This window comes from Homo sapiens, chromosome 2 (assembly GCF_000001405.40).
Source record: "Homo sapiens chromosome 2, GRCh38.p14 Primary Assembly".
Classification (NCBI taxonomy): Eukaryota; Metazoa; Chordata; class Mammalia; order Primates; family Hominidae; genus Homo; species Homo sapiens.
Window position 1 is genome coordinate 142,859,437 of NC_000002.12, and position 1,068,397 is coordinate 143,927,833.

The 1,068,397-nt window shown below is 37.1% G+C and overlaps 2 protein-coding genes, 5 long non-coding RNA genes and 12 pseudogenes across 30 annotated transcripts, besides 20 other annotated features; 7 read left to right on the forward strand and 12 right to left on the reverse strand.

The window, feature by feature from the left end:
- Positions 1 to 3,428: 3,428 nt before the first annotated feature.
- Positions 3,429 to 11,410, reverse strand: LOC105373652 (uncharacterized). The gene is made up of 5 exons (XR_923389.3): positions 11,348 to 11,410; positions 11,076 to 11,197; positions 9,987 to 10,158; positions 5,998 to 6,123; positions 3,429 to 3,662 (listed from the first exon to the last, which is right to left on the reverse strand). It is a non-coding gene; the product is annotated as an uncharacterized LOC105373652 (long non-coding RNA).
- Positions 8,918 to 9,137: an enhancer, noted in NCBI's record as "active region_16598". NCBI's record gives its function as "activates an Ori minimal core promoter by ATAC-STARR-seq in GM12878 lymphoblastoid cells {active_cell/tissue: GM12878}" and the evidence as "EXISTENCE:reporter gene assay evidence [ECO:0000049][PMID:35858748]".
- Positions 10,327 to 10,471: an enhancer, noted in NCBI's record as "145 bp enhancer 151 fragment used in the MPRA reporter construct; PK_construct_448". NCBI's record gives its function as "activates an SV40 promoter by MPRA in HepG2 cells {active_cell/tissue: HepG2}" and the evidence as "EXISTENCE:reporter gene assay evidence [ECO:0000049][PMID:23512712]".
- Positions 10,393 to 10,406: a transcriptional cis regulatory region, noted in NCBI's record as "HNF1 motif; enhancer activity is reduced when this motif is scrambled". NCBI's record gives its function as "necessary for full MPRA enhancer 151 activity {active_cell/tissue: HepG2}" and the evidence as "EXISTENCE:site-directed mutagenesis evidence [ECO:0005528][PMID:23512712]".
- KYNU (kynureninase) lies at positions 18,228 to 196,397 on the forward strand. 8 transcript variants are annotated; one of them, NM_001199241.2, is made up of 15 exons: positions 18,228 to 18,300; positions 21,909 to 21,994; positions 25,913 to 26,100; positions 59,173 to 59,293; positions 68,223 to 68,305; positions 95,374 to 95,435; positions 96,767 to 96,838; positions 98,205 to 98,279; positions 101,188 to 101,334; positions 125,648 to 125,746; positions 126,512 to 126,585; positions 170,191 to 170,243; positions 173,800 to 173,885; positions 180,992 to 181,222; positions 182,611 to 196,397. In NM_001199241.2, the coding sequence occupies exons 3-15, from the start codon at positions 25,932 to 25,934 to the stop codon at positions 182,734 to 182,736; spliced, it is 1,398 nt and encodes a 465-aa protein (NP_001186170.1). In that variant the 5' UTR covers positions 18,228 to 18,300; positions 21,909 to 21,994; positions 25,913 to 25,931; the 3' UTR covers positions 182,737 to 196,397. The 8 variants fall into 8 exon arrangements, with proteins under 8 accessions (NP_001186170.1, NP_003928.1, XP_047302206.1 ...); NM_003937.3 differs by lacking the exon at positions 21,909 to 21,994; XM_047446250.1 differs by lacking the exons at positions 21,909 to 21,994; positions 180,992 to 181,222; positions 182,611 to 196,397 and adding an exon at positions 177,700 to 177,829.
- Positions 24,403 to 24,452: a silencer, noted in NCBI's record as "silent region_11989". NCBI's record gives its function as "represses an Ori minimal core promoter by ATAC-STARR-seq in GM12878 lymphoblastoid cells {active_cell/tissue: GM12878}" and the evidence as "EXISTENCE:reporter gene assay evidence [ECO:0000049][PMID:35858748]".
- Positions 55,140 to 56,015: an enhancer, noted in NCBI's record as "OCT4-NANOG hESC enhancer chr2:143672145-143673020 (GRCh37/hg19 assembly coordinates)". NCBI's record gives its function as "activates a minimal SCP1, AML or CMV promoter by ChIP-STARR-seq in primed H9 embryonic stem cells {active_cell/tissue: H9 hESC(primed)}" and the evidence as "EXISTENCE:reporter gene assay evidence [ECO:0000049][PMID:30033119]".
- On the forward strand, positions 56,133 to 57,995 carry STIP1P1 (stress induced phosphoprotein 1 pseudogene 1; annotated as a pseudogene).
- LOC124907894 (uncharacterized) lies at positions 70,278 to 71,673 on the reverse strand. Its single transcript, XR_007087249.1, has 2 exons — positions 71,607 to 71,673; positions 70,278 to 70,505 (listed from the first exon to the last, which is right to left on the reverse strand). It is a non-coding gene; the product is annotated as an uncharacterized LOC124907894 (long non-coding RNA).
- Positions 71,218 to 72,417: an enhancer, noted in NCBI's record as "MED14-independent group 3 enhancer chr2:143688223-143689422 (GRCh37/hg19 assembly coordinates)". NCBI's record gives its function as "activates an origin of replication core promoter dependent on BRD2, BRD4, P300/CBP and CDK7 cofactors, and independent of MED14, by STARR-seq in HCT116 cells {active_cell/tissue: HCT116}" and the evidence as "EXISTENCE:reporter gene assay evidence [ECO:0000049][PMID:35650434]".
- Positions 87,928 to 88,738, reverse strand: SFXN4P1 (SFXN4 pseudogene 1; annotated as a pseudogene).
- Positions 146,286 to 146,923: an enhancer, noted in NCBI's record as "H3K27ac-H3K4me1 hESC enhancer chr2:143763291-143763928 (GRCh37/hg19 assembly coordinates)". NCBI's record gives its function as "activates a minimal SCP1, AML or CMV promoter by ChIP-STARR-seq in primed H9 embryonic stem cells {active_cell/tissue: H9 hESC(primed)}" and the evidence as "EXISTENCE:reporter gene assay evidence [ECO:0000049][PMID:30033119]".
- Positions 146,924 to 147,561: an enhancer, noted in NCBI's record as "NANOG-H3K27ac-H3K4me1 hESC enhancer chr2:143763929-143764566 (GRCh37/hg19 assembly coordinates)". NCBI's record gives its function as "activates a minimal SCP1, AML or CMV promoter by ChIP-STARR-seq in primed H9 embryonic stem cells {active_cell/tissue: H9 hESC(primed)}" and the evidence as "EXISTENCE:reporter gene assay evidence [ECO:0000049][PMID:30033119]".
- Positions 233,620 to 234,728, reverse strand: MTCYBP11 (MT-CYB pseudogene 11; annotated as a pseudogene).
- MTND6P11 (MT-ND6 pseudogene 11) lies at positions 234,797 to 235,279 on the forward strand (annotated as a pseudogene).
- On the reverse strand, positions 235,329 to 237,116 carry MTND5P24 (MT-ND5 pseudogene 24; annotated as a pseudogene).
- On the reverse strand, positions 237,326 to 238,689 carry MTND4P22 (MT-ND4 pseudogene 22; annotated as a pseudogene).
- MTND4LP12 (MT-ND4L pseudogene 12) lies at positions 238,687 to 238,981 on the reverse strand (annotated as a pseudogene).
- MTND3P9 (MT-ND3 pseudogene 9) lies at positions 239,048 to 239,383 on the reverse strand (annotated as a pseudogene).
- On the reverse strand, positions 239,462 to 240,497 carry MTCO3P5 (MT-CO3 pseudogene 5; annotated as a pseudogene).
- Positions 240,493 to 241,176, reverse strand: LOC124906080 (ATP synthase subunit a-like; annotated as a pseudogene).
- On the forward strand, positions 240,501 to 241,176 carry MTATP6P5 (MT-ATP6 pseudogene 5; annotated as a pseudogene).
- On the reverse strand, positions 241,494 to 241,919 carry MTCO2P5 (MT-CO2 pseudogene 5; annotated as a pseudogene).
- ARHGAP15 (Rho GTPase activating protein 15) lies at positions 269,983 to 908,916 on the forward strand. 13 transcript variants are annotated; one of them, XR_007078554.1, is made up of 15 exons: positions 296,042 to 296,219; positions 342,698 to 342,766; positions 356,948 to 357,009; positions 369,145 to 369,232; positions 391,075 to 391,164; positions 576,165 to 576,263; positions 577,477 to 577,606; positions 627,937 to 628,059; positions 659,830 to 659,928; positions 696,972 to 697,049; positions 764,697 to 764,831; positions 843,983 to 844,088; positions 846,116 to 846,152; positions 875,209 to 875,295; positions 908,553 to 908,916. XR_007078554.1 is itself a non-coding variant. In NM_018460.4 (14 exons), the coding sequence occupies exons 2-14, from the start codon at positions 296,055 to 296,057 to the stop codon at positions 908,734 to 908,736; spliced, it is 1,428 nt and encodes a 475-aa protein (NP_060930.3). In that variant the 5' UTR covers positions 269,983 to 270,030; positions 296,041 to 296,054; the 3' UTR covers positions 908,737 to 908,916. The 13 variants fall into 13 exon arrangements, 12 of the variants coding, with proteins under 12 accessions (NP_060930.3, XP_016859989.1, XP_047301070.1 ...); NM_018460.4 differs by lacking the exons at positions 846,116 to 846,152; positions 875,209 to 875,295 and adding an exon at positions 269,983 to 270,030 and having other exon boundaries at positions 296,041 to 296,219; XM_017004500.3 differs by lacking the exons at positions 296,042 to 296,219; positions 846,116 to 846,152; positions 875,209 to 875,295 and adding an exon at positions 269,983 to 270,030.
- Positions 282,185 to 282,324: an enhancer, noted in NCBI's record as "active region_16599". NCBI's record gives its function as "activates an Ori minimal core promoter by ATAC-STARR-seq in GM12878 lymphoblastoid cells {active_cell/tissue: GM12878}" and the evidence as "EXISTENCE:reporter gene assay evidence [ECO:0000049][PMID:35858748]".
- Positions 289,370 to 289,429: an enhancer, noted in NCBI's record as "active region_16600". NCBI's record gives its function as "activates an Ori minimal core promoter by ATAC-STARR-seq in GM12878 lymphoblastoid cells {active_cell/tissue: GM12878}" and the evidence as "EXISTENCE:reporter gene assay evidence [ECO:0000049][PMID:35858748]".
- Positions 296,226 to 313,971, forward strand: LOC107985949 (uncharacterized). The gene is made up of 2 exons (XR_001739723.2): positions 296,226 to 310,280; positions 310,341 to 313,971. It is a non-coding gene; the product is annotated as an uncharacterized LOC107985949 (long non-coding RNA).
- Positions 486,877 to 488,639: an enhancer, noted in NCBI's record as "VISTA enhancer hs675". NCBI's record gives its function as "enhancer in: forebrain[10/12]" and the evidence as "EXISTENCE:transgenic organism evidence [ECO:0001131][PMID:17130149]".
- Positions 621,360 to 621,873: an enhancer, noted in NCBI's record as "NANOG hESC enhancer chr2:144238365-144238878 (GRCh37/hg19 assembly coordinates)". NCBI's record gives its function as "activates a minimal SCP1, AML or CMV promoter by ChIP-STARR-seq in naive H9 embryonic stem cells {active_cell/tissue: H9 hESC(naive)}" and the evidence as "EXISTENCE:reporter gene assay evidence [ECO:0000049][PMID:30033119]".
- Positions 622,103 to 622,863: an enhancer, noted in NCBI's record as "OCT4-NANOG hESC enhancer chr2:144239108-144239868 (GRCh37/hg19 assembly coordinates)". NCBI's record gives its function as "activates a minimal SCP1, AML or CMV promoter by ChIP-STARR-seq in primed H9 embryonic stem cells {active_cell/tissue: H9 hESC(primed)}" and the evidence as "EXISTENCE:reporter gene assay evidence [ECO:0000049][PMID:30033119]".
- On the forward strand, positions 725,159 to 751,722 carry LOC101928361 (uncharacterized). The gene is made up of 2 exons (XR_007087253.1): positions 725,159 to 747,511; positions 748,094 to 751,722. It is a non-coding gene; the product is annotated as an uncharacterized LOC101928361 (long non-coding RNA).
- Positions 781,320 to 916,662, reverse strand: ARHGAP15-AS1 (ARHGAP15 antisense RNA 1). Of its 5 annotated transcripts, XR_007087251.1 has the most exons (8): positions 916,567 to 916,662; positions 915,747 to 915,922; positions 892,446 to 892,503; positions 881,654 to 889,903; positions 801,286 to 801,332; positions 796,689 to 796,749; positions 789,276 to 789,498; positions 781,320 to 781,825 (listed from the first exon to the last, which is right to left on the reverse strand). It is a non-coding gene; the product is annotated as an ARHGAP15 antisense RNA 1 (long non-coding RNA). The 5 variants fall into 5 exon arrangements; XR_007087250.1 differs by lacking the exons at positions 915,747 to 915,922; positions 916,567 to 916,662 and having other exon boundaries at positions 881,654 to 901,147; XR_923394.3 differs by lacking the exons at positions 881,654 to 889,903; positions 892,446 to 892,503; positions 915,747 to 915,922; positions 916,567 to 916,662 and adding an exon at positions 859,379 to 860,276.
- Positions 802,419 to 802,954: an enhancer, noted in NCBI's record as "H3K27ac-H3K4me1 hESC enhancer chr2:144419424-144419959 (GRCh37/hg19 assembly coordinates)". NCBI's record gives its function as "activates a minimal SCP1, AML or CMV promoter by ChIP-STARR-seq in primed H9 embryonic stem cells {active_cell/tissue: H9 hESC(primed)}" and the evidence as "EXISTENCE:reporter gene assay evidence [ECO:0000049][PMID:30033119]".
- Positions 869,478 to 870,098: an enhancer, noted in NCBI's record as "NANOG hESC enhancer chr2:144486483-144487103 (GRCh37/hg19 assembly coordinates)". NCBI's record gives its function as "activates a minimal SCP1, AML or CMV promoter by ChIP-STARR-seq in naive H9 embryonic stem cells {active_cell/tissue: H9 hESC(naive)}" and the evidence as "EXISTENCE:reporter gene assay evidence [ECO:0000049][PMID:30033119]".
- Positions 920,058 to 920,651: an enhancer, noted in NCBI's record as "H3K27ac hESC enhancer chr2:144537063-144537656 (GRCh37/hg19 assembly coordinates)". NCBI's record gives its function as "activates a minimal SCP1, AML or CMV promoter by ChIP-STARR-seq in primed H9 embryonic stem cells {active_cell/tissue: H9 hESC(primed)}" and the evidence as "EXISTENCE:reporter gene assay evidence [ECO:0000049][PMID:30033119]".
- Positions 959,870 to 960,070: a silencer, noted in NCBI's record as "peak3890 fragment used in MPRA reporter construct". NCBI's record gives its function as "represses an SCP1 promoter by STARR-seq MPRAs in K562 erythroleukemia cells {active_cell/tissue: K562}" and the evidence as "EXISTENCE:reporter gene assay evidence [ECO:0000049][PMID:32103011]".
- Positions 1,032,004 to 1,032,509: an enhancer, noted in NCBI's record as "OCT4-NANOG hESC enhancer chr2:144649008-144649513 (GRCh37/hg19 assembly coordinates)". NCBI's record gives its function as "activates a minimal SCP1, AML or CMV promoter by ChIP-STARR-seq in naive and primed H9 embryonic stem cells {active_cell/tissue: H9 hESC(naive and primed)}" and the evidence as "EXISTENCE:reporter gene assay evidence [ECO:0000049][PMID:30033119]".
- Positions 1,032,510 to 1,033,014: an enhancer, noted in NCBI's record as "OCT4-NANOG-H3K4me1 hESC enhancer chr2:144649514-144650018 (GRCh37/hg19 assembly coordinates)". NCBI's record gives its function as "activates a minimal SCP1, AML or CMV promoter by ChIP-STARR-seq in naive and primed H9 embryonic stem cells {active_cell/tissue: H9 hESC(naive and primed)}" and the evidence as "EXISTENCE:reporter gene assay evidence [ECO:0000049][PMID:30033119]".
- Positions 1,047,222 to 1,047,780: an enhancer, noted in NCBI's record as "OCT4-NANOG hESC enhancer chr2:144664226-144664784 (GRCh37/hg19 assembly coordinates)". NCBI's record gives its function as "activates a minimal SCP1, AML or CMV promoter by ChIP-STARR-seq in naive and primed H9 embryonic stem cells {active_cell/tissue: H9 hESC(naive and primed)}" and the evidence as "EXISTENCE:reporter gene assay evidence [ECO:0000049][PMID:30033119]".

Genomic DNA, 1,068,397 nt, shown 5'->3' on the forward strand with positions numbered 1-1,068,397 from the left:
GGACTATGTTGTGTGGAAGTCTTCCCACTTCCTCTCTTTTTCCCTCAATCTCTCTCTCTCCCTCTCGCAAACACATACACACATATATCTTATTTTCTTTCCTTTGATCCATTCCTAATCGAATTCCCTCTTAGAATAAGCATTGATTATTTCTTTCATAATCTGCATTCTTCCCAAACCACTGTCCATGCCATTATTTATACCCATGGGGATTTTTGAATAATATATAGTATATGCTTGTATGTTTTATGATCAAAATTGCATTATATACTACGTATCATGAAAATGTCATGATTGTGGTTTTTACTGAATATTTTACTTTTGATATCTCTGTCGATATAGATAGATATTATTCTTTCTACTGTTCTATAGTATTCCATCATATGCATATCACATATTGTGTCTCTTCATTTTCTTATGTTTAACATTTCTAATCTTTGTTATGGAAAACATGCTTATATGGACAATAGCCCACATTTCTCTTTGTAAGTGAAGAAGTGTTTCTGCGGGATCCAGTACAGATAGGGCTGATTTCCAGCTGGACAGGAAGAGCTCTATCTGTATCTCTGGAGGTGCCTAGAAGACTGGTTTTTGAACCTTTGCCAAGGAAGGGGCAATGGAATTCATGATATTCTGTTCAGGGTTTGAAACTTTCCTAGATACCCAAAGTTATCTTCCTTTCACTCTGTCACTCAGGCTGGTGTGCAGTGGTAGGATCTCAGCTCACTGCAACCTCGACCTCTCAGGCTCAAGCAATCCGTCCACCTCAGTCTCTGCACTAGCTGAGACTATGGGCATGCACCACAACGTCCAGCTAATTTTTTTTATTTTTTGTAGAGATGGCATTTTGCAGTGTTGCCCAGGCTGGTCTTGAACTCCTGGACTCAAGCAATCTGCCTGCCTTGGCCTCTCAAAGTGTTGGCATTACAGGAATGCACCACCACGCCAAGCCCAAAGTTAGCTTCTTTATTGTTGACTTTGTCTTAACCCATTGGATAAGCCTGATTTTACTATTTAAGGAGGCACTGAGAGCTTTTGAGGGGAGCTCTTCCAAAGACAAAATTCCTAGCACAGATCCTGGAAATTTGAATCAGAGACTCAGCTCAGTCCTAGAGCTCAAAGATAAGACCCCCAAGAGCTCATGCTGTAGGTATCTCTTGGATTTCCAAAGCTTGCCTGCATTCTTTAGATATTAGGTTGGTGCAAAAAGCCTTAAAAGCCTCAAGGAGGTCTGGTGAGACACTTTAAATAACTGATGTGGGAAAAAAACAATACAGATATATACCCAGGAGTAAAATTGCTGGGACATTGGGTATGTTCCTATTTAGTGTCAATAAACTGAATAAAGCTATTTATAATGGCTGTACTGGAACAGAGTGCAAAGTGGACTTCCTACTTTTCCACATTCTTTCCAGCTGTAAATATTATCTAAATTTTTAATTGTTAACAACATGATTCATATATTAAAATATTTCAGCATGCCTTTAACATGCACTTCTCTGATTTCTAAAGTGCCCATCTCTTTAAAAATGCATTAGCCATTCAGGTTTTCCCTTTGGGAATTGCTTATTTTAATTCCTTGGTCATTTTTCTATTGTGTCTTCTTTCTTCCCGAGGAGCTTCTTAAATATTCTAGATATAAATTTTTTCCTAATCTGTCACTTTCCTATTAACTGGGCCTATTATATCTCTACTTCAGTTTTCTGATTTGTAAAGTAGAAATAATCATACCTATAACTCTTTCTTTTTTTTGCCTCTAAGGATTAAATGAGATAATGAATGTGAAACACTAATACAACATCTGACACATAGTGAGGGTTCAATACCACCAGGGATTTATTAAGCCTCTTTCTTTTTTATATATACTTTAAGGTTAAGGGTACATGTGCACAATGTGCAGGTTAGTTACATATGTATACATGTGCCATGTTGGTGTGCTGCACCCATTAACTCGTCATTTAACATTAGGTATATCTCCAAATGCTATCCCTCCCCCCTCCCCCCACCCCACAACAGGCCCCAGTGTGTGATGTTCCCCTTCCTGTGTCCATGTGTTCTCATTGTTCAATTCCCACCTATGAGTGAGAACATGCGGTGTTTGGTTTTTTGTCCTTGCAATAGTTTGCTGAGAATGAGGGTTTCCGGCTTCATCTATGGCCCTACAAAGGACATGAACTCATCATTTTTTATGACTGCATAGTATTCCATGGTGTATATGTGCCACATTTTCTTAATCCAGTCTATCATTGTTGGACATTTGGCTTGGTTCCAAGTCTTTGCTATTGTGAATAGTGCCGCAATAAACATACATCTCCATGTGTCTTTATAGCAGCATGATTTATAATTCTTTGGGCATATACCCAGTAATGGGATGGCTGGGTCAAATGGTATTTCTAGTTCTAGATCCCTGAGGAATCGCCATACTGACTTCCACAATGGTTGAACTACTTTACAGTCCCACTAACAGTGTAAAAGTCTTCCTATTTCTCCACATCCTCTCCAGCACCTGTTGTTTCCTGACTTTTTAATGATTGCCATTCTAACTGGTGTGAGATGGTATCTCATTGTGGTTTTGATTTGCATTTCTCTGATGGCCAGTGATGATGAGCATTTTTTCATGTGTCTTTTGGCTGCATAAATGTCTTCTTTTGAGAAGTGTCTCTTTTCAAATTGAATTGATATTTTGTTGTACCTAGATATATGTATAAATTTAGGAAATTTAAGTTTAATCTAGATTTAAACTAAGTGGTTTTCCAGTAGCATATAAAATCTTAGGCTAGACACCTTAAGCTTAGCATGTAGACTACAGTGATAGACAAAGATGTGCTGGGAAATCAGGAGCCTTACTCTGTTCTTGAACCCACATTAGCCGGGCACTCCTGCCTGTGTGGGAAAGAGACCCTGTCCTTAAATCTGACCTCCCTTTCTGCATCAGGTACCTGACCTGCCGATGACAAAGGGATTCACAAAAGTACCCATTAAATCTATATGTTTATATTTTCAAAACTGTGACACTTTCATCATCATTACTCTACTCTAGCCCTTCCTGCAGGGTTTATTACCCAGGTTGTCAAAATATTTTGAAAAAGACATCGTGAAACACAACGTCTATGTTGTATCTGATTTCCTTTCCTGAAGAAAAACAAGCCTAGAAGGGAAAGGAAAAAAAATGTACTGCTAATATCATGATAGGGAGTAAAATAATTCATAAATTGATGAGTCAAGATGTGTTTTCTAAAATTTGCATTATAGATATTAGCAAACAGAGATAGATATGAAAGACAGTGGAGCAATTGGAATGTTTTTAAATGTGCATGGCATATTTTTTAGTAGAAAGTTTTCCTTTCAGTTGCTAAACAAATTCTCTAAACATTAAAAATATTTCAGAAGTTATCAGGAAATAATCATTAAAGTAAATTGCTAGTTGGTAAATTCCCACTCCAATGTCCATTCTTGGCTCTATTAATTCATACTCTAATCTTAGTTGGAGTCTTTACTAGCAAGGTGTCCTGGGGAGCATTTTATATTCACTTACTAAATCAGATTAGTCTAAGATGCACCTTTTCCCAGAACTGTGTACACTCAGCCGAGGTTGGTAGACAACATTTCATTCCTTAAAGATCATGCCAGGAGTATTCTGCCGAGGAAATGAAAGACCACATCTAGAAACAGAGGAAAAGAGTGAAGTGCGAGCTTTATTCGCAATGTCTGCAGTAAGTAAACGAGAGGGAGTAGGTTCATGTGTGTATACTCTGCTCTGGAACCCTCTCTGACTTCCCCAGGCAGAACAATTATTACATCTTGCCATTCCATGAGGATGTAATTTCAGAATATTTTGAAGGGCTCAATTCTAATCATGTTCTCTGGAGATCTAATAGAGTAAATATAAATATAAAATAATTACTTTTCTTGAAAGATTTCAGATCAGCTATGGACTTTTATTGCATTAATCAATAAATTCAATTAATTTATCAAGTAGATTACTAGATATTACAGATTTAGAAATTATACATATGCTAGGGTTTTCCAAACTGAGCTAACCCTCTTAATTCAATGGGCACTGTAAGTGTACTCATAATTGTTTTGTAAACCATATGTCAATAGACTCTATTCTCACAAACATAAAGGAAAGTGTCTCTTTTATTGCTTTGTACTGTAATTGTACTGTAGTCAAGACAGAGAGCACAAGAAGAAAGAGTAATAGACACAATAGGGATATCTCATACAACATGAGTTGGACTCATTAAATAAACAAAGACTTTGGGTCAACAGTTAAGCTAAGAGACAGAGTTGCAAAGAATAAGCTTTTCCTATGATCTCTAGCTGAAAATGTAAACACAGTCTTTTTTGTGGACATGCAGTGGAAAGGATTAGTTCTAACTCTCTGCCGGTATGTGTGTGTATATGTTTCTCCTGCCGTCCCTGGGATTGCTCATGATAGAAGCAACTTCATTTTTGAGAGAGTAGGCTGTGGGGTGTGACAATGAGGAAAGAAGTACTGGTAAAGAATTTCCTCTTTGTAATGCTTCTACAGCTAGAGTTTAATAATACCAGGGGGCATTCTTATTAATGTGATGGCTTTTTATTTTTTTTGAGACAGAATAATCACTCTGTCACCCAGCCTGGAGTGCAGTGGTACAATCTTTGCTCACTGCAACCCCGCTGCCCAGGTTCAAGTGATTCTTGTGCCTCAGCCTCCTGAGTAGCTAGGATTACAGGCACACACTACCACACTCGGCTAATTTTTGTATTTTTAGTAGAGACAAGGTTTCACCATGTTGGCCAGGCTGGTCTCGAACTCCTGGCCTCAAGTGATCTGCCCACCTTGGCCTCCCAAAGTGCTGGGATTACTGGCATGAGCCACTGCACCCGGCCTAATGTGATGGTTTTTTTAATGTGATGGCTTCTTTAAAAAAAAAAGGGTTTGTTTTATTCTGGTGGATTTTTTAAAATTTTAATTAAAATTGTTTACCTCTGCCATGTTTTACTTGTAAAATTTTGTTAGTGAAAATTAGACTAAAATAAATTTTCTGACCAATGACTAAAAATCATCATATTTCAACATGCTTTTCTATTTGAAACCAGAAGTAAGTCCTTGCATATTAAAGGATTTTAAGCTTAACCTGTTAAAAATATTGTTTGTGTGGAATAACTTTCTCTTTTGTCTACTTAATGTATGCCTACTCAAGCTAACAGCCCAAGTTATACTCATGCTAGATCTAGACAGTAAACTGATGCTCAGGCATATGGCTCAACATTGATTTTTTTTGTTTTTATTGTTTTTAAATTTTCTAGTCCATTGTCATAATGCTTTTATTTTTGGTGTTGATTTTAATTTGTGATATTTTAATATAATTTATTTTATTTATTTATTTATTTATTTATTTATTTATTTATTTATTTATTTTTATTTTTTTATTTTTTGAGTCGGAATCTTGCTCCATCACCCAGGCTGGAGTGCAATGGCTCAATCTCAGCTCACTGCCACCTCCACCTCCAGGGTTCAAGCAATTCTCCTGCCTCAGCCTCCTGAGTAGTTGGGATTACAGGCACCTGCCACCACGCCTGGCTAATTTTTGTATTTTTAGTAGAGATAGGGTTTCACCATATTGACCAGGCTGGTCTCTTGGCCAGGCTGGTCTTGAACTTCTGACCTTGTGATCCGCCCGCCTCAGCTTCCCAAAGTGCTGGGATTACAGCGTGAGCCACCGCACCTGGCAATATATTTAATTTCTTAACATAACTATTTATTAGTAGATTTTGGTGAAAAGAGACAACACAGTGGCAATATAATCTAATTCATTATATAATTTAATAACCTGAATTCAGGACACATTTGATTACCTCCTATGTAAAAGGCAGTAAAGAAAGATAAAACTTCATGCTCAGGTAACAAATATTCTAGTAAAAAAAGGTAATTATCTTGGTCCGTTTGCGTTGCTATAACAAAATACCTTAGACTGGCTCATTGATAAAAAATAAAAATTTATTTCTCACAGTTCTGGAGTCTGGGAAATCCAAGATCAAGGTGCTGGCAGATTTGGTGTCTGGTGAGGGCTGCTTTCTGCTTCCAAGATGGTGCCTTATTGTTGCATCCTCTGGAGAAGGAGGTAAAGCCGTGTCCTCACATGGTAGAAGGAGAATAGAAAAGAAAAAGGCTCATTTTTCAGAGATAATGCAGTCTAGGTGTCCTCATATGGCAAAAGGCATGGGAGCAGGGAGGCAGCTCTATGATGCATTTTTTAAAAGGGCATTTATCTTATCCATGAAGGCAGAATTCTCATAGCCTAATGACCTGCGAAGCACCCCACCTCCTAATACCACCTCCTAGGGGGTTAGGTTCCATCATATGAATTTTGGAGCAATACATACAAACAAATCACAGCAGCAATCATGTGTACAGGTAAAGTGAGAACTTAGCCTATACTAAGGGTTATTAAGAGCAGTACAAAAACTGCTACAAGTACAAAAATAAAGGGATATGTTTGTCCTTAGTAACCCAAGGAAAAGAGTGGAGTGAGATTGAAAGAGAAGACAAAGGAGAATGAGAATAGAAATTAACTGAGATTTGCACTGTAAAAGAAGTGATAGGAACGAAAGCTTTCAATGTAGAGGCTGTCAGCAGAGAAGGCAGTTTTTGATTTGTCAATTAGGAAGTCATTAGACCTTTGTCAGAGAGGAGGTTCAGTAACACTGTGGAAGTGAAAGTAAGATTTAAGGGGAACTTGCAGTTAAAGGGGCAGACTAGCCACTTTTACACTGCTCTTCTCTTTAAAGCCAAGAGAATATGAAAAAAAAAAAAGCTTTTTAGAAAACTGAGAAGAAAATTCTGTCTTTAATAAAAGTTAATAGCTATAATCTTAAACCACAAACTATTATATTAAGAATAGCTCTTGAATAAAATGAAGTTTCAGACCTACGAAGTCCAAGTGTGGGGCCAGACACAGTGGCTTATGCCTGTAATCCCAGCACTTCGGGAGGCCAAGGCAGGTGGAATGTTTGAGCCTAGGAGTTTGAGACTAGCCTGGGCAACATAGGGAGACTCCCATCTCTATAAAATAAAAATACAAAAATCAGACAGATGTAGTGGCATGCGCCTGTAGTCTCAGCTTCTCAGGAGGCTGAGGTGGGAGATTGCTTGAGCCTGGGAGGTCCAGGCTGCAGTGAGCCACTGAGCCATGATTGCACCACTGCACTCTAGCCTGGGCAGCAAAACCTGACCCTGTCACAAATAAATAAATATAAAAAAAGAAGCTAGGCATAGAGAGTGCACTCTTATCTTTTGTGAGCCAGGGAGTTCTCCCTGGACAGGAGGTATGGTCCCGTGGAATACAGTGAAGAATATCTTGGCTAGGTGTGGTGGCTCATGCCTGTAATCCCAACATTTTGGGAGGCTGAGGTGGGAGAATTGCTTGATCTCAGGAGTTTGAGACCAGCCTGGGCAAATTAGGGAGTCTACCAAAAAAAATTTTAAATTAGCTAGGTGCAGTGGCACATGCCTGTAGGGCTGAGGAGGGAGGATCACTTGAGCCTGGAACTTGGAGGTCGAGGCTACGGTGCACTGTGATGGTGCTACTGCCTTCCAGCCTGAGCAGCCAGAGTGAGACCCTGTCTCAAAAAATTAAAAAAAAAAAAAAAATCTTACCCAGAGTAGTAATTTTGGAAAATTGGATAGACCAGGGAGCAATCCCTAAACTCCATTCCACTCTGAGTATTGGAAAGAGACATAAGACTGAAGGAGACAGTGTATAGAAAGTACATAGCCATTACTATAAAGCATTGCAGCAGGTTTGATAGGGAAGTAAAGATCAGCAGCCATTGGCTTCAAACATGATGATCAAGTTTAGCTAAGTCATCTTGCCACATGAAACCTACGTTACCTGGTGCTAAACTTGAGTCGTGTTGATTTCCTGCTTTAATAACAAAGAGAATTGGGCCATACCAGGCAGATAAATCCACACATACCTCCAGGATACCTCATACCTCCAGTCATACTTCTGATTTATAGAACATGTTACCTCCTTCAGAAGTAATTATCTTATTTCCTCTCTATCTTATTGTATTTTTAAAAATTTCTTGCAGAGATGGGGCCTCACTTTGTTGCCCAGGCTCATCTTGAGCTCCTGGCCTCAAGCAGTGTTCCTGCCTCAGCATCCCAAAGCATTGAGATTACAGGCATGAGCCACCACACCCAGCCGGAAACATTTTAAAAAGAGACAACAAACTGACTGGAGTACAAAGTAATATCTCAAAGTTAGGATTGAAACTCAAGTTGATTTCCTAAAAAGGGCAATCAAGAAAGAAAATATTCCTGCCTTCTGATCAGTGGTGAATGGGAAAAAAGAAAGAAAGAAAGAGACACAAAAAAGAATATTGCAAAGAAAAGAAGTAACTGCACTTAAGGAAAAACAGAGAGGCAAGTGAGAGAGTTTGGGGCAGTTCAATTTTAAGTTTGCTGAACTATAGCATCCATGGGGAAGAGACACTCAAAATGAGACTCTAGAACTAGGCACAGGCCCGGTGTGTCATATTAAAACTTCACCCTTTTCAGATATCAATAAGAAAGGCTTTTAAGCCTGGGCAACATAGTGAGACCCCCATCTCTACAATGAAAAATAATCATAATATAGAAAAAAATGTATTTTATAAAAGGCCTTTACATAATATCTTAAGACATGATTTCATTTGCATTTTAGAAAAATTGATCTATGGATGACATAGAGTTTTGATTATAAGGTGAAATATAGAGACAGGGAATGAAGTTAAGAAACTGTCCAAAGGAAGTTGTAACATGATGATGAGACAGGATTCTTTTGCTGCCGCTTTGCCAGCTGAAAACCTCTGTGGCTGGTACTCTGCCCCAGCTTTGCTCAGTCCCTCTGGGCTTGCTCCGCCCGCTTGGCCTGGCAGGCTGTTGTTGGCTCACTCCCAGATTCTGTGATCACCACAGCTCTGCGCACAGCCCATAGTGGGACCGGGTGTGCCCAAAGTGGTTTCCACAGCTGGGTGTGGGCCTTCAGACAAGGAGGGACAAGGTGGTGCCAGAGAACTCAGAAAAACAAGCAACCACGGAGCACCAAGTGGGGGTCACAGCTTCTGCTAGGGGAGTCCCGAGGTCTGAGACACCGGGGAATGCCACAACTCTCTTTCTCCTTCCTGCTGCTTGCAGCTCGGCGAGTGGGAACGTATTATAGCTTGTTCATTCCTGCCGCCTGTGGCTTAGTGAACAGTGGTGTGTTACAGCTCTGGCTCAGAGAGTCCCAAGGTCTGGGCCCCCAGAAGGGTCACAGCTCCTGTCATCCTCACCCCCTTCAGCTTGGTGAGCTGGCCAGGAGTATGTTACAAACTTTTTTGCTCCCATTATTCTTCAGGTTCTGGGTTCCTGTCCTGCAACCAAGAAGAATGAGGTATGCAGACAGCGTAGAGTAAGCAAGGCAGAGAATCATTTTATTGAACGACAGAAAAGCTCTCAACAGCAAGAGGGGACCCAAAGTGGGTAGCCCGCTGTGTACCAAGGGCCAGAAAGCAGGTTGCTGTCTGTGTGGCTGAGTCTGGGGTTTTTATAGGTTTGCAATTAGGAGGCGCAGGTTGTAGGTAGCCTTGGAAAAGGCAACATTTGATTGGTTAAAAAGCATTATTCATCATGCCTGTAATCCCAGCACTTTGAGGGGCCAAGGCAGGTGGATCACCTGAGGTCAGGAGTTCAAGACCAGCCTGACCAACATGGTGAGACCGCGTCTTGGCTAAAAATACAAAATTAGCGGAGTGTGGTGGCATGCCTGTAATCCCAGCTATTCGGGAGGCTGAGGCAGGAGAATCACTTGAACCTGGGAGGTGGGGGATGCAGTGAGCCAAAATCGTGCCATTGAACTCCAGCCTGGACAACAGAGTGAGACACCATCTCAAAAAAAAAAAAAAAAAAAAAAGCATTATTCAGAAAGGACCAACTAGGGAAACAGTGGGCGAACAGGAATAGAAGTTCTTACTCTGGTTGTAGACTCTATCTGGAATCAGCAGGTCGGTTTTCAGGCTTTAAATTGTCTTTGATTTGAAGGCTGGGTTTCACCAGGAACCCAACCCTGTCGGCCTAGGAATTTGTCTGTCTCCTGCCACTATCAATGACCAGTTAGACTGAGACATGCAGCAGGAGGGGGAATGCTATAGAAGGAAGGAGTAGACAGTCATTGGTCAAAGTGAAGACTCCATGTTTTCTGTTAAAAACCCAATAGAATTTATGATTCTGTGCTTTTTGTGAAAAGTCATGGATAAGAGGAAATTAGAAAGCAATTTCTTCTGCCTATGTCTTCTGGCTGATTATTTTTTTGTTCTATATTCGTGTCTTTTCATCAATTAAAAATCTGGAGTATCCTGCTTAGCTACTCATTGGTGTCAGTAAAACATTAACCTACTATTGCATTCAGCCTATGTCAGTGCAGTGAGTCCAAAGATCCATTTTTCAAGCACAATAAAGATATAGGGGTCCTGTATGAGACGAATTGCTTTTGTTTTGTTTTGTTGTTAATAGAGATGGGGTCTCGCTCTGTTGTACAGGGTGAAACACAGTGGCAGAATCGATATAAATGTAAAGTGGTATGTAGATATATATTTAAGTATGTGCCTTAAAAAAAACTAAATAAAATGACACAAAAGATATTGAAAAAGAGAAAATCAAAGAAAATATACAAGCAAAATATCAACGAAAACAGGTTTTCCTATATTAAGATAAAAATTAAATTCATAGGAAAAAGTATAACATGAACAAATGGGAATATTTTATTGAGTAAAATGAAAATAAATAATAATAATTTTAGCTACTTGGGAGGCTGAGGCAGGAGAATGGCATGAACCCGGGAGGCGGAGCTTGCAGTGAGCCGAGATCCCGCCACTGCACTCCAGCCTGGGCGACAGAGCGAGACTCTGTCTCAAAAAAAAAAAAAAAAAAAAAAAAAAAAAAAAAAAAAAAAAAAAAAATATTAACTTGTATATTCACTATATATTCCAGTATTTTTTCCCAGTTTGTCATTTGTCTTTTGTCTTTATGCAGGAAGGTTAGGAATGAGGCAGGATCATCAAACCTGGAAACTAGGGATCTCTGAAGCCACTGGAGAGCCTGAAGCATCCATGAGGCCAAGTAGCCTAGAGATGCCCATGAAGGGAATGCAGGGAGAGATCCTTCAGCTTTCACACAATGAGAAGCCTGCAGTTACAGTGAAGAAACAGTTTAACTTAGCATAACATTTATAAGTTGGAAGAAAACATTTCTAACAAACAGAACTGATATTACTCAGGATATAAAATGTTCTACTACAAATAATGCGACAGGAATATGAACCAAAGTTATGATTACCTTTGTCTTAGCATTCAGCTAGAGGTTTTGAAATGCTTTGTTGCATCACAGCTGAGAACTACTAAGAGTCAATGATTCTGCTCCTTTTGGTGTGTTGCGGCAAAGAGGAGGTTGCAAATTTCTGCTCCTGGGAAGTTTGATAGAAAACTGCAAGGCCACCTTTCCATGGTACAGACTCTTTGTCCTTGGGGCTATCCATATTGAATTGTTTTTCATATACCATATAAAGACCATTTTTTAAATTAAAAGCAATAACAATTTCTTAAAATGAACGTTAAAATAACCAGGAAATAATTTGAATTATGAAATTAAACCAATGAGATAAAGTGAAAGAACAGAATGCCAGAAACTAAGAAGTTGAGCAAAAATAAAGAATAAATAGCATAATATAAGAAATAATAAAGCTAAAACTGTGCAAAAGAAAGCAATTTAAAATAATTAATACTGAAATCAGTAAAATAGAAATAAGCATAAAAGTGAGTTATGAAATAAACTAGGGAAAGAAATAAAAGGAATAAAAAAGAGTTAAAAAATGAATCAATATTAAAATAATAATAAAAAGAAAATATAAGAAACAAATTGGACAAAAGTGAAAGAGACAAGCAACTTCATTGGAAAAAAAAATGTTAAAAAAATAAGTTGAGGGGACCACACAGTGTCTCATACCTGTAATCCTGGCACTTTGGGTGGCCGAGGTGGGCAGATCGCTTGAGTTCAGGAGTTTGAGATTAGCCTGGGCAACGTGGTGAAAACCTGTCTCTACAAAAAATGCAAAAATTAGCCGGATGTGGTAGTGCGCACCAGTGGTTCCAGCTAGTTGGGGAGGTTCAGATGGGAGGATCACTCGAGCCCAGGAGGTGGAGGTTGCAATGAGCCATGATTACACCACTGCATTCTAGCCTGGGCAGCAGAATGAGTCCCTGTCTCAAAAAGAAAAAGAAAGAAAAAAAATAAGTTGAGGGTAAGGGGATACAGGGATCTCACTGTACTTTCTGCCCAATTTTGCTATGAACCTAAAATTGCACAATGGAATAGAATAAAATCTATATAAAAGAATAAACATTTTTTAAATTAAAAATAAGCTGAAAAGGAAAATACAGTTCAACACCATGTAAAACAACAAAATATGGTAAAACAATACAGCAGGGAAAAGCTGTAATTTATTTTAGACTGAATTAGTGTATCCTGAATAAAACGAATGATTACTGTTATGTAATTATGAGTGATATTGCTCAAAACTATTGCACATATACTTGGTTGTTTACTTTGTATGTTTGCAGGATTATTTAAACTTTGTATAATCTTTTTACAAAACAATTTAAGTATAGAATCTTTCCACTTTGGGAGGCCAAGGCGGGCTGATCACGAGGTCAGGAGATCGAGACCATCCTGGCTAACACAGTGAAACCCTGTCTCTACTAAAAATACAAAAACAAAATTAGACAGGCATGGTGGTGGGCGCCTGTAGTCCCAGCTGCTCAGGAGGCTGAGGGGAGAGAATGGCGTGAACCCGGGAGGCGGAGCTTGCAGTGAGCCGAGATTACGCCACTGCACTGCAGCCTGGGTGACAGAGCGAGACTCAGTCTCAAAAACAAACAAACAAACAAAAAAACAGACTCTTTCAAGGTGAAAATAAAACCTGTTTATCTGAAATAAATAATAATAATTAGCTCTGAGGAAAATAGATGTGATACAATTCCTTATCAACTTTTTTTTTAATTGAAACAGTATTTTGAAGCTTACACTCCTATTCTTAATCAAGCTTTGGAACTGAAATTAGCATAATTTCAGAAAATGAACAGGAAAGCTCATCTTTTTGTATGATCTGGAATAGTTTGAATAACATGAGGTTCTCCTAATCTTTAATGCTGTGCTAGAATTCATATGCAAAACTTTTCAAACGTAATGTTGCCTTCTATTTTTTTTTCTGTACTTCCTGGCAGTGGGGATGTTTCCTTTTATACAATAACTCTTTAAATGCATTTTTAATCTCCTCTAAAGGAATTGTTTTCTTCAAGTGTTTCTCTTATTTGGTCAGTTTTGAAAATTTGTATTTTGCTAACTAATTATATTTTTCCTCTAAATTACAAAAATATTTCTATAGAGGACACTATTTTCTTACATGAAGACAAGTTAAAATTTCAAATGCATTTGTCCTTTTCTGTTTCTTACTAGCTCTTATTCTTATCTAATACTCTGCATCTTCCTTGTCTAGATTCAGAGCCCCTCAGAAGCACTTTTCTTTGGCTTTTGGGGACATATTGCACCATTCTTCAGATCCTAGTCTAGTGAACTCTTTTCCCCTGCCTGCGATGTGGGGTTAAGACAATTTAGGAATTTGCTATATTTTGGTGTCTGTCATACTGTAAGCTATGAGAAGTTTCAAACGACTGGCAAAATGGTGGACCCATACTGGACACTTCCAAAATGGGAAATTTTACACCGTTTATTAGTGACACTAGAAAATACTTTGCCAGACAAACATAGGAAAAAGGACAAATCCCAGAAGAGGATCTTGAAGTGACATCTCCAAACATCAGCTCTACACTATCCCTGTTGATAGTCATTTTTAATATTAAGAAAAAAAATTTTCTGTTGTAAGTTGTTATGGTAAAAGAGGGCATGTACATCGTACCTTGTACTATAGAAAGAAACCCTGGTATATGAAAGCTTTGTCTTTAAATGGAGATTTTGTAATGCCTGTTCCCGTTTTCCAGAGTCATCATGACATCAATGATGTTGTTATGTGGTCAATGATGTCAATATGACTCAAGTCACTTTGGGTTTTTCATGTTTTACAGGAAACTCAGAAATTCCTCATGTAAACAATCAGACAATTGAGCAAATTGACCTGCAAACACATATAACAGAAAACTACTAAAGTTCTTCTGCTACCGCACATGATTTAGATTGCCTTCTATACCTTTGTGAGTTTAACAGTGAGGGAAAAGTTCTGATCTAGGAAAAAGGGAATGGGTTATAGGAATTTTAGATTCTAAATAAATTTTAATCACCAACTGGCAAAATGTCATTTGCTTATAACGAGCCCTTGCATTTTCCTCTGAAAAACTGAAAATACAACATATAGAGAGGGTAGGAAAGTCCCCGCCCATTACTGAGAAATTTTTCTAATAACCAGACTATGTATCTCACAGGAAGGAAAAAGTAGATTGTCTAAACATAGCCTAGTGATTTATTAGCATATTAATTTGCTTTGCCTTCCCTGTTGTAGGAGGGAGAGGGAGAAGAAAGGAGAGTATGGGTGAGGAAATGAGAGTGCAGTGGAGGGAAGAGAGAAAAAGGGAAAAAGAAAAGGAGAGAGAGAGAGAGAGGAAGAGAAGGCAAGAGGAGGGCATTAGAGAAAGAGGAGAGAAGGCAAGAAGAGGGAAAGAGGAGGGGGCAGCAGGAAAGGAAGGAGAGGGGAAGGAAGGACAGATAAGGGGAGAGGGAAGAAGAGAGGAGAGATAATTTTGTGTGTGCTCTGTTTTTTATATTTTCCCCTACCCATATAGAGAAGATGCTGTAGGTTCCTTGGCAGAAATTGCTTAAGGCAAATCTCATGACTGGCATTTGAGAAAGTTTTTGTTATGTTATATTGGTTATCCCCAAGGGGAAGTTTGGAAAGAGTGATTGGGTGTGCAAGGCCCCAGGGATATGGTGAGGGGAAAGGAGAGGCAGGAGGGCAGAGAGAAGGAAGCTAATCTGCCCCTCCCATCTGGGAACTTCCCAACACCCTGTGTAAAGAAGAAAGGAGAGTTCCAATAATGACTCAGAGTAAATTTTCCTCCTAAGAAGTCACATGTGAGCTCTGCGTTTTTATTTAATTAAGAAAAATAGCGTATTGTGAAATTTTCTGTTTACCCAAGTTTGAGACTGCAGTTTTTTTTATTAGTTCTTTCCTAACTTGTCTCTGTCTTTAATCTCATTACTCATTTCACATACTGAGCACCCAGCATTAGAGTGTTATGATCAGCCTGGTAGTGCAGCCTTGGATTCTTACATAAAGAGTTTGCTGATCTGAATTTAATTTAGTTAATGATCCAGCAAGCACCCATTTTAGTCTACTAAATGCTAGATACTGGCCTAACTATGGCGAAAATGCCCTGAAGAATAAGAATAAAGTTCATGGTTCAAGATTACCTTTTGAGAGGACAAAACTTTCCCATATTTCCAATAATCAATTTTTAGAAAATAAACTAGATCTTAATTAAAAAAAAACAAATTAACCAATTCAGTAGATATTTATTTAGCTCCATACATAGGTAGAGCTCTGAGGAGGATAAAATTAGTCTTTTCCTCTCGGAAACATATCATTTTATAAGCAGGATGCCATACCTGGAAATTAATAGACAACTCGGAATTGTACAACAGCTTATTCTGGCAACACTTTTTTTCTTCCTGTTTCCAAAAGGAAGGAATGGTATCTCACAGTGTTCTCTGTTTAACCTTGACTGCTGGCCCTGTAGCGGGTCTTGCTTTCACCCCTCCCCGCATGACTCGTTCTCTCATAATTCCCTTCTGTATTTAGCGGCCTATGTTATTATACAAGTTTTGCTCCCCATTACATCCCTGGCATTTCACTTTGTGCTTGGTACAGAGAATATGCTTAATACTTTTCTTGAATGAATGAAAGTGTCAACTGAAGAATGACAGGTTCATACATTTGGAAAGGAGAGCTTCATTTCACATAAAGGATTGCAGCCTGCAGGGTGATCATTCTGACCTCTGAAAAGTATAGCCTCTAATCAGAAGCTGGAAACAGACATTTTGAGGGAGGAGCAAAGGAAACAGAAATTTATGTTGAGCAGGGTAGCTGAATATATATATTCAATAAGCTATAGGGGAAGCCATGAATATTTGTGAAAGGAGAAATGTGCACATGCACAATGGAGTTTCATGCTTCTCCATGGGATCCGTGTTCAAAAAATGACAGCATTAATACAATCTGAGGGGGCAGTTTTCAGCCCAATGTGAAGCAGAGGACATGAAAACCTTTACTGCACATTCTCCATAGACTAGCCAGAAACATTCCATGATCAGTATTTTCTTTTTGTTCCAAACCACAAAAGAGAGGGATAACACCAGGTGATGGTTGATGTCATTGGTGTAATCTTTTGAAATGACTGGTTTCTTTTTAGCCATAGGGCAGAAAGCCTAATCATAGTTAGTGATGGAGCGGGTATGTGTTCCACTTCCTATCCTGTCATGGCCAAAAACTTAGTTTTCAAGTTTACTCTGGGATCCCCTTGGCCAAGAGCGTGTCCGTTCAGTTAATCTAGGGGCTTGGGATTTTATTTTTATTCCTCAAATGTAACAAATTTAAAGAAAGAAAGAAATTTATAAAACATAAGAAATAGAAGTATAGCTTAGACCTCCAAGCAAGTTCTTTAAAGGTGACAAGTTAAACAGTAGTTTTTAAGATAATATTTTGATGAAATTTTTAATCATATTATTACAAGATTTTAGAAGAAGCAAGATCTTGTGAAAACAAAACCTTAATGTCCATATCTAGCTCTCTAAATCTATAGTCAGTCTTTAAAAGAGTGACACAAAAATGACACAGATCCGCCCTCTGGTTCGCTCCCCATATATTAGAGCCTGGTAATCTTCCAAAGTTTTTACAGCATGAGGCATACACAGAATAGATGCAAAAAAAGTACACCTTCTGAAATTTCCTGAATGGATTCAAACTTTTACTATTCTAAGTTAATCAATTGGTAGTCTACTTACTTTATAGGATTATTGTAAGGATAGGATCAATGAAGTGAAATATATTTTATTTTCACTGGTCAATTACTCGTATTAAAGCAATTTCATGCACTTTATCTCCCTCTCTTGGAAACTGGAGAGTAGTACTTTTTGTCTGGTTACTTAAGATTAAAAAAAAGACAATATGTCACTTTTGACTTGAGTGTCATGGTATCTATGGCCTTCAACCTGCATGGTTTTATCGTTTCAGTAATCTTGGGAGGAAGGTATTATTAAGTTCATTTGATAAATAGGAGACTGAGCCTCCACAAGGGTTAAGTGAATTGCTCAGGGTTATACAATGAACACTTGATAGAAATGATTAAATGACACTTTACTTGATTTGTTGTGGGTTACTAAATAAAGCATAGGTGTGCATAAGTCATTCAATTATTCAAGCACATTCTTCATCCCTAGTCCTAATATCGAAAGTCTTTGCTCTTAGTTTTTATAACTACAAGGATATTCATCAAAAGACCCAAGCTCAGGAATAAGCCTAAAGAGGTAGTCAGACTAGAACAAAAGACAATTCACAGACTTAAATGAATAATTTGCATTAATGAAGTTTGCCAGGCTAGTTTCCACTTGAATCTTCAGATCTTTCTTCCTTCATTGTCTTGTTAACTGTCCAGATTTATTACCTAGGAGTTTTTGAAAACTCACATATTAGGCAATAGAGTGTATTCTGGAATTGAGAGCCTATTTTAAACTTTTGACTAAAAAGTTTACCCATTAAATGTCATAGATTCAACCATCAGACTGAAAATCCTCAGTGTATTTGAAGGAGGGTATTGTCTCAAAAATCCAGAGCTCAAAGTGAAGAAGAAAGGCAAAATTTGGAATTTAGCTCTAAGACCAACTCATCAGTTCAGGGGTCAGAGATTTATATAGTTAAAGGACAAGTGTGTGTTTACCTGAGTTTAAAGAGCAAAGTTGCCTCTGGAAAGAAGCCCTCACTGGAGGCTCTGGCATTTGAAATGGTGGGCAGGAGCACATGTTGCTTAAATTTCTGACAGTGGCTGGAGATTACCGATTGGTTAGGGGAGAGGAAGTAAAGTAAAATATTTATAAATTCTCCACTGGGTGGAGTCTGAGCAGTTCTTTGAATTTCTCACCCTAAGATCTGGCCTGTACATTTTCAAGGAATTCTTGAGAGGTTCTTGGAGAGATTCTGGGAGCCAAACACTCCATTGGGATCCTAGCTGGTAAGCTTGAGGCGCTGATAAAAACTCTCTACCCTAATGTTTACTCCATGTTTTTTCCAAATGAAACTTCTGTCAGCTAGAATCCTTGTCATAGTGTTTTAGAGGTTTTTTTCTGCTACTCTCTTCTTTTTTTATATATATTCTTTTTGTAAATAAAAATGGTATGACCTTCCTAAAGGCCCCACCTTTAGAAATGGGTTAAATGAAAAGATCTTTACTAATGTAATAGAAAAGAACTGATGAACATAGTGCACTGAATATGGTTACATTTGACAAACCAAAGTTAGTCCTGTTCTTATTTGAGTTTAAGCGGTAAGATTAGGTCAAACTCCAGACGAGGGAAAGATATTCTTAAACAGATTTTAAGTCCTCTGTTTTCTGGTAACTTTAATTGTCTTATGCTGCTAGTAGTCATATTAAATATTTATTTAGAGAAGTGAAAATGCCTACTCTTGAACAGAGTTTCTTCCCCTTTCATTTTATGAAACCTAAGAAAAGAAAGTTGATACACTTTTTAAAAATATACTAGATTTTCTTTTTTCCTTTCTGCTTTTATTTTGAGGCCAGTGGGGTGTTATTTAGTAGTAACACTGAAGCAAATGTATTGATTTTCTTAACGTGTTCAGCAAGTAATTCATATCCTAGATATGAAATATACACTCGTAGCAGAGTAATGTTACCCATTTCTCAATGATATGCTTAAAGAATCTTGCTCAATATGCATATTGTTTTTCCTTTTTTCTTTACTAATGAAAAACTACACGCTTTCTCAACATATTTTTAAGTCAGGTTCTAAACTTTGAACTCCTATGTACAATTTGCTTATTTCAGGCATGAATGTGAAACTGTGTAAAGATTAACTACCAGACACTCAGTCATTTATTTAACTATTTAGCCCTAAATCAGTGGGTGACTAGGAGATTCTGAATTCTGTGATTTCGTTAAAATCAATCAGTTTTTAATTATTATACAAGCTTTTTACTTTAAAGTTGTAGCTGTCTAAATAAAATTGTGAAAGCACAATTTCCAAACCTAAATCGAAGGCACATTGATGCTGTCCATCAGAAGGTATTGATAATTTAAAAAAATATTACAAACTATCTTTTATCTTTTTATAAAGGACCTAATGTCATTTGAGCTTAACCATAATCCTTTGAAGAAAGTAAAATTTAACTTTAAATAACATTGACATACAGAGCAGTTAGGTGATTTGTCTGAGACCATATGGTATGTATGTCCCCCGTCTTGATAAAATTAACACTAAATATGTAACATTTGAAAATTTGTAAAATATGTAAAAGTTGAAGTTTTTAAAAGTTTGGATTTAAGTTCTTCCTTTCAGAATATGAGCATGTCACTTTATTTGCAAACTAAACATGGCATAACATTATGGCTTGTGAACACTAATTGTCTTAGCTGCTGGGGTGAATGCAGAATTAAGCAGCAATTAGTATGAGTGAATAAATTGCATCCTTAGAGTGAGTGCACTATGCTATTCTGGGAACTAAAGACTATATTTGAGACCATGCGAAGTTGTGCAAGTGGTGGAGTAGGGCAGGGTGCAGTCATTTGGAAGACTATGCCCATCAGGTATCTCAAGGTACCCCAGATGTGACAGGCCCAGGAGCGGAACCAGCCACTTTAACTTTTGCCTGGCTGAAACTGGACTGGGAAGGATGGATTAAAAAGGTAAATCAATTCATACGTAGCTTGTGGTCCTTTGCAGCTTAAGTGTAGGACTGAAAAAAGAAGCCAAAGAAAAAGGGAATGAGCTGAAGAAATACACACACGTACACACACACATCAGGAAGCAACAGGCAAGGAAAAATAAAGTGAGAGGTTCAAGGCTTCGAGGAGGAATTGAGCTCTGTGCATTCCATTCATGGGCTTTGCCAAAGACCAGCACAATGGACTCAGCATCTCAGGCATGGTTAAGTACCCTACTGTGCACTCTGCTATCCTTTTAGTCCACTGGTTTCTACTCTGTCTGTGCCAGGTTTTCATCTCAATATAGAGGAAAAGGATTCTGATGCCTCAGGATTATTACAAGCATTAAATAAGATACAGATAGAATGACGCTAATGAGTATCATTTTTAAAATAAGGAAAGTTGAATTTTATTCAGAATCTGTTGGTAACAAACTAATCTCTTTATTTAAGTAACCCCACTTAGAGTTTAAAGTCACCTCCAATCAACTCAAAGGGCTGACCTCCCAAAGAAAGTCTCAAATATAAGGCAAGCTCTCTTGATTCTGAATTTCATTAGAAATGTTTGTCTAAGTCTTTCTCATATGGTCAGAATGAGAGAGGGTGCCCTTCTAGTAATATGTCATTATGTCAAATAATTCATCAACCAATTTTGTTTATTCTCTCGAACTGCCACTTTGGCGGCAGGGGTACTCTGTCTAAATGAGATGTCTATAAAGATAAATTAAACATGATTCAGGCCCCCAGGTAGAGTTCAGTTCAGTAGGGTAGAACAGCAACTCAGTCCAGCTACCATCAGTAATATGTTTGTAGTAAGACTAATCTGATAGTAAGGCAGAAAAACATCTCATGGAATTTTAGGAATAGCCAAGAAGATGGGTCCCCTGGAGACTTGCACATAGCATGTTGCATGAAGGATTCAGTGACTTGCAAGATGGGCTTGTCTTGTCACCTTTTCAGGAGACATAGCTGTTCAATCCCTTGCCATTGTGTAACTAAGTGACTCTTACTTGCTGCTGGAATCACTTCATGCTTTTCATGCTTTAACAATCAGTGGTTCTGTTTTACTTTGAAAAATGAGTCATTCTATGACAGTATTCCTCCTAGACCCTAGCATTTCATAGCTTCTATCTATGATTATTTTAAATTCTAGCTCCTGTATCTAACTGAATGAATAAGCACATCCCACAGCTCAGATTCCTGAAAGAATTTGATTATGTACTCAGCTAAACATCATCACTGTTTGGTTAGAGCTTTTATAGCAAATAATTCACAGATCTTTGATGAAACTACATTGTCTTTAGTGGGTAAGTGTCCAACAGAGGTCTAATAAACTATGACCAGGCAATTGATAATGCCAAGCGGTAGAGACACAGTGATCTCTCTTCAAAATGCAGTTTCCTTCATCAGAAAGCTATGTGTGGGGAGCCATTTAGAATCAAGTTTCAGGCATAGCAAATGTTTTTGATCTTTCCTATCCATACATATGTCCAAATAAATATAGTACCTGGCAGAATGTATTATTATCGTAAGTAAAGTACATAAGTGTGCTCTTAATTGTTATTGGTGTTCAGAGGAAGACGGGCTACTTTTGCCTGAGACATCCTAACAGGCCTCTTGAAAAAAGCATTGGAGCATTAGGTCTTTGAAGGTTGGCTAGAATCCAAACAAGTTGAAGGGGAGCAAAACATTTTAGGCAAAGGAAATGGCATGAGAAAAATCACAGAAATAGAAAATTTCATGTGGAGGACAAATAATACTTATGGTCAGATATTGAAAGCACCATCCATCAATGTTGAAATCCTACACTTTTGTACAGAACCATGGATTGAAGCAGTTAGGAGTCACAACTGATATCAAAGTAAAAAACATGCAATGGTGAACCTTGGTATCTTTGTCTAGGAATATAAAGAATGGCTTATCAGTGGAGACCATCGACAGTTGAGAAAAGAAGAAGCCCAAAAAGTACAAGAATGAAAATCGAGAGTGTAAGAAGAATGTCTGTTTTACTGGCATTATCTAACACTCAGATATGCAACTCTTTATTGCCAAACACTGTGTGTGTTAGTTAAGGTAAAAGGTGAAGGGAGGCAGAAGAATGGAGATTGAATTGAATTCTAGAGCTTTAGTTCTGTGTGAGTTTGGGCCCCCAGAAGTTCTAGACATTAAGTACAGTCTGAATTGAGAAATATTAAACATATCTTGTGATCCAATATTCCCCTAAGTTATACACTCAAATATCCAATGACCAGCTTGACATTTCTACCTGCATGTTCAATACTTATTTGAAACTTAATATATCCTAAATATAATTTTTTTTTAAACAGTCATGCTCTGTTGCCCAGGATGGAGTGCAGTGGCACAATTAGCTCACTGCAACCTCAGACTGCTGGTCTCCTACCCCATCCTCCTCGGTAGCTAGGACCACAGGTGCATGCCAGTGCCAGCACACCTGGCTTTTCTTTTCTTTTTTCTTTTTTTTTTTTTTTTTTTGTAGAGATGACATCTTGCTACGTTGTCCAGACTGGTCTCAAACTCCTGGCTTCAAGCAATCCCCTGCCTCGGCCTCCCAGTGCTGGGGTAACAGGTGTGAACCACCACAACCAGCCTGCTAAACTGAATTCCAATTTCCCTCCTCAAAATTTTTCTTCCCCAGGTATTTTTATTTCATCATATTTCACATATTTGCCCATATCCCAAAGCTAGAAGAAAGCTCCTTTCCTGTCCTCACTAGAAATAATCTATCCACCAGTCCTATCTACTTTTTCTCCAAACTACATCATAAATCCACACTCTTCTCTCTACCTTTGCCCTCATCACCAAATTTAATTCACCACCGTTTCTCTCCTGAACTACTGTGTTATCCTTAATCGGTCTCCCTTTTCAACTTTTTTTTTTTAATTATACTTTAAGTTCTAGGGTACATGTGCACAACGTGTAGGTTTGTTATATATGTATATATGTGCCATGTCAGTTTGCTGCACCCATTAACTCGTCATTTACATTACATATTTCTCCTACTGCTATTCCTCCCCCATCCCCCCACTCCACGACAGGCTCCGGTGTGTGATGTTCCCCGCCCTGTGTCCAAGTGTTCTCATTGTTCAGTTCCCACCTGTGAGTGAGAACATGTGGTGTTTGGTTTTCTGTCCTTGCGATAGTTTGCTCAGAATGATGGTTTCCAGCTTCATCCATGTTGCTGCAAAGGACATGAACTCATCCTTTTTTATGGCTGCATAGTATTCCATGGTGTATATGTGTCACATTTTCTTAATCCAGTCTATCATTGATGGACATTTGGGTTGGTTCCAAGTGTTTGCTATTGTGAATAGTGCTGCAATAAACATACATGTGCATGTGTCTTTATAGCAGCATGATTTATAATCCTTTGGGTATATATGCAGTAATGGGATTGCTGGGTCAAATGGTATTTCTGCTTCTAGATCCTTGAGGAATCACCACACTGTCTTCCACAATGGTTGAACTAGTTTACAGTCCCACCAACAGTGTAAAAGTGTTCCTGTTTCTCCACATCCTCTCCAGCACCTGTTGTTTCCTGACTTTTTAATGATCGCCATTCTAACCGACATGAGGTGGTATCTCACTGTTTTTAAAACTCATTACAGAGCTAAGTGGTTTTTATTTAATGTAAATTTATATCACATTACTTTTCTACTCAAAACTCCCCAATGGTATCCCATTAAACTTATAAAATTTCAGTTTTCTTTCTGGCTCCCAAATTTCTTTTTTTTTTTTTTTTTTTTTTTTTTTGAGATGGAGTCTCGCTGTCGCCCAGGCTGGAGTGCAGTGGTGCAACCTCGGCTCACTGCAGGCTCCACCCCCCGGGGTTCACGCCATTCTCCTGCCTCAGCTTCCCGAGTAGCTGGGACTACAGGCGCCCGCCACCTCGCACGGCTAATTTTTTTTTTGTATTTTTAGTAGAGACGGGGCTTCACCGTGTTAGCCAGGACGGTCTTGATCTCCTGACCTCGTGATCCGCCTGCCTCTGCCTCCCAAAGTGCTGGGATTACAGGCGTGAGCCACTGCGCCTGGCCCCAAATTTCTTTATGACTACCTTCTGCCTTTGTTTTTTGCATATCACAGTTTGTCATTCCTCCTTCCCTCTTTTTCCCTCCCTAGTGCATTTAGTTGAACAAGCCAAGCCCATTTCCACCCCAGGAACTTTGCACTTGTTGCCAGGTTCCTCCAGGTCCAGGTCTTCACATGATGTAGACATTCTCATCTATCACTTTCTCAGAAGGATGAACATGACCCTTTAAGGTAGCTCTTCCACACTCCAGTGACTCTGTCCCATTACTCTGCTGTTTCCTCATAGCTCTTAAGTCTGAAACTACATTGTTTTTCTATTCTTCATTTACAAATAAATTGTACAAGGGTTGGCACTTATGCACTCTCTCATACACTGCTGTCCTGCCATTACTGGGAGTCACATAATAGGTACCAAATAAATACTTGTTGAAAGAGTAAATAAATGTATAAATTAAATGAAATCAGCAAAACTATATGTAAATCTAACTAGCCCAAAGAAATTTTATTTCCTGTAATATCATTTTGTTCAAAAAACCAAACTTAGGAGAGGAGAAATATAAACAAACAAGCTTGGGTGAAGTTTAAAACGTATGTGATTAAATCTCCATTGTCATTTATCCTTTTCCAAAAAGTGGGAAATGTTGCATGATGATTAAACAGAATACAATGTGGTTTCAAGAAACATCACACAATCCTGTTTGTTCTAAGATAATAAATATGGTGTTGAAAGGAAGAAATTTATAATTACTAACAGCAGCAGGTGGATGAATCTCTTTGGTATTCATATGAACAAAATACTAACATTTTAAGTAAAGTTACCTTTTCCATGAATATGGTTTTCACTCACAAAAAAGGATTTTGTTCAGGTTCAATATGTCCATAGTTTTAAAACCATGATCCAAGAACCACTGGGGGTGGGACAGTGGAGTTGGGATATGGAGAAAGACAAGCTAAGTGGGATGCTGCTTTTCGACACTTTGACAAAGATCATCCTTACCATTATCTCCTCATAAGATACCTAGAGGAAAAGGTGATGACATTATATATATTTGGAAGCCACAAGTGTGGTACATATTTCTAGATAATAAGAATGGAATGAGCTAACATTTATTGGGAACTTACTCTGTCCTGAGCACTATTATCTAATTTAGTCCTTTCAATATCTCTAAGTTACTATTATTTTGTTTCTCTTTTCCTTTTTTTTTTTTTTTTTTTTTTTTGGTTTGTGTTTTGAGACAGGGTCTTGCTCTGTTACCCAGGCTGGAGTGCGGTGGTACAATCCCAGCTCACTGCAACCTCCACCTCCTGGGTTCAAGCGATTCTCCTGCCTCAGCCTCCCTAGTAGCTGGGATTACAGGCGCCTGCCACCATGCCACCTTTTCCCAACCTCAGGAATAATATACTTAACCAACCAGCATTAAACTCCATGCATGAGTTTTTCTCATATATGAAAAGAAGAAAATAGGCCAAGCGTGGTGGCTCATGCCTGTAATCCCAGCACTTTGGGAGGCCGAGGTGGGCGGATCACTTGAGCCATTTTTTGTATTTTTTTAGTAGAGATGAGGTTTCACCATGTTGGCCAGGCTGGTCTCAAACTCCTGACCTCAAGTGATCCGCCCACCTCGGCCTCCCAAAGTGCTGGGATTACAGGCATGAGCCACCATGCCTGGCCTATTTTCTTCTTTTCATATATGAGAAAAACTCATGCATGGAGTTTAATGCTGGTTGGTTAAGTATATTATTCCTGAGGTTGGGAAAAGGGAGTCTTAGTGAAAACAAAAGGTGTATTACCTAAAGGGCTCATTTTCTACAGGAAAATTATGGTGGCTAGATTATGTTTTATTATTCTCTTTCAGTTTTAGAGAACAACTTGTAATGGAGCCTTCATCTCTTGAGCTGCCGGCTGACACAGTGCAGCGCATTGCGGCTGAACTCAAATGCCACCCAACGGATGAGAGGGTGGCTCTCCACCTAGATGAGGAAGATAAGCTGAGGCACTTCAGGGAGTGCTTTTATATTCCCAAAATACAGGATCTGCCTCCAGGTAAGAATGCTGGGAAGGTTTTTAAATTTTATTTATTTATTTATTTTTGCTACTGCATGTGTTTATTATAATCTTTGAAAATCATTGTTGTATTACATAATAGAGCTGTTGCAATTATGTTTGAAAAGCAGAAGATCCCTGGTGCTCTCAATCAACCTGTCAGCCTACCTTAGCCTCAAATTATCTGTTTTCTCCCCTCCTCTGAATGAAATACATGCAGGGTACTTATACTGTCAACTACTTCTCTGAACAATTGAGTGACTGATTGAAAATTACAGGCAGATACATTTACTTGTTCTCTAAGCACTTGGGATTCAAAGCAATTATTTTAGAATGCAGTGTTAGAATAGCTCTTATATTCTGGCACTTAGTTTATAATAATATGATGTTTGTCTTAGAGAAAATATTGTTTTGTGACCTGGATATATTAGAAGAGATGTTATATGAATAGCCATCTTTGCATGCTGTAAAGATGGCGAGTGTAAGAGTTACCAAGAAAAGAAACAACAAATGCCCAACAAATACATACTACATTTTAAAATAATGTAGTAATCTGACTCTGTTCTGGGTTTGAGGAAGTCATTTAAAAAAATAAAACATAAGTAGCAAAGGTATAACAATAAAAAATGATTCATCATATTTAGCTTTACTCCATTTTACATTAATAAAAAAGGTTCCCAGGTTGAATGGAATTAGTCTACCAAACTGGGTTTCGCATCCTTTATAATAGTCTGATTCCATTTTTATTCAGATTAAATAAGGTACAATTTTGGGTCCAGTACTCAGGAGCCATGAAGGTCAGCTAATACAATTTTAGGATGTCTGGTTTGTATAACACTAATATATACTATGTAATAAATGTTAAAAACACCTATTTGTCTTCAGCTATGTACCCAACAACCTATAGAATTCTGGAAGAATGAAAGAAGAGAAATACCTGTATCTGACTTAAAATTGTGTAGTATAAGTTGAGGGAGATATTGATGGAAATGACAGCTAGAAGAGACGAAATAAAATGAGGCTATAAGTGATCTGAGACCATAGAAGAAAAATCTTCTAGGTCATTCTAGAATCGAAAATTAAAAGGACATTTTTATTTGAATTGTAAGGGATAAAATACTGCTATGGGAGTGAATTGTGAGGAAATAAAATTTAGGAAAGGAATTCTTAACGGAAATGGGAGATAAGGGGCTTGGTGATATGTGCATCACACAATGTGGAAACCTTTAGAAACAGCGAGGACCCACATGAGACAAGTCAGGTCTGGTTGATGGTGGCCCTGCCCTGATGTGCTCTCTGGCCTACAGGGCTCCTGTACTGAGTCAGAACCCAGTTTAAAAATAGCATTGTACAGCCGGGCGCGGTGGCTCACGCCTGTAATCCCAGCACTTTGGGAGGCCGAGGCGGGCGGGTCACGAGGTCAGGAGATTGAGACCATCCTGGTTAACACGGTGAAACCCCATCTCTACTAAAACTACAAAAAATTAGCCGGGCGTAGTGGCGGGCGCCTGTAGTCCCAGCTGCTCGGGAGGCTGAGGCAGGAGAATGGCTTGAACCCGGGAGGCAGAGCTTGCAGAGAGCGGAGACTGCACCACTGCACTCCAGCTTGGGCGACAGTCCGAGGCTCCATCTCAACAACAACAACAACAACAACAACAAAATAGCATTGTACCTCACTAATCACCAGGAAAATGCACATCAAAACCACAGTGAGATATCACCTCACACCCTTTTCTATGACTACTATTAAAAAGTGCAGGATATAAATATTGGCTAGGATATAGAGTGATTACAGCCCTTGTGCACTCTTAGTGGGAATGTAAAATGGTGCAGCCACTGTAGGAAAGAGTATGGCAGTTTCCTCAAAAACCAAAGAATAGAATTACCACATGATCCAGCAATCTCACTTCAGGATATATTGCCAAAAGAATTAAAAGCAAGATCCCCAAAAGATATTAGTACACTCATGTTCATCATAGCATTATTCATAATAGCCAAAAGGTGGAATTAACCCATCATCAATAGATATGATGGAACCTTATTAAGTTTTAAAAAGAACCATGCTCTACATGGTTCACATGAATGAACTATGAGAACATCATGCCAAGTGAAATAATCCAGACGCAAAAAGAAAAATACTGTGTAATTCCAATTATACCAAGTATCTAGATTGGTCAAATTCATAAAAACCAAGTAGAATGGTAGTTGTCAGGAACTTGGAGAGGGAGAAATGAGGAGTTATTGTTTAATGGGTATAAAATTTCAATTTTGCAAGGTAGAAAAATTCTGGAGATTGGTTGCACAATAATGTGAATGTACTTAACTGAATTGTACACTTAAAATTGTTAACAGAATAAATTTTAGGTGCATTTTAGCACAGCATTTTAAATATTTATCAAAAATAAAAACGTTTTCCCCTTAGAGAAAAGCAGCATTGTACATATAATCACTTCTGTTATACTTAAAAGTTGACTTAGTATCCTAATTATAGGTATAATATTGATTTTGATTAGTTATCCAATAGAAAGTAACTGAAGGATTACAACCTTGGATAAGTCATTGCTGATTCTTAAAGATAAGAGATAGAAATTGGTTTAATAAAGAATTTAAATAGTTTGCTTGTTTAAAAAATATAGTTTTGCTGGACACGGTGGCTCACATCTGTAATCCCAGCACTTAGGGAGGCGGAGGCTGGAGGATCACTTGAGTCTAGAAGTTTGATACCAGCCTGGGCAACATGACAAAACCCCATCTGTACAAATAATACAAAAATTAATTAGGCGTGATGGCATGTGCTTTTACTGCCAGTTACTCTGGAGGCTGAAGTGGGAGGATCACCTAAGCCCAGTAGTTCAAGGCTGCAGTGAGCCATGATCACACCACTGAACTCCAGCCTGGGTGACAGAGCAAGACCCTGTCTCTAAATAACAATAATTATTCTAATAATTTTGAATGATGTAAAACTTTATTAACCCCAAGTGTTCTTCTACATCAGTGATTGTCAAAATGTGATCCCTTGACCAAAAGCATGAGGTTCACTAGAGATCTTATTAAAAATACAAGTTCTTGTGTCCTAACTCAGAATTACTGAATCAGATTGTTAAGGTGAGGCCCAGCCTTCTATTCTAGATCCTCTAGGATAAGATGGTATCCTAGAGTTGGGTCAATTAATTCCCCTTCTTACTATTCTCACGCCAGTTGCATCTTAATGTCTAAGGATTCATGTATTCGGCAAATATTTAATAGTCAGTTACCCTACTCGAGACACTTCTGTCAGAACGGTTCAGAGAACCAAAGAGCAAAGCTGTCGCATACTTGAACGTGTATCTAGTATGACAACAGATAATAACCAAACTTAGAAACAATTATGCTCTACCATCATGTAGCACTCTAAATGATAATGAGGGCTGTGAAGATAAGGGTGTGACCTTACCCACAGAAATATGGTGAGGTGCCATCTGAACAAAGATGACAGCACAGTGAGGAAGTGAGCCTCATGGAGCACAGGTGAAGCTGAGCCTGGTCGTGGTCCACGTTTATGCTGAACAGAGGTACCAACTCAGGAGCACATGATGTAGGAGCAAAAAGATAACACATTTTTCATAACCATCACAAGGGGCATGGCTGATGTTTCTATAACAAAGACAGGTTAGCAAGAGAAAAACCCAGGGAAAACTTGAGATTTTATGCTAAGTTGAATGAAAGAAATGAATAGATGTGACTAAATAGAATTGGAATGAAATATGATCTAACCGTAATCAACAGACAGTGGCGGGGGGACTCAGCAAGTCCTGTATTTTTGGATTCTTCTTGCTCCCTCGGTGTAGCATTTCTTCCCTCTGCATATAGGGCAGGACACCTGTCATATGAAAGTCTATCCGGGAGAAGGGAAAAGGTCAGTGCGTGAGCTTTCTAGGTTTTAAGGCTTGCTGTAGGAGAGGATTTCAGTTTCTTTGACTCACCTGGCTGCAGGACACAGGGCAGGGGATTGGAGAAGATCAGAAAGACCTTGTTTCTGAGGCCCTCTCAAATCTCCTTCAGTTCCAAGTACTCAGCATTCCAAGGCACTGTATTTTAGAATACTATGTTCTGACCCCCAACGGTGTTGAAATTTCCTTCTTTTTTGTTTTGACAAGATGTGAATTCATCAGGAAACCAGTGTTCCCTATCTTATTAAAGCCTTCCAAGAGCATCTAAAAATGGTAAAGCATGTTGGATTATTTTTGGAGACTAGCATAACACCAAGAAAATAAACTTTCTTTAGCAGTTCTGAACAATGAAAAACAGAACAGAAATAAACAAGTTTTGAACAAATGAAAGGATCACAACTCCCAATATGAGATTTTTTTTTTTAATCTTGAAGAAAGTCTACAGGCATAGCCTGTACTTTTTTGATGTTTTTCTATTATATATTATGTTTTCTCTGGGTTTCTAATATAAATTTTATTAAAATAAGTACTTTCATTTTCTATTCTTAGATGGTGCCTGAGATGTTATCAGAGAAAGGGGTCAAAAATATTTTTAATCAGCTTTTGTACTTATGTTCAACATTGTCCTAAAGAGCACAGCTGAAAAATAAACAAGCAAAAGAAAGGAGGAAGAGAGAGAGAGAAGGAAAGAAAAGAAAGAAGGGAGGAAAAAAGGAAGATATAAGAAAGAAATAAAAAGAAAAGCAAGAGAAATGCAAGGCATACATGTGGAAAGATATCTTTCTAAAATTTTTAAAATAATAAATATTCCTGTTTGAAACATCCTCATACCTAAATTTCTGAAAGCATACTGGATAGCCCCATAAGATATATGGCTTTTGCACAGACACAGGACAAAGACAATCTTTTTCAGAGTGTCAAACTGCCATCCCAGAAACAAGTTGTGCAAATTTACATTTCCTCCAACAGTAAAGACAATTGCCTCACTAACTTTGGGGATCAGTAGGATTGTTTTTGTTTCTGTTTTTTGGAGACAGGGTCTTGCTCTGTCACCCAGGCTGGAGTGCAGTGGCGTGATCTCAGCTCACTGCATCCTTGACCTCCCAAGCTGAAGTAATCCTCCTACCTTAGCTCCTGGGGTAGCTGGAACTACAGGTGCGTGCCACCATGCCCAGCTAATTTTTGTATTTTTTGTCAAGGCAGAGTTCTGCCATGTTGCTCAGGCTGGTCTCAAACTCCTGGACTCAAGTAGTCCTCCCGCCTCAGCCTACCAATGTGCTGGGATTACAGGTGTAAGCCACCATGCCAGGCAGGATTAGCAGTTTTAAGAATCTTTGCTCATTAGATAATAAAATAATTATTCCATTCTTCTTTGAATTTGCAGTTCTTAGACAACCGTTGGAGATAGTTTTCATAAACTCCTTGGTCATTGCTTTCCTTTTTGTCTTAAGTTGCTCATAATGTATACATTTAATTTTAAACTAAAATAAATATAAGTGGTAATGTTTCATTTTTTTTCTCTTAAGGATATAAACTCCTTCTCTCATATATCTTAGGAATTTTAAGTGAAAATGTCCAGTTAATATAGCTGGCTAATAGCAGAACCAGAAATGGGTTCCAAATATTGTGACTGCTAGCCCATGTGTCTTGACTCAATCCTGCTTTTACTTTTTTAAAATCACTCAATTGAAGTATAATTTATGGACCATAAAATTCATCCATTTTAAGTATACAATTTAATAATTTTTAGTAATTGCATATGATTACAGTACCATTATAATCCAATTTTAGAACATTTCTTCATTCCATTTTTTTATCTCTAGCCTAGGCAAACAGTAATCTACTGAACTTGCTGTTATTTTGATCTATATAGAAGATTATTAACTCAAAGAATTTTTTTACTATTAAACTATATTTGGAGAAAAAAAAACGGTGCTGCTTTCAATATTCTTTTCATAGTCAAATAACCCTCTCCTTCAATCTTACCACACATCCAGGAGAGAGATCAGTAAATTGACACCCAACTTTAGTAGACTTTAGTAAGTACTTATAAAATTTAAAGTTATCCAAACAAGATCTTTTATAATTTTGCACATGTAATTGTTTGGACTCAGATAAAATTGGCATAGCAAAATAATCATGCTTCAGTTTGTCTCCAGGGCTTCCATATAACATAATAGAGAGCCTCTTAAACTCAACTGCTTTTAGGCTTAGAAGGCTGTGACAGATATGAGTTATCAGTGCATGAAATACAGGAAAGCATACTTTTCTCTATAAACTAGAATCTTTTATTCAACAACAGATAAAGATATGTTAAATAAAAGATTTTATCCAGCTATAAAAGGACATGTATTTATAACTGTAATTTTGATAGTCTGATAAATCTCTAACTTTCATAAGAAAACAATTAAGAGTATTCCTTAGTTAAAAGTTTAATTTTGTAGACATTGAGACTTTTTTTTTTTTAGATGGGGTCTCACTCTGTCACCCAGGCTGGAGTGTAGTGGTGCAATTTTGACTCAGAGCAACCTCCACCCCCTGAACTCAAAGAATCCTCCCTCCTCAGCCCCCCAATTAGGTGGGACTACAGATGCATACCACTACACCCAGATAACTGTTTGTATTTTTGGTGGAGACAGGGTTTCACCATGTTGCCCATGCTTGTCTCAGACTCCTGAGCTCAAGTGATCTGCCCATCTCAGACTCCAAAGTGTTGGGATTACAGGCGTCAGCCGCCATGCCTGGCCAATATTGGGAGCCTTTCATGTTACTTAAATTCTGCATTTAGTGGACATATTTGTAACCTTGTTATTTCATTTGCATTGGACTGTCTGCTCCCTGAGTGTAGGAACTGTCTTCTTTCTCTGTGAATGTGTGGGAGTCACCTAGGCAGACCTTAGTGTGGAGTGACGTCCAATCATGAAGAGGGAACAGCATTTGCAAACACACAAGAGAAAGCATAGTTACTTTGATCCCTAAGAATAGTTTTACATGATCAAAGAATGTCATGTAAAAAGCTGGGTATTGGTAAATGGTAAATAATAAGGTACGGAATAGGGAATATAGGGTACTAGGATGATTGGTATAATAGGGTGAAGAGTAAATGAGTGCGTGTGGGTACCTAACAGTAAGTCTGAAGAAGTAAATGTAATAGAAGTGGAGGTAAAGGAAAATATTCAGTAAATACATGAAATACTCATTAAATAAACCTGATTTAGTAGTAGGAGAGGCATACCATGAGCCATAATTTCTGTTTTAGGTGAATAGTGGTGATATTCACTGATACAATTAACTTGTTTTGGAAACTATTCATTGAAAGAGGAACTAGTTTTTTATTTGTTTGTTTATCTCTTGTTGCCCTGTCACCTGTGGCCTTGACCTCCGAGTCCAAGTGGCAGCTGTTACAAGCAGTGAGAATCAGGCAGTGACAAAGAAGAAAAGACAAATAATGTGTGTGCACTCTCCCTTGAGAAAGGTTTCAGTTTGCCTCATGAGTTTTAACGCATATATAGACCTAAGCCCCTGGGCCAGTGTTTGGTCATGGCCCTGCCTATCTGCAAAGAAGACTGAGTCTAAAACACAATTTTTGTTCTTGGTGGCCACATGCAAAGCTAACAATTCTATTTCTGTAAAGGAAAAATGAAATGCATGTAGGGTACAACTAGCAGTTGAGTTTAGTTAGAAGGTAGAAATTTGACAGTCATCAGCATTTAGGTAATAGTTGAAACTGTGGGTACGGATGATATTATCTTGGCATCATACCTAAGTGAGAAGAAGGTGGTAGAAACAAAATTCTAGGCATTGACAAAGAAAGAACTCTAGAAAGAGCCAGAGACACAGAAGAACAAGGAAAGTGTCGTGTTCTAAAACCAAGGGAAGAGACATATTCAAAGAAATCAGAGGGCTTGCCATCATCAGCTATCACAAAGACTGTATAAGCCTTTCATTTAGCAGTCAGGAGAGCTTTATTAAATTGTCTTAACTTTAACAGCTTCACTGGAATGACAGGCAGGGAAACTATGTACATTTCTAGATGTCATTGAAGGAGTAAAGTATCGGAAATGAGATTTTTAGGCTTCTTTTCCAAGAAACCTTGCTGTAAAAGGAAACATAACAAGGAACAAAAGGAAATGAATGAATGCTTTTTTCAAGCAAGGTGGGGGCTTGAATATGATTGTGCATTGAGAAGATGGTATGGGAAAAAAAAGAGACAGACAGACAGATAACAGAGGTGAATGTGATTTTCAGCCAAGCAGAGTGCATGCTGGATCTGTTGTCTATTCCCACCTTTTTCAGCTCATGGAGCCCAATATTCTAAGATAATGCAAATTGCTGAAGACAATCTTTCCCTACTCTCTAAGGATATATTGGCCCCAATGTCTAAGGTCAACATTAGCCAGATTGAGATTTTACAAAGAAATCTCAAGGTCCCAACCAACTTTTCCATATTTTTGGGCAATATGATACCAGGCATAACATACCTCAGCCACAGGACAAAGGACTGGGAATAGAAAGATTCTTACAAGGAGAGTACACTTTCACCTTTGCCTGGGACAATGTTTGGTCTTTTCTGTCTTGCCATATGAACTCTTTCCTCAAGGAATTTTATCCACAAAGGCGTGGAAAATCTCTTTTGAAATCCTCGAAATACGAAGTGTCTCTCCCTCAGATGCCATACCACTCATCAATCTAGACCTCAGAGAGAACTAATGGGTTCAAAATTAGGCAAGAGTATCTAAGGAGTGTGTGCAAGTAGACTGTAGTGATCCTACATTTTTCTCCATCTTCTTCCTGAAATTATAGGAATTATATTCAAAGTCCAAGAAGCTTGTTGGGAGCATAGCCTTGTATGGGGCATCCCTATTGGAAAAAGGACATGAATATTTCCTCAGTGCACCACCAGGAAATTTAATATTATGAGGTACATAGCAACACAAAAAAATCTTCACTCACTACCTTCTGAATAATAGTAAAAAGAATATACTTTTTTATTTAGTAAAATGCAGAAATCATACATCTCTACAAATTTTACAACATGAGCACCTCTGTGTAACAAGATCCTAGATCAAGAAACATAACATTGCCAGCACTTGGGAAAACTGCCTCGTACCCCCTTTCAGGAACTCCTTCTTTAGGGTTAACCAGTTTTTCTGTAGCCAGTATGCGAGTATCAACTTGTGGCATGTGAATGCCACAACTTAATATGTATTTAAGAAAATATGTTTAATAGAAAATAGGTTTAAAATGAAAATATGTATGTTTCCATATATAGAGAGAGATGGAAGAATATATATTTTCTTTTTTAAACTAATGCCATAGTTCAATTATTTAAGCCAGACAGCTAAAACTGCTTCTTTTTGTCCAAGTATATGGCTCACCCCTGTAACCCAGTACTCTTTGGAAGGCTGAGGCAGGAGGATGGCTTGAGTCCAGGAATTCAACACCAGCCTGGGCAACATAGTGACACCCTGTCACTACACACCTTTTTCTGTTCATACTTCTATTTAACAAGTGATGCTGGACCATGATGTTCCCAGCATTTTATTTTTTAATTTCATCCTAAGATCTGCTCTTATCCCCCATTAAGAAGGATTGGTAGAATGTTCTCTTTCCTAATGACAGAAGTATGAAATAACTTGTTCATCAGGAGAGTTTATTATTGATATTGTTAATATTTAAATACACATTCCATAAATTGGAATATTTTGTTGTACAGTCTGAGATTTAACACATGTATAGAATTATATTAACACACCTTCTCTCAGTATATAGAACAATTTCATAACCCCCAAAAGACTCCTTTATGCTAGCCCTTTGTAACCAATCTCTCCACTATACCTCTAATCCCTGATAACCACTAATCTATTTTATATCCCCATTGTCTTTTCCAGAATAACATATGAAGAAATTATATACTGTATTTAGTCTTTGGAGACTGGTTTCCTTTACTTAAGGAAATGCCTTTGAGATTAAGCAAAGTTATGTCAATGAAGTGTTTCATTTTATTGCTGAATAGTATTCTACCCCAAGAATGGACTACAGTAGTTTATTCATTTGTCCACTAAAGGCCATTTGAGCTGTGTCCAATTTTGGTGATTATGAATAGCTACTATTAACATTCATGTACAGGATTTTGTGTGAGTGTAAATTTTTTATCTAAATTTTTTTTTTAAGATCAGATAGTAAATATTTCACTCTTGACAGGTCTCATGTATTCTTTTTTTATTTTTATTTTTTTAGAAAAGGTCTTGCCCTGTCACCCAGGCTGGAGTGCAGTGGCATAATCACAGCTCACTGCAGCCTTGATCTCCCTGGCTCAAGCAATTCTTCCATCTTAGCCTCCTGAGTAGCCAGGGCTACAGGCGTGCACCACCACACCAGTCTCATTTTTTAACTTTTTGTAGAGATGAGGTTTCACTGTGTTGCCTAGTCTAATCTTGAACAAAGCTCAAGCAGTCCTTATTCCTTGGCCTTCCAAAGTGCTAGGATTACAGATGTGAGCTACTGCATCTTTCCAGGTCTCATATATTCTTTCTCTTCTTTTTTTCCTTTGTCTTCTCCTAGTTTTTCTTCTCCCATTTATAAATGTAAAAACATTCTTAGCTTTCAGGCCATACAAAAACAGGTCATGGGCTTGATTTGGAACTCAAACCACAGTTTGTCAAGTCGTTTTAGAATGCTATAAGTTGATTGCTGGATCATATTATAGGTATATTTTTAACTTTATAAGAAACTGGCAAACTTTTCCAGAGTGGCTGTACCATTTTGCATTTTGCATTGCCACCAGTAATGTGTGGGAATGTCTGTTGTTCCCCATATTCACCCCCAGTTGGTATTACCAGTTTTTTGTTGTTTTGTTTTTTAGTCACATATGTTTGTATAAGTATCTTATTTTGGTATTTATATGCATGTTCCTAATGGCTAATGAACTTAAGCATTAAACATTTCATAAGCTTATGTACCATCCATGCTCTAGAGAAATGTCTGCTCAAATATTTTGACTACTTTTTTTTAATTGGATTTTTTGTTTTTTAATTGTTGAGTTTTGTTTTTTGGGGATTTTGGAGCTTTTTGTTTTTTTGTTTTTTGTTTTTTTAAAGAGACAAAGTCTTGTTTCGTTAGCCAGGCTGGAGTGAAGTGGTACAATCATAGCTCACTGCATCCTTGACCTTCTTGGGCTCAAGCAAATCTCCTGCTAATTTTAACAGACAGGGTCTCGCTTTGTTGCCCAGACTGGTCTTGAACTCCTGACTTTAAGATATCCTCCCACTTTGACCTCCCAAGGTGCTAAGATAACAGGCGTGAGTCATGTTTTCAGTTTTAAGAGTTCTTTATGCATTTCAGCGTACAAGTTGTTTGTTGAATCAATGATATGAAAATATTTTCTCACAGTCTGTAGCTATCTTTTTATTCTCTTATTAGCGTCTATCACAGAACACAAGATTTTAACTTTGAGGATGCACAGTATATTTATTTTTTCTTTTATGGATTGTGCTTTAGTTACCATGTCTAAAACCTCCTCATCTAACCATCAGTCTTAAAGACTTCTTTCGCCCATAATTTATTTAGAAGTGTGTTGTTTAATTTCCAAGTATTTGAACATTTCCCAGTTTTCTTTTTATTACTGATTTGTAGTTTAATTGTATTGTGGTTAGAAAACATTTGTTAAGGTTTGTTTTTGACCCAGGACAATGGTCTGTCTTAATGACTCTCCATGTGCATTTAAAATAATATTTATTCTGCAGCTGTTTGCTGGAGTGTTCTTTAAAAGCCAGTTACATTCATTTGGTTCCTGGCGTTTTTCAGTTCTGGGGATTATTTGTCTGCTAATAAAATGTAGACCTAGTTCCTCAGAGGACCCTGGTCACAGATTTATGGACATAATCATAAATCCCACTTAAGCACTGTTCCAAATTGCTGAAACTCAATTCAATATTACCAGCAACTGTAACAACACAACAAATAAATCACATTAGTACCACAATTATTAAGATTGGGAAAGTTTTATAATTAGACAGTTGTCACCCAACAAATTCATATTAGATGCTTATATTTTTCTTGGTAATACCAGAGATCCAAATAATCAAAGCACAAATGAAACAAACACAGCTGAAATCTTTATGCTTTCTATTACTACTTATAATACAATCAGCAACAATTTCAGGTTCACCAATCTGCAGAAACATTGTATATCTTTAGGGATGTGCTTTTCTTCTTTTTCCTTAAATTTTTGGTTAAAAAAAAATAAGCAACACTTAAGTTTCTCAAATGAACAGTCATAATATGTTAACATTTTAACCTACGATATCTAAACAGGAGAGCATTCTAATAAAACCCCTAAACTCACCTGGCCTTTTAGTAGAATATTATCTTTACATACAGATATGGAGGAAAATATGTTAAATGTAAATTCTTTTTTCTTCTCTCTATCTTCATTTATTTATTTATTTATTTGAGACAGGATGTCCCTTTGTCATCTAGGCTGGAATGCAGTGGTGCTGTCAGAGCTCACTGCAGCCTCAACTTCCTGGACTCAATCGATCCTCCCACCACAGCATCCTGAGAAGCAGGGACCACAGACATGCACCACCATGTCTGGCTAATTTTTAAAAATTTTTCCCCAGGCTCAGTGTCCAGCTCCTGGGCTCAAGTGATCTGCCCACCTTGGCCTCCCAAGGGGCTGGAATTACAGGCATGAGCCACTGCACACAGCTGAATTCTTTTCAAAACCAGCAAATCATACATTTCTCATAGAAGTTAACTTCCACAGAGATGTTTTATTTTCTTTTTCTTTTTTTTTTTCATACTTCGAGGCCAAAAAATTGTCATCAAGATCCTAGCAATTGCTGCAGCCAATCCCAGGACTTTGCTTCCACAGTAGCTATTGAGCATCAAATGCTCTCTTAGATCATAGACCACAACTTTGATGAGCTTTCATTCTTAGCTATGTCTTAGGATTCTCCTGAAATATGAAGGGTAGGAAGTTGTATTCCCTAGTTCAAGGGAAAAAAAAAATCAATTTAAATTCAATGGTATTAAAAACAATGAATATTTACTTCAAAAAATTATTATAAAGCAAAATATGGTACAAACTAGTTTTTCCTTCTAAACTCAAATACCTAGCTAGTAATATTCCAAAAATAAACATTAATTATATGGAAAGAATTTTTAAATTTTTGCAATGCTGAAATTAATCAGTGGGAATACTGACGCTCTTACCTGTGGGTCTTTGTTCTTAGAGCTCCCAAGATGGGGCGGGCCGCTCCCAAGATGGCAGCAAGCCTTTTGTTCTCTGACCTTGGGTTCTTGGCCTCACAGATTCCAAGAATGGAATCTTGGGCCATGCGGTGAGTGTTATAGCTCTATTAGAAGCTGTGGGTCACGGAAGAAAACCATGGAACCCAGCGACTAGTGTTCAGCTTGATTAGGATGAACCCAGGCACTTAGCTGTGCAGGAACAATGGTGAGCCTTTAGCCCGATCGGGAGCAGAAATGGGCACCTTGCTGGATCAGGAGCACAGCAGACACTCTGCTAGATCCAGAGGGGTGGGAGTCAATGGTGGGTCTGAGATGGTGGCAAACAGCAGTGGTGGACCCGGGTGGGAGTCAATGGCAGGTCTGTAACAGCGGCAAACAGCGGTGGTGGACAGTGAGCAAAAGCTCAGCTCAAGCCGTAACAAACACGGACCAGAAGAGCGTGCAGTTGCAAGATTTAATAGAGTGAAAACAGAGCTCCCATACGATGGGAGGGGACCCAAAGGGGGTTGCCACTCCCTGCTTGAATGCCTGAGTTTATATCCCGATCATTGTCCCCTTGTTGTGCTCTCAGGCGATATATGATTTGACTGTTTCTTTACCTCCTGCTTTTAGCCTAATTTGTGTTTCAGTGAGCCCTCTTTACTACCCGATTGGTCAGGTGTGAGCTGAGTTACCAGCCCTGTGTTTAAAGGTGGGTGCAGTCACCTTCCCCAGCTAGGCTTAGGAATTCTTAGTCAGCCTAGAAAATCCAGCTAGTCCTGTCTCTCAGTCCCCCATCTCAACAGAAAAACCCAAGTGCTGTTGGGGAAGTTGGCCGAACAACGCTCTTAACTGCTTCCTGCTGAATTGGGGCATAGTAGGGGTCGTGCAATTGAGATTTCCTCAGGAGGAGTGCCTTTGATGTCATCAACATAGGAGCATGGGCTAGGAGGCTGTCCAGGGGCCCACAGTAGATCTTAGTCATGCATCTGGGGCTCCATTTGAAGAATGATTTGTAGTTTTATAGCTTTGATTCTGGAAGACACAAACTTAACAAGGAGGTTAAAGATACAGGGATTGAAATGTAGGCCTGAAGTGCAGGGGAATATTTCTTTGGCACACGTCACAGGCCCTGACTATCTGCTTGATAGTTTTGAAAAGGCCTGGTCCAGTAAATAATGATTCGGCCATCTGATGGGTGCTATCAATGCCTAAGTGAAAGTGTTACTGGGGGGTTCTAGCTCCCAGAGCTCCCAAGATGGTGGCAGGCCCCTTCCAAGATAGCGGCAAGCCTCTTGTTCTCTGACCTGGGGTTCTTGGCCTCAAAGGTTCCAAAGAATGGAATCTTGGGCCATGCAGTGAGTGTTATAGCTCTATTAGAAGCCATGGGTCACGGAAGAGAACCGTGGAACCCAGTGACTAGTGTTCAGCTCCATTAGGATGAACCTGGGCACTTAGCCGTGCAGGAACAATGGCAAGCCTTTAGCCTGATCAGGAGTGGCAGCGGGCGCCTCGCTGGATCAGGAGCACAGTGAACACACTGCTGGATCCAGAGAGGTGGAAGTCAGTGGTGGGTCTGCAACGGTGGCAAACAGCAGTGGTGGATAGCAAGCGAAAGCTCAGGTCAAGCCGTAACAAACACGGACCAAAAGAGTGTGCAGTTGCAAGATTTAATAGAGTGAAAACAGAGCTCCCATACAAAGGGAGGGGACCCAAAGAGGGTAGCCATTGCCAGCTCAAATGCCTGGGTTTATATCCTGATCATTATCCCTCCCCCTGTGCTCTCAGGCAATAGATGATTGGCTATTTCTTTACCTCCTGTTTTTGCCTAGTTAGCATTTTAGTGAACTCTCTTTACTACCTGATTGGTCAGATATGAGTTAAGTTGCAAGCCCCATGTTTAAAGATGGATGCGGTCACCTTCCCAGCTAGGCTTAGGAATTCTTAGTCGGCCTAGGAAATCCAGTCAGTCCTGTCTCTCAGTCTCCCTTCTCAACAGGAAAACCCAAGTGCTGTTGAGAGATTGGCCGATGATTGCTCTAACTGCTTCCTGCTGAATTGGGGTGTAGTATGGGCTGTTCAGTTGAGATTTCCTCTGGAGAGGTGCCTTTGATGTTATTAACTTGGAGCATGGGCTAGCAGGCTGGTCCGGGTCTGCAGTAGATTTTAGTCATGGACTGCATCTGGGGCTCCATTTGAAGAACAATTTGTAGTTTTATAGCTTTGATTCTGGAAGAGACAAACTTAACAAGGATGTTAAAGATACAGGGATTGCAGCAGGTGGAGCTTGCAGTGAGCCGAGATTGCACCACTGCAGTCTGGCCTTGGCGAAAGAGCGAGACTCCATCTCAAAAAAAAAAAAAAAAAAGATACAGGGATTGAAATGTATGGCCTGCAGTGCAGGGGGTTATTTTTTTGACACACTTCACAGGCCCTGACTATCTGCTTGTTAGTTTTGAAAAAGCGTGGTCCAGTAAATAATGATTTGGCCATCTGATGGGTGCTATTAATGCCTAAGTGAAAGGTTTGGTGAAGGGTTTTAAGTAATTTCTATTGTTTAGTTGCAGGCAAAAGTATTTTTCCTTTTTCGGTGGCTAGCCATTCTGAGGGGAGGAAACTACGTCCTTGTGAGGTTCCCCGTTCTATTTCTCCTGCTGAGTAGCAGCTTGGGTTCCCAGAGGGGATTACCCCATACTAGGGGTCCTTCTATAAGCATTTTTAATGGAGAGTTCTGCCTTGTGGCTCTTTTAGCTTTAATACCCGCTTGGCAGTTTCCTTCTATTTTTCTTTCCTTTTCTTTCTGATGACCCCGGCAGTGTAAGACTGCCACCTCTTTAGGTTTCTGTACAGCCAATAATAATCTCCTAATGGCTTCCTGATGTTTGATAGGTGTTCCCTCAGAAGTTAGGAATTCCCTTTTTTTCCATATTGCTGTGTGGGCGTAGAGGACTAGGTAAGAATACTTTGAGTCTGTATGTATATTTACCCTTTTCCCTTTTTTTAATTCTAGTGCCCGAGTGAGGGCTATTAGTTCTGCCAGCCGAGAGCTAGTTCCTGGAGTGAGGGGATTACTTTCAAGTATTCCATTATTACTGACCACTGCATACCTCGCTTTTGAAGTCCTTTTTTTACAAAGGAATTTTCATTAATATACAAGTTGAGTTAGGGATTAGTCAAGGGAACCTCTAGAAGGTCCCTCGAGTGGTATAGGTTTGAACAATTACCTGTTGACAGTTATGTTTTATCTTTTTCATTGTTTGGAAGAAATGTGGCGGGGTTAAGAGTTGCGCAAGTATGCAGTTGCAGCACTGGCCCTTTAATTAATAGAGCCTGATATTTAAGCAAACGATTGTCTGACAGCCACAAGTCTCCTTTAGCAGTGAGTATGCTGTTTACATCATGAGATGTCCACACAGTAAGATCTCTTCCCTGTATTATTTTAACTGCTTTACATACTAAGACTGCAACTGCCGCCACTACCCGTAAACAATGATGCCAACCCTTTGCCACTACATTAATTTTCTTACTTAGGTATGCCATGGTTTGCAAGCTGGTCCCTTGAACCTGTGTAAGGACTCCTGGAGCTATTTCTGTTTTTTGTGACATATGAAGAAAAGTCTTGCCCCGTTGGTAAGCTTAACACTGAGTCTTGGGTTAAGGCCTTTTTTTAGGGCCTGGAAAGCTGCTTTTGCTTTAGGAGTCCATTTTACTAAATGGGTATTGGCTTTCTGAGCTTCCTTAATTAGTGTATATAATGGCCTGGCTATTTTGCCGTACCTGGGAATCCATATTTGGCAGAAGCCTGTTATGCCAAGGAACCTTTTATTTGCTTTAGGGTTTTGGGATGAGGATAAGCCAGTATAGGCTGGATACATTTCTTACTGAGGGCCCTGGTGCCTTTGGATAATTTTAGCCCTAAGTATTTAACCTGCTGTAAGCAGAGCTGAGCCTTTGGTTTGGAAACCTTGTAGCCACAAGTGGTGAGGAAGTTTAAAAGCGCTTGGGTGGCTTGATGGCACAAGGTTTTTTCAACAGGCAGCTAGAAGTAGATTATCCATGTACCAAAGGACAAGACTGTTCAGGTATGAGAACTGTCTCAAGTCTTGAGCTAATGCCTGGCCAAATAGATGTGGGCTATCTCTTAACCCTTGGGGTAAAACAGTCCAGGTGAGTTGAGACATTGGGTTTGAAGCATCTTTAAAGGCAAATAAGAATTGAGAATCAGAATGTACAGGGATGCAGAAAAAGGCATCCTTAAGGTCCAGGACTGTAAACCACTCTGCTTCCTCTGGTATTTGGGAAAGCAGAGTAGAAGGGTAAGGTACAGCTGGGTATAGAGGAACAGCAGCCTCACTGATAATCCTGACATCTTGTACTAACCTCCACTGTCTATTGGGCTTCTTTACTCCTAAAATTGGAGGATTGCAGGGGCTATTGCATGGTTTTACTAGGAGTAGGGCTTTTAGGTCCTTAACAATTTTTTGGAGTCCTTGTTGGGCCTCGGGTCTAAGGGGGTACTGCCTTTGGTAGGGAAAGGAGGTGGAATCCTTTAGTTTAACTAGAACACGACGGGCATTATTTGCTCGTCCATATTGTCCTTCTGTTGCCCAGACTTTAGGATTAATTCCTTTTTCAAGCAGGGGACAACAAACGGGTGTTCCTTTTCCTATGTTCAGGTGTATAATGGTCCCTGCTTTTGTTAGAATGTCTTTCCCTAACAAGGGAGTGGGGTTTTTAGGCATAATTAGAAAAGCATGTGAAAAGAGTAAAGTTCCCCAGTCACAGCTTAGTGGCTGGGAGAAGTATCTAGTGGCTGTCCCAGGACCCCTTGGATAGTGACAGATCTGGAGACAGTTGTCCAGGACAGGAGAGTAAGACTGAGAAGGCCACGCCAGTGTCCAGGAGACAGTTAACCTCCTGGCCCTCAATGGTTAAGCATACCCGGGGCTCTGTGAGGGTGATGGCATGGGCTGGCGCTTGCCCCAGGCACCCTCAGTCCTGCTGCTGGATCATCTGGTTAGTGGCTTCTGACTCAGAGGACCTTCGTCCCCTGGGGCAGTGGGCCTTCCAGTGATTCCCTTGACATAAGGGGCATGGACGAGGGGGGTGGCTTATTTCTATTAGAACAATCTTTTTTAAAGTGTCCTTGTAGATCGCACTGGAAGCAAGCCCTATTAGGCATTCAATTTGTCCAGACTTTCCCTGTTCCAGAGCCTCCGAAGTCGTGCTTGCCTGAGGGCCATGACTAAAGTGGTGGCCTTTTCTTTATCCCGTTTATCCTGTTCTGCCTGCTCCTCCTGATCTCTATTATAAAAAACCGAGGTTGCCAAGTTCAATAGGGTTTCTAAGTTTTGCTCTGGGCCTAAGGTGGACTTTTAAAGTTTTTTTCTAATGTCTGCAGCTGACTGAGTGATAAACTTAACCTTTAAGATTAGTTGGCCTTCAACAGAGTCAGGTGACAGAGAGTTTGCTTCCTCAATGCCTCCCTTAGTCTCTACAGAAAGGCAGTAGGATTTTCTTCCTTTCCTTGTGTTATAGTGAACATCACTGAATAATCTATAGGCTTCTTCCTAGTTTTCCTTAGTCCTTTAGCAAGCAAGTTAGCAAATGTCTGTGGCACCAATTCCATGTTCTGATTCTGTGTCCCAATGAGGGTCTACACTGGGAACTGCCTGCTGGCCTGTGGGGAATTGTTCTTTTTCCTCTGTTGTCATCCTATCATTGACCTGACTGAGATACCAGAGATCACCAAACTCTCAGGCTGCAGTTATGGCAGCACTTCTCTCATTTGGGATTAGTGTCTGATCTAGCAGTAACATTATATCTCTCCATGTCAGATCAAAGGATTGTCCTAACCCTTGTAAAGCATCAATATAGCCAACAGGGTTATCTGAGAATTTACCTAGGTCTATTTTAATTTGCTTCAAGTCTGACAGGGAAAAAGGTACATACACTCTGACAAGGCCGAATTCTCCAGAATACATTTTAGGGGTGTTTTTGCCTTGGGGGGAATGTTTTGCCAGCACCCCTAGTCATTTTCTGATGAGCTTAGTTCTACAGTGTTCTCTATGGTCCTTTCCACGGTGTGTAACCACCCATGGACCTCTGCTTATCGGATTAGTTGTGCTCACCAATGTAGCAGTCCTGCACCCCTTTTCCCGCCTTTCTTGACCACAAAGAAAGGGATCCGGGCTGCTGGATTCTAGTGGTCCTTTACCAGCGTGCCCAACATTGCCTTTGTGCTCAGGGGTGAGTCCTAGAGCTGGGCTGAGTTCCTGAGTCTTTCATAACAACCTGGCTGCCCATCAAGATGCATTCCCATAAACAACAGTTCTTATGCAAATTCGTTTCAGAGAGGGTGAAGGTAACCTTTTGAGTCAGGAGTGAGATGGAGTTCTTTGCCCACTAGGGTCTTTGTCCTTCTTTACTTTTGTAGGAATATGCCCTAAATATTGATATTAAGCTTTTTGTTGCCCCAGATTAAGTCCTTTTGGGTACGAAATATGAGAGAGGGATCCTGTTTATCTTATGTGCCTTTTTCCTACGAGGAGAGCAAGGAGAAAAAGATGGGCTTGCTGGTTTTGTAGGTACTTTAAGGCTTGGCTGAGTGCAAACAGCTCACACGTTTGACAGACCAACGATTAGGGAATTCTCCTAACTCTTCTTCCACAAGAGTCTCACTATCAATTAATGAATACCCATTGTGGTTTTTTTCTCAATCACCCGAGAGGAAGCATCTATCCTTGTGTCCCGAAGGGAGTTCCTCCTAGGTCTGGTAGGACCTTTGTATGGTAATTAAGATTTAAATCCCCTGTTAGGAAAGCTGCTAGGTTAAGGGAATTTTCAGTGGTTAGTGTTAAATCACCGTTTTCTAATAGAATAGCCCGATACTTTAAGATTTTTGAGTTAGTAAGCTACCTTTTTGCTTTTTTGACTTAGGATAGCTCTGAACTGGTTATGTGTGCTCACAATAAGGTTTCCTCTAAAGGTTATTTTTCTACTTTCTTCTGTTAGCAAAGCAGTTACCGCTACTGATTGAATGCATTTGGGCCATTTGTGGGTTACTGGGTTAAGAATTTTTGATAGGAAGGCTACAGGTTGTCAGTGGTCTCAGTGTTTCTGGCTATGCCCTTGTTTACACTGACAACAAGGTAGTATTGGAGTATTATAGGGTCACAGAGAAGACCTTCGATTATCAATTATAGGTTTTAAATTTACCCTGGCTTTTAAAGGAATAGGGCACACTGTTTTTCTTTACTACTTCTATCTTTCTATTTCTTTCTCTCTCTCTCATCTCTGTCTCTCTCTCTCTCCTCTCTGTCTCTTTCTCTCCCTTTTCTCTCTCTCTGCCTCTTTCTCTTTCTCTCCTCTCTGTCTCTCTCTCTCTCTCATCTCTGTCTCTCTCTCTGTCTCCTCTCTGTCTCTGTAGATGGATTTTGGAAAACAGCAGAAGGAAGTTCGCTTGTTGACCCCATTTGCCACTATAGGAATATGTGCCTCCCTTTAGTTTACTCAATTTGCTTTCATCCTGATCTATTATGTTGTTGTAGACCCAGTTCCAGAAGTTAAAGTACTAGGTCATCAGTTCTAAGGCCCTGGCCAAGGAGCCAAGGCTTGAAGATTGTATTGAAGATTGCATTGTGGGGTGGTGGGTCGGGGGATGCTGGGTAGAAATTAGGGGAGGAGAGCATCTTAAACAATGAGAGAGGAATCCTAGCCATTTACAAACTCAGGGCCTGGCAAGAGTGGTGGAGAACGGGTCCCACATAACTGCCCATGTCAAAAGTTATATACCTAAATTGGGAGGGGCACCAGGGACAAGATTCCCTGGTTTCATAGCCTAGATGCCTAAGGATGCAGCATAGCGCTTCCTTAGATCCCTTTGGAGATACAACCTACTCTAATACTTGGGAGAGAAAGTGAAAGTCTGAAGCATTAGTATCTAGGAGGCAGGGATTGGAGGAAGTAGATTCAGAGGTAAGGAGAATTTTGGGGCTACACTTTCAAGAAAGTCATGGTTAGGACCCAAGAGGTATGGGTCAGAAGGACAGGTAGGGGCGCACACATGGGCGACTGTTGAGTAGAGACTTCTAGCCTGCACCATGATCTCGACCGGCCAATGCCAGGGGTTCAGGACGACAGCTTTCTGCCTCTAGTTGACCCTTGGCATCCCTAGGAAAATTGTGAAAGTGGAAGCTGGTTCCAGGCAGACCAACTCTCCCAACCCAGAAGTTGTTAGAAAGCCTTTTCCCAGGAAGCCTCACACCTGAGTCTTTAGTCCGGTGGCCATGCTAATCGTTTTTAACCAGCCGACAGGTGCCCGGTATTTTCCTCCAATTCTAAGGTAGAGGACAGAATAGCAAGCAAAAGTGGTCTGATATTACTCACTGCTTTGGAGAATCCCCATACGAGGCCACCAAATGTTACCAGCGGATCTTTGTTCTTAGAGCTCCCAAGATGATGGTGGGCTGCTCCCAAGATGGGGCAGGCCACTCCCAAGATGGCAGCAAGCCTTTTGTTCTCTGACCTGGGCTTCTTGGCCTCACAGATTCCAAGGAATGGAAACTTGGGCCATGTGGTGAGTGTTATAGCTCTATCAGAAGCCGTGGGACATGGAAGAGAACCATGGAAACCACTGACTAGTGTTCAGCTTGATTAGGATGAACCTCGGCACTTGGTTGTGCAGGAACAAAGGTGAGACTTTAGCCCGATCAGGAGTGGAAATGGGTGCCTTGCTGGATCAGGAGCACAACCTGCCAGATCCAGAGGGGTGGGAGTCAATGGCGGGTCTGCAATGGTGGCAAATAGCAGTTGTGGATGGTGAGCGAAAGCTCAGCTCAAGCCGTAACAAATACGGACAAGAAGAGTGTGCAGTTGCAAGATTTAATAGACTGAAAACAGAGCTCCCATACAATGGGAGGGGACCCAAAGGGGGTTGCCACTCCCTGCTCAAATGCCTGGGTTTATATCCTGATCATTGTCCCCCCGTTGTGCTCTCAGGTGATATATGATTTGACTATTTCTTTACCTCCTTCTTTTAGCCTAATTTGTATTTTAGTGAGCCTTCTTTACTACCTGATTGGTCAGGTGTGAGCTGAGTTACCAGCGTTGTGTTTAAAGGTGGGTGTGGTCACCTTCCCCAGCTAGGCTTAGGAATTCTTAGTCAACCTAGGAAATCCAGCTAGTCCTGTCTCTCAATACTTCAAATATTCTTTACACAGACAAGCCATTTAAAAAAAATTAGAGCTTACCTTTGCTTTTCCATCAAAACATATTGTTACTTCTAGGTTTCCTCTTCAATTTGCAAAAGGAAAAGGAAAATATAGGTAATTTCTCAATTAAACTTACACCTGATTTTCAATATGAGTTTGTTTATTGAGTGTTTGTATATGTGTGTGTTTGGCAGTTAGAAGTATGCTGAGATTTTTATTCTTTTAGCCTTTGGGGGAACTGGACTGGCCCTTCACCTCTGTCCTAATGTAGCTTTTTAATTTTATTACAAATGGGAAACAATGTAATTTTCTGTATGTTTCATCTGTGAAAAGTATTGGAAAGTTTTGAGTTCATATGTATTTTATTATTGAATTTTAAAATATTTAAAATGAACTTAATTAAATCTTAAATTACAGTAACCTTATGCTGTAGTAAGTTGAAGGTAAGCTACCTTCTGTGACCTTGAATAATTTAATTAAATTGAGAAGTCTGTTTTTTTTTTATTATTTGTTTTGTTTTTAATGGGTAAATTAAATGCCAGGCCTCTGAAGTGAGTTCATATAAGGAACTGGTTGTGGGATTTTTTTTAAAAAAAATATGCCTATATTAGAGTCCTACACCAAAAAAATTTAGAGTTTTTGACTCAAACCCAGGCACTGGTATTTGTTCAAGCTCCTGATGTGATAGACCAGTATCTAAGTCCTAATAAAATATGAAATGATCAATTTTTTTTTTTTGAGATGGAGTCTTGCTCTGTTGCCCAGGCTTGAGTGCAGTGGCACGATCTTGGCTCACTGCAAGCTCTGCCTCCTAGGTTCACACCATTCTCCTGCCTCAGTCTCCTGAGTAGCTGGGAACACATGCGCCCACCACCACGCCTGGCTAATTTTTTGTATTTTTAGTAGAGACAGGGTTTCACTGTGTTAGCCAGGATGGTCTTGATCTCCTGACCTCGTGATCCACCCACCTCAGCCTCCCAAAGTGCTGGGATTACAGGTGTGAGACACCGTGCCCAGCCAAAATGATCTATTTTCTAATTATATAATTCAAAAAATTGTTTCAGGAATATTATTCTAACCAGTTTTAAAAGTAACATATCAATATATGTATGACATTAACATTAATGGCAGTTTGTCTCTTTCAAACACAGACTATCTGGTACTTGTATCTAACAATGTATTTACAATTGTGATCATATATGGCTAGTGTTGATGCTATTAATAGGATGTTCCAAACATATATCAAGTTTTTTTTTTTGTGGAAGTCATTATGATAGGTAATCCATATTTGTAGAAGATATAAGCCTTTACACAAAGACTTTAACATAATTACAATTCAGATTAAAATTAGCTTTATTGGGATGCCAACAATGAATATATTAAAGGGACATACAGGCATAACTCATTTTACTGCACTTTGCTGTTTGTATTTTTTTTTTAATTTCAACTTATATTTTAGGTTCATGGGATATATGTGCAAGTTTGTTATATGGGTAAACTGTGTGATGCCAAGGTTTTGAGTACAAATGACCCTGTTACCCAAGTAGTGAACATTGTACCCAATAGGTAGTATAGTTCCTCCCTTTATAGCTATATGTACCAAATGTTAGCTCCCACTTAAAAATGAGAACATATAGTATGCAGTTCTCTGATCATGCATTAATTCATTTAAGATAATGGCCTCTGGCTGCATCCATGTTGTTGAAAATGACATGATTGCATTCTTTCTATGGCTATGTAGTATTTCTTGGTGTATTTGTACCACATGTTCTTTATCCAATCCACCATTGAAAGGCATCTAGAATAATTTCATACCTTTGCTTTTATGAATAGTTCTGCAATGAATCTACAAATGCTTGTGTTTTCCTAGTAGAACAATGTATTTTTCTTTAGGTATATACTTGGTAATGGGGTTGCTGGGTCAAATAGTAGTTCTATTTTAAATTCTTTGAGAAATCTCCACACTGCTTTCCACAGTGGCTGAACTAATTTACATTCCCACCAATGATGTATAAGTGTTTTATTTCTTTGCAACCTTGTCACCATCTGTTATTTTTTGATGTTTTAGTAATAGCCATTCTGACTGGTGTGAGATGGTATCTCATTGCAGTTTTGATTTGCATTTCACTAACAATTATTGATGTTGAGCATTTTTTCATATATTTGTTGGCTGTATGTATGTCTTCTTTCAAGAAGTGTCTATTCATGTTCTTTGCCTTTTTTTTTTTTTTTTTTTCTTTGAGACAGAGTCTTGCTCTGTCCCCCAGGCTGGAGTGCAGTGGTGTGATCTCGGCTCATTGCAATCTCCACCTCCCAGGTTCAAGCGATTCTCTTGCCTCAGCCTCCCAAGTATCTGGGACTACAGGCCTCTGCCACCAAACCTGGCTAATTTTTTGTATTTTTAGTAGAGACGGGGTTTCACTGTGTTTGCCAGGATGGTCTCAATCTCCTGACCTCGTGATCTGCCCGCCTCTGCCTCTATTCTTTGCCCATTTTTTAATGGGGTTATTTGTTTCTCGCTTGTCGAATTGCTTAAATTCCTTATAGAGTCTGGATATTAAATATTTGCAAGGAATAGTTTGTGAATATCTTCTCCCATTCTGTAGGTTGTCTATTTACTCTGCTGATAGTTTCTTTTGCTGTGCAGAAGCTCTTTAGTTTAATTAGGTCCCACTTGTCAGTTTGGGGGGTTTTTGCAATTGTTATTGAGGACTCAGTCACAAATCCTTTGTCAAAGCCACTGTCCAGGATGATATTTCCTAGGTTTTCTTCTAGGAATTTTATAATTTTAGGTCTTACATTTTAGTCTTATCCATCTTGAGTCAATAATTGTATTTGGTGAAAGGTAGGGGTCCAGTTCCATTCTTCTGCATATTTCTGGCTGGTTATCCCAGCACCACCTATTGAATAAGAGTTCTTACCCCATTGCTTGTTTTTGTCAACTTTGTTAAAGATTAGACTGTTGTAGATATGTGGCTTTATTCTGGGTTCTCTAACCTGTTCTATTGGTCTATGTATATGTTTTGGTCCCAGTACCATGGTGTTTTGGTTATTGTAGCCTTGTAGTTTGAAGTCAGGTAATGATGCCATCAGCCTTGTTCTTTTTGCTTGGGATTGCTTTGGCTATTCAGGCTCTTTATTGGTCACATACGAATTTTAGAATAGATTTTTCTATTTCTGTGAGAAATGACATAGGTAGTTTGATAGGAATAGCTTTGAATCTATAAATTGCTTTGAGCAATATGGTGGTTTTCATGATATTGATTCTTCCAATCCATGAGTATGGAATGTTTTTCTATTTGTGTCATCTATAATTTTTCTTTGAGCAGTACTTTGGAGTTCTCCTTGTAGAGAGCTTTCACCTCCTTGGTTAGATGTATTTCTTAGTGTTTTACTGTTTTTTCGCTGTTGCAAATGGGATTGTATTATTGATTTGGCTCTCAGCTTAAACATTCTTGGCATATAGAAATGCTCCTGATTTTTTAATGTTGATTTTATATTCTGAAACTTTACTGAAATTGTGTAGCAGTTCTAGGAGAATTTTGGTGGAGTCTTTAGGGTTTTCTAGGTATAGAATCTTATCATTAGTAAAGATAGATAATTTTTTTTCTATTTAGATTCCTTTTCTTTCTTTCTCTTGACTGACTGCCCTGGCTAAGATTTCCGGTACTATATTGAGTAGGAGTGGGAGATATCTTTGATTTGTTCCAGTTCTTAAGGAGAATACCTCCAGCTTTTATTCATTCAGTATGATGTTCGCTGTGAGTTTGCCATAGATCGCTCTTATTGTTTTGCGGTATGTTCCTTTGATGCCTAGTTTGTTGAGGGTTTTTATCATGAAGGGATATTGGATTTTACTGAAAGCTTTTTCTACATCTATTGACATGATCATATGGTTTTTGTTCTCAATTATCTTTACATCCTGAATCACATTTATGGATTTACATGTGTTGAATCAATTCTGCATCCCAGGAATAAAACCTACTTGAATGTGGTGAAATAACTTTTTCATGTGCTTCTGGATTTGGTTTGCTAGTATTTTGTTGATGATTTTTGCTTCAATGGGGATATTGACCCGTAATTTTGTTGTTGTTGTTGTTGTTGTTATTTCTTTGGCAGATTTTGGTATCGAGTGATACTGGCTTCCTAGAATGAGTCGGGGAGGAGTCACCCCCTCCTTAATTTTTTGGGATAGTTTCAGCAGTGTTGGTACCAGCTCTTCTTTGTAAGTCTGATAGAATTTGGCTATGAATTCATCTGGCACAGGACTTTTTTTGGTTGGTAAGATTTTATGACTGATTCAAGTTGAAACTCTATTGGAATGTTCAGGGTCTTAGTTTCTACCTGGTTTAGTCTTGGGAGGTTGTATCTTTCCAGGAATTTATCTATTTCCTTCAGATTGTCTAGTTTTCATGGATAAAGTGTTCATAAGAGTCTCTAAGGATCTTTTGTATTTCTTTTTTTTTTTTTTTTTTTTTTTTTGAGATGGAGTTTCACTCGTGTTGCCCAGGCTGGAGTGCAATGGTGCGATCTCGGCTCACCACAACCTCTGCATCCCAGGTTCAAGCGATTCTCTTGCCTCAGCCTCCCAAGTAGCTGGGATTACAGGCATGTGCCACCGCACCCAGCTAATTTTGTATTTTTAGTAGAGATGGAGTTTCTCCATGTTGGTCAGGCTGGTCTCGAACTCCCAACCTCAGGTGATCCGCCCACCTCGGCCTCCCAAAGTGCTGGGATTACAGGCATGAGCCACAGCACCCAGCTGGGATCTTTTGTATTTCTTTCTTCCTTTTTTTTTTTTTTTTTTTTTTTTGAGATGGAGTCTTGCTCTGTCACCCAGGCTGGAGTGCAGTGGCACGATCTCGGCTCATTGCAAGCTCTGCCTCCCGGGTTCACGCCATTCACCTACTTCAGCCTCCAAATTAGCTGGGACTACAGGTGCCCGCCACTGCACCTGGCTAATTTTTTTTTGTATTTTTAGTAGAGACAGGGTTTCACCATGTTAGCCAGGATCATCTCCATCTCCTGACCTCGTGATCCATCCACCTCAGCTCCCAAAGTGCTGGGATTACAGGCTGGAGCCACCGCTCCCGGCTGGATCTTTTGTATTTCTGCAGGATTAGTTGTAATGTCATCTTTGTTGTTTCTGACTGTGCATATTTGAATCCTCTGTTTTTTTCTTTTTAATCTAGATAGTAGTCTGCTGATTTTGTTTATCCTTTTAAAGAAACAGCTTTTGGTTTCATTGATCCTTTTTATGAATATTTAGGAGTTGATTTCGTTTTCTCCTTTGATTTCAGTTATTTATTCTACTAGCATTGGGGTTAGTTTGTTCTTGCTTTTCTAGTTCCTCTTGGTGTGTTACTAAATTGGGAATTGCAGATCATTCTAACTTACTGATGTAGGTGCTTAGCACTATAAGTTTTCCTCATAATACTGTGTTTGCTGCATCTCAGAGATTTTGGCATGTTGGTTGTGTCTCTGTTTTCATTTATTTCAAATTTTTTTTTGATATCTGCCTTAATTTTATTGTTTACCCCAAAGTCATTCAGGAGTAAGTTGCTTAATTTCTATGTAATAGTGTACTTCTGAGAGATCTTCTTGGTATTGATTTCTACTTTTATTCCACTGTGGTCTGAAAGTATGGCTGGTATGATTTCAATTTTTTGAATTTATTGAGACTTGCTTTATCTCCAAGCATATGGTCAATCATAGAGTATGTTCTGTTCACAGACGAGAAGAATGTATAATCTGTGGTTGATGGGTGGAATGTTTTGTAGATGTCTATTAGGTCCCATTGGCTAAGTGTTGAATTGAAGTCTAAAATGTCTTTGTTAGTTTTCTGACTTGATGATCTGTCTAATGCTCTCTTTGGGGTGTTGAAATCCCTACTAGTATTGTTAACCATCTAAGTCTTTTCATAGGTCTAGAAGTACTTGTTTTATGAATCTGGGTGCTCCAGTGTTTGCTATGTATATATTTAGGATAGTTTAGTATTCTTGTTGCATTGAACATTTTATCATTATGTATTGCCCTTCTTTGACCTGTTTTATTGCTATTGGCTTAGGCAGTCTGGCCACTCCTTGGCACCATTACAGTAGCTTCTACTGGGGCTATGGCAGCTGATGCCTAGCTGCTCAGGGATCCAAGGCCTGTGCGGCTCCACTGGGCTTAAGTGGTACCCCTGCAAAGATTCCAGGCTGGTCTCTGTGTTGATTTGGAGTTCCACTGAGGTCAAGGGCTTCTCCCATGCCCAGGATTGCAAAGGTCCATGGCAGATGTTTGGATCCCCTGGGAACTCTCACTCATCAACCCTTTCCTGACTTAGGGAACTTTCCCCAGGTCTGTACTGGTCCCAGGTGGGCAAGTCCTTGGCTTTGCTCCTCTCTTCTCTGTGAGTCCTCTTGCTTTCTTGTTGAATCCCAACATGACATCTTAGATGATCTACTTGAAGTCGTAGCATTTACTCACCACTTTGTTTTCTCTCCATGAGAGCAGCATATACTAGCTACTTCTAGTCAGCCATCTTGAGCACCTCACCTGTTTTCCAGATTGGAAAACTGCCCATATCTGGGGAGCTCTGCATTTTTCTTTAGAGTGCTTCACAGATACTGCATTTTTTACAAATTAAAAGTTAGTGGCAACTCCAATTCCAGCAAGTCTATAGGCATCATTTTTCCAAGAACATGTGCTCACTTTGTGTTTCTGTGGCACATATTGGCAATTCTCACAATATTTCAAACTTTTTCATTATTATATCTGTAATAGTAATCTGTGATCAGTTCTCTTTGATGTTATTATTGTCATTATCTTGGGGCAACATGAGCTATGTCCGTATAAGATGGTGAACTTTATCAATAAATGTTGTGTGTGTTCTGACTGTGCTAGAGACCAGTTGTGGGGATATGTGAGGGCAGCCATGTTGCCAGGCACATGTGGGGACAAGAGGAAGACAAGGGAAATCACCATGTTTGGTGGACCCAGTTTCTAATGGCCTTTATTTGCATATTAAAGCTTGCCTGCAGGCTCTAAGAGCCGGGGCTTTCCTGTTAGACAAGAAACATTTCTGGAGCTGCTTTAAAAGAAACAAAAACTTCCCAAGGACGCCTTTTCATCTCTATCTGCCTAAAATAATTTCTTAATAACTCCTATAACAAAAATATACTGCAAAAGGGTCATACCTGAGAAGTCTGCTTGTTGAGTTGTGGTAATTTTTGCATAAATATTCTAGAAATATATTGTATGAGGTGGGAAGTGGTGGTAGTGAGCAGATCGTGAGACATCAGCTTAAGTATTCATTAACTACTTCAGGAAACTGGAGATTGGAGGTCTCCAGTGGGAAGGAGATTTTCATGAACTCAGAAAAAATACTTCATAAGGGAAAGAGCTAACCAAAAAGCACCAAAGCTGGACTAAGATTTTCTTGCCTTTCTTTTTCCACTCCATTGGAGGAATAAGAAGCAGCAGCAGTGAGGAACAAGAAAATAAATTGTTAATAGACACATTCCTTTGTTCCAAACTGCAGTTTCCTGAACTTAAGTCAAGCATGAGCTAGGGCTGGGGAGAAGATTTAAATCTGAAGTGATGTTGATATTTTGAAACTAGTTCCTAGGTTAAGCTTCATATAAACTAAAAGAGTAAGCTCATAAGGTCCACAGTGGTGGACATTTTTGATGCACTAAAATGCTCCTCAAGCAATAAAGTGAGTTTTCAGAACCATGAGCTTTATAGCAATCATACTGTAGCCTTTTCAAAGAAAGGAGCATTCCAGAAGAATGGCTCTAACACTGTTGACTTAAGGACTAACTGGAGCAAGCCCTGCTTGTTAAAAGCTGAAAATCTTGAGCTCGTAAACAAGTTTGAAGTCAAGTGAACTTTTAAGCAGAGTGCTATGGGTTGAATTATGTTCCCTAAAAATTCATGTGTTGACAGCCTAACCACCTGTTCCTAATACTGTCCTTACAGAAATAATCAAGTTAAAATGAGATATTAGAGTGGGCCCTAATTCAATATGTTGTGATGTTCTTATAAAAGGGGGAAATCGGGAAACACACAGGCATACTGGGAGAAGGCCAAACACACAAGAGATGGCCATCTGTAAGCCAAGCAGAGAGGCCTAGAACATATTCTTCCATCACAGTGCTTGAAAGTAATCAACCTTGTCAACACTTGATTTTGGACTCAGAGCCTGCAAAATTGTAAGACAATAAATTTATGTTTAAGCTACCCAGAAGCTTTAGTTCTAGAAGCCCTAGTAAACTAGGGGGGCTTGTTACATGAAGCAAGTATTCCCAGCTCAAGGAGGATTTACTGAATGTGGAGACTTGGCTGATAGGGGGAACTGATGAACTCTTTTAACATGCCCAATCTGTGCCAGAATTTGAAGTGTGACCCTAAGACAAGGCTCAAAAATCTCTGCCTTCTTTTTGGAATAAAGTTTTTAGGATCACTGCCACATTTATTTTTTAATTATCTATGGCTTTTTTAATCCTATCATAACAAAAAAGAGGAATTGCAGCAGAGACTGTATGGCTTGGAAAGCCTGAAATATTTACTTTCTGGCTTTTTACAGAAAAAGTTTGCCTTGCCTTGCTTAAAACAAGGGTACTGGTTACAGATCCTGCCTGCTGGGTATTAACAGAACAAATGCAGCAAATGATGCTGATCTGAACATGAACCCACAGGATCCCCAGATCATGACACCTCTCAGTGTTTACTCAGAGTAGATCTGGACAGTATGGATTAAGAGGAAGAAATTGAGACACCTTACCCCCCTTTTCCTCCCTCTAATAAGATCAGGCTAAATTCAATGCAGGAAGACTTTCCAGGGAATAAGAAGCAAAGGCACTAAAAGAAAGAGTTGGAAAACAATACCTACAAGAAGAGTGAACTGCGGTCTTGAAGCATTGTGACTTAACCAAAATTTTGGGATTTACTAACAGGACATGTGTTAATCAAGCAGTTCACTTTGAAAAGGAAAGTTCTAGTAAGCTCCACGGCCTTTGTGAAAAGGCCATTGAAGTGAGAGAGAAAACCAAGAGGACCATTGAGAAACTGCAAAAAATGTATGCCCTAATTGGCAATACCTACTTTAAAGAAAAATGTAATAATATCACAATCTCTACAATAAATGTTTTAGCATAGCACTAAACCCACAATATGCTAAAAAAGTTGTCAGTAGAGGAGACAGAAAATAATCCTAAAGAACAGGATTGACTGGTGTACATTAATCCTGACTTGCCTTTGGGAAAAAAAGGTAAATACAATAAATGCTTCAGAAAGGGGACCCTCTCCCACTTCATAAGCATTAAATACTAAACAAGATGTGCAACAGAATCCACACGACATTGAGTTGTGCAAGAGTCAGCAGTTGGCACTGAAGGACTGGGAACTATGGATGAACCCAGAGCTCCCATATTCTCAAGGGTTGTGTAGAGAAAGCACAGGAGCCATGAAAACTGTGGATATAATCCCAAAGGCACTAAACTTGGACTCAAGCTATAAGGAGATTATCAGTAATGTCCAAACCATTGATGTGATAACCTTTTATTAAAAAAAAAAAAATTAAATAGAGATGGAGTCTCACTATGTTGCCCATGCTTGTCTTGAACTCCTGGGCTCAAGTGATCCTCCCAATTTTGCCTCCAAAAGTGCCGGGATTACAGGCATGGGCCACTGTGCCTGGCTGACATGATAACCTTGAGGATGGGAAATGGGGAGGCATATCTAATCCTAGATCCAGGAAATAATGGATACCTTAACCAAGAGGAATCTTCTGGCACACATGTGTAAACAATATATACATATATTTTATTGGTCAGGCTTAAAAGATGCCAATGAAAAACAATATCTATAAAAGGGATCAGGTTGAAATAGATGGTATGTCTTTAAAAAGTCTTTAAAGGTTTAATTAAGTAGTCTGAAGTAAAGACCAACATAGTACTTAATGATTCCAGTGAAATATAAACAAGAAGCTTAGTCTTTTTTTCCCTAAGATATAAGAGAAAACTCAGTAGTTTACAAATGTGATTGTAAACTTGTGACTTTCTGGACTACGTCTTAAGCACATGGATTGGTTTGTTTGCAGTGGGTTAACTGTAGGATAAAAATCATCAAAGTTTGATTTATATGAATAAGAAGTAGATGTAGAAAACAATCTTTGCCTATACATGTGTTAGTACTATGTGTACGTGTGTATGGATATAGAATGAAAAAAACCGCATAAATCCAGTACATCTACTTAAGTTATGTAAATAATTATTTGCATTTTTTAAAAAAATTGCCATGTCTACAACACAAATTAGTACCGTGTTAGTACTTGACTAAATTCTGGTAATCTTCTTATACAATTAGATAGGCTGATGTATTTCCTAATTAAAAACATTTGTTTTTAACTCTTTTCTAATGCTTTGGCAATTCATGATTGGAAGTACTTGCTAATTTAGATTTCCTCATGGAGCACAGTAAATATGAGAGATCCTCATAATAGCCTCTATAGGTTTAAATTATATTTTAAATGTAAATGCAAAACTTAATTATTTTTTAGAGGACCTGATGTCATCCTTGGGAGTAATTTTTAATTACTTTTTATCCTTCTTAGAGTTGATTGTATTAATTATTTGTACTGGCTTAACAATACCATACTGAAAAAGCTTTTATTTTTTTTTTTTTTTTTGACATTTCTTCTGTTTCAGTTGATTTATCATTAGTGAATAAAGATGAAAATGCCATCTATTTCTTGGGAAATTCTCTTGGCCTTCAACCAAAAATGGTTAAAACATATCTTGAAGAAGAACTAGATAAGTGGGCCAAAATGTAAGTATTATTTTAAAAGCTACTACTCTACATCTCATACAAAAATTTACAAAATCACATTAGGTTGTCTAATATTTGGAAAGATGTGTAATAGAATCCTAGTACAGTCATCCCTTGGCATCTGTGGAGGATTAGTTCCAGGGCCTCCCTATCATTCCAAAATCCACAATGGTCAAGTCCCTTATATACAAATGGCATCATATTTCCAAAGAACCTAGGCCTATGCCATATACTTTAAATAATCTCTAGATTACTTATAATACCTAACACAGTATAAATGTCATGTAAATAGCTGTTATACTGTATTGTTTAGGGAATAGTGACGAGAAAAAAAGTCTGTACATGTTTAGTATATATGCAGCCATCCATTTTTTTCCCCAAATATTTTTGATCCGCAGTTGGTTGAATCCATAGAGAGGGAATCCATGGATACAGAGAAACTTTAGCTGCTCAGTAGTCTCATTTGATTGATGAAATAACTGAGGATCAGAATAAGGTGACATAGCAAGCTAGTGGCAGAATCAGGACTAAAAACTTTTACAATATTTAAACGTTTAAGTTCCTCTCATGTGTTGACATCTCTAAACCACATGTAATCATTTTATTTTATTTCTTTAGTAACTAACAGAGGAGTTAATATTCTGAAGCTTAATTTCTTCATGATTAGGCTAAATTATCAACACTTACTTTTATGATAACCAGAAATATTTTCTAATTATTTGAAACTGAAAAATCAATATGAAGATGAGCCAAACTTGACAGTTAGGAAAACGTTTCAGAAAGATGAAACCAAACCAAATAGAATTTCAGAGGAAAAACATTTGGCTGTCATAGAAACTCAGAATACATTCTTTACCTTTCTTCATTCTTCATGCTACTGGTTTTCAAATTGGGAACAATATCCATTCTTTAAAGTTTAGTAGGCCAGTCACAATGGCTCATGCCTGTAATTGCAGCACTTTGGGAGGCAGAGGTGGGCAGATCACTTGAGGCCAAGAGTTTGAGACCAGCCTGGCCAACGTGGCGAAACCTCACCTCTACTAAAAAAATACAAAAATTAGGCCGGGAATGGTGGCTCACGCCTGTAATCCCAGCACTTTGGGAAGCTGACATGGATGGATCTCCTAAGCTCAGGAGTTCGAGACCAGTCTGACCAACATGGTGAAACCTCGTCTCTACTAAAAATATAAAAATTAGCCTGGCATGGTGGCAAGTGCCTGTAATCTCAGCTATTCAGGAGGCTAAGGCAAGAGAATTGCTTGAACCCGGGAGGCAGAGGTTGCAGTGAGTGGAGATCACCACTGTACTCCATCCTGGGCGACTCTGCTTCAATAAAATAAATAAATAAATAATGTTTAGCTTACACTGTGCAAATGATTACAACTATGGCTATTAGATAACACTGTGAAGTTCTTAATTTTAGTGATTAAGAACGTAATTTCACAACTTGATGTAAGAATGATAGTTTATATAATTTATTAATCATGTTATAACTTTATCTGCATAACTTTTATGCATAATTTGCAAAATACATACCACCACATTTGCTCTAGCAAGTTTTAGTATTTAATGAATGGGGGTCATAGTTAATAAAAATGGTTAATATTCATTTTTGGCCTTAATGTAAGAGAGGGCAGATAATTAGATTGAATGAATTTGAACTTTATAGAGTGTCCTTGCCTCTTGGATATTCATTCAGCAAGGTTGTGAATTTTTATCCCCTAAGCATTTAAAATATATTCTGCCCTGCTATTCTATTCATATCCTTATGGTCATCCACTTAAGTAAGAAACCGGTTGATTATTTTCAAGACTTTAAAGTTGCATTTCAGGAAAGCACCTCATGCTCTTCTATTGTTTTGTCTTTTATATTTCACCTTGTGATGATGGAAAATTTCATCATTTTAATTAAACCTTCTTACTGAGTTTTCATTAGACAGATGATTCAGAAAGGCTGTATATTTTAATGCTTCAGGCAATGTACAGTGAATTAAAGAAGACTTCTAAGCAAATGGACATCTATTCCATCCTCGCTTTGTTTATTTTAGTCTTCTTGTTTTAAGCTGTAGTGACTCAGTCAACATCATGGACCCGCCCATAAATGTCTGTGGTGTTTGGGATGCCTGATCACCTGCCTCTTTTTCCTACCTCACCCATCGTTTTTGATCCCAAAAGTGTTTGCTCATTATTATTTTTTACCTCCCAAATATTTAGCTTAAAATCCCACTTCTGATGTTTTCCAGCTGAAGTTCTGTTGGGAGGAAACTTTTTCTCTACCAAATGAGTACTTAGGTCAAAGTGATTGAGGGCCTGCCAATTAATTGACAACAGACAGGTTAACAGGAGAAAAGTTTATTTCACACTCAGATACAAGAATTCTACAAGGGGTAGTTTGATGAACAGCCATGGGTAAGGGTTTATATACCAGCTTGACTAAAGGGAAGAGTTTTAGAGCTTCAGTGGGAAAATATGAAAGTTTCTATTGGGTTTTTTCATCATGATGCTAATGGGCAGTATCCTTCCTAGCTGGAAGCTCCCAAGAGGGAGATGAATGGCAGCTGAATTTGTACCTCCAGGTGCTAAGGTCCATCTACCTCTGAGGATGGGTCAGTAGCAGCTGTATTTTTAGGAGGCTTTGCTTAAGTTTAGATAAATTTCTTTCTGTGGCTGCTCTTTGTTCAGATGTGTTCAAAGTAGTCAGACCAGGCATAGTGGCTCATGGCTGTATTCCCAGCACTTTGGGAGGCCAATGTGGGTCACTTTAGCCCAGGAATTAAAACCAGCCTGAGCAACAAAGAGATGGATGCAGTGGCTACCATCTGTAATCCCAGCACTTTGGGAGGCTGAGGCAAGCGGACCACAAAAGCCCAGTAGTTCCAGACCAACCTGGGCAACATTGTGAGATCTCAACTCTACAAAAAAATACAAAAATTAGCTGGGCATGGTGGTGCATGCCTGTAGTCCAAGCCACTTGAGAGGCTGAGGTGAGAGGATCATTTGCACCCAGAAGGTCAAGGCTGCAGTAAGCTGTGATTGTGCCACTGTACTCCAGCCTGGGCTACAGCAAGACCATGTCTTTAAATACATACATACATACATACATACATACATACATACATACATACATACATGTAGTCTTCATGCCACTTCAGTGGTCTGTTGGTCTCTTCAGTTTTCATTCTCACTGTTGCCTTGTTTTTTTGTACTAAAATCAAACCCTGCATGTGTTCAGTTGCCTCTACATCCAGGGCCTCCCATTATTGTGGTAAATTTTATCTGATCACTTCTTCCTCTTTGCCTCCCTCTATGCCACTTCTGCTCTACTTCTTGGTTGATACTCAAGCCAGGTCAGTGACTCCCTTTCTTCTTGACCAATGGAAGATTATGGGAATCACTGAGTCAAAGAGGATTACACACTTATTAAATACTACAATGCACATTGAAAGTAGTTGCTTAGTTGAAAAAGATAATGTTAAAAATGTATAATCTTGACCAGGCGTGGTGGTTCAAGGCTGTAACCCCAGGACTTTGGGAGGCCAAGGCAGGCAGATCACTTGAGTTCAGGAGTTTGAGACCAGCTTGGGCAACATGGTAAAACCCTGTCTCTACAAAATATACAAAAGAAATTTAGCTGGATGTAGTGGCACATGCCTGTAGTCCCAGCTATTCGTGAGGTTGAGGTGGGAGGATCGCTTGAGCCTGGAATGTGGGGGTTTGCAGTGAGCTGAGATTGTGACACTGCACTCCAGCCTGGGCAGCAGAGTCAGACCCAGTCTCAAAAAAAATTATAATCTTAACAGTAACATAAAAATTAGAGTGCTTCAACAAAGCAAGATTTTACACAGGCATATAGATGTCAAATCTCTGTCTATCCAAGTATTGTAAAGTAGGAAATGCCATTTGGCTCACGGATTCCATCTTCTCCAGTTTTATGGCCTATTGCAGACATATTGCCTACCACACCTAAGTATTGAATAAATGATTTTTTGTCATAATGCAGCCTGATTTTGTAATTCATAAGGCTACCATCTTTGATTTCTTATACTAAGGAAAAGCCAAGAATAGAGGTACAACTAGAAATATTTTAGGATCTGTCTTGGTTTGTTCCCGCTGCTATACAAAATACCTGAGTCTGGATAATTTATAGAGAAGAGAAATGAATATTCTTACAATTCTGGAGGCTGGGAAGTCCAAGATCAAGGTGCTGGCTGACTTAGTGTCTGGTAAGGTCTGCTCTCTGCTTCCAAGATGGTGCTTCTTGCTGTAACCTCATGTGGCAGAAGAGGCAAACACCTGCCTCCCACCTGTTTTACAAGGGTACTAATCCCATTCATGAGGGCTCTGCCCTTATGACTGAATCACCTCCTAAAGACTCTACCTCTTAATACTGTCACATTGGCAGATCAAATTTTAACATAAGAATTTGAAGGGGACACATTCAGATGATAGTAGAACCAAATGATTTCTAAAACTTACACTTATTTAAGGAAAACTGTGAAAATAGTTTTCTTAGAATCTTTTACCTCTGTGTTAGTTTTAAAATTCTATTACCATTAATTTGCATTTTCATTTTCAACTCTATGGGATTTCTAAAGTAGATTAATAACACATTGAAGAATATATTTGTTTTGCAAAATGGCAATATTTAGGCAATTCCAGTATTCTGAAATATAAAACTTTTTGGGTGATTATATTTATTTGATACTTAATAATTATAAGTAAAAAGGTTTTGTAACAAGAAGAAGCAACAATATGCCTGAAGCCTATGGGTCTGTTGGAATGAGTAGGCAATAGGCATGAAGTATTTGGGAATAATAGTTTATATTAAATATTTACTAATGACCTGGATTATTTAATGAAGAATAACATTGGTTAATAATCATAATGCCACAATTCAGCTAGAACAGAAGGATATATCAGTCCTAAAGAGCATATTGTAAGCTGGGAGATGGGTATTATGTTCCTAAAATAGAATCACAATATTTTAGGTCATTTACATTGTCAAATCTGCTACATAAAGGGTGTTCTCTCTTTTTCATAAGAGCAAAAACCTACTACAGTTTTGTCTCTACAGGGATTCTTCTAAGAACTGTGACAGTTTAGGTAAGATTATTTAAAGACAAAAATGTCCCTTTGAATTAAATATCAGGAATAAACCACAGAGTTTACTTTACATGGCAGTGTGTGTGTGCTGACAGGACACTGATAAAACATGCCAGAGAGATGTAGATGCCTCCTTCAGACCCCTCTAGTCTCATTTAATTTAAGGATTTCTTCCATTAAAAGCAATAGTGTTTGAATAAGAGAGCACTAAGAAAATACATAGAATGGCATGTTACAAAGATTTTTCACAACATCTTTGTTTTTGTTTTTCTAATTAACATTCTTTTTTTGGAGTCAGGGTGTCACTCTGTTGCCCAGGCTGGAGTGCAGTGGCGTGATCATAGCTCACTGCAGCCTTAAACACTTGGGCCCAGGCTATCCTCCCACCTCAGTCTCCTGAGTAGCTACGACTATAGGTACATGCCACCAAGCCTGGTTAATTTTTTCTTTAATTTTGTAGAGACGACGTCTCCCTATGTTGCCCAGGCTGGTCTCAAACACCTGGTCTCAAGGGATCAACCCACCTTGGACTCCCAAAATGCTGGGATTACAGGCGTGAGCCACCGTCCCTGGCCTCTCAACATCTTTATTGGCTAATCATCAATTGGATCATGGAAAAAAAATTATAATGTAATGAAGGCAGCCCATGAAATTGTAATTATTTACTTATGGAAGGAAGCTTTCTAAAAACAGGGCCATTTTTCACTTTGTGGGATGGTTACAGCATGGTCCTACTTTAAAGAGGATCCAGGTTTCTATTAACTTCCTAATTTTACATCCTGCAATTCTAATTTTGTGAGTAAATACTCCTAGTAGATGTCTCAGAAAACACCCACTTATAGCAATGATTTATTCTGTGGCAGTGAGTTAACTCTCTCCCATGCTCTCTTTTCCTTTCCAGCATTTGTAAAAGAAGATTACATCTATGCTGCGACTATTTTAAGTAGCTTTGTTTGAACAATATATTTTTTCTTAACTTTAATACTGATGTTTATAACGGCACTTTAATCTACATCAACTCTTTCTAATGACAGGCCACTTTACTTTGGGTTTATTTGGGTAACACTTTCTAAATACATTTCACTACCCCAGGCTAGTGGGCTAACAAAATGAAGAAGCAGACTCTGTGTGGTATTTTAAAGGGAGGGAGATGCCAAAAGCATTGCAGGAAGAAACACATCCTTAAAGATTATTACCACGGTGTCTACCAGAGTAAGGAGTAGGTGGCATAACATTCTGAGATATAAATTCTCTGAGGCAGAACATAGAATTTTACTACCTAAATGTAATAAGATGTATTGTGCTATCAGCAAAGGCCATGGAGCTCTATGTGATGAAAATAAAAAAGGATCCAAGTATCTTCCTTTAACTACCATTTAATGATAATGATTTTTGTCTTTAGCATTTATATTAGAAATCAAGAAAGAGGCAAGCTGCAGGCTATCTAATAATAATACAAATAATAATAACTAACAATTGCCCCTCTCTTCCATCCTTAGTTCTTAGCAGCCTATGTTTATTCTCAAAGAAAGTCCTCTTCCTTCATCTTAGTTTATATGGTAATAGAAATGTTAGTTTAAAAATTGTGTTCTACACCACATGCTGATGAAGGTAGTTTTAGCATTAGATTTACATTAGGAAAGAAGACTCAGAAACAGGGTACTATGTAACCGTCTCTTTCACATGTTATCTCATTTATTTCTCATGGGAATCCTTTAAGGTCCATATTGTTACCCATTTACTTGTACAAATGTGGAAAATGAAGCCCTATAGCTTCCAATAAATGTGGTCTCATGACCAGTACTGACCTGGAGCTGGCTTATACCAGATGTCAAAAGCCAATTATTAAATACTCAGAATTTCTGTTGGTAGTATGAAATCACCCATGATGGGAGTATTTATACCTTGGAAATCTGCAAAGGAGGAAAAACAGTGCTCTAGTCCTCTGGTCTTACCACCCCTTTTAGGGAGTACCAGCCCACCAGCACCAGTTTACTGACACAGATTCAACCCAGGTTGGTACTATACAAAAAGCACATTTTCATTCCTTTCTTTCAAGATGACAAACTTTTGGATTCCTAAAGAATTAAGAACTGTTACCCAGAAAAAATGGGTTTTATTCTTTTGGTGAGTAACAAAGGTCTTTCTGGAGACATGGATGATGCTGGAAACATCATTCTCAGCTAACTAACACAGGAACAGAAAACCAAGCACCGCATGTTCTCACCCATAAGTGGGAGTTGAACAATGAGAACACATGGAATCAGGGAGGGGAACATCACACACTGGGGCCTGTGGGGGGTGAGGGGCTAAGGGAGGGAGAGCATTAGGAGAAATACCTAATGTAGGTGACGGGTTGATGGGTGCAGCAAACCACCATGGCACATGTATACTTATGCAACAAACCTGCACGTTCTGCACATGTATCCCAGAACTTAAAGTATAATAAAAAAAAAAGTCAGAGGAATATATAGCAGGCTCAAATATTTATCTTTTTAATTGTGAAATCATCTTTGCAATATTTATTATGAAATAAGTTTTAAAATATTGCATAATTCTAAAATATGATTTAAAATAAATTATTTCTCTGTAGTAAAAAAAAATAGAGCAGGTTTTGATCAATAGAAGTTTGATTACTTGGCATAAGTAAGGAGGACACTGGGAGTTTTCACAAAAGCAGTGTCTCCCAGAGGAAAAGTGACAGGGAAGTTTTATGGGGTGATAGGGAAGAAGGTGCATCATCTCATGTAGAGGAAGAGTTCCAGTTGCGGAGATGCAGTGAGTAATCACACCAGTGCGTAGATCGCATCTTATGGTAATGAAGCTATAGCTCCTCCCCAGGGTGGAGACTTTAGCATGGTAATGAGGAAATTTCACACAGACTCGTCTATGAGTTGCTGGGGTCTGTCAGAAGCTTGCCCTAACCAACAAGGTGACAGCATTACACACCAGGCTTGGGAAAAAAACAAGTGATAGGGCAGGAGGCTGTAAAACAGGCTGATGGTTCAACTTTATTAAATGTTATAATCCCTGGAGACCCCCCTGCCTGCTTACAGAACTATCACATTCAGGGCATCATAAGATACAACAATGTAACAGCACTCAGAGGCGCTTCATCTTAATCCTCTGTTTTAATTTCTTCTATGTTTTTCAAGTGTATTTGCCTTCTTCATTTCATGGAAATTTCTTGAAAGTTGAAGTACTCTATGTATTTTGCATTTTTCTACTATGCCTCCTGGGATACTTACTAGAATAATAAAATTGAGCTGGAATGTGACAGATGAAATTGCTAGCAAATATGTCAAACCAAGTAGTATTGGCTTTGATTATTCATAAATTTTGTTATTTACCTATAAAATGGTATCATGAGTATAATCACATTTTATACACTTCTATTAAATTTACAGATTATAGCTATATTTCAATTTATAATCATTTTAGTCTCTAGCCTTACAAAATAGTATGGAAGTTTTAGTATAGATACTACATTCTACAGGTATAAAAGTAGTGTTCAAATAATCTTAAAAATTGCAAAATAACTGAGACCAAAAAAATTAGACTCTAGAATATAGCAAAATATTAAAATAACATATGAACAATCTCCCCCATTCCTCACAAAAAGAAAATAAAAGAAATTTAAAAAGAGAAGTTAAAAGACATTAATCCCAAGTATTATATATTTTGTTTTAAAAAGGCCTGATTTTATATAATTACTAACACATAGAAAGGTCCACATAGAAATGTTTATTTGCTAAAGCTGATATTTGAAATAATCACACACATGCACATAAAAGCTAAGATATGTTTATGTCCGTTTTCAATTTCAGAGCAGCCTATGGTCATGAAGTGGGGAAGCGTCCTTGGATTACAGGAGATGAGAGTATTGTAGGCCTTATGAAGGACATTGTAGGTAAGTACAAAACACTGAAGTTTTTCCAAATGAATTGTAAAGATGTTATCATTTAGTTATAAACACAGGCTCATAAAGTCAAAATCTTATTGAAGAACATAGTGATTTTCTATTTTAATCTATAATAGTAAAAAGGAAGTACACTTTCAACTTAAATTTGTTAACTCAAAGATTGCTATGGTGAGCATAACAAGGTTATTTATATAAAAATAAAATATATGTTATTTTTTTCTGTCATACTTTAAATGTAATATTTATCACACATGAAAAACACATACATTGTATTAATTTATAATTGAATACATTTCATAAAAATCAACTGAAATGAATTTTCTATAATTTAACTATTTGATATAATGAACATTTTCACATGCTAAAGGTGTAAAACACCAATCATGTTTTTGCTCATTTCAATTTAATCTTTGGTGATCTATTTAAATTTTAGCTTCATGTTACTGAAAATGACATAGCTGATGCTGTTTTTAGTCTAAAATGTGCTATCCTAAAGAGAGTTATATATACTATCGGTGGTATTTAAGATAGTTTTAGATGGTAAATGTGTTAACATTTTGAAAAAATTTATTTAATTGGCTTAAATATTCAGCATTGTTTAAAATTTAAGGTACTGAACAAAAAAATTAATGATATTTTGGTAATTGGAGTGGTGCTATTTGGAACTATTTTAAGGACTTAGGGAAAACTCAAGTTTTCAAATCCTTTTTGAAAGCTTATTCTCTTATAAGCAAACATAAAAATATCTTTATTGCTTCATTCCATTTGAATCTTGACCAGTAATTAGAGAGAAAATCAACGTGGCTGGAAGGGAAATGGAGTGGGGAAAGCTGGACTTATGCATAGAAAAAACTATGGCAACTGGCAAATCATTAAAATCTGGAGACTATCTTGTTTATTTAAAAAGTAATTATTGATTTTTTGCTATATGTCATGACTTGTGGGAGCTCTGAGGACATAAAAGTGAATAAGGGCTGGGCATAGTGACACACACCTATAATCCCAGCACTTTGACAGTCTGAGGTGGGTGGATTGCTTGAGCTCAGGAGTTCGAGACCAGCCTGGCCAACATGGTGAGATCCCATCTCTACAAAAAAATTTTAAAAATTAGCCAAGCATGCTGGCACACCCGTAGTCCCAGATACTTGAGAGGCTGAGGTGGGAGGTTAGCTTGAGCCTGGGAGGTTGAGGCTGCAGTGAGCCCAAATCGTGCCACTGTTGTTCAGCCTGGACGACAGGGTGACACCCTGTCTCAAAAAAAAAAAAAAAAAACAAAAAACGAACAACACTCACCTTCCTTATCCTCATAGACTGCCAGTAAAGGAAGATGCAAATAAATCCAAAATTAATGTACATACATAAGTAAAATACAAAGAAATATAAAATTAATCACACTACCAAAGAGGCATAATTTTCCAGTTGATTTAGGACTGAACACATGCATGTAACTACTCTTTTTTCTAAAACCTCACCAAAGAATTCTGAATGGAATAGAAAAAAAAATTACAAAGTCTAAACTGCAGAGGACAAAATAGAATGCCAAAGGAGATGATAATAATATCTGGGGAGTTGGCTCGCTGATAGACAAGTGGTAATTGCCTTTCTCAAAAAAAAAAAAAAAAAAAAAAAAGTAAACCAAATCCTAATCTCCCAATGGCAAAAAAATAAAAAGCCAGCTGCTTTACCCTGCTAATCACCTGACCATGAAAAGAGCCAAATTCTGTAAAATATTTGAAGAGTAAATTTTTCTGTAAAATATTCTGAGCCAAATATGAGTGGTCATGACCCAAGGCACAGTCTCAAGAGGTCCTAAGAACATGTGCCCAAGGTGGTTGGGTTGACAAAAGACATCAATCTACACATGTGAAGTATCCATAGGTTTGGGGGAGAGGAGGGGACAGGCGCACAGGTGGGAAGTGTAGTAGTTTATAGGTCATAGGATTATAGATGGAGTCAAAGATTTTCTGATTGGCAATTTATTGAAAGAGTTAAGTTATTATCTAAAAACCTGGAATCAATAGAAAGGAGTGTCTGGAGGAAGATAAGGGGTGATGAAAACCAAGGTTCTTATTATGTAGATAAAGTCTCATAGGTGGCTGCCCTTACAGACAATAGATGGCAATTGTTTCCCATTCATACCTGTAAAGGGTTCTAGTCTCTCAGTTCATCTCTTCAGGATTGGAAGGGACTGAAAAGGGAAAGATTTGGTTATATTCTTCATATTCTTGACAGATGTAAATTTTCCCTCACAACAGAAGGCTTTGTAGGGCCACTCAAAGTATGTCAAAGAGACATATTTTGGGGTAAAATATTTTGATTTTCTTCTTTATCTGTCATTTGATGTTACGCCAGAGTAAGGTTGGAAAGTAAGCTTGTCATATAGGATAAAATAAAACCCATCTGGTGAGATTTTATGGTTTGTAGGATGTTATTCCCCAGGCCTCTTAGGAATTTGGGCAAGACAGAAAAAAGGTCAGAGTTTAGTCCTCACACCTCCAGAAGGTAGTGATGAAAATATGAATTTTTAAAAAAGAAGATTTGTTGAAATTCTGTTTAAAATACAATTAGAATATCAGATCCCCTTGCCAACTTGATGCTGCAGGTGAATACTCCCACACCCCATTTCAGGAGATGACTAGAGGATTAATTTCCAGAAAAGGGAGGAGAAAGGGTCTCCAGACTGCCATGACAAACACCACAGACTGGGTGGCTTAAACAATATAAGTTTATTTTTTCGCAGTACTGGAGGCTAGAAATTCATGATCAAGGTGCAAAGTGCTGTCAGGGTTGGTTTCTAGTAAGGGTTCTCCTCCTGGCTTCTCCTCTTGGCTGCCTTTTCACTATGTCCTCACATGGCCTTTCTTTTGTGTACTGGAGGAAACAGTTCTCTGGTGTCTCTCACACGTCTTATAAGGACACCTAAGGATACCAGCTCTACCATATCAAGCCCTCACCCTTATGACTGCACTTAACCTTAATTACTAATTTGTAGGCCTATCCCCAAATACACTCACATTGGAGATTAGGGCTTTAACATATGAATTTGGGGCCACCAACTCAATTAATAATATATACCATAGTTGTAAGGTTTCTGTATCGGTTTGAACCCCGAGAGCACGTCAATAGACAACACGAGGTGGTGTGGAGCAACATGCTGTTTTAATGAGCGCCTGGGTGCAGGCGGGCTGAGGCCTAAAATGGCATCAGCACCAAGTGAGGACAAGACAAAGGTTTTATAGTCTCCTGTAAACAGGAAGTGTTCTAGTCTGACATAACTGCTGCGTTGTACCTGGATGGCCTCTTTCTCGATCTTCAGGGTTACGTGTCTTCCGGCCAGGGTAGCTGTCTTTCGGTCGGCTCTCTTCCTGCTTCTGATATCTTGCTGGCGCACGCCGCTGACGTAAGTAGCCTTGCGCCTTCGTACTGGGCCTGAGAAGGAAGGAGTTATTCATCTCCTTAAGCTTTCAGGCCTCAGGGAGAATCGTACATTCCCGTCTATTTGGTTGTAGATAAAAGGGATAAGGGGCCTCTTTCTCAATAACTACTTCACGTGTGATATAGGGGGTGGTGTGGGCACCTTGGAAAAACAAAACCTTAATTTTTTGGGTATTCTTGAGAGACGGGTTGGTATCCACATTGTCCTTGTAGTAGGAGCATCATCTGTATTGTCTGGAAACGCGTCTGTGCCTGCAAGACAGTTATGTTGAGAGGACAAGGAGGTGTCAACAGGGAGAGGTATAGCCTCATTTGCTGCTTCACGAATGAAAGACTGTGTCTGGATTAAGGAGGGGAGGTAATTTCTGAGTGGGTTAGAGTTTGGTAAGGGTGGAGGCCCTAAGATAAAAGTTCGGCCATACATGATTTTAAAGGGACTATAAAAAGAGGCTGCTTTTGGTGTTGTGTGGAGTCTCATGAGGGCAAAAGGGAGATTTTTTGTCCACGACTGGTGGGTTTTTAGAGCCAGCTTCGTGAGTTGCGCTTTAAGTACAGATTTAGTTTTTTCAACTTTGCCTGAAGATTGAGGCCTGTAGGGTGTGTGGGGAACCTACTTCATATTTAGAGATGTAGAGACACCTTGAATAATTTGGCTGATGAAGGCCGGCCTGTTATTGGGCTGGATGGATGTTCAGAGTACGAAATGGGGAATTATATGCATGATGAGAGTTTGTGTGACGACATTTGCACCTTCTGAAGTTGTTGGGAACATTTTTACTTACCTGGAGAAAGTATGGACAAAGACTAGAAGATAGCAGAGCGGCATGTGAGTGAGGTTTACTTGCCATTCTTGCCTTGGTACCTGGCCCCAGGCTTGGTCGGTAGGAAAAGGTAGCGGCCAGAGGGAGCCTTGGGGTGACACTGAGTGGCAGATAGAGCCAGACTGGGTAATTTCTCAGACATGGCTGGAAAGGTGAGGACAAGTGAGAATAGGGTGGAAAAGTTGCAAGAGAGGTTTGTAACCGACATGGAAAGAGTTGTGGAGTCTTTGGAGGTGAGGAAGATTTTGAGAGTGAGGAAGAACAAAGCACCTTTCCTTGACATACCATGGTCCTTGCTTTTGAAGGTTTTGGGCTCAGAAGTCCTGCTTTTCTTCTGAGGAGTAAAGAGGAGAGAACAAGGACAGGGAGAGAAACTGGCCTTGCACGGATCATAGGGCTATTTGTTTCACTACCTGATCTGTTAGCGCATTTCCAGCCGATATGTGATTGTCTGGGGTTTGGTGGCCCCTGCAATGAATGATGGCAACTTTCTGCAGGAGCCTGATAGCTTGAAGGAGTTTGTTGATGAGAGAGCCATTTATGACAGGAGTGTTTTTTGCAGCTAGGAAACCCCGTTTTTTCCAGGTAGACGAGTGTGACTGTACTATATGGAACGTATAATGAATGACAAATTGAATATATGTTAATTTGTTGTCCGGCTGTCAGTGTGAGAGCTTGAGTGAGGGCAATGAGTTCAGCTTTTGGGAGGTAGTGCCTAGGGGCAGTGGATTGGCTTCAATAGTATGTGGGGGCGGGGGGCGGGGGACACTATAGCATAGCCAGCATGCCGGCGTCCTTGCTGTAAGAAGGAGCTGCCGTCTACAAACCAAGTAAAGAAGGGGTTCATCTGTTAGATTTGGAAAAGGTATAAGAAAGGTTTGAACAGTGTTCACACAGAAGTGTTTAGGGTCTTTGGCGGTTGTAGCTTCAGGTAAGAGCATGGCTGGGTTTAGATGGGAGCTGGTTAGCATAGTGATTTGGGGGGTTTCTATGAATAGAGCATACAGTTGGAGGAGTCATGGGGCAGAGATGAGACTAGTACACTGCAGTGAGTTGGCATGTCTTTGATGTTATGGGTTGAATAAACTGTTAGGTTGGCATGGAGAGATAGTTTTAGGCTTTTAAGGGTTAGGACAGCAGCTGCCGCCAATGGTCGGAGGCAGGCAGGCCATCCAAGAACTGAGGCTTTAAGCTGTTTAGAGAGGTAGGCAATAACCTGAAGGGTGGGTCCTTTAGACTGGGTTAGAACACCTAGTGTAACTCTATGCTGTTGGTCAGTATAGAGGGAGAAAGGTTTGGTGAGGTCTGGGAGAGTGAGGACAGGGCTGAGGTGAGAGCCTTCCAGAGTAGACGGAAAGGTTGGGTAATAGGCTGTGCAGATTTTTAAGGCTCATGGAGTGGGGCTTTAGCAGCTTGGTATAATGGTTTGGCAAGTAGAGCGAAGGAGGGAACCTAGAGCCTAAAACATCCCACTAATCCTAGAAAAGAGAGAGAATTTTTTGCTTAGTTTGCAGAGGCAGGAGGGATTGGAGGAGAGATATGCAGTCAGCTGTGAGCCCTTGGGTTCACGGGGTAAGAGCTAGCCCTAGATAGGTGACTAAGGGGGTGCATAATTGTGCTTTCTTAGAGGAGACCTAATACCCTCGTTTTGTCAAGAAGTTTAAAAGAGAGAGATAGTGTGGGTGTTGCAGTGTTTTTGAGAGGGGCTACACAGGAGCAGATTATTAACACATTGAAGGAGAGTGGATGGTTTTAGGGATAGGGTACTGAGGTCAAGAGCAAGGGCCTGTCCAAAAAGATGGGGGCTGTCTCTGAAACCTTGAGGTAGTATGCACCAGGTGAGCTGATGTGAAAGTTTGGAGTTGGGGTTTTCCCATGTAAAGGCAAAGAGGTTTTGGGAATCAAGGTGTAAAGGAATTGTGGGGAAAAAAAAGCATCTTTTAGGTTTAGAACAGAAAAATGGGTGGTATTAGACAGAATTACGGAAAGTAAAGTATATGGGTTAGGAACTACTAGACATACTGGGAGTACAGCTTGGTTAATGAGCCTGAGGTCCTGGATTAAGCGATAAGTTTCATCTGGCTTTTTGACAGGTAGAACTGGTTTGTTAAAAGGGGAGTTTGTTGGGTGGAGTAGGCGACTGGTGAGGAGGCGAAAATGATAGGCTTTAGGCCTATGCGAGTTGCTTGGGAGATGGGATACTGCTTCTGTGATAGGAACTGGGTGGGCTTTTTAAGGGCAATGTGGATGGGGGTGTGGTGTTTTGTGACTGAGGGTGTGGAAGTGTCCTAAACAGAGGGGTTAACTACGGATGGGGGATAAGGAAAAGTTGCATGTTTTAAGGTGGCAGGTTGGAGGAGTAGAAGAAAGTTAGAAGCCCCAGAGGGGTCTGGGTTGGTGCGTTGGGTACTATGGGGAACATGGAAGTGAAGAGTAGTGTGGAGCTTTGAAAGGAGTGGAGTTTGGCATGAGGGTAGGACTAAGAAAGTGAGTGAAGGAAAAGGTGTATAGGGAGCAGAAAAGTGGAGGGGTGGCTTGGGGTTTGGAGACTTGTCTATTAATTTCTACAATAGAGACTTGGGAGAACTCAGTGGGTCCTGAAAAATTAGGTAAAGCAGTGTAGGTTGCCCTGGTATTAATTAAAAAACATACTGGCCTACCTGCCACCATCAGGGTTACCCTTGGCTCGGATGAAGAGATGGTAGTTGCCAGGGTGTCCATTTCAGGGCACCGTCACTCTTCAGTGGCAAGGCCGATGAGATCCTAATAGGAGGTTTTGGCCAGCTTCGGAAGGGATGGGGGCGGTCCTTGTGGGGTCCGCTGACAGTCCAACCTCCGGTGGGGTCCTCCGCAAAGGGGGCATGGCCTGGTGGGCTTACCTGGGTTTGGGCATTGTCTGGACCAGTAGCCTTCATTGCCACACTTGAAACAGGCGCCAGGTGGAGGTGGATTGCTAGGAGGCTTCCCTGTTGAGCTGCAGCCCTGCGGGCCTGGTGGAGGTAAGCATTTGAGACTACCTGTGTTTTGCCTTTCATTTTCCTCATCACGATTGTTAAAGACTTTGAAGGCTAAATTAAGAAGGTCTCCATGTGGGGTTTGAGGGCCGTCATCAAGCTTCTGAAGTTTGCGTGGAATATTGGGGGTGGACTGGGAGGTGAACCAAAGGTTTAAGATAGTGGTTCCTTTTCAGCTGGCTGAGTTTAGGTTGGTGTATTTTCTTATGACTTCAGTTAAACAAGAGAGAAAAAGGGCTGGTTTTCGTCAGGACCCTGGGTGATTTCTGAAAGTTTTTCATAGTTTACTACTCTATGGGCACCCTTTTTGAGTCCTGCAAGGAGACACACAATCATGTGGTCTTGATGGTGGCATCCAGAGGCCCCATCTTGATAATACCAGTGGGGGTCCTGATTGGGAACTGCCTCTGCGCCAGTAGGCTGGGCAGGAGTTTGGTGATGAATTGTATCAGCCTGCGCCTGAGCTAGGGTCCAGATATGGTCTTAGTCTTCTGGGGTGAGGGTGGAAGAGAATAATGTAGAGGTCATGCCAGGTTAGTTTATAAGACTGGGTAAGGTACTGAAACTCCCTAATATAAGAGGTGGGGTCTTCTGGAAATGAACCGAGTCTTTTGTTAATTTGAGACAGATCAGTGAGGGAGAAGGGAACATGAACTCTAGTAATACCTTCAGTTCCTGCTACTTCCTGAAGTAAGGGTGGGTCATAGGCTAAAGATGGCATCTGAAGGAGTATGGGCCGGAGGGAAGGAAAAAGCCGGAAGTGGTTCCTGCTGAGGGTATGAAGGGGGAAGGGAGTTGAGTTGATAAGCAGTGGAGGATACATACGGGCGTAAGGTGGCAGGATGGGTTTATAGGCTTCAGGAGAGGGCGATGAGGAAGGAGAATGAGTACAGGCAATGCTAGAATTGTCCTGATGGGACGGTGTAGGAAAAGAAGTGGATACAGCTGACTGGGAAGGTGGTGGCTGAGAAGATGATGACTGAGAAGACAACGAACGGGTTAAAGAAGGCGATTGAGAGAAAGAGGTAGTGGCTGGGAGGCATGGACAGCAGTCTGCTGGATTGAATGAGGAAAAAGAGGTAGGGTTGGGAGGAGAAAGGTGATCTGGATAGCAAGAATGGAAGAGAAGGATTTGAACAGGTAAACAAGAATTGTAGAGGTCGGGCTGTGATCTGAGTGCAAAAAACGCCTGGACATACAGAATTTCTCCCCATTTCTCCAGTCATTGGCAATAATTGCTTAAGTTCGTTAAAATTATAAAGTCAAATGTTTTATTTGAGGGCCATTTAGATGCATTGTTTAATTTGTACTGCATCCAGGCTATATTGTAAAAAAAGACGGGGCACTTAGGGTGGATATCTTGTCTGAGGCCTAAGGTTTGCAGGGTTCTTTTATGAGGCAGCCTAGAGGGCTGTTTTTTGGAATAGAGGACCAAGAATTTCCCATAACGGAGGGTAGGCATGGGAGAACAGAGAAAAAGGAGACCGTCCTGGACAGCTGGAGGGAGACGATAAAAGGAGTGATCGTCACTGCTGCCTTTTTCGTTCCCGGAATGGGATCAGTTGGCTTAGAGGTGTCCCCTAAGAACAGATGATCAGCAACTGCCTGGCACACACCAGAGCCTTCTTGGACCAACGCTGGATTTTTGGACCGGAGAAACCAAGAGAGGCCATGTAGATTTTTCCCTGTTGACAGAGCTCCCAGGAAACTTACTGGTAGGTGAGATCAGTGACTAATGTGCATGCAGAGGGGTGACTGGAGGCTGAGGAGTTTCCTTTGTCTGGCTGCTGTGGCCTACTCTCTGGGGTGGAGGGGTAGGCCCAAGGAGGACGCAGACTTGAGCCCCTCCCAGGTTTTGGCACCAGAACGTAAAATTTTTGTATTGGTTTGAAACCCAAGAGCGCAACAGACAAGATGAGGTGGTGTGGAGCAACATGCTGTTTTAATGAGCGCCTGGGTGCAGGTGGGCTGAGGCTGAAAATGGCATCAGCACCAAGTGAGGACGGGATAAAGGTTTTATAGTCTCCTGTAAACAGGAAGTGTTCTAGTCTGTCGTAACTGCTATGTTGTACCTGGATGGCCTCTTTCTCGATCTTCAGGAGTATGTGTCTTCCAACCAGGGTAGCTATCTTCTGGCCAGCTCTCTTCCTGCTTCTGCTATTTTGCTGGTGTACCCTGCTGATATATGTGGCCTTGCACCTTGGTACTGGGCCTGAGAAGGGAGGAGTTACTCATCTTAAACTTTCAGGCCCCAGGAAGAATCTTACAATAGTGAAAAAAAAAGCATTAAATAAATGTTTATCCACTTGCACTCTTATTTAGCTACCAGTCCCCACACAGGAGGCTGGACAAGTCTACTCTGTTATCTGCACAACCTAAAGAGTCTGACATGAGGGCATTTCCCAGCACGATGGGCAAATGGGATCACCTTACAACAAACCCCATCACGTGCAGAACACACTGTTAAAAAAAAAAATCATGAGCCAAACTAAATTTAACGGAGTTTAATTGAGCAAAGAACAAATCATGAGTCAGGCAGCCTCTCAAGCCAGAGTAGGTTCACAGACTCCAGCACAGGCATGTGGTTGGAAGATTTGTGGACAGAGAAAGTAAAGTGATGTACAGAAAATGGAAGTGAGGTACAGAAACAGCCTGATTGGGTACAGCCCAGCATTTACCTTAATTTAACATGGTTTGAACAGTTGGTCTCCTTTGATTGGCCAAAATGTGGTGATTAGCACAAGAGTAGGTTACAGTCTGCTTATGCCTCCATTTAGGTAACAGTTCATGATTTTCAGAGAAAGCTTTAGGCTGGACTTAAAATATGTAAGGAGGCAAGTTTAGGCTAAAGTTAATTTAACAATCTCCCTTTTTGGTCATCTTCTCAATTTTGAGAGATTGACCAAAACTTTAGTCATTGATGTAACTATCACCATCATAAATGTCCTTATTTGGTTTCAAAACCCACCGGAAAATAGCATAATAGTGGATTTTGTAAGATAGGAACAAGGACTTCGGTAATTTTTTTTTACGGGTTAGAGTAGAGGGTACCTCCTCATGCTGGAATATCCTGTTTACAGGAGAAAAACAAAACCTAGTCTGTTCTAGGATATATCTGTTTCCTTGAAGTCTTATTTTTTATTATGTCACATTTATCATAAGTGACTGCTTTTTGGTTTGGTCTGGTCTGTGGGGTCCTAGTGCATGAGCTCACTCCAAAACAGTATCCTCCCATAATTTTGTTTAAATCTGTTAAAAGAAAATCCTTAACCAAATTAAATTTATCCGAGTATAATTGAGCAAAGAACGATTGACAAATTGGGCTGCCTCCCAAGCCATAATAGACTCAGAGATACTCCACCGCAGCCACGTGGTGGAAGAAGATTTATGGACAGAAAAAGGAAAGTGACATACAGAGAAGGGAAGTGAGGTACAGAAACAGCCAGGTTGTTTACAGCTCAGCATTTGCCTTATTTGAGCAGGGTTTGAACAGTTTCTCTTCTTTGGCCAAAATGCGGTGATTAGCACTGGAGCAGGTTACAGTTTGTTTACATCTCCATTTAGGTTATAGTTCACTATGCACAGAGAAACCTTTAAGCCAAACTTGAAATATGTAAGTAGATAGCTTTAGGCTAAACTTGATTCAACAACACTCATGTTTATTATACCCAAATTACAAAACTTTTCATGAAAATCTATTTTTATACATCCATGTTGTGTGGAAAATTTTTTAAAAAAAGAAAAAAGAAATCTGTTTTTAGTTTATGACCATATGAATATGTTAACCTATTAAATTTTTTTTAATAACTTTATAGGGGGCCAGGCATAGTGGCTCACACCTGTAGTTCCAACACTGAGAGGCCAAAGCGAGAGGATCACTTAAGCCCAGGAGTTCAAGACCAGTTGAGGCAAAATAGTGAGACCCCGTCTCTACAAAATAAATAAATAAATAAATAAGTAAAATAAATAAGAGAAGAAAGAAAAATTAGTGGGGTGTGGGTGGCTCATACCTGTAGTTTGAGCTACTTTTTAGGCTGAGGCAGGAGCTCAGGAGGTGGAGGCTGCAATGAGCCATGATTGCACCATTGTACTCCAGCCTGGGTGACAGACTAAGACCCTGTCTCAAACAAAACAAAACAAAACAAACCCCTCAAACCTCAATAGAAGAGTTGTAAACAAAAGCAAACTCAAGTTCCTACCAATTATTATTAATCATTACATTATACAAATTTCTATTGGTTTTGTGCGACTATGTTGTAGATCAGAATATCAACTTCTAGTTTAAGATAACAGATTGAGTCTGAGAGTGGTGGCTCATGCCTGTAATCCCAGCACTTTGGGAGGCTGAAGCGGGCAGATCACAAGGTCAGGAGTTCGAGACCAGCCTTACCAACATGGTGAAACGCTGTCTCTACTAAAAATACAAAAATTAGCCGGGCATTGTGGCACGTGTCTGAAATCCCAGCTACTCAGGAGGCTGAGGCAGGAGAATCGCTTGAACCTGGGAGGTGGAGGTTGCAGTGAGCTGAGATTGTGCCACTGCACTCCAGCCTGGTGACAGAGCGAGACTCCATCTCACAAAAAAAAAAAAAAAAAAAAGAAAAAAGAAAAAGAAAAGATAACAGATTGAGTACAGACCGAAAATTCTCCGTTCTATGACAAATACCGAGGAGTGACTGAAAAAAAAATTAACAAACATATAGCAACAGTTAAAAATAAGTAAATAGAAATCTGCATAGACCAGAAATTTACAACTATTATTGAAGAAAAGAACAGTAAGAAACCAGAAAGTAGTATTTTGGGGGCAGCTCACGTGGAGTCAGGCTCAGTGTAGGACTTGAGTGAAAGACTTTCCCAAGAAGCCCCAGGGCTAATCTGGGCAGCCCTGGATGCTTAGGTCTGGAACCCAGGGCCAGAATCTTTGACAGCCAGATCCAGTAAAGGCCAAAACCAAGAATCTCCTCCCACACCAGTGGATTCTCAAAACACAGTGCACTTGATCAGGCTGTCAGAATTACCTAGAGCAGTGCATATTCTGATGGAGAGAATTCTCTGAACAATCCTGAATTGCATTTAAAAGTGTGCGAAATATTTGTGTAATAAATCCTTCGTTTGTGTTCATTTGTTAGAAGCCAATTCTAAACATTCAAATATTCTAATATGTAAACAAAAAAACTGGAAAAAGAATTTGCATTTAATTTGACCGGAGAATATGTGCTTCTCTTAGCTGTGAATTTTTTTTCACTTTATTCAGTTTGCTTTCAGAACATAAACTGCATTCTAATCCTGTTATTTTGTTCTTAATATTTATCATCCTCTAAAGAGAAGTTAGAATGTTTATATAGAAGCCAGGGAAGTGGTAAAGTGATATTATTCAGTGAGATTTATTTATGAAGCCAATAAATCCTGCAAAAAGATGTCCTTTGACCATTTAAAAGTTTACAGCTCTATTGCAACTTATTAAATGTCCAAGAGCCTTGTTGACACATAAATACATGTATGACACATAAAGATCACTGAAATTTCAAACCTGTCACCTTTCATTATTGTTACTAAGGAAAAACAAAAAATAAGAGAAAGACTATAAATATTCAGTCTTGTTTAGAAAACTAAAGGGATTAAGCTTATTTTAAATTTTTAAAAGAAAATTTGTCAACCATAGCTGTAGGGGTTTTCTGCCTGTCTTTGAAAAACCACACAGTAATATAATTTATATTCTGGCCCACAAGACTGCCGCCACTTCAGATGCCAGTCAAAAATCCTAGAAACCACCCTTACTTTAGACGCACCAGCTGTAAATTCAGGGATTTCCACAGTGCCCTTTGCAGGCTCCATAATTTGCTAGAGCAATTTCAGAACTTTACTTTCACTTTACTTTATGTTTGCCAGTTTACTATAAAGATACAACTCAGAAACAGCCAATGGAAGAGATGCATAGGGCATGGAAATGAGGGAGCTTCCATGCCTTCTCTGAGCCTGCCACTCTCTTGGTACTTAAATGTGTTCATCAGCCCAGAACCTCTCTGAGTCTTACTGTTTTTATAAAGCTCAATCCCAGCCCTCCTCTCCCTCTGGGAGGTCAGTGGGTAGAGCTAAAAGTTTCACCTCTACTCCCTCTGATCACTTGGTCTTTTTGATGGGCAGCCCCCCATAGTGAGATGTCTCTCAGGGCCCCAACTTAAGTCACTTTATTAGCATCAACTCTCCTGTGATCTAAGGGAGCTTGTTATGAATAACAAAAAATACTTTTACCACTTGGAATATCCAAGGGTTTTAGCAGCCCTGTACCCTGAACTGAGAACAAAAACCAAATATTTCTTGTTATAACACACCTATGGGACAAAATTCATTTAGTTTTCTACATTTTTGTCTTTGAATGCTGCATTAGTTAAATTAGATGTGTTTGGTCCCAAAATATAATGTGGGATATAGAAGATAACAATTATTTCTTAAAATGGGCAAAGTGAGTTTTGTAGACCTGAAACTTCGTAAAGAAAATATTTATAACTTTCCCAAAGCCTCAAACCTTATATGACAAATGCATTGTCACATTTTATTTGAAGTCTTTTCAGTGGTCTGGGTTGTAAATCAGAGTTAGGAAGGGTGTGATAGCTCCTATGGTTAGGGAGTTTAGAGCCACAGGAATTTAAGAGATTTGCCATGCTGAATGGGCCCTGAACCCACGACCTGACCCGTAGGTAATTTAGTTTCCTAAACCATTGGATCCATCTTTATCGATAAAGGAGCATCTGTTTCGGTCTTTCAGATCATACTATTAGCTCCAAAATTTTTTAACTTCCAAAATTAAATACATATTAGTCAGAGAAATGGTCCTTACTTAAGTCAAATTGAAAAAATGAATAAACGAGGCACAGTGGCTCACGCCTGTAATCCCAACACTTTGGGAAGGTAAGGAAGGAGAATTTCTTGAGCCCAGGAGTTCAAGACCAGTCTGGGCAACATGGTGAAACTCCGCCTCTGCAAGAAATACAGATATACAAAAATTACCCAGGCATGGTGGTACATTCCTGTAGTCCCAGCTATTCGAAAGGCTGAGGTGAGAGAGTTGCTGGAACCTGGGAGTTTGAGGCTACAGTGAGCCATGATCATGCTGCTGCACTACATCCTGGGTGACAGAAAAAAAAAAAAAAGAAAAAAAAAAAAGAAAAATGTGTAACTTCACTCAAATAGACTCTTTTAGAATGTGTTTTTTTGTGTGTGTTCATTTTGTTTGCAAACCCCATGCAGCTTCCCGTTTTGCCTTGGTTACTAAGAAGTTCTGAGAAAAATTTGATCAAGTTTGAAGTAACAAAAATATTTAATAAATTCTAATTTGTTTCTCATCTGCATTTATTGTGTTGCTACTTTCTATCATTCTTCCTCAAATAGTTTTGTATTACAATTTATCTGAAACCCTCTTTGGAAGTAAGTGTGGTTTAAATGATGAAATAATTAAAATAATTTTGTAGTAACTGCAGTAAAGAGTAGCAAAGGCCAAATTTATTTTTTCTACTTGCTAGGGTTACTAGCAGCAAATCCATATGGGTCTGCAGCAACCTCGGTTTTTGCCTCTTTAGAAGAAATAATTCAACTGAGGGGCGTAAGGCAGGAGAGATCAAGGCAAATTTTAGAGCAGGAGTGAAAGTTTATTAAAAAGTTTTAGAGCAGGAATGAAAAGAAGTAAAGTATACTTGAAAGGGCCAAGTGGGCAACTTGAGAGATCAAGTGCATGGTTTGACCTTTGACTTTGGGTTTTGTATTTTGGCATGCTTCTGGAGGCTTGTGTCCCTTCTCCCCTGATTCTTCCCTTGGGATGGGCTGTCCTCATGCACATTGGCCTGGTAGCACTTGGGAGGGGCTGCATGTGCAGTGTGTTTACTGGAGATATGTGCATACTCACTTGAGGCATTCTTCCCTTACCAGCTGAATGTCCCTAGAAGGTCACATAAGAGACATTAAAAATTGGCCATTTTGCCTCTTAATGTACATGCTTGAGCCCACTCACCCAAATCCTGAGATATTGGGAAACTGCTGATCACGAGTTTCAGGTTTTTTTCTATCTTTTGGGAGACTGTCTTTCCCTGGCACTGGCTGCAACCAATTATTATTTTAGAGAGACAGTTAACAACTGCCTGACCATCACCTGACATTCCTGGTGATGGGAAGGAGATGCCTGCCCTGCTCATGTCTGCCTGACTACCTACTGTAACACCAGGTTGTCTAAATGTGCCATGAGCAAACAGACAAGTTGTATATTTTGGGTCGTGATTGAGTCTTCCAGGTTCTTAAAACCACAGCCTTTAATTTACCATAAAAAATTTTAAAAAGAAGTTACCAGGAGGATAATAAAAATTATTATGTGTACAAATTGATAGTGTGGATAGAGAAGAGAAAGAAATAATAACCATATTTATTCATAGAAGTAGAAAAAATTCAATTTCAGATGAGAAGAAAAACTGTTAATGAAACATTTTATAGAGAGCCAATAATTCTTCAAAACATGGAATAACTTTCCCTTATAATTAATGTCATATTATCAAGATGGTAGAAATAAAATTGCTGAAGAATATTATTAATATTATTATTAAGCTTACTTCTCCCTGGATAGATAAAAATCACACAGCGTTAGCTACATGCATTCAAGGTTATAAAAATGGTGTAATGTGAACATAAATTTGCTTTATGAAATCCGTGGCTGACCCTCAGAGAAGCAATAATCCCTGGAAGCTATCCCCCCACAGCTGCAGACCCTCAGTCATGTACCAGCCACCTCTAAAGGCTGCTGAAATTTGTTACTTGAAAAATGGAATGTAAAGTTCTTGGACTTAGCCTAATTACAAACCTTACAGCCAAATCCACAATAACATTTGCATCTGCTTAATAAAATATACAGAACATTGTATGGCAGTTATGAGACCCGTAATGAACCCTCTTATCCAATGGTAAACAGCTTGGGGCCTTGTCATCCCCACTTTGCAAGAGATTTGAAATTATGTTAGGATTAAAAAGACACAGAGGGAAGTTGGTTAAGATCCTCAGTCTCAAGTCAAATACACAGAGTATTTTCTGTAAACAATGCTTTAACCCTGAAAGAACATTCTTATTTTATTTTTCTTCTACAAGACTTTTGGTCAGTTAGTTCATCTCTTTGCACATCAGTTTCCTCGTTATGAAATGAAGAGAATTAGAGTAGGTACCTTATTGAGTTGCTATGCATGCTGAAATAATACAAGTCACATAATTAGAAGTGCTGAAATACTTAATGGATCCATAAACATTAGCTTGCCAGTCTTTGAGACCAGAATGCAGTTGCTTGCATTTAACTAAGTTTTATCTTCTGGTAAAGCAAAAATATGATGTTCAATAAATAAATAAACAAGGAATAAATAAGCAGAGAAGCACTCTTTGGATTAGAGCACTGGCTCACACTCATCTCAGAAGTGATTTAAATCTTGACATTTATTGCAGTGAGTCATAGATGATCTGATAAAGTAAAGATCCTTTCAAAACCTGCTAAGCTCTCCAGAAGCATTTTAAAAATTTTGCCCCAACATAACTGGAGCTCTTGATGTTTCCACATTAATTCAAAATAATTAGGAAAAAGTAAAGGAATGAAGAAAAACAACTTGAATAAACTTTGGTTAACTTTTAAAAAAAAAAGATTGTTAGTGAAATGATGATATTGAAACATCTTAGGACAATATTGGTTTCAGAAATCTAATTTGAACCAAAAAAGATAGGCCAATTAGGTAAATAATCTTTTGAAAATACAGACATACCTCAAAGATATTGTGGCTTGGTTCCAGGTTGCTGCAGTAATGCAAATATTGTAATCAAGTGAATCACACACATTTTTGGTTAAACAGTACATACAAAAGTTATGTTTACACTATACTGTAGTCTATTAAGTATGCAATAGCATTGCATCTAAAAAGCAATGTGGATACCTTAATTAAAAAAATACTTTATTGCTAAATAATGCTAACAATCATCTGAACCTTCAGTGAGCTGTAATCTTTTTGCTGATGTGGGTTGTCTTGCCTCTATATTAATGGCTGCTGACCAATTGGGATGGTGTTACCTGAATGCTGGAGTGGCTGTGGCAATTTCTTAAAATAAGATAGCAATCACGTTTGCCATGTTAATTGAGTCTTCCTTTCATGGAAGAAATCTCTGTAGCTTGTGATGCTATTTGATAGTATTTTACTCACAGTAGAACTTTCAAAATTTGAAGCAATCCTCTGAAATCCTGCCACTGCTTTATCAATTAAGTTAATGAAACATTTTAATCCTTTGTTGTCATTTCAACAATGTTCACAGCATCTTCACCATCTTCAAAATCTTAACCATTTTTCTTTGCACTTTCGTAAGAGGCAACCCCTCATCTGTTGAAGTTTTATTATGAGATTGCAACAATTCAGTCACATCTTCAGGCTCCACTTCTAATTCTAGTTCTCTTGCTATTCCACTACATCTGCAATTATTTCCTCCACCTGAAGCCTTGAGCCTATCAGTCATCCATGAGGGTTGGAATAAACTTCCCCAGTTCCTGTTCATGTTGATATTTTGACCTCCTCCCAATAATCATGAATGTTCTTAGTGGCATCTAGAATGGTAGATCCTTTCCAGAAGGTTTTCAACTGACTTTGCAGAGATCCATCAGAGGGATCACTATCTGTGGCAACAATATCCTCACAAAATGCTTTTTTTAATTGTATTTAATTTTTTTTTTTTTGGAAAAGCAGTCTCTATCGCTCAGGCTGGAGTGCCGTGGCACAATCTCGGCTCACTGCAACCTCTGCCTCCCAGGTTCAAGTGATTCTCCTGACTCAAACTCCCAAGTAGCTGGGATTACAGGCATGCACCACCATCCCTGGCTAATTTTTATAATTTTAGTAGAGGTGGGGTTTCACCATGTTGACCAGGCTGGTCCCGAACTCCTGACCTTGGGTGATCCACCCACTTTGGCCTCCCAAAGTGCTAGGATTACAGGCATAAGCCACCCCACACCTGGCCTTTTTTCCAAATTTTTAACTTTAATTTTTGTATTTTGTTTTTTATTTTTATTTTTTATTTTTGAGACAGAGTCTTGCTCTGTCACACAGGCTGGAATACAGTGGTGCAATCAGCTCACTACAGCCTTGATTTCCTGGGCTCTGGCAATTCTCTGGCCTCAGCTTCCCCCGAGTACCTGGGACCACAGGTACAAGCGACCATGCCTGGCTACTTTTTGTATCATTGGTAAAAATGGGGTTTCACCATTTTGCTCAGGCTGGTCTCAAACTCCTGAGCTCATCCAATCCACATGCCTAGGCCTCCCAAAGTGCTGGGATTACCCTGCCCGGCTGCCAAATTTTATTCTTAAAGAATACTACTTGAAAGTCAAAATTACTCCATGATCCATGGACTGCAGAATGGATATTGTGTTAGCAAACTTGAAAAGTTTAATATCCTTGTACATCTCCATCAGAGCTCTTGGGCGACTATGTGCATTGTCAATAAGCACTAAATGTTTTGAAAATATTTCTTTTTCTGAGCATTAGGTCTCAACAGTGAGCTTAACATAGTCAGCAAACCATGCTGTAAATAGGTGGGCTGTTGTCCAGGCTTTGTCGTTTCACTTATAAAGCACAGGAAGAGTAGATTAAGCATAATTCTTAAGAGCCCTATTATTTTTTGAATGGTAAATAAATATTGGCCTAAACTTAAAGTCATTAGCTATGTTAATCCTGAATAAGATTCTGCCTGTCCCTTGAAGGTTTGTAGCTGAGACCTCCTTTCTAGCCATAAAGTCCTAGATAGCATCTTCTTCCAATAGAGGACTCATTCATCTACACTGAAAATCCGTTGTTTAGTGAAGCCTGCATCAATGATCTTAGCTTGATTTTCTGGGTAACTTGCTGCAGATTCTCCATCAGCACTTAACTGTTTCACCTTGTACTTTTTGTATTTCAAATAGCCAACTTGAGACAAGTTTATTAGTAATTTCATGGTACCCTTTTGTGGGCTGATTCTCACCTCACCCTTCCCCAAGCAACTCCTGTGACTAATGTCAAACAATATGTCCTTTTGTTGCTTTTTTCAGCCACCCTTACAGACCCCCAACACAATCAACCTGGAAATGACCTCAGTATGTGTAATCTTAAGTCATCTTGCTAACGCAGACACCTCTGAGGTTCCCAAGAAAACTTCAGTGGAGTTCTCTAAACTGAAACCTTGAGAGAGGAAGATTTTCAAGTAGGAACCAGACAAATTCACTTAAAACTCACCACTACACACCTGTGTCATAGAAGCATTCCATTTTTTCTATTGCAGATGGGATTTCCTCTTCAAGCTTACTGTACTGTGTCTTTTTAAAAAATAGTTGAAGACATCGGAATAAAAGCTAATGTCCCAAACAGCGCTTCCCTGGATATTGCTGTTTCTTTAAAAGCCTTTTTCCCAGCTCTTCTGAGATGGTCCATGACATTGCCTTTCTTGCTCATTACCTTGATCCCTTGAATGGGCCCAAAACTTTGGAATGCAAAAACATTCATTCCATTGACTTGGTTGAGAAAGATGATAGGTCAGGTTTTTTTTCATCTAAAGATTATCCTGGGCATACTTCATTTGGGCCCAAATGAGGGATTATTCCAAAGAAGATTGAAGAAGCAATTACTCCTTCCCCTAGTAATATACTCTTTGGCAATGATTACAGTTTGCATTTCTGCTGATAATGCTGTGTGCTATAATTATATGTAAGTTTATAAGAAACCTGGGGTAAAACCGTGGACTTTCTCCCTTTTGCTGGCATCATCTACAGAAATACCATGGGCATCATGAAAGGCAGTATAGCTATAGGCTGAAAAAAGCAGGGTTCAGTTTGCTGCTGTCATGATGCCCTGTTGAGAGACTGCTCTTCAAAGTTTCTTGTATCATTGGGTCCTCCAAGTCAGGCCTGGGTGCCTCTTTATTTACAAAGAGTAGTTGCCTCTATTTTCTCAATTGAAATGACCAGATTTTTAAGATCTAATAATTGTGTCCACCGAAGAAATCATCAATAAAAGGATCTGCATTTCATGATACACAAGTGCACCTGGACCCTATGCAGGGAGTGGCACTGCTGCACCCTGGTCACTGCCTGGCTCCTATGCTATGTACTCCTCTTCCTGGGACCTATGTCCACCTTGAACTTCTAAGTTTCTTTCCTTAAACCTTATGAGCCAACCTGTGCTAGTTTCACACTTTTCTTTTACATCTTCCTCACCTCTGTCAGGCTTCAAAGAATTGAAGAGAATTGGGGCCTTGCTCTGGTTTAGGCTTTGGCTTAATGGAATGTTGGGGCTGGTTTGATCATCTGACCAGATCACTCAAACTTTCTCCATATCAGCAATAAAGCTTGTATTAGTCTGTTTTTAGCCACTGATGAAGACATACCCAAGACTGGGCAATTTACAAAGGAAAGAAGTTTAATGGAGAACTCATAGTTGCACATAGCTGGGGAAGCCTCATGACAGTGGCAGAAGGTAAGGAGGAGAGAGTCACATCTTATGTGGATGGCGACAGGCAAAGAGATAGCTTGTGTAGGGAAACTCCCCTTTTTTAAACCATCAGATCTCATGAGACTTATTTACTATCAGGAGGACAGCACAGGAAAGACCTGCCCTCTTGATTCAATTACTTCCCACCAGGTCCCTCCCACAACATGTGGGAATTCAAGATGAGATTCGGGTGGGGACACAACCAAACCATATCATTCCACCTTTGGCCCCTCCCAAATCTCATGTCCTCACATTTCAAAACCAGTCATGCCTTTCCAACAGTCCCCCAAAGTCTTAACTCATTCCAGCATTAACTCAAAAGTCCACAGTCCAAAGTCTCATCTGAGACAAGGAAGGTCCCTTCTGCCTATGATCCTGTAAGATAAATGGCAAGTTAATTATTCCTTAAATACAATGGAGGTACAGGCACTGGGTAAATACAGCTGTTCAAAATGGGAGAAATTGGCCAAAACAAAGGGGCTACAGGCCCCATGCAAGTCCAAAATCCAGTGGGGCAGTCAAATCTTAAAGCTCTGAAATGATCTTTGATTCCATGTCTCGCATCTGGGTCATGCTATGCAAGAGGTGGGTTCCCATGTGGTCTTGGGCAGCTCCACCCCTGTGGCTTTGCAGGGTACAGCCTCACTCCCAGCTGCCTTCATGGGCTGGTGTTGAGTATCTGTGGCTTTTCTGGGCGCATGGTGCAAGCTGTCAGTGGATCTACCACTCTGGGGACTGGAGGACAGTGGCCCTCTTCTCACAGCTCCACTAGGTGGTGTCCCAGTAGGTACACTGTGTGGGGGCTGCCACCCCACATTTCCCTTCTGCACTGCCCTAGCAGAGGTTCTCCATGAGGATCCCACCTCTACAGCAAACTTCTGCCTGGACATCCAGGCATTTCCATACATCTTCTGAAATCTAGGCAGAGGTGCCCAAACCTTGACTTCTGTGCACTCACAAGCTCAACACCATGTGGAAGCTGCCAAGGCTTGAGGCTTGCACCCTTTGAAGCCACAGACTGAGCTGTACCTTGGCCCCTTTCATCCATGGCTGGAGTGGCTGGGACTCAGGGCACCAAGTCCCTAGTCTGCACACTGCAGGTGGGCTCTGGGTCCCACCCATGAAACCACTTTTTCCTCCTAGCCCTCTGGGCTTGTGATGGGAGGAGCTGCCATGAAGACCTCTGACATGCCCTGGAGACATTTTCCCCATTGTCTTGGGGATTAACATTCTGCTCCTCGTTACTTATGCAAATTTCTGCAGCTACCTTGAATTTCTTCTCAGAAATTTGGATTTTCTTTTCATCGTGTTGTCAGGCTGCAAATTTTCCACACTCTTATGCTCTGTTTCTCTTTTCAAATGGAATGCCTTTAACAGTACCCAAGTCACATCTTGAATGCTTTGCTGCTTAGAAGTTTCTTCTGCCAGATACCCTAAATAATCCCTCTCAAGTTCAAAGTTCCATAAATTTCTAGGGCAGGGGCAGAATGTCGCCAGTCTCTTTGCTAAAACATAACAAGAGTCACCTTTGCTCCAGTTCCCAACAAGTTCCTCATCTCCATCTGAGACTACCTCAGCCTGGATTTCATTGTCCATATCATTATCAGCATTTTGGTCAAAGCCATTTGACAAGTTTCTAGGAAGTTCCAAACTTTCCCACATTTTCCTGTCTTGTTGTGAACCCTCCAAACCATTCCAACCTCTGCATGTTACCCAGTTCCAAAGTTGCTTCCACATTTTTGGATATCTTTTCAGCAATGTCCCATTCTGCTGGTACTAATTTACTGTATTAGTCTGTTTTCATGCTGCTGATAAAGACATACCTGAGACTGGGCAAATTACAAATGAAAGAGGTTTACCAGAGAACTCACAGTTCCACCTGGCTGGGGAAGCCTCACAATCATGGCAGAAGGCAAGGAGGAGCAAATCACATCTTACATGGATGGCAGGAGGCAAGGAGAGAGCTTGTGTAGGGAAACTCCCATTTTTAAAACCATCAGATCTCATGAGACTTATTCACTATCAGGAGGACAGCACAGGAAAAACCTGCCCCCATGATTACGTCCCGCCAGGTCCCTCCCACAATACATGGGAATTCAAGATGAGATTTGAGTGGGGACACAGCCAAACCATATGAAGGCTGTTGGTCTTTCTTATTGTTGTGTTCACTGAAGTAGCAATTTTAACTTCTTTCAAGAACATTTTCTTTATATTTACAACTTGGCTGTTTGGCACAAGAGACCTAGCTTTCAGCCTACCTCAGCTTTTGACATGTCTGCCTCACTAAGCTTAATCATGTCCAGCTTTTGATTTAAAGTGACAGGCATATGACACTTCCTTTCACTTGAACACCTAAAGGCCATTGTAGGGTTATTGATTGGCTTATTTTCAATGTTGAGTCTCAGGGAACAGGGAGGCTGGAGAAGTGGGAGAGAAATGGGGGAAGGGCTGATCAGTGGAGCAGTCAGAACACACAACATTTATTGATTAAGTTCTCTGTCTTATATGAATGTGGTTTGTAGCATGCCAAAATAATTACAGTATTAACATCAAAGATCATTGATCACGGAAATAATAATAAAGTTTGAAATATTGCAAGAATTATCAAAATGTGATACAGAGACATGAGGTGAGCACATTCTTTTGGAAAAATGGCACTGATAAGATCAGTTGATGGAGGGTTGCCACAGACCTACAGTTTGTTTAACAAACAAACAAACAAACAAAAGGCCAGGTGTGGTGGCCTATGCCTGTAATCCCTTCAGCACTTTGGGAGGCCAAGGCAGGAAGATAGCCTAAGCTCAGGAGTTTGAGACCAGCCTGGACATGGTAAAACCCTGTCTCTACCAAAAATACAAAAAATTAGCTGGATGTCATGTAACAGAGGTAGAAGGATTGTTTGACCTTGGGAGGCAGAGTTTGCAGTGAGCTGTGATCATGCCTCTGTACTCCAACCTGAGTGACAAAATAAGACAAAAAACAATGAAGTGAAGAGCAATGAAACAAAGTATGCCTGTACACTAAAAATCAGTCTGTTGTAGCTATTTGATGTTAAGAACACTAAATTCTTTAGTGCCTTTAGGTCATATTTGTAGTAAACACTTCTGTTAATGTTTTGAAACTTTACTATTTGCACCACCCCCAGTTATAAGTGTACACATTCTTGCATGTTGGACTAACCCTGTCCTTGGACAAAGGTCAGTAGCAGATGAAGATTGCATTTTGTGATGTGCTCAGTTAAGTTTAATTTAAAGTGGTCCATTGTACAATAATGTTTGTATATGTGTACAGAAAAATTGTTCAAATCAGGAAGGGATTATTTACAAAGAATTGGCCCAAGTGTGAGGAGGCCATTGAAAGTGAAATGAGGGAAGCTCTATACCAAGTGTAAGTGTAGTTTAATTCTGCCCAGCACATCTGGAGGGGAACATGTGTGTAGGTGCATCACATTCCCAAGCCAGAAAAATTTTAGGTGATTCAAAATGAACACTGTATTGTTTGGAGAACCAAAATGTCCAGGAATCTGTATCGTGTTTTGTTTGTTTGTTTTGTTTTTTGAGACAGAATCTCCCTCTGTCACCCTGGCTGGAGTGCACTGCTACCTCTCCTGACCCGCCACCTTCCCCAGGCTCAAGCGATTCTCCAACTCAGCCTTCCAAGTAGCTGGGAACACAGGCATGCACCACCACATCCAGCTGTTTTTTGTATTTTTAGTAGAGACAGGGTCTCACCATGTTGCCCAGGCTGGTCTTGAACTCCTGAGCTCAAACCATCCACCTATCTTGGCCTCTCAAAGTGTTGGGATTAGAGATATAAAACCATCATGCCCAGCCTATATCCAAATTTTCTTTTTATTTGTTTTTGTTTGTTTGTTTGTTTTCTTATTTCTTTCTTTGTTTTTGTTTTTGCTTTTTTTTAGATGCAGGTTCCACTCTGTCACCCAGGCTAGAGTGTGGAGTGCACTGGTGCAATTTATAGTTCACTGGAACCTCAAGCACTCTTCCTGTCTCAGCCTCCAGAGTAGCTGGAACTATAGGAGCATGCCACTACACCTGACTAATTTTTAAAAACTGTTTGCAGAGACAGAATCTCACTATGTTGCCCAGGCCCATCTTGAACACTTGGGTTCAAGCATTCCTCCTGCCTCAGCCTACCATTATATCCATTTTAATCAGAATATAATATTTAAGCAAAAATGGAATGTCTGAGCTTCTACAGAAAGCCTCCTTTTTCCTGCCTCTTCCATTTCTTGATTTTATTTGTGATAATTATTTTTTCTTTTATTTTCTCCTCACTTTATTCTTTAAAATGCTTCTCTTTCCACTAATTCTGTATTTTTCTTCATATTACTTTTTCTTTCCTCCTTCCACTCACCCTGCCATTTTTTTTAAATAAATGGTTTTCCAAATAGATGTGTGCAAATAACAGGGAGTCAAGAGTAAGATCAAGTTACTTTAGATAGTGTTTGTTTTAGAAATAGCAGTAAAAATTCACTCTATAATTGTTCTGTGGTCGACAGGTTTATGCAAACCTATCCCCCAAACCGGAGGAAGCTGAAAGGCCCAAGTAAGAGACTGATAAATCCAGTTTCTCAGAAAGAAACATTTAATAGGGAGTGAGAAACAGAAGTCATGATGTCCTGGCAATTGACAACAACAAGATTAGATAGTGAATCCCCCCGTACCATTACCCACCGCGTATGACTTATATGTAAAACATAGGGAAGGATTATGTGGAACAATTGAAGTCAACCTCTCAGGGAACGGCAAGAATGCTATGTGAATCTGCCTAAGGGCAGGATTTATGGTAGCAGCAGTTAAAATAGAAATCTTAAAGGCATTCCCAGAATAAGGGTTACCCAGAAGTCAACATGGCAGATTAACACCCAATATAGAGTTGCTTTAGCCTCCACAATAATGTAGGGAAATAAATATAATGAAGATGGCAGTATTTTTTAAACCATATTTCAAAGAAATCTTCTCTTTGAAACATGGAGAAGAAGGCATATGTCACTATATGCAACATAAGCTTATATTCATATCTATTTAGTATATCCAGGACAAATTTTATTTAGTTCTAGGAATATACAGTGAGATTTTTCTTACTGCCCCTTGACGTTAGATATTATTCACCTTACAGTGATCAGAGATACGTCTTTTAGCATCCACCACTTGTTCATCAACCTTGTCTGTCAAATGGAGAAATCTATGTGGCAAATGCAACAAGAAGTTTTCCTTGACCCAATAAAGATACAGGTCCTTCCTTAAATGGCTATGTTGAAATATAAATTCTTAAATTATATACTTATTTACATGGCTTCTCCCCTCTAGTGAACTTATCCTGGAATCTGTCAATTAGATTTATTCTATGTACTGTCTATTCTTTTAAAATGGGACTCTCTCAGAAATATCCCTCTGGATAAGGTACACATCTCATTTTTCTCAGTGACAGTAAAGGGGCGTAATTTCTATTACACAGGTCTAATTGCCTTGAAGAAACATCATAAGGACTCAAAACATGGAAGGTATTATTATTGTTGTGATTATGCTTTGAATTCTTAAGTAACCAATGTATTCTCTGTCTCTGGATCTGTTTCTAGTGTCAAAACCCTTGTTAGCAGGAATTAGATCAGATTATATTAATAATTATGTAGTGGATATCTTACTTTTGCATATTTTCTCATCAGACAATACACGTCTATATTATCTTTTATCTCAGTGTGTATGAATAAATGTCAGAGCTATTTGGGTCATAATTTGCTATGCGGCTGTTTTGTCTTGTTATATATTTCACTGTAATAACAGTGAGTTATGATTCACAAAGTTTGCCTCCTTTTATAAAAGGTGTATTTTAATTTGATGTTAGAAACAACGAACTTTAAAAATGTAATTGGCCTTAATATCTTTTTAGATTCCTTTGAAGATATACTTAGCACAAAAATATGCTCCTTGGGAATTTGACAATTGAGCTGATAATAGGATATATCATTTTTAGTTTACAGGCAAAAGCAAATGCTTCATTATTTTGTTGTTATTTACTACATCATAAAAGAAATTTAATTTTAGCTAGCTGTGTGCATCTAAGTCCAGATATCATTTGATAAAATGAGTCAAGTGGGAAAACTTCCATTTCTTTGTGATGACACATCAAATATGCCCTTATCTCTAAAGACATTAAGAATGATTGAGTGAAGTCTTCCTACTTTGTTTTTTCAGTATCTTTAGACATAGTACAAACATCTAAATTACGATATGTTTATTTTACAGGAGCCAATGAGAAAGAAATAGCCCTAATGAATGCTTTGACTGTAAATTTACATCTTCTAATGGTAAGTTTTCTTTCCCACTAATGTTTAGAACACATTCATTTACAGAATCTGATGTTTTTCTATCTTTAATTCATGAGCTTCTGGGGGTTTACTTATTTAAAAATAAATTGTGAGGTTATTTTCATTTTTACTAGGAAATGCTGGACCATGATATAATAGCTTCTTCCTAATCATGGAAGAGTTGACTCTTGAGAAGAGCTTTAGAATAATGAACAGTTCTTGTCTGGGAAAATAAAGAATAAGAGCCATAATGGGTAAATAGGCAAACTACATGCAAGCCTACAAAACAGTGATGTACAATGCTAGCAAAGCACTGACCTTTTTGGAAAGACAATTTTCTAATGGCTTCAGCAGAGTGAGTTAGTGGATCAGTATACTTTTGTATATTAATATAGGTTAAAAAAGACTTGGAGTATTAAATTTTTAAAAAGAGGTCTAGTACCTTAAATGAGTTAATGTGTTTAAAGTACTTCTTACATCTTACTCAATAAACAGTTTTACCTTAAAGTGTCAAATCTATTATCTATTAGGGATATTGTGTTAATGGTGACTGCCCAATGCTTTAAAGAATCTTGACTTCATTTTTTCAAGTATGTTTTGGAAACATGTCTACAAGTTCAGATATCCCTGGATTTGACTCCCAGCTAAATTACATAATGCTTATTTGAGGTTGAAAAAGGCTTTTGGCATCTCTAAGTCTTAGTATTTTCCTTTGTAAAAATGAGAAACATAATATCTACCTCAAAGATCTGCATGAGAATTAAATGTAATAATATGTGAAAATTGCTTTAGTACCCTGGCCAGTGATCAACACTCAGTTAACAGTAGCTATCATCTTCGTTGTTATTGTTGTCAATATCACTCTCTAGGAACTGTGTGGAGAAATGAAAGAGCTTCACTGAACAAATGAGCTACTATCAATACAAATAAGACATACATAGACCATAATATTTCAGTGTCATGCCATCAAAATTACCATGAAATGCTTTGGGAAGATAATTTGTCAATTAACAGCTTTTTTTGTTGTTAATCATCAGACTTTAAGTTTCATCAATTAATATATAAGTAAAGTTTGAGGATTCGTTATCACATTCACATTTTCCCCCGAGTTTGCTGTTTCATTGATAAGCAAATTGAGCCAATATCTTCTTTCTCTTTGAGATTCACTGGAAACATGGCTAATTGAAAAGGTAGTCCTGACAAACACTTAAGATGTTGAGTTAATTAATGTCTTTAAAATACTGGAGATTATAAAATGATAGTGTGACATAAAATGAACAAATGTATAAATTGTGTATTAATGCTTTCTCAATAAATCCATTTTATTGCAGTTATCATTTTTTAAGCCTACGCCAAAACGATATAAAATTCTTCTAGAAGCCAAAGCCTTCCCTTCTGATCATGTAAGGACTTCTTCAAATTGTATTTATGTTCTTTCTACTCTTCCTAGAGCAGTGTATCATTTGCCTGACTTGAATGTTTACTCACTAGGCTTTTCCAAGCAATCTTACAATAAAAAGATCTGTCAAATGCTTTTGATTAAATTTTTTAATAGATTATAGCTTTATTTCTTTTGTTAAAGTAAAACACGTGTTAAGGGAAGAGAAGATGGAATAGGAACATTGATTTATTAGTCTTTTTAAAGACATTGAGCAAACCACTGCTCTAAATCAAGTGCAGTTATAAATGTTTTATTAATTCTTATTGCTCTTTTATTTTATGAAATCAAATCAATACAAACCCCAGTGCTTAACCCTTTAGCTAAATAGAATAGGAATATAAACTTTTATTTGTCCAGTGTGTTTTCATAGCATGCTAGCATAAATGTTGGCCCATTATTATCAAAATATTATTTATTAGAGATTAAAAATATTTCTTGTGATTTACTAAAAAAAGTCACATTACTTTACTTGATGATGAGTTGTTTATTCTTACTTGATAAGAAATGTAATGGTTTCAGACACAAACACAAATAAAAGTACAATGTAAGTCTGGGCACAGTGGCTCACTCCTGCTATCTCAACACTTCAGGAAACCAAGGCAGGAGGAACACTTGAGCCCAGGAGTCTGAGAACAGCCTGGGCAATATAGTGAGACCTCGTCTCTATAAAGTAAATAATAAATAAATAAATTAATTAATTTTAAAAGTACATTTTATATTTTAGTTTTGGTGTTAGAGAAACTTTATTTCTCTATATTATTGCTGTCTTTTACTCTAGCCCTTGTAATTTTAGGGCAAGTAATTATGTCAAATGGAATAAAACCCTAATATCTTACTAAAATGGATCAAAATCCTAATATCTACAAAAGATTCCAGGTCGGTGTGGGGGCTTATCCACATGCATATCTGGTACTCTTAATGAAGTAAACTTCTTAATGCCTTTTTTTTAGCTAACTTACTCTTCCTAGGGTAAGCCATTTCTATATCCTATGTTCAAGGATGACAAGTCCCTACTATTCATTTTGCTTATTTTGCAAATTCTGGTTTTGACTTAGATTAGATGATTTAATTTCTTATTCTAAAATCTCTTATAATTCCTTAAGTCAAGGAGATCCCTCTGTTTTCATCTATCTCAAAGAATGTTCAGAATTCTATATGTGAATTTTATTAAGTGGTTCTTCTCTGTTGTGTATTTTGTTTAGGTGTTTTAACCTTCACCTTGGATTTAATATAATAATATGCCCTTATTTTTACTTTATTATTTGTTATTTCAATGTACTTCTGTGCTCTCAGCTTGATTTGATAAATACATCATCTTTCCTTTTTAGTATGCTATTGAGTCACAACTACAACTTCACGGACTTAACATTGAAGAAAGTATGCGGATGATAAAGCCAAGAGAGGTATATGAGAAAGAAAGAAATATTTGTCATGCTTTGTTTAGTATTGATTTTTTTCTTCATTTTCCTCAAAAGTTTATTAAAATCTTCATTACTTTAATGGAACTTTCAAGAAAGCATGAAGGACCTATACTTCTGTTACTATTAGATCATTTTGCTTAAAATAGAGAATAACTCAGATGTGTATTTATTTTCATTTTTCAAGGGCTAGCCATATGGCAAGCAAACTATTTTTCTGTTAATACCACTGGATTCTGCCATATTCTTCAATGGGATGGGAAAAGGGTGACAAATTTAGTATATCATTTTCAATTCCAAATGTCATGCCCATGGGTGCCATTAAAATCATGCTAAAGACCAGAATTATTTGTTAAAATGGAATCGTGACTATATTTCATGTCCCCTCTTACTCTAAGTATCAAACATTTTCTTTGTGTTTAGACTAGGATAGTGGAGAAAGGGATGTGGTATAATGGGAAGAGCTTTGGCTTTACAGTCTGGCTAATATTTCCAGTGAAATCTCAGACTCTCCAGTTTACTGGGTATGTGACTTTGGGAAAGTTACTTTATTCTCTGAGACTCCTTTATATTTAAACAGATAACAAAAGCATGTGTCTAATCAGGCTTGACCTAAGATCTAAATGTGTACTTTACATTAATAGAGATAAAAGGCTCACAGACTTTGACATTTAAACCCTGCAGCTTGTGTAATTTGTCACTAGTCGAATCATACAGAATAAATTTTAGGTTTCACATAAGATGCTCCCAGACCGCTAGTCATTGTTTGGACAATTACTTCTTTCAACCCAGAATTACTTTGAATAAATTAAAGATGTACTCTATTCACTTCCATTTGCCAACATACAATAAATTAATGGAATAAAAAGTTCTCACATGAGAGGATATAAATTGAGAGGATATAAATTGTTAATTTCTAGCAAAAATGAACATAGCTGCTAATAATCACATAAGTGACCAATATTGTGGAGTTTCATGAGTTACTCATAATCTTGGGACCACTGTTGAGCATTACCTAGAACAAGTCAACATGAGAGAGGGCCGTATCCTGTCGTTGAAAAATGTATTTCTTATGTGCTTAATACTGATTTTTTAAGATATAAATTAAGTATTAGTATCTATAATATTTTCCTTACCACTTTATTGGAAATTATGGTGGGTAAACCTTATTAGATTGTTTTAAGAATAAAGAGTTTTGGATTGCCAAGTTATCAATTTTACTTACAATTAATGACATTCTTTTCTTTATATAAAGTATACTTCACTTAATAATTCAGATATTTTAATAACAATCCCATTAATATTGGGATGCCAATTTTTATTGATGCCCATTTTGTAAACAAATTCCTGGTTTCTTCTAGTAGAGAGTTTATTTCACACCCACACACATACACACTCACACACACACACACGTACTCTCTTAACATGGAGCAGAGTAATTGGCAAATACCAAGATAATTAAAAATTAAAAGTAAACTATAGGATAATATCTTAATGAGCTTCCCCCAAATATTAACGTAATTAATGATGCATTGACCTCAAAATCATGTCAGACAGCACTGGAGAAAATTCATGGCTGGGTGCAGTGGCTCACGCCTGTAATCCCAGCACTTTGAGAGTTTGAGACAGGCAGATCACGTGAGGCCGGGAGTTCAAGACCAGCCTGACCAACATGGAGAAACCCCATCTCTATTAAAAATACAAAATTAGCCAGATGTGGTGGCACATGCCTGTAATCCCAGCTACTCAGGAGGCTGAGGCAGGAGAATCACTTGAACCTGGGAGGTGGAGGTTGTGGTGAGCCAAGATCGCACCATTGCACTCCAGCCTGGGCAACAAGAGTGAAGCTCCGTCTCAAAAAAAAAAAAAAATTATGAAAACTTCAGAATTGCTAGGATACAGGATACACATAGGTACTTTGTATTTAACTAATTTTTTTCAGCTCAAGTTGTTTGCAAGACCAAATCTAAATTCATTCACAACCTTTAGTAAGTAATCAATTATTAGTTGTAGTGGCAAGATATAAGGAAAAAACCCTCTATTATAGTCAGTTTTATTGATATTTTTCTTCTTGTTTGGGTCTTGAGCTTTAGATTAGTTTGGAGGAGATTTTAATCTTAATCTAATAGAAGATATTGGCTAGGTAAAACTCAGATAAAAGATGTGTAAGTGTTATGTTTTCTTTGGTTTAGTTTAATTTAGTTTAGTTTTTTTCTGAGACAGAGTTGCTCTGTCACCCAGGCTGGAGTGCAGTGGCACTATTCTCGTGCTTCCGCCACCCAAGTAGCTGGGATTACGGGCATGCACCACCACACCTAGCTAATTTTTGTATTTTTAATAAAGACTGAGTTTCACCATGTTGGCCAAGCTGGTCTCAAACTCCTTACCTCAAGTGATCTGCCCACCTTGGCATCCCAAAGTGCCAGGATTACAGGCGTGAGCCACACACCCGGCATGTTTTCTTTTTTTGGAAACAATAACAGGATATCAGATTGATAAATGCAATACCAATTTCTGATAATTTATCTTGCTATATAATACTTCATGGACTTCTTGCACTTTGTGGTGTTTTATTAGTCAGGAATAAGGAGAAAACAACTTATAGCTGTGGAAAGAGTACAAATTAATTTTTAAAAACTGGAGAATAAATCAAGCAATTCGGCTTTTGAAGACTTTCACTTGAAAAAACACTTTTTACTTTTTAATTATCATTTCTTAATAATAAAAATTATGCTCAAATGCTGCTCTTATGCCAGATTTTTAAAGAACCTTAATCTGAAAAAAAAAACTATTTTATAATGCAAAAGGGCTCACGGTGAAATTTAGATCGGCAATATGAAATTACAAATTTATTATTATCGATATGACCTAACTTGTGCCTAACTTGATTTAGGGGGAAGAAACCTTAAGAATAGAGGATATCCTTGAAGTAATTGAGAAGGAAGGAGACTCAATTGCAGTGATCCTGTTCAGTGGGGTGCATTTTTACACTGGACAGCACTTTAATATTCCTGCCATCACAAAAGCTGGACAAGCGAAGGTATGCACGCCATTTACTTCTTCCCACCTTACTCCAAACATCACTCTACTTAAGAGTGTTCTAATTGCATGACTTGTGAAGTACTTTAGCTTGTGTCTGAGTAAAACTATTTCAAAAGTTAAAAAAAAAAAGAGTAAACCTTGGGCCAGGCACGGTGGCTCACGCCTGTAATCCCAGCACTTGGGAGGCTGGAGCAGGGGGATCACGAGGTCAGGAGTTTGAGACCAGCCTGACAAAAATGGCGAAACCCCATCTCTACTGAAAATACAAAAATTAGCTGGGCATGGTGGTGGGCACCTGTAATCCCAGCTATTCGGGAGGCTGAGGCAGAAGAGTCACTTGAACTCGGGCGGTGGAGATTGCAGTGAGCCAAGATCGTGCCCCTGCACTCCAGCCTGGGCAACAGAGCAAGACTCCATCTCAAAAAAAAAAAAGCGAGTAAATCTTACATTTTTAAAAGAAAATCTGTAATCTTTTTTGCTTCAGGCATCTCTATTTAAACTGCTTTTTTTTTTTTTTTTTTTTTTTTGCCACTTCTGTGGTCTCACCTCCTTAGTAGCAGCTGCTCTGTGCATTTGCCTCTAGTCAGCAGGCCAGGCAAGCTGTAGGTGATGCCATTGGTACTCAGCTGGTCAGTCACCAGGAAGCAGACAAAATACTTAAGATAGGAAGTACATGCTAGGTCTATTAAAAATTCAACTCATACTTTGTCATACTATAAATCACTCTATAAATGAGTTTTCACTTAATGCTGAGTATCTAAAGATGAAGAAATGCAGAATTCAATTTTATCAGTAGATCAAATTTTATACAAGTTACTTTAAGGAGGCCATTTTATTCCTAAGACTCTTGAAAATTTTTTATACTGCCTGTAATGAGAGCTTTTTTTCCTACCCACTACTAAATCACAGTTAAATTGTTTTGAAGTCATGTCTCTTTGTATGTAAGTGTTTGTAAAAAGTGTTTTTAGTATTTATTTGAAAAAAAAGGGCAACATTCAACAGTCACAATTTGTGTTTAAAATCTTTAAATAGCACTTCTATTTCATTCAGCAATCAAGCCATGTATTTAAAAATGTGACAATTGAATTTTATTCTGAACATTAATAAGTTATGGGATTAATATACATGTGAGATCTAGTTAATATATTCAGTTATTGAAGCTAATGAATGGAACTAATTAAAATATATTTAGCACTGTTATCAGCAGTCTCTAGGAATTTCTAACAACGACTTCCAACTGCTTTGACGGATAACTCTGAAAGTGGTGCATTACAAAAGATATAAAGATAATGTCTTCTTAATTTAGATGTTAAATGTTAAGCACCAAAATAAAGGGAGGCCAATAAAAAATCATATTTTAAAATGTTATGCAAGTAATCAGCAGTCCCTGCTTCCTTAGTATACACGTATGTCTCATTAACCTTCCTAGACATGAGACAGCAAGATACAGAAGAAAGACCATGGGTTTCCATCACACAATCTGAGGTTCAAATCTTGGCTAGGTCATTTAATTGTTACACAATCTTGAGCAAGTTACTTGACATCTCGCTTTAAAAGTGCTAATTTAACATAACAGCACCCACCTTACAGGTTCAGTGTGAGAATGATGAATATAAAACACCAAATGGATTGGCACACATTCTGCTATTAAATGATGGTTTCCTTACCTTTCTACTCTTCTCAATTAATATGATATTATAAAGTGGTTGAGAGACACTTTCTTTTGTTTCCCATTGAAACACAAAATAAATTTGTTTACTTTAGGTTTTATAAGTAAATCTCATACTTAAGTACTTTGATTGCTAAAGCCATTTGTTAAATGTTTTGCAGGTTTTCTTTAACTTAAAAAATATAGTAAATGCCTACCAAGTTAGTCTCATAGAACTCTCAGTCAAATAAATGAAGGTAGGAATGAGCAGCTTTAAGTGTAACTATGAAGAAGCAATCAATACTATGGGAATCAAATGGGGATATAGCAGATGTAGATTTATCCATTATCAAGATTATTCTAACAAATTTTTACCCTCTTGCTGTAGTTCCTCCTATTATCAACCAAGGTGAGGCAAAGTTCTTTGAAATGTAGACTTCGATAGGTCTCTCTGGTGGTCTGGTCATCTGTGAATAAAACTGAAGAGAGAGGCAGAGAAGAAATTAAAGGTGTCAATCAAGAAAGAGATAGGAAATTCTAAGAACAAAGGGCATGACACAGTCACTGGTAGATTTGGACATGTGAGGCAAAAAAACGTTTTCAGAAATAAAGCATGGTGGGAATACAAAATGATGGTGGGATGGAGCAATGAGAGTCAATCAGGAGGTTCTGAGGTAAAATCTTCATAGTCATGTGATAAGGAAGAAGAAACAGAAATTGTGAAAAATATTTTAATTTAAGAAATGTATGTATACCAAAAACAGCATGAATCATAAGCAAATAGCTTCATGAGTTATTTTGAGGCCTTATAACCATCACCCCATCAAGAAAAAAAAAGTATTTCCAATACTCAGAATCCTCAATCGTGTCTTCTTCCAAATACTACCTGTTACCTTCTGTCTCTGTCCACTTGGGCTGCTATAACAAAATACCTTAAACTGGGTAATTTAAAAACAACATAAATATATTGCTCACAGTTCTGGAGGCTGGGAAGTGCAAGATCAAGATGCCAGCAGACTTGGTGTCTGCTTAGGGCTGCTGTTTGTTTCACAGATGACGCCTTGTTGCTTTGCCCTTCCTCACATGGCAGAAGGGCTAAGGGAGCTTTCTAGAGCCTCTAATACAAAGGGACAAATTCCATTCATGAGGAATCACTTAATCATGACTTAATCATTTCCAAAGCCCTGACCTCCTAATACTGTCACATTGGGTATAAGGTTGTGACATATAAAATTGGGGTCTGGGGAGACCAACATTTAGACCGTAGCATCCCCCTTTCAAATTTATAATTCCCCTAACTTCTAACCACATAGTCAGCTTTGTCCATTTTGAACTTTATATAAATGCATTATTTTGTCTAGTTTTGAACTTTATATGAAGGTATACACAGGTTGAATATTCCTTACCTGAAATACTTGGGACCAGAAGTATTTTGGATATTTTTGGATTTTGGAATATTTGCATTATACTTACTGCTTGAACACACCAAATCTGGAAATCTCAAGTGCTCCAATGAAATTTTTATTCTTTGAGCATTCTGTCAGTGTTCAAAAAGTTTTGGATTTTGGAGCCTTTCAGATTTCTGAATTTGGGATTTTAGATGCTCATCTTTTATAAAGTTTTTTTTTGTGTTTGGCTTATTTGCTACTTTTATATGTGTGAGATTCATTCATGCAGTACCTAGCAGTACTTTTGTTTGTTTTTTTTTTCTATTTCAGTGTATTTTTACATAGTATGAAATAGATCACAGGTTTTTTCCGTTTTATTTAGGGTAGATATTTGGATTTTATTTTCATTTGAGAACTACTAATATAATAATACATGCTACTCTAAATATTCACATAAATTTTGGGGGGTATACATTCATATACATTTCTGTTAAGTATATACCTAGAATTAGAATTCCTGAACCATAAGGTATTTGTATATTTATTTCTAATCAATAATGCCAATCCTCCAAAAAAGTTGTTCTTCTACCAGCATATATTAGACTTTCTGTTTCTCTACAGCTTCACCAATAGTTACTGTTTTCAGTCTTTATAATTTTAGCTGTTCTAAGTAGTTTGCAGTGGTAATGCGTGGCAGTTTTATTTTGCAGTTCCCTGATTATTGATAAGATTGAGAATCTTCCAAATACTTGTTGATTTTCTATATATCTTTTATGAAATGCTTGTTCAAGTGTCTTGCCCATATTTCTATATGGTTAGCTTTCTTTTCCTGGTTTGATTGTAGGTGGTATAGAAATTGATTTTGAAGGAGAGAGAAAATACAAGATTTCAAGTGGTCATCAAAGAAGAAAACTAATTAATAAAAAGAACAATTGATAATATGACTTTGATTCACACAATAGATTTAAGATACTGAGGCTTTTCTTAACTGAGGAGGCCTGAGATTGTAGCAAGTGGGGGAGGCCAAGGAAAACAGGTTAGAGAGCTCAATAACAAGGGAAGGCCAGCATGTGGCAAGAGACATCAGTTTGAAGATGCTTCTTCAAGATGAAGATGTGCCAACCCATCTTTTTGGAGCTCTGTCTTACTTCCATGTTTCTATATTTTTCATATTCTGTTACTTGTTTCTACTAGGAACTTCTTTCCTACACCCACTAATTGTAGATGTTTCTGATTGTCCCCTGCATTGTATCTCTAGTGATTTTTAACCACTGCCATAATTCAGCTACCACTGTCAAGTGCAGACTCCAGGCTACTCATACAATAGGAAATAGCCTGCATCTTCCCACTACATCCGGATGTCCTATATGTACCTTGGGATCAATATGCTCCAAAGAGATTTGTGTCATCCACAAGATGTCTCTACTGTATCATCATGTCACCATCTTTCTGGACCAGTACACTCAGCTTTTCTGTTCTTGACCTTTTTAACCTATCTCTTATTAATTTCATCCTTTCAGGGTCTGTCTTTCTTTTAATATTTCTGAATCAAAGATGAATGTTTTCAGCTACAAGAAACAAATGTTAACCTTGGGTGAAAAATGCAGATTTCTTTTTCTCACCACGAAAGACTTGAGGCAAGGGGCTGCTGGGGTCCACTCAGCAACTCAATTATGTCTGAGTGCCATCTCCCAAGTTTCCTTAGAGTTTTCTCAGACTTTTTCCATCACAGTCACAAGATATTTGTCTCAAATCCAGAAATCTCATTTCTATTTAAGGCAGAGAGAAGGAAGAAGGGAGAAGCAGCAGGGCAGCTTCATCTGTTTCTTTCATCCTAAGTGCTAAATCTTTCCCAGAAAAAAACCTAGCAGATTCCTGCTAATGACTCACTGCTTCCTGAAATGGCAGCTAAGAAAGAGCATGAGTAAGGAAATATTTCACATCTATGGCCCTAAAGTAGAGAGAGACTAAGAGGAAGGGGTTGGGAATGGGCTTCGGGTTGGCTAAATATAATATTTCTTATGTTCCTCAATTATACCCTCATAGGATCTCATTGTTCCTAACCCATTTTCCTCTTTCCTCTTTCATTGCTCCTTTTTCCTTTTTTTCTATCCCTTTATTCTTCCCCCTCGCTCTCCTTTCTTTTTGTTCTCTCCCTTGCTCTCTCTCTTTCTTTTTTCTTTTATCGTCTCATTTCACAAAGCATTTGAAACAATTCATGGAAAATTGACAAGGTGAAAATAAGATATAAAGCAAGAGGAATCAAGACTGTATGCCTAAATCATCTTGAGGTATGAATAGACTTTCCCACAAATTTAGATTATAATAAGAAATAGGAAATAAATAATGAAAAATATTTTAATAAGAACTCTTGATGTGTTAGGTAGAATAGTTATTGGTTATAAATAAATACAGTCACAAATGTCTTCACAGTGATAGATGTTTATATTTTACTCATGCATCGGGCAGGAATTAACTTTCTCTCCATCCATTAATTCAGGTTTCCAAAAGATTCATGGTTGTGTCCTTTGGCTTTTGTGTCCACAGCCTCTGTCTGGATTCAGTCAAAGGAATGCACACTAACTTCTTTAAAGTCTTAGCTTAGAAATGGCAACATTTACTTCCACTTATATTCCATTGACTAACACTCAGTCCATGACCTTTTCTGGGAAATGAAGTATCACTGCATGCTCAAGAACAGCTGTTAGTTTTGCTACACCTGGAACTAGTTATTGTGTGTTCCTGATGGAATAGGATACTTATTCTAAGATGCAGTATGGCATTTTCATTAACAGAATGTGTAGATCAGGAAGACACAGTCAGACCTGGACTTGACTCTAGGTCTCTACATTACTTTTCAGCATAGTTTTAATTCATTTACTAATGTGAGTTATTTTGTCCATTTAACAAATTAGGAAAATAATCGTGCCAACTTCACAGGTTTGTTCTAAAGAGAATGAAAAGGTATACATTTTAAAAATACTTAGTGCTTAGCAGATGGTAAGCACTCAATAAATGTTAGCAGTTGTCAACATGTTAAGAAAAAAAATTGGACTATCCAGGCTTGTTGGAAAAAGAAATAATGAAGAAATGAGATTTTTTAGGCAGAAAGTGAAATATCCAGAATTTTTTATTAAAGACTGTCACTGAATAGTTCCACACTAGAATTAAAAAAAAAAAGAAAAGAATAATCTAAGCAGTTTGGCCAGGACTCAAGAGACTAAACTGAAGTTTTAAAAAGTTAAGAGATGGAACTTACAAAAATTTTAATAGTCTTATTTTTAAAAAACTCAGCACAAACTCTTTGTACTCCTCCATCCCTTTCTAATTTCATCTAAAGTGGCTTAAAGCACATGGAAACTTAAATGGGACCTAGTTGTTAGGAAGAGCCAAATAAGTATTTGTTGAATGAATGAATGAATGAATGAATGATTCCCTTAATTTCTCACATCTTTTACACATTTTAGTGTACCTAATGGATGCTGGCATATTTGTTTTTTTTCAGCTTACTAAAAGTTGAATGCAAATGGTGGTTAAAAAGAAGACCAAATTCTGCAAACTCCAACATTGTTTTATTAGCTTCTACTTCTTTGTGTGCCATATGATGCTTTGTTTGGGTGCAAACGTCTCACATCTCTTAGACTCAATCATAAGCTGTTTAAATTATTAAAAAATAATAATCACAATGATAGCCCAGGCAGTTTGAATAAAAATGAATTACTTCTGGATCCAGAATAATTTAAGGCAAAAATCAGAAATACGAATAAAGACATCATTAATAAAATCATTTAGTAAAATCACAGGTACCCAAACCACATTTAAATATGAATATCCACCTCAGTGAACCTTCTATTTATCTTCAGATAGTCCTAATTATTTTTTAAAAACAATTTTGAGTTTATTTTAGAACACACCATTGAGTGATCAAGCCTCAAATTTCTACAGAAAGCTTGGCCGTGATGCTTTTAGTCCTGAAAATTGGAAATCAACTGTCGTAATATTATAATAGAATAATATCTCTGTAATATCTCTATTACAGTAGAATGATATCAATAATACATGGGATATCAGAACTTGAGCAATTAATTAGCTAGAATAAATGAGTACTAAACACTTTTGTGTACAAATATAAATTAGCATAATGTATGAAATTTTTATCCATAAAAATTAACCTCTTTCATAAAAGTTTAATACTGGAATGTTAAATAAGTCATCTTTACCAGAAATTGTTGACATTAGAGACATTTTGCTATTGTCACTGGCCATTCACCGAATAGGATCTTAGTGTATAAGAAGAATCCTGTCGCTATTGTTTCTATAGTAGAACCATAGAATAGCATGCATTTGGATCTTTTATCAGTACATATTTGGTCAGTAAATTATAATAAAGGAGTTGCAAATAGAAACACCTAACTTAACCTGGATTGTCAGGGTGAGACCTTCTTAAAGAAGATGAGATCTGAGCCAATTATAGAATATGGGTAGAAGTTATCAGGTAAAATCCCTTCTAGAAAGTTAAAAATATTGGTAGGATTGCAGGGAAGCAAGTATTTCAGTGTAATTTGTGTAATTTTAGAAAAGGGAGGACAAGTCTATAAAGCAGACCAAAGGCCAACTAAAGAAGGTCCCACTAAGCCATTTAGCTTTGCCCTGAAGACCCATGGAAAGCCATTGAAAGGTTTTAGCCATTCAAAGAGCCATATTTATATTAATTTTACAAAGAAATATCCTGCATATGGTGATGAGAATAGATTGGAATGAAATACAGGTGGACGAAAAGAGGCAATTGCAGTATCTTTGCAAGAATTTGAAAACTCTCTGTTGCGTGGGCGCCGTAGCTCACGCCTGTAGTCCCAGCACTTTGGAAGCCTGAAGCAAGTGGATTGCGTGAGCCTAGGAGTTCGAGACCAGCCTGAGCAACATGTTGAAACATCGCCTATATAAAAAATTAAAATATAGCTGGGTGTGATTGTGTGTGCCTGTAGTCCCAGCTACTCAGGAGGCTGAGGTGGGAGTATCACTTGAGCTCAGGAGGTGGAGGCTGCAATGAACCAAGATCACACCATTGCACTCCAGCCTGCTGGACAGAGTGAGACTCTGTCTCTAAATAAATAAATAAATAAATAAATATGCTCTGTCATTATGATACAGTTCAAAAGATGAAGGTATGAAAGGACAGATCCATTTCATGCACACAATTTTTTTTATCTCAGGGGAAATCATTTTTATTCATCCTCATTCCCTCAGTGACAATAAAAACAGGTTACGTATAAGCATCAGAAATAAAGTATCTGTACTGAACTCCTGTAGTTTAACTCACCTTTGGTTCTATTCACAGAATTCAAGAAAAAGACATGTTAAATACACACAAACACACACATATATATATTTGTAAATATTTTTGGGTATGCTTATATACGTGTATATGTACGTGTATATATATACTTGACACATTTTCAGGGTGATAGAAGATATACTATATCTGCTTATGAAAAATGTTGATTAAGGAATTTACACCTGTATTTTGATGTAGGGGAAAATGACATAAAGCTTAGATGCAATGTTCCATTAGCTAATTGGTCTTTACTCTTCACTTTGGAAATAGTGGAAGATTGTTTTGTTCAGACAGATAGTGAACAATCTGTAGTCTTAAATCCATGCAGGTGGAAGCCTAAAATATGTCAAATAAGTCAAAATATGTTGGTGAGGATCAGTGCCCAAGAATCTGAAAATTTTGAGCTGTTTCTAAGAAGTCTTCATCAGGTGTTTAATTTAAGCTTTTGATTAAATAGACCATTTGAGAAATAATGATTAATTCTCAATGGAAATGAAGCCTGGCCTCCAGATGTTGTTATAGGATTACAGATCTGGGAAAAGCAAGCCTCCTGGTTGTCAATCAGGATCTCTGCTTCTGCAGCCACCCTTATCAAAGCCATGAGGGATATCTATTTCTCCTGAATTAGCCTCATTCATTGGCATAACAGCTAAACCTAGGGCCTCCCGAAGGAAGTGTTACACTTAAGTTTTTTGTAGATGATAGATGTTTCATAAAATACTTAAGTTGCCTAAAGCCCAGAGTATATTCTTGAATATTCCATTTTTCATGCCTCTTGACTAACCAAGGAAGGCAGATTTAAGTCTTTGTTAAACTGAAAAATGAAAGTGTTCCAATGTGAAATGTACACATCAGTTCTAATTTATTCTACCCTCCATAAAAGTGGAAAAGGAAGGCTATGTCTCATGGCAATAAAAATGGAATTCCAAAAGATCTTTGGGCAGAAAAAAAATTCCCAATAAAATATGAGAGATTTCTTCCACACCATTCTCTGAAATTCACTTCTTTCATCAGTTAAATTATTTATACAAACAAGATTAGGGATGTCAACATGAAAGGTTAGTCGATTTGAAGAGAAAATATTTTCGCAGCAGATAATCTATCTTATGGAGGAGGGTGGTGAGCAAAGAAGATAATCATCATATTGTCTATAAAACCTGGCATCAAAGGAAGCAATTTAGAAGCAGTGTCTTCGAGAATTGTCCCATAGTGTCTATGCAATATTATCAAATTCAGTATGTAAATAAATATTTTAAAATAAAGTAAATTTGGTTGAGGAATAGGCCATTCATGTTGACACAGTAATCAGCAGAAAAATACCTTATGGGAGACTGTTCCTTTATTTTATATCTAAATGGGGCTATCTCCAGATATAACTGTCACTAGTACGTGATGGATAAATTAAATACTTGCTTCAAATCCACTTTATAATAAGACTAGTAGGTAAATTGATGAATAAAGGTTAAAAGTCACCATGTGTCTGAAAAGTCAGTTGGACTTTGTTGGGACAGTTGTGATTGGCACCATGTTTTGCCTACTTGAATTTCCTGCATCGTGTTTCTCCCACAGGATGACCATTGTTCCTTTACTGATTGTGGAATAGAATGCAAATAACTTCAGCTCTTTATGATTTTGCATATGCTGAATTATCAGTATCATATTTTCCACTGTTCTCCTTCACATAACATATATCAGCTAAGCCAAAAGTTGTATATATTCCCTGTCTCAATGTCCTACTTTGTGCCTCCTTGTCTTCCTTTTTAGCTTTCCCTCCACCTACATATTCCCACAAGTGAAGATTCTCCTTTCCTCTATTCCCAGTCAACCATTACTTGCTTCACAGGTTACAACTTGTCCTAGAGGTTTGCTTTGTGTAGGCCCTCATTGTATTAGCAAACATGGTGTATTTTTAAAATGTAGTCATATGCCAACAATAGGAAATCATGAGATTTCATATAAAGACTCCTGGTTTCAAATATCTTCCAAAAAATTAGAAGTTTGACAACAATGGACCTTCATTCCTATAGGTGGCAACACTGGGTAGCAGCTCTGTCCCTTAGATGGGGCTTAAGCTCTTCGACACAACATCCATGTTTACCCACTGAGCCCACCATTGAAGCCAAGTCATCGCTGGTGAATATATCTATATGAATACCACAACATTATGTGTGTGTGTGTGTGTGTGTGTGTATTCATGCTTATGATATTCTTACAATGAAGTGTAAAATAAAGTATTTCTTGCAGGCCCAACTCGTACATTGCTTGACTGACTCTTGTAGAAACCTGCAAATGAAATCCTTGACTTTTATTGGCAACATTTTCTCACTTTTCTGTATCAGGATATATCTGTCTTCCTGCTATACTTCCACACCATGATGAAAAATGTATCATTGGCCACCGTTTGCACTGTCTTATAATTACTTCTATGCCTATTTTAACTCTCAAATTTAGGAAGCTATGTCAGTAGAGTGTTCAATGACTGATTGAGGGTAGACCTTGCAAATTTCACAGATTCATGTGCTTTGCACATAGTCTTTCATCATTAAATACATACCTGCTAGACAAGTGAATGTATAAATGTGTGTACATCAGCAGTCAAGTGGACCAGGTTGATTTGATGGAACAGTACTGCATAAAAAGCACAACTGTATTCCTGCTTAAAAAGAATCAGAAGCTTCTACAGAATAACTTATAATGGTTAATTAGTCTAAAAAATCAAGATGCTTTTTGTAAGTTTTGAGTTCTTTTTCAAATTCCACTTCTATTCTTTGACACACTTAGGACGTGCAGACTGCTCCGTTAAGTCATTAAATATTAAATGAACTAAATTAAGCTTGAAAAACTACCTTAAGCTATTTTTCCCATCTTGAGTCTCAGAAATAAATCAAACAAACTACATTTTGTGTGAGGTCCTTGCTAGCCAGAGAAAGACTGTAGAAGAGAACAGCATGACTGAATTTATTTAATTTTTCTTGGTTTTCATACTTACTTTTGACAGTAAGTAAAGACAATTATTTTTTTCTGGTAAAAAGAAACAGCTGAAATTTGCTCTTTCAAGCATATACTTTATTTAAAGTGGCGTGATTATTGTACCTGCAAATTATACAATGGTTTAGGGGCTCAGGATTGGTTTGCTTTTCCTTTCTTCCAAACCCTTTACTCTTATCCATCCAGCTGTCAGTTCTCTCTAATACCTTCTCAATTCACACCTTTCCCTTAAATTTCATTAGCAAAATGCTCATTTTCTTCCCTCCTCTTATCTCTCATCTCTGGATTTGACAATCTTGCCAATGTCTACTTTAAGCAAGCAGAGATGAAACAGTGAATCTAGTCTCTGAAATAATGCTTCGTAAAAATGTGAATGATAATAGCTACAGTTGATGGCCTACTGTGTTTCTGGTACTTGACATGTATTTCCAATTTTCCTAGCAACCCTAACAGTAAGTTTTCACCACTGCTCATTTGAGGAGAGTGAATCTGAGAGAGTTTAAGCACTTCCTCAAGGCAATTTAGCTGGCAAGTAAAGGCTAGAATTTGTGTCTAGCTATAGCTGATACCAAAGCTCTCTTTCCACAGTATTGTCTTGTCTATATATATATATGAATTTGCCATTTATAGTCAATTATGTAGACTACAGAGACAGAGGCCATATATATATATATATATATATAGAGAGAGAGAGAGAGAGAGAGAGAGACTGACTACAGAGATGAGGTCTCTCTCTACATATATATGTATGAATTTGCCATACATAGCCAATTATGTAGACTATAGAGACAGAGGTCTCAGATTACCAAGAAAAGAAAGGACCAAGAAAAAGATTGTATCTTTGATGTTTGTAATGCTGACACCAATTTGCCATTACATGATTAGTGTATATATATACACACACACACACACAAATCATATATACATCTAATATATATTTATATATAAACTAATCTCATATATACACATTATATATATTTTGTATGTATATATAAACTAATCATATAATGGCAAATTGGTGTCAGCATTTAGAAACATCAAAGAAAAAATATATAATCTTTTTCTTGGTCCTTTATTTTCTTGGTAATCTGAGACCTCTGTCTCTGTAGTCTACGTAATTGTCTCTCTTGAGAATATTGAAAACTCACAAGTTTTACTTTGCTCCTAAATGTCAAGAAGGCATAGCCTAAATGTCAATAAGCATCAAAAGTCTTTCTGAATGAGATAGTGCCAGCATTCATCACTGTTCCTTCTCAGAACCTCAAGCCTACTCTTTCCAATTACCCTCATATAGGGAAGCCCCAATACACTGGCCCCTCCATACCCCTTTTATCTCCTTCTGGCAGGTCTCTTAGGCAGTTGCTCCATTGGCAACAGCTCCCAGCAATGATGGCTGCATTACTACTCCCATCCTCATACCTTCAGTGACCTTTGGGGTGTTTGCAGCAGCTTTCCCTCTAATTAAGAGCTTGCAAGCCTCCGTGTGCTTGGGAAACACAGCTGCAAACCACTGGAGAGAATTCCAGCAGGAAGTACTCATCCCTCGCTCCCATTGTCTAATACCAGCTGAGGTGTACATTACACTCAAGAAATTTTATTCTTTCAGATGTATAATGACCTCTCATTTTACGTCAGGCTCTGGGTTTAAAAAGAGACAGACAGAAAATAGAGAATAAAAGAAAAAAATCCCACCATCTCTGTCTTTAAAGAGATCAGAATCAGATGTGACATAGAAATATGTAAAGAGAATATTGCTTTAGACTGTGTTAAGTGCTTGACAACGGGAGACAATAGATTCACTAAGGTGTCTTAGAAAAAACACCCTCGACATGTTCTAACACCACCCAAAGTATACTTATGTATGCTCCAATTCGTTTAGCTTTAAAGTTGCCCAAAACCACAAACTGAATAACCTCAAGGAGAGCATTCAGATAGTTCAGAGCATTCATTCCCATAGTCAACCAAAAAGTATCTGAGACAAGTCTCACTCAGTTTAGAAGTCTATTATTCCAAGGATAAGTACATGCCCAGAAGAAATAAAAACGGAATCACAGAAACTGTGGTCTGTGCCTTTCTACAAAGATAATTTTGAGGGCCTCAGTAAAGGGAAAAGTGGGCTGGAGGGGAAAGAGGAAGGGTATGGTAACCCACATGGTGCAAGAGAGAAGGAGCAGGTAAGGGAATAATCAATTATGTATTCCTCTCATGCTCAGTAAATCAGCACTTTACATAAAATAAGGTGAACGTAGAGTAGGATTTAACCTTTTATCTGTAGCTATCTGCTTAAGAAAAACAGGAAAGGCAGCTTCTAGTATGACTCAGCTTTCAGCTTTTTCCTTTTGGCCTAGTAAATTGAGGTCCCAGTTTTTATTTTCCTTTCACACCACTGAAGTTGAGAAGCTGTCATTTCCCCCTGCCATCTATTTGCATAACTAGAGGGCATAACAATGGTGCCAGATTCTTTGCCAGTTTCCCCCAAGGAGTAACTGACTAGCTATGTAAATCACATTGCTGGAAGCCTTCTGGAACTTAAACAAAGAGTAACTTGAGTTACATATTAATTTTAAAAAATGTAAAGGCTCTCCTTCTTGTGAAATAAACATAGCTCAAGAAGGCCTATACAAATTGTGATAGCTTGGCCATCTTCAGCATCTTCACCATCGCTGTTCAGGAATCCAGGGTTTTTATTGAAAGACAAGCATCAGCTTGCTTCTGTCCAGCCTCTTCTCTCCAACTACCCATTCTGTGACTCTTTTCCCACAGGACATTCCCTTCATATTTTCCTTTAGAGTAGCAATAGTTATAAGCTACTACACTTTTTTAAAATATTAGGGTATGGCTTGAAATCAGTGGGTAATAAAATTCTAATGATAAAGTCAGGAGCCACGGAAATACTGGTAGAAGAGGCACTTCCCCAGCAGAGGCCTCACCCTCAAGCCTGGAGACCATGGCCCTAAATGAGAACAGTTATCCCTGTTTTCCTGCCTAAATGTTGTTTTTTCCAAAACCACCCTGGCTCACCATGACTGCTCCCCCCACCAAATCCTGTACCCATAAAAACCCCAAACTCCTCTGGCAGAGGAGCAGAGTGGCATGGCAGAAAAGGAGAGAAGAAGCATCTGAACATCAAAGAGGCAGCTGGACAGTCAGAGAGGATTTCAGCTGGGACAGCCAAGCTCCAGGGGAAAATTAGCTACCTACTCCATCCCCTTTCCAGTTCCTCATCCCACTGAGATCCCACCTCCATCACTCAATTCACCATCCTTTAAGTCCCTGTGACCTCATTCTTCCTGTATGCCAGACAAGGACCTCCTAGGTGCCAAGAGGGCAAGTTGTAAAAGACTGTCACCTGACTCCACACTGAGCTTGTTAACATTTGGCCATCCATGGAAGGCAACTGCTGAAAGAGCACTAATTGTAACATACCCCTAGATGCTACCATGGGTCTGGAGCCCAAAAGCATTCACCCTGGCCCCAGCACACACTCGCCTGCATGCTCCCCCTCCCACAAGCAGCTGAGTAAGTGAAGCACACCCAGGTCGCAAATCCTCTGAAGGGGTCCAGGGAGCTCTCCCATCTCCCTAATTCTGTGTTAGCCTAATTTGCACAAGTTGATAAATAAATGAATATATCTTGATGAATTCATTTCACTGTTTAGCTTATCCTTGGATCCATACCAGAGTTTTTAAATCACTACGTAAACATGTTTACTCTAATTTCATTCTGATTCCAAGTTAAAGATACTCATTTTTAATTCAATGAGTTCCTTGATTGTTGTGCACACTTTTCTCATGATACCCATTTTTTGATTCAGAACACTCCCTTATTGGATTTCTTATCTTCAAAATTAATGTCACAGGTGCGACTAGCTGGGGCTCGTCATGGGTGGTAAAGGAATTTACCACGACAGTCATAGGTGAAGAAAGGCAGATTTATTAGAGAAGGTATGAAGATACCTTGCAAGAAAGCAATGGGCATTACAACAGAGAAGAGGCTGTCTGCAGAGAGGCAAGGGGTGGAGGGAAGTTTTATGGGGTTGTGCTGGAGGGGGCCACATGCTGACCGAAGCCATGCTGCTGGGGCTATGTGTGGAAGGAGGTCACTGTGTCCACAGGTTACTTGTGATTAACATTTCTCAGAACAATTATTCATTATTCTTCCCCACCTGGGGCCCTTTCTTTGTTGTTGCTTACTTATCAAGGCTCCACATTTAACCTTTCTGGAATCTCCCAAGTATATTCATGGCATCCAGTTCTCTAGCATTAGCCCACCTGAGTGGCATGGAGAAGTGTTGTCTCTACCAGGGCCTGTTGTCTCCTCTGTTTGTATATATTGACACAAATACAGTCATTCAGTAGCTCTAGGACAACGGGGTTTTTCCAAGTTATTTGTTGTGTAAAGGTTTTTTGTAATGATCGCCTTCTCTATGCACTTACATTTTAAAATATTTGGTAAAAGATATATTTGAAATCTATCATTAGGTAAATTACCTTAATTTTAGGTAATTTATCAGAAGGTTGTGAACTCAAAAGTATCTGAGACAGGTCCCAGTCAATTTAGAAAGTTTATCTTGCCAAGGTTAAGAACATACCCATGACACAGCCTCAGGAGCTCCTGATGACATGTGCCCAAGGTGGTCAGGGTACAGCTTGCTTTTATACATTTTAGGGAGACATAATACATCAGTAAATACATACCAGATTTACATTGGTTTAATCTGGAAGGGAAAGACAACTCGAAGCTGAAAGCCTGGGGAGGAGAGGGCTGGGCTTCCAGGTCATAGGTAGATTTGAAAATATTTTTGGTAACTGGTTGAAAGAGTTATTATCAATAGAAAGGAATGGCTGGGTTCCAGTAAGGGGCTGTGGACACCAAGGTTTTATCACGCAGATGAAGCCTCCAAGTAGCAGGCTTCAGAGGGAATAGAATGTAAATATTTCTTATCAGACTTATGGTCTGTGTTGATGTTAATGTTGGAAAGCATAATGAAGTATGTCCATCCCCTCTTCCATCATGGCTTGAACTAGCTTCTCAGGTTAACTCTGGAATGCCCTTGGCCAAGAGGAGGGGTCCATTCAGATGGGGCCTTAGAATTTTAGCTGTGGTTTACAAAATTGAGGCTCAAATATTTTCTACCATCTGAATTTTTCTCGTTTCTGTTCCTGTTTGGTGCTCAACTAAAATGTGAGCATTTAGAATTGATTTTCAGGTGGCTAGCTTCCTGGATGGAATTTTGTGTGGATATATATATATATGAATAATCATATTCATTTTTTGATATCTTATATTAACTATAAGAGCCATAGGATTAAAATAAGTTGGAACAGTATTCTGGTTTTGTCCTGCAGAAAACGTAAGCTTTGGTTCTGGTTGCCGTGTGACATGATTTCTACTAAATTTCACTGAAGCTCCACTTGAAGATTGTGTCTTTTTCCTTTTTATTTGTGTTGATTTTCATTTTCTATTGTTTCATGTTTTAATAGTGAGGAGTTGCTATTCTCATTGAACTATACTATACTGATATAAATAAATGAAGCTTAATACATTGCATAAAATAGTAGATAGCTATATTAAATAATTTTTGGAAAGGAATTGTGACCTGTAGAACTTACTGACTTTAAGTACAGCATGAACATAATATGCAAATAATGCTTAGTTCCTACTCATAACCAGAGAGTTGGGAGGAAAGGAAAAATAAAGAGTGAGAAGGATTTTTGAAGGCCGTGGCAAATTTAGTCTGCATGAAAAGCAGAACTTTCAGAATAGAAATTCACTCTGAAAAGAGGCATTTACAGAGATAGTGGAGGCCCCTCTTATAGAAATATTTACTGTTGTTTTTAACTTAGCACCTAAGTATGCTTTTGAATCATAACACTTGAATGAGTTCTGGAAAGTTAAATGCTCCAAGACTGTGGCAAAAAAACCTACCAGCTTTCATCTTCCTCCTTTCCATTCCCAACTTTCTCTAGTACTATTCAAAAACTCCCTAATTAGGAATTCCTTTGGGAAATTCCAATATCAGAGTTAACTAGCCAACCTATTATTGCTAATCATTTATTCCTACCCTCTATATAAAGATGACCAGCATGTGTGCACACACACACACCCAGACACACATCTCCCTATACCGTTTTCTTTTTTTCGTTCATTTTCTTTAAATTTCCCATTATACTTTTTAAAAAGTAATATTGTCCAAATTTATAGCACTGTAGTTCTTGGATTGTTTCTTATTACTTTTGCATCAAGCAAGAAATGATATTCAGAACACTTAAAGTTCTGATTGGTATGGTATAGAAGCTGCATTTCCCACAGTCACAAAGAAGGTCATACTCCATGTTAATACCAGGTAGTATCCATCATTAGCCTATTAGAAGGTACTGATAGTCACCTGGAATTCACCTACCATAATGATAGTGGCACTGGCAAAGGCATTGTCTCATCCACTGGAGTCTGGGCCAGTCCCTAGCAGTGAACATTCACAGGCTGATATTCGCAGACACCTCTCATGAACTCAAGGGCTGCAACCATGGTTGGTTAGTCAGGTGGCTTAGGACAAAGACTTTTTATGTACCTTAACTATTTTATTATTTTAATAATTAATAAGAGCGTATCAATGCATACCATCTATATATCAGCCCCGGGTATAGTGACAAATATCTTATCTTGTATAAGTACTATTTTTCATACCAAATTTGCTAATTATTAAGAGTCTTCACAGTTCACAGGATTTAATCTTGGTGAAAAAGGAATAAACTAAATAATAACAATAATAATAGTCCAAAATCAATTTGATACCAAATCAATCAATAAAGTGATCAGAGCTTTAATGCTACTAGGAAAATACTTCAGCTTTACCATTTTATGTTTCATTTCAATAGGCAATTAATCAAAGTTAGGAAAGAGTGAGCTAGCTTTTCTCCTGGAAATTTCAGCACAGGCCCTATGTATCATATTATTTCACTAATTAGAAAAAATTTTAGTTTTGTGTTAGTGAAGATGGCAAAGACAAAACACACACGATATTTCTTGTTAATTGAGAATGATTTTGAACATATTCTCAACTACTATTTTGCCCAAGATACTTCATTCTAAAAGATGTCATTTCTGAATAAAGAGCACATGCAATAAAATTGCATCAGAAACAGAATCCCTCACATAATATTCTTACAAATTTAACATCACTTTAGAGAATAGCTATTGACTTTTGTAAGACTTTATTATTTGTTCATTCATTTATTTTTTTATTCAACAATTATTTGGGTTCATACTGTGTGAGAGAAGACAGTAAGATTAGAAAATTGTTACAAGAGAGATATACAAACAGGGCAGTAGAATAAGAGAGAAGAGAAAGATGGTTAAAGAATCTTCACTCAAAGTTATCTGGTGATCAAAATCTGAGCTTGCTAGGCAAATGGAGGAGAGAAAGCACATCCCCAGGAAAGGGAAAAGTTTATGTAAATAGAGAGAAGTCTATATGGGGTATCTGAACAAGGGGCACTAACAGATCATACAGATCTTTAGTCATACCCAGGAGGGCTGGGTATGGTGGTTTATACCTGCAATACCAGCACGCTGGGAGGCCGAGGCATAAGGATGGCTTGAGCCCAGGAGTTCAAGACCAGCCTGAGCAACGTAGTGAGAACTCATCTACAAAAACTTAAAAAATAAAAAATAAATAGCTATGTCACCAGAAAAGGGCTCCCAATCCAAGAGACCCCAAGAGAGGGTTCTTGGATCTCTCACAAGAAAGGATTCAAGGTGAGTCCATAAAGTAAAGTGAAAGCAAGTTTATTAAGAAAGTAAAAGAATAAAAGAATGTCTACTCCATAGGCAGAGCAGCCCCGAGGACTGCTGGTTGCCCATTTTTATGGTTATTATATTTCTTGTTATATACTAAACAAGGTGTGGATTATTCATGATTTTTCTGGGACGGGGTTGGGCAATTCCCAGAACCGAGGGTTCCTCCCCTTTTTAGACCATATAGGGTAACTTCCTGATGTTTTCATGGCATTTGTAAACTGTCCTAGCACTGGTGGGAGTGTCTTTTAGCATGCTAATGTATTAGCTTATAATTAGCTTATAATGCTAATAATTAGCTTATAATGAGCTTATAATGCTAATAATTAGCTTATAATGAGCAGTGAGGATGACCAGAGGTCACTCTTGTCATCATCTTGGTTTTGGTGGGATTTGGCCAGCTTTACTCAACCAGTTTTATCAGCAAGGTCTTTATGACCTGTATCTTGTGCTGACCTCCTATCTCATCCTGTGACTTAGAATGCCTAACTTACTAGGAATGCAGCCCAGCAGGTCTCAGCCTTATTTTACCCAGGCCCTACTCAAGATGGAGTTGCTCTGATTCAAACACCTCTGATAACCATACCAAGGACTATGAGTTGCATTCTGAAATTAATGGGGGCTCTGTGAACAAAGGCAGTGAGTCTTATAATCAAATGTATGATTTATAATGTTTCTGGGAGGAAGGCAGGCTGGAAATAATCAGAATGGCCTGAAAATGATTGCAAGTTTTGGATTGACTATAAAGTAAGGTGGCATGGTGGCTGAACAATGCTGTGCTGGTTGTGTCAATATGAGTGTGAGCTGTGTCAGTATGAGTGTGATTGTATCAACATGAGTGTGAGCACCTGTGGGTAATTTTAAATAAAATGTGTTGAAAAATACTTGATTTTTATTGAAAAATTGCATAAAGTAGCTACTCAAGTATAGAGTGTTTGCTTTCACATATGCATATCATGTTACCTACATGAGGCAAAACAATGAAAATAACTGGATGGCTGTAGAAAGGTTTTGGAGAACCATTAGATTTTTTTAATGTTTAAGATGCTGCCATCTAGTGACACTTTTGTGAAATCACTTTGCAGTGATATTCATGTTTGTATCTTCCAGTTCTTTTCTCAATACATTTTATATTTTAATAATTTATATTGTCTACCAACCAATGGGGAAATAATTACAAATGCATTAAACATAGTGTAGAAGTCATACTTGATTTTTCAACGTGGTACCACAAATGTGGCCAGAAGGATTTTCATAATGGGATATTGTACATAAAGGTTTGTGGTTTCTTCAGTGTGCCATTCTTTATAAGTAATTGATAATGAAAGTGCTGCTTTTTCTATTTCTTGAGTTTTCTTAGAAAAATTGAGTTGTAAAAACAAATCTGTGAAAATCTGAGCTGTAAAAATTGCTTCATAAAAGTTGCTTTAATTGGAAATGTTGAAGAGAAGAAAAGAGAGTTTCAAATTTAGAATAATTAACTTTTTTCCCCATATGGAATTTCAGTATTATAAGTATATCTTAAAATATAAACAAATAAATGTGTGTGGAGGGGTGTGTGTGTGTCTGTTAAAGCTAAACATTAGTCTCCAAACCTAGGTTGTGATGACCTGATGACTTCTAAGTTTTGATGAAGATTAATTATATTCATGTCCTATTACTCCTTAAACTTATATTACAATGGAGCACTTGTCTTATTTTCATGGTACGTATTGCTCATTTTCTTTGGTGAGGAACAAAGAATAAATTAATCTCCCTTCCTCCCTCAAAATACAGTTATATTGTGCTGATATATTGTCCTTTTGTGAGATACTAACTCCAGTCATACTATAGTGAATGAGGTTTTAATTAATTAACTTTTCAGTATATTGAGGTTTCTTTATGCAAACCAATCCTATAGGGTAGAGGTAAGCACATCTTTCCGTAAAGAACCAAGTAGCAAATATTTTAGGCTTTGTGGGCCATATGGTCCCTGTTGCAACAACTCATTTCTGCTGCTGTAGCGTAAAAGCAGCCATGGACAATATTTAAACAAATGAGACTGGCCGTGATCCAAAATTAAATTTACAGAAACAGACTATAGTTTGCATGTCTCTTCTCTAGGGAAAACACCTGTATTTGTAATTTGGGGTTCTTTTTTTCTTAGGAAGTGTTAGAACACTTCTAAAATTTATTTAAGTATTTACTTCAAAAACTTTAATTCCATTGAGAGTTGTGTGCCTTCAGTGTTCCAAAAAATCTAGTTTGGAGCAGGTATGTGCACTTGGTAAACTAATCGTACACATAGTAAACTACACTTGGTAAACCAGTCATACACAAACCCAGAGGTAAAATGTTTTGCAAAGTTCTATCACCTGCATTTAGCCAGTTTTTAAATTCATGTTCATGTACAAAGTTGTCTTAATGTGGAATGAATCTTTATATTTTCTCAGTAAACATTGCAACATTTTGATATGCAGTAAGTTAAATGACTTTGATCATCAGCAAATAAATTAGAAACTTCCTACTTGGGTACAATTTGGATAATATGTATTCATTGTTCCAGTTTGTGCTTCTGGGAATTTAGTGGAAACAGAGACTTGCTTTTTTAACATTGTGAATTCCACTAGGCAGACACACAAAACACTTAAAACCTCATGACAAGTAAATAACTAAAACAGAATGGAGTCAGATCAGAAGAGACTCTTAGGGTACAAAGTCAATGTGTATGAAGGAGACAGTAGAGTTAATATTAAACTTTGAAATTCTCTCCCAAACAACTTCATTCTTCCTCTTTATTTTTGGATAAGAATACTTTTTAAAAATTAAGCACCATATAAAACAGCTGGCTCACATTGAGGATCTGTACTGTATCAAAGTATGCATATTTTGCTTACCAAATAGTATTAAGCAAGGATTGTTACTCTTATTCTAACATGAGAACTAGAAGAACTCACGCAGTAACTGATCCAAGCCTCCATCTTGTGATCCTTTGGTATCTTGTACTCTTTAAGAGGAATGGCAGGGGTAATTCCTAAGACCAAGTAAAGGATGTCTTGGTTTTTGGGAGCTGAGTATATCAATTCACTCTTCCCTTAAAATGCTGTGTAACAAATCATCTTGAAACTTGTTGTCTTAAAACAATAACCATTGATTTTATGGATCACCTTGGCATCAGAGCATCAAGGTAGGACTTGGCTGGAGGGGTTCTGCAAGTCTCAGCTGAGCTCATTCATGTTTCTGTGGCAAACTGCAAGGGGTGAGGAGGGCATGGAGGAGCAGCTGATCCAGATTGAGTTCAGGTGAGGATGATTATGCTCCACATTTCTTTTATCTTCCATCTGGGCCAGCAGTTTGGCCCAAGCAAGTCCTTCTCATAGAGATGGCAGAGAGCAAGAGGGAGCAAGCTTAGTCACTCAAGTACTTTTCTGAGACTATTTTTATTACATGTGCTAACATTCTGTTGGTCTAAACAAGTCACATGGCTGATCCCAGTGGCTGAAACTTACACCTTACCCACAGTGGAGGAACTAGAACTTACATGGCAAATAACATGGGCGCAAGAGAGGGCAGAGAAGCAGAACCATTGATAGAATTTATAACAGTGTATATACTTGAACTGATTAAATATGCACATGATGTGGGATTAAATGCTAAACAAGAAAACTATTGACTCTTTCATATTACTAGGATACACTTAAGCAGCAGTTCAGAAACTTTTTAGAAAAGGAAACCTTTTACACTCTTAAAAACCACTGAGGGTCTTAGGAGATTTGACATTGGCTCTATATCTGTATTTACTGTATTTGCAATTAAAACAAAATTTTAAAATGTATTTATTTGTTTTAGAATAACAACAAATGCATTACATATTAACATAAGCAAAATATTGTTATACAAACTATGTTTTCTTTAAAAAACAGTAGCATTGTTTATATATGGCAAATCGTATTAGCACCTGACTTAATAAAAGACAGCTGGTTTTTTATACCTGCATTCAATCTCTTTTTTTCTCTTTTTGAATCTTACAAAGAAAATAGGCACTCATGAAGATATGTAATCAGAAAAGGCAGGAGTAGTTGAATAGCCTTTCCGTCAATTTTGTGTATTCTTTGATACTGCATCAGAATTTGACAAGTGAGAACTTTTTAGGAGTTCTGGTATGGAATTTGAAGCTGAATCACTGAACTTTCTGTACTTTATTATATTAAAATTCATTGACTGAACTTGCATTTTGAATAGATCCTTTATCAATGCACAATATGTAACATCGAGCATTGGCCATTCAGAAAATATTGGTTCATTGAATTATGTGTATTTTCCAAATATTGACATATTTAATCATATAATAATTAGAAATTATGTATTACTACTATATTCATCAGAATTATCTCAATAATGGGAGCTAGTCATACTCATGGAAGTGGATACAAGTTTTTCAATATTCTAATTTCCCCTGGAAACTCTAATTTTATCATTGGCAGCAAATATTATAAGTTGTTTTATTGAAGTGACACTCCATTTTCAAAAGAATATCTGTTAAATACATCACACATGTGAATCGTCATTGTTTGTCAGTTGCTCTTTCATGCAGAAATGGTTGTCCATGATATAAAAGTGGCAGGTTCAGCTTGCCACTCAAATAATTGCATAAATACATTGCTTTAAGATAGCCATCCTACATCAGAATGTGGTCAAGGGTTTTATGTGTACTTCCCACACTCAACATTAAAAATATAGAATTAAGATATTGAGATTTAATGAAAATTGATCATTTTTACAGTTTTCACAAGGATATTTTCACATGAAACTTTCCCATGCCCCCAGGTGAAAGGCTGGAACCAATGTAATGACTACTAGTACAGTTCGGTACCGCTGCCTTGGCTCCTGCTAAGGTGGCAGCTGTTTTACCCATCACTGCTTTTGCATTATCAATGCAAGTGTCAATTCAGCAAAAAAGGCAAAGAATGTCTTAGCATGATGACAATTGCTTTGATCTGGTGGGCCTTCTGAAAGGGTCCTGGGAATTATGGATCATACTTTGTGAACCATTGCATCAAAGAGCAAACCATAATTTATGGTACAGAAGTTTGTCAAATGTTTTCTTAAAAATATTTGTACTTATTATTTCTAATCATGAAGCAAACTTAAAGCTTATTATTGTGTTCTTCCCTAGGGTTGTTATGTTGGCTTTGATCTAGCACATGCAGTTGGAAATGTTGAACTCTACTTACATGACTGGGGAGTTGATTTTGCCTGCTGGTGTTCCTACAAGGTACAAACGAGTTAATACATTTACATCCCTTTATTTCACATTGACTTTAATCTGAAGGAGAAACTGGGTCTGTGGGCCAATTTTAAAGATTTGAGTTACTTTCCCTATTTCTTTTATTGTATTTTCTGCTTTTTGTTAATCGAGTTATATGATGGAATAGTATGATAATTAATATAATTCTAGTATTTCTATCAATATAGAGAAATTAATTCTTCAATTCCTTGGCTGCTATGAAAAAGTCAGGAGGTTCTGTAGAAAAATCCCTACACTTAATTCAAATTGATCATCTTTTTAGTTTTTTTATTGATAAGTTGTGAAATTTCTGCATATATAAAGATAATATTTAGAGAATCAACTTAGAATTCATATTTGAAAACAGTTGACAGGGAGCATGAAAATAAAACCAATTACAATTTACTTGCTTTAAAAATATATTTTTATTATTATTACAATATTTTAGGACAAAATAATTTAAATGTATGAATTTCAAAGCCAGATCTCATTAAAACTGCTTTCTACCAGCTGGAGCAAAATTGCCCCGTAAAAGTAATAGCCATTTATTCTCAACCTAATAATACTATTTTTTATTTGTTTTTCTTTGAGGAAGGTGACCTAAGCTTCTGTTTTATCATAAATACACAAATAATCACACATTTTGAACTGATCAAATGTTGTGGTTTCAATTAAAAAATTCAAATGACTACATTGTTTAGTTTTGTCATATATTTAAGTAAACCCACATAATTTAATTTATTTTCAATCTAGTATTTAAATGCAGGAGCAGGAGGAATTGCTGGTGCCTTCATTCATGAAAAGCATGCCCATACGATTAAACCTGCGTGAGTACCATCTTCAGCTAATTCTTTGGTGATGAACAAATTAATTTGCATTAATAATATGTTAAATTTACATGAGTTCCTTAAGATGCTATCCAATAGGAATTAGGATTGGATTATAATTATTTTCCTACTCTGCTAACAACAATATACTTCATTTGAAATACATGCTTTCCAAAGAATTCAATTGGTTGAACAAGAAATTTAATCAAAAAGGGAAGCTTCAGTGCTAAAAACAAGTCACTGCAATCATGTAAAGCGGATGGTTTAATGCAAAGAGACCACTTGAATATTTTTTTTCAAAAATTAGACTTTAGAAAATTTCAGATTCCTCACGTTGATGAATAAATCAAAGGCAACCAGAGCTGTGCCTAATAGAGCCTTAAATGTGGCATGTTATTATTAAAATTACATCTACCTTTAAAGCTGTAAATGTTACATGATAGCTTGTAGGGAATATCTTCTGTCCTAAAAGACTTTATAATCCATGAAACCCGAAGAAGCTGAACACTGAACAACAGACTGACTACATAAAAAGTAATACTTTTCTGTTTTATAGAACTCTTCATATTTTAGAGCAAGTATAAATGCAAATATAATACACCAACAAACTTACACATTTTTATTTGACTGGGGAATTCATAAGTGTTCCTTTTACTTTTTTCTGGTATGGAAATAAAGAAATAATATGCTGGGAAGAAAAAAAAAAACCCTTTTCATAGTTGTTGTATTGGAGTATGTGTGGTGAGGAGACTGTCTAGACTCCTAATAGATAATGTAATAATGTTTGATTAGTTTTCTGAATTTCCTCAGCCACTGACTGAGTGGTAAAATCTTTACAAGAATTGAAGCTGAATTAGTAATAGGCTTTGGAGCACCTCACATTTCTGAAGTTCTGTGCATATAAATCCTAGGAATTTAAGATGATTTTCTATAGTTTCTTTAATTGTGTCTAAATTTTTTTCAAGGTTTTAAGGTTTTAAACTTAAGACAACATTTGTCTTAAGTTTAAATATCTTTGGACAGATATTTAGTCAACCAGACATCTTACTTGAATATCATTATCAGTACATTAGATTTCCCTCCATGTATGTCCCAACATCTCTGAGAAGATTAAAAAGCAAATATTATAAGAATACCATGTTTTCCACATAGACAGTATGTAAGATATTGCTTGCTTTTGTATGATGACTCACAACCCTGGCCATTTCTCAGTCTCCATTTATTTAAATTGAAATAGAGGATCTCATGTATTATATCAACCCAAAGGGTGAGCCAGTGCCCGGATAGAAGGAGGTGGGGTGGGGGGGAAGAAGTAATATACATAAATTCTAGAGAATGTCAGTGTTCGGAGTTAAGCTTTGACCTCCTAGCACACACAGGTCTTGTACTTGAGATTTCTCTCAGCATGGACAAGGAACAAGGACAAAGGGATTGTATTGTGCTCACATATGCCTCATTTTGTGGAATTTCAAAATCTTCTAGACAATGTTTAAATCTATGTTAAGTCTAAGCTCCCAAGAGAAAGACCATCTAGGCAGACCAGGTTCACAGTTCAGCTTGGTCTTTCAGGGGTCTGTCACCTGGAGAATCTTCTATGATTGTTCAGTATTCTGGTCTCTGAGCTGAGGTAGTACCAGCCCCTACTCATAAGCAGTTATTGTGAGAATAAAATGAGATGATGTATGTAAAACACTAAGTGTATCACTTGAACATTTAATATGGTTTGGATTTGTGTCCCCACCCAAATCTCATGTAGAATTGTAATCCCCAGTGTTGGAGCAGGGGCCTGGTGGGAGGTGATGGGACAATGGGGCCTTTCCCTTTGCTATTCTCATGATGGTGAGTTCTTAATGAAATATAGTTGTTTAAAAGTGTGTAGCACCTTCTCCTTCTCTCTCTTCCTCCTGCTCTGGCCATGAAAGATGTTCCTGCCTCCCCCTTCACCCTCTGCCATGGTTGTAAGTTTCCTGAGGCCTTCCCAGTCATGCTTCCTGCACAGCCTGCAAAACCATGAACAAATTAAACCTCTTTTCTTTATAAATTACCCAGTCTCAGGCAGTTGTTTGTAGCAGTGAGAGAATGGACTAATACAGCATTATATGTGATCAATAGGTATGGGGTTATATGAAAAAAAAAATCCAAAATTTACAATATACAGGAAAAAGATGGGTGACATTCTGTAACACCCTAGCCCAAGTATTGTTTGGTAATTATTTAGTACTGACCCCTAAGTACTTCGTTGACTCACTGAGAATGTGCATAGTAACATGTAGACTTTGCCCAGTGGAGATCATTTCTCTTAAGCAGAAAATATAACCTCAAAGTTTATGGTTTGTGACTTTGTAGGACATTAGTTTGTAACTATCACCAAGTTTATTTTAGCAGACCTTTGATGAGCTGACTGTAGAATATAATCTCCATTCCTTGGAGATATAATCTCTCTTATATGCTATAAGAAAGAATTCTGGCCTTCCTACCATCTTACTGATTCCGCCACTATTTAGTGGGTTGAATGAGATCTTTCATGGCTGTTTATTTTGTGTGTGTATGAGAACCTTGCTTTTAAGTTTTTTGGAAAATTATATGTTATTAGCTGTTGTTGCATTTTAACAATTTAGCCATGGAAATTTATGGGACTTAAATTAGGCTTGACTCATGAAGGCCACGTTAAGGAAAACCTTGGTTGTTTTTCTGTTTATTGTTTTCTCACACTCCTAAGCTTCTTTTTAAGTGATGTCAGTGACTGATCTCAGTGCTGTCAACTTCTAGCCTTGGCTCTCTATTCTGTACCAAGTATCTTATATTGTACTTCATTTGCATTAGGAGATCGGAGTTCTTTAATTAGGAATGGAATGCAACAGATTTGGACAAGTCAAGGACAAGGTATTTTCCAGTCATCACTTCATTGTCCCTGATAGGAAAAGAAATGTTTTGCTGAAACTTAACTTTGTGTCCCTTAGTGTGTTTTACTTTTTTATTCACCTGAAAATCAAATACCACCTGTGAGAAGAGTGATAAACAAAGAAAAGACCCAAAAGCCTACAATATCACGCTGCTCAAATAAGTGTAATTGTTCAGATGTTACGACAATGTTCCATACATAAAATATTGTGAAGATGGGGAGAGGAAGTTTTCTTGTGAATAATATTTATAGTTCCACGGTCAAATCCAATTTAAACTTTGAGTAAACTTTAGAGTCTGTATGACTACTGACTCTATTTGCCAATTAATAATTATATTTCAGTTGTTAGCATTCCACGATTAGCTGGTTTAACTATGTTTAATAAGCCTTCTGTCATCTTACTTTTCTGTTCTCTTAGAGCTTTAGAGAGACCAAAGAGTTTTTCACTGTTAAAGTGTCCAGTATGTAGCCGAGAACCATATGGAGAACATCAAATACAGTGGAACAAATGTAACTGCTATTGATGTCACACTTTGTGAAGTAGTCTTTGTTGCTTAAAAAGGGTGACATCTAGTGGCTAAACATGTTATTTCAAATAAATAATATCGAAATAACATTTCTTCTCATGGTCCACTCATTCACTCTTTAACAAGTATTTTGAAGTATATATGTTTGAATTATGTGTTCTTCTTTTTGACAATTTGACTATATGTTGATAGTGCAATAATTGTGCAGTTTAAGCCTTCAATAAAGAGGTAGAATGTGATGAAAATTGGAAGGAAACCTGAGGGGGCATTCTTAGTGCTTGGTTAAACAGAAAGCTTAACAGTTCATGAAGGCTGGTCTAAGAAAGGAATTATAAGCATGGGTGACCCACCTGGTGTAGAGAGTGTATCCCCAGATATATAACATTGCATTTTAGAAGTCTAATATTTGGTATATAATTTTTGAAATAGTCCTTTATGTGATGTTTCCATTAGCAAACAGCAAATTGCATCTGTACCAAGAGATTTCACTTCCTTTTTTGTTTAAATATGCATTTTGGACATTGTTCAAAACCTATGACCTAAGGCTTTTCCAAGAGCCCTTTGCCCATAAAGAGAATGAATAAATTAGAGGCCAGAGTCAACGCACGGCATTAAGCATCATAACTCAAGCTGTTATTCTCACCTAGAATTTAACCTTTTCCTAGTTCATTATTAACTTAGCTCATTGCAATGTCATATTCTAAACTCTGTCTGTACAATAAATTAGGACTGGTCATGACTTCTTGGATGTTTTTGCCCCACTTCAAGGTAGACTTTAATTCAGTCTACACAGTTAATTATTGCTCTGAAATATGAAGGGAACTACTCTTAATTGTACAAATTTGACAATATGAAATGTTTCACTAAAAACATGCTTAAATAACATTGTAAATTTTGAATGTTTTAAAAAAAGTTACAAATGTTAACCCTCATGGCACACTTTAGAGGACTATTTAACCTTTCAACTTTAGGGGATTCAAAGCTTTGTGAATCCTTTAAAAGGATTCTTCTGTAAGAGCCCATACATTGCGATTTAAGATACCACCTCCCTCTTTTTTTGTTAATAGAGAGTCTACTATGAAAACAGGAGTGGATAATATGAGGTATTACAAATCCATCTATCATTTACTTTTTTATGTGAGCCAGTGAAATCATACATACTGAAAACCTGCTGTTCCTCACTCTTCACGCTGGTGTAGCAAACCTCCACATGTGCCCATTGTATTAGATTCTCCTAAAATGCACATTTCCCTTGGGATACTTTTCTTCTGAGCTTTTTTGAATGGGCAAGAATGGGGCCGACTGACAATTTTGATAAAAATACTTGAATTTTAAATCATGCCAACACATTTCCATAATCAGCTAGAGGTATTTGATTGAAAGTTTTAAACAGTGATGACATTTTAAAGGCCTTATTAAGGGCTTGAATTATCTCCTTTATTGTAAAGAGTAATTTGCTGGTGAAAAAGAACCAGTTGAAAAGGCTGGCTGACTTCAGTGCATGGTTAAGAAATAAGAGTTGTTACTATTTGGCAACAACATTAGAAAAACAATATGCATCAAACAATTCCCAGGAAAGTCCCAGAAAGAATAAAAATAAACATCCAGAAATTTCAGCAAAAAGACTTAAAAAATTATAACTTTATACCATGCTTGTCCCAACTGTACAGTTAACATTGTATGAAGAGATCGTCTTTTGCACATTTGTTCAGGGGAACACTGACTTATATATTTCACTTCCATATGCTTTTCCAGGCAACAGTTGAGAATGCCATAGCCCAAAACTTATCTATAATTTAAATCCTGTTTTAGTTTTCTAATGATGCCTTCTGAATTACTACTTATCAAGTCCCTATCTAGTACCAGAATAAGGCCTTCTTGTGCAAAGTTTGAGACAACAGGAAGCATAGGTCGCAGTAGCAAGATGTGTGACTTCACAACACTTCTGATGCTTTCAAATGAGATAGACCAGTACCAATAGATTTCTCAGTGAGTTTTTATAGAATCCCCAGTTGAAATATGACCTCGGCCTTCTGAGTCACCTGTTCTGCTTGTTTAGCCTGTATTTAGCCAGTGTTAATATGGATGACTTTCCAGCTACAACTTCTTGGCTTCTCAGCCATATATAATTGGCTATCTCCTTTGTCTTTAATATTTGCCTCCCACATCTCTAAACTTCTGTGGTACCGTTTTCTTTTGCTTCTGCTCCAATGGATGTGAGAACTCTTCTGTATTTTAAAATGTTTACTTTTTCACCTTTTCATTGATTCTCTCAAAACCTCAGTCCTTAATCCTCTTGCCCAAAAGTATCTCATCCACAGTTATTTCAACAATATACAACTGGTGTAGAAGAAACGAACTTTTATTTCCAGCTTTACCACTTGCATAATTTTTAGCCCTTATTTTCATCTGATTGCAAATTGCAAGAGTTTGTCATTATTCAAACATGATCTCAGTCCCCAAAGATATAAGGAAAATATTCACTAATAAACTCCCTGCTTGTAAAATTAGTCCTTACCTGAACATCATTTTCCAAGTAGCAGCATCTATCTCTATGAATTACTCTACAAATTCTTAGTATCTTGCTGATTATATAATATCATAAATATCAGATAATACAGTGAAAATATAATGAAAATGATTTTAAAGTAAGATTTTTCAAGGGAGATTCAGGATGTCATGATGCAAGTGAATTTGGAAAACTCCTGAATCACAAAATCATGGCTAATGATAATATGTCAGAGCAGTTAACAGGTGAAGTAGAGGACATTTGACAATGTACTTCAAAAGGAAATAACTGGAATATCAGGCATTCAAGATAAATGATAAATGCCTCACAAATCTATGTAAAAATTATCTTTAAGGTCATGCTGAGAAAGTTAAGTATACTATAAAAGGGATGATATTTTGCTACCATATCATTTTGTCAAGAAATATACCAAAAAATCAACACACCTTATCCTTATTCTTAATTATTAGAATATTATAATTTTAATCTATATTTCTCCAAATCATATATTAAATTTTAAAAATAATTTTAAGCTCTATATTTTAAGATAGCATCTCTGTCAAACCTTCTGCCATTGACTTTAAAATTGATTTATTTAAGTGGTTTTTTCATATTTTCATTTGTCATCAGATATTAAGGACTTTGGATATGTCTGTATATGTGTGTGTATACATACACACACACATACATCTTTCTATCTCAGAAACTAAATATGGTAAAACTTGCATTTTATCTCACATAGGTATCTTTCTAAGGTAATCTTCACTTTCTCATGTAAAGAGAATGATCCTGAGTTTATTAAAGAGACATGAACAAACATAACCAACCAATATTTTTGTGCAAAAAGCTTTCATAGATGAAAAATAAATATAGGCTATTGCCTGCGATTTTAAAATGTTATAATTCATTTGGAGATATATCTTTTAACCAGTTAAATAAGTGATTTAAGTCACAGGCAACCCAAGCTTAGAATATGTGCCATAAGGCAGCCTCTGATTAATTACTGGGTGAATTCTCAGACTGCTTTTGCCGTAGGGGCAGCGGAGGTATAGCAGACTGACTCAGAGCTGCTTGGGAAGAGCTTGAGCAAGGAGGTGGGGAAACTCACAGATACGAATCTTCTGTAAAATGGAATGCAATACTAACTAAGTGAATAAATTTACTTTGTTACATTGAAAACTAAAATTGTTGCCTGTGAGAGAGATTCATTTCAGAAGTTCCATAAATTTAAGGGGATATAAAAAAGAAGAAAGAATTACTTAAATGGCATTTCTTAAAGGAATATGCCAAGTGATCTTTTCCTTTTTATTCTCCTCATTAGAATTTTTATGGAATTGGAGTTATTGACTTAACATTTTAAAGCCTGCCTCATTATCATAAAATTGTTCTTTATCTTTCAACAATATTTTAGCCATTATAAACAGTGGTAAAATCGTGATTGCTTTAAGCTCTCCCTTCGCTCTGGGAACACACTCTTGAAGTGGGTTACACCTGTCATCAGTCTTAGTCCTCAAATGGTGACTGTAAGGGACCCAAAAGTAGACACACCACTTGAAGAAAACTCATCTGTGGAATCATGACATACAACCTAAACCTATTTTCATTTAGAAACCATTTTAGATCAATAATTTTTAAAGGATTTTTTTAAAAAATCTTCCTGGCTTGACAATTTTTACTGTGTGAAATTCTCCAGATAATTTTCTTGTGTAGGGAATTTAAGCTGTGATCATAAAAATAACTTACATGCATTGAGGCACGAGCACAGTTAAAAATAAATTCAGTAAATAATCTGTATTTTTTTAACTCCAGAGATGAAGTAATCCTAGATCTTAAAGAAAGCCAAAATAGTAATTATCAGTATAAAAACATACATTAAAGCTATTCTTGCTTGTAAATCGCTACTCTCAGATAATGATGAAATAGTCATTAATTTGAGAACACTGAAGTCCTTTGAAACCTAAACATTTATTTTCTGTTCTAAAACTGCAGTCCAGTGTCTCTGAAGATATATAGGGTCAATGAACCTTTCAGGCATAAAAAGTAAAACTTGTCAAAGAGCTTCAGCTCTTGTTTTAATTACTTCAAGTTTTAGCCCTAAAGTAACCTTTGAAATCTGCAGGGACTTTATTTTTTTTTCTTACTATTAATCGTGAAGAGCTATTGCTACATTTTCATGTGTTCTTGTTTAGAACATACATGTATCCATCTGGCTTTTTATGATTTCCAAGCAGACAGGGTGGAAGTTTGTTGTAATAATCCATGCTGTGTGAAGCAGCATTGCGAGCTGCCTCAGCAACACAGACCAGGTACCAAGTCCTGGTACTTCCAACACTGAGGCAGGCTAACTTCACAGTCTACACAAGAATACTTGGAATATATTACTCACAACAAACTTCTAAACCACGTGATCCATATTCTCCATGTTCACCTGTTTTGCTCTTCAAGAGGAGAGAATTTGATTGGGTGGGAATTATTCTTTTGTCCAGAGCTAGCATCTATTGTCCTCATGACCAACTCATGTATAGATAGCTTGCTTTGTCTCCCATATCAGTCCCTGCTCCAATCAGCTTTGGTCAGGATTTAAGAAGATTTCGCACAAGCCATGGCAATTTAGGCAGAAAATAACCATGTGGCACTATGTTTTTTAAGGGCCCAATGATCCCTATGAAAATTCATTTTAGCATGTCTTATATGGTTGCTTAATAAGTTTATTATAGATTGAAATCTTAATTCTAAATTCTTTGAGTCCTGGGACATTGTCCTGTTAATCTTTCTTTACTTTCATAATCTACAGTGCCCAAGAAAGTATTTTTTAAATTTTTGTTGTTGAATATATGGCTCTGTCTTTACTCTCAGCATAATAGACAAACCATCTTCTAGCATATGGAAGCATTTCTACTTTGCAAATTATTCTGAAGCGGGTATGATTTGCAAAATACTGTCAAATTAAATATGCATTTCCATATGCTTCTATGAAGACCAAATATATCCATGAAAACTAGCTACAGACAACTTTAAAATCCTTCATGAATTTTTAATCAACATTGATGAACAAAATTCAAGTCGTTCTTTCTAAAGTCCTAAATCTAGAAAACTTTCTGTTCTTGGACTTGGAGCATCGGTATTAACTCAAAGGATTATTTTACCAATATTTCAAAATAATAAGATATTTCAGAAAAGTATATTCAGAAAATGTTCAAAGGCTTTTTTGTTACTAATAGTCTCATGCCAAAAAACATATTGACTTAGCTCTTATAAGAACAACATATTCTGAAACTTTAGAAAACAATTTTTATTAACTAAAATTTATCATTTCTGGAAGTGCTTTTTTATGACTATGCTTATCATACTGTTAGCTTACTGGACATATTAGAACAAGCCTCTTACAGAGTAAGATTTGAAGAGGTAATTGAATATGTAACAGAACCAAGTGAAGCACTAATATTTACAGATGGGTGGGCAAATGAGAAGAAAAAAATGAAACTGAATTTTATGATACATCCTAAAACTACTTTCTAAAATAGCATTAAGTCAGCTAACTTCGAACAAAGCAGAACAATTGTGATTAGATGAATATTTTATTAAACTAGGAATTGATAGAGATCTTTTTAAACTAAGAGTATGTTAGCAATATTGTACCTGTTTAATGGCATGGCATGCCATGCCAAGCCTTCTAATGGGCATGCTTGGGGACCAGTTGCTGGCATCAAGGGGTGAATGTACAGTTTATGAGCTGAAGCAATCTACTTTCTCAGTTTTCAACACTTTTTCTTTGTCATTAGTACCTTTGAATCTGCTTTTGTCACTTAGCCATACTTTTGTTTTTCCTACCGCTATGCTGATTACCAACTGCCTGGATTTAGACTCTGTTTGCTCCTTCTCTCATTGTTTTTTGTTTTGTGTTGTTTTGCCCACTTGTTTTGATGCATATCTACTGTTTTGTCTGATTGTCATTTTATAGGCACTAGTTCGGTGTTCTCTATATGTGCCTGAACTACTCTTATTTCTGAACTCAAATATCTGCTTGCACTGTACCAAACGTGTCTCTGTTTCCTAAGCCTTTCTTCTCACTACACATGGTAGTCTAGCAACATTAATGCCCTACCGTGGGAATATGGCTGAAGATCTTGACTAGGGGACTTATGAACCCATGCAGCCGTGCCCAAATCCTACCAAACTGACCTTACTTTCTTGAAGACGGAATTGTAGTATGGTCGAGCTCATGCTTTTTGTAGTAGGCCATCCAAATTCGATTGACTGGCTAAAAAAGATTGTTAGTGGAGGCTGGAAGAAACATTTTGGCTGATGATAGATGAATAGAGCTTGGAACAATCAAAAGGAAAAGCAGAAAGTCTATACCTATTCATAAGAAAAAGTTAGTATGTTTACCGAACATTATGAAAGAATTATGACATTTTCAAAGTTTTAAAATTTTATTTTGTAGGGACGGGGTCTCATTGTGTTGCCCACGCTGGTCTGTTTCTTGAGGATTTACTATAGACTGGGCTGTATTCAAAGCATTGGGGATACAGGCATGAATGAGCCCCCATTGTCCTGAACTTACCATTCAGTCTGGGCAGTGAAAGAAGAGGGATGTTGGGAGAACCTTACAAAGATGAAATGTAAGCTAACTGGAGAAATCCCCTAACTTTCAGTCAGACTGAAAGGGAACAGGCAGTAACTGTGGGTAGCCCTCTTGGGCAGGGTGATTTTCCACATGTGCCAGTCAGGGGCCAGAACATTAAGATCCTTATGTTCCAACTAAGGAATTTTGATTTTATTTTAAAGACAAAGGGGAGCCACTGACTGTTCATGAGGAACAAGATTACAAATTCAGGTCTCTTCACCTCTCATTAAGTCTTGGTTTGCCTGTGGAAAAAATAAATAGACCCCAGTGATCTCTGGAAGATTCTCTTCCAGCTTTCGAATGCTGTCATTCTCAAGTGATAAAAATGAAGCATCACAATTGAGTGAACTGCTGGTAGTGATAGCTCAGAAACTAAAACCAGCTTGATGGAAATCTGAGCATCACCGGCTATATCAATAACTTCAGTGACCCTCCTTTCCACTCCTTTCTGTAATAAGTGCATGCAGTAAAGTACAGCCAGTTCAGACAACTTGATAACAAATTTGCTATAACATTCTTATCTTTTTCCTTTTCTCAAGTATGAATGAGTACTATGTATATATTTCTTAAACTTCAGTTGCTAAAGTTTTTACTGTGAATATTAAGACTATATCAAAGTTATTTAAATGGATAAATTTCCAATTGTTCTCTAAACAAAACAAGATTTGTGGAAGTTTTGACTCTATGAACCCTGATTATTTAATGAGGAAAATAAGTAACATACTTCAGATTAGGTTATAGAGGATGCTAGGATGACAGACATTCTAACTTATCCCAAGTTGTTATTACAGACTTTGTTTATTTTTAGAATAAACAATCATGCTGTACCCAGCATGTTCCATGTTTTTGCAATGCTATGACAATTTGTCTGATCAGCACATTTTTTAAAGCCAAGGAAACAGTAAGACAATTATATTTCATTTTAAGTTATAGCCTTTAGGAAGAGAGAGAAGAGGAAAAGAATGTTCGCATTCCTGAACACAAACTTAAATTATTAAATGTATGGTAATAAGTTGCCAAATTAAAGAAACTTATGACAGCAGTCTTCTATGAAAATGTATGTTCTTAAGAAAGATTGTGAACTATTTTTATTATATTTTGATTTGGTGCCAAAGGGGAAATTGTTCTTTAACATAAGCTAAGAAACAGATGTTTGTTGTTTAGTTTTTGTGAGGTTGAGGTGAGAGATAAGGGGTTTAAAGGATAAGTTAATGAATGACATATTTAGGAATTCATATTGAGCATTTTGCTATTAAAGACTTGCTGAAGAGATCAAGGAGAGTTTGGATATTTCATTTCATAACTCCTCACATCCGAAATCATATTCACTAGATCCCCAGTGGCTTTCTCTTACTGAATCTGAGTATCATGCTTCAAAGATGTCTTTATGATAAGCGATGCTTTCCATTTGATAACATTTATTTGAAACTACTTTTTTGGAATTTATGATGTTCAAAGAACACACAGCATATTAATATGTCTGCTTTTATTATTTACTGGATCTCTTCCAACACGTTACTTCTCTCAAATTCTGTTTATATCTCCATTCTTAGTAAATTAATTCCCTTTTTGATTTTTAATTTTTGATGAGAAAACATTTGAATTTCTAGTCCAAGCACAAGGAGATTGTATCTTAATTGTTATTGTTGACATTTAGTTTTTAGGAATGATTTATGAGCCCATTGTGATAATAGCTACTTATAAACTAATTCAGTGGTTTTTAATTTTACTTCATTAGCTTTCAAATATTTGCTTTTTAAGAATCCAAGATTTCATTACGATTGCATTTCTTTTGTGTTTGGATTTTACCTTTCCTACATTCCAAGTGATGGATCTTAAAATGAATTTAACTTCCTCCTAGATTCTGTGCAATGTATTTCGTGTTTAAATGTTGTTTTGAAATAATCATTTCTTTATTTGCTTTTTAAAAGGTTTTAAACAGCGCTTATTTCTGTTTGTAAAGACTTGAACTTGTAACAGATGAGTGATATGCTTACTCAAGTTCACTAAATCAAGTGTCTAGGATCATGCATTTTGAAGAAAGGCAACTCCTTATAGAGATTCTAAAAGAATAGAGAAGGTCAAAAGAACATTTGTTTGAGGGAGTGGACATTGTATATACTAAAAAGAATAGCTTCTGTGACCAGGCGCAGAGGCTCATACCTGTAATCTGACACTTTGGGAGGTTGAGGAGGGCAGATCACAAGGTCAGGAGATTGAGACCATCCTGGCCAACACAGTGAAATCCCAACTCTACTAAAAATACAAAAAAGTTAGCTGGGTGTAGTGGTGCATGCCTATAATCCCAGCTACTCGGGAGGCTGAGGCACAAGAATCACTTGAACCTGGGAGGCTGAGGTTGCAGTGAGCAGAGATCACGTCACTGCACTCCAGCCTGGCAACAGACTGAGACTCCGTCTCAAAAAAAAAAAAAAAAAAAAAAAAAAAAGAATAGCAGCTCTGCCATCTTAGCCTATTCTAGTCTATCCTAGCCTAGCATTCTGCCAGCCCCAAACCCGGAAGTAGTCTGGAGAACATTGCTTTTATTAAATCACTGGTTCATTTTTAAAAACCTGCTCCCGATGGTTTTGCATTTTCTGTGAATATCCTGGGTCATGATGGTCTATATCTACATTTGGACTTTAACAATAAATAACTGTGGAATCTTAGACTATTTATCAAGAATTTTAGAGCCTTCATTTCCTCCTTTGTATTATAATGTGGATAATGATAGTATAATTCATAGGATTATTTTAAAAATTAAGTGATTGCTTTGAATGGTGTCTGGCTTATAATAAAATCTCAATTAACATTTCTTTTTGTTGGTCTCAATATTATTAAAACAACTAAAAGAACCTAAGTGGAAGAAAAATCACACATGCTCTAAGTTAAACTTGTTTGATTATTTTTATAAGACCTTAGCTGAGTGTTTGAGGAGTCATCAATCACCTAGGGTCAAGTTGTGAGCTAGCAATTGGAAGATAATATGGGAAACAGGCTCTCTAATATTGTTTTACTAAATGTAATTATTTTTTATTTTCTTATTTAAATTAGTAATGTTTTTCAAAACTTTAGCTAACCATGTATCAGTATGGGCTGTTACATTAAAAATGTAATATCATTGATGTTGTTCGTCATGAAAATATTCAGAATAGCCTGAAAAATGTCATACATCATAGAAGAGAGCCAACATGTCTTTATTTCACAAGGGGTATGGGTAAAAATAAATTTTAATAAGACAGAAATCTCATCTTCTTGTTATAGTAATCCACTTAAATGATTAAATTTCTTTTATCAAATGATTAAATTTCTTTATCAAATGAACATGTAGAGCATTCATCTTACCAAGTTGCAATTTTTTCCAGAGGAGATAACATTTAGAATTTCATTAAGATTGAAGATCAAAACCACCAATTATTAAAATAACAAGGTAATTATTAATACTCTATATCCAAATAAAGACATAAAGGAAGAAAAACATCATATGAAAAATTAGTGACAGTCCGAAATAATTAGCTACCAATGGCCCCAGGACTTTATAGCACATATAATACGAAATATTCCCTCCCCTACTTTTCTGTTGCTACATGGCAGAAAACTATGTGAGTCTGTATTTATGACTGGTTGAATTGTTTTGATGAATATTTTATTTAAGTAATTGCTATGACCACTGAATTCAATGATATCACTGTTACATCGAGATATTAATCTTTATGCCATGTTTTACAGAAAATTGTATTATTTTCCACATCCAGAGTACTCTGACTCCCTTTACTACTCATTGTTAGAGAATTATAATATAAATAAACTCTATAAAGAGCAACTATTTTCTTTATTCTATTGATCTTACTCTTATTGAGGTCAAAATAGAATACAGAGACAAATCTCTAAATTTAACATTTTATTTGTGAATCACAGAATTGCAATTTGGGGCACACATACAGATCAGGCAGTCATCAGCATGTCTAAAGAACAAAGAAAATGTTGGGGTATTTATTTTAAAGAAATGTTACATATCCTTTTGAAAGAAATCTCTCTGGCACTAGAAAAGCTTTTGGAAGCTGGCATATCTCTAACTGGTGAGTGACAGTGGTAGGTAAAACTAGTCTTAGTTATAGCAGGTATTTCAGCAGATACTAAGTGAAACTGGGCTTCGGGTTACAGCAGGTAGTTTCAGCAGCTGGGCTTGTGGAGAAGTCAATTCTTGGAGCAGTGCTATGTGCCCTGGGTGCTTTTTTTCCTCTGGCCTTTAGACTTTGATTTAGGTGAGTATGACAAGAATGACCCAATTTGTATAATCAGCATTCACCCTCTTCTCCCCTTGTAATTGCTTCAATATTCATGTCGATAAAACTGAAACATCTTATCTTGAGTCTCTGGTTTCATATCCTTCAGTGTTTCAATCCACTTATTGCCTCACTCATGATGGGATATGTCAGCACTTTGTCTTCCTTAAGTACTGACTATGAAAATATCAGACACCTAGCTTTGACTCTATTTTCCTTCTCTTCATTCTTTCTATCTCACTTTGTCCCCTGGATTGTTACTTCTTGGTGTGGAGTCACAGATCCTATCTAGGCAAGAGGGAGTGAGTTAGACAAAGGCATGAACACTAGGAGGGCACTTTAAGAGTCTGCCTACCACAATTCCATTGAATATACTTAATTACCCCCTACCCCAGCCATCCTCACACCCAATAGACTTTAAACTATTGGACAGGGATGGTGGGCAGAGACAATGCCTGTTTTGTCTTATGCTGTCTCTCTCGGGCTTCTAGCAAATTGTCTCATTAACTATTTTTGGATTATTAATAAGTGAAACATAAGAAAACTCTAATAAGCCTCCAAAAAGAAGGATAATTTAATCAGGAGCATAAACAATAGATATAGAGCCCTTAGTAACAAGTATCAACTGTAGAGTTGTTAAACCATTTTGCTTTACTCAGCCCTACTTTTCACCTCTGCTCTTCCATTCAGTTTCCAGGGACCGAGCATCTCAGCTTCTGCTTTCCTGCTGGCTTGTTAAGATACTCAGTTTTACTCCCTCCTTCAACTTTGTTCTGGTTATGCTATCTTGATCACAGCTTCTTGCTTGTGGTCAGTGTTCCTGATTATTTATTGAGCAGGACATTGGCTTAACTAGCTGTGCCCCTTTGGATGAGTCACTCAACCACTTTAAGCCATACTTTTCTCAAATCTAAAATGGTAGAAAGAATATCTACCTCAAAGTGGTGTTGTAAAAATTTAAGTGAGAATACAGGAAATGACTATGCCCATTTCCCAGCAAACATGTCTTAGTTTCCATCCATTTTTCCTTAGCAGCTAGATGTGCAGAAGCTTTGCTAAACTATTCCTTTTGAACAGGATTTCTTATTGGCACAGGAGCCAATAATTTGATTCGCCAGGCCATTCTTAAATGTTCTATGGGATTTTATAGCTTCCATACAGGGGTAATAGATCCACAGGTAATGGGGATGGGGAAAGACAATGGATGGCAAACAATTAGAATCTTCGGTGGAGCTGGTTCAAGGTCCAGGTGCTCTCTTTGTGTCCTTTGTACAAAGCTGGCGGAAATATATAATTTCTTAAGTGAATAAATGCAAAAAAGAGATATTAGCATGAAATAATGAGATAGGCAACTTGGAAATTCTTTCTTTGTAAACAATCATATTGTACTTATACTTTTTCAGATATAAAGCACTTTTGTAACTTCAGTAAATAAAACATTAATAAAACCCCAATGTCTTGACCACAGTTACGGAATCAGTTCTGAGTTCTTTTTTCCTAAGAACACATTTTACTCTTCGTGTAGTCCCTTGTTTCTTTCATATTTGGGTTATGAAAATGTCATCACTATTTTCAAGCACAAGTTATTATTTCCTCCTGTGATACTGTTTGAACGCTAGGTCTTTGATGTTTCTGTCAGATATACCCAGCAATCATCATCATAACTCATACTCTTGAATTTTTAATATCACTCCACACACAGAAGTGTCAAGTACCCAGTTCTTTAGTGAATGCACAAAAAATGAAAGAAAAGTTTGTTAAATAAGAAGAAAGATTGAAATACTGAAATATTCCTCCTGATTTTTGTTTTGATCCCATTGAAAATAAATGGGAAATACATGTTGCTATTTTTTTCATTGCTCTGTCTCACAGCCACTGTTTGCATCAGATTTTTAAAAAAGAAAATGCCAAGCAGTACATTTTGAATCAGTTTCCACAGAAAACATTATGTGCATAAAATTTCATATATTATCTTTGATATGTAAATATAGGAGAAATAAGTTTCTTTGGTAAATTTTAGCATTTCTTCTTTTCAAAAAATAAAACATAAAATAATAGTCAATGGCCCTATGGTTGTAAACTATGGTGAATGCATCTGATTCATTTATGCTAGAACTCCTTCCTTATTTCCTCCTTTTTATGCAAACATTATCTTACCAGCCTTAATGGGGGAGTCACAATAAGTTCCCCTCAGTACTCAGCACAGGGCCATCCATGCTTGCGGAAAGAATGGGCTTTGAATATACATCATGATAAACATTAGTACATTAAATAAGCAATTACTTTCTAAGATGATTTTGTTTTTCTACACAATTTAACTCATTAATATAGCTCAGTTATCTGTTCAAATTAACTTAAGATAGCTGTCCAATCCTGATTCTGATATTTAATACAAAAACACTTCTTTACAGCTGGGGGGGGTGGCTCACACCTATAATCCCAGCACTTTGGGAGACCAAGGCAGGGGAATCACCTGAGGTCAGGAGTTTAAGGCCAGCCTGGCCAAGATGGTGAAACCCCGTCTCTACTAACAATACAAAAAATCATAATAATAAAATAAAATAGCCAGGTGTGGTGGCGGGCACCTATAATCCCCGCTATTCAGGAGGCTGAGGCAGATAATTGCTTGAACCCAGGAGGCAGAGATTTCAGTGAGCTGAGATCACGCCACTGCACTCCAGCCTGGGTGGCAGAGTGAGACTCTGTCTGAAAACAAACAAACAAACAAACAAAAAACACTTCTTTACAAGACTTTGGTATTCATACTTCAAAATTTTGTCATTAATTTTGCTTGTCTACAGAAATTTGATTTTTTTTTTCTGTAAACCAGATGATATGGGTTAGGTTAGGGTCTAACTGGAATATGAAGGAAGGAGTAGATAACAAGGCCATTTTGAAGAATAAACAACAAAATTAATAACTGATAAGACTCAAAGAGAAGAGGGAAATAACCTAATGGTGTCCAATTCAGGTGTCTAAAACTACCTAACAGAAAGAGTGGAGCTGATGAATAAATATAAAGAACGCTGTGTTTGACATATTGTGTTTTGGGCAGAGGCAGAACTAGAGAATAGGGCTTCTGACTTCTAATCGAAGACATTCTCCTATTACTTGATTAAGATCTTCCATGAACAAACATCACTTTCATTTACTTTAAACTTCCAGAAGACAGATTACTTAATATGCCTATCATTTTGACTAATTCATGAAAATGTAACAAATTCATTAGATGATAGGCTTCTACATTTCCTTCCCCATGCATTAATTTTCAACTGTAAGGTTTAAGATGAATACCAGATATATTCAAGTAGGGAGGGAATCTAACTAATGTTTACAATAAGCTTACCTTGACAGGCACTGTGCTAGAAACTTCACACTTTGTTTAACCATAGGCCTATGAAGTTATAGATGAATAAACTGGTGCCCAGCTCTCTACTGGTAGAAAGTTGTGGGATTGAGATTCAAGTCTCAGGTCCAGTAAAATCTTCCTTGTCAGCTCTCAACATGGATAGTTCTAAATGTGTTGAAGCTGCTAGAGGAAATAAAAAATAAAGGCAGCCTGGAATGGTTGCTCACACCTGTATTCCCAGCACTTTGGGAAGCCGAGGTCAGTGGATCACTTGAGGTCAGGTGGTCGAGACCAGCCTGGCCAACATGATGAAAACCCGTCTCTACTAAAAATACAAGAATTAGCTGCGTGTGGTGGTGTGCGCCACCACTCGGGAGGCTGAGGCAGGAGAATCACTTTAACCAGGGAGGCGGAGGTTGCAGTGAGCCAAGATGGCACCACTGCACTCCAGCCTGAGTGACAGAGCAAGACTCTGTCTCAAAAATAAAAATAAAGGCAATATTCATTTTTCCTCCCGAGCATACAATACTATCTTTACTATCACCAATGTTTCCTAAATTCTAGTTAAACTAGGTACTACTAACTTAAGCACTTAGAGTGATGAAATCATATCTCATTAGGTGTCACCTGGAGGGAAGTTAATCTGCCATCACCAGTATCTAACCCCCCTCTACTAACGGGGTCACTAGTATTATTTTCATTGGTTGGGTGCCATCTGATCCAATGCATCACCAATCAAATCACCTCAAGGCTAACATAAATTGTGTTTTCTCTAAATAAAAACCAACAAAAATATCTTGCCCTAGCTTAAGCTAAGAGTGAGGCTTCCTGATAAGTAGGTCATCCAGACTCTAGGGATATGTTTTCCCCATGTTGGATGGAAAGATCTACCCTGTAGTGGAGATGTGAGGTATTTGACAAGTGTAATAGATGATTCAAGTCTGACACTAGCAAATTCATTAATACTATGATGAGACTGCAGTCACAGATGGAGAGATCAATCCTTCCCCCAGGCACTGTCTAACACTGCTTTAAAGGGTAGAAAGCGAAAATGACCTACCTGGTTGTGTCTAAAGTTTGCTTAGGGCAGTCACATTTCACTTTAAGAAGTACCTGTAGAGCTCTCATATACCAGGTTCCATGTTAGGACCTAGGCATGCAAAGAGAAACAGAACAAGGCCCTGCTCATAAGAGTTTCCAGCGACCTAGAGAAACTGGAAAGAAAATAGTCTGGCCCTTTTTGTCAACAAGTCACATGTGCATCTATAATAGGAGTGAGAACTTGACGAAAAAATAAGAAGAAAGGCTCAGTCATATGTCAGTAAATTTCCCGGGAAAGCAGAAGTATACAAAGTTGTATGTTTGCAATAGTATAAATATATATAGCATAAAATAGTATAAATATACAAACCTTGTATATTTGAATAGTACATTATTTCCCAAGTATTTTTGTTATGATTACCAAAGAGAAAAAACCTGGAACTATTTAGGTTGGTGCAAAAGTAATTGTGGTTTTTGCCATGGAAAGTAATGACAAAAACCACAATTACTTTCGCACCAACATGTAATATTTCTGGGTAGAGAATGATAGATTATTGGTTTACAAAGACCAGTCTGAATAGAAAAGGATGGAAAGCAAGGTAAAGTTTGCTGCAGTCTAAAGCTACAAGTACACATTGCTTCAGTTCATGCTGTGTTCCAACAATCCATGGAAGTCCTCAGAACCCAAATCACTGAAGCTGTAAGTAGAGTCTAGAATACTAATGGCTCTGGGAGGAAATATCCAAAGTCACTGCTGATTCAGCTAGAGAAAATACACTGGAGGGAGGAGCCAAGATGGCCGAATAGGAACAGCTCCGGTCTACAGCTCCCAGCATGAGCAACGCAGAAGACGGGTGATTTCTGCATTTCCATCTGAGGTACCGGGTTCATCTCACTAGGGAGTGCCAGACAGTGGGCGCAGGCCAGTGGGTGCACGCACCGTGCGCGAGCCGAAACAGGGCGAGGCATTGCCTCACCTGGGAAGCGCAAGGGGTCAGGGAGTTCCCTTTCCGAGTCAAAGAAAGGGGTGACGGACGCACCTGGAAAATCGGGTCACTCCCACCCGAATACTGCGCTTTTCTGATTGACTTAAAAAACGGCGCACCACGAGATTATATCCCACACCTGGCTCGGAGGGTCCTACGCCCATGGAATCTCGCTGATTGCTAGCACAGCAGTCTGAGATCAAACTGCAAGGTGGCAGCGAGGCTGGGGGAGGGGCGCCCGCCATTGCCCAGGCTTGATTAGGTAAACAAAGCAGCCAGGAAGCTCAAACTGGGTGGAGCCCACCACAGCTCAAGGAGGCCTGCCTGCCTCTGTAGGCTCCACCTCTGGGGGCAGGGCACAGACAAACAAAAAGACAGCAGTAACCTCTGCAGACTTAAATGTCCCTGTCTGACAGCTTTGAAGAGAGCAGTGGCTCTCCCAGCACGCAGCTGGAGATCTGAGAACTGGCAGACTGCCTCCTCAAGTGGGTTCCTGACCCCTGACCCCCGAGCAGCCTAACTGGGAGGCACCCCCCAGCAGGAGCACACTGACACCTCACACGGCAGGGTATTCCAACAGACCCTGCAGCTGAGGGTCCTGTCTGTTAGAAGGAAAACTAACAAGCAGAAAGGACATCCACACCAAAAACCCATCTGTACATCACCATCATCAAAGACCAAAAGTAGATAAAACCACAAAGATGGGGAAAAAACAGAACAGAAAAACTGGAAACTCTAAAACGCAGAGCGTCTCTCCTCCTCCAAAGGAACGCAGTTCTTCACCAGCAACGGAACAAAGCTGGATGGAGAATGACTTTGACGAGCTGAGAGAAGAAGGCTTCAGACGATCAAATTACTCTGAGCTATGGGAGGACATTCAAACCAAAGGCAAAGAAGTTGAAAACTTCGAAAAAAATTTAGAAGAATGTATAACTAGAATAACCAATACAGAGAAGTGCTTAAAGGAGCTGATGGAGCTGAAAACCAAGGCTCGAGAACTACATGAAGAATGCAGAAGCCTCAGGAACCGGTGCGATCAACTGGAAGAAAGGGTATCAGCGATGGAAGATGAAATGAATGAAATGAAATGAGAAGGGAAGTTTAGAGAAAAACGAATAAAAAGAAATGAGCAAAGCCTCCAAGAAATATGGGACTATGTGAAAAGACCAAATCTACGTCTGATTGGTGTACCTGAAAGTGATGGGGAGAATGGAACCAAGTTGGAAAACACTCTGCAGGATATTATCCAGGAGAACTTCCCCAATCTAGCAAGGCAGGCCAACGTTCAGATTCAGGAAATACAGAGAACGCCACAAAGATACTCCTCGAGAAGAGCAACTCCAAGACACATAATTGTCAGATTCACCAAAGTTGAAATGAAGGAAAAAATGTTAAGGGCAGCCAGAGAGAAAGGTCGGGTTACCGTCAAAGGGAAGCCCATCAGACTAACAGCGGATCTCTCGGCAGAAACCCTACAAGCCAGAAGAGAGTGGGGGCCAATATTCAACATTCTTAAAGAAAACAATTTTCAACCCAGAATTTCATACCCAGCCAAACTAAGCTTCATAAGTGAAGGAGAAATAAAATACTTTACAGACAAGCAAATGCTGAGAGATTTTGTCACCACCAGGCCTGCCCTAAAAGAGCTCCTGAAGGAAGCGCTAAACATGGAAAGGAACAACCGGTACCAGCCGCTGCAAAATCATGCCAAAATGTAAAGACCATCAAGACTAGGAAGAAACTGCATCAACTAACGTGCAAAATCACCAGCTAACATCATAATGACAGGATCAAATTCACACATAACAATATTAACTTTAAATGTAAATGGACTAAATTCTCCAATTAAAAGACACAGACTGGCAAATTGGATAAAGAGTCAAGACCCATCAGTGTGCTGTATTCAGGAAGCCCATCTCACGTGCAGAGACACACATAGGCTCAAAATAAAAGGATGGAGGAAGATCTACCAAGCAAATGGAAAACAAAAAAAGGCAGGGGTTGCAATCCTAGTCTCTGATAAAACAGACTTTAAACCAACAAAGATCAAAAGGGACAAAGAAGGCCATTACATAATGGTAAAGGGATCAATTCAACAAGAAGAGCTAACTATCCTAAATATATATGCACCCAATACAGGAGCACCCAGATTCATAAAGCAAGTCCTGAGTGACCTACAAAGAGACTTAGACTCCCACACATTAATAATGGGAGACTTTAACACCCCACTGTCAACATTAGACAGATCAACGAGACAGAAAGTCAACAAGGATACCCAGGAATTGAACTCAGCTCTGCACCAAGCGGACCTAATAGACATCTACAGAACTCTCCAACCCAAATCAACAGAATATACATTTTTTTCAGCACCACACCACACCTATTCCAAAATTGACCACATACTTGGAAGTAAAGCTCTCCTCAGCAAATGTAAAAGAACAGAAATTATAACAAACTATCTCTCAGACCACAGTGCAATCAAACTAGAACTCAGGATTAAGAATCTCACTCAAAACCGCTCAACTACATGGAAACTGAACAACCTGCTCCTGAATGACTACTGGGTACATAACGAAATGAAGGCAGAAATAAAGATGTTCTTTGAAACCAACGAGAACAAAGACACAACATACCAGAATCTCTGGGACACATTCAAAGCAGTGTGTAGAGGGAAATTTATAGCACTAAATGCCCACAAGAGAAAGCAGGAAAGATCCAAAATTGACACCCTAACATCACAATTAAAAGAACTAGAAAAGCAAGAGCAAACATATTCAAAAGCTAGCAGAAGGCAAGAAATAACTAAAATCAGAGCAGAACTGAAGGAAATAGAGACACAAAAAACCCTTCAAAAAAATCAATGAATCCAGGAGCTGGTTTTTTGAAAGGATCAACAAAATTGATAGACCGCTAGCAAGACTAATAAAGAAAAAAAGAGAGAAGAATCAAATAGACACAATAAAAAATGATAAAGGGGATATCACCACCGATCCCACAGAAATACAAACTACCATCAGAGAATACTACAAACACCTCTACGCAAATAAACTAGAAAATCTAGAAGAAATGGATAAATTCCTCGACAGATACACTCTCCCAAGACTAAACCAGGAAGAAGTTGAATCTCTGAATAGACCAATAACAGGAGCTGAAATTGTGGCAATAATCAATAGTTTACCAACCAAAAAGAGTCCAGGACCAGATGGATTCACAGCCGAATTCTACCAGAGGTACAAGGAGGAACTGGTACCATTCCTTCTGAAACTATTCCAATCAATAGAAAAAGAGGGAATCCTCCCTAACTCATTTTATGAGGCCAGCATCATTCTGATACCAAAGCCGGGCAGAGACACAACCAAAAAAGAGAATTTTAGACCAATATCCTTGATGAACATTGATGCAAAAATCTTCAATAAAATACTGGCAAACCGAATCCAGCAGCACATCAAAAAGCTTATCCACCATGATCAAGTGGGCTTCATCCCTGGGATGCAAGGCTGGTTCAATATACGCAAATCAATAAATGTAATCCAGCATATAAACAGAGCCAAAGACAAAAACCACATGATTATCTCAATAGATGCCGAAAAAGCCTTTGACAAAATTCAACAACCCTTCATGCTAAAAACTCTCAATAAATTAGGTATTGATGGGATGTATTTCAAAATAATAAGAGCTATCTATGACAAACCCACAGCCAATATCATACTGAATGGGCAAAAACTGGAAGCATTCCCTTTGAAAACTGGCACAAGACAGGGATGCCCTCTCTCACCACTCCTATTCAACTTAGTGTTGGAAGTTCTGGCCAGGGCAGTTAGGCAAGAGAAGGAAATAAAGGGTACCCAATTAGGAAAAGAGGAAGTCAAATTGTCCCTGTTTGCAGATGACATGATTCTATATCTAGAAAACCCCATTGTCTCAGCCCAAAATCTCCTTAAGCTGATAAGCAACTTCAGCAAAGTCTCAGGATACAAAATCAATGTACAAAAATCACAAGCATTCTTATACACCAACAACAGACAAACAGAGAGCCAAATCATGAGTGAACTCCCATTCACAATTGCTTCAAAGAGAATAAAATACCTAGGAATCCAACTTACAAGGGATGTGAAGGACCTCTTCAAGGAGAACTACAAACCACTGCTCAAGGAAATAAAAGAGGATACAAACAAATGGAAGAACATTCCATGCTCATGGGTAGGAAGAATCAATATCGTGAAAATGGCCATACTGCCCAAGGTAATTTACAGATTCAATGCCATCCCCATCAAGCTACTAATGACTTTCTTCACAGAATTGGAAAAAACTACTTTAAAGTTCATATGGAACCAAAAAAGAGCCTGCATCACCAAGTCAATCCTAAGCCAAAAGAACAAAGCTGGAGGCATCACACTACCTGACTTCAAACTATACTACAAGCCTACAGTAACCAAAACAGCATGGTACTGGTACCAAAACAGAGATATAGATCAATGGAACAGAACAGAGCCCTCATAAATAATGCCGCATACCTACAACTATCTGATCTTTGACAAACCTGAGAAAAACAAGCAATGGGGAAAGGATTCCCTATTTAATAAATGGTGCTGGGAAAACTGGCTAGCCATATGTAGGAAGCTGAAACTGGATCCCTTCCTTACACCTTATACAAAAATCAATTCAAGATGGATTAAAGATTTAAACGTTAGACCTAAAACCATAAAAACCCTAGAAGAAAACCTAGGCATGGCCATTCAGGACATAGGCATGGGCAAGGACTTCATGTGCAAAACACCAAAAGCAATGGCAACCAAAGCCAAAATTGACAAATGGGATCTAATTAAACTAAAGAGCTTCTGCACAGCCAAAGAAACTACCATCAGAGTGAACAGGCAACCTACAAAATGGGAGACAATTTTTGCAACCTACTCATCTGACAAAGGGCTAACATCCAGAATCTACAATGAACTCAAACAAATTTACAAGAAAAAAACAAACAACCCCATCAAAAAGTGGGTGAAGGACATGAACAGACACTTCTCAAAAGAAGACATTTATGCAGCCAAAAAACACATGAAAAAATGCTCATCATCACTGGCCATCAGAGAAATGCAAATCAAAACCACAATGAGATACCATCTCACACCAGTTAGAATGGCGATCATTAAAAAGTCAGGAAACAACAGGTGCTGGAGAGGATGTGGAGAAACAGGAACACTTTTACACTGTTGGTGGGACTGTAAACTAGTTCATCCATTGTGGAAGTCAGTGTGGCGATTCCTCAGGGATCTAGAACTAGAAATACCATTTGACCCAGCCATCCCATTACTGGGTATATACCCAAATGACTATAAATCATGCTGCTATAAAGACACATGCACACGTATGTTTATTGCGGCATTATTCACAATAGCAAAGACTTGGAACCAACCCAAATGTCCAACAATGATAGACTGGATTAAGAAAATGTGGCACATATACACCATGGAATACTATGCAGCCATAAAAAATGATGAGTTCATGTCCTTTGTAGGGACATGGATGAAATTGGAAATCATCATTCTCAGTAAACTATCACAAGAACAAAAAACCAAACACCGCATATTCTCACTCATAGGTGGGAATTGAACAATGAGATCACATGGACACAGGAAGGGGAATATCACACTCTGGGGACTGTGGTGGGGTGGGGGGAGTGGGGAGGGATAGCACTGGGAGATATACCTAATGCTAGATGACGAGTTAGTGGGTGCAGCGCACCAGCATGGCACATGTATACATATGTAACTAACCTGCACAATGTGCACATATACCCTAAAACTTAAAGTATAATAAAAAAAAAAAAAAAGAAAATACACTGGTTGTCCCCAAAGCGGAGGGTGTCCCCAAGTTGGAGGTTCTCCAAAATACAAAATGTTTCCTGCGACAAAGGAGAACAGAAGAAAGCAGCTATCTCAGAAGGGGCTCTGGACCAGGCACGATGACTCACGCCTGTAATCCCAGCACTTTGGGAGGCCGAGGCGGGTGGATCACCTGAGGTCAGGAGTTCGAGAGCAGCCTGGCCAGTATGACATAGCTCCATCTCTACTAAAAATACAAAAAGTTAGCTGGGCCTAGTGGTGCATGCCTGTAATCCCAGCTACTCGGGAGGCTGAGGCAGGAGAATGGCTTGAACCCAGGAAATGGAGGTTGCAGTGAGCCAAGATCATGCCACTGCACTCCAGCCTGGATGACATAGCATGACTCCATCTCCAAAAAACAAAAAAAAAAAAAAAGAAAGAAAGAAAAAGGGACTATGGAGTACAAAGGCCCATGTGTCATTTCCCATAATATTTTTCATATTTTTGTTTTATTTTTTACTGTGTATATTTAAGGTCTATAACATGATGTATGGGATACATAGAAGCAGTAAAAGGTCGCTGTAGTGAAGCAGATTAAGATATCCACCTTCATGCAGTTACCCATTTTTTTTCTAGCAAGAACAGGGAAAATCTACTCACTTAGCTTGAATCCCAAATATAATACAATTGTACTACCCATAGTCCTCATGCTGTACATTGGAGTTCTGGACTTGTTCATCCTGCATATCTGCTACTTTGTGTCCTCTGACCTACCTGTCTGCATTTTCTTCCCTCACACCTGTCTTTGGTAACCACTCTTTTGTTCTCTATCTCTGTATATTTGAATTTTTTTTAGATTTCATACATAAGTGAGATCATGCAATTTTTCCATGTCTGGCTTTTTTCTTTCTTTTTTTCTTATTAATTTTTTAGAGACAAAGTCTCACTATGTTGTCCAGGCTGGAGTGTGATGGCTATTCATAGGTGCTATCACAGCACACTGCAGCCTTAAACTCCCAGGCTCAAGTGATCCTCCCACCTCAGCCTCCCACGTAGCTGGGACTACAAGTGTGTACCACCACACCTGGCTCTGGCTTATTTTACTTAGCATAAGGTACTCCAGGCTCATCCATGTTGTGGTAAATGGCAAGACCTTATTATTTTTTAGGGCTAAATAATATTTCTCTCTCTCTCTCCCTGTCTCTCTCTGTTTCTCTGTCTCTTTCTCTGTGTGTGTGTGTGTGTGTGTCCATCATATTTTCTTTTCCACTCATCTGTTGATGGACACTTAGGTTGATCCCAAATCTTCACAATTTTTTGAATATGCTGCAGTGAACAAAGGAGTGCAGATATCTTTACAAGGTGCTGATTTCATTTCCTTTGGGTATATGTCCAGAGAAGGAATTGCTAGGTCTTATGGTAGCTCTATTTTTAATTTCTAGAAATTTGATAGTTTTAAAGAAAAGTTGCATATATGAATGTTATCAGGTCTTGAATTTAAATGAGCAAATAATTTTATTTTCTTTGTTTTTGTCTATCTGAATTTAATTCTATCCTGAACCCACATCTGTTTCTTGAAGGAAATTTGGTCTTGTAACTTCTAGGTAAGCTTAGTGACTTTTGTTGTTTTTCTCAGTAAATTTGGAGTTTAAGTTCTGTTGGTTCAGCATTCTTTTCCTTTCCTCCACAGAATGACATTGCAAAGGTAGATGATATACAGAACACTCAGGCATAGGTAAGGGAGAGGCTTCGGACCCACAGCCATCTCCTGGAGTACATTGAGATGTGCTTGTACCCTTTTGGTCAACTGCTCTCATTACCATTACATTCTCCAAGATGTGTATGAAACTGAAATGGCCTCATGCCTTTTATCCCAACCATCCCAAAGCTCCATTGGAGACTTGGGGTCTGTCAGTCACTTCTATACCTATCCCTGGGGGAGCAGGAATTTCAAAATAGTCTCTTGCGTCTTTAGAGGATATAGTATGAACCTGGGTTTTAAATGGAGGTGCTATCACACACAGGTCCATTCTCCTAACATTCCTACACAAAGATTATGGCACCAATTTGGGGCATGAAGAAATTCTTTACAAACCTTTGGACTGCCCCTTAGGGCTGAGGGAACATGGCTCAGGCCATTTCCATCATCAGATCTTCTCAAACATATGTGGAGTTCCCACTGACCTCTCAACCCTCCCAGCCTCATCCCTTGGATTTTATCTAGTGGTATGGAGTACAACCTGGCTAAGTATTGGGAACCTGAATCAGGTATGAATCTCATCCTTTTCTGAGGCTTCTCCTTCCCCAGCAGGAGCAAATTTGGTTTAATTAATGGGTTAGATCCATTGTTTCTTCAGTTTTCTTTTATATGTGCTGTTTCTGGCATAAATTTTATGCTGGGCTATATGTAACACATGATTTGAGATCAAACATGTCTACTGCAAATCAAAAGTCTTGGCTTTTAGAGAGAATTGTCTCTGCTATAAGTTTCAGAAGTTTGTTTTGGAACTCAAAGCTAAAAATTAGAATTTTTGTTCTATATGCACCGTTTGGTGTTCTCCACTTAACAAATGATCCTGAAGCAATAAAATGTATTGATTCACTGTGGAGAAGAAGAAAGTTACGGGAGACCATTTATAAATGATGAGCAAAATTCTTAATACATTTAAAGTTTTATCACCTCAAACATTTTCCAAACAATAGGATATGAGTAGTTGTCTCTGAATCCATACAGTTTTCAAATCAGAGGAATGACAACATGAGATTTAATATAACATAGAAAAACAGGGACAGATTTAAAACTCATCAGGTGTTTGTTTATTTGTTTTTTGGGTTCGTTTAGAGACAGGGTCTGGCTCCGTCACCCAGGCCGGAGTGCAGTGGCGTGATCATAGATCACTGTAATCTTGAGTTCCTGGACTCAAGTGATTCTTCCACCCTAGTCTCCCAAGTAGGTGGGACTAAAGGTGTGTGCCACCATGCCTTGCTATTTTTTTGTTTTTTAAGAGACAGATCTTCCTATGTTGTGGAGGCCAGTCTCAAACTCCTGCCTTCAAGCAATCCTCCTGTCTTGGCCTCTCAATTGATGATAAGTTTTCTAATCAGATTTAGTGCTTTTCTGGAAAAATCATTAGACAACAATTCTGAAGCTAAATATTAAGTGTGTGCCTAAAAATTTAGCAAACTTAATGGAAGAGGTCCTCAGAACTCTTTTAAGATCAAACAGTTCAATACTAAAAGTAAAAATTTGAATGGAAAAAGAGGGTGTGGGGAAACCAAATTACCTATCCTGTATGCATATTGGAGGTGGAATGAACAGACCAGGGGCATCATGCAAAATTCTCAGGCGCCAAGTAGAGTGAATAAGTGTGTGGTAATTATTCACAGTGTCAATGCATACAACTGAAAATAGGATCAGTACTTAAATGCTGGATATAATATATTATCAGGTCAAGACTCATGACCTGATAAAGACCATCTGTATGTCCTTAAATGTCCTTAAATGCTAGATGTAAGCTTGGATATTTGTTTATGTTTATGTGAATGACATTCCTTCTTTCTTCCTGGGTTTTTGTCCCTCTTTTATTTTGTTCTGTTTATGGAGATGAAGTTCTGCATTAGATAGGATCAGTGAAATATAAACATAGATTTGTGAGCGTATAAATGAGACTACCCAAAACATTTCCCCTCAAATTAAGACTTTATATTTTGAGACACACTGGAATCAGTGACGTCAGTTTGGAAGCTCAGATTTTCCTAGCAACAAATAGTGTGGCTTAGACAGAACGTCAGTTTCAACAGTGAAATTCATTGATAGGTTCTTTGAATTTAACTCAGTGGCTCAAGTTCAGTTTGGAGTAATGCCGGAGGCATGTCTTTGCCCTAAGAATAGTCTATTTCCTCACACCTGAAACATATTCTTATCTCCTTTCCTTTTTTTCTCCAGACTGTTCAAAATCTGTCCTTTAGCTGCAAGTCTAAACAACAACCAATTCTAGAATATAGTTTTCTCTAAACGTTCATTCTGTTGAAATATTTTAGCGAGTTAACACTTAAAATAAAACTTGCTCTGAGGCTTTGAAAAGTGAAAGTGGACGTCTGTACAGATAAAGTATCAAGTTTATTACTATCATGTAAAATTTTACAGTCAGTGATTATTTCCTTTGGAATAAGATTTATGTACTTCACCTCTGAGGCAAGACCTCATATTCAGCTGTATTTCAAATTCTGTTTTTCACATAGATGCACATTTCAATATGTTAATATGTAATTTAGGAAACAATTTGGTTGTCTCTAATAGGATTATAAAATTCTCTCTTTCATGTACACAATGCAGGTTGAGAATTTTCTCAGTGGACATGAATTTTTTTAAATCATTACCAGAAAAGTCTCAAGTACTTTATGCCTGTCTTCTAAATCAATTCTTAATAATTTTCCAAGTGAAAATCCATTATGATTAGCTTGACATCTCATACAAACAACTGTGTCAAAATTTTTTTCTCCCAGTTTACCCCCACTGATGTAGTTCAGTTATATGAACTGCTGTTTATATTAGATTTGAGAAGGGTTCTGACTTGTGTTCTAACCATACCAAAAAGAAAATTAGAACTTTTTATAATTATGACTTTATGGTTTAGTTCCAGTTTGTTTATTTCTTATTTTTTATTTTTATAACTTCACCTTTTATTTTAGATTCAGAGGGTACCTATGCAGGCTTATTACCTGGGTATATTGTGTGATGCTGAGGTTTGGGGTCCTACTGATCCCATCACCTAGGTACTGAGCACAGTACCAGTAGTTTTTCAATTCTCAATCCCCTCCCTCTCTCCTCGCTTTAGTAGTCCGCAGTGTCTGTTGTTACCATCCTTATGTCCACGTTCCCATCTTTATGTCCATGTTTAGTTCCTACTTATCAGTGAGAACCTGCGATATTTGGTTTTCTGTTGCTGCATTAATTTGCTTAGGATAATGGCTTCTAGTTGCATCCATGTTGCTGAAAAGGACACGCTTTCATTCCTTATTATGACTGTATAGTATTCCATTGTGTATATGTACCATATTTGTTTTATCCAACCCACCATTAATGGGCACCTCGGCTGATTCCATGTCTGTGCTATTGTGAGTAGCTGCAATGAACATACAAGTGCGTGTGTCTTTTTGGTAAAATAATTTATTTTATTTTGGATATGTACCCAGTAATGAGATTGCTGGGTTGAATGGTATTTGTAAATTCTTTGAGAAATATCCAAACTGCTTTCCACATAGCTGAAAAAAATTACATTCCCACCAACAGCGTATAACTGTTCTCTTTTCTCCACAGGCTCACCGACATTGGTTGTTTTTTGACCTTTTCTCTCTTTTTTCTTTTTTTTTTTTTTTTTTTTTTTTGAGATGGAGTTTCAGTCTTGTTGCCCAGGATGGAGCGCAATGGTGCAATCTCAGCTCACTGCAATCTCCGCCTCCTGGGTTCAAGTGATTCCCCTGCCTCAGCCTCCTTAGCTGGGATTACAGGCATGCACCATCACGCCCAGCTAATTTTGTATTTTTAGTAGAGACATGGTTTCACCATGTTGGCCAGGCTGGTTTCAAACTCCTGACCTCAGGTGATCCACCTGACTTGGCCTCCCAAAGTGCTGGGATTACAGGTGTGAGCCATAATGCCCGGCCATTTTTTTAACCTTTTCATAGTAGCCATCCTGACTGGTGTGAGGTGGTGTATCATTGTGGGTTTGATTTGCATCTTTCTGAGTGATGTTGAGCATTTTTCATATGTTTGTTGACCAATTGTATGTCTTCTTTTGAGAAGCATCTGTTCATGTATTTTGCCCATATTTTAGTGGGCAAAATATTTAGTTCAATTGCTTAAGTTCATTTCTTTTGAGAAGCATCTGTTCATGTATTTTGCCCATATTTTAGTGGGCAAAATATTTAGTTCAATTGCTTAAGTTCCCTATAGATTCTGGATATTAGAACTTTGTCAGATGCATAGTTTGTAAATATTTCCTCCCATTCTATAGGTTGTATGTTTACTCTGTTGATAGTTTCTTTTGCAGTGAAGAAGCTCTTTAGTTTAATTAGGTCTCACTTGTCTATTTTTGTTTTTCTCACAATTGCTTTTGAGGACTCAGTCATAAATTCTTTGCCAAAGCTGATATCCAGAATGGTATTTCCTAGGTTTTCTTCTAAGACTTTTATAGTTTTAGGTATTATATTTAAGCTTTTAATCCATCTCGAGTTAATTTTTCTATATGGTAAAAGGTAGGGGTCCAGTTTTATTCTTCTGCATATTGACAGCCAGTTATCCCAACACCATTTATTGAGTAGGGAGTCCTTTTCCGATTGCTTGTTTTGTCTACTTTGTCAAAGATCAGATGGCTGTTATGCAGCTTTATTTCTGGATTCTCTGTCCTGTCCTATTGGTCTATGTGTCTGTTTTTGTACCAGTATCATGCCATTTTGATTACTGTAGCCTTAGAGTATAGTTTGAAGTCAAGTCATGTGATGCCACCAGCTTTGTTATTTCTGCTTAGGATTGCTTTGTCTATTTGGGCTCTTTTTTGGTTCTCTCTATATTTTAGAATAGTTTTTTCTAGTTCTGTGAAAAAATAATGTTGGTAGCTTGATATAGGAATGGTGTTGAATCTGTAGATTGCTTTGAACGGTATAGTCATTTTAACAATATTGATTCCATGAGCAAGGAATGTTTTTCCATTTGTGTCATCTCTGATTTCTTTTGGCAGAGTTTTGTAGTTCTCCTTGTAAAGATCATTCACTTCTTGGTTAGATGTATTCCTAGGTATTTTATTTATTTATTTATTTCCAGCTACTGTAAATGGGATTGTATTATTGATTTTGTTCTCAGCTTGATTGTTATTGATGTATAGAAGTGCTACTGATTTTTTTACATTGATTTTGTGGCCTGAAACTTTATTGAAATTGTTTATCAGTTTCAGGGCCCTTTTGAAAGATTATTTAGGGTGTTCTGGATATAGAAGTGTATCATCAGTTAAGAGAGATAATTTAACTTCTTCTTTTCCTGTCTGAATGATTTTTATTTATTTCTCTTGCCTGATTGCTCTGTCTAGGACTTTCAGTAATATGTTCAACAGCAGTGGTTAAAGTGGGCATCCTTGTATTGTTCCTACCTTAGAAAAAAGGCTTTCAATTTTTCGCTGTTCAATTTGATGTAAGCTGTGGGTTTGTCATCTATGGCCTTTATGTTATTGGGGTGTATTTCTTCTATAACCAATTTGTTGAGAATATTTATTATGAAGGTATGTTGAATTTTATTAAGTGCCTTTTCAGCACGTATTGAAATTATCATAAGGTTTTTGTCCTAGATTGTGTTCATGTGATTATGACATTTACTGATTTGTGTATGTTGATGGCTCAAGCATGTTGGATGCAACATCCTTTCATCCCTGGGATAAATGCTACTTGATCATGGTGAATAATCTTTTTAATGTGTTGTTTGAATTGAGTTTCTAGTATTTTGTTAAGGATTTTAGCAACTGTGTTCATCAGGGATATTGCCCAGTAGTTTTCTTTTTCTGTTGCTATGTCCTTGTCTGCTATTGGTATCAGGGTAATGCTGGCCTCATGGAATGAGTTTGAAAGTATTCCCTCCTCTTAAATATTTGAAATAGTTTGAGTAGAATTGGTATTAGTTCTTCTTTAAGTGTTTGGTAGAATTTATTAGTGAATCCATCACGTCTTTGGATTTTCTTTAATGGGAGGCTTTTTATTATTGCTTCAATCTTCTTACTGTTTCTTCATAGTTCAACCCTGGTAGATCATGTGCATCCAGGAATTTATTAATTTCTTCTAGGTTTTTCAACTTGTTGCATATAGCTGTTTATATAGTCTGTAATTATCCTTTGTATTTCTGTGGTATCAGTTGTAATATTCCCTTTTCAGTTTGTGTTTTTATTTATTTGGGTCTTCTTTTTTCTTAGTCTGGCTAAAAGTTTGCCAATTTTGTTTATCTTTAAAAAAACCACAGCATTTAGTTTTGTTGATCTTTTATATTTGTTTTATTCTCAATTTTATTTATTTCTATTCTGATCTTTATTCTATCCTTCCTTCTACTAATTTTGAGTTTGGTTTGTTCTTGCTTTTCTAGTTCCTTGAGGTGCATCATTAGGTTTTTTGTTTGAAATCTTTCTACTTTCTACTTTTTTGATGTAGGCATTTATTGCCATAAACTTTCCTCTTGCACTGATTTTGCTGTATCCCATAGGTTCAGGTGTGCTATGTTTTAATTTTCATTTGATTCAAGAAATTTTTAAATTTCCTTCTTACATTCTTCATTGACTCACTGGTTGTTCAGGAGCATGTTGCTTAATTTCCATGTATTTGTACAGTTTCCAAAGTTCCTTTTGTAACTCATTTCTAGTTTTATTCCCTTATGATCAGAAAAGATACTTGATATGACTGCAACATTTTAAAAGTTGTTGAGAATTGTTTGTGGCCTAACATATGGTCTATCCTGGCAAATGTTCTAAGTGCTGATGAGAAATATGTGTATGCTAAAGTAGTTGAATGAAATATTCTGTAAGTGTCTGTTAGGTCCATTTGGTAGACTATAGTTTAACTTTGATATTTCTTTGTTGATTTTCTGTGTAGACAATTTATAGGTTCCTTTCGATCTTGGACTGTTACTAAAAAGATGCACTGAGTATAATTATACATAATTTACTTCATACTTATTCAAATACTTTTGGAGATTAAATTTCCAGAAATGAATTTCGTAGGTCAATGGTGTTTATCTTTATAACTTTGGTAGCTATTGCTCATTTATTTTCACAGAGGTGCATCACATTATACTCTCAAAGTAATACATGGGAGTTAGCCCTTACCCACAGTCACACCAATAGAGTACATAATCAGACTTTTGTATTTTTGTCAATCTGAGAGGTGAACAATGGTATCGCAATGTAGTTTTAATTTGTATTTATATTATTAGTAACTGGAGAGATTTTCTTTTTAACTTTTAAGAACTACTTGTTTTTCTTTTCTGTAAAAGGTCTATTCGTATCCTTTGGCCATTTTTCTTAGATTTTTATTTTTGCCTTATTGATCTATATGTACTCTTGTACTAGAAAGATTAACCCTTTTTAATATGAGCTGCAGAGGATTTTTAAAAAATATATTGTTGTTTGATAGGACTTTCTCTTCTGATTCATTGGTCTATAGAGTTGATCCTGAGTTTCTCTAGCTTTATTAATATAATGAGTTATATATTGTTTTTTAGAGATTTCTTAATATTATTTGTTTTCCCAAATGACATTAGAATCAGCTTTTCTTCTTCCCAAATAAAAATCTATTTTTACTGGTGTGTTAGGCTTTTCTCACATTGCTATAAAGAAATACCTGGTACTGGGTGATTTACAAAGAAAAGAGGTTCAATTGGCTCGTGGTTCTGCAGGTTGTACAGGAAGCATGGTGCTGGAATCTGCTTGGCTTTTGTAGAAGTGTCGGGAAACTTACAATCATGGCAGGAGGCAAATGGGGGGCAGGCACCTCACGTGGCAGGAGCAAGAGAGAGCAAGGAATGAGATGCTACACGCTTTTAAACGACCAGAAATCACAAGAACTCACACACTATTGCAAGGACAGTACCAAGAGGGATGGTGCTAAACTATTCATGAGAAATCCATCCCCATGGTCCAATCAACTTCCACCAGGCCCCACCTTCGACATTGGGAATTACATTTCAATATGAGATTTGGGCAGGGACACAATCCACATTATATCAACTGAGATCATATTAAATTTGTGCATCAATTTAAGGATAATTGACATTTTCTTAATATTGAATATTGTTCAAGTATTTTTATTGTTCAGGAATGCAGGTCTTGAACACTTTTTTGGTAATATATCTGTTTGTTGCAATTTAGATTTCAGATATTTATTTCTTATATTAATTTTCCACCAGACTACCATACTAAAGTATCTGAATATTTATATCAAATAAAAAAATTATGTAACTTGAAAGTACAGTAGTAATAATTTACATCTTCTTTCCTATTTTTATATCTGCCAAATCTTGGTATTAACGAAAATTACTTCGGTGTTGCTAAATCAGAGTTTGACTTTCAGGCTGAGGTTGCTGTATTTCATTACATTAAGTATCTTTCTACTATTGTTTTCTTTAGATTTTTTAAAACTTAAGAATAAGAATGTCGTAAATGTCTTTACAGGGTTTAAGGAGATAATCTTATTTTTCCTTTAGCTTTATTAATAAAATGAATTGTATATTCATAAATTTGCTAGTATAGACCCATTTTTGCTCTATGTGAACCCTACTGTTCATAATGTGTTGTTTAATATGCTGTTAGAATCTGTTTGCAGTATTTTATGATGTTTGTATTAATATTTTTAAGACTGAATATGTATGCAATCCTAACCTAGTTTAATATTAATATTATAATAGCATCACAAAAAATGATAATATCTCCCATACCTCTTTTTTGATTTGGTTTTTGTTTTCTATGCACTGAGCTAGTTTAAATAGCATTGGAATTATCTACTAAAAAGTATTGATAGAATTTCCCCATGAGATTACCTTCTTTTGTGAGTTTTAGATGTTTAAGTCTTTTCTCTATTTCTCCTATTAAAATCTATTAGTTTCCATTTTGTTCCTTGCTGGGATTAGGATGAATAAGTAATATTCTCCCAAAAAATTATTCAATTAATCTAGATTTGTCAATTTAAGCAATGTCTCTTTTATGATGTGCTTATTTTTCCCTATTTTGTGAATATCCTTCTGCATATGTTTTTCTTTTCATAGCTTTACCTTCTTATGTTTTCTTGATCAATTGGTATTCCTCTCCCTCACCACAACAAACTTGACTTATGTATCAGTGTAACTGTCATTTTATGTTTTCTAACTATTAATTTCAGCTTTTTTCTTTGTTAATTGCATACCGCTGCTTTATTTTAGATTTGTTTCATGTACTTTTATAACACTTTTTAGTCTTATTATTGATTTATTTGTTTTCTTTCTAATTTTAAAATTGATCTACAGTTTAAAGCTATGAATTGTTCTCTCTGCACTGTTTTGGCAATTTCCCAAAAGTCTTGATCTGGAGCTTTTAAAAATCATTCTTATAAAGGAAATTTTACCAATTCAGTATGTATTTCTCTTTATCCTAAAAGTAATTTCAGATCAATTTACTTTAAACTTGCCAGGTAATTGAGTCTTTTCATTTTCTGAGTTTTTTATTGATTGTTAGTCTTATTGGATTATACTCAGATACCATGGTCAGCAATATATACTTTTTGGAGATATTAAAGATTTTGTATAGTTATAGTCAACATTTTATGAGCATTTCTTTTGAAAGCTATAATCTTTATTTCAAGTCACAGCGTTAAACATTTATGTTAGATTTACCATCTTAATTGATATATTTGTCCCCTTGATCTGTCATGGACTTAGGTTAATAAAACTTCTGCCACAGGATATTTCTCTCTCCTTATAGTCTCTGTAATGTTTGCTTTATGAGTGTTGGTGTGGTATTGTGTTATGAACAGCAATTCATAACTGTTTTATCTTTACTGTGAATTTTTCAAATTATTGACAAAACTATCAAGTGATAACAGATTAGGTAGAAGGAAGAGGAAAGCTGCTAAATCTATAATTGTTCAAGGAAGAGAACTAATAGAATAAAGAAAAAGAAAAATTTAAAACCTTAAATATCAAAATAAGTACTAAATAAAAAATAAGTAAATTACTCAAAAAAAAAGCAAATCATCTCATGTTGAAAGACTTTTTAAAAAAGCTTTAGAAATAGAAAATATGACATTAAATGACATTGAATTAAGACCAGACATATTTGTCAAAGTAATAAATATCAATAGGTTTAATTCACATATTGAAAGATAAAGTCATCAGATTGTACTACGAAGCAAAGACACTCAATTAAAATAAATAACTCAGAAAAAAATTGAATAAAAGGATGAGCAAAAGTATAAATAGAAAATGTAAAATAAAGCAAGATGCAATCTTTATATATGACAAAATGGAATTCAGACCAAAAAAAAATGATGAGGGATACTTTTGTCAATAATTTTAACTTTCTTGATATTCACTTTGTATTCTTAGATTTGATTATACTTGTTTTACCTGATCTATCATGTTTAAATTATGGATAGTGAGTAAAACTATGTTAACTCCTCTATTTGTTTAGTTGTTTATTTTTACACTTTCACATATCATTTCCTATTTACTGTTACCTTAATCTCCACATTTGTTCAGTCTCAGTCCTATAATTAAATATATTCGATAGTCACAATATGTCATTTTGTTATAGTTTCACCAGTCATCTCTTGGCTGACTTAAGTTCTTTTTCCAGTAATGAAGAATTCATGGGAAAAATATTAGCTGAACACTTGCTTGATCAATACCAGTAAAACTTATACAATTTGACTTGGTCAAACATAGCATTCATGTATCATGTTTTTTTTTCTCTGAGTATTGTACAGGTATTTCTATATTAGTCTCTGTCATTGAATGGTTGCATTTGATACATTTGAAGCCAATCTGACATTTCTTTCTTTATTCTGACTTAACCTTTTTTGAGTGGAACTTCAGTTTTTTCTCTATCCTTAAAATCCAATAATTTTAATAGGCAGTAACCAAAATTGACCATTCTGAGTTAATCGCTCCCAACTAACTCAGAGGATGTTGCATTTTTTCAATGTAGATTCAAATCATTTTTATTTCCTCAAAGTTGTCTTGAATTATAACTTTAAAAAATATTCTTCTCAGGCTTTTCTTCTTTGGAAACTCATTTTGATTATGATAGAACTTATTTATCTGCTTACTAAATTTGTCATTTTCTCTCTAAACTATTTTAAATATATCTTTTTGTTTATTTTTTCTCACAACTATCTTTTGTCCCTTGCTAGTTTTTCCATAGTATCCTGCCTTTCTTGAAGTTTTTCAAATCTTTTTTCCTTTCTTTTATGTGTTTTGTTTTTCTTTTCTAGTTCTTTCCTGATTTCTGCATGCTCATTTTCATCCCTCCTATTGTTAAGATATGTTAATCCTATTCCTACATTTTTACTTGGCTTTTTCCAAACGCATGGAATATTATTTCATTAAGCTTCTGTTGTTTTCTTTATGTATTCATTTTCATTACATTTCTCATCCACTTTCAGGCAATCTTTTCCTCGTGCATATTTTTCATCTGCTTGTAGATTTCTCCCATTTTTCATGGAAAATCTTTGTGTTGGTGCTATACCCAGTTCTTTTTTCATTGTTCGTCACTGAATGTGTTGAATTTTCCTAGATTAGCAATTTGGGGGAGGTACCTAAGCAGGAGGCTAGGGGAGAAAGGATACAGTAGCCCTTCAGATTTTTCATTTGCTCACTACTTCCATCCCTTAGGGGTCCTGTTGATTCTTTCTATGGATGTGCCTCCTTTTTCTGCAGGATACATAATGTAACCACTGCTCTGAAAATGGCCCTGCTCTCTTGTATTCTATACCCTTAATTGTATCAAGGGTGTAGCTTTTGGAATTCAAATTGGGCACCTTGTTTTTACTTTAGATAATTTTTTTTTTAAACTGGAACTTCAGTAGATATTCCATCGCTTGAGCTTTTACCATTCTGCTCTGACTTTTTTCAGTTCCTCCTATGCAGATTCCACCCAATATCATCAATATAGGCAGAAGAACCATTGGGGACAAAAAGAGAGGATTATTAAGTTTCTCATAATGAATTACTTGAAACGAGAGAATATATATTAGAAATAAGGTTTCAAAGGTATGCCTGGGTTGGTACACTATGAATTTTAATAAGTTAGAACTGTATGATATTTTTAAGTGATGGATTTTAAAAAATTAATCATTTGCATAATTAATCAGACTCTGCTAATTAATTCTATAAAACTATATGCAAAATGCATAAAATATTTTTGAAATTAAAATTTGGACTAATAAAGAGGAGTTAAAATGATAATTAGAAACTTTCTTTGATGCAACAACAATATGTGCTCTTTAAGAAAAATCTGGAAAACATAGGAATAAAGCATAAATTAAAATATTTAACATTTTGGCCATAGTTAAATATAAATGCATACATGTTATTGTTTTAAAACTAGAATCACACTCAAAATATTGTGATCTCTATTTTAATCTTTTTGTATATATATTCTTTTAAATAGGATTTTTATAATGGCTGCAGAGTATCTCTTCATATGCAAAGGTGTAATTTGTTTTTATCAGTTCTCCATTATAAGATATTCAGATGGTTTCGACACTGAAAATTGTATTGTGTTAATTGTCCTAATGAAGCAGGATATTTCCCTGACCCCTTCGCGGAATTCCTGACAGGGGTGCCTCATTTACTCAGCCCCGCTCGCTGCTCTCAGCTCCTCGCGGGAGGGAGTGCACGAGCGAACGAGTACGGGAGCTGGAATGAATGAGTGCTGGAATCGGCTGGCCACTTGGCGCTGGTAGGACCCAACCCCACTCACTCGGACCTGCAGCGTTCCACCCCTCATGGGAGGGAGCGCACAGGTGAGCAGGTGTAGGAACTGACCCCACACTTTAGAACCGGCAGGATTGAACTCCATGCAGGCCCCACAGCAGACTCCAACCGGGGGTGCCTGCGACTCTCAGAGCCCCAGAGGGCACGTTACAGTGCTCTTTTAGCTCTGCTGTCCGCAGTCCGCAGTCCGCAGTCCGCATTAGTGTTAATAGCTCAGTGGGGCCTCTGACTTTTCACATGAGGCGGCTGCCTTCCACCAGCCAGGGTGAAGAGCCAGTGTGACAGCCAGACTCTTCTCGAAGTTACGAAGTTACGCCACCAAGCTGTCCCTCTGAAGTCAAGCCACTTCTCTCCGATGCCCAGCTGTATCCTGTCTACTGGCTGAGTCTGGGATTAATATAGGCACAGGATGGGGCGGGGTGGGGCCATGAGTGGTTTAGGAAAAAGCAACATTTGAGCGGGAAAACAGGGATAGAAGTTCTCACTTTGGGCTGTGGTTTCAGGCTTTTCAGCTTGAGGGTAGGAATTCCTGGGGACCTACTCTTTTCTGCCTAGATTTTCTGTGCCTGCTGTTCCCTATCACTAATACACAAATCTTGGTGTACTTCAAATAGTGTAATCCAAATAGTGTAATCCAATTTAGATAAATTGGAAGGAGTAAAATTTCTGGGACAGAAAACAATGCATATTTCCCATATATCTTCTTAAATTGTCCTCTAGAAAGATTTTATTACTTATTTATTATCATTATTCAACAGTGGTTGATTTCCTTTTCTTTGAATCTTTAATGAAAATATGCATAATTTTAAGTCATTTTGTATATTTGATATATAAAATATGGTCTCATCTTTACATTATAGTGTGAAACATTAGTGAGATTGAGGTGTTTTTGTTTGTTTTGTTTGCTTCTCCTGAATTCATGGGGCACAGACATTTCTCCTTTATAAACTGCCTGTCCCTGCTCTGTAGCTGGGTTGCTCTTGGTACATTGTCCTTTTTCTATGTAAAAACTCTTAGTGAAAACTCTTTCATATGGGACAAATATCACTTCTCTTCCCCATCTCTGGTTTGCCTTGCAATTTTGTCTGTCTTTTTAATACAGAATTTTAAATGTTTATAAATCTGTTGGTATGTTCCTTTGAATTTTCTTCTGTTTTATACTTAGAAATTTCTGTTTTGAAAATCATGAGTATGTAAATATAATTTTTTCATTTTTGCATTTTGGAAATGTCATAATTAAGAGGTGATAATTGTGACATGATCTGAGGACTGTTTCTGTATTTACCGTCATATCTCATTTGTCTCACTGATGTTTCTTTACTAGAATTAGTCTCATTTATGTACTGCATTTTATAATATGCAATATTATCATATAAAGCATATAAGATACTATTACAAGATAATATAGCATATTCCTCACTATACTTTTCTATTCTATATAAATTTTAAAACATTTTGTCATCTCCCAAAAAATAGTGTCTTGGAATTTTTATTTGGACATCACTAAAACTAAAATATTTAGGGATAATTGATCAGAAGCAACATGATATTTCTCTTTCTAAATTTTTTATATTTTTCTCTAAATTGTTTTATAGTCTTTTTCATGTAATATATACACACACGTATGTGATTTTCCCTATATATTTTGTATTTTATGTCTGGCTTATTTTACATTCTTTTTTTTTTTTTTTTTTTTGAGATGGAGTCTCACTCTGTCACCCAGGTTGGAGTGCAGTGGCTCCATCTCGGCTCACTGCAACCTCCCCCTCTGGGTTCAAGCGATTCTCCTGCCTCAGCCTCCTGGTAGCTGGGACTACAGGTGTATGCCACCACGCCCGTCTAATTTTTGTATTTTTAGTAGAGACGGTGTTTCACCATGTTGGTCAGGCTGGTCTCAAACTCCTGACCTCATGATCCACCCGCCTTGGCCTCCCAAAGTGCTGGGATTACAGGTGTGAGCCACAGTGCCTGGCCAACATTCTTATTAACAATATGAGGCCAGGCGTGGTGGCTCAGGCCTGTAATCCCAGCACTTTGGGAGGCTGAGGCGGGCTGATCACCTGAGGTCGGGAGTTCAAGACCAGCCTGACCAACATGGTGAAACCCCGTCTCTACTAAAAATACAAAAAAGTTAGCCGGGCGTGGTGGCACATGCCTGCAACCCCAGCTACTTGAGAGGCTGAAGCAGGAGAATTACTTGAACCCGGAAGGCGGAGGTTGTGGTGAGCCAAGATTGCTCCATTGCACTCCAGCCTGGGCAACAAGAGCAAAACTCTGTCTCAAACAAAACAAAACAAAACAAAACAAAACAAAAACAATATGAAAGCAACCAATTTCCTTTAAAAGTATTTTTAAAACTTTCAACAATTGTATGGGCTTTTTGGGTACATTTCTCTTTAGAGATTCTATTGTGAAAATATTGTATTAATTGTTTGACCTTTTTGAGCTTTTAGCTTAATTTTAAAATAAAAACTGCTTAATATTTTTGTTCATTTTATATTAAATAAAAACCGGTCATTAACTATAACTCTTAAGTTGACATTTCACACAAAAATAATAATAGAGATGGATAGATTTTTATCCTCATTCTTTTAATTATAAATATTAATTACCATATGATACCAGATAGTATTTTATCTGCTGAAGTATTTGATGACTTATATTACAAATGGCTTTATAATGCAGGCCCCAGATTTCTAAATTAGTAGTGTTTATTTTTATAGATCAAAATATCATGTCCAGTCACAGTGGCTCATACCTGTAATCCCAGCAGTTTGGGAAGCCAAGGCTGATGAATCACTTGAGCTCAGGAACTCAAGACCAGCCTGGCCAACATGGTGAAACCCTATCTCTACTAAAAAGACAAAAACTAGCCGGGCATGGTGGTGCATGCTTGTAGTCTCAGCTACTTGAGAGGCTAAGGCACAAGAATCGCTTGAACCCAAGAGGCAGAGGTGGCAGTGAGCTGAGATCACGCCACTGCACTCCAGCCTAGGCAGCAGAGCAAGACTCCATCCAAAAAAACCCCCAAAAACCTAATGTTTTTATTTATATTTTAGATTAGTGGGATGGTTTGGCCATGAACTCAGCACCAGATTTAAGATGGATAACAGTAAGTGTATTTATTTTACCTAATGCCATTTTTATTTTAACTTTATTTCAATGTTCATCTGTCTTTGTATTATGTGTAATGTATATGCCCCAGGGAGAGTGCACTTCAAAAATGTCACTGAGAATTCTCAAATAAGAAATGACATTTCCAGAGTGTAAGACTAAGAGTTTATAGATTTTAGCATGATTTTGAGTCTATCCCTTAGCAGGGAGATAAAAGAAAATGAAGTCCAAGGTAAGGGTCATGTGGCTTGGTCAGGTGCCATCAACATAGAGTGCCTGAAACACTGGGCATGGAGGACAGGAGGAAATTTGGGGCTTGGAGTCAGATCCAGAAAGACCTGGGTGTTAATCACACTTTGCTGCTTAATAGTTTTTTGATCCTGCACAAGTTATATCATCTTGTGTCATTGTTTTTTCTTTCCCACTTATCTAATGTGAATAATAAAATCTATTTAAAGATTTGGTTTTAGGGTTAGTCAAGCTCAAAACAATAAGCCAAGTAGGACACAGCAGTACCTTAATAAATACTCATTTTCACTCCTCTTTTTTCCTATTTTCCTTTTGTGGCTTTTGCCATGTACCAAAGAGTGTAGCAATTCCTGTGAGCAGTTAACCCCAGCAGATAGAAGTGAAACTCTACCATGCAGAGCTTCCTTTTCCTGCATGACCTCATTTCTCAATCACATGGGATGCAGAAAGATCATACGTGCTTTGAGAGTTCAACATAAACTTGATCCTTCAGATTGCTTTAAACCCTGAGATACTGTTTTAAATTTGTTTTCATTTTTTATTGACTTTATTTTTTTGTTTTTGAAACAAGGTCTTGTTCTGTCACCTAGGCCGGAGTACAGTGGTGCGATCAGGCTCAGTTCAGCCTTGATATTCCTGGCTCAAGCAATCTTCTCGCCTTAGCTTCCTAAGTAGCTGGGACTAGAGGTGTGCACCACCATGACTGGATGATGATGATGATGCTGATTATTATTATTATTATTTAGTGGAGATGAGGTCTTGCTATGTTGTCCAAGCTGGCCTGAGATAATATTTTATATATATAGGTGCTCTTTGACTTACAATGGGGTTATTTCCTGATAAGCCCATCATAAGCTGAAAATATCATAAGTAAAAAATGCATTTAATACACCTAATCTATAGAACATCATAGCTTAGCCTAGCCTACCTTAAAACACATTCAAAACACTTACATAGCCTAGAGTTGGGCAAAACCATCTAACACAAATCCTATTTTATAATAAAGCATTGAATATATTATATGATTTATTGAATACTATACTAAAAGTGGAAAACACAATGGGCGTATGGGTAGTCGAAGTATGGCTTCTACTTAAGATGTACTGCTTTTGTATCACTGTAAAATTGAACAATTTTAAGTCAAACCATTGTTAAGTCAGGGACCATTGGTATGCAGATTTGTAGCAACCAAATTGCAAAATGGGATATTCCAGTCAAGTCAGGATACCTGTATTTTACCTTGGCTGCTAAAATAATTAGATCTGTTATTATACCAGTTATTTAAATTCTTTGAGATGGGTTTTCTTATTTGGAAATAAAGGAATTGAATTTGATCAGGGGTAGCAAACTTTTTCTGTGAAAGGCCAGATAGGAAATATTTTAAGCTTTCTAGGCTATACAGTCTCTGTGGCAAATACTCAATTCCGTCATTGTGGTGGTAAAGCAGCCATAGGTGATACATAAGTGAAAGATTGTGGCTATGTTTTCATAAAACTGTATTTTAAAAAGCAGGGCCTGGCACGAAGACTCACGCCTGTAATCCCAGCACTTTGGGAGGCAAGGCAGATGGATCAATTGATCACAGGAGTTTGAGACCAGCCTGGGTGACATAGTGAGACCTTGTCTCTATAAAAACTACAGAAATTAGCCAGGAGTGGTGGTATGCATCTGTAGTCCCAGCTACTTGGGAGCCTGAGGCGGGAAGATCACCTGAGCCCGGGGAGGTCAAGGCTGCAGTGAGCCATGATTGAGCCACTGCACTCAGGCCTGGGTAACAGAGTGATACTCTGTCTCAAAAACAAAAACAAAACTAGTGGGTCAAATTTGGCCCACAGGCCATATGGCCATATATTAGTCTGTTTTCACACTGCTATAAAGATACCACCTGAGACTCAGTAATTTGAAAAGGAAAGAATTTTAATTGACTCACAGTTTCACATGGCTGGGGAAGTCTCAGGAAACTTACAATCATGTCAGAAGGCAAAGGGAAAGCAAGGCACATATGAGGTGATGGGAGGTGAGAGAGAGAGAGAAAGAGAGAGAGTGCATAAAAACTGCTGTTTTTGGCCGGGCGTGGTGGCTCACGCCTGTAATCCCAGCACTTTGGGAGGCCAAGGCGGGCGGATCACGAGGTCAGGAGATCGAGACCACCCTGGCTAACACTGTGAAACCCCATCTCTACTAAAAATACAAAAAAATTAGCTGGGCGTGGTGACAGGCACCCGTAGTCCCAGCTACTCGGAAAGCTGAGGCAGGAGAATGGCGTGAACCCGTGAGGCGGAGGTTTCAGTGAGCCAAGATCGCGCCACTGCATTCCAGCCTGGGCAACAGAGCGAGACTCCATCTCAAAAACAAAAACAAAAAAAAAAAACAAAACAAAAAAAACTGCTGTTTTTAAAACCATCAGATCTTGTGAGAACTCCTTCACTATCATGAGAACGGCATGCAGGAAACTGCCCCCATGATCCATTCACCTCCCATCAGGTCCCACCCTCGACATATGGGGATTACAATTCAAGATGAGATTTGGGTGGGGACTCAGAGCCAAACCATATCACCATAGTTTGCTTAATCCTGGATTTGATAACTATAAAAAAGTCATCAAGTTTTAACATTCTTTTAGTCAGTCATAGTGTTAACTTATCTCTGACTAGCTATCTTAACCCTATTGAATTTAACTTGCTACAGTTCAATCTGCTTAATTCTAATTAGTAGAGCATCTGTTATTAATTTACCTTTTTTATATACTTAGGCAGATCTTTTTTTTAAAGCTCCCTCTATTGTGTGTGTGTGTGTGTGTGTGTGTGTGTGTCTGTGTGTGTTCTGTAAGAGAAACCACTTGACCTAACAATCCTAGAGCTAAAAGTCAGCTTCATAGGTCATTTCATTCATATTTCTGCCTTTGGGAGACATTACAATTACATGCCACTAAAAGCTGATGCTCTCTCTCATTGACATGGTTTCATAATAGAATAGCAAATGTTGAGCAGAATAAGGAATCCTGGCTTGGGAATAGGAAGGCAGAGAATGAGATCCAGAAAAACTTCCAGAAGAGGTCATTTTTACCTTGGGTCTAAGATTTCTGGTGTTCTGCTAAGAAGTTGGGGACAAGGGAGGTGGGAACTGCTGGTAAACGGGAAATAACGTCGATATTTTAGTTCCATGGAGCTTATCTTAAATATCTCAGAAATCCTACTTAGGAAGAAAAGTTTAAGTCTTGCTCTTTTACTCTCCAGTACTCTAGTATCTTTATGGACACTTTTAAAGTTACCTTCTATGATAATGACATGATATTAATTTCTCAGAACTGCAGTTAATCCCTGGGGTCTGTGGATTCCGAATTTCAAATCCTCCCATTTTGTTGGTCTGTTCCTTGCATGCTAGTTTAGAGGTAAGTGATGTGTGTTTCAACCTTCCCACATCTTTGCGTTTTTTCTTGATCTGTTTGTGACAATTCATAGTACTTTCTCTGCTACACAGCAAGATGATACATGTGCACTGTGCATGAACAAGGGACAGAAGGCAGCATTCCCCTTTAGGACAGTGATGATGTGGTGAGGGTCTCCCTTCATTCATGTCACCAGCCCCCAGCACAATGCTTGGCACATTGTTGGCACATAGTAAATATTAAATGGAACTCTTTTGGGGAGATACGTTTTTTACTCCACTTAGAATCTGTTTAAACATGAATAAGTTATTTAACCTTCTCTTGGCCTCTCTTTATACCAAATAAGCATGCAATATTTAGTTCTTCATAAATTCGCTCATTCAACATAAATTTATTGAGAAAATATTGTGTGCCTGATGTGATTACTAGGGACTGTACTTTTTCTAGTTCATTGTAGGTGAATGAACTGACCAAGTACCATGTGACAAAGCTAGGAAAGACTTACTTGAAGGAAAAAAGAATAATCAGAGTAAACCAAAGATTAAATAAGGTTGTCTCATAAGGTAGGGTGGTTTTATGATTTTTTTAAATTGGGACTTCTATGCCATTATGTCCATTTATAGTCTCCACTATCACTGACTCAATATTTTCCTTTAAATTAATTTATATTTTTATTTAGGTAAATTTAGTCTCACCCTGAAATGATAAATATACATAACAAGAAAATGAAATTGTGATTCCTTAGATACTATTATTTAGTGTTAGACTAAATGTGGCCAAGTAAAAATATATAGGTTATATAGTATAAAATTCATATATAATGTAAATGTATAAATATTTACATAAATAATGTAAATATATAAAGTAATTGTATATTTTGTATACCTATATTTAAGTAAAATATATTTTAAGTAAATGTGCATATATATTTCTAATAGAAGTTTTACATAGAACTATTCAAACAAGGATTTGAAATTTTTTCATGTCTCCTTCTAAAATCATGTAGTTTATGATATTTTGGCAAAAACTTATAGAGGATTTCAGCATCAAATGAGTGACAGGATGAAGATTCAAAATTCCTTCTAATCTAAAATTGCATAATTCTGTGAACACTTACAGCAGTTTCTCATTCTGGCCACTGGATGGCAGCATCAAGTTCCTCTGTTTTTATTAAATTTCACCACTGGATAGTGATCATCACCTCATTTCATTCTGTCTCAATTTAAAGCGCACCTACTCAGTTTAACCACTAGATGGAGCTTGTGTTGTTTTCACTTCATGGCAGAATTTTTCTTTAACTTGGAAAATAGACACAGTAACGAGATTTTTCAGCCAGTGATATATATTTTTGACAGTTTTTTGAGTAAAAATCTGCTTAGTAAATCAGATAATGATATTTGAGTTGTTTTTATAGTATCCATTCAGATAAATATTTTGTTTAAACATTTTAAAACAAAATAAAGTTTCTGCATTCCTTGCAAGTTTGTATCAGCGAGATGTGTGACAATATCAGAAGCACCAGGACATACCTTAGGAAGAGCTTGTACCTAAAGTAATTTCCTCTGGTGCCCATATCTTTGCAAATAACTTCTCAGACGTACCTGGAAATTTCCTTTTAGACGCCTTCACTTTGGCATACTTTCTGCAGTGGACTGGCTTTTCTAGTAGTATTCACCCTTCTCTTGTGGGAAAGGAAGCACATTCCTATTCTTCCAGCCACTGTTTTCCTACCACACTGTATTAGAGTCACCTAGACAAAGTTTTTATTTTCAGTTATAATCTGAGAACTGATTTATTTTTTCTTTTTAATATCTAAACTTAAACCTCAGCCTCCTGAGTAGCTGGGACTACAGGTGTGCACCGCTACACCAGGCTAATTTTTGTAGTTTTTTGTACAGATAAAGTCTTACTATGTTACCCAGTCAATATCTAAACTTAAAACCCTAAAAGCCACAAGAAGAATGATATGCATTTCTCTGGATCTTCTAATCACTTACATATTTCCCTTGAGCCTCTTTCTGCTCATTTCACTGCTGAGACTATGTTCTAACCAAAATTATCTTTAGTTAATCAAGCCTTATGTTGGTAAAAGTGTTTTTTCAAAATTCTTTCCTACTGTAAATTGCAAAATTTTTGAATTACAAACTAATGCATTGAATTGCTTCCCTTTCTCTGTTAAAATGTCTTATTTTCTAGACATTTATGGGTTTCTCATGTGAGTAAACATCAGTGAATTAACTATGCTTCTATTAATACTTACCTTCCTTTAAGTTTTATTTATTTATATTTAGAGATGAGGTCTTGCTCTGTTGTTCAGACTGGAATGCAATAGTACGATCATGGCTTAGCATGGCCTCAAACTCCTGGGGTTCAAGTGATCCTCCTGCCCCCACCTTCCAGGTAACTGGGACTGCAGGACTGCACCACCACACTTGGCTGATTATTATTATTTATTTATTTTATTTCTTTATTTTTGAGACAGGGTCCCCTTCTGTCACTCCTAGAGTGCAGTGATGGGATCTCAGCTCACTGCAACCTCTGCCTCCTGGACTCAGTTGATCTTCCCACCTCAGCCTCCACAGCAGCTGGGACTACAAGAGTGCACCACCATGCCCGACTAATTTTTGTATTTTTTTATAGAGACAGGATTTTGCCATGTTGCCCAGGCTGATCTTGAACTACTGGCTGCAAGTGGTCCTCCTGAGTAGCTAAGACTACAGGGCATGCCACTGTGCTCAGCTTATTTTTAAATTTTTTTAGAGATGAGGTCTGGCTATGTTGTCCACGTTAATCTGGAACTCCTGGCCTCAAGCGATTCTCCTGCCTCAGTCTCCTGTTTGAAATGTTTGTTTTTCAGTGCTATAAAGAAATAGCACTTGAACGCAAATTTAATTTATTTAGTAAGGCCATTTTTACTTCCTGCAGAGAGGATACACTCGCCAGCAGTTTTGCCATGAGAGTACACCGAACAAAGGAGACAGGGTCATTTATAACCTGACGTGTCCACCCTACTGCTGTGTCCAGTTCCAATGGCTGGAATGGGACCTCCCATTCTGTATTTGTCCCGATTGGCTAGTAACTTAGAACTTTTTAAAAGACGTAAAGGTAGAGGGTAACAAAGGAAGGAGGAAGTAACTTGTGGAATGCTAAGAAAGGTAAAAACACTTTTAAATAAGGAAGAGGAACAGGCTGTGACCTAATGCTGCTTGGACCAGTATAAGCATGCCAGGGCAAATATTTAGGCTAAATTGTGGGAGCTAAAAACATAAAGTATATTGATTTATTTATTACAGCTAGCAGATATTTAAGAATGTTAGCACAGGTCTTTGAATAAATTTTGCTTCTAAGAGAAGTTACTATTTATTCCTAATTAGACGGGAAGGAAAGTCTTTGAAGAGGAACCTCTACTTTACTTTTTATACTCCTAAGCAGTTGGGATGACAGACGTGAACCACTGCACTCAGCCACCTTATCTTTTTAAACCAGTTTATTCCATTTTAGGAGATAGGTGGTTGAAGTTTCAATAAACGAAAGAAGTAAATGCATGAATCAAACTGCCTCTTTGTTGTCTCTACTTTTAAGAAATATTCAACACAGTCAAATACGAACTGGAGGAGAGATTCTATACTTAAGAATCAATCACATATAAATAAGACCTTAGATTTTTAATGCAATGACTTTTTAAAAAGATATTAATATGGCTTTTTTTAATAAATACATGTGTATATGGTTGATTGATATAAAAAATAGCACATTGTAATCAGTTTCAAACTGTCCTTTTGTTTATATTTTTTTATCTGAATCATTTATACAATAGTTCTTAAAATATTGTGGATCAAGGGATGAAGCCTGAGGCCAGGAACCTGGTGGCAAGTACTCTCTCCCTCAATGGACACGAAGTGTGACCTTACACAAGCAACAACTCCCTTTGGATGTATTTGCCTTATTTTTTAAAGTAAGATGTTTGGACAAGATTATTTTGGAAGTCTCCTCACTTTCCAAAATACTTAAATTTAAACAATACGTATATTATATTTTGAGGGTTCATATTTATGTGTAGCGATAGGTAGACAATATTTAGTCCCTTTCAGTATTCTGAATTCATAATGAAATAAATGGCTTCAAAATACAAAGTTAGAGCATTCAATTAAAATACATGGCGAGTCAGAAGACTCAACAAAGAAATGTACTATACGTTTCCTTTCAAATTTCCTAGAGAGACAGTTTTAAGAATTTAAGAGAAAAATATGACAATTGAAAACATCACACCAAACTTATTTTTCCTGTTTAAACTTATCTAGCTTTTCAAGCTTTGTGTTCATTTTGTCAGTAAGAAAAAAAATACAAGTAGTTGAAACTCTGCAAAGTATTATCTTCTAAGCTGAATATTTTTCAAACCACAGTTTTCATTTTTTCTAATTTAAAAAAATTATTTTCTCAATATTGAAAGCATAACATTTATGAGAAGCAAAAAAGAAAATAGAATATTTATGTTACTTCCCTATTATTCTCTCTCAATATTTTTATGTGAAGCTCAGAATAGACTTTTACCCTCTGTGAGATGAATTTAAAAGTGCCTCAGAATGCAGTTGCCCTTATTGTGGTTGTAATGGAGAAAGTAAGTTTTATATTTAAAAGTTATTTTATGATTTAAAGAGTGTTAACATTCCACAGTATATTAAGATGGAAGCTATTTGTCATACCAAAAAAATTGGTTTCTAGTTATCAAGAGAAAGCTTCAAGAGCAACATTCCCTACGCCCCTTTAAAAACTAAATGCAAGTAATATTCCTCCAAGTTTTACTAACCTATGCACACAAATGAACTATCATTAAATGTGATACTTCACATATCGATTGCCCCCATGTACATATTAGGGCACCCATAGCATAACCACAAAATTTCCTAGAATTATTTATTATTTAGAATTTCTTAGAATATTATTAAGCTCCAGAGAGAATCTTGGAAAGATTCCTCACATAGTCTTTTTATTCCAAACTTCACAGCCAAACCAGCTGTGGCCCGTGCCTTGCCTGTCCCTGCTCCTCTGGGAGAATTTTGATTCTTGTCCCTTGACCCAAAACTTGGCAGTGTTCCCTTGAGTCTTCATTATGCCAAGTCTACCTACATTTGCTTTGCCCAAGAAAATGAAGGAGATGCCTCCTACCAAGTTCTGTGTAACCTGGGTCATCTGAATCTTGGAGCACTATTATTTGTACTGCAGATCTCTCTCGGGAGCTTATGAAGCCAAGATATCAGCCTCTACTTGAGCTGTCTCTGTAGACTTCAGACATTGTCTGGGAGTTGTGGTTGAAGAGAGAGACAGGCACCATTCTGTCCTGTTTTTCCTCTCTTGCTTAGATATCATTTACCTTCAGTACAGTTCCCAGCCTCTCCTTCAGCCAATCCATAGCCTCTATACAGTATAGTTCCAGGAAATCTATGGCTGAATGGTTTGAGTTTTATTAGAGTGCCTGCCTACACATGCCACGTGTACATACAGGAATAACTGTTTTCATAGACTTGATAAAGTCTCAATATCACCAAATGACCCTATCTTTGCTCTTGATATCTTTGCTCATGACACAGAAAAGGAACATTAAGTGGCAGGCCAGTGCATCACGCTCTGTTTGCAGTTCATTTAGTTCTTATACATAGGATATATTTTTACACTCTACTTGACCTTAAGAGATAAGCCAGAAAAGCACATCTGTTCTGACCCCTAATATTCCAACACCAGTTATTGTGTGCCCTTGTCACTCATCTTAATATAAGACATCTCAGCCCACAAATGGCAGTATTTTCACACCAGTGCTAGAGTTTAGAAGGGGGGAAATGAGAGAAACCAAGCCCAAATGCTTCAGTAAAAATAAATGCATTATCTAATATTATTTGCTTTCCTCTCTGAGGAAACTTAGCATTATTATTTAACTGCTTGTTTTCTTATTGTTAAACTGGAAGAGATTTGGGAGTCAGTAAAGCAGTTATAAATATCACCAGTAACACTGCTTTACACATTTGCACATGTTTAGATCATATTGCACTTTTTTGAGGATAAACAAACTTTACATCAAAGTTGGAAAAGTCTTCTTGATTATGATTTCAAAAAGTGGTTTTGGGGAAAAGCTTACATTGTATGATATTTAAATCCATTTATTAAGGTATGTTTTACTTGATTATACTAACTTAATTTAAAATAATTTTGAAGGTATGTTCCCGGACCAAATTGAGGGTTGGGCTGCTATTTCTCATGGCCCAATAACAAGATGCAGATGAACAGGGGAGGAAGAGAGTTTTTATTTCTGTAACTGGTTACAGGGAGAAGGCCTGGAAATTATCACCAGACCAACTCAAAATTACAAAGTTTTACAGGTGTAAGTGTGCATTCATCTGAAGACATAAGTGATTAACTTCTTTTAATCTACAACTAAGGTCTGAGTCCTGAAGACCTTCCTCTGGAGCCTCAGTAAATTTACTTAATCTAAATGGGTCCAGGTGCTGGAGTGATTACCCTTATCTTGTCTTCTGCTAAATCACTGAAGTTTGAGGAGTTCCTTTAGACCTTCAATAAACTTGTTTGTAGAGGCCTGGAGAGTTTCTTCACAACCACAGTAAAACTTGTTTAATCCTGAATGGGTCCTGTTAAGAATTCCTTCATTATTCTGTCATGCTTTAAGGCCCAGGGAAAGCCTAGGCAAAACTCTTGATAGGCTTTTGTTCATCCCAGCCTTTGTATAAGGGCACTGACTTTTTTAGTTTTTAATATTTAATGTAACCACTCGGTCAGTACTGAAACAGTTGTGATGGAGGCCTGCATTAGTGAAACCTGGCCTGCCACAGGTACATGATATTAACTTACATTTTCTTCCTTTGCAAGTTTTATTTAAGTGACATTTGTACAATTTTTCTGTCATGGAAATTTTACCTTCAGTATTTAATAGCAAAGCATTTAAAGGAGGGCATGATTTTACACAAAAAGATTATGTAAAGGGAGATATTTATTGGAAAGATCAAATATGGGCATTTCCTTTTTATGCATGATTTACTCTTAATTTTTGCTTCTTTGTAAATCAATAAGACACTTTAATCTGATTGTTTCTCATTCCACAGATCTTTAAGCAAGCGACAATGAAGGCATTGCGGAAAAAATCTGTTTTGCTAACTGGCTATCTGGAATACCTGATCAAGCATAACTATGGCAAAGATAAAGCAGCAACCAAGAAACCAGTTGTGAACATAATTACTCCGTCTCATGTAGAGGAGCGGGGGTGCCAGCTAACAATAACATTTTCTGTTCCAAACAAAGATGTTTTCCAAGAACTAGAAAAAAGAGGAGTGGTTGTAAGTATGTCTTGCTTTGCTACCAGATTTTGTCTATGGGCCGCATGTTAGGGATAAAATTTGGACTCTTTGGTTTATTCATTGTTGCATGTTATTTCACATCAGTCAGTCAATTAAGGATAAATTAAGTGCCAACTAAGCCCTCAGCACTGTGCTAACTGAAAGGCATAGAGATCTGTCGTTTCTGATAAAAGAGAAGATACCACAAACTTGGCTTATAGGAATAGTTTTTTGTAACTTACTCATTCTTTTCATAACAGTTTGGGCAGAAAAAAGTTATTATTTCATCATACTCAGTCAGGACATTGTTTTCTCTAGTCTGTACTACAATTCATTTATTGGATGAATGGAATTAAAGATCATACCAATTTATTGAAGGGTTAAAAAAGAAAGTCTTATTTAGTCGCTTGATCAAATTAAGTTATTTTCAACCTTGTCACTTCTGTCAAAAAAGATATATATACACTTCTCAGGAGTGGTAACATTGCAAGGAATAATTTTTTTTTAACCCTTCAGCCTATATGACCTTCTTGGTCTCTTGAAGAGAACTAATAAATGTGAACTGAGTAATTTCAGGGAAAAAAGATAATGTATCTACTTCCAATGATTATGTAATTAAGGCATTGCTTGGCTCATGTTTACCTGTAGGAGAGGTTACTCCCAGATGCTGGAGACACAAGTCAGAAATTCAAGTTTCTAAATCAAACTCTGCTGTCGTCAAACTCTGTCCTCTTTGGAAAGTTCATTAGGATCTATTGGCTTGAAATTTTCATCCGTATTTGGGGTATAAAATAAATTACCTCCAAGAGTTGTGATTGGATTGAAATGGGACAGCACACATAAACTATATACTATATTGTCTAGCCTATAGCAGGTGTTTTCTAAAGTTAACCATAGTGATCTCTAGGCATGTCAAATTATCTGGTGCTACTTCAGGACCTACAATGTAGCCCACTTCTTATTTGTGAGATCAAAGATTAGAGAATTAAGTTCAAGGATAATTTACTAAAACTCTCCAGACCCTAATGAGGTTTTCATTCACTTAAATTCACCCAAGAATTCCAGTCCTTCCATGGGGTCCCCACGGGAAAAAAAAAACAAAATGTATTTATGGTCTATTAAATGCTTAAGGAAGATAGTTGCTGAATAGATTTCAGGAATCTATCTTGGCTATTTATGCACCAATCCATTCTTATTTCTTAAATTATTATCAAGAGAAAAGTTTCATAAAACAGAAAAACACCATGTTTTAAAGTAAAAAAATTTTGCATATATATTAATTTTTAGGGAAATCATTATGAAAGTGCTTTACATAAGTTTATCTGGAATGTAGATTTTCAACGTGTGAATAATGCTAACATTATTGTGGCTTTATTTTTTCCCCACAGTGTGACAAGCGGAATCCAAATGGCATTCGAGTGGCTCCAGTTCCTCTCTATAATTCTTTCCATGATGTTTATAAATTTACCAATCTGCTCACTTCTATACTTGACTCTGCAGAAACAAAAAATTAGCAGTGTTTTCTAGAACAACTTAAGCAAATTATACTGAAAGCTGCTGTGGTTATTTCAGTATTATTCGATTTTTAATTATTGAAAGTATGTCACCATTGACCACATGTAACTAACAATAAATAATATACCTTACAGAAAATCTGATATAATTTTTCAGAGTCTGTGGCACTAAGGAGTCCACAGGGCTGCCTAGGTGCTTTGTGTTTGGGGGACCAAAACTGTGTTGGTTCAAGTATTATCTATACAGTCTCTATAAGCTGTCACATTTCATGGTCATTGAAATGTTTTATGTTGGTTTAATTTCTGATTTAACTGACAACTTCATAATGTATGTGCAATTATTGTGTCAAATTTAGAAATATTACTTTAGCTTCAATTTACCAAGGAGTTTCTTTGAAGCATTGTAGTCTGATATATATATATATATATATATATATATATATATATATATATATATATGTGTGTGTGTGTGTGTGTATATATATATATATATATCATATATATATGATAGTGGCTTTCAAATTTTTTTGGGTACAATCCACATTGCTCCTGCTGATCTGTAATATCAGAAACCAGTATTTATGTGAATATATGAGAAATATTATTGATTCTAAGATATTTTATCATATTTTAACATCTTTGAAAGAGGACCCATCTTTCAATTTTCGATCAATAGTTTCTTACAGTCACCATTGGCCATCTTTCTCGTTACCATCTATGAAATTAGCATGCATCTCAAATAAACAGTTACCATCTTCTATTTGATAAAATAGTCTAAATAGCAAAAATAAAAGTTTTTACAATTATTTGCCTGTGCTCTAATAGGTACTATTCTATTTTATCTCATAAGAAATGTTGGAAACTCATTATATTGATTTCCTTACCCACTCATGGGCCCTAATTCACACTTTTTAAGAATGTTTCTTTCTTTAATGTTATCATAATCTCTTACTTTTTAAATGAGAACTTCCCCTAATATAAGAGCTTAGATATTATATTACTATGTTTCCATAGTAAATAAATAACCCCAAGATCTTTTTGGGGATTAGAGATATAAGAAATATGTGCTCCATCTCTTGACATCTTTATCTCAAATCTATGGACCTTTCTTACCCACTGTGAAAAACCTAAAGTTACACTTAGCCCTGTTGGACTTACCTAGTTTTCAATTGTTGATGCCACAATCATTATTTATAAGTTGACAAAATAGTGTAGATTTGTATACATAGTCAACAAAAAGAGTGACATAATTATTGCCTCCAATTAAACAAGTTTGAATGAAATAAACAAACTTAGATAAACACTTCGGATGGTAGACGTAAACAATAATATGTGGAACTCCAACATCAACACCTACCAATACCAGTAACTACTGATATTTATCATGTACTTACCATGTACCATGTATTGTGCTACATTACTCATGTTATCTCCCTTAATTGAGTGGCTACATACTGCTTTAGCAAATCTTCCTACTGTAACTAATCCTCATAGATGGAAGAGTTCTCAAAACCTTAAAACTCATGCATAAGTGGATTCATATACATATATAAAAATATATATAAATATATATACTTTATATATATTTATATTTATATATTTATATATTTATATTTTAATATATTTATATAAATATATATAAAGTATAATATATATAAAGTATAAATATATATATATTTATACTTTAAGTTCTTGGATACACGTGCAGAACATGCAGGTTTGTTACATAGGTATACATGTGCCGTGGTGGATTGCTGCACCCATCAACCCGTCATCTACATCAGGTATTTCTCCTAATGCTCACCCTCCTCTTATCCCCAACTACCCAAAAGGACCTGGTGTGTGATGTTCCCCTCCCTGTGTTCATATGTTCTCATTGTTCAACTCTCACTTATGGGTAAGAACATGCAGTGTTTGATTTTCTGTTCCTCTGTTAGTTTGCTGAGAATGATGGTTTCCAGCTTCATCCATGTCCCTGCAAAGGACATGAACTCATTCTTTTTTATGGCTGCATAGTATTCCATGGTATATATGTGCCACATTTTCTTTATCCAGTCTATCATTGATGGCCATTTGAGTTGGTTCCAAGTCTTCGCTATTGTGAATAGTGCTGCAATGAACATATGTGTGCATGTGTCTTTATAGTAGAATGATTTATAATCCTTAGGGTATACCCAGTAATGGGATTGCTGGGTTAAATGGTATTTCTGGTTCTAGATCCTCGAGGAATTGCCACACTGTCTTCCACAATGGTTGAACTAATTTATACTCCCACCAACAGTGTAAAAGCATTCCTATTTCTCCACATCCTCTCAGCATCTGTTGTTTCTTGACTTTTTAATGATTAGCATTCTAACTGGCGTGAGATGGTATTTCATTGTGGTTTTGATTTGCATTTCTCTAATGACCAGTGATGATGAGTTTTTTTTCATATATTTGTTGGCCGCATAAATGTCTTCTTTTGAGAAGTGTCTGTTCGTATCCTTCACCCACTTTTTGATGGGGTTGTGTTTTTCTTGTAAATTTATTTAAGTCCCTTGTAGATTCTGGATATTTTCCCTTTGTCAGATGGATAGATTGCAAAAATTTTCTCCCGTTCTGTAGGTTGCCCGATCACTCTGATGATAGTTTCTTTTGCTGTGTAGAAGCTCTTTAGTTTAATCAGGTTCCATTTGTCAGTTTTGGCTTTTGTTGCAATTGCTTTTGGTGTTTTAGTCTTAAATTCTTTGCCCATGCCTATGTCCTGAATGGTATTGCCTAGATATTCTTCTAGGGTTTTTTTTTTGGCTTTAGGTCTTGCAGTTAAGTCTTTAATCTATCTTGAGTTAATTTTTGTATAAGATATAAGAAAGGGGTCCAGTTTCAGTTTTCTGCATATGGCTAGCCAGTTTTCCCAACACTATTTATTAAATAGGGAATCTTTTCCCCATTGCTTGTTTTTGTCAGGTTTATCAAAGATCAGATGGTTGTAAATGTGTGGTGTTATTTCTGAGGCCTCTGTTTTGTTCCATTGGTCTATATGTCTGTTTTTGTTCAGTACCATGCTGTTTTGTTTACTATAGCCTTGTAGTATAGTTTGAAGTCAGGTAGTGTGATGCCTCCAGCTTTGTTCTTTTTGCTTAGGATTGTCTTGGCAATACAGGTTCTTTTTTGGTTCCATATGAAATTTAAAGTAGTTTTTTCTAATTCTGTGAAGAAAGACAATGGTAGCTTGATGGAAATAGCATTGAATCTATAAATTACTCTCAGCAATATGGCCATTTTCAGGATATTGATTCTTCCTATCTATGAGCATGGAATGTTTTTCCATTTGTTTGTGTCCTCTCTGGTATCCTTGAGCAGTGGTTTGTAGTTCTCATTGAAGTAGTCCTTCACATCCCTTGTAAGTTGTATTCCTAGGTATTTTATTCTCTTTGCAGCAATTGTGAATGGGAGTTCACTCATGATTTGGTTCTCTGTTTGTCCTATATACATATGTTGGTATATAGGAATGCTTTTATTTTAAAGATGGAAGATGATGTCTCTCTATGTAACTCAGGCAGGTCTCAAACTCCTGGGCTCAAATGATCCTCCTACCTTAACCTCCTGAGTAGCTGAGACTTTAGTCACACACCACCATGCCTGACCAGGAATTGTTTTTCAACTTCATAGTGGTAAACAAAACATATGTGTTTTCAGTTCTCATGGAACAAGCAGCTTAGTAGGAGAAACATATGTTGAACTTGTAAGCAGAGAAGTAAATCTATAATGACAAATCATAATTTCTGAAGGGTATTAATTAGATGTTTGAGTGAGGGGAAATATTGGAAGGTGCTCATAAGTTTATAAATGTTCTAAAATATTTCATGCTAATCACATTAAAATTATATCAAAGTATATAAACATATCATGGAAAACATAATCAGCACCATGTACTCAACACCTAGGTTAAAAAATAGCATTAAAAATTCTCTTTCCAGCTCACATTCTGCTCCCTCCCCAAATCCACAGATAACCATCGAATTATATTTTGTTTTCTTCATTCCCTTACTTTCTTTAAGTTTTACACCCATGTATGTACCCATAAAAATCTATTAGCTAATTTTGGTTGTGCATGAATATTGTATCAATGCAATTATACTGTATATATTCTGCTTTTGCACATATTTTTAGATTCATCCATTTGTGGCATGTAGCTTTCCATTCATTTTCACTGCTGCTCAGTATTGTATTACAAATTTTACATTTGTTTTAGGGAAGAGTCATAAACCATCTTTAAGTTCTCCTATGTTACAAGTAATTTTGTAAATGATGTGAGGTGGTGATTCTATTTCATTTTTTCCCATATAGATAATTTATATTATTAATAATTCCTTCTATTTCATAAGCCAGGTTTCTATATATCTATATAAATATAGATATGTAGATATATGAAAGCAATATATATATGGATGTCTTTCTGGGCTATCTGTACTTTCACACTGGCTAATTTGCTTGTTTTTTCATCAATACTTCACTTCCTTAATTACTACAACATAGCAGGGCCTGGCATCTGCTAGATTAAATCTCTCAGCTTCTTTTTATTAAGATTGCCCTGAATTGTCCTGGTTATCCTGGGCCCCCTACTTTTTTTATATTTTTGAATACATCTAAATAAATTTAGAATAAATCTATTGTGTTCCATAAAACCCCTGTTGGGATTTCAATTGAACTGCAATTAAATTTTAGATCAGTTTTGGAAGAATTGACTCAATAGTGAGCCTTCCTACCCAAGACCATGGCATTTATTTTCATTTATTTATGATTTCTTTAATGCTTCTCAAAATTTTTTATTTTCTCTATTATGGAAACGCACATTTATAGTTTGACAAATTCCTAAGTACTTCTAATTTTATTGTCATTCCACATTATCTTTTTTGTTGTTGTTTTAAAAGACAGGGTCTCCCTCTGTCACCCAGGCTGGAGTGTACTGATGTGATTATAGCTCACTGCAGTCTCAACCTCCTGGGCTCAAGTGATCCTCCCACGTCAGCCTGTGGAGTAGCTAGGACTACAGGCATGTGCCACAATGCCTGGCTCATTTTTAAGTGTTAAGTTAAAAAAAGTTGTAGAAACAGTGTTTTGCTACATTTCCCAGGCTGGTCTCAAACTCCTGGCCCCAAGCAATCTTCCTGCCTCAGCTTCCCATATTCGGATTATACGCATGAGGCATTGCACCAGCCCCATGTGTTATCTTTTATAAAATTTAACATTTAACTGATAATTGATACTGTATATACATGAATTCAATTGGTATCTATTTTTAATATGGGAAATTTTATGCAAATGAGCACATTTTTCTCCCTTCCTTCCTTCCTTCTTTCCTTGTTCTCTTTCTTTCTCTCTCTTTCTCTTTCTCTCTTTCTTTCTTTCTTTCTTTCTCACAGGGTGTCACTCTGTTGCCCAGGCGGAGTGCAGTGGCACATGATCATAGCTCACTGCAACCTCCAACTCAAACACTTGAGTGATCCTCTGTCCCCCGTTTCCCAAGCAGCTGGGACTACAGGCACATGCCACGATGCCAAGCTAATTTTTAAAAATAATTTTTTTTGTAGATTCAGAGTCTTGCTATGTTGCCCAGGCTAATCTCAAACTCCTGGCCTCAAGCAGTCCTCCCTCCTCAGCCTCCCATTACAGGCATAAGCTGCCACTCCTGGACCTCTTTTTTTTTTTTTTTTTTTTTTTTTTGAGGCAGTCTCTCTCTGTCACCCAGGCTGGAGTATAGTGGCACGATCTCAGCTCACTGCGGGTTCAAGCAATTTTCATGCCTCAGCCTCCCAAGTAGCTGGGATTACAGGCATGGGCCACTATGCCCAGCTAATTTTTGTATTTTTCATAGAGACAGGATTTCACCATGTTGGCTAGGCTGGTATCAAACTCCTGACTTCAGGTGATCCGCCCACTTTGACCTTCCAAAATGCTGGGATTACGTGTGAGCCACCAAACCCAGCCCCTCATTTTCTTTTTGATTTTTATTTATTTTCCTCTGTTTTTCTTCTTTTGGATTTAGGGATGTGTGTGTGGAGGTGTATTGAGTCCGTTTTTTCTTTCTATTTGTGTGGAAATTATACACTTATTCTTTGTTATTTTAGCAATTACTCTGGCTATTTTAACATGCAAATATAATGAAGTTTAGAATTAGCCATTTTTTATAACTCTCCTTCTGACTAGTTGAAGAAATGAGAATGCTTTAACATCAAACAGCCAACTCTTTACTTATACACTATTGCTATTCATTATAGCATTTTTAGTCTAGCTTCCTCCCTCCTCTTTCTCTCTCTCTCTCTCTGTCTCTCTCTCTCTCACTAATGTTTGCTATTTCTCCCTACAATTCAGAATTTTATTTATGGATGAAGTACATATATAATTTATTACAATTCATTTTAATGAAAAACTTTTAGTGGTAAATTGTATTAGTCTTTGGGAAAAAACATTTATTGATACCATTTTCTCATTACTTAAAAATAGTTTCACTTCATATAGAATTCTATGTCGACAGTAATTTTCTTTCAGGAAGTAGAAAATATTAAGTTACAGTATTTTGGCTTCCATTACTGCTGTTAAGCATTCAGATCATCAGAGAAATGCAAATCAGAACCACAATGAGATGCCATCTCATGCCAGTCAGAATGGCAATCATTAAAAAGTCAGGAAACAATAGATGCTGGTGAGGCTGTGGAGAAATAAGAATGCTTTTACACTGTTAGTGGGAATGTAAATTAGTTCAACCATTGCTCTTAAGGGCTCTTTGTCTTTAATGATCCGCATTTTTATTATGATGTGTCTAGGCAGTTATTATTGTGTTTATTCTATTTCTTTATTTGCTGTCTATCCAAGATTTGAGGATTAATTTTTTAATTTCTAGAAAATTCAGAAGTATTATTTATTTATTCAATTATTACCTCTTTCTATTATTTCCTTTTTAAAATAAAAGGGTATATGTTAGAATTTTTCACTCTCTCCTTTATGCCTTTAACTTCATATTTTCTATTTCTTTGAATTTCTGGGCTGCATTCTTAAGAATTCTAAAACATATATTTTAGTTTCTAAAAGTTTCATTAGATTTCTGTTCAAAATTCCTTCCATTTGTGATCTTTCGAATGTGCTTCTGCTTTAGGCATTAGTAGTGGACATTCTGGTTCCCCATTGAGCTTCCCTGCATCAGCTGTTTTGCCTGGTGGCTGCCACCAACGCTTTTAGCTACCTCCCTCCTCAAACTTTGGGGTCAGGCCACACACTATAAAGGATTGGAAAAAAAAATGAAAATATGAAAAACTTACACTTTGTATCAGTCAGGAGAAGGATAATCTTCACACTACAGTTTATGCTTCAGAAGCCACCCCTTCTCTGTGGATTAGACCATGACTAGAAGTTTCCTGAGACCATCCCTTGCCCAGCTCTTTTGGTGATCCCCTTCACTTCCTCTGTTACAGGTTTCCCTGATGAGCACTCCTTCAATAAAACATAGTCATCCAAATCCCAATCTCAAGCACGGTGTCACGGGAACCTGATCTAAGTCAGCATTTTCTTTATTCTTAATCACAACTAGTTGATAGTCCATATCTAATATATAATGAATGTACAGTTGTTTCTGTTGGAGTTCACATATGATGCCTTGTTTCCTTTGTAGTTTTGTGATTGATAGCTTCGAACTGCTCATTTACCTTGACCTTTTGAATTCTTTGAAAACTGAGTTAAGTCTGATTTTCCAGAGTTTTTATGTTTGCTTCTGTCAGTTGCAGAGAATCAATGAGAAGAACACTTTAAATTCTTGTTTTCGGTTTTTTTCCAATCACATAAGTAGGATTTACCTGAATATATATATAATATATAAACATATATTTATATAAAATAAAAACATATAAAATATGAAATATATAATACAGTATAAAATCTATTTTATGTAAAATCTATTTTATGTAAACATGATAATTAAATATATATTTAAATAATATAAATATAATAAATATTTGAAGCAATTGTATTTTTTAAAAATTTCTTCTAAAGAAAACCAGGATACATGTGCAGAACCTGCAGGTTTGTTACATAGGTATACGTGTGCCATGGTGGTTTGCTGCACCTATTGACCCGTCCTCTAAGTTCCCTCCCCTCACCTCCCACCCCCCAGCAGGCCCTGGTGTGTGTTGTTCCCCTCTCTGTGTCCATGTATTCTCGCCTCCCACTTATGAGTGAGAACACGCGATGTTTGGTTTTCTGTTCCTGTGTTAATTTGCTGAGGATGATAGCTTCCAGCTTCATCCACGTCCCTGCAAAGGACATGATCTCATTCCTCAATACTATGGCTACGTAGTATTCCATGGTGTATATATACCACATTTTCTTCATCCAGTCATGCAAATTTATATGAATGTCAATTCTTTTATAGTGATCTTCTGGGGCTATTACAATATATAGGGCTGTTTTTTTAAAACTAATTATATTTATTTCATGTTGCTTTAACTTATTAAAAAACAGACTGAAGAAAGACTGGGTGTGAAGTCAGTAAATTAATTTCAAATTAAATAAACTTTTCTACAGCTATTTTATGCTCAATAACTTTCTACTTATTCTTGAGTTCAAAACTATATGGGTTCACATTTAAATTATATAGTGTATTTTCTCCATAAACTGAAGTTGTTAGAACATTGATTTTTTTAAGTAAATGGATTTTTGCACCACTTCAAGAAAGAAACCTTCAAACAGCCTGGAAATATCACATCAATAAAGCACAACCTGGGAATCAAAGTATTAGGGTACCTTGTTACTGAGATTATGGATGTGATGCTTCTGTGGGCCATTAGCATGTGCACTGTGTGTATGATATGCTCTATGTTCTCTTCCCACTAATAATTTTATTTTTAATTTCAGCAAGATTTAGTCTCAAATAACACAATAATAATGGAGGTCATTGTGAAGTAGTGGATGTAAATAGATCTGATGTGGTTTTGGTTTATTGCAGTAATTGTTTTGACTAATTCTCTAGTTTTTCAACTTTTGATTGTTTAAGATGGTTCTTGAGTCCTTTTGACATGACCCTATCTATTTTTGATAACTTCATAGCCTTTAGTATAAAAACAGGTAGGCTTATATTACATATTTCCAACTTCAAACTTGTTATTTATTTATCTAAGACTATACAGTTCTTTTCAGAGAAAAACCTTCTTTATAAACCAGAATCTTAACAGGAAGAGTGCTCATTTTAATTGAGCTGATCATGTTTCTAGGATTTTTTAGTTAAAAGAAAATACATATTTTAAAAATATAAATTATATTTTTATTTCATAGTGGTATTTTCAATTTTGTCTGGGATAATAAGATGTTTTATTTAACTTGTTTGATTTTGTAGTTTTATCTTTGTGGGAAGGACCTGGTAAGAGGTAATTGAATCATGGGGGCAGGACTTTCCCATGATGTTCTCATGATAATGAATAAGTTTCATGAGATCTGTTGGTTTCATAATGTGGAGTTTCCCTGCAAAGGCTCTTGTCCTGTCTGTGCCATTTGAGACATGCCTTTCAACTTCTGCCCTGATTGTGAGGCCTCCCCCGCCATGTGGAATTGGGTCTTACTTTTGTAAATTGCCCAGTCTCAGGTATGTCTTTATCAGCAGCCTGAAAACTGACTAATATAGTAAGTTGGCACCAGTAGAGAGGGGCACTGCTGAAAAGGTACCCGAATATGTGGAAGCAACTTTAAACTGGGTAACAGGCAGAGGTTGGAATGGTTTGGAGGGCTCATAAGAAGACAGGAAAGTGTGGGAAATTTGGAACTCCCTAGAGACTTGTTGAATGGCTTTAACCAAAATGCTGATAATAATATGAACAATGAAGTCCAGGCTGAGGTGGTCTCAGACAAAGATAAGGAACTTCTTGGGAACTGGAGCAAAGGTGACTCTTGTTATGTTTTAGACATAAAGCAAAGAGACTGGAGGCATTTTGCCCCTGCCCTAGAGATTTGTGGGACATTAAACTTGAGACAGATTATTTAGGGTATCTGGAGGAAGAAATTTTTATGCAGCAAAGCATTCAAGAGGTGACTTGGTTGCTATTAAAGGCATTCAGTTTTAAAAGGGAAATACAGCATAAAAGTTCAGAAAATTTTCAGCCTGACAATGCAGTAGAAAAGGAAAACCAATTTTCTGAGGAGAAATTTAAGCTGGCTGCAGACATTTACATAAGTAACAAGAAGCTGAATGTTAATCACTAAGACAATGAGGAAAATGTCTCCAGGGCATGTCAGAGACCTTTGTGGCAGCCCCTCCCATCACAGACCAGGAGCTTTAGAAGGAAAAATGGCTTCGTGGGCTGGTCACAGGGTCCCTCTGCTGTGTGCAGTCTAGGGACTTGGTGCCCTGTGTCCCAGCAGCTCCATCCATGACTAAAAGGGGCCAAGGTACAGCTTGGGCTGTGGCTTCAGAGGGTGGAAGCCCCAAGTCTTGGCAGCTTCCATATGGTGTTGAGCCTGGGTTCACAGAAGTCAAGAACTGAGGTTTGGGAACTTACACCAAGATTTCAGAGGATGTATGGAAATGCCTGGATGCCCAGGCAGAAGTTTGCTGCAGGGGCAAGGCCCTCATGGAGAACCTCTGCTAGGGCAGTGAAGAAGGGAAAAGTATGGTGGGAGCCCCCATACAGAGTCCCTACTGAGGCACCACCTAGTGGAGCTTTGAGAAGAGGGCCACTGTCCTCCAGAACTCAGGATGGTAAATCCACCACGCACCTGGAAAAGCTGCAGACAATTCCAGCCTGTTAAAGCAGCCAGGAGGGGGCTATACCCTGCAAAGCCACAGGGGCGGACCTGCTCAAGGCTGTGGGAGACCACCTCTTGCATCAGTGTGACCTGGATGTGAGACATGGAGTCAAAGGAGATCATTTTGGAGCTTTAAGATTTGACTGCCCCACTGGATTTCAGACTTTCATGGGGCCTGTAGCCCCTTCGTTTTGGCCAATGCCTCCCATTTGGAGTGGCTGTATTTACCCAATGCCTGTATCCCCATTGTATCTAGGAAGTAACTAACTTGCTTTTGATTTTACAGGCCCATAGGTGGAAGGGCGATGTTTCTTTCTGGAGGCTCCAGGGAGAACTCTGTTTTCTTACCTTTTCTGGATTCTAGAGGCTTCCCACAATCCTTGGCTTAAGGTCCATCTTTAAGCTTTGTCTCTGATGAGACTTTGGACTGCGGACTTTTGAGTTAATGCTGAAATGAGTTAAGACTTTGGGTGACTGTTGCGAAGACATGATTGGTTTTGAAATGTGAGAACATTTAAGAGGGGCCAGGGGCAGAATGATATGGTTTGACTTTGTCCGCAGTCAAATCTCATCTTGAATTTCTATGTGTTTGGAGAGGTACCCGGTGGGAGGTAATTGAATCATGAGGGCAGGTCTTTTCTGTGCTGTTCTCATGATGGTGAGTAAGTCTCATGAGATCTGATGGTTTTATAAAGGGGAGTTTCCCTGCCCAAGTTCTTCTCTTGTCTGCCATCATGTGCGATGTGCCTTTCACCTCTGCCATGATTATGAGGCCTCCCTGGCCATGTGGAACTGTGAGTCCATTAAACCTCTTTCTTTTGTAAATTGCCCAATCTTGGGAATGTCTTTATCAGCAGTGGGAAAACGGATTAATATACTAATTTATAGCTAGTAGGTAAAAAGCCAGGGACTTGCCATTAGCGTTGGAAGTGGGGTTGTGGGGGCAGTCTTGTGGAACTGAGCCCTTAACCTGTGGGGTTGAATGATATCTCCAGGTATATCATGTCAGAATTGAATTCAATTAGAGGATACCTAGCTTGCGTTCAATGCAGAATTGCTTGCTGGTGAGGAGAAATCCCTATACACATTTTGGTGACCAGAGGTAAAGCATTTTATGTTGATTCTTGAGTGAGAGAGTAGAAATAACACTGGTTTTTTCCCTATGTCCTTACAACCACCAATTGGATACATTGTTTCAGTATTTTGAAATTTTTCATTTAATTTTTATAAATTTTCTTTTTAAATTTTAGATTCTACAATATCTCCAATTCTTCAGTTTATTCCCTCTTACTATGTATAAGTATTTCCCCAAGTTTCACTTTATCTTTCTATTACTTTTTTTACATAATAGAGCTATAAAGGCAATTCACAATTCTCTCTTTTCTCATATATAATATAGAGCATATTATAAATACTCTACTTTGGAAAATTATTCTTTATAGGAAATTACAGATAATATTTGATGAAGAAAATCGAATATAATCATTTTTCAATACTTAGGATAACAGATTCAGGCAAAGATAAAACATTAAAGGAAAAGTTAGTGAAAACTATTAATATATAGTGGAGGCATCACGTTGTTATGAACTTCATTGATCAATACTGATACCACTAAAAATGGAACAACATGTAATTATGTGCTCAATGTGATGAATATGAAGTAGACTGCACCACTCTGCAGTACAGTCAGGAAATAAGAAACCAAGTCCAATCAAAATAGCCCTAAAGCTACCTTCCAGTTTATAAAAAGTATGAAGAATAGAGGGGCAATTAAATGATACCATAAAGAGTCAAATACAGGGCATGCAACATAGCTGCTGATTGGATTTATTCAACATGTCAGTGGCATGAATACAATAGGAGGCAGGTAGGGAGAAGGCACTACCCTGAATTATGAGACTGAAGAGATATAATAAACAAATGCAATGTGTGGACTTGGTTGGGATCTTCATTCAAAGACCAACTATAAAAAGACATTGTTGTGAGAATTGAGGAAATTTGAATGAGAAATGTATTTTTATCTAATTTGTTAGCTGTGATAATAGTATTGTGGGAGTAAGAAGCTATTCATATTTCTATATATATATACCAAGTACATAGGAGTGAAATAATACAAAATCTGGAATTTGCCTTAAAATTCCTCTGCAAAATTATAAAAAAGAACGATGACAAACTAAAAAGGTGTAGTATTCTTCTATGGCTGCTATAACAAATGACCAAAAAACATAGTGACTGAAAATAACCCACATTTATTATCTTACAGTTCCATAGGTTAGAAGTTCAACATGGGTCTCATGAGATCAAAAGCAAGGCCTTGGCAGGGTGACGTTTCTTTCTGGAGGTTCCAGGGGGAACTCTGTTTTCTTACTTTTTTTAGATTCTAGAGGCTTCCCACAATCCTTGGCTTAAGGTCCATCTTTAAAGACAGCAACGTTTCATCTCTCTACCTATTCTTTCATCCTTACATCTTTCTCTAACTATTCCTTTTCTTCTGTCTTCCACTTTTAAGAGCCTTTTTGAGTCTATTGAGGCCAACTGGACAATCAAGGATTATCTCCCTATGTTAAGGTCAATTGATTAGTGACCTAATTCCATCTACAATCACAATTCCTCTTTGCCATATAATGTAAAATATTCATACCTCTAAGGATTAGGACATGGACATCTTTGAGGGTCATTAGTCATCTTACCACAGGAAGGAAGGAAGGAAGGAAGGAAGGAAGGAAGGAAGGAAGGAAGGAAGGAAAGGGAGGAGAGGAGAGGAGAGGTAGGAGGGAAGAAGAAAAAAATAGTATGAAAAAATCTTGATAAATTTGAAAACTGGGTGAATAATATGTGGAATTCTCTCTATTTTTGTTAATGTTGGAAAATTTAATAAAAACAATGAACAGTGATGACTTCGGTGAGAATTTATGTCACCTGCCTCAAAATTTATGACTTCAATAACACCTTGTATGTAATATTTTTCACCATATATTCTGATGTTGGAAACAATCCCTTCTGCCTTTGTATTAGTCCATTCTCACACTGCTATGAAAAATACCTGAGACTGGGTAATTTATAAACAAAAGAGATTTAATTGACTCACAGTTCTGCATGGCTGGGGAGGCCTCAGGAAACTTACAATTATGGCAGAAGGTGAAGCAGGCGCCTTCTTCACAAGGTGGCAGGAGAGAGAAGAAAGGAAAAGTAAAGGGAGAAGAGACCCTACAAAACCTTCAGCTCTTGTGAGAACTCACTATCACAAGAACAGCATGGGGGAAATCATCTCCATGATCCAATCACTTTCCACTAGGCCTCTCCCTTGACATGTGGGTATTATAATTCAAGATAAGATTTGAATGGGGACACAAAGACAAACCATATTATTCCACACCTGACCAAATCTCTGGTCTTCACTTTTCAAAATCATGCCTTCGCAACTGTCCCCCAAAGTCTTAACTTGTTCCAGCATGAACTCAAAAGTCCAAGTCCAAAGTGTCATCTGAGACAAGGCAAGATCCTTCTGCCTATGAGCCTGTAAAATCAAAACCAAGTTAGTTATTTCCAGGATACAATGGGGGTACAGGCATTGGATAAGTGCTCCCATTTTAAATGGGAGAAATTGGCCAAAACAAAGGGGCCGGAGGCCCCATGCAATTTTGAAATTCAACAGGGCAGTCATTAAATCTTAGAGCTCCAAAATTATCTTCTTTGATTCCATGTCTCACATTTGGGTCAAGCTGATGCCAGAGGGGGGCTCCCATAGTATTGGGCAGCTCCAACCCTGTGGCTTTGCAGTGTACAGTTCCCCTCCCAGCTGCTTTCCCAGGCTGGCATTGCGAGTCTGCAGCAATTCGAGGTGCATGGTACAAGCTGTCAGTGGATCTCCCATTCTGGGGTCTGGAAGATGGTGGTCCTCTTCTCACAGCTCCACTAGGCAGTTCCCCAGTGGGAACTCCATGTGGGGGCTCCAACTCCACATTTCGCCTTTGCACTGCCCTAGCAGGTGTTCTCCATGAGGGCTTCGTCCATGTAGCAGACTTCTGCCTGGACACCCAGGCATTTCCATACATCCTTTGAAATGTAGGTGGAGGCTCCCAAACCTCAATTCTTGACCTCTGTGCACCCGCAGGCCTAACACCATGTGGAAGTTGCCAAGGCTTGGGGCTTGTACCTTCTGAAGCAATGGTCTGAGCTGTACCTTGGCCCCTTTCAATCACACGTGCTGGGATGCAGGGCACCAAGTCCCAAGGCTGCACAGAGCCTAGGCCCAGCCCAGGAAATAATTTCTTCCTCCTAGGCCTCTGGGCATGTGATGGGAGGGGCTGCCATGAAGGTCTCTGACATGTCCTGGAGACATTTTCCCCTTTGGTCCTGGTGATCAACATTCGGCTCCTCGTTACTTATGCAAATTTCTGCAGCAAGCTTAAATTTCTCCCCAGAAAATGGATTTTTATTTTCTATCACATGGTCAGGCTGCAAATTTTCCAAACTTTTACACCCTGCCACCTCTTGAATGTTTTGCTGCTTAGAAATTTCTTCCACCAGATACCCTAAATAATCTCTCTCAAGTTAAAAGTTCCACAGATCTCTAGAGCAGAGAAAAAATGCCACCAGTCTCTTTGCTAAAGTATAGCAAGAGTGACCTTTGCTTCAGTTCCTAAGAAATTCCTCATCTTCATCTGAGACCACCTCAGCCTGGACTTCATTGTCCGTTGTCTATCAGCATATTGGTCAAAACCATTCAACAAGTCTCTAGGAAATTCCAAGCTTTCCCACATCTTCCTATCTTCTTTTGAGCCCTCCAAACTGTTCCAACCTCAGCCTGTTACCCAGTTCAAAGTCCCTTCCACATTTTTAGGTATATTTATAGCAGTACCCCATTCTCCTGGTACTAGTTTACTGTATTACTCTGTTCTCACACTGCTATAAAGATACTACCTGAGACTGGGTAATTTTTAAAGAAAAGAGGTTTAATTGATTCACAGTTCCACATGGCTGGGGAGGCCTCAAGAAACTTAGAATCATGGCAAAAGGCAAAGGAGGCATCTTCTTTACAAGGTGACAGGAGAGAGAATAAGGTAAGAGTGAAGGGGGAAGAGCCTCTTATAAAACCATCAGCTATCTCGTGAGAACTCACTCATTACCATGAGAACAGCATGGGAAAACTGCCCCCATCATCCAATCACTTCCCACCAGTTCTCTCCCTTAACACATGGGGATTACAATTCAAGATGAGATGTGGATGGGGACACAAAGCCAAACTATATCAGCCTCCATATTTTAAAAGCTTTTGTCTGTAATTTTCTTATAATAGGCTTCGAAGAAAACATTGGATCCTGCATTGTATTTGTGGACAAAGTATTTCCTCCTTCCTTTAACATAAGCCACTCAATAATGTAGTTAATATTTCTGTTTTTGTTGGTGTATACAGTACTTACACTTGTGCTGAACACTTAATTCATCCCATCATGAGCAGATAATTAATGAGTAGTGTGTAGTCCTGACAAGTAATATCTGCTGTACATATTTACCTTGAGTCTAACAGTGGGGCCTTTGCCTTAAAACAGCAGGTTATAGAAACTTCTTTATAATTGAATCGGATTCACTGTAAGCCCACTGGAAAAATTCAGAAATACATGAAATTTACAAAACATAATTTTAATAGATACCAGTTTTCCACATGTAGAAACTCAATTTTACTCTATTATCCAGTTTGAAGATAATTATAAAATCTTCAGATTTGAGAGCATCTAAATGCACTGGCTATGTCTTATTTATTATCACACTACAACCTTCTTTGCCTTAGAAGTGCCTCAAAGACCCTCTGCCAGTGCCCCACCTAGGACTGAACTTGAGAATGACTTATTTATCCTAAATCAAATGAGAAACATGTTTTAAAGCATGATTTCTCAAGAAAGACAAACAAGCTAACATTGGATTCCTTGGCCTCTGTTGAAATTTCAATTTCACATACTCACAATGTTATTTTAGGTGAAAAGAATTTCATTTTTATGCCAATATTTACTAAACAGAGGTCTTAATTTTCTCTTTCCCAGTATGTGGGAGCTTCACTTCATGCAGCTCTCTGCACGTTCTATTGTGTTAAAACAGCAAGCTTGTCAAGAATGGAGACATTGCAGCAATATACACAGTCTATGGGAGACATTTTCTCTATGGGTTAAAGTAAGTTGTTGGATCAAAGTCAGGACATAGATGCTACAGCTGGTCTGGGAAAAAATGGCAATTAAGAGGGAAAAAAAGAACAGAAAGAGAGAATCACAGACAGTCTTTTTTTAGGTGGCAACAACAGAACCAGACTGCTTGAAACTGGTAACTGACTCCAAATGTCACATTTTTCACTGAATGCTAAATAATATTGCTATTTTATAACCATTACTTGGTTATGTTGCTGGCCATATTAACTTCTTTCATAACAAGCTTGTTACATATATTTTTATACATTATATTTGTTGTCCAGATTCTTTCTTATCTTTCTTTGTTTCAACAGTGCTTAGGAGGATTGAAAAGAAGCAGGTTAAAGGTTCAGGGACACTTCCCTTGAATGGCTTTCAGTCCGTCTAGCCAAAGGCTGGCATATTCATTACAATCAATTCATGCACTTCTGTGCAGTTTAACATTCAGCGCTTGTGTGATTACCTATTCATTAGAAAATAACTTATTTAGCTTAAATGTATACTTGTGTCAGAGAAAGTAAAAATATAAAAAAGGCAACAACAAAAAACTAAAATTTTAAGTACTTTCTCTGGCAAAGTTGAGTAACTTACAATAATCATAAGTGAGAAAAATTACTGTATAATAACCACACTTCCAGGTAATATTGGTGATCTAACTCACAGAAAATGTTAACAAATGAATAAAAGTGGTACCAACATGAAAAGCCCTTCCAAAATGATAAGGGACAAGAGCATATTAGGAATGTCAACTTACTCAAAGCTAGAAAGTAGAGGAAACTGACTTAGCAGGCTGCAGAAAAGTTCGAAGATAATTGCCTGTGTGAGAAGGGGAGGTTATCAAAGAGTAGTAGTTGATCCAAGTCAAAGAACCATGGAAATGTTTCAGCATTGGAGGTACTAGTTATCGCTGAAGCCTACGATGCAGGGGAGTTGGAAAACAGGTGGTTGAAAGTCTGTAAAGTTAGCAGTTGGAGCCCAGATTCTTTCCTCCAGCCTGTGCAACCAGAACACTGAATCTTCTCCACATCCATGATAGTGGGAGTTTACCCTCTAGAGAAGATGAACTAGTATAGTTCTGGGCTTACAGACATGAGTACATCCGAGGAGGCAGATGAGTGAGCCATTTGATAGAAAAATAGGGTGATTCAGCAACATTTTGCATTCTAAGTGGTGAAAGCCCCAGCTCCCTTTCCCTACTTAGCTCCTAAGAACTTACTCATACACCCAGGCTTATACTCGCCTTTCCCCCAGCACACCCCAGGAATATGATTATAGATTTATCTCTGGGAAAACTGCCCAGTCCAATTGATAAGAGCTACAAATCATTACATCGGGCTCATTGTGGTACAATGGTGTCCACCAATCAAAAAGTTCTGCCCTTGCACAAAATGCTTGCACCTGGTTTTTAGAGTTCCAGTTTTAAAAATGAATGCACCCAAAGTATCACCAGACTGTCAACCATAACATTTAAAATTCAGGACAGAGTCCAAAAGGACAAACAGGAAACAAACAATTCAATGGAAACAGTGAAGATAAAGCACAGGGAAAAAAGGTATAATTAATATATTCAGAGAGAAAAGAAAATACCGTGGAAAAACTATCCTCTTAAAAAGATACAGAGAACAAGAAAGAGCTTGTGAAAATGAAAGATGTAATATAGGAAATAAATAATTCAAGAAAATTTTGTAATATAAAATTGAGAAACATTTTCAAAATTAGAACAAAAGAGAATAATTAGATTAATGCAAGAAGTCAGCAGATGGAAGTTATTTTCAATTCGGAATTATATGACAAGCCAAATTATCAATTAATGTGAAGGTAGACTGAAGATGTTTTTCAGTAAGCAAAGTCTTAGAATATTCCTTTCCCATCTACTATTTTAAGCTCTGAAGGAACTAATTTGAGGATCCCAATAAACAGAGACAACAATGTTGAACAAATGTAAATGAAGTCAATTGTGAACTCTAAAATGAAACTATGCAGTAAAGGAAATATTACCAGAGTAAACCAGGTAATGTACAAAATATGACATATTTAATATTAAACATTGCTAAGTCCCCAATATATTTTACCTATGTCCCTACTCTTTCATATGTACACAACACCAGTTGTAAATAATATTAATGTAGCCTTAAGCATGCAAACAAGGAATATTGATGTGATCAAAGTCATGATTTCATTATATTTGGAGGATGAGGAAAGAGAAAATGTGTATGTCTGTGCTTGCATGCAGGCACAATGTGGGAGAGGGAGATGTGTGACAGCTAAATCTTTAATTTTCACAATAGGGAAAAATGTAAATTTGAAGATACAAAATAGCAATCAACCCATATTACTTAAAAATATTGAGCTAAATATAAGTAGAAACAGCGAAAATAGTTGTAAGCAATTCCCTATTTGCAGAAATTAAGATAGATGTGAATGGGTCAGAGGACCATTATTTTTAGCATAAGAATTAAAATCTACAAATAACTACTCTGTAAGCATTAAATTCACAGGCCCTGAAAGCAAAATATAGGGTTCAAATACTGTTTCCACCACCTAATAGTTGTGATATTGTGGCTTAGATATTTAATGACTTTATTTCTTTGTTTATAAAATTGAATACTAATATTAGTGAATCATATTGATATCTTACAGATTACGTGAGTTAATATGTGAAATCACTTAAATAATATTTGGCACAATTTATTAGTATTAGTACTGCCATGTGGCTGTTAACTATTTACATGAATTACATCAATAAAAAATTACAAAGAAGGCAAACACATAGTAAGATACATGGAAAGTAGTGAATAAATAGAATCATTATATTTCAAAACTGAAAGTTGATGAATATTCAATAATGAAATAAAGTATGTTTCTTATTATCTAACATCTAAACAAGAATATTTCACTAATTATGCTTAATCACGAAAAATTCATTTGTTTCTTTTGTAACTACCAGTATGTGAATATATTGCCAAAGGTATAAATTAAAATAGGCTTCTAAAAAAATAGGCATCTTATTCACTGAAAAGAATCAAGACAGTACAATTGATTTCAAACTAATAATTAACATTTGTCAGAAGGATAATTAATCCTTATGTTAATATTTCCTCTGTTCTGCTGAACATTAGTACTACATCTGATTTAGATATGTTCATATAGTAGTAGATATGCTTTCTATATCTCAATTTGACATTAAGAAAATTCTAAATTCTCAACATATTTTAACACATCTCTACCTTTTATAACACATCTCTACCTTTAATATACAGTGAATTCAAAATTTCAGCAAAATTGATATTGACATTTTTTCTCTTCAGTGGAAGTGAAAGATTTTTTTCCCCCAAATATCAACTCTATTTAAAGAAATGCTGTTAACTAAGAAAAAAAAATCGGGTAATGTTTTGATCATGGTGCTTTTATTAATTATAACATGCAGTAAATCATGTTTGTGTTTTTATTTATATTTTCAACATACAATGTAAATAAGAACACCTCCAGATATTCTTTTGGCAGGCACAAAAACTGTTTATTCGACAGATGATATAGACAATAATGTATGGCTCATAATTAGGGAGAAAGCTGTAATTTAAGAAGTTCTGATGGTATTCAAACAGTTTGTGTGTAACTAAACTACGGCTGTTACTGAATGGCAGCTTTAAAACATTTTAAACATGTGGACAAAAAATTGAATTTTTATTATTGTAAATGAAAAAGGAGATTTCTGGAGAAGCTAGACAACATACTGTAATCCAGGCTTGAGTGAGTTGAGGAATGGTGTCGTATAAATAGAAACCTGCTCTTCCACACATGGGCCAAATCTTTGCCTCAAGTCCTCATGCACAACACACTCTATAGGGAAGTATGGGGTAACTGAAGAGACAAGTATATCTGTATGGTACACATCCTGTGCAAAGATCATTACTGAGTGATACACATATACATTCAATTTAATTGCTAGTCAGTATAACATGCATAAATCCTTAAGCTATTTCAATTCGTAATTGATATGGTGTGACTAAAATTTAAGCAGGTCTCCATACTTAAAAATAAAGACAATACATCACTTTCAATTATTTTGAGCCTTAATCATCATTTTGGGTTGTCTTTTTTATTGTCAATTAAGTTTATTACTGCACAATTGACCTTTCAGAAGTTCAGAAATACAAATACAGCTTTCTTTGGCCAATTTTGCAAAGTTACATTGCCACAACCCCAAGCGCTGAGTTTGTATTCCATGGTTGACCCAATTTTCTCAGACTAATACAGAAAGAAAGTTTACCATGTAGACTAAGCTCTTCTACAAATAAAGAAAAGTTCAATTTTCCTGATTTAAATATTATGTAGAAATTTATATTTTCATAAATGGTGAAAATTAGAATACTGTAGAGCTAAATAATAATCTTCCATGTTTCCAAGTCATAAAAATTAAAATATTAAAAATGACTGTTATTGAATCGACTTATCATTAATTTCCTTTAGACTTGAAGATATAATTAGAAATAGAATTTACTGAGAACTTACCAATTCCAAACACTGTGCTATATGCTTTACATAAAATATCACATATAATTCTCATCACAATATTGTGAAGTAAAGGTTGCCACCATCTTCATTTTATATGTGAAGAAATAGAGGTTCATGATGTAAAATAAATACTTAGTTTTCATTTTTTTAACATACATAATCTAAAAAAGAGGAAAGATATCACGTGATAATATACAACATCATAATATACAACATCATACATTTTATTTGGATCTGGAAGTATTTTTATTCTGAGTATCTGAGGGTCAGGAAAGAATCAAAATGAGACATGTTTATCTTCACAAGTTTAGGCACATCCTAGAAATGCTGAATAATATATAATTTATGAAAAAAGTAAAGCTAGTGTGTGTGTGTGTGTGTGTGTGTGTGTGTGTTTGTATGTGATGACTAAAGGAAAGAACAAGTTATTCAAAGGACAAAGACTAATCCAATCATTACTGCCAGGCATATAACACTTAAAGACATTTCTAGTCAAAAAAGTTTAGGTATGAAGAAACTACATGATAATGAAAAATTTATCTACATTTTCCTCTGTTCATTCAACTCATGTTGTATTTAGTTATTTAAAAGTTATTTGCAGCTTGTAAAACATTTCCAATTTACTTTCATAGTGTTTTTTTACCAGACAGAAAATGAAGAATGAGAAAAGAACAAAAAGGAAAGGAGAACAAATTAGTAGGACTAAGAAGATTAATTGCTGGTTTTCTTTTGAAACATTCGTCATATAGAAAATTCAATTCATTTTATTTGCTATATTTAGATATTAAATAGAAAATCACTTGTTATTACAGAATCCTACATATAGTAGGAATTTAAAAAATATTTGCTATACATTGAGTGCCTAAGATGTATAATGTAATATTTTGGCTGTTTGGATGGTTATAATGAGAACAAGTTATATCTCTCAAAGTCTTTGAAAATCTAATTCTACTTCATCTACTTATGTCAATTAAAATAAAAAGTAAGCCTGCTGATTGACTCATGCACTACCTTAGAATGAAAAAATATAGAGCAGTGGTGTTCAATGCAAATTATACTGTGAATTTGTAAACTGTATATAGTCTAAAGAATGGCTTCACAAATGTAGGACAAGGTATGTGGGAGAAATAAAGGTACCTACATTGTTAAATATAAAAGAGACAAAACAAACTTTTTGTTTTAGTAACTCCTACTAGAGTTGATTCATATCAGAGTTAAAAGACAACTTCATAAAACAATAATTATAAAACCATGTTAATGGGTTTATAATGTGTAATGGTGTCATTTGTATGACAATAATAGAACAAAAAAGAGCAGGGAATAGTGATACATTGAAGCAATGTTTTTATATACTATTGAAATTAAGTTGATTTTCATTCAAACTACAATGTTTTAAGTTAAGATGTTATTTTTATTCTCAAGAGCAATCTAAGAAGATTTTTTTTAATAATAAGGGGTTAATCAGTAAGGCATACCAATTTAAACATGTATGCCCCTAACAACAAAGCTCAATAACACATAAAGCGCAAATCAAATTGATGGGAGAAATAGAAAATTCAATAATAATTGTTGGAGACTTCAATATTATATTTTTAATACTTAAGGTAACATGGGGTAGAAGATCAACACACAAATATAAGACTAAAAAACTCTATAGACAAAATAGACCTAATAGATATCTATAGAACACTTCACCTCACAACAGTAGAATGCAAGTGCACATAAAACAGTCTTGAAGATAGACCATACATTAGACCATAAAACAAATTTGAAAAAACTTAAGAGTTGAAATCATACACAATTTGTTTTCCAACAACATGGTATAAAATTAGAAATCAATAACTGAAGGAAATTTTAGAATTTCAAAAATCTGTGGAAGTTAAACAGCACACTCCTCTGTAACCAAGGGTCCAGGATGGAATCATAAGGCAAATTTAAAAGTAGTTTGAGGTGAAAGTAAACAAAAATGCAGCATATCAAGTTATGGAATACAGCAAAGGCAGTGCTTAAGAGAGAAATGTGTAGCTAAAACATCTATGTTTAACAAAAATTAAGTTAAATTAATAACCTAATCTCTCATGTTAAGAATTAGAAAAGGAAAAGTGAACTTAACCCAAAGAAAGCAGAGAGACAAGAATAGTAAAGCCTAGAATGGAAATTAATAAAATAAAGAATAGAAAAGTAATAATGTAAATCTACTAAGCCAATAATAGGTTCTTTGATATTTTAACACCATTGACAATTTTTTCACTAGGGAAACCAAGAAAAATAAGTAAAACTGAAATTACTAAAACCTGGGAAGAAAGTAGAGACATCATGAATAATTTTACAGAAATAAAAAGAATTAGAAGGAAACACTGTGTAAAATTTTGTGTCCTAACACCTTAGATAACCCAAATGAAAAAAAAAAAAAAAAACAAAGAGAAACATACTTCTGAAACATAAATGAAAAGACATGGAAAATCTAAATACACTTAAAAGGTTTTAGTTAGTAATTTTAAAACATCCAACAAAGAAACTTACAGGCCCAGATGTCCTTAATGTTGAATTCTATCAAACGTTTAAAGACTTAACAGCAATACTTTATGAACTCTTCTAAAAAATAGAAAAGGGAACATTTCCCAACTCATTCTACGAGACCAGTGCTATCTTCATAACAAAACCAGAGTACAAGAAAAGAAAACTACAGAGTCTATCTATTAGTGATATTGACTCAAAAAGAGCAATTACAGCAAACTTACTGCTGACATCATACTTAACAATAAAAGACTAAATGCTTTCCCCTAAGATCAGGAAGGAAACAAAGATATCTATTATCCCCACTCTCATTCAACAAAGAGTACTGGCAAGCATAATATTGCAAAAATGACAATAATTTTAAAAAGACGTAGAGATTGAAAATGAAGAAATGTAACTGTCTTTATTTGCAGATGACATTATTGTCTATGTAGAAAATTCTAAAGACCAATTTTAAGAAAATTCCTAGAACCAATTAATCATTTCAGCAAGGTTACAGGATATAAGATCAATATTCAAAAATAATTACATTTCTACATCCTAACAATGAACATGGATGGAAACCAAAACAATGAATATTTGGTAGAAATCAATATTAAAGACATAGTACCCTTTGCAAGTGCTCCAAAGAAAATGAAATTATCATTTATAAATTTTGCAAAGCATGCATAGGATCTGTATGCTGAAAGTTATAAAATGCTAATGAAAGAGATCAAAGAAGATCTAAATAATTGATGAGATATTCTGTATCCATGGATTGGAAGAGTCAACATAATAAAGATGACAGTTCTCCCTAAATCTGTAAGTTTAAGACAATTTCTATTAAAAATCTTGTCAGCTTTGTATATTTTTATTTATTTATTATTAGCTGGTTACTTGAAGCTTTTTATAGATGTAGACAAGTCTAGTCTAAAATTTATATGCAATGCCAAAGATGTACACCAGCAAAAACTATTCTATATTGTATGAAAAGAAATAATGTGAAAAAATCACTCTACTTGACATTGAGGCTTACTATATAGGTACAATATTCAAGACAGTGTGGTACTGGAGGAGGAATAGATAAAAAGATCAACAGAACAGAAGAGAGAACCAAGATGGAGACCCATACAAAAGTGTCCCAGTGATTTTTTTCAAAGGTGAAAAAGCAATTCAACAGAGGAAGGTACCCTTTTCAAGAAATGGTACAGGAGCAATACCATTAGATAATACAGGAAGATACCCTTTTTAAGAAATGGTATGGGAGACACTCATCAGCAGAAGAAGAGACCTTGACCTAAACTTCACACCTCATACAAAAATGTGCTAAAAATGAATCACAGACTTAAATGTGAGACATAAAACCATAAACTATTAGAAAAATACTTAGGAGAAAATTATTGGAACCTAGGGATAGGCAAACAGTTCTTGGACTTGATACCAAAAATATAGTTCATTAAAAAATTAAGTTGAACCTTATCAGGACTGGAAAGACCTGCTCCAAGAAAGATCCTGTTAAAAACATGAAAATACAGCCTACACAGTGAGATAAAATATTTTCAGACCACACATTTAAGAAATGTCTTCTAGCTAGAATATATAAATAATCCTCAAATCTCAGCATTAGTAAGACAAATAATCCAAATAGCCAATGGGCAAAAACCCTAAAGAGATATTTCACTGAGGAGAATATACAGATTTTAGATAAGCACTATTTATATTTAGTAAAAAATAATAATTAACATGTTTAGCATTGTTAGCCATTAGGAAAATGTGAATTAAAACAAAAATGAGATATTATTACACACTTATTAGAACAGTTAAAAAAAATCATGATAATATCAAATGCTGTTGAGGTGAAGAAAAATTGGATCACTTATATTTTGCTCGTTAGAATGTTAAGTGGCATATCCACTCTGTAAATTAGCTTGGCAGTTTCCTTTAAAACCAAAAACGTGCTTACAATAGAACCCAGCAATTGGACTCTTGGAAATTTATACTGGAGAAATGAAAACATATGTTAATGCAAAAATATGCACACAAATATTCATAGTAGCTATATTCATAATAGAAACTGAAAAGAAGCCACACGTCTTTCAATAGATGAATGGTTAAACAAACTGTGGTACATCCATACCGTAAAATAGTACCCCTAAATATGAAGAAACAAATCAGTAATACTTACAGACACTTGGATGAATCTCAAGGGGATTATGTTGAGTGAAAAAAGCGTGTCTCAAGAGGTTACACACTGTGTATCTCAATTTACACAACATTTGTGAAATAACACATTTTACAGATATAAAGAACAGATTGGTGGTTGCCAGGAGTTGAAGACTGGGAATCAAGAAATTGCTGTGAAGGGGTAACTTGAGAGTACTTCATGGTGATGAAAGAGTTCTGTATTTTAATTGTTGTGGTTATATAATGCTATAATGCCTTATCATGTAATGAAATGGCATAGAACTATACACACACACACACACACACACACACACACACACGAGAGCATGTGTAATTATGAAATATGAATAGGTTCTGTGTATCGTACCAATGTCAATTTCCTGTTTTGTTATTGTGCTATAGTTATGCAAGATAGCAACATTAGAGGAAGGGAAGTGAAGGTGCGTCAGATCCCCCTGTGTATTTCTTGGCAACTTCTGCTTTATAAAAGTTTTTTTGAGAGCTAGCCATAAACATGCAAAACTTATCACTTCCTATTCATTTTACTTTTATCCATACTTTTCAGTTTATGTCTATTGTATCTAAATATGAAAAAATACTATAAAATGGCATATTTTGTTCTAATTCTGCATTCCTTAACATTACATTGACAGCTTAAAATAAGCCATGGTAGAAGTATTTATACCATGGAAATCGACAAACACTACAAAACAGGACTTGACTTATTGTTTTATTGATTTTTTAGACATAAAAAAGAGAATATTAATAATTTAGATAAAACTTTTAAGTGTGTCATGGCTGTAGCTGCTACACTGTGAATAACATTTTGTAAATGGGGAAATATTCTTTCAGTATTCAAAACTATTATCTGTTTCATCAAAATGTCACTCACATCATTGAGGAACAAGTTAATATTTTTGTTGTTGTATTTACATCTGGCACATTACTGTAAATAAATAATCAGCCAACATTCATGTCCGAAGTATACTCAGATTACTAGTCGTTAAACGTCTACCAGCACATCCCAACTTAGATTGATTATGTGGTCCTGGTTCTGGAAGAACTCACAAGTGGACAGATATAGGTGAAGAAACTGAGGAACCTGATTTCACTGTTAAAATGTAAACTTCTGCAGCTACAGAGCATGCTAGGAATTCCATAGCTAATAAGATGGGAGTAGATTGAGCCATGTATAGAATTGTGGGCAACTCATGACTTAGGCAAACTCCATGTGTTTTAGGTAGTGTGTCCACACATGTAGTTGTCCATCTAAATCTCAACAATAATTTGTTGCAGTTCCCACACACTGAAATCATATTGGAACTACTTAAAATTCTCTGGAATTTCTAATGGTGGTTCTTTTTGGTCAGATAATATAGACATAATTTTTCAGGTCATAAATCTCTGTTAAGAGATTCAACAAAAAGTAGCTGATTGACCAAAAAGTATTCTGTCATGAAGGAGCATTCTTAGCCTACCTCCCAATGGACCCCAGTAGACTTCCGACTTGGATTTGCAGCAGGCAGTCACTGATTTGTCTTTATCAGGGTTCCCAAGGTTAGGACTTGTGTTTCTATCCTCTGGGTTCCAGGTAGGCAGGAATGTGTGTACAAGGAGTTCTTGTGAAGGATTCCGTTGAAGCAAGTCGCTGTGCCTTCCCTGTTAAAGCTGCTTTGGCAATAATAGAAGGACATTTTTACCTCTTACTGACTTGGGGTTTCAGGGGAATTGTGAATTTCTGAGAACTCCAAAGAATTAAATAATGATACATCTATAGAGTTAGAAGTAGCAGATTTTGGTTGTACAATGCTAACAAGAATAGGAGCTCACAGCAGTAGAGGATAGCATTAACATTATTCTAGATTGGGGAATAAATAGTAGCTCAGTGTGCTTATCACTACCTAATCTCATTGGTGCTGGTGGGACACAGACAATGATTCAGAGAAGAGTGAATAATTAAACCTGACAGCATATAGAACTTCAGGGAGAAGAAGTCCAAGTTGCTTTTAGCATCCATAATTAAGTGATTTCAGGTCCTATTTATTCAGTGAGGTCACTGTAGTGTAAAAATACTCTAGTAACTGTAGTCCCAGCTACTCAGGAGGCTGAGGCAGGAGAATCACTTGAACCCAGAAGGCAGAGGTTGCAGTGAGTCGAGATAGAGCCACTGCACCCCTGCCTGGGGAACAGAGGGAGACTCCATTTCAAACAAACAAACAAACAAACAAACAAACAAACAAACCCTAGTAAAAACTTGTAAATTCTCCCAGCATTCTCTCAATCCCTCAAATTTCTCCATCTATTGGTGACCTTCATATCGTCTTCAGTGTATGTGTGCTCTCCATTCACTTATAAGCACCGTTGTTTTGATTATAAGTATTTCTTGCCTGGGTTAAGGTAGTAGAGTCCTACTTTCTCTGTTCTCAGTCTCATACCCTCCTAATCCATACTTCACAACATTGCCAATACACCAAACTCCAAAGATGTCCCTTAATGAATCATGCCTGTTGGTGCTTAGGGCCACGTGTATTCCCTTCCCACATAGAATATGTCCTGGGCCTGTAACTTGCTGGGATCAACAGAATGCAGCAGAAGTGACATTGTGTAACTTTCCAAAGCTTCATTTTAAGAAATCTGCAGCTTCCACTTTTACCACTTTGAATGTTACTCCTTGAAGCCAGCTACCACACTATGTAGACCAAACCAGCCACATGTAGAGTTCTACATGGAGGAGAACCAAAGCCCCAGCCAACAGATCAAACTGAGTTTATAGCCAGCACCATCTCTGCTGTTAGGTAAGTGAGAACATTTTAGACTTTTAAGCTCCCCCAGCACTTCAGATCATATCATATTAAGCAGAGGATTACCTATTCAACTGACACAGTTGTGAAAAATAATAAATTGTTTCTGTTTTAAGGCACGAAGTTCTACGATCATAAGTCAGTTACAAACAACTGACTTTTTTTTTTTTAAAAAAAAACAACTCATACCTAGAAGTGAGGTGTTGATGTGACTAAAACTTAAAATATCTGCCATTGCACTTTGCAGCTCCACCCTGAAGTTCCACATGAAGACACTTGGGTGAGTCAGATGGGAATATTGTTCTTGTATACCTCATTGCTTTAGCTGGTCACTTGGAAGCTTGGAGCAGAATCCTTCACATTAAAGGATGGGATTGGGGGGGGGATGAATTTATTTTCTTACTACGTGTGCAGACTGGAGCCCCTACTGCTATTGTCACCTCACCCACAGATTGTATTTATGTTTATATGTATGTACATAGAAAGTTTTGTGACTTCATCTGTCCTTTCCACAGCATAGGACTTTGAATAACAATGATAGGGAAAACAATGGAATGAGGGTAGATTTGCACAGACTGGAGCACATTCTTGCACAAACTAACCACGTATCCTGGTGAATTCTAGATGGGTTTGAGATATTGTCAATGAATCATATGATACCTGGCTATTTCAGGTTTCTGTAAAAGAAGGGGAAATCTAAAATAAATGCCCTTCCATATATATATATATTTTTTTTTTTTTTTTTTTAACAAGAAAACAAGAATGTGAAGAACTGGAAATTATTAAGAAAGGGTTTCCCTTCCTTTAAGCTCAGAGGTACTATTGGTTAGGAGTTGACTAAGTCAGCCTGTAAAACACAACTCCCCTTTCCAAAGTTGTGCATATAATATTGCAGGTTAAATTACTTTATGTCAGGTCCTATAAAAAAAGATGTGGTTTCAGACTGAAAGCATGTTTCACAGGTGTTTGCTTCCTTTCAAGGCAGAGTTCCCCATTCCCCTGGTGCAAACAATGCTATGTATATTTTGAAATATGGCTGAGAACATGTCATTGGTTTCTGAGGCCCAAGGTGAAGGACTCCTGGAAGCCACACTGTGTAGTGTATTTGAGGGATCAGTCGTCCCTCTTGTATGTGGGCCTGGTTGCCCTACCTCAAACAACATGAGTTTTTCACACAAGGAGAGATGGGGGGTGGTGCTGGGAGTCCTCTCCCTCTCCTATTGCATCCCCTTTCTTACTATAAGGTGCTCCAATCCACCAGCAGCCAACCTCCTGGGTTTGAAAAATTTCAACTTATCTTTATCCTTATTCCTGACATTGGCTGACTTGCTACTGAGCTTGCTTTAAAAATCTACACTCCTGCATTCTTAGGTATACCAGGGAAATGTTGAATAGGAGGGTGGAAAAACCAAGAATTTTGTTTGCCAATTATTGTATCTGATTCTTATAAGTTTGAGTTACACAGGGCTAATTTATACCCTTTTTTCTTGGGTTTTGGGGGTGGTGGAAGGTGGGAAATTTGGGTGATTCCTTGACTGTCAATGAGGATAAAATGTTAATACCTTTTTTGGGCTTAACAACTTTATCCTATTCTACAGTAGAGGAACAATTGGTACTCACCTCAGTGCTGCACTCAACTACGAAAAATGCAGAGTTTTCTTGCCCAGTGGCCAAACTAAAGACATCAGTTTATTGGTCATATATTTGTTACCTGGAATGGAACTTGAAAGCAAATACATTTGATTTAAGAAGTATATATGTATCTGCCATTGGCTTTAGGACCAGAGATTAGGTGGAGATAGAAGGGCTTTTTTAAGAAATATATTAATGAGAATTGAAAAGATAATGAGTGCTTTGATATTGGAGGCCTGAGAAAAGTTGACTCATGTTAGTGACAAGAGGTAACATGAAAGACAGAAAAAAAATCTAATAAACTTGTAGATTTAGCTAAGATTTCCAGACCAACGGTAAAAAGTGACAAGTATTTTTATTTTTTTTCTCCTATGATAAAAATCAGATCTAAAGAGATGAAATAAAGAGCTTTGTTCAATTTTCAATTAGAATATAGAGAAAACATTTTCAACCAGGATTTCCAGAGTTGGGAAAAAAGACAATTTCTCAATTATAAACCTCTTTATCCTGCAAAAGATTCTCAAATGAAAATACAATCTGAGGGAAAAGATCAAATCCTTCCATTAAACATGGCTTCAGACTCAATATCAGATGAAAAGTGCAGATGTAGGATCTTCAGTTCAGATTTTGTAGGACTTCTTAACCAGACAACATTGCTTCTGAAAATCTTAACAGTATTTTTTCCTGGCCCTGTAACTCTCTGCCCAATATGAAATGAGACTTTTGTGAGTATCACTTTTTTCTAGTAAATTATAAAATTTGATACAGAGAAAATCTGCAATTTTAAAAGAGTTGTATCTATTGGCCTTAAAAAGATGAAGGCAGTTCAAAGTGAAGAGAGATCTATAGGTTCCCAAATGACTGGGGTATAGCAGCTTCCAAGATGTCTCCCAATGATACCCATTTCCTGGTACTTATTTCCTTGTGTAATTTCCTCCCCTTGAGTATAAGCTGAACATACTGATTTGCTTCTAATAATAGATTATGGCAAAAGTGATGGGATGCTGCTGCCAAGATTAGGCTCCATAAAAACTCTAGCTTTTCTCTTGTTTGCCCTCTCTTGTGCTCTCACTTCCTCAGTTTAATGGAAGTTAGGTGCAATATTGATATCTGCCCTTTGGAGAGAATCATGTGGCAAGGAACTAATAGAGGTCTCCATTCAACAGCCAAGAAATGAAGATCCTTAGTCTAATGGTTCATGTGAAACTGAATTCTTTCAACAACCGATTAAGTGGAGTTGGAAGAAGCTCCAGCCTTGTTTGAGCCTTGAGATGACTGCCAACACATTGATTGGCCCATTGATTCCAGCCTTACAAGCAACCATGACTTAGAGAACCCAGTTAAGTTACTGAATCTGAGCCACAGAAACAATGGTATTATAAATCTTATTCTCTTAAACCTCTATGTTTTCAGGTAATTCATAACACAGCCATAGATAACTAATTTAGCAAGAAGCAGGTTGAGAAAGCTACTCAGCTTCAAGAATGTTCTATTTCTCATGTAAAAGAAATAAAGACTCAAAATATAGAAATATAGAATCAAGAGCATAGAAGTGAAACAAGGACCTTCAGAGAACCACTCCAAAGGAGTAAAACTGAGTCCTAATCAAGGAACTGGTCACATGTGCCAGTTGGATTTCAGAATTGTTATGGACCACTGATTGCTATGCACCTTCCATACTTTTTCTCTCCTTTTGAATGGGAATCTCTATTGTGGTTTTCTGTCCCTGTCTTTCACCATATTATTGGGTACATTTCTCTTTAATATACTGTATTAGATCATTCTTGCATCACTATAAAGAAATACCTGAGGCTGGGTAATTTATAAAGCTTAATTGGCTCTTTGATATGATTTGGCTGTGTCTCCACCCAAATCTCATTTTGAATTGTAGCTCCCATAATTCCCACGTCATGGGAGGGACCAGATTGGACGTAACTGAATCATGGGGGCAGGTCTTTCCCATGCCGTTCTCATGATAGTGAATAAGTCTCATGAGATCTGATGGTTTTAAAAAGGGGGCTTTCCCTGCACAAGTTTTCTTCTCTTGTATGCTGCCATGTGAGATGTGCCTTTCACCTTCCACCATGATGGTGAGGCCTCCCCTGCCATGTGGAACCACAGTTTCAACTGAGTCCTTTAAACCTCTTTATTTTTAAAATTGCCCAGTCCTGGGTATGTCTTTATCAACAGCATGAAAATGGACAAATACAGTAAATTTGTGCCATTAGAGTGGGGCGCTGCTGTAAAAATACCCAAAAATGTGGAAGCAACTTTGGAACTGGGTAACAGGCAGGGATTGGAACAATTCGGAGGACTCAAAAGAAGACAGGAAAACATGTGAAAGTTTGGAACTTCCTAGAGAATTGTTAAATGGCTTTGACCAAAATGCTGATAGTGATATGGAAAGTAAAGTCCCAGCTGAGTTGGTCTCAGATGGAAATGAGGAACTTGTTGGGAACCAGAGCAAAGGTGACTCTTGTTATGTTTTAACAAAGAGACTGGCAGCATTTTGCCTCTGCCCTGGAGATTTGTGGAACTTTGAACTTGAAGAGATCATTTAGAGTATCTGGTAGAATAAATTTCTTTCTTTCTTTTTTTTATTTATTTGAGATGGAGTCTCGCTCTGTTGCCCAGGCTGGAGTGCAGTGGTGCGATCTTGGCTCACTGAAAGCCCCGCCTCCTGGGTTCACTCCATTCTCCTGCCTCAGCCTCCAAAGTAGCTGGGACTACAGGCACACGCCACCACACACGGCTAATTTTTTAAAAAATATTTTCAGTAGAGACGGGGTTTCACCATGTTAGCCAGGATGTTCTCGATCTCCTGACCTTGTGATCTGCCTGCCTTGGCCTCCCAAAGTGCTGGGATTACAGGCATGAGCCATCACACCCGGCCAAGCATTCGAGATGTTACTTGGGTGCTGTTAAAGGCATTCAATTTTATAAGGCAAGCAGAACATAAAAGTCTGGAAAATTTGCAGCCTGATGATGTGAGAGAGAAAAAAAAAATCCCATTTTCTGAGGAGAAATTCAAGCCAGCTGCAGACATTTCCATAAGTAGCAAGGAGCTGAATGTTAATCCCCAAGACAATGGGGGAAATGTCTCCAGGTCATGTCAGAGGTCTTCATGGCAGCCCCTCCCATTACAGGCCTGGAGGCTTGGGAGGGAAAAATGGTTTCGTAGGCTGGACACAGGGTCCTCATGCTGTCTACAGCCTAGGGACTTGGTACCCTGCATCCCAGCTGCTCCAGCTGTGGCTGGGAGGGACCAATGTAGAGCTCAAGCCATGGCTTCAAAGGATGCAAGCCCCAAGCCTTGGCAACTTCCACATGGTATTGAGTCTGTGAATGCACAGAAGTCAAGAGTTGCAGCTTGGGAACCTCTGCTTAGAGGATGTATGGAAACACCTGGATGCCCAGGCAAAAGTTTGCTGAAGGGCCAGGACCCTCATGGAGAACCTCTGATAAGGCAGTACAGAAGGGAAATGTGGGGTCAAAGTCCCCATGCAGAGTCCCTAATGGGGCACTGCCTAGTGGAGCTGTGAGAAGAGGGCCACCATCCTGCAGACCCCAGAACAGTAGATCCACCAACAGCTTCCACCATGCACCTGGAAAAGCCACAGACACTTAACACCAGCCAGTGAAAGTAGCCAGAAGGGAGTCTCTACCCTGCAAAGCCATAGGGGCTGAGCTACCCAAGACCATGGAAACCCACCTTTTGCATCAGCATTACCTGGATGTGAGACATGGAGTCAAAGGAAATCATTTTGGAGCTCTAATATTTAACTGCCCTGCTGGATTTTGGATTTGCATGGGGCCTGTAGCCCCTTTGCTTTGGTCAATTTCTCTCATTTGGTATGGCTGTATTTACCCAATGCCTGTATGCCTGTTGTATCTAGGAAGTAACTAAATTGCTTTTGATTTTACAGGCTCATAGGCAGAAGGGACTTGCCTTGTCTCAAACAAGACTTTGGACTGTGGAATTTTGAGTTAATGCTGAAACGAGTTAAGAATTTGGGGGACTGTTAGGGAGGCATGATTGGTTTTGAAATATGAGCACATGAGATTTGGGAGGGGTCAGGGGTAGAATAATTTAAATGAAATATACAGGATGAGAAATGGAACAGAGTGTTGGGGAAAGAGCATCCCAAACAAATGGCAGAGTGCATGTGGTGCAGAAGGGCTTCACATGGAAATGTGCTTTATGCATTTGAGAAACATTTAATAACCAAGATTTCCTATTTGAAAGTTCAAAAACTTTGTCCTACACTAACCATTCAATGAAAAGGCCTTATACAAGGGTTGGTACACTATGGCTTCTTGGTCAAATCCAATGCACCAACTGTGTTTTTTTCATCTCTGAAGCTAAGAATCGTTTGTACATTTTCTTTTTCTTTTTTTATTTTCCTTTTTTTTTTTTTTTTTGAGACAGGGTCCTGCTCTGTCGCCCACTCTGGAGTGCAGTGGTGCAATTTCAGCTCACTGCAGCCTCCACCTCTTGGGCTGAAGCAGTTCTCCCACCTCAGCCTCCAGAGTAGGTTGGACTACAGGCCTGCACCACCACACCTAGCTAATTTTGTAATTTTTAAAATACAGATGGGCTCTTGCTATGTCACCCAGCCTGGTATTGAACTCCTGGCCTCAAGTGATCCTCCTGCCTTGGCCTCCTAAAGTGCTGATATTACAGGCATGAGCCATTATCCCCGAATCGTATGTACATTTTTAAATGGTAAAAAATAATTTTTAAAAAAAGTTCATGATGCATGAAAATCATATGAAATTCAAATTTCTTCATCACGTTCTTTTTTAACTCGTCTACACTCATTCATTCATGTATTGTTTATGTTATCTTTCATACTGTGGTGCTGGAGTTGTGCAGCTGTGACAGACCTTATCATCCACAAAGCTTAAGTTATATATTCTCTGTTTTATTTATTTATTTATTTTGAGATCAAATCTCACTCTGTCACCCAGGCTGGAGTGCAGTGGTGTGATCTTGGCTCAATTCAACCTCCGCCCCCTGGGTTCAAGTGATTCTCCTGCCTCAATCTACCAAGTAGCTGGGATTACAGGCATGTGCCACCAAGCCCGGCTAATTTTTGTATTTTTAGTAGAGACAGGGTTTCACCATGTTGGCCAGGCTGGTCTCAAACTCCTGACTTCAAGTGATCTGCCCTCCTTGGCCTCCCAAAGTGCTGGGATTACAGGCATGAGCCACCTCACCCGGCCTCTGTTTTATTTTTTACAGAAAATGTTTACTGACACCTGCATTAAAATATTAGTTTGTTGAGATATTATCAGTAATACACTCATACTACTAATATTCAATTCAGTTTCAGGCCCATGACTTTTATTGTAAGCTTTAAATGTATCTTTTTCTACCTTTAATTTTCAGAAATATTATCCCATTAACACACAATAAAAACAATCAAATACTTTTATTTGGAAAAACTATATGACTTTTTTTTTTAACCTTAGTTTTTTAATAGCTTCCTAAATGTTATTTGGGGCTATTGAAAAATTCTCTGAAATTATAATACAAAAAGTTAACATTAGGTGTCAGTATTTTACATATTATTTAATAAGTGTGTGTCAATGAAAAATGTATTGCATTATTGCAGACAGCATCTTCACTGGAAAATTTCAACTCTTATTATACTGTTTTCTCTGCCATTTTTTGTTTTCTGTGTTAATGAATTATTTTAATGACATCTACAAAACAAATTTTTAGAAATCATTTTTTAGGTGTCTTCTGTTATGTTTTTTCCATATGTCTGTGAGTAGGGATATTTAACATACTGCAACACAGTCTCAAGAAATGAGTGTTTTAATACAGATGTCAGTAAACCTTTTCTGTAAAGGAACAGAGAATAAATAATTTAGGTTTTGTGGATGATAAAGTCTGAGACAACTACACAACTCTGACATTATAGTGTGAAAGATACCATAGACAATACAGGAATGAATGAGCATGGCGGAATTCCAAAAATACAAAATTGAGAAAAAAAATTGAATCTTATATAATTTTCACGTGTCATAATATTTTTTTTTCATTTTTTAGTCATTTGAAGGTGTAAAAACCATCTTGGACAAGTGTCTTCTAAAAGTTCTTTATTGTGATCTAAATAAAGTTTCAAAATAGAGACCATTTAGTGGCAAAGTAGTTTTGTTGTGGAGAATACTAGGGAAGCATTGTAAGGACGTGGAAAGGATATGGAGTTTGAACTTCCGCTCCAGGACTTGATAGCTTTGTGATTTGGAGCAATTTCCTTAATCTTATCTATGCCTTACTTTTCTAACTTGTATTATTGTAGGTGGGGCAAGGAATCATCTAGTTTCTACTCTTCAGCGTTGCTGTGAAGATTAAATATTCTAACACTGTTTTTCATAAATCACTTGTCAAAGTAATTGGCTCAATAGATGCCCCACAAATGTTGGCACTCTCTCCTGTCATTTCTAATGTTTCTTTTATCTTTATTTTGATTAAATGGGTTAATATAACATATGAAAAAGCTCCAATACAGACCTTTAAAAAGATTTCTTATCTCTAATCATTTAATCACAGAAAATCTTATAATTCCTTGTGGGGTGTGTGTGTGTGTGTGTGTGTGTGTGTGTGTTGTATATGTCTCAAAGAACTTTTATTTGTCTTAATATCACCAAGCTTAGAATGATTACCCAAGAAGCAAGGATTAAACAAGATAAAATCTATTCCACACCTCTATGTCTCTCTGAAAATATGAAATGTTCTTCCATATCTTTGTGTAATATATAAGCAAACCCATTTTCTAGTAATATGAAAACTTTATTAAGCCCTAATAAATCAATAAGAGAAAAATAAACACTCAATAAAGGACAAAGGACACAAATAAACAAGCACGCATATATGTATAATCAGTATACATGATCAATAAATATTTAATATAATTTCAACCCTATTAATAAAGAATAAAGTTAAAATGGAAACACTGAGATTGGAAAATTGCTAAAAATGCTCATCAGTTTTTTTCTTATTTTGAATGAATATATTAGATTAAATGTGGTCAGGGGCTTCTTGGTTTCTCTTCTCATTGTGAAATGGAATCTAACTCTTCCTCTCAAATCTGAGCTCACCTTAGTGACTTCCTTGTCCAGTAGGATATGGACCTTTTGTGGCTGTCGTGGAAGCCTTGCAGTTTACACTCTGCTCTCTTAGAATGGTTTCTCAAGGGGAAGCTGGTGACCATGTCAGAAGGCCCACTCCCTCAAACTGTCATGCTAGAAAAGGTACATATATACATTCTCATCAGCAGACCCAGTTGAGGCTAGCCATCTATCCATCCGCACCAAGGTACTAGACATGTGAGTAAATAAATCTCAGCCCCTTTAGACCAGCGCATTTGCCAGCTGAATGTAAGAGTGTCCTCAATTGATGTCACAGAACAGAAGAATCATTAAACCAAGGCTTATTCAACTACTGGACAAAAAATTCATGAGATGAGTTGATTTTAGCCTCTAAATTGTGGAATGATTTGTTAAATAGCAAGAGATAATCAGAACAATGGCAATCTCCAATGTTGGTGGAATGCTTAGAGAAGCAAGGAAATAGACTTTAAATTGCCAGATAACATATGACTTGGTGGCAAAGTAAAAAAGTAAATATTCAAACATTCCAACTTAATTATGGAAAGAAATACACATCCTCACTTCCCATCTTTGAAAAATCTCTGTTGCTCCAAAGCCCCATGAAACGACTGAGAGTAGGGTGGGGAGAGGACTCAAACTTCATAATTAAAGATATTCTTACTTAATTCATTTTAAGTGAATTGGCATGAGGCTACTTATCATTTTTATTTATTATACTTAGTGTGAATATTCATATGTTGAATATTTACTTATTTTGCTGCAGTTATATGAATGCATTTAAGTGGTGGAAGTGTTAGGTATTGTACAATGTATATAACATTTACTTTGTAAACTCAAAAAATCTCTAATTCTAAATTGCAAGCAGATAAGCATGTCATCACAGGAGCCAGACTGCTGGGTTTAATTTTAACTCTGTCACTTATTAGTGTATGACCATGGGCAAGTTACTTAGTCTCTCTGCACCTTAATTTCCCCATCTGTATAATGAGAATAACAATGAGACCTACCTGAGAAGACTATTGTGAAGATTAAGTAAGTTTTTATATATAGATCAATTAGAAGGCATCTAGCACAGAGTAAATGCTTAATAAGTTACTATTATTATTATTATTAATTTGCTTTTTTCTCACATATCTATAACTAAGAAGTAGTAAGGGATGAGAACTTAACTATCTTTATGGCACCTGAGGGGGGTTTTCTTAACCATGTCTTTGTCCTTGCTGGACTTTAAAAAGATGACCTTTTTCCTGCCTGGACATCTTTCTTGCTAGATGCTACTTCTGAGGTCCACTTTGGGAAATTTATGCTGCATTTTAATTCTCGCCTACCTTTGCTTTCCACCTGGAGAGAGGTGTTAATATCTGAGCCATCCTATGCCAACAACTCCTTAGCTATAAACATGTCCTGGAAAATAAATAAATAAATAATAATAGTAAGTAACTTGTTAAGCGTTTACTCTGTGCTAGGTGCCTTCTCATTGATCTGTATATATACAAACTCCTTTAATCTTCACAATAGTCCTATCAGGTGCCAGATGTCGGCTCTTTTTTAGCTACCCCAGTTAGGTGCAGGTCACTCTGCTAGGCAGGCTTCCACTCAGAGTTTTAAAAAGGCATCAAAACAAAAAGCCTTTCTTCCTTTGGGTCATCAGTATTGTGTAGGGATTTTCTTCTGCCTCAGCCCAATTTCTCCTCAGCCCAATCTTTGTTTGAAGTTTCTGTCATTAAAAAAAAAAAAAAAAAAAAAAAAAAATCTCCCTAGGCTCCCTTCAGATGAATGCCCTACTTACAGCATTTCTCTGTTTTGAATCTCACCATGATGTCTTGAGTAGTGGTTCTTAAAGTGTGGTCCCTGGACCAACAGCAACAGCAATGTCTTAATAGTAGTTGACACACAAATTCTTGGGCTCTACCTAGTTGTTCAGGAACTCTGAGGGTGGAGCCCAGTGATCTGACACACGCTAAAGTCTGTGAATCACTGCTTAGAGAATAACTGTATAGACCTAGTCCACCAGATTTGCTTCTTCACATGTTTACTATTTTAAGTGACTTTTAAACCCTTGTTAAATCAAGTTAGGTTTAAACCTGCCTCCTTACATATCTTAAGCTTGGCCTTAATGTTTTTCTGTACATTGTAAACTATAACAAATGGAGGTGTAAACAGACGGTAGCCTACACTTGTGCCAATCATTGAGTTTTGACCAATCAAAGGTAGCCAACTGTTCAAACCATGTTCAAGTAAGGCAAACACCAAGCTGTAACCAATACCTCACTTCCATTCTCTGTACGTCACTTTCCTTTTTCTGTCCATAAATTTTCTTCCACTAACTGGGTGTGCTGGAGTCTCTAAGCCTACTCTGGCTCAGAAGGCTGCCCAATTCATGAATAATTCATTGCTGAATTAAACTCCTTTAAACTTAATTCGGTTGAAGTTTTTCTTTTAACACCCGTTTTCCTCTTGATAAGGTTTCTGATTTTCCAGACTATAAGTCTCAATGAAGAATTCAGGAAAGCCTAATTTCACATAGCTGAACAATGAATTATGTTACACTGTATCTGTGTCTCCCTAAATCTAAAATCCCCTATGAGAACTCATAGGAATCATGATTTAAGGAGACCAGAAAGACCTCTGCTTGGTATTTTCCAGAAATATTATCCTTCTAAAAACTAGAAATATAATTGTATTTCTAAGCATTTTTCTAAATTTAAAAATGTTTTAATTATCTATTGCTGCATAAATTTCATGGCTGGGAGAACAATGTTTTGATTTGCCCATAATTCTGTAAATCATAAATTGGACAGGGCTCAGCTGGAGTGGTTTTTCCACTTACATGTCATTGTCTGGAATGTCTTACAGGGTTAAATTCCACTCCAATGGCATCTGGGGCTGGAATAACTAAGATGACTTGACTTACATATCTGGCACTTTAGCAGGGATAGCTGAGATGCTGGACACCTGAGACTTCTATCTCTCTCTTTCTGCCCACTCCCACCCTACCCCACCCCATGGATGCTCAGGCCCCTTTTCATGGTGACTAGATCCCAAAAGCGAGCATTTTAAGTCGTGACAGCAAAAGCTGTAGATGTCTTTAGGCCAAGCTTTGAAAGTTTCCCAGTGTCACTTCCACCAGATTCTACTGACCAGAACAAGTCACAGGGCTAGCCTAGATCCCAAGGAAGGGGAAATTCATACTACTTCTTGATGCTGAAGCAGCATAGGCATACTGTGGGAGACCACATAGATGGGCTTTCTGGTTGTAGCTACCTTTGGAAACATAATAGACTCCAGAAAAATTCATAAAGATTATATTCAGGAAAGCTTGTCTAAATATTATTTATAAAGATAGAAAGCAGGAATCAAATGCACAACTGTAAGGGACTGGTTCAATTATTGCATCATTAAAAATCCTGTTTGAGGGCCAGGCATGATAGCACTTTGGGAGGGTGAGGTGGGCAGATCGTTTCAGTTCAAGAGTTTGAGACCAGCCTGGGCAACCTGGTGAACCCCCTCTCTACAAAAAATACAAAAAGTAGCCAGGTCTGGTGGTGCACTCTTGTGGTCCCAGCTACTCAAGAGGCTGAAGTGGAAGGATTGCTTGACCCTGGGAGGTTGAGTCTGCATTGAGCTGAGATTGTGACACTGAACTCCAGCCTGCGTGACAGAGCCAGACCCTGTCTCAAAAAAAAAAAAAAAAAATCCTGTGTTAGAATTATTTTAGCATTTATATATATATATATATATAGAAAATAGAGAAATAGGATTCCAACTCCCAAAGAACAAGAATTAGAAATAAAGATAAATATCATTAAATCTAAGTCAGAATAAGCTAACAGAGGTACTTCCACCAAGTCTTATGAAAGTGAAGAGGAGAGTTTTAATCCTAACAACAGGGATAAAAGAAGACTTCCTCTTTTCTTTTTTTTTTTTTTTTTTCAGTTTCTGGAATTCCTCAGAAGACTCAACTTCTCAGGTTTTCTTCATGAGCAGTAATGAGTGAGTCAGAGAGGAAATGGCATCATCTAAATACGGTGGCATTGTTGCATGCAGAATGTTTCACTTTCAAACGCTTGGACTAAATGTGCTCAGTCAAAATAAATTAAAAATAAAGAATGGCCTAAATTGTGTAGGTGGATGATGCAGCTCTTCATTCCTTTCAGTGAGCTGAGGACCCAGGTTGAATGTGGCCAAACTGACAAAAATTCCTCCTGCCTCTCAAGTGTCTTTCAGGAACAAGCATTTCCCAGAGCATTTCCCAATAGGATTCTAGTGTTTATATGAGGTCTATTTTGTACTATTTTTTTTACTCAAAATACAAATTAGATACATGACCTGGAAGTCAATCAAAGTGTCCTGTTTTCCAGTAATGGAGGAAAAACTGTCCACACTGGACTTATTTAAAGAATATAGGCTTCTGGCATGTTGCCTCCATTGAAGAGCTGCAGTTTGTTTAGAGGTCATTGGGGCCCTAAAATTCTACATCCCCACTTTGTACAGATGTAGAAACTGAGGACCAAAGTAGTCAAAGTCTAGAACCCTTAGGTTCTAATTATGCCTGTTCCTTTTCCCTCTCCCTTCTATACTGTGTTTCTGTGGGGATTCTACAATTCTCAATTGCTACACAATCCCTTAGGGGGATAACAATATTGCAGATTATTACTGATTATTTTGTTTAGCTGCTTAAGCCTCTTTATAAACCTGCCTCTCTCCTGACAGAGGTGATAGTCTTTCACAGGATTCTCTGGCTTCAGTCACCACACACTTGTTTAAAATATGGAATATTTAGCATTGAATGCAGGAACTATTCATTGATTTACAGGAAATACATGCGCAACTCTGACCATATGCCAAACTCCATTCCAGCCAGGAAGGGTGGGCGCCTGTAACATTTTCCTTGCTTTCTCCATACCTGCTTTCACTGCTTTCACACTAACTTTCAGGAAAAGAAAGCAATAATTCATGCATACTGCATGTTCTATACAGGCATACATTGCCTTATTGCATTTCGCTTTATTGCACTTTGTGGATATTTCATTTCATACAAATTGAAGGTCTATGGCAACTGTGTCACACAAGTCCATTGACACCATTTTTCTAACAGTGTGTGCTCCCTTCATGTCTCAGTGTCATATTTTGGTAATTCTTGTGACATTGCAAGCTTTTTCATTATTATATCTGTTATGGTGATCTGTGATCAGTGATCTTTGATGTTACTATTATAATTGTCTTGGGATGCCACAAACCATGCCCGTATAACTTGGTGAACTTAACCAATAAATGTGTGTGTTCTGATTGCTCCACTGGCCATTTCCCTGTCTTTCTTTCTCTGCATGGGCATCCCTACTCCCCAAGACACAATATTAAAATTATGCCAGTTAATAATAACTTTACAATGGTCTCTAAGTGTTCTAGTCAAAGGAAGTGTCACAGGTCTCTCACTTTAAATCAAAAGCTAGAAATGACTAACCTTAGTGAGGAAGGCATGTTGAAAGCAGAGACAGGCTGAAAGCTAGGCCTCTTTTGCCAAATGGTTTAGTTAATGTGTGAATGCAAAATAAAGCTCTTGAAGGAAATTAAAAGTGCTACTCCGGTGAACACAAAAATGATAAGAAAGCAAAACAACCTTATTGCTGACATGAAGAAAGTTTGGGAGGACTGGATAGAAGATCAAACAGGTCATACAATGTTCCCTTAAGAGCTAAAGGCTAATCCAGAGCAAGGCCCTAACTCTTTAATTCTGTGAAGGCTTACAGGTAAGGGCACTGCTGAAGAGGTTGCTTCATGAGGTTTAAGGAAGAAGCCAGCTCCATAACATAAAACTGTAAGGTGAAACAGCAAATGCTGACCTAGAAGCTGCAGCAAAGTACCCAGAAGATCTAGCTACACCATACAACAGGTTTTCAAGTAGAGGAAATAGACTTCTAGTGGAAGAAGATCCCATCTAAGACTTTCGCAGCTAGAACATAGAAGACAACGCCTGGCTTCAAAGATTCAAAGAACAGGCTGACTCTCTTGTTAGGGGCTAATGCAGCTGGTGACGTTATATTGAAGCCAATGCTCATTTACCATTCTAAAAATTCTAGGAACCTTAAGAATTATGCCAAATTTACTCTGTCTATGTTCTATAAATGAAGCAACAAAGTCTGGATGACAGCACATCTGTTTAGAGCAGGATTTACTGAATACTTAAATCTATTATACAGACCCACTGCTCACAGAAAAAGATTCCTTTCAAAATATTACTGCTCATTGACTATGCACATGGTCACAAAGAACTCTGATAGATTAATGTTGTTTTCATACCGGCTAATGCAACATCCATTCTGCAGCCCATGGAACAAGGAGTAATTTTGATTTGCAAGTCTTATTCTTTAAGAAATACATTTTGCAAGGCTATAGATGCCATAGATAGTGATTCCTCTAATGGATGTGAGCAAAGAAAATTGAAAATATTTTTTAAATGTTTCACCATTCTAGGTGCCACTAGGAATATTTCATGATTCATGTGAGGAGGTAAAAATATCACGGATACTAGGAGATTAGAAGTTGATTCCAATCCTCATGGATGGCTTTGAGGAGTTCAAGACTTCAGTGGAGGGAGTATATGCAGATGTTGTAGAAATAGTAAAAGAACTAGGATTAGAAGTGTAGCCTGAAGATGTGACTGAATTGCTTCAGTCTCCTGATAAAACTTTAACAGATGATGAGTTGTTTCTTATGGATGAGCAAAGAATGTGGTTTTTGGTTTGTTTTGTTTTATTTTGTTGTTTTGTTTTTTGAGGTGGAATCTTCCTCTGATGACTATGCTGTGATCATTGAAATGACAACAAAGGATTTTGAATATTTCATGAACTTGGTTGATAAAACAGTGATAGGTTTTGAGAGGATTATCTCTAATTTTGAAAGAAGTTCTATTGTGGGTAAAATGCCATCAAACAACATCACAGGCTGCAGAGGATTCTTTCACGAAAAGAAGAGTCAACTGATTCTGCAAACTTCATTTTCTTATTTTAAGAAATTGCAACAGCCATCCCAACTTGCAGCAACCACCATTCTGCTCAGTCAGCAACCATCGACATTGAGGCAAGACCCTCCACCAGCTGAAGGCTGGGGTCTTCGATGATTGTTAGCATTTTTTAGTAATATTCTTTAATTGAAAAGTACATTTTTGGACATATGCTATTGTACACTTAATAGACTACAGTGTAGTGTAAATATTACTTTTATATGGGCTGAGAAACCAAAAAATTTGTATGACTCAATTCATATGTGGTTTATCATGTGCTTTATTATGGTGGTCTGGAACTGAACCTGCAATATCTCTGTGGTATGCCTTTAACTGATAGTAACCAAATCCCAGCTCCTAAAACCCATAGAGTATGACGTGTATCCCCTGAGTATTGGTACTGTCTTGATCTCAGCTCTCAAGGTCAAAAACCCCTCAGCCCTAGGGACATACTGGGCAGGTTTTTGGTTTTTTGTTTGTTTCTTTTTCCTGCTAGCCTGGAAAGCTTTGAAAAGAATGTATAGACAGGAAATTAGGGGAAATAGAGTAATCTCACTCCACACAAAACTTTCATCCAATCTACAATAATAAATTATTAATTAACTTAATGTTAAAAATGCAAACAAAAAATATTTTCTACTAGAAGCAATCCCTACCTGACATGCTCATAGGAGTAATTTGCCTACTTTAACCAAAACATTACTTCCTCCTCAATAGCTAAACATACTTTTTAGATTTCATGATTAACCAAAATGAGAATAATTTTTTATAAATGATCTCCTGTTTCATGGCCCTTAAATACCTAGTCCTACTTGATAAACATGAGTAGTCTGGCTTAACCACGTTCCAAAGCCTCATTTTGCTTCTGCTCATTATTTAGCAGCTTTGGTTACATACTTGCTTGTTGTATCTGGTTATAACCCTTTCTACTAATTGGAGAATGAGACACTTGCAACATATTTTAATATCCAGCCAGCATAAGCAATGTGGAAGTGTCTTCTCAGATCTATCATGAGCAAGAGGCCAAAGAGGAAAAAATAAAATTATCTGATAGTACCCACTATTGTTCCCCAACATCTGGGATGGATCCTACATGAGAATTAACTTCTGTTCCTTCCCCAAATTATCGTTCCTTCCTCAAGTTACCATCTGCTTCTGTTACTATAATTCACCGCCTCCTCAATTAAGCTTTGTTTTCTTCAACTTCTATCCTAGGTTGGGGAATTAATTTACTGCTGCTGCTATAACAAATTACTATAAATTTAGTGGCTTAGAACAACACACACTTATTATCTTACAGTTCTGCACGTTGGATGTCTAACATGGGCTTCACTGGGCTAATATCGGGGGGTTGACAGGGCTGAAATAGTTTCTGGAAGATCCAGAGAGGAATCCTTTTCCTTACCTCTTCCAGCTTCTAGAGGCTGCCCACATTTCTTGGCTCATGGCCCCTTTCTCCAGCCAGCAACATTGCATCTGTCTCATTATTGCTCTGGAGTCTCTCATCACAGTTGGGAAAGGTTCTCAGCTTTTAAGGAGCCATATGACTCGATAGACACACAGCGATAATTGAGATTGGGATAATGATATTTCCCAATCTCAAGGTTCTTAACCCTAGTCACACCTGCAAAGTCCCTTTTGCCATGTAAGGTAACATATTTATAGATTCTAGGGATTAGGGCATGGACATTCTGGAGGCCATTATATTGCCTACAATGGTTGGTTTCTGACCATTTCCTCTTTCTCTCCCCCTGAACCGGGGAACTAATTAGGAAATCATTTGCTAATATTAGCCTGTAACTGTCGGTGGATATTTCCAGTCTGATGTAAGCTTATGTAATGGGCAATATCTTCATGTTACTTATATTAACATTATTGCTTCTATTAAATAATAGATTAGTCCAATGTGATGTAAGGAGTTCAGTAGTGTGATTAGAATTTAGGATAGTCAGATGTTGAGCTTGAACGCTTTCTTAATTGGTGGCTGCTTTGGGGTCAACTATTGCGTCTGGAATTGGTGCGTTCTTGGTCTCACTGACTTCAAGAATGAAGCCGCGGACTTTCACGGTGAGTGTTACAGTTCTTAAAGGCAGTGTGTCCGGAGTTTGTTCCTTCTGATATTCAGATGTGTTCAGAGTTTCTTCCTTCTGGTGGGTTCCTGGTCTCACTGGCTCAGGAGTGAAGCTGCAGACCTTCGTGGTGAGTGTTACAGCTCATAAAGGCAGTGTGGACCCAAAGAGTGAGCAACAGCAAGATTTATTGCAAAGAGCAAAAGAACAAACCTTCCACAGTGTGGAAGGGGACCCCAGCGGGTTGCCACTGCTGGCTGGGGCAGCCTGCTTTTATTCTCTTATCTGGCCCCACCCACATCCTGCTGATTGGTCCATTTTACAGAGAGCCGAGTGGTCTGTTTTGACGGGGCACTGATTGGTGCCTTTACAATCCCTGAGCTAGACACAAAGGTTCTCCACGTCCCCACTAGATTAGCTAGATACAGAGCTTCGATTGGTGCATTCACAAACCCTGAGCTAGACACAGGGTGCTGATTGGTGTGTTTACAAATCTTGAGCTAGATACAGAGTGCCGATTGGTGTATTTACAATCCCCTAGCTAGACATAAAGGTTCTCCAAGTCCCCACCAGTCAGGAGCCCAGCTGGCTTCACCCAGTGGATCCTGCACTGGGGTCACAGGTGGAGCTGCCTGCCAGTCCCGTGCCTTGGGCCCGCACTCCTCAGCCCTTGGGTGGTCGATGGGACTGGGTGCGGTGGAGCACAGGGTGGCACTTGTAGGGGAGGCTCCAGCTGCACAGGAGCCCACTCGGGGGGTGTGGGGGGAGTGGTGCGGGGGTGAGAGGCAGTGTGGGACCCACCAAGCCCATGCCCACCTGGAACTCCAGCTGACCCGCAAGTGCTGCACGCAGCCCCGGTTCCCGCTGGCGCCTCTCCCTCCACACCTCCCTGTAAGTTGAGGGAGCCAGCTCTGGCCTTGGCCAGCCCAGAAAGGGGCTCCCACAGTGCAGCGGCAGGCTGAAGGGCTCCTCAAGTGCCGCCAAAGTGGGAGCCCAGGCAGAGGAGGCGCCCAGAGCCAGTGAGGGCTGTGAGGGCTGCCAGCACACTGTCACCTCTCACTATGATGGTAATATTTTTTTACCCTCTGCAGGAAGGTTGTTTCCTAGAGTCTAACGACCTGTCCCTCTTTAGATTAACAGTTAAACTTACAGGGAGATTATGTAATTCTGTGGGAAAGTTTAAAGTTGAACTAAGATTCTGTCTTGGAAAACCAGCTATCACCAGGCTTGGTAGGCTTGTCACCCCTACTCATGAATCTTCCCCCTATTTTGCCACATAGTTGGGTGTGCTCTTTCAGCTGTTCTTGAGTAGCTTGTCTGGTTTGGGGAGACTTGGCTTTGGTTATCTATGTAAAGTTATTTCTAGTTAATACATTATGCAGAAGGTATAAGGGTTGGTCTTTGCTTTTTTATGCTTGTCTTAGTTTTTTCATCTTTCCCTTATGGTACTATGTCTATTGCACAAGGTAAAAATATCTATCACCTATACTTCTGTTTAGGTAAGTGATTTAATTAAGATAATTTGATAATATTTTTAGAGAAGTTTGGGTCTAGAATTGGCTCAAAGAGATCAAGTTGTGATGAAATCTTGTGGTGTAAGCCAGATGCTTTGGGTTAAGTTACACACTTTGATTTTTCCAAGCACACTTTCCAGTATGCTTACCATGTTACAACTTATGTCGTCTATATATGGGTAGAGAGCTTTAGTAGTATTTGTTTCTAGAATAATATTTGAGGATGGTTATGGGTGGCGTGTGTGTGCTTCATGACCCTATTCAACCAAGCACTCAGCTCTTGGTTTACTGCTAAATCCTCTTTGAGCCCTTAGATTTCATAAAGGCTATCATGAGATTTTCTGGGTAAAGAAAATATAGCCTCATAGGCTACACCTTGACCTAACATTTTTATGTGTATACTTGTGCTTACTTTGCAACCTTTCTAGGGTTTGCTGAAGATGGTGGCATATAGGCTGGGGGCAAGAGGTGGTGAGGTGCATCGGGGTTTATCAATTATAGAACAGGCTCCTCTAGATGGATATAAAGCACTGCCAAGTCCTTTGAGTTTTAACCTGTTGCTTGTAGTATTCTGGTAAATTGTTTTGTTAATTTAACTATTATAGTTTAGGGCTAAGCATAGTTGGGTATCTAATCCCAGTTTGGGTCTTAGTTATTGTGTTTTCAGGATATTAAAGCCACTTTTGTAGTTTATTTTATTTCAGCTGGAGTTTTTTTACAACTTAGATGGAGTTTATCTTTATTGAGGGTAGATCTTAAACACTCTTTATGCCAAGATCTATTAGCTTGGGTTAATCATATAACCACAGTGGCTAGCACGAAATTGACCAACCCTAAGTATTAGTAGAGCTTTTAAACTTTTGCTTATTGCTAAAGATTTATCACTGCTGTTTCCTGTGGGGGTGTGATTGAACAAAGTATTTTGAGGTGCATTTGTGTGTGCTTGATACTTGCTCCTTTTGATTCAGGTGATCTAGAGGGCATCTTCACTGGGATGGGGATGCTTGCATGTGTAATCTTACTAAGAGTTAACAGAAAGACCAGGACCAAACCTTTATGTTTATGGGGTCGTGCAGACCCATCTAGACATTTTCAGTGTCTTGCTTGGAATAATTAAGCTACATTAACTGCATAAATGTTTGAGTATAAAATTAAAATATAAGGGGAAGAAATAGTCATTTACAATTATGGTAATTTAAGTGGTTTAACTTGAATTGGCAGAAGTTTGATTGAGAGGGGTTTTACATTAGGGGTAATTGTTTTAGGCTGTTGTTTATGGGTAGCACTTTCAGAGGGTTATGTTCAAGGTATTATATTAGTACAAGGGTGAAAATTTAGTTATTATATTTGTTATATAAGTAGAGGCTTAATTTAGTAGAAAGATTTTTAAGATTTTTGGGAAACACATCAATCAAAGGGCACCTGTTGGGGTATTCATGATTAAAATATGACTTTTGGACTCTAACTGGGTTTTAGTCTCTTGTTTTTGGGGTTTGGCAAGGGTACACTTACCTAGGTTGATGGTAAAGTCAGGGGTGGGGGAGGGGGAGTTTGTGGATTAAGTTGAAAATAGTTCTTGAAAATAGGCGTACATGATCGTGCCTACATGATCATGCATACGTGATCGTGCATACTTGTCTATTGGTTACTCATTATGTCCTTTAAGCATGAATTAATTAACATCTTATGGTTGTTATGCCAGGTCAGAATATTAAATATAAGCTCAGTTTCTACAACTGGTTTGGCAGAAATCAAATCCGAGTTTGTCTACAGTGATTCAGAGGGGACCAGGCCTTTCGCGATGGTAATAGCATCCCCCAAAGTTAAAAATACCAAATGCATGACAGTGCTCCCCTGACTGGCTAATAGGGTGATAGTCACTAGTCCATTGAGATGTCTTATTTAAGAGGAACGTGTGGTCGATCTTAGTTTTATGGCCCTGAGGTAAGAACCAGATGCCAGGTATAGTTTCAGTATAGTCACCCCCAAGTGTTATGGGCCCGGAGCGAGGAAGGTAGTACTCCCGAGTGGGATGATGATTTCTCGGAGGTTGGTAGATTAAGAGACCAAAATTTGGGAGGGGATATTCATGTTGACAAGGACTTTTTTGACTGAAATGTGCTATGTTCGATGAAAATTTTATGTACTATGTAATATTAAGGATTTTTAGTATGGGTCGATATTCGTATTGACTGGATTTTGTTGTACGATTAATGATAGTGAATGTGCAATAGTTGGAGAGTCATTAATACATGCTTATATGCTTATATGTATGTGGATTGTATTTTTAATGTACCTTGATGTATTAATGTACTATGTACAGTTAAGCAATTATAGTACAACATATTATTCATGGGGGCTAGCAGTAATGCACGAAGTACATAAGAGCACTAATGTGTTAGTGCTAGTTCATTAATACTGGCATGGTAGTTAAAGTGTGTGCTGAAAAAAGTGCAAGGAATAGTTTAATCAGAATTTCAGCTTTGGGTGTTGATGGTGAAGTGGGTATACTTTTTTTCCTGAGTTGTACTGGGGAGGAAATTCTCCATTTCTGGTTTACAAGACCAGAGTATTGAATTATATTACAAGGGCAGTTTCATTTAAGTAGCTTGTTTTCAATTAGGGCAATGATTAGTATAAGGGTGAGGACGGTAAAGAAGTACATAATGGATGCTGTCTGTCTGATGATAATAAAAGGGTAGTTGACTCACTGCCCTCCGATTCATGTGAGTGTGAGCAGGTCAGCACTAAGATTCAGAATAGGCATCGACTTAATGGACAGAATACTATGTTTTGTTGTTTAGATGTGTGAAGTATAGGAATAACTGCTAGAATGAGAATGGAGGATGTAAGGGCGAGCATACCTCCTAGTTTGTTAGGGATGGAAAAGTATCACTCTGGTTTAATGTGGGGTGGGGTATTGAGGGTGTTGGCTAAAGTGTAATTATCCAGGTGGCTCAGGAGATCAGGTGAAAATAGTACTAGGACTATTAGGAGGAGGAGGGGGAGAGTTAGGCCTAGAATATATTTGATTACGTAGTAAGGTTGGAAAGTGATTTTGTCAGGGTCTGATGAGATCCCTGAAGGTTATTATATCCTGTTTCACGTAAGAATAAAAGGAAAACAGTTGTTAGAGCTGCAATGATGAAGGGAAAGATAAAACGGAAGGCTAAAAGTTGTGTAAGCGTGGCTTTGTCAACTGAGAATCCACCTCAGATTCATTATACAAGGTCAGTTTCCATATATGGGATTGCTGATAGTAGATTTGTAATTATTGTAGCACCTCAGAATGATATTTGGCCTCATGGGAGTATGTAACCTATAAATGCTGTTGCTGTGGTTGTGAGTAGGAGGATAATGCCAATATTTCAGGTTTTTAGAAATATAAATGACCCATAATATAAACCTCGGCCAACATGTAGGAAGAGGCAGATGAAAAATATTGAAGCGCCGTTAGCATGAAAATAGCAGATTATTCAGTCATAATTTACATCTCGGCTGATATTGGTGACTGAAGAGAAGGCAGTTAAGGTATCCGATGTGTAGTGTACGGCCAGAAATCATTCTCTGATGATTTGGAGAATTAAGCAGGCACCAATAAGTGAGCCAAAGTTTCATCATGTAGAAATGCTGGATGCTGTGGGAAGATCAATGAATTAATGGTTAATAATTTTTATTAGCGGGTGTGTTTTGCGTATTTTGGTCATTAGCATTCTTACAGTTGAAATACAATGATTTTTTTATACCATTAGTTATGATTATAGTCCGTGTAGGAATAATGGCATATATTTTATTCGTATTAAGTATTCTTTTTCTTATAGGATTTGTAGGTTTTTCTTCGAAACCATCTATTTATGGAGATCTAGGGATGATTATTAGTGGTGCTGTGGGTTGTGGTATTGTGTTGAACTTTGATGGGGCTTTTGTGGGGTTAATAGTGTTTTAAATTTATTTGGGTGGTATAATGGTTGTTTTTTATTATACTGCGGCAATGGCTACTGAGGAATACCCTGAAACATGAGGGTCAACTATTGACATTTGAGGGGCTTTATTATTAGGGTTATTAATAGGGTTGGTGTTGATTCAGTGAATAGTTGAGCATGATGGGATGGTCATCACAATTAATTTTAATAGTATGTGGAGTTGAATAATTTTTGAGGGTGAGGGGGTGGGGTTATTGCATGAGGATTCTGTCAGTGTGGCTGCTTTGTAAAGTTATGGATGTTGATTGCTGGTAGTTGCTGGTTGAACATTGTTTGTTAGTATTTGTGTTGCAAATGAGATTATTCGGGGTAATAGATTAGATAATTTAGAGTTAGAAGGAGTAAAATAAAAAAGGAGAGAAAGTAAAGTTTAATTAGGCCTTTTTGAGTAGATACAGTAATGGTGGCTGATATTTGGGTTTGTGAAATGGTTTTTGGTGTGGACTTTTCTAATCAAATTAGGTCTAGTAGAAGTGAGGCCAGATTTTGGCTTGTAAATAGACTTGAGGTGGGGGGTTGTATGGTGGATTGTGGCTAGTAAAAACCTAATATATTGGAGAAGTTAAATGTCTGTAATGGATAATTTAGCTTAAGGTTGTTAGTTATAAAATTTAGCTCCATTGCTAGTAAGAGGCCTAAGGCAGTCACACCTAGGGCTGTGAGTTTTAGGTGAAGTGGCATAGTTTTTTGGGGGGATGAAGTAGGAGTAATACTATTGGTAATGAGGAATCCAGCTAAGATGCTGCCAATTATTAGATGCTTAATTGAGTTAATTAGGAAGGGGTTATTTTCGTTAATATGAATCAGAGTTGTGAAGTGAGGTTGTCCTATCAGAGCAAAGAAAATAATTCAGGTACTACAGACAGCTGTTAGGGAGGTTACAATAAGAGTAATAGAAAGGGCTCAGGTGTTGGAATATGACATGTTTGCGATTTCGATAATGAGGTCTTTAGAATAAAAGCCTGTGAGGAAAGGCACACCTGTAAGTGTGAGGCTGCCAATAATAAGGGCGGAGGAAGTGAAGGGTAAAGTCTTGAATAGTCCTCCTATTTTTCAGATGTCTTGTTTATCATTGAGATTATGGATGATGGGTCCTAAACATACAAATAACATAGCTTTAAAAAAAGCTGTGGGTGCAGATATGAAGAAATGCTAGGTGTGATTGATTAATGCCAATTGTGACTATTATAAAGCCTAGTTGGCTTGAGGTAGAGAATCCTATGATTTTTTTGAGTTATTTTGTGTTAGATCACAGATTGCTGTAAATACGTTGGTCATAGCCCCTAAATATAATGTAAAGTTTTGGAATAATAGGTTATTTTCTATTCAAGGGTAGAAGCAGATAAGTAGAAAAACCCCTGCTACAACTATAGTGCTAGAGTGGAGTAGGGCTGAGTCTGGAGTTGGGCCTTCTGTGGTGGAAGGAAGTCAGGGATGAAAGCCAAATTGAGCTGACTTTCCTGCTGCTGCTAGGAGAAGACTAATTAATGGAAAGGGATTGGAGGTAGGATTTAGAATAAATACTTTTTGAAGCTCTCATGTGTTGGAGAATAAGAGGAATCATGCTATATAGCTAAAATAAAGCCAATATCGCCTCTGCGGTTGTACAGGACCGCTTAGAGGGCTGCTAGATTAGCGTCTGTTCGGCCGTATCATCAGCCATTTAGTAAAAAAGACATAATTCCCACATCTTCTCATCCGATAAAAAGTTGAAAGAAGTTATTGGCAGTAATTAGAATTAATATTTTGGTGAGGAAAATGAGTAAATATTTGAAAAATTGATTAATATTAGGGTCTGAGTTTATATATCATATTGAGAACTCTACAATAGATCAGGTAACAAATAGCGCTACTGGGATAAATACTGTGGAGAAATAGTATAGTTTGAAGCTTAGTGAGAGTTTAAGAGTTTGGATTGTTATTCAATGTCACTTTGAGATTATTCTTGGTCTATAAATATATATATTGTGGTAGAGATGAGGCTGATAATAAAGGTGCATGCAATAGATATTTTTACATAGTATGGGTATGAATCTTTTTGCAGGGGTTGGCTAAGGTAGTAATGATTGGTAAGTTTAAGGGGATTAGGGTTGTTATAGTAGTGGTAAAATACATGTTTATTACTTTTACTTGGAGTTGCACCAATATTTTTCGTTCCTGTGACCAATGGATAGCTCTTATCCTTTGAAAGTCTGGAAAGCCATGTTATTAGGCATGGGGGCATGAGTTAGCAGTTCTTGCATACTTTCTCGGTAGATAAGAAGTTACAGGCTTCTATTATTAGATTCACAATCTAATGTTTTGGTTAAACTATATTTACAGAATGCAAACCCCATAATAATAAGGATTAAGGATAATAGGAAGATAGGTGCAAAGTGTATAAGTATTAATGTATTTTCTCATGTAAAGGATGGTTTAATACTGTTAATGTAATACACAAGTGTCCCTCGTTGTGTTGTGGTTAGCATATGTGAGGAGTAAAGGGCTGTAATTAGTATATTAAGTCCTATAAGCATAATGGTGATGTTTGATCAGGAGAATGAAGCCATAGCGAGGAAGAGTTCTCCTACTAGATTAATAGCAGTGGGTAAGGCAAGGTTAGTAAGACTTGCTAAAAGTCATCAAGAGGCTATCAGTGGAAGCAGTGTTTGAAGGCCTCAAGTAATATAATTTGGCTATGGACTCGCTCATAATTCAAATTTGCTAGGCAGAATAGTAAGGATGAAGTGAGTCCACGGGCAATTATAAGGGTGACTGCACCTGTAAAGCTTCAAGGGGTTTGAATGAGAATAGCTATAATAACAAGTGCTATGTGGCTTACGGAGGAATATGCGATAAGTGATTTTAAATCAGTTTGTCATAGACAAATAGAGCTTGTCATAAGATCCCTCATAAGGATAGTATGAGGAAGGGGTAGGCTATATATTTGTTAGGGGGTTGAGGGTAAGGGTAAGCCGTATAATACTGTGGCCACCTAGCTTTAGGAGTACTGCTGCAAGTACTATTGAGCCAGCAATAGGGGCTTCCACGTGGGCTTTGGGGAGTCACAGGTGAAGTCCATATGGAGGCATTTTTACCATAAAAGCTAAAATACATGCTAATCATATAAGATTATTAGAACAGGAGTTTAATAGTTCTTGGGTGGTAAATATTATTACAGTTATATTTAGAGAACCCGAGGTATTTTGAGTATGGACAAGTGTAACAAGTAGGGGAAGGGACCCTACTAGTGTGTAAAATAAGAAATATGAGCTTGCATTGAGTCGTTCTGATTGGTTACCTCAGCGGGTAATGATAATTAGGGTAGGAATAAGTGTGGCTTCAAAGAGAATATAAAATATAATTAGTTCTGTGGCTGTGAATGCTATGATTAAAAAAATTTGTAGGGAAATTAATATGGAAATATAGAGTTTGTTCCATGGGGGTGACTCATTGGAAAGGTGATATTGGCTTGCTAGAATTATAAGAGGTAGTAGTCAGGTTGTAAAGATTACAAGGGGCGAAGTTAGAGGGTCAGAGGAGAAGATTAATGAGAAGTTAGATGAGTTATCATTTAATTGGTTAAAAATAGTAGCGTAATAAGGCTGATGAATGGGCTGTGAGTAGTCATGTTAATTCGGCATATAGAGTTTTTAGAGAGTCATGTTATTGGTAACAGTATAATTTTTGGAATAATAACTTCTAGCATTGAAGTAAACTTAGATTTTGTACATAATCTAGGCTGTATATGTTGGAGACTGAAACTAGTAAGGCAAGGCCCACTGCAGCTTCACAGGCAGCAAATACTAGGAGAATAATGGGTATTGTGGATGCTAGAGCGAAATGTATATTTAAAGTTATAAGAGTAATTATAATGAATATTGATAATATTATGCCTTCTAGGCATAATAGGGATGATTTTAGGTGGGATCGATAGACTAATATTCCCAGAAGTGCTATGGTGTATGCTAATATAATATTGATATAAATAAAGGGCATTTGGTAAATATGGTCTATCATAATCTAATGAGTCAAAATCATTCATTTTAATTTAAACTATTTACCAATTCAACTCAATCTAATCCTTTTTGAGTTCATTCCTAAGTCAAGCCTAGGATTAAAATGGTAACTAGTATAAGGGCTGTGCTGATTATTAGTGTCAGGTTGTTTGTTTGAAGGGCTCATGGCAGGGGTAGGAGTAGAGCGATTTCTAAGTCGAACAGGAGAAATGTGGTGGCCACTAGGAAGAATTTTATAGAGAAGAGGAGGTGGGCGGAGGTTAATGGATCAAATCCACCTTCATGAGGGCTGGATTTTTCTATATAAATATTAAGTTGTGGGAGTCAAAATGTGATAACTGTTGGTATTGGGGCCAGTAAGGTGTCAGTTACTAGGGCTAGTGTCAGGTTAATTACTCTTTTTTGGATATTATAGAAACTTATTGATTGGAAATCAATGGTACTGCTTATACTAAAAGAGTAGGATCCTCATCAGTAGATAGAGACGTATAACAATAGTCACACTACATCTACGAAGTGTCAATATCAGGCGGTGGCTTCAAAGCCAAAGTGGTAGTTAGATGTAAAATGGAATTTTAATTGACGGAGGAGGCAGATAGTGAGAAACGTTGACACCTGTAATCGCAGCACTTTGGGAGGCCGAGGTTGGCAGATCACCTGAGGTCGAGAGTTCAAGACCAGCCTGACCAAAATGGAGCAACCCCATCTCTACTAAAAATACAAAATTATCCGGGCGTAGTGGTGCATACCTGTAATCCTAACTACTCAGGATGCTGAGGCAGGAGAATTGCTTGAATGTGGGAGGCAGACATTTCAGTGACCCAAGATCATGCCATTGCACTCCAGCCTGGGCAACAAGAGCGAAACTCTGTCTCAAAAAAAAAAAAAAAAAAAAAAAAAAAAAAAAAAAAAAGAGCGTTGAGCCATAATCAGAGGTAGTAAAAGGGGCCTCGAAGTATTCTGAAACTTGTAGCAGGGTGAAGTATATGCCTAAGGTAATTGTGACAGCTAGTTTTTGAATTATTTGCTTTTGACTACCTTCCATCAGGCTGTGATGAGCTCAAGTAATTGAAACTCCTGAAGTAAGTAACACAGATGTATTCAGGAGGGGTACTTCTAAAAGAATGAGGGGAAGAATGCCTGTTGGAGGTCAATATCCCCCTAACTCTGGAGTTGGAGCTAGACTAGAGTGGTAGAATGCCCAGAAGAAACCAGCAAATAAAAGTACCTCTGAGATAATAAATAGAATTGTTCCATATCGGACACCTTTTTGGACAATTGTTGTATCGTGGCTTTGAAATGTACTTCCTCAGATAACATCATGTCATCATTGATACATAGTTAGTGTATTGGTCAGTAGATCTAACGTTAAAAGAGTAATGGAGTTAAAGTGAAATCATATGGCCAGGCCAGATGTTATTAGGAGAGCCGAGAGAGCTCTTGTTAGTAGTCAGGGGCTGGGTTTGACTACATGGTAGGCTTGTGTTTGGTGGGTCATTGTGTATTATCATGTAGATAAAGGCTTACTAGTAGTGTGAAGACATAAGCCTGAATAAGAGCTACAGCAAATTTGAGAATGGTCAGTAAGATTAGAATAATGAGAGAGATTGAAGCTGTGGTGATACTAATAGTTGATAATACTAGTGTGCCTCCTCTAGTTAAATGTATCAATAGGTGACCGGCTGTAATGTTGGCTGTTAATCGCATAGCTAATGCTACTGGTTGAATAAATAGGTGAATAGTTTCAATGACCACCAGTATAGGGATAAGTGGCATAGGTGTGCCTTGCGATAAAAACTGAGCTAAGGAGGTTTTGATTTTAAAGCGGAAGCCTGTGATTACTGTGCCTGCTCACAAAGGGACTGCTATACCTAGATTTATTGATAATTGGGTAGTTGGTGTAAATGAATAGGGTAGAAGCCCGAGGAGATTGGTTGAGGCAATGACGAGAATTAGGGATATCAGCATAAGGGATCAGGTTTGTCCTTTAATATTATGGGTAGTTATTATTTGTTTTAGTGCAAGTTGAACTAATCATTGTTGGATAGAGATCAATCAATTACTGATTAGGTGATTGGAGGTTGGAAATGCATGGTGGGGAATAAAATGATTAATATTACTACGGGTAGGCCTAGAATTGTTGGGGTAATAAAAGAGGTGAATAGATTTTCATTCATTTTAATTCTCAGGAGTTTTTATGTTTTTGTGTTTTGATTATTTTTGGTGTAGGAGATACATGGTAAATGAAACTTGATAATTTTAACTGAATGATCGAGAATAAGTTATGATTATTGACTGGGTAACAATGAATCATGTGGAAGTATCTAGTTGAGGCATTCACTGTAGAGAGGTGTAGATCATCTCAGTCTTTAACTTAAAAGGTTAATGCTGGATAACTTTACAGTGATGTTATAGTATGGATGTAGATCAGGTTTTGAAATTTTGTAAGGGAATTAATTCTTGGATGATAGTATAAAACAAATTTCTGAGCATTATCTGTGGTAAAGGCCTGGTCGTGTAGCAGTTAAGGTGGATTGATTTAGGCGTCCACAGATTGCGTCTGTTTTGAGGCCCAGTGAAGGGAGAGTTCATGAGTGCAGGACATCTTCAGATGAAATTAATATTTGGATAGGAATTTCTATTGGGAGGATTGTTTGGTTATCAACTTTGAGGAGTGGAAGTTCTCCTGATTTTAAGTCTGCTATTGGGATTATATAAGAATCAAAGCCTAGTTCTTTATAGTCTGTACATTCATAGCTTCAATATCATTGATGGCCAATTGTTTTGATGGTATTAGAAGGATTATTAACTTCATCTGTTAAATACAGAATACATAGGGATGGGAGGGCAATTAAAATTAAGATAAAAGCAGGTAAGATAGTTCAGACAGTTTCAATTTCTTGGGCATCTATGGTGCTGGGGAAGAGATAAAGGAAATGGTCCAGCTACTTCGTAGCTGCCTTAGAATTCCTGATCCCTTTACCATGAAATGCTTTACCTTCATCCCCGGCTTTGGTCAGTAACCAAAGACCGATTTTCTCCTAGAAGGCAGGCTTCCAAATCATTCACCCATGCGTTCTTTGAAGTTCATAGCTGCAGGAAGCAGACTCAGGTGGAGGTTTGTGTGCAGGAGGTATTGGGAAATGCTCTTGAAATCAACACAGTCTGTGTGGCGGGAGGAGAAGGAAGCAGGACTGGGCTGACAAGAAAAGATGAGCTTTCAAAGACTTCTCAGTCAACTGCAGAGAGCTCCCAGCAGGGTGGTCCTTCAGAATTGCCTTCCAATTGCAGTTCTTTGCACTGGGCACATCTCCATAGACACAAGCTGTTCCTGGGGAGGGGAGCATAAATCTACCTCAGACTAGGGACAGATATTTACTGAGAGAGGCTAGTCCCCAGCATTCTCGGCGATGAATGTTTTGGAGAATGAATGTTTTGGTCCTGAAGGGTGAGGGGTTGACATCAAAGTTAGGGAACAAAGATAAATGATGGACTAGGAAAACAAGATGGAAGATTTGGGAGCAAATGGGGATGGGATAGCCTAATATTTCCTATACTAATCATTTTGCTTGTTATTGTTTGTAGGTTTGAACCTATGTGACATGTCAGGTTTAATTATTAGGAAAGGAACAGAGGTAATAACCTGATTCCTGCTTCTTCCCTCTTTCCTTGTATAGGATCTGATCTTTTATCTTTAGTCCAATGAGCCTGGGTACCTGTGCATATGTGTGTATTTTACAGCAAGCCATAACAAAATCACACTTAATATGGAAACATTATATATGTGTATATATGTACATATATGTGTAAACATACATATACAAAAATCTGTATAAGCAGGAAATCCTGCTTGATAAATTTTTGTGGTTATTTTGGGCTGGAAGTGTATTTGCAGTTGATTTTTGTGTAACTAAAAGTCTAATCTGAAGATGGTTTTCTTTTAAGAAAAAAAAGGAAAACAAAAAATCAAGATTTTTAGTAACTACTAGAATTAGAAGTAGATCACAAAATTTATTTCTCATGTATAAATCTAGAAGACGTTAATAAAGTTAATAATTTAAAAAAATTGTAAAGAGAAAATTGTCCCCGACCTGGCCTGGGACAGACCTTTTAAATCATAACCTCCTTCTGGGAAGAAATTAGCATTCCTGATAAACTGATTAAGCAATTTTCAGATAAACTTTTAATGATATTAAGACCTCTTCTGGGAAACCAGTTGTCATTTCACTCAGCTGAGTGATAGTCAAGAGTTCAATGATCTTTCTGCAGACATATTTTTATGTTTCCTTTTTGCTAAAAAAGATATCTAACCATCAAGATGAAAGCTTCAAATTGTCTAATTTAAGATCTTTTCTTTTTCAACAATGTAGAAATAAAATTTGATCAGTGCACATAACTAAATTTCTTGGGGGAAAATATCCTTTTTATATGGGAAGTATTTCACTAATATTTGGTACCATTTAGAAACATAACATCCTTTAAACATTTTAAGCTACAGTGTAATTTCAGTGTCCTCAATTTCACTCATTAAATACTTACATTGGCTGAAAAGTTCTTTGAGTACTTAAACAATTCTTATGAAGTTTTCTCAATTAATTTAAAAAATAGAATAAACCTACACCAATGATGTTCTAATACTCTACATAAACTTACTGAGATTTTAAATAAAAACCTTAAATGTAAGATTACACAATTGCATGTTTTAAACTGGAGTAGCAAGCCTGACCTGTTATTTTAATATGTCAAATTCTCCAAAACATTTCAAATATTTGAAATATTAAATATGCACAGCTGGCTTAACAACAATGGCAAAATAATAATAATATCATGAATGTGATTCTCTTAAGCATTTTGTTGCTTAATTCTACTTCATCTCAAGGCAAAAAAACAAACAGAAAAACAAAACAAAAAAAACAAACAATTGTACAAAATGAAACAATTATGACACCAGCACAGTTTTGGTTACTTTCCCATGAATTTTTGGGGTTTGCCTTTCCCTTTTCTGGTTCTTTTTTTTTTTTTTTTTTTTTTTTTTTTTGAGATGGATTCTTGCTCTGCTAACCAGGCTGGAGTGCAGTGGTGCTATCTCAGGTCACTGCAACCTCAGCCTCCCAGGTTCAAGTGATTCTCCTGCCTCAGCCTCCCGAGTAGCTGGGATTACAGGCACCCACCATCACATCTGGCTAATTTTTGTATTTTTAGTAGAGACGGGGTTTCACCATGTTGGCCAGCTTGGTCTCCAACACCTGACTTCAAGTGATCTACCCACCTCTGCTTCCCAAAGTGATGAGATTACAGGGGTGAGTCACCATGCCCAGCCTACTTTTCTGGTTCTTAAAGACCAGAATGTATTGATTGGCCAACAAGCAATGGATCCTTATCTGGGATTCCGATGAAACTTCCCATGTTTATTATAGGATCTAAGAAAACCCTTCTAACTTAAAATGGGCAGACATTTGGATGATATCCTTATACTTGAGTCATATCATTACCAAATCTTCACATTAACCAAGAGTCTGTATTAACCTACCACAGAATTACATTTCATTCAATTCTGTATTTTTTCTATAGAAATAGCTCTTATTCTAGATCTAAAGGCCCATGAGCTCAAAGGATTTTCACTTTATCTTAGTTTCATATAAGTTTAGCAGATATGAAAATGATATCCAATGAAATCCATATATCTCTCTTGAATCTGTATGATTAGTGAGTCACAATTACCAAAGTCATTCTGTGGACATTGTTCTTTCTCTAAGCTCTTGAACTTCTTGCTTCTTTGTCTGAAAATAATGTCAACAAGCTGTATTTTCCTCACTACAAAGTAAGAATATTGTCCAACTCACAAGTCTGGACAACTCACAGTACTTAATTAGGTAGTATTTCTAAAATTTATTTGTAATAAAATGAGTATTGCTGGGTTTTTAAAATTACAACTAGTAACCACCCCTTATTGGGTTTTTATTATAGGCCAGCCACTACAATAGGGACTTCACATTATCTAGCAATGCCATGTCATAAATAATATTAGGTTGGTGCAAAAGTAATTGTGGTTTCACCATTACTTTTGCACCAACCTAATTGTAACCTTTACTTCAGAACTAGAACTTCTTTTCAGAGGTTAAGGGATATGCCCATAGTTGTGATGCTAATATTAATGGAAACAGAATTTAAACCAGATCTCAGGAACTACAAGCATGGCTCTTTTATATGAGCAGTGGCTATAGAAAAGGAGTCCTATATGCTAGGTGCTGTAGGCAACCAGAAATGTGTTCAATGATCAGTCTAAACGGTAGCAACCCAGTCTTGTCACAGAAGTGATCCACTATTTCTTTCACCATACTTTTCTTTAACCTCCATAAATGGCCTTTTATTCTTTTGTTTGTTTGTTTTATCTTTGCAAGACATATATTACTAACTATATAGGAAGTAGTTCCCAGACAGAGAATATGTTTCACATTGTTTGGGGCTCCTTGATAACATGCAACATCATTCAGTACACAGGATACACAGGGTAGATGCCAAGGAAGTAGTTGCTGAATGAATTAGGCAAACGTTTTTTTTTTTTTAAAAAAAGGACATAGGTTTATGTTATTTAGTACTTCAAGCAGAAGAGATATTTTGTGGGGAAAGAACATAAACCCTTAAAAAACTTACACTTTTCAGTTCTGCACTATATGAGGCATTTTTCAGTTCTATACTCCAGGCATTAGTTCTGCAATACTCTAAGTATTTACACACTATTTATTCAAGCCTTTCAATACCCACAGAGATAGGCTGTATGGCCACAATTTATTATTGTTATTGTCACACTGAAGAAGTCAAGGGACTTGTCAAAGGATAAAGATCAAGGAAGGGTCAGGGCCAGACTATGGAGGGCATCTGATTTTACTCATAAACAAAGAGCCTGTGTCTTGATCATGAAGTGAGCACTGAATACTGCTAAGTGTTGAAATTATTTCCTACCTAAATGCTGAGCATTCTTATTAGAACACTTTCACAGAGTACTTGTATTCCTCAACTGAGTTGATTTAAATATAATACCATCCTACTGGATCAGCCACTTGAGAAAATGTAAAATGTGCCAAATTGATCTCAATGCCCTCTTACTCCACCTACATTTTGTATACACCTTTTGTACTCCAAGCATCTGTCACCCAGTGGATCCTCAGAATTTTCCAGTGATGCCATTCCCATCCTTCTTAAACAGGTCTAGAGTGAAACTTTACGGCTCATTCACAATGCAGTTAAAATTGAACTCATTGTCTTCCTAACTGCCCCAAATGAGCCTTGTTTTTGCTCCCTTTCACCCACTATCTCATTTAATACCTTACCATCCATTCATTTGCTCAAGCTAGATGGTCATTTATAGACTTCCCCTTCCCTCAATCTCCTGTATCTAATCAATCGCCAAATTTTGTTGACTACTTCCTACCACCTTTAGAATTTGTTCATTTTTCTTATTCCCATTGTTAGGATCATAGTTCAGTCACTATCTTTTTTTTTACTTTGGATTAATAAAAATGCACCTCATATATTTCTCTGTCTTGGGTCATAACCTTTGAGTTCTCCACATTGCAGGCAATAGTATCTTCTAAAAGGCAAATATGTTCTGATTGATCCCTTTTAAAAAATGTCACTATGTCTAGAAATTTGGGGACAAAGTATTAATTCTTATCTGGCTCTGATTCCCTTTCAAGCCTCATATTTCACCACTCACCTCTTCCTTCAAACTGCTAGTCAGCTACAATTCACCCTGTTTTCTCTTGCTTTGTTGCATGAGCCATGCTCTGCTGAGAAAACATTTCTAATGCCTTATTTACTGGTTACTTTCTACTCATCCTTCAAGCCTCAGCTAAGTCTTCACTTGCTAATGAAAGCTTTGTTGATGAGTACAAGCCTAATCTATAACAAGGTCTTATGAACTATCTAAATATTCTCATGGCAAAATTAACGACTCCCTTATTTGTGTCTCCATTGCAACAGTGTACTTCTCTGTTTTCATCCTAATCATCATATTGATCCCCACATCCTGAGTTTGGGAAAGAAGTCTGAAACATAGTAGGCATTCATAGAATGTTTGTTCTTTTGTACTATTAAATTCACTCATCATATTTATTATTCATTTAATGTAGGAGACTTCAGATAGCTGAAACACAAGTTTTTAATAGGTCTGTCCTATATTAGAAATTAAATTTATAAAGCAAAAAATAAGAAAATAATAAATCATGCTAACTAAAAGCAGAACATTATGCTTATATGAGTTTGAACAGAATGAGAACTTAATAAGATTAATGTGGAAATGTTTTAAATAAAATTGTGCTAAATGAATGGAGGAATAGTTAATGAAAAACATATTTATAAAATTATTATATGACATAATGCTATATATTTAACTTATCTTCTATTTCTAGCTCTTTTTAGAACACAGCCAAGCATTCTATTGGATGGCCTTTTGGGTCAATTTGATTAATTTAAACAAGTGGGATACTGAAATTTAGATTAAAAAATGAAATATTAAAGATAATAGAGAAAGAGTTATAAAACAATGCAGTTGGTACAAGTGAGGGAATGTAAAATGCTCAGTCAGAATATAAATTTTGATTTTGTGGCATGTGTCTGTCACTGTGTCTTTCTACAAAAACCACAAAAATCACATGAGTTTATTGAATTTTATATTGAGCAGGTGAAATGCAAGTATTAACATAAATATTCTAAGGGAGACTTCTGACGGGTAAGGTAGATTTCAGCATTGTTTTGACCAGTTAAGCAATAATGTTATTTTGTTTGTTTGTTTTTGGCTTCTGTTTTGTTTTTGTCATACAACAAACTTTCACTCAATATTGGTGACACATTTTATTTACATGCCCTGCAACCTTCACAAATGTCTCAGTTATATATCAGTAATTCATGCTTTTTTATTCTTCAATTTTATTACCTAAACTTACTCTTCTAAGCATCATTTTATGTTTCTAGTTAAATATAAGTGAAAATTGATTGGAGTATTTCTCAATGGAATTTTATCTTTATTTCATCATAATTGCTTCATATTTGAATAATGACAGATAAACTGCCTCATTCAATTGCAGTTTTAAGGCTTTGAAGTCACAATAATCCTGAAGCCATGATTATAGCAGAAAAGACATTGGGGGAAATGGAAACTTATGGTGCTATAATTTGCTGGGGGGGAAAAGACTCCAATGGTTAGAACATATTATTTCCTGGACAATTTCTAATCTAGGACATTAAGGCATAAGAGTGAACTGGACAGTTACATCGTTGTCCCACCTTCCTAAATTACTTCTAGAGCAACATTTTATAAATATTGAGCCAAGATTCACATCACAAGTAAATGGCACCACAATTATCTTGTTTCAGGTTGAAGCATTATCTCAGTGGAATTTATAATTCTATTCAGCAACAATTCAGTATTTCACTAATAGAGGGTTCATCAGATCTTTTTCTTTTTTCTGACATTTACATTAAGCGCTGAGTACTTGTTAATACTCTAAGGTATGCATTTCAAAGTTCTCTTTGTCTTCATATTCAGTTTTAAGTAATGAATCCAACAATATGCAAAGGCTAAAAGTAAAACACAGATCCCGCATTTAAAATTTCATTTAATATAGCTGACATATTTGGTGGTGGCTGCTTTACACATACAGCATTTTCATTTGTTGAGTAAGACATTGTATTTCTACAAATGTGGCATTAAAAATTTTCCAAGATCTCAATATACGGTGGCATGAAATACAAAGTAAATAGAACAAATTAAAACATGAAAGCACACTTAGTATAATTCGGAGCACGCAAAGTTACAACATAAGATGTAATATTTATGAAGAGTTACAATGGATAACATGAACTTTAAAATGGCTCCCATTTAAAATTATAGAAAAACTCCTTTTAATGGAAATTTTCCTTGCTCATATAATAAAGCATATTGAGACTCCAAATAGGTCAATAACTTTTTTAAGAATGAAATTATATAGAATGAAATTAATTATATATATACTATAAAATTATATACTTTTTACTAATATTAAATTTTCTAAAGATAGAAAGTCCTGTAAATATCAGTTTCAAATCCAATAGCATCATTCAATATTTCTGCTGTATTGTATCATAGCCCACTATGAATGAAGCCCCCCATAATGTGGGGAAATTTCTCTTAATTGCATAAATTACAATCTTCATGCTAAAACTCTGTTTAAACTCCAAAATTTTGCTTGTTTACATTTTAATGCTGTTTTAACACTCAGATGTCCTACTTCATTTGGGCTCTAGAGGAGACATGAGATTATCTGAGTACTCAATCTATGCACCCCGTCAACTTCTACATGCTTAACAAACTATTTAAGAAACCACCAAGGTTTTTGAATCTTCAAGATGAGTCTATAACTTAAGAAAAAATTCTTTTTTAACATAGCATAACAAAACCATATGCATATAACCTTGACTATTAGTTATTTTCAGAAGATATATTTATGTTTTATGTTATTTCCTTTCCATCCTGTCCTTCGTCAAGTTTTAGATTCTTGCTTGAATTGAGGAGAGCTTTGTTTGGTAGATTTTACATTTGAATTTAATTTGGTCAAGATTCATCACGTTGATTGATTAATTTCAGATTATATGTCTTAATTTACTTTGATTCTAATTTCCATTTGCCAACTTCTCTCTCTTGAGCTTTTTTCTTTAAAAAAAGATCAGGAACTTAGAAGTAGTAGTTGGCAGCATTTGATGTGGTCTATAGACAAGCATGGAGGAAGATGAAAAACTGTATGAAAATATATCAAAGTTCGATTGCCCTTCTGTGTCCAAATGAACGAGATGATATCTGGTATTACAGACCTAGGAAAATAATGCTTCTTTTCCCCACTCACCTCCTAAATCCACTTTGAACGGTTGCAGAGCCCAGAGCAGGAGTAAAAATAGAGACCCATATATCATATTACCAAATAATTAAAAGTTGTAAAACAAATTATTAATAAACTATTAAATAAAACATGGTTCTCTCTTCCCACCATGACATACATTCCCTTATAATGACCTGGAAAACTAGATTCAAAGTTAAAATTCTTATGCTTTTTAGAGTCCACCCTGAAATGCGGGTGCAGGAGAACAGAGCCCCTTGCCCCTGGTTCTCAGTTTGAGTCCTGGTTTATTTCCCACCTTGGGCTCCATCCCACAGCTCAAGGGATTCACTGACATGTATGTCCACCCCTTCCCCTCCGAAACAGCTCTCGCATAGTCAAACCTGAGACCTAGTGGTACACAGAGCCTTGCAGTAAAGGAAAGAATTTTACTAAGATCTGAGAACAGGCTCAAGGCTCTTTGGGCAGGAAATTTCCAAATCTTCAGTACCTTTAGGTGTTTAGGGGTACAGAGACATGGATTTCAGCTAGGCACATGTCCCTGGCCCTGAGGACTCCTTACCCTATAGGAAGGAGAATGACTGAAAGAGAAACCAGAGCAAGGCCTAAAATATGTAGGTCTCATCTCAAGGCAGGGGCTCCACTTGTGTCAGTTTTATGTTAGAGAAAAAGCAACCTAAGGTCATTCATATAAACATGTGAATGGCCAATAGTACTAATTCTTCAGTAGGGCTGAAATGGTCCCCTACTTCTGAAATCAGTGAGGTCACCAAATTCGCATTTTAAAGATCCAATTTGTAGTGCGATAGTTGGAAACCTGGAAGGTGCAAAGTGGCAATTCTGTTGTCAAGTGGGTCAGCAAAAAGCCTTCTTAGTTTATAATACCATTGGAAAAAAAAGAGAGATGGCACAAATCTCACAACACTAGTTAATTAAATTAGGTACAGAAATGGAAAAGGAAAGAAAATCCAGATATTATTTAGTTTTCTGTAACTCTTTATAAAATTTGAAGTCTCTCAATGTCAACTTTTCATCATGACTTTATTTGCTAATGTCCTGGGACCATTCATATCAGAGTCTCCTTAACTCAAGGAGCATTGTAATATAAGAAGGGAGCTTGTAGAGCAAGCTGCTGGCCTTCTATTGTTTTGCCAGTCTAAATCTGCAGCATAGCCTGCTGGTGGGACTGGCACCAAGCCGGATGGGTACAAGGCTATAGTTGTTGTTTATGGGCAATGTCTCTTAATGATCAGTCATTGCCTATGCCTTACCAGTACTTAAATATTTTGTATATCACCCTTATCTGTTGGATCTGTTCATTGCCTTTGGGGCTAAATGAAAGAAGTAAATTATCTGAAACATAATCTCAAGTAAGCTGTACACAAGAAAATGGTAAATGCATTTTAAATATAGTAAATATTGCAATAAGTGAAACTCAGATATAAAAAGAATGGCATTAGTTCTCTACTATTCAATCTTTTGTCATGAAGTGGGCTAACTCAACCACAGGAAGCATGACTCAGGAGACAGTGTGTTCTACATTTCCAGTATTTTTTTCTGCCCAAATCTCTTCATATATGGCTGATCGAAGTAACCGAGTCTCCAACTAACTATAGAGCCATGTAACTGTGAGATTTCTGAATTTACAACCTCCCTACAGGAAGTACCAGGTGGCCACGAAAGGCAGCATGGTCCCCATCTCTAATTAAGCTAATGTAAACAAGTGCCACAAGATGGCGCCAAACCACAGATGAAACTGACGCCAATTTGGATTCTTTGGGTGGATGGATCTCCCAGAACTTCCAGCTGGCTAGATGACAGGATAGCCCTTGTGATTTCATTCATTAACCTTGCAATAATACAGTCTTAGGTTTTGCATGATTCTTTTTTATTATTTGGGTCTCATTTATCTTCTTTTAGAGGGATTGTACTATACAAATAAATAAAACAAGAGAGAGAGGAGATGGAGACACCGATCAGTAAAACCAAATAGGAAAGTTTGCATAATAAGATGTGGAAGAGACAGCAAGTTTGTTTGGACAGCCAAATGTCTACTAATTGTGAATGATGCCTATGATTAATTCTACAAACTGGAGAAGGGCTCAGCATTGATAATGCTATCAGTATTGGCAACATTTTCTTACTCTGTGACATTGCTTTGTATCAGCCAATATTTCAAGAAGTGTCTCCCTAAATTAAGTGAAATAATAAAAGTAGCCACAATCCATCCACCAAAATGGTATTTGTTAACACAGATAGTATGACGAATTTTTGATGGCTCTACTTTGATTTAAGAATAAAGAATGAGCACTTAGGAATGACATGATTTTAAACTGGACCTTGGCTTAACCACAGGATTTCACCTTCTTTTAACTCATTGATGTGTGCTTTTGTATACACATGCATCCATATATATATATATATATATATATGCTTATATATATATATGCTTATATATACACTTTTATGTAAACTCTAGACATACAGAGCTATTTTTTCATTAATAATGTAGGTTTTACTTGTTTATAGTTGAAGGTAGAGTATCTCACTAGATTTTGTATCGTCCTAGATTTTGTGATCTGTAAAGAAAAAAAAATCATACTGGTCACCTAAAATTAATACAACTTAATAATATAAAATTTACCTAAGCTTTCATTTTGGAGTCCAGAAACAGTGGCTTATCCATTAACCATTTTGCTCTTCTATGTTATGGAATCCCAATTTTCTTTTTGGCTGTCAGTGTGCCCAGCTTTTAAAAGACCACATTTATGAACTTTGTTTTCCTGGCCTATAGTGGTCTGTAACATAAAAGTAAAATTATTAAGTGAAACAACTAAGAGAGTGTTGTTTTGCTCATTTGCCTTTTATGCCCCCAAGGAACTCAGACATGAAGGCAGGAGCTAAGGCAGCTGTCTTGGCATCATGAGGGCAAAGATAAAGAGTCACAAACACCTGGACCCTTGCTATTCTAAGGCACTGAATCAGTGCCAGCAACGAACTAGTTTTAGATTCATTATGTAAGAAAAATAAACCCTATGTGTCTAAGCCACTGATATATTGCATTTTCTTTTGTAAGTAACTGAATACAATCCTAACTAATACAGAGAATAAATATCAATCATCTTTATATGATTGTCTTAAACATATAAGTGCGCTAAAACTAGATACCCATAAGTGTTTATTGAAATGAATTGAGCTAAGATTTTGCAAAGCTTTTTACAGCTGTAATGTTTCTAACTCAGTTTATAAGTAATGCTAATTTGAGCATTCCAAAAATGCAGTTAATTCAGTTATTATTTATTAGGCATTTACTACATGCCAGGCACTAAAGAAGATACTGGAGATACATATTGTAGACAATACAAAAAACCTACTTGATCTAATGGGGATGCACATTCTTGAAGAGGAAATGAAATGAATAAATAGAAAAATAAATAAAAAATTTAGTACCATGAAAAAGAAACAGAGAGACAAGATAGAAAATGTGGAACAAGATGTGACATTATATAAATAAGTTGAACAGTCAGTCAGAATTTCAAGCTGAAATTTGCAGAAACTAGCTATGGAAAATGTGGGAGCTGGGCATGAGGATGGGGTGCAGAGTCTCCGTAGCAAAGTAGACAGCTAGAGCAATGTCCTCCAGGAGGGAAGAGCTTGGCATATTTAATAACTGAAAGAAGAGATAGAGTGGGGACAGAGCAACACACAAAGGAGAGAATGCCTAATATGTTGTAAATGCTCAAGATATATTTGTAGAATAAACAAACATGACTACTGTAAAATAATTATGTCGATATAATTAATCAGTAATAATTAGGACTGAAGTTCAAAAAATACCATACGCTTAAATAGCTCTATTTTTGACTATAACTTACATTTTTTTTTCTTTTTCTTTCTTTTCTTTTATTTTTGAGATAGAAACATTGCCCTCAATCTTCCAGTGAGCCAATAAAGGTTTTACAATGAGTTAAGCATAGTAAGAAGATAGTATTGTTTCCCAAGAGCCACAATAGATTTTTTTTTATTGTATGGAAGGATAAATACATGTTTTCAGTTTACATAATCAAGCATATTTTAGAGAGTAAAAATGTAACTCAGCTGAAGAATCATTATCAGATTTTTTTTTAAACTGGAAACTTTCCCCCTGCCCCCAGCTGTCTACAGAAATAGATTATTTCTTCTAATTTTCTGATTTAGTTATAGTCATAGTGTACATAAAAACAGATTTGATTTTCTTGGAATCAAACATAAAATGAAAGCCAAGGCCTTATCATTGAAACAAGACAGCAGTTTTGCAAAGCTGTGTACATCCTTTGAACTCAGATGACATTGTCTCAGAGGAAAAGATGTTTGATGAGTTTTTTACACTTTAAAGCTCTTGCTAAGGAAAATGAGCTAGGAATCTCCTTTGGTAGAATTCAAGGGGGGTGGATCATTTCGTCTTCAAAAGATGAGGGGAAAAGTGTCATTTTCTATTTCCCTTAAGTATCATTCTTTCAAATACTTGTGTGACAAGAGGTTCAACAGGCTTAGATTTGAGTTTTTAGTTTTCCAGAAATGCATAGAGGACTTAAATGGCCCTGTACATCAAAAGGAAGAGAGAGAGAAAGAAATCCCCTAGAAAGAAGGAAATGGTGTGGAAAACCCTTGAAAAATATAGTTCATAAAATTGCTATAATCAATTCTACATCCTACAATTTAAAAGGAAATTAACAATTGAAACCCAACACTGAACTAACATTATGCACATCTAATTTAAGTTGTCAATGATAAACTCAGCAAGAAATTCTCTTTAGAGATAGAAACTTTGAAATGTATTGGTTTATTCCACATATATAGATTATGTGGCAAGGCCTATATTGGGTGTTGTATTCATATATTGAAGTTGAGGTCAGGTCGAGTAAAGTAAGAATAAAAAATAAGACAATATAGCATAAAGATTTGGAAGAAAGAATGAAATGACCAGTGATTGAAGTGATGAAAAGTACAAAGGAGAAAAGTCATAATTGGAAGAATTGAATGCACTGATAACTGCAAAGGGTTTGGGATTTTGCTCTATGTACAAACTAGCAAGGAAGTCTGCTGACGTTTTAAAGATGGTGGAAGAAGACTGGAGAGTCCTGGGTCAGATACAAAGGACTTTTACTCACAGCACAGCTGGCAGCATGTGCTTCATGTTCCTATCAATTTCCCTTGCCCCTCAGGTCCCAGGGAAGCAATGTGGACCTGGGCTCAAGTGGAAAATGTTCACACAGTGAGGTTTCTGTCACAGCTGAGAAAACCTGAAATTACAAAACCCCCATCATGTATAAAGAAAAACCTGTCCAATCAATTTTTGCACCAAAAATAGACATGATCTCTATTATTCTCAGCAGTGAACAAGTCTCTTCTTTGCTCCAGAGGAAGACACTATATGTTCCAAGGCTGTTTCCTATACAAAGTCCTTGAAGAGATACTCCAGAGAAAGCCATTATGGCCTCTAGCCCATAAATGACCAGAAATGCAAGAGACCCATGGAAAATTAACTGCCAACAGGATGTAGAAGGTACAGCAGCTTTTACTAGCATCTCTGCAACATTGTACCACTTTATGTCTTCACAGGCCTTTTTAGTAGACCAAAATATTGGTACAAATAATTCTTCCATGTAATCTTTTAAAAACTCTGCTTATCTCTGTCCTTCCTGAGCAAAGCAAACAGACATAGCTTGGGCAGTTCATAAGACACAAAAGTGTATAAGACCCATGACAAACCCATAAAGACATCGCTTTAAGGAAACATTTTAGGTATTTTTTTTGGCCATACATGTTTTAAATGTGATTTTTTAAGATTCTCATTAATTTATTTTTCTTTATTTTTGTTGTTGCTACTGTATTAGATGAAAATATATCATTGCATTTGCCAAGTCTAGCAGGATGCTATTTATATTTAGGTTGCTATTTATATTTTCTCCATGTCCTAATTATTCTCATTTCTAGTGGTGAACAAAAAGAAAGTTTAGCCTCATTATTATGTTCTTTCAAAGAGGTCCTAACATTATGTTTGAATCTAACCAGATAGAAATGCTTCTGTTGTGTTTCAGTGTGAAACACGTTAGTGATAAGTTGTAATATAAAACCTTGAAATAACTCAAAATCCGTTTCTGGGAACTATGTGGCCCCTGTGTGTGTATATGTGCATGCTTTAGTTTAGAATATAACTTTTTCATGAAGAAAAGACATTCAACAAAATTCACCATCTTTTCCTGATAGAAACTCTCAACAAATTAGGTACAGAAGAAAATGTATCTCAACTGAATAAAAACCGTATACAGAAACCCATGGCTAACATCATACTCAACTGTGAAAGTGGGAAGTTGTTCCTGTAAGATCAGGACCAAGAAAAGGATGCTCACTCTGGCCACTTCTATTCAACATAACAGTGGGGATCTTAGCATAAAAGGAATACAAATGAGGAAAAAAGAAGTTAAATATGCTCTGTTTGCAGATGACATATCTTCTATATAGAAAATCCTGAAGACTCCACCAAAAAAAACCTGTTAGAACTAATAAATTCAGTAAAGTTGCAGAATACAAATCAACCTACAGAAATCCGTAGCATTTCTAAACACAATGAACTATCCAAAAAGAAATAAGAAAATAATCCCATTTACAGTAGATATACTAACTAAATACTTAGGAATAAATTTAACCAAGGAGAAGAAAGAGCTGTACACTAAAAACTGTAAAACATTGATGAAATAAATTGAAGAAGACACAAATACATGATAAGATATTTCATGTTTATGGATAGGAAGAATTTATATCGTTAAAATGTCCATACTACTCAAAGTGATTTACAGATTTAATGCAATGCCTATCAAAACTCCAATGTCATTTTTTTTCAGAAATAGAAAAAACAATCCTAAAATTTGTATGGAATCACAAAAGATTCCAAAGAGCCAAAGCAATTTGAGCAAAAATAAGAAAGGTGAAGACATTGCCCTACCTGATTTCAAAATTGACTACAAAGCTCTAGTAATCAAAACAGCATGATACTAGCATTTAAACAGACACATAGATAAATGGAACAGAATACTGAGTCCACAATCTACACACTTAATGTCAATTGATTTTTGACAAAGATGCCAAGAGCACATAATGGAGAAACAACAGTCTGTTCTATAAATGGTACTAGGAGACTGAATATTCATATGCAGAAGAATGATATTAGACCCTCATCTCACACCATTTACAAAATCCAACTCAAAATAAATTAAAGAGTTACACGTAAGACCTGAAACTGTAAAACTACTAGAAGAAAACATAGGAGGAAAGCTCTGTGAGATGGGTCTTGGAAAAGATTTCTTAGATATGATCTCAAAAGTATGGGCAACAACAAAAATAGACAAATGGGATTACATTAAAGTAAAAAGCTTCTGCATAGCAAAGGAAGCAATCAATGGAATAAAAAGACAATCTATGGAATAGAATATATTTGCAAGCCATGTATCTGATAAGGGATTAATGTGTAAACTCCATATGGAACTCAAACAACTCAACAGTAAGAAAATAAAAATCCGATTAAAAATATACAAAGGATCTGAATAGACATTTTTTCAAAAGAAAACATACAAATAGTTAACAAGTATATGAAAAGATGCTCAACATCACTAATCATCAGGAAAATGCAAATCCAAAACTTGGTATTACCCACAGCTGTCAAGATGACCACTATCAAAAAGATGAAAGACAACAAGTGTGGCAAGGACGTGGAAAACAGGGAACCCTTGTACGCTTTTGGTAGGAATGTAAATTAGTACACCCAATATGGAAAGCAGTATGGATATTCCTCAAAACATTAAAATTAGAGCTACCATATGATCCAACAATCCCACTATTGGGTTGTATTAGGCCATTCTCACAGTGCTATGAAGAACTATCTGAAACTGGGTGATTTAAAAAGAAAATAGGTTTAATTGACTCACAGTTCCACAGGCTATACAGGAGGTATGGCTGAGGAGGCCTCCGGTAACTTACAATCATGGCAGAGGGGGAAGCGGGGACCTTCGTCACATGGCAGCAGGAAAGAGAAAGAGAGCAGGGGAAAGTGCTACACACTTTCAAACAACCAGATCTCATGAAAACTCACTCACTCTCATGAGAACAGCAAGGGGGAAGTCCACCCACATGATTCATTCATCTCTCACCAGCCCACTCTTCCAACATGTGGGGATTATAATTTGATGAGAGATTTGGTTGGGGCCAAAAGGCAAACCATATCATGGGCATATTTCTAAAGGATATGAAATCAGTATGTGAAAGAGATATCTGCACTCCCAAGTTTATTGCAGCACTATTCACAATAGCCAAAAATCAATGAAAAATGGATAAAGAAAATGTGGTGTATATACACAACAGAATACTACTCAGCCTTAAAAAATAAGGAAAAATTCTGTCTGTGACAACATGAATGAACCTGGGGTAGACATCAAGCTAAGTTAAATAAGCCAATACAGAATGGCAAATACTGCATGATCTCACATATAAGTTGAGTGTTAAAAAGTTGAACTCACAGAAACAGGAGAGTAGAATGGTGTTACCAAAGGCTGGGGAGTGGAGGGGTTGGGAAGATGTTGGCCAAAGGACTCAAAGTTTCAGTAGGTTCTAAGTGTTCTCACCACAAAAGAAGAGGATAAATACGTAAAATAATGAACATGTTAAACAGCTTGATTTAACTATTCCGTGACACTTACATATCAAAACATCACATTGTACACCATAAATATATATAGTTTTTACTTGTTAATTTAAAAAATAAAAAAATAACTTTTTCAATGAAAACTTTCTGTTATTGCTTAGAGGTATTGGGTTAACTCATTCCATCAACAGCATATCTCCAGTAGTATGTGATAAATATATAATAATGGAATCTCTGAGAACTAAGGCCCCAGATTATAGAAATGTTGCCAATTTCTGTGGTGTAAATACTCATTCAAGCCTGCTTCAGCACATTACTAGATAGCCTCATCAGTTGCTTATACTTTCCATCTGTAATATGGGCTCATTGGAAAATTGGAAGGCTACAATTTGGTGTTTAGTTGGCAAAATAAAATGTATAATGAGGTATGACAGCAGCCAGATAATCACAGAGAATAATTGCAGTTCTTTCCTTCTGGCGGGTACAGGGCTCATAAATTATCATATTCACCAGAGCAGAGAGCACAACCCCATCAGTCAATGCCTCTCTTTACGTGTACATATACACAGCCTGATAATGCATCAGAATATTTCCTCAAAATTCAGTTCAGAAAAATCTCAGTTAATGGATATCATACTCATCTCAATCTACCATCTTCTATCCTAGTCCCCTGTAATGTCTTCAAGTCTTTTAATCAATTGAAGGATATTCTAAGCCTTTACTTCTTTATATTTTGTTTTCTACCATTTTATTTATTCCTTTCCTTTGGAACTCCTTTGAGATGTATTAAATTCTTCATGTTTCTTATTCATTCCTTTGTATTTGGCATCTTATTTTTCTTGCCATATTATTGTTTTTTTTCATGTCTTTCTTCAAGTTTGCTAATTATCTATTCACCTATCATTGATTTGCTATTTGGTATATCTTTTAAATGTTTAATCTTACTACTTAAAAAAATTCTAGTTGATTCTTATAAAAATAGCCAGTCATATTTTATGAAGTGCTGGTTTTCCTCATGGCATCTATTTAATTTGTAATCTTTGTATTTAACCTTACTACTTTCATTTTGGAGGTTCTTTCTGGTTTTCTATAAACAAACTTTGAAGAAAGTATTTGTCCTGTTTTTATTCCTGATGACTTTTGCAGGTGCTTGATAACTTCTTGATATGCAGTGTCATTTCACATTGTGAAAGCATTTTATTATGAGAGTGTGAGTGTATGGCTGGGGCTGAACTTCCATGCAGTCTGGGTTGAGAAAGTGTTGGCTACATAGTTGTTTTACATTTGTTTCTTCTAAAGGTCACGTGGGTTTCACTGAGCTACAAGCTGTTTGTTTGTTTTTTAATTTTTTATTTCCATAAGTTTTTGTGGAACAGGTAGTATTTGGTTACATGAGTAAGTTCTTTAGTGGTTATTTGTGAGATTTTGGTGCACCCATCACCTGAGCAGTATATACGTAACCCAGTTTGTAGTCTTTTATCCCTCACCCCCTCCCCATCCTTTCCCCTCGAGTTCCCAAAGTTCACTGTATCATTTTTATGCCTTTGCATCCTCATAGCTTAGCTCCCACTTATGAGTGAGAACATGTGATGTTTGGTTTTCCATTCCTAAGTTACCTCATTTAGAATAATAGTCTCCAATCCCACCCAGGTTGCTGCAAATGCTGTCGATTCATTCCTTTTATAGCTGAGTATTCCATCAAATATATATATATATATATATATATATATATATATATACACACACACACACGATATATATACATTATATATATGAATATTCCATCATTTGTGTGTGTATGTGTTTGTGTGTGTGTGTGTGTGTATATATCACATATATCACACTTTCTGTATCCACTCGTTGATTGATGGGCATTTGGGTTGGTTCCACATTTTTGCAATTGTGAATTATACTGCTATAAACATGAGTGTACAAGTATCTTTTTCCTACAATGACTTCTTTTCTTCTGGGTAGATATCCAGTAGTGGGATTGCTGGATCAAATGGTAGTTCCACTTTTAGTTCTTTAAGGAATCTTCACACTGTTTTCCACAGTGGTTGTACTAGTTTACTTTCCCATCAGCAGTGTAGAAGTGTTCCCTTTTCACCACATCCATGCTAACATCTATTATTGTTTTATTTTTTGATTATGGCCATTCTTGCGGAAATAAGGTGGTATCACACTTTGGTTTTGATTTGCATTTCTTTTTCATATGTTTGTTGGCCATTTGAATATCTTCTTTTGAGAATTGTCTATTCATGTTCTTAGCCCACTTTTTGATTGGATTGTTTTTTTCTTGCTTATTTATTTGAGTTCCTTGTAGATTCTGGATATTAATTATTTGTCAGATGTATAGATTGTAAAGATTTTCTCCCACTCTGTGAGTGGTCTGTTTACACTGCTGACAAAACTTTGCTGTGAAAAACTCTTTAGTTTAATTAAGTCCCACCTATTTATCTTTGTTTTTGTTGCGTTTGCTTTTGGGTTCTTGGTCATGAAATCTTTGCCTAAGCCAATGTCTAGAAGGGTTTTTCTGATGTTGTGATCTAGAATTTTTATAGTTTTGGGTCTTAGATTTAAGTCCTTGATCCCATCTTGAGGTGATTTTTGTGTAAGGTGAGAGATGAGAATCTAGCTTCATTCTCCTACATGTGGCTAGCCAGTTATCCCAGCATTATTTGTTGAATAGGGTGTCCTTTCCCCACTTTATGTTTTTGTTTGCTTTGTTGAAGATCAGTTAGCTGTAGTATTTGGTTTTATTTCTGGGTTCTTTACTAAAAGCAGTTTTATATGAATTTGTAGTGTTGGGACTTCCAGGATAAGAGAAGAGATTATGATTCTAGATCCTCAACATGAACCAGTTTTCAATTTCTCACTAAAGACATTTTTTCCACCTAGAACCCCAGGCACAGGTAAGCTTTCTTGCTTTTATCTATTTTAGCTCCTCTTTTGTGATGGTCATAGACACTTTATGGTTTCATCTTTAAACAGGAGTAACTACTAACTCCTGGCTTTGGATAAACTCAATTCCATGGCTTCTTTTCCTCAACGAACATGAAATTCCTTGACCCAAGGGACTGCACTCCCCCTCAATTTGCTATAGCAGCAGCCTGCAAGTTTACTTCATTAGCTAGAAATTTCCTTTTAAATTCTGTCTCTTCGTGAGTTTACTTTCTTTTCTGGGAGGCTTAGCTATGTGGTTAATATTCTTAATTCATATTTTTTCTTGCATTTCTATGCATTCACAGTGGGAGGAAGATCCTTGTCAGTTCAGTAGGCAATGTTGCTAGAACAGGAAGTCTCTTCATTATAGTTTGCATACACATTGTGGCATAAACTGAAATGCTTCAGAAATAGCTTGCTTCTTTTTCTGTTTCTCTCATTAGAAAGTTTATAAATTTGGGGGTTCTCAAAATGGAGATAGAGGCTAGAAGGTAAGGCCTGTGTTCCTGAAACCTGGGCTAGGTACAGGTCCCCATAATCTTGTGGTTCCAGATTATATTCCTGAGCCAAAAGCAAATCCTGAAGACTTCACCTTGTGGGTATTTAAGTTAATAAAAGAAAGGCAGCCCTTGTCCTGTTATGAAATTAAAATGAATGACATGAATAGAATAAACCAAGATGCAATTACAGTGCTTTGATAGGCAAAGATGGCAGAAGAAAGGCAAACACTTTTATCTTTAAATTCACACTACCTAACATAATAAGTTGTACAACATACATAAATCATTGTTATTACCTTGCCATCCAGTGCCCTACATAATCTCCCCGTCATTCTTTATTTTCCAGGCATACATCTCTTGCTATTCATCAAATTGTTAAGCATGCAAAGAGTAAACTTTGCATTTACTCTTTTCTCTGTCTGGAACACTCTTCTTTGGATATACACCAGGATCCCTCCCTGAGTTTTCTGAGATCTTGCATCAAATGTCATCTTATTAGAAATATCATACCCATCTGCCTTCATATGGATACTTTCCTTTTTCTTCTGTTCCATGAATTGTCTTTCTTGACACCAAAACCAATATCTCTCCTTTGACCTACTTGGGGTCATCACTCCAATAAGTCATTATTTTCTATGCTGAATTAATGAATTCTTCCAGTCTGCATACAGTCAAGCTAGTGTTCCCTTATCTGGAAAAAGGAAACAGAAATAAACCCCTCCAGTCCCTTCTTCCGCCTCAAGGAACTAATACATCTCTAACTTCCCCTTAGATCATGATCTCTTGAAAGAGTTGTATATACTCGCTAACTGCTAATTTCACCTTCCTTTCTCCTTGGCTCTTACTTGGGCATATTTTTTATTAATATATTTCATTTTCTTATTTGTTTATTATCTGTCACTCTCCACTCAATGACATTACTAATCTCCAAGAAATCATATGCTTGGAGCTTGGCTCTGTGTCTAGAATAAAGCAAGTGCTTGTATATATTTCTTGAGTGAATGAGTGACTGAATGCAGACTTTTTTTCCCTATAAGAGTATGACATTTCCTTGAAAGAAATGTCCCATTTTTCTTTGTTAATAATATAAATTTGGTCGTGTCCTTCTTTCTTTGGTGAGAAATGTAATTTCTATCACACTTTGTCCCCCAGCTCCACCACCAACCTTCAGCCCTTGAAACTACACAGAAATCCCTGGTGTCTCTGTGGTCCTCAGGCAAGCTCCCCAGGCCATTATGAATGTGTCTGAAATGCTCCTTGTCAACGTTCAGGGGCACAATTTGTAACACATCACTCTGATGTTCCTGGCACCCAAGAATCCTCACGGTGTTGGACTGCTTCACATGGTCTCCGCCCTCCTAAGACCTCTAACCCTTTACCCCATTTTTCCCCCATGGTAATTCTTATTCCCATCTTCCTATTTGACTGGAAGTGTTGTTGTAATTGGAAAAGAACTTCCACTGACACCAAACAGTGCACCTCCCTGCTTACCTACACCTTGCCCACGTACTCTGGCTTGGCTCTTGTTACAATGAGTGAGAGCTACTTCTGCTTCTCACCAAGGCCAAGGCCAGTAATGCCACCCGTGCCCTGAATCTTATTACCTCTCTTCTGCTTGAGGGCAGGACTCCGTAGGTTCTTCCCTTTCTCTCTGGCATCATCAGTTTTTTCCCTCTATAGAATCATCCCCCGATGACATACACACAGGTTGCTATTCTCCCATCCAAAACCAACCAAACAAAATACATAAATAAAAACTAAGCCCTCTGACTCCATTTCTTCCTGAAGGTGCCATGCTGTTTCTTATATGTCTATTCTTCCTATAGAGTATAATTTAAAAGATATCTACACCTGCCGTCTTCAACCTATTAAAAGAAGATTTCCTCATCTATATCTCACACAAATTGCTTTTTTGTCAAGGTCACAGTGCCCTCCATCTTGCTATATCTGAAGGTGATTTTGCCACTCTCATTTGAGGTGTCAGTAGCATTTGACAATTTATCAATCTCTCTTCCTTAAAAAACATTTTCACTTGGTTTTCAGGACACCACATTCACCTGTTTTTCCCTCCTTCCCTCCAGGCTCCCGTTTTGTTTTTGTTTTGTTTTGATTCATTTAGTCTGTTTTGTTATTTTTCTTTCTCCCAATCGTTAAACTGAGCTCTGGCGTTCAGTCCTTGAATATTTTCTTTTTCCTAGATACACACATTCCACAGGCTGTCACATCCAGTCTCGTGTTATTAAATGGTGCTTTTATACTGACGACTTCCAAATTTATGTATTTAACCTGGACTGCTTCCTTGACCTGTACACTGGCCACCTTCACTGAGATGACAAATAAACATCTCAAACTTAACATGTACTTCATGCAACCTAATGTGCCCCAATCCACCAAAGCCAGCTCCTCTAAAAGCATTTCTGTCTCAGTAAAACTTGATTTCTACTCAGTTGCTATTCAAAAGAAAATCCTATTGAGTCCATATTCAAAACACATCTAGAACTTGACCATTTCTCTATTATACCTGCTGCCCCACCTTGGTCAAAGTCCCAATTACCTCTGCCATGGATACTTGCAATAGCTAGCAAACTGGTCTCCCTGGTTCAACTCCTGCCCCTCTTCAGCCAGTTCTTCCTACAACAGACAGCATTACCTGATAAAACTGTGAGTCAGATTATCTTAACGTTTTTCCTCTTCAACCAGATTTTTTAAAAGATTAAGGGGACCCACGTGGTTCAGCCATCAATTACTCCTCTGACATAAGTCCCTGTGCCCCTCGTGTCTCACTCCACTGGAGTCACTCTCATCCCCATGAGGCTTTTCTACCATGCCAGGCACAATCTTCATTGAGGGCTTTTGCACCAACTATTCCTACTGCCTGGAACGCCTGCCCTCCATCTCTAATTTCACAGTGCCAGTTCCCTCACTTTTCTTAGGTCTTTATTTTCCTTAGTGAGACCTCTTTCATACAGCTTAAAATTTTATACTTCATCATCATTTTATGACCCATTTCTCTCCTTTTCTCTTTTTTCCTTATCAGTATTACTATCTAATGTATTCTATATTCTAGTTATTCATATTCTATTCCTAACCAGTATGTAAGATATAGTTGTTTTAGTCTGTTCAGGCTGCTATACCAAAAATACCACAAACTGGCTCTCTTAAAAATGACGAAAATTTATTTCCTACAGTTCTGGAGACTGAGAAATACAAGATCATGATGCCAGCAGACTCTGTGCCTGGTGAGGTCCCACTTCCTTATAGATGGCACTTTCTCACTGTCTCCTCACAGGGAAGGGTGAGCTAGCTCTCTGGGGTCTCTTTTAGAAGGGCATTACTTCCAGTCATGAGAGCTCCACCCTCATGTCCTACTGACCCCACAGAAGGCCCCAGCTCCTAGTACCGTTACCTCAGGGCTTAGGATTTCAGTGTATAAAATTTGGAGGTCGGGGGGAGCAAACCTATACCAACAATACATGTAAATTCTACTATATTGCCTGACATAGAGTAAGTGCTCAATAAGTTAATAGATTGCTCCCCGCAGATGAAAGCTTTTGCCAGCGCTGGGCAGCTGCTTGGGAGCGAAGCATAGCTCTCCCACGGGGAGAGAAAACCATCCCTCTCTCTCATCCTTGTCAGGGGAAACCTAACTCTTTCTCAGGTTAGGTCATGCCTTTCCTCCCTTTTCTAGTCTCCTTTAGTGTCCAACTCACAACATCCGTTCAGAGGGACTAGAAACCCCTGTTTTTCTCCCTAACCATACGCAAACACACAGATGCAATGCAGGTAAATATTACCTGAGCCACAAGAGCCAAGACCAAAATCATTTAACTTCTGGTGATAAAGGAGGAAAAACAATTCTGTGTGATAAATTTATCTGGACCATATATTTACACCAGATTTAGGTTGCTGGAACACAGTGCCTGCATATATTTTATTTTGTTCATTTTTGCCAGATTGCTTATCAGAATGGTTTCAGTTTACATTTCCTCCAGCAATGTATGAGAGTTCCTTTTTCCATACATTCTCAGCCAGATTTTTACCATTTCATTGGGAGCCAACTTAACTTGTATTACTGTAGATCTTGTGCATCTCTTCACACACTGGTTGGATATCAGGACAATCCTATTATTGAATTACTTATTCAACTCATTTTCTTATTCTCCAATTGGGATGCTTATCGTTTTCCTATTGGTCTGTATAAATATTTTGTAAAGCTAGATATTTTCTACTAGTCTCTTATTTTTCTATAATATTTGTCTATGTATTTCTTTAGCAGAAATATATAATGTATAGTGAAATACACATATTTTTGCTCTTTTTCTTTTTAATGTAGGGACACTGTTTAAGAAAGTTCCATTTTGCAAAAATATTTTCCTTCCTGTTACTGTGTCAACAGCGTGGTTTGACCTTTCAACTGTGGTTTTATCCATGTGAGGTCCATCTTTCCCTGTGTCTAATGTAGAAGCCCAAATCTATTATCCTCTATTTAGTAAGTATGTCTCACCAATATTATCTGATGAAACAGATCTGTTCCTTTTTGTTTATCTATGATGCTATCTTTGTCATATGTCAAGTTCCCAAATAAATACGCTGATTTTCTGAGCTGCTCCTTGGCCCAGCATTGAAATGTTTTTAATTCTGTGATTTGGACCATGTCAATCTAACATAGAAAATCAACAGTCCTTGATTTTTTGTTTGTTTCAAAATGAGCTTAGGTATTCTTGGACATTTGTTCTTCTAGGAAATTCTGGAAGGAGCTCATTGCATTCTTCAAAAAGTCCAGTTGGAATTATAATTATGATTTTATTGAATCTATTTGTAGAATAATTTAGGTAGATTGATGCATTTCCACTTTTTTTAAAAATCTGTGAACATAGTACATTTCTGTTTATCCTGATCTTCTTTTAATTTCTTTGATATAGATTTAAAATTTAGAGAACTTTCTGGAGACTTGATTTTATGATTCCTAGAAATGATTCCTACCTTCTAAGTTGATCATTCCAGTCAGTGAAAAGGCAAAAGGAATACCAGAAGTAAAATTTTTCCTGAGCACTATTGGCTTAGAGTTGTGCTGCATGCCAAGTGGTTAGGAGCTAGCACAGTAATTGAGAAAAAGGGCTCTGAGGTCAGAGCATCTGCGTTTGACTCCTGGCTCTACTCCTTACTAGTTTGGGCAACAAAGTAACCTCAGTTTCCTCATATGTAAAAATAATACAATAATATTGGCTAGCTCACAAATTTGTTGTGAGGATTAAAAGGCAGAATGAATGTAAAGTGCTTGGTACAATGCTTGGATTATGGCAAACATTCAAAAAATCTTAGCTACTAAAAACAGTGAGCATATCAAGCCACAAGTGTCAAGGCACTGACCTGTAGCCTTAATCATAGTAAGTACCTCTCCTTTTAGAAATCAAATCCAGGGCCGGGCACAGTGGCTCACGCCTGTAATCCCAGCACTTTGGGAGGCCGAGGCGGGCGGATCACCTGAGGTCAGGAGTTAACAACCATCCTGGCCAACATGGTGAAACCCCGTCTCTACTAAAAAAAATAAAAAATTAGCTGGGTGTGGTGGTGCACGCCTGTAATCCCAGCTACTCGGGAGGCTGAGGCACTTGAACCTGGGAATCACTTGAACCTGGAGGCGGAGGTTGCAGTGAGCCGAGATCATGCCACTGCACTCCAGCCTGGGCAATAGAACGAGACTCTGTCTCAAAAAAAAAAAAAAAAAGAAAGAAAGAAAAGAAAAGAAAAAAGAAATCAAACCCAGGCATATCACACTGCCTAAGGGGCTCACCTTCCACCTTATACAAAGAAAAGGGGCACTTGTCTCCATTAACTAATTGTTGATGCCAACAAATATTGTGTCACCCTTAAGCAGGTATTTACATTTATTTATTACCATAAGGGTATATTGTTATTTTATATTTTTCCTAGTCAGATGCCTGATGTTAGTATCTATTTAAAAGGAAAGGCATGGCCGGGAGTGGTGGCTCACGCCTGTAATCCCAGCACTTTGGGAGGCCGAGGCGGGCGGCTCATGAGGTCAAGAGATAGAGACCATCCTGGCCAACATGGTGAAACCTCGTCTCTACTAAAAATACATAAATTAGCTGGGCATGGTGGTGCATGCCTGTAATCTCAGCAATTCGGGAAGCTGAGGCAGGAGAATCCCTTGAACCCGGGAGGCAGAGTTTGCAGTGAGCTGAGATCGCGCCACTGCACTCCAGTCTGGCAACAGAGCGAGACTCCGTAAAAACAAGCAAACAAAAACAAGGAAAGGCCTAATTTATTTTCCTTGTCCTAGACTTCTGAGTCTAACTCAGATTTACAAAGGCTTAAATCAAGCAGAATGTACTGAAGTTCTCTGATGCTTCTTAGGAGTTATCAACATTTCCCAGCTCATGCTAATTTATATATCTACAATTCCTTATGATATACAAAATATATACATCTATTTACTTATCGTGTTCCCCAAGATGGATTTTTTTATGCGGATGTTTCATTACATGGATAAATGAACTAAATTTCAGAGAACTTAAGTAACTTGGCCAAGGTTAAGTGAATAGCAGTGTCAGAATTAAGCCCGGAATTCTGCTTTCCTCACTTTTAATATTATGAACTTTCCATTTTCTCTTCGGTGTTAAGGAGAAGCATTCAGTACAAATCTTCAGGACTCTAAACACTTAAAAAGGTCCTTCCTGAAATGAGAACTGACAGTGAATTCTAGGGTCAATCTGAAATGTGATTTTTAGAAAAAGATCCCAGAGAAATTCAGTTAACTGATAGGGACATGCCATCCCTAACTTGGGCCATATCCACCAAATCTATTTTTAAAGATTGACTTTTAGTATGCCAAACATTCTATACCACTGAGCTCTATTACACAGATTTCTAGTCTAATTGGTTTGTATGACAAGAGATTGTGATTTAACTCTCTCATATATTTGGAAGGAAAGCTTTTCCTCTCTTCCTTTTATGATTAAGCTGCAAATCTCACAAAACCAGCCAAGCCTGAAAATCCAGGAGCTTATTCTTGAACTCCATGGCTCAATAAAGATGCACATCCTAGAGTTATTTCTGAGACCCCTTACAAATATGTCTTGGGTTTGTTGAAGTTTGACACAAGAGGGCATTCAGCAGCATGCCAAAATGATATTGTTTGGATCCTTTATTATAATATATATTTTTTTTCTTTTTAAGTCAGACCACACAAAGAATCACTCAGCTAGAGCAAAAGCTCTTCAGCAGGTTTCAGAACTGCTTAGGAAATTGCCAGAGTGGACACATCCGTATGAGAGCCACAGTCACAGCAAATGCCACAGGGTGTGTTCGACGAGCATGATGAACACCTGCCTTTTCCCCAGATGCTCAGATGGCGGCGTGGCTCTGGGCTGTGTTTTCTGAAGTTCTAATGCAACCCTCCCAAGGCCTGATGAACCTGTTAACTGGATCAGGTTTTGGTGGGTCCTTTCATGAATGAGGCAGAGGCACCAGCTCTGTGAATTGGAGGTGGCTTCCTTGCTTCCAAAGTCAATATGCAGAGTGTCCTGATAGCATGGGAGCATCTCAAGCGTAGCCAGCAGAGTAGACGCTTCATTTTTCAGCCCTTGCTAGAAGGCAGAGAAAGAGGAAGTTTCTTCAGTGCTTAGCAGTCTGCTCCTCCCACTGATGAATTTTTAATCACACATTTTCCTCCCTTAAGTTAAAATTGATAAAATCTCTATACATGTGTCTTGTTTGACAATTGATAATAACATTGAAAAATAACAATATTGTTGACTATACAAGGCAATTTCTTCAAATTGAGTAATGATGTGATGTGTGTGGTTAACTGTCTCTACCCAGGAAGTGGTTTTATTTAAAAGTTTTGTGCTCACCCCACCCCCCGCCTTTTTCTTCCCCCAGTACTGAAATTAAGCAGCATCCAACACAGGCCTACTCTTACGACATGTGACTTTACTGTTTTCCGTTTTTGTTGAAAGAGTCATTAACAGTTAGGAGTTGATGGCAGTTTCAATAACAGGTCATTGCCGAGAAAAGGTAAGTTTTAACTTTATATTGTACATGAAATTTAAACTTGAACATGTTCGGCAGAGTTTCCTACATTTTGGTGTGAACATATAAACATTTCTACAAAATATGACGCTTTTACCTGTGATTAAAACATTGGCTGGTTTCCTTTGATGTAGAAAAGAATGTTCTTTTCATATTTGCAGCTGTCAAATTCCAATGTCTTTTACTAAAATGTTATAATAATAAGATGATTTGCTAAGATTTTGTACTAAAATGTTAAAGACAGAATAAGTTATAAAGTTTTAGTTTGAAGTGCATTTAAAAATAACTACTAGAAATAATGTGAGACTTTGCACCTTTAACCAACTGTTTTATAAAAATATGTATTGTTCAACATCCAGATAAGGAAAGAGAAAAGGGTATAACAATGAGAAATAGCTTGAATTTCAGTGTGAAAGATACTCACTTTAAAGCATTGTATTAATGTTAGCACTAAAAACCCTTAAAAAGGTTACTATGTAGCTAATTAAAAAGCAAGGAGCTTTTAAAATGTAAAGGAATACTGTCTATCATGACACTTGAAATTTTTTTTCTAAATTTCATTTAAGATATAGGGTGAAATGAGTGTAAGTTTCTAATTCATAAGCAAACTTTTATATTTAAAAAAGAAGTCACAGCTGATTTCATTGAAGGTTACTCTGAGAGGAGAGGCAAATTAGAGGTATACTTTTGTTATTTATGTAATTATATAATTTTCCTTCTTTGAAATATTCCAAAATAATAAACCTTAGAAATGAAAAGGATTTGTTAGTCCTAAACTGACATGTAATTTTCTTTTATATTGACTTCTTGCTTTTACAGAATGTCTTTGTGTGCTGTAACATATGTGCAGAAAACATCAAAATATTGCTAATCTCAGAGACAAATACCTAAAATAAATCTGACTGTAGATTTTTGAAAGAATTTTAATAACAGCCCAAGATATGATCCATTCTTCCCTAATATTATTTTTATTGTGCTGCTGGATGGGAGAAGTGATGGCCCCCACAACACCTATTTTTTGTGTTATTAAAAAATGGTTACAGGGTTGATAAGTGGCAACAATTTTCTTTTCTTTTATTGTCTTCTATTGAAAGACACACATAAATGTTTTTTGACATGGTCAATTTAGTAGGAAATTATTAGGCATAGTAGTACACTCCATTTTAAGACCTCTTCAATTGTCAATACTGAAGCTAGCTACTTGTTGACTATTAAAATGATCACAGAAAAATAGAGATTAGGACTTGGTGTTCAATACATTTTTTATTGTTAGCATGTAAGAAGACCCTGGTAATATATATTTGCTTTGATATTGTGATTAGATTTTCAATTTGTTGCATTTCCTCACAATGGAAAGCATTATTTAAATCTGTCTTCAATATCGTGGTTCTGAACCTCTGCATCTATAGAAGCTGTATAATTCTGATAATTTTGGTTGATATGTTATTACTTTCTTTCATTTTATTATAAAAGAATATCAAATGAATAAACACATGCAATACTTACACCTTAGCAAGAATGAATATGCAGATAAACATCTGGCATTGAGGAAAAGTCCATGAAAATTTTTTAAATTGTTTAATGCTTTTAAAAAAGAAATTCACTGTAAAAATGAGTGTTTCTTGCAGAAACTGTTAAATTAAAATACACATATTTTATGGAATATGTGTAAAATTAAGAATGAATTGAAGAGAGCTTGATATGAATTTAGAAAGATCAATGAGTAAAGATGATAGGTAAATTAAAATACCTTCAGAATTGTTTGTAAAGAGCAGTAAGGTACAAACCAAATTTTAAGACAGTTAATTGCAAATAAGTTACTATAGAATTCTATTACTTTATATGTTTTAAGTGGATGAGTCAGAAACAAGTTTTGATGAAATGAAAATAATACGGAAGATTTTATTTGGAAAGTCATATTAAAGCTAATTTGCTCAAAGAATGTCGTGCTTTTCCACTTAGGGCCAGCATTCAGTAAGATTCAGAAAGGAGAAACTCTTTCCTTGATATTCCTCCTGTTGCTCCTTTTTATTATTCTCTTCTGGAGCGGCCTGCTCTGCTCCTAATTTAGAGTCCCATAGACTTGGTACCTAGAAAGATAGACCCTTCCATTCACTGGCTCCTTCCATTCAACTGAACTTTTAAAATGTACTCATCCCATTTTCCAGCACTTAGGGAATCTAATAAAAATAATCCACGCTTATAGGAGAAGGCTACAGAGCTTTGACTTCCTAGCCAGGCCTCCCTTTCTCCCCCCAGTGGAATTTTAATATGTTTCCTCAGCAGACAGGGCCCAAAGGATTAGCTAAATGTTGGATCTCAAGTGAGGAGACTGATGCCATGGTAAATGGTTGGGGGAAGACTTTAGAGGGAGAGTGTTTTGTTAACCATTGGTCCTGCCTGTGGCATTTAAACACAGAATTTCTGGAAGTGTCTCATATGAAGGATCCATCCCAGTGATGTATCCATTTCTTTAAGATAGTCCTGAAGAAATAAACACCTTTCTTGCAGCAGGTAAAAAAAAAAAAATATTGCACTACATTTTCAGGCAATTTTGATATTCCCATACACTTAGAAATTATTTAACATAATTAGTTTTTAATAGATGTATTTTAAAAGTCATTGAACACTCTGAATTTAATTCTTTGGATACTAAAAGCATATTTTTTACACTGTACAATAAATGCTACATAATTAGACTTTAAAATGCCCTTGTAAGTATTCTAAATTTGAGCTTAGAGTGTGCAAAACTTCTTTGTTGGCAAACGATAGAAAATGAGTTCAAACTAGCCTAGGCAAAAGAGATATTCTTTTATGTGTGAAAAGTCTAAGGATAGCAAAGTCAGGAATGGCTGGATCCAGGAGCTCACACAGGATTATCAGGAGTAGGTCTCATTTTTTTCATTCCTCAGCTCTTCTTTTCACTATGCTGTAAGCAGTCTCTAGTGGAAGCTCTCACGAAATTGTCAAGCTCCTACTGAGTTGATCCTTTCAGCAAACTGTGGGGAAAGAATGCTTTTCCCCAGTCACCACAGCAAAGTGTCAGATTTAGATCTGATGGGACTGAATTGGATCACATGACCATAGCTGAACAATTACTGAACTTGGGTGCAGACAGCATGCGTGACCATGCCTAGCTCACAGGCCCACTCCTGCACTGGGGGCAGCTACAGCTGCAGCACTTGGGCTCTCTGCTAAAAAGAGGGGTCTCCTGATGTAGAAATTAAAATGCTTTCCCCAGAAGAAAGGACAAAAGCCTCAAAATTCTACTACGGAGTCACGTATGGTCACATTTTAAACAGTCATTATTTCCCAACTTCTTCAAATTCCATAATTGTACAAAAATACAGTTTTAATTGAAAGGCGGATCTGATTGAAACATGAGTTTGAATTAAACTAAATTTTAAAATATTTTTCAACAGCTACTGTATGTTTGACAACTCCTCACAACATTTGCCTTCTAAAAGCTTATAATCCAGAGTGACTATTATTTTAATAATTATGATGCAAATACAATTTGTCAAGTACCATAAGAAGATACAGAGAATGCTCTATTAGAGTTCAGAAATTCATCCAGCATTTTTGCATTCCTGTTATTTGCCGAGCCATAAACTAGAGAATTTTGTAAGTGTTGTATCATCTGATCACATACTTTCAGGGAGTTCTGGACAGTTTTGGAGGAAAGTTTTGTGGTAGTTTTCAGGGAAATCTAGCACTGGGAAGATGAGAAACATTGCAAGGGACAGGAAGGAAATATGTCAAGGCACAAAAACACGGCGTGTCAGAGAATTCCAAAGTAGTGTGAATTCTCCAGTTTTGTTAGACAGAAGTATAGTAATAAGAGGTAGGCCAGAAAGATAGTGTGAGATCATAAATAGAGTAGACCTGGATATAAGTAACAGCAGGGTTTTTGAGCAGGGGAGATACGTAATTGGATGTCCACACTTTTACATCTTGATGGGTTGTCTGTCTAGGGTCAGGATGTATTTGTTTCTTCCATTTATCTCACTGTGAAGTGACATTTTCTTTGCAGAAGAGTTTGAAGTCAGTGGAGATATTTCTGTAAGGACAGGCACTGACTTACCTGTTCAGGTGCCTGAGGTTCTTATTCAAGTTATGGTTATAACAATCTTTTTTTTCATTTGATGAAGGCCTTTTGTTTGTTTTGTTTGCTTTTAATTTAAGAATAGATGATATAGTGAGATGGTTCAAAATCAATATAAAACCAAAACACAATGTTTTTAGATAAGCTATTTCTTATATTTTTATTTCTATCTATCCCATTTATCCCCATCTTAATCCAACGTAACCACTTTTCATGTTTAATATATATATTTATACTTCACAGTTTATGTAAAAACCATATATATATGCACATCTATGTGTGTATGTATATAACATAACTGCACGCACCTCTCCACTTTGCTTTTTTTCTTTTAGAAATATAGATTAGAGATATTTTATAACAAAACTAAGGAACTAATTCTCTTTTTTACAGCTGTATACTATTCCACTATATGGAAATATCATACTTAATTTAACCAGCCTCCTGTAAAAAGAGTGATGGATGTTTTCAAGTTTTTCTAATTCAATGAATGTCCATGTAATTGTTTCTATTTGAAAATCTATCTATCTATCTATCTATCTATCTATCTATCTATCTATCTATCTACCTATCTATCTATCATCTATCTATCTATCATCTATCTATCTACCTATCTATCTATCACACATTTCCAGAAATAACATTTATGAGACAAAGGATAAAATAATTTTGATAGTTGTTGCCAAACTATCCTTCATGTTATTTGTAACTTTTTGAACTTCCACCAGCACTTAATGAGAATGCTTGCAGAAGCTTCATTGCTTTTTCAAGGGATTGTGTTGCCAAGCTTTGCAGGTTTTGCCAGTCTCTAACAACTGCATCTCAACACAGTTTTATTGATATTTCTGCTATTATGGTTAAAATTGATCTTCTTTTTAAAAGATTAAAGGTCGATTTGCTTTCCTTGTAAGAAAATGTATTCTTTCTCAGCTGTATAACTAAAGACCAAAACATTAGTGACTTTAGTGACACTCAAGCCTTGGAGTGAGATGTCAAAGGAAGCAAAGAACTAGAGATAGCATATATGAAATGCTGTATTCCTTTTCTTTTTTTTTTTTTTTTTTTTGAGACGGAGTCTCACTCTGTCACCCAAGCTGGAGTGCAGTGGTGCAATCTCGGCTCACTGCAAGCTCGGCCTCCCGGGTTCATGCCAGTCTCCTGCCTCAGCCTCCTGAGTAGCTGGGACTACAGGTGCCTGCCACCAAGCCCAGCTAATTTTTTTTTGTATTTTTAGTAGAGTCGGGGTTTCACGGTGTTAGCCAGGATGGTGTCGATCTCCTGACCTCGTGATCTGCCCACCTTGACCTCCCAAAGTGCTGGGATTACAGGCGTGAGAGCGCGCCCAGCCTAAATGCTGTATTCCTTTTCTAAAGCTTGAAATAGACAGTAGCTTAAAAGGGGGATAAAATATGAATGTTCAAGTGAAGGAGGAGAAAAGGAATGAAAATAAAGGAACCCAACAAGGTCTCAGAGGAGACTAAGACAGATGGGTATAATCACTGGCTCAAGTAGATGAATTAACCTTAAACAGAAGAGAGAGCACTTTAATGAGCGTGAATGCAGATGAATTGGATATAAGTAAGATTCAGTGAGGAGAGGAATTTGAGGGAATACATGCTTCATAGTTTCTATCTTTGCCTAAATGGTGGGAAAGTTCATCTGATGAAAGCATTTTCTGCATGTCAAAAACTAGACAGAATATCTTATTTTAAAACTTATCCTTGTCAGTAACACACAATACAATTGTGGATTTTGCAACTTATTTTTTATCTTTTGCTGGTTATTAGTCCAATTCCATTCAACTCCATAAATAATTTTGAACTCTAAGTATACTATGTTGTCCTAAGGATTGCTGGAGATACAAAGAAATAGATATGCTACTTAGCCAATGAAAACTGTTTAGTAGGTAAGAGGTACACAAAGATAAGTATCTAAATATCAATTATACATATAAGTCCAGTGCCATAGAAATATTATAGAATATACCATTGACAGAATCCCAAAGGTCTTCATTTTGCCAAATCTAATAGCCATTTATGTATCTTTATATTATTCACTGTCTGAGCTGCATTTGATGCTATCGAACCCTCCTTCCCTCTTGAAACTCTCTTTTCATTTGACTTCTGGAATACTTTTTTCTTCCAGTTTTCCTCCAAACTACCTGAATGCTCTTTCTGTATCCTTTGCTAACACTTTCTCATCATCTAGCTCTCTAAATGTTGGAATGTCCTGAGATCAGTCTTTGGATTTCTACTTGTCTTCTAGGTTTATTCCTTTGCGGTTTTATTTAGTTTCATGACCTTAAATGTTATCTATATACTAATTATATTTCAAGACCAAATCTTTTCTCTTAGCAGTAAAACTATAAATCCAATTGCCCATTCATCATCTCCACTTGAGTGTCTCATAGAGACATCAAAGTGAGTATACAGTACTCAAAGCAAATCTCCTAATTACTGCCCACCTGTCCCCCAACCCAGCCTGCTTCTTTCCTTTTTGCCTCCACCTTAGTTAATGACACCATATTAATCTCTCTTTTCAGGACAAGAGTCTAAGAATTATCCTTGATTCTACTCTTTCCCTACTACTTCCTACCCAAAGTTTCATCTAGTTTATCAGCAATAAGTAGAGCCTGTAAAATATAAACTTACTTTTCATTATACTGTTCACGTGACTTTTCTCAATAATGGCCCTTAAGGTGTTATATCTTTTTTTTTTCAGTCTAATACTTCTTTTATTTTTTATTTTTTTGGTTGTCAATACAATGACTTTTCTAAAAAAATCTTGCCAAGTGAATACAGCACAACATGACACTTGGATGAACATCAAACTTTAGATAAAACACACACACCAATTTACTCTCTGCTTTCAAGTTAGAATAACAAGAAGCATATGAAACAATGTTGATTTGTACATGTTTGAATTAATTCAAGAAGGTTGAAGAGGTGGCAATGTTTACAACCTTTTAGTCAGACTTTTTGTTGGGCCCCCGGCTCCAGGTGACTCCTGTGCTGTAATTTGTTATTAAGTATACTTTGAGGGCATGAAAACCGTTAAGTCTCCCAATCCTTAAAAATATTACTGAAGAAAAAGATATGGAAAGAGAAAATGTAATAAATAAAAACTCCTTTTATATTACATTTTGTTTACAATTTGTCTTCTTTCAAATTGTTGCTATTATGTACTTGAATCCTTTTTTGAGGTTCTATTGATATACTTTTATACTTATAAGTGATGATTGGAAATCTTAGGCTCTTATTGAATAACTTTGTATTTCACGGGAATGAATTAGATATTAAGCAAGAGGTATAGGTACATCAGAATATCTTGAATTCAATCACTTCTTTCCACTTCCACTGCTGTTATTGCAGAATTCTCCTGACTCTCCTCCCTGCTTCTATCTTCCCCACAATAGTCATTGTCCAAGGAGTAGACAGAGTGGCCATTTTAAGAGTTCAACCATGCAAACTCTTTTAATATAATATTCCAAATGACTATTATACTTCAAATTAGATTCAATCTCCTTTCATGATTTGCAAGGACCTCGTTATCTCATTACTCTGCTTTTGTTTTCCTTCATATTAGTTTGGCTATGGAATTTATTATTTATTTTTCAGTGTTTAGTGGCTATTTTCACCTTAGAATGTGTGGTCCATGGGAGTATTGACCTCGCCTGTCTTTTTACTGCTAAATACCTAGAACCTAGAACAAATGGTAGGTGTATGATAATATCAATAAATATTTGTTTAGTGAAAGGATAAATGCCATAAAGATTGACTTTGGGCTGTAGAATCAAGGAAGACAATCTGGAGATGTGTGAATTTTCCTGGTCTAAAATATAGGGTAATTTAGGAGAAGAGAAGCTAGAAATATATTTCAAATAAAAGACACTATATGTACTATATATATGGTACAGTTTTAGTAAGTTGGCAGTGATGAAAGGTTGGGTTTGAATTCTGTATCCATTATATGCTTCTGAAAAATGGAACAAATAACCCACCAGCTGAAAACATATTGCCATAAACTGATGAGAAAGAGCAACTACCTCTAAGTATTTAAATTTTAAGCAATTTTACTAAAACCATGGTATTAAAATTGACTAATTTTATGTTCACTTTAAATCCATTTCCTAAAAGAGTCAAAACAGAACATCTCTTTAAAAGAGCTATGGAAGGTAGAATGCTCAGGAAATTGGATGCTGAGTCAAGGGAAACTTCCGTTTCTGTTCATTTATCTTTCTGCTTTAGTTAATTTCATGTTAGAATTTTAAAGACTAGAAACTGAGCAATGGAACCCAAATTCAGCTCTCTGCTAAATGCACTGGGGAAATCAAGTAATCTGAGCTTCTGTATAATATCACCTATTCATACTTTGATGGTTCTCCTAAAGTAGAACATTAAAGGAAAAAATGTATGGTGATTACCTCAGTGGTGTCTCAAGCACTGTGGTAAGTACTATAGTTGTTACCAAAACTAGACAATATTAACTTATTCTCAAGATGTTTACAGTTGCTTGAGAAATTCATCAATATAAATTATTAGAGTGAGATTCTTAATAATTATCATCATAGCTATGACTTACTCTGTGTAGATTATGGGACAAGAATTTTGCATGCATAATTGCATTTGGTATCCACAAAAATCATGTAAAGGAATTTGTATCCCCATTTTAAAGATAAGGAAGCTAAGGTTAAGAGATTAAATATGCAAATTTACAAAGCTTCTCGGTAGGCTGGGTCATGAGTTGTACATAGATCTGGGTAATGCAAAGTCCATGTTATTTTCAGTATGCCATGCGATAATTTTGAAGCCTGTTAAGTGTTAGCAGTTAAGCAATGCTGAACTTTATTCATGAGGCCCTAGAGTCTAAAAGGCTCTAAAAGAATCCTACTTTGTTTGATGTCTAAAGCAATGCCATCTGTAGGAAACCTGTTGTTTCTTCTCTGCAAATATTGCCTATGCAGAAGTGTTGTAAAACTTGTGAGGAAGAAAACGTTCTTTTGCCTTGGTTTTTGCCATACTGCAGGTGTCTTTCCTCTTTCTCTTTTTCTGGTCTCCTCTGGATTCTATGTCTCCCCCTGGCTCTTAATTCTCAAAAATTCCTTCTTAGATCCACCTATCCAATACGGTAGCAACTAGCACAAGTGACTATTGAGCACTTGAAGAAGGGCTAGTATGAATTAAGTGTAAAATAAACACCAGATTTTGAAGACATAGTACAAATAACGAAAATGTAAAATAATTAATATTTTGGCATTTAATCATGCTCCATTGATTATATTTCGAAGTATTGGGTTAAATAAAATTATTAAAATTAATTTCACTTATCTCATTTAACTTTTCCAATGTGGCTACAGGAAATTTTTAAACTACATGTGTGTGGCTCATATTATATTTCTAATGGATGCCACGGCTCTAAACCATCTTCTTTTTGGTCTCTCTTTTGACGTTCTTATAATTTCAATTTCATTCCTCAAATACGGTCCTTAAATTTCTATCTTTAGCCTTGGTGTCTCTGTCAAAATTGTTCCTTATTTCTAATTGTCACTTGATACTTCCTCTATGATATCCCATCAGCAGGTTAAACTGATTATGTCCCACATTAAATCCATGGCCTCTCCCAAGGGTTATTTTTGCCTTCCTTCCAATTTCGATTACATCTCTACTCCTGAAGTCATATTATTAAGGGACATGATATCATCCATATCATGTATTCCATACCACTTATTCCATACATCCAATCAATTGCCATACTCAAGCAGCATTTATTCCTTTCTTTCCGTTTGCACGTATCATCATGGTCACTATTGGTCATCTATTGAGTCTTGTCTAGATTATGGCAAAAGAGTCTCAGGCTTTTATATTGCTATTTCTCTTGCCTCTTTATTTTGCTTCTTATAAATGTATTTTAAGGCTTTAGGGTGATAGTTGGGTTTGAGTTAACTAATGCAAGTAATAATGTCTATCATCTATTTATATTCTATTTAGAATTTTAAAAGTCGTTTTGCATATGTTATTTTACTTGGTAATTCTAGAAAGCCAGTGACAAAGTGGGAGCTTTTAGTAGACTTCGTAGAAAAAGGCAGTGAAGCATGGAGAAATTGAATTGCGGGAGGACACAGAAGGGCTAGGACACATTTCAGGTATAACCATTAAAACATACTTTTTCTCAAATTTTAGTACGGAACTTTTTTCTTTCTTACAGAGATAGTAGTGGTATTAAAAGCACAAGCTGGGAAGTCAGAAAAAATAAAACTCAACTCTGGGCCCTACCACTTGCTAGATCCTGTATGATATTTTGGGCAAGTTACTTAATCTTTCTGAGTCTGCATTGGCTCATCTGTAAAATGGTGAGTTTCCTCCCAAGGAAAAAATATAAAATGATGTATGTAAAGATGTTTACCCTGCATGAGGCACATAGTAAATCACTTTAAAAAGGTTAAACGCGGTGGTAAGAGTAGCAGTAGTAATTGTTTTATCAGGTCTTGAATCAAAGAGTGACTTTTTTTTCTTCACTATGATGTAAAAATCATGCTATGATAATTTTGGTTTATTTCAATTCTAAGTATTATGATAAAATTATGAAACTCATCAAAAGCAATTTCTTGCTATTAGTTTCATTTTCTCAATACAGCTGTGTGGGGGAGTATAGTATAGCTGTGTGGGCAAAGGGAAGAAGAGATAACTCTTTTCTTGTTTGTTTACCAATTTTTAGTTGATATGGTAGTTTTCCTTCAAGCAGCTCAAGATGTACCCTCACCAAAAATACCCTTTAATTATGAAGAATTAATATTTATCACATAAAACAATTCAAAAACAGGTAGGCAGCCACTGACTCTTATGCCTGAAATTAAAATGAAGCAAAGAAAAACAGCAAACACGAGGAGAGAAAAGAAAGTAGAATTCTCTTCATGCACTTTTATTTTAAATCTAAATTTTTGCATGGAGTGGTAAGGTAGTAAGGTAGATAGTCCACAAGACAGATCTACTAGGGTCCTAGAAAAATAATTCTGAGAAGGGAACATATAAAAGGAAACTAGGAAGTCCTGAGAGTATAGATTGCTAACCCAGTAAAGAAGTCTTTTGTCTTTTTTTTTCTTCCTTTCTTTTGTTTAATTTTCCTTTGAGGAAACCAACTCAGGATTCTATATATGTAGGTTGAATGAATATCCCAACTCAGTCCTAATTTTGAAAGCAATTGGTGTTAGCGCATCCACTTAATGAGAACAAGGTGCAGCAGAGGGGAACCCACGTGCTGACAAAATGCTGGGAAGACAACCAGCTATGGTGCTGTCCACAGAAAGCTTGCTGTATCCTATGGCCAGCTGGCATTGAGCTTTAGGTTTGAAGTCTGGCATTAGCAAAGGGGATTAGCAAGTGGGCAGTAGGTTCAGGGTGGGAAACCAGCTTGACAAAAAACCTGGAGACCAGTCAGCATGGCAGATGTGTAGAGCATACACACCCTGGAGCAGGGATGGGGGAAGGTGAAATGCAGTGATCTGACTTCTCCTGACCATGATGAGCTGTATGGTGCATACATTTGGCAGCTTTAGATGTGGAGAGGTATGCAGGAAACACAGGAATCCAACAACACTTGGGATTTGGAGTCACAGTCATTCTAATCTTGGTGGCAAACTTGAACATGCTGGAAATGCTCATGGCCTGGGGGAGTTCAAGACAGGGGATTTCAGACAGTGCTGAATGAATATACCAATTTCAGTACTAATTCTGAAACCAGTTGGTATTAGGGCATTGAATTAATGAGAGCAAGGCATGGGACCAAGTGTCTATAATGTCCTAAGTACAATACAGAGCAACAACACTGACAAATACAGTGTCTGACTTTAAGGAGCCCACAGTCAATTTGGGCAGAAGAGACACACAGCTCAAATAGAGAACAGAAACCAATATAAGGCAGGATATAATTATCTGCCAAAATATAATAGAAACAGTAGAGGAGGCAGAGAAAAGAGAGGGAGGAAAAGGGGAACTTGCTTAGCAAGAGCAAAGAGCACAGCACAATATCCTACTCGTTGTAACTAAGATCATGTTGAGAAAATTGTAAGAATAAATGAAGTAATGTGAATGTCTGACGATCCTCTTTCTAAAGCAGTAGTACAAATGCAAATGCAAATGCAGTCTCCTGGTTCTGCTCTTCATTTGCGATCTTACCAGCTTAGATTTAAAAATAATGAAATACTGAAAATAATATTGACTTAATAGGCAGCACAATCACCATTCAACCCATACATCAGAGGAGCAATGTTCCTAGGGGTGATTGACACTACGAGCCACAGTCGGGAATGCCTGCAGGCCAGTTGGGATATCTATACAAGATAAGTGGGTAGGAGAGGACCTGTAGACAAGAGAACGTCTATATGATGCCTTGTCTATAGGATGTAGAAGCTGTCCACCCGCAGCTGTCTCTTACCATACACACCTGGATCAGTTTGCCACATTTTATGAATTTTCAAGAGAAGACATATAGACATACTTTTCTGTTTTTTTTTAAAAGTAACAACCCTCATTTTTCAATTGGAAATTGATTCAAAACATTCCAAAACATTGTTCAGGCCCAACAACATATGTCTGTGGGTTGAATTTGGTTGGCAGTCTGCCGATTTTCCACCTCTTCTTGAATTTATAGCTGCTCCTAAAAAAGCAGGAGCAGAGGGTAATGATTAGAGAGAACTGGAGTCCTCCAAATAACTTCTGTATATGCAATAAATCCCAATAAATGTTTAGAGACTGACTGGAGCATTAGATTATTCTGTGAAAAAAGCATCCATTTATGTATAGCTTCTTCATTTAGGTCCTTGTTGTGTCTGTCTAGCTTGCATGACTGGGCTCATTTTCCTAAATTGAAAGAACAAACTTTCTTCTGCTGCCAACCCTCCCCAAAGCATTTTTTTAAAAAAAATCATTAAAAGATGTCTCTAAAAGTTTAACTTGACTAAGTCATAACAAATACATTTGTCTTTGCATCAACTGTTATTTTTGAATCGCATGATGTAGGTAGGGTATGGATCAGAATGTGTGGAAGTACTGTTGTAAGGGAGATGAAAGAGAGGTTTGCATACCTTGTGTTGTGATAGTAACAGTGGCAACCATTTAAATACACATACATGTGTGCATGCTCACACACACACAAAAACACACACAAGAACCCCACCAGTAAGTGCACAAGATGGGGAAATGTAGCTGGGGCTTGGTTGCATAACCCATTTCATCACGTTTTCTCCTTTAATAGATTAGATTCTCTGTCTCAGACGTAGTTATAACAAAGGATATAAGTAAATAAAACAAGACAGAGAAGAAAAATGTTCAATGATTTTTAAATTAAATGGATAATTCTCCCAACTATTTAATACTCTAAATATTTATGCATTTTTTACTTTAATGTGTCCAAGCAAAAATCCTATATTTCACTTTGTGAAGCACCTAAATTTAGACAGAAATTTGGCTACACTAATTCAAATTACAGTAGCACTCAATTAACTGGAACCTATTAGTTATATCACATATGTAACCATCTCCTCCTCTGCCTCTCACCTTGAGGGGAGAAGCCTGGGAACTATACTTTGAGGAAGAAAAAGCAAACTAAACTTGTTTAAGTGGAGTATCTAGTCCCCCAGATAGCTCCTATATTAAGATTCCTGAAAAGGCAGTTGAATCACTTCAAGAGACTAAAGGCATCAAGAGAACCTTCAGTTATTCATCCTAGAAAGAAGAGGATACATTTTAAGGTGTACATATACAATATACAATTAACATAGTATATTGTATCTCTTATCTTCAAAGAAAAGGATTGAAAAACTCAGTAAAAAATTTCAGTTTAAGTAATGTGAACTGGCAAATATTTTTTCACTATTTTGATCATCTGGGCTTCTTGAAAGGAAGCCTGAGGATACATAATTTTGTGGATTTTTTTTTCTCACACCAAACTTCCTTTGGTCTTTATCAAGGAGAGCTATTTTCTTTCTTTTTTTTTTTTTTGTCCCTCAGACAATTACTTGAACCACCTCAGGGCTAAATCATCCACCGCTGGAACAAGAAATAGAAAACCATCAAGACACTGGGACCAACTTCACAGTAATAAGAGTACATGCTAAGCCATTCTATCCAGAACCTACTGCAAAAGCAATGGAACTGAAATTGGATGGGCATTCCCATACACTTTTTTTTTTTTAACTTTAAGTTCAGGGATATATGTGAAGATTTGTTACCTAGATAAACTTGTGTCATGGGGGTTTGTTGTACAGATTATTTAATCGCCCAGGTATTAAGCCTAGTACCCATTAGTTATTTTTCCTTATCCTCTCCCTCTTCCCACCCTCCAAACTCCAGTAGGCCCCAATATGTATTGTTCTCCTCTATGTGTCCATGACTTCTCATCATTTAGCTCCCACTTATAAGTGAGAACATGCAGTATTTGGTTTTCTGTTCCTGTGTTAGTTTGCTAAAGATAATGGCCTCCAGTTCCATCCATGAACCTGCAAAGGACATGATCTCATTCTTGTTATGACTGTATAGTATTCCATAGTGTATATGTACCACATTTTCTTATCCAGTCTATTGTTGATGGGCATTTAGATTAACTCTATGTCTTTGATACTGTGAATAGTTGCCTCAATGAATATACACATGCATAAAGGGATGATTTATATTCCTTTGGGTATATACCTAGTAATGGGATTGCTGGGTCAAATGGTATTTCTGTCCTTAGTTCTTTGAGAAATCTCCATACTGTCTTTTACAATGGTTAAACTAATTTGTACTCCCACCAACAGTGTACAAGCATTCCTTTTATGAACTATTTTTTAAGTGTTGAAATTGATGTTATTTTACTCACACTTACCAAGTTCATGATATAAATAAGCAAAGAAAAAGTAAAAAGCACTCTTGCACTCAAAGTTGTGTATAGACCCAGATTGCCTAGGAGCTCTTTGGGGATTTCTTTTATGCAAAAGAATTTATTTTCCAGCAATATTTATGACTGGATGTTGGTCTGGTTGACAAAGTACCATATTTTAATTAGTCTTAAGTAGAATATTTACAGCATCATTTTCATGCACCTATGTGTCTATTTATCTATTTACTTACCTGCTTAGCTACCTACTCATTTATCTCTCACTATTTTCAACTATTGCCCATACCCCTACCCCTCACCAGCATATTCTAAAGTGAACTTTCATTCCCAGGAAAATTAATTAGAGCAGTAATATGAACAAAATGAAGATAGCAGCAATGGGCTGTAAAATAAGAAGACACCATAGTAACAAGTAACTATTTCACAATAATGCGCGTATAAAATTAAAGAATAACTTACATAAACCTTTATAAAAATAACTTTTTACAAAAGGGTGCAGCTGAATCCCTTAGGGGTTATGACCAAATATGCAATTTCTCAGCCTCTCCCTCATTCTCCTTAAATGGGAATATCTGTGGAAGGTTCAGCTAAGTCTGCATATTTAATAAGCTCCACACATTGACCATTGAGAATTACTACTTTATAGCTCTCTTTCTCTTTACTACCAGAAGCATGTGCACATCTGGAACTGGTTATTTCTGACCCTTACTCTCAGGTGAAACATTAACTTAATACAGACAATCTTTAATTCTAGTGGAATGGGGTTTTGTGGATTCAACAATAAATTATAATGAGTGATCTCATCTTTTGGTCTGGGCTTGTGATGTACAAATCAAGTGCATTCCCACCTTATTTACAAGTCCCAGCACTTCAGTGGGTCACCTCTTCCTCACTGGACATTTGCTTTCTCCTTGACCGCAACTTCCTTTGCTGGTAACCTGGTCATTCATTGCCTCACTCTCTTGCTAGGGTTGAGGTTCTACCTTTCTATTGCCAATCTCCTTTGTGGATAATTGAGCTAGACCTGAACAAATAGCCGGAATTGAGAACTGTGCCACCTAGCAAAAAACCTCCTAGTTGATAACAATCTGCAAATCTGAACTTCTCAGTATTCCCCACCCTGTCAGATTATCAATGACTGTTTCTGCTCACTTGTTGTATAACTCTTCCTATTCAACTTGTATCCCCAGTTGCCAATATTTACCTAGATTGTGACCACAGATCTATGTAATTGCTTGACACTGTCAGCATCTTTCAAACTGAACCTTTCGTCACCACGTGTGGCTAGGAGAGCTCTCCAGAAACTGGTCACTTCAGATGAAAAGCCAGTTCCCGGTTCTTTCAGGAGAGATAACAGGTCCTTCCAATTTATATATGTATAGGGGTGTGTGTGTGTGTGTGTGTGTGTGTGTGTGTGTGTGTGTATAATATATATATAATATATATGTAACTTTATTTCCATATGGAATATATATATATCTCACACCAAACACAAACATTATTTCCAGATGAATCATAGTTCTAAAAATAAATAAAGTTGAAACAACTCATTTAGAGGAAATCATGGGAATAGTCTTTGTTGCCTTGAAATTAAGCAAGGGTCTCTTAAGAGGGCAATAAAAGCACTAATCGTAAAAGGATATAAATAATAAGTTAAACAATATTAAAATTAAGGACCTCTTCATTAAAACATGCCATTAAGAGAGTGAAAAAGCAACCCACAAGTGGGAAATGATAACTATTGCAACATATATATTAAAAATAGACTTGTGGTTATAATACATAAATAACTCCTATAAATCAGTAAGAAAAAGACAAACAATCTGATCTTAAAAACAAGCAAAAGTATTGCACAGGCACTTCACAAAAGAATATTGCATAGCAATCATCTTTACAAATAAAAGTTTGAGTGAAATAAGCCCATCAAGAAAAAATAGACCCTTTAGGTTTTCATTGATATAAAGTTCAGAAATAGGCAAAACTTAGAAGACAGAAGAATGATTAGCTTTAGTGGGGTGAGGTGGGTAGTGAGTGGAACAGAGCTGTGCGGGGATTCTGGAGTGCTGATAATATTGTGTTTCTTGGTTTGGCTGTAATTACAAGAATGTGTTCAGTTTGTGACAGTTCATTGAACTTTATATGCAAACATAGGCATGCACACACACACACATACACACAAGCTATTTAAAATGTATTTTACTCATAAATAATTGAGCAAGAGAGAACTGATTTTTAAATGCATTAAAGGAGATACTCTGAAAACTTTTATTTTAATGATATAGTTATTGTCCTTCACAACAATAGACTATGACATTAGTGTCCCATCATTAGACATGCCCTTTTGGCACTGAAATTCAATCTAATAAATTCAGAGTTTGGAGATGAGCATTAGGGAAAGACTAATAGATACAACAGCAAATTTGCTAAATAAAACAAATGTCAACCATATCTGACTGTTGTCAATTACTGATTACTGTTAATTACTGTCAAGTACTAATTATGCAATATGCAACTTCCACATATTTGAACCCTGGGCAGGCCAAGATAGTGATAGCCTGGCATAACTGCAACCAATGGGTGATTAGATTTAATCTGCCTGATAAAAAGACTTTGCGACTGGGTCAAGCACTTTAAGAAGGAAAGACAGTAGAACAAGAAATCCCAGGAAACTGAGACAATCGCAGGTTAAAATTTCCTTTTTGCACTTGATACTCTCCCAACAAAGATTAGAGAAGTAGCCTGTCCCAGTGAGGGTCTGAGACTCCATTTGTTTCCCCAGTGTTTTCTAACGCTGTGGCTGCTGAGCAACTTGTTCTAGAGCTGATGTTTTCTCTTTAAGTGACATTTCATCATCAATGCCCTAAGATAGTCACCCTGTTTTCCCTTAATTGATAGTTGTACGCAAGAGGCGGAAAATCGCTCAGCATTTCTTGCTAGATTAGGTCAAAACTGACAGAGGAAACAGAGAGAAGATTGCATTACTTATGCCCCTTATGGCTCTCATCTGTATCTAAGAAGATTGCCATTTTATAAAATTTCTTATGCTCCCTAAATGTAATTACAATGGCGCAGGCATTTTCTTCCTATTTGCTTTTCAATTTTTTACTACCTGCCTGATCATCAGAGGGAAATTCAGAAGCAGTTCCACTAATCTTAACTTTATTTTCCTTATGTCTCTTTAATTAGATGCAATTGCACCCTAGGAACCTTTTCTTCAAATGCTTTATTTAGTTATTCCTTTTAAGTCTTTACCTTTCTTTTCATTTGATTGTTGACCAGAAGCATTGAACATGTACCTAGATGTTCAGAGTGAAGTACCTAAAATTCTGGAATATTTTTTCCGTATCACAGGGTGCCCTTTTCATAAGATTAATGTTTACAAATAGATACTGTAATATTTATTCTGTTTTAAAGTTAATTAAGAAGCATCCCACGAGCATGTTATATATTTATTTTGTGGCCTCAGGGGTCAAGGATTCTTACTTGTGGATTTCTTTTCATCAAGTATCTTAGAAAGGGGTTATACCTTAAACAAAATCATCAATTTCCCCAGGATCTATAAGACAAAATCCCAATTCTTTAATAAAAATAACCAGGTTCTCCTAAGGCAGCCTTAATCAACCATAGCTTTCCCACTTAGCCACCAACACTGTATCATCTTGTGTGGATGTTCACTCCCCTTTCCTTAAATCTTGTGATCTCAGCCTGCACTGCTCTTGATATCCCCTCTCTGCCTTTCAGAGTCCTGTTTATCATACAGCATCCAGGCCTCACATCACCTCCACCCTAAAATCATCTCCAGTCCCATTCTCCACTGCACTCTAATCAGACTTCATGGTAGGCAAGCCTGCTTGTGCTTAACTCCACTGCAGGGTGCTTAATAACTTTGCAGAACCTGTGGGATGTGGCAAAGTCTATGTCTCAGAGTAGAGGCTCAATAAATATTTGAAGTGTAAAATGAGCTGCTTTGCTCCCAACAGGATGGAGTTTGAAAGGTTAAGAGCTAAGAAAGATCATGGTTGCCTACCACACACTTATTCTACTTTTAAAAAATATTTTACTTGACATTTTCACCATTTAAGATGGCCATGTGCAGTGATAATAACTGTATTACAATTTACCATGCTGCAGACTTGTCAGACTTTGTCAGCAAATGCAGCAAATACTCCAGATTCCCTGCTATAAGTTAAATAAATGCAAAAACTTATTATCACATTTCCTATATATAACACCTGCCCAAAGACAATGTTACCCAATGGGGTGGCTATGGTCACATTCCTTTACTGTGATCTTCCTTTCTCATTATATTTGACATTTTTGAAACTGAGTTTTATTGCACTCTCTCAGCTTACAGAGTGGTCGGGGAAATTAGACTTAATAGAGATGTAAAAGCCACAGGGAGAAAACAAAAGGAAAGTGAAATGGAAGGAAACTGAAATTAAAATGCTATTTTGGTAAATGGCTGCTGTGGTGGAGACAACAAACAATTGCAATGCGAGTTAATTACTGACCTGTCAGGAAAGTGTGACGCGAAGGTTGTGGCACACATTACTGGAGCTACCAGGACCACAACTCATTTCCACAGGGGAACAGACTTGTTCTACCACAGATCAACATAAGATCTTTCCAGGGGATAGAAATGAATTTCTCGGAGAAATACTATTTATCTGTGGAGTTGTCATGAGCTCTTAGCAGACCTGGAGAAACAGCTCCTCTAATACATGTAGAGCAGGGAATGGGGTTGTGTCACCAGAGAAAGTTTGTGCATGTTTAGGCAGAGGGGACCTTCGCTCCTCGTGGTGGACCTTCGCTCCTCGTGGTGGATGTGCTAAATATACAGCTCCCTTGCCATGGAGTGAAAACTCAGGCTAACACTCATGAAATGGGAATTCCCTGGGTGTATGGCCATTTCTTGCCTCTGAGATTTTACTCACAAAACTCTCAGTGGCAACCTATGTCTTCCAGAAGCATCCTTCTTTTAGGGAAAAATATCAAGTACCTATCCAAATCTGAAACTCAAGGAAGACTATTCTCAAAGCAAAAATCCCTGAAAATTCTAAGATTGTGATAAATTTGATCTTTTTTTAATGAGAAGAAGATACAGGGCTTTTGGGAAATAGAAATATGATATTTTTAACCCTAAAATATTATATGAATCTCCAAGCATACTTTAATATTAGCCTCAGAACACAGAAGAAACATTGTTTTCTTTCTGCCTCTAACTTATAATAAAATATCCATAGTTTATTTACTCTAAGAAATATTAGCAAAGGTGAGTTACACATTTTTAAAGTAAGAAAATTGGTCAAAGACATTTTCTTCTTTGCCAGGCTACATACACTGGCATAAACTAGGTTCCATATTTGTTTTTCATTTATACATTCAACAAACATTTAAGTCTCTATTGTTTTGTCAGGAAGCAGAGGAACATTTATAAATGATTAAACAGAAAGACTTGCATGATACATACCTAACGTGGCTACACTATGATCATTTTATCTGCCAGATTTTCTTTACATTTCTTGTTACCTTTTCTTTCCATACACAATGTCCACTTGATTTGTGGGTCTATGGCGAAATCAAGGATGCTGGGGGGTGTGGGCCCTGAGTGCCATCCTAGAGTTATTCTGAACAGAATGTGACACCAGGGGATGGTGTTCAGTATACCCAAGCCTACATTTTCTCTACTCAGCAGCATAAAGATTATATCATAGTGCCTATCCAGTTTTTCCCAGCTCAAAAATTACTTAATATATTTTTACTTTTAATGCTGTTGATGTGAAAGAGATGTCAAAAATACACATTCTAACTCAAAAGGGCAGGCTGCTGAGCTTTAGTGTAGTTAACAGAATGCAACAAATAATTGGGAGAGCAGCTATGAAATTTATGATTAGATGAAATATCATGTTCACTCCTATTTGCAGTATGAGTAGGAAAATCAAGCCCAGAAGCCCAGGACACCATCGAACCACGTAGTTTGAGCAGAGCCAAAGTTCGTGTTGCTCTTATGAAGTGCATTCTCATTACTGCTTCCTGTTTTTAAACAGGATTGAAAGGAGAACTAGTGCAATATCACAAGGTATTCTTGCTCTTCTGTTGGTACACGTAAAATCAGGAAGTCTAGAGAATAGTGAAGCCAGTCTTAAGTGATTTACATTTCAATTTCTAACTCAGGGATATTTATTTGGAGAGTTTAGTAAAATCAATGGATATCTCAAACACATGCAAAATGAGCCAGTTCTTCAATATTTTCATTAGTCATTCACCAGTGCTCTGTATGCCTCCTGTAAGAACATAAAAACACAAGGCATCAAAGTTTTCTCTAACAAAATTTAATAGTAACAATAATGATGATGACATGAGTGGGTAACGTGTTCTAGGAAGAACAAGGGGAATACTGAAGAGGCACATAGATCAAGCAAAACCTAAACTTAATATGATTTGAAGTTAATAAGCCTGATATTACTAAATTACATAGAAATAAGCATAAGCAAATATTATTGATTTTACAATCTACCAAATCTAGAAAATTGAAGGTCAGTGAGGAATGAAAACATGGGTGGAACAACAGAATATAATTTAAGATTCCTGTGAATATTTTTGGAATAATAATGCAGAAAGACTCACAAAACTGGAGTTCCTCGTTCTCTTTGAGAGAACACCCTGAAATTAATACAGATATTCCTGGAAGAACAACCACTCCTAGGTTCTGGAAGCCAAGTCAAGTTGGACTCTGGGGTATGAGGGTTTCTTTTGAGTCGATGTTGAGCAGGCTTTGCAATGGAGTTTCTTCCCTAGAACCTTATTTCATAAAGGCTAAAAAATAAGACCACCATGGAAGGGATATTGCATCATACAGCTCTAGGAGGCACCATTTTCCAGAATGCAATGTTAATGTCCCATCCCCAGTCACAAATCCTACCACCTCTGAATTTATGTAAGGGCATAAATAGAGTGGACTGATCAATGCTCTTCTACTCTAAGATAGTTCTTTCATGTAGCCAGAAGAGTTTCCAGTTTGAGATTCAGTTAAATGCTTCCTTGAGAGTTAAGGGAAAGTCTGACTGATATAACATTGTGTTAGCTAGTCTAATCATACCCCTCCCATATACATCTAAGTGATTCAGAGGTAAGAAAGAATGGATGATGGAAATTTTTATAAATTTTGACACTGTAGTTAGATTAAGCCTAAGTGAATGCTGCAGTGGGTGCTCTGGCAGCTGAAATATGAAAAGGATTATAGGGTGTCTACTAGAGAAAAAACTGTTGGGATGTAGGCAGGGGGAAACTGGGGAGTTGAAAGGGAATAAAGAAAGGGCTCTAAGTGGGACCCCAAAACAACTTGCAAAATATGGCCTAGAAACAGCCCTGTCTAATTGGAATGAGAGGTTCCTAACGGGATGAATCAGAGGAAATCGTCTCTGAACCCACAGGTACAGCAGTCACAGGTCCCACAGCCACTGGCACAGCTGTCATCATCCTGTTAGATTTCCATCCTCAACTGTCCTCCTTCTGTCCGGCAGCAGGGCTCTGCTTCCCTCTCAATTCATCTCCATTCTCAATTCATCCACAAAAAAACATTGTGTGTTATGTACATCCAGGACAACACACATTCTCTTCCTCAGAGTGTCTAGAATACCAGCCCCTCTGGTACTGGTTGGGTTAGAAGGGATGGGACTCTCAGTCAATCATTCAGCCAGATGAAAGATAAGCGAGATGATCAGATATCCCCACAGAGAGGTCAAATGCTACCTTCTCTATGAAATCCATTGTTTCTTTCTTTCTTCGAACTTCCCTGGTACTTTATGTCCCTTCATGACATATGTCAATACCTACCTTATAATATCCCAGGTATCTGCACACCTTTGCATTGCCAAATCCTTTGCCAGAAATGTCCAACCTGCACTGACTTAGCTCTGATGTAATCTGATCTTCTCTTGCAGACTTCCTCTCTCTCCACCTCCCACTTCCACCTGAGTTTAATGCCATTGCTCCTCTCCCCACCTGGGCACTGCCCTATTCTCAGTTAATTATTGATTGTTTCTCTATTGCCCTCACCAAACTCTGGGGCACTTGATAAAGATTATCTCTAGTCTCTAAAATGGTGCCTGCCACTTAGGAGAATCTCAGTAAAGGTCGAAGGGGTATATGTATGTTTTCTGTTGATAGAAATCTTTAAGACGAGGTTTTGTGTCATTTTTCTCTATCTTCCCAGAGCAATATAGTGGTCTGCAAAATTAGAAATCCCCAAATATTTAACAATAGAAGAACAATTATGAAATAGCATCAAGTCAATGACCTTGCAGAGCAAAGTACGTGGGAAGCAGAATAAAGAGAACAAACTTAGTGGAGGGGGTGTCAACAAAATGTAACAACAGGGTGAGATGGAAAAGGAAGTGAGGGCTGGAGGAGAGACAGTGAGCAAATTGAGAGAAATAACATTAACATTGTGGTAGAGAGAGAGATCCGCCTGATGGAAAGATCTAAGAAAGCAAAATCTTGAAAGTATTTTCTGCAGCTTGTCCCCATGAAAACAGAGGTGGGGAAGCCAGATAAAAGGCTTTGTAATGAATCCAGCCTTTTGACAGTAGCATATCACTAGGCAAATTATGGTTTGATTGTGAAATCAATATAGGAATGCAAATTTTGATTTGACACTGAAATTTGTCCAGCTTCTGAGGAAGCAACATGTCCTATAAATGGTGTACGGTTGGGCTATGTAAACACCGTGGCTAGATGCTCTTGGCCAGAAGAGAGTGGCTTCAGCCTGAGTGATTTCATCCACCAATATTACAAACACACTGTCCTTAGAGTTTGAATCTATTGAATAATGTGGGAAATCAACCCTTGAAGGCACTCAGAGGAGAAAATATTTTTCTAGAAAAATATATGATTTTCTTCTTAATACATACTTCAAATTTTTATTTCATACTTATTGAAAAAAACTCTTGCATTCTCAATTAGATAATTTTGAATAATACATTACTCATGTAAGCATATAAAAAGGAAAATAAGAGCAAAATAAATTGGCTAAGCAATTGCTAAAACAACTTTTCTATAAACATCTTCGTGATTTATTACTGAAGAATCATAAAGTGCAAGTGTTTAAAGTATACAATTTGTTCATTTTTAACATGTGTAAATGCCTATGAAACCAACACCACAATCAAGGTAACAGACATACCCATCATTGCCAAAACTTTGCTCAATGTGATCCATACTTGCCTCTATCCTTTCCCTAAGGAATTACTGATCAGCTTTCTGTTAGCATACCTTAGTTGGCATTTTTGAGAATATTATATAAATGAAATTATATAATAAATCTTCTTCTTCTTCTTCTTCTTCTTCTTCTTCTTCTTCTTCTTCTTCTTCTTCTTCTTCTTCTTCTTCCTCCTCCTCCTCCTCCTCCTCCTCCTCTTCCTCCTCCTCCTCCTCCTCCTCCTCCTATTCCTCTTCTTTTTTTTTCGGTTTCTTTCACTCAGCGGAATAGATTTGCAATTCATCTATGTGGTTTTATGCATCAATAGTCTGTTCCTTTTTATGGTTTATTGTTTTCATTGCATAAATTAAAATGTGTCTATCTGTTCACCTGTTGATAGACATATGGGTCTTCTTTTGGGAATAAAATACCTGCTCCTCCACCTCTTTCTGCCTGCCTGTTTTACTGGAAAAATTATGAGTCTCTCTGATCCTCATTTTTTTCTTATAAAAATATGGGTTTAATGGCTATTTTATAGGAGTTTTTTGAGAATCAACCATTGAGCACATTGCTTAGCACATAGTAGATACTAAGTATTAGCTTCTTTTCTAATTTGTCATTTAATTGCCTTACTGGTATTTATTGTAAAGTAACAATTTTCCTCCTATCAAAATATTTCCTTTTCTGTTCGTCTTAGTGTCTGCCTGCTTGGCCATTAGAATGAATGATTCTAGCCTCATTGTCCAACAAACATTGGGGTGGCTATACACTTGCCTCCTTAAAACATGATTCTTCTTTTGGATTATATTCGCTCCCATAACTGACTAGTCACAGTTTTGTTCACTGTACACAGTGCTCGGAGCCCGCTATAGGATGTCTATTAGGTTAGACTTGGAGACAAGAATCAGACAAGAAGAGGGCTGTTTCCAGAAAATGAGAAGATGTGTTTGTATTGCAACCATTCTGTTTGTAATGAGGTGCTGTGTTCACTTGAGGAACTTTTGGGGAGGGACATTTGAAGAGGATTATGGATGAGGGGCTCAGCTAAAGCTCTACCAGTCCACCCTCTGGTGCTGCCACAGTTTAGTTCTCTTTGTTTTCTTCCTCCAAATTCTATTTTTTCTCATTGCTGCTCCTTTAAAGTGTGTCCATACTAAATTTTCTTGCCTAAATCAGACTCCTTCTATTAAAATAAATGGTGCTGATTTTTTTCTTCATATTCTTTATAAATACGATGTCCAACTAAGCTAGCAAATCTAGTTCAGTTGGCAGATGGCAGTGGATGAAGGAATTTTAATTTCCCCCTGTGAGTATTGTGAGTGGGGGTAGGGGCTCTGGGGTCTGTTTTGCTCTGACACCAATTTTACTCACTTAAATTTGTCTTTATTCATAGAGATTTTTGTTCACCAAGAATGGGTGCTGATGGTAGCATGTAGGGGTAAAGTGGGTAATAGACCAGTGAAGTTGTGGATTAAAAAGCATATATCCTCAAGACAGTTGGTGGGCAACACCATTTCTATATAAGGAAAACTGTATCTCATTACTGTTAGGAGTTTGTTAATGGAATTAAGAAACACAGTCTATCGTTGTGCTACCTATAAACTTCTGAAGTCCTCTGTTATGTATAGTGCTATCCACATGTAAAGGTCCCAACTGACAAAATAACTTACAAAGGAACTACTTTTTTCTTCACTAGTCAGAGAGGTGAAGACTCTTGTTTATCAACTTTTAATATCCTAATGATTACTAGGGACACTCCATCAAGAGTTTTCATGGAAAATTGTATGTTTAGAATAACATAATACATTTTATATTTTATCAGGATAGCACTATAATATGCAGAAATCTACAAATTCTGATACTTCCGTGGAAACACTGAATTCTACCCGCCAAGGCACAGGAGCTGTGCAAATGAGAATCAAAAATGCCAACAGCCACCATGACAGGCTCAGCCAAAGTAAATCCATGATCCTCACCGATGTCGGGAAGGTCACTGAACCTGTAAGTCAAATACCCCAAATATCCCAAGTTCCTTGTCATACAGAATTTTGTAAAAGGAAAAAAAAAAGCTAATTAGTCTTGTTTTATTTGTTTTCCTAATGTGCATGAGAAAACTGTTTTTGTAATGCATTTTATCTTGCATACTTACAGTCATGATAATATCCCCAGTTGCAAGAGAAGAGCTGGGCTTAATCCAGAGTGATAAAGTGGATTTGGAGCTAGACTGAAGAGCACCTTTGACTCATTTTAAGGGCCTCTACTATCATGCTTCAGTGTCATAAAAATAATGAGGTTATGCTAGCATGTGGTGTTTGTACTTCCAAATACAGTACATCACTTTGAAAAGCCAGAGGCTAAAATTAGCTAAGAATGAATTGAGAAAAAAAAAAATCTCAAAAAAAAAAATGTGAAAATCTCTTCCTTAAAATCTCCCAATAATATACGATACTGGAAATTATGATTTGATTTGGAGTGGGCTTAAAGGATTGAAATGCTGTGGCTATTTAAGGTTTGGAGAGGAAGCCATTTTGTCTCGATAATGTGTCATTAGGAAGATTTGAAATAAAATAGTTAGAGATGAACTCTACTGCCAATTGTGTCGCTGGCCCTGCACGCATCCTGAGCCACTAAACCCACTGATTGCGATGAGTCTCCTCTGGTTAATTTTCTTCCATAATGGTGGTAACTTGCAGCTGAGGCCATAGGATGTTACAAAATTATTTATGCAATGTTAGCCACTCTTTTGGACCCCAGATCTATTTTGTTTCTCACAGTGAGAGCAAGAGGGAGGAGAAATAGGTTAGCTGGGGACAGGCTGAGTTCCAGTCACCCTGCAGAAACATGTGAGCTATTAATTGAGTGTTCTGTTAATATCATAGGGGCCTATGAAATATTCAGCTTCCTAACTGAGTTATTAAATGAGATAAACTTGCTGAGTAGCATGTTACCAATTGTATTTATTCCCCATTTTTCACTCAAAAAATTAACCCACAGCAATCTCAGGAACATGAGAAATATGTGATTTTAATCATTCTTTCCTCAGGTGTTGTAGACAAATTTAGCATGAGGAAGCCAGTGATTATATTTGGAGAGTGAGAACTACATCCTTAGATAAAGTAACTAATGAGATATGCATTTTTCTTTATTTACTTTCTCATTTAAAAGTATTGTCTCCTGGGAGGTACAACACTGCCAGCCTGACTTTGCTTTTAAACCAGCTAAAATGTTCATCAACTATGAACTTGAGACAGTGGTTAGAGTAAATTATTGGAATCTCTATAATGTATTATCAGTAAGAACTGTACCTTTGAAAAAGTTTAAAAGTTAAGTATATTTAATGATGCCTAACATATTTTATTGGCTGTGTTTAACAAAAGGCACTATGCCGCAGTTGTTTTTGACAAGCATGAAAACATCACAGCATGAGACTGCAAAAGGAATTATGGAGAGAAATTACAAGTGATCCATCTCTCAATGAATTATCCACCTCAATAGCCTGCAGAACTCAGCTACCAATTAACACCTACTTTATTACATGTTGGGATGTACTTAATAACTTTCATGTGTTTATGCACTATTACCTTGACTGATGCCTCTTGTACAATTAGGCATAATTGGCATATCAATATGCAAAAGTTAAAAGGATTAACCCTCTTAAAACTAATGAGCATTTCTGTATCCAGCTGCTAAATGAGACAAAATTAGCATTTTTCACTTTTGGGCAGGATTTTATCATGCAGTTTCTCATTGTTGATATTACCTTGTTACATAACTTTAGTTTGGGGGGTTGTATGCTGGACTGCTAGAGAATAAGAGTTTTCCAAAGTTAAATTAGCTATAATTATCCCAGCTTTTGTTTCCGCATTCTTAGCCTGGGCAATATGTATTCCTCGATAAGGAACAAAAATAAAAGTTACTTTTGGTTATGTGTGCTCAGTGCATAATTATATAAAAGGGGTATTTTAGTGAGGATGTGTCATTTCACCGAGAAAACTTGGCTCAGAGATACTGTATTGAAAGCTTGCCATGGCACTAATTTTCTTTCTGTCTCAGTTCTTTTCATCTCTTTTTTCCATGCACAATTTTCTGACTAGATACTGACAGAATGTAAAGTATTTTGGCATATTTATTCAAACAAGCCTGTTAAAGTTATCTGCTCAAGCTAAACTAAGAACTTGATTTTTCAGAAGTTGGGTGGTGGGGTGAGGTCAAGGGGGAGATTTTGAATTTAGAGGTGGGAAGAGATGGGTACTAAAAATGTGGGCACATATTCAAATGCAGTAGGGTTTGTTGTAACAGAGGCACATACATGTAGTCTGTACAGAAAAAAATCAAAAGTATTTAGAGATCATACATATGTCATGCATCCTACTTAATATATATGGCATATGCATACTACTTGTTCACTAGTATAACAATTATGCAAATCCAGTATGACTTACTGGACTATATAATAACACAAGGATCTGATATTACATTCATCATGACTTAATTCATTACAAAAATGATAAAATATTCTAGAGTCAAACCAATTCTGTAATTTTCTCACAAATTCATAAATTCCTCTCGTAAATTTTGTTCAATTAAAATGTTTTTAATATGACTCTTAACTTAGAACACAATACAAAATTCTCCTGTATATGTCGTAAAAGCTTTGATTCTTAGTTATCTTAAATGAGGAATGCTATGAAATGCCAATATAAACATTTATCCAACCCTCAGCTATGCAAACGTAGGTGAATTTACTTGCTAAGTTAGAAATTTTGATAACCTAAATGTTGCAGGAAAGCATCTCAGTAAAACAGATATGAATCCTCCATTAGTATTTTATTGGTGATGTGCATCGTTTTCTTTAGACATCAAATAATCATTCTAAAATTTGGTTAATAAAATCAATGCCTTTTCAAAATTCAAAGAAGTTACTTTTTGACGTGGGAAATGTTGGAGAGGTGGGCAGTTTCGAGAGGGGGAAGTGGTTTGCAAGAAAATCGCCCATCTGTAAGAGAGATCTGGAGAGCTCCCTTTGGTGGGGAAAGAACAGTCTTTGGTCTCAGTGATTTGTTGTCCCGTCCTGAGCACCAGAGTGAGACCTCTTAAAGGTAGACAGCTTATTTACCAGAATGTGCTAAACAGAAAATCAGACAGCTGAGGGCCAATAGATGGGGGCAAGTGAACTGTGCCTGTTTAAGGGCTAAAAAGACCAATGTGCATTGCAGCAAATAGCTATTGCAAAAGGTTTAATGTGGCTTTGATGTTATTTATAAGAGAGATGCTCCTGCCTAATACACAGTTTAGAATAGATATTAATGAGGAGTTTAAATAGCCCGAATCAGGAAACTGCAGACATATGATTTGCAGGCAAGAGTAGTTTCGGCATTTAATGCTGGTGTCTTAAGCAACAACGTGTATGAATATTCACCGTTTCCATCTTGTAAACGCCACAGAACGGCATTACTTCATTCATGGCCATCATGAACAGGAAAATATTTTTTATTGGTGTTCAGATAAAGACTTAGGTGGAGCCATTTTTAAACATTAACATACAAGATTCCTTTTACTTCCATTAACAGATTGTTTGTTCAGTTTTTAAATATATTATCAGAAAAAAGAGGAAACAATTTTCTTTTGTTTCTTACTTCTGTGATTATAGGATACTTGCCAAAGTTGTGGCTAGCCAAAAAGGCAGACATAAAAATTGCTACTAAAAATATAAACCTTCTGTTTAGTAGAGTTTTTAAGAAATATTATGAGATTGTAGGGCTTGTCCATGTTTACTTCAAATCAAGCTTATAGTTAGGTTTGAGGCTTTGTTTGTATAAATTGTCCTGAAGTGGATCCTGATATTTAATTAAAATGACACTAAATCACATTGAATTGATAAGACTTGGCATCTCAAACAAAGGTAATTGCCCGTATTGGTTTTGTGCAAAAATAGCGCTGCTTGGAAAATGTGCAGCCAACACAGACTGTCAACTCCATTTATAGATCAATATGTGAAAACCATTGATCAGGCAGGCATGTGTAACAGTAACACTTTGCATTTATTTGTTGTTTTTATACCACATTAAGGCTTACAGGATTATAGGATTCCTAAATATTTTGACTTCCTCATAAATATATGATCTGTTGCATGTTAATTAAATGAGAGTCTGCAGCCATTTCTAAAATTGTTTTTAGTTTGATGATTTCCTTTTATTGCTGTGGATCGTATGATCTGAAAATGGATTAGTTTCCTTCTGCATAAAGATTATTAAAGCTTATTTTAATGTGTCCTATTTAGTGTAAGATGTGTCTGTATTTTTGCTTTGAAAAACATAGATACAGACAATTATTTTCTCGTAGCGAGTGGCTGATCTTTTTTCATTAACTGGGCATTCTCAGCGCTCAGGGTAGAATTATTTCCTGACATATTTTGCACACCCTGTAGATAACGGGTCTTCTTGACTTCCCTGATAGAATTTGTTTTCTTTCTTTTCCTTTTATCTAGCTCTGTAGTACAGGCATCTGACCAAACATTATGTAGAAAATAAACTGATCATCTCAATTAAATTCTAGACACACACAAATATAATTTAAATTCTATTTTTCTGATTCAAGAACAAGCCTTATGAACTGTTCTTATACACTGCATTCTTCAGTTAAATCTCTCTTATCTCATCAATGTAAGGACAGTGTTTTGTTCCTAATCTTTATTGGACTATTGTGGATGACATTTGTAAGCCATTTTGGTTTATAAGGAAAAGCTGGAGGACAGTGGAGTGAGACTCTCCAAAGATCCAGGCCTCTGATATGACTACACAATAATGTGTCTTCCACTGCAATTTTCTTTACCACTGGGAGGGCAATTTTGTTGAGATTTTTTAATATTTTCTATATACATTAGGAGTGCTGCTTTCAAGACAGTGCTTTCTATACAATATTAAAATAATAAAAGAAACAAGATTTTAAAAACAGCAACAAACAAATAAGCATGAAATTCGAAGGTTTCCTAAGGTATTTTGCAGACATGCTGTAGAACAGATGAAAAAGTTTGTTAGCTAGAATTTTGACTTTTACACAATATGCCCCTGGGAGAAGAAGATTCAAAAACCACTGGAGATTTCTTTCCTTGTCCATGCCACCCTTTGCCATCTCATGCTGTGAAAATCTTTAACTCTATTTACCAAGCACAAATTGGACTTGCCAAAAGGTTCAGAAAGTTTATGACGACAGTGAAGAGTCCATACTTCAAAGAAAGAGCTAGGGCTCTCACAACCACATATGTGGCTGCACCGTTTCCATCTTAACCTGAGCATAGCTAAATTTGTTTATAATCTCCTACTGATAGAACATGGTGCTGAATGTACATGAGATACATTTTTTTAAAAGTTAGTCCTCTGATTACTAATTTGAATCCAAAACTCTAACCTTGTTAGCATCTGGACTTATTTCCATAATAACAACCCCTTCAGAACCTACAAAGTAATGAATAATTGACAACAAATGAAATGTTTTGATAGTTGTCGGCACAAAGCATGTTTAATGTTTTGTGTTGCTTCCTAGCTAATTATGTAGATGACACATTTGTCAGACCTTGACTGCCATTAGAAACGTGTTTCCAGAGGGGAGAAAAACAGGCTATTCATAGAGTAATTAGCTAGAATGCTCAATGACCTGTGAGAGATTCAAATCGCTGCCAGTTCAGACATTGTTTTGTTACAGAGCAGAGGGGTAATTAAAATTCCAAATTACAGTCCTATGATGGAGCATTTGTTTGTTGACAGTATACTCTTACTCTAGTTTGTTAATTTTTTTTTAAATTGCTTCTAATCCATTTTATAGCTTTAGGAGTTCCGTCTTTGAATTTGCTGACAACTAATATTATGGTAAATTGTACTTCAGCTGAGTACTGCGTGCCTCACAATTTCAAGGGACCACAAGGTTGGTGGGATAAAATAGCTCCTTCTCAAGACTGACAGATCAGGTGCTGTCAGCGAGAATGCCTCTAACATGGAACATCTTGTCAAATACTGCTTCCAATTCTATATGAGGGGGAAATGAACTAGTGGAAAATACAAAGGTAGAGAGGAAAGCAACAATGAACAACTAGAACGGAGCAAGAAGCTGTTCTCCCAATAAGAAATGATTGATTAAGTGTTCTGTTACCGAGTAGGAGAGAAGAGTGAGAGCTGAGGATGATTTGGGAAATGGTGTTGAGATTGTGGTGCTGAGTTCAAGGCAGAAGATGCGGCCGTCTGTAGGAGGGCTCACCTAGATCACCCAAAGGATGGCATGTTTCACAGTAACACCTTTCATCTCAGGTCAATAACAAACCATGGAATGACAGATATCATTCATGAGATGTTTCAAGGAAATATTGGGATAGTTTACAAATCTAGAGGGCTAAAATAGTCTAAAAAATTCAGTTCCAGTGGAACATGTATTTAGGTTGCTGAAAGTGAGAATATAGTTTTATTAAAAAGATCTGACAGAAGTCACACGGTGTTTGATGCAGGCGAACTGACAGAGGCATCCAGTGAGCGCTGATTATCCCGAAGTCACTGTCAGCTAGGATTGATTTTCACTTTCTCCGTTTATGTAACGGTTCCTGTAATACAGCTGACCCCGAATCACGTTACCTTGTCATTTCTCTGCATGGATCAAGAAGAGATGAGCTGAAAATAGCTAGACACTGACCTTGAACTTACCAGAAAAGTGAGAAGTGACAGTGGGGTTTTTCTGTAGTTCATGTACAGAGACGAAGGCACACTGTTCCTCTGTCGAGTTCACTGCAGCAGCACAAGGGGGCAGAGCAGTACTAGAGATTACAGGTAACACAGCTTCTGCAACAGCATGGAAAGACTCTGAAATACGGAGTTAGAGCCAGAGGTCTCATTTTTACATCTTAGTTTAGACATAAAGGAGAATTACTGATGAATCAAAATCTCAGGTCCCCTGATGTTCATAATCAGTAATCTAAAAGTGTACCTTCTAATTAAAAAAGGTTACCTAATACGCTGTGTGCCAGCAACTATGCTTTTCCACTAAATTTTTGCAGCATCTCTTATTTAATTCTTATAATACTCTTCACTCTTAAAATAACTTTGGAACCATAGTCAATATTATTAAGAGAGGTTTAATTTATGGCAAACTCCCAAGGTGATATGTGTCACTTTACATACAATTGTATCAGCAGATGGGAATATTCTTTACATATTTACCAGATGTTAACACCCAAAAATTAAAACTGGAGAGTGTTTAATGGCAGTGTGCACTCACGAACAGGTAAAAGGCAAGCTAGAAAATGGTGTTTACCATTTAATTTACATTTATTTATGCCTGTATGTCTTCCCATTTTAATATCTGCCTCAATTTTCAAAAATGTATTTTAATAGATCATCATTATAACCTTGATTAACCTAAAACACAGTATGTCAAATATTATCCTTTGCTTGCTAGCACTTAGTTAAGCTAAATCATTGCTGTACTGATGCTGAATGTTTCTGATAAATGGCACTTTAAAATCTTGGCAAGTGAAGCAGAGAACTGAAGCAGGTTGAGAAACAGAACAGCAAACACTGACTCAATTATCCCCCAGGTTGTAAGTGCCTTATGTAATGGCACGGTAGCATCTTTGCTTGTGTGATGGCACAATAACATTTTTGCAGGCCTCCATAATAACTAGACTCTTCCTTGTATACAGTAGATTCTATGTATGTGTACAGGTAGTATATGTATATATACACACACATTTCTTTATTTATATAGATATATAGAATATATACATATCTATATACAGATATATAGAAATATATGGAGAGATGTATTTGTATATAATTTATATTTGGACCTATTTTTATGTTCCAGGAGAAAATAATAACATATATATTTACAAGCTGAAATATCAAGATTGCCTCAAGGTTCTTCTTCTGTAAATATAACTCAGGACAAGCTGACAATAAGATCAGAGAAACAAGTAGACTTCCAATATGTTTCAAGGACAGAATAAATAAGAGATCATTCTATTGCCAAGAATGTGGCAGAAAATATTCAGAATATCTGTGTCATCACAGAAATCTATAGTACCTAGTTTTTGCCCTTTGGCAGAAGAAAAGCACAAGTCCTCTGACTTAGAAAGATTTGCTATTTGGAGGAGGCGATATAAGTGGGGGCGGCGGTGTGTTTATAGCTATAAAATTTGTGTGTCTAAAAATGACACCTTCGAAGGCAAGCCTGAGGAACAGATGCATTCCTTGAGAATCACACAATTACTTTGCCTTTCTGCTCCTCAGAGAGTGCAGGAGACCTCTTGCATGGCCTCTCCTAGGTGGAAGGAAACCCATCCCTAAACGGTTGATTAGCCTCTGCTTCGGAGGTCAAGGCAGACATAAAGGTGTTGTCTGCTAATACACTTCCCCAGAGTTTTATTTTTTGTTTCATTCTTTTTCTTTCCACTGCCTTCAGTGTGCAAGGCTTTTAATAAGGGACTTCAGTCCCTGATGTGTTCAGATTCGGTTTATTGTTACCATCTGTTTAATTATCCTCTCAGGTTTGTGTTAGGAAGCATTAAAGTATTTTATCCAGCCTTTGAATCCCCATGTTCCTAAAGAGATGTGGGTAAAGTACGTGTCAGTTTTCAAAGAGCATATTAAAAACTGATAAGCAGAACCATCTCCAAACAATAACATGTAAGGCAAATACATTTTTTTTACATTAATGCATGTTACAACTAATTAGCAAATGTACAGCAATGTGGCAATCTCACGGAAATGATGCCATCTTCTCTATATGAAATCTCATATGCTTCTCCTTTGAGGTGATGGATTTTTATGATTCCTATTCACTTCCAATGCACTGACAATAGGTTTATTGGGGGAAGAGATATGGAATTTGATTTGCAATAGGACATATAGTTGTCATATGTCAAGCAGATTTATGGATGTGCTGAAGTTAAAGATAAATCACATACCCAGAGAAAAAGGACAGAATGTTTGGGGAAAAATGAAAAAACCCAGGGGAAATTCAGTTACTTGATTTTTTTCTCCTCTTCCTCTTGAATTTCCTCCTCATTATTATTATTAGATTTCATGTCATCATTATTATTACTACATTGCATGCTTTTTTTTTTCTGGAGAAAAAGCAGCATGTTGCTTCCAGTAAGCACTATAGTCACTGTTATATCTGGTGCAGTTTTCCATGTGCAAAAACCATTGATAACAAAAATTACATGGGCTGACACAGACGTGTTATCAGTTTATGTCCAAATTATTTTATATATCACTATTTTAGTGAAATTTTTGGAAATTATAAAACAAAATTAAGTATAAATGTGTAAGTATCAAAATGTTTTAGATGTCAGAAACCCTGAAAATCAAACGGAAATAAATCATGCTTTTACTTCCTAAATCAAGGAAGCCAAATGATTAATCATTATTCTTTTTTATGTATCCCTTACGAGGTGATTTCAATAAACTTTTTTTCTGAGATTCCAAGATGTTATTAGATTTAAAATGTATTTGAAAGTGTTGAGAAATGGTAGTTTTGTTTTGTGTAAGTACCTTTCCACAGTACCATAAACATAAATGACCAAAGTACTGATCTCTTTTTATTCCTTTGTGAAGAAACCAGTGCTGTTCTTGCCTTATGCTCTTACATTATCTCTGTGAAGGAAGAATAGTGATGACACCAACTTTCCTCCACTACTTTTGGACACTAAACCTGCTTTCTTTCCCACAGGGTAAAATAAAGCTGCTGTCTTCATATTTCCAATGAGAAGGGACATGTGTCTCCTTGCATTGAATTGTCTTAGATCATATCATGTAGCACAAAGTGACCCAATATAGGAAGACAGGAAAACAAAGTGACAGTTTTGTTTGCTCTAATGTAAACGCCAACATCAAAACATGGGGCAAATCCTAGAGGCCCACTGCCAGAACACACAAATTAAATAGCAAGAGCTGATATTCTGTACTTAAAAAAATGTATTCAAGGGATATTCTGTAATCAGCAGTGAAAGGTTAATGAACAAATAAGCTTAGCTCAGGTTAGACAAACTGAGTGTAACTACCACTGTTTTTAAAGCCATGAGAAAGTGAATCTGGCTGATACTTGATAATACATCACACACTGTGGTCTTACCTATTGATTACAGGCTGACAATGGGTAACCTTTCATGGCAACTTCCTCTTTTACCATGAATTATTGACAGTATTAATGCCAATAACACATCATCAAATAGGAAAGAAATTTACATTCCTGGATGTACTATCCTTAACCTCCATGCCTTTAACGTCAAGAAAGAAAAGAAAAGAAGAAAGAAAGAAAGAGAGAAAGAAAGAAAGAAAGAAAGAAAGAAAGAAAGAAAGAAAGAAGGAAGGAAGGAAAAAAAGAAAGAAAACAAAGGAAGAAAAAGAAAGAAAGAAAGAAAGAAAAAAAATATCTTCTTTCTTGTCTTGAAAATGCTAATGAATTACCTTTGACTTTTAGACAGGTTATTCATGTGACATCCCGATTATTCTCATCCACAACACAATCTGGGTAACACAGCCCTACATTTAAGGGAATCTTGCTGTTGTTATTTTCACCCTAGTGTCCTCTAATAGTTTATAGATCCTAGGAAATTTTACTCTAGTGGTGTGTCCTAAGGTCTCTGCATTAATAATTCCTGCTCGTTGAGTGGTCACCATCTCAATCCTGCCCCTGTGTGTGTCCCTCTAAGAGTCCCCAAAGTGGGAAATAGGAGAACACGTTTCATCTATTCATTTCATCTATTTATTTATTTATTTGTACATTTTTATTGGCACTAACAGTATGTCAGAGACTCCTTTGAAGGCTGGGGACATAAACCAAAAAGTTTCTCTGTCCTCTAGGAGGTTACATTCAAGTGAGGTAGAATCTTTACCTGGAATAGCCCAGACTCTGCTGTTAGCTACCTAGACATCCTCATTGCCACTGCCACCACCACCTCTTCAAACTAGTATTAGTGTCAAGTACGTTGCATTTTACCACAAATACTTTACACTATGCTTAAAAATGGCCTGTAAAAAAGAGACGTTCACCTCCTGTAGGATGAATTTCTGTGTGTTGTATATCTCAAATGACAAGCTTTGATTTTTTAAAACTTCAAATTATAAGAATTCCACCTGATTTTAACCTACTTTAAACTCCCTTGCGCACTTTGACCTATTTCCTATGTCTTGTGTTTGGTGTACCCAAGCTATTGAAGTACTTTCTTTGGTAACAAGTCAAGCTGCTAGTATTCTTATCTGGTTAGATTTATAATGCCTCTTTTATTCATCATTCTTTCTTTTTCCTTCTTCCTTAGTCTTTTTTGAATTTATGATAAACTTTTCACTGATGTTGAAATAATAATTTTTATGAATACGAATGAAAGTGTTAATATATTTGATGTCTATAACTATTTTTGTTTCAACACGAAAACTGAACACAGACATAATTTAAACTTCTACAGAGCATTCAAAATTTTCAAGTTCTTGACTTAAAAATTTTACTTTGATCTTTGCTACTAGGGTCTGACTGAGCATTGTCCTTCAAGTAGCCATAATTTATGGGGTTGATTGTGGTTTGTACATGATCTAATTATAACTTGCCAAAGCAGTTTTTATCATTAGTGTTATTCTTATCTATTCTTTATTCTTATCATGCCATTGTAGCCTTTAAAGTACTTGCTGGCCATTTTACTAACGTGCACCCCATCAAAGCAAAGGTAATTACATTAACCAGGAGACAAAATAGGCTCTACTGAGACCTCACAATTCCTTATTTTTCTTACATATGGATAATGGGACAGCAGTCTTGCTATGAGAATGGCCCAGGAAACCCAGATTGGATTCAGTATGCATTTAAGACCATGGTTTCTCACTTTTTGACTGTTAACCTGAGCTTGCCACCACTCATGCTGCCCTTTCTAACTCTGAGCCCCCTATCTCCCATCTGACTGCTTTGATGAAACCTTGTTCCCCAAGGTCACCAACATGTACCTAGAACCCTGGTTGCTTTTTTTCACCTATGCTTCAGAGGCCTGTTTCAGACTTTTCCTCATCAAAAACAATGACAACTTCATGTTTAGTATTCACACTCTAGGGTGAAAATGATGGGTCTAAACAGGGGTTACCATCAAGTGGTGGCTCCACCCAGGCAATATGACCAGAGGTACTTTTTATTTGGTTGGAATGGTGTTTTTAATAGTTTGAATTTGAAAGCCTTTCATTAGAGTTGTGGTGTTTTCCTGCAGGTTGCATTACCTGCTTGGCCCTAAGGACATTTGACTTGGTATTCTTAAAGCTGTTCTATTGACTGGCTGTTCACAGATGAGGACATAATGTGGTAAGTCAGAAAATAACAACTGTTGGTCATAAATTTGAAAACTTAGAAGTTGACAGCCATAAAGCATAAACTTAGAAGTGTAGTCTTTATCACATTTCACTGGTAGTGAAAGTAGCTTATATTACATAGCTAAACAGGAATTTTGTTATTCAGATTTTCTCATTTGGACTTAATTTCAATTATTTATGTATTTATTATTTTAGAGACAGGTTCTGGCTGTGTTGCTTGGGCTGGAGGGTAGTGGTGCAGTGGCATGTTTGTAGCTCACTGCAGCCTTGAACTCCTGGGTGCAAGTGCAAGCAATCCTCCTGTTTCAGCCTCCCCAGTAGCTAGGACTACAGGTGCACACCATCAATCCTGGCTGTTTTTCAAGTTTTTTTGTAGAAACGGGGTCTTGCTGTGTTGCTCAGGGTAGTCTAGAACTCCCAGCCTCAAGCAATCCTCCCACCTTGGCCTTCCAAAGTGCTGGGATTACAGGCCTCAGCCACCATGACTGGTCCTAATTTCAATTTTAGTCTCTTAAATTATTATAAATTAAGAAACATCTTGCTGCCTTTCAAGTAACACTAAAAAGTAACCATGGTTTTCTGTGGAAAAGGTGTTCTCTTGTCATCAAGTTTTAAATACTCTGTTTATTCTGGGTTATCTAAGATTTAACTTTAATCATTCTGAAAACTTGAAGAGACGCTACTTTGTATTTAAGTGAAGCCGTGCACTTGTAAATCTTATCATAAAGAATCACACAAGGCCCTTACAATATTATACAAAATTTAAATCAACTTCGATTTAACTAGTCATCTAATTATCATCATTTACTTTACATTCTCACTAATTAATTTGGAGACTTTTAAACTTTGTTAGAATTTTTATTTCCTTTTCCATTGACATGTAACATCCATTAAGAAATGAAACAACATAAAATGAACTCTACAAACAGTCTCCACTCACTTCTTCATAGCCAAAATGTCTTTTTTGGGAGCATCTCTGCTTTACCAAATAGAAGCCTTAATGGATAGAGAAGCAGGTTCACATGAGGAAGATAATGCTACATGGCCAAGGGCCTCTTTAGAATTTCTCGACTTGCAACTGGCATGTTGAATTCCACCTAAAGATGTATTTTATTTTGCCTAGACAGTGCTTTCTCCTCTTTGCTTTCTAATTGAGCTGACATATTGACATTCTGAGATTTCACATGAAAATTTGTATTTGTGACATGTCTCAAAAAATCAGAAATTCTGGCATCTGGGGCTGGTTCCCCAAGAAGCAGGCAATAACTAGCTGAAGCTAAGTATCTCTTGCCTCCTCTAGATGGGGCAAATTCTCCCTAGTTCAAAACAGTCCAGCCAGGCCCCCTTCATGGGGTGTTTTTACCTATCTGGCATTTGAGTTGGTGATGCTGGCTTTAGCATATCTATTCCAACTTTATTTGTATGTCCCCTGAGGACCATAAGAAACTGAGTTGTCATGCAGATAACTGCAAAACTCCTGTCTCCTTTCAGTATAACTTTTCCGAGTTGCCTCCTAGGTAGGAAGAAGCTTTTGAAATAGGAGAAAATAGTTATTTCATGTATTCAGGTGGTTATTTGCATAAATGAAACTTTGGAACACATTATCCTTTGCTGATTCCCAAAGACACTAATGCCCCTGGGACACACCCAGGGCACTGATTTGAATTGCCAATGACAAATCAAAGTGTCAGTCATGGGTAGATATGGAAAGCATTTGTGGGCCCTCCAGGTTCAATCAGAACTGTCAGTGGCCCTCCAGGTTCAATCAGAACTGAAGTGGGCCCTCCAGGTTCAATCAGAACTATCAGTGGCCAGTGTCGTAGAGGTAGTAATGCTTTTGTTTGTTAGTTATGAGCATGATACAGGTTCAATAATCTGACCAGTAACATTGCACTCTAGCCAGGATTAGAAATATTTTTAGGAAGTCAAAGCCAGATGTAAATTATCCCCTCAAGTAAATCTTCATGATGCAGATTCTATAAAAATTGTAGAAAATTGCTATTATCATTATGCCACCTGTTTGTATAAAGTCCTTTTGTCAGGCCTGGCTCTGTACCTTCGAGCTGCTCTGTGTGCCTCACTCTGCCATTTGACCATCACTTTTCAGCAAATGAGCTTCCAACACCCACCTACATTCTGAACCATTATATTTTAAACCACCCTGAACTCTTATTCAACCTGTTCTTGATTGATTGCAGCTTCTGATTCTTAGGGAAAATCACCTCTGCGTTTTATTATTCTTCCTGTAACAATGTCTGCTGACTTCCATCCTCAGCTACAATTCACAGTGAGCTCTTACATTACAATAATACAAATGTTTACCATGTGGGGACATCTATATGTACTCGGCATTATGCTAAGTGCTATAACTTGATGAGAGACTACTTTGTATTTAAGTGAAGCAGTGCACCTGTAAAGAAGATTTGGTTAATCCCACACCACTGCCACCAACAAATACATGATTGGACTGAGATGTGACTTTAAAGATACCTGATACCAACCAAAACTCAAGCTTTCGACATGCTGGGGCACACTCTGTGTTACTGACCCTAAGCCCTGAAACTCTCCCTACTGCATGCATTTGTGGATACATTCTGCCATGTTCAATGTGGCTAAGAGAATGAGTGGGAATCAGATGTGTATTCTCCGTTATGCCTATTAAAATTCTATTCAACTTCAGAGAGCCAACTAAAACTCAACCCCCTGCCTAGTTTTCTCTGACTGACCTTTCTCTCATCTGAACTCCTATAATAATTATTCCTTTGATTGATTCTGTAATTGTTCACCTTGCACAACTTTAGTGCATTTCTTTCTGCTTTATTTTAAAAACTTATTTATCCTCATTATTATTAGTCAGCATTTTATGTGTTCATATTATAGATCCCCTGTTACAATGAAGACTCCGTGAAGTCAGACACTTTCTCTAACCTCAACAGAACCTTGATGAAAATAAGCATTTAATTTTTTTCAACCTAAGGTACTTTAAAAGGTTTAGAATATTAGGTGGCTAGTAACATCTAATAATATTCTAATTTCTGGAGAAAACATTCCTGAAGACACAGAGAGGGCAAAAACACAAGAATAGCAACAACAAAAAAATAGAATTTAGAGATACCTCATAGTCATAAAGCTAAAGGAGCTGAATTAAAGAAGAAAAATAATAGTTCAGCTATGCTTCACCTCATGAACATGGAGTGACCTCAGGATATCACTATTGTATTCATTGAGGCTGAAATTGGCAGCTTATCTTTTCTACTGCCTGCCTTGTGGTTCAGAGTTTATGATGTGCAAACCCACCAAATACTAGGCAAGCATCCCTGTGCTACACAGGTGTTGTTTTCTAAAATAGCCAGAATTCTGTTGCTCTTCGTCTTTGCTCCTCTTTCTATATCCATTTAGAGACTGGAAGTCACAGGAAACAACACGGCAGGAAGAGTGGGGGACTGGCAGTAAAATAAGGCATCCTGGAGAGTATAGTAACCACAATTATATTGCTAAAGATGGAGCTGGAGTTACAGAAAGCACCAGTAGAAAGGCAGGCTGGGGATTTAATTTTTTATGTATACTAACTACACCCTTACATCGACAACCAGGCTGGGAAAGTTGGAGATGATTCCACCTGTGTCTAGCAAAACTATGCTAGTAGTCTTGTTGATGAAAAATTTGATAAAGAATAATGCTTATCAAACTGCCTCAAGCTGTACCTAACCCTAAGAAAGGAATCCGTCCACCCCTATGAATAATGAATTCAGTCCAGGAATGGTCACATGACCTTCTGTAACCATTAAAGGTTCCATTTGGCTCTATGTAGCAGAAAAGTGGACATAGTGATTTAAATAAATAAATCTGTAGTGGGTTTTTTTCTCTTTTTCTTTTTAAATGTTTGTATAACAATAATTCAGAGCAGTTGCTGTGCTTGGCTAAACACATTATCAAAGACACAGGTTTATCATTTTTCTCCACTCACCATCTTTAGAATGTAGTTTTTTTTTTCCTATTGCCTCTCTTCTCATGGCCAGCAGATGGCTGCTTTATCCTTAGCATTTCAGCTACATTCCAGGCAGGAAAGAAGACAAGCATTAAGGGAAGAAGGCATGTGCAAGATGAACCTGCTCTCTTTTAAATAGCTTCCATGGAAAGCCCATTCAGCAATCTCTACTTACATCTCGTTGTTCAAAAGGGTATCAAATGTTCACGTTTAGCTTCAAGGAAGACTGGGAGATGTGATTTTTAATCAGGACACTTCGCTGCTGCAAACAAAATAACACTGGATAGAGATTAAGGCTAATATAAGATCAGAGTGAATTAAGAGTGAGGTGAGAGTAGGGACACTCCTCAGATCACACAGGGCTTTGCAGTCGACTACAAGGAGTTTAGATTTTATTATTTGATGCACAATCAGAGGCCACGAAAGGATTTTAAGCACATAAGTCTCTCTGTTGGGTAAAGCATAGGTTAGGAGAGGAAGAGAGAAAATGGGGACACTATTAAGGAGCCTGTCCATCCTATTCTCTATTCAATAAATCGTGGTGGCTTGTGCTAGATTGGTTGAGTGGGTATAGATGGAACAAAACAATTAAAGGACATTGTCAATATAGAACTGAAAAGAGTTGCAGAGGGGTTCGATGTAGGTAGAAAGAAAGTAGGAGTCTTCTGAGAGTCAAGATGGAGAAACTGGGTGGATGATAGTGCCAATCACTGAGACAGGAAGAACCAAATATCACAGGGATCTGGTGAGGTGAGATGTCAAGTGGGTCATATTCGGTTGTGAGAAGCTTGAGATTTCAGTGCACACCGAAGTGAAAGTGTCATAGGGACAATCAATTACGTGAGTTTGGAGCTCAGAGAATAGATATGCCTTGGAGATATAATTTTGATGTCAACAACCAACAGATGGTATTTAATGCTACAGAAATAGCCAAGATCCCATTGAGACAAAGCGTAGAAATATAAGAGGGCTCGAACCTTTAAGGAGCCTACAAAGAAGTTAAAAGACTGATTGGAAAAGGGGGAGTGAACCAGACGATGTCAGTTGACATCCATGAATTTCAATAAAGAAGGGGTGCCCAAGAAGACTCAAATAAAAAATATATATACATACACACAAACACTTAGGTAACTATGGATTCAGTTTCTTTGAAGACAAAAATACTTCAAAGGAATTGAAAATGAGTCAAAACTAGTAGATGTAAATATTGGTATATATGACCTAAAAATATTTTAAAAAACCCGAGATGTTTGTTTCATGTACAAGTATTTTGGATATAATTTATAATCATATACAAATATGCACAGTTATACAAGTAGTATTTATAATTATATATTTAAATGTATGTTTTGATAAAAACTAAGCAATTTTAGAGATTGTTATATATTGTAAATGTTTTTTCGTCTCCTATAAAAGAAAAACTGAAAATTTATTTTGTACTTTTAACTTTCCCATAAACATATCAATCCTGGTTCAAGGGAGGGAATATCTCATTGCAACATCAGAAAGGATAGGAAAATGTCTGGAAAATGATAACTGGCTTCAACATGCAAAATAAATGTTCAAAGATAGAATCAAAGGGCAAACATCAAGGTAAATATAAAGAAGCTACACACAGATAATAAAGATAATCCACAAAACTTAAAAAAAACCTCTAATTTTATCTGGAGTAAATTGAGTGGATATTTTGAACTTTATTTTTCATTTACAGTTTGCCCCAGGATAAAATGATAAGCTCTATTAATCAGAAAAGGTTAATGGCATATTATATCTTTGGTAGATTGATAACAGTCTCTGGACCAAGTTGTTTGTAACTTCTGTTCAAGAGTACAATAGTACCTCAGCAGCAAATCACATGAAAATGTCAACCGTATGTTAGATTTTACCCACTTAAAGAAAAAAATCCCACAAGAAACGTTATAGGATAATGGAATGTGCAAAATTAATCGCTTTTCAAGGGGTCGTTCCGAGTTTTATTCTCCTTGGTTGAATTCCCTCCCCAATTTGCCCCTCAGATATGCATTCTCTTATTGAACGATGTGATTGTGGCGACTGTACTGGTGCCCACTTTGAGTCAACGTCGCATTTATCAAACAGTTCCCTCTCACCCAAATATTCCCAGTGTAGTCACTGCTAGCAATCCTCCTTTATTTGTACTCTCCGTTTGTACCTGGTGGATTATATATTATATTAATTCATAATACCAGCTCTGCCAGGCTCCCTACAGTTACAATTATTAAAGCTGTAACTGAAACGTTATCTCTCATATTGATCTTCAACCAGAAGTTCTTGTCCCGAAGCTTTTGTTTCACATTAAGACACTAATGATCACCTTCACCAAATGAGCAGCTTAATAGTCACAAAAAGCTAAATGAAAAGACTTTGATCACCACCTTTGAGAGCACTGTGTTCCAACATCTCTCCCATCCATAATTGGCAAACACTAACTGAGCTTTTAATTTTTTTTAAAAAAAGAAACATACAAAATACTCTAAAGAAACTTATTTTTTCAGAAAAATTTTCTCCTTTTTTGTTGTGTTTGCCAAGTATGCTTAGCCCTACCTATTCTATTTGTTTTCCAGGTCATATAAAGCATCTGTGTGCCTATAGGTTATTTCTTTATATGTGATTTTTAACAATTTATTCATTTTCTTTTCATAAGAACTGAGATGAGTTATGAATTCAGTTGAAGTGATAGAAATTATGCAGCACTTTTGAGTGCCTATTTGATTTACTTGTTAAAAGAATTGGTACAGATTAATCAGTATGGTCTCCCCCATATCTGGAGGGACAATGGAGCTACTCAATGGTTCTTTCATATTCACATTTCCTCCTGGAAAAAGTAGAATAATGACTCTATAATGAAGTCTTTATACAAACACAATGTATCCCGAAAAAATATTAACAATATTTTTGTAATTGATCAAATGGGAAGAAAATTCTCTTTGGGTATTAATTAGACATATCAACGTTATTCACTCCACTGCTAAAAAAGTAACAACACTACAGAGACTTTTTATATCCAAGTTTTAAATCAACTTTATATTGTAGACTATTAATTTTCCCAATGAACCTGCAGATGCATAATCTGAAAGTGGACACTCTGTAGTGGTGGACTATGCATACATAGAAAGAAAACCACAGAGGGTTAAAAAATAGCAAGCCTGAGTTTTTATGGGTCATTAGCTCTTTAATGCACCTCAAGGGCTCCTAAACCAATGAACTGAGAGTCTTGGGAAGACTCTAGCCTGACCCGAGTGAAAGAAATGAGGAAGAGCACAAGTATTAGCAGTGCTCGATGCTATTAAAATATTAACCAAAGACTAATTTGAAAATGTATTAACCACATAGTAAGTTAAGGCCCATCACAGATCAAATGCTAAGTTTTGGGACAGGAAGAAATTGGCGTAAGTAACTGGCAAATATTCAGGGTGGAAAGATTGGAAGGGAGAAAAGCTATCATGGAAAATGACCTGATAGCCTTTTGAGGCCTTGTGGTTGTCAGAGATCCCTGTGATAATGATCTGCATCCATTGGTGCTTCTTCCCTGAGGAGGCAAATGCCTGAAAAACAGAAGCTCCAATATTTCTATGGGTGTGGAGCAGGTATCCGCATAGCACAGTGAAGAAAAGTAGTGGGGATACTCACCACTCTCATTCTCAGCCACAGATCTTGGGGTGACTAACGCTCTCTGAAGTCATCTTCAGAAGCCACTATAACTCTTTTAAAGTTGCTTCCTTGAACTTAGAAATGGGTGCAATATTTTGGGGGAGGCCTCTCTAACTGCTGCAAACCACCAATATCTCTAAGGCTATTAATGATGATCATCTTGAAAACCCAACCTAGTAGCAGATGTGGTTTCAATGGAAAAAGAAAGAGTCAAATCCATGTCAGAGAATCAGAAGAGACAGTGGATGTTGTCTATTTGAGTAATATAAAAAATAAAGTGATATAATTGAATAGTATAATATACATAATACTTGAAAGAAATTAGTATGTTATACATTGAAAATAAAATACGTATGTCTGTCTAGAGACTATTTTTTTAAAGACGGACAGATTTCAAGGGAATCATTCCACGGTTATGCTTGAACACAAATGAGTTACTATATCTTCAAAGATTCCTTCAGATCAACAATTGGTCATGTGAGGAAGAGAGATGACTTAATTCCCTTAAGCAAAATACTTCAGGAGGCTTTTGTCACATGGTTCTAAGGATTTACAAAAATTATTTAATATTGATGGAAAATATTAAATGAGCAATTATATAAGAAAACTTTTATATTATTCACCTATATCAATGAAACATTTTACTCAGTTTTAGTTGCAGTTTTCAAAAACAATTGAGAAAAGTATTTAATAAGAAAATAAATCTAACTACTTTGTTAATTTAGGTTATTTGCATCATGTTATTAAAAAAGTGGAATTGATATTCATATGCAGAAGACATGCTATGAATAAATTAATAATTATATATCCTAAATAAGCTTGAGTTTTGGGCAGCTAGTTAAATTATTACATGATAGCAGAGGATGTATCTTCTTTCTTTTGTCTTCTCTGTCATTTAATATTAAGTAGTAAAAAAAAACTAGTAAATAAGACTAAGAATAATCATGTACTGCTCAGGTCTTTTTTGGTTGTAAACGTAGAAACCCCATTTGAACTAGTTTAGAAAAGAAAAAAGAGTATTTGCTTTTATAACACATATTCATGATCTACTGATAAACCATCCCCAACTGTGTATTTAACTTACAAATCTGCAGTTTGGGCAGGATTCACAAGGCAAGGCTCATCTCATTGGCTGGGGCAGCTCCACTTAGGCCTGAAAGATTTACTTTGAAGACAGTTCTCTCACATGATTGAAAGCTAATGCTATTGTTTCCTGAAAGCTCAGCTGGGGCCGAGGGTTGCAGATTGGAGGGGGCTCTCTTTCCTTCCACATGGGCCTTTCCATGGCCTCCTTCAGCTTCCTTATGGCATAGGGACTACGTTCCAGGAGCCAGTGTTCCAAGAGGACCAGAAAGAAGTTGTATAACCCTTTATGTACAAGTTTTGGAAGTCTTAAGGAGTCACTTTCTTGGCAGTTACAGCCCTGCCATATCTAAGGGAAAGGAACATAGATTCTCACAGTGAGGAGTATTGTGAATGACTTGGAAAATAAAATATGCGACATAACTGAAATTTAGATATGCTCTTTTCTCTATCTGTGCACCTTTGCCTCTCTTTTATATGCTGTCTTCTTTTTCCTCTGTTAAGACAGTCTTTCTCCATTAAGTGGGTAAGATGAGAGCCGGCTGTTCACATGCTTAGAGTACTCTGTCGTAGAATTAAAAGGAATTCTTCTCCATCAGCTTGAGGGGGAATAAGGGCTTAAAAGGCAAAGTTAGAATTTGGACAGTACTCGTCAGAAACATAATTAGGAAAAATAGTCCCCACTCTCACCAAGTATGGGTTACATTCAGGTCAGACAACATAAAGAACATCCACTAAAAGTTTTGACAACAGAAAAGGGTCTTTTGCATTTTGCTGCCTACCTTTCACTTTCGATTGCATACTCATTTGTTTATTCACTCAAGTATCTGTACTTACACTCTCTGACAGGGAGTGTTCTACATCAGTGATTCTCAAAGGGTGATCTAGGGATCCCTTGGGGTTCCTCATCCTTTCAGGGGGTCCAAGAGGTCAAATCTATTTTCATAATAATTCTAACATATGATTTGCTTTTTTCACTCTGATTTTTATAAGGGTGTACAGTGAAGCCTTCCAGAGCCTACATGACATGTATCACAATAGTGAAGAGATTTCCTGCTGTCTTCTCTTAAGCCAGACATTAAAGACATTTGCAAAAACACAAACCATTGCCTCTCTTGTCACTGAATTTTTCTTTATTTTAGAAAATAGTTATTTTATTAAAAATATGCTATTTGTGTTAATAAGCAATGCATTTATTTACTGTATCTACTTAATATGTGTTATTAAAATTACTCAAATTTAGTTTCTAACAAGCTAAATGTTGATAGTTGTAACCCACATTAACAAGGTCTTTAAGGAATTAAAAAAATTTTTAAGAATATAATGTCCTGTGAAAAATGTTTGAGAACCTGTGTGTAACTTGAAATGTGATATCCAACAAAGCAAACGAAGCCTCTGCTTTCTGAGTACAGAAGAGATGCCAGCCTACTTCAAGGAGGATTACAAGATTTATTATGCCGCACCATAATTATCTATCAATGGTCAAGGTCCTCCACAAAACTCTAAGTTTCTAGAGGGCAGAGACTATATATTATTTTCAGAAAAAACTTCAAAAATTATAGTTATTTTTTCAATGAGAAATACAAAAGTATTCAATTTTAGGCATTCATGAACTCCATTGAAGGATGAAATTTTTCTTATTAATTTACTTCTAAGGTGGCAATAAAAATTGAGAAGTTATCAGTTTTAAAGAACTCATTAAAATCTAAGGCTTATCAGAAATTGATATTGGCTAAATAGTATCTAAAGTGACATATAAATGTTCATGATGTCTGTATTGAAGAATTCACGCTAAATAAAATGGTATTATGTTAAGTGCATTTTACTGATTTGGGGTTGTTATAAACCTACAAACAAAATGTTGGCTATTTTTCTTCTTTTAATTTTTAAATTTTTTATTACTATTATTTTTTGTAGAGATGTGTCTCGCTGTGTTGCCCTGGCTGGTCTCAAACACCTGGCCTCAAGCAATCCTCCCGCCTCAGCCTCCCATAGCACTGGGATTATAGGCATAAGCCACTGCGTCAGGCCCATTTTTCTGATCTTGTGTTAATTTTCCTGCTACTGAGCATACATAGTACATGCTTCATACATTTTGAGTTTGATTGTTTTAGATTAGATGCAGATTGTAATATAGAAATGCAATATAGAATTGCTTGAGCACCGCTTTTCATCGCCAGTCTGGAATCACCAATTTATTTTCTTTGGCTATGATTTTGGAGTCTTTAGAAAGCAACACTAAAATCCTAGAGGTAAAGCCTTAGGCTCATTTAGAATGAGAAATGCTCATTTGCTGCCATGCTAAGGTGCATGCAATTATCCAGGGTACCTGGCAATTAACACCCTTCTCTAGTGCAGTGATTACCTAATTTGGCTAAGAATCATTAGAGGGCTTTTTAAAAATACAGATTCCTGCACCTAACCTAGACCTTACAAATCAGAATCCAGCTTCTACTATTTACTGAGTGTCAAATGTTTGATATCTCAAAGCTAAACAAACAAACAAAATCTAGGAAGAGTCCCTATATTTGCCTGTCTCTGTTTTGAAACTCAGCCTATGAAACAAAGAGCACTATATCATAGAAGTCATCTTGCATTCAAAAGCTACAAATATCCACCTTATATCCTGCCTATAAGTCTCCAACTTCCTCTTATGTCTTAAGAAAAGTCTAGACATAGCTCAACTGTGTCTAAGCAAATCTGTGCAAGCAAACTTCAGATATATTGCAGGTTTGGTTCCAGACTACCAAAATAAACAAATATTGCAATAAAGCAAGTCATACAAAAATTTTGATTTCACAGAGCAAATAAAAGTTATGTTTATACTATTCTATAGTCTATTAAGAGAGCAATATCATTTTGTATAAAAAACAATATGAGCCAAGCGTGATGGCTCATGTCTGTAATCCCAACACTTTGGGAGACTGAAGCAGGAGGATCACTTGAGCCTTGGGATTCAAGACCAACCTTGCCCATGCAGTGAGACCCTGTCTCTACAAAAAATTAAAAACAAAATTAATCGGGCGTGCTTTTCCATGCCTGTAGTCCCACCTACTTGGGAGGCTGAGGTGGGAAGATTGCTTGAGCCCTGAAGGTGGAGGTTGCAGTAAGCCATGATTGCACCACTGCGCTCCAGCCTGGGAGATAAAGTGAGACATTGTCTCAAAAAAAAAAAATGCATACCTTAATTTAAAGAAATATTATTGCTAAAAAATGCTAACAATCATCTGAGCCTTCAAAGAGTCATATCCTTTTTGCTGGTGGAAGGTCTTGCCTTGATGTTGATGGCTGCTGACTGATCAGGGTGGTGATTTCTGAAGGGCAAAGTGGCTGTGGCAATGTTTTGAAATAAGTCCACAGTGAAGTTTACCACATTGGTTGCCTCTTTCTTTTGTGAAAGATTTCTCTGTAGCATGTGTTGCTGTTTGACAGCATTTTACCTACAGTAGAATTTCTTTCAAAATTGGAGGCAATCCTTTCAAACTCTGCTGCTGTTTTATAAACTGAGTTTATGGAATATTCCAAATTTTGTCGTTCCAGCGACATTCACGGCCTCTTCACTGGGGTACATTCCATCTCAAGTACATTCTTTGCTCATCTGTAAGAAGCACCTTCTCATTAAAATTTTATCATGAGATTGCAGCAATTTAGTTACATCCTCAGGCTCCACTTCTTATTCTAGTTGTCCTGTTATTTTTACCACATCTACAGTTACATTCTGCATTGAAGTCCTGAACCCCTCAAAGTCATTCATAAGGATTGGAATACACTTCTTTCAAACTCACATTAATGTTGATATTTTGACCTTCTCTCATGAATCATGAATGTTCTTAGTGACATCTAGAATGGTAAATCCTTTTTAGAAGGTTTTCAAATTACTTCGTCCAGATCCATCAGCGGAATCACTGCCTATGCAGCTATAGTCTTATTAAATATATTTCTTTTTTTTATTATTTTTTTGAGACGGAGTCTCACTCTGTTGCCCAGGCTGGATGGAGTACAGTGGCGTGATCTCGGCTAACTGCAAGCTCTGCCTCCCGGGTTCACTGCATTGTCCTGCCTCAGCCTCCCGAGTAGCTGGGACTACAGGCGCCCACCAACACGCCAGGCTAATTTTTTGTATTTTTAGTAGAGACGGGGTTTCACCGTGTTAGCCAGAATGGTCTCGATCTCCTGACCTCGTGATCCGTCGCCTCGGCCTCCCAAAGTGCTGGGATTACAGGTGTGAGCCACTGTACCCGGCCTTAAATATATTTCTTAAATAACAAAACTCTAAAGCCAAATTTACTACTTGATCCATGAGCTGCAGAATGGATGTTAGCAAGCATGAGAACAACATTATTGTCCTTGTACATCTCCATCAGAGCTCTTGAGTGACTAGCTGCATTGTCAATGAATAGTAATATTTTGAAAGGAATCTTTTTTTTTGAGCAGTAGGTCTCAACAATGGGCTTAAAATATTCAGTTAAGTCATGCTGTAAACTGATGTGCTGTCATCCAGGCTTTGTTGTTCCATTTATAAAATACAGGCAAAGTATATTTAGTATCATTTTTAAGGGCCCTAATATTTTTGGAAGGGCAAATGAGCACTGGCTTCAACTTAAAGACACTGATAACTAGAGAATCAGCCTGTCCTTTGAAGCTTTGAAACCAGGCATTGACTTTTCCTCTTGAGCTATGGAAATCCTAGATGACATATTTCATATAAAGGTATTTCATCTACATTGAAAATGTGTTGTTTAGTGTAGCTAGCTTCATCAATAATTTTAGCTGGATCTTCTAGATAACTTGCTGCAGCTTCTACAACAGCACTTTCAGCTTCACCTTGTACTTTTATGTTATGGAGATGACATCTGTCCTTAAACCTCATGAACTAACCTCTGCTGCCTTCAGACTTTTCTTCTGCAGTTTTTCCACCTCTCTCAGCCTTCAAGGAATTGAAGAGGGTTAGGGCCTTGCCCTCAATTAGGTGTTAGCTCTTAAGGGAAAGTTGTGGCTGCTTTGATCTTCTATCCAGACCACTCAAACTTTCTTCATAGCAACAAGAAGTTTGTTTTACTTTCTTATCATTCCTGTGTTCACTGTAGGGGCACTTTTAATTTCCTTCAATAACTTTTCCTTTGCATTCACAACTTGACTGGCACATAAAGCCTAGATTTCAGCTTAACTTGGTTTTTGACATGCTTTCCTCACTAAACTTAATAATTTCTAGCTTTTGATTTTTTTTTTTTTTGAGACAGAATCTCCCTCTGTTGCCCTGGCTGGGTGCAGTGGTGTGATCTTGGCTCACTGAAACCCCTGCCTCCCGGGTTCAAGTGATTCTCCAGCCTCAGTCTCCTGTCTCAGATACTCCCAGATACAGAGTATCTGGGATTACAGGTACTCAGCACCATGCCCACCTAATTTTTGTATTTTAGTAGCAATGGGGTTTTGCCATGTTGGCCAGGCTGGTCTCAAACTCCTGACCTTGGGTGATCTGCCCACCTCGGTCTCCCAAATTGCTGGAATTAAGTGAGAGATATGCAACTCTTCTTTTCACTTAAGCACTTACAGGCCATTGTAGGGTTATTCATTGGCCTAATTTTAATACTGTGGTATCTCAGAGAATAGGGAGGCAGAGGAGAGGGAAAGAGACAGGGGAACTGCCAGTTGGTGGGGCAGTCAGAACACACACAATGAAGCTTAATAAGGTGAAGCACAATAAAATGAAGTATGTCTGTACTTATATTTTCCTTCTCCACAAAACATTTCCCTAAGGGGTGTGCATGTGTGAAAGATGGGTGGTGGGGAGGAAAAGAGGAGAGAGAATATTGAGTTATTGCAGGATCAACTTTGCTCCATGAACTTTGTAGGGGCTTTTACTTACTTACCCTTGCTGCCGTTCACCAGCAAATCTCAGTTTCTAGAAGGTTGAGAATTAATACAGTTTTGAGGACTGGCCCTAGTAAGGCAAATGTTTGAGGGTGAAAGAAACTCAGAGACATTTGAGGCAATCACGTGCAACAGCTGGACTAGGTGCCTGGCAGTAGAAAGCTCACAAGGACTTAGGTGAGATGGCGTTATGTAATAAGAGATCTGACTGTATGTAACAGGGCACCTACTAAGTAGCAGGGATACTAACAACATAACCTACCAGGAAAGAGAATGAGCAGGACCTCAGGGGAGAAAGCCCTTCAAGCAGCAGAGTGGTTCAGGGTAAATATTCCTCATCACTGGAAGGATCAGGAGACCAAAGGCCAGCTGCCAGGAATAGAAGATTAAACTTAACAGATTAAGCCAGTACTAGAAGCAGGTAAAGGAGAGAGGGAAGGGCTACAAGAATGCTTACATTAGACCTAGCACTTCGGCCTAACTGGCAGCAAAGATTCAAAGTGGGATACTCACTGACTTTGAGACTTGAGAGGCTCACTGAATATGTATTCTCTCAAGATAGTAGAAGAGAAGGGCCTGACTGTATTCTGGCTTCTGTTAACTGGTTCTGTAGCTAAACTAAGCCTGTTAGAAGAGCTGGTCTTCAGATAAGCAACAGTAGGAGAAAGTCAGCTTGGCTGTGAGGTGTTGTCAGGTATTGTAATTTATTCATAACAAATACACTGATTTTTCATGACCAATGACTAATTAGCATCAGCCTAAAGAGGTCTGTATTGTTGAAATTATAGAGACTTAAGGTGTCTTTCAGATGTAAGCCATGTTTTTTCTGGGTAGTGGGAACAACAATCAATCAGGAAAGTGAAAACAGCATCAGTGGGCACCATCAGAGGCTACAATTTTTTTTGTACTGATTCAAACATATCTTTTAAAAATGATTAAGTATATAAAAGTATCTAAAAAGGATAAGATAAGAAATACGAGCTCACAAAGGGGGAATAAAAGTGTAGAACAGCCGAAAGGGTCCCTCAGTTTCAGGCCGAGTGTGAGAATAGGACACTCTAAAACACTTTAAAAATCTCTAAATACCCAGAGATTTCTTTGTTTTGGATTGTATTTTTCTTTTCTTTTTTTTTTTTTTAAAGCTAAAGATGAAATGCTGTCATATTACAATTTTGTTTACTGGAAGCAAAATTGACCAAAAGAAACTGTCCTTAAACTGAAGTTTAAAGTTGGAACCTCATGAAAAGACAGTCTTTATAAATGATCAAGTTGGCATGTCAGGGTAAAAGACAGGAATGTAAGATTAGGCAAACCAGAATTTTCTCTGCTGTGATTGCCCTTGCTCTTGAGAGCTCGTTCTTTCTCTTTGACTATTAGCCCATGGCAGTTGACTCAACTAGGGAGGTCAGCTTCTCAGCCGCCCAAGTCCCAGGAAGAAAAGACAGAAACACGTAACCTGAAATGACACAGCCGCTGATGCAGCTTGTTGCTCTGCTTGCTTATATTTTGAAGTATATCATGTAAGCTGAATTGCAAAGAATAGCATTCGACAGGGTGAAGGGTTGCATACACTGAAGAAAAGGCAAGATTCTTGGTGAGGCAAAAGTCTGAAGGACAAGTGCCTTTAGCATCAACTGAAAGTCTTACTGTATAATATGACCTCAACAAAATTGGACAGTGCTGCATAGTCAAGAAAGGGATAGCAAACTGAAAGAACTGATTTAGTGGTATTGCCATCTAGCTAGCTTACTTAGGAATTATTTCTGATGACTTTAATTTCAATAAGGCAGGACTAATTCCTTTATCCACATTTCCATCTATATCTTTGTTGGATGTTTGGGGATGGAAGAGTCCAATAGTAAAAGGGAAGTAGATTCTTATGTGGCCTCAAGGAAACATTGTGTATTAGTATGGGACTGGATAACTAGTTATCTAATATCTAGTTACTTTATATATTTGAGCATAAATTTAACAATTAATGATACTGATTTAAGAGACTGATTTTGTCAATCAAATGACATTTTGGAGGTAGGTAAAAAAAAAAACTAAAAATAATCCCGCCTAGCTAATACAGTCCTTTTCTTGCTGTTGTTGTTGTTTTAAGACAAGTTCTTATTCTGTTGCCCAGACTGGAGTACAGTGGCGTGTTTATAGCTCACCACAGCCTTGAACTCCTGGGCTCAAACACTCCTCTTGCCTTGAGGTAGGCAGGACTACAGGTACACCACGATGCCCAGCTTTTTTTTCTTTTTTCTTTTTTTTTTTGTAGAGACAAAGTCTCACTATGTGGCTCAGACTGGTCTCACACATCTGACCTCAATCAATCTTCCCTCGTTGGTTTCCCAAAGTGTTGGGAATACAGGCTCAGCCAACACAGTATTTAACACAGTATTTTGCCTACAGAAATTACTCAAGAAATACTCGTTTAAACTGTAGCTCAATTTCCTCATTTTCCAAATGAATGTAATAATTTCCTCTATATAATATAGTGCTCTGCTTTCACAAAATGAGTTTAATATATGTAAAACAATTTTGAAAAATGAAATGAAACATTTTTATTAATACGTTCCGATTGAGTTTAATATTTATCCCATGCCTGCTATGTACCAAGTGCTCTGCTCATCTGTTTACTAGAATGGTGTGGATATGGTCTCTACTTAAAAGAAAAATAATCTTTTTCTCTTTAATTTACTTCGTCCCTATTGAAGTTTTCATTGTCCCATTGATTTAAACTATTGACACATAGATTGAAGCTTGTATACTTTGAACTTATCTTGTATTTTTCTTTGCTTCAAACTTTTGGTTCTCTGATTGGTTTTTAATCTCTGATTGTGCTGGGACCAGGTCATAATCACATGGAAGTTTCCTTCAAACTGCAGTCTCCTCTAAGATTCTGCAATATCCCCTAGGAGTGCTACCCCAATCCTATAATTACTGCAATATGAGTGGCTGTCATTTCCAGATGTGTTTCCTTCAGGTGTGTTTGAGGGTGGTCAAAATAATAGAGATCCTCATTCCCGATAGATCCTTGTTTCATGGTTAGAATGCACTTCACCTTCATCATGTACTATGGTATCAATCATTAACTGCTATCATAGGAAATCTATTTATTCTTTGCCAGCACCATTAGAAAGACTTCATAAACCAGGTAAAAGTGCTTTCTCTTAAGCAGAAATTTTAAATGATGTTTTGTAGCATAAAGTGACAATATATATATTTAAAAATTTTCTAACCCCCAAATTCATTAGTTTCACCAAGTGCTTCCAGCCTCCATCTTAGTCCTTTTCTTCTTTAACTTTAGACCCCAAATTAACTTCTCCAGAGCTCCCTACAACGTATCTTGTTTCTTGAGGGGGAAAAATAAACCCCCACCAAATTCCTGTAAAGGATACTTAATAAATAGTCATTACATTCCTTCAATAACTTTACCATTAAGCTTCTGTTGAGTTTGTGGCTAACATTTCAAAAATAATCTCAACTTTTTCTTCTTATTGCTGCTGAGTTGGGTGTGTCTTTCATTGTGGCTAGATGAGGGACATAAAATTAGTGGTAAAGCCACAAATAACCAGAGAAATTTGATAATATGAAATAGGAATACAATCATATTTTCTTTGTTTATGAATAAAATTTAGGAATCTCTATTTAAATAATCTCGACTTATGAAGAGCAAAAATGTTTGCCTTTTGCACTATGAAAATTTTACTTTAAAGGTTATTCTGTTAAAGTTTTCTGTTTTAAAGTTTAGCTATACAGTTTTTGTTTTAAGAGTTTATAATTCTTGTTCTTGGGGGGAAAAGAGTTAGTATTACAAAATTCGTTTATATTAAACATGTCCTTTTTGCATGTGACCAAAATCATTGGTTCCTAGGTATGTTTTGCACCTGTTCATGTCCTGTGATTTTAGTTCTCCATTCCTCATCTTTGAATTGCCACTGATTTCAAATCCCTGTCTCCAAAACAATATAATGACCATTCTCTGTTAGTCTATCTTCAAAACATTCCCACTTGGTCCTATATTTTATCAGCCTTCACATTTCCCTGAAAATATCCCCTAAATGAACCACAGAGGATTCTGTGCTAAATGCCCAGGACCACAATTTGGGAATCATTACTCTATGTGACTGATTTCTCCCGAAACAAACACTTTGATCATTTAAAAATGATGGCTCTTGCTGAGAGTACTAATGAGCAAATTCGTGCTTTGTGGTTTATACACAATGGAGGATTAAAAATGGGTTCAGAATTGGACTCCCTCTTTAGTCTTCCAAGGGGAACATTAGTGAGAGAGTTATTTTTAAAAAATTAATCCTATTTTGGCAGCTTCCCTTGATTTGAATATGAAATGGTGTTAAGTAGGTGACCAGTGAAATGACTTTCTCTTTTCTTTGTAGATGTCTGTAAACAGTGGAAATACGAAAATGTTTCTGTGGACTTTCTAGATCCAAGGATCTAGTGGCCCCTCACCCGCTAATAACAGCCAAGAGATTATTTTGCAGCTCCTTTCACTTAGTGTCTAGAAAGATAAACATAGAGTTAGATAATAGCATGAATTTTTTTTTCTGATATGGTGCGAAAGCAAATGTAAGCATTTCACTAGTTGACTATTTCTTGGGGAAGACTCATTTGTCTGTGTAAAATGCCTTCAAAGACCAAGAGGAAGCCAAGGCCACAGGGAATTAGAGAAGGGCTAGAGTCCCCACATTCCTTTGCCTTCTCCTTTAACCCCGACTATGTTTACAGCCCTTAGAAAGTGCATTAGGGAGTGAGTCTTCAATCTGAAGCCTTAAGAGCAGAAGGGTATGGCCTCTACTTTAAAAAGGTATTGTTTGGATAAAGAATGCAGGGGTTCCTTCGATGATAATACTAGCTAACATCATTGAGCACTTATTTCACACTGCCCTTGAAGTCACTTCAGAAGTATTAATCCATTTGATCACTCCACAACTCTAGGAAATAGGAGCTATTATTGCCTCCATCTTGTAGATGAGGAGACTGAGACACAGAGACGTTAAACGAATTGCCCTAAGCCACAAAGATGAGAGGTGCATGCAGTCTTTGAATCTACTAGTTGCTACCATTGTAATTTTGCGAAAATTATTCTCTGCTGAATCATACTTATAATTCTTTTTGTATTCCACTTATATTGAAGGATCTGATAAGGAAGTGGGACTTTTCATGATGTAAATTGATGGGTGAGAGCTCTCATTTATCCAATTAGGTGGGAGAATAGCCTGGTCCCTTTCTCTTTCTTTCAACCTTTTGAAGAAAAAGTTTCTTTTTAAAATGATACATTACATTGTAATCAATATTTATGTTTATTAAAGTTATACATGAAGTTAAGACTTTAGTCTAGAAAACTTTTGATTCAACATAGCATTTCTCTGACTTCTCTACCTGTCTATTCATCAGTTCCCCTTCCTAGAGGCAACTGCCTTCAACAGCTTTGTTTTTTTGTTGTTTCTTTTTTGTATTAACCTTCTTTTCTTTTTAAATATTACGCATATACTGTTTTCCCTGATTTATCTGTTCTAGGCATTATGCACTTTCCGTTACTATAGTTTAATATCTCATTTACACCTCACAGCTTCTTCCCTTCCCTCTATTGTTTCATCATAGTTTTTCACAATTTTTAGTTCAATTACTAATTGACATTATTATTTTCTAAATTTTTCCAACTATGTCAATAATTATATAAACATAAATTTCTTTGTATTCAATTTTCTTGGATGGAGTAAATGATTGCCTAAATTTTAATTTTACTTATATTTTATCATAACTATAGCTATTTTTCCAAAAATATCAACAAAATTGCCAAATATCTATCTTTTGGCCAAACACTGAATTATTAAATAATGTAGTGCCTCCTTTTAAAAAATTTCCTCCCATTGTTCTCCATCTGCTTGCTTAACACATCTTGAACTAAAGGCTCTATTGGCCTAACACGCAGTGCAGAACATGTAACTTCTTGTTGCCATGTTCCTATGTTCCTGTGTTCCTGTGCCTTATTATTTTGTCATTATTATTATTATTATTATTATTATTATTATTATTATTATTTGTCTCCCAAGCTAGAGTGCAATGGTATGATCTCAGCTCACTGCAACCTCTGCCTCCCAGGTTCAAGCTATTCTCTTGCCTCAGCCTCCTGAGTAGCTGGGATTACAGGTGTGTGCCACCATGCCCGGCTAATTATTTTTTTGTATCTTTAGTAGAGATGGGGTTTCATCATATTGGCCAGACTGGTCTCGAACCCCTGACCTTGTGATCCACCTGCCTCGGCCTCCCAAAGTGCTGGGATTACAGGCATGAGCCACCGTGCCGGCCCCTATGCCTTATTTCTAACGATTTTTTTTTTTCCCTTGGTCAAATCCTTCATTTTGCCTAAACACTTCCCCTAGTTGCTTCCAAACAAGAATATAGTGGAAATAAACACATTTAGTCCTTCCATATCAGGAAATGTCTTTACTTAATGCTATCATTTGATTGATAATTTAACAGATTATTTAATTATAGGTGGACAATATTTTCTCCTCAAATTTTGAAAGCATTCTTCTAGCCTCCAGTCAGTTTTAGAAGAGTCCAGTACGATTCTGATTACCAACTTTTTGTTGTAAGTGATTGTTCCCCCTTCCTCTCTCTTCCACATACACTATTTTTGGAAGATTTTACAATCTTTTCTTAGCCCCAGTGTTCTGTAACTATATGGTCCTTCTTGTTCATTTATTGTACAGGGCACTTGGTAAGCTCTTTCAGTCAGAGGCTCATATCGTAAAATTTGGAGACATTCTCTTGTACTTCATGTTAAATTCTTTTTCCAGCTATTAAAAAAAAATTGTTCTTTTGGATTTTTCTATTAGGTAGATGTTGAACTTCCTACTTTATTCTCTGATCTTTTCTTTCTTTCTTTTTTTTTTTTTTGGGAGACAGTCTCATTCCTCATTGCAACCTCCCCTCTCAGGTTCAAGCGACTCTCATGCCTCAGCCTCCCAAATAGCTGGGATTACAGGCATGGGCCAACACACCTGGCTAATTTTTGTATTTTTAGTTAGGATGGGGTTTCACCATGTTGGCCAGGCTGGTATCGAACTCCTGACCTCAAGTGATCCACCCACCTCAGCCTCCCAAAGTGCTGGGATTACAGGCGTGAGCCACCGCACCCGGACTTGATCTTTTCTTTCTACTCGTGTGTTCGCTTTTCCTGATATTTTTGGGTTAGCTATTTTTTCCTCCAGAAATTTACTTGATTTAAAAAATATATTTATATTTTTACTTTCCTAATGCCACTCTCATTTATTATTTCTGTTTTTATGAATCTTATATATTTTCTTATTTTAATTACAGTGCTAATAGTTTTTGTTCGCTTGTTTCCATCTGTTTCTTGTATTATTTCTGCTTACTTTGGGTTTCTTTCTGTTTGCTTATTTTGATATTCTTATTTCATTTCACAATTTTTTCTAAAGATTGTAAGCTTCATGAGAACAGAGAGTGTTTTATTTAGCACTTGAAACAGTATATTGCACATATTATTCAATGTTATTATTCATACAATAAATATTTCCTTAATTATTAGTTGTAAGTTAGTAAGTAGTTAATTTATAGTAACTCATATCTGCCTATTCACATTTTTAAAAGAGGCATTTAAAATGCTGATTAAAATTTCCTTGTGTTTGGAGCAGGGGCACTGGACTTCTTGACTGACAGTCTTCTCTAAATCAATCACATTATGAAGCTGACTTTTCATTGCGGATATCCAAATTTTAGTGTCTGCAGGACCTGGGAGCCATTCACTTCTGCTAGAGAAGACTCCTCCAATTTTCTGGATGAAGGGATATATTTTTGCCTCTGACATATCTGGGAGGTTGACTGAGGATGGGGACTAAAAGTCTTGTTGCTAATGAGGTAGATTTTAATCCCCTAGTTTGCAGTCTCACACTCACCTCTTCCCTCTGCAATGCCAAGTGACCTTGAGTCTAGACTCTAGAAGCTTCCTTGTTTAATTTTGTCTCATGAAGGTCTGGGAGCCGTCAGCTGACTATTTGCAATGGGTGAGTAAGCCTGGGAGTCTAGCCTTTCTGAATGATGGCTGTTGCAGGCAGTCTTGACCATATCTTCATGGTACCAGGCACTACCAAGTGATCAGCCTCTTGGATATTCTGTAGCGAAAGGCAAATTTGTTAACTTCTTTGTAATTAATACCTTCATCCCCACAACTGCACCCCGGGAGTGCAGGGGTGCAATCTCGGCTCACTGCAACCTCCGCCTCCCGGGTTCAAGCGATTCTCCTGCCTCAGCCTCCTGAGTAGCTGAGACTACAGGCGTGCGTCACCATGCCCAGCTGATTTTTGTATTTTTAGCAGAGACAGGGTTTCACCATGTTGGCCAGGATGGTCTCCATCTTTTGACCTCATGATCCGCCCGCCTGGGCCTCCCAAAGTGCTGGGATTACAGGCGTGAGCCACCGCACCCGGCCCACCTATCTATATTATTATTTCTTCTCCAAGAAACATTTCCAATCAAAAGGTCAGGTTTTTTTCTTTAGAAAAGGAACATAAACCCCAAGTATTATATATGCTACGCAGGTCGAGGAACTAGTATCCAAAGTATGATCAGTTATTTCAATTAAAGACTCATTGTCGGGGGTCATTTTGAAAATTCTATCTTATTTCAGTAAGAGTAGATGTCAAAGCTCCTAAGAGAAATTATGGAAGTCCACCTGGAAAAGGCTTGCAACTGACTTGGTTCGTATTTTAAAAAGAATGATGTATATGTTTCTAACAAGGTATCTTAGGGTAAAGCTATTGAAGTTTGTGGTGAATTCAAATAAATAATAGGTCACATGTATAAAGAGGTACAATATAAAGGTTGAAAGGCCAATTCCAATATAGTGTTATACACTATGCTAAGTATTGCAGATTTAAAGATGAATAAAACATGCCCCTTGCCCTCAAGAGTCCCTTGATAGGACATCTGCTTTTCTTCATTTTCAAGAAATTAGTTGTATGTGATTCTTACTGTTATAATCTTGGGATGTGACAAGTTGTGAGAGAAATGATTTATCAGGGAACTTTGATAGCTAAATCATACCACAGCAATCAGATTAATGAGTTTTGGATCAATCTAGTCATTCTTTTTTCTATTTTCACCAGAAACTCCTAACTCCCAATTTAGCTTCAAATAATATTTTTTCAACTATACCGATTTACCTCTTCTTTGACTAGTTCTCTTTTAGAATACATCTAAGTAAGTGGTACTAACCTGGAGGTAAATGAAGGACCCATCTTTTATAAAAATGTGCTGCCTTGAAGAATTTTTTTGACAGAAAAAAATGGCAGACTTTCTCTTATAAACCGTATGTTCTTACATTTCTGATATCTGGAATCAACAGCTTGCCAGAAACATTTCCAATCAAAAGCCAGACTAACCCATAAAGGTGTCCAAAGAAGTCTGTTCTGATTACTGAAGATGTTGAACTAGTCTTGACTTCAAACAGTAGATATTTCTACACTTTAGTGGTATATGACAGCTCTATTCATTCCACAATGTCAAATTCTTTGGTTTTGGCCATTGGGTATTTATGCACTTCTGGCTAGGGAAGCAGAGAAGCCTAATTTGATTCTGGAGCCAAAAGTTTTTAGGCCCTGTTCCTTTGGAACTTGGACTGGAGAATGTTGGCACTGTATAAAGACTAGGACAGATCAAGTAGTCACACATAACTAACTGACTCAACAGAGCATATTCAGAGAGAAAGATCATGCCTACACATGGATAACCATTCTCCAAGGCAGACTAACAACACCCTGAATTCAATCACCCCTAAATAAACACACAAGGAAAGCACAGCTTTAACATACCTTCCGGCACAGCTCTCCAATGCTGCCTGATTGGTTTTAGTGCCATAGGCCAGGCTGCAGATGCAGCCATTACTGTTGTTCTTACTTATGTCTGTCTGCTGTCTGCTAACAAGCATTCATATGCTTTGGATCATTAAAGTCACAACCTCCTATGCCAATCTATTCCTCTCCACGGGTTTGCTGTAGATTTGAAAGAGAGATGCTATTTCTGTTTCTTTTTCTTTCCATTAAGACCTCCAGTCAGGGTTATTTCTGAGGTCTGAATATCCTAGCTTGTACCCTTGCCCTCATTGAACATATAAATTGTGTTCCATTAAGTTTGTTCTTTTTGCCTGATTTATTTCCCTTGCTGTTGTATGTGCCTTTTTAATGCAAGGCAAATGATTTGTGCTGGAACTGCAACAGACAAAAGTGCTGTAACTTAAGCTGCTTCCTGATGCCACTGCTATCTATGAGAGGTCTGCTGTACTTACACCCATGGTAAATATCTTCTGACAGACTCCAGGTGGTCAGGATTTTCACAATCCAACCCATTTCAGTGTTAGCACTTGTCATGTGGGGCTCTGTGAATTCTTCCCTTTCATCTTACTGTTGGTGGCAGGTTGGATACATTTGGACATACCTGTACAAGGCCACATGTGTCCACAGTTATAATCGAAGGTGGAGAAACACAAGTTTCTCTTTCAGGGAAGCACAGAGGACAGATATTGTACAAAGAAAAAAAGAAAAAAAATTGTCACTTGTAGTATTATGCAGGCTGCCCATCTAAACCCATCATTGCCTGGCACCTACACACTAAGGGCAAGAATCCAGCCAACTTGTGAGTGGGCACCATGCCATTTGAGCAGATGGGCATGGAAGTCGGCAGCCAGTAGACCATGTATGTGCATCAACGGTGGGTGTTGAGGGCACGATTCCCAGAGGAGAATGTCCTAACAGCTGTCTGGCCTGAGCCAACATACTTACGACCAAGGAAAAGTGCCATCCTTCAATCCTGCTGAGTTGGATTAACCTTCAGAACTAAATCTGCTTTTTCGGCAGCAGAAGGTGAGTTTAGGGTCTCTGAAAATCTCAAAGAATAAGTGAAGAAAGGAAACTGGGAGGATACAATTATTCTCTATTGACTAAAGATACTGAGGACATTCAATATGCTTATTTTAAATCTTTGACTGAGAACCTGTTAATTCTTGAAAGAATGTTATAATTGTTCAAAGCTTGGCTTCCCACAAAGCTGTTAAAAGTGACCTTTAAACATAGGCAGACCATTTTCAGTGAGTTAACACTTTTCCACCTTTGCATTAAGAAATAGTGATATATGAAGAAAGGTGTCAGTAGACTACTGACAGCTGACTGTGGGTAGATATCTTTGTCAAACTTGACATATCATGGATTAAATTAGATCTATCATGGATCAGAGCTTTCACAAAAGAGAATTTCTTCTTCAGTGATGGAACATACACTTGAAGAAGTAAGAAGTAAACTTCCTATTTCAACGAAAGCCTTTCTGGGCAATGAAAGAAACATTTTTATTTGAGACTGAAAATAAAGCCTGATTCTAATTTGTTAAGAATTTCCAGACAGTTAAACATCATTAAATTAGATAGAAATTGTTTCTGCCAAACATAGCCAAATGGTGATTTGACAATGATTTGTTTTACTTGGTTAGGAATAGGTAGATAATTTTAACATTCAGATCCTTAATTATTTTCTATGTTGCTTTCTTATGAGGTATTTGTGTGGTAGTTCTTGCTATTGTTTTCTGTTGTCTTAAATCTTTTTATTTTAAATATAACATATGACTTTAGTTGTGGATAAAATATCAGTTTGGTTCAAGATTATCCACCTACGTTTTCTTAATCTACTCCCTAAACTATTTCATTTTGTTTATATCAAGAGAGTAAGTGCTTATATTATTGGGAGTGAAAGAGATTAATAAGTTATTTTATCTGCTAATGGTAGGAACTATAGCTTTGGCTTTGATGAATTATATAATGTCTTAGATCTAATACCATTAGTAACATTATGAGTAGAATAAAATGTTTATATGTCTATTTTGGCCCTGAGTTTCTCATTATATCAATTTAGAAATTCATGGCTAAAAAATACGTGATTCTACAGAGAAAAACCAAGAAAATTATATTACTTAGGCATCTCTGAGTTTCTTGGCTCTGGTGGTTCTTATCTTAAAAGCCGATTTGAAGGCTAAAAATTGTGGTATGTCCAGGTTCCATGTGAATGACCCCTCTCTGTCTGAGAAAACAGAGAGAAACGATCTAGCGAAAATATACAAAAAACATAGGGGAAAGCTAAAGGGAATGGTATTCAGCAATAAGCAAGAAAATGTGTGTATTATCTATAACTAATTTTTATTTAAATAGTAAGGTCATGACGCAGTTTGATTTTCTTTGTGGAACACATGTGTTTGGGACTAAATAAAGCAGAGAAAGAATATTAAGGAGTTAGAATCATTTTAGCAAACGCTTCCCTTTGGCTATCTGGGATATAGGAAAATGTGGTTGAAGCTGAGTTAAAGTCAGCTAGACTTGTGCCAGGAGCGAGAGGCTGGTGGGCACTGCAGGTGATGCAGATGTTTATAAAAAAAAATCCACACTTTTTTAAAAATCTGATAAACTTTTATTTGTCCTCAAGAAGGTTTTTGAATCATTTCCTTTCATTTTGTGCCAGGGATAAAAAAGAAAATAAGAGTGTCAGATTTCTGACTGACAATAATAAACAATCAAAAGAGGCTTAGGGAAGAGCCCCCCTCCCAAAAAAAAAAGAGAGAATATTTGCTTCTGAATGTCCACTATGGCAATTGAATGATATTGTGGGCAGATGGAGGAAAGTGGAATTGTGAAACAATTTACTTATCATACACTAATAAGGAACAAAACAGAAAAATTGCATCTTTCTTTCGTTTATGACATTGGCTCCCACTAGGATTATGAAAAGATGCATTTAGGTAGTGTTAGAATAATTGTGGGACATGGATAAATTTTACATGTGTCCACAAATAGTTAAAATTAGAAGATTAACTGTAAAGAAAAAAAAAGCTTCACTAACTTTCCTTAATTCCTGATTGTAATAGCTTTAAGAAATAGAATTTGGCAAAACAAATGAAGATTTGAATGTAAGAATTGGGATACACCAAAAAAACTTTTAAGAGACTGTAGAGATAAAAACTAAACTTAACCACAGATTTATTGCTGCTTTTCATCCAAGTATCCAGGGACGTTGCTAATGGGAGGTACGCCTCAGAAACGTACATGTCTGTGAAAATGTTGGAACAAACTAATGCTTTTCTTCAAGTGATTTTATTTCAATTCTAAGCCACAAGATATAAACTTTCATCAAAAATGGGAATCTATTTAAAAGCAGAGCTATGAGGAATGTTTCATGTTTATGTATAACTTTCATAGTAGACCCTCCTACACACGGAAAATAATATGCCCAAATTCTGTTATTTTTACAGTATGTAATATATCACATACTAATCCCACCCATCAGTTTCATATCCTTTAAATAGATAAAAATGAAAAAGGGATGGAAGAAAAAATGAAGACACTTTGAAAAACTGACTTTTTAATTCCTCTTTTTGGAGAAAAAGATATCTGAAAAACTTAATTATGATCCATATCCTAATAAGAACAAAGAGGAATTTGAAGGAAAATACGCATTATATATTCAGAATACTATCTTTTTTCATTTCGCTTTGCACAATTAGAAAGCTAAGTACCTGGGGAGGGGAAGAACAGAAGTAGAAAGGGAGAGAGTGGTGGGTGGTGATAAATAAGGAAAAACACAGATTTTCAGTAATACTAGGTTCAAAATAATCCAAGTCAGAAGAATTTTATATTTCAAGTTTTTTCAATGGTAGTTACAAATCATTCCTATTTGCAGGACGTGATAATTCAATAGGAAATAGTGCCATTGAAAACAAGATTGCCCACACGCAGTAAAAAGATAAGGTTGGACTCTTTTTTTCTCCCCAAAAGAAGGGTTACCATCAGTTCAAATATTTATCAGGAAAACTCAGTTGCTTAATATGCAGAATATTGTAATAAAAATAATTTAAGACATAATTATGCCACCTTGAATGAAACTCTTAATAAACAGATCAGAGAAACAGAATTGTCAGGGCCCCTTTTCTTTTTCTAAAATATTGCAAGTAAATTAAGAGTAGGAATTCACAAAATTTTTCAAGTGGGAATTTTAGCATGATATTGAAACCAACATTCCATCATTTATAAATATAAGAACTAGCAAAATAAATGAGGCTGTGAACATTTAATTATGCAATAGACATATATACATGTTCTATTCTGTTTAGAGGGGGGACCTATATACTATATAAAAACATTTGGAAACAAAATAAAAGAGACATGCATAAACATAATACATTAAAGCTTCTCAGAAGCTTTACAGAAATGCTTCTGTTTTTAAGAGAAAATAATTTATTGAAATAAAGTTGTATCAAGCTACTGCTAATATTATTCTTCTATTCAAGTTTTCAAAATTCAATAATTAATGAACAATTCTAGCAAAAGCAAAAAGGATTGAAGATCAAATGTTGGAACCCTCCTTTGTCAGCATTCTGAAACTTAATCTAAGCAACTTGAAGAATAAAATGTAGGGTTTTTATATCAGATACATTTTAAAAGTTCTGAGATTGTTGAGGAAGAATTTAAACTACTGTTTAAAATGAAATTCTCTCTGCAATACTGGTAGTAGAGATTTTATAACACAAACAAACAAGTATATTTTGATCACTTACTATTAGAAATTACTGACATATGGATGTACTAAATGTGAAATGTTTTCTGGGTATAAATAAATGGTTCATAAGGACATCTAATGTTTTAAGCTGGAATATTTGTCAAGAGCATGTCCCATAATAATTTGTAAAATTGTCAGATAATAATAATAAGCTATTAATCGATATCTATATAAGTACTATAACATTTTCTGTTATTTATACTATGGCTTAGGAGAGACTTTTTTCCCTTCAAACTTACTTGATAAGATTTTGGTTGACCCAAGTTTTCTTTATAATTATTATTTCAATTAAGTATATTATGTAAAAACAACCTGAAATATTCTAATTTTTGCTGATATCCATGCAAAACAATTAAGCCATTTTGGATCCAGAATTTCCTAAGTCATAAGTCTCAGTCAACATAATCTGATTTGGAGTGATCACATATTTCTTTGTCTAATGCTTTACTGAGAACAACATTAAAGCAAAAGACAGGTGATGAAAGCTCTCTTTTTTCAACATCTTCATAACCTGGTTGAAAATGATAGATTGGCTAGTTTATTGATTTAGGAATGATCAGCAATATTACTTCCCCTAAAGGAGTATTAAGATGATTCACAACAAATTTGAACCTGATTTCTAGCATCCTGTATAAATGTGTACAAATTCATAAGTCTGACTCTAAATTCTACCTTAGAAATATCTTTTTATGCACGTGGAGGCTCTCAACTTTGTAGTTCCCCAAGAATGTAGTGACTGCCTACACACACACACACACACACACACACATACACTTATATTGCTGGAGAAACAATAAAGTGTCATAGTTGAGCTTATTCCTAGATCTAGGTTAAAATACTACCTATGCCTTTCATTAGCTATGGATTTTCAAAGTTACTTAAACTGTGTTTACACTTCGATACTTATAAAAATGGTTAATATTATTAACCTTTTAAGGTTTGGGTGAGAATTAAACATGCTAATAAATGAAAAACATAGAGAACCATGCCTGGCAGATAATAAGTACTCAATATATGTTAGCATACAATATTATCTTTGTATAAATTTCTCAATTTGCATTCTTATTTGTACCATGGACTCAATGGGCCCCTTTAAGGGTGAAATAAGTATGTGCCCAGTTTCTATTTTGAGTCTTCTTATTTAGATTTGTTTCCCAAACTTCAATCATTCACTTGCTATGTTTGTGAGTTTTTTCCATATTTCATACCATAAATTACTTATTTAATTATATTATTTAAACTTAAATAGCTTTATTTTAAAATAAAATATATTCATACCACTAGTAAATGGTTTTGGTGTGATACATTTTTCTATGAAACCTTAGGATTTTATAAATCATTACAATGAAAACACTCATCAGCTAAAATAATCTCTTATGCTCCTAATAATATGTACACCACACATTTCCAAACACTGCTTTAAATAAAAGCTTTCTATAGGTGATTGGAAAGGAATATTAAGAGGCAAGTGGGTCTGTATGCCCATAAGAATTTAGTAGTGGTCAGATGAAAGAGGGCATGGAGCTAGCCATAGAAGAAATGGTGCAACTGACATAGTTAAAGGCCAAGTGCCCACTCATCAATATTGTGGAGACATTTACTTGCTACTTCTCTAACACTTAAGACTTGAGTTTCTTTACTTTCCAGGAGAATTACTTTTGTCCTAAGAATGGGAATCTAGTTGGGTTTTAAGGAAATAGAACAGGAAAACTCCTTCCATCTTGGAACTCTTCCACTCTTGAAAGTTAAATATAAGACGTATGTATGAAATTTTCAGTGGAGAGTATAAATCTTAGTATAATGAGTAGTAATTAAGAGTAGTACATTCTAAATGTATAGCAAGATAAAATAAATTTCTGTTTTTAAAGAGGTTTAGATACCAAATGCATATATTCTTTCACTCCTGAGAAGAAGCTGAAGTATCAGTGGATAATTAATAAGTGTGAATTTTGGGTTTCTACGATCACTCCCATTAACTAAGTATTCTGCCCTCAGTTTCCTCATGCATAGACCTTTCATTTAGACGTTAATTGAGCATCAACTATGGGTAACATATTTAAGGTAATGCTAGCAGCTGTAAAATCCTCTAAAATAGATGATGGTTCCAAAAAATAGAAGCTTATTTCTCACTTATGTAACAGTTAGATGGAAGTTTTCTTCAGGAACTCCCTCTGCAACTTTTCTCTTAAGTATAAAATTATTCCACAATAAAAATTTAGCAAAGAAAACAAAGTGAGCTTTACTGGCCTATGTATGGTTTCCCCACATGGTGATTCAGCGCCCAAACTCCTTCCATCTTGCAACTTCATCCCTCCGTAGGGCCTTGTTCATTGTTTTCCCAGCCAGGGTGTAAGGAAAGAGAGGACATGGAGGGGAAACACTCCCTGGTTAATAGCCTTAGCCAGGGAGTGGCTGGCATTGTTTCTGCTCACATCCCTTGATCTGAACTAGTCACATGGCCACTCCTAACTGCAAGGTAGGCTGAGAAATGTAGCATCTAGAAAAGAGGATACAATTTTGGTGAACGGCCATACCCTTCACCATATAGCCGTTTACACCATCCATCCACCTCCCCAATGGACACAGCCTAAAGTTCCATCCAGTTACAGCATCAAGCTCAAATTTCAGAATCTCTGGTGATAAACAGCTCTCTCCATAAAGCTCAGGTTTTACGGGAGGGGTGGGGAGACAGCCCAGGTAAGTGATTTAGAGCTTGAGATATAAGCTCTGTCCCACTTTCCCTACCACGTCCAATGGACAACAATGGAGCAAGAACTTGGTACCTGGGAAAAACAAACAAAAACCTTTCTCATTTGTCAAAGGAAAAATAGGTAAACAGCCAACAGTCACTGGACCAAAACAATAATTGAATCCTGCTGGCCAGTCTCTGTGAGACAACTTCCCTCAAAGTCAAGACAGTCCCCGGCTCTCCTTTCTGAAATTCCCCATGGCCACTGTTCTCCAGGGTTTCTGGCCCTGCTTTCTGGAGTCTGTTCCTTCTCAATTATCTTCCATAGGACACCTGTGAAGCGAACATTGGGGAAAATTATCTCCTTGGATTTTTACTTTCTTCATAACCCAGTTTTCCTAGAGCAAATGTGGGGTTCCAGGTTGTATAGAGTCGTGGAATTTTTTAGGCCAGGATTCTGATTTTTTTTTTTTTTGGTAGAACAATTCTCTCAAAATCTTCACAGACATTGATCTAATTCCTTCAGTCAGTTGTATGTGCCAGTAACCAGAACCAAAAACAATAAAGTCCTTTCCTAGACATAGTACTCAGGTCTGCTTTATTTCTTTAATTTCTTACACTTATCTCTCTTTCTCTCTCTTTCTCTCTCTCTCTCATCCTCCTCATGCCCCTTCTTCCCTCCTTCTTTCTCTCCAAGTAAATATGAAACAATATTAATGGGAGTTTCTGTTTAAATTACAAAACAGTGTAAGATTTTATTATAAATTCTCTTTCTCTTTATGTTTTATTGTAGAATCTGTCTATTATGCTTCTTCAGGAAAAAGAACATTAAGATTTATTTTAATTTGTTCTAAAAGTACATAAGAAAGTGTGATTTTTGAGTATTTAAGCACATCTGGTTACTAATAGAAGACAAGAGACTTAATAGAATGTTGATCCTGTAAAAGCTGAGCTCACATCATCAACAAAAAAAAATTTCAATATGAAATATTTTGTCCTAGTAACAAATCACCTTGAAACATAGAGGTGTGAAACAATGTTTTTGTCATGCTTAGAGTATGTCCAAAAATTTAGATGAAGCACAACAGGAATAGCTTGTTTCTACCCCACGATATATTTGAGTTCTCTTCTGGGACGTTTGAAGTTTAGGGGAAACTCAATGGCCAAAAGGCAATCATCGGGAGTTCTTTTTTTTTAATTTTTATTTTTTTTTAGAGTGGGGTCTCACTCTGTTGCCCAGGCTGGAGTGCAGTTGTGTGATCATAGCTTACTGCAGCCTCAAAATCCTGGCTCAAGTGATTCTCCCACTTGAGCCTCTGGGGTAGCTGGGGACTGACTGACTATAGGTGTGTGCCACCATGCCTAGCTAATTAAAAAAAAATTTTTTTTGTAGAGTTGGAGTCTCACTATGTTGCCCAGGCTAGGGCTCTTTTTAAATTTAATGTTCCATTTTTAATTATTAGGGGTACATAATGGGCATATATATGTACGGGGTAGTGTGATGTTTTAACACACGTCTACAATGTATAATAATCAAATCAGGGTAATTGGGGTATTCACTAACCCGAGCATTTATCATTTCTTATTTCACGTGTTCTCACTCATTTGGGGGCGCTGTAAAACAATTGATCTCATAGAGATAGGGAATAGAATGATGATTACCAGAGCCTGGGAAGGATAGAGGACTTCTTTATACTCACAAGCTTGGTGGTTGATGCTGGCTGTCTGCTGGAACCTCAGCCTTTCTATCAATCGGAAACCTATAAGGCTTTCCTTGTGCTTACTCTGTGGGTGTGATTTGGGTTTCCTCCAACATATTTTCCAAGAGTGAAGGTTCTCAGAGGACACAGGAGAATGTATGACATTTTTGTGTTCCAATCTTTGAAGTCATAGAGTGGAACTTCTGCTGTACTTTTTTATTGAAGCAGGCATAAGGTCTGCCCAGGTTCACATGAGAGAACACAGACTTCAACATTTGAAGAAAGGGGTGTCAAGGTTACATGGTAAGAAGAGAATTGGGTTTGAGATATGCTTGCAGCCAGCCATCTTTGAGTACGTATTTTATTTAAATTAGTCAATGTCCAAAACATTTACTTCTCATTTTATATCTACTTAATTCACATGCTTGAATAACACTGAATTGGTTATTTTATGTGTATTCTTACTAAACTCTATCAAGAAAAATTATGTAATAATATCCAATGTCAATATATTTGCAGATATCCAGACACAGAAGGAATCATTCACAGCATATCTTGAAAGATGTCATTCCTCCATTGGAACAACTGGTGAGTGTTTAAGTCATTATATTCTTCATCTACTGATACAAAATAAATTGCCACAAAACTCAGCAACTTAGAACAGCTTAAGTTATTATCTCATTTTTCTGTGGGTCAGGAATCAGGGCACCACTTAGTAGAGGGATCTAGCTTGGAGTCTCTCAAAACGTTGCAACAAAAGCATCAGCCAGAATTGGGATCTCATTTGAAGGCTTGACTGGGGAAGGTCTGCTTTCAAGCTCACTTATGTGGTTGTTGGCTGGGTTCAGTTCTTCCAGGAATGTTGGCCAAAGGCTGCCCTTATTTCCTTGCCACAAAGATTTCTCCAAAATAACAGCTTGCTTTTTCAAAGCATCCAAGATGAGAAGGCAAGAGGGAGAGTTTGCTAGCAAGATGGAAGTCAAAAATCTCTTGTAACCTAATTGTAAAAGCAATACGCCATCAGCTTTGCCACATTCTTTTGGTTAAAATTAAGTCATTAAGTCTAGTTCACACAAGGGGAGAGGATTACATAAGGATGTGAATAATAGGAACCAGAGACTACAGAGGGCTTATTGTAAATGTTGATAGTTTTTTTTGTTATTGTTGTTGTTGTCTTCAAAAAAAAATTAATCGACTCAACATCCGTAAGAATGGCACTTTTTTCCATGTTTTTGTGTATTGTTATATCCTAGTGACAAAAAGAGTACCTGAAATATTGTAAATAACATGAATGAATAAAGTATTATATATATCTTAAAAACACGTAAGACCAACCTTTCTGATATGTTCTGATACTTCTTTCTTTTAATGACCTCTTTTTTGATAAATACAATGTGCTTTTCCTCTATGCTCATTCAACTTGTCTTTCCTGCTATATTTCATATTGGTCAATATGCTTCCAGTCTTATTGGCTTACAGGATATTGCACTATGATTACTGCATTCCTGTCTATCTCTAGCTATTTCATCCCTGTTATCTTTGGGATGTCCCATCCTTAGCACCAACAATAATTTCTTTTTTTGCTTCAGTGTTCCTGTTTTCTATTGCTTTTCATGTTCCAGATCCCACATCCCCACTCCAGCTATTTCTCCTTACTCTGCTTTACTTTAGGATAAGAATTTCTCCAAATAATTGTCTACCTTTGCTGTTTCCAATTTCTGCCCTCCCTTTGTCTCTTGAACTAACTCTGTTTAGGCTTTTATCTCAATCATTCACCTCTTATCCAGGTCACTGATTGCCTCCATGTTGTTAAATCCATCAGTAACTTCTCAGTTGTCTCTTCAGTAGGTCTATCTGAGCATTTAACCCAATTGATAGCTCTCTTCTTGAATCAATTGCCTAGTGGGTACAATGCTCACTGTTTGGGTAGTGGGTACACTAGAAGCCCAACAACCACCAGTATGCAGTATATCCATGTAACAAATAAGCACATATATCCCCTGAATCTAAATTTTTTATTAAAAAGAAACATTTTCCTCACATGACTACCAGTAACCACTTTCTCATGGCTCTCCAATTAGCTGGAGAGCCACCTCTTTTCAACCCCCTTTACTGGTCCCTCTTCATTTTGGAGCTCAGTTTTTATTTTTTATTTTTTCTGTCTGTAGGAATTTCCTAGGGCATCTCATTCAGTGTTGTAGCTTTAGACCATGTAACACTAGCCAGTTCTAAATTTCTATTTCCAGCATGGACCACAGCTTTGAACTTCAGTACTATAAATTCTGGCATTTTTACACACAGTTCTAATATACATCCTAAACTTAGCATATCTGAAACTGATCCCGATTTTTGCCCAAACCCGTTCTCCATTTCACAAGTCTTCTCCATTTCACAAGATGGAGAAGCACCTCCAGGTGCTTCAGTCAAAACACTAAAAGTCATCTTCCCTTGTTTCAGTCGTAACATAAATGAACACCAAAGAACCCAGTTTGCTCTGTCTTCAAAATATACCCAGAATCAGTTCATTTCTCACCACCATTACTATCATCTGTCACCCAGTTTATTGAAATAGTCTCCCTGTTTACCCACTTTCGCTTTCTACTGTTTATTTTCAACACAACAGTGGGAGTGATCCTGTTAAAATGTAAATTAGATTTTGTTTCTTATCTTAGTCAGTCTGTTACTACAACAGATACCACAAACAAGGCGGCTTTTAAACAACAGAAATTTATTTCTCATAGGTCTAGAGGCTGGAAGTCCAAGATCAGCATTCCATTCTGGTCAGGATCTGGTGAGGGCCCTCTTCTGGGTTGCAAACAGCTGACTTCTCCTTGTATCCTCACACGGCAAAAAGAGGGCAAGAGAACTGGGGTCCCTTTTAAAAAGGCATTAATCCTATTCATGAGAGCTCCACCTTTATGACCTAATTACCTCCTAGTAACATTACATTGGAGTTTAGGATTTCAACATATGAGTTTTAAGGGGAAACAAACATTCGGTCCATCTCACATCACTCCTTGACTCAAAATCCTCCCTGGCTTTTAGTCTACCCCAGGTAAATGCTAAGAAACATCCAATGGTTCACTAGGCCCTAGAAGACTCATCGACTTCCCCAGTCTCACCTCTCCCTTTCTTCTCCTGTCTCCTTCTGCTCCAATGAAGCTGATACCTCTTCCTCTGCCCGGCCATCCCACCTGCTTTTGCCTCTATCTCTTACAAAATAATATATTTGGTGCCCAGAAATTTGGATATCTCATATGTTCCTCTGCTTTACATCTCTGCTCTAATATCACCTTTTTAAATAGGTCTTCCCTAATCTCTCTTAAAAAAAAAATGAAACAAAAACAAACAAACAAAACCCATAGTGGCCAGGTGTGGTGGCTCATGCCTGTAATCTCAGCACTTTGGGAGGCTGAGGAGGGGGCTCACTTTAGGTTGGGAGTTCAAGACCAGCCTGGCCAACATGGTAAAACCCCATCTTTACTAAAAATTAGTAAATTTTTAAAATTTTAAAATTACAAAATTAGCCACGTGTGGTGGCACTCATCTGTAGTCCCAGCTACTTGTTAGGCTGAGGCAGGAGAATCACTTGAACATTTGGGGTGGAGGTTGCAGTGAGCCAAGATTGTGCAGAGAGAGATAAAAAAAAAAAAAAAAAGAAACAGAAAGGAACCTACAAATGAACAAACAAGAAACCACACCATTTCCATGTACACTTCTGTTACCTTAATTTACTCTATAGACCTTACCACCAGATGGCATACTACAGCATTTATTTTTGTTAAGTTTGTCACTCCATTAGAATTTTAGTTCTATGAGGGCAAGGACACTGTCTCCTGTGTTCATTACTTCATTCCCATGACTACAATAATTGCTGGAACATGTTAGGGACTCAGTAAATATTTGTTGAATGAAGGCATAATGAAAATTTAATGGCTTTTGTTTTCACTTCCAAGCTTGTGATACACAGGTCTATGCTTGTAACCTTTCTCTCCTGTGAATTAGTCATTTGTTCTAGGATGTCATCTCTATCATCACAGAAATGAAATCCCTCAAGTTGAACCCTTCATCAGTGCCTTCTCAAACTGATTCCCTCTTTCCATTGAGCCCATCTCTATTAGTAGCAAACATATATCTAGGATGAGAACACATTTTCTTTATATTCTTTATTTTCTCCCTGGCCCTTTGGATAAGTCATCATTTTCTGATGAAACGTCTCAATGGTTGTGGTGCCCATATGCTTCTCCTTGTGCACCCCCAAACCCTCACCCAAGCCTTGAAATGCTTCTGACCTTATCATACCCTATCATCCCCCCCACTGATCCTAGGCAGCAATTCCAGAACAGCCTTCTTTCAATAGTACTTTCATTATTTCATTTTCAAATTTTCTACAGCATCATGGTCCCCAATTTACGTTATTTATTATCCTCTCTCAAACACATACCCTCAAGCCAGGAGTAGTAACATGATTAAGACATGGCTCTTACCCTGAAGGAGCTTGGATTTCCTGTAGCAATTACAGTCCTTTCATCCCAGCACATGTTCATGTGTTGTTTTGTGTTGCTCACTCTTATTTCATAGGTAATAGACTTGTTCCATGGCTGGATTGTAAATGTCTTGAAGTTAGAGGCCATGACTTGTATTTTCTTTATTATATCGTACTTCTACTTAGATTGCTTTTGGCACTAGTACTTGTTCAGGAAAGACATGCTTGTGAATTGATGTAATAAGAAATTAAAAGTTTATTAAAACAATGTTGCTAGTTGCAGACATTAATAAATATATGCCTAACATTTGTAGTGAAAGCCAATTTTTCAATATAATTAGATATACTAATATATTGTTTTCAAAATTAATTACGTGGATCTCAACTTAGCATTTTCTCTAGGAAGGATTTCTCTAATTCCTTAAATTTGAATTAGATAGCCCTTCTTTGATCTGTCTCTCAATAGCAGCTGGGTCTTGACTCTATTCCAGCCCCATCACACTAAAATTGCCTATTTCCTTTATTGCTCTTACTGAGCTATAAGCTATTTGAAGGGAGGACTATGTCTTATTTATTGTTTTACTATTAAAACTTCGTATAAAGGCTGGCACACTGTAGTTCTCCAATAAATAGGAAAATAAATGCTTTATTTGTTTGGTTTTATTTTAAATAAATTTGGATTACACAGAAAATAAAGTACAAAAATAATTATGAAGAGCTGGATTATTTTGTAAAAATAACACATAAAAAGTTTGCTCTGAAGTAGTCGATGAAACATGGCAAAAGTTAGGCTGAAAATGGAGCTCAGTAAATGTCTGTGTTTGTGTGTGTGTCTGTATGTTTATACATAAAATATATATGCACATATATTTTAACAGTGCCTAAAGGTGCCCCAAAGTTTTTTACATAAAAAATTATAATATATATAAAATCCAAATTATAGTTATTTAAAAAATTAATTTTTATATAATTTTTAATTGTGTATTTTCTATGCCACTATATCAAGCATAAGCTAATATCAGAAGAACCATTAGAATATTCAGAAATAGTTTTCAAAATTTACCTGCCTACTCTTAAGGCTATTTGTTGATTTACTTGCATATAGTAGGGTTTCTCTGCAGCCTCAGTTCTAAATAAATGAAACTCACTTTGAATATCACTAATTATAGATAATATAGTAATAGATAATAGATCTATTTGCCCAATACTCTATTTTAGCCCCAATGACCTTGGAAAAGTAACATCGAGAAGTCCTGCTAAACAGAAGCAAAAACAATAATTTTTAAGTTTTTTACCTTGCAATTTATCTCTTTTTTGCTGCATACCCGAATATTTTTCTGTTTTCTCTTTTTCCTTCCTTCTCTCCCTCTCCCATTGACACACACACACACATAAACACACACACACACACACACACACACACAGTGCCATGAGTTCTAAAAACTTTTGGAACTACCAATCAGCTTACTTCCTAGTCTTGACTTGGGTTTTCCTGGATCATCTCTCTGAACGCTTATCTTGCTGTGTCTTGTGAACATGGATAACATTCAACTTTTATCCATCAATCTCTACTTGAATTGAATTTCTTACTTACTGTTATTTTAAAGGCAGAAACATTATCTTCATCCCAAATTCTTATTTATGAATTATCTATATTGATGAACAATGCCCCAATAATCACCCATTCCCCCAGACAGAAAATCTGATTGATTATAGACCATTCATTATCGTTCACATTGACACTTGAATTATTTTTCAGAACCTATGAAGTTTTCTTTACATCTGATTAATCTAATGCTGTGTTCTTTTTACCAGGACTCACATACTCTTTCTGCACTCTGGTATGTTCCCTACTTTCATCTCTCCAACTCTCCTCACCTCCACCATGCCTTAGGGTGGCTTCCAGAGTCATCCAGGAGTCCTGGCAGTAGTTTCCTTGGCTGTACCTACCAGGATGAGCTATCATATATGAAATAATATACAGGAAAATACTTCTGAGAATTAATGACATTCTTTCCTTTGGAGTTATTATCCATCATCTCTACTGTATGGATCTTCAGGCTTATTTATTTCTAAAATGTTGGGATATATAAATCTCAATTCCTTTATATCTCATATTGAGATAACTCTACTGAACATTCTCCAGGAAACACGAGAGACATTGGCTTTTGGCCAAATTTATCAAAGTGTCCTATTAGGTCCACCATGTTGTAGGACAATTATTCACTTTATAAAATGAAATCTGCCATTTTGGATGCTCTCATAGAGGCTAACACCCTTTGGGAATCATGCTCCCTCTCTTAATGTTCCTTTTAAGAAAATAGATTGTAAACAGCATGGTTAAACAGAACAAAGCATTTATTTCTTTTGAATATTGGCCAAAATACATTCCTAATCTGAATCTAAAATTTCAGAGTGGAAACTACCCAGTTCACTGACAGATGATGTTATTTATGCCACATGTATGTAAATCCATAGGGTTTCGGTAGAAGAGACGGAAATCATTTCCTGAGAATCGGTGTGGTTGCTTAGAAAGTGCTATAATATCACAACAGTTTTGTACATGAATCATCAAATATATCAATATGCATTTGTTTCCTGATCTTGTATATTCTATATTATAACTGTTCATGAGACCTAATTATTTTCAGGGTACTTTTTCTTTTCCCCTTAAAGAAACATTCAAGAAAAAGAACCCTGTTTATAACATGTTAAATCTTTATCTTGTTTATTTTTATCAACAGAGTGTAAGACATGTCTATGGAAAACCCTGCAGGAGTCAAAAGCCTGTGGCAGGTTTTTACAGAATCATCTGCTACCTCCTGAGCTAGGAGGATTTTGAGGACAGAGCTCAGGAAGTTGCTATGGCTTGGGGGCAAAGCAGGCTTTTGCAGATAAACCTTAAGTCACAGATTCTACCTTTTAGAGCCAGATATCATTTTGTGGATTAATTAATAGTAGTGAGGGCTTTGAGCATGAAAGACATTGTGAGAATACAGTGTTTTCTTGTTTTAAAACGAAGGACATAGACTTTGGGGGAATAGTTCTATTGATCAAGCTGGGCTTTCCTTAAACTGCTGAAAAACTCTAAAAGCTCTTTAGTCTTTCAAAATTCTACCTGGGTAAGACAAAATTAGGTTTTCTGAAATATCCTTCCAGATCTTCAGGCTGTTAATAATAAGTTATGTAACAATAATAAGTTATATAATTTAATAATGCTAATAGAAACCATCTCTAAGTTTTCATTATTTCATGTGCCCTTCCTTTTCTCAAGTAAGAGCATGTATATTAATTCAAGTATTTGTTGAGGCCATCACTGTGCTAGGCTTGGAATATGTGATAATATGCTAACTGGCCATGTCCCTTTCTAGAGAAGCGTTCAGTCTAGGGATGAACAGAAGTGTTAAATAAAGGAAGGCATAATTCTATAAGTCCAAATTACAAAATGTGCTATGATAAAAAAAAAACAAGTTTCTGTGAGAACCTACACTGGATTAAGTAGTCACACATGGATTCTTTGAAATGGCCAGTTAACTTGAGATTTTGCAAGATTGATGGAGTTTGCCAAGCAAAGAACTGGAAGAAGAATGTTGAAGCAGAAAGAAACAAGTGCAAGGGTCGCCAGGTCAGAACAAAGTTGTTACATCTGAAAAACTGCAAAAATTCCACAGCAGCCAGAATATTATGAACAAGGGAAAAGAGTCACGGGTTTTGAGGAGAGAGAGGCAGTGCCCAGATTGCAAAGGGCCTTGAAGTGATGGTAAGAAGTTCAGAAGCCATTGAAACACAGAAACAAATGACAATACCTCTCCCATCCAGCTCCACATTTGAAATCCATTTAACTCTAGAGTAGAGAAAAAGAACACACAGAACAGCAACAATAAAGGCTATTAATATTGAGCAATCCTTTCTTCCCCACTGCCTAGACTGAAATTAAGTTATAACGCAGAAATTGAATTACACTAATAAGTTGCCCAGACAGTAACCAGGAAGGCCATTCTCATTGAAGTCCAGTGACAGGCAAAGAACGAGGAACATATTTACATCAAAGACACAAATAAATAGAATTCAGGGAAGAAGAGAAAGCAATGGTGGGTGGAAGTTGGGTGGTGCATGAGGGAGGGAGAGGTGAGCTATAGTAAAAGCCTCCAGAAGACTGAAGAAATTTCTTGAGATACAAAAAGGGTGCCTTCCTCAGCCTGTTTCCCAAACAGAACCTGGATTCCTTGGTGGTGACCAAATGAACACACCGGTTGCCAGATGAAAGGTTCAGAAAAAAAGTCGTATGGGGGTTCTTAAACATCAAATAATAACATTTTCAAAATGACATTTTGATGAGTTAGGGGTGAATAAATCAGAGACATACAGATAAAATTTCCCTTGAAATACACAGAGGTTTAACATGATGGGGAAAAGCACTTGGCAAAACATAATATGTGCTTTGCCAAACCTAATATTTGAAAAATGGTTTAAGACATTCAGCATAACCCCAAAGCTGGACATGTTGTCTTATCCTAAGTGAGAGAAAGTAAGGGAGGGAGGCTACCCATGAAAACATTGCTCAACAAACTTATTAAAGAATATAAATAAGTTGAAATGAGTAAACCATGCCTAAATCTGAAATCAAATTTCATGCTGAAATCAAACACGCTTATCAAGGACCTCTTTGAGAATTCTTGGTGACCTCTTTCTATCACCACTTATGTATGACCCAGAACCATTCTTTGCTTTTCTTCTACTCTTCTTCACATGCAATCATTGCATCCAACTTTAGATATTTGGTTTACCACTTCTTAAAAATGTGCACACACAGTAAATGATGTATTTACATCAGACAAAAACATCATACTGAATCTATGTCTAAAGGCATAATATTTCATTCTTGAGCTATATTTAAGGCAGTTCTAAAATTAAGACTTTTAAAAATGTTTAAAAACTATTAGTACTTTATATGATGTACAGATAAGCTGGAGTTTTAAGGTATTTTTTCTGTTTTTGATTCTGTTCTTAATGGATTATGTCCACAGTGAGTTCGCCGGTAATGAGCAAATCAAATATAGCATGAATAGCAGAGACAGTATGGGAATAAGTGAATATTGAGAAGAAAATGTAAGCAATGAGTTCCAAAGAGAAAGAGTGCAACCTAAAAACAAAGGCAAAATAAATAAATAAATAAAAGCAATAGAAAAAAGAAAGACAGATAAGGTAGATATTTCTATGAATAGTGGAGAAGTAAAAAATGGCGGGCGTGGGTGGGGGGCGGGAATTTAAGAAGGAAAGTGAAGCATCATTTGGGGGTAAAATAATGTAACCAAATGTGTCCTCATTCTGTGCTCTTTAATAGAAATCATTGAAACAGACAAGATTAACAGCAAAGTACTATGATCTATTAAAAGTTCAGAGAAAGTATAGCAGCTGCCTCGTTATTAAATAGGAAAATAATTAAATGCTAAATCTGCTTGATAATTATAGTGGCCCAGGGTTGTAGTTATAGAGAGATGATGCAGAGTTCTTTTAGAGAGAGGTCAGTCAGTCACACAGAAGGTTTCATAGGGTGATGCTACTTTAAAGGGATCATCTCAGTTTAGAGCTGGGGCCTGTCTCAGCATTGTGGATCCAGAAAACTCATATTTATCATCATTATTAGTGTTTACTGAGATGAAGATCCCTTGAGTCTATCTCACAGTACATAATAGGGAATATTCTGATACTATTTAAGTCACCCGCTTTCTACATCAAAGAACCTAGGAAGCTGAACTAGGATTCAGATGGCTGCCAATGAGCACATTATCAGAACAAAGGGGAAGAGAACAATAACTTAAATACATCAGCAGAGAAAACGTTATGAGGCATAAGGACCATGTGGTTCTGGTGTTAAAAGCCAAACCCTTCTCATCAAAATCTGGTAAAAGTTGCAGATTAAGTTTATTTCCATTTATAAACAGAAAGGGTTATTTTAACAGAACCCTTTGGTGGAATGGTGTAGATGAAAATCTATTATTTGCAATTGTATCTGAGAACAACATGAAGCCTTCTCATAAAAAAAAATGCAGTGTGTGTATGTACAGTTAACACACTAGTCTTTCTGCCATGATTGTTACCATTAATCAAAGGTTGTCTTCTGCTCCCCTGTCTTGTCTGTCGCCTCCAACGTAGGTTGATAAACAGGTGCTATCTGGGTATCCCACTGCCATTCATTCTTCTCATCTGTATCTCAGCATGGCTGTGTCTGCCGAGCACTTCCTCAGTGCTTGCAGACTGGCTGGCATCCAGTATGAACAAATTGCTGATCTTTCCAGCCATTTAATGTTAAATAGGGCTTCTAAGGAACATTGGACAAATAGCTCAAGAAGCCAGATTTAGCATCTAAAGATTGGTTGACATTTCTTAAGTATACTTAGTTCAGGGACTGCTACTTCTTTAAAGAACTTCAATTTGGCCTAGAATTTGGCAAGTAGTATCCTAAACTTAGACCTAGAGCTGTAAGTAATTTTGTAAATTACTGGAGACAAGACCATCTGAGCTCTAGATGACTAGCACGCTCAACTGGAATTTATAGATCATTGTCCCTTCAAACCATGGGATTAACATTGAGTAGGAATAATTATTAGAGAAACTAATAAGGTACCATATATAAACCCACATGCAAAATGCATAGCAATCTTTTGCTTGCCCTAATACTTCTTTCGGCACACTATGAGGCTCCCAGAATAACTGATTCCTGGTGTCTGAAACATGGTGACGTATTTCAAACTATCATGACAAAGAATAGTAAAGTAATTAATCCTACCTCGTGGAAACTTCACTTGCCAGCATGAGACCCTTTACAATGCAGTGCTTTCAGTGCAGAAAGCATAATTGGAATTTTCTACCCAGGCTAAAAGATGGCCTGAGTCTGTGAGATGACTTAAGCAGGGCATGGTATCCCGTCCCCCCAGAAAAGGAGCAGGAATATCTTGAATATGAACTCCCAGGAGTTTAAGCCTCAAGAGGATTACAATTGTCCTATTAATCTTTCCAGTTCTGTTGTAAGCAGAGAAGCTGGCATTTAGAGGAAAGAAGTGTTATTAATTAAAAATGTGTTGAAAAGAATGAATAAGTGTACATCAAGTATTAAAAAGACAATGAAAGGGCCGGGTGCGGTGGCTCATGCCTGTAATCCCAGCACTTTGGGAGGCCGAGGTGGGTGGATCACCTGAGGTCGAGAGTTCAAGACCAGCCTGACCAACATGGAGAAACACTGTCTCTATTAAAAATACAAAATTAGCTGGTCATGGTGGCACATGCCTGTAATCCCAGCTACTCGGGAGGCTGAGGCAGGAGAATCACTTTAACCCAGGAAGCAGAGATTGCGGTGAGCCGAGATTGCGCCATTGCACTCCAGCCCACGCAACAAAAGCAAAACTCCGTCTCAAAAATAAAATAAAATAAAGAAGATGAAGGAAAATAAACACCTGATCTCAGAAGTGAGAATGTGTGCACAGTGGTAGGACATAGATATACTACGTGTAGAAATCTGCATGTAAACATTTAACAAATATGCATGGTGGTAGCAAGTGTAGTAGGTAATAGAACATAGCAGAAGCGTTATTAGCTTCTTCTAATGACCTGGAAGGCAGCCTGACTTTGGAAAATGATATAAGAGAAGATAACTAACTTGCTATTCAGTCCGTCCTCATTTTTCCTGGGACCTCTGTATGATCATTCCTGAAAAGTCTATTGCATTGATCCAAGACCATGGAACTGGCTCAGCCACTGATGACAATGATGTCACATTTATTGAGTCTTAACTTGAGAAATCCAGCCCTTGGCATCAATCTCAAGTATTCTGGGAAAAGTCCTGCAGTGTCTGGGGAAATGTTACTTATGTATTCAAAGAAAGAGAATTCTATGATGTACACCTTAAACCTGTTTATGTTGATTTCTCCCTATAAGAGTATTAGCTTTTTCCTTTCACATTTCCTATCTCTTTTAGAAAAATTTTCATCAATAATTTATCTTTGTGGGTAGCAAATGTCTACCGAGGGATCTTTTGTGAATTTTTGGAAAAAACAATTGGGGCTATATTTTTAGCAGAGAACGCATGCATCAATTTTTATGATGGGTTGATAGGTTTTTGTAGTTTTTTTGGTAGATAAATCCAGGTTTTGGGTAACTGTTAATCAGAAGAAAACTTAAATAAAACAATAAATTTTTTCTACGGTTACACAACAAAATTTCTCAGTATACATTCCTAAAGAAAGGAACCTCCTTTGTGGTGGTAATTGCTATTGAAAACATCTTTCTTCCAAACATTTGTGGATACCAGTGATACACAGAGTTAAACACTAAATTTATTATATGGGTTTTACGAGGTAGAAAAATAAAATTCCTGGCACCAAGAAAAAGGGACAGTATACATAGAATAAAATGTGGAAAAAGCAAATGAATAGATGTATCCAAATACAAAACAAAAAGGCACCAGTGAATACCATGGTTCTCAAAATTATCCAAGAAATCTTCCTTAGATGCTGTAGAGTTGTGGAGAACATGGTGAAGTAAAAGAAACTTTCTGGATATGGAGATAAGTAAAAAACACTTTGCTATCATTTTCATAAGTCATCATTATTATTATCTCTATCATTATTTATTTAGTCAAAAATGTATTCATCAAATGCATTTTAAAACTAAGTCCCGTGCTATGTATTAGGAATAAAACAAGGCAGAAAAACTCTCACCTATATCAGAGCAGACATTTAACCAGTGAGATTTTAGTTATTTGGAACAACTCCTTTACCTCTAAATATCTCTTCCTTTCACTTGTAGTATTGAAGATAAATTTCTTGGCTTGCCCAGTTTACTATAAATATTTAAATAAACATTTAAATAGCCATTCATTTACTTATTTGTTCAAACAGTTTTATTATTTTGACTATTGGCACTACCAAAATATTCCAGAAGCTAGGAATCCAGGTGTGAAAGGTACAGTTTTTTGCCTTTGATGGACTCATAGCACATTATTTGCCTGCAGGCACAGATAAATAAAATGACATTTACAACATGATCTGATATGTGCTGTCACAGTGACAATGGCAAACTGAAAATGGAGATTCAGGATGGTGCACCTAAAAGAGATGGCAGAGAAATCATGGAAAGACCCTCTAATAAAAAGACGTGCACATTAAAATTTGGTTTTCTTCTTATTTTTTGAGATGGGGTTCTTGCTATTCTGCCCAGGCTGGTGTCAAACTCCTAGGACCAACAGATTCTCCCACCCCAACCTCCCACACAGCTGTGATTATAGACACTTGCCACCTCACTGGGTTTTACTAATTTAATTTTGAAGTAGATTAAATATACTTAAGACTTTTGTGAGATGAAGACATGGTCATGGTGGACTATTTCAGCTAGGGGGATAACATGGGATGGCACTGAGGGAGTGTGGTCCTCTGATACTAGGCAGCTCAGGGAGAAGGGTGTGGGCAATTCACTAAGAGTGAAAGATGAAGGCTAACGACTTGGGATGGGGCATGTGAGGCAGACACAGGAGGGTAGAAATAGGATGCTAAGAAATTAAAACACCTAGTACAGACTTTGCAGGGAGTCAACCCATCACAATTTGCATTGTGCATTTATTTTGCCAAAACCTCCGCAAACACTTCTGCGGAGTTATAATGACTTGTTGAATTTCCTTTAAGAAACTTGCAGCTCTATTAGAAATGAAAGCCAATACAGTATATGCAAATAGGAAAAGGAAGCAATCCTACATCATGGAAGAAGATAATGAGATACTGCTACTACAGGGTATCTTGGCAATTGACCAAAATATATGAAATGTTGCTATTTTAAATGCCCTTCCATGATTCAACTAGCTCAGTTACCTGGTCCCATTGAAGTCTTCCTTTATCCCGGCTTCGGAAGGTACATGGGGAGGCTTGAAAAGAAGAACTTTTCTAAGGATACTTGGTAAAATAAAGGAAGGCATTCAATTTGTCTTTCTTTTACCATTTGCAATCAATTTTTTAAACAAGTGACTTCAACGCCCAGAAAGAAAAGTCAATAAAGGTGTATCACTATCTAACAAATCATTCACATTCCTCTTCATAGTCTGTCTTTTAGATATTTAACAGCTTGTAATGACTATGATTTTGCAGGCACTTCCCATAAGCTATATATGCATTATTAATAAAGTTCTATGACTGAAAACTTCCGTCACTGCAATGACTCTTGAAAAGCATAGGTTTATTCAAATCAACAATGCATAGTAGTTTGTCACGGTTTTAACATATGCATTCTTCTTGCAGATGGTTGAAAAAGAAGGTTATCTGCAAAAAGCTAAAATTGCAGATGGAGGAAAGAAACTAAGGTAATAAAATTCTTTAATTCACTTTTATATAACTATGCTGGTTCTTCATATGCTAAACTTGTGCCACTGTTATTGTTTGGGATGCAAGTCCCTATGGTACCAGACTAGAACAGTCTCCTCTGCTACTGCTATGATCAACATTATTTTTAATGGAACTACAGTTTTTAAAGAAAGGCACTACATTCTATATTGTCGAACAGAACACATAAATGAGATGCTTTTTGTCCTCCTTGGACTTGAACTCATAAAACACTGAAAATAAATAAGACAATGGATTGTGATTTCTGTGATTGAAAGATTAGAGAATGAATGCATTCATCTGCAATACAGAAAAGTCTCTATACAATACCTTGTGAGAATAATTTCTTGAAGGATGGAAGATTTGAACCACTTTTGTAGCTCAAAATAGAAATTGATAAAATAAAAGTAACATCATATTCAGAGGTGAGAGAAATTTGAAAAGGGAATAAGAACCTTCAGAGAACAATAACAACAAAAATCTTGAAGAAAAAAAGTAAGGTTGATAGGACGGTAAAGAAAGATGATAATTGTGTGGTATATACCGTATGTTTAGAAATAATCACCTCCATTTTAGAATTTTTGCTATTTCTCGTATTGGTTCTGTTACATATTTAGCTTTGTGCTGGGTGATATGCAAGTTACCAAATTTGTAGAAAATGCTCAAGTTGAGAGACAAGGCATTTACTCTTAAATGTATTACTAACAATTAAAATTAATAGGATAAATGTACTAATTAGCTACACAATGGGACACATGTTAGTTGTATAATACAATTCATTACTAGAATGACACTCTGGGTCAACACCAGAGAATAAAGTCTGCTTTTGTTTGATGGTTATAATGAATTAATATATTTATTTAAACAAAGTAAAATTTGGAGGGGGGTGGAGAAATCATCCACAATTTCACTACTTAAAATAGCTATTTCAGTTGTAAATAACAAGCTCTATTTTCTCTCCATATTGTGTCTTATTCTGGGATAGTGAACAAGGCCTTAAATCTTTGCCTGGACTGTTTTTCTGGAGTGGCCCTGCAGCCACCTTCCCTTGAAGAGTTCAGGAGAGAGATGCACAGGAGACAAGATCAAATGCAAGGTTGCTTTAAGAGATGTGGCTAGTCCCTTCCCCAGTGGTGAATTGGGCTTAGAGAATTGGGTTCTGAAGGAACAACAGGAGGAAGTCTTTGAGTAGCCCAGCCCGAGTGCTCTCCTTTCCCCTAAACCTTATCATGACCTTATCAACTCAGGAAGGAGTGTGGAGGGTACAATGATGCCTCTCCCCAAGATGAGTAAGTCATGACCCTTTCTTCCCTCAGCAGCCATGTGGAATAAAGAGTTTCTTCAAAATTATCTAAGTTAGCCAGTTCAGCCCTCCACTAGAGCTGAGTAGGAGAATAGAGGTGACAGCATTGGTCAGTTCCACCCTCCAGCCTCATGCAAGGAAGTAGGGGAGATCCTAAATGAAATAATTTCAAGAAAGCAGAAGGAGGTTCTACTGTGTGGTTTTGTAAAGTATCCTTGTCCATAACCCCTCTGTAAACCAACCTTATAACATACAGAAGGCAGTGTCAAGAGGAAGCAGAGAAGAACAGGTCCCTTCCCCCAGCCAACTCACATGAATATGTTTTTAGGTAGTTTTATTCAATTTGTATACTATTGTGTTTTTGTTTTATTTGCTGTTACTTTCCTGTTTTCCGTGTTACAGTTAAATTAATATAAACATTTGTTTGTACTCTGTTTTATTATTTCACTTTGCATACCATTATGCATTCTTTCAGCCTTTTCCACTTAAAGTTATATGTTTTAGTTTTCCTTTTTTTTTTTTTTTTTTTTTTGTTGCTGCTGTTGTTGTTACCCCAGGTGCACAGAATTGAGCTGATTATATCCTTCGGTTTGTGGCCTTGTGCTATTATCATTCTGGGCAAGAGCCCTAGCTGGTTTTATTTTATTATCAGTCTCCAATCCTTGCTTCAATCCCTTGTAGACCTTCATTTTAATGTATTTAATGTGTGTTTATCAAACTCATTCTCCATATATATCTATATTTAGCTGTATATGTGGCATTCAAAAAAGAATGTATAGTTGTGTATGTGTGAATGTGTTCTATATAGCATAAACATTTTTGTATCATAAACCTTATTATGTTTCTTACTACTTTCATTCAATGTTAGCTCTTGGGCAGCTTTCTATGGTGCTATAGAGACATGCGTCTCTTAATGATGGGCATATGTCCTGAGAGATGCATCCTTAGGTGATTTAATCATCATGTGAGCATCATAGAGTATACTTACACAAGCCTAGATGGTATGTGATATAGCCTATTGCTCCTAGGCTACAAACATTTACAGTATGTTGCTGTGCTGAATACTGTAGGTGATTGTAACATAATGGTATTTGTGTATCTAAACATACCTGAACATGGAAACGATAATGCATTGCGCTATGATGTTATGAAGACTACCATGTCGCTAGGCAATAGGAATTTTTCAGCTTCATTACAGTCTCATAGGACTACTATCTATATGTCGTCCATTGTGGATTAAAACGTTTTTATGCAGTGCATGAACGTCTTTAAATCTAGTTCATTTCTTCCAATTGCTGGCCACTTTGCCATCGTTTATGTGTAGTCATGTGCCACATGGTGGCATTTTGATCAGTGATGGACAGCATATACAGCTGTGGTCCCATAAGATTATAAAACTGATGCCTACTGTACCTTTTCTATGGTTAGATGTGTTTAGATATACAAATACTTACCACTGTGTTACAATTGCCTACAGTATTCAGTACAGTAACATGCTGTACAGGTTTGTAGCCTAGGAGCAATAGGCTATGCCATATAGCCTAGCGTGTGGTAGGCTTTACCATGTAGATTTGTATAAGTACACTCTGTGATGTTTGCACAGTGACACAATCACCTAACGACACACTTCTCAGAATATATCCTCATCATTAAGTGAAGCATGACTGTATATGAATTGTTACTTATCCAGTCTCCCAGCTGTGGACATCTAAGTTGCCTCTAACTCCTTTCATTCCAAACAACATTTCAATAAATCGCACATATATGTTTCCTTTGAACCTGTTAGGAATTTTCTCAGGGGAATATTTCCAGGAGTACAGGATTGCTCAGTGGTAAGTCACATACATTTGTAAATCTACTGACTACTGTTGTCACACTTTCTCCTGAATGAGTGCACCAATTCACACCAGTTCAATGTGCAATACAGAAGGGATTCTACTTTCCACAGTTTTATCAGCACGTAGCATCATCCAATCTAATTATCCATAGAACATTACCTTAATGTTGCTTTTATTTGTGTTTCACTGATAAGTATTGAAGCTGAGGATCACTTTATCTGTTTAGAGACATTCAGATTCTGCATTCTGAGTCTATTCATAAACTTTGACTATTTTCTATTGAGTTTCCTGCTTTTTTATTCAATAATTTGAGGAAACTCATAATATATTTGGGATAATAATGCTTTGTCAATTTTACATGTTGTACATATCCCCTCCAAGTTTATGGGGCTTGTTTTGTTTTTATTGTAAATACAAATTGAACATTGTATATGTAATCACCATGTTTAAGAACATGATAATCCCATTATGTTGATAGGCTATAATATGCCAAATCATCCCTACCTCTTTTTTTACTTGATTTTTAAGTTGAGTCTGGTTTTATATTTATATTAAATTATTTGTATTAGAAGTTATCATTGCAATATTTCTCCTGTTGCTTGTCAATTTTTCTTTTATATTTTTGTCTGTTTTTTGAGACAGGATCTCACTCTGTCACCCAGGCTGGAGTGCAGTGATGCCAGCCTCCTCCACCCCCATCCATCCACCCACCTTATGCGGGGATAAATGAGTAGCTGGGACCACAGGTACACACCACCAGGCCCAGCTATTATTTTGTATTTTTAGTAGAGACCTGGGTCTCGCCATGTTGCTCAGAATGGTTTGGAACCCCTGGGCTCAAGAGATCCACTCACCTTGGCCTCACAACGTATTGGGATTACAGGCGTGAGCAATAGCACCCAGCCTTCTTTTATATTTTCTAAAGACAAATGCTAAGCCTGCATTACTTGATCAAATCACACGACCATTTTAAATGAATCTTAGTATGCACTGCCATATTGCTTACCCAAGGAGTGTATATGCTTTTATCACTAGCAACAAAAATGGTCAGTTTAGTCATAACCTTGAAAAATTATGTAGTTTTTATCCCATTGATAGTTTAGTAACTAATAAATAATATAACATACTATAATTTATGCTTCTTATATAAAATTTGATAGCCTTCATTTCATTTATCAAGGACCTTTGTATCTTTTATAAATTTTAATGAATTAATAAGCAATATTAATAGATGCTTACTCTGTCAAGCACTTGGCTGAATTCTTTATCAGTAATACTTAAATGATACTACAATATAGACTCTATTATTGCTTCCTATTGTATAAATGGAGAAACTCAGTCAACAGTATTAACCTCTTATTTCTCCCAAATCTTATTTTATATATAGTTAGTATCACAGAATTTAGCCCTGACCTCTGCTTGAAACACGTTTGCTTTATCTCTCTTGCTTTAAGCTATTTGAGACTAGTGAGCAAAAATGGTCCTCTTATTTCATGCCATCAACAGTACCAGGTACTTCAATTGTCACTTAATAAGTATTATTTTATTAATTTCTATCAAGTTTTCTACTTATAAATCCATAATAGATCATCATACCTTGTATTGTCTTCTTATTTTCCTTCTTTCTCTTCTTTTTTATGTGTCTTTATTTGTCTCTTTAATGTATTTTCTCTTTCTCTCAAAGAAAATTTAACTTATCTCTGAATATAAGCAGGAGATGGTAAAAGGAAAGATAAATTATTGGCTATATTTGACATTCATAAGAGGCCATACCTTTAGCCTTATTTTGAAATGAGGTTATACACATTTCCCCAACAATACACTGACAGGCTTGAAAACAGAATACATTCAGCATTCACTTTAATTTTTAATTGTGAACACTGAAACTATGCCTTAGCTTATCTGATGAACCATAGGAATTTCTTCATTTGGGGAATTCCGTCCCCAAACCTGTAAGTAACCCTGGCTTCTCTGAAACTCTATGACACCTTAGTAAAAAGTTATTTTCAATGCTTACATTTACAAAATACACCTGACAGTATGTTTATGAAGTCTCAGCACCACAAACTTTCTTCTCCCTCGGCATCTAGGTCTTCCCGTCATCAGCTCCTGTGTGGCTCTGCGTATCTTACCACAATATAGAGTCACATTCTTCTCTCCTTAGATGGACATAGAAAGATATACTTGGGGGTGAAAATATGGCCAGAAGATGGCTACGAAAAGAAATGCAGAAAAAAGATTGTGCAGTGGTTACGTCTACTAGTGCCTGCTTTCATCCTAGGGCCCATAGCTACTAGGCCTTCGGTTGGGTTTTTGTTTGTTTGTTTTAACAGTTGTTATTCAGAATGGACTTTCTTTGGAATGTGAGACTAAGGTGTGCGCCTAACGTCATCATATTTTTTCTTTAGTAGTTTCTGCTCAGTATCGCAATAAATTCTTCCAGGCTGAATCTTTCTTCATTTTCTTGCAATACTGACAGAGATGGGTATTTTTACACCTCAGTGTCTTTTTGACCCACCTTTTAGCAGTCATAAATTACAAGATGCTTAGAATATGAGACAGAAGAAGTAAGTTCCTAGACCAACCAGTTTGAGAATGAGTCTGTACGTTTAACAGTGTCTGAGTGATTTTGCGGTAAATCAATCAGGGACATTAGAATAAATTACTTTCACTCCCATCACTGGTGTGGAATCAAGTCAAATCCAGCATGACCAAGTTAGGTAACAAAGGCAGATGGACCAAATAAGAGAACCTGAAATTTGTCAAGGAACCTCACATATATTTTCTTCTGACTTTTTGGTTTGCCACTCTGTCATTACCTAAAGAAGGCAAAAGAAAGGTAAGCGTAGGATATAAAGCTTTTGGTGTTTAGAGCAAATGAATGTGTTAAACCCGGAGTTTAAGCTAACAGATTCTTATAACGGTAATGAATATTTTAAGAGCCATTTTTCATCAAGCATTTTCCAGATAAGCTGTTACAATCAAAGTTGCTGTTATTATGTGCTGCCATCCGGTGTCCATTTTGTAGAATGCCAAGCTGATGGCTTTGTTGAGTTTTTGTTTTTGTTTTTGTTTTGGGGGTGTTTTGTTGTTGTTGTTGTTGTTTGGGCTTTGATTTTGTTTTTGTACTTCTATTTGTCTGCTAGTTTTTTTTGCATTTTTCCAACTTCACAATTCAGGATTTGCTTTAGGGAAGTTTTATGAAGTGTTTCACTTGGATAAAATGTCCCACCAATTGCATAAATGGTACATAAATGCCCTCATAGAAATTTAGTTCTCCCTACTTCCCAATTGTAGTTAGCACCCCTTTTCCCCTTAGATGTAATTTGTTTTGTATGTCAAAAGATAAGATAAATACCTGCATTTCTTTTTTTGTTTTGTTCTGTTTTGAGACTGAGTCTCGCTCTGTCACCCAGGCTGGAGTGCAGTGGCGCGAACTTGGCTCACTGCAGCCTCTGCCTCTCTAGTTCAATTGATTCTCCTGCCTCAGCCTCCCAAGTAGCTGGGATTACAGACACCCACCACCATGCCCATCTAATTTTCTGTTTTTAGTATACTGGGTTTCGCCATGTTGACCAAGTTGGTCTCAAACTCCTGACCTCAAGTGATCAACCTGCCTCAGCCTCCCAAAGTGCTGGGATTATAGGTGTGAGCCACCGCACCTGGCCCAACACTTGGCATTTCTTGCCCTAGGATTTGTCTCCTGCATGGAATCACTAGGATCAAACCCTTACCTGATTGTTACCTGTAAATTCCTGTGGAAACTGATGGCTGTCTCCCTTACTCTTGGCACTTTGGACTGTCTTACTAAAGTTAGATATTTCCTGAACTGTGTGTCTTAGTTACCCCTTTAGTCTATCCAACACCTTAATTTTTGTCTCTCTGTGGAAAAAATAGAAAACTATTCTCTCAAAGTTATGATGAAATGTGGAGGCACTGATTGGTCAGTGGGTGAATTTGCCTGCTGACCATCATGATAGGGGTGGAAGACAGGGATAAAGGGCTCGCAGTTCAGCATTGCAGGATGGCCCAGGTCAGGCTAAGACATGGCTTTGCTCCAAAGAGAAAGAGATTCTAGTACTTCCCTGACAAGTGTTCCTTATCTCCCCCTCTTAGCTCCTCTCATGAGGCTCTCAACTGGCATGCTCAGAGTGACTACAGAGAGAGCTGCATGCCACCTGCTGAGAGACCATGGAGACACTGGAGTGAGCAGGGGCCTGAATCCCATCTCTATGGCTTGTTTTCCCTTGGTTAGGATGCAACCTTACTGGGCTTCAGTTTTCTCTTCTGTAATATGGGAGTATCCTAGGCTCATTCAGAAGACTTGGTTTCCATGTTTATTGTCCATCTTCTTGTAGTTAGAAGTACAGTTTTTGAGGAATGTCTTATTTTCCATCTCTTTTCAGCCCTTAGAATTGTGTTTGGCACGTGGTAAATGTTTAATGGAGACATGTGACCAGCTTAGTAATTAAATCACATAGTGCATATAAAATGCCAGGTGGCATACCTGGAACAGAGCAGAAGCCAGTGCAAGCTCAGCGTGGGAAGCCCTCTGGAGAAAGCTCAGGTATTGGACACTAGAAGCATAAATTAGGAAAAAATATCCTATATCAGAAGTGTTCGATAGTTAAGAAAAAATAATGCTAAGAATACCTTAATAACTACTAGGAAACTAAGGAACAGAGAAAGGAAAAGAAATTTTTCAGTCCTTGTTAATGACGAACAGCAAACATAAAGCAGAAAAAATCTCGATTTTTTCTGAAATTTGAAAGGCCATATACTCTTTTACTCAAAAAATCTTTAATAATCACCTACTAAATGTCAAACAGTATGCCCAGTACTGGAAATGCTCTTAAGAGGAGAGAGGTGGTTTCTATTTCTTTGTGGGAGCTTGGGGCATAGAGGGACTTCCTAGTGCAAAAACTGTGTTTATCCTAGAAAATAGTCTATTTGCAAAGTTTCCTCAGAAACTGCTGGACACACCTATCCTGGCTAAGGCTTTTAAGCTTGTATGAGTTGCCCACTTCCTGAAATGTCACCTAATATATTGAATAAGGGTCATATATAGTGATTTGGTTGCGTATAGAAAATATCAAATCCTTAAGTCAAGGTAAAACCTTGCCAAGTGATCCTTTGCACACTCCAGAGCTGACAATGCCTTACGAGAGAGTCACTATGTTAAAGTAATTGGGTGAGAAAGCTATTCCCCTGATATGCTAAGAACTATGGGCAACACAATGGGTCAGACATGGCAGCCATAAAAAAAGGATGAGTTCATGTCCTTTGCAGGGACATGGATGAAGCTGGATACCATCATTCTCAGCAACCTAACCCAAGGACAGAAAACCAAACACCGCATGTTCTCACTCATAAGTGGGAGTTGAACAGTATATAAAAAAGAAATTATTCTTTGGCCATTGTTGTAAAGTCATAATGTAGTTAGGGCTGGCTTCACCGGTGTGCGTCCAGGGCCCCATGCTCAGAAGGACTCTGCCCTTGATTTAATGCTAGATTGTTACTGTCTTAAAATACTTCATAATTTTTGGACACGGAATGGTGCATTTTTATTCCGCACTGGGCTTTGCAAATTCTGTACCCAATTCTGTTTTTCACTGGCAGATAGGTGTAAACTCATGTCTTTCAGTTATTCAAAAAAATATGTATTGAGGCCCTAAAAAGTAAATTAAAAAAATTTGGATTTAAAAAAAAACAGCGGCCGGGCGCGGTGGCTCACTCCTGTAATCCCAGCACTTTGGGAGGCCGAGGCAGGCGGATCACGAAGTCAGGAGATCGAGACCATCCTGGCTAACACGGTGAAACCCCATCTCTATTAAAAGTACAAAAAATTAGCCGGGCGTGTTGGTGGGCGCCTGTAGTCCCAGCTACTGGGGAGGCTGAGGCAGGAGAATGGCATGAACCCAGGAGGCGGAGATTTCAGTGAGCGGAGATTGCGCCACTGCACTCCAGTCCAGCCTGGGCGACAGAGCGAGACTCCGTCTCAAAAAACAAAACAAAACAAAACAAAACAAAACAAAAACCAGACAGCATAAAGTAACGAACAGATTATAGGTTTTGGAGCTAGAGAAACTGGGTTTAACTTTAAATCTAAGTGTAAGGCCTTAAGTTACCCTTTGAGCCTCATTTTTCATATTAGTAAATAGAGATGTTAGTACTTTCATCATTTTTGTGTATGAAGCTAAGCATAAACTAGATGATCAGGTTTACGCTAGGTATTCTAAATAATTTATGCTAATTATTATTTTAAAAGAATCATGGGAAAAAATCGAGATGAAAGAGGACATCTAAAAGGTTGTCAGCAGCATTATTATTCTTCGTTTTGAAATGAAATTCTTTTCAAGCAATAACACTGAGCCCATGGAAAAGCTTTCACTTTTATTCAGAGAAGATAGACAGTGTTTATAGTTTATAAATTCAAAACAAAGTAGCACCGTACATAAGGCGTCAGAGCAAGTCATGTTGCTAAGGTTTTGAGACCTGCAGTTCTTACCCTCTTCAGTTTTTTCATCCAATTCACCTAACAGGCACACAGTTCACAGCAGTTCAAAGTCCTTATAAAGAACAATGAGATAATTGCGTTTCATGCAACTTCAGCTCTAACCAGTTCCATTTCCAAGTTTAAGGATGGGGAGAGTTTTTGCCAGCAAGTTCTATAAATGATCAACATCTGAAACAGATCCAAATCAGAGCCATTTATCCAGGACTTACTATAGATAGGATGCAAATAAGGTATAGTGTCTCCTTGTGAGAATATGAAATGTATAGTGGGAAATATAATAGGTAGGTTAAATATGGATTCTTCGTGTGTGAGGGTGTTCTGTACTCCCTGACCACGTATGGTCAAAATAAGGGTGGTGTTAAAAGATGCCCAGACTAGACTTCTAATAATCTTTCTCTTTTTCCTGTTTGGAGTAATCTATTATTATGACCTGAATGAAGAGAAGGCTATTGCTGCTTCAATTCACTCTGCTGCTGCTGGTACCTAAAAGGCAAAATGGGCACTAGGGCAGAAGGAAACGTCTGTGTGGTTTTCTTTCTGGGTTTTGTTTTTTCATCTTTTCATTATTTAATTGAAAAATTGATACTCTTCATTTAAAGACAAGTGGGTCCAAGAACACAGTGTTTGTATTTGGATGTTGAAAAATACACATTGTGCTTCTTGTGTGTCTGCTTATTCTGTTCTTTTTTAACACAATGGTGTATCATTAAGAAAGCTCCAGGCATATAAGAGCAACCTAATTCTTTTTGTAAATATTAACCTTACTGAATCAAAGCTGTCCTTTCAATCAAGCTCTTAGTTTCTAAAAGACAAGTGGAAATAAATTACGCAAAGATCTTCAATAGTCATTTAAAAAGTATTTTGGTGTGGTTTTCTATTGACCTGAATAAAGTCTTTCCATAAACTTAAAAAAAAATCACTTTTGTGAAATGAATTCAACTGTTTTGAAGTGAATGTTAAGCTGAAGCAAACTGCAGCAATATGCTCTAATGGGTAGAAACTTATGTATATTAATCTCCTTAATATCTTTACTATCTACAAAAGAGTGCCTTCATGACATGAACATATATATATTCTAACTATAGAAGCAATATGTGTTCAATGCAGAAAACTTGGTAAACACCAAGAAATACAAAGGAGACTCAAAAGCCGCGATTTTACCACTTGATTTAACTACTGTCATATCAAGACTTTTTTTCCAGGCCAAAGTTCAGTCATTGACTCAATACATATGTATTTTGCGTCTATTCTGTCCAAGGCACCATGCTAAGCATTGTGGATACCTTTGTAAAGATGAACTGATTTCTACCATCTCGAGGCTCATTTCTTAATGGAGGATAGAGGTGAAATTTATGAAAAATATTTTTAAATTTATCATAAGTGTTATGAGAGGAAGTCATGGAAGGCACATATGACAAAGCAATGTTTTGACTTCTAATTAATGGAATTAATAATCAGAAGGAGTGTATGGGTGAAGAAAGTCCTAGGTAAATAGCACAGCACGGTTATAAACTACGTGTATTATGGTCTGCATTAAAACCTTCGCACATCAGTATTCTTCTACAGCATAGGGTTCATTATTCCATTATATGGACCTATTATATGCAATTTATTTAACCTATCTTTTTTATATTTTATGTATGGAATTAACAAGTAATGATGCAATTAATTTCTATGCATACAGACTCGGCAATTTGTGAGACTATTTCTCTAGAATAAATTTAAATTCGTAGGGAATGGACATTTTTAGCCAAAAGATATACACATTTTTAGGGATTTTTAAAAAGCACATTTTCAAATTGCACTCCAGAAAGGAAGCAACAGTCTGCATTCCCACCAATAGTGTATGAGAGAATCTATTTCCTACACTGTGATTATCCCTAGATGTTATCAGATGTTAGTTCTTTTATTCCTTGACAATTTGATGTACAAAGAGGGAAAAAGCATGTCACTATTTTTATTTGCATTTCTTTGATTTCTAGTAAGATTCAACATTATGAAAATATTTTGAATTAAGCAATGACACATGAGGCTGGTTAGTTTTTAAGACTGAAATACACTAAACCAATGAAGAGAAGAAACAATGAAGGAAGGAATAGGTTCTGATTCCTATTTTTACTTTGCTATTTTTGGTTTGCTGTAAAAACATAAACTTTTTATGGGAAGGATGCACATGGATACACAAAAAATGGATTTTTGGTAGTTGAAAAAGATATTAGGAGGATCTATAAATTAAGAAATTCTTACTATAAATGCTGTACTTTTAAATAATTCCAGAATGTCTTTATTATTACCCAAATTCCATACCACTTATAGATTTTAATAAAGAGGAGACTTTTAGCAAGACTGTTAAAAATAAAGATGGTCTCTACTCATTCCAAATGTTGCTCATACTGTATCTATAAATGATTTCTTCAACTGATAATGCTTTCTTTCCCTTTTATTTTTTTGTCCTAAGGAAAAACTGGTCTACTTCCTGGATTGTTCTTTCTAGTCGAAGAATTGAATTTTACAAAGAATCCAAGCAACAGGCTCTGTCCAATATGGTAAGTAATTCTCTGTTTCTATTGTTAAATATCTTTTCAGAAATATTGTAGAATTAAAAGTTTGGTTTTATCAGAAATCACACTAAAACCTCCAAGCTACCAACATCTGAAAACAGATGGAGAAAATGACTCAATAAACTTTTAATCAGATGAAGGGAAAATAGAACTTAGTGTCTGTTTTATTAAGTGGTGCATTTGGAGAATAATCACAAAATGAGATGTATGGTGAGCAGCTATGTAGTAATGCGAAGGTAACACTTTAAATTAAGGTGCCATTTATAAATGCCTTATTCTTATTTATGAAATGATCACTAAATGCAGCTACTTGCTCAAATAATGTATTATAAAGTATGTTATAAAATGCATTAGTAATAAATGCTTAACGGATGATACTATGGGAAGCTGTTTTAAAGAATATTATAAGACGTAAATCATATTAAACCATGTATGTGCATCTTTAATACATGAATTTAAGTTGGTATCTAGCATGCTATAAAGTGCTTCAGACATTAATAAATAATAATAAACTGTTTATAAATGGCACCTTAATATAGGGTATTACCAATGAGGAAACACTCTAAATTAGCCAAGTGATTTTTTATCTTCGTCTAACTGTGACGTTCACTATATCCAGCTAACCTTTTTGAATATTTCTATGACTCCATCTAATGGAGCTAATACAATTTCTGTATCCTGTAGTTATTACAAAGTGAAATTTGTAGGGTTTCTTCCTTGTACCTGGAGGAGGGCCTCACATATACCTACAAAGATTTGACAGTGATAATAAGTAAGAGCAATTCGGAGCCAGTTACTGGGGCAATTCAAGCTCAAAACCTTGCTGCCCAAACACAAGAGCTACCACAAGATGTAGGAGACAGTGGGCAGGCAACATATCTGACAGCCTCCTGATTAGGAAGGACTCCGGGCAGGAACTAACCTGCCACAGCCCATCGGCCTGATGGATGATAAGGAAAGGGGTCGCCTGGCAGGAGTTACCCACAATGAACTAATTTGTATTTGACAGGTAATAAAACGATGGGAAGTTCTTTGCTCTCCAGCCACTAGTTGTGTTTGCTATGTAATCCTCTTTAAATAGAAAATAGAAAATCATTTGCTAGGAGATTTTTCTTAAAAGAAGATTTTAGTAAGAACAAAAGGTAGCATTTGACTTGCTTCTGATAACCGCAGTAGCCTTTATCCCCAAGTGGCTTGCTGATTTTGGAGTCTCAGTGCTGTCCGATCTGTAAACTAATTATGAATAAATTAAAAATATATCTCAGTCCTTTGTATTTTTAATTTAAACTGCCTCAGAAATTTGTTTTAGGGTTTTATTTTGTTTTTATTTTTGGATACAGTAAGGTTGAGATAATCTTTTTAAGGAAAATAAAGTACCCCTAAGGGCCAGGCACAAAACAACTACCATCCACTTGCAGGTCCTTTGTCTTCCCTTTGAATGAGCTCTAAGGGGGAAGTCAGGAGGGGAGGAAAGTCGCTGGCCTTGCTGAGTTTGGCTGCTGAAAAGATGATCTTCCCCTGCTGAGTGAGAAGAATTCCATTGGGAGGAGAGTTTATGCGAATGTGTGGGATAATGGGAGAGATAAGATTCCATATTTTAAAGCATTTGGTTTATTTTTATTTTATTATTTTAATCTCTTTATACCATGAGATATAATTATCAGCTGTTAAATTTTATACAGGTGAAAGAAAACTCCCTTTTTGATTGCAGGCAAATCTTGCAAGTTAGCTCACTAATTGCATGCCTCTCGTTCAACCTTCAGAACTGTTGTAAGTTGACAATAGACTTGACTTGTAGAAGAAATTTGTTAACATTTTCCTAGGAGTCCTTATTTATTACTTCTGGCCCCATTTTTAATGCTCTTATGGTTTCTACCAGGCACTCATTGTCTTCAAAGTCAATTCATGGCAGGAACTAACTGTGTTTTGTGGTAATGGGTAAGAGAATTACAGATTTATGTTTGTGCTGCATGAATTGACTTGCTAGTCAACTTCTTGGATCCATTTCTAACCCAGTATTAAAGGCCTAGTGGGATAGCCCACGTTTACCAGTTCCAGTCTTAGAGAAACGATACAACGATTGCCAGGCCTTGATTAAAGATGCTGTGGTTTTATTTTGAAAGAGATTTATGCTCAAGTTTCTGAATTTCTCTTGCACCCCCTTAGAATTTTTCTGGTGTTGCTCATTGTGCTTCTGGAAAAAAGTCTGCCCTTTCCTCCTAGGGGTCAAGACAAGCTGCCTGAGTGAGTGCAGAATGTGATTTAAAAGAATAAATGGTATTTTAGTCCTTATACAAATGATCTTTAAGTGTTAATGCAGCAGTGAGACAAGGCAACAAAACCAGCCAGAGCAGTTTTGAAGTTGGACTCTAGGGGATGTAATTCCTTTTTTTTTTTTTTTTTTTACCACTCATTAGCTGATAACATTACTCACTTCTTTGAGCTTCAGAATCCTTACCTGTGAAATGGGCATAGTGATACCTGCCAACAGAATTAGTAAGGAATGAAATTAATTGGTAAAAACAAATACATAATGAACAAAAAATTATTGTGCTTTATTATATCATATGCTATTAAATACAGAAATATAACATATTCTATAGTACACAATAGAGAGTATAATTATATTATTACATTAGTTTTGTACTTGACCTGATTCAGACATTTATAGAAGAGAGAATATACTAATTAATTCAAGAAACTCCATCATGCATGACCTCCAAAAGAATGTATCCAGAAGTAGCATAAAATGCTGTCTCAGAGCAATGACTAATACTGAAAATAAAGCCAGCCATCCATTTAGGGCTCTAGATGTTAACCTCTTGAATGTCCATACAAAGTTTCCCGGTGCCCCCATCTTCTTCCTTTGGCTCTTACCCTTACTGTTTTCACATTTAATACAGCATGTTACAAAGTATTCTGCCTGACCCCACATTCTGTGTTTGGTTACTTTCCTTTCTCACTGAAGTTCTTCCAGTTCATATCTGTCTTACTCAGTTAGGACTGCTACATCAAAGTACCAATGGCTGGGTGGCTTAAACCACACACATTTATTTCTCCTGGTTTTGGAGGCTGGGAAGTCCACGATCGAGGCACAGGTGAATCTGGTGTCTGCTGAGGTCCTGCTTCCTCATTTGCATCTGTCCTGTCTTCTCACTGTATCCTCACATGGCAGAGGGCAGAAAGTGAGAGAGCAGACGTTCGTGTCTTTTCACATAAGGCCACTAATCCCATTCATGAGGGCTCCACCTTTATGATCTAATTACCTCCCAAAGGCCCTACCTCCTAATGGCATCACACTGGGGTTTAAGGTTTCAACATAGGAATTTTAGAGTAACACAAACATTCAATCCTTAAAAATATCCAAGTCACATTTTTATCAAAAGCAGCCTTACTGTGCAAATAAGCACAGAATCACTTTGCTTATTTTCATAGAGATTCATAGGTACCTCAGTGAGTTAGTAAAGGAGAAGGAAGAATGACCTATTCTGTTCTTGTTTTATGAAAAGGACATTAAATCGTAACTGACCACCTACTATCATCAGCATTTTATAACAGAAAGGACATTATAAAATACCCAATCCAAAAAATAGAAAGGATAAAATTATCAGAATAAAAGACACCCTTTACCAAAAAGAAAACTGTCCCCCTTATTTGCCTAACATACTCTCTCTTTTGCTCATCAAGACAGGTGGATCGGGACTGGCTGGTCCTCCAGTGAGGAGGAAAACCACTCGTGTCCCTAGATCCAGATTTCCTGAATTATGAAGGAAAGGATGGTGTTCATATTCTCATATTTTTAATGTATTTTTATTTATAACTCACTTAAAATATTATAAAATAATACAGAAACCATTTTAAGTAAAATGTATAAAACATCTATGTGTATTTTTAATAGGTATCAATCAATCACCTGCATAAGCACTACCCAGGATGAGTTATAGACCCTGCCAGCCCTTCAGAAGCCCCAACCCCTATCAGTTGTCCCTTTGTCATCATAGCCTCTTCCCTTCTCTGGAGTTAGCCAAGAACCTGCGTTTTAGTCATTATTTCATTGCCTTTCATTATTTTCAAACCTATAGCTATATACCTTAAAAATATAATTTAGGTGTTTTTTAATTCATATAAATGGAATCCTAGTGTATGTTTCTTTTGTTTCTTGCTTCTTTCACTAAGTATTTCTTGCTTTTTCTGTCCTTTAATATTTTATCATTCCATTTTTTTCTTTTCTCTACTAGTTTGGGAGGATACACTTTGTTTCTGCTCTGTTAGTATAGTTAGCCTAGGGTTACAGCATTAGTACTTATCAACAAATAAAGCTAGTGTGAGACCCTTTACCTTCTACTAAGATGTTACCTTGGAATATTTTTAATCAATTTATCCCTTTCTCAATGTATATGTTATTACCATCTGGTGTTTTAATTTTTTTAATATCACCAGACATTATTATTCTCTTTTATGGAGTCAATGTTTGTTTACATTTGCCTAATATTTGCCACATTCTTTGCTATTTATTTCTCCATGAACCTTGGACTTGCTTTCTAGGATCACTTTTTCTTCTGCTTGAAATATATTCTGAGAAATTCCTGTGCTAAGGGTCTTGCAGGGACAATCTATCTCATAGTCTGCTTACTTGAAAAAAATCTCTATTTCTCCCTCATCCTAGAAATATATATTCTCTTTGAATATAGAATTTTTAGTTGGTAGTCATTTTCAGTCAGCATGTCAAAAATATCATTACACTGTCTTCTGTTATCCATTCTTAAAATCAAATCACCTGTTAATATAACTGATCTTTTCTGATTGCTCATAATATTTTTCTCATTACCTTTGTTTTTCTACAGTTTCATCATGATGCATACAGATGTCAGTTTCTTTTTATTTTTCCTGCCTGGATTGTTATGCTTCTTAAAATTATTGATTGCTGTCATTAATATATTTCAAAAAATTTCCAATAGCTATCTTTTTTTTTTTTTTTTTTGAGATGAAGTCTCACTCTGTCACCTAGGCTAGAGTGCAGTGGCATGATCTTGGCTCACTACAACCTCTGCCTCCCAAGTTCAAGAATTCTCAGCCTCAGCCTCCAGAGTAGCTGGGATTACAGACACGCACCACCAAGCCCGGCTAATTTTGGTATATTTAGTAGAGATAGGGTTTCACTATGTTGGCCAAGCCGGTCTTGAATTCCTGACCTCAAGTGCTCTGCCTGCCTCACCCTCCCAAAGTGCTGGGATTACAGGTGTCAGCCACCGCACCAGGCCCAATGGCTATCTTTTCAAATGTAGCCCTTTTTACATTCCCTCTCTCATTTCCTTCTAAACCTTCAGTTAAACCCATGTTAAATTTCTCACTGTATTCTCTAAATGCTTTACACTCTCATTTTTCTTATATTTTTGTCTTTCTGAGCTGCATTGCAAATAATTTCTCTTTAGGTATCTTCCAGTTCTTCTTTCTCCTTAATTTCAATTATTGTAATTTTTATTTCTAGAAGTTTGTTTCTTTTAAAAATGTACTATGTATATTGTTAGAGTTAATTTTTTCCTGCAGGCATTTTTTAAGACTCTATTTTATTTTGTTATAACTAGGAGGCATAGTTGTTTTATAATCTGTATTTTGTGATTCTAATATCTAAATTTGTGTCAGTATGTTTCTGCTGGTTCTTATGTTGCTTTGTTTTCTTGTGTGTCTGGTTATCTTTGACTGTGTGCTAATCATTGTTATTGAAATATTATCATGGGAGGCACTCTGAGGCCTAGGATAAATGTGTCCTACTCCAGAGTATTTTAGATTTTTCTCAGGAGGTTTGGGACATTCCCAGAGACTGACTATCTCAATCTAAATTAACAGTATAAAACTCTCCAATTATGTCTACATAATAGGAGGGCCGTAGCTATCCTGCCACTTCTCAGGGACAAGATTGTGCTTCAGTTTTTCTTATTTTCTTATTTTACATTGCTCATCTACCAAAACAGTCTTCTTTATATTTCCTTCGGTTTGGAGAAAGGCCACAAGTTTAATATCGGTTCTCCCTTATTCTTTATAACACTTTGGCCAGGACCTTGCTCCATTATTCTGGGTTTGATTGACCAAAGCTCAAATGTGTAGTATAAACAAATGACCTCAGGAAAAATGCAGTTGTGTTACTTTGATATTCAGCTTCCCTCACTGAATTCATATTCCCACCCCTAAAAAATATTTACAGTGGCAGTCCCACTGTCTTTTCAGACTTTCAATTCTTTTAAGGGGTAATTTTAAAAAGAAATATTTTATCCAGCATTTTTATTGTTTTCAGTGGGAGAATTGATCCAAAAACATAGCTTCTCATTGCAATCTACCTCACTTCAAGTTAAGTATGCATTTGGTTAATCAAGTTTGTGCTATTTATATAAATCTTGGTGGGAAAAGACTTCATAAGAATATGTATTGAAATTCTACAATGAACAGCTTGCTCGTTAGGGCTACATATAAGGCATAGAGATATAATCAAGATATAGTCTTTGCCTTATAAAATCTCTGCCAAAAAATAGGGTGAGATGAAATAAGAAACATAGTAGAGTTGTTTTTTTTTTTTTTTCCACTGAGATTTTGAAGAAGGCGAGCTCACATCTGTGAAAGATTTGAATTGGGCCTTGTAGGACCGTTATAATTTGAATATGTGGAGATTTGTAGGGAGGGAGTGCAGGGGCATAAAAAACATGAACAATGGCATAAAACTGAGAATGGACAGAGCCTGTGCACAACAAGGAGAAATGAATTTTTGTTTTGGTTTGAAGATAGGATAAGAGAAAAGGATTGAGAAGAGTTTCATGGCCTGAGATTTGCTGAGTGACAAATTTTTAATAAGTAGTGTTAGCGTTCTCCAGGTGTCTTCATTCTGGAATAATCTGTCATGGCTATTGTTTTAACAAACATATACTGAACAGCAGTACTAGTCAGTGGTATGTGTCTTAAAAGAGCCAGGCCTATTGTAGGGCCAAAGCAAGAGAGGATGCTCCTTCTTCGAGGCTCTTCATCTCATTTACTGCAGAAGTGAAAACTTTTTCCTCAAAAGCACCCACACTAGTGTTTGTTTCATCTGGTGCTAAAGAAGTACTAGAGAATCAGGAGTTGTCTGTTTGATTTATCTTCTCAGGCCTTGACTCACACTCCTTGTATTTTTCAGGTACACTTTCCTATTTTAGTATCAGTGAAGTATTTCAATTGACTCTAGCACTTCATTTGCAGCTTGACTCCTAAGTACCTGCTGTACTTTGTGATTTTAGAGCTTCTGCTTGATGTGTTCAGGAGGCACCTGACCATGTTCATGGGATTTGGCAAATCTCCATTTTTGGTTAAACAAAACCCATTTGATGGATTGCATCATAGAGAAGAAGCTCTGCAATTTAGAACATCCATTCATTTATTCTCTCAACAGTTAACAACTCCTACCAGGTGTCATATAATTTTTTTCTTTTTGTTTTGTTTTGTTTTTACATTAGGGGCAACAGAAATATTCAAATGAATAGTATATGATCCCTGCTCTTAAAGTACTCACAATATGGTAAAAGAGACATAATTTTGTATAGGTTTATTATAATAAAACCATGACTAAAGTGTTAAAAAATATTAGACAACATGCCATGGAACCATAGATTTAGCTATAGGTAGTCTTTTTCCAGAGAAACTATTGTTGCAAGTCATGTTCAGCTTAGGTATCTCTCCTTTTGTTCAAATATTACTGTTTGATATTATTATATCAAATATTATTGAGCATCTCTTATGTTTAAGTCACTACGATAGGTGTTCTGAAAGATAAAAAATGAACCAGACTGAAACAAATAGAAAGTATGGCCTTAGATTGAGTATAGTGAAGAAATGGATGTTGGTAGTTGTCCTAAAATGGCATGAACAGAGACATGGCGTCGTTTTATGATAACTCAAGAGAAGAGTGTGATTGCTTCCATTTGGACAGGATTTGAAATATATTCATGGAGGAAGTGACATTTGAGCACATTTCTGAAGGATGTATAGGATTTTGATGTAAAAGGGGGCAAAAGATATTTTATGTACTAATAAGAGAGTAATTAATAGTGAACTATGGAAAATTCTTTTTTTGTTGTTTATTTTACAGATGTATATTGATCTCTTGCCTTCTTCCATGCACTGTGTACTAGTCACTGTTCTTGAAATGTTTGAATGGGGGTTCCCTGAGGCCTGGAGTGAATATTTCCTAGTCCAGAGTATTTTGTGTTTCTTCTCTAAGTTGCCTGGGAGTGAGGAACAGCTTTAGACTAAGTTGCGGAACAGCATTGTGGAACAGCAAACAGTGTAATTTGGTTAGAAAGTCAGTGTGGAACCGGTTTAGGAAAGACTTTGAACAGGATTGGGAGAAGAGATCATTTCATTCTGTAGGTAATGTGGGGTTTTTGTAACCAATATGAAATATTCTCAAATTAAGAGAGACTCAGAGTTTTCAGAGACATGTTTAGGGAACTGATATATATATCAGTTGTCTATAAAATTAAGTCTCTCTTAATTTTGTGTATATATAACTTAAAAACACATGCAGGACTTGGTAAATTATCCGAGAGACATGTTCTAAAAATTTATGCAAATAGATGTGAGCAATAAGGCCTGAGCTCTTACGACAGAGAAAATTGTAAAACGGCTGTGTGTCATCATTTTGGCTCAATGCATTTAGTAAATCACAGGACATCTTTTCACTGACAAAATATTTTGATATTCTCATATGTCTCTGACCTCCAACAGTATGGCCATTTCTAAAGACGTTCTAGTGCAAAGAGAACAAGCAGAGCTATCCATCTAAGGAGAGCGAAAAACATGCTGTCCCAAGAACTAGGTGTGTCACCATCTCAGTGAGCACCCGTTGCAAACCTACTGGTGCTTCCATCTGACTCCAGAACATCTGTTTAGTGTCACACCCTACTTAAACAAATGCATTGTGTGAAGTCTTTCCACCAACAATCAGACGCTGTGGAACTCATTGTCACCAATTGGGTGGATGAGAGCCACCGTTTCTATTATATTCATCACACACTGCTCAGAAAATTTAGTGTCACTTTTGATATAAATTCAAAAACATTGTAAACATTTTAGGGAATATTTTCCCCCTAAAATGGTGTGGTTCTAAAGCCAGTATATTCAGTAGAAAGCCTATATGTTGGTTGTGTAAGGGACTTTTTTGTTACTCTTATGTTTTTTATTTTACATTGTACTAATATGTATTTTTAATCAGAGCCAACAACTGGCAATTTTTACTTTTTAAAAATTATATTTTTGGGTTTTACATTTAAGTCTTTAATCCATCTTGAGTTAATTTTTGTATATGGTGTAAGGAAGGGGTCCAGTTTCAATTTTCTGCATATGGTTACCCAGTTCCCCACATTTATTAAATAAACTATAAAAACTCTAGAATGAAATCTAGGCAATACCATTCAGGACATAGGCACAGACAAAGATTTTATGATGAAAATGCCAAAAGCAATTGTAATAAAAGCAAATGGTGACAAATGGGGTCTAATTAAACTAAAGAGCTTCCGCACAGCAAAAGTAACTATCATCAGAGTGAACAGACAACTTTCAGAATGGGAGACAATTTTTGCAATCTATTCAGCTGACAAAATTCTAATATCCAGAGTCTATAAGGAACTTAAACAAATGTACAAGAAAAAACAAACAACTCCATTAAAAAGTAGGCAAAGGACATGAACAGATACTTCTCAAAAGAGGACATATATGCAGCCAAAAAACATGAAAAAAAGCCCAACATCATTGATCATTAGATAAATGTAAATCAAAACCACAATGAGATACCATCTCACACCAGTCAGAATGGCAATTATTAAAAAGCCAAAAAACAACAGGTGCTGGTGAGGTTGCAGAGAAAAAGGAACACTTTTACACTGTTGATGGGAGTGTAAATTAGTCTGATCATTGTGGAAGACACTGTGGTGATTCCTCAAAGACCTAGAGTCAGAAATATTATTTGACCCAGCAATCCCATTACTGAGTACATACCCAAAGGAATATCAATCATTCTATTATAAAGACACATGCACGTGTATGTTCATTGCAGCACTGTTTACGATAGCAAAGACATGGAATCAACCTAAATGCCTGTCAATGATAGACTGGATAAAGAAAATGTGGTACATATAGACCATGGAATACTGTGCAGCTATAAAAAGGAATGAGATCATGACCTTTGCAGGGACATGGATGGAGTGGAAATCATTATCCTTAGCAAACTAACACAGGGACAGAAAAACACACTTATAAGTGGGAGCTGAATAATGAGAACACATGGATAGAGTGTGGGGAACAACAAATACTGGGGCCTGTTGGAGGTGGGTGGTGGGGAGAGGGACAGCATCAGGAAGAATAGCTAATAGATGCTGGGCTTAATACATTGGTGATGGGATGATCTGTGCAGCAAACCACCATGGCACACATTTAACTATGTAACAAACCTGCACATCCTGCACATGTACCCTGAACCTAAAAATGGAAGAAAAAAAATGTATTTTTAAAAAGTACAGTGTGATCTTTTGATGCATGTATACATTGTGGAATGATTAAATCAAGCTATTAACACTTCCATTACCTAATTTTTTGTGTGCAATGAAAACATTTAAAATATAATCAGTGATTTTTAAGTATATAGGATGTTATTAATTATAGTTACCATGCTGTACAATGGATCTCTAGAATTTATTATTCTTGTCTAATAGAATTTTGTACTCTTTGAGCAACATCTCCCCATACCCTTCCCCCAAACCCCCAGACCCTGGTAAGTACTATTCTACTCTCTGCTTCTATGAGTTTGACGTTATAAAAATTTTACTTTTAATAACAGAAAACTCTTCCAAGGCATTTAATGAACTATTAACTTTTCCAAACCACTCATTCAGCCATAACCTTGAAAGCAAAAATGGGCAACATAAAAGGCCTCATTAAAATAATTTGTTTTCAGCCTGGCCCACATATCGAGACCCTGTCTCTACAAAAGTTTTTTTTTAAAAGATTAGTTGGGTGCAGTGGCCCATGCCTAGAATCCCAGTACTTTGGGAGCCCAAGGCAGGTGGATCACCTGAGGTCAGGAGTTTGAGACTAGCCTGTCCAACATGGAGAAACCCCATCTCTACTAAAAATACAAAAATTAGTTGGGTGTGGTGGTGCCCACCTGCAACCTGAGCTACTTAGGAGGCTGAGGCACAAAAATTGCTTGAACCCAGGAGGTGGTGGTTGCAGTGAGCCGAGATCCCATCACTGCCCTCCACCCTGGGTGATAGAGTGAGACTCTGTCTCAAAAAAAAAAAAAAAAAAAAAAAAAAAAAAACCACACATGCACACATGGTGGTCATGCACCTGTAAGTCCAGCTACGTAGGAGGTCGAAGCAGGAGGATCACTTGAACCCAGGTGTTTGAGGCCGCAGTGAGCTATGATTAAGTCACTGCACTACAGGCTAGGCAATAGAATGAGACTCTGTCTCTAAAAAAATAAAACAAAATAAAATAAAATAAAATAAATAATAATTTACTTTTAAAAAATATTGTTTACTTTCAATATGAGTAATGAACACACACATTAATTAAATAATGCAATATATCTAATGCTCATTCACTGTAGTATGACTTTAACAACAAAATGAACTTATTTATGGAAGGAAAATGATGTGATTTAGCAAAAAGATGAAAATAGTTTCAATCAGAAAGCTATTCATGAATTATTGAGTATTCCGTGCAAAATGAATATGGAATGATTTTATCTTTGTAGAGTGAGTATTGAGCCCTTATTCAGACCCCTGCTTAAGAAGATCATGAAAAAATGGAGGGGCAAACAAAAGATCTATCAGCCTTAGACTAATGAAGGCATTTTAAAATCTCTGTTTAATCATTTAATTCTCATAATAGTAGTACTCTTGCCACATCAGCATGGTTATCATTGATGCAGTATGTTAGTATAGCTGTAGATTGCACCATCATATGGCCTCATCAAACATTTAATGATTAGGAAAAACAAGTTACAGTTCAAAATCTGGAGGATAATGGGTAGAGATGGAAATACAGAGAAGAAAAAAAGGAAATTAAAGTTCAGTGTTTTATTAATGTAAACTTTGGAAGGAAAAAATCAAGTGATCGATATTGCTATAAATGAAGCCATGTTCTCTGGTTATATTTTTTTCTAGCTTTGGCCATTAACTATAATAAATTCTGTAACTTACATAATTTTTAATAACCACAGAAATCCATGAAATTGACAGGATTCTTTACAAATGGATCAGAGCTTACTGTCCCTCAATAAACCTCACCTTAGGCTCTCTCAGAAAACTGTTTTAATTATGAAGCTTGTCTCTCTGTGGTTTATCATTTTGGCCAATGAAATGCATCTGTTTTGGAGCTTGCATTTCTCTAAGATAAAATGAGCTTTTACCCCACAGTGTATTTTTTAATTTATAGAGTATATGTATAGTCTTTCTTAAAAATTCACTACTAAATTGAAATGCTCTGAGAAGCAGTATCACATTAGGTAGAAACAGGGGCTTTCAAGTCAGATCACCTGGGTTAGGAATCCTAGGTTCATATTTTACTTGCTGCTCTAGTTTATTTTCAAATATTAATGATAAATTTATTTTCACATATTTATTGGCTATCTCAACTGCAATATGACATTAACAAGGGTGACTATCTCGTAGAACTATATGTGAGAAAATTGATGCAATGTGCCTCACACAGAGCAAACATAATAAATCTTAATTGTATTTATCGTTGTCGTTATTACTACATGAAGCAATAGAGTATAGTGGTTAGGAGTAGTGGCAGATGAGGGAAGGGTAAAGGGAGAATGTGGGAAAGATCTGCATGTGCCTAGAAGTCTTTTCGCTCACATTCCAGTGGTAAGTATAAATAATTGGCCACATTCTGATGCAAATGGGGCTGGGAATAAAGTCTTCAGCTGGCAAGCTGCTTCCCAATGACAACACAAGGCACTTGAAGAGGGAGCACAACACACATTTTGGTGGAGAACGATTCACCTCTGCCACAGCGAGAGCAGCATCAGTGGTCTCAATCCTGGTTTTCTGGAATACAAAGCCTGAATTAAGAGCCTGACTTTATCTGGGAGGTACAAATCCAGGACAAGAGAGTGAAGTGAAAAGGAAGTCAGGCCAGAAGTGATGGGCAGTGGTACAGGGATGTTACCATGTTGGCTCCCCACTACAATGAGCTTCAAAGAGACGGAGAGAAAAGGGTCTGCAAGTACGCTGGTGAAAGCTTAAAGCAATCTGTGGGAGGAAGGGAGCAGAAGAAGGAAAAGGAATTTATCTCCCATATTTCTTCCCATTTCCTGCACTTTTCCCATTTCCTGCACTTTTGATTAAAGTTCACCACCCAGAGTCTTCACTTGCCTGCTTCAGTCGGACCTGCCTCAGCCATGGGAGGCTACTCAGAAAGCCAGGTCCCACTCCTGCAAAGTGGCATTTCATCTAAAGTAGGAAGTGGTGGAAGGAGCCAAAGGCCCTTCTATAGTCTGGCAGCCTAGGGGGAAAGTCTGGTATTCCAAGAAGGTGGCTGGTCATTCTCAAGAGGTGGACTGCATTGCCCAGGCAGGGCTGGTCATCTGCAGGGACAGCTGAGGTTGACTGAGTGGATGACAGTCTAAGAGGAAACTCTGAGGAGGCACCTGAGACATCAAAAGTGTACCCAAGCTATTCACCTTGCAGAAATAAATTGCCTTTTTAATGTAAATGTAAGACTATATCAGTTGAGAAATATAATCATTATATTTATTCCAGCAAGATTTTGATTCAGAAACAAATACAATAGGTGCTCATTTCTTGAAAAGTGTAGAATACTTTCTCCTCAAAAACAAACAAAAAGCACATAACATTCTAGTGCCCACAATCACTAACAAAGGTTTATTTTTCTGAAAATGTGGTTTGATTTGGTCATGTAATATACTGAGAAATTTCACTGTAGAAACAATTTCTGTTATTATTAACATCATTTATATTCATATACATAAAACCCACATCTTATAATCAAAGTATCCTCTTTTATGTTGACAGGGGCCATACTTTAGACATTAATAAGATCAGGTATCCATTCAGCCCTCTTTCCTAAATCATTTTGCCCAAATGAGAATATATAAATGAGTTTTATCCTCCTCCATGAACGATTTTCCAGAATCAAAACCAGTTATGTGATAAAACTTAATTCCTCTAAACAGATTTTGTGTTTCGAGTTTCAAAATGATAAGGACAATCTGAGTCTATATTCTGGAATAGCAATTAATCCAAAATAAAAAATGGCGCTAATAACCTATTTCATAAAATCCGAGCTTTGTCTCTCTTTTTGAACCACATCTAGTAATAAGGGTAAGAGGCTGTGCGGCCAAATGATTTGTGGCCTGCGTATATGCCCAATCTTCATCATGGAAGCTATCATCAAGCTAAAGAGCATCTGGCCTTTGATATTTTCTTAATATACATTAAAAGACTATGGACCCCAAATATCCCATAAAGAAAAATGGGAAACTTAATCCCACAGGTTTAATCTAAGTCAGAGAAAAAAGTATTACAGAGAAAATACTCTTAGCTATTATTGGGAAATGGTGAAGATAGACGAAGAGAATAATAAAAATCAGAAGTGCAAGAGACCTAGGGTCAATTTTTAATGACTTCACATTCCTCTAAAAAAGAGGCTTTTATGTTTTATTGTCCAAAAGCAGTAACTCTTAAATAATTCTATTTAAGTATTTTAAAAATCAGTCATTTCTATTTTAAGTTTACCCCAGAAGAAATATGGTGTGTACATTCTTAGATTTAAATTCATATTTAGTCATTTTTTAAAAAGTGTATTTTTATAATGATGTAGAATATGATCCATTGGCATCATGCTGTTCATTAGCAGACTTTTTCTTGTGTTTTATAGCTGTAGAATCGGAAATATGTTTTCTATTAAAGGATTCTTTAATTTCAGGCTTCTTGAATAAAATCTTGATTGTCTTCCGAATAAATTCTACAACTTTTCTGAACTACTTATTCCAATAAGTAGTTTAAATGTTTAACATTTAAACACTGAGAATTTCTTCTAATAATCTCGATTCCCTAAAACTGCTCTTCAGGCATAGGTCTTTCTGCTGTAGCTTTGTGAAAATGAACTACTTATTAGGACCATTTTTACACAATCCTCCAGCTACTTATTCTAGTTTTCTCTTTTTAAAGCGAATATATTTATTATTACTTAAGAACTTTGTTTTTTTATCTGTCATACTTTTGAATTCACCCCAAATCTCTATTAGCTTTGATTATACCATATGATCAGTTCTTACTTAAAGTTGGTATAAAATGGAAATATTATTCCATATGTACTTCTCACTTTGTGAACTGTCATTCTGAGATGTATTATTTATTTTTATTTGTTAATGCATTGGAATCAATCCAGATATTTTTCATTGTCATTCTCTATCCAGTTCCTCAATTATTTCAATAGTTCACAAATAACTGTTGAACACTTATTTGGGGCCACTTTGCTAGATTCTGGAAAAATAAAGAACCATAAGTCAAACCCATTCTCTTACTGGATAGCTAGGGGAAAAAAAACACACCAAAAAGGAGTAGCAATGTGTGACTAACAAGAGTTGTAACACAGTATGTTTCAAAGTAGGGGAAATGGTGGAAGGAGTGAGTGACTACCTGCAGAGGGAAAATTCTCCCCATGGATATTTTTATTTTTTTAAGTTGTGTCTTGAAAATGAGCAAGATTACGGCAGATGGTAGGCAAGCAGGGTAGATTGAAGAGAGAGATAAATGTATTTCAGATGAAAAGAATGAATGCATACTCAAATCCCAAATGTCTGGCGTTGTGAAAACACATTGCATTTTGGAAACTGCCACGGATGTAGCGTAGCTGGTGTGAAGAATGGGAGAACGCATAGAACCGAGAGGGATGGTTGGAGGAGGACAGAAAGGAGCTCGTATACCTTACCAAGGGATTTGGACACTATCCCGTAGATAAATTTTCCATAATAAACAATGTGAGGTTTGTGTCTCACATTGAACGAAAAAAGGTCAAAATACAGAGAATGAATTGCAAGGGTTTTTGACTGGCCACAGAGGCAAGAGGTAGAAGAATTCTTGTGAGAGAAAATAAGAACTCTACTGAGGTTAAGGTCATGAGATGGAGAAAAAGGAACTAATTCCAGAATTCGAGACTTTGTGCCTTTTGATTATGGATGGTGAAAGAAAGGAGGGAGTTAAGAAACTTTCAGGTGAAGTGAGTGAAGGGATTATTAAGCAAGACAAGCAATAGAGAAAAGGAGGCAGGTAGGAGAAGAAGATAATGATTTCACTGAGGTGACTGTGCTACACTCTCATGGTAATGTAGAAAATATAATTCTGACACATCAGAGGGAGCTGGAGGCCAGAGGCACCCATTGAGGGGTCAACATATGGCAGGTAATGGGACAAGACTAGGGGCAAGACCAAAACCCATAGGAATCACATGAGTGAGGAGAAATGATGAGGGCCTAGAACGCTAAACCTGGGGTTACTAACATTTAGAAAGTGGGAAGAGGAAGAGGACTCAGTGGAAGAAACTGAAAGGGAAGAGTATAAAAGGTGAAATGCTTCCATGGCCAAGAAACAAGAGGGCTCTAAGGAGAAGGGCCAACAGAATCTAACAGTGCAGAGTTCAAGTCAGATGCAGATGGGGAACAAGGCATCAGATTGTTTTTGTTGACCTTAATGGTTAAGACATTTTAGAAAAGTCAAAGAAGGAAGTAAATATCAGACTGCAGTGTTGAAGAAGAGAATGGAGTCTGAGCAAACAGAGAACATGAATTGAGGAGAAGGACAAATCTGGCAATAACGGAAAGGAAATAAGTGAGATTGAGAAAAAGTGAGGGTGTGGAGTTGATGCTTGCTTTTCTTCTTCTTCTTTTTTTTTTTTAAACGGGTAATGAACATGGTTAGAGGCTGAAGGACACAATCTATTTGAGGGGGAGAAAGTAGAACGAAATGTGAAATTCTTATTCTTGGACAACTCAGGAAATGAGGGACAAGACTGGATGAAATTAGGAACTAGAGATAAATAAGCCTTGGGCAGAAGGAGTATCTCTTCCTCTGAGGCAAAGCAGGACATGCCTTGTGAGTCCTTTTTGTGCTTTATGGTACTGACAGGTCAGGTAATTTTGACACTCACAGAGGCCACTGTCCTGCCAAGGCATGGGAGTTTATTAGACAGATGGGCCAGTCACAGCCCCAGAATTTTGGGGCTGGAAGACAAAGTGGGAAATGACACAGGAAAAAAATGGAAAATGTGAATTATTATTCTTGGACCTGAAAAAGCCATTTTTAGGTGAACTAGTAGGAGGAAAAAATGAGTGTGGAGGGGAGGCCATGGATTCCATTGTGATCAAGAACTTTAAACTTGGAATCCGATAAAAGTAAATTCGTATCAGCTCAGGCACTTTCTAAGTACATGACCTTATGTCAAGCACTTGGCCGCTCTCTGCTTGGGTTTCTTCATGTATAAGTTGAAAGCAATGGTAATATTTTCAAAAGATTGTTGTAAGAAGTAAATGAGAAATCAATATTAAGCTTTCAGAGTGCAATAGAGGAAGCTATCATTAAACTTTATATTCATTTGTTTATTTGGATTACACAGACTAAGTATGAAAGTGGGAAGAGTTGTGACTGTTCCAGCACAAGGGCTGTGATCTCCATGAAGTCAGAACAAACCATTTCGTGGGGTGGACTCATAAGGGTTGAAGCTTTCAGAGAGCAGTGGCAAGAGGAAGAAGAGAAAGTGACTAGGAACACATACAAAGTATCTTAAGCAGAGTCAAAGGCCCAGCTGAAGAAGGTAGACATTATTTGTAATATTGCTACCCTAAGTAGTCAAAAGTTATTTCTCCAGTATTCGGGGATATGAGGAATATTATGGAGGGGCAAGCAGATGAGAGCGATATCCTTGGAGGAGAGGGCAGGTGGAGGGGGTGGTTGAAGTGACTGTGGAATCAGGAATATAGGACCTGAAAGGAAGTGAAGCCAGGAAGGAATTCAGAGACTGGGAGATTGCACAAAGGTCAATGATTTTAATAGCATCAGAAACACACGGATAAGAAAATCTCCAGAAATGGAATCTGTCAGATGAGCAGCAGAATGAAAATCACTGAAGTGGAGACAAGGTGAAGGAGTGAGATTGTAAGGAGTGCAAGAGACGGGCAAGGTCCTGGAGAGGATGGCCACAGACAGGGTTTGGATTGTGATAAACCCGTGCCAGGTACTGTGGAATTTGCCTTAGGAGGCTGTAGGGTAAACACACCTGATAGCAATAGCTTAACAATCTCTTTGGAATGACCCTCTATGGCAGACACACCTGAATGTGTGTTTCAAGCTAGGGAATCCAGGAACAGCTAACCTGGAGATTCGTTCCTTGTCCGTGAGGAACACCTGAGCCCTCATCCAGTCTCGTGGATCACAGGCTGCACAGGGGAATGAGGCTTTGAGTTTTGGGTTGGATGAAGGTTGCCAGGTGGAGGTCCTTAAGGGGAGGGCTTTAAGTGAAAATGCTATATAAACTGCATGCTGGTAGCAAGAGGTTGTGGTTTTCCTGCCCAGCCCTCCGCCACTGGGCTGTGGAGCCCGCTGCTGCTGGTGCATTCTTGTACGTGAGGTGTTTCTCCTGTCCAGCCTGGCACCACTGGCCTCTTTCCCCGGTATGTAAACCCTTAAAATCCCATATCTTGTTTGCTGGCTCTGGGTCTCGTCTTTGGCCTCTTGAACCTCAGCCCTATTGGGTTAATAAGGATTCAGCACAACAGATGCTGATGAGAACATTTTGAGATTGACAAAGCTAGATGATGAGAAAACTGTAAAAGCTTAGACTGTTTTACCCACAGGTTTCCTTTAGCTCTATAGCATATGGAGTTTGTAGGTAATTATACAGAAATCTAAAGCTAATATGAGATTTTTCAAGGAAGAGTCAGTATCTCCCTTATCCCTGGAGTTCAGGGAGCCCAGCACAGTGGGTAACACATTGACACATAGTAGGTGTGCAATAAATGTTAATTGAGTGACTTTGTGTAATCTCACATTTAATCCAAATATGAGTCCTTTGAACTGTTTCTCACTTTTCCAAATCACAAAGACTGCTTAACCATTTAAAAAAAATACAAATCTTAATTGCTATAAAATTGGGAATTTTAAGACACTAAAGTCTTCCTTCCAAAGCACAAAAGCTAGTTGCATTTTGGTATTTTTCCTTCATTCATGAATTCAGCAAATATTCATTGAACAACAACTATGTGCCAGGCACTGTTCCATACATTGGGAAAAACAGTAGAGGAAAAGGCAAACAAGGCCCTAGCTCAGGGAGCTTAATTCTAGTGGGGGAAACACAGACAGTCAGCATATAAAAATATATATGTTAATTTCAGTTAGGAGGAGGGCTGCAGTGAAATTAAAACAAGTAGTGGGATGGAGAGTAACCAGGAGTACTGGAGTACAGCTCTTTTATATAAAAGACAGTCAAAGAAGACCTCTGACAAGGTGACATTTAACTGGGAACTGAAGGATAAGAAGGAGCCAGCCGTGTGAAGATTGGGAGGTATTCCAGGTAAACAGGTGGTGTAAAGGACCTACGGCAAGATCACGTTTAACAGAGAAGGACAAAAACAAGATGAATATGTCTATTCTGGAGTCTAGTGAGAAAGCCATAGCTTTTCCCAAATTCTTACATGTTTTTAGCATATGATCACAGTGTCTATTCAATTTTTAAGGGCTGCATCATGGTTAAGAACAGTCTCTGCAGTGACACTGCTTGGATCTAAATCCTGGCCCCTCCTTTTCTAGCTGGGTAACCTTGAGGAAATTTACCTAACTATTCTGGCAGGTTTTCTTACCTACAACTTAGTGATGATAATACCTACCTCATACAGTTGTGAATGTAAGATTTCACAGAATCATTTGGTTAATATTTATTGCACACTTATTTTGTGTCCATGTGTTAGCCACAGTGCTGGGCCCTAGAACTCCAGAGGCAAGGAAAATACGGAATCTTCCTCATTTTAGCCTTAGACTTCTGTATAATTGCCCACAAACTCTCTATGATACAGAGGTTATACACTAAACGAATTATCAATAATTGTTGTACGTAGGTAAGTACCTGGAACATAAAAAGTGCTTCTTAAAATAATTATACCTTTTTAACCCCCTGACTTGACTGTATGGGAAAAATAAGCCATTTTGTTACGTACTCTTAATGATTATTTTCGTTGGTTCTGAGTATCCCCTAATGTAATTAAATCTATAAGAAGCATGTTGTTGTTAATTTTTCTACATCATAAATCACTTGACAAAGACTATCATTATCATGCTTTGAAATCTAAAATAGTGATCACCTGGGTGGCAGAGCGTGGGTGAAACAATAAAAACTTTTCACTGATCAAAATCTCTTTAAGGAGCATGGCTCATTTTGATGGGTTTCTCCTGAGGTTACTAAATAACAACAACAAAAAAGGTAGATATGCTATCAAATTCTATCCTGCCGGCTGGGTTTATCCTGTAGGAAAGTTATACAATGTTTCAAAAAAAAATTCAGTTGCCAGAAAAAAGTCTCATAATTTACCATAAAAAAACAAATTTCTGGCTTCTGAAAAAGCCTATTTATGTTGAACTTATAGAATTGGATATAATGGCTAAGAGGCAACAAACATGGACAGAATATGTTTTTAAAACATATTTACCATTCTTTCATAATTTCATGTTTTATCCTAATGTTCATAATGTTAAAAACATTGGCTAAAAATATAATAAGCTTCATATACTAAAATTCTGAAGTATTTTATGGACAATGACTTGAGAAAAGTATGGAATCTACAGAGAAACCTAGAAAATTTATCTGTGGAGAAACTTCTTGAAAAAATAGTAAAGAAATTCTCAACTGGTAAACTTTTTAAAAAATAATTGGCGGTATGGAGGTATGCCAATGTAAAGTTGTATAAGTATGATTAACTTGAATCAAGTGAAAATATGAAAAGACAAATGTGGGTGATATTCCTATTGATTATTGTGAATTATTGAAATAAAAAACATCTTTTAAGTAATACCCACATTGTAATTGTGTAATAGGAAGCACACATTTTAATCCTTTTGGTCTAAGTTAAATTTACCAAATGAAATTATATTTGTGTGTATAGTCTTAAAGTCTGAAAAGTGAATTTCTAAAAGGCATAGTTGACACTTAATAAATATGTATTGAATTTGCTAACATGTGAAACACAAACCTGAAAGGGGAATTGGAGATTAATCCACCTGCTCAATTTTCTAGATGATGTAGTCAGATTCTAAGCAACTCTACTATAGTCGCAAAACTAAAACTCTGTAACAGTTTTTTGCATTGCACTATGATTTATCAATTTTTTCTTTTACTGTTAGGTCTAAAAGTAATATAACTTAACATGCTTTTATGTTACTTTAGACATTGAAGAGCAATATTCCATATTACTAAATAGCAGATTTTAAAACTTTCATTATTCTTAAATTACTAAAGAATACCATCTCAAAATATCAGTATTCTAGATATTAATTTTTCCTATGGTTTATAGTTAATTAAATAATTTTAAAAATAAGTCTGTAATTTTAGACATTGAAAAAAATTAGGTCCCAAATGAAAATTCCTACAAATTAGGTTTCCCCTGGGGAAAACAAAAAAGGCATTATATCATAAATATGTATAGCTGCTAACTCAATAAACTCCTATTTCTCTGACATCTATCTACAGTGTTGCATCCTCTTATTCTTACTTCATTTTTGTGATTACAGAAAACTGGGCACAAACCAGAAAGTGTGGATTTGTGTGGAGCACACATTGAATGGGCCAAGGAAAAATCGAGCAGAAAGAATGTCTTTCAGGTAAGAATGTTACATATATTCAATTTATTCCTATTCTCTCTAAATCTGAGCTCTCTTGGGTAACTAAAATAAGACTACCTTCTTGTGATGTGCTCATGTACATGAACTCGTTGTCTGAAGGTCATGAAAGGCGACTCCTCTTCCCAGTTGAATCTTTGGTTTTGTTGCTTTTTTTCTGGCGACTGGTTGCTATCTAAACACAAAATGTATGTTGCACGTTGATTAATATAAACACACAAAAGTCATTGAAGTTTGCAGTATATGCGATAGATGTCTGGAGTTCAAACATGGGATGTTTGACTTAAGTAGATTTGATCTAGAATTTTCAGATGCACACAAACTAAGACTCACCAAGTATAAGCTATTTACATTCATTGACACTCTTGCCTTCTAGTCATTAATTACATTTACCAGTATAACTTACAAGAATGGAGAGGGCTGAACAGCTATAAAAAATAGATTCTTTCATATTGCTTACTTTAGTTTTTTGAAAAAAAAAGTTGATTAATAATTGCAATCATATTCGATTGAATGGCAAGAACCAGATGAAATCCTTGAGAGAGATAAAATTGGAAAATGTAATTTCACACGTTACCAAAATCACCTAATTGCGTGATTTATCTGGTAATTAATAATTTGAGATCTTGGAGTTTGATTTTTGTTCTATTTTATATGAAATTTAATTTTATATTTCCAAAGTAACCAGTAATTAGATATATTTTAGAATTTATATAATTTAGTAGAAGAGAGATAGAGTATAATAATTATTTTTTAAATTAAATGTCTTCTGAGAGCATGTTGGCCCTTGAATAAAAGTCAATTCTTCTACTCTTAAATGCTTTGCTGAAATTAATATTGGGTCCTATGGAAGCATAGGTAGGTGACATTTTCTACCGACACTCTCACTGAGGGGAAGAAGCTGGTTTCCAGTTCGGTTTGTATTTTCCAGATGCTATTCAGGTATATCCAAATAATTTGGGTCCATAAAATATTTTAACACATTCTAGAATAAATTACTTTTCTGGTTCTAGTTTTATTTTGCTTAGGTATAGAGATTTTTTATCAAACAAGAAAGTGAGAGAATATATGCAATTATTATTTGTCAATTAAAAATAAAATTTAAAAAGGAAGGAAGGAAATAAAAGGGAGAGAGAAAAGATAGAAGAAAACCAAACACGCTTGTCCTGAAATCAATGCTCTAAAGCTGAAAGTGACTAAAATGTGGCTTTACAGAATCAAGAAGGAGAAATAAACTTTCTTTCAAAGGGAGGAACTATAGATCAGTGACTTCCCCTTTCCCCCAATTTCTTACTCTTATTATTCTACCATAAATAACAGTTTAGAGGTTATAATTCTAGCCTTATGACAACTTAGATGATCAACATAAGAAGCTCTGAAGTAGACCGGGAAAGCTCAGTGGTAGAGCCTTATTATGTACTGTGAATTTAGCATCCTAATCACCAAAATTGTAAAAGATGTTGAAATTTGTCATAGACATTATTCTTGGACAATAGCAATTCTTTGGAGATGGGCTAAGCCAGCCTTTTTCAGTTTCTTCTGTTAATCTTATGAAGAGTTAAATTAGTTCACAAATGAGGATGACAGTCAGCTATATTTGATGCATACAGGGCTGAAAATATTGATGAAAAAATTATGTATATTTTTATATAACTATGAACATTATATGCACAGATAGACATTTCAGCCACCTATATTGACAGTGTGTATCATCCCAATCTTTTCAGGATATGACTAATCACCTCCTGTTGCAATTTTCTATTTGATTTTTATATTTTTGAATGTAGATCCTTCCAAAGATATTAAAAACTATTCTCACTTTTGGTAGCTTTCTGAAGGTGAAAATTTTGCCAGCTAGTTTTGTTTGTAATGTAATTGAACAGTTCATGGGGCCTCAGTCTTCTTACAGACGCTTTATTTTTTTTTAGTCTTGTACTTTTAGAGAAACAAGAGGTGATCATAAGGATATTGTGAATAACAAACCAAAAGAAAAGATTCAAGTTTCATGTTCTGTTTCATTCTTTTTGAGTGAATCCCTTGGTTTCCTTGTCGTGCTGAAATCTTTTCATCACCTAAATGCATGAGTTTTGGTAAAACTGACTAATACATATCCATAGATACAGACTATGAGAGTAAGCCTTTTGAGAGGAACAATATAAATAGCTTCTATAGTTCTGTTAACAAAAAAGCGTCGGGAAGGATTTGCCAGAGAGCTAAATCTAGATGACTTGCATCAATATTTGATTAGATACATTAGCTGGTCGAACTCTCAAATGATCAGAATAAACATGATTATGTCTTAAAAACATGGTATTAAGGCATTGTTGGACGTTGGAGTGTATGTGTGCAATGGTTTCATTACCTGCAGAATAATGAAGTGTTTCTTCCTGACTGAAAAAGACCATCATAGCTTCAGCTGATGTGCTACATTGGAAATAGCTTTAGAATTCCAAGTTTGAATTAGGCTTGGTGTTCAATCTCAGTCTATGAATTATAGATTACAGATAGCAAATGACTATTGAGATTTTTGGTTCAAGGAAAATCAAAGAAGAGCAAAATTAGAAATATTTTAAAATTTGAAATCTGTCTTTAAAAAGTTTGATGGATTAGCAATTGTATGCCATGTAATTACAATGTCTGCAGAGAAGTTGAACTTAAAATGAATAGGAAAACAAACAAAAAATTGTATGTGCCTGAGAAATGTTGCAAGTCTCAGAAGCACACATTTGTGACAACCAAAAATGGACAGATTTCATTTATTTCATTTGTTCATATATGCTGTTTGGATGTTTGAGTTGTTTTCTCTTTGTACTGAAATCCAAATTTTCCTTCCTAGTTGAAATCCTATCAAACTGTTGACATGGACTGAATCTTATTTGATTGCTATGTGGAAACATAACAATGACAACATTAATTATTAAGTTTTGGTATTCAACAACTTTCAGTAAATCAGAATGATACTTGCTAAGTTTAAGAATATCTGCATATTTTATAACAGCACACTCTTTGGCCTAATTGGTACTTCTTAACAATAAATAATAAAAGAATTCTATAATAAAGTATGTATTAGATGTTATAATTTATATTAAAATATATACATGAATATACATGTATAAAATATATATACTTATATACATAAAATATATATGCAAATATACATATGTATATATACTCTACCTGTGTGTATACACACCTAATAGCTTGACCTTAGGAAATAGAGTAAGCACTTCCACACACAAACACAGAAAGATAGTACACATTTATAAAAGATCATACAAATTCTAAGTTAAAGTGGTAAATGTCCATTGCTGCTAACTTTTGTTTAATTCTGCATTTATGTTCATTGTCAAGGACTGTCACAAGTTTGATGTAGTTCGAGAAACCTTTAGCAACTCAGCTATAACGAGCTGGGTACGCGTTTTCTTAGTTAACAGCAACACTAGGTCTTCATCAGGGATAGAGTGAATAAAAAGATTTATGTTCAAACCACATGTTTTAAACATTCCTGCTAAGTGCTAGTTTGCTCTTTGGTGTTTAGCCTGAAATTTAAAGCACTAAGGATTAAAAGGATTACAACATAATCTTAAATAATCCTAAATGTCATTTACAGAGAGATAGTTGTAATAACTAAATAAAACCATGTGAAAGGATGGCAGCATTGTCAGGCAGCCTCCCTCACACAAGCGGGGCTACTGTCACCTTCTGTTTCCTGGCTGGGCATGTTAGGCAGTTACAGTCTTTCAATAAGAAGTTCAACTGAGAAAATGGCTGCAAAATAATTTAGAACAAGTTTGTTTAAAAAAAAAAAAAACTCTTATATCTTGTTTCTAAGTTGAAGGAAATTTTTCAGTTAGGTTTTGTCTTTTCCTTTGAACACAAACCTTTCTGAGTTAAATATTTTGGAAAGCCTAGGGAAAGGAAGTTCGTGACATGGCTATCAAATAGACAACTGATGTATCTCTAAAAAATTCCCCAATGTCCAAGGAGATACCCCCTTATTAAATATGTGAGAGTCTCAGAGCACTATAATTATTTCCGTGTCATTAAATTTAGTACTTAAATATCCTTTACTTAAATATTCTGTCATGCAAATTAGTCTTGTCTCCCCAAAGAAAATACATAGAAACTATATCCCATACTGTCTTCTACTTATTAAGCCAGAAGACTGAACACTTTTTAGCTGAATAATTGTTACTGCTAAGGGTACAGTTGCATTCCTTTAATAAAACAAAACAAATTCACTCCTATTAAAAAAAAAAAAGTTATTTGTATCCACAATATAGGCCCTGTACTCCAAAATTTCCAGGGTGTAAAATAGGAAGTAAAGATGAAGAAGATAACTGTTTCCTGGGTCTTTTTCATTACAGGTTATAAGACAGCATTATTTATTTAAGATAATTAAATCATTTTTACTCTAAAAATTTACCTTTTCTTAGAGCCAGACAGTGACTGGCCTCAGTTTTCCTGAGCTTCCTTTAAAATAAAGTTTTTAAAAACATACATTGGGCTCTTCTATAGATTTCATGCTTTCAGTAGGATATTTCTGCCAATTAATAAATCATGGCTGATTAGGAATATGTCAATTACCTGTTTGCTGCTTGAAAGGCAGAAAAAATTAAATGACTAAAGAAGAGGAAAGTCTGTTATCCTCCCCCCGCCACCACCAATTTGTAACCTCAACAAATATCATGGTCACATTTCCTGGATTTGAGATTATTTTTCAAGATTCTTTTTCAATATATTAAAAAATAGATCTCGGGGGACAGATTCTGTCCCTAAAAGTAAACCTCGGAATAGATTTATTATTTATATTACTTCTCTGACTTTGGATGGAGTCTTCTGACTACAATGTATATTAAACTTTTTTATGTAATATTCTCCATGGATATGCATTACATTTAAACATAATTTGATCTTTCTGATCTGAATATGTCTTATCTTAAAATGTTTAAGTACTACTTAAGTTTATTAATGTGAAGATAATTTAATAACATCTTAAAAAAACATAATTTTAAGCCAAAAGGAAAACTACTGGTATTGTGCTTTTATCCATTTCCTTGTGTTACAAGTGGTGGTTTAAAATAAATCCGAGCTTTTACCAATTTTCTTTCATTTTTCAGTGCTTGTAGTTAGACTAAATGCAAAAGGATGATTCTTCACATTCATACATGCATTAGATTTCCAGTAAAGCTGGTTTCACTTTAGAGAATTAAAGTATCTTAAAAGACACGGCATTAAAAATAGACCAGAGTAAGAGAAACATTCACGTCTAACACAGTTGTTTTTTGCCCTACAGCTTGTCCCCAATCATTTCATCTACCTATTAGATATTCATCCAACATTCAGGAGGTGCAGTGGAGAGAACACATGGGTCTGGGGATGTGTGTTCCAATTTGGGCTATGTCAGTTGTAACTTTATGCAGAACTCACAGCAGGATCCTCCTCCAACTTTGTCACACCAAGGAAATAAGAGATGACAGTCCTCACCTCACCTGCCCATCTGTGTTAATACTAAAATGAAGCAATCCTGTATGTTTGTTTGAGAGCAACTACAAAGAAGTGATTTTAATACAAATACAGCAGACTTTCATTATTCATCTACTAACCACATCATCTCACAATGTTTTGAGGGAAATTCCAGATATGAATTTTAGAAGAATAGGGTTGAGAGAGGTAAATATCTGTGAAATGTAACTCAAAATTTCTGCTCTACTTCTGGTCTTTCTGTTGCCTTCTGAACTTAATAGACTGATATTTAATACACAACATGAAAATCTTTTTATTGTGTGACTAAGAATATAGATCCTTAATCTTATTTTTAATGTGCTATTCTTAGTGGCATTAATGTAATATCCAATTAATTAATCAATGACATATTCAAATTAATACTTAAAAGCATATCACCTTGAAAGCCCTACCAAGCTGTTAATAGAAACTTGCAAAAGGTAACATAGAAACAAGTGTAGCAACTATGCCCCAAGTGAAAGAGGGACAATAGTGACACTTATTACTCCCCTACTGAGGTATCAGTACAATACTGTTTTTCTGATTGAAGGGAAAGAGATATGATTATTTGTATGATGTTTAGCTTCACTTTTGTTGATGCGGTCACACAGATTTTGCACAGAGGGAGGCATAAAATTTTATAATTAGAGATTTGATTTAAGAATATGAATGTCAGGGGTATATAAAGATTGAGTGCAAATGATAGAATCTGGGGACAGGAAATAAAATTGATTGTAAGAATCTAGATGAGATCAAGAGAGCATGTTAGCTTTGACTGATGAAAGGAGAAACAGAAACAAGAAGATGGATGGAAAGTACATTCTGCAAATGAAGAACATGCCTATTGGTTCAGATAATGTGACTTGGGAACCACTGTCTTTTTGCACGTTTAATTTTCTAAGAAATAATAAAACTTTTTTAAAAAATATATTCTAGACATCTAGAATTAAGATTTATAAACTAAGTGTATCGTTAGGGAAAACAACACGAACTTTATGTTGCCTGGGTGATCCCGTGAAACTCACTAGTCAAAGCCTTAGACATCAAGGATGTATGCTCATTTGCACACCTTCATTGTTTCATTACTAGAGGGCATAATGCTGCCTTACTAGATTCATTCTTTTTGAACTATCAAAGCAGCATGCAACCGGATGACAGTAAAGATTGAAAATAGTAGTATTAGTACATTTTGGTCCCCAATTAGTGAAGGGAACCAAAATTTTGTAATTCCAAAATAACATAAAACAAAAGAAAAAAGTCAACTTGGCTTCTTCTGTTTCTAACATTTCAGCAGAAGAATGGATGCACGTCATCTAATGAACTTAGACAACTGGATAGCTCACTTCACATTGCCTTCTGGAATAGCTGGCTATGTGAGCTCAAAGATATGAGTTGTGCAGTTGGAATAAATTCTGGGTTTTAGTCTGACACCAGGCTAAATGCACCATGCTGTTCTTCATTTACCGACATCATATTGTGAATCCCTTCCTCTCATGGAACATATTCTGTTTCTTGATGATTTGGTAGAGCTAGTGTGGTAGTCTCTATGCCATCCATGGGCTCCTGTGGCTTGCAACGCACTTTCTCTGTTTTCCCATAAGCAGAATGAGACTAACTGAGCCACATGGAGATCAAACCTGAGACTTGACACGATGCACTCCAACCTGGGCAAAAGAAACCACTGCCACTGGGGAATTTTATGGAGTAAGGTAGAATCAACAAGTGTATGGTTTTTCTACTTGTTATTTTAATCTCATTTATAAAGTATAGAAAATATATTGATGCTAGCAAGACAATATTCAAGCCAAGGGATCCTTTTTCATATCTGTTTCAATATCTTTTATTTTTAAAGAGAGCAGCCATGTGTATTTCATGCTGTGTATGATTTTTAATAGCAAACAGACCTATTCCAGAAAAAGGAACAATTTAATCCCTAAAGCTGGTACATAATAGATGGGGCCAGTAAATGGTATCACATTTTACAGCTTGTCCATAAGGATGACACAGGATGAAATAAAATTGAGTGCTTTTGGATAGCATAGGATCACTGGCTGATAAATAGATGACGCTATTCAGTTTTTAGAAACATAAGGTAATGAAGCTGGATCTGAAAGCAAGAGAAAAAATACATATATATATATATGTATTCAGTGTTTATATGCCACAAGCCACTGAGCAGGAGGAAAATCTGGGCAGCGGTGAGCAAAGCTGAAACCTCAGAGCAATGTTTAAAGCAATATAAGAAAATAACAAAGCAAGCATCCATAAACAAAGGCTTGAAATGCACAGAAAAATAAGTTCAAGATGAAAGGAAAATGCCCACACTTATGCATAACTGGAAAGGCCACTTATGGCATCTATGCATAGAGTCTCTCAATGTAAGAGTTAAACATACTACTAAACATTTAGCAGAAAAAAAATTCAAAAGGATATAAAACACTGCAGGGCAGTTAAGGATTCTTGGTATTTGAAGAGGGGAGGAGGCTGCTCTTTTATCTTAACAAAACAGGATGTTGAGAGGTGGCCTAAGTGAAACAATGAAATGAAATGGTTGATGTTGGGGAGAAATCAGGAAGGAAGCTGTTTGAACTCTTTTCAGATAACACTGATGGGTATGAGATGGCTTAACCAAGGGAGAGGTGTTCACATGGAGGGTTTAGATGCATTTCTTTTTAGTAGAGAGCTATTAGATTCTTGACCTCAGCCTCATCAATTTACCTAACATTGCATTTCCGGCACTGGGAGAAATTCTAACAGTCTCACTTTCTGGGTGAACAAGTGTAAACTAAAAAAATTACAGTGGCAAAATTAACAAATTGCTGAAGCACCTTGAAAACGGAAATACCAATAATGAGGATTCCTTTCCCAAGTAACTTAGAAAGACCTTGATTGTGGTCTTTTTTTTTTTCTTGAAGTTGAATTTTAAGCAATGCTTCATTTTCAAAATTCCCATGCCCTTGATCAAGTAAAAGGCAAGCTTCTGATATTTGAGATCTGCGATAGATTTGAAATCAATTCATGGAAAGGGAGGTTACGAACATACTCTTTTGATGTGTAGGATGTACTGATAGGGGTGGCAGAAAATTATGTGAAACCCTTCTCTTTTGACAGCTATACTGGAACATTTACAACCACAGATGTTATTTGTCCATCAGAAAAGAAAATATTTGTTTCAAGCTTCAGGCATTTTCTACTACAGTATCAATATGAAATTCAACCTCAATTTAATGTTTAATGCATATGAAAATAAATATTTGGAGGGGGCAAATACTAGAAAACAATTGAACCCCACAAAATGTAACTAGCAATATGGAAAAAAATGCTGGCTTCATTACGAGCAAATTTGTCCTTTTACTAAAGTAAGGATTGTTCTATTATTAACATAGGAAATCTTAGATGGACTGCAAAGAATGCTGCATTATTCATAAAAGCATTGCTGCCATCTGGTGGCTACTTGGCATTTCAACACTGGCTTCTCTGATTCGGTTTGACTGGGTGCTCTCGGGAGGTATTTAAAGAAGAGCTTTAAGTGGTAAAATATAAATGTGGACATCCTCTGGCCCTACATGTCATTCATCTGATGGCAGTCCTTTCTCCCTGTCTTGTCGTGGAATGGAGGATTCAGGGAGAGGAAATGAGATACTTGGATATCTTTTGTCCTGAATGTGAAAGTGTATTTTACATGGCTTATCTAAAGAAGTTACTCTTGGCTGTTGTTGACTGATGAATTTTATCGACATTCATTTCTGTTGGCAAATAAATAAGTATATACCCAAATATTAAGAAGGTTTATTGAATCTAAAGATATGCTATTTTGCTTAAATAAGAATATACATGAGATGCTTTAATCCCTCATTTGGATCTAAGCATGAATTTTTTTAAGTTATCAGTCACTGAATTTGACTTTAGAAATAATATAATTTAGAATGTCAAAAAAGAAAATGTACAGAGGTTCATAAATTTCTTCCCATTTATTCAATTGTTATATTAAAATGGGAGGATTGTTAATGACTCAGAAACTCGTAATCCTTCTTCATGAATTTTCAAGTTAAATGACAAATATTATTCAGTTCACATCGCACTTTTTGTTGAAAATAAAATAGTTAAAATTTAAGAAATTTTGATGATTCTCAAGCATCAGTGTATTAACTCATTCTTAACAAGAACCAATTAGAATTAGGATATCTCTGTAATTTTAGTACGGTTTTAAGTTTCCAATAATCGTAGAAAGTCTCCTTGGTATGTAATGAAAACCTTGACCCTTTAAATGGCTATTTATATAGATCACAAGTCTTTGAAGATTATAGGAGATAATGAGTTAAAATTGCCCCAGGAGGAAAGCTGAAGTTTTCTTCTGAATTCTCAGGGATGATATTTAATAGTTAATATTCAGTTTCTAGTGAATATTTCCCTGTATCATTAAACTGCCTTCTGATTTAGTAAAAGTCAGATAACAAAGAACCATTACACTAAATCTGGAGAATTATATACTGAATTAATATTATCCTTTACAAGAAAATGTGGAAATGCCTATATTGAAAGTAAGACTTTTGGGTTTTATTTTTAAATTTGTGGGTAAGATTTTCAATCTGTGAATACATACTTGATATTCCCTTTGTTACTAGCTATTTCTACCACTAAAAATAATTCCTTCTTCAAAATATGTAATTTGGCTTATGGAAGAATGTTGCTCATCTTCTCTAGGAAGATGGCTCGATTCCCCATCCTTCCTCTGTTCTCCATTCTACTCACATTTAGGAAGGATATGAACAACAACAACAATAAAACCTTGCAAAGAAAGTAAAATCGATAATGATTATATCCCTGTCTCTTTCATCTGTAAGTATAAAATTTCAACTAAATTATTCTCCTAATAGACTTGGATACAACCCTGTGGTGGTTTCTAATGGCTCCATAATAGAGATAGTAAACCTTGTAGCTATGGTCAGGATGCCCTAGGTTTTAGTCATAAGTTGCTAATGTTTGTTTCAATAACATTTGCTCTTTGGCAGCTTTTACAGCTACTTAACACTAAATTCCCATTTAGTCAGGAGGATCATTCATATACTGTAATGAATGATGTCACCTTAAATCCTTTACTATGTAATTGCTGGATGTTACATTTTATAGTGGGGCATTTGATGGTGTATTTGTTTATGCTAAATTTTATGACAGTGACAGCTGTATCTTGGAGGAATGACCTTTTTTTTTTTTTTTTTTTTTTTTTTGAGACGGAGTCTCACTCTGTCACCCAGGCTTGAGTGGAGTACAGTGGCACCGTGTTGGTTCACTGCAACCTCCGTCTCCTGAGTTCAAGCAATTCTCCTGCCTCAGTCTCCTGAGTAGCTGGTATTACAGGAACCCACCACCACACCCGGCTAATTTTTTTTTTTTTTAATATTTTTAGTAGAGACGGGGTTTCACCATGTTGGCCAAGCTGGTCTCGAACTCCTGATCTCAGGTGATTACCAGCCTTGGCCTCCCATAGTGCTGGGATTACAGGCCTAAGCCACGGTGCCTGGCCGACCCTTTTCGTTCATAGGAATCTAGTTTCAAATCTTTTTAAGCAAATAGTTTCATCATATTTGCCTTCTGGCTTAGGCTAGGTTCCCCTGAAAGAAAAATTTGAGACTAGGAATTGTGTGCAAGCAGTTTATTTGATTGAAGAAAGCAGAAATTAAGAACTAGCAAGAGTGAAACAGAAGGAAGAAAAGCCAATGCAGAACCCATTATTGAGTTGGTCATAGGGTAGCTAGGACAACTTGCCAGAATTTTCCACCCAAGGATAGACAAGATGAAGCATTTGTTCATTAGCTCCTGAGCCTTTGGTTTCTGGTTGCCTCTGGGTGGGGATAATGTCTTTAGATCTTGAGTTTCAGGCTGTTCATGGGTGGGCGTGTCAAGAAGGCTCTTTCAGGTTTCCTACCCTGTAGAACCAGGAAATATCCACAGCAGATAGTAAAAGATGTGTAACGCGTGCTGAGGCAAGATGCAGTCAGTACAAAGGAGTTGAAGTCCACACAGAACTGTTGCACCAGCTGCAGCTGTAGTGACACCCACACAGCTAAGAGGATGTGAAGCAGGGCACAGGAAGCATCTGATGCAATTTACCGCTTGCAATATTCAAATTTACTTATCTCATGTTAAATCTAATCTGTTGCCATGTCTTCAAAATGATGGCTGGCCTCAATCTCTACAAAAGAGCTAATAAAAATGTTTTTGTTTAAAAAATAAAAATAAAAAAGCTCCACTCCTCCACTGCAACTGTGTATGAGGCCATATTTGATATTTATCATCTACCACCTTCACTCATTCTAGATTTTCCTCATCCTCAGCCAGGAGGAGTTTAGTCGGTTTTGTTTGTCTGAAGGAGTCAATCGGACCTTTGTATATGCGGGGTCTGAACCTTTGATTTTTTTTTTTTTTTTTTTTTTTTACTTTGTCACGCCCTGTTCACTGTAGTTGACAGTTCACTGCTCTCATCAGGCCTAGATGTACCACAAGACATCTCACTGAATCATCTGACTTCCAGATTCATTCTTCCTCCTGCTGCTGTGCATATGCAACCTTACTTTCTCATTATAATTAGGGTCAGCTATCCCCATGAATATAGTAGCTATTTTAGTTGCCCTCTTGTACACATCATGAGTATCCATAGTTACCATGCAGTGGTCACAGCTTTGAGTTCATGATACTTACTAATCCCTGTTAGAAGCAGAACTCTCCCGTATCCCAAGAATAAGAATATCTAATTCAGCAGAGCCAAAGTTGCAAAACCCAGAAGCATACATGCTGCAGATAGGTTACTACGGGGGCTACTCTTACTCCTACCTTTTGGTCCTTAGACCCACATATTCCACCTACTGGAGACACCATGTCATGTAACATCATGTATCAATGGTGTGCCATGCATTGATTCAGTGAATATACTGCAACTTGGAATATTGAACCCCCAAAAAACAGGATCCTGTCTCCAAACTACTACCTAAGCAGACACTTTAAGAGGCCACTTCATTATTAGATCAGGTTGATTTCTTCCAAGTGATGTGACATTTAGTAAGAACGGCAGATCTTAAGATCACGTGCCTGGTGTTTCATTTCCCTCATTTCCTTGATTTCAGGCAAGATCATGAATCACCCCACATTGCTAATTCAGCATTCTTAAAGATCTGGAATGGTAGGGCAGGCAGAGACACCATAATCAGAGAAAGCAAACCCATAGAATGAATCACTGTTCCCCCAAGGATGGAAGGGGTCTGATGTTGTCAGTTTGCTGTCAAACACCTGGTTTGTCCTGAAGGGGTCAGTATCTGCCTCTGCTGCTGGAAGATCATGTAATCAGTGGTAGGTAGCCTTGGGGAGAAAAAGCCATGATGTTGAGTGTGTGCAGCATCTCCATCTCTGCCACATGGCCACTCCACTCATGGGCCTATTGTGCATGTTGTAAGTGACTAAAGAGAGGCTAAAGAACTTCAACTGACCAGTCATCTGGTACATTGGCTTACCCTCTGGTAGATGTAGACAAGGATCTGCATGCTCTGGATACATTCTTATGAATCTTCTAACATTTCCCAGGCTTCTTGTTTCTAATCTTTCAGACTGTCTCCTTCCAGGCCTCTAAAGAGCAGGAAAAGTCACCTTCCATTGCCTGGAAATCAGTCTATATTCTAACCTCAGGCTACCCTCCTCTCAAGATGGCTGCTTGCCTCTCTGTCCTGTGGGAGGATTTCTCTTCACCACAGTCCTATAAGATGACTGGGTGGGTCTACGGTGAAGCTGCAGTCTTTTTTTTTTTTTTTTTTTTTTTTTTTTTTTTTTTTGTGCTCACCAACATACTGAGCTAACCCATCCATGAATCAGGCTTGAGGTTTTTTTTCATCATTCATCAGCTGGCTTCAAGCATCTCCATGAAGCCCTAGGGGTGAACTCAGGGAGAGGCACCAGTGTTAACAGTGACAAGAAAAATGGGAATTTGAGCCATCTGTTCATGGAACTTTCTTAATCCCTCTAGACCTGTTTAGGCCAAATTCTGAATATAGCATTTCAATCCATGGATTGTTGTCCACTCTATGATTCAGTGAATTCAAAAATACCCAGGTCATCATGAGAAGCTGAAGCCATAGAGTTGTCTGATGTCATATAATTAGATATTCCTTCTCTATTCTGACCCAGCAATAGGCCAGAAGCTACTTTTCAAATGGGAAGGATATTTTTGCTGTGGAAGGTAAGGCCTTCCTCCAGAACCTTAAAGACTTTCATTGTGAGGCTGTTAGTATAACCTACCACACACTCCACAGTAATATTATATTTCACTTTCTCACTAAATTTTCTGAATCATATTCCCAAGAGTCAAGGAGCTCACATGACAGCCTGGACCTGCTGCAGGCATTGGTAGTTATGAATAGCCACCCTGGTATATGAATGACATTCAGAAATACTCCTATTGTCCAATCTACTAACTTATCTAGTAATGACAGTCCCGGGCTTGTGGTCATATCACCCTATGAGAATATCTGAGTGAGGCCCAGATTCCTGATTGTCTGCAAACAGTGGCAGTTTTAAACCACTAAATATTGGGCCGGTTTGTTACAGAGCAATAGCTAATTGATACAAGTAATATGTCTACAAATACAGTAGTTTGATTTTTACAAGAAATGGTGACATATTTGAAAGTCAAGTTCAACCGGTATTAACGGACCTTGGAAAAAAGATAATGAGACCACAGTTCTTGGTGTCAGCTTCTAATAATTAATTACCAAGCACTAGCTCCATAGAGGCTTGTAGAGAACATGCAGGTGGTGCCATTTCATCTGGTCATGTAGCTTTTCTGTTACTCAGATTGTTTACAGAAATAGCTGCCTAACAAAGTTAACTTCTAGGAAGGATGCCAGGTTACACGGAATCATACCAGAGTCTTAGAATCACATTGGGCTTTCACCCAAAGTTTTTGCAACATTAGGTGGAGGCAATATAATTTGGCTTGAAAAGTTACAAGGGAAAAAAATGTCAGAAAATGCTCATGGAACAGGGTGTTCAGAGTCTTCAAGATAGGATCTTTCTTGGCCTCCTGAAAATCAGAGAAAATTGTATATCTGTGATTTTTTTTTTTTTTTAATAGAACGACCCAACAGAATCCAGGGTTGTCACAGATCATTATTAGGCCAACAACTGTAGAAGTTCTAACCCCAAAATTGAGCTGTAAGACATAGGAGCAGATAGAGCTACAGTTGGAAAATCTAAACATAGTCTAAAAGTTTTGGCGCTTCAAGAGCTTCTGGGGGAAAGAAAAGAAATTTGATTTCTGTGTTGCTGATGGAAAAGCTCAAAAATTACCTGAGAAAATTGTATTTGACATATTTTTATTGCAAATGGTATTTTGCTATTTGTTTCTAAAAGTTGAAAATGACCTTGCACGTTAAAAATCATCAGTTTAGAAAAAATATGAAGTCTGTTTGCATTTGGAATTAAGTATTCCAATAATTTCTTAAATTTAAAAACTACACATAGAAAGTGTTATTATTATTTTGGAGAGTTTTCGTAGGATATTCCAGGCCAATGATACTTATCTGGGTAAGGTGAACATGCAATTCTTAGACTTGCCTTTGTTAACTTTTAGTTTTTTTCCTTCCCAAAATATATAAACAAAAAGGTTTAACTTATTTCTTTCTGAATTTTTCTGACATAAATAAACCCAAGATAAGCATAGTGTATTCATGTTAAAGCTTCATAACGCTAAGTCTGTTCTGTCTTGGACTGAAAATTTATTTGAATTCCTTCAATTAAATTAAAATTTAAAGTTTCAATAAAATATATTATTTCTAAATCTATTTTAGGTTAACTTCAGGAATAGAAACTGATGAAAAACAGGGGGTAAAATTATTCAGTTACATCAAACTCTAGGTGTTAAGTGATTTTTTTTCAGAGTTATTTTCGAAACTGTGTGTTCAGTTATTACTTTTTCATAGTACTGAGTAGAGCTCCAGAAACTTGGAAGAGTCAGTTTTCAAAAATATCTAATTTATGGTTAGGAAACTGAATAACAGTCAACTATTTCCCATTGTTTCCCACTAAGTCCTTTGTTCCACAGTTACTTTAAATAAATTTTCTCACTTCATATAAAATGCCCTTTTGATAATACTGTCAATTTATCTTCTAAAGTCAAGCAAAATTAATTTTTTCAATATAATACAAATCAAACTATGGTGAAAATTTCAGTGATAGGAGAAGGTAGCTGAAATATATTTCAAGTACAAGCTCTAAGCAAGTAACTAAGACTTGGATTATGTAGAGTGCTTACTTTCTATTGGTGAATACTACTTTGCTGGGCCCCAAAACAGGGCAGACTAAAGGTGGTTGGTAGTTGCCATTGTATGAAGGTAGATTGCTTTTACAAAAGATACAATTTGGAAATGATATGTATCTATGATATGTTTCTTATTTTGTTCACTTAGCATATTTAAGTTTACTTATTAAAAATGAAACATTTCTGAGATAATTTTCTATTTTAATGACTCCAATCTGATTTAGAGACAGAGAGATAGAGTTCTCCTTAAATTATTTTGCATAGGGTTTCCATTGTATGGACAAAATTCTTATGCTTTTTTTCATAAACTTTGCTCAGGATTCACTCATGTTTCTAAATAAATAAAAGATAAATAAAAATAAGTTAATGAAGAAAATACTAACAGGACAATACAAAGGACCAAGTATCATTGGAGTTTTGGTTTATCATAGTTCCATGTATGGCCCCTGTATCAGCCAAAATAGGCTAAACTATGCTTTGAGAACAAATTTCTGTTGTTCAGTTCCATACTGTCTTCAGTCTGAGATCCAGGTTGATGGAATAGTCTCTTTCTGGAAGGGTGTGACAAGCAACATGTTTGCCTTTAAAGCTCTTACCTGAAAGTGGCATATGTCACGTCTGTCTTCATTTCATGGGACTAAGGAAGTCACAGAGCCAACAAAGCACAAATGCATAATCCCTCCATATGTACAGTGACGACAGGAAGAAACACTAGTTGGCATGGTAAAGAATTGTAGACCCTACCACAGTCCCTACACAACTAAATATTCAGATCACCTGCTCAATCTAAATAAAGGTTTGCCATAGTTGTTGTTGCTGTTGTTTAAATGAGGCAAACTTTGATAAAGCCATTCCAGAGATAAAAGCACATTTAACATAATTTATTGAGTACTTGTAATTGATGGTAACATAATGACTGATTTAAAAGAACCATTCAGCTCCTTTGATAAACACTGTTAAGTGTCAAGTTATTCAACAACATATGTCAACCTGCATGCCGATTCATATCTATTTTTAAAATTTGGAAGTGTTGGGAATATGGGAAATTTGCATCAATAATTATTTAAGTCCAAGGCAGATGCATAAATTATAGGAGCTGAAGGTCAAAGAATTCAGGGTGAAATAAGTATTTTCTGAAGGTGACAAAAATGAGGTAAGGGTTGAAAAGTATTTGCTTTCAGTAATTGAAATATGTAAATGGGTTTAGTCCTTTTTCCAATAGTAAATGAATGTATGTTATACATCATCAAATGAATTGGTATTCTATTCACAGATATTTGTATACCATTTTTAAAGATATAAAGTGCATACATATCCTACATAAATGTTTTTGGCATGTTGGGAAATGCTCTGCTGAGAAGATATGCTGTTGAGTATCTTTGTTATTGGAATAATTGTTTTTTGGTATACAAATATTTAGCACAAAAAATATTTTCTCTAGCTAGTTTTATGAAATATATCCATGTGGGCATGTATACTAAAGTGATAATATTAGAATGGATCACAGATAGAATGATGGCCATTAATGTAAATTGCTCAATAGAAAGAAAACCCCACATTTTGCTTGGGAAAAAACCATCTGTATTTTCAGAATGAGGCATAAACCTCATTTTTAATGCTCTAGATTTGTTACAACAAGTAAAAACTACTCTAATTTTAGCAAAAGTACCAACTAGAGTCAGTGAAAAATGATTGCAATTCAACTCTATGTATGTAACTATCATGGCAAACTAATTTTATAGAGTGTAGTTTTTTTTTTTTTTCCACTTTGAAGAGATTGGTGTTAAATCCTATTTTTCTAATGTAGAGCATATTGGTTTAAAACAACAAACAAAAAGGCCCTCAAACAACAGTCCCAGTAAACCAAGTTGCAATTAGCTGCCACTCCTGGGAAATATTCTAGGATATGTGGCTGGCACTTGAAAAATTTACACCTTCTGAGGAAAAGCAGAAAAATTCTGTCAAACAATTAAACTGATTGGAATTCCCAAGAATATAAAAAACCAAAATGAGTCTTATGTTAGAAAAGAATGGGAAATAGTTCTATATATGGCTGCAAATTGGAGCAGAACAAGTAAAAGATTTTTTGCACCTTGTATAAATCATTTTTTTTCTTTAGAACAAATAGGAAAGTCAAGGAAAAACTCATTGTACTAGTTTATTTTTAAAAATTACACGTTAGAGTTTGAAAATGTAATTAGTTAAATTACCTCAAAATAGCAATAGGACAGAGAGTTGTTAGTAATATTTTTGGATAAATGTATGAGATGGTTGTTAGATCTATGTATGAATATACATTGGACAACCAAGTTGGTTAAAAGTAAAAATCCGTATATTACTGTTAAAGAATGTAGAAAATATCAAGATGAGAAATATTCAAATTAAGAGTAAGATAGAAGAAGAAATTGGCACTTCTAAGATTCAATTAGGATAAACTCTTATAACTTTGATTAAAAGAAAACTATGCAGTACAATGGAAAGGGAAAGACCCTATTGTATCTGCCTTTCCTAAGTAAATATATTCCAAAGTGTTATAAAAATTTAGACATCTTAGATTCTCAAGGAAATAAAATGTTTTCTTGTTTAAAACGCTGTGTGTTTGGCAGATATCTTGAAGAAAGAGAAAAGACTATGGTTTGCATGTTTCCTATGCCAAATATTTCTATGCTAACATCTTCAAATATGGGTTCATTACGTTCAAATTCCCTAATTTATATAGAAATTAAAAGCTTATTAAAGTAATGCTTCTCAAACTTTTCCATTAATAAGTCTCTAAAGAGAGAATAAAGTACTTTGAAAGTCTGGAGAGCGGTCAGAGATAAAGATATAGATTTAGGGATTTTCAGAATTTAGATGATATTTAACACATGAGGTTGAATTTTTGCCATTAAAGCTGTAATTTTTGTCACATATAAAAGAAATGAGTCTTACGGAAGTCATGATCCTTACAATCAACTTGCTCTTCAGTTCCTAAATTTCACTATCATAGTGATTTGATTGTATTTTTTATAACAGTACTCCTTTTCAGCTGATGGCAGAGACTCTTGATCTCTGAATTAATATAGCCTCAATGAGTCATCCTTCATTAGTAAGATGAAGAATGAATTCTCTTTTACCCAATTAGGCTCTGAGCATTTTCCATGAAGATGAAGCACAAAATAATCCTGAATTTTAAATCTCTGAGTTGGTTATGCATATACACCTTCCAATTGGAAAAAGTGTTTCAAATCACTTCCTATAAGTTATAAATGTGTTAGTTTTTTTTTAAGTCAAGCTACTTTTAAAATATTTATTTTTACTATTTCTTTGATTATACTGAGAAAATCAAGAGGAAAATTATTTAAAATAAATCATTCTCAGGGATATACTGGCCACAGGTTTATGATACCAATCTTGCAATCATGCCTATTAATTGATAAGTGTACACATCCCATTACATGCAAGTATCAGTACCTTTTTTTACAGAAGTTTTCCAAAATGAGGTACATATGTTTTGTTGAGGGTTTATAAGAAAAATATTTCTCCATTAAATATTAATCTGTGTTACTTTTTTTTGTTTTTTAAAAACAGAGTCTCGCTCTTGTCGCCCGGGCTGGTGTGCAGGTGTGTGATCTCGGCTCACTGCAACCTCCACCTCTCGGGTTCAAGCGATTCTCCTGCCTCAGCCTCCTGAGTAACTGGGACTACAGGCACGCACCCCCACGCCTGGCTAATTTTGTATTTTTAGTAGAGATGGGGTTTGCCACGTTGGCCAGGCTGGTCTCTAACTCCTGACCTTAGGTGATCCACCTGCCTCTGCCTCCCACATATTCTTAACCAACTACATATTTTTTATGAAACTTCATTTGATTTTAACTTTGCTTAAAATGTTACCACACAGTAGTCTTCAACCTTGTAGACATTTCTGTTTTGCTTTGAATATGATCTTCTTGGTATTTACAATTTAAAATAAAATTCTTACCCATCCTGATCGGTAGCTTTTCACTTGTATTGCCTATTTTTGAAAGAACTTCAATATTTTTTAGCATTTAGCTATTTGACCCATTGGTGATATTTAATATGTTCATAATTTATTTTGCTGTGTAGTATGAAGTAACTCAAGTACTCTGCACATTCAATATCATTTGGTAATTAATGAATTGCTCTTCTAATGTTTCGTGATGCTTATTTGTAATTACATACTACTTTCCTGTTTAAATAAATGTATCTCAGAGACATTTTATTTCTTTGGTATTGACATAGTATTACTGTTTTAGTTATTTTAAACATATAATTTATTATAACTACTAGAAAATCAAGTCTCCTGGTCAACTTTTTCTTTTCAAAATATCTCAATATTGCTATAGCATTCTCAGACTGTTAGTATGGTATGGAAACAACCTGATTTTGGCTTTTGTAAGTAACCTCTTTGGCACTCGTGTTTATATCTTCATTCAGAAAATGTTAGAAAAACATATTTATCAGTCATATTCAAAATATTTTAATGTATATTCAAAAACATTTGAGGTCAAGTTATTTGTGTTAATGTTCATATCACTGATCAAGTTATGTTTTTCAATCTTCACAAATTCACACTTTCTGTCCAATAGCTCCTCTCCATTTTTCATGTGTACCATTTCTATCTCAAAATTTCCATCTGTCTTTCTTCTGTATTAGAAATTGAAGTTTCTCCTTTCCATTGTCAGCACAATTTTATGCACTATTAATTATGCTCTTTTCTTTCTTTAATAAAGATTTTAATTCTGCTACTGTATGTAGATTTCTCCTGCATTGATTCTTTACCTTTCTTCAGCCATATGTGCATTCCATTTGGTATTAACCCTTTAAAAAAGCAAATCTTCCATTTCTGGCAGTATAAATTACAAGTTTTCTGTTACTGAGAGGTCAACACCAGGTACATTCCTAAAGTTTCTATTTCTTGTAATAAATCTACCTTCCCCCTTAACCCAGATAAACATTTTCTCCGTATCTTTTAAGGATTTCTTCTCTTCTAACTTGTGGACACCTTTTCTAGGACCCAGGTTGATATATGGTTGTTGTTTGGTTTTGTTTGTTTGTTTGCTTGTTGAGACGGAGTCTCGCTCTGTCGCCCAGGCTTGAGTGCAGTGGCGCGATCTCGTCTCACTGCAAGCTCCGCTTCCCGGGTTCACACCATTCTCCTGCCTCAGCCTCCGGAGTAGCTGGGACCACAGGTGCCTGCCACCTCGCCCGGCTAATTTTTTTGTAACTTTAGTAGAGACGGGGTTCCACCATGTTAGTCGGGATAGTCTCGCGCTCCTGACCTCGTGATCCGCCCGCCTTGGCCTCCCAAAGCGCTGGGATTACAGGCATGAGCCACCGTGCCCGGCCGTTTCTTACAGGTTTTTATACTTTCAAATCTACTTGAGTTCTAACAAACTCATTCACTCTCATCTTGAAGGAAAATCGATGTGTCAAATATCGTTTTCCATGTTCTGCTCATTAAAAGGAGATGGATTTATTTCAAGAATTAAATTGAAATGTATTTTAATTTTAAACAGTTTGTGGAATTTCAAACAGTTTGTAGTTCTTTTTTTACTTGGATGCGGGCATGAATCTATAATTCCCTAGAAGAATGAACTATGCCTTGTGTTCTTTTAAATCGCCGGTCATTGTTGATTTTACACATCAAGTGAAATCTATCCTCTTCTCATGCTGCTTCCTTAGAAGCTGATGGTGGTGGCAGGTGAAGAAGATGGGATAAAAAGGAATGTGAATGGTCCTGGTGGCCCCAGAAAACAGGTCACACATGGTAGGCTGATGATTGTGAGGCTTTGCTGTGAGCAGGGCAGGCCAGAACATATTAGGGAGGAGAGCTAACAAGGGCTTTCTTAACATCCATACTCTTTCTGCTTTTTCTGCTTAACATCCATACTTTTTCTTCATTGAAAAGTTCTAGAAATGGGCCAGGCACAGTGGCTCACTCCTGTAATCCCAGCACTTTGGGAGGCTGAGGTGGATAGATCATTTGAGGTCAGGAGTTCGAGACCAGCTAGCCAACACAGTTGAAACCCCATCTCTACTAAAAAGAAAAAGAAAAAAACAAGAAAAAAGAAGAAATTGCCAGGTATAGTGGTGGGCGCCTGTAATCCCAGGTATTCGGGAGGCTGAGGCAGGAGAATTGCTTGATCCCAGGAGACAGAGATTGCAGTGAGCCGAAATTGCGCCACTGCACTCCAGCCTGGCAACAGAATGAGACTGCGTCGCAAAAAAAATAAAAAAATTCTAGAAATGCATTAGCTGCTCATCTCAATCCAGGTGATCTAAAGTATTTAGAGAGTATTATGTTCTCTCTCTTTGAGAGAACTGCCAATCGATATTCTTGATTTTCAGTACTACTAAGGCCTGACCTCTTTTGTTTTCATGTGGTTTTCAGTAGAAAAATATTAATCAAATAGGTACTTGACCACCAGGTCGATCCAGAATCTTGCTTTTTAATTGGATGTGTTTTAAATTTAAATTTAACTCTATATGATGGAATTTTTTTTTATTTTTGGCATTGTCATCTCCAAGTTTGACAATGGAAAAGTACTGATGTCAATATAGACTATTTTTATTTTATGTTTTCAAGTACTTTCTTGATATGTTTGCCAGTTTATAATTTCATTGTTCTTGTGTCTTTTCAATAAATTGTTTTAAGATTAGATTAGTTTAAATAAATTATTTATACTTCTCTATATACATCATTATTCTATTGCTATTTGTGAACACTATATTATTTTAAAACATTTCTGCTTAAAATATTGCTACACTAATATCCTCATTTTCAAATTGTTGACATCCAAAAGTGAAAGAAATTGGGTGGGAATACTTTCATTTAACAAATTAGTTAAAAAAAAATTCAACAAGCTCTAATAGGAACTAATACATATTTTTGAATTATTTGATGATGATTGGTAATAATTACAGATACTTCTCAACTTATGATGGGCTGACTTCATGATAAACCCTTTGTAAGTTGAAAATATCTTAAGTTAAAGGTGCACTTAATACCCCAATGAACCTATTGTAAAGTCAAAAAAAATGGTAATACCATCATAAATTGGAGAATATCTGTACTAAATGGTTTTATAGTATAAAATGTTCAACCTAACTCTAGTTAATAAGTATATGAACAGGCCACTTACTAGTTGGATGAAATATATTACAAATAAAAAATCATAATGCATGTCCTTATGCCATATGTTGCATGACATTTTAAAAAATATTAAATACGTCAGTGTGGGCTAATATTTTATTTGTACAATTTTTTAATTTTATAAATCTCTTCTGCTAATCTTACTTTGTAAATTAATTTTTAACCTATTTTAAATGCTAGTCATTTCCAAAAATTTCATTTCCATATTTTATTCCTATAAAACTTCATCCAGTTAGTAATTTTCTATTTATTGCTAATTTATTTCCTGATGAATACAAAGATTATTGAACATAGTCTGGCTCATGGAGTTCAAATCTTTTTTAATGAATAAATATATTTTGTATTTTTTTTCTGGAATTCTAACAACTCTTCTGTTATATTATGACTGGGAAAATATCTGAATTTGATACATGAACTTTCCAGAAAAGTATGGCTTTCTGCATTTGGTGGCCATCCATTTTATTGTAATCACTACTTATCCTTTAAAATTTTTAAGTAAAATGTCCTGTGAATCTTGTTACCTTTGTCAGTTAGATGGCCTCATTAAGTACTCTGTTGTATAAACATAAATATATTAGATAACAACTTTGCAGCTTCGAGGAAAAGTGGCAAATGTCTCTCTACTCCTTGTTATCTGGGCCTTAGTGACTTATCTAAGTCCTGGCTGTCTTTAAAGTTCAGAATTTTAGGAGTACAAAGCTGTCTTTAATAACTAGTTTGTTTCCACAGAGAAAAAAAAAATCCAAAGCTCTTCATTAATTTTCATTGTTACATTAGAACTAGCTTTTCTCTGGTCTTCTCATCTGTACTTCATTAAGTCACATTCTGTGGTATAATGTTGCAAGTTTGGAAATGCAGAAACAGTTCAAGAAATTGATTCTATTTGTTCTTTCTGTTCAATAGACCTTTGATCTGAAATGTTCAATGGTGCCTGGCTGTTCCACACAAGCCACTTTTAAACCATTGTTCACATTGTAATAGCCTTGTTATCAGGTTGTATGAATTAATTCCATCACATTAGGAGAAGGAAGTTAGACTTCCACAGCACAATCTAATAACTGTCTCATGTTACCATACAATTGATTGGGTCACAAGACAACACATCGTGTTTATAATTGAACTGTTTTGTAAGGTGGTCTTGGTCTTAATTTCAGAATTTCATAACGACATTAATAGGTTTTGATTTCCCCAGGACACCTTGCCCAACAGTCTTTGAGAACCTAACAATGTATAACTGAAAATGTCACAATGAAGCAGGCCACCACTCTTGGTAAAATTCCCGAATCAAACTCTTCTGTGCAATGATGTAACCACCTACAAACAAAACCAGCACTTTGGGAGGCCGAGGTGGGTGGATCATTTGAGGTCAGGAGTTTCAGACCAGCCTGGACAACATGGTGAAACCCCATCTCTACTAAAAATTAAAAAAAAAAAAAATTAGCTGGATGTGTCCCAGATACTTAGGAAGTTGAGGCAGGAGAATCACTTTCACTTGAACCTGGTAGGCAGAGGTTGCAGTGAGCCAAGATGGCACCACTGCACTCCAGCCCGGACAACAGAGACTCCATCTCAAAGAAAACAAAACAAAAAAGCAGAAACCACCCACAAACTAAAAAGGCAATTATCTTGATGGGGCAGGAGGAGTTAGGAGAAATATGGAAGTTCTCTAGTCAGCCGCTGTCAAACCTTGGCAGAGAGTAGCTACTAAGTTGTCTGTGGAGAGATCCCAGAGATCCCACAGGCTTGCCACACCATCACGGAACTATTGATAGCAAAAAATGGAAATTAACTAGTAAGGGAATGGAATAACGTGTTACGTTGCTGTCTCTATCACATATTACTGAGCTTGGTGGTGGTGAGTTGCAGTTAGACAATTTGCAAACAGTAATTTTGAAACAGTTCAAATAGACACATTAACAAATTAACTATTTGATGAGCTGAATTCATTCCTCCACCTGGTTAAGTTCGTATATGTGAGATTATTCTCATTACTTACTTGAAAAGATCCAGTGAGCAATTTTTCCTTAAGGCAAGCTTCCTGCTCTTTAGGTTACCAACCCCAGAGGGATGATCAAGTGAGTTCCCAGATTCTTTTATGTAAGGTAACTTCCAGGGCTATTAACCTATGATAATGTAGTTCCCTGGACCCGGTAGTCCTCTGATACGCTGGTTTGCTTGTGTCTGTACTCTTTTGGTGATATGTGACTGCTTTGAAACAATGGATAAGCCCTTTAACACCACTGTTCATTTGTTCATTTGTTTGACTTCCCAATGCTGAGCCATTTCCCTCCTGGTGTGCCCTCACTTTGCCTCTCTTCCAAGACCCTGGCTATCTGAACAGGTAGGGCTTGTAAGTCTTAAGCTATTAGGTACCTTTGGGCAGCTTTGTTAGACAACTTTCAAGTGACAAGACAAATCCATAAACCCATCCTTTACAACAAGTTCTTTCATGAACTCTTCCTTGACTTCCATAGCGAGAATCGTTCTTCCCACCTCTACTCTTCTGTAGTGCATACAACCTTAAAGAGACTGGTGTGAAAATTAAACATAACTTAGACAGAATGGCTCCCACATCAAGTGTTCAGTAAGCATGAATAATGTTTATGAAGACCATTTATTCAGCCCACCATTTCTAATCTTATCATTACCCTTTACCAAACACTCTAGTGAAATCTCAGCACTCTGTTAGATCTTTCACGTGTATCATTTCTACTCTTTGCAGCCGACTTACCAAATGTATAGCTTGGTCTGTTTTCTTGTTTAAATGAAAGAATTTACAGAGGGATTAGTTACTTTCCCCTATTTCATAAAGCTCTTATGGCAAAATCAGGGTTTAAACACAGAGGTGGGTTGCCTGTAGTGCCTGCATTGCTAATGTTTATTTAATATTACTTCTGGATGACAGTTTTGCTGTCTTTGTGCATTATTAGAATTATTAATCCCATTTGTTAGACATTTTTTGTTAACTGGCATTTTTATGCATATTTTCATATGCCTACATATTCCTTCTCTCATTACATTTTGCATCTTTGTAAAGCAGGGGCCACAACTACTTTTTAAAATCTTCTGGCCAGGTGTGGCAGCTCACATCTGTAGTTTTAGCTACTTGGGAGGCTGAGGCAGGAAGGATGACATGAGCCCAAGAGTTCAAGGCTACAGTGAGCAGCAGTGGCACCACCACACTCCAGCCTTGGTGACAGAGTAAGATTTTGTCTCTTAAAAAACAAAACAAAAAAACTTTAGTGCCTACCATAGTTTCTTGCATGGTGATGCTTAATAGTATGTTTATTCTTTGTTTGGTTTAATTTTGTACCTTGCTGAAACATTGGCTTAGCTTTAGGCACACAATAGAAATGAGCAAAAACTTCAGAGTGATTTAGAAATTGCATCGTTGGAGACTTCCCCACCACACCATCTTATCATCTTTCTATGCACTGAGGCCTCATATTTCACAGTGTTCTTTGTAGTTGTCTTGTTTCTGTTGCTGTGATTGTCATTTGTGTTTTGATCCTGGATTTACTGAAATGCTTCCTTACACCCTCCTGAACTTTCTTTGCTTTTCCCCCTCTAGTATGCCCAGGCAACCTAAGCGTGGAAATGAATTCATTCTTAGCCATTCTCTTTTCAAACAACAAGAAATAAAGTCGTTTATTTTTCATTTGTTGCACACTCCTCAGTAAGAAAAAATGGGCAGTTTCATTACGTATCATTTGTTTCTTATTTCTTTAGTGTAACTGGCAGACATGACTTGTTTGCTTTTGGAAAAAGGAATATGAGAAGGACAGATTCAGGGACTCATATCAGGATCCAGAATGTCCCCCCAGGCCTTAGAATTATATATGTGCTTGACACATAGATGAAATGTCTGCCTGGGTATTTGGACAGATAGAACTTTTACTTTTACATCTTAAGGTAATAGCCATCTTTGGGCATCTTTCTCAGAAAACCTTCAAGCAGAAGCCAATGAGACAAATCCAGAGACTGTACTGCCCTGCTTTGTTTACTAAATGCACCTATTTATAGACAAAACTTGAAGTTGGTGATAATACCTACATGGTGCAATGGGGTCACAACACCCATTTTAATCAGCTGGATAATCTTTAGATTGATTAGTTTCTAAGCCTGAGGTAAAATGGGCCATGATTCCTTCTTCAAATTCTCTGTCTCTGCATCCTCCTCTTGCTGTCCCATTCTCACCAGCTTCTGTAGGGGCCTTTTCCTGCCCAGTTCTCTCCATATGGTTTATTTAGAGAAAAGTACAGAGAATATTTTTATACTCTGTGAGGAAATTTATAGATATAGACTATGCATCTCCAGCATCTTACAAAGCTTGGGTTCATTATCTGAATATTTTTACATTGGTTGATAGTGGCAGGTCTGAGACTCTAGCAGAAGTAATTCTGAAAACAATTCCCTCCAGGTTGTATTTGTTACATTTATATTTTTTAAAATCCCATATTTATATACTAAACAATACAGACATTTTATCCTATGTAGAAAGAAAATGCCAAGATAAAAACAGTGCCAGGGTTGGTTAATTCAATAGCTCAGTGACATCATTGACAACACAGTTGTTCCTTCTTCCTGTCCTGTCATCCCGTGTCACCTTCTCTCACTCACGGCTGCATGTTGCCTATTGCCGGTCCAGAATGTTCGTGAAGACCTGACAGAGTTAAGCAGATTGAAGGATTCTTTCTTATACCTCTTGAAGATCAAAAAATGCTTCTCCCAGATGGTCTGCAGCAGGCACTCTTGTGTCTTGCTGGACTAGAACTGATCACATGCCCACCCCACAATCTAACCCTATAACCTGCGAGAGGAATGGAGGTACCATAGTTGACGAGGAAGGAGGACTGACATTTCCCCAACTTAAGGCTCTACTAGTAAAGAAGAAAATGGCTTTTGAGTAGGTAACTGAGAATGCCTGCTAAATTTGGCCCCTTTTTTAGACACTGACCTTGGGCATTATCTATTGTCATTCACATTTCTTACCCCAAGTATCTAATTATCTAGTCCAAATGCAGGGTTTTTTTCCATTCCCTAATGTAGAGTTCCATAGTGCCTCAAATATTTCTATTCTGGTACAATGCATATACAACTACTTAAATAATACTAAATTGACTACTACAGCAATTTAAAAATACAAGAAATCTTCTTATTTATAGTTTAATAAAAATAACTTCTGGCCTCTTGAGCCCAGAAGGCACTGTGAAATTCATAGTCACATTTTGAGATACAGATATTTTGTTCTTTGTACCTAGCTACGCTGAAGAGTTTCTTTCTTTCTTTTTTTTTTTTTTTGGCCAGGCTACATGTAAGATGGATTAAAAGAAGGCAGATTTATTATACATTGTAGGTGCTGTTTTTACTCAAATAGCAGAGAATTTAGAGGCCACTTATTTAAGTACAAATGCTGCCTCCTACCTAAGTCACTTAATCAGGACACTTTAATTTCTACCACTGCTAAATTCAGCTAATAATACCTGCCCCCTATCTACCTCTCTGGGAAGCTGGGAGGATTAATTAGATAAAGTCTTAAAGCTCCTCAGAGAGAAGTGGTATATGTAAAAGATGTTATTATTTCTAGGGAAGAATGAAGCGGTATCTCTTTTATGGACTGTCCACACTTCTAGAATTTTTTCCTCTTATTCAGCTCAAGTGCCAATTTTGTGGATTTTAATTCATCATGTGAGACCCTTCTCATTCTCAAGTAGTTGTACTTAGAGAAAAGATTTTCAAGTATTGCGTCTGATGATGGGAAGTACATTCCTGAGTTTCACTGAATATTTCAGAGCACTATCCTGCAAACTGGTATATATGCTGGAATCTGGTTGCAATATTTGTAAAAACAAGCCATGACTGCATTGCAGAATGTGACCCGGGCCTATTTTTGAGATCCTTTCCAATCCCCATGATCTAAGTCAGGTCACTTTGGACATAGAAGACAAATTGATAGTAAAATCTTGAATCTCTCATAAATCTTGTTAAATAGTTTATATTTAAATATTCTTTTGAGCTATACATTTTTATATTTAGATTACAGAATTCTATCCTTCAAGAATTCTCAGTTTTGGTTATATAGTTAAGTGTACACAATTTTCCCAACCTATGATCCACTTTACAGAGCTTTGAGTATGCTTGCCTTTTACATTGCTTTATTGGACATTGAACACTTTCATTAACTATTACATTGATGGTTTCCTGTTTAGAAATTGAGTTAGCACATCCCTGTGTGTTTTGGTAACTGCAGCTGCTACTTGATGTTAACAAGTCTGCATTCTGGTCAGTGGTGCAGCAGCTCATTACAGATAGAGATGGGCTTATTTTCTCACAGTAGTTTGAGAAGCCAGTGAGTCACTGGATCCACTGGAGATCTTGGGAGAGCTTGGGAAGTGGCTGTTGCTGGGAACAGCCAGGTTGACTTCCCCCAAACACTTTAGAGAAGATTTTGACCACCTTCAATCATTCACACTTTCTAGAAATGAATTCAACCTATAATTCTTCACAAGTCAAAATGACAGATTCTTTCAAAGCAAAAGCATAGCTATATGATTTACTGGAATCAGGTTTTCATATTTATAGGCTTTCTTTTAAAAAGATAAAATTTCTTGTTTTTCTTCCAGTTCTAAAGGAAAAGATGAGAAATGAGTGTCAAATTTGACTCAGTGACTAATACCAAACTCACTCAATCTGCCAGGCATCAGGAACTGGGCAACTCAATAGGAGCAAGAAAGGATGTAGGGAGCACAGTGTCATTAGGGGAAAAGCCTTTACCTTGCCGGAGGATAGAGTGAAGAAGAAAATCAAGGGTCAGGTCATTTCTAGGTCTATTTATCACATGAAGAAACAATAAAGAGAGGTTAATAGTGCACTTAAGACTTGCACTACCAACCACTTACCTAAGTCAGGTATTGGGCCCTGACCCTTCTCATCATAAACTCCTCTGCTCTTGGCAGAAGCTAGAAATGAGGGTGAGTGAACACGGGCCTAGCATGAGAGAAGGCAGAAATGGTTTTTCCCCGTATGGTGACAACATGGCTTTTCCTAGTGTTACCAGCTTCATTCATCAAAATGTATTATCTGTCTATGGTGCCTTCTTGTGAAGCATTCACAGCCAAGAGGAGTGCTGACATTAGCTTAAAAAGCTAAGTTTTAAGGCTTTGATGAAGGATTCACTGAGTGGTTTTGAGAAAGGAGAATCATGGCTTTGAAATTCAAACACATCCTTAACTACCACCCTCATTCCACCAATTAAATAAAGTGAAATGATGAATAACAGACAATTTATAAGAAAGTATCTATAGTTTTAGATACAAAGAGATGACAAATGCAAAAAGAACACCCCTATATTTTGCTAGAAGAAAAAACATTTAGATACAGATTTTTTAGAAAGTAGTACAGCTAATTAGCAGTAGAGCCATGTTTTACTTACTACATGCTAGACACTAAGAACTTATGCTTAATCCTTAAAACATCACTAAGACAGTTACACCCATTTTACAAATCAAGAAAAGTAACAAAGATTCCAGTCACTTTTCCAAGGTCATATAATTAGTAAGTGGTAAAAGACAGGCCCAGAGCTAGGGCGATCTATTTATAGATGGCTTCATGTTGACTACTCTGCTACACATGTAATGAAGACAATTTAAAATGTGGAAAATAATAAATGCTAATTCCAGATTTTCAAAATACATCAAATATATACATAGGAAGGACAGTAATCACAAGACACCATTAGGCTACTTTAATATAAAAAGACCAAGAGCTTGGATGAAGTCTTTTATACAGAAAGTGCTAAGGAGCATAGCAAGATGAGTTTTATATTAGGATATAATATAATAGGATAAGATATGACTTATTGTTAGGATGTTTTTGCAATTAAGATTTGCTTAAAAATAGAAACATGCTTCATGAGGTCCTGCAACAGTTCAGGTAGGAAGCAACAGCTAAATACAAGAGATACTTCAAATGACTCTTCCATAGGTAACGTGGACTCCCGGGAAACGGGCCTAAGAACCCAATCTCTCAGATGTTATAATGAAGCTGCAGGTCCTCTTTACATTGGCCAACTGTTAATGATGATGTTTCATTATGGTAATACAATGGCCAGTCATTACCCTCACACTTTATTAAAATGTACATGTGTTGCAGATACCTCATCTTCATTAGCAATGATAGACTCCGAATATTCTACTTTCCATTTTAAAGAATCCTACTATTGAGATAAAGAGAAGAAAAACATTTCTCACTTTATTCCTTTTTTATGCTTTTTGATTGCTGAATTATGTGAAAGTGTTACCTAGCCAAAAATATTTTTAAAGTCTTCTATGAATCCAGTATTCATAAGCTTATGTAACTCTTCCTTCACTCTCAGACTAAATGAACTTGTTATAGATGGAATTGAATAAAGTTACCATCTACAGTACTCATAAGTTTTTTCTTTTAGTAGTTTTCAGTTTTAGTAACTTCTTGGAGTTATCACTTTAAAATTGTGTTTCTAATCCTCCTATACTTGTAAATAAATTTGTAAATATCAGAATCATATTGTTTATGATATATGTAAAGTTTTATTTCCCCCTAAAAGTCTATAGACTTTAATCTGCCCTCGTATGGAAGTTTCTCTATTACTTTAATAATAATTTTAATAATGTTATAATTACAGAAGCACCAAAAATAAGGCATGCATCCATCTCTCATTGTATAACATCATTATTGGTGTATTAGTTTGTTTGCATACTGCTGATAAAGACATACCCAAGACTGGGTAGTTTATAAGGAAAAAGAGGTTTAATAGACTTACAGTTCCACACGGCTGGGGAGGCCTCACAATCATGGCAGAAAGCAAAGAGGAGCAAGTCACATCTTACATGGGTGGTGGCAGGCAAAGAGGGAGAACTTGTGTCAGGGAACTCCTCTTTATAAAACCATCAGGTCTCATGAGACATGCGCAGAACAGCACAAGAAAGACCTGCCCCCATGATTCAATTACCTCTCACTGTTTCCCCACCAACAACATGTGGGAATTGTGGGAGCTACAATTCAAAATGAGATTTGGGTGGGGACACAGCCAAACCATATCAGGTAAATATTAATTGCTCCATCTTAAACGTGAGAAAACTGGGATTCAGAGAGGTTAAATAACTTGCCGGATTTCACACAGCTGATAAATTACAGAGCCAAAATTTGGACCCAGATCTGTTTTCACAACTTGTACTCTTCTCACACTGGCATGCTATTTAGAAGGTTAGCCCTTTTCTGGTTAGGCTTCCTCCTCTACTTTACAAATCATTAAGTGCTGCCTCCTGTTGGTCTCCCTTGGCGTTACGCTGTAGCCAGCCCTTCAATACAATCAGTGAAAACAATCCTTGTTGGGAGTAGATCATTTCGGAGTATTGATTCTAAATTTGTCATTGTTTTCCGTGAAAGCTAAGCATAGAGTATAAATTGCCACTCACCACATAAAGTTGATGACTTTCTATGCCCAAATGATTTGACAATTTGTGATTTTTCCCCAGGAGTTTTTTTGCTAACATTTTTCAAGGCAAAATATTCAATCCCTGTCCAAAATGATCAAATTTTGCCCTGCAGCAAACTTGTAAATTTTTGCCAGGACCCGTGAAACTTCACAAGGCAAGAGATCAATAATGTCACACTGTTCCCTTCTCACCGCTTTCCTCAATGTACACACTATCTAGTTTGAAACTGCCAACATGAGAAAGTAAAAAATTTAAGGGACAAGTAAGGAACTCTCTCCTCATCTTTTAAAAATATAGGTGATATCTTTAAAGTAGAGATGATCTGTCTGTGCTCAAAAATTTGAAGTAAGACAAAAATTTAGTTTTGGATATTTAAATTAATTTTACAAAATAGCAACATGCATGACTCTACTCTTGTATTATCCTGTTGTGTATGTTCACATACCCAAAAATATTTTTGGTGTTCTGCCTATTGTGTCTGATGCTGTCAGCCTTTGTTGCAAATCAGGACTTAGGCAAAGAGCCCAGATGGGCTTTGCACTGCTGTCATGCCAAGGCACTAAGACATTTTACTTCCACCTGTAATAATATTAAGGCTTTACTTCTTCAACATTAATTTGATGCATACCTTTCTTTTTTCCCCCACATTAAAAAACGTCAATAAGTGTGAGCCAATGTTTCAGTAGATTTCATCACTCTTTCTCTTCAAACTTTGTCTTTCTATCCAGGTCTGTCTTGTCTGCCTGAATTGTAACTGTGAATATTTTCCCATGTTCACCTATTGGGCTTTCATTCTTCTTGATATCTAATTCCTCCTTCAGATAACTCATCCATTTTCATGGCTTCAGCTATGCCTTTACTTGAATGATTTCCAAAATTCTATCGCCAATCCTTTCCCCTCATCTAAGCACCAGTCATTTATTTTCAACTCTTCACTGGACATTTCTACTTTGATGATTTGCCCCCTTTTCAAAATAAACAAGCTGAATTCTCCACCCCTCGATCGCCTCCCACTCCTGATTTCGTTTTTGTTTTCAAGAATAGAAACCTGTTTCCGAATATTTATTTGGAAATAAATATTATCCATACTTGAAACTTTGGGCCAAGGCACAAGAATGGCAATGCAAAGACGTACAAAAAACTGGAGTTAACATACAGAAGTGCAGTGAGCCAGGCTCAGCTGTATGGACTTGGGGCCTTGGCCCTGTTTTACTCAGCGCCACCTAATGGTCACCATTTAGAAAGGCAGGCCTACTTTTGCCAGATGCAATTTTGCAAAGGAAAATGTAAATGTCAATTTTATAGTGAAATTTATCAATATGTTTAAACGTTGTCACTGTTAAACAAAATGCAGCACTCTGGAAGCAATATGAAGTTTATATATGAGTATGTTTATTCCAAGAGCTGCCAATTTGTGACCACTACGAAATCAGCTGAGCTAAAAGACAATTGGAAAATATATAAATAAATAAAAAGTAACTGGCAGCTCCTCTTGGTTATGATAATGATGCTAGAGCTAACACAGATAACCCAAAAGAATGGAGCCGTTCCAGTGCGTCACAAGACTTTAGGACACTTACATAGTGTTCTGAAAAATAGGCTAAACTAATTTCATCAGTGAGATAACCAACATTGAGCTAAACCCACAAACCTGAAATTAAACATCACACATTGTAAATCAGTGAAGCAAAAATCAAACATCCAGAAACTACAAAAAGTAATCCTGTCTCTTTTAAAATAAGCCTCAGGTTATTCTTCTTTCCTTAAAGGTGCTCTGAGGCATGAAAAGTAAATTTTCAGCCTAAGAGTGGTAGATTTCAATGAATATACAATATGGTTCCCATGTCTCAAATTCTTACTTTGTTCTGTTTTTTTGAAAGACAATGTACATTTGGGTTTTACATAACATATAAGCCTTTGGAAATAAATATTACAGACTTCTAATGTTAGACTTGTGGAAATTGAGCCAAAGACATACACCAGTCAAAGACATATATTGATGACATAAAGCAATCTTTGTGACAAGATCGCTTAAGATTTCAAAAAGACATATGCAGATGAAATTAAGCACATATAAATTTATCCAATGGTTACTTAAAAAATAAAAATAAAAATTAGATTAACTGCCTTCACACTTGGGATTTTTACTTGTAAACCCAATACTAATTGAGAAAATTAAGAAACTATGGAAACTTAACTAATTCAATATTTTTTTTCAATATACTGGCAAGGGTATTTTTATAAACATAAAGGAAATGCAAAATATAAATATACTAAAACATTAAGATATATAAACACTCAAACTATCATTACAAAATCTATGTGAAATATAAATCAGGCAATTGACAGTAAATAATATGAAACTTGTACTTTGTTTGCTTTAGAAATATTATTTTATTTTCCAATATCTTTACCTCGGTCAGGTGGCCAAACTGTCTGATTAGAAATATCTTAGCATAAAGATGAAAAATGCATTCTATGAACTACTATAGCATAAAGGCTTTTGAATTTCTTCTGAGTTGCCATTGATCTGCACGCATTCATTTCTGAATTAGAAAACAGCTAATATTTTGTGAAAAGAGGATACATATTTCTTTAAATTGAGAAACTAAATTTCATGTTAATATAGTATCAGTTTATTGTACTTCAGATTTTAGCACAAGCATTTCAGAACACTGAAAAACTATATTTAGAGTGAGATCTACATATTCCATACAGATGGAATCAGTCCATGAATATATATTGGTATCATTCTTGCCAGTCCTAATAAAACTCTGTCTTTAGTGTGTTTGAACAAGGCTTAAGTTATACATGAAAACTGAAACATCAAACCATTATATACCATTTAAGTGTAGATAAAATAATTTTACATCCGTACAATATTTTTAAATGTTGACTTTAGCAAAAACTTAAAAATTCTCTGAAATTTGAAATGAAAATTCATGATGCACAAAATTATGAAAGAAGAAAATGTCTACTCCAAATATCCCATAACTTTTTTGAACAAACTCTGTTGTGATTTAATCTTTTTCATTTACATTTTCTGTCTGTATTTGAGTTTACAAAGTGCTTTCAAATGCAATACAACATTTAACCTGCACTATGGCCTTTTGTGAAAAGTGGTGTTATTGTACTTTTAATGATGAGAAGAGTCTCCTGGAGGTGAATGACCAACTTCATCATCACACAACCAGAAATAAATGGTAGGACTGAAGCTTGAAGCTCTGGTTCTCTGAATGCCAGCCAGAGTGTTATTTCTAACAGACCACAGTGTGCTATGCTGGTTTCTGATCAGATCCGTTTTTCCTCTATCCATTTTACACACATAAAATACATGAGAACAAGGTAAATGGAACAATTCTAAGTTTTTTAGTTTTTCTTTGTAATTTGACTCTCTTGAAATCCCAGCTTTGTCTAAGCATAGCATAACTCGAATATGAAATCATATTCATGTTTGTGTGCATCTGCATGTGAGTGTGCTCACCCATATGTATACATGTAATGAATTCCTATACAATTAAATGCACTGCTTCCTTTTATTTTCTTCAGAAAAATTGCCATGGTTCTAAGAAGAAAATAGAGAAAAAGAGAATCTCAGTAACTATACAGGAATCAAAGGATTTAGTAAAATGGAAATGCATCGGCAGGAAATCATAAATTTGTTATTTTTTTAAAATACAGTCATGTGCCAATAGGATTACATTCTAAGGAATGCATAATTAGGCAATTTCTTCATTGTGTGAACATCATAGAGTGGAATTACACAAACATAGATGGTATAGTCTACCACATACCTAGGTGATATGATGGAACCTATTGTTTCTAAACCACGAACTTATACGGCATGTTACGGCATTGATCTTATGGGATCACCCTTAGTATATGGACTGTTGTTGGCCAAAACATTGTTATGTGGCACATGGCTATATATAGCCAGGTGGGTAGAGCCCATCTGGACTGTAAATACATAATTCTTAGGAGTCTAAAGTTCTAGAGGTGAAATGGTTTGACCTGAGTTTTTGAGAGTGGAATACTCAATTGAACAAATGTATAATTCTGTTTCTGTTTCTTGGCGTAAACTTATTCCATATATATTCATATAGCTTATTTTTGTCTAATGCTGATATAAAATTTGACTAATAACAAAATAAATTATATTAGTCCTTAGAAGGGAAGTCTGCTTTTGACTTTAATGAAATGTGCCCCAAAACACATTGGAAGAGATTAGACTTAATCTAATTATCTGTTCTCGTACTACTTAGGACAAGCGCTTTCTTCCTTTCTCAAAATCCATCTTGTCTTCTGCTCGGTTTCACTGTAAACTTGAAATCACTTTATGACATCAGCCTGTCACCCTGAAAATAACAGATATCCCAGATGTGTCATTGAAAGTTCACTTCCAAAACAAAGAGGAAGATAGAATGGGCTCTCGGGGGCCTCTGATCTTGTTTAAAGAAATGTCTGAGTCCCAGCGCGGTACCTCACGCCTGTAATCCCAGCACTTTGGGAGGCCGAGGCAGGTGGATTACCTGAGGTCAGGAGTTTGAGGCCAGCCTGACCATCATGGTGAAACCCCAACTCTACTAAAAATACAAAAATTAGCTGGGCATAGTGGTGCACACCTGTAATAGCTACTCGGGAGGGTGAGGCAGGAGAATTGCTTGCACCCAGGAGGTGGAGGTTGCAGTAAGCTGAGATCGCGCCATTGCACTCCAGCCTGGGGGACAATAGCAAGACTCTGTCCCAAAAAAAGAAAAAGAAAAAAAGAAATGTCTGAGACTTCTGCTCTGTGGGTCTCTCCAGGGGAGGTGAATGCCCAGACATATCTCACCCCTGCAGGCTATGCCTTTCAGGTGAAGGATGCTGAATGTTCCATTCAGACTGACTTTCTGATCTTCCAAACTTTAAGAGGTTGTATCGGAGTCATACTTTGAAAAGTTATCTCCTCAAGTTCCTGGTATTCCCTGATGGTTCAGAACTCATACACCTTGGCACATGTAGTTATGAAAGCTCTTTGCATTTGATGAGAAGCACGAAGAAGCAGGACCAGTGCAAGCCCATATGGGAAAAAGTGCCATGTGATTCAATAGTATATAAATCGGCCTCCCATGGTGACAGAAGGTGTCATTCAAGGCCATAGGCCACAGGGAGAGTGTCACTCATATGTATGCACACTCAGTTCAGTCCTGTGCACATCCTACACTTCCGAATGCATACTGACCATTTTCCCCTTGGAGTCACGTACACAACATGCAGAATGGTTATGTAGGAGAAATCCATGGCAACAGCACATAGCTTGTAGATTGTATTTGGAAAAAAAAATTACCTTTTCTAAAGTTTTAAATTTTAAAACATGTAATTCTTGAGATTTACTTGATTCAAACTTGAAAAAAAATAGTGTTGCACAATTTTTTTGAGCACTAGCTTATCTTAAGGCTTTCTGAATAACCTAAGGGCTATTCAGTCTTCCTTTTAGAAACCTCCGAGTTATTTTTCTGTGCTGTGTACATTTTCATCCACAAGAAAAATATTTTCTTCTCATTCCCTTAGATTCCTCGGGACACTTTTTTTTTTTTTGTCTGCAGACACCTTAAAGGACTGTTTAAGACCCTATCCACTCTATCTATTCTTAGCTTCACCTGAAGGGCAAAATCCCTAAGATCTTGACACACATACTGATAAATACATGGAATTATTAAAGGTGCCATCTCAGCAGAAGAGGATTGCTGCTGCCTTTGTTCTCGGGGGAATACATATTTCACCCAGTAGCAAGACACCCAACTGCTGCTACAATCAGAAATCTCTGAAATGCCTTTAAGCTAATCATCTTTGAACATAAGCCTTTGTTGTTGAATCAGGGACCTTCTAGATGCAAGGCACAGAAACCTTTTTTTATTATTTTGTTTTTTCTCCACCTTGCACAAAACAGCATCAAGCCTGTCACCACCGACAGTAAGGTTCAGTGATCTGTCAACATTCACCCCTGATGAAGACAGTGAGAGAAATCCATAGCTCTGGAGAGTTCAGGAGAGAACCAAACAGTGTGTTTGCAAAAGAGCATTTTTATATGTTTTCTTGTGACAGCACTAGTTTAACAGAAAATAGTTGGAGTGTGCCAAAAAGGGGGAAAAATGAAAGACAGTAGTAGTAAGTTAGGCTAGCATGACATGATGGATCTGGGCTATGACAAACCAAATTGGAACAAAGCTTCCCTGGGGACCAACTATACCAGGTTTGCTGAATTGTATTTCTTGATTTCTTACTGTGCAACAGTGCTTTTACTGTTAGATTGACTAGGCTTCAGAATATTTTTAAAATTGTACAAATCAAAATCCATGTAGCTTAAAAATGAAGGATGTAAAAGGTTTAGGAGTTTGATGTATTGAAAGGCATTCTGTATTCCCTCATGTGAGTATTAAGTATACACTTTGTCTGTTCGATGAATTTCAAATCTTTGTGGAAGGCAGTAGACACGATAGCAGTTTACAGGGTGGAAAACCCTGGTTGGAAAGCAGGGCACAGGCTGGAGAGATTCAAAGCTTCTTCCTGCTTATCCCACCCAGATGTGCCCAGGAATTGCAATATGCAGCATCTGTAGGGTCTCACTTGTTCTGAGATGTTTATATAAAGGACAAGTAAAGAAACCTTAAATCTGGTGCCCTCTTAACAAAGGTGTGATGCATTATTCTTATTACTTGTCCTTTCAATTCTTACCTAGTGGCTTTCACATAGTCTAAGGTAAGGCCAGAAGAAAAATAACCAAAAAAAGAGGAAGAAGAATTATTTCAAAGCTGCTAAATTTTACTGGTTTTCATATACCACGTGAAACCTAACAACTAGACAATCTGATTCTTTACAATAGTCATTCATAATAAACTTTGAATAAATATCTAAATGAAAGGACTTTCTTAAATACCCAGGCAAGTTTAGGTACTCAAGCTGCAAAGGCATAAACAATTGAGTCCCTATCTTTAAGGAGTTTACAAGCAATTTGAATAATTAATGAAACTGTCAGAGTGTAATGTGATAACTACCAAGCAACAGCCAAGCTCAAAGCAGATAGCAAACTATCTAGTGGGCTTGATCAACACAGCTCCATGACTTTCCCAATAGCTATTTACGATCAGGAGAAGGGTAGAGTAAAGGGATGCTGAAAGTGAGGTGGTTGGGGTTCAGTAAAATAGAAGATCTAAGTATTGAGGAAGGAGAGCTAAATAAGACATTAGTTCAGAACACATTAAAGTAGGAAACACAGGCTAAAGCGCTTACGGCTGGTAATGTAAGGGAATAAAGTGGTGGTGTTTAAGGGTTAAGGAAAATAGGAAATGATGGCAACAAGCCCAAACTCGAGTTTGTCCCATCCAAAAAAAGAAAAAAAAAAAGGGCAGCGGCTATTCAACTATAGCCCATTGATGCATGCCAGAATGTGGAGCAATATTGCCAAATCTTCTGGTCTTCCAAGAGAAACCAGAAATCTGGATTTTCATATAACATATATTTAAATTTAGAAAACTTTTTTTTAACATTACACATGACGTGGCATTATGTGAACCCAATCAAATGCACCTGAGAATTGTTTTAGCCCATGCACTTTCAAGTTGCAACCGTTTTTTTGACATACTCAGATAGTGTGTAATAATGGATACACAATGTAGGAGGAGGAACAGGGAGCCTGAACTGTTTGGGGTAATCATCAGATTCAAATACTTTTTAACAGTAAATGGCTGGAATGGGTTAGGCTGAGGATACAAAAGAGATTTAGAAATGAGGGAAACACAGATTACTCACTTCTCAAGTAGAGTATGATAGCCGGCAGCAGGTAACGAGGTAGAAAAGAACAGAGCCAGCTAAGTGTGGGTATGGTCAAGAAATAAGAGATTTGTCAGAAAGGACTTAAAAGACAGAAGAGAAGGAAGAAGACAGGGTGTTATGAAGTGGCCAGTGAGATCATCAGTGAGAGGATACACAGTACTGTTCTGTGGCCTGAAAGTGGCATTGAGCTGATCACAACAGAATGCCCTAAGTATAGATTTTTAAGAGAATTATTGAGAGCAACAGACTGTTTCAAACAGATTTGACTTTGAAAGTCCAGGTGATTTAACCCTGGTTTGATAATTTCTATCAGAAATACAGCAAATAAATTGGTTAACTGAATTCAATGCACTTGCAAAATGTACTAAAGACAGTTTGAATGGTATTCGATTAAGTATTTTGGGGGGTACTTGGGGATGACAATGAATATGATGATACATTAGACACTACCTGTCCCAAGGTGTTTACAATCTGTATGGAAAAGCAGCAGACATGTACATGCAAACACAGTTTCTCTCCCTCCCTCCCTCCCTCCTCACTCACTCACTCACAGACACACTCAGGCACATACATTTGTGTGTGTTCTAATGCTTGCTAAGTGTTATGCCATAAAAGCAAAGCATATATGATTGTTCAAAATCAAATGTTATAGTTTTTTCTCTAATTCTAAAGTACTTCAGTGTATTACCAGGTGGGTTCTCTTCAGAGAACCCCAACAGCAGGCCAGGAGGCAGTGTGCTGGTAGATGCCAGGCAATCCAGACAGGATCCCATTATCTTCCTCTCTTGCCACTTTTGTTAAAACCTGGTAAGACTAGCACTCAGCAAACGTTCAGTGAGTTACATGTTTTAATTTGAATGGGCTGATTTGAATTCAAACTGATGAGGTTTGAACCTTGCCCCTCTATATCTACCCATTTTATCATTGCCCACCTTCTCTTCACCAAGGCTAGAGCTGAGACTAGCGCTGAAAAGAAAATTCTTGGTAAAGAATTCCGGAATCTTTTAAGAGTTGTACCCAGACACTGGAGAAATTTAATCAAAAACTCAGTTACATAGAAACAGCATATTTAAAATGTTTAGAATAAAAGTATTTTAGAAACTGGGAAGTTTTAAGACACTTTTGAAAAGCCATAACTACCTCTAACGCGATGGCTATTTCACAGTGGTGCTATTAGACAGCTACAGCCAAGTGCCCCAAATTAATATTAATAACAATGAGTATAAATAATAGTGGGCTTTTCTGTATATAAGCACATCCTATTCTTATTTTAAAATACAGTAGCTTGAGTTTTGCAATGACTATTAAATTTCATCAGCCATTTTGGGGTGACAGTTAGCTTCCAGCCAATAACAGAATATTATAAAAGGAGAAAGTTAAGATCAATCTTAAATGTAATAGTTTTTATATAAGTGTTGCTGCTTTTTTTTAGTTAATTATTTACAAATGTATTTTCTCAATATATAATGCAGGAAGATGCCAATATTACTCAATTATTTTGATCCATTTATACCTTGAACTAAGGAAATAATTGGTATGCCACCCCTAATATTCATTTACTGAAAGATTTGTATCCTCTTTGGTTTGGTTTTATTTATGTGTAAATATGCATAGTTCAAAACTTGTTAGTAGCAACACTAATAATGTCATTTATATACTTCACCTTGTCCATTTAAAATGGATTGTTCTATTTATAGAGTAACAGCCTGTAAAATTAAATTAAATTTTTAATAGAAAAGACAGTCCTTTTAAAAATTATTATAATAGAAAGGTTGATTTTTTTCATAAATCACTTCCAAAGTAATTTTTAAGAAAATCTTATTTTAGTTCCAAAACTTTAAAATAGTCTTATTGATTTTTAAAAATAATTATTCATGTAAAATAATTTATGGCAGAGTTTTCTGTACTTGAAAATAATTCTTATAATAGGAATTTTACAAGACCATTTATTTTAGCAGTGCTAGGAAACACAACTATAATTTAGAAGCTATTGTTGATTGTTTCTAGAAATATATATCGACCTCATTAGTTTTAAGTGATAACATTACTAAGCCAAAGTTCCAATCCAACAGTACCAGAATTACTGATTGTAATCAGTTTTCTTCGAACTTTTCCTTTAGCACTTAGATTTCACTTAGCTTATCATACATAAATATAAATGTAAATTTAAATTATCTTAGAATTCTCATTATTAAACAGTATAGAATTAATACCCATGGAAGCTCCAGTGTCTAAAGTCTTTTGTTACAGTCCCTTTGGTATGCATTTGGGGTCTGGTTGTATTGATACCACCCTCTTGGACACTTTATTATTAATCAAGAAGACACCCAATGGTCTCGAGAATCTTCACCACCCAATAAGCATTCACTGAGTCATTTATTCATCGAGTAATGCTCTAGAGGAGAGGAAGTCATCATCCTCATCACTAGCAACTGACATTTATTAGGTCCTCATACATGCCAGGTGTGTTTCTACACTCTTAACATGTGTTAACATATTTAGTCCTCACAACAAAGTGTTCCTGAAAATGATTTTGTGAAGTTTGTTAGCTGGATTTACAACTGTTAAATATTTAGACACATGGTCTGCACATCTCCATTTATATTCTTGTCTTGAGACCCACTGATTGTTAAAGGCTATCCCAAAACATATCCATTTCGCACAGTTTAGAGTGTGATTTTATTTATTTCGGCAGAGGATAGATTAAACTGACTTTGGTGTCTTAAACCACATCAATGTGTCAAAGATGTCAGGCTTTGTTAATGATGCACAATTTACTAAGCACCTGATGAAAAGCAGAGACTAAAAGTTTCTTAGGTAAGGGTCTTCAGGCTGGGTGTTCTGGGAGGAAGGAAACGGAAAGTAATATTAATATATATGTTTTGCAACTATTAAGTGTCAAAAGGATAATGTGATCATGGGATATTCATATTCAAATCCAAGTTTAGGTATCATTTGCTGACAAATGTTTAACACAAAAACTCAAAGGTAAAATCTCTACTTTTTTGCCTATTCAGTTTGAAAGTTCTATAGTTAAGGCAGAGACAACAGCAAAATCAAGGATAAATATTTGAATTACTCTAAGTCCATTTGACAAAAATAAAGTTCTGGAAATGTAACTCAATGGTAAATTAGTCTTAGTCAATTTCTTTACTTAAAACTCTTCTGGTATTTGTCATAATGATAAATGATCATCTCCTCTAAGCCCTTCCTTTCCCCATAACTGAATTCCTACTCAATAAGCACCTTAAAGATTCTAAGACAGTCTCTGTTGTTATTCTTACATACTCTGGAACCCACAGCACTTAAATTTATGAATGGTTTGAACCACCAACCTATTATGCAAGCGTAACCTAATGTTCTTTGAATATAAGCACTAGGTAAACAAGAAAATATTGCCACATGCATTTACTTAGTGCTTCTGACATTTTGACATTTAATGGATTGATAATTAACTTTTTCAAGACTGGTAGACTTCTCTCCAAACATACTAGTTAGGATAATACTAGCTGCTGTAACAAAGCCCAAAATAGATAATGGTTTAAACAAAATAGAATTTTATTTTGCACTCATGTGAAGTTCAGCATGGACATTGTTGATTGGCAGGCTGCTTTCCTGCAGCCATTAAACCAGGAACCCTGACTCTTCCCATGTGATGGACCCAGTGTCTTCAACATGTGGCTTCTAAGACCACTGTTTCTCTACATCAAGCCAGTGGAAAAGGAATGAAGAGGAGGAGGGTCCTACTTAGACTGGAAGTGACACACATCACTTCTGCTTATTTCTTACTAGGAAGTGTAGCCTTTGGGGGACAGCCACTTTCCAGCATCATCTGCCAAAGGCACTCCAAAATGCAAAAATGTCAGTGATTAGTCCAAAGAAGTGACTGGAGGATTCAGGTTCTCTAACATCCAGCCAATGGCTCTTGTTACTAGATCACTGTTTTCCAGCCAGTGGGACTCTTTCTGCAAACAGGTGACCTCTACTTGGAGAGAAACCAGAAGAAAATTTAATTGAATTCTAAGCTAATGAGAAGAAATGTAATCATAACAAAATAATAGCCAGTGTTTATTGAGCATTCGATATGTCTTGGGCATTCTTCTAAGCACTTTATATATGTTAGTTTGGTTAATACTCAGGGTGATGCTAAAGGAAATTATTTTTAGTAGCCCCATTTTACAGTTGGGGAAACTGAGGCATGGGGCTGTGAATATATTTCCCAAAGCCATATGGTAAGCATCCAATGAAATCTGGATTCAAATCTAGGTAGTCTGATTCCATCAGATTATTTTATCTTCCATCAAAGATAGAAAAATGCCATTTGAAAACAAAGGGGAAAATGGAGAGAAAAGGTTTCTTCCTGAAAGAAACTTTCTCTAATTAGGCATGGCTTAAGTTACACAGTTTGTAATTCTGTACAACTCACTCTCACCCTGTAGACTTGAAAGCCCCTGTTCTTTTCCCTATGATTACTTACCTTGTCCAAGTCATGTGGGCTCAGAAGAGGGAAAAACTTAAAACATGGTCTCTCATCTCAAGGAAGTTAGATTCTGTTGAGGAGAAGAGACCCTAAAATGGTAGGAAAGAACAGTCAAGATTAAAGGACAAATAAAAGGCAGACAATAGGATTTCAGAAAAGGCTGTAATCACCACACATAAATTACCAAGAAAGGTTTCATCAAGGATGTTCTTCTTTAGCTGGTCCTTAATAAATGGGTAGGATTTCATGAATAGAGAGGTACTGAGAATGTCAGGGGAGAAGGAAGCTGAGAACAAAGTTTCGGGTAGATAAAGACACGGTGTTTGTAGCAGCCGGTCTGTAATAACAAGCAATTTTAGGAATTAGTGAGAGTTACATCTTTATCCATTTTTACTTTAGAACTTATTTTTTTGCATATATTTTTAATTCTATGTAACCATCTGGTAATGCCTGGCACTCTATGATTTGTTGCAGTAGTAGTGTTTATCTAAGGAACTACGTATGTAGGCACAGGAAAATGAATACTGAGTTCTGGGAACAAAGGCTGGGGAGGGATTTCCAAACAAATGTCACCTTCTACTCATTTCAACAAGTGTAAGAGTTAAGAAATGTGCCTCGCTGTCACCACATTTCTGGGCCTCTACGGCTTGTTACAGAGAACCTAACCAAGACCTCGGTATTCTGGCTGTCCTGTCTAACTACATTTAGAGTAACTGACCATCCTTACATACCTATATCACTTCCCATCCCTGCTCTCTCATGCAGAGAATATTTCATCCCTCCCTCAAATCAAGGGATGAGCCCCTGGAGGACAGCGAGTGAGTTCTGAATTCTCTGAGGAGCCACCTCTGACTACGACTGTCCCTCTCTGTCAATCACAGAGCACTTCGAGTGACATCATGGCTGTTTGCAGTATTATGCTGTTGCTGTAGGCAGCATGAAATTGACAAGGAATGGCACAGAGAAGAGCTGAAAGGGCACTTCTGCTTTTGTGATGCATCTGACACCTGTAGTTACAAGAAAGAAAACAGCTTTCATAAGCATATTGCTAGGTGATGTAGAAGGTGAATGAGAATTTAGAAGTAGTTTTTCAATGTAATAGCACAATAGAATCTAAACTGCTTCTGTGCACTTGCACCCTAAGAATATCTTCCTAAGTGGAAGCCATCCGGTAAGGTAGTTTCTCAGAAACCTTTGGGTAAAAAGTTAGGCTTCAGTGAAAACCCAATCTAGATCTCAGAACGTTTTGGTCTATGAGATGGGGGTCTTACCAGCTCTGATTTTAATAAAATATACCTTTTTTAGAAACTCGATCTTCACATTTTTTTAAACTTTTACTTTAGGTATTAGGGTACATGTGAAGGTTTGCTGCATAGGTAAACGTGTGTCATGGGGGTTTGTTGTACTTACTATTTCATCGCCTGTGTATTAAGCCCAGTACCCAATAGTTATTCTTCCTGATCTTCTCCCCTCTCCCCTCAAGTAGATCCCAGTGTCTGCTGTTTCCTTCTTTGTGTTCGTAAGTTCTTATCATTTAGCTCCCACTTGTGAGAAAATGCAGTATTTGGATTTCTGTTCCTGAGTTAGTTTGCTAAGGATAATAGCCAAATATACCTTTTTTTCCTTAGGTTATATGCTTATTTGTATTTCTTCTACCTGAGAAATCATATTATAGATTGTAAAGCTAGTGTCCAAAGTGAAGCAGAAAGAAAAAAGGTACCCCAGTATCTTCCTGAGGGGGAGCCTTTCCTATGACTGAACTAACAAATTGACCTAAATTTGTTATTATTACTGTAATAGTAAGAGCAACTCTGACAATTAAGCCTTAGCAAGAGAGGGGATTTAAGCCCAAATAAAGTCAGTTGTTTTGATAACTGAAGTAGTTTTAACACTAAGTGGACAGGTTACAAAATTGGGAAGCAATTGATTGTACTATGCTGAGAGATCACAAGTTTGCACACCATCCATAATGCATTCAACTTGAGCAATGTACTGAGTCTGCAGTACTCTGTGTGTGAACATGGTTGACTCTGCACCTTCCTGTAGCAGCCCACAGTGCAAATGTCATCTTGATAACTCTCTGCTGGGTGGCTCCTTAGACCCTGTCATCCTGATCTTTTGCCTGTTGTCTGGTCATGGTTTCTTCCTTGTTCTCCTTTACCCCCTTTGTGTGGAAAAACATTTTAGTCTTTAGCAGCAAATCAAAGCCATTTTCAGGTGACACTGGTGATCTTCTCTCTTACAGGTATATCCTTCTGTTTCAGGTTTGTTATGATGAATGTAAGGAGCACAGTGAGGAAAGCTATTGCCAGTCTTACTCACAAGCACTATAGGAAAATTAAAAGGAAAAGTCTTCCTGTAACTATTTGTATGTCTCTCAAACCATGGAAACTAAGAAGAGCTACAATTATTGAAATAAAGTGCTATATTCCAGGCTAGGCCAAATATTCAGCAGAGAGCCTGAATATTTCATGTATATGCAGTCAGGAAATAATACAGAAAAAAGAAACCCACCACAAAACAGTATAATTGAGGACTATTACTAGGCCACATGTTTTGAACACAGTATCTCATTTAATCTTAGTGACAAATGTTCTGTGTGATCTTCTACCTTTAGCTCGGCCCATTCCTCTACATTCCTATGTCATTTTGTAGACTTATCATTTTAATTGTTAAATTATACTGCCCTGGGTTCATAGATATCATTCTCTCCAGTGGGAACCTCTTACTCATCTTTTTATTCCCTGGCATCTATTTATCTATCAATTGCCAAAACAAATAGATAACTAGAGTTGATTTGTTCCCTATCACTTCTCTTCGGGCTCTAAATCACATCAAGTTCTCAGATATCTCATCCACGTATGTATTGCTATAGAGATATTAGTACTTCAATCCACACTATGAATTCCCATGTGGAAAAAATGGTAAAAAAGGTAATGTTAGGATTACACCTCAAATTGATGTAATCCCTAGTTAGCATCTCGTAATACTGAAACTCTTTATTATCCTCTTAGTACACCATGGTATTGACAGCACTTTGTTTTACCTTATCATTATAACATCATCTGTAAGAATTTCTACTTGTATCATTAAAAGATGATTATGACAGCTTCGCTAAGCCTCATTCATGTGAATGGAAAATTAGTGCCATAAAGAAAATTCCTAATAATTATTTTCTAGGACGTGTTGGTACTTTTCAAACTTAAACTCATTAAATCGATTTGAATCTCATTTGAGCAAATCCACACAAACTGAGTGTCTTATTAATGTCAGTCTCATACTACTTTTAGGAAAAGATTTAATCAGAAAATATGTTAATAAAATCCACATGCATGGTTTTAATCTCCTCACATATATGGCAATAGTGTCTATGGATCTCAATATTTGGGAAGTGATTATCACAATAATTTACATATTATAAATTATCAAAGTAAATTGAATTTAATAATTAAATTATCAAAGTAATTCAAATAATAAGAGCAGACACTGTGCTAGTTGTTTTACACTTATTATCTTATTTAACATGAGAATTTTTGTCCCCACTTTACAGATATCATAATTGTGAAGGTCAGAGAAAAGTGACTTGCTCAGGGTCACGTAATGCATGTGTAGCAAAAAGCTTTTTGGGACATACTTCTGATAGACTCTAAAATCCTTATTTTTTTAACTTTGCTACAATGTCATATTGATTCATGTTTCCAGCACTGGGTCCTTCCTTTCATTGTTTCTTCAAGAGCAAGAGTATGTGTCTGATATAAAAAGCAAGTACTGAGTTTTCTTAAGTTCTAGTTCAAGGTCTAAAAAATAATGAAGGATTAAACTTTTTTTATTCAACTTATCCATTATGAAACATACTTGAACAAATACACACTGCAGTAATTAAAATCAGCATGCAAAATGCTTTATGTAAGTCTAGAGAGACAGAGTCAAACCTCACCACTCTGAAAATTTGTTTGGGTTCTATTTTCCCAGTGAGTCAGATTTTCCTTTTTAAGCATCAAGAGATAGTAGCCAACATTTTGGATGGAAATCCTCTAAATATTTACCACACTTTCTCATACCTTGTCTGTATCTAATTTAATATAATGCTTTATTGATGACATCTCATTATAAACATATATTACATTATGTAATGTTACAGAGTGGCCCTCAATAATCGTTGAGATATGAGAGATTATTGAATCCTACACTGAATTTTCCCCTTATTATATGAAGTTTCACCTTCTAGTCTTACCCTTATCTGCCACTTTTTTCTACGCTTTGTGCTTCTTTCCATGGTACTCTCTCTCCTTTTCCTGTTTGGCTACAAGTTGAGAAAACTACTTTCTTAAAATTGTGTCTAAAATAAACACTCACAGTCCTTAATGAGGATCTAAAGAGTTCTTCTGTAGGCAAAATACAAGTGTTTTCCATGAATGTGTAAGTCATAAGTGGTGAAAATTTAAATTGTTTTACCATGAATTAAGACAGGCCAAGTAGTTTGTTTACCTGGGAAATATTCATGGAATATTTTGGAAACAACCATGTTGGAAAGGGCATTTGAGTAATATTAAAGAGGAAGGGTTGTCATCTTTCAGGCAGATATCAACCAACAAAGTCTTCATTTTTCTCCCTCCTATATCAACAAAAATCTATAATACACTTGTAAATGAGGCAGCAAGATACTTACCTCATGTGATTTTGTTTAATAACATTTGATAAATGAAATATCTGGGATTATAAAAGGAAAATTGAAATGTGTATAGACAAACTATAAAACCTATTCAAAGGGGCATAAAGTCTGGGAACGTCCTACAGGAGTGTGATTAACCTGATACCTATGTAGAAGGGACCAGGTCTGTTGGTACCAGTGTGGCACATGGAAATACATCATTCAATTTGGTCAACAGATTTGGCACATTCAAAGATTAAAATGAAGCTGAACAGGATGAGACCTCAGGATCAGGTGTGGCCTTGGTGAGGAAGAATTAATTGCTAATACTATATATAATCATAATTTTTTCATATATGAAAACTTAGTAAACTGTATATACTTTTACATATGGTTTCAAGTTATCTCTAAGCATCCATTTGGTTGTCCATATAGGATCCTCAGTGTATGAGTTGGTGTATCCCTAACTAATACAACAGATGAGCCAGAAATGTAGAATTGCTTAACTGAAACAAACATTCAGACCTGGAACTCTACATTCCTGTAAGCACTGGGGGTTCTTGGTTAGGCAGCTCTCCCCTATGCAGTGATTCAGGGACCCTGGTACCTTGCATTCTGTGGCTATGCTTCCTCCTGAGGCCTCATCCTTTCTGTCCAAAGAGAGAACATAGACAAGACACACAGCTACTTACCAGTCTTGTCCCATAAATAGCACACATCTCATCCCCTTACATTCCAATGATTAGAACATAAACATGTGGTTACTCCAAATGCAAGGCAGGCTGGGAAATGGAGTCCAATTGTGTACAAGTTAGAAAAGAGGAATTTGGCACTCTTGGGTGTGTTACATATTAAATTACTACAGGACCTGTCTCTCAGAGGGAACTACCAAACCAACAAGTTTGGTAGCAACTGCACCATTGTATGGATGGAATAACTATATTAATGAATACCTTAATGTGTATGCAATGTCTGACTACACTTTTTTTTCTATAAGTCAAACCCTCAGCATGAACTCTAAGACAATGCCCTTAGTTTTTTTACCATCATCTTTGCCCTTTCCTGGTGACTGTATTTTGGCTAAATACTAAATAAGTGAACATGACAAGAGGCAAATATGAATGAGATGTTCCTGAAGTGTTATATCTAATACCCAAACACCAAGAATATATATTTGAGTTGAAACTTAATATTTGCATTCCTTTTCACTATTTACTTGTTAAATCTTAGATTATTAAAGGAGAGCTGTTCAATGTCTCTACACTAATAATGTTTTGAAGATAATAAACAAAGCCCATTTGTTTATTACACTTCAGGAACATCTCATCAGTATTTGCCTCTTGTCATATTCACCCATTTAGAATTTAGCCAAAAAATATTCAGCTTTGTCAATTTATCATTTTCTTAAAGGTGACAAAAGCACTAATAAAGAAGGCAACAGTCAATATGTGATAAACTTTAGCTATGTGTATAAAAATTGTCTCCACAAGTCACTATGATTACTTGATAGATGGTCAAGATACACATATTGCCACCATTGTCTCTTTAAAATATCTTCATAGAGTTTATGATGTAGGATATTTTTAAGCGTGAAACTTTCATTATGAAATTTGCTTAATGCTAATATAGCACCATTTCTGGGTTGCAAAGAGTTTAATATTTCAGTGAATGTGTGGATTAAATATGTATACAAAATTTGTATATAACACATCTTTCCATATGTGTATATATGTGTATAATACATCTGTCCATATGTATGTATAATACATACATGGACGGATGTATCTATATACATCCGTCTAGATATATATGTATATACATATATATGGAGACAACATATATATGGGGACAACATATATATGGAGACACATATATATGGAGACAGATGATAGAGACATAGAGATAGAATCAATGCTCTTTAAGGATTTTAAACAATGAATATGATCCCACTAGGTTAATCTAATCAAGCAACAACCAAGGTAATTTTATAAAAAAAGTTAAGAACTTCTCTGTTTCTAAAATAGGACAGTGTTTTGTTTTAGACTTTGATATTTGCTATAAGCATGTCCTTGAATGAGTTTTTAATTTCGTTAACCTCAATTTGTTCACCTGCCAAATAGACGTAACCTCTTTTACATAGGCATGTTGAAATGATCACGTAAGATATGAATATCAGATGTCTATAGATTGCATTCTTGGTGTTCCATATCCATCAATTTCTTCCTCTTTCCTTCTGTGTGATTCTACATTTAAAATATCACCCCCTCCACAATCAGTACCACCATTCTTGTCCCTATAAGACTGTTAAAGAGGACTTTTAATTCAACTGACAGATTTTACTTTCTCCCCAAGTTAATTTTTTGTTTAAACTTTCACATAAAAAACTATAGCAAGGTATAAATAATACTTCTTGCTCTGACTAAAAATAATTCTGACACTTTATATCCTTTTTGAAAATTTCAGTCCAATGTGGTGTGAAATTCTGGGCTGAAAAATCTGCATTTCTGGTGAAAATACTTATTTAACTTAGTGGCACAGATATATGGAAGGTGCAGAAGTAATTCTATTTTATGAATTTTATGACAAAAGTTGTCTAAAAGCAGAAGGAGATCAAGCATTCTCCAGTTTGTAGATGACTCTAAATTCTCCCAGGTAGTGAACTATCCACCCCCGCCCATTAGAAAGCTAAACTAATATATTTTATATGCATATCTATTCCCTTCATGTGAATTCAGGAGGAATAGTCCTGCCTCACAAAATGATCCCTTTATCAAAGAGAAAAGACTCAATTGAATAAATCATGAGCTTGACCAGAAGTAAACTCTTGTAATCTAACCCTGATTGGTGAGGATAAACAAAAGGGCTTATATCTTTGAAGATAAATATAATAATTCTGCTCCTCTGTAAATAAGTATAAAATTACAAGGTATATATGCACATTCACAGGCTACTAGAATCACTTTCTAATCCCTGGCTTGTCCATTTAACTTTTTAAAGCAGATTGGGCTGAAAGTATGAATTAAAGACTTAAATGTAAGACCTAAACCCATAAAAACCCTAGAAGAAAACCTAGGCAATACCATTCAGGATGTAGGCATGGGCAAAGACTTCATGACTAAAACACCAAAAACAATGGCAACAAAAGCCAAAATTGACAAATGGGATCTAATTAAACTAAAGAGCTTCAGTAGGGCAAAGGAAATTATCATCCAAGTGAACAGGCAACCTAGAGAATGGGAGAAAAATTTTGCTATGTATCCATCTGACAAAGGATTAATATCCAGAATCTACAAGGAACTTAAATTTACAAGAAAAAACCAACCCCATCAAAAAGTGGGCGAAGGATATGAATGGACACTTCTCAAAATAAGACATTTATGTGGCCAAAAAATATATGAAACTGGCCAGCCATATGTAGAAAGCTGAAACTGGATCCCTTCCTTACACCTTATATAAAAATTAATTCAAGATGGATTAAAGACTTAAATGTTAGACCTAAAACCATAAAAACTCTAGAAGAAAAGCTAGGCAATACATTCAGGACATAGGCATGGGCAAGGACTTCATGTCTAAAACACTAAAAGCAATGGCAACAAAAGCCAAAATTGACAAATGAGATCTAATTAAAGAGCTTCTGCACAGCAAAAGAAACTACCATCAGAGTGAACAGGAAACCTACAGAATGGGAGAAAATGTTTGCAATCTACTCATCTGACAAAGGGCTAATATCCAGAATCTACAAAGAACTCAAACAAATTTACAAGAAAAAACCCCATCAAAAAGTGGGCAAAGGATATGAACAGACACTTCTCAAAAGAAGACATTTATGCAGCCAACAGACACATGAAAAAATGCTCATCATCACTGGCCATCAGAGAAATGCAAATCAACACCATAATGAGATACCAACTCACACCAGTTAGAATGGTGATCATTAAAAAGTCAGGAAACAACAGGTGCTGGAGAGGATGTGGAGAACTAGAAACACTTTTACACTGTTGGTGGGACTGTAAACTAGTTCAACCATTGTGCAAGACAGTGTGGCGATTCCTCAAGGATCTACAACTAGAAATAGCATTTGACCCAGCCATCTCATTACTGGATATATACTTAAAGGATTATAAATCATGCTGCTATAAAGACACATGCACACGTATGTTTATTGTGGCATTATTCACAATAGAAAAGACTTGGAACCAACCCAAATGTCCATCAATGATAGACTGGATTAAGAAAATGTGGCACATATACACCATGGAATACTATGCAGCCATAAAAAAGGATGAGTTCATGTCCTCTGTAGGGACATGGATGAAGCTGGAAACCATCATTCTCAGCAAACTATTGCAAGGACAAAAAACCAAACACCGCATATTCTCACACATAGGTGGGAATTGAACAATGAGAACACAGGGACACAGGAAGGGGAACATCACACACCAGGGCCTGTTGTGGGGTGGGGGAAGAGGGGAGGGATAGCATTAGGAGATATACCTAATGTAAATGATGAGTTAATGGGTGCAGCACACCAACATGCCACATGTATACATATGGAACAAACCTGCATGTTGTGCACATGTACCCTACAACTTAAAGTATATAATAAAAAAGTGAACTTAGAGTTTTGCATTCATCTTTAGCCATTTGATTGTAAATATATTTATTCACAAGTGATTAAAATGAATATCACTTATTTAAAAATAAAAATACATTAAATATATTTAAAAAGCTCATCACTGGTCATTAGAGAAATGCAAATGAAAACCACAATGAGACACCATCTCATGCCAGTTAGAATGGTGATCATTAAAAAGTCAGGAAATGACAGATGCTGGAGAGGGTATGGAGAAATAGGAATGCTTTTATACTGTTGGTGGGAGTGTAAATTAGTTCAACCATTGTGGGAGACAGTGTGGCAATTCCTCAAGGATTTAGAACCAGAAATACCATTGGACCTAGCAATCCCATTACTAGGTATATACCCAAAGGATTATAAATCATTCTACTATAAAGACACATGCACACATATGTCTATTGTGGCACTGCTCACGATAGCAAAGACTTGGAACCCAACCCAAATGCCATCAATGATAGACTGCATAAAGAAAATGTGGCATATATACACCATTGGAATACTATGCAGCCTTAGGAAAGGATGAGTTCATGTCCTTTTCAGGGACATGGATGAAGCTGGAAACCATCATTCTCAGCAAACTAACACAGGAAGAGAAAACAAAACACTGCAAGTTCTAATAAGTGGGAGTTGAACAATGAGAACACATGGACACGGGGAGGGGAACATCACACACTGGGGCCTGTCAGGGGGTCGGGGGCTGGGGGAGGGATAGCATTAGGAGAAATACCTAATGTAGATGACGAGTTGATGGGTGCAGCAAACCACCATGGCACGTGTGTAGCTATGTAACAAACCTGCACGTTCTGCACATGTATCCCAGAACCTATAATAATAAAAAAAGTATGACCGGTCTTAAAGCAATACTCATCTAGTTTTATGGGTGCTTCATCAGACTTGTAATATAAGTTTTGTTTGAACCAAATAAAATTACTAATTTTGTAGTTTAAAATGGTCAAATATTGGCTCTCTAAACCTTTACAAAACATAGCACTTCCAAAATAAAAATTAAATATAATAGTGGTAAAATTATAAAACCCAAATAATATAGATATATCAAACTTGAGATACAATCAATCTTCTTATTGCAGCGTTTAACTGTCAATGAACTCTTTGGAAAAAATAAATCTCTAAAGTGAAGCAAGTAGCATGTCGGTGCTTTAGGAAAACTGGTTCTTCTATACAAATGGAATTTTAGCAACTGTTGTAAACAAATTAAGGGTAATTTAAAATATATAAATAAAATTTAGTGCCAAGAGCATGCCAATCAAATAAAACTAGTTAATACTATATTCTTTAAGATATTCGCCAAATAAGTGCACTGTGTATCTTACAAACAAATCACTTTACTATAAAAATAGTTTGTGAGAGGTACTTACGTTGAATTTTTAACAAAGGTTGTTTTTTAATTTTGGAAAAAATATTTTTCAAACACCTGTTTTCCCACTACTTTATTAAAATCTTTTGGAACAATCTCAGTAATATTACTGGGCAAATTGTGAATTTCTTATATAAGGATATGGCACATCTCTTCAAATGAAAATACTGCGTGACAGAAAAATGCCTTAATATATTTACCAAAAATGTGAGAAAGACATAGAAAGTCGTTCTGAGACTTATGGACAGAGATCAAAGAAAACAGTGGTTACTACAGTGTTCGGATTTGTAGAGATAGGGGGAGACGACTGCCTGCTTAGAGGAGAGTAAACACTGTAGTGTGTTCAAATCATAAGACTTGGAATTGGCTAAATCTGTGTTTGAACATTGGCTCTGTCATTTACTAGCTAATGACAGGCACATGTAACCCACACATATCGATTATATCTTCTGATAAATAGGGCTAATAATCATATATAATAATAGACCTCAGGTGCTTATGGAGATCAAAATAGATGATATATGCAAATTGCCTTGCACAGTGCCTGGCAAACAAACAAAAATATTAATCCTTCTTAGAATTACTTAGGAGAGGATCTATAAAACAAGTATAACTAGTCTGAAGACCATTAGGGTTGTCCTTGGATAAGACAGACCTAAGTCCTCTGAATCCAGACCTCCATTTAATTCACCCACCTCTTCAGTAGCGGAAGGATTTTGTTTTCCTCAGTGGGAGCAGCCCTTGGATAGTCTTTTTCCTCTCACTTTTTCCATCCCTTTCCCCCAAATCCCACCAACTTTCTGACCCCTTAGAATTAGTTTTCTATTGCTACATCACAAATCACAAACTTGACAGCTTAAAACAACACACATTTATAATTTTACAGTGTCCATGGGTCAGGATTCTGGACACAGCCTTGCTGGGTTCTCTGCTCAGGGTCTCACGAAGTTGCTATGAAGTCGTCAGTGGGGCTGTGATCTCCTCTGAGGCTCAGGGTCCTCGTCCAAACTCACTGGTGTTGGGAGAATTAAGTTACCTGTGGTTGTAGACTGAGGTCCCAAGTCCCATACACTTTATGACATAGCTGATTGTTTTCTTCAAGGCCAGCAGGAGAATATTGCTTCTATTTTGAGCCCTTTTTCTGGGGAAGGGCTTGATCATCTTTTAAAGAGTGCTCTTGATGAGCTCAGCCCTCCCAGAAGAAGCAGCCTTCTGATTAACTCAAAGTCAATGGCTTTGGGACCATGGTTACATCTTCAAAATCCCCTCACCAAACCACAGGAGTGATATCCCTCATATTCACAGGTCCTGTCTGTAGTGAAAAGAGAGGATTATATTGGGCATTTATGCCAAGGGGTTATAATTTTGGATACCATATTAGAATTTTGCTTTCCACACCTCCAAACTATTTCAACTAAATAAAGGGCATTTCATTTGGCAATATGGATAAGTTTTAAATGCTAAGGCTCAATAAAGGTAGTAACATGATATCAACATGCAACTGAGGTATCATCAGTTAATACATTCTGATCATTCTGATCAAAACCTTCTGTCCCATATTACAAATTGAATAATGAGGGAAAGAGGTTGATCTGGAGGTAACTGGTTAATATTTTCAGTGTGAAAAGAGAGAGAAAAGAGAAACTTTGCCCCTCATTCAAACGAAAAAAAATTTCAAATACCTACTGTTTGGAGTCTTATCCAGTTTACCTTCCAATGACTTAGGACTGAGAGAGCTGAACATTAGGGGGTCTCAATCAAGCAGCTGGTAAAATAAATTACATAATTTGAAATATTTTCTTTTTTCTACGATATAATTCTTATGACTCCATCTCCAAAAGAAAAAAAGTTCCATTTAAATGAGGCATCACTGCATTTATTCATGGATTCTTATATTTGTTGAAAAGCCTTAGTTTTAGTCTTTCATGAACAAGAAACTAGATACAGCACACAGTTTTATACCTTTCTTGATGAAAAGAATATAATTCACAACCTCTTTCCTCAAACATTTAAGCAAAATTTAAGAAGAGATAATATGCAAACTTTTAACTGTGAGCAATTTTTTGAAAAATCCTTCAGATGGTAAGCTATGCTGTTAGGTCTTTGGTATAGCTGTGAGGTAGAGGAGAATGGAGAGAGAAACAGAATGGGAATGAAATTAATCATTACTTAATTGATTCAATAAAAATAGAATACCATAAATAGACTTAAATCATATCTAAGTAAATTTCTGTCTTAGAGTTTCATCTCATACTCTATTAAACATTTTCAACTTTTCTTATGCATTAAGAGAACCATAAGGGGAAATAAGCAAGCACTTTGTAGCCAGAAAGAACCACCATGGGATTCTTGAGGTCGCACTAGCTCACTGGATAATATTAGGCAAGTGACTGACCCTGTCCAAGATTCTATTCTTTAAAATCAAGGGTAATTGTACCCAGTTTGCAGGATTGAGTTGATAAGAAACACACACACACACACACACACACACACACTACACAATACACTACACAGTGCCTAGCACATGAAAGAGCTATGGTAACTATTGTAATTATGAGTCTTTATATTGCCAATGGCATGTATAGATTGTTTTAAGCAAGAATATGATAGAACAAGCATCCCTGGTAACCTGTCATGAAATGCTGGGGAATGTGATAACTGTAAAATCATTGAGTAAGTCAACGGAGAAGTGCACGTTAGTTATTTGGTTTAAAGACCATTATAATGTTATTATTACATGACACAAGTAAGACTACCTGGGAAAACAGAAGCTGATTCTACTTAAATACTTTATTTACACTTTCCCATAGCCTAAGAAAAGATAGTAAATCAGGAAAAAAGGGCAAACAGATATATTAAACATAAGGGCTAGTATTTGTGCTGCTAATGAAATTTGTATTTGGTATTGACCTTCCTGGCAGCCAAAAAAAAAAAAAAAAAAAAAGGAAGAAAATAATATATTTTAAGAAAAGAAAAGTTTTTATGGAGTTTATTCTGATAATATTATCTCATATTGTTCTTTGTGTGTTAGTGCATTGCTAAAGGTATTTTCATTTTTGTAGTCTATCAAGGACTGTTAATAGAAAAATTAGAGCGTAATAAAAGATGACACACTGAAGGAGATTTGTTCAGCTAATGAGGCCTATTCTTGTGGAATCAACCTTTTCCCTTCATGCTATACCTCTATTTTTAAAATTTAGCAACAAAGAGCCTAGTCAAAGCAATTTGGAACTTTGGCCAATACATCAGAAAATACACACATAATAAAAATCAACATTATACAGATACCATTTGCAGCTGTTGGCTCTGCTGAGAGCAGAGGTTCCCATGTACAAAAGATTTGCCTAAAATCTCAGAGTCAAGAAAATTCAGTTCAAATCCATCTACACCAAAGTGAGTGTAGGCTGATCACTACACTTACTTGGATAGTTATTTAACAACCTTTAAATGAAGAAATGGTACTATACTGATGTCAATGCCCACAACAGGGCCTAGTACATCGGATACACTCCACAAATATGTTTTAAGAATGAATACTATTCCTCTGTGATGGTGGAACCAGTTTGGTGGCTAAGGAGGGTTAGTTGATACAAATACTTGATATTTATCAATTAGAAAAGGGGAGGTGGTAACAATAAAATCCCTAGGTATGTATCAGGGTTTCTCAACCTAGGCACGCTTAATATTTTGTATCAGATAACTCTTTGTTGTGGGGGCTGTCCTGTGCATTGTAGAATATTCAGCAGCATCACTGGCTTCTGCCAACTAGATGTTAGTGGAATCTCAAGTTGTAACAACCAAAAATATCTCCAAACATTTAGACCCCATTTGAGAAACACAGACATATATGAACTTGTGTGTGTGTGTGTGTGTGTGTGTGTGTATACACACATGATGATGATAGATAATAGCTTTGTTGCATATTATTTGCTTTTATTGTACTTTGAATATGCGAGATCAATTATTTTCAATTATTAATTTTATGTTCTTTCAAGGCATAATAGATAATTAACACAATTAGCCCAATGGTCACTTATTTTGAAAATAGCATGAATATGGTCTAAAAGAATTGAGCGTTTTCCAAAATCACAGCTAATGTACTTCATTGCATTGCTTATGGTTCTTGATAAAATCACGCAAACATAAGCAGTCTGATGTTATTTTTTTGTTTACAGTATTACTGTGTTGTTTTGGTTAACAGAATGAAAAACAGCACTGTAATACTACAAGTAAAAATGTTTTATTCTTAGTTTGTTTCATCAATAAAAGCTGACATTTTTGCAAGAAAGATGTTATACTATTGAAATTAACTTTTAGTCAATTGTAAATGATTGTATTATATCGGTATGTTATCATGAAGATTAGAAATCATTTCCTACAGAATCATGTTTTTGCTTCCTCAGCACTGTTTCAATTGAAAGGAATTTGAATGAAGTGCATCTCATTACTAACATAAAGTAGATGGAGCTTGAATAATTTTTATATTTATTTTCCATGGATCGCTATTACATTTCTTATCTATCCAAATTTTATAAAATAAATTGTTTTAATCCATTCTTTGGAGAGGAGCAATGAATTTATTTTTGCAAAAGCTATGCATCTGAGTATATTGTAATATGCATAAAGCTCTGTTAACACAGTTATTTATATAAAAAGTGTAGCTGCCTTACCTTTTATTTAATTTACATACTTTATTTACTTTCTGACAGGTTCTTCTCTTTGCATTTTTATTTGCAAACCAAAAATGTCTTTTCAGATAAGTCAACTAAAACTTTGATGTACTGTATAATCTAAAACTCTATAAAATGTTTTATGTATTGTATAGGTTTATATGAATTTTTAGACTGAGGATATAGAATTTTGGAACTATTTCATTAATGATTCCTATATGGTAACACCATACTTCTTAAATATGATGATAGAGAATTGTCTTTTGTCTGAGATCATGTTTAGGAAAACCTACAGAACTTAAGCCCAGTCTGTTTCAAATAGAAAAACATATCTCTGGCTATTTTTAAGGGTTGTTATTTTTTCTCAAAATATGAACTTCACATAATATGAACATCTTAATCCTTAGAGAATTTGGTACATTTACTGTAACCTTATACAAAAGATTCATATTTTTCTACTCAAATGTTGGAAACAATAAAAGTTGCCCTTGTATGTTTCATAAACTGTAACAGGAATCACCCACCAGTAAAGTAATAAGCACACGGTGTATCAATTCAAAGACGTCCAGTTTTAGAAATATAAACTTAATCCTCTTCCCCTCCCTTTTTTTTTTTTGTATTTAGCTTTTGTAAGCATGGTTTGTATTTGCATAACCCACCATTCATATTCTTGTGAGTTCATGATATAAATAATTTGAAAAATTTCATTCAGTTCCCCAAATTATTCTAGTCATTATGGATGATTCATGAGAGGATTAATCTCTTGGATGTGACATAAAACTAGAGAGGAAAGACACTACCTATCATATCATTTGCAGTTAAGAACATGCTGCATATCTTTAAGCTTTACTTAAAGTGCTTATAGTAATTGGGTGTGCATGCCTTAGCTCCGTTAAAACCCAAACAGCAATATGGGAGAGTGTGGTTTGTTTTTTAAATGTGCAAGGAAGGAAAATTAGTGAAATCTGTTTAAGTCACAAAACTGCCTCATTCAGGACCCAATTCAGCAGCATGGAAAAAGTAACTCAAGTTAACTGTACTCTTAGCATATGTCTAAGCTCACAAATTTCAATTCACTTCAAATTTCTTTCTTCTCCCATGGATCTGCCTGCAAAGAAAAGAGATACAAAGATGGCAAACCGGTTCAACAGTTCATTAGCCCTAGATTCTCTTAGGGTTTTCAGAATAAAAACGTGTCCATTTGCAGACCAAATTCCTTTATGTGTTGGAATGGCAATGCGCCTCAAGAACTGTTTACGTTGCATTGTGGGCCTTCCTTTTTTTTCCCTCTTCACCCTCTACTCCTGCCACTGCCATACATGATTACACACATGCATATGGAGTTAAGGGTATAATGTATTTTGATTTTATCCATGCAAGTAAAATTTGGTGGAGGAAACAAAACTAAGCTAATGAACAAAAGATTTCAGAATTATACAGAGATTGTGGTTTAGTGACCTAAATTGCACCATAATCCTTTAAAGGATTACAGTATTTGGATAGGAAAAAAGATTTATCTTTCTATAATGGCATCTCTGTATAAGAGGATATTATTGGATATGAGCTGCATGGTAGCAGCAGATATTTTTCTCCACGTCTTTCGGCAATTCAGAATAGTTCTCTGATCCATCTGAGAAGTAGCACTGAAGAATTAGTCCTCATTTATAATCAAACATTCTTGAATAACATTTTCTTCCAATTTTTGTTTTAAAGGTCTAACATTTGATCGTATGTTTTCTTTAGTTAACTTTCTATATTATATGGCAATCTCTGCAGTTATTTTTTTCAAAGATAAAAAGAAAAAAAAAGCATGTTCAAAAATGTAGAAGTTATTTTTGCAGTAACGTATGTCATGATTTTTAAACATTCAGGCCTTTAAACTTTTTTTATAGTGTATGTTCTTGCCAATCCCAGCACAGTTCTACAAAGTAAAATATTTGGCAGTGAATTCATATTAACAGATGGAACAAGAAATTAACACGTTTTTGCTTCGCTAATTCACAGTTCTTTTAATACGCTAATTCTAAATCACCTGTTCTGACTTTGACAGGCTACAGACACCTGTTTGGGGTAATATTCCACAGCTAATTATTACATGAGAAATTCAGTTTCCAACAAAAGAGTTTCTGTGTGAAATTGCCATTGTAGTTAACAAATTAATATCAACTATATACAAATACATTTCTGATGTCTTAATTTAAATACAGCTAATATACTACTCATCTATAACTAAAGAATGGTATATAAAAACTAAGACTGCCCTCTTAGTGTTTGAATTCTGTCTGTCACACTTTACACCATGGTTGCACTGATCAAGTCAGAATGTTCTTCCCAGTAGCAGTAATTTACTGTAATACTGTATTTTAAATGGCAGGAAAAGAGTATAGAATTTTCAAGTGGCTGGAAAAATTCCTAACTGTATGTTAAAAATGACTCAGGAGAGTTAAAAAAGAAAAATACTGACAAGATGAGAGAGAAAAAAAGAAAAACTTAGCTTGGGTAGCATAATATGGAAGACAGAACAATAAATAAACAGGAAGTCCACTGCACTACCGAGTTTTTGAAGTATGACGGACTTACATGAAGTCCCATGAAGACTGTTGATTTGTTTGCTAAGAGAAAAGCAAGTAAACGATGCCAGATATTTTATGGATAGAAAATTAAATACCCGCTTCTTATAACTCAACAGAGTTATAACTTAATAGAGAAACTACTTCTATTTTCCACTAAAACCTGATTTTCTTTATCTTCTATATTGTTCTTAGTTATTCTGACATGGTCATTTCCCCTGTGTCACCTCAGACAACTTCCTTTAACACTAACTCCTTTCCCTGCCTCCAATTTCCCCCATAAAAACCATGCTACGGGAAAGTGTGGAGGCAAGGAGTGTGTGTATGGGAGGGTAGGTTGGTGGAACAAGAAGCAAAAATCAGAAACGTAAGGTTTTTAGATGTTTGTAACATAACGACAGATGCTGAGGTAGAGTCTATCTTTAGGTTTGCCAAAGGTTCCATTTTGTGTGTCTGTTTTTTGATTCTCTCTAATTGCTGTTCAGCTTTGTATGTGGCTTTGCTAATGTGTCTTCTGTAGCCACATTGTCGTTTCTTTAATTAACCTTGATATCCTAGTACCCAGATAGCAGAGTTCATCAAGCAGGCACTTGGAACTTTTAACATTCATGCTGTTGTACTTTGATTTTTAAGAGTTATTGTACAAAGTATATTTTTAAAATGCATTTTTATTCTGCGAGACTTAAGGTGGATGAGGAGAGGGCTTTTTTTTTTTCTTGTTTTGTTTTTTGTTTTTACATTTAGCCTCCAGCCTCCTTGTAATTTTATTGTTTTTCTCCCAAATGCTACTCTAGAAAGCACATGGTCTTTCTCTCAAACCATGCTTTATGACATTGCTATTTGCAGAAATTTAACTGGCAGCCCACCCCAGGAAGATAAAATCCTGTTTCATCCAAGTTTGGTTCCCTCCTACACCCACACCTGAAACTATATTTCTGCCAGAGCCTACATTCTGCTAAGGAAGAAACCAATCTTTTATAATACTTCAACATACGTGAATTTTATTTTATTTTTAATTAAAAAATTACATTTCTCATCCAAAAATGCTAGATGACATTTAAAGCTAGAAAAGTGTTTCCAAATAACTCACCTTTACAATTAACTCTTATCAGGACCAGATAGTTATTTCACTGTACCAGGGCAAGCACATGGCTGGGATGAGGCTGGGCAGTGAAAGGCCTCCATGATGATTGTCACTCGATCTCTTGGCAACGTGCAGAAGCACATTATCCCACAGGATTTGCTCAGGGCTCAAAGTTTGTAAGAGAGTTACTGGTACATAATTGGAATGAGACCAGTTTTATTTTCAGTTAATAAGATGCTCAAAGATAAATGAAACTTCCTGGTTTTCAAGGGAGAAAAAAAAAGACTCTTAGGAAGCTTATACATCTCTTAAGTTTTTCCTGAAAACATTTTTAGACATACATTTGCTACCTCTAAAACAACTTGAATGAATTAGATCTAGATGATAATGGAAAATATTTAAGGTTTAATACTGAAAGGATAATGACCTTGCAAAAGTGTGTTTGGCAATTATATTCAATGTGAAATTCTTAAGAAAATTGCTCAAGATAATGAATGACATCACAACGCAATTTCACTCATCTGTCCTCAGTTAAAACACTTTGACAAATCAATTCATTAATAAGTAAATCTAATATCCCTGTACTGTCCTACCTTAAATATACTCATTATATATAATGCAAGACAAAATTATGTAATTTTGCTATGGACTAATATATATGTACGTATCTTTATTTTTATGTATGTATGTGGGTATCCACACATACATACATATGAATACATTTTAGGGAGCCTATTTAATCCTTCAAGGAGGTTTGCAGATTACAATGAGTTCTTGCAGCAACAATTATATTTCACTTAATACTTTTCTAAGCAAGTAGAATTTTAACATATCAGCCTTTCATAAAACAGATTTATGTAACTAGCAGATGCTATTAATTGATAATCACCATTTATAGCCTTATACATATTTTAAAATAGTTCCCTATACATATAACATTACGGTACTATATTTAGGGTTTTATTTATAGAATATATTTTAGAAGGAATTAGGTAGCTTTCATTTAAAAAATTTAATTTTCTTAATTTATCCTAGGCCAATTCTATTAATTTGTCATCTTAGAATCATGATATTATTATAATAACAATAGCTTACTTTGATATACATGTGGCTCCCAAGCACAGCTAAACATAAGAATTGCTGGGATAATTTTTGAAAAATACAGATACCAGAATACTAACTGTATTGCCAAGGAGTGGGACACAGCTGTCTGTATTTTATAAAAACTCCCCAGGTGCTCCTGTGCAGGATGGGAGAAAATGCTATCATTGCATAGTTTCTACTAGCCAGAAATAACAGTTACAGAATAATACTAATAACTATTACAGGAACAATACCACCAATAAGGACACCACTAAAATCTACTCTCTCCAACATTTTTTAACCTAAAAAATGACAAGTCGTGTTATATATTCCTGAATCACCTTAATCCTTTAAGAAATAAATATATATTAAATATTTATTTAGGCCTGGAGCAGTGGCTCGGGCCTGTAATCCCAGCACTTTGGGAGGCAGAGGCGGGTGGATCACCTGAAGTCAGGAGTTCAAGATCAGCCTGGCCAACACGGTGAAACTGCGTCTGTACTAAAAATACAAAAAATTAGCTGGGCGTGGTGGTGCGTGCCTGTATTCCCAGCTGCTCAGAGGGCTGAGGCAGGAGAATTGCTTGAACCTGGGAGGTGGAGGTTCCAGCTAGCCAAGATGGCACCATTGCACTCCATCCTGGGAGACAAGAGCGAAACTCTGTCTCAAAAATAAAAATAAAAATAAATAAATATTTATTTGTAAGGATCAAATATTTTTTAATTCAAATTGTTCCAGACGGGGCATTATTTAAGAAAATCAGACTTTCCTCCTAGTTTAGGTAGGAAATCACCAACCAACCAATCAATCATCATCAAACCTTCCTGCAAAAATGCCATTCTCAAACAAGCAGTATTGACAACTGCTGAGATTTGTTAGAAATGCAGAATTTCAGGCCACCCTGGACCTACTGAATCAAAATCTGTATTCTGCCAAGATTTTCAGGCAGTTTGAATGCACAATAAAATTTGAGAAGAACTCCCCAGCACTTGTGTGTGCCCACATCCAAGCTAGGTGCTAGAGTACCCAGAAGCAATATAGGTGTGCAGAGATTTATCTTTGCCTGGCAGAATCTCGCTATTTGTAATATATACATATATATTAAAATATATATAACATATATTAAAATATATGTTATATATTTTAAAACATATATTAAAATATATATGTTATATATATTTTAATATATATAACATTATAGACTTTGGAGGCTTTCATTTGAATTTGCATTTGAGTCAAAGTCCTAATTCTGGCTACTGTCTCTGATCCATCATGAGATTCTCTGATCAATTCTGTCTCCAAATATGTAATCTCACTATAAGTATCAAACAATCTAATGCCTCAACCTTCAAAATGTAGCTAGAATCTCACCATTATTTCCAGCCTAGATTACAATAAATCACTTCCTAACTCAGTCCCTGCTTCTATATTCACTCCTCTTATAGTATATTTTCCAAAAGTAGTCAAGCTCAGTGACTTCAAAAGACTTTAGGCTTATTGTTCCCATTCAAAATTGAACTTACGTAGTTATAGTTTATGTACTTTAGGTGTCTGCTCAAATGGTAGTGCCTCAAATAAACTTTTCCTGATTATTGCATTTAAACTAAACTTCCTGTCTATCCCTCTCTCTCTCTCTCCAACTTTACCCTGCATTTTCCTTTAGGGTCCTGTGGTCCTCATCACTCTTTGTAAGCAATTGTGTCATATTATTAAATAGTTGACTGCCTGTCTTCACTTGGAAATATAAGATCCAGAAAATAGACACTTTGTCTTTCTTGTCCCCCAGTGCCTATAAGAGTACCAGATAAAAACAGGAAGCAAATAAATAATTTATGAGTGAATGTTTAATCAAATTAGTGAGCTAGGATATTCAGTGCATGTGTGGTTATTCATTGAGTGTGAAGTGTATTCATTGAACACCTAATATATGTCACTATGGCAGACTAAAAAATGGCACATAAAATATATGCTTTTGAGAAATAAATACATGAATAAACAATAGGCATATATTGCACAAAATAAATTCTTTGGGAGTTGAAGGATGATTTCAGTGGCATGAAGTAGAAGAAAGAAGACTTGTTTTGAGAAGTAGGTGATATAGTGATGACATTATCACAAGGGCAAATAGCAAGCTTTAGGGCTGAAATATCTAGAGTATTATGCGTGAAACAGCATACCTGTGGAATTGACAGTTCATTAGAAAGACATCTAGTGACTAGCTTTTGGTGGCTTTACCTCCAAAACTGAGGAATTTGTACTGTATTCTGTAGATAATATTTTCGAGAAGATAGTTATGTGTTCATAACCGTGGTTTGGGGGGATTCATGTAAAGGCAACATACAGGATGGACTGGATTAAGAGGCTGCAAAGACAGATAACTGGTTAGGAGATTGCTCATCCGAAGCGGAAAGAATAGCCTGGGTGAAAGTGTAGTATTAGGAATTTAAAGTATTAAGTGAATTAATAACATTAAGTTTCAGAAAAGCAGATAGCATATTACTTGCATAGGGTTTTTGTTTTGTTTTGTTTTTTGCTATCAACACCTTCATCACTATTATGGCACATAAAACTACCCATAAAATTTTATCCTTTTTTTTTTCTTTGATAGAGTCTCTGTTACCCAGGCTGAAGTGCAGCGGTGTGATCTCAGCTCAATGCAACCTCCGCCTCCCGGGTTCAAGCAATTCTCTTGCCCCAGCCTCTCGAGTAGCTGGGACTACAGGCACGTGGCACCACACCTGGCTAATATTTTTGTATTTTTTTTTTTTAGTAGAGACAGGGTTTCACCATGTTAGCCAGGATGGTCTCGATCTCCTGACCTTGTGATCTGCCCACCTCGATCTCCCAAAGAGCTGGGTTTATAGGTGTGAGCCACCATGCCCGTCCCATAAAACTTTCACACAGTCAGAACGATAAGGGTACTAATATAAGCTGTGTAGATAACAATCCTTCCAGTGATTATGGATATTATCATTTCCTGTTGATTTAAGGCTCAAATGATTTAGCATAGCAGTCTTGGCAATTATGAATCTAAAAACGGGAGTTTATTATCTTAGAAAAAGCCATCACTTCACTTCCAGATTAAGGGCCTTTTTTTTTTTTTTTTTTTTTTTTTTCGAACAGTCAATACAAGAGACAAGAATCTTTTCCTATATTCAAAAGCAACTTTCGTTTATTGGGTGGTAAACTGCTTACAGGCACAAGTCTTTTAATCTTCATTGCTTCCTATTTCTGAGCAACAGTTTTCTTAACCCAACATGAGAATATTAAAATCGACCTGGTAGGATCATGATGAGGGTTAAATGACATAATCTAAGTTAAGTCTCAGTCTCTATGCCTGAGTAGAAAGTCAATAAATACATGTTGCCTTCTCTTTCCCCCAGCACCTAGAAAAGTATCTTGACAACATTAATGCTCAATAACTGCTTGCCAAATAAATGAATGTTGTTGAGTTTGCACTAACTAAATAATGACTTTTTAAACCATTGACCAATAAGCATTCAAATGATCAGGTTCCGAAAACTCCCGCGCAAATATCTTATAGCAATGAACCTCAACTGCAGTCCTGAAATTTTTTCTTAATCTCTTCTAGCCCACAAATTTCTCTTCCTATAGATTTGTGTAGTTACCTACTTTTCCCCTTAATATTCATTTTAGCCATCTGTCTCCTATCTCCTAGACCACAATTTGTTGATTACTTGCCAGGATATATATTTTCAATGCTCTTAGATTGATAGCTCCATTTCTTTTTCTATCCCTTCCACTCCCCTCTTGTGCATGGCAAAAGATTTTCTTTATTGGTTCCCGCCTTTTTTTTTTTTTTAATATGGTGTCTCACTCTGTTGCCCAGGCTGGAGTGCAATGGTGCAATCTCAGTTCACTGCAGCCTCAGCCTCGCAGGTTCATGCAATTCTCCCACCTCAGCCTCCCGAGTAGCTGGGATTACAGGCGCGCATCACCATGCCTGGCTAATTGTATTTTTGATAGAGATGAGGTTTCACCATGTTAGCCAGGCTGGTCTCGAACTCCTGACCTCAGGTGATTCACCCGCTTCGGCCTGCCAAAGTGCTGGGATTACAGGCATGAGCCACCGCACCTGGCCAGGTCCCACTTTTATTTAATGCTGTTAATTTCTATTTTAAATAACATAATATGTTCCCATATTCTGTGCTCCCCAACCCCTGTATTCTCTCTTCTATTTATTCTTCTTTCCTACTTATTTTATGAAACTCTTTTCTGATCTGCACTATAAAAATATTTTCATCTCTTTGCCCATTTTGTCTGTTGCCCAAAGTATTATCTTCCTAATTGGATTAGAAAACTCATCTTTATAGGGCCTTTTATGTGTTCTGTGCACTTATGGTTTTCTGTAAACAAAAATAATAAATAACAGGTGGAGAGCTAAATATATAACTCACTAGGAATGGAGCATTTCAAAGAAGAGGAAAAGGCTATGTCAGAAACATTCTACATAGAGTACACCAAGATCGGTAAAAATGTAAATGGTCTTCAACTGTTACATTTAATAGACTAAGTCATGCTGTTTATTAATCATAAAAAGTAAACATTTCTACTTATCTACATTTTTTCAGAAAGGTATTGTAATAAATATTATTGTAAGTGTGTGTGTCTGTGTTGTACCACCAAACATGAAACGTCTCCTCTGTCCTCATCTCTACCCAGTTCTTGGTAGGTAGAGAGACAGATGGACTCAATGAAAGATAATTAAAACTATGGGGAACTTGCTAATATAAACTACATGACCTGATTAGGATTCTTTAGCTGCATCAATTCTGTCTTCCCATATTTTAAGTCCTACCAGACAAAGGAGGGGCCAGGACAGTGGTGGGCTGGAGCTGGCTGCAGAGCTGATTGTGCACATCTCTTCTGAACTCCACATTCCATGACATAATGTCAGCCCTAAAATGGCCGCAATGGGAATATTCACAGTAGGGAAATTGATAAATGCCACAAATCAGGACTTCCCCACCCCCCCCCCCCCCAGAGATCCTATGATAAACATTTATTTGCACAGCATTCACCCAGGGCCCAGAAATTTGGGGCAAACATATGCTGCAAGTCACTTGACTATAATTGAGAGAAAGCAGTAAGAAGACCCTAGAATCTAACTGGGCTAAGCAAAGCGGGACGCTACAATCTAACTGGGCTAAGCAAAGGGGGAATTCAGGGATGAATCAACAAGATGCTGCTCCGGGAGAAAAGATCATAGCAAAGAGTTAAAAATGAGACTAGACAGGGAAGCTTGGGAAAATTCTCCCAGCAAAAATAGGGTAACTGCATGTTCTTTGTATTGGATAGTTGCGTCCCCTGGTGGGTTAGAGAGGGAGGTTAATGGATTGGGTTTTTAAAGCCCTAAAGTGAACAGGATGAGGTTTTAAATAAAAAGTGACTTTTTAAGATTCATATTGCTGCAGAGCTTTGCGTGCTCTGCAGCAATGTGACTCTATCAGGTAACAACAGATGTACCTGGTGAGACTAGATTTCTGTACTTAGGTACAGCTGTTCCTAGCTGTAACACCACCTTGCAGCCAGCACCAGGCTTTTGCCCGGGGCCTAACAGCCTCCACTTCCTATGGGGGGATTCACAGCCACGGCCCTTGGATAGTCATGGGTACCCCTGGATGCCTGGATGCCTACCCTGGCTCTCAGGGCCCACTACCATTTTCCTGGTATCCTGAGCATTTTCACAGGGGAAGAGCACAGTTTCAGAATGAAGATCGTGTGAATGTGGAAAAGAGGAAAAAGGCCTCAGAGAACTAGAACAAGCACACTCAAGTGTATACAAAACATATAAACACATGGTAACTGCCCCAGTCCAATGTTAGGTCATGGAAAGTATAGGACCTTTTATATTGCAAGTGACAAAAGCTCAACTCAAACTTGTGGAAGCATAAAAGGGAATAAACTGACTTAAGTCCCTTTGCTCTCCTCTTGTCCACTGGTTTTATTTATAAACAGTTTTGCTCTCATAGTCGGTTCACACAAATGTGCTCCTCCTTAGCACTCAGGCAATCAGCTAATAGGAGAGAGTGCTTACTTCTGGTAACTTCCGGGGGAAAGTCCTAAGAGGGCTGTTCACTGGCCTTGCCGTGGTCACCTGCCCTTCCCTGAACCAATAACTATGAGCAGAGAAATAAAATTTTCTTCTGGACTGAGATCCTCTGCCAGACATGGAGAAGGGCCTGGGCCCCATAATCTGAGAGTACTTCCTCCAAGGAAGGAGTGCAAGTTAGCTAGAGAGAGACATCTATTACAATTCTTTAGTTTTGTTTTTGAGACAAGGTCTTGCTCTGTCACCCACTTTGGAGTGTAATGGCACTGTCACAGCTCTCTGCACCCTCAATCTTCTGGGCTCAAGCCACCTCCCACCTCAGCCTCAGAAGTAGCTGGGACCACCGGGTACACACCCTGCTACATTTTTGTGGAGACAGGTCTCTATGTTGCCCATGCTGGTCTTGAAGCCTTGGCCTCAAGCAATCCTCCTGCCTTGGCCACAATTATCTTCCTAATGGAGTCGTAGGGGACTTGCTGATAACCTCCGTAAGTAGATACAAGCTCTAATAATAATCACTCTATCTAGATGATTACTTCTTTTCTTGCTAATTTTCATCTTTCCTGGATTCTATGCCTTTTAAAATTTCTCTCTCCTGCACATACCCAGTGTTCTTTATTTCTACTGTTTTTGGAACAGTTCCAATGAGGCCGCTCAACCACTCCCTGCCACGCCCAACTGCAGATCTGTATCAGAGTTGAGCACTCTCAGTGGCTGGACTCCTAAGCAGTTTGTTTCTGTCAGGCTGACTGATGGCACTTAGGAGATACTATGTTGATTTGCCAAGAAAATCCGTGATCTAAGTAGAAGGGGCTGCTTTCTTAGCATAAATAAGCTAATACATTTACTATTTAAGGTGTTACTTTTATTCATAATTAAAAAGTTTAATCAGAGAGTGGGCTACCTTCTCGGTAACTCTCTAGAGCCCACCGTAAGTAGCTTGTGAAATGAATGGCACAGAAATAATAGAACAATGATAGTTAATCTAAAATGCCATGATGGATTTCCTACTAAATGTAGAAATACAATAATGTAATAACAACAAAAGGGATATTCTTAATAATAGCAAGTAACCACAAAATTAAACATTTTCCTTTAGTTAGAATTTTGAGGCTTAAATAAGTTTTGAAGTTTTCCATTTTAAACTGTTGCCTGATGGGAAAAACCAAAAGTCAGCATTACCGTGGATAGAATGACCTCAGGATCTAGCCTAATTATTGCTGTTACTGAATTGTTTGTTTACTTCCCGTCTGAGTTGCATGATGCTTCGATGTGGTACTGGATTAGAGAAGGAGGAGGAATTCATGAGTGAAATGTTTGTCCTGATAACTGGGAGAATGGCTAAGGTGAAGGTTTAATGTTGTAAGTAAGCAACACTATTCCATTTGCAATGATATGAACTTAATTCCTTATCTTTTAATGTTTGTACTTTTAATTATCAACCAACTGGTTGTCTGTCTTAGACTAATGAAAATTAGGTGACTTTGGAAATAAAGTTTGGTGCTGAATAGTTAAAAGCTTGTATCCATCTGTCCCTCCCTTGACCAAAGCTTCCAGTTTGCCTAGGACTCTCTTGGGTTGATGTATGTTTTTCAGTGTACTTTTTACTTTGTGCCTCCTTGCATAAATTGTTTTTATTTAGAAAATGTAGATAAGCTACGTTTATGTTATGTGTGAGAGTGTTTCACAGATTGAGAAGGAACACGTACAGGTTTGTTACATGGGTATATTATGTAATGCTGAGATTTGGGCTTCTAGTGAACCCATCACACAAATAGTGAACATGCTTTTTGTTTTGAAACAGTGGATTGCTCACCAAAATCAGTGGAAATGGGTAATGAATGAGGTCATAAAAGTAGCTTTCTTCAGGAATCTTTAGGATCTGATGAAGCTGGATATGTGCATTGCCCAAAGATGGCTTAAGAAGTCTATGAATGTGGGAATTGACTTGGACTTGATGATCACCTTTACTTAGCACACAAAACTATAAACACTTCGGACAGGGATGAAACGTCTGAAAGTGTGAGGAAATTTACTTCAACATTGAAAAATCAGTCTTACCTCAAAAATGATTCAGTGGCCCATTCTGTTTTATTATATTTTCTAATTAAAAAGAAATCTAGGCTGGGTGTGGTGGTTCACGCCTGTAATCCCAGCACTGTGGGAGGCTGAGGCGGGTGGATCATGAGGTCAGGAGATCCGAGACCACGGTGAAACCCTGTCTCTACTAAAAATACAAAAAAAATCAGCCGGGCGTTGTGGCGGACACCTGTAGTCTCAGCTACTCCTACTCGGGAGGCTGAGGCCAGAGAATGGTGTGAACCCGGGAAGCGGAGCTTGCAGAGTGAGCCGAGATCGCACCACTGCACTCCAGCCTGGGTGACAGAGCAAGACTCCGTCTCAAAAAAAAAAAAAAAAAAAAAAAAAAAAACACCTAAATAGGCAGACAACGGGCCATGTATCAGTGAATTTCAAACATTAGGATTTCCTTAAAATGCTTTATAATTAGCTTTGGAAAAACTATCTGAAGAGATGTAAGCATGAAGAAGTTGAGGCCATGTGCTATCCCATCTCATGGATCTGGGCTTCAAATGTCAACTCTACTACTTACTAGTTTTAGTTCAGTCTATGGTATTTTGGTTTAAAATTGCATTATAAATGCACCCACATACATAGGAACATACCCACACACAAAACTACAAGGAGAACAAAGATTCGTATGTAATCATTTCTTTCCTTAGTTATAACATCCACTAAGGTTAATATTTTTTTTACATTTTGTTTTTCTAACATTTTCTTCCTGTTCCTTAGAATTATAGCATATTCTATGTGGACTGGAAAAATAGTCAATGGTTTTCTTTTGGTGTTTGCGTTCTTAATTCCTGAGGTGAATTACATGCTAAAAATGACTTGTATGTCTGTTTGGTGGGCTGCCACCAACATAGAAAGTCTGACATATTTTCCGTGGAAGAAATACTTATTAGTTTGTAACCTAATATTTATTTGCACCGTATTTTAGTGAGGAAATGAAGGCAGAGTAGAAATGAATTTGTTCAAATTTAAGCATTCACTAGTACTTTCATTTCTGTACTTGAACGTACAGGGTTAGCTGGGAAAAATCTGTACATTGGTTTTCAAGCCATAATCTTACGTTCAGATTTTGTATGCTGGTCCGTTGTGTAAATATGAATTTTTAAGCAATTTAGCATTTCATCAAAGTAACACGGCACTTGATTTTCATTCATCCATATGAAAACAATTAGGAAAAAATGCCACTTATCTTAAATAGTATTTGTCAGATTTTCTTCATCAAACTTGGTAAATACAGATCTCTTGACATTTTGATGAATTTTCATCACTCTGTGGTAAACCTAAGTGACTAGGCTGTGGCCCGTGAACAGCTTTTGTTTCTATGCGACATTAAAATGTATTTTTTAAAAAACATGATTATAATGAATATTCAAAATTAGATTCATTCTCTAGCATGTGCACAATAGGTCACAAGTCATGGCTGGAGAAGAACACTTACTAGTCAATCTCAAGGTTTTATTATTTCTTATGAATCACAATTTTTTTCAGAGATATAACTATCAAAGAGGAAAGCCAGCTAAACATACACCATTTTGAGTTTGCCTAGACAACTCTGAAAATTCATTTCATATGTAGTTAACTTAAAAGTTACTGTATTTCCCTAGCTGTGTATTGTCTTGACTCAAAATTTCTTGGACCGTATGTTCAAGACAGCTTGAAACAGACATTATAAATGAAGAATAATCAGTTACCATAGTTCAGAGCATTTCTTCAAATACTCTTCAATTTCTGGTTCCAGCAAAATTTTATTTACTTAAATATAAATCCTCTTTTTTAATACTCTAGAGCCTCCTCCTCAACAAAACACCTCATTTTAGTACAATTGTTTTTATATCCTGTCACAGGATGATGATGATAAATGGAAAATGATTAAGTATATTGTTTGTCAGATTTCTTCTTTCACAATTCAATAAATATTCCCAGAGTCCTCCCTAGTCACCTTCCTTGCAATGATTATCAAACGGAAAATATTTGAAATTCAAGGAGGAAACCTCGTTTTTATTTTGGTTGTTCTCCTTTTCCAAAAAAATACAAAACATGAATTAAAACTTTTGGGAGCTTACAAACCAAGTTAATTACTTAGAGACATTAAGTCCTTTATTTGGGGACCTTGAGCTGTTGTATACTTCAGAAAAAATCACTCTAAGCCTCTCTTTCCATGGAATGTACATTTGTAATGAACAGTGCTTCTATGTTGGTTATACTTTCATTATTTAAATACTTGATTTCCATCTATAATGCACTTATTCAATGAAAGTTTATTACATCTACTATTTATTATATGCCAGAAATAATCACCAGGAAGAATGATGACAAGTAAAAAAGGAAACAAAAGTAAATCCTTTCCCTAAATATTGCCCACACTGATCTTCATGGTCCCCGAAAATTCCACACTATTTTGCACTTTGTGGTGGTAAATTATAGGGTCTCAGTTGAAAGGCTAATTTTATTATTTGCTGTATTTGTCTATTTCTAAACTTCCTTGTTTCAGATTGATCCTAAAATTGCTTACATGTTTATTATATCAAATACAATAAGGCAATAGATTAGAGATACTTAACCAAACAGAAAAACGTCACTGGGGAACTTATGCTATGAGTGACCTACATTTTTATGGTACTTTATTATTTTCAAAGCCCTTTTCTCATTTAATATGTTGTTATATATTCTTTCCAGTAATCCTGTGAGTAAACAACAACATTTGATTTACTATTATCTGAGCAACACTTATGAAGTAGTTGCTTTTACTCCTTTTGTTCTAAGTGACAAAATGGAAGTTCAGAGAGTTCAAATAACTTACCAAAAGTCACACTGCTACTTACTGACAGAGCTGGAATTCAAACTCATGTCTGCCTGGCTCTACACAGCACTATTGAGAAAGAATGATAAACGGCTTTATCAGCTAAAGTCCTTGTTCATTCACTGAGTCTTTTGTATCTTTTAGGAACCAGCCTAAATCTCTTCTTTAATAGTGACTTCTCCAACAATTAACTCATTTCAAGTGACCAATTTTCTGAGTTACTGTACATGCCACTCATTTTGACATTTAATTACACACTATTTTCCAATATTATTTCTGAGTGTATGCATTCCTGACTTTTCTACCCTGTGATATTTAAATGAAAGCAACACTCCTTCATGCTACAAAGTCTCAATAAACTAGGTATTGATGGGTCTTATCTCAAAATAAGAGCTATTTATGACAAGCCCACAGCCAATATCATACTGAATGGGCAAAAGCTGGAAGCATTCCCTTTGAAAACTGGCACAAGACAAGGATGCCCTCTCTCCACCACTCCTATTCAACATAGTGCTGGAAGTTCTGGGCCAGGGTAATCAGGCAAGAGAAAGAAAGAAAGGAAATTCAAATAGGAAGAAAGGAAGTCAGATTGTCTCTGTTTGCAGATGACATGATTGTATATTTAGAAAACCCCATCATCTCAACCAAAAATCTCCTTAAGCTGATAAGCAACTTGAGCAAAGTCTCAGGATACAAAGTCAGTGTGCAAAGATCACAAGCATTCTCATACACCAATAATAGAGAGCTAAATCATGAGTGAACTCCCATTCACAATTGCTACAAAGATAATAAAATACCTAGTAGGAATACCACTTACAATGGATATGAAGGAGCTCTTCAAGGAGAACTATAAACCACTGTGAGGACACAAACAAATGGAAAAACATTCCATGCTCATGGATAGGAAGAATCAATATCGTGAAAATTGCTGTACGGCCCAAAGTAATTTATGGATTCAATGCTATTCCTATCAAGCTACCATTGACTTTCATCACAGAATTAGAAAAAACTACTTTAAATTTCATATGGAACCAAAAAAGAGCCTGTATAGCCAAGACAATCCTAAGTAAAAAGAATAAAGCCGGAGGCATCACACTACCTGACTTCAAACTATACTACAAGGCTACAGTTAACAAAACAGCTTGGTACTGGTACCAAAACAGATACATAGACCAATGGAACATAACAGAGGACCCCTTCCCTACACCTTATACAAAAATTACTCAAGATGGATTAAAGACTTAACATAAGACCTAAAACCATAAAAACCCTAGAAGAAAACCTAGGCAATACCATGCAGGACATAGGCATGGGCAAAGACTTCATGACTAAAACACCAAAAGCAATGGCAACAAAAGCCAAAATTCACAAATGTGATCTAATTAAAGAGCTTCTGCATGGCAAAAGAAACTATCGTCAGAGTGAAGAGGCAAACTACAGAATGGGAGACAAGTTTTGCAATCTATCCATCTGACAAAGGGCTAATACCCAGAATCTACAAAGAACTTAAACAAATTTACAAGACAAAAAAAAAAAATCCAAAAAGTGAGCAAAGGATGTGAACAGACACTTCTCAAAAGAAGACATTTATGTGGCCAAAAAACATATGAAAAACTCATAATCACTGGTCATTAGAGAAATGCAAATCAAAACCACAATGAGATACCATCTCACACCAGTTAGAATAGCAGTCATTAAGTCAGGAAACAACAGATGCTGGAGAGGATGTGGAGAAAAAGGAACACTTTTACACTATTGGTGGGAGTGTAAACTAGTTCAACCATTGTGGAAGACAGTGTGAAGATTCCTCAAGGATCTAGAACCAGAAATACCATTTGACCTAGCAATCCCATTACTGAGTATATACCCAATTAATTATAAATCATTCTATAAAGACACATGCACATGTATGTTTATCGCAGCACTGTTCATGATAGCAAAGACTTGGAACCAACCCAAATGTCCATTAATGATAGACTGGATAAAGAAAATGTGGCACATATACACCATGGAATACTATGCCACCATAAAAAAGGAGTTCATGTCCTCTGCAGGGACATGGATGAAGCTGGAAACCATCATTCTCAGCAAACTAACACAGGAAGAGAAAAACCAAACACTGCATGTTCTCATAAGTGGGACTTGAACAATGAGAACACATGGACACAGGGAGGGGAACATCACACACCAGAGCCTGTCAGGGGGTAGGGGAGTAGGGGAGGGATAGCATTAGGAGAAATACCTAATGTATGTGACGAGTTGATGGGTGCAGCAAACCACCATGGCACATGTGTAGCTATATAACAAACCTGCACATTCTGCACGTGTATCCCAGAACTTAAAGTATAATAAAAAAATAGGATGAATAAAAACTACTACTTCATAGCACAACCAGCTGACTATAGTCAACAATAATTTATTGTACATTTTAAAATCACTAAAATAGTATAATTGGAATATTTGTAACACAAAGAAATGATAAATGCTTGAGGTAAAGGATACTGTGTTTACCCTGATGTGATTGTTATGCATTACATGCCTGTATCAAAATATCTCATGTATCCCATAAATATACACACCTACTGTGGTACCCACAAAAATTAAGTTTTTTAAAAAGTGACAAAATGAAAGCAACTTGTACATTTATATTCTCTAATGTTCTCCTTGATTTCTCAATGATACAACCTTGCCCTCACAAGTGTTAAAGCAGTAACTTTACTATGCTCAAGTAAGGTGTGGCAGGTGAATTCTAACAGTGCCTCCATGATCTCTGTTCCCTGGTCTTATGTCTGTGACTAGGTTACATTATACGGCAAAGATGATGGATTTGGTTACATTTTATGGCAATGGTGAATGAATTTTGAAAATGCAGTTAAGGTCCCAAAGCAGCTGAATTTACTCAAAAAGGAGATGATCCTGAGTGGGCCTCATTTCATCATGTAAGTTCTTTGAAAGCGAGTCTAGATGTGAGAGACAATCTTCTACTGGCCTCAAATCAGAAAACAGCCACATTATGTTCTGAGTATGGAGAGGGGTGGCCTCTGGGAGGTGAGGGCCTCAGCCTCAAAACCACAGGAGGTGAATTCTGCCAAGAAGCATATGAGCTTGAAAGAGGACCCCAAAGCCTCAGAAGATACAGTAACCCCATCTGACACCTTGGTTACAACCTGTGAGATCTCAAAGAGAGGACCCAGCTCATCTGTGCACAGACTTCTAACCCATGGAAACTGTGAAATAAGAAATACTGTGTTTTGAGCTGTTAAATTGGTGGCAATTTGTTACACAGCCACAGACAACTAGTACGTAAAGTTATATCCAATGCACTATAAAACTTGTCAATTTATGTAGAAATTATATACACATACACATGTAATTTATACATATTTGCACATACACACCCCCCTCCGTAGTTCAGCAGTAGCATCACTAACTTAGAGTTTTAATTGCAAAACTTTCATTGAAGCTGTGGAGCCACTCTACAAAAGTTATGAGAGAACATATTTTTAAGAAAATTGCCCCCCTGCCCTCCAACCCCCATCACTACAAAAAAAAAAAAAAATTAGCCAAGCATGGTGGCACACAGCTGTAGTCCCAGCTACTCAGGAGCCTGAAGCAGGAGAATCGCTTGAGCCCAGGAGGCAGAGGTTGCAGTGAGCCTAGATTGCACCACTACACTCCAGCAGCCTGGGTGACAGAGCAAGGCTCTGTCTCAAAAAAAAAAAAAAAAAAAAAAAAAAAAAAAAAAAAACCAAAAACAAAAAACTAAACTAATGATTAATAATTTCAGGGGGAAAATTGGCATTAACTTCAATGTTTAGTGTTTATTTGTCAAAAGCAAGACAGAAGAGTTTAAGTGAAAATTGGCCTAAGGGATCTGTAAAATATAAATAATATGGTGTAATGTTAATATTTCAACATTCTGCCTAAAAAATTTTGTAGATATAACTTTTAACTATCCTAACATTTTCCCATCAAATTTTAATATACAAAACAAACTTGCATAATAGAAACAAATTTCTCAAGTGGCACTGTATAAGACAAATACATAAAATACCCATAGTAATTTGTGTTAAGTTTATAAGATTTCATAAGTAGCCATGTATGATTCCTAAGTCCCTGTCACTTTACAGATGAATAAAATCTATATTTTTCAGTCTCTTGAGAACATTGTATAAAGGCAAAGAAACCTAGTGAATCAGGCCTTCAGAGTTTTGAAGTAGCACATACACAATATTGCTACATGGTTTATGCAATTTCAACATATTACCCAAATGGAATTATGATTTCTAATTCAGTTTGTCCTTAAGGTTTCATTTCTCCATCAGTGATATATTGGAAAACTCCTCTAGGCAATAAATATACACAGGATGAGTTGTAATTTTCCATTTCTAAAGTAATATGTTTGGTAACTGTCAATGTCCCCAGATCAATGTGGATGTCCATAGGGAAAGTACTTATTTGCACATTAAACATAAATAACCTACATTATATGCATGCTCTTTAGATTTCCTTATGAAGGATGTTGAAGTAAATATTACTGAACCATTGTCGCTTTCTCTCTAAAGATCATTTCTTTGGTTTGAGTTGTAAGCTGATGGTCCTCGTTGGGCCCTTCATTTAATATGGACCTTTGAGTTGATCATAAATCATTTATTTCAGCTTCAAAAGGACAGAAGTCATACCTGCAGCAAGAGGTGGCTAGGAAGATCAGATGTGAATGAAGGAGTTTCCCAACTATGAGCCCACACATAAACCAGAGTTGTCTTTTACTTTATTATAATACATAACAAACATATATTTTTCCCCCTGGGAACTACATTTTAGCAATATATTTTTCATTATTTTCTATTCTTCTGGACATTATACACTGATTGCCTTTAAGATCCCTTTTGTGAAGCTTTCCTTGCTCCGATCGCTCTTCTTCCCATCCCAACTTTTTATAAAAAAAAGCATGCCATCTTTAGGTCAATAGTGTACCATAGACCTATATAACTTTATGCTGGTACTTAACTATACATATTTGTTTATTTCTGTCTCCTTTACTAGACTGTCCACTTTTCAGAGCAGGAACAGTGTCTGGTACATGATTTGTTTTGTTAAAATCCAGCAGAGCACATAATGAGTAACTATCATTCAATAAAGTGATTTTGATGTTATCCTTTGAAAAGAAATCTATGAATGCATGAGTGAATAATGAAAATTTTAGCAGTCAGATTTTAGCAGCAAGGATTATATAGACACATCTGCTTTCATATATCTCTTTCCAAAAGAAATATTGTTATGAAAACAACAAAGTGCTCTTAAGAGGTACATGAGAAAAAAATTGAAACATGTAGCTACTTTAGAAAGGCTAAGATTTTCTTCTGAGGTAAAGAGAAATGGCTGGATATTTTAGCAGTAGAGGTAGGGTTAATATCATTTCTTAAGCCTGACCTCAGGTTTAACTTGTGATTCTAATGTTAATCATTATTACATCTTATAAGACGTAAGCTTCACACCTCATAAATTTAGTCAGCTTGTTTCTACTATCCAGAGCCATGTTAAAGAACTGTTTTACAAAGCATACATTTCTAGAGTTCTTTCTGTGCCTTTTTTCAAATTGTTTCTTGTCCTTCTAGCTAATTTTCATGTGGTACCTGCCACAAAACCCTAGAAAATAATAATGCAGATGTTTGAGTCATAAGTGGTCCATCTCTCTTTCGGTCAACCTATTACGTAAATAAAATTGTACCCTTCCTTTCACCTATTTGTACAATAATTAGATCATGGTATCAATTCAAACAAAGAAATTGATGTCCTGGGAACTGGTTATACAAATACATTATTTCTTCTCTTTGAAATGAGTAGAAGGAAAGGGAACTAATAATAAAATATCACATTATTGCCTACCCACTAAAGGCAGCCTGAAATTTTACAAAACAGTCTTCCTGGGGTCGTCTCGATGGTGAGATATAACTGCCTTTCATAATACTAGAAGTACAGACATCCTCATATTTTTAAAAAATGCTTAATAAGATCTTCATCTGTTGTATTTTTCAGTTGAGATCTTTTATGCTTTATATTGTATCTAATAGGCCTATTCACAAATGAAGAGTATATGAGGGAAAAGATGAATATCACTTCATAACAAGACATTGAAATAAACTATCCTAAATTATGAAAGCTTCCCAATGCATGTGGCTTTTTTCTTCACGGCTTTTCTATTCAAATATCAAAGTGCTTCAAGTGGCTTTGATGACATACTTATGAATTCATGAAAGTGTTTTTCATAATCTGCTCACCTTTGGTGCTTAGAGGTTACGCCGATTGCTTTTATTTGCTTGGCTGGAAAAGAAGAGCTCTGAGTGGGATGCAGATACATAACACTTCAAAACAGTTCCTTACATTGTCTTAGCTACTTTTCAGAAACTTGCTGGAACTCTCTACCCAAACTTCAGGCAATGATAAGAATAAGTGTCAAATATTATTAGTTCTGGAGTATAACTACTAATTTTTGTTTCAACTGCATAGTACGTATAAAAACCTTGGAATATTTCCAGTTATCTTCACTGTCATTTAGTCCTTAAAACCCAGAACAGACATTTAAAATGAAAAAAAAAAAAAAAAGCTACCATTATATTGAGGCTGCAGATGCAAGTTGGCATCGTCAGAAGATGAATGCTTGTAGCCTTCACTGGCAACCTGACCAGACATATTCTATATAATTAAATAACGAGCAGTTTAAAAAATAAAATTACAACATCTTGGGCAATCCTTTGTGAATAATGGAGTAAGCAGGAGAGAGAGAAAAATTCCAAATGTGATTAGCAGTTGCTCTTCATGAGAAATTTTCTCCACCTCTAATATGACTTTTCTGAAAGGCTTTAATGAATACTTTCCTCAGTTAGACTGTTGTTTTAAATATCACTGTGGACTCTTTGCAGTGTTATTACCATATGAAGATGACACGTCGGTGAACTTTATCAAATGCCATGCAGCTCTTGGCATGCCATGTCTATGTAACTCATTCGAGCCCTTCTTGTCCGAGTTGCAGTACTCTTTTGCATAAATGTTAAGGTTACCACAATTCCAAAAAGAAACGAATTTTCAGAGACCTGCTTTATGAAGAAAACGGCTTTTGGAGAAAGCAGGAAATACTAGTACATCAAACAAAGTGAAAGACAAAGTAGTTTAACTTGTTGGTTTGTTTGCTGAAACTCAAAAGTAAATATACTGTAGCTCAAAGTGTTCCATTTTTATCTGCCTCCTGCAGTAATGGCTGTGTTACTTCGGGGCTTCTACTTCAATAATTGATCAGGGTTTGTATAGCACCGGCTAAGAGCAAAAATAAGAGTGTTGCTTTGAACAAACTGCTGCAATGTTATAGCATTAGGCACAGAAACAAGATTCGGGAAATATAGATATAGAAGAAACAGGAAAAAGATGGATACATTGGGTGGTAAACATTGCTTCAGGCTAGAAAGTAATGAGAATTTTTCCGTGGAGAGTTTTGACCTGCTATTCAAAAATTGTTTCTTGTCTTAATAAAATCCTAAAAGTGTAATTTACTTGCAAGAGGGAAAGAACAAAGGCACCAAAATTCTTTTGATAACAACACTTGTTAAGGTTGATAAGTTGGGTTTCAAATGTGTGAAGAAAAATGTGTGACAATTTGTTTTAAGGTGACACCCTAAGTGTTCAGATACTTCCATCTTACACTACTTATCAAGCAGGATCCTAGTTGAAGCTTCCCCTTGTACATTTGCAGTATAGACCATACTGAAATGGTAGGAACTGAATTAATCTAGAAAATATAGTTATATTTATTAGAAAACCAACAATCACAGATCTCTCTAATTTTTCTTAAGCTGGTAAAAATAAGAGTACTTTTTTTTGTTTGGTTCTAATTTGTTTTGCAGTCTAAATAAGAAGCACCAATACTTATAGAAAATACCTTTTTTCTCAACATGGAGTGTTCAAAAAGAGAATAGCTATGATATACCTTATTTTTTTCTAGACTTAATCTTACATGACTCACAAAGGTATCCATTGTTAGATGCCAACTGTTGCACACACATATGTGTCCATTTTTTTCTATTTTAAAGTTAAATTTCATCTAAATTTCAGATTCATGCCATTAAAATACTATAACCTGCTGCTGCGGTGTGCCAATGGTGATAAGATGTAAAGCATGATTGCAAAACTTTAATAATAGTGTGGGAGGAAACTGCAGTGAAAAATAATCAATGTGATTTTTTTCCTGTTATGTAGCATATTCCAAAGAGGTTGTTTATTTTATGCCTAATCACCATAAAGAAGAAAATCAAGCACTCAAATATTTCATACTAAAGAATAAGCAAAGAAGCATCTAAAATATTTGTTCATATTTATATATGCCCTTCAAAATAAAATTGGTAACTAAATGTATCCCAAATAACTGCTTCAACAGCCAGGCGTGGTGGCTCATGCCTGTGACCCAGCACTATGGGAGGCCAAGGTGGTTGGATCATCTGAGGTCGGGAGTTCGAGATCAAATAATTGCTTCAGATCTCGACTTTGCTATGCACATACTACTGTAAGTAAAAGGCAAACACTGGGATGAGAATGTGGTGACCAAGACTAGCTTTTTCCATAGTGAGTTTTTATAATGTCATCAAACTCACGATCAAAGGAATTTGGGAAATGTTGAGCATAACAAAGATAAATAGATGTCTTGACTGGAGAATTTCTCAGGGCATTTAATATGTTAAGGACCTGGAATTCAGTGTTCCCAAACATATCTGATCATGGACACTTTTATTGAGAATCCCAAGGGACCAGTGAGTCCTGGAACATACTTTGAGAAATACTGATCTTGACCTATAGCCAGCACCAACTCTGATTAGCTGTGCAGTGAGAAAATCACTTTCCTCCTTCAACTTTCTAAATTAAAAATGTCCTTATAATTCCCAGTATATTTCACAATAATGGAAAATCCTCTTAAATTATTATAGTGATACAATACTGTTTTAAGTAAAAATGTGAAAACCGTTTTAGATGCTGAGTCAGAGCGGCTGATTAGACTAATCAGCTAAAGGGTGTCTGTGGGTAGTAGTCCCCCTTCTTGCATAGTTTTGTTTGGGATTCTGCAAATTTCTGTATGGCACACGCTTTGGGGAATTTCATAAGGAGGTGAAATTATAAATATTAAATGTTTAAATGCCAAGGAAATGTTAAAACTTATTGGAACTCTTCTATTCATTCAGTATATACTTATGCCAAGCAATAACCCAGGAAGGAAGGGCATGAAGCTGAATCTGTGTTTAGGGATATAACTACCTAGGCAGAAAAGACAGACAAAAAAGCAAGTCTCTCAGTGTTTTAAGCTGTCAGATGAAACCGTAGAGTCCCATAGGTGCATGTGGTAGGAGTCTGAGTAAATTACCCAGACTGGGAAAAGCCAATGTTCACATTTGAGGTGGTTCATGAAGGACTTGAAGGGATTATTCAGGCAGAGGAAATGCACTCCAAGAAGACAGGCACAGGTGTGGAGAAAATCATGGTATGTTTCATGATTCCAATAGAAAGCTCCAGGGGAGAGGAAGGAAGCTGGAATAGTAAATGAAAATGATGATAGTTTTTATTTATTATTATTATTTTGTAGTTTATTTTTTTTGAGACACGGTTCTCACCATGTCACCCAGGCTAGACTGCAGTGGTGTGATCAATGCTCACGGCAGCCTCGACCTCCCAGGCTCAAGCGATCCTCCTGCCTCAGTATCCCAAGTAGCTGAGACTACAGGAGCACAGCAGCACACCGCCACACCTGGCTAATTTTTGTATTTTTTGTAGAGACAAGATTTCGCCATGTTGCCCAGCCTCCAGCTTGTAAATGTTATGCCACAAACTTGGATGTTTTTCCCTGGGCAATAGAGGAAACCACTGAAGGGCATACCTCTATAAGGGGAGAGGCAGATGAGTGATAGAGAAACAGCCAGAGATGAATACTGAAATCTGTGTTTTCTGATGTGCTTGAATGTATAAGAACATGACCAGTTTAGAAATAGTTTGGGGAGTTGAAAAATTATGTCAACTAGCAAAATTGACGGAGGGCAGTTCATCCTCACTATGACATTGAAAGACAAAATAATTATTAGATGGTTTTATTCTAATAACTGATTTTCAAATTATTTTTAGCCTTGGAATCCTTTGCCCATGGATTCTGCAGTTTAAAAAAAAGTGCAGTGATAAAGCAGGCATGGCTGTGTTTAATTGGTGATGATGTGGGTATGAAAGGCCCCAGGGAACTACCCTGTAGTTCTCTTTCCACTTAGCTCCCTTCTTTCCCAGGCCCAGGTATGCCCTAGGAGAGGAGGCAGAGTATGAAAATCATTCTTAATAGTGAGAAGTCATATATTTAGTCAGACATGCTAACTGGACTATTTTGTGTTTGAAGAAGACTTTCTGCTTTCTTTTTGAATTATTGTCACATTTCAGTTTTATTTATTTACTCTATAATATTTATTGAGAGCATGCTTTGTGCCAGGCCCTAGGCTGGAGACTGGGAAAACAGTGGTGATCATGGATAAGATTCCTATCACCAAGGAGTTTACAGGCTGTAAGGAAGAGGGCCCTAGATAGGTATGAAGCTGCCAATGTGCAGTGTTTCAGGAGGTGGAAGGGGGTGGGAGAGAAACCTCCAAGACATGCAGGTAATCTGGTCAAGGAGGACAGAGGGAGGGAGTTTTCGGTGAGGTGGAAAGGGCAGAAGGTGGAGCTTGGATAGGTGGGGAGGTAAGGGGTTGAAAGTGAACTCCAGACTGAGTGAAGAGAGTGTGCAAAAGTGCTGTGAAGATGGTCCATTTGAGGACTTCCCAACTTGCTGGTCTAGCTGGAGAGAAAGAGCAGAAGAAGGTAGCAGAAGATAGGAGGCTAGGGAGGTGGGAGGAAGGGGCCAGATTGCAGTTTTGATGGCTGAGTTAAAGATTTCATATTTATTTGAAGTTCAATGGGAAGCCATGAAATGACTCAAGGCAGTGCAGCATGATGTTGTTTTTTTGGCATGTGGTATTGTTTCTATAGGCTGTATATGACAAATATGTCAAATTTTGCATTACGTTCTGGATTCAGGGATTTTGCCTACCTAGGTTTCTGCATTACATTCAGGAAAGAGCTACTTAAATGGAAACATATAAAGTCATTACTCTGAAGGTCTCTCTACTGTTACCAATTTTGATATGAAATTAGCTGTACAATACCTTCTTTTCAGGGATTTTTAGGAATTTAACACCTTCTGGAGTTCTCTTTTAGGTTTTCGTACTTTTGGGATCACAGTATTTATTTTCAGAATAACTCCAGGTCAACTAAATTCAGCAATGACTGGCAAAATATCAAACATAAAAAAAAAGTGGAAGGTGTGCTGCTTATTCGATAGCAAAATCCTACCAAAACACTGGAAGGTAGAATGCCATTGGCCTATGATAATTAAATTGAAGGGGAGAACACAGCATTAAATTAATTGCTCAGCTGGAAATTATTTAGTAATTCTCTGACTTTTAAATCCCCAAGGTTTTCTTCTTGATATAGTACTGTTAGACATCTTAAAATGTAAATTTTTGAAGGCATTACTCCTCCCTTTCACTTCTAGTTCTCAAATGTACCTTTAATGTGTCTAGTAACAATAATAAACACTTACTGAGCCCTTAAGATATGGTGAGCATTAATCTAACTCTTATATGTTCTATCTCATTTTCCCCTTACAATTACTTCCATGAAGTAGGAGTGCTATTATTATTCTTTGAGAGCCTTTAGAAGAGATAACTTACTTAGGAGTATACCAGTGAGTAAGTGGCTGAGTAGAGGTTTAACCCAAGAAGTCCAATCAAGAGCAGAGTGATTAAGTACTGTAGTAACCTGCCTTGAAAGTAAATAGAAATAAACATAGAGCTGTATATTTCATGGTAGCTAACAAATTTCTAACATGTGGACAGAAGAAGAAAAAGACTAGTACCTTCAACTCACGTGGATCAGATTCAATGGTTCTTTGTATTGTAAGGAAAATTATTGTCAAGGAGCAAAACTATTTATCTCAGAGACTAGAATTTGTTAGTGCAAGCCTATGTGACATTAAAATACAATGTGTGAAAGGCATCCACAATCTCTCCAACAAATAGAATCAGGATCCTCTATTTGATTACTCGATGGGAAGTAGGAGATGAAAAGAAGGCATTGTACAGCTAATTTAGTATCAAATTGTTAAATAATAAGAGTAGAGAGACTGTCAGAATAATGACTTTATATATTTCCATTTAAGTAGCTTTTTCTTGCAAACTCTTTAAGGTAAAATCAACCAAACCAAAACTTCACTGTAAGGCATGACTTTTGACCCAGATGTCTATCAGGGAAAAGAAAGATCACAAAACCTGTGCACCAATGCCCTGGAGTCAGACTGCCTGGTTCAAATTCTTCTTCAGTTCCTTGATAGGTTGCTTACCCTTTACAAGCTATTCAACCTTTCTAAATTTCAATTTGTTTATAAAATTAGAACTAATAGTACCTCCCTCACTGTGTTGATAAAAATTCTGGGTTCCAAAATTCAAGTTCTTTCCACTATGTCATTCTAGATAATAGAAAACCAAGAAAGAATGCCATAACAAGCAATAAGTATGAGGTAATGTGTTCTTTGTTGGGGATAGCTATCCATTTTTTTTCATAAATATTGATTGAATGCCCATTATATGTCAGACTTGATTCTAAAGGATATGCCCCTTAAATGTCATGCCAACTTCTAATATTTAATTAAAGAGCAGGAAAGGGCCTGTTGTTTTTGTTGCTGTGGTTGTTGACTGTAGCGGAGTGTTGGGTAGTGAAAAAGATGACTGAACTAGGATGTGTGACCTTGGTGGCAGGCACAGACCTCCCAGGTTGGAGCCTTTGGGCAAGTCTCTTTTCTCTACTCCTGAGTACTCAATTTCTTATCTCTAAAAGGAAAGACTAGGTAACACACTGAGCCAGATATTATTCACAAATAGGGTCAGATTCACAAACTTTTGATAGTCAGATACAGGATACAGCAATGAATTATAATGGGATAGCAAAGATGAATTATAGGAAGAGTGGGTAATACTTCTCATCAGAAACATCAAGCAAACCTACAAAAAGAGATGCTGTGACTATGAAGACAGATTATGTTATATTCCAGACAATCTTGGGTGCCTGGAAAGGAGTCTGGAATTACTCTATTGGCAGCGAGGCCACCAAAAGAAGTCAGTTCCTACCTATTTCTCCCATGTCATCAAATGTGAAACCCAGACCTCTGTCCATTTTATTAAAATTATCCTAGATTCCATCTTGCTTCTCCACGGTGCCTATGGTTTTGTCTACTGACAATCTATGACTAAGATTCTCAAGTTATACTTTATGTGTGTTCACATAAAATAGCACACTATACTTTAAAATGTAGCCAGCTATTCAGCATCATCACTGTAATTTGTATTTATAGTATTGAAGCTAATCCTGTGTCTCACTTACTATGTGAAACTCTCTGAAGAATATTTTGGGTGTTCTCATACAACTTTGTAGATGGCCCATAAATCAATAAGGACCTTCTTTCAACAAACCAGTCATTTTATTCCTTCTTGATTTCTAAACGTCTCAGACTCACATAACCCAACATTAGTGTTCTTTCTTTCTCTTTGAAAACTACAATCAGTATGTTTAAAACATACTGCTCATATATACAGAAGCAATACGTATATGAAAAAGACAAAAAAATAGGACTATTTCATTTAAGAGAGGGACATTTTGTCGTTTGGGCAGATACCTGCCAGTCTAGGCTTTCTATACTTTTATTTTACTTATTGGAATAACGGTTTAAGCTGCAGAACCAAAGAGAACCAAGACAGGTTGGAAACTTTTCAGGGTGAAAGTGACCAGTAATAAACCAGGCAAAGCAAGAGGAAAGAGACTGGAAGAAAAAAAGGCCTGTGGGTGCTGTTTTATGGGATAGTGTTGAGAAATTTTGACGGAATGAACAAGGTAATTTTAACATGTGCTCCACTGTGTAAGATATTGAGACAGAGCTGGGGAAAGATTTTGAAGGTTTTCTCTGTCTTAGTGATGTAATTTTCATTTGCTGTCTATTATAGCTGATTTTATCCTAAATTTTTAATGGCAGATTTTTTCTCTTTTTTTTTTTAATAAATTTTAAAAGAAAACAATTACTTTTTATGGGCAAGCAGTGTGCAAGCACCTTTGTTCAAGCTGTTCATAAACCACAAATCTGGCAACTTCTAAATTGGAAAACTCAGGGTGTCATTAAGAGCAGAGATTGCCGGAATGCTGATTCTCATAACAAAGGCCACCAATAGGCTCACTTTTCTGAAAGAAGGCAACTTTGGTGGCAAGATTTGCTCCTCTGTTCATATGATGAAACCCTAGCACTAGTGGAAAGGTTGGTGGCACACAATGGAAAAGTACGCTTACTGAAAAAATATTTTTCTTTTTCTGTTTTTCTGACCTTTGACTTGGCAATGCTAAATTAAAAACGGCTAAGTGGAAAACTATACTTGGAAAAAATAGAAGTTGATCTAATAAATCAGAATACTGAAATGTTCACTATCATTTGGCCAACGTAAGACAGGTAGCTTTTTGTTTTTACCGTTTTGGGAGTATTTATTCATTCATTTGACTTAGTTTTGTCCATTGATGATTTGTTCTCTAAAAACATGCAGAGAAGTCCCTTCCTCTCTTCTCTGTGAACACATAGAAGCCAGCGGGTCCTGCTTTTGTGGTCCTGTCACATCATCCATTAGATATGGCATTTATCTACCTCTCCGGCATCCCTTCTTTTGGAATTTCATTGAGGGGATGAACCACATCCCCTTTTTCTTTCGTATTCATTATCTTAGAATAGCCCCTGAACCATAGCCTACTCATCAAATCACTCTTTAAGACACTGTCATATTTGAATTGAGATCTTTCACATTATCCACTGCTGTTGTGAAAATATTAGGATTTCACTGATATAACAACTTTATAGGTGAAGCTAACAGATTCCTCAGAAGTTTCTGGCAATGTGTGAGGTTTCCTCTAGGACGAATAACACCTTTAAATCCACTCCCAATGCATTTTCTGAAGTTAATTTAAAATAATATACAATCTGTTTGTCCCAGCTTCAGATTCCCCATGTCCTCTTCTTTCCTTTTCGGTTTTGGTTATGCTTAGTCTAAAGTCACATGTGCATTTGAAAGCAACAGAACAAGGAATTCTACACCAAATTTCATCTCGCCAAACCATTTTTTTCCCCTACTCATGTAAGTTCCTAAAATTTCTTGCTTACTCTGCATTAATGCTAAATTACAACATATAGAATGTCTCCCAATGATTTCCAACCAAAGACATAGTACATATTGGTTTCCCTTTCTGCTTATTTAATAAAGTTAGTAGACCCACATTGCCCTGATCAGTCACAGAACTATTATTAAAATTATGCAAAATGTAGAATTTCACAAAATACTGATTATTCTTAACTCTCAGCAATTCTGCTGCTTAAATGTTTCAAAATATAACTTGCTTTCAGTTAGATGATATAAAAAGTTATATAGTTTCAAACTTAAGAAATAGTTTTAATCATTAAAAATACATATAAACCCTATTTTGTATTTAGCTTATCCAATATTCTTCACAATGCCCATGCATTAATGGTAGAATTGGAGACAACTCCATATTTGTTTTCAAATACCACAAGACTTATTGTGAGCTAAATGTCTATTGAGCAGAATTTTACCCATTGTACATAACGACATGATAGAAAATTATGATGATTTGGAGATTCATAAAAGTTGAAAGCTATATCCTAAGCATCAACAGATACTATCTGGGCTTTTCATGGGAATCATGGGTATTGCTAGTGTTTTCTCAAAAAGAAAGAACACTCATAAGGGAAGTTTATATGTCTAGAAATGTAGGACAGACCAGTCTTTAGAGGGAAAAAATACTCATCTAGCAGTATAATATTTCATAAGAAAAAGAAGTGTCTCGAATAGGAAAGATGATTTACTTTTTGTGCTATTAATAAAGCCTTAATAAAGGGATTTTTAATGTGAATATGCCATGATCATTCTCTCCTGTATGGCGATAGAGTAATTTGGCTACTTATAGGGTATTCATCCAGACACATGATTCTTCAGTGTTATTGTATAAGTAATTGCATTTTAAAGGCTGTAAGCTTTACACAGGGTCTTATGTCTAGCACTGAAGTTCCAAAAGGCTAAAATAAATTATAACATCCCACCTGTTGCTCTGACAACCTTTAAGTTTGTGTAGAATTATTTCTTTGTTAAGTCTGTGTGTCAGAAACTATGCTGGGTTCTGGATGAGGCAAAATTGTATAACAGCTTCATAGCATGAGTCCCATCATACATATAAGACCCATTGTGAATATATGATCACTAGATACCTTTTCTTAAAATCTCTCTCCTTAGTGAGCTGTTCCCTAACAATAATATTGACAATATTAATCACCTCTTCCAATACCACACACTTTCCTTCCTTGTTTTAATCTTTTTTTGTAAGAACTTAACACTACCTAACCGCATATATGTGTGTGTGTGTAAATTAGTATTTTTTGTTGTATTATTTTGCAAGTTGAGAATAAAATTTCATGAGATTAGAAAATTTTATCTATTTTTGTTCAGTGATATGTTCTCAGTTCCTACAACCTACAACAAGCTTCATAAGTATTTAGAGAGTGATGAAGACAGTATAATTAGTAGTAGGGTAGATTTTTATGATGATGTGATAGCACGAATGATAAACCCCGCACTGGTTAAAGTTTTTACAGGAAAATCATATTTAATCTGAGTTTTCATGGATAAGTAGGAGCTCACCATGTGGACAAGGGAGCATGGAGAGAGGCTAATTCAGGAAGAGAGAAGAGCATCTACAGAGCATGAGGACGCATGTTGAAAAACGGCAGTCAGTTCTGGGATAGAGAATAAAGGCAACAGGTGTCAAGGGAATTTGGCAGGGGGTGGGGTGGTCAGAAAGGGTCAGAGAAAAAAGTTACTGAAAGGATCAGAAAACAGGTAGAGATTGGACTAAGAATGTTTTATATCTTTGTTAGAAGTTTAAATTTCAGGCTTACAGCAATGAGAAATCTTTGAAGGGCTTTCTGCAGGGCAGTGGAAAGATCAGATTTGCCCTTGAAAGATCACTGTGTTGGCAGTGTGGGGGGATGGATAGAAACTCGATATTTGTTGCGTTAATGAATGATTTCTCAACGTTACTTTAGACCTTACAATTTGGTGATTCTTCAAGCTTTACTATAAATATTGACAGATTGAGAAAATAAATAACTGAGTGATGGAGCAGCTCTAGTGAGGAAGACAAGATTGCACCCAATTTTTCAGGGCATTAAAATTGGGGAGCTTTCTCTAAGCCTCTTACTATTTCTGCAACTATTCCTACCATTACACTAATCTAGGTTACTCCTATTAATAATCTCTTTTCTCTGAAAATCTTTAACTGTCTTAAACAGAAGCTTTCTACTTTAAAAACAAAAACAATTTTTGACTTTTGCTGTCTGCCAAAATTGATTTGCTACAAATCAGGTTTAGCTATGTACTTCTTATTCATTATGGAAAGTAGTTAATGCAAATTTAAATATCAGCACTCCCCACCACAGATAAAAACAAACTTACATAAAAAACAGATTGCCAGGCAGGCTTTGAGGAGTCTCTGATGTACACACATTCAGAACGATTACTTGTTCCAAATTCCCTTTCAATAACACACCTTTTATTCTCTCATCTACTCCAATACGTTGGGAATTAGTTTTCTCAGATGGTTGTTTGAAAGTGGTTAGCGTCTTTAACCCTGAGTAGAAAAGTAGTATAGGCAATTTGGTATTCTTTCTTTCAAAGCCTGATATAACTAATGCATTTATCAAGAGCAGAAATTAAGTATAGATTGTCTCTAAACTGCTATTTGTATGTAAATATCAACAAGTTTTTTAAGATGTAAGAATTGGCTTAATTTTAACAATGCTTTTGACCTAAGCCTTTAGTTATGTAATTATTTACTCAAGTAAAAGTTTAGGTAGCAGTATAGTAGAGTGTGTATTAAGGAAGTACTGAGCTAATTTTCTTCAATTAAATAAAACCTCTCTCTGGCCAGATTATATAAATCAGCTTTGGCACCATGTGAAAAAAGAATTCATTTGTCATTAATGAAATGATATTTTGTGAAAACTTCGGCATAAATTATTTACAAATTTATACTAGGTTAGTAAATTCTGACCATTCCGTGGAAAAGTTGAGAATATTATGCAGACCATGGCTTGAAAAGAACACTGTATCACATTTATTCATTTTGCACATTTTTTACTGGGTGTCTTATAGATGTCAGGCAGAGAGGAGTGAAGACCAGCAAGATCCCTTCTGTGACAGCACTTACACTTCAGTAAAAAGAGGAGAAAGGCAATAAACAAATAAACAAGTAAACTACAAGGAATATCACATAGTCAAAAGGGCTTTGCTGAAAATATAACTAATGAGGAAGGCTGCAGGGCTGCTCTGCAGGGCTCTTAAGCGGTCGGAAAATCATTGCTGAGAACACAAGACTTGAAGTTGATCTCTGATTTTCTCAGAAGGCCTCTCTTACTTCAACAAGGTGTGATTCAACAATAACATCAACAAATCACACCAGCAGTTCAGAGGTTAGGGTTGATCATTTACCACATTTTTTAACTTTATACTGTTAGCATTTTAAAGTCACCCAGCATTATTATTAGCAAGTGGATTTATTTTCAATTTCATTTCCTAGTAATGTGATTTAAAACTATCTCAAAAAATGGAAATTATGGTTTCAGTAGTTAAAATTATTTTATGGGTTTGGAGCATATGAAATCAAAGAGCTACAATTAGCCTAAGCCAGTATCAGTTCAAGCTTCCCCCACATGGTTTTACTAATACCCTTCAAATTCTGACTTCTGCCATTCCAGCCATATGTCTCTTTAAGCAGATACACTGTGTAGTGCCAAAGTGTGTCAAGGACATCACTAGGTTACCAAAATCATTTTTATGTGCAACTTCTTGCAATATTCCAAAGTACTCTTCCACCTGAACCCCACCCCAACCCCTAAAATATAATTTTAATAACACACATTAAAATGTCATGCTGATAATAAACTCAGAGATAAATTACAGGGAATCTGTCTGTATTTTTTTTTAACGCTTTTGGCACTAACATAATGGTGTAAGCACATGGACTCACACACATTGCCTAAATTCAGTTTCTTTCATTTTTTTGCAGGCTTTGGGTACAGAGTAGTGCAAAAATTTATAATTGTTATTCAGTGCATACATTTTAAGAAAGAGCTAGAATGCTAGGCATATGAATTTGTGTTTGCAAGGTGTATACTAAGAGAATAGAATTGTACATATATGTGATGTGGCTTTTTAGTTTCTGATTGCAGTTTTATCACCATATTATCTTGTGTTGCTGCTGGGGAAAGCAACAAACAGTGGCTTTTGCCATCTCAGTGAACGGAGATCTCTGGAAATTGCACCTGTTCATTATATGAGAAATCCTTCTGTGGGCAGAGAGGAGGGATTCAGTTTTATTCTCAAACTGTTGCCTAATTCTTATAACTTGTGCATATTTTTTTGAGTCATGATTGTACAATCTGCTACCCATTTTGGGATAAAAACACTATTGAAATTGAGCATACTAACTTTAACCAAGCTGCATTTTTTATGAATCAGGTTGTAAAGTTGACTGCCACGATACAGTCATGTCCTGTACAAATGAGCACACACACACACACACACTCTCTCTCTCACACACACACTCTCTCTCTCACACACACACTCTCTCTCACACACACTCTCTCTCACACACACACACTCACACACACACACACACACACACACTCACAAACACACCAGGGAGAGGATTACATTGAACACTCGGAAGCTCATTATTCTTCCAAAATAAAGAGTTAATTTTTTCCCTACTGGTCTTTCCATCTTTGAAACACCATGAGTCACGGTGTTTCCCATTTCACAAACACCACGGATTCTTTATTGTCTGTGAGGCTTCCATGTACTGCAGTAATTTTGAATTGGATATGTTATGTCCAAATTGACAGTAGTGATTAAGCCAAAAATAAGTGCATTTTCCTTTAAATGTTAGCTGCAGCATCAAGTAACATTCCCTACATTATGCTATACTGAAACAAGTCAGTCGGCACCGACCAAAATGTTGATGGATATACAGCAGATCAAAAAGAGGAGAATCATTTTGAAGTGCTCGCTATCTGTCTGAGACGATAGGCTTCTGAATTTGTACCTCTTTGCAAAAAGAGACTTCACATTATTTTGTCAGTTTGTTTCAATTTGAGAGGTGTTGAAAATTGGTATTCATTTTTTTGATATAACCCTTAAATTGTACAATTTAAGAAAACTGACTGAAAGAGATAAATTAAATGGGTAGAAATATTTTCAAATCAAAGACCAACTGACACATATAAAAATGATGTATGTTTCTTACATGGTCCACAGGGAGAATTCTGCAGGCTTGCTATGATCTCTACAATTTGCTTCAGGGCAAACTAGATTCTGGGATATTCTATTATCCCTTTGGTCTGTTTATCATGGAAACTGATGTACAAATCGAGAGGTCTTTTTGGTCTCTTTCTTTCTATATGGTTGGAACTGGTAAGAATTCACTTATCTCATGTCCTCACCTTCGGTAAAGTGCTACAGAAGAGTTCAGTGACCAGTAATCAATTATTATTGAGAAGCAATCAATTGCTAATTTCCATAATTATGCACATCTAAACACTATGAACAAGAAAGAGAAACAAAGCTGCACTCCCAGCATTGCCTTGTTAGCAGTATTTTGTTAACACAGGCTCTAAAAAAAGCTGCCGCAGCTGGTACCACAAATGTGTTTCCAGTATTCAGGCCATCAACGTGATTCGTCGCTAAATGTATAGAATCAGCTTCTTGCTAAAAACTACAATTACAGGTGATATACAGATTGAAATCACAGGGCTGGTTTGTCGAAGAAAATTGTCCTAATGATGGGTTTTCGGATGGGGAATGCAGCTCTTTTCTTTCTCTGTGATGGGTTGTGAAGGCAGCTGCACCTGCCTCTATGCTGTATTCTGCCGCACTTAATGATATCTGATGATATCATTAGGCAAAGTGTTCATAAACAGATGTTGAGCCTGTGCCTAAATGCTGTCAGATGAGCGGTTGCTGGCCTGAAACAGTATTATTTATATAGAACATTTACGTTTGTTATGTTAATAACCCCACTATTAGCTCTCTGGATGTTGCGTTAGGAATGTAAATGTAGTTAATATGAATAACAACCTCTTTACTCTTTGTGCTGCAGTTGAGTATAACTTTTAGGCTTTGGGAGAGAAACAAAGATACCCCCACCAAGTCCTTTTGACTTCGTGATTTTTTTTTTTTTTTTTGGCACCATTTGAAATTTTGATCAGAAGATAAATGGTAAGAATCCTAAGACAGATGTTAAATATTAGAATTTGATTTTCCTCACGGTTCATAATTTTGAGAGATTTTGATATCTGTAAGTTATTTTGTGTGAGCCCAGTTTGTTACCCTAATAAATCAGAGTGATGATCATGGACACTCAATTGACAAAGTATCCATTTCAACTAGAATGTCCTAAACATACTGTCAGATATGGACCCATTTTTGTTCCAGCTCTTTTGCTGACATGATCATATTTTTTCCCCAGTAACCTATTGGGGCACTAAGGTCATATGTCACAGTCATTTTTGTCATATTTGTGTTGGTGATTTAGGCAATACCTTGATGTCATACTCACAATGCCTCAAAATGTCACATGACAATTACTGCGTGTGTGTTTAAGCCAAAGTTGAATTTTATGCCTCATAGTTAATTCATGCAGAGTAAGTTATGTAAATTCTGACAGTCATCAAATGTGCGCTATTTCTCTGAAATAATGTTCTACTCTGATAGCCACACTATTTTTTTCGAAAGTGCCTTTGTCATTCTTTATGATATTTTAACTCTTTCTTAAATTTCCAGTACTGAAAAATTGCACTTGCCTATTTTCAGGATTAAAAAAAAACTGTTATTTTCAATTGTTAATGAAGAATAAAACCAAACAGTGTTAAACTGGTGCTTCATTACAACCATAATTAGAGGTTAGAGTGCTTTCTGAAGTGTCAGCTTCATCTCAATTAATGCTTATGAAGTCATTCACGTTGCTAAAAGTGGTAAAGGTGTCCATGTATGTTGGTCTGTAGGTGTGAGCAGCAAACTAGAGGTACACGTTTACATGTGCGACTATTCTCATTCCATCTTACACCTAAGGATAGTCTGAATTATTTGTGATTTTAAATAATCATTATAAAATTTCAATGGTGATAGTTTTTCCCATGCCTCCACTACCTGTCATTTCAATACTGATCTTCTAGAAAATGCTGAAAATGCCAGATCCTTTTTATATGGAGATTTACCTCCAATCTTCCAAATAAGGAAATGGGAAAAGTAAATTAAGTCAGAAGGTGTTCCATTCTCTATGAATCGCCTCCTGATTATGATGTTTATGTGGAGTAGATTTTTAAAAATCTGTAACTGTTCGATAAGAGAAATGTGGGTACTGGAAGGAATGAAATAACTCCTAACATCCTGAACAACACATACAAATATAACATGTCAAAGGACTCTTAAGATTATCAAGTTATTTAGACCCTCCAAAGTTTCTTTTATTGACATTGTTGGAAGTTGTTCAGAAGAAACTTGAAGATTGCATTTTTATTTGTTCATCTAGTCAACACTTAGGAAAGCTAGCCAATAAAAATGTTCATTCTGAACTTGGAAATTTAGATCGATTTGAGTGAGAGGATAAAAGGGACTGCTGAAAACATCAACTATTGTTGAAAAAAGATCAATTCATCAAAGTCTATTTAACAGGCATGGGAGCCTACCACTGTCTCCAAGAAGTCTTCAGTTCCTGTCTTTTCCTCAGTGGCAGTAATTCTGATCAGTTCCTTAGGATGAGTGCCTATCCATGGCATATATTAATTCACCTTCATTCTTAAAGATGGAAAGTAATGCAGTCATTTAGCTTGTAATTTTCTAAAATAATTCAGTTTCTTATGTTGAAATTGAGTGAGGGTCACTTTGCATGTGAAGATATCTCTGCTGAAGCCAATTAATGCATTCTATTTTTTGATATTTGTATTTACCTACATAACTAGACTTTCATGTAAATCTCTTAATGTATAATAAATATCTTTTGTATTAGTATGATGACATTGTTAACCTATGTGCAGGGATTGTAGCTTTTCCTGTGTTTCACAACAAACTCCAGAGTCCGAGTGTAAAGCAATGAATAAATCTGAAATCTAGCAATGTGAATTTTAGCCTCAGCTAAGCTAATTTCTATGTATGGTTGAGCAAGTGCATTACCTTTCTAGGCCTCAATTTCTCTGCTATAATATATTTATGCTACCTTACTCTCTTGTTTCTTGGAAGGATATGCATATGGATGATAAGATATTAAGATCTGTAGAAGAAGAATGGTTTGAGTCCACCATTTCAATTTAAACTTAGTGGCAGTTAGTTGAAATATAATAGGCCTTTTTGACAACACATTAAAATAAGCACTTATTATAAAATATCTCCTTGCAATAATATTATCGTAGTTTTATTTTTATTTTCTTAATTTTTGTTTATACCCTAAAAATGGAGAGAGTATATAAAAATATATTTTACCATCACAAAACAGATTTTTGGACTATCTTCCCTCAGTGAAAACTACTTTAAGTCAATATCTATTCATGTTTATAATTAGTTTAATTTTCAGCATATTTTTTAAAAAGCATATCTTTGATTCACTGATACTGCATTTTGTGCCTCCTGTATGTATTCTAACTGGAATGACCAGGGATTTTTATCATTTGCCTGAGTTTCAACATCTGTAATAGTTAGGAGAGTTCATGTAGAACTCTACACTCATGAACATAAGAAAACTGTTTGCCTTTTTAAAAGTAAGGCTAGTATCTTCAGAATGGACCATAACTAGTTTCATATCAAAGAAAAGTTGGAAACTGCCTAGAGGATGCTAATCCATTAGTTATTTTATTTTATCATTTATTTTTCCAATGTATGAAATTATATATTTTGTGGGCTGGGTGTGGTGGCTCACGCATGTAATCCCAGCACTTTGGGAGGCCGAGGGGGGTGGATCACGAGGTCAGGAGATCGAGACCATCCTGGCTAACACAGTGAAACCCCGTCTCTATTAAAAATTAAAAAAAAAAAAAAAAGAAAGAAAAAATTAGCCAGGCGTGGTGGTGGGCATCTGTAGTCCCAACTACTCAGAAGGCTGAGGCAGGAGAATGGCGTGAACCCAGGAGGTGGAGTGTGCAGTGAGCCGAGATCGCGCCACTGCACTCCAGTCTCGATGACAGAGCGAGACTCAGTCTCAAAAAAAAAAAAAAAAAAAAAAAAGAAATTATATATTTTGTGGTAAGATGGCCTCAAGGAGCAAATAGGAAATATTCAGCCAATTGTCTCGGTTCTCTTTATGTATCTTACTGGTCTTTATTAAAATATCTATTATAGTATGTAAGTAAAGCCAGTTTCAAAGTCTGGGGCTTATATAGTACCCAGAAGGTCATTTAGGTCTTTATGAGAGAAAACTGGAGTTGTAAAGACAATAGACATGCTGTAGCTGTGAAGGTCAAAAGTTTAAGAATGGATGCCGTATGCACAAAGTATGCTTCTGACAATAACTGCAAAAAGTTACGTGCATTAATATGAACTCTTGATTGTTATTTAGCATGTATAAGGACTACTAGTCTATTCTTACCATTTTGTGTTGGTCTTTTAGTCTAAAACAGCCGTAAGCAATCAACTAATATATTTTAAAGGTTCATCATGATTGATATATGTTTTTGATAAGGCACATTCTTCTACTGGGTGCTTTAATATCATCAGGGAATTGTCCAGCAAATAACTGAAGACCTCAAAGCTGATTTTCACCTGGAAAGGAAGAGAAGGGGGAAAAGGGGAGGGAGAGAGTGAGACTACTGAATTTCTGGATATAACACTATAATCAAATTCCACCTTCATTAAGCAAAATGCTTCAATGGACAAAGTATATTTGCCATGATGAGCAGAATTTGCCCTAGGTGGTCAGAGTCACCAGTTTCTTGGGTCCATTTCTTCTACAAGGAATGGCTTTTTAACCTGGCGGGATAGGCGATGTCTATGGTAGTGGCCCGAATTTGGGCATCTGTAATTATGTTAGCTTGCAATTAAGCTGACTTGTGGTGGGAGGATTAATGTCAGAAGATTCCCCATTTTTCAATCTTGTGTCTACATCAGTAAGATCGAACTAATTGCTAATTGGCATTTAGAAAATGAACTACTCTGGTACCCTGGAGCTTTGCTGTGATATGGCATGGAATTAGGAATATGATATTTCTCTCTTTGATAAAAGAGAATGGTATTTACTCCAGGAAGTAACATAGATTCTCATTATACTTTTCTTATCTAAAATATAAATAAAAGGATCAGTTCACTATTTATAGAACATATTTATTTACAAGATGTGGATTTCCTAGATACCATTATCTTGGACTAAATCATAAGAAACAGACATCATTCATCAAGAATTAAGACAAAGCTTCACCCTGAATAACCTTTATTGTCCTCAACTTTCGAACAACATTACAATTCTTTGTAGTTTGATTTACATTGTATTGCAGTATTTTAAATGTGCCCCTCTGCCCCCCATTGCTTTTGGCAAAGAATACCCTAACATATTTAGTGATTTTTAGTTTTTTATGATATATTTTCCGGGGAAATTTATAGTTTGGAAAACATTTGTTTAAAGAGCTTTCTTTATGTACTACTGCCATCTAAATAAATAAATATTGTTAAGAAGCTACTACCAGAAAATTATGTTAAGATTCATTTAATAGACTTTTAAAAAATAGATTTGCCTTTCTCTACCTTCTAGAGTCATTGAAATAAAATAATGATCTTTAAAATGTGGTTGCCTTCAAAACACCTAAATATTTGGGGTTTCATTTCAATCACTCTGATTAGCATTTTTTTAGACTAGTATTTTCTAAAATGTGGCCCATACTTTCCATGATGATCTATGGAAAAATTATCAATGGTCAAATAAGTTTGAGGGAATTTGCATGTGCTATAATATTTTCTACCTGGAGAGCCACAATACAAATTAACATCAAGGCTGTGAGAAGTCCTGAATAAAAATATTTCTTTGCTTAACTCAGAATTTAAAATATTTCTGTAACTATGGAATATCCTTTTATCTTTGGATTAAATACTGCAGAGCTGATGGTCAACCCAGCTCACATTGACCAACATTTTACAAATTATTTTGCATGAAAGGCATAGGCAGATTATTTCCACATAAATAAACTGTCACCTTAACAAATTCTAATTTCTTCCACATCCTTTGCGAATTGAATAGCTAAAATGTTACTGAGTTGTAAATAAATCTTTCTTAAAAAGTGTACAATCTTTGAAAGTTCCATTGCATCATCATTATCAAAACCATTATTTATAATTTTACTTTAATAAGTACATGAAATTTTCTGATTTAGGGTTTCTCCTACTGTTGAAATGACATATAACATTGAACTAGAATAACACTTTATAAACAATTTAAAGAAACTTTTTTTTTCAGGAAAAGAATAGATGTGTAATACATTTTAAAAAAAATTAGAAGGCACATAAGCAAGAAATGATTGACAAGCTGGGCCTGGTGGCACATGTTTGTAGTTCCAGCTACACCGGAGGCTGAGTCTGAGGATTGTAGGGCCCAAGAGTTTGAGGCTGCATTGAGCTATGATCACACCACTTCACTCCAGCCTGGACAACAATGTGAGATCCTGTCTCTAAAAAAATTAAATAATAAAAGATTGACATTGAATGTAAGGACAACCAAGATTAGTCCAGCCCTTTAAGAGAAACTTCTTGTGCTATAAAGGGTTTTGGTGCTTTTTTAGCAAAGTGGGAAAATGCAACTGTATACTTATGTCTTGCTGGTTAATATCCCACTGGTCTCTACACTCTTTAGTTAGGTTAAATACATGGTGTGAAGGTGGTTTTGCATTGCTAAAGATCTTTTTATTTTTAATTTTTTTTAGAATCTCAAAATTTTTACTCATTCAGTTAGATAAATGAACCTGTGTCCGAATTACATGAGACAGGAGATACACAGAAATAACGCCTATCATTCTTCAACCTGAAACCGACAAATGAAAGCTTCTTCTCATTCCAGGGTTCTAAAATTGTGAGATGGTTGCAGCCCGATTTCATAATTTCCATGTATTTGTTGATTGACTGGGAAACTAAGGAACCATAACTTAGAAACTGTTTTAGAATGTGCCAAGATTATCCTGCAGTGTCTTAGGCATGGATTTTTGTTTATAAATATTTTCTCAGAACATCAATAATTGTCTTTTCAGTTCAAACATATTAAAAATGCTACGGTAACAAATTATCATTGAAGTTTGTTGCCCCAAAGTTGTCATGATGGAGCAAGATTTTAAGGCTCTAGAATGATGTTGTCTACAGAGCAATTTTACCTGTTCAGGTATTTTTTTTTTTTCTTCAAACAAGAACCTCTCCCTTGCATTGGTGGCCTCAGTAAAACAGAGATGGCCCTCTGAATTCCTTCCTGATAAATGGATTCCGAACAGGAATGACAATTATCCCACATTCATAGTTTAGAATGAGAAATTCACATCATCTCCAAGTCTCTTCACACTTTCAGAGGGAACTGGTAAGCTCTGAGGTTCAGTATGAGAGGCAGTTTTGAAACTGCAGCTCCTCCCTCCAAGGAACCGCGTTCACCTCAGTCGGAATGAATAAGTAGAAATCTGTGACACAATGATAGTGGTGACATTCGTGCAAACAAGTGTCTCATTGAAAGCAAAGAAGCACATTGCTTGGTAGGATCCCTAAGAGCCCTAAAAGTATGGCTGTCTACGAGCACACTCATACACACAGTAGTATTTCAGTACTGTTGGCTTAGCTAGCAAACAAAACATGGTTCAAATGGTTTAACAGTCCTAGAAACGGAAGGCACCAGTTTAATGAGGTCTCCTCTGCTTGAAATTAAAGTGGAAGGAGTTTTACGGAGAACAGTATTCAATAACAAAATATTAAATGATAAACACAGATTGCTTAAAATCAGACGGGCCATTTTAAGAAAAGCATTTTAGCTCATCATGATATGTAGCACCTTATTTAAATTAGGAGGTGTTAATTCGTAGCTTGAATAATATATTAATATAATATGTAAAGTGAATGGCATTGTTAATCACAGTCGCGCCTGGAACGACTTTGCTTCTGTGCACTGAATGTTAATTTTGCAAAACATTAATTTCAAAGATTTTGCAGCAGTGCTTTTGTAATTAAATATTAATGTCACATGTTATTGCAGTAGCATGTTTATGAAAGCCGGCAACACTTCAAGTCAACTCATTTGTTTTTATATTTATTCTTGTACATCTGCAATCCCTTCCATTTCACAATTTCAAAGTGAAGGCCATTTTGAATAGTCAATATGTGAACATTTTTCATTGTAAGCGTTTTTTAACATCCAACAGGGTAAATATTTAATGTTGTGTTTTTAGCTGGTATAATTTTTGAGAAAATTGGCTATAACTTTTAACAACTCAAAGGTACCTAAACTGTCTCCAGTTTTGGCTTAAGTAATCTGAAAATAAACTAGCAATAAATGTGATGAAGCTGTGTAAAAATATTTAAGAATTAGAAGGCTTTATATAAAAGTTTGAAATTAGAATTGCAATTCCATACACAGGATATATCAGCAGTTACCAATTCTCCATATATTTTTATTATGGCACTGTATTATCTCAAGAAAACTGAAAAGACAGCCTAGACTTTCGGTTAACTTTTTTCAAGTTCCATAACTAGACAAAGAATAGAAAAATGTTTCTTGTCGGTGATGTGATTTACACTTATTACATGTTCTGAAGTTATACATTTGCATGAAAGGAAAATCCTTTTTATGTTCACCATCTTATTCCAAGTATAGACAGTATACAGGTCATTATATTTGGTTTGCCCACGACTATTCTGACCAAATCACTACAGCTAGTAATCTTGTCCATGATATTACCAATCAGTTAATTACAGTTAGCCTAACAATTAAGTTATCCCCATTTTTGAACCTTGACAAGAAATAACATTCAAGGAATTATATTTTAAAGCTGTTATTTTATCCATCTAGTAAAGTTGTCTTTACAATCAAATCCCTAGATACATTTTGTCTTTTGAAATATGGAATGAGTTATCCATAGTACCAAAAAAATCAGGAAAAATCAAGATATATTATGTTTGGTTATGGGCACATTTAACAGTTAAAAATTATATCTGCACCTGATGTTGCATGTTAACAGCTAATGCCATTTGACAGTGATGAAATTAAAGGATGAAGAAGAGATACAAACTACATTTTACAAGCATGATGGGTCTCCAACAATGCCATTTAAATATTATTTGTCACTATTTAAAATGAACCTTTCCCCTTTAAGCTATGCCATTACGCTCATTTGTCCTGTCACCACTGACAGGCTATATGACTCACACACAAAAATGGTCATTAGGTACTGCATCTTCATCTTATTAAAAAAAAAAGAGAGAGAGAGAGAAAGAAAGAAAGCATTCTGATGCCTCTAAAAGCCTGTAATTATTTTCATCCGAAGAGATAGTGTTGCTCGGAAGGTAATTTAATAACCTTTTGCATGTACCTGGGGAATGCCTCTCCAGGGAACCAAGGTGCCGACATGCCATTCAGTCGTCAAAACATGACCTTTAATGGTTGCTTGGAGAGAAGTTAGCGTGGAATGTTGTACACACTGCAATGCTAATTCTGCTTTCTAATATATGCAAAATTTAGTTCTTGAGCAATGATCTTTGTAAGATGAATTAATATAGGTACTGCTCCAGGAAACAAAAGAAATTGCAACATGAAGGCACCACCCCCCTTCCCCCACCATGATCTTTTATACTTCAAACTGAAGTAGCTAACAACTTGCACAATTTGTATTAAAAATAGTGCGAAACACTCCAGAAGTCTTTGCTTCCTTTCCCCCTTTAAGTTGGTTGATGAATTCTATTCTATATACTATGGAAATGTAAAACAGGATTAAAGGGATTTTCTTTGATAAGTTTATTTCCCAAAATAAAGCATTGGCCCCAACTCCCTGAAGAAGAAAAAGAAACGCTTACCTTTAATATACCCTCTCTGTTTTATAACACAATTTATGTGGCTCGTTGAAATTACTAATGCAGTTACTGAGTTAATTTTAAAAAAATCCTTCATGGATTTTCATGTTGAAATATGATATTTTGAACACTTGCATATACAAAAAGATGCACAGGCTGTTTCCTGTGACAACCAGGTTCAGAAACTCCTTATTTTGGTAGTCTGATATTAGATCCCGCCTTAGTTAGAAATGCTAGGATTTCAACTCCTACCCCTGACACGCCATCCGTCAATTTATTAGCACGCTGGTGCAGTAAGCCACTGAACAGGCTATATCAATTCGTTTAGTTTTTTTCTTTAAAATGTCTGTAATCCTCAGCTCTGCTTTCTCAACCGGTCAGCATTAAAGATTTATGTTGCACTTTTTTTCATCACCACACCTGAATATGGATTACTTAAATGGGCTGTAAATAATTTATATCTGGGAATAAGTTTCCATTACTGACCAATGTTGTAATTTAATATACTGTATTATGGGTTATACAATTTTAGATTGTTTTCTGTGTGCATTCTGCAGTCAGGCAGACAACAGTTTAAGTAAAAAGGGTGAGATGTTTGTTCAGCTTATTTTCATGTTCACTCTGTGTGCTCAAATCAGCAACAGGGCTAAAGGAAGCAGAAAGCTACTTTCAACTACATGTTTTTCTGCTATTTATGGAAATCTTTTTTTTTTTAGGCACTTGACCTGAAGCAAAATACAAAAACACATAATAGCTATTATTGATAAATACAAAAAAAGAAAATGTGCTAATGTAGGTGGCTAGAAATCTTAATTCTTGAGAACTGAAAAATATTCTTGATTCCTGAACCCAAAGGTTAACTTTCCTCTTTAATGCTTGGTTCTTCTGTGCAGAAAAATGCACATAATAAAATTATAATTTATTTGACAGGTTTGAATGAGGCTACTGGATCAAATATGTAAAATGTTAAAGTACAAGCTATTTTTAAAGCATAGGCAAGTGTTTACTCTTAAAGCTTTAAACAATTTAAGATTAAGTTGAGTATAGTAAAAATTAATAATAGATTAATACATGAAAATCTATGAAGACACATAAGATAATGATTTAAAAAGGAATAATTTAAAAAGATGAATTAAAAAGTCGAATCAGAAAAGAAGGCCAGCATAAACTAGGGAAAAACATGCTGTGAATAAAGTCTGTTAGATCTTGAAATAGGAGAACTGCTAAATAATGCATAGTTTTATTTTTCTATCATTTGCATAAACCTTAAGAGAGTATTTATTTGTGTAAAACTTGATGTATCGAGTAAGGAGAATGAAAAAAATGGCATTCATTTTGTTTTCATTTTGGTATTTAGGAAAAATATTCTGTTACATATGGACTACTTAGACCTAATCATCTGACTGAATGTGATGTGTGCCTTGAGCCAGGTTGGAAAGGGCTGGCTGCAGAACAGTGCCCTGGTCTTGCTGCAGGCGATGCAGGTTGGCCCATGCTCTGCTGGGGAGCAGATGGTGAGCCAATGCTTGTAGTCACACTTACCTTCCTTGCTAAATCCATAATCCCTCACTGGACACGGAGCCAAGGCAGGCTTTGGAGGCAGAAAGGAGGTTACAATCTGGACTTGGGTAGTGACTGCCAGAACTGAGAAAACAGCTCAGAAATTTCAAATGCTTAACAAGTTATCTGTCTTGTCCCTAAGCCAGTGCAGCATTTTTAAAAGTAATTAAGACATGATTGAAAATGTGTATGCCATCTAAATACAAAAATCTTCAAAAATCACCAAAACCAATCATTAAAAGCCACATTTAATATGACATTATGCAAAAATATATTTAAAATAAAATATATTTTTGTGATTGAAAGAAAATATGTAAAGTAAAAAAAAAAGAGGAAGCATTTATTTTTTAGGAAAAGGCACTTATTTTCTTTACAAACCTGGACCTTATAGAAGGAAAATATTTCATACATGTCTATAAATATGCTGCATGGATGAAATATTTTCCTTCTATAAGGAAATAGATAGCTATGCAACATATCTATACTAACAGATTCTTCTATATAAGTTTTTCTTTCAAAATATTAAATGATTATAGTTGATTTTTCTATATAGGATACTTATGTATGTATATGTATGTTTTTATATGTGTGAATGGAGTTCATCATCAACACAGACATTATAAATCAGAAAGACAAAATAAAAATATTGAGTGGGTAGCCAAATTCTAATCATTTATAATAAAAGGGATAGTAAGTACCATCTGTTTAATGTAAAAAAAAAAACCAACTGATAAAATGCATACATATCTAGTAAATTAAAATCATGGAGTAATTCATATAAAACAAAATATGTATAAAATGTCAACATATTCCATTAGGGTGCGATTGATTTAAACATGTACTATCTACATAATAGTATGATATGAGAAATAGAAAAATCTTTTGATTATGTTTGGTGCTACACCACAATTTTTTAAAATGTTTTTCTATTAAGTGGTAGGAACAAAATTCCTTAGTTTTCTCCACTGAATTTTTGAGTCCTCATTATCTTAGGCAATACTTTTTTCTTGCAAATGATTCTTAGGCATACTTTCATTGAAGTTCATTGACTTTGAGGGAATTTCTTATAACCTTCCTTACTCCATCTTGCAACATCTACATTTCTCAAGCTGACAAAATGCTACCAATACCCTATTTGTGTTTATGAATAACTTGAGCTCTCCAGTCTAGGACTATCATCAACACCTTTCATAATTTCCCCCTTTTTCTATTGCCTCTTTTTTTGAAAAATATTGTCACTCTTAGGAAAATGTTCTTAATTTCTTCTCTTTGTGACTCTTCTTCAGAATTCATTTCTTGCCAGTGCCTTCATCCCTCAATATGTCCTTTTCTGGTTATACTGTTTTCTTCCAAAATCGATGCAAAGAAATAAAGAAAAATGTAGAAGCTTCTTTCTCTGCCTCACCCAAAAATTCAAGAAATGTGCCTTGATAGGAGATATGTGCAGGTCAGTATTTATAAAAGGAGATATAAGAACAAAAATGTTTATCATAATACATTTGGGAAATATTATGCTTAGTTTTTATTCACACAATAATGTGCCTGTTGGTTTTAACTTTTATTTTAATTTAGTTTACATTAGAAAACGGAACCCTTGACTACAATTATATTTACAGAAAGTAATGTTTTCATGATTTCGGTAGGAAAATTTTACTATAGGGTGACATCATAAAGTAGTTTATCACTTCATTCCCAAACCTAAAATGAGGAAATATGATATTTACAAACACTTTTTTCTTTTAAAAAGGGCTAATTACATAGAGTTTCAAAAAGGCCTGGAAAGATTGAGTTAATGTGATTTTTGTTCTCAGGTGAGAAAAGAAAGTGAGAAAATTTCAATGGTTATTTTGACAATGCAAGTTTCCTATAAAATCACATTTCAGAAGGCCAGACTGGTGGCTCATGCCTGTAATCCCAGAACTTTGGGAGACCATGGTAGGAGGACTGCTAGAGGCCTGGAGTTAGGAACCAGCCTGATCAAAATAGACACCATCTCTACAAGGAATTAAAAAAAAAAAAAAAATAGCACATTATGGTGGTGCTCGGCTGTAGTCCCAAGCTACTTAGGAGGCTGAGGAGGGAGGATTGCTTTAGCCCAAGAGTTTGAGGTTGCAGTGAGCCGTGATTGTGCCACTGCAATCGCGCCTGGGTGGTGGAGAAAGACCTCATCTCAAAAATAAAAAAGAACTTTGAAAATCACATTGCTCTTAATAAATATCAAAAGATTATTCTAGGACATTGTAGGCATCAACAACTTAAAAGCAACAAGTCAACACGATATAAATTTTAGCAAAAAAAAAAATGATCTTTAATATTAGATATATTTCCTCTGTCCAAGAGTTTTAAGCAAAGACATTGGACTTGAAAACAGGAAACCTGAGTTTGCATTCCAGTTCTGCCTCTGACCAACTAAGAAATATAAGAAGTATTTATATCTCTGGACCTTAGTTTCCTCACCTGTATAATTACAGCATTTTTCTAATGATTTCTAGCATTTTGATTGCTTACAAAACAGTCTGTGACTATGTGAAGGTGGAAGAGTTAAGTACTAATAAATAGCACAATACAGGTGATATCTCCAAGCAACACATGCTTAATTATCAAATAAGAGATTCAGGCAATTCTTGAAACTAGTTAACAAAGTAAACATTTATATGGGTTCTTAATGTTTTATGTTCTAAATTTCTCATTGCATAATTTTTGATACATAAATTGGAACACATTTTGGCCAATTTAGTTGACATTAACAATGGGAAATGTCTCTATGTAGATCTCTGAACAAAATTTTGTAACACCGTCCATGTCTCAGAACATTACCACCAGAAATGCCATTGGCACGTTCCACGCATGAGTTCCACATTTTTAGGGAATCTAAGGTTCCAGAATTGCAGAGAGAGAAGCTATATCTATAGACACTAGGGAGAAAGTGAGTAGCAGAAGTGATCTACACAAGCAAAAAAAAATTTTTTTTAAATGTACTCAAGATTGAATTAGAAATCCAATTTATCAAAATCCTTGGAGATGGCTTCTGATCTCCAGTTGAATCTTCAGCCCTTTGATATGTCACCTATTAGCCACCCAAGAGGCACGTGCCAATTCTCATGTAGTATATAAAGTCTCCAAATAATTATTATCTTAACTATCAACATTATTACAAACATTATTAATTAAGAGAGACCTCTGTATTTCCGTAAAAGGGAAGAGCACTCTTATGGAAAAGGACGTATTAAAGAATTGGAATTGTCAGAAGTTGCATCTCTTGGATGAAGCATAAAGCAGAGATCTTGATGTTAATGGTCACAGAAGATTCTGTGTTGCCATCTGTCAGGAATTATTTACCAGTTTTTGCTGACCAAATTCCAAATTAAGGAGCTCCATTTATTGGCTCAAACCTACCCTCTGTCTTAATTAAAAATAGTGTCCATCTTTACTATTTATGACCTATTATGAGACACATGGACTTTGGGATTTAAAAAAAAAAATTCTGCTTCCTCTTCTTTAGTTCAGGTTCTCATCATCTATTAATTGAATTTCTACCATAGGTTCATAAACAATATTCACATCAGACTTCTTGACCCACTCTAAGCCATTCTCCTGGGGCTGGCTGCCAGAGAGATTATTCCAAAATGCAAACAGTTTTTCTAGTTGTTCACTGTTAATAATTTCTCTATGAATCCCAATAGCCTTTAGGAAAAACAGTTCAAACTCTTTACTATAACTTTCAAAGTTCTCCGTGATCTGGCTACTGCTTATCTCTCTAGTGTTATATCCTATGCTGAATCGAAGTTCTATCCATCCTGGAAGCCTACCTACAAGTTACCAAAGTTTAAGTTGGTTTTCCAGATTTCTTTTTTAACCAGGAATGCTGTTCTACCTAGCCACATTTCCTCATTTTTCCTCCAAAAGGCCATTCCTAATCGCTTTCCCCAACCCCCAAGTCTGGTTGGATGTATCCTTTTTACGTGCTCCTATAATACCCTGAATTATCACAATTATACATCAGCGTAAAATTGTCTGTTTCCCTGTGTCTCCCATTAGAATACGAACTTCAGGTTCAGGGGCCAGGTTATATTACTTTTCATATTTCCAAGGCCTAGGCTATTCTGTGGCAAAAAGCAGTATTTGGCACAGTTGTGCTCTGTCCTAAAATACCTTCTTCTCTGGGCTTCTTTGGCATCAGCCAGTCAAGGAATGTTTCTTCTGCCTCTTTGGGAATTCTGCGTCCTCCTCTTCACCTCTTATTTGTGGAGATTCCCAGGGATTGATCTTCAACCCCTTTATTTCCTTAATATCTGCAATAGTCTAGATGATTTTATTCGGGATGAAAATCTCTACAGTTAGTCTTGACCATAGATCTTCAGACCTATACATCCAACTGTTTCTTTGATGTCTTTATTTGGATGTTTAATATGCATCTTAAACTAACAAGACTAAACAAGAATACTTATTTTCCTTCCCACTCAAAATCTGTTTCTCTCTTGTTATTTCCTACCATAATAAATGAACTACTCTAACTACTTGGTTGTACAAGGTAAAAATCTAGGATTCATTCGTGACTCCTATCTGAACACACCCCAGTCTAAATAATCACTGTGACCTCTCAGCCCTGTGTTAAAGCCACCTGAACACATCTGCTTTTTTCTGTCTCCATTAAGCAATCATGGTCCATGTCACCATTATCATTCTCTGGACTACTATAGTAAGCTTCCAGTTGGTCACCATACTTATGTTCTAACTCTCCTATCCTACCTTTTTCAAGAGTTGCCAGAATGATCTTTTAAATGTGTAAATGAAGTCAAGCCATTTTCCTATTCAAAACTTTATAATAATTTTCATTCTATTTAGAAAAAAATCTGCCATCTAATCCTGGTTTAATATTCTCTGCATCATTCAACCTCCTCCAACATTCTAGCTCCATCTCATCCCATTCCCTTCTTTTCACTTTGCTGTGGCCACACTGGTCTTCATTCATTTTTTTGGAACATGTTAACTCAGTTTTGTCCTAAAGGTTTTGTCCCTACTGTTTCTTCTGTCTAGAAAACTCTTGCCCAGGTGGGGTGGCTTATGCCTCTAATCCCAGCACTTTTGGAGGCCAAGGAGGAGGATCACTTGAGGCCAGGAGTATGAGACCAGCCTTGCTAACATGGTGAAACCCTGTCTCTACTAAAAATACAAAAAATTAATTGGGCTTGGAGTTGCTTGAACCCGGGAGGTGGAGTTTACAGTGAGCCGAGATTGAGCCACTGCACTCTGGCCTGGATAACAGAGCAAGACTCTGTCTTCAGAAAAGAAAAAAAGAATGAAAAATAGAACACTCTTGCTACTGTTCTTTATATAGTTTTCTTCTTTCTGTCATTCAAATTTTACCTGCTTGCCAAGGCTTTCCTTAAGGGCTATTTCAAAAAGTAGCCACTTAGTCATTTGCTGTCACAATATTCTATATACCACCTATCATTATCACATATTTCTCTGCATATCACCTATCATTTTAATACTCTGCACAACACCTATCATCACCTCTATATGTTTGTCAATCAATTTTGATTTATCGTCTCCAAACTCACCAAAATACTAACTTCATCAGATCATGGGACTTGCCTGTCTTCTTCACTGCAGTATTCCCAACACCTAGAACTGGGTTCCAAACAATAGAAACTCAAAAATAATTGTCAGATAAAGGAAATAGCAATTGCATGGGAAATCAAGTTTGAACAGTGAAACTTATTTGAGGATTACTACTAATAGATGGAGAGTGGAAGAAGTTACATGTCTTCTTCTCAAATTTTAAAATGTTTAGTAAGATCAACGAGCAAGATTAAAAAGTTCCTTTAACAAAGACACCAATTTCTAGAGTAGAGAAAGACCTTATAAAGTATTTGATGTTGTCTTAAGAGGTACCGGGGAAGCCAAATCTCTTTCAACTATTTTTCCCCATCGCAATAAGCCAAAAATCAGAGAGGAAACAGTAGCAAAAAAACAAACAACAACAACAAAAAAAAAAAAAAAACATTCAATCATCCATTACATAAACTAACAGATATCATCTGAATAATATTGTAGGCACAGATTCACCTTACTCTTGTGCTATTATATAACAGAAATTTAATTTTTTCCTTCCTTGGAGTTTTACTTGGAAATTATTTTGTTCTCTCACAGAAGTAGTTTAGGATTCATTTAGGAGTGGGAGTGAGAAGTGGGAGGGACAGCATTTCATTATTTAAGAAATATTTATTAAACACTTTCTAAGGAGCTTACAATCTAATAAAAATATAAAACCTGAGCATGATACTTATAATATGTGCTAGACAATTACAAGTATGATATTATAAGTACCAAGTAAATGCTGGGAAACTTTAGAAGAGAGAAAAATTATGCCCCAATGAAGAATCAGTAGGGTTCATGTATTGGAAAAATCAAGAAAGCTTGGTTTTGAAGTACGCACAGAATTTTACCATGTTGCAGATAGGGGAAGAAAGATATTTCAAGGAAAAAGGACTCTCACAGAGTACATGTACTAATTTAAGTAGTTCCAGGCCAGGCACGGTGGCTCAGGCCTGTAATTCCCAGCACTTTGGGAGGCCAAGGCAGGCGGATCACTTGAGGCCAGGATTTCCAGAAAACCCTGTCTCTTAAAAATACAACAATTATCCAGGCATGGTAGCAGGTGCCTGTAATCCCAGCTACGCAGAAGGCTGAGGCACGAGAATTGCTTGAAACCAGGAGGCGGAGGTTGCAGTGAGCAAAGACTGGGCCGCTGCACTCCAGCCTTGGCAACAGAGCGAGACTCTGTGTGGGAAATAAAATAAATAAATAAATAAATAAATAGTTTCATTCTAACAAGACACAGGAAAGGAAGGTGGAACAGTAGTCTTAGTTCTTATAATATAGAGGATGTAGTACACCCGAATAAGGAAAAGAAATGTTCTAAAGTTCTCTGTAGCATGTAAAACAACTGACCACCCAATTTGTGTTAAAACCTTATGACCCTATCTCCTATACTTTGTCTTATCTTGTGCCTTTTTCTGTTTTCATCTTTGGCTTCTCTTCTCCAGTCCTAAGGAGTAAAATAAATAAGAAGCTAACCTGAGCCATCTATTAGGACAGGATATTCAGCAAATGCTTTGGCACAAGACTCTGTTGCTTTAGGTCTTAGGGAAATCTGGCAATCATCCTTTCAGATCAAAATCTCTAGATTCCTGATTCAGTTTCCTGCTGCTAACTTTCTGGTGGATAGTTTGTGTGACAATGCTGATCCCTCTATTTGCACATTGCCGTAATTGTCAGGCATATCAGACATACTTTGCCTTTTAAGCACTCGAAAATGTGCACCATGATCTAGCACCAACCATCACCTCCACTTTGAAATCTCACTCGGATCTTCTATGTATACACCACACAAATCACCAGCAAGAAATTACAGAGCCTGGATTATAAACATAGAACTTCCCGAAATTGAATCTTGCCTTCTCACTTAGGTCATACAGGACCTTAGACAAGTTTTTTAACATCGCTAATTCTAAATCGATTTATATGTAAAATAGCAATAATCATACCCACCTTTGAAAGAACCAACTCTGTGAAGTTACAACCACAACTATTTTTGCTTCAATGCACAAATATTCCGAAGATCAATGACAGAAGGTGTGTAAAACACCAGGTACATACTAAGAACTTAATAGAGATTAGCACCTCCTTGTTTTGGGTTTTTCGATTCTTCTAGAAAGCTTACTTCACATTTCCAGCTGTCTAATTTTTACTCTTATTTTTATATTCAGCTCCTATATATTCTAAAATATTTTTTGAATGACCAATTGAAAAGAAGTTTTATTACCACTAATTTCTCCATTTTCCAAATTCCCTAAGCATTTTATCAGAAACTCTTTAATCGTAGTTTTCCTTCTCTGCCTTGGTTATGGTAGCACAGATAGATAGTCTCTCTCTTATTATGTGTTGAGGTCCAATTTTAATTTTGTATCCTCACAGCATTAAATATGCTATTTTTTCAAGTAACAGATCCTGTATCTACACATGCTGAATCACTTTTTTTGGATGATTCTTTCTGATGTTAAACCGTTGTCAAATAATGTAGATTGTGGAAAATCTGTAAAATTATATCTAGTAATTTACCTAATAAGGTCTATACTTTGCTATGGACAGCTAGATATTACACTAATAATACATGAATTTTCTTAGTTTCTAGTTAACAAATTTATATCAAACTGCCTAAAATCTATTCAAGATCACCAATTCAAAAGAATAATAATTTGCACATTTGATAAAAATTCCATGAGGAAAACAAATAATATTTTGCTCCTAGGTCAAAGTTATAGTGTTGATAATAAACAAAATACTAAAAATTGTGCATTTTGGTATCGACTTTTTGTGAATTTTCTTTAGGGAATTTGATTAATGCCTTCTAGACTAATTCTATAAAAATCTATATGTTTCAGTTTATTATTTGAAGATTTATTTAATAGGGTTAAAGAAATGATTCAAGTAAACTTAGAAGCAAAATAAAATCACACACAAAAATCTATTGGCTCTTTAATTCTTAAAATCCAACTTAGAAAAAACAATCTTTAAAAAATTTCAGTTGGAAAAATCGTAGTTATGTAATTATTCATTCCTCCTGAAATTTAAAATAAAATACATAAAGGGTGGTCTGGGTATTTCTCTGTCTGTGGCAACATCTTTTAACTTGACTCTGCTATCTTAGTGTTTACTTGATTTATCTTAAAGATATTTTTCAAAGTGTCCTGTATCATAATTGGCAGGTCCATGACACTTGCAATTGGCTCTAAAAATGTTTATAGTAGCCAAGATGCAGTAGTAGCATTGTTTAATTTTACTTTTGTTTTAAATAGAATGAAACATGTAAAAGAAAACTTCTTCAATTGATTAGACATTACATAACAATCTTAATTTCCTTCAACAGTTTTTTCCTATTCTTTGGGTAATGTATGTCTGTGTTTGCTTCATCAACCTCTCCACTATTTGTGGACAATGAAGATCCCCCAAAATTAATTTTATCATCACCTCTACCTTTGCTGTCAATAAGTTATCTCTTCCATCTCTGAGGGTTCTGACCTCTTGCCCTTCCTACAGTTGAAAAATGTTGTTTTATTTATCTTCATCATCCTCACAATTTTCTCTTTATTTGCCATCTTTCCTTTATCATGTTGTACTCCCTTGACTTCATTTTATAATCCTCCCCATCCTGTTTTGAGTCTCACACAACTTATCCTGCATATTGCTCTTCCTTATTCCTGATTATTTTTGTATTTTCTTGTTCATACTAATTGGCTCCATTTTTATTTCCAGTATATTTATAACTAAATGGCATTCATTGCCTTTGGGCATACATTAATTTATCTTTCAGGATTTTCCATTTACTCTCTGCATCTTTTCTTTATATATTTCTTCTTGTAACCTCCATTTCACTTCATTTTTCTCATATGTTTTGGTGTATTATTTTTGTTGTTGCTTTTTAAATATCCCTTCATATCTGTAATTCATGCTTCATGTGTTATTAGGAGGGTTTATAAAATAAACCACTGTGTATTTGTCACAAACAGCATTAATTTGAATAGTCTAAAAATAGGTTTGGATTCATTGTACTGCAATTTTCCGGCCACCTTCTTTACAGCCATACTATAGGGCTTAACTAAATAAATAATTAGAAGCTAATTTTACAAATTAAAAGAACTACAGATATTTTAATTTATTTACCTGAGGTCAGAAAAGGGTAGTTTATTGAAAGATCAATGGACAAAGGCAAAACTTATTTCAAGAGAGAGATGTTTAGACCTTTGGAGGTAATTAACTGATAAGAAAGTGGTGCATATATGCTAACATCATTAATCTTCATACTTTTCTATGCCTTCATGCATATAATAAAGGACACATTTAAAGCCAGATATCCCTTCTTCAAGAAAATCCTTGAAAAGCACAAATTTGAGGCAAATAAAAATGTACCAAATAAACTACAGTGCAATGTGGAAAATATTACATGTTAAATAACAGTATATTTAGTGTGTGATTGGAGTAAAGAAATATGAAGAGCGTCTTAGACGACTTTCTAGAGCAAATAACATTTCAGCTAAGTATCAAAGAATCATACACACATTGCCACCTGGAGATGAGGAACAGTGTTCAGAGATGTTGTTCCACATTATAATTGAAAGGGAGACTTAACAGGGAGAGAGGCACGAAAGAAAAATAAAATATCAGCATATCTTTTACTAAGACATTTGGAATTTTCCTACAGTTCAGTGGGAGTCATTGGAGAGTTTAAGCAAAGAAGTGACATGATCAGATTTGATTTTGGAATGAGAACTCCAGTAGACATGAAGAAACTGGACAGCAACACCACAGCCACTTAGAGTGGTAAAATAATAATATCAATGAGACAGAATGAGGACACAAACTAAAGCAGAATCTGAAGGAATAATTAGAAGATATGTGAGAGTCATTAAAAGGTTCAGTCAAGAGAACTTGAGGACACTTAGGCGTGGGGGCAGAAGAAAGCAAGTGAGAAGCAAGTGGAAAGCAATTTTTCCATAGGATTCAAAGCCACCCACTTAATTTCAATTAGAAAAATAGAGCTGTGAAATGGCTATTAAGTTTAATTTCATCCAGATAGATTCTCCAGTTTGCATTGATGATTAGATCACTACTACCTTATGACAGTGATTACCTACCTTATGACTTATGATTAACAGTTGAATAAATTAAATGTATAGTCAACAGAGAAAATAAAAATAACAATATTAGAATGATACTTTCTTTATTGCATAAATGAATAGTGACACATTCAGACTTCCCAATGTGCAGCAAGGGAGCCCAAAAAACAATAAAAAATATTGCACAGACATTCATGCAAAATGAACCCTGATGGTAGTAAATTCTAAAAATGGCAGAATTTAGTTTTAAATGCAATTTCCACATTTGCATACTATGTAAGAAGGCATCTTATAACTATGTTCATAGTATATTGTTCATCTCATTTCCATAATCTAATTCAGTGATACTTATGCTCTTCAAATAGTATTCACTGATCATATTTTATCTCTTTTTTATCTTAAATTATGGTTCTGTGAATTACAGACCACATCAGGGAAAGATTGTAAATATCATAAATATAATGCCAATTTTCCTTTAAAATGGCAAATTATATAAAATATATTTTCTGCTTTTTCTTACAAGGACCAAAAGTAGACAAACCTTTGAGCTTAGAAGTGGATTAGAATACCTTTTAATTACATAGCATATAATTTTTTTAATTCCTCAGTTTATTAAAAGATTATAATTTTGAAAAGGTAATCCTGAGTAATGTAGAGCTGTTGATTTTAAACAGACTTCAATTTAGTCAAACTTTCTTATCCAAACTTCCAAAGTTTCCAATATAATTGCAGGTTGAATTTGCCATAGATAATGCAGGCATTTGGGCCATACATATAATATACTATCTATTTAAGCTATATAATCCATTGTTATATACTGAGACCATTTTAGTGCAAGGTATTCTACCAGGCACTTTGCAGAGAATATTTTATGTAATACAACAACTTTTCAGAGAACGCAGTATTCTTTTTCTTCTTCTTCTTTTCCTCCTACTTTTTCTTCCTCCTCCTATTATTATTATATCAATTTATTTACTGAAAATTGAATTTCCAGGAAGTTATATAATTTGCCCAATATTTCTCCCCCGTAGATGTAAATCCTGAATTGGGATTCATATCTGTTTTATTCTAAAACGCATGCTCACTTCCACTGAATTATGCTGTCATAAGGTAGCAACATCACAATCATTTTGGGACAGTAAGAAGTAGATAAGGAGTAGGTCTTAAAACAGTTCTTCTTTGGTGCAAAAGAACTACATCATTTTATGTAATAAAAAACTGAACTGTAAGAACCCTAAGGAATGATAACACAAACCTTAACAAACAGGACTTATGCAAGCATACCAATTTCCCCCAGAGATGTTTAGCTCATGGTGTTTCTTTAATAACAAAACTCAAAAAACAGTGAATTTCATCAATTACATACTTAAGATCCTTGGCATGTCTTGCTTTTTCATTTCTCCAGCCCATGTCAATAGTACTGAGGGGGAATATCACACTCTGGGGACTGTTGTGGGGTGGGGGAAGGGGGGAGGGATAGCACTGGGAGATATACCTAATGCTAGATGACGAGTTAGTGGGTGCAGCGCACCAGCATGGCACATGTATACATATGTAACTAACCTGCACATTGTGCACATGTACCCTAAAACTTAAAGTATAATAATAAAAAAGTAGTACTATTGTATCAAGTCATACTGATTATATTGTATATACTTACAGCTTTTGTAATTATTTAATATATATTTGATGCCTTATGAGGAAATTATCTAATTAGAAGGCAACATCTTCTACATCGTTTCTAAAATTATTTTATTATATTTGTTCAACAATAGTTAGAATTCTTAACTCTGACAAGCATCTACCAAGCAGGATTTGAGTCTGTTCTATGTGGACTAGTATACTTCATGATACTCAAAGCAACTTCAGATTCCTTTTCCCAGTGGTGATGTGTGGTATTTGAGACAAGCACACTTCCTTTCATTTACTTCTTTCTCTACTATGGTATCTTGTAAACCCATGTTAAAAGTTTAATGTTTAGTTTTTTTCCATGTTTCAAATGATTATGAAAGACAAGATACCTTGTTTGCTTAATCATGACTTTTTTTCTCCTTTGAGACCACTTGGACCAAAGTGACTATCAAAATAGTTGTACAATGTGCCCTGATAAATTGGGGGGAATAGGTTGTTGGGGAATTTTATTTGTTTTTATTTATTGTTGTTTGTTGTGGTCATTGTTTTGACTGTAGACACCTATTTGAGGTCTACTTTTGAAAAAGAATATTATTGGATATAGAAAGTAATTCAAATATTATTGGCAAGATAAATTTATTTTACTTTAAGTTCCGGGATACATGTGCAGAACGTGCAGGTTTGTTACATAGGTATACGTGTGCCATGGGGGTTTGCTGCACCTATTAACCTGTCATCTAGGTTTTAAGCCCTGCATGCATTAGGTAGATAAATTTCTGCAAGAAGTATAATGAGAAGGACAAATTGATGAGGACATCTTCTCTAACAATGAAGAAAGAGTTTTATATATTATTTGGCAATCTCTAGAGTTTCTACATGAGACTCCAAGATGGCATATTGTCCGTCTTTCTATCTCCCTACCTACCTATTTATCCATCTATCTGTCTGCCTGCCTGTCTATCTATCCGTCTTCGTCTCCTCTCCCCACCCCCAACACAAATATGACAGAAATGAATACATTCAGATTATATACATACAGATTCAGTTTCATCTGGTTTGATTTGGTTTGGTAATAATCCATACACTGAGCTAAGTGCTCCAATTTTCTTTTTCTTTTTTCTTTTTCGAGGCTAGCTTGTTCCCCTGTTTTGGAAAATTTCCTCCTTACTGAAACATCACATTACAACCAATATTATACTTTGCCAAATATTTTGTTGTAAATTCTGATGGCCCACTCTTAAGCAATCATTTATATGTGTACTTCTAGTACATAAGACTTCATTGAGTTTTCAGTTTGTGCATTCCATTATCATGAATGTACTGAGAAGCAACTTAATGATTTATTCCTTAACCCAAACACTTAATTTTACTCCTTTGACTTTTACAAAAATATCATTAGTCTTTCAAGAATAGGAAATCTTACAAATCAACACTAAAGAACTTACTCATGTAACCAAATACTACCTGTTCCCCACGAGCCTATGGAAATAAATAAATAAATAAATAAATAAATAAATAAATAGGACTAGTCAGCTGGGCACAGTGACTCACACCTGTAATCACAGCACTTTGGGAGGCTGAGGCAGGAGGATCACTTGAGCCCAGGATTTCGAGACCAATCTGGCAACATAGTGAAACCCCATCTCTACGAAAAATAGAGAAAAAAATAGCCAGGCATGGTGACACGTGCCTGTAATCCCAGGTACTCGGAAGGAAGAGGTGGGAGGATCACCTGAGCCTGAGGAGGTCGAGGCTGCAGTGAGCCGTGATGGTGTCTCTGCATTCCAGCCTGGCGACAAAAAATAAAATGGAGTAGTCGATTTAAAAAAAAAAAAAAAAAAAAAAGGACCCAGAGACTCCAAGAGTTCTATTTCACCAATGATACCATAGCTTCTTAATCTACTCATGTACATGTGACTGTGCTTATATAAATTTGAATTTTAAAATTGCTTGTAGACAAATTAAGATAGAAAAAGAAATAAGATATCACATTAATGAATGGGTATTCATAAATTTATATATAAACTTCATATTGTATATTCCAAAGGGATCTGGAAATTTTTATATTTTTATGGGAGTTAGGAAGATTCTTTCTTTACCACTTTCATTACATTATTTCATTAAGGAATCTGATGAAAGATATGGATACTTGCCTTAGAAAAAATTTCACATAAACAATGTCAAATTGTGGAATTCCTGAAGCTCATTCACAGGCCTCCCTGGAGTCTTTGATTTCAGTGTTATGTCAGTTAACATGTATTAAATTCCTGTCATATGCTAAGCAATTTTAAGAAGGCTTGAAAAGTTTGGGCACAAAAATGATATGTTCTAGATGATAAAGATAAAGTATGTGCACCTCATTTCACTGATGAGTAGTGAGTGGACACCTTTTAAAAGCCTATGACAGTGCCTGTACATAAAAAGAGATTAATAAATGTTAACCATCCTCTCTCCTCTTAAAAAAAAAAAAAAAAAATCTAGTGAGGGAGATACACATTTAAGCAATTATATTCAAAAAATAGATGAGACAGATAAAGAGAAAATAGCACATAATTACACAGTACTTACAATTTCATAGTCCCTTTTATATTGGACAACTTTATAACCCCTTTTGTATATTTACTCATCTGAATCTCAGGTCATTATTAGTCAGGTACTGTTATTCCCATTTTATAGATGAAAATATCAAGGACTAGAGAGGTAATGAAACTTGCTCAAGATTGCACAAGTATTGGCAGAACCAGGACTAAAAGCCAGGTAATGTGTTCCAAGAATCCATGTGCTTAACCGTCACATTTGCTATCTCATAAAAATACAACAAAGGCCAGGCACGGTGGCTCACGCCTGTAATCCGAGCACTTTGGGAGGCCGAGGCAGGTGGATCACGAGGTCAGGAGATCGAGACCATCCTGGCTAACACGATGAAACATCATCTCTACTAAAAATACAAAAAATTAGCTGGGAGTGGTGGAGGGTGCCTGTAGTCCCAGCTGCTTGGGAGGCTGAGGCAGGAGAATGGCATGAGCTGGGGAGGCGGAGCTTGCAGTGAGCCAAGATAGCACCACTGCACTCCAGCCTGGGTGAGAGAGCCAGACTCTATCTCAAAAAAAAAAAAAAAAAAAAAAAAAAAAAAACACAGAAATGTCTCAAGCAATATGGAATGGCAAGATGAAAGAGCAATTACTTTTGTTGGTAGTCTAGGAAAAGTCTCAGAGAAGCACATCAAATTTGTGTTAGGCATTGAAAGAGTAGAGGAGACATATAGTACCTAGGGTGGGATGTCTTATTAAATATAAATATGACTTAACATACTTAGTGTAATATTAATAAAGTTCTATGTCTCCTAATGAAAGAATAAAACATAATTATTGAGTTACTCATGAACAAGAAATCCCAAATACATGAAACATCCTGTGGACCTAGCAAACCTGCAAAACCATTTTCCTGAGGCTAAACTGTTTTCAGAAATATGTTAGCTCTTAAAAACAGGTCTATAACAACAAATCCCAAATATTGTGTATCTGTGAGGTACAATTATTCTGTTACTCACATATAACTGATTTGTACTTTTGTTATTTCTCAAAGAATTGGCAAAGGGTGCCGCAACGTAAGTGGATGAAAGCCATTATAATGGGTGAAATAAAATCCGGTGGCTAAGAAAGAACAGATTTCTAAAGGGGAAAATATTATTCAGTTCCTAGTTTTAAAAAATGGGATATAGAATATTATAGGTGGATTATGGGATATTGTCACTGGAATGTACCACTTTCACCTGGAGCCACACTATTTGGTGTCATTAGTAGCTGCTTATTCTCGCCATTTTCCCCACCCCATTTCTTTCCCACTGCTACCCCACCCTGCCATATCCTGCACAGAGACAATCCATTCTTTGATTCTTCTTTGGACAATAAGAGTAATTTTTACATGTCAGCACTCGTAAATCCACCCTATGACCATAGTAGGTTGTTTTTTGGGGGGGTTTCTGTTTGCTTTTTTGAGATAGTGTCTTGCTCTGTCACTCAGGCTGAATTGCAGTGATGTGATCTTGGCTCACTGCAGCCTCAACTCCCTGGACTCAAAATTCTCCTGCCTCAGCCCCCTAAGTAGCTGTGACCACAGGCATGCACCACCACACCTGGCTAATTTTTGTATTTTTTGTAGAGATAGGGTCTCACTGTGTTGTCCAGGCTGGTCTCAACCTCCTGGGCTTAAGCAATCCTCCTGCCTTGGCTTCCCAAAGTTCTGGGATTACAGGCATGAGCTACTGCTCCTGGCCATAGGTACTTCTGGAAAGAGTTGTTCTACCCCACCAGACTAATGACTCCTCCAGGACAGGTATGTATAATCCTTTTCCCATTTTATAATCTCAGAATTTAATGCTGTTAATACATGTGTGCCAAAATGATTGATTATAAAAGGGAAAATAAATGAATATATGATCATCACAGATTCACTATGAGGGTGAATCAACAGTGGGATCCATATTTGTAAAATAAAACAATGAAAAAATAAGAGGTTAGAAAGAAAGGAAATTTGGCTAGATATGTTAATCACAGATGTGGACATTAAAATGTAGTCTAAGTCATCTTATGACAAAATAGGTACTGATATATGACAGTTTATATTTTTAAAAAGCAAATGTTTATTTAATTTCAAGGTTAACATTAGTGATGTTATGCTAAAATGTGTGTGTTCCTAGTAATAATTGCATTACTAACATCTATCTAGATGAGAGCTCTCTACTATAATCAATAGAAATGTCATTGGCCTCCCCTCCTCTCTTCACCTCTCATTCTGCCATTTCTCCCTAGAGCACTATTAAATGTAAATTTCCCAAATTCTTTTCTGTGACTTTTATGGCCTGAAAGTAAGTAATCTGATTGGTGATGAAAATTCAGAACAACATAGCCCAAGTACCCTGGGAATCACAGTTCTGCCAAGCACTTATGAACTAAGAAAAATATACTCTCTTGCACATGTGGAATGTCAGAGGAGGAACTGTGCGGCTCACTCAGCTCACTAGGTGTTAGAACAACAGTGCAAGGGTATCCAGTGGTGACATACATAAAGACATGGCCTCCCTGGGAGCTCCAGTGATTTAGAAATGAAATCTTAGACTGCCCTGTGAAAGTTGAAGATCCTGTTGCTTTACAAAGGAATGGATATTGCATAACTTGAAGATAAAGAGAGCAAACCCACTGATAATACTGCCATGGTTAAGTGTTCTTACTGAAAACTTCTATCAACACTATGGCTCTAAAGAGTTCATTCCGGCAGCCAAGAACAGGGAAATGCCAGCTGAGACCCCAACTACTCCAAATGCTCATTAAATAGATTTTACTTTTTTCGGTGATGGTTGTTTGAAAATAGGAGTGTTTATGAGAAGCGCAAGCTCTCTTTAAAGAAAAAGTAGAAAATGACAACAGAACAAGCTCACATTGTAAAATGCACTATGCAAAGAGAAAAACAAACAAATACACACGCATGTGGCATTCTTTGTCATCTCTGACATCTTCAACTTCCGCGTTTCCCATTGGTTGCAATCAGAGCTGGTGTTTAGAATAATGACTGCTAGGTTCTGTAAGATTCTCAACATTACAGATATATTTCATTATGCAACCCTTTAGTATTCTAAAAGTGGAAGGAGAAATGAACTAAGCCATTTTAAGATAGATTTAAATTACAAAGATAGAAAAGCAGAGAGATTTTTATTCATTCTGAGCTAACCAGGAAAATCAATTAACTAAAATTCCTGATTGCCAGAGCATGCTATGTAATTTGTATGATATTAACTTTGGTTTTACTTACCTTCAATTGTTTATAGCCTGTCAATGAAAATATTTCCTGAACAATGTTCAAGTATTAACATTCATTGATAGAATCAATTCACTGCAGCCTACTCTGTCTGGCTTGCGTAAGGTTGGTGTAGAAAACGAAGCTTCCAAAATCAGGATCCGGACCAGAAGGAAAGCTTTGTATATTATGAGCTAAGAACATTTATTTTTATCAATTTCAGATATGTATATGGTAAGACTTAGAACACATAGAATAAAATTCAGAAAGTAACATGTACCGTGGAAGCTAACACTAAGCATTAGAAAATTTGATCTTAATTAGATTTATTTTAAAGGGTATGCCATATAAAATCTATCATTAATATTATAATAATTTAATATTTAATTTAAATTCATACTTTAATTTACTCCCACTTTCTTCTGGCTTTCTGTTTCTCAATTTTATATTTCTTTTTGAGCCTATAATAAAACATAAACCTGGTCTCAGCTCAGTTTAATATTTTGAGATGTCGAATATTTAATTTCACAAAACATACTTTTTCCACTCCTCAAATGCATTCCTTTTTTGCTTTTTAGATTGCACATATACTGTGTTTTGTATTATTGGTAATGGTAAATACTTTCCTGTAATGCCTTTTAAATATTTTGCTCAGTAAGTAATAAACAAGAACTTCAATTCATTTGCCTGGCATTAAAATGAGACTTTGCTCCCTTATTGAGGAAGTACAAGTTTTGGATTTCGTTTACAAATGGCATATATGGACTGCTTTCCCCAACATTTAGTAGGGTTTTCAATGACAGGCTAATAAAATGTATCTTAAAACATTTGGGTAAAATTGTAATCCTATAAAGAATAAATACTTTAAAAAAAATCCAGCCAATACTTACCAAATGAAGTTATATACTGTACAAGAGAATTTTTAAGTAGGAAGAAACTTTAGTGATCATTTATTCTAGTTTCTTGTTCTAATTAACATACTTTTTAAAAACCTCTTTCTACAAAATTGAAGAATAAAAAATTGCTAGCACATTTTCAGTATTTTTTTCTTTTCATTATTAGAAAAAGTGTTTTGTAATACATAATTATTTCAGAAAAATTGAAAAAATAAAATAATAATGCCCAAAGTGTCTATTATTAAATATATTACATAAGAGTTACATATTTTTCTGCCTTTATTTACCTTTACATATACATTGTTATTTTATAAATTGGGATCTGAAGCTAGTTTTGTTTCCTATTTTTTTTCACTAAATTTAGAGTGTGAAAGTTACAAGTCACTAAATACTTTTCGAAAGACAATTTAATTTCTATGAAGTTTATAATAAATGTAATACAACAAATACAGTGTTAAAAAGGTTTGAGTTGGAGTTTTGTAATTAATTTACAGCAATAAATTAACAAAGTAGCAAACAAAATATTATAGAACATATGCCTTTGCATCAGAACTTTTTTGTTCCTGATTGAGTATACATCAGTTTAAGACATTTCAGTCTTCTCAATGTATTGCTCAAAAGCGAATTCTTTGAATGATGTTTATAAATAGGCTTTTTTTATATGTACTTTACATCTCTCTCTGATTTAAATAGTCCCTTTTCCCCTCACAACAAATATACCAAAATATAGTCTCCAGTTAAACATTAATAATTAATTTAATACACTCAGAATGTCATAACACTTAATGAGTAGAATACTTTGGCTTTAGAAACAGCCTTTGGAGATAAATGCAGAAAGGAAAATAAACATAATGTTTACTGAAATTAACTAGAATGGTGAAGGGTCCCCCTCACCAATGCCTTGGATGCATGACTTTGGGAGATATGTTTCAATTCAGCAAAGCAGGTGATCTAGTAATAGTGGCTAATGTGATTAGCACTTGTGAAAATAAGGTCATAAAGCACAATTTCTAAGATCTTTTAGAAATAACTTGTAGGTGGTTAGAAATTCAAAGCCATTCTTGAGTCTGGAGATACGAAACAGTTTATTAAACAGATATTAAAGTACTTCTAAAACTTTAAGAAATAAAGACACTTTTCTATCAGTCTCATCTGGTATTAAGGCTAATGTTATGTATCCATGTTACCTCTTGGCATATTGGGGTCAATTCCCAGTTATCTATCCAAAATAGTAATATACTGGATCAAACCCAATATCTTTCCTGTTCTGAATTCTCTCTCTGATAACAGCGGTAGTTTATAAAAGAGCTGTAGTCACTCTTAATGCCTTAGAGAAAGAATATACTTCCAAAACAAAAATCAATGGGAACTTTGAATCACTCAAGAGTATCATTTTAGCCAGTTTTTTCCAACATCTTCCTAAGCACCATCCTCTACCAGTTCTGCTAAAAGTAGAAACATTGATTGATGTGTTTTATCTCCTTCCCCCTCCACTGCCATCCTCTAGCAGAGATTCTAGAAAGAGAAGAAATGCCCTAAAGACAGGTTGCTTGAGGAAAATGGAGAAGTCAAAGATTTGAATTATATCCACAAACTGGATAATCAATCTCTAAAGTATTGAAAGTTGACTGTACACAAAAAGTGCAGTAGATAAATATTACAGTTTGTAAGTTGAAGCATGTAAAATATTGAAGGGAATGGGTGGAATCTTTGATGTTACATGTGATAAACCTTGGAACCAATAAGGTTTTTTTTAATTATTTTTTTATTTTTTATTTATTTATTTTTTAAGTTTTAAAGGTTTGAACCATGAAGTTTTAAATGGGAATTTCAAAAATTTGCAAGTTAAGCATCCCCGATGACTTGTTTTAGAACTTCAAATTTCCACATATGCACTCATTAAAAGCAGAGATGATTAATCAATTGTCTCAAGTGCATGCATACATGCCTTCCATGTACATGACTAAACTAAAAATGGGAGTGAAGGTTGAGAACTCAGTCTGTGCACCACATGAGTAAATCACCATCCAAGCATCCAAGCATAAATTTGCCTGTTGTTGCTGATCAGTGCTTGAATTCATAGTAAAATGACCCACACTGATCATTTAACAAGGTGGTTTTTTAGGCATATATATATATATATGTGTGTGTGTATACATTTGCCTGTTGGTGCCGATCAGTGCTTGAATTCATAGTAAAATGACCCACACTGACCATTCATAGTAAAATGACCCACACTGACCATTAACAAGGTGGTTTTTAGGCATATATATGTGTGTGTGTGTGTGTGTGTGTGTGTGTGTGTGTGTGTGTGTGTATGAGAGAGAGAGAATCAGCTTCATCATGGTATAGTTTACACAATTCTCTCTTTAGTTTCCTGAAAAAGAATCTGAAGTTTCTAATGTGAACTTTCATTGTTTTTGTCTTCTACAAAGATGTATTGTCAACTATAGAGAAAAGTGAACAACCAAAAGTTGTCATAAAAATTAAATTGAAAATAAAGGAATCTGAAATAATTATTAATAAATTTCCCTTTTTCAAGTAAATATACTTCAAAATTTAAGTAGGAAAAATAATGACTATTTTTTTCAAAGAAAAAGTAAAGGAAACAAATACACAAATAGGTAAATTTTAAAGACGTTCTTACTCAACATCCATTAAACAAATATTTTATTGTGCCAGGAACTAGATTCTCATTTTCAATCCTCAAAATTTGCAGTGGAACAGAGCAAAAAGAACAAAATTACCCATTTTTGTATGTATCTACTTTGTGTAAAGCAGTATAGTAGGTACTTTCCAAAGAAAATGATGAAGGAAGGGATAAAAAGAAATACATCAGGACTGTGGTTATAGCCCTCAAGCAGATCTAATCTAATTGGAGAATTGAGTAGGCAACTGATAGTGTAAACAAAACAGATAAAGCAGATTAATGAGTTCTAATGTAATATGTTAGTACTCTGCTTCTTATTAGTCTCCTACTTAATCTACTATTTGAAGTAATAATGTAGTATAGTAGGAAGAACGTTACTCTGTGGTTTCCATTCCTGGCTCTGTTACTAACATTTGGGCTGACCATGGGCAAATGACTTAATAACAGGAATAGCTACCATTGATTTGATTGCCTGGGTGCTTTGCATGCATTGTTTTGTTCAATCCTCACGTCAACCATATGGTATCATTCTGACTATAAAAGTGACTGTAAGTCCAGTTTGTTAGAGATAGTCCTGCTTTTGCCCTATTGTCCAAGTACACTTGTTACCAGTGTCAGTGTCTCCTTTTACCCTCAAGAGTGCTCCAGTTTGGATGATATAATAAATTTTCTCCATTTGATGAGAAACTTGATAATTGCAATCTAACAAGTAGTAGAAACAGATTTGATCCAAGGCTGTTGATGCCTAAAGCCCATATACATAGCCACTCTATATATGTTCATTCTGGTTAAATAGTTGCTGCGCTTCCTTGTATATACATAAAATGAAGCCTTTAAAGTAAATGATCTCCAGGATTCCTTCCATCTCTGAACCCTAGGACTCCAAGTACAGACAGACACATATGTGTGGGCTCATGATACTGGGATATAAACTTTACATCAGGCTTAGCGAACAGAATTAGGAAACAATGATGAAAAGAAGGCTAGACAGAATGGGACATTTAACACATTATAGAATTCATAATACAGGTGCGGCTCTGAATACTTAACAGAAAGAAACTAGCATCCCCGGGCAATGTGAATGAGAGATGACCCTGGACTGTTAGTTAAGCGAAGCTGTATCTTGGTGTGTGAATGACACGTTAAGAACATGGTATAATGTGGCATCCTGGTTCTTGTATTTTGAAAATACTTGAATATTGTTTAGAGTCATTTGCATCTATTTAAAACAAGACTAATTGTATTAAAACAAGTCTAGTTGCGTGTATTTAAAACAAGTCTAGTCGAGTGAAGTCTTCATTCAAATTCTCTTTTTGCTGAATATTATATGGCCTACAAAGAGTTGTTTGGCTTTGCTGTGATTTTAAGGTGCACTTCAGATTTATATTCTCCCCAGATGATTATATTTTCCTGGGGAATGTTGATGCATTCCCGCCAGCTTTGACTTCTCATATTCCCTTCTTTACCCTCATCTTATTGGATGTCTGCCATCAATATTAAATTGTCTTAATCCTGATTTTTCTACCTATTGCTGCTTTTGCAGTTGGCACTGATTCTTATGCCCCTTGAAAGGTACTTGTGTGGCAAAAGATTGAAAAAAAAATTGGCAGTTGTTGTCAGGGTTAATGTAGAAAAATAAATCTCTTATATTGCCAGTTTGGATTTACTTTTCATTTTTAATGGCCCCAACAGATGTTGGAGGAATCCTCTACTTCCTGCACACTTCCATTTTTACAGCTGGTACTGCTTGACTGGTTCTTGACTTTGGGGGAGCAGTTCCTGGGTGTTTACACAGTGATTTACAGGCACCCTCTCACTATAGACTATGACCATCCTCTTGTGTCTTTTTTCCCTTGCGATTTTTCTTGAAACTGATGTAACTCTCAATGCAGCACCTCACAAAGTTTTTCTAACCCAGTGTTTCCTGAGCAATAGATTCTTTCCCTACTGTGCAGCATTCTGAAATGTGTGGTATGTTAGATTTTTTAAAAAAAGCATAAAGGGGAGGAGGTACAAATAAGAGGTGATTTTCAAACTTAGCAAATCAGGCAATCTATCCTTTTTGATATCTCTCTTTGTATCTTTTTCTTATGTTTTCCCAAAGTATTCATCACAATTTTCATCTAGGTGGTTCACTTCTCTTGATGCTTTTGCTTTTTCCTAAAACCACCCTCCCTTCTTTCCTTTCTTGCTTCTTTCCTTCCTTCCTTCCTTCCTTTCCTTCCTTCCTCCCTCCCTTTCCTTCCTTCCTCCCTCCCTCCTCCCTTCCTTTCTTTCTTCCTCCCTTCCTTCCACCAGCCTCAGTGTCACTAGCTTCCAAAAACTGTACTAATATCCTAAGGCTACTGTAACAAAGTACCACACAAACAGGAGGCTTAAAACAACAGTAACCTCTTGTCTCACTGTTTTGGAGGCTAGACATCTGAAATCAAGGTGTCTTCAGGGCACGCTCCCACTGAAACCTGGAGGAATCATGCCTTGCCTCTCTGGTTTCTGGTGGACAGCTGCCAATCTTTGACAGTCCTTGGTGTGCAGCTGGATCATCCAAGCCTCTGCCTTTGCTGTCACATGGTGTTCTCCTTGTGTGTCTTCACATTCTCTGTGCATGTATGTCTCAGAGTCCAAATTTCCCTTTTGGTAAGGACACCAATCATATTGAATTAGGGTCCCCTTAATGACCTCATTTTAACTTGATTAGCTCTGCAAAGACCCTGTATCCAAATCCGGTCACCTTCTGAGGTACTGGGGGTTAGGACTTTAACATATCTTTTCTTGAGGGGGACACAATTCAACCCATAACACCAACTAAGAACAGAATTTTCCTCACACTTGCTTCCGAAAGAAATGTTGACAGCTTTTAGCAATTGGGAAGATCCCGTGAGGCTGAAAGTGCCATCGCCGGCTGCTGTCTTGTCTGCGACTTTTCTGTGCTGTTCACTTGCTCTCTTGGTTTGAGAGTTCCCGTAGCAGAAAAGGCAGAGTCAGACACAAAACTCTCATAAAAAGCATTTGCTTAAGTGACAGATTCGAACCACAGCCTTTCAAGAAGCTCTTTAGTGAACTGTATAAAATTTGCTTGGTAAACATCCTGACTTGAGAAAAGAAAAACTATCAAGCATTGTGAGAAAGAAAATTATCAAGTACCAGTAACACTAGCCATAGTTTTATTTTCTTCCCAAATTCTTACGTAGACGTGTGTCAAGGTTGCAGAGGATACCAAAAAAGCTTATCAACCCTCAACTGTGATGCCCTGTTTCAGTAATTAATAAAGCCATTTAAAAAGTCTTTTAAATTATACTAGGGATAGGAAAAAAACACATTAGAAATGACATTTCAGAACTATTGCACAATTTGCCTAAGAAGGCTTCAAAGTTTTCTTCTAATAACAAATAATGTATAATTGTCATTGTCACTTCTATTGGAAAATGGAGGAAAATAGAACACTTTTCTCAAGCAGATTTCTTGGCTCACTTATATAAGGTTAGCAAGGCAATACTTTTATTTGAATGTATCTTTAAGAATTAGAAATAGCCATGAATATTCTTGATTACTAATAAAATTGTTTTAATGTCAAAAGAATTATATTTACAAATCCTCTATTGTTAATAATGCTGCTATAAACCTATGTGGAATCCAAATCGTCTCTCTCGGAAGTGCTTTACTGAAAGTAATTATGCCAAATATGGAAAGTATACACAATAATTTGTATAACATTCTCGATATTAAGCCAGATCCTCGCAGTTCTCAAACAATTCTTCAGTATGTTAATTTGATTTAAATTTTTAAAAAGTTGATTCAGGAAACTGTAGAAAAACAAAATAGTTAAGCCACTTGTTCAGTCAAAACCAGTAATTATGTGCCTAAAGTATTTTGTCTCCTAATTCATTTGCTTTGACATCACATAGACCTAGTCTTATATATGGTAGCTTATACTAGACCATAAAAGGTGTTACGCAGTGAAATACTAAACAAGTCACATTGGACAAATCTGATAAAATCAATATTCTAGGGGCAGGATTTACAAGATGGGGTCTTAGAGTCTATGATGAAATATTTACAGCAATAAAGAAACAGGTATTGGAGAGAAAACTAAAATTGACAGTCACCTGCATGATCTTCTGGGGCCACCCTGGAAAGTCCTTGCCATCCTCCTCAGACAAGAGAAAAGTCATCATTAGGCTCCCGAGGGTAATTCAACCTTGCAGATGACTATTCCTCTACTTGGAAATAGTTTGACTATACGTAAGTGAAAAAGACTCTTAAGAATTTTATTTTAAAATTTTATTTTAAAAATCTCAGGACATTTAAACGTATGCCTGTTGATTTTTTTTTTCTTTTCGTTGATTTTTCATGGAGTTGATGGAGATAAAAAGATCAGCCTGGCAGCTTGCTGGCATGGAACTGGAGTGTTTAGGGTTTGTTTTGCCTTTTTGCAAGATTGGTCCACAAGAACTTTAAAAGGAGAAAAAGACGATGCAAATTAAATACGTTAGAAACGTATGTCCCATCTGTTTTTATTTCATTTTTAGAATAAGGTTTTCATACCTTCTTTTATTTTTATATTCTATGATACCACACTATAATGTTGGCCACCTCGGAGACTAACTAAATTAGCTATCCTGACCATATGGAAAGGAAAAGCTTTACCAGCTAAAGAAATAAATTTAACTCAGGCAAAAAGGCCTATGTGTTTTAGAGTTAAAAAAAAAAAAAAATGTTGCTAAGTACATAGTAGGGGAATGTAACCCACCTGCATAAGTAAAATTTGAAAAGAGATTTGGATATTCAAAATAGCTGTCTCTTTTCTTGGCGTCATTCAGGAATCACCCATATTTGAAGTGTCCTTCTGTTGTGCTATCATCTGGATGTATTTGTAAGTAAACTCACAATCAGAGACATGAAGGCTCCTTGAAAGGCCATCTATTTCTGCCTCTGCCTCTGAGAAAAATTAATCCTAACCTGTCCGGGGATACCTTACCTTACCCCATTATGGGGGTTGGGGGGAGGAAAAAAGCTTCAGTGCATTCAGAGAAAAAAACTTTTCCCCTAATATCTTTACTTTGGAACACTGAATAAGACATTCCTTTATAGAAAGATACTTTGTTTCATTCTACAAAAGCCCATACTGTCAAGCACTTGATAGAAGCCCTAGGCTACCATTTTATTTTACCTAGAGAGAAGCTTCTCATAAATTCACCATGTAAAATTGATGACTGCTTCAGTAATCTACCAATCTTAGGTTTTTATATAAACCACAGTGAGGGAATAGAGCTTGCAGAAGTCAAGCATATGTTTTGTAGCCACGCAAAGAGTAAAGGAGTGTCTGCCTGATCTAGGACCACTTTTGAGTTGACACATGCAGTTATTTACAATGATTGAGAACGTTGTAGTTCATGTACAACTCATGAAGACAAGATAAATAGATGGGTAGAGAAGCTTAAACTAAAAAAAGGTCAACCGAAGTGTTTTCTGTCACTTGACTGTAACTCTCAGCACAGGACCACTCAACTTTTAGAGTGCTGAAGTTAAAATTCTCTTTATTTCAACAGAATAATAGCTAAACTTATAAGTGAAGGCATATGTTTTGAGAATTTTTCTGTATACATTGGAAAGCCTTTTTTTCTGGACACTCTTACCAGCAGGCATTTCACCAAAGTTCATACCAACTACTAAAATTACCTGAATGTATTCAAGATGTGTCTCCATATATTTTTTCTGTACTAAGGAAGGTGGAATTATAGTAGTAATTCCTTTTCCCAAATCATGGGACACTCAGTGTAACCATTATCTAGCCTGTAATATAACTTTCCAACTCTCAGATATCAAGCTAGTAGGATGGCTTTGAAGTACCATATTGTTCTCCGAAACTAAAGCCGTTTGTTTGTATTAGATGAAACAAACTAATCAAGCAAAAGTATTTTTTCTTTAGAAAATGTAGATGTCTTAGATAAACATTGATCTAGATTTTTTAGGTTCTTTGATTCATATCTGTATTAATATTAAGATAACCAGAAGAGACAGAACTATAAGACCAGTTAAAAGGCCATCTCAGACTCTAGCAGTTGTGTTTGATAGTGGAACACAGTGTTGATGCTCTGAACTACATAAATAAATACTTCCTCTCTGTCGTTTCTTAGGACATCTTAACTTTCATATTCAACTCTAATCATTGTCATAGTCCAGTTTATGGCCAAGCATAAAGAATGAATAGTTTCCTTAAAACCTACATGATGTAATTCACATTATCAATAGAGGGAGGAAACGCAGATGAATTCCACTTGAGGTATATTACAGCCTGATACCACTCAGCCACCAACACAGAGCTGATATATCATTTGTGTATTCTCAGGTTGGATGTTATAAACTAGACAAAAATGGCCATGGGTTTTTCCAAGGAAAAAAATGTTAAAAATCTAAATAGATATGGCCAAATATGCAATTTTCCACTATGAGTTAGTAAAATGAGCCATATATCAAAAAATAGAATTTTCTTTAATTTAGAGCTTGTTTTGTAGTTAAGGAATACAATTTTTGCAAATGCCAGTGGGGGGAAAAAACGAGAAAGCACAACTTGTCTTGGATTAAAAGGAGAAAAATCAATGCCTACTGAAGACTCATGCTTGAGAAAGTAACATGTAAATAAATACTAGGCTCTTCAGGTAAAGCAAAATTCAAAAATATTAGTGAGAAATAGACTGAAGTTAGAATACCTTTTTTCACTCACATAATAAAGGGCCAACAGCACACACATGTACACATACAATGCTAGAGTGTCTACTTCTGTGCATATTTATCTTCAAAATGGCCAGCTTATAATATTGTATAAAGGTTACCTGTTTCACAGTACAAATATACACAACAGAGTACAAGCATGCACAACAACCTCACTACTTTGCCATGTAATATTTTACCACAAATAGTTATAAAACATTAATTCCTTTTTGGTTTCTTTTGTTGTTGTTGTTGGTTGTTTATTTTTTTTTTGGTGGGAACATGGATGGAGCTGGGGGCCATTATCCTTAGCAAACTAATGCAGGAACAGAAAACCAAATACTGCATGTTCTCACTTTTAAGTGGGAGCTAAGTGATAAGAACTCATGGATACAAAGAGAAACAACAGACACTGAGGCCTACTTGAGGGTGGAGGCTGGGAGGAGGGAAAGGAGAAAAAATAACTATTGGGTACTAGGCTTAGTACCTGGATGATGAAATAATCTGTACAACAAACTGCCGTGACACAAGTTTACTTGTGTAACAAACTTGCACATGCACCCCTGAACCTAAACTAAAAGTTAAAAAAATCATTAATTCCTAGGGAAAAAAGATGAAAAAGAGTTCAGATAGTGATTGCACATTTTGTAATGGTGGAAGTTCCTTTTGTAAAGGAATTTAGGAACATTGATGAATGTTGAATGAAAGTAATTTTTATCTGATGTCCTGATACCACTGATAATAAGTGACAATGATTTTGAAAATTAAACAGAATGTAAGAGTCCCAACTCAGGAATCTCCTTCACATTTGTCATTATATCTTATCTTTGATGAGTGAACTCTTTAAAAAAATAAAGATTAGCTGCCAATAATACTGATAATATAAATACCAATTATTGAGCACCCATTGTGAGCCAGGCCCTGTTGTATACTCTTTTCAATTATTAGTCAACAGATTCACAAAATGAATTGGCATTGTATTGACATTTTACAGATGAAGAAACAGATACACAGAGCAGGTAGAGAACTTGCCTATGCACATGTAGCTAGTCCACTGTTAATTACCAGGTATGAACCAGGCCATAGAGATGAAAATGAATAGAATGTATTATTGAATCTTCCCAAAATAGAAAAAAAAAAACACAGCTACTGATCTTTATTACAAAAAGTGGGAAAAAACAGAGTTCTTAACTGCTACTCCAGAACCCTTGTCAGTACCCTTATCTGAAGGTGAAAGAATACACATACACACACACGCATGCAAGCACACACACACGCATGGACGCACATACACATACACGCATGCGTGCACATACACATACACGCATGCCTGCACACACACACACACACACGCATGCATGCACATACACACACAAGCAAATGATATTTAGAAGATCTCTTAAACAGGCCCACTGAAATGCCTCAAAGACTACCTAATGCTTTCCCTTTTCTTTCTAAAATGTTATTAACTCATATCAACACTACTAAATACTGCTAATATTCCACTTTTTGGTATGCCTATGTTACTGTGCACCTGACAGTTAAGTGAGGTACTTAAAAAGAAAACTATTTGTTTCCAAAATTATTCACGTTATTTGTAATTAATATACAAATACATCATTTAATTAAATATTACATGAACTTATGAAATAACAGTGTTCAAAGAAGCTGTCATTTGTATGAAAACCAAAGGTGAATGCTTTGCAAGACTTGATAAATAAGTTGCTAAAAGAATTTTTCCCAAATTAGATATGAGCAAGACAACTGTGAAAAGCTGCAAAAGAAATCTTAAAAATCCAGAAGGATTCTGTACTTGGTTTACTTTGTATGTATCACTGAATTGGCACTCTAACGAAATCAAAAGTAGAAATTATGTGATACACTACAGATGGGTTTATGGGAGAGAGACAGCACAAACCCCCAAACTTGGGCCTTCAGACAAAGAAAGGCTTTGGCCCTACATAAGAGTGTTGCCAACTAAATATGTATTTGCTCTAAACTTAATAGGCTTAGGGAGGCATCGTGTATGTATAAACTATACATACATACATACATATGTGTTTATACATACACAATGCCTATAATGATTCTTCACTTAATTTTTCAAATTTCTCATCAAGTATTGGTCTTAATTGTTCCTTTTAAGAGTGCTTCTGTAAGTATTAAATCTAACTTATATATTCCATTAATTTGTAATTTAATTGCGTGTCCAATGTACAGCAGTAACAATCAGAATCTTCACAAAGGCCAGTGCCATTTTGTAAAATCTTTTTAAAGGATTAATTCAGTTATGTTATAATTAAGTATAAACATCGATATGAATACTTTCAAGTCTCCAGTTCATATTACTATATGTCAAGTGGAGAATTAATTTTTTTTTAATTTGGTAAACTAGTAGTTTAGATAGCTTCAGTGTAGGTAGTCCCTAAAAATATCTGGGTAGACTGTGAAATTGTCTCATATGCCTTGATAATTTCAGTTTTTAAAAGGAGTAGCTTAATATTTCTATTTTCTGTTCTTTTACTCAGACATTATTATTATTATTATTATTATTATTATTTTTTATTATTATTATTTTACAAATTGTATTTAGTATGTGTTTTTGAAACACAAAACTGGCATGCTGGTGTATCTGGTGAATTTACTATTAAGCCCAGGTCTGCACCAGATGGGCAGGTGAAAATGTGATTATGAGGTGTGTGGCGTTATATCCATCTCTGTAATACTTGACTCTCCAGGTGACTTGTACGTCTGTTACATTCATGAATTCACTTTACGGTTATTCTTACAGATACTGAAAGAAGCAACCTTACACCACGCAAGGTCTATGGAAAACAAAAACTTCCCTCCTTTAACACAATCACAATAAATGTTTCATAACAACCAGATAAATAGAAACATGTCAGCATTTTCCCCGGCAGGTTCAGAAGTTTGATGCTGAAATACTGGTTTGCACATCTAGACCAAGACTAAAGTGAGTTTGCTATTTCAAAGGAAAATGCAAATTGAGGCTTAGGCTGCACCTTTCTGTATCACTGTTTTGGTAAGTCCACATGGGGCAGACAAAGCCAAACACCAGCTAGGTGGTAGAATTCCCCAAATATTCATCTGTGCTGAAACCTTCAAAAGTCAGGTGCCTGGAGAGCTCATTTAATGAAAGGGTTATCTCTGCCAACCAGTCAGTAGTTGATATTTTTTTCACCAGAAGTTGTGAAATATTATTTATGTATGTAGAAGACAGGGGCTTCCTGCCGTTGTTGTTTACTTGTGTGTTTGGGCAAGTTTCCTCCTTTCCAGAAAGCAAGTTTTCCATAAAAGCAACTTTGCAATGGCCCTACTCCTTTTGTTTGATACCCCAGGCAAAAAGCTTTTCATGGTATTGAAATAATTTTCATTTAAAAACAGGGAGCTCAGATGAACCAGTCCTTTATTAAAAAAAAAAAAAAAAGCAGTAAGGTATCCTTGGTTAACTTTTTAGTTATTTAAAAGTAGCTTGTTGAAGATTGAATATTTCTATGTTTCACTAGAGCCTTTAAATATAAAAGAGATATGAGACTATATCTGACACCATCAGGCATATTATATTAAAATTTATGAACAACTTCATCAAAAACCACTTTCCCTCTCCTGCATAGAGACAGATTTGCTCTGACATAAACGTTACATGGCTGGTTGCAGCCTCAGATTAATGCGAAGACCCTGGCGATTCCTTTTAGACGTTATTTTATGAAATAATACCTGTCAGCTGCTGCCTGATCCTAGAAAAGGGGGCAGGTTTTCCAGGTCATCTTACCATCTGTCAGCTAAAGCTCATCTGTCCCTCCACATTACCACCTGATCTGTGCTAACAGGCCTCACGGGGAGGCCTGCTTCATTGGCCCAGTGGGAACCAGGGAAAGAGACTGTGAGAGGACATCACCTGTGATGCTGAGATTTAATTATCGCTGAAGTGATGAAGATGTGCACACAGATTGAAATGCTTTTGAATAAATTCATGGAGCAGGAGATGCTCTGCCCCACTCTCCGCTTCCCCCTCCCTTCCTTTTCTCCCTCTTTAGCCCCAACTCCCAGCCAAGTGTGCTTCCTAGTTCCAACACAAAGCTTGCAGATCCCCCCACCGTGGATATTTCCAAGTACACCCTTGGAAAACACATGCACACACACACACACACACACACACACACACACACGTGCAAAGAGAGAAATACACTTGCTAAGGTACCAACCCAAAGGGAGGGAACAATCCTTGTACTCCGGGGAAAATTTGCCTCCGCTTTTTACAGCAACCCTGATTATTTTCTGCCAAAGTTCCTTGTTATCAAATTTTAAAGCCGTATTGATTGTTGCTGGCTTGAAAATCAGATTTCATTGTGGGACCAGCTTTTTACCTAGGGTTTTACTCAGTTTGTGGTAACACCAGCACAGAGTTACCTGGGGTCTCCTGTGGAGAGTTAATGTGAAAGTTCACAGTGGAGGTGGAAGCGCGGTAGAATATAAAAGGTAAAGAAGGGCATAGAAAGTCCCTGGAAACCCCTGTGACTGTGGGCTCCCTCACGTTCTCTGAATCAATACCCTGCACAAAAGTTATTACAGGTCCAGGCCTTTTTGCTTTCAAAGCTGCTTAGGCAGTATGTGGCATTAATTCCCTCCTGTACAAAAATGTAGTTGATAATCACCTGGCTGAGGAAAGGATTTAAGGCTAGAACAGCAGATTTCCTCACAGATTACAGAATAAAACCTAGTTTCTTGGGATAAATCAGGATAATTAACTGTAGTGAAGTATGTTACCCTTGTTGATTCATGTCCATGTGATACCTTTGTTAGATGCAACCACAGAGAAACATTTATGCCATTATGTGAGGCGAGATCTGATTTCTACCAAAGCATGCTATGCAGCACAATACAAGTTTTTATTTTCTTGGTTTTGGGGAGCCTGCCTTCAGTCTGGAGGCCAGTTATTAAGCAAGCACTTAACTCAATTGATTCCTAATTATAAAGTTACAAGAGAAAATGATACACTACCACCAGTCCCCTTTCCTGCCACCTTTTGAGCAAAGTTGCATGGCCCTGAACTGCTCTTGACTCTGTGGCTGTCAGAAGTTACAGAATTTCCTTCCCACCATCACTTGCAGAGCAGGATACCCCTTTCCCTGAGAAGGAAGACTTGGAACAGCCGAAGAAGACCCAAGGGTTTTTTCTAGCACAGTGGTAAACTGAAATTGTATATTTCCTTTTTCTTTTTAAGGGAAATCATGAGCAAACATTGCCTTAATTCACATTTCAAAAATGATTACTACAGATTTCAAGACATTTATCATGTTGTCATTGGAACCTGGGAAAGGTTATTCTTGTGGTACTTCAGGTCACAAAAAAGAACGTATTATTAGAAACTAACACATAGGCTATCCAAGAGATTCCTGAGGGGAAATTAGAGGTCCACTGGCTTTGACAAAAAAAACAAAAAAAGGTGACAGGAATGAATTAGGTAACAGGGACCCACAGAAACTTATCATGCTCTGAATGGTCAGTTTCCAAAGTAACTCCAATCTATTACATGATACAGTTCTTGTGAGAACACACCGGAAATATACTTACAGTCCCTGTTATACTTTTCCAAATACTTACTACTTTTATTCTCTGCAATGGCATGGATTTTTATGAAGCTGCCATTTTCCAATAATTTTAGAGAAATGTTAAATGTAAATAAGTATATAATAGAAAATATTTTAAAAAGAAATATTATCCTGCCAAGTCTTTTGTCATTTGATCCACATCATCAACTTTCAGAAATATATTATTTGTAAAAATATGTATTGAAATTATATCTTCTGAAAGACTTATATGTCATCTATTTTTTCAACAGATGTAGATTTAAAATCCTATACATACAATTGAGTGTTAAATCCTACCTATATGATGTGGCATGTTCAAGTAATGAGTGTATCTCCACAATATATCCCCTTAGCTCACAGCAACACTTACATATATACTCTACTCATAGAAGACAAATGAGATTTATTTTGGATAGCTTTGGATGAGTGTGGCTGTTTCAGCAGCTTGAAGTAATGCTATGAAATCAGCAAGTGAAGTAGAGATGGATGAGGTATTGAAGAAACATAAACAGAAAATTAATGAATCTGCTGAGAGTTTTTTGTTTTGGGTTTTTGGGAGTATAGAAAAAATTCTGTACAGTACATATGTCTCTAATGATATAATCTTGACCTTTGGGTGACTGGTCTAGTTTTCAACAAAAGTCATTATCTTTGGAGAATTGTTCAGTAATTAGAAACTTTTTTTCAAACTAACTCATTGTAGATGTGCATCTCAAGACAGAAATCTCCATAGATAAAAAAAACCTCATAGTCAATCTTAAAAATACAGAGTATATGTTAAGTGTGTGTAAAGGAGAAGAAGAGGGAGAGGAGAAGGATGATTTTCAGATACATCTTAGCTTTTTCCCCTCTTTTATAAAATACATTGTTTACAAAGAGATGATTTAAAGCCTTTTATTCTAAAGGTTTCTGTCCCTGTTTTCAGTTTTGGATTGCTGAAATTGAAGAAAAATAAAGTTAAACCTAGACAGCTCAAAGATCTACCCAGCCAAAGCTAGCTTCCTCTCTCTTTTGCCTAGATTATAAGATTTAGATTATTATAAATTTTATAATCCAGGGACTATCATTGTTAATATTGCATTTTATGCATTAAGTGCTAGGTCTTATATCACCAATAATAATTTGTCCACTAGATAGACATCATTATTAATATTATTAAGAAGAATGCTAGTTATCCATAATTTATCTTTTAGAAAATCTCTCTAGATAATTTACAAGAAATCTTATGTTATTACTTAATTGTTACTTAAGAAATCTAAAGTGAGCTGGGCACGGTGGCTCATGCCTGTAATCCCACCACTTTGGGAGGCGAAGGTGGGTGGATCATGAAGTCAGGAGATCAAGACGATCCTGACCAACATGGTGAAACCCCATCTCTACTAAAAACACAAAATTAGCCAGGCCTGGTGCTGCGCACCTGTATCCCAGCTACTTGGGAGGCTGAGGCAGGAGAATGGCTTGAAGCTTGGAGGCAGAGTTTGCAGTGAGCCGATTGTGCCACTGCACTCCAACCTGGGTGACAGAGCGAGACTCTGTCTAAAAAAAAAAAAAAAAAAAAAAAAAAAAGTGAAATTTGGAGGAAGGACATTAAGGTGTCTTTCACAGGACTGTCTTCCCCGTTGGGACATAATTAAAACAGAAACACTTCAAATTGCTATTACCGTACAGCCGATCTGACTGTAGGAAGAGCAATCTACTGAAAATATCTACTCGGCAAGCAATACTTCTCAGTAAACATTTGTCAGCATTGGCATTCTTATGAGCTGGAGGATGGAACCCCCAACAGGGCCATGTCCATCCTGCTTCTGTGGTTTAGGAAGACAGCAAATATTAAGTGTTTTTCTAAAAACTCCACCCTTTTCTAAAGCAAGGCTATTAATTATTGGTGCATATACACAGTGATCACTAAATAAGCCTACAATACATACAATGACAACTTAATTAGGGCTTTTCAAATGGACTTCTTTGCTCATCCAGTGCGACACACACTTAACTTCCATACAACTTTAAGCTACAACCTCATTACCATTCTGCATAAACTAATTGACTCTTAGCGATGAAAGCAGCCACAAATATGCTAGTCTGTGAAAGAGAGGGAGATGTCCAAGGTGACTCAAGAGCTAGTGACAGCCAAGACAAGAACACAAATGACTCTCTCCCTTGTTGGAAAGTTGTAAAAAAAGAAGACTGCAAAATTGTGGACATAAGAAAGACTAATGAGACCATGGCAAGAATAATTGTTAACAGTGCAAGCATGGTTTCCAAGAGACCTTGACTCTACATTACAGATGCCTTATACCCTCTGTAAGTCACCAACCCAGAGGGATCTTTTAATGGTGATAATGATAAAGAGAAATTCTGTCAACCTCTCACATTCCAAATGGCCACTTTAATGACTAGTACTGTCTTCTACCTGCGGAAAACAACAGAAATTAAAATATGAAGACTTTCCCAGGTTAGGGAAGCCATGTTTCAGGAATAGGCATCTTTTTTTAAATCCTAGTTGAGGACTTATGGTAAAGTACAAAGAATCATCCCATACACTTCAATGTCAGTTGTATTTCACATTTTGAAATGCTTGTTAGAGTTAAGGAGACTGGAGAAATCCTAGGTTACATGATAAAATGAGTTTTCAGAGAGCAATGAGACAGTTTATTGATCAGCTGATTATCTTGCTATGTCTTATGAGGAGGAGAAAAAAGATTCCAAGACTCCAGCCTGTATCATATTTTCAAGAAAAAAATTTGAAAGTGGTCGAAATTTACCATTCAGAGGATACAGTGAAGAAGGCAAGGAGCAAGAAAGATTGCTATGCTTAGTCTGAAAGACACTGTCTTTCTGGATCACCTACTACCACATTTAGCAACCAAACCAAACATAAATAATAAAAATTCAAAGCACATAGATTATAAAACGTGAATAATATAATAATTTTAAAAATGATAGTTGTTTACATTAAAGGAGCTTAAAATTTATTGAGGAACAGTCATTACTATATAAGAATATCAAAGAGGAATTAAATCAGATTGTGGGAGGGGAGCATTTCAGCTTGACTTTAAATAATTGAGTAGATATTCAACAAGCAAGGAGGTGAGAGAGATTTCAAGTGAGAATGAGTGATGTCCCAAGTCAATAGAAATGTTCCAGCCCCTCTTATATTTCTGACCTAGAACTAAGAATTCTCTGGTGAATAAAACAAAGTCGATGACTTCATGGTGTTTGTGGTCTAAATCAAAAGAAGGATACTAAGCAAATAATTAAATATTCACACATTTGCAGAGAGCTGTTCAAGAAGAGTACAAAGTACAATGGGAACACACACATAGTTACCTATAGAAGATGTTCTTGTGATATAAAAAGCAAAGGAACATAATTAGTGTTAAAGGCTGTCTCCAGCAGTATCTAGTCTAGAGGGTGAAGGAAGACTCTCCTAAGGAAGAGACTTTTAGGAAAAGGAGAACAAGTAACCATGCATGAGTGAAAAGAGAATCTAAAAGGTTTACAGATAGAAAAAGTATCTCATTCAGTGGCCCTGTGGCAGGAGAAAGCATGGCATATTTGAAGAGCTAGAAGAGGTCTGGAAAAAGAGAATGAGAAAGACAGAAAGGCATAAGGCCTGTGAGGTAGACAGAAACGTAATACAGGTCCCTGTCAGCTATACTAAACATGTTTCACTTTTATCTATGAACAGTGAGATGCTATTGATGGTTTTGGCAAGCAGAGACAAGGTGAGTTGGTCCTGGTGTGCAGGGTACAGAAGTCAGGTGTACTGGCAGATGAAGATGATGCTAGTCAAAATCAGAACCAGAACTCAAAAATCCCAGGAAACACAAGTACTTCCTTCATACTGCATTAATCGATATTGTGGAACTGTTGGTCTTTGTCACTACACCCTAGACACTGTCAGCTTCTGAGCAAATTTCTCTCTTAAAATTTTACCACAAATCAAGATACTTTACTGATGTTCTCATCAAAAACGAGGTAAAAGGATTCTGTGTTTTTAGTTTTTTTTCTGAGTCTATTTTATTCCGCTGTGTTTGGGAGCAACAGAAAGAAACTAAACATTTATATTATTGCTTCTGTACTTCCAGAAAATTCTTCCATTTCAACAGAGTAAGAACGTTATTAGTAATATCAGAATTTCATGAAGCAAACCATAGCATCTTCTCTGTGCCATAACTACATTTTCAATAACATACCAAAGAGTGTAAACTGATGGCCAGCTTAACTCAGGAATACAGCATCACCTGTTAAGGGTTTTAATAAGCAATGAGTCCCCCAGTCAAGTGGTCCCCAGAGACCAACAATTTAATGATGCTATGACAGACCAAGTAAAGTGTTTGGTTCAATAATAAGGAGCTTATTGTGTGCGTGTGTGTTTTTTAAGTACGCTCCATATAAATATTCCAAAGAAAAAGGGATTTAAGTTTTTTTTTTTTTTTAATCTAAACGGGTATCTCCAGCTTCCTGAATGGTTTCATGAACTTCATGCTAAGGAAAACTATCCTAGGAAATAACTATCCATTGGAATATCTGTCGCTCATCTAGATGCACATTGAGGTCCAAATGGCTCAAGCATATTCAGTCAAGGAGATGAAGCATCTCAATACCCAGGACCTTTCCCAGGAGCACACTGGAGTGCATTTAACAATTGTGATTGTAGGAATATGTATATAGCTCTTTGAAGTCTGTGAAGATTATTTATATGAATTATCTCAATATTTCTAACCTGCAACAGTAAAGGCGATGAGGTATAGTGAGGCAATGACTCACCTAAAGTTAGAGATGGAGGAAGAGGAAGAATTCTGGAAAAGTCTTTGACATTTCTTTTTGAAAATAGAGTTCTCCTCCTCCACATTATTTCCTAATTTTTCAGTGCTGCAAAGAGAAAAAGTCCACAGACTCCTCTTTGCCAGTTCAAGGGCAACCTATGTACAGATGGAAGTAGATCCAGATTCATGGCAAGAGAATACAACTGGGGTCAGAAGACATAAATCCCTAAACATAGTTTGGATGATTATTTCATCTCAATGAAGTAGTTGTGAAGATCACTGATTTATGTGAACAATAATGATAAATAAGAATGACAAGAAAGACAAATATGGACAATAATAATATGAGATATGTATGTGTGTGTGTGTGTGTGTGTGTGTGTGTGTATATATATATCTCCAACCTTAGTTTCATGTGATAAATGTGTGACTAGTACTTACATTTCTGGTCATTTGTTTTGCATGAACAATTTTTTATGTAATTTTAAAAATTGCTTATTAAAAAATTGCTAAATCTCTTAGATTCTAAAGGAAGAGAATATAAAGTTGATGTATTAGAGATACTGTGTGGAAACAATTAATATGTTAAAATATTGGCAAAAAAAAACGAAGAAGAAATAAAATATAACCCTAGCATTTTTACTTGCAGTCTTCTCATTTTTGCTTAACTTTTTTCATAAATAGCAATTTAACAAAACCTAACACTTTAATGTGACAAAACCAAACACTTTAAGAAAAACTGAGCTCTACAGTGTACTATACCTGATAAGGTGCTGGATGTCACCAACATCATTAATTTCCACTGAGCTGAAATTTCTCTAACATGCAGGTCTATCTCACAATGTTTCATCTTCATTTAGAATATTTGGAGTAGTCCTCTTTAATTATTTGAAATGTATATAGATAGATTCATATCTTCAATGAATTGATTATAAAAATTCTCAAAGAAAGCAAGAAATTATTTTTCTGAGTAACTGGATGAAATCTGTAACCTGAGTGTAGACTCTCATCATTAACTCCTCTCTGCCTTGAAATGTTTTCTTTCTGCTTTTACTGAACTCTTAAATCTGCTTTTTAAAAGTTTCACTATTGTACAAAAGTCCCATAACTATGAGTCATCTTTATTTCATCCTCCCACTTAGCAAATGTAAGAGCAAGAATCAGATTTCATACTCCTCAGCCTAAGCAGTTAGACTCCAAGGTGGACTCAAGAGGTGCTGGGGAAGGCAATTCTGTTTTGTGATTTAGGCAAAGTTAATGTACCACCTCAGTTATGGGTTAAATGTCAATTGCCATAAACTCTAAGAGAATTAAAGTTTCCTAGAATTTTGTATCCTCTACCATTGCTTAAACTCAGCAGCCCAGCTGGGGTTTTGGAAGCTTTCAGCTTTGAGCTTTTGTAGTTGCTAACTCCGCTTGTTGTAAATGCAAACCTGTATTTCCATCTGCAGTGTTGTTGATTTCCTCCAGAAAACACTGAGGCACACTCAGTTCATAGGCACAGATGACTGGGTTAAGAGCTTCCTCCAAGCATAATGCTGTATATGATTGAATGTAAACGACCAACTCTGATCATCACCCACACAGTGGAATGGAAATAAGAGTTGCCGAATGATCCTGAATTTTCTGGTTCATAAACAAACAGAAAATAACAAACCTAATATATTGAGTTTTATGTGCAGTTTGGCCATGAAACAAACTTTCTTCCCCTTGCAATGTTTAATGAGAAGCATCCCTCTCATTGCACTTTCACTTTAGATTTAAACTTCCCTATCTCAAATAATCAATTGTTTATAATAAATGAAAAAAATCCTCATTTTTTTTTTTGAAATGGTTTCTGGCATCTAATTACGGAGGATTTTTGACCTGGCTAGACAGATAATGTTAACACAGCTTCAATACTAAACAAGCCTGAACATGTGTGTGCTTGACTTTTATTAAACTCCTACTGAAGAAACAGATTAATTGGAGGCTGATTCACTGGTGAACAGGCGTTAAAGACAGAAGGACCTTCTCACATTTTGTTCTGTTATCCAGGCTTATGCCATCTCAGGTTGGCAAGGAGATCCCAACTGTAGTGTTTTGAAATATAACTGAAAGAAATTGTAGAATAACAGGTGCAAAAAAAATGCAAACCACTTATAAAAAGTTGATCTCATTCCTTTCTTTTTCTGTTGCCAACTGGCCACCTGACACTTTATGGACTGAGGTACTGCCCAGATAACATTTCACATAATAATATAATGTGGAGGCTGACTATGGAGGTTTGCAGCTGTCGTAATTATCCCTTATACAATTATTACTTTTTTTTTTATCCTTTGAGACATTTTTTCTTTAGAAGAAGAGGGGTACAAGCTGTAAGTAAACCATTTCACTTAGGCTCAAAGAGCACTGAGGCAAAAAAATAAAAAAAAATGCCCTTCTTGGCAGCTTTGCTTCTATCTAAAAAAGCTGGAATTTTATTCCCTGAGGTTTCTTTTGTTGTTTAATGGTTTATGTTCCATAAGATAAGCAAAGCAAAATAATAATAATAACGATAATGATAAAGCAACAAGGAACTAAGTTGCTGGTGAGTTGGAAAAGGGCCTTGTAATGTATTTGTGGAGAACATTACGATTTACAGGGTTTTCCCACGTATTATCTCATTCATAATATCTCTGTGAAATAGGTGCCACCAGATTTTTACAGCTGGGAAAAAAGCCTCTTAAAAAGGTTAAGAGACTTCCTACAGTCGTTCACAGAGTAAGTTAGGCAACCAGAACTCCAACCCAGACCATCTGACTCCGGGTCTGCCTAGGGCTTTTCTAGGAATGTGCCCCTCTGGAAAGCCCCTCAAGCCTTCTGGATCTGATCCTTTTCCTCTATCAGATAAGGACATTGGTGGGAAGATGATCTTGAAATCTCCTTCCAACTTCAAAATGTGATGTTGAAATGTGATTATAAACTACTACAATTATAAAAATAAGCAACAGATTAGTCAACAAATATCTGTTGCAATTTGACTCCAGGCAAGGGTGATCTGTTCAGATCCTCAAAGTCACATCAGCACACACCCAAGTCTAGTTCATATCACTAGGTGGTTCTGTGAACTGGTTGTTTTTTGACAAAGCTCCATTAGTATCATCATTTTCTTCTGTGTAAATACATCTCTGCAAGCCATTAATATAAACAATGAGATGAATGTCTGAGTTTAAGGATTTCAGTGTTATATTTTTTTAAGTCTCAACTGTTAGAAATTAAATGTTACAATAGAAATTTGGGTGGGTTACAGATTTTATCATATTTTAAGGAATTTAGGCTTAAAATAAGGAGAAAATACAATTTGTTGAAAGTGAATGATTGAACTTTTAGGTGGTGGCTCTACAGGAGGAGTTTGCACTTCAAACTACTTTATTTGTAAATAGGGTAAAATTCATTTACTTTAAAGAAGCAAGAAAGAAGAGTTATCTAGTTGTTTGTTTACTGAGACCCTGTATCTTTTCACCAGAGTTTTGAGGTAGTCTATAACTTACATTTTTGTAATTAAGTGCCCTGAGATCACCTGGTGAATTATGAGCTATCACATAAAAATATGCAAGTGCCATGCAAATCCTCATATCCATTCACTTCAAGGTAGGATACACATGCAAAATTGAAATGGACCTATACTAGATATACAGATAACCAAATACGAAGGGAGGCCTTTATTTTCAGTAATTACCTTTAGGAAATACGTTGACTGTGCTGTCTACCTTTAACTTATGGATAGGGTGTTCCGTCCTTCTTATTTAAATTTTATGCTGGATGACAAATAGTTAAGATGACATATAGTAGAGAAAATTGCAGGGTATTGTTTAGTCTCAATTCTCCCCCTATAGGGGAGTTGAGTAGACTTTTCTATATATGTTTTCAACAGCTGATTGGGGACTTATTGATTTTTGAGTACATTTCAGTGTAGAATGAAAGTCCGAGAACTCAGTGAACTTTTTCATCTCTCCACATTCCAAGCCTGGTAAAACCATTCCGCCTGCTAAATGATGTTATAAATATCAAGATTAGTTTCTTCTGAAATCACCAGCGCCAGGTGCATTCCATTTCTCATGTCATATAATATTCTGTTACCAGTGTTCACAGTTTAAGATTTAAAGAATGTGTAGACAAAAAAAAGAGTAAGGACACATAAATGTGACAACTATTTACATATCCTATATAAGATATGCTGGAAAGCAGGATTAATAATTTCTTTTTAGTTTTGTCTTTGTTTTGTTTAGGTGGGGTAGGATGAATGGAGGTAGAAATAAATATTTATAAATTAGCTATTATCTCTATCATAAATAGATAGAAAAATTTAAATATATTACTTGCAAAACCAATGTTATTGTATTTTGTTAGCTGCACTTCCAATGCATAAAAATCTCAGCACTCAAGATGTCCCCATAAAATCTTTCACTAAACCTTTGTTTTAAAGTATTTGAAAGGACATCATTCCATGTGGGAATATTACATACAGCCACTGATTCAACAGTAACTGAGAACTTATGTACAAAACATTCTTTACATATTGACAAATATTTCTAAAAAATGAATTGGTATTTTTTGTTGTTGAGTGTTTCATGAGTGACCTTTACCTCTGTAGACATATGCAGTTTTCAGTTTTTTGGGTGAGACTTTCAAAATATTTTTTTAGAGTGTTCAATGTTAGCAGTGACATTTTTACAGTGATTTCAGAGCCTTGTAGTTTAGAATATTCTATTTGCTTTATTTCTAATTACTTATACCATCCTCGTTTTAAATCCTGTGCAGATGTAATTGACAGTGATGATATACAATATGTATGAAATGAGCTTTTTCCTATCGGTGGTGTGTGTCATGCAAGACTCCATTGCAATATTTACAGTTAAACTAAACTTTTTAGAACGAGCAAAATTGCATTTGTTTTGCAGATTTGCTCATCATTAAATGTGAAACATTTCACATTTGTCTTTTTGAGTAATTGGCTTTTTAAAATGATAAGGTGCTCTGAACACTTGTTATGTGGATAGGTCTGACGTTGTATCCCAGAAATCCATATGCCATACAGACAGAACAGAAGAAAGATATTCACAAGCATGTCACAGATTGGACTAAAGCAAGCCAAAAACCCAAGTGCCATGGCATTAACAATAGCACCAGATTTACTGTCACGATCACAATCTGTGCTGCATCACAGACAGAAGGAGAACTTTTGATAGGTAACACCTCAGTGTTTTTTTAATCTTTTTGGCAAATTATCATTTATCATTATATTTTTGCCTGCCATATAATATTATTACAATGATATAAAAAATGCAGGATACGTTTATTAAGCCCCAACAAAAGAACTGACTTATTCAGTCAGGCCATGTAGGATTAAAGAGAGAATGAGAGGCACAGATATTCTGTTGTTTTATTACAGATCAAACTAAAGTTGGAAAAATAGACAACAGCAAAGGTACTAGGGAAGATTTAGCTTCTTCTGAGTTCGCAAAAGGAAATGGCTTATTAGTGACAGAGAAAACAAAAGAATTAACCTGCTTGGGAACTTGAAAACTCTGATGTTTCCAAAATATGTGGTTCCCCAGGATAAAAACTCACAGCTAATTTTATTTTCTAAATTGGAAGGGGGGGTGGGTGGGGACTATTTTGAGATGTGAAACTGTCCAATCCTTTCTGCTCTGTGTGCGTTTCCCCATGATGCAGATATGAAGAGACCACAATTCACAGGATGTCCCAATAGGTACTAAAAAAAGATTTACAAAATCACAGCTTGAGAAAGAGCCTCATGTTGGGCTGATTGAAGGAAAAACCCCAGAAACACTGCACAGAGATTCCTGGCATCTAATAGAGTAGAGAAACATCAGTCGATTGTTTTTCTTAATTGAAGGTCACTTTGGGACTTCGATGAAAATTTTTTTTCACCTGTTAGCTGTCTACCTGGCTAAGGACATTTCTAGAGGACAACCTATATTTTTCTTATAGAAGAATATATTCTTAAGTCATCTGGTTTTGTTAATTTCAAATATTAAAACCTAGTTTCTCAAAGATTTAAAAGGATTCAAGTAAAACCTTTAAAAGTAATTAGTAAAATGCTAAGCTATACAAGTATAGCTATGTGGAAACAAAGGAATATCAATCCATAAGTTAATTTTAAATTCAGTTGGCTGAAATATTATATATTCTAAAGTAAATCTAGTTTATATCATTTTCAAACCATATTTTTCCACCAAAATTGTAATTATTTTTTATTTTTTTTCTTTTTAGCCTTGAAACCAATAAGACCGTTTGATTTCTAGTCTTGTATTAATTTGGAGACCTGGGTATATTATTTTCTTTCAACACTCCACTTGCCAATGCCTGTCTTCCTTAAAGCTCTGAGGATTTATTTACTGTGGACCACTTCCAGTTCACATGCCTCACTTTCATGGGACTTAATATATTTCTTCTAATTTTCAAACTCCATCAACTCAATTTAACTTATTTTTCACTAACTCAGAGATAGATTAAGTATTGTGATGGTTAGAAAGAGGCACATAATAGTTACTATTTTCAAAAATACATATGTATTACTAGGGATCAAATTAGAAAAAAAAATACAACCCAAAACAAAAACACAACCAATTTCTTAAACTGTTTTTAAAAATTGCATAATACATAATAATGGAGAAGGCATGCCCAGCAATGGAAGAAATATATGCGTGAGATATGAAAACAGACCAGAAAAAGACTGGAGTTTCAGCAGTCAAGGGAAGAGTGCATGTGTATACGTGTATTTTTCTGTGTGTGTGTAATTTTAAATACAATTATTTAAATTTTGTAAAATAATCGTTCTATAAAATCACTCAATCCCTTTGATTGTTGAGTTTCTATTATGAGTATATGAAGCTAACATAAACAGCACTTAAATTTTCACCAGAGACAACTATCCATGCAAGACTCTCGGGAGCTGCACACTTGGTACCAGGATGTAATTTTTTTTTTTTAAAGAAAAGGAAGGGGAGCCACATTACTCAAGACATATTCAAGTGAGAGTAGATTGCAATTTCTCTAGTTTAAATGGAAAATCCCCATAATGTTAATATTTACTGGCTTTGGAGTTGTTGAGAAACATGATGTAGCTATGATATTAAAGTTATTAAATATTCAGTTGTTAAAAGGAAGGGAGTCCAAAGACAACATGGTGGCAAATTTTGGCATCAGTAGGGGTTAGAATATACTGATGATTCTGAACCTTGAAGGACAAGGGAAACATAAGTGATCATATACTGCAGGCAAAGGAGATGGAGAAAACAAGAATGATAGAGTTCAAGAACAAGAATTGGTAAAGACAATGATAGTGGCAATGATAGAATTATGAAAGTCCGGAAGGCAAAACATTCTATGGAAGAAATTTGTATTGAAGAAGTAAAATTTGATAGAGACCCTAAGATATGTATAGAATATAAATGAATAAATTGACAGAAACAGATGGGATCAAATTATAGCCTGAAAATGTTGTATGTATCATTTAATCTAATACAAAAATTTATATTTTTTCAGGAGCATGTTTATCACCTAAAGCATGGGTACTTCTAATTTAAAATAAGTATCTGATACTGCATGTGTGGGTTTCCTTTAGGTTAGTATTAGTTGATTAATATTTGATTTAAACAGTCTTTGTTCAGCTTAAATAAGATGTAAACTATGAAGTCATGTTTGATTTAGTCATTCAGCAGCAAACACTTATGAATTCCTACCAGGTGCCTGACACAAGCTCTAGGGATGGTTCTGAGAAGCTCTGGCATAGAGCAACCAAAGGAAGATGAGTGCCTCATCAGGCAACAGCATTAAGGAAAATTGGTGAATTGCATTGAGTTTATAAAATAAGAAAAAGTAAATAACGGGACTCGTGATCATGCTCTTAAAATTAATGAAAATTATTATTACTTAGGTAGTGGTGAGAACTTACACATTAAAACAGAGACAGATGATATTGGCATACGCAGTATGATGTTTCTCAAAGCCTGCCTGAGATGAAACCCATATTATCAAAATTTACAACTTCTACATGAAAACAATCTGTAGGTTAGATTTTTCTCTCTTTGCAGTGATTCCAAAGTATGAAAATAATAGGTGAAAAATCAAGGTGAACTTTACAATGACAGAGTTAACCCTTGCTAAATAATTTGTAATGCAAATAAATCTTTTTATCAAATTCTATATCAATTTAATGTGTGATAGGAGAAAGCATTTTATGAAGTATATTAAGTAAGTTTGATGTTATAATGTATACCTTCCTATAGCAAAACAAATAAATAAATGCTTATAAGCCAGGTGTTTTTTTTTTCTGCTTTTGCTTTTGCTTTATTTGTTTTGTATCGTGGCCTTAATCAAATTTTGCTTATCATTTTGTGTTTTTTATTTTTTTGATTTCCCCTCTTATGAGAATTCATTATTCTTACGGTTATCCTTGTACATTTTAGTACTTGTTTCATCAACTTCAGTAAAATTTACTCCCTTTATAAAACATAAAAAATTTGTGCTCCCCTTTTCACATTGTCATAAACTACATATAGATTTATTAGTTATATTTTTTGTCAAGTTGACTATATATTTTCTTCTGTCACTCTAATTCTCAGTAAGTTTTAGCTTAAGGAGTGTCCCTCATTTTATATAACAACTTTCTCACTTGAAGATGTTTTTAACTGTTTTGATTATTGATTGGTTGGAATCAAATGTATTACGAGACTCACATTGTCCAAGGCCATCTTTTTGGGTGCCTTTGTGTGTGAACATACACTTGACTACATACAAAGTGCTTGGGTAATGCTTCATTTCTACCAGGACCCTAGACTTTCTCCATCGTTTCTTGCATAAGAATATTGACATAAAGAAGTCTGAAGTCAGCATGTTTTGCTCTAATAAGTGACTTCATATTTCTGCCTTGAGGTCCACAGGACTTTTTTCTTTGTCCATAAAGTCTGGTAATGCTGCAAGATCATATTTTAGGATTTTAATTCTGTGGCATTTTTTCCTAGAACACTTACATCTTATCTACTTGTAAATTCAGGTTTTTCTCTATTTCAGGGGAGTTTTCATCTGTCAGATCTTTGAATATTTTTCTGTTTCATTTTATTTCAATTTTCTTTTTCAATTGTACCAATGATGAGCATCTTACATGTCTTTTGTTGTTTTCTCATATCTATTGGCTTTCATAAATGGATGTACCTCAGTTAATAATTTTTTACTAGTTTGTATTTTGATCGTAGAATTTTCACCACATGCCCATATTTTGTAAGCTAATGTTGTTCAATTTTAAGAGTTTATAATTCTAGTTTTAAAGTCTTTTTTACCAAAATATTCTTTAGAAGAGTGTTTGTTTATATGCTATGACTTCCAAGAGAATGGATTCTTTTCAGCTATACTATTTGCTTTTAATTTCTAATTGTAGGACATCATAGTTAAGAGGTGTGGCTTTGGTGGATCATTGATACTGTCTTTGTGTCTTAAGCTACAGTTAATATTTTAAAATATTCTTCTTTATGATATGTGTAGACAATTGTGTTTACATCATTGTGTTCTTTAAATCCCCATGTTCCTACTTTGTCAATCTGTCAATTTAAGTTTGTCACTTTTTCCATTTATTTGTCAATATATGTTCAAATTTATCCTTGTATTTCTGACCATTTTTGCTTTATATACTTTATTTAATCAGGCATTATTTTATTTTCTCACATAAAATGCATTTTACCAAGATAGACTACTTCTATGGTAGCACTAGGCATCATAATACATGAATTTCATATTCTCAGTGTCTTAGCACAAAGTTTATTTCTTGATCATATCATAGTTCATTGAGTGTGTTCTCTGTAAGGCAATGAACACCATGGTCATTTAGGGACTCAGGTTTCTCCCATCTTATGGTTCCATCTTCTATTAGTTTCTGAGAGTCCTCTCCATTCAGCTAAAGGAAAAGGAAAGGGGATGAAAGTTGTACAGGAGAACATCAAAGGGCCAGGTCTGGAAGTGGTGGATTTACTGTCCGTATTCTGTTAAGCATACATAACTACAAGGGAGGCTTAGAAATGGAGTCTAGCTGAGTTCCTACATGGAGGAAAAAAATCTGGTGAAAAATAGAAATATTTGGGCTACCATTTATTCATGCTTATCCCTATTATATCTTTTGTTTTCTGAATATTGAAAGTTTATTTCACATTTTTTATAACATTTCAGGAGTATACATTTGCATCCTTCATTTTAAGCTTCATTGTTTTCTTAGTTTAATCTCTTGTGAATAGTGTATTGATAGATATCTCTCTCTCTCTTAACTCAGCCTCATAAGCTCTATTCATTAATGGGAAAATATAACCCATTCATATTTTTTAAGATGAAGTGTTTAATATTTCTGTGATTTTATTTTATGCTAATTGTTAAACCGTAAGTAGTCATCATTTCCTTTCCTATTTTCTACCTTTAGAAAATGTAATGACTTTTTGGGATCTATTTTCATCTATGTAGTGGTTTAGAAATATCATTCACTGAATGAATCAAGATTCTGAGCATGCTTTTTCACTCCTCAGTGGAAATGAAAACAACAGCAACAACAACAAACCAAATACCCTGGGATGTTCTTCATGTAGATATTGGTTTTTTGTTGCTTTGATGGAAATGTGACAGGAGAGTAGGACTAATGTTTGTGTTCACTCTACCAGTAGGATTAAATCCAATATTCTCTTCAAAATCTTTGATTTCATTTTTTTTATTTTGTGTATTTTACCCTACCTGTCATTGTACCTATTCTATTTCTTGCATTTTTAGTGTATTTTAATTTTTGGTATAATTTTTCTTGTAATACTGAATTCTTTTGGGCTCTCAGTATGCTCGTTTTATATTTTTGCCAAATTATCTTTTCCTTTACCATTTGCATTTATTCTTGTATATTTGTTTCAGTAGGTCCAAGTTTTCCTAGAAAAAATTGTGTGTGACATTTTCTCCTGTTTTCTGGAATAATTTTTCTTCTGGTGTGGGTTTTTAAAGTCTGACTTCTGTGTGTGTATATATATATATATATATATATATATATATATATATATATATATCCTTTTTCCTCTCACTCTTTTCTGAGGAAGTAAAAGCAAGAGTTGTAATGTCTGTGCCTGTGCCTGAGCCCCACACAGAATGCTCTCTGTTCATTAATCTTGGTATAGAAAGGGTTGATTTCAATTTCAAACTATTTAATCTGAAGAAAGTTGTGAATTTTTCTTTGGACAGTCTCTCTCCCTCTCTCCCTTCCTCCCTTCTTCCTCCTCCTTTTCTTCTCTCTTTTCATATTCTTAATCTGCAAACTACTTTTAATAGATTTTTTCTATAAAAATCTATAAAATTTTTATATAATTTTTTTATATAAATTTTGTGCGCTTTTCTATATCTGGACTTCTTTTCCTTCCTCACTGAAACTCTGGACCACACTATTAAGATCTCTTCCAGCTTTAGGCTGCATATATCTAAGCCTACTACTATCTTTGAGAACATGTTATGAAATATTACAAATTATTTCACATCTAAAAGTTGAGATTAGATTAAGAATTTCCTAACATCTGCTGTCTTAGAACTCCCCCACTCATTATGCTAATAGTTCTCATATCATTTTTGCCAAAGGTGATTTCAAACAGATTAAAAACTCCACAGACATTACTTATACTCTTGAAATACATCAGTATTGTGTATGTGTTCAAGTACTTCTATTATGTAAATAATTGCAAAAAAGTAAAATATCTTCTTTAAATATAGATGATATTTGAAGCATTTGATTAGAATGTATACATATCTAAAACATTCATTTTTTAATTTTCATAAATTAGAAAATATCAAACTTCAGTATAATTAAATTAATATTTTAACCATTCAGCTAATAAAATTTTCTGTGGTTTGGGAAGGAAGAATGATAGCTTAAATTAATTCCCTTTGTTATTTTGAGATTTTTTGTTCATTTGGGACTATAGATAAAAGAAGATAATGTTCTCTTCCTTTAAAGCTTGGATTGAAGGGTGTATCTTACATGTATTATAAACAATATAAAATATTCTGATAATGACATTGTTTAATTATGAGTGTTTGACATAGAAAGCAATGATCTCTGACACTTTTTATTTTTTCAGAATAAATTGAAAATATATTACCTGGCTACCTAACCAGGTGCCACCATGTTAAGCAATTTTATTATAGTTTCAGAGAAAAGCTAGCCTATGTAAAGCATGTTCTTTGAAGATACAAGTCTAACACATTGACACATATATCATACACCCACACCTACCAATAGAAAACAACAACAACACAACAACCTCATTAAAATTAATGAGGCAAATGGTGCTATTTTTGATGGGACACTAATGAGAGAATCTTTTTTTTTTAACCAAATAGAATCTTATTAATTTATGTCAGAAACAGAAGTGGAGACACAGTCATATTAGAAGTGTTAATTCCGCAAGGGAATATCTCCAATGGTCCTTTAACTGGGCTTAACCACTTATTTAATCAAACTTATTTAGCTTCATGTTAACGTTACATGATTTAAGATCATTCCTATATCATAGTATAAGCTCTCTGAAAAAATGTTATTATTCACCTATATACCCCCAGTACAAAGAATAATACAGTCATGCACTGCATAACAATGTTTTGATCAATGACAGCTCATATATGTGGTGGCAGTTCCGTAGGAATATAATACAGTATTTTTACCATACCATTTCTATGCTTAAATATATTGAGATACACAAATACTTACCATTATGCTACAATTGCCTGTAGTGTTCAGTACAGTAATATGCTAGACTAGTTTATAGCCTACAAGCAATAGGCTATACCATGTAGCCTAAGTGTGTGGTAGGCTATACCATCTAGGTTTGTGTAAGTGTACACTCTATGATATTCCCACAATGACAAAATTGTGTAATGGTGCATTTCTCAGAATGTATCCCTGTCATTAAGTGATGTGTGACTGTACTTTGAATGCTGTAGGAGCACCCTTTCTTCCCCTATTCTAAAATAAAAATATATTTTGTTTCACTTTTATAGTTTTTGAATGTAAAAAAAATTAAATAAAACTGAGATGTTGATCTTTTAAATTGAACCAAAAATCTTTCTGAAACCAGTGTTGGTACACATCATTTTGAAGGGTACTATATAAATAAATAAAAATAAAATCAAATTTTAATTAAATTTTATTATACCAACATATTAAAAGTAATGGTGAATTCCATTATAAAATGGTATATTCCTTGTAATGTGAACATCTGTTATTTGTCTTGATGACAAATAAGATGTCATCATCACATCACATGAAGATCCATGTGATGTTTCATCAACTACTGATGTGGACACATGTGCATAGTAACAAATTCATCTTTGAGATGAATGTAAAAAATGTGCTTAATATGCTTATTAATTGACACCAGGCTACGTGATTGTCTATCACAATACACCCACTTTTATGTCAGCATTTTCTCATATTTGAGATAGAATACCTATAGTCTATCCTGGAGGGGAAGAAAGCATGCAAAAATGCATGAACATTCATTCTGCAAATACTTAGTTGAGCGCCTACTTTGCATCACAGAGTGGTATACATATGTGTCGAGCATTAAGATATGTACTGAGAAATAGCAGTTAACATACAGAAAAGGACTCTGCTCCCATGGAGTTTATATCCTAATTTAATGAGACTGGAAATGGGCAGAAAAATAAAATATGTAGTGTATATGTGTTGCTATGACAACAAGAAAATTAAAACAGAGAGCAGATACTGGAAATTTAAATAGGGTGGCCAGAGAAGGCCTCAGAAAGGTGACATTTGAGTAAAATCTGAAGGAGGTGAAGGTTTTTTTTTTTTTTTTGAAAAAGTATAGTTAGGTTTTGTTGATGACAGGGATTTATATGATCATGATAGCTTCAATCAGAGTAAAATAAAAAACGAAAATATCGTAGGAGGCCAGGCGTGATGGCTCACGCCTGTAATCTCAGCACTTTGGAAGGCCAAGGCAGACGGATCACCTGAGGTCAGGAGTTCACGAACCAGCCTGACCAACATGGAAAAACCCTGTCTTTATTAAAAATATAAAAATTAGCAGGGCATGACGGCAGGCACCTGTGATCCCAGCTACTCGGGAGACTGAGGCAGGAAAATCACTTGAACCTCAGAAGCAGGGGCTGCAGTGGGCCAAGATCATGCCACTGCACTCCAGCCTGGGCGACAGAGCGAGACTATCTCAAAAAAACAAAAGAAGAAAGAAAATATAGTAGGAAAGGGTACATTAAGATACTTATAAAACTATATATTTTAAAGACCATAGCAGGATTCATATTTTAGGAACCATGGCCTTTAGTTCTGTATTTAATAAATTTAACAGAAAATTATTCTCTAAATATAAGCATTTAAAGTAATCATTAACTTGCTGTTTGGAGATATGCACATTAATCAATTACTTTTCTATCAAAACAAACAAAGTTTACATCATTGTGACATGGACTTTGCTTCCGTTAACTTCTCTATTATAGTTACCATATTGATTACTAGTTATTTGTGTGTTTTGTTATTATTCTATAGCTTTATTGAATATAAGGACCCTATGTGTTCATCTTTTTCTTGTGTACAAAAGCAGAGTAACGCATGGCACTCAGTAATAACTTTTGAATAAATTGATTCATTCATTCAATAAATAAGTATTGACATACTACTGTTTTAAGAACTGGAGATACATTGGTAACTAAAACAGAAAAAATATCTGGATTCATGAAGTCTACATGTTAGTGGAAAAAGTCAATAAATCAAATAAGCAAAAATACATGTCAATTAAAATCTATTATAAGAAAAATCGAGAAAGTAATAGCAAGTAGTGAGAAAGTATATACTCTCTTACCTTTTATACCTCCCAGAGGCAGTGATATTGAAGATGAATCAGAAAGAGAGGGAATAATTTGAGTCAAGGGGATTCCTGAAAGAGGAAACCAGAAGTCCAAAAGCTCAGGTCTTGCTCAAAGGCACAGAGCAAGAGGCTGAGGTTTGAGAGGAGAGGGGTCAATATGATAGGCAAATGGTCAGGTCACATAAACCTGTAAACTGTGATCGAGTGTTTCAATTTGAACCAGTAGTGTGTTTGGGCCAGAGAAGTGACATGATTCTGTTTATATCTTTTAATGATTGCTCTGTCAGCTTGGTAATGAAATTGAGTGTAAAGGGTTAGGAACGGAGGCAGGTGGAACAGTTCGGAAGCTCTATGTCGTGTTTTTAAGAGGTGGTCCCTGTGTTGATCTAGAGTAGTAGAAACAAGGGTGATTAAGAACAAAACGGAAATGGATTAAATATAATAGTACGAAGGGAAGCGTCATTGAAAATATCTGGTTGGACTTTTCAAATACATGATTTCTTGTAAATGTATTGATATATATAATGGTGATATTTGAATTGTATCACTATTTGGTAGCTTTTAACAAAAATTTCAGCTATCAAAGTGAAATATTTATCAGAATCAACCTCAAATTGTTATTGAGGATGAGTGCTATCTTTTCACAGGTTTCTTGTGAAAATTACTTTTAATTGTAGTATTAACTGGTAATTTATTATTGCTTCTTTAAATTAAAAATCACCTTTTTGGGGAGTTCTTCTAAGAATTTCTTGGTCTTTAGTTTTTGTATTTACTTATGGTATAGCTAGGACGGATTTTTTAAAAATTTATTTATCCTGGTTGAGGTTTGTAGTGATTTTTGAATCTGTGGCTTAATGTGTTTCAGCAGCTTTGAAAAGTTCTCAGCCATTAGGTTTAAATACAGCTTCTCCTCTCTCTCCTCTTTTACTGAGACCCCAGTTATACATCTCAAAACCTTTTCTTATATCTTATGCTGTTTTCACAATTTTCCATTCTTTTGTTTCTCTGTGCTCCAGGTATGCATGTTTTATTCTGACCTATTCAGTTTATTTTTCTATGTTTAATCTACTATCAAATTTCTCTTAATTTCAACTATTTTCAGGTCTAAATTTTTATTTTATTGGTTATTTCCAATTAGCTGCCAAAACTTTTCATCTTACTTATATTTTGAAAATATTGTATCTATATCTGGATCATCTAGATTTATTATGGATCCAATTTCATCAAATTCTCTATTTGTTGTCAATTGTTTATTAAAAATCTTTTTGAATCAAGTGTAAGACATTACATATTAAAAAGTACAGAGATAATTTAAGAATCTGGAGGATGATATTTTATTCCAGAAAGAATGTGTTTCTTTTCCATTTTTTGCAGGCCCTTTAGGTTAGGAGCAGATCACCTTAATCCGAGTAGAGATGATGTTTATTCAATACCGGGTTTCTGCCTTTGTGAGGGATGGTATATTTCTGGTTTGCTCTTCTGTTTAAGGCATAGTCCTTCAGGATCCCAACTGAATGCCTCAGGGCCCCTTTACCTTGGTAGAATATAAACGGCAATTTTGTTTCTCAAGCCCTGTGAGGCTGCCATCAACTCTGATAAGCTTCTCAGCCTATCACCTATAGCTTTTAATTAATTTTTATTGATTGATTCAGACAGTCAATCAATAACAGCTGTAATAATAGCTCACCGTAATCTTGTGAACTCTTTCACTTAAGTGATCCTCCCACCTGAACCTCTTGAATAGGTTGGACTACAGCTGTAAGCCACCACAACCAACTAATTTATTTTTTATGTTTTGTAAAGATGGGGTCTTACTATGTTGCCCAGGCTGATTCTGAACTCCTGGGCTCAAGCGATCCTCCCACCTTGACCTCCCAAAGTGTTGGTATTACAGGCATGAGCCACTTCAACCAGCGTACTCATAGCTTTTCAATGCAGAATGCCTCAGGAGAAGAAGCAAGACCAAACTGTGAGCTCATCTGTCCAGGATTCCATTCTCTTCAAAATCTTGGCTCACATGTTTTCTATGTGTTGTTAGCTCTTGAGTGCCCTAGATGGAAGGTAGGTAGTTGTGTGTGTGTGTGTGTGTGTGTGTGTGTGTGTGTGTGTGCGCGCTCTCTGGCAGAAAGTTAATCTGAAGCTAGTCAGCCATTGCCTGAAACGTTTTGCTTGATGGAAAAAAATGACAGAATACAAAATATTTTTAGAGGACTATTAATCACCTTATTGCATATATTTAGGAAACAAAAAATATATATGTATATGTATACTTATATATGTAATTAAATATTTAAAAGGTATAAAAATCAAAATAACCCCAAAGAAAATGTACTAAAAAATTTAATAAAGATAAAAGCCAAAAACGAAATGATGAGGCAGCAAACTAAAAATGAAGCAGATTTGATCAATAAAACTGAAAAGCTGTTCCCTTAAAAAGAAACAGTAGTAACATTGAAAATATTTGACAATTATAGCCAAAAAGAGCGAAAAGAAATTATACTGGAGATAAGAAAATGGCTACAAGTAAGAAATGTCTTACAAAAAGTATTTGCATAAAACTCCATTAATAACTCAGAAAACATAGATAATATTAATTATTTTTAGGAAAATTTAAGCCTAGAAAATTAACTCAAGAAATTGAAATTTTCTCAATAGAAAAAATTTGAAAAATAATAAAATATCTGTACCTGAAAGAGCATAAGGAACATTTTTTATAGATGCATATTACCAAACCTTCAAAGACCAAGCACTCTCCATGTTATATAAGGTCTTACACGTAGAAATATGAAAAACAGGCAGGGCATGGTGGCTCACATCTCTAATCCCAACACTTTGGATGGCGAAGGCAGGTGGATCACTTGAGGTCAGGAGTTTGAGACCAGCTTGGCTAACATGGTAAAACCCTGTCTCTTGTAAAATACAAAAGTTAGCCGGGCGTGGTGGCGCATGCCTATAATCCCATTACTTGAGAGGCTGAGGCAGAACCGCTAGAACCTGGGAGGCAGAGGTTGCAGTGAGTCAAGATCACACCACTGCACTCCAGCCCGGGCAACAGAGCAAGACTCTGTCTCAAGAAAAAAGAAATATGGAAAACATCCCAATTTATTTATGAGAATTGAATAACCAGAAAACAAAATCAAGCAAGGATAGCACCAAAAAGGAAACTAACTGCAGGCTGATCATGATGATGGTAGGATTTCAAAATACAATATTAGTAACCAAATCTTGTTGACCAAGTGAAATACTTATATTCAGAGTGCAAGTATCTCTAACAGGATGAAATTTGTTTTGGTATATCCTAACTAAGACACAATAAAGAAGAAAAATCAAGTGATCATCTCATTCATTGTTTAGGAAAAAAAATTGATAAAATTGAATACCTGATTTTAGAGAATAGTGGACCACAATAGAAATAGATTATCATAGGAAAAAATGACTTATGTAAACAAATTTTAAAACCATAAAATTTAAAACCTCTTTGTGACTAAAGATACTACAAAGAACATAAAAAAAGGATTGGCAGATGAAAAAAATATATTTGCAAGGAGGGAAAATATAAGACAGCACCTCGAAATGCATAAGAAATATGCCAATAGATAACTAAAAAAAATTTAAAGGCAAATAATTAAAATTTTGAATAAGCTTATAGAAAAAAAAGTTTAACTTTACTAAGAGTCAGGGAATTGCAGCCTAAATTGGGACACCATTCTCACCTATCATGTTGATAAATATTAAAAAGTAAAAAGATTAATCATGTTCCGTTTTAAAAGAATGCTGGTGAAAGGCATTCTTATTCAAGATGATGTCTAGGTGAAAGGCAAAGTTATAGCAGCACAATTTGTAATTGCAAAAATGTGGAACCAAACCAAATGCCCATTAATCAACGAGTGGGTAAAGAAACTGTGGTATATATATACAATGGAATACTACTAAGCCATAAAAATGAATGAATTAATGGCATTTGCAGCAACCTGGATGAGATTGGAGACTATTATTCCAAGTGAAGTAACTCCCGAATGGAAAACCAGACATCGTATGTTCTCACTCATAAGTGGGAGCTAAGATATGAGGATGCAGAGGCATAAAAATGACACAATGGACTTTGGGGACTCAAGGGGAAAGGGTGGGAAGGGGCTAAGGCATAAAAGACTACAAATCAGGTGCAGTGTATGCTGCCTGGGTGATGGGTACACCAACACCTCACAAATCACCGCTAAAGAACTTACTCATGTAACCAAACACCACCTGTTCCCCAATAACCTATGGAAATAATAATTAAAAAAAAAAAAACCTAGATGATGGATTGTTAGTTGCAGCAAACCACCGTGACACATGTTTACCTATGTAACAAACATGCACATCCTTCACATGTACCCTGGAACTTAAAATAATTTTTAAAAAAACAAAAACAAAGGGTGAAGTTACTTGGTCTCGTGGCATATAAAATAATAGTCTGTATTCTCCAAGTCTTTCATTTATTCTTTCAATAAATAGCACTTTCTCTTTGCCAAACTGAATTAAAGGTCCTGGGGACCCTGCAAGCCATAAAGAGGCAAAATTAGAGTTTCTGTCCTCATAGAGTTTGCCTTCTAAGGAGAATCCTTGCTGGTTTCACTCGATTGCAGTTGGTCTGGTCTCCCCGTTGTTCTTTGTCCTCTGTTACTCTGTCATGCTTGCCTGGATTTTGTTGTTGTTGTCAATTTGCTTTGGTTTGTTTTCTAGCTGGTATCAAGCTGCTCCCACTGCCAAAGTTGGTAAGCCCTTTCTTTTGTTTTACTTCTGAGGTCCCTTCTTTCTCCAGCCTCTTGGTCCTGACCTCAGGTTGGAGCTTTTAGTGCATCTGTAATTGTTCTCACGGGCACAGCAACGCAAACACAGTAACACAAGCCATTTACAGACTGTCTTAGTCCTAGGCATAGACCCTGCCTCTGCCCTTGCTTCCCTGCCTGCCACTTCCCCCACCACCCCCCCACCCCCACGCCCCCACGCCCCCACGCCCCCAACACCACTCCACCAGAAGCTTAGGATCAGGCAACAGATTTCTCTCAGCATACTGTCTCACCTCTAACCCCTCTTGGGATGGGGGTCAGGACTACCAATTCGCTTTTCAGGGATTCTGGCAGGCGTTTTCACTCTAATAGGGATTCTGCGAAGTCTCTGTGGTTGAGGTGCTCCTTTCCTTTTTTGCTTCTTAGAAGTTGCCATTGAGGTGAAAACTTCTTTGAAAAAGTTGGTCTAAGAGGTATTGGAGAATGTAGTGCCTGAGTAAGCAGAAAGATTCAACCTGGGTCTCGGGGGGTCTTAAGTCAGGTCTCTTTATCCCCTTCTACATAGGATTTAATTGCTGCAGCCTACAATAATATGCTCATTACTTGTCACATTTTCTAATTGCATTTTGTAATTTATCTGTGCCTGATGATCACACCTGTGCATTATGGAGATATACCACACATGCTTATGCATAGGTGTGAACGGTTACACATACTTTCTTCTTTCTCCTGCCATTCTTTTGAAGAGTTTCTCTTATTTCACAAAATGCACTAGGAGAAGAGCATCTGGGGGAAGTAAAATGAGAGGGGTGGTTTCAGATACACCTTGTTCTGTACTTGTCTGTACTTAATATGGATAATTAGATACTCTTTACTAGGTACTTTGCCACAGGGTTTTCATGGATTGCATTTAATTGTTGCCACATTCTTATGCAGTGGCTACCCTTTTTAATCTCTACAGGTGAGACAGAAGCACCAAGTAGTGAAATGACTTGTGCAGGACTGAGCTTGTGAATGACGGGCACAGATATGACCAAAGTGGTATCTGCCAAGCCCATATGTTTCAACTTGAGCGATACTGTCTCTTGCTGTTCTGCTACTTTTATGTTCTGCTTCTGCACTCAAAGTTATAGGCTTTCATTTTGTTAGACATTATAAAGATGTAAAAGAAATTTAAGCCATAGTCCAAAAATTGAGAATGCCATATGATATATCCAAATGTCATAATATTACATGACTACTAAAAAGATTGTTTATGAAGAGTTTATAGTAACTTGAGAAACCAATTTTTGGATAAAGGTAAAAACCTGGATCCACAATTGGATGAAAGTTTCTGCAACTGCTGATGGAGTAGGGTTTCACCTGCCATCATCTGTAGAACAAGAAACTCAAACTAATAGGAATAGTATATTTTGGGTACAATAATACTATTTTTTATTGTCAGAAAATTTGCATGGCTTTGGATTAGTACCCTAGTAGCACCTGTTAGCTTAGAGTCAATTGCAGAGACTGTGTCCTGTGAGAAACACATGCTACAGGCCCAACAACAGGAAGAGGATAAAGGGATAGTGGCCTCACTGGAGTCATCAGGACAGCCCCGTGGTAAATGATGTGATAGAAAAATTCTCCCCATCTACTTGTGCTGAGCCTTTCCTTTCTTGGAGTTGTAGTTTCTCTTTTGCTGAGACACCTGTTGTCCTCAAGTTCTTCTCCAGGCCTCTCTCAAAATTCCATTTCAAATACCTAAGGCTAAGTGTAAATATTCAAATGAAACTGTCAAAATTTACTAAGAGATATAAATAAAACCTTGCAATAGTGAGACATACTTTCTTTTCTGAGGTGGAAGTCTTACTAGTTTTAAATTTTTTGTTCGTCCCAAATTAATATAGATATAATATACAATCTTATCAAATTCCCAATAGGATCTTCTGGAGGAAGAGAAGAAATATTTAAAGTTCACATAAAAGATTTAGGGTCCTTCAGATGATTTCTAAGAATTAAAATATAAATTGGAAAAATTACAAAGAAGTAATACCTAAAGCTTACAATGGAAAAATTAAAAATAACACATTTATATGTAAATAAGGTTGTCCCATGAACAATGTGGATTTGAATTGCAGGGGCCCATTAATATGAGAGGGGTTTTTTTCCCAATAAATACAGGGGTCTCTCTGTATCTGATGTTTCCACATCTGCAACCAAGAGTGCAGAGGGAAAGAGCAGTATTCACAGAATATGAAACACCTGATATTGATGGCTGACTTCTTGTATCGAAGATTTGCTTTGGGCTAATGGTGGGACTCAAGTATGTGCAAATTGTGGTATTCACAGCAGCCCTGGAATCAAGCTCCTTTGAATACCAAGAAACAAAAATAATTTCATTAAAAGTGCCATTCAAAATAAATTGGGGAAAATTTATGTGGTAATTGTCACCAAAATTTAATAAACTTCCTTAAAACTGCATTCCAATCTTAAAAATACTAAAACTTAAAAATGTGTAAGCACATTAGTAAGAAATTCTAAGAAAAAAAAACCACAAATGCCTAATTATAAAAGAAATGCAAGCCTAAGAAAAAAGGAGTTTCTTATAAAATTCACAAAGTATATAATGTGTTACTTCAGAGAAAATATGAATTGAAATGGGCTTATGCTTTAAATTTTGGTGAGATAATACAACTTGGAACAAACTTTCTAGAAAATGATTAGTAATGCATTTCAGCAGCCTTTCAAAATTCTTTTATTTGACCTAGTAATTCTATTTCTAACAATCTCTTCTAAGAAAAACAAATCAGAAATCTTAACAAAAAGTCATGCTTATGCAGCGTGGGTTTATTTAACTAAATTGTGGAAAAATAGGAAGACACTTCAATTTATTAAAGTAAATCTCTATAACAAAATGTTAGGAAGTCATTAAACAGATGCTTTCAAAGAATAATGCCATGGAAAAGCCTTCATGATATGTTAAAAAAAATAATAAGATACGATATTGTATATTTAATTTGACCTATGTATGACCTATATATATATATACAAACACATATATATGTATATAAACATAACATATGTATTAAAGAGTCTGAAGGAAAATACATTAAATACTAAGAGGGATATTTTGAGTACTATGATTAGAAGTGTTTTTAGTTTTTATACATTTCTGGTTTTGCATATTTTAAGTCTTCGAGTATGCATTTATATTCAGAAATAGTTTGCTTTAATATATTTTCCTAAGAAAAGTAACAGCAATATCTAAACAAAACAGCAATATCATTGAAAATGTATAGAAAAATATCATCCTTTCACTTAATTGTTTTAAAGGCTTCATCTAAAGGAATAACTTAATTAAAATTCCAGACCTTAGACGGCAGGTTTAGGGAATTAGTTTGTCATCCAAAGAGGCTTCTTAAGGCTCCCAGAATCACACTACATGGCAATTGACAGTACTGCCGATATAAGTTTTAAGGTCAGGTCAGGATACGGTTACTGAAGTCTCACTTACGGACAATGTGGGGAAATGCAGTTCACCAATACATAGGCATTTACCCAAGTTTCTCAAATGTAGTGGCAGTTTTAGAACACAGCAATGATAATGGGCTAGGTGGAGGAGACTCAATTTACTCATTTTTTTGAGCCTGCAAATTTTGGAAAATAATGACATGGGGAAAGAAAGGGATGAACAGAAGATGGAAAAAGAAAAGAGAGCAATCTTAGAGCAGCAAGCACCTTGAATTGTAGTCTTGAAGGCAGCACAGAAGAATTGAGATAGCTGGGGGAATTGTATTGTGTATCTGAAGTACACCAGCTCTGTTTCATAGGCCTTGTGCCATCACATCATCTGGGTTACATTACAAAAACACTCTACTCCTCACATAGCATAAGTCTCTGGTAATTTTGGTGCAGGAAGGATGAGTAATTTTTACTATATTTAATTATCATTGTGGTAAGTGTTCTCTGAAAGCCTTGATGTAGCTGAAGCCTCTGCGGTAATTTACCAAGAAGTCTTTGGAGTCCGCTTAGAATCTTGCCATCCTGGGCCCTTCGATGACCCTGACTTTTTGTGATTTTGCTTAAGATATCCTATCAGGTATCTGCCTGATGTCATGGGAGCATAAAGGCATGTGTTGATGGCAAGAAGACCATGGAGTCTTATTCTCTGATAATGTTTATTCCACATCTGTGATTTGTGTCCTACAAGGCTCTTGGGACTTAAACCACATGTGCTATATTTGCATTAATGGGAATTTAAGAAGGAGAGGCCATAACACTATTAAAATGTTTAGCTTTCGCTCCCATCACACAGACACATGCTAGTAACTACTCCCAGATCTTGTATCATGGTGCTGCAGGATGCAACGTGGAGTGCACTCATTGTTTCAATACAAGGGACTTGAAAACAAATAGCTGCCATCTCTGTCTCTGATAGTTTGCCAGGCTTTTAACTTCTTTGGTTTTTCCCTCTCCAGATCATGGTGAGGTATCTCAGATGTATTCCAAACAGCACATTGCCCCATCTTTGTTTCTTCTTTTATAAAGGAACTCTTGCTTTAAGGTATATTTAGAAAACCTAGAGTCTAAGCCAAATTCTGAAGAACCACATGATAATTCTACTTTCAAATGGCAGGAAAGGACTTAGTGCAGAATCACCCACACAGGGTTATTGATCACCCAGGCCTAATAGTCACAAACGTGACAAATATGCTGGAAGTTTTTCCTAGGTTTAAATATCCAACTGTTAAATTACATATGAAGATATTTTGAAGCATCTTATAAACAGAGAGGCAGGGAGGGTGCAGGGTGGGAAGAGAAAAGAAGGGGAAGGGAAGGAGGGACAAAGGGACTGGGAGAGAAAGAGGGAGGAAAAGAGAAAGAGAGCACATCAAGGAACAGGGCATGAAGATCACATCTTCATTACTCCCTAGGCCAGAGTTTTTCAAATTGCAAATTCTGTGATCCTTTAGTGGGTCACAGAATCAATTTAGTGAGTTGGGACCAGCATTTTTAAATGAAATCAATTAAAGAAAAAAAGAAACCAGGATAGAAGATATATTACATCACATATAGTAAAGGGAGGTATTATTAAATAAAACTTTTGTTTCAATTATATGATATATATACATATATAAATGAACATATGCACATGGTGTATATATATATATATATATATATATATATATATATGTGTGTGTTTCATTATTATACATTGAATAATAGATGAATTTATGTGTAGAAAGATACCTAGATGACAGAAAGAGAGAGAGTGTGAGAGAAAGAGAAAGGGGGGGAGAGAGAGCAAGAAAGAGGTACTGATTGGCAATGATTACTTCTTAACATGTTTCATGAACAAAAATGTTTGAAAGCCATCACCAGATTATACCTCCAGGACAGTGGCTTCTTTAAATTTGGAATACGTTCTTCCCTTAGTGCCTCCTCCACCTGCATTCAGGTAAATTAACAAGCTGCATATAAGTCTCATCTAATTAAGCCACAAACTTTTAAAGAAAATGTTGTGGATGAAACTCAGTGAAATATGAATCCAATGCTGTGAGCCTCAAGGGTAGCAGATTACAAACCCAATACTGGTTCTCATGATAGAAAAATGTCCTCCTTAATGTCCTACTCCCCAGGATACTAGAGAATGATAAATGGCACAATAGTTGATAGTAAGCCTCAGAAATTGAGGGAGAAACTTACTATACTGATGATCTTTAGATATCATTTATTCAGGGATTGGGATTATTGTTTGAGATCATGAAAAAACAAGTTAATGGCAATGGAACCATCTTGATGAAGCAGGCAAAAAACTATAGTTGGGACAACTACTATGGAAAAGTTTGAGCTGATAATATTGGAAGGAAGTGTGTCTTCTGGACAGAATACAGAACCCAAAAAGTAAGATAACAAAATTCAGTTCAGGCTGTTAGGGTGTGAGTTCCAACCAGAAATAACAAGGATATTTTAAAGACCATTGGATGATTGCTGAATACACTGACATGACTCATTTTCAGATATTCTTATAACTATGGTGCCTTGAACGCAAGTATGGATTATTTCTTGATTACATGTGTAACAATTCAGATGGGTGAGGCAGATGGAAGGTGGATTTAAAGAACTCAGTGAGGTGCAATGAGGATCAGGGAGATGCTCTGCAGAGCCCCAGTTCCTAAAAGGGGGCCTGGCAAAAGGACACTACCAGCCGAGAGAGTCTGGTATGTGAGATAAACCACCAGAATAGGGAACCACAAGCCGGAAGCAAGAAGAGGATACAGCTACAGAAATGAGCTTTGGCAAAGACAGGATATCCAAGACTGTGCATTCTCAACTCTCAAGGCCTGAGATCACGTCAAGTCACTTTGGGTTATAGCAAAGGTCTTTATTCAAATACCAAGCATCTCAAGGTGGAGCATCTAACATTGAAAGCAGAGAAGCATCTGTTGAGTTGTGTAAAAGAGGAAAAGATCAGGAACCAGAAAGAGCTGGAGAAACCCCAGGGGCCCATGGAAGAGGTATTCTTCTTACCAAGATGGTGTATCATCTTTTCAGATAGATGCATTGATACAACCTTAGAAGGCAGTGGTATGTTGACAGTTATGGAAGTTGCAATATAGAGCCAGCTTTAAGAGGATGTCTTCCCCACTGTGACACTGTGGAATAGCTCACTAATACAGGTTCTCAGTGACTAATCATTGCTTTCCTCTTTACTAGTATACCAAATAAAATCTGTTTTCTACATTTCATAAGCCTTTCATTATGTGGATACCAAAACCCTTTAGTATTAACCTAAGCCAATTGAGCTATCATTCATTCTATACCCCTTTATTGAGAGCTGGTGCTATTCCAGATACTTGGCTGAATGCAGGGACATGTGGTTTTGTGGTCAGGGAGCTTAATGTGTAGAAAGGTCAAGACACTGGATGTGTACAGTAGTGAGATGCACACCATTATGAAGTTAGTACAAACTGCTGGAGGGATACCTCTTTTTTGACCTCTAGATGTTATAAAGGACTTTCCGGAATAGGCAGTGTCTGAGTAGTTTCCTGAATGAAGAGGTGGAGTTTGCAAAGTCCAGGAGACAATCAATGAATCAGTCAATAAGTGAAATCAAATAATAACATAATATTTTAAGTGCTAAGTATGTACCAGGTATTATGTTAAGTTCTTCTCCTGGATTGTATTTTATGTAGCCCTTATAATGGTCCTATGATGTAGGTATTATTGTTTTTCTCAGGTTATAGGTGAGAATATAGAAACACAAAAATTTTAAATAAATTGTTCAAAGTTATGCAGTTAATAAGTAGAGGAATTGAAAAGGTTAGAGACAGAGAAATTATGAAATGTTTTGCAACATACATTAAATAATTGAGGTTTTATCCTTGGGATAAAAGGAATCCATTCAGTGGCTTTTAAGTGGCATGTGACAGATATGGATTTAGGTAGATCATCTTTCTATGGTCTAGAGCAGCAGACTCCAATACAGCATAATTTTCAAATCACTCGTGGAGCTCTGTAAACAGACAGACTACTAGGCCCTATCTCCAGGGTCTGATTCTTTTAGGTCCTAGTGAATGTGAGAATCAGACTTACAAAGATCTCCAAGGACAAAGTTGATGTCAGTCAACTTAGGAGTTTACTGATGAGTGGATGTAAAGAATGGATTGTAACTATACCATCTGTCATTAAGGAGGTCAGACCAGAAGTCACATTGGTCCGAATTGCAATAGAGTTACACATTAGGGATCTATTAGTTTTACAAATCTAATTTTTTTTAAAAAAATGAGAAATGGTAATATAATTCTGGAGCGTGTCTGTAAGGGAGAAGAATCATGTCTTACAGGAAAATGTTTGGTAACACCACCATTTAAGGGATGAGTGAAGGGAAAAGATTCCACAGAGAGGGCATAGGGACAGCTTCTTCATGTCCTTTAGAGATGCTGTATACTTTCCTTCCTCTGAATCTTTGTACAAGCTTTTCCTTTCACCTGTGTTGTCCTCTTACCCTGCCTTTTCTTCTACTAAATCTCATCCATCCTTTTAGGATCCTTCTCCAACATTCATCCCTGGGTCCTCCATTATACCCTCAAGGAAAGTTTGATTTCTTTCATTGAAAACCATTATGTGTCCCATCTTGAATCCTTATGTAATTGTTGTTTCTAATGTTTTCACATGCTGGTCTTTTCTCACACTAGATTAGAAGCTTCTTAAGAGGAAGGGTCACTGCTAACTTTTTTGTATACCTCACAGTTCTTAGAATTGGACCAATGACAGGTATTCACTAGGCACCTAAATGGTTATTAAATGACTCTCAGTATTGTGTGTGTTGGCTAGTGATCCATATGTCCCAGAGACACAAAATAGGCCTGGTTTATACCAGTTGTCCTGGTGTGTTATTAACAGTGCCTTTTGCCTTCAGCATTATCATAGTTTCAACAATAAATTATATAGTCACCCTACTGATAGTGCTACCAATACATTTTTTAAAAGTCTAGCATCTTTAAGTGGTAACATTTCAATACAAATGTCATTTTGTTTTGGGGAGTAAGGAGTGTTAAGATATTTTTGCACACATTTGGCATGGAGTGATATGTCATTCCAGATGTCTCCTTATTAGGTGGGTGGCCTGTTGCTCAATTGACAGATGTCATTGTCTATTATAGAGTCACAGGTGGTTTATTTTAATAAAAATACCATTAAATTATCTCTATTTTTCTGTTGTGCTCTCTTTATATATAGAGAGAAATAGAACACATATGTACACATGTACTATATTACATATTATATATAACTTTATAGTATGTATGTACATATATGATACGTATCACTACATCATATGTCACTATATGTGATATACCTATATATCATATATAGTGATATATATATGAACATATTACATGTACATATGTACTATATGTTTTGTAAACCACTAACTATAGTTTTAGAAATGTCAGATGCTTTTTCATGTTTGGTTTAAAGATAACCCTTTTGAGTAAACAGTTAGGAATGTTCTCCAAACAGCAGAATTACAATTTTTCCACATTCTCAGAAGAAAATTTTCAACATTTTCAATTTATTTAAGCCTCTCATTCATGGAAAAAGAAGCATTACTACTCATTCATGAACATCTTAATTACATAGATAGTTAGTTTCATTCCTAATGAATGATCATGCTCTTTCATGGAGAGCAAAATCTAGATTGTCAAGCTCTTGGTTAAACACAATTTCAAAATTATGAGACACCAAAAGTAAGTTTGTAGTATTACACTTACTTCTTGAATTATGCAGTTTGGATTCTATAAAAAAGAATTCACTGGTTAATTTCCAAATCTCCACCTAATATTTGTTCCTCTCCCCAAAGTATATAACTTGACAGCAGAGAAGGAAATAGATACCGTTCTTTCTTGTGAGCCACACACTCTGCAAGGGCCATTCCTAGTTCTGCTATTTCCCAGGACAGAGTATCAGGAATCATGTGGGAATAGTTCATATGTGTGTGTGCCTGGGCTAATCTGTGTTTACTAGTGTAGTACAGAGGGGCACTGTTTATGTCTGAGAAAATAGTTATAAATCACACTTCTTCTGATCACAAATACTCATTTATCTTTAGACTATATCACCACCTGAGTTATTTTTATGTAAATATTGCACCTCTTAAATATAATGATGATAATAGAGGCTGTGAATCCTTAGATTTGCTCAAGTGTTCCCTTTTTCAATAACTGAAAATATTTAAATCCCAGAAGCTTTAGCATCCTAAGAGAAGTAGCAGACAGATGTGTCAATAGAGTGAGACCTACAGAAGTTGTGAGTAATGAATAAGTCAGAGTCATGGGCTTCTGTAAGGGAACTGCGGTGCATTTCCTAGGTTGGTATGTTCTGGCTATGCTGCGAACCGTAGCCCAGAAATGACTGACTCAGAGAGAGTCCTCAGCTGCTTTGCTCCTTTCAGCTCTGTCATCACATAGAAAGGTCTCTTTGGCAAAGTGTCGGAAACAACACAAGGTGGGCAAGCATCTGCAGATTTCCTCACTCAGTCAGAAGACCAGCTAGAGTCATCCAGCTTCTGGAAATCAGTAAAGAGACCAACTTTGGGTAGCGAGTCCCCAAGATCACAGAGAATCTATGTTGTGGTGGCATCACCATTCCTTATTTGTTGGCATCCTTGTCTGGAAACTGCCTCATTTGGCTATAATTTAACTTGAAGATTAAAGCACAGATTTTCATATGTATCTTCTGTTCTCTGAATGTAAAATTATGAAATACACCTACATTCACTTCTAAGTGGCAGTATTGTAATTGAGCAGATTTTTGTTTTTCACTGAAACCTGGAGTTGAATTGTCTTGAGCCGGAAGGCATTCAAGTTGCTGTTTTTTACTTAGCTATATTTCTCTATAAGCATCTAATTGTTTCAAAAAGTGAGGTAAAGTATGTGAAAACCTGAATCTAATGCAAATAAGTCTGTACAGCACTAAAGCTAACAGGTGTTCTCATTAATGTAAGCAGACATGGAACAATTCTTGAATGTTTTATAAACACTCATAATCATGGCCAAATATGTTACAATAGCATAAAGATACATACTGTAACATCTTTTATTCTTGTTGTACACTCTCAGTACTTATTAATAGGAGACTAGTGGCAACAATACCTACTTCTGCTTAAGTCACTGTATCATAAAGTTAGCTAATACTTCTAAATAAAATTAACAACGTAACTACTACCTCCTCCCACAGTTTGCTTATTTATTAATATTAACAGTGTTCTTGTAAAATTGCTACAATGCTGATGGACAGCAATGAGCATCTTTGCATCACTGAGTTTCTCTAAAGACTTGACCCATTAACCTAAGTATTAGCTCTTTAAAATTTTGAACTTATGTTCCAGTTCCCATACTGTCAACTCCCAATTACCAAAGCCTATATTTAGGGTGAGATTCTTAGATGATCTAGTATAGATGATCCCTGTAAAATACTTGGGTGGCTTTGGAATATAATCAAGAACGTTCTATTTTAGAGATATGCATTGAAATATGACTCTTGTGCTTCCCAGCCCTTCCAAGTTTAATCCTATTGTCTGATGTCTAGGACTTGCTGACTGCTGGGAAAATATAGCCTTCAGACTGCCATTATCAATCTTCAAAATAGTTTGCCTACTCTACTCTTATGAAGTGTTTTCAGTAGACGTCAGTATTACATTACTTATATTACCTGAAAGAATGCAATTGTATTGCAGCCTTCAAAATTTTATGACAATAGAGAATGAGTTAAATATATTATGGCATATCAAACAATGCAATATAATGCATTCACCAAAATGAATAAAGTAGATAAGGTTTGTCTATTGATTATTTTCTTAGTGTTCCTTATGTGTCTGTTGTTCAGCCATGCATGTAGACAATTGTCATTGGCCTCAGGATTATTATAGCATAGTGGGGGGAATGGAAAGACCAACAAGGCATTGCAACATAAACCAGTTTGTGCTAAGATAAAGGAGAAGCAGGATGTTATGAGCGCACTTGGGGGAATATCTATTTCAAAGAAGCCTTTACTGAAAAGGTGACATCTCAAATGATTTGAATGATATGACAGAGGATGTCAAAGGGGTCTAGGCAGCAGGAACAACCTGCTCTAAAGTATGGGACAGCTGGGGAACCAAAAAAATCAGTATGGCTGGATTGTGGAAATGCAGAGGAAAATGTGGAGCAGCGGAAGTGCAGAGTGGGTCAGTGCCAGAGCACACAGGGGCTGGCATGCCAAATTAAAGAGTTTGCACTGCACTGCAACAGCTGTGGGGAGCCTCAGAATGATATCAAGCAGAAGAATGGGATGATCATATCCAAGTTTCAGAGGGATCACTTTGGCTGCAATATATAGTATGGACTTGAAGGAAAAACATGGATGAGACAGTGAGGAAAGCAAAGGATATTATGACTAAATTCTCATGAGAGATGATGGTAGTATATATAGTAAAAGGCACAAAAATTTTCATAATAATATACATGATATTTTCATTAAACTGTAAACATACATAATGTTTCCTCGTGGGTCAAAAAGGTATGTAGAAAGAGACAACAAGTCAGTGTATCTTGAAGGAAGGGAGATTCTATGTTTGTTAATTTGAATTTATTAAAACTTTTAAAATTGAGCATTACCTACATAAGGACAGTAATAATAAAAATAATACCAATTTGAAAACAATGGGGGCAGCAGATTCCCAAGTGTCATGTGACTGTGACTAAATGAGTAATTGAACACAGTGAATATAGCTCAGGCAAGAAGGTGATCTGTGGTTGGCAGGGAGTGACTGGTGACAAATCCCAGGATGATTCATTTATCTACAGACAAGTACACCCCCCCAGTTTAAAAATTAAGAGCAATAAAAGTCTAAGTTGATATCTTTATACACCAACTGCTTTGATTAGTCTCTTTTTGAGTCGTTTTTCATATGAGCACCACAGGCAAAAGTTTTGGTGTGGCTGCTGCAAAACTGTGGAAATTGCTAAACTATCTACTAATTACTTGGATAGTATTCTTTCATGAATATTGAGAAGACTGTTTCTCAGTACTTAAAATATTTTAACACAATAAAAAGAATGAACATGAGGGTTTTTTTTTTTTTTTTGCTTGTTTGAAATAAATTTTGGGTTTAGATATTTGTTAATAAACAGAAAGTTAGAGTGGGCAAGTAATATGGGGTGTGAATGTTCACTACAGGGACAATTTTATTATGCAGAACAAATCTCTGTTGTACGAATGCATGGACAAAATTATTTGGGTGTCAAAGTACAGCTCAATTTCACTTAAAAAGCATTGTTTCTTGAAAGGTTGGCCTTAAACCTTAGATTTTGGAATGTACTGGAGGTCTGTCATGTACGTAACCCGACATTGTTTACTTTCCATTAAATAAGAAATTGCTTACATGGGCAGGTTATTTTGATATGATGACACCACTGAGGGTTCCAATAAATGTACATGCAAATCAATCAACCCCAAACACATTGAAAACATATCCAATAAGCGTCTGGAAACTAATGAACGCACATTTGTTAACATAGGGGGAGTTGTGGAAATGCTGAGATCCATTGGTGGCCTGGCTTATTTAGTAGCATGTGGATTTAGGAACATTTCACGGAGTCAGAAGAAACAGAGTAATTATAACATAAGGTTCAACATCTTTAGATATGTAGAACATTTTCCGTTGCTTAAAACAAATATTCCCTAAGAAAGTATAAAACATTTTTCTGACTTGCAAAGTTTTTGCAGTCTATCATTTAAATTACTTAAATAAAGGGAGCTTTACTGCTCCCCAAAGCTGAGAATATAACACCCTCCATGCATATTAGCTTGATCTTCTTGACAGACCAGAAAAGTGTTTGTGTGTGCCAATTAAAACAAAAATGGATCCCTAGTGGCTTGTTCCTCATACAACTTTTGAAGACTGCTATCATTGTTTGCTAGGGTAACCCTGGATAAGGCTGCTATCCAAAGTAAACAAACTTTTCAAAACTTTCATGACAGATGGGGATTACAAATGCATTTTAATAAGAGAGTTGCCAAAGTAACTTTTTTTTTTTTTTTTGTAATCAGCATATATTTACTTAACATCTAGCAACATTGGGAACACAAGGCAGATACTTTCTCACAAAATGCTTTAACAAGTAACATTTTTGGAAAGGCAAATTGAAGACCTTTTACATCTAACTGATATTTTACCCTTAGTTTTATTTTAACTTTGCTCAACATGTTAAGAGAAATGTTAGGAATTACTCAAACCAGACTGTAATTTGAGACAGACATTCAGCCTGATAGTGTAATTTCTTTGGTGGTCATAAACACCTTTGAGACCAAGTAATTTAGCTATTAGTATAACCATGACAACCTTCATTTGATCAGCTATATGTGGAGTGATGCAAGATGAAAAAAATGTGAATCTGTGTGGGTTTTGTAAGCATTATTACTTCGATTTTAGGTCTTGATATCTCCCTATCATGTGTATATTTTCTGCTGGGAGTACTGAATACAGATATGGACAAAATTACTATCACAAAAATAATTCATATTCACTTCAAATAAAGTTAGTGTATGTTGATATAACTTTTTATTTTTACTTAATTTAACTCAAATATAAAAATTATATCATGAAGTCCAAAGTCTCTCTAAACATAATAGCAATTAAATTCCATTCCTCTTATTTATGTCTCTCTAGAACCACTGTAGCCATATTATTTAACATGTTTTAGGGCTCTTTGGATATTTGGCATATTTTATTATGCATTTCCTGCATACTATTTCAGTTTCACTAAAATGGAATAATCCCTCCTTAGGTTCTAATCAAAATGCGAAAGGTATTTGTTCAAGTGTAGGATTGCTTTAGTCCTTTCTAGGATTTGAAGGAGTTGTAGATAACCCAATTCAGTCTTAGATATATTTTTTCATAGCAAGAGAGTGCTTGTTTTTGGAAAGAAAAATCAGAGCTAGGATTTTGCATGATCTTTTAAAATCGGGCTATCTTTAGCCTAACTGCAAGGAAAGAAGCAACTTTGTCTAAAGTTGCTATTCCAAATTTCATAACTGAAACCAAATTATCACGGCCCTTTTCCTGTTCAAACACACAGTCCTTGACTGTATACAACTGTTTGCTGAGAACTAGTGAACTAGAAATCAAGATCTTTGTAATCTCTTAATTCTATCATTTAAAATGATGCCAATTTGATAGAATGGCATTCTCATTTTCCTCATTTGCTTCATTTTCTTCATTTGCAAAATTACTTTATGATAGTGGAGGAAAGCTGCATTTGGAGAATGTTTATTATGTGCTTTGAGATCATTAAAGCTGATATCACTTTGCATACCAAGTGGTGGTATTCATATCCTTAATATACTGAAGTTCTGATACAATCAACGTTTAAAGAATAACGTATCATGACCACCAGTTTATGCATACTTTCATGATGTAAATGTGCCTGCAGTAACTACTCCTTCCTCTGAAATCTTGACATGAGCATTGTGTGTGCTGCTCACATTGGGACTCAGTATGAGCCATTTTCTATTGTTATTTATCTGTATATGCATATGTCCTATTTATCCAAACAGATTGTGAGTTCTTGAGGGTGGGGGCTGTGTATCCCTAGCTTCTAGCAATGTGCCTTGTACTTAATGGATGCTTAATCAGTCATTGTTAATGATTAGTAGGATGTTCTGTCATGAACGCATCCTCTCTATTCTTCTGTACATGAAATTATTTGTGGGATTTATTCTGCAATCAGAAGGGTGGGGCTCTCAAACAGGGTAGCACCATGTCACTCATTATCTCTTACATCTTTGGTAATCTCCCCATGTGCATCTGAAGTCAGTTGGAAGCTGGTAATATTTTACCATCAAATATGTTTTGCTGATGAGGTGTATCTATCTATAACATTGATCATTATTTCTGTTTGGTTATTATTTATAAAAGATTGGCAATAATGAAATTAAAATACCTACAATGTTTACTTTGTGTAGCTATGCATAATTTTGATTCTTTATCTTTATTTTTCCCAAATTCTACACAATGAAGTATTATTCTTAGAAAAAAGAAGTTCTAAAAAAGGTTTTGTTTATATTCTAGTAAACAAAAGTATGGAAATTTATAATGGTATAAATGCCATTCTACACATTAATTTCTCATTTAAATTAAAAAATCTAATAGCATAAAATCTTACTGCCAGAATGAATATTGATGAGAGTGTTACTTAATTGACAATATTTAAAAGAACAATACTTAAATCAACATAAACACTACTTCTTAAAACTCTTTTAAGATGTTTTAAATTAGCATAGTAAAGCTCCATTTAATTAAAATCTAAAACGCAAATTTCTTCGCTCTTCATCAGTGAAGTCTGGACTTGCATCTACCTGCCTCCATATTAAGAGGAACCGTACCAAGGACACAGACTATTCTAAGCCCACGTGAAAACTATTGTTGAATTAATTCCCAAAAGCCTTAAGGAATGTGCCCACTCTGCATGTTGCTCAGTGGACACGCTTCTATAATTTCCTGGGCATAAATTTCTTACCAGCAAGAATTCAGATGGACCCTTATTTAGTATGAAAAAGTTCAAGACAAATTTCCCCAGATGGATACTTAAAGATATGCATTATTGACACTGCACACTTCATTAAGGTTACTTTGGTGCCCTGATATATTCCTTCAAAATACGACCTGGTGTGGTAATGAGGGATTTCAAGAAACATTTGCCTAAATTAGGTTTCTAAGCAAGATGGAGACCAGCAGCTCTTATCTAAACCTGTTATGTTGTCTATAAGTTCTTCCTTCATCCCCTTACCCCAGCATCTGTCACGGAGGCAAAACATATAGAAAGAGTACATTAGCACGGCTTAATATCAAAGCCTTTATGTCTGTTATACATCATTTTAGATTGTCATCATAAGTTGTTCAATCAAAAGATTTAGTCAGAGCTAACATTCTTTACTGATGTCTTTTTTCCCCAAGAGTGTTGGAAATTCGATTGTTCAAAGTGCAAATATGATTCAGCAAACCATTTATCAGAAATCCTAAAGAGGTAAAATAAAAAAGCGGGTTGAGGAACCTGAATTAAATGGGCTTTACCAGTCAAAGATTTTGAAACTACTTTCCTGTGAGTGACTGGAATAGAGCAGAACAAAGTCAATTACTGACTGTAATTAAGAAGTGGATGCATTTAAACTGTAGAGAGCAGTAGCAGACTTCTCCAGACTGCCTGGTAACTCGAAAGATTAGTGGGAAGACAGAGGAAAGGATGTGAACTGCATCTCTCTGATAGTATGTTTTGAATGAATTGCATTCATATAGCTCTCTGATCTAGCTTCTCAAAATGAATTCGTAAATCACTGATTATGTATGATTAATGCAGTAATATATTTGGACAAAGGAACTTTTAAAATACATTTTGCTTTTGGTTGTGTTAGCAATATAAGATCCCCTTTGCATTGCATAGCATGCACCAAAAATGCAAACGCACTGCTAAAGTACTTATATTTTATCACTGTTTGAATTTACTAGACTGCAAGCTGAACTATGTTGGCTCTTTCGTAAACCCTCATAATATAGCAAATCTAATTATGTTTGTTTCTCGTACTTCTTAAATGTTTCTTTTTATAATTTTAATAATGGTTTATTTATACTGGCAGAGAAACATTACATTGTACATTGTGCTTTGGCTAATTCATTTGTCTTTGTGTATGTTAACAAATTATGATGTTAGAAATACATTCATAATCAAAATATTTCACTACAGATTAGGATGAAGGTAGAGGTCTAGGACATTACTAGTTTTCTTGTGTTAGAAATGACCTTATATTTTTAGATTACTATTTCTTAGGCAACACTCTATAAAGTAAATATTTGGAACTTTATCTGAGTAGAGAACATTGCAATGGTGTTCAGATAATTAGGCAAACATCACCTGAGCTGTCTTTTACTGGATACATAAAATAGGAGGCTGTTTTGAGCCATCCTAAATCTTATATGCAGTTTCATTTTAAAAAGAGAGAGAAAGACTGATTGGCCTCAGTAATCTGTCAAATTCTAGTGTGGGCAATTAAATCTTTTTATTTTTAAATCTTTCACTTCTTATAATTGTATACACTTTAGACAGTTCTTCTCACAGTTATAGAGACAACATTTGATATTGGAACCCATCTCAATCAAGAATGGTTACTTTGCAGTACTGATTAATATTGAATCTCTATAGAGTTTTTCTAAAAACAAATGACAAATGAATATATATGCACATATGTAACAGATTTCTTTCAAAACCCCAAAATCATTGTCATTAAATGTTGCCATGAGAATCCTTGAAACCTTCAGAATGAGCCATTTGGGGTAGTAATTGTCACTTTAATGATAGAATTATAGAGATGGCCTAAAGCGTGATTTGTGATTTTCTGAACCTGTGCCACATTTCAGCGTTCACCTCCTGTTTAGAGCAAGGAAGGCTGAGAAGAGGTGACTGGCTCCTGATTGAGTATTTTGAAATGTCAGTCCTCTAAACCCCTGAACTCTGTGTGACAGTAGTTGGGAAATGTTCATCTTCCAGTTGCAAGGAAAAGTCAATAATACAAAGGGAAAATCTTCACAGTTCAGATTGATGGCCAAATACAAAAAGCATGTCCACACCCACTCTAATCAATTTTTTCTCTAAGTTGCCCGTTATGTGTGAAACTAAGAGTATTGCTCTGTTTCTGTAGGGTCGTATCCTTTTCTCACAAGTCTGGGGAGAAAAAGATTCACTGTAATGAAAAATGGACAGTTACACGCTAAATATTGCCAACTACTTAGCAGTCTGAGAGTCAGGAACCTGAATGTTCATTTGATAAATACTCTCCCAGAGAGGTTCAAATATGTAAATGAACTTTTATTTTAATATACTCCTTTTGTGGGGAAATTGGTTTTTTTATTACTTTCCTATAGATCTCTGATAAGAAAGTAGAAATAGTCAAATGTTATTCATTTCAATGAACTTTTGGAAGTCTGCAATTAGTGTTTTTGGTAAATAAACTGTTTTAGAGCTCTCCATAAAAGGAAATCAAATATAGAGATACTATTAGATTTGAAAAAGACAGACAGGAAAGAGGCAAACGTGCAGAATGAATTCTGACACACCCGGGTGCATTTTTCTGCGGGTTCTGACTTAAGTGTGTACTGTCTGCAGTTCTCTGAACTTCCTGGCTTGTTTCTCCTTAAGTTGGAGTAATTCAGCTCTAGCCCTACTCTGACTTAATCGTTCTATTATTAAAACAATAATGTATTTGTTATGACGTGAAAAACAGTTTATAGAGAGCGGTTCAAAATGCTCCCAGTTCCCAGAAAGACAATTACTGGAATACAAGAAAATATTTCATTTTATTAAACTGTGTTTTTTAAAAAAGGATTTTTACATGTAAGAGATCTATCTTACATAGTTTCTTTACCTGTCTATTTCTTTTTCTTTTTTTTTTTTTTGCAGATCACAACAGTATCAGGAAATGAGTTCCTTCTACAGTCAGATATTGACTTCATCATATTGGATTGGTTCCACGCTATCAAAAATGCAATTGACAGATTGGTATGTATTTGTTTTGGCTGTTACCTTTATTAATTAAAATGTAGTCATTTAAATCTTATTGCTCAGGCATATAACACACACACTCATTTAAATAGATCCTATGGACTGAGAGGGATTAAGTTCTTTTAGTTTAAATAGAATCTACTAAAAACCTTTTCAGCAGACAGGATTTGTAGAACTGTCGTTTAATTTCTCTCTTTCAAAAATATAGTGCATTCTTTCTTTTTTTCTGAAATAACATAGACATTCATTTACTGGAGGCTGTAAAAAGCACACAAGCACTTAATAACTACTGATTTTTTTTTCATTTTCAGTTTATGCAGTCCATACTACATACTCCTGTAAATAAATAACATATTTAAGACTCACTGTTATAATACCAATAAATAAATAATAACCCTTTGTACTGATTTTTATTATTCTTCCAGCTAAGCTAGATTGTTCTTCTTATGAAAATTACATATCTAGAACTTCATGAAATTATCCTAAAACATACATTCAGAGTATGTTTTCTAAGAATGAACTTATTTAAAACCACTCATTCCATGCTGAGTCTCTAGAACAAACATTTAATTTTATGACACTAATATTTGCAAAATTTTGGGAAGAAATATTCTTAATACGGAATACAACACAATAGTAAAAGATTTTCTGTGTGATTTTCTTGATACTTAATTGCAAGCTTTCATTATACCATTTTGGGATTAACACTTTAAAAAGTAAAATAACAAATTTACTTTTTCCTGTTATTAGTATATTCCCCTTAAAGGGGTGTGTGTGTGAATGTGTGTGAGTGCACATACATACATACACACAGTTTGTTGCCATTGAGGATGGACTCTGGAACCAGACTGCTAGAGTTTGAATTCTAGTTCTATCATTTGTTACCTGTGTGGCCTTAGGCAAATTACTTGCCTATTTTGGCCTCATTTTCTTAATGAGGAAAATAAGGATAATAATAATACCACCTACTCTATAGAATTGTTGTAATGATTAATTGAACTAATGCATGAATAGTGCTTAGCATTTAGTAAGTACCATCATATACATATATAAACTATTATTAGAGTATTGAGCTTAGCATAGAGGACCTATCCTCAAATAATTACCTTACTTCAAATTTCCCCATAAACAGCAAAATTGAACACAAAATTCTATGGTGAATCCTTTCTTTCTAGTAAAATTATTCAGTCTAATTATTTGCTGTTTCCAGCCAAAGGATTCAAGTTGTCCATCAAGAAACCTGGAATTATTCAAAATCCAAAGATCCTCTAGCACTGAATTGCTAAGTCACTACGACAGTGATATAAAAGAACAGAAACCAGAGCACAGAAAATCTTTAAGTGAGTATTTTCTTTGACTTGCTCATTTTAAGTTTGTCTAAATGCAGTGCTTATGAAATATAAATGCATTGAAATGAGATTTAAGCCAAACTCATCATACTCATGGAAGATTCGTAGCCATTTCCTGGCCAGGGATTTGTGCACTGGAGGGCAGTCTGGGCACTTTGCTCACATCATTGTTGGTAATGCCTTTTGAGAAAATAATTGTTCCAAGGTCATGGTCTCTGCTTACAGCAAACCTCTGAATCTCTGAGTAATAGCCATGGTGTTCAGATCAGTGATTGATTTTGAGAGTGGGAAATGTCAAGCATCTCCAACCCTGGTATCCTGACTATTTTATTTGCATACATTAAAGGGTATGAGTGACCACCAGTGTGGTCTAACTTAAGTCAACAGGCTATGCCACTTTCCACACCTTCAGACCACCAGAAACACTTAGAAACGTGCTTTCCAGAGAGGCTGATAGAAAATATGGGATGTGAATTAGATGTTCTCCAAGGTCACACCTAGTTCTAATATTCTAAGAATTAAATTTAGAGTAAAAAGAATGGTCTCACTACTTACACAGTGATCTTGAGTATCTTTCTTAACCATTCCCCAGACTGCTTCTTCCTCAATGAAAAGGGGTTATTAAAATATGCAACACATATCTCACTGAGTTGGTTTGAGTCTCAACCTCCTGAAAGAAAAGGTAGACATCTGGCTGGGCGAGGTAGCTCACGCCTGTAATCCCAGCACTTTGGGAGGCTGAGGTGGGTGGATCACGAGGTCAGGAGCTCGAGATCATCCTGGTCAACATGGCCAAACTCCATCTCTACTAAAACTACAAAAATAAGCTGGGCATGGTGGCACGTGCCTGTAATCCCAGCTACTCAGGAGGTTGAGGCAGGAGAATTGCTTGAACCAGAGAGTCAGAGGTTGCAGTGAGCTGAAATCATACCACAGCATTCCAGCCTGGTTGGCAACAAAGCAAGACTCTGTCTCAGAAAAGGTAGACATCTTTGGAACCAGAGAAAACCTATTTCCCAAAGTCTTAAAAATTATAGTATTTTGGGGGAGTCTTCTACCTGGCTGACCCCAATCTTGCAAATCATCATTTTTTTCCTGCTATTTCCCTCTGACAAAATATCAGTATACTGACATCCTAAACTTTAGAATTTAAAGAGAACTCAGTAAGTTGAGAAGAGCTGCTAATGGAATATATGTGTACATATATACATATATACATACACATACACACGTATGTATGTATGCTAGATGATTATTTGTACGTGTACATATATGTGTGCATTAAGAAATATATGTATATACACATACATGCACACAAAGACTCATACACATATGATAGGGAAGAGAGAAGCTATTTATATGTGATAACATATTTGCCAAAGTTGAATTACTGAAGTCTACAAATCTAGAAATTGCATGAGAATTTAAGAGTAGAAGCACCCTTTTGAAATTAAGTCTTTATGCAAAATCCCATGCCATAATTTTCAACAACTGCTAGACACATTTACTTAGCCAGTTGTGCTAAGTTGGAGTTTAAGATTATCAGTGTTAATGTCTAGAAAATGCATGGTTTATTTGTGGAGAGTTAATGCCATTTCAAAAGACTTTTCCATAATGGTACAGTTTAGAGGTATTTCATTTAAAGAATGTTTTCCTTTCATGCCTGATCATTGTCTTCTTTTACTTCATATGGTTTGAGACATAAGGTAAGATTTCAGAATTGGGATTCAGTTGGGAGTATATATTTAGTGTTAATCATATAGACATTCTGTAGTACATATAAAAGAATATGTGATGCAATGACTAGTAGGTCTGGAATCTTAGATATAATTGCTGGTTCAGAGACCTTAAGATGTTTCTAAAACCTGAGCTATGGAGAAAATAAAGGTTTGCAAAAATGTATTTGAGAAACATTGAGGATAATGAATTCTCTATTAAGTAACAGTCACTTTAAAAGTATTAAGATGCTGCTGAAAAAAAAATCTTAGATAGAACACTCACTACTTCTCTTTAGAATCTATTTTTAATTGGAAAAGACAATTATTTTTCTACTTTGAGCTTAAACTCAATCCTACTTAAAAACAAGGGAGGCCAGGAGTAGTGGCTCATGCCTGTAATCCCAGCACTTTGGGAGGCCAAGGCGGGTGGATCACCTGAGGTCAGGAGTTCAAGACCATCCTGGCCAACATGGTGAAACCCTGTCTCTACTAAAAATACAAAAATTAGCCGGGCATGGTGGCGAGCACCTGTAATCCCAGCTACTCGGGAGGCTGAGGCACAAGAATTGCTTCAACCCGGGAGGCGGAAGTTGCAGTGAGCTAAGATTTCACCACTGCACTCCAGCCTGGGCGACAGAGCAAGACTCTGTCTCAAAAAAAAAAAAAAAAAAAAAAAAAAGGGAAGAGATACATGATTTATTCTATTCATTTCAAAATCTAACTAATTGTACAGTGACTTCATACTCACCTTTTACTTTGAAGTTAAAAAAAAACTAGAAAATATGAAACATTTACTGTGCACCAGGCACTGTTCCAAGTGCTTGTCTTATAGCAATACATTTAATCCTCTCACCAATCCTATGAGGTAGATACTATTAGTTACCTTATTTTATAGAGGAGAAAACTGAGGCATGAAGAACTAAGGTAATTTGTACAAAGACAAGTTATGGAGACATGTTTCAAACCCAAGCAGTCTTATTTTAGAGCCTGTACTTTTAATCATTACATTATAACAAAGTGAACAAGTAAAAGGTAAACTTAGTTTATATCGAACTTAGACTTGGATAGAAATATTATGTTAAAAATAAGATTCATAGAAATCAGTAAACTTGAATCAGGACCCAAAAACTTATTGGCAAAAATAATTAAAACTGGGTGTTTTCTTTCAATTTTGATTTCACTATTAAAATAATAATTTAATCTTTAACACTAGCTCTAATTTTAGAAAATGATTCTTTTCTGTATCTTGGTGAGTATGTATAGTTGTAAGCCTTTTTTTTTAGGGCCAGTATGTTTTTTGCAATGTAGGACACAGTTAATATCCATCTATTACTTTGAATTAAGTTCATTCAATATGTATGTATTCATTTTCATTTGAAAGGCATAATGATTGACCCACCCACACAATATCAAATTAGACCATGCATTTGAAATAGTGATTGACATGTTTTATATTTGATGCTTTGTAAAATATATTTTTTCAAGTAGGAAATACCCTGTGTGAAACCCCTCTGATCTCAGTCCTAGATTTGAACACCCAAACTTAGGTTTCTTAAAACTTGCATTCGCTTTTATGTCACCCTTTGGAGATTAAATAATTATATAGAATCAGAGACTCAACAGTATCCTCTTCCTTATTAGTAGTCTAAGCACAAACTTTATTGTCGGTTTTCTGCCTTTGGCTTCCTGTGCCCTTGATGTTCCCATGAGTTTTGCCGCCAAGATTGTAGACAGATAAAGCCAGAATTACTTTTTTAAAAGGCATGTGAACATCATTAGCAGCTAACAGGTGGTGATTTCGTTGTCCAGTTTGTCTATATAACATGGGAAAAATATGTTCTCTCAATGAGTGAATTCAGAAAGTTATGTTTACATATACTTTTCTTTTAAAAAATATGATTCTAACCTGCCAACACTATTAAGAACGAATCAGATATTTTAAGATATCAGTTGAGTCTAACAGACAAGAAGCCAGAAAATTTAATGCAAGGGCCAAATCACTGTGGGAAACTCAGGACACCAGCCTGGGATGAGAGTAGGAGAGCAGCTCTCCAGGGAGGGCTGTTATGGAAAGTGGAGAGTCAATCAAAGAAGATGTGAACATATTTCTCTGAGGAAAGAGAATTGTCTTCCACTGACAGCAAAGAGGGGGAAGGCCCAAATATAATAAATCTTGCATCAGATAACCTTGGCGAGGTTTCTTAACTTTTCTGAGCTTTACTTTCCACATCTATAAAAATGGGTCTAATACTGTCCTTAAAGGATCGTGTGAGAATTTGAAATTAGACATGTAAATACTTAGCTCATAGCAGGCACTCAGTAAGTAGGAGCTCTTATTATTATCCTCCATGTCCCCAAGCAGATAGCACTGAGACAGGGCTTGAGCCTGGTGGTGGTTGATGAAAGACTGGAGCAGGGCATATAAGCTTGCCATCCTACTCCCTGAGTGTATGAAAGGTAGAAAAAGGGTACCAGAATTGGATATGGGAGTCATAGCTGCAAAAAATCTAAGTACGAGCAGCTGGTCTTTCCCCTGGCAACTCCCATGTAAAAGGGGCAGGTAGGGCATTCTTGGGAGCAGCACACCAGGAAACAGTAGAAAGGAGCCAAGAAACACTCTTGATTCTCCTAAACCCAGAAAAGCATGCCATTCAGAAATTCAAGTTGATGGGAAGGATTCAGCATTAGCCATCTCACTATTCCTTTACACAAAGTTCTAGTTTATTCATTCATACACACATTAATTCTTTTTTATGAAGAAATACAACTAAAGGTATACAACTAAAATTCTTGATTTCACTCATCTGTGCTTTCAATTTTTAAAAAATAACTTTTGTATGTAGGTTATGCTTTAGTAGTAATATATCTCATACCTATCAATTGCTAAACTGTAAAATCCATGAGTGTGGAGACCTTGGATAACTTGAAAATAAAACTGACACTTTAGTATTGGAAATAAGCACCCTGAAATGAACATGAGTTAGAAGACTAAAGTCAAAAGGTAAGAGAGCTAAAAGGAAATGGGTTTTCCTTTAGCTGTCTCTTGATTAAGTTATCATAAAAAACAAATGTGTTCTGGGTGAAATCCTAAATGCATATGTGGATTTCCCAAATCTACGTTCTCTTAATGACATGTGCAATAAGGGTATATGTAATATGTTTCTAATAATTAGGGTATATGTATTTAAATGTGCATTTCCCAGTTCCATATCCCCTTAATGATGTGTGCAATAAGACAACAGAAAGAAAAAACTTGAATTGAGAGAGTTACACAATAAAAATTAAAATGCTACGGACTTTTAACTTGTCTTTGTTTAAAAAATTTGCCTGCAAAGTATCATGACCATGCCAAGTGATGAAAACAAGTTTGATAGAGAAAACATTAATTTTTTGTACTAATCTAAATAATTATAATACTGGTCTTCTACAACTATAAGTAGGCTATGTTCTCAAAATCCAATTGTAAATTGGTTGCTTAGACCTGGTATGTTTTCACAAGGAAACCATGTACCAAGCCACAAAAGCACACTTGAACTTTCTGCAGTCACTTACAATGTTGTTTCTAGGGAACAACTCATTCTGAATTTGCTGCACCTCTGGCCCTGAGAGCTAAGACTTCCCAGTAGCATTGCTTTCGATCTAGTTTCCGGTCTAGATCCCCACTTCTGTACCGTCTCCACCAAAGCGATTAGGAGACTCAGAATGGCTTTTGCTTTTGCTAGGATTCTGGTGAGCCCTGAAAGTCCCCAGTAGTGGCAGGGAGGGAATTTAAAGCCTCCGAGCCGGAAGAAATAATAGAAAAAGGAGAGAATTGAGGACTGGGTAGGCAGCTTTTGTAGCATTAATGGGAAGTGAGTCCTTAGCAAGACAGATGTTCTTTGTAAAAAGTATGTGTAATGACAGATTAAGTCTGGAATTGTCCCAAATATAAACATTTGATGAATCTAGGTGGTGCATAGGCAAGTGATCATGATCCTATTGTTTCATTTTTTTTTGTATGTTTGAAAAGTTCTCCAGTTAAAAATTGAAGTAAACGCACATACCCACACAAAAGTAGGTATGTCCATGTGCCTAATTCAATAAAAGAATATACATATTTTCTGATTATGACCTGAACCTTTCAAAGAAAGATCAAATTTTCTGAATATAAGTTACATTAAGACCTCTTTACATGAAACATTGATAACTCATTGTTTTCCTATTTTCCTCCAAAACCAATATATTTTTTTCCTGTGACCATTGAGACCTTTCTGGGAACTATGTAATTAAGAAAACTTTTAAGATATTTATTATTATCCAAAATTAAAAAGTCACACGAGTTTCTTGGATAAATATGTAATTATCAATTGTTAAAACACATACTGTGAAGCCTGTTCTGGAGGCTCATATAAATACATATTTTAAAGTTTTTTCTTATTAAGAATTTTGTGTAAAACAGTCTAATCCTGCCAATGTATGAAAATAATAAGATGAACAAACCATCTGCCAAGGAAATGAAAACAGTATTAAAATTGCACAGATAAACCATATCTAGTTCTGAAGAAATGGAAGAGCTCTTTCCTGGAAAAACAAAAAAGTCGTGACATTTTTGTAGAATATCATGGGTTATTATATTATCAAGAGGACAAAGTTTTCTGATTTGGGTGAGAGGGTCACTCACCCTTTTTTTTTTTTCCCCAAAATAACTAGCGCCACTCTGGTACCAGTTTTATTCAAAACCCTCTTGAGAAAAATAAACTATTGAGCTAAAATGTGGAAACAAATCACTTCATATTACTATACTTATAAGACAGACAATATCTAAAGAATAGTTGAGTGTCACTTGTCTTTTCAGTTGTTTTTCACAGGTTGAGAGTTACTTATTTCAAAATAGTTGGTAAAGAAAAAAATTGAAAAATTATAAATGACATTTATGTTGTTAAAGCTGCAAGATGTAAACATCATGAGAGGAAAAGAGTAAAAATTAGACACATTTGATAGTCAAGCATCCACATTAATTTATCAGAATAGTATTATGCATGAAGGTCCCAGGCTTCACTATGGCCCTGTGTGACTCTAGCCATTGTTCTGACATATGTTCCCAAGCAGCAGTACCTACTTTTTCTGGGACCCGTAGATTGCACTTTCTTCAAAACATTCAGTTTTCAATGAATCATTTGATAAGAGGACTTCATTATGAGCTGAGCAAAGAATGTCCTGATTAATCTCTTCTTTCCCATCTAAGGGGCTGATCTCGCCCTCTGACCTGTGGATGTCCATTGTCGTGTATCTCATAGCATCAGCTACTCTGAAAGTCCACCTAACCCTCTCAGTGCTCAAGCACTAGATCACCCTATCTTCCTTCTGACCCTGGCAATAACACCATGAGCATATTTCCCCTTAGATGAACTGCATTTAATCAATTTCTGATTTCATTAGGTCAAATGGCATCTTGCTTTCAATAATAGGGCAAATCCAGAGGGCTCTTTGCTCTAACTCTCAAGCAATATTTTATTGGCATTAATACACTACTGTGATTGTAAACAAAAGAAAAAAAAAGATCTTTGGTATCCTCAGAAAGTGTCCTTTTGTTTATTCCATGACTTTAAAATGGGCGTATATTAATGTTTTCTTATAAAGTTAGGCATATAATCATCATTCATTGTTGTCACAGCAGATTTAAAGAATCTTTGCTAAAGCTGACATTTAAGCATTTAAGGTGTTTGTACAGTGAATCCATGTGCAGAGCAAAACATTATTTTGAATGCAAATGATCACCTCTTTCTGTATACAGGATTTATTTGGTCAATTCCTTTTTGTTTCTGAAGTATGGTAACTTACGCTACTTTCCTTCAAAATTCTAAAGAAGTAATTTGCTTTTTGATGGATTTATTTGGATGTCCCAAATAGGCCTAATAACATGCTTGGGGGAAAAAAAAAATCCGTTGTTAACACATGGAATCTTTGAGATTTTCTTGTAAAATAAGTTTCTTATTACTCATAGTATAGCCCTCACTAAACAAAATCAGATATTGCTTTCACCCAAAAGTATTAGATGAACCCAGAAATACCAGATGTTTTCATCAAACTTTAATAAAGTGAGATCTGTAACATTAGGATTCCTAGCTTTCTTCAAGAAATGGCTCATGGATGACTTGAGAAACCTAAAGCAATCTGCCAATACATCTTTCTTTGGTTATTTAAGTAGTACCTGAAATCAGTTGTTCCTGCTACCCAATTTTCCTAATGTAAATAAATATACCCTATTTGTATACAAAATTAATTGGCCTAAAAAGGTAGAGGACTAGATAGGAAATGCCATAACCAAGTAGAAAATATAGGACTGGGATTTTGCTGTCAGATAAGGTCTTCTCCAAAATTGAAGTCAAAGATTAAGAACAATTATTTTTTTTTTTTTTTTTTTTTTTTTGAGAAGGAGTCTCACTCTGTCACACAGGCTTGAGTGCAATGGCGTGGTCTTGGCTCACTACAACCTCCGCCTCCCAAGTTCAAGTGATTCTCCTGCCTCAGCCTCCCTAGTAGCTGGGACTACAGGCTCGGGCAACACCACGCCTGGCTAATTTTTGTATTTTTAGTAGAGATGCGATTTCACTCTGTTGGCCAGGCAGGTATCGACCTCCTGACCTCACGATCTGCCCACCTTGGCCTCCCAAAGTGCTAGGATTACAGGCGTGAGCCGCTGCACCCAGCCAGATTAAGAACAATTTCTAATGACTGCATTGGAATTATTGCTCTTGGAATTAGAGTCCAAGTTTCTGTATAGAAAGCTCATTATGATCTGTGCCCCTTCTCCAGTTTTTTTTCATCACTCCCTGACCCATAATTTATGTTCCAGGTAAATAGTCCCTATAATACCTGATGCACACTGCTACATGCTGACTTTTACCTTGAAATCAGGGTTATCTCTTTACAAAGTTAACATCCTTTAGGACTCAGCCCAGATCATACTTCCCAATATTCCCATCATCCATTCTAACACCCTATTTTATTTGAAAGAGTTACTGTGATTCATAGTTATTCTTGCAGCTCTTCTGTGGGCTCTGACTTGGAATTTTCAAGTTTCTATTGGAGGCAATAAAAGAAAAAGAAACTCTGTAATATATAACAAATAATTACAGTAATTTTGATTATTTTTATAAGACTGAGAATACTTTTCTCTAGTGTCAGCTTATTTGTAAAAATCCAGTTTAACACAAAAGTTATCAAAGTGTTAGCCCTCAGAACCCTGTTCAAAAGGTTGTATGAGATTGTGTAAGAAATTTGAGTCTGAGAGTCAGAAAATTTGAGTACAGTTCTTAACTCCAAGATATACAGCCATATGACTTTGACAAGTTTCTTAAGTTTCTTGAAATTGAGTTTCCAGATAAATATAATATATATTTTATATAATTATAAAATATTATAAATGTAAATGTTGATTATCTAAAAAGATTATATATGTATTTGATCTAGAGAAAATGTATATAGTGGATCTAAAATATATCAAATAACTTTGTAGATTATATATTATGTTATAAAATGATTTCCATCTGGGTAAATTCTGAGTAAAATAATCATGACTTTTGTTTGTTTACTATAAATCTACCAATTTAGAAATATAGCAAGAATGTACTTTTGCAACTGTTGAAACAGTTGCCAAAATGCAGCATAAACAAATGCGTAATTTTTTGAAGGCTTAATTTCTTAATATCTTCATTATTTTATTGACTCTGGTTAACATATATCCTTTTACCTTTTGTTTTCTTAAGGGATCCTAAGTGTCATGGGGAATAAATGCTTGGTTTTGTCATTCCTGAGTGTGAGCCTGACACGATGGCAATCTCTAGAGATTAAAGTTTGTCAAGTGTCTGTTGCCATTTCCATTCTTTTTTTTTTTTATTTAAGTTTTAGGGTACATGTGCACAATGTGCAGGTTAGTTACATATGTATACATGTGCCATGCTGGTGCGCTGCACCCCTTAACTCGTCATCTAGCATTAGGTATATCTCCCAATGCTATCCCTCCCCCCTCCCCCCACCCCACAACAGTCCCCAGACTGTGATGTTCCCCTTCCTGTGTCCATGTGTTCTCATTGTTCAGTTCCCACCTATGAGTGAGAATATGCAGTGTTTGGGTTTTTGTTCTTGCAATAGTTTGCTGAGAATGATGATTTCCAATTTCATCCATGTCCCTACAAAGGACATGAACTCCTCATTTTTATGGCTGCATAGTATTCCATGGTGTATATGTGCCACATTTTCTTAATCCAGTCTATCATTGTTGGACATTTGGGTTGGTTCCAAGTCTTTGCTATTGTGAATAGTCCCGCAATAAACATACGTGTGCATGTGTCTTTATAGCAGCATGATTTATAGTCCTTTGGGTATATACCCAGTAATGGGCTGGGTAAAATGGTATTTCTAGTTCTAGGGCCATTTCCATTCTTATAGAAAATAGTAAAATAATACAAGGGTAGAATTTTGACAGAGAGTTATGTAAATTCACTTAAAAGCAAGGAAAGATTTTATTTAATTTTAATGTTTAAATAATACATATTAGAATCAACTCAGTGTCATGAAGCATCTGGTGATAAAAAGATGGGTTTTGTTGACTAAAGTAAACATATTATACAAATCACATGGATATTGAGCCACTTATAAGGAGTAAACTGAAAACCACTGAAAGTCTGGTCTCACCAAACTATAGTGTATTGATCAGCTGGCAAGGGATGCCCACCATGTTCACTGTATCAAAAGGATTGTGATATCTGAGTTCTGGGGAGTAATCCTAGCTGACCTAGCTTCAGTCATTAGCTTAAACCAGGACCACTCTATTCCATTAGACTGCAAGTGCCTGGAGGTATAAGCCAAGACCTTCTGCTAATTACCCCTCCCTATCCCCATCACTCAGAACAGAGTCTGAAACCTAGTGGTGTTCAGAATTATTAGCTTGGCTCAAAAGTAATTGCAGTTTTGCCATTTTTTAAACCTCGTTTACTTTTGCACTGACGAATAAATGTCTGAGTGAGTGAGGAAACAAGTGACCGAGAGCATGAGAGGGGAACCCTGAAGAAACCCTTACAGATTTTATGCATGAGGAATGAAGGGAAAGGCTGAACTGTGAGGCACTGTCCTGTTGATGGGTGTTTTGGTTTGGGTTCCTCCAGAAGCAGTCCCTGAGACAAAGATTTGATCACAGGTAATATATTTGGAAGTGATCCCTGGACACACATAGGTAGGGGCTGGCAGAAGAGAGCCAGGGAAGAGAACATACCTATGAAGGAGAATAAAAGGTTTATGGAGTTTAATGCTGCTGTGGAACTCTAGCAGTTTTTCAGATGGAGAAACAAGGAATGACAGAGAAGAGCATGGATAGACTTTTGTACAGGAAGGAAAGAACCATAGAGCATAAAATAGTTGAAGAGCACAATAGATTGGTGAGGCTGGAATGTGCAAAACATTGGGGCAACAACTGGAGATCAGGTTGGAAATGAAGAGTGAACCATTGGCAAAGGGTCTCTCACGGAATGCTAAAAAATTAGGACTTTTCACTATAAATAATGGGAGCCTAGTGAAAGACTTCAATGCAGGCAAGAGACATGAACAGATTTGATTTTTAGAGTAATAATTTTGGGGAAAATGTGGAGAATGGCAGAGATAGGTAGCACAGAGTGAGAGATCAGAGGTAAGAAGATGAATTCAGAGATCAGAGGTAAGGAGATGAATTCAGAGACTATTAGAATAGACCATGTACCATATGCTGCAGGTCCAAACTAGGCAGTAGGAATAGGTGAAGAAGAAAGATTCCAGAGATATCTGACTTGATATTGATAGGTTTTCTTGACATATATTGTAAGTCTTGGCAGCTCCCAAATACCCATTGCCTCTGTGGTTTGGAAAACAACCATCAGGATGCCAAGGAGCTAAGCAGAATCTCATTCTTTCAGGAGCCTACTAGATTCTTGTTACTCTAGATATAATCCATGGACCAACAATGACAATATCACCTAGGAGCTTGTTAGTAAATATGGCCTCTCCAGCCCAACCCCAAACCAACTGAACTGAATCTGCATTTTAACAGGTGATTCCCATGCACATTAAAATTTGAAAAAAACATTACCATATGACATAAATAACTTCTTTAAAGAGGTTTTTGAAAGTCCAGAGCCAAAGGGTGGCCTTTGGGACTTGGACAAAAGACCTACTCATATAAAAGAGCTATCTTGTCGGCCTTTGTGTAAAATAACCCTGCATATGGTTATTATATTGGTCATGCTATGACAATGCATGATTTTGAATGGTGGCTATTTAATCTCATCAATCCCTTCCAACCCATGATTACGGACTAAATGAGAAAGAACCAAGACTTACACTGCCTTGTAACTTTTGCCTGTGCCACACCTAAGTCAGAAATTCTGAACTCCCACATCAAAAAGTCAACAGTCCCAGCCAAAGAACAGCAACAATATCAAAAAATGATTCTGAGCCTAAACTACCCTCACCAAAACAGACAAACAAGAAACCAAAGCTCCAAGCAATTCCCTGGAAATTATCCATTAATTCCCTGGATAGCTCAATGTGCAAAATCCATTTGAAATTCTACTTATCCCTTATCTTCCATTTGACTCTTCTTTTCGGAACACATAATCTCACATGTAGCCTCTTTTTGTTATTTCCCTTCTCAAGCAAGAATAATAGTATTTGATTGCTTAAATTTCTTTATTTTTATGTTGTTCTTGAGTACTTGAATTCATTTCCCATTGGCCTTTCAGGTTAGATGTTAAAATTCTGGATGAGCAGCAACGTAGCTGTTTTACTCGTAGACTAAGTTTATTTGCTGCACCTGCCAAAAGAATCAAGGCCCACCAGGCTGCACTTCAGTCAAGCTGTTTTGAAAAATTGCAAAGAAAACAAAAGTAGGCCCACAATTTCACAATTTAGTTATCAAAAAATAGAGGAAAGATTCAAAATAAAGTCTGATTAACCCTCTTAGTAGGGTGAGATTTCACTTACTGGGAAGAACTGATAATGATTATTTCTGAAATAAAACCTCATTTTTTTTCATGTCTACCTTTTTTTAATTATAGGAAATGGAAACCAAAATGGGCAAATAATCATTCTTTTCTCAGTAAGAATCTTTCTCATAAATTTGCCCCTAAAATGTCCAGTCTTTTAAAAATGTTTTGGACAGTAATGAGACAGGTCTGAAAGAGATGCCTTAAAATTTTAGTAGTGCCTAGATTCACTTCACTTATTTACCTTTCTTACTTTAAGACAGCTTACATAAGAATAATTAATCTTTTTTTTTTTCCTAGTGAGTACCTGGGTTTGTTATTGAGGTTTCATAATTAATCTTTTTTTTTTTTTCCTAGTAGGTACCTGGGTTTGTTACTGAGGTTTCATGCTTTTTTTTTTTTTTTTAAATCGGGCATAACCATAATTGATTTCCACGGAAGGGTTTGGCTGAAGACCCAAAGAATTTTTGCTTAACTCATTTTTATTGAACGAAATCCAGAATTTTAGTCAAGAAGCATTAGATATTAATCACATATGAGTGGGGTCATTAAAATTTCCTTTACCTTCCAGAACTGCAGGTCATTATGGAATCATAAGAAGCAGTGAGCTCACTTAATCTTTACAATTACATAAAAGTGATTATTTTCTTAAGTCTTACAAGAAGCTCTTAACTATTAGTTGAAGAGCATGTTGGAATATTAGAACATCTGTGTTGTGTTATTATAGATGTGACTTGTGAATTAAAAAAAAATTCTCTGACTCAAAACTCTTAGAAGTTACCCTTTCCAGCTTGAATAGTTTTAATTCTTTAACACAGTTTGGGAGTATATATTTTTTACCTCGCAAGTAGAGACCTTGTTGCTGAAATATAAATTCCAGTATCATTTCTTAATTATTACACTCTCAACTTTATAGAAAATCAGAGGAACTTCACAGGTTCTAAAGATTAGGAAAAAAAGAAGAAGAAAATTAGAGGAGAAATGCAATTTTTTTTACTGCACTTAAGAATAACAGTTGGTGACAATTTAAGGTGAGTCAGTTTAGGGAAAAACTGAGACAAATCCATCCTCTAAATTATTGTTGCCTGTCTCCATCTTTTTCTTGTAACCACTTCTCATCTTTGACTTTGAAACCCAACAGTTTAAACTTGGTTCTTATTTCAGTGGGCTAATCCCCTTTCATAAATCTTGCTCAAGAGCTGAAATAATTTGCACATCATTTAAAGAGTATTTGCTTTGAAATATTCACCTCAAGCCCTTTTGTATATCCTCTCTCTCTAAAGATTTGTAGTATTTGTTTTGTTCTCTGAGGTATAAAAGACCTGGATAAACTTTATTCCTGTTGTTTCAAGATTAGTTAACGAAAATGCATATTAATTCAGCAGGGACGGAAATAAACCTCAGTAAAGATGATCATACATTCGCCTCTCGGGGATAGCAAAGTACAAAATGTCAGTCTTCAAATCTCCTTGGACTTGCTCAAAAGAGCATTTGGGGATTTAAATTTCCAGAATATGTCTACAAATGTATTTTCTTTGTTGTGGAGAACAGAAGCTATACTGATTATTTTTCCCCAGAAAATTGATTCTAATTTGTGTTTGAACAAAAATTAAGCCATCTAGAAAGTAGCACTTCAAGAAGACAGAGGAAAACTGCCACTGAAAAGGTAAATTTAACATTAAAAATTATATTCTTGATAAGCCACTAAATTTTTAGTTTATTTGTCATCAGATCCCAAATCCCAGGATAGTTTCACAGAATTTCTGTATTTTTTTCTATGAAAAAATTAGAATTGAAAGGACCTCAGAAAATCAAAAGTAGACATATTTAAATAGAGTTAAATGTTCCTCTGCATTTATAAGCTCAAATTTTAAAGTTTGTTGGTCAGCTCAGAAAAAAAATACAAATTTCTCTAGATAATATATTTGTTTCATATGTTAAGATGTGCCCTGTGTTTTTCTTAAACTGAAAATGACCATAAACTTTTGGCACTTAAGTGCTTATCCGGAAATGACTAAGTGGATTCAGGAGTAATAAATCACTCATATGGATCCAGCCACCCACAGTCTTGTTCCACTTCTCTTCTTTACAAGTGTAGTAATAGACATTTCCACAGTCCTCAGGGTGCCGAACTTTGCACCATTAGGAAAATCTGCAAGTAGCTTGATTTATCTTCCTCACTCAGTTAGCTAAGACCCAACTAACTAAAAATCAGCAGGAATGAACTTGACTTGTTAAACTTTTTTAATAGGGAGATGCAACAATTACAACTTTCCTCCTTTGCCACTTCAATTTACATTGGATGTGAAGCCCCTGGTGAAAAATATTCAGATGAGAACTCAAATTATAGGTGCATGGCTGGATGATGCTGACTCTAGGTTTTCATTATACACAGAGAATCGTCTGCTGTTTGCAATTAATCCAGACACAATCCTCTTGGTACTTTGGGAGGAATGCGGAAGAAATAGCCATTTTATAAGTTGTAAACTCCTAAATTACCCTAAATTAGAGACACTATTAATCGAACACTTTGATATAGGTAGGATCTGCTTATTGTGTAGGCTCATCTTCCCCTGATGGAGCAATCAATTAAATATTTAGGATGTGGAATACCTTCCGGGTTGGATAATGCATTTCATTTAAATTATGGCCCTCCAACCCGAAACATTAAAGGGGATCTTAACGGATGGAAGCACATTACTGTCTCTTGGATTGGGCGCATTAACACTTTAAAAATGAATGTGCTTCCCAGGATTTCCTATTTGTTCCACCAGCTGCCTGTGGATGTGCCAGATAAACAGTTTAAGGATAAGTATGTAAAAGATGCATGTGTAACTTTTTGTGTGCTGAGGTGCACCCTTGTAGCAAGAGTCCTCAACTGTGGCCCCTTTGGATTTTTTTTTTTTTTTTTGTCTCAATGCTGTAGCAGTCTAAAATGAGAGTGCTCATTTGATCATGGGAGAGTAGGAGGGAAAGCCAACAAAAGATGTAATTAGACTTCTGACAAAGGTTCTGTCTGTGTTTAATCTTTTATCATTTCTACCTATAATTTATCCTAATAAATAGTGATTATTACTAGAAAATATTGGGATGATATAGTAGAATTCAAAATAAGCATAAGCTTTCCCATTCTAAAAATATTTGGCATAAAGGAAATTATTTAATTTTTACCCAAGGACAATTACTATGTCAAATTTATGAACAGTATTGTAAGAACAGAGTTGTTATGTCTCCCATACCACGGAAGCATGGTATAGATATGGTAAATACTTTAGAGAGCTTACCAGGCTGTAGGCAGCATTCTAAGCACTTTAATCTACTCTCATTGAATCCTGTCAACCCTATGCAGCTCAGTGACATTATTATCATCCCCATTTTATCTATTAAGTGACTGAGGCACTGAAAGGTTAATCAATTTACACAAAGTTATATAATTAAGAAGTAGCTGAGTTAGAATTTGAAACCAAGCAGTCTAACTTCACAGCCTGGAACCACAAACCACTGTGTAGCATCCGGCTTCTGGAGTGAGGTTGATGGTTTCTGCAATTTACTAGCTCTACAAACTTTGAGCCAGTCACTTAACCTCACTAAGCTACTGTTTTATAATCTTAAAAATGTCAATAATAATAGTATCTACCTCACAGAGTTGATTGGAAGCATAAATTAGATTAAGTAATGTAACGTTTATAGCATTGTTTGGGAGAATGTAAGTACTCAATAAATGTTAATCATAACGTTAGTACAAGTATTTTCTTTTCTTCCATAGTATTTGGAAAAGTTCTCCTAATTTGGTTAAGAAAATGTTATCTTAAAGATAAATGATTGAAATTCCTAGAGATTAATGTATTTTCCAAAATGTCTTTGGACTTACAGGGGAAAAATAGTATATTGAGTGCCTTACAGAAGGCTATAAACTTCCTGAACCATGAGTCTGTTTTCATTCATTTTCCATTTATAAAAGTCTTGATTCACTATTAACATAATACATAAATATATCATATTAGCTTACTGAGTGAAAACAAATTTATCCAATCGGAAAAAAAAAAAAAGATGTTAAAGATAGGGGTCAATTTCTTTGTTTCCCAGAGACAGGCTTTTCATATCAAATCTGATAGAACACATGCTTCAGAAGGGAGCAGAAAACTCAGCTAACTGGTATAATTATGTAACTCAAATGGTCATATTGAGAGGGTTAAACTTTGGCAATAGAATGTGGAAATACAAAGTTCAATGAAGTTGTAGGAATTTAACTGAAAAGAAATTACTTATCAGCATTTTGATGGGGAATAAACAAACAAAAGAAACAAATTGGTCCTTTCAAAGTTGGGTGGAAAGAATGTTCCTGAAGCCTTCCTTAGTAATCACCGTCATTGAGAGGCCCTGAGGACTCGTATCTGTAGTAATTGATACCTAGTCCTCATGCTCAAGGAGGAAGACAACTGGTATTTATGGGCTTGTCAAGAAAGGAATTAGTTGGAATTCCTTTTTCTACTCCATCTTTCACTAGTCTTTATTGAGCCAAGTTTATTGTAAGTTAGGGGTGAATCATACAGATACCTTTACTCTTTCAATATGCTAAGAAAACAATTGGGATGAAAAGAGAATCTGATATTTTAAACACCAAGCAATGTGTTTTATTTGGCTGGGAATACAGTCTTATGGGCAATCACTGTATATTTATCTGTTTGCTTGTTTATTTGGAAGTCCTACCAGTGGAGTAAAGCTCCTCATCTATTGAGCTCTGATCTTCTTCCACTGAACAGATAGAAAGGAAAGGCCTTAGACAGAATTATAATAAAGGTGTATGAGGCAACTCAGGCTCAACCAGAAAGATCAGCCAATCAACTCTGAAAACCAACAAAGATGCAAGTTGCACAGAGCAATACTCCTCCTAATATTTTTCTTACGTTCATAATATGGGTGGATTAATAATTTTTCTGTGTTGTAATATATTCATAATACAAGCGGATTAACTCAGATTAAAATGCTCTATATCTGGTGAATGAGGGAAGACAAAATAGGCCCTAAAAATGGGAATGCTTATTTAGGGAACAAACAAAGATGACGTAAACTCTAAAAAGCTGGAGTACTCAGAGCAAGAACTCAGTTCACACATTCACATCACAGACATTTGTAGGGGAGTTGCTTTGTGCATGCACTGTTTTAAGCACTGGAGTTAAAGAGACTCCAAATGTTATCAATTCCACATTAACAAAGAGAGTTTGTTACTGGAAGGGGCTCCCAATCCAGACCCCAAGACAGGGTTCTTGGACCTCGCGCAAGAAAGAATCTGAGGTGAGTCCACAGAGTAAAGCAAAAGCAAGATTATTAAGGAAGTAAAGGAATAAAAGAATAGCTACTCCATAGAGCCGTTCTGAGGGCTGCTGGTTGGCTATTTTTATTGTCGTTTCTTGATTATATGCTAAACAAGGTGTGGCTTATTCATTAGTTTTCAAGGAAAGAGGTGAGCAATTCCCGGAACTTTTTAGAACATGCTAAAGGACATACTAAAAGACATTTAGCATGCTGATGCATTATAGTTAGTGTATAAGGAGCAGTAAGGACGACCAAAGGTCACTTTCATTGCCATCTTGGTTTTGGTGGGATTTGGCTGGCTTCTTTACCACATCCTTTTATCAGCAAGGTCTTTGTGACCTATACCTTGTACTGACCTCCTATCTCATCCTGTGACTAAGAATATCTTAAACTCTTGGGATTGCAGCCCCAGAGGTTTTATCCTTATTTTACCCAGCCGCTATTCAAGATGGAGTTGCTCTGGTTCAAACACCTCTGACATTTATGGTCAAATTTTAGGTAGCTATTTCCCATTCTCTAACAAGTTGATTTAATTTAAAGATGATTATACACATGATGAAATACTGTTAAAATATTCCTGCTTGATTTTATTAACAAAACGAATATAGTATTTTGATCTAATTTACATGTCTAGCTCATATTGAATTTTTTAAGAAATTTCGCATTTACATTAGGTCCAAACTCTCATCTATGGAGTATTAAGTAGCGCCATGACCACAGTCCACCAAAGTGTTTAAAAGGAAAAAAGTTTAATAAATCAAAATGCTCCAATCTTGAGTCCTGGTGTCTTTTTTTAAAATCCCAAATGGTCTGGAGGCTGACATTATTTCCTGGCTGGCCCTAGGAGGGAGGATCTGTCACTTGTTAGTAATAGACACAGAGTTAAATGACCTGGAGACCTGCCATTAGGAAGCAAATACTACCCATTATTTAAGTCCAGAGGAGGGCAGCTCACCTGAGTATCCAGCTGCACTGTAATAATGACGAATCTGGGTGGTAGAGCCAGAAGCCTCAGCTTAAATCCTGACGCTGCCAGAACCTACATTTGGCTTATGCAAAATTTCCTCAAAGACTGGCAGTGAGGGCTAAATAACTTAGCCCCTGAAAGTTCTCAGAATAGTGTCTGGAGTATAGTAAGTTTTCATTAAATGTTGGCTATTAACATTGAGACTTCTGTTAGACCAAATATAACAGTCCATACAACTTGCAGAATATTGAAAACAAAATGGTAAACATATAAATGACAGAGGGCAACTTAATTGGAGGTTGTAGAGAAATATTTAGAATCATTAAAAATGAAATCATTTTGAATTTTCTATTGTGTTACATACTAAAATTAACATTAGGAAACAATGTGAAGTAAAGGTGTAGAGTGAAATGGCTAAACTTATTTTCATAAAGTGAAAGCATTTCCCTTCCAAAAAGAAAAAAATTGTAATCAATCTATATATATTAGTATCAGTATGAATTAAAAAAATAAAATTTTGTATTCACCATGAGCTGTTCTAAGCATGTAGCATGTATTTTCTCATCTTCAAGACAGTTATATGTTAATAATTTTATATTCATTTACAGAGGAGGAAACACAGATATTTAGTTTTGGAGTCTAGATTATAACTTCAGCAGTCTAAATCAGAACACATTCTATTATACCTTTTATAGGCTTTGTATAATTTTCCTTTTGTAACTTGCCTTTAAGTTTTATTTGTTATTATATATAAGTAATTATGTTATTAAATTGTGTACATGTGTTTTGAAAGACAGATTTGTGCAGATATAATGCATGTATGTCTATAGTATATAAAAATAAATTTTAAGGGGCATATTGACAGATGGAAAAAGCATAAATGTCAAAGAAAGTTGATTTAGAAATTAATATATAATAAAAATTAAACTAGCATTTATTAATTTAACAGATGGTGAGTTAAAAAGTAAAAACAAAATCTCGAATCGTAACTTGATTTTTACAATTAGTGTGATTATTTCACAAACTTATTCAAAAGTTTGCTATTTTCTTGTTCTATTTAAAAGAAAAAAGCTCCCATCTCAAAGTTTCCACCAAATAATTTACTACTTTCATTTAACAGATTCTGTTCAGAAATCTGCATATGTACAAATGAGCACCAGAATATAAAATTTAATCATAGACCAACATCCAAAAAATTATAGTGGATGTAGGTGAGGCATGCTAGCTCATGCCTGTAACCCCAGCACTTTAGGAGATAGAGACTAGAGGATCACTTGAGGCCAAAAGTTAAAGACCAGCCTAGCCAACATAGTAAGACCCAGTCTCCACAAAAAATAAAATACAAAACAATTAGCTGGACATGGTAGCATGCACCTGTAGTCCCAGGAGGCTGAGGGAACTTACTTGAGCCCAGGAGTTTGAGGTTACAGTGATTATGCCACTGCACTCCAGCCTGGGCAACAGAGTGAAACCCTGTGTTGTTTTTTTTTAATATATATATATTTATGATGTAAAACTATATTTTACATATTTATATTGTTGACTAATATATATTATAATTTATACTATAAATACAAATATTGGACATTGTTTTTAAATACCCACAGTATTTATTATTAACTATATACTAAATCCACAAAATTATACATGCAAAAATTATTTTAAAATGTGATCTGTGTAAGATATAAAAAATTGATAACAAGAAATTAACAAAATACCCCAAGTACCTTATTAATTTAAAAATTTTCTGTCAATTGCTTTTGTCTTAAGGATAAATCCAATATCAAATTTAATAGTATGCAACCAAAATAATATTCAGAGGCAAATGCATAGTATTAAATGTTTTTAATATTAAAGAAGTAAAACAATTACATAAGAAATATTTTAGGTTAACTAAACATAACTAAAGAAATCTGAGGTTAGAAATGATAAAATAAAGAAAAATCAATCACATGTAAAACAAAAAAATATTATTGCACTAAAAGTTATTTGGAAAGTAGTCTCTTAGGAATGAAATAAAAATAACTCTGAAAATCTAATTTTAGAGAACATAAAGAAACTAGAAGGACATAAGAAAAACTAGAATATTTGAACATACATCTTCAAAATCTCCCTCAAAAAGGTCCCAGGTCTAAAGATTTACTAGTGAATGATGTTAATCTTCTAACTGGTAATTTTCATGTCATTTGAAAGCACACAAATAATCAGTGAGTAAAATTTTCAAATACTCAAGTAATGATCAAGGAACTGAAAAATAAAGCAACAGACACATGCCAACACCGCTGTGTCTGCAGCTATAGTGAACGGCATCAGGATGGTCTGAAGGCACTTGAAATCTAAGTAGGACCAGAGCTTTGACCCTTGTTTTCCAGGAAATTCCTTCAGGGAGACAGTTACTGAGACCTGCGCAATGACTCTGCGCACTACCTGCAGTGTGTTCAGAGACCATTTAAAGGGAAGGAGATTCCTGCTGAAGGGCCGGTGATCATGGGCCAGAGGAAAGAAAAATCTGAAAGTTCTTCGTGTCCTTGACATTTGAAAATGGACTCTTCAAATGGGGAACTTGAGAACTCTGGCTCTTGTCAATTAAGATCATTAAGATAGACATCATTCGGATGAATAGTTTAGTGAGGAGAAAATTTATTCCCTCCTTTATAATGTTTTCCTCTCCTTTGCTAATGAACCATTACATTTTGCTTTGAAGTTATGACTCAGCTGTTTTGACATTTTCATAGTGACCAAATATGCCAAAATAGAGCAATTTTTTTGGAAGAAAATATTTGCAATACTTGGATTGTGATCAGCTTGAGGTAATATATGTAAAAAATGGTAAACTTGTCATAATGCTTAGGGTCACCTGACCTCTTAAATGTAGCTGTTTGGTACATGATACTAATTTTTTTTCTTCTTAATTTAAGCAACTGACTAGAACTTCTTTAGTCTCAGTGAGGTCATGCTCTCAAAAGGCATATTGCCAGCTGGTCTCAATGCTTGGAGGCATAGTTGTAAATTTTTATACAGCACCTTAAGAGTTTTTAAGGTTGCTAGTGGCTTCAATTAAAGACCACATTTAATAGATTAACAAGGGATGCCAGATTAAGACTTGAAAACTTTAAGCAAGTCACAGTGAATTTAAGAAAGTTGCAGTGGGGTATAGGAAATAGAATGATTTGAGTAGCTAATGAAAAAGAGTTGCAAAGATTTGTTTTTGCCAGCATCCAATCCAAGTTTTAGGATCAAGGTACCACTATCTGATTAAAATGCCAAAATGGTGCATCTGGTTAAATGGGGGGTGGGGGGAAGGATGCTTTATTTGCCTTGTTTCCCATCCTTCTCAGTAACATTTCTAATCACAAAGATGATTAGCTCTATCATTTAAAAATAAAACTAAAGTAAGAAAGTGGCATATTAATAGTTTTCATAAATCTTATCAACTACTATATTTCATTGCATCATAATCATGTAGATATAAAAGCATGTGTGTGCCCACTCAGGGGTGTATATAAGTATTTTATCTGTATTGCATACCTATGCTTTCTGTATACAATATTTGGAAATACACACTGAAAGCCTTAGAAATATGTGTACTCTTAATTTTTTAAAAAAAAGATTGTACTCCTCAAACGATTTCAGTTCTTAAAATCCATTCAAAGAAAACTAAAAGTCTGAATTGAAGTGTTTTTTGATCATAGTGAAAAATTTGAAATAATCTACCTGTCCAACAGTGGGCCTTTGTTTAAAAAATCATGGTGTATCCCTATGATGGTATATATGTAATCAAAAACATTTAAGTTTTCAAAGAAAATTGTGGAAGCATAATTCTAAGTATGAAGCATACTTAGAATAAACGTGCATAATGTGAAGTATGGGAGAGGGATACAAAACTTGTTTGATATGAAGTATTAAAGCAGAGGCCTGGTCTGCTTGGCCAGAGATGCATCCCTGCATAAAGTAAGGGCTCATTAAATATCTGTTAAATAAGTGAATGAGTATAGGATGTAAAAGAAAAATAGCAACAGCAACTCTAAGTAATACAGTGATCATGGGTTTACTTTGTTTTCTTCTCTAGTCTCCCTCCCTAAGTCTTCTAAATTTTCCATAATAAATGTTTGTTTCCAATATCAGAAATAGTATAAAATATAGCACAATTGTGATGGATGATGAGCAAGATTATTAGTGGAAATATATCTCACAAAGTGTGTACTATGTTTTGCCCATGAATATTTGGCTCTTCTCTTCTGAAATTCAAAACTCTGAGGTTTGCTCACACGAATTTTTTTCCCCACACTTCACCAGCCCTTGACATGTGACTACAATATGTATTTTTTGCTACTAGTTTTATTCATTTCATTTTATCCTCTGCATTCTTGAAGGCATGAATGACAGACATCTGGAAAATATATATATATCTAGACACTGAAAACATAATTTCTTATCAAAGAGCTGGAATATAAACATCTAGAAGACAAAGTATCTGAATAATGTTAAATTAGAATCTTTATTTTATACTAACCAGATCTCAAATATGAAGCACAAATTGTGGTTTATTGCTTGATATGTAATTGCATTAGGGTTATCATTCTTTTTAATATCATTTTTTCCCTCAGTTGGATTTTATCCAAGAAGTGATATAATGTGCTAGGAAGACTTTACCTAAACTTTGATGCTTTTAAACAACATGTATGTGGGACTCCTCCTCTCTTTGATAAGAAGAAAATGGGAAAATGAAGAGAAAGCTGAAACATTACCATTTTAGGGGAAACTTAGGAAAGGAACCCAGAGTGGGCAGCTTCCAGGGGCAGTTTCACCATTCTTGTCAGAAGGGAACAGACACATAGAATGTAAATAACATACCCAATATTGACTATGGGAATAGAGGCCCCTTCTGCCTTCCTTTTATTTGAAGTAAAATGTTTGCCCCTTCCTCAGGCTTCAAATTGCTTAGAGCATCTAGAAGACTTGGCTGGGCATGGTGGCGCACGCCTGTAATCCCAACACTTTGAGAGGCCAAAGCAGATGGATCGCCTCGGGTCAGGAGTTTGAGACCAGCCTGGCCAACATGGTGAAACCCTGTCTGTACTAAAAATATAAAAATTAGCCAGGCACGGTGGCGCACACCTGTAATCCCAGCTACTCGGGATGCTGAGGCAGGAGAATCGCTTGAATCCAGGAGACAGAAGTTGCAGTCGCACCACTGCATTCTAGCCTGGGCTACAGAATGAGACTCTGTCTCTCAAAAAAAAAAAAAAAAAAAAAAAAACAGAACTCAAGCCCACCTTTACATTAAAATCCTTAAACAATTTCTTTTGATGTGGCGTATTCTATTAGACTACTCTTATACGTTGAACACAACTGTGGGGTAGTGAAGTTGTGATGTAGAAACTCTGTTTCCTTGAACTTAGTGCTAACTTTAGGGAGCACAGATATTAACATTTCTTCATTTGGGCTAAATGTTATAAGAACAATATAAACACTAGAGGATTTTAGCTTCACCACCATTCGAGAAAATTGGTTTTACTCCCACCATTAAAAGGAAGCAATCTAAAGTAAAGGAATCGATCTATAAGTGTAAGAACAACAGCAAATTTATCAGGAAAATGTTTAAACAGACAAATTAACCATTTTTCAGTGTCCATTTTCTTCATTATGACCAAGGATATCCTTGACTGTAAAGAAAAATTCAATTATTTGCCAAACCGTAGGTGCTAATCCTGTTTCTGCAGTTGTCTGTAAATAGAATTCCCCTTTGCAGTGCCGTTTTCTGCATGGTACCTTAAACAAATAGGTCTTAGCAATAGTTCCAATAGGATTGGAGGTTCACCATTAAAAATAGACTTATCGGCCTGCTGCTGTGGCTCATGCCTGTAATCCCAGCACTTTGGGAGGCAGAGTAAGGCTGATCGCTTGAGCAGCCTGGGCAACATGGCAAAACCCCATCTCTACAAAAAATACAAAAATTAGCCGGGAATGGTGGTGCGCAGCTACTCGGAGTAGTTCCAGCTACTCAGGAGGCTGAGGTGGGAGGATGACTTGAGCCTGGGAGGCGGAGGTTACAGTGAGTCAAGGTCATGCCTCTGCACTCCAGCCTGGGCAATAGAGCCAGAACTTGTCTCAATAAAATAAAATAGACTTATTACCAGGTGCACATGATATGTAAAGTTGGTTGTGTAAAGTAAATAAAGTAAACTATAATTGATAGGCCATCTCCATTCTGCTGGGAATTGTTGTGTTCACTTGTTTCTAAAATTTTATTTTTGTGGTGGAAGTTTGCCTCTACAAAAATGACAGCTTACAGTTTTAAACTATTGGGGAAAAAAAATAAAACTAAAAGACTACAAAGAAGAAATGATTCCTGACCATTAAGTCTTCTGCAATGCCATGATAGCAAAAAAAAGGCACAAAGTTTTACTGAAGGTTAGATACACCTCACATTCCCAGTAGATATTTACAGAATCTCATACATCTATTCATTCAATAAGTGTGACACTGTCCTATGCACTGGAGATACAATAAACAAAATAGATGAGCGTCCTTCTCCAAAAATGTCTCACATATGAGGGAATGCTAACCTTAAAATCAAAGCCATGTGCATTGAGTGTTGAAAGGTAACCAAGACTATACCTAACCAACCTACTTTTACAAAAGACAAAAGTTAGACCAAACAGTCATTGTAGAATCACTCTGGGTTCAACAGAGAAGCAGTACTACTACTAGTAAGATGTAGTAAGATGGATGGATGGATGGATGGATGGATGGACAGACGGACAGACAGACAGACAAAAAGATTTTTCCAGTTGCAGGAGCTTGCTATGCAAGTCTGAAGTTCATAAAGAAACAGTTAGAAAGGGAAGACACAAAGTAGGCTGGAACTCCCAAGGCAGAGGCTATTTGGGGTCTCTGAGCTTAGGGAATATCTAAACCAGGCTTGCTTGTCCAACCTGCAGCCCCTAGTCCTCCTGTGGCCCAGGATGGCTTTGAATGCAGCCCAACACAAATTCATAAACTTTCTTGAAACATGAGATATTTTTGTGATTTTTTTATTTTTAGCTCATCAACTATTGTTAGTGTTAGTGTATTTTATGTGTGGCCCAAGACAATTATTCTTCTTCCAGTGTGGCCCAGGGAGCCAAATATACTGGAAAACTCTGATAAGCCCACTCCTAGGTAGCTCACCTGGCCTAGTCTGATATATCCATAATATATATATATTATAGGCCGGGTGCGGTGGCTCACGCCTGTAATCCCAGCACTTTGGGAGGCCAAGGCGGGTGGATCACTTGAGGTCAAAAGTTTGGGACTAGCCTGGCCAACATGGGGAAACCCTGTCTCTACTAAAAATAGAAAAATTAGCCAGGTGTAGTGGCGGGCACCTGTAATCCTATCTACTCAGGAGGCTGAAACAGGAAAATCACTAACCCTGGAGGCAGAAGTTGTAGTGAGCTGGGATCATGCCATTGCATTCCAACCTCGTAATCAAGAGCGAAACTCCATCTTGGGGGGTGGGGGGGGAAGATGTCTTATAGATAGGGGTGTCTATAATAAATCAGAACAGGCCAGTTGCAACCTTTTTATCTAACCATCCATCCAGCTATCCTACATCTTACTGGTAGTGGTACTGCTTCTCTGTTGAACCCAGGATGATTATACAATGCCTTTTTGGTCTAAATTTTGCCTTTTGTAAAATAATATACCTTCTGATTAACTTAAAGTCTGATTATTAGAGACTTTAATTTCCTCTAAAAATTTCTTCACAGCACCACCTAAATTGGTGTGTGATTGAATGACTAGGCTATATAGTTCACCCTAGCTAGGTTGACATATTAAAAAGCCATTACAGGCACATTCACTTGCCCAGTGTCACACAGCTGTCAAGTGGCTGGAACTAAAACTGACTCATTTCCTCCCCAGTTCATTCTGTGATGGGCATACCTATCCAACATTCACACCCTCCATTCTCCTGTTCTTGAAGACATCTCCATTCAACAGTAAAATGTTGCTTTCAACTACCTCTTACCCTCTTTTCAAAGAACAAGATTATAAAATGACCTGTAATAGTTGGCATGTCTATAAATTTAATTATATTTTAGTCAAAACCACTCATTTAGCTTTGAATTGGTAAGGCTGATGACAAAGCCAGTTTGGCTAGAACTTCTAGAGTCTCGGAAAAAATAGGCTATTTTTCTATAAGAAATAAGGTAACCTATTTATTAAATTGATAGAGAATCAAGGTCAATAATTCTTTATTCCATTTTATTTATTTTAATAGTGACCTAGTAAAGTAGATATAACTTGATAGAAATAAAGAATAGACTGAAAATATAATCTTATGGAAAACAGGTGTCTAGCCTTGGAGAAACAGAACAAATTACATTAGCGATTTAAGACATACAACAACATATCCTAAAAAGAATTCTTATTAACATGGCAAACATTGCCTTAAAAAGCATAAATAAATAAATAAATCCTCTGTATATTCATGTAAATTTGGAAAACTATGCTTAGTCTTGCCAGACAAGTTATTTATATTACTAAATATAAATGACAGAAATTTCTATGACAAATTCTAGTCAAGACAAACTTCTGTTGCAGTGAAAATGATGTAATCAAGCCGTTTTGCCTCTTTACTTGCTGATAGTCAAAACATCTCAAGAAGTTTGTGTTGGAGGATAATGACATTTCCAGAGATTTCTATTATAGGCTGTACCCTCATAATTTTTTTGTTCTAATTTTGTCTTTATCATAGGTAATCATGATATTAAAATTCTATCACTATTCTTTGGATTCCTACATTCCCTTAAAGCTTTTTATTGGAAAATTTTGCTTTATCTTACATAAAAATCTTTTTCATCTTATATAAGGCAATTACGTCGTTTTTCACAATCAAATATTTATTATAACAAGTTTTATTTTTTAAACTTAAAAAACACCCTTCTTTTAAAATAGTTCCTCACATGAATAAAATTGTTTCACTCTTTAAGTGTTGAGACTGAAAGCCTTTCTCCCATCAGTCTCTCAAAATGTTTCTATTATTCCTCCCTTTTAACCCATTGCTATTTTCTTTCCTTCTTCCTTAGGTCTCCTTAACCTCCTCCTGTTTTTTATTTTCTCTGGTTTTCCATTAACATTTTAAAATACACTTTAATGAGCCTCAGCCAAAGGCTCTAAGATGAACAAAAGCCTGGAGAAGAGAATCAAGAGAGGGAGGACAAGAAGGAAAAGAGGAATAGTGGGCACTGCTCTCAGTTTTAAACGAATTTCTGTGGCTGGCTCTCACTTTTATAGCTGGACCTGAATGCTACAGCACTTACTAAGGCCACTAAATCATAGCAAAGTAAGGGTCTGGCTATTAAGAATTGGACCGTCCTTAAATCAGGGATTATTACTGTAATCTTTACATTTAAATATTACATATATGGGCTATTGAAAATGTAGCAAATCTGCTCACTGAAGGCCTTTACTCTGTTGATATCTGCATTTTCAGGGTATAACTGGCAGTCCTTTTAAATATCTGTTGTATTTATTTTAGCATAAAGGTAATGCTTTGTATTTTTTTCCAGTTTAGAAATCCAAATGCTAATATATACATGCATATATTACATGAAAAAAGCATAAAATACTTGAAAACATAATTACCTTTTAGATGCTAATAAAGCAAGAAAAATAAGTTTTTTTTTTCTTTTCATCACTACTTTTTGACATGTCGGCCAATAAAAATCAACTAAAGTTTACCTTCTGTTATATTAGCATCAGTGACTTTCTAATTTGCTTCACTTTCTCCATTTGTGCTTAGGTATGACACTTTTTGCAATTCCAAATTCACATCACCTCTCTAGTTCCTCTCTTCCAAAAAGACAAAAAGTCCCTTGCATGGGTTGGATACTCTATGTCTCTGTTTAGGGATTCATTTAACAGATACCCCAGCACTGCCAGTAAACAAACGGATGCCTTGAACAGTGATGGTTTACAATGGAGACTGACTTCTTTCTTTATTTCCCTGCATTCCAAAATTTTTTTTTTTTATTTTCTTTGTAGTTTGCCTTTGTCACATTGGCATGCAGGGTGAGCTCGGGTCCCAGCAAATATCCCCAGGATGGTAAAATTAGTCCAGAAGAGAAGTTTTATTTTGATTGGCTATTGTATTTTCAGTCTGTCATGGTTCTCTACTTCTATATAGGAGGACAAATTATTTGGGCCAAACAATACAATGTGGTTTGGAAACAATTGGCTTTTATGGGCACAATCTTATTCTTTCCATATCCATTTTTTTAAAAATTGTGAAAATCAAGCCAATTTTTTTTTCAGAACTATGCAATTTCCCAAGACTCATGGAAAAGACAGCTTGGGTTGAATTTTTTTTTTCAATTTCTGCTTATGGGGAAAAAGAGTTGGTTGTATAAATCAGCATATATATTTGTCCAAGCATTCATACATTGTGTTTGGAGTATTAGTGGAAAAGAGTATTTTACATAATGGGCTTTGTCTTCTGGTTTAGTTCTTCAAGTTCCTGACTCCTAGTCCAATACTCATAAATCAAGCATATTCAGGCAAAAAGCAGGTAATTGAGAGGAGCTATTCTCTGGGTAATTCCATCCTCTTTTTTGTGCACACATTTGCAAATGTAAGTGGTTTTCATCTGTGCAGACACCCTTGAGGGGCTCGTCTATCCTCACATCATTTTTAGACATCCAAGAAGTTTCTTTGTAAAACTCTTATTCTGTGATGCCAGATGGTTGATGCCACCCTACAAGACCATATTTTGAGTAAAAAGGACCAGTTTAGCAGGTAGATGAAACAACACCCATTACAATTATTGTTGCATCTCCTGATTCAGTAATGGCAAAATGTACTTCTCATCACATGTTCATTCCAAACACAAAAATGAGTAAAATTCATATGGTTTTCCTTTTACTCTAAGAATTGGGCACAGCTGCTCCCTTACAAGCATTAAAAGGAAAAAATAAAGGAAAAACGTCTTTAATTTCTCGTGTTTTTCAGCATCTCTTCGAAAAATATCTTAGTGATACATGGCTCAACAGCCTGAAAATACCTACTCTTGCTATACTCTTAAGCATAGTTTTCCTTCACATTATAGTATGACAGAGGGAAGATTTCTAATATATAGACTGGGGAATCTAAGGAGGAGAAAATGAAAACTTGAAATAATGCTTAGTCATGCTATTCAATTACTCCATGGCCTTTTTTTTTTTTTTTTTTTTTTTGCAGTCTTTTGTTTGATTCCTGATCTATGCAGTCTCTGAAATGAGTGTACAATTCATTTACCTTGTCTGAAAAAAAAGTTAGTAGTTACATATGTGGCAAATATTGAGTAAAGATGAACATTTTAAGTACTTGTTAGACTTTCAATTATTTGGGTTTTTCCAGAAAATTAAAATGCATTGATCACAAATGTAACAGTACTTGGTTTGGGGTTGTATAATCTTCAGGAAATTATATGTGCAATAAATTAATGCATCAATATAACCAATAAGCATTTGTTACTGATTTAAAAAATACTAAAATAAACCCAGGTACCCAAAACTATTGTCTGCTTCCATCATAAGGATTGACTAGAAATTTCCCGAAGAATATCTTTAGATGACAACATAGATATAATACATAATTCAAGTTATTAACTTCTCCATTTAGGCTTATAGATCTTATAGACACAACTGTTTTAAAAGAAGAACAAGATTTTCATGCAAAAATATGAATTATACAGTAGTTTTACTGAGTCTATTGCTAATGCACATGGAGTTCAGAACCATAATGACGATATTGGGCACTTAAGTCATTAGCCTGTCATATTACAGCAAAATTATTTGTACTATATAATCATTGTTTCCTTTTTTATATTGCACAGATCTAAGCTTAGTTCATCTATCTTTGCCATAGCAGTACCACTTTATTGTTGTAAATACCTATTTTTTAACAATGATTTGAGTATGTTCGTTGTAGTTTAAGTTCATGTTTATTAGACCTTTGCTTCCTTAAAGCTGGAAAACATGAAGTTTACAATCTGCCATAGGGTGCCTTGTTTGATTGTGTATTACTTCATAGCATCAATTACTGTATAGTTTATATTTTAAGTACTTGTATACACACTAAAAATTTCAAGGGGAATGGGAACAAGTTTTTTCTGGTTTTTTTTTTCTAGCAACATTTCCATCTTATTCATCATATTTAAGACATGCTCTTATTCTTAATATTAAAATGGAATTCTGTTTGTAGTCAACTTTTTTTCCTTTAGGGACTTTTAAAGATGAACATGTATAAGTGATCTCTGATGACTATTTTCAATAAGAACAAAATCATTTGTGGAAAAAAAAGCTGAAACTGAAAGCTTCAGCTGCAACTCATTTGTGAACATAAGGTGAATATGGCTGTGGTTTTCAGAACTGGTTCCAGGGTTTCATAAACCTTTTAGAAATGGATATTGATTATTACTATTCAACTAATAAAACTGCTTTCTCAGAATCTGTTTTGCTTGTATTTGATGCCATAAAGGATTGTTTGCCCTATAATTAAATCCTAGAGATTATAGCACAATATAACTCACCTAGCCCATAGGTTGCTATGGGTTTCTTTGTGAGAGAGAGAGAGAGAGAGAGAGAGAGAGAGTGTGTGTGTGTGTGTGTGTGTGTTGTAAAAGTTAAGAGGTGTGCATACTTCTGAGTTTGAATAAGTTGTGGCTGAGACTATTTGAATTGATTTCATACTGGGAAATGGCATACAAGTAAAATCAGTAGTCTATTCAAATCATTGTACAGTCAAGTCAGCTAAATATATGGCAATGAAGAAGTAAAATCAAACCTCAAATTGAACAAAACCAGTCTATTCTGTAGTCAAGTAGACACTATGTCTGTCTCTCTAACTTCTCTGCCCAGACCAAAATCATGATTTGGAGAATGCACTGTAACCAGACAATGCCTATCCAGCCTTTCCTATATTAAAAAATAGATCATCTGGAACTGACCCTTTATGAGAATTTATATTTTTTTACTTTGCCATGAGTTTTCAAGAATAAAATATTGTGTAATAAGAGAAAGGATCAGATAAGCATTGCCACTTTAGAAGCTTTATAACTGTCTCAAGCACAGACTATAAACTTCAAATACCCAGGACCCCTGAGAACCTGTAGTCGACCCATTCACACCTGACAGATATATTTTAAAGTCTGGGTATAAATATAATTATGGAGAGATGACTAGCATGAGTGAAATTTCACAGGTAGCATGCTAGAATAAAGCAGCGCTTGAAAATGGGCATACTAAAATTCAGAAACCTAATGATTGCAGATAAAAGAATGAAATGCAACTTGTACAACCTGCTCTACCGATGTGAGATACAAATACATTTTAAAACTTTTTCTTCTTATACACCCCTGCCCACTGCCATAGTGAGCCTATCGCTGAGTCAGGCCACTGTGCCAACTGTAGCAATGCCCCACACGCGAGCTCCAGTGGGCCAGTTCTTTGTATTGACACATACGCAAGTTCGGACATGACACCCAGAGGCTTGCTCCAGACCTACACCATCCAATAAGAATGTTACTAGCCTCATGCAAACACTGAGCATTTGAAACGTGGCTAGACTGAATTGAGATCCACTTTAGGTATGACTTACACACAAGATTTCAGAGACTTAGTACAATGAAAAGGATATGAGATATCTCATTAACAAATTTTATATTGCTTCCATGGGGAAATGATAATACTTTGGATAGATTGAGTGAAATATATTTTTAAAATTAATACTATTTCTTTTTAATGTGGCTACCAGAAAATTTAAAGTTATATATGTGCCCCACATTGTATTTCTATATGGAAAGTGCTGGTCTAGGGGTCTGAGACCTCAGCCACATGCTGGACTACCCTTTCCAAGAACCTCAATCTGACTCTCTCACTCTCTCTCTTTTTTTTTCTCTCTCTCTCTCTCCATAATTGTCAGATACAGAGAATTCTCTTTATCATCCTCATCCTATTTATTGTCATTAGTCACACAGGACTCTTATCTTTACAATGTTTTCCTTTGTCTTCCATTCACCTTGCCAATGATAAAGATGACTTAGAATGATTTCAGTATATCCATGGATGTATAAGTATCCTTAAAAAAAATTTAACTTTTTTTATTTTAATGTATTCTATTTTTCTTTAAGAAAGAGCTCAACATGATTTGGCACTAGTATCTGTGAATAGGTCAATAAGGAGAAAAATACTACAACTCTTTCTAGGTGTTCAAGGTTTTGGAAAAAAAAAAAAAAAGGGAACTGAGAGCCTGGATCTCCTCTAAGACCTGTTGTGTATATAAACTCAAACTGTCATTTAGTGATAATTACCAATCATCAGTTCCCTTCTTCATAAAACATTAGGTGGTTTATTTTCTTAGAGCATAGGGCTTTTCCATAAATGTTTAAATGTTAGAAACAAGAGATTAAGAGTTTTCATTTTTCTAAAAAAGGAATTCATAATATTCTTTTGTTTTATATATATATATATATTTCATTCTGGGAAATAGCATAAAAGTAGTGTGTGTGTGTACATATATATATGCATGTGTGTGTATATATGTGTATATATATACATATGTGTGTATATATGTGTGTGTATATATATACATGTATATATGTGTGTGTATATATATATGTATATATGTGTATATATATGTGTTGCCTGGGTAAGCATCCAAACCTGTAGATGGAGGTGATTGGTTACACTTCTTGTCAGTCATTCATCCTACTCCAAACAGGTTGGCATATATATATATATCCTGCTCCAAACAGTTTCGCATATATATATATACACACACACGTATATTTATGTGTGTGTGTATATATATACACGTATATTTATGTGTGTATATATATACACGTATGTGTATATGTGTATATATGTGTGTATATACACACATGTGTATCATATGTGTGTACATACACACGTGTATCATATACATGTGTGTATAGATAAAGAAGATATGAATATGTGTGTATATATGCACACACACATGTGTGCATATATACACATATGATACACATGTATAAATGTATATGATACACATGTGTATATATACACACATATACACATACATGTATACACACATGTGTGTGTATAGATACAGAAAGAGGATATGAATATGTGTGTGTATATATACACACATATATGTGTGTATATATACACACACATGTGTATGTGTATATGTGTATATATACACACATATATATATACACATAGAGAGCATGCATTTATTTTTGTTTGTGTATATATGCACACACATACTGAGCACTTTTTTGCTTAAAGATTATCTGGGACCAGAGTCTCTAGAACTGAGACTAGAGTCTCTACAAAACTAAGTAATTAAAAAATTGGCAAAAATCCTGCTCTGGGAAAGCCTCTCTAATGGGAGAGAAGAAAAAAGAGATATTATTAAAAGAAGTAAAATACATATTAGATAGTGATGTTTAGCAAAGTAAAAACAAAAACAAAAACACAGAAAAGAAAGGGGATAGAGGGCTCCTAAGTGGGGAAAACTTACAATTTTAAGTAGAGAAAGAACCTAGGAGAGGAGGGAATGTTTGGGGACAGGCCTGAAGGAAGTGAGGTATGTTACCATGTGGATGTCTAAGAAAAGAATGTTCAGGTCAGAGGAAGAAGCATGTGCAAAGGACCTGAGGCAGGATGTGCTCAAGAAAGAGCAGGAAGACCAATCTGTTTGGAGTAGGATGAATGACTGATAAGAAGTGTAACCAATCACCTCCATCTACAGGTTTGAATGCTTACCCAGGAGACACTCATTTTGAGGACCCATCTTTTACTCTGCTGTTCAGAGCTAATCTATCTGAAAAGTGACGGAAATTACCCTATGGCCTGCAGAAGCAAAGCAAAGGGTCTCCTGCCTACTAATCTACTCCCTTACCCCCAACCGTACTCACAGCTCAGTTCCTTGGATCTTTAGATTCTCCCCAGAGCTGACATTCCATCTGCAATTAATCAAGTGTTGTGTTAAATTTTTTTTAATATGTAAAAGATGTTTCAGCTGTGATTATCAAAGTATACAATTGTGTGTCCTAAGGCTACATGGCATGGGATATACATCTGATGCAATTCTGATCATTATCATCACTACATAAGGTAACATTGTTCCACATTTATCAAATCAGACCTCCTGCCATTTCTGTTTGGGTAGACACGGCATAAATTTTAAATTAAGGTGTATAAAATAAAAGATTTCTATATATTTTTTTAAAATTATTATTAGGAGAAGTGGTAGTAGTAACCCACACCATGCATTCACCAGGGAGATTTATACTACCAGTACATTTATTGCTATCAAGTTGCAATTAACAAACATTCATGCAGTTGGAGAATTGGGTATGCAATGCGTCAAAAGTGTGAGAAAATGTACTGTCTCAACAGGCGATTCCTAGGGCTCTTCCTATTCAATATGAACATGACTTTTTAATGAGAGCTAGTATTAATATAAGCTTAATTTAATTTTATATACTTATTCCAAGTTTCTTAAATTATTCATATCCTCTTTCTGTTTAGACGCATCAGTATTGTGAGGTTTAATTGTTAGCTCCCAAAGCCTAAGGACTATCTCTATTTAACTCACTTTTCAGCTAAGCTAGTGAAAGCTGTAAATTATGATGATGATGGGGGGAATGATGAAGAGGAGGAGGAAGGGAGGGGAGGACTGTAATCTACTTGAGTATATATAAAGCACTGTGATATTGTACATCATAGTATTTAATCCTTGCAACATGGCACCAAGATCTTTTTATCCTTATTATGCAGATGAGGAGACTGGGCTCCAGGGAAGTTAAGTCACACACTTGCTAAGTGGTAGACCCAGGACTCAAAATTAGATCTCTTAATGCGCAAGCCTGTGTGCTTTCCACCATACATCTTGCTCTGATACTATTCAATTATTAAACATTTTTATTGATCACCGCTACATACTAGGCTTGATGACAGACAGTGTAGGAACCACCATTAAACTCCAAACTAGAACGTGAAGACCCACCTCACCCCACCTTCAGCCTCACCTCCAGTTTGCATTCCAACAACATTTTATTTCTTGTGGCCATGAAATGAGAAAAGAAATATTTTTGCCAAACCATCACATGACTCAGAGAAATTCTCAGCTGGCCATTGACTTGCAATGGAGCAATAAATTTCCATTTTCCTTTGCAAAGGCCCACCTAAGCTCCATGTTTCTGTCCCCCTCTGCTTTCCTTAGCCATTGCATTCCCCAGCACTTGTTCGTGTTTTCACACTAACGTTCACAGGTGGCCTTTTCTTTTTTCTGCTGTGCCAGAGTGCAAACAGCTAAACTTTCTTTCTGATGACTAAGTGAAGGAAATATTTCCTGGTGGATATTTCCTAACTGAACTGCTTGACAAAAATGGGGAGGGAGTCAGATCCTGCCAGAATATTTCTCTTTTACTCTTGGTTCTGCTTTGACAGTTTGGAGGATTAAGGGACAACAATGACAGTAGTTCTTGTTATTAGCCATGTCTTACCGTGTCTTTCTCACCATTCACAGTGTCCCTGTTGGAATAAATGCTGATGACTACATCTGTTGTGTTATTTAAAGTAGATCTTTAAGTCAAAATGAGGATGTGTGCGCACTGCCTCATTTTGAGTTTGCTTAATGTTTCCAGCCATATTTTAGAAATAAATCCCAAATGCTTTTTTGCTAAGTGCATTTTCCTTTCGATTTTAAACCTATGTGTATTTTAAAGGTCATTTAATCTGTGCATTTCCAATTCCTCCAGTCTTAAATCATCACTGTGTTATTTTATGTAAGAGGTACTTAATGTCTCAAGAAGCTTTTGGAGGCCTTTAAAACCCAAAGACTTTTCTTTTCCAAGACCAGAAGTTCCATTTTGTGAAGAGTAAACAAGCCTGAAGAAGACCGAAATCTCAGCCCGTTCAATAGTCCAAAAGTTCAAGTTTCAGAGGGGTTGGAATTTGGCGAAATGAATTTTCCCATCCATAGCTCAATCCTCTATATTCCCTCCTAGCTTAGGCTGAAACACATGGAAATTATATCCAGCAGGCACTCTTCTCAGTGACATCTGCATCTGTAGGGGTGTCCTGGCATTCAGCAACAAAATCCTCTTCCCCCAGGGAAAAGGAAGACTCAAAACCCCAAATAATAATAATCTATTACAGATTTCAGGTTACCAAAAGTTAAAGAAATGGATAAAAGCAAAACACTTAGCATTGCTACATGTCAAAAGGAAGGCTACTGTAATCACCCCCCACCCTTGAGGCATGTATTTTTCAGGTTATTATGCATAATTATGCATACAAATTTAAATATATTTCCATATTATATTCAAAACTGCCCAATTCTTAAAAAATGTAGGATAAAACAAAATTAATTGATGGCAATTACTGCATTTAGATTTAAATCTAAAATTCCTGGTTACTGGAAGAATTGGGCCAGTAGTGGGCACCTCGAACAACAGAACTGTCTCTTCTGGAACATTCTTCTGGATTTAGGAACAGTGTTTCTCTAAAATTAAATGTGAGATTAGAGAGGCATAAAGAGGTGCTGACAGAAAACCAGAAATGGTGATTAAGAAATTTGGATTGAACCTTTATTTCTTACTACGTGGCCTTAACCAAATGATTTAAACAATTTGGGCGTCTTTTTCTTCATCTGAAAAGCTAGGCGCATTCACTCCATGCTCTCTCAAGTTCCCTCCAGATTTAATATTTCATGTTTCTGAGACTCCAACATGAACTGTGCCCAAGAATGGGGTTATCTGACGGTCAACAACAGAAAAAAGCTTGGCAATTTGATTACAATTAACTCATTTAGGAAAGAAGTAAAATATTTGGGATAACACTGGAGTTTTGGCAGTAAGTAAATCTCCCATCACAATTTTTAAATGGAAGGAAGAGTTAATCCAAAAGGGTGGCTGGAAGCAGAAAGTAGTTCCATTTGTCACACACATGGTGACCACCATCACCATACAGCACCCAGAGGGATTTCAAAATGGACAACACATAAAACAACCTATATCCAGACCACATCAAGTGTCAGAATGATGTGGATCTTTGTGGGGCTTTTCCTAGTTTTCTCTCCTTCTTTAGAAATGTATGTTATGAATTATGATTATTGCAATAGAGCCAAGTATTCACCGGGCTCCAGCTAGATCTTTGTTTAGTGAGCATAAGCTCCCTGCCAGCTGCAAACTGCAGCTGTCTGTCAGCATTTGTGAGGACAAACCACCCCACTATCCCTGATCACTTAGCCGTAGACGACATACTGTGTCCTCAGATCTGCTCAGAGCACCCCTTGCATTTTTCAATACACTTCCTGTGGGGGAGGGCATCAGTGCTTCGCACGCACATTTTGGAGCAAATAGCTTAAATCTTATGTCAAAATGATGCTTTTAATAGAGGGTTCTGTCCCAACAAAACTATTCTGTGAGAGACTCACTGACTCTGGCCTGACATTTCCGGATATTCGATGTCCTGAAAAAGGCAAGGGAGGCTACCACTCTGACAACCAACTGTTCCTCAAGACACAGTGGGCCCTACAGAGGGTGCCAAGAGCATGGGCCCCAGGCCAGGAACCTGTCTTACAGCTGGGGAATGTGGGGGTAAGAAGGCCATGGCAAAGGGGTGAAGCCAGAGGAAGGGCATAGCCCAGGGTGCCCAGAGCAGCCATCCTCCTGGGCCATAGCTTACAGCCAGAGACAAGACCCAAAGGAATCCTTATTTCAGGAGAAATCGTTGTCTAGAACATTCAAGTAAACTTGGAACTCTGCAGTTTTAGAGGGGCTTTGAGGGATGATACATTTTTCTTGACTCTCATTTGCCAGCCTCCTATGCAATTTATTTTCCTTTAAATTGCAAGGCATGCTCAGAATGGGAGAGAAACTGGCAGCACCACACCAGATTTAATTAAAGCATTGTTGGAGTTAACCAAGAGTCTCCCCTGTTTTTATCAAAAGTGACTCATGTGGGTGAGAAAAATCATTTTTAGAGGGGTGCCAATTTCAGGAATACCCTGAGAATTACCCTCGGAATTTAGGAATACTCTGCTTTTTCCAGGCACTTGTATACAGTAAACTTGGGGTTTCTTAAAGGATAAAAACTATTGCTGAAGTTTCTTTGGGCTCTGGGGTACTTCTGAAACACTCCAAGAAGCCTGAGCTATGGTCCCCTAGTACTTGTGGAAAAGACTTCTTTGAAACATGTTTAATAATAATATTTTCAAGTAAAAAAAATAAATCTGGAATTCTTCCTACTCATGGGGGTATTGTGAGAATGCTCTTTGTTATGTAAGAGTACTGTTTCAGTAAGAACTGTGTCCCCTTGGGAAGAAAGGCACAATGCAAATTCAAATTAATAATAAAACTGTACAATATGTAGCATATGCCCAAAGTTGGCTTAAGTCACATAATGAAGAAAACATTCTAAGGTTTGGGAAAAGACTCAGCCCTATGCATATGTGTGTGTGGAGCTGTATGTGTTTATGGGCAGGAGAGCACTGACCCAACATAAACACTTTCTTTCCCACAACTTAAACATATACACAATACTTAAAATAGTTTCTTTCAGGAGTAGAAACCATGAGAGTCACAGGGTCATTAAACAATAGCAAAGCTCTGTTAGTCCATGATCTTTCCTTATTCAAGAGGATTATAAAATAAAAACAAAGATTCTGCAAGGAATCAATATTTTGCAAACACATAGCAATTTACAGTACAAGAGTATTTGGATTGCTAAGTACCTTCACTTCTGTGTTGCTGTTTGCTGCTTCATTGTGAAACCTTTTTGCTGGATGTGTTACATGCGATGAGCTTGGGTGTTATAATAAACAGAGAGGAAGGCTGCAATAATGTATTTCAGTTAGGAAGAAGCACTTGAAAGAAATTGCTTTTGCTATACACATGATGTGAGCCAATCAATAGTGGTTTAGTCTGACAAGCCCTGTCAATATCCATTGTCACAGTTCAGAAAGTCGTTAATGGATAGTTCTTCAAAACCCAATGATTTTAACACATGTTCAAAGTCTTGAAATACACTCTACCTGGCAGAAATTAATCACAGGTAACTCTTGGGAAAGTATACAAGCATTTTTTTAATGAGAGCCAAATCATTTACACACACACACACATGCTCGCACACACACACACACACTCGCGCACACACACACACATATACAGCAGCTAAGGGTCTAATCTAATAACAACAGATGCATAGTGAATGCTCAGTAAATGTTGAAAAAGTGAGAGACACTGGGATGGAGGCTGAGAAGGGTCCTTTTTATACACCTGTTCTGTAAATTTAATGATTATTACAGTGGTGATGATGATGCAGGATGCCTATCATATTTTAATTATTAATCATATTTTAATCATTAATATTAATCTATTAAGATTAATAATTGCTTCTGTTAACTACATATGTATTATACATTAGACATTGAGCTGGATGTTTTTCCTATATCAGAACATTTAACATACACAAAAATCCTTGGCATGGATATTATTATCCCCATCTAACAGATGATACAATACAGGCACAAAAAACTGGCATAGCTTGAATAAGATACAACGTTAAGTGACAGAGTTGGAATTCAAAATCCAAAGCCTATATTATTCAAAAAAGAAAGAATGGGTAGGAGAGAAAGGAACACACTTGAAAAAAAGGAAGAAAGAAAGAAAAAAGAAAGAAATGGCATTAGCAATTGGAAGGAAGCATATCAATGGTTCTTATCTGCTTTTCCCCAAGTCCTGATCCTGAACTCTTACACTCAGTTCCTGTGAAGCAACCAGGAACAAAACAAGCCTCTGAGCTCTGGGGTTGGGCATAGAGAAGAATGGGATTTCCCAGTTTGGCTGAAAGAAGAACTAAGGAGTTTGCAGAAGTAAATGTATTCACTTACACTGTTGTGGGCTAAGTGTGTGTCTGAAAAAGATTGTGTGAGGGCAGGGGTAAAACTGAAAGACACAGCTAGGTTGCTAGCCATTTTTGCCTGAAAGGAACCCCCAATTCCCACCTACATCTCTCCTTCTGTGTTCATTGTTGTCTTGCTGCATAGAGCAATCTGGAGCATGGTGAGTGATTTGTCTTCTGCCCAGTATGCATCCTTGCAGCAGAACTCAATTCATGTCCATGGTGGTTACAGTTCTGTCCTACCCAGATGTATTCTTCAACTGTTCTTATTGGCAATCCAGAGAGTATTCAGCCACCAGCTCCACTGTTGTCCCATGATTCACTCATCTTACCTAAGATGACTCTTTTTCTCTCTCAGCCGTACAATGATACACACCACATGGATAGTTTCAGTAATCAGTTCATGGTAAAGCAGATGATTTAAGACCTTAGGTTGCAAGTACTTGAGTATGGTGAGGCAAGGGGGTGGGGGACATTACCATCTCTCTATGTCCTTAGACACGGTGACAGCATTGCCACACAGATGGACAGGCAGGGCCTTAGGGCAGGGAATCAGACACCACCTGAGTTGTGGTTCTGCCACTGATTTGCTACTTGGCTTAACTTCTCTGAACCTCAGATTTCTAATCTGTAAAATGGATAATAATGGAACCTACCATATTGATAAGGATTAAATGAGATCAATGTGCTTAGTAAATTCCTTATTATATAGCAAATAACTTCAAAATATTAGTCATTATTATAAATATGACATTAGAATAATCCGATTGTCTAGCAAAAGTGGAAATTAAGACTATTTTAGAAGAATTATGTATAACTTATAATCTAAGAAACATTTTCCCACTTCTTAACTATTGATTATTTGGCTTTAAGACATTTCTCAAACTATCTGCACATGTCATGTATGTTTTTCTGTCCTGGCTGAAAATTTTGTTTGGAAAATTAAGGATACATTATAGCATATTCTTTACTAAAGATACATTGTAACACACAGTCCAGGAATTTAGAGATTTAAAGAAGAAGCCTCAAAATTACTATATGTTACTCCCCTCTATACCTGCTGAGAATGTATCTTTACAGGCATTTTTACAAATGTGCAAACAAATACGTACATATGATATACAGTGGTAGCTCTCACTATGTATGTATACATGGAAAGAGTATTTAAATGCCACTCAACTGAAATACTGCTAATGATGGTTCAGAATCTGAGTCCATACATCAGTACTGAAATATCCAATATTCTTATATATGCATGTGTTTTATTCTCCAACTTGACTTACTTTTTTGCGGAAATCTAAGTGTTAATTTCGTAGAAGGCAGAGGCTATCACCTCTCTGGTGGAATTACCACGCCTACAACTCTTTTTGGGGTTTTTTTTTTTTCTCTTTTATGGACTGATGTTCACATTTATATTTAAGGCTCTTCTCATTTGATTTGGCTGTGGCCTGTTTTCTATCACTAGAAGAGAACCCATTCCTGTATTTAATATACAATCTTTCCTCATGGAAAACATATTTCTGCTTCACAGTGCCCTTTGTGTGGATTGATGCCCTATGATATTTTCTTCTTTTTTTTAGTAATTCAGCTTTCAATATCAGCTACTGCCTTAGCTCAATAACCACTTACTTTATTAGCAAATTTATCAAAGTTTTGAACAGCTCTCAAGTGACAAAGTTTTACTGACACTATATCAAGTCATAAGAAGCCCAGTTAAAATATATAATCAATAGAAGAATGTCTAAATGATCTGAATCTTTACATTTTACACTGTATCTCATTTTGTTTTAAGGAAAAAAAAAATGTCATTGTGTTTCTCTACATACAAGATAGGTTTTGCTGTTTAGGTATATTTTCCCTCTTTTTATTGTTTTTCTGAAAATGTAGTATTTTCATAACCTGTGACGCAAAAAAAAAAAGTCATTAAACTCTGGCTTATAAAAGGAAACCAGATAAATCTATAGTGGAAGGGAAATTAAACATTGTGATGGTATACTTAATATTTGCAGTATGGGATTGAAGTTATCAATCATCATTATTACCATTAAAAGTACTCACTATGAAACCCAAAGCTATGCTAAGTGCTATAACAAAAAGAGTTTAAACAAAACACCCTGCCTTACACTATAGAAATACATTATCAATGTAGATACACCTAAGATGTATTACGAGCAAAATAAAAATACTAAGTCTATACATGAAAAGACAGTGAAGAATTTACATCATAGACAAATGCATTAGAAGTAGAAGACATGGATACATAAATTCCTGAGAAAAGTAGCCATGAAATTTTCCTATGGCTGAATTGACAGTAGACGCCAGCTGTTCACTGATATCAAAAATGCAAAAATGTGGTTAGATTTAACTACTTAAAGTTGATAATGCAGTCTAAAAGTAAACATTTTAATTGTATGAATTTTCACTTCTCCTTAAATGGGTAGATAGCATGAATATTAATCATGGAATAGATGATGAGTACACACCCTTCTGTTATGAATCTAATTGTCTATTTTGTATTTCCACAATGTCTAAGTGGGAATTAAGTGGTTAAAACTGAGCACTGCAGTTAAAGTGCCCAGCATTCCCTCTTTCAATTATTTCCAGATTTAATCATGATTTGTGTTTTGAGCAAGTCACTTAAAGTTTCAATAACTTAGTTTTTCAGGCTGCAAGTTGGGGTTTGAAATTATGACTTCTATTTACACTGAGCAAGTGAAAAAAAGAGATATTAAATGACCAACAGTACATTAAGCCCAAACTTACCCTTTCTGCCCACTCTGACATAGGGAGTTATGTGCAAAGTTCTGGGAGCTCTGAAACCACAGGCGGGGGAAGGCAAAGCAGTATTTATTACAGCCCCATGAATTAGCACAAGCGTGAATGCCCTGGAAAGGAATAAACAGGAGGCTGGAAAGAAATGTAATAAACTTGATTTCTTTTTTTCAATCAATTTGGGATAAGGTGCTCTTATTTATGTAATTTGGAAAGTAGTTAAGCAGGGTAATTCCAATACAAGAAGTTTGTGTTGGAAAATGTGAGTGGAGATAATTCAGTACTTTGTTATGTAATCCCTATGATGGTGTGAGAAGAGTTTTGGAACCTCTGGGGATTAAGAGCCTGACAAAACCTTATTTTGTCTTTTTTTTTTCTTTGATTTCCTGCTCTGAATACTGCAGAGTGGTAAGATGATGGCACTAAAGCTACTGTTGCCAGCTTTGCCCTTGATGTCCTTTTGGAATTGAATTGAAATGTTTAGAGCTCCTAGCTGCTAACAAAACTATCTACCTACACTGATGTTGATCTCAATGTCAAACCTCACCGATAAAGTGAGAACAAGTAGTGTAGAAAGCTGTGTGTAATAGCTTTTCTGAAGTATAATGACTCCACTTTCCTTTAGCAACATTTCTGAAATGTTGGCTGTCCCAGCACTTCCAAATTTCAAAAAAAAAATAATAACAACATGTAATTGTAACATGGGAATACCGCGAGAACAGCAGTTTGGCAGGAAAAGAAGGTATTTCAAAATAAGGTCCCCAGAAAGAGATGTTCTGGCAGATGCACAATTTTGGATCATATTATCCAAACCGTTGAATTCTGGAAGATTTGGGGGTTTTCTTTTTTGGTTCCCATACCCTAAATGGGAGTAGATATTCGTCGTCCATCCAGAGGGCATTGTTTCCCCTTCCTGTTACTAAAGTGAGAAAATAAGTATACTAAGGGCACCCATTTACAGTAAGCATTCGTAGCTCTAGAGGTGATTTTTAATAGCACAATAGCTGTGTCAGGTATAACACTTGTGTTGGGCTAATGCCTATTCTCATATGTAATACTATTAACTGAAGATCATCTTAGAAAGCCCACTATCCTAACATCTTAGAAAGCCCAGAATTCTAACTCCCCTCTGGTGAGAGCAGTTTTAGCACCAATTAAGTCTCTCAACTGGTTAAGAATGGTATTTAAAGCTAATGCCTTTGGCCTGTGTGTTGAGATTTGAATTGCCTATTGTTATTGAAAATTCTCAGTCTTTGAAAAGCATTCTATTTGTTCAGGCTTGACAGAAAAGATCTCCAATGGGAAAAGCAGAGGAAAACATAAAGGAAATATAAGTAAATTCTAGAATACCTGGAAAGCTAGTACATTTCAGGTTAAGGTTAATGTTTATGGAGGTAAAAATACCTAGGATTAAGAGTGATTGCTCTAGTCTCTTATGCAAATCAGATTAAATATTTCAGAGTTTAAACCCATATCTCTTTTGGCTCTATTTATTTTCAAATAAAAACTCAAAGTGGGAATGGAAAAAAAAAACTACTCGTTGGCTTAACATAAATCTTTAAACTGCAGGAAGCTTCACCCTCAAAAAGTAGTTGAATCTCTGAGGGAAAAGAAAAGGCTGAATTCTATTTTTCATAAATGATGGATTATTGTACCACACTGTGTATTTTCCAGTAAAGTGTCCTTTTATTTGCACTGTGTGATTACAAGTTTCTAAAAGTATGTGTGGGGTCACTTGGGTGCTGTGGGAAAATGGAAGGAACACTGTTCTGTTAAAATCAGTAGTGAAATCAGAAGCAAACTATGTCCCGATTATCACAGGCATGTGTTTAAATTTTGCTTTCCTTAATTGGTTATGTTGTATTTACTTAAAATGAACAATTTGGCAAGTTTTTCTCCCTTGACAACAGAAAAGCGTAAACTGTTTTATAAGTTTGGCTGTTAAAATCAGATTTGTAAACCACGATATTCAAAGACTTTTACGGCTGTTTACAGGGTCCCAGTGATGGACCTTGCTTTATATCCACGCACTTCTTAACATTTTTATTTTGTATTTATAGTGCTTTCAAGTTATTTGGTTAATAAAAAGTATGCTATATATTATAGTCATCTATTGACTTCAACCTCTACATAACTCTTCTTAGAACAAAATGAGTGGAATGAATGATGGCACAGGCCTTGTAATTTGACTTGTCATCTGAGGACAATTATTTACGGCATCAGGAAATGGAAGTTGACGTTCTAGTCTGTCTCCAGGAAAGTAATCATTAGAGCCAACTTTGGAGAGTTTGGCTACGTTAAAAACTGTCTAATCATGTCCAAGACTCTGCTAGTTTCTCAGTATGTATGAGAAGGAAACAAGATAAAGCATTTAAAAACATATTTTCATTTTCTTTGAAAAACCAATGCACCTTACACGCATTTCTCACATGTGGAGCCAGATGGTGGTATTGAAGACAATATGATATACATATATATCTCTCTAATTAAGAATACTATCACCAGAATACCTAGGGGAGTTTCAAAAAGATATAACTCATACCGTAATTATTTTCATAATCTAGCATTTATACGTCATGTGTGTATATTTTAATTTGCAAAGTACTTTCTAATGGCATCGTTTTTACTAGTTCCAAATGGAAGAAAAAAAATATACCGTGCTTGGCCCTGCATTTCTTGGTATTCTATCATGGGAAATGGCAAGGTTTTTGAGGTGAGACCAGAAATCGAAAATATTACTTTTGTAACCTGTGAAAACTTAGATTGATTATTCTGTGTCATTCCAAAGATGGACTTGAAACCAAAATTGCCCTGAGGCAGAGTTATTCTGAAGGATGTTAAGTGTTTCTTCAGTCTCCAACACTAGAATACAGACCTATGGGACTTTGACTACAGCTGTCAGTTGAAGCAGATCATACATGACTGGTGGTCACTGCGATGACTGGACCTAGAAGGAAAGTTGTTAGGATAGCACATAAACACACTTTGTTAAGATGCTCAGAATGACTCTTCCAACTATACAATTTTGAATTTGTTAATGGCTGATATTCAAGGTCTTGTAAAAGCAATTTTTGTTTGCTTGGGTTCTCAGGGCACTTGATATTTCTCCAAAATGACCTGAGGTCAATCCCTCCTCTTAGATCCTTTAATCTCTTACATTTCCATTTGACTCCTTACTGTGCTGCATTATAATTACACAGGCCAGACAGGCGGCCATGGTGGCTCAGACCTGTAATTCCAGCACTTTGGGAGGATGAGGCAGGAGGATCACTTGAGGCCAGGAGTTCAAGACCATCCTGGCCAACCTGGTGAAATCCCACCTCTATTAAAAATACAAAAATTAGGCCAGGCGTGGTAGCTCACACCTGTAATCCCAGCACTTTGGGAGGCTGGGGGTGGGGTGGATCACTTGAGGTCAGAAGTTCAAGACCAGCCTGGCCAACATAGTAAAACCCCATCTCTACTAAAACCACAAAAATTAGCTAGGCATGGTGGTGTTCACCTGTACTCCCAGCTACTCAGGAGGCTGAGGCATGAGAATTGCTTGAACCCAGGTGGCAATGGTTGCAGTGAGCCGAGATCGCACCACTGCACTCCAGCGTGGGCAACAGAGAGAGACTCCATCTCAAAAAAAAAAAAAAAAATTAGCCAGGCTTAGTGGCACATGCCTGTAATCCCAGCTACTCGGGAGGCTGAGGCACGAGAATCACTTCAATTTGGGAAGTGGAAGTTGCAGTGAGCTGAGATTGTGCCATTGCAACCCAGCCTAAGTGACAGGGTAATGATTATCTCAAAAATAAATGAATAAATAATAAAAATAAAAATAAATAATTACACAGGCCATATACATGTTATCCACAACAATTAAACCCAGCACTGCCATGTATATAGTAGGTGGTCAATTTGTGTTTATTTTTTATTATCTTCCAGCACTGTCCAACATGAAACATATGTATAATGTAAAATCTTCTGGTAGCCACATTTTAAAAAGCAAAAAGAAACAATTTAAATAATAAGATATTTTATTTAGCAGAAAATATCCAAAAATTATCATTTCAACATATGGCTCAAACTGCATGTCAAGTGTTCAATAGCCCCAAGTGACTAGTGGCTAGTACATTGGATAGCACAAGTCTAAAGCAGTGCTTTTCAAACTATTGAGATACACAGAGACAATCATACTTGTATAACACACTGGTGGAAACTGCTCATAGCCAAAGAATATACAGTACAACTGCCACAAGGACTCAGGCTGTCTTGGTCTTGCCTAAATTACCCTAAGAGCTGAGGACATCTGTTAACTCTCAGACCTATAGTACCCATTTTTTAAAGTTTACTTTAATTTAAAAAAAAATTTTTAATTTCCGGGATACATGTGCAGAGTGTACAGGTTTGTTACATAGGTATACATGTGCCATGGTGGTTTGCTGCAACTATCAACCCGTCATCTAGGTTTCAAGCCCCACATGCATTAGGTATTTGTCCTAATGCTCTCCCTCCCCTTGCCCCCACCCCTTGAAAGGCCCTGGTGTGTGGTGTTGTCCTCCCTGTGTCCATTCTTAAGAGCCCCATAGCTGGGAAGCTGTCTACCTTTCTCACATGATAGTCACTGTACTTTTATTATCAATTCATTTAAAAAATAGATAGCTCATGACAAATATATAGATAGATGGTAGATATGTATGAGATTGTGTATATATACATACACACATATGCTATAGATATATAGACATTTATTTTTCTTTTCAGAGTTCTTTTACATTTTCTCAATGTATAGATAGACCTTCCACCGATAAATGAGAACTTCAGATGGCCCTATAATTTTTCCAATCAGTTTAAGGCAATGATCATCAACAGGAAGTAATTCTGTACCCCAACCTCCACCCTCATGGACCTATGGCAAAGTCTGGAGGCATTTTTTTTTATTGTCATAATTAAGGAGGGCGTGCTGCTGGCATATTGTGGGTACACACCACGGATGCTGTTCCATATCCTACACAGAGGACAGGCCTCTACAACAAAGAATTGTCTACCCTAATATGTCAATAGTACAAAATTTGGGAAGCAATACTTTAAAGTAATATAAAGTATTACAGATTTTCAGGTAGCAAGAATTGTCTCAATTTAGTAATTTACAGTACCTAGTCCTATGTGATAATCCAAACTTTAATTGAAAAATAAAATTCCACCCTTCTCCCAGCTAGGAGATAAGCAGGATATTTTTCTTTTTCTGTCATTCTCAGTCTTGAACTTCACCTTAATTCCCCATTTTGCTAATTCAAGTTTGAGCCTGCTTTGTAGTCAAAGGCAGGGAAAGCAGGATGCAAAAATTCCCTTTCTTTGCCAGTTATAGAGAGGTTTCTCACTCCCTGGACCAGGTAGATTTTCAAAAGCATATCTATATTTATTAAAAAGAATACCTAATAAAGTATCCCAAACCCTCTCATTATGTCAACAATTGAATGAAGGCAGTGGAGCGTTCAGTTAAGATATATATCTTGTCTACAGACACAACAAATTACTATCAGTAATTAATAATAAGACACCTTGGGCCAGGAACAGTGGCTCACACCTGTAATCCTGGCACTTTGGGAGGCTGAGGTGAGCAGATCACTTGAGCCCAGGAGTTCGAGACCAGCCTGAGCAATGAAGTGAGATCCCATTTCTACCAAAAAAAAAAAAAAAACTTTAGTCAGGTGTAGCCAGTAGTCCCAGCTACTTGGGAGGCTGGGGTGGGAGGATCATATGAGCCTGAAGGGTTGAGGCTGCAGTGAGCTATGATCACACCACTACACTCCAGCCTGGGTGACAGAGCAAGACTCTGTCTAAAAATAAGAGGAGGAGGAGGAAGAAGACATCTTGGATGTGTTTAGACCATGCTTAATGAAAACCCAGACCTCATGTATTATATTCATCCCCGAATTCACAGCCTTTAGCATGGAGCCTGATTAGTAGACATTCAGCAAATATTTGTTCAGGAGTGAATTTTACACACACCTGACTTTGAAGATAAATCTGAGAATAGGAAACTGAGGAGAGGGGACTAATGAAGACATGGAAAAAGTTTGAGGCAAATTATGTTTCTGAATTTCACATAGAACTGGTAGTAATTATACATCAATAAGGAGAGTAAGAAATACCTGCTTCAGAAAAATAAATCACTTCAGGTTAATATAGAAAAGAAGATTGACAAGTTTATTCAAGCAAGCAGGACCTCCAGAAATGTCTGCATTAGCTAGGGATGGTATATAATCATATTTAATTGAAATCAGCAATGCTAAAGAGTTGTCTCCTGTAGTTTAGATGAATTTTTCTTTACTCTGACCACAATTTTGTGCATAAATACATGGAATTATCCATGTAAAGATTACGTTAAATATAAGGAAATGAAAGTGAAAATAAATTGTGAATATATGGAACTAATCCCATTCTCATTGTACATTCATGCTGCAACAACAGGACTAATACTTTCATGTGGGCAAATTTTACTCACATGGCTTGTTGTAGACAGAAGAGCCTGAGCTATTAATTCAGGTAGTTGTTTCATAACTACTGTTTTCTATTCAGATTTGCATAAAGTAATAATCATAAAGGAGAAATTTACCAAAAGCCTCTGATTTTTTTAAATCTTCAGTGTTCAGACTGCATCACAGTGCTTCCGATACAAGCGACAAAAATCGAGTTAAAAGCAGATTAAAGAAGTTTATTACCCGAAGACCTTCCCTGAAAACTCTGCAAGAAAAAGGACTTATTAAAGGTACAGGTCATTTTATACTTGTACTATAACTGTGATAAATGAATGTGCCTCTGTGTTCATAGCTAATCAGCTCTAAAGGAATATTAGAATATTTTATTCTTCTTAGGTTGCTTATTAAATTTTCTACTCTGTAACAGAGAAAAGAAAAATAATTGTCCAGAAAACAGATCCTGAGAAAATAAAGGAGGTATCATGGGGCCATTGAACAATATACCTAGTTTTGCCCACAGAGGATCTGTGTTCTGCACTAGGAACAGAGAAAGGATATCCTAGTGTCCTGCTAGAATGATACCATGTCCTCCTGTGTCTGGGTGGTTCCAGTTCACAGCTGGGTTTTAGTAAGTATGAACCAGCACACTTACCAACCCAGCCCTTTTCACTATCAGAAATGTCCAGATTTGGATAAAAGGTTATCTGATCATCCTAGTCATAGTCTGAAGTAAGTGCTAGGAAGAAAGTCTAAGACAAACTAGTGTCATGAAAATGTATGGATATTGAGAGCTGGCAGTCTAAAAACTCAATCCAAACTGAAATAACTAGGTAGTTTTACAAATATATGTAGAGGGCAGAATAGATGATTGTAAGAATAGATGATGGCCACCAATCATGGTCTCTGGCATTAGACTAATTAGATCACCAGTCACTCATTTTGACATTGATCAAGTTATGATCTTCTCTGTGCCTCAGCTTTCTCATTTGTTAAATGGGGATACTTATATACATCATTGAAAGGAATAAATGACATAGCCTATGTAAAGCATTCAACAGAGTTTCTGGAACAAAAGTAAATATTCTATGAATGCCCACTGCTTATTAATATAATTATTCATTGTTGTTATCACTGTTAGTGTGTCAAATGAAAGGATGAATGGATAGATAGAACCAGTGATTAGTATATTTCTATAACTGGAAATTATCTTACAGAATATACAGACTAAATTGATTCTTTTTAAAAACAAGAAAACATGAAGTTCATTATTCTCTGTATTTTTCAAATTTTCTAGCTTATGTGTACATTTTGAAAATTAAATGTAAGAAAGAATTTGAAATTGGGCGAAAAGAAACTCCTAACCCTCAGAAGAAAGCTGAAAGGCTAAACTTTATAGAAATCGAGAGGTGATTTAATAAGCAATCATTTCTCATGAAGAGGGCAAAGCAGATCCTAATTTCAGCATTACTTAAAAAGATTAGCATTTAAATAATTTATAACAACTGTTCAATCTATCAGTTTCCGTCCATTTTGAAACAGGTGAACAGATCTGAAAAATTAGCTAGCACTTTGAACCAATTGTAGAAGGTGAAATTTCATGAAGCAAAAGCATACACATTACTAATAGAATAGAAAATTCTTAGGATTTAAGGGTAAAACGAGGACCTTGCTTTAAATCAGAGTTGCCTCAGACTTTTACTCTCCGATGCATAATACTTTTCTGAGTTGTAGACAGTAATTGACCCTCTACAGATTCAACTTCACTAAGTAGTATTACTAGTACCTTCAGTTCTGCCTTAGAATTCATCCTATAGATGATCATTTTCTTGGAAAAGATTCAGTTGCAGGTTAACTGCCATCTTGAAAAATATAAAACCAGCTAAGCAACCAACAATCCTAACTTTACATAATGTCCGAGTTTTTCACGACTGGGACAAAATAAAAGGGGTTTTAATTCAGTGGCAGGGTCTGGCTCCACATGAAATGCTGAAGGATTAATTACTACAGTGCTCTAGAATTGGTCTCAGAAAGCATTAGGAAAGCTGGATGCCTAATGCAGTTTTCATACCGAAGCAATGGAACCGCTAAACACACTCTGATTCATGCATTTCTTATCTTAGAGCTCCATTAAATTTTCACCATAACTGACCAATGAGTCAGTATTCATTAGTAGGGCTATGGAAAATCTATGTAAAATTCTGATTTGATAAGCTTCCATTGTTGTCTTCAGTAGAATTTTTTTCCACGTACAGATCAAGTTATGCAAATGTAGTCACTTCTTGGGCTTGTTTCAGTTTTAGCTATGAACTTTTTTTAAGGCTTTTACTAAGTTTTTGGGTTTTTTTTTCCCAACTCGGTAAAAGGCATTAAACCAATTTTTAAAAATACCTGGCTAGTCACACTTAGTACTTTAATCCATTTTTTTCTTACACTTAAAGCAAAGACTTAGAAAAACAATAAAATCAGTATTTTTAATCAGTTAAGAAAAATTGCATACAATTAATGATTAATGGTTAAATGGTTAGTTTTTGCAAGCAAAATGACTTAACTCTTTCAAAGGGAAGAATTATTTAGAAAGAGGAATAATGGCTTTAGAATTGTTCTGCAGCTCACTTGGCCAGATAATCTATATCATACTTTATAAACTGTCTAATCTTCCAGATCGGCACAAAAGGCCTCTATTACCAAGGTTCAGGAAAGCTGTGCTTGGCAGTTTGGGCCTTAACAATTGTGCTTCCTGAAACCTGGGAGGGATTCTGCAGCGACATGTCAGTTTTCTTTTTCTTTTTGTTTTTGTTTTTGTTTTTGTTTTGTGATGGAGTCTCGCTCTGTCGCCCAGGCTGGAGTGCAGTGGCGCAATCTCGGCTCACTGCAAGCTCTGCCTCCTGGGTTCACGCCATTCTCCTGCCTCAGCCTCCCGAGTAGCTGGGACTACAGGTGCCCGCCACCACGCCCGGCTAATATTTTGTATTTTTAGTAGAGATGGGGTTTCACCGTGTTAGCCAGGATGGTCTCAATCTCCTGACCTCGTGATCCACCCGCCTCAGCCTCCCAAAGTGACGGGATTACAGGCATGAGCCACCACGCCCGGCCGGCCATGTCAATTTTCAAAGTGTTTATTCTTTCACGTAATTCACCAGTAGGTTGAGGAGGCTGGGCTTTGAATTCAACCAGCCTTTATTGAGCACCACGATGGGGGCAGGAAGGGCTAATATTTTATTGACCCTATAACGCCCATCAGAGTCACGTCCACAAAGCACTTAATGTGAAAAGAGATTTACCCCAATATCACACAATCTAAACTCAATCACAAGCCCTTTCTTCAAAACCTGTTTTATATGTGGTTTCATTAGCTAGAACCTAGACTTGGAAACAGTCCCTTGATGGTGCTGTATTTTCTTATTTATTTATTTATTTGTTTGTTTATTTTTTTGAGACAGAGGCTCACTCTGTCGCCCAGGCTGGAGTGCAGTGGCATGATCTTAGCTCACTGCAACCTCTGTGTCCCAGGTTCTAGTGATTCTCATGCTTCAGCTCCTGAGTAGCTGGGATTACAGGCATGCACCACCATGCCCCACTGTTTTTTTGTTTGTTTGTTTTTTAGTAGAGATGGGGTTTTGCCATGTTGGCCAGGCTGGTCTTGAACTCCTGGCCTCAAATGATCTGCCTGCCTTGGCCTCCCAAAGCGCTGGAATTACAGGCATGAGCAACCGCACCTGGCCCATATTTTCTAATTTCTTTAATATGACTAAAGAGAAGTACATATTAAGATATCAAATAAAGTGGGCCAGAAAAAAATTCTGAATGATTGCTCAATGAAAAGAAATCTTAATAGCTCAGGTGGGTGTAGCAAACATTGTACCATTGCAGTGGTAGCTTTGGAAAAGTTCTCCAAGGGCATTCAAGTTTGCCAAGGAATGGTGAGCCCTTTTTAAATATATGAGTTTATTAACATTGAGCATCTCATTGGGAACAAAACTTGAATCCGTTTAACATATAAATTATAGGCAAAAGCGTCCATTTTTGGGTGGTAGGAGTGTTTATAAATCTCCTTGGCCTGCTTTTGGAACTGAAGTAACAGCTCTTTAGTTTTAGCCAGACTGCCTTATGTAATCTTTCAAATAACAGTATTGACATCCAAGTTTAGGTAATACAGTTTTTAGAGAAGATAACCATTGTTTGGCTTTTTAGGAGCAATTAGTATGCCCTTATGTCAAAATAATAGCATCAGAGAGGATTTAGAAATGTTTAGTGTTTAGAAAGTAGTTTCATTCATCCTAATAAGGACAAAACCATACTGGATGGCATTAGTAGAAACTGAAATTAGTATCATATTACTTATTTTTGAATCAGTATATTATAAAACCTGCTTGAAGAATAAATAGCACACCTCAGGGATTTATGATAAGGAGAAGTGCTTTCTAGCCTCATCTTAGTTTTGCTCCCTAAAAGGTACCACTTTGAACAGTTTCTATTTATAGTTCTGGTGATTTGGTCCATACCTACATCCTTCTTATTTAGGGTAAAAGCTGGTTTGTTTTTTTGTCAATGTCCTTCTTATCTTCAGTGTTGTAATATCTTACTTTATCAGTCTTAGACAGTACTTTAGGTTTCTACTGCAATAGGCGTGAATTTTACTCAACTACACCAAGCCTCATCTTAGCTTTTTTTATTATTATTATTTTTATTTTTTGGAGATGGATTCTCACTCTGTCACCCAGGCTGGAGTGCTGTGGCATGATCTCAGCTCACTGCAACTCCTGCCTCCCAGGTTCAAGCAATTCTCCTGCCTCAGCTTCCTGAGTAGCTGGGACTATAGGTGCACACCACCACATCCGGCTAATTTTTTGTATTTTAGTAGAGATGGGGTTTCACCATGTTGCCCAGCCTGGTCTTGAACTCCTGAGCTAAGGCGATCTGCCCGCTTTGGCCTCCCAAAGTGCTAGGATTATAGGTGTGAGCCACCGCGCCTGGCCCTGCTTGGTTCTTCTCCTCGCCAGATACTTACAGTCAAATACAGCTCATCCCACAGTCTCCATTAGCTTTCTCCACAACTTGCAAGATGCCTACATCTCTACTTAAGTTTTGTTAACCCTAGAAAATTGAGCGCTAAGCCTCCATTGGTAAGATGAAGAATTTACAGCCACCTTCTCCTCTCATCTCCTCTGCCTCTTCTCTTCTACTTCTATGTCATACAAACTTATTTTACTTTACTTGTTTTTATAAGTATGGCTTATTTATAGGTAAATTTTAAAAGTTAAAAAAAACATGGCTGAGCATGGTTGGCTCATGCCTGTAGTCCAAACATTTTGGGAGGCCAAAGGAAAAGGACTGCCTGAGGTCAGGGTTCAAGATGAGCCTGGGCACGATAAAGAGACCCTGTCTCTCTACAAAAAGTGAAAAAAAGTTAGCCAGGCGTGGTGATGCATGTCTACAGTCCCAGCTACACAGGAGACTGAGATGGAAGGATTGCTTGAGCCCAAGAAGTCAAGGCTGCAGTGAGCTATGATCACATCACTGCACTCCAGCCTGGGTGACAGAGTGAGACTCCCTTTCTTAAAAATCAATCATCCGGGCGTGGTGGCTCACGCCTGTAATCCCAGCACTTTGGGAGGCAGAGGCGGGCAGATCACGAGGTCAGGAGATCAAGACCATCCTGGCTACCATAGTGGAACCCCGTCTCTTCTAAAAAATACAAAAAAATTAGCCAGCCGTGGTGGCGGGCACCTGTAGTCCCAGCTACTCGGGAGGCTGAAGCACGAGAATGGCGTGAACCCCTGAGGCGGAGCTTGCAGTGAGCCGAGAATACGCCACTGCACTCCAGCCTGGGCGACAGAGCGAGACTCTGTCTCAAAAAAAAACAAAAAAAACCATCAATTAATCAATCTATCAACATTCATACTATTATGCTTACATAAGATTGTTTACTGTAGCACCACATAGACTTCCTTTCCTGTACTTATAATATCACAACTCCCGTGACTCTCAAAGGGTAAGGCCCCTGATTATTGTGGAAAAACTCTCCTTTTACATTTGAGGGATATATTAACAGTTTTATGCTGTTTCACGTTACCTCCATGGCTTTTTCATATTTTGGACTAAATGGTGAAAAAAACAATAATCAGCTTTATTTTAGTCATGTAAATACTATCAAATCTTTGGCCAAGTTATATGCCAGATTGGTTGAACATATCCATGGGTGGCATGCTGTGAATTATGGGCCACTCCAGTTATACTGTTCTTGCTTTCAAACCTTATGCTCTATCATTTGCTTATAATCACGCTTTTAGTCTGATTCATTTTTCCATTTTGAATTTCCTGCACAGTGTTCTTCCCCTACCCAGAGTTTCATTTTTTTCTTGCATTCTGGGCCCTTATGTCATTATGTGCTTTCATTCTCTCAAACTGTCTGTGTATTCTAGTCTGCCACTCCTTGCTTTTTTCCCCCTGAGTATCTTCTTCTAAAGTCCTTTCAGCCTCTTTCTCCAATTTGCACTGGTTGCTCTCCAGCTGATTGCCCTGTGATCTCCTTCCACTGCTCCTCTGTGTTGGATCCACTGTCTTCGGCATCCCATGCCTTCCCTTCTATTACTCTTTAACAGTTTCCATGAACCCATTTGGAAAGCATGAGTCCTCAACGGTCTAAAAAATACCTTCAGTATGCCCACACACTCGATCAGTAGCTTAGTTGGGTATAAAATTCCATTGCCTGTCCAACACTGAGTTGCAGATTCCGCTCTTAAAATTGTTTTGCTTGTACCATTGTTACTTTGAATTTCTCTCTCTCAGAATCATTGGGGGGTTTTGGTCTTTATTTTGAGATTCTGGAATCAAGATAATGTATATAGTGGACAGGATTTTTAAATTTTATTCTGCTTGGCCCTTAATTTTAAGAATTATGATTCTTTCTTCAGTGCTGGATTTTTTATATTTTTGTTATTACATTGATACATTCCTCCCACCTGTTTTCTCTGTTTCCTATTCTGAGGTCTTTTTTATGTGATCATTAGATCATCTGAATTGATGGTTTCATTCAGTGTTATCTTTTCTCAAATTTTGAAAGAATTCTCAGTTTTGTTCCCCAATATTTATATTATTTTAACTTTAGCAATCATGTTTTCAATTTTCTAGATTTGTTTCCCATTCTTCTTTTTTTGCACATCTCATTTCTCACATACCATGAAAACAAAAACTGTGTTGACCACTCTACTCCTATACAATAGTGAGGATGGCACATAGAACTCAATAAATATTCGGTAATTGAATAAATAGGAAAAGTAGATATTTTTTAAAAGCTATCTGAGGACATAGATTAGAATTTGTTGTTGTTTTGGAGTCTTGTTTTTATTTTTTATTTTAAATTGTTCTCTTCTGGTCTTTAAATGATCAATTTCATCTATGGTCCTTTTCTTTCCTTTATTTGATTCATTCTATTTCTATCAAATTAGTGACTTTGCCCAAATGTCTGATGGGCAATAGTTGTCCACTCTTATTAAAGAATGAGTCTCTGTAGAGAATGACTAGAGCTCTGAAAACATGGGTAGACCTGGCCAATGATATGGTTTTGCCTTAGGGTGGTCTGCTGGTGCATCCCACACTAATCCCATACCTCAAATATCATATATTTTCAAAGGATACAGAATGCTTTATATTCTCTTGATAAACTGAATCAATCTTACTGCTGATAGTCAATTTTTCAGCTCCATTTTACAATTAAGAAAAATGAGGAGAAAATATCTCAGATTATTTGAAAGTATAGCAGCTTTGAAATTTGACCAAGCCAGGCTTGAAGCCAGATTCTTTGATTTACCAGCTATTAACTTAATATCTGGTTATTGACTTTCTTCTTTATGAAATTTACATTGAAAGTTTAAATGAAATGATATATGCGAAAATGGTGCTCAGCTTATCTTGGCCATCCCACAACTGTTTTCTCCCTTTCTTTTTTGTTTCTTCCTTTCTTCTTTCCTTCATTTCATCTTGCCTTTCTTATTTTTATCTTTCTTTCCTTTCTCCCTTTTCCTCTTCTTTATTTAGGTGCACAGAGTAAATTATGACCAAGATGGCCCTAGGAAACCATTCTGTTAAGTATTTGCTTAAAGCTCGAGAAATCATTGAAGGCAAGCATCTAGGAAAGGCAGCAGTAATTCACTTACTTCAAGAAACATACACTGATAACTTGGGCTTGGCTTATATTTCTCTTTTTGGTAATTTTAATCATGATGCTCTTTATACATAAATGGGCATGAGCTCATTTTTCTAACTACACTCACTTATATAGTGTCATGCAACTGCTGGAACATTTAAGTAATTACCCACACAGACATAACTGATTGTTTAAGGTGTCTGCCATAAAAGAAAATAATGTCTTTGAAAAATTATAGTTCTTTTAAAAATATGTCAATTATGTTGAGAAACAAAAAAAAGATTTGTCATTCAAACTGCAAATACAAGCTATCAGCCCTAGACTTAACAGTCATGTTTATGAATAGCAACATCATTGAGTTAAGAGAAAAGTGTTTTTTAAATAATTTGTTAGAACTGATATATGACAGAGTAACATAATTGTCACACTGTTAATTTAAGCAAAATATATATGATCAACACTGTAAAATAGCTTTGGGTAGAGACATGCTCCAACTTTGCCACTTTATCAGTGTTAGTCTGAGAATAATTATACTTGAATTTATATACTAGGGCATGGGTCTATCATTGCTTGGGTCTGAAATACTCTGACAACTTCCACGATATGCACTAATGTGCTTAAAAATATCTTGTAAATCTTCTTTTTTAAAAAACTTCTTTATGGTTCAAAATTGAACTGTGATCTTTACGTGTGCGCTGTGTCATGATTTAATATTAGCCAAAATTAATAGCCAACCTTAAGCTTCTTTATCTCGGCCTACAAGCTTCCTGGTTCCTTTGCATTTATAGTTCTCAGGCAGTTTCTGTTATTTAAAGGCTCTTGGGAGCAAATGTGTTGGTAATACAGTACCACATAGTTAGCTTTTGTTCAATAATAAGATACAGGACACCATGCGAGATGGAGAAATGTTGAGAAAAGGGTGCACCTGGGTAGCAGGTTAAGCCCATGTATTTTAAAAGCCTGTTGTGCACACAGGAAACAATCCAGGTCTTGTGAGATATTAAAAGCAGAATAGCTTTGGAGCAAACTAGAGAAAATGAGGTTCAGAAATGGGAGCAAATTAGGTAAGGGGAAAAAGAATGAGCCAGAATGATAAATTGGTTTCCCTGTGGTTCAAGAATTTATTTTCTTATGGGGACAGATCTTTTTATACAGATGTTAGTGAGAATGTAATATTTGAGATTGTGACTTACATACACTTGATTTTTTTAACCTACAAAATGGTTTTACCAGTAAATTTCTGGTATGTAACTCACTATACTTTATGTGTTAGCAAACAACAATGATAATCATTCTCCTTTTAGTTCCTTTAAATTACATTTCTTTCACATTAAATCAAGTCCTCAAGATGTTTCCCTTTTCTCAAGTAAAAGAAATGCCAGATAATACCAGGCTTCAGCCATGAAACTGACCCAATGCCTAGTAATAGCTATGCTTAATGCTGGGAATGTAAAATGAATAAAACCCAGTTGATTCAGCCAGCATATTGGCATTTTGTTTTTAGCCAATGACCCCTAAAACCCATACTAAATTTTGCCCTGGCAATAGATGCTGGTTTTATTCATTCTGTGGACTATGTATCCTTAAAAGATTGCCCAGAATTCTGGCATGCCCTATAGGGTTACATGAATCTGGTGCCAGTTTGAAATATTGTATTTGAGCCTTCCAGTTTGAGGACTGACAAGCTTCCACAAAATAGGAAGAAATAGATCATACACACCAAAAAGGAAGCAGTAACAAGTGGAGGCAGGCTTTGTTTCATCTTATGACTCTATGCCATGTTTTAAGCATACTCTGTGCTCTAACTCAAATCTTGTGTGTGTGTGTCTAAATTGTAAAACAGATACAAAACCTCCCCTTCCACCCCCAACATTGCACCAAAGTTGATGTGCTCTCGAAAGCATATCCTCAACTAGTTGGAGACAACCAAAAGTCAGGCTAGGGTGGTAGTTCCTCCTTGTGTTAGAAGTCTGCTGCGCTCTGGAGAGATGGCCCATGGCTGTTTCAGTCCTCTAATCACATCCTAAATCTTTCCTCTGTGAAACCACCTGATGAGAAGAAAAAGATGCAGGGCCCTTGTCAGTGTTCAAAAGAATCCCCTTTTTAAAGGTTAGCATTTATTATTGATACCCTGCTGTTCTCCAGCAGGTGTTCTTGTACCGCATAGTTCCCTCCTGACTCCTAAAGCCAGCTTCACGAGCAGTGGAAGATTCTTCAGCTTAGTTCTTGTTAGCTTTTCAGGGCCTCCATAGACCTACGAACAGTATCCAAAGCCAGTGCTGGATGCTGCTTTCGCCTCTGTCGTTGGTATAATTCTACTGCTCACACTAAGTACTAGATGGTGATTTCATTGTGTGGCGAGGTGGATAACTGAGGGAGAAGAAAGCAGAATTTCATTCTGACCTGGAGATTGATTATTTGAGCAAATGTGTGAATGAATGCTTCTTATATAGTGAGACAAGTTGAATTTTCCATGCTATTCAAGGAAGGAGGTCTCACTCCTTCCTCACTTATGATATGAATGGGATTTTAGAGTTCACATGGTGTGTATGTTGAGTGTGTCTCTAAAGATAGTACATGTCAGAGCTCTCATAACTCAGATATCCTCATTAGGGACCCCATTCAGCAGATGTGTTAGACTGCTACGAGCAAAGGAAATATTAATATCCACAATTCATTTTGACATATCCTAAGATTAAGAGAGTGCTCTTTTATTTCCTTTAGCATCACTGACAGTTTGGCCTACAAATCTTTTTTCTCCAAATTCATGTCTATTATAAATCAACAACATTTCATAAATTTCTAAGATTCAAAAAAAACTTGCATTATTTTATTTCAGGGGCCCAAATTTTGTCCGATATTAAAAGCATCTCTCTTTGGACTTCTTACCCCACCTGATTAGTGATAACGAAAATTAACTGGGCCTCTGTAAAACTGAGTCATCAGGAAAAATAACTCCATGTTGTAAAAGTGCTATTCCTGCATTTTCTATTCTTCTCTGTGGGAGGGAGGCAAGAGGCCATATCAGAATTTGGATAGTCATAATTGGTGGTCTGTCAGTATTAGTGAAATTGCAATAGGGAGAGGTATATCTCCCAGCTTTTCTTTGAAATTGACTATATTGCTGTAAGTGTGTTTTATCAAAGCATTTTCTGGGGCAACAGATCTGAAAACATAAACTTTATGTAGCATTGCTCCTCCTTAGATATTTCCCTTTAATATGTCTTTTCTTTTTGAAGATAAAATAAAAGTACATAAAAGAGTTCTGGGAATAGGCAGCTATATGTCATAAACACCATTCACTCCCCCTCACCCAGAGCTCCCACCCCCCAAAATTTGGAAACGATTTGATTGAAGTGATGACTGCCTTGATCTTGTTTGAATACTCCTTCTTCATTGTCTTCTTCTCTCAATGGGAGGCAACAACCCTGTCACAGAGACATTCCTGGGAGGGAAAGAGGTATTTCTAGCAACCATATTTTCCAAACACAAAATTGAGACACATGGCCTGACAATGCCATAATATTTGAAGTAGGGACTGTGCTCAAAGATCCAGAACATATGGTGGAAAGAGTTTTCTTATAAAAGGCAGCCATTTAAGACACTTTCTAGATTCTTATTCACAAAAGGCTCATTCCCCCATCCCTTTTATTCTCATTAAAAAATATTACCCACAGATCAGAAGACTGACCAGTTTTCCCTCAAATTTGCTTTTTTGCCAGCTTGAGAACCACCCTATTGACTAAAAAGTTAAATGCACAGCCATCCAGGAAGAAATGCAAACCAGACTGCCAAACATATTATGAATATATTGCTCTTCTTAAAAATGCTAGTTGGTTTTTCATACTGGAGTATTGACTAACTGTCTGTGTTTGATGTATGGTTTACCAGCCTGATGTCGACTTATGGTTAGAGCTTAACTTGTTAGTTCTGCTTTTGCAGCCAATTCAGAATAACTACAGATGCCTCGAGATATTAAAATTGACTGCTCAAATGGACTCAGTGCGGGAGTTTCATTGGTTTTAAATTGATAACAGCTGAAAGAGTGAATGATTAAAGTGTAAATGGGCATAGGACACAGCTCTTTCATAGAAACACTTGTGAACAGACTTCAGTAGTGTGGGAGTTTTTTCTTTCTTTTTCTATTGTAGTTATTTCTAAGCAACCTTGAGTTAAATTTTAAAAGTGCTCAGGAATATTCAGGAGCCTAGAGGAGAAATAATTCCTGAGAAACTGAGATAAATTTTGATGAAGTGGGTTTCTATTCTACAGGGAACATTTAAAGTTAAGTAGCATTCCATAAGGTGGTAATTGTGTCTATTTCCCAGGCATTTAAGTTAAGTAAGCTGTGTAGGAAGTATAAACTGTCATAATAGAAGGGTTAGAGTGTTGTGTACATCTCTTTCTTCAACTCATAAAAACCAAAGCTCCAAAGTGCCTTATCACAGATAAGTCAAAGAAAGCCTCTCCTTTGCTTTCTTATTCTCCTAAGAACAATTATTATTATTTTCATTATTTAAAAAGATGTTCTGAATACTTTCTTGTCGCATGGAGAAAAAGAATACAAAAGAGAAATAAAAAAACTTTTCTCCCCCTCCTTAAATCAGCAATACTTATATAAAACAGGCTTTATGAAAACTTACTTTCACCATTTAATAGTAGCTTAAGGAAAAGGCACAGTAAAGAGAATAATTAAGTGAAATGTAAAGAAATTTATGAAAAAGAAATATCTGTTTATAATACAGCCCTTTTTCAACTTAATATCTTTCTAAGAGTTAGGTGTGCTCATTATACAATATTGTGACCTAGCTCCTTTCTGTTTTCAAATGTCTCTTAGTATTTTATCTTTGATATTCCATCAGGAAATATTTATACATTTTTTATTTTATATATTTTTATATATACTTTTTTAATATTTATATATGAAGAACTTTATATAGCTAACTGATTAAAAGCATCAATCTACAGTAACACATTAAGGCAGGATTTGTTGACAAAATATAAGTCCATATAGTATGTACTAATTTCACATATTCATTTTAAAAAAATTGAATCATTGTGCCTAGCTAGTATGTCCCCACATATGTAGCAAATATTCACCTTATGTTAATTACAATTTGTGGAATAAGAGATTTAGATATATTTGACAGTAACATTAGTGAATAGTGATATGTATGTTCAGATGTAAGAAAATCAAATTATGAAGGATGCTCTGACTTTAAAACAAAATAAGCCACAAATATCCTGGTCAATGTTTACAAGAAAATGTGTTATATATTTATTTACTGCTCAAATTTTCCCCAAAATTATAATGTATATACCTGGACCACATCTTAAAATTGCAGACTCAAGTTGCCTTCATGAAGCATACAGCCGTTGAATCATGCTTTTGTTGTGATAGACAGCTTATGCAGATAGCCGTCTAAGAAACTGCTACCAAGGTTGACATTTTCACAAGATATAATTCCTTTAGATATGTAGAGCAAAAGAGAGAAATTTCATTCTCTTTCAACAGTTGTTCAGCTCCAATTTTGTAATGATTTTTTAAAATCTATCCATATGAGACAGGAGGGAGATTTTAGAAGAGATGTCATCCAAATAAAACATATGTGAGGGTCATTAACTTGAATATAACACTCCTAACATGTCCCTTTGAACTTGGAACTCAGATTCATAGGAGGAAAGAAAAGATGGAGCTGAAAGAGGCCTGGTCTGGGTTAACCTCACAGTAAAGGAATCTTTCACATAACAAGAGACTGAGAAATAAGCCGATGGTATAAAAGTGATATCTTGAGGATATCTTAATATGGTGAGATTCCGAATACTCTAAATTTCAGAAAAACCATTGCTCCCTTGGACTCCCTCATAATTTGTACCACCTCATACATTCATTCATTCCCTGGACAGTGAAATACGATGTTTACATCTTTTGTGACTTCACATTTTAAATGCATTGAAGCCTTTACAATGTTACAATGAGCATGTTACAATGTTTGCATCTTAAAAAAGTAATTAGCATAGGAGACCATTTGATATTACATAAAGAATTTGACAGGACCTCACTCAATGCCTTTTAAGAAATAATATCGAAAGAGGAAGTGAGAGCCTGTTTTAGTTATAAATCTGTTCACATAATTACCAGTTGAAGAAGATATCATAAACATTTTAGAAGAGCGAGGTTAGACCCTCACTTCATTAAAAACAGAATTCCAAATGATGTCAGATACCTCCAGTTCTCTAGCATCCGTTTCTTATGTTCATGTACACACTTGCATGCATGCCTTTTTAGTCAGAAAGATCATGTATTTGTAGTACGAGTAAATAATTTTGAAGAAAAATAACATTGGTTAGAAATATACTACTAAACACATGAAGAGAGACAACCAGATCTGCATGTGAGGTTAAGTTCAACTTGAGATGCCACAGTGATATGGACAAAGTATTCCAAAGGTGGCTTTGCAGTATAGGAATATAAATATTCCAAATGTGACTACACAGTGTAGCAGCCGACTGGACTTTTCCATAGGAGAGGTCTCTGCCTAGGTTTCTCTACTACAGCATGAAGAACAGGATGGGAAGCAGAAGCTTTTGCCAGGGAGCTGTGGCCTCAAAGGTATTGACCGGGCAGGATGTGAATAGTGGGTAAAGTTGGCACCACAGCCTTACTTCATCCAGGACAGAAGGTAGAAAGTAAACAGTCCATTGGAAAATGTTTGGGGACACAAGACATGGGATCTGAGGAATTCTAGGAATGGTAGTAAAAGACTTTGGGTTTGGCTGGGTGCAGTGGCTCACACCAGTAATCCCAGCATTTTGGGAGGCTGAGGCGAGTGGATCATCTGAGGTCAGGAGTTCAAGATCAGCCTAGCCAACATGATGAAACCCCATCTCCACTAAAAATACAAAAATTAGCTGAGTGTGGTGGCAGGTGCCTATAATCCCAGCTACTCGGGAGGCTGAGGCAGGAGAATCACTTGAGCCTGGGAGGCAGAGGTTGAAGTGAGCCAAGATCGCACCATTGCACTCCAGCCTGGGTGTCAAGAGTAAAACTCCCTCTCAAAAAAACAAAAACAAACAAACAAACAAACAAGACTTTGGGATCAAGTCTTAGTGGAAAGCACTTCCCTGTGATAAGCCAAAGCCATCTGTTCCTATAATCAGTTATTACAGCATGAATACTACCCAAAGCCTAGAGGAAGCTTCTGTGTGTGGATCGTTTTGTTGTTGTTGTTGTTGTTTTGTTTTGAGATGGAGTTTCACTCTTGTCACCCAGGCTGGAGTGCAATGGCACGATCTTTGCTCACTGCAACCTCCGTCTCCCAGGTTCAAGCAATTCTCCTGCCTCAGTCTCCTGGATAGCTGGGACTATAGGCACCCACCACTATGCCTGGCTAATTTTTGTATTTTTAGTAGAGATGGGGTTTCACCATGTTGGCCAGGCTGGTCTCGAACTCTTGACCTCAAGTGATCCACCCACCTCAACCTCCCCAAATGCTGGGATTACAGGTGTGAGCCACTGTGCCCGCCCCTGTGTGTGGATTCTTTCTGGCCTCCCAGATGCAACTCTCTGAGAAGCTGCCATGAATGTGTATGTTGAGCTTCAGTTTCATTTACTGACCAGGACCATGGACATCGATCAGAGATCTGCTAGAGAGAGTCTGCGCTAACCAACTTGGCATACCATCTGCATGCTAGTAGTGGTCTAGGAAGACTCTGCTGGGGAAAGCGTTAGCCTTTTGGCTCAGCCTTTTGCCCCCGTTATGACCAGCCTAGAATCCTAGACACAAAGAACATCTAAGAAAATATGTAGTGCGTTCTTGGGAGAAAGAGATACTACAGCACAATAACTGTATTAGTTTTATATAATGTTTGAGTATGTAAAGCACACTTGAAATAATTAAAATACATGAAGAAAATCTTTTTCTTTTTGTGCTTGGGTGTGTATAATGGGAAGTCATAAGTTGTAGTGAAAGGGGCAACCAAGACTCTTCCTGTGCTATTTAAAAGAGCTGTATTTTACTTATTCAGGAAAACAGAGTATTGCAGAACCATAAAGATTACCAAATTTTGAAGTAGACTTGGCTCTGCTACTTACTTGTTTTGTGAATTTGGGCAAGATGATGAAATGTTCTTTCTTCACACTCTCCAGCTAATACTTCTCAGGACTGGTAATGTTTTATAAAAAGCAAGTAGCGTAGCAAACAATAGCTATTGATGGTTATACTCTACTCCCAGTTCTACTTAGTATTGCGTACCAGTCCTTCACCTGACTGCAGAGAACACATTCTGAAAATTGCAAAACAGATAATATATGATGAGATTTTTTGTGACATTGCATTAAAATACAGTTAGCATTTTGAACACTCTGTGTGCCTAGACTGTGATTATAACTTTTTCAGGCATTATCCAATGATGAGGATGAAGAGCTATGCTTGCATTTCTTTATGCTACAGGTATGATTGTTATTCCTATTGCCTACTGACATGTATTCTCTGAGCCACTGTATTCTGAGAGGATACAAAGCTACACAAAGCAAGGTCCCCAGGAAGTGAGTAAGGAAGATAAATGCACAAAAACAACGGTGTAATATATCAGATGTCAAATGCTCTAAGGGGTATTTAGGTCACAAATTTGGGGAAATTACACATGGAAAAGTGTGGGAAAGATTAATGCTTTTATCATTTTATGGTCTTTAAACTGAGCCTTGAATTAGAGCCTTGGACTTTTGTAAAAATGGGTGAGACATTTGAGGTACACAATCGTAGGAAAGTCTGGAGAACAGCCTTAGATGAAATGTAAAGAGTTTGATGAGAAGAAGTGTCTGTGGCAAGTGTTTTGCACAATCCCAGGCTTAGGAGTTTGTATTCTACTTTATAGGCAATTTTGTTATTCATTTAATATTTTTTATTTGTTTTTATTTATTTTGAAAACATGTATTGAGGACCTAGCATGTGGCAAGCCATAGGCTGGGCACTGGGCCTACAAAGATGTATAAGTTGTGATTCCATCCTTCAAAATTAGACATTCCAGCCTGCTTGGAAGGAAATATTCTGCCTCAAGAAAATCACCTCCATACCCCCAAAACTTGGCTCCACTAGAAGACACACTAGAAGGCTATATTATGAAATTGGTACTTGTTATCTACTTTGAGTTAATTCCTACGTAATCGCAATGGCCAAAGCCCCTGCAGCTGTGGGAATGAACAGAGTAACACTGACCTTACAGCACAAATGTCCCAAGTCATGGCTCCCTCCTGTGTAATCACAACACAGCCTTTCTCTGCCTCCTCAGCTACTCAAGGGAGTCCCTGAAGTGTGTTGCACAATTTGATGAATTACTGTCTTTTGCCCCATTGTGTTCTCCTCTCTCATTTCTTTCTCTTTTATACCCTTACTACCCACAAGCTGCCTGAAGAAGGCACCTTACCTTGGCTGTGCAGCCAGCACTTTCTGAGAGTTACCTGCTTCCCTGCCTAGGTACTGGCCAGGGCTCCTGAGCCTGCAAAACCTTCCATGTGCCAGAATGTGCTCCATCCCTCTGGATCCCACTGAATTTCTAGTCCACTTTGTCTTCAAAGGAAACAGAAAGGCTGTTCTCCTCCCCACCCTGCCTGCATGGTGCACCTGATTTTTTAGGGCCTGAAGCAACAACTCTTACTCATTGAATCTCACAAGGTGAGAGAGTAGCTTCTTTCCACTGTGTCTGAGGCTCTTTCCTCAACAGAAATTACACCTAGTCCCTGGGACTTAGCCAGAGTACATGTGCCATTTGCCATATCTCAGGAGTTCACAATTCTCCTGACTGTGTTTTACCAACTAATATCAGCTCTTGCAAGTAAGCATCCATGGTGGCGAACATCATTCTGCCAATACAGTAGGCAGATCCAACTGAGATACTCCATTCCTTCTCTAAGTCCCCTCCCTCCATAAGAGGTCCCAGTAGCTGGAAACATAACTGTCAAGCATGCAACAAACCTGGCAAATGAGCAATATACAAAGCAGCATCTCACAACATGATACCTATTCATTCAGTTTGGTGGGCAACTTTGGGACAGGATAAGGTGTTTTGGAAATGTTGTTGCATTGTCACTTTCTGCAGTAGAAACTGAAAAATGAGAAACACACTGTGTTTGACTGGAAGCCCAAAGGAGACAAAATGTTTTCAGAAATGTGTGCATCATGGCCTACTAATTTGGGCTCATAACTACTCTCCAATTACATTCCTGGAAATGTTTTTCAATTTCTTTGCGTGGAATAACTAGCAGACCACAGTGCTCAGAACAGCCCATGGGGAATGGCATTCCTGAGTAGAGGTTACATCACACCTCCATGGAACTAGCCAGCCCTTCTGCAGAACCACATGATTCCCTGGCTCTTAATATGGTTTATTAAAAAATCCTTTACCTACCTCAAAGCACTTTTCATCAAAGCCACTTTTAAGCTGAAGCTGAGGACTAAAGAATGCCTTTAACAGAATCCTGAAATAGCTTTTAACCTGAGGCTGAGAGAGAAAGTGCTTTTAACCTAAAGTGCTTTCCTCTTAGGTGCTTCAGTGCATACCTAGCACTCAGCATTAGTGGCTTTGAGAACACCCTTAAGACCCAAATGAAAGAGACTCCATTATTGATATTCAAACCTGTTATGTTAATATATTAAAGTAATATTTGAAATCATTAAGCAGTTTTACTCCAACTAAATTTGAGTCTTTTCTTATTGAACTATGCATTCATGCAAATAAATTGAAGTCGTACCACCTGGGATTCTAACAAATCTATGCTGATATTAGGAAAAGTACAGTCTTCTTTCCTAGGTTTTACTTTAATCTAGAGTGAGTCAAAATTTCTACACTTTCCCCACCCAAAAAGAATCTTTCAACTCTTCTCAATCACTGAATGACACTTCCAGCTTTAGTCCATATAAGTTGTGCCTTAAAGATAAATCATTTAGTATTTTTAATTACCTGAATAAATTCTGTGTATCAAATTTTCTCCTCAGACTTGTCACTCAAACAAATGCAATTAATAATTTCACAGTAGTTTTAATCCCCCTATAAAGTTCCTACTTAGTCAAGTAAGTGACAACCTAATTGATAAGTTTTAACTTCAGATTAATAGTAAGTTATATAATTGAGCATGTGAATTTCATGGACAGTTTTCTATTCAAAGTATGTAAAGAACATACAAATATGGGAGAAGGTAGCAGAACTTAACATTTGAATTGTATTACCCTTCCCTTCCTTTGCTGGCCCTCTCTGTAATTCTAATGAGATGATGACAGGCAAATGAAAAGCAGAAAATATCATCAATCCACAATGTACGTCAACAGTCAGCTGAACAAAATTTGGTCATGTTAATTATTTGAAATACATGAAAGCAAACAATGAAAATATGTTTCCCTCATACTCAAGTGCTCATATTACAATCTTTAGATAGAAATCGGTTTCTTGGACTACAACCCAGTGAGAAAATATTAGACTAATTAGTCTGTCCTACTGTGGTCTGTTAGAAAAAAATATTGAAATATTAGGGTATTTTCCTTAAAAAATAAAAACATTCTTTATAAGCTGTTTTAATATCAAAGGAAATAATTTTCTTTTGTAAATTTTTCTCATATTTATCTTTTAATCTATTCATACATTCATTTATGCACTCATTAGGCAACCAGAAGGCATGTAATATAATAAATGCAATAAATATAAATACAAGTAGAAGAAACTGCATTCATCTTTTCCTACCGTGTAAAGTTTTGTTGACCTTGAATATCATTTTGTAGCTTCCTCTACTTAGTAAAATTGTAATCATTTTTACTCTTCCAACTCAGTTACCAGTGCCACAAAGCTATCCCTTTCTTCTTCATTCTCAATTAGTCCTACCTTCTCTTTATCCAAAAGCTGTAATTTCATTATTTTAATATCTTTCAACTGGATTATGAGCTGTATCTAGTAGACCAGATACTATTTTACTGAACTCCGTACTTCCAGGAGTTAGAAAGAAATAAGGAAATGAAGCTGGACATGAAATCTTGCAGTGGTTTTAGAGTTATTATTTACAGCTTCTTATTACTTCCTATTGAAACTCTCATGTCAGTGAGTGCCCCTTTGGTGGATCCTGCTCTTCTCCCCATCTTCAGAATGTTGGGTTACCCCTATGTTAAGGCCTTGGACTTCTTTTCTCATTTCATTCTTATTCTCAGACTATTGGACATTAAACATTCAGAGTTGAAATATACCATTCATGCAGCTTCGAATTCCATCTAGAGGTTGATGCTTTCCAAACTTAAAACATCAGTCTCAAACTTCAGACTTGCATATTCAAATATTGATTTCATGTCTTTTGGGGTGCTTGGTACATATCTCAGATTTATCTAGAGTAATCCTTGATTCTTCAGATCCCATGTGTCCTCTATCTCAGGAAATATCACTGCCATGTGCCACCTGGGATCACCCCCGCTTTCTACTCTGTCTCTTCCTTCATCAGTAGATCCCACCTTTAAAATATATTCTAAATTCAACCACTTTTGATTACTTCCATTGGATTCATTCTTACCCAAGCACCATCATCTCTTCCTATATTTCACTACCCCCCTGATGAGCCTTCCTACTTCTCCTCTTAACCCCCTTAAATCTAGGCTTCACACGGCAATTAGAAGGATCATTTATAAATGTAAATCATATCATGTCACCCCCCCCTCCTCCATAATCTCCATTTACTTAGAAGAAACTCATTCTTAATATCTAATGTGTGTCCTTCCTGTGACCTATAGGGTCCTACCTGCTTTGACCCTGAGGCTACATTTTATGTTTTTTCCTCAGCCATACTTCCTCTTGTTCACACCACTCCAGCCACTCAGGCCTTCCTGCTCCTCCTCTAAGGAACCTGGCTTACACCAGCAGCTTTATACACTTGCTGCTCCCCTTGTATGTACATGGCTCAGTCGGTCACTTCATTTGGTGTCTGCTCAGATGCCATTGCCTGAGATGCCTTCCCTGGCAACACCAATAGCTCTCTGTCTCTCTGCCTTGCTTCATTTTTTCCATAGCGCTTATCACCATCTGACATTATATGTTAATGTGTTTTCATGTTTATTTTCCCCATTTACATATAGACTCTGTGAAGACAGAGAGTGTTCTTTTCACTACTCCATCCCCAGTGGGCATTGAAAAATACTCATAGATGGTTAGATTCAATGGATAAATCCAAAAATGCATAAAGGATTTACTTGGTGAAACCCTTCTCTATGCCGTTGTGATTCTGTGTGCTGACGTACATGTGTGTATGTGTGTGATGTTGCTTTAGATAAGCAGAGGGTGGGAGAGATAGGTACAAAGTATTGACAAAGTTCTTGCCTTGAGTAGACAAATATAGAAGAATTTCATGCGCACAGTGTCCCATTTGGTTAATAACTCTTTAAGATGCAAATTTCTTCCTGGCTGGTGTAATCACCAAAATGCCTACTGCACTAGTCAGACCAAAATTAGATTGACATCTATTTCCAGGTGAGTTTAGGAGCTGAAAACGAGGGGCCAAAGGGTACTTCACAGAAGTACTGTTTAGGGTTGAGAGTGAAACTATGAAAACTGAAGACGGCCAGAAGCCTGAGAAACAAAGAGAAAAAGTAGAAAGGGCTGGGAAGAACTTTTCTCTTCTGTCAGTCCCATCCCTGAAACTCATCTTTGGGCTGCCTTGATCAAAGGGTGCTACCCCCGCAGCTAAATGTCCAGCTTCATTTGAAAGCTGCAGCAACTCCGCTATCCTTGTTCGGGGAGATCCTCTTCCCCCAGGCTAGTCTCTCCGTAGCAGATATTGTCATTATCACCAGAGACTTTAGAATCTGTTAGGTTTGATGAGATGCAAAAATATAAATAAACATGTGGGGGAAAACTATTCACAGAAGCGCATATATTTGGTAACTCCTATTTATTTAGATTCCAAACTACTTAGAAGTTAAAGTAATTAAGCTTTTTCTTGTACTTGCCTCTTATGAAAAAAAAAAAAAATAAGTAAACAAGGCAATGAGAGAGGTTTACTTCCAGTGCATGTCGTAGATTCAGCAGAGAATCGGCCCAATTTTTGATATCTATGTAACATAAAGCAGCAACCGATATTTCTAATCAAAGCCCCAAAGCATCATAAGTTAACGCAGTACCTCCTGAAGCACTTACAGTATATTCTGTCGTGTTTTAGCATTAGGCGTATTTTTTCTGTGTCTTAATTCAAAAACATAGGCCATTCCATAACCTATAGCACTAACAGAAGTCACCCAGTTCTCCAAACATTCTCAGTAAAGTTTTGGGAAAGTTACATGACATGGGGCTCATGTCGTGAGCATTTTAAAGGAAAAGAAAAGATGGTGGGAACAGAACTGGAGAAAATATAAAAGATGAGAGTAGAGGCTGGGCATGGTGGTCCACACCTATAATTCCAGCACCTTGGGAGGCCGAGGCAGGCGGATCACGAGCTCGGGAGCTCGAGACCATCCTGGCCAAAGTGGTGAAACCCCATCTCAACTAAAAATACAAAAATTAGCTGGGTGTGCTGGCGCATGCCTGTAATCCCAGCTACTCAGGAGGCCGAGGCAGGAGAATCGCTTGAACCAGGGAGTCAGAGGTGTAGTGAGCCGAGATTGTACCACTGCACTCCAGCCTGGCGACAGAGTAAGACTCCCTCTTAAAAAAAAAAAAAAAAAAAAAAAAAAAAATAGAAACACCATGCTTTGATAAGCAATCTAAAAGTTTTGGGCTGAAAACCAATTCTCAAAAGGAAAAACTAATGTAATTTATAGTTTAAAATCAAAAGATGGAATTATTAAATTGCTGAAATCACCCATGTTTGGAATACGATTTTGTCTTCCAATATCCGCTGCCTCTCTATTATAGCAACTTAGTAGGAAATAATCTGCCCATATGTGTGGCATTGCTGTGGGAGAAAAATTCTAAGTGAATGCTACCTACTATGGAAACTACGAGGGCTGTATTTTCTCTCCCCACCCATTATTTTTATAACATAATCCTGATCAATGAAGCATCATCTAGAGAAACTTCCAGTCTAGAGCGATTGATGACTGGAAGTTATTATGACAATGCTGATGCTGGTGGTGGCCATGAAATGAGCACCCTGACCCAGCTACCAGAGTTAGAAGACAGTCGCTTTTTCTCCTTCTTCCAATTTCATGGCTCCGCTAAGCATCTTCATTTCTGAATATCTCCAAGACTGGTCCCCTAGCCTCTCATAAATTCATTGAATTCCTTCCTACTTCCACCCCTCAACATCATTCAAATAAACTTTCCGTTGCTTAATACAGCCACAGTGTTGTGTTTTTCCGTTGCTTGCAGCCAGAAACCTTAATCAATATACGTCATTACCACGATAGTTGGATAATTGTCTGATTTGTTTTTGTGACTAAGCCATTTGGGCTGCCATTATTGTTTTCTGCTTCGCTCTGTGTTCCGCATGTGTGTGTCCTTCTAGGTGCTTTGTTCTTCCTTTTTGAAGTTTACTAGAATCGCTGCAATGGCCCTCTCTCCTGAAAGCAGAGTCACATCATTTTGAAAAGCCTGTGGAGACTGTCTCCTGCATAAATGATGATAAAACCGTCACATTATTTGAACATTTAACTGCCTCTATTGAGCAGTTGTCCTCATAGTTTTGATTCATTTGGAATCTGACTGACAGAGATCCCATTACTGGGTGTTCTTTCCATAATTTGTCAAAAAACTTATAGCAGTGATGAGGGAGAATGAAACTAATTTGTAATCTGGAAGACTTAACCTGGTTATGCTGATGAACTAACAAAATCGGTCAAAAAGTTTGAGAGCTTAAAGATTAAAAACCACCATTCTCTAGTTAAACACTAATTCATTATGTAAACAACATGATTTATAAGGGCAGTCATGTGGAGGGTCTATTTATTTTTCTCACCAAAAGATGCTTTCAAAGAAAAATTGCAGAAAATGAATTTTTTTTCCCAATCAATGTATATCCTGCCACCCCTGATCATTAAGTGCTGAAACGGTGGGATGAAGATAGAATGATCACACTGGCCAAGGTCACAGGAGTTTGCAGAAGATTCCAAAAATATTGGCACCCCTAGCAAGAGGTGCTTTCTAAATAATATGCATATTTTTATGGTTGTTAAGTGAGGAAGAAAGGATTACCAGTAAGCACACAGATGGGAATATAGGTGGGAAGTCAGGAGCTCAGGGTTTTGGAAGTGTTCTTTTTTGTTTGTTTGTTTGTTTGTTTGTTTTTGAAGAGGAGAGTAGAAATAATCCTTAATGTTGTTCCAGGACAAGAGACATGAGCATTTAGGGGACAAAGTTCATTAATGCTTGCCTGGAAAGCAGAATGCCTTTTCTCTCCCTCCCTTTTTTTATACTATTTTAAGATAGAAGTTTCCATGGCTCAAATGGATTTCTATCATTGAATTGTCCTCCTTGGTGTATGAAACTCTAGGTGTATTAGATTTACAAATGGAGAGCAATCCTACCACAGCACTTAAATTCAACAATGACAGTGTAGTTAAATCTCTGATTTCCTTTCTTTGGACAGCACTATTTACTTTGCAAAGCCATGTGATGTGCATTATCATCTCTTCTCAATTATTTAATTCATTGTCTGTCAAGGGCTAATGTTGTAGTCTACATTCTTTCCACTGTAAATGACAGAAACTTGTCCAAACTGTAAAAGTCAGAATGGAATTTACTAGCTACTTAATTGAAGAGTCCAAGGGACAGGGATAGCTTCAGGCATGACTGGATCTAGGAGTTCAAAATGCTATCAAATATATTTGTCTTCCATCACTCAGCTCTGTTTTCCACTCTTCCAGAGGTGGCAGCATAGCGTCTAGAAGATCAGACTCATATCTTCATAGTTTAATATCTCTCATAAAAAGAGGGTTCCTCTCTCCCAGTAACATCAGAAAAAGTCTCAGGATTTACTTGACAGGATCCACTTGGGCCACATGTTCATGCCTGAACCAATTACTGTGGCCAAGAAGATAAAATGCATATTCGTCACTGGAGATGGAGAGGGTGGAGTCAACACTACCCAAAACAAATGGCAGCAAAATGAGAAAGGACCATCCCCAAGGGAATCTCAGGGTGTTCTTGCCAGAGAATAGGAGGATAGACACAGGACCAGCAAAACCAATTGATATCTACCATACTCTTCCTAGCCAGTGTCATCTGTAAGCAGTGGATCCCATTGAGCTATTTTGCCAGACCTGGTCCTGTTGTGACTGTAATCCCTTTCTTGAAACGTTTGTCCAATGCTACATCCATATTTTTGCCAGGTGTATTTGCTTGCAATAAACAGAAATTTACTCAAGAGTTCTATTAAAATGGGTGGGAGGGGATCTCATGGTATTTATGGAGCTCATGACATGGGTATGGCAAGTGCCATGGCAAGGATACAGAGTGCCTGGAGTAGGCACTGGAAAGTCAGGAGCTGAGTTGGATCTGTTCCATTTGCCTCTCCCTGCAAACTAGTTCCTGTGTCCGCTCATCTGCGGCACATAAGCATCTTCCCAAATTGGCTGTCCCAGCCCCCAGGGTTTAAGTGTAGGCAGCCTAGAGTTCTCATCCCTAGAAACAACCACCTCAGTCTCTCAGTATCCAAATTCTAAATTTTGTAGAAGAAGCGTTGCTTTGTTCAAGCTTGGGGCACATGGTGACCTTTGATGTAACCAAGTTCACCTGAGATACTAGGTTCTTGTACTCCAGAGCCCCACCTTCTTGGGTGAGTACAGCAAGTTTCAAGAGAGGCTATAAGTGAGAAGAACAGTTTTGGCTTTGCTGGTAACTGGGGAAAGCAAACATCTGCCCTCTAGCTAGTGAAATTCCAGATGTCTAGGCTCTTTACTCACCAAGACACCAATGGCAGTTTTTCCCTTGTGAGGGACTGGATGCACTTGCCTGGACCACCAGTAAGTGGCAGTAATGTACCTCCCCCACTTCCAACATTATAACCGCTAAAAATAATCAGCAGTGTACTTCACCCAGCTCCGTGGCAATAAAAAATACCCTGTAGCTGAAATTCTCTCCTATCCATCCCAATTCAAAATCCTCTTCCAGGTCTTATCTCCACTTATAACTAAGTAGTCCCCATATGCTAGCCTTTTCACCTCTAAAGTTCTTAAAATAGGAGTCTATTTGCTGTCTCTACTTCTTCACCTTCTCTTCAAGTCTTAATTACAACTATCTGCTTTTCAGTTTCACTCCTCTACTGAAACCATTTTTCTTAAGGTCACTCATATCCTGAAATTGCCAAAATCCAGCGAACATTTTTCATCTTGATCTCTCATAACCATTCTGCTGCATTTGAAATACTTTTCCTTAATGTCTAAATTCCATTTCCATTCTCAAGACCCTCAAGTAACTGCATCTCTGTCTTCTCCAGTCAAGCAAGGAACTTGGCAGTCACTTTTACCTGGTGGATCAGCTCACCTCCTACACCCACTTGCCAAACCCGACTGAATCACTCCTTCTTGCCATGACAGGTTTATTGTCTTAGTTCGGGTCCCCATCCTCCCTCCCCCAAGAGCCTAATGCTCTGTGACCTTTCACAAATAACTCAATATCTCTGGGCCTTAGTTCCCTCTTCTGTAAAATGAAGATGATGATAGTATACACGCTCAAAGGATTGCAGGTGCATGTGAGAATTAAATGTTAGAATATATAAAGTACTTTGAGCCCTGCTTGGCTTAGTGTAGTGTACAATAAACCCTCACTATTTTTTTACACGTATCTGCAATAGCATTAGTCATATTATGTTGTAGCTGCTTGTGACAGTTATTCTGTCCACCTAAACTGTAGGAGATGGTGCATCATTACATTTTCAGGCTGGCACACAGTGTCTGGCTTATAACCTGCATGAAATAGTTACTGAATGAATAAAGCAATCTTTGCATTATTTACAATATGGAGCACATGGTAGGTGTTCACTAAATAGTCACTGAATGGAATTGGATGGAATTGGGTTAATCTGGAGAGAATGCAGAAGAGGTGCCATAAAATTTGGTAAGGCATAAATAATTTAAATTTTAAGGTGAAAGTAATTTTCTTTGAGACTCCTCCTGAGGATTGAAATTAAACTGAAGGCATAACTCCACATTCTTAGCAAATTTAGAACTTTTTTTTCTGTTTTGTTCACTCTCCAGTTTTAGTTTCCATGTCCTGCCAACCCTCTTTGTTTTCATTCTCACAGCATAGCTTAGATCATATTTCACCAAAAACCTGGACTCATCACCACCTATGTGAGTAAGCTATTGCTACATGACAAACAAACATAAAATCTCAGTGGCATATAACACCGAGCATCTATTTCTCATGTGTCTGTGGTGCAGGCTTGACTGGGCCACTCTGCTTTAAGCTGCAGGTCTGACTGGACTTGTCTCTTCACTGAGGGTTGCCCTCAGTTCTGTGCCATATGTATGTATTCTGGAGCCCAGGCTGAAGGGGCAGCAGCTCCCCAGGGAAGCTCTTCTTTGGCAATAGCAGAGAAACAAGAGGATGAGTAGAAATCTGCAATGCGTCTTAAGGCCTCAGTCTGGAACTGACACATTTCCACTCACATCATTCCAAAGAAGACATTTGGCCGAGCCCAATATCAAAGAAATGGGGGAAAATAAACACTGCACACTCTATTGGGTGGTACGAGATGGTTCCATGGCAAAGGAGGTGAATGTATACATCTAATTCAGAGAAGACAAGAAGGATTGTGCACAGTGATTACACCTATCACACCCTTATCCTGATTCTGGTCTTCGTAACATCTTTCCTAGGTAATCACATCAGTCGTTTAACTAATCTCCTTGTGCTTCATCTTCCCCACTATATTAACCCCCCCACCCTCCCTTTTCTTTACAAAGTGCTACCAAGTAAACCTTCTCAAGTAGAGTATGATTATAATGATCACTTTACTAAAAAACCACAATCACTTCCTAATGTCATGTCATATGCTTTTGGCTGCAGATAATAGAATACCTAGTTAAAAATGACTTCTTTCATATGAAAATAAGTCTAGATAAGGTGTTTTAGTGTTGGTTTAAAAGCTCAGAAGTGTCATCAGGGTCTCAAGTTTTGTTGCTTATTTTTAATACATTAGCTGCTGTTCTTAGCACTCATTGTCTCATGGTGACAAGATTGCTGCAATAGCTCCAAGCATCACATCATTGCAAAATGATATTCAAAGATGGATTAAAAGAAAAAGAAAAAAGACTTCTTATATATCCCTTTCCTTTCTTCAGGGGAAACAAATCTTTTGCTATATAGTCCTGAGTCACTTTCCTAGACATTTCATTGACCAGAGCTATCTAATCACCCAAAGTTGCAGAGCAGGTAAAAATCAATAGAGATGATTTTCACTTTCTGTCATATGAGTGGCTTCTAAAAACAAGAAAGAAGGTGGGAGAGGAATTACTTATATGTAGAAAATCAATGGTATCTGCACACTCTCAAATAATTTAACTTACCTGGCAAGATTTAAGATGCTTTATAACATAACCTCCATCTCTTTTATAACTTAATACATCAAGATTTCTCTAAGAGTGAATGTATTCCTCGGCATACCCCAGTCTTCCTATCATTCTTCCCATCATTCATGCATTTGTTTCCTTCCTTTCATTCCCGAAAATGCTCTTTGTTCCCTCTTTTACTTGTCTTTCCTTATCTTTGAGGATTCAGTTATTCAGAGAAGGGAAGCACTCAAGGCTGATCTGTTGCCCCACCACATGCTCCCACATTGCCTCTGCGTTTCCCCAGTTATAGCAGTTTTCTCATGATAAAATGTTCTTACCTGTTTACTTATATACTGCCTCTACTGGGCAAAGATTTAGAAAATAGGGAATGAGTCTTGGTTGTTATATTACCAGAGCCTTTCCTAGCTCTAAATACAGTATAGCCACTCAAGATGTTCTTTTGCAAATAACTAAATGAATAAAAGAGTAAATTCCCTGGAATGCTGTTGTCTGTATCTTCTCATATCCACCTGTCTAAAACAAAACAATTTCTCCAAACACAAACTCTCTCTCTCCCACCCTCTGTTGTACAAACATACACACACTGCACACCACGTCTACACTAAATGACACAAAAAGACCTCATACTAAAGGACATTTTTCTTAGCATTCAGTACCTTTTATGACACCTGCTATATTCTTTTTTTTGTATATTCTTTGAATACTTTTATTAGCCCCCTATAATATTACAAACTTCTCGATATTGTTTTTACAACTCAATATGCCTACCTCATTGCTGTGAAGATAGAAGATAATATTTGTGAAATTGATTTGAGTAATAAAATCCATTAATGGGTTTTTTACTTTATAGCAATTCTTCTTCCTGACTGTAATCTCCAGACAATGTAAATCATTTGATCTGATCTACTGGGTTATTTTTTCCTAGATAATATTTTATGTCATTCTTTCTTGGAGTGGTTACACAGTGTTTTGAACAAGTCATTGTTACTTGACCAAAGTATTCAAAGCAAATGCCCATTACTATTTCCCACTTCTCTATACTATGTCCATGTGTTTTGAGCTTCTTTCTGTTACTTGGATAAAAATGCACATTTCCATATTGGAGTTTTGTTTTTGTTTGTTGTTGTTGTTGGTGTTGTTTTGAGATGGAGTCTCACTCTGTTGCCAGGCCTGGAGGGCAGTGGCGCGATCTCAGCTCACTGCAACCTCTCCCTCCGGGTTGAAGCAATTCTCCTGCCTCAGCCTCCTGAGTAGCTGGGACTACAGGCACGCGCCACCATGCCCAGCTAATTTTTGTATTTTTAATAGAAACGGGGTTTCACCATGTTGGCCAAGATGGTCTAAATCTCTTGACCTCATGATCCGCCCACCTCAGCCTCCCAAAGTGCTGGGATTACAGGTGTGAGTCACCATGCCCGGCCTGGAGTATATTATTAATAGTGTTTTAGCTTTAATTGTTCCCTCCATGTTGGGTTGTCACCAATTCAAACCATTATGTTTTCCTAAGAAATAAATGAAAATTATGATTCATTGAATTCTCTCTACACTCGATTTTGAGTATCCCCTTATAACAATATATATCACTGAACATTATTTTATGCTGCATTATTATTCTATCTAATTTTACATATACTTTAAAAAATGTATTGACTACCTCCACTGATGGTTAAGATGATGTCTTGCAGTCCCTCATTCTACAAATGTTTATTGAACTTCTAGTATGTGCCAACACTGTCTAGGTACTCAGGATCCAATAATAAATGGTTGAGATATGACGCCTACTCTCCTGGGTTTTGCCTTCTAAGCAAGGGAAACAGCTAAGCAGAAAACATTTCAGTCTCATATGTCAAGTGGAGATATGTGCTCTAAGAAATGTAAGGCTGGGAAAGTGGCATAGAGAATGGCATGGAGTGGAGCCATTTTTTTAAAGGCTGGTAGGAAAGGCTGCAATAAGAAGATACCATTTGATCAGAGACCTAAGGCAATGGAGTTCCATGAAGAAGAAAATGCAAAGTCCCTGCAGCAGAAGAGTGCTTGGCAGCCATGAGAAACAGCAATGTGGGGCTATTACAAATTTAAAGACGGGGAGGAAAGACCCAAATGAAATCCATTAATTAGTGGAGGTCAGATTATGTAATACCTTATAAGTTACAGTAGGGACTTTGATTTCATTCTGAGTGAAATGGGAAGCCCTTGGACCCACTAAATATTTGTTTCATTATCAGTAATAAACAGATACTATCTCAATAGCAAAACCCAGAAATTGATGGTGGTGAGGGTTGCACAACATTGTGAATGTACTTAATGCCACCGAGTGGTACATTTAAAAATGGTGGAAATGATCAATTCTATGTTATATGTGTTTTACCACAATTATAAAAAACAAACATCTGTCTTTAAATACTGCAGGCCAGAGTCTGTGCAAGCACTGGTGAAGACATAGATGATTCAGACACTCAGAATCTGCTTTGAGAGAATCTATTCCATATATTATAAATGTAAATACACAATGCAAGGTAGCGTCAATCATGTTCCAAATGAGAGGGCTAGGCTAGGATTTCACAGTGGGTATTCTCGGAAACATTAGTCTGGAGACATGCTCTCTGAAATCAAAGGATGTTGCTCAAATAAGTTTGGGGGAAAATGCATCCTTCACCCCTCATGGGGATTCACAGCACACATTGGCATATCATGGGCTTTAAAAATAAATGCATGTTAAACCTGTCTAACTTTGCAGAACCTAATGATGTGAAACCATTTTGTTCGCAGGCCCTTTTTCCTGAATCATCTATTAACAGCCTGAGGGTCTGGTATTCCAAAGAACCTGTGTCACAGGAGACACAAAGCTGAGATAGGAAGGAGTTAGTGAAGAAAGTGTGATCTGAACTGAGCCCTAAAGGAAAGGTGATAGTTAGATTAGAGAAGAGGAAGGGCATTCAAGGCAGGAGAAATGCTAAGTAATTCACTTCGAAGCAAGTCTCCTAGAACTTGCCTCCTCATATACTATTGAGTTGCAGAATGAATGTCCTAAATATACTGATAACATTGTAATTTTCGTAACCATTAACTGGTAAACTTCTTCTAAAACACTCAGTATACCAAAGACACTAAGATAAATTATTTTGCAAAAATTTTCTCAATTCTTTGTCTTTCCTTTATAGACCACAAAATTAAGGCCCAGAGAGACTATAACTTACATAGTCATCCCTGCCTAATCGATGCCTGAGCGTCAGTTTTCTCACTCTGGGGCGAGGGTCCTGTTCCATCAAGGAGGGAGTTGTGGTCTTCATATGTCTGCCATAGACACTATGGAAATAAAGCAAAAAAAAAATCTTATGCAAGATGAAGATTTCAGCATGCAATGGATATGGAAACGGAATCAAATTAAAGAACAACGCAAGCTTGGATTTTAATGAAGCTCATCTTTGTTTCTTTTGCAGATCAAATTTTTGGCTCTCATCTGCACAAAGTGTGTGAACGTGAAAATTCCACAGTTCCGTGGTTTGTAAAGCAATGCATTGAAGCTGTTGAGAAAAGAGGTGGGTGACTGAATGTGCAGCAGTTCCCCCCATTACTGCACCCTCTACACAACCAATACTCAAGTTAGCAGTGCCACCTGATTTGTCTGAGAAGCCATGCAATTAAAACTTGACTTGTGTTAATCGGTTAAGAGGATCATCTTTCTTATTAACTTCAGTTTGTTTTTACAATAGGGACATTAGTAATTCTCACTAATGTTCTTTTTTGTTTTTAATATTTTGTCTGTCTGACTTACTGTTGATTCAAGTGCAAACTTCTTGTTTTCAAGCCAGTGATAAAACATTCATAAAATATCAGCACTCACAGTGTTAGAACCTTCCTAACATTCATGCTGGTAGACGTTGTGCCAGAACAATTTTTGGTAAGCCCCCAACATTACCCAAGTTAAGCAAATAGCATTCTGAATCACAGACAGTGATATCCCACCTTCCACATGTCTCTGTTCAGTACAGAATACGCTAACGGGTTTTTTCAGGAACAATTAAAAGACACACCTCAAAAGATGACCTTTGATTCCTCTATTTCAGCATTCTGTTTTTCTTCTGAAATTATTTCATCTTACTGAAGGGAACAAAACAAAACCCAACTGAATCATCATTTCTACTCCACTCTATCTGTGGGGTGTTTTTCCTTCAAACTATGACTTCATTCATTCAAGGTCATTTTTCCTGGAAGATACATATAGTAGATGCAGAATCTTAAAAAATGTATTGTATAAAAATGCAAGGCTTCATCACCATCTGTTACAAGTTTACAACATATTCCCAGGATCTAGGGGGATATATATCATGTAAAAGATAGAGGTGTTTTCAGAAAAAAGGATTGGTGAACCTATTCCCATTTCCAGCTCCTAGTCTCTTAAGACAATAGAACCAAGGGGAAAAAATCTTTACCCAATAATCTACTAGGAAAAAGCCATTTTAATTCTCTCAGTGTTACCTGGCTTTATTATAAAAGCATAATAAAAATGGTCTGCAATTTCTAACTCCTGGAAATTCATACTTTAATTATACTGTAAGGACAGCCTTGGGATCCTATTATTCCCCTATCAGTAGGGAATGAGAGAATAACAAGAAGGGGAAGAGTGGGTAGGGAATGTGGATAAAGAGAATGACTTTGGGGAAAGCATATCAACACATCAGAGAGAAGAGCAGAGAGTACAGTGAGAGTAGAAAGCAGCAACTGCAGGATGAACATGAGGAGAGGTATCTGTGAGAAATGAAGTCAATTGGAGTTTAGAGAAAAATGTTTTTATTGCAAGTTGCAATTTCATTTAATTTTATAAGTACATTTTTAGGAATAAATATTCTTTGGTAAGTACTTAAAGACAAAATGGATCACTGAGAATATTATAAAGTTATTATTTCCAATAACTAAATTGTCATCATTTTCAGGAAATCTTCATCCACTTATAAATACTCAGCCCTGACAGTGTGAGCACTATTAGACCAAAAACCCAAATAGGGCGTTGGGGAAGCACATAATAAGATGTGTGCATGTGTAAAGAAGCGCTCCATTCCTCCCGATTTATGTCTCCACCCTAGGCAAAACGAAAAACTGCTAGATGCAGCTTTGCGGTGTGCAGATATTATAATATTGCAGAGTAGAAAACGTCTATAAATAGAAACCATGTCTTTTGTTCATGGCATTTTGTTGGTGATTTTTAATAAAATAAGACAATGTTTTTGCTGACTGGAGCAATCACATCTAGCATTATATTTCATTGTCCCTGTGTTTACTCTTAAAATGAATTTGTAGATCCAGCACTAAACAGGCGCTAATCACACATATGATTATTAAAATAATTCCTAAGCATTTTAATGAAACTCAAAGACTTTCCAATTCCACAAAGCAACTGATAATTCAAAGCACTTTGGCAGCATCAGCTTAAAGGAACCCTATGGAAATATTCAGTAAAAACTAAGAAGCACAAGATAAACCTCTCACATCATTGCAAGATTTACAAGTGTGTACTTTTGATTATAATTTTCTATGATCATTTTGTTGGATTAATATTCTTATATTTATACACCAATTCTATTTACTCAAAGTGTTGTTTTTACGAAATTCTGGCATAAAGCATTTCAGGACAGAAATAATTTATGTGAATCTAAGTCCAATGTTTATGCAGGCTTCTGATGACATTTTATGCTGGGGTTGGTATTAGGAAGTAGCATATAAAGGCGCCAAGTCTCTCAGCATGGCTGGGACTCAGCATATCTGGATCCCTCCTTCTAATGGCCAGATACTCTCCCAGCCAAGAAACTCAACTGCAGAGTCATGGGAAATGCTGATGGACCAGTTATGGGAAAGGAACATTTAATGAAAACTATGTGTTTACTCTCACAGTCTTAGGGAAATGGTCTTGATACTCACTACATCGGCACATTGGCTGTTATAAAAAAGATTTGTTTCCTTCTCTTTTTTTTTCTTGTGATTATTTTTTACTCCTTTAAAAAAACCTACAAATTGTGGCTATATCTCTAAAATGCTTATTAGATGGATGATTTAAAATGAAACATTATCAGGAAGGCAGATCTCACTATTCATTCATTAATTCATTCATTTATCCATCCAGTCAGTCAGTCAGTTATTTGTCTTACCTGTTTGTAATGAACAGAGCCAAATTGCTCACACTTCTGTAGTCTCTCCAAGGAAATTCTACCCAGTACTTGGCAAAAGATGCATTCTTTATTCATCCCTGGTAAAGTGATATTAGTTACATTTTAAATTTTGCAACTTTTGGACATGCCTAGAAGAAAATCTACCAATAAACTGAATGTGAACCAATTTAGCTAATAACTTGTTTAGTATGTTTCCTTATCTTGATTTGGTTCTCTTTATTACTCTAAACTACCAGAGCATTCTCCTTCTCACCAACTATTATAACTAGATTAACTTCATTTCTGTGGTTTCTGACATTGTCTGCTGAGCCTTGAAAATACAAGCAAAATTTGGAAGACAAACTGTTAAGGAGCATGTTAGTCTTTAAAGCTCTTCCAAGTGGTTCCTTCCCGCTTGCCTTGCCTTTATAGTCGTAGAGCATGTATATGAGAAATCATAATTAGCCAATGAAAAACTCAACTTATGTTTCTTTTTTGAAGCAATTTCTGTGAAAATATTAAAACACGGTTCTGCTAATTCTTAATTCATATCCTGGGTACAATGACCAAAAGCATGAGATCATCTGACACTATTTTGGAGGTTTGAGGAAACAAGCATGTAGAGCAGGGGTATCTAATCTTTTGGCTTCCTTGGGTCACATTGGAAGAAGAAGAATTGTCTTGGGCTACACATAGCGTTACATACACTAACGCTAACAATAGCTAATGAGCTTTAAAAAATGCAGAAAATCTCATAATGCTTTCAGAAAGCTTACAAATTTGTGTTGTGCTGCATTAAAACCCCTGGGCCATGGGTTGGGAAAGCTTGATGTAGAGGAAGGCATTGTGACATATAGTAGATACAAGCAGTGAGAAGTTCATTTTTCACTATGTTATAGAACACTTTGTGTAGTTTATGATGACGTCATATGTGTAGAAATTGCTTACTTAAAAATGCGATCACCTGTGTCTCTTAGATAGAAGGGCCTAGGAGACCTGAAGTAAACAAAGTATATATTTTAAACTGGTATAACAAGTAAGACCTTAATTCATAGTTCTTTTTATGCAAAGCATGTAATTGACTATCCTTTGTTGAGGTCCATTATTTGGAAAGAAGCTTTATACAGCACGTGACACCTTGTAAGTACTCAATAAATATTGGTTAAATGAAGCAATCGAAGCCAAATAGCTATTGAGTACCTACTTTGTGTCATCTTCCATGTTACCAGCTGATAATACAGAGGAGATAGACATTAAGCAAACAGACACACACGGTTATGTATGTTAGCATAAACTGTGATAAGTACTATGAGAGAAAAGAACAGACCCTACAAGACAGAAGAACCATAACAATAATAAAAAGCAGGGAAATACGTGTGTTTAAAAATGATGTAATAAACCTTGAACGATAAACACATATTTATCTGGTTTTATCTTCATTATAAGACCAGGAGACATTTAATTTTGCCTTATTTTGCAAGTTATTTTCTTAACATTGTGACTATGTGATATAGGGAGTCCTTTGGTGTGAGATCTAAAAGGACATGCCTTAAGTGGCGAACCAGTCATGTTTCTACCCAATAATACCAAACATGCATTTTGCCAAATAGATATTTTATATAAGAGTAGTGTTAACTAGATAAATGAGCATATTTCTACCCTAAAGATATTTTTATGGATCCAAAATTTTTTTGGTTTTAAGGGAATAACATTAATTTTTTTAAGTTTGTAATATAATTTAGATTAGCATTCATTTGGAATATGTCTTAACTCATACTTCCTTCATGATTCCCGGTTCTGGTTAATATGTACCCAAACTATTTTAAAACATTAAAATGATACCTAGAGATTTATTGTACAACAGTGTGAATATACTTAGAATTACTGAACTATACACTTAAAAAGGATTAGGAAGAGAAATTGTATGTCATATGCTTTTGACCACAATTTTTTTAAAATGAAATCATGTTTTTCAAATGTGATAATTCCAGGTATAAGCAACTTTGCAGAATGCCTCAGCAGATGCTAATCAACAAGAAGTTTGCCCTTTCTGTCTTTTTTCTGGAACACGAAATACTATGACAGGAATGGTACACAAAGTTACATATTTGACTTGGTGCCTAAAAGCCACCCTGGGATCCATAACCTTGCTTAAAGATTTAAGAAAGACCTTTAGTCTACTTCTGAGAAGGTCCTTAGCCTCAAAAACTTTATCTCTCAACTTGACTTCTTAGCAGCTGTTATATTTTTTTTGCTGTCGTTTGTTTGACAGGATCCAGTTATAGGTTCCGATGTCTGTTTAAAGAAACAAGGAGGCTGTTGGCTTTAAAATTCCCTCATTGCTTGTGTGATCAGCATTTTCCCAGGCTTTTCTACATAGTTTGCCAAGCAAAGGGACTGACCTTTTGTAGCAAACACTTTTTCATTTCAAAATGCTCACTTTGATTTTTGTCCCATTTTATGCTCATTCCAAACTGTTTACAACCCACTAAAAATGACTGTGAATTATATGTTTGTGTAATGGATTCCTTTTGTGGTCTGAGTGGAATGTTTACTTTGAACAATTAGTTATCTTTGGGTAGATTATAGCAACTTGGAAAAAGGATGGCTAAAATTATTATTATACCTTAACTGTTTCTTTTTTGGTAATTCCTCTACTGTTAGGAGAAGTTTGAGAGAATATGAAATTAACAAGCCTGTGACATTATAAATGAAACCTGTTTAATTATGTGACTATTTGGATATGTGTGTTAATATCACGAGAAAGCGTGGCTGGACACCTACTCAACTCAGTAATATACTTATCTAACAAAAATGTAAAACTTGGCATGTAAATAAATACATGAATATTTGCCATATACATGTTGCATTTGCATATGCACATGAATGTGTTATATAAATAACAGACATGTTAATACAGCTATTGTACAGTACCCATTGTACAGTATAGTAGCAAGCATTGTAGTTGTTAATATAATTTTCCTGATATTTGATCCAGTGCACCAGTCTGCCTCTTGAGATCCTACCGAGTGCTTACTTGCAAAAATCAGACTTTACATAGTTGTTTCCCGTTGCCTTTGAATCCAGGCCCCGAAACTGCAGATCATATTGCCTTCCCTAGACAAGCTCTGCTCCCAGTTCTGCTAATTTTATACTGTTCATTCTTTCCCACTTTGGGATAATCTATTATAGTTGGATCCAGGCACGCACTAAAGGCTGATACTTCCATGAAGAATGTGCAATTTGTACTGTTAAGTTTGTGATGAGATTCTTGAAAACTTTTATGATTCTATCTTGTTCCAGAGAGACTTCTGCTTGCTAGTTTTATAAGCAGTGAGTAAAAAAAAGTAACAAAAACAAAACAAACTGATAAAAATTACATGCTCCAAAAAAAAAAAAAATCAAGAGTACAAGATAAGCACTTTTTCTTTTTCCCTGGAGAATATTTGTGGACTGAACAAAAATGTTTCTGAGGTCAGTGACCTATGTTTTTGTTTTTTTTTTTAAGTGTTTGCTTTTCATGCCTTATGTTAGGCATCTGCATGCATTTACAATGGAGGTGATCTTAAAGAAGCTCCATGAAAGTTTGCAGTGAATCTCCTTGGCTTTTCTGAGTTAAAATTAAGACCAGTTTAGTGCTTTGGTGTTTTGTGTTTTGTTCTGTTTTGTTTTAATGCAGCCACAAAGACTGCCACCTTCCTGACAGCACAGTGTTGTGCTGGGTCCAAGCTGGAATTGGCTCTTTGGGGTAGTCACGCTGGGGCCTCTGTGTCTGTAAGAAAGCCACATTTAGGGCTCGAGGGGAAGACAAAATCAAAAAAGAATAAACAGGAAACAGCCAGCAAGAGTATAAAAGAGAAACTAGGAAAAGACAACCAAAAGAAATCAGAGATGACAAGGTGGAGAGGCGGGGGAAAAGCTGCATTTTGCAATTAAGAAAACAAATGTGGATAAGAGGACATGCTTGTGAGGTCTGTAAGAAAGAGAAGACAAACTAGTGAAAACATTGCCATCTCTGCCATAGGTACCTGATACCTGCTTTGCTGTTCCAGAGAAACTTACTTATGCTCAAGAAAATGCTTGAAACTTAAACCTTGCAATTTATGGCATGCATTGAATGTTCACAAACTCTGTATACGGAGCTGGTTATTAATTAATTCACATATTTATTAGTGACATTTAACAGAGTTTATCTATGTCTAGCAATGCATGACAGTCTTATTATCAAAAAGAAAGCTTAAACATAACAGAAGTTAATGTAGGAATAAACGTGCAGTTCAACAACCAGAGAGGCTATCTAAGAAATACAGCAATGTGGCTCTGGTCAAATCAGTCAGCGGATATTCCCACACTTTAAAATCCACAATGCATCAGAATAAATAATGTCGCTTCCCAGATACAGCCTGAGTCTAATTTCCAACCTCCACCCCCAATGTAAAGTTTAGGTTCTTAACATACTTTTCCCTTGGAGTCAGTTGGAAGGAACAGAGCCAAAATTAAGACCCTAGGAAATTAGCTTCTTATTGTGTATGGGGAATTTAAATAATGCAACACCTCAACTTACCAAGATGCAATACTCTCAAATAGCCTATACTGGTGTCATTTACACAGTGGGAGTTCTAGGACTGGGAGTTTTCCCATTACAAGGCCCTATATGCAGAACTTAAGAGTTCCACCATAAAAATAATCTTGGCTGAAAGTTAGCAGGATGTTTTAGCCTGGAAGCAAATGTTTACAAAATTTGAGAAAAAATTGCATGCATTTGGAAAGCTTTCAGGTTTTCAAAAAGCAGAAGCAAATAATAATAAGGCAGTCAGAGATTTTCAGATTTTTTTGCCCTAGCATTCAAAAACTGACTTGTAGCTTTTCAGTAGAAATGTTTTGATTCTTGTCCCATAATATGAACTGATTGATTAAAAATAATCAACTTTCACAACAGTGTCACTCTGTTTTATGAAATAATTTGTTGTTTACTGGTAGAAAAAGAATCTATACATTGTATTTGTGTAGGTATTTCCCTAGGGTTTAAAAATTAATGATAATTAAGAAACCAAATTAATTCAGGAAGCTATAAATGAAACCCAAATATTATACTCCTTTGTGGATTTCCTAAAGCATGATGTTCTTTTTTAAAGTTTATACCAAAAAAAATGACATTTTCCAAGGGATTTTTATACTTTCAAATTGTATACTCAATTTAAGCATTAATCAATTAGTCTACACATATATGGTAAAAGAGACATACAGATTCCAGGTGAAATAATTACAGTGGTCTATATGAATGAACATGACATATTTTTTTGTACAGGATATTTAGAACTTTTTACCCATTTCCTTAAAAGACTCATGTCTTAGAGATTCCTCTAAATTCTTTGGGAGGTTATCTTATAGACGAGTAGGCTATACAGTTAAAGATGTTTTTCTTGGGTTCAAAATAATCATTTATTTTCTTGTTTTATCTCTCTTTGCCTGATTTTATACGTTTCAAGTCGCTTCCTATTTTTGGTTCAGAAAAAAAAAATGGAAAAAATCAAGGGCTGGACACTTTGAGAAAAAAACCTAACTCTGCAAAACCAAAATAGCTCTGAAATGATAATGCTGGAAGAATTCTTGAGGTTATAGTAGACCAGAGACCCAATATGTAAATACACACTCTTTTTTAAGAAGATAATAATGTCCTATATCTAGGGTGTAAGTATATCTTATAGAAGAAAAATATTTAAAATATTAAGTACATGATGTGCTCCCTCGTGTATAAGCCAACTTCTCATATGGTACCTAACACATAATGAATTCTCAGTAAATGGTGTATAATCAGATAAATTATATTCAACATTGCTGAAATCCTCATTGGAGAGTTGCACACCATTGCTACCGATGCATATAGTTGATAGTATAAAAAGATCAATCACCAACAGTTGTTGGTTGAAGGCAGCTCAGAGAATAACATGGTCTGTAAATCCACTTTTTAAACATTTAAACAAGTTCATTTCTGATAAGAGTATATCATATTGTTCAATAAGGTACCATTCTTGCTATCAATACACAGCTATGCTAAACAATTGAAGTTAGGTTTCCTTAATGATTTTATTTTCATCGATTTTTGGATACTCCATTTAAGTTAACCATCAGCAACTACTAAAATATCCATTCTCTACTCATTTTCATCAGAGGAAGTCATATCCCATTAGGCATTGTTTCAATTCCAATAGCCTGCTGTTTTTAATCAAGTAACTGAATGGTAACTATGACTTGTAATTGACATGCCTGAGAATGGTCAGGCTTAGGCTCAGTTCCCATAACCACACAGCAAGTTAAGCCCCACATCTTTTCCTTTAATTCAGACTTGGAATGCCATGTTAGTGCTGTTTTGTATTAGTTTACTTCCCTGTGAATATATCACCCTCTTGATTCATTGTTTGTTTTCCATGTACCTCTCAGGAAATTTTTATTTGGATGATAATTTTTTTGAGTTGATAGAGACTGTCCAATAATTAAAATAAGAAATATATGGTCAATACACAGGATCTATCAATTTGAAGTTAATGAAGACAGAATACATGATTTTGCTATTGGATATTGATTTCATTTCCTCCAAATTTACTTCCTAGCAGAAAAAAAAAGTTAAACTCTGCTGTTGCTATCAAAAGCTCTGTAAAGACGTTGAATATACCAATGTTATTAAAATTGGACTGTTGTCTTTCTTCTTTTAAAATGATGTTGTTCTTGTTATATTTTGCATTTTCTGACAGTTTGGGATGACTAACTCTTTAGTCTCCCTATAGAACAGTTGCACACCTAACAGATGGTATTGTCACGACAACAGTGAGATTTTTTTCTTCCTTTTGTCTTGAAGGTAGGCATTTGACGATGTATTTGATATTACATAGTCTAATATTGGAGTCCATGTGTTTGGCCTAGAGTTTGACAGCATAAGAAACATTCATTTCCTCTGGATTTAATTATTGACTCTGACATTTCATGCTACTGGTTTTCTCAGGGTGATCTCAATTATACCTAAAGCTTCAGTGAGCCCTTCAATGACTTCAGAGCTCCTATATGCAAATAATTACTCAAGCTGTTTTTTTCCCACTCAGATCCATGGTCTAGAAACAACCCTTCTTGAATTTCCCTCTGTCTCCTCAAACTGAACTTTTTTGAACTAAACTCATCACTTTTCCCAACAAAGATGTTCCTCCTATTTTATTTCTTAACTCAGCCCGCAGCATTACAATCTATATTCCCCATTGCCCTAGAAAGAAATATGTTAGACATCTTAGATTCTTCTCTCTCATTACAGACAGAATCATTCACCAAGCCTCATGAGCTCTACTTTCTTACTATCTCTTGAATCTGGTTCTTCCTTTCACTTTCTGTGACCTTGATTGGGCCTCCATACTTCCTTTTGAGATAAATCTCCTAAGGAGGTCTTTGCCTTTGTTCTTATTTCTGCCCAGGCCACTCTTTTCAATGCTGCCAAAATGATCCCTCTTAAATACAAATAAGATTGTGTTATCCCCTCTTAGAATCCTCCAATGATTCATTGATCTCATAAGGATAAACAAAATTCCACACTAATTACCCCCATAAAAAAGGATAAGCATATGACCTCTGTCTACTGTTCAGCTTCATATCCTTATAAGCTGCTTTCTATGCTCCAGGAATACCAAGTACATGAATTTTTCTAATGGCCTATTCCTTTCCCATGCTTTTCTTTCTCCCTTTTTATCCATCTGCCAAATTCACATTCATCTTCTTGTGAATATCACAAGAATCACCTTCTCCAAGGAATATTCTCTAACTTAAATCCATAACCATCCCGCCATGATCTCTTGAACATCATTAGCCCCTTCCTCCACAATATTCCAGTGACAGCTTTGCTTTTCCTAATAGAGCCCTTATTGCCTGGAACTACAATGGCTTGTTTCATTATCTGTTTCCCTATCTAGAGTGTGAGTCCTTGAGTCTAGGAATTATGGTTGGATCACCCCGTCCCCACAGTGCTTAGCACACTATACCTGGCATATGATAGGGCCTCAATTCATAATGGATGATTAAATGGATGAAGAGACAAATATTATCCAAGCTTTCTGTTTATCCACTCATCCATGCCTCTATCCTTAGAGAAACAAAGCTTACAGATTGACGATTCAGTGACCTGCTAGAAGAGACAATGATTAAATGTCTCTTTAAACATAACGTAAAGTCATATTATCCAGAATGTAAAGAAATTACCTTAAAAGTGAAAGTAAGGGTTTTGTTTTTTGTTTGTTTTGTTGTTGTTGTTGTTGTTTTTCCAGGGGGCATGATATATATGTAGACCAGTATGACATACCATATTTGTAATAATCTTGAATAGGATAGGACGGAAATAGGGCAATGACCTTTGTGTCCAATACAGGTTTCAGACAAAACATACTTTCTCATTTTTAATAGGGAGAAACCAGTCTCTCAACAAATAATGTTAAATTGTTTCATAAAACTGAGGGATTCGACTAACTAAAGCCAAATTTGATGCTTTTGAGACCGACCAGTGTCATAAGAATAGCACTATCCACTTTCTGGTTCAAAATATTATGCTCTTTTTTATATAAACCTTCAGGCATTGTGCCTACTTCCTTGTAAGTTTGTGTATAATTTTTCCCATTATCACCCCCTAGGTAATCTTTCACCATCACCACTTTCCAGGCATCTACCATCCACTGAATAGCCATGTTTCTGATTATCTTCTCCCAAATGTATCAGCTTGCATTATTTAAAGCTGAATCTCATTTTATTATTTCCTGCTCGTATTTCTAAACTCCTTAAGTCCATTTGTATGATTCTTTTGTCCTCACAGATGTCCACAGTTCCTCCCAATTTAGTATCATCAGCAAATTTAATTAATGCTCTGTTTACCTCTCCTTCTAATGAAACCAGTCCCTTGTTTCATTTCATGATACAAAGTAAAAAATGTATTGGCAATAAAACAGTCCAAAGAAATGTTTCCTCACTGTAGGAGGGGAAGTTAAGGATACAGCAAAGAACAATGTGGTGAGGAGTGGACAGTGCAGCAGGGTGGTGAGTTAGTTTGCTATTGCCCTGAAGCAAAACCTTTTTCACAGAGACTACACTTTGGCATATTGCCTGGGTTGATGCTGTGTGTGTATGTGTGTGCGCGCATGTGTGTGTTCTGTTCTGGAAGGTAGCTTTAATATCCTAACTGAGGACATTTTACCAAAGATGTATTTATGAATATATGAAAAGCATATTGAAAACTATAAATATAAATGTAATTATAGCTTTATATACATTAGTATTTATAGTTTTAAATACAATAAAAGGTAAGCTAGTAATGTCTGATTCATGGTGTAGTTACAAATCTAGATATGGATGCATACATCTGGATATATACAGACATTCAATCATTTTCAGTGGGCTTTTTCTAGCATTCACTGTGATGTAAATTTATCTCTGTCCTTAACTTGATTAGTGTTTTAAATCCAAATTAACCCTTGGATTTGAATCAAATTCTTTGTAAATAGCAGGTTTATAGGGTAAGAAAAAAGAACTTTTTTTCAGTTGTATCCAACATGCAAACTTCAATCAAAGAATATTTTAACCTCTACAATTAATAGGCTAGAAAATTGAGCTTGATCAGAGTAAAAGGCCTAACCTGCTAACTTGAAGGTAAGCCAGCATATGTTCTAAAAGTTACACTATAACTCTTTGAAGGTGTGGATATACAGATATTGTGTCATTTACATGAGGAAAACAAAGATGACATTTATTAAGCACTCATAATGTTAGTGCTTTCCAGCATACATACCAATACTGTGGAATAAAATTGTACATTAATTACTACCTGATACTTCATAGTCTGTATTCTTAACTCCAGCAAAATCTCATAAACGTTTGTCAAGTTTCATATTAAGAGTCAGTCTTCAGAATGTGGATGGATTAGTATAAATCCAGTGACTTTACTGGGAAAAAAAGTACTTTCAAGTTTATGCTTTGAATGGACAGACAGATGTTAAGATCAAGATCTCTATTGTTGTATACAGGAGACAATGCATGTTCACAATGCTGAAATGAAGGCTGATATGTACTTTCCATACAGGACAAGGTCACCAAAGATGGCATCACCAAGGGATGGTGTTAACAAAACAGTGACTGGGAATATTGTTAGGTGGTTACAGCCTCACATTGCTTTTCTAGTGAGAAAAATATCTGATGCATAATGCATCCTTATGAGAGAATTTTCTCAGATGCCAAGATTTTACAGGCATAACTTCCATAAGCTTTAATGGGAATTTCCTGCCAGCACCTGTTACAGTATAGAGTTCTTACTTTTCACACATAATCCAAGACTGACTTGGAACACTGACTTGGAAAAACTAATATAGTGAAAGCTTCTTGTAATGTTTCCTCACATATAATGTTCATCTTTTAATCTTTGGTCTGATGATATATGTATGTCCATGTTTTCCATTCAAATTCTTTTCCCACCAGTAAGGTTTCTTTTCACAAGTTTTTTTATGGATGAGAGCAGAAAAAGCAATTCTTCTTACTAGGTAAACTAGTGGAAATGATACATAAAGGGGAAAGTTATTAGGATAGCAAGTGACTTAATGCTAGAAATCAACTATTCTTGACTTAAAGTAGTTTTATAGATATACTGTAGACTCCTGAGCAGCCAACAATTAGAGTACCGCATGCAAAAACAACTGTCAGGGACTCCACAGCAAAATCACAGGTCAAAATAATATAGTTTGACCATATTTTCTCATATATTTATAGACTAGAATATGGTAACTTTTAATATTTAAAAAGATATTGTGTAGATATACCAAAGGATCTATTTTAATATTTCAAAAGATATTGCATAGATATACCAAATGGGCAATGCATTGGGTAGAGGAGAAAGTTAAAAGTTTTAAATTTCATACATTTCTAATTAATTCCCCAAACTTCCGTTACCAAAAAACTCAAACAAAAACAGGTCACAGTGCTCCTGCTTAACTAGAATTATTGGAGATTGTACAGAACGACTATTTTATGAACAACAACTTCACTTTTAACTTTTTCACTTTCTTGAAGTTTCTTCTTGTCTAGAGTTTCTAACACACAATGACACATTAGAATGAAAACAGACATTTATACTCAAATTCCTGAATCATTTCTGATCACTACCCTGAGTGACAGGATGATGAGCAGGGGGAATGCTTTTCACTTGTTGAATGTTGAAAGACAGTAAATTTTTAGTTCATTTTTATGACAAGATTTTTTTAACAAATGTTGGCAGGTAACATGATTAACGTTGGAAGAACTCTGAAACCCCGAAAACAAGAGAAGACGTGTGAACCTGTTCATTTAATTTCTCACGGGGCAAAATACGGGAACTGAAGGAGAACAGTGCATTCGCATCCTTCCTTCTCTTTCTTTGGTGTGTGATTACATTACTCCATGATGTCACCTTGAGCCCCTGTCTGACCTCTGATACTCTCCTTCTGGCACACCTGCCTCAGAAATATCATTTATACTCCAGCTTGATGTTCAGACACCCTTATTCACACTTTTGAGTATTACCTTGAGCTTAACTGTTTTAAAAGGTATCAATAATTTGTCTCCTATTAGAGTATGTTCAAGCACCAGGAAAGAGGATTTTGTTTTGTTTCATTTGATAAGGCAAAGAAAGGGAAAAGGGAGTCTCACTGACACTTCTAAAAGCATGCTGTGTTTCCAAGCTTGGTACCCTCCTCCTCTCAAGGGGTTTTGACTGTAGCACACTTTGCTCTTAGTGGAAATAAGGTTATTACTTTCTTTTGATACTCTGGCCAGTGAATTAATAGAAATGCATTTGTTTCTGATGTAATTGCCTTTATTAAGGTTTATTTTAAAACTTAAGAGCAGATTGGAAATCTAAGACCTCGTTAAGTCTGCCATAGTTCAAAGCCATGCATTACCAGCTGAGGCCAATAAGCCTTAGGTTGTTACTGGGGAAGACTTAAGACTTGTGGCATTGTTTGTGTATACATCACTGGCTCCATCTGACACCTCTCATCTCTCCAGTGAGCCTGATGGAGTTAGGCTTTGTATCCCCACCCACATCTCTTCTTGAATTGTAATCTCCATAATCCCCACATGTCAATCGAGAGACGAGGTGGAAGTAATTGAATCCTGGGGCTGGTTCCTCCATGCTGTTCTCATAATAGTGAGTGAGTTCTCACGAGATCTGATGGCTTTATAAGGGGCTCTTCCTCCCTCACTGGCACTTCTTTCTTCCACCTTGAGAAGAAGGTGCCTTGCTTCCCCTTCGCCTTCCACCCTTACTGTAAGTCTTCCGAGGCCTCTCCAGCCATGCTGAACTGTGAGTCAATTAAACCTCTTTCCTTTATAAATTACCGAGTCATAGGCAGTTCGTTATAGCAGTATGAGCATGGGCTAATACAGACCCAGTGATGTATACACAGACAACGCCACATACAGTAAAACTGCAGGAGAGTGATACGGTGAGAGAAGTACCTGTATTCTCTGCAGTCCTTACCCAGAGAAGAGACAGGCCTGGCTCAGAGATCTGATGATTTCATGGGAGAATGCCATGAAATATTCACGACATTTCAATCTATAGAAAAAAAGACCTATATGGGGCCAGGAAAAGTGGCTCATGCCTACAATCCCAGCACTTTGGGAGGCTGAGGTGGGCAGATCTCTTGAGCTGAGGAGTTCGAGATCAACCTGGGCAACATGGCAAAACACTGTCTGTACAAAAAATACCAAAAAAAATAGCCAGGCGTGGTGGTGTGTGCCTGCAGTCGCCAGCTACTTGAGAGCCTGAGGTGGGAGGACCTGAGCCTGGAGAGGTTGAGGCTGCTGTGAGCTGTGATCATACCACTGCACTCTAGCCTGAGTGATAGACTGAGAACCTGTCTCAAAAAAAAAATAAAAAACAAAACAAAAAAACCTATATGAATTTAGGAACCTCAGTTTAGAGCATTGTACTCACCTGAAAGAAAAATTATTTTATAAGTTTTCCCTGAAGATGTTATTTTTTACAATTTCCATATTTCTAATTTCCTTATGATAGAAAATTACTATAAGAATAAATTATGTTAAAATAAATTGTGATTAATCAAGCTTAAAAATGTGCCCCTTCTCCCCCAAATTTCTAAGTACAGTAATATACTTCTTTTTTTCTGTGTCTTGGTGTGTCCAAAATAGCAGGTAACCCAGGAAGGGAGAAACTTTGGATAATAGCAACCACTCTTTTGAATTCATTTGAAGCCAACATGTTGTACCCATTTTCCCTTTCTGTTCCTCTCCCATTATGTACTTGCCCCCTTATTCTCCATCTTTTTCTCTCCCACATCCTACACAAGTAAACTCATTGTACTTGTTTTCTTTTCAGTTAAAGTCTGCTCCCAGTAAAGGATTTAATAAATTAATCCACATACTAAAGCGTATATGACCAGTGAGGTTTGATGTGAAATCCTCCAATAGGATTTCAAGAAAAAAGGACGAATTCTAATTGCAGAATTTTAGGCATAAGCAAGGCTGTGTGAAAGAAATATTTTAAGAAAGAATTATCTTCCCAGATTTTCTGAAAATAAACTGCAAAAGTAGCCTCTATAATTAATATTAACTTACGTTGGGAACCAATGGCATAAAATCCAAGTCTTCAAATTGATAATCTTTCATTTCTATCTCTCATGGCACTTCAAGATTTAGCTATACTGCCTGATTATGGATTTCCTAACATTCAAACTCAATGGAGTTTCTAACATCAAAACTCAAACTCTGCCATCCCCTGGAGGAAACAGGGAAATTAAGACATCCTTTATTTACATTTCATACAAGAGAAAACATGAGATACATTTATAATTGATATCTTGCCACTTTAGAAAGTCACATATATGGAGTTAGATATTTCATAAATGTTGTATCAATGAACATCAGCATATATAAAACGTCTTAGTTTTTTTTAAATTTGTGGATAATGTATGTTTTTTTCACATACAACATGAAGTTTTAAAGTATATAGATATTGTGTAATAGTTAAATCTATGTAATTAACAAATTACCTCACATAGTTATCATAGATGAGAGCACTTAACATTCACTCTCATTACATTTTTCAGGAATATATGTCATCATTAACTGTAGTCGTCTTGCTATCCAATAGATCCCTTGAAATTTATTCCTTCTAGCTAATTATAATTATGTATCCTTTGACCAACATTTTCTCATTCCTACCGTCCGCCTAATCATACCAGCCTCTAGTAGCCACCATTCCATTCTCTTCTTCTATGAGGTCAACCTTTTTGAATTCCACATGTGAGTGAGATCATGCAATACGTATTTTTCTGTTCCTGGTTTATTTCACTTAGCATAACGTCCTCCATGTTCATTCATGTTGTCACAAAAGCAGGATTTTTTTTTTTATTATTTAAGTTTTAGGGTACATGTGCACAACGTGCAGGTTTGTTACATATGTGTACATGTGCCATGTTGGGGTGCTGCACCCATTAACTCATCATTTAGCATTAGGTATATCTCCTAATGCTATCCCTCCCCCCTCCCCCCACCCCACAACCGTCCCCGGTGTGTGATGTTCCCCTTCCTGTGTCCATGTGTTCTCACTGTTCAATTCCCACCTATGAACGAGAACATGCGGTGTTTGGTTTTTTGTCCTTGCAATAGTTTGCTGAGAATGATGGTTTCCACCTTCATCCATGTCCCTACAAAGAACATGAACTCATCATTTTTTATGGCTGCATAGTATTCCATGGTGTATATGTGCCACATTTTCTTAATCCAGTCTATCATTGTTGGACATTTGGGTTGGTTCCAAGTCTTTGCTATTGTGAATAGTGCCGCAATAAACATACGTGTGCATGTGTCTTTATAGCAGCATGATTTATAATCCTTTGGGTATATACCCAGTAATGAGATGGCTGGGTCAAATGGTATTTCTAGTTCCAGATCCCTGAGGAATCACCACACCGACTTCCACAATGGTTGAACTAGTTTACAGTCCCACCAACAGTGTAAAAGTGTTCCTATTTCTCCACATCCTCTCCAGCACCTGTTGTTTCCTGACTTTTTAATGATTGCCATTCTAACTGGTGTGAGATGGTATCTCATTGTGGTTTTGATTTGCATTTCTCTGATGGCTGGCCAGTGATGATGAGCATTTTTTCATGTGTTTTTTGGCTGCATAAATGTCTTCTTTTGAGAAGTGTCTGTTCATATCCTTTGCCCACTTTTTGACGAGGTTGTTTGTTTTTTTCTTGTAAATTTCTTTGAGTTCATTGTAGATTCTGGATATTAGCCCTTTGTCAGATGAGTAAGTTGCAAAAATTTTCTCCCATTCTGTAGGTTGCCTGTTCACTCTGATGGTGGTTTCTTTTGCTGTGCGGAAGCTCTTTAGTTTAATTAGATCCCATTTGTCAATTTTGGCTTTTGTTGCCATTGCTTTTGGTGTTTTAGACATGAAGTCCTTGCCCATGCTTATGTCTTGAATGGTATTGCCTAGGTTTTCTTCTAGAGTTTTTATGGTTTTAGATCTAACATGTAAGTCTTTAATACATCTTGAATTAATTTTTGTATAAAGTGTAAGGAGGGGATCCAGTTTCAGCTTCCTACATATGGCTAGCCAGTTTTCCCAGCACCATTTATTAAATAGGGAATCCTTTCCCCATTGCTTGTTTTTGTCAGGTTTGTCAAAGATCAGATGGCTGTAGATATGCAGCATTATTTCTGAGGGCTCTGTTCTGTTCCATTGATCTATATCTCTGTTTTGGTGCCAGTACCATGCTGTTTTGGTTACTGTAGCCTTGTAGTGTAGTTTGAAGTCAGGTAGCATGATGTCTCCAGCTTTGTTCTTTTGGCTTAGGATTGACTTGGCAATGCGGGCTCTTTTTTGGTTCCATATGAACTTTAAAGCAGTTTTTTCCAATTCTGTGAAGAAAGTCATTGGTAGCTTGATGGGGATGGCATTGAATCTATAAATTACCTTGGGCAGTATGGCCATTTTCACGATATTGATTCTTCCTACCCATGAGCATAGAATATTCTTCCATTTGTTTGTATCCTCTTTTATTTCCTTGAGCAGTAGTTTGTAGTTCTCCTTGAAGAGGTCCTTCACATCCCTTGTAAGTTGGATTCCTAGGTATTTTATTCTCTTTGAAGCAATTGTGAATGGGAGTTCACTCATGATTTGGCTCTCTGTTTGTCTGTTATTGCTGTATAGGAATGCTTGTGATTTTTGCACATTGATTTTGTATCCTGAGACTTTGCTGAAGTTGCTTATCAGCTTAAGGAGATTTTGGGCTGAGACAATGGGGTTTTCTAGATATACAATCATGTCATCTGCAAACAGAGACAATTTGACTTCCTCTTTTCTTAATTAAATGCCCTTTATTTCCTTCTCCTGCCTGATTACCCTGGCCAGAACTTCCAACACTATGTTGAATAGGAGTGGTGAGAGAGGGCATCCCTGTCTTGTGCCAGTTTTCAAAGGGAATGCTTCCAGTTTTTGTCCACTCAGTATGATATTGGCTGTGGGTCTGTGATAGATAGCTCTTATTATTTTGAGATATGTCCCATCAATACCTAATTTATTGAGAGTTTTTAGCATGAAGGGTTGTTGAATTTTGTCAAAGGCCTTTTCTGCATCTATTGAGATAATCATGTGGTTTTTGTCTTTGATTCTCTGTTTATGCTGGATTACGTTTATTGATTTTCATATGTTGAACCAGCCTTGCATCCCAGGGATGAAGCCCACTTGATCATGGTGAATAAGCTTTTTGATGTGCTGCTGGATTCGGTTTGCCAGTATTTTATTGAGGATTTTTGCACCAATGTTCATCAAGGATATTGGTCTAAAATTCTCTTTTTTTGTTGTGTCTCTGCCAGGCTTTGGTATCAGGACGATGCTGGTCTCATAAAATGAGTTAGGGAGGATTCCCTCTTTTTCTCTTGATTGGTATAGTTTCAGAAGGAATGGTACCAGTTCCTCCTTGTACCTCTGGTAGAATTCGGCTGTGAATCCATCTGGTCCTGGATTTTTTTGGTTGGTAAGCTATTAATTATTGCCTCAATTTCAGAGCCTGTTATTGGTCTATTCAGAGATTCAACTTCTTCCTGGTTTAGTCTTGGGAGGGTGTATGTGTTGAGGAACTTATCCACTTCTTCTAGATTTTCTAGTTTATTTGTGTAGAGGTATTTATAGCATTCTCTGATGGTAGTTTGTGTTTCTGTTGGATTGGTAGTGATATCCCCTTTGTCATTTTTTATTGCGTCTATTTGATTCTTCTCTCTTTTCTTCTTTATTAGTCTTGCTAGCGGTCTATCAGTTTTGTTGATCTTTTCAAAAAACCAGCTCCTGGATTCATTGATTTTTTGAAGGGTTTTTTGTGTCTCTATTTCCTTCAGTTCTGCTCTGATCTTAGTTATTTCTTGCCTTCTGCTAGCTTTTGGATGTGTTTGCTCTTGCTTCTCTAGTTCTTTTAATTGTGATGTTAGGGTGTCAATTTTAGATCTTTCCTGCTTTCTCTTGTGGGCATTTAGTGCTGTAAATTTCCCCCTACGCACTGCTTTGAATGTGTCCCAGAGATTCTGGTATGTTGTGTCTTTGTTCTCGTTGGTTTCAAAGAACATCTTTATTTCTGCCTTCATTTCATTAGGTACCCAGTAGTCATTCAGGAGCAGGTTGTTCAGTTTCCATGTAGTTGAGCAGTTTTGAGTGAGTTTCTTAATCCTGAGTTCTAGTTTGATTGCACTGTGGTCTGAGAGACAGTTTGTTATAATTTCTGTTCTTTCACATTTGCTGAGGAGTGCTTTACTTCCAACTATGTGGTCAATTTTGGAATAGGAGTGGTGTGGTGCTGAAAAGAATGTATATTCTGTTGACTTGTGGTGGAGGGTTCTGTAGATGTCTATTAGGTCTGCTTGGTGCAGAGCTGAGTTCAATTCCTGGATATCCTTGTTTACTTTCTGTCTCGTTGATCTGTCTAATGTTGACAGTGGGGTGTTAAAATCTCCCATTATTATTGTGTGGGAGTCTGAGTCTCTTTGTAGGTCACTAAGGACTTGCTTTATGAATCTGGATGCTCCTGTATTGGGTGCATATATATTTAGGATAGTTAGTTCTTCTTGTTGAATTGATCCCTTTACCATTATGTAATGGCCTTCTTTGTCTCTTTTGATCTTTGTTGGTTTAAAGTCTGTTTTGTCAGAGACTAGGATTGCAACCCCTGCCTTTTTTTGTTTTCCATTTGCTTGGTAGATCTTCCTCCGTCCCTTTATTTTGAGCCTATATGTGTGTCTGCACGTGATGGGTTTCCTGAATACAGCACTATGATGGGTCTTGACTCTTTATCCAATTTGCCAGTCTGTGCCTTTTAACTGGAGCGTTTAGCCCATTTACATTTAAGGTTAGTATTGTTATGTGTGAATTTGATCCTGTCATTATGTTAGCTGGTTATTTTGCTTGTTAGTTGATGCAGTTTCTTCCTAGCCTTGATGGTCTTTACAATTTGGCCTGTTTTTTGCAGTGGGTGGTACCGGTTGTTTCTTTCCATGTTTAGTGCTTCCTTCAGGAGCTCCTTTAAGGCAGGCCTGGTGGTGACAAAATCTCTCAGCATTTGCTTGTCTGTAAAGTATTTTATTTCTCCTTCCCTTATGAAGCTTAGTTTGGCTGGATATGAAATTCTGGGTTGAAAATTCTTTTCTTTAAGAATGTTGAGTATTGGCCCCCACTCTCTTCTGGCTTGTAGAGTTTCTGCTGGGAGATCAGCTGTTAGTCTGATGGGCTTCCCTTTGTGGTTAACCTGACCTTTCTCTCTGGCTGCCCTTAACATTTTTTCCTTCATTTCAACTTTGGTGAATCTGACAATTATGTGTCTTGGCGTTGCTCTTCCCAAGGAGAATCTTTGTGGCATTCTCTGTATTTCTTGAATTTGAATGTTGGCCTGCCTTGCTAGATTGGGGAAGTTCTCCTGGATAATATCCTGCAGAGTGTTTTCCAACTTGGTTCCATTTTCCCGCTCACTTTCAGGTACACCTATCAAATGTAGGTTTGGTCTTTTCACATAGACCCATATTTCTTGGAGGCTTTGTTCGTTTCTTTTTATTCTTTTTTCTCTAAACTTGTCTTCATGCTTCATTTCATTTATTTCATCTTCCATCGCTGATACCCTTTCTGCCAGTTGATCGCATCGGTTACTGAGGCTTGTGTATTCATCATGTAGTTCTTGTGCCATGGTTTTCAGCTCCATCAGGTCCTTTAAGGACTTCTCTGCATTGGTTATTCTAGTTATCCATTCGTCTAATTTTTTTTCAAAGTTTTTAACCTCTTTGCCATTGGTTCGAACTTCCTCCTTTAGCTCAGAGTAATTTGATCTTCTGAAGCCTTCTTCTCTCAACTCGTCAAAGTCATTCTCCATCCAGCTTTGTTCTGTTGCTGGTGAGGAGCTGCGTTCCTTTGGAGGAGGAGAGGAGCTCTGATTTTTAGAGTTTCCGGTTTTTCAGCTCTGTTTTTTCCCCATCTTTGTGGTTTTATCTACCTTTGGTCTTTGATGGTGGTGACATACAGATGGGTTTTTGGTGTGGATGTCCTTTCTCTTTGTTAGTTTTCCTTCTAACAGTCAGGACCCTCAGTTGCAGGTCTGTTGGAGTTTACTGGAGGTCCACTCCAGACCCTGTTTGCCTGGGTATCAGCAGTGGTGGCTGCAGAACAGCGGATATTGGTGAACCGCAAATGCTGCTGCCTGATCGTTCCTCTGGAAGTTTTGTCTCAGAGGAGTACCCGGCCGTGTGAGGTGTTAGTCTGCCCCTACTGGGGGATGCCTCCCAGCTAGGCTACTCAGCAGTCAGGGACCCACTTGAGGAGGCAGTCTGCCCGTTCTCAGATCTCAAGCTGTTTGCTGGGCGAACCACTACTCTCTTCACAGCTGTCAGACAGGGACCTTTAAGTCTGCAGAGGTTATTGCTGTCTTTTGTTTGTCTGTGCCCTGCCCCCAGAGGTGGAGCCTACAGAGGCAGGCAGGCCTCCTTGAGCTGTGGTGGGCTCCACCCAGTTCGAGGTTCCTGGCTGCTTTGCTTACCTACTCAAGCCTGAGCAATTGCGGGCACCCCTCCCCCAGCCTCGCTGCCGCCTTGCAGTTTGATCTCAGAATGCCATGCTAGCAATGAGCGAGGCTTCGTGGGCGTAGGACCCTCCGAGCTAGGTGTGGGATATAATCTGCTGGTGTGTCGTTTGTTAAGCCCATTGGAAGAGCACAGTATCGGGGTGGGAGTGACCCGATTTCCCAGGTGCCATCTGTCACCCCTTTCTTTGACTAGGAAAGGGAATTCCCTGACCCCTTGCACTTCCCGGGTGAGGCGATGCCTCGCCCTGCTTCGGCTCATGCACGGTGCACTGCACCCACTCTCCTGCAACCACTGTCCGGCACTCCCCAGTGAGATGAACCTGGTAACTCAGTTGGAAATGCAGAAATCACCCATCTTCTGCGTCACTCACACTGGTAGCTGTAGACTGGAGCTGTTCCTATTCGGCCATCTTGGCTCTACCCCAAAAGCAGGATTTTTTAATGGCTGAATAGTATTCCATTTGTGTGTGTGTGTGCACATATATATCATATATGTGTATATGTGTGTGTGCATATATATCATATATATATGATTTAAAATATATATATGATATATATTATATATATGATATATATGATATGATATATAGTATCACATATATAATATATATGATATATATAATATCACATATATAATATATATATGATATATATAATATCACATATATAATATATATATGATATATATAATATCACATATATAGTATATATATGATATATATAATATCACATATATAGTATATATGATATATATAATATCACATATATAGTATATATATGATATAATGTATATCATATATAATAACATATGATATATATAATATCACATTTTATCATTCAACCATTGATGGACACTTAGGTTAATTCCATATCTTGGTTATTGTAAATATTGCTGTAATAAAATAAGAATGCAGATATCTTTTTGATATACTGATTTTATTTCCTTTGGATATATACCCAGTGGTGGGATTGCTGGATCATATGGTATTTCTATTTTTAATTGTTTGAGGAATCTCTATATTTTTTCCCATAATTGTTGTACTAATTTGCATTCCCACCAATAATATAAAAGGGTTTCCTTTTCTTCACATCCTTGCCAACACTTGTTATCTTTTGTCTTTTTAATAATAGCCATTCTATCAGAGGTAAGGTGATATCTCATTATTGTTTTAATTTGCATGTATCTGATGATTAGTGATGTTGAGCATTTTCCCATTTACCTATTGGCCATTTGTATGTCTTTTTTTGAGAAGTATCTTTTTAGTTTTTTGCTCATTTTTAACTTGGGCTCAGGTTGTTTTTTGGTTGTTTGGTATTGAGTTGTTTGAGTACCTTATACATTCTGATGTTAACATCCTGTCAAATGTATATTTTGAAAATAATTTCTCCCATTCTATAGGTTGCCACTCCACTCTGTTGATTGTTTCCTTTGCTGTGCAGAAGCTTCCTAGTTTGATGTAATCTCATTTGTCTATTTTTTGGCACATGTTAGTTTAATATATTTTCTTTCCATGACAATAGATCAGAAAGAAATGAGAGATATTAAATATATATATATAAATATGTATGTGTATATATATGCAAATACCCAGATATTTCCACAAGTCTTTCAATGTAGATCTATGTGACAAAATCCCCCAGAAGCTGAAAATCTGGTTTGTATTACACTAGTGCTAGATGAGTTTAAATAAGGGAACAACTGTTATTGGAATGCCTTTTTTTAAGTCAACAAAGTGTTTTGAGTAACCAGAGGGTGCATACTTCTTTGTTAGATGGTTAACAGCCCTTATGTAGTACAGAATGAAGCTGAGAAGTTAGGTCTCTCCTAGACCACTAGAGGAAGGCTAATCTTTCTACTTTATATTGTGATCATAGGAAGTCAGAAAGCCAACTTTATTGCTACCTCTTGTCTTTTGCTTATACATTTCTTTTTGTACGAGTCCCAAAATCACAAAAGCCAATGGTATAAATTGTCCAGGGAAAGGTAGAGCTTCTAAGTAGGGAAGATGTTTTTGTCTTTTCAGCTCTATTCCAGATACCTTATATTTCTGTCTCCAAATCTGGATGTGATTTCCCCAATAAGAAATAGTTTATGAAATACTTAATTTTGAGATTTCTACTGTGTGTCCCATGAAGATTTTGAACCTCATTTTAAGAGTCTTAAACCATCTTTCAGCTAAATTAGAGATACAAAATACAGCATTCAAGGATACAGAATAGATTTATGATAGTCTCCAAACATTTTTCAAGTGGATCTGTGGGGACATAAACTCATAAGTATATATTATCAAATAATTTCAATCTGTGTCATAATGTTTTCATAATAAATGTCATTAATATTTGTTCACAAGAGTAATATATATGTATATACTACACACATGTGTATATATGTATATGTATATAAACACATAAAATAGTTGGGAAATATGTAAAACGATTTAAAAACAGAATCATTTTTATAATCCACCTCACAGAGAATATATGTTCTCACATTTTAGTGCGTGTTATGGCTCTATAACATCTGGAAATGTGTGTACCACATTTGTTACTGTATCCCCAATGCCTAGCACACTTTTGCTACATAGTAAGTACCTACACAATATCTGTCAAATTGCCTGGAGAGTTGGAATTCACCAATTCAAGGGCCACAGAATATCTTAGAATTGATCTGTTCTTCCATTTAATCACAGTTTAACACAGGTCCATCTGCCAAGCAGGAAGGAACATGACCTAGTCCCACCTCTCTGTGGAGCAGAAGTATTAGTAATATCCACTACGCAGTTTCTCCTGTACTCTCAAAAAGAAAACAGTCATCCTATTTGTGTTTCCTGAGAATAGGAAGCTCAAATGTCTCAGCTTCATCCACTGTCATGGTTAGGAGCACCTTCTTCTTTGCCTGGGAAAGAGGCTAGTGACACTATAATTTCTCAGAAGTTTCGAAAGGCAGCAATAAGCTGAAAAGAACCATTTTGTCTGTGATCTAAATAGGACTTTGCTGATGGTTAGTATACTCAAATGGGTTTGTAGAATATTTTGTCTTGGTGCCTGGAATTTGCTTTTACGAACTCACTTGAGAGGCAGCGGCCAGGGAAGAGCTCTCTCTCACCTGAATGCTTAGCAGAGGCAAGCCATCAAAACCTTCCAGGAAGTGGCAAGCCAAAGGGTCTGAATTGGAGGCACCTCCCCAAAGATCAAAAGTTATGCTCCACCAACACAGAGACACTGAGAAATGGTTGAATGTGTTCTAAATTAAACTGCCCTGGTGGTGAGCAGAGATCTGCCAAAATCTTTCAATTAATCACTTTTACCTTCAGGGCAGAGTTAGGCCTGAGAGTATTTCAATAGATTTTTATTGGAACAGAGTTATTTCAGATATTAAACTATGTTGCACAAAGTAAAAATAATGTTATTTTTTAAGTTGCTACTCTTGTTAAATAAAAGTTGGCAAGCGTTCTCGGGGTCTGTATTGTGTCTGTGTATTTGTGAATGTGTGTGGCTTTTTCTTGTGCCATAATCCCCATTGATTTTTAAAAAGTGAACAGCAATGAACTAGGTGATAAATATATTTATATAATATTTTCATTAATAATGTGTTATAAATAATAGAAGAAAGGTTTTAAGTATATAATTCGCTACATCACAATTGGGATTTTTTTTTCCTACGTCTTCAGCAGTAAGTTAATTAGAATCACCTGCATTTCCTTGGGTGGACACCAAATGGATTGCAAACAAAAACAGATTAAAATAGCTGCTGGAGCTCATGGCATACAGATGACAAGATTCACAAAAAGGACAATGAGGCACTGAAAATGTTCGCTTTTCAAACAATTCTAGAGGAAATTTAGCTCTCGCGACTTCTCTGTAAAAGCTGCCTGTAAGTGTTTTGCTGAAAGGCTAGAACAGCTTTGTTTCTGATCCCTTGATGAGTGAGAGAAATGTTTAAGAAAGATCACTTTACAGAGAGATTCAGGCTGAAATGTGATGACTGTGATTCAAGCCAAGCCAAAAATTACAGTTCAGAATGAAAGGGGAGGGACGTGGTTTGGGAATCCATTTTCCCACATTCCTGAATCTCAATCATCCCAGCCAATGTTTAGAAAAAAATCCAATGGAAAACAATGAGGTCACTTTGTTTAGATGTTAAAAAAAATACGGGTGGAGGGATTGAAAAGAATGATGGCAAATATATGAATTTTAAATCAGTATCTATTTCAAGTATGATGGGATCAAAGGCTACACTTTATATAACTCTTATGACTTCATCCCAAAAGGATCCATTTTTCAGTTTTCTTCTTTGTGTTGGTGAGCCTTTTATTGTGTTTCTTTAATTTATGAAATAGTCTCTTGCTAAAATTAAAAAAAAAAGTGTATGTAGGCACAGAGTACAGATTACTCCTCCTGAGACTCCAAGCTTTCCTTAGGAATAGCATCTCCAGGAATCTGGTTTTCTTTCTTTAAACCTGCTGTGGCCACCCCACTGCTGTGTAGATCTCAGGTTATGCTGGTGTATTGGCTTGCAAACTACCAGATGATAATGGCAGACCAAATTAGATTCATTGTTCTTGTTACCTCTATTTGTTTTAATGAAACACACTAAGCAAGTCATACTACCAAATGAATGATTTATTTACATCAGCATGATCACAGCGTAACAGTAGAACTACAACATAAAAGAAACTCAGAGAATAATATGAGATAAACCAAATATAACCTCCAACTTCAATATCTTCCAGATACACTAAGTTTTTCTTCAAGGCAACAGCTCTCACTTAATGATAACCAGAATCATTGACCAAAATTTGTCTTCAAGACTAAGATTTTTTTAAAAAAAAGAAGATGTAAGATTTGTCAATGACTGTTTATAGGTACCTTGTTTCCCAATCTCCAGAAATCATTTCAATTCATCATCTTTGGTCTGATCAGACCACTGATGCTAGGTTCTTTTCTAGAGAAATTTCTCAAGCAAACTCAGAATCTTGCTGAGATCTTTCTTATCTTCAGAGATTTCCAAATGATCCTAAGGCTGGCATATATCTGTAAGTCACATTTATGTCTACTATCCTACAGGCTTCATGCAGTTAGGCCTCAAATTCTTAGCTGAGCTTAGAGAGATATGTAAGAATGAATGTGCAGAAAATAAGACACAAATAGGACACTATTGTTCCACTATTGTTTCATGTTAACCAGGTATTAAGGTACATAAATGGCTTATCAATCTATATCACATTAGCCACACTGGAACTTTTTCCCCTTGTCTTTTCCCTGGTTGATTACCATTTGGTAATCCTTAAGTTAAAAGGAATCATTTTAAAGGTGGGAATTAAATTAGATGTATAGAGGCTATATACACAAACAAGCCTGATCCATAAAGAATCACAGCAAATGGAAACCAGGAAATAATATTTTTGAAAGTATACTACTGCCTATACTTCCGGATTCCAAAGGTATAGATAAGCATCTCCAATTATAAAAAAAAAAAATTGGTTAGATATTGTGGCAAGAACTAAGTATAAATATAAGGGAAAATTCTAATAATGAGGCAAGACAGTGGTTTTACTCCTGTATCCAAATTGAGGAGGGATGACTTTTTTTTTTTTTTTGTAACATTTGAAGAAGTCAGTGAGATTTTCTTCTACTTATTGAAATGTCTGATATCCTACTTAACATGAATGAAGGAGATGAAGAAACTAGGAAAGTAATGCAATAAATTGTTTTCCAAGACTGAATCCAATCCTGTGTCTCTATACAAGAATACCTGATAATAGTAAAAAGCAAGATAGCCAATCACTCTCCTCCCACACGTCTCCCTACCATCCCCCCACCCACAATCCCCAAACTCTATTGTCACTGAACTTTTCAAGGCATAAATGATACAATGTAGAACCACTAAGAAAACCAAACCAGTAACACACTTAACATTCAGGGTATTTAGTTCTTTTCCTCACCCAATTTTGATGCTGAAGCAATGTAACAACACCTGTCTTCCCTGGTGTCCAAATAAGACGAGGTTTGTTAAGAGCTCAGGACTGGGCAGAAGAGCAAATAGGACCAATATTAATGATAAATATTTTTGCAAGAAAACAATCTTATTTCCTCATATTAACAAATTGAAGTAACAGGGGCAAAAGAAGGAAGTGGGAGTGAAGCATTTGAAAATGATCCCAATTGCCCAAGTGTTCAAAGAAAAGTCCTTGAAAAGCATTCTCCTTTCTGATTCAAGAGTCTATTTGATATCACCTTCTTCTTAGTATATATGTATATACATATACATATATATTCCTTTATTATGTGCTCTTTCGAGGTATTTAATTTAAATCTGGAATTTGCCCCTAGCTCAGACACTGGCTATATAAACAATTTTAAATAATTGCTCATTTTTTAGTATCATAGGTTCTAAGCCATTTTCTTAGAAACGAAAAAAAAAAATCCTTCTCTTAGTGACCTCTTTTTAGTCTAACATTAAAGAAAAATTACAACAAATATTTATCTCTTCCATGTCTTAAGAGAATAAAAATTCTTATTTTCCATATGAATCCCCTACAAATACCTGGGAAATTAAATACATTTTTTTCAGAAATGAATAATCAAAAATGAGCCAATAAAATCTAGATAATGATGATAACCAAAAGCAAACAAAATAATAAAGGAAAAATTGAAGGTATTTTGTTATGACATTAAAAAGAAAAACTTGTTGCAATAATTGTGTCTATGAAGCAAGCATTTCATAGCAGAAATATGAGGAAGGTAGAACAAAAAACCAAAATGAGATAAAAATTGAAAAGAAAAGGCTCACGAAAGAAATGGAAGAGAAAACTAAAACAACTTCAGGTAATAAAAGGAGAATTGAAAAATGCATAAATGATAGTAGGAATTTCTATAAACACAGAAAAGGACAAGAGTAAGAAACATGAAATGAGAGATGTACTGAAACCCTGTATCAACCTATACTTCCAACATTAGAATTGGAATCACGTAACAACTGTTTTAAATATTCATAGTTTAATCCCTCACCATTTATTTCCCATGTACCAATAATGAAAATAATATAATAGTATCTTCCCAAACTAATGAAACTTCTGTTTTCAGTTTTTAAAGTTCTTTTTTATGAAAAACAATGTAGGCCTCACATTCAAGTTGGCAGTCTCAAAAAAGCATGTCTGATTCTCTTTCCTCAAAAAAATCCCAATGAAATAATAGAAAATATGTGTTTTAAAAACAAAAAAATGGATAATGGTGCTGAAAACAGAAAAGGTGCCATCAGCAGATGAGAAATAGAAATTCCAGGAAGAGAGGAAGCAGATGGGATCAAACAAATAGAGAAATGAAAGCAGGAGAAACACCATTCCCAGACACCACAATTAGGCACAGTTCTTTCCAGGGGTGTCCCAGAGAATAACCAAACTTGGAGTCAACAAACAAAAAGAACAGAAATTGTCAAGAGGGCAGTAAAGAAAGTAATTCATTAAATAACAGGATCTAACAGCTGTGAGAACTGGGCTCCTCTTTCTTTATCCTGCACCAAGGAAGCACCTACAGCAGGTGCTTGAGCCTGAGAGCAATTTCTGTAAGGACGGAAAAGTTGCTGGCATCTGAGAAAGAAGACAGTGGAGAAGAAAGTGTCTCAGGTCTTCTCCAACAGAATTAGATATACCTTTGCCCAGGTGAAAAATTGGTAAATTTCTCTATATCCCAAGTTAAGTCTTCCTTACTTTGATAACTGGGGAGAACCCCTGGCCTATTGTCTACTCACCACCCATTTATCCTGCGAGACACTCCAACACACCATTCTCATTTAAGATTGGACAAGTTGTGGGGAGGGAGAGAGTTGGACACATACAGAGGTACCCATGACCACTGTTTAATCAGTCTCAATCATAAGGGTAATCCAATATTTGATAATCCATCTTAAATAAATTCTAGAGAAGAGAGATAATAGAGGGAAAACAATATTGAGCAAATAATATAAGAAAATGTTTTCCAAATGAAAAGGCCCAGATGGGGAGCACATATGAGTGACATTTTACTGCTATAAGTTTAAAGAGAAATTTTTTTTTAATCCAAGAGCAAAAGCAATTTACCTGCAAAGTGTCAAGAATCAATCTGACATCAGACTTAACAGCAGGGATGCTAGAAGATAATGGAACATATATTTTTCAAAGTTAGAAAAGTAAAAGATTATGAAACTGAAATAAATACTCAAGTCAACAATCAATTAGGAAGCAAAAGAAAACAGTCAGATGGGTAAAGTAAGAAAAATTACCGATCACATACTTTTATGAATCAAGAAACTTCTTAAACTTCAATCCAAGAAAGAATAACAACGGAATACAAGAGAAGGAGGGTAGTTGATGCTGACCTAGAGCCGCATTGTCTAAAATGGTCATCACCAGCCACGTGTGGTTAAGCTACTCAAAGCTGAATAAAATAAAATTAAGTCCCTCAGTTGTATTAACCACGTTTCAAGTGGTTAATAATCTCTGTAGCCAGTCATATGTGGCCAGTGAATGCTGGTTTGGACAGCAAAGACATAGAACATTTCTATCATTGCAGAAACTTCTGTTGGGCAGCACTTAATCTGAGGAAATGAAGAAACCTAGAAAGGAGGAAGAGGACAAGTTAAGTCTTAACTTTTGGGAGCTCTCCTTTGTGAAACTAAATTTTAATGTTAAACCCCAACATGTTCCCTTTTTAAAAAATAGTGGCTATTATTAACCCATAGATAAGTCTCAAAATAGTTATAAAAAACAAAATGTCCCAAATTTTAAGAATATAAACAAACGCATAAAGAATAAAACTGGGAAGGGAAGTGGTAGAGAGAAGTAAGAGTAAATATACTGCTTTGTTTTCCATAGCTCAGAGATAATTTGATATGCTAAGATATAGAAATAGGCAAATTAACTCAATGAAGAGAAAGAGGGTGTACAGATAAGTGGTAGGAACTACGAATGCACTAAGCTCTTTATCTTTTCTGAGAAATCAATAAATACCATTCAAAGTTAATAAATTAATAAACAGAAATATGACATATTAACATTAACAAAAAGAATGAAAATAGAACTTTTCTTTTCGAGACAGGGCCTCACTCTGTCCACCCAGGCTGGAGTGCAATGCTGTGATCAAGGCTCACTACAGCCTCAACTTCCTGGGCTCAAGTGATTCTCCTACCTCAGCCTCCTGAGTAGCTGGGACCACAGGCATGCGCCACCATGCCAGGCTAATTTTTAAATTTTGGCGGGGGGAAGATAGGTTTCACTATGTTGCCCAGGCTGTTCTTGGATTCCTGGGCTCAAGTGATTCTCCTGCCTTGGCCTCCCAAAGTGCTGGGATTGTTGGTGTGAGCCACTGAACCTGGCCTAAAATAGAACTGTTAACAATAACTGTCTTTGGAAAGCATGTTGGGGCAGCTACTGTACTTAGTTCTGATTGTATATTGTTCTGTATGGTTCAATTTTGTATTTTTTATTGTTTTTTTAACCATGGAAATATAGCAAAAAAAACTATATATTTTTAGAATGGTTTTTATGAAGTCATATAGTTATCCTATAGAATAAAATGATTCTTGTTTGAAAATCAAAATTGTGCCAGCTATTTCCTAAGGGAATCATTCTTAGGAAATAGCAAGGCTATTGAAGGATGGGTGTCTCATAAGAAATTAACAATAATTAAATTAAAATGGCAGATAGGTACAAAATCAACACCACTGAGTTGGAAGAGAGATTAGAATTTTAAATTATATCCTGTACTCTCAGTCATCGAATTTAAAGTGTGTGAACAAATAAGCTAGCAAGAAAATGTTGGAAACACTCATTTCAACTTAGAGGAGGAGGCATAGGTCTGAATGGCACCAGAGCTTCTCATGTTTAGCTCAGAACCCAAGTAGAAATTTGGAAGGACCGAGACAGAAACGTGCAGCGTTGAGGACAACCTGAGTGTTCCCGTGCTCAAAGATTTTCGCCGGAGGGAGAAGCCAGAAGTTCAAAGTATTGCGAGAATGGCACTTCTTGTGGTAGCTCTGGCCTCCTAGGAATTAGGAAGTGCCATAAATCTCAGGAGAGGGACTGTTTGTGCAAAATTCCCAGCCCACATTTGCAGACTGTAGAGGTTCAGATGCATTTTGTTATGGGTTAGAAAAACAAGCAGGCTTTCAGGACACACCACTCAACCAGGCTCAAACTCCACATCTGCATGGTTTGTCCATCATTCGGGCTACCAAAAATGCTACCTAAACCAGTTTTCAACTATTTTTAACAGACTCATCTGCATTGTCAAAAACTGTCCATATTTTGGCAGATAAGCCAGTCAAATCTGGTCTTAGATTTCTTTTTGCAAAGTGTCTAAGATTTATGGTGGGAATTACTCATAACAGCTGCATTCTTTCCACTGGGCTTAGACCACCATTTGGTCTAATAACTCCTAATTGTGTGTCTATCCCAGTCTAAGCTTCTTCAGGAGAAAAAAAAGTCGGGGTGGGGAGGCAGGGGAAGACTTTTAAAAATCCCCTACAGCAATACCCAGTGATTTCTGCCAACAGTAAACACTATTTTGAAATATAAGAAGGTCAGCTGATGATGAACGAATAAACAATATTTCAGTGAATGTGGATTTCTTCAGATAATTTTTCATACTACCATTAATGCCACTCTTATTTAAAAATAAAAAATAAAATGACTTAGTTTTATCGTGTTCCCAAAGTATTTTTAGCATAACAGGCAAAAATCCTGTCAGCATTTACGGTCATGTTACTTTCTTGAAAGAGGTACCTCTCAAAGCGATTTTTCACCAACCTTCTCCAAAGCACAAAAGAGGTACCTTGAAGACGTTGGTCATTTAAAAATCATACGACGTCTAATTATATTTCCAAAATAAGTAGTTTGCAATCCAGCAAGGATAATGTGGTCATGAAAAGGATGTCCAAATCCACCAATTTACATTGGTTTGGTTTGGCATAACTTTCAAAGTTCTTGGAGTAAAAGGAGGATGGCACGTGAATAATTGTAATTTGGGTAATAGTCCTAGAACTTTGGGTTTGCTGTTCTGTGAGCCATTCAGGGGAAAGCAAATCAACTCCAAGACTGTACCTATATAATTTATAACTGTTAAAATTCACTGATATGTTCCAGATTATTTTGCAAAATGTAATACCCTCCTTTTTAATATGTACTTTGTCATTTTCACTCTATTTATGTAATTTAAAAAGTATGATAGCCGGAGAGCATGAGCCATTCAAAGCAGGAGCCGCTAATGTCAGAGATCATTATCACTCACAAGATATATAGTGTTGGTATCTTTGAATCTAAAGGGCTTGGAAGTTGTGTCAAGATAGATTCATATTGCATCTAATATGTTTTGCTTTACTCCCTTTTACTTTCTGGTTTCTGTCTCCAGCCACAGAGCAGTTTCTCTGCTGTGACTCAGGTCTACAACCACAGCGGTAGCACAGGTCTGATTTACCCTCCCTGTCTCCACCAGCTGTGCTCCCTCCTTTTATGCCAAAAGAAAGTTGTGTTATTACTTTAGGATGAGGCTGCTTTCTTTAAACAGTATACTGCTTTCCAATTGTTTATATGTGATATGTCCAATCCATACTACTTTTTCAAATGGTTTTGATTACTGGACTTAAAAAATTGTTTACAGAAATTTATGAAAGACCAAGGAAAGCACTTCTTATATTGTAACACTCTAAGAGAAAAAAGAAGTTTTGGATACAGGGAATTTCATCAGTTAAAAACCAGTTTACAATTCTATGCATTTCAATAGCATATAGAATAATATTTGAAAAGGAAGAGTGCTAACTTCAAAATCAAGACATGCACTTGATTTTACACCTTGTATAAATGAATATGCATATTAAAATGATGATTAAGTAAGGCCCTTATTTGCAATTAAATTTTGAAATCCAAATAATTTCATTTATAATAGACCTCTGATAAGGGTCTAGCTAATTAGCAAAACAAAATTTTTAAAAACACACAATGTTCTCATTTTTATTGTAATAGATATTCACATTTTATCTTTAATCACTGTAAATAGGACTAATTTGATTGATTTTTTAAAAAATTAGAATTTCTCTTTTAGAGAACATAGACCCACATATTCCATTGATGTTTCTATTTTCTAAAATAATTATTATTCTCTAAATTCCTTAAAATCAATTGATAATCCATGGGAAAATAATCAGGGCCACATTCATTTGATCAAACTTTGTTTGTTTGTGGTGGCAAGCATCAAGGTGACTTTATTCACCACTCATGGTTCTGATGCCATTTGTCTGCTTCCAAATCCAAAACTCTCTCCAAAACCCCCAAGCATGCCATTATGAACATTTTTCTGTAAACATTTCAGGGCCTCTGAGGGTGATTTTAGAGAAGAATTTTAAAATAATTTCCTCAGTAGCTATATGCTCAAAAAAATTAAGAGGGAAAACTTTGAGAAGGACACACTTGAATGTACAATTTTTAATATTTTTAAATCTATCACGTTATTTAAAATTTCATAGGTTAAAACTAAGTACCAAACAGCATCTAATGACAAAGGAAAAAAAGAAAATGATAAGTTTTTTGTAAATTAATTTTTTAACATTCTGGGTGTAAGTGCATGAACTTAAGACCAAAATAGACCAATACTAAAAGTAGGAATTAAATATTAGAAAAATTTTAATTAGGACTATTATCACATTTAAGCTGTCAAGCAGAAATTGTACTTTAAAACAAACAAACCAGAGTAGACTTAGATTAATGGAGGTAATTTGTGCATCACGAAGAAAAAATATATTGATTTTTACAAATATATGTGTCTTAGAAACTTTCACCACTGGCTAACTGGTGTCCAGCTTCACCCAATTCCTCACAATTTATAGTTCTCAGGAAGAGACAGAGTCTCAGTAATTTCTTAGATTATTCTAGAACTATAAAGTCACATCAATTAATACATTTGTTAATAGCTATTCCATTTTATTGCAATTATCTCAAGTAACCCTAAAGTTTATTACATGGAAGAGTAAAAACTATAGTGAATGATTGTCTTAAATTATGCCATTATTACCAATGTTATAAGTGATGTTATTCTACCCTAACCTTCCAATGCAATATTTTGCACAATGGCAGAAGTGTTCCTAATACAAAGTGTGTAAAATGGTAAAGCAATAAATGAGCTCATTTTATGCCAGTAAAGTGCTTTGGGAAGTCTTTATTCTGTTACACTATGGCAATAATTTCTACCAATCTATTTAATACTGTTGTGAATTACAATGATTATCCATGATGCTATACCACCTCCCTAGAGAAACTGCTAAGACCTCTGCATCTGCTGGCAATCTCAGCTAGTCCTGAGTGCCCAGACACATCAAAGAATATACATTCTTGACATTAAAATTATGTTTTCAGCATTTTTAGATACTATTATAGTGTTTGACTAAGTGTTTCCCTTTTCGTTTTCCTGTTTCTTCATTGTCCTCGTAACGTGGCCAAGAAATTAACTAGATTCTATAAATAGATGTGTGGAAAACAAGTGAATGATTATTGAAATTCACTGCCAGGATAAGTTATTTTGAATTACAGATGACCAGTTCTAAAATAATCTGAAACTCATTTTACCATTTCGCTAAAGATTTTTTAAATTTTTCTCTCCATAATGGAGCACCTCATTACCTATAATACACTAGAAATTATCAAACTAGCATTATATCTAGAATAGAATTTTTACTCTTTAGTTTCAAATAATCAGATCAAAATATGTTATTCTGTAACAATCACAGGAAAACAAGAATAGAATAGAATAGAATAGAATAGAATAGAATAGAATAGAATAGAATAGAATAGAATAGAATAGAACAGAGTAGAAATGGAGAGAAGAAAAAGAGCTGAGAAGAGGAGAGGAAGGAAAGAAGAGAGACAGAAAGGCAGGAAGACAGTAAGTCAGGCCAGTAGCAAATGTCTTACAAATGTCTCGAGTTATTTTACCTTGCAGAAAAAAGGCAATAATACACAAACGTCTGGAGGTTTCCCCCCTACCCAGTTGGATTCCTATATTTTCCTTGTAAATGAACCTTAAATATATGATGTAATCCTATTCTACCCACTGCTCTTTTTGCCTCAATTAGACCCAAATTTATTGATGATAATTTTAATTAAGACTGAACACCATGATTACTTTGAGATTAAAATTTTGAAGATTGCATAATTTAGAACACACAAATTGGTTTTATCTGAGAAGAATAGATATTTGATTTACTCCTTCTTTTCATAGATTTTTTTTAAACCATCTCAATTCCTATATGTGCTAATATAAAATATGCCCTTTTGTCTTCAGGTCTAGATGTTGATGGAATATATCGAGTTAGTGGCAATCTGGCAACAATACAGAAGTTAAGATTTATTGTCAACCAAGGTAAGTGATTTCCACTTCAGAGATTTTTTCAAACAGTTTCATATGGAACAATATTTCATACACTGTGCTGTATGTACTGTGAATAATAATAAAACTTTAACAGGAGAATGTGAAAGTGGAAGAAATTTAAAAATTATCAGAAAAGTAAAAGATAACCAACTAGTTTATCTAGAAAAGAATAGCATATACAGATAAACAAATTAATAGTCTATGTGAAATAAATAATGAATGGAACATGTCAAAATAAAAATGGGGGAAAGAATAGAAAAAGAGTAAAAGAAAAATGACCCAGATTCAAAAAATGTTATTGGCTTATAATGGACACTTACTATATGTTGATGAATGAAAGAATGAATGATGGAAAATGTAAAAGTCAAAATAACAGATAATAGAAAAATATATAGTAGGTAAGAAAAAAATTAGGAAACGCATATGCCATCAAAGAGTTGTAAATTAAAACAATGAGATACCACTACACACCTGTTAGAATGGCTAAAATACTGACAACACCAAATGCTGGCCAAGATGTGGAGCAACAGGAACTCTCATTCATTGCTGGCGGAAGTGCGAAATGATTGAGTCACTTTGGAAGAAAATTTGGCAGTTTCTTATGAAAATAAATGTATTTTTATTGTATGATCCAGTACTTCTTGGTACTAACCCAAATGAGTTAAAAACTCATGTACACACAAAAACCTATACACAAATATTTACGGCAGCTTTTTTCATAATTGGCAAAGCTAGAATGCAACTAAGATGTCCTTCAATAGGTGCAAGGACAAATACACCAGAATACATCCATATAATGGAATATTATTCAGGGATGAAAAGAAATGAGCTTTCAAGCCATGAAAAGACTTAGAGTAATCTAAATGCATATGCTGAGTAAAACAAGCCAGTGTGAAAAGGTATGATTCCAACAATATACTGGGAAAAGGAAAACTAGAGAGAGTAAAAGATGAGTGGAAGCAGTAGGACGAGCTTGGGGGAAAGAGGGAGAGATGAATAGGTGAGCACAGGGGATTTTGAGGGCAAACAATTCTGTATGATGCTGTAATTACCCATACATGTCATTACACATTTGTCAAAACCCATAAAATGCAACACAAAGAGTGAATCCTCATGTAAATTATAATATTTAGTTAATAATAATGTATTGATATTGGCTTATCAATTATAACAATCTACCCCATTAATGCAAGATGCTATTAATAGGGAAAATTTTGGGAAGAGTGAGGAGATACATGTTAACTCTCTGTACTTTCTGCTCAATTATTCTGTAAACTTAACACTGCTCTAAAAGAAGTCTATTAATTCGAAAAGTAAAAATAAGAAATTAGAAAATGAAAAACAAGAAGACCAACACATCTTAAGTTGGTGTTATAGACAGCTCATAGGTTTTAAAATCATACAGATGGGGTAGAACTTAGACTCTCTCCTTGTATCCTTGGCATCTTAACCTCCCTGTGCCTCTGTTTCCTATCAGGAAAAACAGTAGGGGGATGCCTTGGAAACATTTGGGAAAATTAAACTGGGTAGCATCTATGACACTTAGGAATGTGACAGACTCATGTTAGTTTTCCTTTTACTTAAAAACAGTCAAAAGTGTCTTCAGAAGAACTCCAAATCCTTGTACTCTAGCTTCCCACTTAGCTTCTATAATAGCTGGCTTCAGGTCCTCTGAATGTTTTTCATAATACATTTAACATATAAACTGTACTCCCACATTTACATACTGTTGTGTTTTTTAATGTCTTTGCACATGCTCTTCCCTTTACTTTCAATATCCTCCTATCTTTTCCTTCCCATCCCACATACACAAGCTTCCAGCCTGGTAGATTTCTTCTTTTTCTTCAAGGCCCAGATTATAGCAATTTCATTCAATAAGCCTCCAGTCAGATTTCTTCTCTGTTCCCCTTACTCTGAGTAGCTGAATTTACAGTAGTACATTCACATCTAACTTTTAAAATTCCATCTATTATAAGACCCATAGATTTAATGCCAACTTTTGGAAAGGATATAATCAAATGTACTCGGTGATTGTATTTCAGAAACATTAAAATTTGTAAGTCTTGGAATCAAAAAATAGGATACTGGCTGAAATGTCTGTCTCTTTCACAAATCTCTAAAAAGGTAGGACTTGAATCATCCTTGTATCTTTTCCCATTAACCAGTTCTAGCCTTGGTGTTTCCATACAAGGAGTTCCTCATACAGGGAGTTTTTAATTAATATTTGTTGAACAATGTGTGTGGGTGTTGCAGGTAAGAGAAGTATTAAAACTGGAAAGCATTCAACTCTCCAGCAATTCAACTTGGGTTGAACCAGTTTTTTAAATGTTGATTGCAATACTTTTGGCCACTTGCCACATGACTCTTGTTTCTAAGAATCTCTATAACTGAGAATCTCTACAGCTCTGCTTGTTCACTAATGCAATTCTTTGTCTTTCACAATTACTCTCTTTCCTGGGCAAAACACAGAACTAAACTTTACCTCATTCATTTATATTATTTCCATTTAACTGAATCAGCGTACCCCCTCTGTGGGTAAAATATGGATAAAATAGCCCTAGCCTCATATTCATTCTAGCTTATAACCAGCTAAAATCATTCTTACAATATAGTTTATGCTGAAACGATATCCTGATTGGGATTCTAGACAGCTGGGCAACACATTTCTTCTACAAAGAAGAAATCTCAAAACAGAAGCCATGCTAGAAACAAACACTAGTTGCATTTCCTGCCTTTAAAAAAACTATGCTCAGCAGTTTGAAAAGGCAAAGAAAAAAATCTGCAATGAAAATATGAAATCTGTCCATCTCGTCTTTTGCAATCCAAACTTCAGCGTCCTCTGAGGCTATGTAACTGCTCATGTTTCCATGAGAATTGACAATGTAAGGCTGGACAGAGGCCTGAGTTGGTATCTGGTAGCACAGAATTGTCAGTAAACTGTCTCCCTGGTTTATAGCACTGTCAGAATGCAACATACTCAACACAAATTATGCTACATTAGGACCTTTGATACTGGTAACTTTGTCCAAGTTGTGTTATGGAGTTTTCTGAATTAGATGATAAGTGAAATGCATATACCAACCCCTTTCAAAATTTGCTAATCAGATTATCCTTTGAATGCGTTTTCTGGACTGGCCCCACAACCTTGTTGCTAATGCCATACCTTCCCCTCCATCTGGACCAGGACTCTAATAGTAGAGCTGACTTGAAAATAATCAGTGCTGGGTGCAAAGAGATTGTAAGTGTACATGTGGCCCTCTGTGGCCCTCTCTCTGTGTGTCTAATACAATAAACTGGCAATGCAGGGAAAATTCCATGAAAAGCATAAAGTGCTATGTAAAGGCAGTGCATCATTTTTGCAGTCTAAGCTGAAACATAAATGATTTTTGCATACCTGCCTTGTATTAACATATTTTATTCCTTCTTTATTCACCTTGCACATGTTTATTTTCTAGAAGGCTCTAAATATACATTTTTAAACAAGTAAGCCCTGCCCACTGTTAGACTAGACAAATAAAAACTGATTTTTGAGATTTTCAAGACAGATGAATTGCAATTTATGTATTTCACTAACTTTCTTGAATGCTATAATCATCAGCAATTCTAAATACACCAGTTGAATGACTCAATTTGTTTTGGTTTTCTATTTGACTTACTAAATCAGTGGGAATTAGATACCCTTATTATACTTCCAGTTCAGATGACATGCAAGTTATATTCAAAGTGTTCACTTTTGAAAAGCATTTCCTAATTATAACTAGTAATGATGATAATAGTAATTATTATCATAAAAGTAAGCAGCATTTTCATAATTTATTATGTGCCAGGCACTGTACTAAGCACTTTATTTACATAATTTAATCTAATCCTTTCTTACATCCCATAGAGTAGGCACTATTATTATTCCCATTTTACAGATGTAAAAACTGAGGTTCAGATAGTAAATAATGTCCTAATGTCATACAGCATATAAGTGAAGGAGCTAAGACTAGATCCCAGATCTGTCTGACTCAGAGCCTATGCTGCAAACCACTGCCATTATTCTGCATTTCCAATTCATCAGCTGTTGATTATCTCTTTATAAAAGCAGAGATTAGTCTTTTCATGCTACACACGCTCATTCATGACTTTCCTTTACACCCCGCCTCTTGGTGTTGGTAACTGATGAGTACTACCGTTGGAGTTTTGCTAAAATTGTTCAAGAGCTATTTGGAGAAACGCCAAACATCACAGTTAGGAAGAAGCCTGGCATTGCCATTCTCTGTATGGCTTTATGTATCTATGTTTGGCCCAAGAAACTACTTTAACACGCTATTCTGTTGCAGCCTTTGGGAAAGGGATCGAGGATTCTCGATTTACTAGGCTGTTGGTGCGTTTGTGAGCAGCGCTCTGCCCTGTTTGTTGAATTTGGTGACAGCTTTCAGTGACATTTTGCTGATACAGCTCTTCTGCTTTGTGAAGGCATCCCCAAAGAAAACTGGTCCATGACCTTAGATGTCAACCTGTCATCAGCCTGCGACATTGCGTTGATTCTTCAGAATGATCTGTGACCTCCTTACACTTTTCTTGCATGGGGGGTACTTTGCAAATGACAGACTTCAGCATGGAGGATGCTGCATGTCTTGAGAACTTTTGACAGAAAGTCTTGGAAATTCCCCTAGGCTAAACTCCCCCTCCTTCCCACATTGATACTTGGGTTTGAGCTGCCCATCTATGCCTTAGGCTTATTGCCCAAACTACAAATTCAGTTCAGACTCACTTGGTATTATTTAGACATCCTCTTTCACCCTTTGAAAAAGGGACAAGAGAGATTGGCATTCTTTTTGGAAAAATCTAGCTATGAACCTTCCCAAGCCCATGAGCCAATGGGAGAGCTATGAAGCATTGCCGGAAGAACTGACTGGGAATTTTCCAGATGGGTGTCTGTTAGTACACAGTTACAAATATTCTCTCTGTTTTCCTGAACTGAAGAAAATTACTTCTTACCAGGATTTTAGACATGTTTTTCTTTTTTCTTTTTCTTTTTTTTTTTTTTGAGACGGAGTCTCGGTCGGTCTGTCACCCAGCCTGGAGTGCAGTGGTGTGATCTCGGCTCACTGCAACCTCCACCTCCCGGGTTCAAGCGATTTTCCTGCCTCAGCCACCTGAGTAGCTGGGATTACAGGTGCCCGCCACCAAGCTCGGCTAATATTTGTATTTTTAGTAGAGACAAGGTTTCACCATGTCTCAAACTCCTGACCTCAAGTGATCTGCCCACTTCGGCCTTCCAAAGTGCTGGGATTACAGAGTAAGCCACTGCGCCCGGCCGACATGTTTTTCATTTATAGAAACAAAATTTGAAGAAAAACTGTTAAGGACAACCTTCTCTACTTGTGCAAACAAGGAGGAACAAAATATACAAATGCTATAAATCTACATGATCAAGAATCTTGTTTGTGTGTTTGTGAGCACACACACGCATGTGCATTTGTTTTAAATGAGAGGATTTTTTTCATTAATTTATGGTCTCGTAGATATCTTTATCTACCCAGATTTTATTGGCATAATAATCCAAATTAGATATTGGCTTAAAGAGATGGATGTGCTTAGTTTAAACATGCTAAGAATAAGCTCCATTAAAAACAAACTATTAGAAAAACAATTTTGTTTTTATCAACTGTACCTAAACTACTTTAATATAGATTTGTACCTTAAAGCAAAGCCAAGCATTAACTTTAGTAGCTATCCCTGTGCTTTTCATATTATTTGCAGCATCAAAAATTGAATAAAAGAAAGAGAAAGTGAGAAAGAATGTGAACAATTGGCAGTTTCATCATGAAATAAGCAATTGGATGAAACAGAAAAAGATCTGAAAAAGGATTTCAAATTTCTGTTCTTATAAAATAGCCCTTGTATCAAGTCCATTCATTTTTCTATTAAATAAGTTTATATTGCCCTCTTATTATTTTTAAAACGAGGTATTTCCTTAAGCCTGCTCTACTCTCACCGCCAATCACAGCAACAACGAAACAAACTCTGTTATTCGCTTTATTCCATTCCACAGGGTGGTTTTTTGGTAAGTTGAATCATTGATATTGCACCTTTTTGGCTTTCATGTGACAAGATTATCTTTTAACAATGATTTATTTTTCCCATTAAAGTTGAAAAGATCACTTGATCATAAAAGAGCCAGACTCTAACATCATTCAGGGCTTTGGAAACTTTCTTAGACCTCATTTTTCAGCTACATTGAGTCAGGGAGCTCAAAGACTATTGATGAAGCATGTATTGTTTTCTAGCTGCTTAAGAAAATGTATTGGCATTAGTAAATAATGCTGAACACAGAGGTCAAAAGAGTAAGTTATTCATGTTCATGCACATTTAGTTTCTGATTTTTACATTATAGTCCAAAAATAAGTTTATGAATCCTGACAGTCTCCAAGACACACAAATCCTGGCTACTTATTTTAAAGCAAAACTATACCACACATTTACCGTGGATTGTATTTTCTAATTCATTATGTACCAACCAATAATGAACTGACCTAATGCTGTTGTGAAATAAAGGCAGAAGGCATCTAATGGGGAAAAGCACCAGATAAATGTTGAAGGATCGACCTCTTTATCTTGATTCTGAACTATTTGGAAGCCTAATAGAAATTATTTTAACCCCTTTAAATCACCAACTCTTCATTTCCAAAATGGGAAAAATAATGGAAATGTGAGGACTTTAAAAAGTGAATCAGCCAGGGGATAGTTATTATTAACTTTAATTAAGATGACAAGTAGATAGATGAAATCAAATCACTATTGCATTTTCTTGGTAATAGCATGATACCAAATATTTATAATCAAATATGGTTTTTGCCTTCTACATGATTGAATTTTCCTTGATGATAATTGGAAGAAAAAACAAATAAAACTTTGGAAACTCTTTACTATCCAGTGTTTGAAATCATTACTAGCCAAATTCATAGGCCTTCTGAATTCTTGGACACAAAAAAGAAAATTTCATGTTGTCAGTATGGTTTGGGAATATTCTAAATTGCAAAGAATAGCTTCATGTTCATTGGAGAAGGGGAGCGAAGTCTACTGAAATTTAAAGTATTAATTCGGTTGTAGCTTTTCCATATAGACTTGACTACTGAGTCTGGAAATTAAATTAGTCAGAGTTATGTAACTACTAATCCCCAAGAAAAACCCCTAAGATATTTACAAAATTCCATCATGATCATCACCATCATCATCATCACAAATCATTGCCATAACCATCAAAATTAATAAGTAGTTATTAAAAGCTTCATAGGAAAACACACCATGCTTGCTTCTGCTCTAACAACACTGTAGCACTGGTTCCCGGCCTTGACTGCATATCAGAATTGTACTGCATATCTCCTGCTGCCTAACCATATTACTGCCAACTTAGCTACCTAAAGCAATACAAATTTATTATCTCACAGTTTCTGTGGGTCAGAAGTCTGGGCACAGCTTAGCTGAATCCTCTGCAAGGCTGCAAAATCAAGGTGTCAGCCATAGGCGGGTTCTCATCTAGAGGCTCAACTGAGGATAGGTCTGCTTCCAGGTTCACATAGTCATTGGCAGGATTGAGTTCCTTGTGGGTTGTTGGACTGAAGGCCTCAATCCATCATTGGTTGTTGGCCAAAAGCCTTGTGGACCATCTTACAGCATGGCAGCTGCCCTCATCAAAGCAGCAAGGGAGAGACAGATTATTAGTACAGCAGAAGTTTTAATCCCATGTAACATAATCATGAAGGTTACATCCAATCACCTTTGCTACCTACTGTTGGTTAGAAGCAAGTCACAGTTCCCACCTTACATCCTAGGGGAGGGGACTACACAAGGTATAAACACAAGAAAGGGGGGATAATTAGGGGTCATCTTAGAACCTGACTGCCATAAGAATCTAGTGGTAGAGCTTTTCAAAAATAAATATTTTTGAAGCTCATTCATTAAAAAATCCAATGTAAGAAGTCTGCAGTTTGAGCTATAAGTAAGTGTTTTAAAAGAAAAACTCCCCAGATAAGTAAAGTGCATAGCCAGGTTTGGAAACTCCCTGCACAATGGAAGCTAGTTTTATTCTGGCTCTCTGGTGGAGACATGACTTACCAAGACATAACATATACAAGATTTGCATTTGAAAAAAGGGGAAATAGACCATGAATGCCTGTTTCGATAACTAGTTTTCTAGTGAGGGGAAGTCTTCTCTTTGGCTATTGATTAATGTAATAATGTTCAAAAACTTTTATGAACTGCTTCATTATATAACTAAAAACTACCATGGATATATTATGTATGTTAGTATGATTAAAATTACGCATTTTACCATAACAATCCTTTTCCAATGTTGTGAGTTCTGAAATAAATGAAAATAAAAGGTGCTTTACCTAATCATTTGCTAACGAAACTAAGGGGTAAATAATATGAAAAATGTAATACATTTATATCATTGCTGATAATAGGAGCATTTAATTGAGAATCTACTACATGACAGGTACACAAAGTTAGAGGAATCTCTGACCCTCATAAAAGTTTTCGAGGTAGATAAACTTTATTATCCACATTCTTCACATAGGAAATCATACTTAAGAAAAATTAAATAACTCTTAGGCCACAAAATTAATACAGTATTGAAGGCAGGAGGTGAATCTATTTTAAACTTACTCCCAAAAATATATTGCCTGGTAGCTGGATTCAATTTACCATGGGGAAGGGGGCAGAGAGATGTTATCTTCTTTTTAACATTAAGGAATCCCAAATCACTTATTCTCATTATAGTACTATATTTTCCAGGTGTTCAGCCTATGGGACCCTCTATAAGAAAAAAACATCAATTTTAAATTACCCTTTTAATAAATAACCCCCAAATGCTTTGGGGATTATAAGAGTAGGAAACTTGATTCATTTTTGAATCTCCAGCATGGCAAAGTGCCTGCCACTTTGAATGTATGAAATTAAGGTTTGATTCTACAAAATAAGAGAATGATGAACATCTTATACAAACCAACTCTATATAAAATAACTTCATTGGTACATTATGTTAGGTTCCATTTTCTCAGCAAAGAAAACTCAAGCTATATTTTACATTATATTTTCTCCCAGATGCCTATAAGTTAGCACTTAATTTTAGACTGGATAAAAGAAATGAATAGTGAAGGATCCCATATCCCCATTTTCTGTCTCAACAAAACAAAGCTTGAGGCGAGATAACTTACTGTCCCTCAACATGGTATCTTGTTAGTAATTGAACATGTCAGTCATGATATTGGAAATAGTGGTATAACTTGGCATGCCATCTTAGTCCTCCAAAATGTTGGAAATACTTAGGGTTGGATAAATAGCAATGAAGTCATACTGCTCTTGCTAACCCCCAGGCCCTGAATTTTGAAAGCATGTCTTTTGTTTTTGTTTTCACACAAGGATCCCTGTTGCTGGTAATTACAGCTTTAGTGACTCACATATATTTATATAGCACCTCTTTTCCAAGGTGCCCCATGTACTTTGGAAACATTTCCTAACAAAAGTGTGCTGTAGAAAAAAAGTATTCTCATCTCCTTAAAGCTGTTCCTGAAAAGGAAAGTAACAGTTGCAGAGATGGGAAGAAATTTTTTTTCAGGTCCCCAAGCACAACGTGAAAATAAATATTCAAAGTTAACAAATGCAGGGCTAAAGCAAGATTCAAACTAAGGTCTGAATGACTTAGAACCACACAGATTCTATTATGCCCTTATGTGTATGGACCCACTGGAGAGGTGGTGGAAGATAGCCTTATCTGCTTCTTGCTTCACTGAGGGTCCCAGCACAGCAGGATTAATATGGAAGGGAGAGATGAGCTCCATAAAATAAGATTTTGGCTTTTACAGCATTCATTTGACAGATGCTTAAAGAGCTCCCACTAGATGCCAGGCAGTATGTGGGACACCGGAAGTACAGCAGTGACTAGGACAAGTGACCTTTCCATTCACATGGAGCCTCCATGTGCATGGACATTGCAATCTATCAGCTAAGAACCCTGGTGATGGGTTCAATGTGAATTAGTGGGAAAATACTAGGATCTGCAGGCATCCCAGGTCTGCTCCCTCCTCTCTCTCTGACCTCACTGTGTAGCTCTCTTCCGTCCTCATTATTTTCCAACCACCACGGCTTCCTTTCTTTCTCAGATTCATCAAGCTCATCCTCTTCCTGGGGCTTTTGCATTTGCTCCTGTCTACTGGAAATGAGTTTCCAGCAGATCCCCACAAGATGCCCCCCTTTCCACAGTCAGGTCACCTTCTCAGGAAGCCCTTTCCTGAATAATTCGTCTGAGACATGCCTTCACTGTACCCACCCAGCCACTACCTTTCCCAGTATCGTGTTTTCCTTTCTTCAGAGCACATGCTATCTAAAACTGCCTTGCTGCTGCTTTTTTTTTTTTGAGACAGAGTCTCGCTCTGTCGCCCAGTGCCACGATCTCGGTTCACTGCAAGCTCTGCCTCCCGGGTTCATGCCATTCTCCTGCCTCAGCCTCCCAAGTAGCTGGGACTACAGGTGCCCGCCACCACGCCTGGCTAATTTTTTGTATTTTTAGTAGAGAAGGGGTTTTGCCGTGTTAGCCAGGATGGTCTCGATCTCCTGACCTCGTGATCTGCCCCCCTCGGCCTCCCAAAGTGCTGGCATTACAGGGGTGAGCCACAGCGTGCTTCTTTATCTATCACCTCAGTGCTTGCCTTCCTCCTCCACACTGTGGCATCTATGTAAGCAAGACCTTCCCTGTCTTGGTCTCCTCAGTATCCCTAGCTCTTACTGTGCCTTCAAATAAAAGCTTTTTGGATTTGAATGAATCTAACAAACAAGTGCATTAATGAGTCATGTTGGGTCACCAGCAAAGGATAGGCTCTGATTGAAAAGCAGGCGTTAGCCCTCAGGACCACAACCCAGACCCAGGAAAACATACAGCCCCGAAAAGAATATCTTAAGAATTTGAGAGTTGCTTTCTAGTCAGTCCAGTGAAAGATGTTCCTCTTCCCAACCCTCACCTTCCACCTCCACCTGAAGTAACTGTCTTCCAACCCAACATGGAATACATTGGAAAGATTTGGGAAGAAGAGGAGGAAGCTGCCAGGCTTGGAAGATCAGAGCCAGCCCTGCCAGCCTTGTCCTTTAGGCCAAAAAAGACTGCCTAAGAAACAGAGGACCCCCAAACTCAGGTGATACTAAAGCCACATTTAGGGTCTTATGTGAATTATATGAATTTCCATAGTGTAATCCCTTTCAGTGAGGTGATTTGTTGCCAAGTCCCTGTCGGCCCCATATCTCGCTGTACCTCACCTTCCGTTTGCCAGAGAACACCTCTGGCTCAAATTACAAGTGGATGTCCTGGTCTTGCTATGGCTTCAGTGAAGTAACATAAACTGCAAAATAGAATAATCAGGAAAGGAGGGAAATTAGCTAAGGGTATAAAATAAGGCCTAAATGCTGGGAAAACTGGCTAGTCATATGTAGAAAGCTGAAACTGGATCCCTTCCTTACACCTTATACAAAAATTAATTCAAGATAGATTAAAGACTTACATGTTAGACTTAAAACCATAAAAACCCTAGAAGAAAAACTAGGCAATACCATTCAGGACATAGGCATGGGCAAGGACTTCATGACTAAAACACCAAAAGCAATGGCAACAAAAGCCAAAATTGACAAATGGGATCTAATTAAACTAAAGAGCTTCTGCACAGCAAAAGAAACTACCATCAGAGTGAACAGGCAACCTACAGAATGGGAGAAAATTTTTGCAATCTACCCATCTGACAAAGGGCTAATATCCAGAATCTACAAAGAACTTAAACAAATTTACAAGAAAAAAACCCCATCAAAAAGTGGGCAAAGGATATGAACAGACACTTCTCAAAAGAAGACATTCATGTAGCCAACAGACATATGAAAAAATGCTCATCATCACTGGTCATCAGAGAAATGCAAATAAAAACCACAATGAGATACCATCTCACACCAGTTAGAATGGCGATCATTAAAAAGTCAGGAAACAACAGATGTGGAGAGGATGTGGAGAAATAGGAACGTTTTTACACTGTTGGTGGTAGTGTAAACTAGTTCAGCCATTGTGGAAGACAGTGTGGCGATTCCTCAAGGATCTAGAACTAGAAATACCATTTGACCCAGTGATCCCATTACTGGATATATACCCAAAGAATTATAAATCATGTTACTATAAAGACACATGCACACATATGTTTATTGCAGCACTATTCACAATAGCAAAGACTTGGAACCAAGCCAGATGTCCATCATTAGTAGACTGGATTAAGAAAATGTGGCACATATACACCATGGAATACTATGCAGCCATAAAAAAGGATGAATTCATGTCCTTTGCAGGGACATGGATGAAACTGGAAACTATCATTCTGAGCAAACTATCACAAGGACAGAAAATGAAACACCACATGTTCTCACTCATAGGTGGGAATTGAACAATGAGAACACTTGGTCACAGGGTAGGGAACATCACACACCAGGGCCTGTCATAGGATGGGGGGCAGGGGGAGGGATAGCACTGGGAGAAATACCTAATGTAAATGACAGGTTGATGGGTGCAGTGAGCCAGCATGGCACATGTATACTTATGTAACAAGCCTGCACGTTGTGCACATGTACCCTAGAACTTAAAGTATAATAATTTAAACAAAAAAAAAGCCTAAAATATTGGCCTAAATGAAGACTTCAAATGGGGATTTATTCATTCAAAAATATTTCTTGAAAACCTTTTATGAACCAGGATCTCTTCTGGAAAATCAGGCTCTGGTGGATCATCCATTTTGGTGTCAAGAGATACATAATAAATACACAAGATAATTTCAGATGATATCAGAAATTATAATCAAGATCGTGATGTAATAGAGAAGAACAGATGGAGACGGGTGAGGTGGCCCTTGATTAGATGACCTGAGAAGGTCTCTTTGAGGAGGAGACATTTGAATAGACACTTGACCTGATAGGAAGCAGGGAGGCATGGAGAGATGTGGGGGGAGTGCAAAGCAGGGAAACTGGTTCTGGGGAATGAGGGCTTCTGTGAGATCAGGACACACAGAAGGCCAGAGGGATGGGCAAAGCCAGGCCAGGTAGGCCTTGCCAATCAAGATTAGAAGCTTGGCTTTTATTCTAAGCTCAGTGGAATGTCAGTGGGGTGTAGGGCAGCAGTAAGCAGAAAATTAGCTGAACCTATTTATTTATTTGTTTTTAAATTATTCCACTGGCTAAGAGAAGAATGAATTGTAGGGGGAAAGAGTACATACAGGGGACAAATTAGAAGGTTGTTACAGTAGCACAGTCAAGCTATAATAGTGGTGGCTGATTTGTATGAGGGAATACTTCATATTCTATTTGTCTTATTTTCCATATGCCTTTTAAACCATTTCCTTTAAGCAATAAAGTGTAGAGAGAAGAGTGGCCCAGGAGTTAGAAAGCCTAGGTCAATTTTCATGTCACCTCTTAATAATTGTGTTGTCTTGCCCAAGTCATTTAACCTCCCCAGGTCAATTTTATTATCTTTAAAGCAAGAATATATTTTCTTTTAAGATGAGTCAATCCCATGAGATAATGAACCTGTTACAATGGAAATTGCTACACCATATGGAAGTTATATCTAAATGTGTCCCTTACAACCATCCTAATGAAGTAATCTATTGTAATATAATGAAGTATAACATTTTTTAAAGGAAAGAATATTTTATAAAGAAAGGGCTTATCTCAAGTTCTTCTTGGATTATTTAAATGTCACTCAAATTTTCCCTGGAACCTCCCCCCAAACCACAAGAATCACTCCTCATTTTAAATCCTATGTTTACAACTTCAACTACTCAATTTACAATAACCTCATATTGTGTATAATGTTATATATCACTAGTGAAAATCACATGCTTATATCTTATCTACTCAACACACTAAACATTTCTTAAGGGCAGAGTTCATATCTTTTAAACCTGTCTCTCCTACTTTACCCAGAAGAATATTTTGCAGCTGATAGAAGCACTACACATTTTAATTTATTGATTGATTCCATCCAGAGTTGGACCATTTTTTTATTAAAGAAGGTGAGGAATTTGGCACATGCTGGAGATCAGTCTCAAAGTGAACAATTTTTCACTGTGTACTATTGAACTCAGTTCCAAAAACAATAGCAAGAAATACATAAAATGTTAGCATTAGGTATTGGTGATTTTTATTGTCTTCGTTTTTCAAAATACCTTCCCAATTTCCTGCAATTTACACATTATTTCTTTTGAAAACAAATATTGAAGAAAAGAGAAGATATGTCTTGTTTCAAACAGGTCAATCCTTTTTTTTAACAGAATAGAATTTACAGAACATACCAACAGAACCAAGAGAATGTCAGTACTTGAGTTCTCTAAAGCAGGGGTTTCCAGCCCCCCAGCCAGGGGCCAGTACCAGTCCATGGCTTGTTAGGAACCTGGCAGCACAGTAGGAGGTGAGTGGCAGGTGAGAGAGCATTACCCCCTGAGCTCCACCTCTTGTCAGATTAGCAGTGGCATTAATTTCTCATAGGAGTACAAACCCTATTGCAAACTGCACATGGGAGGGATCTAGGTTGCATGCTCCTTATGAGAATCTAATGCCTAATGATCTGTCACTGTCTCCCATAACCCCCAAATGGGACTGTTTATTTGCAGGAAAAAAAGCTTGAGGTTCCCATTGATTCTACATTATGGTGAGCATGTAACAATAATAGAAATAAGGTGTACAATAAATGTAATGTGCTTGAATCATCCTGAAACCATACTCTTCCCCTTACAATCTGTGAAAAAATTGTCTTCCACGAAACTGGTCCCTGGTGCCAAAATGGCTGGGGACCACTGCTCTAAAGCACTTGAAATGCTATTACACTAAATCTTTGTAAGAAAGCTACCCACTTTATAGATGAACTAAAGTCTCTATGAATTTGAATGAGTTGCTAAGAGTTGCATTTCTTCATTCAGCTGAGATTTGGAGAAGGCATTATGTGTTTCCTGGTAATTTAGAGAGAAGGTGACATGAAATCCCAGCCACAGTCTCCTAACATCCATGGGATTCTAAAAAGCCCATGGAATAATTCCCTTTAAATAGCAGCAGGTATTGGTGGCATCTGCATTTCTTGCTGTTTCACCATCTCCTCATCCTTTCTACTTCTCCAGATTGTTTGTCTTTTTGTGGTCTCCTCACTCTCTGGCTACATTTTTCCTGAGCAAGTACCCCACTCCCTCTTCTTGTTAGTCTATTACTTTCATGTCTGGCAGCCATAAGGGGTTCACTCACCATTATCTGCTTAGGATGTTGGAATTCAATATCCCATCAGTCCTGGGGGCTGGAGTATGTATGCGTATTATTATTTGATAGGTCCCAGCAGAACAGTCTTTCAGAGCAAGATGCACATCATCAGTGGTTTTGCTGATGGATGAGCTCACCTCCTTGACACAGATCTCATGATTCTTGGCATAAATCTCAACAGGAATTAGCTGCTTCTTCCACTGTGTTCCCATAGCATGTTGTCCCTGTGTTTCAGTACTGGTTTTAGTCTATTTCATATGCCACTTCTCTCCCTTTCATGACTGTTAGATGCTGGAGACTGAGCTATTTTTCAGTTTCCTCTGGATTCCTCCCTATGCCCATCATGTGCCATCTGCATTGTAGGCTTTCAGCAAAGCTGTGCCTGCCAGATCCTCTTATTTCTGGGTGCCAAAATACTCAGCATTACACTTCTACCTCACAAAGATCTACCTGGCTTAAAATCATCACCCACCTGTGTGTGCCTTTGGAGCCTTCATTTCACCCCTGTCCTCACCCCTGACACCTGTAAGACACTGAGTCTTACTGAGCCCACTTTCTCCATAGTCATACTCTATGCACACAGCCATCTTCCCCATTCCTCTCTCCCTCTCCCTTTCCCTTGCCCTGTTCTCAGCGTTATCATCCCCATCTCTCAAGAGTCCACTCAGACTTTCTAAGGTGATCATTTGTTCATCTGAGCACAGTAGGTCATGCTTCCTGCTACTCCTGGGAATATAAGGTAAGAGACGTCATATAATCAGGTAAATAGTGAGGATTTCCAGTCTCTACATAAGGTATTTTCAACAGTAGTGTTGACTCACCTCAAATCACACCACTTAGACAGCTATAAAGCCAGGCTTACCTGGAATTTTCTTTTTCTGACTCATGAAACTCTTGTCTCTGTCATATGTGTATTTTTACTTCTGAATTAATATAGCCATCCTGAATCCTAAATCCACGCGTGATTTCTGAGACCACTACTCTCACTGCTAATCTAGTTATGTAGGAATCCCTCCTAAATAAAAATTTTAAAAGATAAAACATACAACCAAAACACAAAGAGCCATATTGAGAACCATGCAAAGCACTTTAAAAGTGGTAAAAGATACTAGCTAGATAAATTCAAATCTCTAGATTACAAAAATGGAAATTCATAAATTAAAAAAATACCTCTAGATACCTTTATATTTGTTTCTTTATTCCATCTTGTGTGTTTATAGAAGAAACAATATTCAGGTACTTTTCATTTTACTGGGATGAGAAATGGAAATGCTAACTACAGTGCAGCTTCATGACTCAAAAGTCTGTAACTGGTATTAATGAACTTTTAAAATGCTAATTTTAATGCTTACTCCAACAGAAAGATGCCTTAAAGCAAAACTTCACATTTCTTATCTGCTAAAAGCAATGTGTTTTGCATCCCTTACAAAATAAAATGGTTGAAATAAGGTTTTTAAAGGGCTTAAAGTTTCAAGGACTTCTCTTGTTCTTCTAGAGAAAAGAAATTTATAAAATCACATCCATTAATGGTCCCTCTGCTAGAAAACGAAAATACTCCCAAATATGTTCCACTCTAGGAAAATCAAAAATAACATGTAAACTACAAATATGTTAGCCAATTCAGAATATTTATTAACTAAATAATTTAATAATAAAGAAAATGCCGACTTGATTAATTGTTACAGAGTAAAAATTACAATAAAACTGTCTTGATCAGTGCTTTGCAGAAGCGCCATTACTGTCTGTGCAGTTGTTTAACAAGGATTTAATTGGAAAGATAAGTGAATGCACATTTAAAAGTATTGTTAATTTGCTTTATAATCACCCCATCCTTCACAGTATTGACAGCACAAGGCACAAACCCCTTTCTGTTTTACAAGTATTATTTTCCATATGTGCACAATAAATTCTGAAGCAGTAATTGGAAATTTTATGGGATCCAGTATACCTAGTATAGTGGGTTTGGAGGTGCACTCTTCCTTTACAAGAGGTAACCCAGTTCTAGTTGTTGGAAACGAGTGACAAATCTTTGATGTATATATTTCCCCTATCCATGTTTGTTCAGGTTCATATTTGGTCCATTTCTAGAAAAGGTTGCCTCTCTTATATTTTATGTCTAATAAAATCAAGATTGAGAGGAGAAAAAAATATGAATTATTTTTAGTCTGTGACTATTTGTATTACTTTCTTGAAAATGTGCATTATCAGTGGAGGTTCTAACCAAGGATGGTTTCTAGACTGTAGCCAAACGAAATCACCTGTATCTGAAAATAGTGGTACCTGAACCTATTAAAGGAGACAAGAGAAGGGGCAAAGAACATCTATGATTGATCTCTACCTCTGCAGCCACACTGACACTCACTCACACACATCCCTTAGAGTTTGGAATCATCTCGTCAAAAATCTAATCAGTGTGGTTTGCAAAACAACATGAGTGTAATGCCTCAGATTTCTAAGAGGTGGCAACCTTGACTACCCAAGTTTCCAATATACAAAGCCCAAAGACCTTCCTTATTGTAGAAAGAGCCTAAAGCTACTTTGGAAGCAGGTCATTTGCTCATTTCAAATGGGTAGAGAATGTTAGAGTGCCTTGTTTATTGGCTGATTCTCAAGGAGCCACAGTCTTTAGGATTTATTTCAAAAGATAAAAGAGCCTAAAACTTAAAGTATAATAATAATAAAATTAAAAAATAATAATAAAAAAGATGAAAATATGAGCGTCTTCTTGAAAATGGGGAACTGTTCATTAAACCTATTTTGAAGGCAACAGTTGTTCGAATCCTCTCTATTGATAAAGGCTGCCCACTTGGTTATGACGAGCAGGGAGTGTCCCCAAAGTGTCTCATGCCAGTGGCAGTAAAAGCATGAAAAAATATAGGGAACATGCTAAATAGCCTCTTGGCCATGCCCCCATTAGCTAGAATTGGTAGAAATATCTTTAGGTTTGGTTAACTATAGATTTATTTTTTTCCTGTAGACAGCAAACACTTCAACTATAAAAGCTTAGAAATGTCTTCTGAGGAAAATTTTCGTTAGAATCCTTTGCAGTGTAAACCTCTTTGCCCTCTGGATAAAATGTGTTACCTTACGTATTGTCATGGGAACAATTATTTTTATCTTTAGTTTGGCTATGCCTCTAAATCTCTAAACTTCTCACATTTACATTAGTTTTTTATGCTTACAGAGTAAAATAGATACACATATTGAGTTTCACATGTCTAGAGATTTTCCAATACATGCTAATATCCGATCACTAATACCAACTCGCAAATCACATAAATCTATTTCTTCATTCTGACATGTATATATATTTCTCTAGTGAAAATTCTTACCTTGCTGAGTTTCACTCTCCCTATATGTGTAAGTACTTGTGTGTTGTAAAAACTGTGCGCAGACACACATATGTGTACACTTTAAAGATTACTTTTACTACTTTTTCAAATTTCTCCATTGGAGGCATGGATTTTAAAACTGTTTATCTCTGGTGAAAATGTCTTTGGGACCAAGACCTTTATATGCCCCATTTCAACTAGACAGAGCTGAGACTGGTGCAATAATGAAACGTCCAGCTGTCCTTTAATTAACTAAAATGAGGAAAATGTAATGTTTTGATGAGAGAACCAGGATTCTGTGAGGGATAAGGGGAAGACTATATGTTTCTGCGCCTTCCTGCATATGACACAGCCATGGGGTGCAGGAAAGAGAGGAGGCATTTTTATGCCCCAGTAGGGGGAGCTTTCTTTTCCCTACTGTAAGGACAGCATGGTGCATGTGTTTAAATACACCATCCTAAAATGCAGACTTTTCATTTTCATTTTGCAAGTGGGAAATTTCACTATGTGATGGGCACATTACTCTTCTTAGCGACACATTTTGTGCAAACTCATTTGGGAAAGAATAGGAAATTTAAAATACTGCCTTCATATTTCTTCTGGAAATGTTAGCCTGAATCCATTATTTCCAAACCTGATGAGGATTACAGTTCATTTGTATTTCACAGCAACCCATATTGTATTCTGTTTTGTGAAGTAAATAAGAGATGATACCGTTCTAATAGTGCCTGTATTTTGCTTTCCATGTTAATAGTCTTATTCTGGGGGCAAAAGGGAAGGAAAAAGGCAGAGAGTGGAATACTCAATTTAGCCTTCTCTAGATGGAAGGAATGTGTTATTCTGACAAAGAAGTGCCCTGAATTATTTTATAAATAATCTAAACCGGAGGAGGTGGAACACAAACTCACTTAGGTCACTGAGTATATCCATATTCAAATGATATTATAAAAAGCACTGTTCATTAACACCCAAATCTCTATCTCTTATTTAACTACGTTTAAAATACTCATGGACTAACCTGATTTGACAGCAGTGTAGGTGGATGCTTATGTGCCACTGAAGGGAATTCTTTACAAAATAATTTCCCACCAGCATTTCACTGTGCCTGAGATGCCACAATTTGAAAATCAATTCATTGGCTGAGGCAGGAAAGACAAATAATTTCACCTCTTATACTAAATACAGTTGTTTCTTGGTGACTGACCAGATGGTTGTGTTAAGAAGGATACTGAAACATTGTCCTAAATAAGTGGGAAAGAGTTCTGTGATCCATCCATAATGGATCACATTAATAATGTATGGCACAGATATTATTTAAAAAGAAAAAACCAAGTGCCTGAATATGCACACCATGCACTTTATGTTTCCGGTTTAAGATATTGGATTAAGAAAAAATTGACTGTTATACAAATAACATCTGAGTCTTACACTCTATCGACGTAATCATGAACACAAATCTTTTAATCTGGTAGGACATCATATAACCTAGCATACCTTTAATGGAATACAGCAAAGAACAGGAAATATCAGAAGAATCAGAAGAAGGGAGGATTATATGATAAAGAAAAAAGAACTCTGGGAGTTGAGTTAGATTAAAAAGTCACATTTTACTTAACAATTTTACCACCTCTTTTTCACCCACTGACTAAATTTCTTTCTGATATAAAGTATGACTAAACTATTTTGGTTGACTCTAGTTCATAGATTGAGGTTATTTCTATTGGAATGAAAGGAAGTCCAAAGTAATCCTCCATTGAAGAAATGTCCCAGCCCAATTAATGATTTTAGCTGATGACCATATAGACTATCTTTCTGTCTACAAAGCTGTCATCAAACTATAGCTAAAACTAATCCTCCTAATTGCAAATCACTTGAAAATAAAAGCAAATCACTTGAAAGAGAGAACATCTACAATGGAATGTATAAGTAAAGTCTTCCCACTTTACCTTCACTTACTTTGGGCTCAGGTTGGTGAGATTTATTTTCATTAAGACAAATTCTTAGGCCCTGAAAAAATAGATGAAACCTACCATCTGCACCACATTTCAATATTTGACTTAAGTCATCTGTTGACTTTGAACACACTCGTGTACCATTCCTCATACGAGCTAAAATGTAATCCCCTTCACTGGGGACTGTAAAGAAATGTTGACTTTCGATTTCTTTACATATTTGATCTTTCAAGATATGAGAATGCTGCAGCTGGAAAACTCAGCACCATTAGGGAAACAAAGCAGAAAATAAAACATACAAGTGAATCAGTTAGGACTCTTCTGATTTTAAGGGACAAAAACCAAAGGATTTTTTTCCTTTATGTAACTGGAAAAATCAGGAAATGATGCAGCTTCAAGCATAACTAAATTCTGAAGCTTAAACAGAATCGTAAGGCCTAACCTCTCTCGGTCTCTCAGCTCTGCTCTCCTCCCCATTAGCTTCATACTCAGGCTTTGCATGGTTGTAAAATGACCACCAGCAGTTCTGGATCAACATGATCCCTGCTTCTAGTCCCTCAGGAAGCTCCTTTCCCAAAGCACCTGACTATTATTAACCAAAATTGTGTCATTAACTCATCCCTGAATCACTCACTGTGGCTAAGGAAATAGAATGGGCTGATTGGCTTAGAACAAGGTAACAAGCCCCCTACATGGAGGTAGAGGGAGATTCCCATCCAGAATTCAGGAACTGCAGTATAAGGAGGGGGATACTCCCCAGAGGAAACCTGGTGCACTATGTTCAGAAATAAGATGCTCTCTACAACGAGTAAGTGAATTTTTACAGTTAAGACAAAAAATGCCAGACTGTACAGATAGAAGAGATGTCAAATGTCACTCAGGCAATTCTCTTACTTGCAAGCAGTCTTTGAACGTGCTTAAAACTCTTTAGATAAATTAATTTTGCAGAGTTTTGGGAACTTTTTAAAAATATTCAGTAATTGCTTTGGGAGCTGATGTACATAAACCTCACAGCAATTGATTGGTTCAGGAAAGGGGTAATCATGTCCAAGTTACGTTGGTTTGCTAGCTCAGGTATAAGTGTGGACCCTCATATGTCCTGAGTATTTCATTTATACATAATCTTTGAAATGTTTTAGGAGCAAAAACCACATGCTTTCAAGGTCTTTTAGGCAACCAACATTGAAAAGAAAAAAAACTATCATTAAAGCTAAGCACATGTTGTCATTCAAGTACCAAGATATTTAATAGAAAATTACAACATGGAGTATGAAAGATGAGAGATTTAACTTTCAACAGGCAAAGGTAAATATTGAGAGGGCCAGAATAATGATGTGGAATTATGTAGATGAAAATCTTGCCAAGACCTGATAGCAAATACAATCCAGCAAAGGGCCAGGGAGAGTAATGTTGAAATCTTTGATGACTCTAGGCCATCTAGAAAGCGCCAATGGCGCTCTATACATTTTTAAAAAAGGTGGGGGGGTAGTTTTTTGGTTGATAATTTTGGTCATTTTTAGTGGTATCCCTGTGCAGAAGAAGATGCTTTTATTCAATAAGAGAAAACTGTTTACTGTTTTTGTTGTATCAGGGACACATGACAAAGCATTCAAATATGCAAATAATTGCAAACTGATGTATCCAGCAGTTTAAAAATTGAATAAATAATTTAGTTTTTACGCATGGGCAACTCTTGCTAAAAAAACTACAAATCAGAACTCTTCTGTTTGAATCTATTTTATTTTGTTAATAGATGAGCTAATATGATAGGCATTTAATTGTATAATATATTATTAGCCATTTTCTTTGGCATACCATTAACTTTAAATAGTATTAATATTTAACATTTCATAATATACACTACAAAGTTCTTATTTTTTCCAGCTGAACAGAAAATGTACATTGATAGTAAATCTCTTTAAAGTGGGTTTTAAGATGCTAAGTATGCAAAACCTGTTCCATTTATACTGTTTGATCAGAAATACTCAAAATGCCACAGCATAATAAGGCAAATGCTGTAAGATGACAATGATGCCAAAACTGTATTATGATTGTGTATTCAAATACAATGTATCGCATAATTAAGCATAATTATATAATTTGAATATTTAAGAGAGCATTTAAAATGTGATAGGAAGCATCTAAGTACATCGACTTCTCAGGATGGTTAAATCAGAGAGTGTAAAGTTGCGATTAGTATTTGTTACTGAATGGAAAACTAATTCAAACACAAGTTTGCAAGGAGAACACTTGTAGCTGGCTCAAAATCATAGGCCCTAACTTTGTCTCATTACATTTGAATCTGTTTAAATTTGAGTACCATGTTTTTCTGTCCTTGCAAAACGTCATTTAGTTAGTTGAGGTGGGGCTCAGAGTTTCTAGGATAGTTGTAGGATGCCTAGGATAAATGATGCTCTTTGTTCCATGGATATCAATTGTGCCCTTCATTCAGACCAGCATTCTCAGATAGGTGTGCCCACGACCGTGAGGGGAGCTCGTCCAAAAAGAATAAAGGGAGCAACTCAAATGCATCCCTGTTTCCAGGAAGACTGCCCAGAGGCTATGCCCCACTTAGTATAAATCAGCCAGATCTTTTTGTCGAGGGAAGAATAGTGCTGATCATGCAACTTCCTAAGTAGAAGATGAAGCTTGATTTCTTATTAATAAATATTTGGGGGGTATAATTTTAAGTGGGCAAGAATTAAGATTCTGAACTTTTCCAGCACTCCCTGCACAGAGCTTTTTTTCTCCATTACCAGCACTGAAACATTTGTTTTATTTTTTTATTTTTATTTTTATTTATTTATTTAAGTTTTAGGGTACATGTGCACATTGTGCAGGTTAAAAGAACTTTTCTTCAGCTCTCAGTGTTCTTTCTTAATAAAACAAATGTTTCTTCAAAACATTTGTTTTATTAAGAAAGAACACTGAGAGCTGAAGAAAAGTTCTTTTTATTTCTAATTCTCCCTAAATTTTCAATGATGTGAACATAAGCCCAACAGACCAGGCTTATGGCATACTCTAAAATTGCAGTAGAAACTCGAACAATTTTTTCTACTTCATTTTATGTAATGGTGACTTAATTAGGGGCTAAAGACAGGTGAAAGAAGTTGTCCCAACAACGAGTATTTAATATGTCAATTTTTTCAGAGATTTGTGCCATTGCAAGTAAATAGGAAATGAAAAGACAAAATTTAACTAAAGATTTCCTGTATCTGTTAGTACCAAAGCCAGATAAATTTCTCCAGAGGTCAACATATTCTCCAGAAGCTGACCACATCCAATTATTTCCAGCCCACGCCCAACACGAATCTTATGCTCCTGCAGACAAATATAATTATTACAGGCAGAGAATGGTATGTTTATTTCCACCTCGATGACTTGCCGGTGACAACAGATTCTGTATTCTGGATCTCTTCTTTTCCCGAAATTCTCTTGCTTAGCCCATTTTTCAAAACTCCACTGAGGTTCCAAGTTCCTGTGATGAATTCAGCTCATTTTCTTACTCATCCTTCTTTTAGATGTATTTTTAAATTTTAATATGCGTTTTATCACAATTATTTTAATACCTTAAAATATTTAATATTTTAATACTTTAAAATATCCTAGTTTTTTGTTTTCTGTATCATTACAAATATATTGGTACATAATTCTAATTAATATATGTAATTTTCCCTTTATACTAATTCATGCACTTGTGCCTTGTCTTCCCAACCAAAACCATCTAGATCCTCATGGATAGGATCATATTTGACTTTTATATTTTTACCCTCAAGCTGTGCAAGAAAGTGCCTATAAATAATGGATGTTTAATAATGATGGTCTTAATGATAACTAATATATACTGAGCACTTCCTATGGGCTAGGTACTGTATGTGCTAAGTTTTGAACAGTAGTATCTTGTGATCATCACAATAATCCCACTTAGCAGGTTCTATTTTCATTCTCATTTTAAGCTAAAGGAACTGAGGTAGAATGTGATCAGTAACTTGACTGCAGGCACAGAATTGGTAACCAGCTTCACACAGGTATGCTTGAACACCGTCCATGTTTTCAGGCATACTCGATGGACTAATTAGCTCCACAAAAAGCCAGAAGATGCAAGTGCCAAGTGACATTTGTCTCAATATGCCATAAAGGTTAGAGAAGCTGCATTTTTTTTATAGTTTCACTTTACAGAGAACTGGGCTCATTGTGGCAAACAAGCAACTTGCTGTGCCAGCTGGTACATGGCTATGTGTCATTGCCCACACTGCAGTCACATCTTGGAGTGCCCTTCCACCCCACAGCCCCATAGCCCCACAGCCCCACACCCACCTACAAATCTCTTATTCATCCTTCAAAATCAAGCTAATATGTTATCACCTCTCTGAAACTGTCCTTAAATTTCCCAGGGAGAGGCAACCTCTCCTTCTCTCCTCTGGTTTTCCTTCATTTTATCCATGCATTTGCCATAGCATTTAGTACTGTATAATCATTTACCTTCTCACTTCGAGAGCTTGAATTCCCTAATAGCAAGTAGGGAGGGCTTGTTACCTTTACCTCTACTGCCTGGCAAAGGGATTAGTACAACAATGTAAATAAATAGGTCTTAAATGAGTTACAGGAAAAAAATGTAGGTTATACTTGGAATTAGCTGTCTCAACTCCGGAAATGGCACATTCTGTCGCTATTCTCCGGCATCTCCCCCAACTTCACATTCCCAGAATCTTTGGAAGAGCAAAAACTCTCATCTTCAAAGACAATTGCTTAAAATTTTCCAAGGATTGGAGCTTCTCTTTCACAATCATTTCATTGGTGGGGAGGGTAAAGGGAGGAAGGAAGAGGTCAGTTTCTTTTCCTGAATGACATTATCTCTAAAGACTCTGGAAAGTGATAAGTGCCATTTAGCACTCTTTTATTTCAAGTGTCTATGATGTGAAGAGTGTTTGCTTCTGCAGGCTGAGCAGCCCCATTGGAGTCTAATATTAGACGTGATATAAGATGTGCACATCTTTCACATTATGAGGCTTTATGTTTCAAACCCCCATACCTTGCCTCTGTGTATTTGACAGCTGCTGTCCTGCAAGGCAATGGCCAGTAAGAGGCATGATTGCACTAAATTGGAAGCATGAGGCAAAAGGGTGTGTTTTTATTAGGGGGGCAGGGAAGAAATTTGAGGGTAGTAGGTTAGAAGAAATCATCCACAGATGCTGATCTCTGTCGGTTAGTGGATGTGATTTCTGAATTGTGGTAATTCCTGTTTCTGTGACAGTTCATCAAAAATCGAGGGCACTACTTTTGAAAATTACCCATGGTTTCATTTCCAAACTAGATGCAGACTCTGTGCTTTTGATTATTAGAATTATTCAACTCACTCTGTGGGGCAATGAGGAGGGGCATTGATAAATCCTACCCCAACTGATACTCTGTAAGAGATTCGTTACAGAAGCATGAGGTGGCAGAGCAAACTCCATCACTTTTTAACAAGTGTTATCTAAACACACAGTGGCAACCGATGAGTGAGCCAAAGTGACAATTTGGAAATTCATTTCTCTCCTTCAGAAAGTCTGTGTGGGTTGGGAACAGTAGAACTAAAAGATGTGGAGACAAACTTTTTTCTACTTTTATTAAGCATTTCTAGATGAATTGTGAAAGGCAACTCAGCAGATGTCTACTGGCATCTCTCTTTCCCCAAAGACTTCTTTTAAAGTCATATAAAACACTTCTCATACCAGCTTGCCAATGGGTGAGGAGGAGACAATACTTCAAAAACTTTTCATGGTTAACACCAGATTGATAGTTCCTTTAGCAAAGCTAAATCTTGAAAGCTGTTTTTCTTTCATTCTACCAAGAACTGGCTCAGGTTGAGTCCCAGCTTTTCTTCAGGGATATGGGAACACTCAGATGGGAACTGTGTAGATGGAAGAAGTGTGGAAAGGGAGAGATGAGTGTACATTGGCTACGTCTAGTGCAGGGAAATCATTTCTCCACTGGTCTCACGTACAGCTGGCCACCCTCCTGATCTTGCTAAAGGGGCATATAAGTGCCATTGTTAAGAGATGGGGCTTAAAATGTAAGAGGAGTTTCAAGAGAAGTGAGCTGCAGATCCACATAGGAACATGTCAGGAATTATTTAAGTGGCCGGTAATATGAGTATCATGCTACCAACACTGAACAGTTTATCACATAAATATAATTGTCTTCTTTGAGAAGAATAATAAAAGCTGACTCCATATGTTACATATTATTTAAAATTGTTCCTGCAAGATGTATTAGTCCCAGAGAAGAAGCAATTCTTCTACCAGAGGACAACAGCAGTTTTATTGTATAACATTGTCATTTGTTTAATTTGTTTGTTCCCAGTAGTAGTTTTACAGATTTTTACGAACTGTTACTTTTATAGAAAGTTGAGTTACTCATGATGGATATTGCTGGCATTCGTAAAGACAAAAATGGGGGGGGTGGAAGAGGTCAGAAAGGTAGATGGTGTGGATTTCCCTAATGAAATTTGCTTAAGCCAATGCTTCTGAATTCTTAGAGAAACCAAAAATTACTGTAGGGAGTTAGGTTCTGTTTGGGACATTTCTAAGATTTTTGTGTGAGTTTATTTAAACATGATCAAGTTAAACTCAGTCTGGAAGACCTCTTGTGAACTGACAAACAACTACTTTTATTCAGAAATAATTGTGAGTAAATGGGAGTTCTCCGAGGTTTTATGTTTTTGTATTTGAACCAATTACCAAAGAATACTAATTTTATAGTTCAATGTCTACTACCAATTTTTAGGCATTTTATTGGTTAAGAAAACCAGTTTCCTCTGTCATTTCTCACAATTTCAACTAAACTTTACTTTTTAGCTAAATTAAGTGAAACTTTTCTAGGTAAATTTGGAAATTTTGGAATTTTAAAATGGAAACATTTTAGTTTGCATTCTCCTTTGACTGATAGATTTAATATATACCGAATGAGAAAATGCCACCCAAGAGTAACCATTCATGTTTTTTGAACTGTTAAAATGCATTCTATTGCAGTTTCACAACACTGAAAGCAAGTGTCTAAAATTACCGAAATAAAGCTGTCCCAACAGGGTAGATGAAAAACTGGCCAGATAATCAGCAGTAAAGACCAATCTTCTTTGATATCAAGGTATCTAGACATTCACAATTTGTTCATTTGTAGCATTCTGGCAGACTTAAAACTCTAGACGAGAATAGCCATGCTATTGCAATATAATCTGGATAATTAGAGCATTTAGAAATCCGACAATAGGCCATGTGCGGTGGCTCATGCCTGTAATATCAGCACTTTGGGAGGCCAAGGTGGGTGGATCACTTGAGGTTAGGAGTTCGAGACCAGCCTGGCCAACATGGTGAAACCCTATCTCTACTAAAAATACAAAAATTAGCTGGGCGTGGTGGCAGGCACCTGTAATCCCAGCTACTAGGGAGGCTGAGACAAGAATTGCTTGAACCCCCAGGAGGCGGAGGTTGCAGTGATCCAAGATCATGCCACTGCACTCAAGTCTGGGCAACAGAACAAGACTCTGTCAAAAAACAACAACAACAACAACAACAATATAGAAATATAATACATATCTACAAAAGCCAATTGAAGTCAAACTGGAATTCTGCAAAGCAATCTTTATGAATGTGAGTAAGTTAGGTCATATTAGGTTGGTGCAAAAATAATTGCAGTTTGGCCATTATGTTTGCACCAACATAATACATCTTTTATTCTCAGTGCAAGATTTTTGATCTACATTTCTGAATAGCTTGGAAAATAAAGTATGGTCACATCAGAACCAGTGGCAGGTAAAATTTCTAATTATAAATTGGCTCAAATGATTTATATTTGACTTTGGAATGTCTTGCTAATATCTTCGTACATGTATTTTACTTTTTGCTGTTAAAACATTTTCTAAACATACTGATAAAGACTAGAGAGATGGATCAGAAACATACTGGGTGTTAAAAAATCATCCCGAGGTTTAAAATGTTCTTTCTAAATTTAGATAAACGCAAGATAAATCCCACAGGAAGTTCACAATTCCATAGATGTCTAAAACTAAAAGAATGCAGAGATTTTCTCAGCTCCATGCCGTTTCTTGTAATTGTATGTTGACTGAGTAGAGAGTTATAAAAACACCCCAGCCTGATTTTATGCAACTATATTGCTGTTTGTCAAAAGAATACTTAAAAACTTGTCAAAAGAATATTTACAAACTATATTTAAGAATATTTAAATAACTGCTATAAAATTTAAATAATACAAAAATATACAAAGAAAAATTACATCATCTAGTCATTTCATAAATAAACACATACATAAATATACACATAAATAAATATCTTAATATTTAGTGAACAACACCATTCTAGATGGCCCTATGTGTTGGTGTAGAGAGATTGATAGAGATGAATAGTCAGATAAAAATATGATTCTGCCACAGTGGTTATTCCTTAGCAAAAATGTTTTATGTTTAGTTCTACTTGAATTTTAAGAAGAAAAAGAAATTAAATGAACTTGAAAAATGACTGAACTTCAAATAAATGTTTATTTGACCCAAGAAATATTAGCTTCTGAAAGAAGTGTTTTTAATAAAAAGTGTTTTTATTTTAGACCAAATCTTTCTCATTGATGAGGAAATTAGTACAATTATTCTTCCTTCCAGATAGTCTTCCAAGTTATTTAGGATTTTATTATTGAAAATGTTATATTATTTACATTTATAAGTATATCCCCAATATTGTTTGGTCTTATTCTATGCTGCACAGGAAATATGTTCACCCCTTTGTTATTTTACCAAGTTTTCTCTGTAAGGGAAAGTGCCTTGCTGTAATTTTGTGTTTATTAGATTTAAGCATTCAGTTACTTTTCCAGAAAGAATCATGGTTAGGCTACTCTCTAGTTTCTGAATGTTTCACAGTGTCTGCAAATGGTCTTATACTGGAAGAGCATGTCACGGTATAAAATAATATATCTATATTTAAATTTCTCTAAATTTTGCACACTTTTTCATGTAGCACTCAGTGTTGCTGTGAAGTTCTCTGAGGTCATTCCTCCCACCACCACCCCCTTGGTTAGTATGATTTACCTGTGCTGCCTGGAACACCATATGGCTATATTTTTAATTCCTAAATTTTAATAGCTACACTAGGATTTGTTAGATTAATTGTTCTATGTCAAATTTTCCTGGGACTAAGTGTGTCACTTTAGTAAGGAAATTTAAGTCCTTCTGTATTTTCAAAACTTTTCTTCTATTACATCTTTAATTTTTTTTTCTGTGGCATTTGCTCTATTCTCTTCTTCAAGAGAACTAGTCCTATTTTTCTTGTGTACTGTAATCACTTTTATCAATATACTAAAACTATTCATAGACATATTTTATGTCTTTAATCTTTTTCTTTTCATTTTATATAATTTCTTCTAGTTTGTATACCATTCTGTGTTTTCAGTCATGCATATTTTATTTTGCTTCTACTTTGACATTTATAGGGATTTGTTAATTCCACTAATTTCCTGAGCTCTACCCACTGCTTTTCATCTTTTTGAATACTTATAGTTCTTTTTAAATACTCTTTCCATTGCATAATATGTAAATATTTTTTTTTTAACTATAGGTTAACTATTTGTCTGAATTCCACTGGTTTCTTGAATAATTCATCTTCTGATGTATAGCCCTTCTTCCTTTTTACTTGGGTCTAATTGATGATTTCATGCTGTTTCTGTAATTAGCTACTTTTTCTTGAAAAAGGCCATTTACTCAATTACTCTAATTCTTGATTAGGGCAATTTTACTCAATCTCAATCTCTCAATCTCTCAATCTCTCTCTCTCTCTTTCTCTCCTCCTCCATCCCTCTCCCTTTCCTCCCTCCAACACAGCTCTGTGTGTCAGAATCTAGAAATTTCTGTTTCCTCTTCCTCCTTCATGCAACTTCCTCTTTGGCACTGTTCCTATGTGATGATCCTGAGGAATGGACAATAAAATGATTTTGCCTTCAGTACCACCTCCCTTGACTTTCTGCAGCATGAAATTTCTAGGTCATTTCCTTACTCATAGGATACAGCCATTCCCATGTCCTGATACTCTAATCAGATTGTCAGATATTACTCTTGAAACTGTAACCCTTTAAAGGAAACCTCTTTCATCTGCCATTTTTGAAGTTTGTGTTGACTCTCAGATTCTTCCCTCATCTTGGTGCAGACTTCGATTTCTATTTTTACAGTATTTCACAGTACATATGACTGTGTATGGTTTGATGCTATGGCTATTTTTGTTTTACTAAAGATTGAAGGGTTGTATTGTTAGTGTGGTGGCTCTCTACTTTTCAGGGTTTGTTGTTTTGGGAATGTTTTGAAAGAAATTAGTTCTGATGCTTTTCACTAGAAATAATCTATGACCTGAGCTCTTGTGGACTCCTAAAGTTTGTGCCACTGTGTTTCGGTCTTACTTCAAACATTACTTTTAAAAAAAAGCCTCTTTCTATTGAATTATTTCAAACAAATCAAATATATTATGTTTCCTGAATACCCCTTGCTTTAGTTGGCTTTTCCCTTCCCATAATGAAGGATGAGGACCTTCCTTTCCTTTGTCTTCTGTCTTTCACAGTCGTTTCTGGAATACCAGCCCTTCTATCAGAACTGGATGGAGACCTGTGGACACCCCTAGTAAGCTGCAGATTTTTCACAGTGGTCATTTGACCTCCAGAGCAAGCCAATAATTTGTCACTTCATTAAACTGGTATTTATATTTATTAAGTTTTTTGAGATACAATCCCTAGTATTGAGTGATAGAAGAGCAGAAAAGAAGTCTACTGTTGTTAGCACCTCAACTAACTGAACCCATTAAATCAAAAGCCTTTCTCTTAACTGGACTCACCTTCCTTAGAAGACGATTTAACAATGTTTTCTTTCTGCTCAAGGATAATCATTTAGAATTTTAGCCCTCTTCCTTCTTTCCAAACAGCTTATCAAAGAAGGCTATGTAATTGTCCCCCTAACAGAAGTTCTAATAATATAAATTCCTCCCACTCATTAGATTTCAGTTATGTTTTACAATCCCTTTTGGACAGGAGCTCTGGGAAGCCAATGGCACCTGCTGTCTACCCCTCCATCTAACTTTCTTCCCTTTACTACATTCTGGAGAAGCCATCTCAGTTGCTCTAAGTACTTATGTATTTGCCTTTTCCTAATATTGGAGAAAATTTAAGCTTTCTATTTTTTTAATGGCATACTCCACTGCATCCCAATTTGCTTTTGTGAGTAGAAGAGACAGGTGTAAATTTTTCTTTTAATTTTTACTTTAAGTTCCAGGAGACATGTGCAGAACGTGAGGTTTGCTGCATAGGTATACATGTGCCATGGTGGTTTGCTGCATTTAATGACCTGTCCTCTAAGTTCCCTCCCCTTGCTCCCCACCCCTAACAAGCCCTGGTGGGTGTCGTTCCCTTCCCTGTGTCCATGTGTTCTCATTTCAACTCCCACTTACGAGTAAGAACATGCAGTGTTTGGTTTTCTCTTCCTGTGTTAGTTTGCTGAGGATGATGGCTTCCGGCTTCATCCATGTCCCTGCAAAGAACGTGATCTCATTCCTTTTTGCGGCTGCATAGTATCCCATGGAAATTTTTAGCTAGTTAAATTGACTTGTATACACTCTGGGCATGCCCACCAGGAATTCTCCCACAAATAAACATCCCCTGTACTGTGTTAAGCAATAAATGATTCTGGAACCTGTTCTTTTCTGCCCAGTTTAAACCCTCTGCTTTTTGGATTGGGCAAGTTTTCTATACTCTTTAATAAATTTGTTTTCATATTTGTTGTCAACCAGCTGACAGTTTCTCTGCCCTTTTTATAACCTACTTCCTGATTCAAGACATTGGGTCAAGACTTTTAAAAGGCCTTGACTTCCCTTTTGCTGATTCCTCTTCATTATTTCACCTATTAAACTAGGCATGAAAAAAACTCACCATTGGGCCCTCTTGCCTACCCACTACTCCCTCAGAAAACTTGCAGAGTTCAAGCATCACTTGCAATCAAATTATTCTCATACCTGCATTTCTAACCCTTAGTTTCCTCCTTTCAACATATCATTAGAAGTGTGATTTTCATTGCCTAAATATATACTTCCACTTAAGTAGTCACTGGTCACTGGAATGATAGAGAAATTTTATCTTTGCTCCAAGAGATCTACTTCTTCTCCATGTACTCTACTGCTTATAGAAATTGACTGCATTTCCTTTCCAAAGGTGACAAGTTTAAGTCATTTCTAATACCTGCTTTTTGTCTGTCTCAACCACAACTTTAATAGCATTTCTTGAACACAGGCATCACACTGTGGACTTTATTTATGTTATCTCATTTAGTAATCACAGAATACAAAGAAGTAGACATTATTATCTCAGTTGTTCTGGTAAGGAAACTGAGGCTTAGTGAGGTTAACTTACTCAAAGGCCCCATCTAGTTTGTGACAGAGCCAACATTCAAGTCTAGGGTTGATGGACTCTAAAGTCAATGTGCTCTTAGCCACTTTGCATATCATTGCCTTAAACCCATCCCTCTTTAGGTCTAGGGTAGGCTTCTTGAGTCTGCAGCTACTCTCTTTTCAACAAACATCAATCAAATGGCTATGATATCCCAGACCCAAGGTAACAATATAAAGATGGGTAGGATGAGGTTCCTGTTCAAAAGACTTTTGGAGCTAGGGAAAAACAGAAGCACTAAAGCTTGGAAGTAATTTTATCCATTAAACATAAAGTGAAACTGTTAAAAAATTAAAATTAAACTCATATAAATAGGTGAAATGTATTTTTTCAGGTATTTATTACTTTATGTGTGTAACTTAACAACTCAGCAAGACCGATTTTGGCAGAAAGGTGTGGCTTATATGATTCTAGAATATAGAATACAGTATGAAACAGGATACTTGACTTGCACAGAAAAATATCAGTGAAGATAGTAAGGATTAAAACTCATTTTGTATTTGCTCCATGAAGCAGTCACTGCTTTCTAGTGCCCTTGATTCACCTGAATGTCCATACCCCAGCTGTTTAGCTCATTTCCATGTGCATGCCCCATTTCTCCTTCTTGAGAGAAAACACCATCTTTTAAATATTTTCTTAATTTTTCACAATCTGTTTTCCAGAGTGGATGGCAATGCTAACAGGCAAAATTTCTGTTTCTCTTTAATTTCCAATTAAAAAGTAGCTCAGAAACACTTAGCATACACTTTTGCTCTGTTTTCTTCATAGTATTACAGCACAAAGCTACCTTGTTTAGTTGTCCTGTCTGTCTCTCTCCATGAGCAGAAGGATCTTGCAGTCTCACTCACCACTATATCCTCAAAGACTGACGCCATGATAGGAGTTTAATAACTGCTGTGTGAGTATAGGGATAAATGAAAAGATTTGGGACAACAGCCACTTTAGCCCTCACTCCTGTCCTCCAGGTCACTCCTCTCTTGACCACTGCATAAAGGACATCAGGCCTCAGCTGCCTGGCCCCTTCTTTTCCTCACCCCCAACCATCCATTCCTCCTGGGTATCTTTATGGAATCTAAGTGCTGATTAGAAATCCTTCCAGAATCGCCTTCTATAATGTTTCTGTTTTATTATCTTTATTTTTCTAGTAGACTACAAGATACTTGAAGGCAGGGTGTGTCTTTTATTTTGTCACTAACAGCATCTAGTATATTACTTGGGCCTTCACTAGATGTTGTTCCAGTGGATATTTGTTATTGAATGTTTTTTATTAATTGGCAAAAAATTAAGTTTGGATGTGTGCCATGTATAGCTGCACATTTTTTATCAAGTGGTGAGTATTCTTGTTGCCGCTGCTTCAAAGACTTAGTAATTAATACATGTATCTTTGCTCTCTCTCTCTCTCTTGATTCAGTACCTATTGCAGATGATAGCCTCATTTGAGAAACACAGATTTTCTTTTTATCATTTATTTCCTACCCAGGAGTTATTTCTTCATAAAAAATTAGTCATCCAATCCAGGTCCTAGTGAGAACTACATGAGTTTGGGATATCATGTGCATATAGGAGCTAAAAATATATATATTGTAAATTTCCAAAAGTATACATTTGGTGCTTAACTCACTATTCACAGTTACTTTATTATTTTTCCTACTAATCCTTTCCAACTAACTTCTATCCAGAGGATCCACTTCCCCAATCGATGTGATTTTGCTTTCTATTTTTCAGTAAAATTTTCAAAACATATGCATTAAATATAATATTAGATTGTGACAGTCAGACCATTCATTTCATTTCTAGGCACAAAACAACATTTGCTTAAAAATGTGGATCCTGGAATCACAGTGGTTTGGGGTAAATTCATGCCATGCTGTGCAAAAGTGGCACAGCCTTGAATTGGTTAAAATACTTCAGGGCTCTGCTTCCTCAACTATAAAATAAGACTAATAATACTTCCTAATTTATAAAGTTTTAATATGAAACCCAAGTGAAATAGATGACTATTATTATTGTTATTATTATGCAAGTGTTTCTGGGATAAGTTGGTTTTTTTTGTTTGTTCTTTTTTTTTTTTCTTTTTTTTTTTAGAGAAAGTCTTGCTCTTGTCCCCCAGGCTGGAGTGCAATGGCACGATCTCGGCTCACGCAACCTCCGCCTCTCAGGTTCAAGCGATTCTCCTGCCTCAGCCTCCTGAGTAGCTGGGATTACAGGTGCCTGCCGCCATGCCTGGCTAATTTTTGTATTTTTAGTAGAGACGGGGTTTCACCATGTTGGCCAGGCTGGTCTCGAACTCCTGACCTCAGGTGATCCGCCTGCCTCAGCCTCCCAAAGTGCTGGGATTAGAGGTGTGAGCCACTGCACCTGGCTGGGATAAGATTTTTATAACTCTATTTTGAGAAGGATTTTTGTCTGAAGAAACTCACTTTTATCACTTTATTTTGCCCAAATAAAGCACTATAGTCCATATCTCTGTTTCAAATATTATTTATTAAATTCAATGTTTCCTGGATAATATGCCCTTTCTGAATGACAGTCAAATGCCATTCAGTAATTCCCTCATTTTTTTCTGCCAATCCTAATATATCCTCATTTGTTTATAAACAATTCATTTTTAAAATTATACTCTCATATAATAAGTGAAGTGTCTTTATTTTGTTCAGATATTTATTACTTTATATGTGTTTAACTTCATAACTCAGCAAGAAATTATAGCATCATTTTGGAAAATCTCCAGTCAAACTCTGATCTTTGCCTATAATGTATCTGGTTTTATTTAACTGAAATGGGAGAATTGAATACTTTTAGGTTTTTCTGCTATTCTTAGTTGACTATTTGACTTTAGTTGTGTCGTTCTGTAAGAAACCTTGACAAGTTAAATTTATCCATACAGAAACCTATAGTTAGGAGACCTGTGAGATGACTATAATTTCCTTCCCATTAGTTTCAATGAATTCCATGCATGTGAAAGAGAATTGGAGAGTGGAGTCTGCAGCCCTGTGTTTCTCGTTGTGCAGGTATATTGAGGAGGGAGATATAGTCCAGGTCTCCTTAAGTTGTTCCTCTGCTGCACATTACCCTTAATCCTCCTTTGAGCAAATGCAGACTAGAGCAGCTATGCCAAGAAGAGAAGACTTAACTCTTTAAACACAAGGGGCCCTTGGACACTTAGCTTATGCTTCATACAAAACCTGTGAAATGGTTAATATAGAAATGTGAGTGTCATTTGTATTGTAGCCAATATGAACCAGAAGAATTGAGCTGTAGCCAGCATTTATTTAAGCATCATTTTTGCCATCTGGATTCTTTTGTGGGGAAAGAACCATTCGAAGGGAATTGCCTTTGGTTACAAAGGTGATTTGACTTTTCTCTCTATTTATATGTGCACCATCCCACTGGCACCGTTGTTCAAGGTTCCATAAAGAGACACTTTTGTTCTACTGCTGCTTGAGAGTTTAGGTAGCATAGGAGAGCCTGAAGAAGATGTGGGAAAGCGTATCAAACATTTTTGTGGACAAATTGGATTCATAAAGGACATTGGCCTGTATGTGGAAAAACCAACTAAATAATTTAATCCAGGTAAAAATTATGCAGCCATTCACTCACACAGGACTCATTGGCGTCTTCCCTAAAATACAAGTCACTTGATGTGGCAAATCATTTGTAGGTCAGTGTTCAAACCCAAATGCTTGTTGGACACCTACCTGTCAGCTGGTTTAGGTACTGATTCAATCCATTCCTTAGCAATGAACCTGTAAACAAAAAATGGCTATCACCCAGGAATCATAATTTCTAATTACCTTTGACCTGTGGCAAAGTACAATAATTTAAAGATGATAGTGAGCCTCTATTACACAAATGTTTTGAAGATTAAAACTTGAGAAGATTGGCATTCACATCTGGGAATTATAAATTTTATTTTGATGTTAGAAGAAAGGCTTTTACATGAGTATGATCTGATATATTTTATTGTTAGGTTTATAGGATTCAGAATCCGTGGTTATTTTATGATTATGTGATCAGGTAATTTTTATCTTATCTGAGAGCTCTTTCATAATACTGCATTAATTAAATCGCTCATCTGAATAAGGAGTTTAAATGGTACAGTGGGCAATGAAGTAAAATCTGTAGAATTCCCAGCCATAGCACATATTATTTTAAACTATATTAGAGATAAAACTATTTATTGAGTGCTAACTTCTGCAGAGCCTTATCTTAAATACCCCTAGAATATATAAAAGAAACACTCACAAGTAAAGGTCTTTTAAACCAACAATAAAGTAATAGATCAACAAATGCAAAATAATATAATCTGTGCAAAATATTTATGTGCCATTCACATACACGTTACAAAAATGATTGAAATGGAAATGAAAATTATTGGTATTCTAAGTATTCATCCCCTTATACTATTAATTGGAAACTGATATATTATTTAACTCTTAAGCAGAAATGTGTGATGTTTAAAAATAAACAGCAAATTATGAAGTCACAAGGTAAGTGTTAAAATACATATATATGTGTGTGCATGTGTGTGCGTGTGTAGATGTATTAATCTCATCATTAAAAGGAGGAAAAAAGAGCCTTTAAAGTTTCCATTATCCATTATGTCAGGTAGCAAATATCTTCTCAATGTAACTCCAGACATTAAATCTGTCGAGAGGAATGCTGTAAAATAAATGTCTGGGATACCTTCATAAACAAAAATCTTATTTCCATAATTCATACAGCTGGCTGGCATTTATTGGCACGTCAGGTGCAATGGGGACATTTCAGGAACATTAACATGTACAGCATCATTTGTCAACAAAGCAACAATGTAAGCAAATCGTTCAGAACTCATACAGATTTACAGCTTTCTCCGCCAGCTGCTAATTACGGTGTGCTCGGCCTATTTGGTATGGTCTTTTTATTGGAAAATGACAAAGGGGTTATAGTATCCCAGTTTGGAATATAGATGTGGCTTTTAGTAATAATATGAATGTAATATGACGATGTAGCTTGGAGTTGTGATCCAGTTTTCCTGGTCTTATAATTGATCAGCTTTGATTGATGAAGGACAAGAGAAATTCACAGCCTATTTTGTTTCTGATGTAACTAACCTCTAAAACAAAGGAAAAATAGGGGAAAAATTATCAAAGACCATGTCACAGCAGTTCTTAATGTTTTTCCCTATGGAACATGACACATAATATTTACCTCTCAAAGAAAATCTGATATGTTGATTGCTGGTGGAGCAAATGTTACAGGAGCCTGTACATTTCAGAATTCTACGTTGTACTTTGAACAATCAGAAAGGCCTTACACAAATATGCTTAAATAATGTTAAGGTTATGACAGAAGGTGACAAATGTCAGCAGCATCAAAGTTAACATCTATAATCACCCCCTGCTTACATTGTTCAGTTTTAGGAAAAGACACAACCGTACAAGCAAATGATGGAGTGTCAACTCTACCTTCAAATTCCCTGGATTGTGTCAAGGCATATTATAATCCATAAAATGAAGAGTGGTGCTGTCTTTGTGCCCATGATGTAAATCTGTATTTAGAGATGGTCCTTCTGTTTAACCAAAATGCAAAAAGCTAAATTGGTAAATACTTATTCGAACATTGTTTAGATTTATCCCATCCCAAACCTTATTAAAATCCATTAAATTCCAGAGTGAACCGATTTGACATTCAGCAAATCAGTTGCTGTCAGAGCAGCTGACTTGACCAGATATTAAAATATTTTCAACTTTGCTGGCATCAGATCCTCGGCCCTTCCTAGAGCTGATAATGTCAGGACAGCAATGGTTGACTGGATCCAAAATGCATTATACTAAATAAGTATCATTCTCATGTTCCAAAAATAAAGATTCTAACTCCAGAAATAGTTTGCAGATAGTGTCCTTCTATTTTACGTAATGCCCCGTGGAATCCTGTACCATCTTCGCTTACACATTTGTCATTATGTATTGTAATTGTTGGTTTCTTCCTCCTCCACTAGAATAGGATTCCTAAAATCAGCAAGTAAATTATGTTTAATTTTGTACCCTCAGAGCCTAGTACTACCTGGAATATAGTAGATGCCAAATTAAGACTAGTCAAAAGAATGAATAAATGTGTACATATTGGGGCAGCCCTGCATGAGATTGTGATGGAGGAGGAATTTGCTTTAATATCTTGCCCACTCATCCTTTCTTGAGGATACCGTCTCCTAAGTCCTCTGAGATGCATATTTCCCATATACTTTTTTCTTTGTCCCTTATTCTAAAACCTACTTGCAGAAGAGTATCTGAAACTCATAAACATTAAGATGTAAAATATAAACAATCTTCCAAAGTATTGTCTTTTCCAGGGGCATTTATATTCAAACCAAGATCCATCCCTTAAACTGAAATTGAAAATTAATTTGAGGGTATTAGACATTATTTTTTATGTAAAGAAACATTTTTACAGTGAAGGTACCATCTTGGTTTTCTTTAGTAGAAAGGCACTCACTCAACTTTTCCCCAAACCACCCTTGCTTGGTGCTAAATGGAGATGGTGTTGGTTCTATTCTCCAGGATTATGTGGCATGTAGATTCTACTAGGAATTGAAATGAAGACCTTAGAATGGAAATGTGGCCTAGCTAAGGAAGAATACTATGATTTTAATTTGCATTAACATGAAGTCCTTCTAGACTGAGTCAATATGAAGAGAACCATCTAGTGCATCAGAACAGAGCCTTTTCAACCCATATTATTGTCTTTGTGAAGCAAAACGTGCTGCTGGAATTAAAAACAAGCAAAAGGTTGTATTTTTTACTGTTCAAAGAATGCTAAAACTTTCAATGCATAACAACCCCAGAGAAACAGGGTTGATGGAATCAGAGAAGTTGGAGGACAGACACCTTAAATTTAAAATTGAATACTTGTGAAGAGTTGCAACTCATAGTCTGCCTTTAAAATATAGCTGGGCAAGGAGGTCTTGTGTCACCCTATATGATGATCACTTCAAATTGGTTTTAAATTTACAACAATTATTTGAATAAAAGCCACTATTTCCAAAGCCACCCATTTGCCTAAAATAATCTCTGAAAGTAAGTTATTTATATATATTTATTTATAAACTAGCATTTGTATTAACCCTTACCCAAATGGTTATCCTTACTTGTATTTAAAACCACTAAGTCAGTGCTTTAGAATAGTCTATGTTAATCTTTACAAATAATTCATGTTGCGCTAATTAATGATTCATACATACTTGAGAGAGAATGGATTGATGTTTACCTGTTCATTATGCAAAAAGTCTTCACAGAAAATATTTCCAAAATTCCAGGAACATTTTAAGTGTTTTTAATTATTTTAGAGGTATCTATGTATCTTCACAAAAGTAATATTCTAACTATAAATCCCTCATAACTAATCATTTATTCAGACCCTCTAAGGACCTTCACTAAGAACCATTTATTATCCTCAATAATACATAAGAATCCTATTTTAAATGATCTCAAAGTTGACTACAATTTGTATTTCTCACTAATTTAAACAGGCCTCTCCTATTCTTGTCCTCTTCCTACCCCTCCCTCAAGCTTCCCATGGTAATACATGGCTACTAACTGGATTGAAAGCATAAATGATATGAAGCAGAGTTTTGAGAATTTGTAATTCAGAAAATATGGCAAAATCTAGGAATTCTCATATTTTAATATCACTATTAGTTGATTTGCTTAAATGCAAAATATTATAATAAAGAAATAAAAATATAAAATTTGTATTTTATAAGAGCAATACTAAAATTACAATTTAGGATGCATAATATGTATATATTTAAGCCTATAGATCTCAATACAAATGCAACTGAATGTAGAAAGTCTACCTTTAATCCAGTTTATGAGGAAATGTCTTAACGTCACCTTTCTAGGAGAAAGCAAGAGACCAATCATGAGAACCATTTAGTCCAGCAATCTCTCAAGATGCCAGTCGCCAGCTTGATGGAGTGAGCATTTAATTAGCCTAGTAATTCCCTCCTATTGTTCCCTTCTCAACTCTAATTGAAGAGAGACCTTAATCTCAAAGGAGAAATATTTAACTTTTAAAAATGTCACAGAAAGGTGGAAAGTAACTGTTTTGTTAAGTAAATAGCATTTACTCACATGAGAAAATAACTTTTAAACAAATATTTTATGTTTGTTTCTTAAGGTCTGTAGTAAAACAAAAACAATTTCAAGCAAACAAACCTGAGAGCTCAATATCAACAGATTCTTTTGAAAAGGAATTATCAATTGCTGCTGCCATAACAAAACACTTAAGACTGGGTAATTTATAAAGAGCAGAAGTTTATTCCCTCACAGTTCTGGGATCTGGGAAGTCCAAGATCAAGATACTAGCATCTAGTGAGGGTCCTCTTGCCATGTACTCACCTGTCAGAAGGCAGAAGAACAAGAGAGAGTGGGCCTACTCCTGCAAACCCTTTTTGTAGTGGCATTAATCCATTCATGAGGGCAAAGCCTTTATGACCTAAACTCCTCCCCAAAGTCTCCACCTTCCAACACTGTTGCATTGAGGGTTGTTTCCAACAATGAATTTTACAGGACACATACAGACCATAGCAGTTATTATAAGGACATATTTCAAGAATAAGCTACATTATCCCAGCAGGAGTGTCTGAAATGCATGAAGTTAAGGCTAACAAAGAACATCTAAACTAATAGGTAAATCCAAAGAAACTCCATGAAACAAGGAAGTCTCATTTGTGTGGTGTAAAATAAAAGTCTAGATACGGATCAAATCTTGGTCAAAAATAGCATCAAATGTGGCTAAAGGAGTGATCAAAGTTAAAAACTTCAAATGCCTTTAGTATTTCTGGAAGTAAAGACTTCAGTTGTATTAAGTGAAATACACGTGTTAAAATTCCGAGGCCATCATGCTATGTTACACAGATGGTCACCATCCGCTGTAAGGTGGCTAAAGGGAAAGAGGTGAGTAGCTGGCTTGGGGTAGCCACCCAATAGGGCTAGCCACCCAATAGGTATATAGCCACATTATACCTTACCCCTTTACTATGCCTGGCCTGATCTACTGCAGCAATGAGCTGTTCACTCTTTTTGGGCTGGGCTCAGTAGTTCACACCTGTAATAGCAGCATTTTGGGAAGCTGAGGCGGGAGGGTCACTTGAAGCCAGGAGTTCAAGATCAGCCTGGACAGCAAAGCAAAACCCCCATCTCCGTAAAAACATGAAAAATAAAGAATTTTAATTATCCAGGCATGGTGTACGCCTTCAGTCCCAGCTACTCAGGAGGCTGAAGTGAGAGGATCACTTAAGTTCAGGAGTTTGAGGCTGCCATGAGCTATGATCGCACCACTGCACTCCATCCTCGGAGACAGCAAGACCTTATCTTAAAAAATAAGTTGGTTTTTTTTTTTTAAAAAAAACTAAGTTTTATTTTATTTTTTGAAGTTAGAAAGTATGCAACTTGTCTGTGGGAGACAAAAACTCTGAGAAATATATTAAACATTGGAAAGGAAGGGAGAGTAGGGGTACATTGTTCAGGGTTGCAAAGTGAAGTTGAGAGTCTTAAATAGAGGGAGGCCTATGTACTTTCTTAAAATCAAACCAACAGCAAATAGGAACACAAGCAATAGATTCTGGAAGAATTGTTTGCTATGGAGTAAATCATGTATTTGTCTATTCACCAAATGCTATATACCTAGATGCTTCTACAAGGAAGAACAAAAAACCATGTTAATGAACTCAGACATTTGAATAGTGTTGTTGCTGTCCATAGATGAGAGCTTTAATAGTGTTGTTGCTGTCCATAGATGAGAGCCTAAGCAGTTTTCCTACCAGCAAAGAATAATGTACCTTGAGAAAGATGTGTGAACATGTAAGTTCCTATTAATGCACATTTATCACAAAAATTAATCTGAGCATAAGCAATGGGCAATGTGAGTGTTGAGGATCGCTTGAAATCAGGAGTTCGAGACCAGCCTGAGTAGCAAAGCAAGACCCCTACCCCCGCCATCTACACAGAAAAAAAAATTAATGGTAACTAAAACACAACGAAAATATTGTCAATCAGAAACAAATAATACATGAGAAAGAAACGAAGCCATAACTACCAAAACCAGAAATGTATGTCTCAGAGACCAGAAAACACTTTTGATCCAAAATTAAATATCCAATATTTTCACACAGTTAGAATTCATCTTATATTTCTAGTCTAATCTATGCTTGACGCTTTCCATTGCTACTGGGTGACACGGATCACTTTTCTCTAATTTTGTTTTCAGTTTTGCTATTTCTTATATTGTGTATCTGCCTCCATGAGTTTTAAATGGCTAAATTATTTGCTTAGAATTCAGGTGTTTTTCTTAACAGATTATTTCTAGCTGAAGCTGTTTCTGTCACATATTGTTGAATTCCAAATGCCCCCCTAAAACATAACCATAAAAGTAATTTCTTTCCTATCCTCATCAACACTTCAGATAGTTAATAGCTGCGGGCACATGTTATAAAAGAAGTTGCTGAAGAAGGGAACTTGAAGTGAATTTGGCATAGAGTCATGGATGGTACTAAACACATGGATGAAGTTATTTACTTAAAATTTTTCTTGTCGGCCTGATTTGGCTATATTTTCAAAATTGACACATACTATGCTGTAGACTTCTATTTTCACTAGCTGAGAAACAGAATGATTACAGACTTTTGCATGTTATGCATTTTTAAATATCACCAAGTTAAACTTAGATTTTGATTCCGTGCCCAGGACCAAGTGGAAAAAAATCTCCATCTTCAATAGTTCCTATTATCTTTTAGTCACAGGGCCACATACTGTATTTCTTCCATGAGTAAAACTCCCACTTGGAATTCCAAGCATTGCATAACTAGTGGAGTATTCATATCATATATAACTCAGTAGGCCTTCATATCCTAATCAGCTATTTCATCTGCACAATATTCTTCTTAGCAGTTAAAAATCTTAAAATCATAGTTCAGAATGGAGCCAACATTTAATTCAGCCAACAAATATTTATTAAACACCTACTTCTACTACTGGTGTTACAACCATGACTACTACTTTACATAGTTTTGTATTGCTTTAAATTGTTTTTACAAACCTCATCTCATTTACTACAGTGAAATTACCTACTGCTTTGAAGGAGCTTAGAGACTCATAAAGTAGATTAAATCAATTGTCAGAAAAACTGGGCTTTAAAGAACTTGTCTACGATGGTACCGGCTACTGTAGTATTTTAGATGATTTTGGTGAACTCTCAGTTGATTTTAGGTAAAAGATTCATCTGCACAAATGTATATTTATCTTTCATTGTATTTTTTATTACAATCTAATATTTTTTAAAAGCTAAGAAAATGCAATGAAAATAACATTTTAAAAAGTGTCAGCTATATGAATGATATTCTTTAATGCATGTCACATTTAAAATATGACCTATTTTTAAAGTACATTGTATATGTCACAAGCCAGATTTGGTCACAGGCCATGGTTTGCTAATCTCTGTCCTAAAGCAATATGGTAGTTCTGAACGTTTGGCTGAAGAACATGGATGGCGGTAGAAGTCCCTAAACTGGTCTTCATAGCTTAGAATAACAGAACTGCTGAGTTTGAAGGAAACCGAACAACTTATCTCACTTACTCTCCAAACACTGTTCAATTTCTCTTCATACTTTTTTTTACAATGTGGTAGTCTCTATATTTATATTTGATTCAAAATATAATGTTTTAAAACGGCCTGTACTGATGTCTCTTCAAAATCTTTATCTTGCTTAATCTTAGAAACTTTCTTGCCAAGGAGTGTAGGAGTAGACATGATAGCAAGGGAAAGGTAATAGAATAAATTTTGAAAGCTAAATGCTTTATTTTGATATAGCTAATATTCATAGACCTTAACATTTACATTAGTCAGCAATCAACCAAAAGTCATAGTTTCAAATACACGAGGGCAGAATCTGCCTAGCTACACAGGATTTGACCACTTAAAAGTTGAGCTCTATGATTATTCTGATGAAGTGGATTGGAGACCATCACCTTTCTCTTAGTAAATATTTGTCCTTCACATACCAATCGTAAGTATAATTAAGCATTTTTTACTTCATCTGGTGCTTCAAATTTTGTATGATGCAGGATTTAGTTTTCTATTCTAATTCCTAAAAGCCATATTTCAGGCTGCATTCTATTAGGGGTGTCTCACTTAAAATAAGAATACTATTATGTAGCTTAACTTGCATCTATTTCCTTTTTATTATGGCCACTCAATTGTTCCTGACTTTCTTTGGGAATGATTTGTTAATTTTATTCCAGTCTCAGCTATGTGCCTTCACTTAACAATGAACATTGACTACTGGATACTTAGCTTACCTTTTTTACAAGATATATATTTCAAGGTTTTGTTTTCATATAACATAAAACAGTAAGGCATTCATTAATCACTATTAAATTCATTCTTTTCCTCTTTATTGAATTCTAAAGGAAAATCAGCTAGTCTTTTTTTTGGCATGTGTCAGCAAAAGTATGTTATTATGAGGTGTTCTTAAATAATATATCTTCATAAAACAATATAGGTGGAGGTTTAAGGAGAAATAAGGAAAGAAATTGGAACCATCTGGATATCCAAAGTAGAGAAAAGTTTTTACTAATGGTTGTCATGTACACGTTACAAAAATAACATTATACAGCTTTCTAACTGGACAGGAAAAGGCAGAACTATCAAAAAGTTGAAAAAGAAGATAGCCCTGGAGTGAAGCAATTGACAAATAAAATCATTTATAAGACATGCATTTAGAAGAAAAGTGGAGATTCATGGTTCTTGGGTCAGTAAGGATTAAACATATCTCAGAGATGACCTGCTTGTTCCTGGGAATCGAAATACAGTTGCATTCCAAAAAGGATGGCTCCCTGGGAAATGCAAGGAGGGGAGGACAGGAGGGAACAGATTTTTGTTGTTGTTGTTTTTGTTTGTTTGCTTGTTTTCAGGGATGAGTGGGAAAGCACCTTCTATGTACTTGCTCCTAAATCAGCCTGGTGAACTGGGAAGAGTAGAGATTCCATGAAAGAAAAGAATGTGAATACATGCTTTGGAGATAAGACAGAAAATGGGAGAAAAAGCAAAGAAGGAAAGAAGGAAGGGAGGGAGGAAGAAAAGAGAGATTCTCCAGAGACACACTGCACTCCCTCACATGTAAATGTTATATTAAAGAAGCAATATCACTGGAAATTCACTTCATCAGATATTTAAGTATTAATACATAAATTAGAAATCAATTTTAGGAGTGTTATTCCTCCAATACAAACATTTTTTTCTGGCTTTTCATCTCCTTGTCATATTCCCAGCAAATAACCACACAGACGGGGTGTGTGTCTCTCCTTAAATGAGATTAGTGAAGGTGGCCCGATCAATTATTTTTAAGCCTGACCAAATAGGCGTACTCTAATCTTGCCTATTTCAGCATAATGTTGCCCAGCATGATAAAATACTTATTTAAACAGGTGTATCAGTCTCAGAGATCTGTATGTATAGTTTACCTTGAAGTCAATTGAAAACAGAATATTCCTTATTGATTTTGCCTGCCTGGCTGCTATATGTAGTCAATGGGACTCACGTGGATGTAAATAGAGTGAATCAACTCCTTGCTGGCCCTGGACCTCCTTGAGTCATGTGAAGTAGGTTTCTGATTCCTTTATGTTCAGGCACAGCCAGGGAGACAAGAGTACTACTGTCTTCTGCTGGTGCAGAGAGTTACCTCAGGCTATGCAGGAAAAATCCTTTTTTCTTATTTTTAGACCTGAATCAGTCTATGCCACTAAATGTATTCTTGTGAATACAGATGCACTTTGTTGTCATGCTCGTGGGAAGGCAATGGAGTAACCTGTTTGGACGCAGCTGCAGGCCACCTGTAGAGAAAGTCAAATTAGGGAGAGACCCCACTGTTCTTTGCATTAATGCTTTTTGTATTGTTGTTTGACTTTTCCCCCTCTGTCGATGTATCTTTTTCAACTAGGGAGATCGGGAGCACATTTTAAGGCCTTCTGTCCCTTTAAGGCATCTAATGATTGAAAGGACTCTAAGATTTGAAAGGCTGTAAAAACTCCCCAGTTGGCAATGAATGATGGCAATACAAAGAATCTTAAAGCTGTTGAAGTTGAAGTAGTCTTCTTACAGATTTAGTTTGTTTGGTGAACTTCCAGCGGCAGCTCTTACAAGGTACTGTTCAAATATTCCCACCTATCTGTGCTGCTGCTCCTTCTAAAGATTTATCATGTTCTCAGTGGAAAAGTAGTTATCCATATTAGCAGTTAACTTTACTACAGATAAGAAACAAAAGAAATTCTAAAAGAAGAAGAATAAACTCCTCTTCTTCCTTTCCTCATCTACCAATGTGAAGCTCTAAAAAAGAAGCCCATAAATGAAATATCTACTTTAGCCATAAATATTAAGGGAGGGAAATGCACAAATAAAACTTGTTTCTGGAAAGCTTGATTTTGGCTGAATATCAAAAACCATTTCCTGACAATGAAATCCATTAGACTACGAAATAATCTCTCAAAGTAGTGGTTGCATTGCTTATAAGATTTAACATTTAAGGTTAGGCTGAAGACAGCCACAGATCCTCAGGCTCAAATGCAGAATGTTATTTCAGAAGTTGGAGGGACCTACTCTTTTGATCCTAGCTGTTTCTCTTGTTTTGGGTTCCTTTACTTGGAAATTCAGGTTATAATATAGGGTTTTATATTAATTTTTTGGTGTCCTCCACCATGGATCCTTGAGAGCTGTTTCAGCTGACTGGGATCGAATCACATGAACCAGCCTGACTGTGTTTGTGTGTGTGCACTGTTCTTCACGCATCTGAAGCAGAGGAGTCGTCACAATTATTCTAAATGCAGTTAGAGGATTCTGTCTGCCTCAGCTTTACAATGTTTATCAAGCTCCTGTATTAACTCAGTAACACAACCTGCCATTACAAAATTCAAACTTTTGATAACCAGCATTTCACCAATATGAATTTATTTATACAAGATGCCCTTTCAGAGAACATATTATATCTAGGTAGTGACTGAGAGGTTCCCTAATCAATTCTTCAAGATGCAGCTTCAGTACCTTAGTCCTGAGGACCATGACTAAATTCATTTGATACATGTATGTTATATATTCCACTAAAATCAAAGAAGATATGATAGAATTTGTTGCAACTAAATAGTGGCACTCAGACAACTTTAATTCTCAAATTCTTGGCACGCATCCTGAAAACTCGACTCTGCGCTTTCTCCTAAATGCTCTGCTCTCTTTTGCTTTATTGTAGTGAAGAAAAGAGAAAAGTAATGATAATACCGTGCATAGCATAATATTTTACAGGGTTTTTTTGTTTTGTTTTGTTTTGTTTTTGTTTTTGTTTTTTGAGACAGTCTCACTCTGTCGCTCAGGCTGGAGGGCAATAGAGCAATCTCAGCTCACTGCAACCTCCACCTCCCAGGTTCAAGTGATTCTCATGCCTCAGCCTCCTGAGTAGCTAGGATTACAGATATGCACCACCATGCCTGGCTAAGTTTTGTATTTTTAGTAGAGACGGGATTTTACCATGTTGGCCAGGTGGGTCTTGAACTCCTGCTTTGGCCTCCCAAAGTGCTGGGATTACAGATATGAGCCACTGCACCCAGCCATACTTTGCATTTTTACAGCTTGTTTTCACCTATATTTTTTGACTAAATGCTCACAACAGCCCAGCAACTGAGGCTGAGATTAAGTGATAAGATTCAGGACTTGAAGGATGGAGCTCTGACTCTAAGCTCTTTGCTCTGTCCACCTCAGCGCCATAGCTGAATTCTCATATGAAGAACATTTTTCATGTGGTATTCTATTCTGCTGGGACTGACACATAATTAGCACCTTAAACTATATATCCAGGTAAAGAATTAGTCCTGTGTCAGAAACAAGGCATTTCCAGAAGCATAAAGTATAGCACCTCACAACAAGGTAGTTGGAACCCAGGGTCAAAAACAAGACAGATACCCCAGGGGAAAAAACCATGTCCCTAGCTAATATCCCTAGCAAATGATCCCTAGCTAATCATGATGCCAAGGTATGCTGCCTCAGGAATCAGATTCGCGGCATTTAAAGTAAGAAATTTTTGACTTCCAATGTAGGGAGACAGAACTGATGGGCCACAGGGAGCCAATTGAAACCTACCTTAAAAGCATTCACCTCCAGGCATGGTGGCTCATGCCTGTAATCCCAGCACTTTGGGAGGCAGAGGCAGGCGAATTGCCTGAGCTCAGGAGTTCGCGAACAGCCTGGCCAACACGGTGAAACCCTGTCTCTACTAAAATACAAAAAAAAAAAAAAAAAAAAAAAAAAAATTAGCCAGGCATAGCGGCGTTTGCCTGTAGTTCCAGCTACTTGGGAAGCTGAGGCAGGAGAATTGCTTGAAACTGGCAGGCAGGGGTTGCAGTGAGCGGAGATGGTGCCACTGCACTCCAACCTGGGCGCCAGAGCAAGACTCTGTCTCAAAAAAAAAAAAAAAAAAAAAAAAAAAAAAAAAAAGCCATACATCTGTCTCTTTCGCTACCTGTGTTTTGAAGTTGAAATGATTTTATACTACTTTTATCCTTGGATGCTTTCTTCATAGCTTAACACAGGTATTGTTTACCAATTAAAATGGGAAGCTGGTTTAAATATCAGCAATCATGCTACAACAGCACAATTGAAGGAGTATTTGACTCAAAGCCTTGGCTCTCCTATTCACAAATTTTGAGTGGTTATTTCATTGAACTTCCATTTACTATCTTCTAAAATGTGGAGAATATGAACTAATAACTTTTCCCCAGATTGTTGTGATTCTTAAGTGGGATAGCGAATGTGAGTGCTTTGTTATCTGTAATGCACTATATCAATATTATTGTTATATTTTGCTTCAATATATTTATTAGCTTGCTAAAATAACTTCCTAAGTTATCTAGCTAATCGCCTTTTTAACACCCCAGTCTGATCTCTGCGTGCACTCAGCTCATATCAGAGTAGTTAAAAGTAAAATGGGAAAACGTGAGCAATGTATAACAATCCTTATTTCAACCACTGTATATAGACAACTCCTATTTTTTGTCAGCTGGTATATGAGACATCCACATGCAACCATAAAGCCTGTGTTGTAAAGAAGTTTTTAATGCCAGAAATCCCATATGGTTTTGATGTAACTAAAAGGTGTACACTTTCCTCAAGGTCAAGTCTAAAAATTGGACCACTACAGGCTCTGACCACATGTATGAGAAGCCAAAGGACCTGTGATCTCACCTGCCTCAATCATGTGCCATTATTTACTCCACTTGCCTCTTCTGAATGGGTATGATCCCAACCAAACATAGTGAAGGGGAAAGTTAAACAATATTTGGAAAGCCATGTATTTGGAAAGCCAATGTAAAAGGTACATTATATTACATTTGATATAATGCAACAGTAATTATAACTATATATGCAATTCGTATCTACATAAGCCATGATAGTGGAGGATTTCTTGAAATTACTTTCTTTTCCCCCAGTGAAATGTCAGTTGTTTTTAGTTTTAAGTTTTGCAAAATTTGGAACCTGGTTTTCTTACACACTGTAAATAATTACTGCAGATACATTTCAGTCACGCTGCTCTAACTTGGGAGAAGAATCAGCACCAAAATTCTATGATGTTTCAGGTGGGGCAGAGTGTGAGAAGACAACTCAAAAAGAGGCTGGAGAGTCTTACTTAGCAGAAACCTCAGCTCTCACTTCTTTTATGGCTGTATTTCATAACACTTATCTTTTGACTTAGAACATTTGCCAGGAAAACTTTGATTCTTAGGGCAAATAACCCTGATAATTTAGAACTTAGAGATGTCTTATGAGTTTGCAAACATCAATGCATTATCAAAAGCCCTGTGAATTATTAGCCATTTAAATACCAGCTACCTATTTTTTTCTGATTACTGTTTCATTTTAATTGCTCCCATTTCCTGTCCTGACCTTAATGTTTCAGTGAAAAGAAGGCCACCCACGAGAGAGAGAGAGAGAGAGAGAGAGACAGAGAGAGAGATCTTTCATTTGTGAATTGCAAAGCTTCAGAGGTCCGAATTTGGCCAGTATGTTTGCTGCAAAGCCTTGGAATGCTGTTTTGCAGTTTCAAAAGTGATCATACTCAGCTTCCCAGAATTTTTTATGCCTGGAGGATGCCACAAGAACAAGGGCAGCCTTGTTAACAAGTTCCAATCTCTCAAAAACAAGATAGGATTCGGATATAAATCATCATTTCAGCTCACAAAGCCATGTTCTCCACCCCACTGAAGGGCTTCATTTACATCTAAAATGGTTAATACTGATCTGCACCAGAACTCCTAAGTGGAGGAATGCAGCTGCCATGTGCTTAGTGACTCTGGGGTTAGGGAAGAATGACATCACCAAATGTAAGCATATTATCATGCTGACATAGAGGCACCTTGTTTTCTCCTCTGTGGATAGAGCAAGGATTGTGTTCTGTCTCTTGTTTTTTTCCGCTCGAAGAATACCTTTCCCCCTCCCTTCTTAGCAGCTGCAATATGAAGGGCTGAAAATGTCACTTCAACTAATGATGAATGATGCTTGACCTCTGGATGGGTTACTCAGAATTTTATGCAATTCTAAATTAATATGAAAGATCCCAACTCAAAGGACTTCGGCCGTTAAGATTTGCTTCAAGGATAGATTTGTGTAAAGCAGTTAGTAGCTTTGGGGATTTTGTTGCTGTTGTTATTGTACTTGGTGGGGGACTGGGAGACTCGTGCTCTGTAAGCAAGGTAAAAGGCAGAATGTGCTAACATTTTTATGTGTTATTTTTTTCCTGTGAGATTAATATCTTTTTCTACTAGAAATATTGTCAGTAAGCAGAACCAGTTTGTGAAAAAAACATTCTCAAAAGGGCACAGGCCCACACGTCTTTGTTGTTTTTATTTGAATATAATTAATTATGTAAAGCAATAGTTAGTGTAAGATTAACAATTAGTAGATTCTGTCAAGTAGTCACACGGAAATTACTAACTAATTGAACTACTGGTCGTCTATTGTGTCAGAAAGCAGTACTGAGTGTCATTCTTTTTATCTTTTTACTTTGTTGTTTTCACAGATCCTCTTGTTTCTAAGATGTATGTTTCACAGCCGACTAATAAATAAATAACCCTGGTTGTAATTTCATAACATGCAAAAAGGTTTGAAATAAAAACACCTGTTTTAATTAGCATTATGGTTTGTTCACTTTAAAAAAAGTGATAATCCTGATGCAGTTAGCTGACATTTTTAAAGCTTTGAATTTCCATCTGTATCTTATATTATGATGTTTCAGGATTGTCATGAGTTAATTATGTTAACTTGGGAAGCATTGCTTGCATTTAGAATGAAAAACTTCAGCTTGAATAGACAGAAAAGCAGATGCTATCTTTCTTGTCAATTGCTTTGTTGTGGGCTGCCTTGCAAGTTTTCATGTATTTCTGGATCTAAAAGGAAGTGTAAATCTCTATTTATTTTAAGTTTAACATAAACTACACAATTTCAGTATTCTTCTGTTTTGGCTGTATGTGTCTTGTGTATCTTTACATGTGTAGCTTTCCTGCCCCCAAATTCAGAAATCCACAGTCAAATTATCTCTTCTTTAATTCTTAATTTGTTTTGTTGTGCCTAGGCATTATGGAGATTAGTACATAATAAAATTTAAGAATAGGACAACTCTACTGGCTCAATTCTCTCTCTAGTTATTTTTTTCTACCACCTTTTTGCTTTTGTACATCAACCTTTTAAATGGTACAAAATACATGCAGCATCTGGGCACAACAAGGCATGTTAAGAATGGAGTAGGCACTCTAAGTAGGAATTTCCATGCTTTTGTGAGTTTAATGTTCCTTTAACATAGAGAGCAGCTGTGTTTATGTCAATAATTACACATTGGGATAAATGCGTGTACATGTTTTTCTTTATGGGATTAAGGATGTTAGGTATGGCCTTACACAAAAGATTCTTGTCCCTCCCATACCCACCCAAAAAGTTTCTATAAAATTCAAAACCAAGTTACACTGTTCTGAGATTCTGAAATATTTCTCTAGGCATTTGCACTTCTAGATTTCAACTGACAGAATATGGGATTGATGTGTTTGTAATCTTCTCTTTGCCCCCCCACCTCATACCCATTCTCCACTCTTCACTACCCTGTTCGGTACCCAGGATCTGTATGCACTCGCCTTCCAACAGGCTTCCAACTAGATTGGGCCAACGAGAGGCATCTGCAGCAGAACAGAGGGCAGGAGACAATGCAAGAATGCCAGGACTGTGAATGCTTAATCCCTGAATTGGTGCCATGAGCAATAAATGCTCGTGCTCAAAAGAAAGTGAGATCAAGGAAAAGTGGATCACTCTAGGCAGAACTTCTGGGATAAACAATCTTCCTTTGGGCTTTAAAGAAGTGGTGGGATTGGGCCATAGGAGGTGGGTGGGTATGATAGCTTAGGTCAAGAATGAGCAAGAACCACAGTATGGTTCTTGCTTGGGAATATCGAGTATACTAGTATAATGGGCCCAGATGCTCAGGTCTGAATGAGGTCAAATTTTAAGACTGAATGGCAGGTTGTGGCCTGGAAAAAGAGGCCTCGAATGATGGAATTAGAAAACTTAGTGTTTAAAATGTATGGTGAAGGTGTGTTCAGTATATAAATCCAATCTGTAAGTGATATGGAAAGTGGAAGTTTATTCAATGCCTTATCACATATTCAAATGAACGTATGGCTGCTCTACCACTTAAAAATAGCTCTGTTCATTAAAGGAAATGTAACCTAGATTTTCAGAAAATTAAAATACAATGTTCTTAAGTCAGTTTAAACTTTAACTGAGATTCATAGTTTGGTTCTGCCTTCCTAAGCATTTGGACTAAGGCAGAGAGTATAAATCTGATGGGTCATCTTCCTGACCAATCGACTTTCCATTTTGATTGCAAACAATCCACTTGTTTATTTAGATACAACCACTGAACCAAGTCATTTAGACACAAACATTGAACAACAACCCATGTGTTTCATTCCTCTCAACTTTAGGTGTATTTTGCCTCATAAAATGTACGGCATTGTAATTGTTATTAATTAGCTACACATCAAAGAGCTTGGGTTAGCAGTGGGCCATGATGGCCTGAATCACAAAGTGTGACTTGTTCAGTGTATTTATTTATTTATTTATTTATTTATTTGAGACAGTCTCACTCTGTCACCCAGGGTACAGTGCAGTGGTGTGATCTCGGCTCACTGCAGCCTCTGCCTCCTGGATTCAAGCAATTCTCCTGTTTCAGCCTCCCGAGTAGCTGGGACTACAGGCACGCACCATCATGTCCGGCTAATTTTTGTATTTTTAGTAGAGACGGGGTTTTGCCATGTTGTCCAGGCTGGTCTCGAACTCCTCACCTCAAGTGATCCAACCACCTTGGCCTCCCAAAGTTCTAGGATTACAGGCGTGAGCCACTGCACCTGGCCTTTTACAGTGTATGTAAGACTAACACTACTCCTCTAGAAACAAGGCTGTATACCGTAATGGAATTTACCTTCCCAACCAAGCTGATTTGTTTAGATGCTGATCATTGGAAATAAATTATTAATCCAGGAACTCATGTTGTTTGTTAGTTTTTTTAATGTAATGGTTTGAAGCAGGCTGCTTATGAGCCTCGTGTAAAAATGATTCTGTTATTAGTTCCAGGGCATAAACTTGAATGACACTTTTTCCCTTCTTGCTCTATATGTTGCTATACAACTGTTTTCATCCCTTATTGTTTTAGGTGGTTTTGCAAAATAATTTGTGAGATAAATCAGGGTTGGAATGTTAGCCTTGACACTAACTTCTTGTATGAATTCGAGCAAGTTATTTAATTTCTCTGGTCCTTAGTTCCTCACTTATAAAATCCGTGAATACTACCTTGCTTTGTTACTATGAAAATGACATAAGATCATGCAGATAAAGTACCAAGCACAGCGGCTGGCACATGACAGGTGTTAAGTTAATGGTCTTGTCGTCTTTGTTGTTACAGTTGTTGTTATTATTACTCAACTTTCACTTCTATGCTGATAATTTTCAAATTTGTCTGTCCAGTCTTTATCTCTTTACCAAGCTCCATAGTCCAAAGTCCAAATATCTACTTAGCATCACCAAACAAAAGTGTCAATAGCATCCCCCAACCAAACTCATTCTCCCAGGCATCTTTTTATCAAAAAACAAACTGAACAAATTAAAAATCCTAGCTACTCTTTCTCAAGTATTACATGTAAGATAACTTGCATAACTAGCTACAAACAATAGTTTTCTTTGGTTCATTCCCCCTTTACCACCCCTATGTTCATTAAATGGATGGCCTCACATGGCCTTTTCGTTGCATTTCTACAAATACTATTTAGTTCTGGCCTTCATGGTATCTTGCTGGGCTGTTTCCAGGGTCTTCTAACTAATTTGCATATTCCTACTTCTCACCTCTCAAATGCATTATTCTATTTCCTACAGATTTATCTTCGTGAAATACAGTCTGGATATTTCCTCATACAAACTTTTGACAATTCTTTCACATCTAACAGAGACCATTTAATCTATTAGCATAACAGTTACACTTTTCCCTGGCTTCCAAGCTAAGTTCTCATTACATTTCATCATTCACCTTTGCACTGGTCATAATGAAGCCTCTTGCCAATATCAAATTTTGATCCATTTCATACCTCTTTGCTAGAACAGTGGTCCTCAGAGTTTAACATGCATCAAAATCACCTGGAGGACTTGTTAAATCATAGACTAATTAGTATTTGTAGAAATGCAATCACACAGCCAGTTGCATCCAAAAGCCTCTGTTTCAGTTAAAACTGAGGTAGGTCTTGATAATTCACCTTAAATGTCCTGTGTGTGATGCTGATATAGCTGGTTCTGGGACATCCTTCCTCACCCATCTCAGTTCAACAAAATCCTATGCACTTCTCACTGCCATTGTGTGGGAGACGTTTCATCTGTCACCTGTCAGAATGAACCATTCCACACATTGTGTTCATGAGATAGGAGGCAGGACTCAACCACAGAGGCGAGGCTCAGACACCAAACCAAAATGAGGACTAGCTAAAGCAGGGACAGGGCAGACCTGGGCAAAGCCAAAAGGCATCCCAGTGAGGCCCGATTTGGAGTTTACCTGTCCTGTATCACTAGCAGAATGATTGAGGTTTTAGGTGGAGCCAGATTGCCTGGACTCCGCTACTAAATACCTGAGTGAACCTGAACAAGTTCCTTGATCTCTGGAGCTGCTTTTCCATCAGTAAAGTTGAACTAATAACAGTACATCCAGCATATGTTGATGTGAGGATTAAATGAATTCCTGCATGTGAGGCACTTAGAATAGTGCCTGAGAAGTGCTCAACTATTATTGGTTTTCTAGTAGTTTATACCTTTACTACAATGCTCAATGACGCTTAAAGTTTGTAGGCCTATCTCCTTTTGAGATGTCAGTTTCCTTGAAAGCAGAGACCACGTTGTTGTGAATCCCCAGAAACATAGCCCTGGGCTTAGCACTTTATAGAAATCCAGTAAATAAAATTTTTAATTAAATGGAGATCAAAGAAAGATTGCAAAAGGATCTTAAGTAAGTAAAAATCTTCTAAACAATAAACAAACCATCCATTTCTTTTTCCCTCATCATAAAGATGAATAAAAATGAGGTCAATTATTAATAATACATTGAAAGTAGGTTTGCCTTTTCCTTTGAATTTTCTAAACTCTATAATTAAAATGACTTCAAATTGGAAGATTGTTAAGAAGAAATTAATCTTATTGGTAAGTAAAAAAGCAAATCCCATGGTTGATGATAGATATGACCTGTTAGCAATAGTCACACTTTTATATTTTATTTCCTTACAATCAGCATGTGGAGACCAACATAATCCAATTAACTGTAATTCCCTTTTGTAGCATCCGTAAAGTAGTTTATGATACTAAAACACCATTGAAGTCTTATCTCTGGTCAGATAATCCAAATGGATTCTGATTTGCAAACTACCAGCAGGTCTTTATAAACTTCAGGAAAATAGAATATTTTGACTTCCCTGAACCTACAATAAATGTGATACACAAAAATTCGTCTCTGAACTCTAATCCTTTGTAAATGCTAGCCATCAGTTTTCTAGACTTCTTTCTCTGCACCTGTTTCTTATTAACTGACTTCTTTTAAAAGCATTTTTTTCCACAGTGAATATCCAGTATTTCAATACATCAGAGCCTCTCAGCTGAGCTTCTTGCTCATTGTGTCTTTTTGGACACACCACCCCTCTTCTATACGCCCACTCCAACCCATCCTACATGCTACTGCCAGAGCATCTTTCTAGAATGTTGCTCCCCTGCTTATGGTCATCCAGACTCTTTCAGTTGTAAGGACCTTCATGCTGTACCTTCTGCCTTCTTTTCTATCCTCAACACCCTGAGATATGGAATCTATGCCTCTAGGGTCTCCGACAACTTGTGGCATCCCAAATGCATCATGTTCTTCATTCCTTGGCGTGATTGTTACTTCTAGTTGAATTTTTCTTCATCTCTTCTCTTCCTCTCTCCCAGCTCCTGCACCACCCTCACTCACCTGACTGCTCATCGTTTAAGATCATTATTATGTGACACCTCATCTGGAAAGCCTTCTGACTACACCCAGATGAAGCTTGATGCTAATCTTCTATGTTCCCATAGCAGTCTGCAAGAAGTTATATAATAACATTTACCGTACTTGATTACATTTTTTTCTATTTGACCAAACTTCCTATATACTATGAAATCTTTGAGCATAGAAGCTAGATCTTTATTTATCTTATTTTTACCCCAGCAGCTATAACATGCCTAGCACAAAATTTGGGTTCAATAAATATTTGATAAGTGAATGAATAACCTACTTATGTCTTCAGTATTTGTTAAGTGTTTTGAAAGAGAATGATAAACAAAGAGAATACAAAAATAATGCTGTGTGTGTATACATATATCTATTGTCATCATCGTTGGTATTATATTATGAAATAGCCTCTGTTATCAAAGGAGGTTAAAATTTGATAGGTGGTACAAATATATGAATAGCTAATAAAAATGAGTGCATCAGTCACTGGCTAAGCACTGGGGATATAAAGAAAAATAAAAACAAATTTCTTTGAGACAGAGATAGAGGAGAGACCCTTTGTTTAAATCACTATAGTTAAATTAATTAGGCATGCCCCAGGAGTGATGGGGTTCTCAGGCTAGGATTAGAAACATGGTAAGCAAAGTTTGAAATGAAACCCAATGTAGGGAAGAGTCAAGATTAACAGCATAGATAGCTAGGCATCACAAACTATCGGCAGAGACCGGGAATTGGTGCCACAGGTTTGTTTAGGCCAGAATAATTAAGATGATAATGTTGTTCAGTAGTTTCAACAAGAAGTTGTTGCACAGGGACCTAGCTATTTTACCTTACTTTATGCAAGTAGTTGTAAAATTTATACATCTCCCAACTCTTATTTTGTGTACCTTTGTAGAGCTTTAGTGGTGATTGTGGTGAAGAAAAGTCCTGTGATGCAGAAAATTTAGTTTACTCCCATGAATCCAACTAATCGAGATAACTTAGGTTAAAAATTATCATTAATAATTACTAGAAATCATCTCTTCATTTTGGTTGTCTTAATTGACAACTAACAGATGTCTTATCTGGGGATAACATAGTTTCAATGAATGAGAGTAGCAATATCTTAATCTACCAGTTTTGTTTACCTTTTATTTCAATTTTTCTGAAGAAATACTTCCAGACAGAAAATTCTAAGTTAGCAAAAACCCAAATCCATATCCTTTTCAATGTTACCATTTCTAACCCTACACATATCACCAACATAGTAAGGGGAATGATAAAAGCCAGAAATTATATTACATTCTGGAAATATTTGCCAAAGTCTGTCTACATTGGATGCTTTTCATATATTACATCACTTAAATCTCACACAAAATTAAGAACTCTCATTTGACAAGTGAAGAAACCAGAATGTTAAGTAACTTCTATATATGCATTTTTGCTTACAATGGACATATTATCTGTATATGGGAATTTATAGGACTTAGTTTATTTCCTAGATATCATTAAGAGATAGGTTTTGACTTGGCCCTGTGCTTCATATTTGCAAACGTAATATAACTTGGAGGGAACAATAGCAATGGTGTTGAAATTTAAAGCCACTATGAAGCAAGCTTTCAAAAATGACTTTGTCGAAATTTAATCCTATGATTCTCTCCCCTTTGGAGTACGTAATGTATGAAATCATCCATGGAATTCCAGCAAATTCAGAATCTGTTTGGAGAAGATGGTTAAATAAAAAGAACCATTGTGTACGGTATCTATAGAGTACAAAAAGCCTTTGACTGAATGGAAATAAGAACAGAGTTGGAAGCTCTGAGTAAGAAAGGAATTAAAGAAATATATATGGGTGCCAGGAAATACATCAATTTTTTTTTATGATCCTCACTGAAAGAAAAAAGTCTGTTCATTTTTGTTGCTGTTGTTGCATCTAAACAGGACTACCTTTTCTCAGCTACCTAAACGAAATATCTAAAAGCCTGGAGAGCAGCATAATGTCACTAACGTCATTTTATAAGGTAGCATTATGCATGGAGTTATGATGATGGGAAGATGTTTTATGTTATGCCATTATAAATTAAAAATGCACAAAGCAATGACACATGTGTTATACTTTCCATCTGTGGCACCTGCTTCGCAAGTTTCAGTTGCACCTATTATGTTATTCTTTACATTCAAATGAAATCTGAGGAGAAATAAAAATAAGACAGTCTTGCTCCTAACTAGCTTCCTGTACTGGATAGAGTAGAAGACCGTTCCACCTCCTTCCAAGAGAGTAACTAAAGATATTTCATATGAGCCTGTGACATGCGCATGCTTTGGTCTTCTCAAATAATTTCCAAAGATATGCACAAAACCTCAAAGCACACCGAAAGCAAGCTAACGTGGCGTGCCAAAGTAGCCCATTAGATGTTCAGAAATAAAAGCTTTTAAAGAAAAGTTTTAAAATCTTAGAAAGTTTGTGGTTACTTCCTTCCTCCCTCTGTCGTAATTCAAGGAGGCCACAGAAAACCAGGTTTTATAGACCAGGTGGTAATAGAACCATCTATTCTACGCACAGGTCTGTCTCCTCTTGCCAGAAAGGAACCATTTTCAAACATAGGACTCCTAAGAGCTTCCTGGGGGTTACTGTGATAAATCATATGAAACAGATCTTGTTGATTTTGCATACAAGTTTTCATATTTAAAACCACTTTGCTCCTTTCTCTTTGATAGGTATCATGACCATAGACAGTTGATTGGACTTGAGTTGAGTTTTTCCTGAGGAAGTTTCCAATGTTTTCTAGTAGTACTTAGAGTCTCAGGTGATGGCAACCATGCAATATTTCCACTTTAGACATAGTAGTTGGACAAAGAATGAATATGAAAACGGCAATCATGATTTTATTCTTTCTCTGGAGACCACACTGGAGAGTATTCTGCATGTTTGTAGAGAAAATCATTTGAAATAGGTTAAGCCTGAATAGGCAGGCAATTTTTCAACTAATTCCAGCTTCAAATCTGTTCTCTGAATATTGGTAATTATTTTTCTTCAAATGGAATTACCTAAAGAGCTAACTCTGTTGTTCACTGTGTTTCACAAGTGTAGCATAGCCCTTGTGTTGAGAAGATGTATAGGTATGATCCAGAAATTTGACCTTGTCTTTCTCTGCTCAAAACCTTGGGGCATTGTATTAGTTTGCTTGAGCTACCATACTAAAGTACCACAGACTGGGTGGTTTAAACACCAGAAATGTATTTCCTCACAGTTCTAAAGGCTGGAAGTCTGAGATTAAGGTATCGGTAAGTTGATTTCTCCTAAGGCTCCCTCCTTGGTGTATAGGCAGTCAATTTCCTCCTGTGTCTTCACATGGTCTTTCCTCTGTGTGCACCCTAATCTGTTGTTATAAGGACACCATACATATTGGATGGGGACCCACATGACCTCATTTTACCATAATTACCTCTTTAAAGATCCAATCTCCAAACATAGTCACACTATGAAATATTGGGGGTTAAGACTTCAACGTTTGATTTTGAGGAATGGAAGAACACAATTCAGCACATAACAGGCACGATGCATATTTTTGGGTGATATATTTGTTATTTGAGTTTGTCCTGGCTTGCCCCCAAGGACAAAATAATATGATTCTAGGGAAGAGTAACAGGATGTAAAATGTCCAGAACTTTATATTCACTTTCTGAGCACCTGATGAAGCCCTCTCCTTTGAGGAACATAAAGCAGCCTCAACAGCTGTAGCTTTAAAAACACAAGGCCCAGTATGTAGTCTCCTTCCATCTCTGTTTGTTTGAAAACAATTAAGTGAACAAACAAATTAACTGGCCAACTGGTTTAGTTTTCTCAGATAATATCCTCAATGAAGTCTCATGTTACAGCCAAGGTGTGGAAGGAGGAGCTTTAGCCAGTGCAGCACAGAAAGATGCTACTTTTGGCACAGGGTGACATCACCGTGTTTGAGAATGCAGAACCTCTCTAATCCACCAGAAATCAGACCAAACCATCACTTTCAGGAGCCAGCACAGCAAGAAAAGTTGAGCTAGTTGAGTGATTCAACCAACTTACTTTTGATCCATTCCTTTAAATACTAAACTAAAAATCTTCTATATCCTTATAAACAGTGTCATTTTATCCACATTAATATCTAATCTTTCAATTTGATTTTAGGGCCAAACATATTATGTTTTGGATCGATCATCCCTCTGGCATCTCTTCCATTTGGGATGTGACTTTCATGTACCCAGCAGGCCTTTTAGATAAGGGATCCAAATGGTCATCTGTGCTGGAAGCAGGGACATCATCCTTTATGAGAGTTTCATAGTGTAACAAGTTCTTTTCACTGTATTAATGAGATCAGGGCTATTCTTTCTGTATCCTGGGAAAGCTAGGGTGTCTTTTCCTCTTTTTAAAATTGCAACAATAAAATAAAAGTTGGAAAGAGGTTTTAAAAGTGCTATGAAAACTATTACAAGGTAAAGAAGCACTTGTTTTTAACACATGAAGAAGATTTTCTTTCTTGACTTGGTTACTCTTCTATTCTGGATAGTCCAAGTGCAAGCATATTTCAAAAAAGACTAGGTTAAAACAGGTTGAGTCTAGTTAAAATTGGACCTGATATCACAACTGCTGGTTATATATACCAATACCTACAAAGCAATATATAATACAAGAGGAAAGGGGTAAACTCCTTTTTTTTTTTCCTTTGAGACGGAGTCTCGCTCCGTCACCGAGGCGGATGGGGTGCAGTGGTGTGATCTTGGCTGACTGCAACCTCTACCTCCCAATTCTCCTGCCTCAGCCTCCCGAGTAGCTGGGATTACAGGCATGCCACCATGCCGGGCTACTTTTTGTTATTTTTTTTTTTACCATGTTGGCCAGGCTGGTCTCAAACTCCTGGCCTCAGGTGATCTGCCCACCTCAGCCTCCCAAAGTGCTGGTATTACAGGCATGAGTCACTATACATGGACAGTAATTAAACTCTTAATGATATTTAAATGCTCCTTGTTCCTTGGAAACTACCATTGACCTACTATGGCTATCAAAGGTTCATCTTTCAGTTCTTTTTAAGAAAAATTATTCCTAATAGCTACTGTCAAATTTTTTCTTTCAAATATAATTTGTAAAGCTTGATATAAATAAGTTTTTACTTAAAAGATACCCTAAAGGCTCTTCAAGAAAGAGCATTTCAGGGTAACCTTGTTTGGGTACAACATTTAGGTTGTGTGTGTGTGTATGTGTGTGTGATCTCATAAAATTCACATGGTATTTGCATTGTGGAGCTTAACCTATCTTTAATTCTGTTTATAAGCTTTAAGGCAAAACCATAACCAAAATGGATTTAAGATAACCTAATTAGAGGGCCAGGAGAAACCAGCACAGATTGAAAGGATTGTGAGACATCGTGATTCAACCAGACTTCTTCCTAGGATTGGACTATAACATGTGATATGGTTTGGCTGTGTCCCCACCCAGATGTCATGTTGAATTGTGTTGAATTGTAATCCCCAATGTTGGGGGAGGGACCTGGTGGGAGGTGATTGGATCATGAAGATGGATATCCCTCTTGCTGTCCTCGTGATAGTAAGTTCTCACAAGATCTGGCTGTTTAAAAGTGTATAGCACTTTCCTCTTCACTCCTCTCTGCTGCTGGCCATGTGAAGATGTGCTGGCTTCCCCTTCACCTTCTCCCATGATTGGAAGTTTACTGAGGCCTCCCCAGTTGTTCTTCTATACAGCCTGCAGAACTGTGAGCCAATTAAACCTCTTTTCTTTGTAAATTAACCAGGCCCAGGTAGTTCTTTGTAGCAATGTAGTTTTTGTTGATCCCGTTCAAGAAACTGCATCGTACTGAGATAAATCCTCTAAAACAACCAGGCTGGCTTACAATGTTTGTTCAGTGTTTCAGTTGCCTTAGTCCCTTTTTTATTTTATCATTTTGGCCTTTACTCACCTGCCTCATTCTGGTGACATATTGGATATGTTTGATTCCTTATGCTTTAAAATGTTTTTCAGGTACATTTTCCCATTTGATACCAACAATTATCCTTCTATCTTCATTTTACAAATAAATAAATAAATAGATATACAATGAATTAGTGGTAAATCCAGTCCTGGAGTGGGTGTTTCATATGGTCTTTTTCCTACTCTATCATATTTCCTCTTCACTCCATTGCTACCTAACAATTTGCTCCATCTGTGCCCGTTTCCTAATGCAGTTGCTTCTTATTACCAATTTGTTTTGTATCTGTTTATATAAGAATCTGTGCCTTCTACAAGTCTGTAATTACCAAAGATGAGAGTCAGTTTACAGGTAAAAGCATAGCCTCGAGTTAGACATTTAAGGATAAAATGTAAAAATTACAATCTTGACATAATAGTCAATCAACTACCATTTGCAATTACTGTTTATTTGCCTTTTCCCTTTCTGCTTCTGCCAGCCAAGATTAAGTCTGAACACAGTGATTTTAAACATAGTGGGGGCTTACTGGCTCTTTATCCTGGTTTCATCACTTGGCAGCCATGGGAAAATTGTTTAATCTACCTATGCCTCACTTTCCCTATCTGTAAAATGGACATGATGATAACAATAGCATCTTCCTCATTCCTTGCTGAAAGCATTAAATTAGATAATGAATGTAGAGTGCATAGCACAGTCCCTGGTACAGTGTAAGCTCTAAGTAATTGTTGGTTATCGCTTTCGTTGCAAAGTAGCCTGAATGAGTTCATATGGATTTTGTTCTATAAAAAGTTATGATTTTGTCAAGAATAATTACCAACTCAAGGTCATATTAAGGAAATATCAATATGTGTGTATCTAATTTTCTAGTTCCCTGACCACCTATGGTAGACTTCGTAAATCTTTGTTGAGTTACTTCTACAGACACTTATGGACTTCACTATAGTGGCTCTCAACCAAGAATAATTTTGCACCATGGGGAGATACGTGGCAATCTCTAGACACAATTTTTATCATCCCCACTGGGAAATGCTACTGGCATCTATTAGATAAAGGTCAGGGATACTGCTAAACATACTAGAATGTACAAGACAGCCCCCACCACAAAGAATTTTCCAGCCCCAAATGTCAATAGTGTGGTGCTTTTGAGAAACTCTACTCTATTAGAAAAGGGAAAAGTATAAGACATCATCACTGTGTAGAATCTAGTTAGAAAATGCTTATCAAATAATGCAAATATATTTGTAATAATGCCTGTTAACACCAGGGTAGGGTTATGGTTAGTTCATCTTGAGGACTGGTTGGCTTCATGAGAAGGCATACTATATGGACATAACTTCATGTTTAGATAAACTACAGTGGCCTTGCAAAATTTGCCTTAACATCACCTGGTTTACAAGGGATCTTAACCTTGGTTGATTATGAAAACTTGATATAAAAATTAGTATTATATTTCAAAATACTCTTTCCAACTATTTGCCATATTGCCTATTTAAGCTACTTGCCGAAGGGCTACAAATTATTATTATTTCTTTAAATGGAAACTACATGGGAATCTATAGTAGGAATCTTGGTTTAAGGGACACAGTTAATATTATATGGTATTTTAAGTAGATATAATCAAATGGTATCTATTCATGGGTAAATTTTCTTTAGATATCACTATGTTCGATTTTCATGTTCACTTGAATTAACTGATATTAATGTGGAAATGAGTAATAGTAATGCTGTTTTCCTTTGGTTAAGCCATTATTTGTTGCTGCTGCTGTTGTTTCCTTGCTCAAGTTAAAATCATTCTCTTTTTTACCTGCTGAACACTTTCCTTTAGCAATTTCAAACTTGTGCACCAAAACGGCATTTTGTGTTGGACTTTTCTGATAAATTTTTGGTAGAGATAGTTGTGTGTGTGTGTGTGTGTTTGTGTGTGTGTGTGTTTAGGTTTCCACTTAAAGTTCAGTGCCAAAGCTACAGTACTTATACATTTTCTAAATGTGTTTTAAGCAATAAGTTGTACAACATTTTTAGAACATGTGTTAAGCTATTTCTCTAAGAATGAAGCTCTTAACAAAACATAAGCACTCTGCATGAGATCTTAGCAGCAAAGTGCTTAAAAGATAAAGTAAGAATTGGTACCATGGGAAGAACACCAGCTGTAGAGCACACAGGTCCATTATGAGAAGTATGGTAGTGGGTAGGGAGAAAATGATTTAATCAGGAGTAAAACCAATTTTATTATAAGGGCACGCAGGGGGTGTGGCACCATAGTGAGAGGGACATTTCAAAATATCTGACAGATTTCAACAATGTGAAAACCCCGTTCTTTAAAGTGACAGTAAACCCCATCAGGTCTCCCTTTTTGATGCTATTGTTAACAGTTGACTGTTTAAAGCTGGCCTGCTAAGATGCTGTCGGCCTATTTCAATAGTGTGTAGCCAAATAAAAGACTAATTGTTGAAATACAATCAATCAAAAATGATTGCAGGGCAGAAAGAAGGTCTCCTCTGCTGATTTTGTTGTGTATCACATTATTGTGTTATGATTGAGGTAGGAATGAAGACTGAAAGGGAAGATTAGCCCGTCTGAAATAAACAGATTCACCTTCATGTCTTCTCTTTGCAAACACACTGTTGAGCAGGAACACCACTTACTATAAGCCTTAGAAACGATCGTTCATTTATTTAAAAAAAAAAAAAAAAAAAAAAAAAAGAACTGCTGAAGATTTGGGCTAATGTTTTTAAAAGGACGTGAACATTATTAGCAAAACAGCCCATGCAGAGAATCCCTACAGTGACAATTCTCAGCTTTTCTTACATTTTGGTGCAAAATGCTCCTCTGGATTCATAAAACTGACATCCAAGGGACATGTGAATGCGAGCCCAAGACATCAGTAAAGAAACAAATTTTCAGTTGACCAAATACCTCGGCGCTTGCCAGTATTCTCAGCTTTTCAGTTAACCCCCAGATTGTCTAAAATGATTAGTTTAAGGTTTCATGAAGCCCCGAATCCAAAACCTTTTCCATGTTGCACGTTTAGAAAGACAAATCGTCTGGCTCGACAGCAGTGCCTTTGTACCTCGCTTCCTTTTAATTTTATGTCAAGATGTCCCTTTCAGACGTGAATGCATCCACTTCTTGGGTGAGACTAATTCCAGACATTCATATTGAGGGTGAAAAGGACAAAAATAATTGCCCAGCGCACTTTATTTCTATTAAAACCTTCATTTTGGGATTTACTTTCTTTAGTATTTCAACATCTCCACTCACTCAAGCTTCCCAAGCAAATATTTCTGTTGTTTCTAAAAAGAGTTGGTAAGCACTTGTGGTTTGTCTTTAGTGTGTTATCATTTTTGACAGCTTTGCATAGCCTACGTAGGCCAACAGGGGTCTGTCTAATATTGTTGCTGGGCATATTTTCCTCACTGAGATGAGAACTAAAAAAAAAAGATTTTGAAGCAGTAAGAAAAGAATTAATATCCTTTCTCACTCAGTATTCTCTTCCTTGCTGACTTTATATTCAGGCAAAAAAAGGGAAAAAGTGTTACCCATTATTCCCTTGTACATAGCAAGGCTAACACATGTAAAGCAATAACTCATTTTCTATTGCCATGTTTAGCATATGTCTCCTGTTGGCTCAGCAAGGCCTTTAGGCCGGTCCCTTGAGCCGGCCATCATTGGCAACTCTTAGCCCCTCGGCCTCAAAACCAAATAGCTTTGAATCATGTTGAGCTGTGATGCTAATTTTCATACTGATGCATTATGGGAATAAACGTATCTGACATACTGTGTCAATGGCACTGTCTCTTTGTGTCTCTTGTTTTTTTGTTAGCTGCATTCCTACAGATGGTATTCCATTGAAAATGTTCCCTTCCTACGGAAAGAGGGAGGAAAAAAAAATGCACAGCACCAAACCTCTAGGTGCAGAAGGCTGTTAACGGTTGCTGATGATAGTAGGCAAACATTAACATAATAATTAGTGTCTTGTAATTGTTTCATTAAAACCAGTTGTTCCATTTCTCCTCGTGTTTTCCCAGAAGAGAAGCTGAATTTGGACGACAGCCAGTGGGAGGACATCCACGTTGTCACCGGAGCACTGAAGATGTTTTTCCGGGAGCTGCCTGAGCCGCTCTTCCCTTACAGTTTCTTTGAGCAGTTTGTGGAAGCGATCAGTAAGTACCTCACAGAAAAGGGCAGGTGGTAGAATAACCTGACATCCTGGAATTATTAAGTAAATAATAAGAATGATTATAATAATAATCATGGGGAACAGATAGTATCCCCGATGCTCCATATCTTACGTTTTCGTTTTTGTGTTTTGATGGCTTGTTTTATTTCTGGCCCTGCAGTATTATCTGAGGTTTGTTTGTTTTTAATTAGGAAAAAAAATATGACATCCTATTTAGGGTAGCCAATTTAACTAAGTATCCTCAAATGAAAATAGTGTCTCATCAAATCTGCTTTAAAGGGTTCACTGTGTGCACCCCTCATCTCTGCCTTTATACTTTCAGAATTGCAATGAGTTTGAATACAAAGCGGTCTCGAAAAGGATCCTAAGTGAATTAAATATTACATTTCATGAAATATGTGTTAAATTATCAACTAAGACATCATGTTCTCTTGGTTCACTCACCCTTCACCCACCAACACTAGTAAACAGTCAGCCATAATTTGCTTATGAGCAGCGTGATTATCAAATGAAGTAATGGCAAGTTTCTTCTGTTAAACTGGTGACTTTATAAGAGAGTGAGTTATATCTACTACTAACCAGTAGTCATTGTACACTCCATGAAGCTTCCTTTTCTGTTTTTTTTTTAATTCATAAAACACACACACACACTTAAGTAAAAGTGAATAAATGAATGAATGAATCAATGAAAATCTTTTCCAAATGGAAGGGTACTTCTGCTATTAATCCTTGGAGAAGCAACTACTGGTACGTCTCTAAATTTAATATCTTAGGGTATGCTTACTGTAACTGTGACAGCTTGGAAAAAGTTTCCTGGCAAGCCAGCTGATTTAAGGAAGAAAAAGAAAGAAGAAAGAAAGGTAAAATTAAAAACCTTGCAAGCCTGGCAGGAGCTTAATTAAAATCCTAACGAGACAAATCTCCAAGAAAAAAAAAACTGCTGTATTCAGGAGGTCTGATCTTGGATGGCTGGGTATGAAGTGTTCCCATTAGCACAAGTGGAGATTTGGGGGTCCTGTGTTGGAAAACAGCCCCTCAACATGCCCTCTAATTCTGTCATTCACAAAGCCTTCACCCTTGTTTAAAGCTCTGGCAAAACGGTATCAAGAAAAAGAAGAAATTTCTCTCCCAAGGTCTTTCTCTTGTTGCTTGCTCACAATTTCAGATTTTGTTGTTGCTATTGCTGCTGCTGCTGCTGCTGCTGCTGTTGTTGAATGCAGTAACAATACTCTAAAGATGGGTTTTGAGTTGAGGCTGGAACTCTTATCCCTTGTCGTGACTTCATCTCATGACCCCTCTACTTCTTCAGAACAGCAATGTTTCATAGTTCAGCATGCTTTCCTAACTTCATTTGAAAAGAAGAAATAAAAAATAAACAAGCAGGCATTTCCATAACAGCTTTTTCTGATATTCTGTCTTGGAACACCCAAGCAACTTACAATGTTGGAACAGCGTTCTGGTAGGAAATTGGAGGGACTTTGCATTTGGATGCCTATTTCTGATTGTGTACATTTAAAGAAGTCATATAAATTTCACATCATCATCTCCACACATTCAAGTGAGGATGATCTCATTTGGAAATATACTTCGGTATGTGCTATTTGGGGGCTATAACTAGGATATCCATCATTTAAGCTTCCTTTAGTTCACCTGATTCTAAAGATGTTAGGAAAGTCATTTTCTTAGCTTGAGAGATATGGAAAGCAGGCCCTCCGAATCCACATGAGAGTATGTCTTTTGAATTTCTCTAAGGAGTAGGATCATCTCAGGGATATTCTAGACTTAAGTCCAAATTTTATAGAATTTCAGAAATATAGGCATGGTAAGAACGGAACATGGCAGAGTTGAGGCAGCAGACTATTGGGATTGATGGCTCTTGCAAGGGTTTCTGCCAACACCTATAAAATGGGTTATGGCGAGAATGAATAAGAAAGTGCCTAAGAAAGTCTTTCAAAAATGTAAGAGGGTGCACAAACAGTGCTAAAAGTGTTTCTCCATATGAGCTTTGTTTGATAATGTAATTTGGAAGAGAAGAGAGAGGAGACTTCGTCCTTCATTGTTCAAGGCAACAAGAATCAAACTCAGGGTTATTGTGTCAGGACGTGGTTCCTGCCGGTGGGTTCGTGGTCTTGCTGACTTCAAGAATGGAGCCGTAGACCTTCTAGGTGAGTGTTACAGCTCTTTAAGATGGCACAGACCCAAAGAGTGAGTGGTAGCAAGGTTTATTGTGAAGAGCGAAAGGACAAAGCTTCCACAGCATGGAAGGGGACCCCAGCGGGTTACCCCTGCTGGCTGGGGTGGCCAGCTTTTATTCCCTTATTTGTCCCCTCCCATGTTCTGTTTCTGTCCTATCAGAATGCCCTTTTTTCAATCCTCCCCGCGATTGGCTACTTTTAGAATCCTGCTGATTGGTGCATTTTACAGAGCACTGGTTGGTGCATTTACAATCCCCCTGCTAGCTACAGAGCGCTGATTGGTGCGTTTTTACAATCCTCTTGTAAGACAGAAAAGTTCTCCAAGTCCCCGCTCGACCCAGGAATTCCAGCTGGCTTCACCTGTCATTATGATCTGAAAGTTTGTTTCCCATCAAAATGTATATGTTGAAGTTCTCACCCCCAAGGTCATGGTATTAAGAGATGGGGGGGCTTTAGATGGAGATTAGGTCATTAGGGCAGAGCCCTCATGAGTGGGATTAGTGGCCTTGTAAAAGAAGCCCAAGAGAAACCTGTATCTTCTTCCACCATGTAATGGCACAACTAGAAGTTGCCATCTATTAGCCAGAGAGTGGGCCCTCACCAATACATTAAATGGGCTGTCAACTTGGTCTCATACTTCCAAGACTCCAGAACAGTGAGAAGGAAATTTCTGTTGTTTATGAATTGCTAAATTTATGGCATTTTTTATAGTAGGCCAAATGGACTAAGACACTCAGCAGCCTTGCTTCAACTCAAAACAGAATAGTAGAATGTCATTATTTTTTAATATGTAAAACAGAGGGATCAACCAACAGGGTAATGGGGCTGAGACATATGATATTGGACAGAGACGTACATTTACTAACCCACGTATTTTTGATATAACCTTGAAGCTAGTCCTTGTGTTCTAAACCTAGGAAAAACTCTAGGTTGTAATTCATATTTAAATATTCTTAAGCAATGAGAGAATGGCCACCTAGATCCTTGGCAATGGTAAAAACCACACCAGAGGAAATACTTTCTCTCCATGTGTACCAATTGTACTAAAAAGTCTTTCAAAATTTTAAGAACATTTATACCCCGTCACAGGGCTTTATCATAGCTTACATAGCCTCTTGTAAAAATCTATGCAGTGAGAAACTCAACAGATCCACTCGCGAGTTTTCGGCTTTATATGGAAAGGGACCAACCAGGTAAAGTAAATTCACAGGACAGGATGAATTGAGGACAAAGAGGCTGGGTCTGGGCCTCTTTGTCCTCAGATCCTAGTTCTTCCCTTTTATTCTCTGTACCATAGGAGGGTTGGTCCTAGCCAGCTATATTTTGCAGATGCTGTTTTTGTGGGGTTTTTTTTCGACTTTTATTTTAGATTAAGAAGGTACATGTGTAGGTTTGTTACCTGGGTATACTGCGTGATGCTGAGGTTTGAGGTACAAATAATGCCATCACCCAGGTATAGAGCATACTACCCAACAGTTTTTCAACTCTTGCTCACCTCCCTCCCTCTCCCATCTAGTTGTCCCCAGTGTCTATTGTTGCCATCTTTATGTCCATGTGTACCCAGTGTTCAGCTCCCACTTATAAGAAAGAACATGGGGTATTTGGTTTTCTGTCTCTGCATTAATTTGCTTAGGATAATGGCCTCCAGCTGTATCCATGTTGCTCCAGAGGACATGATTTCATTCTTTTTTATGGCTGTGTAGTATTCTGTGTGTATGTACCACATTTTCTTTATCCAGTCCACCATCACTGGGCACCTAGGTTGATTCCATATCTTTGCTATCGTGAATAGTGTTGCGATGAACATGCAAGTACTTGTGTCTTTTTGGTAGAAAGATTTGTTTCCTTTTGGATGTATACCCAGTAATGGGATTGCTGGGCCCAATGGTAGCTCAGTTTTAAGTTAAGTTATTTGAGAAATCTCCAAACTTACATGTGCTCTTGAGATGCTGTTGCACCCGGTCAAAGCCACTGGAAGGAGATGGTAGAAAGAGAGAGAAGACAAAGGCCAGCAGTTTATGAGTTTATCCCCAACCCGTTCACCCTTGCCACCCATCTGCCTCAGGTAGCTTTTCAGCCTGAGGCTCCTTCTCCTCTACAGCTTCAGCTTTGACCAGACAGGGCCCATCTGGTTTCAGCTCCCATCTGGTGACACAGACTCTCCTTTCTTTGCTTTTCCAGCCTGGAGAAGGTAGTGGCTTCCTGATGTGTCTACTTTCTTGGTTACTCCACTCTTCCTTATCTGGTTCTCAGCTTCTTCTTTATATGGGTAACCAATTGTCTGCATCAAATTAATTCCCTTTGTTGGTGTAAATACTTAAAATGGTTTCTGTTTTTTGCTTACACACAAGTAAAACATCATGTCAGTTGATGTCATGGTACATGTTGTCATAACATTATTTCCCTTTTCTCTTTTATTACCCCCAAGCCCAGTTTGTGGAGAGTTAACATTTTTATTTGGCCCCAGATTGGGAGATCTGTTACTCTTTCATGGAAGAGTTAAAAGGTGGTTAGACCAAACAGAATTTTGCATCCAACTGGAATACTTTGCATCTGAGGAGAAAATGCTATTTCTAGTACAAGCAATTAATGACCACTGGAGCGGTCTGAATTACTTTAATTTTTATTATATGTTTGAAAGTTATCACATAGTCCAAGAAGAGTGAACAGAAGGCATTTACTTTTTAAAATAACTTCTTTTTGGACCAAAAAAAAAAAAACCCCATTAATATCATAAGACCCTGCAATTGCCATAGTAATCCCTTGTCTGATAATACTCATTGGGGTAACAAAAACACTAGGGATTGTTTTATATCTCAGAATCCAAGTACAGCAACTATTGATCTGAAATTCTATACTTGAGATCAATCCAACTGGGTCACCTGCAGGTTATTTCATGGGGATTTAACCCACTGACTGCAAAGATTTAATTCCCTGGAAATGACTTGTACTGAAGGCATTATTAGTACTGTAAATGTGAACTCAGTAGAAAAGCACAGCCAGGGAGTTTTATGATAGGTGATGCAATCTTGTGGCTAGAGGCCTGCAGGGGTCCAGACATTTCCAGTAGATCTAAATCCTAGGAAATGTACTAACTTTACCACTGTTCCCATCTTTTTCTTCTGGTAACTCTACAGATCCAAAGAAAAAAGACAACAAGCAATGTTTTTTCTGTTTTAATGTCTGCATTTTTCCAAAGTTCCTGAAAAAGAGAAAGGGAGGAGAAAAACTCATTGGCATTTCTAATAATTGTCTCATGTAATTCTCAAAATAAGAAAGCAGGAGATATTGGAGAAATGGAAAGATCATCTGCACAATAATTTCTAGCTCATAAAGTAGTTACTATGAGAATGAGAATAGAACAGGATTTTCTTACTCCATGTTAGGCACTTAGTAAGCTATTTAAAAAGAAATTAGTTTTTAGAGAAGTTATAAATGCACATAGCTCAAAAAACTAGACTTGGCATTCAAATACAAATATAAATACTTTGTATCATTGTATATTGCCTTGAGCAATAGCTATTGCCAAGTATCTGTATTTTATATCATCCTACAGAAGACCCATATGTCCTATGTCATCTTATATAAGACTACAAGCATTTTTTCTACATTTTAAAAGCTGAGTTTAGAATTAAATTAATGGTCAGAAATTTCAGTATTGGAGTTTTAGGTTAGAAATAAAGTAGAACTTTCCAAGAGTGAGTGAGATTTCAATGTTTAGTACTAGATATTAAAAGCATTCATGCCTTAAATGTTGACTTCTCTGGGTACATTTTAACCCTGCACTCTGATTTCTATGATCAATTGCTCAATATCTCCTTTTGAAATTTATTTATATGTACACAATGTTACTTTTCTATTTCATATGAGTATTTTAATTGTATTAAGATTCTTATTTATAATTATTTACTTGATCAAATTACAATATTCAACAAACAAAATCTTACAGAAGAAGTTAGGATGAAAAGCAATGGATTGGGCCCTATCACATCATATCCCCTGACCTACTCGTGAGAGGAAACCTCATTTAGTGATTTTAATTTTTATCTCTTCTGGTTACTTTCATAACTCTAGATAATATCTCTACTTTTGATTTATCAACTATGGATAATATCTGTTACCTAATATTGTTTCATTCTACTCCACTTCTTTTAGTATGTGGTAGCCATATATTATAATTGCAAGCTAAATAATATGCCTAAACCTCGTTTTCTTGTTTCATCAACATTCAACAATATCTGCTAACTCTTCCATTCATAAGGTGAGCATATACTCCTTCCCACCCTTTCCTTAATCTTTCTATAGTTTATTTTTAATTTTTAATAATTGAGGATTTTTTTCTAGTTCTACTGAGGTATAATTGGCATACAATGAACTGCATGTTTTAAAAGCTTAACTTTGATAAGTTTTGACAAATGTTTGCACCACAACCAGGAAAAAGAACATCTCTGTTATTCCCAAAAGTTTCCTCTTAATCCTTGACAATTCTCTTTCCTTCCCCTTTCCACCTGCTCTGCACTCCCATCCCAAGCCACCACTGATCTGCTTCCTGTCACTATCGATACATTTACATTTTCTAGAATTTTATATAAATGGAATCATACAGTATGCACTCTTTTGGGGGAGAGGCTTTTTTTCATTCAACATAATTATTTTGAGATTTATCCATGTTATATTAGTTCATTTTTCATTAATGAGTAATATTTCATTATTTGAAGATAACACAATTTGTTCAGTTGTTTATGGATATTTGGGTTGTTTCTAGTCTTTGATTGTTACAAATGAAGCATTTACAAATCTGTGAACATTTATATACAAATTTTTGTGTGGACAAATGCTTTTAGTCTTCCTGGTGATACTTAGAAGTGGAGAGCTGGTTCATATGGTAGGTATATATGAACTTTTTAAGAAATTGCTAAGCTGTTTTCCAAAGTCATTGAGCCATTTTTCAATTCCCGTCAACAGTATATGAGAGTTCCAGTTTCCCCACATCCTCAGCAACACTTGGTGTGGTCAGTGTTTTTAATTTTAGCCATTCTATGTGTGAAGTGGTATTTTGTGGTTTAATTTGCATTTCACTAAAGATTAATGATGTTAAGCATCTTTTCATGTGCTTATTGGCCATTCCATTATTTTCTGCAGTTAAGAAACCTACTTTTTCAAAAAAATTGGCTATTTCTTTGCTATTGAGTTTCAAGAGTTCCCTATATATTCTTAATGTTAGTTCTTTATCAAATATATAACTTGCCAATATTTTCACCCATTCTATGGCTTTGTTTTCCTTCTTTTAACAGTGTTTTCAGAAGAGCAGACATTTTTAATTTTGATAAAGTCCAGTTTATCCATTTTGTCTTTTATGGATCTTGCTGTGCCTTCACGTGGACTAATACTATTTTCTTCAACATCTGTTCTGTTGTTAGTCTCAGCCAGTGAATTTTTTTTAATCTTAGGCATTGCAGTTATTATTTTTAGAAGTTTGCATTTTTAAATATATTCTGCCTTAAGGTGTCTAATTTTTCTCTAGCTGTTTTAGCTTTTATTATTTTAAATGATGCATAATTGTACATATTTATGGGGTAGAATATGATGGTTTGATACATGTATACAGTGTGTAACAATCAAATCAGGGTATGTGAGCTGGCAGTTGTTGATTTGTTGAAGTTTCCAAAGTTGCCTTTTGTGTACAAAAATAACTTTTCCTCCCACTCCTGGGCAATGTTCCATACATTTTCCATTATTAGAATGCAATCAATGCTAACTCCGTGATCAAAAACAATTTTATGATTCCAATGCCATCACTTTTGGTGTTTTTTTCTGGCTTGACTAATAGTAATATATAAAACCATATGAACATATATATTGTGTTCATATATATATACATATGAATGTATGTATGCATAGGACACAGAGATTAGGCAAGTCGGTGCTAAATTGAGATAGTAATGATGTTACATACAAGTCTTCAATTTAAAGGCTACAATCACACATGCCTTTGAAGAGTGTTTTTTTAAATGCCTGGTTTTTTTTAAATGATTAATTAAGGAGTAAAACAAGTTGTGAGAAATGGCATCCATAAGATCAACTGAGCACCATTAAAATGCAGACTATTAGCCACCAAAAGTAGAGATTATCCTGTGCCTAAACGGAACTCATATCCCTGTCTATACATCAGTCACATCCTCATCAGATAAAAATAATACATTGCCCTATGGCAAAAAGTACCTATTGCATGTTCTAATGGTTTTTCCCCCCATGGCCTTTATTCCATTTTGCCTTTAGAGTATACTCTCAATAGGTAATTGTGGGGGGAAAAGCCAGTCAAGTATATTTGCAAATATTTTCTTTACTCTTGACTTTATCTTGCCCTTTGGTCAAACTATTTCTGATGCATCATCAACTCCATGATGACACTCTTTAGGAGAAAAGAAACAGAGCTTGCAAGGCACTTGACTAAAAACGGTTGCTAAACATGAAAGCATGATAGTGACAAATTGCCTTAAAACCAGAGAAAGAGCAGGGTGTAAAGGTTCATCACAAAGAAAGCAGAGATGTAAAAATAATGCAGTATAAAAATATCCTCTATTGCAGCATTTCAAGGAAATTTGAAATTGAAACAAAGGTAAATTTTACAAAGCCTGTTTTTTTAGTTTCCACTGCAAGCTAACATTCTCACAGACTTGGTATTTTTGTTGTGGTTGCTTTTTAATGTGTGTGTGTGTGCACGTGTGCACGCAAACTGGAAAGTTTATGGCTAATGCCTAGCCTGTCTCTTAACTCATTCTAATTATATTCATAATGAAATTGAAGAAAAATACTTGACTAGAGCCAAATGGCTTGCACAGGTGTCTTTTTGTAAGAATGGTTTAGTGCTAGATGATAAACAACTGGACCTCCATCTCCTTAATTTGGCTTAATGAAAAGCCCTTTATAAGTAAAACTAGAAGGTGATTCAGAATTAAAATTGGGCCTTGACTCAGAAATTAATTGAGTGGTAAGACATCAGCTCCATTAGAAAATGTGGTGCTTGTCTTTTTGCCTTTCCTGAAAACTTTTATTTTACTTGCACTCCTTTCTTCCATCTACGTAAGGTCACTTTTTCAAAGCAATAAACTCTTCAAGCTGAGCAACCAGCCAGGCAGCCTTCATGAGTCAGCTTCCCTAGCATCCTTACTTCTACTGAATAGACCTGCTTTTAAAAAATAGATAACAAAACGCAAAATTTCTCCTCAAAACTTGGTGGAAAGCAATTATCTTCACCTATTCTTCTAATAGTGGAATTGAGTGGTTGGTTTTCACTGCATCAATAGATTGTAATAAAACTGAAGGTTGGGAGGCCTTCTATCCTACACTGAGGCTTCTGCCTAATTTCTTATGCTTTGCTTGACACCACATTGTGATCACCACTGATGAGTCCTCTAAAATATCTGCCCACTTACCCCCAACTCTGACTCAGGCCATCTCTAGGAGAATGGTCTCTCCTATTTCCCATATTCATTTTTTTCTCTACCCAACCCAGCATGATTCTAGTTCTAAAATACACGCAAACTGATATATCTGGCTTGCATTTCATTTTGAGAAAAATCCTTCCAAGGTCTTCAAAGTCCTTTATGATCTGGTCACCCACAAGGTCTCCAACTTCATCATTTACTGTTCCCTGCCTTGCCCATTGCATTCCAGCCCATTGGTACCCTGGCTCTTCTTTGAATACCCCAAGCACATTGAAAGTCTTTGACTGCTCCATCTGTCTACCGAACACACTCTCCCAGATTGCTACTCCACTGTCAAGTCCTCAGGGAAGTCTCTCATCAGCTAAGCTAAAGTTTCTACCCGCACCGCACACCACCACCTGTATTCAAATCCTGTCTCCACCATTTACTATCTAGACCTAGAGCAAATATTTAATCTCTCTAGGCCTCCATTTCCACATTTATAAAATGGAGGGAAAAGTTGTATCTTCACCATGGCAATTGTAAAAAGAATTTCATGAAATGCACTTATTTACAGAATCCCTGGCACACAGTATCAAGTTCACTGGTATTATCATATTAGAATATAATCAGAGTGTCCTTTAGTTAACAGTCTCAGAGCTTTAGTTAACAGTCTCAGAGGACCTTGCTGTCCATTCTAACTAATCTTTCCACTTCTCTGGAAAAGCCATTTCAAATTATTGTCTTAAAGCGGCCATCTTCATTCTGCTTTAATATTTTGCTTTGAGAATTTCACACAGCACCAAACATGTTTCATATGACAGGATATTCTCTTGCTTCGTGACCCAGGGATCCCATTTCCTTCATCTCATGACATTTCTCCTTTGTTCTGCCAGATGTTCTCAAGCCCAACCCCACTTGGATAATCCAAAGCCTACCACTTTATTATAGAACTTACGCCTTTATCATAACCCAAATGCTATCCAGCTTCTCCGACCTGAGCTTGCCTTGCTTCTATGAAATATTAGCAAATCTGTGATGTTCACGGTGGCACCAGAAGAGCCAACTCCAAAGTGATACCTTCTCTCAGTTGGGAAATTTGTAACACTGTAGATCCCAAAATGTTATCAGTTGAACACAGGGACAGACAGACACACACACACACGTTCTCCAAACTGGAAATGTTTCACTTTTTCTTTCAGTTGCCACACAATACTCTAGCTTTGAAAGGTAGACTTTTTATTTTTTAATTATCTCAAGAGAACTTTCATATTAACCTCTCAGGAGCTTTTTTTTTTTTTTTTTTTTTTTTTTTTTCAAATTTTTTGTAAAGACAGGGTCTCACTATGTTGCCCAGGCTGGTCTCGAACTCCCGGACTCAAGCAATTCTCCTGCCTCAGCCCCCGAAAGTGCTGAGACTACAATCCCAAGTCACCATGCCCAGCCTCGTGCTATTTTCAAAGCCTGTTATGGAATAAGAATGGATCCTTTACCCAGTACTCTTGTTTGCCTACATTCAGTCAGACATTCTCATTTGCTCAAGCACTTGTCCTTTCTCCAGCCCTCCTCTGTCAATACAAGAATTTTCCTTAAATAGCTTCTAGGACTATCATAAGCACCTTGAATTGTGGCTTTTCTTGATCTGGCTCATTCCTACTGCTCTGCAGAGTTAAACATTAGATGTGATGGCTCCTGGAGTACTATAAATTTCCTGGGGGCATTCTGCTCATGTTGGAACAGTGGAATATCCACACTGAGAATTGTCATGTGGTTTAGAGAATGGAATTTTTCCCTAAGGATAGGCTCATACATTTTCTACCTACACTTTCTGAACAGAAACATGGAAAATGAATACACTATTATAGAAAATAAGTAGTGGTGCTGGTTTAAGAGTAAAAGTAATATGTTTGGAAGGATGACAGCAGATATATATATATATTTTAATCTATGAACTATAAAAAAATTATATTGGATAATTATGAGTGTTTTCTTTTCATTGGCTTATTTATAGTTTTCTATTTAAATGTGAAGTTCCTCCCACTTCCAACCATTTAATTACATATAACACCTTTATTTTTCAGAAATTGGAATTCTAAAAGATCAAATACCTAAAGCCTGAGTCCATGATTACTGTCTAGCCAGACAGTTAGTTCTTGGCCCCTTTCCTTTTTCTTCTCACCTTGAGTGTCCAGCAGGTGAAAGGTTGACCCTTTCCCATTTCCAGCCCATTCCTCTGCCAAGTAACGGATGGGCAGATCTAATTAGTACCATCTGTCCCGCTAGTTGCAGGTGGTTACTGTCTTACAAAGAGATGAAAGCAACAATCTTTTAAGCTTTTCTTCCAGGTCCCTAACTCTAGGCACAATGGTAACATTATTCTTTGACACCTTGTGTGTATTATTCTCTGAATATCTAATTGGCATCTAAGAAGAAACCATTACCTCATTGAAATATTCTTTGGAAATTTCTATGTGCTTGTGTCATGTTATGAAAATGTTTTAGAAAAAGTCGTCAGGAAAAGAAGAATGATCCTGAACAAATATTAGACCCAGAAAGGCTTCAGAAGCTCCTGTCTGTAAGCTTGGATTTGTGATGCTCAGAGCTTCTGCGAGCTGGGCCCCCTCCGTGTTAACTGAGCAGAAATCTCCACCAAGGAGAAAGACAAGCCAGAGCACAACTAGAAAAACCACTTTGGTCAATGTCAGATTTCCAGCAGGATCTTTTTCTAACAGCCCCTTAAATATTTTTAAAACACTTAAAGTGTAACCCGTAGAGCCTGTTCAGTGCTCTCCTTTCTTCCTCTGCACTTTCAATAATTTATCATGAATCAAAGTTTCCAGACCCTTCATCACCAAGATCACACTCCCTCAAATGTGCCCTCCTAAGGTTTGGAAATTGTCTCAGTCAGATCAGGAAGCTATAGCAAAATACCAGAGAGTGTGTGGCTTAAATAATGGAAATTTATTTCTCACAGTTCTGGAGCCTGGAAGTCCAAGATGAGGGCACCAGCATGGTCAGTTCCTGGTGAGGGCCCTTACCCTGGCTTGCAGATGGCCACCTTCTCATTGTGTACTCAAACACAAGATCATTGTGTCCTCAAATACAAGAAGGAGTGGGCTCTGATCTTTCCCTCTTTCTGTAAGGGCACTAATCCTACCAGGAGAGCCCCACCCTCATGACCCTATCTAAACTTTGTTGCCCCCCCCAAAGACCCTTCTCCAAATACCATCACATTGAGGGTTAGGGCTTCAATGTATTAATTTTTGGGACACATTCAGTGAATAAGAGAAATCATACTTCAGTGGACCGTTTTATTTGCACAACTTTATCAGTGCAGAATAAAGCTTCCTCCTATATTCTCACAATATCTTCCTCTTACTATGATAAAATATTTGATTTTTTCCTTATTAATATTATACTATTGGGATCCAAAATTGAATTTAGAGTCCAAGTTCTCACTTTTACCATTTTCTCTCTCAGATAAGTTTGTACAAGTTTAAATTTCCATGCTGAAATGTGCACACCATCTTGTACCATGGTACAAGAGAATTTTGCTTTAAGTTTTGCATATTCAAAAGACTTATGTCACCTGAGTCTCATAACAACAGGAGCTGGGACCAAAACCCAAGTTTTTAACTACAAATTCATTGTGCCTTCCTCCTAGTATTGTGATATTTACAAACCTGAGCAGTTTGTCTTCCAAGTCCATATTTACGTCCTCAAATACATTCAAAACCATATAAGACAAATTGCAAGGCCATTTAAAACAATGGAGCAGTTAGAGATAAAAATTTACAACATTTGGGGAGGAAATTCAAATATTGTGCCAAAAAAAAAAAACTCATCCGACAAAGGGCTAATATCCAGAATCTACAATGAACTCAAACAAATCTACATGAAAAAAACAAACAACCCCATCAAAAAGTGGGCGAAGGACATGAACAGACACTTCTCAAAAGAAGACATTTAGGCAGCCAAAAAACACATGAAAAAATGCTCACCATCACTGGCCATCAGAGAAATGCAAATCTAAACCGCAATGAGATACCATCTCACACCAGTTAGAATGGCAATCATTAAAAAGTCAGGAAACAACAGGTGCTGGAGAGGATGTGGAGAAATAGGAACACTTTTACACTGTTGGTGGGACTGTAAACTAGTTCAACCATTGTGGAAGTCAGTGTGGCGATTCCTCAGGGATCTAGAACTGGAAATACCATTTGACCCAGCCATCCCATTACTGGGTATATACCCAAAGGACTATAAATCATGCTGCTATAAAGACACATGCACACGTATGTTTATTGCGGCACTATTCACGATAGCAAAGACTTGGAACCAACCCAAATGTCCAACAATGATAGACTGGATTAAGAAAATGTGGCACATATACACCATGGAATACTATGCAGCCATAAAAAATGATGAGTTCATGTGGTTTGTAGGGACATGGATGAAATTGGAAATCATCATTCTCAGTAAACTATCTCAAGAACAAAAAACCAAACACCGCATATTCTCACTCATAGGTGGGAATTGAACAATGAGATCACATGGACACAGGAAGGGGAATATCACACTCTGGGGACTGTGGTGGGGTGGGGGGAGGGGGGAGGGATAGCATTGGGAGGTATACCTAATGCTAGATGACGAGTTAGTGGGTGCAGCGCACCAGCATGGCACATGTATACATATGTAACTAACCTGCACAATGTGCACATGTACCCTAAAACTTAAAGTATAATAATAAAAAATAAATAAATAAAAGAAAAAAAAATATTAAAAAAAAAAAAAAACTCAGAGAAGAGACATTCCAAATTTACAAAGTGAAGTTCTCTAGACATTTGGACAACATTTAGAAAGAATTTGAATCACTAATACTATAAACTATTAGACTAGTGGGAATTTAAATAAACCCCATAACTGTCCATATGATTACAATTCTAATTTCTAGTATACTTACCATACTTTTACTTACATATAGCCAATTGCTATGTGTACATTTCACTATTTAAGTTTATTTTTATAATACTCCTTTGTGGTTACTATTATTCTTCCTATTGTTTCCATTTGGGAAATTTAGACTAATCAATATTAAGTAGCCTTCCTAAGGCTACCAGCTGGGAATTTGCAGAGCTAGAATTCGAACCCATAACTGGAAGATTCCAAAGCTGTTACTCTTAACCACACAACTGTAGTTTTTGACTAATTTGAAAAAAAATGATTACAAGTGTCTATTTAGAAATGAGATAATTAGTAGATTCAGATGTAGTTCAGATAAAGACTTTATGTTGTTAAAAACTACAATGGGAGGAAACCAAACAGGACACAAATGAATTTTCTCTGCTCATACACGTACTCAAAACCTCATTGTTTACTTAAGACTTCCATCTTGACTATTCAATTTAAAACAAATTCAACATTTTTAATTGCTTTCTGTATCCAAGGCAACATTACAGGTACTCATTCTTGTGCCTGGGTCACTGGAAAAATTTTTAAAAGTAAAATAAGCACCAGTGAAATTCAAACACACCTAGCAGATGGAGAAGGCTAAAGGATATGTAAATTTATTTGTAACAAACATTTAATTTATCTTTTAGGAATGTTAGCTAAGAGCACCTATTCTGTGCAAAATGCATCACTAGAAGAAAACAACAACAATCAAGCTCCCATATTCCAAATGCTTAAAGGTAGAAAGAAGGCACTATGTCCTTATTACAATCCCCGGCAAGTGAATTAGGAAATAACATTATAAAATTTCTTAGAACTTTCATCATATGTGTTATTTAATTAAAAGGTGAAACTGCAGCAAAGTGTCACTTCATCCCTCATGTCATGTGCCAGAAAAGTATTTTCATGGAGTCTATAAATTCATTATTTCAACCCTCCATACCCATAATAAAAAGAGCTCAATTATAATTAAAATACTATGTCTACTCACATTCAGTGGTATTCCACTTTTTAAAAAATGTTTAACGTCTTTGTTAAAACACAGCAAACTTACAGAATAAGACCACAGATCTTAATAGTATTGTAAGAGTATTTTTAGTTGGGACATTTTAAAATAAAATTTGTTTCCCAGGCTTGTATGTTTGTGACTCCTTTTTCTGGCAATTAATTGTAAATTTTCTCTACTGAGTTAAATACACAAAACTGGGTATAAATTGTCTCTTGTCTAGGTACAGACCAACGAAAATATCGTTTTATGTCTGTTTATCTGACATAAACTTCTCTGGAGTAGGAGACATTTCTTACTGATCTTTGTAGTTCCGGCACTAAATGAATTTTTAAAACAATGTGCTTTGTGGTGGTTGTTTCAAGTAATTCCTCCTAGAACAATCCATAGTAGTTAGGAGCAATGATCTCAAACTACTGAAATGGGGAATCAGAAGGAAGAGGGTGGCGAGAAGGTGAATGGCAGAGATGGAAACAATGCTTAATTCAATCCATTTTGTTGACAGTAAATTCAAGAATTAACTGTTTACATCTCTCCAAATGTTCCTATCTGCCTTCTGAGCTCTGTTATACAGCTACTACCAGAGGACTAGGTGGACTCTAGTATTCACATTTTCTACATGTCGAAGAAGTATTATTACTACTTAGTTTCCAGAAATTTCATCTCAGTGGCTTAAAAGTTTATGAGAGAAAAAGGGAAAAATTAAATGAGCAAATCAAGTCTTTTGACCAGGCTAATGAATTTTGCAGTCTTCAAAGGGTTACCTGAACTTCTGCTAGTACAACTTGCCAGCCTTAAATGCAGAGAGCAATGGTGGAGAGAACAGTAAAACTGTACTATAAAAATAAATTACTGTCATGAATATTAAGCAACAAGAATATAATAAACATGACTGTTTGCATGATTCTGATTTATTGGTACTGATATGCTTATAAATTATGACACTAAGTGTTTATTCTAGTTGTTTCAGAATATGGGCCAAACAAAGCTGGGTGGACACTTCCTGCAGACCTGACCATCTGCCACCAAATTCCTACTTCATCGCTCTTGTCATTGCGTTTCTTATGTCAGTGGCATCAGGGCCATGTATGAACAACCATTCCCTTTTAGTTCACTTTGCAGACTGAAGTAGGTTGCCTTTCCAGGACCTGGTGTGACAACCATCATCATGAAGTTTGTGATGTCTTGCAGTGGAACAACTGCAGCTGCAAAGCATCCTGAAGGCTGTTCCAACTTACGCTGTTAAACAGTACTCACTTTTGACATAAGAGGGTCCATTACTGTATTTATGAACCTCTTGGCACCAGATTGGGGATTTCCCAATGCGAAGCAGCACTGCATTTTGCATACTTGCTTAGCGGTGGGGGCTCCATAAAACTGGTGCTGAGAAGTTAAAGACCTAAAAACAAACAAACAACAACAAAAAAAAAACAAACTGTGTATTCATATAGAGTATTTCAACTGCCATAAGATAACTACACAAATAGCACTGTTGTTCTTTCTAATATCCACAAGTAAAAGTTATTAAGATTTGCTATCGGTTTTTACATTATTTGGAACCAGATATTTGTTCAACAGATGGCTAGAATAAGGTATCACATGAGAAAATAGCATTCTCCTGCTTCAGGTTTTTAGCTTTCATGTTACATCTCATCAAAAGTTACTTCAGGAGATTAATTATTTTAAAATTTTCTTTTCTCTAATGTTGGTGGAAACCTGCAAGGAAGACAGCCAGTAAATTTACAGTAAGCTTAATGAAAGATGCAATTTTCACACAGTAAAGTATGCTATAAGGGTATAAGTTGGTGCTGCCTGTAAAGAACTATTTATGATATAAACTTAGCTGTAGATGAAATGCCAAAGTTCATGATGAGACAAGGCCTGTTACTGCTTTGAATCAGAACTCTTAGAAAATTTGTAGAAGGACTTTTGGCTATATTTAGCAAAAGCCTTTAAAATGTGCATGCATTGTACTGACAGTTATATATCTAGAAATTTACCTTAGGACATTTTCAGAGATATGCACCAGGATGTATACAAACTTGCCCCTCAAAACGTTACTTATAATACTGAAAAATGTAGAAGTATGTGTACAAACTTAAGGAAGGTTAGATAATGGCCCATTTATATTATGAAATACTAAGCAATTGGTAAATTGTGATATAGAAAGCATTATTTCACAAGGTAAAACACCAGTAAATATTAAGAGAATATAAGTATGATATGGCATGTATAGTATAAGCCTATTGTAAAATATGTTTGTAAATATTTATATGTAGAGAAAAGAATGAAAGGATTTACTTCAAAATATTAGCAGGGAATGATTATACAGGTTTTTTTCTCTTTTTTGTTTTCCTGTGTTCTGCAAGTTTCTGCACTAAGTATATTTGTAGTGATTTTTTTTTATGTATAAGAAGAGGGTGAGTAGATAATGTTGGGGGGGATTTCAGAATCAGTTGTTTGAAGGCTTCTCAAACCTGGCTTTTTGATCCAACTCACCTTTGTGGAAACAGATTCCTGGACCCACCCAGGTAGATGTTGATTCATTATGCCTAGGGTAAGTTTCCAAAATGTTTTCTAAAAAAAATCATGAGGAAACCCTCAGGTGATCCTGGCGGCAGTCACATTTGGGAACCATTGATTTTGGTTCTTTTTCCTTGGTGAAGCCAAATAAGAGGAGAGCAGCTCTTCCTACTCGTAGTATGTTGACATCACAGCACCTTGTCCAAGCCATGCTATATGCTCCTCAAGGAGAGTACTGAAGAAGTAAGAGGTACATTCCCTGAACTAGAGAAGAACATGTGAGCACATGTGATCTAGCAGCACAATGAATGATGAAGACAATAAATGTTCTACAGAAGGGAGAGACAAAAATGCAGTGTTTGGGAGGCCTTCATGAAGGAGGCATTAAGAGTATATGGAGTTTGGAGAGCCAGCCAGGGAATGTTGGCTCCAGCCAAGCACTGACTCCAGCCCTGAGACCAGGCTGCTGTTTTGTGGAAAGTGAGGAATTGGGGTTGAAGGCAGCAATGATTTTGGAGACAGCAGTAGGAAACAAAGGAGAGCAGATACAGTTAATCCAGTATTGTGAATCCCTGAAAGCAAAGCAGTAATTTCTTATCCTCCTGCCTATCACAGAACTTTCCACAGAAAAGGGACTCAGTAAATTCTTGGTCAATAAATTAACTAATTAATTGCGGAGAATTCAATACTGCAGATGGGTTAAATTTTATGCTGCAGGCAGGGAAACTCCATTAAAGATTTTTGAGAAAGGTAGTGGAAAGCAGAAACCCATGTTTTAGAGAAGATAATGTGGTGGTAATTGTCAGGATATGTTTAAGAGGGGAAGGGAAGCAGGAAACCCCATTGTGATTTGGCACTACATTTGGCTATCGCCCAAATATAACCTTGGGCAAGTGACCTGAGTCCTCTGGGACCCATGCATGGATATGCCTCAAGAGGCTCATGTGCCACTCCCCAGAAGATTGGCCAAATTTATGTACATGTGAATCTGTGTATTTTCTGGAGCAAGATTCCTAGATGTGTGACACCTCCCCTCCACCCACCCCCCCCCACCAAAAAAAAGTTATAGAGTGTTACTGAAAGTATACTTTAAAGACTGGTAGCATCAGAATCACCTCGGATCATGTTAGACTGTAAATTTGAGGTCCCCACTCCAGACCTCCTTTATGATAACCAGTGAATATAGAGTCTAGGAATCTCTTTTTACAAGCTCTCCAGGTTATTAATATGCAGGCAAAAGTTTAAGAAGCATCTAGTAGCTTGGTTACATCTAAGGTGTTCACCAACTTAAAAATATTTCACTATTTTGCAAAAGAATAAAAGGAAGAAATGAAGGAAAAGAAGAAACTTTATGTAAAAGATTACAAAAAAGAAAAGTTGCAATGATTTAATGACATCTCGGTTAAACGGTCTTGGAAGAAATAGATGGGTTAGGGTTTGAAGCTAGATAACCAAGAGGATAGAAATGTACTTGACAGAAATTGAGAAGCTGTGTTGATGAGTTGTTTTGCACACAGTAGAAAACTGAGTCAAACACAAATTATCAGTCAGATGATTATTCTTACTGGCATTGCTCCTACAGACAGAATCCGGACAGTTGTAGGGGCAAAAAAGTACAATACATTTTCCTTACCCATTTTGAGGGCCATGGCTGACACCTCTATAACAAAAGAAAGATTAGTAAGGGGAAAGCATAACAGATTTATTTAATCAAAAGTGTGACACAGGAACTTTCAGAAATGAAGATCCGAAGACCTAGGGAAAACTGTGCATTTTTATGTTAAGGTTTGATAGAGAACGAACAGCCATGTAGAAATGTGGTTGGACAAAAGTATGATCTAATGGTAATAGACTGGGGGTAGGGAGTGGAACTCAGCAAGGCCTGTTTGCTAGATTCTTTTCTGTGTCTCTGTATGACATTCCTTCCTCTGGGTACAGGGCAGGACACCCATCACATCAGGGTCTTCAGGGGAGAAGACAGAAAGTTAGAGAGTGACATTTCTAGGTTTTATGGCTTGCTTTGAGGAAGAGTTCTAGTTTATATGATCAGCTTCCGGGGAGAAATGAGAGGAGAAAGGAGTGCAGGCAAAGATCAGAGAGAACTTCCTGCTTCTGAGGCCCTTCTAATCTTCTTCAGTTCAAAGCACTCAGCATGCCAAAGGACCATACTTGGAGGTATCATGTTCTGAGCCCCAACACAGGTCAGTGTACCTTTGTAAGGAATTTGTTCAAGATTACCCAACTGAATTTTTACAGTGACTGGAACGTTGAATAGCCAGTCAGAAGTTGACAGTGATCAGAACGCAAGTTCGGCCAGATCAATGATACCAAGATATAAGTTGCTGCGTGCAAAAAAAATCAAGCCTAAAACTTGGATTCTCACGTGAAAAATATAAATGTGTATGCATGTTAAGCCATTTTAGTTCTAGTCCTCATTTTAAATGTCTCGATGGTTCTTGATAAATTATATTCACTTTATAGCACATACTTTTATCTGAGTATGTCAATAACAACTCAGACCCCTTCTATCTGCTATCCAAATATAGAACAGAAAGTATAGAAAACTGTATGTTGGGGGACACCCACTGCCATATAATTGCGACACCACTTCGTACAGTGAGCATGTTTGGAGTAAAAGTAATATGATTGGATGAAGATGTATGATGCAAAATTCCTATTACATAGGTTTGAGATTGTTTTACATCTTTAAACAGAGCATTAAGAAATAATCAAAAATGGTTAATTGAACAGGCAAAAATGAACTTTGGCTAATTTTGGCATAAGCTCTCCAGCTCTACAAGCCAAAAGATATCTTTAAAGTAAAATCTTTAAAGTAAATGAAACCAACTCCCTTGATTCAAGAAAGAGAAAAGATCTGCAGATTGAAAAGAACTTTTAACTCTAAGTCTACACTGTCATTAAGTGTACTTAGATTTGTACCATATAATTATTATGATTGTAGCAATTAATCAACTGATTAACATGTAGGGTCAGCAGGATCCAGTGATCTTATCTTGAAGCTTGAATTAATTAATTATACTTTCTTCAACATTATTATTTTCTATTTGCATACCCAGTTTGTACAAGTTGCCCCTTATTGACAAAATGTGGTTTAGTCTCTGTACTTATCACAGCAGGTATGAGCACTCACTGAAGTACTTTTGCTCATATAAAGTCAGAATTATAAGGAAACTGAAATGTCGTCAATACTTTCTGAAATAATTGTCTTTTATTTTTCATTATCAAATATATAAATTATACAAATTAATTAGATTCTTTTGAATGGTAGGGAACATAAGATCAAATAACTCTTGTCTGAGTAAGTCAAATTCCGCGATACTATTGAAGCATCACGTGGTGGCTGTATTATTCAGGAAATTCAGCTTATATTGCAAGAAATGCCCCAACCTGCACCTTGCAAACACAAGCTTTTTTAAAAAATATTTTTTAAATATTTTCAAATACATAATCTCTCTTGCAGAATCTCTTTGGCCAAGTTTTTGCAAAATGTTCAAGATGGCATTATTCCCATTCGTTAGATGAGGAAACTGAAGCAAAACACATGAAGTGGTTTGTCCAGAGCCTCCCAGATAGCTATTCTGGCAGTAATGGAATTGAAAAGCTCTTTCACCAAATATGTACTGAAGGATTTCTTCAGCACGCACTAATGTTGAAAGTAGAAACAGTAAGATGAGCAGGGCATGGTGTTGCACTCAGGAAATTCACAGTCCAGCAGGGGAAACAGACATGTGATGAGATATTTACAAGTGCAGCACCATAATAAATGTATGAAGGGCTGTGAGAGCAGAAGGGTAAGAATGTCAGTGCATTCTTCTATTCTGTTGCTCATGGTGTTTCAGAATGACACTCTTGATGGAGTTGTTTCATATGAAAGAAGAAGGTGGAATGCAAAAGAAAAAAAAAGATTGTGATATGAGACCTGTTGCATATGCTAAAGCAGCTTTTTTCTTTTTCCTAGAAGCCACTTATTAGCAGGGCCTGTCTCAGTTGGAGGCTCTGCCTTTTTTGCTTACAGACTGTCTGACGCCTTTATAAAGTGGGCCACTGCATTGTTGATTACTATACACCAGGGTGGTCTGTGAGCCACTGTTTTCTGCCATCCCACAGTGAGACAGCATCTTCTGACGTTCTGGTCTCGTATGTCCTTAGAGAACGGTTTGTGTTTCCCAAGAAGCTTAAGTCTGGATGATTTACATGTAACATTTTAAACTCCAGTTGTGTAATGCCTTGACTGGGATTTATATATGCTGAAAACAGTTTTTCAGTTCTGTATATGACAGTTAGTATGTATTGTATTGTCTACCCTCATTTATCTATGAGACCAGAGATGTGACCCACAGTAATGAGGATCTAAAAAGTGTGTCCTCTACTGCAAAATAACATCATGCAGTAGATGCTCTGACCACATACTATAATCTCATAATCAAATGATTAAGTGCTTGTCAATCCAAATAAGACGTGTTTAATTTTGACAAAAAGAAAAGAAAACCGAGAGTAGCAATTGGGTTAAGACATGAAATGGTCAGTTTCTTTCTGCCTGTGTTGAGTTTCTTTTCACCCACATACTCTTTTGCTTTTTTCCAAGAGAAATGGCACATTTTCTGGATGTGAGAGTTGGTCAAAAGATCACAAAAAAAGTCAAAAAATAATTCTACTCTGTGAATGAAAAATGGATATTTGTACTTACCCTCATAAGCATTAAAAGAAAATAATGCATGAAATTCCATAGAAATGTGCCTATCATGTTATACTGACTCAAACCAGAAGACCTAGAGTATGATATTGCTAATATAATACATGTGGTGGGTATGAGTGGAAGTATGTGTGTGAGATTTATCATTGCCATAGTGTAAAAGAGTTGAATTAGCTTCCACTTGACTAGATGAGAGCTCTTAGTTCTTATTTTGAAAGCAATCAATTGAGCATGGTTAATTAGGATATCACCAAGTAGTTAAAAAAAAAAAAAAAAAGAACATAAAAAAAGCAAGGCACTTATTAGAAAGTATACTTTGAATCTGCTCACATTACAGTGCTGATCGAAGGATTATGGAAAGAATACACCAAAGCAGGAGTTGTTAGGTGCTTTCTACATGAACACATTTTTCTTCAATTTCAACAAATTATTATAGTTATTTTATGTGGTACTGCAAGGCTGCCTTTATGTGAATCATTGAGTTACAAACAAAGAATACATTTCAGTCATCCAAGCAGTAATTGTAAGAGGACAAGCCAAAAAGATCTCATTTGGGGAAAAAATTAATCTTTAATTCTGTACTTATTCTGTCCGTCAGAGCTCTTTTATCTCAATTTACAAACATACGTCGCTTTATATAATGTTAAATTACAATGAAAATTCAAAATAACTAGCAACGTTAACTAGCTATCCAAGATTTATATGGTATCATTGAAGGTATGCCTTTCACTTAAAATGTCCCAGTGTGAGAAATAAATTAACTTTTCTCATTAATATGGAAAATAAGAATGGTTTTCATATTTTCACAGACATGCCCTCTTCATTATATTTTGATGGGTATAAGACTCATTTCAAAGTAGGTCCAGAAATCTAGCAGCCCAAGAGGGCTGAGTATTAATCCTCGGAATATTAGTCCACTCAGAGGATTGATACTGCAGCACCCAGCTTGTTCCCTACATCTACTAATAAACTCAATGGGAGTCCTCTTAACCCTGGGCAAGGTTGAACACTTGCATGATTTGAGGTTTTCAAACAAAAGTACAAAAACAAAATGCACATTCTGCCCTAATGCTTAGCTGGTTTCTTGTTACTCGAGTTCTATAATTTAAACTTTAGCCTTCTTGTATGCATTAATTTATGAGTTACTGTGCGGCCACCACTGAATGCAGCAAGTATCCTGCTATTTGTGTGCTTGAATGCAGAAACATACAAATGTTAAAATTTTACATGCATGCCCTAATTGTTCAAGTAACAGTATTAGGCAGATCTAAGTGCTAGTAGCCTACAGGGTAATTCAGATTTGAACATATATTATTTTTCCCTGCAGAAGATTGTTTTTATGTCAAGAATAAGAGCCATTTGTTCCTCTTCTCATTCGTGAACTCAAGAGAATAAACTTGGATCTACATGTTGAAGCTGGACATGTCAAGTCCTTGACTGTTCATGTCTACTAAATCCTTGGGCTATTTTGGGTTTTTCCTTCCCTCCCCACACCTCCTCCTCACGCTTTGTTATAAAACTACTTCAATTTACCTGAAAATAAGTGTGAATCCAGGTAAAAACCTAAATAATCAGAAATAATGGCTTTAAATTTCTAAATGAAAAGAGTTACCTTGTATCCAGTATGGTAGCAGAGGTTTTCACCACGCCCTGTAGTCACAAATAAAATGTCCTATGATTTTCATATAATCACAGTTTTTCCAAAGAAAATCCTTTGCTCATAAAGATGCAGTGTTAGGTGCACATTTCTCCATCTTCATCTATCTTTTTGCCATTCTGGGAGTGAACAGTAAGGTAGTCTTTGCAGTTCAACTATATAAAAGAGGGTCGTATCTCTATGAATATAACAAGACATAGTGCAAACCACACTTTTAGTCTCAGACCTAGTAATTTATAAGCAAGTCAAAAGATTTCTCTGACTTCATTTCATAACCCCTAGTCAATGTACGTGAGTCTTAGCATAGTCAGGGTCATAGAGAGCAAGGTATTTCCTAAAAATTCCTATATTTATCAAATACTGTAAAAAAGCAAAACCTCTCTCTAGCAACAAGCTTAATTTTCTTCTATCATTCATCATCATCATCATCATCAGTGTAACCAGTTGCATAACCAGCATGTGGTTCTATATTTCGATGTTTGCTGAAGAAGCAAGACACTGAAAGTCAGATCTGTTGTTCATTTCAAAACAGTCCTCAAATTCTCCTTTGGACAAGGAAAGAAAACTTTGGAGAAACTGACATCTCAGTCCCTGGTTAGGAAGTAAATATGGAAGTGCAAAATGGCATTTTTAAACAAAACTGCTTTCCTGACCGTAACTGAATTTTCACATTGTCAGCACTTCCATTATAAACATTTTTTTTAGTTGGGAGTTTATAACGCAAATGTAAAGATTTGCTATGGGCTAAATCTCAACCCAAGAGCAAATGTTTATACCAATTTTGAAAACAATCAGCTTGCCCATTTGTAGTTATGCATGTGTTCATCATCTGTTATTGCTTGTCCAATGCTCTCCAACTTCTGGGAGAAAAAGCAGACATCTGGAGAGAAGAAACAATGTTTGCTCTCCAGCAGATGTAGTCTGTTTTCCACAATCATTGAATAAGGAAGGTATCGAACAAATGTGTGCCCTTTAATACAAGGAAATGAAAATGACAAGATTCTGCCTGCATGCCAATACTGTGGAAATGCTAATTGGACAGTCTATGAATTGGCCACTTTGAACAACTAGAACTCAGAGCTCCACCCATTTTACAGGTGGAAGGAACTAGTATCTAATATGAATGACAACAGTGAAATACTTTCACCTATAAAGTACATTACACTTTAGGGATTGCCAGAGTAAGTGAAGAATAACCATTTCACTAAAAACTATTTTTACCACAAATATTTAACATTTTCCAAAATTTTATAAATTGTTTCTTGTCTTCCAGTTTCATGTTGTTGGAGGTTTTTTTTCTTCTTTTAAATTCCGTCAGTAAACTAAGTAGTCAATTTTTTCCCTGGGGAAAAAAATGATAACTCTAAAAAATGTTATCTAGCTATGGATCCTGATGGGCTGAGAGATAGATGCTGGGACTATGCAGATTTGTTTTCTCCAAAATGATATAACATTTCAGTTTTCTTTGGTGAAGTGTCTATTTTTATTACCTACCTGAGGTGGCACTATCATTATTCAAACAGCAAGAATGGTTTACCAAGAAAAGAGTGGGTTGGGAAGTGATTTAAATTCTCCTGCTTCAGGCCCTAATGAGTTCCACCACATCAAACAAGTCACGTGTCCGCTCAGATCTGTAGTTTGCTTCTTTAAAATGGGATTATTGAATTAACTAACCTGTAATCATCTTTTCTGGTTCTAAAATGTGATGGTTTTATGGTGCTATACCTTACAGTACCTTCCTCGGATGTTTGCAGTTCTTCAGTGAACCAAGTCTTTCATCTGATTTTCCCATAGTATTGGGTACTGCACCCACTAAGTATTCTCAAGGTTAGGAGCAGAGCCAAATGAAGGAGACAGGAAAGCACCTTTGCCTTGTTTTGAGGAAGGTAAAATTGAAGGTTTTTACACATGGCAAATCCTGATTGTCAATACAATTCATTTGGTATTGCTGGGGTTTCTGTGGTACGTACTGAAGATGAAATTAAATTCTTGGTTTAATTTGTTGTATCTATATGGTGGCAGTTAACATACCTCGCTATTTGGTATATAATGTTATTTTATTACCAAAATCCTTACAGTAAAATATGATCTTAAAATTAACTCTAGAGTGTGATTACATAGCACTCGTCTCATGTTTCATTTTCACCCAAATCAGCACCATAGGTTGTGCATTTTTGCTGTGCTAAAGTTACATTCCCATGTTGTTCTAGAGGACTCCTGCAGGAAACTCCTGTATCTCTATGCACTAAGTACATTGTTCATACATAAGACTGTCAATTACTTATATCTTGTGATCAGCAGAAAAAGTCCACTGCAGTGAATTCACTGAAATACAGGTTTCCTAGTCTTACCCAGAATAAAAATCAGGGAGCATTTAAATTTGTTTGCTATTGTTATGTGTTCATTTTCAATAAAAGCTATAGTAATACAAAGGTAAAATTGTTCTGTATTGAAGTGATTCATACAGATTTTTTCATCAAAATTATGAGCACAACTTTCACCCCTAAATGTTTCCCCACGCCCTTTCATAATTTCCTTCCTCCACTCCCTGGTCCCTGCCCCAGAGCAAATAATTTGCTTTTTTATCTGGTTTATTTTATGTAGAACAATTTATTTTAAATTTCATTAATGCTGTTGTTGTGTATCAAGTGATTTTATTGCTAAGTAGCATTCCACTGTATGGATACAACAAAATTTGCTTATGATTTTATTTACTTGTTGATAGACATTTGGAGTGGTCAGTTTGGGCTTATTACAAATAAAGCTGCAATGAATACTTGTGTATAAGCCTTTATATGAACATACGCTTTCATTTCTCTTGCATAAATACCTAGGAGTGGAATGACTGGGTCATATGGTAGATGTATATTTAACTTTAACTGCCAAACTGTATTGCAGAGTAACTATATCATTTTTCATTCCTACCAGCAGTATAGGAGATATGCATTTCCTCCACATCCTCATTAACACTCAGGATGGTCAGTTAATTGTAGCCATTTAAGTAGGTTTGTACAGGTATTACATTGTGGTTTGTATTTCCATTTCCCTAATGGTCAGTAATATTGGGCATCTTTTCATGCTTATTTGCCATCTTCATGTTTTCTTTGGTGAAGTGTCTATTAAAATATTTTGCCCAGTTTTATTAGGATTTTACGTTTTCTGATTATAGAGTTTTGAGAGTTATTTTTGTCTTCTGGATACAGTGGAAATACCATCCTTTCTCTTTTTTGTCATCTCTGCATTTTTATCAGATGTCTGTTGTCCATGTAAGTAGAGGTTTATTTTGAGACTGTCCACTTTGGGTCATTGATCTATACATCTAACTCAATGCCAGAACCACACTTCTTTATTAGTGTAATTTTGATATAAGTTTGAGAGTCAGATAGTTCTCTACTTTTTTCTTATTCAAACTTGTTTTTGCTACTCTAGGTCAAGGGTCAGCAATTATATTTTTCCTGTGGAGGGACAGAGAGTTGATATTTCAGGGCTTGTAGGCCATATGGTTTCTTTTGTAAGTACTCAGTTCTACACTTGCAGTGCAAAAAACAGCCATAGGCAATATGATATGACTGTGTGGCTGTAAAGCTTTATTTACAAAAGAAGGCAACAAGCTGGAAGTATACCGCAGGTCATAGTTTGCTGGCATTTGTGCTAAGTCCTTTGCATTTCCACATTAACTTTAGAATCATCTTGCTAACTTATATATATTTTTAAAAGCTTGCCAAAATTTTAATTGGCTTTCCATTAAACCTGTAGATTAATTTGGGAGGAATTGACATTTTCACAATATAGGGTTTTCCAACCAATGAACAAGTTATATCTCATTATTTAATGAGGTCTTCTTTAATTTTTCACAACAGTGTTTTACAATTTTACACATACCTTTGGTCATATTTATCCCCGAGTATTTCATATTCTTAATTCTATTGTAAATTGTATCCTTATTTCATTTCCTGCTTGTTTGATGCTACTATACAGAATTGTAACTGGTTTTGTATTTTGTTTTGTACTCTGCAACATTGCAATACTCAATTACTGGTTCTGATAGTTTTTTGGGAGAGCATCAGATGTTCTACATAGAAGATTATGTGATCCTTGGATTAAGACAATAATATTTTTTGGCTTTCTAGCTGGATACATTTTTTTTCCTGCCTTATTGCATTGGCTAAATCTCTAGTACCATGTTAAGTAGAAATGATGAGAGTGGACATTTCTGTCCTGTTCTCTTCTTTAGATGGAAAGCATTCAATCTTTCATTATTAAATATGATGCTAGTTTTAGGTTTTTCCTTCCCATCTGTCCTGAGTATGCTAAGAGTTTTTAATCACAAATAGATGCTGGATTTTCTCAGAAGTTTTTCTGCATCTACTGAGATGAACATAAGGTTTCTCTTTTCTAGTCTGTTAATACAACAACTACATTGATAGATTTTTAAAATGCTAAATCAAAACTACATTCCCAGTACAAACCCACTTGGTCATGATATATTCATTTTTGAGTTTCATTAAAATTTTCTTTAGAATTTTCATATCTATATTTATAAAGCATATTAATCTGAATGATTTTTTTCCACCTTATATCTTTGTATGGTTTTGGTACCAGGACAATGCTGGCCCTAATTGAATGAGCTACGAAGTACTCCATCCTCTTCAATTTTGTGAAAAAATTTTAACTAGAAATTCAATTTCTCTAATAGACACAGGAACATTCCTAATTTCAAGGAATTTCTCCATTTCATCTATTTTGCTAAATATATTGGCATAAATTTGTTCATAATATTTTCTTATCATTCTTTTATTGTCTATGGAATAGTGATGTCATCTCCCTCATTCCTGACTTTAGCCTCAAAGGGAAGGAGAATACAAATATTTAAGGAACTGATTAAAACTTAAGAAACATGAAATAAAAGAGATGAGAAATAAGTCTTCCTGAAGGAATACTACCTGCCCCCCATACTGGGTCGGCATTCCTTATCGCACTTTTCTTAATTGTGTTTGTATAGTCTGGGATGACTAGCCATTTAATTCCTGTTTTGTTTCCATAGTGCCAGAACAGGGCACAGTACCTGGCATATAATAGGTGCCAAAAGTTATTCTTCTACTGTGTTACTGTGTTATGAATGAATTAGTGTAGTCACTTCCCAGATTCTGGAAGTTTTTCTACTATTAAGTTTTTATCCTGAAGGCAATTAAAATCCACTGAGGATTTTAAACAAGTACATGACATGATTAGATTTGAAATATTACGTGTATATTTAGAGAATGCAAGGGGGTAGACAAAAAAAGACTGGGGCTAGGGAGTCAGTGAAGAAGCTATTGGTTATTTAAGCAATATTCAGGGAGTAGAAATTTTAGAATGGGTTGGCCAATGACCATCAACAGTAGAGAATAGGGGTATTAGATCTAGGGATTGAGAGAAAAATACAGAACAGATTCTCAGAATTATGATTTGGAAGATTTGTTGGAGTGTGGTGCCATTAAGTAAATTTTAAAATAATGGTATAATAGAATGCTTTATATTTCAAAATGACAGGTGCCCAGTTTGCTACCTATATAAATTGGCTCTTTGATGATTTCATCCCTGCAATCATCCTCAGTGAGGTCACTATAACTTACTCAAAAAGGAGTTGAGAAAAGCATAATATACTTAGGTTTGTGATAATGTTTCATTATCAGGTATAGCACTGATTCAGCCAAATCACTACAATTGATTTATGTAAGTGAATTTTGCAAAAAGTGAAAAAGCCCTTTAAATATGAAATCTTTTGGTATTAATTTTTGTATAGAAATTGTGCTAAAATGCATCACATACTTCCCTAAAGTATTTTCAGATTTTGCCAGTCATTCTGAGAATAGATACAAGCATCCTCATTTATCCAATTAATAAATTGAGACTCAAAAAGGTTGACTGACATTTCTAGTGTCACCGTTTTGAACTGTCAGTCTGAAACCCAAGGGTTTTTATTCTAAATCTGGCTTCTTTCCCCCTTGCTAAACTACCTCTATGTATATTGTGATATTATCCAGTAATGTTCTCTTGAATATATGGAAATTAATTATAAAGACAAAAGAACAACCAAAAGTTAAAATATGACCTGAGAGGCTGAGGAGGCAAGAGGATTGCTTGGGACCAGGAGTTTAAGATTAGCCTAGGCAACAAAGCAAGACCCGTTTCTAAAATATAAAACAGAATTGGCTGGGTGTGGTGGCACACATCTGTATTCCCAGCTACTCCAGAGGCTGAGGTGGGAGGACTCCTTGAGCCCAGGAGTTTGAGACCAGCCTGGGCGATATAGCAAGACTCTCCATCAAAAAATGTTAAAATACGAATTCTGATAAACTCATGGCAAAGGTAATAACTTATTTCCCTGGGGCAGCATTTTTTCCCATAAGTTATTGGGGTACAGGTGGTATTTGGTTACATGAGTAAGTTTAGTGGTTTTTGGTGCACCCATCTCCCGAGCAGTATACACTGCACCATATTTGTAGTCTTCTATCCCTCGACCCCCTCCCACTCTTCCCCCCAAGTCCCCAAAGTCCATTGCATCATTCTTAAGGGCAGCATTTTTCAATGAGGAAGTAAAACATGGTGTTATGGAGAGAATATGAGCCTTAAAGTCAGGTAAACTTGGGTTTGAATTTGGGCCCTGCTACATACTGCCAGACACAGTGTGGTAATCAACAGGATTTCAACACATCAATTTTCTCATCTTTAGAATGAATCTGTTATCTAACTGATAGGATTGTTTTAAGTATTAATATCTTTTGATGCATAATTTCTAGCATGAAGCCTGGCACTGTTAAATGTTAGTTTTCCTTTCTTCCCCATAGTAGAGTTGATTTTAGGAGCAAGGATTTTAGCTTTTGTATATTACAGCCTTACTAAACTAGGTAACTGCCTGGTGGTATGAAGGACTTTACTAACCTTGGTAAAAATAAAAAATTACCATGCAGTTTGGAAGAACTAAGTACATAGACCAAAAACAAGAATCAGTGTTTTCCTGCTTCTACAAATCCACAGTTTGACTCTTGGCAGTCAGCCTCACCAAGGTTGCCCCACCTTAACAAGTGATGCCAAAAAAAAAAAGTTCCAAAAGGAGAACAAGACAACTCAGCATTCGGTACGTCCATTTTCCAGATTTATGTCAACAACTAGAGAATATCATTTGGTTTTCTTCTAGGATCAAAAAGCCATTAGCTTCTATGCAGTATGTGGTTTTTCACTCACTGCAGATCTTGTTTAAGCACATTCTCACTCTGAACTGATTAAGTGCTGCTTGATTTCTGGATGGCAGTTGCTTATAAGTTATAATATTTCTTAGTTATAATAGTTTCTTAGTTATTGTGCAGAATCCACAATGATGCTTACCTTGCATACAAGATGATGTTTTTATCTGCAGAAGTCATCTTTGACCACACTACCCACAGATCTAGAGTAAAAAGACACCACAAATGGCTGAAAGTGTCAACATAAATAACTATCAATAAATGTTAAGGAATGTGGCAAAGCATTTGGCTTCTTGTGTCTTCCCAACCTATCAGAGCTAACTATGGCTATTATTGTCAAAAGTGATGCTCCCGGTTTAGTTATATACAGTATTTATAAAGTGCCCATCACCATGGTATCTAAACACTTGGGCAGTCTAATTAGGCTAGTCAATTACTTGTGCAAAAGTAGAAGAGGTACCCTTCCTTATATCCCACTCCACTGGAACCAATTTGATTGTGTTTTTAAAAGCAAGAAAAGCCTTCTGTGAGAATAGCTTTTTAGGCCCCTTGTTCCAAGATGAAAAGACTGTCTGGGTAAAGAAATGACTGTTTCTTATTCCTTGAAGGTGATAATGTTCTGAATCAAGCAACTCTCCAGTGGTAGAAAACACCACAGCCCAGAGATCTTGATTGAGAACATTTTATTCCCTTTTCTTTTGAACTTCACTCTGGGGGCAGGTAACGGAAAAGTGCTTTCTAAAAGCAGTTCACCTGCATGTGAATTATTTCCAAAGCCTTCCTTGGTGAGAAAACTGTGTTCTCTCCTGGCCTCCTGAGTCAGAGAAAGAGTACTCCTCCTCTTCAGGACATTTAACTGGGTCAGACCTAAAGCAGAACTTGGTCACAAAGACCTCCCTTCTGACTTCTATTTTGGACAGACATGGACAAGGTTTCTAAGACAAAGTTTCTGGTGTGTGTGTGTGTGTGTGTGTGTGTGTGTGTGTGTGTGTAGGAGTGAGGACATGTTATCCATTAGTAAAATCACTAATAAACATTTTTAGAATTTATTGTTGATCAAATACTTTAAAAAAGCTATTTGTGGCCGAGCGTGGTGGCTCACGCCTGTAATCCCAGCACTTTGGGAGGCTGAGGTGGGCAGATCGTGAGGTCAGGAGATCGAGACCATCCTGGCTAACACGGTGAAACCCCCTCTCTACTAAAAATCCAAAAAAATTAGCCGGGCGTTGCGGCTGGCGCTTGTAGTCCCAGCTACTCCGGAGGCTGAGGCAGGAGAATAGCGTGAACCCTGGAGGCGGAGCTTGCAGTGAGCCGAGATCGCGCCACTGCACTCCAGCCTGGGCAACAGAGTGAGGCTCCGCATCTTAAAAACAAAACAAAACAAAAACTGTTTCTGTACAAATGAAATACTATGTTTATGTGTTTCTGAGGCAAACTGAATACCACGCTTATTCAGAAAAATAGTATGTCGCTGATGTACACTTCAGGCTAAAGAACAGTTGTCTTTTTGTACTAGCAAGATTTCTTCCTGGAATTTATTATGAATTCAATTTGATATGAATCTAATTTACATGATATCTTATTTCATAATGTTTTTCATAGCTATGCAAAAATCAAGTCAACATGGCCTGTAATGTTTCAAAGTATAATTTAAAAGTTCAGAGAACTAGCATTTTACCTTGAAAATGAGTAAACTATTGTTTTGTTCTCTAGTCATTCCACCTATGTCTATCATATCGCTTATTGCTTAATTCAGATTTTAAACAGTCTTATTTTCCTGTCATTTCTTCATGTCACAGTCTCTCCCCTCCTGATTTGATTTGTTGATTTGTCATTGATTTGTTCCTATTGTGGCCTTGGGACATAATTTCGAGACTTTGTTCAGTTCAAATTATTTCAGTACCTCAGTCCTTCTGATTCTGTTCCTTCAGTTTGGTGTTCCTGTTTTGTATTCATTCCCTGTCATAACAGTTCTCTCCTATCTTTCAATATACATTTTTTGAAAACATCCCTATGCGGCCACATCAGTTCCTTCAGTAACTACTTTTCTTTCTCATCAGAATCATTTGAAATTGTAATTCCCAGAATTTCATCTTTTAGAGCACTGGATTCCTCTTGAGCCATCTTCCTGTACAGAAATTCTTACCAAGGGATCTTAATTTGTTCTCTGGCCATTAAAATGATGGTTGCAATTATTGAACATCTACTTCATGACAGGAATTTTATGTGCATTATCTTGTTTACTCTCTACCACTCTCTTATAAGCTAGGTTTATCTTCATCGTACCAATGTGAAGACTAGAGTTCATAGAAGACATGTATAGGCAGTAATGGACAGAGCAGGGTAGAACTTCGGGTGTATTTGTATCAAAAGCCTATACTCTTAACCATTATGTTCATATCTTGTATCTCAGAATTAAACTTTCCTAATTATTTTCTCCTGTAAACTACTGAGAGACTTCCAATTATTCTTATGTTGGTATCAAGTACTGTGTCAGTTGGATAGGGTTTAGCTGTAATTGACAGAAAATCAACTCAAAAGGGTTTAAGGAAAGAGGCAATTTTTTGGCTCATGGAACTAGATATCCAGAGGTAGGGTAAATTACAGGGTTTGTTCATATGGGGATTCAAAGATGGAGATCACAGACTCAGGCCCATTTTTTTTTCTGCTCTGCCACCTGTAGAGCTGGCTTCATCCTAATGCTGATTGCAGCATTGTGGAGAATGCTCACCAGTAGCAACACAAACCATGTCCTTCCTCTGTCACTTCTGGTAAGAGATAGAGGAGGGCATTTTTCAGGAATCTCAAACAAACACTTCCTTTCACTTAATTGATTTGACTTCTATCACGTGCCCATTTCTTAATATAGCTAGGAAATTTCCATTTGAGTTAATCACAGCTTAATCTCGAATCAGGGACTGAGTTCGGCTAATGATGAGTCCTATAATAGATCACTGAACAATACCAGAATTCTCTTTAGAAAGAGAAGGAGAAGAATAGATGTAGGATAGACAGTCAACAGTATCTCCTGCCCAACTCACTGACTACCTATCAAGCACATGCACCCTTCTGTTCAACATTTACTTTCACAGCCCTCGTATCTACTTGAAACCACTCACTGCTCATGCAACCTCATACAGCTACTCTTCCATATATGTTCCAAATATAGCTGGCTTCAAAAATCAGAGGTGTGATGTGACTTTTCTATCTTAACAATAGCTATCCGCCACCAAAGCACTTAAAATTTGTAAGTAGGGAAAAAAGGGATAACAATAACTAAAATTTCTATTTGGTGGGGATCTAATATGCGGCATAGGGGGTGATGGACATGTTAATTACTTTACTTGTGGTAACTATTACACAGTGTATACATTTATCAAATTATCACATTGTGCAGCTTAAATATATTCATCTTTATTCATTAAATTTTTTTAAAAAAAATTCTATTTGGAAAAGTGAGGAGCTTATGGTAGTTTGTGTGATATTCTGACCAAGAAGAGTGTGTCTTTCATGCCCTGGCTGGGTAGTGATTTCCTGGGTCAGCCAGTCTGATAGCTCTTAGTTCTACTTTCTGAAAGATTCTTAGGTATCCATTGCTTTCCACAGTCACGGGTGAGAAAGGAGGACATTCTCTAGCAGTATCCCTTCCAAGCCACTACCGCCCTAGGGGCTAGTGGAGACATTAAGGAGTTGTCTGCCCTTCCTAGGCAGGCATGGGTTTATGTGGTAATACAGGCCCTTTTAAAAATTTAGAAGACTTCTGGTTTGTTTCTAGTCTATTTATCAGCTTTCATTAGTTCTAGAAGTCTTTTGTGGGAATTCTGGAAATACCCATGTCTTAGCAACTAGTTTCTGTGTTCTGCCCATTTCTCTGGCACTTGGTTTAGTCAATGCTTTTTATCTTGGAGTTTTTTTTTCCCCCAAGAGAATTTGAAGTAATAAGTGGGTGTTCATCTTAAGGAAACATGCTAGAAGTAGCCACCATGGGCCAACATCCTGAATTTTGAATTTTTCCTACCATTGTTCCTAATCTGTGGGTAGACACGTGGTCTGTGTTCCAAAATACAACAGATGTGAGTCTCAAATGTTTTGCTGCCATGTGACAAGAATAATTGCAAACTTCATAGACTAGGATGATGGGGTCCTTCATCCCTTCCATGCTAACTCTTCCACTCAAACTTACCTCTCTGTAAAACCTATTACTTAAAGTGTACCAATTTGATCTGTTTTTTTTAAATTGTATCAATACATTCCTCCTTCCTCCTCCACATTCTGTATAATTCTTCAACTGTTGAATGTCTTTCCTATTCTGTAATCCCAGAAATTTTAGGAGACAATGGGAATTCCAATTGCATTTGGGGAAAAGTTGTTTTTGCCGATACTGCTTTCAAGCAGATACCAACGTTCCATAGTTTTTGGCAGAATTTGGGAACCAACAAAGGGAAATGTACCCTAACAGATTAAAGCAGGGTTAGTGGTTTAACCTGTCTAAGAATCAAAGGGTTGGAAACAAGGAAGACTTTATTTTAAAATCGTAAGAATAAGAATGAACCCTAAAATGAACACTTTATGAATTATTAGGAGATCATTTCAGGAAATTACTCACTTAGCGACAGACCTGTGTAAAACTCAATGAACTGTACATGTGATGGATCTCCACTGGGGTCATCTTGATTTGAGTACCAGTATGATAAATTGAAAAGTAAGGGCTATGTGCTTAAAGAAAAGATTGGGCTTACCATACGTTTCCTTGAGATAAATCTTCTCCTAATTAATGACCTTTTACCTAGGAGTAGAAACAACAAAGAGAGTTTGTGATGGCCAGCAAATAACACAAGGCTGTGTCCTCATTGTATCTCATCCCACGTTCTATTAGTTTTCTATTGCTGTTGTAACAGATTACCACAAACTTAGCAACTTCTTACAGTTCTGTAGTTTAGAAGTCTGGCACTGGTCTCACTGGGTTAAAATCAGAGTGTTCTTAGAACTGTGTTTCTGTCTGAAGGCTCTAGGGAGAACCCATGTTCTTGCCTTTTCCAGTTTCTAGAGGCCTCCCACATTCCCTAAACTGGGAATAACCAGCTTCCTGCATCTTCAAAACCAGCAACGTTGCATCTCTCTGACATTCTTCCATTCTCATGTCTCTCACTGACCACAACAAGGATTTCTTTGCTTTTAAAGACCAATGTGATCAGATCAGGCCCACCCCAATAATCCAGGATAATCTCCTCACCTCAAAGTCCTTAACTTGATCACACTTGCAAAGTCCCCTTTGCCACGAAGATAGCATTTTCATAGGTTCCAGAGATTAGGATAGGGCCATCATCATTGAAGGTCTATTATTCTGCCTACCACGTTAAGTCGATATAACATTGCTTACATGATAAACACTTGAAATGTGACATTGTTTTTATATAGATTAATAAAACAAAGAATGTTCAATTAATGTCAATTATGAATAGAGGGAGAAGGAATAAATGAGAGAGACAAGGGTACAAAAAAAGTATGTCTTCTTAAGGAGTATGTGTTCTTATTAAGAAAATAAGATTTTAAATGATGACTCCTTGAAAATAAGTGCTCGGGAGGAGCCAAGATGGCCGAATAGGAACAGCTCCAGTCTACAGCTCCCAGTGTGAGCGACGCAGAAGACGGGTGATTTCTGCATTTCCATCTGAGGTACCGGGTTCATCTCACTAGGGAGTGCCAGACAGTGGGCACAGGTCAGTGGGTGCGCACACCGTGCGTGAGCCGAAGCAGGGTGAGGCATTGCCTCACTTGGGAAGCGCAAGGGGTCAGGGAGTTCCCTTTCCGAGTCAAAGGGGTGACGGACGCACCTGGAAAATCGGGTCACTCCCACCCGAATATTACGCTTTTCGGACCGGCTTAAAAAATGGCGCACCACGAGATTATATCCCGCACCTGGCTCGGAGGGTCCTACGCCCACAGAGTCTCGCTGATTGCTAGCACAGCAGTCTGAGACCAAACTGCAAGGCGGCAGCGAGGCTGGGGGAGGGGCGCCCGCCATTGCCCAGGCTTGCTTAGGTAAACATAGCAGCCGGGAAGCTCCAACTGGGTGGAGCCCACCACAGCTCAAGAAGGCCTGCCTGCCTCTGTAGGCTCCACCTCTGGGGGCAGGGCACAGACAAACAAAAAGCAGTAACCTCTGCAGACTTAAATATGCCTGTCTGACAGCTTTGAAGAGAGCAGTGGTTCTCCCAGCATGCAGCTGGAGATCTGAGAACGGGCAGACTGCCTCCTCAAGTGGGTCCCTGACCCCTGACCCCCGAGCAGCCTAACTGGGAGGCACCCCCCAGCAGGGGCACACTGACACCTCACACGGCAGGGTATTCCAACAGACCTGCAGCTGAGGGTCCTGTCTGTTAGAAGGAAAACTAACAAACAGAAAGGACATCCACACCAAAAACCCATCTGTACATCACCATCATCAAAGACCAAAAGTAGATAAAACCACAAAGATGGGGAAAAAACAGAAGAGAAAACTGGAAACTCTAAAACGCAGAGTGCCTCTCCTCCTCCAAAGGAACGCAGTTCCTCACCAGCAACGGAACAAAGCTGGATGGAGAATGACTTTGACGAGCCGAGAGAAGAAGGCTTCAGACGATCAAATTACTCTGAGCTACGGGAGGACATTCAAACCAAAGGCAAAGAAGTTGAAAACTTTGAAAAAAATTTAGAAGAATGTATAACTAGAATAACCAATACAGAGAAGTGCTTAAAGGAGCTGATGGAGCTGAAAACCAAGGCTCGAGAACTACGTGAAGAATGCAGAAGCCTCAGGAGCCGATGCGATCAACTGGAAGAAAGGGTATCAGCAATGGAAGATGAAATGAATGAAATGAAGCAAGAAGGGAAGTTTAGAGAAAAAAGAATAAAAAGAAATGAGCAAAGCCTCCAAGAAATATGGGACTATGTGAAAAGACCAACTCTACGTCTGATTGGCGTACCTGAAAGTGATGGGGAGAATGGAACCAAGTTGGAAAACACTCTGCAGGATATTATCCAGGAGAACTTCCCCAATCTAGCAAGGCAGGCCAACGTTCAGATTCAGGAAATACAGAGAACGCCACAAAGATACTCCTCGAGAAGAGCAACTCCAAGACACATAATTGTCAGATTCACCAAAGTTGAAATGAAGGAAAAAATGTTAAGGGCAGCCAGAGAGAAAGGTCGGGTTACCCTCAAAGGGAAGCCCATCAGACTAACAGCGGATCTCTCGGCAGAAACCCTACAAGCCAGAAGAGAGTGGGGGCCAATATTCAACATTCTTAAAGAAAAGAATTTTCAACCCAGAATTTCATACCCAGCCAAACTAAGCTTCATAAGGGAAGGAGAAATAAAATACTTTACAGACAAGCAAATGCTGAGAGATTTTGTCACCACCAGGCCTGCCCTAAAAGAGCTCCTGAAGGAAGCGCTAAACATGGAAAGGAACAACCGGTACCAGCCGCTGCAAAATCATGCCAAAATGTAAAGACCATCAAGACTAGGAAGAAACTGCATCAACTAATGAGCAAAATCACCAGCTAACATCATAATGACAGGATCAAATTCACACATAACAATATTAACTTTAAATGTAAATGGACTAAATTTTCCAATTAAAAGACACAGACTGGCAAATTGGATAAAGAGTCAAGACCCATCAGTGTGCTGTATTCAGGAAACCCATCTCATGTGCAGAGACACATATAGGCTCAAAATAAAAGGATGGAGGAAGATCTACCAAGCAAATGGAAAACAAAAAAAGGCAGGGGTTGCAATCCTAGTCTCTGATAAAACAGACTTTAAACCAACAAAGATCAAAAGGGACAAAGAAGGCCATTACATAATGGTAAAGGGATCAATTCAACAAGAAGAACTAACCTAAATATATATGCACCCAATACAGGAGCACCCAGATTCATAAAGCAAGTCCTGAGTGACCTACAAAGAGATTTAGACTCCCACACATTAATAATGGGAGACTTTAACACCCCACTGTCAACATTAGACAGATCAACGAGACAGAAAGTCAACAAGGATACCCAGGAATTGAACTCAGCTCTGCACCAAGCGGACCTAATAGACATCTACAGAACTCTCCACCCCAAATCAACAGAATATACATTTTTTTCAGCACCACACCACACCACACCTATTCCAAAATTGACCACAGAGTTGGAAGTAAAGCTCTCCTCAGCAAACGTAAAAGAACAGAGATTACAACAAACTATCTCTCAGACCACAGTGCAATCAAACTAGAACTCAGGATTAGGAATCTCACTCAAAACCGCTCAACTACATGGAAACTGAACAACCTGCTCCTGAATGACTACTGGATACATAACGAAATGAAGGCAGAAATAAAGATGTTCTTTGAAACCAACGAGAACAAAGACACAACATACCAGAATCTCTGGGACACATTCAAAGCAGTGTGTAGAGGGAAATTTATAGCACTAAATGCCCACAAGAGAAAGCAGTAAAGATCCAAAATTGGCACCCTAACATCACAATTAAAAGAACTAGAAAAGCAAGAGCAAACACATTCAAAAGCTAGCAGAAGGCAAGAAATAACTAAAATCAGAGCAGAACTGAAGGAAATAGAGACACAAAAAACCCTTCAAAAAATTAATGAATCCAGGAGCTGGTTTTTTGAAAGGATCAACAAAATTGATAGACCACTAGCAAGACTAATAAAGAAAAAAAGAGAGAAGAATCAAATAGACACAATAAAAATGATAAAGGGGATATCACCACCGATCCCACAGAAATACAAACTACCATCAGAGAATACTACAAACACCTCTACTCAAATAAACCAGAAAATCTAGAAGAAATGGATAAATTCCTCGACACATACACCATCCCAAGACTAAACCAGGAAGAAGTTGAATCTCTGAATAGACCAATAACAGGAGCTGAAATTGTGGCAATAATCAATAGTTTACCAACCAAAAAGAGTCCAGGACCAGATGGATTCACAGCCGAATTCTATCAGAGGTACAAGGAGGAACTGGTACCATTCCTTCTGAAACTATTCCAATCAATAGAAAAAGAGAGAATCCTCCCTAACTCATTTTATGAGGCCAGCATCATTCTGATACCAAAGCCTGGCAGAGACACAACCAAAAAAGAGAATTTTAGACCAATATCCTTGATGAACATTGATGCAAAAATCCTCAATAAAATACTGGCAAAACGAATCCAGCAGCACATCATAAAGCTTATCCACCATGATCAAGTGGGCTTCATCCCTGGGATGCAAGGCTGGTTCAATATACGCAAATCAATAAATGTAATCCAGCATATAAACAGAGCCAAAGACAAAAACCACATGATTATCTCAATAGATGCAGAAAAAGCCTTTGACAAAATTCAACAACCCTTCATGCTAAAAACTCTCAATAAATTAGGTATTGATGGGACATATTTCAAAATAATAAGAGCTATCTATGACAAACCCACAGCCAATATCATACTGAATGGGCAAAAACTGGAAGCATTCCCTTTGAAAACTGGCACAAGACAGGGATGCCCTCTCTCACCACTCCTATTCAACATAGTGTTGGAAGTTCTGGCCAGGGCAATTAGGCAGGAGAAGGAAATAAAGGGTATTCAATTAGGAAAAGAGGAAGTCAAATTGTCCCTGTTTGCAGACGACATGATTGTATATCTAGAAAACCCCATTGTCTCAGCCCAAAATCTCCTTAAGCTGATAAGCAACTTCAGCAAAGTCTCAGGATACAAAATCAATGTACAAAAATCACAGGCATTCTTATACACCAATAACAGACAAACAGAAAGCCAAATCATGAGTGAACTCCCATTCACAATTGCTTCAAAGAGAATAAAATACCTAGGAATCCAACTTACAAGGGATGTGAAGGACCTCTTCAAGGAGAACTACAAACCACTGCTCAAGGAAATAAAAGAGGATACAAACAAATGGAAGAACATTCCATGCTCATGGGTAGGAAGAATCAATATCGTGAAAATGGCCATACTGCCCAAGGTAATTTACAGATTCAATGCCAACCCCATCAAGCTACCAATGACTTTCTTCACAGAATTGGAAAAAACTACTTTAAAGTTCATATGGAACCAAAAAAGAGCCCACATCCCCAAGGCAATCCTAAGCCAAAAGAACAAAGCTGGAGGCATCACACTACCTGACTTCAAACTATACTACAAGACTACAGTAACCAAAACAGCATGGTACTGGTACCAAAACAGAGATATAGATCAATGGAACAGAACAGAGCCCTCAGAAATAATGCCGCATGTCTACAACTATCTGATCTTTGACAAACCTGAGAAAAACAAGCAATGGGGAAAGGATTCCCTATTTAATAAATGGTGCTGGGATAACTGGCTAGCCATATGTACAAAGCTGAAACTGTATCGCTTCCTTACACCTTATACAAAAATCAATTCAAGATGGATTAAAGCCTTAAACCTTAGACCTAAAACCATAAAAACCCTAGAAGAAAACCTAGGCATTACCATTCAGGACATAGGCATGGGCAAGGACTTCATGTCCAAAACACCAAAAGCAATGGCAACAAAAGACAAAATTGACAAATGGGATCTAATTAAACTAAAGAGCTTCTGCACAGCAAAAGAAACTACCATCAGAGTGAACAGGCAACCTACAACATGGGAGAAAATTTTTGCAACCTACTCATCTGACAAAGGGCTAATATCCAGAATCTACAATGAACTCAAACAAATTTACAAGAAAAAAACAAACAACCCCATCAGAAAGTGGGCTAAGGACATGAACAGAGACTTCTCAAAAGAAGACATTTATGCAGCCAAAAAACACATGAAAAAATGCTCATCATCACTGGCCATCAGAGAAATGCAAATCTAAACCGCAATGAGATACCATCTCACACCAGTTAGAATGGCAATCATTAAAAAGTCAGGAAACAACAGGTGCTGGAGAGGATGTGGAGAAATAGGAACACTTTTACACTGTTGGTGGGACTGTAAACTAGTTCAACCATTGTGGAAGTCAGTGTGGCGATTCCTCAGGGATCTAGAACTAGAAATACCATTTGACCCAGCCATCCCATTACTGGGTATATACCCAAAGGACTATGAATCATGCTGCTATAAAGACACATGCACACGTATGTTTATTGTGGCATTATTCACAATAGCAAAGACTTGGAACCAACCCAAATGTCCAACAATGATAGACTGGATTAAGAAAATGTGGCACATATACACCATGGAATACTATGCAGCCATAAAAAATGATGAGTTCATGTGGTTTGTAGGGACATGGATGAAATTGGAAATCATCATTCTCAGTAAACTATCTCAAGAACAAAAAACCAAACACCGCATATTCTCACTCATAGGTGGGAATTGAACAATGAGATCACATGGACACAGGAAGGGGAATATCACACTCTGGGGACTGTGGTGGGGTCGGGGGAGGGGGGAGAGATAGCATTGGGAGATATACCTAATGCTAGATGACGAGTTAGTGGGTGCAGCGCACCAGCATGGCACATGTATACACATGTAACTAACCTGAACAATGTGCACATGTACCCTAAAACTTAAAGTATAATTTAAAAAAAATTAAAAAAAAAAAAAAAAAAAAAGAAAAGAAGTGCTCAAGGGAAGTTTGTTAATTTAATCTTTGGGAAAATGCAATTTATCATAATTTGTGATAACTTATTATAAAATTTCAGAAAAAAAAATACACTGATGGCAGGGCACGGTGGCTCCCACCTGTAATCCCAGCACTTCAGGAAGCCAAGGTGGATTGCTTGAGCTCAGGAGTTTGAAACCAGCCTAGGCAACGTGGTGAAACTCTCTCTACCAAAAATACAAAAATTAGCCAGGCTTGGTGGCATGTGCCTGTTGTGCCATCTACTCAGGAAGCTGAGATGGAAGGATCACCTGAACCCAGGAAGTTGAGGCTGCAGCGAGCTATGTTTGCACCACTGCACTCCAGCCTGGGTGACAGAGCAAGACCCTGTCTCAAAAAATACATATATAAAAATATATTTTTTAAAAATACATATTTTTAAAAAGAGAAACATTTAAAAAAAAAAGTTGAAGGAGAAAGGGTTGAAGCATGTTTTGTAGATTTAGTAATTTTAGAATGGGAACTAGGTAACACTGTTCGCAAATCTGAAATGAAGTCTAAGTTTCAAATCTCATAGGATAGAAAGTACTGTGTAGATATTCAGATTTATCTGGATCTTGACAATATGTTGATGTAACACTCCCATCACTTCCTAAAGGGTTACCTTACTGCCTTGATTCTATTTTCTTTTTTTTTTTTTCTTTTTTGATCATTGCATTGTTTTCAGCATACAGAGCAAAGTTAGGCGGCAGCTTTCAGCTCTGAATGGCTAATGAATTGTTCATCTGTGTGTAGAATCTCCCTGGTGCAAGCTCTGTGTGAGTCTCTATTCCTCCCTATTCAAAGATGACATCGTCAATTGTGGTGATCCTACCCATGTATGCAGATCCAGCTGAAAATACAAATGAGAGACTAGCATTCCTTTCTAAAACCCATGCTTTAAACTATGTCCTTTGTTTGCAGGTGCAATTAGCTAGTTTGACAAGCCTGTTATCTGACTCTTCTTTTTTATACAGCCTACATGACCATCTCAGTCTAAATAAGTCACCCCATTTCTTTTTCTGCAGTTCATCTGTCAGTTATTTTCTTGTCTTAGAGAAGCCTGAAGTTCTGATATACTTGTGGTTCAAATCACTCTTATTGCAATCCTTTGATGAGTAATTTCAGCTTTCCATCTGAAGCTAAATACATAGACAATTCCAATGAAACTCTTCAAGAATTCTCCATAAAATCAAGGATCTAGGCCACAAAATTATTCTGATTTATACCACAAAATTTGGTTCCAATAATATTTCCCAAAGAGGAAGGATGGGAGAAAAATTAAATTCATTTAGAGGTAAAATATAATTTAAAAGAAATAGTCTTCTCTCTATAAAAGAATCAGAATTTTAATTGTTTTTTAACATTGGAATTGGTAACCAGGTTGAAAGTCTAAACTATCAGGCCTCAGACCCCTGAGCTTAAACCTTAAAACCTTAATTATAGCTAACATTGATTGAGCATTTATGGACCAGGTGCTAATCTAAGCACACTAAAAGTATCCACTTAAACTTCACAGCAACCCTAGGAGATAGATAGTATAATTGTCTCTATTTTTCAGATAAGAAAATTTCAGGTATAGAAAACTTATTTACCTTATTCAGCTGCCCAGTAGAAAGGCTTGTGTTCAAACTTCACCTGTGTAATGTCAAAGCCAGCTTCCTTACCCACTGTACTATATTACCTCTCCCATGTCTCCTATTTTGAGGCATAGTTGGACATGAATCACTTACCTATACCAAGATGGAACCCAGTGAGGAAAGCACAAACTTAGATCTAATGCCTAGAACAGTGCCTAGAGTACAGCAGATTGAATGAATTAATGAATGAACAAACTAAACCTCCCATGTTATGGCTCAGACCTTTGAAGGACAGCCACAAGTATAGGTACCATGTGGAAATTTTAAAAGGTAATGATAGCAACAGCCATGGTTTGTTGAACTACATTTCCTAGTTCACAGATGACACCTTCTAGCTGTGTCCCCACAATGCTGGAAGGGGCAAGGCAGCTCTCTGGGGCCTCTTTCATAAAGGCACTAATCCCATTACCTAATTAGGTTTCAACATACGAATTTTGAGGAAACACAAACATTCAGATCCTAGAAAATATATTTTATAATCCAGCAAAACACTTGCCTCAGGGTATTCTGCTAGTCTGGGAAAATGAGAGTTCTCAGACCTGAAGGACAGGGAGATGGCCACAGGGCTCCAGTATGGAGGGAGCCAGGATATATCTGATCTGAGAACACCAAAATGGAGGCAAAAGGGCACCAAGTGGAAGTCCAGTGTATCATGCTGAAGTTAAGTTTAGGCTGACACAAGCAACAAGGGTAGCATCCTGTTCAAGCTGTGTGTGCAAGGCATGTAGACTAGAGTTTCTTAAATGCCCATTAGTGCTTAAGGTAAAGGCAGACTTCAGACACCAGGGAGGAATTGAGCCCCAGTGTGGCAGTCCATGAATTACCATGGAATAGACAGAAGAGGCTTGAAAACTCTAAGAATCAGACCCCATACAGAAAAGCTCTTGCTGCTTCTCAACATCCTCTGAGCAAACCCACTTCTGCTCCCAACCACATTTCAGCCACCTTTATTTATATCTTCTACTTTTATTCCCCTCATAATGAGAAGACCTCACCTGTTTCTCTGTATTTCTAGTGCTACTGTATTTTTTCCTGGTGTCAACGTATTTTCTGTGTAAAACATGTATCTTATATTGGAGGTTGAGCCAGGCCAGATGACAAAATCTGGGTTTGAAGATCAGCGAGACTGATGACTCAGACTTTTGCCCAGCAAAAAGGCAGTGCAAAGGATGCGGAAGATCAGGGATCTACCTAAGTGCACTCTGCCCACCCGTGCCAATTCTTCACAGCAGCATACCCCATGTTCCAGAGTGTTCGCAGCCTGACAGAGTAAGGGACCCGATAGGTCACTGGAGACCAGAAGCCTCTGTTGGCATCCTGCTCTTTGTTCAGCCAGTGGTGGTGAACACATCACCATTCAAACCCACCCTACCACCTTAGACCAAATTTCTTTTTGTACCCCAGTAACATCTACCCAAGTCCTCATTGTCTCTTATTCCATCATCAGGTCCACTGCAGGCAACAGAACATGCCCTGGCCTGTTAAATTTACAGGAAAACTGTGTTTTATATGTAAAACTATTTCTAAGTATATATTTTAAGGAAAATAATTGCTTTGCATATTGTGGGCTTCCAAACATGAACACTTTATCTCTGTTTAATCAGCAGGTGAATTGATGCACTGAACTGAGGCTAAACAGCAGGCCAAGGACAAAGAAAGCTATTGGCAGAAATTACTGAAAAAGTACTCTCAGGAATACTCATTTGTTCTTCTGGCTTTCATTACACTACACCTCCTTTCTATAGTTATATTTTCTTTAAGAAAATCTGCTAATGGCATACCATCTGAGAAAATCATGTGTCAGAAAGCTAAATAACATAGTCTATGTAACTAGTTGAACAACAATTGAACATTAGTATGAACAAGGTTCATGCAATATAATGCAATGAAGACACAGCTTTCGGTTTTCTTTTGAAGGGGTCCTTTTGCAAAATTATTATTTTGATTTGGTGGTTCAAAAGTTAGGCTTTTTTAATTAGTTTTTTTTTTATATCGCTGGGGGATTTGCTTCTAGGTATGCATGTATAGTACTCTGAGTATTTCTACTTGAGTGGCTGCCTGGAAGAGTAGCTCCTTAGAATCTGTCATGAGCAATGGCTCTTTTTGACACATCAGAGGAGTTAGCTAAAGTGCATCATTCTTGATTTAGGAGATAATTTTGCCTTTGGTGAGAAAAGTGAAGGATTATTGATTTGACTAAAGAACTTCATCTTTATGGACATCTTAGATGAGATTATTTTAGATATTGTTTTATCTTTGCAAAATTTTAGTGTGATTAAGCAAATAACACACTTATAGGTGTCCAATTAAACAAATAGTGGCAAAAAAAGTCATTGCATTTACTTCAGGAATGATCTTTAGTTGGGTCATTATTATTGAACATGAAAAATGACCTACAGCTGTACTGTACCTTCAGTTCGTTTTGCTGGAGGTACTTTCATGAAATCCAGTTACCCATCATTTATCCCTATCTATCTCTGTATAATCTTTAAAGATGTCATTATGCAGCATATTCAACTGTCTCCTAACACATTATTTGTAAAGTTTTTGATTGTCTTTATGTATTCCTTTAAATATAATGTAGCATATCCATATAGGTAGCTTCATAACAGTTGCTTAATGTGAATTCCAGCCTGCACTATCCTCTTATAAGCTGAAGATAAGAGAATTGTCATTCTTGATCTATTCAGGTTCCATAATAGGAACTTTACAGAAGGTTTTATGTATAAAACAGACAAATAGTGTGTACTTGGTGCTATGAAATGCCCATTGTTAATAAATTTTAGAAACATATCAGTAATTATAACTTAGGTCCTGTCATGCCTGCTTTAATAAAAAGAATATTTTACCTACATAAAGGTAGATGAATTACATTATTTGGAACAAATTGGTAGATTTTCACTTCAAGAGAGGTATAAAATATAGAGAGAGTCATTAAGGTCTGGTAAAAGTAAAGCACTGAGATATAGTATTAGGCAGACTTATCTGAGGTGGGCTTCAGTGTAAACTGAGGTTCTCAGATATGAAAAAAAATCTAAGTGGAACATAAAAACACACATAAATGACAGACAAAAACCCATAAAGTGGCTCATTGTTAGAATACAAAGAACTATCACAATTCATGGATGTAAAGAGCCCAACTATGAGACAAATGCCCATAAACGCATAATAGAAAACTCAAATGATGTTAACTAATGGATGTCACTACAGATATTTTGTGATACATTTTATCACATAATATCTGTGATAAATTTTGATTCCAAAATTTAGCAAAACCGCACTCGAGTTAAACTGGTTCAATTTAATAAAAAGTGGCAGAAACTAAACTCAGGTCCACTGATACATGTAAAATGGAAGTCTGGCCCAAAAAGACAGTCCAGTATGAGACTGGGCCTTCCTCCACTTGCCTTGGAACCTTGTCACACTCTAGTTTGAGAATAAGTTAAATAAAATGAATTTCCACATTATTTGCTTTGCCGATGGTAGAGATATCCAAAGACAATGGTAAAGCACATAATTTAGAGTTGATTGAAACTATAGTTTGAATAAGCAAGCAAATCAAGAAGTTACTGAGACACAACAATTTTGCATTCCTGTACTTTCAAGAATTACTGAAAAGTTGAGTTAAAAAAATATGTCAGAAAGGAAGTATTTACTTCTCTCCATAATAGAGTGTCTGCTAATAAACTTTCCCTCCTATTCTAAAGAGCTATGAAATTGGACACAATATAAGAGGCATTAAGAATTATACAGAAAAATTAAGAAAAGGGAACCACACAATACGAGCCCCATGATTGTGCCAGCTTTCCACCTGGGCACACTTGATGCTACAGCATGGGGAAGATTCAATATTGGTAATAAATTAAAAAAAAGAAAACCTTGATTCTTACTTTACAACATATACAGCGTTTGAGATTACTTAAAGGTAATATTCAATTCTATATAGCATCTAGAAAACAAACAGAGTGTAGACTACCTTTGAGACCTAAGAAGTACGCAGAGACACAGAAAGCACGTTTATGGGCATAACACAATCTTTTTTTTAGACGGAGTCTCACTCTGTCACCCAGGCTAGAGTGCAGTAGCATGAGCTCGGCTCACTGCAACCTCCGCCTCCTGGGTTCAAGCAATTCTCCTTCCTCAGCCTACCAAGTAGCTGGGATTACAGGAGTGTGCCACCACGCCCAGCCAATTTTTATATTTTTAGTAGAGACAGGGTTTCATCATGTTGGCCAGGCTGGTCTCGAACCCCTGACCTCCAGTGATATACCTGCCTTGGCATCCCAAAGTGCTGGGATTACAGGTGTGAGCCACCACACCCGGCCTACCACAATCTTAATGTAAAAATATAAATTGGATTTTACAAAGTCACCATTAAAAAAAATGAAAAGGCAAGCCTTAAGTTGGGAGAAAATGTTCATAGCACAAATATCTGATAAAGGCCTTATATTGTGTGTGTGTGTGTGTGTGTGTGTGTGTGTGTGTGTATATATATATATATATATATATATAAACAACTCCTGCAAATTCATAAGACAAAGTCAAACAACCCTATACAAATGGGGAAAAGAATAATAGTCCTTCAGAAAGAAGATACACAAATGATCGATGAACACATGAAAAGTTTCTTGATATTAAAAGTCACCAGTGGATAAAAATTAAAATCCCAATGGGATATGAGTTTATACCCACCAAAAAGGCTAAAATTAAAAAGACTATTAATGTGAAATATTGGTGAAAATAATGAGCAACTGGAACTCTTGTACATTGCTGATGAGAGTATAAAATGGTACAATCATTTTAGAAAAGCATTTGTAAGTGTCTTAAAAATTGAACATGCTCCTAATCCATGACCCCAAAATCCTTCTCCTAATTGTATACTCAAGAGCAATGAAAACATTTGTCAACCAAAATGACTTGTACCAGAATCCACAAGCTTTTTTCCTCATAGCCAAAAACTGAAAAATGACTCATAAGCTCATCAAAAGGGAGATTTGTCAACAAATTACACAGAGCACTCAAAAATAAGGAACTGCCTCTATTGACTACAATATGGATGAATCGTTAAAATTTTTTCTTGAGCTAAAGAATCCAGACACAAAAGAGTATATACCTACATTATTCCGTTTATAAAACATTCAAGAATAAGTGAAATTAATCTATGACTAAAATCAGAACAATAGTTGCATATGAGGGAGATGGAGATTGACTGGAAAGATGTATGCAGGAAATTTCAGGGTGAGAAAAATGTCCTGTAACTCGACTACTGTTGGTTATGTGAGGGCCTACATTTATCAAAACTTACAGGCATACCTCAGAGAGATTGTGGGGTCAATTTCAGACTACCCCAATAAAGTGAATATTGCAACAAAGTGAGTCATACGAATTTTTTGGTTTCCCAGTGCATATAAGAGGTACGTTTATACTATACTGTAGTCCATTAAGTATGCAATAGCGTTATGTTTACGAAAACAATGTACAGGCCTTGATTTTAAAATGCGTTAGTGCTAAAAATGCTAATGGTTATCTGAGACTTCAGTGAGTCATAATCTTTTCGCTGGTGGAGGGTCTTGCCTCCATGTTAATGGTCGCTGACTGATCAGGGTGGGGGGTTGCTGAAGGTTGGGGTAATTGTGACAATTACTTAAAATAAGACAACAAATAGATTTGCCACATCATGGGCCCTTCCTTTCACAAAAAATTGCTCTAGCGTGCAGTGCCGCTTGATAGCATTTTACCCACAGTAGAACTGCTTTCAAAATGGGAGTCAATCCTCTCAAACTCTGCCACTGCTTTATCAACCAAGTGTATGTAATATTCTAAATCATTTGTTGTTATTTCCACAGTTTTCACAGTATCTTCACCAGGGGAGATTCCATCTCAAGAAACCACTTTCTTTCTCAACCATTAAAGTTTTGTCATGAGATTTGAGCAAATTAGTCATTTATCTTCAGGCTCTACTTCTAGTTTTAGTTCTCTTGCTAGTTCCACCACATCTACAGTCACTTCCTCCACTGAAGTCTTAACTCCTCAAAGTCATCCATGAGAATTGGAATCAACCTCTTCCAAGCTCCTGTTAATGTTGCTATTTTGCCCTTCTGCCTATGAATCATGAATGTTCTTAATGGCATCTAGGATGGTAAATCCTTTCAATAAGGCTTTCAATTTACTTCGCCCACATTCATCAGAGGGCTCATTCTCTATGGCAGCCATAGCCTTATAAAATGTATTTCTTAAATAATCAGACTTGAAAGTGAAAATTACTCCTTGATCCATGGGCTGCAGAATGTATATTGTGTTAGCAGGCATGAAAGCAACATTGGTCTCCTTGTACACCTCCATTAGAGCGGTAATACATTGACAGTGATCTGCTTCTCTGAGCAGTAGGACTCAACAGAGGGCTTCAACATTCTGTAAACCATGCTACGAACAGATATGCTGTCATCCAGGCTTTGTTGTTGAATTTATGGAACACAGGCAGATTAGATTTAACATAATTTGGAAGGGCCCTAGGATTTTTGGAATGGTAAATGAGCACTGGCTTCAACTTAAAGTCACCAGCTGCATTAACCCCTAACAAAGAGAGCCAGCCTGTCCTTTGAAGCTGTGAAGCTAGGCATTGACTTCTCTTGTCTAGCTATGAGAGTTCTCAATAGTATCTTCTAACATAACACGTTTCATCTCCATTTAAAATTTATTGTTTAGTGTAACCACCATCATCAAGTATGTTAGCTAGGTCTTCTGGATAACTTGCTGCATCTTCTACATCAGCACTTGCTGCTTCACCTTCCACTTTTACATTGTAGAGACAGCTTTCTTTTTAAAACCTCATGAAGCAACCTCTGCTAGCTTCAAACTTTTCTTCTGCAACTTTCTCACCTCTCTCAGCATTCATTGCAATTGAAGAGAGTTAGGGTCCTGCTATGGATTATGCTTTGGCTTAAGGGAATGTTGTGGCTGCTTTGATCTTCTATCGAGCCCACTCAAATTTTCTTCATATCATCAAGAAGTCTGTTTTGCTTTCTTATCATTCATGTGTTCACTGGAGTAGCACTTTTAATTTCCTTCAAGAACTTTTCTCCTTTGCATTCACAACTTGGCTAATTCTTTGGCACAAGCAACCTAGCTTTTGGCCCATCTTGGCTTTCAATATGCCTTCCTCACTAAGCTCAATCCTGTTCTGCTTTTGATTTGATTTAAAGGAAAAGAGGCATGCACCTCTTTCTTTGACTTGAACCACTTAGAGGTCATTGTAGGTTTTTTCATTGGCCTAATTTTAATATTGCTATGCTGCAGGGAACAGGGAGGCCTGAGAAGAGAGAGAGACAAGAGAATGACCCATTAGTGGAGCAGTCAGAACACATGCATTTATTAAGTTTGCTATCTCATATGGGCGCAGTTTGTGGCATCCCAAAACAATTACAACAGTAACATCCAAGATCACTAAACACAGATCACTATAACAGATAAAATAATAATGAAAAAGTTTGAAATACTGCAAGAATTACCAAAATGTGACACAGAGACACAAAATGGGCACATACTACTGGGAAAAAGGTGCCAACAGACTTGCTCAACCAAAGTTGTCACAGACCTTCAATTTGAAAAACAAACAAACAAAAAAACCCTCAATATCTGCAAAATCTGCAAAGTGCAATAAAGCAAGGTATAGTCAAATGATGTGTGCCTATAATTAAATTGTATATTTAAGATTTGTGCATTTCAGTGTCTGATTACCACCTCAATTTTACTTCAAAAAAAGGAAGTGATTGAAAGACCATTTATGGTATGTTTCAGTTTGTGTTATTGTGTTTTGATCATACATGGTTCCAGTACTCATCCCATTCATTGTGAATCTTCATGGTTCCAGTAATTCTAATATTGACCCAGAGTGCCAGTTAATTAGGCTTAAAGCAAAAGAGATGAAATAGGGAATTCAGACCTGATGAGCTTGCTCAGGGATTTATGTGTGGTGAACAGCAAGTGTTTTGGAATACATGGTTAGTGTATCTGTTAACTGAACCATGAATGGAACCATGGAATGTGTATTGTTTATCTTTTGACATTGGTGTAGGGAATAAAACAAGACTCCTTGGTTGTTGGAACCCTCACCCCTACTTGCATACGGCTTTTCTGGATTTTCCCAGAAAGATATATTTTTCTTCCTCAAGTACCCACAGAAATTTGTACCATTTTTCTGTGCCTTGCATTTTAATTATATCTGTGTCATATCACCCCTCCTAGTTGGTGTGGCTAAAAGGCTAAACTCTGCTCACTATCTCTGCCACCCATAGCACCTATAACATTCTTTAATTTAGATCAAGTACTTGTTGAAAGTTTTAAATATTTGATGGATTTGATTTGATTGGACTGGATGAAATAACCTTTGTATTTAATGGAACCACAGACCAGGAATTTGAGGAATTGAATTCATTTGTGCCTTCATATAATGAAGTTATTGAGTACTTATCACATGCAAGACACTGAGCTAAGAAATCTTAAAACTCAAAGATACATAATATGTAGTACCTGCATGCAAAATTCTACCAGTCTGATAGGGAAAAGACAATGTGTATAACTGATACACAATAAAAGGCAGAAAGTCATGTGAAAAAAGAGAGGAAGAGAGGCTTTCTTATGAAAATCCAAAAGAGGTCAGGTGCGGTAGCTCATGCCTGTAATCCCAGTACTTTGGGAGGCCAAGGCGGGCAGATCACTTGAGCCCAGGAGTCCAAGACCAGCCTGGGCCACATGGCAAAACCCTGTGTCTATTATACAAAAACATAAGAATTAGCCAGGCATGGTGGTGCATGACTGTAATCCAGCTACTTGGGAGGCTGAGATAGGAGAATCACCTGAGCCTGGGGGGATGGAGGCTGCAGTGAGCTGTGATCATGCCACTACATTCCAGCCTGGCTGACAGAGCAAGACCCCGTCTCCGAAAGAAAAAGGAAAGAAAGAGAGAAGAACCAAAAGAGGAAGAATATCTTTGCCTCTATTTACACTTTGAAACCCTTACTTTCTTTTAGACCAAGCTTAACTCCTATTTGGAGTATGCATCTTGAGAAAGCCAAAATAAATACTAGCAAGTAGTTTTTGAAATTTTCTTGTCAATAAAAAGTCAAGAAAAAACAAACATTCCTTAGAGGGGAATATTCAGTATTCCTTCTAGAATTATAAGTGAATGGGAAGTGATGCCAACAGTTCCAACCAAGTTTGTTCCTTTCTTCCTCACAACAGCGAGCATTAGCCTGTGAGAAGCCCTGGTTTCTAATTTCATCTCTGCCCAAAACTACATAGGTGTCCTGGTCAATTCACTTAATTCCTCTGCATCATAGTTTTTACATCCATAAAATTAGAGAAGAGAACAGAATGTTTTCCAAGGTCTACTCCAACTCTAAAAATGTCATGATTCTATATTCTGTGGCTCTGTGATCCTAATTACTTTTGATAAGATCATTTATGTGATTTTGGGGATTGGAAAGAGATTGTCAAGTTTCCCAAACTTCATTGATCCATATGCTAACTTCACTGATTGTATTTTCAGTAGTATCGATGTTAATTATTTTTCCTAAAAGCAAATGACTTTTATACTTAAATATATTTAGCTTTATCCTAAGCAATAATATCTATGAAAGCATACATTTTTTAGTGTTACTTATGGTTTTTTAAATATGCATTAAACTAAATAACCATTAAATTTGTCTCTTATGCCACCAATAACATATATGTATTCTACTTTAAGAAACACTGCTTTGCTGTAGTAAGTAGGAAAGTCTGATCCAATATCTTTGCTAGTTGATTAGAAAAGTCAATCATAAATGCTATCAGAATAGGTCAACCTATATGCACCAGTATCCACAAAGGCTAAAAAAAAAAAATATGCTGCACTCAACCAGAATCTTCAAAAATCCTGGGATTCGGCTCTTAAGTGGGTTTGTGCATTACCTGGAAAACAATTTGCAAAACAGATTTTTAAAGTTCAGAGTAAATTGGAGAAAGGGCTACATTACATTTGAACCTTAATAAATACTTAATAACCCATAAGACAAATAGCCATGAATTACTAGAATGATTTCAAGCACAGTGCTTCTGCAGAGTCAACCTGCTCTTATTTTTGCTCATTATAAAACAGGAGTTATAATATTGCAAAGTTTATTAGCTCTGTTGATTTGTGTGTTTTATAAAACAAGACATTTGAATAATATAGAACCAGAGCCATTAGGAAAATCTATTTCCTTTTTCTTCTCTATCTAGTCTCCTCTGCCCAAGATAGCTTGAAAATGTCTTTCTCGTAGAAACAGAAAAGCATGAAGATTCCTCCAACTCTGTCCTTTTTTATAGATGTTGTTTATTTCTTGAATGAGGGGGTGCGTGTGTGCGTGTGTGTGTGTGTGTGTGTGTGTGTGTGTATGTGTGTGTGTGCAAGCTTAGGTCCTCAGGTGGAACCGTGGTTCCTGTGCTTTCGTCCTCGAAGCTGTTTTTCTGGAAGGGAATGGAGGCAGCTGTGTTTACAGCTCAAGTCTTGGCATACATTTACCAGAATCTATTATTCATATCATTCAGTATCAGGGAGAGATCTCAGGCCACCTGTCTATCTGACAAATTCACCCTTTTGTGAGCTTTCTGTTCATAGCAAATTATGTTCACATTGATGAATTGAGTTTTTATGAGCATTGCTAACTAACATTCTCACAGAAGGCCAGGGGCAAGAGCCTGCAAGTGTTTCTGGTCCATAAGTAAATGATTAAAAAAAAAAAAAAAAAAAAAAAAAAAAAAGGAAAAAAATGGTAGTGTTTAAAGACAATTTGCCATGGAGGAATAGTTAAATCATTTGGCAATGCCTTAATATTTATAATTCCAAGACTTTCCATAAATTATTGCAAATACTCAGCTTATAACAAACAAAAACATGGAAAAAATCCACACAATATTTTTCTCTGTAGCACAGAATATTATTGAAAAATTGTTCTGCATTTTGACAGGTAACCATTGACCAGGGCAAAACATGGGGTAGTTGAAGAATGCCCAGCATTAATAAATCTAGCAATTTTATACAATAATGTGGAAAACTTGCAGCAATTGTAGCTTAAATTCCAGCTTGGTATTTCCATAGATACAAAATGGATTTCCTTTTAATCTCTAGTAACCCTATACTGGTTATGGAGCTAAGCCATGTGGCTTGAGTTAAATAAATGAGAGCAATCTTTCACAAAAGGCTAACAGAAATCCTTCTAAATGGTGGGTGGGGAGATACCCAGTGTTCATGACAGAAATAAAAATTTTCTTTGGTTTACATGTAGAATTGGTTCTTCTCTTGGGCCTCCATGGCCCTTGCATTTACCCTGACTCTTAGTCTGCATTTCATTTAAAACAGCTGAAAAAGAGAAGGTGGTTTCACCAGAGAGACACGTTCTAGTTTTCCTGTACCCACATTTCAAAGCGCTAATTCCAAATCTCCTTAAAATGATAAGCCTGCATAGGTGGCAGAGCCACTAGTCAGTATATATTTACATAAAAAGCAACAAAACAGAAATTTTACAGGGCAGTGAGTAATATTATCAATAAAAATCCATGACTTCTCAGTTCACTCAAGAACTGTGATCCTATCCTCCCAAAAGACAGATTACTACCTTTGATAAGGGACAATCCTATTCTCTGAAATCTTAGTGAAAGTCAGTAGAAAATTCTAAATCTCTTCATAGTAGCCTGCCAAAATGTGTCAGACACATCACCTTTCAGTGCAAAGACACCATAGCACAAAGAACACTTGGCATTATCCCTTGAAAATGCACACCTTTCGAAGGAGCAAATGGGAAGTGTAGTCTGTTAAACACCATATGTGATGGAGCTGCACCAGTCTCATTTCCCCTTCCAAACGCTACAAGCTGCTACCTCATTGTGGTGTGTGTGACTCTAGGGGGAAATCAGTGACAGCTGAGTGTCTACCTGGTCCCAATGTCAGTTGGCTTGTTGACCACTTAAGTATGCAGTTCAATGTGATACTATGCTTTAGTGACCTCTGAGAAATAGAATCCCTGGGCCTTTATGTTAATTTAGTAGCGTATGTGAAACTTTTGCAAACTTTCCAGTAGCTGCCCTTGCCTTCAGATTTGTGGGTAAAATGAGGAGACTGGATTTGCAGTCCTTAAAGTATGGAAAGATGCAGACGGGCAAATTTCTTTGAAAATTTGTCTTGACATTTCCTTCCAGTCCTAAAACTACTATGGATAAATGCTTCTGTTTTATTAAAAATAAATTTGTGGAGAGTCATGGCCATAAAAGTCTTCATCACAGGTTTGATCGGAATTTTCTGTGGTAAGCATAGCGACCATTCATCCAGATTCTCTATAAATAGTTCAGTTTCCATATAGTTCTTCCTTTTATCCAACCGTATGTTCCTATTTTTGTTCAGACAATATGGTCAATGAGGCTTTAAGGCAACAGGACCAATTTACCTGCAAGAATTTTTCACTCTAAGATTACAGAAATTAACACAGGAGATAGAAATCGAGGTGTTTTGTCTCTAAGCAAGCAATTTGAGATAAAGAATGCATTCTTTGGTGCCAGAGGCATGGCAAGCAGCACTCTGCAGCTTGGTGCCCTATTCATAGTGTCAAGCAGCTACAGGACCACCATTTTGCTCCTTGAAACTGCTACAGCATTTTAAGTAATGCTAGAAGGCTAAAAGTTGACTGCAGCTAGTAGAGCATTGTTCTTTTTTTAACCCATGTGATAGGTATCTTCAGCAGTGTCAAACAAATTTGTAGAGCTGGTGATTAGTTGCCCAAAGAGCATAATGTATGCATTATTAATTAAAGAAGGTAAGTTTGGCTAATTGTCATTTCTATACAGTAGCAGTGCACTAAGATACATTTTAACAATCTATAAATAATTGATAATTTTTTTTCTTTCATCTTCCTTCCTAGTTTGCATAAAACTAATGACTTGGTAAATGTTACTCTCTTCAAAATATTCCACCGCTTCTATGAAAATTAAACTAACGCTGTAACCTTAGCAAATAAGGAGATTTTTTTTTTTCCTTTTATTGCAGGTTAAAAAAAGATAGGAATTATAACACTTAAAACAAAAATGTGATTCTGTGGAAAGCCAAATGAGAATCATAAATAATATAAAATCAGCAATGAATGTGACTTTAAGAAATAGAATTGACTTTAAAAATGTGAAAATGCAAAAACATGATTACATATATACATATATACACATATGTATGTGTGTGCATGTGTATACACACACATGCACAGATATATATATATGTACACGCACACACACATTCCAGCAGCCCCAAAGTCTTGCTTGTTCAGCTTTCAAAAGCCTAAAACTACAACCAAAAGCTTTGCTCCAGGATATCTTCCAAGTCTGGTGCTGGTGTTTCAGTACTTACCAATAGCTACATGAATAATCCTTCAATCTCATTAGCAGAGGACACAAAATTTTTCTCAGCTGAAGTATTTGAGTTTACTTCCTATATACTTTGCTAATTTGATCATAGCACCTAGATGGATCCTTATGAGAAGAGATTTACTGCAGCAAACCTACCCACTTCTCCTTTTTCGCAGGAGTTCTCTGTTATTCTTACGAATCCACAATCTGCCAGTCTGGTGTAATAGCACAAGAGCTTGCTTACTCTCTAATTTTCAGTGCAACTGAATACATTCCCGGAGTTATTGATGGCACTGTAATTTTACGTTTATTTTGTTTGGAATACATTGTGGTTAAAAAAAGATTTCTTTAAGAAGACCCACAAACTAAAGTATTGCCTAAGTGACATATTGTTATTTAAGCCTTCGTCGAGTCTTACATATGCTTCATTATGATAAAAAACAGGTTGTAAGGACTGATTCTGTGACCTTTTTTTCTCATTTTAACCCTACTGATATGTCACCCATGGCAACCTTAAACTGATTTTAATAGAGTCGATCCTATTATTCATTTAAATTGAGGTGCAAGAGCACTTAGACCAGGGAAATTTGCATTCAGCAAATGGGGATTTGATGAGCAAAAATGATAAGATATATGTTGTATAACATGGCCTATTTTGCTAGCAAATAAACAGCTCTTGAAATTGATAAACTTCAGAATATTTTATCCTCAAATGTTTATACATAAATGATTAAAATGCATTAGCAATTCTGCTTTTGAAAAAAAAACATATTGGGAAAACAACACAGTTGTGTTGCTTAAATTTGTAATTAACAAATTTATTACTAATTCTGTTCAGTTCTTTAATATGCTGCATTCCTGAAGAAGAACATTAATACACAATGGCAGAAAGAAGCTAATTTTAAGACTTTGGAGAAATGAATGTCTTTTAATGCTGTGTGTTTCTCTTATCTACATGCCACATTATTGTAATAAGTACATTCAGGAATAATTTCTTTTCAAATATTTTTACAAATCTTGCTCTTATTTGCATGCAAGTAAGTTGTCAGCTTAAATCTTTGAAATGCAAAATATATCTCATTTCTATATTTCATCAAGGAGCCTTTCATGTTTAATAAATTACAACTTAGATCCTCCAAGACTTTGTTTTTCATTAACTAAAAGCAAAAGGATACATTTAAAATCTTAATCACAACCTGCAAGGGTATTTGCATGTTGCTGATATTTGTCTTGATGGGACTTTTAATATTTGCAAACTAATCAGGATAGCAAGGTTATACCAATAATTTCTGAAGACAAAAAACTTTCTGCATTATTTTATTATATTGAAGAAGAAAACTTAAAAAAAAATTCCAGTGTCTTAGCCTCAATAATCTGTACACTTTTTTGCACACATTTATCTCCTAAAGATTTTAATTGGACAAATGGCCACATCTCAGAAGCACTATTGAAAAATGTGTACAAGAATGTCACATCTGGGTTCAGTCTAGTCTTTTATTAGTGCTTGATCAGCATGTATTGGACAGAATCGTTAACACAAAACAAGCAAGGTAAATCATCCACTACACACTACCACCCTGATAACCACCTTGTGCCACTGAATAAAAATGTGGATCCAGGAGAAATCAAAGGACATCCTTCACTCATTTGATTTGATTCCAGTTTAGACAGGGGGTTAAGGGTGTTTCTGCTTTTTTGGGGTTTTAGTGGTTCTTTTTAGTTTAACCAAATACCCTAGCTGATCTTGCAGAAAGTCTTCTGGACTCTGAAATAGGATGGATCATCTCATCTCAGCAAAAACAAAAAAAAAAATCTTGACAGCATAATATCCTTATTGGGGGGTCCCATGGGCCACAGCAATACAATGTCACAGAAGAGGCAAACTTCTGCTGAACTTGCTGCCCAGAGACCTTCAGTTAATCTTTCTCTCTAGAATGGAAGATCAAAAAACCCCGAGCAGCTTAAAAAATATGCAGCTAATGTCATGTAGTTAAACTGATGTAGCATGCATGTTGTTTTGCAAGCTAACCGGTTAAATATGGCTTTGCTTTAAGATTCCCATCAAATTTCGTTTTTATAGAGAAATCTCTGAAAGCAGTAGGGGTTGAGGGAAGGTGAGGTAAAAAGAAATAAATCATTGTAGTCTCAGGAACAGTAATCCTTGTTGAGGATTTTGGCTGATTGATATAAATAACATCGTCCCCGCCATCTGTCCGAAGAGAGACCTTTCCAGTCAGTGTTAAGCTGCAACGGCAGAATAATTAATGAATGGTGTCCTTTGTGCTGGTAATAAAGACAAGACAAATTATGTTATAATCCAACTGCTGCTCATTTGTCACAGCCAAATAAAATGTCAAATAAAAGTGAGGGGGGCACTGTGTTTGTTTAATGGACTGCAAGCTACCTGTTTCTGTTGTTGACAGACAACTAGAATGTAAGTTTTGAATGTTGCAGGAAAGCAAACCTCCACACCGAAGTCGCATTTGCTCGGGAGAGGGGGGTGGGCTTGTAGGGTGACCATGGGGGAGGCCTAACACATCAACATTGAAGTAAGTTTTAATTAGAGAGCTATAATACCACCGGCTCCTCTGAGTAAGTTGGTTGTGATTACAGTGCAGAAGCACTGCCTGGAAAGTCCAAGTTCAAAACACAGTCGAGCTATTTGCAAATCTGTAAGAATTTGGTAGGGCTCTCATCTTGCATTTTCAGGATAGACACATTCATCCAGTTGCTAGGAAAGCCAAATAATGAAAACATAGCTGGGATTTAGCAAGTTCCATTGGGAATTACCTATGATAGAGGGCAGGGCTGCACTTCCTCAGAACATGCTCCTGCTGTAAAAATTCACAAACCTGGCATTCATACAGGCATCTGTCGCTTGCTCTAATGCCAGTTCATAGTATACATACAAACATCTGCTTCCGTGCACAAAGGGATACAGAGCGCTTGACAGGTCTGTGTTAGCAGGGTTCGCAATGCCAGTTCTTTATGCAAAAACCCTAATGCTTCCCGTCAAGCCATTAGAAGTGATACAATCAGCCCAGGCCCCATTAAGCCATCAGTGTCCACCTGTGATAAAGATGGCCATTTGTTTTCTTAAAGCCCACTTAATGTCTGCTTAACTCAATTTGTCAGGAAATGTAGAACAATTTCCTCACAGCCTGAAATTTGGTAGTGGTTCAAAGTCAAAAGGCCAGGTCTAGTCCTATTCAAATGATATAATAAACAGTCTTCAAATCGAAATCTCTCTTGAGAAGCTGATGTTTACTTTAAAAAAAAAATTATGTTAGCTGGAAAAGAATAACATTTGTGTCCAGTATTATTATTTTTTATTTCTAAAGTCCTGGAATATGTCTACCAGTGAAAAGGTCCATTGCTTGATTGTATGAGAAAATAATTTTATTCTCTTTACAAATTCAGCCAGAAATTGGATGTAGAAAAATGAAAGAGGGCCTGGCGCGGTAGCTCACGCCTGTAATCCCAGCATTTTGGGAGGCCGAGGCAGGCAGATCACGAGGTCAGGAGTTTGAGACCAGCCTGACCAACATGGTGAAACCCCTCTCTACTAAAAATACAAAAATTAGCTGGGTGGAGGCTATTCAGGAGGCTGAGGTGGAGAATCGCTTGAACCCTGGAGGTGGAGGTTGCAGGGAACCAAGATTGCACCACTGCACTCCACCCTGGGTGACAGAGCGAGACTCTGTCTCAAAAAAAAAAAAAAAAAAAAAAAAAAAAAAAAAGCCCTTGCAAAGCACTACTCTCAATATAGCAATCACTCCCAACCCCTAAGGAATCCCACTGTAATATGCACACATTTACTTTTTAGTCTAATTCTATTTAAAATATTTCCCACCTTGCTTACATTTGTTGGAGATTAGTATTGTCTTTTTATATCCCTTAAAAGTGAAAATTAAATGACTGTTTTTGAACATATTTTATTGTGAAAATGGTATAAATGCCATATAGAGGCTTACTTTGCCCCCATCTCAAATCACTTTTAATCACAGGGCCAATTTCCTGTGCTTAAATGTGTCTGGTCAGAAAGGAATCCGAAGACACTTCTAAGATTAACCAACAGGGGGCTCTCTTAAATATTCCAGATACACTGACGTCCTACTGTTTCAAATTAGTGGTCCATACAAATCTAACACCAATTTTGACTTAAAACTGAGCCAAAAACCTTAATTCTTGTTTGTCCAACAACTTCTGCATTCAAAATATTTAACTTCTGGTTCCTTGTGTTCCCGTGGACTAGAACTGGGAGCTATCAATGTTAATTCTAAAGAATATTTTCTCAGCTCATTTTGCACATAAGGTACACTGAAGAATTGAGTCAACTGTCTGGACTAGTTGATCGACAGATATTAAATGGGCATCTAATACTTGTAGAACAATTGAGGCAAAATTAAAGTTTAGGGATATGAATCAGCTGGGTAACTATCTTATTTCTCTACTTTTCTCTGCAAGTAGAGAAAACTTTAACGGACCTATTTTTCTTAAAGAAAAGAGGGATTGATATGGCTTAAAGGCTCAGGTATGAGAAAAAATGTGTGTTTCAATACAAATATTTTGAAATGAACAGCTGACTATTTTCTTACTTAGAAATGTTACTGTGACTTCTCATCCATGAACTAGTGTTATGTGTATAGGTTTTATTTTCCACTCTTTGGAGGCTCAGTCCAATAAGCAATACAATTCCCTAAGAAAGGATTTGATTGAGGAAGAGCCAGAAATTAGAATATGAAACTAGAATATATTTACATACATGGCACTGCAGGGTCCTTAGTCCTCCTTCAGACTGCAAATATATAGTCTAAAGGCATTTTATATCTTCTGTACTCTCTCTGCAAGTGCCCCTACGCCCAATAACTTCACCCAGGAGAAGATAGTGGCAAACTCAGACTTTGCTTTCTTGATTCTAGAATATATTCACTAAATAAAAGGTTAACTGCAACAGAAATACCTAGAGGAAAGTCTAGCACACAATTTTCCCTGAAGTGATTTGATCTGTGCAAATAGTTTATCTTTCTTTTGGCATAGACCAAACTAAACGTTATCATTTTACCAACACAGAGAATTACTTTTATTATCAAAATAACACAAACTCATTATTGAAAATGTGGAAAATAAATTTTAAAAATGAAAAAAGAATCCATACTCCTATTATTTAAGCATAACTTATCAGTTAATATTTTGGTATATTCCTACCAGTCTTTTTAATTAACTGCTTAGCAAAATTATATGGTATCTAAACAATTGTACAAAATTATTTTTAAATTGCTTCTTTTTACAGATTAAAAAATAATAAATATTTATTGAAGTTAACTTGAAATTTACAGAAAAGTGAAAAGAAAAATTACTCTAACAATAACCATGTTTTGGGGCTATTTCCTTTGACATGTTCATTCTGCATTTGTTTTATCCTAGCCTGCTTAATTTTAAAACATGTGTAACATAGGAAAATTCATATGTAATACCTAATTGCTTGATTTTCTAGTTTTTATCACTTTAATAGCCCTCCACTCAGTTTTTTCAATACCATTATTATAGATACAAAGCAGGTTTACCAAGTATTCCTACGAAGAGAAGTAAACATTATGCCACTCTCTGCAGCTTTGATATTTTTGAAAGGAATAAAAAACTTGTTTAGTATCTCTCCAGAGCAATGTTCCAATGTTGTTTTCTAGCAAACTCCAGAATGAACAGCACCAGTCATTGTTTTAAATAATCATCAAATGCCCCCAGAGCTTTCACCTGAACCATCAAGGGTGGACCACAAGAAAGGCATTTCCTGTCACCAAGAGCTAAGTGGAAGCCAGAGAGAAGTAATCCAAGGAGGCCTTTGGAGTTTTAGATCCAAATTAAGTAAAGAAGATGCTTAGTTTTGTTTACAGTGTCTCTATTCTTGAGTTGTAAATTTTGATTCATCACTTAGTAGAATTACATAAGCCTTCACGTAAACTTTTCAAGAAAGCTGTCCTATTATAAATCTTTGCATACATGAGAATGTCTTTGTTATTTTAACATGCAAAAGACAATTTTGAGTATGCACACAATTTGAGGGCCACAATTTCTTTCCTATAAATTCAAAAGATACTGCCTTGTTTTCTTTTAGGATTTAGTGAGAAAAGTGTTAGGAAAGACTAAATGTTTATTTTTTTAGTCTTCTTTTTCTCTGAATATTTGTAGAATGATGCTCTATCCTTGCCATTTGAAAGTTTTGCCAGAATATATCAAGATAGTATACCACCTCGATAATATTTTCTTAGAACCTCACTGTCATTTTCAATATTGAGGTAGTTTTTTAACTCACAGGAGTTTTCTTAATTTTGTGCTTGACTTGCATATTTTTCAAATGTTCTGGTTTCTTCCTCAAGTATACTTATAAGCTGTAGATAATCTCTTCATTCTTTGACTTCCAACATGTCTTCTTTCTCATCATTTTTTATGTCTCCATATTCTGGGAAAACTTCTCTGGTTTGTCATCCGTATCACAAACCTAATTTTTCTGGAGTAACAATTTGAACTTCAGTGCAAAATTTAATTTTGTTTTGCATTTTTAGTTTTCACACTGTCCTTCCTCAAATCATCTATATAATTGTCATCTTATTCTAGTGATCTTTTCATCTTCCCTGTCCTCTCCTATGGCTTGCTGATCCTTCTCATTCCACTCCCTGTGTCAAATTTTATTAGAGATACTAAGTAGCTTCTTAATTGTCTAGCAGTTACTGTAAGAGTTCTAAGCTTTTTATGAGCATTGTTCTCTGAGTTCTTTCATAGGTCAAACGTTGTTGGAAATTTTGTTATGTTTACTCATCTCAAAATGTAGAAATGTATGCAACATTCTATGCACACTGATTTTTACCCTCTGCTTCAGCTCCAGCCTTAGCATTTTGTCTTGAAGCTATACTCAAATGGCAAATTTATAATCACAGCTCTTACATTAATTCTTATCTAGCATACTTGTTCTCTTAAGGCACTAGTATCCTGACATCGAATTTTCTCCCACCCTAATTCCTTGACTCTGTGGCACTCTAAAAGATAAAGTGCATAAAGCATTAGAATTCCAAGAATTTCTTCCTAAAGAATTTTGCCAGTCTCCACCCTTTCTTCCCTTTATGTTTTACATATGGGACTACACAATTCCTATGGGGATATGTGCCATTATCAGGACTTTCCTTCTGCCTTCTACCTACAATATCCTCAGTTATACTTCATGGAAATTGCTATCTTTAAATGATCCCAGTATGAAGAGAAGTCTTGATGTGTAGCTTAGAAAGGAAGGCGACTGGTGAGAAGGGGCAGAAGGGAAGCATTCACACTACTTCTAAACAGCATTAACTGTGTAGGAAAAAGCTGCCCAGTTTTTTGGTTGGCATAGGCCTGGAGGCTTTGATTCTAAAAATCAGACACTTGAAGAAATATAAGGATGCTTCTATCTGCTTTCAGGAAGGCAGACTCTCTGGTTCAGTACTTCAATAGCTCATGCACCACTGGCACTTTCCAATTAAGACCAACATGTCTTCGAGTAAGTTATTCTTAAATTTTTGTCACTATGTTACTCTCAGTCCCTGTTTAAATTATTATAAGAATTCTATTATGTTTTCTTTGCTTTGAAGCAAATTTAGTGACAAGTTTCAAGAGGTGGTTAGGTGTTGCCAACCAGATGCCATTTAAAACCAAAAGTCATGATTTGCATCAGCTCTTTGCAGAGGGCATCACACTGAAAGTTTGCAATCAAATTCTTCCTTGGGGTGTGACCTCTGCCTATGGCTACTTCTTTACAGTTGCTGTTGCGTCTTTACCTGGAAATGATAACGGGCCCCAGAGGGGAATGTTTATTTTTAGTCCTGCCATTTACAAGGGCCTTTGAGCTTCTAAGAAGATGCTTAGAGTTACAAAATGTAAATCAATCATTTCATTGTAATGATAGATTTCAGAGTATTATTTTTTCCATTTGGGGAAATTTTTTTTCACTATCTAAACCACACCTTGGTTCTTTATAAAAAGAATTTTGGATTTTACATCATAGAAAAAAAAGTTTCTCTTGGCTTGACTTGCTGGTAAGGAGGTGTGCGAATGGTCTCAAGTTATACATTTGCAGAGAAAATACCATCCAGATGCTCAAGTCAGCCTTTTTTTTGGCAGACAGCTAAAAACCATACCAAAACTGAGTCTCAAGTCTTTAACAAAAGAATTCCAAAAGCTCTTACCTTTGGAACGGACATTAATTAAAAGAAGCAGTCATATCCCCCGTGATCAGAGTTTAACTGCTATTAATCAGAGTTCATCACACAATTAACACTTTGAACTGATTAGCAAATGAAATTATAGCAAGAAATGTTGAGGTTAGGACAGCGGACGGACGTACTCTCTTGCCCAACTCACAGTCCCTCATCTTTTAAAAGAAGGGAAAAAAAATGAAGCACTCTGGTCATAACGAATTGTGCAGATTTTGTTTTCAGTGAGGTGTTTGCCATTACATATTGCACATAATGTATGGCACTGTTAGGAGGAAAAAATTGGAGTCAAAGTGGCTGGAAAGTTAGGTCTGCTCTGTAGCACTGTGAGATTGTTGACATCTGCCGAGGTTGGAGCGCTCAGTAAGCAGGAAATGGGGTGTCACTCTGAGTGGTAGTTTACCATTATCCTGGCATCCTAATGAAGTGTCTGCAGTGCACAGAGCTTCTGGATGGCATCTTAACGCACGGCTAAGCAAAAGCACTTCTCTCCCTGTCACTGTCATCCATCTGCCTGCACCCTACTGTAGCCAATGGGATGGAACCATGCTACAATGTGCTATAAGCCATTTAGAGTTGCACATTGCATAATCAGTCCCATCAAATATGTAAAAAATGGCTATTATTGGTTATTCTCCTCAAACTGGCACCTGGAGTTTGATACATGAAAGTTCAACTTTTTCAAGTACTGTTTCTGCTATTAATTCCACTCCCCCCAACACATTATCTAAATGGGAATGAGTTGCATCTTCATTGTCTTAAGGCTTATTAATGGATTGAAAGTGTTGTATGAATATTCATTAATAATTTCACTGTACATCACACTTGGAGAATTCATCAATTTACAATATAATGGAATGGTCATTTTCTTTGTGATAACCATTTTTAAGAAAAGGACAACTCCCATTGCAGATTGGCTGTTTTCATCTTAGTTGGCAGGGAGAGTTTGAGGTCGTTCAATAGGTTTTCTTTTTAAAGACATAGAGCACTTCACCAAGTACATTTGAATTTTAAGCTATTATTGCCAATGCCAGATGATGGAATTTGGTGTTTTAATATTACCTCCGATGAAATTAAAATGCAGTGCAAAAGAGGATATCTGTTGTTAGGTGACAGAAGTAGAGCAGGGTGTGTGTGTAATCCTCCCGAAACTTCTGGATAGGTTTTGCAAGCAAGGCTGCAAAGCAGCTAGACTCTCATGGTAAGAATTGAAGTAGTAAGATGGTCACAAAGTTGAGGAGGAGCTTTCTGTAATAGGCAGGGGCAACAATAATCTGCTAAATTGGGGCAGGGGGGCAGGGAGGGTAGGGTTAGATAAATAAAAGGGCATAACATAATTTGGTTGCATCAGGAATTTTTTCACAGACATTAAAACTATGGTAAACATAACAGCGGGGAAGCTTGCACTGCCGCACAGTGGGAAGCTTAAAGCGTCTGCCTGCACTGTGCCTGGCTCAACTACAGCTAGAAGTCTCCGACTTTCATTAGCACTCAACAATTCACCCAGTTCCCCAGAAAAGGAGGAAACCCAAGGCAGCAAAGCCCCTCGCTAATTATTGTAAATGCTCCCAGGTTACAGTATTTGGGTGACAATAATGGCAAGAGGGTGTGAAACTAGAACCAAAGAGTCATTCTGAAATGAAAAAGAATGAAGGAGTTGTTTGTTGCTTGTTATTTTTATTTGTTTTAAACCAGTGTAGCCCTTCGTTTGATGGGTAAAGCAGTATGTTGGAATATTAGGCCACCATTTTACAATGAAATTTTAGAAGACTGCACCAAATTGTGTGCAACTTCTTTTGAGCAACGGAAGTACAGGTTAATTTCACAAATGACCTCCTCCCCTTGGCCTCCAAATTTATGTGAGTATATTTCACAAGTCTCTGCAACAGAAACTGTTTCCTTTGAAGGAAATTTGTAATAATACAAAAAATTACATGGAACCAAATGTTGCAAGGTAGGCAGACTAACACACATCACTGCAAGATACTGCACCTCAGGTTAAAGTTGATATTTTTTTCCCCTTCAAGAATGGAGTCATTTGAGAAAAATATTGGACTTCTTCAAAGGAAGAGGGGTCTACTTTGGATGCCTGTAAGCATTTAAAGTGATAGTTTTTTTTTAATGGAATGATAGGTGTTTATTCTTGCTAAATCCAGACTCGGGAATCTGGTTTCTTCATTCATATCCCCCCAGCTGCTGTCAGCAATGCAGCACACCAGCGTTCCTTCATGTGCGAATATTTCTCCAGCACTCATTTGCAAGAGAGTCGAAGCAATATTAAACACCACATCTAAACCTCTTTTAAACACACAAAGCAATGGGAAAACACATCAGAACTAGACCATTGAGAAAATCCTCCTTTCAAATTTACTGTTTGCTTCACATGCTAGTATAAAATATCCCACAAAGTCCCGTTTGTGATCCATTTGAAACAATCTTGATTTGCTTAAATTGTCACATTCTTCTTGCACATTTCTTTCTAAATGCAAAAATGGCAAAGAATTCTACTCCCTCTTCATTATAAAAGTACAGAATTTCTGGCTTGTTTATTCCTAATGGAACACTTGAGAAAGAAGAAAATATATAAATATCTTTTTCAGAAGATTAGTTGTCTCAATCTTTTTAAAAGGGAGGATTTGTTCATTTTTTCTCCATGGTAAACAACTTGGGCTTTGCACTGTAATTTTCCATTGTCAAATTAATGCATTTCATTTTACTGACTTGAACTCATGGTTTTAAAACATCAGACCTTTTAATATCTTTATTTCTTCCATACTACGTATTAATGTATGTCATTAGGACGTTGATAGTTAGGGATAGAATCCAAGCATCTTATAAAAGAAATTTGTTGGAGGAATCTTCTACTCCATTATAACTTACTAACAGTCTGAAAGAACTCACTAGCAAAATAAAACTGGTTTACTTCTTATAAGAACATATTTCCAAGCTAAGGATTTCAGGCTTGGAATGAGCTGTTTTGAGTATTTCAAATCAAGCATAAGAAATTTTGTCTGATCTACTGGTAAATATTCTATTGACAAGGTCAAGAACAGAGAAAGTCTGGACACCATGTCAGAAGAGAGAATAATTATTTTTTTTAAGTAGACAGTCTTTCAACTTCAATTTCTAAAGTACTGCGCAGGCTTTATACAGAATGTGCAGGAAAGTTTCTTAACTATAATGAAAGAATGTTCATATTTACATCTGCCATATATGTGGTACTTCAAAAATTAAAGGCGTGAATTTAAAAATGGCTAATATTTTCAAGAAACTATAAAAAGAAAGGGGTGGGGGAGAAGAATACAAGCTGTGGCAAAAATCTAGGCTCAGCAGCTTTCTGGGGGAAATGGTGAAATGTGACTATGTGATTTATAATGAGAAAAGGTATCTACAACATACAATTTTCTACCTAGCTGCAAATAATAATTCATAGTGATGTCCCTTCCAGATAAAAGACCTTTGCTATGTAGGACCCATGTGGTAAAATGATCATGATAAATGTCAGACCAGTGCAGGTAACGGCTTTACAAACCATTAAGATTAGCTGGCAGTTTTTTTTCCGATGATAACAGTAACCATGCTGTGACTCTATGTGGTAATAATATCTCAGTCCTGATAAATGCCAGAGCCAGGCAGAGGTGTTTATCACTCCCAGTTCAGAAATGCTGACTAAAGTTGCCACATGTTGCCTGTTTTTCTTCTTTTACAATAGTCTCACAATTTAAAAAGCTGAATCATAAAATTATTTTATAACCTATTTTTAAAGGATTTTGATGTTTGTTTAATTAATAACTCTCTCTGCTCTCAGCGTCACTATGTGACCATGTCAGATGAACTAGCTGGACAGTTTACTATACTAACCATTATCTCCTCTTCAGAGGTCTTTTGTTCAAAATGAATGGTTAAGGATAAAGTTTAATATGCCTTCTTCAAAAACAATATTTTTAACCCAAAGACAGGAAAAGTGTTTCTTAATTCACATTTTTCTTAATTGTGATATAGATCCTAGTTGTTTTCAAGTGAGTTTTCTAATCCCTTATAAATTTAATTGGTCTACCAATGGAAAGACACACATTGAAAACCTCAAACCTTGAAAAGTATTTGTAGGATTTCCACCCTTATGAAAATGTACAAAGATAATGCTTAATGTAAATAGCTAGTTGAGTATTTGAATTACTGGCTTATGATGAAAAAGATTTCAAATGACTCAAAATAGTAAAGACTTTTTTTAATTAAAAAAAAGGTTGTAAAACCAGATATAAATGAATAAATATAGTTTCAAGAAAATCTTCACAGGAAAATTGAATTAGAGAAATTCAGAGAAATAAACCCATGAGCTTTATTTTCTCAGCACAGACTATCGCCTAAGGATGAATTAGTATCTTTGTAGGTTACAGAAATGTACTTGGCCACCATGACACCTCCAAAATTACTTTGAAGAGCAAGAAATTCTAGGAAGGACAATAGGATCATGCTTTTCCTGTGAAGATTGCTGCTGGAGTGTCAGCCACTGCCTTACGCTCCAATTCAGACAAATAGAGGCATCACTACAAAACTGAGGAGTGCAAGTTTGGTTTAAGAACTGGTTTCAGATTGGTTAGTCTGAGGAAATGTTATCATCCTAAAATTGATTGGACCAAAGCAATATCCCCTTTATTAAAAGTTACTTAAGCAGGATATGGTGGCTCATGTCTGTATCCCAACACTTTGGAAGGCTGAGGCGGGTGGATCGCTTGAGCCCAGGGGTTCAAGATCAGACTGGGCAACACGGTGAAACCCCACCTCTACAAAAAATACAAAAACTAGCCAGACATGGCAGTGAGTGCCTGTAGTCCCAGCTACTTGGGAGGCTGAGGTGGGAGAATTGCTTGAACCTGGGAGGCTGCAGTGAGCTGAGATCATGCCACTGCACTCCAGCCTGGGTGACAGGGACAGACCTTGTCTACCAAAAAAAAAAAAAAGTTACTTAAAGACTAAGACTTGAATACATTTTCCAAACTCGCCCCAATGTGAGATCATAGTGCATCATAACATAGATAGATACAGCCACATGAGAAAGAAAAGATATTATTACTTTCCTGAATGTATTTGTGAATGTATCAAGAAGTTAAGCATAATAATTTTGAAGACTTCCAGAAATTGATTAAATAGAATTTTACACTCGTTGATTTGTATCAATTACACATCTGAATTATTTTGGAATGAGTAACATCTCAGAAGCTTTTTGAGTTTCACAATTATCTTAGATGATCCCTTCAGTTAGAAGAAAGACATAAACTTCACTGACACCTACATAATGACATGCCTTATATTTAAACATCTATTATGACACCTTTTGTAATTTATCTGCCCCTCCAGATTGTAAAATGAAAAGATAGCAACCAACTTTGTATCTGCCACAGGTTGCACACAGGCCTGAATAAATAGGGTTTTCTTATTTATATATAAGATAGATATATAATATATATATAATTTCTTAAGAAATTATACCTTTATTTTTAATAATTTATGGCTAGAGAGCAGGGATAGAGGTAGAAGGAAACAGAGATTACCCTTTAGAAGATCATTCTTAACATCCCTCCTAAGAGCATGCTGTACATGGTCTAATTCCTTCGGGACCAGGACCAGAAATGGTTCTGGAAACAGTGCTAAAGGGGCCAGTGAGTTGAAGCTTCCCTCATTTAACAAATCCATAAACTTATGCCAATTAATTGGCCAGAGTAATTTTTGATACTGACAATTATTGACTATAAAGAGTTGTTCCCATTTTTTAAATTCTTCCTAAGAGGGCTTGTTTATTCAAAAAAACAGCCAAAACATGAATATCTCCTGGAAGGAGAAACTGTGAATACAAGGAAATCTGGTGTAGAAAAGAGGTGATCAGTTCCAACTCTCAGGTGATCCTCCCTAGAGAAAGAAATGTCTTATTTGAGTCAGATAGATTCAGTTCCTGCTTGGTCTTTCCTGCAAGTAATGTACCTCTCTTCTCAGGTTGAACTGTTTTGACACAGTTTGTCAACATCAAAAGCCAAACTTACAATGTATTTGACATTGCCTTCCTTTTAATTAAATATAAATATGGCTTTTCTGGGGTTTGGGGAGAAGGGCACAGAACCTTGAAAAATTGCAAATTGCCAACTACGGGCTACGCTCAAGGCGGTGGTTTTTCCTTGTTTATGATGCAATGACACTTCTATTTATGATATACTGTAACTACTTAGGAATTTTAACCAAATTCTCTGATAATTGACAGCATTCCATATATTTACAAAGCTACAACATACTGTACCCTGTTCCTACTTTTAGGAAAGCATACTAAATAGTAAAAGTATGACTTCATTTGATTTCAGAAACAACCTTGAACCAGGAGCAGTTATGTATCAGGGATGATAGAGAAGACAATGAGAAAGAAATATGTTTTAAGGGAAGAGGACTTACAGGGGACTTACTTAAATGATCACTTACTATGTGTACATTTATGTGCACTGAAATATTTAATTCTACGAAAATCCAATAAGATGTATAATTTTTCTGTATTTTCAAGTAAAGAACTAGAAGCATCAATAGTTCAAGCAACTTGCCCAAAATCATACAGCATAGCAAAAATTCTAACCCAGTCTTTTCCAGATTCCTGAGAAGTGGTATGTCACTGGATATACCGATTTTCTTATTTATAATGTGAGTTTGAAGCATGTGTATATTTGTATCTATTTGTGAGATTTGAATTTGCCCCCAGAGCATCTCCTCTTAAAGCAACTATGAGTTACTCAAAGATATTTATCAAGCAATTGTTGTCATCCCTGAGATGACTCCTCAATGGGCAACTCAAGTTTTGGCATTAAAAAGTGTATCCTCAGAGGTTTGTATCCAGTTGTAAGGCATGCTGAAACAAATAAAATGATCTCTGGAGATACTCCTTCCTCCTGTAAGCAAGCACAGTCTCTAACTAAATTCGGAAATGGCCACAGTACAAAAACTATAAATTGAATAGAAACTAGAGAACTGCTATTCTTCCAAATATAGCTCTGACATATAGGGACTACCATGTTTTTCATACAGGGTGCATTAGACATTTCAGAATAACTTTCAGAAGCAGAACAGCTGTGGTACCACTGACCTCTTTAAAACAAAGGAATACAGTTGTCCTTTAAGAACTGTAGACAAATGAGATGAATATTACTCCCTATACATTGATTACTGGGATAAACTGGTCTTTTCTTCCTCTGAGTGGACCTATATAACAAAGCAGAATTTATTTTTAAATGTGATTTAACATGAAGCTATAAGAACAATAAAGGCATGGATGATAAGGACAGAAAAGTGTCCAGGGACATTGGATCCAAGGTTCTTCACTGTACAGAACTTTTTCCATCATCATATACAGCTTTATCTTATCTCTTTTCTAAAAGGCATTGGGTTGTAAACGTGCTTTAGTAACAACATTTCATGCAGATGAATGCAAGTGTAACTATCATAAACCATATTTTGAAAAATGTGCCCTCAAAACTATAAAGCCACATTCTTATCATAACATTAAAGGCTATTTCACATCACGTAGGTGTTACTTCTCTGAACAGCATGGAATCATTTTTTAAACTTGTTTACAACAATGAGTTTGATGTAGTTTGAGAAGATGGGGGCAGGTTGGTGAGGAATGGGTATTAGTAAGAAACAGTTGAGAATCACTATTGGATGGAAAAAAACGAAGCACTATAAAAAGTTGTGTGTGCAATTGTGGGTTCACAGCTTAGAGATTGAAGAGGCTATTTGGATATGGGTGGAGAACTAAAATGGAGGTATTTCATGGAATAGAGGCAAAAATAAATCATAATAGAATAAGGGCAGGAGTAAATGCAAATGAAAGAGGGAAAGAATTATGGAGTTCATTACTTCTGGAAAGATTTTGTATAAGTCTCTTCACATACAGTTTGCCTAAGAGTACAAAAAGTTCCTTCCTCCTCCCACCAGTCATAATGTAAAAAGTTAGTGATATCTCAAAGTCTTCTCAGAACCTTCAGCGCTTCATAATGAGAAAAACATATGCTGAAGGAGAAATATTAATAGAAAATGCTGTCTTTCAGATGCTCACTGAATCAATTGAAGACAGTTGACACATCTTTAGTAAGCTGTTTATGAATCTTAGCTCATTAACCACTCCTGTATTATGTATGCTGATTCCAATTCCTAATATGACACATCAATAAACCAGATCTGAAAAGGTGTCATTTCGATTTTAATGTATCCAATTGTATTTTTAGATGTTTCTCCACTTGAAGTGTTTGTGTTATTTCCTGATTTTACAAGCTATGGAAGAGTGGGTGTGGTATTGATTTGAATGAAAAAAAACACTGCTTTACTATAACCTTTTCAGAAGATTTTGTTCTGATTATGTTGTAAGAAAAATAAATTGTTCCTCCTTAATATTTCAGCTCTCTCTAAGCCATGGTACACTTCCCCATTTAGCACTTAAGTATAACTTGGCCACAAATATGCATGCACCAATATCCAATTGTCTGATTCCCCAAGAATGTGTGAAAGTGGAAAAAGAGAGAAAAATATTTCTATAAAATATTCTTCATGTAGAATGTTTCTTATAGGCAAACTTGGAAACCGACATGTACTTTTCATAAGGATACTTATACATAACTGACCTGCTCACCAATCAGACCATCAATTTCTCAGCCTATCACAAAGTATTTAGGTTGTTGTGTAATGTTGGGCTACTATAGCAATTGTACTTTCACCAACTGGCACCAACTCAGTTCATGAATTAGCAACTACATTTTGAATGTCCCTGCAACCAAATAGTATGCTAACTGCTGGGATTAAAAGGTGAACAAGACCCAGTGGCTTGGGCCTCAAAAGAGGTGAGAGGGGTGCAGGGGAAGGTGAACATTTATATAGTACTTTGTTTTACTTGTAATTGTGCTTGGTACATTACATACTATCTTGTTTATTCAACAAAACTACACTTTTAGATCTTATTCAAAGAGAGTAAGAAACTTCTCCAAGACCACACGGCTAATAAAAAGCTGTTACAGAATTCAAACCAAGGTCCACATATTCCAGTTCATGGTCACAACTTTCATTAGTTCACTCACTAATTCCTTTTTCATTCATTTAACCCACCACATGCTAGCATAAAAATTGCCTAGCTTTAAAGGAAAATTCCCTATTTAATAGGGGAATTTGACAAGCATTCAAGCAGTACAAATACCATGTGAAGTGTTGTGTAAGTAGAATATTCTAAATGCAACAGAACTCAGGAGAGGGAGAGCTGACTCTAAGAAAGCTCACAATTATTTTACCTGTTGGCTTAACGGACTTGACTATGTCTTAATTCCTGCCCAAACACCATGAAAGTGTCCTTGCAAATCAGCTCTTTCTAATTAAGCAACGGCCAATCTTTTCTAACCCCACCCTGACTGGATCATGTTCCCTATAAGTAAAGTTTGCTGGTTGGAACCAACAAGACTACTCCCCACTTCTTGCCTGTAAAGCTTAATTTATAGCTGCTACTTCTGTAGCCCTCAATGTCAACTGGTCCCTTTTTTGGAGACTCTGGCATTAACCTGATTATTACTTTAGTCAGAGACTTCAGTGAAATTAGAAAGGTCTCTTCTCCTCCTCTCTCCTCTCCTCTCATCCCCTTCCCAGTTTCATACTGATTGCTTGCACCTAGTAGTTCACCAGATCCTCAGGTAAACTGTACTGGAATCATGCCAAACTGTACAGAATGTATCCACCTCTTGAATGAATATATATATATGAGTGTGTGTGTGTGTGTATACACACGCATATATACACACACAATTATGGTTGTGTGGTATTAGCTTCAAACGGTTGGATAGAAAGCATTCAAGCATCCCCAATAGCTCTGACCTGGGCATACTATGCCAATTTCACTCTCATCTTCATTAACTTGTACTTTTTTTCTGGTTTATGATATTTCATAGGCCCCAGTTGGTCTTGTGAAGCATCACATTTTCTTACCATCATTAAGCTCCAAGAGGGCTTTTTACTATTTGGCAGAAAAGATGAGGTCTGGTATAGGCTATGATGTTGCAACTTTCTTTTTTTTCTCTTTCTCGCTCCCCTTTGTTTCTTTTTTTTGCAGTTGTCCAAGCCATATTATGTTGGAACTCTTCTAAGAATAACTGCAATTTTGAAAGCTTTGACTGTGGGAGGCATTATTTATAGGCCTTTGTGGTTTTAGAAGGAAAAAGAAAAGCTTCCAAGCAGAGTTCTACTAGGAAGACTGCCCCCATCCCACTTTAGCCAAATACCATCTTCTGCAGGATATTTTCCTGTAATTCCTTATAAAAAAATTCTTTTGCGACAACATATTAAAGAACCTGCCAGTTTCTAAACTAACTCTTTCTTATCCTACTGTCATAAAGTTTATATATCTATTGAATTGGACTTTTGTAAGTACATCTTATTATTAAGAACTGTATTTGGCCTTAGTATCAGAGATCCATCCTCAAAGGCTTCAGTACACAGGGCTTATTTTCTTATGTCAAAGAAACCCAGTGGGCCAGGCGTGGTGGCTTATACCTGTAATGCCAGCACTTAAGGAGGCCAAGGCAGAATGATTGCTTGAGCCCTGGAGTTCAAGACCTGCTTGGGCATCATAAGGAGACCCTTTCTCTACAAAAAATAAAGTGAGCTGGGCATGGTGGCATGCACCCGTGGTCCTAGCTACTCAGGAGGCTGAGGCAGGAGGATAGCTTGAGCCCAGGAGTTGAGACTGCAGTAAGCCATGTTCACACCACTGCACTCCAGGCTGCACAGTAGAGCAAGATCCTGTCTCAAAAAATACAAAAGAAACCCAGAGGCAGACAGTGCAGGACTAGTATGACTGCTCCACAGATTCGAGAAAGCTCTTTCTACCTGTGTATTTCACTCCACAGAGCTTCAGTTCCCCAGATTAGCTCATAGTACAGCCACTCCATCTACATTCAAAGAAACAGAAAGGAGGAAAGGTACACAGGCTAAAAGCTAAATCAGCTCATACATGCTCTCCCAGAAGGCCTGACCAACCCTGTCACTTCAGTCTCATTGGCCAGACTTGGTCCCATGGCCACTCCAGCTCCAAGGCAGCTGGGTCTATTACCATCCTCTTAACAGTGGGATTGTCTTGCTAAGGAAGAAGAGAATGGTTATTGGGTGGATGTTTGCCTTACATATTAGTCTTTTTTATATCTTATTTTCCAGCTGTGGCCTGTTTAGAATCATCAAGAGCCCTGTGCTAGAAGTTAAAGTATAGAAAGGAAAGTGCATGAGGTGTTTAAGTTCAATAAATAATTATACCTCTAGATGATAAGGCCCTGGTTAAAACTGTGGAAAGATGAATTCCCTAGTGTACTAAGTAAATCAATTTTTACTTTTCCATCTATAAACAAAACAAAATGAGAGAAATCAATGTGGTATGCAGTTTTGAACAACTTCCTATTTTATAAAATGTTTATGACCAGGAAATATGCTATTTCAATTTTTTTTTCTGTTTTACCCTCTTATTTTAAAGCAAAAACAAAATGTGTAAGGGAAAAAGGATAACATGGAAATAATTTTTAAAACAATTTTCCCTTCTACAAAATCAAGCAACAATAGAATATTTGTAATCAAATCACACTATATGTCCTTGTTTAGTTTCCCATTGCTACTTAACACTCACACAAACTTAAAACACAAACTTATCCTCTTACAGTTATGGAGGGTGCAAGTCTGAAATCAGTTTCAGACTGAAACTGAAGAGGTTGGTAGGCCTGCGGTATCCCTAGAGGCTCTGTCTCCTTGCCTTTCCCAGCTTTTGGAGACTGTGGCAATTCCTTAGAAAGCAGCCCCTCATCGCATACCCTCTCTTTTCTGCTCCCGTTGTCACATGAGAACTCATATCACCTTTTCTGACTCTCATTCTCCTGTTTCTCCCTAATAAGGATCTTTGTGATTCCACTGGGCCCATTGAGATAATCCAGAAAAATCTCCCCATCTCAAAATCTCTAACTGATCATATCTGCAAAGTCCCTTTTGCCATGTGAGGTAACATAGTCACACATTCCAGGGATTCAGACACGGACATCTTTGGAAGGCCCTTGTTCACCCTACCACTCCTTGTAAAACAGGACATTTAAGAAAACCAAATGTTAAGATCAGGAAGATAATGTCAAAGTCACATTGTTGTTGCTTTCATGTTAAGATTATCTCACAGTACAGCCATTCTATCTACATTCAAAGAAGCAGAAAGGAGAAAAGGTACAAAGGCTAAAAGCTAATCAGTTCATACACAGCCTCCCAGAAGGCCTGCCACTGTCAAATTCAGAGTCAAAATAAAAAGAAACTCCTTAATAACCAGGTTGAGTCCACCTATTCCCTTTGACTACTGACTAGGACTCTTAGTTGCTAGTCTCAGTCCAAAATTTTCTCAAGAAAATTTTCTCATGTACCTGTACCTATGAAATCTTGTTTTTTCCCTAACCTTCCTTTTTATTTTTTTTTCCAGAAAAGCAAGACAACAACACAAGAATTGAAGCTGTAAAATCTCTTGTACAAAAACTCCCTCCGCCAAATCGTGACACCATGAAAGTCCTCTTTGGACATCTAACTAAGTAAGTTGTAAGGATTTCTGGATGTGTCATTTTATAGTCATTTCCTAAATGGGCAATATTGAATTTCACATCTCTAAGGCAAGAGTTTCCAAATGCGTACATCTCGTATTTTCCCTTGTAGCTGAACTAGGTCTTTCTGCAGAAGCTGGAGAATGTGTTAGGGATAGGAAGGACAATCTACAAAAGGAACTTCTGAAATAACTTATTTTTCAAGGCCCTTTCAACTAGTATATGTTTGCTGATTGCTTGTCAGAACCATCGCCTGGACCCTGGGATGGGTCATCTTGACTTTGTTATCTAACATAATGAAAGAACATGAAATGATTCAGACATGGATTCAAAACTCAGCCCCACCATGTACCACGTGCTGGGGCCACAAATAAGTTACTTAAACCCTCTGCAACCAATTTCCTCATCTGTAAAATGTTGGCTCAGATTGATAAGGTGCTATCCATGTAAATAGCTAAGAGAGGAGTCTTCCAGGAAAAAAAAAAAAAAAAGGCAAATGTAAAGCCCTAGAAGCCCCTAAGAGCTGGAAGTATTTGAAAAGCAGAAATTAAACCCGAACTGCTAGGCCCAAATGTGGAGGCAAGATGGGATCAGGAGCTGAAGTCCCAAGTATCACACTAGCATCAGATCACATAGGTTCTTGTGGTCCACAGTGAGAGATTTGGATTCTATTCTAAATTCAAGGAAGAACCACTGAAGAATGCTACAATTGAGGGAGTGTAAAAGATTGATCTGGCTGCTAAGTGGAGAATGCATTGCAAAGGTGAAGAGAGGAAGACCTAATGGCAGACAACCACAGTAGTACAGGCAGGAGATATTGGTGGCTTGAGTGGAGCCCTCAGAGAGAAATGGGTAGAGATATTGTGGAGATGGATCAGGCTGGACTTGCTGCTGGTTGGGATACCATTGGGAAAGGAAAGGAGAAATCAAGTGTGCAAATTTTGGGTTTCAACTTGGGCAAGTGAAGAAGCGATAGTATCGCAGAGATGGGTAAAACTGCAGAGAGGAACAAGTTGAGTAGGAAAAGCAGGTTTGAGAGCTCTATTTTGGACATGTTAAGTCTGAAATGACTGTTACTCATTTGCCTTCTGTTAACACCTTCTTCAGATAAGGCAGAGTGCAACGCAAGTTATGAGGTTTTAGCTTTCATGATATATGCATAGTAAAATTGAAGCCTGACAGAGGTTCAAATAGATTGAGCAGTTTTGCTTTTGTGAGATTAAATCTCCTTAAACACCTCAATCACTCATAATTTGGGATGAGTCATTCCTACAGATTATTCAACTAATCTATTACATGATTTTTCATTGTGAATGTAATACATGCAATTGCACCCCCCAAAATTAAGCAACAGTGATGCATTTACATTTAAAAACTGAAATCTGCCTACCACTCTTAGCCTGCTGAACAGAAGTAACTAACATTTTTGTATGTATCCTTCCTGACCTGTTCCTAAACACATGCAAACATATGTGTGTATGGTTGCTTCTAATGTTAAAGTACATCATATTGCACATATTATTATACAACTATTTTGTAACTCATATACAGACTTCTATTTCATTAAACAGACTTATCTTATTATTTCTAATGATGTCAATAGTATTTCATGGTATACACAGTCCATAACTTGCTAAACCAGTTCATTGCGTTAGGGAACATGTTTTAATCTGACTCATCATTTTCTGTCTTATTTTACTCTCAAAAGGGGAACTTTATCTTAAAGTTCAGAAAATCTCTTACTATTAGAGTGTTCCTTCTTGTCACTCCCACATACTGGCTACGGTGAGAAATCCAATGTGGTTTAGTGAAAGGATCTTGGGCTTTAAAGAAATAGAAAGAGAGACCTAGAGTCAAATCCTTGCTCTATGCTTTACTCCCATTATGATCTCAGGCAAGTAAAATCGGATTAAATACTATCAACCATATCTTGTGGTTATGAGAATTAAATGAGATAATGCATATAAAACGCCTGGCACAAGGTAAGCATTCCTCAAATGTTAATTCTTTTCCCTTAGGATCCAGACACACCATGAAAGCGGTTTCAAGTTACAAGTAAATACTGGAGTGCTTATCTCAGTAACTTTAACTGGACAAAGTCATAAAACAAATGGAAAAGTATACCCTTTAATGCTATGCAATACCTTGTCTTAAAGTTCTTGAGAAATATCCGTTACTCTGTCCCAATTATTCCCTTTTTTTTCAACTGAAGAAATAGCTATAAAATAAAGAAACTAAGAGTCAGCTAAATCCTCCTTCAAATAAAATAAATAAAACACACAGAAGAGAATCTATCTAGTTAAAAACCTTCAAAGGATGACGATCGTCCATGTCCAGGCCACATAATCCCAGTTTTAACAATTAATGCCTGATCCTGTTTTTTACATCCCAGTTAATTTCCTAATCTTGTCAGAACTTTCATTTAGTTCAATAGAGATGGAAATAGATGTTTTAAATTAAGATTTAAGATCAGATTATTATATCACTTCACAGTATTCACATTTTAAGATTGATTATTATACATGGGAAGAAGTGTTGTTTGCTAGCCACCAACCTTTCTTGGGTGGTATGACTATATTTCACCCTGTACCAATTTATAAACTGGGTTTAATTATGCACGAGTGTGTGCACACAATTATATCTTGTTAAGCATTTTTTTGCTAAGTTTTTGATAAACAGCCAATCGTGGCGTGTCATCAAAGCCTGAGAAGACTAAATAAGAAGATTGTTTAACAGGAATTTAAATATATTCGTGTTTGAAAGAATCATTAGAATGTTTTCCTTAGTCTTAATGCATTTGGTAGTTCTTCAGAAAATCTATCGTCAACCCTTGTATGTAGTGTTTATTCCAAATTGTTGCAAATATATATATTTTGAAGTTTGTTTAGTGAGGGTCAGGGAATGTAATGAAGTGCCAAAAATTCCACTTGACCTACGTACTCTACAGTCAACAGAAAAGCACTCCATTTTTGCAGAGCTCTGAGTTAAATGCACTCCTCAAAGCAGATCAGCTATCAACTGGGAAAGCTTAATGCGGCACAGTTGGACTAGAAGGTAAATGCAAATCCTATCCACAAAAGCCAGAATTTTTAAAGGATTGTGATTATATTAAGCATAAGGTTGCACAATGGCTGCACAGGCTGACTAGTCTCAGAGTCCAGAGTCTTCATTCTTAATCAAACTCAGGGTCAAGTTCTATGCATCTGCTATCATAGCTTAAGACCAGGAATTCGGAATAAGCTATCATCTCAAGATCCCGTCAGCCAGAAACCTTTATTAATAGCCATTTTCACAAACTGACATTACAGTGATAGGCCCTGGAAGGTCCTCTGGTACCTTCTGAATCATCATATAAATGGCAAAACTGTCTCTATAAAATACAAGTGTCAAATGCATTTTCCTATAGCCTGCTTCTTTGGAAAGGCAGAGAGGCAGAGTGAAGATGAAGTTAGTGGGAAGGAGGACCTAGCAAGATGGTTTACTTGCTGATGGATAGTAGCTGGTGGTTGAGAGCCAGTAAAGGGGTTAAATAATAACTAGGGAATCGTTAACCTTTTATGAACCAGAAAATTGCATGATGTGCTCAGTGTTAATGTAAGAGTCATCTGACAGCAGAGTATAGGATGAAAGAGGTAGAAAGAGGAGAGAACCCAGGAGGTCCCAGGGGAGTTGCAATTGGATTGGAGTGATGGACGTCAAAAGGAAAGAAATGGCCAAAATCTTGAGATTTTTCAAAGGAAAAGTCCACACAGTTTTCATTTGTCTCCCATATCCAGTCAGCCATAGAGATACATCTGAGATTTCAATGATAAGTACTTATGAAAATAGTCCCCCTGATAGCATTATTTTTAAAAGCAAAATGAGATATTGTTTAGAAGGGTGCTCTTTTCTCTGTTTTCCAAAAACAGACATGGGAAAGAAGATGACGAGGTTGTAGCAAACTAATGAAATAGGATGAATCCGATTTTGGCAGGTGTGTATTAATCAAGGCCTCTATATGCTGCTGGTTGGGATGGACAGCTAACATATCGGAAAACCCGTATATGCAATGTATCTCGAGAATGCAGACTTTTCAAAGTTTCATACCTTTAAAACCAGTCACATAGAGGTGAAAAGTTTATGCAGATAAAATTGTCCATGGTAGCACTGTTTGCAACAGTGAGCATTTGGAGACAATGTAAGTGTTCAGTGATAGGGGAGGGTTATGTAGAACAGGATACATCATATTGCCTTAGTAAAGTGTAGTTCATGGTTTTTATTTTCTTTCTGCTTCAACTTGGAGAAATGCTGTGTTAAATGTTAAATAAAATCAGAGATACAGTCTTTTGCATATTCAAAGAGAGCATAATTATAAATATGGGGGAAAAAGTTGTGAATGTAGAAAAGACTATAAAAATATTTACTAAAATGTTGATATTTCTTTGAGTTGTTGGATTGTGAGAGTTTCGTTCCTGTGTTTCTTTTTACCCCCTAATAATGGTATAGGAGGAGACATTGAAGTTAAGGGAACAAAGAAACCAGGCTTTGGAGTTAGGCTGATCTGAATGCAAGTCTTGGCTCTGCCACTTACTGGATGTATAACCTTGGCCAATTCATTCAACTCTAAGCTTCCATTTTGTCATCTGTCAAAGGGAGATTATAAAAGAACTTATTTCTGTAGTGAGAAGTATATGAATAATGCTTTTGAAGAGTCTTGCATAGTACTTAGCACCTAAGTATTAAATAAACATTTTACATCAATGTATTTTTTAAATGTATTATATTACATGTATTATTATTACAGTATTTTATAGTGAGGGTAATATAATTATTAATGAAATAAATATAGCAAGAATTACCAAGGCAGTGCAGGCTAAATTACTGCTAAATTTCATGATTTCCAGAAAAGTCTTTATCCCATCTCAGGATCTTTTTCCAAAACTTGAGTTTCCTTACTGTCCTGACTCAGCCAGTTTCCCAGAGTCCCAGTGAGACTATTTCACATGTTTGACAAGCTACATCACACCCCCATTCTCATACCCAATCCCCACTCTTTTCTGTCTCAGACACCCTGTCAGCCTGGCTGGCATATTGTCCCCTGGTCTTAGTTCCAACTCTTTTCACCCTCCAAGTGATAGTTTGCTAATGTGATCATCTAGTCTGCCGGCCTTTGGGGCAGGCATAAGGAAATTGGAAATAGGCACAGGTCTCTCTATGCCTCTTATGAAGAGCCTCCTCTGTTAGAAGAGTCTCCCTAATAGACTTCTAGTTCCCTTGCTTTGTTGTATAACTTCTCAGAGTGATTTTCATGATCAGAATTTCCTGCCAAGACAAACAGAACACCAGCTTTATGAAAGCCTGATAAGTAAGAGATTTTGAAGCCAGCAGGGCCATACTCTGTGTCCCAGTCACCAATATAAACACTCCTAGAATCTTATCAACTACATATCCACCTAGAATCTTATCAACTACATATTCACCTGGAATCTTATCAACTACTTATCCACCTAGGCCTGGTGCTGCCCTTTGGAAGTACTAGAACTTTTGTTGTCATGACTATTAGTATATTCTAGATATTGCTGAAGTCTTTTTCCATATTTTCATTTCCATGATAAAAATAATACATAATTATGGAAAATTTAGAAAATAAATAAAGTCTTTCCACAGAGCTAAATTTAACTAGTTGACCAGATTTCCTTTGTGGCATGCATTTTGCAAGCCAAAACAATCTCAAATTTGTGAGGGGGGTGTAAGGACTCAAAAGAACTTTTATGTACACATTATGCATGCACACATTACTCAGAGAAAATAAAATGTCTTAGAAATGGGCAACTTTTAATAATGACTTAGGAAGTAATGTTATTTGTTGATTTTTAAAAATAGCTTTGGAAGAATATATTTGCTGCAGATTTTACGTGCAAATAAACATTATTGTAGGAGACTTGCACTTTGTAAAATAGGTTGAAAGTTAAAATCTTCCCTTTTGCATTGACTCTAAGGAAGTTGTCCAGCTGTTCATAGAATTCCAAGGTGAAAAAATGATATGGCTGAATAGACAAATCTCATGGACTAATGCCAATTGAATGCCTCATTGAAAGTAGAAACTGTTGAGCCCCAGAAACTGTTGAGCTGGGGCTATTTTGTGAAAGTAAACCAATATTTAAAGCTTCTCTGTGGTCTTCATGGATATTAAATAAAATATTCTACAAAAGCATGTCAGAGGCAACTTAAATGATAATGACCTAGAAATATAAGGGTTGTATCAGAAAACAATGGAGACAAAATAATTCGTCCACCCTGTCTTTAAAATGACACTGTAGGTATTTCTGATGTTTTGGTGGGGAGAAATTAGATATGCTTAAAGAATGGACTTCAAAGCCCACAGCCATCACCCTTCTCTCTGGTCGTCAGGGGCCATGCTGGTGACGCTCTCTGCCTCCCATCCAGGCCTCTGAATGCTCAGCTCTGCTGTGCTTTTGAGCACGTTATGTTTTTCTGTGCTGTCTTCTGGCACTCCATTCTTTTTCTGTACACTTTGGTCTTTCACCCAACCACAATACCTGATATCCAAAGACTTGCAGACATGGATATTTTTACTGGAAAATGAGGAACCTGTGCAAATTATTATTTTCTTTTACTCTCTCTTTTCTTTTTTTTTCTCTTTTCCTGTGGGACACGGGTTGTGAGTTGTTTGAAATAAGCCAGAAGCTTCATAGCTCCTTTGCTTTTGTATTTGAAATGGCACCCTGATCACTTTAAAGAGCTAATGTACTTCCTATGGGCCTGAAATTTCTCAACTGGACTCCCATAGCAGAATTTGGCCTGGTAGTTAAGAAAATTAATTACTCTGATCGCGAGGGTGAAGCAATAGTTCCCAACTCCCCATAGTAATCATTAAAATGTCATCTACTTAGGAGACATCTTGGCATGGGATTTATAAGGTTTGTGAGCTGAGGACTAAGGTTCAGTGATCCTTCCAGCAGTGCCTCCTCGTTCTAGAGGAAGGCTGTGGGAGATAAGGTTTTAAGACGGGAGTGAAATTATTACTTTAGATCTTTAGATTTAACATTTGAATGGTAACATTCACCACTGAAAAATAGGAAACAACAAAACCTAAAGTTGCTACCATCCCATCTATCATTGTTGTCTCTATTGTTAAGTGATGGCCAACTGTATGAGGGTATTTCCCTCATGAGAGGTAAAATTTTTAAGTTGCCCCACCCTTCTCTACTATGAATCTTGGCCTTTAACCTAATGGAAAGAATTTGGAATCAGAAGACATAGTCTCAGGCCCCATTCTCAGCCCTTAGAAACTGTACAACATTGAGAAAATCTTTCAAAGTCTGTAACCGTCCCTTTTGTTCAGGTGTTAATTAAGTCAAATAAATTCATATTTGTGAAAATGTTTGGTAACTGTAAAATTCTACCTACAAATTCCTTCAGGAAGTCTCAAATGAGTGCCTGCTATATTCCAGACCTGAACAAAATCAGGGGTTGGAAAAGTGTGGCCCACAGGCCACACTCAGCCTGCCTCCTGTTTTTGTCAATAAAGTTTTATTGAAACACACATCTATTTGTTTATGTTTTGCCTATGGCTGCTTTCATGCTACAAAGGCAAGAGGTCACAATAAGTCATAACAAGGTACACAAGGCCAAAAATATTTACCATCTGACCCTTCACAGAAAAAAATTGCTGACCCTTCAACTCAATGTTAAATGCATAAAGAGGATTCCTACCCTCACGTATCTTATCGTCTCCTGAGGCAGATAAATTAGTAAACAATTATAATAAACATGATGCAATATCTAAAATGCTAGGAGAATTCTAGGCAGCAGCTGAAATTTAGCTTAGAAAAATCAAAGGATGCCCCCCAGAGGACATGAAACAAGCTATCTTTAAGGATGTTGGCTTGGCAGACAACAGACCTACTGTAGGGAGAGAGAATACTCTGTACAAGAACATGGAAGAGAACTGCAATGTGGTAAAGAAATGGTGAGTCCTCTGGAAGGATTAGAGAATTAGGAATTATAAAGAGAATAAACAGTGGCAGATTATGAGCCTCTAACGTTGTAAACAAGTTAAATTGTGAAGAATACCATACAGTCTGATAAGGAGCTTGAAATTCTTTCTGTAGGCTAAGCACTGTCGCTCACTCATTTAATCCTAGCACTTTCAGCGGTTGAGGAGGGAGGATAGCTTGAGCTCAGGAATTCCAGATCAGCCTGGGCAACATAGTGAGAACTCATCTCTACAAAACATTAAAAAATTAGCCAGACATTGTGGCATGCATCTGTAGTCCCAGCTACTCAAGTGGCTGAGACAGGAAGATCACTTGAGCCCAGGAGTTCGGAGGCTACAGTGACCTATGATTTTGCCAATGCACTCTAGGCAACAAAGCAAGATCGTGTCAAAAAACAAAAACAAAACAAAACAAAACCTGTAGACATTAGGAAAATCACTGAAGGATCTCAAGTGGAGAGGTAAGGTAATGAAATTTGTATTCATAAAGACCACAGTTTTTATAAGAGTGAAGGACAGCTTGTAGAAGGGCAACACCAGAAGTAGGGAAAACAGTAGAATGCTGGTATAGTAGTCCAAGCTAGAGATCCCCAGCTAAGGGAGTGATAGGGAGAATGGGGGAAAGTGATGGATACAAGAGGCATTGAAGCAGTAGATGCAACAGAACATGTGCACCAAGTACATGCGAGAGGTTAGGAAGACGAAGGATTCCAGGATGGCACCCAGATTTTGAATTAGCTGAATGGTGATATCCTTAACTTACATTTCACATAGGAAAAGGACCAAACTGGAGGCATGAAAAAAGCAGAAATTTTGTTAACATAATGTGACTTGCTCATTGTTATATTCTATTAGCAAAATCCAGTCAAGGATAAGATATATATGTTTGGAATGCAAGAAAGGTGATTGAGATCTAGGGACAAATTTTGGAGTTGTTGGTTTAAAGATGGCAATGGGGTAAGGTCATGAATGCCTCCAAGGGACCGTGTGAACCCAGAAGAGAGTCAAGGGTGAACCCAGAAGAGAATCAAGGACAGATTCCTAGAGACTTCTAACATTGAATGGATGGTCAGAGAAAGAGATAACAGAAAAGGAGTCTGAGAATGGCACGCATATTGATAGAAAAAACATTTGGCAAGAGCAAAGGTATATTTTGTGATGAAAACTACTCATTACACAAGGAACACCTAGAATAACCTCAGCTTAACAGGACACTGGGCAGAATTTATAACAATGACCAGTTACTGTTCTTACCTTCACCCTTCAGCTTTAAAAAAAAAAAAACCCACAGGAATAAGTATAATCTAGCAGGAAAAAAAATGATATTCTATAGCATAGCCAGGTCCTGAAAATATAAAGAACTAACCTGGCTTCTTCTGCTCTTAGAGCACTGGCTCCAGAAGGGCAGAAATTTGTGTCATTTTGATTCCTGCTATATCCCCTAGCACCGTGTCCTACATAGATACTCAATAATTTTTGTTGAACAAATGGAATCGCGTTACTTCATTGAACAAGATGATAATCTAATAGCCAGTGAGTGGTTCCAGGTAACATCAACTACGTAAGCCTAGTGTATTAGTCCATTTTCATGCTTCTGATAAAGACATACCCAAGGCTGGGAAGAAAAAGAAGTTTAATTGGACTTACAGTTCCACGTGGCTGAGGTGGAGAGACCTCAGAATCATGGCGGGAGGCAAAAGACACTTCTTATATGGTGGCAGCAAGAGAAAACAAAGAAGAAGCAAAAATGGAAACCCCTGACAAACCTGTCAGATCTTGTGAGACTTATTCACTATCACAAGAATAGCACGGGAATGACCAGCCCCCATGATCCAATTACCTCCCGCTGGGTCCCTCCCATAGCACGTGGAAATTCTCAGAGATACAATTAAAGTTGAGTTTTGGGTAAGAACACAGCCAAACATATCATTCCATCCCTGACCCTCCAAATCTCATGTCCTCATATATCAAAACCAATCATGCCTTCCCAACAGTCCCCCAAAGTCTTAACTCATTCCAGCATTAACCCAAAAGTCCACAGTCCAAATTCTCATCTGAGACAAGGCACGTCACTTCTGCCTATGAGCCTATAAAATCAAAAGCAAGCTAATTACTTCCTAGATACAAAGAGGGTACAGGTATTGAGTAAATAGAGCCATTCCAAGTGGGAGAAATCAGCCAAAACAAAGGGGTTACAGGCCCCCATGCAAGTCCAAAATCCAGTGGGGCAGTCAAATTTTAAAGCTCCAAAATGATCTCCTTTGACTCCAGGTCTCACATTCAGGTCATGCTGATACAAGAGGTGGGTTCCCATGGTCTTAGGCAGCTCTGCCCCTGTGGCTTTGCAGGGTACAGCCTCCATCCTGGCTGCTTTCATAGGCTGGCATCGAGTGTCTGCAGCTTTTCTAGACAGACAGTGTAAGCTGTTGGTGGATCTACCATTCTGGGGTCTGGAGGATGGTGGCCCTCTTTTCTCATAGCTCTACTAGGCAGTGCCCCAGAAGGGACTCTGTGTGGGGACTCTGACCCCACATTTCCCTTCCGCAATGCCCTAGCAGAAGTTCTCCATGAGGACCCTGCCCCTGCAGCAAACTTTTGCCTAGGCATCCAGGTGTTTCTATACATCTTAAATCTAGGCAGAGGTTCCCAAACCTCAATTCATGACTTCTGTGCATCCACAGGCTCAACACCACATAGCTGCCAAGGCTTGGGGCTTCCACCCTCTGAAGCCACAGCCCAAACTCTACGTTGGCCCCTTTCAGCCATGGCTGGAGTGGCTGGGATGCAGGGTACCACATCCCTAGGCTGCACACAGCACAGGGACCCTGGGCCCAGCCCATGAAACCACTGTTTCCTCCTGGGCCTCTGGGCCTGTGATGGGAGGGGCTGCCATGAAGGTCTCTGACATGGCCTGGAGACATTTTTCCCATGGTCTTGGGGATTAACATTAAACTCCTTGCTACTTATGCAAATTTCTGCAGCTGGCTTGAATTTCTCCCCAGAAAATGGGTTTTTCTTTTCTACTCATTATCAGGCTGCAAATTTTCTGAACTTTTATGCTCTGTTTCCCTTCTAAAACAGAATGCTTTTACAGCACCTAAGTCACCTTTTGAATGCTTTGCTGCTTAAGAATTTCTTCCACCAGATACCCTAAATCATCTCTCTCAAGTTTTAAAATTTCACAGATCTCTAGGGCAGGGGCAGAATGCCACCAGTCTCTTTGCCAAAACATAACAAGAGTCACCTTTGCTCCAGTTCCCAAGTTCCTCATCTCCATCTGAGACCACCTCAGCCTGTATCTTATTGTTCATATCACTATCAGCATTTTTCTCGAAGCCATTCAACAAGTCTTTAGGAGGTTCCAAACTTTCCCACATTTTCCTGTCTTCTTCTGAGCCCTCCAAACTGCTCCAACCTCTGCCTGTTACCCAGTTCCAAAGTCACATCCACATTTTTGGATATCTTTTCAGCAACGCCCCACTCTATTAGTACCAATTTACTGTATCAGTCCATTTTCAAGCTGCTGATAAAGACATACTCAAGACTGGGAAAAAAAAAAGAGGTTTAATTGGACTTACAGTTCCACATGGCTGGGGAGGCCTCAGAATCATGGCAGGAGGTAAAAGGTACTTCTTACATTGTGGAGGCAAGAGAAAATGAGGAAGATGCAAACACAGAAACCCCTGATAAACCCATCAGATCTTGTGAGACTTATTCGCTATCACGAGAATAGCATGGGAAAGACCAGCCCCTGTGATTCAATTACCTCCCACTGGGTTCCTCCCACAAGACATGGGAATTCTGGGAGATACAACTAAAGTTGAGATTTCGGTAGGAACACAGCCAAACCATATCACCTGGAATCTTAGAAACTTGGTATTTTCAGACTAGTACTAGGAAATATTCCATCTTAAGGGTATTGGTAAGCAAGTTCTTCCTCTCAAGTTTATCTCCCCTCACCTGATATTTTTCTTTTCATCCTGACAAACAAGCAGAGCTCTTCTGATTATAAAAATAATAATACTTTTAATGGGGCTGTTTGTTTTTCTTGTAAATTCGTTTAAGTACCTTATAGATGCTGTATATTAGACCTTTGTCAGATGCAGAGATTGCAAAAACTTTCTCCCATTCTGTAGGTTTTCTGTTCACTCTGATGATAGATTCTTTTGCTGTGCAGAAGTTCTTTAGTTCAATCAGATCCAATTTATCAATTTTTGCTTTTGTTGCCATTGCTTTTGGCATCTTCATCATGAAATCTTTACCCGTGCCTATGTTCTGAATGGTATTGCCTAAATTTTCTTCTATGGTTTTTATAGTGTGGGGTTTTACATTTAAGTCTTTAATCCATCTTGAGTTTATTTTTAAATATGGTATAAAGAAGGGGTCCAGTTTCAATTTTCTGCATATGGCTAGCTAGCACTATTTATTAAATAGGGAATCCTTTCAACACACATTGGGGCCTGTTGGAAGGTTGTGGGGGTGTGAGATGGTGGATGGGAGGAAGGAGAGCATCAGGAAGAATAGCTAATGGCTGTTGGGCTTAATACATAGGTGATAGGAAGATCTGTGCAGCAAACCACCATGGCACACGTTTAACTATGTAACAAACCGGCACATCCTGCATAGTTACTCCTGAACTTAAAGGCTGGAAAAAAGAGATACTCTTAATATTAAGACTGCATGTTAAAAGGGTGCAAGCACTACAATGAATGAGTTCTAAAAGAGGCTGGCCACACCAAGGGAGACTCAGTCAGGGAATCTGTGACCACCCATCAGTGATGGGTGGAGCCTATTAGATCAATTACTGCAGTACATAGTAAAATTGCCAGTTCTTCTGGTTTCTTATCTGGGATTAGTAGCAGATCTTGAAATACAAAAATTTATTTCTACATCTTCTGTCATAATTCTCACTACTAAATAACTTCTACCACTTCTAGCTCCTATCAGGTCAACCCCAACTTCCTTGTCTATCATTTGAGATCCAATATTGCCATACTACCTTGAATTATTTAGCATCAGCTGAAGAAAAAAAAAATCACCTTGACTTAAAAAGCTTGCCCTCTGCTTTTAAGTGTATAAAGAAATTTGGTTCCCTTGTTTTATGGAGCAAACTTCAAAGTGGAAGGGAGAAAAAAATCAAGCAGACCTCAAGTCACCTGATTTCCAGTCCACTAAACCACACTCTGCTTTCTTGCCAATACCAATACTCGATTGTGTTTCCAGGGAAGAAGGAATGGTAAAACAAAGAGTGAGAAAGCTGAGCCAACTGTGATAGAGGCACAGGCCAATCCCTCAGACTCCTTTTTTCTAATTGAACACCAGATATAATCCCAGCCCTTTAAATAAAATTACCTAATTAATCCTAATTAATTAGTGAGCCCTTATATTTATAGAAGGGGTTTTCTTAGTGTCTGTCTTCTCACCCTCCCCACTTCCCTGCCTCTACTACATTTCTTTCCATCTAAAAAGAAAAGTTTCATTTTTAGGGGTCCTTTTTAAAAACAATTTCCATGTCAACATTTATTAATGCTTGTGTGTGTGCATGCATGCCTGCATATATACACTTAGAGCACGTTTTTTTAGAAGGCAGTAATGGTGCTGCCTTTTATCACCTTCTTTCTCCTCTTTAAATGGAAAGCACTGAACCCAGATGCCCAACCACGGAAGATATTCTTCCAGAAGCAGCATCTGGCTTCCTGGCAAGCCCTTCAGGCAAGTTGTTTGGGGAGCATTGCTGTTGTCTCTCGGTCTGTCACGTGTATCAGATACCGTGGCCTCTCTGGCTGGCATGTCCCGGTAGCTGCCAATTCCTTTCAGTTCACCTTTAATTCTGAGAAACTAGTTTCCTCATTTTCATTTCTTACTGGACTTATTTTTCTCCCCACTGCCCATAGGAATTCCAGGACAAACCTAAGTCCTCACTGCTTTCTGCCTGTCAAGCTCCTTTCCAGACCTCCGTCTTTTGAACCCAAATGAAAACCTCAGCCATTTACTCCTACATTAAAATAGGTTATTTTAAATAATATTTCTTAGCCACTTCTTGTCAGCAAAGCTCCTTGTAAACTGTGGAGTTGTTCCCTGAAAAGAAAAACAAAACATTCCATCCGAGTCATTTATTCTGGTCTGTACACAAGACATGAAAGTGTTCTTGACATTTGTGTATTATTTAGTTAAATCGTATTGGCTCCCTACATCCTTGTCACACCATGAACAAAAGAGCATCACGGGGCTGGGAAAGACGAGACCATGCTGCAGTTAGTCAAGGCTGTGCAGCCTTTACACATAGCACCCGCTCCAGGAAACTGCATTTCTTAAAGTGGCTTTTTTTTTTTTTTACCTGTTAATATATATTTTTTAATTGTGAAGGATCTTCTGGGGTTTTTTATGGATAATTGTTAAGAACACAGAGTCCGATGGTAGCCCACGCAACAGGAAGCCGTGACAAGGTGCTGACAAGTCCGGCAGCAGTACCCAGAATGCAGAGGAGAAAGCAGAAATTAGAGCTGCAGGGTGACATCCAGGAATACTTAACACAGGGTATCTGCAAATTTTCATGTCGTTGGGGTTTTTTTTTCTCATGCAAGAAAAAAGTACATATTATATATGAGATTTCAGTTCTCAAGACTGTAATGTCTAGGCTGAGAAAAGGCTGAAGTTGAGCAATGGACAGGAGGAAATCTCAGCCATAAATAATATTTTGTCTGTAGCTAGTAGCAGACTCAACCCACACTTGACTTTGAAGCAGTACATAACTAGAACCCTAGGCTTCACTTGAATGAGAGTCCCTAGGGGGCAAAGAAAGGAGGTTAGGGGCTGTCTTGGTCAGGCCATTGGGAAAAATCTTTTTTGGAAGTAGCTACAAAACAGTAGAGCTCAAATTTAAGGTTAGCATTTTTGAGCCTATTATGTTTCTGCCTCAATGACATTTTTTGGTCTATAATTTTTCCCCAGCTCCATTCATTAATATGTAAAAAGAAAGTTTAAAAATACATGCCAAACTCACAAGTTTTACACTACATTATTGCCCTTGGTATAGAGGTTCCTGTATCTTATTTCTGGTCATTTCTTCTCCTCTTCTATATCCTACCCATATTCTTTTTAACTAAACTGTTTCCTCATACATTTTTCCACTGTTCTCTACCTTTCCTCCCAATATTCATCATCCTCTGCAGATTCTTTCTCTTGTCTGTACTCTGAAAACTCACTTCACATTCAAAACATTGTTGCCTACATCATCTGTCCACACATTTATTCATGAAACAAATACAGGTTGAGTACTTACTGTGTGGTAGATGCTGAGCTGGAAATGAAGACACTTTTACCAGGAAAGCAATAAAGCTCTAGGATCTGGAAGCTTCCCTTCCCATGTCTGGGAGTGTTCACATCCCTCAATCTCATTCTTAATCCCCATTTTCTGGCTCTATATCCTTCCACTTCTAACAGGAATTTGTAAACCAGCCTATTTTTAACAGGCATTAAGTCAGTCCTTCCATTGGACTAAGTAAACCCCTTCTCTTCTTTCTCATTTCAAAGAGACAACAAGTAGAACACGTTGGGACAGAACCGCTGTAAGGGGTGGGCAAGACATAGGTTGGTTCTCTGGCACTGAAAACACCTCTTTTCCTGCTCTCCATGAACTGATGGTCAATAGACGCCTCTTCATAGTCTTCCCTATATCAATTTTGTACATTCATTTCTTTACTTCATTTATTGATTTTCATTTACCTCCCATAGAGTTTGTGATACGAAAAGATAAAGAAATCACTCCAAATGAACTTTTGTCTAATTAATCTGTGTATATGTTGTTGGGCATTAAAACAGATTAAATTTGCTTACATAGTGAAAAGGCATGTAAAGTGATATGTTATCTAAATCAGAATTTTTTTCCATCTGGACACTTCATAGCAATCATTTCACATCTCAGAAAGATTCCATTCTCAAACACATCTCTTCTTTGATAACAGCACAACTCTGCCCTTGCAACTCTGCCCTCTTGGCTTCCTGCTCACCCATCTTTTCCACTTTTCTTTCATTTCCAACTGCCATTCCAGAGCCACGTACTTCCCCTGGTGCTAACTTTTAAGTCAACAGAAGGGAATTCCATTCTCTCTCCTGGTGCCACATTTCCTATTTAGGGCCAGATATTCCCCACAGAGATATTGAGGCATTTTACTGCTAGTTTACATGTCCTACTATATTTTTCTAACTAGTGGGAAAAAAGAAATAAATGTACGCCCTGCCCTCTCTGACCTCATCTTCCTTTCATATCACATTTAAAATAACCAATTCCTGGAGTGGCAAGCTCTTAAAGCAATTCATACTTCCCTGGCAATCACAGAAATGTACCCTTCATCTTGGCAGAGGAAGGCCTATTTCTTCCACCTGTTGTCACATTCTTTTTATTCTCTGCATGGGTTTCCCACACATACACCCTATAATAAGTTAGATAAGGTTAGAAGCAGGTGGCTACATAGAGAATCAAAAGAAATGTTCATTGTCATGTACGAGAAATTTCTGATCCCAAAGCACTTTTTTTTCCAAGAAATGGTAATATATAGAAAATTGGCCTGCAGTTAGTTGTATGTAGGATTGTGGATACTGGGGAGAGTGGGGGCGGGGAAGATGATGACCAGAGAGAGCGTTTTGTTCGTCATGAATGCAGCTACCTGAAAAACACTAGCTAATTAGCAGTCTGTAGCCACACAACACAGCAGTTTAGTATAAGAAGTGAACAATACTTTACCTAATTGAAACTACAGAGCAGACTTAGGTAGGCTGAATGTAATTACACAGATTGGAAGTCAGCCAGGACGCCGAGGTTAACAATCCCTTCACTCACAAAAAGCACCACGGGAACTTTAATGACCACAAGTGGTAAGGGCCGCTATCCTGCAGCCCAGCGAAAGGCCTCACCTCTCGCAACCGAGACTCCATCAGAAGAGCCTAATGGCGTCAACTAATTGCTAGAAAAAAAGACTGCCCTCTATCGACGCAGATGCACCTGTGCCGTGTGACTCATTCACCAAGCACAGTAAACACTTTTAAGTACTAGGGCGAAGGGGGATTCGAATGAATGAGGGCATCGAGGGGGTCAAGTGGTGGACAATAGGAACTGTGAAGTCTCCTCTGCCTGCCGGTCCTGTGGCCAGCACTTCTGCTGCACTAGCTTCCCTAAAAGAGGCACACGACTTCCCAAACTTCAGTGTGCTCACAAACCAAATTACCTAGCAATCTTGTTAAAAAATGCAGATTCTGGGTCGGGCACGGTGGCTCACGCCTGTAATCCCAGCACTTTTGGAGGCCGAGGCGGGCGGATCACAAGGTCAGGAGATCAAGACCATCCTGGCTAACACGGTGAAACCCCATCTCTACTAAACATACAAAAAATTAGCCAGGCGTGGTGGCGGGCGCCTGTAGTCCCAGCTACTCGGGAGGCTGAGGCAGAATGGTGTGAACCTGGGAGGTGGAGCTTGCAGTGAGCCGAGAGCCACTGCGCTCCAGCCTGGGCGACAGAGCAAGACTCCGTCTCAAAAAAAAAAAAAAAAAAATGCAGATTCTGATTCAAGAAGTCTGGGATGAGGCCTGAGATTCTGTACAGAGAACAAGCTCCCAGGTGCCACTGCTGCTGCTGGTCTGCAGACCACACTTTCAGAACAGGATCTAAAGACAAGAAACAGGAGGAGGAAAGAGGTTCTCTGTGGCCAAGAAATCAAAGTCTGGGCTAAAAGAAAGAGGACTTTAACATGGGGTTTGACACCCAGAATTATCAGGTTTGCATCATTTGTCCTAGGAACTAAATGAAGCAGAAACATGGAGTGTCCAAAATAATAATCCAATCCAAAACCCACTCTCAGAATGGCTTTTTCCATGGGGAGAAGAAAAGGTAAAGAACATGGTCTCTGAATGTGCTTTATAAATGAGGTGCCTACTCTGCAAAGTGTCCAGCTGTAGTGCTGTGGCAGGGGGATATCAGCAGTGGTCTGTCAGGACCTGCAAGAGCCAAAAGTGTCTGACTCTCAAGATGAATCAAGAGAAGACAAGATGGCAGAATGCAAATTGTCAAAGCTTAACCTATGAACAAGGATGGGAGTAATAATTTTCCTTCAAATGTTTGCAAAATAAAATCAAAGTTGCTGAAAAACGTGGACCTTTTTAAACTTTTTTTTTTTTTGGAAACGGAGTCTTGCTCTGTCGCCTAGGCTGGAGTGCAGTGGCGGGATCTTGGCTCACTGCAAGCTCCGCCTCCCGGGTTCAAGCAATTCTCCTGCCTCAGCCTCCTGAGTAGCTGGAACTACAGGCGCCCACCACTGCGCCCAGCTAATTTTTTGTATTTTAGTAGAGACAGGGTTTCACTGTATTGCGCAGGCTGTTCTCGAACTCCTGAACTCAGGCAATCCACCGGCCTCGGCCTCGGCCTCCCAAAGTGCTGGGATTACAGGCTTAAACTTATGTTATGCAAACATGGTTTACTGCTGTGCTACCTAGACTTCCATAATAAAGCCTCAGTATAGCATTAAAAACTTAATTGTTGGTTAGATTAATTTGTATTCTTTAGTTATTTCCTCAATGCTTTTTATACTAATTTCTATGTATTTTGTGACTTCTTAATGACAGAATTCACTTTAGATACTTGAAAAGAAACACACACACACACACACTCACACACACACACACGGCAAGACCCAATTAATCACTGGTTGGTGCAGTATGGTTTTCTACGTTTAGACATGCTGCAAACATGTTGTAAACTAGATAAGGCTGGAGTTTAAATATACATTTATCCTAATATATACCTCATCAGTATAGCTGTAAAAAATGCCGTTACTTGCCAACAATATATAAATTTAGGATATCCTTCAAAATTTATCATTTGAAGTGTTCAGCTACCTGAAGCTGGCAGGGCAAAGTACATATACAAGCAGAAGCACATAAGCACCAATGAATGAAGCATGCCTATGGAGTGCCTGCTCTGTGTTCCATACTATACGCAGGAAAGTGGAGAAGATAAAAGTGTGCAATCGGAAGTCTAAGGTTTTGCCTTTGCAGTGCTACTAATGTAACAGGAAGGGAACAAAACACTTAAGAAAAAACAGAACAGAGACTAATTAACTGTTAAACAGTATGTGCAGCCTGTAATTCAAATGAGAAATGGGCTGAAAGAGTTGAGAAGTCTCCAGTGAAAGGTGGAGCTGGTGAGATTTGGATGTTCCATGGAGTGGCTGGAGAAAAACCAAGAGGGAACCAGGATATAGGTGTGAGCAGCCTGTCCTGTGGCCAGAGGCAAAGGAGAAGGAGAGACCTGAGTGCAGGGTGGGGCCAGGTTATGGGTGGGGCTGGCAGAAACTTTTCTTGGAATCTGACATCTCAGGCTATAGGAAACCAAGGCAGGTTACTGAGCAGTTGAAAAATTTCTGCTTTTGTATTTAAGTACAGTCACACACCACATAATGACACATCCATCAATAATGGACCTTACATATGATGGTGGTCCCATGAGATTATGACACTGAATTTTTGCTGTATCTTTTCTATATTTCAATACACAAATACCACTGTGTTAAAACTGCCTGCAGTATTTAGTACAGTAACATGCTGTGCAGGTTTATAGCCTAGGAGCACTAGCCTAGGTATGTAGTAGGCTATACCATCTAGGCTTGTGTAAGTACACCCTATAATGTTCACATAACTGTGAAATTGCCTGATGATGCATTTATCAGAATGTATCCCCCTCGTTAAGTGACACACTGCCATCTCAAACAACCTATCCATTGGTCCTATGTGAAATGGACTTAGGGATGGAGGGGCTGAAGGAGGAGGCTGGGGCTGAAGGAGGATGCTGGAGCAAAGCCGGAAAGCCAACAGTTCTCTTAACGTGACTACGGAGCAATTGTTTTGGTGTTGGCTGTGGAGCTCATTGGGAAGAGAGGAATTCCTAGGGCAGCTTTGAAGTAGGTCAGGAGTATTCGCTGGTATTTTTGATATGAATCTCCACAAAGGACTGGAAAGAGTCCCAGACAGTGCCACAGGGTGCAATCTATAGATTAAAGAGAGTGGTGGTGCCACTGATAAAACCAGGTCATCTGTGTACTCTTACTGAGCACCTACTGTATGCCAGGCACTGTTCTAGGAGCTTATCACACATCGGTCAACTTAACAAAAACCATCCTTGCCCTCATGCAGGTTAAAAGGGGGAGTCAGTTACAGCCTTTTGCGTAGGAATGACATGAACTGACTTCCGTTTTAAAGGATCACTGTGTTGATAGTACATTCTAGGTGAACAAGAGTAGACACAGAGAAAAACTGTAAATTATCCAGTTGCCAATTTAATTAGAAAGCAGTATTTGTGGGTGGACAGTGCTGTGTGCATCTGCCTCTGATAGGTTAAGAGAATCTAAAGAACTGGGCTCCAGCCCCAGCTTCAGTATGAGGTTCCACAGTGACTTCAGGCACGTCACTTCACGTCTCAGCCACTGTTTTATCACCTTATCATAGAAATAATACCTAATTTATCCACCTTCATGTGTGTGTGTGTGTGTGTGTGTATGTGTGTGATCTAATGACATAAAGAAAGTAAAATCCAAGAGTACATACTGTTGCTTCAAGTTTGCCACAATTGGAAACCCAAGCAGAGAAATTCGATCTTACATTAAATCCAGTAGCTGGAGTGGAGAGGTCACTGGATTCAGAAGCAGAAAACCCAAGTTTGCATCCTAGGTTTATGACTCTAACCGTGTCACCTTGGATAACAGCTTCTCTGAGTGTCAGTTTCCTCTTCAGTTACAATACCTAATACCTCAAAGGACTTTTAGAAAATTCAGAGTTACATGTGAATGAAAGCCCACTATAAACTCTAAATCATCGAAGAGACAAAGTTGTTTCTTACCGCCCTGTCAGGCTCTGACTGCAACCATAGAGAGCTGTACTACTACCCCTGGTGTAAAATTGTAATTAATCCTTCCTCATATGTGGGTTAACTTTAATCCTTCAGGGCAGGAATCATTTTTTCCTGGACCTTGTAGTGTTCCATTGAACTGGTAGAGAGTCAAGCAATAGGAGGTATTTAACAAATCATTTTAGCAAGTGGGTAAGTGGAGGTGTGATATTAAAGGAGGAAATGTAGGTTTGGGAATTAGGTTTTTAGAGGAATATTTCAAACCATGAAAGTGCGTGCATTTACCAAGCATGTTCAGAGCCCCTGAAAAAAGGATGGAGTTAAACACAACTTTCGGACAAGCATAGTAAGAATAACTAGCCAGCAAAGGAAAAAAATGTAGAAAATAAAATTCACAACGATCAGCATTATAAGAGTCTGAAGAGCATCATCAAATAGTAATACACAACTTCTGCTCCAAAAGGATCAAAAAACATTTCAATTCGCTATTTCACAGAAATTTCAATCAGAAATGTCTAATAACCTCCACCCACTTATCTAATAACCACACTCTAGCACAGAGATAACTCAAGTTCCTCAGGAGAGCTTCAAGATTCAGAAGTTCTTTCTGAATTACCAAAGGATAACAATGTGGTGTCCATTGTAATTTTAATACTAATTTTGTTGTTCGATTATTGTTAATCCACATATGATAAGTGTTTTTGACCAGAGCATTTGCTTAATCAGAACCTTCTATACTCCATCTAAGTAAAAGAAGTTTTATTGGGAATGAAAGAAAATTGCACATAAAACCTTTTTTCATAGCCTGTTTCTTAAGGACACAGCAGTCAATCTTGTGACATACCTAGCCAATAATCTCCACTGCCTCTCCGAAGCCCACTTCTTTGTGTCTTTTTAACTGACATTTTGGAATTCACCTGAAAACACCAAGAATTTGCCAAGACAAATTTGGCCTGTGGAGAAGACACCATATTCAACACCAATCTGGAGAAAACAACGTACTCTGCTCTTTTAATTCATTATGATTTTAACATTTATTATCACATCATTATCACAATTTGAGGATTATAACTTGTTCTCAGAAAACTGGCCCCTAGGCAATAAAGAGTTAAGACCAGAAAGTTCACTCCCTGTGCCCTTCCTTTTTTCTTATCACAACCCCTCCTTCCCTGTGGTTCCACAAAATGAATAATGCCTTAGACATAGTTATGGCAATGCTAATATTTGAACAGTAAAAGATACCTTAAGACCTTCCTCAAGATTTTTTAAGGACTCATTTAATGTCAGTGTCAAGGTTCTGTGAGGAATAATTAATATAACAAAACAAGGTCTATGTGCCCATCGATTGCCAGGGAATTTATGCAGGTAACTCATTAATGCCGGTGGGGGTTCAGCATGTAAATCCCGAAGCCTCGATGAGGAAATGGGACCAAATGATTTTTCCCCCTATAAAAAACACAAACAATGACAAGTATAAAAGCAGATAACCTGAATATCTATACAAACAGCTATATGGCTTGTAAAAGTTTTCCATTTACATCCTGTCACCTCTTCTTTGTGCATGTATAAAAGATGGGACAATTATTTCAACAAACCTACCCATATAAATCAATGCAGTTTTGCTGTGGGAAGACTGGGTGTTTAAGGCATTTAATATTTCAGCATTGCCAGATTATCACCAGGATCCATTTCGCATTGTGGTCAAGTGCATGATTAGCACTGTGACAGGGTATTGGCCATTTTCATATGAAGATCTGCAAATCCTAGTAAACAAATACCAGTTGGAAAAATTAAGAACAAGTCTGTGGACTGGAATGCACCCTACTTGTAATGGGAACAAAAAGCTGGCAATCAATTTTAAAGAAAAAGCTAAATCACAGCAGAATGACCTACTTTAAGGCATTTGCCAAAGAGGCAGTGTTTTTAGACAGCTCTTCTAAAGTAGCGTCTTTCTGTCTATGCCATCTGCAGATTTATTACTCTGCCTGAAAAAAACAACCAAAAAAAAAAGAAAAAAAAAAGCTTTATTTGAATGATACTGAGAGCCTGGTCTATAGGAAAGATTCCAGTATTGTGGGTACCACACCCACACCTACTGATGTGGTCCAAGGTTTTGCTTTAGAGGCACCTAATTAAGAAACCCTGACTCATTTACATGGAGACGTTTGATCTAAATTACACTCCAAACCACACCAAATTGGGAGCATCTGTGAATGTGAAATGTTTGTTCCCTGTGACGGCTAGAACAGGGCCAGCTCTGGACGGCACATGTTCAAGTGACGAAAAATATTTCACATGTAACGTACTTCTGAGACCCACTTTTCCACTAATAATTCATAGTGAACCTAACCAAGTATCTGTACCTCCACAATTATTTCAGGCTGTGAAAAATTATGTCACTATTTTTTTCCTGCTGCAAGAAAGAAGTAGAAGACCACCTACTTTGTTTGCTGTCATTGATAAAGGGCCTTAACTGCAGCCAATAGCAAAAGGCAAACCTGGATAGCACAAAGGCTGGTCACTATATAGATATATAAATCTCAGCTTGGGATCCACAGACACAGAGCAGTGATCTAAAGGGCTAAGTCTCAGTTACCCCCTCCATCACTGCCCTAACCTCTTCCAGCCTTTCCACTCGGCTTGCTGGTTCTCAGCAAAGCTTTGCCTTCCAACTCCACTGAGGCTGTACTTGTATGCAAAAGAGCCAGCCCTTAGGATGAGGTGAGAATATTGATAGGGTAGAGGTAGCATCAACTGCAATTAGAGGACATGTCATTTCCACTGGGTAAAATGTCTAAGAAAGTAAAAAGAAAACATTTCTGCCATTGGATGTGATGAACAGTACTCAGCCTACAGTTCACACGAAAGAGTGTTGTATTTCAAGTATAATAAACAGAGTTTTATAGATACAGTCAATCCTGCACTTTGGTACCTGATGGCCGCTTTACCTTATTCGGCCATATATCACCTATATTTCAGTGGGAGTCCAAGGAAAAAGAAAGAAACTTTTAAAAAAATAACCTCAGGTTCTTTTGTTTAAGAAAGATATTAATGCATTTATCTGATGTACTGTTTTTTGCAGTAGCTAGAATGAGATTTGAATATATTAATATTTTCAGCAGCAGAGCCCAGGGACTCCAGTTAATAACTTATGGATGGCTACATAGATATACTTTAGACAGAGGTAAGGTTTTCAGCTCTCATGTTGGTAAGGCTCAGACAGATCGAATGAACGGGGCTGTTCTCCATGAGTCTTTGTTGTGGGCATGCATTGTAATGGTATGGAGACAGAGTTCTTCTGGTTGTCTACACAGCCTGGATTCAATAAACTGTTATATATGCATATTATGACAATGTGGTCAAGGAAACCAGATTTTTTTTACTCTACCTTCAAATGCCTATGGAGCCTAAATCTGGTGCTTATTTTTCTTGTCCTCATTCAATATGTTAACATATTCATAATTTGACACAGGTTACGTTTGTTTTATAATTAAAGTTATGGAGTTAGCTGGAAAAGCATTCAGACTATACTGAATTTTTTAAAAATGTGTATCTTTTTTCTATATTATACTGCAGTGTTCAATGTGAATCTGAAGTCTGGATAATCCCAGACTGTGTTAGTTTGCTAGGGCAGCCATAACACAATACGACACACCAGGCGGCTTAAAAAGCAGCCATTTATGTTCTCACACTTCTGGAGGCTGGAAGTCCAAGGTCAAGATATCAGCAGGTTTGTTTTATTCTGAGGTCTCTCCCCTTGGCTTGCACATGGCCACCTTCTTGCTGTTTTACCCTTCACGTGGTTTTACTTTTGTGCTTTTTTTCCCTGGTGTCTCTCTGCGAGTCTAAATTTCCTCTTTCTATAAGGACATCAGTCAAATTGGATTAAAATCCACCCTAATGGCCTTATTTTTAACTTAATGACCTTTTTAAAGGCCCAGTCTCCAAATGCAGTCACATTCTGAGCTAACGGTAGCTGGTGCCTTATCATATAAATTGGGGTGGGGTTAGGTGGGATAACTCAGCCCATATCACACACAAAGGGTATATTCACATCCAAGCTGTTGACATGCCCCGTACCAATGATGTATTTATTTGAGCCCCAAACTAAAACCTAAATTAATATTTGTAAGTCTGGAGTATTCTTCTAGTATGATTTTTCAGTCACATCCTCTATGGGAATGAAACAATGATGACTTTGTAAGGTTTAGGGGAACAAGCAGCAGCATGACTCTTCTCATACCTTCTTGCTAGACTGGAAGGAAGCAGTTCCTGTGTACAGTAAGTGTTACCACAGTGCCCGACCGAGCCCCACCCCGCCTTCAGGGACCCCGGTCTAGAGGCATAAGTGCCTCCCTCTCCATTACTGCCGCCCTCCATTAGGAGCAGATAATGCGTGAGCTACCACTCTCACAATAAAACATTGCACTTACACCACACCTTTCAACTCAGCATTTCCAAATGCTTGAAAAATCATTATTATTTTTATTATTTATTTGTGGAATCCCAGCAGTCTACTCAGCACTGGGAAGTGCAGTGAAAGCCACAGAGCTATGGTCTCAGTTACGCAGACTTAAACCGACACTCAAGTTTCCTCCGCGATGTACCAGTAAAAAGTCTGAAGGTGGACGTTTTTGCATGTGCATGCATAGCAAGAAAAAAAGTGAAAAGGCAATTTAGGTCTGAGTTACCCCTGCGGCTCACATACCTGAGAAAAGAGCCATTTGTTAGTATTGTTCTGATAAATGAAGGACCCAAGCAAGAACAAAGCAAGAAAGCAAACACAGTTTTAGACCCTACAGCTCAGAAAATGGAAATGCATTTCCCTAATCAAGGGCATCTACAATAACACTTTTAAAAGGATTATTAAGCAATGCAGGAAGTAGAAATCAATCAGGCTCTGCTTGTTGTTCACTGGTCATTATTTCCTGGGTCAAATCTGCTTGACATTCAATTTAATACAGTCTTTCATCAAGTCAAAAGGCCTTAGAGAGAAACTTTCACTGGCCACCCACATTTTCAGCAGGGCTGTTGCCTGGTCCGATTCACTTTTGTTTTCCAAGTCTTTACCATCATTGCATATTACGCCTACTTCTATTGAAACAGCTACTGCTTTTGATGATTTCCACAGTGGTGAACATATATTGTTCATCCCTGTAATGCTAGAAGCTGGTCCAGTGCTTGGCATGTAGTAGGTGCTCAATAAATATGAGATCTGTGAAAAACAAATTTTCACCTTACAAAGGCATTCTCAAAATGAATTTGACACATCCTGCTCTCTCTACAAAGTTACAAGCTAAGATAGATCACAGCAAAGCAGAGATATTGCAGACACAGATTGAAAACCAAGTGAAATAATGATTTAGATTGCCTTAAATCAAAGTGACTAAATGCATTTTTAGAAAGTACATGTTGAAAGTTATCTTGACTAGTCTTCCATTTAGCCAGGAAGTTTTCTGGAAGAAGTATAAGTTTAGGGATTTTTTGTGAGGTGAGAGGGAGAAATCATAAATAAGTATGTGTTCTAGAAAGTGGGGTAAGACCACAGAGGAGTCCTAAAGGTATTAATAGAGGTCAGGAATTGGACTTTAGAAAAACAGAAGAGGCAAGGAATTGAGAACAGAGGAAAATCAGATTACTTGGAGTGTTCTAATGAATGGCTTTCAAAGAAGATAAAGACCACCATATATAGAAAGCTACTTTGAAGATATAAAAGGGTTTGTTAGTAACATGACTGGGCATATACTAGAGTAGAAATTCCAAAATAAGAGCTGCCACAACGCAGCCAAAGTGAGAAGATATTTCTCTGGTCACCTGTGCTTGGTGCCAGCCACCATCCTCTACTGTTCTTCATTGTCCCTAGAGCTGGAGGCTTAGAAAGGCCTAGACACACACTGTAATCGTATGTCTCTTTCAGTTTGCTGGAGAGTGACTCACAAAAGGGTGTTTCCCGTGCTGACACAAAAGTATGCAATATTTCTTTGTCTTTCAAACTGGTAATTCATAAAGACTGTATACTATTCCGTATTGGACAATGTTGAGGCTTAAATATCCTAAGCCCCTTATAAGAAGGATGCTGCAAACATGAGAATAAGGGGTGTCTTCTGAAAATGAGTGAACTAAGCCACTTAGGAAGTTGCTGGCCTCATCTCGAAACCCACCAAATAACAGCAGTACAGCTAGAAATAGAGTTCAAAAGTCAAAAGTGCCTGGCTGCCCTAAAATTTTCTCATTGCATGACTTGGTTCAAGGGGCTTCATTATATTTTGTATTTAGATTTCACACGTTTATATTCCACAGTGCAGTGTCTCTTTAAAAATGTAACTGTTGAGTCTAAAAATCAGGAAGTAGTAAAGTGGCTTCCAGATACATATAGAAGGTTTTTGTTTGGGTGGTGTGTGGGAAGGGGTTGGTTTTGTTTTTAATTTTGTGCAATTTCAGTCCAGTCAACACCTAGAGCACTCCTTTAAAAAAAAAAAAAAAAAAAAAAAAAAGGGAAAAAGGCTTTTTTTTTTTTTTTTTGATTCAGTGTGCACAGAATTTATTGCAGACATCTGGGAGTTTAACCAGAGACATCCAAGAGGCCAGTAGAAGTGGAGCAGCAATAGAGAGTAATAGTTGACTTTTATCCTCATTTTTAAGAGGGAAATGGTCTATTGGTTTTAGAGGTGAAACGCTAGAAAGGAAACTGCTCAATCCTCTCATTTCAAAGATGAGCAAACTTGGGACTTTCCCAAGTCATCTAGCCACTTTGCATGTTCTATAACCCAAATTTACTTTAAATTGTGGAAAGAAAATGGAAATAAACTACCTTGAAGGCATTTGAGCTCCAACTGACTAATTATTCTAGGTCGTTAAATACAGTTAGAGTTGTTAGATTTTCTGGTTTCCAATGGGGGTAATTCCATCACAGAGATTCCTTTTCTATCAAATTGTTGGTGCTTCATTTTCTTAGCTCTGCCTGGTGGTCTCTATTACCTCCATATAAGAAGGCTTTTCTTTTCCACCAAATGAATGAATTTTCTCATCAATTCCAGTCATGCCTCATACATCTCCCTCTCTAGGACTTTCTCCACACTCGTCCCTCCAGTTCAGGTTCCTCTGTGCGCTCTCTGCCTATCCCAGATTCTACCACTTCTTCAGAGGACCTGGCTCAATATCCTGCTCTTTTAGATCTGCTATTCAGAGATCTGGTCCTAACTGCAGAGACTTTTCCATACTTTGAATTCATAGCCTTTCTTATGAATAGCTGTAAAGGTGAATTTGATGCTTGCATATAGCATAGTGAATTTAGGGCAAAGGCTATGCTTATTATTTTTTGATTCTTGCAGAATAGCACGAATAGACACAACTTATTGAATACTAACCATATGTCCCATATCTTGCTGAAAAATTTTAAATACATGTTCTCAATTCAACAACCATGTAAAGTCATTATTATCCTCAATTTATGGAAGCAAAATCTAGCATCCAGAGAGAAGGTGTTATTTTCCTAGATCAACCAACTAAAAGTGATGGGGTCAGTATTTAAAATGCAAGTATGTCTGAATCCAGAGCCCCTGTGGCCAGCTTCTATGCAAAATTGCCTTCCTTCTCAGAGTTACTTGCACATAAAAATCACTAAATATTTGTGAATTAGACAGATGAATGAATGAATGATTTGGAACCTGTTCCTTTCACCAATTTGACTTGCAAAAGGGAAAATAATAAGAAATTCTGAATCTTGTTGCCTCTGGACAGATGTGGTCAGTTAGCACAAGCAAAGCAGAAATGTTCTCACAAGTTAACAGTAAAAATCACTGGACACCTACATGGAGGTAAAATGACTCACAGGGAATGAAGCAAGCCTGGAATAAAATTTGGCCCAAATCCAACAAGCATTTGGAACCTCATAGCATGCATTTGGAATACTACCTTCATCCCTTATTTTTTCTTCACCTTTATTGTCTTAGTCATTTTAAGTATATTTTAACTTTTTTATATTGAATGCATTTTTAAAATGCAGTATATTCTTTGTGGAAGTATTAATCAGGTTAATATGAAATAAAATAAGATTGATGCTCATATTTACAAAGTAAGTTCAGAAACGTTTACTGACAGGGTAGAAGTAGGTAGCTCACAACCTCACATTTAATTTTAGCCAAGCATAGAACTATAACTGTGAAGCTGTATTTCAGGGAAGATCTAAAATGTATGGATTTCCAGGAGGTGTTTAAATAATACAGGTTGTCAGTATTAAAATCAGAAGTGTTTAAAGGCCAATGGAAAACATATGAGATTTTCATAGAATTAAAAAAAAAAACTCACTAAACAGTACACATAGCTCCTGGTTTGAAAATGATTTTATCTTTAAATACCCCATAAGGTTTGCAAACTTTAAAAAACAGAGATGAGGGTTGACTAAAAGACATGGTTTTCTTGAAGTTTCTTGGTAAAGTAATATCAAGATAATAAGGAAACCCTCCTTCCCCATTTTTGTTTTTGGGTTTTTTTTTTTTTTTTTTTTGAGCACACCAGATGGCATTTCTCTCTGTTGCCATCACTGACACACAATTATGTTTTCTAATAGAGAGGGAGGCTGGGAGCCACTGATCTACCCCAGTCATGTCACATGAATATCTCCACTTTCATAAAGAAAGTCTTTGTCCAGGATTTCTCCAGTGGTGGTAAAGGAGCAGTAATGTTGAGGCAACTCTCAGTTCATGGGAACAAACTTAGGTCAATGGATGAGCCATGGTCAGGAGGTCAGTTGGGAGAAGAGAAAGAGTACTTATTATCAAATCGTCATTGTGCCCTCTGCTCCATCAGCGAGCATCATTGTCTAAGACAAGTTCTCAAGGACCTCTGAAGAATCTGAGTTGAGCCCTTTCTAGGAATGCTGAAAAGGATGGAGATCTGATTCATTTTAACGGCAGGCATGTGTGTGACCAAATAAATCAGATCCCTGAAGAGTCTTTTTCCAGATGCATATGTAGCATTTGTACTTCATCTGAGCCCATTTTGGAGAGTGAAGGCCCTTCAAAAGTAAAATAATCTGTGTGGATTGAGGATTTGGTACCCAAGAACCCAGACTTCAATTCCCAGTTACATCCATCAACTGTGCCTTCAGTTACTGATTTCATCTCTAAGCTAGAAAAATAAAAACTGTCCCAACTTCGTTTTTCAGAAAATACAGTAGCAAGTTTAACAAACTTATTTCCCAACTCGTGTTGTAAGACAAGCTACCATACATTTTCAGTCAGAAGCTATAATTTATTCAGAGATTAAAAGAATTCATTTGCATTTCTTCATTTGCTTAGTCTATGAGATTATGAGGAATTTTTCTCTGTTTCAGGACATTGACCCCTACCTAATAAGATAAAAAAGTGTGTGTTTTGGGGAGGACTTGGGGGAATATGTACAATACCTAAGATGGAATTTCTAGAGTCTTTAAAATCTTTAAGTCCATAATCTATAATATCTACAAAATTTTCTTAAAAAATTATTTAAGAAATTTCTTATCTACATTTTTTACTGAAAAACTACTTCTGCAAAAAATTTGTTTTAAGAAATTTCTCTTTTATCTAAATTTGTTTTATAAAAATCTTAACTATAACCCTGCCCCCATTCATGTTAATATTTGATCTTGATCTTTTTGTGAAGCATCCAGTCTAGTCTAGCAGGTGAGGGCCTTCCCTACCTTGGTTTAGATGTGCATGAATGCTAAGTTCTCCCTTCGAACAGTCACGGTCCTTTTCTCATCAGAGATAGCCAGGGGCAGCAGCAAAGGGTGAATGAGATCCATCATGAAATGTCCAGTGTCAATGTGCTCTCCCAATTTACTTACTGACCTTCAGCTTGCAGCCACACTCCTGACCCTCATGAGATGGAGCCTAAGGGGGAAATGGCACTGAGGACCAATTCCTGTGTCCTGTTGGTCTGTGGTCTCAATTAAGTGCTAATTAATTACCACTGGCATCTTTGGCATCGCTTGTCAAATTGCATTTAGGAGTATATTTTCACTGTTTAAACATCAGTAGTCCAAAACCCACGCTAAAAATCCCATGTTCTCATAAATCCCCCTTTGTTCCCTCGTAAAAAATTGTGTTTTAAAAATTCAACAAATACATCTATAGCCACTGCAGGTAGCTTTCAAATACAAGAAACAGGAATTGGTATTGTCGATTTTGATTAATTGTACTTCATTAATAAACATCCTGTTATTCTGTCTCCACCTGCAGTTGCTGATGTTGCCTGGAATCAATTAACTCATATAATTTGATTTATTTTACAAAGACATTTTGGGATGTGCTGCGCTGATGATAAAGGTCCTATTTTAGCAGTTCTTGATTGCAAGTTAGATTGTACCTGAATGGATTTCTGTTTCTACATGGATATGTATACATGAGTGTGTGATTTGCAAGTGAGTAGGAAGAAAATACTCCTTGAAGAAGTCTTGAATTAAAGAATTCATTTTAAACATGGTGGGGGGTATTCCTCCTGAATATTCTGACTTTATCTGAAGACTCCTAAGAAATACAGATCCTGAAATGTCGTGTCCTCTCTCTTAATCAAGACCTTTTATTTAGCAGATTAGCAAATATTCCTTCAAATTAAAAAACGAAATAGTAGTACTAAGCACCAAAGTTAAAACACCCACTAGAACTATGATTTTAGAGACAGATATTCGATTCAGCTTCATGTATAATTTACTTTGCTTTGTTTTAAACGTAATTTCTTTTTCTCTCCTAAATATTTATAAGCCATGGTTTCTGGATCAATCTATTTGATACCATTATTTACTATGTGAAAACCTATCTTAGGCTTCCATAGGTATCTAAGAAATGCTAAGTTTAGTGCAAGTGACAAAAGCCCAACTCAAACAGTTTAGACAAAAAAGAGAATTTGCTGGATCACATAACTGAAAATTCCACAATCAGACGTGACTTTGGGCGTGACTAGATTCAATTGCCAAAGGGTATTGCATAGAATTTGTTTCTTTCCATTTCTAAACTCTGCTTGCCTCTGGGTTAGCTTTGACTTAAAAATCTTTCTCCCTGGTAGCAAGATGGCAACACCAGAATTGTATCGTATCAGCTTAGCGTACTCAGGGGCAAGTAAGCTTCTCTCTCACTGTGTGAAAAGAAAATTCTCAAAAAATTATTCTTCTTGTCCTGGATTGAGCCCCTTATTATTTGTTCGTTCCTGATCCATTCTCTATGGCAGAGGACTGCATGGCTCTCATTAGTCAGGCTTGAGACACAGGCCCACTCAACCACACAGACTAGAAGTGAGGGAGAAGCAGTTTTCCCCAAAGATGGTCTTAGCAAGAAGAAGAAGAATGACTAGAAGTCAAAAAAAAATCCACTTATCCACAGTAGTAAAGTATAACTACAATATTTTTTGTCCAACAAAACTATCCTGTCTCTGCAACAATATTTCAATCAATAGACATAAATGAAGGCTAACTCACATTAAGGAGCGCTGGTGCCTATAATTAGAAAAGGTTGCCTATCCCTCATTCTCATTTGCTACTACTAAATTGACAAGGCTTATGAAGAATATCAAAGTACTATCCATCCATCTGTGCATTTCTTCATCCATGTAACACTCATGAGCACATGTGATGAGACAGGCACTAAACTGGGCACTGGGACTACAAGAATAAGTAAGCCAGGTCCTTAACCTATATGTGTCAGGCGCAGTGGCTCACGTCTGTAATCCTAGCACTTTGGGAGGCCGAGGTGGGTATCACCGGAGGTCAGGAGTGGATCACCTGAGGTCAGGAGTTCGAGACCAGCCTGACCAACATGGTGAAACCTTGTCTCTACTAAATACAAAAAATTAGCCGGGCATGGTGGTGCATGCTATAACCTCAGCTACTCAGGAGGCTGAGGCAGGAGATTCATTTGAACCCAGGAGGTGGAGGTTGCAGTGAGCCCAGATTGTACCACTGCACTCCAGCCTGGGCAACAAGAGCGAAACTCTGTCAAAAAAAAAAAAAAGCAAAAAAACAAACAACACACCTATATGTGGAGACAGTAGAGTACAGTGATAGGAGATAAGGCTTTGGAATTAAATAGAGTAGGGTTCCAATCCCAGCTCTTTTACTTACACAAAGTGTAGAGTGTATAGTTATAGACAAAGTGTAGAATGTAGACAAATTTCTCATTTCTTCTAAGCTTCAGTTTTCATATCTACAAATTATTATAAGAATTAAGTGGGTAATATATATTAGGTGTCCAGCATAGAGCCAAGCACATAAGTTTTCAAAAATTAACAGTTACTACTCTGTATATCAAATGAGATAATGCAAGCAAATTGCTTTACACAATGCCTGGCACACAGTAAGCCCTCAGGAAATGATAGCTGGAAGCTATTGTCATATGAAATAGAATGAAGGACTAGATCTAAAAGAAAGCAACATTTCAAAACCCAACCAACATCTATCATGATAAATTTGGAAAAGGCCTTGAGAGTTCACCCAGATCTATCCCTACCCTCAGAGAAAACACTTTAGTAATTTTAGACATAATAGAATATTTTTCTCTCCAAAGAAAGTGTTTGCAAAGCAACTCTCTTCCTTTTGTGCTCATATTTCATCAGTTTACATAATATTTAATTAAATTACATAATTACAATAATAAGTACAACTGGCATAAACTTGTTTGGGACTCTCTCCTGGGACTTTCCTCTAGTGGGAACAGATGAGCGCAGTTGAGAGTCATTAACTAGCCGGGAACATTGAATATGTTGTGGGCATTGGTCAATATGTTTTACGGAGGAGATAGAGAGCTGATTAAGTGGGAGTCAGCCAAGAGAGTTTCTACTGCATTGCAGCAGTCTCCTGCATTCTCTTCATTTACATGAATGCTCCTGGTTCTTAAAACTTTGTCTCACATTTGACCTATTTATGCATTTTCTAAACATCCTTCAGTAGCTGATATGCAGAAAGCTTTATTACTAGAATTGTAAACATGCCTTATAGAATTGTTTTGTTATTCTATAGTCATAACCATGTATTGGGCAGAGAAAGCAATGTAAACTGAAAATGTAGAACATGAGGATGAATGCTGGGCACTGCCCTTTGTACATTTCTTCTGCCAGTCATAAACAATAGGTTTTAAATTCATTCCTAAGAAGAAAATGATAGAAACATGTCTCGCACGTGAAAATGATACTATCAATTGAGTAGAACCAAAAAGATTCGAACATGCTTATTTAATGTCCTCTGGCTTTCTGACTGGCCAAATGCATGAACATAAGGAACCATTCTTCCCATCCCTAATGGTAATCTCATGAAAACTTTTGAAACCTATTTATTTTATTTATTTATTTATTTATTTATTTATTTATTTATTTATTTTTTGAGATGGAGTTTTCACTCTTGTTGCCCAGGCTGGAGTGCAATGGCACGATCTCGGCTCACTGCAAGCTCCGCCTCCTGGGTTCAAGTGATTCTCCTGCCTCAGCCTTCTGAGTAGCTGGAATTACAGGCATGCGCCACCACACCCGGCTAAATTTTTGTATTTTTAATAGAGCCGGGGTTTCACCATGCCGGTCAGGTTGGTCTCAAACTCCTGACCTCAGGTGATCTGCCCATCTCAGCCTCCCAAAGTTGAAACCTGTTCGTTTACTGCATTGCAATCCTCAGAATCAGAGCACCACAAACCTGAGAAGCATCGGCAGCATATATATATTTTTTAACTTGGGCTTTGGTGGGGGATTCATGATGCCATTTTCAGTTTTAAATAATATTCACTAGCAGATGAAATCTATTGAAGTTCTTATTTATAAGGTACTTCTGCTGAGACAAGCCTTAGAAACAGCTCAATCTGTGCCTCAGGAAGTTAAATTTTTTTTTATCAGAGTAGCAAATAAGCTATCATATAGAACTGGTCAAATCCAGAAGGAATATGCCTTTCACTAGTAGTCTGTGGAGTCATTTAGCGTTCTTACGAATAAAGGCACATTTCAATCCTCAACTGTGGATTTGAACATTTGGATTTTTCCCAAGTAATCACTGGCCATCCCAGCAGATACCAATATTGTATAGGTTGGTTGACTGGTTAAAGCAGACTTGAGCCAGATCAATTCCTTTGACTTGAACAACTTCCGGGCCTCTCTTCGAACATCATGGAGACTAACTGATCATCATTATTTATGTGAGATAGGTTCTCTGTAGTCACGATAATGTCAAGCATTTTTGGTGTTAATAACAATTTAAAGTTTAATAATTACTTTTGGTGAGAAAAAGATTTGTGAGCAAAAGCATCATTTTTACTTGTTTCTATTTCTTTTCTTAATCCATGAATTGACTGAGCTCTAAAATCCGCAAATCACATGCTTTGCTTTGTAAAGAACTTACATTCACCAGCAATTACACAGACTGATATGTCCTTAACGCCAGGTTAAATGTCCTTAACGCCAACAAAAGACACTCTGGTTGGTCCCATTCCTTGGTTCAAGCCTCCGCCCATGATTCAAACAGCCGTAACGAAAACAAGGTCAGGTGTCCTCAATTGGGAGAAAAAGGAATATTCTGGTGAATGATCATGGATCATTTTGAATGAAGATCACTGGAAAGAGAGGCTAGAACCAGGTTATCAAAGGAATAATGTGTCCTATTATGGAGCTGAGATTTTACCTTATGGACAATAGAACCAGCTGCTGGTTTTTAAGCAGAGAAGACTGACCCAGTGATGAGGCTAAGAGAGCCCATCTGCATGCACACTCCATCTTGGAAGGCTCTGTGACCTGTGCTTAGGGGCAAACAGTGATCGCAGGTGAAGTATACTTGGAAGACCAGAAAAAGACAGCAGCCTTAGAAGAAGATGATAGCAAAAACAACAAGAGGGAATCAAGCTCCCTAGCAATCCTGCTGGGGTTCAAAGCTAGATTCTGGTCCTCATGGGAAATGAAAAGTAAAACCGAGAATCAATATCACAAGCAGAAAGGCCATTTGGGAAAACTGGCCACATACAGCTCAGTCCTGCTGCATCCTGAAATCACAATCCTGTGAGCTGGCAAGGTCCATAGGCTCTTATAAGAAACTTGAGTGCAGCTGAAGCAGGCAAGAAATAGCGCCCAGAGTCCTTGGGAATTTTGCATCATCATTCCACTTAAAATTAAAATTTGCTCAAAGCTCCAACTCTTCTAAAATTAGAACCCCAGTATCTTTCAGGTTATCAGAAAGGGTTGATATTTTCTTGAGGTATTTCTGGTCTGATTTCCTGCTACCCTTGAACCCACAACTCACTCATGCCTTCCCATTGGCCAATGTTCTCTTATCTTGACAATTCCTTTTCATTGTTTTCCAAGGCTCACTCTAGGCCATAGCATTCAGCTGACTTTTACTGAAGATTGACAGAGGATAGAGAGATCACATCACACCCAGCCTAGCTGATAATTTAAAATGCAAACTATGTAAACTTAAATAATAGGTGCCCCTGTTACTAAAATGCACCTTGATCATTCTCCCCACACCCCCAACTAAGGAATTTTCATAGATTGTCATTTCCATTTGGTCTCCAACTTCCCACCGTGTCATTCTGCCCCAACACTCTACTTTCATAATCTCTCTTTTTGCACACAGCTCTCATAAGTCCATTTTTGTGTTTTATGCAGAGAATTTGGTTCTCTTTTTTTCTAGCTGTGTTTGAGAGATTATGTTTCCACAACCAAAATGGTCCATCAAAATGTTTTGCTAAGCAAAACAGAAAAAAAAAATGATTTTCTCCACTAGGAGGAATTTTGCTGTCAGATATTAAAATAGCATTTTCCCTCATATACATGAATCTACAAGATGAGCGTAATTATATCTCTTATTAGCTTAGGCAAGGATTGATAGATCTAAACCAATCTGCAGAGAATCTACTGGGCTATATGTATATGTCCTGACCGTTGTGGCTACCACTGTCTGTCTGCATATTAGGAACAACAGATACATCAGAATCTACCTCTTGACTTTCTGTGACAGGTAGAAATGTAGTGTCTCCAGCAAGGCAATTCCCTTGAGCCATTACACATGCAAAATATTTCCTCAATTGAAAAATGCTACTGGAAATTTTCACAGAGAACTCTAGGAAAGAAATTCCTGAAATTGCAGTGTAAAAACTCATAAAAGAGCTCTGCAATAAGAAGCAATATTCTCACCAGGCTGTTGATACTGTTTGAGAAATTTACATCAAAACAGCGTCAGCGGTGGTGCTAACAAGCGCAGTGTCAACGAGATCCGCCAGGTCTGTCAGTTGATGTAGTCCCAGGTACAGCAGGGGCAGTTTGCTGTCTTATTGTAGAATAAATGTGGGCCCCAAAACTGTCAGTAGCACAGAGCTATTTAGTGCCTTAAAAGACAATGAAATTCTCTCAGGAAATGAGAAACACAGGATCTACTCAGCTTCCAGTTTGAGGGCCATATTTATGTGTTTCAGCATGGATTTACACTGCCTTTTGTTTTGCAAATGCTAATACCATCCCATCCATTTTTTTCCAGAAATATTGAAGCTGTGGTTAATTGAAAAAAAAAGAAAAAGAAAGGCGAGGATTTAGCAGCTATATTCAATGTACTGTATTGCTATAAAACTACTTCACATCCTGTCACTCATCTCCCTCCTCCATTCTTGTCCCACCCAAAATCACTGAACCAAACAATGACAAAAATATAAAAGGACCAAAGCAACTCACCCGCATTGCCCAGTAGTGGTCCCTTGGCAAACACGGTGAAAACATCACTTTGGCAGATGACAGACACTTGGGCCTTGGCTAGGGCATTAGTGAACAATGTTATTAAGGACTAATTAGATGGCTTTTGTTGAAATATTTCCAAAGAAATGAGCAAAATAAAGCTGACCTAAAGAAAATATTTTAAAACCTCCCACTGAGCATGCTCAGAGAAAGCATTTTGACTTCTTTTATTTTTAAAATGCTCAACCATTTTCTTCAAAAACTTGGCTTGATCTTCCTGATTCAGTGATAACTGAAGTCATGCCAACTTTGATGTTTTTAGCTTCAGCTGTTTTAGAGCTATATGTGATCCCCCCAAAAAGGTTGGAATGAATTTTTTTTCTGAGTGAAGAAGGAAGCATATGTTTTAACCCTCATGTGCCTTTTTTGAAAAGGATGAATTAACATCCTATAATATTTTATCTTTGAGCTTAAAATAAAAGAGTTTAGTTTGAAAGTCAAAGAGACATTTTTCAGAAATTGAAATGGAGACTTGGGCCTTCAAGAATTAAGACTATGAATTGTATCTGCTTTACCGAATACATTTGGAGACTTGCATGTCTGCTGCTATTGTTTTAAAATGGCAGCAGAGACCAGGCAGCCTGGAGACTTGAGCAAGATGGACCACACACAAACCAAATTTCAGGACATCAAAAGGACATAAAACTAATATGCAGAAATGCCGGAGCATCTTGAATACATTTTTTTTCCAACCAGATATATGACATGAAGAATGAGAAATAAAAATGAACTCAGAAAGCTTTAATCCACCTGATGATCTTATTTTCCCTTCTAAGTTATAGAAAAAGGAAGGGAAGAAAAAACAATAAGCAGCTAGAAACTGATTGGTACCAAATATAATTGATCCCATTAAAGAAGGAGCTACATAGAGGAGACAGTTATCAGTTATCAGGAAGATTTCTGAGAGCCAGGTCTATATTCTTTTTTATTATTGACCATGCCCATGATTTGTCAGATTTCCCCTGGGACCAACTGGTCTTTGGATCTCCTTAGGACACACCAGAGGCAATAAAAAAAGGAAATCACACTAATTATAGCAGATCTGATCACAAGCTAGGAAGGTAGACAACAATTCTAGTCATGCACAGAGCTATGTCAAATGGCTCCATGGTTGGTGCAAACCTGAAATGAGAAGTGGCTTCTGACTTAGGGTGAGACATTTCCCACGTGACTGCAGATGGAAACACAGGATATCCGTGCTTCCAGATCAGACATAGGTCATTTTTGTGGAAGACCGTGCAACGCCAAGTCTAGAAGTCTAATAATATCAAGTTAAATTTCTTCAAGTCAGAACTCCTACTACATTCTGGTACGTACCCAAAACACTGGAAAACCAACAAAAGGAAAGAATCGGTAAAGAAATGACAAATGTCTCCCTCTTATGTCAGAAGAAATTTGGGCAGAAAAATTGAAACCAGAATGAAAGAAAGGTTTAAAAGGAAATTGAGTCTGTGTTTACAAAACGATTCCAATCTGAGGTGAACTGTCCAACTCAACCAGTTGCTTTGGAGAAACATGATTAAAGTGATGACTGAGGTGTTTTGCGTGCTAGCCTCAGTTTCCTTTATTCCCCTCACAGTCCAGTGACAGCCAATCAGAAAAGAACCTGGCCCGGAGGCTTGTCAGTGATAATAATTGAAAACATCTGTCCATGCAGCAAGTGTGGGAAGCCCATGCAGCTCCCTGACAGAGCGAGTTCTCACACAGCAAAGCCATAACCACGACTGCTCATATTCTCCTTCACAGACTTTTCTCACTGCCAGCTGTCTTTATTCTCCTGCCAGGAAAGCAAGGGGCCTGGGGCTCCAACCCAGGCTGGGGTTAAGTGAGCTGGGACCAGGGGAAGAAAGGGGACAGGCTGGCTCCCAGCTCTGGGTCTAGAGACAAGGGATATCTGATTGGGAACTAAAGAGAGCGGCGACTGAGGAAAAAGAATAGCAAACAGAGAAACCAAACAAACTGAAGAGGACAGATAGGCAGCGGGATAAGAAGCGTTCAGATTCTAAACTCAGGTGAGCCGGGTTTAAACCTTGGCACAGCATTTTCACTATGTCACTGGGCAACCTCCCTGAGCCTCAGGTTTTTCGTCTCTAAAATGGGAATAATAGTACCTGTCTCACAATGTTTTCATGAAAAATAAGATAATGCACTTCAGTAGAACAAGGCAAGGACTGAATACACATTAGCTCCTTTAGAAGGGGGCTTCCCAGACAGTCATTAAGGTGTAGAGGTAGAAGACCTCTACTGAGGGGCATGCTACTTCGGTCATGTGTAGGGAAGGCCCTACTGATGGTGTTCTATTGACTTGGACAGTCTCCATGTGGTTCCCGCAGATGTTCTTTCCCTGCCTGTGGCCTGTGTTAAGCTGCTTTATCAACCTGTGCCTCTTAGTTTCTTGCGATCTCTGTACTGACTCCTGTGGCCTCTCTCTGCCATGAAAGCCATGTTCGGGGACAGCACTAGGTTGTACCTGGTCTGTCTTCCCTTGCTCCTCGTGTGCCAATGCCTCGTTCCCCGTTTCAGCAGTTTGCCAGATCTTTCAGCTTGGTATAAAACATATCAAGGGGATATCTGGTTAGAAGAATGCCAGCAAAACATTATTTCAGCCAACTGAGGAGAAACTTCCAGATTGTAGGTTAGAGAGTAATCAAAACACGGAAAGTTGGAGTAAGGGGAAGAAAGAAAATAAAGTCCTTAGTAGCAAGGTTTGGATGTTCTCTCTGCCTTCCAGAAGAAAAAAAAAACATTATTAAGAATATAATGAACCAATAGATTTACAAAGGAAATATAAACAAAATGCCATAAAGGACAATATTTTAAAATTTCAAATTATCCAGATCATTTCATTGTTTAAGATACCCTGTGTACATAAATTAATCACCTTTGGAAACTGCATTAACAGTCACATCACAATTGTATTTATAGCTAACTCACAATTATTTGATGTATGATGTTCACTTGGAAGCTGGAAAGAATAAATCCAGCTTGCAAAGAAGCAGAACTTACTTTTAGGGTGGGGCTTAGGTCCTGAGAAAATCTAGCTCAACACATGGGTGGCAAGGAATAATACAAAAGGAGAGACTTGGGGAGGCCAACTTTGTATCATTAGTTAAGAACAGTTCTGCATTGTATATGTATCCAACATAAACACTTGGCTAAGGATGTTATTCTACTGACAGTGTTTGGTTTTCCTTATGGTCATCAGCTGGATGACTACCGCTACTTGGCTGAGAAGCACTTCATCCATAAAGAAAAGCACCATAAGTAATAATGAGTGCGAGTTTGTGTTAGTTGCAGAGCAAGAATTCAGATTCAACAAGGGATTTTTTTAATCCAATTGAAATGAATCAAACTGTTTAACCTAATTGAGCTTCTATAAATCAGGAGTGTTGTCATATTAGTAATCCCCCTAGATAAGGCACTGCAAAGAGGCGCCGCACAAGAGTGCGAATGTATAAACACAAAATACAGGGAATCTACTGAAGCTCCTTTATTCAGCATCCTTGTACATCTCCCCTCTCTTTATAATCACTATTGCAATAAAATTATCACTTAACCACCAACATTAGTACATCTTTTTAATCATTGAGAGACTATTATAGTTTTCCTATGATTCTGTCTTCAATATCCACCTACAACCATGGAAAGGCCTGATCTTTTCATGACTATAAAATCAACAAAATATAGGGAGGGAGAAAATGTACATCCGTTGGGAACTGGGATTTAAAAATACGTACTATGAATATTGTAAAGTTATTGTTTTAAAAATGAAGCAGATCTATATGTGCTCACCTGAAGGGATCACCAAGACATATCCCATTTACATAGATTTCTCTAAAATCCGCTTCAAATATTTATCTTTGTAAATTACTTCTAATATATTCCTAAAGTCACTGTTTGTCTACTTTGATACCTCTATTCCTTTAAATTTTCCCTTCTTTCTATACTCACTTAAGGGCAACGTGGCTCAAAACCCCCAGGAGCTTGCCTCTCAAGTTCGCAGATTCCTTCTCATCCAGGAATACCTTTTGTTGCTTCCATAGATGTATCTGGTTACCTTTTGAAATTACTTTTCTGCTGAATGGCACATTCCTGGCATACATGCCACCATTCCCCATTCCTGAACCCATGTTGACATAACTGAGTGATCATATCACCCTTTTACACTGTGACTTCACCTTCAGGGTCCTTTCTCACAGAGCAGGCAGCCACCATCAGCCAGGTGAAGCAAATCTGTGTGCCATCCCTTCTGCCAGAGCAGGTCTCTTTGTCCAATGCCACCATTCTTTTATAAGTGTAAGAAAACAAAAACTCAGACTATAGACACACCCTCATGCTTCCAAGAGATGGAGACTCATGTCTGTTTCCTTAAAAATCTTGTTTCTGCCTTTCTATTTCACTCATCACTTTGATAAATAAATGTAAAGGTACATATAAACATCCTATAATATATAAATGTATATTTAAAATATTCATATATATGCAAGAGATTACTACAAACTTTTTACATTTTAGGGTTCACTTATTTTGCAATTGATGGCTGTGCTTGCAATGTGTTTCTGAGCTTGTCAACTTTCCTTGCAAAGTATTTCAAGTTACAGGAAGGAAAAGGTGTTTAAAATTGTTAATAGGATTTGCAGCACAAGGAAATTAGAAATTCTTCTGCCCAACTGTCTGATATTCAAAATGAGGAAACTGAAGCTGAGCAAGGCTAAGTGAGTGCCCAGAGTACTACAGGTAGTAAGAAGCGAAGCCAGAAGAGAAAAATCAGGCTTTCTGTTTCCTTGTTCAAGTTGATCTTTCGTTCCAGTAATTAAAACTGGTGTGCAGTAATGAGGCAAAAGCAGCTTCGTCAAATCAGCTTTTTTCTCCAACTTCCTATGGTATTGTGGGTCAGTTGACCTCACGAATTTCCACACAATTCTATATGTCAGTGAAGTAGATTATTTAGACATTCTCTTCTGTATATATTATTTGGATTATGTAGAAATTACCCGTAAGAAACCAAGACTTTTCAACACGAACCTCATGACTTCCACATTCTATTTTTGATACCTTAACCTAAAGTAATTTCACACTCTCATAAAACCTTTGAAAATGGAGCATCCACAGATGATATTTTGCACTTACCAAATTCCTTTTTCAAAAAAAAACCCTCTAAATGTTACATTATATTGTTGTATTTGCAAATTATATCCTCCAGTCATCCTCTGTAATTTTTTTTCAAAGAAAGTAAAACACAGAAGATAGGAAGAACATAGGGAGAAATGACACAGAAAAAGCCTCAACATCTAACAAACATGAATGTCTGTTGACAGCGTTGTTCTGACTGCAGACAGAAAAATATTGGGGAGTACCTCACTTCTGTTCAGACAGTCCCTTTTGGGTGAGAAAAAGCTTAATCTGTCAGCCAAACATAAAACAAAAACTATTTGTAATAAGAAGTTACTGAATGCCCTAACTTTTTTACCACAAATGAAATAGGAGGAAAGCTGAAGGTAACATATCACCTAAATGCAAAGAGTTTGCAATCTAATTGAGAGAGTAAAACATATGTGAATGAAATAACTTAGCGATAAAAATAAAACATATCAACAACAATGTAATACAATCTGAATGCTTAAATGCCAAGAAAGCAAATAAGCAAGTGATCAGAATATGATTCTAAAAGTCTTCCTAGTAGAGACATGCTTAAATATGTTTTTGAGTAGCATGATTGGCATAAATGTGGCAATAAAAATAGTAGTAATATAAGTGCAAAACAACTCAAATGTGTGTGGCCATAAGGATACATGAGCAGGTAAATTGACCTCTAAGCCCTGAATGGATGCTATCTGCTTTATCATCTTTTAACTTTTTTTTTGTTAATAGATTTTTCAAACCAGATTTAGGTTTAAAAAACTGATCAGAATCACCACTGGGGCCTGTCAGGGGGTGGGGAGAAAGGGGAGGAAGAGCATTAGGACAAATACCTAATGCATGCAGGGCTTAAAACCTAGATGATGGGTTGATAGGTGCAGCAAACCACCATGGCATATGTATACCTATGTAACAAACCTGCACGCTCAGCACGTGTATTCATGTATCCCAGAACTTAAAAAAAAAGAAAAAAAAAGATCGGAGACTTCCCATATACTTCCTCTCCACCCACCACATACACACAATTTCTCCTATCATTAAAATCTTGTGTTGGTGTGGTATATTTGTTGTAACTTATGAGCCAATATTGAGACATTAATTAAAGTCCATAGTTTACATTAGGCTTCACTCTTTACACTGTACATTCTATGGATTTTGACCAATGTGTAATGACATGTAACCACCATTATAGTGTCAGAGAATAGTTTTTTACTACCCTAAAAATCTGCTGTGTTCCACCTTTTCATTCCTCCCTCCCTCCCCAAAACCTCTGCAACCACTGTTCTTTTTCTGTCTCCAAAGTTTTGCCTTTTCCAGGATGTCAGGTGCTTGGAATCATATAGTATACAGCGATTTTAGATTGGCCTCTTTCACCTGGCGATATGCATTTAAGATTCTTCTTGTTCTTTTATGGTTTGATAGCTTATTTCTTTTTATTGCTAAACTATATTCCGTTGTATGGATATACCACAGCTGTTTATCCATTCATTATCCATTCATTTATCAGAGGACATCTAGAATCTTTAACTTAAAAACAAAAATTTTTAAACTTAAGTTTTTAACCAACATATTTCTCAGGTAGAAAATATGGTTCTCAGAACACATATACTTTTTACCTTGAGACTTCCTTGTCTGAGGCAATACGTTGTGATTTTTTGGAACACAATACTAAACTATCATTTGTGTTCTTAAACTTGAATCAAAGTCCACTTCACCTTCTTGCTTCTGTTCTTAGGCAACGTGAGAGCAATTAATTTTAGAATATAGAACAAAAAGATGAGAATTACAAAATTAAGTTGTGAATTTTCAAATGAATGTGGTTACTATCAAACATCTACTAGAGGTCATGTCTTTCTTTTTCTCTGCAACTACAACACTATGTTGTCTTCACAGTGAATCAGAATATAATTCCAAATTTGAAATTATGCCTTTTTCTCTCTTCTTTGGTTACACTGTTAATTATGTCCAAAAAGCAATTTTATGATCTTTTCAAAAGTGACATCCTAAGCTGTTGTTGATTCTCTAAGTGGAAACAAATGTCACCTGGCCCACCTATGTCTTTGTTTTTGATGTCAAATAACATTGATAACTAAATCACTCTAATATAGGGGGAAAGAAAAGCTGCCCTGCCATTTGAAGGGAATTTGCAATGAAATTTTACTTGGCCCCACGATTATGTATACCTACTGGTTTTAAGACAGCACACAGGAGGCTTTGCCAAGAAAATTTTAAAGTTCAAGCAGAAAAAATAATCACAATATCTTTCAGTCATTTGCTGCGTGTATTTGTTTCCTTAAAATGCACAGCTAAATGCTCTCTACACACAGATATCACTTGGTAGGCGGAGTATATCTTATTACTGGGTTATTTTCCAGTACATTTGGCATAGTTAAGGTAAAGTGTATTAACTTTCTCTCAAAATAAAGATGAAAACAGAGTTGTAGCGGCCGTGAATGCTTCAGCCATTGTCAGGAAGTTAAAAACTGACAGGAGGCCCAAATAATCAACTCAGCCTGCTGCATATACCATAGTTTTCCCCTGGGATATCTGGTCTAATCCAACAATGTATCTGACTGGCATGAATGTAGAATTACTTTCAATAAAGATTTTATTTCAAGCTTGGATGATTTCCCCCAAAACATCTTGTCACTAAGGCAAAGTATATCATAGAATATCTGATTTTTTTTTTCCCCCTACAAGTCAGCTTTTGAGAGGGGGAAAAAAATACACATTACAACTCAAGTACTCAACTCAGGTCAATTCACTGTAAAAAATCACATTTTAACATATCTACACTGATTAAAGATTTGCTGTGTTAAAGAAGTCAGGGTGCTGTCAAAGAGAGCTTACCCTAAAGTCTGGAAATGTAAAAAATAAGTACCACACTTGCTCCACTCCAGTCTGCATTCTGCCTGCAGTGGCCTCCAATCGAAGGGCAGGCAGGACAGATGAGTCCACCAGCTAACACCCGGCTCCGAGAATATTTGTCTTTTTGCAAGTAAGGAACATTTCAAGGTCACATCTTCCAATAAGTATGAAATTGTTTCCAGGCTATAAGAGAAATATGAATGGCCTGGTCATGATCACACGAAAACGATCTTCATTTCTCTATGCATCCTTCTCTCTCTCTTTATTCCATTCTCTTCCTTCATGATGCCACATTAAGTCAGCATGTTCAAGATAGGGGAACAGTAGGTAACAGTTCATTACTCTATTTTGAATTCCCTTAAACGTTTCATTTAGTACTTGCGTACATTATTTCAGCCTTGGTGTCACATTGTTTAATTTATGCTTGGTTCATATAATCTTAAAAATAGCTTGTGTTACCTACAGAGTTTCACCCCTTACTAAAAGCACACAAATCATATGATTTAGTGCTAATGGGATAGGAGTAATTATTTTAACATTTAATAATCATAACACATTATATTTATATGTTTTAAATTCAAAATCCCTTTTATCTCTATTATTATATTTTATGATTAACATACAATGTTACAATAAGTATGTACACGAAAGAGCACTCAGCATGGATAATAGTAGATAAAACTCTAGAGAAGCATGGAAAGGGCTAGAGTTGAGTCCCTGGTTCTTTGACTTTATTAGCACTGTGTAACCTTTGGACAGATCATTAACCAAGAAGTCCCTAACCCTGGCTGCACACCAGGCTCATCTGTGAAGCTTTTTAGCAACTCTGAGTCCCGGGTCTCAACCCTGAACTACCAAATCAGAATCTCTGTGCAATTCCTTTCCTTTATTAAAAGCCTGAGCCAGAGTGGAAAACCAGTGAGTTCTAATCTCCCTTTCCATGTTTATAAAACAATTGACAGAAAGAAATGTAATCACATATAATAAAAATTAATGTTTCTGGCTGGGCGTGGTGGCTCACACCTATGATCCCAGCACTTTGGAAGGCCGAGGTAGGCAGATCACCTGAGGTCAGGAGTTCGAGACCAGCCTGGCCAACATGGTGAAACCCCATCTCTATTAAAAATCCAAAGAATTAGTGGGGCATGATGGCGCATGCCTATAATCCCAGCCACTCAGGAGGCTAAGGCAGGAGAACTGCTTGAACCAGGGAGGCAGAGGTTGCAGTGAGCCGGGACAGTGCCATTGCACTCCGGCACAGGCAGCAAAAACGTAAATCAGTCTCAAGAAAAAAAAAATGTTTCTCTAGCTTGCAAAGGGTTTTCACATACATTTTTAAATTTAATCTTCAAAACAACCTATGAGATCAGTTTTGCCATTAACTTCACTTTCTAAATGAAGAATCTGAGGCTCAGAGAAATGGTAGGGCCCATCTAAGATCACAGTCAGTACCTATAGAACTAGCACTTAAGATTTTGAGCTTCCAGATCAAGAGCAATGGTTCTTTCCCTCCAGTTAGAAGAGAATCACATGCAGAGCGTTTAAAATGTACCCAGGCCTAACTGCAAGCCGTTTGCAACAGATTTTATGTGGATGGGTCCCAGAGGTTAATATGGTTTTGAATGTTCCACAGATGATATTAATATGCAGTCTGGATAGAGAATTTCTGCCCTAGAATGATCAGAACAAGTTTGGAAAATATAAAGTACTATACAGATATAGCGTGATGATTTTATCTCAGTTTTGCTGATAATTAAGCATGAATTCAAAGGGGGAGGGAAATGATGCGTGAACACAAGGCTGTTCAGATCTAGGCTCCACATTAGATGTCAGGTCTTCCCTTTCATGAGCCAGCTCTATTTCTATTGGAACTTCTCTGACTCCCCAGAGCTCATGGTTGCTGTCACAGGTTAGATTTAACATGGCGCCAGTTACCTATTAACACCAACAGAAGTAAAGATGGAGCAGCATGGGGTAGAAAGAGAAGTCAAACTATGACATTGGGCCGGACAAAGCCTGGCTACCCACAGAAGGTCTGGGGCATCCAGGGCCCATCACAGTTGTCTCCGGGAGGATGAAGATGGCTTGGCCTTGATACACTCACTGTGATCAGTCATTGGCCGTGGGCTGTCTCCAAGAGTCCCCTGGGGTGAGGTGGCTCTCTTCAGCTGAGGCAAACCCTGCAGGGGCTGACAGCTGAAGCTGCCTGCGGACTTGACACTTGGAAACTGGGCAACAAGTCTTTCCTCAAAGAGAGACCTGGGTAGCACATCAAGGGTCCAGCACAGTCCACCCTTTGTGGTGCTCGGAGTGTGTTCTTCATGTTCATTTGAGAAGCAGCTCCCCCAGGACTCTCAGGGAGAGAGGAGATCTTTGAAGGGGAATCTTTAGAAGGATGAACTACAAGCTCTGCAGCTACAGCTGGACCTGAGCCCAGCTCATTGTCTCCATCCTCCACTCTCTATTCGAGACTCCCCTCATCCTCAACAATGGCGTCTGCTGGTCGTGGTGGCTGCCCTAATGTAATGTCCCAGACCCTCATCCATGGGAGATCCAAGCTCCTACATACCATGTCTTCTCAGACAAGAATTTCTGCCCTGTTAATGCCCCATCACAACTGGGCAACAGAGAACTTGGAAGCCCTATGTGGATCATCTGGGTGCCACTCTGTCCCCCTGGTGTAACAGCAACCTTGCCTCCGCCCTTTGATCACAGTTAATTATACCTGCCTAGATGGTGACTCTTTGCCTTGACTGCTGGTGCCTGGACCCAAGAAGCTCCACCTGGCAAGAAAGCAACAGTAGCTTAGAAGACAGTGATTTGATATATCATTCAAATACAATGATATACAGAGAATAGCATCCTTCCTGACTGCCCATTTATTTTGTTCCAGAGGATGCTATGTTCTAGCGACCATCTCATAATTCTCTGAGTCGGGCCCCCTTGGCTGCCCCTCAACCCTGCCACTTGTTATTAAAATTGCATCTACCTGGCTTCTAGTAATTAAGCCCCACCAGCTGGCCTCTATTACCAGTGTCTCAGCATCCCCATTACAATCAGTGAGCCTAGTTCTGTAATGGACTCTCCTATAGTCAACCCTCATTTACAGAGTAAAGGCCCCTATAATCACATACAACTTTTCTGTAGAATATCAACGATGCTTAGCAACAGCTCTTCAATTCATTGACCTTGGAGTTACTATCCACAACCTCCCACTATTATTTCTAAATGCCTCATACTTTACACCAGCTAGTCTCCTCCACAGATCTAATGTCCTAATTCACCACCAGGGTGAGTTTTCACAATTGGGCTGCCACCTTGTGCCAGGACCCGCCTGCATTCCACCTGCCACCATCGATGGACTCCTCATTGCCAGTCAGGCTGCGAGTGACCCAGCTCCAAATCTCCATCTTATTGCTGGCTTTCTGGGACCACTCATAGAACTAATAATCATGGGTTCAGTTCTCCAGAAGGAGCCCCTGAAACAGAGTTTGGCATCCAGGGCATTGTTAAAGGTTAACCCCTGTGGAAGGAAGGAGGTGGGCAACAGGATTGGGCAGAGGAATAAGCTGAACTGAAGTGCAGACCCAAGAAAGCTTCAGCCAGACCCACAGGAAGCTCTGGGGCACATAGAGCCTGTCAAAGTCGTCCCACAGTGGGCAGAAATAGTCCAGGCTTTATACTGACTGACTGAGTAGGGGCCAGAGCAGTGGCTCACACCTGTAATCCCAGCACTTCAGGAGGCTGAGGCAGGAAGATCACCTGAGGCCAGGAGTTCGAGACCAGCCTGGGAAACATAGTGAGACCCCATCTCTACAAAACAAAAAAATTTTTTTTAATTAGCCGGGCATGGTGGCACACACCTGTAGTCCTAGCTACTCAGCAGGTCGAGGCGGGAAGATCGCTTGACCCAAGGAGTTAGAGGTTACAATGAGCTATGATTGTGCCACTGCACTCTAGCCTGGGCGACAGAATAAGCTCGTCTCTTAAATACATACATAACATAAAATATATGTTGACAGATCAGTCAGTGTCCTTGAGCAAGGAGGCTTATTGCAATTGAGGCAAACCGTGAAGAAGATAGCTGGCAGCCATCAGCTATCCCTGCAGCTATGCAGGTAGTCCTTCCTTGAAAGGAGATCTAAGTGGCCCATCTCTGCAAGCAAAGCAGCCACCATAATTATCAAATTGACAAATGTACGAATGGCCCCTTAACAGACTAAGAGCCTTCTGTTATAAAGCTTAATATAATGCTTGATAGTGGTCCCTAAAAGATGAGGCATTTCATGTAGAAATTCTTAGAACAGGTGATCACAGTTCTACGTACCGGACGATAGAATCATGAGTTAGCCCAGCATCCGTATTTACAGGGACATATGCAGAAACTGGCACAATCCATTCCTTCAACGTAGTACAGATGATAAATTTATATGTGTAAATGCAAAATAAATTATTTTCTATCTTTGAGCAAAGTATTACATACATTTTGAAAGGGTTTATATTCCTGCAGATGCATCGAGCATTTTACCAAAAATAAAATTATATGGTCAAATTTTAGATGGCCAAAAAAATGGCATCATTATCTTTAGCTTCAATCCAACCATAGCATAAAACAGATAAAAATTACTCTCTATTCTAAATTCCTCTCACCAGTTTTGTTCAAATTAGGTACATGTTTGGAAACTCATTGTCAGATAATATATGCGAAGGAAAGACACACTGAACAATTACAGGCCCTTAAGTTCTCAAACAGTTGCGCTTTTTATTTTTGCCTTCATCTTCTTGTCCTCTCATACATTACACCAACTAGTCTCCTCCACAGATCTAATGTTCTAATTCACCATCAGGGTGAAATTTAGGTGTGCAGGAAATGTAATTATTGTGCCAACATTAAAATTAATTTATTTTTCAGGCCCTATTCTTCTAAATGACTTGAATTTGGTCAGTTAAGACTGTCTTCCAGATTTTTTCTGGTGATGTTGTTAGTTCTGGAGGGCTATGTAAAGCCGAAGCATTTGGTGGAGGGGCAGAAAGGATATCCATTAATACAGCGTTTCAACAAATACTTGTTGAGTACTTAATACCATGAGCCAAATACTAATCTTAGTCTATGGATACAGCACTAAGCAAAAACAGATAAAGTCCTTGTGCTTACGGCATTTATATTCTGCTGGAGAAAGATAATAAAGCAGATTAGCAGCAGAGAAAGTATCTAGTTTTTCCCACCTCTGCAGGCTGGTCTTCATTCCCTTTTCATTTGCAGTCATCATCCCCAACTTCCAATCCCAGGTCTGGATCTCAGTCACTCTTCACAGAGTACTCTGTGAGCTATCTTTGGCCACCCTGCCTAGATATACAAAGCAGCAATTTCTACTTAACTGCTCCTGATATACTAGGTGTAGGCAGCTCTGGAATCCTGCCATACTACTAGGTCTTCCCCAAAGAGAAGAATACAGATCTGTCTGATTCTCAGGATCCTCAAGCCTTCTAACAGCCTGCACTCCCAGGGAACGGGATTAGCAAGGACCAGGGCCTGGGCCACTTACGTGGGACCTCATCAAAGTCTCACCTTTCCTAGACCCTCCCTCCCCAAGTCCAGAAAATCTTTCTCTAGCCTGGCAGCAAAGCAGCCTGGCTCTTTATCTACCTTCCAATCTACTGATCAGGCCATCCATATTTTGGCTGCAGCTCTGAGGCCTTTGGCACTTAGGCTTTTGAAACTCAAAAACACAGTCCTTTGCAACTCAACTGCCTTGCCTTGCAAAAATTAAAAGGACTTCTGCTTTTCTGCATCACCCCTGAACTGAGGGCACAGTGTTGCTGACTGAACATTGGGGAAAGACCCAATGTACAAGGAAGGGTAGAGAAGAAGGCTCAGTCATTATCTACTATCTCATCTTATCCCCAGATGATACTTTGACTTTCCCAGAATGCTCACTCTTTCATCATTAATCCGGCAGCCCAAACCACACTTCAAAGATTGTTCAACCTTCCATCCAATACAGGAATCTCAAACATCCTGCCTGAATACTTCTCTTGATGGGGAACTCATAGCCTTTTTTGGTATAAAATCTTTAATATCTTTAATAGGTGCTCCCAATGCTTTGCCAGCATATATGGGGGGGGGGGATCTATACCAAATATCAATAGTGGTAATATCTAAGTAGTAGAATTATGAGGGATTCTTATTGTATCTTTGTCTGCATTTTCTAAATTTTCTGCAGTACATGTAAATGCATTACTGTTTTGAAGCAGTCTTTTCTATTTTTACAACACTAATTCTTCATACAAAGGTAAAATCCATCTCTGGGCCAATTCCAGTAACTGGATTACAAGAGGAAAGTTTATTCTTTCTTTCACATCATGGCTTTTTGCATTGAGTCATGACTTCCCTAAATATTCTTTCCCCCCTGCTAACCAAACACCTTCAGTTCCTGCGCTCTTCCATTTAGAAGCCACTCTCTGGGCACATTCACCTTGGTGCTCACTAGTTTTACTGTGTCCCTCTTAAAGTCACTGCAGAAAGTGTCTAAAACTGGCCAGGTGTGGTGGCTCACACCTGTAATCCCAGCACTTTGGAGGGCCAGGCAGATTACCTGAGGTAGGGAGTTTGAGATCAGCCTGACCAACATGGTGAAACCCTGTCTAAAAATACAAAAACTAGCTGGGTGTGGTAGCGGGTGCCTGTAATCCTAGCTACTTGGGAGGCTGAGGCAGGAGAATTACTTGAAACTGGGAGGCAGAGGTTGCAGCGAGCTGAGATCTTGCCACTGCACTCCAGCCTGGGTAACAGAGTGAGACTCCATCTCAAAAAAAAAAACTCTAAAACTTATTTTTCCTCAGAAAGTAAAATTAAGCGCATACAAACTGAATGATGATACCCAAATTGCAACTGATTCTCCTTTGACTATTTTTCAGTCATTTAAACAAGGAGACAATTTTCAAGAAAACTGCTAAAGATTTTATGTAGGCGCCCTCAATGAAAAGTAAAGTTGCTCTTCTCTTCACCTATATAAAAAGGAAAAACAAAAGAGAAGTTGAGGAATACTTTGCATACTGAAAATATTCCTTTTATGTTTATCTAACGTCACAAGGCAAATATTTAAGTACTATATACTCCACTAATAACTTATAATTAGGTGCATTATTCTGCTTGGCTTAATTAATGCTGATCCATGCACAACACTCAAAGTTCTGTCTAAAATATTACTAGCACATACTAGTTTTTAAATAGCTATATTGGACTAATTCAGGTAGAAAATAATGACAGTCTTATAATTTTTTTATTGCTTAAAGTACTCCCAACATAATATATTTGCTAGCCTTTCTCCCCTAAATGCAGAGCGATGCCTTCCCAGGATGTTGATATTATCAGTGGTTATTGGTGTATCAGCAGAGCTCAGGGAATAAAGATTAAGAATTCTTTTACTGCTGAGACAGTTAAATGCAAATGGCTAAAACCATTTTAAAAGCATGAGGAAAAACACCTAAAAAAAAAAATAACTGAAATAATCATTGTGCTAATAGGGCATTTCCATTTACAATGAGATATGAATGCTTTCAGAAGTTTTTAAATCTGTGTGAATATGGAAAAAAGGTAATACATGTTAATTTGGTTTTTCTTCCATCTGAACACCCTTCTTATCTGTGCAGATATATCCTTGGATGTGAATTAGGTGATTAAAAAATCAAAATATGTCACCCAAGACTTCTTGTTGACTCTGACTCACTTTTTTCCCAAGTCTTCCTCAGGTCTCAGGCCTCTCCATTAAGAAGTCTCTTGATGTCAAATTCAAAATTCTTGGATCTTAGCTACTTGCAGAAAATACATTTATATCACAGAGTAATAAAGATCTGCATCTTAATCTAGGCTCTGCCACTTACTGCCTGTGTGGCTTGGATCAAATTTTCAGTCTTTCTCAGGGTCATTTTGTTCATCTGAAAAAGTTCACCTGAAAATTTTCTCTTACGTCTAAACAAAAGAAAAAAAAAATGGGAAGAGAAATATCCCAATATACAGTAAAGTTACAGTGATTTAAACAGCAGAGTACTGAATCAAAATACACACAGAGGCTGGGCACAGTGGCTCACGCCTGTAATCCCGGCACTGTGGGAGGCTGAGATGGGCAGATCACTTTAGATCAGGAGTTTGAGACCAGCCTGGCCAATATAGGGAAACCCCGTCTCTACTAAAAATACAAAAAATTAGCCAGGCATGGTAACGCGTGACTGTAATCCCAGCTACTTGGGAGGCTGAGGCATGAGAGTCGCTTCAACTTGGCAGGTGGAGATTTCATTGAGCCGAGACAATGCGACTACATTCCAGCCTGGGTGACAGAGTGAGACTCTGTCTCAAAAAGAAAATATATATATATATACACATACATACATACATAGAGATTATCAGCACAGTACCGTATACCAGGGTGTGTGGCTGACTGCAGGCAATCTGCACAAAAAAGGCAGTACCACAAATCAATGGAGAGTGGTGGTTTATTCAACAAATGTCATAGGGAAAATCAGCTGGTTTCCAGAAAAAAAGTAAATTCAGAGTACCATCAAATTTCACACAACAAAAATATTTACAATGAATTAGATGATATGCTTTTAAAATCTAAAATCATTTTTAAAAACAAGACTTTGATAATAGTTATCTGATCTCTTTAAATGGTTGGATTTTATAATAATAAAAACAAAGATAAAATCCAAAAGAAATAGTACTAGATATGACTACATAAGAACTTAAGTAAATAAAATTAAGAAACACAAGAATTGGGAGAATGTATGTGCCACAAAAGTAATGAAAAGTTACTCTTAAGACATAAAGAAACTTAGAAATCTACATATGCAAGGATTTCACTGTAGCATTGTCTGTAATAGCAAAGAATTAGAAGAAGCAACCTAAAAACCAACCAGCAGAGAAATGGTTAGATAAATTAAGGTATTTCCATACTATGAAATATAACAACTTTTTTAAAAGAATGAGGTATTTTTATATGTACTGACTTGGAAACATGCCCGTGATATATAGTTAAGGGGGGAAAAGCAAATTATAGCACATTATGTATTTTTTATTTCATCTTTTCTAAAAAGGAAAAAAATTATTTATATACAAGTGTGTGTGTATATATATATAAATATATATAAAATAGGTAGATGGATAGATGAGTAGAAAAACATCCAGAAGGAACACCCATCTGTTAATTATAGTTATGAAGAAATTTGACTAGGAAACAGGGGAGGTTTTTACTTTTTACTTTTCAATAGTTCTGATTAGTACTTTTTTTTTCCCAAAAGACCATGTATTAGTTTTGCTGTACAAAATAAAATGGGTTAAACAAACAAACATAAAAGTATACACTCTAAATAGGAAAGAGGGCAGGAGATATTCACAGGAGAGGAAACACACGACTGCTTGTTTGCTTTATTAACTTCTTCCCCATTTCCTAAATTCAAAGAATCCTAAGTTCAAAGAATGACAGACTATTTTTCATGTATGGCAGTTATTTTTAAAAAGAATAATACCAAATTATAATACTGCTAACAGGACTAATAGGCCCTCCCACATGTTATGTTTTAAGGAAAAAAGAGCCATAACTTGATAATCTGGTGCTGGTTCTCAAGATGTGGTTCCCAACCAGACCAGCAGTACTGTTACCACTTGGGAACTTGACAGGAATGCTGTTTATCAAGCCTCTCCCCAGACTTGCTGAATCAGAAATCTGGAGGTGGAGCCCAGCAACCTGCCTTTTAATACCTTCCAAATTATCTTCATGAAGGGTAAAGTTTGAGAACCACGGATCGAATTGTTACATTTCTATTATTTTACACTAAGGCAGAGGTCTTCATCTGCAGCTTTATTGCCATTTGGGGCTAGATAATTCTTTGTCATCAGAGCTGCCTGTGCATTACAAAATGTTTAGCAGGATCCTTTGCCTCTACCCATTAGACACCAGTAGCAATTTCCCACCCCACCTGCTCATGACAATCAAAACTGTCTCCAGATATTGCCAAATCTCTCATAGGTGGAGGGGTGGGGCTTGGGACAGGGTACAATATTGCTCCTAAATGGGGAACCACTGCCTAAAAAAATACTCCAAAATGTGGAGGAAGAGTACATGGGAAGGTTTTATTTATTTATCTCACTTATACCACGAAAGCATATGGCACAATTCATTCTCTTCCATATAAGGTAATGATGAAGTGATATATATTACATATATAAGTCATAGGAATTATTCCTGTTAGAAGTGAAAAATGCCAGATACAGAATTATATAAAGTGCATTTTCTCAAAGTTGTATGTAGATACATTATACAAACATTTCTATCATCTCTAAATGCCAACAGTGTCATTCTCCTGCTCGAACCCAAAGAAATGATTTCCATCACCCTTAGAAATAAGTCCCAGATTTTTACCATGACCCCTAAGTCCCTCCGCAGCATTTCCTACCTCTTTCCCTTTGCTCCCTGGCCTCCAGCCAGACTATGCTCTGCATTCCTCACCACCAGGGTATTGTACCTACCATTCCCCGCCCAGAACACTTGTTCCCCTGATATGTGCACCTCGACAGGACTCTGCTCAAATCTCCCTTCCTTAGAGAGGGCTTCCCTGAGCACTCCGTCTAATACACGTAGCACTTCTTACCACTCTCTGCTCATTAGTATTACCTGGGGGCTATTCAAAAATGAAGGCAGCCTGGCCTTGCCCAATATTCAATAAAAGAGAATCTCTGGGAATGGATTCCAAGCCATCAGGGTTTTTTTAAAGTTCCCTAGGGTCAGTGGAAGAACCATTACTTCTCTTTTTCTTAGCTTTTCTTGAAGTACTTCAGGGCCTGAAGTCACATTGTATATTGCTTAGTGTATGGTTTGTTGTCTGTTTTCCCCACTAGATTTTAAGCTTCATCTGAGCAGGGATTTTGTCTGTTTTACTCATTGCACTATCCCTAATATCCAGAATAGTGTCAAACACATAGTAAGTACGCAATAGATTTTTATGAACTAATAAATGGTTACATCGAGTTCCCAGTGTTTATTATACTCTTCTAAACTTTTCAAATTTTCTCTAATAGAATGCGTTTATCATCAAAAAAAGAAATTAAAGCTGATTTTAAAATCTGCCTTTAAAATTTGTGATATATTTGAAGCACAGTGATTAGCACATAGAAGGTATTAATAGTAACAAACAGTAACTACTGTAAATGTTTCTTTTTGGTATTATCTACTATGTCAGGGTTTTGGTTCTGATATTCCATTTTATCTGTGGTTGTTATCACCTTACAGAACATATATTCTAATAAGAAATAAATTATAAATTGAAGCCTGTGGGCCATTCATTTTTTTACTTTTTAGTTCTCACATCTTATTAAATATTCTAAATATTGCTTTAGAGATACTTTAGAATATCACTGTAATGCCCAATCAATAAAAATATGAAACAAGTGAATTGAAAATGTTTCAATCTTCTGCATTGAAATTCATGCAGAGGTTCAATAAATGCAAATAATCTGGCCATGTTAGCTATCAAAATTCAACTGCCATATAACGCTCCTTTGCTATAATGTACTAAGAATTATATACACCTAACTTTAAAGCTAATTTTTTGCTTTTATTCAAAAGCAAAAATGTCAGAATATAGCAATAATTCCTATTTAGGATGATAGTTGTTTTGGAAAATAAGAATGACATGATGTTTAGATATAAAATTGAAGACTTTTCAATTTGTTTAAGCTAATGGATATGTAAACTGGCATATAAAAAATGGCTGAATTATCTTTGAGTGACCACCTCGAAACACACTAATGTTAAATGCAAAAACACTTGTGAATGCTCCCCTGCTTTTCCAATACTTGAGAATGTTTCTGGCATACAACTATAACTTTAAAGAAGAAGGTGGAATTTCTGCTAAGTCCTCAATCTTATAAAAAGGCCAGTGTAGATAGCAGTACAGTTTGTGCAAATTGAGGGTAGGCAAGCATATGGTTAGCATAGATCCCCCCCGAAATAGTTATAGCACATAGGAAACATAAGTTGAGCATATTGAAAATTTATTCTATTTTTAACAGCCTCTCTTTAGTTAAGTGGTCAAAGTCACAATTAACATTTCACATGCAGTGGCTGAGCTATATTTTGCAAGCCAGGTGTGACCTGATGGCAGGAATACATTTACCACCACACTCTCCTTACTCCGTAAAACTATCCTAAAGTTATGTGTGTTGGAAAATCATGGCATTCCACAGATAGAGAAGGGAACATTTCTAATACACCTTCATAACTGGAGAGTTGTCCTCCAGGCAATTATGTGACTTTCAACACACTTTGCAAGTCACTATAGTAACAGCAAAGCACAAACTTAAAAGAAAGTTCACATCCATAAATCTGTTTGGAGCTGAACTATTATTAAAGGCTTTGGTCTTCTTAATTCAGCATTAATTTTTGGTTGTATATTAAAGTTTTCTTTCAGTTCGAGTCATTTGGCTGTGATTTTATGTGACTAAGAAATTTCTTTGAATTAGCAATTCAGCTCATTTTGGGAAAAACTTACCCAGCATAAGGCTTTTTTGAGAGGATTTCTTTTCCGGGGGTCCAACATCTGTAGCACTGGATTATAAATTATTTCTAAAATAAACTTAAGTTGATGGATCATTGTTCTTCCCATTTGGGCCTGACAAAAGGTAGCACTCACATTTCCTTTTTTTAATGCTGTAAACTGTGTATCACTTCTCAGCTCCTGTTAGAAAACTGAATTCTTACTCATTCTAAGATTTTATAAACTTGAATTTTACTTAGTGGTATAAGAAATGCTTTTACTAGGAATACATACAAAGTGCTATTTCATGAACAAATTCATAAAATCATATTTTTGTCAGGCTATTTAAAACTAAGCAGTATAAATAAATAGCCTTTTTCAAGAATTGCAGTTTGGGGCCTTTTTTTCTGTTAGTTAAGCATTCAGAGGCACTAAACTTTGAGCTCTTCATGTTGCTTAGAATCAGGTATCTTTGCTATGATTTCTTGGGAGTAAATTAATGATGAGTCAACATACATCAAGAGGAATTCCCAAATATTGACATAAGGTCTAAATATTTTGGGGCCTCCTTGCCCACTATCATGCTAATGTCTCAACCACGTGTTTTCCTTACCTTTCTCATTCAGATTAGTTCTTTTGCCTTTTGGCCTTTGTTTTGTCATAAAAGGGGAGTTTCTTTCATTTCTTTGCTAAAAACAGGTTAAATGGTAGCTCAAACTTTACAACACAGTTAAGGAATTTAAGGGCCTAATGAAACCTAAGCCCTACCAGAGGGGTGGAACTAGCCGGAATGACCAGAATCTGACTTCTGAGTTAGCTGCTACAGAGCTGTGAAGCCAGGGTGGCATAGGAGGATAAAATTCCTAACATTTTCAGACTTGTATATGGTAGGTCCTTAGCAAAACACATAGAACAGCATTTCTTCATATACACTCTTCAGTGTTACTCAAAAAAGAGAACCTATGTACAAGATTCAAGTAATTTAGGGAGGACACAAGTTAAAGATTGGCAAGGATTTTTTTTTTCTGCAGGACTTTTCAGAGCCTTTATTATGCTTTTATGCATTGTGAATATCCAAGAAGAAAAAGTGGCACTCAATTTTCTCCAAAACTTTTACTTTGGAATGCCATTTTTCGTGAAGCATATCAGAGAAATGGTGTTTTACAGAACCCACTTTATTGAAAGATATTGCCAAATCCATGGTAAAAATGTATATGGTTTCTGGATCAGATCCACCCCTCCAACAATACAACTCAACTAAAGCTCAAGCTACTTGAAGTACACCTGACTGTTTTTGAGAGTTTTCCATCTAAGATACTAAATTGAGTTATATTATTCCATGAAAGCCTTTTATTTCTTCCAGCAGCCTATATTTCTTTTCTACATATGTTTTACTAGTTGAAACCTTCAGAAATAATCTCTAGCTGGTCCCCACAGTAGGAGTGAAATTATGGTTTCTATTGATGTGAGGTTAAAAAAAAATAGGTAATAATTAGATGTAAAAAGAGAGACATATAATAATATAATTTTGCAGGATAGTATTCTAACTGTATATTTGAAATTGTGGTTGATTTCCTCTGTAATCCTAAATCAACCACTTAACTATTTAGGAGTCCAGCATGGTAGGGAATACGTAAGCTTCCATTTGAATCATGACATTTATAACAGCATTAATACATTTTCCCAGACATTCCCAGTTTGGGGGCCTTCTTTGCTGGAAATGTCTATCCCCACATAATTTAAACTTTAATATGAGAATGTATTAGTCAACATGAATTATATAGTTCAGTATTTGATGACTTCTACCCCAAATTGATCTTTACCTTCACCTTTTCTAACCTAAAGACAGTGATTTCTTCACACATGAACTACTGTTTGGTTGATATTTGGAAAATAAATTGCATATATATATCTTAATAAATTGCATATATATAAATAATAAATTGCATATATATGCAAATTGCATATATATAAATTGCATATATATGCAAATTGCATATGTATATGTATGTGTATGTATATGTGTATGTATATGTATGTATATGTATATGTATGTATATGTATATGTATGTATATAAATATATTTATATACATATAAATTTTATGTATATATTTATATAGATTACATATATACACATACATACATATTTTGAAATAGTAAATAAGCCAGATAGCCTGTGTTCTATATAATACTATATCTAACTTTCTTTCTTAATGACTCTTAATTTTTTTTAAAGTTACTACAAGTAACTTGATTTTCCTAACTCAGGAAAAAAATTTCAAGCTGCTGAAAAAATTTAACCTGCAATAATGCAAATATAACAGGAATACAAAACTATGTGTTATTTTTTAAATTTATTTTAAAAATTTATTTTTTAAATGAGATTATTTAAAACGTGCATAAGTTTTATTAAAAGCAAATGGAAAACGTGCAGGGAAATGGACATAAAGGATAGAGGTTTGAGGCAGAATGAATATTTTATATTGACACATGCATAAAAGCACAAAATGAACATTTTTCCACAGGAAATTTAGGTAATTTGCATTCGCAGAAATTCATTACAGGAGTCCCCCACGGTGGCCCAGTGGCTGAGAAGCCTTCTCCCAAGGGAGACTCAGACATGCAGGCACATGGCTTTCCCCAAGGAGGTACTCAGACACGCAGCTCTAGCCTCCAACTCTTCCTTCTATAACTGTATCTTCAATCGTCTACTTTTACATAATCTCTTTCCCCTTTCAAACTTCCTTGGTTCACTCCCCCACATTTGGCCCTGCTCTGGTTTCCAAGACCAGGTCTTTTGCTGAGCAGGGAAAATAAAAAGAATGCTGCAGAAATAGTAAATAGTCCAGCCCCGTTTCAGTTTTCCTGCTCTCCCTTCAATGCCTGAGTCCCCTTTGAGAGCTGAGTTATCCCTCCACCCACCCAAGCTCCTCCAAAGCTATAGACCCCTTCCAGCTTCCACTCCCATAGCCTCAGACTATCCCTCCACTAATGAGCTCTTTCATCTCCCTTGATTTTTAGCCTCACCTTTGTGGGTCTCAGTTTTGGCTCCCAGATACCTTAATCTCACTGTCTCTGCACCAACTAAAACTATAGCCATAATTAAATAGGTAACTCTATCTTCAATCCTGTCAATGTTTACATCATCCTTTTGCCCTTTCAGATTTCCTGGACTCCAAGTCCTAATGTTCTACTACCCTGTTGGCCAAGATGCCCCATTCACCTTTGTACCTTCAATACAGTCTTGCTTTTGCTTCTACCTTCTCCATGGCCCATGACCTCTGAGCCCTGTTCTCTGCTAGATAAATCTTATCAATTTAGGCATTTGCTACCAATGGGTAAAGTTATTAAAAGAACTTTTACCTAATAAGTACTCAATTGATTATTTATCTTATCTATCTCCATATTTGCCTCTAAAATATGTGTGTGTGTGTGTGTGTGTGTGTGTGTGTGTGTGTGGTAAAATTAATGAAGGAGTTCCCATCATAAAAAGGTATTAATTTAAAACCAAATTGGGAAAAACCTGCATTGCCTGTATTGTGAGTCTTACTAATGGCTTTTATAATAGGCATATCTGGGAGAGGCTCAGGAGAGATCTTAAACTGAGGTAGATGGGCATGTTAAAGAGAAGCAAAGGTCCATTCCACTTGCCCTCTACAGACAGGAGGATGCTTAATTCACTCAATAGGATTTTGGCAAATGAAATAACAAAGTGGCATAGCTTCTTATGTTCCAAAAGAAACTTTAAATTTGAAGTCTCAGATAACTCACACTCTAAAAATATGAGGATCCCTTCCAGAAATGTAGCCATGCCAACAGTGCTCACAGGTACAAATGCTATCTGCTTAAAGCAGAAGAAAAGGGAAAATGGGAAGCAGAATATCCTGAATATTCAGTCTAAATTTGAGTGATTTTGGCCACAAGAAATCTACTATCACCAGGCTGTCCATTACAATTCTAAGAGTAAAAAACGAAAATTCAGACCTTCTTACGATGGATCGTATAGTCAGGTGGAAGGTGGCAGAGTGAAAAGCCGGCCCAGTTACTAGGGCCAGGAGTCATTACAGACACTGACAGTGATGCTTCCACAGGTACTGGACCCAGACTGCCTGGGCAGTCTGGGTCAGTGTCAGCTTGTGTGACACTGGCTGTCACACCACTCTATGCCTCAGTCTTCTCATTTGTTGAACAAGCTTAATAGAAGCTACTTCATGGGCTTGTTATGATGATGAAATGAGACAATAAAATTGCTTAGAACAGTAGTTGATTATTATTAATATTGGTCAGGTCAAATATGCTTTGCTGGCCACAGTATGTGCCATGAGCTTGCTTGGTGGTGGGCAAGTACCAGGCAGTACACACATGGCTTAGGCCCTGCTCAAACTCTTTCAAGAGATGGACGGCATGGCCTCTTGGTCACAAAAGTGGTTCTTCAGAGAATCAGGTTTGTGAAGGGAAAAAAAAAATGCAGCAGTCCCCCTTATCTGTGGTTTCACTTTCCACGGTTTCAGTTATCCAAAGTCAACCATAGTCTGAAAGTATGAAATGGAAAATTCCAGAAATATGCAATTAATAAGTGGCACACCATTCTGAGTAGCATGATGAGTTCTCCCAACCAGGACGTAACTCCTCCCTTTGTCCAGAGTCTCCAAGCTGTCTCCTCTGGTGCCATTATTCAGAGAGTAGCCTTCCTAGTTATCAGATCAATGTTGTGGCATCACAGTGCTTGTGTTTGAGGATTCCTTATTTTACTTCACAATGGCCCCCAACGTGCAAGAGTAGGTGATGCTGGCAATTCACACATGCCAAAGAGAAGCCATAACGTGCTTCCATTCAGTGGAAAGGTGGAAGGTCTCAACTTAATAAGGAAAGAATAAAAACTGTATGCTGAGGTTGCTATGATTTATGTTAAGAATGAATCTTCCATCTGTGAAATTGTCAAGTAGGAAAAATAAATTTGTGCTAGTTTTGCTGTTGTGCCTCAGACTGCAAAAGTTATGGCCGCAGTGCATGATGAGTGCTGAGTTAAGATGGAAAAGGCATTACATCTGTGGATGGAAGAGAAACATGTTCCAATAGATGGCAATCTGGTTCGGTACTATCCAAGGTCTCAGGCATCCACTGGCGGCGGGATGGGGTTTCTGGAGAATATCCCCCGAAGATAAGCAGGGACTACTATAATACCAGTCTTTCTGCCACCTGTAATTCAGAGATATGTAGGCCCACTTAGGCCAAACAAAGAGAGGCCTCTAAAGTCCAACCACCTCAACAATGTTCCACACGGAGCTCTGAAGCCAGAGACCCCACTGTCCTGTAAAAAAGTGTTCCTTTGCTTTGCTTTATTTTCTACACTCTTATTTCCCTTGGGTTTGGATGTCTGGTAGAATGAAGAGTTTGATATTTCTTAGCACTCTTTCTTTCCATATGCTTTCCTTATTTCCTTATCACTAAAACCCCACTCTTCTGAATTTTAATATAAAATCAAGTAGGCTTCAGCTGTCAGAATAGCATTACTTTTTTAATTATCAGTTTCTAGGATGGGGCTTTATTTTCTTTTTAGGAGTCCTGTGTTGGAACAGGCAAGTCATTACCATTAATAAAACCAAATCCTAGTGTTTCATTGGTATTCCAGCTCTCCATAGGGTCCTCACACAAGCAAATACATATTTGATTCCAATGGGGCTCTTTTCCTGTGCAAATGCTACAGGATTCTGCATTTTATTGTGGCATTAAGCTAAATTGGCTGTCCAAATGAATGGAGACACTTAGAATTTTACCATATACCAAACTGTCTCAGAGCTTATCTCCTCTACAAAACATATTCCAGTTAGCATTTGCCAGGAATACTTTACTCAACACTAATCAGGAAAAACTTAATTTTTTTCAGGCTACTAATTGTGCAGACATTGTTCTGGTTATTTCATTTGGGTTCTTATATATATATTTTTTTGCATGCCTCTCACCTGTTTCCTCAATTGTCTCTAAGCATTTTAAAGGCTGAATCTTATTAATTTCACAGTCATTTTTGCTGTTTAATATACTCATTCATTTCACAAATATTTGTTGAGTACCCACAATGCTCAGCTATTATGGGGGTAAAAAGTTGGACAAGGCAATGTATCCTTTCCCCAAAACTCATAGGTTCTACTTCCATACAGTAAAGTATGTAGGGTAGAAGATTAAATAATGTTATAATGCAGTTACTTTTCCTGAATGAGAAACCTTTTTTAATCACTCCAAAGTAGCCATAACTTCACTTCAAACTCCAGTGAAATTATTTTTTTTTCTCTCTCTCCACAGGATAGTGGCCAAAGCCTCCAAGAACCTCATGTCCACGCAAAGCTTGGGGATTGTATTTGGACCTACCCTTCTGCGAGCTGAAAATGAAACAGGAAACATGGCGATCCACATGGTCTACCAGAACCAGATAGCTGAGCTCATGCTGAGTGAGTACAGTAAGATCTTCGGCTCAGAGGAAGACTGACAGACAAGACAAGCTACTGAATACGTTCACATCTGTCTTGATGCCTAATATTTTTACATTTCTGTAAACATATTTCTGAAATATTTTTTGCCTTTCAAGCGACAGATGCCTCATTTTGTGAAAACTTAATGATGATTTTGTGTTTAAGTTCCAAACATTTGAATAAAATAATTGACAATATTTGCCTCTATGTGTTCTACATTAACCCCTTTGGTGCTATGCCTTCTAGCACTTCTAGGAGCACATCATGCATGCCTCATGCTATTAAATAATATGCAAAGACTAGCACATATTCAAAAAATGGCCTTAATGCTGCTCCAGGGAATTGGGTGTGTGGTTGTGTATGTGGAGATGTGAGTGAGTGTGGTTGGGAGTAGGGGTGCATGTGCACACATGTGCTTTCCCAAGATCCAGGCTGCCTTAAACATGACTCCATACTGTTACTTGGACACGGATAGAACACAAAGAGGTAGGAAGGCAGAAGCTATTAATTTGTAAATTGAACGAAGGAGATCAGGTTCACAACCAAAACATATATATTTCATCTTTCCAGAACATTTTTGTATATATAAATATAGTCCAGCTATTTTCAATGCTATACAGTGAAATTTATAAATATAACATGTTGAATGGCAATTTTTCTCAAGAAAAATGACAGTTCAAAGCATTTGCCATTGAATTTTTTATAAATACAAATGTAGTCCCATAAACACACTATCTTATAAATTAGAAGCAAAATTAGTGCCCTGCAATTTTGATCTTTATATTACACAGGAATTGCATGACTGCTCATTTTTAATGCTAACATCCATTTTGAATCTTCATCAAACTGTATATCTTCCTTTTCCCTGGCTATGTCATTTTATGTAGAATTTTTATTATACTTCTGAGGATGCTTTATTGGTGAATTACATTAAATCCATCTAGAAAGAACTTTTTTAAAGCCTTTTTTTTCATATGCCCTAAGGATTACTTGACTAGACTTAGATTGCTTTATCCATTTGATAGTTTCAGTTGTCATGGATAAACAAAAGGGTAACTGTCTAGAATATATCAAACATTGTTTTATTTTGAAAAGTATGTTCTAGTTGAACACATCTCATACTGGTTTTATGAAAGTATTCTGCTGATAAAAATGTAGACTTACGTTTGACAGCTTTTTAATCAAATTCAAACAGAATAAATAAAACTAATCCAGTGTGATAAAGAGTAAGTATAGTTATCGATTTGTTCATAAAATGAAAAATAAAACATGTAAATAAAACGGGTGAAGCACAGATCCAGAGCAAACACTTAGGGCAATAATGAGCTCCACGGCATAGGCTGTCTGTTTAGATGGGGTATTCAGGAGACGGGGAGAGTCTGCTCAAGAGATAGCCAGATGTGCAGGCAGCTCCAACATCCATGGAGCTGCCTGAGGAAGCAGAGGACTCCCTTGTCCCTTTTGAATGTCTTCATTTTAGCAATGGCGCCAGTAAGTGGGCTTGTAGCCAAGAACAGAGAAGCCACCACAATAAGTGCTGAAGTGCAGTTTCATCCAGTGGGATGTATACACATACAAAAAGCTGAAAAAAAGTCGCATGAAGCAGAACTCCATGATCTGAAGTCACCAGTAACAGTGGGCTGGCAGACTTGCTAGCTTTAAGTGATTCTTATAAGTAAAATTGTAATTATGCCTTTCAGAAAAACATGGAGACATGAAACAAGAGTTTCTGGCATTCTATTTCAAGTCGTTCTCATTTCCATGCCATTCCGTATTCTCAATTAGGTCTTTCCCAAGACTTTGATTACTTCCCTTTTTGAAGCGTTGGGGGAGAGTAGATTTAGTGGTTCTAGCATTAAAATCTTATCCCTTCACACGTATCCATCTTTAAAGTTATTCTGGAAGCATCAGCCAGAGAGAACCAGCACTGAAAGCCAAAGAGAAGTGGCACTACCTGCTTTGGGCAGGGACTCACAGCCCCTTGTCTCTGTTGCTTTCCAGATTTATAATCTTCAAAAGCACCAGCTTCTTGATTTCCAATCTGATGGGATTTAGCCTGATTCAAACCCCAGCTGTGTCCTGTCCCTGCCTGCTAAGGGCATTTAATCAGAGAATGTGTTTCCTCTCTGGGAAAAGGCCATTCCAACGTGCTGAGCCAAAGTGCCCATCACAGGATCTGACCTAACACACTAAAGGCATAAAAAGGGTTACACCAAAAAGTTATTATTAGATTCCGTAACATCTCAAATACAGTGATGACGGCCATATCAAGTCTTCCATGTTTAGAAGCTGAGATTATAAGTATACTAGGTTGACTAAAAGGTTAGATTTCATATAACTGGTCAATATTCTCCAGCAAGAAGTCATGAAACACCAGTGAGCATTTCCTTATCTCCTAGTTTGAACCAGGCAAAATTCTAGGCACTGGTGACACAAATATTAAATAAGACAAATATTTCTACCCTCTGTAGTTTCAGCCCAGTGAGGGAGACTATCCCTAACAATTAATTACAGTTCAATACAAGATCAGGTGCCTTAGCCATCTTGGTAAGCGTGTAGACCCAGGATTCGGCACCTATACTTAAAGATGCTCAAAATGTATTGTTGAATGAATGGGCAAACAGAACAGAAGCTATTCCAGACATATTAACAATGCTCAGTGGCTGACAAATACCAAAAGACTCAGTTACAGGCAGTAACTGTCCTCTGACTCTGTTACAGAGTTAGATGTGGCTTCATTGGGAAGGTAACCTTTTCTATCTAATCTTGACCAATGAACAAGATTTACCAAAGAAAAATGCAGAAAACACACCAGGAAACAGGAATGGCACGAACAGAGTCATGAAAGACCTGACATTCTCCAAAGAAAAGTGAGAAGTTCAGTGAATAAAGGGTGAAGTGCATGCCTAGCAATTTTGGAATATAAAGCTAGAGAAAGATGTTGGGATCAGATATCAGCCATGATAACATATTCAGATTTTATCCTGTAGGCAAAAGGGATCCCATAGAGGCTGTAAAGCCAGAAAGCTATAGAGAAACTTTGTTTCTTAGAGAATCTCTAAATTCACCAATGGGCAGGAAAAAAATTAATTTGAGGAGACCAGCATTTTCTCATGTATGTGTTTGTGTGTGAAATAAAATTATAATCTTATATTCTTAGGGTCAGTTCTAGTTATGATGATGAAACATTTTAAGAAATTGTAACTTAGTCTGTAGAATGGAAACACAAGTCCCTAGAAAATCAAGCTAGTTATTATGTCCCATTTCAGCACGCCTTTACCTACCCAGGATATCAGAGGTTTCCCCTCTTTCTTATTGACACAGAAAGCTGCTTGGAGATGGTATATATTTCATCTTATATGTTGACAGTCTGACTTTCTTAGCATGTGCCATATGACAGGATCACCATGCCACAACTAGTAATTGAAAGCCATATGATGGTTCTCCCTATCCAATTAGAAAACAAACGATCCAATTAAGAAAAATTTTAAAAGCTGTTAAAAGGAAGCAATCACTTGCCAATAGTGCTGTCCTTACAGTTTAACACAGCTAGAAATTGACCTGTACTTCTCTTTTCCACATTTATTTTTGTGAATTATAAGTTAATCACCCTGTCAATTCCTAATTAAAAGGCCCTGCAAAGATTTTCATCCAAAAAGGACTGTTGCTAAGGGTTCTGGGTCAAATTGCTCTGTTGTCAAAAATGAGGAATAAAACCAAAACAACATCAACTCTCTCCCAGGAAACTTACATCTTAATACCAAAAAATGAGGACTTTCTGGAAATATAATAATCACATTTTATATTTTCAACCCTGTTTGATCTTATCTTTAGAACACAGATGTCTCCTTTTTTCTCTTTCTTTAAAACAAGGGTTGCAAATTCAGATGCCTAGTGGGGCCGGGCAGTGATAGAAACGAGTCAAGAGGAGCAGGCAGCAGGCGTATGAAGCAGCAGCTGTGGAAAAGTCAAGCTTAACGCCTGGCCAAAAGGGTCGGCTTCTACTCAGCTGGAGCCGATGTTGCTTATGTGGGAATGTGGGCACAATGTTGCCAGACCTTCAGCTCTTTCATGAAAAGCCAGAAATTCAGGATCTTGTGTGAAATCTGTTTTTTAAGGGCACCAAATAAAACACAGCTCTGTGGACTCAGCCCAAGGACCTCAGTGTCACAAAGTTTGCTCCCCAGAAAGTGGCCGCACACGGAGCAGATTGTGGGGATGAGGAGCCCGAGCAATGGGAAAGAGCAGAAAACGTGTACACTTTGCACTTAGGAGAACTTGCTGTGTCGACCCTGAGCAAATTACTCACTCAAGCTGGGTATCTGTTTTCTACTTGTCTTATTTTGCCTTTCAGGGCTATGTAATGGAATCATATGAAGGAAATTAAAACAGGTAATACACCATGAAATTCCAAGTTATTCCTAAAAGATGTGGATGATGGATTTCCAGTTTATTAACTAATAATAACTTTATGTTCTGAAAACAATGAGAAGGAAGGTTGGGACCAGACTCAAAAAAAAATCCTGAATGCCGTACTAAGATGTGTTATCCTAAGTTTCTAGTCAATTTTGAGACCCTGAAGGTCTTTTTTTAGCGGGGAAGTAACTTTATCAAAGCTGTAAAGATTCTCATGGCAACATTATGGAGTGGAATTTGAAGCAGGAAGAAATCATAGGCACCATTGCCAGACAGAAGATTATTGCTATAAGACTGTTAATGCAAGTCTAAATTCAGAGAGCAGCAGCAGATAGAGAAATTGATATTATGGTGCATCATACTATTAAACTTCTTCAGGGCCTTACCTGCCATCTCTTCATTATGACTGCTAAGTGCAAAGACCATCTCTTGTTATGCAGAACTCCCATACCAGGCCCGTTTCTGACTTACTCACTGGGTTGCGATGGAGGTTAATTCTAGATTCTGAAAGTGATTTGGCATTTGACAGTAACCATTTTGGCCAAGTCATGCCCAAGTCAATGAGTGTGCATGCTACCAGCATCATCCCCAGATGATCGTAGGGTCACTTCTATCATACCTGGCTCTGACCTCTCCCTCCTTTTTCTTGAGCCAATATTGCTCCTCTGGCCACCCAGAGGATCATCAAGAAATTAGTCCTGGGAAGATTAATTTTGATTAGCTAACATTTATAGAGCACTTGTTATATGCCATGAACTGCAATTGATATATATTGTTTTATTTAATCTTGATAACTCTACGAAGGAAGACACTATTATCCCTGATTTATACTTGAGGAAATTGAGAGCAAAAAAATACTGAAATTACCAAGTTCATGTAAGTAGTATATGCCAGATCAATATTTGAATCTAAGTAATATGGCGCAGAGGCACCTGCCTTAACCACTGTACCATATGATCACTTAATTAGGAAAAGATGCTGAAAAAAATGTAAGTGCATAAACATCCCCAGGTATTTCTACTTGTGTGGGTGCCTGGTCATTCTGTTAAAACACCTGATGAAAGTTTTACTTTCATATGAATTTTCATAAAAGAATAAGGGGGATATTACACAATTTTTTCAAAGAAATACAGAGTACCTCTGTTCTTATGAGTAGATGGTTAATCTCATGCATGTTATTTCTATAATTTTAATATTTGTGTAGCATTTTGTTTGCCTACATGTTTTGCAGACATTGTACTAATTTTTTACTGCATTATGGAAAGGACAGAACAGAAGCCTCTTTACCCATCTTTACAGGTACCTGTTGGGGTAGCTTCAACCCCATGTTATGTTGTATTATGCTGTGTTGGATCATATTTGTCAGTGTCCTGTTATCATCTATCATACCTTACTATCTAATATTGTATTGAACTTAAATCTGGCCCTTTAGGGGTCCTGTGAAAGATGAAAAATGTGGGTCCCAGCAGCCTTCCTCTTAAATATAATTGAAAAAGAGGCAGGCATCAAGACATGTCATGTCTCATGCTGCCAGAAAGTGATCTTGAATCATTTAAATGATGAGAATACAGTGAACATTTTGTACAAAAAGATGACAATTTTCTGTAGTAGTGTTGTCCAGATGAAAATGCCTAGCTGTCTTGGTAAGAGACCTGAAGAAGGATATACACACACACACACTCCTTATAGACTTATACAACTGATTTTTGCTATTTTATGCTTGAAGCAAAGTATGCAGGGTCCACAAAACTCTTAAGCCATCAGTAGGATTCTATACAACACTCCCCATTCAATAAGGAGAGCGCTAAGAAAGCAGTAAGTGAGAGTGGCAACACCATGCCCGTGCTTGGGGCTCTGTGCACACTTGATGGATCAGTGAACCAAGACAAAAACCCAGAACACTAGCAACATTAAATACAAATATGATCCACCGTCAGGTTTCCTATCAAGTTAAATGTAGCGTCTTATGTGCAGCCAAATCAGTGGTATTTGTGTTGACTCTTAGTCCCACCTAAACAAGGGCCATCAAACAGACATTCCTTCAGCTACCTCTCTTGAAGTGCAAGTCCCTAAGAAATGCTTACTAAATCACAGAAGCAGTGGAGAGATGGTAAGATTCACCAATCTAACCCATGCAAGTCTGACAGCAAATTTTGATGTCCCGGTTCAAGTCAGCTGGGAGGAGGAGGGGGTCTTAGGCATCTGTGACACCCAGCAGCATCTTCCACTAACCTTCTCTCCACTTATCAATGTGTGGTTTACATGTCAGACAAATGTTATAAGGCATAGGCATTCTGACCAACATATGAAAATCTCAAAAGCCAAGGAATCTGGAAAATACAAGGCAGTGGCCTGAAAATCCTCACTTTCCTCTGGCACTATTTTCGCTAACAAGTTTACTTGACACACATGCACACACACACACACATGCACACACACACTGGAATTTTAAGAGCAGGAATGTAACCATTGTGCTAACCATTCTCACATCACTCGCAAAATGTGTTCTAAGTCCATATTGTGCAGCATACTTGAAGACATGTGGATTTTTCCACATCATTTGGTGACATTTTACACAGTTTAATTTCTGCTCTTTCTTGCTAGACCCTACCTTTTTTTTCTCTCACAAACATTCCACCAATGGGATTTTCTTGAGCATTTTATCCTGCGCTCAGATTCCTCCCTTTTCTTCAGCATCTACTTGTATCGCTGCTGCACAACTTTGCCATGATGTGTCTGTCAAATTTCAGCCTCCCAGATTGAAAAGAAGGGGACACAGGTGTTCAACTGCCAAGGAGAGAAACCAGGTTAATGGAGTAGGGGCCGGCCTATGGGGCCGGCCTAAAGGGAAACCTCACAACCACAGGCAGAGGCCAACATGGAAGACTCCAGAGAAACGTGGTCCAGCTCGGGATGTTCCATTCCTCCATTCTCCTCACCAGACCAGGTGAAAGGCAGCTTTTAAAGTTGGAAGGAGTGAGGAATACAATTGAAACCAAAATTGGTTTGAGCTCACTATTTTTCTAGCTATCAGTTCTGAGGTCACAGTCACTAAAACTGGAAACTTAAAAATGACTTCAAAAAGGCAAACGCTAACTAGATTTCACACTGGATTTCATTTTACTTGGCATTACAGAAAGAATGCAGGTATTAAATACACTGTTTCCTGTATACAATAAGGTTAATTAGTAGTGAGGGATGGAAAATCAGTGTAGACATAACTCTTTTCGACAGGTATCAAAAATAATCCCCTGATCCCTACAGACCCCAGCTGCATTGAAAGAGGAGTAATATAAAAGATTCTTTAAGCACAAAATTTTCAAACATTCTCCAGGTGTCCCCAGCACCAGTTAAATAGGCCCTGAACCCCCTGTGCATGGGCTGGCTCCCGCTCCATTCCCTGGCTCTAACTTAAAGGCGCAGCTACTCACATTGAATTTTCAGGTGCTGCGTAAAAGCTCTCCATACAAAGCGGCTGGGATTGCAAACGGAGACAGACAGGAGAACAAAAAGAAGAATATATTGCGCCCTGCCTGGGTCTTCCCTAAGCTCCTTATCAATAAGGTTAATAAGGGTCTATGCAATTTACTGATCACTATGATGCAACAACCCTCCTTGTGCTCCAAATCTCCACGTAGGCGCTGGCTTTTAATGCTTTTCTCAGCCAATCACATAAAAGCGCTTTTGCCCGCACCCCAGAGAATAAACTCCGGTTCACGATCCTGGCCTCTGTAAAATCTCTGGTCCGTTATTACACTTCTACCTGCCCTAGTTAAGCAGATTAACAGTTATTTCCTAGAATTTGATCTATGAGGTTCTTTGTAATTGAAGCTGGAGTACTCAGATATTACTAAAAAATGTATTTCTGAAAAACGCATTCCTTTTTTCTCTGGTTTAATTTTGTTATCCTCAATCATATGCATGATATTAAAAAAATCCAAATTTCTATCTCCTCTATAAAATACATGTCATATCAAAAAGGTGACAAGAGGGGGGAAAAGTAATTAGTGAGTTCACGGAGTTCAGTAGAAAAGTTAAAATGGAGTAACACATTACTTTTTATGTTAAGATTTCACAAGACAAGTCTTGCCTGTGTTTTAATTGCATGTGACCCTGGCAGTCCTACTCTGAAATGAAGTGCCGTAAAATTAAAGATGACAGACGCTCAAAACAAGTCTTGTGATCTTGATTAAACTACAAAGACCACACTCTCTCTCTGCTGCAACTCAGATATCATGGGCTGTTTTATTTGGGGAATTGCTTCATTAATGCCTTCTTTGACTAGACATGTTTATTATATTAAAAAAACTGAATATGGTGATATCTCGCATAGCTAAATAATTCCCCCTAAAATGCAAGTTACAAATGAAGAGTGTTTAAATATCCTGCAGACCTAATGCTTTTATAAATGCTCACAATTATATATCTATATATCATATGTATGTGTGTGTATGCATGTGTGTGTGTGTATATATATATATACCACAATCATGAATAATTGAATATGGGCATGTATGGATATATATGACCATATTCATCCTTGAAACATGAATTACCTATGCTAACCTAGGAATCTCTACTATAGTCTGAGAAGCAGAGCAATTATTCTACTATATTTTCTTAGCCATGTAAAATTTCCCAGGCCAACAGAATGTAAAGAATTTTACATTATCCTATACAGACAACTTCTGAGAAAACACTGGAATTTTAAAGTTCCCAGGTATAGTCTGAGAAGAGAACTGGATTTGATTCACACCTGATTTTTCAAAATTATTATCAAGACATTCCATCTAAGTTATATAAAACATAGAATAGATGCTTTTAAATCCTGCTTCTTCCCCTGGGTGGGAGTGGGAAAAAAAGCAGAGTTGAGAGCAAGTCCTTATTTCATTCTGCTGTTAGTGTCTCTCCCATATGTCTCCACTCACCAGGTCTTGTTCAAATCTCAAGCCCTCTGGGACAAGTCCTTGTCCTCAACAAGGACCTTAACAAGTAGGTGAGATTATTCATGTCTAGGGTCTCCTACATTCTAAAGTTCTACGATCCTGTTATTTTGTCCCATTTCAAGAACACTATTTTTAATTCATGTTCCAATTCGTCAATTTTATTTCATTTTAAGAAACAAGAAGACACTATATTTGTAATATACACTGGCTATGTGGGTGTTAATATCTAACAGGGATATATGGATTCACCTGAGAATCAGAGCTGGGAAATCTGGTTTCCAGAATTCACTTTTTCCTGGAGTATTCATCATTCCAGATAAGTCTCCATACACATGTCTCAATTTCTTCATGTTCAAAACACATATGGCAGTTTTTGCCCTACCTAACAAAAAGGGTTGTTGTGAAAATAAAATACAATACTATATATTAAAAACTCTTTGAAAAAAAGTATGACTGATGCTTCCCAATCAGTATTATTTTTACAATTTTTCTACCAATGGCCTTCAGTAAACACAAAAGCTTTTGCATTTACAAGCCAACTGACCCTTTAACTTACACTGTTCTTTTAAAAATCTTCATGCTTGCCTTTAAAATGAAATGCTTGTTCCTGTATGTTTTTTCAACACTGTCAAAAATCCTCAGGTGAAAGATATATCATGTCTTTCATATGGGAGATTTTTATTTGACAGAATAACTCAAGATTCTGGACATAAGAAAGTGTTTATTAGAACCTAATTATGTATAGCATTGCGAGATTATGTTCGGCTAAGAGAACTGCAGTTACATCTACTTTCAGCCTCTCAGTCTCTCTCTACTTCCGAGTCTACTCTCTTCCGTGGCTCTTTTATCTTTTTCTATCTTGGTGCCTCCTTCTCTGTTTCTCTGTGTCTCTTTATTCCCACTCCATACCCTGACATTCAGTACAGGAATTTTAACATAGGTTTCGTGGGTCCCTGGACCCCTGGACTTCAACAGATGCAGGAAATCTCAAAACCTTCATGCTAGATTTTTGGCACATTTTTCTGGAGTCCAAGTCTGGAGTTTTCATCATATTCTCAAAGAGGTCTGTAACTAGGAATTACTGTTCTAGATCCATTTCCCAGCCTATCAATACTGCTATCTTTTGTCTAAATTGAACTGTAGATGGGTCACTGTCAATCAAATCCCAAGTTCTAACAGGCCATGAGGAGTCTCCACGGCTTTCTGTCCAACTGCCTGACAGTACAACCAAGTCCAAGGAGCTAACTATAGATCCAACAAAATCAATTAGTACATATCAAAAAAAAAATATTCAATCCTTAGAGCAATTCCCATTTATAATTGATAAAAATAATAAATAGGGTGCACCCATGAAATTAAGATACTTTGCCTGTTATTCAACAGAGGATATTTAGAGTTTTAAGAATAAATCCAACAGTAACACAAGTGGTCCATTTTCACAATGCCCAAGTGAAAACTGTGCCAGACACATGTCCTGTGCCTGCGTGGTACTTCTACACCATTAGCTGCCACAAATCAAAGAGAATGTCATTGCTTTTAATAGGATTACATAGAACCCAGTAACAAGCAGGAAGACTAGCATTAGACTGAGTAACTGGCCAGTAATTTGGATGTTTAACCAACTGATTGGCTGCCAAATTGACAGGTCATCCACACTGAACTAGCCACTATTCCATGAATTTTCATGACTAAGATCACAATGGTTCATTTGCATGTGTGAAATTCCGCTGTGAAGCTGGCTTTTGAACTGGCTAGCTCAGCCAAAGACGTGTTTCACAGCACCATGCATTAGTGCCCCAGAAATACCATCGCATGAGGGGAGCATAGATCTTCCCAGCCCCTTGTATGTAAACACAATCTATAACTAGGAGGGCCAATCAACACAGATGGTAACAACCAGAAGGTAAAGAATACAGAGGAAAATTGGAACATTAGAAAACTAAGATTAGCAACAAAAATGAGCATTTGGATGAGAAAAGTTTAAAGTCTTCGGGTCTCCAGAAAAGTTTCAAATTTGCATGCGAGTGCTGCTAAGGGTAACTTCTTACACAGCAAGTATCCGGCGCATATCTGGGCATCCTTGTCATTATCAACAAACAGTTGTTAGCCACCACTTATGCACAATACAGTGGGACAGACATGAGGACAACAAGCACAGACCCCATAAAACAAAGCCTTTTCCTTAAGGGATTTATTATGTAGTCATAGAAGAAGAGAGGTGAGGCAAAAACAAAAATCATAATATCCCACACTTACTACCAACTTACCACATGGTAGTTATCTTGCAACAAACAATTCCGTGATGTAGGCAGTAAGGTAATGAATATTTCAAAGATGAGAAAATGTAAGCTTAGAAAAGTTACATCATTGCCGAAGGGAATAGAGCTAGGAAGTGACTTTGAGCCAGGTATTTCTACCTTTTGACAAATATTCTTAGCTCCTCTGTACCAAAAAGATAAGCAGTGTTAGAGTATTACCCCAAATATATTTACTTTAACATTATTATAATAGAAAAATAATATAAATATATAGTAATATAAAATCAAATAATTACACAAAGGAACATTTATATGATGAAATATTATGGAGACATTTAAAATCAGTTGTGTTTAAATACTATTGACAGGAGAAATTTGCTCATAGAAAGGAGCAGGTTATAAAATCATAGGTACAATATGCTATTGTTTATATGCTGTAATATGTGCGTACACACACAACAAAATATTAGCAGTGGTGATCCTCTGGTTGTGAGATTGTCAGTAATTAATTTTCTCCCATTGCTCCTGGCACATCTTCAAGTTTTTACTTTTGGCATTTGTTACTTTTATAATTAGAAAAAGCCCAAGTATAATTTTAAAATATATAAGTGGTAATTTAAGGCTATATATGGTAATTGATACAGACAAAAAGTTCTGAAGAATTTCAAATGAGATCATGTTAAACAAGGGCCTGGATAAACCAGGAGAGGCTCCATGACAGCAAGAGAGTCTTGACTCAAGGAAAAAAGGAAGTCATCAAGGCAGAGGTGTGACACAAGCAAAGGCCCAGAGGTGAAATTGACAAGATATATTTATAAGACCAGTTTGAGTGTTCCACCAGAGAAGTCAGAGGGACAATTGGCTTTGCATCTTTTATGGATCACCTTTTAAAAGGGGGCACTGAAGAAAACAAGGTTGGCCAGGTGCAGTGGCTCACACCTCTAATCCTGGCACTTTGGGAGGCCGAGGCTGACGGATCACCTGAGGTCAGGAGTTCAAGACCAGCTTGGCCAACATGGTGAAACCCTGTCTCTATTAAAAACACAAAGTTAGCCGGGCGTGGTGGCAGGCGCCTGTAATCCCAGCTACTCAGGAGGCTGAGACAGGAGAATCACTTGAACCTGGGAGGCAGAGGTTGCAGTGAGCCAAGATGATGCCATTGCACTCCAGCATGGGCAACAAGAGCGAAAATCCACCTCAAAAAAAAAAAAAAAAAAAAAAAAAGGAAAACAAGGGTGCCCTTAATGTGACAAAATTTCTGGAACACAAAAGCATAGAGCACCAGACGTGTCATTTGGTGTAGAAGCTCAGTTCATGAGCCAGCTTCACAGTGGAATTTCACACATGAGAAGATAGGTAAGGGCCAAATTTTGGAAGCCCTAAAATGCCAAGCAGTAGAGTTGGACTTTATCCTGTAGGCAGTGGGGGACCTTTGAAGTTTTAAGCAGGGGGGTAATGACAGCAAAAATGTTTTTGTAAAATTAATCTGGCAATACCAGGTGGGTGGATTGAAAGGCAAACAGCTACATGTGTCTTTTCATAGACTTCTCCATGTTGGAAAAAATATTTTTTTTCTATGGACATCCTATCTTTCTCAATTAGGATTATAAATCCTTGAGAAGAAAAACCATGTCTTATATTTCCTTGTATCTCTAACATTTCTGAGCAATGGAGAAAGTATCAAACCATTGTTGAAGATGCCAGCTTTGGATTCAGAGCTTTCTGTGTGACTCCTAGCTCCTTAAAGAAGCAGCCTGACCTCTCCAAACCTCAGTGTGCTCACCTGTAAAATGACAACAGTAACATTCACTTCATAAGATTGTGGTAAGGATTAAGTGAGATGATGAGATTTTATATGTGGAGCCTGGGGGGAAATGTGCACTAATTGGTAACTATAGTTTTAGCAATCACTGTCATGCCGAAAAAAGTTATTAAGACAAGTTAACTGGCGATGATGTTGATGTTTGCATTTGACTCTTTTAGACACTAAGTGGACAAGCATGAACCAAATATAACTTAGAAGCCAGTTATTCTTCAGGCAAAGTTGGACACTGGTAAAATTCAAGTCCACTGAACCTAGTACATACAGAACCCAGCAGGACAGGTGTTTGGAAGCCAAAATAAATCTTGAGCAAGTAAAAAGAGCTAGCTGGCTGGTACAGCCCAGTTGTAATATTAAGTAGTATCTGTGCAAGGACTGGGCCACATCCCCAGTCATGAGAACAAATGTCTGGCAGCAGCTCTTCCAAAGAAACCTTTCCATTAAATTTCTGTTAACCAATATTATCACAATGTAACCTTACTTCACAATGTGCCCTACGTGTAGTTTGAACAGGTAGACATCTCTGTGGCATGGATTAAAATGCCCGAGCTCTTGGAGAAATAACAGATTCTTGTTCTTGGATAGGAAATGTACAAGGTGCCTCTGGAGCAGCTCATCGTGCCAAAAGACAAGGGAGGCACCAAAGAGTAATAGAACCGGGTCAAAAGGTGCCAAAAGCAACCTGAAGAGACTTCCACTGGCATAAGATGCCATAAACTGAGCAGCCCAATGTGTAATAACTACAGTAGATTGAAAGATATCAAAAATGTTTCCTAAATCCAGGTAACAATACTAACAAAAGAAAGGAAATGCAAATTCACTGCTCACCAAAAAAGAGTGCTAAGAAAACAAAGAAGTAAAAAAGGCTGAGTGCTGTGGCTCACACCTGTAATCCCAGCACTTTGGGAGGCCGAGGCGGGTGGATCGCCTGAGGTCGGGAGATCCAGACCAGCCTGACCAACACGGAGAAACCCTGTCTCTACTAAAAATACAAAATTAGCCAAGCGTGGTGGTACATGCCTGTAATCCCAGCTACTCAGGAGGCTGAGGCAGGAGAATCGCTTGAACCTGGGAGGCGGAGGTGGTGGTGAGCCGAGGTCATGCCATTGCACCCCAGCCTGGGCAACAAGAGCAAAACTCCATCTCAAAAAAAAAAACCCGAAAACAAAGACTGAAAATTGATATAGAAAGAAAACAAACAAACAAAAAAATACATAAGTATCCATAAAAAAAAAAAAAAAAAAAAACAAGCATTTATTCTGACTCTCTTATATGAATAGTATTTCAGGATAACCAAATAGTTGATTAGGAGAAATTTTTTATAGAATTTCAGCTAAGAAATGCAAAAGGAAAATTGTACACATACTGAAAAGTAGGTAGGATAATGGAACAAAGCTCTAGATATTCGTTGCCCAGCTTTAACAAGTACTAACATTTTTCTAATCTTATCTCATCTGTCTACCACTTTTTTTTGTTTGAATGTTTTAAAGCAAATTTGAGCCATTATCTCATTTCACCTGTAAGTTTGTTTAAAAGGTACCTGAAAAGGTACTCTGTTATATAGTCAGAAATTATACTGCAGGTAAAATAAAACTAGATCGGATAGAAGTGACTTTTCATGAGTTATCTCACCTAACCATCTGTATTAGTCCATTCTCACACAACAATAAAGACATACCTGAGACTGGGTTATTTATAAAGAAAAGAGGTTTAATTGACTCACAGTTCCACAGGCTGTACAGGAAGCATGGCTGGAAGATCACAGGAAACTTACAATCATGGTGGAAGATGAAGGGGAGGCAATTACATCTTACCATGGCAGACCAGGAGAGAGCGAGCTAAGGGGGAAGCACTACACACTTTTAAACCATGAGATCTCATGAGAACTCACTCACTATCATGAGAACAGCACAGGGAAACCTGCCCCCATGATCCCATCACCTCCACCAGGCCCCTCCCCCTCCGACATTGAAGATTACAAATCGACATGAGATGTGGGTGGGGACAGAGCCAAACCATGTCACCATCCAATCAACTTACAGAGCCTTGAAGAAATTTAAAAGACAAATTCATTTTCATGAGCAAGATGGGGGAAGGGTACAACAACTGACCACTGCTCTCAAAATGGACATAGAGCCCAAGAAGCAATTGAGACCAATAAAAATTGTTATTACGGCCTGCAGTTACCAGGCCGTAGTGCATTTCAACTTGACAATAAAAAGCAGCTTTATTTACCTTTCTAAGTAAATCTTGGGCCTGGGACTATTCCTGCCATCCCCACCACAAGGTGATTCTCAAGTATATCTATGAAGGAATCAAAACAAAAGGTCACAAAGGAGACCTATTTGATCTCAGAAATTTTCCTTTATATGATCTAATCTCTTCTTTCCCCTTAGATGAGTTATTTAAAACTTCTACAAATAAATCCACTCTCCCAGGTGAGCACAAAGTGACTAGTATAACTGCCCTCTATATCCAAGAAATTGATTTTTTGTTAGCGTTTAAATTCTTCAGAATCCAGAGGAAGGCTGCAAAGAAGCTTGTGGCATTATAGTTGCTGTTATCACTGTTATCCTGGCCAATGTAAGTATGTTTTAAAGCCCACAGGTTGACATTCCGATGAATTCAACAAAATGATTTCACAGCAACAAATTAGAGAAAACATGCATCTATACATGTTAATGTAAAATTTTATTTTTCCAAGGACTCAAGCTCAGGACTTTTATGTCTCGATTTTTTTTTAATTTCCTCTCATATTTTCAATATCATGGCTAAAACTTTTTTATAAATCCTTTTTCACCCACTCTTATTTAATTCTAAATGATATTCTCCATTTGCCTTCATTACAGAAATCTCTAGTCCCCAATCTGAAAGAGAAAAACTATCTACATAATTCCAGAAAAAGAAGTTTCACTCTTTTATTTGTACCCTGTTAGTATCCTACCTGGTATGAATACTAGAATTATAACACAGAAAAACAAAAGGGCAGCAATATATCTTCTTTGAGACACATAGAAGGATCATTTCCCCAAAAATATTTTTTCTATTTTTATACCATAATTCTTGAAATTCACAGTCACTTGTGGGGGGTAAGTGAATGCTATGGTTTGAGCGTCTTCTCTCAAAACACATGTTGAAACTTGGTCCCCAATGTGGCAATGCTAAGAGGGAGGGCCTTTAAGAGGTGATTGAATCACAAGGGCTCTGCCCTCATAAATGGATCAATCTATTTATGTATTCATGGATACATAGATCAGTGGGTTATCATGGGAGGGGTAGTGGTGGTTTTATCAGGAGAGGAAGAAAGGCTTGAGTTAGCATGTTAGCACACTCAGCCCCCTCACCATGTGATACCCTGCCACTCTTCAGAGAGTCCTCACCAGCAAGCAGGCTCTTACCAGATATGGACTTCTCAGCCTCCATACATTGCTTTCCTTTATCAATTACCCAGTTTCAAGTATTCTGTTATTAGCAGCAGAAAATGGACTAAGACAGTGAAAAAGACATTTTAAAAGGAAAATGTATTACTTATATGAACAGTTTATCAGCCATTTTACATTCATGAACACAGTAGCCCAGATGGGCCTTTCCGTCCAGCAGGCAACAAGGCAGATTCATCTCTCGTGGGCTGTTGGTGTGGTGGGAGCTCCTAGGAGTGGCACCCGGGGTGAGTCCTAGAGGGTGCAGGCTCTGGCACACCAGAACAACATGCAAAAACTCAGGTGAGAGGCAGGGCCCCGTGTAGGGGATGGATGTCTAAATGCACATCACCCATTTGACAAATTCATTCCAAAGACACTGCTCTAGCTGCTTTGAGGAACATAAAAATGAAATGAATCCTGAGGCTGGGTGTGGTGGCTCACACCTGTAATTCCAGCACTTTGGGAGGACAAGGCAGGCAGATCACCTGAGGTCAGGAGCTCGAGACCAGCCTGGCCAACATGGTGAAACCCAGTCTCTACAAAAAATACAAAACTTAGCCAGGTGTGGTGGCATGTGCCTGTAATCCCAGCTACTCGAGAGGCTGAGGCGGAAGAATCTCTTGAACCCAGGAGGTGGAGGTTACAGTGAGCCAGGATCTTGCCACTGCACTCCAGCCTGGGTGACAGACCAAGACTCTGTCTCAAAGAAAAGAAAAGAAAGAAATGAATCTTGAGATAATAAATCTTGAGTACTTCACACAGCACAGCATTGGTTAACTCAAATTCAAAATTTTAGGAGTACAGTTCTTAATATTACTTATTTTTGCTTCTTTCTTTACTTTCACGTGGTATCTTATGTCAAACTCTTTTAAGACATACATATATACGTTTTGTTGAGAAGTGGTTAGTACATATATGTATATACTTTGTGTGTGTATGTGTGTGCATATATGTCTTTTTTACCCATAAAATTCCAGTTTGTGATAGGAATGCTGGACACTAAGTCATGTGACTATCAGTTTCTTAGACTTGAAACTCAGCTCAGTTTAAGTCATCTTTCATGAAAGATATAGATCATTGACCAAAAGTGTGGGTGAAAGGGAGGCAGCTTTAAATCCAAAGCAAAGCCTGAAATGAACATTCTAGAAGTTAAAGAGGCACTTTGGGGTCAGAGTGCAATAGGCAAAGTAGTATAATAGAAACCCACCAGCTTTAGGGTCAAATAAACTTAGCTTTGACTCCTGCCTCTGTTGCGTCTACTAGCTGTGTGGCCTAGTATAAGTTACCTCAAAGTCTCAGCCTTCTCACCTATAAAACGGGGATAATAATACCCACCTAATGCCGTTGTTGTGAGTAGTGAATGCAATAATGTACAGAGAGTCCCAAACATGTAAAATGTCCTGAACAAACGACATTTGTTGCTTTTGCTACTCTTATGTCAGAAAACAAAACAAAACAATCACACAAACAAAGACCCTGGAGGAACAGTGGAGATATTTGAGTTAGTGCACAGATGTTTTCCCTCCTATTTCCACATTCCACACCACTTCAGTCTGACCCAAAAACACAGACGCCAGCCAAAAGGGAGCCCACCCAAGAATCACACAGATAGATGCCAAATTGAATTAGTTAACCCTTGATTTAAATATAAGGACATTATATTTTATGAATCAGTTCCTAAAGTCCCCCTCAGGCCACAGGTATATAATAGCCCTTAACTTTTTTTCAATGCTAAAGTACAGTAATTATAAATAAAAATATAATAAACACACATCAACCCACCCCCCCACCCAACTGCAGAATGATAGCACTTCATCAAACATGCTTCAGACTTTTTAAATAACAGAAACGAAACTTTGCAGATAAAATTGAAGTGTCTTTTGTTCCCTGCCTGAAGTTCATTCCCTTCCCACCTCAGAAGTAACCACTGTAATGAATATGGCATGGATTCTTCTGGAAAAAAAATCAATGTTTTAGACTTTTACCACATAAGTTACATGTATAAACAATATATGTATTATGTAGTTTTGCATTTTTATACAAGGATACTCTGTGTATCATTTCAAAACTTACTTTTTTACTTTCATGTTGTTTTTAACATTGGGACAATCTGGTATATAGATGTAGTTCACTGGTTTTAAATGCTATGTAGTAATTAATTTTTTTTAACCAAGGTAATACTACTTTAAAAAGGAAAAATTTAAGCCAACACTTTTCTCCAGGCTCCATGCGACATACATTTACCATTCCAGAATTGCTTCTGTCTCCTGCCTTCTTTAGGCATCTTTCCTTTTACCTATGAGTTTCTTCGTGGCATTAATGATTATAATTCATTCATTCATTCATTCATTCACCCTATATTTACTGTGAGCCTTGCTTAGGTAAGGTACCGTTTTAGGTTATGGGGATACAGAATTGATTGAATCCGACCAGGTCCCTGCCTTCAAGTAGTTTATATTCTACTGGAAGCAGCAAACAACACATAATTAATCAAATAAACAATATAGTCTCAGCTTATGATAACTTCTCTCAGAGAATGAAGACAATTATACTATGAGGATGAGGAGTGGTGGTGAGACATCCACTTTAGGTAGGGCAGGGTCCACTTCAGAAGGCCTTTCTGAGAGGTGCTTACATTTCACCGGAAATTGTAGGAACAAATACGAAAGGAGGCAGCACATGATGAGACCAGAAATCAACATTCCAGGGAAAGAACTGGGTTCTATGCCCAGTCCAACCAAAGGGCATAGACAAGCTCGCTCATGCAGTTATCACACAGAAGAGAGAGCAGCACAGTGGGAAAATAGTGAGGCAGGGAGTGAGTATTACATGATGACATCAGACAGAGCAGAGGGAGCCCTGTGGGGAATTACAAGGTGTTCAGGTTTCATTCTAAGTGATACTGGCAGCCTAAAATCATTGTAGTCAGGGGAGCTACATGATCTAACTGATTATTGTAGCTTCTGGGTAGAGAAGGATTACAACAGTTGTAGAATGGAAGCAGGGAGACCAAGCAACAGACAATGATGTGGACAAGATGAAAGCAGTGGAGATGGAAATACCTTTTGAAAAAATGATCAAGAAGACACATGGATGAATCGATCTTAGAGAGTGAAGGGGAGGAGAAGGAATCAGGGAGCTTTCCCCAGCTTTCCATCAAAGATGCTGGATATCAGTGCCATTTATTGAAATGGTAAAGTGTGGAGAGCAAAGATAGTTTGGTCAAGGGATAAATCAAGACTTCTTTCTTAAACACATTAAGTTTGCAATGACTAGATGTCTACCACATATCCAAAAGGATGCCTTGAGTAGACAATAAGTATTTTGGGCCTCATGGGAGAAGTTATAGCCAGAGACATAAATATAAACATGTAGGTATTATTTACAGCCATGAGCTAGATAAGGTCAGCTAGGGAGAGAAGGTAGATGGAGATAAGATGGTCTAGGACTGGTCTCAGGTCGCTCCAACATTTAGAGGAGGAATATGGGAGAAATTGCCACCAAAAAATGACTGGGAAACAGTAATTAAAAGGTAGGGGGAAACTATGGAGAAATCCAGGGTAATGTGGTGTAAAGGCAACTAAGGAAAGCTGTGCCTCATGGCAAGACTTTTAATGGAGTAGAGAAGATGGATCCAGCATGGAGACCATGAAGAGTGAAAAAGAGGTGATAACATTGACAGACAGAGTTTAACAAATTTTTAGGGAAATTTTGCTTTGAAGCACAGGAAAGGACTGTGGGGTCAGCAGAGGTTTGTTGTTTTGGTGTGTTCTGTTTTGTTTTGTTTTGTTTTGTTTTAATGTGAAAGATACTTGTTCTGGCATGCTTATATGGTAGTGGGATCCAGATCAGAGAAGAAAACTGATGATTTAAGGGAACAAAGTCCTCAAGAAGGCAGCACAAGAGAAGAAATGGGTACAAAAAAACGCATTTCTTTCTGGTAAATGGAACGAAGATAGATGGGTACATGTACAGTTGGGCATGTTAGGAGGTGGGAACATAAAAATGTACATCTCTGATTAGTTTCTTTTTTTCTATGGCTGGGTGACTAGCTAAGAATAGTGGGGGAAGCAGCTGGGCACAATGGCTCACGCCTGTAATCCCAGCACTTTGGGAGGCCGAGGAGGGCAGATCACGAGGTCAGGAGATTGAGACCATCCTGGCTAAAACAGTGAAACCCTGTCTCTACTGAAAATACAAAAAATTAGCTGGGCGTGGTAGCAGGCATCTGTAGTCCCAGCTACTCAGGAGGCTGAGGCAGGAGAGTGGTGGGAACCCGGGAGGCGGAGCTTACAATGAGCCGAGATCGTGTCACTGCACTCCAGCCTGTGGGACAGAGCGAGACTCCGTCTCAAAAAAAAAAGAACAGTGGGGGAAGCATGTGGAATGTTCTAGGTTGAGAAGAAATAAAGAAAAAATGTTTTTAAGAAGGTAAAAAGAGAAGTCTCTAAGAAAATTTAGCAATGTTGAGTGTAAGTTTTATGAAGGCAAGGAACTTTGTTTCCTTTGTCCACTGTTCTATCTAGCTCTGAGCACAGTGGGCATTCCATGAAAAATGTATTGGATGAACAAATTAATAAATGAATGGGGACAAGAGATGATGGACGTTTGAGTTATATCAGGGTTAATTTTGCCATAGTATTATGGTGGAGAAAGACAAGAGCAATTTTGTTGAGATAAGATGAGTACAATGATAGATCTTTACATGTAATGGATTTTGCAGGGGCCAAGGGAAAACTTCTTCTTTGCCCACTGAAGGTTCGCTTCAAATCTACTGACAAAAGACAGATTCCTAGAAGAAAGGCATACAAATTTATTAGTGCACATGAGGGAATATCAGAGTGATGACTCCATCCACTACGTAGTGGGATACCAACGGTTATATACATCTTCACAGGGGAAAGGGAGATGGGGAAGTGTGGATGATTTCAGGGGGGTAGTAAATGATTTTTAGAGGGGATTCAATTGGCTTGAAGGATGTACAATGGCCTGGGACAACATCTGTTGGGACCACAGAGCAGGCAACGGTTTGTGACATAAGCCGGTCCAGGTGCATTGATAGGCTTCAGTCTTTCTTCCTGTGATATGAATTTAGTTAATGAAAACTCAGGGAAGAAACAAAAGGCAATGGTTCTCTTCTTTGGCAGGTTGGTACTTTAGGCAGATAATGGAACTCCGGAGAACAACTTCATCCTGTGCTTCGGGAGAAACAGAGGTTGAGAGACAGGAGCAGGGAAGCTCAGAGAGACCTTGAGACTCCTTCAGCTCAGCATGTCAAAGTGCCACATTTTGGGGTACTGACATTATCGAACTGGGTGAAGATCAAGGAAAAGGATGATTTATTTAGCCAGTGAAGTTGTGTTTCTCACCAAAAAAGCTTCCATAAATGTAATACATTAAATGGGCTAAAACACAAGAGGTGGCAGGCAACAGGATGATTACATTAAGACTTTGGAGGTGACGCAGGTGTGAGTGATGAACAGGTCTTGGATTAATTATGGATGAAGCCAAGTGAGAAAATAATTATTAGGAACAAGAGAGTCTAGGAACCATGAGGCCAAGGTATAGAATGGGTCATCCATGTGGTTGGTTGAAGTCTCAGCACATTGTTATAGAAATGGGAGAGGAGAAGAAAGATAATGGAGCAGGGGTGGTAGCAGATGGCATGACCCTCAAAACATGGCCTTCAGCAGGGAAAGCAACAGTCTAAAAGTGGCAATAGACAGCAAGGAAGCATATCTTCTAGCTCCTGCTCCTGAGCTAGGTGAAGCTGGGGGGGGAAAAAAACCACCTTCACTTAAGAGAGGAGCAGGGAAAGTATCCTCAAGGAAGATGTGTTTCAGTTGAGGAATGGAGACAAAGAACACATTCAGAGGAGAGACAGCCACTGCAGGAGGCATCACTATCCCCAATTAGGAGCTCCAGACACTCCCAGAACCAGTCTAGGGAAGAATTCAGCTACCTCTGGGAGGAGCAGGCTGAATAGAAATGAGAATCTGGGGCCAATGATGGATTGAGGTAACTTGGACCTTAGTGAAATCAGGGATGGAGTCTAATGGAACTAATTCTGACTGTCTCTTGAGAGGAAGAAAAGAAGGATTCGACTGCAGTCCACATTCTTAGCAGGACTATTTCTCACTTTTGCCTTTCTCCTCAAACCCCCACTTTCTCCTCATTCTCAATGGATGCCTCTTCATACTTTACTAAGAAAACAAATACTTTCCCTTCAGCCATTTATATCTCTAATCCCATATAACACTTCCCCCTCTTCCCAGCTTCTAATAAAGTTGCTTTGACACAATAAAAGATATCCTTCTTTTTCTCAGAGTTAATTCTTGGAGTTAAACACTGAACAAAATATAAAGATTAAAATGGGGAGATTTTTCAGAAAATCAGACAAAATTCTTTAAGAGTGCTTGTTTGTCAAGAAAGCATACATGTATTTAGTCCCAGCATTTTACCTGTGCATGTGCACCATTAAAGACAGCTTGAAATATGTCTACAGTATGTTATTCAGGATGAATTCTGAGGAACACCAAAAACTGAAATCTTTTGCCTAAAGACAGAGTCTCACTCTGTCACCCAGGCTGGAATGCAGTGATGCAATCATAGCTCACTGCAGCCTGGACCTAATGGGCCCAAGCGATCCTCCCACCCCAGCCTCCCAAGTAGCTGCGACTACAGGTGGTCACCACCATGCCCAGCTAAATTCTTTTATGATTTGTAGAGATAGGGTCTTGCCATGTTGCCCAGGCTTGTCTCAAACTCCTGGGTTCAAGCCATCCTCTCACCTTGGCCTCCCAAAGTGCTGGGATTACAGACATGAGTCACCACACTTGGCCCCAAGATGATCTTTATATCCTCTCTGTGGCTTGCCCATGAGTGTTTCCATTGCATCCATTCTGTCATTTAGAATTCAGGCTACTGAACAAGAATCAACAACTATAATCTAATCCAGTGATTCTCCAAATATAGTCCCCAAACCAGAAAAATCAGCATCACCTGGAAACTTGCTGGAAAGGCAAATTTGAGAACTACTGTCTCTCCCAACTTTTAACATCAATTAATAATCAAAAGTTCTTGGAGATTATGCTAGCAGTAGAAGAACCATAGTTTTATGACATCTACAAACCTTGAGAATGGTGCAAATCTATAATCACTGCCTTAGAAGATGTGGGATGTAGAAAGAGCTATACGGATCCAATCTTTCCATTTTGCAGATGAGAAATGTGATTCCTAGACAGACTATTAATTTGCATAAGGCCACAGAGCTACCAAGGACAGAGCAAGATCCTTAAGGAAAAAATCAAAACCCAAACTAATTTTAAACATTACTATTTTTCTCTTAGGACACTTAAAGATTATATGTGAGAGACCAAAATGGCCTAAAATACTATTTAAAGCTAGAAAATCCCATTTGCAAACATTTTGAATGGACTGTCCTCTGTTTTCCGTCCTCAAGGAAGTTGCAGTTATACTCTTTTAATATTCACATTATTTTAAGGCCTCCCCATGTGATTGATCCTAATTCCATGGCTTCTGTACAGTTGGGGCTCTGTCGTCACCACCATGTAGTATTGGCACCGGACAATAGAAAGTACCAATAACTGGCCTGTTTGATCTTTTGCAGTTCTCAGTCTTTCTAACAGCAATAATCAGGCAGAAGGATGAAAAGACTGATTTTCAGGGAATTAGCATGATAAGCAAGAACACAAAATCAATCCCAATCCTTGTGAGGCCGCCTCTGATTGCTTTGAACTGTCAAAAAATGGCAGAATCAAATTGAAAGTGCTTGAGGTTACGGGAGTGATTTGTTCAAGAAGAGATCGCTAGAGCAATTGACACAGCTCTTGAGACAATAATTGGGTTATCAAAGAGAAAACAGTTCAAGTACCACAGGGGTGAAGGCTTATTTGCATTGGATTTTCATACAGCCAGGCTCACCTCAGTTTGAAAGCCTCCATTTTTATATACTTGAAGATTAAAAGGACTCAAAATTGCATCATTATCATTGGAAACTTTGGTTCTTAGAATATTGCTTTTTATTAAACCAGTAAAACTTTCAGACCATTTTCTAAAATATACATATAGCCAACTTAAAAATCAGAATCATTTTTTTAAAAAGTCAGGTTCTTGTGCATATTATTCTATCTCCTTTGGTTCTGAAACCAAAGAAAAAGACAAATTTACCTCCATCAAATACCTCTGCCTACGAATGTGTTTTTGACACCATCAAGTCGTCCTGCCTCCAAAGGTACTGAAACCCTGAACTGGTTCCTTCCGCCCTCAATCTTCTTTTAAAATTTCACCAAGGAGTAAATGCCTCATCCTTACTTCCCATATTACAATATTTATATAGTTAAGCCTTTTCATGTTCAGGAATCCCATGGTGAAACTATTTAAGACCAATGGGCTTAGAGAAGTTTTCAGCCAATGGAAGCTCATGCTGAGCGCTTTTCTCTGGCTCATCTCTGTGTTGAGAGCTGAGAAAGAGCCAAATCAGTGAGAAGATCCTGGCACGACTTCTTTGCCACCATGGTTACCTTGTAACACGCAGTACATCACTTTGTGCATTTTCTCTTCCTTGAGTCTCTGGGGGGTGTGAGTGATCCTGTGGGGTGGGGTACTGTGATTCTTCTGCTCTGCTATTTTCTCTCTTCCTGGCAAATTAGGGTTGCACTGTGCTCAAAATACAGAGCATCATTCACAGTGTGCTGACTCTTCTGAGCATATGCCTTCTCCTTAGCATCTAAGCACTTCTGGGCAAAAAAAAAAAAAAAAAAAAAAAAAACGCCGAGCTAAATTAGAGTTTTGTGTTTAATTCCCGGCCACTGAGATGTGAGTAAGGTGACGTAAATGTGTATTTTGTTTCCTCGTTTGTTGCAAAGGGAAAAATACAAAGTAACCATATTCTTCCAAACAGTGGAAAAGATTTCATCAAGGTTGGTGGGATCCTGTTACTCCAGAAAGGCTGCAGTTTGCAGAGTGTAGGGAAAACCTTGGTTTTGCCATTACCGTGGATTTCATAAACTATCTTTGATACACATTTAAAGAAGCAAATCTGAACCCCCATTATTTAGTATTATATAAGCAAGTTAAATTAGATGCTGGTTACATTAAAAATTCCAAGTAAGTTTAACCCAGCTCAAGAGTTTTTGATCATTACATTCGCCAACAAAAGATGATCTTGCTGATTTGCTTACATCATCCTGCTATAATAAGAAGTGCAAAAAAATTTTTTCTCCAATAACAAGACATATTGTTAGACAAACAGAACACAGAAACACACACATATAGGAGACATGAATGAGCACGGAATCTATTAAAAGACTTAATTTTATTTGATGAAATAACTTAAAATTCATTTTTCTTTAAAAATATCAGTGTTACCTTGGGAAAGTCATTGCTTTTGCTAATGTCAATATTAAAAAGAACCACCGGCTGGGCATGGTGGCTCACGCCTGTAATCCCAGCACTTTGGGAGGCTGAGGTGGGTGGATCACGAGGTCAGGAGTTCGAGACCATCCTGGCCAACATGGTGAAACCCCATCTCAACTAAAAATACAAAAATTAGGCCAGGCCGCAGTGGCTCATGCCTATAATCCCAGCACTTTGGGAGGCTGAGGTGGGCAGATCACCTGAGGTCAGGAGTTCGAAACCATCCTGGCCAACATGGTGAAACCCCATCTCTACCAAAAATACAAAAATTAGGCCGGGCACAGTGGCTCACGCCTATAATCCCAGCACTTTAGGAGGCCGAGGAGGGTGGATCACAAGGTCAGGATTTCAAGACCAGCCTTGATAATATGGTGAAACCCCATCTCTACTAAAAATACAAAAATTAGCCAGATGTGTGGTGCACGCCTGTAATCCCAGCTACTCTGGAGGCTGAGGCAGAAGAATCACTTGAACCTGGGAGATGGAGGTTGCAGTGAGCTGAGATCGTGCCACTGCACTCCAGCCTGGACAACAGAGAGAGACTCTGTTTCAAATAAATAAATAATAATAATTAGCTGGGTGTGGCAGTGCCTGCCGTAATCCCAGCTACTCAGGAGACTGAGGCAGGAGAATTGCTTGAACCTGGGAGGCGGAGGTTGCAGTGAGCCGAGATCATGCCACTGCACTCCAGCCTGGCCAAAGATCTAGACTCCGTCCCAAAAAATAAATAAAAATAAAAAAACCACCACCTCCAAAAACTAAGTAAATGAAATAGGAAGTATTTAATAAGCAAAATCAGATGAAAATTAATCAAGGTAGTGTGTTGCTGGCTACATGACTATTCTCGAATCACAAATACTACCTAAGGACCTGCTCCAGCTGCATGGAACTCTCACAGCTGGTGGCTCAATCGACCACTTAAACACTCCAGCTGCAGAACCTACACACAATTCTTGAGGGGAAATCACCCACCTTCTCCAGCTGCAGAATGCCTAATTGGGCATTCCAAGCTTCACACTTGGCAGTTTGACTTGATCCAACATTGCTTATATAATAGCTGAGTTGTTGACAGTGTCCTAGAAAAAAATCCCTTGAGAGGGCTTAAAACAGTCCCTAGGGAATCATGAACATGCCCCATATTTGTTGAATAATGTTGGAAGTGTTTTTAACTGGATGGAATAGATAATACATAGATGCTTTGTTGCTACAAGGACAAGGGGATTTATAGAAATTTTAACTATCTTTGTAAAGTTTTGGTGAACAATGACTCACTATCACAGACTAAGATACTTGACATACAAACACAACGGCTCCTCCTTTAACTCAATCAATTTCATTTTCTTCTCACTTCATTTTTAGTTTTGTGAATACATGTACATAAACAGTCTGTAAAATAGATTCCTAATTCATTTTAATTTGGTGTCCCCATTACTTGAAACTCATCATAGAGTAGCTGTAGCCACTAAGGTAGAAATACAATTTCAACAGTGCTCTCAGAACTTGGGATCTTCTTAGAGCTGAAAACTGTAGACTTTAAGTAAAGAAAGGCACAGTTATGTGGAAGATCCCAAAAATGAATTCTTAGATATTTACCTCCCTATGAAAATACTCCCTATTGGTAAAGATAAAAAGGGGAATTTGTTCATGGAAAATAAGCACGGTTCTTGCTCTGGTTTGAATGCATGTGTTCCTCCAAAATTCACATGTGGAAAACTAGTACCCAATGTGATAGCATTAAGAGGTGGGGCCTTTGGTGAAGTGATTAAGTCACTCCCATTTCCATGAAAGGGATTAGTGCTTTTACAAAAGAGGCTTCAGAGAGCTGCCTGGCCCTTCCACTGTTTCCACCCTGTGGAGAACACAGCATTCATCTTTTTACCCTTCTGCCTTTTTTGCCCAATGCTGCCAGATGATGCCCTCACCAGCCACTGAATCTGCTGGCACTGTGGTCTTGGAATTTGCAGCTTCCAAAACTGTGAAAAATAAATTTCTATTGTTTATAAATTACTCGTCTCAGGTATTTTGCTACAACAGTATCAACAGACTAGGACAGTTGTGTTTAAAAAAAAAAAAAGAAGTATGAAAAGGAAGAGAAAAGAAAGTAATATTAAACGTATTATTTGCCATGTATTTTGCATGTATTATTTTATTAATTCTATACAGCAAGTCTTAGATATAAACTGGATTATTCCCATTACATAGAGAGGGAAAGTTGAGGCTTATGGAGGTTAAGCAATTAAAATAACAAAATCAGTAAGTGGTAGGGTCAGAAAGCAAAGCCATACCTATCACCCTCAAATACCCATATTCTTTCTCCTCCATCTACCTGCCAATTAGAATTAAGATGATAATGAAGAATGTGATATAAAAATCATCACCATTTAACCCCCCATATAATCTGACATATCATTCCAATTCTATAGTTATGTCTAATAAATTTAATCAAAGCAGGGCCAAATAAATATCTCAGAGAAACAACTGGGGAATATGCATACTCCATTTATCAGCTGTGCAATCATAAGGTGCTTCGTAATTCAAGGCAAATTTTTCAGCGTTCCCAAGTTCCACTTCACAGACAAAAGTGTGTGCAACAGAATTGGGGAAGAGACCCCCTACTTCAACAAAGTCAACAAAAGCATTACATAGAGATAAAAACTCTGTCTTCAAACCACAGTTCATTCACTGGGACTGGCCAATTCCCTCTAAGGATTTAATTTCACTTTCTTTTTTGTTTTTTCCAACTCTATGGATCTATGTTAGAAAAAATATTACATGCTTATCCCTTAACACATGGATGAAGATCCACATTGATTAATACATGGAGTTGGTCATGTCCATCCCACTAGAGGTGCCAGCATCAGCAGCTCTGACTCCATGTTAGCCAGGCGGCTCAGCTCTCTCTCACTGCATGAACAGTGCTCTTATCTGCAACTGTCTGGCAAGCTCATGCCCTTATGCCAGGGAATAGATGGTTAGCCCAAACCTGCCATCAGCTCAAATGCAAATGAAGGTAAGTTGATCGTACTGTCTTTATAAACAAAGAGGATGTCAATTTTCATAATATCATTTTCTATTTCCAATATGAACATCTCAGTAATCTTTAATCAAGTCGTAATTTCTGAGTTCATTCCAGTCTCATGGGCCTCAGAACTGTGCTTCAGGGCAGAAGAGAGAATGGCTGGAATAATGTGCTAGAGGATACGGGCAGCTACGCAGCAGACACTGCTATGGGCACCCTTGGCTCCTCCATTCCCACCCTTCCTACCTCCTCCTCTTCCCCAAAGATTGGGTTAGTGGCTTGGGTAACCTTCTGTTTCCCAATTTCCCGAGCAATATTTTATCAGGAGCTTGATACTCATTTTACTAATTGCTAATTAACCAAGACCAATCCCTTAAGAATTTTTGACAATGTAAGTAAAAAAAAAAAAAAAAAAAAAAAAAAAAAAACCTACTTCCACTTCTTGTATGAAGTGTAGGACAAATGCCTTACTTCAATGTAGAGCTGAAGGTTATACGTAAGAGATGTATGTAACTCAGATGTCATGATGGCTCCTGAGCACTAAGGGAACAATTAAGATTCTCTATTAAGAGTCCATGGCCTACTGAAAATTTTAGAACCTCTCTCTGACATACAAAAGTGCTAACAATAGCTGAATTAAAGGTTACGTACCATCTAACCACAAGCTTTCAAGCTTTCAACAAATTATTGCAGAAATAAAGAACAACCAGTTAGGATCTAAAACTTGAATAAATAAAACAGACACTAAGTTCCTCTAGCAAGTAGGTCAGTGAATATTATAAAATGTTACCGTTTCTACCAGTTTGGGAAGGGGAAAAAAGGTTTATGCCGTACATTCAAAATATTCAATTCATAGTAAAGCTCAGTTATTGGTAACATACATGGTAATCATCAGTTAGGAAATCAAAATTGAATTGAACGAAACCCTCTATCATGGAAGACATATTTTGGGGCAGAGCATGGTTAATCTAGCAATTAGATCAACTGAGCCACAAGGAGTTTCATGTTATTTAGGGTCGAAATCTGATTAAAGATTGCTTCAGAGCAGAGAAGGGAAAAGGAAACCAACATGGTGAACATGTTTTTTTAAAATATACAATTCTGGACATTTTAGATCTATCATCTAAATATATCCCCTCAACAAAGGCACTGAATATGTGTGTTTCTATTATTATTGGCAGGGGAAACATAGTAATGTGGAAAAAAATCTATTTTATCCAAAGTGTTGTTAATCAAGTTCTAGAAGCCCTCGCTATAAGATGGCCTCATCTACAGGGCAGCCCCATGGCATGGAACCAAGGGGCAATGTTTTGGCACAGCCTTACAGTATTTTGTAAGGTTAATACAAAACATTCTTTGCTTTCCAGATGATACAACAAATTTGTAAAGCTCCAGTGAGTCACAACCAAAATGTGCTTATGAGTATTTTATATCAACACGATCCATTTTCAATGGTTTCTCAGTTTTTTAAAAATGGGGTGACTGTGTCTGGTCAGTATCCATAACCTTCCTATGAAGATGTAAAAGAAGCAGATGTCTGCATCCCCATTGGGCCAAAAAGGAAGACACAGAACACAGCATGCACGTATTTTAAACTCGGGCGCGGTGGCTCACGCCTGTAATCCCAGCACTTTGGAAGGCCGAGGCAGGCGGATCACGAGGTCAGGAGATGGAGGCCACCCTGGCTATCACGGTGAAATCCCGTCTCTACTAAAAATACAAAAAATTAGCCAGGCGTGGTGGCAGGCGCCTGTAGTCCCAGCTACTCGGGAGGCTGAGGCAGGAGAATGGCGTGAACCCGGGAGGCGGAGCTTGCAGCGAGCCGAGAGAGCGCCACTGCACTCCAGCCTGGATGACAGAGCGAGACTCAGTCTCAAGGAAAAAAAAAAAAAGAATGCCAGTCATCTTTTTCTTACAACCTCTAAAAACTTTGAGATTCAATAAATCAATGTATACATAGTCTACCTCGTCTACCCACTCCTTGAAGACACAGAAAGATGTTATTGGAAACGATCCCAAGATGGAAGACATCTTGCTCTCAAGAAGTCTTAAGTACAACTGAGCTTGCTAGCAAAACTAACCCAGGTTTTCCTCATTTGTCTTTGGAATGCACCCCAAAGGCTAAGACTATTTATTTTATCACATTATAAGGGAGCGAGCTTACGAGTCAGGTAAGTCCGTTTATTATAATGACCAAACCTTCTTGAAATACTTTAAAAACGGTGCTGTGTGCTAAGTCAAATCAAAATCTCGCAGAGGAAAAAAATAATAGGAAAGGCTTCTGATGTTTTATTAATGACCTTCTATCTAACCAGTCCCTGAAAAAAAAAGAGAAACCATTTCTATAACCATGGAATCTAGCAAGCAGGCATCATGAACTTGCATGCCAGGGAGAAGATATGATGAACTCCAGCGCAGAATCATATTGAATCAGGTTCAATTCAGGACATAAAATGAAATGAGAAGCCCAAACTAATTAGATTGTAATGAGCAGTTCATATGCCTTATGTCGTTTTATCACGTGCAGTAGGTGCTGTATCCCTACAGTGAATGACTTCAAGCAAGTCATCAGCTTGTACTGTGTTCAAGAATGCTAATCAGAAGGAAAAGGGTCTTTTTATGACATGCTTGAAGAAAACAAGATTGATTGTAGCTTCTTGATCATAGCAGCACCAGTGGAATGGTTTTATCTCTATTAAACTTCACTTGTGTTTCTGGAAAGCATGGAGTGTCCTAATGAGACAGGCAGAAATAAAGGAGTTCATTAGTATGAAATTGCTAAAGTTGAAATGTGATATAACAAGTTGGGAGCTGATATTCTGAAGAATGTTCAGAGTATGGGTCTGAAACTTCAAATGTGAGCCACAGGTACCATTTTGGTTTCCTTGGCCTCTGCTTCTCCCCTCTCAGCTACCACATTATTGTTCAGTGAATTTTCAGTGCTGTGGCCCAGGGGGAGTTTAATTGTATCATAAATACCTCATAGAAAAGCATTTTTTGAAAATTCACCCTTTTCATAAGGTCCCAAAGTGACTTTCAGTGTACCATGACCTTGAGGGAATAAGATCAAACTAAGTAAAGAGAAACACAGACTAATAAAGGCAGTTTCCTTTTCTGTGTGCAAGTTATTTGCCCGTTTGCTCTTGATCCATGAGGCACCCTTCACCGGCTCTGCTCTGTATCTCTGGGAACCACATTTCCTAGGATCCCTTGCCAATTGAACTTTGGTTTAATCAAGAGGAGGTACTGGCAGAATCCTGAAAGAAGAAAAATAGAGATGATTCTGGCTATTTTTTCTGCTCTTTCTCTGCTTTGATCTGTGCCTCTGGCAATGACTATCTTCACTATAATTCTGGCTCTCATTAAAGGAGCCCCTCCCTCAGTGGTCACAGCTCCTGCAGGAAAGTCCCCACCATGGTTCTAGTTCCCGAAGGGTGGTCCGTATTTCCGACCTCATTTCCCCCTGTAGGGGTGGTTACAGCTTCTTTTTTTTTTTTTTTTTTTTTTTTTTTTTTTTTTTTTAAAGAGACAGAGTTTCACTCTTGTTGCCCAGGCTGGAGTGCAACGGCGCGCTCTCAGCTCACTGCAACCTCTGCCTCCTGGGTTTAAGCAATTCTCCTGCCTCAGCCCCCCAAGTAGCTGGGATTACAGGCATGCACCAACACACTCAGCTAATTTTGTATTTTTAGTAGAGACGGGGTTTCTCCATGTTGGTCAGGCTGGTCTCAAACTCCCGACCTCAGGTGATCCACCCACCTCGGCCTCCCAAAGTGCTGGGATTACAGGAGTAGCTGAGATTACAGGCATGCACCAACACACTCAGCTAATTTTGTATTTTTAGTAGAGACGGGGTTTCTCCATGTTGGTCAGGCTGGTCTCAAACTCCCGACCTCAGGTGATCCACCCACCTCGGCCTCCCAAAGTGCTGGGATTACAGGAGTAGCTGAGATTACAGGCATGCACCAACACACTCAGCTAATTTTGTATTTTTAGTAGAGACGGGGTTTCTCCATGTTGGTCAGGCTGGTCTTGAACTCCCAACCTCAGGGGATCCACCCACCTCGGCCTCCCAAAGTGCTGGGATTACAGGAGTGAGCCACCACGCCTGGCCTACAGCTTCCTATTGTTTCTAATTTCTGGGTTGCCTCACCATCACTTCATTAACACTTCTGTCATCTGTGTAACCAACTCCCTGTACTCAATTGCCTCTGTTTGAAAAACCTAGAGTGGCTTCTGTTTTCCTGCCTGGACCATGATTGACAGAATGATCTTGTTTAAAACTTCCTTCTCATGAACAGCATCCCTTTGAAAATATCCTCATGAGAAAATGACCACAGGAAATAGAAAAGAATTCCTGAAAGAAAAAGCTTTACACAAAGCTTTGACTATTCTCCCCCAATATGGCTATTTCTTTGTAAGTCTGCTACAAGGTTCTTTTAAAGTGACAATTAGAAGTCCTTGAACATTTAAATAGCTGCAACCTTCTAATCTACAAATTTTCTCTAAGTGATTTATGTTCTATTTAATTTGCTGCTAAAATTATATTTTTCATGTTCGTATTTAACATATCTTTGATAGTTTTGATGCAACACATACAAATTTCATCAGCAGTTTAGTATGGTAAAATAATTGTGTAACAAATTTTAAGGTTAAAAAAATGAATGGGGGCTATATTTTATGCCTGTGTGAGTTAAGAGATATATTTTGGATAGGAAAGGAAAGACATTCCCCCCACTCTCATTTTTTTCTATCCCTTCTTCTATCAGAAAACATGAACCAACCAGAATAGTCTTATTTGTAATTTGAAAAGAAGAGAACTGGGTAAATATTTAGCCTATCCTTAATTATCCTTTCTAATACTGAATATTTACATTTCTACATAGTTGGAATTTTCTCTCAGTGATTTGGCAACTATAAATTATCCTTGCCCTTCAGACTCCCGGGTTCCACCAGCAACACGTTAACAGTTGAGTCAGAAGTCTGCAGTTTCGTTATTAACAATGAAAACTGGTTTTAAACATGAATACCCTGACTTGCTGTTACCGCAGTTACTTTATATTTACATTTAAAAATATTAATACAAGAAGCCCTTTGTTGCTTGCTGATGCCAAAGTATCCAAGTTCCAAAAGCCCATTTTGAAAATCTCTTACCAAAATTCATTTAATACATCAGAAGTGCCCAACAGAGGGACATCATGGAAAATTGCCCATAGTTTTTAAGAAGTGAAAATACAGGCAGTCCTCATTTTTAATATGGAGGGTTGGCCAATCAACCATGGCTTTCCTCAAACAGTGACTTGATCGGACTCCATCTCACTAATAGGAAGCACCACAATTAGTGTTTCTAGCTTAATTTTTGCTCATCACCTTTCTTCCAGTGTATGTCCAAATAATATTTTGAATTTAATCCATGCCTGACAAAATCAGCCTGAGGTGAAGGACCTGGTCCATAGGGGTTTTCCCTGGGGCTAGAAAGATCTAAGAACTACTTCAGATAAAAGCCTCAGCTTCAAAGAAGCTGAGCAATCTAACTAGCAGTCCTGACACCTTCCCTTTGAAAAAGAGTGAGTGTTTTAGTTTGCTAGGGCTATCATAACAGAATACAACAGACTTGGTGGCTTAAACAACAGAATTTCATTTCCTCACAGTTCTGCAGGCTGGGAAATCCAAGGTCAAAGCGTAAGCAGGGTCGTCTTCTCCCTGTGTCGTCACGTGGTCATCCCTCAATCTGTGTTGTTTGTGTTTAATCACCTCTTCTTATAAGGACAAAAATGGATTAGAAGCTACCCTCATGACTTGATTTTACTTACTTACGTCTTCAAAGACCCTGTTGTCTTCAAATATAGTCACATTCTGAGGTACTAGGGGTTAGGGCTCAAACATATGAATTTCAAGAAGACACAGTTCAGCCCATAAAAGTGAGGTTGGAGAAATTTGTCTTTGCTGCCCTCATACTTGCCTTGTTGCAAACTTTTCCTCCCCTAGTGGTTCACTCACCCAGTAGTTTCATTCTTAAAGATCTTTTACTTTCAGTTCTACCAAAACTTTTGAATAGGATATGAAAAGCTCATGTTATATTATGACTTAAGTGACAACTAAATTTTATGTATTAACTTTTTCAAGTAGATTTGCTTTGAAATAGGAGGCTAAGTGCTAATCAAAAAAAAAAAAAAATGCATTTCTGAAATTTCAGGCACCAGCAAACCAAACCAAGGTGGTGTGGTATGTTGTGTCCTTCCCCTTGCCTTTGAAAACACATCACATAGGAAGCCATCTCAGTCACCTACTTGTAAAGGCAACTATGGTCCTTGCTTCCCTATGCTAACTGTCATCGTAATCATTCAAGCCTACCTAACATATTTTCTTTATTGCATTTATTGAGTGCCAGTGGGATGCTACATCCAAAGAAGCTGGTAAAAGTTGGTAAGTAGTGCTCAAACACAAATCTCCAACTCAGAGCTATTAGAAATTATGTTTATGATTCAATAAATGGGTTGTTGTTTTCTTTTTTAACTATTGCCCAAACTGTGCCCCAGCATGACCCGGCTGGACTAATCCAGATAGAGGTACTATTTTGGGATGCCATCAATATAAGCTTCTGGCTATTTCTAGTCATTAAACATCCCATGGAACTTTTCATAACACTGAGGTTTTTAATCTTCAGCTTCTGGCCAAATTCCAACTGGAAACATTACGTTCTGCTTACTGTACCTAAACCCTCTCATATGGAAGCATGAGGGAGCTCTTTTATTGTATCATCTCCACAATTAAACTGCAATCTATAGATGTCTGTGTCGTTTTTAACATGGTAGAATGCAAGTTTATATAATTCTATAAGTTGCATTCCTGATCAAACAATTCAGTCATTACATTTCTTCAGGGTCTTTGGCATAAGCTGTGTGCTAACATGCATTTGATAAGTGCTAAATGTTATGTCGTCTTGAATCACAGGGAGTAGAACCCAGGAGTTCACCATAAAATTCTCTTTTCTAACAACAGGAAAATAGAACCTTTCTGCCTGAATTTCATTATTGCTCACATAGTTGTTTAGGAATTTGGTTTCAACTCAGAAACACACAAAATGTTACAGGCAACTTGAATTCATTAGGTTCTTTTGATTATATGGGAAGTTCAGAAGAATGAAAGCCCGGTCTTCCAATACACCATATCAAAATGAGTGGAGTTTCCAGTTTATAGTTATAAGGGGAAAAGAATATCAGTTTTTCAAAGGTCTGGTCACCTAACAATCAAAAGTTAAGCAAAATGATCTCACTGAGGAGGCCTTTACATGGGCCCAAAGTAATAGCTGTTCTCACCAGAGAAGGGATTTGGCAGGCATCTAGTCTCAAACCTAGGATGGGGAACTAGAAACACTGGGCACCAAACTAGGGCAAGAGTGGAGGGCACTGGGATGGAGCCTGCCAGCTTTTGCCAGTCTCAGCTTCATGGATGAAAAGGGTTCAAAGTTGTCTGCATAAGAGAGCAATTGAGGTGAGTGAGCCAGGTAGGCGGCCTTTTGTTCCATTTCTGTTCAAGTAGCCTGACATCTCTTGGGCAGTACGGGTTGGGTAATGAATCATTTTACAGCTGAGGCATATAAAATTTTCTTTGCAAAACACCTAGACTTATTCTTTCCTTGTGATTCCCGCTCAAATGATTTCAGGAGGTTCATGTGTCTATAACTATCACAGGTGAGGTCTGCGTCTGCACAATCCCACAAGGACAGAGCAGCCAAACTCATAGAAAAGCTTCTCCAGGACCAAATTCAATGGTGTCCCTTTGTAACCCTTTTTAAACTCTTATATCAAGAATACAGAATTCATATAGCCAACCTGCAATCCCTCACCATATTTGGAGCCCTGATTCCCTTTTTCCATGTACAGGGACAATGAGGAACAGCAATCCTGCAGCTTCAAGATCCAGTTCATTTACAAAGATATTTTTCTCCTATGTAACTTTGTTTTATTACTATCAAAATAGCACTTTTATGTGACTGAACAGATCTTCAAATGGAATCGAGCTTCAAGTATTAGACGGATTTCCTTCTGGTCAATAGGACAGTAAATAATGTGGCTTGCCAAATTCAGATGCAAGACAGACTTGATCTAAACTAAGATAGCTTAGAAAAAATAGAGATACAAAGCTTTAAAGAACGAGTATATACGTGGTATTTTATTGTACATTTAATTCCAAGAATTTTCACTCCTTCTCAAGAAGATATAACAAACTGGAAAACTATGAAAATGTATTTGGTGAAAGCCTAGGAGTGATATTCTCATTTAAGCTGTTTCCATTTTTTTCCCTCTTCAGATTTTGAAGCACTGTCTTTAAAACTGTAACATACCCAGAAGGGTTGGCAGAATTGGGACTGGAATAAAATAGGATACAATTTGTAAAATCATCTTCATATATTTGAATAAGGTATGCTTCCCCCTCTCAAACTTACTCTGTAAAATGGCTCTTATAGCAGTTGTTAACACCATAGTGTGAATATGAGGCAATGTGCTATCTCTCTGAGTAATATTTGCATTTTGGATCTCATTTCTAATTGTGGAATGAAATAATCTGTTCCAGATAAAAGAATTTTAAGTTTAAGCCCAGAAATTATTTTTAAGCTCTACTTGATCACCTTTTTTTGGTAGCTTGAAGGGAAGACTCACAGAAAAGTATTTTTTCTTGAGAGAATATTCTCTTCCTGCCAATTTTGCTTTACAAAACTACATTGTTTTACATTATGTATGTTAATCAATGCACTTGGAGACTGTAGGGAGCTGGAAGGACTTAGAGCTGGAAGGACTTTAAAGTTTATCGAATTCAATACCCTCATCCAGAGTTTTTAAAATAATAAATCTACAGCTGTCTTTAAACTAATCTTTGATACAAACTGCTATTTCATAATCGTCTTTCCCCAGACGAATCTCCATCAGTGACATGATTAGTAACTGTCTCTGGTGGTGCATGTCTTTACATCCAGACATGTCCATTTTGCACAACCACAGATACACTCGAGGCGATGTTACCGAACTGCCCTCCATGGATTATGTGCTATGAGTTGTTTTCCTCAATGTGATGATGCTTTTGCTTTAAGCAATGGATGATCTCTAGTTACTTCTCCTTATTGGCCAGTAGTGAACATGTGTGTGGCAGCAGGTTGGGGTCAGATATGAAACTCATGACCCATAAAAGAGAGATGTTGACAGGGCCCCATGAGGAGCACCTAATATGGGTTTCATTAACCAGGTGTTCTAACCAAGGAGTTAACCAGCTGCAGATACAGACAAATAGACACATACCCTTTTTTTTTTTTTTTTTTTTTTTTTTTGAGATGGAGTCTCGCTGTCGCCCAGGCTGGAGTGCAGTGGTGCGATCTCAGCTCACTGCAACCTCTGCCTCGCAGGTTCAAGTGATTCTCCTGCCTCAGCCTCCCGAGTAGCTGGGACTACAAGTGCATGCCACCATGCCTGGCTAATTTTTGTATTTTTAGTAGAGACGGGGTTTCACCATATTGGCCAGGCTGGTCTCGAACTCTTGACCTCACGATCCATCTGATTTGGCCTCCCAAAGTGCTGGGATTACAGGCGTGATCCACCACACGCGGCTGCACATACCCATTTTAAGATGAAATCGTTTTACCATCATTGGCCCACTTTTCAGCAAATGAATGCTAACACATTATCAAGTTTCCAAGCAATTATTCAAATCAGTGGAATGTACAAGATTTCTCTTTTTCTATTACTAAAGATTGTGTTGAGTTGTTAACTGGTGATGTGAATGAACAACCTAAAGAGTAGGGTAGAATTTATTCTTATGATTAATAACAGATATCATGTGGGCTCTGGCATGCTCTGCAAGGCTTCACATTCCAAAGCAAGAGATCACAAGTTACCCATGACATGATGGCATTTGGTTTTTAATGAGTGTATTTCATCTTAACTCATGTTGTCATGTGAAGCCATGATGTCACCTAAATGTAGTTAAGTCAGAAAAGGTGTCCTATTCTCCTAGTAAAATATTATTAGCATTTTACTAGTCTCTCGTATCCTATAATACAAGGCAAAGAGGGAATCCAAATGTCTATTATTTTTCTATGGTAGAAATGAACTTAGCATATTTTCAAGAAAAGACTACAGCTGTATGATTATATAACAAAGGCAATATTGTTCAGGATTTAGAATGAAGGAATTCAGAAAATAAAATGCAAGCAATACATAAATGTCTATATCTTAGAGAGTTTAAAACTTACCTAGTTTATGTGTAAATCAAATATATCCAGTAATACTGTGTCTTGAGGAAGTACATGAAAGGTTATCCCCAACCCTGAGGAACACTGATGTCCCAACCTTGTTTTCAACTGCAGCACATTTGCCTAACAGGGACATATTACGCAACATTGCACATAACACAGGAGGAGGATGCCAGTAGCTTGCCAGAGGTCCAGAGCCCACCCCCTTTCACAAGGTCTGATCCAAAGCAACACTGAACAGAGTACAGTGTCATTTGAGGGGAATAGGGCTGATCTAAGACCTTCAATAAGCTTCAAACCCACAGAAAAGTGACCCAGATCTTCACTGCAGTGTATCTGTTTAGAGGGAATGTGACGCCGACGAACCATTCTGGAGGATAATTTCCATGCTCCAGAATTTCCATGTGTTCCCTATGTCACCGGCAACAGCAGGTATCATAGTGTAGGACCGCATGTTACCACAGGGTCTAGACCATGACCTTACATGAGGTAGGTGCCTGACAAAGTTTGTTTATTTACAAATTTTGCATGTATAGCAACTTGGTTGACATTATCACCATCTTCATTCACTTTTATTCCAACTGCAGCCAAGAACCCAGCAGGAGCTGAATGGGAGGGGGACACTTTTGCAACAAAGTGCTTAATTAGTTCCCTCAGTTAAGAAATAGAGTGAGTCACAGGGTAGGATTAGAAAGAGAATGCAGATCTGTTTGGGCTAGTATGCTAAATTTAGCTAATGGTTAATTTGGTCCATCCTCAAGATAAGATGGAAGAAAGATATATTAATAAGTTGAACAGGTATGAAAAAGATGGGCTAGGGACACTCAACAGCTTTTAAGTTCTCTTGAAATTCACTTCCATAAAAACAGTTTCATTGTTTATAACTATTTGACAGAAGATTACCTCTAGCTCCAAAAGGACCAATTTTTAGTGAAAGCAAAATACTAACATCCATTAATGCAGATAACTAAAATCCAACCACTATGCAAATGATGGTGTTTAATTTATCTGCCATGCCCAATTTTTGCTGAAATTATTCTGTCCACATTTCCCTGCATGAGAGCTAGCACTAGGCTGCTTTGTGCATAAGGATGTCCACTGATTCAACCAGCAATGAAGACAACAAGCCCACCAGGAACCAGGGAGCTCCTTTCTGAGAGAGGTGGTTGTGATCCCTCATGGATCATAAATAGAGTCAGAATAGGGACCATGTTGGATCATGCCCAGAACTGCTCAGCTGAGAAAGCCTCTCAAGTAAGAGCCTGCTCTACTTTGAGTGGATGTTTTCATGAAGTCAAAATGCCTTGATGAGAGAAGAGCATGCTCTATAGTTTCCATGTGTTCAATCCTCAAAGTGCTTAAACTTTTAAAGAAAATGTTTCTGGGTAAGGAAATGATAAAAGGCCTTAGGTGTGGAGAGATAAAGATGAATTTTGAAATTCAGAAATAAATTAAGTCGAAAAAATTGAAAAAAAATCAAATTTATTTTGTCTTTGTTTGCCCTAAACACATGAATAGATATAATCTGATGAAAGCAGTGCCAAGTACTCCAGCAATAGCACCACCACCATAAAGAAATGACATCTAATTCTGTAAGTTATTTGGGTTTTTAATTTATGTAAACACTATCTGTTAGTATACTTCACCTTGAACTATAATTTATTGAACAATTAAAAATGCCAAGATACTAGTCAAGGAGATCTGGAGTAGAAGTTCTAGTAGACCCCTCTAGCTATGCTGGAGATAGTTGCAATGCCATTGAAATGATGTGCACATGATTTTGCAGAAGTAGCATCAGCACCAGGCATTTGCAAATGTGCTAAATTCTCCAGAACTTCAATGCAGGCAAAATGTTTAAGGACAGAAATAGAAAACTATGCTATAAACTAAAAGCAGCCTTGCAAGTAATTACATGCCCACTTCTCAGGGTGATAAATTACACTTGCTCATGCTTTTTATACTTTTTCTATGATTTATGAGAAGATTATAGGTAATCTTTTTCTTTCCATTGATACTAGTAAAGTTGCATCAAGGCCATACATGTCAGTCTGGAATAAAAAACTGAGTATGATCTGTAGCCAAAACAGGTGGTGAAAGAATGTAGTAGCTAGGATGTGAGACTGAAAAATAAGCAGGGTGGGGGGGGTGGGGACTATTGAATCATTGAACACCAGTTTATGCCACTGGTAGTGCAGCTGTGAGAAATAAAACTCAACTGTGTTCACAATTGCAATTGACAACCTGAAGACAAATGGAAGACCAGAGACAGACAGCTCCTAGAGATGGCTTGGCACCCATGAGTTTAGCCAGAACACTGTGCAAGGAAAATAGAATGCAGATGGGGAGAGAGGCAGCTGAGACATAAGGGAAGAGACTATAGGTATCAAGTCCATCAGGTGAACTTCAAGGCCAGGTGGTGGGCATGGGGCTGTGTCTGCTGTAGATGCTCAGAAATGGTCTCCTGGGAATTAGGCACAACCATGAGTTTCTCCCATAGCTACAGAATTTCCATGCCTGTAATATTTTCACCACTTTCCCAGGTGAATTGCAGTTTACTCCAAGACAACTCATCCCAGTCCAAAGTTTTTCTGTGGTCATGTGCTCTTTCATAGTGACCATGCCACCGTGAACTCTCCAGGCAAATGATCACTTTTGCCAAGTCACCCAAATATGAACTTCATTGATATTTCTCTCACAATTCACAATTTTTTGAAGGAGTGGGGGCTGTCTTTTCATTGCCAGGACTTCTACCTTAGTCCATACCTTTTTAACATAAAGTTATTCCAATGACTTCTCAGAGGTTTTTTTTTTTTTTCCATTTCAGAATCTCAAATTTTAAAGAGTTGTTTGTGTCCAACCTCCTCCTGCTGTAGGAAACCCTTCTAAAGCAATCTTGGTCACTCAGACTCTATTTACTGTCCTCTGAATGAGAGAGAGGTCTTGCTAGAAAGTTTTTATAATATTGATTCACAAATAGTTCTAATTGTCCTACTTCTATTTGTTGACTGAACAAACATATGCCTTTTCTTTATAATAGCCTTACATACATATAAAGATGACATTTATTTCTCTAATCATCTCCTCTACAGGTTAAATCATCCTGGTTCCTTCTCTCATTTAACTCATAAAATAATTTCTGTATTTCACCATCCTGGCCATCCTTTTCTGTGCAGACTCCATTCTGCCATGATTCTCTTCAAATGGGTACCCAGACATAATATCCTGGCATAGTCCAAGCCATACTAAGAGCCCGGGCATTGTAATTTCTCACAAGATAATTTCAATCTATGCAGCCTAAGATATTTCTAGCTTTTTAATTGTTACTTTATGCTCTTGGCTTAAATTTAGTATGTCATCAATGAAACCCTCCAACTCCTTTATCTCTGCTACATGATCAATAGTATTACTTTTCATTCTTCTGAAGATATCCATGTGGATGAAAGATTACGACTTAATGTTCAAACATGACCCAAAAAAGAAGTACAAAACTAGCAGATGGACCAATGCTGAACCTAAAAATTTAATTAATGATAGCCATCCTTTGCCAAAGAATGCTAGATATTTGTTCAGCTTATTTCCCTCTCACTGGGGCAGAGATAGTCTGGGGTTGGGTGGAGGAGGGGTAGAATGGCATGAACCTGAGTTCAAGTCACCAAAGAAATTGAATGTGTCCAACACATGGCAAGGCTTTCAGCTAGATAGAATGTAATCCATTGGGATTAGTAGAAAATAAATCTAGAAAGGCAAACTTAGAAAATATTACAGAGGATCTTAAAAGCTAGACAGTGACATTTTGTCTTTATTCAGTAGGCATCAGGAGAACTTAAAGATACTTTACCAAGTCAGTGACAAAATAAGATGAACAACTAATATCCATATAGCAACCAGATATTATAAAGTAATTCTTGCAGACATCATGTATTAGAACCCCACTCTAGAAAGGTTGGTCCAATGGTGACATGGAACATGGAGTCAAAGCAGGTACAGGAATAACTCAGAGCCAGGAGAAACCATGCAAGAAAATGTGGCTTTCAACTAAGAGAGTATGAAGTCTTTAACCAGAATAAAGGAAAGCCAAGATACAATTGACAATGAAAAGGAAGTGACTGGATGTGGTGACTGATAGGATGTAAAAAGCAGCAAAATCAATCATGACCACAAAATTTTAACTAGAAAAATGGTAGTTTTTAGAATAGTAGGGAGAAAACAGCAAGAGAAACTGGTTTTTTATGGTGTTGGAAAATGGTGGATTGATTGGGTGAATTAATATGCATGTGTCTCTTGGACATCTATTTTAAAAAGCTCAAGAGTAGAGAGTTGTAAATGTATGTGTAGCCCTTGGCAGTCATATTGACATTAGTGGTATTGGACATGTGAAATATCTAAGTTACAGGAATAAATGAGAATTCCAAATGAGAGAAAGTAAAAAGACAAGAGAGAATATTATGAACAACCAAAGAAATAAGACCACCACCAGGAACACAGGAAGAGAACTTACATTGGGTTGTCATTCAAGGCAATGAGGGAGAAAAGATGGGTGGGGCCAGAGTGTGGGAGTAGCAGCAGGATTTAATGCTTACAGAGTCTGCAATTGATAAAGTCTGCAATTGATAGGCCCAGGCATGGACCAGTTAAACACATTAGCATAAGCCATCTAGAAGAAACTGGGATCTGGAATTTGACCTCTCCCTAGCACTAGGAGGACAAACCTATTTGCTGGGAGGAAGTTTACTAGAGCAACAGAACATTGGCGTGGTTCAGAGATGTAGCTGGCACTCTTCAGAATTAAGTGATCTGCTGGAGAATCCAAGAGCAAGTGATAATGAGAGACTCAAAAAGGTAGAGCTAGTGGAGGCACATCCCAGTTATTCATCAACCAGGGGTTAGGAGAATCTCAGTCGCCAGGCTGGAATGCAGGGGTGGGATTCTGCTTTCTAGTGAAAGTGGCAATGCCCCAGGAAACTAGATGATATGGGATTCTAGGCAGATTCCAAAACAGATTCCAGTACAAGAAGTAAAACTGGGAGGCAGAAATTGGACAATATAAGAATTTGGAAGAAAGTCAAGGCAAAAAGGACAACATGGATAACTAGTTGTATAGTCTCAGAGCATGGGGCTAGAGACCCAAAAATTTCTGCCTAAGGTTAGGAATCTGAGTTTAAACCTGCAGGGGCTTCTAGCAGCTGCAGCTGTGAAAACTTTTTGAACTGTAGAGACTGAATTTGACAAAGAGACTGTATCTTTAAGAATGAGTTTCAACTAGGGTATATGGAAGCTGGTGTGAAAGTCAAATTGCAAGACGTGAAGGAATGAGTGAGTGAAAAAGAATGCAATGCATGGAGGCCGGCCGCGGTGGCTCACGCCTATAATCCCAGCACTTTGGGAGGCCAAGGCAGACGGATCACAAGGTCAGGAATTAGAGACCAGCCTGGCCAATATGGTGAAACCCTGTCTCTACTAAAAACACAAAAATTAGCTGGGCATGGTGGCATGCACCTGTAGTCCCAGCTACTCAGGAGGCTGAGGCAGAAGAATCGCTTTAACCCAAGAAGCAGAGGTTGCAGTGAGCCGAGATCGTACCATTGCACTCCAGCTTGGGCGACAGAGCAAGACTCCACCTCAAAAAAAAAAAAAAAAAAAAAAAAAAAAAAAAAAAAACCATAGTGCATGGAAACAACTAACTGATGAAATTTTGCACCGAGAGAGGGAGAAAGAGAGGCAGAAAATGAGCAAAGACAAGAGAGAGCTTTCTGTTTTTATCTCTTGGTAATGAAAATAAAAACTTATGTAAACAGGTTGGGTGGGGTGGCTCTCCCATTTAATCCAGCAATTTGGGAGGCATAGGCAGGTGGGTCTCCTGAGGCTAGGAGTTCGATACCAGCGTGGCCAACATGGCGAAACCCCGTCTCTATTAAAAAAAAAATACAAAAAAATTAGCCAGGCATGGTGGCACCCACCTGTAATCCCAGCTACTCAGGAGGCTGAGGCAGGAGAACTGCTTGAACCGAGGAGGTGGAGGCTGCAGTGAGTCAAGATTGCACCATTGCACTCTGGCCTGAGTGACAAGAGTGAAACTCCATCTCAGGAAAAAAAAAAAAAAAAAAAACTTCTGTAAACAGAGAGAAGGAACCAATGGAAAAAGGAATCATTCATTAAACTATGGGACTGCAAGATAGAAGGAAGAGAAGGGCAAAGGAGTACACAAAGGGTATCTTGGCCAAGAGCCCATTTGAAAGTGCAGCCTCTAGGAAGCAGCCCTGGGCAGTAAGATCACGGAGGATCCAAGGCCTGTGTTTTAGTCCTCATTTAGCTTCTACTCCACCACGGAAGCCTGGACAAGTGCTTCTTCTCTCTGGGTCTCTATGTGCTCAGGAATAAGGGAGACAGCCTAGATCTTCTGGCTTATAACTAATTACAAACAGGTAGATCACAGATGTGTGGAAGGGAAGAAGAAGGGCGATTGGAAAGGAAGATGTGAGCAGCTTCCGTGTTCTCAGTAAGTTAGGAAGCAGCATAACCTGGTGATGGCTATGGCTGGTGGTGGAGGGTGTCACCTAGACTACTAGAATCAGATGAGAATCAGTTTAAGGGATGGCAGAGAACAGAAAGGCCATGAGAGACTGCAGGGCACAGTGGCTGAACTCTTAGCCAGGCCACTTCTGAATGCATCCTCAGTTACTCACACAAGTCTAAGTTATGAGACCTTAGACAAACTACTTAATTTCTCTAGACATGTTTCCTCATCTGTAAAATGGGAGTAATTGTTCCCTCATTATTTTCTTAAGGAATAATGAACACATTCAATAAGATAATGCATGTATAGCATTTCGTATATTGCCAGACCTGTCAGTGTGCTCACACAAGCTAATGGTAGTTGAGACCAAAAAGAGGAAAACAAAGCCGATAGGAAATGATAGAAATTCATAGTGATTTCCAAGATTAGAGTTTTGTAACTTGCCCTTCTACTACCATTGTCTTGAAGTGAGTGTAGACAAGCAGTTAATGAATTCATAGCATGGCGGAAGAAGGGGAGGAAGTGAAGTGTTTCTGGAGGGCAGGTAGGTGGGTGACTGAAAGACTGATCAGACAGGCAGAGAAGAAAAATGGAAGGGCCATTTGATGACTAAGAAGAGAGAGGGTGACAGTCCCAGGGCCAAAGGCCTGGGGAATGTGGTTCTAGGTCAGAAGGAATTGGGTGAAGCAGGAGCTTTGGACCATGTGGTCAAAGAAATGAAACACAAAGCTTAAAGAATTGAAAGGAGTCATCCAGAAAAGTTTTTTTAGAAGAGAGAAAAATGAAAAGCAAGAGGCAAAGAAAATTTCTAGAACGAGGGACAAAATGCTGTGTTTTCTGGCAAAGAAGGAATTAGGGGTGGGGAGAGACAATGTCATTATGTATTTTATATTTGTTTACTATTTTGCCACCTATATATCTTATTAGTTAAATCAAGACATTGAATAAAGAGGAAGTAGTAATAAAACAAACACGAATAGAGGCCCTGGAAAGGAAATGGCTCAAAGGATGGCTTGGCCCTCTGAATCGTACTAATGGCTGAAGAGAGGGGAAGTCAAGGTCACTAGAGACTCAGAAGCTAAGGTTATGAACCCTGCACTGGGTGTTTTTGTCTTCCTTATAAAGTTATAGAGGCATTTCACAACTATTTATAGTGAGGATGTTAGGCTAACCGTAGAACTAAGCCTAGTGAAAATCACCGTCAAGATTCACAAGCAATTGCCTCAATTATCATAACTTACAGGGTGCTTACTCAAGTGCCAGGCACTGTTCAACACAATCTTATTTAATCCCCACCATAAGACCCTATGAGACTATAGTTTTGCACATCTTACAGATAAACTGAAGCTCAGAGATGTGATTTCACTTACCTAAGGTCACTGTATTAGTCTGTTTTCATGCTGCTGATAAAGACATACCTGAGACTGGGAAGAAAAAGAGATTTAATTGGACTTACAGTTCCACAAGGCTGAGGAGGCCTCAGAATCTTGGTGGGAGGCAAAAGGCACTTCTTACATGATGACAGCAAGAGAAAAATAAGGAAGAAGCAGAAGTGGAAACCCCTGATAAATCATCAGATCTCCTGAAACTTATTCACTATCACGAGAACAGCACGGGAAAGACCACCCCCCCACCCCACCCCCCGCCCCATGATTCAATTGCCTTCCCCTGGGTCCTTCCCACAACACGTGGGAATTAAGGGAAATACAATTGAAGTTGAGATTTGGGTGGGAACACAGTCAAACCGTCACACCATATCAATCACTGAGGTGGTCAGTGGCAGAGTCAAGATTTAACTCCTCGAGCACTTTCTCATATTATAGATAAATTTCAAAGTGGAGGCAAGTTGTCAGACAATAGTTTATATTTTTCATTCAAAAGAAGATGCATGAATCACAATTATTTTTCTCTTAGTAATCCACTTTGTGAACTTCTATAATCCATTCTTCCCTGAATAACTTCCTATATTAGCTTGCCATTTTAGAATGTTCTCTGGAAAAATGTGTTTGGAGGTCCAATGTGGGAAAATTAAAATAGTAACTTCAAAGTATGGAACAAAAGTTGTACAAAATCTCAGTTTTCTGAGCATAGCAAGTATTAAAAAACTTAGCAATAAAGTCCTAAAAAATGTAATTGTTGCTTGGTGGCACTGTTAAATATGAATACTGTGGTCTTTTTGACAATTGTATTAATCCCTTTACAAAGCCTTCAGAAGTTCCATCACAGAAGCATGGATGCTGTTTTGATCTATTTATTACTCTTAAGTGTTCAGAGAACTGTCCCTATTTTCTAATTAACACTTTTAAAGATAAAAAGCCATGTATTAAATCAATCTGAATGATGCTTGTTTGTGAATCCCACAAGATAAGGCAATTTGCATGTTCACTTTGTACTTCCAAACTAAATCTGCACATCTCCAAAGCAGCCCCTTATAATGTAAACCTTTTGTGAGTATTTGTAACTTGAAAGAAAGTTTGGCCTACTACAGAAGCAGTGCCAATTATCTAAAGGGCTTCATTACCAAACATGATTAAGATACAAATATATTGGGTTGTTATTTTATATTGTTTGCTGTGGAGTTCGAGGAAACGACTTTTAAAGCATCCAGGATTATAGATTATTACCTTTTTATAGGGGACTAACACAACTCATTTCCCCCAACAGTTAACAGCTTTCAAAAGTAGCCAGTTGCCACTCATTTGGGGTAGAATTCCTTTGATATGAATTAAATTCCTTGCTGATGAAATGCACCTTTCAGCGACCTGTTTGAGTTTCAGCTGATGCTGTAGCATGCTTCGTGATCTGAATTCTAGCACCGGTGCTAAATCACAGTGGTGATTTATTATTGGATTTTCAGGACTGATGAGTCAGCACTGTAAGATGTTTACAAAATTAGGCTTTCAAGAACAATGGCACTTCTCTCATTAAATAGAAACCTTTGTTGCCCATACAGGCTATTGTTTCCACATGGTTGTGGTGTGATGTGTTCACACTTTGGGTTCACATCAGCTAGGACTTCTTTGCATTTGCAGAATCTGCCTTCATTGGACTTAAAGTGTTCAATCAACTTTGAAACCATGTGTAAAGGCTCCAGTCCTCCAAATTCAAGAAAGAATCCATTATCTTTTCTAAACAGTTCAACCTGTGCTTTCCCTTTGCCAAATAATTCAAGAAACCAGAAATATCACGTTGGCTGGTGAAGTTGTATCAGATTTTTCTTTTTTTTCTAAAGAAATAGAAACCAATGCCTTATATCTGTTGATCTCTTGTGAATGGCTCTGTAAAAGTTAAGACCTGGAAAAAGCTGTGAGGCAGTGGATGAGATGGCGGAAATGTGATGCTGACTTTTTCTGGGGAAAAGCAGAGGGGTTTTTTGTTTTGTTTTGTTTTTTCTTCATTCAACAAATGTTTGTTGACCTTCTGTTGAATAACAGGTGCTGATATATTATTATAGGTGCTATCAAAATGAACATAAACATGACATCCTTGTCTTCATGGAGTTTACTTTCTAGAAAAGAAAATGGACATAAAACAAACTCAAAAACACATAAAACAATATCAGCTCATAATTTCTATAAGCATTAGGCACATCCCCTAAAATTGAAATACTTTAAACTTCAGCAAATGCAAGCAAACTAAGGCCTGCTTATTCCCAAAACAATTTTGAGCTTATTTTAATAAGCAGCAGCTTCCTGGCCGGGCACTGTGGCTCACACCTGTAATCCCAGCACTTTGGGAGGCCGAGGCGGGCAGATCACCTGAGGTCAGAAGTTCAAGACCAGCCTGGCCAACATGGTGGAACCCCGTCTCTACTAAAAATACAAAAAATTAGCCGCGCGTGGTGGTGGGCGCCTGTAATCCCAGCTACTCAGGAGGCTGAGGCAGGAGAACTGCTTGAACCTGGGAGGTGCAGTGAGTCAAGATCACGCCATTGCACTCCAGCCTGTGTGACAAAGTGAAACTCTGTCTCAAAAAAAAAAACAAAACAAAAAACAGCTCCCTTTATAACACAGCTTTTATACAGCAACTGCTTCTTAAGAGCCCATGCACAGTTTTCATACTTTAGGTTCCATTGCTGACTATTCTGGGCATGTTTAGTATGACCCAACCCACAGAAAGAGCAACTTGACGACCTTTTGATGCCTCCTCTATCACTATTATTAGATAATTAACATGATCATAATTTTTGCTGTATTGTGTATCGATTATAATGAGACTAAGTATGGACAAATAAAACATATCAACTCAAATCCTAAAGCAATGGATTTCAGCATTTGGCTCTTGTTCCTACGACAAAACACAAGGCAAATGATGTTCACACGTGGGACATAGTTCCATGGACGTGTCAGGATGTGTGCAATCCTCAGGACGTTAGCGATACCTCCAGCCTTTTCTCATTCACTCAAGAATGCAAAAGGGAATATCAGTGAGTGAGAATGAAATCATTGTACAAATAACCTTGACTCCTCTGCTCCCATTTATTTTTGAGTAAATCAGTTGAAAACTATTCTTTTCTTTTTTTTTTTTTTTTTCTTTTCTTTTTGAGACGGAGTCTTGCTCTGTCACCCAGGCTGGGGTGCAGTGGCACGATCTCGGCTCACTGCAAGCTCCGCCTCCCGGGTTCACGCCATTCTCCTGCCTCAGGCTCCCAAGTAGCTGGGACTACAGGCGCCCGCCGCCACGCCCGGCTAATTTTTTGTATTTTTAGTAGAGACGGTGTTTCACCGTGTTAGCCAGGATGATCTCAATCTCCTGACCTCGTGATCCGCCCGCCTCAGCCTCCCAAAGTGCTGGGATTACAGGCGTGAGCCACCACGCCCCCGGCTGAAAACTATTCTTAATCCCAAATTACTTGTGAACCTCCTACAAAGAATCACAACAAATGTATGTGCCACAACAGTGCACTTAGAACCACTGACCACAAGGAACTAAATTGTTCTAAAATTAGATAATCATATGTGCTCTTTTTAGAAATTCATTATATAATTATAAAAAAATTTTTAGAAATTCATTATATAGTTACCAATAACCAAAGCCAATCACTGCCATAATTGAAACACTTAATTTGCTTTATAACTATAAACTTCTCCTTTCTCTCTTCAGTACTAAAGATTTGGTGGTAGAAGGGGGAGGGAGCTCTTAGCTCTTCCTAAAGCAGGTACTTCCTTTTCTCTACAGCCTGTGTGTCTTTCAGATCTCCACTGACAAGGTGTTGATATGTGGAAGTAGTTACCTCGGGTCAAGTGTTCCTGCAGCCAGGCTGCAAGTACTCACTTCAATGGAAAGCTCTGAGGTCCCTGCCAGCCCCTCTGGTCTACAGATGTCTTGGGATGCAGCCCCACCCTTTCTTAGTCACAGCAGTGGGATTTGCAAATGAGCAACACACCAGAGTTGTAACCAACCTTAAGGTGGACTTCAGCAGAAGGTAGGAAACTTGTTGGCTTCATAAAAGTACTTTTTAATGTTTGATATACTTCACACAAAATTTACAAGAATTCCTTCATTGTCAGTTCAGGTGGGACACTTTGTTCTTTCTGTGAATGAGTCCTTTGCTTATTTTTGGGAAAATGTGGTTTTACATATCCTACGTTTAACGATAAATCCTTCTGAAATGCAAACTGAAAGCACACTTTCCTTCTCATTAAATTCCATTATACCAAAAAAAAAGATCTAAGTATAACTAACAGCATCTACACAGGGCTGTAAACCAGAAGTACAGGACTGCCTTGTAAACAGTGCTACATAGGAAACTTGGGAAGGTCTGCCTCTCCGTTGTGACTCGACAGGCGATCGCTATGTGAAAGCAGATCTATGCATTAGACTAGATTCTTAAACCCAAATTTTATGACCGTATAGCCTTGTAGGAGTTTTATTTTTATCATTGTGAAACAGGAAACATGCCTGATAGAAAATGAAAACAATAAATATCATTTCTATAGAATAATGTGACTGCTTTTTGATAGGCAGCATCCTTGGAGCTTTGTTTTTCTGCATTTTAGTGAATGAATGAAAACTTTGTCAAATTTAGGACTTCCATGGGCATGATAAAAAAGGCAGATTTTAAAAATTCAACAAGGAGAAGGAAAATATAAGAGAAGAAAAGGAAAAATAAAGGAAAAGAAGGGAGGACAAAGACATCGGGTGGAAGAAGCAAAAACTGGACAAGGAGAGAAGAAAGAAAGAGTAAGGAATGAAAGGAGAAAGGAAAGAAGGGGGAGTAAGGGAAGGGTAAAATAAAATATGGCACTTAGGTACACTAGCAATATGGTTATTTAAACACACTGAATTATCACAGTGGATCAGCAAAAAGTTAGAAAGCACAGGTGTCTCTGTAATTGTGATACGTTGGGAAAATTCACACTGTTAAATGAGCCTCAAATTCTTACTTGTACCTGAGTGATACAGAAATATACTGTGAGTACACTGGGCCATAATCCAAAAGATACCAAAACCAGTGCGCGAGGATGGAAGACTTGCAAAATTCTTCTGTCTTGTGCTCCCCTAGTATCAAATCAGAATTTGTACGTTTATGTTTTATATGCTCCTTAGTAAGGCACATTTGTTGCATGTTTGGATTGAATAATTTTAAGAACACGCCACTATTTTTATAAGAAAAATATCCTTAAAACCTGATAAAGATTCAGTGTTAATTTTTTTCATAGAGACATGGTTTAAATCAAGTTCACAATCCTGGGGGTTGGAAGTCAGCAAAATGCTGAGAAAATGATGCAGAACTAGTAAAAAGAAAACGATTTGCATGAAGGCTAAAATACAGCTCTTGGAAGGACAGCCTGGGATACTAAAGAAGAAGACATAAAACAAAAGAAGATATTTGGTCTCCCTTTTCCAATGTAGATGTAAAACAACAAACCTAACATCATGCTTCAGATTAACTCTATTATAGAGGCATTTGCTGTATGAAATTTCTGTTTACAAAAAGACATGCTATATCTGAATGCACAAATCATTCTATTAATTACCAACTTACTTTGTACTGAAAAATTTTCGTTCTGCTGTAAATGTTTTTGTTAATGGAGATAACATCAGTGAAAACTTTTCCATCTCCATAATATTTGTTTAAATTGACCACATGGTTAGAAATGAGAAATCTAAGATTTTTGTCAAACACATATACAAATTTCAATTTCTACAACTATCAAGTATTTATTCTTTTGGTTCTTGGTTCTCCATTCATCAATCTCTAAATGCACAAAATGTATATATTATGGATTTGCTTGTCTGCACTCTATTATGGAGCAATCCTTGCCCACATTTAAAGATGTATTTAAAGAGAATTTAAATTTAAACAGATTCATATGCACGTGCATACATAATGAAAGAAAGGAAAAGGGAGGAAATGTTATGGAATTTCCTTTCTATTTTTTTCTGCAAAACACCACTTCTTACATGTGTAGGTTTTGGGGTATTCTTTCTTAAACAGATATTCTTTCTTTCCTCTTATCAGGGTAGGGTACTGAGAGCAAATGATGTGGTATTTATAATATTCAGGACTTTTTTCTTGGTTTTTATTCCTGCTCAACCACAAAGTTACTATTGTAGCAACATGTTGGCCGATCACACTGTCCAAAAGTAGTTAAGTCTAAATTTCCAAAGGAAATATAAATTTAAGACACAGATGGATGTTGTTGTATGAGGGGCCCTGGTCTGGGTTTCCAGGGTGGTAGGGAGAGAAAGAGAGGGAAGTGATGCTTTGCCTCTTTTAACCTAGTTTGTTAATGCATCTTTGCACAATTAGTTCATGTCTAATATTTAAATGCATTTATAAATCCTCTGAGGGTTAAGTAATGTCATTATTGTTTTGTGGTACATTACTGTTGTGCATCTATACCAGTTTTGCCCCAAATTCCTCATTACTCTCCTTCATTAAATAACAACAAACGGTGAAGGTTAGTTCTGCATCAGCATTTCAATTTCCTCATGAAAAATTGGCCTTGTTTCTTTTTGGTTTGTGAGCACCCGGGCTGATATCACTCATGCCATGTTATATAACAAAAGGTAAAAAGGCAACTTGAGCAATCGTCTGGTGTCACTCGCTTATTTTGGATGCCATTTTGATCCACACAACTCAGACTATGGACATTGTTTCCTTGTGCCCCTATAAATGGCAGAACAAGGCAACCGAATACACCAATCTCCTAGTTCTAGCTCTTTGCCAAGTCCACTCTGAGATTTAGCCAAATATCCTCATCAGTTTATAGTATGACATATTCCCTTGCTAAGAAAATTCTTACTGCCCCATTGAGTCTCATTCTCTTTTAAACCTATATACAAATCACAGCCAGCTTATGGACATAGTAAGGGTTTTCTTGTGCGTGTCAAAGATCAGTGGGTTTGCGGTTGCTTCTCTGAAGGGCATCACTGGCATCCCAGGTACTTCCCTGGGGAGAGTTACAGAAGTCTGGCTACAATCAGCACCGTGTCCTAATCCTGCATATGAGTATCATATCTCTCGAACAGGTGCTGGAACCAAAGACCGAGACCAGCTATAACTCCAGCAGCCTTTTTCATGAGATAATAAGATTTTAGGCAGGTTTCACAAAAATGTTGAGATTCACTGAATCGATAAATGTCAAATAAATAGGGAAAGTAACTGAGTGGTATACGCGTTGATCTGTCATCAATAGAGCTGTAGATCAGATGGCGATGTGATCATTTTTAGCGCAGCTCTTCCCATCCTCTGCTCAAATGCACCAAATGAAGCGCCCATTTGCTGACTAGAAATTCACAGTTGAGGTCGACTGATGATGCAGTGCAAAGAAGCCTGTTCTGTTCCTCTGCTCACAAATAAGCCATGCCAACCTTCACCTTTAAATAGCTATGTATTTAATTATGCGATATTTAGAAATAAAGTTCAGTCACAATTCACTAATAATTTGTACCCGCTTAAGAGAGAGAGAGTTAGCAATCAGCAACTCAAAAAAAAAAAAAAAAAAAAAAAAGACAGCTCAATGCCAGGTTGCAATATAAAATAAAGCATTTATTTAAGGGCAAATTATAATAAATTAAACTGGACTGTAACAAAAATACCCTGGATTTTTTAAAGGGTGATATTATTTTTCTATTTCACCATAAAACCTTAGGAAGTTATGAATTAGCTTAAGCAAACAGAACAATAACTGAACCCAAGAAAGGTATAAGAGCTACTTTCTTGAAAACAAAACAATCTTTTCGTTCCTGCCATTTGTCAGAATTCTTCCTCCGGGCAAGCTGGACAGCTGCACTAGTAGGTTTTTCAGTCATGGGTTGTAAGCCCCACCTGGCTAGATTTGTTTAGCAGACAGCTGGCAGAATTAAATAAAAAGAATGGGACACAAAATGCTTCCAAAAAAAAAAAAAAGGCTGAGAGAATACTTTTTGGATGTTTTAGCCTTTTGGAGGTTTATGGTTTCCCTTTCTACTTTTTCTTGCCTATATCCACATACTACTATATGTGAACATATCTCGCGGATATTTTCTCTCAATTATAACTCCATAGCTGAGGTAAGAATGCAGCATAAATGAAAACATCAAGTAAGCATGTCTTAAATGACTTTTTTTTTAGTTAGAAATACCAATTTGCAGTTTATAAGTCCCCAAGAATGACATCAGTTTTAAATTACCATTTTTTATTTCTGCATTTTCTTTGCTATTTTTTAAAGCCAATAAAATAGATTTTCTTCATCTGGAATGTTCTTTCTAGCTTAAAGATAAGAAGGAGTCTAAATTGTGGGAATGGCATCCTTCTGCATCTGTTTCTCTCACAAACCTATCAAATATCTAATTTTTGGCATGACTGCTGACTCCGACAGGAGGATGACATAAACCAGCTTTGTGGTTACATGTTTCACTTTTAATCTCATGGAAATGAAGATCAGCACTGAAGTGTCCCTTTACATGTGACAATTTGGGACTCTTTTCCAAAAGCCCAGGCAGAGGGGCGTTAACCTGGTTAAATTTAACACACAGCATATGCAGAAGTGTCATGGATTTTTATGCTAAGGCACAAGGCAAACCTGCCTTCAGCAGAGCCTTGTTCCCCTCTGAAGCACAAGCCACAAACAATGGGAACTGTATAACTCAGTGGCAACAGGGTACCAAAGAATGATGGAAAATGCATACAAGAATGGGGAGATGAAGTAGCTCGCTCAAGAGCCACACATTTTCTGTTTATTTTATCTCTTTCCATAAATGCGACGGACTAGTGGAATATTTCATCCATCCTAGATTCACTACTTAGCATGGGGAGAATCCAGACTTTTCATTAAACATTGTAAATATAATACGGAAGGTTCAAAAAAACCAAAATGGTTTGGATATGATCCTGATTGGAAGAACTCCATGAAAATAGATTCCAACTGCTTATAAATGAGCAAGGGGGAAGGGCATGCTTATTTTAAAGGCAGCATGGCAGAGAAACATTAATGCTGATAGCCCAGCTAGTATCTATGAGATGACCATGAACGGCCTCAACAGCCAGTGTAGAACTACTCAGAAGTTCATCACATTTCCATAGCCCATGGAAATGTATCGAATATTAAGGGCCATGCTAGGAAACAAACTCTTTAGTTCATTACCTAATACTTGCTTTCCAGAGCAAAGGCCTGACTTGGCCCTTCTCCACCTAGCCTATACATCTCTCCATGCAATGTAGACTTTATGGAGCCAGGCATGATCTGCTCATTGCAGAGGCCTGATTCTCTCTAAGCACTGATATCAATATCATACATTTCAAATACAAGGGAGGCCTGGGCAGGCTTAATCCCCCGAGCCCAAGTAAACTGAACATGGTCTCTAGGGAGGCTGTTGGCATAGAACAAAAAGACAGCGTTACTGTTTATGCTTTTACATGGTTAGCAGAATGGGTCGCCATCAAAGACTAAGAAAACAGGCATGGTGAGAAGGGAGGAGTGAGGTCACTCTAGGTTTCTGTCTGACCCTTATATACAATCTAATCTTGGCTGTCATCTAACAGTGTTGTATTTAGTTTGATAGATACAATTACATCTATCTAGCCAGATAATTACAGTACTGTGCATCTTCCATGCATCCATGGCTTAGCTGAATTATAAACTAGAAAATCTTTTTGTATGTGCTATGGGCTTTCCTCTTCTTCCTTAATACAGATTTCCTTTCCTCCTCTCCCTCCTGCCCAAGAAAAAGAAAAGGAAAAGAATTCCCTGTAAATTGTGTATTCCGATTCTGAATTATTTTGTTAATGTTTCATGTGAATCCATCAAGTCTACCCTAGATCAGCTTGCATCTCAGCCAACTTCTTTACTAAAGAAAATTGATTCTTGTTTACTTCTTTCAGGAAGGAGAATCATGATGAATTTTAATAGGATAACCCCCTACTGTTAGGGGCTTATCCCCCTACTGTTAGGAGCCAACCCCCTCCGTTGGCTACAGGAGCTTTGAAATTCGAAAGTCAGAAGTAAGCCTGGATTTTTTAAAAATTTTTTTTAGACAAGAAAAAAGATTTCTACAAGTTTCAAGCTCAACCTTAATAATTGCTCAACAGCCATATTCTTTCCTGTTTTCATCACCCCAATGAGCAGGACGTTATTCTGATACTTTGTTAAAAGACCCTTTAATTGCGAATTTACTTTCAATTTTTAACAGAATTGCCCACCACCAAGCAGTATTTTATTTCTGGATGAAAATTAATATCATTCTTTTCTATTTTAGCACACATAAGCATTTAATTGGGGATAGTGTAGACTACTTATCAAAGTAAATATTCCCAGGAGAAAAAAAGTAGTTTTCTAAATGTTAATTCTACTCATTGAAATCTACTAGAGAAAGAATTTATTATTTTGGATAGAGGCAAACATATTACTATAAATATATAGCAAAAATCCCATAGACATCATTGAATACATCATCACAGAATCTCATATTTGGCAACAGAAAATGTACTCTATTATTTGTTGGGTCAAAAGAAACTACATATCCTTGAGAAGATTTTTTTTAATTTCTAGAGTTAAATTTATAGCATAACAGAAAATTACTAACTTCTTCCACTACCTAGAGTTTCAAGTCACTAATTTTACTAATCCATTAAATGTATGTTTTCTACGCTTAAGAAACCAAAGAAACCTGCAGATTCTATATATTTACCCAGGGATCACTTTCCTGGTGGTGAAATGTAACCAGCTCTTTTGCAGAATGGAACAATCACTGGGTGCCAGTAACACTATGCTACGATGTGCAGAGAGGGAAATGAAGGCTAGCTCATCCGAAGGAAACTACAGGGGAATTTTAGATCAGCAGAATGCAATTATCCAAGTTGGAATTGTTCCAGAACACCAAAGAGAACTCTAAAGGTGGGTAAATTGAATAGCATTTCTCCTCAATTGCAGGACAAACAACTCCATCTCACAAGACTGGTGCTTGTTCTGTTTATTTGTCTTTATGTTGTGAGCACTACTGGACACGTGCTGGCCACTGTCACAGGAGATGAAGGGTGTAGAACACTTGATCAGAATCAGGGGCATCAGATCAATAATAGGCACCCTATACTCTTCTGCTATCCAAAAAGTGAAAGATGTTTTTAGAATCTGTTTCGACGTACAATTTATTTATCAACTGGGTACTCAGGGAGACTCTATTTTCCAGTTCCTCTTGCATCTACGTGTGACCACATGACTGAGTTCTGGCCAATGGAATGTAGGTGGAAATATATACTTGACTTTGAGCTTGGTCATAAAATAAATACACCACTTGGCCCCCTTCTCTGCCTTTCTCTCTCTCTGTCTCTCCACACACACACACACACACACACACACACACACACACACACTTATGCATCCAGAAGTGCAGCACTCAGAGATCTCAGAGACAATAGATTAAAAGAGTTCAAATCCCCAAGTCCCTGCTTAGAGGGTTGCTATCCAGAAGAGTGGCTTGAGCTACATCAGACCATGACATGAACAACAACAACAAAAAAACTTTACTGTGTTAAGATTTGGAAGTTTTTGTTCTACCAGCTAGAGAGATCTTGACTAATGTGATGTCCACGATAGAAATGAAATTCCTCCAAATTCCAGAATTGAGAAAGTTGAAAAAAGTTACTACAAAAAGCAAGGACATAGTAAGACTTAACTTCCATTCATTGCTTATGGGAGTGTAAAACTTTTACTAGTGTTCTAAAGGGAAAAAATCTGCAAAAAATATTAAGCTGTAATGGCTTTGTATCTTCTTATGCTTCAACCTAGTAAACTCTACATCTAGACTCTATCCTGAAGAAAAATCAAAACTAGTAACCAAGATCTTTGTTCCTGAGAACACTGGTTATGTTAATAAAAATATCATGTCACATAAGCATGAAAAGGGATAGTTAACTAAATTCTGGTTACACCTCTATTAGGAAATACTATTCAATCATCAAAAATTATATACCCAGTGGATATTTTAGTCATTTATTTATTCAATAAACTAATGTTTATTTAGTATCTATTACGGCCAGGACTTACTCTAGATGCTGGGGATATAACAATGAACAACAATAAAATGTGTCTGTTCTGATGATGTGTATTTTGTGGTGGATAAGACAAACAATATATAACAGACAAATAAATCAATAAATGGATACTCACAATGAACTGGAAAAATGCTCCACTGAGAATATTTAAGAATGTAACATGCAGGAACTGTATATACATTGTGCATACACAGGCATACAAACACATACATACAACACCCCACATACAGAGTTAGAGAGAAAAAGGCTAGAGAGAAAAATAATAAAATTCTAACATATGCATATGTAACTTTTCTAATCATGAGCAACTCAAAGTTCATAAAACATACAAATTAGTTGCATTGCTGATGTATGAATTTGAGATGTTAAGTGTATAGCTCTGGTGTGGAGGGATGATCAATTTACATAGAGTAACAGGGCAGGCAATGAGCAGCCGCTTGTCAGAAGGATTTTATTATTACAAAATCAAGTAACACTCGGCAAAGTGACTTAAATTATTTAAAAGAAAACACGATATCTTTTTCAAAAAAAATCTTAAAAAGGAAAAAAAGAGGGCGATGAGTTCGGATAGAACCCAACCAGCCAGTGCTGATCATGGAAGTGGAGAGACTGTGGCAGGAGCAGAACAGCGATGGAGGGATGGTTCTTATGGAAGTTGGGAACCTGATGAATGAGTTCACCATTTTTTCTACCCTGAAAGTGACAAAAACTAACTCATGAAGCTTTTTCTGCCTGTATTCCAGAGAATGCAAAAATTACTCATCAAGTAAAAAATTAAAAGGAATTTTTAGTGCTCTGAAGTGGGCACTTAAATTTTCCACTATAATTTACTCTATTTTCAGAGGTGACTTATAGGCTATGGTGGGATGGGTGAATGTGTCCATTTTTCATGTGCTCAGTATGTCCACTCACAAGTTTCAAGTGTCTGCTGTATGCCACAGTGTTAGCAGTGAATGTTTCTAGGCTGGGGGATGTAGAATTATTTTTGTTTCAGTGTTCATATATTTCTACTTTCTTAAAATTTTTCTAAAGAGTATATGGCTTGCTTTAAAACTTAAAAACAAAAATAAATATGTACATATATAAAAACAAAAGTGTATGGCTGTCTCTTTACTCATCAGGCTTGTCAGTAGGACTTTTTAGCCATGAGTGGGGTACCCACTTCCATGATAAACTTACATTGCATCTGCACAGCTGTAACTGCCATCAACAGTGTCCAGTTGTTGGCCCAAGTCCATGATGATCCCTCTAGGCCATCATCTGGCAGGGGAGCTTAGGTAATGCCTTTGGGCTCTGTGCCACACCCCTTAAAGATGCACAAATCAAGATGCTTAGCCCCCTGAAAGAGTGACCTCTCCAAAAAATCCATGAGTGTTCATCCATTCATCATTTCTGATTAGACCCACACCCTCAAATGAAGTCTGCAAATAGCATTTCAGAAGCCGCCTATTTCCATACAGATGGAAAAGGGAGCTTATTCTTCACTAAACTCAACGAAAAATCTTGGGGCACTATGCACACATGCAGAAGGGGCTGCAGTCCTGGACGTATCCCACCAAAACTCACTCTGTTGGCAACAGAGTAGGGCTCTGAATCAGAGGGTTGGAAGGAATCTAAGTAAGACATCTAGTCCATCACCCTGCCTCCAGGCAATTTTCCAGGCAGATGGGTATTTATCCTGTTCTTAAAGCTCTCCACTGATCTGAGGGAAAAAGACAAGGGTATTTATATCCATGATGTTTTCTAACCAAATGTGTAATATTTGCCACCTACACCATCTGCAGCAGTTCAAAATGTAGTAAGATTGAAAGTTAAACTCATTGATCTCAGCAGAGATAATGAAATAAAAATGTTTTGTATTATATACTATAATTTTTCCCAAAGCTTTTGAAGAAGAATTCATAAAATGGCATCAGTAGTTTAGGGCAAAGAAGAAAGAATTTGTTTGACGATTGACAATCAGTACAGTTTCCAGAAATCAGATAGGAAAAGCTCAGTTGCTAGTTATTGCTCTTAGCACAGTTGTGTGCAAACTAACACCGTGGTCCTAGGCTTACTCTCTGGGGAATTCATTTAGCTGTGTTTTGTCCCATGGCTTTTCACCACAGCTCACCTGTCTCTCAAATGTGTATCCTTAATCCCAAATAGTTTAAGAGAGAAGAAATTATCAAAAATTCATGTTTTGCAGTGGGGGCAAGGACATCCTTTCTCTGCCCCTCCAATTATGAGCACAATTATTTTTAACATAAAATAAACATAATTCTTTGTTTAGTGTTTGGATACAGAAACGAAATTTGAAGATCTGGCCAGATTTTATAAAGAACTGCCCAAACTCCAATCCCTTAATCCTCTTATTCACACAACCTGCTTCTTCAGATTTTGGAACTTGAGCTATTTAAGATTCAGTAGGTCACTTTCTCTGATGCCTGATATACTGATGATGGTGCTTAGCAACCTCTAATGATTTTATTGCTGCTTGGCCAATCCTAGGTTTACTCATCAAGTATCCTAGTTCTTTAACTGGACTCAGCATACCAAGCCAACATTCAGGTATTTATCGTTGACATTTGCTGGTGAGCAATGATATCGTCTCCACCCAGACAGGGTTCAGAGCCCCCAGAGATCACAGTTGGCCCCAGTTTCTGTGCAGGAGCACGGTCAAGCCAATCAATGTGAGGTACATCTGTGAGAAACCCCACTATATGGACAAGCCTACAGGCAAACCAGAGAAAACCCTCTCTCCAGCATCCAGCCCTTAGTTCCAGGTGTCATATAACTGGCCTGGAATGGTCCTTACATTTTCTCTGGGCTCATTACTAGAGGCATTAGAGACAATAAAGTCTCTTTATTTAGGAAAACTCTTTCTCAAAAGCTCTTCTCTACTGGGAGTGAGTCTGGCATTCAGAGGTTACCCTAGAAAACTTCAGCCTACATTTTATTGAAGGAACCATGATTTCAGACATGAGTCACTGAGAAGAGTCAGTTTTATAGGATTTAGTCTCCCTAATACAGACAGTTGGTGAAAATGGCCAAACTTAGTTATACACTTAGTGTGCATAAAATGGCCAGAAAAAAACCTATGGCAAAACTTTTCTGTATGAGTTATCTTTCCTTCCCAGTAAGCAAGACAGAAATGTAATAATTGTGTATCAAGTATAGTAGCATAGTGGAAAGAGAATCACCCTGGTAGTCTAGAGACCAGAGTTCTAGGCATCTCCTGCCACTTGACACTGATATAAGTATGTATAAATTTATTCACATATAAGACACAGTTCTGGAATATTTCCAAGATAATCAAAATGCAAGGAGCCCTGGCCATGTAGCAAACCAGGAGTTCCTATCTGGCAGCATAGAGTGAACCAAGACAGGCGAGGTAGTAGCTGGGACATTCTATACCCAGTCGACTGAGATAGTAAATGCAAGGCCAGATCAAGCCAGTGTGAATATCTAAAAGTTATTATCAGAGAGTGAGACACAGTAGCACCTTTTCTAGGGGAAAGTGGTTTTCAACATCTAGCTGTACCTGAGTTGTCACTCGAAGAGGATGATGGACAAAGTAGTAGAAGTAGGACCAGGCCTAGCCCACTGGCTGGCAGGGCCTAAGGAAAGAGGAAAGAGCATGGCCCAGCTGATAGGGGTGGAAGACAAGCTGGCCTCTAGTTCCAGAGAGGATTGACTAAGGGAACCAGAGCCAAGGAACCAACCCAGGTCACAGCCAGATTAGAAAGCAAGTCACCCTTGGAGGGTGATAGGTAGAGAGGCTGAGGCCTGCCTGCTTCCTATGTGTTGTTAGAGAACACCAGTTGCTGTATCCCCACTGGACACCCACTGTGCTAGGCAGTAGCACCAGCACACCCCATTCCTTTGTTGTAATAACTCTCAGAGGTAGCCTTTGCCATACACACTAGAGGAAAACAATTAGCAAGTATAACATTTCCCAAAAAATGTTCCATGGACTAAGAGCTCTAAGGCTAAATAGATAGCTTGGGAAATGTATGCTTTAGCCTTTCCTTTATACTTTTAGAGAATCACAGTGTACATTAAAAGCTCTAAGATGTCCCGTGTTAAAGAAATCATTTTTCATTAGCCCAGAATTTCCAATAAAACCACCTCTCTACCACCCCAACAAATAGGCACACATACTTGTTCTTTCAGAAACATTTACATCTTTCTGACCTAGTGTTTTAAGGAATAGACTCTGAAAATGTATGAGAAACGTGTGTGCTTTGTAATACAAAGCATTAAACAAGTGTAAATCTAAGTACCGTGGTCGATTTATGCTGATGGAAATGAGGAAAGTGGTGGTATTAGAAGCCATGAATGAAGCAGCCGCTCTTGAGCGTCTGATTCGGTGTACATCCACCAAGACATTCATCTTGTGTAGCTGAACATCTAAATTTCTGGCATGATACAGACCACAGATGGGGGATATATTTGGGTTTATAAAAAATATACAAAATGAATGAATGAATGGGAAAAAGTAGAAACAATATCATATTCCATCCGTGTAGAATAAATTTTATTTGGGCGGGGGGACAATAAACTCCTCCCGTACTACACTCAAAGAGTGGTACAGTTGTACCAGAATGGGTCTCCCATCATAATCATGTGTTCACAGAGTTCTCTGCCAGCCCCTTCCAAGCTGACAATGCCTCCTTACAGGGACTCACTGATTTTCTCCTTTCTATCCATCTCCAAATCAGTAACTGCTCTGGGGCTATTGCCTCTGCAGGAGACTTAGCTCCTAGGCAGCTGGGTGTATGCATTTGCTGGGGTGAAGGAGGAGGGAAGGTGGTCTCAAAGGAAATTCTGGATTAAAAAATAAATAAATAAAAAGGTTGTTTTAATAAGGAGCTTCTCAGAGCCTTTAATGTGCTAATGTGCACTGTGGTTTTCTAAGAACTGGCTGAGGAGGACAGGACATACTGTATAGAATCTTCTAAGCTATATATTTTTCCATAAAATTCTTTGTCCATGAAGCATTTGTTGTGGGTGGGGGGAGCTGCACTGGCTTCTTTAACTTTCCTTAGTGTGCTTAGCCATAGCTACCTCTAAGGGTTATTTTAAGGAATGAATGAGACAATGGGAATGATATTGCCCAGCACAATCATACATAGCACAGTGTCAACAAATAACGTTCCTTAATAACTTGCAGGTATTGGGAGGCATTATTATCCCCATTTTGTGAGTGGGGAAACTGAGGTTCACAAGAGTTCAGTGACATGACTTCCTTCAGTAAACAGCCAGGCTTAGGGCTTCTGCCTCCAAATCCTAAAAGCATTCTCCTTGCCACTCCATGTGGCTCCGAGCAGCTTTTACCTGGTAACTATATCGTTACCTTTCAGGATGTCACATCCACCCAGAAATCGACTTCCCGTGAAGCACTCTGAGTAAAGCCAGTGGGAGCCTCGCGTCTGTGGATTCTATTCTTTTGAAGGCGTGTGATCAGCAGACATATGCTGTCCAATGCTTCCCACACATGCCACTTCTGAGCTGGCCTATCACTGGGGGCCTGTGCAGTGTGGTCTGTTTGAGGCCAATAATCATATCACCATTGTAATGAGTGGCAAATCCTATGTAATTTACACATTAAAAGGAGGCTGAGATGCATGGAAAAACCCAGCCCCCATTTGTCTAATGAAATTAAAGCTCTTAGCCAAATACTGGTACTGAAAAGAGATGTTTGGGAAGGGCTCTCCCACCCCTGCCTCTGAAGAAGAGGGTGAGTGTTCTTTATTCATGATCCTGCCTCTACCTAAATCACTTCCACAATGGGACCTCTAAACCAAGGGGCCCTGTCTGGGAGCATGATTTACGCATAGCTGAGACCGGGCAAGGCTTACAAAGGCATTATGACTAGTTATTTTCAATGACAATTGAAGGAAAAAATAAAGCAGCAAAGATATTCTGTGTTTTGGAAGGCGAAGCACTAAACTGCCCTCTGCCTCCTCCACCAACTGACACAAAAGAAGGTTTTGAGCCATACCTGATAAAGCAATTATTTTAAGATATTTTCATATTCAGTGGTAACTGGACAGTATCATGAAACGAGTATGAATGATACGGCCCTTGGAGCAACTGGGCTGAGCATAAGCTCTGGAATAACCATTGGTCCCATGATAAGGTAAGAAGAGGTGATAGGCTCTTGCCTTCAATGGCTGCCCGAATACTTATGCGTTCCTCCTTGGCTTTGAAACTGCCTGAAGTCATGTTGAGTGAGATAAACCAAAACACGCCAAATATAATTGGATTTAAGTGTGAAAATCAAGAATCTACCATGATTAAGCTGGTTAGCATACAGGATGCTCTTGTTTCATCCATGAATGGCAAATACATAGACATACTGTGAAGTATTTGGGTCTAAGAATATGAGTGGAGGCATTGAGGCAATAATCCGTGTATAGGAATAGCCAGAGCATATAGAAAAATAACTAACAGCCTTTATCCCTGGGTTAAACAACTCCTCAAAGGCAAGCACATTTGAAAAATATAATGCAGTGTGCACACACGTACTCACACCCACACCCCTGAACCAGAAAAAGAAGGGTGTGTTGAGAAGTATCTTTGTCCATTTTCCTTACACTGTGTAAAACTTTGCACAACCCAGTCACTGCCTGATTTCAACCTCATTTCCTACCAGTCTCCCTCGCTCTCTCCTTATTCACTGGCCGCATCTTTCTTTTTCTTCCTCAGTCACATGGAATTCATTTTTCTGTTTCGAGGCATTCTCTGCTTGTAATAGTCCTCCCCAAGATTTTCACACAACTAGCTCTTTCCCATCTAACAAGATTCTTGTGGGTTCTAAGCACATCAGATCAAACCTATTAAAATATACTCACATTGCATATTGAGTAGAATTTATATAAAATGATAACAGTTGAGTTGCAGTTGATTAGTTACAATTGACATTTTGTATGCATTTAAATAAATATTGTTGGTTTCAATTTTGCTGTATTCTTTTCATAAATTAATGCCAGTAATATTTTTCCAGGCCTGAAACACTTTCCCAGGTGCTGAAAAACTCTTAGTCACAGGCATTATGCTTATAATTCCTAGTAGATAAAATAGTCCTGCTTTCATCATTCCAGTTCTGGTCAAATGTCATCAGTTGCTCAGAAAAGGTATTTTCTAATTATCTGTTACAAAACACACACACACACACACACACACACACACACAAAGAAAACCGCTCATTCCATGCTCAATCACTCTTTACCATCACTTTATCTCTTTCCTGCTGTTCGTCATTCATTCAACTGATATTTATAGAATGCCTACTATATGTCGGCTCATTCATTCATTCAACTGATATTTATTGAATGTCTACTATGCTAGGTCATTCATTTATTCAACTGATATCTATTGACTGTCTTCTGTACGCCAGGCACTCTTCTAGGCAATGAGGATGCGATAGTGAAAAAAAGTTATTTGTGTCTCTGTTCTCACTAAGTTTACCTTCTAGCAGCAGGAAACTCATGGTAAACATTCAATACCGGATAGCTTCAGATTATGAAAAGTATTTTTTTAAAAATAATGGTAGGCAATAACAGCATGCAGTGAGTGGTTATTTTGGACAGAGTCCAAATTTAGTAACAAAAGCTTTTAAGTATAAATTAGATGCCTTGATGCAGATCATGGGACAGAAGAATTTGGAATTCACCCATGAAGCTCCAGATGAGAGAAGTGTGTATCACCAGCCCTGAGGAAGAGAAACAGGAGACCCATATGAGAGCCTATCATGGCAACTCATTTTTACATTCAACTTACATGCAACTCTCATTATACAGCCTGAGCTTTAATCACTCTCAAGAAATCATTTCGTCCTTCTAAAATCTTTGAACAACATCTCCTGGTGTTATGATAGACAGAGAGATACCTAGGCCAAATTAATCTTATGAAATTGTGAGTTATGATTCTTGAATCCAGAATAGTTCAACTCAGCCATTGCATAACGCTGACTTACATAGTTTGTGTGTGATATGTTAGTTATCTTCACTGATTTTCTCAGGAACTTCATGATGTAAGTAAGAAATATATTATCCCTGTTTTGTGATGAAGAAACAGATACTCAGAGAGATTACTTACCTATTTTAGATAGGCTTAGTTGGACTCATGGTACAGTAGAAAGCAACTCCTAAAGAAAGAAACAAATTTTGTTTCTCTATCACACAAAGTTCACCGCAGGTTAGCTACCTTCCAAGGCAGTTGTTTTCCTTGCAGAGTGTGTGATGGTTAATTTTGTGTCAACTTGACTGGATTAAGTCAACTTGATGCAGATAGCTGGTAGAAATTATTTCTAAGCGTTATCTTTGGGGGTGTTTCTGGAAGAGATTAGTATTTGAATAAGCAGACCCAATAAAGAAAAGAAGATCCAAACTCTCTCTCCACCCCCCCTCTCTCTCTCTCTCACTCTCTCTCGAGCTGGGACATCCATCTTCTCTTGCCCTCAGACATGGGAGCTCCTGTCTCTTAGCTTTTGGACTCCAGACTTACACCAGCAGCCCCAACCTGGTTCTCAGGACTTCAGCTGTGGACTGGGACTTACACTGTCAGCTCCCCTGGTTCTAAGGTCTTCGGTTGGAATTACACCACTGGCTTTCCTGGTTCTCCAGCTTGCAGACAACATCATAAAACTTCTTGGCTTCTATAATTATGTGAGCCAATCCCCATGTTAAATCTCTTATTTTATGTCATCTTTTATATCCTCTTGGTTGTGTTTCTCTGAAGAACCCTGACTAATACACAGGGACTCAGCAATCCAGGCTGTTTCTATCTTATGGCTCTACCACCCCAACATGAGGCCTCCTTGTGGGCAAGAGAGGACTGAAGTAGTACATAGGAAATTTACTGGCTTAGCCCAGAAGTGACACACATAATTTCTACACACAATTCATTGTCCAGGACTACTCATACAGCCCTATTTAAATGCAAGGGATTTGGGAAGTATAGCTGTCCATGTTCCCAAGAAGAAAAGATCTGAAATGAAATTTGCCTCTGCCACAGTGCCCAAAATCAAATAACAAAGAAAATTTAAAAACTAAGATGTACTTCAACCTGATGTCAACCCCAGTACTTTTCTGTGTGTGTGTAAATAGAATCAGGGTCTATTTATGTTGCCTAGACTAGTCTTCAACTCCTTGCCTCAAGTGAATCCTCCTGCCCTGGACTCCCTAAGTGCTGAAATTACTGACTTGATGTCACGCCTGACCAAGCCCAGTACTCTTTTCATGATTCTATCTAAGCTAGAAGGTAAGGATTAATTTTGTTTGTTCTTATTTCCAGGGCCCAGGCCAGAATATCACTGACATATGGAAGATGTTCAAACAGGGAGAGAGGGAGAGAGGCAGAGAGGGACAGAGAAGGAAGGAGGGAAGGAAGGAAGGGAGGGAGGGAGGGAGGGAGGGAGGAAGGAAGGAAGGAAGGAAGGAAGGGAGGGAGGGAGGGAGGGAGGGAGGGAGGGAGGGAGGGAGGGAAGGAAGGGAGGGAGGGAGGGAGGGAGGGAGGGAGGAAGGAAGGAAGGGAAGGAGGGAGGGAGGTGAGAGAAAGGGAGGAAGTTATTACTTCTTAACTTCAAGATTGATTGATTCTTTAATGCACAGTAAAGGATAGATATAATAGAGTCATTAGTTTCCATCCACACAGTGTCTTTTGGCATTATTAAAATGAAAAAGTGAAAATGTAAAGACCAGTGTAGCCATCTTCTAGTCTTTAACCCTATACATACTACAAATATCTTTATCTATGAAAGAGGAAAGAAGATTCAGAAAAGTTTACATGGTTCTCATGAAGAGGAAATAGAGACAAAAAGGAATCCATTTGGAACTAGATTGGTGTGTATAATTTGCCATGAGTTCTTTGGCAGAGGTGATATGCAAAGTAAATGCTACAGCAAAATTATTGAATAATAAGAGTACTGTATTTCTTTCTCCCTACACAATTTACAGTAGAATCAAAGCAGCATGCTTTACACAGCGCTTACAGGAAAAGCAAGACAGAGACAAGCAGAAATAAATTAAGTATCTGCCATTGATTGTCATGGATAGCACCAGCTTATTGAGCTAAAACTTTATTAGTGTGCTATAGTTGGGATGATGATGGTCTTTTTATTGTTTTTGTGGTAACTCTTTATTTTAAGTATCTTATCATTATGAATTCATTTAGTATTGATTCCAATAGCACTGATCATAAAGAATTAATTTGGCATTACCATGGATGTCATATGCACTTACACAAGACTTCAGCTGTGTTCAAAATTAATTAATATGGTAAAGTGTTATTGCTTTTGCAATTTTGCAATTCTTATAATGTAGCTAAGGTATTTTTTTTCTAGCAGGTGGATCCTAGCAGAAAATCTATGCAGGCATTCTCCTTTGGAGGGGAATTTCATTTAGTGATAAACAGGAAATTTCCTCTTGTTTAAAAAAACATTATTTTCATGTCAAAACATTTGGGATTCTAGTCCCAGGATTCAGGGTTATGGAAAACCAAAAGCCTTGAGTCCTGGAAAATGATCTTGTGTACTGGGTGTTCTCACTTGCTTGGCACAGCTGGGATGAGCTGCATAATTGAGAGTTCATCTTCCTCAACATCTTCTGTCTCTCACCAAGAATGATTTGTCCCTGTTAGAGCAAAAGGCCTCCAGCAAAGGAACTCCATTTACTTATAATGATATGGAATTACCAGAAGGTACAATTCAGGACACACTTCCAGCAAGTTGAGATTGTTCAACATAGGCATTAGTGGGAATCCAGCAAGAAGAATCGGGGTCTAAATCAAATGGCACGTGTCTGGAATGCCCGTCTGTCGTCTTTAGTTAAAATCCACTCCGCCATCCCCTGCTGCTGCTGCCATTCTGCCCTACACGGGGGCATGCATAGACACATTGGGCTATCATGCTGTAGATAGATAGCTGATCCTACACATATGTGGATTAGGGTATTTCTCAAGGGATGCTACAAAAAACACCAGTGTCTAAATGTCCTCCCTTGATCCCCAGTATAGAGAAAATCTTTGCAGCTTCTCACCATTCCTATTATAAGATGCAAATGTTATGTAGTTGCAATAGAATAATTCATTAATTCACCAGGGATTCATCGTTAGGCAATCCGACACATAGAATTGCTCTGACTGAATAAAATATTGGAGCTTTAATAGAGAGGTGGGTTCTAAGGGACAATCTGGAACCTGGGATTGCCCAATGCCAGTATGGGAGGTTCCAGAATCCCAGGAACCATGGCAGTGACTGACAGGAGGCAGAAGAGCACATAGAACTGAAATGGAATCTGGAAAAAAAAAACAATTGACAAAGAACAGTGGAAGATCAGCCAAAGAAGCAGGCCAGAGACCAGCTAAGGCGGGTTAGCCCAGGTGGAGTCAACGAAGAGTAGCTGGGTGCTAGGAAATTCACAGGACCCTGACAACAACCGACAGCTACCTATTCTTAGTGGCGATTCTTACCAAAAATGAAATTAGAATACAAAGTAGAAGGTTGGCAGCAAAAATTGATAGGCCTTTGCCTTCTAATGACTTAGCTAGTATCTAGGCAGGCAGGAAGGCCCCTGGTCAGAGCCCAGAGCCAGGTCAGCAGATATGGGCAAGGCAAGATGGTCAGAAACTCATAGTTGAGCTGTTTGTGTCATCCCCAAAATAAGGCGCCCTGTCATGAAGTGAGCTGTGGATATCAGATATAAAGAGACCAGTTCCAGAGTGGTCAGGGATTTCTGGGCTATTATACAGAAATTTTTCTTAGGATACCTAAATTTGCTTTATTAAAAGCACCTTTAGAAATATTAAAAGTCAGTTTCCTCATGTCAAATACATACCACTTGTAGTTTTAAAGGTATCCCTCAAGGAAACCCAGGCTCAGAGTCAAAGCCACTTTCAGACAGCTCCTCCAAGCTGTCATCCCTCTGTCCTAACTTCCACTGTGCTTTGCCCTGGGGAAGTCATAAAAATAGCGAGAAGGAACAGCATTCACTGGCCAAACCCTTTTTTACGGTTGTGTGGAAATGCTATTATCACCCTTGTCTTAAGTAGTAAATACCAGAAATTTTTTAGTTGGTATAACAACAAAGATGTTCTACTGTTTCTGTCTGATACCAAAAGGGTATCTAAAAGTCTATTCTTATCTTTCTAATTACTGATATTTTCTTTGTGACAGTTAATAACACGCTGGAAATCAGATCATACAGCTGCAGAACAGAAAAATCTAAAGTCCAGAATTTGCCTGTCCCACCAATTGGTTAAAGACTTCAGAAAAAGAGAAGACTGAAGCTCACTGAAGTAATTTGGTTCTTAATACCTGAAATTAGCCTGTTCCTTGATTATAGGTGTTTCAGGGTGTCTTCAGTGTCAGCGACACTCCACTTGCTGACAAACACAAGTTCAGCAGCTCGCAGCGCCAGTGGGAGAATATGCATTCACCCTTTAAAATGAGTAGAGGATGTCAGGGAGGTAAGAGGGTATTCTTTATTTGTGCTATGGGAAGCAATAATGGAGATTTACAGTTCTCCAATATAGCATAGGATTTCCCAGAATGCTGACTAACTGAACCACTTGGAGGTTTATTGATGTAATGCCATATTGAAAACACAGGTTTATTAATAAATAGCTTCATGAGAGTGGAAGAAGCAAAAGCAGGTAGCAAATGACTAGCTGGCCTGCAAAACAGGAAGACCATGTGAAAAAGCATGTGGCTTGAGGCATGGGACCAGGAGATTAACTGTAGGGATCACCTAAGAAACTTAAGCATTCAGGGAAAACATTCAAGTGGAATCTATGCGAACAGAGCCTTTTCCTTCTGTTTGCAGGTTTTAATAGCCACAAATGTCTAGCATTTCCCTCCCTTAGGAAGACAATATCAGAGTGCTGGCACCGATTTCTCAAAATTATACTGGCAAAAGATAAACAAAGCTTAAGATATAGAAATATATTTTACACCAAAAAAAAGGAAAAAAGAAAAACACACTGAAACCAAATCCTCATATTTCTTGGCTCACAGTAGCAGGCTGACTAGTTACCCAAAATGAGCTTACTGCAAAATCACTCTGTTCTCACCACAGGCACAATTTACCAACTGGGTGCAGCAGACACCAGGCTGGCTCCTGAACTTCTCTCCTCCAATTAAGCTGCACAACCTGTTACCATTTTACCAATGGATTCTATTCACTTAGGTTCTGCATAACTTGCCAAGTGCTCACTCTGTGGAATTCCCAGCAAAGAGAAAGGAACAATTGGGGGAAATTTTTGTTAACATCCTTTCTTTTAACTTTCCATAGCAGAGGGGAATGCATCAACATGGAGCAGATGCGCTGAGACCAAATGCTCTCTTTCTCATGATTACAGTTGGTTATACCTGTGGATAGGCAAGCTAATTCCACTGCAAATGTGCAAGAGAGGGTAGTACTAACGTACAATGTGGGGTCCTGGAGGCTTTGTTCCCACGTAATACGGTGCTTCGTTTCACAAGACCTGGCACACAGAGAAGAACACTGAAGCAGACAGCCTCGTGCAGTTGAAACCGTGGTCTCTCTGTACTGCTTAGAGAATGCCCTGGTTCTCAGCATTGTTGACACAAATATCGTGGAATGTCTTTGTTGGAGTTGGAAAGTAATAATTCTTTCTGCTTAGTGTGTTCAGTGACTCCTTACCCTATTGTTTTCTGCCACTTGAAAATGCCCGAGGATGTCATTATAACTACATGTATCAATATTAAACCTTTACAAACGGTTGACTAAATGAGCATTATTATCTTTGTTTCTGAAAGGAGTGTACCTTTTTACTTCATTTATCAGTAACTAGGTGTAGTCGATTGCACTCTGGTATTGATCCCAATATCTATACCCGTCACAGACTACCTTTCCTCAAGGTCATTGCGAGGTCAGGTTATGATCAATATGAATTGACTGTCTGCAAATAAATTTATATAGCTGACATAATTGCAAGTAATACCTTTTTCAAATTAAGGTGGACCATTTTATGAAGCATATGTGTTTGAAACATTAGCTGCAACATCATCCAACTCTGCATAATGAACCAATCTCACTAGAATTTACAAGTCCTCTTTGTGTAACCGAAAGCTGTGTAAGCTCCCCGATAACCATTTCTAAATAACACCTGCAGAATTTCAAGCTTCGGGTTTAGCGTAGATGCTAATTATGTTTTCCAAGCAATGGCATTTTCCTATGTAGCCCTTACATGCAATTTTATTTCCAATTTTCAAGTCTCATTTCTATCAATGCTGTTTCAAAGTTCAGGGTGGAATGTTTAGTCAACCTAATCAGAGGGCCACATTTGGTAAAACCAACTTTCTTCAGTAGAAACAACAATTATCAAATGCAGAGCGGTTTCCAGTGCCATCTCTATCTCTGTACCATGGGCCCCTCACACTGCAGGGAGATGCACTTGTGATCAGCTTGCTAGCCACTGGATGTCACTGACGCTTACATAAATGGAGCTTAAGGGGCATTTATCTGACTGTAAAAATCATGACTTCAGTAGAAAGCAGTTTAGCTAAAAACATTTCACTCAGGCAATTTCTAATTTCAGAAAAATAGGCTCATAAAGCTCACAAAGGCGATACCCAACTTCAAGCGTGATTAGTTTCAGTTGTTTGTTTCAGCTTTAACTGGGATATGAATAAACAGCAAGTTTTAGGGGTGCATTCCATTTTGACAGCAGCTGCCAGTCTGCTTTTAAAGGGACACTACCCAATCAGGTTTGCGATGTCCTGAAATGCTTATCGGCAAGTTCAAATCATAAAACAATAACGTAGAATATCTTTTTAATTCTACAATTATTCTTTTTTGTTTAACAGCATTTAACTGTTTTCATGAAAACATACTCTTAACCAAAAAAATCCAAGGTTATTTCAAGCACTTAACATGCATTTCTTTTGGTACAAATAATTCGGATTCAGATTTTAAATAAGAAGTGGGACTTTGTATAGCATAATTAATGATGACAAGTGTCAGAAAAACATCATTGAATGTACTGTAAAATGGCTTCCACCATAAAATTCATTCTCAAATCAGATTATGGCAGAAGAATATAATTTTCCTTGACAATTTCATGAATTCTTTTTCCAGGACTTATCAGGGAAGCCAATCAGACCTATCAGTAGATAGTGCAGTGTAAATATGAAAAGATGCAATAGATTGGAAAGTTCAAACAAAATGAGGATTTATCTTTTGTCTTGAATATAGACACAAAGCAAATGTAGTATGTGAGTGGCTTGGAGAAAAGGCACTATATAAGAGCAAAGAATTATGACAAATGACATTGCAACAGACATGCTGCCATCCCAGAGCTTGAGCCATTTGAGAAGCTATTTTGAATTAATAACGCATGCCATCGTGATTACATTTGCTTAGCAGAAACATTTTAAGAAATAACAGTCTGCAAAAGGAAACTGAAACAATGGTTCTCTATCCTGATATAACATACAATTGCCATGCTTCTTCAGAGAGAAAAGGTTCAAAATTCTTAGTAACCAAAGCCCATACCTATTCTTGTTTTTAAGTGACTATATATTCGTATATGCAGCAAAATCAACTTAATATGCCCCCCGAAATAAAGTATTATATGACTGGAAATATACATTTATGGGAACTAGATCCACCACTGGTATCTTACATTGTTAGAATTGAAGTTGCTATAGGGGAAGTGAAGTAATTAAATTCAATCAACTTTTTGTACAAGTTACCAAGAGAAGGCTAAAGCTGCAATCCTACCCAATCCATCATTCCCCTTCTCTCTTCCCAAAAAAGCCAAAATCATGAAAATGCATTATGTGCATTTGGGAAATGTTATCTGTTGCTAACTTGATTAAAAAGCAAAGCTCTCCACTCAAATAATGAAGGCCAAGCAAATATGACGCAAATTGCTCACAGTTCAGGTAGCTGGGAACACCTGGAATCCCACCTTTAGGCAATTTGGTGCTTGGCAAAAGACAGAAGGTAACATTGTAGGGAGTTCCCTCACTCTCTCTTAAACTATATTTCCACCTTAAATAAATTAAAGCATGCAGCAGCAGTAGGTAAGGTGGTCAATGCAATTAAATTCAAAACCTGAATGTATTGAACTTTCTGCAATTATACATGGGTCATCTCTGGACAATATGTTGGCCATCTGGTAGCATCTGTGCCGTTCCCTCTAATAGAGTTCCTGCTGTGGCTCGAGGCCATGGCAGGCAGCGCTAAGCAGGTCACATGTTGTGTCTTTCAGCCATATTTAGGTCACAATTTGGGGTGGGAGGAGGCAGGAATTATCTTTTTGTACAAAGGCAATAAAAATGAATAATCCCTTGTAGGTATCTTGTGTTTTGTTAAATAGATAGGGGGTAAATTTTACAGTTTCATTCCATGCTTCCCAAGTTGTACAAAAGATAAAGAAAAATATCATATGCTGAATACTAAATGTTTGTCTGTAAGTTTCCTTTTCCCAAAAAAAGAAATGTATCTTTTTAAATAGTGGTATATCTGTTGTTGCTGTGGTTGTTTTTGTTGTTGTTTTAACCAAAGGGAGGGATGGAAGAGGAAATTGGAAATCTATTAATTAGACTTTAGATACTGGAGGGTCCTGAAGAGCCTAGAAAGCTGGGTATATTATAGAAAAGTTTTTTGGGGAGAGGGGAGGTGATCAAAATATCAAAAATATATAAAAATATATCTGCTTGTCTTTCAAATAGGGGTCATTGCAAAGTATATACACATATTTTACCTTCCTCTAGATAGCTATTGAAAGCTTACATCCTTATATTAGTTGACTCACAAAATATTAAAACTGATATATGCAAGCCTTAAATGTGTACAAAAAATTCAGCAACACTGAGACAGAATGCTTTTTTTCCAAAGTAAAATCATTCTAGACATATGAATATAAAACTACAAGTCCTATTCCTTGTGACATCAGTATAAAGTTTCAACCTGGCATATTTACTGATTATCCCCACAAAAAACAATTACAACGAGGCACATTTTAAAAGTGTGAACCTTACATGTATTATCCAAGTTTGCTTGATATAGATTTTAAAATGCAATATGGACAAGACTCAAGTACGACATAAGCAATTCCAGTTTGACATCAATTAGTGAGTAGCTTTTACTCTTATAGACATATTTATAATGGAAAGGAGTGCATTTAGACTTTAAGGTCCTGCCAACTAATCAATTTGATGAACTAATTGATAATAAATGTTAATTGACAACTAACAGCAGTCAATTAATTGCATTTCAAATGCAGCTCCAGGAAGCTGAGTTGAACATTATTCTACCTCAAGCTACTCAAATAATAGCTCAGCAATGACTTTGCAACAGGCTATAAAGGTCAAAATGGGCTAGCCTTTTCCTTATTATGGGATCAAGGATCCCAGGGCATTGGTTTACAAAAACAGCAGCAGCTCATGACCAAGTCTCCTCTGACTGCGTCAGTCCTGAGTCTCGTTCTGTGAGACTGTTTGCCGGCTTCATAAAGATCTCCTGTGGCATTCCCTTTGGGTTACGATGTGGAAAGTCAGCACTGAGCTCCAAAGAACAGTTGGTTCTGCCGGTTACATAAACTTCGTCTATGACAGAACCACTTAACTAAAAGCTAAACCTAGATTTTTAGGATGGTTCTGTTTAGTTATGAAATTTCCACATTCAAATATGATTCTCTCTACTGTGTCTTTGTAGCAAGAAGGCTATGCCCCACTTCCTAGATTTTTCGTAATGAAAGCCAATGAACAAGTGAAAGGTAAAACTAGTGAATCTGGCACAAACCAGTCCTAAAAGTGTTGTCTGTTAGAATTCAAGTGTTCTTGATTTTAGTTAGTTGATTCATAGTTGAAGAAAAAAAAAAACCTCACAGCGTAATTCAAAAGCTATGCCTGTATTCTCAAAATGAAACTCATTTGTATTCCTACCCACTTGAGGGTCTTTGCACTTTCCGTTCACTTTGCCTGCAATGTTCTTTCCTAGATGATCGCATGGGTCACTCCTTTAGTTCATTCAGACCTCTGCTCAAATGTTACCTCCTCAAAGAGGTCCACCCTGGCCATTCTACCCCGAACCCACATACCCATGATAGTTAACTTTAGGCGTCAACTTGACTGGATTAAAGAATACCTAAAGAACTGGTCAAGCATTATTTCTGGGTGTGTCTGTGAAGGTGTTTCCAAAGGAGATTGGTGTATGACTCAAAGGACTGAGTAGGGAAGATCATCTCAATGGGACTGGGCACCATCTGATAGGCTAAGGGCCCAGATAGGGGGAAAAAAAGGCAAAGAAAGGCAATTTCCTTTCTCTCTGCTGGAGCTGGGATATTATTCTTTTGCCCTTGAACAGCAGAACTCCAGGCTCTCCAGCCTTTGGACTCCAGGACTTACGCTTTTGGCTCCCCTGGTTCTGAGGCTTTCAGGCTTGGACTGAACCGCACTATGGGCATCCCATTGTCTGAAGCTTGCAGGCAGTCTGGGGTGGAACTTCTCAGCCACCATAGTCAAATGAGCCAATTCCTGTCATCTCTTCCTATCTCTCTCTCTCTCTCTCTCTCCCTCTCTCTCTCTCCCTCTCTCTCCAGTCTCTCTCTCTCTCTCTCTCTCTCTCTATATATATATATATATATATATATATATATATAGAGAGAGAGAGAGAGAGAGAGAGAGAGAGAGAGACTGGAGAGAGAGAGAGATATCCTATTGGTTCTGTCTCTCTGGAGAACCCTGACTAATATACAGAACCCTGACTAATATACACCAACCCAATTGTTCACTCTCTATTCTCTTCTATTTCTTATATCTCTTCATTTGTCCTCACAGCTCATACCACTACCTGGCATTCCAGATTCCCTTGTTTATTTGTCATTGATCTCCTTCACTTTAATGTAAGCTCCATGAGAGAGGGACATGGGACTATTTAATGAGCATCCCTACTGCCTAACCAGTGGCCATAGTGGGTCCCATTAATAGCTATTGAATGAATGAAATCATTCCAGAAACCATTCCAAGTGAACTGCTATGTCTCATCACTCCTGGTTCAAAGCAAACATCTAGGAAAAGCAGTATGGTGGAATGGAAAGAAAATTGGAAAGTGAGTGAGAAAATCCAACTCCAGCCTCAGCTGCATGATGCATGTCACTTTGGAAAAATAACTCCAACTCCCTGGGATTCAGTTTCCTCATTATCAAATGAGGGTCTTTGACAAGACGATTTTTAAAAATTCCTTCTCACTCTAAGATGTCTATGTTTTTGTTATTAATTTGTCCTATTTGAAATAAAACAGTTCTTCATTGTTCTTTTCTGGCTGTGTTCTCCTTTGGAAAAAAAAATAAAAATACAATAGAATCATGTGTGTTTCATAAAAGATTGTTACCTCAGAAGACTTTATGGAGTTAGAAAATGTCACTATAAAGTTAAATAAATGGCAGCCAAGGGAGAAACAAGTAGGGAGAGGCTAGAGATTTTAAATGAAATTTCAAGTGAGATGTGAGATTTGAGGAGACAGCTGGACCAAAGAAGACCTCTGACAAGGATGAGGGGAATTGGGGGTCAAAGTACTGACAGGGGAAAATATAAAGGTAAAATGGGCAAAATATTGGAGAACTTCTTAAAATTTTGGATTTCAAGCAACTCAATGTCAAGAAGTGGTTTAATTTTAAGTAAAGGGAAACAACCATAATTCTGAAAGAGATGGTGAAATGGTCCCCTGTGGGAGTGTGGGGTGAACTGCAGAGGTGACGTGAGTGGTGTGAACAATAATCCCACATTCTCAGACAACTGTGAGCTCTTCCAGTGCATCAGAGAATAAATAAATGTAGCTGAAATCAAAGCTTCTGGCTCTGATGACATGGATTTTTATGTCCTTGTTGCTCTTTCTTGGATCAGACCCAAGCCAAACTCCCTAAATCCCTAATATTCTGACCAGAAAAGATGTGGTGCCTTTCAAAAATGACTATGAGGTATAAAACTCACATTCTTCCCCAAAACAGGTTAATCAAAAAGCTTAAACTTACTTGCCTTAGAAGGCTGTTCCCTCAGCTCTTCCCAAATTTTCTTTACCAGTTTCCTTCACTTGCTTTCATCTGTGTTTTTGTTTTTGAGAAAAAAAAAAAAAAAAAAAAAAACATTGTGAGAGAAGCTGGTATAGTGACCAAAAGTCCTGCTTTCATTTCTTCTGAATGTTGAAATGATACACAGATACCCTGGGGTAAGGTGGGAAATCCTGTTCCCCATGGGATAGAGCCATAAACTCATGGAATGTCATTGTCATGGACAAATTCAGATATTATTTCAATAAACTCCTTTGAGCAACCTAATCTATGAGTTTATTAAAAGACCCTCAGGTTTATTTGGTGGACTATAAATAATCTATATGCTCTTTCAAACAAAAACATTCAAATGGCACAGCAAAGGCATTAAGTTTTCCCATCAAGTACATTAGGAGTGGATCCGTTTGCTGCCAGTGCAGCCTCCTGATACGTTAGCAGGGGCTGGATCAGGTCCTAATGGAGCTCTAAGAGAACAACAACTGCATCTGGATTTCCCACAGCCTCTGAATTAGTGGAGGGTGCACCAAGGTTCAGAAGCACACAAATAAGCTGAGGCTATTTCTTTTCACCTCATCAAAGGGAGCAAGTGAATTTCATTTGCTCCTCCTTCATGCTCCTCCACAGAACTCTTCCTGACCTTCTCAAGTTCCATTTGCTATTGAACAACTTGGGTTTTCTTCCAGTCTCTACTTCAGCTCTACCCACCCCCCTCACTCTCTCTCTTGCTCCCTGTTTCCCTCTGTCATTCTCTCTCTGCATCCTCCTTCCCTCTTTTCTCACTCACACACACCTTTAGATTCTAGCGAATTGAATAATTATTAGGCCAAGTGCGGTGGGCCCAGGCCAGCACTTTGGGAGGCAGCGGTGGGAGGATTTCTTGAGGCCAGGAGTTCGAGACCAGCCTGAGCAACATAGCAAAACCCCATTTCTACCAAAAAAAAATAAATAAATAAAAATTAGCCAGGTGTGATGTCTGGAACATACCTCTAGCCCTAGCTATCTGGGAGGCTCCTGTAAACCCAGGAGTTCAAGGCTGAGAGCTATGATAGTACCACTGCACTCCAGCCTGGGCAATTCAGTGAGATTCTGTCTCTAAAACAATAATAATAATAAAAATCAATAAAATCTGCTAATTTCCCACTAGAATGCAAGATAATATATTTATCCTCTACGGAAATTTTATATACTCTAAGACACATTCTAGCCTCCCCCCAAAAATCTGAGATTTCATTCAAAAGCCAGCCCAGATTCAAAGATGTTTCCTCAAAAATGTTCTCTGATGAAATGTTTAGGAAAACAGGAATCTGACTCATTTATCTTCAAATTTTTCACCTAGCCTAGCCTATATTTTACATCAGCACAGATTGAAGCAAGTGAATGAATAAACTCAATGTGTGTCTTTGGGGATAATTTGAGTGTAATGACAGAACATAAATACATTAGTAAATAATGCAGGGGTAACATCAGTATATAAGTAAGTGAATAAAAACTGAAAACAATACATTCAAAAAGTAGTTAATTATAAGCAATAAAGAAAACACTTGGTACTAAAAGTCTAGAAGTCTTTGGGGAAGAGGAGTGACATATGGCAACAACTTACCCAAATCAACTCTATTAGAAAGGACGATGCAGCAGAGGAGACAGTTGGAGCAGATATCCAGAGTATTAAATAAAAAGAGATGGAGAATTCAAACAGAGGGCCATTAGAAAAATATTAACTTTGAAAATAACATAATTGCATAGCAAAAGAAAGATTTAGACCTACTTTTTCCCAAAGCAGTTTGTCCTTTTCTAATTAGGATCCAGTGCAGTTACTGCTAATGTATCCTAATTCATTAGTAGTAAATGGGCCTGATTTTAAAGTAACTCTTCTCAATAGCATTAGAATAGAATTCTTGAGGCAGAATAGGATATTCTAAGACGAAAGCTAAGAGTCTACTTCTGAAAAACTAAGGAGTTAAATGTTGGTGAATATAAATTCACCAGCATTAATATATACGTATCTGCATGTGTTTAGGTACATGGCCAACTACAGAATACTTTCATTGTACTCTGGCTTTAGGTGGTTTTTTTTTTGTGTTTTTTTTTGTTTTTTTTTTTAGTATTACTTATCCCAAGTATAATTTATGGGAGCTCTTGTTTTCATTGTCAACCTATTTTTTCCCCACACAATTTGATTTAAAAAAATGCTATATCTTTCATGAACTTCTTTTATAAATCTAACTAACAACAGACCAATACCTGTTAAGGAAAATCTCAAATATCAGTCTCTTTTAAAGGAATTACTCAACTTATAGGACTGATTTTTAGATGATATTGAGCCGAGTCCTTCAAATGATAAGAAAAGGGGACACATAAAAAAATATGAAAAACAAGGTATTTGCCTAGTCCCAAAGTATTATTGATTACTACGGAAAAAAAAAAAACCAGTAAATTTACCATGGAAAAACCCAGAAAAATACTATTCTAACCAAGTGATTAAGGTTAACACCATGAGTAATGAGTCATATCAACATTAAGTACCCCCCACTGTGATAACTGAGGATACACCATTACTTCTGTGGTATTCTTACCAAAATGCATTTCAATCTATTCATTGCAAAATATTAGTAAAATCCAAATTGAGAGACATTCTACAATACAACTGCTCATCGAAATGTTATTTTTTTAAATTTCAACATCACAGAACACGTAGGCTGAAGAACTGTCACAGACTGAAAAACCTAAGATGACACAGCAGTTAAACACAGTGTAGGATCTTGGACCAGATCAGGAAACAGAAAAAGAATATTTGTGGAAAAACTGGTGATATGCAAATATGAATTATAATTCAGAAAAAAGTATCAATGTTAATTTCCTCATTTTAATCATTGTACTTTGATTATGTTACATTGTTAACATTAGAGGAAGCTGAATAAAAAGTGAACTCTTATCTTTATTTTTGCAATTTTTCTGTACACTTAAAATCATTTCAAAATAAGAAGTTTTAAAAAGGAGTATAAGGTCTAATGCAGGTAAACTTGCATAAATGTTTGAAAGGAGTAATTGGGAAGACACACAAAAAAAGTGCATGTGAGCCAGAATTTAAAAACCCACTGAATTTTTTTATTAAGGAAAACTTTGCTTTGGGATATAGAATGGTATTAATAAATATTTGTTATTAATCTCCATCTCTGCTGGCAGACAAATTAAGAAGTAGGTTTTAATTGAAGAGAGTAACAATATAGACACTGTTATAGGTTTTGGAAAGAAGTTGTCAGATTCTCTTCTTTCTCAAGCTTTAAGGGAAAACACTTCTTGCATGGCAGTTTGAGAAGCTAATCTTTCTGTCACTAGTTCAGATTTGTATTCCTTGTCCTCAGAGCAGTGACTGGCAAACAGGGGTGTTCTGTGAATGTCTGTTGTGTAAAGAAAGGAATTAATATTTTCAGAACGAATTCTGAAATTTTTGTCTTACATACCTGCCAAATCACTGGGACCTATCCACATATCAGTCCAATCTTCAACACTCCCCTGCCCTAAATAAATGATTTTTTCTTCATTAATTACAGACTATAAGCTGTTCCCCCACGAACTAATATGCCAGAAGTCCAAAAGTCTTTTCAGTAATAGTAAAAATTATCCTGATAAAATCAGTCTATTCATAAAAAAAGCATCAAACAAATCCCCATCGAAGGACATTCTACAAAATACTTAACCAGTACTTCTTAAAACTGTCAAGGTTGTCAAAAACAAGGAAAATCTGAGAAACTGTAACAGCCAAGAGGAACTTAAGGAGACATGACAACTAAATATCGTAGTATTTTAATAAGATTCACAGAAAAAAAGACAGTAGGAAAAAACTGGGGAAATCTGAATAAGCTATGGACTTTAATAATGTATTAATACTGTTTCATTAACTATAACAAATGTGCCATAGTAGTGTAAGATGTTAATAATAGGTGAAACTGAGTATGGGGGATATGGCAACTTTTGTATTCCCTTTGCAATATTTTTGTAGATCTACAACTGTTCTAAAAACTAAATTTCCCTTTGAAAAATTCAATGTCAGTAAAAATGTTTATATATAATTCAGTTTTGTTATATTTTGTTTATTTATTTATTAGAGACAGGGTCTCACTCTGTCACCCAGGCTGAAGTGCAGTGGAGCCATCATAGCTTACTGCAACATCGAACCCCTGGGTTCGAGCGATCCTCCCACCTCAGCCTCCCAAGAAACTGGGACTACAGACATGCACCACCACGCCTGGCTAATTTGTTTATTTTTTATTGGGATGGAGTCCCACTTATGTTGCCCAGGCTCATAATTCAATCTCATAGAAACCTTTTTAAAGTCTGTAACAAGTATCTCTACTTTCTTAAACAATACTTTCAAGCATAATTCCATTTTTTCTGTAAAACTGAAGTACATTATGAACATGTTTTCATCCCTTGTAAGTATACAATTATTCTTCCTCTCTGACAATCTGATGCCAGTATGCATTTTAGCAAAATCTTCCTTTAGCAAAATCTCCTCTGTTAGTACATAGGAAGCCTTTAGAACCGTGCCTGGAAAATAGAATGTTTATGGAACATTATATGAAGATAACTGTCACTCACTCACTGTAAACAGAGTATAAGGATTGGATAGTTCTAGTAACAATGATGAACTAGTTGTAGTCCATCTCTGCTTGTTCGCTTGTTGCTGTTATGACCAAATATGAAAATTGTTAAATGGTCAGTCAAGGTCATGAATTAGGTCTTTGACCATGGAAGGTGCTAAATGACCCACCCAGCAATGGACTGTACCTCTGTTTTAGATCCCATTGACTCCACCAAACAAGCACGGAGGCTCCCATATGTCCCTTCCCCACCGTATCACATATACACCATCTTCTGTCTCTCGACTCTTTATTGGCTTGCCTCCATCCTCCAGATCAAAATTGACTAATGATACTAAAGAAGACAGACACCAGTGGCAAAGTACTAAAGTGAGCTAACAGCTTGTTTGGGAAGGTGACTGTACACTTCTGCCTTCCCACAGTCTGTTTCCAGCTTTCAAATGTCATGACCTAAAGCCCTTGAGCATGGAACATGGAGGAAGCCACGGGTGACTGGTCCGGGTCACTCTCAGACAACATTGTACTTGGAAACTTCTTGCAACGCACTTACAGCAACCCCCTGCCTGGCTCTAGTCCTGCCAATCAAAACCGAGGCAGGCATCCCCTTTTGGCAGGTGGCCAGAGGAGGGTGCTCTATTGTTAGGAGAAGACCCTGCAGGAAGACAGAGACAAACAGGGATTCTCTTTCTTTTCCATCTCCCTTCAAACCTGCAAGTGAAGCTGTGGTGGTGTTTCTTCTTTTTTGTCTCATCCTGTCACTCTCTAGTCTTTGAACAATAGAGGCAACAATGGTCTTGTCTAAATGATTTCACAGGCTATTATTCAGACACTCAACTTTTAACATTTCAATTTTGTCATTCTGTTTCCACACAAAAGGTACACTTCTACAGTATAATGTTCTCAGAATTATGTCAATGAGCAGTAATGGCTTTTAACATTAAGTTGATCATTAACAACTACATTATCTGAGGCATAATCAGTACTTCAGCCTTTTGTGTGATTATGACACTACAGAATTGAAGCTAATAGGAGGATTCACTCATAACAACATAGGAAAATATTTGTACAGTAATAAAAGGTTAGTGAAAAGCAAACAGTCTTAAACAGTAAAATGAATAAAAATACTAACATTTTATTTACAAAAAGTGGGCTTCTAAAGGAGAAAAATAGGTAAACAATATTGCTATGATCAAATTTCTTTGTCATAAAGGTCTTCACATTGGATCCAAACTTTCTATATAGAAGTCATTATAAGCTTTATAAGGGCACATTCCAAAAAGTGTATATTTTAGGAACAGAAAATAAAATGGCAGATTCTCTGTCCTAAGTGTTACTGTATCTCCTTACATTTTCAAGGTATTGGCAAAGAATATTGATTGCTAATCTTGGATATTGCTTTAAAATTGTTTTACTCTGCCCCTCCCACCTCTTGAGTGGGAAATCACTCAGGAAAAAACTGTGTCTATTTGGTCATAATCCAATGGTTGCAACCCACAATACTTGCAATGGCTTTCAGGATGCAGATTCAACAACGTGGTGACACCAAGTTCAGAAGTCTGGAGAGAAGCTCAAGTCTTTTTTGTTTGTTTGTTTTGAGACATGCTCTCATTATGTCACCTAGACTGAGTGCAGTGGCACAATCACAGTTCACTGCAGTTTTAACCTCCCGGGCTCAATCCATCCTCTAGCCTCAACCTTCTGAGTAGCTGGGACTACAGGTATGCACCACCACACCTAGCTAATTTTTGTATTTTTTGTAGCGATGGGGTTTCACCATGTTGCCCAGGCTGGTCTCGAACTCCTGGGCTCAAGAAATCCACCTAGTTTGGCCTCCCAAAGTACTGGGATTATAGGCATGAGCCACCACACACAACCTAAACCAGAGTCTTAACAGACCATGTCTTTTATATGATTTTAGATCTTGATTAGAGTATATGAATTGTAAAGAGAAAATATACCTCATCAAAGAATCAAGTCAATGCTCATATAATCATACTATTCTTATCCTTTGATGAAATAATCAAATGTCCAGAAATGTATCCTTTAAGAAAATCCTAAATTCAGAAAAAACATGGAGAAATTAATCATGTTATTAATAGAAGTGAATATCAGATCATTCTAAATACCCAAAATGACAGAGATGGTTAAGTAACCAAGGGCTACATTTTCACACACAGTGAGAGATAGCATAGCCATTTTTTGTGGTTTACAAAAAAATTAATAAATAATATAATGTTAAGTGGAAAAAAGAAAAATTCAAAATCACTTGGAGTATTTGTGCTTTGTTGTGTGTGTGTTGCATGTAAAGACCAACACACAGAAAATAAGGGAGAGGGGGCAGGAAGAAGAAAATACATCAAATCAATAATGAGGTTTTGTTCAGCATTGTTTTTTTTCTTCTTAATTTTACTTCTTACTTTTCTGTTTTTCCAAATTTTCTTCAAAGGGGATACATTATTTTACAATTTTAAAAAGGATGCCTATTTAATTCTGTCATTCAATTCTCCTGACTGGAAGATACTGAGGCAAATACACATATAACAAGGACAATCTGCCACTCACCATGGTTTCTACTCTTCAAACACCGAAAGGTACTCCTTTGATTGGAAAATACAGAAACTTTGTGTAGAACCCATGGGCCATTTGTGTGACTTCATCCTGGCCCCAAATCTTCCATCCTCTGATTGGCCCCACCCGCACTGATAAACCACTATTATTTCCAGGTGTGCCTCACCTTGACCAGAGAGTTTTGCCTCAGCGCACTCTGTTAGGAGCTTCCTCAGCATAGTTTGCATGTATCTTTCCCAATCCCACCTCCAAATATCAATCCGAGAGTTTTTATGTAGGGAATGGATGCAGTACATTTTAAGGACGGGTGGAAGGCTTCTATTGCCTCATTCCAGGAAGCAGGGGAAACATGTAAAAGAATGCATGGATTCTCATTTGGGGAGTGAATCTGACAGGACAACCTGCGGCGTGAGAAGGCGTATGGGCGAGTGGTGTTTGTTCAGCACACTCTCTGCTCCAGTCAACTGGAGCAGAGACCTTTGAATGTGTCTCGTTCTGTCTGTCCCACTTTCCCGACACCTCATATGTTATTTGTCCCTCTTGAAGTACTCTCACTAATGCTGTCTATTCTTCCTCAAGCTATGCTTCTATTGCTTTCTAAATTAGCCCATTTAAAAACAATACATGTGAACTTCAGACACATAGCTTACTTAAAATTCTGCTTTTGATCACAAAGCATTCTTCCAAAATGTTCCAACTAGAGACCACTTCAACTCTGTAATTTTTCTTGTTATTTTCCATTCCACAATTATATACTGGAAAAAATACTGATCTACAGAAGCATCATGCCAAAATCGTATTAATAAAATATGGTTAGGGTTCATTCTGTTGGATATCTTTTTCAATTCTTCAAAGATATAGGGAAATATTGTGAACTATAAAACACAGGACAGCAATTTGAGTTTATGACTATTTTTGAATTTGCTAAGAGTTTCTCATGTGAGTGCTCTTTTCTGATTTCCACTGCTATTTCTTTAAAATACTTAGAAAAAAAAGTAGGCGTATCTTTGATTTGAAGAAAGAATAAATGTACTGAGAGTATACACGAAGAAAGTAGCCCTGAATCCATGGGTAGCCATCCTAGCAGATCATAAATCACTGAGCAGAGACCAGGGCTTTCTTTGAAGAGCAAATCAGTTTTCCTACAGACCAGTTTAATCACTTTCTATGAAAGAAGAAAAAACAATGTGTACAAATAGGAAGTCTTTGATACAATCTTTGTAGTCTTCAGGATGCTTTTGGTTTCTCAATTCTACAGTACAGGTCAGGGTTATCAATGGTCTTGTCCCGTTGTCAAAAGGTGACCATCTACACTATCCGAGTGGTCTGTCTTTGCATGAAGACCATGCTGCTTCTGCACCCGGCATCCCACCCCCCCACTACATTATGCTTCCTGGCACTCGGGATGTTTGTTCAACCTCCATTCCAAGAAGCCATGCAATGAGAAGGCTCTTCAATGACTATGACATCATGGCCTTCTTTCTTTCATGTATTACTGAACTGTGAGTCAGGTACTATACTGCATGAGATGCATTAGTGAAACAGACATAAACACTGCCCTCAGGTTACCTCCAGCATTGCCTCTGTATTATTTATCTATTGCTATGTAACAAATGACCGCAAAACTTAACAGCTTCAAACAATAATACATATTTTTTAAATCTCACAGTTCCTGTGGGGCAGGAATCAGGAACCACTTGGATGGTTTAAGCCTGAGGTCTCTTATGAGGCTGCAGTTGTCTGAAGGCTTGATTAGGGCTGGAGAAGCCACTTCCACACCTGCCCTCAGTTTCTCTCCACGTGGGCCTCTTCAGAAGGCTGGTCAGCATGGAGGCCAACTCTCTCCAAAAAAGTGATCTGAGAGAACGAAGTAGAAGCTGCAATGCCTCTTATGACCTTGCCTGGGAAGTCACGGACCCTTGTATTGGTTACACAGGTCAGGCCTGTGGAAGGGGACTCTACATGGCATGCTCACAGAAGGTAAAGATCACAAGAGGCCATCTGGGTCATCTTGCCATTGTGTGTGACACCCTCCACCACGATGCAGAATTCACTCTTAAACAAATTTGAATCCACACTGGCCTGTGACTGCTTTGACCAATTGAATACAGTAGAAATACTATGCTAGTTCCAACTGAAGAGTCCTTCAAGAGGACTGAAAGTTTTGATTTCCTGTCTTTTAAAGCCCTGAGCCACTGTGTAAGATGTTCAGGCTGCTGTGCTGAAAGGAATGTGTGCTACATGGAGGTGTGTTGACATATCATGCCTGTGTGCAAAACAGGCCATGTTGGTGGATGATTCAGATGACTTCAGTATCTGCTACTGCAACCACATGAGAGATTCTGAGAGACTCCCCAAGTGAGCCCAGCCAACTCCTAAAACCAGGAGACATAATAAATTATCATCTTTAGCCACTAAATTTTGAGCTGGTTTGCTATGCAATGTCAGAAAACTAGGATGATAGTTATGCAAAATTTTTTATGTATTCTTGGTACTTTATGTATAACTTTTGCATTACAACATAGGTTCCACAAGTGCAGGGATTTCTATACCAAAGGCCTAGAACAGTACCTGGATCACTACAATGGCCTCCTAACCAGTTCTTCACATTCCTTTTCCCTCCTACCTTCCATTGTCCAAATAGCAGTCAGAATGACTATCGTCAAAACTTGTATCAAAGTCTTCCCTTATCCTGACTAGGCTCTATCTGTATTATGCATTATCATTGCAGTATACATATCTTTTCCATAGCACTTATTGAACTGGATATTTATATTGAAATGGATATTTAATCATAATTTGTAGAAATTATTATTTTATTAATTTATTTATTAATTAATTTATTTTTTGAGATGCAGTCTCGCTCTGTCGCCCAGGCTGGAGTGCAGTGGTGCGATCTCAGCTCACTGCAAGCTCCGCCTCCCAGGTTCACGCCATTTTCCTGCCTCAGCCTCCTGAGTAGCTGGGACTACAGGTGCCCGCCACCGCGCCCGGCTAATTTTTTGTATTTTTAGTAGAGATGGGGTTTCACCATGTTAGCCAGGATGTTCTCGATCTCCTGACCTCATGATCCACCCACCTCGGCCTCCCAAAGTGCTGGGATTACAGGCGTGAGCTACCACGCCCAGCCAGAAATTACTTTGTAATGTGTGTCTCTCTGACTAGATCCTAATCTCCAATAGGCAAGGCATATCTTCTTCATTGGCCTATCCCCAGTTTCAAACACAGAACCTAGTACATGGTAGGTGTTCAATAAATATTTGGCCAGGAATAATTTCTCAAAATGTCTTTTGCATTTCACTTGATTTTGTAATAGAAACTTATTTCTTACTGCTTTTAGTCTGCCTCTTTGGGCTATTTCCAGTTGCAAAGAAAAAGTAAAACCAATTAATGTTTTAGCTCATTTTTCACAGGCTTCTGGAAATTAGCTGTGAAAATACACATCAAAATTTGACATATACTCATCTCTTTAGATTAACTTTGGATTCTCTTATAAAAAGCAAAGATTTATTGAGACTAGACCCTCAGATTTTATCTTGTTCATCAATGCAAGATAAAAAGCAATAATTATACTCCTCCCCTTTCTCAGTTCTCATTTTACTTTTTTAGAGATGAGGTCTTGCTTTGTTGCCCAGACTGGTCTCAAACCCCTGGGTTCAAGCGATCTTCCCCCCTCAGCCTCCCAAGTAACTAGGACTAGAAGCAAGCACCACCACACCTAACTTACTTTCTAAATTTACTGTAATACTAGGTTTTATTTAAAAACTGACTGCATTCTCTGTCATATATGTATTAACTTATTTATACTATGAATAAAAGTTTCTCCAACTCCCTCTTTTAGAGACCTTGGAAAGCATAAAGCCATGGTTAATGTAATAATACCAATCCTCGAAAAACAAAATCACTACCACAAACTCTTCTACACTAATAAAAAAATGGAGCCAGACAGGCTGTTAGGTAAAGCATATGCTAACAAAGCACAGAAGTGGTTAAACACAAGGACATTTTTCTTATATAGGAGACCAAAGGCCCAAATATTCAATAACAAAAATTTTAGCCATATGTGCACTTATGTAGAACAGATTATTAACTGCTCTCCTTCATAAATATAAGAACTCAATTACAATAAATCTGAATAATTTTAAATTATTTTTTCTGAAATCACAGGCATTAAGCAGTGATGATCATTCAGTGGAAATACTCCTCAAGATACATGTATGACAGAAATATCAAGTTCATTTTGCAGTGTCAAATGGAGGCAAATTCTGCAAATGCTTATATTCAAAAACATTTTTAGAGTAATTACTTTTTTTGGACAACACTTTCAGTATTCTTTTTCTTTTTTTTCTTACATATGCTTCTAAATCTGTGTTTGGAATCCAAATTTTAAATTTAATTACAAGCAGAGGAATATGCCTACTTAACATCCATGTAGGCCTAGATTACTCTAACATTCATAGATACTCATGTAAGTTTCCAGTTAGAAGTTTTCTAAAGTTTATTAATGTATATTAGATTCACCTAAAGAGCTTACGAAAATACAGATTGCTGAGTTCCACTTTCAGAGCTTCGGAGTTGGGCTGAGGCCCAAGAATTTGCTTCTTAATGAGTTCTCAGATCATATTAATGTTACTGGTCCAGGGACCAGACTTGGAGGATCACTTATCTAACCTACAACCTACTTACGTTTTACAGACAAAGAAATAAAGGCCCAGAAAAATTGAAAGACTGATCCAATGTTTCTGCCACAGTCAATGGCAAAAATGACAAGACAAGGTAGGACTAGAATCGAGCTTTTCTGATTCTAAGTAGCATTTTCTTTGACTTGACTGACCCTGTCTGAGGTGTATTCAGTACCATATGAGGTGTTAATGAATAAGCTATAGAAAAAAATAAGTCACAGCCGGAGGAAAGAGATGGCAACATAAACATCCTCTCTCCCAGTTGACAAAATTAAAGACATGCAGAACCACACCAAAAATTGTATGATTCAGGTATTTCTTTGTGGCCACTACCCCTTTTGAAGTTTATTTGCCTCTAAACATCTAAGGACTTACTTTGCATTCTTACATTGCAACGTCTTTGTTGATAACTTTTCAGTAATTCCATTACAGCAAATCACAGGGTTGTCAAATCTTCAAGGATCAGAAGATCATGAGTTGACAAGCAGCAGATGCACAGAAAGAAGTTTTAAATAAAGTGTATTCATTCCCCATGTGGAGCAAAGTAGAATACCTATTACTCGATGATAGTAAAACCAGCCGGCAAGTAACAAAGAATGTAGTTATGACACGATATTTACCGTTTCTACCACTTTTATTCAGTAAAGAATCAAAGAATTCAGAAGAAAGAAAACTCTTAGCTTTTCTAACAAGCTGTTTCTGTTTAAGGACAGAAGTTTCTGTTAAAATTTAGTATAATTTTGATGTCACTGAGCACAGTGAAAGCTGCAGGCAAGCAGAACATTCTCATTGTAATACCACGACTGTAGGCATATTTGAAACACTATCACTTCTTCAGACTATAATTATAACTGTTTGTTGCTTCTGTGGTTTCAAAGATAATAGAAGTTGTTCACAAAATTTACACAACACTGATGTGTTGCATATAAAATATAGACAGTCACGTGCAAAATATCCCATTATACATTTTCTCATAGAGAGAAACAGCTGAGAAACCTACAGACCATCAAATTATGACTCCAGTGTTTCATTACAAGCAATTAGACTCTGGAACTCAAAGGTACAACCAAAATGCTCAGTGTAATTTGGTTAATACCATTTAAGAGCTGGGCCACAGGTGCTTAAATCTACAGAACAGAAAAATTCTAGCGACTATATAGGGTCCTATTACTTTATGGGTAATTACTTGTATAGCTAGAGCCTCAAAGGTGGACTCAGGAGAAAATACATGTGAAGTGAGGAGAAAGACTGAAAATTACACATATTCATTCCACAAGCAATGACTGTGAATGGCTACCCTGTGTCAGGCACAGTTCCTCTCAAGGAACTCAAACCCCAACAGGAAAGATGGGCATAAATTCTTTCCTGGGGGAGGAGCCAAGATGGCCGAATAGGAACAGCTCCGGTCTACAGCTCCCAGCGTGAGCGACGCAGAAGACGGGTGATTACTGCATTTCCATCTGAGGTACCGGGTTCATCTCACTAGGGAGTGCCAGACAGTGGGCGCAGGCCAGTGTGTGTGCGCACCGTGCGCGAGCCAAAGCAGGGCGAGGCATTGCCTCACCTGGGAAGCGCAAGGGGTCAGGGAGTTCCCTTTCCGAGTCAAAGAAAGGGGTGACGGACGCACCTGGAAAATCGGGTCACTCCCACCCGAATATTGCGCTTTTCAGACCGGCTTAAGAAACGGCGCACCACGAGACTATATCCCACACCTGGCTCAGAGGGTCCTACGCCCACGGAATCTCGCTGATTGCTAGCACAGCAGTCTGAGATCAAACTGCAAGGCGGCAACGAGGCTGGGGGAGGGGCGCCCGCCATTGCCCAGGCTTGCTTAGGTAAACAAAGCAGCCGGGAAGCTCGAACTGGGTGGAGCCCACCACAGCTCAAGGAGGCCTGCCTGCCTCTGTAGGCTCCACCTCTGGGGGCAGGGCACAGACAAACAAAAAGACAGCAGTAACCTCTACAGACTTAAGTGTCCCTGTCTGACAGCTTTGAAGAGAGCAGTGGTTCTCCCAGCACGCAGCTGGAGATCTGAGAACCGGCAGACTGCCTCCTCAAGTGGGTCCCTGACCCCTGACCCCCGAGCAGCCTAACTGGGAGGCACCCCCCAGCAGGGGCACACTGACACCTCACACGGCAGGGTATTCCAACAGACCTGCAGCTGAGGGTCCTGTCTGTTAGAAGGAAAACTAACAACCAGAAAGGACATCTACACCGAAAACCCATCTGTACATCACCATCATCAAAGACCAAAAGTAGATAAAACCACAAAGATGGGGAAAAAACAGAACAGAAAAACTGGAAACTCTAAAACGCAGAGCGTCTCTCCTCCTCCAAAGGAACGCAGTTCCTCACCAGCAACAGAACAAAGCTGGATGGAGAATGACTTTGACGAGCTAAGAGAAGAAGGCTTCAGACGATCAAATTACTCTGAGCTACGGGAGGACATTCAAACCAAAGGCAAAGAAGTTGAAAACTTTGAAAAAAATTTAGAAGAATGTATAACTAGAATAACCAATACAGAGAAGTGCTTAAAGGAGCTGATGGAGCTGAAAACCAAGGCTCGAGAACTACGTGAAGAATGCAGAAGCCTCAGGAGCCGATGCGATCAACTGGAAGAAAGGGTATCAGCAATGGAAGATGAAATGAATGAAATGAAGTGAGAAGGGAAGTTTAGAGAAAAAAGAATAAAAAGAAATGAGCAAAGCCTCCAAGAAATATGGGACTATGTGAAAAGACCAAATCTACGTCTGATTGGTGTACCTGAAAGTGATGTGGAGAATGGAACCAAGTTGGAAAACACTCTGCAGGATATTATCCAGGAGAACTTCCCCAATCTAGCAAGGCAGGCCAACGTTCAGATTCAGGAAATACAGAGAACGCCACAAAGATACTCCTCGAGAAGAGCAACTCCAAGACACATAATGGTCAGATTCACCAAAGTTGAAATGAAGGAAAAAATGTTAAGGGCAGCCAGAGAGAAAGGTCGGGTTACCCTCAAAGGAAAGCCCATCAGACTAACAGCGGATCTCTCGGCAGAAACCCTACAAGCCAGAAGAGAGTGGGGGCCAATATTCAACATTCTTAAAGAAAAGAATTTTCAACCCAGAATTTCATATCCAGCCAAACTAAGCTTCATAAGTGAAGGAGAAATAAAATACTTTATAGACAAGCAAATGCTGAGAGATTTTGTCACCACCAGGCCTGCCCTAAAAGAGCTCCTGAAGGAAGCGCTAAACATGGAAAGGAACAACCGGTACCAGCCGCTGCAAAATCATGCCAAAATGTAAAGACCATCGAGACTAGGAAGAAACTGCATCAACTAATGAGCAAAATCACCAGCTAACATCATAATGACAGGATCAAATTCACACATAACAATATTAACTTTAAATATAAATGGACTAAATTCTGCAATTAAAAGACACAGACTGGCAAGTTGGATAAAGAGTCAAGACCCATCAGTGTGCTGTATTCAGGAAACCCATCTCACGTGCAGAGACACACATAGGCTCAAAATAAAAGGATGGAGGAAGATCTACCAAGCCAATGGAAAACAAAAAAAGGCAGGGGTTGCAATCCTAGTCTCTGATAAAACAGACTTTAAACCAACAAAGATCAAAAGAGACAAAGAAGGCCATTACATCATGGTAAAGGGATCAATTCAACAAGAGGAGCTAACTATCCTAAATATTTATGCACCCAATACAGGAGCACCCAGATTCATAAAGCAAGTCCTCAGTGACCTACAAAGAGACTTAGACTCCCACACATTAATAATGGGAGACTTTAACACCCCACTGTCAACATTAGACAGATCAATGAGACAGAAAGTCAACAAGGATACCCAGGAATTGAACTCAGCTCTGCACCAAGCAGCCCTAATAGACATCTACAGAACTTTCCACCCCAAATCAACAGAATATACATTTTTTTCAGCACCACACCACACCTATTCCAAAATTGACCACATAGTTGGAAGTAAAGCTCTCCTCAACAAATGTAAAAGAACAGAAATTATAACAAACTATCTCTCAGACCACAGTGCAATCAAACTAGAACTCAGGATTAAGAATCTCACTCAAAGCCGCTCAACTACATGGAAACTGAACAACCTGCTCCTGAATGACTACTGGGTACATAACGAAATGAAGGCAGAAATAAAGATGTTCTTTGAAACCAACGAGAACAAAGACACCACATACCAGAATCTCTGGGACGCATTCAAAGCAGTGTGTAGAGGGAAATTTATTGCACTAAATGCCTACAAGAGAAAGCAGGAAAGATCCAAAATTGACACCCTAACATCACAATTAAAAGAACTAGAAAAGCAAGAGCAAACACATTCAAAAGCTAGCAGAAGGCAAGAAATAACTAAAATCAGAGCAGAACTGAAGGAAATAGAGACACAAAAAACCCTTCAAAAAATCAATGAATCCAGGAGCTGGTTTTTTGAAAGGATCAACAAAATTGATAGACCGCTAGCAAGACTAATAAAGAAAAAAAGAGAGAAGAATCAAATAGACCAATAAAAAATGATAAAGGGGATATCACCACCGATCCCACAGAAATACAAACTACCATCAGAGAATACTACAAACACCTCTACGCAAATAAACTAGAAAATCTAGAAGAAATGGATACATTCCTCGACACATACACTCTCCCAAGACTAAACCAGGAAGAAGTTGAATCTCTGAATAGACCAATAACAGGCTCTGAAATTGTGGCAATAATCAATAGTTTACCAACCAAAAAGAGTCCAGGACCAGATGGATTCACAGCCGAATTCTACCAGAGGTACAAGGAGGAACTGGTACCATTCCTTCTGAAACTATTCCAATCAATAGAAAAAGAGGGAATCCTCCCTAACTCATTTTATGAGGCCAGCATCATTCTGATACCAAAGCCGGGCAGAGACACAACCAAAAAAGAGAATTTTAGACCAATATCCTTGATGAACATTGATGCAAAAATCCTCAATAAAATACTGGCAAACCGAATCCAGCAGCACATCAAAAAGCTTATCCACCATGATCAAGTGGGCTTCATCCCTGGGATGCAAGGCTGGTTCAATATACGCAAATCAATAAATGTAATCCAGCATATAAACAGAGCCAAAGACAAAAACCACATGATTATCTCAATAGATGCAGAAAAAGCCTTTGACAAAATTCAACAACCCTTCATGCTAAAAACTCTCAATAAATTAGGTATTGATGGGATGTATTTCAAAATAATAAGAGCTATCTATGACAAACCCACAGCCAATATCATACTGAATGGGCAAAAACTGGAAGCATTCCCTTTGAAAACTGGCACAAGACAGGGATGCCCTCTCTCACCGCTCCTATTCAACATAGTGTTGGAAGTTCTGGCCAGGGCAATCAGGCAGGAGAAGGAAATAAAGGGTATTCAATTAGGAAAAGAGGAAGTCAAATTGTCCCTGTTTGCAGACGACATGTTTGTTTATCTAGAAAACCCCACTGTCTCAGCCCAAAATCTCCTTAAGCTGATAAGCAACTTCAGCAAAGTCTCAGGATACAAAATCAATGTACAAAAATCACAGGCATTCTTATACACCAATAACAGACAAACAGAGAGCCAAATCATGGGTGAACTCCCATTCACAATTGCTTCAAAGAGAATAAAATACCTAGGAATCCAACTTACAAGGGATGTGAAGGACCTCTTCAAGGAGAACTACAAACCACTGCTCAAGGAAATAAAAGAGGACACAAACAAATGGAAGAACATTCCATGCTCATGGGTAGGAAGAATCAATATCGTGAAAATGGCCATACTGCCCAAGGTAATTTACAGATTCAATGCCATCCCCATCAAGCTACCAATGACTTTCTTCACAGAATTGGAAAAAACTACTTTAAAGTTCATATGGAACCAAAAAAGAGCCCGCATTGCCAAGTCAATCCTAAGCCAAAAGAACAAAGCTGGAGGCATCACACTACCTGACTTCAAACTATACTACAAGGCTACAGTAACCAAAACAGCATGGTACTGGTACCAAAACAGAGATATAGATCAATGGAACAGAACACAGCCCTCAGAAATAATGCCGCATATCTACAACTATCTGATCTTTGACAAACCTGAGAAAAACAAGCAATGGGGAAAGGATTCCCTATTTAATAAATGGTGCTGGGAAAACTGGCTATCCATATGTAGAAAGCTGAAACTGGATCCCTTCCTTACACCTTATACAAAAATCAATTCAAGATGGATTAAAGATTTAAACATTAAACCTAAAACCATAAAAACCCTAGAAGAAAACCTAGGCATTACCATTCAGGACATAGGCGTGGGCAAGGACTTCATGTCCAAAACACCAAAAGCAATGGCAACAAAAGCCAAAATTGACAAATGGGATCTAATTAAACTCAAGAGCTTCTGCACAGCAAAAGAAACTACCATCAGAGTGAACAGGCAACCTACAACATGGGAGAAAATTTTCGCAACCTACTCATCTGACAAAGGGCTAATATCCAGAATCTACAATGAACTCAAACAAATTTACAAGAAAAAAACAAACAACCCCATCAAAAAGTGGGCGAAGGACATGAACAGACACTTCTCAAAAGAAGACATTTATGCAGCCAAAAAACACATGAAGAAATGCTCATCATCACTGGCCATCAGAGAAATGCAAATCAAAACCACTATGAGATATCATCTCACACCAGTTAGAATGGCAATCATTAAAAAGTCAGGAAACAACAGGTGCTAGAGAGGATGCGGAGAAATAGGAACACTTTTACACTGTTGGTGGGACTGTAAACTAGTTCAACCATTGTGGAAGTCAGTGTGGCGATTCCTCAGGGATCTAGAACTAGAAATACCATTTGACCCAGCCATCCCATTACTGGGTATATACCCAAATGAGTATAAATCATGCTGCTATAAAGACACATGCACACGTATGTTTATTGTGGCACTATTCACAATAGCAAAGACTTGGAACCAACCCAAATGTCCAACAATGATAGACTGGATTAAGAAAATGTGGCACATATACACCATGGAATACTATGCAGCCATAAAAAATGATGAGTTCATATCCTTTGTAGGGACATGGATGAAATTGGAAACCATCATTCTCAGTAAACTATCGCAAGAACAAAAAACCAAACACCGCATATTCTCACTCATAGGTGGGAATTGAACAATGAGATCACATGGACACAGGAAGGGGAATATCACACTCTGGGGACTGTGGTGGGGTCGGGGGAGGGGGGAGGGATAGCATTGGGAGATATACCTAATGCTAGATGACACATTAGTGGGTGCAGCGCACCAGCATGGCACATGTATACATATGTAACTAACCTGCACAATGTGCACATGTACCCTAAAACTTAGAGTATAATATAAAAAAAAAAATAAAATAAAATAAATTCTTTCCTTCAGCAAACACTGAATAGTGCTGTAAGAAAGAAATATCTATATGACCTGTTAGTAATGTTGTAGAACAGAGTGCTTATGTATTCAAACACTTAGGAAGTTATCACTAATAAATGACATTGATCTGTGTATAGAATTAAAAGGAAGTTTCCATGTGGAAAAGGGCATCACCTGACAGGAAAGACAGCCAGGAAAGGCAAGTTGAGGTGAGAGCCCTTAAAAATTATGGAATTTGGACATGGTTTCTAGATACTAAGAATCATGGAGGGTATTTGAGGGTCACCAGGCAGGGTCATTTCTGAGAAACCTCTTCTAGGAAGCACATCCAAAAACGGTAGGCAAAATATAAAAGATGCCACTTTGCAATGCCTAGATGAGCTTCTGTAATCATAAAGGAGTCTCTAGAAACCAATGACAAAAAACTCAAGAAGTTAAAGAGATTTGGAATAGACTTTTGCCTTGTAGTATCTACTAATTCGTGGTGGCCTAGAATGTCAATTTCACAGTCATGCTTTAGTGACTGGACACAAACCTGAGGCCAAGGCAGAAATGGGATCAACACAACAAGGCAAATGGAAGTAAACAGTGAAGTACAAGGATGAAATAACTAAATGAAAATTAAAGATACAAGACAGAGCATCAATACAGCTAAAAGTTGGTTCTATGATGAAACTAGTAAAAAATATATCTCTGACAAAAATAAGAAGAGAGAGAGAAAGCAAAATATACAATGTGAGGAATGAAAGGGGTACTTAATTAGTGATGCAACACATACTAAAGAGATGGTAGGAGAATATTATATCAACTTAAAAACAGTACATGTGAATGATTCACTGAAAGGAACACATTTCTAGAAAAAATGTTATCAAAACATACAAAAACCTAGAAATTCTAAACCACCTTAGAACTCACTCAAGAAACTAAAAACATGGATTGAAATTTTCTGCAAAGAAAAACACTTTATTGAAATATTTCTTTTGATGCATTCTATCAAGGAGTTAAGGATCAAATTATTTCATTCTTTTAGAAAAGAGGAAAAGAGGACTTGCTCTCTAATATATTGGATGAGGCTGGCACATCCTTTACAACAAAACCACACAGAGTCAATGTGAAACATAATTATAAGTCAATTTCACAGGATAAATGAAAAATGCTAACCTACGTTAACAAAGTAAATCCAGGGATATATGAAAAAGATAATACATTATCACCAAATGGTGATTATTCCAGAAATGCAAAGTTGATTCAACATTAGAAAATTACAAAATTAATTCATTACATTAAAAGATTAAAGGAGAAAATCAAAATCACCCCCATAGATGCAGTAAGAGCATTCAATAAAACTCAATACCCATTTAATAAAACTCTGCAAACTAGGAATAGAAGAAATTTTCTTTATTCTGGTGAAGAGTAACTGCAAAAGCACATACAGCAATCATAAGATTATCTTTAAGTTCAAGAATGTGACAAAATTGCTTTCTGTCACTACTTCTATTCAGCATTGCACTAAAGAGTCTTACAATAAGACAAGAAAGAGTAATAAAAATTACACGAAAGGAAATAAAAGGAAAAAATACCATTATCATGATTCAAAAACAATATTACTGTCTACATTTTAAAACTCTAAAGACAAATTGTTAGAATATATAAGAAAATGTAATGAAGTTAATATATACAAGTGGAACATGAATTAAACTACAATCTATACATCCCAACACAAGATAATTTTTAAAATACTATTGACAATAACATCTGAAAACATAAAGTACCTAAGGAATAAATCCAACAAGATATGTAAGATATTTGAGTAGGATATTATAAAACTTTACTGAAGAAATATAATAAAGGCTTAAAAGCAAAGGCATACTATGTTCATGGTTAATCATAAAGATTTTTATTCTGCCAAATTGATTTTTAGATTCATTATGATTCACAACAAACCCCAACCAGAACATATTCCTGCTTTTGGTAAAATAGAGTGGCTGTACTTTTTGCTCTAAATGCAGTACAACTAAAAACCCGAAACACACACACACACACACACACACACACAACCAGAACACTCTAGGGGTGGAGAGAAGGCAGACTGGCCAAGAAACACAGGACCTGAGGTATAATATGGTGATAAGATCCTTGGGTTTTCTTTTTGCTCATGTATCCCAAACTTGGAACTGAAGAAGCCAACAAAATAGTAAAGTCAGTGGTCACAGACCAAAAATGTCTCCAAAATGCCTACTGGTCCAAGGACAAAGGAGCAGCCTAGCAAGACAGAAAACTTTTGAACATTAACCACTGTACTTCTGACAAACAATGCAGAAAAATTGGTAACCCCACCCCCACCCCACCAGCAAAGGCCAAGCTAATAACTTGAACTTCTACTTTTGCCAAGCTGTAAATAGGTACCTAACATCCTGCTGGGTTAATGTCAGAGAAGAACAAGTAGGCCTTCATAGAAGGCCACATTTTTCCCACTGGCTGGATTAGATTTCCCCAGTGTGCTGACAGTGGAGACTACATGGGGAGAGCCTGGACTTGTATCCCTACCATCCTCTCCCCACTGAGGTGGTATCTGAAGATGTCCACTGGAAATTCAGAACTTTCACCATTGCCCCACTCTGGACACAGTTTGGCAGTTTCTTAAGAAACTAAGTGATGGTATGCAGTTACCATACAACCCAGCAATTTCTCTGCTGAGCATTTATCTGGTCATAAATGAAGACATATGTTCACACAAAAACCTGCACACAAGTGTTTACAACAGTGTTATTTGTAGTAGACCCAAACTAGAAACAACCCACATGTCCTTCAAAGGGTGAATGTTAAACAAACTATGATACATCTGTACCAATAAATAAATAATAATTAAACAATAAAAAATTGTTATACCTGGAACAACTTCAATAAATTCCCAGACAATTATGCTGAGTTAAAAAAGAAATCCCAAAATGTTATATACTGTATGGTTCCATTTGTATAACAGTCTTGAAATAACAAGATTATAGAAATGGAAAAAGAAAAAGAAAAAAGAAAACACTCAGAGAGACTTAAAACTAGTTTAGAAAATTCACTGAACAAGCTAACAACAACAACCCACACCAAGCAGGAAAAATAAGCCTCAAGGAAGAGGAAAGAATCTGATTTTCAGACTTGCCACATTTTAATATTCAAAATATCTAGTACTCAACAAAATAAATTATGAAGCATGAAAAGAAATAAGAGAGTATGGCCCATTCACAGGGCCATTTCTATTAATTAAAAAATTAATAGAAACTGTTCACGGAGATACCCAGCCATTAGACCTATTGGAAGAAGGCTTTAAATAAACTGTATTACATAAGCTTAAAGAAGTAAAGGAAGCATAAAAAATAACTTAAGGAAATGAGATAAATGCTGTCTCAACAAATAGAGAATAGCATGACACACAGCTGTAGTCCCAGCTACTTGGAAGACTGAGACAGGAGGACTGCTTGAGACCAAGAGTTTGAGGCTGCAGCGCACTATAATCATGCCTGTGAATAACCACTGCATTCCAACCTGGACAACATAGTGAGGCCTCATCTCAAAAAGAGAGAGACAGAGAGAGAGAGAATGTGTCAATAAAGATATAAAAAATGTAAAAGGAAATCACATCGAGATTCTGGAGTTGAAAAATTCACTAGAGGTTTTCAACAACAGATATGAGCAGACAGAAGAATTGATTAACTTAAATATAAGTCAACTGAGATGATCCAATAAGAGAACCAGAAAGAATGAAGAAAAATGAGCATAGCCTAACAAACTATGGGGCACCAACAAGAAACTAACTACACATAATGGTAATCCCAGAGGGGAGGGGAAGAGAGAAAGGGGCAGAGAGAAATCTCGAAGAAAGTGTGGCTGAATATATTCCAAATTTAATGAAAGACATGAACCTACACATCCAAGAAGCTCAATGAACTCTATGCCTATGGAAGATAAATGCAAAGAGATTCACACCAAGGCATATGATAGCTAATATTTCAAAAGATGAAGGCAGAATTTTGGACCAGCAAAAGAGAAGCAACTCATCCCATACAAGGAATCCTTCATAAGACCATAAGCTGATTTCTCTTCAAAAGTCAGTGAGGCCAGAAGGAATGGAATGACATGGTTACATATTTAAAGTGCTGAAAGAAAAAAAAAAAATCTGTCAACCAAGAATTCGATACCTGGTAAAACCATCCTTTAAAAATGAAGGGAAAATCAAGATATCAGATTTTAAAAACCTGAGGGAATTTGTCACTAGACTTGCCCTACAAGAAATGCTAAAGGAAGTTCTCTAAGCTGAAATGAAAGGACACTAGAAAGTAACTTGAAACCATATGAAAAAATAAAGAACAACAGTAAAGAAAGCCATATAGTAAACACAAAAGCCAGCAGTGTGGAGATAAACCCTAGACCAGTGGAACAGGACAGAGATCCCAGAATCAGATCTATGCACCTAGACGGAAACCTGATAAATGAAAGAACTAGCATTACAAATCGGTGGCAATGGGACAAATTTATCAATAAACTATGCTGGGACAATTGATCATACATATGGAAAAAAATGTAGTAGTATCTTCCACCCTGTAAACAATTAATTCTAGATGGATCAATAAATAAGAAAAGAAAGACTTTAAAAGGGAACATAAGAAAACATATTTTTCACTTCAGGGTAATAAATAATTTTAAAGTAAACAAAAAGCATAAACCAAAACAGAAAAGATTGATAAGGAATTACTATCTGAAATCAGTTTTTAAATCCCATGAATTAAAATTTAAAAGTCAAACAGCCTGCTGGGTGCAGTGGCTCATGTCTGTAATCCTAGCATTTGGGGAGGTAAAAGCAGGCAGATTGCTTGAGCTCAGGAGTTCAAGACCAGCCAGGCCAACATGGGGAAAACCTGTCTCTACAAAAAGTACAAAAATTAGCCAGGAAAAAATATTCAAACATTTTTCTTACTAAAAATGAAAAAAAGATACAATGAATAGTTTTTCACAGGAGATAAATAGAGAGTAAACATGAGAAATTTCTCAATGTCAATTGTGATCAAGGAAATGTGTATTAATTCTACCATGAAATACAATGTCACATCCAAATAGACCGCAAAAATTAAAGTCTAACAATGCCAGGTATTGGTAAGATTGGTAGGTTGGTGCAAAAGTCATTGCAGTTTTTAACCATTACTTTTAATGTCAAAAACCACAATTAGCTTTGCACCAACCTAATATATAGACCAAGGAAAACTCCCATACACTGCTTGTATAGAGTAAATTGGTAAAATCACATTGGAAAACAAGTTGGAATTATTTGGAAATAGTGAATTTGTGCATACCTAGCAATACCACTTCTAGGTATACATCTTAGAAAAACACTTAAATACATGAACATGAGGAAACCTATGCAAGAACATTTATAGTAACATGTTTGTGATAATAAATCAATCCAAATACCCAATAAAAGAAGAATAAAAAAATTAATTGGGATGCATTCTTGAAATGGAATACTATGCAAGAGTGAAAATACACAAATTACCGACATATGCATCAAGATAAATAAATTCTCAAAAACATATGAGTGAAAATAGCAAGTTGTAGAATAATACATTATAATTTCTTTTATACGAAGTTCAAAAACAGGCAAAATGAAACAACACTGTAACACATATTTTTATTTAAAAATACGCATATCATCTCTACATAGATTAATATATATACATATATGGTAAACTTTAAGGGAAACGAGGAAATAAACCTAACTCCAGATGCCAATTACCTTTAGATAAAGGAGAGAGGATGTAATGGGATAGAGGAAGGGGGTGCAATTGGGCAGGACCTCACAAAACAAAGGCTTTCAAAAGTAAAAGTAGTATTTTATTTCTTAAGCTGAATTGTGAGCAGTGATCATTTTATTATGTTTAGATGCTACTTACATATCATATATATATTCTTCTAGTATGCTGTATTTCACAAAAGAAATTCTTATATTCACAATAAAATATTAAGCATTTTATTTATAATAAAAAGTGAAAACAAAATCTGAGTTGGGAAAATTGATCAAGTCTATGTTTTAGAAAGATTATTCTGATTGACATAAAGAAGAGAGACTACTATCTAGAAGGGAGAAAATAAGATTCTAATCTGGGCAATGCCAAACACAGATTTAAAGAGAAACCTGCGAACAAGTAATTGACAGAATTGCTGATAGAATGGATGCAATGACACTGATGTAATTTGTGCCTGGCATATTATTAGGAGGATGGTTATGATGACGAAAGAGAACTGTAGGAAAGTCCCTAATTGAGAGGTGGGAAGAGAAATAGGAGCAAGCAATGGAAAGGTAGAAAGATACCCACAAGAGAACAGCATCCCAAAAGCCAAGTGAGGATTAAGAAGCTAGAGTTTGGACTGGATAACTTCAATCACTGAGAAGTATGTTTTGAGGTCCTCTGCTGATACAAAATGTACAGGAATAGTTTTCTGAACTTGAGAACAATGGAAAAGGTTTGGAATAGCAGCTGTGGGAAATACAGTAGGGAAAAAAACAGAGACTAAAAGGCTGTTCCATAGCAAGGAGGGTCCATAGCTGAGGTCGGATGGCATGAATTTGTAGAAGAAGCCAGCTGGCAGCATTCATGACCTACTCCAACAACCTTGGCTACCATGAAGCAGCTATCAAGGTTGTAAACATCATCACATGTAAGACCTACAGATACACAGGTTTAGGCTAACTAGTCAGAAGTCTATTAAAAACCTTAGGCAAAATAAAGGTATAAAGGTAAAATCCTTTATACCAGGAAATATCATTTCTATGGATAACTAAATATTTCCACTTAGGCATAGCTTTTTCAGGATTCTGGTTGGTCGGCATTTTCAGCAAAACTTTGCAAGAGGAAGGTTACATGGGACAGACTACAGCCCCCACTGCAGCAGTTGACTTCAAGGCAATAGCTGACATTCATCCTCTCTCCTTAAAATCACCCATCTCAGTCCATTTTGCATTGCTATGAAGGAATATTTGAGGCTGGGTAATTTATAAAGAATAGAGGTTTATTTGGCTCCTGGTTCTGCAGGCTGCACAGGAAGCATAGCACAAGCATCCGCTTCTGCTGAGGGCATCAGGCTGCTTGCACTCATGGTGGAAAGCAAGGGGAGCAGATGCCACATGACAAGAGAGAGGGGAGGCAGGTGCCAGGCTCTTTTTAACAATAAGTTGTCATGGGAACAAACGGAGCGAGAACTCACTCATTATCATGAGGATGACACTAAGCCATTCATAAGGGATCCACCCCCATGACACAGACACCTCCAACTAGGCCCCATCTCCAGCATCTCCAACACTGGGGATCAAATGATATTTGGAGGGGATAAATACCCAAACCATAGCACCACTCATGGTAGAGTCTCTATTTCGGTTAGCACTTTTGCTGGTAGGTGCTTCTTGCCTGGTGCATTGATCCAGGTTCTCATCTCTAGGATCTGTTTCCATGTCCTTCTCAGACCTAGTTACTGTGATTGCTCTTTTACAGTCACAATGGACCTGAGAAGCAACATATTCCACATTCTGTAGCAGCAGCCCTGCTTCTAAGATTATTCTGCTCAATTACACCTGCCAAACAGAGAAGACTGACGTACCTCAGGGCAACTGCTGCCGCAGGGGCTGCAGTCTCCTCTGCCTGCCATTATGACCTTGTCACCTGGTGTGGTAATTCTGTACTTTGCTTCTGACACTTAAGTGCTGCCGCCTGGCTTCTGCTCTTCAAGGATCCAATCATCCCCATTGCTAGTAGGGAGCTCAGTTCTCTTACAGAATCTCCTACCATTAGTCCCCGCCTACAAAGAACATTCCACCACTGAGCTTCTTGAAAACTCTGGTATCTTAAAAAGCAATGCATCCCTGTTATTTTGACAAGCAATTTTAAAAATATGATCAGAATTCTTCTGGCCCTGGAGAAATGAATAGCATTTCTTGCTTCCAACACTTGACTCCGTAATCTTTTCAGAGGCAGCAGAGGACTTGCTCTGAAGGAGGTGTTTCAAAACCGAGGCAGCTCCCGCCCCTTGCAGTCCATCCATTTTCTCATCCTCGTGCAGGAAAACTTGTTGAGGTCAGTGCCTTCATCCTTTTGGATGTTTGGTGGTTTGCCTTTTCAAGACTTTTCTATTTCAAGTCTTTTCTGTTCCTCCTTTTCTTTCTTTCACGTCTTTTTCTCTAGCCTGCTTCCAGTCTGTCCCAGGAGTTCCATGTCAATTTTCATCCCAGCTGCACTTGCTTGTCCGCTTATTACTACCTTTGGCAGAATACTCCACTACAGTCAAACTGTCGTTGGTCTCCACTGCCATAAACATGACTGACTTTAGAAAGCAAGGGTGCTCTGATAGAAGGAGAGAAATTAAAAGATGGCTCTCCATTGCCACAGTGAAAGGTACAATTAGTGACAGGGACAGTCATAATGATGGCAAAGGCACCAACCTGAGCACCGTACTGGTTCTTGGAGAAATCAATCAATGTGCACATATCACATTCACGCATTCACACACACATGCCATATGACTATACTGTTTGTCTTTTTCCTAACTGAACAAAGAAAAGGCAACAATACCTTTCAAAGGGTTTGTTCTTTCTGAGTAAAATTTTGTAAGACTGCGATCAAGGAAGGTTTGTATATGAGAGACAAAGACCAAAAAAGAAATCACTTGCTCCGAGAATTTGCTAAACGATTTCGTATCACTGAATTTCACCCATTAACACGTGTATTTAGATCCTAACAATGACTGACAGACATTTGGAAAGCAAAAGTAAAAGTTGACCTGCACACAGTTCAAATTTGCCATATGCTTGCTGTCACTGTTAACAGTTTGTGGACCATCCTAATTTATTCTTCAGCTGACTAAGCCAATGTATTTTAAAGAAAACGAATACCTGTTCCTTTTTCAAACATGACATTTTATTCTTCCTTATTACTCATAAGTATGGACAGCAAAATAAATGATTAACAGCCAATCTCAGGTAGTTTTAGGGGGAAAGAATGGGTTTTCCCCAGGACCTATCACAAATGTTTTCCATTTAAATGATTGCCTCACTGAGGAAATTCTCAAACAATATTCATCAGTTACAATTTCAGAAAAAAACATTATTTCCTTGAACATAACCTAACAGAATTTTTAAAGGGAATTTATTAGTGCTCAGAAATCACCACAATTTAAAGTGTGTGTGTGTGTGTGTGTGTGTGTGTGTGTGTGTGTAAACATAAGGCTAAAAATACTTTTTTAATCTCTCTAATTTTTTACTTAAAAAAAATTCATTATTCTCTTTTGTCAAGTGTGTTTAAGTAATCACATATCCCGTTAACTGGTGGCCCTGTCCTTTTCTTTCTTAAAACTTCCTTTCTTAGGCAATTTTATGGATGGAAGGAATTTTTGATGGAAGGGAAAAGAGGAAGAAGTTAGTGTTTGTTTTAAATTTTGACACAATACAAACCTACTCACCCTTTTATCTTCGTGTATTTAAGGATAGGTCTTCAACTTTTCCAGTTTCAATCAGATAGCTCAAATGGTCAAGCTTATTTATAGTAAAAAATGTCATTAAAACCCGAGTAAATAAAATAATTAAGATATTTGCTAATTAATTTTTAAATATTCTAGATTATGAGCAAGGGCTATGGGTTGTGTTATACAATCTTTGTCCCTCATACTTTAACATAGTGCTTGGCCTGTGGGGTGGGACTCCATAAATGAATTTTAATTGGCCAGTTAGTAAGTCACTAATATTTATAAGTTATAATGTGTATTCTGCTTTTAAGAGTGCCATATTTATGTCAAAATGGAAAACAAACCAAACATCTAAGACATTTATGACCATTAATTATTTTAGAATAAAATATTTTATTGCTTCCATTTTAGCAAACTTTACTTTTCTTCAAATATCTCTTCTGAGGACTTTTAAGACATGAATCATGATAATAATAAAAAATTTGCAGTAGGTTCTAGAAATTCAACCTAAAAATAGAATTAAAATGGTTTCGTTGCAGGCATGTGCTCATTTTCATACTGATGGACAAAGCCCTTGGGGAATATTCGAAAGATGATCTACGACTCGCCCAACACCATCTCACAGGTTTTTCACAGCAGGTCCTCGTTGTCCTTTAAATTCTCAGACAGAGGAGGATGGGACGACGCACGGCTTCAGCTGAAGCCCCCACAAGACTCTCCGCTCATCTGCAGAAGCGAAGGCCTGGGCAGCTGGCACCCTTCCACAGGGAGCTACAAACACCACTTCGCCACATTGCAAGTTTCCCCAGGCAGCAGATGTCTTGTAGCTGCCGTTCAGGTCTGCAACTCTACCAAGCCACCTGTACAACATATTTAATGTACTGACAATGATTTTGTTGCTACTTAGAAAAGATTTTTTTTAATTTAATTTTTCTCTAAACTCCTGTATGGCCAGTGGGATTATTAGATAAAATCAGGCCTCATGTTGCGAAACTTTGTATTCAAATACGGGAAAAAAAAAAAACAAATCAAACCCTCCACATTTTTCCCTTTCACACAACTTCCCCCAGATGATTCAGAAAAATGCATTCACCTTCTATACTATCATAACTAAATTTTGTGCCTTAAAAAAAAATTGACGTTTCCAACAAGTAGTTTTGCCGAAGCACTGCACAGAAAAGTTCAACAACTAACTGTTAAATTGCTCACCCTTTTGCGTTACTCTGACACACCAAACTTTAACGTGCCTCTACCAAAACTTTAAACTGTGAGTGCAATCCTCTTAGAACATTATAAGGAAAACATTCTGACTTTTTCGGCTGCTAAAGTGATACTTACAGTACCATTGTGTCTGTTTGGTTTAAAAATGAGGTTGATAATGATAATGTTTTTCCATAAGATGATCTTCTACTTTTTAATGATACCCGTTGTTTCCCCTACATAAATGACTAAATCCTTACAGAATCTCTGTCTTGATTAGCACTCCTGCTAGTAAAATTTCACATACTAAATCAGCACCAGCTGTAGCAAGAAAGAAAGAAAAAGGCAAGTGTAAATGTTCCATATGCCCCACCAAATTGGCATCTGTGTCAGTAACCCTTTTTTTCAAAACTATTGTATACATACATTCTCTTAAGTGTTTTGTTCACAGAATACTGCTAACAAAATTCTCTCTGTTGGCATATCAAGGAAAGAGCCTGTCCTTGGTACCATTCAACTGCACAAATACAATTGCTTCTTCTCCTCTTGTGGTCACAGACATACCTGAAGGTTCTATTTATGTAAGTTGCTTCAAATTAGTGAACCTTTATTTTGACATCTGTTCTTTGTAATGTGACACTGCAGTGTTCTTACAAAGCTGCTTTACAGCAGGAGTTTAATTGGTAGCAACACCAAACAATGTCAGAGAGACAAGAGAATTTATTTTGGTCACCTAGAAGGTATCTCAGAGACCAGGCTCAAAACAAATAACCTGGAATGTGATGGTGGTGGTGGTGGTGGTGGTGGTGGTAGAAAGTATTTGTGATCACTGTCATCTTGTCACCTGTATTTTCTTCAAATGATGAAGTGCCTCTCTACAGATAAAGATTTATAGATACAGATATATCAGAAATAGTCCCAAAGATATAAATGCTATGTTATGGTAGTTTAGGTGATTTTCAACAGTTTCCCCATTGAGACCTTATGAATTGTTGGAAATCTAGTAGAGATTGTTCTCCAGGAACATATTCAAACTATCACTATGAATCCTAAAATATCCATGGGAAAGCTACAGAGAAGAACATCCTAATTAAATGATCTACCTACAAGGATCTACATACAGGCTATGTCCCAGAGATGCCTGCCTCATAGGTTAAAGAAAATTATTTTCTCCTCTCATCAGAACATGATTATCTTGGCCAAGGCCAGTGCACATGGAAAAAGATAACTGGCCGCACCTTTCTTGGTGGTGCCCATCCATTCCTGCTCATGCCCTCTCGCAAGTGTTTACAACACTGTGTTGCTCTTATTTGCTTACATTTCTACCATTCTTCATTGGACTCTAAGCTCCTTGAGAGTTGTGATAGTAGGCCTTTATCTATTCCAAGACAGATTTCAGTAGATACTCAATAAAATGTTTACCCAAGTCAAAATTGTTAAAAAAAAAAAAAATGCAGAAAGTTTGTGTTATAAGCTAAATGAAGTGATTAGTGAACAACTTACCAACTGGGTTCAAAAGACCAAAATAAATGAGGACAAGGGGAAATGGATGAAAATTTCCTTTGCTACCCTTAAGTTTTTCTGCTATATAAATACCCTTTCGTGGTGGGACGCTGTGGCTCATGCCTGTAATCCCAGCACTTTGGGAGCCCGAGGAGGGCAGATCACGAGGTCAGGAGATTGAGACCATCCTGGCTAACACGGTGAAACCCCATCTCTAGCGAAAATACAAAAAATTAGCCAGGCGTGGTGGCGGGTGCCTGTAGTCCCAGCTTCTCGGGAGGCTGAGGCAGGAGAATCGCTTGAACCTGGAAGACGGAGGTTGCAGTGAGCCGAGATCGCGCCACTGCACTCCAGCCTGGGCAGCAGAGTGAGGCTCCGTCTCTAAATAAATAAATAAATAAATGCCCTTTCAACAGATGTAATCCTATGGCTATTGAGATTTAGTGAAAGTTACACTTGATAACTCTTTCCTATTTAAGGATCAAAATCAGAAGACATTTTGGTTATAGGTTAAAAATCTCTTGGATCTGAAGAGGCAGTTTACCTAAATTCATAGTAAATGGTTTAGAGAAGAGCATGTAGGGAAAATCCACAATTATAGAATATCTTGCAAACTGCTTTTTAAAAATATGAACATTCTTTTAATTAAAAACATGTAGCTTCCTTTATGAGGCAATAGCCCCTCTCCCAAGTATTGTGAATAGTCAAATCTGCTAACCTCCTCTCAGGGAAGCTGTGATAGGAATTCCTGCACGGGGAAGTTTGGAGGAGACGATCCGTTATTTATATACATGAAATTCAACTATGCTTACCGACTCTATAGTGATCTCACAGCTGTTAAAATAATTATAATGGGGGAGAGATGAAAAAGGTTGGTTAATGGGTCCAAATATACAGTTCAATTGAAGAAATAAGCTCTAATGTTTCATATTAGAATAAGGGATGATTATAGTTAACCACAATGTATTGTATATTTCAGAATAGCTAGAAAAGAGGGCATGAAATGTTCCCAACAAATAGAAATGATAAGTACCTGAGGTGGTGGATATTCCAGATACCCTGACTTGATCATTACATATTCTGTGCATGTAACAAAATATCACATGTACCCCATAAATGTGTCCAAATATTACATATCAATACAAAAAGTTATAACAACTTATTCTTAAAACATTTGGACACATTATATTTGATAGTAGCGGTGGTGAAATGTGTATTTTTACTCATCTAGATGTTCCCTAAGTAAATACATTCTTTTTATCTGTATTCCCAAGGATAAGCACAGTAAATACATACACAGAGAGTACGTATTTCAAAATGACTATTAAATACATGAAAATTTTATTTTGAACAACTGATTCTTTACTTGTTTGCCTGCTTATTTTTCAGTCCCTACTCCCAGGTCTGTAATTAGCATGCTTATTTTAATACAGTTGTATGGATGATAAATTACACACTGATATGGGATTTCCCCAAATGACAGACTATAAAAATGAACATGGGGAATCAATCAATCAGGAAGTCCTTTGTTTACAGTCCTACTATACTTCCTAGTTTAAAGTCATCAACCGAAAAGAAGGGGGGCAATGGCTGGACCAGCCAGGATGGTGTTACAAACTAGCATTCTGGTTGGTCTTGACCTGTGCCATGCTGATGATTACTTATTTTGAACATCAACTTTGGTTTCTGTTCTAAGGCAATTTGTGATCCTGATGAGAAGACACCATGTAATTATAATTTTAAAATAATTAGACAATAGAGAGTACATGAAAGACATGGGATTTTATACAATGGCTACAAGGCATTTGCAGAAAATGGTCATATTTAGGAGGCAAATTTCAGGAAGAGGTAACTCACGGGATTTTCATTTGGAGCACTGGCCTTTGTGTTCTGAGGTGATTCCCAGTGTTAGTTTGGATTAATACAATCTGTGTATCGGGACAGGTGGCACCAGCCATCATTGCCTTTTCTACTTCCATAGGCTTTGTTCACCCAAAGCCACCTCACTCTCTAGAGATGCACGCCAGGGTAGTTTGCGTGTGGTGGTTGCTTCTCAAAAGGCCACAGCTAGGTCACACATTATTTAAAGCACTACTTTATTTAAGACAACTTTCAAGTGTTTCTTCCCCCTTTGCTATCTATGATTGCCCCATTTCAGTTTGCCATAGAGCAGCTGTTTCGATATCCAGCATTTATCCGTTCTCCACATGCATCCAGCCCAGAGGGATTGTTAAGCAGATCATTGTTTTAATTCTGGCTACATTCCAGGTCCCCATTATTAGTGATCCTGTCTTAACATTTACTGTTCAGTTTGGCTCACAGGTGATGTTGATTAAATTGGATATACCATCTGGGGTGGGTTTTTGTCTTGTAGGCACACTCCAAGCTGAGCACACCTATGGCTTCATTTTGGTCTGAAGTTTCATGCCACATTGGATGGCATTCTGGACATGATTTTCCACCACCTGGGCGTGATTCTTGGCTAATTCATTTCGTAGCTGTGTTGAAATGAAGCAATTCACTTCACTATTAGGGTCTTGGTTTCCTAACAAATAAACCAAATAATAATCATTCATTCATTCCTTCACTTAGTTCCTTGTTCATTTTTTAACCATTTATTGGCCAGCCACTTTGTGTCTGATACTCTACGAGCATGCAGAAATCAGAGACAAACAGGGAGTCCAAGCAGAGGCGGTAGGACGCACAGACAGAAAGGCAAGAACACCACATGTACTGTTCACAGAGCAGTGCTCTCTACCAACAGATGGGAGCGAAGAGCTCTGGAGCCTGCAGGACATGATCACTGAACTGGATCTTAAAGATCGAGAGCTCCGAACTCTGCTTTCATGCATCTCATCAATTAAAATATCCATGTGAGGGTAACACATAACAATTTTATCCTATTATTGGGGGAAATAAATCAAACATATATGAATTACTTATTTTCTTATTATTTCATTATTTAAATACACAAAGCAGACTTGAATACGTGTGCTTCATACCACATGGGGTTGTTCTGAGAATCAAATGGCATGATGTGTGAACAAACACCTTCTAAAGTGCTGCAGAAGGCTCTTTTGAGCATGTGGGTGATGCTGCCTGCCCTGCCTGTCCCACTAAGCTGTCACAAGGACTGAATTAGAAAAGGAATGTGAAAAAATGTTGGAAATGTAAAGCACTGATAATAATAAGAGCAGTAACAACTAACACTTACCTAGCTCTTACGATGCGCTAGACATGGTTCTAAGTGTTTTACTTGTATTAGCTTATTTAATCCACATGACAACAAATACGGTATGGCTTAGAGGTGAGCCATATGAAAGTGTTAATATTTGGTCATTTCTGACCTGCCAAAATGACAGTTTCATATGGTTCAATCTGTTATTACTTTCCTATTTTACAGATGAAGAAATGAGATGCAAAGAGTTAAGCCATTTACCCAGGGTCACAGAGTTAGTAAAAGCATCTTGTTTTTCCCATTATTTATGGACATTCTGAATCTGTTGGTGTTCCTGGGTTCCAAGAATAAAAATCCAAAATGTCTAGCTTTAAAAAGAAAAATAGAAAGTACATGGAGTTTCTGGTAGAGTCAAAGGAAAGCTGATAAACAGAACATAGCCATCCCTCTGTACACTCAGGGGATTGGTTCCAGGACCCCCATGTATACTCAAATCCATGCATACTCAAGTCCTGCTGTGGCCCTGTGGAACCATGTATACCAAAATTCAGCCTTCTGTATAGAAATATATATTCTATTTCTCACCCCTCCATCTGTGTTTGGTTGAAAAAAATCCGTGTATAAATGGACCCACGCAGTTCAGACCCATGTTGTTCAAAGGTCAACTGCATTTCCAGAATCCCACTGTTTCTCATCACCTCAAGGTCTGCCACTCTGTTCCAAGCCACTGTCATCCCTCACCTGGATGAATGTGGGAGCTTCCTAACTGGTCCCTCCACTTCTGCCCCAGCCCTTCTTCGGGCTATTTTCAACCTAATGGAGATAGATCGTGTTTAAAAGTTGGTCAAGTAATGTCATGGTTCCACTGAAACCTATCAGCGGCTCTCATCTCTTGCAGAGGTGAAGCTCATATCTTCACTCTGTCCTATGTGGCCCTATGTGATCTGCCCCCAGCCCCAGACCTCTCTGACCTTGCTGCCTGCTAGCATTCCTCCTTCCCTCTGTTCCACTCACACATGCCTGGTGCACCTCAGACCTCTGCGTTTCCAGAGCTTTCCCCAGATCTCTGTATGGCTCACTCCTACAACCCCTTCTGGTCTTTTCTCACACGTCACCTTCTCAGAGAGGCCTTCACTGATGTCTACTTAAAATGTCAATCCTAACCCAACAATGAACTTATCTTCCTGCCTTCCTTTATTTTTTCTCCTTTGCACTTAACGATTGTCTCGTAGACTTTATGCTTGCTGATTTGTATTTATAATGGGCTGTCTCCAGTAGAATATTAGGACAAGGATATTTTACTATTTTGCCAAGTACTGGGCATAAATAAATACTTGTTGAATAAGTGAATGACAAGGCCTTGGAAAAGTTAAAATACAAATAAACAGAACAAAACAAAACTAGGCTTCCGGAGATGTAAGAAGCTCTAATTATTCCCTGTGTAATTGTGTACAAAAGTTCAGTTCTTAGTAGAAATTCATGGATGTAGCTTCAGTCCCATGTCTACCCACTGGCCAGAATAGAGCAGGGCCCACTGAACCACTAAAATATGGGAAGCAGCTGGCATTATTATGTCTATTACCAGAAGAAGGGGAAACAGAATCCAGGCAGGTAAAAATCTATAGCTGTGCTACCCACTACACACACTGACCTTCTTGATTGGGTTCTCTACTTTTTACTGCATTTTCTTGTCATTTGATACATCATCTAGTATTCTCCAGAAATAGGAAACTTCCACGAAAATTTGGATATAAAACCAGACTTCCCAATGCAGACCATGATTACTTCCATTTTCTTTGTCTTCTCTTTTCTTTTTTCAGATGGAGTCTCGCTCTGTTGCCCAGGCTGGAGTGCAGTGGCGAGATCTCGGCTCACTGCAACCTCCACCTCCCGGGTTCAAGCAATTCTCCTCCCTCAGCCTCCTGAGTAGCTGGGACTACAGGTGCGCACCACCACGCCCAGCTAATTTTTGTATTTTTAATAGAGATGGGGTTTCACCATATTGGTCAGGCTGGTCTTGAACTCCTGATCTCGTGATCTGCCTGCCTCAGCCTCCTAAAGTGCTGGGATTACAGGCGTGAGCCACCACACGTGGCCGATTGCCTCCAATTTCCTTAGGTTGATTGTTTTCCCATAAAGGTAGACTTCAATATGTATATTAGAAGAATCTACGCATCTTCTATAGATTTTTGAATTCTTGTATTAGGATTTTATTTTAAAGAAAATAGAGGAATTATTAGCTTCTAATGTTTCTTTTATTCTTCTCAGAATGAAATAATTATACTGCTTTTGCTGATAAGAAGGTAATTTAAAAAAATTGAACAATGCCGAAGTATATAATGTTCAGCTGCCTCAACCAGGCCACTCTCCTTGTTTCCATTGTATCCTACAAATGTAATCTCTTTTTAACATTAGGAATATGTACTTCCAGCATTTACTATTTATGATATTTTTATCATAAAAGGCTTTTATATATACACTAGATAGAATAATAATATGCACTTCTCTATGAGCTGCACATTAGACAAATTAATACTGTGCAAACTGTTCTACAACCTGCATTCTTTATTTTACATTGTATCAAGAATAGCTTTTCATGCCACATTGGTCTGCCTTATCTAATTCAAAGACTGCATAGTGTTCCATTATATGAATATATTATAACTTATTCTATCAGTCCTTTAATGATGGATATTGGTACTAAAAACAAGGCTGTAATTGATATCCTTATATGTAAACATCCACTTGTATTTTCAGGATAAAGTCCAAAAAGTACAGTTACTGAGTCAAAGTGTAGATATATTTTACATTTTGGTGCACATAACTAGATTGTACTACAGAAAATTTATAGCAATGTACAGCCCCATCAACAGTCTATGACAATGCTCACTTACTAAAACCTACCATCATCTTTGGCATTCTAATAGAAGGCACAGAATCTGTTAGCATGTTCGTGAACTCTAAACTCTATATAGCAGATATTATACAATGCCATCTTCAATGATGATTGGAGATGAGTCCAACAAATTAGTGTAAGTCTGACCTAAATGAACACAGCTCCAAAAATAGCAACCAACTGCTGCACAATAGAACGGTACTTATTGGATCAAGGGTATGGCATTAGATGGGTTTCACCATTTTCAACAGGACTGGACCCTAACCAAGGTAGATGCTGTGGTTAATATTCTGAAACACAGGGTTAGCCAGCGATGGGCAACGATGTGATACACCAGGCTTTACTCCCCACTCTCTGGCCCCTGGCAGACAAAGAGAATTCCAATGAACTCAGTCACCACCTCTGAGTCCTTCACAACACAGTGCCCTCAGCAGCCACTGCAAACTCATTGGGTAGGTACATCAGGCACAACCTGAGATACACAGTGATTTTCCTAGACAAATGAAATTCAGAAGATATAGAGTTTTCAGCAGGGTATAATTTAGGGGAAAGGGGAAAGTATAGGTGGCATCTGATCAGGACCTTTAAATCAATTTTCCCAGCATTTGTTAGTATTGAAGATGGAAACAGGTTGAAGTCTGAAGGCCTGTTGTGATTTGTGGGTGTGCCTAGTGGAAAACATTAACTAATAGTCAATTTAGAAAGATTCTGACCAGAATCTTGCTGCGGGAGACAAAAGTGATCCAATGATAGCAACTACATTAGACTTCTTAAGATGATTAGGCAAATGGAAATTCTGTATTTTTGAATAGTATTTCTTAAACAGTATGTATATTTCAATAGACAAAACTTAGGTTGCTGTCAAAAATTCTTAAAATTTTTTTCTTAGTATTATGTTTGTAAAGACAATTAATGTTATCTGCTGTAACAAACAATCCCCAAATTTCAGTAGATTCACAATAAAGTTTATTTTTTGCTTCCCCCAAAATCAGAGAGTTTTTCTGAATTCTTCTTTCAGGTGATACCTATAAAACTCAGGCTCTTCGTGTCATACGATTTCAATACATGGCCTCCATTGTTGCTATTGAAGGAGAAGAAAGATTACGAAAAATCACACAGTTTTCTAGCCAGTCCTAGAACTGTTGTACATCATTTCCATCCACTTCCAATTGGCCAGGACTTAATCACATGGCCCATCCTGAAGGAGCCTGGAAAATGGAGTCTCCCTGTGTGCCCCAGAAGAGGAAATGGGATTGGTGAGCATCCAGACAACCAGTCTTCGAGTACACAGCCAGGCTTGGGAATTTTATTATTCTTTGTAAATCTGGTAGCAATAGTCACTTCTTTAAAAATTTGGAGGGAGAACTACTTTGTTATATTTCAATGGGTTCTCTAAACCATATAATTCTTCATTCTTTAGATATAATCATAAGTACAACCTGAATTCATAGTTTGATATTGCAAAACACATATATTTTCTTCAACCTCATTTCCTGACATACAACTCCTAAAATCCTTAGAATCTCCAAAGTATGTTATTGAGTTTACTGGGGCTGGCTGCCTCCAGGTAGCTTCAGGATGGGGCTGGTCACAGGAAAGACCAAGGCAAGATTAGAGGATTGGAGCTTTCAGCCCCACTCCCCCTCAACCTTTGGGGAGTGAAGAGGGCCAAAGGTTAAGTTGATCCCCAATGGCCAATGGACATTCGTTTAATCCATCATGCCTAGGTAATGAAGCCACCATAACAACTCAAAACTAAAGGGTTGAGAAAGCTTCCAGATAGCTGAACACATGAAGGTTCCTGGAGGCTGGTGTCCCTGGACAAGGCATGGACGCTGCACACCCCAACCCCATACTTTACCTTATGCCTGTCTTTATCTGTGTTATTTATAATATCCTTTCTTATAAACCAGTGAATGAAGTAAAGTGTTTCCTGAGTCCTGTGAGCCACTCTAGCAAATTAATTGAATCCAAGGAGGGGGTTGTAGGAACCCCAATTTATAGCCAGTGGCTCTGAAGCACAGGTAAAATAACCTGGGGCTTGCAGTTGGCATCGGAAGTGGCCGCAGTCTTGTGGGAGCACCCTATGGGATCTGTCACTAACTTCAGGTCGACAGTGCTGGGATTGAATTGAATTAGAGGACATCCGGCTGATGTCCCCTGTAGAACTGATGGCTTGCTTAGTGTAGAGGGGTGAGGGGGAACCCTACACACATTTGGTCACAGAAGTCATCTGTGGTGATTGTTGTGGTGTGACAGCAGAGAAGAAACAGTCTACTTTTTTCCACTCAGACACAGACACTCAGCTCTGAAAGCTGAATGTGATCTCAAGGGACTCCCTGGTTAAATCCACCTCTGAAGGCAGGTAGTAGACTCTTCAGTGACTCCCAACCCCTTTTAACCACCAAGAATTCCTTTAATTATTTTTTCTTTAAAGACCCTATGTTTAGAAATAATTTGTCGACTAACCCACATTTATAGAGCAACAAGCATTCATTTTTCCCATATGTTGTTAATCATAAACATAAAAAATTTCAAATCAGAACTCTGATCAGAATGTGGAGATGATTCTTACACTGAGTTGATCTAAAGCTGGCCAGAAGCAGAGATTCAGGGCTCCAGTGAGCCTGTGGGTTTATGTCAGTGTTATAAACTGAATTGTACCCTACAAAATGCGTATATTGAAGCTCTAACTCCCAATGTCTCTGTATTTGGAGATAGGTCCTGAATGAGGGTAATTAAGGTTAAGTGAGGTCATTTGGGTGGGACCCTAATCCAATGGGACCACTGTCCTTATAAGAGAGGAAGAGACACACCAGAGATATTCCCTGTGCTCACACGAGACAAGGCCATGTAACAGCACAGCGAGAATGTGCTGTCTTCAAACCAGGAGTGCTTAGACCTCCTGCCTCCAGACTGTGAGGAAATAGATTTCTGCTGATTAAGTCACCCAGTCCAAGATATTTTATTATGGCAGCCATAGATGACTAATACCCTCAGTGAAAGGTAAAATTTCTATCGTAGATCTTTAAAACATGAAAATAGACAAATGTTCACATTGTCTTAGTAAATCCAATTAGGAACAACTGTATTATCATCTTTGTGCAAAAGAGCTTCATTTATGAAGGGTAATATTATTTGTTTGGGTTTTTTTTAATTGAGATGGGGTCTCACTCTGTCAGGCTGGAGTGCAGTGACTCAATCACAGCTCACTGCAGCCTCAACTACCTGGGCTCAGATGATCCTCCCCCCTTAGCCTCCCTAGTAGCTGGAACTACAGGCGTGCATCACCACACTGGCTAATATTTGTATTTTTTTGTAGAGATGGGGTCTCACCACATTGCCCAGGCTGGTCTTAAACTCCTAGGCTCAAGGAATCCACCTGCCTCAGCCTCCCAAAGTGCTGGGATTTCAGGTGTGAGTCACCATGGGAAACATCAAGGGAAATATCAGCTTCATCTCATTTCCAACAGGTGAGGTTTTGTACATCAAGTGCTATGTATCAAAAAGCCCTGGCTGAAGGAAGAATTTGCTTCATAAACAAAATTCTATATGATTTGACATGTGTTTGCTTTTTACTATAATGTCTCACCTACTGGAGGTTCAAGTTCTATCGTCAATATTCTTTTAGGCAATTTTTGCATACAATCATACATGTACACTAAATGCTGTTGAAACTGTCAACCCCAGTTATTATTTTTAGATTAGTGCAGAGGATGGGATAAAGGAATCATGACATTGAATAAAACTTATTCAGATCTGCCACCAACACATCATTTCCCCATCCCTCTTCAAGGCAAGAATCAGTACTTGTAAGTGCAGGAAAAGTTATTGAGGCAAAATGCCGGGGTCATTTTTAAAATGCTCAGAAACTTATTTTGCGAAGAGTCACTGCCCATGGGTGTTTGTCGTTGCACTGGCTCCCTCACCTTCATGTATGACTTTCACACACACACATCATGATTCTGCTTCTCTATGACCAGTACAGACTTAAAGAACGTGAAGACTGTTCGAAAGCAGGATTTAGCATCCCCATTTTAATAATAAATACAAACACACACTTACCCAGTACGTTTTACGCCTGCCTGCAACAAAAACAGCTGAACAGATTGTGATGAAATTCAGAGACTGACAGTCTGACAAAAAAATCCCTTTTTGTCTAAAATCTGGCTTCCATAGGTTTGTGCAAATCTAAATATTTGATTTTGCACTGGAAAAGGAGCCAGTCTTATGTACAATTTATAAAATAAATGTGTAGATACATGTTTTAAAATCTCCAAATTTTGTCAACACATACTGTCCAAATTTAAAGACTTTTCTCCCCCATTTTTTTTCCTATGACTTGGGTGTATTTTCCCCCTGCTTTTTAAGGCTTTAACTATATTTATCTAATAAGAACTCTTTTGCAAACCAGTGTTTCAATAACGATTTAACAGTAGTTTCAGTGTCAAATTGCCCTTTCCTCAGCAGGGAGTTTTAAGCCTTGCTGTATTATACTTCCAAGACACTCAGGAGCTGGAGTTGGGAGATATAATATTTTCTTTGAAGTTTGCCTTCACAACACACTGGGATGCAAACAAGCTTCAGTTACTCAGCAGTCAAACAATTCCATCACACAGCGACCAGGGCTAAATATTGTACCCAATTTTCTAATTATATCTTTGTGATATTGACTACACGAGGTTAGGTGAAAACAGACTGGAATCACTATAAAATGCCTTGTCTAAACAGGAAATCTGGACTTTGAAATATTTCGCTTGTTGGCTTCAAATCCCCGTTTGGCAAGTCATAATAAAAATAAAAATAATTTAATTGATGAAAAAATTTATGGCATAAATTCTTCACATATATGTGAAGAATAAACACCTAATAAGGTATTTATTAGGCCAGAGATATATATGACCCACTATATATGCATGTGAAGTTCTAGGTTAAGCAAATACATTTTACTGTTCTACACATTATTACACTGCCTTTATGGTTTATACATCATAGCAATTCAGCTGCCTCAATACTATTTCTTTAAGGGATTTTTTAAACGTTTCAGATCCTGGAAGTGGGACTTTCTCCTTTTGTAAGTTTTCTAAAGTTTATGCATGATGCAATCATTAATTTATAGCAGCATCTAGAGTGATCTGTATTTCAGAAAAGAAAATTCAGGGGTTTCAGAAAGTTATCTAGGGTCTCACAGATAACTAGCGCTATCGTGGAGAAGCGGGAGAGAGGGCCTGACTCATTAAAAGTTGCCACCAGCACCATTTCCTTAAGGACAGCCTTAGCTCAGAGCACACCAGACCACCTCCCTGCCTTCAATGAGCTGATACTTAAAAGTAATAACAGATGGGAAAAGGGGATGAGAAAGAATACATACTAAAAATTATTACCTGGCAGTCATCTCGGGGAACTGGGACTCAAGGATTTTTATTCTCTTCTTTTTGCGTATTTATATTTTTCTAATGTTAAATGACATTTAGGGGAGACCATTGTTTTGAACGGAGCTCCTGCACTAGGTCCTAGCAGACCAGAGCAAACCAGAATAGAGTCACTCATGCTAGGTGCCACACAATCAAACTGAAATTTTAAAGGGGCCAGTTTAAAACACACACACACTCACACAAGCAAAAAAACAGCAGCTTCACAGCAACCAATCAGAATGAACCTAATTTACCTGAGCCAGCATGATAAGAACATGCCCTCCGTTTCAGCACTAAGGAAAGTAACTTTGAAATGACCAACCCATTCTGGTTCTGTGTCTGCTTTCTTCAGCCCTTTTCTGTGTATAAAGCCAACTTCCTCTGCTTGGGGCGCCTTTTCTAAATATTTAGATGGAATGCGGCTGGATTAATGAATGACTAATGAAAGCCAATTTGATCTCTAAATTTGTTATAATTTTGTCTTTTGACACTAAAATTATAAAAATGAGCAGGTATGAATTGTGTCATCAAAAAAGCACAAATAACTAAGTCAGGATGAAGAAATTTCATATGCTTTGGGGAAAATCATAAGCATTGTCGTGTCCTGTATCTCTTGTATCTAGTAACTTTTGACATAGACCAACTTGTCCTCCTCTGCAATCTCGTACAAAGAAAAAGTCAGCTATGTGTCGTTAAACACCTCCTGAGGATAAAAAAGGTGAATGCTCAAAGGAAGTCAACCACACGTTAGTGTTTATTCAGAGAAGTCTATAACTATAAAAATAAATATTACTCAAGCCATATTTAGAAGAATTACAAAGATGCACAGAAAACTCAGTCTCCAAGAAATTGCACAAATTAAGTCATTGACCCGCATTGAGTTGAACACCAAACAAGGTGCCCCATCTTCTAAAGTAATGAGTATTCTTCAAACAGCAAGGGAGCACAGGCTGCTGTTTGATGCTGATGACACTGAAAATTTAGGAGAACAGAAATCCCATCATTTTTCATTTGTATGCAAATTTGTCTGTTCCAGAAATTAACCCCTGGACCCCATGTCAGTTTTCATCTCTAGGAATTTTCTTTGCCTGCACCACACGGTGTAGTCTTGTCACTATCCTAAGGTCACTAGGCTTCCCCAGTTTAAAAATAACAACTAGCACCACCAAAGTCATAATGGTGCTTTGTTTATCCTCATTACTGGAGGCTAAAGAGCACTAGAGGAGAGGCCTGTTGTAAAACGCGCATCTTCAATGGCCGGCCCTGCGTGCTAGTGGCATTGAAATGCAAACTACATCCTACTTTGGCCAGGCGGCATTCATGGACCACTTCTCCTAGTGTTAAGGTAAACCTGGGACAATAGATCAATCTGATTACCCTTCTTTTCAGCCAGGTCTTCAACGGGTAAAAAGTTTCTTTGTTACTTCCCACCTTAGACAAATGTCATCATCTACATGTGAAGGGGAGAGAGGTGATTGAGGTTTTTAATTGATGTGGACTTAATTATGCTAATTTAGACAGCTGCAATGCATTTCAGGATAGCTGCATAATAGGGTGAGCAAATACAGGTGCCCTTCTCCGTAGGGGCTTAATTTTTAACCTAGGTAGGTTTAAAAGGGAAAGGGAGTTCAAAAGTGTAGACAAGTTAAGATTTGTAAAGGGAAGTTCACCCGCCCTCCGAAATATTTAGCAGGCTTTACATGCACCTAAGACAGAGCCGGTTAAAAGCCTCAGATTGGTCTCTAATTAGAATAGACCATTTTAAATGATGGGTTTATCAAGAGTTGATTCGAGATAACACTAAACTAGAATTTTGGAATTAAAAATGACCTTTACTTCCATCTCTGGAAAAAAAAATCACACAATGGAAATGGTGATTTTAAAAAAAAAAGTAGCAAGAAAGTTTTAAAATATTTTCTTAAAAAGGAAGGGGATTTTGACTTTTGAACTTTAACGACAAGGTGAGTTTCCCTCACCATGTACAGGACATGACTTTCATTCCGCTGCTAGCAACGTGGAGACATGATACTCAGTGTCATCAGTGGGAAAAGGGTATTTGCTTTTTTTTTTTTTTTAATTGCTGCCTAATACCAGTTTTTTGATGAGTATTGCCCACACCCTATTTCAGTTGTTCTGGTCTTTTTTTTGTTTTGTTTTTTTGAGACGGAGTCTCGCTCTGTCGCCCAGGCTGGAGGGCAGTGGCGCGCGGTCTCTGCTCACTGCAAGCTCCGCCTCCCGGGTCCACGCTATTCTCCTGCCTCAGCCTCCCGAGTAGCTGGGACCACAGGCGCCCGCCACCATGCCCGGCTAATTTTTTGTATCTTTAGTAGAGACGGAGTTTCACCGTGTTAGCCAGGATGGTCTCGATCTCCTGACCTCGTGATTCACCCGCCTCGGCCTCCCAAAGTGCTGTTCTGGTCTTAAACAAGATGTGACACAGAGTCCTATGCACCCCTCAGAGGCTCAAGAAACCCTGGCTGGTTAATATGCTGCTCTCAAAAGAGGCGGGGTCTGACAGGGCAATACTGGACAGGCCAGTATGCAATGCTGTGAGTGAAGAGGAAGAAATCTGAAGGGCTTTTATGACTTTTTTTTGTGGCTTGCTGAGGTAGGGAGGTCTGAAAAGGCTGCACCTCTTCTGTTCCCTTTTGCCTCTGGGTGACACTTTCTTCAAGGCCCGACTTGTCTCCATAGACACAGATTTTCTTCCTAGGAGGCCTATTGCCTTTCTAGAGGACAAAGAACTTAGAAATGAATCATCTTCCTTTCTCCCAGCCATTCCCTTCTCACCCCTGTCAGGCTTCTCTTCTGTGCATTTTCCTTTGTCCCACACTAATCAGAGATGTAATTAGCTGGCAAAGATAAGAAGAAAGAAGTAGGGCATCTGGCCTCCGCTCCAGCGAGGGTGCAGAGTGACCTTTCCAAGCCCGCCCTAGTTTTTGGTGAAAGCACACAGATTTGGGGTGAATTTTGGCTCTGGTTTTTACTGACTCTTCAGATCTTGGATGAGTTATTTCACTTATCTGACTTAATTGATTTACCAAATGGAATACTTATTCACAGTCCATGCATTTGTTGAAGCTACACTGGAAGTAAGGTTGAAAAGTGCCTAGGACTACGTACATCCAGCACCCAGTAGGCACCAAGGATGCTGTTCCGCTATTTCTTCATCACCCCCAATGCGCTCACTTTCCCTATCCAGCACCTCCGGCCCCTTTCTCTTTGCATTGACCCATAGCTTCTTTATTCATGCCCTTTTGGGATACCATCATTGTATTTTCTCTTCTCTTTAATCTTTTAAAATTTCTTTCCTTCTGCCAATTTATAACTTTTTTTTTCTGTTGTTTCTCACAGATTCTTTTACTGTCTTCCTTTCACCTCTTCCAATCTGGGGGCTATAACAGGAGAAGAAAAGGGTGGATGCAGGTAAAATTAAAATAGGAATCATAAAGGAATGAAGAAAAATAAATATTCAAAAACTCTATAGCTAAAATTCTGACATTGTTTTGGTCAAAGGAATTCAAAATAGTGTGTGATGGATATCAATTTATAAAAGCTATTTCTTTCCATCTGTATGCCATGAGTTTAATCTAAGTATGAAACCCAGTCATCAAAAACAATATGGAAATGTTGCAACTTGGATTAGCTGTGGATTTGATCCCAGAAATCATATGATTCTGTTCTTAAAAATCACCTAAAAATGACAAGAATAGTAAGAATTGCAGCAGTCTTTTAATAAATAGTGCTTTGGTCAAATTAATACATAACAATAATAATAATGAGCTTTTTGTTTCTAGCAACACAGCAAGCCAAACTAACACAAACAACTTTCTCCTCTAACTCATGGAAATGCTGGATGAAATATGACAAAAAGAAATGGAATACATAGTTGAGTTTGAAAGACAGAATAAAGTTGCCTGCATCAGAAATAAAGAAAAAGTATGGTTAGAGTAGTGAGCACATGAAAGGACATAGTAAATGTGAGAAATATTACTTCAAGTAAGCAACAAGGAAATTTGTTTCTGCTCGCTACAAAAGAAGAAAAAAATCAGCAAATATTAAAACTCCCTCAGATGCACCTCATGCACATAGAGAGTACGCATTTATAGTCCTGAGTTACTTTAAAATCTCAAATAAAGAATCTAATGTACAAATAAAGGAAATAAACTTGACAAAAGCAAACCCCAAAACCTATGTTTACGGTCACTGACACAACCTGGTGTGTCCAAGAATCCCACAGAGGAAGAAAAGTTCAAAATAAAAAAAGGCAAGCCACACAAGCAATTTTTCGTAAGGGAAAGTCAGAAGACTCAAGAAACAGGAGGATTAGAACCCTAATAACTTAATGTCATAAAACAGTCTGAGAGACACCATAAAATAAGTATGCTTAGAATGATAAAATAGATAAAAGACAGAATCACCATAAAAATGAAAGAACAGAACACAATGAAAAAAGGAAAGGCAAATTTGAAAAATAGCCAAATAAAACTTGCCGAAGTGAGAAGTATGTTTATTAAAATTAAAATCCTTAATGGACAGGCTAATCAGTAGCTAAAGAACTAACGTGTGAACTGGAAGGTAGATCTAAATAAATTACTTCCAATTAGTACAGAATAAATAAATAAACACATATATAATTTTTTTAAATGCTAAAAACTCGGCATATTGGCTCATATCTGTAATCCCAGCTACTTAAGAGGCTGAGGCAGGAGGATCACTTGTGCCCAGGAATTCGAGACCAGCTTAAGCAACACAGTGAGACACCCATCTCAAATTTAAAAAAAAAAAAAAATGCTAAGAGACATGAAGGAAAGAATAAGATGGTCAAACATTATCCAATGAGAGTTATACAGACATGAAATAAATGAAAATAAATTCATAGCTAAAGACATCATAGTAAACATAAATAATACTAAAGTTAAAAATACACATATATATTAAAAACAACCACAAAGAAAACTCAGATTATCTGAAGAACAAGTTAGACTGAAACAGAATTTTTGTCAGCAAAAACAGAACCAGCAGGAAACAGAATAATATCCTCAAAGTGCTATGAAAAAACAAAAATCTTAGAATTGTATATCCAACTAAATTAAAGATTAAGAATATGATAAAGAGATTTTTGAATAAAGACTGGTAGAGTTTATCGTCTTCAGATTCCTCAGTGAAAGAACCACCAACGGTATACTTCAGTAAGAACACTGAACCAGAAGAAAGGAAAGGTACAAATTACAATGATCAAAGAAATTAGAAAACATTCAAGTAAATACTGAAGTAAAAATAATAATGGCTTAGTACAGAGGGTAAAAAAATGAAAAGTGAAATAATATATTGATAGTGGAAGACTGTAATGATTAGACATTAAAACAAACGAGTCATGTGCGCTTGTTAAAAACCTGTGAGAAACCATTGAAAATAGAAACAAAATATATAACTTCCATTTAAAAACAAAGAACATGAAAAATAATTAAATAAGACTGGGGGAAAAAACAAAGTAAAACATGGTAAATAGAAATTATGAACCCAATTTAAAATCGTAGAATGTCACATTTTCATTAATTACAGCAAAGATACGTGGAATTAGAACTAATATGTATTGCTCTTGCTGCCACTTGTCACAGCTAAAAAAAAAAGAACTAACACTTATTGAAATCGTATTAGCTTACATTTATATTTCTGTAACCAACTGTAAGGAAGGGTTGGAAATACTAATTTTGGGGATTCCAGTTGGAGAATGTGGGATTCTGAATGTGGGGAACACCTACAGAGAGGGAATTCAGTGGAGCCACAATTCCAAATCTCCACTCTAGACAAATTATGCAGGACCAAGAGGCCAACAATAAAAAGAGACAGTGTGGTACACAAAAAAAGTCCTGGCCTGAATCAGGAAATTTGTGGGTTTGTTCTAGATCTGCCACTAACTAATTTTATAATCTTGATGACTGATTTATGCTCTCTAGTTGTCTATTTCATCATGAATAAAATGGGGGGTTATAGTAAGCAACTGCCAAGGTTTCTTCCACCAACAATAAAAACCCAGATTCTTTGACATGGTAACAGAGAAGAGAAAGAGACATGCTAGGACCTCCCTTGTCACACCGTCATCTAGCCTCTGCACCTGGATGATGGGACTTCACTAATTGGCAGGGACATCAATCAAAACAAGGTTTGTTTTCAAAGGTATCTGGGGAAAGCATCATTCATTGACTCTCCAATATCCGTTTTCTTCCTCCTTCCTTCACAAAATGAATACCTGGTTTGAGGTTGGGTGCAGTGGCTCACACCTGTAATCCTAGCACTTTGGGAAGCCGAGGCAGGAGGATCACCTGAGGTCAGGAGTTCAAAACCAGCCTGGCCAACATGTTGAAACCCCATCTACTAAAAATACAAAAAAATTAGCCAGGCTTGGTGTTGCACACCTGTAATCCTAGCTACTTGGGAGGCTGAGGCATGAGAATTGCCTGAACCTGTGAGATGGAGTTTGCAGTGAGCCAAGATGGCACCACTGCACTCCAGTCTAGGTGACAGAGTAAGACTCTGTCTCAAAAAAAAAAAAAAAAAAAAAAAATTCTGGTTTGAGTGTAGTAGTATTTACAACTAATTAATCACAACCAGTTACAGATTTCTTTGTTCCTTCTCTTTTCCTACTGTTACATTTGACTGATCTTAAATATAATAAATAAATAAATAAATAAATAAAAGTGAAAGAATACCAATTTTGATGAGAAGAACAATACACTCATCTCAATACTTTCCTGATTCCTTTGATGCTAGGAATGGCCGTGTGACACAGATGCATGCAGTGAGGTATGGTGGGAAGGATAATATGGATTTCTTGAGTCTGGAAGTATAGCAGCCATCTTGCTGCCATGAGACAATATGGCCAAGGGATGAGCCAAGAGAATTGTATTGACAACTGTCCTGACATTGTTAGACTATTTATCCAAGGAGCTATCTACCCCCAGTCATTTTGCTAAGGGAAATAAGGAAACTCTTTATTTAATGCATGTTTTAAGCTTTTCTGTTACTTACAGCTGAGCACATTCCTAACTGACAAAGAATTATCTATTAAGGATTAATTAGGTTTGTACAGAACACATACTTAGGCTAGACCAATTAAAATATGAATTTGGAAAAGCAAAACTGAATTTTGAGTTCCATCTGAATTTTGTGCATCGTCAGTTTTGTTTTTTGTATTGTTTTTATCAAGAGACTGGGTCTTACTATGTCGCACAGGCTGGAGTGTAGGGACTATTTGCAGGCACAATAATAGCACAGTTTAGCCTCAAACTCCTGGCTTCAAGTGATCTTCTAGCCTCAGCCTCCCAAGTAGCTGGGACCAGAGATATGTGCCAGATCAACACACCCAGGTAAGATCTTTTAAATGTGTTACTGGAAAATTTAACATATATATGCTGGGTTACCAAGATACTGAGAATATAAACTTAAAACTGAACCTTTAATACATGAATACTGTTCGAGGTTACCTGATAAGTTTGAAATACATGCTACAGTGTGGTGAAACATGTAGTGCTTAAACTTTCCAAAATCTGGAAAACGCTTTAGTAAATGGGCAAGGCAAATAAAAAGTATAGAAGATGTGATCTTTGATTGTATACACTTTGATGTTTAGCTTTGCACTTTCTCCTGGAGAACCAAAAACACCAGCAGAATTAAGGTATTAAAAACCCATGTTCCGTCAGGTGCAGTGGCTCACGCCTGTAATCCCAACACTTTTGGAGGCTGAGGCGGGTGGATCACCTGAGGTCAGGAGTTCGAGATTAGCCTGGTCTACATGGCAAAACCCTGTCTCTACTAAAAATACAAAATCAGGCGGACGTGGTGGCACACACCTGTAATCCCAGTTACTTGGGAGGCTGAGGCAGGAGAATCACTTTCACCCTGGAGGAGAGATTTCAGTGAGCTGAGATCATGCCACTGCACTCTAGCCTGGGCAACAAGAGTGAAACTCCGTCTCAAAGAAAAAAACAAACAAACAAACAACAACAACAACAACAACAAAAACCCATGTCACTGAGATGCAATCTGACATTGAATAGTGTGAATATTTTATTTCCTACAAGATATATTTACATGACATTCATAATCAATAAACATGGATTACTGGAATTTTGATATGTTTGGTTCGAGTGCTTTAAATATACAGGTTCAACTAATGTTCTCACTCAGGCTCATTAAGGACATTTCCATATATCTGCGTGTTTCTAATTCTTCTTGAACTAATCACTCTTTATTCAAAGATATATTTGAGGTACCTGTTTTAATGATTCTTTTAAAGCCGTTACCCTAGATCAAGAAAAATCACTGTCACACATTTTGTATATATGTTTTAAAACCTGGTTTGCTGGGGTAAAACAGAAGAAGAGAAAAGCCAGATCACATTCTAAGGTTTTGTGCCTGAGAAGATAAATTCCACTGATAATAAAATAACATTGAGGTACTGTTTAAAGAATGGGGGCTTCTTTTTAGTGTTTGAATTGGGATAGAGCTTAGAATAAAAGGTCAGGTGCTTTCCTATTTCTTTTCAAAAAAGTCAGAAATCTTTAAGTGTTTACTTGAAAGAATCAAAAAGCAATATGATCCAATGGAAAAGAGCATGAGTTTTGCCCTCAGACATACTTGATTTCAAATTCATTTAAATGTATTTATTCAACATATATTTATTGAGTCACTACCATGCTCTAAGTAGTACACTAGGCCCTGGAGATACAATGATAAAAAAAATAGATGCAGTTCCCTGTTTTCATGCAACTTACAGTCTATTGTAGAGATTTAATTTAAAAAGTAATCGCCCACAAACACATAATGACATGTGCTATGAAGGAAAAAAAAGTGCTAGGGGCTTGGAGAGCAAAAATAAGGGGTCCTGAGCCAGCCTGGATGAGAACAGAAAATGAGTTCTTGAAGAGAGTGTTCAGGCCCCTATTTAAGAGATGAGGAAGCATGAACTAGGGGCAGCTGTCCACACTGAGGGCATAATAACATGTACAGAAGCTCTGCGGCAAGGGCAAGGCAACAAACAAGCAAAGAGCAACTTTGAGGTATCCATAGTCACAAAGAAAGTCCATCACTCACTTTCTAAGGAAATCAGTTGCAAGTTACTTGATCCCCTTACATTTCAGGCTCTGACAAAGCAGGATATTATAATAATTAAATGAGTTCAGGTACACAAAAGGGCCTGATATCTAGTAGATGCTGAATAAAACTAAGATCCCCATCCCTGTCACTAGCTGAATTTCTACTAAGCCATCCTCCTTGTTTTTCTGTCGCTGGAAGCACCAGCTTTAGATATAATGGAACTTTTCTTATGATTGACTGTCTGATACTCCATGTGCCAACTCAAAGCAATCTCATGTTTATTTATTTAAGGTATTCTTAGTCTTGTCACTCATTTCTCAGATCAACTAGTTAGTTTTCATTCTTATCGCTTCTCATTATATTGAACACAATGCGTTTTCTTATCAAAGGTCACTATCTTCATGAACCTACTACCCTGGTCTATTAGTCAGGATTCTCCAGGGAAACAGAACCAACAGGATATATGGGTGTGTATATATGTGTGTATATATGCGTGTTTGTGGGTGTGGGTCCGTGTGTGGAGAAAGAGAGAGAGAGACAGAGACAGATTTAAGGAATTGGCTCATGCAATTGTGGGGGCTAGCAAGTCTGAAATCTTCAGGGCAAGCCAAAGGCTGGAGACCCAAGAAAGAGTTGGTATTATATCTTGAGCCTGAAGACAGTCTGGAGGCTGAATTCCCTCTTTCCCAGGAGACCTCAGTCTTTTCTCTTCAGGCCTTCGACTGATTGGAGGAGAACTCCATACTCCCATTATGGAGGGTAATCGGCTTTACTCAAAGTCTACTAACTTAGATGTTAATCACGTTTAAAAAACAGCTTCACAGAAACATCTAGACTGATGTTTAACCAAAAACTAGCTATCATGGCCTAGCCAAGTTGACATAGAAAAGTAACCGTCACACCCGGCCATGCCAATTCTACATGACCTCAGCTTTACTCAAAGACTGATGCCTCCTGAGGGCCTGGGTCTCTGACGTGTCCTGGAGACAGAGTCACTTGACAGAGAGACAGAGACATGAGCACAGTGTATGTGATCCCCAAGCCTGTTTCCAAGGCATATGAATGTGAGGCATCAGGGTAGGCAATGGCAAGGAGCAGCGTTCCTACAAGAGCAGGGACGGAGAACCTCACGAGGATAGTGACAATCAAGAAAGGACAACTGCAAACCCTGGCTGTGAGGAGACCGGGGGAGAAAGGGGTGATCCCTTTCCTCACTCCCCTAAGGGTCACGGCCAACACTCCTATGATAAAGACAGGTTCACGAGAGAAAAGCATAGCAAATTTATTTTATCAAAGTTTTACATGATGCAGGAGCCTTCAGAATGAAGACCCAAGACCCAGGGAAAAGTGTCAATTTTTAATCTTAGATTCCATGAAGAGTGGACAGCCATGTTGAAATGCAATTGGATAAAAAATGAATAACCTAACAGTAACAGACAGAGGGGGAACCCAGCAAGGCCTGTGTGTTCAGATTCTTGGCTCCTTTGTGTAGCGTTCTTTCCTCCTGGGTATCAGGCAGGAGCCCTCTGGAATGAGGTCTTACGACTATTGGACATATTAGGTCAGAAAATCTCTTCTGACCAGATCCTAGACAGAAAGGTGGAGAAGATTCAAGTCATATTTCTACATGTTGTGGTTTGCTTAGAGGAAAGAGGTTCTCCTTTCTATGACTCACCTTAAGGAAGGAGGAATTCTAGTTTCTGTGACTCATTTTAGAAGAGAAAGAGGAGCGGGAGACAGAAAGGCAAGAGAAAGTCAGAGAGAGACTTTGCTTCTGAGGCTGTTTCTGAGGCATTCCAATTTCCATAGTTCAAGGTACTTATCACACCAAAGTGCCATATTTTGGGGGTCTCAATTTCTTGGCCCCCAACAGGACAAAAAGTGAACTGAGTTCCTAGAGATACACTCTTAGCCGAATGATATCCCAGTTCTCAACTAAGTCCTAAATATGCAGCTGTGGTTATGCCTGAAGAATGTGCCAAGACTTCAAGATTTATGACCATAAGGTTCCTGTTTTTTCATATGATTATATGTCCTTATATGAAGTCTCTGAGCCAGATTTTCTGAGTGCAGACCTCGGCTTGCCTCCCTACTAATTTTGGACAATTAATTTGTCAATGTGAGCCCTAGTTTTCATATCTATAAAATGGAAAAAATAGTATTACCTACTTTAAGTTTGTAGTGAAAATCAAGTAAGATAATCAATACATCTAAAGCATTGTGCATGGCCAGTAGAAATTGTTTAATGAATGCTAGCAGTTATCATAAATTCTAGCCATCTCTTCCATAACTTCCATCTGGAAAGTTAACCCCTGGCCACAACAAATGCCTCTTATGTCTGCATATGTACATGATACTTTCCAAAGTTATTTATATGTTAGTATATTTCTATTATATTTCATTTGTATTTGTCCTGTACCTTCCATAGCTCCCATTAAAAGGTAAGAACTGATGGAAAGGGGGAGATATTGGTCAAAGGGTACAAACTTGCAGTTCTAAGATGCATAGGTTCTGGATACCTAATGTACAGCATGGTGACTGTAGTTTAAATAATAATGTATTGTGTGCTTGAAATTTGCTAAGAGAATAAACCTCTAGTGTCTCACCATACACACATAAAGGTAACTATGTGAAGTGATGGATTTGTTCATTAGCTTGATTGTGGTAATCATTTCATAATGTGTACATACATCAAAACATTATATTGTATACTTTAAATATATATTATTATGTGCCGATTATACCTCAATAAAGCTGGTAGAAAATTAAAAACATTTAAAAACCCATCTTCAAAAAAGTAAAAATAAGCAAGTAAATAAATGATAAGAAATTATAATGTCTTTCACACTCCCCATAATGTCTCACAATTCCTAGTGACTATTCAGGTTAACAAGCATTTATTGAGAATGTATCAGGTTTAGGGTCCCATACCAGGTGCCACTCACTACAGTGGACTAATGTGTGTATCAATAAGGGATATTTTCCTAAAGTAATTATGCCAAATCTCAGCACCAAAGTGACGGTGCAATAATATAAATCTGGAGGTCATACAACAGGCTGATTATTTGGGGAGGGATATAGACTGCAAAGGCAAGTTCAATATTCAGCAAACAACACTCATTTTTCAACATTTATGAAATGCCTGCTCTAGGCATGCAGGATACTCTGCTAGGTCCAGACTCCTTAGCTGCAAAGGTGTCATTAGACTTGCTATAAAGATGTATTCTCTGTTTATTCATTTTTGTTTGGGGAGGTGATCTCATGATTATAAATTTTTATTAGTTACTAATAGCATTCTTGACACTAAACAAACACAGTGAGTTGCTAATCACAGAAAGGGTCATTTATTTTCTATTTTGGGTCACTTATTTTCTCTGTTGAGGGAAAGGAACATGACAGCTCTCTGTTAATAATGCCAAATTCAAAAATCCTTTTTCTTCTTAAAATCTGAGTATTACGTCCCTTCTGACCACATCTCCCCTTTTAAAGTTATATTGACATCTCACCTCATATTTTGCAACACCTTGCTTAGCAACCAAAACATGCCACTTGCAGAAATGAAACCAAAAAGCTAAAGGAAAACTGAACAACCACAACCAGCTTCTATGGGCAGAGGGGTAGATTCTGCTTGCAGAGTTGCAACATGCATTCTCCCTGGGCCCTCCTTCCCTACAGAACCTAGAAGCAGAACAATATATCTTTCCATGAATATATTATCAGGACTCACTTGACGATCTTGCTGTTGACAATATTGGTTGTACTTCACTTCACTCTCCTCCTGTGGTCCAAAACCAGATTCAATACCCCTGGGCCCCTACCGAGGCTGTACAGCAGCTGAAGGGCCAACTGCCAATGGGTCTGGCACAGAGTCTTTCCAGCCTCGGCACCTGACTTACCGGCTGCCTCCCTTTCAGTCTCATTGGTTGATGAGGCAGCTGTGATTCTGACAATGAGCTTGGTGTTGGGTCAAGTTTTCTGTTTGGCTGACATACTCCCTTAGATGCCATTTTCCTTGACTCACCCTTGATTACAGGGAATGTTCTCTATTACCTTTTAAAATAATATGATATCCATAAGCAAAGCTTTGGATTAGCATTTTTGATAGCATTACCCATCACTGATTTTTTTTTCAATGCTGAAATGCATAAAGTAGGGCTAGAGCCAGCCTAAACCTAGTGCTTAGCCCAGTAGTGTATTAATTATCTTTTGTAACTTCAGAATAAAATGCAGAATTTCCCTCCCTAGGAACCTGGAATGCAATGTTTGCCCATGTAAGCAGTTTATAAGTGCAAATGTGAGTAAGTGTTTTTATATATTAGAAAGGTTGAGAGAATCCTCTTTCCACAAAAAATAAAAAGCTTTAAAAGAATAAATATTCATGTTCTAATACAGGGAATGTGAAATAAAAATAAGTTTAACTCTATTGATAAAAAGTACTTTTATTCAATAGTTAAAAGACAAATCACTTGCAAAATTTGCTTATATAGGAAAAAACTCTCAGTGTTGTAGCTTTCTTTATCATAGAACACCAGCCTCCCTCAAACACCAACTGTGATAATTAATGTCCATATTATGAACATTCTATGTGATACAATTTGTTTCTGCTTTGTTAAAAAAAAAAAAGGCCAAACTGACTGCCAGCACTTGAGATTCTGAAAATAATACTACATATGTTGATAAAATAATTCACTGCTGTTATTAATTTTCCAATTATATTTTGATATTTTAAAAAACTATTGTTATCATATACTTTTATAACATATCTAAATATTACAGATACATAAAACAGAATTGGAGACTCCCACCCACAGAAACTCTCATATAAACAACCTGGTGAATAATTCTTCAGATTTCCTCTCCAAGTGTTCTAATATGTATATAACTTTTACCAAAATGACACCATACTATACCTTCTGTTTGTGACTTCATTTTTTTTATGTCTAATAATTCTTGGACATCTTTTCCATTTGAAGCCGTCAAAACTGCCTCATTCTTGGAATCTCTATGGGCATCATAGTAGAAGGGATAAGATCGTGGGCTTTGGGACCAAATGGCTTAGCTGCATTTGAATCCTAGCCCCAGCATTAGTAATTCTGTGACTTTGACAAGTTACTTAATTTATCTGTGCTTTGCTTTCTAAACCCATAAATGTCAAATTAATAACATCTACTCAAAGTGGTTGCCGTGTCCATTAACTAGTTGCTTCTTGACATTTCGTAGGCATGAGACCACAATAGTACTGTTACCAAGGATATCTGATATCTTATTAACAATCTCACATTGATGGACATTTAGATTGACCATGATTTTTTATTCTCACACATAATGCTCTAATGAACATTCTTCTAAGTACAGCTATACCAATTTTGTGAGTATCCCTAGAGGCTAAATTTTTGAAAGTGTCATGTTTTTAATCAAAGGTGATCTATATTTTTAAAATGATAAATATTGCAAGACTATCTCCAAAATTGTAACTATTTATACTATGAATAAGAGTGATGAGGGTAAATTTTGGATTATGAGAAATACTTTGTTAAACCTTTTGCCCACACATTAAAAATGCATAGTTTTTGTTTGTTTCTTTGTTTGTTTTTACAAAGGAGCAGAGTATTACTGGAACACAACATATCTTAAGTAACATTTGTATTATGTTATCCATAAAAATCCAAATTTTTTTCATAATTTCCCCCATTCTCACAGTTCTGCAAGTCTTTGAGCCCTATTTCTCCAGAGAAAGAATTCATATCACCTTATCTTCATATAATCAGTTATTATTAAATGCAGAAAATAACATTCCACTAGGCAGCTACTCATAAAGATCTACAAATGAGATGTGTAACAAATGTTTATGGAAATTAGTAAATCAAGATATGAAACAATTATGTCATGTTCTACAGGTATGGTAACGTTAGTCCTCAAACCCAGACTGAAAACATTCTCTGACAACTCTACCACATGTTCAGAATTGAGATTGTTCAAGACTGGTTTTCTGTAGTTACACGAGAGCCCAAAGGGGTGAAACCACCCTGAGATGGATGAACCTCTGAGGTCTAGTAATATGTGGCGCATGTACAGTGTGAGAGAATATGTCCTCGAATCACAGTGGAACTAAATGGCAAACATTTTACAACTTCTGGAAACACATTTCTTTCTGGTTCTTTGATGTAAAGCTAACTTGAGGCTTTGTCCCAGATAGTAACATCCGATACAAAGAAGTAACATAGGAATAAGTTGATTTCTATTTATCAACATAGAATTTAAATAATTTTTTAATAATGAAGAGGCTTTACATCAGGTTAATAGAAAGGCAAAGATAAATGTTTACACAGGAGAAGTGGTGCATAGCTACATCTGTTCTCCCCACACACAGCAGCAAATATTGTGTTCTTTATGAAGTTTTATTTGCTTTTCATGCTTACTGTTGTTTACATGTTCTAAAATCTCTGCACGATGGAGTTTTCAAATGAAATAAAGATATCTAAATACTATAATTGGGAATTTTCTTAGAATTATTTTACCCTTTCTAAAAATAGGTTAATATTTGGCATTAACGTTTTTCAACTTAAAATACAAAATTGTTCTAAAACTGGGAGTTGAGGGTTAAATAGAAAATTAATGCGTATTTGCATTTTTAAAAAGATTTCCAGAAACAGTATTTGTTTTATCTAGTTTTATATTTAACACCTTTTGAGCATGAATCAATTCTCTACTTCTCTCTTTACTTGATCTTTTAAACTAAGATTTTTCTGTAATAACATAAGCCTAATTCTTTGGAAATAATATTCAGTTAGCATAATTGACATTATAGAGTTTTAAAGTACATTATAGAATATTCTGTCACTAGACACTAAATTGAAATTTTAAAGAAAATGATGGAAATTGCTGTAAGGGAAAAAAAGTAGCCTTTTAAATCTAATTTGTTATGCACTGCAGTAGGGTAATGGATGCAATGAAAGTTCTTTTATAGAGTTCCCATGTCCAAAAGGTATTTAGGTAGCAAAGGATGTTAAGCAGACCCCTGCTATCCCCCTTTAACTGAAGATAGCAGGAAACAAGGTATATAGGTCTGTGTCCTCCTGATTTTTATTTCCTCAGGAGTACAACTTCTGCAAAGGACACCTTAGGCTGCTTAGCGATCACAAAGGGTACACTAGAACCCCTCGCTGTCTGCTTGAATAGCACGATCTGAAGGGTGGCTGAAGCCATACAGGGAGTTAAATCCTTCAGGTGGGTCTTTTCAAATTCCAATAGTGAGGAGTTACTGGAGAATTGGTAAGGATTTCACTAGGCCCCAGCAGGTTTGAGATCAAAAGCTTCAGTTAAATAAAAGCCTATTGGGAAATCTTAAAACCTCTTTGTAATGTAACTTTAAAAAGTTAATACAAAGAAACCTTAGACTGAAGCCAGTAACAGCATGAACAAAGAGTATATCAAAACTGATTCCATTAAGAGAAAGCGGACATACAAATTCACTTACTTTAAAGAGCAATCCAGTTATATTACTGTGCGAGAGAATAGAACTTACACCATACCATCCAGCCCATTTAGATGTGCTCATTTCTTGCTACATATGCCAGACTGTATTCTTTGTCATTCTGATATGCTTTTTAAACAACATATATATTCATTTTCTGAAAGAAGAAAGAGTGATGTGCATCTAAACTCACTCCTAAAGAAGATCCTTTTAAAACAAATTAAAATTAAACTTGATGGAGACCCATCAGTCAGCTGGTTATCTCTTTCTCATGGTGTCAAACTGCTAATTGCCCATCCTCCTTAAAATAATAGACCTTCAATTGATATTGATTGGTAGATCATTAATGAGTGCATTAATTATAATGTAATTTTTATAATGAATACTAATCCATTCCTTGGCAAGTCACACCCTTTTATTAACTGAAGTCATTCATTAATGGTTTAGTGGGGGAAAAATGAACTTTATTTGGTTCTGAGGTCTGAATTTTGCATTGGTTTTGAATTTTTCAGAACACTTGTACTGAAATGTCTCATGTACTCAATGTCTCTTACACTTTCACATTAGGCGTGTGAGACGGGTAGCTCACATCTCCTTTTTTCAACAAATAGGGATACTGGAACACACTTAGGACATATAATGTGATCCAGATTGCACAGTCATTTAACGAAAGCTTGGACTACATAGACCCTCTACAGCTTGATTTAAGCCTAGAGACTTTTCAACTGGACAATGTCTCACTGGTCTCACAGATTGCAGAATGTAATTCGAGCTAAGTTGCACATAGCCGTATTCATCCCAAAGAACTCTTTTTCCAAGTAGTCATTACTAACAACGAATGTCCTGACATTTTCATAGTGATAGATGAAGAAACGGAGGCACTTGTACTCACATTCAAAATTTCAGCTCCTTTCTCTCTTCTGTTCTTCAGTTGTCTTGTCTTTTACTTCTCTTCTTCCACCTAATTTTCTTTCCTTTGTTTTTTTTTTTTGTTTGTTTGTTTAATAGAGACATGGTCTGGCTATGTTGCCCAGGCTGGTCTCAAACTCCTGGCCTCAAGTGATCCTCCCATCTCAGCCTCTCAAAGTGCTGGGATTACAGTCATACCTCTTTTCTTCACTCAGTGTGTCATCTGATTGATGACAGGAAAATGAGAACAGGAGAGTGGGAGTTCTACCATTCTCCGTGCATAAGATATGAAAACCTTTACAAAAGGGGCAAGTACTTCCTGAATAAACTATTCCAATAATTTTTTTTCCAAGTACCATCATCACTTCAAAAATATGAACAGGCCTGGGGTGGTGCCTCACGCCTGTAATCCCAGTACTTTGGGAGGCCGAGGTGGGCAGATCACCTGAGGTCGGGAGTTGGAGACCAGCCTGACCAACATGGAGAAACCCCCTCTCTACTAAAAATACAAAATCAGCTGGGCGTGGTGGCGCATGCCTGTAATCCTAGCTACTCGGGAGGTTGAGGCAGGAGAATCATTTGAACCTGGCAGGTCGAGGTTGCGGTGAGCTGAGATGGTGCCATTGCACTCTACTCTGGGCAACAAGAGCAAAACTCCGTCTCAAAAAAGAAAAGAAAAGAAAAGAAAAAATACGAACAAAGATACCAACTAACTGGCTCCACTGAAAGTGTTGCAGTAGGTAGTCAGGCAGAAATGAGCAGAGCAGGAGACGCTGCTGCCCTCCCAGGAATGTCAGGTGACGGCCACGCAGTTGTTAAGCTGTCTCACTAAAATAATAATTGGTTGCAGCTGGTGCCAGGGAACGGTCCTCTCCTATCAGACAGAAACACCTGAAACTGGTGATGAGCAGCTTCCCGATAAGATCTCAGGAGTTGGACGAGTGGGCTTAAGCATGCACACTAAGAGGCAAAATGGCAGAGTTTAACTGGTATATGACCTTCCTCTAGGAACACCAGACTGGTAAGGGAAAAATGCCTCAAGTCACTAAGAGGCAAAATGGCAGAGTTTAAACACTCAACTGGTAAGGGAAAAACACCTCAAGTGAGCATGCGCACAACTCTAGTAAACACACTGCAAACGCAGCCCCTCCCAAGTGCTGGCAGGCCACTGTGCATGCAGACAGCCCACCCCAAGGGAAGAATCAGGGGAGAAGGGACGCACCCCCCGAAGCATGCCAATGTATAAAACCCCAAGTCAGAGGTCAAACCACACACTTGACCGTCTCAAGTCGCCCGTTTGGCCCTCTTCTAAGTGTACTTTACTTCCTATTATTCCTGCTCAAAAAATTTTTTAACAAACTTACACTCCTGCCCTAAAACTTGCCTTGGTCTCTCACTCTGCCTTATGCCCCTCGGTCAAACTTCTTCTGAGGAAGAGGCAATAACTCAGACTGCCGCAGACCTGTACAGATTCGCTGCTGCTAACAAAACAAATAGATGCAATACGTTTGCGACAATTCTGCTTCTGCACATAGTCTCTGGTAAAACACCCTTTAGTGGTGTGCACTCCACCCTGTAGGGGTGTGCCGTCAAACGTTGGGAATTAGCTTTTATTGGTGTCTGCTCTGATGAAATGTTGACTTGGATAGTTGCTCTTTCATCCAATTTGCTGTCTGTGGTAAGTAAAAAAACGTCAAAGCAGTAATAAAAGGTGCATGTGGTTACTAAATCTTTGCTTCCCGGATATGCATGTACGAGTATGCATTCTGTAAGTGTATTTACACATATATTCTATATGAATTACATATGTGTTCCTACAAATATAGTTAACCTACGAGTGTTATTATAATATAAACATTTTACTCTTAACACTGACTGAGTGCTCAGGGGGAACTATGTGACTAGCTTATCTTGGATACTTTATAAACACACAAAGAACTTATTATGCCTGAAGTTATTACTTACTTGTTTAGTGTGCTTCGAATTTTTAAATCCATTCCAATGTACCACTGCATATTCTAGTATTTGAATGTGAGTCTTAAATTCCAAAAGTTCGAAAAGCACTACTCCAGCAATGACTATCTTGATTGAATGCCAAGGTATTTTTTTGAATACTTGGCACACCATCAGCTAGACTCTGGGCCTTATGGAGATGATATTAAAAGTATATGCCATAAAATCAGTTTCAAGATATTTGTAATTTTGTAGTGGATGGAATACCTGCAAAAATGACACACATATTCATGAATTGTTTCATAATTTTAAATTGATCACTCTCTTCTGTGACCCCCACCTTATCTTGCATCTACTCTAACAGAGCATCTGTAAACCTTATTTCATGTGAAATTCACGTCTTCTTCATTTGAGTCAGAGATTGTCTCATTTATCTGTTTCTTTAGTGACAACCACAGTGCTAAACACATGATAGGTGCTTAATAAATGCTAACTGATCTAAGAAATAAAAAATAGATGAGCCACTGGAGGACAAAATGAAACAGATGATTACACGTTGAATTTTTTTCAGTGTCCAAAAGAGAAAAGACAAAAATTAATATCTAGAATTTTTTCAAAGTGAAAATAGCTATTTTCTGACTAATAAATAATACATGCTTGCTGCAAAATATTCAAATATCTCACAATAATTTCTCTGTTAGAGAAAACCAGTTTTAATGATTTGGTGTAGGTGTATGCTCTCAGTAGTTCGCCCATGATTACATAGGGTTGTCATTTTTTTAAACAAGGTTGGAGCCATAGTGTGTGTGTGTGTGTGTGTGTGTGTGTGTGTGTGTAGTTAATACTAACTAAAAATTAATAATAGATTGCTGATACCACTCTTTGGCACAAATGTTTCTCATTAACTGGTTATTGTAGCCTTTATTTTGTATAATTCATAATGTATTTAAATCTATTGACAGATATTTAGATTGCATAAATTTTTTATTCTTATAAACAGTGATTTCATAAACATCTTTTAACATCTTTGCAAGTTCAGATTTATTTTCTTGGCATAAATTCCTAGACATGAAATGGACTTACAGTGTTGAAGTAGTTTGTCAAATTGCTCTCCAAGACAGTTGTGCCAATTTACACTCCCACCAACTGTGCATGAGCCATTTTCCTTATAATCTAAACGGAGTATAATTCTTTTTAAAAATATTTGTTAATCTAATAAAAAGGTAGTTTTTTCATTATTGTTTTAAATCCTAGTGTACTTGGGAACTTTCAAATAAATCAATTCTTGATAAATCACACCTGGCCCACCCAGGGACCATGTCCGGTACCAAACTGACTTCCTTCTGCCAGCCAGCTCCTGACTGAGTTGTCTCTACACCAGCAGAGCTATGAATCAATGAAACAGTACACTCGTAATATTAGGTTAAAAACACTCAGCAGAGATTTAATACATGTATTAAATCTCAAAATAAAAAGTGTTTGATTATTGACTGTTGTAAATACTTTTCATCACTGGTGGCCTCTATAAATGTGGACAAATTGAGTAAATAATAAAATATTTCACAAATTATATAACCCTGTTGTAATACCTATTCTTCAAATCATCACAGAAGACAATCTACCTCTCATTTTTTCAAGCTTCTAGTAGAATTGTCAAAAATTCTACCCCAAAGCCTAGAATTCAATAAGCTGCCAACATAATGTGAGGATGTGAGAAAGAATCTATAAAGCAAGACAGGTGTGTCTGTGTAGCACTGGTGACATTAATACATACCATGTGATATTTCCACAGTCCCAGTATGTCAAAACTTGCATTGGAAAAAGAAAGGACAGCTTTATACTTCAACACTTTACAATCCTAACCCAAAGTGTAAACACTGGTCAATATTCTTACCCATGAATGATGGTAGGATCTTTACTGGAAGGTCATAGAGACTGCACATAGGTCTTTGTGGACCTGGTCAGCATTTCCACAAAACCTGCCAGTAGTATGAAACCTTCCATATTTTGAAGGCTCAAATGTGATGATGCCTACCCCCCTGCACTATTTTACTCGTCACTACAAAAGAAGCTGCGCAGTTGGCCCTCCACACCTGCGGGTTCCACATCTGTGAACTCAACCAGCCAAGGATAGAAAATACTCAGTAAATAAATAAGTAAATAAAAATAATACAACAATAAAAATACAAATTTTAAAAACCAACACAGTGTAACAACTATATCCATAGCATTTACATTGTATTAGGTATTATCAGTAATCTAGAGATGTGCACAGGTTATATGCAAATACTACCGCATTTTATTATACAAAGGGACTTGACCATCAGTGGATTTTGGTATCTGCATGGGTTCTGGAATCAATCCCCTTGATACCGAGGGACAACTGAAGGTGTGTTAGTTGTCCCAAATAAACCCAAAGTTTAGTGGCTTAAAACCACAAACATGTATTACTCCACAGACTCTGTGGATTTGGAATCCGGGCACAACTTAGCAGGGTCCTCTGCTTTAGAATCCGGGCATAGCTTAGCAGGGTCCTCTGCTTTAGGGTCTCCTACAAGGCTGCAATTCAGATATCAGCTGGTGGCACAGTCACATCAAAGTTCAACTGAGACAGGATCCCCTTCCAAGCTTACTCAGTGGTAGCTGAGCAGGATTCTGTTCCTCATAGGTGACTGGAAAGAGGGTCTCAGTTCCTCGCTGGCTGTTGGCCAGGGGCTTCCCTCAGATTCTTGCCATGTGGGGCTTTCTAACATGGAAATGCACTTTATCAAAGCCAGCAAGAGAGAAAGGGACTCTGCTAGCAAGACTGAAGTCACAGTCTTTTATAACCTAATTTTGGAAGTGGCATCCAATAAATCTGGCCATATTCTATGCAGTAGAAAGAAGTCACTAGGACTAGTCCTCATTCAAAGGGAGGGGATTCCATAAGATCAGGAATACCAGAAGACAGAAAACATTGGGGCCATTTTAGAAGTCTATCACAGCAATAACTGCTCAGTTCATAAAGGAGTAAAGGACACTAGAAAAGTAGGAAGGATGCCAAGAGACATGATGAGTGAGGAAGTCCTGGGGAAAAGGTTCATAATACTCTGGTGATATAGACAATCAGCAAACATGGTTGAATCTGGTATTAGTCTCCTTGGGAAAGTGTGTGAAGTCTCAGGTCAAGGTCGTAAAATCATGTATTACTAGGTGATGATGGCAAAACCTGAGACCAAGACAATAACAAATAATAAATATCTTCAAACGAGGGAAATAATTTCATAGCCGAAGTGAAAATAGATCACAATTCTTATTTCCTCAAAATGCTGTGTCCATGAACCTTGACAATGTGAAATTAATGACATTCCAAAGACTGATTTTATATTTACCACATGTAAACATGTCCACATGCCATTATTTGTCATTTGTCAAGCTTAAATTTTGAGTTTTGTTGAGACCACAAACCTGGTGATAATCTAATGTTTGTCCTTACTTTCCACCTATCTCTCACTATGATAAGATAGTTGGTTCAAACCAGATGTATATTTGGGATCATCAAACAAAACACGGAAAAGATAGCTTAGTGATCCATACAGAGGGGCTCACACAATATTTTTATTAGCATGGCTGTTCTAACAAGTTCAGCTAATCAGCTGAGTGTATGCATGTATGGGTTATATACATGATTTTATGATAACAAAAATGAACAGAGATATAGAAGATACATTGTCTTGACAGGTTTTGCTTGGTTTTAGTGCAAAAACTTACTAATTAATGCAAGTGTTGCAATCATTTTTATGACATTCCCCAAAGATGGCACTTTAAGGGTTATGCCATATGCTGATTGACAGCAGCCATAATTCCATACAATGAGACTGTATCATATTGTTTGAAGTGAGGTGATATTCATCTCTTGAAACTGATCAAACATACGATTGCATCAAACAGTATTACAATATAATCATGCTGTATGTGGGGACTGCCAAGGTTGATCAGCATGTTGTACTCTTTTCCCTTGGACTTCTCTAATCGCAGTTGTGACACACCATTGCATTCACATTTTCCTTTAAGAGCTGCAGAATCTAAGACAGAGAAAAAAATCTGCATAAAATTGTGGTTTGGTTATGCTATGTGAGTGTACATTTGTAGACTGCTTTAGAATTACACATTTGCTCCCACTAAGATCTCCCTAAGTACACAAATAAAAACCAAGAAAGACCAAGATAAAAATATAAGATTCCAAACAGGGCAGAAAATAATTCCAATGCCCTTTATTTTTCTTCAATAAAAAGCAAACTTGGAAGACACATCTTCTTTTAAACACTTGTCAGTTTCTGAAGCTCCCAACGATTTTTTTTTTTCTCATGTGCCGTTTGGCAAAGCCACTTGCTTATTGACTGACCTTGGGACTATTCCAGCTGCAGAACGATAAAGGATATAAGAACCTATTCTTTTCCCACCCTTCATTGCTGCTATCTTGGAAAGCAGTATGAAGATGGGCACGAGAGAATGAGGGTCGTTTGGCTTTCCACTAGGTGGCTTTCCACTAGGTGGCTTTCCCAGGTGAAGTCCTGAAACATAGTTGCTTTTAAATTGATGTACTTTAGGGATTTCCCTTTTATTATTCATTTGTCCACCCATCCGTCCATCCATCCATCCGTTCATCCATCCATCCATCCATCCATGCGTCTCATAACTTATAAAAGAGCCATTGGGTTATTTTTAGAACTCTGTTGAAGGTAGCTTATGGAGGAACAAGGGGACAAGTCATCATCTCTTCACGCTGACATAAACAGAGATATAGTGCCCATTCTGGTCCCCCAGTGTCAATTCAAGCAAGTCTCCGAGATGCTACCATCCTATCTAAACCCACCCTAACCCTAACCTTACTATACCCACTATGAGGCCTCTTAGGCCAAATCCCGCTCAGCATTTTTTGGCCTACAGAAGCTATGTGACTTGTTCGGAGACCCATTGGGATGTCGAGAATGCAGAAGCGTTCTCAGACTGGTTACCTGAACACCCCACATAATCACCTCTCTCCTACTGCTCCTTTGCTATGGCGAGCATGGAGGAATTGGAACTGGTGAGGCTGAAGGCCTCCTTGGCCTCCGAAGATATAAGACCACAGAGTTTTTTGCCGCCAGATTCTCCTGCCCTATGGGCATTTCTCCCAACTTGGGTGAGAGGGTCAGGGCACAAAGTCCCTTCACGGAGATGCCACCAACATCAAAGCTCTGTTCTCTGTGCTTTCCTTCTTTTGTCCATGAAATTAATGTCATGTCTTGAGATCTTTAGGGCCTTCCCGTGTAATACACAAATGCCAAGGGGCTTGAAATTCAAAAAGCTGAGAACTGACTCTTTTTTCCTCTTTCTGCTGTAGCATCCATTTTTTACACAAGTAAAGAAGAAAGCCTTAGCTACTGCCCAAAGGTGAATAAAGGTCATCACTTATCCTCTCTCTTGTTTCTTTGTCTTCTAGTTCATTAATTTTGTTGTTTGGCATTTTAATTTCCTTTTCTTAGAGTTTATAATTTTTTCCCTAACATATTGACTAGAACAGTTAATTCACTACTTTGCTTCCTTCCTTTCTTTCTTTGAGACAGGACCTCATTATGTTGTTTAGGCTGGAGTGCAGTGGCTATTCACAGGTGTGATTATAGTGCACTACTGCCTGGAACTCCCGCCCAGGCTCAAGCAATCCTCCTCAGCCTTTCTAGTGAGTGGGACATGCCACCTCATCTAGCTCTAATTTTCATCTTTCTTCTTTTTAATTATAAATTGTGAAGGCTGTACATTTACCTCTTGGTACAACTTAAACCACATCATGCATTATAAAATTTTGCTATTGGATGTTTTCTTTAAATTTTGAAACAATAAAAATTTACAAAAAAGTTGTACATATAGTACAAATATTTTGTTTTTCCTTGTAAATTAACCCCATGGTTCATTAGCCCCCAAACACTTTCATGTGTGTTTTCTACTAATAAGAATTTATTATCTGCAAAACAACCAATAAAATCAGATAGGAACTTGGATACAATTCTCTTCAGTCTACAGACCACATTCCAGGTTCACCAATTAATGCAATGATATTTTTTGAAATAAAAGGATCCAGTTCAGAATCACACAATGCATTTAGCTAATATATCTTTTTAGTCTGTTTCAGCCTAGAATATTCTTCAGTCCGTGGTTGACTTTTATGACTTCAATGCTTTTGAGGATGAGTTTAGTTACTTTATAGAATTTCCCACAGTTAAGTTTGTCTGATGTTTCCTTATGATAGATTCAGGTTATAATATCATAGCAGTGATGCTGTGTTCTTCTCAATGCATTTTACCAGGTCATGAGTGCTTTCAGTAACTGATACTCACTTTGACCATTTCATGAAAGAGATGTCTGCTAGGCTCCTCCACCATAAAGTTACCTTTATCCCCCTTTGGAGGAAGGTACTTCTTTGAAACTATGTGTCTTAGTCTGTTCATGCTGCTAAAACACTGGAGACTGGGTAACTTACAAGCAATAGAAATTTATGTCTCCCAGTTCCGGAGGCGGGGAAGTCTAAGACTGAGGTGGTAGCAGATTTGGTGTCTGATGACAGCTGCTCTCTGATTCCAAAATGGCACCTTGTTTCTAAGTCCTCAAGGGCAGAAGGCAGAAGGACAAAAAGAGGCAAAAACTCACTAGGCTTCCTTCAACCTCTTTTATAAGAACACTAATCCATTCTTGAGGGCAGAGCCCTCATGACATAACCACTTCTTAATAGTTACAAACTGAGTGTTTGTTAGTTTCTAACATGAATTTTGGAGGAACACATACATTTAAACCATAGTACTATGTAAATATCTCACTCCTCATCACATTGTAATTTGCTCATTTATTTATGTTTGTAAGGCCTCATATTTTACTTAATATCATAAGTTACTATCACTGATACTATCAGTATCAATTTTGGCACTCAAATTATGGCCAATTTGGTCAGTAAGAACCCTTTTAAGTTGGCTTCTAAATCATTTTGACATACTTTTATCATTATAAAAATACTTCCTTGCTTCTGGCACAATAAGTTCCAGGCTTTCTTGAATTTTTTTTCTCCTCTAGGCCCAGAATCAGCCATTTCCCCAAGTCCTATTTCCTTTTATGTAAAATGGTACCTCAAAGCCAAGATGTGGGTGCTGTACATGCTCCTGTTGGAGCGTTGCTACTTCCAGGTCCTATCCCAGCTAGGTATATGTGTGTGTATACCACATATTTACATCTAAATTAATTTCTATGTCTATCTCTATATATTGAATACCATGAGTCCATGCTGACACCTGCAATTTCACATGTTCATTCTAGTTTTCTCTCTTGCTATATATGTAGATCCCTTCTCTACTGGTGAGAAAGCTAGCTTCCATAATTTTTCTGATATTTACTTATGCAATCAACCCCACTTTATGCAATCTATCTCCATCCCCACTATGAACCCTTGGCCTACACAGATGTCCTCCTCTCCCTGTTTGGACTCTGACTTCCCCAACCACATCAACGGCCTGTGTGAATATTTCCTCACCCTGTTAAGGCTGATTCCCCATGCGAGGATGCCTGCCATCCCAGAGTGATGTTCTTATTGTCCATGGGCTCTGATACCACCTCTGGACACTGCAGCTCCTCCTATCTTGGTCTATTCCACCTAGTGGCTTCAGGACTGAATTTTTCAGGAAGTAGAAGGAATATCACTCAAGTTTTGCCATTTAATATTTTCATCTCCTGAAATTCTTCAAGTCATAACTTACTTTATATATATTTTACATTTCAAATATGTTGAGGATTTTTGTTTTTATTTCTAATTTAGTAACATTGTGTTGAGATCTACTTTCTAATTTCTAAATTAATAATATTCAGATCACCTCTTATATTTGTTGAGGTTTTCTTTAAAGCCCAATTAGTGATTGTATTAGTCAGGGTTCTCCATAGAGACAGAACCAATGAATACACACACACACACACAGAAAGAGATATAGATATATGCGAGGGGACATATTAGGGATAGTGGCTTATGTGCTTACGGAGGTTGAGAAATCCCACAGTAGGCCATTGCAAGATGGAGAACCAGGAAAGCCAGTAGCATGGCTTGGTCCAAGTCCAAAAGCCTAAGAACTAGGGAAGCCAATGGTGTAACTCTCAGTCTGAGGCCAAAGACCCTAGAACCTGGTGGGTGCAGGGGGTAGCCACTGAGGTAAGTCTTGGAGTCCAAAGACTAGAGAATCTGGAGTTCTGGTGTCCAAGGGCAGAAGAAGGGTATCCTACCTCCAGAAGAGAGAGAAAGAAAAAGATTTCACTTTTTGATATGGTTTGGCTGTGTCCCCACCCAGTCTCATCTTGAATTGTAACTCCCACAATTCTCATGTTTTGTGGGACAAACCTGGTGGGAGGTAATTGAACCATGGGGGTGGGTCTTTCCCATGCTGTTCTCATGATAGTGAATAAGTCTTATGAAATCTAATAGTTTTAAAAATGGGATTTTCCTGGCACAAGCTCACTCTCTCTTTGCCTGCTGCCATCCATGTAAGATGTGAATTGCTCCTCCACCATGATTATGAGTCCTCCCCAGTGACATGGAACTGTAAGTCCATTAAATGCCTTTCTTTTGTAAATTGCTCAGTCTCAGGTATGTCTTTATCAACAGTAAGAAAACAAACTTATACAATAAATTGGTACCAGGAGTGGGGTTCTACTGAAAAGATACCCAAAAATGTTGAAGTGACTTTGAAACTGGGTAACAGGCAGTGGTTGGAAGTTTGGAGGACTCAAAAACTAAGACAGGAAAATGTGGGAAAGTTTAGAACTTCCTAAAGACTTATTGAATGGCTTTGCCCAAAACGCTGATAGCAATAAGGACAATAAAGTCCGGGCTGAGGTGGTGTCAGATGGAAATGAGGAACTTGTTGAGAACTGGAGCAAAGGTGACTCTTGTTATATTTTAGCAAAGAGACTGGTGGTATTTTGCCCCTGCCCTAGAGATTTGTGGAACTTTGAACTTGAGCGAGATGATTTAGGATATCTGGTGGAGGAAATTTCTAAGCAGCAAAGCATTCGAGAGGCAACTTGGGTGCTGTTAAAGGCATTCACTTTTAGAAGGGAAGCAGAGCACAAAAGTTCAGAAAATTTGCAGCCTATGTGATTGAAAAGAAAACATCATTTTCTGAGGAGAAATTCAAGCCAGCTGCAGAAATTTGCATAAGTAATAAGGAGCTGAATATTAATGACCAAGACAATGGGGAAAATGTCTCTAGAGCATATCAGAGGTCTTTACAGCAGCCCCTCCCATCACAGGCCTGGAGGCTTAGAAGGAAAAAGTGGTTTCATGGGTGAGGTCCAGAGTCCCTGTGCTGTGTGCAGCCTGGGGACTTGGTGCCCTGTGTCCCAGCTGCTCCAGCTGTGGCTGAAAGGGGCCCACACAGAACTCAGGCTGCAGCTTCAGAGGGTGTAAGCCACAAGCCTTGGCAGCTTCCATGTGGTGTTGAGCCTGATAGTGCTCAAGAAGTCAAGAATTGGGTATTGGGAACCTCCACCTAGATTTCAAAGGATGTATAGAAATGCCTGGATGTCCAGAGAGAAGTTTGCTGCAGGGGTGGGAACTTCATTGAGAACCTCTGCTAGGGCAGTACAGAGGGAAATGTGGGGTCAGAGCCCCCATGCAGACACCCTACTGGGGCACTGCCTAGTGGAGCTGTGAGAAGATGGCCACCATCCTTCAGACCCCAGAATGGTAGATCCACTGACGGCTTGCGCTGTGCACCTGGAAAACCCACAGACACTCAATGCCAGCCATGAAAGCAGCTGTGAGGGAGGCTGTACCCTGCAAAGGACCTGGTAGAGCTGTCCAATACCCTGGGAACCCACCTCTTGCATCAGTGTGACCTGCATGTGAGATGTGGAGTCAAAGGATGTAATTTTGGAGCTTTAAGATTTGACTGTCCTGCTGGATATCGGACTTGCATGGGGCCTGTAGCTCTTTTGTTTTAGCCAGTTTCTCCCATTTGGAACAGCTGTATTTACCCAATGCCTTTACCCTCATTGTATCTAGGAAGTACTTAACTTGCTTTTGATTTTACAAGCACATAGGCAGAAGGGACTTGTCTTGTCTCACATAAGTCTTTGGACTTTGAACTTTTGAGTTAATGCTGAAATGAGTTAAGACTTTGGGGGACTGTTGAGAAGGCATGATTGGTTTTGAAATGTGAGGACATGAGATTTGAGAAGGGCCAGGGGTGGGATGATATGGTTTGTCTCTGTCCCCACTCAAATTTCATCCCAAATTTCATCTTAATTGTAACTCCCACAATTTCCACATTTTGTGGGAGGAACATGGTGGGAGGTAATTGAATCTCGGGGGTGGGTGTTTCCTGTGCTGTTCTCATGATAGTAAGTCTCACAAGATCTGATGGTTTGAAAAACGGGAGTTTCTCTGTACAAGCTCTCTCTCTTTTTGCCTGTTGCCATCCTTGTAAGATATGGCTTGCTCCTCCACCATGATTATGAGGCCTCCCGAGCCACGTGGAACTGTAAGTCCATTAAACCTCTTTCTTTTGAAAATTGCCCAGTCTTGGATATAGTCTTTATCAGCAGCATAAAAACAAACTAATACAGCTTTCCTCTGCCTTTTTGTTCTATTTGGGCCCTCAGCTGACTGGATGGTGTCCACCACACTGAGTAAGGGCAGATCTTTCTTACTCAATCCACTGATTCAAACACTAATCACTTCTGTAAATGCCCTCACAGACGTACTCAGAAATAATGCTTTACCAGCTGTCCGGGTATCCCTTAATCTGGTCAAGTTGACACCTAAAATTAACCATCATAGTGGTCAATTTGGTAAACGCTTCAAGTGTACTTGAAAATTTTCATATTCTCAAACTGTTGGGTTCAAGATTCAATATATATCCATCATATTAAACTTAAAATTTGTATGTTCAAATCCTCTATATCCTAAGATTTTGTCTGCTTGATCTACCAATTAGTGAGAGAAGAGTGTTAAAAATTTTCCACTATGGTTGTAGATTTTTAAATTTTCCCTCACAATTTGATCAATTTCTGTGTCACATATTTGAATGTATGTTATTTGGTGAATACAAGTTTAGAATTGCTATGTCTTTCAGGTGACTTATACTTTTCTAAATTATGCACTAGCCACTGTTATTCTCTTTTTTTTTTTTATTTTATTATTATTTTTATTGATCATTCTTGGGTGTTTCTCACAGAGGGGGATTTGGCAGGGTCATAGGACAATAGTGGAGGGAAGGTCAGCAGATAAACAAGTGAACAAAGGTCTCTGGTTTTCCTAGGCAGAGGACCCTGAGGCCTTCCGCAGTGTTTGTGTCCCTGGGTACTTGAGATTAGGGAGTGGTGATGACTCTTAACGAGCATGCTGCCTTCAAGCATCTGTTTAACAAAGCACATCTTGCACTGCCCTTAATCCATTTAACCCTGAGTGGGCACAGCACATGTTTCAGAGAGCACAGGGTTGCGGGGTAAGGTCACAGATCAACAGGATCCCCAGGCAGAAGAATTTTTCTTAGTACAGAACAAAATGAAAAGTCTCCCATGTCTACTTCTTTCCACACAGACACGGCAACCATCCGATTTCTCAATCTTTTCCCCACCTTTCCCCACTTTCTATTCCACAAAACCACCATTGTCATCATGGCCCGTTCTCAATGAGCTGTTGGGCACACCTCCCAGATGGGGTGGTGGCCGGGCAGAGGGGCTCCTCACTTCCCAGTAGGGGCGGCCGGGCAGAGGCACCCCTCACCTCCCGGGTGGGGCGGCTGGCCGGGCGGGGGGCTGACCCCCCCACCTCCCTCCCGGACGGGGCGGCTGGCCAGGCGGGGGGCTGACCCCCCCACCTCCCTCCCGGATGGGGTGGCTGGCCGGGCGGGGGGCTGACCCCCCCACCTCCCTCCCGGATGGGGTGGCTGGCCAGGCAGAGGGGCTCCTCACTTCCCAGTAGGGGCGGCCGGGCACAGGCGCCCCTCACCTCCCGGACGAGGCGGCTGGCCGGGCGGGGGGCTGACCCCCCCACCTCCCTCCCGGACGGGGCGGCTGGCCGGGCGGGGGGCTGACCCCCCCACCTCCCTCCCGGACGGGGCGGCTGGCCGGGCGGGGGGCTGACCCCCCCCACCTCCCTCCCGGACGGGGCGGCTGGCCGGGCGGGGGCTGACCCCCCCACCTCCCTCCCGGACGGGGTGGCTGCCGGGTGGAGACGCTCCTCACTTCCCAGATGGGGTGGCTGCCGGGCGGAGGGGCTCCTCACTTCCCAGACGGGGCGGCTGCCAGGCGGAGGGTCTCCTCACTTCTCAGACGGGGCGGTTGCCAGGCGGAGGGTCTCCTCCCTTCTCAGATGGGGCGGCTGGGCAGAGACACTCCTCACCTCCCAGACGGGGTCGCGACCGGGCAGAGGCGCTCCTCACATCCCAGACGGGGCGGCGGGGCAAAGGCACTCCCCACATCTCAGACGATGGCCGGCCGGGCAGAGACGCTCCCCACTTCCTAGATGGGATGGCGGCCGGGAAGAGGCGCTCCTCACTTCCTAGATGGGATGGTGGCCGGGCAGAGACGCTCCTCACTTTCCAGACTGGGCAGCCAGGCAGAGGGGCTCCTAACATCTGGGCGGCCAGGCAGAGACGCTCCTCACCTCCCAGACGGGGTGGCGGCCGGGCGGAGGCTGCAATCTCGGCACTTTACCACTGTTATTCTTAACAATGTTTCAATAATGGTTTTTGCCTTAAAGTCTATTTTTCTAATATTAATGTAAGACTTTCCTTTTCCAGTTAGTACTTGCTGGTTTTTCTTTTCCTAGAATTTTGCTTCCAATCTTTCTATGCCCTTAAGGTTTGGATGTGTCTTTAGTAAACACCATTTACCTGAATTTTTAAAATTCAATCTTTCAATATCTGTTTTAGCTGGCAACATTAGAGTGTTTAATTTATTGTAATGCTTTGTGTATTTGGACTTATCTTCACCATTATATTTTGTGTTTCTACTTGCTGCCCTTATGTTTTCCTGCTTTCTTGTTCATCTGGGGGCCAATTAAGTTTTTTTCTTAATTTCTTCTTGTTTGGAAATAACATATTTTATTTCTGTTCTTTTACCCTAGCTTTGTAAGGCTTAGAGTTAATGAATATGTCTACTCTTCATCTAAACTATACAAGAATATAAAGACACTTAAAGTCTGATTATTCCCTACCTGTCTTAAATGTTACTATCTTTCAGACCTTTGTATCCACTGAACTTAAAAAAAAAAAGCCATTTATTTATTTCTAAATTTCTTATGGTATATTTAAGACAAAAAGAAATAAAGACTTATAGAATCATAGCCTCTGTTTCACCCTTCAACTTAAGAAATAAAACATTACTCATAGGGTTGACCTGCCCAGTTTTGCCTTCCTCCCCTCAGAAATAACTACTGTAAAGTTAAAAAATGTTCCATTTTGTTTTTATTCAGAAATACTTGCTTAGATTTATCTACATATTTGCTATTTTATTTTGTCACTATTGCTTCTTTTACATTATTCTTTTCTGGATTCAATTTCTTTCTATTGAAGAACATTCTGACTTGGTTTTCAACAAAGTTCTGTGAATCATAGCCTCTCATTTATTATCTGGAAATAAATATTTGTATTGGATCTAATTCTTGAATAACATATACATACGATATAAAATATATATGGATATAGAACTGCTGATTGGTAGCTACTTTCTCTCAACATTTTGCAGATGTTATTTTATTTTTTCTATTATGTTGCTATTAAGAAGTCTCTTGTCAATCTTATTATTATTCATTCAAAGGTAATCTGATTTGATATGCAAAGTTTCTCTAATTCCCTCTACAGAGTCTTTATGAAATTCCTATTCAGAAATTTCTTTATTCTAACCTTTATGTATATATCTGTGTATGTATGTATTTAGAAAGAAATTTATATACACATTGGATAGACTAGATGCCTTATATGTACATGTAGTGTGTGTGTATATATATGTCTTTATATATGTATGCCTTAATAACCTTAGATTTATTTTCTAGTTTATGAATTTCCTCTAAGCTGTAACTAATATGCCCTTAAAACTATTTAATGTACTTCAAAAGCTTTATTTTACATTTCTAGAATTTCTAATTGATTCTTTTTCAAATCTATCTGAATCTTATTTATTAATACTTTTTATTTCTCCTCAGTTTTAATCATTTTAAACTTTAGGTATCTTATAATCCACCTTTGGTAGTTCTATTATCTCAAATTCCTTGGGGGTATGATTCTGCTGTTTTTATTCTTTTCTAAGTCTCTCAAGGTGGATTGTTTCCCTGTCTGTTTTGTAATTTTGAATGGTGAGCTCATCTTTAATAGGCTTCATCTGGAGGAATCATGTGTGGCCTGGGATGATGTTTTATCACACCAGATTTGTTCTCCATTTGCTTCTGCTGGGAAAATGTTGACATCTGAACATGAGATTTTTCGGGGCATGAAATCTGGACACTGAGCTCGTAGGAGGTACATGTCTGTGATTACAAATTCTCTGGAGAGGCTTATTTTCCACTCTCTACCCAGACCTAGATAGACAAGCTTCCTTGTTTTCTCTTTGTGCTTGTGTATATATTATTTTAATCTTACCAATTCACTGAAGGGATAGCCCTTAAATGATCCTGGATTTACATAAGAGGTTCAGGCTCAACACCCCACCCCACCTCCCTCCAGAATTTCCAAGGCCTTGTCTTCTGTCTCTGTGAGTTTGAAAATGAATGAAAACCTCTAGATTTATTTATTTTATTTTTTTTGAGACAGAGTCTGCCTGTGTAGCCCAGACTGGAGTGCAGTGGTGTGATCTCGGCTCACTGCAAACTCCGCCTCCTGGGTTCACACCATTCTCCTGCCTCAGCCTCCCGAGTAGCTGGGACTACAGGCACTCGCCACCACGCACAGTTAATTTTTTTTGTATTTTTAGTAGAGACGGGGTTTCACCGTGTTAGCCAGGATGGTCTTGATCTCCTGACCTCATGATCCACCAGCCTCGGCCTCCCAAAGTGCTGGGATTACAGGCATGAGCCACTGCGCCCGGCCGAAAACCTCTAGACTTCTGAGACCAAAACAACCTCCCAAGCCCACGCCAGCCATACTCCTGCCATGTGAGCTTATGCAACAGCTGTTTGGGTTCTCAGTTCTCTCTTCCTTTTGGCAACCCTGATGATTTCTCTTTCTTCCAAACTCAGCTATTAAGATTATTTATTTTATGGTATCTAGCATTCTAGCACTTGTAGTGGGAGAATATTCAGGGTATCTAGACCACTATAGTCCTATAACTGGAAGTTGCTTCAAACACAGTTTGTCCCAAACCACACTGGTGAGCCTCTTCCCAAATCTAGTCCTACTCCATGTTTCCTGTTTTACAAACCAGAATGTCATCTTGATGGCCTCTTCACCTTCCTTGTCTAATCAATCACCAAGCCTGGTTGGTAGATACATTATCTACTGAATGTATGTATCTTCAACCAATCCACTTGTCTCCATCTCCACTGCCTCACCTTGGTCTAAGACACCATCATGTTCCCCTGGACTACTGTGACAACCTCCTCCTGCTCCCCCTTTCCAACCCATTTCTATTGCAGCCAGAGAAATCTTCCTGATATCTAAATCTGGTCAATTCACATTCTACTATGTATGGGCACCATACTTAGACCCGGGCATACTGTGTTTATTAGTTTCTGAGAGCTTCCCTAACAAAATACTACAGACTGGGTGCCTTAGACAACAAATTGATTTTTTATAGTTCTGGAAGCTAGAAGTCCAAGATCAAGGTGTTGGCAGGGCTGATGTCTTCTGAGGCCTTTCTCCTTTTGAATGGCTGTCTTCTCTCTGTGTCTTCACAAGGTCTTTCCTCTGGGTGTCCTAATCTCCTCTTCCTATAAAGATACCAGTCTTGGATTTAGGCTCACCCACATGACCTCATTTTACCTTAATTACCTCTCTGCAGGCCTTATCTCCAAACAGTCACATTCCAAGGTGTAGGAGGTAGGGCTTCAACATGTGAATCTATGGGGAGACACAGTTCAGCCTATCACACAGAGTGAAACTGAGCCTCATCAACTTCTCTTCTGTCATTTGCCTGATTTCTCTCTGCTTTCCGGATACTTCTCAGTATACAGTGAGCTCTTTTTTTGCCTCAAGGGCTTTGCAAAAACTGCTCCCTTCAGATAGAATGCTCCCCATCCTCCAACCTTGTTTAGCCAAAGGCTAGATCTCAGCTTCAACGTTACTTCCTCAGAAAAACCTTTCCTGACTCTCAGATTGGGTTACGTCTCTGTGTTTTGTGTGTTTTGCCCCTTCTCATACCACTTCTCATAATTCTAATTAAATGATTACCCATGTAATTACTGAATTTCCTTCATCCTACAATGCTATGAATTGTTAGATATACCATCAATTTCAAAACACTTACAGGGAGAGGGAAAAAATACTAGTCTCTCAGTCAGCTATTGCTACAATAATGCTACATAAAAAACCACCCCAACATTTAGTAGCTTAAAACAGCAAGCATTAATGCCTCCCTCACAGATCTGTGAGATGCTGCAGTTTGCTTAAACAAAACTCAACTTCAGGTTCCCAGCTCTGGGCTCCAGGCTGAGTTGGATTTAGGTTGGGTTCATGTATCTTCAAATTTTCCATGGGCCAGTGGCTACCTAGGCTATGGTATTATCATGATGGATGATAGAAGTTGAAGAGACTTGCAGTGCCCGTTAAGGCCTCAGCTTGAAACAGGAACACTGTCCTTCAACCCAGTTCCAAAGGTTACAGCAAGTCTATGGTCAAGCCTGACGTAATGGATTGGGAAAGTACTATGCTTTCTCTAGAGGAAGCACAAAGTCACATGGAAATGGCCATAAATATAAAACGCACAATTCTAGAACAAGGAGGAATAAGGAACAATCATTCAATCTACTATAACTATAGTAAACCGTATGTACACAGTTTTTTATTTTGTTTACTTACAATAGATTATTCAATTATGTTTACTATACGATATACCACTTTCTTCCATAGTCTGAGCAAAGTCTTATAGAGCTTCAAGTATCTTCTTAGGCACTTTTGATCATCAACAGTTATGCACATCATCCTAGTGACCTGTCCTTCCTCAAACCAAGGCTTATGACCTTGACCTCTTTAACACCTCAGAACCAATACGTATTTTTTAGGCATATGAAATAATACCAGGGTTCTATTTGCACTCCCACTCTGGTTAAACTCAGACATGTCCCCCCGCCCCCGCCATAACTGACTCTCTTATCCTTGGAAATGAAAAACGTTTCACAGAAATCCACAACTAGTTTTTAACAGATACTTGACACCTGAACTATAGTCCACAATGCACTAAGTGCTCATACCGACCTCTGTAGCTTAGAAATTCTACAATCTCTTTTTAATGTCTCTAATTGTACTGTTTGGTATGTAACAGGGAATTATTTTGAGCATGTCTCATTAACAAAAGATTTATCTCCTACTAAGCATCTTCCCTTCTTAGGAAGTCTGCAAAGGACTTGAATGTTTCTAGATGAGGTTTAAGTTTAAGTCCATCATTTTTCCAAGGGGAGAACATTTGCTTCACTTATTGTGACTTTGTTTGCAGCTCTATTCCCATGTTCTTTTTTCTGCATATCCAATAGCTTTCATTTCAAATCTACCTTGGAGTCTAG

What these genes read in the sequence shown, in the direction of transcription:
- KYNU (NM_001199241.2), top strand. Translation starts at nt 25,932, where the DNA reads ATGGAGCCTTCATCTCTTGAGCTGCCGGCTGACACAGTGCAGCGCATT. An exon ending in CTAGATAAGTGGGCCAAAAT is followed by an intron (nt 59,294 to 68,222) that starts GTAAGTATTATT and finishes TTTCAATTTCAG; the next exon opens with AGCAGCCTATGGTCATGAAG. An exon ending in GCCCATACGATTAAACCTGC is followed by an intron (nt 126,586 to 170,190) that starts GTGAGTACCATC and finishes TTTATATTTTAG; the next exon opens with ATTAGTGGGATGGTTTGGCC.
- ARHGAP15 (NM_018460.4), top strand. Translation starts at nt 296,055, where the DNA reads ATGCAGAAATCTACAAATTCTGATACTTCCGTGGAAACACTGAATTCT. An exon ending in AGAGCACAGAAAATCTTTAA is followed by an intron (nt 577,607 to 627,936) that starts GTGAGTATTTTC and finishes TTAAATCTTCAG; the next exon opens with TGTTCAGACTGCATCACAGT. An exon ending in GCAGTTTGTGGAAGCGATCA is followed by an intron (nt 764,832 to 843,982) that starts GTAAGTACCTCA and finishes TTTTTTTTCCAG; the next exon opens with AAAAGCAAGACAACAACACA.